The 1,153,433-nt window shown below is 41.1% G+C and overlaps 3 protein-coding genes, 9 long non-coding RNA genes and 4 pseudogenes across 64 annotated transcripts, besides 59 other annotated features; 6 read left to right on the top strand and 10 right to left on the bottom strand.

The window, feature by feature from the left end:
- Window positions 1-50,631: 50,631 nt before the first annotated feature.
- LOC105370847 (uncharacterized) lies at window positions 50,632-58,009 on the bottom strand. Of its 2 annotated transcripts, none has more exons than XR_932332.2 (3): window positions 57,760-58,009; window positions 51,108-51,384; window positions 50,632-51,007 (listed from the first exon to the last, which is right to left on the bottom strand). It is a non-coding gene; the product is annotated as an uncharacterized LOC105370847 (long non-coding RNA). The 2 variants fall into 2 exon arrangements; XR_932333.2 differs by having other exon boundaries at window positions 50,632-51,153; window positions 51,281-51,384.
- Window positions 57,063-57,263: a silencer, noted in NCBI's record as "peak2363 fragment used in MPRA reporter construct". NCBI's record gives its function as "represses an SCP1 promoter by STARR-seq MPRAs in K562 erythroleukemia cells {active_cell/tissue: K562}" and the evidence as "EXISTENCE:reporter gene assay evidence [ECO:0000049][PMID:32103011]".
- Window positions 96,312-97,086: an enhancer, noted in NCBI's record as "OCT4-NANOG-H3K4me1 hESC enhancer chr15:61657213-61657987 (GRCh37/hg19 assembly coordinates)". NCBI's record gives its function as "activates a minimal SCP1, AML or CMV promoter by ChIP-STARR-seq in naive H9 embryonic stem cells {active_cell/tissue: H9 hESC(naive)}" and the evidence as "EXISTENCE:reporter gene assay evidence [ECO:0000049][PMID:30033119]".
- Window positions 97,087-97,861: an enhancer, noted in NCBI's record as "OCT4-NANOG-H3K4me1 hESC enhancer chr15:61656438-61657212 (GRCh37/hg19 assembly coordinates)". NCBI's record gives its function as "activates a minimal SCP1, AML or CMV promoter by ChIP-STARR-seq in naive H9 embryonic stem cells {active_cell/tissue: H9 hESC(naive)}" and the evidence as "EXISTENCE:reporter gene assay evidence [ECO:0000049][PMID:30033119]".
- Window positions 232,798-973,816, top strand: RORA (RAR related orphan receptor A). 11 transcript variants are annotated; one of them, NM_134260.3, is made up of 12 exons: window positions 834,570-834,862; window positions 903,794-903,875; window positions 905,172-905,247; window positions 930,249-930,334; window positions 947,343-947,484; window positions 950,479-950,874; window positions 956,471-956,592; window positions 958,433-958,565; window positions 959,233-959,340; window positions 961,031-961,141; window positions 962,096-962,208; window positions 964,481-973,816. In NM_134260.3, the coding sequence occupies exons 1-12, from the start codon at window positions 834,726-834,728 to the stop codon at window positions 964,643-964,645; spliced, it is 1,671 nt and encodes a 556-aa protein (NP_599022.1). In that variant the 5' UTR covers window positions 834,570-834,725; the 3' UTR covers window positions 964,646-973,816. The 11 variants fall into 11 exon arrangements, with proteins under 11 accessions (NP_599023.1, XP_047288884.1, XP_011520177.1 ...); XM_047432929.1 differs by lacking the exons at window positions 834,570-834,862; window positions 903,794-903,875; window positions 905,172-905,247 and adding exons at window positions 869,574-869,713; window positions 914,913-915,058; window positions 921,321-921,429; NM_134261.3 differs by lacking the exons at window positions 834,570-834,862; window positions 903,794-903,875; window positions 905,172-905,247 and adding exons at window positions 232,798-233,047; window positions 783,414-783,443.
- Window positions 238,793-286,034, top strand: LOC105370841 (uncharacterized). 2 transcript variants are annotated; one of them, XR_001751772.2, is made up of 3 exons: window positions 238,793-238,911; window positions 240,990-241,061; window positions 241,298-286,034. It is a non-coding gene; the product is annotated as an uncharacterized LOC105370841 (long non-coding RNA). The 2 variants fall into 2 exon arrangements; XR_007064661.1 differs by having other exon boundaries at window positions 240,990-286,034.
- Window positions 288,067-288,567: an enhancer, noted in NCBI's record as "H3K27ac hESC enhancer chr15:61465732-61466232 (GRCh37/hg19 assembly coordinates)". NCBI's record gives its function as "activates a minimal SCP1, AML or CMV promoter by ChIP-STARR-seq in primed H9 embryonic stem cells {active_cell/tissue: H9 hESC(primed)}" and the evidence as "EXISTENCE:reporter gene assay evidence [ECO:0000049][PMID:30033119]".
- Window positions 314,807-315,308: an enhancer, noted in NCBI's record as "H3K4me1 hESC enhancer chr15:61438991-61439492 (GRCh37/hg19 assembly coordinates)". NCBI's record gives its function as "activates a minimal SCP1, AML or CMV promoter by ChIP-STARR-seq in primed H9 embryonic stem cells {active_cell/tissue: H9 hESC(primed)}" and the evidence as "EXISTENCE:reporter gene assay evidence [ECO:0000049][PMID:30033119]".
- LOC107984805 (uncharacterized) lies at window positions 326,523-455,812 on the top strand. Of its 12 annotated transcripts, XR_002957759.2 has the most exons (5): window positions 326,523-367,744; window positions 420,966-427,261; window positions 435,098-435,224; window positions 436,553-436,616; window positions 446,065-455,812. It is a non-coding gene; the product is annotated as an uncharacterized LOC107984805 (long non-coding RNA). The 12 variants fall into 12 exon arrangements; XR_002957761.2 differs by lacking the exon at window positions 436,553-436,616; XR_002957758.2 differs by having other exon boundaries at window positions 436,553-455,812.
- Window positions 411,977-412,136: a silencer, noted in NCBI's record as "silent region_6501". NCBI's record gives its function as "represses an Ori minimal core promoter by ATAC-STARR-seq in GM12878 lymphoblastoid cells {active_cell/tissue: GM12878}" and the evidence as "EXISTENCE:reporter gene assay evidence [ECO:0000049][PMID:35858748]".
- Window positions 488,068-489,267: an enhancer, noted in NCBI's record as "MED14-independent group 3 enhancer chr15:61265032-61266231 (GRCh37/hg19 assembly coordinates)". NCBI's record gives its function as "activates an origin of replication core promoter dependent on BRD2, BRD4, P300/CBP and CDK7 cofactors, and independent of MED14, by STARR-seq in HCT116 cells {active_cell/tissue: HCT116}" and the evidence as "EXISTENCE:reporter gene assay evidence [ECO:0000049][PMID:35650434]".
- Window positions 514,375-515,132: an enhancer, noted in NCBI's record as "NANOG-H3K27ac hESC enhancer chr15:61239167-61239924 (GRCh37/hg19 assembly coordinates)". NCBI's record gives its function as "activates a minimal SCP1, AML or CMV promoter by ChIP-STARR-seq in naive H9 embryonic stem cells {active_cell/tissue: H9 hESC(naive)}" and the evidence as "EXISTENCE:reporter gene assay evidence [ECO:0000049][PMID:30033119]".
- Window positions 516,596-516,890: a silencer, noted in NCBI's record as "tiled region #7352; K562 Repressive non-DNase unmatched - State 22:ReprW". NCBI's record gives its function as "represses a minimal TATA promoter and a strong SV40 promoter by Sharpr-MPRA in K562 cells {active_cell/tissue: K562}" and the evidence as "EXISTENCE:reporter gene assay evidence [ECO:0000049][PMID:27701403]".
- Window positions 528,956-530,155: an enhancer, noted in NCBI's record as "CDK7 strongly-dependent group 2 enhancer chr15:61224144-61225343 (GRCh37/hg19 assembly coordinates)". NCBI's record gives its function as "activates an origin of replication core promoter dependent on BRD2, BRD4, P300/CBP, MED14 and CDK7 cofactors, with strong dependence on CDK7, by STARR-seq in HCT116 cells {active_cell/tissue: HCT116}" and the evidence as "EXISTENCE:reporter gene assay evidence [ECO:0000049][PMID:35650434]".
- Window positions 545,155-545,264: an enhancer, noted in NCBI's record as "active region_9519". NCBI's record gives its function as "activates an Ori minimal core promoter by ATAC-STARR-seq in GM12878 lymphoblastoid cells {active_cell/tissue: GM12878}" and the evidence as "EXISTENCE:reporter gene assay evidence [ECO:0000049][PMID:35858748]".
- Window positions 552,662-553,861: an enhancer, noted in NCBI's record as "MED14-independent group 3 enhancer chr15:61200438-61201637 (GRCh37/hg19 assembly coordinates)". NCBI's record gives its function as "activates an origin of replication core promoter dependent on BRD2, BRD4, P300/CBP and CDK7 cofactors, and independent of MED14, by STARR-seq in HCT116 cells {active_cell/tissue: HCT116}" and the evidence as "EXISTENCE:reporter gene assay evidence [ECO:0000049][PMID:35650434]".
- Window positions 554,368-554,869: an enhancer, noted in NCBI's record as "OCT4-NANOG hESC enhancer chr15:61199430-61199931 (GRCh37/hg19 assembly coordinates)". NCBI's record gives its function as "activates a minimal SCP1, AML or CMV promoter by ChIP-STARR-seq in naive H9 embryonic stem cells {active_cell/tissue: H9 hESC(naive)}" and the evidence as "EXISTENCE:reporter gene assay evidence [ECO:0000049][PMID:30033119]".
- Window positions 562,447-562,686: an enhancer, noted in NCBI's record as "active region_9518". NCBI's record gives its function as "activates an Ori minimal core promoter by ATAC-STARR-seq in GM12878 lymphoblastoid cells {active_cell/tissue: GM12878}" and the evidence as "EXISTENCE:reporter gene assay evidence [ECO:0000049][PMID:35858748]".
- LOC102724802 (uncharacterized) lies at window positions 583,119-606,110 on the bottom strand. Its single transcript, XR_001751785.2, has 5 exons — window positions 598,711-606,110; window positions 597,450-597,590; window positions 593,850-593,933; window positions 584,837-584,980; window positions 583,119-583,197 (listed from the first exon to the last, which is right to left on the bottom strand). It is a non-coding gene; the product is annotated as an uncharacterized LOC102724802 (long non-coding RNA).
- Window positions 601,379-602,578: an enhancer, noted in NCBI's record as "MED14-independent group 3 enhancer chr15:61151721-61152920 (GRCh37/hg19 assembly coordinates)". NCBI's record gives its function as "activates an origin of replication core promoter dependent on BRD2, BRD4, P300/CBP and CDK7 cofactors, and independent of MED14, by STARR-seq in HCT116 cells {active_cell/tissue: HCT116}" and the evidence as "EXISTENCE:reporter gene assay evidence [ECO:0000049][PMID:35650434]".
- Window positions 602,978-603,531: an enhancer, noted in NCBI's record as "NANOG-H3K27ac hESC enhancer chr15:61150768-61151321 (GRCh37/hg19 assembly coordinates)". NCBI's record gives its function as "activates a minimal SCP1, AML or CMV promoter by ChIP-STARR-seq in naive H9 embryonic stem cells {active_cell/tissue: H9 hESC(naive)}" and the evidence as "EXISTENCE:reporter gene assay evidence [ECO:0000049][PMID:30033119]".
- LOC124903500 (uncharacterized) lies at window positions 608,035-614,349 on the top strand. The gene is made up of 2 exons (XR_007064666.1): window positions 608,035-609,596; window positions 612,160-614,349. It is a non-coding gene; the product is annotated as an uncharacterized LOC124903500 (long non-coding RNA).
- Window positions 656,407-657,388: an enhancer, noted in NCBI's record as "OCT4-NANOG-H3K27ac hESC enhancer chr15:61096911-61097892 (GRCh37/hg19 assembly coordinates)". NCBI's record gives its function as "activates a minimal SCP1, AML or CMV promoter by ChIP-STARR-seq in primed H9 embryonic stem cells {active_cell/tissue: H9 hESC(primed)}" and the evidence as "EXISTENCE:reporter gene assay evidence [ECO:0000049][PMID:30033119]".
- Window positions 656,816-657,110: a silencer, noted in NCBI's record as "tiled region #8359; K562 Repressive non-DNase unmatched - State 22:ReprW". NCBI's record gives its function as "represses a minimal TATA promoter and a strong SV40 promoter by Sharpr-MPRA in K562 cells {active_cell/tissue: K562}" and the evidence as "EXISTENCE:reporter gene assay evidence [ECO:0000049][PMID:27701403]".
- Window positions 665,723-665,902: an enhancer, noted in NCBI's record as "active region_9517". NCBI's record gives its function as "activates an Ori minimal core promoter by ATAC-STARR-seq in GM12878 lymphoblastoid cells {active_cell/tissue: GM12878}" and the evidence as "EXISTENCE:reporter gene assay evidence [ECO:0000049][PMID:35858748]".
- Window positions 672,908-673,408: an enhancer, noted in NCBI's record as "H3K4me1 hESC enhancer chr15:61080891-61081391 (GRCh37/hg19 assembly coordinates)". NCBI's record gives its function as "activates a minimal SCP1, AML or CMV promoter by ChIP-STARR-seq in primed H9 embryonic stem cells {active_cell/tissue: H9 hESC(primed)}" and the evidence as "EXISTENCE:reporter gene assay evidence [ECO:0000049][PMID:30033119]".
- Window positions 673,409-673,909: an enhancer, noted in NCBI's record as "H3K4me1 hESC enhancer chr15:61080390-61080890 (GRCh37/hg19 assembly coordinates)". NCBI's record gives its function as "activates a minimal SCP1, AML or CMV promoter by ChIP-STARR-seq in primed H9 embryonic stem cells {active_cell/tissue: H9 hESC(primed)}" and the evidence as "EXISTENCE:reporter gene assay evidence [ECO:0000049][PMID:30033119]".
- RORA-AS4 (RORA antisense RNA 4) lies at window positions 696,783-698,483 on the bottom strand. Its single transcript, XR_007064662.1, has 3 exons — window positions 698,019-698,483; window positions 697,000-697,358; window positions 696,783-696,919 (listed from the first exon to the last, which is right to left on the bottom strand). It is a non-coding gene; the product is annotated as an RORA antisense RNA 4 (long non-coding RNA).
- Window positions 710,374-710,568: a silencer, noted in NCBI's record as "fragment chr15:61043731-61043925 (GRCh37/hg19 assembly coordinates)". NCBI's record gives its function as "represses an EF-1alpha promoter that drives an FKBP-Casp9 reporter gene in an ReSE screen in HepG2 liver carcinoma cells {active_cell/tissue: HepG2}" and the evidence as "EXISTENCE:reporter gene assay evidence [ECO:0000049][PMID:32094911]".
- Window positions 725,214-725,331, bottom strand: RNA5SP397 (RNA, 5S ribosomal pseudogene 397; annotated as a pseudogene).
- Window positions 726,236-726,530: a silencer, noted in NCBI's record as "tiled region #10122; K562 Repressive non-DNase unmatched - State 24:Quies". NCBI's record gives its function as "represses a minimal TATA promoter and a strong SV40 promoter by Sharpr-MPRA in K562 cells {active_cell/tissue: K562}" and the evidence as "EXISTENCE:reporter gene assay evidence [ECO:0000049][PMID:27701403]".
- Window positions 740,741-740,850: an enhancer, noted in NCBI's record as "active region_9516". NCBI's record gives its function as "activates an Ori minimal core promoter by ATAC-STARR-seq in GM12878 lymphoblastoid cells {active_cell/tissue: GM12878}" and the evidence as "EXISTENCE:reporter gene assay evidence [ECO:0000049][PMID:35858748]".
- Window positions 740,881-740,970: an enhancer, noted in NCBI's record as "active region_9515". NCBI's record gives its function as "activates an Ori minimal core promoter by ATAC-STARR-seq in GM12878 lymphoblastoid cells {active_cell/tissue: GM12878}" and the evidence as "EXISTENCE:reporter gene assay evidence [ECO:0000049][PMID:35858748]".
- Window positions 741,441-741,490: an enhancer, noted in NCBI's record as "active region_9514". NCBI's record gives its function as "activates an Ori minimal core promoter by ATAC-STARR-seq in GM12878 lymphoblastoid cells {active_cell/tissue: GM12878}" and the evidence as "EXISTENCE:reporter gene assay evidence [ECO:0000049][PMID:35858748]".
- Window positions 741,531-741,580: an enhancer, noted in NCBI's record as "active region_9513". NCBI's record gives its function as "activates an Ori minimal core promoter by ATAC-STARR-seq in GM12878 lymphoblastoid cells {active_cell/tissue: GM12878}" and the evidence as "EXISTENCE:reporter gene assay evidence [ECO:0000049][PMID:35858748]".
- RORA-AS2 (RORA antisense RNA 2) lies at window positions 774,851-780,531 on the bottom strand. 2 transcript variants are annotated; one of them, NR_120318.1, is made up of 3 exons: window positions 780,105-780,531; window positions 779,667-779,741; window positions 774,851-775,373 (listed from the first exon to the last, which is right to left on the bottom strand). It is a non-coding gene; the product is annotated as an RORA antisense RNA 2 (long non-coding RNA). The 2 variants fall into 2 exon arrangements; NR_120319.1 differs by lacking the exon at window positions 779,667-779,741.
- Window positions 799,315-829,949, bottom strand: LOC105370846 (uncharacterized). Of its 3 annotated transcripts, XR_007064663.1 has the most exons (5): window positions 829,832-829,949; window positions 827,176-827,250; window positions 823,828-823,939; window positions 817,861-817,941; window positions 799,315-814,451 (listed from the first exon to the last, which is right to left on the bottom strand). It is a non-coding gene; the product is annotated as an uncharacterized LOC105370846 (long non-coding RNA). The 3 variants fall into 3 exon arrangements; XR_007064665.1 differs by lacking the exon at window positions 799,315-814,451 and having other exon boundaries at window positions 817,073-822,742; window positions 829,832-829,919; XR_007064664.1 differs by lacking the exons at window positions 799,315-814,451; window positions 829,832-829,949 and having other exon boundaries at window positions 817,073-822,742; window positions 827,176-827,309.
- Window positions 801,441-801,490: an enhancer, noted in NCBI's record as "active region_9512". NCBI's record gives its function as "activates an Ori minimal core promoter by ATAC-STARR-seq in GM12878 lymphoblastoid cells {active_cell/tissue: GM12878}" and the evidence as "EXISTENCE:reporter gene assay evidence [ECO:0000049][PMID:35858748]".
- Window positions 810,064-810,153: a silencer, noted in NCBI's record as "silent region_6500". NCBI's record gives its function as "represses an Ori minimal core promoter by ATAC-STARR-seq in GM12878 lymphoblastoid cells {active_cell/tissue: GM12878}" and the evidence as "EXISTENCE:reporter gene assay evidence [ECO:0000049][PMID:35858748]".
- Window positions 811,458-811,959: an enhancer, noted in NCBI's record as "NANOG hESC enhancer chr15:60942340-60942841 (GRCh37/hg19 assembly coordinates)". NCBI's record gives its function as "activates a minimal SCP1, AML or CMV promoter by ChIP-STARR-seq in primed H9 embryonic stem cells {active_cell/tissue: H9 hESC(primed)}" and the evidence as "EXISTENCE:reporter gene assay evidence [ECO:0000049][PMID:30033119]".
- Window positions 826,437-827,250: an enhancer, noted in NCBI's record as "H3K4me1 hESC enhancer chr15:60927049-60927862 (GRCh37/hg19 assembly coordinates)". NCBI's record gives its function as "activates a minimal SCP1, AML or CMV promoter by ChIP-STARR-seq in primed H9 embryonic stem cells {active_cell/tissue: H9 hESC(primed)}" and the evidence as "EXISTENCE:reporter gene assay evidence [ECO:0000049][PMID:30033119]".
- Window positions 827,172-827,221: an enhancer, noted in NCBI's record as "active region_9511". NCBI's record gives its function as "activates an Ori minimal core promoter by ATAC-STARR-seq in GM12878 lymphoblastoid cells {active_cell/tissue: GM12878}" and the evidence as "EXISTENCE:reporter gene assay evidence [ECO:0000049][PMID:35858748]".
- RORA-AS1 (RORA antisense RNA 1) lies at window positions 831,461-982,922 on the bottom strand. 4 transcript variants are annotated; one of them, NR_120342.1, is made up of 6 exons: window positions 982,702-982,922; window positions 973,509-973,576; window positions 951,567-951,692; window positions 863,588-863,652; window positions 861,043-861,129; window positions 831,461-831,656 (listed from the first exon to the last, which is right to left on the bottom strand). It is a non-coding gene; the product is annotated as an RORA antisense RNA 1 (long non-coding RNA). The 4 variants fall into 4 exon arrangements; NR_120339.1 differs by lacking the exons at window positions 831,461-831,656; window positions 861,043-861,129; window positions 863,588-863,652 and adding exons at window positions 931,133-932,214; window positions 933,373-933,520; window positions 941,831-942,134; NR_120341.1 differs by lacking the exon at window positions 973,509-973,576.
- Window positions 841,299-841,799: an enhancer, noted in NCBI's record as "H3K4me1 hESC enhancer chr15:60912500-60913000 (GRCh37/hg19 assembly coordinates)". NCBI's record gives its function as "activates a minimal SCP1, AML or CMV promoter by ChIP-STARR-seq in naive H9 embryonic stem cells {active_cell/tissue: H9 hESC(naive)}" and the evidence as "EXISTENCE:reporter gene assay evidence [ECO:0000049][PMID:30033119]".
- Window positions 869,227-870,276: a silencer, noted in NCBI's record as "silent region_6499". NCBI's record gives its function as "represses an Ori minimal core promoter by ATAC-STARR-seq in GM12878 lymphoblastoid cells {active_cell/tissue: GM12878}" and the evidence as "EXISTENCE:reporter gene assay evidence [ECO:0000049][PMID:35858748]".
- Window positions 870,307-870,426: a silencer, noted in NCBI's record as "silent region_6498". NCBI's record gives its function as "represses an Ori minimal core promoter by ATAC-STARR-seq in GM12878 lymphoblastoid cells {active_cell/tissue: GM12878}" and the evidence as "EXISTENCE:reporter gene assay evidence [ECO:0000049][PMID:35858748]".
- Window positions 877,012-877,061: an enhancer, noted in NCBI's record as "active region_9510". NCBI's record gives its function as "activates an Ori minimal core promoter by ATAC-STARR-seq in GM12878 lymphoblastoid cells {active_cell/tissue: GM12878}" and the evidence as "EXISTENCE:reporter gene assay evidence [ECO:0000049][PMID:35858748]".
- Window positions 880,720-881,546: an enhancer, noted in NCBI's record as "NANOG hESC enhancer chr15:60872753-60873579 (GRCh37/hg19 assembly coordinates)". NCBI's record gives its function as "activates a minimal SCP1, AML or CMV promoter by ChIP-STARR-seq in naive H9 embryonic stem cells {active_cell/tissue: H9 hESC(naive)}" and the evidence as "EXISTENCE:reporter gene assay evidence [ECO:0000049][PMID:30033119]".
- Window positions 885,393-885,942: an enhancer, noted in NCBI's record as "OCT4-NANOG hESC enhancer chr15:60868357-60868906 (GRCh37/hg19 assembly coordinates)". NCBI's record gives its function as "activates a minimal SCP1, AML or CMV promoter by ChIP-STARR-seq in primed H9 embryonic stem cells {active_cell/tissue: H9 hESC(primed)}" and the evidence as "EXISTENCE:reporter gene assay evidence [ECO:0000049][PMID:30033119]".
- Window positions 893,536-893,830: a silencer, noted in NCBI's record as "tiled region #281; HepG2 Repressive non-DNase unmatched - State 14:Gen5'". NCBI's record gives its function as "represses a minimal TATA promoter and a strong SV40 promoter by Sharpr-MPRA in HepG2 cells {active_cell/tissue: HepG2}" and the evidence as "EXISTENCE:reporter gene assay evidence [ECO:0000049][PMID:27701403]".
- On the bottom strand, window positions 903,140-904,080 carry CYCSP38 (CYCS pseudogene 38; annotated as a pseudogene).
- Window positions 905,766-906,267: an enhancer, noted in NCBI's record as "NANOG hESC enhancer chr15:60848032-60848533 (GRCh37/hg19 assembly coordinates)". NCBI's record gives its function as "activates a minimal SCP1, AML or CMV promoter by ChIP-STARR-seq in primed H9 embryonic stem cells {active_cell/tissue: H9 hESC(primed)}" and the evidence as "EXISTENCE:reporter gene assay evidence [ECO:0000049][PMID:30033119]".
- Window positions 913,723-913,772: a silencer, noted in NCBI's record as "silent region_6497". NCBI's record gives its function as "represses an Ori minimal core promoter by ATAC-STARR-seq in GM12878 lymphoblastoid cells {active_cell/tissue: GM12878}" and the evidence as "EXISTENCE:reporter gene assay evidence [ECO:0000049][PMID:35858748]".
- Window positions 953,818-953,927: an enhancer, noted in NCBI's record as "active region_9509". NCBI's record gives its function as "activates an Ori minimal core promoter by ATAC-STARR-seq in GM12878 lymphoblastoid cells {active_cell/tissue: GM12878}" and the evidence as "EXISTENCE:reporter gene assay evidence [ECO:0000049][PMID:35858748]".
- On the top strand, window positions 982,958-1,042,491 carry ICE2 (interactor of little elongation complex ELL subunit 2). Of its 13 annotated transcripts, none has more exons than NR_147171.2 (17): window positions 982,958-983,097; window positions 984,031-984,163; window positions 985,933-986,037; window positions 993,938-994,039; window positions 995,387-995,506; window positions 1,005,306-1,005,443; window positions 1,006,658-1,006,774; window positions 1,006,938-1,007,097; window positions 1,008,316-1,008,497; window positions 1,012,259-1,013,252; window positions 1,013,955-1,014,130; window positions 1,019,555-1,019,684; window positions 1,021,390-1,021,469; window positions 1,025,873-1,025,957; window positions 1,030,116-1,030,166; window positions 1,033,413-1,033,671; window positions 1,038,338-1,042,491. NR_147171.2 is itself a non-coding variant. In XM_017022569.3 (17 exons), the coding sequence occupies exons 3-17, from the start codon at window positions 984,123-984,125 to the stop codon at window positions 1,038,464-1,038,466; spliced, it is 2,949 nt and encodes a 982-aa protein (XP_016878058.1). In that variant the 5' UTR covers window positions 982,958-983,097; window positions 983,440-983,532; window positions 984,031-984,122; the 3' UTR covers window positions 1,038,467-1,042,491. The 13 variants fall into 13 exon arrangements, 12 of the variants coding, with proteins under 12 accessions (XP_016878058.1, XP_047288983.1, XP_011520311.1 ...); XM_017022569.3 differs by lacking the exon at window positions 1,021,390-1,021,469 and adding an exon at window positions 983,440-983,532 and having other exon boundaries at window positions 993,778-994,039; XM_047433027.1 differs by lacking the exons at window positions 1,021,390-1,021,469; window positions 1,038,338-1,042,491 and adding exons at window positions 983,440-983,532; window positions 1,030,628-1,030,680 and having other exon boundaries at window positions 993,778-994,039; window positions 1,033,413-1,033,563.
- Window positions 983,157-983,684: an enhancer, noted in NCBI's record as "NANOG-H3K27ac-H3K4me1 hESC enhancer chr15:60770615-60771142 (GRCh37/hg19 assembly coordinates)". NCBI's record gives its function as "activates a minimal SCP1, AML or CMV promoter by ChIP-STARR-seq in naive H9 embryonic stem cells {active_cell/tissue: H9 hESC(naive)}" and the evidence as "EXISTENCE:reporter gene assay evidence [ECO:0000049][PMID:30033119]".
- Window positions 984,007-984,126: an enhancer, noted in NCBI's record as "active region_9508". NCBI's record gives its function as "activates an Ori minimal core promoter by ATAC-STARR-seq in GM12878 lymphoblastoid cells {active_cell/tissue: GM12878}" and the evidence as "EXISTENCE:reporter gene assay evidence [ECO:0000049][PMID:35858748]".
- Window positions 1,053,863-1,055,062: an enhancer, noted in NCBI's record as "CDK7 strongly-dependent group 2 enhancer chr15:60699237-60700436 (GRCh37/hg19 assembly coordinates)". NCBI's record gives its function as "activates an origin of replication core promoter dependent on BRD2, BRD4, P300/CBP, MED14 and CDK7 cofactors, with strong dependence on CDK7, by STARR-seq in HCT116 cells {active_cell/tissue: HCT116}" and the evidence as "EXISTENCE:reporter gene assay evidence [ECO:0000049][PMID:35650434]".
- RPS10P22 (ribosomal protein S10 pseudogene 22) lies at window positions 1,057,094-1,057,673 on the bottom strand (annotated as a pseudogene).
- Window positions 1,063,382-1,063,691: a silencer, noted in NCBI's record as "silent region_6496". NCBI's record gives its function as "represses an Ori minimal core promoter by ATAC-STARR-seq in GM12878 lymphoblastoid cells {active_cell/tissue: GM12878}" and the evidence as "EXISTENCE:reporter gene assay evidence [ECO:0000049][PMID:35858748]".
- Window positions 1,063,812-1,064,351: a silencer, noted in NCBI's record as "silent region_6495". NCBI's record gives its function as "represses an Ori minimal core promoter by ATAC-STARR-seq in GM12878 lymphoblastoid cells {active_cell/tissue: GM12878}" and the evidence as "EXISTENCE:reporter gene assay evidence [ECO:0000049][PMID:35858748]".
- On the top strand, window positions 1,064,114-1,114,949 carry ANXA2 (annexin A2). 12 transcript variants are annotated; one of them, XM_047432406.1, is made up of 15 exons: window positions 1,064,114-1,064,157; window positions 1,064,762-1,064,842; window positions 1,065,673-1,065,727; window positions 1,071,783-1,071,887; window positions 1,076,014-1,076,072; window positions 1,097,577-1,097,671; window positions 1,101,046-1,101,159; window positions 1,104,864-1,104,954; window positions 1,106,102-1,106,181; window positions 1,107,887-1,107,946; window positions 1,109,624-1,109,717; window positions 1,110,281-1,110,376; window positions 1,110,849-1,110,907; window positions 1,112,903-1,113,025; window positions 1,114,411-1,114,949. In XM_047432406.1, the coding sequence occupies exons 7-15, from the start codon at window positions 1,101,154-1,101,156 to the stop codon at window positions 1,114,468-1,114,470; spliced, it is 669 nt and encodes a 222-aa protein (XP_047288362.1). In that variant the 5' UTR covers window positions 1,064,114-1,064,157; window positions 1,064,762-1,064,842; window positions 1,065,673-1,065,727; window positions 1,071,783-1,071,887; window positions 1,076,014-1,076,072; window positions 1,097,577-1,097,671; window positions 1,101,046-1,101,153; the 3' UTR covers window positions 1,114,471-1,114,949. The 12 variants fall into 12 exon arrangements, with proteins under 12 accessions (XP_047288362.1, XP_047288360.1, XP_047288358.1 ...); XM_047432404.1 differs by having other exon boundaries at window positions 1,065,673-1,065,820; XM_047432402.1 differs by having other exon boundaries at window positions 1,065,673-1,065,820; window positions 1,068,660-1,071,887.
- Window positions 1,064,422-1,064,561: a silencer, noted in NCBI's record as "silent region_6494". NCBI's record gives its function as "represses an Ori minimal core promoter by ATAC-STARR-seq in GM12878 lymphoblastoid cells {active_cell/tissue: GM12878}" and the evidence as "EXISTENCE:reporter gene assay evidence [ECO:0000049][PMID:35858748]".
- Window positions 1,064,585-1,065,176: an enhancer, noted in NCBI's record as "H3K27ac hESC enhancer chr15:60689123-60689714 (GRCh37/hg19 assembly coordinates)". NCBI's record gives its function as "activates a minimal SCP1, AML or CMV promoter by ChIP-STARR-seq in naive H9 embryonic stem cells {active_cell/tissue: H9 hESC(naive)}" and the evidence as "EXISTENCE:reporter gene assay evidence [ECO:0000049][PMID:30033119]".
- Window positions 1,064,722-1,064,911: an enhancer, noted in NCBI's record as "active region_9507". NCBI's record gives its function as "activates an Ori minimal core promoter by ATAC-STARR-seq in GM12878 lymphoblastoid cells {active_cell/tissue: GM12878}" and the evidence as "EXISTENCE:reporter gene assay evidence [ECO:0000049][PMID:35858748]".
- Window positions 1,064,932-1,064,981: an enhancer, noted in NCBI's record as "active region_9506". NCBI's record gives its function as "activates an Ori minimal core promoter by ATAC-STARR-seq in GM12878 lymphoblastoid cells {active_cell/tissue: GM12878}" and the evidence as "EXISTENCE:reporter gene assay evidence [ECO:0000049][PMID:35858748]".
- Window positions 1,065,042-1,065,091: an enhancer, noted in NCBI's record as "active region_9505". NCBI's record gives its function as "activates an Ori minimal core promoter by ATAC-STARR-seq in GM12878 lymphoblastoid cells {active_cell/tissue: GM12878}" and the evidence as "EXISTENCE:reporter gene assay evidence [ECO:0000049][PMID:35858748]".
- Window positions 1,065,177-1,065,768: an enhancer, noted in NCBI's record as "H3K27ac hESC enhancer chr15:60688531-60689122 (GRCh37/hg19 assembly coordinates)". NCBI's record gives its function as "activates a minimal SCP1, AML or CMV promoter by ChIP-STARR-seq in naive H9 embryonic stem cells {active_cell/tissue: H9 hESC(naive)}" and the evidence as "EXISTENCE:reporter gene assay evidence [ECO:0000049][PMID:30033119]".
- Window positions 1,068,162-1,069,361: an enhancer, noted in NCBI's record as "P300/CBP strongly-dependent group 1 enhancer chr15:60684938-60686137 (GRCh37/hg19 assembly coordinates)". NCBI's record gives its function as "activates an origin of replication core promoter dependent on BRD2, BRD4, P300/CBP, MED14 and CDK7 cofactors, with strong dependence on P300/CBP, by STARR-seq in HCT116 cells {active_cell/tissue: HCT116}" and the evidence as "EXISTENCE:reporter gene assay evidence [ECO:0000049][PMID:35650434]".
- Window positions 1,070,509-1,071,100: an enhancer, noted in NCBI's record as "OCT4-NANOG-H3K27ac hESC enhancer chr15:60683199-60683790 (GRCh37/hg19 assembly coordinates)". NCBI's record gives its function as "activates a minimal SCP1, AML or CMV promoter by ChIP-STARR-seq in naive H9 embryonic stem cells {active_cell/tissue: H9 hESC(naive)}" and the evidence as "EXISTENCE:reporter gene assay evidence [ECO:0000049][PMID:30033119]".
- RPL36AP44 (ribosomal protein L36a pseudogene 44) lies at window positions 1,071,366-1,071,762 on the bottom strand (annotated as a pseudogene).
- Window positions 1,089,829-1,091,028: an enhancer, noted in NCBI's record as "P300/CBP strongly-dependent group 1 enhancer chr15:60663271-60664470 (GRCh37/hg19 assembly coordinates)". NCBI's record gives its function as "activates an origin of replication core promoter dependent on BRD2, BRD4, P300/CBP, MED14 and CDK7 cofactors, with strong dependence on P300/CBP, by STARR-seq in HCT116 cells {active_cell/tissue: HCT116}" and the evidence as "EXISTENCE:reporter gene assay evidence [ECO:0000049][PMID:35650434]".
- Window positions 1,093,602-1,094,249: an enhancer, noted in NCBI's record as "OCT4-NANOG-H3K27ac hESC enhancer chr15:60660050-60660697 (GRCh37/hg19 assembly coordinates)". NCBI's record gives its function as "activates a minimal SCP1, AML or CMV promoter by ChIP-STARR-seq in naive H9 embryonic stem cells {active_cell/tissue: H9 hESC(naive)}" and the evidence as "EXISTENCE:reporter gene assay evidence [ECO:0000049][PMID:30033119]".
- Window positions 1,094,250-1,094,898: an enhancer, noted in NCBI's record as "NANOG-H3K27ac hESC enhancer chr15:60659401-60660049 (GRCh37/hg19 assembly coordinates)". NCBI's record gives its function as "activates a minimal SCP1, AML or CMV promoter by ChIP-STARR-seq in naive H9 embryonic stem cells {active_cell/tissue: H9 hESC(naive)}" and the evidence as "EXISTENCE:reporter gene assay evidence [ECO:0000049][PMID:30033119]".
- Window positions 1,144,305-1,145,504: an enhancer, noted in NCBI's record as "CDK7 strongly-dependent group 2 enhancer chr15:60608795-60609994 (GRCh37/hg19 assembly coordinates)". NCBI's record gives its function as "activates an origin of replication core promoter dependent on BRD2, BRD4, P300/CBP, MED14 and CDK7 cofactors, with strong dependence on CDK7, by STARR-seq in HCT116 cells {active_cell/tissue: HCT116}" and the evidence as "EXISTENCE:reporter gene assay evidence [ECO:0000049][PMID:35650434]".

Below are 1,153,433 nucleotides of genomic sequence, written 5' to 3'. Positions count from 1 at the left end.
GTTGGCACGGAGGCAAGGTCCAGAGGGGAGAACCAGGCATCAGCAAGAAAGTGGATTAATTATTCAGAGTACAAAGAGGAGATTTCATTTATGCCAGACCCTGGTTCCACAGATCAGAAGATGTATACAGTTGTAGGGTACAAGAAGAGTCCAAAGGGTCCATTTGAAGAGGGAGTCTAAGAATTTGAAGCTGGGAGGCACAGACTTCTGTGGAAGTGAAGGTTCCCAAGGATATAAAGTGTAATGGTTTCCTTATTGTCTCTTAAGGGGAGGTGAAGAATCTATTCTAATTATAGCCTTTGTCCAGAGACTGTCCTCTCAGGCAGTTGCAGGGGCTCATTGTTCAGTGGTTGGTGGGTTAGGCAAAGGTAGGTAGAAAGAGGCTCAGTGGTCATCTTCCCAGGAGCACAAGGAGCTCTTCGAGCCTCTCTTTGACATTAAAAGAACAGATGCTCCTCAACTGCAATGGGGTCATATCCCAATAAACTTACTTATTTATATGCACTTCCAACGATATTTTCAACTTGCTGTGGGTTTATCTGCACATAGTTCCTTCATACATCAAGAAGTGTACTGAATGTCTATTGTTTTCATTCCATTTAAGTTGAACCAACCTAAGTCAGGGACGATCTGTAGACTCTTTAGGAAGATAATCCTTCAATGCTAGACAACGCCAGGAAGCCTTTCCCAAGTCCTCCAGTGCTTACTTATTTTCTTCTCCTAGCTCCACATGTAAACCATACTATTTGCATTTATACAGGACACCTTACATGGCTCTCTACTTGTTCTGTGTGAGATAGTGCTTTCTTAACTAAATGGTGACTTCCCTTAGGGCCATGTACCATGTCTTACACTTAATTTATCATCCCCAGGCCTGAAGCTCAGAACACTGTACACAGCAGGGTCTCTACACCTGTTGTTGATGAGGCCTGAGATGCTTTTTTCTAATCCTTCACACTGCTTAACATGGTGCTGAGTGCATACAAGACACTCCATAAATTGTGTTGATTGATGGATAAGTATATGTTTAAATGAAGAAGCTGTAAAATGTCAGATAGCTACAGATAGAATGGACTAGAATACCATTAATTATATGATTTTTGGATTTTAAGTCCCTGGGAATTCACCTTTCTAATTTGTAATATCAAGTGTCTGAACTTAATGTCATGAGTCTCTTTTTACTCTAAAGTTTCATAATTTTGTGAAATTTGGGAGTAACAAACATATTAAGTTTTTACTATGTGCCACCAGATACATTACATAATTGATGCGCTTAATCCTCATGACAAATCTATGTGGCAAATAATATTATCTCAGTTTTTTATATAAAGAAATTAGGGCTCAGAGAGTCTATCTAACTTGCCTAAGGTCACACAGTTAAGTGGAAGAATTAGAATTCGTACCAGGGGCCCACAGAAACCAAAGCACATATTCTCCCTGTTTCCCCATTCTGACTCGTAAAAACCTCTGCCTTAGCAGTAATGGAAGATTTCTATCAGATTTCCTTTAACTGCTTTTCCTCTAAATGAACTGTCTCAGGCTTAACCATGTCAGAGAAAATCCTAAGGCTATTAGATCAGAAATCCGTCTCTGGCAGCCCTCCTTGCTAGGTACATGTTTGGCTCACTTTAATTTGTCATTCATTAAGCCTGGAGCACTGGAAGGAGAGACGTCTTTGACTTTGCAGGAGCCAGGAGAACAGAGTTATTACCCATCCTCAGTGTAAGCAGTTGGGTTTCATTTGGGTTTCAGATTTTGGCAAAAGTTCAGAGCTTTCCATTTTCTGTGAAGCCATTGCCCATTCCTGTCAGGAGATCAGTACATTTTGAAAGAGATTCCAGGGCTGATGGATGAGTCAGACATCCGGACTCCATACAGCCTTGCTTGCACAAATGAAGTGACCAGATAAGATCCTGCAGCTTCTTTGTGTTGCATGGACGTTTGCCATTAAACACAATATAGAACTGGGCTCTTAATACCCATGGATGGGAGGATGGAAAATTGTAAAAGCGACATTTAGAGGAGTGTCCAGAGGATCTCCTGAGACTTTGATCTGACTGTACTTTAAGATACTTTTGAATGCTGTAGAAATATCAAGGGTGTGTCAGACAGAGCTCAGGGTAGGGAGTAAGCATGTGGGATTTGGAACAGGCTGGCTTGGGGTTGAATCCTTGCCCTAATACCTATTCATGAGCTTGACCAAGTTGCCTAACCTTTCTGAGCTCCAATTTTCTCCTCTGCAAAAGGAAAATAATATCAGTGGAACGGGCTGTTGTGAAAACAAAGTGAGGCGATGCATATGAAGAAGTTAGGACAATCCAAAGCACTCAGTAAACACTCCATAGATGTAGGATCCTTAAAAATGTTAAAAGAGCAGGTTTGGAAAGCCTTCAAGATCACGTGGTTCACATCTTTTTTGGATAGCTGAGGAGACTAGGGACCAGGCAGTCACTTCCTTTGACGAGTGATGGCAGAGGCAGGATGAGAATTGATGTTTCTTGATACACAAAATATCTTTCTTCTCTTCCTTGACTGAACTAGCTGGAGAGGTCTGCTATCTTCCTTCCTTCACTAGTCCATTTGGCCTGACAGAAACAGAGAACAGGGTAGTGAGAAGAGCATGTGTCTTTGAGCCATTGGAGGTCTCTGTCGGGCTGGGCTTGTTAGAATTTAGGGGACTTTGACTTACCACTTCATACTGTTCACTTGTCATTGTTTGATCCCTGTAGAAAATGGGGCGGCAAACATTCTCTGAGGGGAACTCTGGGAGAGAAAAAGTGTCTTTCTGATTGGCCCCTGGCCATCAGCAGCCTGGGTAGGCCTCTCAGTGGCTGACATTTTCAACCTGGGGCAGAGCTGAGAGGCAAGTTATGTTTGCACTGGGAGAAATTGGCTTCAGTTGTCAAAACTCCACAGAAAACTAAAAACTGCCTTAAAGTTTCACCATAGCATCAGAGGAAATGCCATTGAAATCCAAATTCTAGAAAACGAGCAAAAATAATAAGGACACTTCAAATGTTGGATCTGTTTTCAGACTTTCTCATCACAGTCTAGGGTATCAGCTGAGGAAAACATGGCTAAAAGGATTGGCTCTTTGCTGTCAGGTTTGACCATTGACTGCCAGTTCTGCCTCTCCACGAAGCCCTCTTGGGTCAGTGCTCTCTTTACTCAGTGTTCAGTGTCAGGGCTGCCAGATAACTTCAAGAGAAGTACCAGGCACATTACAAAAAGCCATCCGTCAAAACACTGCTCCCATAAAACATGAGAAATGCATGGATGATCTACATGACAGCTTTTATTTCAGATTAGATTTTATGGTTTTTTTCAGTTGTTATCTTTGTGTGTGTGTATTATATATAAGGTGCTTATAGGGGTGTGTGTGTGTGTGTGTGTGTGTGTGTGCGCGCGCATCACAACCTCCACTTCAGATTGATTCATTATTCATTCAATATGTATCAGAGGTTACAATAGGCCAGGCACTGTTCTATTCAATCTGTTCCTATCTTTGTTTTATAGATAATCATGACCCCAGAACTTCTTCCTCACCATCAATTGACAGAGGAATTGAAAGAGAATATTAAACTCATTTTGAATAAATTTGGTAGAAGAAGATTCTCTGCTGAAAGTTAATATTTCCACTTATCAAGAGGTGTTCTTTCAAATGACAGGAACATTATGTCCAAAGGACAGCTTCCTCATAAAGAGATGTCTAAGGGGATTATGTTTGTCCAAGATAGCAACAACCAGATTTCTAATGATTAACCAAAATTAAGTATTCAAGTCATGGCATGGCAACTTTTCTAAAGGAAATCACTTCTCCAGATATCCAAAGACTCCTATGAATCCACATATTTCTTTTAAGGGTACTTGATCAACTAAGCGAACTGGTAAATAATTGTTTCATAATGGAACTATAGGTGAAATATGTATTAACTTCAAAAAAAGAATTTATGTGCTCAATTCAATTTTAAATCTTTTTAAAAACAAAACTGTCAAACATTCCTAACCTTAAAACGAACATTGTGGGATAAAAGATAGATTAATTCCAGATGATATCAGTTTTATTACACTGTGTGCTTTAAAATATACATATTAAAAATAATTAATATTTATTGAGCATTTATTATGTGCCCAGTGTTGTGCTAAGTTCCTTGGATTCATTACTTCATTTAGCCCTCACGGTATCACAATTACATAGGTACTACTCTAGTTCCCTTTCTGCAGACGAGGAAAGTTAGGGATACAGAAGCTAATAACCCACCCACAGTCGTAGTGTCAAGAGACAAAGCCAGGCTGTCTGTCTCCGGGCCCTACCCTTTCCTGAAACAGTAAAGATGGAGCAGAGGAACATATGCCTTTGTAGACAGGGAACATCTGGTGTTAGAATTCTGATTCTGCCACTTACTGGCTGTGTGACCTTGCGCCACACTATATATTCATCACTGCTGTGTTGCAGACTTCTTGGCTGGTGGACAACACTATATTGATTAAGAATTATGCCAACTGAGTCACTGTGTAGTGCTGCATACAAGATACCTGTATCAACTCATCAATGAAGCCAGGGATGTGCTAGTAAATGTTTCACAATCTGCCCTCCAAAGAAAGAAAGTTTCCTGACTTACAGTGTTTGCTGATTTCTGGAGTGTAAATACACCCCCATGGCTGATTTCAATGTGATTTCGCTCAATGCTAAGTGTAAAAAAAGATGCACACCATCAACTCTTACAAGTTAACAGAAGTCGATCTCACACACCACTGAATTAGACTTATACTCAGCACCAAATAGAGTATCTTAGTGCATAGTTCAGGTCTTGAGAGGGAGTGAGAACATCTGGACATCAGGAAAGTCATGGCATGAGTATAACACAATTTACTTGTATACCCACAAGGATGTTCATCACAGCATTGCCAAAAATAGCAAAAAATGTGGACACAAATTAGTGACATGATGTAAGAGTTTAGGAGGTACTACAGTGTAATGCGGAAGCACTCACAGCATTCACTAAGTTTATATCAATGTGTAAAATTCAATTTGTTTTGCAACTGAGGGACACACTGTCATGGATACATTCAATAGGTGAAATGCTGTATTGGGTGGACACATGAACTAGAAATAGAAAGATCCAACATTTTAGAGGTAGAAGGAGTAGCCAATTGGGCCAAGCCAATTCCAAAGGAAAATTTAACATTTCCTATAATACAAGAGAACTTGGCCTAATTACAATATAAAAGAACATTGTCATGGCAACTCATGTTACTCACATAGATATACAGTGATAGGGACCAAATAAATAATGTAAAGCTCAGCATGTTGCCGGGCAGTAAGTGTTCAATACACATTAGCTATAATTATTGTGATAAATTACAATATACCATATGAGAGAATAATAATCATTAGAATTTTAGAAGATATATTGACATGAAAAGATATACACAATGTGTTTTAAAGTTGAAATAAATTTTGTCTCCTTTTTGTAAAACATGCTTGACTTTGGTAAAAAGGAAATGTGTGAAATATAAGTGGCATAATATTGGATAACTTTAATTTCTTATTTGTGTTTATCAAGATATTCAGATTTTCTGCAGTGAACACCCATCATTGTAATTATTCAAAAACAATTTGTTTAAATTTAAAAATGAAACATACCTATATAAATATGTATTTCCTTGTTTCCCTAGAAGAAAAATCAATACCTGTTCAACACTGGACAGCTAGCAGGTTTTTTCCTTCTTAGTTTCATTAAGTGGCAGATGATTGGTTAATAACTAAACGGAAGGTCTGGATAATATTTTTGGTCCTTTACTACTCCCATGAAACTACATGACTGAAAAACAGAGCAGGCCCAGAGAATGGGAAATAAAGCCAGAAAAAAAAAATACAAAAAATATAAATATAAATAATTTCCTCATATCATTTTCATTTTTTACTTTTAAACTGTATCTTTATATTTAATTACATTTCTTTAGACCACATATAATTGCTTTTTTATCCAGTCTGACAAACTCTGTCTTTCAGCTGGAGTATTTTGAGCATTTACATTTAATAAAATTAGTAATGTGTTTAGATTTAATCTAATATTTCATTGTTTGTTTCTGAGTTATCCCATTTGTTCTTTGTCCCTTTCTTCTTTTCCTTAATTCTTCTGTACTAATAGAGTTGTTTAATAATTCCATTTCGTTTCCACTATTGGCTAATTAGTTGTAACTCTTTGTTCTTTTTTTTTTTATTTTAGCACTTGCTCTAGGATTTACAAGATGAATTTTTAACTCTGTCTTTATCTTTACACCATTGTAGCTGAAAGCAGAAGTCTCAAATCTATTCTTTTCAAAGCATAGATAGTATAAAGCAAATAGGTATCAAAATCGATTAAAATTAGTGAGAAAAACATGACAAACAAAAATACATCAATGAATCTGTAACTGAGATAGATTATGAAACTACTTTTCAATGTAGGAATATCTGTATTATCTCTGAGCAGATAGTCTGCACAGTTATAAGGTTTTTTTCTTCCTTTTCCTTTTGCTCTAGGGTTCTAGCAAAGCAGCATAATGTAATAGAAGGAGGGTGTGTTTTGGAATCAGGCCCTCTAAGATTACTCTAGACTATCACTTTCTGTTGTGTGATTTCAGGTGAGTTAAAATTCATAAACCTCAGTTTCCTCGGCTGTAAAAGTGGGTGATATTTACTTCTTAGGAAGTTTATGAGGATTACATGGTATCATATGGGTAAATGCTTTGATAATGGAGAGCATATGCTTAGCGCATAATAGTTTTCAACTAGGAAGGTGTGTACATCTTCATTTAGTGATTTTAAAATAGCTTCCTTTTATCAAATTTATCTTGGAGTCAAAATAAGTTGTGATTTATCTTAATATCCCTTCCCCCACCCCCCAAAAAATTAGTCTTTGATTCTGTCTCTGACACTTACAATATGAAATTGCATAAGTCACAAGGTTTTTGTTTCCTCCTCTGTGAAATGGACATAATTTTGTCATAACTGTTTCAAAACTGTATTGTGAGAATGAGTAGCACACTCATTTTACATGGTTCTAATATAATGATATGTATATCACCATTCAGATATAAGGCACTATTGAAAACTATATGACAAGGATGCCCTCTCTCGTCATTCCTGTTCAACATAGAATTATAAGTCCTGCCCACAGAAATCAGGCAAGAGAAAGAATAAAGAGTATCCAAATAGGAAGAGAAGAGGTCAAACTATTCCTGTTTGTAGGTGACATGATTCTATTTCTAGAAAACCCCATCGTCTTGGCCCAAAAGCTCCTTCAGCTGATAAACAACTTCAACAAAGTTTCAGGATCCAAAATTTAATGTACAAATTCACTAGCATTCCTATATACAAACAACAGCCAAGCTGAGAGCCAAATCAGGAATATAATCCCATTCAAAATTGCTACAAAAAAAATAGGAATACAGCTAACCAGGGTGGCAAAATATCTCTACAATGAGAATTACAAAATACTGCTCAAAGAAATAGAGATGACACAAACAAAAGGAAAAACATCCCATGGTCACGGATAGGAAGAATCAATATCATTAAAATGCCCATACTACCCAAAGTAATTTATAGATTCAATGCTATTTCTAGCAAACTACCAATGACATTCTTCACAGAAATAGAAAAAATTATTTTAAAATTCATATGGAAACAAAAAAGAGCCCAAATAGCCAAGGCAACTTAAGCAAAAAGAGCAAAGCTGGAGGCATCACGCTACCTGACTTCAGACTATAATGCGATGCTACAATAACCAAAACAGCATGATACTGGTACAAAAACAGACACATAGATGAATGAAACAGAATAGAGAGCCAAGAAATAAGGCCACACACCTACAACCATCTGATCTTAACAAAGCTGACAAAAACAAGCAATGGAGAAAGGATTCCCTATTCAATAAATGGTACTGGGATAACTGGCTAGCCACATGCAGAAGATTGAAACTGGACACCTTTCTTATACCATATACAAAAATCAACTCATGATGGATTAAAGACTTACATATAAAATCCACAAGTATGAAAACCCTGGAAGACAACGTAGGCAATAACATCCTGGACATAGGAACAGGCAAAGATTTTATGACAAACATGCCAAAAGCAATCACAACACAATCACAACAAAAGCAAAAATTGACGAATGGGATCCAGTTAAACTAAAGAGCTTCTGCACAACAAAAGAAAGTATCAACAGAGTAAACAGCCTTCAGAATGGGAGAAAATATTTTCAAGCTATGCATCTGTCAAAGGTCTAATATCCAGCATCTTTAAGGAACTTAAACAAATGTACAAGAAAAAAATGACCCCATTAAAAAGTGAGCAAAAGACATGAGCCGACACTTTTCTGAAGAAGACATACATACAGCCAACAAGCATATGGAAGAAGTTCAACATCACTGATCTGAGAGAAATGCAAATCAAAACCACAATGAGATACCATCTCACACCTGTCAGAATGGCTATTAAAAAGTCAAAAAATAATTGATGCTGGTGAGGTTGTAGAGAAAAGGGAACACATATATACTGTTGGTGAGAGTGCAAATTAGTTCAACCACTGTGGAAAGCAGTATGGCAATTTCTCAAAGAGCTAAAAACAGAACTACCATTCAGCAATCCCATTATTGGATATATACCCAAAGGAATAGAAAGCATTCTACCATAAAGACACATGAATGTAAATGTTCACTGCAGCACTATTCACAATAGTAAATACATGGTATCAACCTAAATACCAATCAGTGACAGATTGGATTTTTTAAAAAATGTGGTAAATATACACCACGGAATACGATACAGCCATGAAAAAGAATGGGATCGTATTCTTTTGAAGGAACATGAATGGAGCTGGAGGCTATTATCCTTAGCAAACTAACACAGAAACAAAACCAAATACTGCATGTTCTCACTTATAAATGGGAGTTAAATGATGAGAACTCATGAACACAAAGAAGGGAACTACAGACACCGGGGCTTACTTGATGGGGGAGAATGGGAGGAGGGAGGGGAGCAGAAAAAATAACTATTGGGTACTAGTCTTAGCACCTGGGTAACAAGATAATCTGTATAACACACTCTCTTGACATGCAATTTACCTATATAACCTTCACATGTTACCCCCCGACCTAAAACAAAAGTTAAAACAAATGTAAGGTATTATTAATAATACATGATGGTGATGATGATAATGGTGATGTTGGTGATAATGATGTTAAAAAAAAACTTGAGTTTGTTACCATGTATTTATCGAAAACATACGGCACTTATTCTTTCTTCAATGAACTTCAATCTAGTTGGAAGAAAAGGGTAAAGATTCAAAATGTATGTAATCATGTCTAGTAATAATGGATAGCACGTCATTACCAGATGAGGGGCACAAAAGGAAAGGTGCTGATCTATTTCAGGAAAGGGAGAAATTTGTGGATCCAATAGACAAGAAAAAGCTTCCATCTTGATGAAGTAGAACATGAAGGTCTCAAAGATGGATAAGTCATATAAGTAAAGGGGAGAGGAAGGAGAGGCCAAATGGAGGAGACAACCTCAGCAATGGGTGAGGGGTGAGAAACGCAGAGGCTGATACACTCATGCCCAGAACAGAGAATCCACCAGTGTGGCTGGGCAAGGTCTTGTAGGGGCAGATAGTTCTAGAAATGTACCCCAGGGCCTGGAATTCCTCAGTGAGAACCTAAATATTTTTATGAAACTAAATGTATTGGGATGGGTGTAGAATAGAAAGGGAATTGGGTACTAACTGAAAAAAGTGGTGTAAAATTTAGTCAGATCCTAAATTTGGCTACATAGGAGAAAAAGAGCAGCTTCTCATTAAATTAACATCTAGCAACCCATGAATATGATTTTGTAAATGGAGTAATTTTTCAGGAATATTTCAAAGCATTTCTATATAACCCTAGTCAACTAGTTTTAAACTAAATATATATATTTTGCATAATAAGACAAGAGAATGTCATGCAGAAAACAGTATGTATGTCTATAAACACTATTCCAGTATGAAACACTGGAAACGCTACATAAGTGCCATACATTCTTCGGGGTTAGAACAGGGAACCTGGGAAGGGGACACTTTCCTCCCAAGGCTGCCTTCCCGTAAACTACAGACACTGGAAATGGATCACTCCAGGACAGAGTTTGGGCTTCGATATAAAAGAATCACTGGTGGCCAGGCACGGTGGCTCACGCCTATAATCCCAGCACTTTGGGAGGCCAAGGTGGGCAGATCACCTGAGGTCAGGAGTTCGAGACCAGCCTGGCCAACATGTAGAAACCCCATTTCTACTGAAAATACAAAGATTAGCAGGCTGTGGTGGTGTGCGCACCTATAATCCCAGCTACTCAGGATGATGAGGCAGGAGAACTGCTTGAACCCAGGAGGTGGAGCTTGCAGTGAGCCGAGATCACAACATTGCACTCCAGAATGGGTGACAGAGCAAGACTGTGTCAAAAAAAAAAAAAAAAAAAAAAAGACAACCACTGGTATTTCTTTTTAACTTTTTCCTCTCCACAGCTTTTTTGTCCTATTCTTTATTGACTAGTTTCCTCTTCATAATGGAAAATCTGGATAGCAAAGTTTTGCAGGTGAAGTAAAAGCTATTTTTAGTCTTTTTTTTAATAAGCTACTGGGGAAAATTGCATTTCATTTACCATATGTCATAAGGGCTCTAGATAGAATGGAAAAGTATTAGACCTGAGCAACTTGAAAATTCAGGTCAGTAATATAAATTTTGTCAATTCAAAAAAATTCAAGGACAGTGCTCACTAGAATAATTTTACTTAAGCTATAACTAGTTCGATTAACTTGTCAGGCTCGAATTCAGTTGAAATTCAATTCAGGGCTGGGCGTGGTGGCTCACGCCTGTAATCCCAACACTTTGGGAGACCGAGGCGGGCCTATCATGAGGTCAGGAGATGGAGACCATCCTGGCTAACACGGTGAAACCCTGTCTGTACTAACAATACAAAAACTTAGCCGGGCATGGTGGCACGCACCTGTAGTCCCAGCTACTCGGGAGGCTGAGACAGGAGAATCACTTGAACCCGGGAAGCAGATGTTGCAGTGAGCCGAGATTGTACCACTGCACTCCAGCCTGGGCAATGGAGCAAGACTCGGTGTCATTAAAAAAAAAAAAAAAAAAAAAAACAAAAAAAAACTCAAGCATGCTGACAGAATTAACTAGTTTAGTTATCTGACGAAAAATGTCTCACTGTGTGAAATGACTAGGCAGTTTAATCAAAATGTTCTAACTGTGCATGCAGATGGAAGAGTAGACAGTTGAACACTCTCTCCTGGCTATTCTTTATTAAAAGAAATGGCAAATATAAAGAGTTTTTATAAAATATATGTAGCAGATTATATAAAATGGGCCAGAAAGCAAGCAGTTTCTGCCCTGGGATTAGCACTCAGCAATCTCATGCACGGAGTTTGGATTCTCTAAATATATTTACCAGATTCCTCCTTAAATTCAAGTCCCATCCTGGGCCTTCTTGCTTATCCTCTGTGCTATTTCTGTTCACTTCCCTGAACAGCTAACATATTTTGGGGATCTGCTCTGCTCTGTACACCCCCTTAGACTTTACTCCTTATGTGTACAGAGACTACCTTTTCCAATTAAGAGGAACAAACAAGAGATCAGATTATCTGTAAAATGCTCTAATAAGAAACCAAAATGTTTTCTGCCTAGAATGTATAATTGCAAAATTTTTGTGTCAAAGGAAGGAGGGGGCGATGGAGGAAAGGAGGGAGGAAAAAAGAAAAGAAATATTTTGCATATAAGAGAAAAATATTAAGTATAATCAACATCATATAAGTGAGTTGGAAATTGGACCAAATTAAATTATGGAATTTCAGCTCCCTTCTAACCTTGAGAACCTCTGTATCTTTAAAACAAAATCATTCCTTAGCATAACATTTCCTCTCCCTTTTTGCAGCTTGTTATTAAGATGTTATGGTGGGCCGGGTGCAGTGGCTCACACCTGTAATCCCAGCACGTCGGGAGGCCGAGGTGGGCAGGATCCTTTGAGGTCAGGAGTTTGAGACTAGTGTGGACAACATGATGAAACCCCATCTCTACTAAAAATACAAAAATTAGCTGGGCGTGGTGGTGCATGCCTGTAATCCCAGCTACCCAGGAGGCTGAGGCTTGAACCCAGGAGGCGGAGGTTGCAGTGAGCCAAGATCATCCCACTGCATTCCAGCCTGGGTGACAGAGTGAGACTCTGTCTCAATAAAAAAAAAAATAATAATGATAATAATAATAAAATGTTATGGTGCTTCTATTTTAAACCACAAAAAAAGACAGATTTTTAAGGATGCAGAGTATATTCAGTTGCATGTGGGATCCTAGAAATTAGAATACTAAATACTAAGCCTGTATGTTACTATCTTTTGGGAAATGGGTTCAATAGATGAATTCTTTTTGTTGTGGTGAAAGGGAAAAGTTGAACAGTTTGAAAACTTCTTAGCAGTGAAACCCCACTCTGAAAGCCTTTGAGGTGAGTGAAATGAATCAGAAACATATGGATTACATTTTGCTTCAAGTGCCTCAGGGCTCAGGGTGTTTGGCTAAGTACATTTTAGGTTTTTCCCAATACAGAATTGAAAAAAATACTATTGCCTGAAGCACTTTCCCAAGCCCAAAGTGTGCTAGGATTCAGCTCCTGGAATGTCTTGCCTCTTTTCCATTAGAAATGCAAATGAGCCCAAAGCATCCATTTTTTCAGAATGCTCTCAGGGAATGCATGCCTGATCTGTAGAAGGTGGCTGCATAGATGGTATCATTTATGAAGGAGGGAGGGAAGAAAGGAAGGAAAGGAAGGAAGAAAAGGGAAGGGAAGGGAGGGGAGGGGAGGGAAGAGAAGGAAGGAAGGAAGGAAGGAAGCATGGAAGGAAGGAAGGAAGGAAGAAAACCCACCATCCCTTCAACTATTTCAGACAATGAGTCATAAAATTCAACTACTAGAAACTTCTCTATTTGTGCTAAAGCATTATTTACATCCTGTTCAAATGCCTTTTATGTTGAGCAAAGGCAACTCACAGTGCTGTATTAATTCTTGAGTGTGCAAAAGGGCATTAGGTTCTTTCCAGGGCAGGTCACTGGAGAAGACTGGTCAAGAGGATAATACCAGAAATCTCTCAGATTCTCCAAAAGAGATGAGAATAGACACTGCTGAAATTGATACAGGATACATATTCCCTCCCTACTACAAGATCAGTGGTGGCAGGGGAACTAGATTTCAGTGGATTAGTCTAGAATTCTAATGATGATGATGATGATGTCAGATATGTATCTTATATGGATAATCTAATTTTTATCAGTTTTATGACTGCACTCCTATATCTTATGATTTAGTTTTCTGGGATGGGATAGGGTATGAATATTTAGTGTGCAAGAGAGAATCCCTTGCCCATGTGCACCAAGAAATGTGTTTGAAGTTTGTTGGAAGTCGCATTCTTTTTGTAATTAAAAAACAAAACCTACAAAAATTAGTTGGGCATGGTGGCACACGCCTGTAATCTCAACTACTCAGGAGGCTGAGGCAGAGAATTGCTTAAACCCAGGAGACGGAGTTTGCAGTGAGCTGAGATTGTGCCACTGCACTCCAGCCTGGGTGACGGAGTGAGACTTCGTCTCAAAAAAAAAAAAAAAAAAAGAAACGACTGAAATGTTCCTAAGTAGCAAAATGGAAAAATGAATTACACTGTATTTATACAATGGAAATTTTCTAAAGCAGTAAAATGGACTATGGATGCAAGTTCTGAACACATAACCATGGAAATATCTCAGAAACATATTGCGTGGCTACTCCCACTAGAACAACCACCCCTGTTGCCTCTGGAGACCAGAAGCAGCTGCCAGCTCTGGCATCTCCCATCATCAAGACAGATTTTGGCTTCCTTAGGGAGAGTGTATCTGACTGGCAGACCTGGCCCATGCTGCAAGGCAGCCGGGGAAAGCAAATCTCTGTTACTTCCAAATTCTCTCATGGTAAGCACGGTTTAGATTATGAGGTAGAAAATTTCCAGATGATAGAAAGGGGGATGAGAAAGAGGACAACTGAAAAGAATATCAAACATGACTACAGACGCCTATAAAAAGACAGGAGATATAAGAAGCAGGTAAGCCAGGAAAATGCTTAATCTAAACAAGCTGTTCTTAATGTTTTAAAAGTAGTAGCAATAGAGAATTGAATTCTCAGATAATATTTTATGGGAGATGAAGAAGAGATAGAGAATTAAAAACATTCTGCCCTTTGTCCAGTTTTGAGGAATAATACAGATAATGATTAGGTCTAGGCATTGAAAGAAATATATCTAAATATTCCATTAAAATGAAAAGATAATCCCTTTGGGGCAGTAATATTGGAATGGGAGGGAGAAGGGTTTCAGGGGCACTGGTAATGTTTCTATGTTAGTTACATCGGTGTGTGAAAATTTATCAAACGGTACACTTACGTGCACTTTTCTTGTCTACATTATACTTAATGAAGTTTTTTAAAGAGTAATGTGGGCACATGGTTAAAAAAAAAACAACTACTTTTTTGACCGGGCGCAGTGACTCATGCCTGTAATCTCAGCACTTTGAGGGGCCAGGGTGGGCGGATCATTTGAAGCCATGAGTTCGAGACCTGCCCAGCCAACATGGTGAAACCCTGTAAAAAATTAGTTGGGCATGGTGGCATGTGCCTGTAATCCCAGCTACTCGGGAAAATGAGGCACAACAACAATTGCTTGAGCCTGGGAGGCTGAGGTTGCAGTGAGCCAAGATCGCGCCACTGCACTCCAGACTGGGTGACAGAGCCAGACTCTGTCTCAAATAAAAAAAAAAATAACGAAAAACAACCCCAGTTTTTTTAACGTATAGAAAGACATAGTAAACACTAAGTCTCCCTCATACCTCAGACCCACAGTCTTCTGTCTCTTACATAGAGGCAAAGCTGTAACAGTTTCTCCCAAGTCTTTCCAGAGCTGTTTTAGGATTATGTGTATTCATATTTGAGTGTGTGTTTGTATTTATGAATATATGTATGTATATTTCTTTTTTCTGCATCAGTATTCTAGTATACTATATGTATTGTTCTGTACCTTGCTTTTTTTTTTTTTAGCTGATTAGGTTGATCAGATTTCTTCTCTTTAATTATTGCCCCAAAATCATGAATTCCACTACATGTTTATACCATGATCGATTTATCTAGTCTATGGCTACTCAAAGCAATATAGCAAAAATATCTCTTTAAATAAGTAATTGCATGTGTGTGTAAATATATTTAAATTATATATGTATGAATATATATGTACATCAACATGGAATTACTAGATCGAGTGGTATATGCCATTCTAATTTTGATAGATATCGGTAAATTGCTCTTTGAAAACATTATACCATTTTGCATTCTACTAATAATGAAAAAAAGTACTGTTCCTCCATGTCTTTACCAGCACAATATATCATCAAACTTTTTCAAAGTGGTCAATCTGATAGGTGGAATGTACTACTTGTCCATTTTAATCTATATTTCTTTAATTAGCTAGCTCATTTAACTATTAGATAGAACTCCTTTCATATGTTTAACAGCCATTTGTATTTTTTGAACACTCTTATTTTGCTCGTTTTTATGGATTGCCATTTTCTTTAACTGTGGTATAATATACATAACGTAAAATTTACCATTTTAAACATTTTTAACTGTTCAATTCACTAGCATTAAGTACATTCACATTGTTGTGCATTTATCAGCATTATCCATCTCCAGAACTTATCCATCATCCCAAACTGAAACTTTGTATCCATTAAACAATAACCTATTTCCTCATTAATTTTATGAGCTCTTTATATATTAACATAATTTGTGATTTGTCATATAAATCCTCACAATAATTCCATGAAGTTGGCAATTGCTTTTATGATTCGCTCTAGTCAGGCTTTTACCCCCAGCACTCTACTAAAACTGCTCTTACCAAGGTCATCAATGACCTCTACATTGCTAAATCCAATAATCAATTTTAGTTCTCATCTTACTTGTCCTATCAGCAGAATTTGATAAATTGATCACTTCCTTCTTCTATTAAAACTTTTTCCACTTGGAATCCAGGATGCCACAATCGCGTGGTTTTTCTTTTACCTCATTTGCCACTCCATCTCAGTCTACTTTGTCAACTCTTCTTGAAGCCTTCTAAACTTCGAAGATGCTCAAGTCTCAGTCCTTGCGTTTCTTCTCTTCTTTATCTATACTCACTTTTTTGGTGATCTTCCCCAGTGTTATAACTTTAGATAGCATCTATAAATTGATCCCTACCAAATGTATAGCTCCAGCTCAGATCTCTACCCTGAACTCCATACTTGTATATTGTGACTGCCTACTCTGTGTTTTAACAAGAATGTTTAGTAAATATGTCAAGTCTAACATGTTCAAAACTGTATTATTGCTTTTGATACTAGTAGAAAACTTGGTTGAATTATCCCTCCTACAGATAGCAGTTTTAAATGTGGACAAAATGTTTTTAAAACAATTTGAAAATACTGGAGAACAACCAAGTATAGAAGGAAACTGTAAGGCATTTTTGACCCTTGAATGACAGGAATTATATGTAATAATGTGTGCATCTTTGTAACTTTTTGCCTGAGGGCACCTGCATTCCACATGAGGCAGGGCTACAGAAAGCCACAGACTTGCTGAATTGAGGTATCAGAGGACAAAGTTTTGTGCAGGCAGAGTCAGAGTGGCTTGAAAATTAAAGGAGAAATACCTGAAAGGAGGGAGCTGCAGAAGGGTTGAACCTCTCAAAATATGAAGATAAAGTCCTCTAACTATTGACTAGTCATTGAACTGTGGACGTTCAAGGGAGATTCCAGGACCCCCGCAAAAACAGCATATGGAAGCTTAAAGAACTGAGGTGGAATCTCAGCTTATTTTCACTACAGGAAAGACAGAGTTTGGAGTTTGAGTCAGTACTCTTCATTGTAAGACAATATATTACCACAAAGCCCAGAATTAAGTTTAAAAAAATTGCTAGACAGATGAAGAAACAAAAAATGAGACCCAGTTAAAAAAAAAAGGGTGTTCAACAGAAAATAACCCAGAGATTTTTCAGATGTTGAAATTAGCAGACAAGACTCTAAAACTGCTATTATACCTACCTTTTCCTAATTGGTTTTCTACAGTGTCTTGTCCACCTTTGAGTGCTTTCTTTACTTTAAACTTTTTTGCATACTCACAAAACAACTAGCATGCACTCCCCATTCTGAGTCCATGAAAGGCCCTGGACCAGTCACACGAGAGGGAACTTCCCCATCTTCGAGTAGGGGAAACACCCACTGTGTCCCTTCTCTGCTGAGTTTTTCTTTCACTTAATAAATTTTACTCCACTCACTCTCCAGTGTCCATGCACCTAATTCTTCCTGGTTGTGAGACAAGAACTCAGACCTAGCTGAGCTAAGGAGCAGAAAGACCACAACCCAATGTTATAGAATTTATGGTTTGTGTAGCTATTTTATATGTTACAGCAATAGCACAAAGAATGGGGGATAAATGGAACTATACTGTTACAAGATTTCTATATTTCATGTGAGGTAATGTAGTATAAACTTATCTATCATCCTTGTTTTTTCTTCACAGCACTTACCACCTTCTAAGATGCTATGTGATTGATTCTTTCATGTATTTTCTGTCCTCCTACTAGAGACAGAACCCTGGAAGGCAGGGATTTGAAGTCATTGCTGCTTCTCCAGCACTTAGAACAGTGTCTAGCACATACTAAGTGCTCAGTGTTTGTTGAATAAATGAATGACCACTTTACAAATGAGAAAACTGTGGTTTGAAATTCTTTTTTTTTTTTTTTTTTTTTTTGAGACGGAGTCTCGCTCTGTCGCCCAGGCTGGAGTGCAGTGGCGGGATCTCGGCTCACTGCAAGCTCCGCTTCCCGGGTTCACGCCATTCTCCTGCCTCAGCCTCCCGAGTAGCTGGGACTACAGGCGCCCGCCACTACGCCCGGCTAATTTTTTGTATTTTTAGTAGAGACGGGGTTTCACCGTTTTAGCCGGGATGGTCTCGATCTCCTGACCTCGTGATCCGCCCGCCTCGGCCTCCCAAAGTGCTGGGATTACAGGCGTGAGCCACCGCGCCCGGCCTGAAATTCTTAAATGATTTTCCCATGATTATATGGCTGGTAAATAACAGGAGTGGGATATGAATCCATTTTTACTCACCACAGAATTTAAGTTTTTAAGCATTGCACAAAAATGCCTTTATAATATGAAAAACCTGGCTCCTCAGCATAAGCACTATACCTTCTGTGACACTGAAGATAGACTTTACTTGCCAGTTTGGCCCAGACTGAGGCTAAGCCAGCTCAGTAACAGGCTATACTCAATGTTCTTTTGTCCTATACACACATTTGTATCCATTAAAATACCTGGCCTTTATGACAGATATGGTGACACTTGCCAAATGAGTCCAACCTGATGACAATGGTTATCTCAGCCTTTGAAGTTGCTGTGGCTTCCTGTTGTTCGCATGTATCATCTTTATCCTCATACCCTCACCAACAGCCTGATGAGAGTACTTACATGACTCCTAAGAAATGTGTTCATGGAGGGAAAAAAAGGAGAGAAGGGAAGAAGGATGTCACATCTATAGTAACAAAAGTTAATATCAGAAGAAACAACTACATGTTTGGCAACTAATGACATTTTTTAAGAAAAAAAAGTATTTGTTTGACAGTAGGAGACAAAGAGACAATTGTGGAGAAGAAAGAAAAGGCTAGATTCCTCCTTAGTAGAACCACAAAGCTAAAGACAACAAAAAGCAGTTAAACCAACAAAAGAGGGGAAGCTATGTCTGGACATGTGGCTTAAAGCAATTGGGGGATTGGATGAGAAAAAAAGAGAATAGGACAGTTTAGGCATCATTCAAGTCTCTTCAAGTGCAAATAAGGATCTGGAAATTCCTTAATATTATAAATATCTAGGCAAAGAATGGCAGAACTTACGGCCCTATGAAAGTGTGAGTCACTGCAAACCTCCCTGAGATACCATCCATAGATGATGGTACTAATGTAGGTAGGTCCATGGGAGATTCAAGGGCTGAGTCAGAGCTGGGGAAGTGTTGAACAGAGCCAGCCAGAATTGTGGCTGAAGAGGACACAAGATCATGGTAAAGTAGAAAATGGTGAGGATCAAGACTGAAAAGTAAGATAAGGTCCAAGGGGGGAGAATGAATGATGAACTTGGAAGGTAATATCTTTCAAGGTATGTGGGAGTAGATGGAAATGTGATCTATAATGAAAGCCACTGGTTCAGAATGAAGGCTGCAAACAGGAGTGAGCTCTGGTGTCCCTGCTGAGTGAGAAAGACATTCAGCTGAAGAAATTCATGCAGTTCTGAACAATGGATTGAGAAATTCACACACACACACACACACACACACCCCTGAACCCAGGGCAACCTGCTATAGTGACCATCTGTTATTTTCGTCTGACTTGCATTCCTTTCCTTGGACAAATGCCCATGCCCAAGTCCGTTAGGTCCTAAAGAGGATGCTAATTACACAAGCTATCCCTTTGGCTATAGGAAAAGACATATGACCCTTGCCTGGCTAATCTTAGTACACATGACCCTTGGCCATGATGATTGGCTTAGGAATTATCTCATGCCCAGTTGGTCAGGATTCTTCTCTGAATTTCATGTAGAGACTAAGTGAGACAAGCTCCCACTTTCTCCTGGGCTTCCTATTCTAGAATAGTATAAGCATGACTTTGGCCATGATCCCCTCCTCTTGCCAAATGGAGGAAGCCTGTGGATGGTACCAACAAACAAGCCCCAAACCCAGTACAAACTGAGAATGAGAGAACCCTGATAGCACTGTCTGAATTGCCAGGAGCCTCCAAGGCTAATCCTACCCCTGGATTTCTTTGTTGTTTAAGTTATTTCTAGCCACCACAAAGAGGGTACTGCCCAACAGACTCATCCTTAAAAAATCCCATTTGTCTACTTCTCAAATGTTTTTGACACTGTGCTAAGTACTATGAAGAGAAAAACTGCCAAGAACCCAGTCCTCTAGGAATTGAAAATACAAAACATGCAATATTAAATCTTGGGATTCTGAGAATCCTCCCTACTGTGGCTTGGTAAAGCTCAGGATAGCTTTGTCATTGAGCCATCCTTAGCCATTGGTTGAACTCAAGCTGGCACAGGAATAAGGCCTATCAGATCTCAGCAGCATAGAAAGGTGGGACAAGGGACGAAATTTGATAACATCTAGTCCAAGTAAACTTATGTAACTACAGAGTTGACCCTGAGAAGAGCAATAAGCAGACCATCTAAGGGGGATAGATTTGGACCAGCCTCAATATCAAAAGTGATACACTATAGGAATGAGGCAAAGGGACAGAAATATACCTAGAGGATGAATCTGTGAGTCACGAGAGAGAGGAGAATTGTGGTTCTACGTGATTGATACATGGGAGGGAGAGTGTCAGCAGTAGTGGGAATAGGGGAGATGGTGCCAAGTTCACATTGGCCAGAATTTGGTGCAGTTCCAGGCTAATAGGTTGTAGGTCTGTTTTGAAGATCTGGTTCACTTATTCTGTGTGAACAAGACACTTATCAGCCAACCAGTCAAGGTTGGTGTGAGAACCAAGAGCTCCAAATTCAGTCAGCTCTGGATTTTTACCCATAGCAGCCTGGAGAGGGTGAGCCAGATGATAAGTGTAAGCTACAATCCTAGAAAGAGTCAAGCTAGACACCAAAGTTCACTATCTAAAAGCTTGTGGGGGAATCCAGACCTGGAATTGCATTCAGACAAGGCAAACACATCCAAACCACAGGAGCAGAGCAGGAGGTAGGAGAAGGGATGACAACAAAGTGAATGTTTCCAAGAAAATTTCACAAAGGAGTTGGGGTGTTCCCAGTGTGTTTTTAATTAATGAACTTCCAGATGGGATGCAAGTAGATCAGCCTGCTTTATGTGGGAGACATCAGGGAATAGACGAAGCCCAGGCAGAGGCCCTTGATGAACGAACATTGGGCGAACAGCAGTGTTCTGGGAAAAACCCTATCAGTGGGTGTGCAGGTTTCCTGGATTACCTCCCTGTATAGTACTGGGATGGGGTATTGGCACTATTTACTGGATTTATAATCAGGTCCCAGGAATGGCAGAATCTTGTTCTGCCATCTACCCCATTCGCTCCAAGAGCAGAGCATAGTATATTCAATATGAAAAGACTGCCTGGGTTTAATTTCTACGTTCACTGTTAAATCTCTCTGTGACCTTGAATATAGTTATTTAATCCCTAGACCTTATTTTCCTCATCTGTAAAAAGGAGACTGTTTTGGTAGTACTGCATAGGACTATTATTGTAATACTAACATTAATTTACATTAGGCACTAGGAACCATGCCTAGCAAGAATTAAGCACCCACCTAATGTTAGCAATTATTACCATCTCTCAAGAGAGAAATACATAGGAACAGTAAGCAAATGTGAAACAACAAGACTTCTTTGATTTTAGCTTGCAAGAGCACTGAAGAAGCCCAATGCAAAGCTCTCATAACACTCTTAAGAGCAAAGAGCAAACGTCTTGGATTTAAAATCTAAGGAGTCTTCATCATTCACTAAAGCTTCAATCCAAATCTTGAATCTTACCAGATTCTGCCCTGGCTCATTATTAAAAACTGAACAGAATGGCCATAATGTTCAGGAATGTGTGAAAAAAGAAGAGCAAAACCTTAATTTACTTAGTCACTAGCTGTGTTGAAGAGAGAACAGCAAAATAAAGAGTGAGCCTTGGTTCATGCACAGAGTGACAATGCCCCTTTGTAAATGTAGTACAATGAACGCTCCAGGATGCCAAACATATTAGTACCATATTTCCATACCGGAATGATGGTTTGGAAAGTGGGAGTGAGGTGGTAGCAGGAAACAGTGATACGTCTCTGTCAGGAAAAGAAAAGTAGGTAGGTTCATTCCTATACAAGGATACCCAGGCAATTGTGATAAAGCTGCTTCCAGAATCCACAGGCTGGCTGCTTTGAGCTTATTTTTTAAATTCTGTCTGCCATTTTTAGGATTTCCCCAGGCACTATCTAGGATAAGAAACAACTTATCGCAGCAGGGCTGACCGGACAATAAAACAATTGACTGGACCTTCACCCTTTACCGTATTTGTATAATTTTTAACAAACAGTATACAAACTTGGATTGGCACTTTACATAACGATGGGCTGATATTTACTATATTTTCTTTTCATCTTTTAAAGAAGCTGCTTTTACTACTAATTGGCTCAGTTAATGCAATTGAAGAAGTGTAAACAGTGATTTTCTCAGTGCAGGGTCTGCAGCACTCTTCAATAATTTCTTCCAGCCTTTAGCACTACTGCAGGCTGCTTTCAAACTTATGGTTTCTGATGACACTGAAGGCAGCACTCTCAAGCAGAAATTATATAGAAATATGGCATTTCCTTGGTAGGTACCCCAATTTGAAAGGATGAGAATAGATAGGAATGCATGAGGGAATATTTAAAATCATGTACAATTAATATGTAAATGAATGATGAGATAGAGGCATCTACTAGAGTATAATGGTTGTAGCTGAGAAGTGTTGTTACCTGTGAATCCCAGTTTTCCTTCATTTTTTGTAGATTTGATTCTATAGAGACGCTTTGTGGCAAACCTTGAATAGTAAAATATTGTTGCTAATCCTAAAAGATCAGAAATTTTATTTTCTCTTCCTCTAAAAGAGCAGAAATTTTATTTTCTCTCTCTCTCTCTCACATCTCTCTCACCCAAAAATAGCCTCTTCTGATTAGATATGAACAACTTTCACAGAATCACAGCACTTAATCTCTGGAAGCAATTTCTTTGCTCATTCCTTTTTAGATACATATTTTCCTTCTAGAATCATGTTTACTTTTCTTAAAGTACTCCTTTAAATATTCCTTTAGTGAAGATCTGTTGTTGGTAAACTTCAATTTTGTCTAAAAATGTTTTTGTTTCATCTTCATTTTGGAAAGATATATTTCCTGGGTATATATGTATAGATATTTTAATCTGAATTTTGGAGATATTTCAGTTTGTTTTGATTTCCATATTGCTGTAAGGAGTCTTACGTGAGTTCAATTGTTATTTATTTGAAGGTAATCTTTTTAAAGCTGCTTTTGCTGTTTTTTATTTATCTTTTTTGTTCTGTAATTTTATTTCTAGATATAGAATTTTTTTGTTATTGAGATTTGTTTTGGTTTCTGAATCTGAGAATTTGTGACTTCCATCAATTCTGAAAATTCTTGCTATCATTCAAATATTACCCACTCCTACTTTCACTAGTTTTTCCTTCTGAAGTTTTGATTAGACATTTTCTAGACTGTCTCTTTCAATAGTCAATGTTTTTCTAAATTGTTCTATTATACTTTTATCTTCTTCTTTAAACATTAATTACTTTAGTATACAGTCAGTATACAATAAACAATTTCTTTAGAGCTACTTTCCAGTTCACCAATTCTTTAACTCTACTCTGCTTTTCAATCCATCAATTGAGTTGCTAATTTTTAAAGTTGTGATCTTTTTTATTCCTAGAATTTCTCTTTTTTTCAAGATGTCCTTCTATTTTTTTTCATAATATTCCTTGATCATATTTTCAATTCCCTCTTTTATTTCTTTACACATTTTAAACATACCAATTTTGTAGTATTTTTCTGACAATTCATATTAAAATCCACAGGAGTCTTAATTCTTTTGTTTGTGGTTTTGTCAATCTTAATTCATTTTGGTTTATTTCTCAGAGTTTTACAACTCTGGTTTCCCAACTTATTCATTTCATGTGAGTTCTGCAAAGTCCATTTTAAGAGTGATTCTTTATAGGAAAGCTTTGCTTTTGTTTCTGCCATATGCTTGTGCTATGGTAATTATAAATCCATATCTAGGTGACTTCCTAGATCACCTTGATAGCACAGAGGTAAGCTTGAAATTCATGTGAGCACCGATCTGTGTTCACAAATTCTCAAGAGAGACATTTTTTCCCTCACAAGAGTTTATACCCAGATTAACAAGTTTCTCCTCTTGTTACCAAGCTAAAGTTTTCTAGCCCACCCTTTCACTGAAGTTAGGCTCCTTTGAAGGCCTTTGACTCTGTATAGGAGTCTTAATTTTGAAACCATACCGTGTACAGTCCCAAGGTTAGTCTCAGGTTCTCACATGCAGCCATCTAGTCCCTCAAGTCACAGGGACTGGCAAAGGCCCTGAAAGCAGCAAAAGCTTCAGTAGGAGGCTATTATTCTTGATTCCACTCCTCCTAGCTTTGGGCCCCTCAGGTTTTGCCTGTCATTGCTGAAAACTTAGCCAAACTTAAGCAGACATTTTTACATTTTATCCTATGTTTCTAGATGTTTTGGAGCTGGTGGCTTTTTCAAGATATTTAGTTTTTAATAATTTTCTGACATGAATCTCAGGGTTAACCTAGGTCAATGTGTTCTTTATAACGACATAACTCTTATTTCAAATAATTTTCAGAAGCTCAATATATTAGAATAAAATAAAAGCAGAATTTCTCTGGCTCTAGCTGGGAAGGCCCAGAATTCTGCATGTTTAAAGCTTTTCTTGTTCTTCATGGCAGTATCGAAGATACCTGTGGGACCTATAGGACTATATAGGACACACTTTGAGGAAAAGCCTAATGTTGACCAAATCCCTGATTTTAAAATGAAAAAAAAAATCCTAAATTTGTAGAGTTTGCCCTGTTCTGACTTCTCTCCTTAGACTAGGTCCATGTCTCATACTGACATGAGGAAAGGTGATAAATTCACAACAGCATCCCTGCTACTGAGAAATTTGCTCCCTATTTATAAATACAAATGGGGTTTAACCTTAAGGTTAATGTATTTTTATGATTCTATTAAGTTTAAGCACAAGGTTACCTTGATTTCTGAAATAGCTATACCCATGAAACATTAGATGTAAAGCCAAACCCTATATTCTCACTTATTTTCATTGTAATATCAGAGCTATGGTAGCCTCAGGACCCAAAATTACCTTAAAGAATGTAGAAAATCTATTATAAGTGCATATTAATTGAAAAAAACAATCCCTTATAATAAAATATTGTCCCTTAATATTAAGCAAAAAATGGAACATTGTAAATTAGATTGTAAATGAGATCTAGTAGAAAGAAGCCTCATTTCATTAATCAAGCACTCCAGGCTTTAAAAAGTTATATTTATTATCTCTACAAACCCCATCACATTTAAAGAAAGCTGAACTGACCATGCCTTCTCTGATAGTTCATTCTCTGAGAGCTTCTGGTTCACACTTTCCTCTGGATACATGAAAATATTGTGGATTAAACAGCTGGCTGTGGACAATTAACTCTTTAATAAGGAAGAGTAAGTGCTGGATTCCTGTAACCAAAAACCTGTAGTGTAAAGCCCCCACTCTCTCTTTTCTGGTCATAATTGTAAGTCAGCATCTTCATCTTTTAGAATAAGTCAGAGTCAGAAAAAAAGATCTGTGATGGAAAACGTTAGAAAGTGGGAGTGAGTTGAACAAGCACAGGGCTTTGAGGTTTGTTTGTTTGCTCAGCAGGACAGCAAAAGCAAAAACATGAAAGTAAGTAGGAGAGAGGGAAGGGAGATAGGCCAAAGCAAAACACAAAACAAGATGCCAAAACCAAAGTGCCTTTACTCAAGTAAACAAAGTAGAATTTAAGAAAGAGCACTTGCACACTTCAGCCCCTCCAGACTCCCTCAACTAGTGGCCATTATTTTCCATATTTCGTGATATGTCTTATCTTCCCTGCTAGGCTCTAAATTTCTTAAAAGCAGGACACCCATATGAAATTTAAAGTAGTTTTTTCTAATTCTGTGAAGAAAGTCAGTGGTAGCTTGATGGGGATAGCATTGAATCTATAAATTACTTTGAGTTTATGTCCTTTGCAGGGACATTGTTGAAGCTGGAAACCATCATTCTCAGCAAACTAACACAGGAACAGAAAACCAAACACTGCATGTTCTCACTCATAAGTGGGAGATGAACAATGAGAACACATGGACACAGGGAGGGGAACATCACACACCGGGGCCTGTTGTGGGGTGGGGAGCTAGGGGAGGGATAGCATTAGGAGAAATACCTAATGTAGGTGACGGATTGATGGGTGCAGCAAACCACCATGGCACATGTGTTCCTATGCAACAAACCTGCACGTTCTGCACATGTATCCCAGAACGTAAAGTATAATAAAGTAAAATAAAAGAGGAAAACAAAGAAAAAAAAGCAGCACATCAATAAAAATTGATGTATTCCTATAGCACTTCAAGGTTTATCATGTGATTCTTACATTATTTCATTTATTATTCAAATTAAGGGAGGTATTTATTAACATCATCTCTATTTTACAACTGAGGAAACTGAGTTTCAGAAAGATTAAGAGTTTTGTCTAGGATAACATAGCTAGTAAATGATAAAGCCAGGAGTTGGATCAAAGGTCTCTGATAAATCTTTCTATGTTCTTCCTACCAAAACAGCGCTGGGTCTGCTTTATTCCTGGGTCATTTATCACATCTTTCATAGGACTCTACACATAGTGGAAGCTTGTTTAGTGAAGGAATAAATGTTTCTGGAAGAAAGCTAACTTCATACTGAGATGACTTGCAAGAGTCACATGTTCATGTTAAATTATATCATGTCCGATTTGACTTTCCATTTGTATTTCATCTAATGTGTTATATGTAGTCAATTCATACAGCCTTTATCTTTCAAATGTCTCCAGACTTTTCTCTCACACAGAATGGGCCAACGACAGGAATACAGTCTCTTTCTGCAATAGTTTATACCTCAGGATATCTTCTTCTGGAAGGCCAGAGGTGGCTTACACCATTGGAAATGATGGTTAAACTGCTAGAACTAACATTTGTGAACCATCCACCAGAAGCCAGGTCATGTGCTTAAAGTTTGACCTACATTGTATTATTCAATCTCCTCAAAATATGGTCCTATGAAATATGATCACAACCGAGAAGACTCAAAGAAATTTCCCAGGTTACATAATTTTTCCAAGATGATTGAGCAGGGAAGTGGGTGAATAGGAATGCAACTGAGGTTGACTTCATTCAACAAGTCAGTAAAGCCACCCTGTTCCAGTGGATTAAAATGTTAAATACTGCCTTCATGGAGATTTTATTTAGCTGGGGAGACACATAAGCAAGGAGATAGAGGAATGCAATGCTGTGTGGTAAGGCCTGTATGAGAACCAAGGCCATTATGCTTGTAGGGGGGTTTGAGGAATATCAAAATAAGATAGAGAGTCAGTAAGTCTTTCAGGAGAAGAGACCATTGTATTGAGTCTCTAGGGGTTTTTGGAAGTTAGTTATATACAAAAAAGTGCAAAACGCATTAAAGACAGTGGCTATGGGCCGGGCGCGGTGGCTCATGCCTGTAATCCCAGTACTTTGGGAGGCCAAGGTGGGTGGATCACGAGGTCAGGAGATCGAGACCATCCTGGCTAACATGGTGAAACCCTGTGTCTACTAAAAATACAAAAAATTAGCCAGGCATGGTGGCTCGCGCCTGTAGTCCCAGCTACTCAGGAGGCTGAGGCAGGAGAATCACTTGAACCCGGGAGGTGGAGGTTGCAGTGAGCTGGGACTGTGCCACTGCACTACAGCCTGGGGGACAGAGTGAGACTCCGTCTCCAAAAAAAAAAAAAAAAAAAAGACGGTGGCCACGGACAATTAACTCTTTAATAAGGAAGAGTAGGGGCTGAATTTCTGTAACCAAAAACTTCTGTCAGTGTGAAGCCCCCAGTGTCTCTTTTCTAGTCATAATTGCAGGTCAGCATCCTTCATGTAAGATTCAGGAAGGTGAAACATCATAGCTCTTTGGACAGGATGAACACTCAGTAGTAATAAATGAATTGACAAACAAAGAGATGGATGGCTAGGCTACTCAGGCACTGCCAGGAGAACCAAAACTCAAGATGTGTTGTGCAGTGAGTGGAATTAAGTAAAAAAGGCTTTGGGTATCAAACTAAAGAGTTTGAATTTTGTCCTGAAGGTAAAGTAAACCATCAGAGGATTTTGAACACAGTAGCAACATGAGATTTATGTTGGGGAAAGATCACTGTGGCTGCAAGTAATGTCGAGCATGGAAGGGAGGAAGGTGCAGGCTCCCAGCAAGGATAAGAGTGAGGAAATTCTTGCAGTAATGTAAGAAGATATCATAAGAAGCTAAACATCTATGGCAAAAAGCAATAACAATAGAAATGGACAGGAAGGAACCAACCTGAGAAAATGCTTGGGACAGAAAATCTACAGGACTTGGGAATGATTGGATTTAAATGACAGGGTCTCGGCTTGTGTGGTCTAGTAATAGTGCTCTCCTGTACTGAAAGTGAAACAGTGGGAGTGGCAGATTTGTGGTTAAGAAGAAAGGAATGATACATTTGGTAATGAACACATCGAATTTGAGATCCATCTGGAAACATCAGAAAACATCTGGTTGAGTATACAAGACTGGAGTTCATGAGAAGTCACTCAGAAATGTTGATTTGGGTAAGAATTATGGGACAATGGTGGCTAGGAGGCAGGACTAATTTGCAGTTCCCACTTGGATGGACAAAGCAGCATGTGGAGACTCACACTGTGAACTTTTGCTCCAAGAACTACCACAGAAACATACCAGGAAAGCTGAGAGACTCCACATACGCTTTGAAGAAGGTGGACTGCCGCTGCAGGCTCCATGGGACAGCCAAGGAACTGTGAGTTGGGGTGCTTTCTCAGCTGGGAGGCTTGTAGCCTGGGGCAACTTCTAAGCCCTGCTCATTGGCTGCCTGGAAATAAACTCAATACTGTTGGACAGGCATGGTGGGAATGAGACTGGCCTTTCGGGCTGCAGGCTGCATGAGAGCTAGGTGAGGCCTGTGGCTGCTGGCTTCCCCCACTTCCCTGATGACCTGTATGACACAGCAGAGGCAGCCATAATCCCCCTGGGAACATAACTTCATTGGCCTGAGAGAACCACACCCCCACAGTAAGCACAGCAAGCCCTACCCAAGGAGTCTGAGGTCATACATGCCTAACCCTGCCCCCAGCTTTTGGTCATCCCTAGGGGAAGTGAGAGAGCACCATACCAAGGGAGCACCCTGTGGGACAAAAGAATCTGAACAGCAGCCCTTGTGTCCCAGAGTTTCCCTCTGACATAGTCTACCCAAATTAGAAGGATCCAGAAAAACAATTCTGCTAATATGACAAAGCAAGTTTCTTTACTACCCCCAAAAGATCACAGTAGCTCACCAGCAATGGACCCAAACCAAGACAAAATCTCTAAATTGCCAGAAAAAGAATTCAGAAGGTCAATTATTAAGCCAATCAAGGAGGCACTAGAGAAAGGTGAAGTCCAACTTAAAGAAATCAGAAAACGATACAGGATATGAATGGAAGAATCTCCAGTGAAATAGATAGCATAAATAATCATGACTGCTGGAAATCAAGGACACACTCAGAGAAATGCAAAATGCACTGGAAAGTTTCAGCAATAGAACTGAACAAGCAGCAGAAAGAACTTCAGAGCTTGAAGACAAGTCTTTTGAATTAATCCAGTACAACAAAGACAAAAAAGAATTTTTAAAAAATGAACGAAACCTCCAAGAAGTTTGGGATTATGTTAAATTACCAAACCTAAGAATAATTGGTGTTCCCAAGGAAGAAGAGATATCTAAAGTTTGGAAAACATATTTGAGGAAATAATTGAGGAAAACTTCCCCAGCCTTGTTAGAGCTCTAGACATTCAAATACAAGAAGCTCAAAGAACACCCAGGAAATTCATCACAAAAAGATCATCGCCTAGTCAGATAGTCATCAGATTATCTAAATTGAAGCCAAAGGAAAGAATCTTAACAGCTGTGAGGCAGAGGCAACAGGTAACCTATAAAACAAAACCTATGAGATTAATAGCAGATTTCTCAGTAGAAACCCTACAAGCTAGAAGGGATTGGGGTCCTATCTTTAGCTTCCTTAAACAAAACAATTATCAGCCAAGAATTTTGTTTCCAGTGAAACTAACCTTCATAAATGAAGGAAAGATACAGTCTTTTTCAAATAAACAAATGCTGAGAGGATTCGCTACTACCAAGCCAGTGCTATAAGAACTGCTAAAAGGAGCTCTAAATCTTGAAACAAATCCTAAAAATAAACCAAAATAGAATCTCTTTAAAGCATAAATCTCACAGAACCCATAAAACAATAACATAATGAAAACAACAACAACAAGGTATTCAGGCAACAAATAGCACAATGAATAGAATAGTATCTCACATCTCAATACTAACTTTGAACATAAATGGCCTTAATGCTCTATTGAAAAGATACAGAATGGCAGAATGGATAATAACTTACCAAACAAGTATCTGCTGTCTTCAAGAGACTCACCTGACATGTAAGCGTTCACATAAACTTAAGGTAAAGGGGTGGAAAAAGATATCCCATGCAAATGGACACCAAAAGCGAGCAGGAGTAGCTATTCTTATATCAGACAAAACAAACTTTAAAGCAACAGCAGTTAAAAAAGACAAACAGGGACGTTATATTAAGTAATGATTAAAGGACTAGTCCAACAGGAAAATATCACAATTCTAAATATATATGCACCTAACACTGGAGCTTCCAAATCTGTAAAATAATTACTACTAGACCTAAGAAATGAGGTAGACAGCAACACAATAATAGTGGGGGACTTCAGTACTCCACTGAGAGCACTAGACAGGACATCAAGACAGAAAGTCAACAAAAAGAACAGTAGACTTAAACTATACCCTAGAACAAATGGACTTAACAGATATTTATGGAACATTCTACCCAACAACTGCAGAATATACATTCTATTCAGCTCATGGAACATTCTCCAAGATAGATCATATGATAGGCCACAAAACAAGTCTCAACAAATTTAAGAAAATCAAAATTATATCAAGTACTCTCTCAGATCACAGTGGAAAAAAAATTGGAAATCAACTCCAAAAGAAACCCTCAAAACCATGCAAATACATGAAAATTAGATAGGCTTCTCCTGAATAATCGTTGGATGAAGAAAAAAATCAAGATGGAAATTAAAACATTCTTTTAACTGAATAATAGTAGTGACACAACCTATCAAAACCTCTGGGATATAGTAAAAGCAGTGCTAAGAGGGAAGTTCATAGCATTAAATGCCTACGTAAAAAGACTGATAGAGCACAAACAGACAATCTAAGATCACACTTCGAGGTACTAGAGAAACAAGAATAACCAAACCCAAATCCAGCAGAAAAAAGAAATAACCAAGGTCAGAGCAGAACTAAAATTGAAAAAAAATACAAAAGATAAATGAAACAGAAACCTGGTTCTTTGAAAAGATCATCAAAATTGACCATTAGTGAGCTTAACCAAGAAAAAAAGAGAGGAGATCCAAATAAGCTCAATTAGAAATGAAAGAGGAGATATTACAACTGACACCACAGAAGTACAAAAGATCATTCAAGGCTACTATGAACACCATTACATGCATAAACTAGAAAACCTAGAGGAGATGGATAAATTCCTGGAAATATACAACCCTCCTATATTAAACTAAGAAGATATAGAAACTCTGAACAGACAAATAACAAGCAGAGAGATTGAAATAGTAATTAAAAAGTTACCGACAAAAAATGTCCAGGAGCAGATGGATTCACAGCTGAATTGTAACAGATATTCAAAGAAAAATTGGTACTAATCCTATTGACACTATTCCACAAGATAGGGAAAGAAGTATTCCTCCCTAAATCGTTCTATGAAGCCAGTATCACACTGATACCAAACCAGGAAAGCATACAACAACAAAAGAAAACTACAGAGCAGTATCCCTGATGAACATAGATACAAAAATCCTCAACAAAATATTAGCTAACAGAATCCAACAGCACATTAAAAAGACAACCCACGATGATCAAGTGGGTTTCATACCAAGGATGCCGGGATGGTTTAGCATCCACAAGTCACTAAATGTGATACACCACAAGAACAGAATTAAAAACAAAAATCACATAATCATCTCAATAGATGCAGAAAAAGCATTTGACAAAATCCAGCATCGCTTTCTGATTAAAACTCTCAGCAAAATTGGCATAAAAGGGACATGTGATAAGGTAACATAAGTCATCTATGACAAACCCACAGCCAATGTTATACTGAACAGGGAAAAGTTTAAGTCAGGCGTAGTGGCTCATGCCTGTAATCCCAGTACTTTGGCAGGTCAAGGCGGGTGAATCACCTGAAGTCACGAGTTCGAGACCAGCCTGGCCAACATGGTGAAACCCCATCTCTACTAAAACTACAAAAATTGGCCCGGCATGGTAGTGTGCGCCTATAATCTCAGCTATTTGGGAGGCTGAGCCAGGAGAATCACTTGAACCCGGGAAGTGGCAGTTGCAGTGAGCTGGGATCATGCCACTGCACTCCAGCCTGGGCAACAGAGTGAGATGCCATCTCAGAAAAAGAAAAAAGGGCGGAAAAAAACCCAACACAATACCACCTCACTCCTGCAAGAATGACCATAATCAAAAAATAATAGGTGCTGGCGTGGATGTGGTGAAAAGGGAACACTTTTGTACTGGCGGTGGGAGTATAGACTAGTACTATGGAAAACAGTGTGGAGATTCCTTAAAGAACTGAAAGTATATCTGTCATTTTATCATTTGATCCAGTAATCCCACTCCTGGGTATCTACTCACAGGAAAAAAAAAGTCATTATATGAAAAAGATACCTGCACATGCATGTTTATAGCAGTACAATTCGCAATTGTAAAAATATGGAACTAGCCCAAATGCCCCTCAATCAATGAGTGGATAAAGAAAATGTGATATATGTATACCATGGAATACTACTAAGCCGTTAAAACGAAAGACATAATGGCATTTGCAGCAACCCGGATGGAATTCAAGACTATTATTCTAAGTGAAGTAACTCAGGAATGGAAAACCAAACATTGTATAAATGTCACTCATAAATGGGAGCTAAGCTATGAGGACACAAAGACGTAAGAATGATATCATGGATTTTGGGGGACTTGGGGGAAATCGGTGGGTGTGAGGGAAAAGACTACAGATTGAATACAGCGTAGCCTGCTTAGGTGATGGATGCACCGAAATCTCAGAAATCACCAGTAAAGAACTTATTCATGTAACAAAACGCCACCTGTTCCCCAAAAACTTATTGACTTTTTTTTACAGTAAAAAACAAAAAAAAAAAACTAAAAATTAAAAAAAATGTTGATTTGGGAATTATCAACATACAGGCAGAATTCTAATCATGAATTGAGATGAGATCTCCAAAAGGTAGGAGTGAAAATTCAAGATACAGCCCCAAGGAACTCTGAATACAAGAGGCAAGAAGAAAAGCCTAAAATTAGCCGAAGAGAGGTTGTCCAAAGCAGGAGGAAAACCATGAGGGAGGGAAGGAAATATGGTATGGACCAAGACCAAGCGGGAGTAGTCATTTCTCTCAAATGTCAGTGAAGATACTCGAAATATATACGTTGTAAATATTTTCTCTCAGCCTATGGCTCTTCGTTTATTTTCATAATCATGTCTTTTGATGAGCAGAAGATTTTATTCTTATGGACTCCAATTTATTATTATTATTATAATTATTTTTATTTATTTATTTTTTTGAGACGGAGTCTTGCTCTGTCGCCCAGGTTGGAGTGCAGTGGCGCAATCTCGGCTCACTGCAAGCTCTGCCTCCCAGGTTCACGCCATTCTCATGCCTCAGCCTCCCGAGTAGCTGGGACTACAGGCACCCGCCACCACGCCCGGCTAATTTTTTCTATTTTTTAGTAGAGACGGGGTTTCACCACGTTAGCCAGGATGGTCTCCATCTCCTGACCTCGTAATCTGCCCGCCTTGGTCTCCCAAAGTGCTGGGATTACAGGCATGAGCCACCACTCCTAGCCTATTATTTTTTTCTTTTATTGTTAGTGTTCTCTATGACCTCTCAGTGAAATATGCCTGCCTCCAAGATCATGAAGATATTCCCTTATGCTTGCTTCTAGAAGTTTTCTCATTTTTCACTCTAGATTTAAATCTGTGATCCATCTTGAATTAACTTCTACAGATGTTGTGAGTTAGGAGTTGAGGTTTATATTTCCTATAGATAGCCAGTGATCCTAGTACCATCTTTGAAAATACTTTCTTTCCTCCTTGAATTGCTTCAGTCCCTTGTCAAAATTTGACTGTATAAATGTGGGTTTCTAGCCTCTATATTCTGTTCCATTTATCTATTTGTTTATCCATTTATCAGTATTCAGTAGTCTTCATTACTGTAGTGTTATAGACTCTTGAAATTATGTTATATAAGCCTTTTAACGTGGTTCTAAACTGCTCAATTTTTTTTTTTTTTTTTGAGACGGAGTCTCTGTTGCCCAGGGTAGAGTGCAGTGGCGCAATCTTGGCTCACTGCAGCCTCTGCCTCCCAGATTCAAGCGATTCTCCTGACTCAGCCTCCCCAGTAGCTGGGATTACAGGCATGCGCCACCACGCTTGGATAATTTTTGTATTTTTAGTAGAGACAGACTTTTACCCTGTTAGCCAGGCTGGTCTTGAACTCCTGACCTCAAGTGATCTGCCTGCCTTGGTCTCCCAAAGTGCTGGGATTAGAGGCATAAGCCACTATGCCAGGCCTGCTTAATTTTTTAGTAATCATTAGTTTAACTGATTCACCATAATTATGGAGACATTTGCCATTATTTCCTTCTTCCATTCATTTATTTTTTTCATTTATTCAATAAATATTTATTGAATGCTAGCCTTGTAACTGTCTCTGGGAAAGAGTGATAAATTAAGTAAGCGTAATTCCTGTCTTAAACAACTGCCACAGTGAGGAAGACGTTACAGAAACAACTATTACACAATGCACTAAAAGTAATCACTCAGTCAATAAATATTTATTGAGCACATACTATCAGCTTGGCAATATGGAACACTGAACTCATGTCGAATTTCAGCTTTGCCAATACAAGTGTAAGATTCTCTTCCCCGCCTGATGTCGCCCACATATCTTTTCCAAGCTACACATTTACTGCTAATTAGTTGGATCCTTCTCCTTTGAACATTTTCCACCACAAAAGCACAATAATATGAATAGTAATACCTCATATTAGCATAGTGCTTTCAACTTTTCAAAGTGGTTTTACATCCATTATCTTGTTTTTCTCTTCACATTTCTCCTGTGAGTTAGGAAAAGCAAATATTGTTATTTTTATTTGACAGAGAAAAGTAGATCACAGAAATGCAAAGTGGTTTGCTTCCCTTCATACAGTTAGGGCTAGAACACTTCTCCTTTCCTGCCTCCCTCCCACCCCAACTTCCTGCTTCTTTTCCCATTACTCTCTCTCCCTCTTCAGCATCTTATCAGTACATACCTTACCAGGAAGGCTTCCAATTTCAGGTACCACTCCTGGGCTCTAAGTTAAGCTGCCACAATAGTAGCATGTGTTGAAAGACTACAATAGATTGTCAGTGTTATCTTCAAGTGCTGACGGAGATTTATGAATGGGGATGGAGAAAAGAATCATGATCATTTTCACTATTATAACTGCCTGCAGAAGATTCATAAAATTTCTGACACTTTCTTCATCCTTTTTACCAGGCATCAGCTGTCGGGGGAAGGTCGCTTCTTCCCACCCAGCTTTGGAATGAAGTGATAAATGTGTCAGAAGGCTCACGCTGGGTGCAATCTTCTGCCTTGTAAACAGTTTTCATTGATATGTACATTAAACTTTGCTTTCTTTTTTAAGCCTCCATAAAGATGCTTGGAAAACAGCACTGTCACTGATAAATGTCTCCTCTATTGTGGGGCTTTTAAGGATATGGACTTCTTTAAAAAAAAAAAAAAAAAGGAAACAAAGATGTGTAAGGGGCTGGGTATCTTGAGTCTTGTTTGACAATGGGCTGACCAGAGTGTCAGGGCTGTTTCTTCTACATGAGCAAGTCTACACCGGAGTTCTGAATTTTCATGAGAGCATTCTTTTCTTCTAGCCCCTCTCTTGTTCACCTCCAATATCTTGCAAAAAAAATTTATCAAGCCTCTAAAGACATGGAAATAGTGAATGTATTTTTTTTTAAAAAAAGGATTTTTAGGTCATTTTTTTTTCAGTATTTAATGCAGAATAGGGCCCCATTTTGCATTCCCATCGGCAATGTAGACAGGGTGAGGAGTGTGTAATTGGGATCATGGCAGGAAGTGTGCTAGGGACTGAGAAAAAGGGTTTTTTTGGGTTTTTTTTTTTTTTTGCACAATTAGACTATCAAGAGGACATGGGGGAAAAGAAGGAAGAATATCTCTATGGGTAGAATGCAAGATACAGCAAGAGCATGGTGTTCAACAAAAGAGGAAAGAGGATACATTATCCCACTAAATCAGGAAAAAAAAAAAGCAAAACCAGAACTTGAAATGCTCAGTTGAGCTCCAGTCTTCAACTTTTATTATTGTTAGTATTATTAAATCATGTATTACCCAACTCGTTAAATGCTTATTGCCCATTCACCTTTATCCATCTAGCATCTGTCATGGTACCTGACACACATTAGGGATTCATTGAAGTTGAATTAAATACATCAATCATTTGGTCATATTTCAAATACAGAAACAACACCAACTGAAATTCATGAATTCCACCTTATAATAAAAGGAATATTCTGTTTCTCTCTGTCTCCAGTAAGACTGGGGTATAGTAGGTTCTTAATGCATGGTCCTGCTGAAATTGTGCCATAATGAGGCATTTACTCTACTGATGCCTTCTTTTTCCTCATGCATTATACCAAAATATTTTAGTTTTCCTTCATATTCCCTTTATGTTTCTTATGGTTTCTAAAGCAGGCTTCTTCTGGAAGCACACCCATAAGTGCTTTTGAAAAAAGTGCCGTAGTTCTTCTGTGGAAGCCCATTTGTAATACAGAGAGGCTAAGTTTGACCACTTTAAGCTAACGGTCTGAAAAGGGCCTAATTTTTCTGGCCTCAGCAAAGAGGCCTTCTCTGATTACAAGTGGAGATCCCTAATCTCTCTTTCCCTTAAACGGTATTACTCAATCTGAGGTACTGTAGGGGATGTTTTGTCAGAAACCTGAGGAAGGGGTCTTTCAAGTTTCAAGTAGTTATTTAGCATTTTACTTTTCCTTGTCTTTAAAGTTTCCACAGGGGCCAGCTAGTGTCTCTTTGTGTTAGGTGTGTGTGACATAAAACTGGCCAATGAAAACATAAGGGGATACCTTTGCTCTCATCTGCCTTAGAAGATATTTCTTCTTGGTTCAGCACAGCAGAATTTCTGAAATCTGGTGATATGCTGCAGTGTTTAAATATAGGGAGAGATAGAAAATTGTTCCAAAAGTAAGCCTTCATTAAGAAAACTGTAAAGGCTGTGAAACCTATAGTATTAAGTTGGAATCAGAGGTATTAGTATGAACTCATGGTTTTGTAACATATACATGAAATGATAGATATGGAAATAGAGATGTATGTATGAGTATGCATGGGTGAAGATATATATGTATTTCCTAGCTTTGTCTAGTGAGAGGGCCTAGAAGAAATAGCACCCTAGTTGCAATATGCATATCTAGTGCCCGGATCTTGGTTTCTGAATGCCATTTTCTATAAAAAGAATCTAGGTTCCTTGGAGAGTTGGTGGATTCCAAGGCTGGGCAGAAAAAACCAGATGAACCTGGCACATCCAGGGTGCTGCAAAGTGAGAAGTATTTAATAAAAGGATTAGGGCATTTCAAAAGGACACAGGAGTTGTCAGTGGCCAACTCCAGAGCAATTTGAACAAGAAAATAAAAAAAGATAGTATTAGATTATTGCCCACATAATGAAATAAATATTCATGAGCCTACTCTGATATTAATAAATAATTGAATAAATACATCCGTGGGTAAGAAGGGGCAACTTTGCTTTATGGTATAGTTCCAATTCATTACTCCCCAAGAAATGTGAAAAACATAAAATGAATATGAGAACAGCACTGTAATAATTGTTGCAGACAAGATCCACCAATGGATGCTAAAACTAGTGAGCAGAAGTTTGAGCAGCTATAGGATATTTGCATAGTCTAAAAGTATCTCTACCAAGATACTTATTTATTACAAAGGGGAAAATAGTAACTTTACAGTGATGAAACCCAGCCCACTTCATCTTTACCAAGTGATCAAGGTGGAGGTGACATCCTGTACCCCCTGGTATGATGCAAGGTAATAGACTTGCCCTGATGGCAACATTTGGCACATTTTGTGAAAAATATGTGACGTTAATCATGATACATGAAACAAACCCAAATTTAGGAACAATCTACAAACCAGCAGACCAGTACTCTTTAAAAGTACCAAGGTGATTAAAGACACAGTTTGTGCAACCATTGCAAGGTTGAAGGATACTCTGGAGGCAGGACAACTAAATGCAATGTGGGATCCTGGACTGGATTCTGAAACAGAAAAGGATATTAGAAGAAACACTGGTGAAATCCAAATAAAGTCTGGAGTAAGTGAATAGTGTTGTGCCAATGTTAGTTTCCTAGTTGCAATCATTATACACTATTTATGTAAATAGTTAACATTATGAAACTAGATAAAAGGTATATGGGGGCTCCCTGTATTATTTTTGTAATTTTTCTGTAAAATAACATTATTTTTCATTTAAAAAAATTAATTGTAAGTAATCTAGCTAGGACTTTTTACTAGCTAGGACAGTAAAATTTAATTAATTGGAACCCAAGTAATTGGAGCCTCGATGTATTAGAAATTTTCTTCTCTATACTTCTGTGTTTAGCAAAAGACCTAGCAAATAAGCTATTACCTAGGATTTATGCAGAAAATTACCTTCTAAGGGAAATTCTGGGGTTAGTGCAGATCTGGTATAGTCTATAGTCCTGGATGCTGTGGTAAGCCCCACCGGAGCTCCCTTGCCAGCCTCTTCCTCCCTGGACAGCCCTACTCCCCAGCCAGTTTCTCAACATATCAGTCGCTTCCATGTCCACACCTTTACCATGCTTTTTTCTCAGCCAGAAAGTGCTTTTCCCCTTTATCTACACACTCACTTTGGGATCAGGCTTGAACTGGTTTGAATGATGTGCCTGCCAAAAACTGGTGATGTGAGTCTAAGCGAGTTACTTAACTCATGGAATCTCGGTTTCCTCATCTGTAAAACATAGACAATGGTCCTTATCCTGTGTTAATTTTGAGGTGTTTAGAAGAGCAGTTGATCCACAGTGGGCACTCTGTAAATGTAGCCCTGAGGTTGGTATGAATGATGGGAGGTTCAGTGAGCCCCCTTTCCTGTGAAGCCCTTGATTTATTAATTCGTGTACACATTCAGTAAACAAAGTGCTACTGAAATCTACTCAGTGCCAGGCACTATGCTAGGCCTTTGAGATACCCCAGGCAGCAATGCAGTCTGTTCCCTTCCCCTGCAGAGCTGACGAAGCCTAATAGAGGATACAGATATCAAAGAAGTCATTCAAATGAGAGCAGTATTAGAAGAGGGGAGATGTCGGTTTCAAAACCTGCTACAATCTCATTGATTAGAATCAGTTACTCCTTCCTGTGCTTTCCAACAGCAAGGACAGATTCTTGATATTCACTGATGCTTCTGTTTAAGCAGGAGCAAGGACAGGTAAAATTGAGATAGATTATTTACAATTAGATAAGACACAAGAGCTTTTTGGAAAACTTCATTTAAATAGAAAGTGCCACTTCCCATTCACTGAGCATCCTAATTCATTCAAAGTTAATTTTAATTCTTTAGTAGTGCTGTTTGCTTCATGCATGTGTTCAGCTGAAATCTCTCAGGTGCCCAGTTTGTGGTGGGTAGTTTGTAATACATTGCAGGATGAGAAAGACTTTGGCCTCCATGAGCTCCCAGTTCAGTGGCTGACATCCAGGTACATAAACATTACATCACAGTATGATGAGTTAAAACCCAAAGGAAAGAACATTAAACTCTGCACGGGGAGAGAGGTCAGGGAAAGCCTAACAAAGGAGGTGATATTGATCTGGGCCTAAAGGAAAACAGGACTGCATTCTGTGAAAAGGAGCAGAATGTTCTTATGCAGGCAAGCAGAGAAGATACCACAGAATAAGAACAATTCATGAAACAGACAATAGTACATAGCCAGACCAACAGCTGGTTACTTTACTTCTGCCCCACTGGCTTCTGTAGGATATGAGGCAAAAACCAGCCAGGGCTCTAAGGAGTAGTCTTGATGTCCTGCGCTGTGGGCTGTCTCCAGTGCCATTTCTTTTGGGATAGGTATTAGTGTTTATTTTCATCATGTTTGCCACAGTTCTGAGTGATTCTATTCTTTGTTCAAGTGTTAAGTTTCTTTTCATTAATACCTGCCTATGACTCACTCCCCAAGCTGTATCTGTTCATGCTTGTCATATCTCTTCCAGCCATTTCCAAACACCTTCCCACCTCTCGAACACTTCTCTGTTGTGGGTGTTTTTGCAGAGAGCAGGTCCTTCCCAGAAACCTCAGGCTCCCACATCTGCCACCAAATACACCAGCAGTCTAACCACAGTGAGGACAGACATCCCTGCCCTGGAGGACACCAACACCAAGGATGCTTGTCAGAGGTTCCGTAAACTTAGTTTTCCAGAAGACTTAGGCAATGCTAGGAAGGGTACATATATATACTGCATCTGGAATCTTCTTCAGAGTTTGATTTTAGCTTAAAAGCACATGATGGGGAAGTTACAGGTGGGGTTGTAGAAAGAGCTTTAAACTAGAGTCAGGTGATTTGGATTAAGCTCCAGCGCTATCTCTTGCAAGCCACTGTAAGTAAGCTGTAACTTCACCAAATTTCAAAATCCTTTTCTATTAAATGGGGATAATAATAATTGAATACGCCCATCATCTTGTGAAGTCAGATAAGATAACGAACATGAAGATCTTCTATAAACTGCAAAGACTGTGTAAATTTGAGCAAGGTATTATTAATTTCAATGAGAATCTTAAATAATCCTGAATATAACAGAATCATTCTTGGTTGACATTTTGAGATTTTAAACTTAATCAGGGCCATTCTTCTAGACAGATTATTATGATTATCAGGCATTATTGGAAGAAAAACTCTGACTTATCTGAGGTTTTCTAGATAAATCAGTGCTTACTGTGTAGTTTAGTATGTTGTATACTTTCATTGTAAAATTTTAGTAAAATATGATGCCATTTAAACAATATCCCACCAGAGTTTGCCTCTGTAGTCACAGGGGTAAAAATGCATTAGAAAGCAAATTCAGTGCCAAGAGTTCAGACTGGAAGGGCAGGCAGATGAGGTTTGGATCCTGGCTTGGATGTATTGTGGCTAGGTGACCTGGGCACATTATTTGACTTCTCTGAGTTCCAGCTCCTCACAGGAATAATTCTATCTCTTTCATAGATTAGAGTAAATATTAGAGAAAAGAACTCATGTGGAAAATTCTTTGTAAACTGTTCAGTGCTTCAGATAAATTTTTGTTACTGTCATTAGGTGAGAGACTTTGAATTCCTTTCTAGATTGACAGGAATCAATCATATCCCTGGGTGGTGATGTGTGTCTGACAATGCTCTCTAGAGTGATGTGTTAGAACATAATGGAAAAGACCATGAACTCCAGTCACACTTCTGAGTTCAAATCCTGCCTGGCTCCACTCTTACCAGCTCAGTAAACTGGGGCGAGTTATTTAATTTCTCTGAGCCATAGTTTTCCTTTTTCTAAAATGAAAATGACAACTGCACCAACTTCATAGGGTTGTTATAAGGAGAAAATGAGTAAGATAATAAATGAAAGGATTGACATGCAAAGGTTAATTTTTTTCATTATGATGTATTTTGTGTGTCCAGTGTTTCAAAGGCACCCTTCTTGCATGTGCAGAATGAAGAGATGCCAAGAAAACACTTAAATATTGGTAATGAGAGGCAACCACTCATATCTCAGAAGCTATCTTCTATCAGCTGGATTATTTATGCAGGTTTTCCATTTGAGAGGATTTGCTTTTCCTCGACTCTCAGCCTGTGCATAAGTGGCTGGAATATACAAAGACAAGATTGGCTTTCCCTGGAAACCTACTGTCATAGGATGAAGCCTGAACTAAAAAGACTTGCTCATATTTTTCTCATCACTGTTTGGACATTGTTGTTATATATGGTGGAACGCTGGCCTGGGAGTCACTGGGTTCTGGTCCTAGCTCTGCCACCAACTTTCTGTGACCTTGATTAAGTCATTTTAGCTCCCTGGCTTCTAGTATCATCCTGCATACACTAAAGAGGAGACAATCACTTTTTTTGTTGTTGTTGTTTTTTGTTTTTTGTTTTGAGATGGAGACTTGCTCTTTCGCCAGACTGCAGTGCAGTGGCTCGATCTCAGCTCACTGCAAGCTCCGCCTCCTGGGTTCACGCCATTCTCCTGCCTCAGCCTCCCGAGTAGCTGGGACTACAGGCGCCCGCCACCAAGCCCCGGCTAATATTTTGTATTTTTAATAGAGACGGGGTTTCGCCATGTTAGCCAGGATGGTCTCGATCTCCTGACCTCGTGATCCGCCCGCCTCGGCCTCCCAAAGTGCTGGGTTTACAAGCATGAGCCACCACGCCCGGCCAGAGGAGACAATCACTTTAAAGAAATGCTCCAATTACCAAAATACTTCCTTCCTACATTTTTTATGTTAAATATGTTAATTTTTTTTAAACAAAACCTAACAACAGTGATGGTAGGAGTAATGGATAGGTTGCTTGGGGGTTGTTTCATTTTTATCCCCATTTCAGGGCAGAACTAAAGCTGGCAATTCTCTATGGCTGCAGACGTGCTCTTCTTAAAGCCCAATCTGAAAACCACCGCACTGGAAAAGAGATGGGGGCTGGCACAAGTCGTTCAGTGATAGCTGCCTGATCACCGGATCCCTGACCCCTTCCCTAACCCACTGGAAGGAAGGACTTTTGGGGCTCCACCTGGCTATTTTTTTAGGCAAGTTTAGATTTCCCTGCATGCTTTGGAAACATTAACAAAAATAAAATATCTAATAAACAGTCACAAGAATGGATTATTGCTTTCCATTTTTTTTCCTCCTTTCTCCTATCTCCAATCCCCCATTAACTCCTATTATATTGATCTGTCTCCTCTTTCTCCCCTTTAGACTGGAAGCACGTTCCTCTGGGGCAGGGATTATGTCCAACTCCTTTCTGTGTCCCTTGTAACTAGTACTTGACCCAGCACATTCGAAACGTTTAGTCAACATTAGTTAAATGAGGGAATAAATGAATAACCTCTAACATCCTTCCAGGTTGCATATTCTGATTCCCAAACCAAAATATTGGCTAATTTATATAAAAGAGTCTTTTTTCATGACTTCTGGCATGGTCTACAGGCCTTCAGGGCCACCCTTAAAGTATAATTTATTAAATATCTAGGTACACCCTTCTTCCTTCCCTTTACTTCTTCCTTCAACGTGCTGCCAACTCTGGGTTAAACATGATGGAGCAGACAGCCTTCACAGACCTCACTGTTGGGTTAAGGAGAAAGGTATTAAACAAATCATCACAAAATAAAAAAATTGATCACAATGCAGTCGGTTGGAAAGCAGAGTGCATGAAGCAGAGGGGAAATGAGTGCTCCTTACATGGAAGCTCTGAAAGTCCAGCTGGGACCTTTCTGTCGGCGTTGCAGGAGTTAAAGTAAGTGAAGTTAAAGGCTCACTAAAGTGTTTCTCCCGAGACCATCCCTACTTAAATTCATTTCTGCCAGTCATAGTGTCCTACTTACTCGTGCTTGCTTTGATATTATCTCTGTCTCAGCAACACAATCTTCTACGCTCTCCTACCCGTGCTGCCATCTTATTTTTATCCTAATGGATCACACTTCCCCCTCTATCTGACGCAACATCATCTTGTTTAACTCCTTCACTGGCCACCTCTCTCCTTCTCCTCTTCTTGTTTTCTAGTGTCGATGTTTTCTGCTTTTGTATCTGGCCCCTCGGTCACTTTTCCCATTAGCTAATGAATGGCAACAGATTTATAGAGAAAAGAGCCTGAGCTCTGAGGAAGGACTTAAGTTGAAGTCTACCTTCAGTAACGAATAGTTACGTGATCTTGGGCAAGTGGTCTGTGATTCCAAATGCCCAGAGAGATCAAATAATAGGAGGATACTGAGTTTCAGAAAATATCTACCAATTGTTTTCATTCCATCTTGATTGGTTGCATGCCTTTTACAATAATAACACTTATGGTGTATTAGGCACTTTTATAAATGCCTTACATACATGTGCTCATAAATTCTTCACAATATTCCTATGAGATGGGCTATATGAGTATGAGATGGGATAATATAATAATAATCCTCATTCTCATCTTCATCCCCATTTTACATAGAAGAACACAGAAGCACAGGAAGAAAAAGCTAGTGCCTAAGGTGACTGTAGCTTATGAATGCCGGTAGCCTGATTTAAACCTGAGCATCTTGCTCCAGACCTACGCACCATGGTACCTTCCTGTTCCTAGTTATACTTTTATGTTTTCTCACCTGTAAAATGAGACTAACGATATGCACTACATGGAATTGTCATGAGAATTCAATAAGATATATGTAAAATTCCTAGCACTCTGCCAGCCACTTAGTAGACTGTAAACAAATGTCTGCTCTGTCTCTCTCCTTTATTTTTTTAAAGTCTTTGACTTTTCCACGTGTCTTCACTGTGTTAACATGGGCTCCCTTTTCTCCACTGTGTTCTATCTTCTTCTTATTCCCTATTGATATCAAAAATGTGTCATGCTATTGCTTTTATCCATATTCTTGTATACTCACTATTCTATATTCTCTCCTCTATATTCTATATATTAAGACTCCTAACTGACATTCCAAGCCTTTATTTAACAAAAAAATTATTTATATCAGTGTAAAACACATACGTGGTTCAGAAAGGCAAATGGTACTGAAAGGTTTATCCTGAAAAATATCACTATGCACTCTGCCCCACATTCAAGTTCTACTCTCCAGAGACAGCCAGTTTAAACAGTTAATTTTTTCTCTAGAACTCACTTTTATATTTTTATGTAGTATATACATGGTCCATATCTTGATTTTTCAATGTTATTAAAAAGAACCTTTCTATTGACATATTACCATGGAAGATAAGGATTTGACAACCACCCACTACTGCCCACCAGCTGACACACACAACTGTCTCAAACATCTTTGCATTTTATTTACATCTCAATATTTAAAAGAGTAATTTTCAATCTCTATATATGTATGTTATATATATTATAAACACTAAGTTAAATATATGAATGAAATGGCTGTGAATAAAATGCTGATAGTGATATGAACAGTGCTATCCAGGCTGACAAGGTTTCAGATGGAAATGAGGAACTTGTTGGAACTGGAGCAAAAGTCATCCTTGCTATGCCCTAGAAAAGAGCTTGGCTGCATGCAGTTCATGCCCTAGTGCTCTATGGAAGTGTAAACTTAAGAGAGATGATGGCTGGGCGCGGTGGCTCAAGTCTGTAATCCCAGCACTTTGGGAGGTCGAGGTGGGCAGATCACCTGAGGTCAGGAGTTCGAGACCAGCCTGACCAACATGGAGAAATCCCATCTCTACTAAAAATACAAAATTAGCCAGGTGTGGTGGTGCATGCCTGTAATCCCAGCTACTTGGGAGGCTGAAGCATGAGAATTGCTTGAACCCAGGAGGCACAGGTTGTGGTGAGCCTAGATCGCGCCATTGCACTCCAGCCTAAGCAACAAGAGTGAAACTCTATCTCAAAACAAACAAACAAACAAACAAAAAATTGTGATGACTTGAGGTATCTGGTAGAAGAAATTTCTAAGCTGCAAAGTACTCAAGATGTGGCCAGTCTGCTTTTAACGAGTTATGCTCAGATTCAGGAGCTAAGAAACTACTTAAAGTTGGGAGTTATATTTAAAGAGGAAGCAGAGCATAAAAGTTTGAAAAATTTGCAACCTGGTCATGTGATAGAAAGGAAAATCCTGTTTTCTGGAGAAGAATCCAAGCGAACTGAGAAGCAACCTTGCTAAAGAAGTTTGCATAACTAAAAGGGAGCCAAGTGCTAGTAGCCAAGACACTAGGAAGAAGGCATTTCAGAGATCTTCTAGGCACCCCCTCCCATCACAGCCCCAGAGGCCTAGGAGGACTGAATAGTGTTGCAGGCCAGGGCCCGGGCTCCAGTGCCCTGTGCTACCCCAGGAAGCTACTTCCCACCTCACAGCTGCTCCAGCTCCAGCCTCAGCTGGAAGGGCCTTAGATACAGCTCAGGCCACTGCTTCAGAGAGTGCATGCCATAAGCCTTGGTGAATTCCATATGGTGTTAAGTCTGTAGGTATGCAGAGTGCAATAGTAAAGGAGGCTTGGCAGCCTCCACCTAGATTTCAGAGGTTGTATGGAAAAGCCTGAGTGTCCAGGCAGAAGTCTGCTGCAGAAGTGGACCCCTGACAGAGAACCTCTACTAGGGTAGTGCAGAGGGGTAATGTGGATTTTGAGGCCCCACACAGAGTCCCCATTGTGGCACTGCCTAATGGACTTCTAGGAAGGGTGCTGCCACCCACCAGACCCCAGAATGGTGGAAACAACAGCAGCTTACAACCTGAGTGTGGAGAGGTCACAAAGGCAAAGCTGCCCAAGGCCTTGGGAGCCCGCTCCTTGCAGTAAGTGTGCCCTGGATGTAGGACATGGAGTCAACAGAGATTATTTTGGAGCTTTAAGACTTAATGACTGGCCTGCTGGGTTTCAGACTTGTGTGGAGCCTTAGCCCCTTTCTTTTGGCCAATTTATCTCTTTTGCAACAGAAATCTTTACCCAATGCCTGTACCGCCATTGTATCTTAGAAGTAAATAATTTGTTTTGATTGTATAGGCTCATAGTTGGAAGGAACTCATCTCCGCAAGAGATGCTGGACTTTGGACTTGGGACTTTCGAGTGACGCAGAAACAAGTTGAGACTTCTTGGGGACAATTAAGCAGGGGGTGATTGTATTTTGCGATGTGAGAACATGAGGTTTAGGGGGCCAGGGATGGAATAATGTGGTCTGGGTCTGCGCCCCCACCAAATCTCATCTTGAAATGTAATCCACAGTGTTGGAGCTGTGGCCAGGTGGGAGGTGTTTGGATCATGGGAATATATCCTCCATAAATGGCTTAGCACCGCTCCTTAAGCAATGAGTGAGTTCACAAGAGATCTTGTTGTTTAAAAGTGTGTGGCACCTCTCTCTCTTTCTCTTGCTCCCACTTCACCTTTTGCCATGAGCAAAAACTCCCCAAGGCCTCACCGGAAGCCCAGTAGAGGCCAGTGCCATGCTTGTACAGCCTGCAGAACCGTGAGCCAATTAAACCTGTTTTCTTTATAAATGACCCAGTCTCAGGTATTTCTTTATAGCTATGCAAGAATGGCTTAATACACCTTAGTTCTGAAGGTGCTTCATCCAATCAGAGGGGCAGGTAGGAGGAGGACCCAGGGCAGGGGCTCATCTGCCCAGGGCCTCAGGCAAATTGCCTCTGTGCACAAATAAAGCTGGCCTGCTCAAGTTGTCTTTATTTTTTCTCAGTACAGTATACATCCTCTCCAGAGCCCTCACCCTTCCATTCCAACTTGAATTGGCTTCCCTGTACATATCAGCTGCCAGTTGGGTACAGCTTTCAGGCACCGTGAATCCCTTTCTTGTCTCTCCTGGATTCTACATCTTCGGATTTCTTACTTTACTCCCTTATTTTGGTGGACTCATCTGCAAGTAATTTTCTTTTTTATTTTTTGAGACGGAATTTCACTCTTGTTGCCCAGGCTGGAGTGCAATGGTGTGATCTCAACTCATGGCAACCTCCCCCTCCTGGGTTTAAGCAATTCTCCTGCCTCAGCCTCCCGAGTAGCTGAGGTTACAGGCACCGACCACCATGTTTTGCAAATTTTAGTTTTTTTAGTAGAGACAGGGTTTCAGCACATTGGCCAGGCTGGTCTCGAACTTCTGACCTCAGGTGATACGCCCACCTTGGTCCACAAGTAATTTTCTAATAAAGCCCATGTAAGGGAAAGTTCTGAGACTTTCCATGCCTGAAAATAGTTAGTCTATGCTTAGATCGATAATTTGGTGGACAAAATTTCTAGATTAGCGAACCTTTTCCTTCAGAATTTTGAAAGCACTGCCCCCTTAGATTCCACCATCCAACACTGCTGGTGAGCAGTCATGTGCCATTTTAATAGCTCTTATTTGTACATAACCTTCATCCTCAATCCTTCTGGGCTCTTTTCTTCATTATAGCACTTTGAAAAATCTAGTTGATGTGTTCCTTTGTGGGTCTTTACAATTAATTGCACTGAGCACTCAGTCAGCTCTTTCTTTCTCTCTCTCTCTTTTTTTTTTTTTTTTTTTTTTTTTTTTTTTTTTTTTTTTTGAGATGGGCTCTCACTCTATCACTCATGCTGGAGTGCAGTGGTGCAATCTCTACTCACTACAACCTCCCACTTCCAGGCTCAAATGATCCTCCCACCTCAGCCTCTCAAGTAGCTGGGAGCACAGGTGCATACCATCAAGACCAGCTATTTTTGTTTGTTTGTTTTTTGTATTTTTGGTAGAGACGGGGTTTTGCCATGTTACTCAGGCTAGTCTCGAACTCCTGAGGTCATGCGATCCACCCGCCTCGGCCTCCCAAAGTGCTGGGATTACAGGCACTGCGCCCAGCCTAGTCAGCTCTTTCAATATGGAAGTTGAGGCCCTCCAGCTTGGAGCTGAGCACAACTGAACCATAGCCCGGCCAAAGCCAAGACACAGCCAACTTGCAGACCAGTGAGCAAAAAACAACTGTTAGCATATGCCACTAAGATTCGGGGTTTGTTTATTGTCACCACACAATCTGACAAATACCCCTTGGCTGTCAGTTTGCGAATGATGCACAAAAATACTCGTTAGAAGCTCTGCATGTGTGTGTGCACATGTGTGTGTTGTGTGGGTCTGTGTGTCTGTATATGCATGTGTGTCTTTGTGTGCCTCTACATGTGTATGTGTGTCTATGTATGTATATGTGTATCTGTGTGTGTGTGTGTGTGTATCTCCATGTGTATGTATGTGTATGTGTATCTGTGGAGGGGGTACTTGCTGACTGTGGCCCCCTACAGGAAGACTGGGCAGGATCTGGCTGTATCTCAGGGGAGCCCTCAAATATTAAGTCTTCTCTAGGGCCACTTTCTTCAGAGAAGCCTCTCCATCTCCATTCCTGGAAGGTAGTTCACTGGTTGGCCATGTTCCAGCAGCTGAGTAGGGGAAGAGGCTTGGGTTCTGTATGTAGACTTTACCTAATGCCTGGCTTTCAGGACAGTGCCTGACCCCTGCCTTCTCTGTGCCTCCTGTTCCCAGGTCTGGAGCTTCTCTGGTCCAGTGTATCCACAGAATAAACCTCTGGTTCCTTGTCAAGGTAGATAAGCAATAGAGACTTGGCTGCATCCGCTCAGGGAGGGTTTAGTGATATTAAGGTGAGCGGTTCTCAAATGGAGGAAATTTTGCCCCCCGAAAGGATGTTTGGCAATGTCTGGAGACTTTCATGGTTGTCACAGTGGGGAGGTGGTGCTACTGGCATCTAGTGGGTAGAAGCCAGGGATGCTGCTCTACCTCCTGTGATGCGGGATCACCACTAAATCAAACAGTTATCCAGCCCCAAATGTCAATAGTGCTAAGGCTGAGAAACTCTGCTTTAGACAGAATTTCCAGCAGTCACTCTGATGGCAGCTCTTCTGCTGCCTTTAGAGGAATCTGGCATCTCTAATACCTGAGCTTTTCCAAAGTGCTAAAGCATGAATCATCTGGCTTTCCCTGGTACCTCTCTGTTCAGGCACTTATGTTCCAATTATCCTTCATCCATCAGTTTTCCACCTTCCAAAGTACTTTTTTAGGATCTCTGGTCCGCTGTTTCTCCATTCTCCTTGTTTTTATAAGATTAAACTTGTTTTATTCCTTTACTGTCTTTTTAGTTGGGTTTTGAGAGAGAGCCAAAGTAAACATGTGTTCAATCTGTCACGTTTAACCAGAAGTCTACAGCCTTCCTAAAACTCCTCAAGTACTGCTTTCTCACTTTCCTTTTACAACCCAGTGTCATGAACTACAGGTTCTTCCTGTGTTTGTTATATAAATACTCTGAGGGTCACAGGACCCAGTGAATTGTCATATAAGGGAGATGGAGTAGGTGTGTTTGATCCTCTGAAACTATGTTTGCATTACTAACAGAAATAGCAATTGATGGGCACAGAAAGTGGGAATGCTTAGCCTCAAGAGCTGCAAGGGCTCTTAGAGATCATCTAGACCAGTGTTTTCTCCTTCAATCATATCACTTACCATCCTAGCCATAACTATTTGCCTCTTGTACAAATAATAGTAGAGTCATGCATTGCATAATGATGTTTTGGTCAACGACAGGCACATATATGATGGTGGTTCCATAAGATTATAATGGAGCTGAAAATGTCTATTGCCTCATGACATCATAGCCATTCTAATGTTTAGTGCAATGCATTACCTTTTCTATCTTCAGATATGTTTAAATACACTAATACTTACTATTTTGTTACAATTGCCTACAGTATTCAGTACAGTAACATGCTGTGCAAGTTTGTAGCCCAGGAGCAATAGGCCATTCCATATAGCCTAGGTGTGTAGTAGGCTATTCCTTCTAAGTTTATGTAAATACAGTCTATGATGTTCACACAACAACAAAATCACCTAACAATGCAGTTCTCAGAATGTATCCATTGTTAAGTGACATGTGACTGTATTCATTAGACATACTTTTAAAACTTAGATTTCATTTATTTTAAAAGAAAACATTGTATTATTTTTGTAAATGGAATAGCAGGATCACTTGCCATAATTAGTAGTGACCTTAACATCAAATGCCGCGGGAGGTGAGGGGAGTGATTTTTAAATTCCAGCTAGATACTGCTGCCTGCCAAAGGGTCTGAGCCTGAGGTTTGCTCTGTTAAAAAAGGAAAATCAGTGAGGGATTAGAAAGGTGTTGAAGACTGCTTCTCAACCTTTTGGCTAAGATCAAGGATAGAAAGGTGTTAAGGACATACCAGCATAAAATTGAAGCTTTCTCCATGATATAATGCAAGAAAAGTACTGAACATAAATTGAAGAAAAGGATTAACATGTCATTACGTGAGTCAATATTATGGAATGTTCACAAATCCCAGATCAGCAGTGTCAGGCTGTTTCTTTGGGAAGCCCAGGCCTAGTCCAAACCTACTTATTCCTCAGCTGATAGGTTGAGCTTGTTAACTATAGGACTGGTACACAGTTCCAGGTCTTCAGACCCCACAGTCTGTTTTCTCTCCACACGCCTCCAATTTCCTACAGAAGCAGAAATGTTAATGAGACAAAACTGAAAGAACTGAGTGACAAAATACAAAATCAGAAAAAGTGAGGCTGTTCTCTTTCCTCTCTTTCGATCTAATAAGCAGTAACACATAAGGAATGTTAAATTTATGTCAATGTGTCAGGGTAGTTTTCTTTTTTCCCCCTTCCTTTGGATCAATTTTCAGTTAAGGATTGTTTTTCTTTTGAAAATATGTTTTAGCTACTCTTTTACAACACTATCCACACTTTACAGAAAGGAAGCTTATTAAAAGTTAAAAAGGAACACAGAAAATAGCACCTACATTGCAACTGAACAAAAGAATGCATATGGTGGGAAAACTGAGAATTCTGCCTTTATTAATTAAATGACAGTATAACAGGTTCTGTTTTCATATATATTTTTAACGATACAGATTTAGAAATAGATATTGAACAGTCGTGGTGCTGAACATATAAATCATATTTTGACTTGGAGTTTCAAGAAAAATAAAGAGGGGAAGGCATGTATCAGGCATAATTAATTCAACTCACTGAATTTACAATAGAGATTTTCACAAAGAAACAAAACCAAGGAAACAAAGTAATTCCCCCAAATTCCTGGGATCTTTTATTTCTCCAGTATTTATTTTTGGATGCATTTCAAAGCCTGCTTACATTTCCACGACTAAACTAATTTTTGCTAATTAGGATGTCCCATAATACGGAAAGCTGGGTAGCCTAACAATTATTAAATCCACTTTTTTAAGGAATGCAAGCGGGTTTTCTTGTTTGTTTGTTTTTTAATGAAGTGGGATTCATCTAAATCTACTACCTACTATGTATTTTACATGTCTTGTTTTATTTGCTATTCACATCAACCCTAAGAGATAAGGTACTGAATATGTTAGTCAAGGTACTTATGCCTCCTGGGTCTCCTTTTATCTGAACACATGGAGTTCACTCTGGCCAGAAAAGCAAGGCTATTCCGCTCTTTGCACAGAAGTGCCCCCTGACTTAACCTAAGAAAGCCTTCTCAGTCAATGGTCAGCAACCTGCTAGAAACGGCTTTTCCAACTGGGTTGATAATAATGACCTAATGAAATCAGACTATCTTCTTCTGCAAACTGACATTCAGAAAACAGAGCTTCACTAGACACACAGAAATGGAAATGCTGTGAGAGAGAAATCTTTTGGGTTATAGAGAGTTGTGGAGAGATCGGTGCCTTGATTCTGAACAGCCTCCCACTTCCAGGCTAAGCTGCCTGTATCCTTGCAGTAATTCTCCTCTGTAGAGTTGTCTAAGGGAATTCTGTTGCCTGACTGAAAACAGTAGGTATTAGTGTACCCATTTTATAAATGTGGATGCTGAGGCTATGAGGTAGTCTATAAATATCACTTGTATAATTCAAATTTAGACCTGCCTTTGTCCCAACCTTGTATTCTATCCACTATTCCATGCTACTCTTAGATTAGTCATCTGAGGCCCAGACCCTCTTATCTCAATCCCAGGATCTCACACAAGTATGGACATGTTCAGAAGAAGTGAAAAGAGACCTCTGTCAGCCCTACCTTCAAAATACATTCCCTCATCCTCCTACTTCTTTTTTTTTTTTTCTGACTCCCTCAGTTCAGACATGGCCCCATCACCTTGTGCTAGAAATTGATGAAACTTACTGGCCTCTGAGCTCTAACTTATGGCCCTATCCAACCTCCTTTCCATAGAGCAGCAAGAGCGATGTTTTTTTTTTTAAATTTTCAGTTCGTCCCATTCATGTTTTGCTTCAAGATGGTGAACCCCTTAAGCTACCTGCTATCCTCTGCCTCCTAAGTCCCATCAGGCTTAGACAACGTAGAATGAAACACATTTTTTCAAATGTTGAGAATAGGAATGGGGAGGTGTATCTATGGTAGAGACTTCGATAACTTTCTGGAGGAGTATAAAGGAGTTGGAGTCATGTTAACTGATAAACCAGGGAAAAGGGAGACCCAAGGCGGAAAGGTTGCAAGGAAAGCGGAGTCTCTTCTTTGCATGCAGCCCCTGAGTGCATCTGGGACAGAAAGTGCCTGGTCAGTCATCCTGTCAAGGACAGAATCCAGGGAGAAGCTGGTGCTAACCAGTCTGCATACAGTGCTCTCTGGGGTCAGATGCTCAGCACAGTCCTTCATTTATAAACATGGAAGATGACCAAGGACCACCGGACAGCTGAGCTAACCCAACTGCAGGAAGGTGACCATTCACAACAAATTACCTAAGAGGCAAGAATGAATCTGGGGAAGAGAAGATAACTGTTAAAACTTCTTATGAGTATCCTTAGAAAGAGAGAATATATTTCACCTATAAAGCAAGAACAGGCCACCATGAAAAAGAATCAGCTAAAGGACAAGAAAGAATTCATGGAAAGAAAAAAAAATGTATGCTTGCCAACAAATTTGTTTATTAAAGAACTACTGAAAAACATTAAGGAGCTTCTCTAAACATGGAACAAGAACAACAAAAAAGATATGAGAATAAGATAAGGAGGAAAATATGAGACACAAAAGTCAATCCAGAAAGGGCAACATCTATCAAAAGAAAGAACAGAGAAATGGAGGAGGAATAACATAAAAATAATAAGAAAATCTTTCCCATAACTGGTGAGATACAAGTTTTCTGAATGAAAGGCTTCACTGAGCATCAATAAGAAAGAAGGAAAAGGTTCACACATCAGTTCATTTTTGTCAATTTCAGAACATTAAAAAAAATCCTAAGAAAAGGGTAAATACTTTCAAATAAAGATATAAACACATAATATACACAAGTAGATAATTAGACAAATAGATATTATACTTGCAAACAGAAATATGAAGGCATGCATGCATACATTTGTGTGTATTTGTGCACTCACAAGAAAACAGGAATCAGATTCACAACATACTTCGCAGCAACATTCAGTCCTGAGCACAACAGAATGGTGTCTTCAAAATTGTGACTTCAATATTTTTCGTATCTTGTCTCAACAACCCCACATAACAACCCTATGAGAAATTGCCCAGGATATAAAAAGCTAACTCCCAGAGCAAAGTAGCCTGTATCTCTAATCACAATGACTATCGGAAATCTCACCCAACGCACCCTTTCTGTGTAGGTGCCTATCCATTACAAATACAATTGAAAAAAATTCAGAGCTGGATTAGAAAATTTGGTTACCCATTTCTGTAAAATAGAAGCAGATGAGAAATTGAAAGTGATAAACAGAGACAGGCCAGACAGGGGATGCGTATGTGGGGTAAGTAAGACTAAAATTGCTCTATGCAAAGAAGGAGACCAAAGCCAAGCTCCTTTCTTGAAGCCCAGGCTGGTGTAGGGGTGTCCTATGCATAAGAGCTGAAAAAAAAGTGCTATTGACCACCACCTGGAGCTTTTTGCCATTAGTAAGCTACAAGACTCTGAAGGCAGTAAGGCACAGGTATTTTTCACAAACAGGATCTGACACCAGCCCCTCCCTTGCTCCTTGAATGATTCTCCAGTGCTCTCAATATCACCTTAAAAAGGGAGACCTGAAATACCATGATAAGACCCTGGTCTAAACTGAGAATCTAAGAATCCAAGAAGGAGCCACTGGTAATGCTAGATAGAAAGGGATGTGGACAGAGGGAGAAAGAGGAAGAAAAAAAACAAACAAACATAGGAACCAAAAATCCCAAATTCAAACTGAGCCTGCACACTTAAATTCAAAAACCAATAAAAATCTAAGAGTCTACAAAATCAATAGTCAGTCATCAAAATATGAGTTCACTCTGAATGAAATTAATCTTATAATCTTCCAAGAGTTTAAAGTAAGAATGTTTAGAATGCCAAAGCAGAAATTTTAAAAAGACAAAGCCGAAATTTTAAAAATATTGGAAATAACAATATTAAAATAAGCATAAGAGATGAGATAAGCTTTAGATTAGACACAGTTTAAAGAATTAAAAGAGAAAATGAAAGAATATTAACAGATAAAAAGATGCTCAACCTCACTATCAGATATTTGCAAATTAAAACAATGGGGGTCAGGCACGGTGGCTCACGCCTGTAATCCCAGCACTATGGGAGGCTGAGGCAGGTGGATCACTTGAGGCCAGGAGTTTGAGACCAGCACAGCCAACATGGCAAAACCCCATCTCTACTAAAAATACAAAAATTAGCTGGGCGTGGTGGTGCACACCTGTAATCCCAGCTACTGGGAAGGCTGAGGCACGAGAATTGCTTGAACCCCAGAGGCAGAGGTTGCAGTGAACCGAGATCATGCCATTGCCCTCCAGCCTGGGTGACAGAGGGAGACTCTGCCTCAAAAAAAAAATAATAACAATAAAATAAAATAAAATAATAAAATAAAATAGTGGATATTCCTTCACATCAATTTGGTTAGCAAACATTTTGAAGTCTTCAAATACTAAATGAGGATGAAGATGTGACTATAAATGGAAATCTCATATACGGCAGAAGAGTATAAATTGGCACCACCTCATTAGTAAATATTTAGCAAGATCCAGTTAAGAGGAAGATGCATATGCCTTATAAACTAGCAATTCCACTACTTAGTATCCTAAAGGGAATTTCACACATTTATACAGGAGATATTCAGAAGGTCTATTGCAGCATTGTTTGTGGTAACTGAAAACTGAAAACAACTTTAATATACATCAACATAGGGCTGAATTTAGATATAGCCATACTGTTGAATACTTTGTATTACTTACCTAAAAATAGAAAGAACTAGAGTTATCCATGTGTCCGCATGAATATATTGCAAAAACTCTGTAGAAATGTGCAGTATGATACTATTTATATAAATTTGTGAAATGTGCAAACTAATTCTATATATTGTTTAAGACATGTATGTGTAGTAATACTGTAATTAAACGTGTAGTAATACTATAATTAAATGTATAGTAATACTAAAATTATGGAAAGGAGTAAAAACACCAAATTCAGCATGGCAATTCCATCTGGGAAGGCAGAGAGGAGAATGAGATTAGAGTGAGTTACACGGGAAATTAATAATATCTATAGTGGTTTAAAAATTATGGAACATTTCATACAAATACAGAAAGTAGAAAGAATGATAAAATGTACCCCCATGTACCTAACACCCATCTTCAATAATTATCACTTTGCCAGTCTTATTTCATCCACTTTTTCTCCACACATATCCACTGATTTTTCTGGAATTTTTAACACAGATATCAGACATCATGCTATTTTACCGTAAATACTTCAGTGGGCATCTTTAACAAATGTGGTCATTTAAAAAACATAATCACTGTATTATTATTATATGTACCAAAATTATTATTTTTATTATTATTATACTTTAAGTTTTAGGGTACATGTGCACAACGTGCAGGTTAGTTACATATGTATACATGTGCCATGTTGGTGTGCTGCACCCATTAACTCATCATTTAGCATTAGGTATATCTCCTAATGCTATCCCTCCCCCCTCTCCCCACCCCACAACAGTCCCTGGTGTGTGATGTTCCCCTTCCTGTATCCATGTGTTCTCATTGTTCAATTCCCACCTATGAGTGAGAACATGTGGTGTTTGGTTTTTTGTCCGTGCGATAGTTTGCTGAGAATGATGATTTTGGATGAAGCTGGAAACCAAAATTATTAATACTTCATGTGGTAAACTAAATAAAGGAGACACACACACACACACACAAACACACATACACACACAAACACACACACACACAAACGCACACACACGAGGTCCAAACAGACTCAGTTCCAAACTAAGGCCCATTTCCAGCTTGGCCAATTCCAAGCCAGCTGCCCTCGGGAAAGTTATTTAAACTCTAAGATCCCTTGTGTCTTTTGAAGGATTGAAATGATGACTTAGAGAGTTAAGGCCTGTGAAGTAGTGGGCAGATGCAATGGGCTGCAGGTGAGCTGGTTTCCCTTCCAGGAATTCTAGCAGCAAGATGAATGTTACTCAGCTAGCTTCATGACTCAGCAGGATGAAACTCTCTAAAGTGTGTACAAGCTCAAGGTGTTGCCAGCTCAGAGAGATGAGATGTCTATCATAGAGAAACCCAGCAGTTTGAAGAAGACGGTAGGACTTGATCCAGGGTTTACCAAGTTTGGGCTATGAGGGTTGAGAGAAAGCAGAGATGAAGCCATTCCAGACTGAAGAAGACAAGGGGGAGGAGGCAGGCAGCAAGGAGGATAGTCCCAATGGTGAGGAGGTTTACAAAGAGCAATATCAAGCTCTTAACAATATTACGTATCAAGCGAGCACAAACGCAGCTCAAAACACTTTGCTCAACCACAGAAAAAGAGGTGAGGGTGAATGCTCACAGCCATGCCATAAGAAGCCCTTTATTAACCATTCCTTCATTCATTAGGCAAGTTTTAGCACCTACCATGTGCCATTATGAACGTCCCCTTCTCAGCTGCTACCACTTCTACAAAGACCTTTGGGCCCGGGTTTGCCTTGTGTTTTGGAATTCTGTAGTTTAAAATAAGATAATAAATCTTGTACAAGCAAAATTCGTAAGTCCCAGGCAATGGCATCATGACAGAGTGCAGAGTAGATTCAGGCTGCTGCCAGGAGCCGTTTCACAATTCCTGCTCTGAACCTTTCGTCAATCCCCACCATTTCCATTTAATTTGGAGACCTGCACAGAATGTCCCACACAGAATTATTTGTTGTCTTATTCACCTTCATCTCCGACTTTCTGTTTGACCCTTACATCAGCATATATTACGCAGTCTCATACCCTTCATGGTTTTCCATTTCAGGGAACCAACTCCAGTGAAGCCACTCCTGGGTCATGTGCCCCCAGAAATTGGGTGGACAGACAGAGGAAGGAGGAATTGTTTCACCATGTTAATTGCCTGTTTCCTTCCTCCTTGCAGGCTGTTGCTTAGAAGAGTTATAGGGAATGGTGTTCTCAGTGAGCACTGAGAACCAGAACCAGAAACCCCCTGTGTATTTGAAAGAGAACAACATGTAATCCGGGAAACTGACTTATCAGATCACTGAGGGGCTGGTGGAGTGAGCCCTAAGCTGGGCTTGATGACCCCCAGAGCACTGCAGACCTGACCCACCAGGGAAGCCGCCTTTTCTGCCCCAATCAGGAGATTGCCCCCAGAGCTGCAGAACATTCTGCAGTCACTGAGATCCAGCGATAGGAAGTCACTGCCTCCACCACTGAAGCTCCCCAAGTTCTACGATGCTGAGGAAGAGTTGCACGTCCCTGGGCCATGTTTGCCGGCAGAAAGCAGCCAATCTGCCCCATTTCCACCTTCCAAAACTCTCACAAATGCCAGCAATCAGTAGAGCTAATTCCCAAGCTGACCCCTCCTCTCAGCCATGAAAAAGAGCTTCTCTAAGGGAGGCCAGAGGAGCCAGCCCTGCAAACATGGGCACCTGCAATAGCCATGCCTCTATTAGAATGGTGCCTGCTCATTTTCTGTCTGAAGGAGTAACAGCCCCTTCTTAATCTTCATGGATCTCTTCCAGTGCTCTGCACAGCCTCCTTATTCGCCCTAGTGATTAATCTTTTTAACTCCTTTAACATTTACTGGGAACTGAGACTTGATCAGACATTGGGCTACCTCTGGAGGAGATGCAAGGAGAAATTAGGATCACTCTCAGACTAGTCAGGGAGGCAGATATGTTAACAAAACCTACAGTGAAATGTGATGAGTGTATAAAGAGTATATCTGGGGCTGGGGAGGGGTGGGGGAGGATAGGAGAGGCTCCCAGACTGCCAGGGGAGGTGTGGAGCGCTTCTCAGAAGGGATTCCCTTGGTTGCCCTCTCAGCAGCTTTCCACAGTTCACCATGTCCTCCTCTCCTTGAACCCTTACTCTTCTTGGCTTGTGGCACACTTCTCTTCCCTGACCCCCTCTCTCCCTGTTCCTTCCTCTACTCAAGCTCTCTAGGTGGAGGCTCTTCCTTCTTGGCCTACGTGAATCACCATGTAATTGCATTCATTGCCATGGTTTTAAAGGTCCGCTATGTGCTGACGATGTCCACACCTGTTTCCTGAATTCACACAGCCAGCTCCCTGCTTAGCATCTCCCCTTGAAGATCTCAGGAAAATCTGAAACTCAACATGTTCAAGGCAGAACTCCTGATCTCACCCTCATGTAAAATCTGTCCCAACCTAGGTTCCTCCATGTCAATAGTGGTGTAACCATCCACCTGCCCTTTGTCCTAAACATCCAACACATCAGCAAGTCCTGCCGTATCAAGTTCCTGCATTTATCTCTAATCTTTGTGGCCACTACCTAGGTTTAGGCCATTATCACCTCTGGCCTGGATTGTGCAATAGCTTCCTATCTAGTCACCCTACCTCCACTCCTGTCTCTCCCAATCCATTCTCACAGAGCAATGAATGTGATCCTTTCATAATGAGAACTGCTTCGTATCAATTATCTGCCTAAACCTTCTAATGGCTTTCCAATGCATTTAGAATAAAACTCAAATTCCTTCCTTTTTGACCTGTGTCCATCTCCCCAAACTCTTCTCCTGCCGTGAGACTAGGTGGTAGCAGGGAAGTTGCTTCACACCAGGATGGGGCACATGGCAGTGCTGAGAGAACTTATGAGCCAGAAGAGGCTCGAGGTCAGGATGGAGGCAGGCACATGGCCACCTGAGCAATGGCAAGATCCGTGCTCCCCAGCAGTGGTGCCAGCAGCACACCCACACCAGACAGACTCAGGCACATGATCCCCACGTGACCTCTCATGGGAGGCCAAGGGAGACCCCCACCTCTCAGAGGACAGGCACACTAACTCCTGTACCCCAGAACCATGGAAGAAGCAGGCAGGAGAGTCTCAAAGGAAAGACAAGTACTGATGGGCAGTTTGAACTTGGAATTGATTGAACATTTATTAAAAATGGATCCCACTATTTTAAGACAGCTTTTCTTTAGTAAAAATGCTCTTTTTCTTTTCTTTCTCTTTCTCTTTAACTCCATCGCTTGGAATGCAGGCCCCAGAACAAAGTGAAGGCAGTAAGTTTTAACAGTTCCGTATTTTGTGCACACCTTATTTTATATCTTATTTATACCTTATTTATATTAGCAGATATAAATATAGGCATGGATACAAATTGAAAAGAAACTAAGCTAAATGTTAACAATAGTCATACCTGGGATGTGAGAGTAAATATTTTTATTTTCTTGTTTATATTTTGTCTTTTCCGATTTTTTCTACAATAAGCATATATGAAATAGAATCAGAATAAAATAGTTACTATTTTTGGTGAGTTTTGGCGAGTCTTCTGTGAAGACTGGTTCTGGAGGCACGACTGAGAGCTGTTCCCGGCCCTCCCTTTCCCCACGTCTGCCGTGGAGCACCGCTCTCATTGTGCTGTCATTCATTGGCTTCCTTGTGAGGCCGTAAGCCCTTCAGAACAGAGAGGATCTTTTCGTCTAAATATCCTCAGTATCAGCATAAGACACAAACCACTGGACATTTCATAATTGTTTGTTGAATGAAAAATTAACATTCCACCATGAGAGATTCATTCTTTTGGCTTCACACATTGTGTTTTAAGGACACTTTTGCTCAATGGCCAATTTCTGAGAGAATAAATCCTTTGTCAATAGTTACTATTCAGTAAATCTGAATTCAATATCCATCATAGATTTACTGAACATGGCCTAGAAAAATGAGACAGTAGACAGTAAATTTAGATTGTCAAGGAAGAGGTAGAGACAGGGTCATGGGCCAGTAGGCCCCATGAAATGACACAACACGGGAGACTACAGGTCCGGCACTAAGGTTAGGAGAGGGAGGCACTTGCCTCAGGTACAAAACTTCAGTGGGCTCAAGACTTAGCAATCAAGATAAATCCATATTTTAAGGCAATATTTTTAAAATCTAAATTTATGCAAAAAAATCCATGGTGAGCAAAATATCAAAATTGTTAAAATAAATTCACTCTTACTAATTTTTCCTTTTGCCTCAGGCTCCAATGTGACTTGGTATAGCACTGTTACTGATCTCATCTTTACTTAAAATCTTGGTATTTTGTTCATCCTGGATATTTTGCATTAAATTGTTGTTGTGTTTAACATTGTGTTGAAATATTTATCTCAGTGCTGAGTTTCAGGCACCACCTTAAATTCTGCCTTGAGGCCAGTCTTCATTTTCTTGACCCTAGTCCCAACCCTGGGTGATTGCCAGCCATGGTGGGGAGTATGATAACAGGTCCACATCTAGGGCACGAAACGTGTTCTTGGCTGGGCCTAACACCAAGTTTCTTAGTCTTCCCAGAAACAGAGTGGTTAACAACAGAAATTTATTTTCTCACAGTGGTGGAGTCTAGAAGTCTGAGATCAGGGCACCAGCCTGGCCGAGTTCTGGTAAGTGCTCTCTTCCTGGTTTATGGAGGGTGACCTTCTCATTGTATCCTCTTGTAGCAAAGAAAGAGCAAGCAAGCTCTCTGGTATCCCTTCTTAAAGGGGTACTAATCCCATCAACAGGGCTCTACTCTCAAGATCTCGTCTAACCCTGGTAACCTTCCAAAGGCCCCACCTCTAGATTCCATTACCTTGCGGGTGAGGGTTCAATTGATTTGGGTTGAATTTGGATGGAAATGGAAAAGCTTGGTTCATAACACCAAGGGTGAGCATCGCCTCTGACAATAGTGCCCATAACAACAGGGAGGCTGATAATATTAATAGTGTCTTATTTGAAGCACTTCCCAGGTTTACTCCCCTTATCTCACCTGATGTTCAAAAAATATCTGTGAGGAAGGGCAGAGGGCATTGCTGGCTCCATTTACAGAACAAGGGAATTGAGTGAAAGCATGTTGTGGATGGCAGAGTTGTTATCTGGACCTAGGACTCCTGATTCCAAAGCTCCAATCCAATGGTAGAGCTTCTCTCTACTACTACAGCACTCTCCTTCTCCCTTGACCTGTGAAGCACATTTATTTACTGTGTACTTTAACTTCCATTATATCCTTTACAATTGCAACAACTTTGCAAGGTAACCAGGACAGGGATTCTTGTCCCCATCTTACAGATGAGGACACTGAGTCTAAGGCATTTTGCTGACTTAAGTCACAAAGGACCCAAGTGAGAGAGACAGGTTTAAGCACCAGGTTCTCTGACCATGGCTCCTCCCTAGCAGAGAAGCAGCCCGATCCCTGCCCTCTCTGGTTGTGTGTGTGTTTGTTGGGGCTGGAGGGGTCTGTCTGCTTGCTGGGCTTGGACTGCTATGATGAAGAGGGCCCTGCAAACCCACTGATTGGGAGGGTCTTCCTGCCAAGGCACTATGGCACAGCATTTGGCATCTGGGGTGATGGGATGAGCAGGCATGCTGGCAAGCTGTTCATGTCCTGCTCCAGCCTTTACTGGAGGACCTGCCAGTGCCTCTGATGTCCACAGTCATCCTGTGAGCAATGGCAGGTCCCAGGCTCATAATTAACTGAGCAGACTGGAGGACAGCCAGACTCAGGGCCCTTATTTCAGCAGCTCTGATCAACTGGTAGCAGGATAAGGGGCTTCCAGAATCTTCCATAAACCTTACTTTTTCCAAAACGGGAGGCAGCACATGGGCCCAGAGCCCCACCAGGGACTGTAAAAGTGCCAGCACGTGGTGAATGCCGCAGGAGCAAAACCTGGGGAAGAGAGATTTTTAGTCCCAGCCAGACACTGAATCAAAAAGAAACAAAATGGAATCCCTTGAGGCAGAATTCAAGGACCCAGCCCTTTGAAACCCAAGGAGTCAATTAAAGGCCTTCATCCATTTAGTGGAGTAATGATGAGTCTTCAGAAAGAAGAATGTCAGTTAAATGTGTTTGTGATTCAAAATAAAGATTTATCAAATGCCAAAAGTTCCAGTGGCCAAGCCTTAAATATGAATGATTGAGAACAAAATGACAGAGGCTGGTGATATGTTGGAAGCCAATGAGCCAAGACCCCAAGGGAATCATGATCTTCCTTAGAAAGCACCTATCGTGGAAGAATCAAAGGCGACCAGGTTTTATCTAAAAACACCAGATACTTGCCTCTCCTCCTTCTACTTTATCTTCCTCCTCACACTTTTCTCTTCCTCCCCTCCACCTTTCCCCTCTCCCTCCCCACTTCTTCCTCTTTTCTCCCTTCTTTCTCTTCCCCCACCAACCTTTCTCTTCCTCAGATTCCTCCTCCTCCTCTCCCTGCCTTCCTTCTCCTCCTCAAACTTCCTCTTCCTCTCCAACTTCTTCTTCCTCCTCAAACTTCCTCTTCCTCCTCCTCCTACCTTCTTCCTCCTCAAACTTCCTCTTCCTCTCCAACTTCTTCTTCCTCCTCAAACTTCCTCTTCCTCCTCAAACTTCCTCTTCCTCCTCCTCCTACCTTCTTCCTCCTCCCACTTTCCTTCTCCTTGTTTTTTCTTCTCTTCTCTTCCCTTTTCTTTTACTTTTTCTTCTATTTCATATTTTGTCTGTTTCATATTTCTTCTCCTTTTTTCTTCTTTTCCTCCTCTTTCTTGCCTCACTTTTTCTCTCTCCCTTTCTCCTCTTTCAGCCTTTCTCTTTCTCTGTTTATTTCTTTTCCTCTTACCCTTTACTCCACCCTTTCCAGGAAGATCTTTGTGCTCCCAAACACCTTTGACTCTGTGATGTAGAGTCCTTTGGAAAACTCAGATGTCTTCCTAGAAATGAAAGGCAGTGCAAGTGGCTTCTTGGGGCAAGAAAGGAAAGCACGCATGCTACTTATAAGTTTTCCAAATGGGAATGTTATGTAACCATTAAAAATGGCCCTGAAAACTATGAAATGGGTTAGATGATCTTGCCAGAAACTTATTTACTGCATTTAAATAAAAAATCCAAAATGCAAAATTTCATGTGCAGCATCACAGTTGTCATCACGCTGCATATGATTACCAGCCAAAACCTATGCAGAGGAGAAGCCTGGAAAGAAATACAGTTATGCGTCATTTAATAACCAAGATATGTTCTGAGAAATGCATCATTAGGCAATTTTGTCATTATGTGAACATCATGCAGTGTGCTTACATAAACCTAGATGGTATAGCCTACTGCACACCTGGGCTATATGTTATAGCCTATTGCTCCTAGGCTACTAATCAGTAAAGCGCCTTGCTGTACTGAATACTATAGGCGACTGTAATGCAATGGTATTTGTGTATCTAAACATAGAAAAAGTAAAGCAAAAAAATGCAATATAAAAGATAAAAAATGGTACACCTTTGTAGGGTGCTTACCATGAATGGAGCTTGTAGAACTGGAAGTTACTCTGGGCGAGTCAATGAATGAATGGTGAGTGAATATGAGGCCTAAATTTAGAAAAAATAGTTTTCTTTCTTAAACGATAAACCTTAACCTTACCATTAAAAATGTTTTAACTTTTTTTCTTCACTAAAAGTAAAGGAGTCCTTAGCAATTTTTTTGCTTTATTTAAAATTAACTATAATTTTATTTTATAAACATTTTAATTTGTTAAACTTTTTGGTTCTTTTGTGATAACGCTTACCTTAAAACACAAACACATGGTACAGTTGTAGAAAAGTGTTCATATTTGTATTTTGTAAGTTTTCCCTGTTTTAAAATTTTTTTATTTTTTACTTTTTAAACTTTGCTTTCAAAACTGGGACACAAACACATATATTAGCCTAGGCCTGTTCGGGGTCAGGATCATCAATATCACTGTCTTCCACCTCCACAACTTGTCCCACTGAAAGCTCTTCAAGGACAACAACACACATGGAGCTGTCCTCTCCTATGATAACAGTGCCTTCTTCTGGAATACCTCCTGAAGGACCTGCCTGAGGACGTTTTACAGTTAACTTTTTTTTATAAGTAGGAGTACACTCTAAAATATTGAAAATATAATAAATACATAAACCAGTAACAGAGTCATTTATTTTCAAGTATTATGTACTGTACATAATTGTATGTGCTAGACTTTTACGTGACTGGCAGCGCAGTACATTTGTTTACACCAGTGCCAGCACAAACACAGAAGTAATGCATTGCGCTATGACATCTCTAGGCAATAGGAATTTTACAGCCCAATTATGATCCTATGTGGCCACTGATATATATGACATCCATCATTGCTATGCAGCACATGACTGTACACTTTAAAATGTTAACAGTCATTGTCTTCAAAAGGGAAGGAAGATTCTGGGAATTGTTTTCCACTTTTCACTCCTTTACAAGTTTTTTTTTAGTAAGCAAATAAAATTATATTGCCTTTACAATAATAAAATAAGCAGTCAAATGTTCTTGCCAGAAACTTGCTTTCAGGGCACAGCCCACCGTGCTGCCTGAGGTCACACGCTGCAATGGCAGAGCTTGGTGCCAGCTGAGTGAGAGGTGACTATTTACAAAAGTTCATACCAACCTTCTCACATTGCATGGCCCATAGAACCTTACTTGGCTTTTTAACCTTGAAATAGGAAATACCCCTTTATTGGTCCCCCTGCCCTGCCCCATCAAGGAGCAGGCATTGTGTTGGGTGCATTGTATACCTTGTCATTACAGCCTTGTGGGAGAGGAGCTATTATCATCTCCTTTCTACATATGAGGAAACCAGGCTCAGTCAGAGTGTAAGTGTTTAGCTCAGTATGAGCTGAATTTTCTATTACCCCCGAGATCTCTTAAGGAGTTCAAGGTTCCGAAAGCACTGGACAAGTGTGATCACTCCTTAGAGTAGTGAGAAACCAACTGAAGAGTTATAGAAACCAGGGAAATTTGGTTTGGGAAATGAAGTAGCTAAGACTAGGAAACTACGTGCCCTTGAGTATTGGATGACATTGGTTATCGCTGCTGGTTTCTGAGAATGCTGTTTCCCTTGACATCAAGGGTCAAAACATTTCCATATGTAACCAAACTATTAATATTAAGGATCCTAGGAGTTCCATATACATTGCATATTGCCATGTGCTATAAAAAGTAGATGATTTTAAGATGTTTTCTAATTCGTGTCATTATTTTTACTTACTCTTAAGACAGCTTTATAATTTTTCAAAAAGAAAAATAAGGATATAATATGACCACTTAATCATATCAACTATTTCATTTCTCATTGTTTTCTGTCACTTTTCATACCTATGTAAATATTTTTATATAATTGCAATTGTACTTTAATGGAATTTTTGTCTTAGTTTTGTTCCCAACATCTCATGTACTCTTTTCCATTTACTAAACTTTATATTTATTGTTTGCAGTAAGTACCTAACGTTCATGGAATTAATATACCACTGTTATCTTAATTCTCCTATCATTGGGCACTTAGATTTTTTACCATTATAAATATTGCTGCTATAAATATGTTTTCCATATTACTTACGTTTTTGTCATCTGAATTATTAGCTTGAGACAAATTCCCACGAGTCAGATTACCGATACTAATCATATAAAAATGACTCCAAATATGTGCTGCTGAATTATAATCCAAAAGAATAAGCCAATTTACAGTACCTGGACCTTAGTAGGTACTTAATAAATGTTTAATGAATACACGACATGAGTAAATGCCATCAGCAACATAAGTAAATCTTATTTTGAATATATAAACTAAGAAAAAAGAGATGGCTTTACTTTATTAAATGCATGTATTCTAGCCACATTGACTGAAAACGGGATTTCTGAGAATCAAATATCCTTTTATCATTTATTTTAGTTTCATTAGCTGCAGCTTTCCAAGAAGGGAACATTCTCCAGGAGACCAGCTTGGAGACCTTTGCTAGGGAACTGTTGGAGTGAGTGCCATCACAGTGTCCCCCTGGGAGCCTGGGTCTGGATTGAAAGCACTTGGGGTTTTCAGGATTCTTCAATTCTGCAAGCTTTTCTGTATTCCCATTGGCTTCCCAGCTCTGCAGGTATTTTCTGTATTCTCAGTAACTCTTGAGTTTAAACTTGCAGTTCTTCCAGGTCTCCTCTCCTTATTCTAGACATAGGCAAAGTCTTAGAGAGTAGATCCACCACAATCCAGATGAAGACACACCTGAAATGAAGAAATGCACCAGCCAGAATTCAGAATTTAGGCCCCAAAACCAATGTGTAAATTTGGAGAATGTAGGAGGGAGTATTTGAAGAAACACACTCATAACTCTAAAGAAGAACAGAAAGTCGACATCAACATAGAGAAGACACCAACAAAGACACAGTCTCCCTAGAGGCAGCAGAAATCATGTAATCATAGATCTTTGATAGAAATTAGAAAAAAAATGTAACTACAAATGGGAGCTTGCAGGGGTAGCAAAAGACAAAACCAAACTTGCAAATGTGCTAACAGAAGCAAAGGTGTCAAAGGAGGCTTTTTCATCAGGTTAAAGAGTTAGTCATAGGAGCTCATGTACCACCAACCAAAATCCCATAAAATTGTATAAACATTTGATACGATGCAAAAGAGAATGAGAGACCTAAGCAAAAGAATGAGGAGTTATGGCAATTTGGCAAGAGAAAACCTAGATCAGCAAGGGGGTGAGAAGTGAGGGAAGAGTTAAAGCACAACGTCTAGTATTTATGCTAAGACAATGTTTCTCAACAGCAATTCTTAAATATAGATCACCACAAAGTGACCTATCAGAACTGAAACTGAAAGGACAAAGACAACCTCTTCTAAATGGTCAGATGCAAAAATAAGAATTATGTCACACTTCACCCATCCAAAATTGGCCCAGAGCAGGAGCCCTTGGAGGGACATTCACCCGCAGCTAAGAGAAATAAAGCTAGTACAACTACAGCTTCTTGCCAAGATTATTATTCTCCTTGGAAGCACAAAGAGAATGTTCCAAGACTTGCCCAGAGGACATGAAACGATTTGTCAACAAAGTCTCACAGACAGAAAGATCACTTTAGAAAGTAATGAAGATTTAAAGCTCAACAGAGGGAAATAAGAAATAGTTTAACATTTATTTCTTAAACTTATTTACTAGTAATTAATATTCATTTTACCAAAATGTGCTGTCTTGTATACGATGTTTTGTAGCCTATGTACTTCTTGAGCTTACAGCTCTGGTTAACACACAAGGAAGCGTTGACTCTTCTTTCTCAACTGGTCTTGTAAGGTCAAAGCTTCGAACTCCCTAAGATGAATTTATTTCAGTCATGTATTCTTGTGACTCTCTCAACAGTACTTAACATACTGCTTTGCCAATTTTGCCCACTCTCTAAGTATTGGTAATAGTAAGAAGGCCTGTGTCAAAACTGGGAAAAAAATTTGTTTTCAGAGGGGCTGTATCCTCATGTTCACTGAACTTATATTTAAAAAAATAATATTTATTCTATCAAAGTAACACATGCCCATGGTTTAAAAATAATTATAAAAAGCTCATAACAGTTTCCAAGTTACTCCCTGTGTCACTGCTCCACACTCTTTTCAATCTCCCTCTTCAAGGAACAGTTTTGTTCTTTTAGTTTTTACTTCTGGCATTTAAGCACACACATTTCTGAATAATATGCATATATTGCTTTCTTTGGACAAATGAATTTTAAGTTTTATCTTGAGTTTCTATTATGATAGATGAGGTTTCAGCTCCTTCCACTCTGCTTCCCTGTCCCCATTATATTTGGCTAAATCAATATTCAGTTATTACTGTAGTGCTTCTGTGCAAATATTATTCCCAGCTTTGCACTGTAGAGAATTACATTTGCTTTCTTTCTTGCCTTTTGTCTTTTCTGAAGTGGATTGTCTTCTTTGTTTTTCGTATCATTAGTTGTCTGCATATATTGCTAATTTTCCTGATACCTTCCAAAATTTTAGCACAATTTTCCGCACATCAACCACACTAAGAAATTTATCTTTTCCATTTTTCTCTTGGGTGTATCCATCTGGAATACCTCTATCTTCCCTTTCTATCTGTCAAGTGCTATCTACACCAGCAGAACAATGCCATGCTAGGAATTTCCACTGAATTTTCTAAAGACTTGGATTCTCTGCCCTCTAGATTTTCTGTAATGCTGTTTGGAAATCTAAACGTATTCTGACTATTCTTCTTTTCGCGCACCTGTTGATTCTCACTGACAGCTTATGTAGTCTTTGAGCCAAGTACTCTGAAATTTTACAAAGTGTACATTGATGAGAGCCCATTTCCTCCCACTGCTCTCTCAGTGGGCCCTTTTAGTCTGGAAACTCATGTCCTTCCACTGCAGGAAATCTTTTTGAATCATTTTATTGATTATTTCCTTCCCTGGATTTATTCTATTCTCTCTGGAACTATTTTTTGGATTTCTAAACAAATCATTCAATTTTGACTTTAAAACATCTCTTTAAAAATGCTTTTATTGAGCTTTTCACTTCTGCTGTGATGATTTTAATTTCATAAGTAGGCTGTGTATGTGTGTGTTCTATTTTTCACAACATTCTACTTTCATGAATACACTGTCTTCTCATTTCTGGGGATACTAATGATTGTGTGTTGTTCTAGGTTCCACGTATAAGTGGCATTTCTCAGTTTGATTTTTGGCCTTTCTCTTCTGTGTTACAGGTTGTCCTCAGTTGTTACTCAATCCTTATTTTTTCGTGATTGCGGGAAAGGGATAGTTGATTGAATTTGAGATCCACCGTAGCATTTTCTGAATGTGTTGTTTAGGGAACCTCTCCTGTGGTTATTTTTATGTCTTTCCCCTTGGGCTTGTTATATTCTCTAGGGAGTACTCTTCCAAAATCCTGCCTGGAGGGCAAAAGTCTGGCTACCAGTATTGTGGCAGCTGAACCATAGGAGAGGGTTAGAAATTTTCAGCATTGGATATGCGATTAGCCACTCACTGCTATCAACCTTTTCTGTCAACACCATGTCCAAAGACCTTTTTTAAAAACATTCCTCGCCAGAGAAGAGGCCTCCAGATTTTTGATGAGATGGAGAAGGGATAGTTATCAAGGAATGAGAAAAGGGGTGGGGGGACTCCTTCAAAACATGTCTTTCACCAACCCTTTTGACTTTAGCTTCCCATCTCTTCACTCCCAGTTCCAGAGGCTCCAGTGCTGATGGGTGCTGAGCCTCTTGAAGATTCTTCAATGCAACTTGGATTGGTCCTTATATTTCCTCACTTTATCTTATGATTCAGCTTTATTGCAACTGCTAAATTAGTTATCACTCATCTGCCTGCTTTTCAGCCTCCGAAATTTTGTAATTGTTGTTGCCTGTCCTGTTTTCCTTTCCTTGTAGGTTTCTGTCTTTTAAAATTATCTACTTCACAAGTTTTAGTGGGATTTTAGGAAGGAGTAGAATTAGTGTAGGTGTTTAAAAACACCAGAACTATATTTGCTTTTTAAACATTTGAGCCATATAAAGTTGTCACTTTGTAGGTTATAAATTGGTTTGAATTTGGCAATTTCATATGGTTCAACCATATGTGTGATTATTTTTCAATGTCACTGTAACGATGTCTTTTCATGGAATGGGAGAAATGATGATATATTTATTCCTAAGTGATGTCCCCCATGAGCACTTAAGATCACCCTGAGAAATTGACCTCAGTATTTTCCAACTACATAATACCAGCCCACATGCTTACCATCCACGTTAATTGCTATTTCTCCCAGCAAGGGGATTTTAGGGCACTTTGTCAGGGTAAAATAAGCCAAGCCTTGGTGTATTTAAATGAGCAGTGGTGCTGACTTTAAAGGGCGCAATTCTCACCTCCAGTATTTACTTTCTATAATATGAGGGGGTTCCCTGGACCTAATGCTTTCTTTCATAGACCCTTTATCTCTAGTGTCAGACAAGAGTGGTTTGACAAATTATTGGCTGGATAACCTTTGAAAGACTTTGTCTCTGAATGGGAGTGATAGCAACTTACATCATGGAAGCATTAAAAGAGATAATGAAAGCAAAGATCTTAGCATGGGACCTGACATGCAGTAAAGGTCTCAATGAAACAACCATAATACATATATGGAAATTATTAAGTTATAAGAATCAAATGTCTGTTCATTTCCTCTCTCACCATCATTGCTCTGCAGATCTAAGAATCAAGCAAGACAACATATTTAAAATCTCTATATGGTCTGCCGTGTATTACAGACCACTGATCAATAACTTTCTGAATTGGTTAACTCAAAGGAAGCTGCACAATGTTAAAGATAACTGGTTAATGAACCTGCCAGTCAGACTGGTGTATATTCAGTGTATATTCAGGCTGATGTATGTGCTCTCACATGTGCCTCTCTGCCATAGCTCCCCAAACCACTGGGATCCAGAGAGATAGAAGGGAAGTCAGGCAAACCAAACCCCTTAAATGTATTTCATTTTTCAGAATTAAAATAAAAAATAATCCTTTCCCCTAAAACTTTCAGTAAACTTAATAACTAGAGGAAAAAGGAAGATAAAGCTTTCTTCTCCAAATGTGACCTTTCCTACTTGTTTTTGAGGTGAGATGGTGAGTGGTAGACAAGACTGACATCACATTGTGGTTTAATGTGGCTTTTAGTTTCATGACTGTGAAACCTGCTGTGTGTGATCTTGTGCAATTTCATGAGAATGTAAGCATAGGAAGAACCTGTAGAGGGATCACAGGACTGAAAAAATTTCCATTATTCTCCCATTGGTTTGAGACTATTTCTATGGGAAATAAGACAATAAGAATGTAAGTCTTTTGTCACTTTGATAGAATGGAGTATGACAGAAAAATGTCTTGAAAAGAGCTGTATAGTGATGTGTTATTATCAGCAACTTATTAGGAGGGCATATCTCACAGAAAAAAAGAATTGTTCAAATCATCAATAGTCTAGTTTTTGGAATTCCACAACAGTACAGCTAGAGAGTGATCAAAGTGGAGGAGCAAATTTACAGTTATTGAGCACCAACAGTTTTTCTCAGCCCTCCAGGGAAAGGAAAGTAGCGATCATTATCTCTGTTAAATAGATGAGACAATTCAGGATCTAAGAGCTTAAGTAATATGACCAAGAACTACCAGCTCTCTGTTGATGTGGAGCTGGAACCTAGGACTGTCTGGTTCTAAAATGTTGACTTTTTATTCTCAAACTTGGCAGATGAGAAACCTAAGGCTAAAGAAGGGGTTGTAGTGCACACAAGGTTTCACTGCTGGTTAGTAGTTAAACCAGAACCAGATCCCACGTCTCTTGACTCTTAGTTCAGTTTGCTGACAAAGACATAGAAGAGACATATTCTCTTCTTTGTATTGCCTTCTTCACAAACCACCCACAGAATGTCATTGTATAAATAATTCTCCCCTTTTCAAAAGTGAGAATGGATTTGTCCTGGTCTTAGGCTTTAAAACAGGCTGATGGAGAGGACAGAGATCAGGCTTGCTGTAACTGATGGGTGTGGTACTAATTCTCACCTGGGAAGAATTCACAGACTAGCTGGGGGCCTGGTCAGCAGCGATTCTTCGTAGTTTCTTGACATGGTGAGATGGGGGCCGTGAAGATTCCTCATCGTGTTGCTTCTCAGCAGATGTCTGTTAAGCAATTGAGAACTAGCAAGATCCCTTTCCAACAGTGATATTGGGGCATAGTCATGAGAACCTACATTTTTTTTTTTTTGAATCTGTATAAAATAAAGCTCATTTGCCTATAGGAATAATCCCTTTGAGGCCCCAGCATGATGATTCAGGCCTTCATTTCTCTGAGTCCACCATAGTCATCACACATTTCACAGGCCTGACTCTGGCACAAGAACTTTAAATAAACCCTCCGAACATGTTTTAAAGGGACATCACAAAAGCAAATTGCTATACTTAGTGCTAAGGTGTTAGAATTTTTTGTTTTAAGTAATGGAATGCTTGTTCATGACGTGAAAGAATTGCCTTACTAATGAGCTCGATGTTATAATATATTAAATACCAACTCTATATGTATAAATGGCAGGAACAATTATTAATACAGAATGTTAAACTTTCTAGAATATTATAAGGGCAAAGAATAAGTGACAAAAAATTTTAACAGACTCAGGAAGATTGCTGGCTGATATAGTTTGGCTGTGTCCCCACCCAAATCTCATCTTGAATTGTAGCTCTCATAATTCCCATGTGTTGTGGGAGGGAGCTGGTGGGAGATAATTGAATCATGGGGGTGGTTTCCCCCATACTTTTCTCGTGGTAGTGAATAAGTCTCACAAGATCTGATGGTTTTATAAGGGGAAACCCCTTTCACTTGGTTCTCATTCTCTTTTTGCCTGCTGCCATGGAAGATGTGCCTTTTGCCTTCCACCATGATTGTGAGGCCTCCCCAGCCACATGGAACCATGAGTCCATTAAACCTCTTTTTCTTTGTAAATTACCCAGTCTCAGATATGTCTTTGTCAGCAGTGTGAGAACAGACTAATATACTGGCAAATAGGAAGAACATACAATAAAATAAGGATTGTTTTTAACTTTCATTTTTATTTTAATTTTATTTGTTGAATTGTTAAAGTGTCACATATAACGTAGGTGTTTGTATGTATGCTCTGTATAAAAATTAACTGGAATGGAGGCAGATAAGTTGGTGAATTCTTATCCCATATTGGAAAGATCTCAAATTTAGAACCATAAGAAGCTGGGTTGAAATTTGTTTACCACTTAATTGACGTGTTACCTTAATGACTGTTGTAAACATTTTGAGCTCTATAGAATCAGGATCAAAATACTTACCCATTGTACATATGATGATAAAGCATCTAAGAGCATACCATTCTTCAATGAGTGCCTAGCACACTTTATGGAATGAGTTATTTTCTTCAGTTATTTCCCCTTCCTGCCTCTACCCTCTTTGCTATTTATCTTTACAGTGCTTTCTCACTGTGAGCAGAATGTACTCCCTTGACTTTTGATTTGGGTTTGATCACAAAGTATACCTTGGACAAGAGAATGCAGCAGATTGTAACATTATGCCAGTTCCTAGAAGAGGCCTCAAGAGACCTTATGTGTTTCTGCTCTGCTCTTGCTCCTCTGGCATCACTGTGAGAACATGCTGGCCTAGCTTGCTATTCTCAGGAGGAGCTTTCTTAACTAAGTTGAAGAGTGGAGCTTTCCTAACAAAGTTGCCTTAGCTTAGAGCAGAGGCTCTACCACTTTCCTGTCCCAGCCAATCCACAGACACATGAGTATGCCCAACAAGGATGACCAGAGCCACCCAGATGAGCCCAGCCTACATTAGCCAATTTGCAACAAACCCCTAGAAACATGGGTTATAATAATGTTACCTATAAATTTATAAAACAAATTGTGTTAAACCACTGAGCATTGAGTTGGTTTATTACACAGCAGTCACTGACTGATACACTCATACTGGGTACCTAATAAGAACTTTTCTAATAAGAACCAGAGTTGAAAAGCTACAATGTATAAATCTGTTTACTACATATCTATTTACACCAGTTTGGCCCCTTAACTCAGCTGTCTGTACATCTATAACTGAGGCTACAGGCACCCTGTAAAAAGTGGCTAGAGATTCCTTCAGCAAACTCAAGGTTGGTCTCCAGTCTCTTCTTCTCTGACAAGGTACCCTCTGGTTCCATCATTTAGTACCTGGATTCTTCTCCTTGGCCAAGCCATGCAGACTTTCGTCTTGATCATCCAAACAGCTTGGCTTTTTTACTTTGATTGCTGCTGGACACACTCTGTCTCATGGTATTCACCTTTATCCCGAGTTCAGGGGGCTCATTGCACCACATCCCCATATTCAGCCGAAGCCCTGGGATACAAGTTCTGAATTCTCATTTGTCTATGAAGAAAGGCTGAGCAAGAAGTACCCATAAGATAATGGCTTAAGCAGCATTCTCATTGTAACCTTTGTTAAAATCACTTGGCTAAACAATTCTTAATTGTGGTCTGAGGGCAAAGCAAGGCATTTAATAGTCATATCAAAATTCTCCTCTCAGGTAAGTGGGAGCACAGAACAGTAGAATCCCAGAAGCTTGTAATGGGCAGAGGGTATAGGGAGACTTATCTTTGGGTCTATAGGGAATACAAAAGAAGATGGCCCAAGAGGCGACCTTCATTAGTGAAATCAAAATCAGAAGCCAAGTAGACAGTTCAACTGAAATGTTTATATGTGGGATATGAGCCAGGAGGCAGAATCTAGGGTTGAAGTAACAGGTCAGAAACCAGGAACCCCAGTCCGTATGAGAATGAAAAGATTTCTACAGGAGATGGAAACAGATCCTGGAGAACTTCTTTAAACTCTTCATGGAGCTCCTAAAGGCTCAACTGTGGCTGGAGAAAAAGCCCCCCATGTCACATGCCAACCCCAAATGCACCTTCAAAGAACTAGAAACTGACTAGTCATTACTGTCAGAAGATCTCTAACAGCTCTTGGCTGTGTGTATAACACAAATTCAAAAAGTGAGTCCCATCTAACCACCTTTCTCCCAATTATCCCAATCATTCTACAGTAGAAAAGGGAACAGAACAACTGCCCTAATTCACCACACCCTGGAGACAGCTGAGCTTTCTCATTTCCCAGGGATCCCATGGGTGCAGGGAGATGTAGTTGACAGTGGAGAGAATTGCTATCGATATACAAAGAAGTTGTTTCTATCTGGCCACGGGGCATGTGAAGTCATAGAATTTTAACATAGAGGTGGGAAAAGGGATGGGGAGGATTAGAACACCTAGAATGAATTAATCTTCCAAAGGTGGAATTAGTGGAGACCCAGGTATGGATGTAATTTCAAATGTCTAGTAAATCTTTTCACCCTTCAAAAATATCTTGCATCTCTGCCTTAAGTAGTATCATTAAAGATCCATTTACTTGGTTAGAAGAATACTTTAAATATTTCTCTAAGAATATTATTATACATTTGTCCTTGGGAGAGATAAGAATCAGAATCGAGTAAGAATCTGCTAGTCATTTAAACCTTAATGGCAATTAATTTAATAGAAAGAGGGTGGAGAAAGACAGACAGACCTAGTGGAATTTCATGGAGGGTATCAGAGGCCCAACCCCTGGCTGTAAAAAGGATGGGAGGGAGGGTAGGGACTAGGAGACAAAGTAGAAGTGAGAGAAACACAAGAAGTGAGAAAAACACAAGAAGTGAGAAACACTTTACATACTTAATAACTAGAATGGTGAAAACAAATAGAAGAAAAGGACAAGCCAGGGTTCTAGCGTCTTCCCCAGTCTGCTTAGAGGACCAACTAAATTTACATTGGTAGAGCATCTAACACAAGGCTACACACACACAGGGTATCTAATAAATGACCATTATCATTACTTTTATTATTATAAGTAGCTTTTATTTTCCTAAGGAGATGCCTCTGTTCTGAAAACAAGTGCCCAGAGACCAGTCTTTGAGGGTCAGGTTCTCAATCTCTTAACCTCTTTTACACCTACTCTTCAATCCTCATTCTACCCAATCCTCCTGGCCACCAAGTCTGCTGCCCATCTCCCATGTAAGCCCTCCCTTGCCCCACCTCTCATTTGGATCTACCATCTGGTTCCATGGTCTTTTCTTCTTGTCTGTTTTTCTTTTAGTTCCTTTGTTTAGTTTACAGACATAACACCCTTCCGAGAATAAACCATCCTCCAGACTCTCCTACTATATACGGTTCCCCTTAGGCAGACCTTTCTAGTCCGTCCTGAACTCAAAGGAACAACCTTCATGGAAAGAAACTTGTACATTTGGGAAACCTGAATGTGAGACCTGGCACTGCCTCTTGGTAGCTCTATGACCTTGAAAACTCACTTATCATCTGTAAGCCTCAATTTTCTTATCTGTAAAACTGGGATAATGTTTCCCACCCTGTCTATTTATTCAGCATACAACCCAGGTTTATTGACAACAAGTAATGAGGACACTACAGTGAATAAAATATAGGAATGATCCTTCTCTGCACAGAGCTTACAGTCCGGGGGGATTCAGACATTAATCGAATAATATAAATAAACATAAAATAATAAATTTGACTTACAAATAAAGATAAAATATTAACTGTGGCAGGCACTGTGAAGAAGGGATGTTGGGCATATAATAGAAAGATTTTATGGAGTAATGGAATCAGGGAAGATTGACTTTTCCTGAGGAAGTGAAGCTTGAATTAGCGTTTGAAGGTCAAATACAAGAAAACTGAACCAAAAGAAGTAGAGTACTCTGAGCAAATGGAACAGCATATTCAAAGGCCTCATGGTCATAAAAATATAGTGGTCTTTGTGATGCCCTTGAAAAATCAGAAAAATACGCCCCTTTTTTCCCCAGACACTTTATTGCTAGCTGCCAGAAGATTGTTGAATTCTTGGATGTGCGTGATGTTAACTGATGCCCCTTAGTGTTGTGCATTGCAAAACCTGCAAAACGGTATAAGACAACTCCAATTTAAGAAACGGAAGAAAGAAAGCCTGACCGGGCGCGGTGGCTCATGCCTGTAATCCCAGCACTTTGGGAGGCCGAGGCGGGTGGATCACCAAGTCAGGAGATCGAGACCATCCTGGCTAACATGGTGAAACCCCATCTCTACATAAAATACAAAAAATTAGCCGGGCGTAGTGGCGGGCGCCTGTAGTCCCAGCTACTCGGGAGGCTGAGGCAGGAGAATGGCGTGAACCCGGGAGGCAGAGCTTGCAGTGAGCCGAGATCACGCCACTGCACTCAGGCCTGGGCAACAGAGCGACAGACTCTGTCTCAAAAAAAAGAAAGAAATGAAAGAAGGCCCATGTGGCTCCACCTGGAAGAGTGAAGGAAGCATGATGTCACATAAGTCAGGAAAGAAAGGTGGTGGTCATGCAAAGGAATCTTGTCTTTATTCTAAAAGTTTTAGGAAGTCACACTATCAGATCTTCATTTTTCAAAGAGTACTGGCTACTGTAGAAGTCTTGGGTTAGAGTAGAGTCAAAGGGGCTGCAAGTAGATAAATTTGGAGGTTACTACAGTCACTCAGAATATGATGGTGGGAGTTTAACTGGGGTGGTAGTAATGTTGGAGAGATAATTAGACAAATCAAGGCCATATTTACCTGGTAAACTGACAGGACTTGGTTTTGAAATATATAAAAAGATAAGGAGATGAAGGTTTTCAGAATGGTCTCCATACTTTCTGGTAGATGAATGGTAGTCCCATGCACTGTGGAGCTGTCAAAAACATAAGGGGTCTGAGCTTTTACCTTACTTGGAAGCTAATATGTTAGTCTGCCACAGTTTTATGGATGCTGGAAGAAGACATGAGACTGTGATTCAGAGATGAAGAACTTTATTACTCATCCCAGAGCAGGCAGTATGAGCTTCATGTTTGCATCAGTTTCCCATGCCCCCAAGTCCCACGGGGATTCACAGAGTGGCTAAGGTGCATGCCATACACACAGTGGCTTTGCATCACAGCTGAGGAACTCCAAGCTTAGGAAGCCCAAATCTTTTATAATGAGCTGTATGAAAATCTGCCCGTTGCCCTGGAAGACAACATAATCTTTCTTACACTGAACAGTGAACAAATCTGCTCTTTGTTCCAGAGGTTGATGCTCCTGATAAAAACATCCTTAATGAGACAGTCCACCAAAAAGGCTGTCAGTGCGTTTGCTTACAAGATGTACAGAAATATAAGACATCCATGGGAAATTGTTTCACAACAATGAAAAACCATGACAAAAACCATGAAGTTTTCTGTCTAGCACAGAGGATTTTATGTGAATCAAACAATACAACATTTGCTAAATTGCCTGCAAAACTATAAAGAAGTAAGCCTTGGTAACCACGTCACCATATTTTCTTAGTGAAGTCATAGTATTTGTTTCATTTGAAGTTTTGCAATCAACAAAAAGGAAAACAGAACAGGAGGGGAACTGACCTTTGGTAGTAGGGGAATTATTGGGAACTCTCCACATGGTAGGTCAAATGCTAGGATATAATTTCTTATTTAGTCCTCACAATCACATTATGGAGTTGACATTATCCTCATTTTATGGATAAGGAAACTGAGATTCAGAGGGTTAGTCCATTTTCTCAAGGTCACTCTTTAGGTAAGTGATGAAGCAGGCATTCAACCCCATGTGTGTATGTTCTTTATCACTGTGTTACACTGTATACCATTTTGTTCCTCTTATATACTATGTTACATTTTATGAACATCATTTCATTTGACTTTCACACTCTATGAGGTTGAATTAGCATCCTTATTTTTTATTTAAGAACAAACAACAACTAAGCTTTAGAGAAATTGAGCAATTTGCTTAGTTTTACACAGATAACATATAGATTACAAGTAAAGATTATATTTATCAGTTGGGCGCAGTGGCTCAAGCTGGTAATCCCAGCAGTTTGGGAGGCCATGGAGGGTGGATCACTTGAGGTCAGGAGTTTGAGACCAGCCTGGCCAACATGGCAAAACCCCGTCTGTACTAAAAATAAAAAAATTAGCCAGGTGTAGTGGTGCACGCCTGTAATCCCAGCTACTCAGGAGGCTGAGGCAGGAGAATTGCTTGAACCCGGGAGGCGGAGGTTGCAGTGAGCTGAGATCATGCCACTGCACTCCAGCCTGGGTGATAAGAGCGAAACTCCGTCTCAAAAAAAAAAAGATATTTTTCATATGTCTATTGTTACATATTATTAAATTATATGTAATATATGTTATTATGTATTTACTATTAATAAATGATAAAGTTTTATGGTTGAGTCTGTGTGACTTCCAGGTTCATGCTTGCTCACTTGCTTTCTTTTCTGATTTTCTTAACATACCATGTACCTTTAAAAAACTATTTTATTATTTATTTATTACACCAGTAATACATGTACGTCATAGAAACATAAAATATAGACAAGCATAAATAATCTCACAGTGACCCACTATTCAGAAATAACTGCTGTTTATGTATTCTGTGGAAGGTGTGGTTCTACAGACCAACAAGAGAGAAGGAGAGGGGTTCTGACACCCCGTAGAGAGCAGATGGCATTGCTTCTCAGGGATGCAGTGATGTGGTGGATCACCCTCCCTAAATTTCAGTGATTAGAATGCTAATAAATCAAGAGGAGGGGTCATGGCAAATGGCTACCTGGCCTCGGCCATAGGGGCAGAAGTGGCATTAATTGGTTCACCATAGGCTGCCTATCTAGTAATAGTCATGAGCGAGTTTTAAGTGAGTCCACTAGAAATAATGCCTTCTCTGATATATCTCTTGGAAAATCAGTAAACAAGCCTTCTTTGGAATCTTTGTTATAATAAAGCATTGCAAACACGCCAACTATAGTCAACAAGACATTAGCTAAATAGATTATGAAATACCCATGCCATGAGATACTCTGTCAGACATTTAAAAATAAGGTAGATATATATGTACTAACAGAAAAATTGCTTCAGGATATATTAGTATGTGAAGAGAAAAATCAAGTAATGAAATAATATTTACATTATTGTCTACATTTATGTAAGAAACAAAAATGTATGTACATATGTGAGTGTACGTGGGTAGATGAGTAGAAGGAGCTCAGAAGCCTCACATCCCAGTTAGCACCAGGCGACTCTGGGAAATAAGCATATGGGGAAGGAGGGGCTGGCAAGGAGGTTGCAACATCCAGGGGGATCTATACATTGTTCTTTGTACTGTTTGAATTTTTTACAATAAGAATGTGTTTTCCATATCACTTGTGTAATTAAATGCAAAGATAAAAAGAAAAATAACTTTATCACCACTTGTAGTTGTCACTCTCCAGCATCTCCCATGGGTACAATTTATGCCACATGGACAGATTTCTATTTTTTTACTGCACGATGTACATTTAAATCAAGTGCTTGAATTTTTCATATGTCCAAATACCTTTTAATGTTGCCTATGCAAGGATTGTCATTTAAAATATGTTTTGTGCTGCTTTTGAAACACATTTAATCTTTCTCCATTAATCTGCTTTCTCTAAACCTTTCCCTAATTCTTCTCAAGGATTTCCCACCTGCTGTGTGGGATATACAACAGAGTGACTCTAATCATGTTTGGAATTATTTTTATCAATTTAATCCATATTTGGCAGTTATTTCCATTCTGGAGTCTTAGGCATTTAAGGCTGTATGCTGATCAATTTCTCAGTGTTACGTGACATTGGCAACAGATAAGGTAATACATGGATAATTACCTTTTGAAAAATAATAGCACTCCACATAGGCTAAGCCAAGCTTAGATCTATCTATTGAATATGTTTGAGACCTTCCAATTGTGGACGTTCTCTACAACCAAAAGTAATACCTTTTTCTCAGATTATACACAGGCTGCATATTTTTAAAGCCCTTTTCATGCAGGTGTGCTTATGGGCTCATTTGCTCATGGGCTACTTTTTGACACAAAATCCAGTTTGAGGCTTTAAATAGAGACAGATGGTCAAGTGGCTCAACATTTAGACTCCACCTCCCTAGATTAAGCCAGGACTTCCTTTTGTCCTTGGTGTGGGGTCAGTTTCTCCTGGGGTGGTCCACCCCCAGGGCTGCAGATGCTGACTTCAGCCTTCTCACTTTGCTTTGAATCCATGTCATGCCGCCTCACTGTCTCTTCATTTTGTGGAAACAGCAGCCATTGGGAATGAGGGGGGAAAAACGAGACTGGCATCATGGAGCACTCTGCCAGCACTGTGAGGCATGAAGTGTTGTTTGATTTTGTTTGTTTGTTTGTTTACTGTTCTTCCACAGGGGTGGGAGCTATGAAATGACACCTGATAGTTCTGATAGGAAGCTCTGTTTTGAGCCATAGGGTTCATTACCAATTTGACCTGCTGTGTGGTTTGGACACTGTGTTCATGATCTCTCTCTGCCGTGAATTCTGACCTTCAAAAAATGGAAATTATATCTTCTTGGATACATCTTATGGGATAAAGGTTATTTCCTTTTCCTAATGCTGATGTAAAACACACAAAAAACATCCTTTATATAAGGTAAACCTCACTGCAATGTAGTCTTTAGGTACCTGGAGTATCCATGGCTTTATGGGTTCAACTGTGGCTCCATCAGCTGTGTGACCTTGGACAAGTAATTTAACCTCCCAAAGCTTTAAATTCTTCATGGCTACAAAACGAACTTCGCTAATGAAATTGTCATGAGAATACAACGCAATAAAAGTAATCAAACTCTGAAATCACTCTGTCTACCTCTGGAATTCTCACTGTGTGAAATAATAAATGTCCTTATTGTTTAAAACACACTACCTGGGGATTCTTTGACTTGCATTCAAATGCATCCTGACCTTTGTTTGGTGTTTGATTGTGCTGCTCCCACATGTGAGGTTTATACCTCAGTAATTACAGCCTTAAGCCCAGGTGTTCAAGGCTGAAGTGAGCTGTGATTGTGCCACTGCCCTCCAGCCTAGACGCCTGTCTCTAAACAGCAACAACTGCTACTACACTGTAGCATCTCAGAACTCTTCGCTGCAACAATGGCCATCCATAGATCCTGTCTTTCTTTCTCTACATCCTGGCAGCAAACTTCTGGTAGAATCTAGAACTTTCTAAGTCTTACATATCAGGCTCCTGGATTCTTACCCTGTATTCTCTTTAATTGCTTCAAAAAGACACAATTTTGACTCTTTTCTTTCACTGTTCCACTTGGAATTGAGATCCCGGGGCTTACTGGATACCTATCATATGTCTGTGTCTCCAGTGTGACATTCAGCCTCAAGTCCAAGTTGCCTGATTTCATTCAAAGCTGTGGCTGTGACCTCCCTAGTGAGCATCCCCTGCCTGCCAGATCACCTTTCTCTGCAAGTGGGACTGTGCCTCTTGCTGCCAAACTTCACAATTTCTCCATAGTTCAACATGAGGAAGATACTGCTAGGGAAAAATTAAACAAATGATTACCTCTTCTTTCCAGTTACTTTTTTATATTTTTTCTTTTTTCAGTCATATATTAATGCAGTAACAATGATATATATATTATAAGACACTTAGACCTCAATTTTCTGATTTCTAAGCCATTTCATTATATTTCTTCAAAGCTCCCCACTCCTTTCTCATTAATTTCTCATTTGACTGGATATTGTGTGAAATAATCTGACCCTGAAGTGCATGCTCTAAACCACTGTGTTTGTCTAGAGTAGGATCAAATTTCCTTTGGATAGGTGAATAGTTTTCTGTTGCCTAATATGGCAGGTAACTTACTAGCAACATGTGATTTTTAAATTTAAATTCACTGTAATAAAATTTGAAATTCAGTTCTTCAATCACATTAGCCACTTCTCAAGTGCTCAAAAGCTACATGTAGCTAGGGGCTACCATATTGGACAACACAGATTATAGAACATTTCCATCTCTACAGAAAGTTCTGTTGGACAGTGCTGCTCTGGATCATGAAACGTCAAATTTCAAAATCTGAGTGTCAAAATTCCAATTATGAAAGGGATATGGGCTTAAATATGGTGAAAAGTTATGGAGCCGCAGATTTATACCTTGGCTCCAAGGCCTCACTAACCATATGAGCTTGAGCAAATCACTTTACTTCCTGCCCTTTAGTTACTCCAGATCTATAAAGTGACAATAAAGTAGATTACTTATTTCCCTGAGCTGTTGTACATAAAAGTGCTTGTTATTACATTCAAAACTAACGTTGAATTTCATTGGGGATTGCAGATGGGCCATGTAACAGAAGTGATCACCATGTGCTTGTTGCCTATTCTTAAGACGGAGGAAACTATTTGGGGCTGACCCTCACCATAGATGGGGGGAGAGGTGTGGTCGTGGCCACAGCTCCACCAGCCTCTAGGATTGGCCGCATGCTGTTTTTGACAGGTGTTTTATATTATCAACCTCTCCTCTGGACTAAGCAGCACTGAGGAACGTACTCTGATTGTCTGACTATGTTTCAAACATTTCATCTGGGGCCACAGCCTTGAAAGACAATTCTTACCCATAGTTTCACCAGTGAGGATCTCAGCAGCCCAGAAGAGTCCCTGGTTCCACTCACTGGCTGACAATGACCCTCTGAAGACCAAATTCAGAGACTCCACTCTTCCTTTGGATGCAGGTGCAAAGGTCACCCTGGGATAATGCCCTCATACAGCAGCATCACTGAGCTGACTCTTTTTTGTTTTGTTTTGTTTTGTTTTGTTTTTTGAGACAGAGTCTTGCTCTGTCACCCAGGCTGGAGTGCAGTGGTGGGATCTCAGCTCACTGCAACCTCCAGCTCCTGGGTTCAAGCAATTCTCCTGCCTCAGCCTCTCGAGTAGCTGGGATTACAGGTGCCCACCACCACGCCTGGCTAATTTTTGTATTTTTAGTAGAGACAGGGTTTCACCATGTTGGACCAGGCTGGTCTTGAACTCCTGGCCTCAGGTGATCCACCAGCCTCAGCTTCCCAAAGTCCTGGGATTACAGGCATGAGCCACCACACCTGGCCAAGCTGACTCTTAAATAATCTCATCACAAACAGCATGTAAGCCATTTGCAAAGCCCCACAATTTATGCCATTTTCCCAAGGAGGAGGACATTAGAAACTCAGCCCCATTTCATTATCCATTTGAATAACTTTTTCAATTTCGAGCTTGCTGCCTAACCATGAGGGCTGAATTATGACTAGATTCTCCCTCTCCGGCTCTCTCTCTCCTTCCCGGCCTAGTGGAAGCACTAAATAGGTAAATAAAAATCACTGCAGAATAATTGTAGGTTCTGTGAGCTAAAAGCCAAACTGGGCCGATCCACAGCCTTCTCTGTCTAGTTTTTTTTTTTTTTTTTTGGCCCATCATTATAGGGGATTCAATTATCTCCATGAGCACAGTGGAAGTTTGCATACACCAGCCCTGGGGCATTATTCATCACAATGCATTTTGAGACAGAAAGAAAAAGAAGGAGATGTCTCTGGTTTTCCCTAAAGCTGTATTTTTCATTTGGAGACTTAGTCAAATTTTAGCATTTTTAGCCCCCCCACCCCAAGTCCCCTTCTCAAGCATAAGCTATTCTCAGAGTGCCCTCATGCAAATGCTAGAGAATGTTGGAGTATGAAACCAGGGCTTCTTGGCATTTGCTGGGGAGGGTTGCTGTCTTAAAAGGCCATGGAAACAGAAAGAAATTTACCCCTGGGAATTTGTCCCTTTCCGTGCAGTCTTTTGGGATTTAGGGATGATCTTAGTGGGTTTCCACTGAAGAAGAGACAACTAGATCTGAGAAAGTCTGCCTTCTGCCTTCTCTGGTGCCCACAGCATCCCTCAATAATGACAGCACTGAATGCTACCTCCAGGTCAGGCAGTATTCTGAATACTCTGAAAGTAGTAACGCATTTAAAATTCACAGAACTCCTTTGAGGCAGATAGTATAATTATTCTCATTTTGCAGAGACAAACCTAGAGAATTGTTAAGAACTTAGTCCAGTTCAGAGAGCCAGTATGCGGTAGAGATGGGACTCAAAATCTAGGCAGCCTTGCTCTGGAGCCTCTGCCCTTAGCTGCTAAGCTCTCTGGGCTCATGCATATCACTTAACTTCCATTTGCCCTTTGTATTTGGTGTCCTGACCAAGCTCCAACCCACAGCTATGGAGTTCCCAGCAAAGGAAGCGCATGCAATGGGGACAATTTCATCCCTGACCCTACTATTCTATTTGTAGGTCAGAGCAAAAGAACACATGGAAGTCCGCATAATGTATGTCCAATGTTTTAAAAGTTATAAATCATGCCTGCAAACTGTTAAATAAGTTCTGTCTTCCAATTTTGAAAATTATTGTCTTCATAATGACCTGGAAGACTAGGCGTGAAGTTAGAGTTCTCACATTCCCAGGAGTTCTGCTCTAGAACTTGTCAGCACAGGGAGAGCTCATCTCTAGGCCCAGGCCAGCCTCCACCTTTTCTTCCCACCCTGCTTCTGCCTACACCATAAGGGGCCACACTCACACCCCTGCCCACATGTTCATGCTCCACCATACTCTCCACAAACAGTTTCCCCCTGGGTGGCCACCCTTTAGGACTTGGGGTGTGTAGATTGGCAGTATGGTCTGCCTTCAGGTCCACAGACTTAAGAGACCTGAAGGATCCCATTTGGACAGGGAATTCCAGTTTCCCCAGTACGCAAAGCATCATCTCCCAGAGGGGGCATGGGCTCTAGGTTGGCATGTCACGTTGGATCCTGGATTCCTATCCCATGGAGAGGGGCCAGAGGAGAATCAGAAAGGGCCAGGTACCATATGAGGCCAAGCAATGAGTTTGAGCAGATATTTCTCTAAAGCAGATACACCAATAGTTAATAAGTACATAAAAAGATGCTCAGCATCATTTAGCCATCGGCGAAATGCAAGTCAAAACCACAGTGAGACACCACCTTACACCCACTGGTATGTCTATAATCAAAAAGATAATTAATAACAAGTGTTGATAAAGATGTGGAGATATTTGGAACCCTAATACATTGCTGCTGGAAATACGAAATGGTGCAGTTGCTTTGGAAAACAGTTCGGCAGTTCCTCAAATTGCTAAACATGAGGTTACCATGTGACCCAACCATCCACTCCTAGGTATGTACCCAAGAGAAATGAAAACATATGTCCACCCAAAAAAAACTCATATACAAATGTTCCTAGAACTACTATTCATGATAGCCAAAAAGTAGAAACCATCCAAATGAATGGTTAAATAAAATGTGGTATATCCATACAATGCCTTGTACATCGATATTCTTTATGAACATTGGTGATATGTATGGTTGATAATATGTATCGAATATTATTTTCCAATAAAAAGGAATGAAGTACTGATGGAAGTACAGCATGGATGGACCTTGAAAACATTAAGTGAAAAAAGCCAGATAGAAAAGGCCACATATTATTTGATCCCAGTTATTTGAAATGTCCAGAATATGAAAATCTACGGAGACAGAAAGTAGATTAATGATTGTCTAGGGTTTGGGGGAAATGGGGAGTGACTGTTAATGAATACAAGGTTTCTTTTTGGGTAAGAGGTCAATTCTAATATTGATTGTGGTGATGGTTGCTCAACTCTGTGAATATACTAAAAGCCACCGAATCATACACTTTAAATGATAAATTTTATGATGTGTTAATTGTATCTCAATAAAACTGTTTTGAAAATATGAGATTTATGACAGGAGTTTCCTGGCCAGAGTGTGGGCTTAGCAGGTCTCCTAACACTCATATGGCTTGACCGGGAGAAATTAAGTGTCGTATCCCCAAGGAAGAGTCAAGATTCCAGAGCTTGAAGGTGATGTGATCTAGCTTAGGGCTATGAACCAAAGGGATGGAAATGGCACAAAGACGGCAATTAGTCCTGTTTTTTCTGGTCAGTGCCAGTGTCATGAGTCAGAGAAATTCATCAAGACGAGACAGGGTCCAGTCCCTGCTGCATACTGGAATTGGGAGTTTCTTGCAATGAAGGTGTCAGAGCCCAGCTGTCTAAGAGAGTCAACAAGGCTTAGAAAACAAATTACAAATCATCTGGGTACCTTGAATGAAAATCAAGAGTCAGAACTTACCTAGCAATTCATGGTGGCTTTGGATACCTGTGGTGGATAGGCTTGCAGGCCTTGCTGAAGCAATTTGCCGTGTTGTAAGAGGCCCATGTAGGAAGAAACTGAGGGAAGTCTCTGGCTAACAGCCAACAAGGAACTGATGTGGTCAGTCCAGTAGTCCCAAAGGAGCTGAATTCTTCCAACAAGCACATAAGCTTGGAAGCAACCCTTTCCAGTGGAGCCTTCAGAAGAGACCACAGCCCAGGATGACACCTTCCTTGCAACGTGTGAAGGACACAAAGTGGAGGAGCCAAGTAAGCTCTGCCTGGATCCTTGACTGCGATACATGTTTCATATTTTAAAACACTAAGTTTGCGGTAATTTGTTGTACAGCAATAGATAACTAACACAGCCTCTAGGTCCTATTCACCCTGAGTATGCAACACTCTTCTATAATTTCTCTCCAGAAAGAACAAGGAGGAACATCACATTAGGCTTGCCTTTCTTTAGTTCATAGCTCCGTTTAGCTTAACTTGTAATCAACATTACTGTCATAGACAGCTGGGCACGGACAAAACAGTCTTGAAATGCTATTTTGCATTTGCTGCTGATTCCTGTATTGTCCCAATAGACTTTACTCTTGAAGGCAGGAAGCAGGCATGTCCTATTCATCTCTGTGTCCATCTCTGCAAAGTGCTTCCCACAGAGCAGATACTCAAATGAAGTATTTTAAGCAAACCCTGAACTCCAATAGATGGTAAGCTCCTCAAAGGCAGAGATGGTTTTTTATTCGTGTTACTTACTGAATGAATAAGCGAATGGGTGGATGAATGACCAAGTCAGTAGGTCAGGGACATGCCCAGAACTGCTGAAAGTGGGCAATGAATGCACAACCAGAAGGAATTGGCACACTCCCGATCTCAGGCTTCCTTTCTGCATATCTTTAAACCTAACATTTAAATATTTGTTATCAGATTACTTAAAAGAATTACATAAACTCTCTGCCTCTATTTATTCGCCTCTCATTTACTCCATGACTCTCTCCACTTGAACAGATCTCACTGGGACCACCAATGACCTTCCTGTCATTGAACCCAATGGGCCCAGTTCTCTTCTCTTCTCTGGCCTCGGCAGTGTTCAACACCATCAACCTTGTCTTCCACAAACCTCCCTCTCCCAATTTCCTATCTCCCTGGTCACCATTCTTAACCTCCTTTTTCTTTACTTTTGAATATGATAGTTCCTCAAGGTATACTCCTAGCCTTCTTTCTCCTCCCACTGCATTTTATTCCTCAGTGATCTCATCCTCACCCTTGGCTTCAGTTGCTGAGTAGACACTGCAGCTCCCAATATATACATCCAGTCCCATTCTCTCCTCCGCACCTCTGGCCCATGTATCCAACTGCCTCCATCTCCACTCGGGTATCTCAAAAACATCTTAACCCCAGCCTGTCTAAAACTACCCCCACAAATCCTGATCTCTAGCAATGTTTATCATACAATGCATAAGCCTCCAGTTAACTTATTCAGATCCCAGTTCAAATGACACTTTTGGGAAAGCTTGCCCTGACCCCTTACTTTGCCTCTGTGCTTTTCCTTCATAGCATTTATCACAGCTTGTAATTATCCACTGGTGTGATTATTCAATCAATGTCTTTCTCCTCTGCTGGAACGTAAGCTCACCGGAGTAAGGGCCATGGCTGTTTTGCTCACGATTCGTTCCCTCGTGACTAGCACAGTGGCTAAAACTATAAATATTGGTTAAATATGTAAGTGCAAGCTGAATTCCTCTCTTTCTCTTTTGCTACTTTATTTAGTTGATTGATTTGTGTCTGAATATATCCAGATTTATCTTTCCTTCTGTAGACCAGAGCTGCTGTGATTCTATCTTCAAGTTTTGTTCTTTGTGAGTTCCTATATCAGTATATCACAATTAGGATTGCCCAGAGCCAGTCTTCCCCATAAGGCACTATAGTTTAAGAACTTGTTATCCCTACCCTGACATGTTTTTCCCATTATTTAGATAATAGCAGACTGTTAGTGTTAGAAAGTGTTTTAAAGTATGAAGTCTAATTACTTCACTTCACAAGTGAGGAAACAGAGGCCAAGGAAGATAAAATGGCTTGCCCAATGTAATACAATGTGTTAGTAGCAATGATAAAACCATACCAGATGTTTTCTTGAACAATATGCCACTTTACTCCTAATGTGGTATTTGTCTAATGTGTCTAAACTCTCCCAAGCAAATTTTTGGTGCATAATCAAAAAGGCAAAGGTAGTAGAGATTCATGTAGTCTGGAGGCCCAGGTGACCCTTGGTCCATAGTCTCCTGTCCTGTGAGGGAGGCAAGAGACCCTGCAGGACCAAGCACACAGACCATCAGGAAACATTTGTCCTTTTAGATCAGCATTCAGAAATTGCCTTGGTTACCATGTGTTGGCCAGTTTATATGTAGAAATGCATTTATACCTCTCTCAATCTGGCGTTTGCTTAACACTACTGATATAGTTTGGATATTTGTCCCCTCCAAATCTCTTGTTGAAACTTGATTCCTCAGTGTTGGAGGTGGGGCCTAATGGGAAGTGTGTGGGCCATGGGGCCAGATCCCTCATGAATGGCTTGGTGCCATCTTCATGGTGATAAGTGAGTTCTTGCTCTGTTAGTTCCCACAAGAACTGATTGTTGAAAAGAGCCTGGCACCTCCTTCCCCTTGCTTCCTCTTCCCATATAATGCCTGCTTCCGTCCACCTGCAGCCACAAATAGAAGTGGTCTGAAGCCCTCACCAGAAGCAGATGCTTCTTCTACAGCCTGCAGAACTGTGAGCCAAATAAACCTCTTTTTTAAAAAATAAATTACCTTTATAGCAATGTAAACAGATGAAGACAACTACAGATAAATTATACTTTAAGCAGCTATCAAGAGTCATGATGGGCCGGGTGCAGTGGCTCACACCTGTAAACCCAGTACTTTGGGAGGCTGAGGAGGACAGATCACTTGAGGTCAGGAGTTCGAGACCAGCCTGACCAACATGATGAAACCCTGCCTGTACTAAAAATACAAAAAAATTAGCCCAAGGTGATGGCCTGTGCCTGTAATCCCAGCTTCTCAGGAGGCTGAACCAGGAGAATCACTTGAACCCAGGAGGTGCAGGTTGCAGTTAGGTGATATCGCGCCATGGCACTCCAGCCTGGGTGACAGAGTGAGACTCCATCTCTAAAAAAACAAAAGCAAAAAAAGAGTCATGGTGGTGACCAATTTGTTTACCTGCTTCAGGGAATTTAGTCCTATTTTCATGCAGTGAATTTGGGACTTGGACACCAAGATATTATGATTAGGATTCTTGATCAGAGAAGGGGAGGTAAAAATTGCTCATTTCTTCCATCTATGCTCATCTGGGGTAGAGAAGAGTAAGAAGACATGTGCACTGAAGGGAGCTAAGCTTCAAGTCTGAGAAGACTCCTGTTTTGAATGGGAGGGCTAGTGGTCAAGGTCAGTCCAAAGGCAATAGTAATAAAGGGTATGAAGTGATAAGAAAATTATGGGACAAAGGAGTTCAGTGTGTCCTGGATCTAAGCCTACAAATGCCTTCCATCTTCCTATGGGGCATTGATAAATGCTGCAGCAGAGTAAAGCTGATGCTCAATTGGTTCCATTTAAGGAGGCCGAGAACCTGTCACCGAGGAGCGAACAGCAGGACTGAGAGGAATGGAGCCTCCAGAACAATAACAGGTGGGAGCTGGAGCCAAATTTCTGTGGTTGTAAACAGATTTTTCCCATGTCTGACAGGATCTGGAAAAAAAAAAAACAAAACATGAGACACAAGTAGTTTTACTTGTGTTTTACTCTCATGCTGCTTTTATTCAGAATTCGTGGAGACAAAGTGAGACTGGTAAATTCAAAGATAGATGAATCCGTGCCCAAGTATAAGCTTCTCCACTAAATAACAGAGGGCATGTTGGGAGGAGGTAGGGAAATTATAAATTTAACAATATAAAGCAAACTTAGAAGACTTATATTCAACACGGCAGAATAAGCTGACATAGAAGGATCTAATTCCTGCTCTAAACACATAAAAATGCTGGAAAATCCTTAACAACAGTGATGAAAGTAGCTTAAATGCATAACTGCATCAATCAGAGTTCAAGGAGAGGAAAAAAAAACACTAGGAGTGGTACATATAATCAGGATTTATTGTATGAATTTCACCTTAGGTCATTGTTAACAGCTTTGTATCTGATGCCTGAGCCTGAAGTCAGAAGGACAGGTGTCAGGAAGGGAAAATGGGTATGAAGTAGGGGAGAAAAAGGAAAAACTGGAACCCATGATGAGCTGAAATCCATGGAATAGACTGGGCCCACCCTTATCTCTCAGTGTATCCAACCCTCCCATTGTGATGGTGCAGGTGTCTTGTAGGAGAAGGTGGTACCCTTTGTCACAGAGCTCAACATCCATCTGAGCCAGGAGGGTGTTCTTCACTTGGAGAAGCTGAAGGAGGGTCCAATGGGAGCTGGAGAAACTGTGACCCAGCTGCTGCCTCACAACAATCAGGTGAGAACAGCCAAGTGATAAAGTACACCAGCTGCTGCAGCACCGGGTGCCTCTCCTGCAACTCAAAACGTGCTAACCTTCTGTACTAGTTCCTATTGCTGCTTTAACAAATTATCGTAAACTTCTTGGCTTAAAACAATGCAAATGTACTATCTTATAATTCTGGAGGTCAGAGGTCCAAAATGCTAAAATCAAGGTGTCAACGGGGCTGTGTTTCTTCTGCAGGCCCTAAGGAAGAATTTATTTCCTTACCTCTCCCAATTTCTAGATGCTGCCTACATTTTTGTCTTATAGCTTCCTTTCTCTACTTCAAAGCCTGCAATATAGAATGGCGAGTCCTTCTTATGCTGCGACCTCTCTGGTACCACCCCCTTCTAACTTTTAAGCTTCCTTACAATTACATTGGGCCACCTGGATAATCCAAGACAATCTCTCTATTTTAAGGTCAGCTGATTATCAATCTTGATTCCATCTTCCACTTCAATTCTCCTTTACCATGTAACCTACTATATTCACAAGTTCCAGGTATTAGAATGTGCACATCACGGGGATGCCATTATCCTCCCTCCCATCTTTAGTGATTTCATTCTTCTATCTGAGTCACATTGCCTATTTAATATCCTATAATTTAAATACTGACATAGAAGTTTAAGTACTATTAACATATCTTATGTATGTCAGATGGTAGGAGGTTTGGAAAAGACAAGAGAAAAAAATTGGTTTATATATACACAAATACTTTATATCAAAATAAGAAAGAACTACTCAAAACTACTATAGTCCTCATGTCTGTGTTTGCATCTGGTCAGGTGGTCATTGCTGGTATTTATAACTATTTTCTTGCAGTACCTATTCTACATTGCATTTGTGCTCAGCAGATGTGTTGGCGGGTTGTGATTCCTTGCCTGATGGGGTAACTCAAACCTTCATTCCTGAAGAGTCTTGACCATAAGCAATCCTATATTGGGTTGTTATTTTCTGTTTAATGTAGTCATAGGACAGGGGAGTATTGAGAGGTTCCAGAGGGGATTTCTTACATTCTGGACATATTCTGCCTTCCCGTCATGTATCATAGCAACCCCATTTTACCCTGGTAGTTAGGTTCAATCACCCCAGTCAGTAGAAAAATCCCTTTCTCTTCCTATTGATTCACTGTCTTGAAGATTCCAAAATGGCCAGGTGTCCGTTTCAGCTTCCATTTTCAGAGAACCATTGCTGTGCCCAATGGTGTAAGCATTCTTCCTCTGGAGAGTAAAACCTCTAGAGCAGCAGTTCACACAGATGTGGGGAGGGATGCAAAAATGTTTCTAGCAGGTAACGAGGCATAATAATGAGAGGAGTCCCTGCTATGGCCACCCCTCATCAAGGTCCCATGAATCCTGTCTATGGAAGAAACCATATATTGCTTGCTGGCTTAGAGCGTATACTACCTCCTAGCGGACACTGTCCCAGACCTGCAAGGTTTTGCTACCAGCAGCCACTATATCTGAGCTTCAAAAGCCATTCCACTATTCTGTCAGGCCAGTCACTTTATGGGTGATTGAAAGATGTGGTCAGCCCATGAGCATGTGCCCATGGCCATATTGCATTTGCTATAGAACAAGATCCTTGGACACTAGGCTGTATTGAATGTTAAGACAGTGAATAAGGCATTCACAAGTCAGTAGGTGATGGTTTTGGTAGAAATATTGTAGGTAGGGAAGGCAAATCTGTATTCGCAGTAAGTATCCATTCCAGTGAGAATACAGCTCTGCTCCTTCCATGATGGATGTACTCCAATGTCAACAACCTGCCACCAGGTGGCTAGCTGATGCCCTTGGGGAATGATGCTATATTGTCATAGCACAGGCTTAGCAGGTTGTTGGCAGATTGGGTACTCTTTAGTGACAGGAGCCAGGTTGGACTTCAAGAGCGGCCATGTTACTAAGCCCATGCATAACCTTCCTCCATGTCACCATGGCAACTTTGTGAGTCCATTGGGCAAGAATGGCAGTGGCTGATGAAAAAGACTCACTGATGTCCACAGGAAAAGCCATCTTCTCCACTTGATTAACTTTACAGTAATCCATGGTCATTCTCCAAGGTGTATGTATCTTCTGCATTGTTGAATGGAGATATGGTAGAAATCATCATGCCTACATATTTCAAGTCCCTTGATGGTATCCCTCATTTCTGCCATCCAGAAATGTGGTCTTGCTTTTGGCTTACCTTTTCAGCAGATAGACAATTTCAGTGGCTTACACTTGGCCATTGCTTCCACAATAGCTGTTATTCCATGGACTAAGTAACCAAAGTGAATATTCTCCAAGTTTCTAGGATTTCTATTCCAATTATTCCTTCTAGGACTGGGTACCTAAAAAAACTGAGTTTAGGGACCCACTAGACCCACTGTGAGATGGGCCAAAACTCCGCTGATCACATGGCCTTCCCGATCCTCTGCTCTGACTATAGTTGTACAATGGCATTTGTGGTATCAATTCAGAGCAAGCCCGATTAGTCCCCCCTTCCCCAATTCACAATCACCTTGGAAAACATCCACTGGTTGCTGTATGAATGGCAAATAAGATTGATAGTATAGATCGTTGGTTGTATAGCATGGTTTTTCTTCAAGGAAACCTGACCTCCCTCTCATTCAAAGTATTCTCAGTCTGTGAACCGGCTCAAGTCTGGGAAGTTGATGAAGGGTCATGATACTTAGTGTGGTGATTAGACTTCTATTCACCAGGCTTAGAGTTTCTCTGTTTAAACAACTCAAGTAAGACCTTAGTAGGTTGCCCATCTATTTCATTTATAGGAACATTGTAATAACAACAAGCCAACATCAAAGATCTCTGCAGGTCATATTATTCTTATAACAACTTTGGCTCTACTGCTCATTATAGTAACCATGCTCACTCAGTGTTTGGCAATTCAGTGCCACCATGAAGTATCTGCCACACTGAAGTTTTATCATCCCTGCTGAATTCAGGGAGCCTAGTTTAATGACAGCAGTTCCCACTGTTATTAATGGCCTTTAGAGAATGACAATGACAAATTTCTTTAAGGAAGCTGGACACCCCTAGCAATTCTTTTTTCACAGTGTAGTAAAAAGTGTGTGCTTATAATGCTGCAGAGGACATAAAGAGAAAGCGTATGAGCAGATATTACATGATAAGCCCACTCTAGCATTCCAGTTCTAAGACTTTGGATATCTTCCTCTGCATCAGGACATGTCTGGCATTCAAAACTTATTTAGTATTGTACGTATTTAGGCCTAGGTTTCAATCAACCAACTAAGAAGTCTGTTAGTTATCTTCACCCCCTCAGTCTAACACATTAAATCTGCCACCCCAACACCACACTTACACAACCCTGGGAGTTTTGTGCCCTAGCTGCCTTGCTTCCCTCATCCTAGTCTTCACCCTGGTAGAATTGAAGAGCAGAAGAAATTCTCAGAGAACTAAGCATGGTGGTGTGCACCTGTAGTCCTAGCAACTCAGGAGGCTGAGGTGGGAGGATCACTTGAGCCCAGGAGTTCGAGGCCGCAGTGAGCTATAATTGCACCACTGCACTCCAGCCTGGGTAATAGAGTGACACCCCCCAAAAAAGGAACTTACTATTAACTGAAGAAGCTGTATGCCATGGGCTGTTAGGCAAAGAAATAATTCTCACACTTTGGAAAGCTAAAAATTGAGCAACTTAGTCACCAGATATTCCAGGTCCTGCTGAAATGAAATTCTTTATGATGCTCTCAAAATATTTAAAGCTAGTGGTAAATAGAATCTAACTACTGCTCTATTAAACTAATTAAATTATAAACCCACATAAACTACATCAGTGATAGAATAAGCTTCCTCAAATAGTGGCCTTACAGGGAAAGAGGCACTTTTTTTCTGAGAGCAGTATTATTTAGTTCAGTCTCTACAAGTTTTTAATAGACAACGTCTGCATATAATTTTTAAAATAATACTACCAAAGAAGCAAAACCATGTGAGCCAGGGTGAAGATAGGAAATATTGGAATTTTAAGACAGGAACTTTAAAATAACTATAAACATATGTCCAAGAATCTAGTGGAAAAGATAGCATGTATTCACAGAGGAGATATATTTGCAGAGAGATGAAAACTATACAAAGAAACAAAGTAGAAATGCTAGGAATAAAAAACATGATACCACAAAAGACTAATTTATTCAAAAGGTTTTACAGCCACAGGAAAATCACAGGAAATCGTCAGCAACATTTAAGAAAGTTTAGTGAAAGTCAACCAAACTGAAACACAGAGAAGAAAAAAAAAAAGAAAGCAAATTAAAACTGAGGAACAATATCAAATGATCTAATACATTTGTTATTGAGATTCCAAAACCTGATGAGAGAGAGAATGGGGGTAGAAAAAAAATATTTGGAGGGGTGGGGCCAAGATGGCCAACTAGTAACAGTGGGGCCTTTGGAGGCTCCCATCGAAAAAAACCATAATAAGCGTGTGAATCCTTCACCGGCAACCAAGGCACCCAGGTTCTCTCATCAGAACTGACTAGGAGGCTGGCATGACCTACGGAGAGAAAGAAGAACAGTGTGGTGCAGCGGCCCACCTGAGAGCCACACGGGGCAGGGGAGCCCCCTCCCCCCAACCAAGGGAGGCAATGAGTGAGTGCACTACCCAGCCAGGGAAACTGTGCTTCCTCCACGGAGCTGCACAACTCACGGACTGCAAGATCCCATTCGCGAACCCACACCACGGGGGCCTAGCATCACAACCCTGGAACACACAGATTCTCAACAGCCTCTCAGCTGGAATCTGCTTAAGCCTACGGAACTCCTGCGGGGAGGGGCGACCAGCACTGCAGCTGCCGCTGCCCGCTGCCTGCCGTCTAAGCCCTTTGAGCTCCTTGGGGGAGGGGCAGTAGCCAGCACTGGGACTCGCCACTGCCTAACACACTAAGCTTCATGGGCGGGGGAAGGGCGGCACCCATGTCTATAGCTCCAGGCTGTGCTTTTCCCCTGCTGGAGCCAGGGAGGCTAGACGGCTTAGTTCCAAGACTTGTCCCCCACAGCCCAACACACTGGCTGTGGCAGTCTGTGGCCAGAGTGCCTCTTCAGGCCTGACCCTGACCCATCCTTCCTCACTGGGGTGAGACTTCCCTGCAGGATCTCCAATAACTCCCAGCCAGAGGCTCAGGGACAGAATTCGGATCTCCCTGGGCCTGAGCCCCTAGGGGGAGGGGCAGCTGCAGTATCTGTGGACCAGCAGACTTAGCCTCTCCTCCTGGTGGTTCTGAGGAATCCAGGCAGCCCAGAAGAATGGGTTTCACCCCAGCGAGGCACACCCCCTCCACCAAAGGACAAAGTACTTTGTTAAACAGGCCCTATTCCCGGTGCCACCCAACTGAGTGAGACCCTCCAACAGGGGTTGTCAGACACCCTATACAGGAGCAATCCTACTGGCATCAGGCTGGTGCCCCTCGAGGTCAGAGGTCCCAGAAGAAGGAGCAGGCACTCATCTTTGCTGCTCTCCAGCCTCCTGAAGTGACATCTCCAGGCATGGGAGATAATCAGATGAATAGGGCCTGAAGTGAACCCCCAGCAAACGCAGCAGCCCTACAGAAGAGGGACCTGCCCTTTGAAAGAAAAACAAATAAGCAGAAAGCAACAACAACAGCATCAACAACAACAACAAAAAAGCCCCCATAGAAACCCCATCCAAGGGTCAGCAGCCTCAAAGACCAAAACTAGACAAACTCATGAATGAGAAACAATCAATGAAAAAATGCTGAAAACCCAAAAGGCCAGAGTGCCTCTTCTCCTTCAAGCGCTCACAACATCTCTCCATCAAGGGCACAGAACTGGACGGAGGATCAGATGGACGAATTGACAGAAGTAGGCTTCAGAAGATGGGTAATAAAAAACTACGCTGAGCTAATGGAGCATGTTCTAACCCAATGCAAATAAGCTAGGAACCTTGATAAAAGGTAGGAAGAATTGACAAATAGAATAATCAGTTTAGAGAGGAATATAAACGACCGGATGGAGCTGAAAAACAGAGCATGAGAACTTCGTGAAGCATATACGAGTATCAATAGCTGAATCCACCAAGCAGAAGAAAGGATATCAGAGTTTGAAGACCACCTTGCTGAAATAAGGCATGCAGACAAGACTAGAGAAAATATGAAAATAAATGGACAAAGCCTCCAAGATATATGGGACTTCATAGAAAGACCGAACCTACGATTGACTGGAGTACCAGAAGAGACAGGGAGAATGGAAACAAGCTGGAAAACATACTCCAGGATATTATTCAGAACTTCCCCAACCTAGCAAGACAGGCCAACATGCAAATTCAGGAAATACAGAGAACACCATTAAGATACTCCACATGAAGTTTAACCTCAAGAGACATAATCATCAGATTCTCCAAGGTCGTAATGAAGGAAAAACTGTTAAGGGCAGCCAGAGAGAAAGGCCAGGTCACCTACAGAGGGAAGCCTGTCAGATTAACAGGGTACCTTTCAGCAGAAACTCTACAAGCCAGAAGAGATTGGGGGCCTATATTCAACATTCTTAAAGAAAAGAAATTTCAACCCAGAATTTCATATCCAGCTAAATTAAGCTTCATAAGCAAAGGAGAAATAAAATCCTTTCCAGACAAGCAAATGCAGAGGGATTTCATTACTACAAGGCCTGCCCTGCAAGAACTCCTGAAAGAGGCCCTAAATATGGAAAGGAAAAACTGGTACTAGCCACTACAAAAACACACCAAAATATAAAGACCAATGACACTATGGAGAAACTGCATCAATTAGTTGCAAAATAACTAAAAAGCATCATGATGACAGGATCAAATTAACATATAACAATACTAACCTTAAATGTAAATGGGCTAAATTCCCCAATTAAAAGACACAGACTGGCAAATTTGAGAGTCAAGACCCATTGGTGTGCTGTAGTCAGGAGACCAAGCTCACATGCAAAGACACACATAGGCTCAAAATAAAGGGATGGAGGAGAATTTACCAAGCAAATGGAAAGCAGAAAAAGCAGGGGTTGCAATCCAGTCTCTGACAAAACAGACTTTAAACCAACAGAGATTAAAAAAGACAAGGGCATTACATAATGGTAAAGGGAACAATTCAACAAGAAGAGCTAACTATTTTAAATATATATGCACCCAATATAGGAGCACCCAGATTCATAAAACAAGTTCTTAGAGACCTACAAAGAGACTTAGACTCCCACAAAATAATAGTGGGAGAGCTAAACACTCCACTGTCAGTGTTAGACAGATCAATAAGACAAAAAATTAACAAGAATATTCAGGACTTGAACTCAGCTCTGGATCAAGTGGACCTAGTAGATATCTACAGAACTCTCTACCCCAAATCAACAAAATATGGCTTCTTCTCAGTGCCACATGGCACTTATTCTAAAATCGACCACATAACTGGAAGTAAAAGACTCCTCAGCAAATGCGAAAGAACTGAAATCATAAAAAACAGTCTCTCAGACCACAGTGCAACCAAATTAGAACTCAGGACTAAGAAACTCATCTCAAAACCACACAATTACATGGAAATTAAACAACCTGCTCCTGAGTGACTCCTGGGTAAATAATGAAATTAAGGCAGAAATCAAGAAGTTCTTTGAGACCAATGAGAATGAAGAGACAACATACCAGAATCTCTGGGACACAGCTAAAGCAGTGTTAAGAAGGAAATTTATAGCACTAAATGCCCACATCAGAAAGGTGGAAAGGTCTTAAATCAATACCCTAACATGACAATTAAAAGAGCTAGAGGGGCAAGAGCAAACTAATCCAAAAGTTAGCAGAAGACAAGAAATAACTAAGATCAGAGAAGAACTGAAGGAGATAGAGACATGAAAAACACTCCAAAAAAAATCAATGAATCCAGGAGCTGTTTTTTTTTTAATTAACTAGATAGACTGCTAGCTGGACTAATAAAGAGAAAAAAGAGAAGAATCAAATAGACACAATAAAAAATGATAAAGAGGATTGCACCACTGACTCCACAGAAATACAAATTACCATCACAGAATACTGTAAACACCTCTATGCAAATAAACTAGAAAATCTAGAAAAAATTGATACATTCCTGGACACATACACCCTCCCAAGCCTAAATCAGGAAGAAGTCAAATCCCTGAATAGATCAATAATAAGTTCTGAAATTGAGGCAGTAATTAATAGCCTACCAACAAAAAAAAGCCCAGGACCAGACGGATTCACAGCTGAATTCTACCAGAAATACAAAGAGGAGCTGGTACCATTCCTTCTGAAACTATTATAAACAATTGAAAAGGAGGGATGCCTCCCTCACTCGTTTTATGAAGCCAGCATCATCCTGATATCAAAACTGGGAAGAAACACAATAAAAAAAGAAAATTTCAGGTCAATATCCCTGATGAACATCTATCTGAAAATCCTCAATAAACTACTGGGAATCAAAATCCAGCAGCACATCAAAAAACTTATCCACCACAATCAAGTCAGCTTCATCCCTGGGATGCAAGGCTGGTTCAACATATGCAAATCAATAAATGTATTCCATCACATAAACAGAACCAAAGACAAAAGCCACATGATAATCTCAATAGATGAAGAAAAGGCCTTTGATAAAATTCAACATCGCTTCTTGCTAAAAACTCTCAATAAACTAGGTAGTGATGGAACATCTCTCAAAATAATAAGAATTATTTATGACAGACCAACAGCCAATATCATATTGAATGGGCAAAGGCTAGAAGCATTCCCTTTGAAAACCAGTACAAGACAAGGATGCCTTCTCTCACCATCCTATTCAACGTGGTATTGGAAGTTCTGGCCAGGGCAATCAGGCAAGAGAAAGAAATAAAGGATATTCAAATAGGAAGAGAGGAAGTTAAATTGTCTCTGTTTGCAGATGACATGATTTTATATTTAGAAAACTTCATCATCTCAGCCGAAAAACTAAACTGATAAGCAACTTCAGCAAAGTCTTAGGATACAGAATCAGTGTGCAAAAATCACAAGCATTCCTTTACACCAACAATAGACAAGCAGAGAGCTAAATCATGAATGAACTCACATTCACAATCACTACAAAGAGAATAAAATACTTAGGAATACAGCTAACGAGGATGTTAGCTTCTTCAAGGAGACTACAAACCATTGCTCAATGAAACAACAGAGGACACAAACAAATGGAAAAACATTCCATCCTCATGGATAGGAAGGATCAATATCATGAAAATGGCCATACTGCCCAAAGTTATTTATAGATTCAATGCTATTCCCATCAAACTACCATTGAAAGTTTTCACAGAATTAGAAAAAAACTATTTTAAATTTCACATGGAATCAAAGAAGACCCCGTATAGCCAAGACAATCCTAAGCAAAACAAACAAAGCTGGAGGCATCACGCTACCTGAACTCAAACTATACTACAAGGCTACGGTAACCAAAACAGCATAGTACTGGTACCAAAAGAGACATATAGACCAATGGAGCAAAACAGAGACCTCAGAAATAACACCACACATCTACAACCATCTGATCTTTGAAAAACCCGACAAAAACAAGCAATAGGGAAAGGATCTATTCAGAAAATGGTGCTGGGAAGACTGGCTAGCCATATGCAGACAACTGAAACTGAACCCCTTCTTTATACCTTATACAGAAATTAACTCAAGATGGATTAAAGACTTAAATGTAAAACCCAAAACCATAAAAACCTTAGAAGAAAACCTAGGCAATACCATTCAGGACATAGGCATGGGCAAAGACTTCATGACAAAAATGCCAAAAGCAATTGCAACAAAAGTCAAAATTGACAAATGGGATCTAATTAAATTAAAGAGCTTCTGCACAGCAAAAGAAACTATCATCAGAGCAAACAGGCAACCTACAGAATAGGATAAAATTTTTGATATCTACCCATCTGACAAAGGTCTAACATCCAGAATTTACAAACAAATTTACAAGAAAAAAACAACCCCATCAAAAAGTGGGCAAAGGATATGAACAGACATTTCTCAAAAGAAGACACGTATGCAGCCAACAAACACGTGAAAAAAAGCTCAACATCACTGATCATCAGAGAAATGCAAATCAAAACAACAATGAGATACCATCTCACGCCGGTCAGAATGGTGATTATTAAAAAGCCAGGAAACAATAGATGCTGGCAAGGCTGTGGAGAAATAGGAATGCTTTTACATTGTTGGTGGGAATCTAAATTAGTGGAAGACAGTATGGTGATTCCTCAAGGATCTAGAACCAGAAGTACCATTTGACCCAGTAATCCCATTACTGGTTATACACCCAAAGGAACATAAATCATTCTACTATAAAGATACATGCACACGTATGTTTGTTACAGCACTATTCACAATAGCAAAAACATGGAACACTCCCAAATGCCCATCAATAGCAGACTGAATAAAGAAAATGTGGTACATATATACCACAGAATACTATGCAGCCACAAAAAGGAATGAGATCATGTCTTTTGCAGGGACATGGATGAAGCTGGAAGCCATCATCCTCAGCAAACTAACACAGAAACAGAAAACCAAATGCTGCATGTTCTCACTCATAAGCAGGAGTTGAACAATGAGAAGAAATGGACTCAGAGAGGGAAACAACACACACCAGAGACTGTTGGGAGGTGGGGGGAGAGGGGAGGGAACTTAGAGGACAGGTCAATAGGTCCAGCAAACCACCATGGCACACATATACCTATGTAACAAACCTGCACGTTCTGCACGTGTATCCCATTTTTTTTTAAGACGAAATTTTAAAAAAAGAAAAAATATTTGAAGAGATAATGGCTGAAGAGCTAAAAATTTCCAAAACTGATAGAAGATTTCAAGTCATATATTCAAAATGTTTGTAAGCCACAAGAAAAAAGATAAAGATTAAACCAAATCTAAATACATCATACTCAAATACACTAAAGTTAAAAAGAAAATCTTTATATTATAGCAGCCAAGTTGAAAAAAAACACAGGCATATTACATACCAGAGTACAATGATGGCTGACTTCCCATCAGAAATAGTATAGGGCATAAAACAATATAAAGACATCTTTAAAATTCTGAAAGAAAAAGAAGCCCTGTCAGCTGACACGCTCATATTCTGCAAACACATTCTTCAAAACTGAAGCCAAAATAAAGACATTTCCAGATATACAAAAGATGAAATAATTCACTCCAACATACCTACACTACAAGAAGTACTAGAAGAAGTTTATCATGCTGAATGGGAGATTATGCCATATGGAATTCAAATCTACAGGAAAGAATGAAAAACATCAGAAAGAGTAAATATAAAATGTTTTTATTATCTTTACTATTTATATTTATATGTGTGTATTTTAATATCTGTAAAAGATTATTGACTTTAAAACAAAAATAAGAATTTATATCATGATGAAAGTAAACTACATAAGAACATAAAGGATAGTACAGTGGTAATATGAATTATACTAAGTTAACATTCTTACATTGTTTGGGAAGGCATATAATGTGAAGGTACATTGTAATAAATTAAAGATATATATTTAATCTCTAGAGCAATAATTTAAAAATAACACAAAGGAATATATCTAAAATGTCAATAAACAAGATAAAATGGAATACTTGTATCCAATAGAATGGAATTAAATTCACTGAAAGATGGCAGAAAAGGCATAATAGAGTAAAAAAGAAATGGGAGGAACAAGTAGAAAACAAATACCAGGATGACAGTCTCTACCTAACCTTATCAATAATTACATTAAATGTAAATGTAACACATGCTTCAAGTAAAAGGTAGAGATTTACATACTATATTAAAAGGCAAGATATAAATAGATGCTGTTTACATGACATACACTTTAAAATCAAACATATAGACTGGTTGGATATAAAATGAAGAGATTCTATGCATCAAAAAGCTATAGTGGTTACATAACTGTAAGGCCAACAGAAGGCAAAATAAAGAGAACTAATTATAAATAAAAAGGGAAATAGCATAATGAGGAAAGGATCAGTTCCTTGAGAAGGTATAATAGTCCTAAATGTGTTGATGACTAATACTGTGTTTCAAAATACATACAGCAAAAATTCATATGACCAGAGAAATAGATCAACCCTCAATTACAGTTGGAGATTTTAATATTTCATTCTCAATAATTAATAGAATAGTTAAATAATCAGTAAGTTTATAGAAGATTTGACAACCTGAAACATCCAATTGACCTAGATGACATTTATAGAATAATACATCCAACAACTGTATAATAGACATTCTTTTTCATGTTGGGCCATAACACAAATTTAAATGTGTTTCAAAGAATATAAACTGTAATACATGTTTTCTGATCATAACAGTATTAAATTAAAAGTCAATAACAATAAGCTATCTACAAATCGCCCGATATTTGGTAACAAAGCAACACTCTTTTATATACCCTATGGATTAAAGAAGATCACATAAAGGAAATTAGGCAGAATTTCAAACTAAAGTATAATGAAAATATAATATATAAAAATCCGTAGCATGCTTAGAGGAAAATTAAGAAGTTAAATGGATATATTAGAACTAAATAAAGGTATAAAATCAATGATCTAATTTTCCTTCTTAAGAAGCTAGAAAATAAAAAGCAAATTATGCTCAAAATTAGAAGAAAGAAAATAAATTAGCAGCACAAGTAAGTGAAATAGGAAACAACTAATAGAGAAAATCAATAAAGTCAACAGGTATTACTTAGACTTGTAAATGAATGTTCATAGTATCTTTATTGATAATCGTCAAAAACTAAAAACAGCACAAATTTCCATCAACAGGTGAATGAATAAACAAATTTATATTCATACAATGGAGTATGGAATGAACTACTGATATATGCAGCAATACAGATAATTCTCAAAAACATTATACTGAGTGATAAGAGCCAAACACAATAGAGAAAATACTATATGATTCATTTATATAAAATGTAGAATAAGTCAAACTCATCTATCAGTGTCTGCCTAAACCAGAGGACAGGACAAATGGGGATTGACTGGAAAGGAGTACACGGGAACTTATGAAAGTGGTAGAAATGTCCAGTGTCATGAATGGAGTGATGCATATTCATCTGTACACTTAAAATGGGTATACTCATTTTTAAGAGCTTTATTAAACTCAAAATACCATACAGTTCTCCTTTTGTTTGATAATTTTTACTGAATTAAACAGCTGTACAACCATTATACTGCAGTATGAAGAATTCCATCTCCCATAAATTCCGTTTTTCATTTGTACTAAATCCTCACTGACATCCCGAGTCCTAAGTGATTGTTGACCAGATTTTCATCTCTAGACCTGTCTTCTCTTGAAGTTTCATATAAATGAAATCATAAGACAAGTTGTCTTTTGTTAGTGACTTGTTTCACTCAGGATAATGTTTTGAAGGTCGATTCATGTTGTATGCATCAGTAGTTCCTATCTTTTTATGGCTGGTAGTATTCCATTACATAGATATGCCACATTTTATTTGTCTATTCATCTGACAATGGACATTCAGATGGTTTGCAAGTTTGGGATATTACAAACAAGCTGCTATTAACATTTGTATTTAAGTCTTTGCTGGCATTAGATGCAAGTAAACCTGAACTGACATCTCAATACTGCTATTTAGCTGATGAATGACTCTAGAAAAGTCATTTAACCTCTCTGTTTCCTCATCTGCAAATGAGGGTAAATAATTCTATATTTTATCAGTGTTGTGAGAATTAATTGAGATAATATTTATAAAGTGCCTTATAAAATATAAAGAGAAGGAGCTTAATAAAAAGTATCTAAGGATAATAATAAAATTAGATAATGCCTCAAATAATTTATTTTTTGGGAAATAGCACAAGCAGATAGTCTACCAATCATTCCCAAACTCACAGCCAGGTCAAACAACAAGTGTATGTGGTTTGAAGTGTTTGCTGACATTTATTCTCATTCCTCCTCTTTTTCTGGAGCTCACCTGGCATATGGATCAACAAAACCCTTCAAATGCAGGCCATCAGATAAAGGTGCTGATAGGCAAGAAACCAAAAGGCAAGAGAATACAAACCAGAAAAACAATAATAGTCTTATAACCATGGCTAGAAAAACCTTCCTGAGTGCCTCAAGATCGCAGAGGTTATCAGACAAGATGAATGAAGAAGGCATGTCCCCTTACCTAAATTTATTTAATGTAGTAAACACTTTGTCTCTGCACCTAATAGATGTGTAGGAATAGGCTGTTAGGGACTCAAGGCATTTGGCAAGACTACAAGCATACTTTAGCATCAAGAAACTTCCGTCTAGTTAAGAAAATAAGCCTAACATCCAGCAATCTATCTACATAAGACAGTACTTCCTCAATTGTTCAGCTATATGACCAAATTCTTTCACTGTGGGAGTCTGGAGGGGGAAGAGATTTACAGAGCAATGATGGAAACCTTTTTGAAGATGTAGGATTTGAGATGGATGCCAAAGTTTTTCTCTTTTAAGACAGATAACTTTAATGAGGACTCCGAGAAAGAAGAAATTCAGAAATAGCAGACAGATGTTTGGAGGGCAAAAGGTTAGAGATGCTGCACTGTGAAATGATCACTCAATTGCTGTAAACATGACACTTTAAAACATGAACTGATACCAATATGGCCACTTAAAAATGGATTTCATGTCCAGTGTAATGTTCATAAATCAAATAATTAGGGCTTTTACACTCGATGATTTTGATGTTAGGTATCAGGAAAATAGTCATCTTGCAATATGGAATGTGGCAGAATATTTTACAATTATGTATAATTTATTGCACACTGTACAGTATGTACATCATACTGATTGTATGGTAAATACAGGGTGTACTGTGGGAACTTTGCAATACATAGATATATATACATAAAAAAAGAAAACTAACTTGGCTATAATCCCACCATCCAGGCAGTATGCTTGCTAGCAGATTATCATTATCTTTTCTGAACTGTGTACACGTGTGGGTGAAATGGTTATATGGAAATCACATATGCAGTCTTGTATTGTACATCAAAACTCCTCCATCCTCCACTTGGATGAAAACCTGGTCACTTCAGATACAAGTTCTTCAGTCACTTTTGTTCATAAAACAGTTTGGTTCAGTAGTTAATGTCCAGCCCAGAGTAGTAATCTAAGCTCCAATCTTTACTTACAGGTAAAGCTCCCCAGCCCCTGCCACCTTCCCTGCCCTCCACCATGGGCCCATGCATGGCAGCTTCCTGCAGTGAGAAAGGAGGGCTCCTTCTTTCTTCACCCAGCCCTTCTTCTTCTCCTCTGACTTGCCCACTTGCTTTCTGATGCTATGGAACTGGAAGATGGGGACGGAGAAAAAGAAAGGGACACAAGAGAGTTCTGACTTGACTGATGCTGTCATGAGTTGGCCTCAATACTATCTGGACCTAACAAGTACTTAACTCATGTTTTCTCTCCTGGAGCATTTTAGGGGGTTCTTTGGAGATTCCCCATCCCATTTCTGAGAATTTCTCACTTGTAATTCTCTTGACACAAGTAGATATGTTCCTTTTGGATGGTTGCTTTTCTGAGCCTCTAAGCATCTGGCAGTACATCTCCAGCTTGCTCTGCTGAGGTTTCCACGTCTCTCCAAGTGGCCCCTGTTGGTCAGGATTTGAAGCAACTGCTCACCAACTCTCCTGGCATGTGGTTCTCAAGTCTGGCCTGCACAAAACACAAACCTCCTATCCATGACAAGAGTGAAGTTACTTCCCAAACCGCAACCTCTAATTCCCTTCTTTCAGCTATTTACCTCAGCTTCTCTCTCTTTAGACTTCTCAGCCATAAGACATATATTAAGTTCTCCAAGTGATCTCATTGAAATATCTTTCCAAGGCTTAAAAAAGAGGAGAAGTATGGAACTCATGGAACACCAATAACTCTCTCTCTCTAAATAAATCCTCTTCCCATCTGTAACTTCATATTCTTTTTATATTCTTTCAGTCAATGAGCGGTTCAGTCACAAGACTGTTTTGTGAACACCTTTCGTCTCCCCTGTGATGCTCTCACATCTATTATCTTAGGGTCTCAGTTTAGATAAAGACTCATAGCGCTTCAGGTGTTTATAAGTGGATATATAAATATTTGGTTTCTAGAATGCATGAAATTTGGCAACCTGCTGCAGCAGAGAATAGAAAGTTATTAACCGACCATTTCTTCTTCTTCCTGGACACAGAGCTGTACAATATTTCTCATCTTCCTTTGCACTTATGCACTTCCACGTGACTGGGACTCAGTTCTATGCAATAGGACATGACATGAGCTACTGGCCTGTAAAAATCTCCCATGCACAGTCCCAGATTTTTTCTCTTCTATCAGCCCATAAAGTGGAATCCAATCATCTTGGAGGCCGCATGTTGAAAATGGTAGAGCCGTAATTGGAAAAAGTTGGGACTCTAAATCTTTACAGGGACAAAAGTCCCCTGCCAACAATGAACACTTACTTATTGTCCTAGTCTATTTGTGCTGCTATAACAAAATACCTTAGACTAGGTAAACAACAGATATTTATTGCTCACTGTTCTGGAAGCTGAGAAGCCCAAGATCAAGGTGCCAGCAGATTCGGTATCTGATGAGGGCTTGCTCCTCACAGATGGAGCCTGCTATGTGTTCTCACATGGCAAAGGGGCAGGAGCTAACAAGCTCCCTCGAGTCACCTTTATAAGGGCACTAATCCTGTTCACAAGGGCTCTGCCCTCATGACTTAGTTAGCTCCCAAAGGCCCAACCTATTTGGGGATTAAATTTTAACATGAATTTTGGAGGGACACAAACATTCACACCATAGTATTTATGTTAGACTTTATGAGTGAGAAAGAATGTCTATTGTAATAAATTACTGAGATTTTGCTCTTTCAATTGTGAGCATTACCGTAATTAATATACCTTTTTTGTGTTGGGGTACTGAGTTTTTTATTCATTTGAAAGAGCTCTGTGTTTATTATTAAATATGTAATATAAAATTTTTACCATACATTTTGCAAAAAAAAAAAATCCCCAGCTTGTTTGCATTTAAAATTGTCTTTATGGCATTTTGAATGCCTTAAAAAACTGTTTTACACAATGTGACCTGTCAATCATTACTTTTATGATTTGAGCCTTTTGCCATTATGTTTAAAAAGATATTTGAGAATGTTGATAATTATAAACCCAATTGCCAACCTCTCAGCTCATAGCTAGATTTCTCAGACTCTTAATTTCTGGTTTAGAGGCTACTCATCTGGAGCTACACTAAGACTTTGGAATGCTTATTTGAAACTAGATTTGAAATACTGAATGACAGTCCTCAGCCAAAGGGGAGGGGACAACATATGCAATTGGACCTGGTGAATAAGACTAATTTCATGCCCTTAAAGAAAACTATCTTGTTAACATTTGCGTAACTGAAGTTTAACTCTAGAGTTTTGATCATCTATATCTTCATTCCCATCTGCTGCCAGACACCCAACACTCCCAAGATAATTCCTGGCTGGCTAGGAATCTTCAGGAAACTCCTTGTTATTCTTGGCCCCTTGAGCCATGATTCGTGCACCCGAGTCTCAAGATACCAACTCCTCAACCTTCTCTCCCACATAAAAGCTATTTTGACCTATATCCTATTCCTTTGGATAGCTAAAATGAAGAACAGAATCTGAATTAATATGAGACAAATCCTCTTATATTTATATTACCCTTACCACAACCAAAGCAGCAAAGAATGGAAGAATCTGTGCAACCTTGAGGAAGGAGTCCCTAAAAACATGCCACCTAAGGCATTCCTACTTCATTTATGGGTGGGGCTACCTTGAGTCGGACAGTAATAAGTGTAGTCATTTAGCTTCTCTTTTTATCACATACCAAAAACATCCAAGTGTTTTCAATGGCCTGATATTCAGTGTCAGTATACTCAGGATTTTCATAAAATACAAGATGTTATTTAGGGCAAATATTGCATGTTGAATACATCTGCCCTCCCAATTCTTAACACAGTGTCTGGCATCTAAAAGTCATTCAACACATGTGTGTTGAGTGAATGAAAACTTTTGCCATCCTAGGACACAAAATGTGGTTTGAAGGTATGATGTACAGATATACCTGAGAATCAAGAAACTAGAGAAAAAAAATCACGCTTTGGCAGGATTTGTATCTATTGTGCAGAGGCATAGAAGCCTACATAAGACACAAGCTTACGGCATCAAAGCAGCAAAAAGGAGGAGTGGACAGGCTAAAGCCAAGGGTGTGATCAGGAATTTCTAGAGGTACTGAGATGAGGGCTGTCCAAGTTAAGTGTCACCAACTTGAAGATCTCCCACTTGTAAGAAATCAAGAGAGAGTTCCAAGGGAGAAGGATCTAGGAGAGAGGCATATGGCAGATAACCACTCCAAAGGCCCCAGGGGACAGAAACAGAAAATACCTAGCCTCTCTCTGGTGATGCATGAGTGCAGACATTACCCATTGGAGGACTCCAAGTTACTCACATAGTGCAAGACTTTCGGTCACTGTACACACATTTAACTTATTGTGTATGCAGACCATTGTTTTCTTTTCATTCAGCCCCCTGCTCAAACACTATCCTGAGGACCTCCATGAGTAAAGCCAGGGCAGCAAGAGAAAGAATGTTGAACACTAGAAGGGGACTCAAGATAAAGATTAAGGAAAACTTAAGACCTTCCCACCAAAAAGTGAAAAACATAACCAGGGCACCTCCGACATAAGAATTGCACCCCTGAGTGGGGTATAATCTACTCTCGCAGTGGGTTGCATATGAAACAACACAGCATTTGTATGTATCTAAATGTGTGCCAAATGTTCTTGGCATCTAGCAAGCACTCTACTATTACCTATCATTATCATCCCATGAATTTATCAAGTCAGAATAGCTACTCACATTTGTTTAGCAGTGAACAAGAATGGGAGGGTCAGAGGTCCAGGGGAGCCTAACTCCAACAAGGGGCTAGAAGATTGAAAGGTCAAGGTCTAGAACAGTGGTTCTCAAACTATGGTCACCTGGGCCAGAAGCACCAGTACACCTGAGAAGTAGTAGAAATGCAAATTATTGGGCCTAGCTCCAAACCTACTGAATTAGAAATTCTAGAGATTGAAGTCAACAATCTGTGTTTAACAAGTCCTCCAGATGATTCTGATGCATCCTAAGGGTTGTAAACCACCGAGAGCCAATGGTCTAGAGCAAAGGAGGTTCAGGGATCAACAAGCCTCTTTAGTGGACGCCCCTAAGCAACATGATGGCACTGGTAACCTAGACAGATGTCAGGGGGAAAGGGGGAGCCAGGGACACAGAATACCTAAGGTGCTTTTGCCTTCCTCAATATCTGGCTCAAATGTAAGCCATGATTGTTTTTATAGGCCTAGAGTTTGGACTTGAACTTTAAAAAGTGATATTTAGAAAAGCAGTGTGATTCAATGGAATGAACCTAGATTCTGAAACTGAAACCTCAGTTTGCAGCTTAATCTTGGGTCATGTATGCAATTTCTATGAGCTTCTATTTCTCCATCTGTAACATAGGAAACACAAACATTTATTTTACATGGTCATTTTGAGAGCTAGCTAGAATAATGGTATGTGAAATTTGCCCAACAAGGCAAATAGTAAGTAAGAACAAATGACAGCAGTTAAGCCATAATGTGAGTTATTTGTATTATCATTAGGTTGAACCACGTGAAATGAATGATGTCCAACTAATTATTGACCTACCAAGATGCTGTTTTTATGTGGTTCAACCTAATATGTCTCTACTCACAGTTTGGGCGCGAGCATAGTAAGCTGTAGTACATCTCTCTAAAAACTACCTAATGGCCTCACGAACAGGATTGTGGCTAGTGGATTTGTACCTTTGCCTCATGGAATTATTGGATACTCTAGGTTCTTAGATTACTTTGGGGACCCAGTGCCTTATAGGAGAGCCATGTAAAGAGAAATGTGAAAGTACTGTTATTTAGCTGAGTTTAAACCCTGACTAGATGGAAGGATGGACCCTATAGTGGGGAAGAAAGGAAAAGCCCTAACGCTGTCATCTGTCAGTAGTCCCTTGGCCAACCTTAACAGAGGCAAAGAGGCATTGAGGAGTCATCCAGGAGGGAGACCAGGTGATAACACACTGATTTGCTCTCCTAAATTTTTTTTTTTTTTTTGAGACAGAGTTTTGCTCTTGTTGCCCAGGCTGGAGTGCAATGGTGTGATCTCGGCTCACTGCAATCTCCGCCTCCTGGGTTCAAGGCAGAATTCTTCTGCCTCAGCTTCCCGAGTAGCTAGGATTACAGGCATGCACCACCACTCCTGGCTAATTTTGTATTTTTAGTAGAGATGGGAGTTTCTCCGTGTTGGTCAGGCTGGTCTTGAACTTCCTACCTCAGGTGATCCACCCACCTCAGCCTCCCAAAGTGCTGGGATTACAGGCGTGAGCCACCGCGGCCGGCTGCTCCCCTAATTTCTTTAAAGAACCACATAGTATCATAGTGTTATAGGCAGCTCTACAGGGACAACTGTGATTTTTTTTCCTCTAGAGTGGTGCCTCTCAGACTGTGCTGTGCATATGAATCACCTCAAACTTTGCTAAAATGCAGATTCTGATTTAGCAGATCTGGGGTAGACCCCAAATTCTTATTTCTAACCAGCTTCTGGATGATGCCAATGTTGCAAGTCAGTCGACTGTACTTTCAAAAGCAAGGCTCCAGAGGACATATTGAGGATATGAAACTAAATGGGTTTACTGCCCGGTGGAAATAGAAGCTGTTTAAAGAGATAAGGAAATCCTGGAACTAACTGAGCATTTATGACAAATGGGAGCATCAAAATCACATGAAGACGAAAACATTAGCTTTATCAAGGATCCACAAGCTATGGCCCATCCTTTGGTTTTGGTAAATAAAATTTTATTGGAACACAGCCATGCTTACTCATTTATGAATTGTCTATGGCTATGTTCACTCTACTATGTCAACACTGAGTAGCTGCAATGGAAATCACATGATCTGCAAAGTTTAAAATATTTACTATCTGGCCTTTTATAGGAAAAGTTTGGTAGCACCTGAGCTAGAGATATCTGCCCAACTCCCCTGTAGTATGAGATACTCTTAAAAGGAGGCCCGTCTGCTTCCTTATTAGTGTTCAATCTTGCAGTAAGAATCAGAAAGAGCCTCAGAACTGGAACTAGAGCCAAAGACCAATAGTCTGTGCATTTGATAATCATGCTTCTGTTTAATATGTGCCAAGATACAAGTTAAGCTCTGCAGGGAGTATTTTTTTAAGTAAAGAAAAGAAATTTATTTTTCACAGTTCTGGAGGGTCTGGGAAGTCCAAAATTAAGGCACTGGCATTTGGTGTCTGGTGAGGATCTTCTAGCTGTGTCCTCACATGGTGGACATGGCAGAAGCTGGAAGGGCAAGAGACAAACACTACGGCATGAAGCCTCTTTTTTTTCATATATCTTTCTTTTATTATACTTTAAGTTCTGGGATACATGTATAGAAAGATAAACCATGAAGGTGATTTTCCCTTCCCCTTCATGGTTTTTCTTTATATCCTTTTCCTAAAGTTTAAACACAGCATGCAGTTAACCAATTGGCCAATCCCCAGGCACCTGTGGAAAAGTAATTTTTCCATTATTTTACCATTTAAACAGGATGTGTTTGGTCATGATTATTTAAACTTTTTAAAAATTTAAGCATTTTAAAATCAGTAATAATAGTGTATATACAATTTGATAATGATATATCATTTGATATATTTATATAATCATTTGATATATAAATACATATCAAACATTTATAAATCAAATGATATATATATCATTATATATTATTTGGTATATAATATATAATGAGATATATATATATATATATATATATATATATATATAGGGTATATATATCTCATAAACATTTCTCCAGGTGGCTGTGTAGCTTTCATAATCCTGACTTTTGTGGCTGCATAATATTCCACCAAATATACTCCTTAAATTTACTGAAGCTTTAGTATATTATTAGAAATATATATTATAAAATATATTATTAGAAATATATGAATTAATAATATAATAGTTAAAATTTTTAAATTCCTGAAATAATCATTTTTAATATATAGTTTTTTCTATATTTTGGACTATTTCCTTAGGATAATTTCTCAAAATAGTTATGGTACCAAAAGATATAAATACCTTTAAACCATCTTATAGATATTTCTAAATTGCTTTCTAGAAGAATTTTATCAATTTACATTTCTATCAACAATGAATAAATGTGCTAGTTCGACCACACACTTACCAGAATTGGGAATGAATATTTTTGGTGAGTTTGGGGCAAATATTAAAGGACAATAATGCTACAAATATAGGGGTAGCTTAATTTTCATTGCTGAACCAGAATTTCTTTTTTTTTGTTATTATACTTTAAGTTGTAGGTTACATGTGCACAATGTGCAGGTTTGTTACATAGGTATACATGTGCCATGTTGGTTTGCTGCACCACCAACTCATCATTTACATTAGGTATTTCTCCTCATGCTATCCCTCTGCCAGCCCCCCGCCCGCCAACAGGCCCCAGTGTGTGATGTTCCCCACCCTGTGTCCATGTGTTCTCATTGTTCAGTTCCCACCTATGAGTGAGAACATGCGGTGTTTAGTTTTCAGTCCTTGTGATAGTTTGCTGAGAATGATGGTTTCCAGCTTCATCCATGTCCCTGCAAAGGACATGAACTCATCCTTTTTTATGGCTGCATTGTATTCCATGGTGTATATGTGCCACATTTTCTTAATCCAGTCTATCATTGTTGGACATTTGGGTTGGTTCCAAGTCTTTGCTATTGTGAATAGTGCCACAATAAATATACGTGTGCATGTGTCTTTATAGTAGCACAATTTATAATCCTTTGGGTATATACCCAGTAATGGGATTGCTGGGTCAAGTGGTATTTCTAGTTCTAGATCCTTGAGGAATCACCAATTTACACTCCCACCAACAGTGTAAAAGCATTCCTATTTCTCCACATCCTCTCCAGCATCTGTTGTTTCCTGACTTTTTAATGATCGCCATTCTAACTGGTGTGAGACGGTATCTCATTGTGGTTTTGATTTGCATTTCTCTGATGACCAGTAATGATGAGCATTTTTTCATATGTCTATTGGCTGCATAAATATCTTCTTTTGAGAAGTGTCTGTTCATAGCCTTGCCCACTTTTTGAGGGGGTTGTTGGTTTTTTTCTTGTAAATTTGTTTAAGTTCTTTGTAGATTCTGGATATTAGCCCTTTGCCAGATGGGTAGATTGCAAAGATTTCTTCCCATTTTGTAGGTTGCCTGTTCACTCAGATGATAGTTTCTTTTGCTGTGCAGAAGCACTTTAGTTTAATTAGATCCCATTTGTCTGTTTTGGCTTTTGTTGCCATGGCTTATGGTGTTTTAGTCATGAAGTCTTTGCCCATGCCCATGTTCTGAAGGGTATTGCCTAGGTTTTCTTCTATGGTTTTTATGGTGTTAGGTCTTACATTTAATTCTTTAATCCATTCTGAGTTAATTTTTGTATATGGTGTAAGGAAGGGATCCAGTTTCAGCTTTCCACATATGGCTAGCCAGTTTTCCCAGCACAATTTATTAAATAGGGAATCCTTTCCCCATTGCTTGTTTTTGTCAGGTTTGTCAAAGATCAGATGGTTGTAGATGTGTGGTGTTATTTCTGAGGGCTCTGTTCTGTTCCATTGGTCTATATCTCTGTTTTGGTACCAGTACCATGCTGTTTTGGTTACTGTAGCCTTGTAGTATAGTTTGAAGTCAGGTAGCGTGATGCCTCCAGCTTTGTTCTTTTTGCTTAGGATTGTCTTGGCTATGCAGGCTCTTTTTTGGTTCCATATGAACATTAAAGTAGTTGTTTCCAATTCTGTGAAGAAAGTCACTGGTAGCTTGATGGCGATAGCATTGAATCTATAAATTACCTTGGGCAGTATGGCCATTTTCACAATAGTGATTCTTCCTATCCATGAGCATGGAATGTTATTCCATTTATTTGTGTCCTCTTTTATTTAGTCGAGCAGTGGTTTGTAGTTCTCCTTGAAGAGGTCCTTCACATCCCTTGGAAGTTGGATTCCTAGGTATTTTATTCTCTTTGTAGTAATTCTGAACAGGAGTTCACTCATGATTTGGCTCTCTGTTTGTCTATTATTGGTATATAGGAATGCTTGTGATTTTTGCACATTGATTTTGTATCCTGAGACTTTGCTGAATGGCTTGTCAGCTTAAGGAGATTTTGGGCTGAGACGATGGGGATTTCTAAATATACAATTATGTCATCTGCAAACAAAGACAATTTAACTTCCTCTTTCTCTAATTGAATACCCTTTATTTCTTTCTCTTGCCTGATTGCCCTAGCCAGAACTTCCAACACTATGTTAATAGGAGTGGTGAGAGATGGCATCCTTGTCTTGTGCCGGTTTTCAAAGGGAAGGCTTCCAGTTTTTACCCATTCAGTATGATATTGGCTGTGGGTTTGTCATAAATAGTTCTTATTATTTTGAGATGCGTTCCATCAATACCTAGTTTATTGAGAGCTTTTAGCATGAAGGGCTGTTGAATTTTGGGCCAAGATCCCTGATGAACATTGGTGCAAAAATGCTCAATAAAATACTGGCAAACCGAATCCAGCAGCACATCAAAAAGCTTATCCATCATAATCAAGTCAGCTTCATCCCTGGGATGCAAGGCTGGTTCAACATACGCAAATCAATAAACATAATCCATCACATAAACAAAACCAATGACAAAAGCCACATGATTATCTCAATAGATCCAGAAAAGGCCTGAACCGGAATTTCTATACTCTTTTTTATTTTTGTAATCGAGAGTAGAACATGAGTTGACATTGCCAATTCCCTTCACTGAGTAGAACCAGAAACCAAAACCTTCTTATGACATTATTTGCTCAAGAGTCCAAACAAGGTATGTCTGATTTAAATCACTTCGAAGAGTTAGTTAATTTTGTTCTAAAAAGAATTCTTAACACCACTTAAGAAATACTACCAAGGTATCATCTTTGAAGTGTTAAATTGTGGTTTCAAAATTAGAAGAAAAAAGGAAAAGGAATGATCCATATTCTTTCATATGAGTCTTTGTAATCTCATATTTATATGAAACCTCTTTACTCAACACTTTTACATCTATTATTTCATTTGTGCCTCATAAATACCTCTACAGTAGAATAAGCAGTGTTTCTCTATATCTGAAGAGACTAAATAAAACAGAGTTTGGGAAGGTTAATTGACTTGCCTAATGTTATAGACATACTTATAGTTGAGACTATGTTTTTAGACATTTAGAGTAATTCTAAATGTTTAATTTAGAATTACTATTCATCCGTTCACTCATCCATACATTCATTCATCCATCCATTCATTCATTTATTGAATAAATATTTGTTGAGCATGCTGTGTTTCAGTGCAAAGTCCTGAGGTTAGAGCACTAAGCAAAATAGAAATGATTCTTGTCCACACAAAGTTTGTTGTTGGATGATGGGACGTACACAGGAAAGTACTCAATTGCATAATACATAAGTCCATCAATTACATAAATTAGATTGTGGTAAATATTCTAGAGTAAGGAAAGAGAGAGAAAATAATGGGAGCTATTTTATTTAGACAGAATGGCTAGACAAAGCTCCACTGGAGTAGTGATGTATACGCACAGGTCTAAAAGGATAATAGGCTTCAGGCAAGAGAGAGAGAGAGATGAAAGGTAGATTCCAGATAGATCATAATGTCCAAAGCCAGGTTTCAGGAATTTAAAAATCCCCAGTTTGGCTGGTACAATCTACAATATAATATACCAGCTGTCAAGCCCCACTAAGCTCACAGAGCTTGCAAGCAGCTTTTATTAATTCTCTTTTAAATACAAATAAACATACAAGAAGAATAGACATTTTAGGAACATCTTCAGAATAAAAGAGAAACCACAGCAAACAATTTTTACAAGAGAGCAGACGAAAAAGTTGCAAGTGAATGAAAATTAATATTGTTAGAATGGGTGAGGGATGACATGATGTCTACCAAACGAGAATAAGATACTATGAAAAAGGAACAGAGAATAAGAGTTCTTGAAGATTATAATCTGACAATTAAGTTTTTAAAATCAATAGAAAGGTCGAAAGATGAAATAGAAGCAGTTTCATAAATCATAGAACAAGAACTTAAAAAGAATATATAATAAGCAAGAAAGAGAGAAGATAATTAGAAGATTGATACAAGAAGCCCAACAGCCGACTAATTTGATTTAATACAAACATTCCAAATTAAAAAACACATTTATCCCATTGAAAAGGGACCACTAAGTGCCAAGCACGATGAGTGAAGGAAGACACACAACGTGAAACATTCCATTGAGAAATTTTAGAACCCAGAGATAGATCTTACTAGAGCTTTTAGACAGAAAGAAAATAACCACATATAAAGTAAAAGGAATCAGGATGACACTGGACTTCTCAACAGTAACACTGAAAATTAGAAGAATACAGAACAGTGCTTCAAAATTCTTAGTCGTCATTATTTTTAACATAGAATTATATTTTTAGATAAATTACTAACCAAAAAAAGAAGATAACAATATTTTAATAATTTCAAGAATTCAAATGTATGTGCCCTTTCTTAAGAAGCTACTGAAGGATGTTCTTCAGCAAAATAAAGTTGTAAACCAAGAAAGAGAAAGAGATCCAGGAGATATTTTACTTAACACAGAAGAGTGGTGAAGGCAAGTCTCAGGATGTCAGCTGTGCAGGAGAGCCAGGTTGAATGAGGAAGAGGGCGGCAGCCTATCAGAGTAAAGAAACCAGGAAAAGAAATTATGCTGTCAGATGATCTAGTGTGTTTGATGTTTGGAAAATATGAATAGACTTTCTACCAATATTGTCTGTCTTTTAAGCTCTGTACACGTGCTTCTCCGATAAAAAATGAAAATCAATTTTTCTGAAAACACATAAGCCAGTGGACTGGATGAGGTTGCTCAGGGAGAGAGAAAAGCAGCTCACACTGAGTCCTGAGAACATTCTAATTTGGAAGTCACATAAAAGAGAAAAACAGGTGTCATGGGAGTCAGAAGTGAGCCTAAGGGAAGGGGAGTTGTCTGCTGCTGAGATGTTGAATAAGGTGGCGATTAAAAGTTGTCCATTTGACCTGGCATCCTGAAGGTCTTTGGAAACTTTGCGCTGCATATTGAGGTCATTGGATGGGAGGGTGGGAGGGGGCAAAAGGTGGACTGAGTGTGAAGCCAGTATGTAGACAGCAGTATGTAGACTTGGGTTACAAACTCAAGAAATGGGGTGGTACATGGAGCGATGTGAGGTCAGTAAAGACTGTTTGTTTTGTTTTGCTTTAAATAAATACAGGAGATAAGAGAGCATGTTTATTTATTGGTGGGGCTGATTCAGTAAGAGAGAGAGGGATTAATAATGTAAAAACAAGGAATAACTAAAGTAGGACAGTATTTGAGTGGATAAAATCCAGGGTGTACATGCAGAAATTAGACTTTGATAGGCTAAAGGGTACATTTTCCATTTTAACCAGAGCAAAGAAGGAGAAAATGGGCCCTGATGAAGATTGCAGGTTTGGTGAAGGGAAGATGATTTTTCAATTTTCTCCATGAAATGAGAAGTCATCATCTGAGTGTAGAGAAAGGAATGTAGGAGGTTTCAGGAGAGAAGAGAAGATAGAAAACAGTCTTCTCAGGGAATAGGAAAGTAAACCAACAAGAGAAAAATAAAAGACCTGCTGGGCAGTTTTGAGTGCCCATTTGACGCTGGAGATCACGAATTTAAAGTGAATTAGACAGCTATCTTTCATCTTTTCTATCCACATTGAGCAGGTTGGGTATAAGCTCAGAGAAGAAAGGGAGAGCTCACCCAGAACTGGGGTCTTGTCTGATAAATAAGATGGAGACAGTAAGAAGCAGAGGTTTCTGCAAAAGCAAAACGATGGTGAGGGAATGCTGGAATCTACACTATGTCCAGAGGAAAAAGACCAGCCAAGTAAAAAAGCAGTTGTATCCATAGACAGGAAACCTCTCCACCCCAGGGCTTAGCAAACCCCAGGAAAAGTGGGCATTTGAATAGTATGTTTTGGTGCAATAGTATTACTTCTGCTGGTGGAATTTAGGAGAATAGGGTCACATACTTGTGAAGAGAAACTGCAGGGCATTTTTTTTTTTTTATTCTCCAGATAGAGTCTTGCTCTGTCGCCCAGGCTGGAGTACAGTGGCATGATCACAGCTCACTGCAACCTCCGCCTCCCGAGTTCAAGCGATTCTCGTGTCTCAACCTCCTGAGTAGCCGGGATTACAGGCACTTGCCACCACACCCAGCTAATTTTTGTATGTTCTTTTTAGTAGACATGGGGTTTCTCCGCATTGGCCAGGCTGGTCTCGAACTCCTGGCCTCAAGTAATCCATCCACCTCAGTCTCCCAAAGTCCTGGGATTATAGGTGTGAGCCATCCCACCTAGCTGGCTTTTCTTAAGGCTGATATTCCAGGGTAGGGCTACAAGGGCGAACTTGTGAGCTACTGCGTTCCTTCTTCAGAGCCCCAAGGCAGATAATGTCCTTAAATGAGGACTATCCTAAGGTTGATTATGTCTCTTCAAGCTTTAGTACCCTCGATTGTGTAGAAGCAAAGGTCTACGCTGTGGACAAATTTGTGTTTTAAATTCTGGTGCTATGAGGCTTCAAGGAGGCCTCATAATTGCCTGGACATGAGAGATATCCCTTGTATTTAATGTGATTCCTAAAGATCTGATGCCTATTTTGAATAAGCAAAATGTATGTGTCCCACTATAGGAAAAGAAAGTCATGCATCCTTACATGTAAATGATAGGGCTTCTTACATTAAACAATGAGTGTCTGACTGTCCTTGCTGAATAATTATTGCAAAGAGGAAGAGAAATTGATCAACTATTCTAAAATAAATTATTTTGGTTGACATCTCCAGTCATAGCTGCATGGTAAATACCCAATAAGATGTGACCATTTAGTTGCTTTCTGCTTGTTCCTCTAACTAGCATGCTCCTTCCGCACCAGGAGTTTTGCATCCAGAATGCTTTTCCCCTGATGCTTCTCATTCCGCAGATCTCATTTGAGCACCACCTCCCTAGAGACGCCTTCCCTGACTACCCCCTTGTACACCATCCCAGCCCACCACCCTTAATCTCTATCAGGAATATACTCTGTTATTTTCCTTCTAGCATTTAGCACCTTATTTAGTTAATTTATTTGTGGGTCCTTCGTTATCATCTTGAAGAAAATGGCACTGGGGGGATGACAACGGAAAGGGAGATTCCTGGAAGGACACACAACCTTTCCATTTCTTCCGATTGTCCAAGATGTCGTTCTGAATCAAACCAGCGCCACCAAATGTGAGATGCTAGGCTGTGTTACATTTGTCCCAGAAGGACTGCGTTTCTGAATCGTGCCTGGTTTCAATGCATCAGCCTCCATTGAGGATCACGGTAAACATAACCTAATGAAAGCCATCCTTGAGACTGTTATAAGTAGCTGTTGAGAAAGTCATTCATTACAGCACACGATATCCCCAGTAGGCGAGGAGATATCTTTTATGATCTGGTCTGAAGAACAGTTTGCTGTCTTTGAAAAGGGTTTGTTTTTTTTGTTTTTGTTTTTTTTTAATTGCATGATCACTATAGAATGTTCAACTGGCTAGATTCCTCTTTTCTTGTTGGCTGCTGGAAAGTTGAGAACCAAGTATGGCTCACTGAGAGCCAAGAATGTATTCAATCCCTCTGCAGTCACTGAGGGCCACCTTCTTGGCACTACTTTGTTTGTACCCAGATTATTTCTTCTTGTTTCCCCATTGAAATTTGTATTCTCTTGTTCTATGTTAAATATTAACATATTTAAATATTAAATATTCTTGGATGTGGTGCTAGATTACTTTATCAATGAAAGTAGACTATGAGTAACTAAAAAGTAATAATAATGTCTATATTGCTGAACTGCTATAAGAATTACCCATAAAATATATGCCTAATTTAAAATATAGAAGGCATTCAATTAATGATACTGGTACAGCTACTACTACTGCCTCCCATCCATGATTTCCATCTTAAATTTCCTTACCTTACCAATCAAGTGTTGCCTGCAGCTTTAAATAGATTTTGGTTAGATTATTGTTTTAGCTTCAACTCTCAGCTCTCCCACACAATTACCCTAATGACACATACTGGATAACAGCTGGAGAGTATTAGGGATGTCAGTCTGGTTTTAATTTCATTAAGAGCTATTTGAGACTGCTTCACAGATCTGGCCACTAACTATTTAGTGAGAGAGAAGATACTGAGCTTCAAAAGGGGGTTCTATTCATAACCCAGCAAATAGTTTGCAAGTGTTGGGTGTTAGCTAGCATTTTGTTACTCAGTGTGTGGTCAGCAAACCAACAGTATCGGTACTACCTGGGCACTTGCATCTCACGCCCCACTCCAGACCTATTGAATTCATATTAATTCAAATTACACTGGGCTCAGTTTAACAAGAGCCCAGGTGATTTACATGCACATTTGTGTTGAGAAGCACTGAACTAGGACAAACTGTGAGAAAGGCAGTGGTAGCAGCCTGCAATTAGCTGATGAAGTGCCATGATGACAGCCCACTAAACAGAGTTTCCATAGGATATGGAACGAGCACACACACTGTGATGTGATGAGTTGTTCAGATCCTAGTTCTATTGCCTGCATGTTGTGCAACCTTGGACAATTTGCTTCACTTCTCAGAGCATCAATTTCATCTGTTAAGTAGAAATAATAACACTTCCCTTGCAAGGTAGCTGTGAGGATGGTATGTAATAAGTCATGTTAAAAAGCCCCACAAGAAAATTGAAAAGTATAAGTATGACAGTCTCTAAACAAGTCCCTTTGGAGCCTGACTGCAGTTTTCACCTAAGGACAGTGGGTGTTGTGGGGCATCTGTAGGCTACAGCACCCAGAAAGTGGATATTCATACACTGGGTGCTGGGGTTCCCACAGGCATTTTCTGTGGGAGTCTGGACTCTGGGCATCTGCCCTTTGTCTTTCCAAGCAAAAGTCAGCCAGGAACTTCTTACTTGATTCTACCCCAAGGGAGAACCACCTAAGCAAGAATAGCCCACCCTAAAGAATAGGAATATGAATCCCTTTTAATAAAAGAAGGGAAATTGATGGACCCACAACCCAAAGCTAAAATCCACAGATTTGGTGTTTGGACACAGCTGTTTCAGCCCTGTGCTTTTTCTACTATGTGCTTATTATTATGATTATTCTGAATATATTGAGGAACCCATCATTGCAATTGGGAGTTTAATATTACCAATCCTATTATACCAATCCTGGAGTAGGCTACCCTCCTCTTTCTTACCCATTCAGAATACATAGTCTGTTTGCCAAATAAGGAGGCTCTTGTTCACTTTTTCAAATACAAATGATATCTTCTTAATGATAACTCCCTCCTATCCCAATGGGCTTGGGGCTCTAAATTGGTTTTATAGTCCTGCTCCTTGCAACCAGGATCTCATCCCACACTTTTCCTTAAGGACAGTGACCAGTGACTTCCTGTAGTCCTCCCTCTGTGATTAACTTGGTAATATTTCACCTGCATCGTCCTGGGCTAAATAGCATCAACATTTCACATCAGGACCTTGATTTACTAACCATCTACTCAGAAGTCTGTCATCGGCAGGGATGATTTCTTACTCTCTTCAGACTGCAAGACTTTGCCAAGGTTCTAGTAGGTCAAGCCCTGATCTTGAAGGCAAAAGGCCTACAGTACCTCACTTTTTAATTAGTTTAATTGTCTGCCTGTAAAGGTAGGCAATGAGCTCTTTTGGTTTTTCTTGCCAAATCTCCTATATGTTGGAAATGTGACTTTAAGGCAACCTCATTTGGGGATTTCTGGGGAATTTCTTCTTTATTGAGACTTCATTGTTAGAGTCCTTGACACAGTGATCTTTTAGTTGGAACAGAGATTCACTCAGATGCCTCTGGGAGGGAAAAAGAAAAGATTTAATGAAAAGATGCATGTGTATGCTACACCCAGGAAATGAAGAAACAGGCACTAGCAAAGGCACGAACTGGAATATCTTTGGGGAACTGCTTTTCTTCTCTGTTGATTATTCTTGCACGAGGATGCTCGCTTTGTTTTCATTTCCACCTCACTCGATTGCCATTTCCTCCTAACTTCATCCCATGTGCTGCATTGTGGCTGACAGGCTCCTCTACTCCATGCGTATTCTTTTATACTGTCACTAACTGGCAACAATCCCTCAGTCTCCAAACAGCAAAACTCCTTAAAACAAAACCAGATTGGCCCAGTTTATTTTCACAGATCCGGCATTAGGCTGCTTTTGAGTTGGGTGCCCACCCCGATCCAACCGAGGACAGCTCCCTTGTCTTCCCCCTTCAGTAAGGACCATGAGTGGAGCAGATCCTCTTGGGAGACATCATGGGCAGGGCATGAACTTGCCATTCTAGGGCGCACCCTTGGAATTCCAGTTTTCTGAATGCTGCTTTAGTTGGAGGCAAAGCAAATATGCATCAAGTTACTTCAGCCACAAATAATACCTGTTAAATGCCCCCATCCCTGGTAATCTGAGAAACAACCAAAACAGCCAGAAGAATGAATGGGAGGGCAGGCAGCAAAGCTCTATGGAAGGACGCCTCCTCTTTTACAATACTGCCTTGGCGGAATCACCTGGGGACTCCAAGCCCCTCTCTGTTTTGACCCTCAAGGTCTATGTCTTCCTGACTTCATAATGCTCAGGCTTCTCCTTCTTTGCTTAGATTAATCTTTACCTCTGACTTCACAGAAATCAGCCCAGAATTCTTGGTGATAGAGTTGTGATCTGTAATTCCTAGGCTCTGATGCTTGCTTTCTTATGTAACTTGTTTTCCCTTTCGTTTTCTCATTTTGAAAACTTAACACAAGGATAAGATGCTAAAGTGTCTGCTTTAATAATGGGCAGTTAGCACAAGGATAGTTAGTGAAATGATGCTCATAAAAATAAATGGGGTCTTCTAGAAATAATGGGATTGTGACAGCAACTTTGTGGAATATCAAGTAGTCATGAGCATTAAGAAAAATTATATGTGCAGAAAAATTCTAAGATAGAGTATTAAATAAAAACACATGGAATTATTCTTACACAATGGATATTACCAGGTGAAATGTGAGATATTTAGGAGAGACAAGGAATAAATTTAAAGAGAAAAGAATTGTTCCGAGGTGTGAGACCTGGGTATTTGCTCTGCAGTTTTATTTTTTCTTTAATTCTTAAATTAAAATTTTGGTTGCTGTATTGTTTTTACATTTCGTTAAAAAAAAAAAGTTGGAGATGGGAAGTGAAAATAGCATTAGCCTAAAGAACAAGCAATGGAGAGAGAAGGAAGTTATTTCTAATTAGCCAGGTATTGTTAGACAGGCAAAGTCACCCCACAGCTTCCTCTTGAATAGCAACAGAAATGTTTCAAGGTGCTTTACCAAGAGTAATCATTAACTTTCAAGTCTGCTTTGTCAAACTAATGATTTAAATGGTACAGAGGGCTAGCCAGAAGCATGGACTTGGGATAGCGACAGGGGTGGGGGTGAGTCAGCCTACTTGAAGGGTCATGGCTGGATTGGGGGCTTGGATTTAAGATATATAAGCATTCTGGGCATTTTCAGGCAGGAAGCACCAACAGGATGAAGCAGACAACCTCCCAGGGTGATGTGTTTGGAGTCCAGAGATCTGCATGTTAGCCAAGATTGCAGAGCCCAGATGACTAAGTGATGGTGGGCAGTTGGGGTAGGGAATTCAGCCCTTTTGAGCTAATGCCTATCCAGCTATCAGAGTTATTAAACTAGACTCAGCCAGCTGTGTTGGGCACCAGGGTTAATCGCCTCAAGCCTCATTACTGGAATCATCCCTGAACATCATCTTTCTAGCAGGGTGCTAAGGCTTCCTGTGGTCTGGCTGCATTACTCTGAACAGCAGTTGACACAAGGAAAATATATTTGTTTCTGTGCTGCATGCTAAACTTAGTCTCTCTCTTTCTCTGTATATGTATATGTATATGTATATGTATATGTATATGTATATGTATATGTATATGTATATGTAAAGTGACCTTAGATTTTCCAAGTAGGCAGGCCTTTTGTTGATGAAGCCCATGTGTCATAATCCCAGGAAACATGTTTGCATTATCATGGATTTCAGGTAGAGGATTCTGGCCTTTGACTGTAACCCCCTTGCTTTGGCAGCTAGAGAGGCTCTTAGGATGATGGTGTTAGCATATCTGAGTGAGTTCAATTGCCCCAAGGATGCTAAAGAAGCATGTATGAAAAGCAAGATGGTAGATTGGCAATGAAGATGAACTGAAAGTCCAGGAACTATTCTCTAAGCAGTTCTGCAGCTCACTCATGTACCTTCTGCAAGTCATACAAGCCTGAAAGGATCCGAGTTCCTCCTCTTTCATATGGGAACAGAATTACTTGAAACTTGTTTTAAGTTATGTGACTTATCACCCGATTCAGCCCTATTACTTTAAAAAATTTTACTTTACTTTTTAAAAATCAGTAAGGAAGATTTTATTCAAGTCTATTGCAATAGGGGAGAGAGACTGAACTCAACTTTGCTGAAACAAATGGTGGGGATATTGATCAATGCGATTAGGGCATCTATATTTGATAATTGGTACTTAAAAATCAAAGTTAGGCTTCTGCCCCCCTGCAGAGACTGGGAAACAGGGGCGCTATCTTTCTTCATGACTACATTCCAAAAGGATAGTCCCGAAGTTCTTGAAAAAGACATTCCTGGGTGGCATAACTGGCTAGAGGCTGTGAAAAGGTTTACATCTTAAAGGGGCAGAGAAATAATTTACAATAGAAAATTTTCTAAAGTAAATGCTCTAAAAAAGAGAATGGGAAGAGCCTAGACTTAGGAAGAAGTCTGTCTAAAGTTTAATCAAGTTAAGGCCATCTTAGTCAAAGTTTATACTCTGGATGCAGCCCTGTTACTTTATTTATTTATTTATTTATTTATTTATTTATTTATTTATTTATTTTGAGACAGAGTCTCGCTCTGTCGGCCAGGCTGGAGTGCAATGGTGCGATCTCAGCTCACTGCAACCACCGCCTCCTGGGTTCAAGCAATTCTCCTGCCTCAGCCTCCCAAGTATTTGGGATTACAGGCGTATGCCACCATGCCCAGCTACTTTTTTTGTATTTTAGTAGAGATGGGGTTTCACCGTGTTGCCCAGGCTGGTCTCGAACTCCTGAGCTCAGGCAATCCACCCATCTCTGCCTCCCAAAGTGCTAGGATTACAGGTGTGAGCCACCGTGGCTGGCCAGCCCTGTTACTTTAAACCAACCAACCCATCCTAGGTTCCCCAGCCAGAACTCAATAATAATGAGCCCCTGAGCCCCTTATTTCATCCTGTTTAGGCTTGCTTCCTAGCTGCTCACAGCTCCGATCTTCTTGGCTCCTACCACCTTGGCTCTCATGAATGATGAGATGAACCCCTTGGAGAAGAAGCCTAAGATCAGACCACTGTCTGCCCCTTCCCCAAACATTGTCCTCTTGGACTTGGCCTTCTTCTCGACTCACCCATTATAACAGTCTGGCTCACCAAACTCTCCCTGGGACGCTGTTTTTACGGTATTTCCCTGGCTTTATCAGTGAGAACTGCACTATGATTTCTTAGTGCTCAGTGATTTCATTCAGACCTCCGCCTTTAGTTAGAAAGCATGTTGGTATAACACAGGAAGTGGCCTTGTTTCTTCTTTTCTTGCTGATGAAGAAATATTCTATTTAATCTTATTCTTCAAAGTGTGGTCAGAAAAAAATTTAAGGAAAAATTACATTTAATATTTCACAGCTGTCCTAACTTTGAGGCTAGATTTTTAAAACATAGGCAACAACAACAACCTAAAAGCAAGGCAAACCGGAAAACAAAACCAAAAATTCCTGAATAAAACTTAGAACACTTTGTTCTAAGTTCATTACATGTAAAGTAAACCAAAAAATATGTGAAAATGTGTCCTGTAAACAAAAGTATTTTGTGGACAGACAATGTGGAAAATGCTGTATCATGCATGAAAACATATTAAAGGCTCTGAGAAATCCTATGATAAAGAAGCCTATTTAAGTTTGCCTAACCCAGTATGTGCCACATTAATTTGACCAACACTCCTTTGTTTATTAACACCTGTTCATATATACCATAGTACTGGAGTTACATGGAACTACTTCAAAAAAGTTAAAGACATCCATAATGTCCTATCTCCATCTTTCTCAACATGATCACAACCATTATTTAATATATGTCCAGTTGGCTGCTGGTTACAACACATTGGTGATCAGAAAAAATTGATGCAATGCTACACAAATATTGTATCTAGACATGGAGCAGCTTATGGTGATACATTGAATGTGTTGCTTGAATATGACAGTAGTTACCCACAGGCATCAAGTCCTACAAATGAGGAGTGTTCAATAGTCCCCCTTATCCATGGTTTTGCGGTTTCAGTTAACTGCAGTTAACTGTGGCCAAATGCAGCCAAAAAAAATAAGTGAGTATAGTACACTAAGATATTTTGAGACAGGGAGAGAGACCACATTCACATAACTTTTATTATACTATATTGTTATAATTGCTCTATTTTATCATTGTTGTTGTTAACCCTATTATTGTTCAGAATTTATAAATTAAACCTTATCATGTTATGCATGTATAGGAAAAATATAGTATGTATAGAGTTCCACACTATCCACTAGGGGTCTTGGAATGTACCTCCATGGATAAGAGGGGACCACTCCAGTAGCTACTCTGGGAAAATGATCGGAGTAAAAATGAGAAGACTTTGGGGGCTTATAGTCAAATTGGAAGAAAAAAACTACCTTATCACATACAAAATAATTTGAAAATAACTTTGAAGAAATATATTAATACTTGAAGAATACTGAGATATCTAAAAAAAAGAATGGTCAGAATAAAGTGGAATTGAGATCAGAAGTAAACTGGAGACAAATACAGGAATAATCAGAAAGCAATAGAACTCTGGAAGCTGGAAAGCATTGGGGTAAGGCTTAAAGAACTTAGCAGACTTGAGAAAACTAATTTTAAACTTGCAAAGGAAATTGCCAAAAACTCATTAGATTTCCCAGAATCCCCAAAAGACTCAGGAATTGTCCACACCTGTTACCTCAGGAAATGGGGTGAAGAAATGTTGGGTCGAAAGTCTAAAGAGCATTTGGCTCTTCACATCCTCTTCCCTACTCCTGACAGCCCAGAAACTCCCCTCCCTCACCCCCAACAAAAGACCAAAAAGGGTCAACAGAGGCTGTGATTTGGAGGAGGCTGGCACAGCTGAGGGTGGGGGCACCACACTGAAACAGAGGCTATTAAGAAAACATGGGCATATTCAATGCTGAGATCTCCAGTTCCCACAGGTCTATGCCAGTCTTTTTTATTTTCCCAAAACAGTAGCAGGGCACTCAGGCACGTATGATTGGAAAAGTCTATTCTTGGGATCTAAACAGTCCAAGAGGAAAGATCTAAACAGAAAAGCAAGGTGACAACTTAGACACAAGACACTGAGGGAAAGCCTATAAAATGAAAGTTAAAGACCAAAATAAACAGAAATAAGCAACTTAGAAGAAACAGAGACTGAGCAGAGAGGAGAAAACTTCAAAACATCATTATCAAGGTCATAACAGAGAAAGATTAGAAAATATTTTGACCATAAAACCAGAACATTCTACCATAAAAAGGATTACCTAAAGAACCACAACCATCATCTCCTCTTGAAAATTAGAATTAAATTGAAGGAACACAATAATTGATAGAATTTGTCAAAGATAAGTGAAGGAAAATTGCTAGAAAGAAAGACAAAAACAAAAAAAGAGAGAAAAAATAAGAAAATCAGACAGCCTGTCCAAGAGGTTGAACCTCTGAAAATTCTAGAAGAATACTAAAAATGCATTGAAAGAAAACGTAGTAAAAATAATTCAAGAAAATTTCTCAGAAATGAATCTTAGTTCCCAGATTGAGAAAGCTTACTGAGTGCCCAGAAAAGTGGGTAGAAATAGACCTACACAAAGAATATCTTTCTGAAATGCCAGAACGCTCGGCTCAGAGAGGAAAACATATGAATTTCCAGGAGGGTGAAAATAGGTCACATAGCGAGGATCAGGAATCAGAATGGCTTCGGACTTCTCGGAATTAACACTGGAAAGTATGGGGCTATTGAGCAATACCTTCCTTCAAAATTCTACAGGAATGCTGTCTCCAATATAGAATTCTATAATCAGCCAAATTAGCATTCAAGGAGAGTTATAATAAACATTTTCAGCCATGTAACATCTCAAAACATGTACCCATCCAAAGACAGTGGAAAACATGGAATTCAGGAAACATCCATACAGGAAAGGAGCCAAGGGAATCTCCAATATGGTAATGAAGGAAAATCTCAGAATGGCAGCTCTCCACTCAGTATAGACAGCAGCCAGTCTATTTTGGAGCAGGTCAGAGACTTTTGCAGAAGATAAAATTGACTAGAATACCTATGATATCTGAATGTCCAAGAGGAGGTTATTAGACAATTGGTGAGGAGTTTAGTTTGGGATTGAATTAGTGATAAAACATAGAAACTAAGCAAAACGAAACAAAACAAATAAAAACACCATTATTATTTACTTTAAGCAAAAAAGGTGAATAAGGTGCAGGGAGCAAAAACTGTCTTCATTTTGAAAAGCAGTTACATAGTCTTTATAATTAAACACTGATGTAGTCATATCTAACCAGTATTATAAGATGACTCTATCGGGAGGGTGGAGAGGCAGGTAAAGTATATGCGTGTGCAGGAACAAGGGAAGGAAAGAAAGATAAATCCTCCTTCTTTATAGTAGGAAATCAATACTTATTAAATTGCAAAATCAAGAACAATGCAAGCATATTTTCCAGTAATCTTGAGGTAAATTTCAAAATAATCAGCTAAAAGTTTTTGTCCCTGGTTTTGTCTACAAGAAAAATTGTAGTGAGGGACAGGAGTGTTAGGTGTTGAAGGAAGCTTTTTGTTATTGTAGAAAACCTTAGAGAAACTATTTTACTCTTTAAAGTTTGTGCATTTACAACTTTGATTCAAAACAAAAACTCTAAAGAAAATTAACAAAAAGAAAAATGAGGAAAAGTTTTACAGCTCATATCATAAGGTTGTTATAATCTTGACATATTTGAAAATGAATTTATTGATCAACCTCAACTATGAATATAGATGCAGAAATTTTATATAAAATATTAGTATATCTGATTTAGCAGTATTTTCTTAAATGGCACCCAAATATGTTTTGCCCTAGAAATTAAGGAATAAACATTAATAATGTAACACAGCAAATTAACAAATTAAAGTAGAAAAATGTGACGATTTTAATAGGTTTAGGAAAATGATTTGACTAAATTCAATATTTATTCAGGAAATAGACCCTTAGCAAACTAAATTTTGGAGACAGCTTCCTTAATCTGCTGATATATATTCAAAACTCACATCATACATTATACTTAATGCGACACTTTAAAAGCAATTTCATTAAATTGAAAAGCATAGCAAGAATACTCACTATCACCACTTCTCGGTTTCTAGCTATTGAATTAAGATTTTTTTTAAGTATAAGAATTGGGCCGGGCGCGGTGGCTCACGCCTGTAATCCCAGCACTTTGGGAGGCGGAGGCGGGCGGATCACGAGGTCAGGAGATCCCGGATAACACGGTGAAACCCCGGATAACACGGTGAAACCCCGTCTCTACTAAAAATACCAAAAATACTTAGCGGGGCATGGTGGCGGGCACCTGTAGTCCCAGCTACTCCGGAGGCTGAGGCAGAAGAATGGCGTGAACCCGGGAGGCGGAGCTTGCAGTCAGCCGAGATTGCGCCACTGCCCTCCAGCCTAGGCGACAGAGTGAGACTCCATCTCAAAAAAATAAAAAATAAAAAAAAAATAAGTAAAAGAATTGGAGAGGAAGGAGAAACGTTTTTACTTATAGTGATTATTTGTGTGGAAAGTTCGTCGAAATTTACAAAAACTTTTCATAATTGATAAGAAAGTTCAACATGGTAGCTAGATATTTTTTACTAATCAAAACCCAATATTTTTATATATGCCAAGAATAAAACATTTTAAAATGAAATGGAAATATTTTATTCACAATAGTAACAAATCTCTAAGACAATTACTGCTAAAATCAACAAATATGTCTATGATCTCTCTGGAAAAAAATACAAAAGTTTATTGAAGCACATAAAAGATTGTTTGAATTAATAGAAAGTTATACCATGTTCATTGGTTGGGAAACAAACTGTTATATGTCAGTTATCACCAAATTAACCTGTAGCTGCAAAGATTGTCAATACACATACAAAAAAAGTTCTTAGAACTTTACAAACTCATCCTAAAGTTGATTTAGATGAGAAAAAGGCCCAAAGTAGCTAATATAATTTTGGAAAAAAGAACAGGATTGGTTGACAGTTCTGCTAGCCCTATCAGATATTAAGATGCTTTATAGAGCTGTCCTAAAGAAGATGATGCATCTACTGACAGAAAGACAGGCAGATAGACAAATGAGACAATAGAGCAACAAAAAATAGCCACCAGAAATAGAGGTACCAAAAATGGAAAATTGATACACAACAGAAATAGTATTATAAATCACGGGAAAACAAATTAACTGTTAAAGAATAGGATGTGAGGACAATTGGCCATCTATGGAAAAAGACAAAATTGGATTCCTATCTCACATCATATTTTATAAATAAAATCCAGGTGGATTAAAAACTTATATGTGGAAAGCAAAACTATCTTCTATAATAAAACATAGAAGAACATCATTGTGAACTGGGTTAGGGAAAGAGTATATAAACAAGACGCAAATGCATAATCTTTGAAGGGGAAAACATTGTTAAGTGTGACTGCACAAACATTTTACAATTCTTTTTAAAAATAGACCCAAGAAAGAAAATGAAGAAAACAAATTTCAGGCTGGGAGACAGTTTACAATGCATGTAACTTACAAAGAACTGATATCCAGAGTCTATAAAGAATTCTTGAAATAATAAGAGAAACAACCCAATAGGGAAAATGGCAATGGAAATAACAGACCTTCCAGAGAAGAGTAATCCTTTGCCCCAAAAAAATGTAACAATGTTTAGCCCTACTAGAAATCAGAGCAATGAAAACAAGACGATTAAGAAATATATCATACTGGCCAGGCACGGTGGCTCACGCCTGTAATCCCAGCACTTTGGGAGGCCCACGTGGGCCGATCATGAGGTCAGGGGTTGGAGACCAGCCTGACCAACATGGTGAAACCCTGTCTCTACTAAAAATACAAAAAATTAGCTGGGTGTGGTCTTGCATGCCTGTGATCCCAGCTACTCAGGAGGCTGAGGCGGGAGAATCGCTTGAACCCGGGAGGCAGAGGTTGCACTGAGCTGAGATTGCACCACTGCACTCCAGCCTGGCAACAGAGGTCTGTCTCAAAAGAAGAAAACAAACAAACAAACAAACAAAAAACACAAAAAATATATCATACCAACCAGCTGGGCAAACATAAAAGGACCTGACATTAAATGTTGGCAAAGATGTAGAGAAGTGAGGACTCTCAAGAACTGCTGGTAATAGTTCAAATTGGTACTACCTTTTTAGAGGGCAATTTGAACATAACTAGAATGGTTGAAAATGTGTCTGCTTTACAGACCAGGTCTTCCACTTTTAGTATGAGCCCTAGGGAAACAACAAATGTGCACAAAGAGCCATGCAGAAAATGTACATGCCAGCACGGTTTGTAATAGCAAAAAAAAACAGATATATGATCTTACCTAACAATGGATACAATGCCCTTTGGGCAGAAACATCTAATCCCATGGCATATCCTGTTTGGCTTCATTAGATATCTCCACAGCAGCTCTGGCATTTTATAGCCATTTCACATCCAATATCATGTAAACTACATGTACCGTAAAAAACATCTTCCTATTCCATTTCATAGTTCTGTGCCTGTTATCAAAATGACCAAATCATATCATCAATTAGAATGGCACTCAGACACCTTAGTAGTGACTGGTTCAAAGCTGAATTTCAACCAATTGAAGAGAATACAAATGTAATCTTTTTGGATATAAGGAGACAAAGATTGACGACTACGTTGACAGAATATTTATGAATTCTAAAAATGTCTTTTGATTTTATGTGTTTGTACTTTGTGAAAGCTAAAGATTCTGCAAGTATACATCTGGTTGGAAAGCATCAATACCAGCAGACTCCCTGATAATCAGTGGACTCCTCCAAGCGTCCCTGGTGACCCATCGCCTTTGAACACTTAGTACTTTTGGCAAGAACCACCACTTGGACCAGGCAGCTGTGCTTTCCAGAGCCTCTGAACATCTGTCCAAATTGTGGCACAAAACCTGCCTGTCCCAAATTGACCTCGTTACTCATTTATAAACATCCAAATAGATGATAGGGGGAGGAGAGATAATCCTCATGCTCCACAAGGGACTGCTCATACCACTCCCTGTCAACTCTGCTGCTGGCTTGCATTTCTGGAAGACCAGGAGAGCTTTTCAAAGGGCAGCCTTAGCAAACACCACATTACCACTTTGGATGCAGCGTGGACGTAACAAGCCTGGAAGCAAAGAGCAGCCTTTGTCCTTTCTGTTGAGAGATGATTCATATATGTAACGTGAACGTATCATCCAAAGAGCTTGTTCTTTGATGCTTGTTTCCTGTTTCCTCTTTTCATGAGCAGCCCAGGTTTCCCTGTGTACTATGGGCTTTGTGAGCCCCTAAATGGTTTCTAGGGAGCTTCCAGTAGCATGAGCTGGTTTGGTAAAGCGTTTGGATACTTGCCCAGTTTCCACTTCACCTTTAGATGAGGAGGAACCCGGTTGAAAGCCCTGATCAGACTCTGTGTTTCCTGTAGTTTTTAATAAAAGCCCAAGGGCAGCCTGAAAAGACTGATTTTTTTTCTATTCAATTTTCAAATCGAATTCAAGTAACAGGAAATTAGGAATACTCACTATGAAGCACGAGCCCCCTTTCTGTACAAAGGATGCTTTAGAGTTAATTTTTTCCCTCTTTAGCCAAAATTGATCCACTAACAAGTATTAAACATTTACAGATTACCTAGCAGCAACCATTACAATAAACGACCAATGGTGTGGACAGCCTGCATTTGAACCTTACCTCTCCCACTTCCTAGCTGTGTGGTCTTGGGCAATTTACAAAACTCCTCTAAGTCTCAGTTTCTTTACCTGTAAAATGAGGATAATACTAGTAGCTACCTCATAGGGTTGTTGTGATAACTAAATAAGTTAATACTTGCAAAGTACTTAGAACAATGGCAAGCACATGGTCAGTGTACAATACATGTTGGCTACTATGATTACTTAGCACTCTGCCACACATTTGGGGATAAAAGAAGTTATCCTACACTGCTGCTTCCCTGAAAGGTATTTAATTGAAAGAGACAAGTAGCATCTATCTGAGATAATTAGTGCACAAAACATGTTCTTTTTCGGCAGCATATGCTGAGGTAAACTCCTAGACAGAATGATGCAGATGATTAGGAAAAAGGATTGCATCTGCCCTGCCATTTAAGTCATGTGGTTCTCAAAGAGTTAACAGAGTGACTAGACCTGAGAGCAATGGGAATAAGAAGAAAGCCTCACAGAGAAGGTAGAACTTCAACTAGGCCTTGAAGGTTCAGCAAAATATAGACAAGGAGAACAGTGACATGGCAAGACCATTTTAGAAGAACCATGTGAGGGAAGAGACAGATGGTGTAAACTTGGCGAGGTAGGAAACAGTAAGGCAACCCTTAAAAATGGGATTTGGGTACCTCTCATTCTTTGTGGCATTGCTTCTGGAGTATGCACCTGCAATGACTTTGTTCCTTGCTTTTCCAACCAACTACTAAATGCCCCAGTTTCTGTCCATGTTACTTCTTCCCTTAGTTATGACTTTTCTTTTACTCAACAGAACTTATGTTTCCCCCTCATAAGTACCGTAGGAATCTTTCTCTAGCTGAGCAACTCTGGACATTCTTGCAAAAGCCCCTCCCACCTTAACATGGCCCCTCGTAACCATTCCCCAGTATGGTGCTTCTCTTAGATTTGACCCCGAGGAACATACAGGGAATAGACACATGTTAATCAGTGATACCCATTCATTGTCAGCTGCTTAGAGAATGCACATTTTCACATGAACTTATCTAAAATCCTTGTCATCCTTTACCTGAAGATATGGGCCAGGTATTGCTTAGAAGCAATCTTATATTCCCTCATAAAATTATTCTTAGCATTGTTTTACAATCTCTTCACTGTATCTCCAGGTAAAAGATAAAGAAATTATCTAAGAGAAAACTTTCTCCCCCCTGAAAATAAATGCCCAAACAAAATAATCTGAGTTTTCTTCAAAGTTTACTACCCCCTCTACTTTCCTTTAATGGAAAATGTCATGTTGATTAAGGACCTTGAGTGAAAACAAAAAACACCTAGAAGCATGCAAGGAGAGGAAATGGTACAACAAAGGAGGGGAAGACTTCTCCTGTTGGTGCCCTAAAAAAGCCAGGGGTTTGCTTTATGGTAAACCAGGGAGAGATTCTTCACCTCCAAATGGAGCTTTGCAGCACGTGCATAGCATTGCCCTGTAGCATTTCCAGTCGAATCACAAATCTTGAGCCTTGTCAACCTCACCAACAGTAAGGCCTCTGAGTAAACTTGCTCTCCAGCCATCTCAGGTGGATTGCACGTCCAGAGCTAGTTCACCATAAAATACCTTCCTTCCAAACTGGTCTACAGCTTCCATGCTTTATAGCAAGGGGTATGGGGAAGAGAAGAAACTCTCTAGGAGGGGAGATTTTCTGTCCAAAACCAAAGCTCTTAACTTTCCAAAAGGGTATCTTTTAAGCAATGTTCCTTCCCCCTCCAAAATGCCAGATTCTGACAAGAGGCTTTTAAGTCAAAACAAAATCATTCTGCACAAATGCATGGCACCTGCTGCCTCATGCTTGGGAATCCAGTGATATCATATAATGCACTGGTAATTGGTCCAGAAAGAAAACACAGTCAAGCCAACAACAAAAATGAAGACACTTTTAGCCTTTTTTATTACAGGCCGAAGAGTTTTATATGCAAGGTGAAGCAAAATACAAACATGGTCTTAGACTACACATGCAGGAAGAAGGGGCAAACCATGAGAAATAATTCTGAACTGGTTAGAGCACCTGAAGAGTACTAGGCTGTAATCTCCTCCAGTCCTTGGACATTTGTCAATATTTTAGTACGTGTAAAGACTTATGCAGTACTTGGTAAAGATAAGTATTTAATAAGTGAACAAAACCATACACTGACATCTCAGACAATCGTAACAGAGTCAATCAGAAGAGTGAGAGGCGGAAGAATCAAGAGGGTCAATGGGGCTATGATTATGTTTGTTTAGTCTATAGGAGAGAAGACCGGTAGTATTCATGATTTGATAGGTCAGTTTCAAGTATGTAAGAGGGAACCCAATGGTCCATGGTGTAGGGAATTTTCATTAGACTCTGCCATTAATTTGAATTGCATGTGATAGTGAGTAATTGTGTGTAATCCCATCAAATGACTACTGAGTGAACCTAGCTGACTGCTGGGATCCGTACTTGACATGGGTTTTTTTCTCCTCTACTTATCTCTATGTATGTGTTTTATGGGATAAACTCTGTGGACAAATTTGAAGTCTCAAAGTTCCTGAGAGTCTCCTGTGATTAAAGACTTGCCCAATGGAAGAAGAAGGCTTATCTTCAATGCTTTTCAATAAAAGGTTTGATTGGAACGAAAGGGAAAAAGATGCAGGAAGGAAAATTTAAACACCAGAACAAGCTTTCTTCTAGGGTACCTTGATGATATTCAAGGGCATCCTGGACAGCCACATTTCCAAGAGTTTTGTGGTCAAGGGAACTATGACATTGGTCTTCATACCTGCAGTACTTAGTGCAGTGGCTAGCATGTAAAGTCTCCTGGTGAAATCATAAAACACAGTGCTAATGAGGCTCTTTGATACCATCTCACCCAACCACACCACTAACTTATGAGAAAAAGGAACCCAAAAAGGTTAATTGAGTTGATCAATGCCTCACAGTACAAAATGGTGGGGACAGTACTAGACCCCAGGTCTTTAAATGCCGTCCCAGCAGTTTTCCCAATAGGAAACCACTTCACATTTATGGTCATAAAAATACTCTTGAGGCTGGGCACAGTGACTCACGCCTATAATCCCAGCACTTTGGGAGGCCGAGGCAGGTGGATCACTTGAGGTCAGGGGTTCAAGACCAGCCTGGGCAAAATGGTGAGACAGTGTCTCTACTAAAAATACAAAAAAAATTAGCCAGACATGGTGGTGAGTGCTTTTAATCCCAGTTACTCAGGAGGCTGAGGCAGGAGAATTACTTGAACCCAGGAGGTGGAGGTTGCAGTGAGCCAAGATCACGCCACTGCACTGCAGCCTGGGTGACAGAGCGAGACTCCATCTCAAAAAAGAAACCAAAAAACTCCTGAGTGTTACATATGCTACACATATTAAGTGGTTTCTTAAGCTATTTACTATAATTTCCTTGAAAGAAAGAGTTGTTTTAGGGCATGGTGAATTGGAATTCTTTTTTAACACCAACTTCACCATTGCATCCCCTCCACAGCAGGGGTTGACACAGTAGGCATGAAAAAGGTGCAGAAGGGATCCATTTTTTTCCAAAGACTTAAACATCTCATCTAAAAAACTGGATTTCAAGAACTCAGTTGGAGGTAGGGGGCTGTCACTTCCCAGTTCACCCTCTTGTCTGACATATGCACATGAGGAGTTTCAACCATTTATTCAACAAGCATTTATAACATCCTTTGTTTTCCAAGGCCTGAGCACTGAGATTGGTGCTGGAAGGCTGCAAAGAGAAATGAGATGGTGAGTCTGGCCACTGGTCCAGAGGAGAGATGAGACAACCACTTGCATGCATAATACATGTGTCGAGGAACAGACAGAGTGCTAGGGAAGAGCCAAAAAGGGAAAGACCTCATCTCTTGGGAGATAATCAGAAAAGTTTTCCTGGTCTTTGAAGGATGAGTAAGATTTGCAGATGTGGATTAAAGACCATTCCAGGCAGAGGGAACTGAGTGGGCTAAGGCATAGAGGCTGCAAAGCTCTCATCTGTATGTAAAATACTAAACCAATCTGTCAGAAATGTAAGATTTGTGAAGAAAAAAAGGCAAGCACGGATAAGTTGTTGGTGCTAAATTATTGAAAGTTTGATGTAGTTAAGAAGCTTAGAAAGTTTAGGGAGGCATTAATGGTTGATAAGTAAAGCAATGACTGAGCAGTAATATGGCAATGTTAAGCTGGCCATATCGTGAAGGTCAGTATAGGGGACACTGTCAATGCTCTGCCAAGTGCCCAGGTTCCCTCAGACTGCTTTTGCTCTCTCTGACCCCTCCCCCAACCCCACCACAGGCCCACCCCAAGATTTGTATTTTTGCTTCTAACAGCTCACACCTTTGACTTTATTCGGATGCCTGTCTTGGGTTGCAGGAGGTACTTTGACAAAACAAGCAGAGTGCTGAAAATGTTGGGACTTAACATCCCTTGGGGTGGCCCTTAGCCAATGACTGACAGTGTGGAGATATGAAGGCCCGGCTTTCTTCCCTTCAGTTGGCACAAACTCTGAAGTGTAATTTACACTCCAGAGCTACCCCACAGGACCAGGCTGAGGTTGAGACTTTGCGTGAAATCCATCCTGCGTAGTTTCTTTGCATTACCTGTCTTGCTTCTTGCACTTCCTTACCAGTTTCTCTCAGAAGCCCTTCTGTAATATATTACCTGTTCATGGATCCTCAGAGTCGACTTCCAAAGGACAGACAGGTTGTAGCCAGAGAAATAGATGTTAAAGGAAGCCAGCTACACAACTCCAGGCAAGATGTAGAGACCTGTACTAGGACAGTGGAGTGAGATAAAGGCAGGAAAGGGGAGCAGAAATAACCCAGAAACAAATGGATGGGACCTTTAGAATATAGAGTGAGGAGAAGTGGGAGTCAAAGAGGAATCCATCATTTTAAACATAGGTAACAGGATTCTATTAAAAGATTTGGAGAACCCTAGAAAGTAGAGCTTATTAGGCAGGTGAGATAGGTTTACCTTGGAGATGTTGCTTCTGCAGTAACAGGTAGAGCACACAGCATGAATGCTGAGCAGCTCCAGCAGGGATCAGGGCTGGAAATCTTGCTTGGACAGTCATAAGCACTGAGTTATTCACTGAAGCCATGAGTTAGGAGAAACTTCCAGTGAGCATTTGAGCTTTGTGTTCATGTATGGAGGTCCCCAAAGAGGAAAATACGCTATAAAATTCTTGGCCTTTGGAAAACCAAGACCAATACCGGCAGTGCGCAGAACAAAGTCTGGGATGAATCTGAGCTCAGTTCCATTCCAAAGTCTATTTTTAAAAACATCCTCAGTGAGCATTCCACCTAGGAACTAACCTGTATTCTCTTAGCCCCTTCCCTCAGAGGCGTGGCCTGATGCACACTGGAGAATAAGCTGTGACAGTTCTGGAGAATGTCAATCTGAAGCCAGCATTGCCTTTGAAGGGTTCATTTGGGAATTTGTAAATGAACCTCTTTTTTAGTCTAAAGATCTTATCACAGGATTTTTAAGGCTGGAAGAGACCTGAGAAGTCAGCTAGGTCATTTTACAGATGAAGAAACTGAGACTGAGAGATCCATAAGTGGATCATGACCAAGGAACTCATGCCTCCTAAATCCATTCCTGGACACTTTCTTTGCCCAAAGCAGTGCCCACTCTCCTCCTGTGCTCTCCATCCCTGACCTGGACTGCTATTCACCTCCTGATCACTGTATTGAAGGCTCTTTGCATAGGTAATTTTTCCAAACCAAATGATGAGTTGTGTCTACCTGAGCATCATAGTACATCATAGGACCATTTTTCAGGATTTACTAAGATAATGGATGTGAACATGTTTTAATGTTATAGAATACTATTCAAACATACAACAATCTCAAACATCTCTGCTTTCTGGCTCAGCTCCTTACTGATTATTAGAGATGTAGATTGAGATCATGGAATAAGGTGAAGCAACCAGACCTATGAGGGGACAAGCACTCTTCTTTGAGCTTCACTTACACGGGACTCCAACTGACAAAACAAACAGTGTGCCCGTCTATCAAACGGAATCACATTCAATCCCAAGTTCCTAGTTAATTAAATCAAGTGGATGTCCCTGCCATGAAATAATCAATCCCACTGATATGGTTTGGCTGGGTCCCCACCAAAATCTCATCTGGAATTCCCGTGAGTTGTGGGAGGGACCTGGTGGGAGGTAATTAAATCATGGGGGCAGGTCTTTCCCATGCTCTTCTCATGATAGTGAATAAGTCTTACAAGATCAGATGGTTTTAAAAAGGGGAGATCCCCCTGCACAAGCTCTCTCTCTTTGCTTGCTGCCATCCATGTAAGACATGACTTGCTCCTCCTTGCCTTCCGCCATGGTTGTGAGGCCTCCCCAGCCATGTGGAACTGTAAGTCCATTAAACCTCTTTTTCTTCCCAGTCTTGGGTATGTGTTTATCAGCAGCATGAAAACCGACTAATACACCCACAAACATATGCAGAGCAGCAAACATGAGGTAGGCATTGTATGAGGTCTGGAGTTAAGATAATTAAATTACAAACTCTGCCCTCAGAAAGTCAGTGTAGCAAGGGCAAAAATGTATAAAGAAACAGCCAAAATACAAAGTAACAAGTGCTATGATGGGGAATCATGCAAAGTCCAGTAGTGGCAAAATGAAAGTGCTGACTCACTGGGAAAGGAACGGATTCACAGAGAAGTTAGTGTTTGACATAAAACTTGGATGAGTTGGGATGAGCCAGACAGGTGAGGTGGGGATGAAGGATAGTTGACAACAACCAGCAAAGGCAAGAAATGGGTGGTACTTTGCTGCTTTCAAGAACTATAAGGGATTTATTATCCACAGATACATATATGCTAAGTGAGTGAATGAATGAAAGATCCAGTGAATGGTCAGTGTGTGGTAGCAATGGAAGACAAGACTGGAACAGGAGAAAGCAGCCAAATGATTGAGGGCTGCAACAATGGCTTGCTGGCTTTACATACTCCAGGCCAATGGTTCTTAAAGTGCGGTATCTAGACCAGCAGCAGCAGCACGTGGGAAATTGTTAGAAATGCAAACCATCGGGTCCCAAGGCAGACCTATTGAATTAATAACTCAGGGGGTGGGACCCAGGGATCCGTGTTTTGGTGAGATGTGCTAGTGATTCTGATGGGTGTTCAAGTTAGAGAATCACTGCTCTAGGCACTGGGGACAATGAAAATGCTGAAGAGGATTTTATAAAGACAAACAGCTGCATTAATTTATTGGGGCTTAAAGGGAGGAGAAAAAGCATTGACTTCTCTCTGCCAAAATGCTAGCTCAATTCTCCAGAAGTGTTCAGCCAGAGCCATCTGGGGTCCTGTCTACGTCTTTCCAAACAAGCCCTCCTGTCTCATTGGGTAAGTAATCTCGTAGAAACAGCACCTCATTACCCTCCATCAAATGGGCAGTGAGGAATTACTTTTCATTTGAGAGCTAGATGACTGGAAAGATTTGTCTGCGGCAATCGCAGTAGATGGCAGTGATTTAAGCCAAATTCCGTTCTGGATGACAACTGAACATGGGACAACTTGTGTAAAGTTAGGCTGAGGCATCAGCAGGGAGGCTGAATAGTGCACTCATGCCTGAAATGGCAGGAATTAAATTCATTCATGAATCCTCTTCCGAACCAATTTATATATTGAAGAAAATGAAAGTTTGCACCTGGCTCCCCAGCTGAGGGTGAAAGTCTGATAGCCCATAACTTGGTTGACTGAAAAAGCAAACAATGAACGGTCACTAGCACCCTCCCCACAAAAAAAAACACTAATGAAATAAAATGGAAAAATCAGTAGAGAAGCCAAATGATTCATAAAAATCAATTTAAGCAGCATGAGATAAGCAGAAAGCTTAAATTAAAAAAAAAATACAGTGAGGGCATCAGACAATTCCAAATGAAAAGACATATCTTTAAACAAGATTCTGTATAACCTTGGATAATTCTATTAGGCAGGATTTGATCACAGAATCCAAGGCAAAATGCAGAGAGATATCCGTGGCCAGGGATGCATTATACCAGACCAACAAAGGGAAAAGGAGCAATTTGAGGACCAGCACATTAAACAAGGGCTTGGGAATGATGGACAGGCAGGCTCAGAAGCTGGTTTGGTGTAGATGTGGAAGCGTCCTCTTTCGCCATGATACAAACTGCCCCCTGCTCCCAACCCTGACAGCTGGAGCTGGTGTGGAAGCTGGCAGACCACACAGTCAATAGGCAATTACAGTAATCGAATCTTGGAGGAAGTGACACAGTGTAAATAGCCTGCTCCCAGTTGGCTTGTGATTAACGTGACAACAACTTGGACGTGTTTCGCTCCATGGGAGCAGGGCAGCCTAGTCACCTGGAGTAAAATTGACAAAAGAATATCCTACTTTATTCATATGCCCAAATGCTCAGTTATGTATTGGCTGGAGAAGAAACCTCGGAAGAAAGAATAGGTGAGTGCACCTAGAAATAAAAGAAGCACCTGTTAAAAGTACCAAATATTTGCAAAAGGCTTCACATACACCTTAATTCTCTCAATCTTTTTCTAAAGTAGATGTTAGCACGAGCCCTATTTTATGATCCCTTTTTGACAAGGACATAGGCTGAGTGGTGAAACAGTCTTTCCAAACAAACTGGTTAGCAGCGGCCAGGCACGGTGGCTTATGCCTGTAATATGAGGATTTTGGGAAGCCGAGATGGGCTGATCACTTGAGGTCAGGAGTTCAAGACCAGCCTGACCAACATGGTGAAACCCCATCTCTACTAAAAACTTAAAAATTAGCCGGGTGTCGTAGCAGGCACCTGTAATCCCAGCCGCTCAGGAGGCTGAGGCATGAGAATCACTTGAACCCGGGAGGCGGAGGTTGCAGTGAGCCGAGATCACGCCACTGCCCTCCAGCCTGGGCGACAGAGGGAGGTCCTGTGTCAAAACAAAAACAAAAACAAACTGGTTAGCAGCTTATCACATGTGAACTCATACATTTTTCTGAAATCAGATCCTAAGCTCCTCCAACCACAAGAGTAAGATAATTAAATAAATTCGCCTCTTTGGGAGAGGCCAAGGGACACGTGGGTGTATAATCAAAGAAGATTAATACAAAGCTCACTGGATCCAACCTCAGGCAACAAACATGGCCCCAAAGTCAACAGCTCCTCAATTGCTATGGCTGAGTGCTCATAGGGGTACTTGATATGTGGAGACCCTCTAGACCTTAGTGGCCAATGTGCCCCAAGAGGGAAAAATAAAAACACTGTTGCTTTCATTTTTGGATTTATGAGACAGTGGCAACAAACTAAGAGATGTGGAGATTTGGGGTACGGTTTGAAAAATGAGGCTTGCTGGAGTAAGTCAGAGTGAGAGCCATTTGGGGCAATCATGATTGGAAGACATAGCTCGCTTCCCAGCGAGGCAGGGATTGGGATTCCCTAGGTCTTGCTTTTCATGAAGCTAGTTTTAAATTAGAGAGAAATGGGAGGGCGGTGATAATTAAAGCCCATGGAGGACAAGAGCAGGTGTATTGGAACCAGAGCTTCCAATCGGAAATACATGAGAGGATGCAGAGCGAGATTTTCAAAGGGAGGGGAATGGCTTGAGAGACAGGAGACTCATTTTCTTGATGGTGGCTGAGACACCAGAGAGAAGTGCCAGTATCATCTGGCTGTGAGAGTGAGAGGCCGAAGGGTGGGCCCTGGCTCCATGGCGGAGGAAGAGGGCAGCCTCAGGCTGTGGGTTTAATCAGCCTAGGGAGCTGTAATGCCACACTGTTCCAGTGCACTCTGAGAGATCCTGCTGACAGATAAATGCTTGGAGGGGCTGGAAGCATCAGCCAGCAGACAGAGGGTGAGGACAACCCCTGCCCTATGAGCCATCAGATCCAGGGAAGAATCTTCTAATGGCATGTCAGAAGCAAGTCCTTTCAGACCCCTTAGGAGGAGATTCGGGAGGTTGGGACTGTGTCTAAGAAGGCCCAAGTGCCACCAGGTATTGTTTGTTTTGCCTCTCCCCTAAACTATTTCTTCCTTGAGAAAACAGCTCTATAATAACTTGCAGGGACAGGGAAGATACTTTATTCTTTTAATTGGGTGGAGACCAATGTAGGGGAGATGAGGACGGGGTAGATGCTCTACTAAGAAAAAGGCAAACTCAAGTCACAAAAGATGGCCAAGAGCTTCCTGCAGGAAGGTGCGTGCTCCTAACTGGAGGCGACTTGTTGTACAAATGCCATGACAAGAGTGGGAGGGGAAAGGCTAGCAGAGAGGTAAATTACTCTGTCTCCTTCAATGTGAAAGAAATTAAAGTTGTGAACAATGGAGAGAAGACATCCAGTGTCACTGGGGACCTCCATCAGTCTGGGTCAGGGATAAAAGGTCATGGCTAACAGGCCAAGGAAGGAGGTTGGGAGAACAAGAATGTTGAAGGAGGGACTTCCAGTTGTTGGTTGTGGGGTGTGATGTAAACTTCCTCTTCAAATCTTCTTCAGACTCTAGGTGCTTATGGATGCTTTTCTACAAGTGAATTATTATTGGGTGTCCTCTATTATTGGGTGTGCCGAGTTCTGCCATTTGCATGGTCACAGCCTGATGATTCAGGGAACATCTGCCCCCTGGGTTACACATGGGCCATCTCATTTAACATTTTCAGTAATTTTGTGGAGTAGATGCTATTATCATCACTTGCAAAATGAGGAGCCTGAACCTCCAGGAGGTCTGGCAATTTGTCTAAGAAGCTGAACCAAGACTGCACCAAAATCTTGGCAATGCTAAAGCTCCACCTTACTCCACCTTGGTATTAATGGTTCTTGGGCCAGTGGCATCGGCCTCACCTGGGAACTTGTTAGAGACGCAAACGCTCAGTCCCCTTCCAGACCACCTGAGCCAGAAACTCCGGGAGGTAAGGGGGGCAGCATCTGTGCTTTAATAGGCCTTCCGGAGGATTCTGATGCACACTAAACTTTGAGGACCATTGATCGACACTACGGTGCCTCTCAGAAAGCCCGCACAGCACTCAGGTTTTACAGGTCTGTGACTCATTGCCGGGGAGATGACATGCCACTTGACAGCTTGAGGTGTCTGAACAAGCAAAACCTGCAGAGACACAAAATTCAGTCACACAGCTGTGAAATGAGATATAAGCCCAAACCTCAGAAGGACTGATTGGATCCCATGGGTGAGGAGTGAGTAGATGTGATGATAGCCAGTTTGAAAGTCAAGGCAACAGTATTGAAACTTTAACCAGCTGGTTCCAACATCACCCCACCTCCAGGCCACCTCTGCAGTATCTATTGTTGAACATGGTTGTCTGCCCTGAACTTTGTGTTTTGTCATGTCTATAGACTGTCTTGGAAAATGGGGGAAGTAGATCTGTCAAATTTTTAAATATATAACACATATATAGTTCAGAAAAACCTGAACTCTGGGCTGAGCTATAAAAATGTGGGCGGTGTAATGGAGCATCTCTTGGTTTTTGAGCTGTAAATTCTGGTTTAATTCTCAGACTATTACTTGTGTGGTCTTAAGCAACTCACACAACAACACCTATGTCCTGAATTTGTCAGGGGAATGAAAGATAATGCATGAGGCGATGCTTTGTAAAATGTAACATCATATGTTATTATTTTAATTCCACTCCCCCACGCTCGGCCTTCAAACTCTACAAATATGTGACTTGATCCTTCAAATTTCCCCTCTCTCTAGAGTCAGCAATTGACAATGGGTGTTAATCTTATCAATGAATCTTCGTATTCTCTTGTGCCTCCCAGGTGACCCCATGTCCTTACATAGAACGTGCTAGAGAGAGCTGGGACAGGCCAGTAGGTGGAGGAGATGTTTCAGTCCTGGGGGCCTGTTAGCCAGTTTCCCTACAGAGAGGTCACATTGGTTTTGGGGTCAGACAGTGGCACTTTGAAATCCTGGTGTCCATTCTCACCACCACCCATCCTCTTTACTTATCAGGAAACAGAGCCCAGAAAGGGAAGTGGCCCATCCAAGTAGCCTATTTCTTTATTTGTAAATTCTGAACTGGGGTGTCTTCCAGTAAAGTAATGGGCCCTGCAGAAGGCACTGTGAGAGCAGCAGCTGCCAAAATGACAGAGGGAGCTGTTCTTGGAGGAGGTGCTAGTGTAAGGCAAGAGCACCTATCCCAGCAGTACCATCAGCCCCATCCCTCCCCTGGGTGCTGATGCAGCCCATTCCTCTGTGGCATCAGTCCATGACTAAAACTTGCTCCTGGCCAGCAGCTTTCTCCAATTATATTGTGTAACTCAAGGGTCTGCTGGATTGCAAGTTGACATCAGGTCTGGGGAGGAACATATATATATACATTCAGAAAAAAAGAAACTTTTGAATGCAGTATGCTTACCATTTGTTTATAACCTCTGAAAGGTAGCATGGTGGTATAAAGAAGGCTAGCCTTAGGCAAAATGAAGACAGCCTGGAATTAGATTAAATACTATTCATCATCATCATCATAATTAGCATTTCCTGGGTTCTTACTAAGCATCAGGTATGCTGAGTGCTTTCATGGATTATCTCATTTCTGTTTTTCAAAGAGTCCTGTGAAGTAGGTACAAGCATTATTCCCACTTTAAAGATGAGAACAGTGAAGCTTACATAGGGGAGGCTCAGGTAAGTGATTTGCTCAAGGTCAAGTGGACTTGGCATGAACCGATACATGCACCACACAGACTGCAGAGCTCAAAAATCATTTTTCTCACTCTGCTATTCTCTCTACAGGGGCCACTCCTTACAAGCTGAGTGACTTGGGCCAAATTAGTTCACCTCCCTGAATGCTATCTAAAAACATCAAAATGGCAGTAGTTCAGTAGGCCTCATAGGGTTGATGTAAGGATCAGAAAAGAATATAAAAATCACTATGTCAACTTACTAGACATAGAACTAATTACTGTTATCACTAGCTTACTTAATCAAAGAATGAAGGACACAATTTTTGTAGAGCAATTAAAGTCAGGATGCAGCAACAAGACTAGTACCAGAAGGCCTGAGGTAAAGTAAGTTACTACAACCGTTGCATGAACAAATTAACACGGAACTTCCTGTAAGTCAAGTCAAAAAGAGAAGATATCTTTACAGCTCTCACTAGCTTATCAAAGGAGAAATGACACATTATCAGGAAAGATCACACCATAGAGGTTGCCTATGGTGGTGGTGGTTGTACAAAATTTTGCAGAAAGTTTTTGAGTGATCTTTCTTATAAAAGTTGAGAGGAGCCAGACGTGGTGGCCCACACCTGTAATCCCAGCACTTTGGGAGGCCGAGTCAGGAGGATCGTTCGATCCCAAGAGTTCGAAACTAGCCTGGGTAACATAGGAAGACCCCATCTCTACAAAAATTTTAAAAATTAGCCAGGCGTGGTGGAGAATGCCTGTGTTCCTAGCTACTTAAGAGGCTGAAGCGGGAGGATCGCTTGAGTCTGGGAGGTCGAGGCTGCAGTGAGCCATTGTGGCTCCACTGCTCTCCAGTCTGGAAGACAGAGAGAGACTCTGTCTCAATAAATAAATAATAGTTGAGAGCTTCCTTTTCATTTTAGGAAGGTGTTTTGATGTTAAAATAATTCAGTCAATGTATGTGTAGCTTTCTGCTACCTTAATAGAGAAATGAAATCTATTTGAGGAAGAGTTTATATTTGCTCTCAGCAACATGGAAGGATTTTAAATATAGAGCCTTTTCCTTTGAAAATATGGGTCCAAAATTTCTCTAAAACTATTCTTCCTTCTGCCTCCCTGTATGCAAATAAAGGAGGACTTCTACAAGAGGATTGTCTTCTTTAAGAGAGGTGCATATCAAACCATGTGCCAGGGAAAGGGCTCTGTTCAGTGAAGGCAACCAAAACATCAGCAGAGAGACAACTGAGGGAAGTAAGGCTCAATGAGGCAGAGGAGCTTGCAAGGAAGCAGAGTGGCTGCACGTCCGCATGCAAAGGGATTCGGGTAGAAGAGAAACAGGCTTGGTTTCTGTAGCCCCAAGGAACAGAACTAAGATGAACAAATGGAAACTACCATTTGTACCAAATGAGTGGTGACAGACTGATTTTATCACAACATACACAGCAGTTATCCAGCCCAGGATGGACCTCTTGGGTGACCTTCTGAAAAGTCAATTTGCATTCATATTTTCATGGCTATGACATCTCTGGGCATTGGAAATGGAATGGGGAAGAGAACACTAATTTGGAGCAAATGGAAGCACTTTCCTTTTCTGCAAACTCCATCATGAGCCTTGGAATGCAGTATAAAAGCTCTGCCACTGAATTCCCTAGGTTCAAATCCAGCTGCTTTGCATATTAAGGTTGATGGATGGTCATACTTATTTATTGGGGTTGATAGTGCTTGTTCTGTATATATCAATTCCCACTGAGGTTCATTTTCAGCCCTCTCTGCTGTGCTCAATATCCAAGAGGCTAAGGTTTATGGATTGTATCACCTGGCTCTTGGGCCCTCTCACTTCCATGGGGCTTAGCCAACATCAGGTGGAAAGAAATGGGTCAGGATCTTGATCACCTCCCAATATGTCCATCCACTCCGTACTCACTGAGCTCTTAATTTTGGAGGTGGATGCTGACTTCTGTCACCACAGCTCCTGTAGGGAACCTGCTTCTCTTCACAGCTTGCACCTCTAAATTCTGTGAACACTGTTATCTCCCCTTGCTCCTTCCCTGTCATGATGAGTAGTAATGTTTCCCATTGTTGGTAGTCTATGATGCTACACTATTCCTACTTGGTTCTCTTAATCCTGACTATACATTTACAGGGATAAATAACTCCTTCATTAAACCCTCTTCAATTATATGAGTGTGCCATCTGTTTCTGGCAGGAACTCTGACTGATACAAGTTTTTAAATAAGTTAATGTGCTTAGACAGCACCTGACTCGTAGTAAGTGCTTAATAAATGTTACAGAGTATTATGACCAACAGCAGCACTAGCAATGGTAGTAACAGTTGAATTAGCCCCAAGGGAAGTAAATAAGCTCTTTTTTTTTTTTAATTTCCATTGTCTGAGATATCCCAGGGCACTACACTCTGCCCGATGAACCACTGAGATCTCTTGTGGGAGCAAATTAGCTGGAAGCCCTTATTTGACCTGAAAGGGCTAGAAAAAAAGAGGGAGCTGATCCGGAAGGGAAAAGAAAGGACAGCTCAGAGTAGGAAGCCTCAGACAGGAGCACCTGCCCTGACATGGAGTCCATCAGCAGCACGAGGCCCAGCAAATGCTGAAACTAAAGGGTGGATTCAAGGTTGCTGGAGAGACCCTCACAAAAACGAGCAGTGGCTGCCTGAGAGGAGCCATCTCAGACCCAGGCAAGCAAGGTTTCTCAGGGCAGCTGCCTCCGTGTCATGGGATGGGATTTGTCAGCCCCTGGTTCAATAGCAGTATGAACCCAGCCACAGCACCCTCGTTCACTTGTATGTAGACCCCTAATCGGAGAGAGGAGAGCTCCAGTACCTGCACTTTGGAAACAGACTGGGAGCATCATGATACTCCGAGTAGGGGACCCAGGGGAGCAAATCCCCCTGTAGCTGGTGGAAGAACTTGTAACAGTAGGAACTGGCCCAAGAGAAATCGTGCTGCTTCAGAGATGCTTCTGCATCACTACATATGTATGAGCACACAAGGCCCACCATTTCAGAAGAAGATTGTGTCACTCGGGTAACAGACGGTGAGGTCAAAATGGGTAATATGTGCAGAGCCTAATAAAGACACTAGAAAGGTGTGAGCAGGCTGTGGGGAAGTGGCTGGGTGCTGCAGCCAGCTCACCAAGGCTGTGACAGTCGATTGTGGGAGATCCTTCCCATCTCTGCCTTGAGTGACGCCATGCTGATAGTCTGAAATCAGCCATGGTGGGAACACTTACATCCTGGAAATCAGCAAACACTACACATCTGGCTTTTGTTTTTGTTTTTTGATTTTCATTTTTGCTTCTGGAGAACTAGTTTGCCAGGCCATCTCTTTAAGGAGCATCCCAGGGCTATTACCAGGTAGGATCTGTTTCCACTCTGAGGCTTGAAGGAGCTAAAGGAGGCAGCAAGTTACCAGAACCTCCAGGCAAAGAGCCTTTGGAGCCAGGCCTCCTGATAGGAGCTGAGGCCCCGGTAGAGAGACAGACACTTATGTCTTTTATCCATCTTGAATTAATTTTTCTATACGGTGATAGGTAGAGATCCAGTTTCATTCTTCTGCATATGGATAGCCCCAAAGGAAAATAAATCATTCCACCAAAAGGACATGTGCACCTGTATGTTTATCATGGCACTATTCACAATAGCAAAAACATGGAGTCAACCCAGGAGCCTATCAGCAGTGGACTGGATAAAGAAAATATGGTACACATATACCATAGAATACCATGCAGCTATTAAAAAGAGTGAAATCATGTCTTTATATGAATGCTTTATATTCATCAAGCAATGTATATGCAGCTGGAGGCCATCATCCCAAGCAAACAAATGCAGAAACAGAAAACCAAATACTGAATGTTCGCACTTATAAGTGGGAACTAAACATTGGGTCCACATGCACATAAAGATGGAAACAATAGACACTGGGGATTACTAGAGCCAGGAGAGAGAAAAGGGAGCAAGGGCTGAAAACTACCTATTGGGTACTATGATTACCACCTAGGTGCCGGGTTCAGTCATACCCCAGACTTCAACATCAGGTGATATACCTTTGTAATAAACTTGCACATGTACCCTCAATTCTAAAATAAACAGTACAAAAGGAGATATACATAAAGAGACACAATCCATGGTAACCCCACAGGGAATGAGCCAGGGAACTATTTACTGAACTTCACTCTGCCCCCTCCTGCTGGGCTCCCCACTGGCCACACCCAAGGAGAGCAGAAGGCCAAGAAGCCAGTAGATAGAGTTCAAGTTCACACGGGTTAGCCTGCCAGGCCTGGAGGGTGGTGCTGGACAGCAGACCTACGGCACCAACAGCAGTCGTGCAACGCCCACGCTAGGGGAAATTCACAATATAACATCATGTTGTGAACCTCAAACATATACAATCAGATTTATTTTTCTAATGTAAAAAAAATCCAAAGAAAACAGGAGCTGGCCCTGAAAATTCTGAGCCCTTGCAACCTGAGAGTCTGATCAGAGAGTAGGTTTTTCTAAGATCTAAGAGTCGTGGTAGGTGTTTGAGGTGAAGTGAAGGATGCGGTGGCAGGCAGAGAAGGGAATCCAACTGTATGGCAACCAGCTAGCCTGCCTCAGTCTGATCCAGCCCAGCCCAGCATCAACGTCAGAAATTGACTGAGGACCCCCGACCGCCCAACCATCTCTGGAAATGCAGCCCTTGTGCCGTTGGAATTCATAACGAATCCCTTTTCTTTGGCTTCTGTTATTTAGCGCATTTCATACTAGAGCAGAAACATAAACATTTGCATGCCACATCTAATACAATTATAAGGTCATTACACATTCTGTAGCACAAAACAGCTGTTCCAAAGATCCTTATTAGAATTTAACAGAGTTTTATTTGTTTGGGGCAAAAAAAAAGGCAATCTTTTAAATTATGATTTAATGAGACTGTTAAATGTTCATCACCAAGTGATTACTTATTAAAGCTGCATGGAGCTTGGCTGTTTGAGTTCATAAGAGGTTAACTGAAATTTTTTCCCTACCCCAGCCCTCCCCCTCCACCCCACACACTCACACATATATGCACACAAGAACGAATCCACATGTTTTGATCCAAGCCCTGTTTTCTCCAAAATTATATCCTATTCTTTTAATAAAAATTTTATAAATCCAAACAGACCTAAGCCCCAGATTTCTGTGGCTGAGTTGGCTTTTAAGTCAAATTCATCAGGAGTCTATGTAAAAATACCTTGGCTTTTAAAAATCTTCTTCCCAGCATCTTTTAAGAGGGATGTGTTTGTACTGCAATTCACCGAATAATAAAAATATCTATGACCAGGTCCAGTATATGGAGTTCTACATATATTGTATAAGCTGCTGAGGGTTGATATTATTTCTTACTGGGTTGAGAAATATTCCTTACAGCCCTATTTTCTGGAATGAGGACTGGGGGTGGAGAAGAAGGAAGGATTTTGCCTGATGACCTACCAGTGATCTAATACAGATGTGTCATTTTGTCAGGCTGCAATACTGTAGTAGTTAATCCACCAGCATTTATAATAATTGCTGTATCCTGCAGAAGCCGTACTGTGGCACAATGTATCCCTGGAATTCATAAGTAGGTTGTTTAAATGCAAAATAATTATTAAGCACTCATTCTTGGAATTCATCCTGAGATAAGTAGCCCTTAAGAAAATGTCTAATACAAAATGACATTTGGGTTTTAGAATATATAACCTTTTGTATTAATGGTATCCCAAGGTGTTTTACATAGTAATTGGATGGTAGTGTGGTAAGTATTTCAGTAAGTGAAATGGCTCTTGGGACTGAAGTAGAGGTTTAGCTATTCTTGGATTTCAAGTTGGAATTCATTGACTATGGGGAGGTGTGGTGGAATGCCAGGCTGTTTAAAAGTAGCTCAAGGCCTTCTTGAAACTTCATTGAAAACGTCAGGAAGCAGAATGGGTCTCAGAGATAAAAATGAACAAACTCCTCTGTGACAGATGAGGAACCCAGGTACAAAGGTAAGTTAGAAGCCCACACCGCGCTGGAACCCAGGTCTCCAAGTGAGAGGACCTGACAGGATATTAGTTGAGGATTTACATTTCAGCTCTACTAGGTCCTAGCTGGGTCACTTAGTGTGAATGACTGCTTATAGCTAGGCTTCCATTTTCTCATTTGCAAAATGAGAAATAATAATATCTGCTAGGGCTAGGGGAGAGGTAAAAATAAAGTAACAAGTGCAGTTCCTGGAGCGTAGTAGGTGCTTCATAAATGACCATTATTCTAAACCCGTGTTGCCATAAATCTTTCCTGCCTGAACATTTTTAGTATTGATTTGCAGCACTTATCATAGTAATACTGTTATGTTTAACAATTACAAGTTATAATTAGGCCATATGACTCATCCGACTTTCTATGTCCAATTCTCAGCACTCCAGCCGCACATCAAGAAACAAATCAAAATGCAATTAGATGCCGACTAGATACTAAATAGAAAGTGTGTAATTTATTGTCTCTTAGAAGATCATATTGTGAAAGTGAATTGATCTCATGTCAGTAATGGAAGGGTTGGGACTGGGTTTGTGTCAAGTATGAAGAAGATTAATGTAGATGTTAATTTGACACGTTTGGTGGGAGAATGTCTTAAATTACAATGGGTGGGTATTAAAAAGTCCAACCACACGGCAACAGGCTGAGAAACTTTGCTTCATTTATTTGAACAGATATTGTACATTTTCTGTATATTAAATATATTTTATATAGACCACTACCACCAATTTAAGTATGTAGAGGCTCATATTTAATCCCTGCAAAAATTCAAGATAATTATTAATTTTACCAAAGGAGACACAACCAGAGGGTTCTTTGAAATGCATCTCCCTAGTGTAAATAAAGTATGATTTGACTCATTTTAAAATCAATTTACAAGTAAAATTTTCAGAAACACATCTGCTAGGTAAAGCAAATTCTGCCAGTATCCTGCAATAAAAGTGACAGTGATATGCTCAGTTTTTATAATGGATAAAATTATGTGAGCAGAGAACATAATTATATATTTTAGAAAGCGCATAGAAGTAAGTATGTACTTATAAACCTGGGCTTTAAAAATCGCATTTTAAATTTCTAAGTTAGCTTATGAAACTATTCAGTATTTACGTATTTCTCCAGGTTGGCCATCATTTAGGCACAAGGTGGGCCATTCCACAAATATTATGGAAAATCTACTAATTGCCACACCCTGGAGGCTGAGTTGAAGTTGCAAAGCATTAGAGAAGTTGCAAGCCATTTGGACATTGGTGACCTAATTTAATCCTTCCACAACTCTATGGACTGGCTATCATTCTTTCCCATTCTACTGATGAGAAAATTAAGGCTCAGAAACTGAGCCTTAATTTATACAAGTTCACAAGGCTTTAATTCTTGATTGATCTCCTAAATGTTTCTTAAGATAAACTGTTCCCCGCTTCTTCTCCCACTTCCCTGGTTCAGCTCAGTAGCATCTCTCACCTCAATTATTGCAACAACCTCCTCTTCCTGCCTCTACCTCCAGCCTTGTTCCAATCCATCCTTCACAAATCTGACCCTATCACTGTCTGCTCAAAGTCATCAGTGGCTTCTCATTACCAGCAGATAAAGTCCAAGTTCTGTAACGTATATTCAAGACTCTTCATCATCTGCATCTTTATATATGTCTCTACTTTTATTTTCACTCCTCCCTGCTTCAGAGGTTTTAATTCCAGCCACACAATCTGATTGGGGGTCTCTGCAAATGCTACATATGCCACCTCCACTCACTTGCCCATGCTGTCTCTTCTCTCTAAAATGCCTTCCCCACCCTCTTCACCTAGCTCACTCCTGTTTACTCTTTACAAATTCTGTTTGGGTTTCATTTCATGGACCGTTTCCTGCCTTCCACCATCTCCCATCTCCCCTCAGCTACCTTTGCTGTGCCTCCCCCAGGGCTTTTATAATCCTCTGTTATCACCTTTATGCATTATTTCACAGGAATGTAACTGACTGGACATGTCACCAGTCAGTGGTTCCGTGATGTGAGAGACTCTGTTATGTATCTATATCTCCCCAGGACGTAGCTCAGTGCCTGATCTACATTAGGTGATCCATAAATATTCGCTAAGTGGATAAATGCATACCTAAATAAGTAATAAAACACAGCCCAGGGCTCTTAAATTTAAGTCTAGTTCTCTTTTCAATACCAAAGCTGACCAATGCAGGATAGAAAGCTCCCAGGCCTCAAAAAATAGCAAGCTCCCCAAGTTTCCCCAAGCTGTGAGCTCGTGGTGCTCACAGACCCAATGGGCATGGGACACACAGACCCAGAACTAGCAGAGAATAGCACCAAATGGTGCTGCATGAAGTGCTCCAGGGTTCCTTGCAGCACCACTCCCACTGAAGGCGCTAGAGAAGAATCCTTCCCTTGCCTCTTTCTAGCTTCTTTTGGACTCCAGCTATCCTTGGTGTTCCTTGGCTTGTAGCTGTGTCTTTCCAGTCTCTGCCTCCATCATCACATGGCCTTCTTCTTATAAGGACGTCAGTCATTGGATTTAGGGCCTACCCTAACCTCGTGTGACCTCATCTTAATCAATTACATCGGCAATAACACTATTTCCAAATAAAGTCACACTCTGAAGTTCCAGAAGACATGAATTTGGAAGAAATACCACTCAATCCAGAAGAGATGATATCACTCAATCCATTCTATTGATAGTACAATTTACAAAATGGCTGCCAAGGCCTTCTTTACCTCCTTCCCAATCCCAGGTTGGAATGTCTGAGAACTTAGCTGGACTGGATGTCTTCCCCTTGAACGCCCAGTTTTCCCATGACCGGGATCGTAATACCAATGCCAGACCTTTACGTTATTGACCTCCTTTTTCTGGACCCCAGTCAGCTTCCCACTCCCTACAATGGCTCATACTCTAAACTAGAGTGGCCTCACTCTGGACTTTGGTCTAATAGAACTTTGCATCCTGCTAATGTCCCTCTCACAGATTGGCCCCTACATTCAGAGCAACTTCAGACTCACACCCGCCCCGTGTCTGTGCTACCCAAGCCCTGCCTTGGCTCCTATGTGCTGACACCTGGCCCAAGCCTGCAGCTCCGACTGGATTCCAAGTCCTGACTCTCCCTGAGCTGGCCCATCTCACCTCTCACAAAGCCCTGATTCTAACAAAGAAATATCATTTTCCTGAAGTAATTTTTTCCTTTCTGAGGCCCCCTGGGGCTGCTGTAGCTCTCGTTTATAAACTGCAATAGTCCAGATGACAAGCTCCAAATGGACTAAGACTTTAACATCATAACCTTTCAGAAGGGAAAATATTCTTGGTCGTCTTCCTCTCTTTAAGACGTTTTCTGTTGATCAGTCTGCATGCTTCCCTTTAGGGCACCTCTTTAAAATACCTATAAAGGCAAAGGCAGAGTATTCAGCTATATTTGTACCATCATTGCTGGCATGCTATACAGGAGATGGATGTGAATTTCATCTTTCATTAACACAGTACCTATAGTCTTTTAAAAATGGACCTGCTTATGAATGTGAGGTATGAAATCCATCTGAATATACTCTTCACCTTAAAAAAAAAAAAAAAAACAGCAAATTTCACACCAGTAGCTTCCTCCTGTATCAGGCAATGGGGTGAGATGAGGTTTTGACAAAAATGGTAGGTATTACATAACACTCCCGTCTTCTTACAGATGCGTGCGCAGCTTTAAAATAGAAACGGGAAAGCGGTACATTGTCTGCAGAAGCAAACTATTTGAGGGAGAATAACATTCTCATTTATCCACAAATATGAAATTAACAAATAAGGGGAGGGAATAGCTGCACTGTTGGGCATCTCAGAATGACTTGGGAGAAAGGATGGTAGATAACCATCGTTTAGGAGAGTTTCAGAAGTTACAGGAAGGGTTTCCATCACCTTGAGTGGCCAAGCTATTTTTGAGTCAAGAAAATCTGAACCTGTGTCCAGAAGCAGAGTCTTGGCAGTCACTTTATAAATCATACCACCTATAGGAAGGATTAGGTGATACCATCTGTACGGGGTTGGATGATGTCCCCTCAAAATTCATGGCCACCTGGAACCTTAGCATGTGACCTTATTTGGAAGGGATCCTTGCAGATGTCATGAGTTAAGATGAGGTCATGCTGGATCAGGATAGGCCCTAAATCCAATGACTGATGTCCTTAGAAGAAGGCCATGTGATGATGGAGGCAGAGATTGGAGAGATACAGCTACCCACCAAGGAACACCAAGGGTTTCTGGCAGGAGCAAGGAAGGATTCTTCCCTAGAGCCTGCAGAGGGAGCATGGCCCTGCTGACACCTTGATCTTGGACTTTTGGCCTCCAGAAGTGTGAGACAATAAACCTCTGTTGTTTTAAGTTCCTGAGTTTCTGATCATTTGTGACAGCAGCCCTAGGAAGGTAGTATACCACACTACCCATTTTCACAAGTGGGAAAAACCAGGCTGTCTTGCTACTGCCCCAGACAAAGATGCTCCCTTGAGTCACGTAAGTGCCTTCTCTGAATATTCCCATATTCAGGCTCGGGTTCAGACTCTTGGCATTGCTGTTTTCCTTACCCTCCATGAAGCATAGTTCCTTCAAGGTCTCCACTTTCATGAGGCTCAAACTAAGTAGTTTTGGGTGTCCTTTCATTTCTCCATTATTTGTGGAGACCCATTCGTTGGGCCCATGACTGTCAGCTTTGAACTCCCTCCGAAGTCCATGCTCCTGCCTTTCCTCCTTACGGCACCTGCTCCCCCAGCCCTGGGGAAGGCTCTGCACCCACAAGAGACACTCACTGAATTTGTGTTGAGTGTGTGTTTCATGCCGGGTGGGTCAATATCCCAACAAAAATTGTACAGCTTTTCATGTAGCGTCCAGGGCTTGCCCCAGTGCTGGGATGCAGATCCACACAATGCTATAACAATGCTATAACACAGTGGTCCCCAATCTTTTAGGCACCAGGAACTGGTTTCATAGAAGACAATTTTTCCATGGACAGAGCTGGGGGTGGGGGTAGGGGGCATGTTTGGAATGATTCAAGAGCATTACATTTGGATGGGCGCGGTGGCTCACGCCTGTAATCCCAACACTTTGGGAGGCCGAAGTGGGCGGATCACGAGGTCAGGAAATCGAGACCATCCTGGCTAATACAGTGAAACCCTGTCTCTACTAAAAATACAAAAAATTAGCTGGGCATGGTGGCGGGCACCTGTAGTCCCAGCTACTCAGAACGCCGAGGCAGGAGAATGGCATAAACCCCGTAGGCAGAGTTTGCAGTGAGCCGAGATCGCGCCACTGCACTTCAGCCTGGGTGACAGAGCGAGACTCTATCTCAAAAAAAAAAAAAAAAAAAAGAAAAAAAAATTACATTTACATATAACAACTCACCATAATGTAGAATCAGTGGGACCCCTGAGCTTGTTTTCCTGCAACAAGATGGTTCCATATGGGAATGATGGGAGACAGTGACAGATCATCAGGAATTAGATTCTCATGAGGAGCACAAAACCTAGATCCCTCATGTGTACAGTTCACAGTAGGGTCTTTGCTCCTATGAGAATCTAATGCCACTGCTAATCTGACAGGAGGCAGAGCTCAGGCGGTAATGCTCACTGCCACTCACCTCCTGCTGCGTGCCCCAGTTCCTAACAGGCCATGGATGGGGGTCCATGGCCTGGGGGTTGGGGACCCCTCCTATAACACACGTTCAATTTAGGAAATAGTTTGGCACAATGGAAAGAGATGTCACTGTGGAGACCTGAGATGGAGAACCCAAGCTGTTGCTACCAACTAGGGTTTTCAAACAAATTAGGGATGACTGAGGCCAAGTAACTTTCACCCTGGCTGGTAATTCTTAATCGGGGGCCCATCTCTGTGCTCAGATCCCTTGTTACCTGTTGGCTCTATCTGTGTGCACAAATAGAATTCGTGACTCTTGGGCAAGGGGAGGGCTAGGATGTGCTGCTGAGGCTCAAATTCCAGATTTTTTTGGTGAAATTATGGTGGAGTGAGACAGCACACCTCTGGGCATGGAACCTGTGAAGCTATCGATGAGTGAAGGGTTTTCTCCCTGCCATGAGGTGTCCCTTCCTGTGGGTCTCTGATTGCATTCCCCCGCAAGCCCATGCTCCAGTCTGGAGGCAGACCCCGCCTGCCCCTCATCCTCAGCCATGGCTGCCTGCCAGGAGAGAGGAAGCATGTGCAGGGGCTCAGCAGCCCAGCTGCTCCCACTCATCAGCCTGTCATCATCCCTGGTCCCCTACTTGGGGCACCCACCACTCCCAAGAGTGGAGCACTCTTAGTGTTATTCCCAGCCTTCACCAAAGAACTCTACCAAAAGAGGCTTATTCTTCAGTCTATATCCTGATGCTTATTTTCAGAACTGTCTTAAAATTTCTTCTAGTCTACCAGGATTTCTCTCCTTATTTTCCATTGTTGCTGTGATTTCTTTTTCTCTTTGAAAAAAAGTTGTTTTCATTCATTTCTAGGGATTTAGGTCAGGAAGAAGAGGCCATAGTGTGTACTCGATCTGCCATCTTGGACAGTATGTCCCAGGAAAAGTTATTTATCTTCCCTATGTCTTATTATTTTTATCTATAAAATTAGAAAAACAATAGTAACCATCTCATAAACTCGCTATATGGATTTAAATGAGACAGTGCACAAAAAGTGCTTAGTATGATACCCATACATAGAAAGGATAGAGATATTATTAATGCATAACCTTTGATAAGTCACCTATCGTCTTTGAGCCTCAGGTTCTTCCTCTGTAACATGAGGGTCATAATGATGACTTTATATCCTGACACCAGTCAATGTTTTTGTCCTTATCTCCTTCCACTTTTCTTCCGAAACTCCAGCGATGGTGGATCATTTGAAGTTCCCCAAGCAGTTCATTCATTTCCATGCTTTTGTGCTTTTATTGAATTATTCTCTTTGCCTGTAATTTTCACACTATGCCTGTACTTCCATGCCCAGGGAGGCACAACTCATCATCAAACTTACTCAAGTCTCACATTCTCCAGGAAACCTTCTCCTTAATTCAGACAGAGGTTATTTAGTCATTCAATCAAGAAATATTTATTGAGCATCACACTAGGCTAGGAGCTGGGAATCTAGCAGTGAACAAGATAGACGAGATCCTTGCTCTTATGGAGCTTTCAAACTTTTTAAAATAGACTTTATTTTTTGGTGCAGTTTTGGGTTCACAGCAAAATTTAGCAGAAGGTACAGAGATTCACTATGTGTGAATCCCACCCTCTCCCATACATGCACAGCCTCCCCGATTAGTAACATCCCCCACCGGGGAGGTATATTTGTTGCAACTGATGAACCTACATTGACATCATCACAATCTCACAAAGTTCATAGTTTACATTAGGGTTCACTCTCGGTGCTGCACATTCTGTGGGTTTAGGCAAATGTATAATGACATGTATCCACCATGATAGTATCATACAGAGTAGTTTTATGGCCCTAAAAATTTTCTTTGCCCTACCTATTCATCCCTCTCTGTCCCCTAACCCCTGGTGACCACTGATCTTCTTCTTTTTTTTTTTTTTAGATGGCGTCTCGCTTTGTCACCCAGGCTGGAGTGCAGTGGCGCGATCTCGGTTCACTGCAACATCTACCTCCCAGGTTCAAGTGATTCTCCTGCCTTAGCCTCCCGAGTAGCTGGGATTACAGGCACCCACCACCACATCCGGCGAATTTTTTGTATTTTTAGTAGAGACAGGGTTTCACCATGTTGGCCAGGATGGTCTTGATTTCCTGACCTGGTGATCTGCCCACCTTGGCCTCCCAAACTGCTGGGATTGCAGGCGTGAGCCACCGTGCCTGGCCGACCACTGATCTTTTCACTGTATCCACAGTGTTGCCTTTTCCAGAATGTCATAGAATTTGAATCATACTATATGTTGCCCTTTCAGATGAGTTTCTTTCACTTACTAATATTCATTTGTTTCCTCCATGTCTTTTGGCTTGATAATTCATTTCTTTTTATCACTGAATAATATTCCATTGTCTGATGTACCACAGTTTATTTACGCATTTACCTACTGAAGGATATCAGGACATCTTAGTTGCCTCTGAGTTTTTGGCAATTATGAATAAAACTGCTATAGAAAGATGTGTGCAGGTTTTTCTGTGGATATAGTTTTCAACTCCTTTGGGTAACTCCAAGGAGTGTGGTCGCTGGATCATATAGTAAGAGTATGTGTAGTTTTGTAACAAATAGCCAAATGTTCTCCAAAGTGGCATTAGCATTTTGCTTTCCCACCAGCAAGGAATAAGAGTTCCTGTTGCTCTGTATCCTCACCAGCATTTGGTGGTGTCAGTGTTCTGGATTTTGGCCATTGTAATAAATGTGTGGTGTTATCTCATTGTTGTTTTAATTTGCATTTGCCTGATGACATACAATGTGGAACATCTTTTTATTGAAGCTAATGTTTTAAGCCTGGCAATTTAGTCTCTTCTCTTCCTGTAACCCTGAGCCACTGAGCACAGCTTTCTCCAGAAGCACCTGTGAGTCACTATACACCACTGCTATCTCCTGAATGCTGGAGGCACTGGAGTGGGCCCTTTCAACTTTCATTTTCTTATTACCTAGAGAACTTGGCATTGGTAGATGCCCAAAAAATGTATGTGAGATGCCTGCACATTAAAAGACTGGCTGAAAACTTAAGCAGTATACTGGTTTAGATCATTCATCGCTGTCGGCAAGAGTAAAAAGCTATGTAGCAGCATTCTGAAGTAATAAGCAACAGGCATGTTATTTCAGTTTCCAGATCAAGTGCTGCTCTCAAAATTGCAAATTGACTTCTGGCCAGAGCCCTCTTGGAAGTTTCCTCATTTTGCAAGTGCAGCTCTTTCCCCTGCTTGACAGGGGAATGTACTGAGCACTCCCAGATGGGCCTTTCCCAAGCAGGAACCAATGGGCCCAAATGAATCAAGTTGAAGGAGAGTGAGCAGAGTCAGCAGTGAGAGAAAGACTTAGCTGCAAGGTCAAAATCCGTCTGAAAACAGACACGATGGAAGACAGACAGTTCCTCCTGGATCATCGTATAAAGAAAAGGGATGGATCAAGACAGGGATTGCTGATGCATATCTGCTCGCTGTTTGACTACAAAATACTCTCATGATTGATTCTGTGTCTGCCACCCAAGATCAGTCTCAAGGAAATGCTGACAAAACCCTGGCACCCAGAGTCACAGAGCTCAGTTTCCAGCCCTAGCACCACCCTTGATAACTTGAGTGACCTTGGACTCCTGGTCTCTGCCTCAGTTTCCAAATTAAATGAGTGTGGTGAAAACTTCTTCCTGGTCTGCTATGGTGAAGAAGCATGGCAGCTAATATGAAATGCCTTGAAAAGCTGACACACTCTATGAGAGCAAAGTATTAATATTTTCCTCTTAGAAGCAAGTTCTTTTTTTGAAATGGAGTCCATTCTCTCTCCAAGTTGGAGTGTGCAGTGCTGTGATCTCTGCTCACTGCAATCTCCACCTCCCGAGTTCAAGCAATTCTCCTACCTAATCCTACCAAGTAGCTGGTATTACAGGCACGCACCACCATGCCCAGCTAATTTTTGTATTTTTAGTAGAGATGGGGTTTCGCCATGTTGGCCAGGCTAGTCTCGAACTCCTTACCTCAGGTGATCTGCCCGCCTTGGCCTTCCAAATTGCTGGGATTACAGGTGTGAGCCACCGCACCTGGCCAGTAGCAAGTTCTTAAAGTGACCCCTTGCCCAATCAACATCTTTTCCTTTTGTCTGTCTCTACTGCAGCACCTAAAACACATGGGTAAAAATGTAGAGAATGCAGAATTGAGGGGACCAACAGCCTTCAGGAAAATAAAGAAGCAGAGAAAGAATATGAAGGAAGCATGAGTACAAAGCAAAGGCTCCAAGCCGCAGGTAATATCTAGCTTCATTAGGATACTTTGCATTATTCAGAGTATATTTACTCCCTTATGTTAGTCTCACAATAGCTGGTCTAGTCTATCTGAGTAGGATAGACATTCTGTTCCCATTTGAATGATGAACAAACTGAGGCCAAAAGAGAAAAAGTGACTTGTTGGAAGTTAATGCAAGCTTAGAGTACAGACAGCTCTAAAATAAATGTCTCCTAAATACTAGCCTGAAGTATTTTCCAATGCACACACACTGCTCAGAATCAAGCAAGAGTGAGTATACCGTAGGACCACAGTCCCAGATCGTAAAAAGATCCCAGGAGATGAGGTCTGAGCTTCTTGAGTCTTCATAGACAACTTGGAAAGCTAAGACCAGCTTCCAGAAAAATGCATGCACCTCACTCACAATTATGTATACAAGTTCAAGGGCCTGCTTCAAGCCAATTTATGGATTGGGGGTTAAGAATCTCTCTCCTAGGATATACTTAGAGGTGCGTTCTAAACAAACAGGCGAAATATTACTGACTGTTTAGGGGATAGCCGAGACATAATGGAGTCATTTTGTTTTTTTCCTCCACAAATAGTACCTCAACTAACTCATGCTTCACAAAGGAACTGAGTATGGAAACAGGAGAATAAAAAGTAGACATTAATCTAAGCAGCCTCTTCCAAAACTGCCAAAACTTTAAAGATACAGAGACAATTTTTTTCAAGACTTCAAGTAGACCCCATAGGTTATTGATTTGAGGACTTGTTGCTGCCATTACTATTATTATTTTTATTATTACTACCATTTCTGCAATTTTAATCACTCTTTTTCCCCACACCTAAGATTTTACCTAAGTAATGGCAGATAGGAAATCTGAATGCAAAATATTGAAATTTTCAAAACTTTTTGCTCCAGGAAGTATTAGCTTGTAATTTAAAAGATCATCAACTGCTAACAAGAATAGTTTATTCTCATGTTTGTAAATTGAAATCATGACAAGTTTAGAATGCACTATAGTTATGGTTTTTCCCCACAACAGGTATAAATTCCCACAGCCATTCCTTTAAGCCTTGAATTTAAACATTTCTTTTTTCTTTTTTTTATGTAACTCTTAAATGTTAATCCCTTCAAAATAAATAAATAAGCAAGTAACACACTGAGCAAAATCTTGGTTCAGTGGTATGTGAACTTCATGATTAAAGACCAACTTGGTTTATTCAGTCTGAGGTCTCTTTACTAGTTAGAAATCCTTTAAAAACTGAGTATTTAGAAAATCTTGTATGAAGTAAGCTCATCCATTCTCAGGGCTAATTTTGCAGCCCCTCCAGACTCTCTGCAGAGTTTCAGTCTTTCCACATTTTTACCTGCAACCTAAAAGTGCTCCTGGAATCCCTCATCCAAAGTATCTGAAGCTGAAGTTTCTTTTTCCCCTTGAAACATATTCCTCCTTTTCCAATTCCACTGTTATCTAACCAGGTATGCAGACAAGAAACGTCTAAGCCACCTTGAATGCTTCCCTCCCTGTTCACCAACAACCCCCAGTCATTTCCGCCAGGTGCCGTGTCCTAAATTGTCCATCTTCATACCATCTCTCAACAATCCCATCATCTTCATTCTCACAGTTGCCCTCTTAGTTCTTACCTGCACGGATGTTACCAGTTTCCCCATGTCTAATATCTACAATATTTACATGCTCCTTCTTAATCCTAGTTTTTTTCTTTTCTTTTCACCCAGGCTGGAGTCCAGTGGTATGATCTCAGCTCACTGCAGCATTTAACAAAATTCATAGCTTTTATTAGAATTTAAAAACAGGTACAGGTTTACAGAATACTACTCAGTAGTACAGAGGCATGAACTAATGATACACGCAGCAATGTGAATGGCTGTCAAAGGCATTATGCTGCGTGAAAAAGCCACTCTCAAAAGGTAGCGTGCTGTGATTCCATTTATATAACATTCCCAAATTTATAGAGATGAGGAACAGATTCGTGGTTGCCAGGAGCTAAAGATGTTGAGGGAAGAAGGATATGTATGACTGTAAAGGGATAGTCCAGGAGAGAGCTTTGTGATGATGGACTAGTTCTGGATCTTGATTTTGGCAGTGGCCGCAGGAATCTACATACATGATAAAATTACAGGACTACACACACACACACAGTAACATCAATATTCTGATTTTGATATTGTGCTACAGTGACCTAAGGTGTAACCATTGGGGGAAACTTGGTGTCAGGGACACAGACCTCTGTGTACAATCTGTGCAACTTGAGGTGACTCTATAATTATTTCAAAATTAAAAGTTTTAAAATGTACAGGTTTAACTTAGGAAGTGGTCTGGGCTTGTATGAGATGTTGAAGGGAATGATCAAGTACCCCAGAAACTCAAAAGGGCTGGGATTTCACTGGAAGTACCGGTGACTTCTGGGAGACTCTTTTGTTGGTCCTAATGTCACTGCTCATCAGAGGCACTCTTATCCTCATGTAATGTCACTCTTTACCCTGTCACTGCTTTCCTTCAGTATGAATTGGCCTACTGTACACATTCTCTTGATCCTTAATTTTGGACCTTCTTTATGCTTTAGGTGTGTTTCTCTTCAAGAATATTTTTATTTATTTTTAGTGCAATTTGAGAATCTTTGCATGTAAAGATGTGAGTTTTATTAATATACAGAGTGTATCAGTCAGGGTTCAACTAGAGAAACAAAACCAGTAGGAAATTTATTGCAAGGGATTGGATCATACAGTTGTGGGGCTGGTTAGGCAAGTCTGAAATTGTAGAGCAGGCTGTCAGAAAGGGCTGGCTGTACTCTCAGGAATAGGCTGAAGCTGCAGCGCACAAACTAAATACCTTCTCCTTCGAGGAAGCCTTAACTCTGCTCTTAAGGCCTTTCAATTGATGAACCAAGGCCTTCCAGGCTTAAAGTCAACTGACTTAAAGTCAACTGAGTATGGACTTTAATCGCATCTCCAAAATACCTCTACAACAATATCTAGATTAGTGTTTGAATAAATAAGGACTCTAGGTTAGTGAATTTAATAAGTACAACTATCACAAATAGTATATTGTTACATTAATATACAGTTGGTCCCTGACTTACAGTGGTTCTACTTATGATCTTTCCATTTTAGGATGGTATGCAAAGGATATGCATTCAGTGGAAACCATACTTCAAGTGCTCATACAATCATTCTGGTTTTCACTTTCAGCATAGCATTTAATAAATTACATGAGATTTTCAACACTTTATTATAAAATAGGCTTTGTGTTAGAGGATTTTGCCCAGCCGTGGCTAATGTAAGTGTTCTAAGCATATTTAAGGTAGGCTAGGCTAAGCTATGATATTTGGTAGGTTAGGTATATTAAATGCATTTTCAACTTATTATGGGTTTATTGAGACATAAGTCCATCATAAGTTGAGGAGCATCTGTATTTGGACTAATTCCTGTTATCTTATTTGGATTTTTATTTACCACATATTTTAGTGCTGCTCCTTCTCCCCTTCCCCTTCCCTTCCTCCTGACTCTCTTCTCCTTCCTCTCAACCTCCCCTACTTTCTTAATTTCCTGCCTTCTGTTGAACAGAGAGATTTTCAATTACCTTTTTGCGATGTACTACTTTGCAAGATGTAAATTTCTGCTTTATTCCCATGTGATTGCTCTTGAATTTTTTAAGGCGTATGTCTAACTTTGTATTTTTCTATCAAAGTCTAAAGTTAATCAACATCTTGAATAAAGATGCAAAAGAGAACATTCTAATCCACCTGAACTTCCCCCCAAAAATATTTCATGTTTTATAAAGTTTTATTTTTAAATTCTAACATTCATTAATTTTTATGACCAGCCTTTATTTTTATGTGCATGCCTACTAATGTTTTTAATCACCATTACCACTTCCGTTCTATTCCTTTCTTCTAAATTCTATTTCTGTCCTCAAAATTTATTTCAATGATTAATAAATTCTCTTAGTATGTGTTAAAATATCCTTATTTCACATTCATTCTTGAGTTATAGTTTAGGTAAGTGCAGGATTCTAGATTGGCTGCTATATTATTGCTTAGACACTTTGAAGGCACTATTCCATTTTCTTCCAGATTACCTTGTGGCTCATGAAAAATCTTCTGTCAACCTGGATGTTGTTCCTCATAGGTTATCTGTTTTATCTCTTCTGGTAGTTTTAAAGGTTTCTTCTTTATTTTTGATGTACTGCAGTTTCTGACTCTCTGACTTTCTCTCTCTCTCTCTCTCTCCCTCTCTCTCTCTCTCTCCAGCTTTCTCTCTCTCAGTTTTCTTCAGTTTGGAACCTGGTGTGTGACTTTTCCATCTGAGAACTCATGTCTTACTAGGAAATTCTCTACATAACCATATTTGTGTGTTACTATTCCCCATTACTTCACTCCCCTTCTGGAACTCTTGTGGATGCATGTATTGGAGTTTTGTAGTCTATTATTCACTTCTCTCATTGCTTCCTTCTTATCATGAATCTTTAGAGTCTTTAAGTTGCATTCTTAGATTCATCTTCCAACTTATTAATTTTTGTTTTGGTCTGCTTTGACATGTTCTGTGGAGTCTTACAATTATGATAGCAATATTTTCCATTCTAGAGTATGTGTTTATTTTCAAGTCTGCTTATTCTGTTTCCATAACGTCTTCTAACATTATGAGATCAGTTGATTCTTTTATCTCTTTGAACATTTTTAAACATACTTATTTTGAAGTCCTTTAGAAACTGCTCTATTTTCTTTAGTTTCTCAACTGTGAATTCTTTCATTTGTTGTGTCTGCTGGGTCTCTCTTATGGGGGCGGATTTTTTGATGTACTTCATATCTTTTTTACTGTTAGCTTATTTTCAACAGTTGTCTTCCACTTTCTCAGTAGTGCCTGGATTGTGGAAATGATCTCATCTAGCAGTTTAGCATTTGCTTCTAACAAGGTCCTGCAGATTTAATCTTTCTGGACCATTTTTAAAAATTGTTCTGTAATAAAATATTTCAGACATATGAAAAGGTATAAAAATAGTATAACGTAAACCTGTGTAGCCATTAGCCAGCTTAAGACATAAAATATTACAAATACTTTTGAAGCCTCATGTAGTTCTTTTCAATTGCTATCACCTCTCCGCCTCACCTCCAGAGATAAGCACTGCTGAATTGTGTAGTTTTTGGACCCTTACATGTGCATATATTCCTCCAAATAATATTCAGTTTTGCTTAATATATTTTTAAACTTTATAAAATGGTATTATATGGTATCCTGATGCTACTTTCATTTTTTAGTCAAAAATTTAATTTGTCATGTTGATACATAGATTTCTAGTTTATCTAGTTTTAATTCTATATTATATTCCATGGCATAATATTCTGTCATACGGTTATTCAATCTACTGTTGATATATATTTTGGTTTCTCCTAACTTTTTGCAATTACCAAAATAATGCTATCAACTTTCCAGTACATACCAACTTGCACACATGTGCATAAAAACTTTTAGTGCAAATACCTAGGAAAGGAATTGTTGAATAACAGGAACTTGCTATTGTCAGTTTAACAGATTTTGTCAAACTGCTCTCCAAAGTTAAAAATATCCTCCCACCTGTTATAAGATCACTTCACCTTGCTCCTCATTGTCAATTCCAGGAATTATCAGCATGTTCATATTTGCCATTCTGGTGGGCTGGACATTATATCTCCTTGTGATTTTCATTTGTGTTTTACTTCTCTAGTCCCCAGCAAGACGTAGCATCTTTTTATGCTTTTACTTTTGCCATTTGAGTTTCTGCTTGTTATTTCTGTTATTTTTTAAATTCCTTCTCTTCTTGATTTATAGGATGCTTTACAATTAGCAGGATGCTAATTAATTTCCAGTAGTATGCACTGAAAATGTGTTCTCCCAGTCTGAGACTTATCGTTTACTTTTTTTATTGGTGACTTTCGGTTTACAGAAATTTTTACCTTAATTTAGTCAAAGCTCTCAATCTATTAATTTAACATTTATGCTTATTCGCATTGTTAAGAAATCCCTCCATACATTGAGTCATAAAAACACTGTCATATTTTCTTTTTGTAGATTTTTAAAAATTTTTATTGGTATGTTATATTTGTACATATTTAATGGAGCACATGTGATATTTTATTGCATGCATGGAATGCATAATGATCAAGTCAGGGTATTTGGGGTATACATCGCCTTGAGTATTTATCATTTCTATGTGTTGGGAATACTTCAAGTAGTATTTTTTTGGCAGTTAAAAAAATACAATGGCCAATGGAGAAGTAAACAATATTTAATGTCCTTTATAATTAAAGAAATGTTAATTAAAACAGCGCAGAATTTTATACCTACCAGCACGGAAAGAAACTAAAAGGACTAAAGAAAACCCCACAAAATAAGAAGCAAGCAAAGAAAAAGTACACACACACACACACACACACACACACACACACTCTCTCTCTCTCTCTCTCTCTCTCTCTCTCTCTCACACACACACACACACACAACTTTGGACCTGGCAATACTGTGTCTAGGAATTTCTTCTAAAAAAAAAAAAACCAGATAAGCGTGCGAATAAAGGTATAAAATGATACCTATGGCAGCGTTGTCTGTATTTGTGAAAAATCTTAAGCAACCCAAACTCTGAATATAAGCACAGTATTCTGCAGCCACTCAAAATTTTGAGGTAGCTCTTACATTGGCAACATGAAGTGATAAACATAACATATTCATAAGTGTAAAAAGCAGGACATAAAGTGTGAAAATGAAAGAAAAAGACAGCAGTGCTACAGTTGCCGACTCAGGCTGAACAACATACAATAAGAATCATGGTAGATGTATGTTGACGTTTTTCACAGATGATTACCTGTACTAAATCTATACTCTTCTGGCTATTTTAAAACATACCCTTTTTTTCTTTTTTTGAGACAGAGTCTTGCTCTGTCCCCGGGCTGGAGTACAGTGGCACGATCTCCGACTCACTGCAAGCTCCGCCTCCCGGGTTCACGCCATTCTCCTTCCTCAGCCTCCCGAGTAGCTGGGACTACAGGCGCCCGCCACCACGCCCGGCTAATTTTTTTTTTTGTATTTTTAGTAGAGACGGGGTTTTACCATGTTAGCCAGGATGGTCTCCATCTCCTGACCTTGTGATCCACCCGCCTCAGCCTCCCAAAGTACTGGGATTACAGGCGTGAGCCACCGCGCCCAGCCAAAACATACAATATTTTTAAAAAACAATGCATTGTTGTTAACTATAGTTACCCTCCTCTGCCATCACACATTAGAACATGTTCCTTCTATCAAACTGTATGTTTGGTACCATTAATCAACCTCTCTTCATCCCTCCCCCAACACCCACACATTCTTCCCACCATTCAGTATCTCTCATTTAACTCTCTACCTCCATGAGATAAAATGCTGTAGCTCCCACATATTAGTAAGAACATGCAAAATTTGTCTTTCTGTGCCGGGCTTATTTCACTTAACATTAGGACCTCTAGTTCCATTCATGTTGCTGCAAATGACACTATTTCATTATTTTTCATGGCCAAATATTATTCCATCATGTATATGTACCACATGTTTTTTATCCATTCATCTGCTGATGGACGCTTAGGTCAATTCCATATCTTTGCTATTGTGAATAGTGCTGCAATAAACATGGGACTGCAGGTATCTCTTTGATGTACAGATTTCTTTTCCTTTGAATGAATAGTAATGAGATTCCTAGATCGTGTGGTAGTTCCATTTTTAGGTTTTTGAGAAAACTTCACACTTTTTCCATAGTGGCTGTACTAATTAATAATCCCACTAGCCATATATGAGTCTCTTTTCTCTACAACCTTGTCAGCATCTGTTATTTTTTGTCTTTTTGATAATAGCCATTCTAACTGGGGTAAGATGATATCTTGATGTGGTTTTGATTTGCATTTCTCTGATGATTAGTGATATTGAGCATTTTTTCATATACTTGTTGGTGATCTGAATGAGAAATGTCTATTAATGTCCTTTGTCCACTTTTAATGGGATTATTTGTATTTTTTTCTGTTGTTTGAACTCCTTGTATAATCTGGAAATTAGTTCTTTATCCGATGACCAGTTTGCAAACATACTCTTCCATTCAACAGATTTTCTCTTCACCCTGTTGACTGGTTCCTTTGCTGTGCAGAAGCCTTTTAAATATAGTCTAATTTATTTTTAATTTTGTTGCTTGTGCTTTGAAGGTCTTAGCCATAAAATCCTTGTCAATGTCCTGAAGCATTTCCCCTGTTTTCTTTTAGTAGTTTTATAGTGCCAGGTCTCACATTTAAGTCTTAAATCATCTTGAGTTGATTTTCATATATGGTGAGAGACAGAGGTTCAGTTTCATTCTTCTGCATATAGATATCCAATTTCCCAGCACAATTTATTGAAGAGGGTGTCCTTTCCCTAGTGTATTTTCTTGACATCTTTGTAAAAATTTAGTTGGTTGTCAATGCATGAATTTATTTTGAGTTTCTGTATTCTACTTCATTGGTTTATGTGTCTATTTTTAATACCAATACCATGCTGTTTTGGTTACTATAGCCATGTAGTATATTTTGAAGTCGGGTAGTGTGATGCCTCCAACTTTGTTCTTTTTGCTCAGGATTACTTTGGCTATCCAAGCTCTTTTTTGGTTCCACAAAAAAATTAGGATTTTTTTTTCTATTTCTGTAAAAAATGACTTGGTGTTTTGATAGGAATTATATTGAATCTGTAGATTGCTCTGGGTAGTATGGTTGTTTCCTTATAGAGGTCTTTCTCCTTTGTTGAATTTATTCCTATGTATTTTGTAGCTATTTTAAATGAGATGCCTTCTTGATGTCTTTCTCAGCTCTTTCATTATAGAAATGCTACTAAATTTTATATGTTGCTTTGGTATCCTGCAACTTTACTGAATTTATTTATCAGACCTCAGAGTTTCTTGGTAGGATCTGTGTATTTTTCTAGATATAATATTATATAGTTTGAAAAGAGGGACAATTTGACTTCCTCTTTTCCAATTTAGCTGTCTTTTATTTCTTTCTCTTACCTGATTACTCTGGCTAAGACATTCAGTACTATGTTGAATAGAAGTGATGATAGTGAATATCTTTGTCTTGTTCCAGTTCTTGAAAAAAAGGCTTTCAGCTTTTCCCCATTCAGTATGATGTTAACTGTGGGTTTATCATATATGACCTTTATTGTGTTGAGATATTTCCTTCTATGCCTATTTTGTTGAGAGTTTTTATCATGAAGAGTTGTTGAATTTTAGTAAATGATTTTTCTGCATCTTTTGAGATGATTATATAATTTTGTCCGTTGTTATGTGTCATATTTATTGATGTCTTCCTTGACCCAATGGTCATTTTAGAGCATATTGTTTAATTTCCATGTATTTATATAGTTTCTGAACTTCTTCATTATTAATTTCTAGTTTTATCCCACTGTAGTCTGAGAATATACTTGATATGATTTTAGTTTTTAAAATTTGTTGAAAAAGCTACTGCACAGCAAAGGAAACAGTCAACAAAGTAAAGACACAAACCACAGAATGGGAGAAAATATTTGCAAACTGCCCGTTTGACAGGAAATTAATAACCAGAATACATAAGGAGCTGAAACAATACTATAGGAAAAAAAAATCTAACAATCCAATTTTAAAATGGGCAAAAGATCTAAATAGACATTTCTCAAAAGAAGACATACAAATGGCAAACAGATATACGAAAAGGTGTTCAACATCATTTATCATCAGAGAATTGCAAATCAAGACTACAATGAAACATTATCTCACTCCAGCTAAAATGGCTTTTATCCAAAAAACAGGCAATAAAAATGCTGGTGACGATGTGGAGAAAAGGGAGACCTTGTACACTGTGGATGGGAATGTAAATTAGTACAGCCACTATGGAGAACAGTTTGGAGGTTCTGATCCAGAAATACAACTCCTAGGAGGTATATACCTAAAAGAAAGGAAATCAGTATATTGAAGAGACATCTGCATTCCCACATTTATTGCAGCACTATTCACAATACCTAGTATTTGGAAGAACCTAAGTGTCCATCATCAGATAATTAGATTTAAAAGATGTGGCACGTATACACAATGGAGTACTATTCATCCATATAAAAGAAGGAAATCCTGTCATTCGTAACAAAATGGATGGAACTGGAGGTCATTATGTTAAAAGAAATAAGCCAGGCACAGAAAGACAAACTTCACATGTGTATTAGTCTGTTTTCACGCTGCTGATAAGGACATATCTGAGACTGGGCAATTTGCAAAGGAAAGAAGTTTAATTGGACTTACAGTTCCACATGGCTGGGGAGGCTTCACAATCATAGAGGAAGGCAAGGAGGAGCAAGTCACATCTTACATGGATGGTGGCAGACAAAGAGAGCTTGTGCAGAAAAACTCCCATTTTTAAAATCATCAATACTTGTGAGGCTCATTCACTGTCATGAGAACAGCCCTGGAAAGACCTGCCCCCATAATTCAATCACCTCCCACTGGGTTCCTCCCATGACATGTGGGAATTGTGAGAGTTACAATTCAAGATGAGATTTGGGTGGGGACACAGCCAAACCATGTCGACATGTTCTCACTTATCTGTAGGAGCTAAATATTAAAATAATTGAACTGGAGACAGAGAGTAGAAGGATAGTTACCAGAGGCTGGGAAAAGGAGTGTGGGAAAGATGAGAGTGAAGATGGTTAATGGGTACAAAAAATAGTTAGAATAAGACCTAGTATTTGCTGGCACAACAGAGTGCCCATACTAAAAAACAATGTAATTATACATTTTAAAATAATTAAAATGTATAATTGAATTGTTTCTAACACAAAGGATAAATGCTTGAGGTGATGAATACCCCATTTACCCTGATGTGATTATTATGCACTGCATGTCTGTATCAAAATATCATATGTAACCCATAAATATATACACCTACTATGTGCCCACAAAAATTAAAAATAAATAAATAAAATTGGAGACTTTTGTGTCTTCACAGATAATCTATCCTGGAAAATGTTCCATGTGGTGATGAGAAGAATGTATATTCTGTAGCTGTTGGATGAAATGTTCTGGAAGTGTCTATTAAATCCTTTTGGACTAAAGTGCTGTTTAAATCCAATGTTCACTGTAAATTTTCTGTCTAGATGATCTGTCTAATGCTAAGAGTAGAGTGTTGAAGTCCCCATTCACTATTGTATTGGAGTCTGTCTCTCCCCTGCGATATAATAATATTTGCTTTATATATATGGGTGCTCAAGTGTTGGATGCATACACATGTTCAGAATTGTTATACCCTCTTGGTGAATTGATCCCCTTATCATTACATAATGACCTTCTTTGTCTCTTTTTACTGTTTTTGACTGAGCTGCTTCTGCTTACTTTGGAGTCCATTGCATGGAATGTCTGTTTCCATCCCTATATTTTCTGTCTACAGGTGAGGAGTTCATAGTGGAAATGTGGACCACTGGGGGTCTCTCACTTATCCTTTCCCCATGCTGGGAAGCCTCTCCAGGCTTCCAGCTGATCCTAGCTGAGCAGGCAGCCTTGCTTTCTTTCCTTCCTTGATTTAGGTGTTTCTTGTCACTTCTCTGTTTAATTCCAATATTCTTTTTTAAATAATCTAATCAAAGTGTGATTATCTACTCACTATTTTGGTTCTTCCTTATAGAGAAGGCAAGTACCAGATGCCTCTAGTAAGCCATCTTGAACCCCTCCTCACCTTATTCTTCTTTAATTTAAAAGTCCTGTTATTGAAATTTAATGCTTACACCTACCTGGAATTTATTTTGTGTATGGTATGAGATGGGGCTTCAATTTTATTTTTATTTTGCATATAAATAATTAATCATACCAATAACATTAAATTTTTTTTCTAACTGCTCTACAGTTCCACCTCTTTCATATATCAAGTTTGCATTCATGTATAGGCCTGCTCCTTCCTTTTATTCTGTTACATTGGTTTATCTGTCTTTTCTGTACCAATTCCACACAATTTTATTTACTCTAGCTTTATGAATAGATTTATTATTTGATTAAAAATAAACTCCATTAAATGTCTGCTTCAAAATTGCCTTGGCTATTTGTGACACTTTACCATATAAATTTTATTTTATTATTATTTACTTTTATTTATTATTTGGTTTTTTTGGGAGACAGAGTCTTGCTCTGTTGCCCAGGCTGGAGTGCAGTGGTGCCATCTTGGTTCACTGCCACCTCCACCTCCCAGGTTCAGGCAATTGTTATTATGCCTCAGCTTCCCGAGTAGCTGGGATTACAGGCATGTGCTACAATGCCAAGCTAGTTTTTGTATTTTTAGTAGAGACGGTGTTTCACCATGTTGGCCAGGCTGGTCTCGAACTCCTGGCCTCAAGTGATCCGCCTCCCTCAGTCTCCCAAAGTGCAGGGATTACAGGCGTGAGCCACTGCACTGAGCCTCTATCATACAAATTTTAAAACCAGCTTGTAAAATTCTGTGAAAGAATTTGTCAATTTTCATTCAAATCTCATTGAAATATTCGTGTAAATTATGCAGAACCTACATCTTTATGATATCGAGCATTCTAAATTCTTGATACTCAAAGTTGGTTTATAGACTAGCAACATGGACATCAGCTGAAAGTTTGTTAGAAATGTAAAATCTTGAGCTTCACCCCAGACCTACTGAATTAAAATCTGCATTTGAACAAGATGTTATGTGTTTCATATGCATATTATAGTTTGGGGAGCCCTGATGTAATCTGTAATTATGCAAAATCTCTCCAATTATTTAAGTCTTTATAAATATCCCCATAAAGGTCACGTACTTATTTGTTTTAGATTTCTTGCTAGATACTTTTTTGCCATTATCAGTGATACACTTCATATCCTCTAGGTATTACAGGTAGATAGGAATGCAGTTGATTTTTGTGTATTGAACTTCTATGAGATTTGTTTTACTGATCTTCACTAATCCTTTCTTCTACTGTGTCCAACCCACTATTAAGCCAGTATTAAATTGTTAATATCAGTTATTATACTTTTATTTCTAAAATTTCTATTTGATCCCTTTTTTTATAAACTCCAATGCATTCTCTGATAAAATGCTTTGTCTTTTCCTCTATTTTCTGGAGCATGAAATCATATTGTAACCACCTGTGGGACTATTGCTATTGCCTGTTTTATTTTTAACATTGTCATGTGGTCTTATTTCTATACTTGCATGGTGATTTTTAATTGAATGTTAGACACTGTATGTAACAATAAAAAAATTGTGAAGGATCTAGATGACGTTATCTTTCTACAGAGAATACTTAATTCTTTTTCTGGCAGGTGAATAGCATATAGGGAGGTCACCTTGATCCAGGTGAGGCTGGATTTCAGATATTTTTGGCAGAAAGGAGTCTTTAATTTCAACTTGCTTTTGCTTCTAGGGCAAGCTCTGATTCCTAGAGTGTACCCTTCAGGTGTCTCAACTGAAAGCCTGGGGTGTTTACTGGGGTTTCTCCACTTTGGTAGCTGCCCGGCTCCAACCTCTTTTTCTCCAACCAAAGACTCTATTCAAGTTCTTTGGCTTTACAGTAGCTTCTTTCTGCTTAGTTTCTTGACACCTTGCCCTGTGCATATGTAGCTGAAGACTTGACAAACAGCTATAGCGAAAATTGCATGTAGAATTTCATGCTGACTCCTCTGCAGTTCCTAACCTCTTTGAGATCTGGGCTTCTCAAGTTCTGCCCATGTTGGCGATCCAAACTCTTAACTTCTGTCTCTTCACCTCAATGAGACTGTCATAAGCCTCATGCTGATGATTTCTACTTCTTTTCCTTATTCCACAAATCAGCAAATCCCCTCAGAGGAACAAATGGGGACAAATGTGAGGTTCCCCCCAATGTGCTTCCCTTCTCTTTAGGATCTTAGACTCTCAAGTCCTGTCAGCCTTGGTTGATCTCTACTGCCCTCAGACGCTTCATTTTTAAGTTTTACCCAGATTGCTTAGTTATTCTTAGTGGTAGGGGTAACGTTATATAATCTTTTCTATCATAGACAAGAATGGAAATCATGTTACACATTATTTTATTTCATTCTATATTCTAATTGCTTTGAGGGTGAGTCTTGGCTTATTGATTTTCAATTTTTTTAATAAAAGCATTTAAGATATTTAAGATATCTTGTGCTTACACCCCTGTAGCTGCATCCCATGAGTTTTTATATATTATGGTTCCATTAGTATTGGGGTCTAAATATTTTCAGTTGCTTACTATGATTTATTCCTTGACCTATGAGTTATTTAGAAATGAACTTTTCATTTCTAAATTATTTGGGATTAATTTTTCTTTTTCTTAATGATTTTTAAGTTATTTTCACTTTGTTCAGAAATGTGATCTGTATGATATCATTTCTTTGGAATTTATTAGGAATTAACTGGAATTTATTAGAAGAATATATATTCTTCAGTTGTTGGGTATAACATTCTATTTCTGTCCATTATATCCAGCATGTTGAGTATTATTCAAATATTCCATATTCTTACTAAATTCTAAGTTCTAGAGGTATCATTATAGTAAGTTACATATTGAAATCTATTAAATTATGAAAATTTCAATTTCTTCATGTACTCATGTTAATTTTTACTTTGTTATTTTTGGTGTTTAAATTAAAATTGTTATAGCTCTCTAGTAAATTATATTTTTATCATATGGATAACATATTTATCACTAATATTGCTTATGGTCTTAAAATCTCTTCTGTCAGTTTTTAACAAAGCTATCTAAATTTTATTGAGATATATACATATATGTATGCATGATATATGTAACATATAATTATGTATTCATGTTTGTTCATTTATTCTTTTATTTTCAATCTTTTCATGCCCTTAGATTTTAGATGTACTCAATTTTTATTTTTTAACTAATTTGACAATCTGTATGTTTAACCACTGTATTTAGGCCACTTATAACTCATATATTTAGACTTATTTATACTATTTTATGTTTTCTAGTTAACTTTTAAGGTCTTTTGTCTCCTTTTAAGATTTTTTTTAATTTTTATTTTTAGGTTTTGAAAGGTTTTTTCTCTCCCACTTTTCCCTCTACTGGTTCGAAAATATTATGTTCTTTATTCTTCTCATGATTCTTTTAAAATTGTAGCAACAGAACATCTTAATTATGGTTTCTTAGAAGAGATACCATCAGGTAGCTTTGAAATTAAGCCCTTGTGCCTCTCAGGAAATATGAATTTGGCCCCCACCAGCTTACGGCACACAGTACTGAGCATGGGATTCCAGTTTCTTTCTGGAGCAAATGCTTCTCATTCGCAGTGTGGGATGACTGTGTGCCACCGTGCCAGTTCTCAGGCCACAGAGCTGAGTTTCTCAGGCCAGGAACCAGTTGCCCAGTGCCAGCTGCCTGAGTTCCAGACTCCTTCCTCATCAGGTGTTTTTCTCCCCGTCCCAGGGCACCTAGCAGTTCCTGTTATCTCATGCCTCTCTATCTTCAACTTTTCATGACTTTAGTTTTTAGTTTCCTCTTCATTTCTGGCATCTGGGCATTTTCATTTCTTGCTTTCATGGTTAGGTACATATTGTTTAAAGTTTTAAACAGTCTATCCATAATTTATCTTGTTTGGAATGGAAAGGTAGTATCCAGGGTTAGCTCAATTTACCCCTCTGAATTTGGTATAAAGCCAGAAATTTTCTAAAACAGAAATTTGCTATTTCTGCTTTGAAGATCCCTACATCCAAATTGCCTTACCATTACAGAGTACTTCTTCCACAGTATATGGGAGACATGCTAGTGTCATATAACTAAAAATTCAGTCGGTAGGTAAATGGAGTACTTCATCACATGTCTGGAAATTCAATATTAGTTCTATTCCCATCACCAACTTTGTGACTTTGAGTAAGTTATTAAATGTCTCTAGCTAAACTCTTTTTTCTTATTTAGTGTAGCTAGTCTTGCCTCTCCCTACCTCTTATCTCAAAGAATCCCCTTGAATATTAAATGGAAAATTAAAAGATAAAATTTTATGAATGAAAGCTCTTTTTTTTTTTTTTTGTAGAGATGGAGTCCCGCTCTGTCACCCAGGCTGGAGTGCAGTGGTGTGATCTCAGCTCACTGCAGCCTCCGCTTCCCAGGTTCAAGCAATTCTCCTGCCTCAGCCTCCTGAGTAACTGGGATTACAGGCACATGCTGCCACGCCCATCTAATTTCTTTTGTATTTTGGTAGAGACGGGGTTTCACCATGTTGTCCAGTCTGGTCTCCAACTCCTGAGCTCAGGCAATCTGCCCTCCTTGGCCTCCCAAAGTGCTAGGATCATGAGCCACCGCACCCAGCCAGCTCTTAATTTTGTTTAAAAAATTATCTATAGACAGTTATTGTTACTATTGTCATGTATTTTAACTTTTATTTTAAGTTTAGGGGTACAAGTGCAGGTTTGTTATATAGGTAAACTTGTGTCATGAGAATTTGTTGTACAGATTATTTCATCACCCAGGTATTAAGCCTAGTACCCATTAGTTATTTTTCCTGATCCTCTCCATCCTCCCACCATCCACCCTTCAAAATGCCCCAGTGTGTGTTGTTCCCCTCTATATGTCCATGTGTTCTTATCATTTAGATCCCACTTATAAGTGAGAGCATGTGGTATTTGCTTTTCTGTTCCTGTGTCAGTTTGCTAAGGTTAATGGCCTCTAACCCAATCTGTGTCCCTGCAAAGGACAACAGTCAAGCTGAGAGCCAGGTCAGGAATGAACTCCCGTTCACAACTGCCACAAAAAGAATAAAATACCTAGGAATACAGCTAACTAGGGAGGTGAAAGGTTTCTACAAGGAGAACTACAAACCACTGCTCAAAGAAATCAAAGATGACACAAACAATTAGAAAAACATTCCATGCTCATGAATAGGAGGAATCGATATCATTAAAATGGCTATATTGCCCAAAGCAATTTATAGATTCAATGCTATTCCTATTAAACTACCACTGATATTCTTCACAGAACTAGATAAAACTTTTTAAAAATTCATATGGAACCAAGAAATAGTCCAAATAGCCGAAGTAATACTAAGCAAAAAGAACAAAGCTGGAGAAATCACACTACTTGACTTCAAACTATACTACAGGGCTACAGTAACCAAAACAGCATGGTACTGGTACAAAAAGAGACACATAGGCCAATAGAACAGAATAGAGAATCCAGAAATAAAGCTGCACACCTACAACACTCTGATCTTTGATAACCCTCACAGAAACAAATAATGGGGAAAGGATTCCCTATTCAATAAATGGTGCTGGAATAAATGTCTAGCCCTATTGTTGTCATTATTAATGTCTAGTTAACTACATCCATTGAGAAGAAGTGAAGCTTATGGAGGATAATAACTACATTTCAACTACCCTGTAGCTTTGAACATAGTGCCCTGAACAGAACAGATATTTAAAAATTATGGATGGATTAACATAAAGAATCTATAGCAAAATATATAGACTAGCATTTAGGGGGGTTGGAAAGTTAATATATTTAGCTTTAGACCCCATGCCATAATTTTAGGTATTTGGTCAGGAAATATTGTCAAGGTATTGTTCCCTAGAGTAGAATTCAAGCAAATCCAAACATATTTTCAGTTATCAGTAGACACTTAAGCATTTAATAATGGGTAAAACAAATTTTACTGCAAATGAATGATTGCCCTTGATAGCTGAAGTGTAGTAAAGCCTTAAATAATACATTAACTAATTGCTTCTTATTCCTGATGTTTGTTAATGGTTTTTAATTGTAACATGAATTTCAATTCATTTGCTCCCAGAAACCAGGAAATAGTGAAGGTAAACATGGGGACTGCTACCAACCCCAGGAGCTAGGGAGGTACACTTCATGTTTCACCTATTTGGATGATATAAATTGAATTCTCTGCATGAAACCTTCAGACAAGTTCTTTACTATAGAAACCCAAAGTGAGAAAGTTGATTGCAGTAGCTACCCTGGGAAGAGTCTTTCTGAATGTGCTATTGCCCAGTATTGTAAAAAATGTACTTGTGGAATCTCAATGTGGTTTTTGGTCCCAGTGGGATAGCGTAGGCACAAGCTTTGCCGGCAGGACAAGGGAAAAATATTAAGGTTTCTCCATTATGTGTATAGATCTAACCAAAATATAGGAAGCCGTCGGGGAAGTTGAGACTCTAGCCATAACTGGTCTGAGTTCACTAGTGCCCTTCAGTTACTCCTTGATGTCAGAGTCCCCATTCCCTGGGAGTGAAGGAGGGTTGTTCCCACATGCCTTATTCCACTTGTCTAAGCCCCACTCTGGTGAATACAACCCATATTCTTTTTAGTCCAGCAAGCTTTCCCTTCTTCTAGTCATTTTCTGCATTTGTATTTCATACCAATCTCCTACTCAAAGATATACAATGGCTCCCCACTGTTTAGCTTTTTACTCCTTATTCCATGTTCAGAGCCTTCCACTGTGTGGTTCTGGTTTTGGTTCTGATTCTAATTCATCTTAATTAACTTTCACTGTGGTCCCTGGCTCCATCAGCCTGGTTTATATAGGACCTCGATGTGTTCTACTCATTTCCCCTTGCATGCCTGGGACTCTTCTAGCAAGAGGGGTTTCTCTCTCATCTCCACTTATCTGAAACTTGTTTTCTGACTGAAGACAGATCCCCCTTTATTTGGAAAGCTGTCCTCTTTTAACCAAGTTCTCAGCTTTTGAAGGGCTCCACTTGGAATCTTGAGGAAAGAAGAATAATACCCTTCTAGCCATCCACGTGAGACAAACCTACCAAAAATTACCTGGGTGGTGGGTGTTGCAGCTGGATGTCATTCTGAATTTCATACTTCTTTCAAAGCTAGTTCAAATCCCACTTTTTCTAGCCCATCCCAATGGGATCTCTTTTTCCTCTCAGTGTTTATAAATCTTGTAGACTTAAGATTTAAAAGATAAAACAGATAAAAGATGAAACTTCCCTGTATCAATATTTCCCAAATCTGAGAAACGTATCAACCTTGCCAGTGGAAAAAAAATTCTCCCTAATATTGACTTCAACTATTTTCAGAATGATGCCTAAAATATACAAACATAAAATAAAGTACAGCTCCTTAGCAGTTTTATTTCATATAAAAGTTATAGATTAAATAAATCCTCATAACCAAAATCAAGTTCACAGCATGTCACAGATAATGTCATTTTGCTGAAATTAATTATGACAGATGATGTCATTTAAACTAAATCACCGATATAAATGTGAATATGGTTCCAAGTGCCATAGTAGAGGTCTCCTGGCCAACCTGTCATCTATTAACTGTGTAAGTTCTGGGCACATAGCCTCTCTGAGCCTCAGTCTCCTCATCTGTAACTTAAATATTCCTGGAAAGTATTTAGTGATAGGATTGAATTGTAACAGATTGAATTAAATATGCATGTGAATTGCTCTGCATAGTGTCTGGCAGGTGATAGATGTTCAAAAGCTGTTACCTATTATTATTATAGTACAGTCATAGTAGTATTCTAATTTGATCATTAAAAAAACCAAGTTTTAGTCAATTAAGTAACTGTCCTTGGGCTACCCAATGTCTTTATGCTGAAATGCTCTGGTAAGAGTCTACAGTACAGAGAGAAGACATTATGAATTTATACTTCTTTCTGGTTATGGATTCACCTAACTTGAACAATATTCCAAACTCTATAAAGCATAGTGTTAGTATACAAGGATATTTCATTAAATTTATTAATTTATTCCCAATCTTGTTCCTAAAAGGATTTGATGTAAAAATATAATAAAATAAACGGAAAGAGAAAACAAAATAAAGAGAAAAATGAAGAGAAGATAGTAAAAAAACCTCAGGGTTAATATCAGTTAGGTATGCTATACATTTCATTAAAGCCCCTAAAGATAATTTAAATTTTCTGGTTCTGATATTGTGCTATAGTTTTCTAAGGTATAACCACTGGGGGAAATGGTGACAGGTACATGGGACCTCTCTGTTCAATCTTTGCAACTTACTGTGAATCTATAATTATTTCAAAATTAAAAGTTTTTACATTACAAGTTGAACTTGAAGTGGTCTGGGTTTTCAAGGAACTGAAGTCTGAGGGACTTTCTGTCTGCAGGTCCTCAAACAGTAATACTGTTTGAAGGAGTGGTCTTGATTTCAACAATTTCCCTGCTTAAACCCAATGGTAAGCCGGGCGCGGTGGCTCAGGCCTGTAATCTCAACATTTTGGGAGGCCGAGGTAGGTGGATCACCTGAGGTCAGGAGTTTAAGACCAGCCTGGTCCAACATGGTGAAACCCCATCTCTACTAAAAATAAAAAAATTATCCGGGCGTGGTGGCATGCACCTGTAATCCCAGCTACTCAGAAGGCTGAGGCAGGAGAATCGTTTGAACCTGAGAGGTGGGGGTTGCAGTGAGCTGAGATTGCGCCATTGCACTCCAGCAGCAGCCTGGGCGACAAGAGTGAAACTCCGTCTCAAAAAAAAAAAAAAAAAAAAGAAAGAAAGAAAGAAAGAAAGAAAAAACTACAGTGATTTTCATGCATGTGATAACTTGGGTGAGCTCCAATGCTCACCAGGAGCGGAGAGCCAAAGATAAAGTCAGTAAAAGCCTACCTCTGCATTAAGATGAACTGGCTTGTTCCATGGCTGAGAGGGAGGGACTATTACCCTTCATGAGACCTCCATGGACAGTATCTTTCAACTGGGCCTTTGATAAATATTGAATAACAGACAATTTCAAGTGATTGATAAAGATTAAAAAATAGCTGCATTTTGAGTGGCTCCTATGGTCAAATCATCAAATGCTTCCTCTTCATTGTCTCTAATAGTAATGACTATTATTTGTTTGGTGCTTTCTATGTGGCAAGTTCTATGTGATCCTATAGTGACTGCATTTTATCCTACAACTATCCTATTTTACCATGAGGAAACAAGGCTTGGAGAGGTCATTTAACTTACCTGGTGTCACAGAGCTGATAAGTAACAAACTTGAGATTCTAACCAGGTTTGGCTGACCACAAAGCCAATATTCTTAACAACCATCTTATATTTCTACCAAGCACCAGCTCTTCTCTGAGCTGCTGGGGAGAACAGAAGAGGAGGACTGGGCGTTTCTTCCCTTAGCAGTGTAGTCATGTTTTGTATCTGTTTTTTGGTGTTTTATTAATGATTACAAACACGTATTGAACCGTATTGAACCTGTTAGGCATCAGACACTGTGCACTTTGATTTCAATATCTCATGGAATCTATTATTCTATTAAATTAGTAATAGTTAGGTACCAATATTATTGCCCCCATTTTATAGATGAAGAATCTGTGGGTTCGCAAGTTTAACTTGCTCAGGAATGCAGCAGTAGTGGTGCCAGGATTTAAAGTCAGGCCTGTTTTAAGAACTGGTCCTCTTAAGCTGCGTTACAGCTTGGAAGTGAACTGAGGGAGGAGGGGAGGGACTGTCATTGTGTATATCTCCTGTGCCAGGGCCATGCAACTGCAAAACCAACTCAGAAACTACTGGTTGCCTGATGAAACTGCCTGGAACATCATCACCAAGGTTTGCATGCTGACAGCTATTCACTAATAATGCATGAAGAAGGAAGGAAATGATTATGATAGACAGGTACGTAGGTAGGTAGATAGATTGATAGATAGATAGATAGATTGATAGATAGATAGATAGATTCAGATAGACAGATTTTCTGGTAGAGTCTTAGTGCAGATATTCTGTCCTCAGGTGTGTCATCTTCAGCAAATTTGACCATCGTGATTACCCACCACTTTGCCAAAACAGCATACCTTATGGTGAAGCTAAAGAATACGCTTTTTATGTTGGTAATCTTGAATAAGAAACTTTTTCATTTCCCTGAACACTCCAGGTTTTCATATTTTTTGAAAATGAGGTCATACGATAAATAATTACATTTGGTGCTCAATGTATTAGGAAATTAGTCCCAATTCTCTACTTCTCTTAGTAAGGATAGACCCAGCCAAGTTGTCCTCAAACATCCTCTCCCACCCCTGAATGCCAGCCAAGCTCCAGGGCAGAAGGTAACAGATTTCCGGAATGAAGCCTTTCAGTACCAGCAGCCAATCATGTGGGAACGAAGAAGGCTCTCTCCTACAACTGAAACCACAAGGGAGTTAGAACAGGAGGCAAGATAATTACCTACCTGGAGAACAGCCAGGGAAGCAGCCCGAGCCTCTTGTGAAAAATGCCATGGGAAATGTAATGACCACATGTGGTAAGGAGGCCCTCGGTTTCCTACCTGATCTGATAAGCAAGGTCAAGGCAGGACACTGATCCTGGAGACAGAAGGGGCTGGTATTTATTATTTATCCAATCCTTGCAGCCAGCCAGGCTCTGCATGAGGCAGGGATCAATTTGAGCATCTACCTTAGGGTTTAAATTTTTTCTTCGAGGACCCAAATTTGAGTCCTCCTGTTCCCCCTTTTCTTACACTAAACTCTTGGTAATCCAGGGGTCTTTGCTGATTTGTAGGGAGTGGGCAATGACTTCATCATCAGTTCACCCTGTATTCTTACACGTTTATTTCCCTAGGCTTCTCCTCTCGCCTACCTACCTACCTGTTGCTCATCCTTCAGAATTTCAGTGTCTCTTCCCTGATGCCCCAGGACTAGAGGGGGGAACTACCTTTGGGGATGTGTTGAATTTTGTAACATATTCTCCCATAGCGCCTCACTGAAATCTAAACTCCTGTTTCTCCCACTAGCCTGGGAGTTTCTTGCAATCAGGGGCAGTTCAGTAGTTTATTCAACAGTAGTATCCCTGCTGGGCATGGTGGCTCGCATCTATAATCCTAGCACTTTGGGAGGCCAAGTAAGAAGGTTCGCTTGAGGCCAGAAGTTCAAGACCCACCTGGGCAATGGAGTGAGACCTTGTCTCTACAGATAATTTTTAAAAAAATGGCTGGGCATGGTGGTGCATGCCTGTAGTTCCAGCTTCTCTGGAGGCTAAAGCAGGAGGATTGCTTGAGCCTAAGATTTCAAGACTGCAGTGAGCTGTGAGTGTGCCACTGCACTTTAGTCTGGGTGACAGAATGAAACCCTGTCTCTAAAAGAAAACGAAAAAGAGAAAAAAAGATGATATTCCCATACACAATCCATAAATAGGGATATGATATAAGCATAACTTGGAAGTTTCCCTGATTCCTGGGTAATATGTGCTAACACTCCACAGTTTTGTTCCACCAAACAGTAACTGATGCAATCAAACAAAGCTGATCCCAGCAAGCCACTAATGAATACAATACTGAACCCAGTGCCCATTTGCCTCACTGTATACATCCTCATTTGCCCACTAGCAGACCTTCTAAGTTTCCCTCCTGGATCCTCCCAGCCTACATACTTCTCCAAGGTCACTTGCAGAAGGTTCTAGGACCTGCAAGTCACTATCTGCATCTCTCTGAGTATGTTTCCTTGACAGCCAAGAGAGATTGCCTGGGCTGTACATAGGGCAAGAACTGCTAAGGAATTAATGACCCAGTGGTGATCTGCAGCCAGACACGTCCCACTTGGGCTGAGTCCCAGTTGCCCACAGTAGTAATCTGTTCACTGATGTCATGTAATAAAGTGAAGAGACTTTCCTCCCTGGCCTGCTCATTATTCCACTCTCTCACTGTGCTTCCTCTAGATCACCTCCCAATAAACTACTTGCACCAAAATCCTGCTCTTAAGGTTGATTTGAGGGAAATCTGAGCTGATACACCTCACTCTTCCTCTTGACTGCATCTCCACGCTGTCTTGGAAGTGCTGGAACACGGTCCTCCCCGTCCATGGCCCCACTTCCATATCTCAGTGACCTCTGGCTTCCACCCTCCCTTACACCTCACACCCACTTCTACCAAGCAACCAATCACCTTTTAACAACTATTTATTTAATAAATATTTACAGTAGTTGGTAAATATTTACCACAGTATTTATTATTTAGAAATTTAACAGGTCTTTTTAACTATGTTAAAACTTTTAGAACTGTTATTGTTTTTTGTTACTCATGTTAGTGCTCTGGTTCCAAAACAGCCTAGGTTTTGAGTGGTCTGTTCCAACCTTATTTTTCTTCCAAGTCCTGTTATTTTTTAAGTGCATGATTTTGCGGAACATGAGGTTTTGGAGGAGTGCATATGGTGTTTTAGTGTATAACCACTTGTATTTAGCAGAGTGCCTGGCATGTATAAGTTGCTCAATAGATATTTGGTGAATGAATGAATAGACTAATGATGGAATGAGCATTCTAGTCATTCACTTAGACTTTGAAGAAGCCACAATTTTTTATGTGACAGAGACTCCATTTGCAACTAGGAAACCATTCCATATGCCCATCTGAATTTTCAGCAATATTTTAATTTAAATGATTACCTCCTTTATGGATTTAATCCTCAAGGTAGTAGAAGAAACTTTTGAATGCTTAAGGAAGGAGAATATCCAAACAAAAAGTTCCTCCTAGAGTTTAAATCTTTATAACACATTTTATCTTACTACATATTTTTATTTCGAAAGAAGCATGACAACCTGTAAATCAGATGGTAGCTATTTAGCTATTTGCTGTCCGGATGTACGTTGTTCTTATTTCCACTATTTCTAAATTTTGAAAACACTATTCACTAACACGCTATTATAAAGAGTGCAGTCAATTTATACAATTTAAATAAATATATTTCAGCCAACACAATTAAAATGATCCACTTAACTCCAAGAGCAGTCAAGTAATCAGCATGTACGGAATTGATTAAACATATTTTACGTGGAACGCACTGTGCTAGGAATCATGAGGAGAGACACGAAAGTAGAAAATGACCATATTTCTAGGTTTTTCAGGGTTAGCCTTCAAATATTCTGCCCTCTTATGCGCAGAAGTACCAGAGCCCCGTTTTGGGATTTGGATGAGGTGGCAGCCATGATAATCAATATTCTCCACCCTCAAGGTGCTTTCATTTATTTAGGAAAATAGACACAGGTACAAGAACAAATTGAGACGGCAATACAAGTGGCACACATCTGTCTCCTCCCAATGTTCTCCACGTGCCTAAGGGATCTTTGGGAGGCACATGGGGAACACTGGAGGAGGGAAGAGGTGAGTCTGGGGTAGATAGGGCATTCCAGAGCTCTACTTCTCTTTTCAAATTTGGCTTATGCATGATTTCAGTTTTTTGTTTGTTTGTTTAAGAGCCCACTTCTCGGGGGAAAGTTGAGAACCACAAGCAGAATCAATAAGAACAAAGAATTGGAAGAAGGGCCTGGAATGGGATCCCTGTGAGTTAAGGCACTATGGGAAACCATTTTAAGGAACAACAAAGAGAAACAGTATCAGGTGAGCCTTGAGATTAGATAAATGAAGAGAAGAGAAAATGGTAGGCCAATAATAAGGCCCACGATTTTATATACATGCAAGAATGTACAATTGAGGCAATTAGCAAGTTAATGCTGCCCCCCCCCCCCATAAAACCAAAACAAAACAAAAAAATGCTGCCTAAAATGTCTAGAAGTCTGTAGCAATGTTTGTTTAACCTGAATTTTCTAAAAGATTTTTAGAATGTTAAACATTTCTCACTTTGTTCACGGTCACCTCTTAAAAGCAATGGGCAAAAAATGTAGAGTTTGGGTCAGACATTTGCGGGTTAGAATTCTGCGTTTGAAACTTACAAGTCACTCAACCCTCAAGGCATTCATTTCCCCATTTGTAGAATGTAGAGGAAGCATTAATGCATGGTAGAATTATGCACATGAGGAACCATAAAAATGTGGAGGAATCACTAATGCATATCAGAATTACATACATGGAAAGTGTAGCCCACTGTACACTAAACCCTTAATTGAACATGAATGAAAATAACCTAGTAGGTTGTAACTAAGTTTTATTTATGTCTTTAAATTTCTGACCATTCACCAGGATATAACTCTTGCTAAATAAGAGTAATATTGGCCTTCTTGCTTCCTATAATGGAAAGAAGAAGAATATCTATGCAAGAAATAATAATAACAAAGTGCAAGATATTGCTGGCTGTGCTGTGTGTGATAGAGGATAAAATAAGTGATTGATTTTTCACGAGACGACTGTGCTGTTTTGGGTATGTGTACATATGGGCATGCCATTTCTTTTATTTGCTCCTTGTTCTTTTTCACCTAGACCAGGGCATCTCAAACACTAATGTGCATATGAATCATCTGGACATCTTGTTAAAATGCGGATTCTGGGTCTGTAGGTCTGGGGTGGTGCCTGAGAGTCTGCGTTTCCAGCAAGCTCTCAGGTGATGCTGGTGTTGCTTGTCTGTAGATCACACTTTGATTCAAAGGGCCTAGGTTCTCATTTTCAGTCTTCAAAACCCAGCCCCTGGGTTCTTCCCTCCAGGAAGCCTTTTCTAACCTCGACACTGTCTCAGTCTTCAGTAAATATGCTAAGCAATTAAAACTGCAAGGCAACTCCTAGGCCCACCATATAAAATACAAGATTCCCAGTTAAATTTGAGTTTCAGAAAAAAAAAAAAAAAACAACTTAGACTATTGCATGGGATATACTTATGCTAAAAATCTATCTGTTGTTTATCTGAACTGCAAATTTACCTTGGTGTTCTCTAGTTTTATTTGCTAAGTCTGGCAACCCTACCTGCTACCCACCCATCCTGCCCCATTCCCAGCACATACAATTAGATTGCTGTCCCTGAACCTCTTTTAACCAGAAATTCCAGGGCAGGCACTGCCTCACAGACCCTTGTTTATGTCACTGTGGTAACCTGGGGCTGCTTCTAACTTTTCAGTAACTTCACAGAGATAAGCTCATTGTTGATGACAGGTCTTTTTCCTATTGGACTGTGAGCTACTTGGGAGTAAGGACTACATCTTCACCTGTGTCTCCCCTGTTTCTAGCAGAGTAAAATATGCACAGTAAATATTTGCCAAGTTGAACTGAGCTGAATTAGCTCAGATCCTGATTCGGCTGCTTTGGTTGATGGTAGAAAACGGCTTTGGCAGAGGTTGAAGGACCTTGAGGCTTTGGAAACAGGGGTAGGTCTGGGGTCAAAAAGAAACATGTTAATCTTTTCAGCAAAGATCTTGGTTCTTTAAAAAAAACTAATTAATCCAATCAAGGAATATTTGTCTACATATTAGCATCAAACTCTCTCTTAATTTCAACTAGAATAAGTACATACTCTACCATGCCCAAAATAAATTGCCCCACCTCTCCATATGACTTTTCTTCTAAAGGTTCATCTCCTACCTTTCTCTTTACTTGCCTGAGGACTAAAATCACATTCACTTAGATTAACATCATGTGGCACTTACTTTTTCTTCCTCAGTGATCTGCAATGGAGATTCGGTGGGTCTTACAGAATAGAACTAAATTTAAGGATATTGGGTCTTAAAATGTCTCCTGATGGATATTGGCCAAAGTGGCTTTCACCAATCCCTCCACAAATGTATGTTTGATTGCTTCTTTGCTAAATACTAAAGAGTCTTTGATTGTGTCCTGAAAGATGTAATCATTTTCAAATGTGCTTTCAACATTCAGCAGTTAAGCTTCACAGGGTGGAGTATAACTCCAAGGCCTATGTCTTCATGAAAGTTACTGGTACCCAAGTCAACATTTGGACCGCTTGTGTTTTCAGGAAGGGAGGACTCAAAAGCCCCTGCTTATCTCTAAAGCTGTCTGTATCATTCAGCCAAATGGAACTGCGATGAGGTTGTACTATGTGGCCACTCTAATGTTCTCCTTCATGGAAGCTGACATAGGGGACTTTTTGCCTCCAAAACCACACTGAGTCATGGAAGGCCTGTCACTAGCAGCAATTTTATTTTAATTCATTATTCAACATTTACACAAGCTTAGGCTTCATTTGGTATATGTAATAGCTAGCAAGCCAAGTTTCTTTTATGAAAACCGAGAATCCAAACAAAGAGTAATTACTCTGAGAAGGGAAAACCACTGTCAGTCAAATAGTGCCACTCTAAATATTGACACTGTATACTTTCTGCTCCAGGTTAACCAGTTAGAGCCCACTGGCCTGCAAGTATAATGCTACCTCTGGAACAAAAACTACATACAAAGATGAAGGTAAGGTATTTGATATAGGAAAATAATAGGGGAAAACTTGAAAGTCTGCGCAGCAACACAGGAAGCAGAAATGAAATGGTCAAAGTGATGAGGGAAGAAAGGAGAGTGCAGACCACATTTACAAGTTACAATAATCATAGCCACCATTAACTGGTACCTTTTAGCTACCTGCCCCCATGCTAAGCGCTTTATATGTGTTAGCTTATTTAGTACTCACACATACACACAAAGTATTTGGAGAAGTTGCATAATGCCCATTTTGCCCCACTGTCCCTGAGGTCTACATTAGCAGCTATTAACAGAGTAGAGGTCTTTGAGTCTTAAGAAATCAACTTTCAACAGCCCCTTGCTGTGGGTATCTTTATCATCCCACCTCCCAAAGTGGATCTCTGTTACCATTTGCTTTGTATTTTTCTTTTCCTTTATGACAGTTTATACTGAGCATCGTTTCATATCATGAATTTTCATGTGAAGGTGCTGGGCCTCTGGCTGAGCCCAGGCTAGAGGTATAGAAGCCTGTTCCCAAGGCAGGAGCAACTTTCTGATCCTAGAAAGCTAATGACTTTGGGTGAAAACAGTCACATGTCCTCAAAAACAATCACTTTTGACTTTCTTGTTTTAAGCAGTCAGGCCCCAACGGGATATCATGGTGGAAAGAGAATCCCAAAACATATATTCCCAGAAAATATTTGATCACATACTCCAATCCCCTCATTATGCCAGTGAAGAAACAGGCTCAGAGAAGTTAAAAACCATGCTCAAATTCACATAACCAGTTAGCCTTAAACCTAATCTGCATTCTGTTCTCCATACTAGTCTGCTAACTGGATTCTCTTATTAAGTCAATGGTAACTGGGGAGCCAAGCAAATTTGAGTCTTGAAACCCAGTTATTCTTTATTGGAGCCTCACCCTGAGCAAGAATCTAAAACTATGAATCCCCTATACACACTCCTATGCAGATTTGAAAATCCAACTAACAGACTCAAAGGTTGAGTACCATTTTCTTGCTACTGAACAGAGTTGCCCTCTTTCCCCTCATTACTGAATACTGGGGACAGCAGCAGCAACACTTCACCAGTTTGTAACAGTGCAGACTCTCCCATTGCCAGGCATCCGAGGCTATTGAAATGTGTGACATTGATAAGGGAAAGAAGAGGTTTTTTCCTTCTAATACCATACATTTTATTAGAAGTCAGACATAGTTATTGTCTAAAATAAGAAAATGAGGATAATGAAATAAAATGTAAAGACATCTAAAATCTCACCATCCAGAGATAATCACTGGCAATATTTTGTCTCTCTTCTTAGGTATTTTTCTATAGATAATATATGGGTATGTGTGTTTCTCTGTACTTAAGCATAATTCTCTTACCAAAAAAAGATAGTATTACATTTTGTTTAATAATTGTTCAATTATAAATAATAAATATATTCTCATGTCAAGAAATGCACTTTGGTAGCCTGTTTGATGGTTGCAGAGCATTTTATTATGCATTCAATTCATTTAGCAAACATTTATTGCGTGACTGCTTTGCCCTCAGGTACCAGGGACACAGAGGTGAATAAGGCAATCAGCAGCCCAGTGATATAACCTCCTGGAGTTATATCATGGCACCAGGCAAGGTTCTGAAGGTTGAACTCTTAGGCCTATGTAGCAGGGGTGATAGCTAGCACCCAAAATGCTGTGATGGTAGTCCAAGGATACAGTTACTTAAAGCAAGGAGATCTTTAGAATTGGTTTTTAGAGAATATGATACTTTCTCATATCTCCTCTCCTCTTGCTTTCTGATCCTGTTCTTACTATAGAGTCTGATGCATATTATGTATACAAATTCTGAGAGATTGAATGACAATTGTTATTTGATATATGAATCTGTTTTTTAAAATATACATTTTAAAACAACTTCCTTCCCAGCAATTTAATGTTAACAATCAAAGAGCATTGCACAGAGGTTACCTTGCTATTATTTATACTATACTATACTATACTATACTATACTATACTGTACTGTACTGTACTGTACTATACTATACTATACTATGTTAGTCTATTCAATAAAAAACTGTACTACTGTATTCTATTCTATGGTATACTATATTGTACCATTCTAAACTATGCTATGCTATAATTACTACTATGTGAATAGCTTGTTACATCGTTGCTATACTTTTGTCCTCGCAACCAGCCTACCCCCCAAAAATGCCTTTTCATTCACTACCCTTGGTAGGTAATGTATCATTATCCCCCTTTTAAGTACGGAGAAAGTGAAACTCAGAGACATCAAGTAACCTGCTGAATATCCCAAACTAATAGCTGTTGAAGTCTGGGCCAGAATGCAGACCACTGCTATGCTTCTTACTTTAGCTATAGAGCATCAGTAAGAAAGCAATTAAATTCAAATACAAGCAAAGCAACCATGCTTCGGTGGATGAATGGAAGACAGCAGACCTTCCTCAGTCCGTGGAGTAGCAGAAAGAGTGACAAAGAGTTTTAGAATCACAGGGGAGTGGGTTCAGATCCGAGTTCCATCACTTACAAGCTCTGTACCCTTAATAAGTTTCTTAACTTGTCAGACTCAGTTTCCTCATCTTTGAGCAGGCGTTTGTAGAATAGTGGTGAGGATTAAAGATGATGTAGATAAAAGTGCCTTGCATAGGGCCTGCACGTGACAGTGCTCAAAAAGAAGATGCTGTTGGTGACAGCATCACCATCATTATTATTACCTCCTCTCAGAGGAAGGATGTTTCCTTTCCCAATCCTTTATTAGAATATTCAGAAGCTGAAGAAGTGTGGTATTGCTCATCCGCCATGAGGCTCTGTTTACATCTTGAATTACTCAAATGAAATGTAAAAACAGCTTCACTGCATCTTAAAGTGCTCATTACTTTAATTCAAACAGCACAGAGTTCCCCTCAAAATAAATGACTCTGTCCATCTGTTTATTTCTCTCTGCTAAACTGATTTCATGCTTTTCTTGGGCTGGTAAGAAACACTTCAAAGACAGCTGATGTAAACTAAGTAGGGAAGTCTACAGCCCACATTACTGGGCTCCCAGTGCCTCTGACAGACTGAGAGGAGCAAGCACATGTTATCCAGTCACTGCAGATCAGGATGCCCACCAACACAGGCACTGCCATTCTGAGGTCTACTTTAGGGAAGGATTTGTTTGGATGCTAGTTTTTTCCATTTTTATATCAATTTCATTTTTGTTTTGATAAAAGGTTTTCACATTTTGTATGATTGAACATAAGTTTATTTCTTAATCATTTAGATCATCACTGTCATAGAACACAATTTAAATCAAAATCTTGATTATAACCCATAATTAATGATTTGGGGTAAATACAAGCCAGAAAAATAAATTTTGTGGAATTGATATATAAAAATTTGTAAAACATATACATGTGTCAGTATTTTGTTACTCTTCCAAGCACTGAAAGCCCATCAACAGATCACCCAGACATGTGCAATAATTAAATTTAGGTGTCTTCAATAATTTTCTTGTTATCAGTCAGTATAAAAACCATGAATTTCCATGTTTCTAAGTTCTGTCATTATCTGTCAAAACATATTTAACTGTTTGTGAAATAATTAATCTCTTTAAATATTTAGATGTGTTATATATGGACTTCTATTTACATTCTTGCCCCAGGTCCAACAAAAGTGGGGGTGGGCCTAATCCTGGTGCTCGAACCCGTTTTTCTGAGAGGGCAAGTATAAGACTGACCAGGAAGACAGGGAGGTTTTGACATGGTAATCTCTTCTTTTATGATTTTACATAGAATCAGTCTTCTATGTATCAAATGGACAAGGTTCTCAGATTACTAAATTATATATAACTAAAAAATATGTATTATTTTTATTGATACATAATAGATGTACATATTTTGGGGGTACATGTAATAATTGGATACATTCATATCATGTGTAAAGAACAAATCAAGGACAATGTCCTTGGCAATACTTAGACAAACTTGAATTCAGTATCATTCTAACTAATTCCTAAACAGTTTTATAACATGCAGAAAATTGAATTAGGAAAATAATTACCTAAAATTTTACCATTTCCACAAGTCACTCATTTTTACTTTTCTATATGCCACCTCAGTCCATATCATTCGTATTACTAAAGATAGTACTGTTTTAAATTCTAACCTAATTAAAATTTTTATATTCTATTTTTTCTTCTGTTTAACAATATGGTAGAAGTAATTTTTTTCATGTTGCTACAGAGTCATCACAAATGATGACAAATATTTCATTTATTCCATCTATTTTGTATTGCAAATTTTTGTTGTCTCCAATTCTTTATTATCAAGTATGTTGCAATGTATTATTCTCCCTTTCTCTGCTTGGCCCTATTTGGGGGGTTACATGGTAGAACTAGTAGTAATGCTGATAGCAGCAGCAGAAGAAATCCACTATCCATTATCCAGAACTCTTGGGCCAATTATATCTTGGAATTTTGATCTTAGAAAGGTCATATGATAAGTATGCTATTTATCAGGCAAAACTCTCAGCAGTGTCTGAAGCAATACCTCATAATCAACCCCAGTGATATTTCAGTAGTGAAATGTGCAAATAGTCTTAAGTACAACACACACACACACACGTTGAGGAACTACTCATTCTTATTTTCTCAAGATTTTTTTATTAGAAATAAGTGTTTAATTATATCAAATGTTTTTCAAAATCTATGGAAGGTGCAGTAGTACATGCCTGGAATCTCAGCTACTCAGAAGGCTGAGGCAGTAGTATCACTTAAGGCCAAGAATTTAAGGTTGCAATGTACAATGATCATGTCTGTGAATAGCCACTGCACTCCAGCTGGGGCAACACAGTGAGACCCTGTCTCTAAAATAAAAAAAAAAAAAAAACTATGGAGATAATTATATTGTTTTTCTTTTTAGAGCTATTAATATGGTGAATTATATTAACAACTTTTCTAGTATTGAACTATCCTTGCATTCCTGGTATAAACCACAATAAGTTATGATATATTATTTTCTTAATGGAGTGTAGGAGTCTTTTGCATATTTTGTTCAAAAGTTTTTAATCAATATTTACAAGTGATACTGTCTGTAATTTATTTGTGCTATCTTTATCACATTTAGCTATCAATATTGTACTTGCTTCACAAAAACCATTTGAAAGTGTTCTTCATTTTCTACACTGAAACAATCTATGGGGCTTTGAGGCTATCCAGTTTCTAAAAGTTTGGGAGAATTACCTACAAAAAATATCTGGGCTTGTGCTTCTTTGGGGGATAGTTCCTTGATAACTTTTTCTTGCTTGCTTCTGTGGAAATTGGTCTTTTTAAGCTTTCTATGATCACTGAGGTCAGTTTGCTAAATTATACTTGCCTAGTATATATTTCCTCTAGTTTTTCACATTTACTTGCATGAAGGTGTGCAAAGCATTTTCATGATTTTTTTAAATGGCCTCTATATCAGTAGTTAAGTCATCTTGTCATTTCTTAATATATTTTCATTTTCTCCCTTTTCCCTTGAGCTGACTGTCTATTCATTTTGCTATTTTGTTGACTTTTTTCAAAGAATCAGGGTTTTGATTTCTTAATTTGACTTACTGATTTTCTGTTCTGATGTTCTGCTCTGCTTTTATCATTATGATCTCCTTTCTTGTGCTTGCTTTTGTTGTTGTTTCTGGTTTTTAGTATTGGGAATTTAATACATATTTTTATTTTTTCACATTTTCATTGATATACATGTTTAGGGCTGTGAATTTTCCTCTGATCACTGCTTTAAATGTATACGATATTATGATATGTAGTGTTTTCAATTTTTTTTTAGTATTTCTGTAACTTATGTTTGTAGCCAAAGGAATTTTTTTTTAATTTCTTACTTAATTGCATTATGATTAGTAAGTGTTGTTTGCAATATTTCTATTTTATGGAATCTACTTTGTGCCCTAGTATATACAATTACCTGTATTGAAATTTCCATCCACACTTGAGAAGAAAACATATCCTTGTCAGGGTACAATATTACATATATCTCCAAAAGATCTACGCTATTGATCATGTAGTTTAGATATTTTATGTCATTATCTATATTTTATCCACTTGACCTAGCTTATACTGAAAGTACTGTGTATTATGTTGTATTTACTGATTTTGTTTCTCAATTTGGGGTGTCCTCTTTGCTTTTCAAAAAATTTAGTATTTTAGAAGGTTCTTTTTTTGTTCTAGTGGTTACATTTATATTAATATTTTTATAGCATCCTTAATTCCTTCTTTACTTGCTTAATGTCTCCCTCAGTTTAAAGGAACCATTTCATTCCCCTCTATTACCTATAGAACAGTCAGTGATCTTATTCTACAGTCTCCCTTTTTCTTCTCTTCTGTCACTTTTTAGTTACATTCTTTTTACTGTATCAGAATATGTAATATTTTTAACCCCTTATGTACTCTATTCTTGTCTTATATCTATAGTTAAACATATGAAATATTTATCATCAGTCCTTTTACAAAGCTTTCTCATTTATCTTTTGGTTGGATGATGTGCTAGAAGGCTTGATGTGTATAAATTATCTCATTTAATTCCCATAATAATCATATGGGGAACTTACTGTGGTTATTCCCATTTATGAGATAAGAAAATCAAATTTTACAGATTAAAATATCTAACAAGGGAAACTTCAAAGTTAGCTAAACAGAAAATAACAAGAAAGCAATACAGGCAAATAAAGAAAAGAAAAATTTTAAATCACCTACATATCCACCATCTCGTGGTTACTACTGTCAATATTTTACTCTATCCCCTTTCAGTAAATACACATGAGATTATGCTGAATAAATTGTTTTATAAACTGTTTTTTCACTTAATAGATGGTAAAAATATTTTCTTGTCAAAAATACGTCCATATAATTATATTTAATGACTATGAAGATTCCTTGTGTGCATGTAGCAGAATCTATTTAATTAATCCTCTATTTTTGATCATTTAGTTGTTTCTTTTTTGTTTGTTTGTTTTTAAGTAACGCTGTGATGCATTTCCCAAAGGCCAATTTTTTTTCACATGCCTTAATAACTGCCTTTGGGTTTAATTTTAAAAGTTAACGTCTTATTTTTAAAATATGCATATTTTAAAAGAGTTAATGGCCTGGAGCGGTGGCTCATGCCTATAATTACAGCACTTTGGGAGGCCAAGGCAGGCAGATCACTTGAGATCAGGAGTTCAAGACCAGCCTGGCCAACATGGTGAAACCCTGTCTTTACTAAAAATACAAAAATTAGCTAGGTGTGGTGGTGGGCGCCTGTAACCCCAGCTACTCAGTAGGCTGAGGCAGGAGAATTGCTTCAACCCAGGAGGCAGAGATTGCAGTGAGCTGAGATCGCGCCACTGCACTCCAGCCTAGGCAACAGAGTGAGACTCCATCTAAAAATAAAATAAAAGAGTTTAAAAAATTATGTTTCTATTAATCTAGCATATTCATGTATCAGAATAATGTCACTTTATTATATTTTTGAACTTCACTCAATATATTGAGATGTTTGGTCACAGAACTCTGTGCAAATATACACACTCATATTTTAAATGCAAAAAAAGATTAATAACATATTTCTATTAAAATAATTTTAAAACATTTATCACTGAAGATATGGCAAATATTTCTGTAGACCAGAAACATCCAAGGACAAATGGGACCTAAAACTTTGGTCCTACTGGACTTCCAGAATAGAAGCAAAGGGTTCATTCCCAAGAAAAAGGTATCAGACATACCGACTCATGATTCACACTGTGGGAAACATTCTGGGATAAGGTTTTTCAGTGAACAGAGGCTGAAAAAAGTTTCAATTACTGCCTGAGTCTGTGGATGGCATCAAGCTGAATGGTTGGGTGATTAAAGATATAGTCCCATGGAACAAGAGCTCAGGAACTCCAAATACAAGACCCATTTCTGAACTAGGGACCCAAACATGGGGGCCCTGATGAAATCAACCAAATGACATCTAGATAGAGAAGATTGAGTGCAAAGAGAAAAACATAACAAAACTCCCACACAGAATGAGCTTGCATGGAAAATGTCGAAGTTCATGAGGAAAACTGAGATATGAAAGATGCCTTCCTGTCCAAAAGAATTTAACTTTGAGGAAATAGATATGATAGAGGATTCTGAAAAACATTTCAAACTAAATATATTAATCATCTTTAAATAGTTAAAGGAAGCAAGAACAACTATAAAAATAGTAAAGAAGTTCTAGAGGACTAGTAAAGCCACCAGCTAGAAATCCTGAAAATGACAGATATATTCTTTTCAAGAATGGAAGAACCCACAAGGCAGAATAAACACCAGATTGACACAGTTGAAAAGAGAATTAATGGCTAGAAAGATAATACTAAAAAATGAATCTAAATTGCAGAATGAGAGATTAAAAGAAGGAAAATAGGAAGGAGGAATTTAGAAGTCACAGGTAACAGACTGGGAAATATAGGTGTAAAGTTCAAGAAATAAGAGTTGGAATGGCAGAAAGGCAGTGTTGAAAAGATGTTAGCTGAGATGTTAACGCAAATAAAGAAAGACTTCATTTACCAAAATAGAAACAAACAAACAAAGAAACCAAAAACAACCACTGAATTGCACTCAGGATAAGTAAAAATTAACCCCTGGACGTATCAGAGTGAAACTGATGGATACGAAGTTTCCTATTACTGTATATTGACGAGATTACATGCTTTGTTTTAATACTTTGGTCACTATTATTGGCTTTGTCCTTCTTGATACAATTCTAAAGTACATATGGCTAAATAGTGGAACAATGTCTTGTCTTGCTCACAATATAATAAATTACATGAACTAATGAATTTTTTCACCTGAACCTACAAGGACTTCAATATATACCTACATTTCTCCAATTTTTGGCCACCAAGTACCACTTATATGGTATTCTTCATACATAAAGACAACAATTGTAGGTTAAATTTTTAAAGATTTATAAAAAATTTATAATAGAATATTAAAAAAAAATTTTTTATTATACTTTAAGTTTTAGGGTACATGTGCACAATGTGCAGGTTAGTTACATATGTATACATGTGCCATGCTGGTGTGCTGCACCCATTAACTCGTCATTTAGCATTAGGTATATCTCCTAAAGCTATCCCTCCCCCCTCCCCCCACCCCACAACAGTCCCCAGAGTGTGATGTTCCCCTTCCTGTGTTCTCATTGTTCAATTCCCACCTATGAATGAGAATATGCGGTGTTTGGTTTTTTGTTCTTGGGATAGTTTACTGAGAATGATGATTTCCAATTTCATCCATGTCCCTACAAAGGACATGAACTCATCATTTTTTATGGCTGCATAGTATTCCATGGTGTATATGTGCCACATTTTCTTAATCTAGTCTATCATTGTTGGACATTAGGAAGAAACTGCATCAACTAACGAGCAAAATAACCAGCTAACACCATAATGACAGGATCAAATTCACATATAACAATAAAAAACAAACAACCCCATTAAAAAGTGGGCAAAGGACATGAACAGACACTTCTCAAAAGAAGACATTTATGCAGCCAAAAAAACACATGAAAAAATGCTCACCATCACTGGCCATCAGAGAAATGCAAAATCAAAACCACAGTGTGATACCATTTCACACCAGTTAGAATGGCAATCATTAAAAAGTCAGGAAGCAACAGGTGCTAGAGAGGATGTGGAGAAATAGGAACACTTTTACACTGTTGGTGGGACTGTAAACTAGTTCAACCATTGTGGAAGTCAGTATGGCGATTCCTCAGGGATCTAGAACTAGAAATACCATTTGACCCAGCCATCCCATTGCTGAGTATATACCCAAAGGACTATAAATCATGCTGCTATAAAGACACGTGCACACGTATGTTTATTGCAGCATTATTCACAATAGCAAAGACTTGGAACCAACCCAAATGTCCAACAATGATAGACTGGATTAAGAAAATGTGGCACATATACACCATGGAATACTATGCAGCCATAAAAAATGATGAGTTCATGTCCTTTGTAGGGACATGGATGAAATTGGAAATCATCATTCTCAGTAAACTATCGCAAGAACAAAAACCCAAACACCGCATATTCTCACTCATAGGTGGGAACTGAACAATGAGAACACATGGACACAGGAAGGGGAACATCACACTCCGGGGACTGTTGTGGGGTAGGGGGAGAGGGGAGGGATAGCATTGGGAGATATACCTAATGCTAGAGGACGAGTTAGTGGGTGCAGCGCACCAGCATGGCACAAGTATACATATGTAACTAACCTGCACATTGTGCACATGTACCCTAAAACTTAAAGTATAATAATAAATAAATACATAAAAATATAAATAAATAAAATATTAACTTTAAATGTAAATGGACTAAACGCTCCAATTAAAAGACACAGACTGGCAAATTGGATAAAGAGTCAAGACCCATCAGTGTGCTGTATTTAGGAAACCCATCTCATGTGCAGAGACACACATGGGCTCAAAATAAAAGGATGGAGGAAGATCTACCAAGCAAATGGAAAACAAAAAAAGGCCAGGGTTGCAATCCTAGTCTCTGATAAAACAGACTTTAAACCAACAAAGATCAAAAGAGACAAAGAAGGCCATTACATAATGGTAAAGGGATCAATTCAACAAGAAGAGCTAACTATCCTAAATATATATGCACCCAATACAGGAGCACCCAGATTCATAAAGCAAGTCCTGAGTGACCTACAAAGAGACTTAGACTCCCACACAATAATAATGGGAGACTTTAACACCCCACTGTCAACATTAGACAGATCAATGAGACAGAAAGTCAACAAGGATACCCAGGAATTGAACTCAGCTCTGCACCAAGTGGACCTAATAGACATCTACAGAACTCTCCACCCCAAATCAACAGAATATACATTTTTTTCAGCACAACACCACACCTATTCCAAAATTGACCACATAGTTGGAAGTAAAGCTCTCCTCAGCAAATGTAAAAGATGAGAAATTATAACAAACTGTCTCTCAGACCACAGTGCAATCAAACTAGAACTCAGGATTAAGAAACTCACTCAAAACCGCTCAACTACATGGAAACTGAACAGCCTGCTCCTGAATGAATACTGGGTACATAATGAAATGAAGGCAGAAATAAAGATGTTCTTTGAAACCAACGAGAACAAAGACACAACATACCAGAATCTCTGGGACACATTCAAAGCAGCGTGTAGAGGGAAATTTATAGCACTAAATGCCCACAAGAGAAAGCAGGAAAGATCCAAAATTGACACCGTAACATCACAATTAAAAGAACTAGAAAAGCAAGAGCAAACACATTCAAAAGCTAGCAGAAGGCAAGAAATAACTAAAATCAGAGCAGAACTGAAGGAAATAGAGACACAAAAAACACTTCAAAAAATTAAGGAATCCAGGAGCTGGTTTTTTGAAAGGATCAACAAAATTGATAGACCGCTAACAAGACTAATAAAGAAGAAAAGAGAGAAGAATCAAATAGACGCGATAAAAAATGATAAAGGGCATATCACCACCGATCCTACAGAAATACAAACTACCATCAGAGAATACTACTAACACCTCTACGCAAATAAACTAGAAAATCTAGAAGAAAAGAATATTTAAAATTTAAACTAAAACATTAATGATAATTTCATGTGTCAACTTTATGTCAAGTTTTTATTGTTTGTAATCTTTCATCAACTTATCCATACCAGGCCCACTGTGAACTTTCCCCAGCACTACGCAGTCCCTCTCATCATGGCCATATGTCTTACCTCCTGGCCAAAGATGCTCTAACTACAGCTCACTCTATTCCCAAGATTCTAAAAGTTAGCTACTGCCACCAAGTCTGCATTAAGCAGCAGCTGTCTGTGGTGTCAGCTGACAAGGAGAGGACTCCACACCTGTGCACTGGCTGGAGTGGACCCTTCGGTATTCTGGAGTCTCCATGGGTGTCCAGAAGGGCCGGGTGATGAACAGAGAGCAGGGCCTCAGGTGGACTTCAAACACTGGAATAGGAGAGGCAAAGGGAACCAGAAGATAAACGTGTCAACCTGTGTCCCACTTCCATCCCTCTCCCCAACTCACCCCTTCCCAAGGGTTATTCTGGAACACGTAACGTATGGTCTCAATGATGACATCTCTGTAAGAATCAGTGACTGAGCTGTATTTGGTATGGAATTTGACCACCTCAATAATGCACTATCTTGCATTTGATCTCCCCCCTTCCCTTAATCAATTCTCCTTTTCCCTAACTCTTCCTTGCCTGAGATTGCACCTACCAATAAAGTGTTCACAGGTAATCTTTGCCTTAGGCTCTGTCTTCTAGGGAACCTGGGCTAAGACTGTTTTACTATCTGACAGATAAGTTGAGCCACAGGCCATGTTCTGTATCCAGTCAATTTCTCTCTTTGCTCTTTATAGTCACTATATTAGAAAATACAAATTTACAGTCACAGATTGTCAGGAATGGCAGCAAGTTTTTGGTGACTCTGACAAATGGTTCTAGATTGAATATGGACATAGAAATTATGAAGGGATTTTCCGGTGAAGACTACTTTCATGATTCAGTCAGATGCTAAATCAATGAGCATATCGTATTCGAAAGCCAGAAGGTTGAATATTTCAACTTGAGAGATAGCAGCAAATGGATTCTCAATTTTGCTCTTATTACATTATTGCATTTGATTTTGGAAAGTATTTCTGCATGTCCTTATAGTTCTCATTTTCTGATGAATGTATAAAATCAAGTGATGGAAAACATAATATTCTTGGTAGTTATGTTATTTGCACCACACTTTGGTCTTTGTAAGGGATCCTAACACTTTATCCTCAACACTAAAAAAAATTTTTAAAAACTGAAATAATAGTCTTATATTATTTAAAACACTTACACTAAGAAACAACAGATGGTTAGACTCCTAAAATCATGGAAATGGTCTTCACAAGAATTATGAGAGCCATGATTTTATTATTTTTATCAGACCCTTGTTTTTTAACATGTTTTTATGAAATTTTCCAACACACAGAAAAGTTGAAAGAATTGTACTGTGAACACTCATAACTACCTAGATTCTACAGTTAATATTTACTACATTTGCCTTATACATTTATCACTCTTTCCATACTCCTATCCATCCACCAATTCATTTTATTTTGATACATTTTCAAGTAAATTGAAGCATGCATTAACTAGAGTTCAAAATTTTTTATAGTTCCTTGTGAAAAATAGAATGTACACACAATGAATGCATAAATCTCAAATGTACTGTTCTATGAGTTTTGACAGATCTAAACAAACACTTATGTTACCCAAACTCCTACTAATATAGAGAGACGTACCATCATTCCAGGAAGATCTCTCATATTTTTTCCCAGACAGTCCCCACAACATCTGTCTCCCAGAGACAATCAGGTTCTGACTTTTTTTTTTAACCAAAGATTAATTTTGCCTGTTCTAGAACTTCATATAAATGAAATAATAGAGTATGCAGTATGCATTATTTTCTGTAAGGCCTTTTTCACACAGCATAACATTTTAAAGATTTGCCCAACCCATTGGCTGTGTCAGTAGTCCATTCTTTTACATTTCTGTTCTGTATTACTTTGTATAGATATACCATAGTTTACTTAATTACTCTCCTGTTGGTGGATATCTGAGCCATTTCCAGTTTGTAGCTATTATAAATAATCCTGTTATGAACATTCTTGTGTAAGTATTTTTGTGGATATGTTTTTTTTCCTGGTTAAATACCTATGATTGGAATCTCTGAGTCATAAGGTCAGCATATGTTTACTTTTATAAGAAACTGCTAGACCTTTTCCCCCAAATGATTGAAGCACTTTAAAGGTCATCAGCAATATGAGAGTTTCAATGGCTTCACATCTTTGCTAACATTTGGTGTTGTCTATTTAAACAAATTTACAAGAAAAAACAAACAACCCCATCAAAAAGTGGGCAAAGGATATGAACATACACTTCTCCAAAGAAGACATTTATGCAGCCAAAAAACACATGGAAAAAATGCTCATCATCACTGGCCATCAGAGAAATGCAAATCAAAACCACAATGAGATACCATCTCACACCAGTTAGAATGGCGATCATTAAAAAGTCAGGAAACAACAGGTGCTGGAGAGGATGTGGAGAAATAGGAACACTTTTACACTGTTGGTGAGACTGTAAACTAGTTCAACCATTGTGGAAGTCAGTGTGGCGATTCCTCAGGGATCTAGAACTAGAAATACCATTTGACCCAGCCATCCCATTACTGGGTATATACCCAAAGGATTATAAATCATGCTGCTATAAAGACACGTGCACACGTATGTTTATTGCAGCACTATTCACAATAGCAAAGACTTGGAACCAATCCAAATGTCCAACAACGATAGACTGGATTAAGAAAATGTGGCACATATACACCATGGAATACTATGCAGCCATAAAAAATGATGAGTTCATGTCCTTTGTAGGGACACGGATGAAACTGGAAACCATCATTCTCAGCAAACTATCGCAAGGACAAAAAACCAAACACCACATGTTCTCACTCACTGGTGGGAATTGAACAATGAGAACACATGGACACAGAAAGGGGAACATCACACTCCGGGGGCTGTTGTGGGGTTGGGGGAGGGGGAACAGATAGCATTAGGAGATATACCTAATGCTAAATGACGAGTTAATGGGTGCAGCACACCAACATGGCACATGTATACATATGTAACAAACCTGCACATTGTGCACATGTACCCTAAAACTTTAATAATAATAAAATTTTTAAAAAAGACAAAAAAAAATTTTAGCCATTGTAGTGGGTATGTAGTGTTCTATGAGAATGTCATTATGGCTCTAGTTTGCATTTACCTGTTGATGTTGAGTATATTTGCATGCGTTCAATAGCTATTTGTATGTCTTATGAAGAATATTTGTCAAATATTTTACTTGATTTATATTGAGTTATTTGTCCTTTTAATATTGGGTCATAGGAATTGTTTATGTATCTTGAATATGCATTTTCTGTTAGATATATATTTTATAAATATTTCCTCCTAGTCCATGTCTTGTCTGTTCATTTTCTTATCAGTGTCTATTGATGTGCAAAAGTTCCTGATTGCAATGAACTCTAATATATCATTTTCTTTTGTGTTTATTGTGTACTGTCTTACCTTAGAAAAATTTTTCTACCTCCAATTTGCAAAAATATTATCTACTACCTAACTGGATGTCTTAGTTTTTATATTAAGGCTATGATCCACTTAGAATTAATTTTTGTGCATAGTATAAGGGAGAAGTAAAAGTTCATTTTTTTCTCATGTGGATATATATAGTTGTTCCACAACCATTTGTTGAAAAGACTTTGCTCTCTCTATTGGATCAAAAATCAACTGAACATCTATAAAACACTTTATCCAACAAGAGCAGAACACACATTTTTCTCTAGTGCACGAGAATCATTTTCCAGAGTAGAACATACGTTAGGTCACAAAACTAGTCTTAATAGATTTAAATCATTGAAATCATACAAAGTGTGCTCTCCAATTATAATGGAATAAAGTTAGAAAAATTAGAGAATTCACAAATGCAGAAATTAAACAACATTGTTCTAAATAACTAATGGATCAGAAGAGAAACCACAAGAAAAGTTAGAGAACACTTTGGGATAAATGAAAACAAAATCACAGCATACCAAAACATACAGGACACAGTGAAAACAGTGCTTAGAGGGAAATTTGTAGCTATAAAAACCTACGTTAAAATTAGAAAAATCTCAAATCAATAATCCAATCTTCTGCCTTAAGGAAATAGAAAAAGACGAGCAAACTACACCCAAAGCAAGAGAAAGAAATGAAAGATTAAAGGTAAACAAAATAGAGAATAGAAAAACAATAGAGAAAATCAATAAAACCAAAAGTTAGTTCTTTGAATAGATCAACAAACATTGCCAATAGGCAGATGAAAAGATGCTCAACATCGTTAGCCATTAGGGACATGCATATTAAAACCATGCTACTACTTCACACCCACTACGATTGCTATAGCAATAATATTTTTTTCCTTGAGATTTTTTTTCCTTCAAATTTTCTTTTAAGTTCTGGGGTGCATGTGCAGATGTGCAGGTTTGTTACATAGGTAAACATGTGCCTTGGTGGTTTGCTGCACAGATCAATCCAACACCTAGGTATAAGCACAGCATTCCTTAGCTATTCTTAATGCTCTCCCTCTCTCCACCCCTACCCCCACCCCAGCCCCCAACAGGCCCCAGTGTGTTGTTCACCCCCACGTATCCATGTGTTCTCATTGTTCAGCTCTCACTCACAAGTGAGAACACAAGGTGTTTGCTTATCTGTTCCTGAATTAGTTTGCTGAGGATAACAGCTTCCAGCTCCATCCATGTCCCTGCAAAGAACATGATCTCATTCATTTTTATGGTCGCATAGTACTCCATGGTGTATACCTGTACCACATTTTCTTTATCCAGTCTATCATTGGTGGGCATTTGGGTTGATTCCATGTCTATGCTGTTGTGAATAATGCTGCAATGAACATATGTGTGCAGGTATCTTTATAATAGAATTGTTTATATTTATTTGGGTATATACCCAGTAATAGAATCGCTGGGTCAAGTGGTATTTCTGACTCTAGATCTTTGAGGAATTACCAATAATAATTATGGGCAAGGATATGGAGAAATTGGAACGCTCATACATTGTCACTGGGAATGTAGAATGGTGCAGCTGCTGTGGAAAACAGTTTGGCAGTTCCTCAAAAAGTTGAACACTGCGTTACCGTATGACCTAGAAATTCCTCTCCTAGTTATATACCCAAGATAATTGAAAACATATGTTGACATAGAACTTGTACACAAATGTTCATAGCATCATTATTCATAATATTGCAACAATGGAAACCACCCAAATGTTCATCACTAGATGAATGGATTAACAAAATATAGTGTAATATACCCATTCAATGGAATAGTATTCAGCCATGAAAAGGGACAGAAGAAATACTGACACATGTACAACATGAATGAACGTTGTAAACATTACACTAATAAAAGAAGCCAGACACAAAAGTCTACATATTATATGATTTGGTTGATGTGAAGTATGCAGAATAGGCAAATCCATAGAGATTAAGAACTAGATTAGTGGTTGCCAGGGGTTGGGGAGTAAGGAGTAGAGGAGTGACTGCTAACAGTTATGGGTTTCGTTTTGGAGTGTTCACAATGTTCTGGAATTAGGTAATGGTGATGATGGCACAACATTGCCAGTATACTACAAAAACCATATGCTTTGTAAAATTGCACACTTTACAATGGTGACTTTATGTAATGAGACTTTATTACAATACAATTAAGTTAAACAATTAATTGATGGCATAAGTTTGGATCTATTTCTGAGCTTTCTAGTCTGTCCCACTGATCTATTTCTTTCTTATACCAGCACTACACTGTCTTGATTACTGAAGCTTTATTGTAAGCTTCAAAGTAAGGTAGAATAAGTCTTCTGGCTGCACTCTTCTTTTTTAACATAGCTTTGAATATTTTAAGTTATACCTCTGGCCTTCGAAAACTTTGGTGCATAATTTCTTTTTCACAGGAAGCATATACCAGTGTATTAAAGCATTCTTGTACCTTACTGCCTTGTTAGCATACCAAAGTGAAAAAATACATACATGGTGTAATTTGCTTATATTCACAGAGGTCAATATTTTCTTCAGCACTAAGTCATGACCAGAAGGAACAGTGTTCACTCCCAATTGCCCTTTTTGAATAAATCAGTCCGTAGATTCGTGTTCAGATAAGACTTCTTAGTGTGTATGTGGAAATTCCTTTTCTTGTTGAGTACCTGCCTGGTGTTTCATGAATATGTAGCAAAATATGCCTTTTTCAGTTTTATCTTAGTTCACAAAATGCCATTACCTAAATTCCTGTACATGAATTTTTTTCTGTGATCAACAAAACAAAAGCTAATCATCATTTCTGCCTTATACAAGCACCATAATATTCCAGGACCTGATTTATGCACTCTGTATCATTGGTTTCTTCCAATCGTGAGCCTGTATATGGGAGAGTAATTGCTCTCCCACATTGTAAGCCACTGTTGTTATGCTATGTCCATCTGTCTCATTTGATAACGGAATTTCACCAATAGCTTGTCTTCTTTCTCTAAGTGTAATATATGTTATATTGGGTGTCATTTCCTAAGCTTCTCAGGAGTAACACTCTTTCCTTTTTATGCTATAAGGAGTGTGACTTTGAAGGATGCTTCTGTAGTTTTGGTCTCTTGTTTGCCTTTAGCAACAATGTTCATCAATTTCATGCTAGAAAACATTATTTTGTGCTTATTATGGAAAATATAAATTTATTTACTAGAGAAGTGGCTGTATTTAGAGAGAATTTTTTTTTTAATGTGGTGGTTTCATGCCACGATTTGGCAGTTCCATATCAGAAAAAAACACTTAGAATTGAGAATGAATAGCTGGCTGGCTCAATAAAATCTAATTTTCAGATTCATCGTAGTTCTTCCTACTCCCTTTTTTCTTTCTTGACTGTGTATGAAAAGCCATCGCACTTGCAAATACAGGTGTCTCAGCACACAGAGATTCACATCTTTTTGAATGTGAATTCACAGAGCAGCCCACAATTTGCACTGGAGCAGTCCCCTGGAGCAGCCCACAATTCATGTTTTACACATTATTTTGAATTGTGTTATCACTACTCACATACTTCAGTCAGTGACTTCTGAATTATTGATCCTTTCAGTTCATTGAGAATATGATACAACAATATAGTAACAACAATAAATTCAAATTTAACAAATAAAATTATAACCCAAAGGAGACAGAAAAAGGTTTTAACCAATGTTAAGTACACTGATTATCTGAAATTAGTCAAGACAGAGTAACAAATGCAATTTTACTAGTGCATAACCAACATTTAAGAATGTAATGGTTATTAGCACTATAGATTTCTAGAAGATCATAATGAAGTTCACATTTCAAACATATATAAACAGAATTTCTTTAAGCCTTTTTCCCTCTGAAACCATGAAAAGACCTGGAGAACCCTTTAAAGACTATCAAAGACCACCCAGATTCTCAGGACTCCCTGAAGAAACGCTGGTTTATAGACCTATATCTCTATTGAGATGCATAATAAGAAAATGGTTAAATGTGGCCAACTAGCAAGCCTAATTTCTTGAAATGCTTCACTAAGTTGTTATTCAGCTCTGCCAACAGTCTGTCCCCATGCCTGTTGAACAAGCTACAGTTCTCAAACACCTCCCAGGCTGTTGAACTTCACGCATTGCATTGCCAAATTATCATCAAGAAAGCTTCTATCAGCTTCTATTTCCCACCAGCTGTGAGTGAGAAAGTCCATCTCCCCCATTCCTCACCAGTTCTGGGTAAAGAGATGTTACATTCCACATGACGTTTAGATTTTAAAGACAGCCCTTAAAGCAAAAGATCAGATACAGTTCAAATGACTCTCAAAGATCCCTTACGTTGTCCATGAAGTACAGAGACAAGAGATAGGTCCTCATCTCTTATTACAAGTGCAATCTAGAGTTTAGGCTTATTGAGTGGAATAGTGGGTAGAATAACTCCAATTATTTTCCTTGGGATTTTTATCTCCTTTTTATTTGTTTTTGGCAAAATTATGTTTAAACTCATGTAAATTAAATGTAATTATTTGGTAAATTGCCTTTGTCGTTTTTACACTTGGAGTTTTCATCATTTTCTTACATTAGGCTATTATTATATTACCATTTCAAATACGTTACCTAGTACGTCATCTCTGTGCATGGTGTTGCATGTATATATTTGTGTGTATGTGTGTGTGTGTGTGATATATGTGTGTGTGATCTGTTTATGACCCTATTCACCACAAGATTAAATATATAACACCCTAAATTTACTTGTGGAATACTTCATGTTTTTCGTATTTGAATTTTTTATCTTCAGGGATTTTGTTTTTATTTACAGCATGAAGTAAACATCTACACTTATTTTTCCCCAAGAGGTTAAACAATGATCTCCTGGAGGGACATCCTTAAAATATCTCTGATATTTTTATATTTTCCCATTGTGGTTTTCATACAAAACTTTCAGCTGTTATTAATCTGAAAGATAGTAAAAATCAAGACAATTTTCTTCCTGTAATACACTTGTGCCTAGGGCTTTTTCTTCTTCTTGGAGGAGAATGGTGCTACTTCAGTGGTTTGGTTATAAATAAGACAATGCAGAAAAGAAAAAAAGCAAGATTTTTAATCCTGTGGCAAAGCTGTTAATTGTCCTTCAATATCAGTTTTTGCCTTCTTCCTTAGTAACAGAACTCCCAATTATTAGCTGAGTACGTGACAACCCAGAATAAAAACTATATAATTACTAGCTTTCCTTGAAACTCGGAAGTATCTGGGTTTTGTGAAATGTCTTTAAAGGAAAGAAGCATTAATATTCTTGCCTTTACTTCTTTTTTGATTACTGAGATGTGAATGTGATGGCTGGAGCTAAAGCAGCCATATTGTACTGTATGGTATCATGTAAAAGAGGCCAGAGCAACAAGACAGGAGTAGTCAGGGCTCCTGACTTCATGGAGCTGGGATGTCAGTCCTCAACTTCATGCTCCTCTTCTTTTATCCAAGAAACAGAATTAACTTCTAGGTAGTTTAAAACATTGTTTTGAATAGATTTCTTTTATGTAGAGCTGAACCTAGTCTTGAATTATGTAAAGCCACAGGGAGGGCTTATATTTTACTCAGTATTACATGCACGGAACTTGACACTGGGTATAGAACACAGTAAATACTCAATAAGTGTGCATAGGAGGCCTACATTTCTATTTACAGGCAAGATAGTAGTGACTGTGAGAATTTCAGGTAAGGTGATAAAATATATATCTTTTCACATCTTTGGTTGGGGCCTATGACTTTGAAACCTTAAAAGAAACATCAGACCCTCTCTACTATATTTTCTGAAACAATCATCTTTCATGGACAACATTTTAGAATGACATTTTTATTGGACTTTTATTTTTTTAAGAATGGGCAGATCTGGGAATGCTCACCACCATTTTGATGCACTTTCCCTTGGAGCAAACCATGAATGGGGGTGATGAATGCTCTAGAATAGATCCCAGCCAAGCTCTGGCACTGCGGTGACAGCTCTCTGCAAGGTTTATGCACCTATTTAATTGCAGTTACATCCATCTCCATTCCCTGGGGGCCCATCTTTATAGAGAAACAGGCTGTTGGCTGAGGATGTTGGAGTTGAGCATTCCTTGCTAGTTATTTAATTTTCATCTGGCACAAACTGAAGCAGCTTAAGTTTGGTGGAAACTATAAGTCAATTATCTTCCTTTGCTAACAGGAACCCTACCACTTGTAACAAAAAACAAACACAAAGCTCTATTCCTCGCTCTTGCCCTCAACCCTGGCCAATGAAACTGCCTTTCTCTTACATTTTCTGTGCATGGAATAATGGCAGTGAGCTCATGCTCTTTGTTATAAATCCAAGGCACTGGTAAAAATGTAGTGTAGGCAAAAGCACTGGCATCTCATGTTTCCATTCTTGCACAAGTTCAAGCCTTTATTTATTGCATATACAGTTAATCAAATGCTAGCTGGAACTGTAATACTCATAACAACCCCATGAGGAATATATCAGAAAACGGAGCCTTGGAGGGTTGACATTACTTACCCATGGTCACATAGCTAAAAAATAGCAAAACAGGGGTTTGAACCCAGCTATGTCTTGGTTCTGATTTAGGTCCCGGACCATGGCTGCATTATCTTTACTGCTATGAAGGCCTCTAACTTCCTTTTTTCCTTAACTAAACCCTATTCACCTTTCGAAACACAATGCAGGAGCCACTTTTCTTCAGGAAACCATCCCTAGTGCCCTAGCCTAAGGCCCCTTTGTGCTCCTGTAATGGACTGAAACTTCATTCCAATAAAATGTTCTTTTGAGCATTTCTCTAATATGTGCTATAAATGTTTTACATAGATTGCCTACTTTAATTCTCAGAAGCCCTCTGAAGAAGGCCACTCTGATTATGGACAATCTGTGAGGAAGACACTTGAGTAGATAGAAACTGGGATGCCTATTCAGGTCTTTTTGATCCCAAAACTTGTATATTTACCCATTATGGTATAATGCATTATAGTGAATTTAAGTATTAATTTGACTATCTCCTTGATGGACTCTATGTTCTTTAAGACTAGGGACAGTTTCTTAATTCATTTTTTACTCTCAATGTGTAGTATAGAATCAGACACTAGCTCATTTGAATTTACATCTCTCTCCTCCTCTACTGCCCCTTGAATGTGTTCCTATTACATGAGATGGAAATATTAATTTTTTGTAATAGACATAGCTCCCCCCAAAAGTGCATGTGCTAGTAAAAATACAGAACTGGAGATTCATCTTCCTGTTGCATATACATGCTCACAACTTCATTGAACTTTTTTTCCAGGTATTTCCAGGTATGTGATGTAAAATACCTTTTCAAAGAAGTTCCCACACAGGAATGTTCCTTGTGGTTGTCATTAGTGCTGATTTACCAAGTATTTCCCATGCTCCCTTCTGGGAACATGTTAGGATTTCCCTTACCTGCTTTCTTGAGTTAGGTGAGCCCATGTGACTTGCTTTGGCTAATGCAATGTGAATAGAAGTGACAACTCTCACCTCCAGGTGAAAGCTGCAAGAGTCCATGCATGATTTCCCACTGGTCCAGTGACCAATAATGTTTGAAATATGACTGTGAAGAGCAGAGCCCACACTGCTGACCTGCAGCGAACACTGGTGTGAGTAAGACCCAAACCTCGGTTGCTATAAGCTATTAAGAGTTGGTGGTTGGTGACTACAACCTTGTGACGTAGTCTATCCTGATTGAGATGCTATTGAAATTGTCCAATGAGAGAGTGATTCTTGGCATTTTAATTTTACATCAAGGAATGGAAAGAAAAGTCATTAAACTCGGGCTTAACCCTAAAAGGTTTAGACCTACTAGAAGTTTACTGGCTGTCATCATGCTTAAGAACATTCTTACTCAGAGGGTGCTGCTGATCATCTGTCCTCCATCTTCACTGGGGGCTGAGAAGACTGAAATGAGCCGAAGCTACTGCTGAAGGGATTTAAGTGAGGTGAGCAAAAATATTCTGAGGATCAGAGAGGTGGAATGACATCCTGGAACCTCCTTCCTCTGCTCTTCTGAAATCACCAGGGACATCCACCCGCCTGAGACTGTGTAGTGAGTGTGTGCCAGGAGAGGGATGAACCTGTTGCTTTCAGGGAGTGCCTTCTGGCTTTATTATTTTATGATATCTTCAATCTTGGCTGGTTAGAAGATTCATTTGTACATTTAAGCAGATTTTCCCAGGGTGTAAATTCCCCCCAGAGATAAATTAAACACTTTTAGGGATACAGTCAGTCTGTGAGGCCACCAGGGTACTATTCACTGCTTTGCAGCAGCAATTTACCAAATGGTACCCTGGTGACTTAGAGAGTGAATGCACATCTGTAAAGAGGCTTCCTTCACATCAAGGGATGCATGCTCAGAATTCTCCCTGCAATGCATGGACAGCCGAGGGTGGAAAATGGGGAGAATGAGGCCCCTTGGTGCTCTTATGTTTTCATCACATCTCATGCAGGGCTGCTGTGTCAGTGAAAGATAAGCCAAGGCCAATGAGTAAGGGAGGTGAACTGGAGCTCCTGAGTGTAAGCTGTTTCCCCTTGGTTAGAGTTACCTCCCTGAGGATCTTCCCTCCCTAGGGGGCCTGCTGTGCTGCCTGCTACTTTTCTGCCCAGGATCCCCAGTGTCAAGGGCTTTTCCTGGACTACATTCCCAAGGAGTTGGCCCATGCTTTAGCTCTGCCTTGTCTTTTTTAACTCATTGGCATACAACTGTGTTATTTGTCCTTCCTTTAGAATCTTATATGCATTCATTCAACAAACAATCAGCAACCACTTACATTCAGAATAAAGTTTTAGTTAATTGCACAGGTTCTTGAATGACATAAATCTGAGTTCGAATCTTGGCTTCACATTTACTAGTCTTCTGCATCTATGCCTCACTTTATCCATCTGTAAAATAGGGGTAATAATGGTACCTCCTTCATGATGTTACAGTAAGGATTAAAGGTCCTTACTTTGTTAAATTCGTGTAGGACAAAAAGACAAGGAAAGATACATGATTAGGAAGAAACTAGAGTAAGAAGAGAAGGAGGAGGAAGAAAAGGAAAAGCAGTGGACCAGGGCAGTGGGGGTGTGCCTCTTTCCCCACATTAAATCCATGTAAAAGAATTAATAATGTGCTCAGTATAGAATAAAGATTAGCTGTTATTATTCACTATCTACTGTGCACACCAGGCACTGAAGTGCTAGAGATGTAAACAGAAATAAGACATGGTCCTTACGCACAAGAAACTCATAGTCTGGAACACGGATTCTCAAAGCATGATCCTGAGCCACCATCAGCAGCAGCACCTGGGACCTTTTTGGACAAAGGAATTCTCTGACTTCACCCAGACATACTGAATGAGAAACTCTGGGGCCCAGAAATCTGTTTTAACAAGCCATCTAAGGGACTCTGATCCTCACTCAATTTGAGAATCTCTGCTTTATAGTAGAGGGATAATAGTGCCTTATATCTGTGAGTGCTTTAAAATGTTCGAAATGTTGCTACATGATTTTAATACTCACAACGGTCTTGCAAAAGTAGAATAGTTATTTCCCTTTCAACTGAGGAGCTGAAGGTCCTGGCTTACTAATAGGACTGCACTTGTGTTCAGGCACCCACTCCTCCAGCAAAGGTGACCTTCCAACTATTCAGGAATAAATCTCAATTAGCCTAAGCCAATTCTGGTACTCCCAGTTCCTTTTTAAGTGGCTGGTTTACAAGTAGGCTTGTGAATAAGTTCTTGCCAACAGACAAGACTGAAAGTCTGTTGAGGGGCTACTTGGAATTGTCTTCTCTCTTAAAGAAAAATGAGGTTGGAAGTTCAAGACCAGGCTGACCAACATGGAGAAGAAACCCTGTTTCTACTAAAAATACAAAATTAGTTCAGTGTGGTGGCACAGGCCTATAATCCCAGCTACTCGGGAGGCTGAGGCAGAAGAATCAGTTGAACCCGGGAGGCAGAGGTTGTGGTGATCTGAGATCATGCCATTGCACTCCAGCCTGGGCAACAAGAGGGAAGAGCAAAACTCTGTCTCAAAAAAAAAAAAAAAAGGCACAAGGACAAGATAGCCCTCTTCTGCTGGACGTTAATACCTAGAGCAGTGGCAGCTATTTTGTCAGCATGAGGGATTCAGGTGACATTCAGAGGATGCAGAGAACAGAGATGGAAAAACCCTTGTTGATATCACTGAGCTACAAAATTAGCCCAGCCCAGGTCCATCTTAACAGAGTAACTCTTACATTATGACATATTTTCCTTTTGCTTATGACATTTTGAGTTGAGTTTTTTGTTCCTTGAAATGGAACATAATTTGATACAGTCTAGCATGGAGAAAGACTTATCAGGGTAAAAGAGCTTGCCATCTCAACACATGTCCTGAGATTCTAAACCCCTGCTCTTTGCATAGCAAAACTTGCTAATGGATGATGATGACTCTGATCTCTGATGAATGGGGTCAAACAAATACACGAATTCTCATGCATACCTCTTATCACATTCCCACATCATGCCCACCTCTGCCCCCTCAACTAGCATCTTGAGCTGAGACTCTAGGCTGTCATAGCTTCATCGTCATTACCTGGTAAAATGCCTCACACTTATGTGCCCCACAGTAAATGGTAACTAATTTGTCAGTGGAGGAAATGATGATATAATCATATGAATAAGCAAAACAAATGACTAGTGAGGGGTTAATGGTACATATAGATTTAATGTACTTCCTTTTGCATAAAAGTCACAGTCTAGTGATAGTCTTCGGTGCCTTAACCCAGAGAAGCCCATACTGTAAACACTTCAGAGTTCTGTGGGGGAAGTACTCATACTTTCCACAGAATCACTATCTATAAAAACAGAAAAGGACTTTGTGGTTACTGAGGCCATCATCTTAGTAATGAGGGTTCTAAGGCCCAGGAGAAGCAATGACTCACCTGATGTCACAGAGCTGATCAGAGAAAAACCTAAACTTGAATCCAGGTTTTTCTGTCCCTAGAACACAGGACTTGAATTTCTGGCTCTTTAAGATCTCTCAAAACCTGAAAAGCCAGGGCCCTTTGCCTTAAGAAAATTCTGCTGACCAGAATGTGGAAGGATTCCTTTAGGGTAGCAATAAAATAGGCAATGTGGGGAAAGAGGCACACCCCCGCTGCCCTGGTCCACTGCTTTTCCTCTTCCTTCTCTTCTTACTCTAGTTTCTTCTTAATCATATATCTTTCTTAGTCTTTTTGTCCTACACAAATTTAACAAATGATAGGTTTGCAAAGGACCTTATGAATCTAGTCTAGCCTCCTTGTTTGATTGACAAGGAAGCTGATGTCCAGGAGGGAAAGTGTTGCAGGAAGTCAGGGATCCCAAACGGAGGGACTGGCTGAAGCCATGGCAGAAGAACATAAATTGTGAAGATTTCGTGGACATTTATTAGTTCCCCAAATTAATACTTTTATAATTTCTTACGCCTGTCTTTACTGCAATCTCTGAACATAAATTGTGAAGATTTCATGGACATGGACATGGACACTTATCACTTCCCTAATCAATACCCTTGTGATTTCCTATGCCTGTCTTTACTTTAATCTCTTAATCCCATCATCTTCGTAAGCTGAGGAGGATGTATGTCACCTCAGGACCCTGTGATGATTGCGTTAATTGCACAAATTGTTTGTAGAGCATGTGTGTTTGAACAATATGAAATCTGGCCACCTTGAAAAAAGAACAAGATAACAGCAATGTTCAGGGAACAAGAGAGATAACCTTAAACTCTGACTGCTGGTGAGCCAGACAGAACAGAGCCATATTTCTCTTCTTTCAAAAGCAAATGGGAGAAATATCGCTGAATTCTTTTGCTTAGCTATGAACATCCCTGAGAAAGAGAATGCATCCCTGAGGGTAGGCCTCTGAAATGGCCGCTTTGGGGGTGGCTGTCTTTTACGGTTGCAGCTGTAGGGATGAAATAAGCCCCAGTTTCCCGTAGTGCCCCCAGGCTTATTAGGACGAAGAAATTCCCGCCGAATAAATTTTGGTCAGACTGGTTGTCTGCTCTCAAACCCTGTCTCCTGATAAGATGTTATCAATGACAATGCATGCCCAAAACTTCATTAGCAATTTTAATTTCACCCTGGTCCTGTGGTCTCACCCTGCCTCCATTTCCTTTGTGATATTCTATTACCATGTGAAGCATGTGATCTCTGTGACCCACACCCTGTTCATACACTCCCTCCCCTTTTGAAAATCACTAATAAAAACTTGCTGGTTTTGCAGCTTGGGGGTTATCATGGAATCTGCTGCCACGTGAAGCCTTTCCCAGACACACAGCTTTAAAATTTCTCCTTTTGTACTCTGTCCCTTTACTTCTCAGACCGGCTGACACTTAGGGAAAAAAGAAAAGAAACTATGTGACTATTGGGGGCAGGTTCCCCCAGTAGGAAAGTGATTTATCTGGGAACTTTAAACAATTTGGCAGGTTCATTGAGTGGTCAAGGGCAAACCTGGTGTCAGTCTGAAATGGGGAGGGGGCAATGGCACACGTCATCTCTGACACCATGAGTTGCATAATTTTGGTCATGCTATTTATCTTCTCCCTGTGTTCCAGTTTCCTCGACCACACCACGAGTGATAACAGTAGCTGCCTCATTGCATTACCATGTGGGAAATATTTGTAAAGTACAGGAAATAAGTATAAAGCACTTGAAGGGTGAGTGGTCAGTAGTCATTAGTTGTATAGCAATATCTAGTGTGTGCTGAAGAGGATGGGATGATGATCAAGAAGAAGGACCTGGAATTTGGACCCTGGTTTTAAAATTCTTACTTATTTTCACTAACTCATCTTTTTTTTCCCCTTTTCTTTTCCGTAGCCTGAGATTTCAGCCTAATCTTTTATTTTCATTTTATTATTTTTGCATTAGAGAGAAAATGTGTTGTGGGAAGAACATGGGCACTGGAACTAGACAGACCTAGGGTGACAGCCTATGTTTGTTGAATATTAACCACAGAGCTTTGGTCAAACCCCTTAATACATCTGGGCTGTTTCTTTGCCAAGCAAGGATTCCACCACTCAGTTCCTAGCACTGAGGATTCCACGTGATAATGCAAGTAACAACCCTAGTATGTTTCAAGGCATGCTGATATCTCCCCCTGAGGCCCAAGCCCAAGAGTGAAGGCAAGGGTTCCGAGTCTTAACCACATCTTCTCTGGAGGCAGTGTTGGGGCACCCCTGAGATTGAAAAGTGGCACCATTTGCCCAAATGGATCAAGGAAGTACAGTCAAATAAACTCAAATCCAGCCTGAACGCTTGGTTAAGACCAGGACTGATTGCTGACCTTGTACGATCATTTGGTTACAGTGCAGCTGACAGTGAACTTGAAAGACTGGCCATACTTCGGTCCACATTCAATGGGATGATTTTGTCTCCAATCTGGTAGGCTGTGTCTGCCCTCAAAGATCCCTTTGCTTACACTAAAACAAAGGGTAAGTTAAAGTGCCCCTTCAGCAGCCAAACAGTGAGAGCTGCCAGTAAATCTCAAGGCTGCTGAACTTGGGCCAAAGAAGCAGCCTGGGGCAGAGGAAAGGGCACTAATGGGGGTTTTGAGTTCCAGGTCCTTCTTTCATTCAGTTACCAACTCTGTGAGTGACTTTGGCCAATTCCTCACTGACCTCACTGGTTTCCTCCTGTCACTTAAGGACTCTGTCTATTTTCCAAGTGTCTAGTGTTATGTATTGGTTTAATGAATGTCTTCAGCACCAGAACATTCCACCCATAACATCTTTCATATTGAACATCTGCTTTTATCCATCTCTTGAAACACAGCTCCCTCCAACACTGTGTCTTCTGTAGCGCCAAGTATTCTCTAGGCAATTAAAATGAATTGCAGGGGGTGGTTTGGAAACCATTTAATCTATCAGATGAAAAAAAAAAAACTGAAACTCAGAGATGTTCAGCAACTTCTCCAAAGTCACACAGCTTTTTGGCAGCAGTTCTAGGACACCTGCCTTCAGCCCCCTGCAGTAAAAAGGTAGTTGGTACCTGATGATGCCTTTTTTGGTGGGGCATGTCATCAAGGAATAAATATGAAGGGTAACAGCTGTGTAGTCCCAAAGCTTTATTTTCTTTATTATGACCACATGTCCCCAGGAAGAAAATATTTGTGGATCTAACTTTTGGATGTGAAGTGTCAAAGTGAAATGTTATTGACTCTATAGTGCTTCCTACTCGGATAAATGTATCCAATATGTTCCCAGTGACTCATGCGCAGGGCAGATGTATCTTTTTTTCTTCTTCTTAGACACTGACATTTTTGTTGCTCTACACAGAGCTCCCCCTAATCTGCATATGCATCAATAATTAGCCAAAGCGTTATGGAATTTCATCCAAAAATTAATAATTTGATTGGTTATTCAAAATCTCAAGCATCCTGACAGCCAGCAATCAATTGAGGAGTGAAATAATATGCAGACTGATTATTTATCTTCTTCTTTTTCCAACAAAGGAGCTCTCTATGAGCCAGACATCATATTGGGACATTGTGGGAGGATGTTTTTTACTTGATCACTATGTCTAGAAGATCCATGAAAGATATGAAGGATTTTCTAAAACATAGATTGGTCCTTAAAATATTGTTTTCCTTACACACAGAAAAAAAAGTCAGAAAAGGGGGTATAATGCAATATTTTTATTTTTACAGTGTCATAAACAAGTTTAAAAATATCCCAAGCTGAAAACTGTGAAATAAAATTAGTGATGGAATAAATAACATGAAACATTTTAAGACTAAAAATATACAGAGACCCTTAAGTGGCAAAATCTCCTATGGGAAGAAACATGGCTTATAAACGATGACGGTGCCAGTTGTAATCAGCTCCATGCATCGCTTTCCAAAATGTATGGCAAAAATAAAATAAAATAAACAAAACCTTAGAAGATATCTTTATAAGGTCCTCAAAACCTTTATAAGCTCCTTTACAACTTCCATGTATTTATAGAATTTTGAGTGCCAGAAGTCACCCAAAAAAGGAAATCTTTCTCAATGTATTTACATATAGAAAATACAAAAATAAACAAAAAGCAAAATAAAATGTACATTATCTGAGCAACTATCCTATGCCTTGAGAAGATAGATCCTAACTTCTAATGATACAGCAAGATGCTCCACTCCCATACAAGGATTCTTTGGAAATGTAGACAGCAATTAGCACCCACACCAGCGTTTCCACTTTAACGATAGATAAGTAACACACAGAATCACCAACAATTCATTAGAATTCAACACTAAGAAAATCTCTGATGATACCTCTTTATGAACCTGACCCGAGGCTGCTTACTGGAGGGAACTGAAATTGCATCTGACACAGTAATGTGCTTTAATTGCAAAAGGTTTTAAAAGATGGGGAGTTCCCAAAATGAACGGGAAAGGGTCCTCCCCAAAGCAGTAGTCAAAATTACGTTTGTTTAATCAACAGCATTTGGTTTAACACCAATGGTTCTTAGACTTGGCTGCTCATTCGAATTACCTGGGGAGCTTTTACTACTCTCAGCCTGGGCTGCACCCCAAACCAATTAAGCCACAATCTCTGGGGGTGGGACCCAGGCATCAGAACTTTGTAAAGCTCCCCCAGTGATTACAATGTGCAGCCAAGCTTGAGAACTTCTGATTTAGTGATAAGCCATCCTGGGTGACTGAATGATTGTCCTCGGTCGTTCACTCCCCTGTAGTAGGGCTATGCAGTGACACCCTTGCTATAATCTCTTGGTGGGCAGAAGATATTTCCCCACCTTTTGACTGTGGATTTGGCCATGTGGTTTGTTTTGGCCAATGGAGTGTTCATAAATGTGATGTGTGCTAAGATTTGACAGCTGCTTGGCAGATGGGCTTGCTCTTATGTGCACCTGCTTTTTTTGCCAGAAGAGCGTGCTTCAGTCAACCACTGTCCTAGGAAGAGACACATACAGCAGAACCAAACCCAATTACCAGCCTGGAGCCAAATGTAGCTGAACCCTAGCCTGCCCATAGACATAAGAATGGGAAGGAAGTGTTATTGCTGTAAGCCACTGAGTTTGGGGGTGGTTTGCTAGGCAGCATTTTTGTGTAAGAGGTAACTGACATACCTAAAATAAGAAAAAGATTATTTAGTGAGATGGCCAACATTGTGGATAATTGAACATTTCTTCTTGCGTGAGAGAAAAAGACAACTTATAACTTTTTCTAAAGGAAGGTTTGACCCATCATGCCTGCCATGATGTAGCTTTTTGGAACAGTGCTACTGTCTTTGTCACCCTTCTGATCTGTTAAGCAGAAAATATTTCCTGCTGATTTCTTACTCAGTTTCACACAGGGCTGCCATCTAAATATCTATCCTCACCAGGGCAGAGCTGGCATTCTGAATCATCAGTGCCCCAGGCTAGTTTGACAGCTTTTTTTTTTTCCTTTTCCTTTCCTTTTTTTTTTTTTTAATTTTCAAATTTAAGCTCTCTCCAAGTTTTTGTGGAAAAACAGAGAAAAAGCCCTTTCTATATAACTACTACCAAAATGATCAGACATACATATCCTTAGTTATGATAGGGTTTCTTACATGGTGCTGGGAATTTTGTGATTGTGCTGAAATAATAAGTCAAATGATAGTTAGGCCCACAGAAGTATAGGTCTCATCTCCCAGAAAAGCCCTCTTTTAGGATTTATGGCATTCACATAAGTGCATTTATTAATCAGGTGGTCTTGAATATAGGACAGTTATTCTCAAACTTGAGTGTGCATCAGAATCATCAGGGTGACTCGTGACAGCACAGATTGCTGGACCCCACCCCCAGAGTTTGTAACTCAGCTAAGTCTGGCTGAGGCCTGAGAATCTGCATCTCTATTAAGTCCATCAGGGGACGCTGATGCTGCTGGTCTGAAGACCACACTTTGAAAACCACCAATATGAGGTGAAAAATTATGTATGTGTGAGATAGATTCCATGTGGCACATTGCCTTGACAGAGAAGATTCTTATGCATTTCCTTAATGAAAACATGTTTGTGTGCAACACTAAGAATAGGTCCACCTGGAGAATACAAATGGAGTCAGCAACCTCAACTTTCTTTGCAAAAAGTTCATCTACTCCCATAACCACTTCCCAAATTTGTATCAGTAGTCCTGAATCCAGCAAAAACAACTCATGAAATGCCTCCTTTGCAAGGAAGCCTTCTCTGATTTCTCCAACAAGAAATATTGGCTTCTTCTTCTGAGACCCTGAACCCATTCTATGGCAAAGTACAGGTGCTTATGAACTTGTCTTAGCTTTTCATAAAGGATGTACAATCTATCTGATTCATCTTAGAATTTCCTACAGGTCTTTCACATGGCAGATACAAAATAAATATTTATAGATCCTGAAATCTGTGAATGAGTAACCATGTGAGGATGGGCTTAGGAAGTCAAAAGAGTAAAACTTAACATTAACAGTCTGCATTGTCAAATGCAGTGACCAGTGGCCACGTGTGGCTATTTAATGTTAAGTTAATTGAAGTTAGATGAAATTAAAAATCCAGTTCCAAGCTATACTAATCAAGACAGTATGGTATTTCTAAAAGAATAGACAAATACATCGATGGAACAGAATAGACAGCTCCAAAATGGATACCCATAAATGTAGTCAACAGATCTTTGACAAAAGAACAAAGGCAATACATTGGTGAAAATATAGTCATTTCAACAAACGGTGCTGGAAGAACTGGACATCCCAATGCAAAGTAGTGCATCTAGACACAGCCCTTATACCTTTCACAAAAATTAACTCAAAACGGATTGTATACTTTAAAATGTAAAACTATAAAACTCTTAAAAGACAGCATAGGAGGCCAGGTGCGGTGGCTCACGCCTATAATCACAGCACTTTGGGAGGTCGAGGCAGGCAGATCACCTGAGGGTGGGAGTTTGAGACCAGCCTGACCAACATGGAGAAACCCCGTCTCTAGTAAAAATACAAAATTAGCCGGGTGTGGTGGCAGGCACCTGTAATCCCATCTACTCTGGAGGCTGAGGCAGGAGAATTGCTTGAACCCAGGAGGCAGAAGTTGAGGTGAGCTGAGATCAAGCCATTGCACTCCAGACTGGGCAACAAGAACAAAACTCTGTCTCAAAAAAAAAAAAAAAAAAAAAAAAAAAAAAAAAAAAAAAGACAGCATAGGAGAAAATCTAGATGCCTTCACATACATACACCAAAGGCACAACTGATGAAAGGAATAGTTGATAAGCTGGTCTTCATTAAAATTAAAAAACTTCTCTTCTGTGAAAGAGTGTCAAGAGAGTGAGAAGCCAAGCACTGACTGGGAGAAAGTATTTGGAAAGATACATCTGATAAAGACTGCTCTCCAAAATAGCCAAAGACCTCTTAAAACTCAACAATAAAAAAAAAAAAAAAACCCATGAATAAAAGGCCAAAGATTTGAACAAACACCTCACCAAAGAAGATATACAGATGGCAAATAAGCATATGAAAAGATGCTGCACATCTTATGTCATTAGGGAAAAGCAAATTAAAACAAAAATGAGATACCAGTCACATGAATATTAGAATGGCGAAAGTCCAGAACATTGACAACACTAAATGCTGGTGAGGATATGGAGCAACAGGAAATCTCATTCACTGCTAGTGGGACTGCAGAATGGTACAGCCACCTTGTAGGACAGTTTGGCTGTTTCCTGCAAAACTAAACATACTCTTACATACAGTCCAGCAATTGTGCCCCTTGTTAATGACCCAAAGGAGTTGAAAACTTATGTTCAAACAAAAACCTGCACATGCATGTTTATAGCAGCCTCATTTATTATTGCCAAGACTTGGAAGCAACCAAGATGTCCTTCAGTAGGTGAATGTATAAACCACGGTAAATCCAAATAATGGAATATTATTTAGTGCTAAAAGGAAATGAGCTACCAAGCCACGAAAAGACACGGAGAAACCTTAAACGCACATTACTAAGTGAAGAAGCCAATCTGAAAAGGCTATATACTGTATGAGTCCAACTACATGCCATTTTGGAAAAGGCAAAACTTTGGAGACAGTAAAAAGATCAATGGTTGCCCAGGGTTGGGGGAAGGGAGAGACGAATAGGCAGAGTACAGAGAACGTTCAGGGCAGTGAAACTACCTTCTATGTTACTATCATGGTGGATGCATGTCATTTTACATTTGTCAAAATCCAGAGAATGAACAACACCAAGAGTGAACCCCAATGTAAACTATGGACTTTGAGTGATTATGACGTGTCAATGTGGGTTCATCCATTGTAATAAATGTACCCTTTGATGCCAGATATTGACAGTGACAGGGCCTGTGCCTGTGTTGGGATAGGCAATATATGGGATATTTCTCTACTTTCTGCTCACTTTTTCTACTCTAAGAATAGTTTATTTAAAGGGGAAAAATTCCAGTTCCTCCCTCATACTAGTTGTGTCTCAAGTACTCAATAGCCACGTTGGCGTGATAATCACATTGAACACATACATGGTTCTATTGGGTGGACTACTCCAGAATTTCCAAATCACTTTCATCTATGTTATCTTATCTGCCCCTCACCAACACCACTGTGATGTAAGTGGTTTAAAAAGTCATCATATCCATTTTATAGCTGGAAAAAATGCAATCTTAGAGAAAATAAATTGCTTTATGGCAAAGTGGAAGAATGTAATCTATAAAATACGTATCAGACATGAGAAAGTTTCTAGAACTTAGTGGGTATGCAATCAATCGTACTCCATTATTTGTTGATTTATTAAGTTTTCTTTTTTATTTTGACCCTACCTCATTATTCAATCAATCTGTCAACAAATATTGCATTTATCACGTATTAGATACAGTGCTTGGCACTGGGGATGCACAGGTGAACAAGTGAGACGAGGTCCCTGCCCTCAAGGAGCTTACAATCCAGCCTTCTTTACCCTCGTGTGTTCCAAAGCCAGCCAGAGATACTAGTGAACTCAATCTCGGTGGGGTCATAATGGGTCTATGAAGGATACTAAGGCCAATACAACATCCCTTCATCTCACCCAGGTGAAGTTCAGGTGAAGCTGCTGGAAAACACTGGGCTACAGAAGAACTGTTCCTCATGTCCCCTGGCATTTGCCGCTTGTTAAATGCCTTTCTCTTCTCCAATTCCTCAGCCCTAGTTCTAGAAGTTATCAAAAGGAACATTTGCTGCCTAAGACAGGGTCTTTCTTGCTTCATGCCCTGGAAAGATTATTAGCTGCTTTATGGAGGTCTCTAGGGCAGTGTAAGCCTCATCCCTAAAGGATTTTAACAGAGGCATACAATTACACTTAGTTTTGATGTGCACAAGTTTACCTTTCCTACAAGACCCAATACCTTTGTCTCTGTTTTCCTTAGCATCCAGCGTAATGCCCTGCAAATAGCAGCAGCACAATTAAAATTTTGTGAAGTGACAAGACAGATGCTAATATCTTTTTTTTTTTTTTGAGACAGGTCTCACTTCGTTGCACAGGCTGAAATATAGTGGCAGAATCATCATGGCTCACTGCAACCTTGACTTCTCAGGCTCTAGTGATCCTCCCACCTTAGCCTTCCTAGTAGCTGGGACTACAGGTGTGTGCCACCACACCTGGCTAAATTTTTGTATTTTTTGGTAGAGAAGGGGTTTTACCATGTTGTCCAGGCTGGTCTCAAACTCCTGGGTTCAAGCGATCTGCTTGCCTTGGCCTCCCAAACTGCTGGGATTATAGGTGTGAGGCACAGTGCCCGGCTGGATGCTACCTTTTGAGCCCCAGCTGAGCCCTAGAAATTACTCTTATTACATTGTTATAATACCTACTATGAGCTGGAGATGGTCCATACCAGCACTTTCCAATAGACAATGCTATCAACCACACAGTAATTTTAAATTTTCTAGTAGTCAGATTTTAAAAAGTTAAAAGAGATGAAATAAATTTAAATATCTCACTTAACCCAATATATCCAAACTCTGATCATTTTGACATGCAATCAATAAAAAAGTATTAATGAGACACGTTACATTTTTGTACTAAGTCTTTGAAATTCAATGTGGATTTTAACAGTTATCACACATCTCAATTTGAACTCACCATATTTTAAGAAATCAATAGACACATTTGGCTAATGACTAGTATTGGACGGTGCTGTTTTATACAGAAGTTTATAACAACTTGTAAGATGCATAATGATAAGAGCAGAATTTTGAGTGCCAAGATTTCAGAAGGATCATCTCATCTAACCCCAACAATGTTCATCTATGGATGAGGAAATATAGGCATAGAAATGGTTAGTGACTTTCCCTTGGCCACATTGCCAGCACGTGGCAGAGTTGGGCGTTGACTTCAGGCAGTCTGAAGCCGTCAGTCACATCATGCCACCGATTAGTTGTGTGGCCTTGGGCGAGTCACTTTTCTTCTCTATATTTTCATTTCCTCACCTATAAAATGGGCATGGGTGGAGTGGATCATCCAGGGTGGACACTGCATGTTTCAATCTTCGTCTTTATTTCCTCATGTCTGGCAAGTCTGGCTCTCCTGTTACCACCCAGGAGGACATCAGGTTCACATCACTGATTCTCTGGCTGCTTCTTACCCTGGACTTTACCAGCTGGGGGACAACTTAATGACAAGCAGTGAGATGGAGCCCCTCCCATGCCCAAGAGCAGTGCTGCATTTTCATTGGTGTGTCTTCTATTTTCTGCACATAGCCCAGCTTCAGCTTCTGGATGCTTTCTTGAAAGAAGGAAAACTTGTTGTCTGGGCACTCAGTTTTAATTTTCTGTCTTCTTTGTTCTTGTGCATGTTGTAGAAAGCTCCATACTCCCAAGGAAATTCTACTGTATATTTCCATCATTTCCCTTCTCTCCCTCTCAAGAAATGCAAGAAAATAACTGTCAACTTTTTTTGCATATATAAATTTTAACAGCACATACATGCTGATGAATCTTTTATCCAAGAAGGAAAGGCTTATTTCAAGTGATTGAAAGTTGAAATGCTTAGGTTTTCATTCTTGTTGGATAATGGAATTACCGTGTGGACATGCTACTTTTTGATGACTTCATCAACTGCATTTCCCAAATCCAGTAACTGTAATGAATGCCTACTATGTGCAAAGGCACAGTCCCTGTTTTTAAGGAGCATGTCTTCCACCAGGGAGGAAAAAGCAAATGTTCAAACAACCACAATACAAGGTAGATTGAGCAGACCAAATGCCTTAGGAGGGGTGCACAGCACTAAGATAGTTAAAATATTTGGTTTGGGGTAAATCAGGGAAGGCTCCACAGAGGAGCTGTCATTTAGAATTAACTTTGAAAGGAAGGTAGATTTCAGTAAACAGAGAAGGCAGGGAGGGCCTTTAGGGAGAAGAGGCAGAGGCAACTATCTATGTATCATGGACTAGAAGTAGGAGGGGGAGCAGGCAGCAGCATGTGGCCTGGCCTGAGTACTGCACATGGATTGTGGAGATTACATAAGGATGTAAGACAGTTTGACAAACTCCTGCCAGGAGTGTCACACTCCCTATCCTCCACCCATGGGAGATAACATAAATCAATCACAGCCCACACCTTTCCACATGACGAGATCGACTTGCCATCCTTGGTATAGGAGTGCAGAGATAGGGAGATAGAGCCTTCAATACCGCGTTGACTAGTTAGTTGTTAATTGCATGGGCAATGGGGAGCCATTAAAGTCTTGTAAGTAGGGGAGTGACATGGTGGGAAATGAGAGCTGTAGTTCAGGGTAATTAACTTGGCAGTACTATCTGGAATGGATTAGAATGGTTATAAGACTGAAGGCCAGTTATTTAAGAGGTTACTGAGATGGTTTAGGTGAGCAATAATGTCTGGAACTGCATGGATGGCTGCAGAAAGGAGGGGCATATGTCATGTAGGTAGAATTTGTAGCACTTGGCAAGCATGTTAGGATGTGGAGAACTAGGGGCAGGAGCAAAAGAGAGGAGTCAAAGTTAACTTTGAGGTTCCCAGTAATTACCTTAGAGTAGGAGAAAAGTAATGTTACCATCAGGAGAGGAGCCTGGGATTGGCAAGGAGGTAGGGGGCGATGGCTGTGGTGTTGCAAAGAGGAGTTACAAAAAAACTGAAATTAGGCTGATCTCTTCCACAAGCATAGCTTTTCTAAGCCATTTTCAGGGAACTCGGTGCAAAGTAAAATAACCATTTTTAAGCAAACACTGTTGCCCTTTGTCAATGAGCAGAGTCTAAGGAAGGCTCCCATCTCTTCAAATATTTGGAAAATTGGAAAGCCTTAATTAGTAATCCGAAAGGGAGCATGACGGAAGGAAAGAAATATAAACCTAATCACTGTGCTTTTCAGGTTTCAAATGCTTCCCCAATCCAGGTAATTTACACTTTAGTCACAGTGATTGACAGTCAAGGAATGTATCTAACTCACTTTTATTTTTTCCCTTGGGGAAAGCACTTGAGTTCCCAATTGTTTTAAATTGCAGAAGCAGTAATTGTCTTAGAGAGTTAGGAGAAATGGCTTTTTGGAGCTGCGATCTTTTTCTGAAGGGAATATAGAGTCTATTTTAATTGATTCAGGTCATTATGACTATTTTCTAGATGGTCTTTTCAGGGTGACTAAACATCACCTTAGTTAAAGGAGAACAGTAAGAAACTCATTAAAGGTCCAAGGGGAACAGACTTAATAAAAAATGTTAACAAGTTGCTACTGGTACCTAAAAGGAAACCAGGGATACTTTTTAAGTCACTTGCGTCCCAGATAGAATTACTGGTGAAATTTAATGTGACGAGTATTTTTTAAAGTATTCTAAAATAAACATGAGGCAGCCAATGTATTCTGAGATGCTCACTGTCCCAGAGGAAGTTGTTTCTTAAACTGTACACTTTGATATATTTGTTTCCTTAGAAAAGTCAAGTGTAACAAGCTAGGTCAATTGCATCAAGAACATTACTAACAGGCTAACCAATGGTAAATGTTGTGAAGGCTACTCTGGAAATCTGTGCTTTCACGTATGGGGAAACCCACACGTCTGATTTGGGATGGAGGAGACAATTGTGCATTGTTTGTAGGCGCCAACAGACAGGCTAAAGCCAGGGATCCTTGCAGAGACAGGATTAAGGTATCAGGACTGTTCACATCTCATTTACATCACCCCGAAGAGTGGACCACAGGTTTTGCTGATTAGTACACAGACTATGGCAAAGGGCATTGTGTATTTGAAATAAGATCAAGATCAGTAACAGTAACAGAAACTATGTGTGAAATTTGGCATATGGCGGTTCCTCTGAAGGATTAGCTAACTGGGTTTCCCGCACTTACTATTTTTTAAAGCATTTTTCCAAACCAGGAAGTTAGCAAAAGAAAAATGTCCCCCAATTCCCTCCGCCTACCCCACGTTCTGAAGCACATATATTTATGCCACCTTCTGGCCTCTAATAATATTATTTATTGTCAAAATTTTGGATCCTTTTGAAAGGAAGGTGGGGCGTATTTCCACAGTGTCTTCGCAGGCAAAAGAAAGTGGTAGATTGAGTATGAAGGCAGACAAATCAGGCTACTACCATTGGAGTATTTTCCATTCTTTCAATTTGTATTGTTCCTTCATCTTGGAGTTTGCAGTCAAGGTAACGATGATGCAATTATCTGCTTTCCTGGAGTTTTAGGTACCTACTAGGGGATGAATGTATTTCAATGGGAGGAGGGTGTAGAATGATGCCTATAATAATACGAATTATTAGGAGCTGTTAATTATCTGAATGTTATCCGGGCATTAGTAATGCCTCTCCAGTATATCTACCTTTTATGGATGAGACTGTACATTTAATAGGAAAAGTACCAGTGGGAATTGACAATTAGCAGCCACGCTTGAGCTAGATGCAGCGTGGCATGTTTTATCCAGCTTAGATAGTTGTCGACCAAACAGGCCAAAGTTTTCTTCAGTAGAAAATGCCCTGCCAAATGGTTTCTGGATCCTTCGCGGACAAACAGCAAAGGAGCTGAAAGCGACCTCTTTCAACCATGCCAGAAACTGTCCATGGCGCTTCTAGATTCACAAAATCTGTTTTAGACACAGATGTCTTTAACCAAGATTGGAAACCCACTGGCCGTCCCATCCCAAAGTAAAAAGTGCCACGTCCTCCCATCCTCCGCCTTCCTTGGGATGTCAGCCCCGTTCTAATTCCTTTTTAGTTTCTCCTCAGCCCTCGGCAGGGCTGGCAGGGGGCTACCTGCGATTTCCCAACGTGGACGTGGACAATCGGATTTGTCTCTACCCAAGCTGGCAGCGGATGGGGACGAGTTCTGTTCCCGAGAGAGTCTCAGAAGTAGGCACGGAATCATCTCACCGATTTTAATTTCTGTCCCTGGGCTGGGGAGAGGGGAGGATTGGGGCGCGGGAGGCTCTGTTCTCCTCCTCCCCTCTTTTCCCCACCTCCCAAAATTGGCAGCCAGTCTGTGGCTCTCGGTCTGGGGTCTGGAGGGTGGGGAATGTGGGTGTGGGGGCCGGCTGGAGAAGCTCTCGCTAGCGCTGCCTGTGGCCAGACCCGCCTCTTGTCCCCTTTCGGGCGCACACACACGTCCACCCAGACACTCCGCGCGCTCCCTCGCGCTTTTGCTTGCCCGCCCGCCGCCGCCTGCTTTTTCCCTCCTGCTTTCGCCGGTCGCCTTCTCCTTCTTTTTTTTTTTTTTTTTTTTTTTTTTTTTTTTTTTTTTTTTTTGGTACCATAGAGTTGCTCTGAAAACAGAAGATAGAGGGAGTCTCGGAGCTCGCCATCTCCAGCGATCTCTACATTGGGAAAAAACATGGAGTCAGCTCCGGCAGCCCCCGACCCCGCCGCCAGCGAGCCAGGCAGCAGCGGCGCGGACGCGGCCGCCGGCTCCAGGGAGACCCCGCTGAACCAGGAATCCGCCCGCAAGAGCGAGCCGCCTGCCCCGGTGCGCAGACAGAGCTATTCCAGCACCAGCAGAGGTAGGAGGCTGGAGAGGGGCTGGGGAGGGGGCGGCGGGAGCCCGGGCGCGGAGCGGGGGGCGGCCGGGAGCGGGCGCCCGGGGCGCGGGGTCCGGCGGCCGCGCGCGAGCCTGCGGCGGCGCCCCGAGCCCGGAGGACCCCCCTCCCCTCCCCCCTCCGCCCCCCAGAAATGTTGCAAACTTTTGCAGCCCGTTCTCGGCTTGCGGGAGCAGAGTGGGGCGGGGGAGGCGGCGGGAAGGTTGACAGCCGGCGGGCTCACCCCCCTGGCTTTGATTTTTCTGCAAACACTGGAGGAAAGCTGCGTTGCCTCAATTAAATACGCTCCCCCAAAATACGGAGATGCGGGGAGTGGGGGCCCGGGAAAGAAACTTTTAAAGCGGCAGTGTCCTTTTAAGAAGGGGCAAAAAAATCTGTTTATGGCCACCCTCCTTCCGCTTTACCTTTTCTCCTCTTGACAGTTTCGGCCCTGGCTGCCCGAGTCGGGGGTGTGTTTTCGGTCCCTCTCAGATCTGGGCGGGGGGCGGGAGGAGTGAGCGACCTGGGAAGTCCCGGGGGTGGAGAGGGGGCGCTCCGGGGTCTGGGGGCGACGTGGACACCTTCTTTGGAGCACGGCGGTGCGTTTGGGATTTGAAGGAAGGGCCGAAGGAAGCGGGGTGCGGGCGGGCGAGCTGTTCGCCAAGTTGTCTGGCGGGCGCGGCGAGGGGAGATGCGCAAGTTTGCAGACCGGGGGTTCGGAGCCCGGCGCCCAGGCTGGCGGGGGGCGTGTGCGCGCCAACGCGCAGAGGGCGGCGGTCCTGTGGGGCGCTCCACGCGCATCCGGAGGGAGCGTCTACAAAAGCAAGCACCGAAACTTATTTCTGCTCTGGGAATCCTTCCCTCTCGGAGGTTCCAAGCATTTCTGCAGGAACCTGGGGATGGTCAGTGCAAGTTGTATGCTGGTTGGATAGTGCAAGCAATGTTTTCTCCTCCCCTGGCGATTTTTACTCTTCATTTTGGTGTTTGGTCTGTGTCTGCGTGTGTTGGGGGGGATGGGGGGGACTCAGTTGCTCCCTCCTTTCCTAAAGTGAGCTGTTGAGGAAAGCTCACTCTTTCTTGAAGGTATTGGAACCTGATGTGTGTTTTTCTCGAGAGTGGGGGATTATTTATTTGAATGCGCCTGGAGTTTGCAAAGAACAGGAGGAAGCTACAGCTTTAATTACTGTTGTAAATAATGTATAAATCGCGCCTGTCACTCCGGAGGAAGCGTGCTCGCGCGAGCCGCCTGGAGCTGGGGACGGAGAGGATTTCTCCAGCCCCGGCTTGGGTACCGGCCCAGCGCGCCCCCTCCTCTTGCACTCGGCTTCTGGCGGCGGTTGGGGAGGGCTGGGTAGAGGCGAATGGGGGCCCCAGGAACTGCTCCCTTCCTCTCGATGTTGTAGTTGGAGGTAGGAATATGGCTGATCATGTGCTGGCTGTTTTACAGTATCCCCCCCCCCACCTTAGCCACACCCCCTGTCCAGGCGCTTTCCCATTCACGGAATTCGAGTACAGTAAAAGCCATCAGGATGACACACGCGAAAAACATTTAATTAAAGGCGATTTCCAAAGGGTGACCGCGGCGAACCGCGGTTTCAGCGGGAGGGGGGCGGCGAGGGCTGGGACAAAAGGGAAGGGGATGAGGGCTGGGGGCCTGGACCTGCCGCTAGCTCGGTGAGTTTGTGTGCGGGGAGCTTTTGGCTGCAAAGAGTATATTTAGACCCTGAGACGGTGGATTTGGAATGCGAGCGGGTTATGTAACAGGGTTAATCAGAAACACTGGAGAAAATCCCCTTCATGTGTTTCTGGGGCTTTTTTTTTTTTTTTGGAATGGGGGGGACATAGTATTTAGGAAGCTGCACTAATTTTTGGTTTGTGCTGCCACCTTTCTCCTTCTTGACCCCCCCACACCCTGTGTTATTAACATCTTCAGGTGTCATTCTTGCCAGAAGGTGTTCTTGCAAGCGATCAGGGTGGCAGGCTGCAGAGCCGACTAGCAAATCCGTAACTTGCTGTTCTTGCAAATTATGTAACGCCGGAGCATTCAGTGCCACCAGCCCCCTTAGGCTCAGCAAAAAGGGGAGAGGGGCATAGTAGGAGTGGGATACATCTTGCACAGCTGACCTGCTGACCCATATCCCCTTCCCCCCACCCTCTGCCCCCACCCCAACTCATTCTTTGAACCAGCCCCTGTCTGTCCCTCCTGGAAGATTTAATGGGAGGGGGGTGGTAAGGCCCAAACACTCAACTCACATCCTGCACGCAGGCACTAGGTTATATAACAGTCTGAATGGAAAAAGGAAGGTCAGAGATGGAGGCATCCTTTAGCTAACACAGCAGTAGTAATAGCTTCCAGAAATTATGTGCATTTGCAGACTTTAACCTCAGATGTAGCATCTGCTCCTCAGGGGTACCAATCTTTATGTGTGTGAGCTAGGGAGAAAAAGAGAGAATGTGTAAGTATGCCTGGTAGTTGAGAGTGATTTGAAAATGGGAAATGTTTGGGTTTTCAGATGATGTAATGGAGTTGGCAGAATATGCAAGCCGGCTCCCAGAGTGTAAGCAGTAAGAAAATTGGAGCTGGCATCCAGTATTAATGTTGCATAAATTACAATATCGGAAAGAAATTAACCTACACACTAGGTGATTATGCCTTTTAAATACTTAAAACATAAAGGCACACAACTAGAAAGGAAAAGCAAACATCATCACCTTATGATTAGCATTTTCAACCTCCAGGAGGGTGGAGTGGAGTTCTTGGCATTGGGTGAAATGGGAAGCTTTCTGATTTGGGAGATACTTTCCAAAGGGTAGCAGGTTTAGCTTCTACCCAGTCAGTGTTTGAAGTCCACAGAAATTGTGGTCTGAATTCTCATGACATTGCAGTGACCTCATGAGACATTACCTAGGTAGACTTGAGGCTACTGTTGAATTCCTCCCTCTTGGGAATCCAAGTGTGGATGCACTGTGTACCTTTATTGCCTGAGCTTACAAAATCAGGTGTGTGACTTTATAATCTGAAAGACGACCTTCCCCTGTCCATAAAACTGCTGGGAATGTTAGCAGTTTTAATGAAACTCTTCCATTTTCTAGGTGATATTAATGATAGCTGGTGTCACTCAGTTCCATCTTAACAACACAATGAAAGAGAAAAAAGAAAGGCAGGAAGCGACAAGGGAAGTAGGAATGAAGCGGAAAAAAAACCACAGCGAATCTTTAATTTAACAAGGCTTTCAGGGACTTCAGGGAGCCATGAGCCTCGTGACATAACTGTTGTTAAAAACCCTTTTTCAGAATCTCGTTATTATATGTGCTTGCCAGAAGCTTACATATTTTAGTTCAGTGAAGTCATCCACACAGGGCTGTGTACCACCACACAGTTGGTTTGGAACACCAGTGCTGAAGGTTGAAGGCTTTTAGGGCCGGCAGACCTAAGGGAAAAATCGAAACCAAAAGATGGGATTAACAGTGAAAAGCTCAGTTGGGTTGAGATCGAACCCCCTGGAAGCTCAGCTTAGATTGACTTAAAATCAGTTAACAGGGCCTGTAGTTTATGTGTAGCCCTGAGGACTTCTAGAACCACATACGTCTTTGACTTTGAAAGTGCGTGGCCTCTCTTGCCCCCTTCAGTTTTGGCTGATTCACTTTCTAGTAGGTGCTCTTACCTAGCAATTTAGCGCCCTTTCTAGAGATTGATTCTCAGATCAACTTTCCTCACATGGACCCGGCTCGCCACAGTGAACAAATGATGCCCCATAGTTTGAAAGAGCTGCTGACTGGGAGAAAAGCCTTTGCCAGAGGGATAAAATAATTATTTTTTAAACTAAAGGACTTTAATTTTCCGGTAAATTGCTCATAAAAACATTTATAATAATACCCTTTAAAAATGTAATATAATAATTATAGAAAAGGCATTTGATGATAGTTATGATAACCTTTTCTGTTGCTTCCCCCTTATTTCTTAAAAAAAATTGAATTATTAATCTAGAATTCAAGTCCTGAGTGGTTCAAAACATCTATAGGAGACTCTTCTAATGTTAGTCACCTGCTGGAATTTTCCAATACCTACTGGCATGGTGAGGAGCCCTTGGCTTTAGAAAATGCCTCTACGTCTGAAACTGAAGTATGGAGCCTGCATTGAAGCCCCTAACGATGAGACCCTTCAGCTTGTTTTCAAGGTAGCAGAGGTGGGGGCTGTAGCACACACTTCTGGTTCCACACTAGACTCCTGAAGTGGGACACAGGGAGGCGTGAGAATGTTAATTGTAATAGATGTGCCTCCGGATAAAAATGTTCTGAGGATTTTTAGTGACAGCTGAATCACTTTTGGAAGCAAACTGCCCTCTGTCCAGAGCTAACCTTTGGAATTCGAGTGAGACAAGCCCATGGGTTCTTTTCCTTGGACATGTCACTTCTGAATTAAGATCCACCTTCTCCCATTTTTGTGTTTAGGAGCTTGCGGTACCATGTTGACAGGAGAGATGGAGTTGGAGGTTATTAGAGGTTCATATGGTATGGTATCTTAAGCATGTGCCATGTGTTCTGAGTTTACTCTTCCTTTCCCCCTTCATCTTCCCAGGCTACTTGATGAATTGAGCTTCTTAGCTTACACTTCTGTGGAAGCCAAATGCATAACCACATTTCCCAGGTATCTGGGGAAAGAGCTGTAATGTGATTGCCATGTGTGCAAAAACAAATAATAAAAAAATTTATAGGAAACGCACCTCTCCTATTATGACATATCTGGCTGTTCACATTCATTGTCTCCCATGAGCCAATATACAGGGACTTTGAGGTAGACCTCATCTGCTCGCTCACAGATTCCTGTCCCATTCATCCCAGATTAGTGATAAAGTGTGCAGAAACAAGGAGAGTATTTTTGAAAGGCCTTCAAGTGTTGGAGTGAATACTCATCCAGAATTTGGAATACTTTTCTGAATATGAAGATTATCTTCCTTACTCAAAATTTAGGAATAATACTCTCTGTCTCTCATTTTCTCTTCTATCATTTTTTAGTGGTTTTTTTTTTTTTGATATCTAATTCACGCAGGAAGTGTTGGTTTAGAAATGAGCTGTTAAATTTTTCACCCATCTTTTTAGGCTGTATGTTAAAATAAAATTGTATTTTTAAAATTAATGCTTTAAAAAAAACCTGAGAATCAGTGTTTAAGTGTTGATTAATACACAGTAAACCATGATTTTTCTCTAAGGGTGCCAGGACATTACTGATGAGTTGGTTTTTCTGACTAACAGTAGATTAACCCAAAGTATTTTTTGTCCTTTACTTGTTGAATACGTTTTCTAAACGTACTAGTCCCGTTTCCTACTCTAGAAAGAACACTGAGAATGTAATTGAATCTTTCTTTGAGGTTTGAGAATCTTATGGTGCCACAAGGTCACTGTTCTGAGTATGAATTCCAATTGTACATTATAGAACTGTAAATGGACACAGTGTCAGAGATTGGACTAAATCTATCTTGATCCCCACTTGGAAATTGTTTTCTTTCTTTCTTTTTTTGTTAAATGCTCAATATCAGTATGTTTTGTTATTTCCTCCCTTGTTGTCTAAGTTGCAAGTAGCAAAATAGAAATTCAATTAGTTGATTTTAGTTAATTGAGATTTTTACTTTATAGGAATATTTCATCCAGAGCTTAGGCTCTTCTTAATTCTTTCTTTGGAGTTAAAGAGGATGTAAAGTCATTTTTTTTTTTTTTTTTTTTTTGAGACAGAGTCTTCGCTGTGTCTCCCAGGCTGGAGTGCAGTGGCACGATCTCAGCTCAGTACAACCTCTGCCTCCCGGGTTCAAGCAATTCTTGTGCCTCAGCCTCCCAGGGAACTGGGACTACAGGTGCGCACCACCATGCCCAGCTAATTTTTTGTGTTTTAGTAGAGACGGGGTTTCACCATGTTGCCCAGGCTGGTTTCAAACTCCTGAGCTTAGACAATCCACCCGCCTCGGCCTCCCAAAGTGCTAGGATTACAGGTGTGAATCACCATGCCTGGCGGTAAAGTCATTCTTGAATATTCAGGAAGGATATTATATTTTCAAGTAAGTTATTTACTGTATTATGATAACATAAGTTTTCTCCCATCTAATGGTAGACAGAAACTCCAGGTAGTCCTAACTCTTACATAGATATATTGAAGGGGTATCTTTGGCATGAGGCTCTTAAATCCTGAAAGTTAGGAAACTCTAGGGTTAGAAGGAATAATTCCAAGAATGTCAACAAAGAACATTTCGATTGCCCCAAAGGAAACCCTCTTTCCAAGCACAGGTTGTTTTCACTGGACGAATATGGAAAGCATCCCTGGAACCACACCATCAGAAGCTGACTTTCTCAGGGATGTCCCACTTGACTTAATGATATAGTCTGCAGTTGTCTTGTGATTATCTTTGATATTGTAGTGTTGGAAATTCAGCTTGGGAGTCCTGATGTTCTTTTGTGACAGCCCAGTTATTATTATTTCTCTCTTGATTTTGGAGCAAAGACATCAAGGAGATTGTCTAAAGAAATCCTTAGAAGAGAGGAATGGGGCATGATGAGGAATAAATGTACCATAGCTCACAGTTTAGTCAGGCCGGCTTTTTGCGCCAGCTCTTACATGCTAATGCTAAAAGGAATTATAGGTAACAATTCCCCTGTGTTGGTGCAAGAACAATTTTTTTTTCCTAACATATTTGTATGGCCTTAACTGACACGTCATTATTACAGACTGTCTTATCACATTACATAGTATGGCACATTAACAGTGGCATGGCGCTGTGGTTTCCTGGTGATGGTTTTGTCCGCAGAACTGGGGCCCTGGTGGTCAGCTAGGGAGCCCTGTACAGCACCCACTGACAGCTGAGAGTACAGGTTTCACACACCCTTGTAGGTGGTGGAGGACTCCAGGCTGCCCCAGGTAGAGCTTCTATACCATAGATGTTTTCTCTGAAACTCTGTGTCAGAGGATGGAAATGAGTAGGAAATATTATGGTACAGAGGATTTATAATCTCCTAGCCTAGAATCATCTTAACAATGTTATTGGGTGTTTTAATTTTGATTATGAACTATTTTTTTAGTTTTTTTTTTTTTTTCTTAAAGAGATGGGCTCAAGGGATCCTCCCGCCTCAGGCTTCTTAGTAACTGAGACTACAGGCATGTACTACTGCACCTGGCTTGATTATGAACATCTTAAAGTTTCCTGAAACAATTAGGAAGTTTCTGCATCCACGCACAGACCATAATAGATAAACTCTTCTGGGATGCAAGGAAGGGTGCCACTTAGTATAGGATCCTCAAGCCACTGAAAGAGGCAGTGCAGTGTTAAAAATACCTAGCTTACTTCGGGGGAGGGTTTGGCTGAATACTGATGAAGTTTATGAAATATGAATGTAGTGAAGTTGCTGTACGTAAGTGGTAGGCGTGTGTGAAAGAAGTAAGAAGAAATAAAATTGTGTATAAATGACAGTCTGAAACTTGATGGGATTGTACACGTGATAAGAATGGTGATGTTTAGGTCTGTGCTTAATGGGGGAAAGTAAACGGGCTTAAAATCTATGTCAAACTAGCCACGAGAATAAAAATTATAGAATATAAAATCGTCTGACTTTTTTGTATAAGCAAAGAATGCTACCAAGAATAAACAGGCAAGAATAGAGGTGAAATAGAATGAGGGGGAAATGAGGGACCATCGTTTGAATCTACTATGAAGTATGGTAATCACTGTTTTAAGAATTCCAGACTATTAACTACTGTGCAGTTAGGAAGGGAATTAGTTGTAGCCAAACAAAAGCCATAAATATGAATTTTAGGTTGTACGGAAGAAATCCTCTTGATCCCAAAACATAAATGCATGTACTGAGAAGCCAAGCTGCACATGGTGTAATTTTTTCTGTCTTATCCTGATTAATTGACAGTCAACTGTATGCTTCTTTCCTGAAGGTGACTTTACAATCTCTAGACCCAGACATTTCTCTCTGAAGTGGAGTGAAGGAAGGAGAACCAGAAGCTAAAGTGTGTTTCACTGGGTGAAGTATTTTGGGGGAAAGATAAGAAGGATGAAATAGGGGAATGGACTAGTGCCTGCAGAGATTAACAATGCCTGTTTGGGGCTGGGGAGTGGGGGCTGTGGATGAAGGCAGGGAGCCTCTAGAGGGAAAAGAGACTTCTGTGCAAAGGAAAATGACATTAGCATTGACTCTGAAATGGCTGGGAATGTGACTTTCTAATTTTAAATTATCTTTAACAAGGGCAATGAAAAGAGGAAAAGTTGACACTTTGAGAAGTTATGACGAACTTGTCGAGAATGCCAATTGACAAAGGCAGGTAAGGGAGTACTTGGAAAAACAGCAAGAATAGGTCTGAAGGGCACGGTGAGCTGCTTTCCTAGGGTGTAAAGGGAATTGGCAGCCGTGTTTATTGACTCTTCCAATTAATTTTAAAGAAACCTGAAGAAATGGACAAAGACAGAGAAAAGGCAACCAGATGTGATTCCGCCCTTCCAGAAGCAAAGAGGCTTATTTCATCCCATATGATCGATGCCAGTCATGGGGAGGAGTGGCTGTGTGGAAATTAATGGATTTTCAACATCCAATCACAGAGGACACACATGTATATTTAGCAAGTCTAAAACCTCTTAAATAAACTGCATTGCTTTTCATTTTCACTTTCCAGTTATAAAACCAGTGGATGATGAAAAGGCCATGTGACAATACAGCATGTACTCTCAGGAATGTTTGTGTGACGGGGATATTATATCTGAAGGGACAGGGCAACTGGGAGGGTGAACTGCTCATAACTCTCAATTGTCCAGGTAATGAAGCATTGGGAAAGCAAAGGCAAATGAAATAACCTGATCATCAAAAAATGATTCCTCTTTTAGTGCTCTTATTAGTTGACTGATGATGACAAGTGTGAAATTGCCAGAGTTGTATTTTACCATTTCTGGCACTCATCACGTGCTTTGGATGAGCACATGTGTGCAGAAAGTGGGAACCCGGGCAATTTCTATAGACCAGGCTGTTAACCTGCAAGCTGTAAAATTTCACAGTGTGAAGGATGACAGTCAAGGATTGGTGAGGTTCCCTAGCATTCTTGAGGACTCACAGGGAATCAGAAGAAGAACTGAAGCTACACTGAAAGGGCTCTTGAACCCTCTAAAGCTGACTTTTTAGTCTTGAACTTGGGGTTGTATGTTAAATATGTGATACTCACTCATGATGCTACCACTTGGTCGTATTTTATTAGACTAAAGTGTGTTAAAGCCAGAAAGGGCTTTATGAATCAGCGAGCCTAGCCCACCCTATTTGAACTGATGCTGACAAAGGTAACGTGTTCGAGATCACATTCCTAGTAAGCAGCAAGACTGTGACTAGAACCCAAGTCTTGTACTTTCTTACCTCATGTTCCTGTCACTTGTGTGCTGTGCCAGGATCCTCCAAAGTTCGAATAATGAGGATTTTTTTTTTTTTAAATTTTGAGACGGAGTCTTGCTCTGTCGCCCAGGCTGGAGTGCAGTGGCGTGATGTCTGCTCACTGCAAGCTCCGCCTCCTGGGTTCACGCCATTCTCCTGCCTCAGCCTCCCGAATAGCTGGAACAATAGGCGCCAGCCACCGCGCCCAGATGATTTTTTTGTATTTTTAGTAGAGACAGGGTTTCACCGTGTTCGCCAGGTTGGTCTCGATCTCCTGACCTCGTGATCCTCCCGCCTTGGCCTCCCAAAGTGCTGGGATTACAGGCATGAGCCACCACACCCAGCCTAATGAGGCTATTAAGATGTGTGCAAGTTGATCTAGCATTAGGCAGTAGATTATGTACAAAATTAAGCATGGGTTATTTTGGCTATGCATTATTAGTGGAACATTGTCAGTAATTGTTATTTTTTAACCCCACTGGGCATTTTTATTATTAATTAAAAATCCACCAGTGAGCTTGTGGCTATGTCAGTAAAGCCATTCTAAAACATAGTGAAAATAGTGTCCAAGTCTCATGCTCTGATTTAGTGGAAAGTAAAACTATTTTTACTTTCTATTAATAGGTATAGAGTTGAGCATCTCATGCTTAGTGCTCACCAGAGCTAGACACAGCCAGGAGGCCCACAGCAAAGATGTGTGTCTCCGCAGCAAGCTTGTTTTCTCAAAGTAGAGGATTTAAGGCTGTACCTTGTCTAGAGATGCTCAGGATCAAGTCTGTGAATGGAATATTATGTAGCCATTAAAAATCATGTTGCACTAGAAAAGTATTTCTTATCAAGAAAAAGTGTCTATCAGCCATTGCTAAGTGAAAAGTAACAGCTTTCATAGCAGTGTGCATGGAATGCCATCTTTTTTGTAGAAGGAAATTGTGTGTGTGTGTGTGTGTGTGTGTGTGTGTGTGTGAGTTATATTAGTAAATTAACTTGGACCCACGAATACCAAAATGATGAAATGATAAAGTGGTCATCTGTGGATGCTGGGATTACCTGTGAGTTTCTTTTTCTTTGTGCTTTTCTGTATTTTTTGAAGTTCTTACATTATGTATATGTTACTTTTGTAATTAGAAAAAATAAATCATTTTTTCTTCCACAAAAGACTGTGTGTTGTGAAACTTGGGATCCTTTGAAGGAACTGATTCTGAACTTAGTATGTTACACAGAACATCTCAGTGTTTCAGGATGGGTCAAGTTTACCGGGCCAAAGAGAAATACCACTTGACAGGCACATTTAGCCGGTAAAACAAGGGTCATTCAGCTTGAATATTACAGGTCCTAACACTGGAACCGCTTGCCTCTCAGGGCGATATCTTTGAGACATTAATACCGTGATCCACAATGAGAAAAACATATTAATTACATTGTGAACTAGTACACACACACACACACACACACACACACACACAAACATTTCATGTAAAATATTTACCCTTCACTTGTGATGCGTGATTGTGTTTGCTCTATTATTTAAAATACAGATTACGAGCCACCACATTGGTTTCATGATCTATTTATGAGCCACTCCTCACTATTTGAAAACCTTGTCCTGGGCATGAAGTAGAAGCAGCCTTTCTGGGGGACCATGGCCCAGCAGTGGGGGAGGAAGGAAGTGTTTCCACAGTAACTGATGTTAAGCTCCAGGTGTTACTCATTATGACTTCAGGGAGGAGGAGGGGGAGGGAAAATAATGTAAATACTTATTATTTATAATCATACAGTATCTTTATGCCACTTTTAGCACATGCTCATTAATATGCTAGTACATTTAGAGGCACATCTGCCTAGACTGGCTTAGAATATAAATTCTGGGATCCCTCTTTTGCTTGGAGCTGACATCAGTGTGTAAGAGCCCAAGGGTGGCATTCTTTCATTCAACATATATTTACTGAGTACTTTCTATGTGCTAGGGCCTGGGGATAAAGCAGCAAACAAGAGAGGCGAGCTCCCTGCCTTTCTGGATCTTATATTTGAGTGGTGGCATTTCTCTTAAGAAGCTCACTGAAATACCTGGGTCACCTCAGACCAGGCATTTATGGTGGTTCTCTTCTAAATGTGTTTTGAACTTGGCCTTTTCATCTCTCTACCTTGTATGTGCCTTCACCTTTCCCCTCCTCCTCTGCCTCACCTAGTCCCCATCTCTCTCTCTGCTCATTGAAATCCTACCATCATTTTCACTCCAGATAAGATCCACCTTCTCCCTCTTGAAGCTCCCAGACTCCTGTTTGTTACAGCAGTCAGTCATATGGGCCTTGCTCATTTAGTGAACATGTAACCTCTTCCTCTGCCAGGCCTCTTTTACGCTGTCTGATAGTTATTTTCCAGGTATGAGCCTAGTCTTAAGGAGATCAAGACCACAGTTTATGTTTTTACTCCATGCACGATACCTTGCATAAAATAGGTGCCCATTAAGCATGCAGATACTCTCTTCCACATTGTCCTGCAGAGGTGTTTGCCTTCTCAGTACACCAGCTAGGCACTTCCCAACTCTGCAGGCACATCTCCTGCTGTCTTATATTTCCAATGGGGCCTTCGGTTTGGACTCAGCTGCACTTGTTTGTGTGACTTCTGCCTCTCTTGAATCCACTGATCCCCTCAATTGCACGATCAGGCCTACTCTAGTCTTGAGCAACTCAGACCAAAGCTGGACGTGTTGGGAGACAATATGTGTATGTGGTTTTTACAAGCCTGCTGGGAGGAGTGAGACAGACCTGGGCCAAGACCCAGGTGTGTGCTGTGCTAGCCGTGTGACCTTAGGTAAATTCATTAATCCCTCAGTTCAGCTACCATGGGCTGGATCCAATTAAAAGAGGACAAATCACTGAAATTCAGCCCCATCAGCCACTTGTTGAGCTTTCCTGACGTTACCTCCCATACCTGTCTGGCTTCTTCCTTCCCTTTTCCCTGTCTCCCTGCTCCCACTATTCTTGTACTGCCCTCTGGCTGCCCCATCCAGGCACTGAGGCTGGGGTTGCTACCTTATTCCCACCTTGCCCTGGTGCTCTCAGAGACTTCACTTTTCACCAACCCATCATTCCTTGCCCTCCCTTCCCTTTACTCACTTTCTCCTTTCTGCCAAAAAAAAAAATCACATCGGAGAAGCTTGTCTGCAAGGGTTCCATTCAACTTGCTGTACATTAATGCTCCACTATGGTGACCCACTGCTGAGTCTTTCACTTGTAATGTAATCTAATAATTTACATGCACTTTGCAAGCAATACTCTAAAAGACTCGCAACCTGTTTGAAATTGCTCTGCTGTTACAGTATTTGAGCTGATGAGAGAACAGCGTGAGAAAGAGTAGTTTTTGGTACCACAGTGGTATTAGGTAAACCCAGGAAAATAATGTCAGCACAAGGTGAGGGTGTGCTGATGGATTATAATATCCTTTCTTAGAGAATCAATTAAACTTGCTTAGGGTCTTTTATCGATTTTGGCTTATAACTGGACTAGGATAGGTCAAAGTATTCAAGGAGTAGAGGCATAGCTGGCTAAAAATAGTGAAGCAAGTATGGAATCCTGTCTTTCTGAGATGGCTGTGAAATGTTTTAGTTTTGATATACTGCATGACTTTTACAGAATTAATTGGCATTGTGATTAGGTTGTTTTATTTCTTCACTCAAACATGTTGGAAGCCGATTCTAATATGCGGTAGTAATGAAAATAGAGTAATGCTGTAATAATAGTGCCATTGTAAAGTGAATTACACCATTAAGCATCTATTTTGTCTAATTTGTATTGTGGTAGTGTGAGTGATACACACACATGCAGACGTAGAGGAGCTGGTCTTTAAGAAATAGACTCTAGCTGAGAAGAGAAACCCCAGTCCTATAATATTGAACAGTCAGTGAACAAAAATAATTGGTTCTGTGCAAAGTGAATTTATTTATACATATACATATATATACACAGCCACATATATAAATATACACACACATGCACACATACATATTGTGTCAGGCAGATCAAGAAGATATATGACTTTGGCATAAAAAAATGCTTGGCTTATGTTGCCTTTTAACAAGTTGATTATGAATGGGGACACATATTAATTATGACAAGTCAAGTCAATGATGGCATCAATGCCAGGCTTTGAAAACAAGGCTTTCTACGTTTGTTTCAACCTCTTCATCCTTATTACCATGTCTGAGAACCCCTATTAACTGGTATTTCTCAAGTTTTGGAAAGAAGTATTAAGGGCCCAGGAATGATCATTTTATTTTGTCATTTATCTCCTAAGGAAGGACATTTGTCAAACAATTTTCTTTCCACAGCAGAAAGATAGAGGCACATTTCTATGCCTTAAGTCACACATGAACCCTAAGAGCAGAAATAGGACCTGAGAAGGCAGTGTCCAACATGGCTGCTCCCAGTGGGACAGGTAGATTTAAAAGTACAAGAAGGGCCAGGCGCGGTGGCTCACACCTGTAATCCCAGCACTTTGGGAGGCTGAGGCGGGCGGATCACGAGGTCATGAGTTCGAGACCATCCTGGCTAACACGGTGAAACCCCATATCTACCTAAAATACAAAAAAAAAAAAAAAAAAAAAAAAATTAGCTGGGCGTGGTGGCGGGCGCCTGTAGTCCCAGCTACTCGGGAGGCTGAGGCAGGAGAATGGCATGAACCCAGGAGGCGGAGCTTACAGTGAGCCGAGATCGTGCCACTGCACTCCAGCCTGGGGACACAGCAAGACTCCGTCTCAAAAAAAAAAAAAAAAAAAAGTCCAAGAAGGTGTTAAACTTTGATGACATTCCAGTGACATTATCCCTTCGCCCACAAGAGGACTGGCTTCAGGGGATAGTTTGGCAGTAATTGTCCAGGAGTTTTCAACCGTTAGGGTGGTATGGGCAGGGAGGTCCTGAAAACTTTTACCTGGTCCATCTCCAGTCTGGATTGCTGCCTCCAAGGCCCCCTCTCTGCATTCTGCCACCACAGCATCTAGAAGGGGTTATACTGATGGCCTCCCATCTCTCACCTGCCCCCGCTTTTGGATTTTGCTTCTGTGGCATTGCCAACACCACCATCTGGTAATCTAGAACCTCAGAAAGACTTGTCCATAGAGATGAGATTGTATGTAGTTTAGAATACCTTTAACTTTCGTATATATAATGCTTGCTCTGATGATCAATATATTGAAAGCGAATTTGCTTCATAAGCCACTGTTCACTCCCTGTCTTTGAAATCAACAACGTAAGTTTTAAACCCCGCAAGGATTTAAGGAGATAGTAGACAGTATCAATGCCTGGCATCTGAATTAAGAATATATTTAGTGGAGAAGTTTTAATACAAACCTCAATGAAAAAGCATCAATATCATATTCAGCCTAATAAAATGTTTTAATGAAAATTGTCATGGCGTTTGACAACATCTCTTTATTAATTGGTCTTTTCCATTATTATTTTCTTAGTAGCAAACACACTCTGGTTTTAGCTCTCATTAGTTATAGTCCTCATTGGATTCACATTTTGCGACTTCAGCTGTGTTTATCTTCTCATTGGTCTCAGTTCCTTGGGAGCCAGGTTATAGATTGTCTTCAGTGTTCTGTCCCATATCTCTCTGCCTTTTACATGAGCATTCGGTGAATGCCCTCAGGATGCTAGTGACGTGCAGTTTAGAATCAATATGTGAAAGATGAGCCAGCTGAGGGAGGACTGGGATGAAGCAAGAAAATCTATTCCTCGAAAGTTTCAAATGTTTAAGGGCAGTATAATAGAATATATCGCCTCCTTGCATTGATCCATCAAATATTCTTGTGCACTTACTATGTGTCAGGTCCCATGTTAGTCAATGGAACGACAAAGCTGAATTAAGTGAATTGATGGGCAAGAAAGACATTACTTTAAAAAGATGTAGCATGCTATAGTAGAGATACTTAGGAAACCTATAACATAGAGAAGAAGGAGAAAATGCCCCGAGAGGAGTTAGGGAAAGCTCACTGAGGTGGTTATGCCTGCCCGGGTTTTAGAAAAATGAGGAGATTCTTTTGGCAAAAAGTGACAGGGCATTCCAGGCTGAGGCACCCAAGGGGAGAGTTCATGGCACATTCAGGTAACATAAGTGAGATGTAGCTTGGCCTGAGAGTATGCTGGTGAGGAGTAGGAGATAAGGTTGGAGAAAGTAGGCAGGGGCGAGCCTAAGCATTTCGGACCTTGTCTTATAGCAAAATTTTGAACAAATGAAAAATACCTGATTTCTTTTTGGTAAGGTACTTAAATATACTTATGTGGAGTTAGGGAGGGAGACAAGGAACCAAGTTAGGAGATTCTGTAATAATTCTGGTGACTGATATTGAAGGCCAAGACTGGGGTGAGGGTTGGGAGTGGAAGGCGAAGAAGAGTTGACTCTGCGGTAGGATTCCCCAGGAAGTGGAGTTGGAAGAACATGATGGAGGGAATGGCAGGAGTCAAGTGCAGAGTGTGGGCCGGGATTATTGGCTGGGACAGTGTAGTGGAGTAGAGTGTGAAGAGGAGAGAAGGCATGGGTTCAATTTGGGATGGGCTGAGTTGGAAGTTCCAGGGACATATCTGATGGGCAGCGGGGAATGGGGGTCTAGCAGGGAGCAGGTGACAATATGTTACATGTGGCATTAGGCAAGAAAACAAAAAAATAGCAATAGCAAGTATCTGGCACTTAGGAGGGCCAGGCTAGAGAGCTGGAGTCCTAACTCTGAGCAGCACTCTTGATAGAGGATTAGAAGGTGAATTTTTACATCTATGAGGTGATGTTCATGGATTTTGAAATGATATCAGCAGAAAATAAATCTAAGGTCTAAGTGGGTGTGGTTGGGAAATTGAAGGGCTTGGATTGGTACGATGACAAAGAAAAGTCTCTCACAAAAGTGGATTGGGACTTGGAGACCCTACATCTACATAAGGTGTAAAAAAGTAAGAATGGGCCTGGCATGGTGGCTCACGCCTGTAATCCCAGCACTTTGGGAGGCTGAGGTGGGTGGATCACCTGAGGTCAGGAGTTCAAGACCACCCTGGCCAATATGGTGAAACCCTTTCTCTACTAAAAATACAAAAATTAGCCAGGTGTGCACTTGTAATCCCAGCTACTTGGGAGGCTGAGGCAGGAGAATCACCCGAACCTGGGAGGCAGAGGTTGCAGGGAGCTGAGATTGCGCCATTGCACTCCAGCCTGGGCGACAGAGTGAGACTCCGTCCCAAAAAATAAATAAGTAAAAATAAAGTCAGAACGTTTGTAAGCCCAGAGTCAGGTTTTAGACCCTTTGCTGTTTCGGGTTGCATTTCACTTTTCTCTGCTTTGATGGTGCTCTCCCAACATGCCTAACTGATGATTGAAGTGTTGCAGCCTTTTTTTTTTAAAACAAACAAACAAACAACCCTTTCTACACAGACAGCATTGAGTTGTCCTGTCTCTAAAGGCAATCTGCCCCACACTTGGCAGAACCTTAAGGGTGGGAGAAATGGAATGAATAGTAGCTGTGGATAGGTCTCCTTATTGCCCTGGGAGGAAGACTTCGTAGGAGAGGAAGTTGAAAGAGGGTCTTGAGAAAGGGGGTGAGATCTTCAAAGGCTGGGTCTAGCCATGGGAAACTAAGTGAAAGAATTTTTTTTTAAGTTGATCAGGAAGAGAAAAAGAAATGCACCAAGTGTTTGGCCAGGCGGATGCTGACCTTGGTTATGACTGGGTGGGATTGCCATTGCTGCAAGTTGATGGCACTTAACAGTTTTCTAGGGACTTTCACATACGCAGCAGCCCCTGGAAGTCCTGGAAGGAGGTTGATGATGTTGCAGCCCATCGAGGGACCAGAAAAATGTTGTGTAATTATGAAGACCTGTTGCCTTAAAACAATTCGGATCCAAATAGGCTGACTTTATCTTCAACTCAAGTAGTGTGGCGGGAGGGGGCTCTGCCCTGTTGGAAAGGCATCCCTCTGCCCTCTGTGGCCATCACTGAGCTCCCTGTTGTTTTCGGTGAGCTCTGACTAGATGTTTTCCCTGTCAATATTTCACTAATGTGTCATATGAATTATTTGTGTTATCTCTGTGCTGTGAAATTAGAGGCCTTCACCCACAGTGTGGTAAGTAGATTAAAAGGAAAGCCTGTTTTTTATGGTGTGGGCGAAACTGGGAAAATATCAGGGAAATATTTTGTGTGTGTTTGATCTGACAGTGGGAAGGCCTTGGGATGCCAGTGTCTTCTAAAACCTGAAAGCTGAGCTCCGGCTGGAGTTTTCTTCAAAGGGGTTTATATTTTATCTGTTGGCACTTCTGAGCGGAAGGAAGGTTTGGAATGGGAGATTCTGTGATGATCCTTTTTTTTTTTTTTTTTTTGCTGTTGTTTTCTTCTCTGTCTTTTTAACTTTGCAGAAAGCCCTTCCAGTTATACACTCAGACCCTGTTCAGGACGTTGGTGGCCAAACAGTCCCCTTTTGTTAAGCGAGCGTCCCATTTTTGTTTCTCTTGAAAGGTGCCCTCCAGGACAGCAGAGCCTTTCTTTGGGCTGTTTATAATTGAGCCCTGAAGAAAAACAGAAATCATTCTAAACCCAGGCCAAGTGCCTCCTTGGCCTAGCTAGGCAAAGCTAAACTCACACAAGATGAAATCTAACCAGCTGGTTACCTGAGAACCACCTTCGGGAGTTCTCCGGCTTGACTGCTTTCGCCTTGGCCACCATCTCGAGCTCCAGCGACAGCTGAGGGTCAGGGCCTCTCTGTGCAGAAGAGTAGGAAGAGAATCATAGCTGTTGGTGAAGGTTAGGTTGCATTGTTTGAAAGGGTCCTATGTCAGCTTGCAAAATGCTATGGATCTGTAAGAATCCTGAAAGAAATGGGTTGGAGAAGAAATTTATGACCGTAAGTCTAGTTGTCTTTGAGTGGTGCAATTTAGCCAGGAATTTTTCCTCTTTGCGGCTCAAGGTTTCAAAAAGTTCCCTTTTAAAAAATGCGTGTGTATCTATTTTTTTCTTAGTTTACATAAAAGGGTATTCATAGCTTTAGCCCACCTTGACATACTTCTGTCCTTTCTCTTTTTGCCTTTTTCTTTACACAAATTAGGAGTCATTTGAGAAAATGAGGCATATATAGGATTTGATAAGTTAGAGGTTGTGCAGTTTCGAATTATTTTATTTTATTCTGTTATAATAGGTATGGGGGTAACCTTCAGGAATCGAAATGGAATCTTTTTTCCCTGTTCTCAAATTATCTAGTTTAGGTCTTAGACTCGCCTTATTGCCTATAAGTACAGCCTTCAGTTTTGGAATTTTTCTTTCCATTTTAGGTATCAGCTGGGTCATTTAGATGGAATAGGAAACAGTACTGGGCATTGTCAGAGAAAGACTGGCTATAAAAGTTCTGATCCCTGTGGGCAGTTTGGAGTCTTCTTAAGTGTAAGATCATCAGTATACTTCAATTCTGAGCTTCTGCACATGCTGGTTAGTGAAGCTCTGCCCTTCCTTGTTAACTGCACATTTTAACATCTATGTTTCTAGAGGAGACACCTGCCTCTTGAGGGAACCCTCAGCATCCCGGGAGCATCTGTCCAACTGGCCCCTGTACACACAGAGACCTGAAAAGTGAAGCAGTTTCGAGACAGGCATCACTTTAAGGCTGAAGTACATTTTAGAAAGTTAGGGACTGGTTCTGTGGCGGGGAAGTTGAGCTAAATATGCAGTTCTATTTTAATTTTCACTTTATGCCAAGGCAAAAGCATTGGGAGATAGACTATAAATGTATAAGTAAGTCAGTGCAAGAATAGCCCCTTGCAAAATGCAGATTTAGGGAGGCTAAATATTTTCTCACATACTTTAATGCACATGAATAACCCCTGATCGAGTTCCTGAGAAAGGGATGTTGTGTAACCATTTGACCTTGATCACTGTAATGAGTTATACAGAGGTCTGCACAACTGTACAAAAGTAAAGTATTTGGCTGTCTTAGTTAGCTCAGGCTGCTATAACAAAACACCATCAACTGGGTGGCTTAAACAACAGACATTTATTTTCTCACATTTCTAGAGGCCCCACCTTCTAATACCATCACACTGAGGATTAGCGCTTTAACATGTAAATTTTATGGGGACACAAACATTCATTTCATAACATAGGTTGATGCCTAAAGCATACTAATAATTTACAGGGTGGTTGGTTTGTCTCTAAAAAGTTAAAATTTTTTAGCTTTGTCATTTGTTTGTTTCAACAGAGTTGTATTTTCCTATGTGTATTTTATCTTAGGCATGGTCACCTCTCTTCCTATTCCTGTACTGTTTGAAATCACAGTAGTGAAACCCAAGGTAATTAAGGCTGGGGTATCATTGTTTTAAATTAGAGTGTGTGAATTTTTTTTTTTTTTTGTAATTCAACAACAAGTTCCTTCATATTGTGCATAATTGGATCACATTTTAATTTTGTGGCAAATAAAGATCTATTTTACATTTCTATTAGAAAGACAAGCCCCTGTGGCGAGCTCTGAATTAGGATGTTGGCCATTAGAAGTACTGAAGCAGTGAGGCTTTTAGAGCTGATTCAGCTTCTGAAAAACTCATCTGTGAATCTTTAGGGTAAGGAAAGAACCTTCAATTTAAAGCTTATAAACAGCCATGGATTTTACCTAAAAACAAATACTGAGAAGACAAGAAAACGAAAAATATAAGTACTAACGCAAGCAGAGAATAACCAAATCATGGGTTATCCAGTATGATATATACCACAAAAACATTCTGGTCATTGAATCAGGCACATCTGTTTGTGAGGATATTTTATTATCTTTATGGTTAATGCCCTGAGTGTTTATGTGAAGCAAAATAATGAAGACAAATTGTGAAGAATACACTGGACAAGTAACCAGGAGGCCTCGGTTCTGATCCCAGCCCACCATTAATTATGTAAGTGGCTCTGGGCAAATGGCTTTCACCCTGAGACCTCACCTTCTCCTTAGTACAGAGAGGCACTGAACTACAGCTTCCTGCCAGCTCTGATATTCTATAATCCTGTGATTTTTAAAGGAACCACCAAAGAATATACTTCTTTATTCATTCCAACTTTAAAAAAATTATTATTGAAGCATAATTTACTTACCATTACATTCACCCATCTTAAGTATACAATTCAATAATTTTTAGTAAATTTATAGAGTTGTACAACCACCACCACAGTCTAGTTCAACATTTCCATCAGCCCCAGAAGATCCACATGCCCGTTTGCTGTTACTCCTCCTTCCTAGCCCTAGTCTAAGACAGCCATTAATCTGTTTTCTCTATATATAGATTTTCCTTTTCTGGACATTTCATTTAAGTGGAATCATATACTATGTGTTCTTCTGTGTCTGCCTCCTTTCACTTAGCATTGTGTTTTGGGGGTTTGTCTATGTCATAAAATGGATCAGTACCTTGGTCCTTTATGTTGCTGAATAATCTTCCATTATGTGGATGTATCACATTTTGTTTATTCATTCATCAACTGATAGACTCCTTTCTCTTCCTTTCCTACCCTTGGAGCGCTTCCCCTCCTCTTGCCTACCCCCATACTGGGAAAAAACAGGTCTCTCTTAGAGAAATGCGAGGTCTTTATTTCAGGCCTTCCCTTGCAGAAGAGGCCGGAGCTTTGTGTTTTAAACCCTTCCAAGTCAGTAGATTGAGCTGGCTGGGTCATTGAAAATGTGATTAAGCAGCTATGTAGTAACTATCAGTAATGTGAAAGCACTAGCTGTAGGTACTTTTCCTTGCTATGTGATTAATATGAATGTAAGGTTTCTGCGTTAGGGAACTTGACTCAAGCTTTCCCAATGACAGCCTGTTTGTTGTTTTGCATTTATTTTACACATTGGATGAAGTATTTGGAAGCAAGAGTTAAGGACACTGGCTGTTAACCTAACTTAGTAATGTCACTTTCAGGATTTTTCTCTGGAAGTCATCAGAATTATCATGAACAATAACAAACCCACAGAGGGAAACAGCCTCATACTTTGCTTTTCAGCTCGGAATCACGAAGACTGCCAAATGTAATTGTGATGAAAAGGTAGATGTGATGAGAAGAGGACTGAGCTAAGTCTTGGGGCTGTTGATTTCTTTAAAGAGAAACCATAGAGAAGACAACTCTAATGTATTAATGTGTGTTGTTCTTTTCATGTTGTGAGTGAAACCACGATGTGCACTTCCATTTGCTGAGCTTCTAGCTAATGGAGGGTAGCAAGTCAGTATTCTGGATGCTCCTCAAATGATTCTCTCATTTAAAACCTAGCTCTGGAAATGTGGTTAATCTGTAGTATGTTTTGAGCCTCAGCTGTTCTTAGGTCCATTTAACTTCCTGGAATCCATCCTTGGCTAGCACGTCCTGTAGGATGAAGGAGAAAGTCTATTCCATTTGCCTTTCTCATCTTCACATGTGTGGTAAATATGTTTTGTAGGCTTTCTCTATTATAAATTTCAGAAAGGTTGGGCCCAACAAGTAGTATGTGTGTGTGTGCATGTGTGTATATATGCATGTGTGTGTGTGTATATATGTATACATATGTGTCTATATGCATACATATATATATATACACACACGTATACACAGACACATATTCTTCTAACTGCATAGTGGGATGAGGCCTACGAAAGCCAGCAGCTTGCCTCAGTTTTATTTAGCATGCTAATTATAAACAGTATCAGTAATATCTTTTGGAATTTAGGCGTTAGACTGTTCCCACTGGTGGAAGTGATCCTTTAGAGCATCACACCCTGCCTCTTGGGTCCTGCGAAAGCTTTGCCTTTGTTGAATCCATATGGTAGGATTCTTGTGGAGAAAGATAAGCCAGGCCATTGTTTAGTAAACATCAGACCCTCCCGTGTGCTGAGCCTGAGATCTGGCAACTGGGCAGAGAGGGCTGCTGAGGGCTGTGTGCTGCCGGGCTGGAGGATGAGCAAACTGCATCCAGGTGTGATCACATCCTTATCCTTTTCTCCCACAGCTTTAAAGTGGTGAAATTTTTCTTCTCTCCATCGGGAAGGAAATAGGAAAAAAATGCCATATCTTGTTTGGTGGTCGGGGTGAAGGGCGGGATGGTCAGCATCCTCTTTTATTTGGGCCTATATTATGGTATTATCATAGTTGATTATTGCTAGGATGATTTATGTAGGAGTCTCTGGCTAAGTTATGAGATCCTTGAGAACAGGGATGTCGTGGGGTTGTCCACGTGTTTCCCAGGGTTTTTAACACAGTGCTTTGCATACAGCAAGTCCTCAGCTATTGTTTTATAAGTAGCTGATGAATAAATACTTTCCATTCAACAAACAGTATTTGTGAATATGCTAGTGTTCACAATAATGCCTGACGCTTGCTGGGTGGCCATGATATAGAAATAAGAATTTCTTCCTTCCTCTCTCCCTCCCTTCCTTCTGCAATAATCAGTTCTTATATTCACCAGGCACTGCACTAGGGGCTGAGGTTACAAAGATTAAATAAAGTATTATCTGCATCCTCAATGAGTTAATAAGAATGTTATCCTAGAGTTCGGTATGTGATGTGATAGTGGTTCACAATAGTTAGGAGCTCTTATTGATAGCTTAATCTGCTCTAGGTTCTGAACACACTGGGCTCAGTCCTTAAAATTCTCACTGCGTCTTTAGGAAGCAAGAATTATGAACCCCATGTTGCAGATTAGAGGACCGAGGCCTAGAAGAGTTGCTGAGTCTGAGTCCAGAAGGTTGCTCTCGACCATGGCTCGTGCCTCCTACCATACCACCAACCCCAGGTCCCCATCCCCTTCCCCTGACTGCATTAAATGTGTCTCCGTAACAGCCCCAGCACCCTGGCTTCCCTTTTCATCTGTGTGTGTGCCCTTCTCCATGTGTGGAGGTGGGAGGTAGCAAGCAGCCTAAGCAAATGGAGCTCCTTGGAGTTGTGCAGTGTTCAGCCAAGTCAGCTGACCACAGCTGCCCCTAGAGATTGTTTTTCTACTTTCTCTTGCCCTCTGGCTGTTCCTGTGCCAGCTCCTTCACTCTTCTGGTTGCAGGTTTTCCTTTCATTCCTTAGGTATCCTGTTGCCCTTCCTAGGCCTGAGACGGATGTGCTAGAGAACTCCGTGAGATTTTACTCTCTTCCTCACTGTCTTAGCTGACTTCCGGCTGACTAGACAAAGCGAAACTCTGATCTTGCTGGAGGAATTCCTGCGTGCAATCCTGACAAGTAACTTTAACCAATTGTTGAGAACAACCTGCGACTGTGGCTTGGCAGAGGCGTGTGCTGTGTACTGTGAATACGAAAGATGCAGAGTTTATGACACGGCAGGACCCTTGAACGCAAGGTGGACATATCCTCAGAATTGCCCCCCACCCTCGCCAGCTCTACCGGTGCTTTGCAGCTCTAACAAGAGCTGCTAACAGAGAAGTTGCTGAAGTTGGCATTGGCTGAGGAATGGCTTTATTCAGCCAGGCTCTGTGGGCTTGCTGCCCCTTTCTGGATGCTGTCCACACAAGAAAAGCCATAATTATTACCATGGACTCTTCTCTGGCTCACTGCTTTTATAAGAAGGGGAAAAAACTCAAACTTCAGAAGAGTTAGAAAGCCTTGTCTGGGCCCACATATGACACGTTGATATTTTGGGGCAGGATTTGGCCCAGCGTAGGCCAAACACGAGAACAGCAATGGTGCCGACCAGCACATTGAAGTTTTTAGATTGAAAAGCCTGAACAGAATGTTCGGCTGGAGCTGGGGACATATTCCTTTCCTATTTTATCTCTTCCATAAGCCTCAGGGCTGATTGGAAAATACACCCACTGCAGGATTTGGATAGCCAGGATTTTATGTTTATTTCTTAGACCTGTTCACGCACAGTCTCAATTTCTCTTGCTCGCTCTCTCTTGCGCATACTTTTTGGGTGGAAGTCTGAAAGCTGCATGTCATAATACCAGTGAGGAAGTGCTCTTTTCCCTTATGGAACAGTGCTCACTTTTCTGACATGGACACTGGGACCAAAGTGGATTTTTGGAAATGCAAATCTCATATCTCATGTTCTTGCTTAAAACCCTACATTGGATTCCGGTTGCTCATAGAATATAATTCAAACCCTCTAACCTGGCCTCAGGTGTCCCCTGTCCAGCCTTCCAGACTCATCTTTCATCTGTCCTTCCCCTACTCACATACGTGCTCGCCTTTGTAGCCATACTGAACTTTGGTCCTCCAACATGCTCTGCATTCTCACCTCCATGTGCTTTCCCTTATACCTGTGTTGATTTATCTGCTCTGATTTATCCACTCATTGATTGCCATTACAATCGATTTATCCACTCATTCATTTAATAAGCATTTATGCAGCACCTCCTAAGTGCCAGTTACTGTTCTGAATCCTGGGGATACATTCGTGTGAAGACAGACGAGGGTCCTGCTGTCATGGAGTTCACAGTCCTCACTTGCTAATTCCCACCCATCTGGTGAGTCTCAGCTTGGATCTCCCTCTTCCAAGAAGCTATCCTTGACTTCTCTCCTCTGGATTTGACATCATTCCTTTGCCCTCTAGAGCACCTGTATTTTCTGCATTACAGCGCTCACAACTCACCTGAATTCACAGTGTTGAGCTCCTTGAAAGCAGAAACGTTCCTTGCCCAGGCTGGCACATAGTGGGTACTCAGTCTGTTGAAGGAATGAAGGAAGGATGCATTTGACACTAAGCAGCCTCAGTGAAAAAATAGGTACTCTCTGCAAACATTTTGAACAAAACTCATTCTCCACATTGTCAACGGCTTGGCAGTGGCCTTTGACCAGTAGGAGGCATCTAATGTTGCGGATGATAAGTTTGCTGTCAGTCATATTGTTGTTCCTTTGCAGGTAATTTGTCTTCCTGGTTGCTTTTAAGATTTTCTCTTTCTTTGGTGTTCTGCAGGGTCACTATGATATGTTTAAGCATGGATCTATTTATTTATTCTGCTCAAGACTTGTGCTTGTTCATTGTGAAGACTCATGTTTTCCTTTAATTCTAGAATGTTCGTGGACACTTTTGTCTTTTCTTAATCTTTTTTTCTGAAGCTTCTGTTGGATATATGAGTGATCTACTCATTTTATCCCGTTTCACTTCTTTTATATCTTTTATCTCCTTTTCTGTCTGTCTCATGTTTCAGGCAGTTTCCTTGGTTCTTTCAGAATGGTTCACTCATTCTATCTACTCTGCTGTTTAAACTGCCTATTGAAATTCCTAAATGGTAGTTTAATATACATGAAGTGATGATGGTTTTACATGGGAAAACACTCATGAAACCATCACTCAGATCAAGACAGAGAACATTTCTAGCTCCCCTGAAAGCCCCTCTGAGGCAATATCCTCCCAAAGCTAGATGCTTTTCTGTCTTCCATCATCATAGATTAGTTTTGCCTCTTATTGAATTTCACATAAATGGAAACATGCCAAATGTGTTCTTTTGTGTCATGTCCTTTGTGTAATTTTAAGTGACTATGTTTGTCTGTCCTTTCTAGAATTTTTTAAAACTTGCCTATTTTTTGGTCATAGTATTCTGTTCCTTCATTATGTTTTCTATATCTTCTTCTTTAAAACTTCTTAAAAATATTCAGACTTGCTTGTTTTATATTAATACTAGTCAATTATGTCAAGTACTTAAGGTATACTAATTTCTGTTATTTGTATCTTACGTATAGTGAACTTGTTCCTTATATGATTGTAATTTTTGACTGTAAAATCATCTTCAGCAGAAATTATTTTTCTCACTGAGTACTGTGTTTCTTGGGTTGTACAAGTGTCTCTATCCTGCAACACAGGGTAGTGGAAATTCAGAGCCTAAATACGTTTGCATATTCCATAGGTTTAGGATTTCAGCTTCTCATATGGGCCTACTTTTTTTTGTTTGTTTGTTTGTTTTTGTTTTTTCTACCTGGAATTCCAGGTAGATGGCAAGTTCCTTTTTTACTTCCTTGGGCAAGGGGTAGAGTTTTTCTAGTCTTTCTTACATGAAGGGGTTTGTTTTTCAAGGGTACTCTTAAAATAGGCATCTGAATTCTAGCTTCTGGCCAAGCGAGGCTGCAAGATCTCATCTCCTGCTCCTATGAGGTTGTTAGCACCACAGGCCCTACCCTCCTAGGGTATGTGTAGATGAAGGTGAGTGCCCCTGACCCAGGCCAGCATTGCATCATCTGTACGTTTCTTCTTATTCTTTTTGCTTTGATTCTAGCCTCTGTGTTCCACTCTAAGTTTTTGCATCTGGTAAGTTTGTGTAAAAGGTTATTGAGGCCCAGACCTACTGAATTTAAACCTCTAGAAGAAGGACCCAAAAACCTTATGTTTTTAAGAAATGCTGCAGGTAACTATTAAGATCAAGTAGGGTTGGGCCGGGAGCAGTGTCTCATGCCTGTAATCCCAGCACTGTGGGAGGCTGAGGCAGGCGGATCACGAGGCCAGGAGTTTGAGACCAGCCTGATGAACATGGTGAAACCCCATCTCTACTAAAAATACAAAAAAAAATTAGCTGGGCATGGTGGTGCGCACCTGTAATCCCAGCAACTTGGGAGGCTAAGGCAGGAGAATCGCTTGAACCTGGGAGGCGGAGGTTGCAATAAGCTGAGATCGCACCACTGCACTCCAGCCTCGGCAACAGAGTGAGACTCCGTCTCAAAAAAAAAAAAAAAAGATCAAGCAGGGTTGATAAATATTAAAAGTTTGAGAAATAGAAATATCATATTACATATATAGATATTACATCGAATCTAATAGTCAGTTCGATTTCGCTTGTAATGTTATGAGGAACTAATTTGTTCTTTGTGTTTTCCATTATCTTACCTCTAATATCATACCCTTGCAAAAGTAAGCATGGAAATGTCTAATCTGGATATTCAGGAAAAAATGTATTGGTCTCATTCTATTTTGAGTTAAATTAATCTTTCCTAACCTATGGTTGGAGAAGGCCCTATGAGACAGTGTTTCACTGGTTTCTGTCTCTGTGTTTCATCAGAAAAATAGTGATAACCAAGTGGTGTGAAAACTTCTGAAGAACAATAGAAAAAAAATTACTAAGCACTTTAGTTAATTCAGAAATATTTCCTGGAAAAATTTGAGTTAATGTGCAATGTTTGAAAAACCTTGTGCAGTTAAGTGCCCACGAGACTGAATCTGACTCGAGGCAAATCACCCAATTACTGTCAGGGAATGAAATCATGTTTACAGAGAAACCTTCAGACTCTCCTCCTGTTTCATATCTTCACCTGTTTTTGCTTAGAGCATGATTGTGTTGCTTTTGGGACCTGGTTCCAGGTTTATGTCTTAGTGGTTTGTTTGACCTGACTCCCCTAACCCAGGCCTCTCCAACAAATGGCTACCTTGGGATACAAGAAACTGCGTGTAATTCTTTCCCTTTATTTTGAGTGAGGAGCAGGTTCATGGGTGTGCCAGCAAATGCACAGAGACTTTGACATTCACAGCATTTGATAAGATTGGTCAGCCTGGCCTGACTTTGCTTGGGTACCTGGGACTGTGAACAGCTAGCTACCCATTCTTTGGGTTTGTGTGTGGAGCTTCCAAGAAATGCCTTAACTTTCCAAATAAAAACCTGAATATAATTCAAAGGATGGCATGAAAGATAATAATTGTTGTGCAGCCTAATTTAGGAAAAGTCATTTATTTGCCACTCTGTTGCTGTGGAAAAATATGTAGTCTTCTGCATTTGTTAAAACAAGTCGGCTTCCGCTTTCTGGTCTCAAAACACACTTTGCATTTTTTTTTCCCTGGGACCGTCAATTTAATTCAGGAATGATCTAATTATGAGAAAGTGAATCCAGTCCTCTGGATGATAAGTGTTGACTACCCTGGGAGAAGCCCTGGCAGATGGTTAGTTCAGAGTGAATCTACCTTGGGATTGGGGCATTAGACTGACAGCTTTTTTCACTCAATTAAGTGCAACAACTGCCAAAAGGACAGCATTGAACTTGATGCAAATCACGGCCGTCTCCGATGTTGATAAAGTTTAAGCCTGTGCCCTCCTGAGTCAGCCAAACTTCTTAGAGTGTTTCAAGGTGCCACAATTGTGAACAAAACCCCAAACCTAGTGAGGCACAGGGAAGACTAGGAGAGCCCTCCTTTAAAATGTAGGTATTTATTTCCTTTTCCAGGTCAGTTGCTTTATTTAGGGCCTCTATTTTGGTGTCTTGTCTGTCAGTGATTCATTTGGTATCTCCTGCAGTTTGCTTTTGCTCTGGGCCCCGATGGATCCTGCGGTGACTCTATGTTCCAGAAAGTTAATTTATTGCCCTTTTATTTGGGGTACAACATGACACCACTCTGCATGCCTTTGCCTGCCCTGGATGGCCTCTCAACACCCTGAAAGGCAGGGTCCAAAAAGGAGCGAGAGCTTCTCAGTGTGCCTGCACGTCCCTACTCGTGAAGCCCCATATAGCTTTCTAGGCCATTCCTCAGAAAGTCAGTTGATGCCAGAAACGAAGCAGAATGACTCTTTTCCCGACTCTCCTGTCAAGGTGGAGCTCTGATAGACCCCAGTCCTTACCACAACTTTGATTTCTCTGTGTCTCTTTCTGTTCCCCAAGGAGTTTCCTCATGTCACCCCTGACTTACTGCTCTAATTCTGTGTTGACCAAGGTCAGGACCCATTAAGATGTTTCTGAAGAGTGTAACAAGAAAGGGCACCCTGCAAAACAAGGTCTTGGAGAAGGGTCCTTGAGACAGACTCTTGCTTCACCTGTCCCAGGCCTTTCTCACCCTCCACCCTTCACCCAGGTGTATCCCAGTCCCCGACAGCACGGCACAGCTCGTTCTGTGTTGTTATTTCTGTTTTACAAGCCTGGGGAATCCTGAAATTCCTCAGTCAGGTATATGCCATTGTCAGCCTGTTATCAGTTTCCTGATTTACTGTGTAAGCAGTTTTGATAATCCTTGTCATATGTGATTACATTTCCCCCCCTTCCCATAACATCTCAGTGTAATTGGTTTGATAAACTAGACCTCAGTCCAGTAGTTTGCTTGCAATATATTTTCACCTTCTATCTGTGTGACTAAGATGGTTTTGAATGGCTTTGCATGGAGAAAATCAGGCTTTGAGCACCAGGTCCTTAGTTTCGGAAACAAATCACCCAGGGCAGGCAGCACAGGTCTGGGAGAGCTGGGAATCCCAGTTAAGCCTCAGGAGTCAAAACGGGATTTTTCTTTCTTTCCCTGCTTGGGCCGAGAGTAGTGTGTGTTTCTTTGTGTGGGTTTTTTGGGATACAGAGAATATTTATCTTGTACATCTGTATCTGATTCCTGGGGCCATTGGACTAACTTCTTGTCCATAAAAAATTGGATTCGTTCGTGTATTCATTTATTGAATATCTGCTTTGTTCCAGGAGTCCATGAGGAAAAGAAGCTTTATTTTTTTCTCATTTTTTTTTCCCTTTCTTTCCTGCCCCTATTGGCACTGCTCCCGAGAGCAGAGAAGGAATAATCAGTATGCTTTGAAAATGAGGCATTTTTGGTAAATTAAGCATTTGGGTTAATTTAGGGTTAAATTAAAATGCAAAAGCTACTTGGGGCCATCACTTGCTAACTTTTCTTTGTCTGATAATTCAGCACCTAACAGAGTTCTAAGGCTTCGCAGAGAAGGCAGTTTTAGAATTGAGATGGGAAGAATGAATAAGATTTAGAAAAGGAGAGATGGGCTAGCAGGTGGTGAGAGAAGGGCCTTCCTGCTCCTAGGAGGGAAGAGCCTCAGCAAAGGCAGGAAGGCTGGAAAGCCTGGGTAAGGAGAATGGACAGGGCTGCTGGCGGGTGAGTGAAAGAAGGAGGAGTTAAGGGAAATCATAGGAATTAGTATGGAGAGTAAGCCTCTTGATTACTGGGCTCTGGAATTTGAATTTAAGTTTACAGGCAGTCGGGAGCCCTCTGAGGTTTTTGAGTTGGGGGTGGCATCAGCTGAACTACACTTCCAGAAAATAAATAGGTATCAGTATATATAGTAGTTGTCTTTTTTTTTTTTTTTGAGAGAATATAATGCAGGCCAAAGCTTTATCTCTACTCAAATAAATAATTATTTCAAAGAAATATCGTTTTAGAATTGAACATTTTTGGGTAATACTTCTTTCCAGGACATGAATTTTCCTACAGTCGTCCTTGAAAATTTCTGTTCAGTCTAGTTTCAAAGGATGGAAGCTGCGTACCTTTTGTTGGCATATCCTCCTAGTACAATTCTGCGGCTGGTATTGCTCATTCCCGAACATCCATGATGAGAATGTTTAGCAAATGCAGATGTGGATATGACAAAGATGAGAATGTGGGTAAATCATCAGCACTCAAGTCTCCTAGATCTAGGTTATCTTCCTAGATCTAAATTTAAAGTGGGATTGGAAGATGTTACAATGGTTTATTTTACACGAGCCAGACCCACTCTTTTAAAAGAACCTGGCTGTCTGCTTATACCTAGACTGCTGCTCTCTTTATTTAACATTTTGGTATTTTGCTCATCATGGATTGTTTGCATCCATATCAATTTTTTTAAATTTGCACTAAAATGTTATTTATCTAGATGGCTGAGTTGTTTGGGATCCCCTTAAATCCTGCGCCTGAGATGAGCGTCTCACTTGCTTCCTCTAGTCTGGCCCTGTTGCGTTTATAAAACAGAGTGGAAAATCTTTCAAATGCTCTGAGTCATTTGAGCATCTCTTCGAGTCTACTCACATCCTTGTGGAATATGTCCCTGATACCACACAAAACAAGCAGCAGCCAAAGCAGTACCACTCTCCAGCCTCCCTTGAACCCCCTGGGAGGGATCTTCCCTTCAGCGTGTGGTGGTGGGCTCTTCCCTGGTTATACCCTCTCCCTAAGGCATTGAGATGTGCATGGAGAGACACCTGAGAAGTGGGAACCTCCTCGTTGTGCTTGACTTCACCAGGTCTTTTTGGATGGGATCCAGGACAAACCTGTTTCGTAATGAGTTCGTCTGGGTAGGAGGTAGGAGGATTGGAAACATGGCCCATGGGATTGATATTTTTTGACATCTTGACGGTTCCCAGTGAATGTCCTTCTCTCAGCCTCACCTGACGGAGCCCGGTTTAGAATGAGAGGTTACCTACAGAGTTATTCCTTGTCTGTAGTGAATATAGATCTGCCAATGAAACCAGAGGGAGAAATGAGAGATTTGGAAGGGACCACCAGAGAGTTAACCCTCATCCCTTATTTTCCATCTGGCAAACCTGAGGTGCAGGAAGATGGATGGGCTCCTCGTGAGCCACATGACCGGCGGTGCTTAGAACTCAGGCCGCGGTTCGGCTCTTGGCAGGCTTCTCCACACCATGGGAACGGGGGAGCCCTTGCCTGGAGACGGGATCCACTTTGTTCTCCCTGTAAGGCAACCTGTTATTAAAGTCTCCCCCTGATTCTGGGTTTCAGTGCCTTTCTTTCCAAACTACATTAGGCCCCCTAAGTGCCTTTATTGCCATGTAGGGAGAGGGAAAATGCAGACAGCTTTGTAATTGAACAACCATGCTCTTGTCAGTAGTCATTGTTTTCAAACCAGCTATTACAGGGGGCTAAGGCCCGGGTGTGGCACCGGGAAGTAACGCTGGCCTTCTGCACCTTGCTGCCTGAACAGCTCCCTCATCGGCTTTCCCCTGTGGTCCCTGGGGCAATATGTCTTTAAATTTTTGTTGTTTCCTAAGTTCTGCTCTGGCAAGCAAGCTCTGCCTTAAACCTGCAGAGTTAAATTTACCCAGACTGACAACTGTATATGCAGGGTTTAGTTACATAACAGCAGTTGCTGCTTTTCACATCATGCTAATCCAAACACGGTGCTCAAAGAGATCAGGAAAAAGCAGCCCTCCGTTTGATGCGCTGCACGGGTGACTGGATTATGTGTCTTAAAATTTTTTTAAAACACTGTAACAATTATTCCATTATTCTGACTTTGGTGCCATTAGGTGACTTTTTAAATATCTTAATTATTAGGTAAGCAGATGCTCTGTGCACATGTGCAATTTGTTAATTTATGCTGTTTGAAATGAAATCCAGTTGTTTGAGACATATTTCATAATATTATGGCTAACTGAGTCGTAGTGCTACTGGAATTACAAAGCTGCTAGCAGGGAAAGCGTGTGCGTTAGCCTCATGTACTCTCTGAGAATCACGCAAGTGCTGCTTGTGCAGCTTCTCAGTGCCTCCTGTCTCCTCAGTTTCCTTCTGAGAAGATCATTAGATCTTTGCAACCTGTAATGGGCTTGTGAGGCCAGGCACAGGACCTTCAGAACTGCTGGAATGCTGGAGAAGGAGGCTTTTCCATCCCTAAATAGTCCTGGCTTATCAGGTAAACTGCTGAGCTGCTAAGTTGTCACACGGACTCAGGGGGTCTGAGGATTGGTGATGCAAGCTACTGGTTGATGATAGTCTGATATTGCAGCTATTCAGCATAAGCTGCTACCCAGCTCTTCAAGTTACCCCTAAATATTTATTGAGTAGTTACTGCCTGCAATATTGGATAGATGTGATATAATGGGGCAAAATTACGTAACTTTTGGGGTCAGATCTGGATTTGAATTGTGACCCTTGGTTTACTATTAGGTTGGTGCAAAAGCAATTGTGGGTTTTGCTACTAAAATAGCAGTGAGGCCTTAGGGGCCAAGTCATTTTGTCTCTTTAAGGCTCAATTTCTGCAAAAGGAATAGACATATCTGTCAAGTAGGCTTATTGATCAAGATTATAAAATGACCAACATTGTGCTTTTCACGTACATATTAGGTGCTCAGTAAGTGGTCAGACATTTCGTCCCTTTTGACACTCGTGGGATGTGGCCTCAGGAGCTTACCATCTAGATGAAGAGGCAAAGTGTCAGTAGGCCCTGAGTTAAATAAAGGCACAGAGTAATACGAGAAATGTCACAAATAGGCTGTGACTCATTGACTAGTGAGTGGTATAGACCTAAAATTCAGTGAGTTCAAAGGAGAAGATAGATCACTAGGTAAGCTTCTTATAAATGTGGATCTGACCAGTTTTGGAAGGATGAAAATTTGGACAGGTGGAAAGACTGCTGGGGGTTGTGTGTGGAGAAGGCCGGCAACTGCTTATCAATGGGGTCAATAGTAGGGTCAAAGCACAGAGATGAAGAGGCTGAGGTCCATGTGGAAAACAATGAGAATATGCATTTGTTCTGGGAGTCATGGTTTGTGTGTAATACATAGTGGGATTGATTAGAACTGTAGATCGGAACCCCTCTGTGGAGAACTGTGAATGCCAGGTTAAGGAAATCCTTGCCGTATCTAGTGTGGTTTGGTTTGTTGAAGCATGGAGCTCTGGCTAGACCTGCAGACCTCTGGGAAGAGCGAACCCATGAATGTGGAGTAGACCTCTAGTGGCTGAGAGAGTTACTGCAACCCTTAATGGTATGAATCTTGTTTAATGCATAACTTTCACGAGCTTGGCTGCACTGTATTATATATTGGAAGCTGAATGTAAGTAACATCCATCCTGACAGCAGTAACAGCTGACAACCTAAAATCTTACAGAGTCAGAAGAACTACAGAATGCATTTTTTAAAAAGACCGGGGCTATTTTGGGATAAGGTAAATCCACCTGTATACCTCTTTAGATCCTAAAGACATCACTGTGTCACAAAAAAATCATAATTGGTGATGTTGAAATAACAACATTAACAATATTATTATTATTAACAACAACAGCAACTAAAGGGCTTTTTTTTTTGTTCTGGTGCTATATTAATCATTTTACTTGCATTGACTTAATTCTCACAGCACTTCAATGAGAATGGTACTGCAATTATCTCTATATTACAAGGTGAAAACGCCAGCTTAGAAAGGTTAATTAACTTGCCCAAGGTCACACGATTGGAAAATTATATGACTGGAATACAAACCCAGGCCGTGTGGCTCTACCTGTGTTTTAGAAATCCTCTATACCACCTAATAACCTCCAAGCCTTAGGCCATGATGAAATAAGGTTCAGGAAGCCCTTTTACTGCCACGCTGAAATGTACAATGTTGCATTCAAAAATATGAACCGTGAAAAAATAGACAAATGGCCATTGTCTATGGAATGATGTATGTGGAATACTGCCTTCTCCACCAATATGGTCGAAGTGAGGAAGTGTTACAGCTTTTTTTTTTTTTCCTCCTAGGCTGGAGTGCAGTGGCACAGTCTTAGCTCACTGCAACCTCGACCTCCCGGGTTCAAGCGATTCTCCTGCCTCAGCCTCCCGAGTAGCTGGGATTACAGGCATGCACCACCACTACGCCCGGCTAATTTTTTTGTATTTTTAGTAGAGACAGGGTTTCAACAAGTTGGCCAGGCTCGTCTCAAACTCCTGACCTCATGATCCTCCTGCCTCTGCCTCCCAAAGTGCTGGGATTACAGGCATGAGCCACCGCGCCCGGCCTGTGTTACAGATTTTAAGTAAAAATAAGAAATATGTGATGGCTTGTTCCTACTCTTGGCTTGCACCCCATGTGCATTTTCTTTCTTCTCTGGGAACTTGGAAGGGCACAAGTTCAAATGTCTCTGAAAGGCATTCAGTTTACCTTCTGCTCTAGAACTTGAAGCAATTTCATTAGTGCTATCGTTGATTCACGTTGGACTTCGTGCGCTTCCCACGGGCCATTCGTTATCAGTCTTGGCCCTGCTGCAAGAGAGAGTGAAGGGCATCTAGAGGTGCCATTGGTAAAAGCATACTCCCCAGGGCTATAGGAAATTACTGTGGAGCTGCTTCCAACTACAGCAATTCTTGAAAAAGGGGCCGCGTTAAGAGCAACAACCCTTCCTACGTGCCCCTGGAGCCATCCGCTAAGGTTAGTGTCTCAAGGTGGCATATGGTGGAAATGCATTAAGCTGGGACTGGTGACACTTGACACTGTCACTATTCGTGTGACCTTGAGAAAATGATTGAGCCTCTCTGGGTCTCAATTTCCACAACTGTAAAATTACAGAATTGTTAGGATATTGCATATGTAAAGCAATTAACATGATGTTTCTTCATAAGCAAATGGAGCTGCTATTATTATTATTGGTATTGGTCATAGCTCTTTTGAGTTCAAATGAGAAAAACAGACTCAAACTATCTTAAGTAAAGATGAGAATTAATGGGCTCATATAACTAGAAAGTTTAAGGAGGAGATCAAACTTCAGGAAGGGCTGGATCCAGGGAGTCAAAGTGTTCCTGTGTTGGCTTTTCTCTATTCACAGGCAGTTCCTCTACAGCAAGAGACCTAAGGGAAAAAGTCTAACTTTTTCTATAATGAATCCTTAAAAAAATACTCACTAGCTTAGGCTGGTTCATGTGACACCTCCTTCTCCACCCTGCAGCAGTATAACTTTGTGCAGGGCTGGGATGTAGTACACCCAGTGGTAGGACTGGGTCTTGTGCCTATTCTTGTGGAACACATATAGATTCTAAAAATATATTATTGTTTTATGAAAGTATAGAATTTAGATAGGCTAAGCTTTGCTGAAGACAGAAGTACAAGTATTTCAGGATGGTAGAAACAAAGTGTGAGGGGTAGGAATTGGCATCATGTGTTCGGGGATAAGTAAAATGACGTATATTTGGAATAGATGGTTCCTATTGGGAGTTTGAAAGATATAGGAGAGAGAATAGGGGCTGGTGAGGGCGTTGATTGTTGGGCTAGAGTTTCATTGTTATTCACTTGATAACAGAGAGTCGTTGAAGGTTTCGTGCCAAGGAGTTATAAGATAATAGGAATAGCAACAACTAGTATGTGCAAACACTGTTCTGTTGACCAATCACTGCCATAGGTACCTTGTCTGTTTGACCTCACAACAGCCCTGTAAGGCAAGTGTTAGCTCCGTTTCACAGATTAGAAAATGTAGACTGAGATGTTAAGGGTCTCACTGGAACTCTCTGACAACCAGAGTCTCAGAGCTGGGAGGTGAACTCAAGTCTCTAGGAAACAAATCACATACTCAGTGAGGAGCATGGTAGGTTGGGATGTGTACTGGTAGCAGTGTGCATTATAATCTATTCCATAAATCATTATTCATTGCTAACCAAGGGAAAGCAATAGACTCACTCACTGCCTGACTGGCTTTGGGTCTCAGGGCAGTGTAGACCACAGTGAATTGTGGCAGACACTGTCTTTGGGGTGCTTCCTGGTAGATGAGGCAGAGCCCAGTGCTGAGCTGCAGAGAGGTCCTCAGTTACTGAGCACTGTACCCCTTATTTTGTAGCAGGTATGTCATTGTTGGTGAATGGGGTACCTGGGTCTTGGGTGCGGATGGTAGATATTGTCATCTTTTACTGATTGTATAGATTTTTCCTCTACTCTGGGTAGAGTATGCTGGATCCCTTGTAGCCTGGTTAGGAAACTGGCAATCCAGAGTAATTTGCCTTTAGGCATAAGCCAGTACAACATGTCACTTTTAAAATAAAACACATTAATTTACAGAATGACTATTTTATAGCGAAGAGCAGCCTGTCTAAATGAGAGGAATTAAAGGCCAATGGTCAAGTCCTCCGCATTATTCACACCACCCTTCTCAATAAATCACAATTGCTGAAACTGCAGGTTGGCACTTACTTAAATAGCACCGTGTTGGTTAAGGGTGACATGTGCTGACACGACCTCTGTTTGCATGCAACATGCTCTATGGAGAGCTACCGCCTAAAATCTACACGTAGCTCTGTCAACCCAAGTACCTTGTGCACCATTAAGCAAGGTTTAGATTAAGCCTGGACAGCAGTTGTATCTTCATTCTAGGCAGGCTTTTCTTAGAGAAGCGAAGCTTGAATGGCAATAGTATTTGACATTCAGACCTATCCCACTCTACAGACCTAATTTTTAAATATTCCTGTTATTTTATAAACCATCAGATTTTCAGAACAGATGCGAGACTACAGAATGTGAGGACACAGAATCATAAATGAGCCCATTGGTACCTTGGGTCTTGCTGAAGCTTCCTTGATGGACAGAGTTGTCCTTGGATTACTATGTGTGCTGCGTCTGCATGAGTACCACTTTACTGTTCTTATTGTTTGGGAAGGGAGAACCAATAAGCAGTCAGTGTCTCAATTCCATTGGAAGGAACGATAGAGGGGAAGATGAATATTTTAAAGGTTGGCAATGTGTTTATCTGCAAAGCACTGGGCTTGACTAAAATGGTTTTGACACAGCCTAAGAAGTACAATAGCCAGCCTTGTGGTGTCCTGGGACACATCTAAATGAATGAGGAAGGGGCTGGTTGTGTGGTGGTGTCATCTTCCCATTTCACATTTCACTCTCAACTATTAGATGTGCCCTTGATCAGAACTGATTTCTTTCTTTTTTTTTTTTTTTTGCTACAAGGAGATGGCAGCCTAGGTGTGCTTTCCTTTAAAAAATGTCAGCTTGTGAAATAATAATACAGATGACAATTCCTGAGTGTGTACTCTGCCAAGAGTTGTACCAGAGGCTTCATGTGTAGTGTTTCCATTCCGCATGATGATGGTGCAAGGAAAGTGCAGCTATTCCTATCTTTAGATGAGGAAACAGAGGTTCAGAGCTTTGCCCAAATCCGTAACGGTGGAGCCAGCCTTTCAATACAAATCTCTTCTGTTTTAAAGACTATGTTGTTTCCACTATATAATGCTGCTTCCCACATGGAAATGTGAATGTATGAAAAATCTCCCTGATGCATTTAGTATTTTTTTTTTTGGACCATTTCCTCTCAGCTGAAAGGCTAAAAATCAGCTTACGAGCTACTAACGATCAGTAAGGTGTTTGTGTTTTGTTTAGTTTTTAAGGAAAGCCAGTGGGAAAATGAGATTCATATATATAAGCAAAAGCATTTATACTTTATATAAATATATATAAAACCATACACACACACACATACATGCAAGCATTCTGTAATATACCCACTGGGTGATATGTCAGTTCTCCTTTGAATTCTTTTTTTCTTTTCTTTTCTTTTTTTGAGACAGAGTCTTACTCTGTTACTCAGGCTGGAGTGCAGTGGTGCCATTTTGGCTCACTGCAGCTTCTGCCTCCCAGGCTCAAGAGATCCTCCTTACCTGAGCCTCCCTTAGCCTCCCATAGCCTCCCTTAGACTCCCATTGTATTTTTTGTAGAGATGGGGTTTCGCAATGTTGCCCAGGCTGGTCTCAAACTCCTGGGCTCAAGCGATTTGCCCACCTTGCCCTCCCAAAGTGCTGGAGTTATTGGCCTGAGCCACCCACCATGCCCAGCGTCCTTTGAACTCTTTATGTAATCTATCTCATGATTTTATTTTTTAGGAAAGCATCTTCTGATATTTAAAGGTAGGCCTCACTTTATGCAGGACATATATCACTTTAGTTTCTATGCAACATCATGCTTTCCATGCACCGTGTAAAACAATCAATTTTATAGAACTTATTGGTGTCCCTTTTGTTAATAGGAAAATGCCCCTTGTAAAGTCAGGTTTTATTTTTGTGTGTGTTTCCTAATTTTAGCTCTGAGCACACTGATGTTCTTACAGCAAGACACACTGATTTTTTTTTTTTCTGGACCAAATACTAATTGACGGAGAAAAGTAATTTTTATTGATAAGCATGAGAATTAGCCTCACCAGGCTTTTGGAGTTTGAGGAACAGATAAACTTTAAAAGATATAATGAGCTTCACTTCAGGCCAATAGATATAAATCTCATTTATTCTTTTTATTAAAAATTGCAAAATTTCACCTGGTGTAGACATGTATTAATTTATTCATCCCTATTGACAAACATGTAGGTTGTTTGCAGTTTGGTATTGTTTTTTTTCCATGATAAATAATGCTGGAATAATGATGGATATCTGTGGTTTTTTTTTTTTTTTTTTTTTTTTTTGAGACAGAGTCTCGCTCTGTCACCCAGGCTGGAGTGCGGTGGTGCAATCTCGGCTCACTGCAAGCTCCGCCTCCTGGGTTCATGCCATTCTCCTGCCTCAGCCTCCTGAGCAGCTGGGACAACAGGTGCCCGCCACCATTCCTGGCTAATTTTTTGTATTTTTAGTAGAGATGGGGTTTCACCGTGTTAGCCAGGATGGTCTTGATCTCCTGACCTCGTGATCTGCCTACCTCGGCCTCCCAAAATTTTGGGATTACAGGTGTGAGCCACCACACCTGGCCAGATATCTGTTCTGTCTTCAGCACCTGGGGCCCTGTGGAGGCTGCAGCCCTCCTTCTTGCTGGGATATTGACATTGTGCTGGCCCCACAGGGCTCCTTCTCCAGCCATCCTTTGAATCATCTACTGCAGAGCAGCTAGGAGGTGGGAAACCAGATAGACAGGCTGGAGAAGATCCTCTCAAAAACAAGAGCCCATAGCTGCCGAGTGGGAGCCAGCAAATAGAGTGCGTGGATACAGGCACTGGATGTTATTTATGTCTTTCTCCTTTGTCGTTCTCCATTATTTTACCATTAACCTTAAGAAGGCAAAGATCATCTCATGTTCATTTTTAAATCTTTTATAATGTCTATCATGAATGTAAAAATGCGTTTATTCAAGGGACATTTAAGGACTGTGTTAAACACTAAGGGGTCAAAGATGAAGAAGACATGGCTTTTAGGCTCGTGGGTTGCTGTTTCTTACCTGGCAACTCAGCAAGAGAAGCAGGGGCTCCTTGCTCTTGCATCCCCCTTGCTCTTATTTTCTTTCCCCAGTGCTGTGTATTTTTTCATACTGTTCTAGAAAATCTGAGAGTGGGTTGGTAATGCCCTTGGTTCTGATGAGCTTACACAATTTTTTCTTCCTCGGTGAGTACTTGCAATATTAGTTCTTAATATTGAAAGTGGGGGTAAGGCTTTTTCACCCTGACCTTGGTCACTCGTAGGTTAGGAGATGATGTTCTACTTCATTAAAAGTGTGTTGAGCTCCTTGAGGGAATCTCTTAGGAAACATGTGACGTTAGACGTTTTTGAGACCCCTCTTTGCTATCAAAGGAAGAAGAGGACCAGTGGGGCCACTTTTATCACCTGCCCTCTCTCCATTGTGGACCCATGTTTTGAAAGACTTTGATCATCCAGCTGTATTTTGATTTTTTAATTATTTATTTAAATTATTATTTTTAAATCATTAATGATTATTTCCTAGTTGTTACTCAGACAATGTGAGGTAGGTGCTCTTAAAACAGGTGGCCCATATGGTTCCAGCCAAGAGATCCGGGTTAGCCTGTGCTGTTGTGATGAAGACAGTTGCACGTTTTCCATTAGAATTTTTAAAATATTCCCTCCAGTTTTGCAGAACTCACTGGTACCTGGGTTCTTAGATTGGGCACTGCTGCCCCAGAATAAGGGTCAGCAAACTAGGCCCCGTTGGTGGGTCAAACCCGGCCCACCCACAGCCTGGTTTTGTAAATAAAGTTTTATTCGAACACAGCCACACCTACTTGTTGACACATTGCCTGGGTCTGCTTTGGGGCCACAATGGCAGAGTTGAGTAGTTGCCACAGAGACCTTTTGGCCCGCAAAGACGATTCACTTTCTGACCTTTTGCAGAGTTTCCCTATCCCCACTCCCATCTAGAGGAAGGTGGCCCTGAGGTGTGTCGGGTGGGGAAACCTCTTTGAAGCCCAGACAGCTTGGGGTTGGGTCATTGGGTATTTCGGGGGAACGACAGGGAATATGCCAGCTGCTAAAAGAAAAGCTGTGGTGAGAGCAACATCACTCAAAGCCTGTCGGGATCTTCTGTCTTGTGGGGCAGAGGAAGAAGGCCTGGCAGGTCTGAGGCAGGGAGTTCAGGGGTGTGTTAGGGGAGGGTTGAGGGAGAGGATGTTGGGGAACTTCTTTAAATTTCTGCCTTAGGAATTTCTGGTGCAGAAAGAAGGAGAAACATTAACAAAGTGAGGCACTGGGCAGTTCTGTCTTCTCCCTTACAAAACGTTCTTCAGAGCCCCCAGGGTGCTTCTGGGGAAGCCACCAGACACGCAGCAGCTCTTGCCAACAGTGCGGGCTTGTCAACTTTTTCTTTCCCTTTTATGCCTGTGGTGATAAACATATGCTTTGAAGCATGAGATTTGATTTTCCTGTCTTAACGCTTATAAATACAAATGTGATTAATGGTCATAAAAAACTGGTTGACAGTGTAAGACTAATTCTCAGCAAAGTAGCCCTGCGCTGTTCCCTGTGGAAGAGGCTGTTATGCAGAGGCCGTGTTGAACAGCGTGAATAACACGGGCCCACTTCCCATCCCTACCGCCACCCCTCCTCCTCCTCTTGGTTTTTCCCTCAGATCTCCCTATCCTCCCCCTGGAGGCTCTTCCTCCTTGATAATTAAAATTGGTGGATTTTCCTCTCGAGAGCTACCTGAGGTAAGGATCCGAGTCTCTTTGTCATGCCATTAATAGTCCGGAACTCTGCAGAAAGGCATCTGGCTGCCTTCTCCGTTCCCCACTTGGGCCTGGCGGGCCGCCTGTACATGTTGGGGAACAACACAACCTAAATCTGGACAATTTGTATTTTAGTAGTAACGGGGATATTCTCTGTCTCCCTCTGTCATTTTGCATTAAGGACCTGCCACTAATAAAACTAATTAATAACTGCTGGCTCGATGTGGAATAGTTGGACTTCTTAAACCTGGCAGCCTGCCACCGCCGCTTTTGAAAGAAGCACTTCATCTTTGTCATGGACAGGATGAATATTTCTCCACACTTCTAATTGGACAAAGTGCCTTTCAAACTCACTGGCATTTCAGAGAGAGCAGATAAGTAGTCCGTGTGCTCTCCAGATACAATCACCTCTCAGCTGCCTCCAAGATTGGGAGCCATTTCCCAAGAGAAGCCAGCACAGAGGGCTCTGAACTTTTTCTTCTTTAGTGACTCCTCCTGATTTTACCTCTGACCTCTGACTCCAGACAGAGTGAGCCCGAAGGGCAAGCAGGGCACTGGAGCTCACCAAACCCACAGTAGGAAGGAGTAGTTTTCATGTTTGAGGAGCAGCACAGTTAACTGGGAGGAGTGGGGGCTTCTTGGAAAATGCAGATTTTGGTAGACCCTCCCAGGGGACAGTGCCATGACATCTGGATTCTTTTTCTTTTTCCCTTTTTTTTTTTTTTTTTTTTTTTTTTTGAGTCAGGGTCTCACATCATTGCCCAGGCTGGAGTGCAGTGGCATGATCTTGGCTCACTGTAACCTCCACCTCCCCGGTTCAGGCAATTCTCCTGCCTCAACATCCTGAGTAGCTGGGATTACAAGCATGGACCACCATGCCAGGCTAATTTTTGTATTTTTAGTAGAGACAGGGTTCCACCATGTTAGCCAGGCTGGTCTCGAACTCCTGACCTCAAGTGATCTGCCCACCTTGGCCTCCCAAAGTGCTGGGATTACAGGCATGAGCCACCGTGCCTGGCCAGGGCATCTGGATTCTTAACAAGCTTTTCAGGTGGTTCTGATGCACATCAGGGTCTTAGAATTACAGGGATAATCCTGGGGCTGATACTGGATGATGTTTGCTTTTTAGTCACTTAACCAGCATGTCTTTTTAGATGACCCTAGGTTGCAGTGTGCTGAGCAAGGAAGAAATTGTAGTCTAATCAAAGACATGACAGATGCATATGAAGGCTTAAATGATAGCAGTTAAATAGTTAAATTCAACAAACAGATTGTATTTTGCAGACAAATCATAAGTGGTTAATTTTTCACGTTTTAGGAGGAGCCAGCCACAGAGAGAACTTTAGTATTGAGTACTGAATAATCAGATGTGTTTTCTTAGAGTGAAGGTTAACCACTGTGGCTTTAGAGCTGGGTGGTGAAGGATGTATAGGAGTTTATCCAGTAGAGAAACAGGGTGGGGCATTCCAGGGAAAAATAATGGCAGCAATGCAGGTCTCGGTCTGGGCATTTCATGGTGCCTGTGTGATAAGAGATCAGAGAGAAGGGTGTGTGACTGCCGACGACCTTCTCCTGAGGAGACCCTCAGAGCCATGGGGAAGAGATGAGATTAGGCTGGGCCTGAGGTGCAGATAGGGATGTTCTAGAATTAAGGCATCAAAGGCTGGAACTTGAGTCCTGCCACAGAATGGAACAGAGTGGTAGTTTAGGTTATTTCAGTTGTTGCATGATCAATAGCATGAGATTTTCACTTGAATGTGGGAGCCAAAAGAGAGAAAATTCAGTGACTGACAAATCTAAGATTTCTAGTTTGGGGGACCAGTGAGATAGCAGTGTGGCTGGCCAGAAGTTTAGGAGCTATCCTAAGGTTTTGCCAATGTCGGGGCAATCAAGGAAAACCACTCTGATTACAGAGTTGGCAGAGATGGAGTTTCTGATGAGAACATTCTGGGAAGATTTCACTTTTTCTTTATACTTGAGTAGCCGTATAGAGATCCTGCCAGTCTGGTTGCCTAAATTCATTTCTTGTCCTCTTATTGAACATTAATGCTCATAGGAAAAAAAAAAAGATGGGATCAACAGGTCTGGAGGCTAAATATCATTTAGTTTGCTGCAGAGGCTCAGAGAAATCAGAGTGTCAGCAGATAATCACTTCATGCTTCATCAGTGTGCTGAAACCTCATTTACAGAGGGACACATCCAAACCATGAGCTCTCTGCAACAAGCAAAAGGACCTGCGAAACAGCTTTGCAGTCTGGGTTCATTTGTTCCAGGTAACGCCTGCATGTTCCATGTGTCTGCCACCTTGATAAGTTCTTGGGTGGTAGGAGCCAAAGAATAGAAGTAACAGTCCTTCTTCTTCTTCTTCTTCTTCTTTTTTTTTTTTTTTTTTGAGAGACAGGGTCTCGCTCCTTTGCCCAGGCTGGAGTGCAGTGGGACAATCATAGCTCAGTGCAGCCTTGAACTGCTGAGCTCGAGGTATCTTCCTACCTCAGCCTTCCAAGTAGCAACAACTACAGACACATGCCACCATGCCCAGCCAATTTTTATTTTTATTTTTTGTAGGGGTCTCACTATGTTGCCCAGGCTGGTCTTGAACAATCTGGCCTCAAGTAATTCTCCCACCTTGGCTTTCCAAAGCACTGGGATTACAGGTTTGAGCCATCACTCCCAGCCTAACAGTCTCCTAACAGTCCTTTGATTCAGCAAACCTTTACTGTATGGCTGACTGTATGCCAAGTACTCCCCTAGGGGGCGAAGTATATACAATAAATAAAGCAAAGTTACTTCTCTCAAGGAGCTCCTGTGATAGTTGAGGAGATGGTTGTGTATAGATGATTAAGATTAAGTGTTACAACTACCGAAACAGAATTTCATACCAGGTACATAGGTACCACAGAGCAGGAAGTGATTAATTCTAAGGAAAGAGAGACTCTCCTTAATTCTAAGGAGAAAGAGACTTATCTTAGGGGGGAAATTGAGGGGTGTCTGGGGAGGGCTTCCTGGAGGAGATGATGTAATGCGTGAAGTTTGGGAAGATAACTGACCATTTTTCTGGACTGAAAAGGAGGTGAAGAGCAGTCTAGGCAAAGAGCACAGGGAAATGTGAATAGCTATTGCTTCTCAGCGTTCAGTGTGTAAGGGGAGTGTGTTGTGAAGGGATAGACACATGGTTGCAAATGCAAATTTTATGTTTTAACTTATGGAATGGGAAGATGGGGCAAAATTGTGAAATGCAGTGCAATGCGTGGAACTCATCTGTGGGAAGCAAGTACATTCTCACATCAGCTGTTCAGAGATGTGTTTTTGAGTTCTGTGGACATGGGAACTGGGCTTTGATAGGAGATGGCTCTGTGTCAGTTCAGCCCTCTGAATTAACAGATGAGGAGAGGATCACTGGGTTAGGGCAGAGGTGTGTGGGAGCAGCCAGGAAACTTTGCCTTCCCATTCCAAGGATGGGAAAGGTTAGACAAGGCGTGTCTGTCTGACAAAATTGCTGGGAAGAGAGGTATGAAAGGAGGACATGAGACTATTGATTGTAACCCATTCATTCATGTAGCAGAGTTGTTTATTGAGCATTTGCTTTGTGGAAAAACACAGGACAAGGTGCTCTTAGCAGTGATAAAGATTATTCCCTGGTCTTTGTCATTAAAACATTACCATTTTTAAGAGATGGGTACACAAAAAATCAGAATAAATGAGGATAAGAAGAACTAGTGCAAACTGCTTTTGAAAGAAAGAGTGATATATGAATGATTCTAACAAGGGTTTGAAAGGAGGGAAAAGCTTCAGCTCTGTTCTCTGTCCATCCATGAGCCAGTTTTTTTCCTTTTTTTTTTTTTTTTGAAACAGTCTCACTCTTGTTGCCCAGGCTAGAGTGCAATGGTGTGATCCAGGCTCACTGCAACTTCTCCCTCCCGGGTTCAAGCGATTTTCCTGCCTCAGCCTCCCAAGTAGGTGGGATTACAGGTGTTTGCCACCACACCCAGCTAATTTTTGTATTTTTAGTAGGGATGGGGTTTCACCATGTTGGCCAGGCTGGCCTGGAACGCCTGACCTCAGGTGATCTGCCCACTTTGCCCTCCCAAAGTGCTGGATTACAAGCGTGAGCCACCATGCCTGGCCACATTTTTTAAAAAATTGAAATAACTTTTAGACTTGCAGAACAGTTGTAAAGATAGTACAGGCAACTCCTGCATACTCCTCACCCAGCTTGCCCCAAAGTTAACCTCTGTAACCATGGTACAAGTTATCAATTAAAAACTTAGTATTGGCACAATGCCACCACCTACAGACCTTATTGGATTGACTCATTCTTCTGCCAGCGTCCTTTCTCTGTTCTAGGATTCCACATTGCATTGAGTTGTGTTGTCTACTTAGTCTCCCCCAGCCTGTGATGATTCCTTGGTTTTCCTTGTTGTTTATGATCTTGATCTTGATCCCTGTGAAGAGCATTGGTTAGGAACGTTATAGAAGGCCCCCCAATTTGGGTTCTCTGGCATTTTCTCCTGGTTAAAGGGAGCCTGTGGATTTAGGGGAAGAGCACCACACAGAGGTGAAGGGCTCTCCTTAACATATCATATCATTGGTATATTGTGTCATGCCATCGAGCTGTCCCATTTCTGGTGATGTGAACCTCGATCTGATTCCCTAGTTAAGGTGGTGTCTGCCAGCCATCTCCACTATAAAGTCACTGTGTTTCCCTTTGTAACCAACAGATACTTTGGGGCTAGGAAATATTCTACTTCTCCTTAAACTTACCACAAGCTCCTTTTCAAGCCTTTGTCATGGTTCATTCTAACCTTTCTCCTACTGGAAACAGCACTGTGGCTTCATGCGATGCTCTGTCTTCCATCTTCCTGCAGTTGGCTCCAGGGAATAAACTCACACACCATGGATGTTCCCAGGGTGATGGTAGCAGGTGTAAAGCATTGCTTTTATTTATGTAGAGAGGAAATGGTGCTCAGGGCTAGCAATTTTTCCAAACGCACATTTCTGAAAGAGTATCTGCACTACTTTGTTTTGCTATCATGGCAACAACACTGAAGTGGAGGAAGGAAACCCTGAGGACTGGTCTGTTCCTGATGATACTGAGCTGTGTGACCTCAGGCGAGGAACTTGAGTTCTCTGGGCTTCAGTTTTCCTAAAGTGGCTGAGGTTAGATTAGTCAATTCCTAGAGAGACTTTCACTGGTAACATTCTGTAGTTCCATGGTGAGATTTCCTTCTTGGCTAAAACTCTACCTCTAATAAGGAAAACTGAGTTACAATACAGTAAAGAAAACAGATATGAAGGGTGTCTGGGTGTTATATGACCTTGGAGTCTCTGTAATTGAGACATCCATTAAGGGTATTTTGAAATCAGGCTAATGAATGAGAAATAAATTGCTATTTTCAAAGTCTCACAAAAGGGTATACATCCAATTATAGTGGATGGCTGTAAGAAAGGACAAGCTCTTTATGTTCAAGACCTTTCCTCTCTGTAGCTTTTCACAAGATTAGATTGCCTTTAGTTACCCAATCTCAGATTTCCACTCTAGTGCTACTGGTGTTTGGTATTTCTCTCTTCTTTTGGAGTATGCAGACATCTCTCCCATATTAGATTCTGGGCAACATCTTAATTCTTACCATATGGCCGTATTCTTAAAGCTGAACATGGAAATGACCTACTTTATCCTTTTTTTTTTTTTTTTTTTTTTGCCAAAGCTAATCCTAGGCATACACTTTTTTTTCTTTGTTCTGCTAATGACAATGCTTGTTCTTTGCTGATGGGCATGTCACTGAAAAGGTGGCAACAAAGTCTGATTAATTTCAGAGCATGAATTTCAAACCCTCTTTGACGTCCCATAAGCATCCCAGATTGTCACATTTTCCCCCTTTCTGGTCATTTTCTGCTAATTGACCCTTTTTCACTTTAGTGCTGCTTTTTGCTTTGTGAGTTTTTACCTTGGTTTAATTTATCATTTGAAATTCTTGCCTTACCATTTGCAATTTGCATCGTTTCAGAAGGATGAAAAGAGCTCAATGTTCTTCCAGGAGATAATGTTTTTAGGAAAGGGCTCTCTTTAGTGGCTGTTTAATGGTAGAATGGCTACCCTTCATTCTCAAACATGTTAAGACCAACTCACTAAGACACACATGCTGGATTTCTGACTGGGCCGGAAACATATGGAATGTTACTATTGTCTTAGTATTCCTTAGCATTTTACTTAATTCTAATACTAGTCCTATTGGCCTGTAAGGTGACTGACTAGATTTTTTTTTTTTTTTTTTTTTGAGATGGAATCTCGCTCTGTCTCCCTGGCTGGAATGCAGTGGCATGATCTCGGCTTACTGCAAGCTCTGCCTCCCAGGTTCAAACGATTCTCCTACCTCAGCCTCCCGAGTAGCTGGGATTATAGGTGCACACCACCACACCCAGATAATTTTTATATTTTTAGTAGAGAAGAGGTTTCGCCATATTGGCCAGACTGGTCTCAAACTCCTGACCTCAGGTGATCCAGGAGACCTGCTTTGGCCTCCCAAAGTTCTGGGATTACAGGTGTGAGCCACCACGCCTGGCCTTTCTTTGTGTGGATTTTTAAAGTGTCTGCCATGTTTGGCAGTGTGCTAGGTGCTGGAACTCAAAAGTGGGCAACCCACAGGCCCTGCCTTCAAGGTGCTCATGGTCTAGTAAGGAAGACAGCAAAAATACAGAATTTCAATAGAATGTGTTACCATAGACATAGGCACAACATACAGAGGTAAGAGAGGAAGGAATTTTTAACTGTCTCTTTAAAAGAAGAATTCAGGGAAAGCTTTTTGGAAGAGGTGTTGTCCAAACTGGATTTTGCAAGATGAATAAGATATTGCCAGGAAGAAAATTGGTAGAAAGTTGTGAACACTGTGGCCGCAGAACACAGCAAGGTAACTAATTGGTCCGCACAAATGACCCTATAACCTTGTAGGGTTATAAGCACTGAACCATGTAAGATGTTGCATAGTTTAATTGTATTAAATCTCATACAACCCTTTAGAACAACATCCTCTCCAAATTCGTAGAAGATATTATTTCTCTGAAATGGAAATAAGTAGTGATAGGATGGATAAATGAAGCCATTGATGATGAAAACGTATTTGTACTGCTACCTACCTGGATCCTCCCTTTACTTGTCTTTAAGTCATACTTAACTGGTATCTTCAGTGTAGTAATTGTTGCTCTACAGTTTTGTCTTTTTTTTTTTTTTTTTTTTTTTTGAGATGGAGTCTTGCTCTGTTGCCCAGGCTCGAGTGCAGTGGCATGATCTTGGCTCACTGCAGCCTCTGCCTCCTGGGTTCAAGTGATTCTCGTGCCACAGCCTCCTCGGTAGCTGGGACTACAGGCATGCACCACCACACCCAGCTATTTTTTTTTTGTTTTTTTTTTTAGTAGAAACGGGTTTCACTGGGTTGACTAGGCTGGTCTCGAACTCCTGACCTCAGGTGATCTGCCCACCTCGGCCTCCCAAAGTGCTGGGATTACAGGCGTGAGCCTCCACACCCAGCCTACGGTTTTGTCTTCTTACCATCATTTGCTTTTAAATCATGTGTAAGCAGGTGTGGAGGACCTGAAGATGGTTATCCAAAGATCTTTACTGGCCATATTCATTTATTGAACTCTGAACATTTGAAAGCAGTTATTAAAACCCTTTAATCCATCAGTTTGTCCATTTGCCACACATTTACTATATGTCAGGCGTTATGCTAAATCACTGGTTGGCAAACTTTTTGATCTCGTGACCCCTTTATACTCTTAAAGATTATTGAGGATCTTAAAGAGCTTTTTGTTTATGTGAATTACATTTATTGATACTTACCATCCAAGAACTGAAAATAGAGAAAATAATTTAAAATACATGTGTTTTAAAATATTATAAACCCATTGCATCCTAACATAAATAACATATTGTAATTAAACAAAAATCTTCCAAAACAAAAACCAGTTAGAAGAGTGGCATTCTTTTTTATTTTTGCGTATCTCTTTTATGTCTGGCTTAATAGAAAACAGCTGGATTCCCAGCTCTGCTTCTGCATTCAGTGTGTGGTGGTATCACACATCATGTAACCCCTGGAAAACTCTACTATTTGTCAAAGTATTATGAAAATTGTTTTGACCTCATGGGTTTCCTTGGAAGAGTCGACCCCTGCAAGGGACCACGGACCACACTTGTGGGAACTGCTGTGCTAAATCATGCTGCTTCCCTCTATGGAGTGGAGATACTGAATCCTGGAGGTGCCTTGAAAAGAACCTGAGGAGGCAGAGCTGTGGGCTGAGGTCCTCGGGTCCATATTACATCCCGGCAGAGGAGATCACGCATCCTTCATGTGACCATGGTTATTTTGGTTTGAATCCACAAAAGAGAAAAGAATGCATGTGTTTAGATTTTCTTTGTACCAAAGGAAAAAGTATGTAGATGGGTCATGTTAAAACATTAAATAATGGGTTAGATATAGCAATACATTTTACCCCATCAGAAGATATTTTCAAAAGCGGGTATAGTCTATATGGTTAGCTATTCAAGGACTTGCCATGGGTGTCATGTTTCCATTTAACAGTTGTCTCCTGCTAGGTTGTTTGTCATTTATATGTAAGCTTATTTTCTTTTTTGTAATTAACTCACAACCTGTTTATTCCTTTTTAGTATTTGTGTATATATTGAAAGAATTGCATGATTTTTTGTTTCTTCACATAGAGTATCTTTTATTTTTAAAAAGAATCTTGGGGTGATGGTTTATTTTAGAGTTAAATCAATCAAAATATCAAAAAGCTTTTCCTCTGATGCCTTAGAAGTGTTTTAGTAGACACAGCACTACCAGTATTTTCCAATATCCTTGAAAGAAATGGCTGTGAGCATTCTAGATAAAATTGATATATTTATCCATATTTTTCTGCTCATAAAATAGAATTTGAGCACTTTCAGATTATATTTTCAAATATTTAGGGCAATGTATTTAAAATGTTTTAAAAATTAACTGGGGAAAAAGGATGAAAGAGTTTTAATTTCCTTGGATCCGAATAATTCAAGTTGCAAGCTTCTGTATTCAATTTTCCTTGCCTTCTGTTGGTTGGTTTGGGATTTTTCTTGGCCTGGGATTGAATATTTTGTATCACTTTAGGAAAGTCAGGATGTAGCTAGCTTTCAAAGTAATAACTCAGATTTATAGTTGAATGGATTTAGAATCAAAGGATTTTGAAAAACATACATTAGGTTCTTTGCTCTTTTTTAGAATCCGAGTATTTTAAACACACTTTCCAGTGTAACACTTGGAGTCTTTTTTAATGCTAAGAATAAGAAAATGGAAGGAAGGTTTTTATCTGCCTCCCTTCCTCATTTCTTCCCCTTTGGCCTTCTTTCCTTCTTTTTCTCCTTTCTTTTTTCTTTTTCTTTTTTTTTTTGTTGAGATGGAGTCTTGCTCTGTTGCCCAGGGTGGAGTGCAGTGGTGCAATCTCGGCTCACTGCAGCCTCCGCTTCCTGAGTTCAAGGGATTCTCCTGGCTCAGCCTCCCGAGCAGCTGAGATTACAGGCACATGCCACCACACTTGGCTAATTTTTTGTATTTTTAGTAGAGACGAGATCTCACCATCTTGATCAGGCTGGTCTCGAACTTCTGACCTCAAGAGATCTGCCTGCCTCAGCCTCCCAAAGGGCTCGGGTTATACGGGATTATAGGCGTGAGCAACTGCACCGGCCTCCGGTTCCTTTCTTGTTTTTTATTTTTATTTTTATTCTTATTATATAATTTTATGCCTCTCTTTGACTCCCACCCTGGCCAGATTTGTAACACTCAAATGTCCATTAAAACGCACGAACAGTTATGTGATGGAAGCTGGGCCCTGGTGCTGACAGCCGTATTTTTCACATCGTTGTAAACATGTGTGCAACCACATCTTAGTTTTTAGTTTAATTATTTCTAATAATAATACAGTGATTTATAAAGTTTCCCTTTCAAAACAAAATCTGGAGTGTGCAGACCACTGAAATTACAAACATATTTAAAGATGTAAAACGTCTCGGGTGAAAAGCCCAAGCCTGTCAGTATTTCTAAGCACGCATTTCTGGAAACCCAAGTCCCCACTCACCTGTTTTTCTAATTGCATTTTCCTTGAAGTGCCTTTGTGCTCACTTGGATTCTCTAGCTTTAACTCAGAGCAGCAAATCTTCCTCTTCTCTGCTGGAAGTAGCATTATTTGTGGATGCTGAAAAGTTCTAGAATTAAACATCAGAACTCCTTCCATCGCTTCACAGAAGGTGCGTTATAAACACTGAATGGCTGTGTAGGGATTTTGTCTTCAATGTCTTTTAAATCTTCAATCATCGATATCCATTTAAGGCCAACCAATCCTGTTTGCTTCCTCTTTGCCATCCCCTTCCCCCGACCTATGAGAGCAGGCATTCAATAAATGTAGGTAGGGCAGTGAATGTTCCAGAGGCCAGTTACATGTTAATTTGAAGTCAGGACATATAAAGCATGAACATTTATGTTAAAACCTGCGTACCTCTTTTGTTAGTGTATAAATGCCGTAATTTTAACAACAATAATAATAGTAGTCATTTTTACTAAATGCCTACTGTGTTCCTGACATCATATTAGGCACATTATATGTGTCATCTCATTTTACTATGAATTACACAACTCTGTAAGGGTTATTATTTTCCCATTTTATAGTTGAAGAAACTGCAGCTTGCCCATGTTCATATGGCTTAGTAAGCATGTTTTTAAGCAGTTGATAAGAATAATTCATTTTTAGCCAGGCATGGTGGCTCATGCCTGTAATCCCCAAGCATTTTGGGAGACTGAGGTAAGAGGATTACGTGAGCCCAGGAGTTCAAGATCAATCTGGGCAGCATAGCAAGATCCCATCTCTGAAACATGAAAGTAAAAAGAAATATTTTCTTTTTGCAGATTGGCATGCTTAAAGGGCTGACCATCTGATGTACAGGAAATGGAAACTACTCTCTGAAAAGCAAGTGATCTCCCAGCCGCACCCATTTAGGAGACCAGGATTTTATTTTGATCCACAGGAGACTAAATGAGTTAGAGGCCACTCCTGTATCAACAGAGTTTGTTACTTAAATGACAGTAGGGCGGTTCGCAGAAGGAACACCAAATAGTCTGACTATCTACCAAGAAGAGAGTGTTTGAACACATGTGCAACCTCTTGACTGTGGTGTGTGGGGCAGCATTTAATAAGAAAGAGCTAAATCTGCTTGATGTGGGAATATATTCAACACATGTTAAGTGCTAAAATATTCAAAGTAAATAAATGTCTATGTACTCCATATTGTTAAAGAAAGAATGTGTGTGTGTGTGTTTGTAGATATAGAGATGAATTTAGGAACCTTTATGATGGTGTATTACCAAACTATTGACATTGGTGATCTTTGCAGGGCAGAAGCCTGTGGTTGGCGTGAGATAGGAGAGGTTTTTTTCATTGTGTATGCCCTCATTGTTTCACTGCTACAATAACTTGTGACATTTTCTTATGAGATTAAGAAATAAAACTTAAGGAAAGAAGACAAGCCCAACTCAGAGCAAGAAATATGGGTCTGAGACTTAGCTTTGTGGCTCATTAGCTCTGTGGCCTGGGCAAACACATAACTTTGGTGAGCCTCAGTTTCAACATCTTCCTTTCTATTTTATTCGAGACTGGGTTTTGCTCTGTGTCCCGGGTTGGAGTGCAGTGACACAATTATGGCTCATTGCAGCCTCAACCTCCCGGGCTCAAGCAATCCCCCACGCCCCCACATCAGCCCTTCCAAGTAGCTGGGACCACAGGCACATGCCACCATGCTTGGCAAGTTTTTTTTTTTTTTTTTTAGAAACAGGATCTCACTATGTTGCTCAGGCTGGTCTTGAACTCATGGACTCAAGCATTTCTTCTACCTCAGCCACCCAGAGTGCTGGGGTTATAGGTATGAGTCACCGTGCCTGGCCCCTATCTTTAAAATGAGAAAATGAGGTGAGGGAACTCCCTAGTCTCCTTGGCCCTTGTGTTTTGTAAAATCTCATGAGACTCTGCCCTTGAGGCAGCTTGGCATTTGTGCTCATTGAGGACTGGGCTGGGCAGCCTTGTACTATTTCCTAAATTTGAATCCTAAATTTTCCTAAATTTTCAGGACCATGGACACAGCCCTCGTGGCATCTTGAAGTGCTGTGCTTGCCCACCAGGACTTTTGCCTGATGATCCCTGTGCTCTAGACAGAGTGAACTTATGTGATGCAAAGCCATTACTGCTGAAATAGTGTTTTCCGGCTAGCCATAGTATAGACCCAGAGACTTTCCTTCTTTCACTTCTATTTTGATGTCATTGTTTATACCCTGTGAAATCATGAGGCTCTTGTTATTTAAAAACCAGTAGAATAGTTAAGAACATGGGCTTTGCAGTCAAGCAGATTTGGGTTCAAACCCCAAATTCACTAGCTGTGCAACTGTGGGCAAGTTATTTAACCTCTCTGGGCTCAGTGCTCTCATGTAGAAAATGATGGTAATACCACCTTAGAGAGCCATTATGCGGGTCAGATATGCATAAGAATGGAGGCTTTAGTCTCTGGAACATAGTGAGTATGCAATAAACATTAGCTGGCAATCAGTAAAATTCTCTTTCCCTACGGAACAGATGCAGGGTAAAAATGTAGGGTTGTATGGCTGAGGTTTACACTGGAGCCTGGGAAGGTGTAGTCAGGCTCAGGAGTCATTTGCTCCATTTCATGTATGAGAGCGGTTGATAAGGATGACAAATGCAAATACTAAAATATTTTGTCAGAATTTATGACAGGAAGTTTTGACACAGTGATATACTACTTCCTGAGAAACATCTGTGCATTATTAATCCTGGATCACATTTCCCGCCCCTCTTTTGCCAGTGGCATAAGCTGCGTGAGAAGGGAGAAGTCTGTTTCCAGAACAGTGGCTACTTGCGGTTGCCAGTGACAAATTAAATCTGCTGATCCTTATTAAGAATTTTCTATGGCCAGTGGTTGGCTAAGAGCTGGGGAAGCCAAGGTTAGTAAGAACCAGCCTAACTCTTAAAGAGCTTACTGGGTGAAACTAGGAAATGGCTCCCTATGGAAGAAGGCAGAATGTAAGCTGGGTGGTGTGGGGGCAGGGGGGACGTGACAGATTCTAACAGAAGCCAGCAGAGAAGGCTTTCCAGAGGAGACCTTTGAGCCAGGCCTGGGAGGAAAGCATGAGACATACATTTCAGGCTGGAGAATGGGCTTGAGCCCTGGCAGAAAGCTGAGAGAGTAGGTAATGTGCCTTGTAAATGGTGAGTTGCCCCAGGAGGTCAGAGTTACCATGTTTGTGAATGGCCAGGAACAGGATGGAAATGTTTTCCAAAATTTCTGCCAATAAAGGTCTCCTGGGGAGTTTGCTAAAAGCACAGATTCCCAGGCCCCTCACCTGCTGATTCAGACCCAGTGTGCATACCACAGATCTGGAAGATGGATCTGAAAAGATAGGAAGGACCAGTTTAATTAGAGCCTTGATGGAGACCAGCCTGGGCAACGTAGACCTTTCTACAAAAAATCATCCAGGCACGGTGGCACAGGCCCCACATGCCTATAGTCCCAGCTACTCGGGAGGCTGAGGTGTGAGGATCTCTTGAATCTGGGAGGTTGAGGTCGCAGTGAGCCGTGGTCACGCCACTGCACTCCAGCCTGGGTGGCAGAGCAGGACCCCATCTCACACACTCAAAAAAAGAGGCTTGAATGTCATTCCGTATTTTGATTTTATTTGACTTGTTATTCCAGAGCATCAGACGATATTTTTAACTAGGTGTTTTGTGCAGACCTAGAAGATTCACATGGCAAATGATGTTCAGGTGGGTCTAGGTCAGTGATTTCTAATGTGAGGTCCAGGACAGCTAGGGGTCCATGAAGACCTGAATGGGTTGCCTGAAACTATTTTATGTGCTTAAAAAATTCCAACACAAGTTATGCATTTATCCTTCCTAAGTTTTAAAATAGTTTAAACAGTTTTCTCTTTAATATGGAACTGTATTAACATAATATGGTGAATGGATGAATTCAGGCTGCACAGTGCAGTGGTTAAAAGCATGGACTTTGAAGACAGATCTGGATTTTAGATTTGTACCACCACTTTCAAGCTGCAAGATCTTGAGCAAGTTACTGCACTGCTGTGATCCAGTTTTCCTGTATATAAAGTGGGGGTAATAGTGGTACCCAGCTCATAGGATTGAGATGAGGATTACATGAGAGGATCCTCGTACAGTGCCTAGTAGAAAGAAAATGTTCAAAAATGTTATTAATACCAGGAAAGAGAGATGGAAAAGGAAAAATAAAATAAAATTTAAAAACCACAAAAATGTTATCAATATTAAGCTGTCTCATGGAAAAATAATTATATATGACTACAGGTAATTTTGTTTGGTAGCAAAACTCAGGAAATAGTAATAACGCAGGAGGCTTGAAGGTGAAAAACTTGCAGAGGCTTCTCAAAGGACTTGCTTGGACACAGCATCTACAGCAGAGAGCAAAGACATGCCTTTTTTTTAGCTCCTCCCAGCCCAGGATACATGCTCCTTAGGGGACCCTTAGACTTAAGCTCTGCCTCTGAAGTGTGATTTACCCTGGAAATGATTCTAACGGAAAATAGTAGAAAACTGCTTTCCAGGAGAAGAATCAAAGGAGAGTATGTATTTACTTTGGGCGATTTTCCCATTGTACTGGTTATATTGCCAAGAAGTTAAAAATAGTGGTGATAAGCAGTCTCTGAATTGGTCCCTCCTGAGGTGGCAAGGGTCAACTGAAAGTAGGATCATTCCTCCGGGGCCCTGAGACCTATCCCCCTTGAACTCTGTTTTGAGAGCCCCTGGTGGAGCATCTGTGGGCTGCTGTCCTGGGATCTGCATATACTACCTGAGTTTCCCTCCTGTCTTATCAATTCCTCAGACTTGTTCTTGGCCTCTGTTAAGCCAACCGATTTTAGATGGCCTCATCCTTTAAATATGCTATTTATAACCACTAATTTATGTTTTCATGATACTTCATGTAGCAGCTGGCCTTTGTGCCACCGTAAGAAAGGAATAATGAAATACGTGGTATTTATATGGGTGGCTATAGTGTTTGTCATTTCGTATATGGATTGCTATTGTAGGAAGCATGAAAAATTGCAAAGGGTATTTTTTTCTCTTAAAGATAAGCTCCAGTGTATTAAATATTCATCTGCTGTGTAAGGACACTATACCATTTTTTTTTGTTTCTTCATCCTTATTTTCTCATGGAAATATATTCAGATGTCTACAATATATATTGTTCTCATAAAATGCTTCTCACTGCAACTGGTCCCCTGAGCAAGACTTAACATCTTCATCAACAGCTGTTACAAAATATGCTAATGTGCATGCCCTTCAGCCTATAGGGTCACATCTAAATAACACCACTGAAGCACACTTGAGAACTTGAACCCTGGCAAGCCTTGACTTTGAGCTGCAGGGTGAGATGTTGAGGATCGGTGTCCCAAAGAACCTTTGCCCTTTTAAAGGCATCGTTCCTCTCCCCAGCTGCCTCATTTTCAAAGGCAACGTTTTGTGTCTTGCATTTTATTGTTTGGCTGAGCTGAAGATACAGGGAGGACAGATGACCCAGGCCTCTCTGCTAAAGATGTAGCCAGTAAAGCTAAGATTCCCAATGGGGGCCACCTCCAGGAGCAGTGGAGGAAAGTGAGCGATGTGTCATAGGTTATGGGGAGACTGCCCCTCTGCTGGGAATTATTAGTCAAGTAGGGCTAGCAGCTCTGCAGAAGTCCAGAAGTGGAGTGGGTGGGGACCAGTGAGTGTTAATACCCCACATCTGAGCAGTGTATTCTCCTTTAATAAATTTACTTCCGGATCCCTGCAGAGGGGTGGTTCTTAGGGTGTGGGCCTGGATTAGCAGAATCAGCATCACCTGGGTTCTTATTTGAAATGCAAATACAGACCTACTGAACTCTGGGGGTGGGGCCAACAGTCTGGCTTAGCAGGCTCTCCAGGTCATTGTGACACATGCCAGGGCTGAGAACCATTGCCCCAGAAGCACTTAGGCCTCTCATTGGGCTCTCCTGTTCCTAGCAAGATCACAAGGATGGCATAGCCCACCCACCGTGTGCCCCTGGATGGGTGTAGGGCTGTGGAGGACACCGGAGAAGCAAGAACTTGATTTCTGCCCTGAAAGCCAAGTGTGCCAGCTGCCCGTGGGGCAGGTCTGGTGTAGTTTTGATGATCAGAGTGAGTATGAGCCAGCATGTCGCCAAGTCCTGGAGCCTGGAAAGAGGGCGGGCTTAAATCAGACAATAGCAAATTCAAATCCTGCCTTTGCTAGTGACCAGCTGAACAATCTGACCAAATTGTGTAACCTAAGTCTTACTGTCGTCACCTGTAAAGTAAGGCGGTAACATCTACCAGAAACGACTATTGTGAGGAATGGAAAGTATGGTATCTAGAGGGTGCCCAGTAAACATTTGTTTTTAAAACGAAGAGTGAGGATATGAAACTGTAAAAGGATGTGTCTGTGCACTATCCAGCCCCAATTACGCTTCCATTTGCTTTCATTCAAGGTTGATCCAAATGGCTCTGCTTTACCTAACTAAGCATTAACAACCACTTCTCTTTTGACTGCTAGTGCTGGTATTGGTATATTGATATAATCATGGCTGTATATTTGGAGCACTTACAATGTGCCAGGATTGTGCTGAAAAATACACATATATGCTCTTTTTATATTTTCATAATGGTTTTATGAGAGAAGTATGGCAGGCAAAATAGCGAAGTCCATACCCCAATCCCTAGAGCCTGGCAATCTGTTACCTTGCATGGAAAGCGACCTTGCACATGCGATTCAGTTAGGACCTTGAGTTGGGAGATGATCCTGGATTAACTAGGCGAGCTCAGTGTAATTACAGGTCCTTATAAGAGGCGGGCAGGAGAGTCAGAGTGAAAGAAGGAGATTTAATGACAAAAGCACAGGACACACAAACAGGAAGAGAAAGATTTGAAGACGCTACACTGCTGGCTTTGAAAGTGGAAGAAAGGGCAAAGAGAATGCAGGTGGCCTGCAGAAAGTAGAAAACGCAAGAAAACAGATTTCTCCCTACAGCTTTCAGAAGAAATACAAGCCTGCCAACTCCTTGATTTGAAGACTTCTGACTTTCAGAACAGTTAGTAGATTTGTGTTGATTTAAGCCACTGCATTTATGGTAATTGATCACTGCAGCCACAGGAAACCAATACAGGAAGTCTTATGACTCAACCCACTTGACAAATGAGGAAACTGGGGATCAGCAAGGCACAGCAGCTCACCTTGGGTCACACAGCTAGGAGGCAGTGCAGAAGTAAACACACCCACATCCAATTCTAGTACACACGCTTAGAACTATTATGATGGACACGGTGCCTCTGGGAGTAGGTGTCCTGCAGAGTGAGGACTGCCTTCTGGGGGTTCTTTTCAATTTTACCATCCTGATAGGGTCAACAGAAAGGTCCACCCTGGGATGCTGCCCAAGGAACATCATACTTCCTGATGAAATCCAATGAATTTTTCTTCCCAGGTGCCCTGTACCAGGAATGTGAGCTGTTTCTTTTTTTTCTGAGGCCGTTTGTAAGGAAGACAGTTGCTGGGGGGTTTGAAGGAAAAACAGGAAGTGGCTTCAGCATCCAATGCAAATCAATCAACTGCTGGAAGAAGGGCCAAGAAAAGAAAGCTTTTTTTTTTTTTTTTTCATGAAAATGGAAAAACGAAACCAAGCCACAGACAACAATAAAGAAACATCAAGGCTAGAAAGGCTGGAGAAGGCCTCAGCATGGACTAGCTCCCTGCTGAAGCCGTGGTGTTTACGTCCCGTGTGAGGAGGAGGCAGAGAGGGGGTACCACTCTTCCTCTCACTTAACAAGGTTATCCTCTGCTGCCACAGAAGAGGAACCTGCAGAAGAGGAGGCAGAGCTGGCCACCAAGAGAGAAGCTGTAGGCAGAGGATACCAGGCAGAGAGGTATCATCGGGACCCCAAAGAGCCAAGCTCCAGATTGAAAGTATTTTTTAGCATCAACGTCAAGCCAGGGCCTTAAAAGACGCCAGACTTTTTTTTTTTTTTTCCAAGCTGTGTACAGGGCTGTAAGAGTGCAAGGCCCAGAATGGCAAGGGTTAAGGCGAAGGGAGGCTGGATTCCCCATTCAGTTCCACAGATGCCTGGCGTCTGCAGGGGACTTGGCATATGCTAGGGGATCCCTGGGGCCAGTCAGAGGAGTCAGGCCAGCCCTGCCTTCAGGAGTGTTCTTATGCTCTGGCAGGGGGAATACAGCAAGTTCCCAAGCTCCTTTAAGGTGAGATCCAGCAGGATGGAGGCACAGGAAGGTACAAAGAGTGGTGTGGCTTGGAGGGAGAAAGAAATCACATCAACTGAGTGGATAGAAATGAGTAATAATTGAGAGGTCACTCCAAGGCAGGTTCCAAGCTAGAAATGATCAGATGAGTGATCTCATTTAGGCTGTCAGAGACTTTGGGAGGTAAGCATTACACCCATGCAGCTTGGGCTCAGAGAGGTTAAACAACTTGCCCAAACACAGCTAGCACCTGCTAGAACTAGGACTGAATCTCGGTGTTTTGATTTCAAGCCCAGCATACTGTCCACCAGACTGAGCAGACTCCTGGTGAGGGGAACCATAAAACGCTTCATGTATCATTTAATGACAAGGAAAGATGTTCAAGAGAAATAGCTAAGTAGATAAGGCAGGTTATGTGATCTAGCGCTCATTAAGACACACGTTTTTATTTATCCTAAAAATATCAAGATTAATATATAATACAAGGGCCAGGCACAGTGGCTCACACCTGTAATCCCAGCACTTTGGGAGGCCGAGGTGGGCAGATAACTTGAGCTCAGGAGTTCGGGAACAGCCTGGCTAACATGGCGAAACCCTGTCTCTACTAATTACAAAATTACTATTTTGTAATTTTGTAAAAATACAAAAATTAGTTGGGCATGGTGGTGCATACCTGTAGTCTCACCTAGTAGGGAGGGTGAGGCAAGAGAATCGCTTGAACCCAGAAGGTGGAGGTTGCAGTGAGCCAAGATCACGCCACGGCACTCCAGCCTGGACAACAGAGCAAGACTCCGTCTCAAAATACATACACACACACACACACACACGCACGCACGCACGCGCGTGTATATATGTGTATATATGTAATGATTTACATATATATGTATATGTATGTATATATGTGTATATATGTATGTTTTTAATATATATTATATATATACATTACAAGTTTTCTACAGGAAACAACACTCAGCATATTCCTAAATACTAGTAGAACTCTGGGCTTTTACAACTGTTTGGTGGAGTTTTGTCTGAGCAAGTTTCCAGATGTTTTATAGGTGCCTGAAAAGGTAGGTGAACATCAGGGGATATCCCCAAGAGCAAATATACAGAAGCAAGAAATGTTAGAACCATCTTTGCATCTGTGTGAATGTGCAGGAAACATGCATTGAAGTGTGGCTGTAATACAGGGACTGTGTAGGAGAGTGGTGGGTGGGGTGGGACCACCTTGGAGGGTCCTGAATGCCACATTAAAAGATTTCGGTTCTACAGATTATGAAGGACCTAACCCAGAGGTGGTGGTTGAGATGCTGTATTAAAAGTAACACCTTAAATGTGGCAGGGGATTAAGTGAGATCTAAATTTGAAAGGTTGGTTTTCAACATAAGTGTGGGGAAAGCTCCCTGATGCCAACCTTGCTGGTCCTGAATTGTGGCACACTGTCACCACCTGGTGGTCACATAGCCAAATTGTAGGGCTAATGGATTTAGCCAGAGTCCTGGTTGTAGAGAAATTTCTTCATAAAAAAAAAAAAAAAAAAAAAAAAAAAAAAAAAAAAAAAATCCTGGTCAAATTATTTGCATCCTTTAAAGAGTTCTAAAGGCTTATAAATATCTGGATAAGGATCTCAATGTTTATTATTAACCTGAGTGTCTGTAATAATGTGGACACATTCTTTAAGTAACTCAAAATTGTTCAAACCTAGCAGACAAAGAACATTGTCATTTTCTGGACTATATGAATATCAGGATCCATCTGGAAGTTGAAAAGACTCAATAGCTTTGAGATTTGTAATGAAGGAAAAAAAAATCTTTTAAAGTAATTCCTAGCAGGTTGACATTTAAGAGACTTAACTGCTGAGTACCGAGTGAAGAGTGATTTTTACAGAAGCTCTCGTTTCAGCTGATTCCAGGGCCTGATTAGATGTCATTACAAGAAGAACTGGATTTTGAACAGAGAAGCATTAGGGGTGCAGCCGATTCTGTGATTTTGTGTATGTGTGTCACTGCAGTTTGAGACATCTGGCAACTACAACTTCTTTGTCATTGTCTACTGTAATTCCAGAGAGGGCAGGTCTTAAGAAGGGGTGAGCATAGCTGGGCTCAGATAATTGTTGGTGAGTAGGTTGTGGGGATGAGGATGGGGAAAAGTAATCTAATTATGGAGATGTACATGAGAATGGAGTCTTTATTACCATGCTGGCCACTGGCAAGCATTGTAGCTGTGGATAACATGTGGATAACATGTAAAGGGTATGTTCTGCTTCACAAGTAGTGCTCTGTGTGGTGGGATGAGCACTGTGCTAGGAGTCCTGAGGTCCAGATCCTAGCTCTGGCTCTCCCTCTAACAGAGGGAGACTCCCTCTGTGACTTTTGGAAAGATGACCTCTCTGAGGCCACATATTCTTTAGCTGTAAAACTTGGTTTTATATTTCCCCTTCCTATAATATCATGCTGCTGTGAGATTCAAACAAAAAGCACTGGGTAAATATAAGGTGATATAACGGTTGTCAATGGATGTGCAATTACGTTTGAAAAGTCCAAATGTTGTGTAAGATTAACTACTCCTCTCCTGCCTCATCCCTTTTCTTCTGTTCTTCTGCCTGCTCCTGTTCTGTGTCTGTTCATGTTTTTATTCCTATTGCTGTCCCTGGGCCCTCCTCTCTAAACAGATTCACAAGGCTGACGTGGGGAAATTATTCTGGTATTCCAAGAGACATGTTCATCTGTGTCTTTCTGGTGCTTGGGCATGTTGTAGGTATTTAGTAGAAACTGGTCAGTTTAATAGATCGTGAATACTGTCAGTGTCTTTCTTGCATCTTCATCGAGGTCCTCAGTAACCTCTTAAGGAAAGAGTTCTTGAAATGTTTCAGTCTTTTAAAAAAAAAAGTGAAAGATGGCATCAGTCTTTACGTTTGCTACATTTCTCTTCCACATACTGGAATATCCTTTCATTGGGCTGATGCCCCCCACTCAGAAGAGTTTGAAAATCTTGCACCTGATGGCAGCCCTGCATGCATTAAGAGTAAAGGTTTCAGAGTCCCACATCGAGCTCAGGTCAGACTTCTGCCACTTAGGTCTATGTGGCCTTGGACAAGTTACTTCATCATCCTGGGCTTCACATTTTGTATCTGTAAGCTGAAAATCTATAAACCACAGATAGTAGTTGTGGGGATTAAATGAGGTCTCTGCAAGTGTCTGGAGTAAGGGGTAGATATTATTAATGTTTGTAAGGCAGGCCTCTGTGTTTGAGATTTCCACATGCCCTGTGCAACTAAGAATGGGTTGAAGATTTTCAGCTTTCATGTTTAAAGTGGGATGTTGTTTGCCCCTCTTTCATTTCTGTGAACCCCTCCTTTCCCTAGTCATGTTCCTGTGTTTCCACTCTCAAGTGATCCACAGAACCCTCAGGTTCCCCATCCTTGGGGATTGGTGGGACCCCAGCTCTCCAACTCTCTTCTAATCAAGCCTTTGATCTATTTTACATATTGGCATTTAGAATGGAATTTCTTTAGGGTAAAAGTTCTACAGAAAAAAGACAAAGAGTTTTGAAACCCACCAACCACTGGCCGTGGTCTAGGATAAAGACACTGGATCAAAAGAGGGAATTAGATAAAGGACTTGACTTTGGTGAGGCTTAGCAGCTCTAAAATCACAGAAATGCTCTGGAAATAAAGAGGGGAGCTGGATACACACAGCCACTTTTGAACTGTTGAGAAGATGGGGCTATGATTCCTGCAAGAAGTAATCCGAATGGATGACAGTTGGAGTTGCAGCCACAATAAATATTTCTAGCCCAAATCTCGTGGAAAACTGGCTTATGCCCCCAGATGCCTGGTGTGGTGTTGACGTGGGGAAGATACTCCCTGTGTTGAGGCAGCAGGAAGGTGAAAAGAATGAAACAAGTGTTTTTTCACACACAGATTCTGTATTTCACAATTACGCAGTTTATTCTTTGGGGTTTGCTAGGGGAACCTACAGAGAGAAGCAGGATGCCTTCTTCTCAGTAGGAGCTTTGGAGGGTGTGATGGAGCCACAGGAGAGGGGTAGGTGGTGCAGGGTGAAGGGTGCTTTGGGTAAAGCTGCCGATCTGTCTTTGAAAAGGTTCTCTGCTGTGCTGTCAACAGCATGATATTCTTTAGTATTGATGGGCACTTGCAATTTTGTGGTGCTTCTTGGAAAGTGCTCTCTAATTACCTGGAACATTTATATTTTTTCTGTTATCCCTCCATACCTCTCTTAATTTTTCAAAAATCAGTCTTTCAGCTTCCAGATCTCTTTAGCCCTTAACAGTAGCCTTCTATATAATCTGCAGATCTGGTACAGAACATAGTGTTAATTTAGACCTTACTGATGCAGAATTTGTGATAACTGTGTCAGAGGTTGAGAAAAAAAAAGATGTAACTAGCATTGCTCAGGAGGAAAGGGCTTTGCTGGAGCAAGTTCATCCAGAGCTCATATGATCTACCCAACAGGAACAAAGGGCTTGTAGGTATTTAAGAGCATACAACTGCTGTCCTAATTGCAAACCGTTCTAGCCTTTTCATACAAGCAGGACCTGTATACGGCAATGGTTGCATTGCTTAGGTTTGTGTTACTATTCTTGATAAAAAAGCAATGACACCTGATTGTTCAGGAAAAACAAGCTTTTTACTTTTTAAAGATTCCACAGATCCTTCACTCCCAATCTTTCTAATAAGCCTGGAGTAGAGTGGTCTTACCACATATGAAAATTTTCAGCCTGCCAGCCGCTGCTGGTAATTTATGGGTTTGGACACTACAGAGAGACAGCAAATGTGGAAAATATCTCTAAAGTGCTGATGAAACCTTATACTCAAAGTCAGAAAAAGTACCCATTAATACGTAGTTAAGACTACAGGCTCCACATGTTTTTTTTTTTTTGATACAGGCCACTGAGACACCTGGGCTCACCTATTGGCTGTACCATTGATGCACAGACACCTACACTCTCTTGAGAGATGAAACCTCCAGTTGTAAGATCTTGTGTGTGCTTTGGGGTTTTTTGGTTGCATAGGTGTTTAAACTATCTAACAGTTTATTGAGCCCAGACTCAGTGATCTGACTAATTTGGATTAAATCCCTCTATATCACTTGCTGTGTTACCTTGGGTAAGTGGTTTCATCTAAGCCAAGCTTAGGTTTCTCTATGTGGATCATGCAGGCAACAATCTTTTTGGAGAAATAAATGGCATGTTAAGAGCTCAGTGTGGTCCTTTGTGTGTAAAAGGCTCTCAGTGAATGGTGTGTGATTGTGTGCGAGCTGTGTGATGGTTTTGAGATGAGAAGATGACACCAGATTTCCTGTGACAAACTCTGTGGAATTTGTCATTGCCCCTGAGCAGATCAGCAGCTGTGACTCCTCTCTGACCAGCTACCACTGCTTCGATGTCACCTGTGTGCCCTGCTTGGCACGTATCTGGTCTCAATTTCGTGTCTTCCCTCATCGGCTCCCCTTCTTTAGTAGGAAGTACGAATCTTGAATTGTTTTTATCTGACAATTAGACTCAGGTCTATGTGTTGGCTGCTGGTGGTGTTTTCTTGCTTTGTCTAATTTGTCAGATTCCAGAACCTTATACATGTCCTGCCCTCTAGAGGAGGCCTTTACCTGGCAGAATTTATGTCTTCTGGAAAACTGACTTGCCTCTGAATAGATATTGCTAGGTGCCCCGTCTCATCATGACGCTGATCGCTAGTGTTCTATTTGCCCTGACCAACTGGTGTCTCCTGGAACACGGATCCTCTTAGGCTCTGCTCTGGGACCCAGACCCCTTGTCCATTTAATTTCTATGTGGCCTTCCATGATTTGGCATATTGATACTAAAGTAACTGATGGATGCAAATGTATCCACACACAGATAAACAGAGAAATAGATAGTTAACTGGAAAACAGCAAGTAGAATGTTTAAAAACCCCACTAAAATAGATGGAAGGAAATCATGATGTGTTACTAAGTTAAGTGTGTTTCTCTTGCCACTTGGAGCCATTGGCATTGATTGATTCATTCATTGACTTATCACCCAACATAAATCAGGTCCTTGCACCTTATGAATCGTTCTGCTGAGTGCGGTGAGTGACGCATAGGTGGCAAGACCTGCTCTGACCCTATTAAATGTAGCATACAACAATTCTGTGTTCTGCCAAATTCCCCAGTAATAGTGGCCTTGTTTCCAGTTTTATGTTGAAGACTTGTAAGAAGCTGGAAACTGGTCACAGACAGCCCATTTATTGAGCTGGCCAAAGTAGTTATTAGGTAAGTGAAGGAGGATTGGATTGTGTGTTGGGAAACTTCATTTATGGTCTCGGCTCTTTTGCTAACTGTGGGTCCATAGATATTTAATAAAACACTTAACCTTTTCCTACCTTGGTTTCTTTAGCCGTAGTAAGAGGCAGCTGGTTTGGGTTGAGCCAGATCTAGAATTCTATTAATTTATAAAAATTATTTTTAAATGTCAGGGCTAAAAGAGAGGGCCATGGACGGCTGTCACCTTTCCCCCTTATGTTACTCACAGTTGGTAGAGTCCCTCACCAAGACCACTGTTAGCACCAGAAATGCCCCTACTGGCAGCATCTCCTCCATGAACAGGAGCCCTTGTGGGTGCTTTCGTGTGTGGCCTTTTGTCAAGGCTAAAGTCTATTAAAATACGGACTAAGATATTTCTTCTTTTGCTTTTTAAAATGTTTTAGTTCATTTGAAACCATGACCACTGTAATGACCCAGGACCGAGGACCAGATCATGTGGTTACCAGACACATCTTTCTGTGGGAATAGTGATGATCCAAGACACTTTTATATGGATGCCTACAGCAGGGGAAAGTTACACATTACACTGCAAAGAACATTCGTTACAGATCATAACAGCTATATCATTTCTTTACTGTGAAATATTTTTAAGGCCATTTTTCGTTTTTTTCTGACTGTAGGCAAAAGTAGATGCTTATTTTGGAATAGAAAACAATAACAATAAAATATTCACTTTTAGGACCACTTTTAACGTGTGTATATATCTACATTTCTATTTTTGGATATTTGCATTCTGCCTTTTGCATCAAATATCTTATGCATTTGCCACGTGATTAAAAATGGCTCAAAAACGTGATTTTCAGTGGCTGCATATACAGTTCATAGTGATTATACCATAATTTATTGAACTATTGCCACAGTATATCATTGTATTTTTATTTGGACCCCATGAGTTTCTGTTTTTAAGTGGCCTTCACGGGGGGAAGATAAATATGTCTTTAGACTAATAGATTTGCACTTCATATTGGCTATGAGAAGAAATTGCCTGTAATTAGCATCTTCAAATTATCTACAATCTAAGTTGCTTGCTGTTTAAAGATTCAAATACTAGATAAGAACTTTTTTTTTGAGATTCTATTTTTGTAGTTATGTGCACCCAAGCCCAGTAGTGGAGATAAGAACAGTCAAAACAATAAAACATTAAGAAAAGATGGGAAGAGGAGAAAACTGACATTTATGGAGCACATGCTATGTGAATGCGCATACATTATTTCATTACGTTCTCCCAGCCAGTCTGTGAGATAGATGTTACTTATTCTTGTTCTGCAGAAGACAAAACTGAGCTCAGAGAGGTTCAGCACTTGCCCAGGTAGCTGGAAAATGGCAGAGCCAGCATTTGAACCCAGGTCTCTCAAATCCAAAACGCAAATTCTTCCGATTTTATATCATACTGCCTAAATAAAATCAAACCCTGGATCAAGGTGACTGCTGCTGCTCTTCTGCCCTATATTACTGTAAAGCTCTCAAAAAAATTCAGAAAGATAGTCCACAAGAGCAGTGTTCCCACTGCTTGGGGGACCATGGAGTTGAGACTTCATATGGGATCCACAATCCTTCTGGCTCCAGCATCATCTCTCCTCCCATTGCTTCAGTCAGAGCAACTCAGCCTTTTCCTGTTTTACATATTGGGCTTCTGAGTAAGAAGATGACCCCTATTTTGTCAGACCCCCTCCGCCTCCCAAATGCACCCAATCCCCTGTCCTTTTGCTTCAGTGAAATACAATTGGCTTTTAATGGGAGCTCGTCTCCAAACATCCGTGCTTGCCCCAGTGCAAAGTGGGTTTGATAGATTGGTACTTGCCCCAGAAACATTCTTCCCAGATTTCCATGGGAAACCTTCATTCATTGGGCAAATGATTGGTTGGGTCTCAGTGAAGAAATAAAAAGAATTTTCTTTGTGTTCACTCTGCATTGTGACTTTTATGTCTTCGTTTGTGAAGACAGCTCTCTTCATAACCCCCTAATATTTCCCAGAGAATTCTCCATCTTTTCTGTGATCAATTATGATAGCTCTAAAATAGCATGCAGTTCTGAAATTCTCCACTTGCCACTATGTTTCTTATCACCTCTATAGTTTATTCACTCATCCATTTCTTCATCAAGCAGGCACTGAGCACCAGCTATGGGCAAGCATCAGGTTCTCATGGCATTCTCAGCAAAGTCCCCTTCTTCGCCGTTGTTTCATGCTTAACATTTGCAGAATTCTGTTTTTCGAGAGATTTTTATATTTGTTTGAAATTCTAATAAGAATAAACATATTTACTGAATATTAAAGCTCAATAAGATAGCTATAGTGTGAAATGTGGTTCAACATTAAAACAGCAATGCTGTGAAAATGTGTAATGTAACATGAACTTGTAAATTATAAAAAAGTTATCCTTCTCACCTCGTAGTTACTTTACGTATACTACTGTAGGCTATAGACCTAATAAGCTAGTATCTATAAACAGGGAACCGCTTTATGAGCATCAGTAATGGAAGCAGGTTTATGCAACTTTGCTGTTATTTTTTGTTTGTTTGAAGTAGGTCCTGTCAGTTCTTGGATTAGTGCTTCGTGCCAGGAACATGAGAGCTTATGTGGAGTGTTGATTTAAGTTTGTATAACATTGTCACATCATTTCTTTTATTCTTCTCAACAACCTTTTGATGTAGGTGTTTATTTGCATTCCTGTTTTATAGGTAAGGAAACTGAGGTCACACACCTGGTGATCGCAGAGAAGGAACTGGAATGAGTCATCTTCTATCCCAGGGTCCACTACCCAATCGTTTGATTTTCAGAACTATGTGGGAATTTTCTTTTATCATCTGAGTGTACCCATCTTCAGATCCTCACAAAATGAAAATTCTCAGTACACATACATATTTCTAGTTGAGCAAACAAATGCTTTTCATTCACAATAGGAAACTGAACCTCACAAAATGAATTTGGTAATAGCTAATCCCTATTTATGGGCAGCTGCCCAAACTGGTAAAACATACATAATGCACACCTCGTTGCCATTGCACATTCAAAATGCAGTGTGATTGCCGCAAAGGTACATTATTATCCACAGTCAATATGTCACCTAAATGTATGAATGCAATACAGTGTGGTATTTTGGAACACGATGTTAGGTTTCCTGATTGGAAATGTTCTTGAACTAAAATATCCTCCGTGACAAGCTTTTTTGTAGTTATAAAAAAAGATCAGCATCTCACAGGTTACCTGATTTGCTAATTACTTAGAATTCAGATCAGGTATTTGTGGTGAAATTAGCATGCAATAACCATCAGTTTTTGACAAGGGTTTCTGATGGAAGAAAGGGATTAGCTGTGGGTGACAAGCTGGTAAGTAAAAAAAATTGGAAGTACATTTTCAGGGTTAAATTTTATCTCTCAGGTTAAATGATGGCTTAATGTTTTAATGATGTTCAGCAAGGGTAGATGGGTAAATAGGAAAGGCAAAGCTGCTTCTTTATAGGGAGAGATGTGTCTCGAAGGGGTGTGGCATTTCCTTCAAAAAGGCTGATAAATGGGACTCTTGATATAGGCTAAGTAACCCCCTTTCATTCTGTGTAGGAGGATCTATGAGAGCTGATTATTTTCCAGTTAACAAAGGGTAGGAAGTTGTTCTTAAATCAGAGTCTGATTTGTCTAGTTATGTCTATCTATTTATATCTACCTATGTCTAGCTGTATATTTATATATGTTACACCATGCTTGCGATTTATTGAGGTCTAGTCGTAAAATGACTAAGATTGAATCTGAGAAAAGATCCTACCACATCATGAATGTGTACTTCCCTTGATATCCTCTGTCCTTGGTTAAAGGTGCAGATGTGAATGCAATATTCCCAATGTACTTTTCCTTGCGGACCTCCCCACTTCATCCTTGCCTTCATCCTTTAAATGCCATAGAACGTGCTTCAGAATGACTCACTCCTGAAGAGGAACAGAGCCATTTTATTCTCCAAAGTGCACAGTCTTTCATCAAATATTGTTTCAGCTGACACGACAGCTCCCGCAACAATCCAGACCAGGAACAGTTTCTGAGCCTCTTTGGGTCTCTATTACCACATCTGCGAACTGAGGGAAATAATAGTACTTACCTCGGGGGAGCGGATGAGCAGTAAATAAGTGGACACTTGTAAAGAATCTAGAAGAGTGGGTGGCATATAGCAAGTGCTCAAAAATTGTTTATTCAATAAAGGCAAAGGTTGGCAGCCACCTAGGAAGTAATGAGCTATGTAGCCATTTAGACATAAAATAGGTTAAACATCATATGCCTTTGACCAACATTAGCCAGCTTGGAGGAGGAATGAAAAGTTCATATCCAATTAATGCTGCAGATTTCCCAGCCCCCGCCAGTTCTAGAAAGTTGAGAACCCACAACTTGCAAAGACATCCTGGCTGATCTCCAGTTGAGATGACACTTCCAGAGAGGAGAAGGCTGTCAGGTCTTCGTTTAAGCCAAGTCAGATCAGCACATATTTGCCCGCTGTCTGGAGGAGTGGAAAACTCCACACTGTCACTTCGAGCACTCCAGGGATCACATCTGTCAGGATGGAATTGCTCATCCCACACTCTGTGGACAAGGACTTGGCGTCCAAGTCTGACATGTGACCAACACTCCATTTGGGATAGTGGTCACAGCAAACCCTTCTGAAAGGGAATTTGGTAAGTTTTCCGACAAGTCAGTGTGCAGCTGGGGTTGGGCTTTGGCACGTCCTCTCATGAATTGAACTGTGGCTTTCCATGCTCTCCAGGGTCTGGGATTTGGCTCCAGCTGAGGAACATACACATACCTCAGAGGCCCGACTCTGTTGCTCTCTTCAGCTTTGCATATTATGGAATTTTACTAATCTGGGTCTGAGGGATGGGGCGATTATCCCAATGCTGGGTTTGTTTTCATTCCTTCCACCATGAACACATTTATTTATCGATTTATTTAACAGTCATTTAATAACAGCCTACTGTGTGGCAGTCACGAAACTAGGGCCAGTCACTCAGCTAGATGTAAAGAGAATCAGATTCCTTTAAAACATATACACTAATGGGAGAGAGCTGCTTAAAATCAATCGCAAAGATTTTTTTCTTTGTCTTATCTGTGTGTGCCCAGTGCCTTTCGTTGTGCCAGCACATGGTGAGGAGGGCTGTCCCTTAAATCTTGGCTCCTGGAGAACAATGGGGTAAGTAAGCTGGGTACAAACGGCTGTGAGGATCAAATATATTGTATCTGTGTAGTGCAAATACCTAGCTGAGTCCAGTATTTTAAACTTTATAAATGTAGTTTCATATTCACTATATCACTTAGTTTACACAAATAACCCATTAACTTTAAAAGGTATTTTTTAACATTTTATGTTTAGCTGAAACTCAGAAGAGTTAACCTACCTCCCTACCATCACACAGCTAGTTGGGTGTCATGCCCAACACAGAGGTCTCTGGATTGAAAGTTCCTTTCAATATTCATGATGTTGCCTACATTTATGCCAAAAGGGCTATTTTTATTTCCCTAAGAGGTGTCAAAACTTAATGGTTCAGAGGATATAATCTATTCTCACTTGGTCAAAATACTTGGTTTTGGTCATTCTTTTTTCATCCTGCGAACATTTACTAAGTACCTACCATGTGCCGTGTGCTACCTTAATTAAATATTCTGTTTCAGATTTACTACATGTACCATGCAGGGTTGTTTGGTTTTCTGAAGCTTGGAAAAGGATAAATTATACTCTACCTTGAAAATATGTTGATCAAACTATTGTTTGGCTGATTTAGAAGGAACTGGAGGCTCTGGCAGTACCCAGGTTCTTCAAGATGAACATCCTTCTCACCATTCATTACAAAAGATAGATGGTATTGGGCTGAATCTGCACTGGCCATATTTTGCAACCTGGAAAATCCTTTGAAAAAGCAAATCCTTGATATGGGCCAGTACTAAGTTATAAAAGTGTGACTTTGACAAATTTATTAACCTCTTTTCACCTCAGATTTAACATCTCTTATAACATGGGGGAGTCTGGAGAAGACGTCAAGTTTTAAGGGTCTTTCTGTTTCCAAGCCTTTGCTGTATTTCATCTTTATACCCTAAAGGATGGCTCTTATAATGCTGTAGCTTCCAGAACTTTCCTCCTTCTCAGAGTGCTTCTACCTCCTAGGGTCTCAGGCTTCCTGTTTGCTTTTCACTCCCACAGATTCCTGCTGGGCTGTTCTCTGGCGCCATCTCTCCAGGTCTCTGGGGAAGGTAATGGAGAGTTGCTGAGAAGACTTGATGGAACTGGCTCTTCCAGGAGCTATTTTATGACTCATGTACTGTAGGGGTGCCGGCCTGTGGGGGCAGAAAGGAAACTGCTTGTTTCTTCTTTTCTGATTAAAAGAAACAACTCAAGGAACCGACTATCTCAGGCAGCCTCCTTTTCCACACTATTGGACCATTTGCAAAAATTATAACACAAACAAAAAATCTAGAATCATACTAAAATGGCAACAGGAACAGATTTTAACATATCTTAATACATATCTTCAAACTTTTCCCCCCTTGTTTTCCTCTCTTTTCCTCTGCTTTATGCTCTTAAAAAAAAGAAAGAGAAGTGACAAGGAACTGGCTTCTCACCCAGTAAAGAGTAGGAACAGTCCTTTGGCTTTTGAGCAGATCATGAGATTTTTTTTTTCTTCTGCAAAATTTCAGGGACTATCTTCCAGAAAAGTCATGTGCAAGGAGAGTGAATGGTTACAGCTGGATTAACACCCAGCCTGTTGGGTTCTGAGACGTCAACGGTGTCTTCTCTGTATAATCCCGTTTTCCAGAACACAAAGTCCAGAGTGCCCGTGTGTGCATTCCTGCCTTGGCTGGGTTGAAACGCGGGGTCTCCTTCCACCTGGAGTGTGGCAAGGAGAAAGCTGTGGTTCTGAGGTATCTGAATCCTTGGATCTGGGCCTGGTGATTCACCAGCTTTGCTGTTTGTAAACACATCATCAGCCTTTGTCAAGTTTCTTCTGTGGTTGGGTAATTAATGTTATTGGAGGAAACTATTATTTTTTTTCCCCTCACAGCTGAAGATGAGACAGAATTTGTCAGGCATCATAGACAAGTGTATTATTTTGCTTAATCTTTCCCATTGATCGGTCTCTGTTGCCTGATAGCCCAAGGAATCTTCCAAAGATCTTCCCATGGCTGCGGCCACAACTCCCCAAACAGCTAGGGCGTATTTAAAAAGGGAAAACCGGGCAACTCTTCTAGCTTTGTTCATTAACCTTCTGTTTTCCTCACACTGTTTTTTCCTTCTCAAAATATAAACCCCTTTGGTGCTTTCTCTTGAGTTGGATTTGGCTAGTTTCAAGATTTAAGATTTATATGCCTGAAGATGTATTTCTTCTATCTTTTCTTTAGCTATAGAAAATCACCTTAAATTTATTTATTTAGTATTTATTTGAAGGTTAATGGAATTTTATTTTTAATTATTTTTGAAGTAACATGCTGATATTCATCTTTTTAAATTAATTTTTAATAGGTGACACATAATGTACATATTTACGGGACACAGTGTGATGTTTTAATGCATGTATACATTGTATAATGATCAAGCTGGGATAATTACCATGTCCATCACCTTAAACATTTGTCATTTCTTTGTGGTGACAACATTTAAAATCTTCTTGCTGTCTTGAAATATACCAAGTGCCAGTCACATTGTTATTCACTACAGTCACCATACTGTATATTAGAACTCCACAATGTATTTGTCCTGTCTAACTGTAACTTTCTTCGAACATCTGGATCCGGGAACGTGATAATCTCTGCATCTGTGCCCAAAGAAATACTCCTTGCCCGGGTGACCTCCCTTTCACAATGCGAGAGGCAGAACCATTGTTTTTCCCATTTCTCAGCCCACTCTCTATTCTTGAGCCAGCCGACGGTGTCAGTGTGTATTTTTTGCCACAACTGCCCTAATAACATTTCCATGTGGAACACACACTCACACTGAGGCAAAGACACAATGGGTACCCTAGCTCTAAGACCACCATTTTCCTTCCCACTTGATGAAACATACCAGAATGCAGGGCTGGGAGAGGGACTTGACTGTATGATAACCTTGAATCTCCTGTAATTTACGAAGTAAAGTTTAATTATTTTGAAACTTTAAAATTTGTACTACTCTTAGCAACAAATGGCTCATGACCCATCTGGATGACAGGTCACGTAGATCTGTGACCTGTCTGTGACTGAGAATCACTTGTTTCCACTACAGAGATTTTTCCAAGGATCTCTTGCCCGGAAGCTCAGTTGGTAATGGAGTGCTGTGGCTCACAGTTCTTAGTAATTGTATTTTTCACCTTGAAAGCCAGGGCATTAGAAAGGCTTATGGCTCTGAGAGTTAGTGTGAACTGCTTGGTCTACCAGCAGTTCGCTGATGGTCTCAGGGAAGTCTGGTATGTAAATATTGAATCAGCCTACCTGTGGGTCCTTCCTATCTTGGCCTTTACTTTTGTACCCCTTTTCATCCCACAAATAGGAAATGCCAAGAAAAAGAATGTCAGTCAAAGACCCCAAAGAGTAATGTTGTTGGTGGGGAGGAATGCCTTCAAAATGAGATGTGGATTTGGGGAGGTTAAAGGGTGAACTGGGCATGAGAAAAGGGGTGAGTTAAAGACCTGGTATTGGAAAGTGAAGGAGAAATATAGAAAGGATTTGGCTAGGAAGTGCAGGATATAAGGGTTTGAGATTCACTAATCAAGCAGAACCACCTGCTTCGTGTCTATAAGCTGTGTGAGCCCACTGCAGGCAAGGTGTCTAAATGGCTAGAAGTGGCTTGGCCTTACCAAATCTGTTTCTTGATAGGAGATCAATAAATGCTAGCTAGCATGAATGATAATGGCTGCGTCCTGTTCCGGCCTGGGCCTCCATGTCATTGTGTGCCCTTGCATAACAACTTTGCTCCTGAGGGTTCTTAGCAATTGAAGGGTTCTTAGCAATTGTGCATGAAACCCACAATCCAAAATACACAAGGTCATTATTGATGCATGTAGCAATAGAGAAGAGTCATGGAGTTTTAGAGCCGGAAGAACATTTACAGCTGATCATGCCCAAATCCCCTCATGCAAATCAATTAACAAAAATTATATAGCCAAACATTCAAGTCGATGCCCTGTAATTAGTAACTGGAGTTTGAGGTACTCAACAAGGTAATAAAGCCCGTTAACAGCCATCAGACCCACTGAGTCTCTCTGGCACTATGAGTGGGTTAGCAGCTGCTCACTGGATGCAGCTGTTGAAAGGAAGAAAATTCTCTCTCTCTGAATGTGTTGGGCTCTGTCCAGCCTGTGCCATTCACACTCCCATGTCCTTTCTTAGTAATAATTAGTAAAATTTCCCTCACTGGTTTTGGAGTTGGAGGAGAATCAAAACATTGAGGGATAAACCATCCCACCCCACTTAGGTATACATGGTGTAGCCTTAATTGAACCAGATATTTACTAAAAATGGGTTCATCTTGCCATTCCTGCAGGTTAAGGGCGAACTCCTGGACATGACATTGAGACCAGCTCCTTGGGGCTCCAACCTGCCTTTCCGGAATCCTCTCCTTCCAATCCCTACCTAGTGCTGCAGGCTCCAGGGCTTCTTGTGGATGTCCAACCCTCTGTGTACTCTCGTGACTTTTTTTCTGATAGGATTATCAATCAGGACACCTTTTCCCCCTTAGTTGACCTGGTACACACCTACCCACCCTTCAAAGGCCAGTTCAATTGTGACTTGTCTTCCTCTAAAATGTGAAGAACATTGATCACCCCTCTGTCCACAATGCTTTGTCCGTACCTCCATGAAAGTAGCTCTTCAGTGAGCTACATTTAAAGGAGTAGCAGCCTGTCCACAGTGCTTTGTCCAGACCTGCATTATTCTGTAGGGAGTTGCTTATTTATCTACAAGTGCTTGCATCTTAGGTTCTTGATTTTCTCCCAGCTTAACCTAAAGCCTGGCATGATGTAGTTACCTAATAAATATCTTTGAGTCTGTGGATGGATGGATGCTTAGAGAGATGTCCTAAAAAGTTGCTTTCCAGGCTTCATTTTTATATAAATGTGAGCTCTATAAGGGCAGAAAGATCTCTTGTTCACTAAATGCCCCGGCACCTAGAATGGTACTTAGCACACAAAAGGATTTAGTACATATTTGTTGAATGAATAAGTGAAACACAATAGAATATTTTTTCTAGATTTGAACTATATTTAACAATATAATATTTACATATAATATTTTATAATATATATGATTATGTAACATTTAAATATAAATATATGATATTTAACTATAAATATTACTTTTGCTCATAAACATGTTTGATTTGGAAGGAAACATCTATTAGATCTGTAATGACTCTTTTCCTCACAGTGAATGGGCATGTTTTTTCATATTCCTCGGGACTGCTTGCTTATTCCACTTCCTTCTAGTAGCTTCTTTTCATTGATAGCTGGGCAGGAACTCAACTATTTCTCCAGTTTAGGAGTTGGGGAAGCTTTAAGAGAATGTGAGTTTTAGGTGTTGACTTCAGAAAAACGTTCATTTAAAATATGTGTTTATAACATTTGCTTTCCTGCCACTGCCTTTCCGGGTTTATGATTCTCCACCAGGATATTTGGTGGAATTTGTATTTGTTTGTTTTTTGTTTTTAGTTTGCATATAGAGAAGCTATTGAGCTGCGGAGAATGAAATCGCACTGGAATTTTTCCCAAACTACTCTGACTGACAGCTTCATGGAGAAAGGGGAACAACGATTTTCCACAACTCTAGAGCACAGTGGGCCCTCTTTGTGATATGGGCCTGGCGAGTGGCAAGACAAACCATGTGCTAATAGTGAATGCAGGAACTAGAGGGAGGGCAGAATCCAGAATTTAGGTTTTTTTTCCATTGGCTTTGCCTTGCATTTGTCATAGTGCTCTGCTTCCAGGAGACATTTAATAAATAGCTGCTGAATTTAAAGTACATGCTTGATAAGCTTCGTATTCAAAAAGTATATTAGAGGTCAGATCTTTGAAACTTTTCGTTTTACAGGTAAAGACAATGGTGGCCAGAGAAGGGAATATTCAGTTCAAGGTGTCACAGATCAATAGTAGCAAAATCAGAGGTGTGCAGTTCTTATCCTGTGGGATTTAACATGCAGGATATTTAGATTGATATCATGAGATGATTTATAATGGGACACTCCAGTATTTTGAACAGATGGATGAGTTGCAGTATTTCTTATTTGCCTAGTAAGCTTCATTTGGTACCCAAAAATTATGACTTAATAATGATTAGGAGCTTTGTTCTAGACATATCTTTCCAAAAGAAAAGGAGAAGGTACTGAAGAACAAAGGGGAAAGTTTCATCTATTCACTCAGCCTATTTAGGATTACATATTAAGTGTACAACATTGCGCTTAATGTCTAGTGGAAGAGCACTGTATTTAGAGCTTAGAGTTCAGGGTGTAGGCCTGGCTCTATTGCCTAACTACTGTGTATCTTACCCAACTTGGAGTTTGTTTGGTGTCTTTCTCATAACATCAGGCTTGGATGACATCACAGAATACAAAAAGCTTTCATCTCATGTACTATCAATTGGTAGCAATGAAAAGAAATCTAAGGCTACATTGGGCATAGAGTAAAAGAGTGCTATTCATGATCTATTGGTGATGTCTGCTCTGGATGATGGGTAGGAATTACAGCATGTGTGCAACTTACTTGCTATCTTGCGTCAGGTAATCCATGAAGTTCCAATACCTGTATTCTCTTTCTTGGTAAGGTAAGTCTTTGCCTTCTAATAATTTAAAAGCTCTGCAGATATGCATAGTTCTATTTAAATTAATTTAAAAAATGAAAGCACCAAAGGGCAGCTGACACAATGTAATGATTACAAATGCCCACTGATAAGTAGAGAAATGGCAATTTTCCTCCCAGCACATTTTTTTTTCAGACCATTGCCTTAAACAGAACAAGAGAAAAGTATAGTTTCCCCTGGTCAAACTGCTTTCCATATGTTTTGATGAGGAGTATTAATCCAAATCCACAGGTAGAATTCTGCCTGAGTTACTACTTAGCCGAAATGAGTTTAGTCATCTATGCCTCATTTCAGCGAAAACCTTGAATCTTTAAATAAGTCACATGAAGTTTAAAAATATAAGCAAGAGCCTTTTTGTATATTTTGGTCTAGGAGACAGATTTAACTCCAATTTGAAATTGTGTTTCATTAGGAATGTTATCTTTTGAGTATGGGTTTAAATTAAGATTGTTATACATACTAGTGTTAGCATAGGGAGGGCTGAACAAGGTCATTAAATATAGACCAAATGTATGAGACTGTCTGTTTGTATGTACATATTATTTGTGAATGTTCATGTGTGTGCAAATGATGGCTCTACAGTGCTTATTTTTAAACTGTACACTGTATTTTAAAGAATGGCAATTGATGTAGAGCTTTATAAGCCCAAAGAGGATTAACTGAAGGAGGCCAATAAATGCTTCGCGTATGGTTTTCTGATTGTGTATTTCTTCTACTTCTAAGAAATATGGTGGAACACCCCTTGTCATGTGTGGCTTATTGTTACACAGAACCACAGGCTGTTGAAGATACTATATAAGCTTGGGAGTTAATTTATAAGGGGTGTTAGTCCTGTCTCTCCACATAGAAAGGAGTTTAACCATGTGTAGTACTCTTTGAAAACCAATGATACTTATCTTAAAAACCATATGACATTGGAGATGGAAAGCTCTGTGTTTGGTTCTTGCCTCCTGTTTCACTGGAAAGGTGAAGCTGTTTGCCATTGGACTCAGAGTTCATCATCACACCAGTAATTCTTGACTCCCAGTCCGATATCTGTTCTTTCCTTAAGTCAATAATAAAGAAAATGGAAAACTGTCTGAAGTCACATGGCTATGAATGAGACAAAATGGGACTTCTTATCCAATAATTTGGCCTTCCAAGTTGATGCTTTGAAAGCTGCCCTGAAGTTTTCTCCTCTGGGGTATCAGGATGTTTTATCATTATGACAATATGAAATAAATAGCTATTCCAGAATAGTGCTTTCCGTTCTGTTGTGGCTACCTGGAGCTCCTGGCTGGAGTTCATATGGAATCTCAACAGTTCTAATCATCATGGGGTCAGGGTATTTTCTCCCTCCCTTCCTCATAGCTGAATTATGGCACATCACTCCTTTGCTGTAAGTTTCTTCAGATCCTTTCTGGAGGGAGATAGGAAAGGCAATAAATAAATAAATAAGAAGGAAATGATTTAGAGAGAATAGTGTCTTCTTAACCGCTGAAGTAACTTCTTTTCTAGTAGTGGTGGTGGGGTTCTTTTGATGAGAAACTTGTCTGATGAGTTCGTTGTAGGATAGAGTGAAGTCCTTGGGTATCCAGATTTCAAGATGAGGTTTCTCTGTAGATGAAGAGAGACAAGAAAGACCAGAGATGGAGCTGCTAGGCACAGAGACATGGAAAGAGACTCTCTGATGGGAACTCCCCCGCCATGGCTCTGCAGACCTTCAGTAACACGAACAATCACAATAGGTCTGGGATTGTTGGATTTCTGGTGGAAGCTGGCGAGGAGGCTGCCTTTTCTGTAGGAGATAGCACAGGAACAGAGTCAGCTGAATGGATGAAGTCTCTAACACCTGGCTCACATTTGATTACGTAAGCCACACCTCAGCATTTGGAATCCTGGAATGTAGCTTTTGTTCATTTGTAGAAGGCATCATCAAGAAGACCGAGCACATTGTCTGATGTGAAGCCCCAACAGAGCTGCAGAGGGAGCCCCCATCATGGGTCTATCCGTAGATGCAGCTGCCCCTCCCTTCTGCAGTCCACACGCTTTTTAGGCAGGGTGTGTGCACTCCCTTTGGTTAATCAACTTTCATACCTGGGTAGATTTTTGCCTCTGTAAAAGGTCACCTAGGTTACCTTTCCCCTCGGCCTAGTCAGGCTTCATGATCCCATTCTAATCTAATTTTAAATTAACTGCTGAGTAGATTTATAAGAATTTCATAATAATATTGGACATTTGGTTAGAGAATTATCTGCTCCACTTTCTAACATGAATGAATTGGCCATGAAATTGCAGGAGTGCAATTAATGTCATTAAGCAATTCCTTCCCATTCTATTTATGTTGTTCTTTATTTTTCAAGGGAGGGGTGGTTTAAATTAATTTATTGATTAGGTATTTTATTGCTACTTGATAGGAGTGGATCTACTGTTTCATGCCTTGTTGTTTCCAGAGACTAGAGAGAGTCTTTCTGATGGTGAGCGGGGTGATGCCATAACCCGGGTAAAAGATCCCTTTTGCTGCCTTTGTAGTCTAGTGGACCATTTAATATGTGGGAGAGTGAAACTACAGGCAGAATTCCGGCACCATCTTCTGAATACTTCATTTGGATGTACCTTAGGCACCTGAATGCCAGCATCCAACTGAAACAAAGCTGTGTTAAGGACCATACCTCCTCTTCCACCCTGATACCCACCTACCTCCTGCCCACTTCCTGTTTCCCTTCCACTCTGAGACCAGCATCTCCTTCCACATCACTGCTGTGGCCTGATCCTCAAAACTTCAGTGGCTCCTCTTTTAGCCCCATGTTGCCGCTGATGTCACTCAGATTCCACTGCCAGTCCCTTGGCTCACGCCTTCGGCATCGATGGATTGATGTGACAGCCTCCTCATTGGTCTCTTTGTTCCCTTCATGCCATTTTCCACCTTACTGCCAGAATGATCCTTCTGGAAGCAAAACAGTTTCTGTCACCCTTTGTTTCAAGTCCCCTAGTGGCTCTCCATAACCTTCCTGATAAAATGCCTATTTCTTAAGGTAATTCTGGATGAACTATCCTTGTTCCTGCCCTGCCAAGTTTCTGCCTGTTTCCTCTGCATGATACACAGTGAACAGGTTGGGCTTATACAGTGAAGGAGGCAGGTAAAAAAACCTAAAGATTTCACACACACACACACACACACACACACACGCGTGTGCGCACGTGCCTACTGACCATCAACCTTTCTTTTAGGACTGAAGTCATGGGTTAACTCCAGCTAGGACACTTGGGCTTAGAAATGTGAAGAGTGTCACCTGGTCAAGCAAGCCTCTTGTTTACTTACTCTTCTTCCTACACTCCTTTTCTAGCGGAAGAAGTTACTGATGGACAGCTAACTTTCTCCTCAAATAATTTCATCTTTTTTTCCTGCTTCCAACCTATCTTCTATGAGGTTTGGAACCAGGACTTCCCCAGCCAGAATCAGCTAGCTTCTAGCAAGGGCTGGAAGCTCTCATATTCCTTCTTCAGAGTCCTATTGCACCTGTTGGGTTACCCACCTCTCTCTTCCTGGAGGGCTGGGGAGGGAGGGTGAGCCTCACGGTGCCCAGGCAACATGGCTTCCAGCAGGAACTGGAAGAGCCAAGCCTAGTGGGACTGGCCAGGCACCACAGAGGGCCAAAGTCGTGGCTGTCTGGCATCTGAGCTCCTTTAATGCCCCTTTCCACCTTTACGGTTCTCTTGGGTGGTGGAAACGACCACGGTGCTGTGTGGTTCAAGGCATGACTAGTGGTTGACGCATGCAAAGGTTCTGGGGAATAAAATAAGCCCGAAAATGGCCAGAATGCATGAGGCATCTGCCAAAATCTAACCTATTGTGATGTCTGGCCCGCTTGGTGCTCTCCAAGCACTCAGAGGTGGCAGAGGAAATGGAATCCATTTAGTTCCCCCGTGACTGCCCCCCACCATGAATAGCCTGAAGAGGGTTTTCTTGTGAAAGCGTCTGCTTCAACCTTCTGTTTCTGTCCCGTGTTTTATTGTCTCCCCTCCTTTGCTGCTGCTATTTTACTGCCTCTACCCTGACAAAGCACCAGGTTTATTTTCTAGCTCTGTGTGTCTGCCCGCTTGGGTGTCTAACCAATGTATCAGCCTCAGCTAATACATTAGAATTTGAATAAATGTATAACAGCAGGTAGCAAGTGACTGGTGACAGGGTGACATATTGACTTAATATCTTGTGTAATGTGATATGAAGGATGTGCCTTTTGGTGTGTATTTTCATTTTAATTATTTTTTGTTGCTTTTCTTAGGCAGACACTTGTAGGCAGCTTTGAGTAATTGTCTGAAATCATTAACATGTTTATTAAATAAGGAAGCAGAGTGCATTATCTAGTGAATCAATTATGTAAATGCACAAAAAGCATAAGAAATTAGTCTTTAACTGTTGCTGAACTGCATCCATTTTCTAAATTATAGATGAAAGTTGCTGTGTGTGCGTGTGTGTGTGTGTGTGTGTGTGTATGTGTATGTGTGTTGGGGGGAGGAAGGTATATTTAGATTCATTTCCCTTTCTTAGAGTTTTAAAGCAGCAACAATTAATCTGTGATTTTCTTTGGTGGGGGGCACTTCTGAAATACAGCAACTAGTAGGGATTTATGTAGATTTTTCATGTAGATGACAACAGATGGTCGGCAGTGAGAAACAGCAATTTCTATTGAAGGGTCTGGGCGAAGTGATAAACAGTGTCAGTGGAGCAGAAGCAATAGCATCTTTCCTTTGGATAACAGCAACACTATCTAGGGGAAAAATCCTCGACATATTTTTAAACCAACCCATCATGCATTCTGATTACTTACGATTAAAATATTGTAAAAAGGATTTCTGCCATTGGCTCAAGTCTAATTTTTGGTGGCATTGGTTGTTTTCATTTGGGAAACAATTCCGTTGGATATTGGGAAACTCAAGCTACCTGCTATCTCATAACTCATTAGTTAAGTAAATTGTCCTGATGTTTGAGAGAAGCATCCTTCACTTTGTCTCCCTATTGCTTTTTTGTCTCCAAATTTTGTGGGTCTCTTTCTGTGGGATTCATATAATGGGCCCTAAGATAGGTTTCCAGTATATAGCCTGGAGTTTAGTGTTTAAAAGGAAAATGATGGTGCTGGGATACTGCCCCCTTCTCTTGGCTGAACATATTTCCCCTGATCGTTTTTCTGATGGCAATTCAAAGAGGAAGACTGAGGCAGAGATTCCACCTCAGTCTTTTGAATTCTCTTTTAGGAAAAGGGTTATGAGTGGATTGAAGTGTATTCAAAAGGAGATAACAGAAAGATGAAGACAGGCATTTTAGGACTATGTGAAATTGTAGCTTTCTGAGCTAGAGAAAGACATTTCTCTGTTACTCTTTCTCAGTCTTTTCTTCTTTATAATGGAAATCATACCACTTATTTGAGGTTACCAGTGGTTGCTTACAAAATGTTTTGGAAGCCAAAAGGAAAATACCCTGGGAGGTAGGAGCATGTTATCGAAGGAAGTACACATCTAGATGTAGCCTGGACTCCCCCACATTCAGTTGTATGACAGAGCACTGGATACTTAACCTGTGTGCATTCTGTGTCCATATCTGTAAATTGGGAATGATAAGACGTAACTTGCAGGATTGTTGGGATTACATTAGATAATGTATTAAAGTGCCTATTAGTATAGTAGGCACACAGTAGTATATCAGTAGCTCAGTTCCCTTTCCAAAAGTGTTAACAACTGCCAGGATTTGAGTTGAATTGGTGTAGTTTGCTATGCATAAGATAAATACATCTAGATTTTTAAAATCTTTGTACAGATATCCTGTATAGAGAAGTAAGTTTATGACATTGAGTGTAAGATAATCTAGAAGATATTTTAGATATAGTAGTATGGAAACAAAAAAAGGCTTCTTTTAGATAGAGGCGTATACCATCAAGATATCTTTATAGATAGGTATCTCAAATTCCTGTTCAGATTTCCTTTTTGACCATTAATATTTTTAAAAATAACACATACAGAATAAAAAATTCAATATACTGTAAAAGGATATACAGCGAAACTTATAGTTTCCTATCCTTCTTTCACTTCCAGACATACTCCCCCAAAGTAGCCAATGTTAATAACTTTAGTGCATACTTTGGATATACATGTGACTCTGTCTATAGAAACAATTCCTAGAAATGTGGTGCTGGGTCAAAGGGTGTATTTCAAATTTAGAAAGATCTGCCAAATTTTCCTCCAAGAGATCCTAGAGTTTCATATTCCACTCAACAGCATTAAGAATATCAGTATTAACAACTCTGTTGCCAACCATGTTATCTTTGCTTATCTGATAAGAGAGATGATACTTGTTTTGATTTACATTTTGTTATGAATGGAGTGAGCATCTTTTTGTATATGGACTAGCCATTATTTGCTTTTCTGTTTCTATGGACTGCCTCCTACTAACAGTCATGGCAGCTGTGCTGAGCTTCCCAGATCCCTCTGTAGGACCCAAGTTCTCAGTCCTCAGTTGCTGTGCATGTGGGTAGCAGAAGGAACTCAGCCTTCGCTGAACACACTCCCCTGGCCAAGTCACGCCCCTTTCCTCGGAATACCCTACATCCAAAAACTAAAAGGCTCAGCTCCTTTTTTACCAGTTTGGGACAACTCTGAATGGCCATCGCAGCTCGAGCTGCCCGTGGAATCAGCTGAGGTCTCTGTTGTGATTTCATCACTGCCTAACGTCTCTGAACAGTCCTGGCTCCTTTCCTTCCTCTGTGGGTGTTGATCCTGAGAATACTCCCCAATAAACCTGCACATGACTCTCCACCTCCTAAATCTGCTTCCCAGGGAGCCCAGTAGAGGACAATAACCCTACCCATTTTTACACAAGGTTCTTGTTCTTTCCTTAGAGACTTGAAGGGATTCTGTTTAGGAGAAATTAGCCTTTTATCTAACATATTAGTTGCAGATACTTTTGCCTCTTTGTCATTTGCTTTTCACTTTGTTGTGGTTTTCTTTGCCTTTCAGAAATTTCGAATGCAATGTAAATTTATCATTTTTTTCTTTCTCTTTTGATTGATAGCATTTGGTTTTTGTTCCTTGCCTAATAGAGCCTCCCTTATGCTAAGATTATTGTTTTTCTAATGTTCCTTTGTTTCCGCTAAGATCTTTATTTTTTACATTTAAATATTTGAGCCACCTGAGATTTATTTTTATGTAAGAAGTGAGAGTGGAACCAGCATTATTTTCTCCCTACTAACTGGCCAGTTGTACCAACATATTTATTAGACAATCCACCATTTTCCCACATCTGAAATGTCAACTTTATTATATAACAAATGTTTCTATGTGCATTATGTTTATTTCTGAACTATTTTTTCCCTCAGAAGATTGTTGGTTTGCTAATAACAAACTGTTCTAATTCCTTAGCTTTACTGTATGTCTTAATAGCCAATAGAGTTAATAACCTTATATTTCAGAATTTTACTGGCAATGCTCACAGGTTAATTTCTCAGGTGCAATTTAGAATTAACATTCCAAGTTTCAAAATACTCTTATTGACATTTTTATTGGATTCACATTAAATTTAGGGGAGAATACATCTTTACAATGAGTCTTTCCATCTAAGTACAAAGTCTGTCTTTCCATTATTTTGCCAGCTTTTACATCTCTCTGTAGGATTTAAAATTTTTTTCTTGTGAATTCTATACTTTTCTAAATTTATTTTTTTAAATATATGCCCATTTTGCTCTTAAAAATGATACCTTTCTTCTGTATATTTAATTGGCTTTTGTTTATATAAGCTATTTATGTGTACTAGCTTTATAAGCATCTGCCTTCTCTCCTAATGTATCCATCCATTTTCAGTTGATCCTCTTTGGCGTTCTAGGTACATATATGTATAATCTGCAAAAATAATAATTTTGTCTCTTTCTAATTTTTATTATTCATGACTTTCTCCTCATTGCACTAGTACTAATTAGAAAGTGTAAAATTATAGGGTATTGGCAATGACCATTCTTGTCTTAATAGGAATGCCTCTTAGGGTATCATTTAGTATGATTTAGGCTTTTGAGCTGATGCATGTGTATCTATATCTCTCTTTCCCATATCAAAAAATATTCATGGATTTCTATTTTATTAAGGGCCTATTAAATCAGAATGGATTTTGATTTTGTCGAATGCTTTTTTAGCACCCGTGAAGATGATTATAGGATCTTTCTGCTATAATGTATTGATATTATGAATGACAGAGGTAAAAGTTCTGTTCTTGAATGATCCTGGTATCCCTTTAATAAGCTCTATTTGGTGGTGGTATCTTATTCTATTATTGCACTGGTGGATTCTGTCTGCTCATGTTTGAGTTCATATTTTTACATTATTATTTATAAATTAGAGTGATCTGACTTTTCTTTCTGGTTATTTTTGTCAGGTTTGAAATCAGTGTTATAGCTGTTTTGGAAAAATAACTTAAAAGTTTTCTTTCCTGAAAACATATTTAAATATTTTAATGGGAACCAGCATGAAGCAGCTTGTCTGTTAGTGTCTTTGTCAGTGCTTCCCTAAATATGTCTTTTTAGAGGAACATATTTGATGAGTTATAGTTAATAATTGTCAAGATTGGACTGTCTTATTCAAAATGGAAAAGGAAGATGAAGGGGCTAATAGGTATCTTCCTGAGGAATTGAGAGATGCCAGAGGAGCTTGGAAATATGCCAGCAAGTGCTCAGAGGAGGTGGGGAGCTAGAGAATTCAGCTGAAACACTCTGGGAATCCACAGAAAAATCCTAGAGATATTCAGGGTAACAACAATAAAAAAAAAAACTTTATAAATGGTCTATATTGCATGTAGTTTGAAATTAAGATTGTTACTGTTATATTCACAGAGTGATCCTCTGACAAAATGTGAAAGGGTAACTGCTGTCTTAGTTCCTTCTGTTCCCTTCTTTGTACTTTGTTCAGAGGCTTTCCCCATATTTACCCTCCTGTCCCTCCCCTTTTCCACTTAGCCCAGGAGCCACCTGGAAGCACTCACCTGCTCAGGCATCAGGCTCTCTTTCCCCCTCCTGAACCTACCCTGAGTGAGGCAGCTCTTTGCTAATGAGGTGTTAGTCCAATCCAAGCTCACGTGAAAGTTTGTCTCTGTGCCTCCTGCAGTCGACCTGTTTGTATTTTGCAGGGCGATTTGAGGATATTTAAACCCAAAGCAGTAGGTAGGGGCCTGCCAGGCAGGCTTGCGGGACCTTGCTGTGTGCCTGATAAAGCCACACTCCCCATTTCTCATTCTGGCTGTTCTGGGTAGGGTCAATCTTGTCCTTATGAAATCAAGCCGTAGTACTGTTTGAGCCTCAGCAGTCTTGTATCTCTGAAGCTGTTGACGCCTTTTCTAAAGTCTTTCTGAGGTTTCTTCTCCAATAGATTTCTAAAATTTTTTTAAAAATGCATTATTCTGGTTTCTTTTTTCCTTTCTCATGCTGGTCAGTGGGATTAAAATGGATCATTTTGCCACTTTTCTAGATTTTCTTTTGCTCTCTGGGTGTCTCTCGCTAGTCCTAAGCAATTGTGTTGGATTTTATAACAGGGCAGAAGATTACATAACATGTGTATTGGCTTTAAATCATTCCAGTCACAAATTGTTCTGATAAATACTTCATTCCAAATTCTACATCGATTACAAGCTTAACTGATCATGAAAAATTTATTCTCAGTAACATAGGTTGAAGAACCTAATGTATAAGATAAATCTATGGGATATTGCATTAACCCCAGAAGTCAATATTGCACCTCTTTGTATGGTCTATAAATATATCTCTGAAATATGCATACAGTGTTTTGAAATGTAGACAGAACTCCTTGATCAGTTTTTGGCTTTAAAAATAAAGAGGATTTTTTTGGGTCCAATTTACACTTTTCCGTTGTGATACTAACAGATAAGGGTACTGCAAATAGAATGGAAGTTGGTAGGATTTAGGGTTCTGAAAGGAGGTTTCTTGTGTGAAAAAACAGCTTTTCTTGACAAGCTGCTTGTCAAGGTTTTCAACAGCCTCTCTTTTCATTTATTTATTTGGTTTGAGGGAGTTAGGAAGGTGTTTGGTGTATTTTGTGCTGGCAGCTCACACGTCAACACAAGACTAAAAATATTCTCCAAATATGAAGGTACAATAGTTTCTTCTTTTCCCCCTGACCCCCCGCCACTGCCCAGAGTACCAGCGTTAAACCCTAGGCAAAGGGCTGACCCCTGATAAAACTGCTGTAAGGTCAGCTCTGCGCCTCTGCTATGAGGTTTTTTTTTCTCCCATCCATATCTCCACATTGCTATTCCTTGCTAAAGTTTTGGGGTCCCCTTGTAGATCTCTAGTTCACCAGTGGCTCCCATAGGGATCAGATCATTCCTCGTCACTTCTGTCTGCCATTGGAACGTATCTTCCCTGGTTCCATTGCTCTGGATCGGGGCATTGTTTTGGAGTTCAAGCAGATAACAATTAAAAAGTGAGGAAGAAGTCACATCCGGGTGGCAACATCACAGAATATATGTTGAAGGAGATGGCATTTAAACTGAGTCTTTAAGGATGAGTAGAATTTTGGCGGGGGTTATTAATCAAGCACACCTACAGGTGCTGGTATGTTAAGTATCCCTACCAGGCAACATAATTCCTTAACCTACTTTAAAAGCACCTGTATCCAGAGCTCTTAATGGAATCATGGTATTGCTGAAAATTTTAGGTACCGTGTTGGGCCTTCTGCGTATACATAAGGCGAGTGAAGACAGAACGAACTTTTCTTCCTCTGTCTTTGCATTTTTGGAAGTGAGCAGACACTGGTAAAATGAGACCATTGACATGTTGAAGAGAAATTTTTCTCTCTCGAAAAATAAGTTCAACATTGTACATTCAGTGTACTGTGAATGTATATGCACACCAGTGGTTACATTTATAGCAGTACAACTGAGAATGTGCAAATGAAGTCTGGGAAGTGCCAAATGGTGTCCTCCAGCATCTCACAGAACTTTTCTGGTGTGAGAGGAACTTCCAATCAGGTAACAATTCCTTTCAATCCAATTCATTTAACTATATTTTTAAAGAAAACCCAGGGCAAGGGGCTAGAATTTTCAGAAAATGAAGCTACAAGCTTTTAGGGGTGGACATCTTTTTATTTTTTCTTGTGATTTATTTTTGGGTTCTTTTCTCCTATCAGATCTTAAACTCACTCTGTCTCTCCTGCCCTGGTGCCAGCCACGGAGGCAGGAGTAGTCGACTCTCTCGATTTCATTAAGAGGTTGGTGAGCAAGGGGTTCCGCTGAAGCTCTCCCTGCGGAATCGAGCACATCAGCTTCTCTGAAGTGCTCTGCTCCCCACAGTGAGAACGAAGTCCCTTAAAGCCACAGAAGTACTGTTGGACTGCCAGTTTAGGTGGCCTCTGGTTTAACTTGGTCACATTTTCTCACCTGCAAATCCAAAAGTTGATGTATTAAGACTCGCCCTCCTTTTTTATGTCCCAGTCTTTTTGTGAATTACTTTTTATTCTTTCATTACTTTGTTGGTTTGTTTTTGTTTTCTAAGAAAGTAAGCAAGACTTTGGGTCTTTTGGGGCAAAATGTCCTGATTCTTCTAATCTATTTAGACAAGTGTTTCCCAGACTGTGCTCCGTGGAACGATGGTGATTGGTGAGGTAGCTGTAGTTGTTCTGTGGAAAATATTTCTGTGGTCAGTTTAGTTTGGGGAGCACTGCCTGCCCTATCACCCCTTTGTTGCTTCTCAGTGCATATTAGCATTAAAGATAGAGAGTTTTGCAGTTTAAAAAGAAACGTTTTTAACTTTTTTTTTTTTTTTAGACGGAGTCTCGCTCTGTCGCCCAGGCTGGAGTGCAGTGGCGCGATCTTGGCTCACTGCAAGCTCCGCCTCCTGGGTTCGTGCCGTTCTCCTGCCTCAGCCTCCCGAGTACCTGGGACTACAGGCGCCCGCCACCACGCCTGGCTAATTTTTGTATTTCTAGTAGAGACGGGGTTTCACCCTGTTAGCCAGGATGGTCTCGATCTCCTGACCTCGTGGTCCACCCGCCTCGGCCTCCCAAAGTGCTGGGATTACAGGCTTGAGCCACTGCGCCCGGCCTGTGTTTTTTTTAAATTTAATTTATTTTTTTATTTTATTTTATGCAGTGTCCCTGTCATGGCATTTATCTCTGTTTAGGCCAGCATTTGCAGAACATTTGTTTTTGCTTAGAATGGCTTTTTTTCCCCCTCAGAGCACCTCTTGATGTCCCGAGGGGCACAGACGTTCCACAGAATGCAGCCTAGACTGTGCAGGAAAAGGCCCTCCCTGTATCTCTAGGAGCTTCTCTATCTATGGGGTACAAGCTTTTTGCTGAGGGGTAGCAGTTTGATCTGGAGGCATGGAGGGACTTGGATTTCTTGCCATATAAAGACTCACACATTTTTGTCAAAGGGCATCCAAAAATCGGTGCTCAAAACAGGCAAACATTGCAACTGGAGCATTTTCAGAGTGGTCTTCGTAACCCTGGGGGAGTAATGACGGCCAACATGAAGCACTTAGGTTTTTATATTGTATGAAGTCTGCTCTCCGAATATTTTTGTTCATACATCATTCAGCATACACGAAACCATCTAGCTCCATCCCACGTCTATGTGAGTCACTTTTTTTAAGTACTTCTTTTTTGAAAAGTGTCTCATGCTCATAGATAATTAGAGAAAAAAACAAGTAAAAATAAATCATGTTGTTTAATTTAAAAACCCAAATGAATCTTAAGAACCAAATACATATGTTTCTCACTTTCTTGGATTACCAAGAACTACCACCTTTGTTCTCATCCTATTCCAAGCATGTGAGTTAGTGTTTTTTACCATAAAAATGAATGATATGGAAACAGCATGTCAAAATAGAGGTGATTTTGTATTTATTCTTCCCAAATGACTCAATATAAAGAAAGCATGGAAAAGTCTCTGGTAACCATATGCTATAGGTTAATGGCCCCCTGTATGTCTCTTTCCAGGGTAAGTATGTTTTCCTGGTGGACAATAACTTTCCAATTTATATGTTTCTCTTTCAAGATTGTTACCCAGGAAATGGGATGTTTGAAGTTATTCATTATTGTTGAGTGAATTTACTGATTGTGTGATAGTTATGTCAGAATTGGTAACCTGTTATTACCTATTATTTCATCATTAAATTTAATGCATAAAATGTGTAATTTTATAGCCCTCCATTACTGTTAATTTAATGTAATGCAAATTGATTGTTCAGCAAGAGTGGCACTCATCTAAGCACATGTTTTAAATTTCAAAATGCTAAATGCACTTTAGCTGTGTTCTGAGCCCAAGAGGAGGTGTGTTTGTGGCTCTGGAGAACATCTGTGTTAGGAACGGCCCAGCACAGTGGCACAGCTCTGTGACTGCTGCTGCAAGCTGATGCCACTTTTAACTGCAGGTTCAGTGAGGCCATGGGCACGTGCTGCCAGGAAAGAGGGCATTTTACAAATGGGGATAAGTGTGTGCATTATACTAATTTTGTAGGAAGAACTTAAGGTCTGTTCCTTTAAGAAAGTTAATGTTCAAAAACACAAAAGGCAGTTGAGCCACAGTCTCCAGGTTTGGGCCACTTTGGGCGCCAGAGAGAAAATGAAAGTTAGAGCTATAACTGCTGTTGCTGATATTGTCTGTATTGTATGAGCTACAGAGGGAGTGAATGATGAAGAGCCTGGAGAGAAATAAAACATGTTGGAGTTTGTAGTCTTCAAAGGATAACTTTAGAATAAACAGAGCTAGATTTGGTTAGGATCTTATTTTTCATTTACATGTTGGTCATGTTTATTTTGGTCTGGAGAGAGAACTCTGCCACCCTGGACACCCTTGCTTTTTTCTTTCTTTCTTTCTTTCTTTCTTTCTTTCTTTCTTTCTTTCTTTCTTTCTTTCTTTCTTTCTTTCTTTCTTTCTTTCTTTTTTATTTATTTTTTAGAGGGGACTCTTATCAGCTTTGGTCTCCAGTCATTGGATGCTGGACCTTCTCTTCTTGGAATGAGTGGATGCCAAAAGAGCAAATTCCAGGAAATATCTTATGTAAAGCTGAGGCCATCTTGACTTTGGACTCAAAATAAAGGTGATATTCATGAGCCTTATTTTAAGACCATAAATGTTAGGAAGAGATGGTGTCCTGTAGAGGAAGGCACTGTGAACAAAGTTTCAAATGCTTTGCCGTGGAATGTGTTATAATTGCCATCATTATGATTAGCATCCTCACTTCAAGCCTTGAGTTGGTTCATGAGTCCCAGTAACTCTGAATTATACTGATTGAAACCCTTCGTTCTGAAGGACAGCTCTTTCGACTGCGTCTCCACTTCTTGTTTCTTTACGAGAAATAAAATCCCTTTTCTTCCCCAGTTCTGTCTTGTGGTAACATGTGCTCATGTGTTTTGTCTCATTGTAGTCTATTGCATTTCTTTCTTTAATGAAAAAAATAGTAACTACCCTTTAAAAGAAAAAAAGGACTTAAATGATTTTGCTTGAGTTGTTGATAATAACTGTAGATGAGACTCCAAACATTTGATACTGGCTACAAATTTGTTTAACTATGAACTTCAGCACCACTAAAATGGACCCAACTCTAGCATCACACGTAACAACTGGATAACAGTGCCTGTCAGCATCACATAACTGTTTAAGAAACAAAATGGGGGGAAATGGTATATAGGAGGATAATTTAGGTAGTATAAGAAGAAATTCTCACATGGTCTTGTGGACAAATCTTTCAGATGGGAGGGTGGGTGGTAATATTTGGGTGGGGGAGGGAAGGCCAGCTTCTGTGCTTCTATGGCCAGGAACTCTTCCACCCCCTTTCAAGAAGAGTGGAAAATAAATCTGGAAGCGGCACACTAAATTTAAACCAGGGTCGATACCTAAAAAGGAAGACAAGTGATAAACAAAGATGTTCAAACAAATACCACCTGGACATCTTGGTAACCTATTATCTTGAACGTTTGATGAGCTGGAAGCTTTTATTTCCCCTCACAGCTTTCCATTTTCATTTTCTTCATCTTAGCCTATATACAGCTATGGGTTAGTTTTACTAGTGTTTCAAAGGTGGCAGCAAGTTGGCTAGTTGGGTCAAGATGTTAGGCACTTATTTGGCTCTCTCTTGTTTAATGTGAGACCATGTGTGGTTTGGCTGTCAGTGATGCTCGGTGTCTGTTAGATTTTCCAATGGGCTAGCTTATCATATCTACCTACCTCTTAGTTCACCACCCCTGCTTCTAGCAGTCCTGCTCTCTGCTTCCCTGGTACCCGGCAAAAGCAGCTCTGCAGGGGGATAAGGATGTACTGGAATCTTGTAGCCGCATGGTTTTAGGATTTGGTGATAGTTGTGGTTTTTTTTTTTTTTTTTTTTGATGTGGAAATACAAGTTTCTAACATTACAAATGTGAGAATAGCATCAAAGTGTGAGAAAAACTATCACACTTAGATATTATTCTAACACTTTGGGAAACAAAATAGGCTTTATTGGTAGTTTGTGTCTGCACTTGCTGTAAGTAGAATAGATACTATTAGTTTTCCAAAGTTATGGTAGGAACACATAATACAAAAGTTTTGTTAAAGCAAACATTTATTTTTAAATTTATTTATTATTATTATTTTGAGACAGAGTCTCTCTCTGTAGCGCAGGCTGGAGTGTGGTGGCATAATCATGGCTCACTGCAGCCTCCACCTCCTGTGTTCAAGTGTTTCTCATGCCTCAGCCTCCCAGGTAGTTGGGACTGCAGGCACGTACCACCACGCTTGGCTAATTTTTATGGATTTTTTTTTTTTTTTTTTTTTTTTTAGTAAGAGATGGGGTTTCACCATGTTGGCTAGGCTGGTTTTGAACTCCTGGCCTCAAGCGATCTGCCTGCCTTAGCCTCCCAGAGTGCTGGGATTACAGGCATGAGCCACTGCTATTTTTTTGCTTGAAATCTCTCAGGACAGTGGTATGTTGGACAGGGGTTTGCTTGAAATCTCTCAGGATAGTGGCATGGAAGTGGCCTGGAAGGGTATTTTTTGGCTTGAAATCTCTCAGGATAGTGGTATATTGGACAGGGTCTATGATTCTATAGGCGGTAGTAAGTAGAAGATTGGGGAGTGAGTGAGTGACCCACTGAAGAAGGAAACTGCCCACCCTTCCAAAGGCCCATAGAACTCTGAAGAGTCTCAAAGTGTGGTCACACCTGTCAGATGCTTGCTTGTGTCATGTATACTGCGCCAAGGACAACCAGAACAAGGTCTAAGGTTTGAACATTGTGGTGTGCATTTCATCATCTAGAATGTGATTTTATAAGCACATTTGTGTTTGAATAAATCAACATTGGACCATTGCATAGTTTTGTATTATTATTCCTACCCAAGGGGTTGAGAATAGGAATTCTTGCAGCATTTTTAATGGGTTAATAGTAAAGGCTAATACTTATTGAGTGCCTCCTCTGTTCCTGGCACCCTCCTCAATGTTTTCCAGGGATTCTTTGCTCCTGCCTTGCAGAGTTTATGAGATGCTGTTAGAACCTCTGGCCTTGTAAATGAGGCACCGAGGCACAGAACCTTACATAGGGAGCTGGTATTCACAGCCCAGCAGCAGTCTGCAGAGCCCATGCTCTTTGTTGTTACTGGACTAGATGTTCTTAAGTGGGAAAGGGAATCTTTTTAAAATCAAACTGATGAGGAAACTTTCCTTAGTGTATGAACACTCTAGATCATCAATAAGCCGGCAGACCATTCTGCACTTTCAGGCTGGCTTGGCCAAGCCAATTCTTAGACTCTGAGGGAGGGACATAAAGTTTCATTGAGCCATAAATGGCTAAATCAGGGTGCTCATCCTGAGTCCCAAATAACAGTTCTGAGGGCAAAGGAAGGAAACCCAGGGCTGTTCACATAGTAAATTGTGGTTCCAGAAATCAGTGACCTACCTGCTTGAGTCTGCAAGAAATCAGACATATAGTAAAAGAAACCAGACAGTGATTTCAACAAACAAACTTGGCCTCTCCTTTCAGTTGTGTTTTGGCAAGATGTTCATGAGCCTTTGCCTTCCTGTGGAAGAATTTAAGTGTATTTTGCTACAGTTAAAGATTTATTTTCATTGAGCCTGATGATGCAGTAGGAAGAAGGGTAGGCGTTAGAAAAGGTAAGGGGGTGGCATCATAGCAAATGTTCCCAGATTCCTGGAACTAAAAAGAAACCTTAAGTATAATGCCACAGCACCCAGTCAATTTCAAGAAAGGACTGGTTTATCTCAGGTTGGAGGAGAACAGAGAAGGTAAGTTCATGGGGTGAATGTAGTCGTGGCCCCAGAGTACCTCCATTCGAGCCAACAAAACTTTTGTCTGTCTGGGCCCTCCTTGGCCATCCCGACTTGTGACTCACCCTTTCCCCTGGGCTTGCCTGACATTAGAGTCAGCGGACCTCATTCTCTGATCAGCCATCAGCCCTCAACTCTCCGGGTTTCTTTATCCTCATAGATGCTTCTCCAGATTCTTTTTACTTTGGGTCATTTTTGGTTTCGTTTGTTTTGTTTTCATAAGGTGGTTATGTAACCTTGCGGAAAGGGTAAATGTAATTTATTTTACTGTTACTCCAATCATTACCTTAAGTCTTCTGAGAGTTCTGCCATGCACATTGTGACTATTCCATGGTTACAAGGCTCAGGAAGATGCAAAGAAGAATGGCTTTCTCTTTACACCCCCACAGGGCATTAGCAGTTACCATGCAGAACATTATATATATTACCTGATCGATATTACTTTATATGCATAATTTGAAAAGTATTTCCTTAAAAAACAGGGCAAGTTTTTTTTTTTGGTGGGGGGATAATGAACAAAATGTTTCCCTTTATACCTTTTCTAGTATGATACATTTTCTAGTATTTACAGTTTTACTTTTAGAGAGTTACCTTTTGAAGCATACTTAGTTACTGTTAAACTATTCTGTTCCCGTAGTTGGATGAAGCTAATAAAAAAGCAGGCTATTTTTATTAACCGCCAGATTTCACAACAGTCGAGTGTTCCATTTTGATACAAAGAGATATATAGCCGGATTTATTCAGCAGTTCTTTATATTTATAAAAGTGTCAACAGTGAAAACAGCATACATTTATACAGGTCAATCATATAAATGTACCAAGCAAATGGTGGTACCAAATTTATGGGCTGCGTTTCCCCTGCCAGCAGTATAGTTTAACCTTATTTATAGAATAGTAGGTAAAGTTGGTGTTTGTTCTTTCAGCTGTTTGCATTTCTGACAGCAGGACTGTTACAGCAGACTTAGAATCTGTGTAAAAGCTGAAGGAAATTCTATTTATGTTTATAATTGCTAAAGAACAAACCCTAAGTTATTGCACTTCATTTTTTTACAACTGGAATTATAGCATATTGAAATCTACATTTTCATTATTTATCTTTTGACCTTACTTATTAAAGTATCTTGTGATTACTATAAAAATAATATTGAAAAGAAGGATAAAAGTCTTTTATCCTTTTATCCGGAACTGGGATATGTAATGCCTATAAAATCGGGTCAAGGGTAATTATACTTTACCGTGAAAAAACTTTGTAAACAGCAAGAACAATCGAGCTGTAAGACACTTTGTTGAATTGTCTTTGTTTTGTCTTGATGGAGGTCATGGTTTATCAATCATTCAAACATCCGTTAAGATAAAAAAAAAACCTAATAATTTTCCTGTTGACATGTATATATGCTAGCATTTAATGTGGTTAAACTTTGAGGAAATTAAAACAAATTGAATTCATTTTTCTGGAATGATACTGTTTCTGTAAACCCCTAGATTACATGCATTTCAATGAATTTCTACTTCCATTTTATACCAGGAATAGATAGATTAGTGAGCAAATTCCTCCTTTTTTAAAAGACTTGAATGCAAATCTGATTTCTATTTTAAAAAGAGAGAGGGAGGGAGGGAAGGAGAAAGTGAGGGAGGCAATGGAGAATGCCCCAAGGGGCATGAATTCTACCCATAAGTTCCATCTCCACTAGTAATCAGGGTTACAGCATCTACCCCCAGTTCCAATTCAGTGCTGTTTTTTCCAAGTGAAGTTTTTCCTATTTGCCAAGTATGAAATTTTACCAAAAAAAGGAGAAATGACTTGCTTAGAGTTACACATCCGTTTGGTGGCAGAACTGGAGTCCAGTTTCATTTTTCTCACTCCTGCCCTACTCCTTCCCCAGCCCTGCCCACGTTGGAATTTCTGCTCAGTATGTTTTTCCACTGTACCAAATTGAGCTCCGATGTTGGCACATTGCCTTTCATTTCATATTAAATGAGTGAATACATTAAAAGTGCTTAAAGCACTGTCTAACGGATAGTCAGTAGTGTAGCACATGTTCTATTAATAACATTATTACTTCTATAGCATGAGTAACTAGATCCCAGTTCCTCCAGTTTTCCAGTGGATGGCCAAAGTCCCCTATAATTTCCCTCAGTCTTTCCCCAGGAAGTCCTCAGTCCCCACTCACCCCAACCCAGGAGTAGCTCCAAAGAGCCTGCAGCTGTGTCCTCTAGAGAAATGCTGGAGTCACCTTGCTCCAGCAAATGCTGCTGAAATCTGCTAGAAGTCTCTGATGAAAGAGTCTAGATTTATTTTCTACAGACAATTCAAAACTTTTAAAACATGGATTTATTTATTAACAGATAAATACACAAAGAGTGAAAGCATTTTGCTGAATCACAAGTGGGATGAGGCCACCTAGAGAGTTAGTGACATAGATCCTGGTAAAAGCACATGGTCAGGAATGTTAGTGACCATCAAGTTTACACCCAGTGTTCAAAAGTGGTGTGACCTGGTTGGCCAACCATAGCACGCTAATCCTTCCCACTCTTGAGTGACTTGGGTTTTGCCTCACTGGATATTACAGAGGGCTGAGTAGTAGGTGCATCGTCTGAACTGTACACGTGTACTGAAGTTATTTATATGCATATAATATTGGTTAGACTTATATTTGGAGTCAGGAGACCTGGGCTTCACCACTATTGATGAATTGTTTTTAAAACTTGGCTGGGTCTCAGTGATACCAGGAGTAATTGTGAAGATAGATGCTCACCTTCTCTTCTTTATTTCTTCTTGAAGCCCTATGTTTTTTAAATGTGATTCCCATTTTATTATGAACATTTTGAAATGTGCAGAAAAGTTGAAAGAACTGTTTAGGGAACACCCATTCTAGAGTGGATTTTAATAGTAGTAATGCTACCAACAACTACCATGTACCAAGTACTTCTGCTCCAAGTACTGTGCTAAATCATTTACCTGTGTTTTTCTCATTTAATCCTTTAAGTGACCTTATATCTAGATATACTTATCTCCATTTTATGGAGGAGGAAATTAAGCCCCAAATATATTAATTACTTACTCAATACTTTAGCTATCAAATGGCGAAACACAGTTTGAACTCATATCTATAAATTCTGAATTCTAAGCAGACCTTCCTGCCAAAACATCTCACACTGCGAAAGGCAGTGCGTCCACAAAGCATTCACTTGGTTCTTCCATTTTCATAGAATCAAAACCTATAAAGCCCACCATAAAATATCATCTTTTCAGATATTTTCTTTCCTGAGCCTTTGTTTTTTTCCACATGTGAAATGAGAGGGTTGTGGAAGATTTTGAAGTCTTTGGCTCTGAGATCATGTAGAGCCAACTCCCAGCATCAGAAATCAGATGTGTACATTTATCTCATCCCTTCCAAAACAAATATGAGTTGTGTCCATTTTATAGATGAAATAACCAGTAAATTATTATGCTAATATTATAACTAATATATTATTTCTTTTCAGAGCAATGGAAAGATATTCATTAGGCACTCATGACCCAAGAGGTGTCTAATGATACTGTCATCTCTCCTTCTCTCCATTCCCTTTCTGCTTTCTTCCTGTTTTTCTTCTTCCTTTTTGATAAGGAAAGGAGACACTATCAGGGTGCAGCCATGCAGAGCAGTTTGGAGTTTATAAGCAGTAATCTTATACACCTTTCATTTCTTGTTGTTTGTAAACACTCTGAGGAAATGGAATACATTGGAAACCCTGTTTACTGAATGTGTGTTGGTCTTTTTGATTAAGAAAGGTGGGGGAAAGTGGGGATCTGCCTCCTTGTTCCTCTTTTCCCAGTTCTGCATCTCTTTCAGTTGCAGGCAGATCTCAAGATCAGAAGATTAAGACAGGAAACCAGGGAGATGGAAGCATTGTCCTTCTCTTTTTAAATTCCTTGTGAAGCCCTGGTAGGGTTAGCAGAGTGCCCGGAATTTCTGATCCTTTGACTGAACTGTCATTCATTAGAACCCAAGCTTTAAACTCTACCATTTAAAACAGTATCACATTTTTTATTGCAAATTATACATAACATAAAATTTACCATTTAAAAAGGTACCAGGCATTGGCTTTAAGTACATTCACAGTGTGCAACCATCACCACTATCTAGTTCCAGAACCTTTTCATCCCCCCGAGCAGAAACCCTGTACCCATTAAGCGATCATCCCCCATAACCTCCTCTCCTTAGTCCCTGGAAACCACTAATCTACCTTCTGTCTCTGTATATTTGCCTTTTCTAGATATTCCGTATAAATGGAATCATTACAATATGTGGCCTGTTATGTCTGGCTTCTTTCACTTAACACAATGTTTTCAAGAAAACATTGCCATTTTAAATCGCCAGGTATTTTACTATTTCTTTTTTTTATCCCTCTCGAATCACAAATGGCACCCAATTTTTTAGCCTTTTGAAATACCTTCTGTAACATATAGAGAAGGAAAATATCTAGAATTGGGGAAGATATCTAGAAATAGGAGATCAAATGAAGAGTAGACATATTTCCATAATGACTTGTAAAACTGCCAAATGCAGAGTTTGATTTTCTGCCCAGCTGGAAAGTCATTTAGTGTTAACGAGACATGTGAATTCTTAAATTATTCATTTTTAAAAATTATTTTCAGCTATTTTAATTCATGACACTAGTTATTATTTTGTAAAGGGTTAAGGGCACTCGTAGAAGGGAGTGGGCCCAAGGCAGGCACGTGGTGCCACGGCCAGTGTCTCTTCTTGGGTCCCATGTAAATGAGCGTGCAGGACCAGGTTGGTTGCTCTCATTCCTGGGGCCATCGTGTGCTGATTGACTTTGCTTAGCACTTGACTCTTGTCTCAGGATGCATTGCCAATATTTGGTTGTGTTCTGAGACACTAGATCCTTTGTGATCTGCTTTTACTCCCCTGGAGGAAATTCAGGAGTTATTTCCCCTTCCCTGACAGATATCACAGCATTCATATGTGTCCCTGGCAGTTGGAACCAGAGAAAGAACATTTCAACCCTTCCGTAAAGCTGGAAAAACCATGGGAATATATGTGACAACATCGATTGCACACCCCAGGATTTCTCTCTCCCCGTATCCCTGAGTTATCTAACGTAATCAACAGCGTCATAGGTCTGTGCTCATGGTATCTGTAATTATATTCATTTGTGTGGATGCCCAGGGAATTCCAGTGACTGGCCCTGTAAGTGGTTAACTGCAAACAGGAGCCTGCTGGAATTACAGCATCATTTGAGATCCTGCACATTTCATGTGACTGATTTTAAGTTTATATACTGTTTAGATTTTTTTTTTCTTTCTGTATTTGCAGTTTAAAAAATAAAGGTAAGCTAATAATTCTCCGGTCAATTTGCTGTTTTTTTCTAGTGCTTTAAAAGTATACCCTTGCAGAAACACACTCACACACAGACACACACACACACACACACGTGTGCATACACACACACAGCAATTATGATATAGGGAAAATATACAAATCATTCCAACTTAAGTAGAAATGATAAATAAGCTGACTCTTGAAATTATGTTTCAGTGTGAAACCAAAAGCATTTTCCCTCCCTTTCTCCTTCCCTTGTTTTTTTCCTCCAGATTTAAAATCCTATGGGTAAGCCTCTTCTACTGGACTGCATAATTAGGTAGATTAATTAGCACCTGTCCTATAGCTGTAAGAAGCTGATGCATACAGTGTGGCCTCATAGTCTATGCCAGACCACTTAAAAAGAAACTGTGGGGGTCCGGTGGCTGGCCTTTAGACATTTTCATAAATTAAAAATATTGAGAGCCAGCCCAGGTACTGCACCCTCACCGGAGAACTGGACGGGTGAATGGAGTTGTGCTGGGTGATCTGTCTGGATGGCCCGTGTTAATGATGACAAATGAGCTCAAGGACAACTATTGAAAAATATTGGAAGCCTGAGTTCTGCTGTTGAAATGTTCTGTCAAATTAAAGAAAATCAACTTAAATGCCAGCAGCACAAATCTTCTAGAAGGCAACTGAAAGGAAACTCCAGAATCGTCAGACATGATGCATACTTGGTGTTGATTGCCATTCATTTCGTTTGTGCATCATGTTGTAAGAAAACAAAGCTTTGGGTAGAGGGGATGTGACTGCCCATTGCTTTGGAGATCTGTTTGCCAGACATTTCAAGTCAGAGATATAACGTACAGTTTGAACAAAGAGCCGAAAAGGTGTGAACATCACATGTGGACCTTTTTTTGTGGCTCCGTTTCCTAACCTCACACAGATTCCATCTCTTGAATCCCACCAGTTTAAATGCTGTGTTTAATTTGTTTAATAGTCTGCATGAGGAAGATTTAATATTCCTTGCATGTCATTCTCCAAAGCAAATTGGTAATAGTATTATTAAACTTACTCCATGATGAGACATAAATTGAGTCCTTTCCACTCAGAGAAAAACTGCCAAGCATTGTTTAACACACACTCAAGGTCAGGGGGCACAGTCAGAAGTACACGTGGAAGCAGTTTGAAGACTGTGACACACTGCCTTTCAGAGAAGGTCCCCTGCTGGATCTTTCCTGGGTAGGTGTCTAATATAGTAATATATTTATAATTGGATTTTAATTGCAATCTGATTTTAGTGTGTGTGTGTTTCAGTTTGCTGCTACCAGAAGGATGAGGCTCCAAATGAAATTATACAATACCTCTCCCAGGGCAATTTGTTCTCCGCCAAAAATATATTGGAAGAATAAAATGCATGCAGTGTTGTTTGCCTTAGTTTATTGACTTAACAACCTAAGTTGCTTTCCTCTTTGGTGTTTTATCTTGCTTTGTGGTGCACTCCAGCGGCATGGAATGGTGGAGAGAGCGTGGGCTGATCGCAGGCTCATGGAGTTCCAATAGGGAGGTCCTGTGTAAGTTACTTAAACACTTTAAATTTCCATTTTCTCTTCTGTAAAATGGAGATAGTGATATTTATCAGGTGTATGTGGGAGAGTGTTTTGATGTTCAAACAAGATAAGACGTGAATATTCTATCTGGCATCTACAATAGGAGGTGAAAAAACCAGTAGCTTGTTAATTACAACTCTTTGAAAATAGATAGTTTCCTTATTTCATACTCTTCACTGTCCCTATACAGTAGTCATTTTTTAAAAAGCAAGGAGGGGGAATGAAGTGATGTTGGTCAAAGGGTATAGAATTTTAGTTAGGATGAATAAGTTCTGGATGTCATACAATGAAGTGACTATAGTAAATAATTTATTATAAACTTGAAAATTGCTAAGACAGTAGATTTTAAATGTTCTCAGTACAAAAAAAGGTGTGTAAGTTGATGGATATGTTGATTAGCTGGATTTAATCATTTCACCATGTGTACATATATCAAAATATCAGGTTGTATACACATTGTGCATATATTATAAACACATACAATTTTTGTGTGTCAGTTAGGCTGTAATAAAGCTGGAGGGGAAAAGACATCTGAGAGCCTTTGATGATTTTAGGGTGTGGAGACTCTATGTCTGGCTGTCAACTGGAGGGCTGCTTATGTTAGCCAAGCCTGGTTCCTTGTAGCCCCAGAGGAGGAGCTTTTTAAAGAAAAGTGACCAGAATTCTTCCCATTGCTCCTTACACAGCTGCGAAACTATAATTTAATGTAATACAAGATTTCAAAAAGATCACAACATTAATACTTATGTCAATTGGTATCATAGCACAGCTTCCCAACATGAAATTTTGCTTTTCTGGATCCTATGCCACCATTCCTGTGGCAATACAATCCTGCTCACAGGAAATGTGATGGTTTTTCACTACCTTTTAGCCAATTGATTTTTTAAGAATGTGCTAATGGAACCGATTTTATTCAAATCAAAAGCATTTGATATTAGGGCTTTGGTGGAAAATAGGACTTTTAAGTGTATTCCTGTTGACCCTTCTGATTTGGAACTGGGAGGAGAAAAGAGGAAGGACAGAACAAGAAAATTCTTGCTAAACAGAGGAATCAGAAGCATTGTCAATTTTTAAAAAGAATTAGTTCATAGGGAAATAATTGAAATGGTATAATAAAGTTACTTTTGTAATCCAATTTTTGCAAAAAGGAATATTTGGGATCAAATAATAACATATTCATTGTGATCTAACGAACAATCTGATATACTGTATAACTGAAATAAGCATGAATTCCACGAAATTTGTTGGCTCTTTGTGCCCACTTGTTTCACACCACTGTGCTCTTTTTGTCGGGTTAGTGGAATAGACATATTTTGTAATCTAATAGTATCAATAAAGAAATTAACTGCTCTTGATAGCAACAGCCCCCAAGTTTATAATTTGATAACACCTTTCTACCTGAGATAACAAGGATAATACCCAAACACCATAAGATTCCATAAACATGTGTAGGGCATTCAGTGTCACGTTTTTTAGTATCCTTATCCCTTTTGCCCTCACAAGATGCACTTTTTACAATAATACGATAGTTGGCTTTTGGTATGAATACTAGTGTTAATAGATGTAAAATATGACATTTAGTGGACCAAAAAGGTACAGTTTTATATTTTATAGGCAATTTATTTTCATCACCACCAACATTGCAATCACAGAAAAGGTTGATGATGAACATTTTTAAATTTGAAAAAATCCAATTGATCCCCTCCCTTTCCAAACACACACTTTTTCTTTTGCGTTTTTGCAGGGGTGGAATAAGAATGGGTTGTATAAGGAAAGATCATGTTAATGCCTGCCATGGATTAGATGCTGGAAATAAGACCCAAAGATTATAATGGAATAAAAAGGGGATTACAGTGATAGAGTCATGTGAGGTCAGAGTGGAAGGTTAGCAATCAGCTAGTGAAGTGTGATCTTCTTATCAGATGGAGAAACTGAGGCTCAGAGAGGGGTTCAGTCTTTGAGTACTCAGAGTTACAAGGCTCCTTAGTAACAGAGCCTGGGTTTTAAAGTCTTATTGATAGAGGTTTTATTGCTCCCAGGCAGGATTTGAAAAGCAAAGGAATTGAGGAAAAGTTATGCTGGGAAAAAAATAAAACAAGATTAAAAAATAGTTAAATAAATATAGACAAGGCATTGCTTTTAAAGAATGACCTACATCGGAAACTAAAGGGTTATTCTTCTCTTGGGATTCTCTGGCTAGAAAGCCATGTTCCAGTGCGTCCCTCTTGCTGTTGGTCTCCTGAGCTTCCTGATGAGAAGCAACACTTGTGAGACTCCACACTCTGCTCTCAGAGGGGCAGAGAGGGTGCTGAATCGGCATCAAACGCTTCAGGAGCCTCCCCCGCTGCCTCCAACTGCATCCATTTTGTTCCTGCCTGGAGGTAGACCGCAGTCGGGATCCAAATATATAGGAAACAAAACCTACCAGCATGAATTATTATAAGCTGTACCCACTAGAATATAAAAATAGTATTTTCCTGATGTTTGCATTATCCCTGAGCCCCGATAAGGGAATTGCTTAAAGGAAAAGCAGCCAACACCTAAATGGCAGGGGTGCCAGGCTGCATAATGGGCTAAGAGGTAGGAGGCTGACCTCAGGAAGCAGCAAGGGAAATCTGCTTTGAAGGGAATCAGCAGAGCTGGCATTGTGCTAGGTGCTGGCGGGTAAGGAACCTTCTCACAGGCCTCCAGTGGCTGTTCGCATGTATGTTTTGAAGTCTGAGGCCTGATAAACATTTTATTTAGTAGGATAAGCGAGACTTCGAGGATTTTGCAGCAGGCTGAAGTGAATTGCTCCGGTGTTCTCACCAGCATCCTACCCAGAGGTGTCAAGTACCTGGAATGGTTGGCCCCAGCATGTAGGAAGTAGACAGAAGGGTCATGCCCTTCCCTCTTATTTCCCAGGTATGGACATGGAGGTTAGGGAGACATTTCAGGTCAGAGGCCGGCTGGGAAATCTGGCTTAGGCCTCTGCTGGAGCTGTGCTTCTCAAACTTGCCTGCATGTTAGAATCTCCTGGAAGACGGGGAAGGGACAGTTAAAAAATCCCAGTGCCCATGCCACACCCCAGACCAATTATATTAGAATCTCCAAAGGGCTGTGGAGCCCAAGCATCAACATTTTTTAAGCCTACCTCGGTGTTTCCAGTGTGCATCTAGAACCAGTGGGTGAGAACATTCCCAATTTGCAGATAGTTTTATATGAAGAATTTTTTGAGGATTGTTTGTTTTGGGACACGTGAAACTCCTCAGGGGCTCTTCATGTGCCCCCTAATATGGATTAGACACCTGGTTTAGCCCAGGGCAGGGAACACATCCTGCCCTTACATTATCTTGGGCAGTGTATTTGCAAGCTTTAGCTGCTCAGTTTTGATATATGTTGGTCTGTGAGTGAATGAACGAAGCCGTTTCCCATCCCCTTCCCTGCTCCCCCCTCGCCTCATTGGCAGTTAACTCAGCCTCTGGTGTATTAAGAAAAATCCTCACTGCTTATGTAGGGTGCACCCCCTACCCACCGCCCTGAGAACAGGGCAGAGCTGAGACAGAAGAGTGAGTGACACCCCAGGAAAGCAGCTTCATCATGAGTCGATTAAAACCCCAGCCTCCTGACCTCCAATCATAAGTTCCTGGCCCTGGGAAATAGCTCTCTAATGGGCTCTGGGCGATAAAGCAACAAGGTTGAAATTGAGGTTACATTAAAGCCTAATTTTCTTATGAGGAAAAATGTACAAATGAATATGAAAGTGATGTACCTTTGTAATCTAGCTTCTTGCCTGTGCCCAAACATCCTTAGCCTTTTGTCTCAATTTTCTCAGTACAGCATGTGCCTGAAGCTGCCCGAATATATTTTACTCAGTAATGCACAGGCAAGAAGCCTTATCTGGGGTGTGGGCAGAGAGGATGGCGTAGCTTACATTTAGAGCAAATCAGGACAAATGGAGCCTGGTACAGATGTGGACGTTAGCATGCTAGCCACACACTTGGCACAGGCAATTTCTGGATACCAGAGAGGGATTCCAGACACCTGTCTTAAAAAGATCCACCCCTTACTAGCTGTGTAAGCTTAGGGAAAAAAAAATTACTGATTCTCTTAGCCTCAATTTTTTCATCTGAAAAAAAGTGATATCCTCCGTAGGGTATTTATGAGATCATATCTGAGAAAGGGCTTTAAACGTTATACAGCCATATATAAAATGTAAATTACGGCTTTACTAGACCCAGTTCTGCCATGAAGTCAGTGTAACCTCAGGCAAGTCACTTCACTGCCCTGAGTCTTCTTTTCCTCATTTTTAAAATTGAGAATTTGGAGGAGACACTTTAAAATATATTCCAGCTGCATAGGTCTTGTGTCTGGATTCTTAGAAAAGACCGTTGGTGTGCAGTTTTCCAAAACTGCCCCTTTTCAAATGCTTCCCTTAGTTCTCAGTCTTCTCCACAATAGAAGAGAGCCCTCTCTGTTATCCATTGTGAGATTTTAGAAATAGAACGGGGAGTGAAGAAATAATGTGGAATAATGTCTTCCCGAACTTTTCAGCTCAAACAGCAGAGCCTGGCTTAAGAAAGAAAGAAGTTCTCTCAATGTAAAGAACTGCTGAGATGCCATCCGGAAATGCTGTTTACTCTCCTGCAAAGAGCAGAGAGGTGATCCAGAAATACCAAGTGAATATTTTTCCTCTTACATACAGTTCTTATTTCCCTGGTGTTTCTAAGCAGTATTAGCCTTTATCCTTAAGCAACCCATCTTATATTGTCCAGGATTTCATATACACTAGATGACATTATTCTACTATCACTTTTAATGCTGCAGTAATTTTCATAACCTGCAGTATGTATATGGATCCTTATTATAACTTCTACTTGGGCCCTTTTTTTTTTTTATAGGAAGTCATTTTTTTTTTTTCTTTTGGCAGTTACATTGCTAAGGGCTTTGAGGATTTCCTTAATGCCATCACTGGATGGGTGTGTGTTCTGAATTGTCATTTTCTGCTTTTGTGCAGTTTCTCCTGTTCCTATGAGCTTCGTTACCTGCTCATGAAGAATATGAGTCTTTGGAAGTCTGGATTGCAGGCAGCTCCAGCGATGCCCAGAGTCTTGTTAGGAGGGCATTTCTTCTTGCCCTCGCCATGACAGATTTGAGATCCTGGTGCAGACTGAAGCTGAAACGAATTGCTGAGATGAGACCCCAAAGACAAAGAGACGTGCAAGTAGCTAAGGGTTTCAAGGGGCAGTTTAATCATTGCTGACTTCAGGCTTCCTGCTTTGCAGAAATTCTTTCTGTAGCAGCAAAAGCTTCTTTTTAAAGAAGTTGTTAGAGCTTGAGTTAGATATGGTGGTGGGCTACAAAAGTCATTTGATGATATTTAGTAATTCCCTTAAGGAAAGATACTTGGATCTCTTCGGAGACATATGCATCCCTCCACTGCAGACAGCCACCCAGTTCCACTTCCTGCTAGCTCTGTGCCGTTGAGCAAGACAGTGACCTCTCTGAGCCTTAATGTCCTCATCTGTAAAATAGTATTGCTATAACTTAGTCTGCGTTATGGAGTGGTGGTAAGGATCAGAAGTAAGGCTTAATTGGCTGGGCATGGTGGCCCACGTCTGTAACCCCAGCACTTTGGGAGGCTGAGGCGGGTGGTTCACCTGAGGTCAGGAGTTTGAGACCAGCCTGGCCAACATGGTGAAACCCCGTCTCTACCAAAAATACAAAAAAATTAGCCGGGTGTGGTGGCAGGCGCCTGTAATCCCAGCTACTGGGGAAGCTGAGACAGGAGAATCGCTTGAACCTGGGAGGCGGAGGTTGCAGTGAGCCGAGATCACACCACTGCACTCCATCCTGGGAGACAAAGCGAGACTCGATCTCAAAAAAAAAATAATAAAAAAAGAAATAAGGCTTGATTTTTAACCTCAATAAATTTTAGTTGTTTTTGTTAATTTCTCCGTAGTATATAGTGGAATCTAAGGCTTTGATTCATGTTTAAAAATATGTGTCCTTTGAAGTAGGGTATGTTTTTTTTTTTTTTTTTTTGAGACAGAGTCTTGCTCTATCACTCAGGTTGGAGTGCAGTGGTGCAATCTGGGCTCACTGCAAGCTCCGCCTCCCGGGTTAACGCCGTTCTCCTGCCTCAGCCTCCCGAGTAGCTGGGACTACAGGTACCTGCCACCACACCTGGCTAATTTTTTTTGCATTTTTAGTAGAGACGGGGTTTCATCGTGTTAGCCAGGGTGGTCTCGATCTCCTGAAGTTGTGATCCGCCCGCCTCGGCCTCCCAAAGTGCTGGGATTACAGGCGTGAGCCACCGTGCCCAGCCAGGTATGTTTTTTTAAAATTCCTCCTTTGGAACAATGGTCTTCAGCTCTGCTTGCATATCAGACCTTTGGAACAATGGTCTTCAGCTCTGCTTGCATATCAGATTCTGATTTGATTGGTCTGGGTTGAAGCATAAGGATTAGTATTTTAATTTCATTGAGGTGTGATTTAAGCCAGTAAAGGATGCAAATCTTAAGTATATGGCCTAATAAATTTTTACATAGAAATACATCTGTCTAGCCACCACCCATATCAAAATATAGGACATGTGGCATCTGTATTTACTCTCCAGATGATTCTAATGGGCAGCCAGGGCTGAGAACCACAGCCCAAGCAGACGGTCATCCACATTAGATCTGACACTGGCTTTTCTTTTGTCTTCAAAACGTACTGTGTGTTTTTATCCCTGTGCACTCATGTTCTCCTTTACCATCATCTCTGTTTCACAAAACTCCTCCCCGCCTCACCTGTTGCCACTAGCATTTGCACACTTCTCTTTTGTTGCCCTCAACCCCTTGTACTGTACAGTGAGTGGGTGGGCATCTGCCTCCTCCACAGATCTATGAGCTTCTCCAGCACAAAGACTGGATTTCACTGGAATTTCATGTCCCCAGGGATGCCACACTAAGCATGCATAAAATAAATGAGTCAACTCTGGTATACTCCAGCTGTCCTGCTGCCATTTGCCTCATCCACAAGAATAACTGTGGTTGGGGACAGGGAAGGAGTATAGCTAAGTCAGATTTTTTATTGTGGCCCTCAAGGCCAACCTGGGGAGCCCTACTGGAGGAAGCCCTGAAGGATAGTTGCCCCGATGACCGGTTATGGTGGCCTGCAATCCCAGCATTTTGGGGGGCCATGACAGGCAGGTGGCTTGAGTACAGGTGTTCCAGACCAGCCTAGGCAACATGACAAAACCCTGTCTCTGGGGGGAAAAAATAAAATGTATATATATATATTTGTGTGTATATATATATTTGTGTGTGTGTATATATATATATATAGTGTGTGTATATATATATATATATACATATACAAAAAAAAATTTAAAACCTTAGGCAGGCACGGTGGTACATGCCTGTGATCCCAGCTACTCAGGAGGCTGATGTGGGAGAATTGCTTGAGCCCAGAAGTGGAGGTTGCAGTGAGCCAAGATTGCACCACTGTACTCCAGCCTGGGTGACAAAGCGAGACCCTGCCTCAAGAAACGAAACAAACCAAAAAAGCGAAAGTTGCCCCTGAAAATATCTCTGGGAAGCGGTCCTCCCTCTGGATAAGCTGAGTGCTTGTTCCTGCACCTTGGCTCACACGACTGCTCCATGGCGCCCCCCCCCCCCTTCTGTTAACTGCATCTTCCCGACTTCAACACCCAGCTCATGCTGTCATCTCATGTTCATCTTCCAAAAACTCCGACCCTCACGCATTCCTTTTTTATTTTCTTTTTGTTTCCTTTTTGCGCTTGATGTCAGTATTATAGGTCGCCCAGTACATGGTAGTCAGGGCCATCTTTGTTTCACATGACAAGAGGAACTCAGCCTTAACACCTGCTCTGTCTGCCTTGGAAAAGAAATGAAGAAAATACTCGTTTCAAAAAACAGTTGGGAGTTTTAAATGTGGATTTTATTTCCTTTCTGACTTGTTTTTATGAAGGAAAAAAAAAATCATTCCTCCTCCCTATTTGGCAGGGGTAGCGTCACCCTTGAGGAGAGTGTCACAGAAGGAAAACGCGATCCCCCACCATTGCCGTCCGGCTCCAGGTTCCTGAGCTGCTCTCTCTCACCTCTGGCTGAGACTTTTTTTTCTCTTTCCCCTAGCCATCTTTCTTAACTCTCGGGGCCCCGTGCCTAAATGACCTGATCTGTGAAATGGAGATATATAGTCCTTTCATTTTAAGTCCTCTATACATACAAATAAGAGTGAGAAAATCTGCTGAAACTGAATTTTTTAAAACCCTCTTCCAAATCATGTTTGGTTGTTTTCCTTAATAACCAGAGATGCAAAAGAACTCACTCATTATGCTGTAGCTTTTCTATTTCTCACCATGGAAAATAATCCCAGTACAGCTCTTTTGTGCTTTAGTTCACAGGGCCTTTACCGGGCTTTATCTTACGAGAGCCTCACAAGCGCCCTGTCAAGCCGAGAGACAGGGCAGGCCTGAAGGCTCAGTTGAGGAATCACCTTCCTTAAGAAAACTTGAAACCCTGACATTCCCCCACCCCTACCCTCTTTCCTTTCCAATACTCTCTGTATATCTGTATTAATGTTCCCACCACACTGTAGGAATATCTGTTTGCATGGCTGTTTCTTCCCCTACACTATGGGCTCTTTGAGGATAGAGACCATATCTAGCATTTCTCTGTAACTAATGCCCAGCACAGTACCTTGGTGTCAAACCGAATACGCCTTTGTTGAATAAATGTATGAGTCAATGAATGAGGTTGCAGAGTTATCAAGTGGAGGAGGGATTAGAACCCAGGTATCTTGAGCCCAAGCAATTTGAAGGTGTTTAAGCTAATTCTTTTGTATGTTTTTCTGGCTGTTTATGTACTTTTGAAGTCTTTATCTTTCTGTGTTAAAATATGTCTATCGTTATTGCATTTTACAGCATCAAAAATTAAGAATACTTACATTCTTCTACAAATTGATGCTTCAAAATAGAAAATTTGGAATTTCAGAAGCTCCAGTACAGTAACTAATCTGAAATTATTGATGCATTTTCTTTCGTCAGGGAATAACTTTGAAAGATTCAAATGATTTCAAAATCCAACTTTCTAACGTCTGGGAGAGAATTCCTCAAACACATTTAGCAGTCAAAACAATTCTATAGAGTATAAAAGATGAAGCATGGCACTTCGAAGTAAAGGTTACAGTTTCTATAAATGAGAAAAGGCCGAATATTTGCTAGCAAAATATTTTTAGCAGGAAAGAATTTACTTTGGGAGGTACTTAGGCATGTTATATTAATACTAATGTACAAGTTCAGCAATTTGTAGGAGTGGAAAGAATTGGATTAAAGTAAAAAGTTCTTAATATCTACACATTAAAATGGAGAAAAGTCTGTGAATGTGAACTTAATCAAATCATGGTAGATAAACAATTATAAGAACAGAATCTTTGAATGATTTTTTTTTGGATTTACTTACTAACATTAGCAGAATCTTTGTGCCTTGCAATCCTGGAGAGTTTTGTTTTAATCAGATTTGTTGGCTGAGGCAGTTTATGTTAAAAAAAAAAAAAAAAGTAACTTTTAACATCCAGCTGCTTTTCTGAGAATTACCCATCTATGAAAAAAAATGTAGCACCATTAACATTTATGAGAAACAGACTTAACATTATCATAAATTATACAGTAAACTCTCTTGGACTGGGATTGAAAGGTGTGTGTTTGTCTTTGAAGCTGATGTATTTTGACAGCACACCAGGAGGCAGCTCACTCTGAATAATGGGCAAGATGAGAGCCTCAGAGGAAAGAAATCACTCCCTTAAGTGAGCGTAAACCAGATAGGGGGTAAATGAACTTCCCCACCTGGACACATTGCAATTTTAGAAGCACTGATCACACGAGAAGTTAGCGCTAGCAGGGACCTAGGAGCCATTTAGTTATATTTTTTCTATTTACAAATGTGGAATCTGAGGCTCAGAAAAAAGAAAAAAAAATTCTCTCAGCTTCTTCCAGTATTTCAGGGGTAGAGCCAGGAACAGAACTCACCCAGCACCCAGTTCACCTCTCTCAGAGCCTGAGGAAAGCTCGTCAATGTTTTCAGTCTTTGCTTCTTCCTCCGTAAAATGAGCATATCATTTGAGCTTCATGCCCTCTCCAATTTGAAAGTGTCACATTTCAATGGCATTTGTAATCATCTGGGTAAGTTCTTTATTTCACTACCTTGTTGAATCAGTCACCTCAAAGGAATGGCCGCTTGGTCCAGGAATGGGGTATCCGGTGATAGGTGAATATGTTGTGAGGTGCTTAGGGGAAGAGGAAATGTGGGGGTCTTTAACTGCTGTTCTCTTATTTGTAGGGTAGCAATAGGTTGTACTGTAGGCCAGTGGTATACATAGCCAAGCCCTATACTGTTTTGTCTAAAACCCTAAAATCCTAAAACTGGGCTGACGGTTGGGCAGTAGGTCTGATAATTTGCTCAGGAGTCATCTCTTGGTTGAGCCTAATTTACTAATTTGCATTCCTATATTCACCGTCTTCATTCCAATGCCATCTGTACCACACCTGAATGATTACTCCATTTTCATAGCTAGTCTCCCTGCTGTCCCAATTCATCTTGCCCCTCACTGCTAAAATGGTTCATCCTGCGTCAAGAACAGTGGTGTTTTTTGTTTGTTTGTTTGTTTTTTTAAGTGCTGAAGGATCAACAGTGGGTTCCTATGGGACACCTTTACATTGCCTGGTCTACAGTGTTTCACTAATGGTGGATCTTTGACACTGAGTCACCTATCCAATTCATCTTGTCCCCTAGACACAGCTCACTTTTTTCTGCCCTACCCACGTAGCTTTCCTCTCTGCCAGTGCGAAACACAGCTCATGACTCACCTCCTAAAGGAAGCCCTCTGGAGCTGAGCCTCCTCTTGTTCATTACATCATGGCTTTTGGGCCCTTTGGGACCTCCTTGTAGAATAATTACTGGATCATTTAGTTCTGGTGCCCACATTGTTGATCCCCGCTTGGTTCAGAAAAATTGTGATGCTGAAATGGATCCTTCCTTCTCAGGGCTTTTTGGAGACAGCTTGAGTCCCCCAAACCATGTGGTACCGTAACTGAGGCATTTTCCTTCCCAGGGTACTTCTCCGGGAAGGCAGTCTTTTGGAGACTGGTACCTTATGAGGGAAAATGAGCCTATTTCCAATGCCATCTCTCTCTAATAAAGAGAAACCTCACTTCACTCTAATGCCACAAAAATGTGCTCTTGGCTTTCCTTGAGGGAGTCTGTTTTGGAAATTCCATGGTCAGAAGAAGCAGGGCTGTGGCCGGCAGGCTGTGTGGTGCAGCATGTCCAGGATCCAGTGTCCTGTCTTCTTAGTCAGCCAGGCTCCCTTTAAAGTTAGTGGTTTGCTGGGAGACCTCATGTGGGTTTTCATTTTAAATGGTGCTCTTGAATGTGGCTCCTATTTACATTTTTTTTTTTTTGGAATATCCATTACCAAGCCTTCATGGTGAAGCACCTCCCAGTAAAGGCAGCCAAATTAAAGGATGCGAAAGCCAGCTCCCTGGTGGACTCTGGAGATATGAAAGAGAGCAGTGTCTTCACTGGACCAGACCCAAGACTCTAAACCCGTGGGTGCTGGATCCCTGCAGTCCTCTAGGCTTCACTGGGGGTAGAGGAAGCCACAGACTCCTGCCACCAAATAGTGCCTACTGTACACGCAACATGTTCTGCTCTATCTTTCACATAAATGTAGTTGCTTCTGGGATTTAGAAATATTTTTTAAAGCACTGCTAAATAACTAGTCAGCGTTTTAAATGAATAGGTTAAAAGCATAACTCTAATGATGAGGGAGTTTACATAATATTTTGATGTCGTAAATGGACTCTTATACCGTCTGGGCCAAGAGCCAACATACGAAGGCCCTGGGGGTTGTCCTGACCATGTCTGTGTGGGCAAATATCGGTTGGGTCTCTAAATCAGAAGGAGTGCACTTGCTTGGGCTGATTGAAATGACAAGAACAAAGTATAGGGATAACCATCCGTGATGCAAGGCCAATTATATAACCAATTTCATCAGAGTGGGTTAGAACTCAGCATCTTGCTAAGCCATTTTTCAGGTTTAGCATTGGCCTATAGCATTTTTACTTAAGGAATCTCTGACTCCAAATACTTGCAGAAAAGGGACAGTAAGTTCTTTCATGTAACAGAGGTAAATATTAATCCCTGATTTCTTGCAGTCACAGCAACAAACATTTTAGTAAATATGGATACAGTAAACAAATCTGTATGAGAAACCAGGCCTAACAACACTGCATTTTTCTGCTAAAGATCATATTAACATAGGTCCCCACTCCCCTGTTTTTCATGGAATAGGGGATAAATTACCTGGTCTTTTTCCCCACCAAGTTTTTTAAAGCTAAAACTTACCTGAGCATTAAATGAGTTTGGAAGTGCCTGCTAGCTGAGGGGTAAAGCTGAAATTTCAGCCGTTTGTCACTCACTGCAGAGTTTGCTTGGGTTTGGGGGAGAGGGATGAGATGACATTGGATAGGCAAAGCAGTGACATCAGTCTCCTGGTGTTTAAAAAAAAAGTCTCTCCAGTTCCCTCTGTGGTGAGCCAAATTTTCAGTTTCACAGTTAAGTCTAAACTTAAAGCTTTGTTGGCTGAAATAAGAACTTTGCGGAGTGACATTTCTGTTTTCAGGGCTTCTGTTGAGACCATATTGCTGGCGTAGGAATTTAGCTTCATGGGACAGGAAACAGTTATAGGCTGTAGTGAGTAATGTTCCCCTATTTCAGATGGAAAAACATTGAAAATCATGATTTTGGCCCTCAAAGAACAGCTATTCGTGGCTGTCATGGTTAACTCTGTCTCTGACTTTGCCTTGGCAACGAAGGTCAATTTACCACGATAACAAGGACGTTGATTTTATGGCACTTGACATCTTAAAAGGTGCTGAAGTGCTTCACAAACTGGTAAGCAGACCAAACCAAATGTGCCTTCTTCTGAGCAGTAATCTCAAGAAAAGGTGAGGATGTATATATCCGCATGTGTGCACACGTGCGTGTGTGTGTGCATGTGTGTGTGTAGAATTTTAAAAAAACAGGCTCAGGAACTTCCTAGCTAGACATTTTAGGGCCCTGTCTGCAAAATGTGGACTTGGGAATAACCGCAGGCACTGGAGGCACCTGGTTTACGAAGAGCTGTATCATTCCAGCCTTTTTGTTTTCCTCAAGAGAACCTGACCTAGGGCCACAGGAGTTACTTTGTCATTTCCCACCATATTGTCCTGCTGAGCCAAAGAATGTTCTTTGTGGAGGTAAAGAAGCTCCCATATGATTTTTATGTTCCCTGCTGTCCTCAGAATCAAAGTTCAGGTCCTAAGCCTGGGAATCAGGGCCTCCATCTATGTCTTGGCCCCCACCTACTGTTCTGGTCTTACTTCCTGCATCTCTGGAGGCAGTTAGTCCTGAGTTCGAAACATCTTTACAAATCACTTCTCACTTACTTAAAAGCAAATGCAGCATTTCTGTACTAACTAGAAAGAGCAGAACACTTACCTTGTAAGGTTAGATTAAGGTCTGCATTTAATGAGCCAGAGGCACAAAATCTTACCTATTCCAGGGGGCAACCCATAGCAGGAGCCAGATGCAGCACAGCCCAGCAGAGCTGTCCCCAGGGTTGTGAAGAAGGTCTGCAGCAAGGCTGGGCTGTGCTAGACCTGGCAAGCCAATGCTTTCTGTTTACCTGCCCATTCATTCTCGTCCTTGGGCTCACATCACCATTCCAAAAGAACTTGCAGGACAATATTATGCCCACCACTTAAAGAGGACATTGACAAGCCTGACTCAGGCCCAGTAAGGCAACATCCTCGTCTAGGAGGAGACAGACAATAGAGTTGGTGCCCAGCTGTCCCTGAACGGCATCTGACTCCCGTCTGCCTGTGCTCTTGAAGCCCATTGCCCCGAGGGGCACTCTCACCTCCTATTTAATATCCTTCGTCTGTCTGGGAACGATTTTCACAAATCAGTGTCCCTGCAGGTAGTTGGAAGGAACAAATGAGATAATTCCCACCATGTTCTTAGCACAGAGCCTGGCTTGCGGTAAGTGTTCAATAAATGTTAGCTGCTATTATTATCGTTATTACTCACCTGCTCTGTGCTTCACAGAGCGTTAAATACGCGTGGCACCCTGCATAAACCCTTTACTTCCTGGCCTCAACCTTTCTCTTTGCCTCAAAACGTCCTTTCTCCTGTCTTTGCCTCCAAACCGTCCCCATCCTGTTAGGCTTTGCTCAAATGCCACTCCCCCTGGGGGAGGCTTTTCAGATTGCTTTCCGCTTCCCTTTCCCAGGCTGGAAACGCGCACACTCTCCTACTCTCCCTCTTTCCTGGCACTGTGCTACTTTCCTTTCCTGGAGCAAGGCTTCTCAGACTTTCTGTGGTCAAGAACTGGCCCCATGCCCCCCAGTCCATGACGGATCAATACTTGTATAAAGTACAATGTAAAAGAAAAAGGCAGTTAAAAATGCAAGCTCCATTTTTTATTATTAGAGTTAACAGACACAAAATTACACAATCACATATATGGGCAAGGTTTAAAAGGCTTACTCTCAGTTTCTGTACTTCTCTTGCCCCAGACCAACAATGACCAATTTGAGGACCGGCAGCAGTTCGTGGAGCACACTTTGAATAGTGTGGAGTTTACGTTATTCCCATCTGCACTGGCACAGTTACTCAGGTACTGTCTAATTCAGTGAACCCAACCTCCCACACCTGGCAGGAGGCTTATACACAGGGTTGCTCGATAAATTAGTTGAATTGAATGAATGAGTGAATAAATGAAAGCACAATAAATATTGAATGAATGAATAGATGATTGACTTGCTGAGCATATTTAAAACTCATAGTCCTTAGGAAGAATTTTCTTAATGAATAGCATGCCAAAGGGATTATAATTTTTTTATCTTTGCCTTTTATAAAATTCACTCATTTGCATTGCATATTAAGACCAATTCTTTTTCCTTAGTTTTTAAAACATTTTTATTTTCCGTCTGTGATAGCTAAATGGAGATAAGGTTTATACTTTCACAAAAATAAGGGCATACTTGGTAATATCTTCAGAAATAAGATAGGTGAGAATCTTAAGAGAACCCATACCTTATGCTTTAGTAAGAATCAGGATTTCTGAATTGAATAATTGCAAATTAGAGAGCAGAAGAAAGATATTATATACTTATATGTATATAAACTTGAACAGTTACCACTCAAGAGCCGTATTGAATTAACAAAAGTAAAAGTTTATTTTGTAGTGTTGCCATCAGTCACCAAATCAATGTTATTTGAAAAGAAAATCTCCCTACCCAGGTTTTCTTCCTCCTTGGGGAATACAGTGGTAATTCCCAGACTTGTGGTAAAGGAACCAGTGCACCAGTAAGCATGCCTTCCAATAATCACTGCATCTGTCTCAACAGAAGACAAAACCCAGCCCTACCTCCTCTAGAACTACTTAACGGAGGTTTTGAGATTTGAGGGTAAGCTATACACATTCTTCTCTGGAAATCACATACTGCTATTGTTCCTTCACCTTAAAAAGAGAAAATAAAATCAAATCGAGACCTGCAAACCATTCAGCCTCCTTCATTTTATTGTCTCACTATCTCTGGTCTCACTTTTCTGCAGACTTTCAAACTCACAACAATCTCTCCTTTTTTGGGGGAGGTCTACACTGCACAGTCATTCAGGCCAGGAACATTTGTGGAAGTCTCCTATGTGTGGAGCAGGAATACAGAAGGAAACAAGACACAAGGAAACAAACAACTCCACACATGTAGCTGACAGTTATTGCACAAGTCCAGGAGCGCCATATCCATGGGGAGAGAAGTGCAGGGCGTGCGGTGTATGAGGATTGCGTTGTGAATACTGATCCAGTTGGACGACAAGGAGCTCAGGGAAGGTTAGTGCAGGGAAGTGACATTTAAGGTCCAACAAGAAGGATGAGTAGAAATTTACCAGAGGAAGTAGTGGAAGAGAGTTCTAGGGCTTATGGATGACTCTATGACCATCAGGATCATCAGTATCACTCTCTTCCACACCCACATCTTGTCCCCCTGGCAGGTCTTCAAGGGCAATAACAGGCATTGAGCTGTCCTCGCCTATAACAGCAATGCCTCCTTCTGGAATATCTCTGGAAGGACCTGCCTGAGGCTGTTTTATAGTTATCATTTAAAAAAAATAAGAGTACACTCTAAAATGACAATATGAAGCATATTATAATAAATACACAAACCAGTAACATGGTCATTTATTATCATTACCATGTATTATATGCTGTACATAATTCTGTGTGTACTTTTTTTTTTTTTTGAGACTGAGTCTCGCTCTGTTGCCAGGCTGGAGTATAGAGGTGTGATCTCAGCTCACTGCAACCTCTGTCTCCTGGGTTCAAGTGATTCTCCACCTCAGCCTCCCTAGTATCTGGGACTACAGGTGTGCACCACCATGCCCCGCTAATTTTTGTATTTTTAGTAGAGGTGGGTTTCACCATGTTGGCCAGGATGGTCATGATCTCTTGACCTCGTGATCCGCCCACCTTGGCCTCCCAAAGTGGTGGGATTACAGGCGTGAGCCACCATGCCTGGCCAGTCTGTGTGTACTCTTATACAACTGGCAGTGCAGTAGGTTTGTTTACACCAGCATCACCACAAATGTGTGATTAACTCATTGCCATAAGACATTTTGATGGCTACATCACTAGGCAATAGGAATTTGTTAGTTTCATTATAATCCTGTGGGACCGCTGTCATATTTGGTCCCTTATTGACCAAAATGTCTTTATGGGACACATGACTGTAATAACAAATCACTCACAGGTACATATTAGTACTTAGAATGCCATAGGCACTGTTATTGTGGATCAAGCTCTCAGATACTATAATCACACCCATTTACAGATGGGGAAACTGAGGCACTGGGAAGGTAAATAACTTGCCAAGGTAACATAGCAAGGAAATAATGGAGTTAGGATGTGAACATTAGGCAGTGTTTCAGAGCGCATGCTTTTAACAAGCGTACTATTCTGCATGTGCCACAGGCAAAAGCATCTTAGATTTCTTTTTAGGTTTGTAGTTTCTAATACAGTGCTAAGTAAATCAACTCCCAATAAATGCTTACTATTTAATCAGGTTAGATTTAGTTATTCCATTGCCAAAGGGTGTTTATTTAATTGAAAACAAGATGGGCTGGATGAGGGTGTGCTGGCTGAACCATGTGATAACAGAGGCAGTGAGGTGTTGACTGAAACCACCTGGTTTCAAATCTCTGCGTGTCACTTTGCCAGTACCAGGATAAATCCCGTGGCCTTTATGGGAGAACTTTCATTCATTTATCAAATTTTTGTTGAGTGGCTACAATGTGCTAGCCACTGTTCTAAGTTCCAAGGACTCAATAGTAAACCAAACAGACAAAACCCTACCCTTGTGTATCTTACATCTTGCTCACATGACAATACACGTAACATGCTTAGCACAGTGCTTATGGTACTGGTTAATATTATTTATTTTTTTGAGAGGAAGTCTTGCTCTGTCACCAGGCTGGAGTGTAGTGGCGCGATCTAGGCTCACTGCAACCTCTGCCTCCTGGGTTCAAGCTATTCTCGTGCCTCAGCCTCCCAAGTAGATGGGATTACAGGCGTGCACCACCACACCCAGTTAATTTTTGCACTTTTAGTAGAGACAGAGTTTTACCATGTTGGCCAGGAAGTCTCAGTCTCCTGACCTCATGATCTGCCTGCCTTGGCCTCCCAAAGCGCTGGGATTACAGGTGTGAGCCACGGTGCCTGACCTGTTATCATCATATGGTGCTGCTGGTTAGTGCTTTTTACAGACAGTATTGGCACATTCCTAATTTTTTGGTAGGGTGTGTCAAATGAGATAGCAAAACAGGGTTTGTAGATGGTGATGGCAAATTAGATCATAAAAGGTGATTATCGTTCTTTGAAGGTCTCCAGAATGACCACTGTTGAATTAATCATACAATAAAAATTGGCTTTAGGTTTTAAGATAGCCAGCATGTTTTCCTCAAACCTTAGAGTAGTAATTTTGATACTGTGCATTTTAGTGGTAATGGTTTAGTAGTAGCAAAGGTCTACAGACGTTTCCGTAAATGGCCATACAGTAAATGTTTTAGGATTTGCAGGCAATGTGGTCTTTCTTACAACTACTCAACTCTGCCTGCTGCTGTAAGAAGAAAGCAGCCATAGATAATATGTCAACAAATCGGTATAGCTGTGTTTCCAATAAAGTTTTATTTATATAAACAGGCATTCAGCCCACAGGTCAGTTTGCCAACCTCTGTTCCGGAAGAAAGTAAAAATTCTGTTAGCAGTAACATTGTGCAGGGGATCAGCTTTTTAAAAGAAAACATGAACTAATATTAAAAAAAATCATTGGCTCACTGCAAAGTCACAAGACTCCTTAGACACTTAAGAATCTGAATTTGACTTCTGATGGTTTAAGTTTACTATTTTGCATGACCTTATTTTCTGACTGGTTCAAGATCAGGATCGGTACTAGGGATCACTTAAGGAAGAAATTTCAAGAACCTGGAAGGGACATCTTCTCTGGAATAGAACCAGAGGAGATAAACTATCCCATGGACATTTGTATTGGGCCCTGAAGGAATTTTCAGCAGTGAGGGCTTTGCAGAATTGAAATAGAAGGGTTATCGCTGAACAGGATTTTCTTTCTCTAGACATTTTAAAATCCGGAGAAGTCCTACTCTGGCAACTGGTCAATACAGAGTTATTAATTACTCACTGATTAAAATTTTCTACTTTTTCTGTATCTTGTCCAATATGGCTTGTTTTTGATCTGGTCAGAAGGTTACTGGTGGATGGAGTGAATGGATAGTGTATTCTCTCTGGGATTCGGTGTCCAGGTTTAAGCCAGAGTGAAGTCTTGTTAAATTGCAATAAGGGAGAGGAAACCATCTGAAAGAGAGAAAAAGAAGCATTTTCTAATGTCTTTCAAGAAATGAAATTTTATTCAAGGGCCAAAAGAGCCACAGGGTAATGAGACCATGACCAGCAAACACCTATACTAGATAAAAGTAAATTTTAATTAACATATCAATAGTTTGTAGATCTTAGGTGCTTCCAGAGTGCTTGAGGTTGTTTGACAACTTTTTCTTCCCTTAAGCTCTTTTGCTTTCTCTTTGAAGATCTATTTTAAACAAAGAGAACCCCTGTTCCAATCTATTTTGATCTCAAGGATGTCTGATTTAATGTAATTTTCTCACGTTCCTACCAACTTGCCCAAGGTGAGGAATAATTTACTTTGTTAGAGCAAAAGAACAAAGAACTTTTTGGGAAATGGAGAATAGTGGACTTCCTTTAAAAATAAAAAAAGTACTGCAGTTTCGTACATCCTGGCAAAACTGCCACCTATCATTTTTAAACTTTTGCATTCTTAGATGGTCTTACTTGGATTTAAGACCTTTGTGAGTTTGTTCAAATAGGCAGTCATGCAAAAAGAGCCTGCGTTTTCTAATGGTGGTCTCCTGTGTGTTTAGCTTTGGTTGATGGGCGTATTAGAAACAAGCAGAGCACGGGTGATTCCAGCTCATTGGATACAGCAAGTAATTACCTCCCTGCTTTTGGAAACAGTTAAATATACTCCCACTCCAGCAATGAATGTAGCCAGGGCCAAGGTGGGCAGATGCTGGCTGCTCAGTGACCATGTTCAGGATGATGTGTGTAGGAGGAGAGGAAGGATTCCAAGAAGACTCAGTACCTTCTTCTAGGATTATAAGGATTTAAATAGGCCTGAGGGAAGGACCCAGCACATAGCACGTGTTCCATAAAGGGCACTTTCCATCCTTATCCCCTCTTTCTACTTTGAACTGCTCGTAGGAAGACCTACTTTAATTCAAATAAAAATGCATTTGTGTTAAACCTGCGGCAGAAGATTCAAGGGCCCTTGGCCTCCCAGGGTTTATAAATAGATGGAAAGATGTATATACTGAGAAAAAAAGTGAAATGAGAGTTATGCAAGTAGAGATGACTGTATTTGACAGCACAGGCCATGCAAATGTGAGGTGAGTGGTAAAATCAGTGTGAAAAATAGACAATGTTTGAGAAGTATAGATGGGAGGAGGGGGAGCTGGTCCAGAATGGTTAAGGAAGGCTTCATGGGGGTTGTGTGATTTGACCAAGGCCTTCATGGGTGAGTAGGATTTGGATGGATGGAACAAAGGGGATCACAGGTGGAGAGAGTTACAAGCTCCTAAAAAGCTGGTTGTGTTTTAGTTTTTTAGTTCATTGTCCTGTGTTTGGTAAATACTTAACGGATGGTTATTAAATGAATGAGTAATTATTTTGATTGCTTTTTCTCCTCTGAACTTAGTCTATAGCACACAATTAAAACTCAATTCTGTATGGTCTCACCTCATCAAGGCAATTCTTTCCTGTCTGGCTATACTATTAATACCTTGTGGGAAAGGCCCATGTGTAATATTTTTCATCCTCTCTAGTAATAACTAGAATGTTGAACATGTAGCAGATGCTGCCTAAACTCTTTCTCATTGAACAAGATGGTCAAAGACACAGGATGCTAAACTTTGATGAGAACTAGTGTTTCTTTAGGGCCCTTTAAGAAACAAATCATTGTGACCATAGATTGCTTTGCTACCAGGAAGAGCAGACCTACCTCCAGGGTCTGCCTGACACCAGTGGGAATGAACCCATATACCACTTTTGAGAATCTCCTTGCCAGCTTATGAAGATAAACCTGTGTTTTCCTGGCAACTAATTTTGTAGATGAACTTGGTCCATGCTGCTTCTCCATTATGTCAACTTTTCACCATATAGGTTTTTGATGGTCTCACCTGAAGAATGGAAGTGGAGCTAATAATTACCTAGTATCTACCATGTGCTTTAACTTCCGCAGTAGCCTTGTAGATATCACTTTTGTTCTTTTAAAAGAGAGAAGCTCAGAGCATGTAAGTGGCTTGGTCAAGGTCACATAATATGTCATGATAGATGAATTTGAACCTAGGACTCTGAGCTAGAGCTGCATTCCTTACATTGTGTTATGGTGTCCACATGCCCCTGCATTTTCATGCATTACTAGATTTGAATAATCAGAGGGGAGATAAAAGAAGCTATTTTAGATGAGGGGCAATCGTTGAGGCACAGTCAACCAATGACCTTGGCAGAAGAGGAGAGTACCTTTGAGGGGATTAATAATAAATAATCTTGAATTCCTATGATTGGGTGAGATTCCATTACAGATGGTTTTGGAAGACTTCAGACTTTATGAAATATCATGGGAACCACTGGAAAATGTTTAACTAGAGGTATGACATGATAAAATTATTAATTAATCTAATAATTAAACACACTTAGTGAGTATATATCATGTTCCGTGTTGGAACAAATCACACATTCTTCCTGCTCTCATGAAACTTTTATTCTAGTGGGCAAACAGACCTTAGATAAATAATTTCATAAATACTATATATAATACCCAAGTATGGAACATGCTTCATTATAAATGTAAAAGGTCTGTGAGAGTATAAATTTTAGACCATCCCTCTCCTGAGAAAGTTACTTTTGAGTTGAGATCCCAAGAGATGAGTAAGGGTTAACTAGCTGTATTAGTCCACTTTCATGCTGCTGACAAAGACATACCCAAGACTGGGTAATTTATAAAGAAAAAGAGGTTTAATGGACTCAGAGTTCCACGTGGCTGGGCGGTGGGGGGGGCGCCTCATGATCATGGCAGAAAACGAAAGGCACATCTTACATGGCAGCAGACAAGAGAGAGTGAGGACCAAGTGAAAGGGATTTCCCCTTATAAAACCATCAGATGGTTCAGTATGGGGGAAACTGCCTCCATGATTCAATTACCTCCCAATGGGTCCCTCCCACAGTATGTGGGAATTATGGGAGCTATAATTCAAGATGAGATTTGGGTGGGACACAGCCAAACCATATCACTAGGTAAGAAGAGGGCTCCATGCTAAGGAACAGGATATGCAAAGACCCTGTGGCAGGAGGAACTCTACCTGCTTTTTTGAAGAATTCCATAAGGTAGCCTTCAGTGGAGCTGAGTAGAGAGTGGGGGAGAGTGGGCTAAAACATGAGGGGAGAAGTAGGCAAAAGCTAAATCTCATCAGGACCTTATAGACAATTGACAGATGTTTGTCTTTATCCAGTAAGGTGTTTGTATGCTCCTTAAGTGGCAGCGGGGAGTGAGCAGAGCAGTGAAGATAAACATGAAAGCTGGTGGTAACAAATTCTGATACCTCCTCTATTCCAAAAGGAAAGGCAGAACTCAGAGGCACCATCCTCCTGTTGTGTTTGCAAGCTGTTGACACAACCTGGAAAGGTTAAAAGTTTTCAACAGACTTGTCAGAGTTTGTGTTCAATGGAAACTGACAGAGCCTACCGGCTGAGGGGCTAATTTTAATAGAAATAACCTAGGTGCGTTTGTTAATTTTCTCCGTTCCCTCAATGACCTGTCTGCATAGCGTGAAGGTGCTTTGATGTGACCAGGAGAACAGAAGGATATTTTGTGCATAGCTGACCGTGAGAGGAATGCTGGTTTTGCAATGAGGAAGCACAGGAAGATGACAGGTGAGTTGGGTGGAAGGGGAGATGAGAACATGCATCATGTGGCTTTTCCCACCTCCCCAAATGCAGCCTTGTTTATCTAAGATTCATCTTTCTTCTCTCAGAGAATTAACTTTTGTGAGTTTAGCGTGTCCATAGTTGCCAAGGAAATTAAACAAATTGGCCAAGTGTGAACATCAGGGGAGGGGAAGAAGCCCCTGCTACTTCCCTCTGATTCAGTGAGTTTGTTGCTGGTTCTCTTTGGTTTCATAAACCTTGTGGTGCTTGCCGAGGTCTTTTTAGGTCCAAGTGGCAGGGCACATTCTGCCTGTGTAAATGGACGGGGTGGGGGATGGCCTCTTTCCTACATGCAAATGATCCTGGTGTTGCCCACACATAAAGGTCTTTATCTGCTGGCTGCCATATCTGGATCTGTTCTGGGGGTGAGTTGCCAGGACAGTGTGAATGCCCTGAGAATTAGAATGGAGCCCCAAACGTGTGCACACTCTGACTTTGAGTCGTTGAGGTCTCCTAGCAGTGGCAGGCAGAGCCTCCTTAGTGGTAATGGAGCCAGACACTCTGTGGGCACCAGGGACAAGGTCATGGTGTGTGTGTTGGTGGTGGGCTGCAAAGTCAGCTCCATGTGGGGAGGGTTCTGCTGCAGGGGGCACCCCACCCTCCCTGTGAGTTCTTGGAGAAAGTTCTTAACCCCATGGATTATTTCTGGAAAGTGGAAGTCATTACACTGAGTTTACCGGAATCAAAGGAGTAGTAGGAGCAATGAGGTCCTGGATAACCCTAAATTTATCCAGTTAACTCTTAATTGTCTGGGGACTGGTTACCCATGCAGTCATGGTGAAGGCTCCCTCCTGCCTGCCCCAAAGCAGCCTGCTGATGCTCACAGCCCATCCTCCACTGCCAAGTTCCTCAGCCCCGCCCAGGAGAGGAGGGCAGCCCACATCTCACCATGCCTTCTCCATGGTTGCTTACAACATTGCTTTCTCTCATACTCCAGAGCACACTGCGCTTGAGTTACCCACCTAAAATAAGTGAAAGGAGTTAGGGAATACGGGAGATAGGAACGTGTCTGAATAAAGACATTTATTAAACAGATATCTCCCTGCCAAGCATATAGTAGGCACTCAATAATTTTTGTCTATCTTTAACCTCACTGGGCATTCAAAATTAAGAGACATTCATATTCAAAATACAGAATGATTCTTAAACAAAGTACTGGAGTTTCTTGCTGGGGCTTGGAAAAGCCTCTGTTGGTCCTCTTTAAAAAAGCATCCAGTCTATTAACTGGGAGGAATCTGAATGTGTAACACGCTGTCATGTAGGGAAAAGAAGGGTCAAGCAAGAAAAGCTAGATTAGAATGTTGTATGTTAAAGAAAGAAAAACTAGGTGCATGCTTCAGTGTAGGAGGCATCCCTGGAAAAGAGCAGGTTGAGTGATTGTGAGGATTAAGCGCACCAGCCCGGGGATCCATGAGCAGAACCAGGAAGTTGTGGGTACACAGAAGAGGAATTTGGATCAGTTCTCCAGCAAGAAAACAAAAATGTGCTTTTGACAGTAGGGGCCATATCAAAAGGAAATTGGATATCAAAGGATGTTTTAAGAAGAGCTTTGGATGTCAGGGGCCTGGAGCAGAGGGAATACAGAGCAAAAACGAAAGGCTTGGGAGGCCAGAGGTCCTCAGCTGTGGCTCTGACAGTTGGGGCAGCCAAGGCCAGAACTCACAATGGGAAGCAGGGCTTTTCTTTTGTTCTTTTAAGGGAGGGATGTTTATAGGCCACTCAAGGAAGAGACAGAGACATTAGATTTCACTGCCTGTGTGACGTTTTGTAGTCCACTCATTGGCACCCCTGAGCTTGTCAAGTCAGTCGGGTTGAGGGGGGGCTTCTCATATGGAGACCCCAAGAGTGGGTGTCTGCACCCTGCTGACAACTGCTGACAAGGAGGAAAGCACAGATTCTCTCAAGCATCCACTTTCCTCAGTGGGGCAATGACACGGGCCGGGGTGCAGAACCTTGTGCTGAGGGCTGGGAGAAATGTATGTGTAGCTTGTGCCAGAACTAGGATCCGGGGGATGACCTGGGGTTTGTTAGGGTGTGTTCTTAACCAAAGCCCCGCCTTCCCTGTGTGCCTTGGGAGATGGTTTGGGAGCTGGGCAGGCTAGGTATTCCAGGTTAGCTCCGAGCACACACAAACCCAGGCACACATTGCACCTCTGTCTCATATGGATTCTATCACCAAGACCCTGAGAATTACTTCCAGCATTCATAGCAAACCTGTCTGCTGTCCCCACCCGGTCCAGGTCCTGACCCTGACTCCCAGTGGCCCTCTGTACCATCTCCCACTTTTGCCCTCTGCTGTCCACCTCCTTTTCCTCCACCACACACAGCAGGGAGAATGTCCTTTCGGAAATGCACATCTGGTTCTGTCACTCTCCTGCTTGAAAGGCTTTCTTTTCCCCTGAGGACAAAATTAAAAGCCCTTTACCAGGTTTACAAGGCCTTGTGTGACGTTATTTTCTTATTTTAAAGGAAGGATACTCAGAGAAAAGAAGGGGAGATTCGATTTTAGAGAGATTCAATTTCTAGGATCATTCCAGTTTACCCTTCCTGCTGCTGAATTCTAGCCATACTGATCTATCAGTTTCGTGAATGTATCATGCTCTTCCCTACCTCGGGGCCCTTGCACATCTTGTTCCCAGTGCCTCGAAATTTTTATCTTATTCTCTCCACAGCTGACCCCTACTGATCCTTCCAGTCTCAAAATAAACAAGCCTTTTTTTCAGTCTCTCATGACCCTACTTTGCTTCCATTTACTTTGTTACAATTTCCAACTGGATATTCATTTATGTGATTACTTGTTCATTGTCTGTCTTCTCTATTAACCGTCCCTACCCTAAGAGGAGGGGCCATGTCTGTTTTGTTCATCTGGATGTCTTCCGTATATTTTAAATGTTGGTTGACTAGAACAGTGAATGAATGAGTGATTTGTAACAGGTTGCTGTGACTCTGTACTTTCATGGAGAAGAATTTCAGCAGCTAGTCACTGTTAACTTAATTTGTTCTCTCTACAAGCATCTGATGAGCAGTTAATATGTGCAAGCTAAGGCACATTATCTATCTTCAAGGAGATTCTGGTGAAAGAGACAGTCATAAACTATCAATCCACACAGTAGAATAAGTGTTACAACAGAGTTATATACAGGGTGGTCTGAGTACATAGTTTCTCATGCTGGTGTTCCAGGTAGTATAATTTTCTGAAATTAAAGCTGGTAAGAATCAACATACCGGGGATGTGATTAACCATTCCCAAATCTCAGAAAGACATTAGCCTAAACTGTAAGGAGTGTAAGATAAGCCGTGCTCTAGTTAATTGTAACTGAGGGCATGTGCTGGTGATAGATAATGTGATGGCTGATAAAGAATACTGAAAACCAGAGCCACGGGAATGTGTCATGGCCCCTTTCCATTAGGGGGAGTGCAGCCCCATGCCAAATGAATGGTCCCAGCTCTCTAGCCACAGGTGGCTCTGAAGATTTCTAGCCACAGACACCCCTGGACAACACAGTGAGACCTCTCTAGCCACAGATAGCCCTGGAGCCCTGAAGTGGAGAAGGGCACACTGTTCTGCTTCTTCCATGTACAGCCTGTTCTTCCAGCTTTGCAAAATGCTCTGATAAATTAGGAGAACACTTTAAAAATTGACCGCTCAGGCCGGGCACCGCTGGTCATGCCTGTAATCCTCGTACTTTGGGAGGCCAAAGAGGGTAGATCATCTGAGGTCAGGAGTTCAAGACCAGCCTGGCCAACATGGCAAAACCCCATCTCTACTAAAAATACAAAAAATTAGCTGGACCTGGTGACACGTGCCTGTAATCCCAGCTACCCAGGAGGCTGAGGCAGGAGAATCGCTGGAACCCGGAGGCGGAGGCTGCAGTGAGCCGAGATCGTGTCACTGCACTCCAGCCTGGGTGACAGAGTGAGACTCCATCTCAAAAGAAAAAAAAAAAAAAAAAAAAGAAAATTGACCATTCATTCCCAGATGTTGGTGGGGAGAGGAAAGGAGACAATTTCTGGCTCTTTTGAATTCTATTCCTATAATTTAAGATGATTGACTACTTTATTAGATTTAGTATCAGACTTGTTTCCTTCTTTTTAAATTAAGTTTGACAAAAGGTAATAGCAGTGAACCCAAGTTTACTATTTTAGAACTGTCTTCACTAACTAGAAAGATGACCTTTAGATAGTTACTCCAGGAGTGTCCTACAAACGAATTTCATTCACCTAAGGGTAGAAGGATTTGAACTTTGTTTCCTGACTTGATGAGTATTTCATGATAAACCAGTTCTGGCCCATTAACTTCATTTCTCAAAACACAGGTTTAAAAAGAGCGTTTCCTCAAGGAGTTGCCATTAAAAATGGAATGAATCCAACTTGCTGGAAATAAAAATGGCCAGAGCTGAACATGGTACACAATTGTGATGAAAAGAGCTTGTTTTTTCGGTAGGAGGTATGCGTTGCGTGTGTTGGTTTTGAAGTAATAAGTAACGTTTTATAGATAACCACCAACCTGTGTCTGGTCAGCAGTCTAATGTCCCACTACTGTCAAGGATGCCTGTGATGTGTGAGCTTACCTTTCCATTCTCCTTGTATCTTTCCTGATTTATCTAGAAAATTAAATAAATAGGGAGGTAATGTTCCAAGGAAAGGTTTCCCTTCCCTCACTGGGGATTTAGTGGGGGACAGTATAGACTGTCCTTTAGGAGATAATTAGAACTGACATCTACAGAACCATCTAAACCTTGCCCAAACTTTGCACTGGGAGGTTGTGAACCGGAACCTCATTACTGAATTCCATATTGTGGAGTGTGGTCTCATCCAAGGAATGTCTGCAATTCCCATTCCAATCTGAGTAAACAGTCAGTTATGAACAGTCACTGGGGTAAACCGTAATTAGATATGTTCTTGAGGTTTTTAGAGTGATTCTTTCATACCTTTGTAAAATTGACAATACGTGAAAGATAAAAATTTCCCCACAGATATTTCAGCTAATTACTCCTTCTAGGTAAAGATTGGCCCCATTTCTTGGTCTGTCTGATGATGACTTTTCATTTTCTGCCGTAAACGAACCTAATTTGCAAATGAAAAATTTCACTGAAGCGTACGTTGCCTGCAAGGGAATTACAGCCCGGAACCTTTGGAAGTATTCAGTAGAACACGCAAGAGAATTTTAAACAAAAGACTTATGCTCTTAATTCACACAGTTAAAATAACGATTGCTCCTAAGCAGTACTTATTATTTTTAAGTTTAGACATTCCAATAACAGTAATCAAGAGGAGTTAAGTTCACTTTAAAGCAAAGCAAAGGAGGAGTAACTGTCAAAACTTGCTTAATATTTCCTGTTTGTAGGGTGAGATTTTCCTCAGATCACACCACATTCCCTTGTCGATACATGGAAGCCCTTTACAGCTTGATGTTAAGAATAGGAGTAGCAGGCTGGGTGTGCACACCTTTAACCCTAGCATTTGAGGAGGCCAAGTCGGAAGGACTGCTTGAACCCAGGAGCTCGAGACTAGCCTGGGCAACATAGTGAGACTCCTGTCTCTACAAAAAATACAAAATATTAGCTGGGCATGATGGCATGTGCCTGTAGGCTTAGTTACTCAGGAGGCAGGAGTGGGAGGTCACTTGAGCTCAGGATTTTGAGGCTGTAGTGAGCTGTGATCACGCCACTGCACTCCAGCCTGGGTGACAAAGCCAGACCTTGTTTCTTAAAAAAGTAGAAAAGAAGGAATGAAGAAAGGAAGGAGGGAGACAGAGAGGGAGGGAGACAGTGAGGGAGGCAGGGAAGGAGGGAAGAAGGGAGGGAGAAAAAAAGGGGGGAGGGAGAAAAGGGAGAGAGGGAAGGAAGGAGGGAGGGAAGAAGGAAGGAAGGAGACAGGGAGGGAGGCAGGGAAGGGGGAAAGGAAGGAAGGGAGGGAGGGAAAGAAGGAGGGAGGGAGGGAGAGAAGGAAGGAGGGAGGGAGGGAAGGAGGAAGGAGGGGGAGAAGGAGGGAAGGAAGGAAGGATTAAGGAAGGAAGGAAGGAAGGAAAGATGGAAGGAAAGATGGAGAGATAGGAATAGCAGTTCCCTTCTAGGCCCAACATACCAGGCAGAAAACTTGGGTTCCAGTCTTAGTTCCTGCAGTTATTGACTCTGACTACTGAGAAGATTCTTTGCCTTGAGTATCAGTTTTCTCAACTGTGAAGTTGGAATTAAAAGGCCAAGCATTCTTGTGCAGACTGAAATGATCCTGTATTCAAAAGCTGCAATGGTACATTGGGAATGAAGAGTAATGGTGTATCAGACTTAATTAACACTAGTTAGTCCTTGTGGTTTAGGGCAGGTGAAGTCACGATTTACAGCCCAGATAGATGTATTTTAAAAATTAAAAACAGCCAGAGAAATTATCCAAGAAGAAATTCTACATTTGTCACCTCCTTTGTACTGTACTTGAGAACTTTATTTTATCCACTTATTTATTCCAAAGATACTAATTGAACTCCTACTCTGTGCCAGGTACTGAGGATAAAATTGTAAGTAACACAAAAGTCCCTGCTCTGATGGAGTTTACCTTCCAGGCAGAGGGAAGATGACAAGCAGAAAGTCCTGGAGCCCCCTTGGAGAACAGGGTGGCTACTGTGAAGGGAGGGAGGAGAGGGATGACAGAACTGAGGTCAGAGAAAGAGGCAAGGCCAGAAAATGTGGGACCTTGGTAAATCCTGGGGAAAGTTTGCAGCAAATTCCAGGTATGTAGCAATTCCTTTTATTTATTTTGCATGCAGAAAGCCTATTACAATTTAGATATTTAACCAGCCCAATGTGCTGGAAAGCAGACCAGTCAAGACAGGCTCCTCCCTCCTTTCACTCCTGTTTATTTGCGAGTCAGTCTTTCCCGACTTTCTGGACCCTGCTCAAATCCTGCTTCCTCCACAAGCTCTTCCACAGTCTGCCCCATCGGAAACACTCCCCCTCTTGTTTGCTTTTTCCTCTTTGTAGTACTTCTCACATTCTGCCTTGTTTTAAAATTCTTCATGTTGTTCACCCTTAGTAGAGTAAGAGCCTCTGGATGCCAAGACCTTGTGTTACTCACTATTTTTTATTTTTTGTATCCATTGCCATGCACATGTGCCTTCTACATGGGCGATGCCCAGTAAATATTTATCGATTTGAAATAACTCAAATCTGTATATCAGGCTAGCAGAGAAGTGTTTCCCAAAGCGCTGCACCAGAGAGAAGCTGATCTGAGGGCACGATGGGAAATGTATCACGAACACTCACAAAATGGCTCCCCAGTGTGTATTTATCCAGATGTCCTTTTGGGATGGGACAGGACCGGTTTTTAATGACTCTGAGCTGCCTTCCCTAGGCACTAGGAGCCTACATTTTGCTGACTGTGGAAGCTCTTTGTGTGAGCTCCACGGGCAGCTGTGTGCAAGGAAGATCCAGCTCTTGTCTCATCCCTGGAAGCTTGGACAAGTCAGTTTCCCCATCTCTGAAATGGGGATTATAACCTCTCTCATGGGGACTTGGTTGTAACAGATAATCTTGTGGACTATTTTGTTAAGAAAAATAAAGATTTATGGTATTAAAATATGTATGCATGTCTAAAATAGCTTCCAGTGCTATCTGGCTGTCTTTGCCTGAATTTTACTATGTCTGTAAGTGAGATTCAGCATTTTCTTTTGGACTGTGAATTGTCGCTACTAAATGAGCTTATCAGTCTCTGGGAAGGAACAAAATGTCATTGGATTTGCCCCATGCTGCACTGCTTGTGAACTTATACCAGAGCACACTGGATAAAGCATGTACCCGATTCCGAGAAGGCTGCAGCTCTATAAGGGACAGTAGTGTACACAGCCATTCCCCAAAGCCACCTAGAAGAAACTTCAGGAGCCTTCACACCTGGCTCTGCCTCACACTCCCCCAATGTGGGTGTGGGCCTGGTAAGGTGCTGTCCGCATGGGGTCTTGCCTTCCTCATCTGCAAAGCCTCAGCTCTGGGATTCACCAAGAAGAGCCAATCTCCTGCTCCTCTCACTTCTTCCACTTGCAGACAAGCTTTTGGACTCTGCCCTTTGGCTTGTGATTCATAATTCCAAACCCCCTATCAATGATCAAATAAGCAGCAGGAAGTAGCAGTCCAGATCCTTCAGGGGCCATCTCATCATTCTGAGGACCAGGCCTTTAGTAGAAAAGATGGGCCAGTTTGGAAGTTGTCCTGACTTTTAGAAAGTAGTTTGTGTCCCAAGGGGCCCCTGGGTGTTTGTTCAGGGCCTGTATGGGCTGCCTCAAAAGGCCAGGAGGTGATGGAAAATCATGGACCTTGGGGTCCTCCAGTCCCCAGCACTCCACCTCGAACAAGCATCCTTATTTGTAATCTGATTTGCCTATAGGATTCTGCATAAGATTTTGCTTAAGCAAAGGGTTCTGCTGCTTTTTAAAAAGTGCTCAAAACCTCTAGTTTATATACTTTTAGATTTTGTGTCCTTGCACAACCTCATTCTCCATAAGATTGGAGAAAGCATTTGTCACCAGGGCCCAGCCCGCAGACTGAGTTGATATTTACAAAGTAGCCAAGATTCCTCAGATGGGTAGGCATTAACCTTGTTTAGTTGAATGCAGTCTTTTCTTTATTGGTTTTGTATGTAACTTCCTTTACAATTATTAGTACATATTATTAAAAGCTCTTTCTTTCCAGGAAATAAGCCTTTTAAAAGGCATTGTCTTTTTTAAAAGATAGGTATTTTAAAAAATATATTTTTGGTAAATAAATTCCTACTGTAAGTATCTAAAATACTTCTAAAAACTACCCCCTATGATCATCTCGGCATATACCCTTCAGAGCATTGCAGCAGCCGCCCACCTGAGCATTCTAGCTTATCCCTGGGCAAGCCAGCTCAGCCTCCAGAACACCAAAAAAATCTTTCAAAACCAAGGACTGACCAGGGCCTTCCCTGATTACAGCTTTACACCTTTACACCCAAAGGACATTCTGTTCATCCATGCCCTGAATTCTCTGATTCATCCAGTAACCTTTATTGAGTCCCCATGATATTCCAGGCACTGTCCTGAACACTGAAGAAACCAGGTTGATGCAGAAAGACTATGGGCTCTCAAGAAGATGCAGTGCTTTTTTCCTGGAATCCTCTTCCCCTTTTCTCTGCCTGGTGAAACCCGCTCCAGTAGCATCTTTTCTGAATTCTTCCTCAGGCAGAGGAACGCCTCTTTCTCATTGCTGAGGCATATGCCCATGTATCTGTTGTTCTTCTACCTAAGGTTTGCTGCAAGTAGTTGTCTGCTGGGTGCACCAAGCCCCTGAAGGGCAGTAACTGGGTCTTCTTTGTGATTGTATCTCCAGCATCTGGCTCAGCCCTGGATACCCAGTAGTGGCTCAAATAATGTTTTCTATTTCCTTCCTGATCTTTCCTATCTGTGCTGGAAATAACTAATTCCTTCTCAATTTTGTCTTCCCCACAGAACAATGAGCATAAGACATGCTGGGTGCATTTTTTGGACCTTACCACATCTTGTTTGAGAGAAGTGGGACCAATGCTGATGAAACTCTTTCCCATGGTGTGTTCTATATTCATTGGATGGGCATCGCCTACGGCTGGAGCAGGGCTGAGCTCTGTACTGGTGTCTCTTAAAACACACCAGACAGCAACAGCTGAGATACCTACTACCTGGATCTGCTTGATTAGATCATACGGTCATATTTGATTACTTAGAATGGGTAAGGAAAAATACCATTCCAAGGTCAATTTAATGGCCTAGATCTTCCTTCCTAAAACTGGAAGGTGAATCTCTGCCTCTTAAATCTATAGGTCTTTCTGGGGGCAAGACTTCTGACTATTCTGATATCTCCTTGGAATCTATGGAAATCTCATTATTTTTGTTCACTCACATAAAGGAGTAGTTACCCCAGGAATGGATACCTCCTGATGCTCTATGCTTAGGAGAAAAGGCTAAGTCTTTCTAATGAATATCAACATCTTGACCTGCCAGGTTCACCAGCATGAGGCTCTCTCCTGTGCCTAAGTCCTACAACTGAGACAAAGCCCTAGGCCATGTTGAACCTTGGAAAATATCTCTGGCCATCACGTGCCTTGAAGGACTTGGCGACGGAAGCAGAGAAGTTTGTAATCCTCACCTGAGGTCATCTCTGTCTTCTTTAGGTCATTGACATGGCAGACATTGTTTCCTTTTCGTTCAGTATGTGCCTGCCCAAACCCCGTTTCATGGAGTTCTGGAAACTCTGTCAGTGGGTAACAACTACTTGTAGACCTTGTGGAACAAGAGAAAATGTGCCTGCTCCTTTTTCACCTTCTCAGTTGATTAGCTTCAGAGGTGGCCATCGAGTTATGGGTCATGAGAACAGCTTTGCCACACCACCACTTCCAAAGGGTTGATGTGAAAGGTGCTTTCCTCAAGCAAAGAGCAATTCTATAGAAGTCCAGATGAGCATGCTTACTTATTGTTGACCCATCATCTTTAGTTACTACCATATCGGGGTATAGATTACTCTCCTGCATGGTTTTCTGCATGTCCCCTGTGACCGAAGTAACTTCTGAGTACAGGGATGAGAAAGTCACCAGCTCTGTAGCCGCAGCATTGTTGGTCTGTATCTCCAGGCATAGGATCTGGGATAATGCCCAGATAGTCCACCATGTGGCCTCATGCCTATATCATTTGTTTGGCTGGTGCCCTTGGCAGACCCACACCTGACACCTGCTTAGTGCAAGCCCTTGAGCTCTGTCTTAGGGAAACTTTGGGTCTAGCATGGTCTCTTGTGGCACCTAATGCGTTCATATTGGTAGGAACACAGTAATAGGAAAGGAAGTTTATCTTTCTAGTTGGGATTTAAGAAAACTCTTAAAGATGGAAGAATATTACCTTTTTTTGTTTCCTTATCTCTTTGTGGAATAAATGAGTAAATACTGTGACTGCAGTCACATGAGATAGGTATTAGCCATCAGTCTAACTAGAGGATCTAAGGAAACACTTCAGAAGTCCAGGAGAACGAGGCAGCAGTATTGACAGCAGATAGAGGAAGAAGCAGCAGAGTAGATCTGGAAGTGGGGAGTGTTTAAACAAGAGGGCTGGGAGGTGCAATGTCATACTTTATTTATACCTACTTCAGCATTCACCTACTCTGTCACCCTGGAATCCCCTGGAGTTTATCTGGAGAGAGGCACTGTGGAGAGCCCCTAAATCTCCAGCTTGAATTCCCTTAGCACTTGCTTCAAAGCCTCAGATGATATCTGTTGACTGGAGGGGAACAAGGTTTTGACTGTGGTTAGGACTCACCATTCTGTGTATAATGCCAACACCACCCAGGGCAGTTCATAACATTTTAATTTCCTCATAAAATGTGCTTTTATTTCATTTTGCAATATGTAAGCCCATCAGATTGTAGAGATGTAAGTAAATGGGGAATGTTGTTTAAATGGAATCTCATGGAAGGCACACCCAGCAATCATTTTCATTCATATTTTTACATTTCTTTTGGCAGCAAGAATGCAGTGTTTCTCCTTTTCATTTTCATGTAGTGTTATGGGGCATATTCTTTGTGGGTTTAGATTCCAGAGTAGCATATCTGATTTATACTTGATAAAGTGGTGTTTGCCAAGTAATTTTGCTGAAAAGCAGCCACTTAGGCAGAAAGGGAAGAACCTACTATAAAAAGAACAGAGCAGATTATGGAGCTGCAATGTCGTTCATTGGGACCAAGAAATGTTGGTTACCGAGAGACCTAAAAACTAGAAGTTTCCTTGATTAGACTTAGTTTCAGTTTTATTTCACATTTTTTTGAACATACTGCCAGCCTTTAAGTGAGTTTCATATTTGCTTATCACCAGCACCCTTCGTTATTTCTTCCCTGTAAGAATGGTTATAAAACTAAACAATATAGGTGACTATACATTTTATTGTAACCATGGAAACTATTGTTGATGATTTATTAAGCATCCTTTCTCCTGATCCCAAACAATACATTGTGTTGGCCCAAGTTCCCTAGAGGACTGGCTTTTCCATTATTGCATAGACCAACTTTAGCTTTATTTATATCTTGGTTTGTTCAATTGTTTGACTACGGTGTTGGCTTCTGGAAACATAAAAGCTAGTCTTGGGGGCCACCATCAAGTGTTTCAAAGTGTTTAAAGACCATTTTTAACATATGCCATTGTAGAAACAAGTTTAAAAGACCACTTTAACATATACCCTTGTAGGAACAAATCAGGAAAAAATGAACCTTACTTTATCTTTTCCCTTGCCTATGAATACACACAAGCAGTACTTACATTTCTAATAATGGATGGGTATAAAATACTTAGCAGCCCAACGCACTACTAGGCACTCAGCAAAGGTATGTCGAGTCTACCTTTCCTGAATTAATTCTTGTTATGTGAAGTTGCTTGTGGATAAATAAAGAGCATCATGCGAATGCTTCCTGTAGTCAATCTATTAAGGCTGGCTGACTGAGGAAGTCGGGTGGAATAATTTATCTAGTCCCAGGACCTTCATCCCAGAGGTTTCATGGCATCTTCTGCCGGAGCCCCACAGCTGAGGATTGCCCCTGGGAAGTGGGAGTGTGTGTGCCAAGCCCTGGGGTGCACTGGGCTTCCTTCGTTACACAAGTGCTTCCATCAGGCCCAGGCAGTGGCGGAGGGAGTACAGCAGCGCTTACGGACGCCCATTTTGATGGCAATTTGGCAGGGAGTCAAACTTTGGCCCTAAAGCAGAGGTGGTGCAATTAGACAGCTGAGATGCATTCTCTAAACACACACTTTTAATTGATTTCAGCTTGTTCAGTTCACAAAGATAGAGCTCTGACACATAGCAGCCTTCTTAGAGGGGCTTATTTTTACTTTTCCTTTATTCAGCAGCGTAATTCAACGGCAACAGAAGCAACAATAATGCAGAGCTCTAAAGAGTGCGTATTTGGCATGGCTCGGATACAAAAAGTATTATTAAGAACTAATGAGTGAGATAGTTAGATGTTAACCGGAAAAGCATTAATGAGCAGAAGAGAATTCTGGCATAAACATCTGTTTCCGAAGCAGATGTTACCTTGTAAATCTGCTGAAGAAAAGCCTGTGTAAATGGAACAGTGGACTGTTTTAGGTATTAGCAGGGACAGAGTGAGATCATGAGGTTTTCAGACACTGTTTTCAGCTCTTCTGAGACTCATAAATGACTGCGTGTGTCGAGGTGGTGAATTTTGGGGGGCGTTTTGGGGGTGACAAAAGCTATCAGGCAGGGGTGAATAACAGTGGCAGATCACAATGAGTGTGGCTGTGTGACATGGTAGCTGGAGACCACTGATTCCTGTTTCACCGGGAGAGATTTGGGATTCTCATTAACTAAACAGCTTGTCTCTTGTCTCATCTTGTCTAGAGCTCCATAATCATTTCAGTATAGATGGATTTTGGCTGCTGTCATCTCCCTGGGCTAGAGATTTAAGACCTGTTCTGCCTCAACAAAAATTACATAACCTTTGGCTGACTTTATTGTATAGCTTTCTTTACATGGGTGACTAAATGGCCGATAATGAGTTAATGGGCAAGCATTCCCAAATTACACAATGAGTACATTTTAGCAGCCTTAATGCTTGATCCAAGAATCACTAGGTGGCAAGATTCTCAGGGATCTCCAATAGAGGCTGGGGTATTTCTTTTTTTAGAGCCCCCAAATGACAGTGTGTTGGCAACTGCCTCATTCATATTCACAGAGGGGCACCTTGATTTGGGTTATTTTCACTTAGAATCATAAAACTGAGAACTGGAAGGTAGCTTTGGGATCATCTAGTTGATTCAGATCTCTTAGTAAACAGAATAAAAAATACAAGGTCTTGAAAGTGATTCATGCAGCCTGACCCAGGAATTGGTGAAATGGTTGATCCTCAGAACCCAGACCAGGGTTCCTAGACAGGCACTATCCTCACTTTACCCCACTCTAGAGAAAAACTCTTGCATCCTTCTCTGCTTACTGAATATTACGAATGGAGAAATGTCTCTGAAGGAAAAGTCTTCTGGGCAAAAACCCTGGGCTTGCCCCATTTGGTGCTTTGAAAGTTGAAGTGGGGGCTAGAGATAGAGTGAATTCCAGCCCCCAGGTCTTATAGTTAAAGGTTGCCCTTGGATGATTCATTTGCTTAGTTTTATCTACCCTCAGAATGGTCATTGGCCTGGTAATTGGGAATGTTCTACCCTCCATCTTTGGAAAGCTGTATTTGCCAACAGCTTGATGAGGTCAGGGCATCCTTGGAGCCTGCTGCTTGTCACTGCTCGGTGGGCTACAGAGGAACTCAGGAAACCAATCCCAGGACTTCAGAGCCTACGGTGATGGTTTTTGCTGCAGCTGGATAGGTCTGTTCTCCACCACGCACACAAAAATGTGGCTCTGAAACCTTTAAAGGAGAATTTCTTGATCAAGGTGATCTTTTTCATTTGGGGCTACACCAGGACTGCCTTTCTGGGTTCAGGATCTTCTGTCTAGAGACCTTTTAGAAGTGATCTCCAAGGATGGCCTGTGTATTCAAGCAAGTGAAAGGCATCCTTTTCACCTTGCACCAAGTTCCTGAAAGATGCAGGTCTCAGCCATGCAGGTCTCAGCCATTTTCTGTGTATATATATGCATGTTTGTGTGCATGTATGTGCACATGTGTATATGTGTATTGTTCATGCAAGAAAAAGCAATGAACAAAGCTACATCTGTGAGAAACAGGATGTTTTCCCAAGTTAGCAAGGTCTCTGTTCTTCTGTGGAATTCCCTCTCACATAAAACTAAGGCAGGCTTTGAGGAAGGGTGGCCACTTATCTTGGACTTTTTTCTACAGTAGGGGGATTTACTCATATTCACTGGGAGCTTTTTATTATCTCTAAGAGAAACTGGAAAAGCCCAGTTAACAGAAAATTCATTCCTTTTGTTATGCTTGAGGTGCTGATTCATTTATCTTGAAAGAAACTTTGCATGTGTTGTATGGCTCCTGGTATGTCAGAAGTGGGTTTTGTGTTACTTCAGGGGGTCTGTTTTACACTCCCAATGGTTCTGGGGGCACATGTAGCAAACAGAGCTGGTGTTGGGTGTAGACACTGGGGCAGATGTTTAGGAGGCTACCGTTTTGAACAGTGTCAATCGTATTTGTGATTCACAGTCTCCCTAGCAGTGTTTCTCACCTGCATGGTGATGACATGGGTGATTGGGAGATTTTAGAGGTTTGGCTGTGCTTTTCAGTTCCTCTTTTAAATGGCTTCTTCCATCATTATTCAGTGATGATGGAGGAGACTTTAGATAGAATTTTTTAAAGAAAATGGAAGACCTTTTCTTGCTGTACAGAATGAGTGTTTTTCTTCCCTGGTGGCTTCGTTGTTAGTTTACTAGTTTACTAGCCCATTTTGCTCTCAGACCCAGCCATGCCTCCCTTCACCTTCGTATTAATCCTCTGAGGTTCTGTTTACTGATGAGGACATGAGGTTTATGGGATTTGGCAAGTTACTTGAGGTTACACTACCTGTAGGTGATAGAGCCAGAATTTGAATCAAGATCTGCCTACCTCTCTGCTAAGCCCACAGTCTTTCCAGTCTCTACAGCTGTATGTCTCCTGTCGCCCCATCCCCCACCGCTTTTTGCTTCTTTAGTACCAAACTACATGTGCATTCTGGAACAAATCATCCCGTTTCTTGCAGCTGTGGCTTTGTGCAGTTTTTCTTGCATGAACAACACATGCACACACACTTAGAGGCAAACACAAACACAGAGACACACACATGCACACACTTTTCTTTGCTTACATATCTTGCACTGGCCCTTCAAGACTTTGTACAGGCATATGGCCTCTCCTGCGAGCAGACTTCCACAGGTTGTCATTTCGCCCTCTCTGATGGGTCTGTTCTCGAGCTCTGTTTTGACACTAACCATGTCATATTTCATAGATGACCTGTCACTCTGGCCAACATGTGAGTGCCTTGAGGTCAAGGGCCTTGTCTCAGAGCCTAGCCCAGCACCTGGCACATTCAGGCCTTGATAACCCTCTGTAGATCCGAATTGAACCAAGTCAAGAGTGGGGTTTCAAACTGTGTAGCATTGATAACACAGATGACTGGAACTTTAGGAGCTGGCGTAGGCCGTATCCCTGAGCACATCGAGAAATGACTTGCTAACAGAAGACATCTGTGTCTCTCTACTTTTCAAGCACTGTGACAATCTCCAAAAGCAAAAGGTTTAAAGAACTATAACATTTATGGCTCCCTGGCCATAAATTCACTGCAGAACACATAAAAAATGCCATTCCCACAGGGTTATGGCAGAGATTCAGTATTGCAAACATCTGCACATGGGCAGTAAAGCTAACCTCTGGTGTGCAAGCTCGACTGTTAGCAACATATATTAACATTAGTGACAATTGAATGTGATTATCTGAGATGGCATTTTATCTGCCAACTGCAGACTTATGGCTTCTCAAGACCTCATTTGTCCCCTTCCTCATATGTTGTTTTTATATGACTGAAATCACATGCAGAAATTCGTGATTAGTATGGCTCTGCTTTTAGTTTTTGGTGGATATGGGTATGTATAAATTTTCAGTACTTAAATTGATTTTAGCACTTTGAATAGAATAGGCTCTCAAAAGTTTGTTAAAACAGCTGAGTGAATTTCAAAGCATTATGACTTTGCATTTGAAGACACTGCTGAGAGCCAGGAAAAAGGAGTGGGTTCTGACATTGGCTTGACAGGATTGATCCAACAGGTTTGTAATTAATTTATCTGGTAATTGGTTGGAGTATACATGTTATACATCACATCTTTAAGTGTAAGTGTTGTCATTATTTCCTTTCTGTTATTTAAACCAGTATTTTTTCTGTGTAGGGCTAGATAGTAAATATTTTAAGCAAGTCATATGCTCACTTTTTGTTTTGTTTTGTTTTTGTTTTGGAGACAGGGTCTTATTCTGTCACCCAGGTGCAATCATAGCTCACTGTGACCTCAAAATCCTGGGCTCAAGCAAGCCTCCCACCTCAGCCTCTTGAGTAGCTAGGACTACAGGCCACACTGCCATGGCTGGCCAATTTTTAAATTTTTTGTAGAGATGGGACTTGCTGTGTTGCCCAAGCTGGTCTCAAACTCCTGGACTCAAGCCATCCTTCCGCCTTGGCCTACAAAAGCATTGAGATTCCAGGCGTGAACCACCGCACCCTGCCCATATGCTTTTTGTAGGAACTCCTCAGCTCTGCTGTTGTACAATAGAAGTGCCATAGATAATACGTAAACAAATGAGTTTGGCTGTTTTCCAATAAAACTTTATTTAAAAAAAATAGGCAGTGGGCCATAGTTTGCTAGCCCCCAATTCAAAGAAATACAGATTTTTTAAAAGCTATTGGGAAATTTAGAGAAAAAAAAAAAACTTTTTTAGAACTTTTGGGAAAGGACCCCTTATCTGGCTCCCATTCCATTTGGCAATCTCTAAAGCGGCCAAATCAAATTTTAAGTTAAAGAGTAAAATTTTGACTCAAAATTTTATTTGTCCCTGTGCAGTGGTTCTTAATATTTATTTGATTTTAGTTCCTCTGATGCATATAATATTCTTAGTAGCAGTGACTCAATATAGCAAAGATTTTCAAACAGGTAGAGGGGCTGAGAACTCTGGCCTAGTGACATTACTCTGAGTTCATTAAGTTCTCATTTACAACTATGCCTTAGCATAAACTATCGCAGTTAAATAATTAGAATTTCAGATCGGTCAAAATACTTTGGCATCTGAAAGCAGGAGCTTAGAACCAGAATTCCTTCTCAGACATAATCCCAGCATCCCCAGCCCAGTGCTTTTGCTCTTTCGCACCAGGCCAGATAACTCTGTGATCATGGACGTATGCAGGAATTTGTAAATATTTGATGGATGATAGTCAGATTGCCAAATGGCAGAAAGGTTTCTGGTTTTGCAGTTTGAAAAGGATTATAGAGCGGGGAACAAGGTAAATATCTGAAGGTCTGCATGATAGTACTTCTTTTCCTATTGCTTTGGAGTTATTTTTTATACCTCTTTACACAATGTGTGAGACTACCAAATTTACATTGCACTGTTCCAGGTGACTTGTGCAGTTGACAAACTATGACCCAGCATAGCAACCTAGGCAAGAGGAGCCTATATAATTCATTCTTATTCCTATTTTGCTATTTCAACTTGTTTCTGTTTTATAACTGCAAGTGGCCTCCCAGGGGTAGCAACTGTTGGCAACTTAAAGTTAAGCCAGTAGTTCTCCTCACTCCATATCTATGCTGCTTGTCTTTGCATATAAGTGAGTGGATGCTGGGGGCATGGAAAAACAAAACTATTTAAGTGTGGGAGAGGCCTGTGACTTTTGTAGTCCTTTGGGGAATTTTTCACATGACCAGGGCCAAATAGTTCTGACTGCTCTTGTGCCATCCTGGGAATAGAGCAGTGGGATGTAAGGAGTGAAAGGGGCCATGGATCAGTGGTTCTCAAAGTGTGGTCCTCAGACCTGCAGCATCAGCATCACCAGGGAGCATGTTAGAAATGCAGATCCTCAGGCCCTGGCCCCAACCTACTGAATTAAAACCTTTTCAGGCGGGCCCACGAGTCTGTTATAACAAGGTCTTCGGATGATGACTGTGCATAGTGAAATGTGAGAAGTACCGCTTGATTCATCATCCAGCCAGATCTGTCCAGCCCATTTTTGTGATTGTGGAAATTGAGGGCAAGAGTGGGCAGGTCACTTTCCCACCATGAAACAGCTAGCTCAGGGTAGGTGCTGGCCTTCTGATTCCCAGTCCAGACCTCTGCTAGTCACAGTGCCCAGCCAGGTATGCTGTGGGGATGTCAGTGGCCTCAGAAAGAGTGACGACTTGGGACTGATGTCCCCACATGCTGGGGTCACAGGACAAAGGAAAGGGTTTGTGACTTTGAGCTCTCTTCTTACCCTGGGCAACCTCTCTCTCTGTTTAAAAGCCTGGTGACCCTGCTGTGAACTTCCTCTTTTAAATGAACAGCTCCCTAGAGCATCCTTGGCTGAGCTTAGCAACAAGGGGGGAGGGAGTGAGGAGGGGTGGGAGGAAAATGGGCTCCCCCGTTATCATGTCAGTGCAATCACTGGGAATTATGGTTGAGGATTAAGAGTCACTTGGGGATAATTCAGCCAGGCTGGAGAGGGAAACACACACAAATACACACACACTCACAACATAAACAGATTGCTAAAGCTCATGGCAGAAAACAAACAGCATAGGAAAGAAAAAAAAAAAAAAAAAGGATGGGTAGAACTGAAAGGGCCTGAATTTTGAATAGGTGGTATAGGTTCCAGAATGATCTGTTTCCTAAACACTTTTGGTGAAGTTGTATACACAGTGACTAGAGCGGAGCAGCTGCTTCCCCGGTTCTGTGCATTGCTCTGTTTCAGAACTCATAGCATCCCTCTCCTCCAGGCATCTGTTACTGAGAACACTTGAAGATTCTGCCAAGAGAACTCAAACTGGCAATAGAATAGTTGAAATTTAGGAAATGAGACAGAGACATACATAGAGATATTCCTTCGCTTCTAAGAAGATATAGCAAGTCCCACAGGAAAGTGTTAACTATTTCCTATATTTAGGTACCTCTGAAAAAGGTCAAATAAATTATCCATCTCTTGTAATTATCTTTGGGCTTAAACAAAAGACCTCAGAAAGTCAGTGGTTTGCTTTTCCTAGAGAGGGTATGCAATTTGCTCTATCTTTTTTGACTTAGAATCTGTACAGTTGCTACCTAGGTTTTTATTTTCCTGACATGGTGGGTGAATGTCCAGGCAGATGGACTTCTCATCAAGCATGGTTAATGGGATCTAGAAGAATCTTGTGCTTTCCCAAAGAACCAAACAGATGAGAGCACTCTCAAACAGAGAGAGGAAATGATTTGTTCACCATCTCTGAGAGGCTTGACAGAAAATTCGAGTTAGGGGAGTGGCATCGATAGCCCCTCTTGGAGCCAGTCTGAGGTGAGAGAGCTCCCTTCAATATTCTTATGTCTCTCACTTCACGTTACCTGTAAGGGAATAATCTCCATGGTAGGAAGTCCCTTACCAACCTCTTACCCAGCTAACTCTTGGGCCTTAAATGTTGGTTCAACCCTAAAGGGGTGGAGACAGAGCTTTCTGCGCATGAGTGGCTCAGGGTTTGTTTGTGCTTTCTTCATATTATTCTGAAGCCAACCAGAAAGGACTCCTTTTTTCCCCTCCTTTTATGTTCTCCCTCTGTTTTCCTCATGCTTTTAGACTTGATAAACAAGAGAAGCCTACGTATTCCATCTTCTGTTTGTTTTGCTTGAAGAGGCTGACTCTATTTGATTTTTTCTGGGAAGAGCAATTTTCCGTAAGGGAGAAGGTGCTTGGAGAAGTGGGTGGAAGTGTGAGCTGAGGGGGCTTTTTTTTCCCTTTCCTAATTTTCCCCTTTAGTGCCTGAGAACTACAGAATCCTTTCCAGATGAACAAACACAGCAACAGATGTGGAGTCGGCAACAGTGTATTCTGGGGTTATTTGGGTCTGTTTAAATTGGGCTTTTCCTGCACCAGAGGATTTTGTGAAATATGTTAGGCTTCTGAACATGGAGAGATTTCAGCCTCAGATTCAGAGGGACTAAGGAATTAATTACCCCATTCCAAAAAGTCCATAGGTATAGATGGCTTTGTATGAAGGAACTGCTACCTCTTGGCCCAGATCATCTAAAGGAATGGGTCTCCTCTTTTCTCTGATCCCTACCGGAACTAGGCGTTTTGTAATCTTAATCTTGCACTTTGGATTCTGCCTGGAATTTTAATAACATGGTCACTATTAGTGAAGCCAGTGTGACCCATTTGGATGCTTTCAGGCTGGGAGAGGGAAGCCGTGTCAGCCTCGGGACAACGGAACATCAGTCCTGCTTGCCTACTGTGGAGGCACAAGAGAAAGAATCCTGCAGTGAACAGTCAGGCGCAGCCCTTGTCCTCCAGGCACAGCTTTCACAACAATTCCACACCTTTTTGAGAGGGACGCTTTTGTGGTCTCAGATGTGGGCTTCATGTGGAAAGGCGAAAAGGAAGGTTTTGTTTAGCATAGAGCACTGAAGGAGGAGTCAGGAGCCCTTCCATCCCAGCCTGGTTCTATTTTTTAGTATGTCATCTTGGGGAATTCATCCAGCCTCTCCTTCTTTAGAAGCTTTCTAAGCTTCTACTGAGGACAACACTCTCCAATTCTTTCTCAGTATTAAACAGATCAAATCAATTATTCGTATTTTATCTCTTCTCTTAGAATCCTAGAATGTCCTAGAGAAAAGAAATCTAAAGAAATAACCAATTTAATTATAAACATGATTTAGCATCTAAAAAAACATGTTGATATAACTCTTTCTGTGAAAGAGCAACCCCATTGGCCTTTCTCCTTCAGTCCCAATGAAGAACTGCAGCCATCTTTCGGTGTTCATGGGGATTGCTTCGACTGCCTGTCCACACATACTCAAGTGATGAAGTTGGTGCTGCAGAACCCACGTTTACAAAATGTCACTCCTCTGTAGGGGCAGGTTTTGCATCCTGCAAATACTGTATTATTGTGTATGTGGTTTTTTTGTTTGTTTGTTTGAGATGGAGTTTTGCTCTTGTCACCCAGGCTAGAGTGCAATGGTGTGATCTCAGCTCACTGCAATCTCCAACTCCCAGGTTCAAGCAATTCTCCTGCCTCAGCCTCCTGAGTCACTGGGATTACATGTGCCCACCACCATGCCCAGCTAATTTTTGTATTGTTAGTAGAGACGGGGCTTCACCATGTTGGCCAGGCTGATCTCCAACTCCTGACCTCAGGTGATTCGCCCGCCGCGGCCTCCCAGAGTGCTGGGATTACAGGTGTGAGCCACTGCGCCCGGCCAAATACCGTATTTTTGATCTGCGTTTGGTTGACTGCCGTGTGTAAGTGGACCTCGGCAGTCAAACCTATGTCATTTAAGGGGCAACTGTAGAAAGACCTGTCACTACTAAGAAGTACAGCACTTTACAAAATTATTTTTACATATGATTGTCACAGTAAACCTGTGAGGTGACTGTGTAGTATCCCCATGTTTTGGAAATGATTAGTAAGTAGTAAAGCCGAAACCCTAAATATGGGCTGTTTCCCAGCTTTCTAGAATTCTAGTTATTATTATTTCCCAGGGCTAATTTTTACTAATTAATGGTTGTAAATCCTAGTTATTCGAATAATCAACTAGGTGTCTAGCACTTGCTGTATAGGTTCCACTTAGCTTTCTTTCTTTCTTTTTTTTTTTTTTTTGAGACAGAGTCTTGCTCTGTTGCCTAGGCTGGAGTGCGGTGGCGTGATCTCGGCTCACTGCAAGCTCTGCCTCCCAGGTTCACGCCATCCTTCTGCCTCACTCTCCCCAGTAGCTGGGACTACAGGCGCCCGCCACCACACCCGGCTAATTTTTTTGAATTTTTAGTAGAGATGGGGTTTCACCATGTTAGCCAGGATGGTCTCGATCTCCTGACCCCGTGATCCACCCACGTCGGCCTCCCAAAGTGCTGGGATTACAGGTGTGAGCCACCATGCCTGGCCCCACTTAGTTTTCTTTGAAAAGCATAAAGATAGTAGAGAAAAGGAATAATATACACGGGGAAATAAGACCAGTGTATATTCAAAGATCTGCAAATATGTATATTTTTTGGTCCCAAGCTTGTAAACAATTTAAAAAATGACTCACTTTCCTGCCTTTTTATAAGCTGTATCTAGTTCATTTCCCTCTTCCAAATATAAATCCCTAAAGGTTAAGAGTACTCTTATTTTTAAGGCAATAAGGAACAGACAAAGTTAGCCTTTTCAGGTATTTTCATGTAGTCAGAGAAGCTCTCTCCAAGGGAGGGAGGATAAAATGGCCCAGTGCCCTCAGGCCTTTAGAAAACATCTCATGGGGATAAATGCTTTGATTCCCAGCGGTGCAGGAGGTAACAGATGTGAGGCTCTCCATGGCGCTTACCAGAAATATGTATGTACTGTGGGGCAGAACGAGGTACTTTGAAGATTGGAGAATTCGTCGGCCCTGTGACTTCACTTTATTGCTTTCTTCCTGTGCAAAATGTCTCTGGACCCAGAGGGAGAGGCACCGGCCAGACAGTGAGTCAAATGACAAGTTGACAAAATGGTTGTAATTCTAGAAGCTGCAATCCCATCCTTGTCTCTTTATGTAGGGGTGAGGATGAAGCCAAAATCTGAAACAGCTCCCAGGAGAGCAAGAAGATACTGTTACTAATGATTGGGCCGACCTGAATTCTTTCCTCGTTTATTTATGCCAGTCGTTGGTATAAACATCTGAACTGCATCCACATTCACACCCATATCTAGCAACAATGATCTTATTAAGAAAGAGCCAGCTAAGCCATGTAACGTACTCTATACCCACTGTGTGCAGGACGAGCAGCTGACGTCATGGTAGAAAGGCCTCAAAGTGACACTGCAGCCATTCCTCCTTCTTATCTGGAGATTTAATGATACCAGGCACAAGATGGGGCAGCAGAATTTGATGCCGCATTTGAGCCATGCCCTTTTTATTAAGGCCAGATCTATGCAGGTTTGGAAATGGTATCTATTTGCATTCATCCATTCGCCTTCTAAACAAATGATTATTGAACACCTGCTACTGTCCATTATTGTACCAGGAGCTGGGGACATAGTGCTGACACATGGTCCTGCCCTCTAGTTTCTCACTCTGGCAGGGGGTATAGGCAAGAAAATAGGAACTCTCAAAGGCGAGTGACAGGTGCAAAGATATGGGTAAGCTTAGGTGCTTTTGTGATCAGGTGGGAATTTCAGGACGAAAAGGGAATGGAGGTTTAGATTAGACTAAAGGATGAATAAAGGTTAACCAGGTGAAATTTGCATGGGGTTTGGAGGTAGGGAAGTGGGGAGTTGGCAACCAAGGAAAAGAGCGCGAAGCCCTGAATAAATAAGAGAGGGAAGCTCTGAATAACTCAACAGCTTCCTGAGCTACCTGAGAAGCAGCTCCCATGAACCAGCTCTCTTCTGTTCAACTGTGTGCTAGGTCCTTGATTCCCATAATCCTTACTGTGTGCTGGGCACATGCTGGCCTCTTTATATACAGGATTTGCTACTTCTTCCCATCCTATTATGAGTATTATGATCTCCATTACAAAGACAGAAACTGAGCCCTTAAGAGCTTAAGTAACTTGCTCATGGTCGCACAGGAAATAAAGCCACAAAACCAGGTTTCAAACCAGGTCTAATTCAAAACACGAGCTCTTCACCACCACCACCCAAGAGTGCCCAGGCGAGCAAATGTAAAGCTCGTGTAAAACTCCCTAGCCAGCTCATTGTGGATAAGGGCAAGGGTTATTCTGCTGGGTATCCAGTGCCTCAGAGCAGAGCACATTATACCTTCTCAGTAAATATTTGCTAACTGATGCTCTATCTCTGTCCTTTTTTTCCATCCCTATCACAAGAGTTTAGAAAAAAATTCAACAATGCCAATGGAGTTATGCATTTTTTACCTAATTCCTCTGAAACTGAGTAGGTAAATCAGTAGGAGATGAACTAGTCGACGTAGCTACTATTAAGAGACCCTTGAAATCCTTGCACGATACTTGGTGATGGGAGTGGGACTGTGACTGGTTAAGAGTGAGAGAGCATATCATGCCATCAGGGGAATAAAGTCAGGCTTATGTCATGGAGAAAGCTTTATAAACTCAATGAATAGTATAGTACTGTGTCTACGATCTGGCAATGAAATAAGTGATTTAAATCTCCTTAATTGATCTATTAATAGTATCACTGTTATACATTTCCATTTTTTAAATAGTAAGTACCTTTTATATGAGAATTTGAAGGCACTGTCTAAATGAATTGGTGGCATCATTTCTGATGCTCACAAAGATAAGATATGCAAGAGGATGGTCTTGTAATAGTCGTAGATTAGAGCTAGTACTTTTTTTTTTCTTTTGGGAAATTAGGAGGAGGATGGTAATAAGTCTGTAATTGGTTAGTAAGGGAGTTTTGGGCACGTGAAGCTAAGAAGGCAGAGTGGGAGGCATGTGGACTTAGTCATTTAATCACTTGTACCTACCACTTGTGGAAAGGTAGGTAAGTTATTCATTCATATGGACTCTGGGTTTTCTTATTTCTTAAATGAGGATTAAAGAGTGGACCTTGTAGAGCTGTTATAAAGTTTAGAAATAGTATATTAGAACAATCAGATCATTGTCCAATATGTGGCAGACATTTAAGCCCCTGATTCCATGAGATAGGTAGGCAGGTAGGTAGGTAGGTGGGTGGGTGGGTGGATGGATAGATAGATAGATAGATAGCCATACCCTCCTTCAAATTGTCCCTGTGTAGGCTGTGCCCTGGTTGTGGTACAGTTTCTGGCCATTAATAGAGTATAAGAGCTTTTACACCAAAGTCAGAGAAATGTGGATTCAAAGCATGACTTTACCACTGTTACTATGACTTTTGCAATCTCCTTATCCTCTCTGAGCATTGGTTTTCCTCTCTGTGAAAGGATCATAATAGTATCTGCCTAGAATAGTTACTGTTGGTACTGAATGGCAGAACCTGTTTAAAGCCTTTAGTTTGGGCCAGGTGCAGTAGCTCATGCCTGTAATCCCAACACTTTGGGAGGCCAAGGCAAGCGGATCACTTGAGGTCAGAAGTTCGAGACCAGCCTGGCCAACATGGTGAAACCCCATTTCTACTAAAACTACACACACACACACACACACACACACACACACACACACACACAGAGCCAGGTGTGGTGGCACGTGCCTGTAATCTCAGCTACTCAGGAAGCTGAGGCAGGAGAATCACTTGAACCTGAGAGGCAGAGGTTGCAGTGAACCGAGATTGCACCACTGCACTGCAGCCTGGGGAGAGCGAGACTCCGTCTTAAAATAAAAATTGTTTTTAATTTAAAAATAAAGCCTTTAGTGTGGACTTGGCACATAGTAAGTATTAATAGATGTTAATTACTACCAGCTACTTTTTTCTTATTATCCAGTGGTTACTTCACTAAGAAGTAGGTATCAGGCTTTTTCCAGTACAAGAGTGCTTGCTCTCTTCACCGAGGTTTGTTTTGCAAGCAAGGTTACAGTTCAGTGTCATTGAGGATGTAACATAGCCACTATGCGGAGAACAGAAGACAAAAGTGGTGGGCCTTCACCCTACTCTCTGCTGGTACAGAAGAAGTAGAATATTCAGGCAAGAGGGCAGGCCTGCATGTGAGGGTACAGAAATGGAAGCGCTACCTTTGTAAGGTAGTTGAAAAAACATCTAAGGGAAGAAGAGATGCTTCTGGATGGAGTGAGATGGGAGACTTATAAAGAATTATGGGCATTAGTTTTTATTTTAGGGACCTAACAGCACAGAGAAATAAAAAGGCACATTTTTCAAAAGGAGGCTTTCCTTGGAAAGCCTGCATCTTTCTTAGGTAAACATGGAGAGAAGTGTTTACAAACAGCTTGTAGTTGGCAGTAGGCTTCTCAGTTGCAGGCATCTGTTTTCTGTTCCCTGTAGCCAGTGCCACCTAGACAGAGGGTCATGGCTTTGGATGGAAGGGCAGTATGGGCAAAACAGTTTCTGCCTTTCACGTTCATAACCCTATCTAGGTACCCATAGTCGAGAATGAAGGAAACGCTTCAAGTTTCTGAAGATGTAATCATTTATCTGGACGTGTCTTTCAAGGTAAATGGCAAATGACTGAATCCACAATTCTTCAGTTCCCCTAAACATGTCTTCTTCATTAGGAGCCTGAATCCGGTAGGGCACCCGTAATGTGCTGTCCTTCTAAAATCATTTGTTTGTTCTCTCTCCTTATCTTTCTCCCCTCACTACCCTTTCCTTGCCCCCACCACACCCCCTGTATTAATATATTCCCCCTTGATCACACCTGGTATCATCTACGATTAAATATTACTTTAACAGCTGACAATATCTCAAGCCGTGCTTTAAGGAGGTATCATTCTACTTAACAGCGTCCTGTGCCTGCTGATCCCACTGCAGTGTTTTCTCCGTTTAAGGCATTACCGCAACAAAATCGGTTTTAGTGTTTCCCTTGCTTCTCCATGCTGAATTACAGTCACAGTCAACGGCCCACTTGTGTGTAGTTCAAGAAGCAATTAAGGGCTTTTTTTTTTTTTACTTTGAACAAGCAAGGGAGAGGGGGTAGAGTGAAAAATGATCATTATTCTGATGATTCCTCTGCTTAGCTGAACAGTTCACAGTTCTTTGATACCAAGAGTCACCCACATTTAAACCCATTTCTGTAACTGCCTGCTGCAGCCATGCCTGCTGTCAGATCCGGTTGATGGCAGTTCAAGGACTCACATGCCATTAGGTTGGAGCAGCCCAATCTGGCTTTAGAATTGTGATTAAATACAGTTGTAACATCTGCACAGTGATCCACGGCATGATGATGGTATCACTGAAAATTAAAAAGTGCAAACTTTGGAGACTTCCCAGGGAATTTTGCAGTTTCTATTGTAAGCCTTTTGTTTTATTCAGTGGGATTTCTTATAATCTGAATATGGTAGTCTTATCTTTCTATGCATGTCTACATGAATTAAGTCTATCTTTAGCTTGCACGTTCCTGGAAGGCAGGGACTTTAACTTTTACCACTGGGTCCAAAACAGAGCTGATGATAGAAGTTGTTGAAACGTTTTTTTTTTTTGAGATGATCAAGAGATGCCCTCCTTAATGTTTGCTCAATAAGTATCTCTGCTCTGTGTGGAGCAATAAGTGAGATCCTGGGAAGAGACAAGTCACTTTATGTTGGTGGATCGCCGAGTGTGGTCCCTGAACCAGCAGCGTCAGCATCACCTGGGAATGTGTTAGAAATGCATATTCTTTGGCCCTACCCTCGGCAACTCTGGGGGTCAGGCCCTGCGACCTCTGCTTTAACACACCTTCCCTGGCACATCTGACGCATGCTCCTGTCAGAGAATCACGGGTCTGCATCCCTGCAGGTCCTTGAACCCCTCCACAGACATTTTTCCTGCAAAGAGGAGAGAGATGACCTAGGGTAGAAGCAGGGCTAGAGGGCGGGGACTAAGCTTTGAGGAAGTGAAGGCTGGCTTTGAGACAGCCTCCCAGCTGCCTCAGCAGGGTAACAATGTGGCAGCTTCTCTCCTTTGGATGCTTTAGGGCTGCCTGGCAGCTCCAGGAGCCAAGTAATTCCACAAGCCCGTATGGGGAGGGTGTGATATGGGACAGTTCTTGCCTTGAGGGGAATGACTGCTTGCTTCTCCACTGCGTGTGTGTGTTGAAGCAGGGAAGGGCACTAATTCTTGCTCAAAATCTAAGCAGCTGTGGTATAACGCGAGGAGGTTTAGACATGGAAGACTTGGGTCAAGGCACAGCTCTGCTCTAGTAGCTTTGAGACTCTGGGAAAATCCATTAACCTCATTAGACTCAGATGGACCTGAGTTTTCTCATCTCAAAAACTGAGATAATTATACCTGCCCTGTCTCTTTCATAGGATGTTCTGCTCAGTTGAGATAGGGGTTGGGATGGGATTTTGCTCAACCCAAACCCTTACTTCTCCACTCAAACAGATTCCTGACTGAAGGTGCCCTACCAATGAGAAGCACAGACTAATGGGGGGAGCAAAGTTCTTTACTGATTAATTAAGCTGATGGATCTGCACAGACGCACACCCACTGCAGGCCTTCCCTAGGAAGGCATGGTCGAACACAAGGCTGAGTCATGGCAACTCCCTTCAAGGTGACCTTGGAGAGCAGGGATGCCCTTTTGCCTGTTGCTTGAGGACATTGAAGTCTGATGGAGAGAGCCTCCTCCCTCCAGATTCCTAAAGCTCCCGGACTTTCTCAATTCATGGTGCTTTTGTGTCTGGGAACTTTTTCACAGTGCCCCTGTAACAAGAGAAATACCTACTAGCTCCATTTGTTAGTAGTTTCAAATAATAGTAGTAGTCCATGCTGAATCTGAACGTGCCGCTGTTACTCTCTGGAAACTTTTTTTTTTTTTTTTGAGATAGAGTCTCACTCTGTCACCCAGGCTGGAGTGCAGTGCCACGATCCCTGCTCACTGCAAGCTCCGCCTCCCGGGTTCAAGTGATTCTCATGCCTCAGCCTCCCGAGTAGCTGGTATTACAGGTGTGCACCACCACACCTGGCTAATTTTTGTATTTTTAGTAGAGACGGGATTTCATCATGTTGGCCAGGCTGGACTCAAACTCGTGACCCCAAGTGATACACCTGCCTCAGCCTCCCAAATTGCTGGGATTACAGGTGCTAGCCACCACACCCGACTTCTCCAAGGAAACTTTAAAACATCCCATGGCTTTCCTGTGAGTTAGTTGCAGTCCACAGTTTGGCCTGTACCTCACCTGAAGCAAAAGATGGGAGCTAGAACATTGAGAAATATTCCCAGGAGTCTACCACCCTCATGAACTTTCCCTTGGAATAGTCCAGTAGAATAATGATTTTTTAAAAATTATTCCTATAAGAAGGAAGGATAAGCATTGACAGATATGACTTATTCCCTTACCAGCATTTCAAAGTCAGAATCAATTTCAAGCCAACTCTAAACCCATTTGTAGATATACTGCCTGTGGCTTAGTTAAGAAGAAATGGTTTCTTTCTGAAGTAACAGAATAATTGCCATATCCAGTATCTATGTCTGTGTCTGTATCACTGAGTGGATTGTTGGCTACTGCGGGGCAGGGTCTGGGACAGAGTAGGTGCTTGTATGTTTTTAAATTATATAACTCCTTTATGGATGACTTATGGGTTCTCAAATGGCTTCTCTAATGGGCACCAGTCTTATTTTCCTTTGATCTTGTTCTTTTAGGCTTGCAAAGGGTAACGTAAATATATCCAGCACTGCAGCTAAGGCTTCATATACAGGGACAGGCTTATCCTCTCAAGCGTTCACAAGGGGAAGTGAGATCAAAGTGTGTTGGCATGATGGTGGGGGGCCTGGAGGAGCTTTTTTGCTCTTCATGATAATAGCAAGCACACCCTGTGGATTTGTATCTAACCCCCATTCTGTAGTTGACATTGTTCTTGAGTAGAAAACCACTGAAGCCCACCAGTGGTTCTGAGCCACCCCACATTTTATCATTAAGCTCAGTTATGAGTGGTAAGATGAAGGAAATAGTATCTTATGTTCATTAAAATGGACTGCTTGTTATTCCAGAAAATTAATGTATCTGAAGCCAGGGCATGCCTTTTGAAATTTAGCAATTGATTCAGCGATGCTTGGCATTTAGGGTGCCAAAACATTGTGGAGAAATTGAGTAACTCCAGAAAACCCCAACATCTTTTTTTCTTTTAAAGTAGATCTAACATGGATTGCCTGCCTCTCATCTAAAGATGGACGAAGCATAATTACATTGATGTAGGAAGTAGCTTGGGAAGGCAAGATATGCATTCCTATTTAATGGTTACCTTACTTTAAGTCGGGTACGTGATTCATTGAGATGCGAATTTGAATTCTGAGGTTTTCTCAACTCTGCACAAGTCTATTTCCCTGTATTCCCTAAGCCCATATCACTGAAACTCCCTTAGGTGGAGGCAAGTCACAGCCCTACAGTAAAAACAGTGGCACTATTGCTAGGCAGTTCATGCCATTTGCGAATTTGAACCCCGATGACAGGGCTGTGAAGAAATGTGCCTAGATAAGCTTCACTGCCCATTCCAACCCTGAATGAGTGCAAGCTTTTGAGATGTGTGCTACTAAGGATCCCACATGGTGGATTGAGTGTTTTGGTTTTAAATAAAACAGGAGCGGAGTTTTAAATAAAACAGGAGTGGTAAGGAAGCTTGTTGTGACAAATGGTATACCTGCGCCCTGCCCTCTACCTTGCCTCACAATCTAACAAAAGCCTTTGGCTTACGAATCTCAAGGAACTGCTCAGAGGAGCCGTTTACAGCACAGAAGCAAGAGAAGAGAGACCATGTCCGGCCCTTGGCCAGTTGTACTTCAGTGCAGACATGCACTGTCTGCTCTTTCTCAGCTTCTTTTCTACAGAGAGTTAAGAAAAGATGCAATTGATGGTGGCGAAAAGTGGACAGGAAACCCTCCGTTTTCAAAGTCTTCTTTTGGTGCAAAACTACCTTAGGTCTACCCAAACATAAATTCCTGGAATTCACTTTTCCTGGAACTCCATTGGAATGCAAACACTGATTTTGAACACCTAACATGCTTCCAACACTTTTATTATGGGCCATGCCCTGTTCTGAGCACTGTACATGGGCTTTACTCATTTAATCCTTAAAACAATATTTCAAACAATGAGGCAGTCCTAATACTGCATTCCTTGGGTTCTTCTTAGGGTCATATGGTAGCCTCAGATATATGTCTTGACCCCCATTAGTTCACAAAAATATTTTTTCTGGGAGTAGGGCTGTGTTTTATAAAATAAGAATGGTTTATAATAAAATAAAAACAGTGTAGCTCACAGCAGCTTTTTGTCATTCAAAATGTATAGAAAAAAAGACACCAACTTATACAAAACTTCATTTGGGTTCTTTTAAAGTTTTGTTGTTGCTGTTGTTGTTAAATGGTAGGCCTTTTGAGATAGATTTATTGGAAAGTCATATGGGTGTAGTTCTTGGGACAGATGATTTCTCCATTCAGCATTTAGAGTTATAACTTCTGCACTCTAGTGATTCTTGAAGTAGTTTGGAATATGGAAATGTGAATAGTTTTACCTCCATCACTCTGGATATTATCCCATGTTCTAAAATCATTACATAAAAATATAAACTCACTATTGTCCTTGTAGGCTTATCATGTACTTATGGGCTCATCAATGCCAATGTCCATTGAGGGAACTGAGAAGAGGGGGCATATACAGGTAATGATGTCTTCTCATAAAAAGAAAAAAAAAAGGAAATGTTTTGGCTTTTCTTTAGTAACATATAATTTGTAATGTTCTTTGCCTCATTCACAATCCTGTCCGTGTATAAACAGTAATTTGCTCTTGTAAACACATACTGTAGTTAGAGTTCTATTGGGAGCAATTGGTGTTCTTTATCTGTGACATCATGAGCATTTAAAAAACAATAATTATAAATATCCTCCAGGGTGAAAAAATAGTAAAAAGAATCAGAGGATCTGTCTAGAGACTTTAGTGGTTGTTTCTTACTGTCCTGTCTTTGAGTATCCTCCCTCTACCCCATCTCTACTCATTCACTATACCCTGTCCCACCCAACACATCCTTCAAAACTCAGTAGGGAGGGTACCTATTGCAAATCTCCAGGAATGTTATTACTATTTGGAGAACAGTATTTAGTAACACTTTGTCTTTACATCTAAAATAATTTGTTGCTTTTGGTAACCTTCATCTCAGTTCTGAAATCCAAAGAATAAGCCTGTTCCTTTGTATGGCTCAGTGAATTGTGGGTCCTCTCTTCCCCTCCCCTCTCCCCCCTCTCCCCTCCCCACCCCTCCCCACCCCTCCCCTCTCCCCTCCCCTCTCCCCTCCTCTCCCCTCCCCACCCCTCCCCTCCCCTCCCCACCCCTCCCCTCTCCCCTCCCTACCCCTCCCCTTTCCCCTCCCCTTCCATCCCCACCGCTTCCCCCTCCCCTCCCTTCCCCTCTCTCCTCCCTTCCCCTCTCTCCTCCCCTCTCCCTTCTTATCCCCACCTCTTCCCTCCCCTCTCTCCTCCCCTCTCCCTTCTTATCCCCTCTCCTCCCCTCCCCTCCCCTCCCTTCCCCTCCCCTCCCCTCCCTTCCCCTCCCCTCTCCTCCCCTCCCCTCCCCTCCATTCCCTTCCCCTCCCCTCTCCTCCCTTCCCTTCCCCTCCCCTCTCCTCCCTTCCCTTCCCCTCCCCTCCCTTCCCCTCCCCTCCCCTCCATTCCCTTCCCCTCCCCTCCCTTCCCTTCCCCTCCCCTTTTTCAAATCCAAGGATGTACCAGTGAAGTCAAGGTTTGTGTTTCTCTGAATGCTTTGACTTAGAAACAACCTCATATTGGTAATATTGGTTAGTGCTACATATGCATAAGCATGCAGAAGAAAAAGGATAAGTGTATCAAAGACATACTTCAATTCATAAAACTTGCAATTACACTATGGCTTTTCAGCAGAGGAGTCCGTTAGATTACTAATGGGGTATTTACAGAGGAGAGAGCAAAAGTAGAATGTAATCTGAATATGTAAACCGCTTATGTTCTTAAAGTCCAATTTATACCCAGTTTTTTGTAACTTGGAATGCATCTCCAGGTAGAAGCTATATTTTGCATGCTTTTGGGCTCCCCTGCTAGCTTATGAAAACCTGTGTCAAGCATAATGTAGTAAATATGGTTTTTGAAAAGAGTATGAAATGTTATCAGATAGCCTTCAGTTTGAGTACAAACTCCAACACCTACTAGTTAGATGGCCCTGGGCAGGTCACTAAACCTTTTGGAGCTTCAGTTTACCCATCTACAAAATTCAGCATGTGCAAACATTTTGTAAGCTAACATTGCTTTTTTGGGTACAACCCAGTGTTTGAGATAGAATAGACATTCAATAAATGTTTGCTGAATGAATGAGCAGATGAATAAGCATGTATTTTATTTCCGTGGAAAAAATCTGTCCAAAGGATCAGATGCCTACAACTTCTGCATCCTCACAGTGGTGAGTTTAGGCCAGGGTCTACAGAAATTGAGACTTCTTAAGGAGATGTTCGTGGCTGCTTATATGGTGTTGGGGTCTCTTCTACCATACCTGGTGGTGGATTTCTAGCTGCAGTAGCTTCAGAGTCAAGGCCAAGGCATTTGCCATGAGTGAGTCATCTTCGGATGAGTGGCTTTGCTAGAAGGTACCAGGTATCTAGGATCCCATGGGGGCATACGGGTGTGTGTGAAAACCTTTACAGGCTCCTATACCAGTAGTTTTGCACATCAGAGAGGTGTGGTCGCCATTTTTGTATTTGAGTCATGCACAAGTTGGATGCTTGCAAATCGAGGACTTTATGTATTCTTCTACCTCTGTGAAATAGAACAAACGGTATAAAAACAGCTTTTAATAGAAAACGTATAACATATAACTACATTTTTATGGGCCCAAAGGGAGTAGATTAATGCATTTAAAATAATGAGAAGAAAAAATAAACATACTTTTAAAAACATCAAACGATGGTGTTTTCTCCAGAAAGGAGCAAAAAGATACAAGGTATTAGAGACTGTGAGGCAGTTCTGTTCTGACTTTGGGAATGGACTTTGGGTTTATTCTAACATGACCCCTGCTTTTCTAATTATAGCCAGTTGTGCTCAAACAGACAGGAGGTGGAGGAGTTCGTTTTAAATCTATCTTCGGTTTCAGTAGACATACCTCCTGAAAATCCCTAAAATTTCAAGAGGAGATTTTCTTTTCTTTTCTTTTCTTTTTTCTTTCCTTTTTTTTTTCCTCAAGCAATTGCTGTTTTTTGAGCTCCAAGGGCTGACAGCTGTTCTAGTTTTGCTTGGGGACTTTTTCACAATGTGGATTAATCAATGTTATGAACTGGGTCCGTGGGGTTTTGGGAATGTAATTGGTTTCAGATGACACTTTGCTAGTCAATCTGTGAAACAGCCGAATGTTGACACAGCTGAACAATTCCAGCTGTTTCCACTCGCCCCTTCCTCTTTCCCTGGACGCTGCATCCTATGCCTTTATTTTTGTCTGCCCTCTCTTTTTGTGACTTTGCTAAACTAATTTGTTATCTTTTCTGAAATTTCTTTTTGCTTTTTTCTCCTTTGGGATGGCATAGCTCCCTGTTTATTAGATTCTCCACCCAATTTTATTTGCAAAAGCTTTTTCTTCACTGTCATCGTTTTTAAAGAAATGGCAGTTTTTACCATTTAAGTTCTTTTAATTTGCAGTGATCAACTAGTTTATTTATTTAAGGGCACACAGCTACAAATGTAGATTTTTTACATAAGTGCTTAGATTCTGCAAATATTTGGTTTCACAGCTGGTTGATTAATCTTCTTTTTAAATTATCAGAGGTGTACCATTGAATAAACAATACAAGCTTTTAGCTTCATCCACTGCATAGCCATTTTTGCTATCGTATATCCCTTTGAAACAGTGAGAAAAAGAGATTCAGATGTCAGTATTACTGCTAGAAAGGTGGATGATTAGAAGGAAGGAATCAAAAGAAGACCCACCCTGAATTACGTACAGTATATTAAGAGTTTCTATATTGTCAGGGGGAAATGGTTCATAAATTGCTTTCAGTGGTTTTCCATTATCAGACTAATTTCTCTTTGTTTTTTCAAGAGTACTTGTTTCTGCATCTCACTGAGTGGAGAAATGGTTTTAACTGCTTGTGTGCCCAAGAAAATTTTTGCTATTTTATTGGGTGACTTGTTGCAGGTCTTGAGCTAAATGAGCTAAGCTAAAGCTTATACATGGGTGAATGTGGTCATTTCCAGTACCTGAGACTCCTGATGTGAGCAAAGAAATCCTGTTCTTCCCAGAATGGTTTATATTGACTAAATGGATAGCTCAGCTTTATAGAACAATTGTGCAACCACCTACTCTGCTTTGCTTGTATACATTTAGATGCCCAGAGCAATGAAATATTCTGAAGTTGAGTCCAGGATGTCAAGGAACATGGAACAATTGAACCATTATCATGAGACTCTGACAAATAAATGCAATTGACATAGTGAATTTTTCCAGCTATTTCCTTCCATCAAAATTGTTAATGACCGTAATATCAGAGGAAACACTCTCATGGGTGGAGGCTATCTTCAAGAGAGGAAACAGTGGTTAGATATACAATGTTACTTCTCTGAATGGAGAACTATAGACAGTGCACACCGTTAAGCATTGGTTAGAGCTAATCCAGTTTAACACTTCTCTATACGTTTTGTGTAGTGAAACTTCTGAATCTTTCTAAGAGAGAAATACAAAGCCATCATGGGCCAAGTGTGTTAAAAAGAGACTGAAGAGCATCCATATGAACCAAACCTATGGAAAAAGAAACACCTCAAATTACAACTGGAGGTGAGCAGCCAGAATTATAGGTGATAACCTAGAAAATGGGCTTATAAATCATTTCAGACATTTCTCCAAATATTTTGACCAAAATATGGCTTTGGTTCAGAGACCTAGTGCTGGGTATAATCATGGAGGATGCTGGAATCAAAGACCAAAAGCATATCTCTGACCCTCTGGCCATTCATAATATCATCTACAGCTAGACCAATACTCCTCAAGAACAACCTAACAAAACCAAGGAAGGATCTGACAGGGCTAAAGTAGCCAAGGGATTTCAGATATTACCTTGGAAGGGCAAACGCATTTAGTATCTTTTATGTAGGAAGCTGAGAATGGATGGGATGAACATTATAGAGCAGGACTGCATAAACTTGGACTTGTTCCTTGAACCTGGCAGCAGTACATATGTATATATTTTGAGGGTGACAGCATGTTGTACCGGATGAGAACACCAGTGTTTAAATCCTTGTCCCACCATTTATTTGTCTGGTCTTGGGCATTTCACCTAATCATTCTGATTCTTGATTTTCTTATCTGAAGAGGAAAGAAATAACAATCTTAAAATTGTTTTTAAAATCATTAAATGAGAGATGCATGTCCACCTGCCATAATTTTTGAAATTTATAAAAGTATTTAACAAATGGCTACCATTACCCTCGTTGTCGACAACATCATTAGAGGCAGTTTTAAGTGAAATTGCACAAGTTGAAAATTAATGAGAGTTTAAAAGTTTAGGCCAGGTACAGTAGTTCACACCTGTAATCCCAGCACTTTGGGAGGCCGAGGCGGGCGGATCACAAGGTCAGGAGTCAAGCCTGACTGACATAGTAAAACCCCGTCTCTACTAAAAATACAAAAATTAGCCAGGCATGGTGACATGGGCCTGTAATCTTAGCTACTCAGGAGGCTGAGGCAGGAGAATCGCTTGAACCCGGGAGGCAGAGGTTGCAGTGAACTGAGATCATGCCACTGCACTCCAGTTTGGGTGACAGAGTGAGACTCTGTCTCAAAAAAAAAAAAAAAGAAAAAAAGTTTAGACTAATGCATACATACATAGATAATATGTCAATAATGGTTAACTTGGGAGAGCTAGAGCACTTGGGCTAAATCTTTAACCTCTGACATTGAAATCAGGGTTACAGCCATTCTTTTCCACAATCGTACCTTTAATGCAGCTGCCAAAAATGACAGTGCTCAGTGGACCAAGGCCTAGGCTATCCACCTTTTTGGGTTTTTTTTTTTTTTTTTTTTTTTTTTTGGTCTTATGAACCCTTTCCTTTCATAGCATGTGGATCTAGAAGAAGGAAGATTTGGACTCTTTGGACTTGAGAAATGACATTTTTACCTACTTGGTTCCAAAAAGAGCTGGAACTTCTTGAAAGGGTATTCTGTGTTCTTAAGGAACATGCCAGCGGGGCATAGTGGCTCGCGCTTGTAATCCCAGCACTTTGGGAGGCCAAGGTGGGTGGATCACCTGAGGTCAGGAGTTCGAGACCAGCCTGACCAACATGCAGAAACCCTGTCTCCACAAAAATACAAAAAAATTAGCCAGGCGTGGTGGCGCATGCCTGTAATCCCAGCTACTCGGGAAGCTGAGGCAGGAGAATTGCTTGAACCTGGGAGGTGGAGGTTGCAGTGAGCTGAGATTGCACCATTGCACTCCAGCCTGGGCAACAAGAGTGAAACTCCATCTCAAAAAAAAAAAAAAAAAAAAAAAAAGGAATATGCCCTGTCTTCCCACAATTGTGCAAGTTGTAGACTACTCACATCTTTGTCACTTTGGTCCTAAAAAAAGTTTCCCAGATGAAAGAAATTTTATAGTACACATGTAACATTCTTAAGTTTCTTTTCTGAAGTGTTATTACGGCTAATGAACACATAGCAGAGTCATGTTCCTTTCTGGTTCCACAATGCCTGTCTACCACCATGGAATCATTAGGCTGTGTTTGTTAAAAGTTGATGAGTGATAGGTGAAAATGGGAAGCTCCTGATGCATGTGGAATGTAGATGAGTGCCAATATACCATTGCAAACTGGGTCTTTACAATCATAAAAACCACTAGACGCATTAGTAAATTTCTCAGACAAATAGACATAAGTAAAAGGCCCAAACCCTAGCCCAGAAGAGGAAAATTGAGCATGGGATTCAGTTGTTGGCTTTCCACTGAGATATTTCACCCAAGTTGCAACCAACCTTGAAGGGAACACTGACCATGGTAGAAAGATAAATTGCCTGCTTTTGGGGTAGAATGGAGAAGTTATTGGAGAATATGAAATGTAGTCAGATTAAAGGAGTAGGATCAGAGTCTTGCATGAAAGTTAGGGGTTATGCAATGGAAACAAGGTCTTGGCAGGTAATTTTTGTGCTCTAAAAGGTCCTTTCTCTCCCAGTGTTGCAGTCAAACTTTTACCAGCATGAGCTTTATACTGGATTCTTTGAATGCAAGAGTAGGAAGCAACCAAGATCAAACGGCACCTTAAAGGTAGAACATCCAGGTATCCCACTCTGCCCCATATTCTCTGACCAGCCTCTCCCAGGCTAGTATTATTGTCATCTGAATCTATTTATTTATTAAAGAGATATTATTTGAATACCTTTTTTTTGTTTTATTCCCCTTTGATGTCCTCATGGAGCTAGTGGGATTGCAGAGACATGGTTTAACCAGTCAATGTGGAAAATAGAAGCATCATGAAGTGTTGGAAAAGAGAAGAAAAGGGTGGGATGAGCATTTATAGTAAGGACTGACTTACGTTAGGGAAGGCTCTCATGGGAAAATGGCAGTTTAACTTAGAGTAGTAAGAATTAACTAGGTGAAACAGAGGGGAGCTGCAGATGTAAAGATGATACAGATATGGCCCCCACCTTCAAGGAGCACGTAGTCTAAATAAAACAGTTACAAACAGTTATAGTACATTTGATACTTGCTACCTGTGGTGAAGATTTTTGTGGGCATGTCATGTTATTACCTAGGAGGAAAATCTTAAACAGATTCTGTGGGGAGGGGTTACCTTTAAGGAAGTCTTCCTGGAAGAAGTGACATTTGAGCTGAGTTTCCAGTGATAACACTATTGTTAATTTGTGATACATTCTGGAGCCTTAGATACATTGCTTTCTCAATTGCTTTGGACTCAAGATTCTCCTTGCTTGATGTACTGGGAACACTTAGTGATTGATGTTAGTCTCTGTTGCTGGGAGATGGGGAAGAGTGAGTTAAGTAGCTCAGGGCAGGTAATGAAGCAGCTTCATTATGTGTGAAGGGACAGGGTGGAGTGGGGAACTTGGGGAATGTTTATTGCTCCCAAGTTGGCTTATAGCCTAGAAATTCTAGAGTTCTGCTTCTGTGCCAAGAAAGGGGATGGGGGGATTGGGCAGTAGCTTTTCATGCTTCCCAATGACTGGGGGAGGCACAGAAGCCTCAATTCATGTAATGCTGGTCCTGCAACCATCTGCATTGTCTCCACCAAAGCTATCCATGGTAAATCTGAGTTTTTTTTCATGTTGTGGACCACTGACACCAGAGGAATTTGGAGAGGCTGTTAAAAAGAGCACATCCCTGGGCTCCACAGTAGACCTGCAGAATCAATATAGAGCGAGGAGGGTCAGCATTTTTAACAAGCTCCCTGATGACTCTCTTGGTTCTAAAGTTTGAGATCCCTGCAGTTTGCTTGTGTGGGAGTAGTAGGTTATGGTCCAGGTATAATGGGATGTAACTTGACGGTCTAATATAAAGCCAGTAAGAGTGGGTCATGTAAATGTGCCTTTGTATTGCAAGGCATTGCAAAAATAAGGAACTATTTAAATATTTGGCACTACAAAGGTACAGACTAAAATTACCTGGACAACCTTCGCGGATGGAAACTGTGACTCAAGTGAATCATAATTGTTCTTGATGATGTGATGTGAGTTGGTGTCTTTCCCTTCAAAATGTGATTGCATAATTGCACACAGGCACTCCCTCCCTGTAGGCAGAGGGCTAATTACATAATGTGGGCAATAGGCCTGATCACTCTGTCCTCTAATTATGGTTTATAAAATGTACTGTGTTGACTTTTGCCATCACAGCTGCCCTCGAGGTTGACTCTGGAATGTTGTGGCTGGTATGGGCTTGATACATTATCCAGCACTAACTCCATTCACACTTTATTCTGAAGCGAGAAAGAGCCCCGGCAAGGTGATCTGACGTGCCCACACCAGACGGAAGGCAGTTCAGCACCAGGACAAGAACTTGGCTTTCCTAGCATTTTCCCAGTTTCAGTAGCTAGGCCAAACGTGCTCTCTATTCTGCAATGCTGGCTCATGTTTTACCATTTTCACAGGAAACCTGATTTGGGAATTTTAAATGGAAAAACTGTCATTTAGTGTTCTTTTTCTTTTCTAATAACAATAGTTAATATTGACCACACACATGTGCCAGGAAGCACTCTAAATACTTTATACCCATGAACCATCTAATCTCCTCAGCAGGCAGATATCTCCATTTCAAAGATGAAGAGACTGAGCCTTTAGAAACTTTCAAGGGTGTTTCCAAGGATATACAGTTTAGGAGGACAAAGATTTCACCCAGGCTAATCTGATTCTAAGATATTATTTTACATTTTATTGCACTGTTGGTTGATCATACTAATGTACAAAAATTCATTTTGTACAGTTGCAAGGTCAAGTGATCTTAAGTTAATTCCTTTTCACATTTAGATAATGAAAGATAAAATGCTTTATACATTTACTGTATACCAGGTTCTAGGTAACTGTTTCTTTTATCAAGTTACATTTTTATATTCCAGCACGTTCTCACTGGGCAGTGGCTTCTGTCTGCCTTTTTTCTCTATATCTTTTATATATTCTTGCTTTTTATAAAATAAGATAATCTAAAATAAAGAGAAGCCATGTTTTCTGTGGAGCCTGAATTTGTAGTTAGGAACATCAGCAGCTCCACGCCGTGAAGGGTTCAGATATTATTGAGTCTCCAAGGGAAGGCTATGTTGCTGGTGGTGCCATTAAGTGGCGTGTCCTGATTTGTGGGCTTCACAGGGCCAGCCTGGCAACTGCAGTTGTGTTCTCCAGGTCAGGGAGCACACTGGTGAATACGCCGGGTCTGTGAGTTCCCACTCTTCATGCCTTATATTGTGATCTTTTCTTTATGTGGTGGGATCTCAGGAAATATACTCCAACTGTGTAAATTCTGTCATTTTCAGATTATCATAACTTAGAAAAAAAAACAAATATAGAAAACAAGAGTTCATGTGAAGTGGGATGCCTTATTCTACCACGTGCTTCATCACAGACTATTTCTGGGGAGCATGTCCCTGAACCTTGGTAGTGAGCATGGAAATACCCTCACTCGGGGATGGAGACTGCTTTTTCAATTGGATAAGGCACTCCTGTTGCATGCCTGTGCAGTTGGGAGAGGAGGGAGCGTAATCACTCTCATCACTCCAGATAGGAATGCTGAGCATACATTGAATACATAAATTAATATACATATGATATGCAAATGCTCCCAGAGAGTCCTGAAGGCCGCCCATCTGAGAAGCAGGGGTCACAGACATGCTATGCTTTTACCCAAGCTGTTTCCTCTGCCTGAATCACTCGCCCTGCTCTTCTCTACTTGGCTCGCTCCTCCTGTCTCTCAACACTCCCCTAAAGTTTCCCTCCTCTGAGACCTCTTCCCTGACTCCATCCAGGCCTGGCGTCCGGCTCTGCTCTGCTCATTCTCCAAGGAGAGTGGCACAGAGAGGCAGGCTGCAGAGGAAATACAGAATCAACCATGCAGCACTGCAGAGAGTAGAGGGTGGCTGAGGCTAGGGGCTAGGGGAGCAAGACAGGACCTGCATCTCAGGGAAAGGACTAAGAAAAAGACAAACTTGGGAAGCTGGGCCCAGAGCCGTCTCCCCAGTTCTGTGGCTTGATCAAACAGAACAGCAAAAACCCTGTGTGGGGACAAGGCCTGTGTCCACATTGAAAGCACTGTCAGGCATTCAGAGCCAAGAAGACTTGGTGAAGAGGTGGCAGTGCTCCATAGGGTGGGGGTACTGTCTTTACCTATAGTATTTCTATTCCTCCAATTAACTTTTTTTTGAGACGGAGTCTTGTTCTCTGGCCCAGGCTAGAGTGCAGTGGCACAATCCCAGCTCACTGCAACCTCCGTCTCCTAGGTTCAAGGGATTCTCCTGCCTCAGCCTCCCAAGTAGCTGGCATTACAGGCGCCCACCACCACACCTGGCTAATTTTTGTATTTTTAGTTGAGATGGGGTTTCACCATGTTGGCCAGGCTGGTCTCGAACTCCTGACCTCAAGTGATCCACCTGCCTTGGCCTCCCAAAGTGCTGGGGTTACAGGCGTGAACCACCGTGCCCGGCCTTACTAACATTTATTGAGTGCTTCCTATATGCAAAGTGGTGATGCAGTGATGCTTAACACCCTGTCTCTAGAGACCCATATGCCCAACAACTAAAGCAGTAGTTTAAATTTCCTCTTAACTCTTGCAATTAGAGATAGATTATGTAAACCTGAATTATTTTTAATATACCTAGGAATGAATCAACCATAAAGGGGCTTAGAGGTTGGTACGTAAGTTACTGAAAATCTGGGAATTACACTTTAGAATGAGGGGCGAGGTCAGAAGTTTGTCTATCCTGGCCTACCAAGCCCCTGCTCACAGCATCCATAGCTCTCAGGTCAGCAACAACAGATATGCCTGGCCGCATTACCTTGACATCAGGACTTCCTGCGATGCCCTTGTATTTATTTATTTATTTATTTATTTATTTATTTATTTATTTATTTTTTAAGATAGAGCCTCGCTCTGTCTCCCTGCACGCCTGCAGTGGCACAACCTCGGCTCACTGCAAGCTCTGCCTCCCGAGCTCATGCCATTCTCCTGCCTCAGCCTCCCGAGTAGCTGGGACCACAGGCGCCCGCCACCATGCCCGGCTAATGTTTTGTGGTTTTAGTAGAGACGGGGTTTCACCATGTTAGCCAGGATGGTCTCGATCTCCTGATCTTGTGATCCGCCCGCCTCGGCCTCCCAAAGTGCTGGGATTACAGGCACGAGCCACCGCGCCCAGCCCTTGCAATGCCCTTTAATGCCAAATTCCAGGGAGGAAGAACAGCAGCTCCTTCTTCAGCCGTGAGGACTTTGAGGATACCTGCTTTTAGATTCAGGCTTGACATTTTATATCAAGCTTGTCCAACCCATGGCCCATCGGCCGCACGCTGCCCAGGATGGCTTTGAACGTGGCCCAGTGCAAATTCGTAAACTTTCTTAAAACATTATCAGGTATTTTTGTAATTTTTTTTTTGGCTCATCAGCTATAGTTAGTGTATTTTATGTGTGGCCCAAGACAATTCTTCTTCCAGTGGGGTACAGGGAAGCCGAAAGATTGGACACCCCTGTTTTCCATTGTCTTGATGTAAGATTCCAGCCATTTTTCTCCTTTCACTAGAAAGAGTGAGGTGGCTGGATCACTGAAGCGCATCCCAAACTGCCTTCCCCAAGAGTCCTTGGCATGAGAAAGCTAGAACCTCACCCCAGTGAGGGGGTCCACAGTTTCCCTGAGCAGCTCACATTGGTTGGGAGTCAGGAGAGGTGTTATTTACCTGGATGGGGTCTCCTCACTTCATCCCCTGCTGTGAACCTCACGGTCACCCTTGCCCCCGACCCCTACCCTGAGGTGTACCTGAAAGGCACCCATGGCAAGTGCCTGCTCTCAGGGGGTGCTGTCATGACAGCCACCTGAAACCAGGCCTGGAAGAAGGGTTCCTGCAATGCATTAACTCTCCCAGGAGCAGAATGAGTAGTGGAAGGAAGGAGAGCCAAGAGGAACGCGGGAAAGAGATGTCCAAGTACCAGGGACATGTTTGCCAGGCACGCACTTTGGCCCAGCAGGATACTAGGCGTGGTGGAGATCCTGAGAAGTGTGAACTCTGTCTCTCCCTGAAAGGATTTAGTTTACAATCTATTCATTTCCTGGGTTTGACTGAGATCTGGAACCACATTGTGCTCTAGGCAATGAAGATAAATCAAATAATACGGAAACCCCTCCACCTCCATGGAACTAGTAGTTGGGTGGTGCTTGTCAGAAAGGCTTTCTTCTTCTTCTTCTTCTTCTTCTTCTTCTTCTTCTTCTTCTTCTTCTTCTTCTTCTTCTTCCTCTTCCTCTTCCTCTTCCTCTTCCTCTTCTTCTTCTTCTTCTTCTTCTTCTTGTTCTTCTTCTTCTTCTTCTTCTTCTTCGTGTGGAACTGTTTTAATTCATCCTTTACATTTTTTCCATCCTTTACATTTTAAGAATTATTTTATTATTGAAAGTAACCAAATCCCTTTTTCTTGATTAGAGTGATTGGCTGCCAAAACGGGAACTTTGAATTCACTGTCATTTTTCTCCTTGATACCATCTGTCCTTTTCCCAGCTTTCAGGCTGAGCCCTATTTAGGGACAGGACACATTAAAAAAAAATTGAGAAGAAGAATCTTTTATTATAACTCATAAATAGCAGGAAATCCTGGGCTCTAATTTCCTACTGGGAGGAAAGATTCTGTTGATAGAAATGGCAATAACGTATCTCAAAGCAGATTTTGTATGGAGCAAGGAAGATTTCTACAAATCCCTATTCTTCCAGAAACATTCATAATTCCTTATACAATGGTCTTGTAATAAATAGGTACATTTGAATAACTCTATGCTACTCAGGGAACTTAAAGTGAACTATCTTTCAAAGAGTAACAATTAAATATTATCTACAGTTGAATAAACATCACTCTAAGGTGTGCAGTGAACATCTGATACCTGAGATCATCTACACATGGCCCCATTGGCCTACATCTTATGTTTCTCTCAGTAGGCAAGGATCTTGGTTGTTTTGACTCTATTACAGCAACTGGGAATGACATTCCTCTTTTTCCTCCTCTGCCTACATAGGGGCATCCCCTGAGGCTCAGCCACTGGCTTTCTTATCTTCTCTCTGCACTCTCTGTAGGAGACTATAATCTGTCTTCAGAGCTGTAACATCCCTCTGCCCATTGGAAAGGAAAGGCCATGACTGATAGACATTAGGAGGAAGATGCAGGAGTATTTGTGCACTATTAGAGGAACGGCAGAGGTAGTTAGTAATTAAGGAAGAAATCAAAGATGACCTCACTCTCCAAAATTTCAACATTTATCATGCCTGTGGAAATGCTTTATCACCGTAAATTCACCATATTTTACAGATGACTACCTCATCTTCCTCCAAAATGAAACCTGCCTCGTACAACAGGTATTTACTGACCACCCCTTTTGTGTTAGGCGTTGGGCTTTGGATGCTTAAACATAGAAAGGCCGATAACATAGAGACGTTGTCCTTGCCTAGTTTACAGTGGAATGAGCAGCACTGCCACGTTATGATACAGTGTGATGATACAGTGTGTTCTATCTGGTTAAGATACAAAGTGCTAGGCCCTAGACAGAGGGTCTCCTGAATCCCCTGGCTCTGTGAACACTGGCATCATTCTTCTTCTCACTCCAGCACAAAGGCTTAGTTATCAGCAATTTTGTTCTGTCCTCCCCAACTCACCCTTTGATATTCAATTAGTCTGTAACTTTCCTGACGTTCTTCAGATTACCCCTTTTGCTTACTTCTATCACAGACCTGAACCCAGGGCCTTAATACCTCCTACTTGGGCTAAGTTCCTTGCTTTCTAAGCTGATTTCTTCACCCCTGAGCTGACTTCCTTCAAAGTTATCCAGGACCCTGTAGTAAGATTAATGTTCCCTAAAACATTTCCTTCTTCCTCCTGAACTGGCACCGCCTGCACATTCACTCATCCAATGGTTAAGGGTGCCAAGAGTGGCTCAGAAGCTCCCCATGGAAGAACTCCAAAACTCTAGCTTTCTTCTGCCTGGCGACACCCTGCCTTTCTGATCTATATTTCCCTCATCTAAAAGTCACCTTTCTACTAGTGCTTTTTCCTCACAATCTCACAACACCTTGCGGGTTCTTATCTCCTCCTTTGCTCTTGCTCCCCTCCCTACCAGGGGACCCCCTGCCCTCATCACAGTCTGATTAAAGTCCTTCCTCTTTCAGGAGGCCTCCCCAACTACTCAAGCCTGTAAGGGGCGAGGACTGAGCAGCAGAAAACATCCTACTCAGTCAGCAGCAAGCCACACTCATGTAAGAATGACTCGCAAAATCCTTAGTCCCACAGGATCTTTTGCTGAATCTCCTCTTAAATGCCTTTCAGGTCTAAATGCCTGTCCTTCAAACTTCCCCATCCGTAGTGGTCTTTTTTCCAGGAGGATGGATTCCTGAATGAAGAGAGAGATTTTAGAAGTCCTAGAGTTTCAAGCCATCTACTTAGATTTATCATTGCTCTCCAGTAAGTATGAGTGGGGTGCTCAGGGTTAAGTGCTGGATCTTGATGGTGGCCCTGTACAAAGGCTAGCACTTTTCCATGGTTTCTCCTCCCCTTGCTTCCCTGTGTTGAGGAGAAACGAAAGAGACAAAGAAACAAGAAGTTTCTATAGATGTCTGTGTCTCAGAGGTGGTCATTACACACTGAGTGTGGGGGTGCAAGAAAGATGGTACCTTAGAGACAAGTAAGTATTTGTTGTTACTTTCACTATGACATGTCAGTGTTATGAGCTGACTCCAAATTTCATGTGCTTTCAGTTTAAAAATGCTTCATGACATCTAAAGAAATGCTGAAGGCGCTTGCCTTCCCAGCAGAAATTCTAAACATGATCATTCCCAGAAATGCTGGCAGAAAGATCACGTGTGAGTGTGGGGCATAAAAGTCAAATGTTTGTGTATTTCTGCATTGGGGGGCTTGACAATAAGAAACAATATTCTGACTCTTTCCTGTATTTCTCTTTTATACTAGAATATTAAAAAGCCAGGTATAATGAAGTGCATAGGAGCTAAATAGAAGCAGCTTTGAATACCTTCATTTTATGTAGATGTTCCAAGAGCTTGCCCAGGCTTCCTCTCTCTCCCTTCCTCTCTCTCCCTTCGCCTGTCGAGTCTAAGGAGACCTGGCAGCCTGAGATACCCTTGGGTGTTCAGGGAGATCTTGAAGGCAGGCGCCTTTGAGGTACGCACCTACCAAAAATGTCACATCACCACCGGTTCTGTTGTTTCACATTGAATGTGAAAGATTCACTAAAAGGTTAATTTCCAGTCTTGTCAAATGTAGATCATTAAAGGCATCGCCTTTTCATGGTACAGCTGACAAAAGTCAGGAGCCAAGAGGGAAGGCAGATGCAAAGGTTGAATAGGCCAAATACTGTGAGAAGCCCTTTGGAAAACCACATCAGGTATTTTTATCTGTACTCAGCAGAAGTAGTGATTGGTGACTATTTGCGGAAGGAAACTGGACGGGTGTCTGCCTTTTTAAATGTTAAAATAGGCCCTGTCTATTCTAGGAATGGTTTTGATAATTATTTTTTCATTCTTTGCCTTTATTCTAGAATAGAGATTGCCCATATTTTAAAAAAATGCTTTTCATGTTTCTATTTGTTTTGATTTCTAGAACCATGTTTAGATGACAAAAACACCAGATTGAAGGATGGTCCATCTGGTATCTTTGGCTTTCATAAAAGCCAGTTTGAATCACATCATGGTTGATCCAATGGCTGGAAAACACATATTTACCCAAAATATGGTTAATTCCGTACTTCTGAATAATCCTGGGTTTTGACTTCTTCAGTTTCTCCCCTTTTTTACTTTCTTCTGTTTGAGAGGCACTGTGAATAGTGGAAGGAGCATGGGATTCAGAGAGTTCCAGATAGGAATTTTAGTTTTTCCATTTAAGAGCAACTGCCTTTGGACAAGATGCTTAACGTCTCTGAACCTCAGCTTCTTCATCTAATGGAAGGATGCCAATAACCACCTCACAGGATTTAGGGTAGTGCTAAATGAGAAAGCCCATGTAGGAATACTTACTGTCGGAGCCAGCAAATTCATAGCGCACACTCCAAAACGGGTGCTCACTATTGACAATGTCATTTCCTGGTTTCTTATTTTTTGATTAGCTCTTTTCTTTAATCTGCTTTCATTCTTAATATGTCTCTTTTCCTTTTTAAAGCATAGAAGTAGTATGTGGGTCTTTTATGAATTTGGGTTGATAGCTGATTAATTGAATATTTAAGAGTTGTTTATTGCTTGTAAACAGCATGGTTTTCTAAGACATTGCATTTAATTAAAGCATGCTTTTCAATAACACTAGTTACCTTGACCAAACTGGAGTTACTGCTTCACATAAAGGACTATTACCTGTCAAGAGACATTTACTCTGCTGGATGAAGAACTGAGGAAGAGTGTCATGACGTTAATTATTTAAAGGCACTTTTCTGAAAACGTGTCTCAAATCCTAATGATTCTGTTCTTTGCCTATAAACATTAGCGATGCCATTCTACACTTTTCACTGAAATGGTTCTAAAAATATAGGAGGGAAATTTTGATGTGTGATAAAAGTTCAGGATGATCACATTTTTCTGCCTGTGTACTTTTGCTTAGTATTACTTTGAAAAACCAGCTGGAATTTTTGAAGCAGCCTCCGTTTTGCTAAAGTCATTTTGTAGGGTGGGCCTAATAATGGCCTGGCACAGGACCTGAACATCGAAAACACCTAAAGAACCTGACACACCTGCAAGGCATTGTAGGGGCGGGAGAGACGGTAGAGAAGTGAGATGAGTGTGTTTTCTTTGGGAAAATAAGTGATTTTTGCTGAACAGCTTAAGGCACTCTGTAAACATTAGCCAAAAAATAAATATTAATTCTCACTGTGGCCTCGGTCCCTTAGTGAAGCCATGCTTACTCCAGGAACTGCTGCGATGAAGAGTGGTGAAAATTCTGAATGAAAAGCAGCCCTCAAAAACGTTAAAACCCATGCTATTAAGCTTTACACCAAAAAATAAATTCGAATTTTTAAAAAGTGAGAAATGGGGAAAAGAAGAGGAGGCTTAGGATGGTCAAGTGGCACCTTTAGCACCTTGTACTTAACCAGATAAGTTCAAGACTGTGTTTTAGGCCGGGCACGGTGGCTCACACCTATAATCCCAGCACTTTGGGAAGCCAAGGCAGGTGGATCCCTTGAGCCCAGGAGTTCGAGACCAGTCTGGGCAACATAGTGAAACCCTGTCTCTACTAAAAATACAAAAATTAGCCAGACGTGGTGGTGTGCACCTGTAGTCCCAGCTATTCAGGAAGCTGAGGTGGGAGGATTGATTGAGCTCAGGAGGTGGAAGCTACACGGAGCCGTGATCTCACCCCTGCACTCCAGCCTGGGCAACAGAGTGAGACGCTGCCTCACTGCTCCCCCACCAAAAAAAAAAAAAACAAAAAACAAAAAACAAAAAAAAACTGTTTTAAATGCATGATGAAAGTTAAAGGGAGAGTCAACCATTGTTTGATTAGTACAGCCCAAAGAATTTGGCCATTTACAAACAGTGCCTTGTCTCGTAGTGTCATTTACCTATATTATTCATATACCACCAGCACCTCAAAAGTAATTAGAGTATCTAAAATAATATACTAGTGATAGGAAATAAATGTAAAAATCCTCATTGAAGGGACCTTATTAGATGCTAATTATTGCTTGGAGCCTAAATCAAAAGGCCTGATGTTTCTTGTGCCTCAGTGAGGATGAGAAATCCAGGGGCTTTGGGTTCCAATCCTGTTGCTATGCCCCTAGCCCTACTGTCTTAATTATTCCTGCTGTCCTCTGATTTCCTCCTCTCTAAGGGAAGTCACAGTATCATTTGAGACATTTAAGAAGAAGAGTATAGCTGTGCTAACTAATGAAGATTAATTCTGTTGCATCTATGGGAGAACATTTTTTTTTTTTTTCAGAAAATGAAAGTTCTTTTCAAATGTTTAGTTTCCCATCTTATTCTTTCTGTTCCTCACATTACCATACGTTTCCTCTTGTGTTCAGGAAAAACTACATACATGTAAAAGCAACAATTAAGTATGAAGATGCTGGCCAAAGTGATCCTTAAACATTTCCATTTATTCGTCATCATCCTTTAATTTTATTTTCCTTCATGCTCAATCCAAGTGGATTTGCTTGAAACAAACTACAGTTTTCCAAGTCACACCTACCACCCAGCAGCTTTGGGATAAAAATGTAATGTAGTCTATTTTACTTTGAAAGGATTCCTTTATTTACTTTGAAAGGATTCCTTTTTCAAGAAATAGCTTTGGAGAAAACAAACAAAGAAAATAACCAAAATAAACTGTCCCTAACTCCTTTTCCTTGAGTATTGAATTTTCTGAAGGAAACCCTCCCTGAAGAATGTTTATATATATATATATCATGAAGTCTAAACACTCTTCATGCTGTGTAGATTCTTAACGGAGCACATTTGTTTGAACCTATGCCCAACGTTAACACTACTTGATATCTGGCTACAAAAATACCCATCAGCTGTGTCGTCTCCCTGTAGCCCCTTGAAAAGGGAGAAGCAAGAATTTGTTTTCTTGAGGCATTCTCAAAGACCGCATACCCAGGCTTTGTTGCTGGGATTCTACCTCTTTCTCCTGGTCTTTGCTCTTCCCTGGACACCAGATCCAGATCCAGATCCAGGTCCAGGAGGGACCAGGAAATCAGGAGGGTCATCCTGGCATCTGCCCATTTGTAGCTGATCAGAGCCTTCATGGCAGCCATGGAAATCATCGTGAAACTGTATTCACAACCCCGTGCCTTCTCGCTGAGCTTTCTCTGCTGCCCAAGGGGTTACCTGTGTGAGGCCTAATTACATCTGGACAGGCAGGCGGCAGAGACAACCCAGGGCCTTTGTCCTTTTTGTCAGTGTGAGTCAGTAGGCTACCATGGAGTCTCCCGGGAAGGGGGTGGGTGTTGGGGGGCAAAAGCCTGATTTTTGTGTTCAAAAAAAAAAATGTTTTTGCAGCTGACAGCTGTATGCAAACAGTAACAGTACATTACAATGAACACCTTAAAATATGAGGAATCAAGACTGTTGACTTTGGGTGAAAAGCGAGTGATTCAGGACCAAGTGATTGAGTAGCTCCGATCAGGTCTGGTTTTATCTCTTCCTGATAACACAGCATTGGTTGTTACAGGGACAAAAGCAGGAGTGATGTATTTGGCTAAATCTTTAATCAATAAAATAGATTAAGGATCATGAATATGGAGTTTTCTTTTCCCCTTAGGATACTTTACTTATACTGTGCTACAATTTAGTCCCAAAGCACTTTCAGTGAATTAGGAAAAGCTGTCACTTCCTTAATCTTGTACCGGCGAACAGCTAGGTCAGCGAGGTACAGGCTGGACACTTTTGTGCAGGGTACATCCAAGCCAACTGTACGTGGCATGCTGCTGAAGTTTTCATCTTCGCGTCTTTCTTCCCTGTTGGTCTCTTTGTACCTCTTTTCTGCTTTTGTCTTATTGATGAACTGTATAATACCAATCAAGAGTGCATGGAAATATACTATTACTTACAGTAGAAACAGTCAGTGAGGGAACCAACTACTCAGTCTCAAAATGCGCTCTCAGAATATCTGGAATGTTTCCCACAGAATTGGTGATGTGTAGAAACAGGCTGTCTTTGATCTGGTAAAGCAAATCCATTTTCAGAAGCTACAATCTGATAAATATCATTCATCCTCCATTTCTCTCCTGGAGTGATGTTTTCCTTTCTTACGGAAAACACATAGCCATAGCTTACTTGTATCAGCATCGTACGATACTAGAACCACTACGCGAAAGCAGTGTCAGTGGCACCACTGGAGTTAACTGTAATTCAAAGGAGCAAAAGCATTACGTATGAGGCTTTCCCATCCTGACTTCTAGAATTCTAGCTTTCCAGTGGACCTCTTGCAAGGAATCTGAAATAGAGAAAGAAACAAAAATATGTAGTATAATTTCACCAGAGTTTTTCCTCAACCTTAATAAGGCTTAAAAGGCCTTTCCCTCCACTGCTGTGTTTGGGAGTGGAGGAGAGTTCCTATTAAATGAAAACACTGATCATTCTCTGTGTGCATAAGCTGCACCCACATAACACTAATGGTTAGCACCTTTAACTCTTGCACTCTGGGATGTAGGACAGATCCTCACCAGGCATCCTCTGTCTTTTCTGTTTCTGACTGCAGACGATAGCATTTCTATTTAGTTTAGAAAGCAGCAGGTGCTGTGTGCATAAGACTTCCAGGCTGCACAAGAAAGCAAGCAGGTTATTGCAGCCACAATAGGATGTAAGAGGAGGTGCACCCTCCCTTTCTGCTGAAAGGCAGAAATGGAGGAGGGGAAGTGTCTGTTGTATGTTCCTTGGTAATTCGTGCTGCAGAGTTGGACTGCTCCCTCTTAGCTTGAAGACACTCATGTCCCCTGAGGCTCACGGGAATGGTCAGTGAGGCCACAAGAAATGTTTTGAAGCCCAGGCGGAGACTTCAGATTCCTTTGCATGTAGAAGTGTTGGCCAAAAATAGCAAATACCAGTCCTTTCCGAAGCCTCTCCCACTCTCTGGGATGCAGACAGTACAGGCAAGCATCACTAGGTGGCACAGCTGTCCTGGTGTCTTACTCTCATGGAGCCACACTTAAAACTGCTGTGGGATGCTTTGATGAAATACCCGATAGGATTCCTGTCCAGAAGGTGCCAATACAGAGCATTCAGGTCAAGTGGAGGATTCTTTTCGCAGGGGATCACTGGATTGACTCTAGGAGAAAGAGAAGCTATGCATGCCGCAAACACCTGCACACCACCATTCATCCTGCCCAGGCTGCTGCTGAGTGGAGCTCAGGCTTGCAAGTTTGTGGATCAGTGTGCCCCACAAAGCGTGCTTATCTCTGCCTCACCCCCTAGGGGGAGTGGGGATAGGGGTAGTGGAAAGTAGGTAGCCAGCCCCTACTTTCTGCTGTTCCCACTCCAAAATGTACATATTTGTCAAAACCTTCCAGATTCCTTCTGAGTGGAGGATGTGGCAGTATCACCTTCTGTCTACCCTGAGTGCCTCACTCCCCTCTTCCTTCTGCCATCCTTCCACACCCTGCTCAGATGCAGCCTTCTGAAGATCAGTCCAGCCCACGATACCCTCCCTGCCACCTGAGGTGCCATAGCATTACGTTGTGTGGTTGTTGAGTCAGCAAACATGGGCTGTGTGTCAGAGCCTAGAGAGCACTACCCTCTCCACTACTTCTGTCACCTCTGGGGAAATGCAGAGGATATATGCTGCCCCTAAGCAGCAGCCACTATAACGTGGTGGTTAGCTGACCAACAGACTTGTTTTGGCTCTTGTTCACCACCTACTAGGTATGTGCTTTATTTTAATAAGTTAGTCAACCTAAGACTTGGTTTCCTCACCCATAAACTGGGATAATAATAGTACCTATTCATTATGATAAGAATTAAAGAGCAATCCTTCATGGAAAGCAACTGGGATGGTGCCTGGCACATAGTAAGTGCTCAATAAAGCAGGTCTTACTCTTATCGCAGGAGAAGGTATCACAGCCAAGACCAACCCCTGACTCTTGTGACTCTGCGCCCTGTGTATGTTTTACTCTTACACATGCTTGCATTCTTTCTACTATGCCATATTGCCTCCTCTTAGTGTTTAGAACATCTCTTGCCCCCCAGTTGTTTGTGCCTTGAGTTCTCTTTTTCACAAACTAGCTTGGGAGCTCCCTGAAGACAGAGACCATATAGAATTACACAGTGTCCTTCTACTTTATTGTCACGATGCTTTAAGAGAGTTATTGACTGTAATTATTAAATTCTAACCATGGAAAACTTCTCAATGTTGACTTTAAAAATTGTTTGAAATTTTTTAGAATTATTGATATCATGAGTGAAGTAGGTTCCCAAACTATATTTCAGAGGACAAAGTTTGTACACGTTTTCCGTAAAGGGCCAAAGAGTAAATATTTTAGACTTTGTGAGCCACGGGTGCGTGTCTCATGACTCATCGCTGCGGCTGCAGTGTGAAAGCAGCCATGGACGGCATGTACACAAATGAGGTTGGCTGTGGGCAGTGAAAATTTACGAAAACAAGCAGTGGCCAGATCAGACCACATGGGCAGTAGTTTTCTGACCCCTGCTCTAGGAGGTGATAAAAAGTGTTCAGGGAAATGGGTTCTGTGGTCATATCAAACGTGTTGGCTATATATTGATTTGAGTCATCTCACTGCACAGCACTCATTACCATATTAAAAGCCTCTGAGAAGTCCTGCAGTTAAGAAGTACTTGGGCCGAGTGCCGTGGCTCACACCTGTAATCCCAGCACTTTGGGAGGCTGAGGCAGGCAGATCACTAGGTCAGGAGTTCGAGACCATTCTGGCTAACACAGTGAAACCTCGTTTCTACTAAAAATATGAAAAATTAGCCGGGTGTGGTGGTGTGCGCCTATAATCCCAGCGACTCAGGAGGCTGAGGCAGGAGAATCACTTGAACCCGGGAGGCGGAGGTTGCAGTGAGCTGAGATCATGCCATTGCACTCCAGCCTAGGCGACAGAGGGAGACTCCATCTCAGAAAGAAAAAAAGAAAAAAGAAAGAAAGAAGTACCTGTAGCTTTGTCTGACCTATAGTTTCCCCACTTCCGTAAGTGTGGAATATATTGTCCATAGCCTATCAGTGCGTTAACATCCTGCAGACTGGTACTCCTCATGCTACCAGTTAGAAATGCTGGATTTTTTTATGTTGACTCACAAAAGTCCACCTACTGTATTTTTTATGGTAGCATCTTTGCATTTATAGTATTATTATTTTCGTTTGAGGACATGGACTTGTATGATCACTGAATTCTGCAACTTTGTGTTTGTCCACCGAAAGAATTTGGCACCTCATCAGAAACGAGCCTCATGCATTAAATCCAAATGGGAGGATGTTAGACGGGGGGATATCACCATGCTCATCTCTGTGCTGAGCTCCAACGTAAGTGGGAGTTCTGAGAAGCCGTGTGGTTTAATACATCTGTCTCCTTGGCTGCTGTGCCAGCTTTTCATGACAGTGCTTTTCATCATCTGAAACATGTAATTGCTTTTGACGACAACAAGAGAATTGTGGCAGGAGAACTCTCCGCAGTTTCCGAAAACACTGAGCCTCCAGCATTTCAGGTCCAGTCAACTTCAGCAGATGTGGTGTTGGGACACGAGGGTGTTCAGATGTGTGGGGGTGTCCAAGGGGGAATGATTCAGAGCCACTGCCTCAGTTTTTAAAGTAAGGATTCGTGGATAGTCTTTGTCCCCAGTACAAAGGCATAGCGGAAAACCAAAGTGGAAGATGGTGTGGAGGAAGAGGTTCAAAGGTGATTTTGTTTTTTGCATCAGGATGATCCTTGACTGTGTCTGAGGCCAAAAGTAAGTCTTGACTCCCATGAAACTCCAGGAAATGGCCGGCACTTGAAGAGCCGTAAAGAAGCAGCCCAGACCTCACTCTCCTGCCAGCCCCTACTTAAAACCACCCCTTAGGCTTCCCACACAGATGAGAATTGTTCAGGGGGACTCTATGGGTCCTGTTGGACTCGACGTCAAAGTGTCCTGAGTCCTGAGCTTATGACATTTCTACAACTGCACACAGCAGCAGATAGTCCCTGTCAGGCAGAATAATCGGAAACAGGCTGGCTTCTCCGCCATGACGCTCACCGGGCTTTCAGGGCAGGGGCTGTCACGAAGATATCTGGGGTGTGGGGCAAAAGGAAAAACAGTTCCCCCGGGACAGGAGTCTTGTCCTCTCTGCCGTGTGACTCTTGACAGAGGGCAGAGACCCTGCATCTGGAGTGTGCCTGTGCCTCTCTCACCTCCATGGTCTTGCTGAGCCGCTAATGCCTCAGAAGGCCTGGCTCACTGGAAAGATGAAACCAGGACACAGTGTTCAGGTCTCGTTTCCTGGGATAAAGTGGGTACTCAGGTAAGCAGAACTGGATAACCTAGGAACAAGTTATCAAAGGCTTACGCATGAGAACAGGCCAAGCAGACCTGCATATAATTTCATCAGTAACACCAGCATAATCTTACTTAAAGTATTGTTGATATTATTTAGTTTCAAATAGAATTTAAAGGGAAGAAGTATGAAGGATAGTGACTTAAAGTACACAGAAACTGTTGTACAGTTTTGAACACCCAGGTTACACACTTTATTCAAATGCTGGTAGCCTCTTTTAGGTGTGTGTTTTCTTTTCCAAAGCCATATCTAAATGCTTACTTACATAAACACGTGAGTCACCTCTGCATTCTGGGGAGTTTTAACGTTGCTCATTTTTGCCACAATAGGAAGAAGTGTCTTGGTTTGGATGGTTCTGTCGTGGAAAATGGGTCCGCAAGAAATGCTTGTTGAATGAATGATGATATCTCCCTTTTAATAGCTGGGAAAACCAAGGCAAAAAGTCATGGCCGGAGGACCACACTTCACTTCCTCTGCTTCTCTTTCTGGGTCTATTGCATATATAAATAATTTGGGGGCAATAAAGGATTGGAATTTTATGTGTACTATCAGATGCCAAAAAAGGGGAAAAATGTTAAACAGTCATTTTAAAAATGGAACAATACCGCAAAATGAGTGATGCTTCAGATTTTTCATTGAATTTTGTTTTTGTTTTTGTTTTTGTTTTACCATTCTCGACACCTTTATCCTGATTTATGTCTCAAGAACAAGGGAAGAGACACTCCAAGGAGAAGTTCCATTTGCCCTTTTAAGAAGGTAGAGAACACATTGAGGCTGTAATTACCAAGCCCTCTAGAGGCACTTCTATGGTGTTAATGCATTTTATGCCCTCCCACTTGCAAAAACCCAAGTCCTGTTGCTTTCCTCTTCAGGAAAAATGTGAGTATAGAATGAGAAAACTGGTCTTCCTTTTGAAATCGTTTGAGAGTAAGGGAACACAAATCAGTCCCCTGGTCAGTCTGTCTTATTTCCTAATCCTGTGTGGCAAGGGCTTCTGCAGGGGGCCCAGGCCATGTGCCAGGTGACCTGAAGAGAGCTAGTGCAAATCCCTGGATGCTGGGCATAAGGACGGTCAGAACCCACTCATCCATGGCATCAAAGAAGGCCCTCTGTGGTTTTGAAGGCCGCTCAGCATGCCAGAGACCCAGACCCCTTCTAGAATAAAAAGAGAGAATCCTTATAGGTTTCACACCAGAGGTGGCTGTGGAACGGCTGGTTGCCCCAGTCAAGGTAAGAAATGAAGGACTAGGTAGAGCTGCCTCAGCGGTTGAGAACTCCGAGGCAGCCATTTCGAGCAAAAGATGCTCTCCAAGAAGGGCCTTGAGCTTGCAAATATCAATTCCACTTTGACAAAGTATGCTGTTTGGCAGGAGGCTGGCTCTGAATACCTCCAAGAGTCCTCGTTTTTCATCAGAGCAGCCTCGAAGTCAAAAGAACCTTACTTCAGGTTGACACCAGAGGAGGCTGTTTCTTCCCTCTCTGTTGAAGGCTGTTTTTTCCCTCTCTGTTGAAGGCCTGTTGGCATCTGTTATCAATTCTAGCTCCCTTTCCTCAGTTCAGTCCTGGATCCTGCTGTGTAATATTCCACCCAGTCCAGCTGGGGTTTGTTGATTTGCTTAAAAAATATTAAGCAACATTTGTCAGAGGCACCTTGCTGCTTGGTATAGGGACCTGGGGATCACCCTGCATTTGCATGAACATCTCTGCAGTACCCTTCCTGCGGCTCGCCTCTGGCTCACTCAGGTGGATCTCTAAGCTGCTCCAGCATGGTGGCAGCAGGATGATTGCGACACTCAGTTCCATGTGCCCACGACCACCTTCCCCTTTGTGAGAGGCTTATTGGCTAATAGAAACCTGCTGGCTGTCTCCCCACCACCTCTCCTGGCGGAGACTATTCCCTAGGACAATTATCAAAGCTGAGAAAGAGCTGACCATGTTTTGCCAGAATGGGGTGAAGGAAGTTGAGTTTGCACAAGGGCCATCCTGTGTGTACAGTGCCCTCCAGCCAGACGTAGATTCCTCTTTTTCCTCATGCTAATTAAAAGGGAAATTTATTTAAGACATACCTTCATATTTCTCTCCACTACCTCCCCTGCCCTCCTTTCCCTCTCCCATGCACACATGTAGCTTCTGGTGGAACTTCTGAGACCTAACTGCTTCCTCTCACTTCCTCCCCTTTTCTCCGTTGATCTATCCTGTCCCCGGATTTCTCAGTCCTTGCTTTCTTTTCTCTCTGCTCCCCACCGACCTTCCAGCCCTCTCTTGTTCTGGTCTGAGGTTGTTGCAGTGGGGGTTGCAGATGTCTGGGGGAGACTGCCAGGAGACAGAGACAATAGTTGTGCCTGTTGTTCTCTGCATGCCACGAAGTCCTTTTCCCTTAGCATTTGCTTCTGATTTAAGGGGGAAAAATATGGCTTTATGTGTTTTTATAGCTAAAGTGATCAGACATTCCGTTTGTGTTGAGATTTTAGGTCTAGAAAGGAATGGAATGGGGAGTAGGGATGTAGGCCAGTCCCTTGTCAGATTTTTGATTTGCTGGACACTGCAGTATGCCTTGAGGCCCAGCCTCTCCCTGACTCCTGGCCAGGGCCTGCCCTCATTCTCTGCACTGTCTGACCTGTTCTAGGGTCTTCTTCTCCCCTCTATACCTGGTACACCCCTTGGATGATCTGGGCACCTTGTGATCCCAGCACAAGCAGTGCTATGCAGCTTGGGTGCCTCAGAGTACTCACCTTCCCCACCTTCTGTCCTTGTCTCAGCCTTTTTACTTCAGCGCAGCAATTGAAAGATGCTGCCCCATACTCCCCAGCTTCTCAGTCATTAAAGTGCTTAACATTCAGCCGGAGGTCTGTTTATAACCCAGGTATTCCCGAGACTGAGTGCTGTATAAAGGAAAGAGGTTTAATTGACTCACAGTTCCACATGGCTGGGGAGGACTCACAACCATGGCGGAAGGTGAATGAGGAGCAAAGTCACATCTTACATGGCGGCAGGCAAGCATATGCAGGGGAACTCCCCTTTAGAAAACCATCAGATCTGGTGAGACTTATTCACTATCATGAGAACAGCATGGGAAAGACCCACCCCCATGATTCAATTACCTCCCACCTGGTCCCTCCCTGGACATGTGGGAATTATGGGAGCTACAATTCAAGATGAGATGTGGGTGGAGACACAGCCAAACCGTATCAGCTACTAAAATGAAAGGTGATTAATCTGATGAGTATATCAATATTAACTGAGCTAAGGAGAAAGCCAGGGACAGCCCTTCACATTTTCCCGAGTGCCCCCAAGTACAGCAGCTTCCTAGACATAACTCATTTATTCATTCAACAAATATTTCTCAAGTGCCTCTTGTGTGCCAAGTAATGTTTTAGACCCCAGGGCAGTGCTTCACAGACTTTAATGTGCATGCAGATTACCTGGGGATCTCTGAAAATGCAGATTATGATTCAGTAGGTCTGGGATGGGGCCTGAGATTCTGTATTTCTAGCAGGCTCCTGGTTGATACACATGCTGCTGGGAAATGGAGCAATCATACCTGATGAGTGTCTAGAACAGTGCTGTCCAGTGGAAATATAGCGTATATATGATAAGCACAGACACAGTGTTAAATATTTGTGTGACCATGTTTTTTAAGAATTGAAAAGAAAAAGGTGGAATTAATTTTGGAGATACATTTTTTAACTCAATATATCCAAAATAGTACAATTTTAATGTGTAATTCATGTAAAAAAATTGAGATATTTTTATTCACTTCCAACTCAGGTGTGGATTTTGCACTGACAGCACATTTCAGTTGGGACTGGCCAGGTTCAAGTGCTCGGTGGCCACAGGTGGCTGGTAGCCACTGTATTAGCACAGGTCCAGATAATGTCCTCATCACAGGGCGACTCGGCAGAGTGACTCTGAGAGGAGCGGAAGGTGACATCAAGGTGTCTCTGAGAGGAGCAGAAGGTGATACCAAGGGCCTGGCATTTGGGTTACAGGGCCACGTGGCCTCCTCACTTGAGGAGCAGTCTGAAAGGCATGAATCTTAGACCAGCGAACTTCCCATCCCCTTGAGGAAAAATGAAATAAAAACCTCAGGACACAAGCACAGTCTCTTCCTAGCAGAGGAAGCTAATTGCTTTGGGGTAGGCCAGATTTCCTTTCCTTCCCAAGTGTTATGCCCATCCTGCTTCATTAAAATGGAATCTCTTTAAACCCTACAGGTGAGTTAGGGAGGGGGTGGGAGGAGCCTGGGGTCCGTGTTTGTGGCTCTTTTTAGGTTTGTTTCTGATGTCCAATCCTTTGAGCACAGCTTTGCTCTGGGAACCAAATCCTGACTTGTGCATTACTGCAAATTCTCTTGAAGTTTCAGACTGCTTGGGATAATCTGGACACAAGAGCAGGCTACACAGTGCTTAAGAGTCACCACCTGTCGTACCAGCCAAACAAAGCAAAGGGACCAGGTTAGAGGAGTTGGGGACATTAAAAAAAAATAAAACCCTTTGCTTCCTTGCCTCCTGCCTTCTTCTATAGTCCCTAGCCCCTGCACTCTGTGCTTTTATAAGTATATTAGAAGGTACTTTATCTTTACTGGCAGTGTATTGGGATGTGGCAAATGTACCTGCCGTGGGAGGGAACTGTATGACAGGCATAAACCCAGGCCACAGTGCATTTCTATGGTTAGGTGGAATTAGCTCCAATGTCTGATGTCCAATTAGCTCTGATGTCCAGGTATTTAAAAATTACTCTATTAGAGTAATACATTCTGAAATAGCGTTTAAGGGCTGGTCTAGTGACAGTAGAAAACATTTATGTAGCACTTCTTGGTTATGTTTTTAACCTTCTCTCATTTCATTTTTACAAAGTTCTTGACAGGTAAGTATTTTCTGGAGGAGGCAAAAGGACTGAACTGGAGTTCTCATCTGTGAGATGAGGAGTTGGGAGGCATGGATCTCTCCAGTCCAATTTGTCCTGTACTCTGTCATCTGTGGTTGACTTGTGCATTTGAATGTCCAGGCCCTGTGGGTTAGAGTGTTAGCTCTGAGGTTAAGTTACCTAGATTGGACGTGGGGCAGAATGTTTGCCCTCTGTAAATATCTGTTTTTCCATCTCTAAAATGGGAATGATAATTGCACCCACCACCTAGGGCTGAGATAGCATTAGATGAGATCATCTGTGTAAAACGCTTTTTAAGTTCTTAGAAGTCTTCCCATCACCATCATCGCCATTGTCATCGCCATGTCCATCACTCTCAGCCTGCTGTCTGTGTCTGACTGCAGTTATAAACAATGTGAGCAGGATGAAGGATATGCATAAACTTGCCCTTGCTCAGTTTCTCTGCTATCCACATACCCCAGTGCACTCTTTGATGCATTGCTTTAGAAGGGGAGAGTCTGGGTGTCTTTGCTACTGTTTCTATTTCCGTAAGAAAAATGGCCCATGAAGAAACTTAAAAACTGCAAGTTTGAATTTCTCCAGGCAGGCAAAAATGAGGTAAATAAAGTAAAGGACTTGGCTGGCAATTCCCAAAGAAGCAGGCTATGGAGGGACGAGGTCCCGAGTAGGTAGGAAGGCTTATCGAGAGAAGCTGCTGGTTCATGCACTGGCATCATCCGCTATTGAGTTATCTTGTGTCCGCTCAGCCAGCTAAGCACAAATTAATCTCTCATGGCTGACCAATTACGTACAGTCTTTTGTGAGAAAACAAGTTAAAAGAAATGCATTAGGTAAAGAAAGGGCTAGCAGCTCTTGAGGTGGGAGGAGGGTGGGCTCACACAGTGTTAGAAAGCATTTAACTACACATCCGTACTCCAGCGGGTAGTATCAGAATGTGTCTGAAAGTAACGATATCTAATTGTGTGTTTGTGTGTTTGTGTGTATGTGTGTGTGTGTGTATTTATTCATTAGGACTAGGGTGACCAGGCACCCTTGCCATCTTGGAACAGTTCCAGGTTACCACTGTTGTCCCTGGATAATTATTGATAGCACCTTCTTTCATGGTTTGGACAATAAATTATATGGTCACCTTAATTAAGACCACATAGCCTATCTGTATATATAACAAATACACATGATTTGTCATGCTTGGAAAAGTCTAATAGGCTATTGTTGAGGTATGCCTTTTTTGTTTTCTCTAGAAACATAAAATCAAAGTTGTATTCCGGAAAGGATTTAGCCTTTGGAAAAAGGCCAACCTAGACGCTATTGTAGAGAATGGCTGAGTGTGGTAGTTAAGAGACGAGGGTCTGATGCTGATCACGCAGGTTCCAGCCCCAGCTCTGCTATGTATCAGCTGTGACTCCTTGGGCAAGTTATTTAACCTCTCTGTGTTTGTTCTGTGACCTCTGAAAAGGGCATAGAGGTACCTACCTCATAAGATTAAAAGGAGGATTCAATGAATTAATAGTTAACACACATGAAACTGACTGACGTTAAGTCCTTAGTAAATATTTGCTATTACTTTAGTCCCAGCTTTATTGTTCATTAGCTGTTGGGGCATGGGGATGAACCTCTCTGAGCCCTATTTCCCTCATCTATAAAATGAACATACTAGCTGGGCATGGTGGCTCGCGCCTGTAATTCCAGCACTTTGGGAATGTGAGGCAGGAAGATCCCTTAAGCCCAGGAGTTCGAGGCTGCAGTGAGCTATGATTGTGCCAGTGCACTCCAGCCTGGATGACAAAGTGAGAGCTGTCTCTAAAATAAATAAAGTAAATAAATGAATAAAATAAAATGAACCAATGAATTTCCACCCCCTGGAAATATAATAAGCTTCAAATGAGATAAAATATGAAGAGTTTAGTGTGGCGCCTGGTTGTCAATGGATGCTCGACAAATGTTAATTTCTCCTCCTTTTCTTACTGCCTTCCTTCCTGCTTTCCTCCTTTTTTCTAATAGGATGGAAAGCACCTCTGATAGCTCATTGAATTCATCTCTCCTCCAGTTTGCTTGTTTCATGGAAGATTTAAAGTTGTTTTCTGTGACGTCACTGGCATGAGGCTGTGAAACCTACCAGTGAGATAAGTTAAGCTTCCTAAGGGTTACCTCTGTCATCTGCATGATGCAGAAAGACTGTGAGCCTGGGATGTGTGTAGTGATGACAGGCAAAGAGAGTTTTAAAAGTTGTCTTAATTTTTACAGGCTTCTGGAGGATCTGTTGCTGATTGCACTGGTGAGTTTTGGGTTTTTTTTCCATCTCCCCATTCCTGACTGTCTCCCCTATGGTTCACCCAATGTCTATGAGTTATTTTAGCTTCCAGTAATATTTCCATTTCAGTCAAAACAACAATGAAATAAGCCTGGCAAAGAAAAATCTATATGATAGCTGGTTTTACAAAGGAAGGCATAATTACAAAATACTATAGTTGCTTTTGGTTTCTGTGGGGTCAACAACACCTAACCAAGAGTTTTATCAATAAAAACAACCTTTGAAAAAATGAGTGATTATTGATTATGACTATAAAGTATAGATCTTTTGAAGTATCTGCATTCATTCAGCCTCCAGATGGATGAGTTTTTACTTGTCTGTAATCCATCCATCCATCCTTTCATTCATTTTATTTATTCGATGAATATTTTTAAGTGCTTTGTGCCAGGTACTGTGACACGTTCAGGGGATGAAATGGCAAAAAAAGAACTGTATTTGTCCTCATAGGGTGTACGGTCTACCTAGTGTACACATCACATGCTTGTCATCATTTAAACACACTCCAAGACTCATCAAATGTCCTGAAATGCATCAGAAAAAGAAAAAAAAATAAAGCCCGGAAGGAAATGGAGGGAAAAGATCAGTATTACATGTAGAAACAGGCAAAAAGCTTTATATCAATGTTTTGCGAGAAGATAAAATAGGTATCGTGAGCTGAGGTCAGGCAAGCAGACTAGAGAAATGAAGCAAGCATTTCATGTGAAAGCTTCCAAACTGTTCTTTTTGCAATTACTAGTTTTAGCTCAAGCCTGAACCCATATTCTTGCTTTGCTTTTTCACCTCATTTGCCTTAGACAAATTCTGATGGGATGTATTAGTGTCCCATATACCACCTACCTATTTAAGATAAAGCCTACTTACAGCTAATAGAAAGTGGCACTATAATGTATATTTCATATATTTTATATATATATATATATATATATATATATATATATATATATATATATATATCAAAGCTTGTGATCATAGCCATTAGAATTATGTTCTTGTAATATGGGTGATACACACAATTTACGAAGTTGGAATGTTTGGGGAGGAATGTAATTGGAAAACTACCATCAACAAAATGGCCCAAATTCTTTACCAAATAGCATTAGTTAACCAATGTTTTCTAACACTGATTGGCAAAGAAAGTGCATCAGAATTACCTGGGTCCTTTGTTAAAAAGGCAGATTCCTGGGCCCAGCCTCACCTGCTGAATGAAAATGTCTGGAGGTGGGATCTGGGGATTTGCATTTTTAACAGATTTGGTAAGTTCCCATGCACATTGAAGTTTGCAAACTATCAAGCTGGTCCATCTATTTTTTTTTTTTTTTTTTTGAGACAGAGTCTCACTCTGTCGCCCAGGCTGGAGTACAGTGGTGCAATCTTGGCTCACTGTAACGTCCACCTCCCAGGTTCAAGTGATTCGCCTGCCTCAGCTTCCTGAGTAGCTGGGATTACAGGTGTGCACCACCACACCCAGCTAATTTTTGTATTTTCTTAGTAGAGACAGGTTTCACCATGTTGGTCAGGCTGGTCTCGAACTCCTGACCTCGTGATCTGCCTGCCTCGAACTCATGACCTCGTGATCTGCCTGCCTCGGCCTCCCAACCATCTGTTTTACCAAGGAAGAATGTGAACCTCAGCCTCAGAGAACTGTCTCTGAGAAATGGACAAAGCAATAATGCAGTAAAAAGAAAAAAGAAAGAAACCAGACACCTTTCAGATTCTTCACAATTCCCAAATGCCAACATTTCTAACATTTGAGGTTGACAAGAGCCCAACTGTATTTTGCCAGATTTTTCCCCTCAAATTTTACCTCCCTCTCCCAAGCATTTTTAGGGAATTCAGTCCATGTGTTCTTGATAGTCCTGCACTAAACTTATCGAAAATGTCATTTTGTAACAGTGATTTGGTTGCCCTGTAGTGTTTCAAAATCTTTTGTTCCTCCTTAGAAACCAGAAGTTGTACTTGGCCAAGGACGAGCTAACCCCAAACAGCAAGAGGTTTGAGTTGGCTCCAAAGCACAAGCCTCACAAATATCCCGTGAGTCTCCCACAGGCTTGGGGCTCTCTGTTTAGAATTAGAACCTAATCTTCAAATATCCCTTTACCCTCTTGCCTCAAAAAGGAAGGCAGTGAAGAGCAGCAGCAAGGCATCCTGGATGAGCACTGGAAGGGGAGAATGCTCATGTTTTAGTCGTGGGCTTTCCACCAGTTAGCTGTGCAGCTTTGGGCAGATACTTGAACTTCTCTGGTGCTCTGTTTCTTCATGTTTAAATGAGAGGATTAAACTGTATGACTTTTGGGTCGAAAGTACGTCTCTGCCATCAGTATCATAACAATTATTGAAATTGCTGCCTAGAATCTTCCGCTACCACAGTGTATTTTGATTGGACTGTTTATTGCCTTAGCAAACACAATGCAGTGCTGTGTCTTTGGCATCTTGCCAGGAAAGATGAGCCAATTTTCTCGTGTTGCTTCTGGATGTCAAAACATTCTCATCTGACCATGCCACAGAAGAAGTTTGTTGAGAGTGTGACTGACTGACATAATGACTGATTGGCTGATAACGGCAGCTGACAGTGATTGATTGAGTGTAAAATTATCTGTTCTCATTACTTCTGAAATTGAATTCAGATTGGTTCTATTGGAGGGTTTCCATGGAGACCATAACCTGCTATAGCAAGTGTTTGTGGATGCAATGTTTTATTGTGATCAATACCTGTTTCCTCTGCTGGTCCAAAGAAATTATTAATGATTATAGTCAAGTAGAAAGAGGCAACCATATATAAGAAGAAAAAAACTCTCATATTTTGTCTCATTGCTACATAAAACAAATGTGGGCCTTCCCAGACTTGCGCTTTGGCTAACTAGTTCATAATACGTTCGATAACTTGCCATTCTTCTTTTGCTATTAATGCAGAGGGTTTGCTTTGGAAAAAAGAAAAGTATTTCTAGGACTCTTTCTCTCTTTGAAGAAGATCAGAATAATAGACGAATGTTCATACTTGGTTTTTTTTTAAATGCGATGTTACAGAAACAACAAACATTTAATCAAATCTTAAACACACCCATGTTAATGCAGAGACAGAGATGGTCCCTCAGGCTTTTTCTGGGTTGTTTCCATGAATGATAAAGTCATTAAACAATTTCATAGGCTTGCCTTATTGATCTCTCACAATGGCATGCTATGTCTGCTCTTCAGGAAAGCCTTTCCTGACTGCCCCCATCAGAGTTAATTACTACTTACTCTGTGTTCGCATGGCCTTCTTCCATCTTCTATTATAGCATTCATCTCAGGCCACCTTGCCTTACAATTACTTGTATCTCTTTTTCCCACTAGATTATGACCTCCTTGAGGACAGGGTGATTTTCTTGTTGCTCTTTGTATTATCCTCAGCATCTAGGTGAATCTCTGATACATCACAAGGGTTCAATAAATGCTCATTGAATTGAATTAACTGGATCTGCATTCCAAGGTCATCTCTTCCTAGACTGGTGTTGAATGGGATTCCCATGAAGTGAGGCAGCAGAGTGCGTGCTTGCTGGTTCTGTTGCTTTGTCTCCTGCCCTGTGGCTGCGTCTGTGCCCAAGAGGATTGTTAGGATATATTGTGCTACAGGAGATTGATATTGTATAGGATGTCTGTACAGCTTATAGACTGGTGCTGACCGTACTGAAATGATGGTGGGAGGATACCTAATAAGGATTCTATTTTATGCTTAGCTGTATTCATTCATTGGTTTGGTTGGAATCTGCTTCAGCGTACTTCCTCTACCCAAATTTGGCTCATTAGCTGAAATCACTTTGGGATGAATCCACTGTTAATAGTGGCTAACATTTTTCATGCACTTACGACATGTCTGGCACAGTACTAAGTACTTTACATATTTTTCAATTCTTACACATTGCTCCCATTATCCCATTTTGAAGATAAGGAGACTGAAGCACAGAGTGTTTATTTCCTAAGGTCACACAGCTAGGAAGTAGAGGAGCTAGGATTTGAATTCCTATAGTCTAGCTTCCTACCCCATTCTTAAGCTATCTACCCTGTTGCCGCCTGACAAAAGTGTGTTTCAAAATTTAATTCCTGAACTGACTGCATCAAAATCCCCTGTAGTGTTTGTTAAAAGTGAAGATACCCCAAGACCTACTGATTCAGGTTGTTTTCACCGAGGCCAGCAAATCTGCACCAACATGTTTTATTCTGTTCTGTACCTCAAGCTTTGATGCTGCTTTGTTTTCTTGTTTTGGGAGAAGGGCAGGGGTGGGGGTGGAGGCAAGCGAGTCCAATACTACAACTTTAGAAATCTCTGCTCTAGGGTGAACACTCTCTTTGAGACTTCTAAATTAAAGTCAAGTCTTTTGGATTTTTGTTTCTTTGTACTGCCTAACTTTAGAAAGACCTGGAAGCGGTAACATGAAAACATTTTTAGAGAGAATTACCAGGCATTTTTGGTAGAATGAGTGTTTAATGGAACAGTCCAGAGAACTCATCAAAGATGTTTATTAAAACGCGCAGACCTGCTCCAATTAAGGGCCCAGTCAGTGGTGTTAACAGTGAAGGGACTGTTCCAGAGGCGTGCTGCACGGGACGCCCACCCCAAATACAAATGGTTTGCCAGTAGCTCACAAATGAACCCCATTGCCTTGCACTTAAGCTTCCTGAAGCACATACATATCCTGCTTTGTGCTTTCCGCCCTATAGTAAACGCAAACCAATGGAGATGTGAAGCAATCTAATAGCAACAAGGCAAACCTCTACTTCCTCTAAAGAGGATTGCATCCTCTTGCTATCTTTGCCGATGCTCTCCTACAGACCCATCCCTGTCATGTCTTTCCTGTCTTTCTAGTAGAATTCTGGCTGCTCCCGTAGGACCTCCTTGCGGGAATTTTCCCTGGTTGCTGCCTCCAAGGAGAGGCTCCCCACCAGAAAGTTTTAAGAGGCTTATGCTTCTGGGGTTAATGCGGTCCTTTCTGTCACCTTGTTTTCTGTTCCTAGTTATCTTTCGGTAACTTTTTTCCTAAACTACTCTGAAAGGCATAGACTGTCTCTTGAAAGCTCATCTGTTCTTAACCCCTTTCCCTCATTCCACTGACTGCAGCATCTTCCACATACCATTCCCTCTTAGCATTTATGTCCATGTCATGCTTTTGTTGGTTTATTTGTGTATTTTCTGCTTCCCACCATTAGATCATTTGTAGAATTAATGAATGCCTATGGGTTAATAGATTTTTCGCTGTATCCTCTTTTCTCTGTATCTCTCTGCCCAGTTGCTTAGAAATGCTTCTGTTTGTGTATTTGTATCCACCTTCTTTGGGGAGAGTTATGACCCTGGTCCTTATGCCATCAGTGGTATTGCAATTTTGTATGTAGCATGACCATTTTTAAAAATGACATTTCATAGTGAGTGATTCAGACACCTATCATTCAGCTTACCTGCCGGGGCCCTCCAAAATGAGCAGAAGGCCTCTGTCTCATTCTAGAAGCTTGAAGGTCTCCACGTGGTTTGCCCAGGGGCCCACAACCTCCCTGCAGTCCAGGAGTGCTCCCATTAACCCCAGCTGTGTGATTCAGACCAGATTCTTAGGACTTTTTAAGTGAAATGGGACAGAAAATTGCTTGATGTATTTTGCCACATGAAGTACATTTTGCTGCCGCTTAGTTCTTTATTGTCGTTAGATTAAAAACTCTCCTAACGTTGTGTGGGTAAGTAAAAATCTTTTTATTTTTATCTGGTATGTTTTGAAAAAAAGGAAAAAAGAAACTAGACATTGTCAAAATATTTGCTTAATCTTGCAGATTTGGGAAGTTGTATAGCCACTCGCTCTGACAGACCAGAACAATGGTCATTAAATGAGAAGCAGATGTAATAAAGTATGCAGTAAAAGCCTTCTATTATGGGCTGGAAGGGGAAAAAAATGAGTTGTTAACAGAACACAGTAAGCATTATGGAATAAATCAGAACAAAACCATTCCCAATTACTGTACAAAGATAATTAAAGTCTACAATGCTAATTAAGGTCTGTTTATATCTATTTCTGTTTGTGTACAAACATATGCGCATAGTTAAATATTTTCCATTGTTTTTTATGTGATGCTAACTTCATAGTTGAATTTTTCTGAATTTAACTTTTGTTTTTATGTTACCAGGAAGTACAATCTCCAGAAAACTGAAACTCCAGCTTTTCCTCCTTGATCGTAGCTTATTTTTCTTGGCTAACTTCAGAAAATTCTTCAAGTATGTAACACTACTTCCTTGAGTGGATTTTTTTTTTTTTTTTTTTTTTTGGTCTGTGATGTTTTTAGTGGAATCAACCAGGGTTCCCAGCCCCCACTATTAAAAAGAAAAAAGATTTTTTTTTTCCTTGAACTTGACCAACATGCACAATTATAGTCACACATCAGAGTTACACAGGATTACAAAATGTCTTTTGGATATAAATCTCAAATAAATTCAAACTTGAAGAAAAAGAAATTGGTAAATAATCCTCCCTACTGGCAGTTCCCCAGGGTTTTCTTCACAGACTATAAATATCACATAAATATTCCCTGACCTGTAAGCTATAACTTTTGGATGGATGTCAATGGTTTTTTAACAGGGAATAACAATGAACTGTAATTGTCGTTCAGAAGTGATCAGTTAAACAATTAGAAAGGCAACAGCTTTCAACTAAGATCCAGGAATAGCCTCTATATAGACTGACTCAAGCAGTCTGAGAAACGTAAGAAAATCACTTTGTGCCACCAAATAAATCAAGAATGACATTTTTAAAAGAAAATGCTAGATACTCCTTTTTTCCTTCTTTCAAACCCACCTGCTTCCTCTTTTTCCCCCTTAGTTTCAGTCCATCAAGGATTTTATATAGCTGCAATTTCAACACATTTCTTCCTTCTAGGATTAAACTGAAACAAAAAGAGCCTGTGTATGATACAGAACTTTAACAGTCTTTAAATAGCTTTGGCAAGCCTTCATTCTAGACCAGGACTGTCCAATTGAACTATAATGGAAGTGGCATATGTAATTTTAAATTTCCTAGTAACTACCTTAAAATGAATAAAAATAAATAGGTGAAATTAAGTTTGATAATGCAGCTTATTTAACGTAACATATCCAAAATATTTTGGTTTCAACATGTAACCAATATAAAATAATAGTTAATAAGATTTTTTTTTTTGAGACATGGTCTCACTATGTTGCCCAGCTGGTCTCAAAGTTCTGGGCTCAAGGAATCTTCCCACCTCAATCTCCCAAGTAGTCGGGACTATAGGCATGCACCACCATGCCTGGCTTGTTGATAAGATATTTTACATCCCTGTTTTCATACTAAATCTGGAAAATCTGGTGTATGTATGCACTTTACAGCACATCTCAATTCAGACTGGCCACATTTCATATGTGCAAAAGCCATGTGGGTTGGTGGCGACCAAATTGGACACCATAGCAAGTAAATAATACTTGAATAAGAACCACTATTAAGTTAATAAAATCTGTAGGCTTGAGTGTCTTATTTATATGGAGCTACTATCTAGGTCAATTTGGAGATAAAGAATGAATCACCCTCTGTCTCTCACTTGGTTGGTGATGGATTTGGAGAAAGAAAATGGCAGGAGGTCTTAACAAATTTGAAGGGTCCCACTGAGAGCAAAACTGGTTTTTGTTTTTTTTTTCAGAATAAAGCTATAAATTTGGGGCTCTTGAGTTTTGCTTGCAAGTGAGGACTGAACTGGAAGCATTGTTGGGGAGAATTAGTCCTCTCTGAACAATCTGAGAACAGAGGGAACATTTGGACTAAAGGAAAACTCAGCAGCACTCTCCCCTGATTGCCTGAGGCAGCTCTTGCCTCATGGAAGACCCGCTTTGCCTCTCCTGTTTGTTTTGTAGCCATAGACTGGAGCCTAAATTTGTTCCAAGCTCAGTGATCAACATGCACAAACTCCTTGGGGTATAGCCAAGAGAGCGTGGACTTTTATAATCTGATAGCCTTTGGTTTGAACAGCTGGGTGACTTGGAGCAAATTGCAGATCTGAATCTGTTCCCCGCTCTGTAAAACAGGAAAGGCAATGCCTACCTCGCAGAGTTGTTTGAGGAGTAAGTATCATAAAGTATTTAAAGCACCTGGCAAAGTGCCTGACACATAGTAGGCAGTCAATAAATTATAGCTATTATCATAATATAAATGTATACGCATGTAATATTTATATAGACATAGGTAATAAGAAAGGATTCCTTATTTTATTATTGTTCCAAATTGCTGCTGTGGCCTTATGCAGAAGGATCCCCTGTACTGCTCTTTGACCCATAAATGAAAACTAGTTTCCTAGTTTATGATCTTGTATGAAGATAATTCTTGCTGAAGCCAGGGCAGGAATAGGTAGATGTCTGGGCTGTGTTAGAAAACTCTTAAGCATTTGTTAGACTTAACTTTGGCCTCTTTTCATTGTTTTCAAAATGACTTTAGTTGTGAATGTAAAATGTTTCTAATATCCACCCTTGGTCCAACCTGGGTGTGTGATTACACTCCATATGATTGTCATGTGAAAAGGTGAAGTGGGCAATTTTGGTCTACTCCGTTGATCAAATATAGAAGTTCTTGATTTTTACCTCTTAGTGGCTTATAGTTTGAAAACCAACTTTTAATTTTTTCTCTTCTCTAATTCACTTTCAAGGTTGTGAGTTTAGCCAAATTTCATATGACTCAGTCTCATGCCCAGAAGGGCACTATTTGCAGGATTCTACTTGATTTGTGTATTGGGGGAGATATACCATTCTTCTTCAGTTCAACACTTCTGGCTTTAAATTACATTTGGGTCACATTTTATAGCTTTCTAAGGGATCTGTACAAATGGTAACCACAACTGGTAAAATGTGATGTAAGCTACTTGGAAGGGTTTTCTTTGGAATCCTACGTAATTTCAAGTACTCTGCATGTAATTTTGCTAGCCAGTCAATTAACTGAAGTGTTCTTCATGGGTAGAGCATGTGCTGAATTTGACATACATGCTTACGTGCAATAAGTCCCTTTCACAGTGTACTTCCCTTGTGACACAAAAAGACACTATTTTGAGACAAACCCTATCAGGTAATCAGCGATAAAATGACCATCCTTGGCAGATTAGGTAGGAGGAACATATATCTTCCAACTCTTCAGAAGAGAAGTAAGTGATAATGAAAACAAAATTATGAACAGTTTTACATAGTACACATGAACTTCTATATATAGTCTTTTGCATAAGAAGAGTCTCTAACCATTCCTGTGGTTCTTCTGTCATCCTCTCCATTTGCCCATCGTCGTGGAACAAGTAATAGCAGATTTATCCTTCCACGTCTTTCTCTTTGCTAATACAGATGTACATATGCATGGATACACATTTATAGGGAGTTCCTCTCTTTTTGGTGTGGAAATAGCATCATACCATGCATATTTTTTTCCACTGAACAGTACATCTGGCATACCTCTAAAAGTCAGTAGATATAGTTGTAACCCTTATCCTCCCCCAACCACCAATTTGCCAAGAAGAACTTTAACTACTTCATACATGTATGTCTAGAACATACACACAACCACATAGTACAAAACTTCAGCAACAATATCCCAGGAAGTTAGTTGCTTGCTGAGCTAAGTCAAGTCCTGGTTCAAATATGCATCTCAGGAAAACCAGACCAAGAGTGTTACCACTTGGTATATAATAGAAAAGAAATAATGCAAATAAATAAACTGGAGGCATAATCTCTTTTGAGCATTATAGATCCCAGATGAAGACGTGTGAAATAAAGGCATCCTTCACCTAGAGATCTGAAAAGAAAATAAATATAAATTACACTTTCATAAGTATCCCATTGTTTCACAAAATTTGGTATTCAAAAGGAATTTTTCTTTATATCATAATTGAGTTTCAGCTAGCTAATAATACTTTTGGATTTGATATTTTTATGCCGTTGTTTCTCTTACCCCTTTCTACTGCTCAAATCTTGTCAAGAGAGTGACAATTTGTAAATAAATTCAGTTTAGTTCAGTTAAACAGTTACTGATGTCAACTGTTTTGGTCTTGAAGTACTTGAATAATGATATTTTAAATAACCTGGGTTTTTTAATTAAAATGAAATATACATGTGTATGTGTGCATATGCATATTTTTTATACACACATATACATATACATAAACTGACTTTCATAGTTTTGTGAGTTTTAAACTATATTTTTCTAATATCCTTCACAATCATTTGCGTTTTTCTCAAAATTAATGGGGAAGAGATACTATAAAGTATAGCTTATCTTTTATTAGAAATAAACTTGCTTAGTAAGTTGGATATACACGCAACCTTAAAAATCTGTTTTAGATGCTACATTTTTTTCAGTTCTCGAATGTGCTTAAAAGTCACGGCATTGTTTTGTTCATAATCACCATCCTGTTATGGGCCCCAAATATGCTTGGCAATCTTCTAATTCTCTGATTGACTCATTTTCTCACACAACATGACAACTGTTTTAAATTTCTTCTCAAACTTCCTGTGCTTCAACTCTTCCTTCTCAGGACCTGTGCACCATGGATTATTCCTTCTCTTCTAAAACCCACTCTACCTCTCACATGGGTCATGCCCACTGGCTTACAGAAAAGTAACAAGACTAGTACAGATAAACTTAATTTTCTTCTCAATCATCTGAGAATAAGTTGCCAACCTCATGCCCCAATACCTGGAATACTTTAGTGTGTAATCCCTGTATACAAGGATATTCTCCTGCATATACATAATACAACCATCAATATCAGCAAATTAGCACTGATACATTATAACCTTCAAATCCTTTGACCCCGTTCAAGTTTCACCCATTGTCTCAATCAGGTCCTTTATAGCCAAAGGTACTAGTTCAGAATCACCTATTACATCTAGTTGTCAGGTCTCTTTAGTTTCCTTTAATGTGAACACTTCCTTAGCGTTTCCTTGACTTCCATAACCTTGACACAGATGATGACTCTAGGTCAGTTACTTCATGGAATGACCATCACTTTGGGTTTGTCTTATGATGAGATTCCAATTATGCAGTTTCAGGCTATGAAGTGTCAGGGCTCCTCAGAGCTCAGTCTCAAGCCTTCCTGTCATCTCACTGGGGCAGGATCATGCGTACTTATGCCTCCACTTGTCTCTCTTTAGGTGAGCCACAGATCCCCATCTCAAGCCCAGGCCTCTCCAGTGAGCTCTGGAATCATTGCACCCACTGTCTTCCTCGTGGCCCTTTTTGGATACCAAAGGCTTTGATCTCCATGTCTAAAACCAGACTCATTGTCTCCCTCTGACATCTTGGGCCTCTTACAGTGTCCTGTCTCCCATGGGTGCCACCACTATCCATCTTGTTATAAAACATGAAAACAAGAATTCTTTCCCCTTCTTTACCCTCAGATCCAGTCTGTCACCCTGTCCTGTTGATTTAACATCTTACACATCTTTCTAATCTCTTCACTTCGGCCCATCCATGCTACCTCCACCTTTGCCTTGGACTTTTGCAGCCTCTCAACTGGCCTACACATAAGCTTTCCAACTCCCTCCCGTCTGTACTCCTTACTTTAGCCAGAATGATCTTTTCACAATGTAAATTCCATTGTGTCCTTTCCTCTTCCCTCCACCTCTTTCCTGCTTAAAGCCCTCCAGTGCCACCCATTGCATTTAGGATAAACAGAACATCAACATGGCTGGCAGGGCCCTGTGTGGATTTGCTCCTGCTTCCCTCCTCAGTCTCATCTCAGGCCTGATCCTCCCTGGCCTTTTTTTTCTGTCTTTCCAATGGTGCTCGTCATGTGTCCTCCAACCACACACAGGAGCTTTGCTCCTCAGCTTGTCATTTCCCTAGGCTTGCAGTATTTTCACATAGATTTATTGGGATATAATTCACAGACCATCTGGTTCGGGTTGGTGTTTAGATGTTTTTTTTTTTAATTCACAGACCTCACAATTCACCCATCTAGAGTGTATAATTCAGTGTTTTTAATATATTCACAGAGGTGTGCAACCATCACCACTATCTTACTTCAGACCATCAGTACTATCTTATTTCAGAATATATTCATCACCCCAAAAAGAAACCTGTATCCTCTAGCACTCACTCCCCATCATACCCACTAGCAGTCACTCTTCAGCCACCACCACCCTCACCACCACCATCCCTCCTGTTCTGGACAATTTATGTAAGTAGAATCATACAATACTGTGGCATCTTTCCCTTAACATAATGTTTTTGAGTTTCCTCTGCATTTTAGCGTGAATCAGTACTTCATTTCTTTTTATGATGGAATATATTTCATTGTATGGACAGACTATATTTTATTTGCCCACGCATCAGTTGATAGACATTTGGGCCAGCCTTTAAATATTGAATTCAGCATCACTTCCTCAGTGAACTTTCCTGACCTGCATGACTAGGCCAGATCCTGCTAGATAGGGTTACTGCACTGTGTCTGTCACCTTGCTAGCATTTGTCATGGTTGCAATTCTACTTTTGTTTGCTTGATTCTTGGCCTAATTTAATGCTGGTCTTTTCTAACAGACTGTAAACTAGAGGGGGCAGGTACTGTATCTGCTTTGACTCACCATGATATTCTAACACCTAACAAAGGGCCCCGCACATAGTAGGAGCTCATTAGATACTTGTTGAATGAATGAATCCTAATTTAGTTCATTAAAACCAGATTGTTTCTGGCAGTCTACTTATCTAGACCGTTTGTATGAATTTCCTTGGCATAGTCTCTATTGTGCTGGAGATAGGAAGGGCCCTCCATAAACCACTCAACTCCTCCTCATGCCCCCAGCATGCCTTTACCCGTTTGTGTATTTATTAATAGAATTCAGCATTTATTTTATATATTTATTGGAATTAAGTTGCAAAAATGTAGAAGTAACCATGATGGGCAAAAGCAGAGCAGGTCCTGATGTGAATACATTGTGAGCCAGAAGCAGAGCTGTCAAAATCCAGGTTACTGTCAGATGTGAAGAGGAATGGGATTCCCAGGGCAAGCTTTTGTCAGTATTTGGGGAAAAAAAATATTTTTGAGCAAACTTTCTCTTAGGAAATAATTTATGGTAGAAATATTTTTGCTTGAACAAGTGGTTAGCTATAATGGCAGTAGCTACCCTTCGTGGAACACTTACTGTGGGTTAGGTACTCACAGTGCTATGGGCTTTAGGTTTGTAAGGTCATTTATTTCTCCTAGCCACCTTGGGAGATAGACATTGCCTGTTACCATTTTGCAGATTGGTAAACTGAGACTTTGAGAGAAAATGTAATTTGGCCTTTATCCCATAGTTTTTCTAACTTCAAATCACATGTTAACCACCATAGTTTTAGGTACTATCTATCCATTTTGGCAGATCTAGGATCTCCTATTAATTGCAAGATTTAAAGTAGAGAATTAAAGAAGAAAGTTAGAGATGATGCCTGAGTAAAAGCATACTTGTTGTAACAGAGCAGAGGACGTGGCCCAAGCTTGGGAGCTGGATAGATCTGGATCCCACCATTTATTAGTTGAGCATGTTATTTACTTTCCCTGAGTCCCAGTTTCCTAATTTTAAAGATGGGGATAATTCAGTCAATCTCAGTAGTATAGTTATGGATCAAATGACACAAAATAAACAAAACGCCGAGCCAAAGTCTGACACAAAGTAGATGCTAAAAACAGAATAAGCCACCTCTGCCCTTTCATTTCTTCTACTTCTTCTGTGTTAATGGGCAAATGAATGGCTCCAATAGAAAGGTATGGCTAGCCCTCCCAGTTAATACGTTTTCAGGCCAAGACTAAAATGAAATTGGGACTAAAATGTTAAAATGTTTACTAGAAATATAAACTTGCATTCGCACCTTAAATAGTCCTCTCTTCATTTCAGTGAATATCAATTCAACTAATACTATTGGCGCATGCAAATGAATATGATAGTAATGGACCCTCGCCCACACTGGGCTCATATTCCATTAGAAGAGACATAAACAAACAGGCTTTTATAATTCAACCAAATACAGCTCAGTTACAATGATAAATGCTGTTGAAGCTGCATGGTGAAATTCAACAGCTTTTTTTTTTTTTGCAGGCCAGGAGGCTTTCTAAGCTTACTCCTGATGCAGTTAAAACTCAAAGGTTTCTGGAAGCCAATGAAAATCCTCACCTCTGACTGAAATGGAATTTCAAGGGAAAGAAAATACAACGTATTTTATGAGGTCAGGTCTCCCATAAGGTGTTAAAGGCATTGTTCAGAGGTGCCACCTAGCAACTTCTCCCAGAACAAAAGATTAGCCATAGGTACTTCTTGTGTCTGGTTTTTGAGTTTAAAATAGGAACAGGCAAAGGATGCATTTGGCAGCATCCTTCATCTATTCCTGTTTAAACTTCTATCAATAAAAGTTTAGTTCTATTAATAAACATGTCTCTTGACTTTGTTGTGAAATAGAATTGGTGAAGGCACAAAGTGGCTTATTTTACTACTTATGAGGCAGGCGTATTATATATGACATAGACCAACTGGAATTATGGATGGTATTTCATAAAATAGTGTCAAAGATTGCAGGCCAGGGAGACAGAAAGAAGTATACTTGATTTTCTTGAGAGTCACTTTGCACTTAAATACCCAAATACCGAAAGTTTAAACACATTTTCATGATTCCTTTGTATAAAAAGTGAACAGAATGGCTACCGTTGTAATTTTGCTGCTTCTAGCAATTCACCAGCAAAATACATCCCAAAATAGCAGATATACAATGCAGCATATGCTTTGGTGAATCTAATAATTTCGTGAACTCGTTCGCTGTTGGGCTGGTAATCTACATAGCTTTAACGGTGAACTTTATAAAATTCGGAGCCTCATGCATCAGAAGGTAAAAAACAAAAGTGGACAGTTTTAACAACGATGGATGAGTTGCTAGGGAATAAAATTAAATGGTTGATAATAATTGTGGTAGCTCACGAAGACTGATGTTATTTACAAAAGCTCCATTTTGCATGTAATCAGATGTCTATTCCCATGAGCTGGGTCATAATTCATATTCCACTTTAATGTTCATGGAAAATGTGCTTCTCTCTGTGTACGTATTATTTTTAGGATGTTATGTTTCCTTGGTGCATACACAATGAGCCTGAAATCCTTTAGGAATGTGTTTAATTTGAAAGTTTTATCCTCTGGGCCTGGTTAATTCAAATACATGGCTAGGAACATTATTGTAGGCCCTGAAAGAATGTAGGCATGGCAAATTATGTGCATAAAGGCAACTCCAACCCATGTTGCCAACGCTCATTTGGTAAAAGGTAGTGAGGAGGATTATTTTTTCCTTCCAAACTTTTTTCTTCATCCACTCATTTAATTTTTCTGCACTAATTCTTTACGTTAATAAGCTTGATTTACACTGGACCAGATTTCTTCTACTTTTAAACTCAGAACCGTGTCTGGTGGCTCTTTTGTATTAAAATCATCAGCCCAGGGAGCTTTTACGAACTTATGTCCTCAGTCCACAAGGTGTCCTGTGTTCACCCTTATATTCTCTTCTATCCTTAGTCACAAAGACTGTCTGAGTCGCATTTTCATCTCTAGAAACTGGAAGAAGTTCTAAGAGTGTGAGGTAATGACTCAAGGACAACAGCTCCCAGAAAATAACAGGGTTTGCCCTGCTGCTTTGGAGGAGGTTCTCCTGAATCATGTCACTGAAGCACAGCTAGGGCCCGGGACCTGGGACCACAGCCCTTGAAGGGAATGAGCGGCTGTCTGGGGGCTGAAAGTTCTCTCAGGAGAGGCGTTTTCACAAGGCTTTGTGATACCGAGCCTCAGGCGTGGACAGAGACGTGTTTTAGGATTTGAGAAGCCTGTGGAGAAATTAAGTCATGTCCCAGTGTACAGTGCTATGCCATAAGAATGGCTAGAACTTTCAGGGGCATCCTGGAGCTTGACCCTGGCTCATCATTTTATACATGAAGGGGCTTTGGGTCACGGAGGCATGGGTTTGCGTCCTGTCTGTTTGATTCATTAGATATGTGATCTGGGCCTAAAACTTCGGAGATCTTAAACACCGAAAACCTTGGGGCACTTTTGCCTTGCTCCCAACCATGAAATACAAAAACCAAAGCAAAACAAACAAAAAGTAAGCCAGAAGATATAAAATTGCTTATAGGTCTGTTGTCTAACATCAAGTGCGGAAAGGGGTCTAACAAATTTCCAGCTGGGTGCGGTGGCTCACACCTTTAATCCCAGCACTTTGGGAGGCTGAGGCAGGCAGATTGCTTGAGCTCAAGAGCTCAGGACCAGCCTGGGCAACATTGGGAGACTCCCATCTCTATAAAAAATACAAAATGTAGCCAGGACCAGGTGCAGTGGCTCATGCCTGTAATCCCAGCACTTTGGAGGCTGAGGTGGGCAGGTCATGTGATGTCAGGAGTTCAAGACCAGCCTGACCAACACGGTGAAACCCTGTCTCCACAAAAAATACAAAAATTAGCTGGGCGTGGTGGTGCATGCCTGTGGTCCCAGCTACTCGGGAGGCTGAGGCAGGAGAATCACTTGAACTCAGGAGGTGGAGGTTACAATGAACCAAGATCATGCCACTGCCCCCTCCAGCCTGGGTGACAGAGGGAGACTCCATCTCAAAAAAAAAAAAAAACATTACCGGGCATGGTAGCTTGCACCTGCAGTCCCAGCTACTTGGGAGACTGAGGTGAGAGGATCACCTGAGTGTAGGAGGTGAAAGCCTCACCGAACTATGACTGAACCACTGCACTCCAGCGTGGGCACTTGGCACCAGAGCAAGATTCTGTCTCAAAAAAAAAAAAAAAAAAAAAAAAGAGATCCAAGAAAGTTCTGCTTTTTCCTAGGATGAATGCTACTTGTATAATTTTTTTAAATACCAACTGATTTCCACCCCAGTTTGACTTGTTCCCCTGTTATGCTGGTGTCCTTAGGGTAGATTTTGTGGAGAAACCCAGCAGACTGAATTACTACCTCTCTCTCTTGGTGTTGTGCATATTAAATAAACAGAAGTATGCCGTGGCCTTTATAGAGGGTTGGACTTGTAATCAACTCCCAACACTCGTTCATGCATTTTTTGTTTCCATAGACTCTTAATGGGTCCCCAGGGCAGTAACTGGACATGCCAAATTGGGGTTGATCAAAGTAAGTAGGAGAATACCATGGTTTTATATATCAGTGTATACAAATTGGATACTTCTGCTTATTCTTGAGTTAGTGGGAGTTATCTACTGATGAAGACAGTGTGATAAGGTCTCTCATCCCATGTGAAATGATGAAAAGGAAGAAGTTGGGATTGAGATTACAATGAATAAAGGTGCATCTTTCATAGCTAGTTCATTTGTTTCAGTGTCCACTCACATGAGAGGAAACCCAAATATGCTTAGACAAAAATATCCAAAGCTGTTACCTGGAACACTGCAGCAACACCAGCAACAGGTTTGCTGTCTTAAAGGTTTCTAACTGATCTTGAGATTGTCCCACCTTTCCATAACCCTGCAAAAGCTGAGTGGTATAGTTTGGCTCTGTGTCCCTACCCAAATCTCATCTGGAACTGTACTCCCATAATTCTCACGTGTTGTGGGAGGGACCCAGTAGGAAATAATTTGAATCATGGGGGTGGTTTCCCCCATACCATTGCCATGGTAGTGAATAAGTCTCATGAGATCTGATGGGTTTATCAGGACTTTCTGCTTTGGCATCTTCCTCATTTTTCTCTTACTCTCACTGTGTAAGAAGTGTCTTTTGCCTCCTGCCATGATTCTGAGGCCTCCCAGCCATGTGGAACTGTAAGTCCAATTAAACCTCTTTTTTTCCCCAGTCTCAGGTATGTCTTTATCAGGAGTGTGAAAATGGACTAATACAAGTTTTGTCAGTTTTTTTTTTTTTTTTTTTTTTTTGAGGCAGAGTCTCACTCTGTTGCCCAGGCTGGAGTGCAGTGGCAGGATCTTAGCTCACTGCAACCTCTGCCTCCTGGGTTCAAGCGATTCTCCTGCCTCAGCCTCCCGAGTAGCTGGGATTACAGGTGCCCGCCACCACGCCCAGCTAATTTTTTTTGTATTTTTAGTAGAGACGGGGTTTCACCTTGTTGGCCAGGCTGGTCATGAACTCTTGACCGCAAGTGATCTGCCCACCTTGGCCTCTCAAATTGCTGGGATTGCAGGTGTGGGCCACCGTGCCCGGCCTGTCAGTTCTTAAACATTGATTACCACTAGGGATACTGCTGCCTCCCTGCATCTCTTACCTGAGGAGCCAAAGACAAGATGCAAACCTGCATTTATGTTCAACCTACCATTTTCTTCTACCTCCAGACAGCAAAACCACAAACGTGTTTTAGAATAGAATTAACCAGTTAACTCTCAGTTAACCATTTTACTTAAATCTGTACACTCTTTGCCACAATGTGTCTAGGGGGTCACATTTTTACCCACTTTTGAAATAAGAAAGCACAAAAGTACAGAAAGGAGTCTTATTTATCACGGCGGGGCTCTGAATATGACCCCATCCCAGTCCATAGCAGATTTTGCATCAACAGAATGTGTGTCTGTGTGTGCACCATTGAAAATACTGGCATGAAAACAAAGATGGCACTCTGAACTTTGAGCTCTGTTCTTAAAAGCATTGGGAAAAAGATGGTGCCTATAAGGTCAAGCCCAGCAGCCACACACACAATCCAAACTTATCTTCCTGCGGTACCTTAGCATGTGACACAATTGCCGTGCCCCGTTCTACTCATATACATTTTTTCCCACAAATTAATGAACATGTTTGTATTAATTAATAGCTGCCTAAATTTGAAGTCTTTCTTTGTCAAGCATTTTACATGCAATTAGCTCACTCAGTGGTCCCAAACACCCTGTAGGGAAATTTATTTTGTTATCATGATTTTATAGACAGGAGAACTCAGTCAACATAGTCGTGAAGTAAAATGTCCCAAATCATAGAGCCTGCAAATGGTTGACCTAGCATTTGAATTCAGGCAAAATCTGATTTAGAGCCTTCACCTTTCCCACTCTTTACAGATGCCACCCTGTAGTCCCTTGTGTAAGTACATCCTGTCAGCCTTTCAAGGCTCCCTTGGGTCAGCACATAGCTATTTGACCAAGGGCACTTATTCTGAGCAGAGCACCATATGAAGCCCATCCAGGTGATATACCATTCATGTATAGTGCCCGCCCTCAAAATCCCAGTGCACCAGTAAGAAGAAATTGGATGTGTACACAAGCACTCTCCTGGAGGCTAGAACCGCAGGTAGGATGTTCATACATCCCTGTTTGCATAGGACAGTGTGTTTTCCTGTTGTAATTATTGATAGTGCTTCCGTGCATCTCAGACATGCCCTACTTTGGATTATATCATTGCCCTCACCATAGGAGAAGTACATCAGAGGATTTTAAGGAAGAGAATTGTGCATCTGGTCCGGGGATTGCAGGCAAGATCCTCTTCATGGAGAAGATTTATGCTTAAGCTGTTCCTTGAGAGGCAGTGTTGTTCTGTGGCTAGGAGTGTGGGATCCAGGGTCAGGTTCCCTGTGTTTGAACCTTGATCAGCCTCAATGTCCTCACTTGTACGATTGCTAGAATAATCCTCTTGCCTCAGAGTTATTGTAAATATTAAGAACTAATACTCATAAAGCATTTGAAGCACTGCCTGGCCTATAGCAAGCACTTACTGAATGTTAGCTATAATCACTTAAACAGACACAGGTTTGGAAAAGGACAATTCTAAGTTTAGGCAGTGATACTGACGGTGTATTTAGGGTTTTCTAATAATTGGTTACTCATAGTCATTCACGGAGCCTCTGCCTTTCTAGTCTCCCACTATAGAGGCTGAAACATCGCAGTCACTTTTCCAGCCTCCCCTGTAGCCATGTGACCCATTTATGGCCAATAGACTAGAGAGGGGGCGTTGAGGAGGACCTCTCTTTGCAGGCCTCTCCCGTCCCCAGCGTTGGAACACAGGTGTGAACTTGGTGCTTGCCGCAGCTGCTACTGTCATCTCCCCACCTTGAGGGGAGGACCAAGAGAGTTACCAACTGTGGCCCGGATCCCTGACCTTGTACAACCAGTGAAGCAAAGCACAAAGCCATCTGCCCCCAGAATTCACGTTATGTGGAAAAAAGTAAATGCTTAGTTGTTTAGGCCACTGTCAGTTGAGTTTCTGATACAATTGAATTCATCATAACTGAGAGGCAGCAATAAATAGCCTAATTCAGCACAAAGGTCTGTTACCATTTGGGAAGGAGAAAAGATAGATGAGGGGCCTAAAATGTCCTCAGGAAATTATACGGGGCCCTTGAAGTTTTGTCAGTTTGGGAATAATGTGATTTGAGTTATGCTTTAGGAAGGGAATTCCAGCTTCAAGTTCAATGATGGATTAGAGCAGAGACTACAAAATCTAATAGTGCACCAAGATTGCCTGGGATACTTTTCAAAATAAAGATGTGAAGGGCCTTTTGTTGATATTCTTTGATCAGTCTCTCTGAGGGTGAAGGTTTTGGAAGCATCTGGATTGGAGAAGGGAAGCCTTGGTTGTTGTAACAATAGCCAGACATCATTATCTTCAATAAACAATAAGAAAAGAGCCTCATTCACATTTTAGAGATGTGAATATTGGGCCTGAAAAGTATTGAGTCACTGCCCAAAGTCTGTTTGCGAAGAAGCAGCAATTCCGAACTAGAATCCTGGCTCTTCTTTCCCCATTGTGTGCATGCTTTCCATGGTAAGATGCTAGCTACTTCTGGGGCAAAGAGAGTGCTTTCATCCTGGGCTGCAGGTGGGATGGTCTGAACTTGAGTAGTAGGAGAGAGGATGGAATGTTAAGTGACAGAGGTGGGAAGCTAAGTGGAGGTGATACTGAGATGCTGACTTAATGTGGAGTCCTAAAGAGAAGGGAACAGAAAGACATATATGAAGCGTTTCAAACTTGCAAAATTCGGACAGTGGCAGCCACATTAGGATTTGGAAGGAAGATGCAGCATTCAGAGCTGGTTTCATTGATACTCTACAAAGGGACGTTCTGTGATGATGTCCAGCAGACACTTGCAAATGTGAATCTGGAGCCTCTGAGAGAGGTTAGTGATTCCTTCAGTGGTTAATGCTGAAGGGTGGTGGTGAAGGATACAGAGAGAGAAGAGCGGAGGTCAGAGGACGGGAAGTTGGTGTCGGAGCAGAAATCAGAAGAAGCTTTTTGAGAAGTGGCAAAGGAACCAGGAGCATGCTGTACTTTGGAGGTGAATTCTGGGGGCAGGCAGGCCCCGTCAGTGACCAGCCATTGGAGAGGTGGTCAGGCCGACATCAGGAACCCCATCAGGAGGGAAGATGGTCATTAGGAGAGTGGCACAGAGGAGAAGCAAGGTGCATGAAGGTACGGTACCCATGGATAAGTACAGATGTGAGAGACTTGAAGTAGCTGAATGGTTTCCTCTTTTGAGGGGAGTGCTGGAAAAGGTGAGAGTGGGGCAGGACAGGTTTCCCCCCCTTCACTAACTTTTCCAGCCCAGAACAACCCCACCTCTTTTGAGCATCTCTAACGATTATCCTCTGAACCAAACTATTTAGCACGAAGACAAAACCTTCCACTGTCCTCAGTTTGAGGTGCAAGCCTGGTTAAAATTGCACAGATTGTATATTAGCAGGAAATAATGTTTGGTATATACTTGATAATCATCGACTGACAACACTAGGAATTACTACACAAAATGGAGGAAGAACCCAGGGGAAGACTTTCTTTTTTCTTTAAAGAAAGGGCATGATGAAGGACAGACATGGGGAAAATTCTGTTCCTTTAAAATGTGGGAAGCAGTTCCTGAGAACAAATGGGGTTATCATGACAATGTTAGAAATTTGGGGCGAGTGATGCCAGCAATATCAATTTCAGAGGAGCTGCGTGGAGCGCTGTGTAATGTATTCCGCTGGGCATGTTCTGTGGTGCTGTGAAGCCAGTGCAATTCTTGTGCCTTGCAGCAACTGGGTCCTTTTGTATTAGAGAGCTTTGGAGATGTTAAGAGCATTTGGGGATCTTAGCAGAACTAAAAAAGATCCTTCTTTTCAGAGGGTGTATTAGATAAGATGGAAGAAAACTCAGAGGGGAATAGAGCTGGATAAGCTCTGTTTGCTTTAAGCCCTTCAGCCTGGATACGTAGGTCTAGATTTTGTCTTGGGCCATTTCAGGTACTCTCTGTGGCAAGGTGCACAGGTTAATTAGCTCAGATATATGCACATTTAATGTGTGCCTTGGCAGAGATAGACATATACATCCTTACCATTTATGAGGATGTGTGTCTGTTATGTGTCAATATATGTGTGTATATTTGAGTATATCATCATATACATACGTACTCATATGTGTTATATGTATGATTGCTCTGAGGTCAGTATAGTCATATATACATCTGTACTTATCCATGAGTACCTATGCACATGTTATATATGAGCACAGTACAATATATACATGCATGCAGTATATACATGCATGCTCCGTATATACATGCATGCAGATGTATATACACCTGTAAATATTTATGAATCCAAATATATATATGCCTGTGCATGTGGAGTTTTTCACTACGCTACACACTACACATACACATACGCTCCCACACGCCCTCACAATTTAGAGACCAGTGACACCTTACATTTATAAAGTACTTTCCATACTTTTCTGATTGTTTCTGCATCCTTTTTTTTCTATTTTGATTCCCAAAGCAATTTTAGAATGTGAATGGGGAAAGAAAAGCCCCATAAAACTAGCAGGAAAGAAGCCACTGAGCTGTCCAAGGACACAGAGCAAGTCACAGCTAGAGCCCAGGAGAGGCCCCCGGTACTTGCCACTCTAAGCCTACTACACTTTGCTGAGGAATCAGAAGGCAAGACTCCTCAGAATTAGTAAGGAGCCTGGATTATGGACAATTACGAAGATGTTCCATTTTATCACTTTTCTACTATGCATAGTAAATTATAAGGGGCTAACAAAGTATCACATAGGAGCATTCTTTTGGAGGATCTATTGTAGTAAATAGAAAAGACAGTTGAATAGTTTTCTATATGAACAGTGCTTCTAAGTGCTTAAGAAGAGCTTATGTCATGTAGGTTGAGCAGGCATGCTGCAATGCTTTTTATGATATTTATTTGTTTTGTCAACCCTTTCACTCCTTAAATAAAGGTAAACTTCCGCTCACCCCGTCAGAAGGATCAACATGGAGAATTAGTGGACCTGGAGTTCATAAGGTTTTACTGTAACAGCGATTAGGAAGGAATGCACATGTGTTTGTCTCCAGGAAGGTTAGAAATGGAAATAAATGCAAAAATATGCTTTGTGGCACGTCATCATTTTTCATATGAAAATGGAAAGCACAAGACAGCTTTGTTTTGCCTTTTTGGGGGGCTCGTGGCTGATTTTCTCTTCTTGCTTCCTGGTTTTTGTTAGAAAGAAACTTGTTCATTTCCCACCCACTCCACACCCCCTCCCCCACGCTGAAATATCTGTCCAAGATCATCCTTTCAAGTGTTCAGACTTAGAGAAGGGAAAAGAAAAAGAACTGTGATTTAAAATATATATGTACATCTTTTTTTTAAGCTTGCAAACTGGGATTTCTAGACTCAATTTGTGTTCTTGAGATATTGGAGTCAAGTTTATGTATAGTTTTTGATGTAGGACCTAATTAGGCTCTCAGCATATCTTAATACTTTCTGCTACATCTGCATTAAAGATAACATTGCATACATTTGCATTTCATTTACATAAAAAAGTTAGCCATGCTGTATGTAACAATCACTTTCACCAAGTACCGTTGACAGCAAATATTTTGAATAAGCATGTGAAAATCCATGTCTACACAAAGCCTGTCCTGGGTTCTGTTGAATCTCTCACATTTGGAACTTGTTTTCATGTAGTGTTACTTATTCCAATGGAGCCCTGGAGGTTAAGCCAATAAATAAAAACGTAGGAATCAAAAGAGCCTGCTTTATGTGATATATTCAACTTGGAAAAGAAAGGCTCAGGTGATATTCGTTTGGATGTTGTTTATAATTTTAACTGTAATGGTAATCAATGATAATAATAATAATAATGGTGTGACTTTTATGATATGTTTTATAGGAAAGTGGGTAACTTTGGAATAAAAATATTCATTCATTTCTTTATTCATTCATACGTCTTCGGCTGAGTATATATGGGGCAACCTTATTTCCAGGTCTCACTTAATGAAATCAGGTTTATCTGGGCCATTTTACTTTAAAAGTAAGCTTTTACCAGGGGGACTACTCCACCAGTTTTCTCTGCTTGCCTCATACCCTGTGTCCAACGAGGCACATTTTCACACTTCTAATTGCCCAGTGACTTGTCTCCCCATTTCACCACATTCAGCTATTCTTTACTCCTTATGGGTCGCGAAACCTCCGGGCAGATTCTCTGGGGTGTGCTTCATCCACATCAGATGATGGGCGTAGCTTATGACGATGTAGACTCGTCTGTGGTCATGGGACCCAAAGCTCGTAGAACACACTCCTTCCAAGGAGTGTTCTTTAAAAATGATCCTAACCAAACACAGCTGGGAATTGTTATATACTTTACCTCTTCTTGGAGAGCCACATGCACAGAGTACAAATCTTGCTTAACTTTCTCTAAGTTGGTATTTCCCAAACCTTTGGAACCATGAAGTCTTTGTTGGCATGCCACCTGTTTATCCTGGGAGACCATTTTCTGCAGTGATTTTGGAAATCACCATTCTATTTTAAGAACCACAGAAGCAATGATGACGGCAACCATAATATTAGTGGCTAGCATTTGCTAGGAGCTTCTCGAATGCCAGGTGCAATGGTCAGTGCTTTATTTGTATTATCTCATCTAAATTCCCTCAAGAACTGTATGAAGCAGAGTGCCATTATTAGCACCGTCTTAGAGATGAGAAGACTGAGATGTAGAGAGGTTAAATAACTCACTCTACATTGTGGTACTAATGAGAGAAAAAGGGGAAACTGGAGCCCAGCTAATGTTCTTGTTTTTACACCGTCTACAGTCTCTCACAAAGCCTGATACTCTTCTGTTTCCAGGCTGCCACTGCTAGTTCCTGCAGTCATCTCTCCGATATCATGACTCAAGCCCTCCGGTCGTCTTGGCCACGTTCCCCCTGGTTTATCCATATTCCACGTAAACTGTGTTCATCATACTGAAAACAGACCCCTGGAGGAATTCTGAGGTCCAAGGATTTGGGCAAGGTCATTACCTCCTTTTTCCTGGACCATCTTCTTCAATTAATGCAACCTAAGACTGCAATAAGCTCTTTTACAGGTATATAATTTTGTATCATTTGGAGCATATTCTTAGAATTGTTTGGTGTTCTTTCCCCCATGTATGCAGCTGATTTTTAAAAACAGATCTGTGATCTATAGCAAGTTGCTCAATCTCTTTAAGCCCCACATTTTTGGTGAGTAAAATAATAATAGCACAGACTTCATGGCATTGTGGTGGTGAACAGATGAGCACCTACGCTTCTCAATACAGCGTCTTCTACATAATAACTTCAATAAATATGAACTAGTATAATTATTGTGTTATTGGAAAATTAGAAATTGCAGGTGAGCAAAAGGCCTTTCTTCCAAACATTTTTTTTTGTGTATTTCAATGTAATTAATTTTTTTTACTTAAAAATTTTGAATTAATATCTCAACTTATAAGAGCAGCTTTGTCAGTATATTTTAAATGATTCCCACAATGCTGATTTAGGCATTTTACATTTTGATATGCATTTTTAGCTGGTTTTCAAAGTCACAAGGCTCTAAGGAAAAGAACTAATCCTTAGTTGGCAGGAAAGTCCCTCCCCAAATCCTTGGATTAAAATAGAATCTGCCGCCAGGGCTTTCCTTGTCTTCTGTGATTGAGATCTGTCTCAGGTGGGAAGGCATCCGGTACCTGTGCATGGCAAGTTCATTCTTTAGAGATAGAATGTGCAACTTTAATATTTATTGATAGGCACACTAATTCTCTTGCTGATGGTAATTAATGAGGTGCTTATATCTTATTTTGCGGTAGTTTAACGAGCTTCGGGCTATAGGAGAGATCCGGTGCTTGCTGTAAATGCTGAGAATCAAAGATGCTGGAGGAAAATGCAGAAAATGGAGCAGAAAAAATAAGGTTTTAGCAGATAAAATATCTCAGATTAAAAACACTCTCAAAACAAACCTTGGTAAGGCAGAAGCATTTAAAAATCAGGGAGAGCTTGCCAGGGAGGAAAGTCGCAGGTTCCCTATTCCTTGTTCCCTAAGCATGCTGTTAATTTTGACCACCCATTTGTCTTTCTACCCCTTTGGCTTCGTCTGTGTTAGCAGTGTGAAGTGAAAAATTGATAGGAAAATGTATTTTTTTTCTTAAGGCTTAGATAGTTACAGCCAAAACATTTTGTCATATTGGGTTTTGAATAATTGTGTCAAATCTACACTTAATTTTGCCTTAGACAGCTAGCCTTATGACCCTAGTTAACCTGTATTTTCTCTTATTCTTTCATCCTTTGGAAATGAGGTTCACAGAATACAAATTCAGAAGAGCATAAATTCTAACTCCTTAGAAGACAGGAATAGAAGTCAAAGTGACCTCAATAAATCAAAAGCAAGTTGAAGTTCAATAGGGACAAATGTAAGGTAGGATACTTATGCCTAATAGACGGACTCACAATTTTAAAATCATCTGGGCATGATTGTGATGGAAAAGTGTCTCTCTGTCAAGGACATGAGGAAGCCACATCCGCAGCCTTGTCTAAGGACCTACTATGTGCCAGGCATTTTGCATAAGTCAGCTTGCTTACAAATACACTGTAATAATCTCAACAGTAACTCTCAAAGCTGTGTATAATTTGTGCTCTCATTTTATAGATGTGGAAGCTGAGGCCGAGAGAGGGTAAATAATTTGCTCAAATGTTCACAGTTAGTGATTTAACTGGTTTTGGATCCTGCTGTATCTACTTGACCAAGAGTACTTCATTACAGAGCTGTTATTTAAAAAGCCAACCCGGCCGGGTGCGGTGGCTCACGCCTGTGATCCCAGCACTTTGGGAGGCCGAGGCGGGCAGATCACAATGTCAGGAGATCGAGACCATCCTGGCTAATATGATGAAGCCCTGTCTCTACTAAAAATACAAAAAATTAGCCTGGCGTGGTGGCGGGCGCCTGTAGACGCAGCTACTCGGGAGGCTGAGGCAGGATAATGGCGTGAACCCGGGAGGCAGAGCTTGCAGTGAGCCGAAATTGCGCCACTGCACTCCAGCCTGGGCAACCGAGCGAGACACCCTCCAAAAAAAAAAAAAAAAAAAAAAAGCCAACCCAGTTCTTGGCTATAGTAACTGAGACTTTACTTGAGAACCAGATAATAACCTTTCCAGTATACTATACATTAATTAAAATTTAAAAGAAAAATGAATAGGAGAAACTGGAGCAAGTCCAAAAATACCCCACCCAACAACAAAGGCAACAAGAGAAATTTTTTAAATTGGCCTAATAGGTAACAGGCTCAAGGTGTTTGGGATTGCTTAGCTAGGAAGAATGCAGCTACAGGGTGAGCGACACACTAATCCTGTAGACATCTAAAAGGCAATAATAAAGATTCACATTTTACATCAGTATTTGCAGGTAACAAAGCACTTCCCTGTCAGTTGTCTTACTGGTTTCTCACAGCAGTCATCCGGAGCAGAAGTCAGCAAACTTTTCTGTAAAGGGCTAGATAGTTAAATATGTTTGGCTTTATGGGCCATGCGGTCTCTGTCACAACTCCGCAACAAAAGCAGCCAGAGGCAGTTCATAAACAAATGGGCATGACTGTGATCCAATAAAACTCTATTTACAAGAAGATGTGACGAGCTGGATTTGGTTCTCAAGCTGTGGTTATGTGAATACATATTATCGTTTCCATTATTCAGATGAGAAAATTGAGGCTCAGAAAAGTAAAGTGACTTATCCTATGCAACTGAATGAATAAACAATGTGTCTGGAACGAGAATTCACTTTCTGTGGTTATAGTTTGGTGCTCCATGAAGTAAATTGAAGACATGTACCCAGAAAGATTTCAGGGAAGTTTGTCATCCCAAGATACCATTTGCCTGTGATTGTAATTAAAATTGGGAGCAGATGAATCAAGAAGTTAGATGAGGCTGGGAGCGCGGTGGCTCACACCTATAATCCCAGCATTTTGGGAGGCCAAGGCAGGCGGATCACTTGAGCTGAGGAGTTCAAGACCAGCCTGGGCAACATGGTGAAACTCCATCTCTACAAAAATTACAAAAATTAGACAGGTGTGGTGGTGTGTGCCTGTAATCCCAGATACTCAGGAGGCTGAGGTGGAAGGATTGCTTGAGCCCTGGAGGTCTGGGCTGCAGTAAGCTGAGATCACACCACTGTACTCTAGCCTCGGTGACAGAATGAGACCTTGTCTCAAAAAAAAAAGTGATAACTTGGTTTAGTGAAACAATGTTTGCCAGGCACTTGAGAAAGGATATTTGATCAAAAAAACATTTATCTGCTAACCTACAAGTCTATTATTAAAGTGATTGCTTAAGAATCTTTCTGAGACATGAATTTTGTTTGAATTATAGTTTTCCTTTCCCTGGGAGAGAAAATACCTTAGGTGGCTTACAAATTCATCTGTCCAGTTGTCTTGTTAGAACTTAATTTTGACTAGCAAAGGGTAGGATTGAGAGAGAATAAGGCAAGAGGAACAAGTTAGTGTTTGTGAGACTTGTGATGGGGAGGAAGGTTGTCAGCAAAGATTACTGTACCAATTTGGGTGCCCTATAGGAACAAATTGGGAAAGCGTTGATAGTATTAGCTAAATTTACTGCATACTTAATATCATCTTCTAGCACATGTTTTACATGCTATGCTTGAATTAATTCATTTAATCCTCCAAACAATCTTATGAGATAGGTGATGTTTTTATTTCCATTTCAGAGGTAGGAAAACTGAGGCACAGAGCCTCACAGTAAATATTGGAGAGAGGGCACATCAAAATCATGTTTTCTATAATCTGCTAGTGAACACCCCCCTTCCTGGTCAGTTTTGGTGAACGGAAGCTCCACAGCCCTGGGATGTTTGTATTGCATGCCCATGCATTTCATGCAATTGGCCAGACCAGGTGATCTCTCAGCTCTTTGTTTCTTTGATAGAGATGTAAATTGAGGGAAGCTGTGGAGAAAACAGAGCGCAAGCTCTCTGGAAATGAGTGCCTCATTACTAGTGAAGCTTGAGGCTTGGTGGCATGAACTCTAAGTGAAGAATATTTCTTCTTGTTTGCTGAAAGAATCCTTAAGTGGGCACTTGGTAGCAAGTTTAGTTAAACCTAACCTGCTTGAGGGCTAAACCCTCATAAATCAAAATAGCTCAAGTGACTGTAGTAAATGCCAGGTACCCAGCAATGCCTAGAGTAATTCAGTCTGCTTTATGAGTGTCAAATAGCTAATACTTTTTATGTTCCTTTTTTTTTTAATGCGTAGGAAAGCTTTTGCAGATACGCTTTCCATGAGAGTATTTTGCCAATATCTCCCTTGAGAAAATCAAAGGAAACGGCACTGTGTTTCCTCTTTGGATTACAGGTTGTTGTTTTGTTTTGTTTTTTCAAGCCAACTATGCTCACAGATACCTAAAGTGAGATTTATACATTTAAAATCAAACAACAAAAGCAAAACTTTTGTCATTTTATTAGTCCTAACATCATTAGTTTTAGGATATCATTATTAGAGTTCCTTCCCACATTTCTATCCTTCTAAGAAAATTGTCTTAGAATTCAGGAACTTTAATAGCAGTTCTATAGAAGAGAAACAGATTGAGTGATGAGATAATGGATCTCATGAGAGAATGGATCAAGGAAGAGAATGCAGAAGATGCAGATGGTGGAGGAAAAGGAAAGAAATACAAAATGGAGAGAGGAAGGAAATGACAAGAAGCCAGAAGTGTGTGCAGTTGAATGAGGGGGGTGGGAGGAAAGCTGGATTTGGAATCAGAAGATATGGGTTCAGTTCCTACCTCTGCCTTTGCTTAAATGACCTTTGCCTTCGCACTTGACTTCATCAGAATCTTTTTATATCATGAAGTAATAATCATATAAGCCTTACACGATGTTTAGGTGACATGATGTAGTTGAAATGTGCTTGGCTTAATCAATATATATGCATGGAATCTGAGAGTTTTGGAATAACAGCAGAACAGAACCAAGGAACCAGGCTCATTGATGTAAGTAGAAATAGGAGGGAAGAACCTGAGGGAGTAAATTTATTTGAGTACTCCCAGCCAACAGTCCTCATCTCCAGGTTCTAAAGTCATGCAATGTTCTTATTGTCCACTGGGCATAACACAGCACCCCCTTGCAACTAAGTCCTAATATGACTTCATTGATGTTTTTATTTCCATTTCAGAGGTAGGAAAACTGAGGCACAAGGGATCACAGTAAATATTGAAGAGAGGGCACATTAAAATCATGTTTTCTATAATCTGCTAGTGAACACTCCCCTTCCTGGTCAGTTCTGGTGAATGGAAGCTCCACACCCCTGGGATGTTTGGATTGTATGCCTGTGCATTCATACAATTGGCCAGACCAGGTGATCGATCTCTCAGCCTTTTGTTTCTTCGATAGAGAGTACTTGCAACTAAGTCCTAATATGACCAAGGTCACTAATTTTCACTACAACTTTATAAGCCAAGAATAGGGTCTAGGATATGGACCGTCTTAGATATGGATTCTTAAAGGGATGATTTTTAGCACTTCAGGGACATCTCAGATGGGACTCAAGATGACTCTACCTGAAACAGAACCTCTGTATGATAGTATTAGATTCAAGTCCCAGGGGGCCCTGAAAAATTACCTGTCCCAAATTCTCTCAAATAGAAGTGTTTCCTCTCAAAAGCTAGGGATTTTCATAAGGCAGATTTACATTTAATTCTACTCTTCCAGTGTCTTTCTTTTTAACTCACCATCTGACAAGGAATAGTTAGCATATAACCCAAAGCATATGTGGTAAGCTTGTTCCTCCCTGCCTAAATATGAGTTTAATAAAAAATAGCAGTTAAACATATGTTAAAAATGAAGCAGTACAGTTGGGGGCAAAGAAGAAAAGGCAACACAACTGTTTATTAGTTGTGTTTTTCATTTTCATGTTCAGAGAATTTGAAGACTCCAATTTTTTTTCCAAGCTGCAGTCAGATCTGCACAGTTGCATACCCTGTTTGGGTCTTTATTTCCTACAGATGAACACTAGGCTGACATGTCGAAGCCCATGTCCAAAGTAATGAACACCAATTAGCAAATTAATGGATTAAGATCCTTTTTATGTGTCAATTGCCCAGGTTAATCATGTCAGGACTAATAATATTTTACCTCAGGATAGAGCTTTGACATTACTTACAGAAATCAGTTTAAGTAAGTGTTAAGTGATCTTGATTCTGTGGATTGTAGTTCAAGATTTGTGAGGTCTAAGCGTAGTCAAGACAAATCAGATGTTTCCATTTCTCACTGTTGTTAACAGCTTCATTAAGACGATCTATCTGAATTAAAATTAAAGATTAGTCTTGACCTTATAGGTATAAATAGACAGTCTATGCCCCATGTCTTTCTAATTTGCCAGATTTTCTTTCCTGTATCGTACGGATGAATCAAGGTGGACATCTTTCATCTTGGTGTATTTCCACCAAGCTAAACACAGTTGTTTAAGCATAGGACTATGCCCAGAGTTGTGGCAGTTTCTTTCATTAGAGTGAAACGAGGGCTGCAAGCCCTAAGCTTTTGTTGAAATGTGCATCCTTCCTATAATAAATTTTTACTCTATCTTAATAAAATCCATGGCAACTTTCCTACCCATCCCTCCCCCGGAATGGGCTACTTTTATAGGGAAAGAAAGGCAGCATCAGGACCAAGAAGGGGATGGAGAACACCAAGTTTCTTCTTCTAACAGCGATGGCATTGAAGAGCTGTTAATACTCAAAGTGATGAATCACTAATGGCATATGACATTCTTTCAGATTCGCATTTGTATTTGCTACTCACAGCAGTCTTGTGAAGCAGTAGGCAAGGTGTCTGTTTTAAAGTCCACCTTAAAGATAAGGAAACCGAGACTCTGATAGGATGTTTATCCTATCAGAGGTGGTAAGTGGCTGGACCTGACCCTTTCTATGCCCCGTGTCTTTCTAATTTCATCAAATGGATAACTTTCTATCCTTGGAGTTGCCCTTGGTCAGAGTCAGCAGAGAGGAAGAAAAGCAGTATGCCTGTTCCTGCAATTTTTCTACATCAACATCATTAATTTCCAAGTCATTTTCATTGTTTGAGAGTGGGTATATGTATGCAGCTTTTCTAAAGCATAGTGTACTCAGTTGTGGATTTTTTTTTCTAATGGAATCAAGTAAAAGGCATTAAAAAGGGGTAAGTCAAATGTGTACAAAGGAAAAGAATTCCATCTACATGCGCATTTTTTTCCATAGGATTTCTTCCATTCTTGGAAATGATAGCATAAATGACCTGATTGTAGTTATAAGTCACAGGTGGAAAGTTTAGTTTTCCTTTCCTTCTGTGAGTCAAATTGATTCCACCCCTCAGGGAACAGCCCAGTATCAGACATGACCCTCTTCCTCAGGGCTGACCTGTGCTCATTCCTGTTCATGCGTTCTTGATCACCTGCTCGAGAGACCCAGCTGATATACCTGGCTTGTGGGTGCAGCTGGAATATGGCCAGATCTCTTTAGAGAGCTAAATCAAATATTTTCATTAGCCCCCTTAAACCCAATAAAGTAAATTCTTGGGTCCCATGGAGGAAAAAGAATAGTCATGAGATGCATTAGACAGTGGGTTTCATTTTTTGTCGTTCATTTACTACACACACACACACACACACACACACACACACACACACACAGAGAGAGAGAGAATTTTGAAATTCTTTATACCTCCACATGTTTATCCAAAATTTGACATTTAAATTTTTTTTATCATAAGTTTAAATAGTTCAATAGCAGAGGATTTAATTTCTGGCATTTTATAAATATTTACATTTAAAAATAAAACTTGTCACTTTTGAAATGTATCTAGTGAAATCTAAATACTATTTTGGTGTAAATGTTTGCTGTCATTCATTTTTTAAAGAAATACACGAACAAGCTCTTTTTTGATACCCAAAACTTCTACATCTTTTTTCTTTTATCCTAATTTTCTATTAGGATAATTTCTATTATCCTAATTTTATCCTAATGTTATATATTTTATATAACATTAGGCTAATGTTATATATATAAATATGTAATATTTTTTATATATGTAACAGCCTAATGTTAAATATATAACAGCCTAATGTTATATATAATATATAACATTAGGCTAATGTTATATAAAATATATAATATTAGCCTATATAACATTAGCCTAATGTTATATATTTTTATGCTTAAAAATCTTTCATTGATCATGCTGTCATAATCCTTTGTAATAAAAATATGTGTAAATAAATTTTTTAAATCCTATGACCGTAAAGGTATAGGTAATTTTTTAAATCTTCTAGATTGATTTATCATTACAGTGATTTTTAGAACAAATTTGATCAAAACAACACAAACGTATTGAACATTTCAATAAACAATTATTAAATATAGAAGTTAATGTCTATTAGAAATATATTTCTTAATGAGATGGATGGTTCTTTATTTCCAATTAGTTTTTTTACCTATGGATGAATGTTATTTTTGCCAAGGGTTCAATATCAATTCCATTCCTTGTTTTAGTCCGTATCATATAAATGGTGAGAAACATTGCCTATCAATTATGTGATGGGAACAGAGTTTCATTAGAGCAAGGTCATTTCCATTTTGAACCTCTGAATTATACACCCAAAACAACCAACCACCTACCTTGGATTTATAATGTCTTGGTTATAGAAGGCTTACTTTTAACCCCTATATCAAATTGGTCCTTTCTGGGGCAAGAACTCCAATGGTGTTCATAGCCCTGGACAGGCAGTTATAATAGATTTGCCATAGGTGAAAATTATGTCTTTCTGCTTGAAGGTAAGAGAAGCAAGCTTGTAAATGGAGAGATGAGTAAACTGGCATGACCTCTTAACCACAAATGCATTATCAGACACATTTAGGAAAGACTCCGGGAAATTGAGATTCTGGAATTTAATTTCCTTAGAATTATCTATGTCCATATAATTCTAGGAAGGATTTTTGTGACACTTCAAGAGGATACATTTTCTAGTTTGAAAACCCCTGTAATAGAGATAGAAATAAGCTCCAAAAACCAAGGACAATAATTCAAAGGGAGTTAGAACTTACGAGAGTAGGGACAGTCAGTTGCATCTAGTGAGCACTGATAATGCATTCTTCAGGCAGAATGTATTTCCCTTTGATTGTAAGTTCATGGTCTTTCCTGAGAAAATTCCAACTGTGTCTGATGGGGAGTCTGGAGAATACCACTGCTGGAATTGGTGTCTTTCAGAGGCTGGCAGAGGAAGGAGCAACAGCATGGATTGTGTGCAGCAGGTGTTTTTATTAACACATGCATTATCACTTTTATTTGTCACTTCATGGAGTCAAGTGACCTTTCCCAGGGCACATGGGCAGACTTTTCCCAGTGGCTGTTCCTGGGCTTCAGAGTACACCCAGGGGAAAATTATCTGTTAGTTACTTTCTCCCTCTTCTTGACACCTTCTGAGTTCCAACGAGTCAGAAGATAATCATAATCAGAATAACATCTCAAAAGAGAAGCTAATTGCAGTTTTTTCTTAGTTGCAAAAGAAATACATGGTCACTGTAGAAATCATGAAACACACAGCACAAAACAATAAAAAAAAAATATTACGGCCGGGCACGGTGGCTCATGCCTGTAATCCCAGCACTTTGGGAGGCTGAGGTGGGCAGATCACGAAGTCAAGAGATTGAGACCATCCTGGCCAACACTGTGAAATCCCGTCTCTACTAAAAATACAAAAATTAGCTGGGCATGGTGGCGCCTGCCTGTAATCCCAGCTACTCGGGAAGCTGAGGCAGGAGAACCGCTTGAACCCAGGAGGTGGAGGTTGCAGTGAGCCAAGATCGCGCCACTGCACTCCAGCCTGGTGACAGAGCGAGACTCCTTCTCAAAAAAAACAAAACAAAACAAAACAAAACAAACAAACAAAAAATATATATATATGGCTCTAAGCCTACCACTAAGAGGTGACTATGAACATTTCAGAGTATCTGTATTCATGAGGAAGGCACATGTACACACATACACAGACATACGCACACTCCTACTCATGGCCAAGAGAGGAAGTTTATATAGTTTAGACTGGACTACACCTGAGTTTAGGTTTTCATTCTCTCATTTTCCAGTTTCTTCATTTGTGAAAAGGCCACAATAATAGTGTATACTTTATTGTGTTGTTGTGAGTGTTAAGTAATGCAAGTACATTTAGCTATACGCTTAGAACATAAGCATTGTATGGATATGGATAATACATATATGTGTGTGTATGTATATATACATATTATAGAGAAAGAGAGAGAGAGAAAGCTTTCAGATTTCATTTTTAGGTTAGCAACATTTCCTCAGCATTTCATTAGTTATGTATTTGTTGTAAGCATAACTTTTGTTTTTATTTTTTGAGACAGAGTCTCGCTCTGTTGCCCAGGCTGGAGTACAGTGGCACGGTCTCAGCTCACCGCAGCCTCCACTTTCCAGGTTCAAGCAATTCTCCTGCCTCAGCCTCCTGAGTAGCTGGTATTACAGGCGCCTGCCACCACGACTGGCTATTTTTTGTATTTTTAGTAAAGGTGGTGTTTCACCATGTTGGCCAGGCTGATCTCGAACTCCTGACCTCAAATGATCAGCCTGCCTCGGCCTCCCAAAGTGCTGAGATTACAGACATGAGCCACCATGCCTGGCCAAGCATAACTTTTAATCACATCTGTTGTATGAATGTAACACAATTGACTTAACCAATCATCCTATTGTTGAACCCTCAGATTGTTTCCATCAATTTGCTAAACAATGCTGTGATGAACATCCTACTGCATATGTCTGATACAATACGCTGCTAAAAGTGGAATTGCTGCACTAGAATCTGCACATTTAAGGCATCTGCAACATGTTGCCTAATTTAACTCCAGAAAGACTACTCATTTCTATTCCAACTTTGAATAGACATAAGAGTGCCTGTCTGCATAAACCTTCATCAACATTGGTATTATCTTTCTTTTTCATCTTTGCTAATTGGATAAGTTTTAAAAAGTGTAACACATTTTAGTTTGCATAGCTTTGATTATAAGTGAGGTTCGACATTTTTTTTCATTTCTTTACACTTTAAAAAATCTAACCGTGGCAACGTTTGCAGGTGTGTGTTCTTCTTATGTTGCTGAGTGTTATTTACTCCCGGACCCATGTCTGTATCCATCTCTGTTTTCTGCAGGAGGCATAAAATTAAAGTTCAGCTTCCCTAGAACGGGTGTGTATGTGTAAGAGGTTTAATCAATAACTGACAGAGGAAGTGGGGGTTCAGAGTACCCTCCCAGGCCTCTGTGGATTTCTTCTCTTTCAACCTGGCTGCTGCTTCTCTGACAGGTATACTTCTTAGCTCCGGGGACCTGGACCAGACAGCCCTCACTCTGCCCCCATGTGCCTTGGGACTCTGGACCTTGCAGAAATACTTATGGCCTGAAAAATGCAAAAGGTCGCAGGCTTATTTTTAGATGAAAAAAAAAAAAAACATTCAGACTCCATTTTAAGCATAAAGAATTCTATAATAGGATGCTTCCTCTTGCTGTATTATTTGTATTGTACGTATTAGTCTGTCTCTCTCTCTTTCTCTCTCCCTCTCTCTTCTCTCTCCTCTCTCTCCCCATTTCTTTCTACTCCTCCCCTCTCCCCACTGCCCCCTTTTTGGCAAATTACACTTTTCCATGACAAGAAGTAAGTACTGTCAATAAAGAAAGCAAATGCATGACAAAGATTTCAAGAGTTGAAACCTCCTCTTGTCTGACTCCCCTTCACTCTGGGATCTGAACCGTGTGACAGAAGCTCCCTGTGGCGTGTCTTTAGTCCCTCCACAATGGGATCTTGTTTTGTTCCTCAAACATTTTTTTTTTTGGGCCATGAAAAAAGATTTCTCATAGAGAGGGAGAGAGAGAAAGACCATGTGAGAGAGAGACAGGGAAACAGCGGTGTATCCAAGGCTTATTCCTTTCCCTACTCGTTCTCCCTGTTCCAGATCCTTCCCATCTGCTTCCCACCAGGAAAAGCACAAGGCCTTGTTAGCTACGGCTGGAGTGAATCACAGCTATTATCTGTACCTTTCCCCAGATTTCAGCCACTTCTTTCTTCTTCTAAAAGCAGTCCTGTATAAAGATAATTTCTTCTGTCTTCCCACCACCCATGGCTAGCTTTTTGTTTTGCATTTTGTAGTTGAAAGGACATGAAATAGACTTTAAAACTTGCTTGGTTAAATAAATATTCACAGGCCTCACTTAGACACACAAACCCACATGGTCAGTGTGACTACAATAAGCTTATGAAGGCACCAAAGATAAATCTAGTTTGTCTTTGAATTTCAAAAGTTGGCATCTCCCAGCTGGAATCCTTGAGTGGGCCTGCATTCATATATATTCAGTACAAGCATAAACAGCATCCTAATTAATGAATTTGTTAATTCATTTTGCCAGCTGAGAACAAAAAACATTGTTTGGTCTCTAGCCATTGTGTGTGTGTATATGTGTGTGTGAATTTGGAATCCCCAGATTTCAAATCACTAAATCAGCAGATTACATAGTCTCTTCAGTCCTTCAAGACTTCTAAAAGGCTTGGAGATTATTTCTTATAACGGTTAATTGTTAGGAACTACTTTTCGTTTTAAACTGCATACTATATAGCCTATATAATGGATACATAGATTGATACAGAATGTTGGTTATGTCTTTGTATTTTCTTTTCTTTTTTTTCCTTTTTTTTTTTTTGAGACTGAGTCTCATTCTGTCTGGAGTGCAGTGGCACCATCTCGGCTCACTGCAACTTCCGCCTCCCAGGTTCACACCATTCTCCTGCCTCAGCCTCCCGAGTAGCTGGGACTACAGGCGCCCGCCACCACACCTGGCTAATTTTTTTTTTTTTTTTTTTGTATTTTTAGTAGAGACGGGGTTTCACTGTGTTAGGCAAGATGGTCTCGAACTCCTGACCTCGTAATCTGCCCGCCTCTTCTTCCCAAAGTGCTGGGATTACAGGCGTGAGCCACCATGCCCGGCCCTATGTCCTTGTATTTTCAAGTGACTTACAGAAAACCAGTTCTGTGACACTGGTAAGCTCAAGTTATTTATATTCCCTGGCTGGGTGTATCTAATAACTCTTCAAATTGGAGCATCACCTCCATGGATGAAATGCTCACTTTGCGGAGTTTAAACCCTAAAGCGGCATGATTTGCTTGCAGAGATTGGCCCTCTTGACTAGATGACACTTCGGATAAAGTAAAAAGTAGGCTGACTAGTTTCTAAATTAAAGGTAGGCTGCATTTGGAGACGCTAACATATTTTTTTCAATATAATACAATCCCTTTAATATTTTTATATGGTATTGTTTTAACACTGAGCAAGACGCCCCAAAGCCCACGATTAAATTAGGAGAAATCCCCCTGCTGCTTCTATTGAATCGAGTTAATATAATGACTTTATTGTTAAATTAAACAAAATAAAACTTGCCATGTGGAAGAAATATGGCTGATGATATCACAGTGGGATGTGGTTTTTGCCTTCCTACCTTGCTTCCATGTTACTCAGAGGTAGCTTTATTGGTTCATATGCTGCAGCTTCAACACACTGACGCTGCATCCCTTGGGAGGTGAAAGCTGACAGGTAAGCTTGGCACATGAACCAGAAGGGAACTGAAACCTCTCAGGGTGGCCAGATGGGAGGGCCAGCCTTCCTGGGACTAAGTCCTCCTTCCTAGATGCAGGTACTAATGTCATGTGGACATGGTTTCTATTTCCCTCCCATTCATTCTATTGAAAGACAGACATGAAACCAGTCAGCCCGCCTCAACAGCCTGGCAGAGAAAGGAGCTCATTTGGTGGCCACCAGCTCCCCAGCTGCCCTGCCTGTTCATGGCTGCCCCCGTGGGCCACGCTCTGTTTGAAGTTGGCTGTCTCCACTCTAGGACTGTCTTCTTTCCTCCTGCCCACCTCAGCCGACTCTTGCCTGGATCTTTGTATGACTGTGCCTTTCTTGTCGTTCTGTTCTTGGTTTAAATGCCCCTTCCTCAGAGAGTTCTTTTTTCCTTGGCCACATAGAAGTAACCCCTCAGTCACTCTCTGTCCTATTCCTTGATTTAATTTTTGTCATATTTCACACTATCAAATATTTCTTTCCTATTAACTGGTGCTTTTACAGCTGTTCACTCCTCCCACTAGAAAGTGAACTCTGCCAGCACAGTTACCATGTTGGCTTCCCCTACTGTATCCCTAGTGTCTAGGACAGAGCCGGCACTCAGGAGATACTTGTTGAAAGAGTGACTCCACAATCTACCCATGTGGCCTTGGGCAGCCGTCTTGACTTCTCTGAATTTTGATTGCTTGCTTATAGTGGTAGATATAATAAATGCCCATCTCCCAGCGGCACTGTAAAGCTTAAATCTATTTCAAGGAAACTAGCCCAGCACATCACGTTAGTTTTCTTCCTCTGACTCTTAACATTTCAGCTTCAAAGGCTTTGTGCTCCTCTTGGAGCCCTTACCTTACTCAGCCAGGAAGCAGATTATTTTGTGGTTGATAGTTCCAATGGGAATCTGAGCCCTAAGTTGAGTTATTAATGACCTTTTTATAGCACACTCTTGCGCCCTCACAGGGATTTTTAATTCATTTTTCAAAAGCGTTGTTTCCTCCAGCAGACCATGGATTGGTAACTATTGTGTTTATCACAGTGGTGAGGGACAGAGTGATGAGACTGCAACTTGGGATGGGACAAAGCAGGCCAGGGCCAGAATGTTGGAAGGACTTACAAGAAACCAGTGGGTTAGACATTTGCCCAATAATAAGGTAATTTAAAATGGAGTGTCCTCAGAAACCTGCTTGATACTTTTACTAACCTCAGTTAAGAGAGGTCTTTTTTTTCCATTTATTTTTAATTAAAAGATCATCATGAGCTGGAGGAATCTTCATAGTCATTTGCTACAGTCTTCTTATCTTAAAGATGAAGAAACTGAGGCCCAAGAGGGTAAGATGCTTATCTCAGGTGTCCCCACATGATAGTGACAAGCTGGGTCCACCCAGGTCCTCTAATTCCCTGGCTGATCACTTCCCGCTTTGCTTGCCTGATCTCCCTCTGGAAATGGCCACCTGAATTTCTCCTGCTTTCATTTAATTTCCCTAAAGCCTCTTATAAGGGTCAGTCATGTGCTGGACAATAGTAATCAAATTGCCCTTTTTCTTTCTTCTGAGGTCAAAACCACCCCAATTCCACTAACCTTCACTCACCAGGTCTATTTTCCGTCAGGTTAGCAGCTTCTGTTCTCTGGTTCAATCCTCTGCACTCACTTTTCCCCTACTTGAAGGGCAGTGGCTGGACACCACCTCTCCCTGCTCTCCCAGGCATGCTCCCTGGACAAGGATCTCCTTGCCTTTGAACCTGTGATCCTGATGTCCCTTCACTCACCAGTGTGTCATTATCCGTTTCGATTATGGGATGTTCACTTTGCATCTGATATCATTCCCAGTCTTGGTTCTTCTCATCTTTTACATTAGTTGGCTGGTCAGTAGAACAATCTGTTCCCAGGCCTTAAAATGTCCAGTTAATCTTAGGTAAACCTGTGTAAGCCACACGTTAAGCTGATTAAAGTATGGTTTAGTATAATGAACATTTTTCTTTAGTGTAATGAACATTTAAAATATTCTTGCCATCATCATCAAGAAGAACTCACCATCAACTGTATTTTCCAAAAGATATTTAGCTAATAATTTTTTAAAACCTAAACGCTAAGTATATCCTATAATTTTACATCTGTTAAACGATTGTAACTGTGAAATGTTAACACTTAAAAAAAAAAACTTTGCTTTTCCAGCTGTTGATCTGATGGAAACGTTTCATGTTACTGTGCAGGAAGTCCCCCTTGCAATCTTGAAGTAGTTCTGTTAGGATGCCTTTTTTTGAGGGGGAAAGGGGCAGATTAATTTCTTGTCTGTAATTCAGCTGTTTTTATTTTCTTTTCACATGCAAAGTCTGTTTAGAATTTGCCTCCAGAATCTGATCCTCTTCTAAATGGCCACAAGCCAGTTTTCATCGCCCTCAATTCAGAACGGGTGGGGTCAACTTTGAAGCTGGTGGGAGGGGGGATGAAGAACCCAAAAGCAAAATCTTTTCCTTTCCTTATTGTTCACATGCACAAGGGCCTGTGGATTTCCCTAAGGAGCCTCTGGGTCCTCGTGAAGGCTGAGCCCCCAGCACACACAGACAGATGTACAGGAAGTCTTGATAAGGCCGCGGCAGGGGCAGAGGTGGGGTGAGCTTGGGCACATGTGTGGGAGAGATGGGGCATGGACACAGCCTGCCATGTAATGAAGGGCATGTCTAAAAGACAACCTGCTAGTTTTGAATATATGAAGATTTTCCCATGTGAAATGGGGATACAAGCTAATTTATTTGGCCTCAAAGGTAAGCTAACATCCATGAATATAAGCTAGCAGGAGTCAGATTCCAGGTCTGTGCCAGGAAGATACCCTCTGCTAGTCTGGGCTACCTATGGTGGAGTGAGCCTTAGTGGGAGTGAGCTCCCTGTCACTGTTCTTTTGAGAACCCCATGTTCAAATGGAGCCTGGGAAACTTCCCACAGCAGTGTTTCAGGGCTCCGTATGCCGTGAGAGGAATCTTTCTATCAAACGATGAGGATGTTTTCACTGCTCAGCAACCTCTTCCTCAATTTTAATTGTTTTCTATGCCAGGGGTCCACAGAAGATTTAATTTCAAAAAGAATTCCACTGCTTGAACACATCAGCAACAACTGCTTGATAACCACCATGCTTGATGATTTTCAGGCTCTCTTCTAGCTCTGGGATGCTGTGACTGTAGCAGAATCCAGTGTGGTTGTTTATTGTGTTCTGGATCCCCCTCTCCCCCTGGCAACCACTCCAGTTTAGCTGTCTTCAACCTCTCCCAAAGAGACAGACCTCCCTGTCACTGAGCGGAGATAGCCCTGATCTGAGCCTCCTATGGCTGTTCCTTGTCAGTTTGGTTCTTGCTCTGAAAAACGAATATTATCATGCCAGTCTCCCAGGATGCTGAGGTGTTGTTTCGAGATTCTACAGAGGGGTAGGTGGGTGGGCCCTGGCCAAGCTGAGAGAGACACTGGGGACCTGTCAAGAATATCACATAGTTATCAGCCTTGTGAAGAGGCTGTCAGAAATATACATGGTGGGGTGGGTGCGGTGGCTCACGCCTGTAATCCCAGCACTTTGGGAGACTGAGGCCGGCAGATCACCTGAGGTCAGGAGTTCGAGACCGGCCTAGCTAACATGGTGAAACCCTGTCTCTGCTAAAATACAAAAAAATTATCTGGGCGTGGTGGCATGTGACTGTAATCCCAGCTACTTGGGAGGCTGAGGCAGGAGAATTGCTTGAACCTGGGATGCAGAAGTTGCAGTGAGCTGAGATCACACCACTGCACTCCAGCCTGGGCAAAGGAGCCAGACTCTGTCTCAAAAAAAAAAAAAGAAAGAAATATACATGGTGAAGCCTGGGCAACATGGTGAGACACCATCTCTATAATGCTTTTTTTAAAAAAGTCAGCCAGGTGTGGTATTACATGCCTGTAGTCGCAGCTACTCAGGGGGCTAAGGTGGGAGGATCACCTGAGTCCAGGAGTTTGAGGCTACAGTGAGCTGTGATCGGGCCACTGTACTCCAGCCTGGGTGGCATAGCAAGAACCTGTCTCAGAAAAAAAGAAAGATTATACATGATGAAGGCAGCTTTGGTTAAAAGGAATAGAAAAAGCAAAGCAAACCCATATGGGGTTTCTGAACTTCCTCTGAAATTTTGAAGCTATGGTTGAGCCACACCTATTGGTCTCTAGAGTGGATTCAGTTGTGCTCTTGGGCATTAAATCACCCATCTTCACCGGAGCATCGTGATAGTGTCTGTGCATTGTGGCTCACTCTCTCCATAAACAATGTGTTGAAGACATAAACAAGAGTATTATGTTTTGATTAAGCCTAATAAATGGTTTCCTTGAGGTTATGGCTCTTTTACTTTATCATGGGCAATTCTTAAAGCCACAGAAAGAAAGATGACTTGCCCAATCACTAAAGCAAAGTTAAAGGAAACTTCAAGGTCCAGATGGGAGAAAATGTGGGTTTCTGGTGACAAAATCACTTTTTAGAATCTTCTATTGTAGAGATGGGTAGATGGGACAGCAGCAACATAAATTTGAATTTTTTTTAAGCCATAACTATCATGTGGAAGATATACATGGGTGCTTTCTAAGAAGATAAATGTGAGTATTTGAGTATATCAGTAGACTATCTTAATTTTTTAAAACACACTATTTGAGAAGCAGCCATTCTCAGGGGAAAAACAATTTTTGAAGATGTTTTTAATATTAATAAAAATATTACTTTCTAGAAAGTTAATGACATATAAATATATCTTTTCTTTAAAATATTGTAGAGAATGTCATGTAAAATAAAACTAATGCAAAACTGGAAGGAGAACAGACTTGACTCTCGGAAGATTCATGTTTGGCACGAGACAGCTGTATGTTCGTAGACAAATTGTTTTCCTTCTCTGAGCCTCTATTTTTATATTGATTTAATGAGAGAATAGACCCTATAAATCCGATACCTTTTCACCTCTGAAGTGCTATCATTCTCTTCCTAAATCACACAAACATTCTTACTTAATCTGCAAATCAGTATAATTCAAACAAACCAATTATGTTGACCCTCCCCTCCAAGCTCCCAGCTAGTACTTCCCACATCAAAACGTCTGAGAACAACCAATTCAAGCACCTAACATATTTTGTTTTCAGTTTATAAGAATAGCAGTAATCAAACACACACACACACACACACACACACAAACCCCAATATCATCTCTTCTTCCATAAAAAAATTTTTGACCCACTGTGGACTTTATAGGCTCCTAAAATGTATTTGAGGATGGTGTAAAAATTACGTTAGGTTCTTTTGAAGATACTCTTTTTTTTTTTTTAAGACGTAGTCTCCCTGTCTCCCAGGCTGGAGTGCAGTGGCGTGATCTCCACTCACTGCAAGCTCCGCCTCCTGGGTTCACACCATTCTCCTGCTTCAGCCTCCCGAGTAGCTGCGACTACAGGCGCCTGCCACCACTCCCGGCTAATTTTTTGTATTTTTAGTAGAGACGGGGTTTCACCATGTTAGCCAGGATGGTCTCGATCTCCTGACCTCGTGATCCACCCACCTCAGCCTCCTAAAGTGCTGGGATTACAGGTGTGAGCCATCGTGCCCGGCCTGAAGATATTATATTGTATTTAAAGGGTAACTGATGATATGACACAATGTATGTATTCCCTGTGCATTTTTACTGTAGCTGCCACTTCATTGTACTGGTGTAGACCTCAATGTGTTACTGAAACAAAAGACCTAAAATTCTTTAATTTTGAATCAGATATAATGGAGATACAACAAAGTATACAGATCTTGTGTTCAGTTCAGTGAGTTTTGACAATCGTATATACCCATGTAACCACCAATTAAAACAAGATGTAGGGCTGGGCGTGGTGGCTCATGCCTGTAATCCTAGCACTTTGGGAGGCCGAGGCAGGCAGAACACTTGAGGTCAGGAGTTCGATTCCAGCCTGGCCAACATGGTGCAAACCCCGTCCCTACTAAAAATACAAAAATTAGCTGGGCATGGTGCCACATGCCTGTAATCCCAGCTGCTTGGGAGTCTGAGGCTGGAGAATCACTTGAACCTGGGAGGCAGAGGTTGCAGTGAGCTGAGATCTCACCACTGTACTGCAGCCTGGGCAACAGAGTGAGACTCCATCTCAAAAAAAAAAAAAAAAACAAAAAACAAGATCTAGATCATTTCCATCCCTCTAGAAACTTTCCTCACATAAGCTCCTAAATATCTTAGTTCCTCATTTTTGTTCTTTTTATTTATCAATGCATAAACAAGAATCACTGGAAAGGGGACAATTTGATAAGCAAGGAACTTTCACAGCTACCTGCAAGAAAACGATTTTCCCCTTGAACTTGACTCAAAATATTGACTGCTTTTCTTGAACAGAATGGTCAGATGTGCGTTCTTTTTTCATATTCATACTCTGTGGTGGACATAACAATGAGGACATAAATATGTGGGGCGTACTATTTGGTGTTAGTGAACACTTACAAAGAAGCCTTCACTGTCTTGTAGGGAAACCCCAGGGTATTCTGCCAGCATATCACGAGACTCTGTGGACCAATGCAGTGATTTGAAAAGGAATACACATCAGGCATTTTTGAGGGGGTCTTGAGTTGGGCTATCAGATCTGTGCTCAAACGTCTGGGGACAAGAGACCTTGTGCTATAGGCTTTTTACTAAGTGAGCGGGAGGAAGCCCCACCAGTTTGAAGGAAGGAGACCTGGTCAGGGGGAGGAAGGGGAGGGGAGGAGGAACAAATGGAGGAAGATGCTTCTTCCAAGGTCACGCCTATCAGAATGTGGAGCCAGGAAATAGAAGGGAGCACCCATGAGGCCCTGAAGGCCAGGAGGCCTCGCGCTGGCCGAGAATCATTTGAGAACACTCGGGAAGCTCAGCTGCCACACCTGAGGCAGGCCCTCATTTATCTGAGCCTCTGTACCCGGAGTGCTAACAACCAGCTCAAATTGGCTGATTTTTCCACATTTGTCAGGGAGCCAGCTGCACTGGCTCAGCTGAGCATCTGCGGAAAGGAAAGAAGAGAACCAGAAAAAAAAAGAAAGCTTTTAAGTCATTATTCTTATTCATTTCCCTATTCTCTGCCCCACCCTCCCAGTCTCCACTGCCATGCCTCTTTCTTCTTCTTCTTCTTTTTTTAAAAATCTTTTTATAACAATCTTTTCCTTTATGCGGCGAGAGCCATTGGCATCCTTCCAGTGACCTGTCTGTAGAGAGACACTCCTCCCTTGTAATTAGGCCTTTGTTATACCACTTCCTGATTTTCTTCTCTTTCTTTCCCTTTTAAAGTTTCTGGCCCTTGACACCCCAATGCCCCAATAGAATATCCACACTTGTTAAAACGAAGGGTCTTCAAAAGGTTGGTAAAGTTGGCTTTCTCAAGGAGGCCTGTGAGTTCATTCAGGCCTGTGGTTACAATGGGCTAGGGCATGGAAGGACCTGAAAGAAGACGTATGTTGAGTTGTCTTCATTCTGGTTTCAATCTCACCTACAGTGCCCTCTCACCATCCTGTTCCCCGCTCTTGGACCACTTGATTTCTGGTCACAGTTTTTGCATTCCGCTATTCCTGGGCTATAATCATGTAGGCTTCAGGGCAGGAGGACAGGATTTCTCCTTCTCAAATCCTCCTACAAGGACAGAAAGATCTGGTACCCAAAGAAGCAGGGAAAGGCAGAGATGGCAACAGGAAGCCAGGCTAATGGGCCTAGACCCCTTTTTCCTGGGGCTCATGAAATGGTAGTCAAAGGAGAAGGGAGGGGTTTTGAATAGGCTTGAGAATGGAGATGTAGGTCTGGTTATTTACACAAACAATTGGTTACGTTACATTCAGTTTCTTTTAAAGAAAATCGGTAGCAGAATATTTACAGTTACAGCTACTACATTTGAGGAGATTCGCCTTGGAAGCCTCTAAGTGTAATCACTGAAGTTTTTGGAATATAAAGAAGAAATTATGAGGGCTTTTCCCATCAGGATTAGTGCCATTCACTTCTGTTCTCTTTGTTTTGAAATCTGTAATGCAAAAATAAATAAATGCCACACAGCTTAGATAACCACTCTTAGTGACCTCTGTTTATCTGAGGTAGCTTTCAGAGATAAACCTGTTTGTCCAGTTCAAACTTGGACAAAACATTGAATTTTTAATATGCCCAGACTCATTTCATGATGAACCCAAAGTTTTACCAAGTTACTTAGTGCATTTATACCAGATGAGGGTAACACATGTTTTTTGCCCCTTTTATAGGTCTTAGAATTTTTAGATAGAGATTATATTTTATTTTCCTTTGAAAATTATGTATCTAGGTAAATATTATAGGGAAAATGTTTTATCAATTTACCTTTGGTGTACAGGGATCCACCCCCTAAATTGTCTTTATCCAAGCTACTAGTAGCACTGTTTGTGGGTGTCTAAGAATACCAAATGATTTTGCTGATGGTTTAAAAGATTGCAGTTAGGTTCCTTAGAAAAAGGAGTTGGACTGGTTGAATGAGAATTAAATGCGGTACTGATCATAACAATGTATCTACAACATTTAAGGTAGATCCCAGGTCTTTTTTTTTTTTTTTTTTTTTTGAGATGGAGAGTCTTGCTCTGTCACCCAGGTTGGAGTGCAGTGGCGTGATCTTAGCTCACTGCAACCTCCGCCCCCTGGGTTCAAGCAATTCTCCTGCCTCAGCCTCCAGAGTAGCCAGGATTACAGGCATCTGCCACCATGCATGCCTGGCTAATTTTTGTATTCTTAGTAGAGATGGGGTTTCACCATGTTGGCCAGGCTGGTCTTGAACTCCTGACCTCAGGTAATCCACCGACCTTGGCCTCTCAAAGTGCTGGGATTACAGGAGTGAGCCGCTGTGCCCAGCCGATCCCAGGTCGTTAACTTGCTTTGTAAGTTTCTTAGCCAGTCTATAAAAGGGGGACAGTAATACCTTCCCCACAATAATGTTATGAAGGTCAGTGAGATCCCATATGTGAAGTGCCTGAGGAAGAATACTTGGGACATGACACATGCTAGAAGAATGCACAGATTTAGCCATTTCTCAGAGACCTGCAGGGTACTTTTTCAACTTGGAAATGTTACCACTATCCAAGAAAGAGCTGAGCTTAACATAATAAGAATATTGTAAATAGACAGCTATTACCTACACTGTTAAGTAACCAATGCCAAGGACAAGTAAGTATGGCAGAAGAGCTTGATCAGAAGCTCATGCTTTCCATTTCAAAATAGTCCAGCACTTTGGGAGAGGGGGTGGGTGGTGGGACCTCTGCAATTTATGGATCAGTAGTTTCATGCTGAAGCACTTGAAGTTTTTTGGTATGCGGATCCAGGAAAGCCATTTTTCTATATGGCTTTCTCTTTTAAGTATCAGTGTTTTAAGTATCAGTTAAGTACTCAAACCAGACCGAAGTAGACTTTATATTTAAAGCACAGATTGACTTTTGACTTACTTAATGTCTACAGGTGCATTCTGATTTCCAGATATACATCCTTCTCTTGTATCTTTGTAACCTGTGTGAATGGCTCTCTGAAAACATCCACGGTGTCAGAGGCTCTGACTGTGGGACAAGGGATGACGACAGATGAGTAGATGATCGTGGAGGTAAAGCTTCCCTCTCAGAACTGTAGTGGCAATGAGGAGAAGGAAGTGATCCCACGGTAGCTTGCCATCTATATCTAGGCCTGGATACCCACTTGTGGGGGATAGGAAGATCTAGTCTTGACTATTCTTTGTTCCCATTCTTATATATGTTGTGTCTGTAGGACCTACCCTACATGGGTTGTAAGGGCAAATTTGTAATGTATGGGTCGTGTAGGCCCTTTATCCTATGGCAAGCATAGGAAATACAAGTACCTAGATTTCCCTCCGTAAGTGCCAGTGTTTCTTAAAATCTTAGGTTAACTTCATCATAGCTCCGTGCTTAACCAGAAATGAATGGGGCCTAAATCCTGGCAACTAGTTGAAATTGTTTTAATCAAGTCTTCCATTTTTTCCTCTTCTCTCCGTCATTCCAAACCCGTGGGCCTTCTTTGTGCCATTTCCTCCAGCAGGAATCCATTTTTCTTCCTTGTTTGAAACTCTGGTGTTTATTAATACAATAATGTGTAAAAGCATACATTATAGTACTAACAACATTTTCATATGGATCTTTTTTACTTAACACTATTTCACATCTGCTTCTCCTTAAATCCAAAGACTTGATTTTATTTATTCATTTACCATAATGTTCTTATTTCTTATTGTTAGACATTGAGGTTGTTTCTAACTTTTTACCATTTTATTTTACTTTATTTTATTTTATTTTATTTTATTTTTGAGGCACGGTCTCGCTCTGTCACGCAGGCTGGAGTACAGGGATGCTGTCATGGCTTGCTATAGCCTTGACCTCCTGGGATCAAGCAATCTTCCCTCCTCATCAACCTCCTGAGTAGCACAGGTGCTTGCAGCATCAAGGCCGGATAATGTTTGTTTGTTTTTTGTTTTTTGGCTGAGATGGGGTTTTGCTATGTTGCCCAAGCTAGCCTTGAACTGCTGGGATCAAGCAATCCTCTCGCCTCAGCCTCCGAAAGTGCTGGGATTACAGGTGTGAGCTGCCAACACCCCGTCTTAACTTTTAAATACCATTTTATATTTTTTAAAACTTTACTACTTTTAAACTTTTTTCATCTTTTGAGCCATTTTTTTAACAAAAACTCTTAGAATTATTGTTATTAAGACACAAACACTCTTAAAGCTTTTAGGACTTTTGATATGTATTGCCTGTCAAGTTAATTTTTGCATGTCTAAAGTGATCCAGAAACATCCTCTATTGACCTCTCTAACTGAAGCCTATTACCTCCTTGAAAACCCACATTTGAGTCTCCCCTTACCCAGTCTGTAGTTTCCAAGTAAATCCGACGGTCTTTATTCTGTCTGCGGTATTTCATTCATTCATTCATTCATTCACTCACTCAACAAACAGTTTCTACTTGCTTTACTGATATTTGTTCTTTGGTCTTTGGCTAGAAGTCAGCTTGATACAGGAAGTTCTGTTCTCTTGCCACCTGGTTCTGAGAAGAAGAGTGAAGTTTTATTATTTCCTGGGTATAGTCCGTGTCTTCTCAACAGGGACTGGGTTTTCCATTCATTTTTAAAAATTTTACTTTTATAGTGAGCATCCAGTGATTATTGAATAAATGAAAAATGAAAGAGATTTGGCTCTTGCTAGTTTGAAAAACAGTTGTTTGCTTTTTTAATAGACATGACATATAGATAAAGATTACTTGGGATTTGGTGACATGAAGAACATTTTACTTAGTTGTCAGTAACTCACTTTAGCTAAACCTAAGGTTTATAATTTGATTTTTGCTTGCCTTGTATTTTGAGATTCCATCTACTTTAACTCCTTTATAATGTTTCATGCTTGGCACCCTCAAATATTGAGTAAATGTGTATTAAATAATGGTCCAAGTATTTTTGCTTTTTTGGAACCCTGGAAAACTCATGCTGTAGGTGTGGGTGTTTGGGCTTGGATGTGTGTGTGTGTGCATACACAGTGTGTGAGGAAATGACTTTGTAATTGTATATGTAACATATTTCACACATTTTAAATTTTCCGTTGCCTCATTCCGAGAACCCAAGTTCTTCCAGGATCTGCTGTCTTATCAGTTTACATTCCTGAAGAATATTCATGATAAAGGTATTGGCTGTTTGATCAGCCATTTCTTACCCGGGAATGATTGGAAATGAAAGAATTACACCATTTCTTAGCATTTCTGATTACATTTTACTTTTTATTTTGTTTTCATAACTTGCTACAAAAGGCACAGGAGTAGGAAATTTACTCATTTTTCTACTTCTTAATAATTGAGTTGCTGCCCAGTCATAATGTGACACAAGTATAATTATATCCTAAAACAAGGGCTAATAAGAAAAGAAAATCACACAAAAGCCTTCCTAATTTCAAAATATCCTAACACTTTTATACTATTAATTGTCAAATTAAAATTTCATTTATTATCTCATTAAGCCCTCTGAGTACATAAACAGTGCATTAGGGCATAATTGGAGCTTTTAAAAATAAAAGTTATATTTGATCTAACAAGATAAAGTCTGCTGCTATTGATTTTCCTGGGAAACAAAAAGCTCAGATCTCAGCATGAACCAAATGAAACTATTGGATCCATGAGTTCAAATTAGTGGTATTAATCATATGACCTCAGGGTGTTTGAGTGGAAAGTTAGTAATCTCTGACAAAAATAATTAATCACAGAATTTTTAGCCAAAGAAGTTCTAAGTATAGTGGGTGGACCTGTGAATGGACTACTTTTCTTATAAAAACAAAAGTAAAAGAAGTGGTTTTGGAGTGGTCTGGACTAGATTCCAATCCTGACTCGACCTCAGGGTGTTTGAGTGGAGAGTAAAAGTTAGTAATTTCTGACAAAAATAGTTATTCACTGAATTTTTAGCCAGAGAAGTTCTAAGTATAGTGGATGGACCTGTGAATGGACTACTTTTCTTATAAAAACAAAAGTAAAAAAAGTGGTTTTGGAGTGGTCTGGACTAGATTCCAATCCTGACTCTACCACGAACAAGCTAAATCACCTCAGGCAGGGTTCCTGCCTCAGTTTCCCCATCTTAAAGCAGACGTAAAGCAGCAATTCCACTCTTGAGTATATACCCAAGAAAAACATATATTCACACAGAAATTTGAATATTTAGAGCAGCATTATTCATAATAGACAAAAAGCAGAAACCATCCAAATATCCATCAACTGATTAATGGATACATAAATAGTGGTTTTTACATACAATGGAATATTATTCAGCCATAAAAAGGAATGAAGTACTGATATATGCTACAACTTAGATGAAGTTTGAGAATATTAAGCTAAAAGAAAGACCATACACAAAAGTTCAGATATTACATGATTTCTTTTATATGGTATATCCATAATAGGCAAATCCATAGAGACAAAAAGCAGATTAGTCATTAAGAGGACATGAGAGGAGAAGGGGATGGGGAGCAATTACTTAATAAGTATGGGTTGTTTTTCAGGGGCGATGAGACTGTTTTGAAACTAGAAAGAGGTAGTGGTTGCAGATTATTGTGAGTGCACCAAATACCACTGAATTGTGCACTTTAAAATGGCTAATTGCATCTGATGGACCTTTCACCTGAATAGAAATAAAATAAGAATACTTTTCCCTGAAGGTGATTAGGTTTAAATCAGGATGATGTATACATGGTGGACATTCAAAAAATACCCTTTTCTTTCTTTATTCTGCCTTTATCACTGTGCCCGCCCCACAACCCGCACCCTTTCTGGATGATTCCTTCTTTCCTTCGGTGTAAAAGAAAAGACAGTGAGATCATAGTAGTTTCAACTGAAAAGTAAGTGGAAATGGGGAGTGGGGTGCACATACCAATCTCTGTGCACCTGGAGTAGATAAATCTAGGTCAGCCCTTTAAGATGTTAGTGTCTGTTAAACTGCATTGTGTACCTTATTGAGAATGTTTCAGGTGGCCTTTAAACATCATAGAGTCTTTGGAGGGGTGGGAATAGACAGAGACAGCTACAGCGTTTGGAGCACTTCATCTAGGGCAGGTATTTGCCAAGGAAGCAGCGAGTCGTAATTCTAATAGTTTAGCAGTAGAGGATTTGCCATGGTCAATGGGCTGTTTGTCAGCGGGGCAAGTGTTTTGCCTTTGGCTATGACTTTTATATATTCTTTCCAATGGAGGCGGAACAACAGATGAGCAAAAATCCCCAAACATTATGCTCACTGGTTGAAAAATAGGCATTTCCTGAGCTGAATGGAGGTAATTGCCTTCTGACCTACGAGGTGAGCAGTCTATTTCCAGGAGCATCAAATGTGACTTCCTGGCTATTAGCATGCTATGACTGATTGTAGCTACATTTGCTTCTGACTTTCTACCCCAAAGGGAATTAATATTTCTACCTGTTTCTAGGATTAGGTAATCTGTCACTTGCCCCCAGTGTCTTCCCTCTCCCAACCCTCCTTCTGGCCTGGAGGACCTGCTTAGGGCTTCCGTCTGCTACGCTGTTTTCACTCTTACCACTTAGTTGCCCTGTGCAATATGGTCTGCTCACTTCCTGGGTACTTAGAATTGTACAGCTTTGTATTGATGGATTCTCAACACAATGGCAAGAGTGAAGGCAGAGCAGTGTGAGTAAGAACATCTTGGCAGCCAGGGGACAGCAGGCCAAGCTGCCACGAAGAAAAGGATGCAATTAGACCAGCGATATGAGTGGGATCCAGCCCATCAATCAGTATTTGCACTTGAGCCCCTTCTGTGTGGAGAGCACTTGTAGGTAAAGAGGGCTTGCCTTCAAGATCAGAGTGCCAGTTGCTAGCTGTGCAGCTTTGGACATGCAACCAATAAATCTGAGCCTCAGTTTTCCTGTCTGTAACTGAGATAAAAATTGCTTCCTCAGGACTCTTTGGAGAGTTAAATGAAGGCAGCCCAGTACTTATCACAAAGCAAGGGCTCCCTAAGTGGATACTCAGTGTAACTGAATCTCTGTTTCAAAGAAGTGAGGTGCCTTCACTGCCCTCAAGAATGTCTGGGGAGACGATGAAATCCCCAAAATGTTGTACAAATCATACACATCCTGAAGGATGTGGTTATAAGTCTCAGGTTTTTGGTATTAATGAGAGAAGGGCATCAGTAATTGGCTGGAATAATGAAAGTTGTAATACTTACCATTTTTGAGCACCCCTAATCCTCACTATGACCCAGAATTTTATGATAAAGAATCTGTGATTCAGAGAGGTTGTTTGCCCATCTCAGATCTGGTCAACCTCGAAGTCCATGGTTTTCCCATCATGCAGTACTGTTTTGGTAGGATTTGAGTTGAGCTTTGAAGAATAAGCAGACTTGGATAATCTGGAGTCTGTCTTGGATAATTATGATTAGACAGACCGTCCTCCAGGAAAGAAGGAACAGCTGGGACCAAGGCACGGAGGTGAGAATGACGTGCCCAACAATAAGGAGACACCATCCATGTGGCATGGGAAGAAATAATGAGACATTATAACCCCATGTCTTTAGTCCTGAAATCTGTTCTGAGCATCAGTCTACCCAGCTGACCTCAGCATGCTACCAATATCATCATATCCCTTGTTATGTGATTACCAGTCTTTCCATGGAGAGGCAAGTTTAGTCTTATTCCAGGAATGTTTGGCATTACTGGACATCCGAAGTAGCTGAATCCAAAGTGCTTTGAGTGGAGGACAGGCAAAGAAAATGAACAAACAAACATATGAAAAAACCAAAGTGCTTTATTTAATCACCCGGTCTGCGGATTGTGTTGAATCAAGGTGTCAGTGATTCTAGGTGGTTCTGTCTCCCCCTAAACTGAGACAGAGCAGATACTTCAGGAAAACGTGGAAGTTGGTCCGTACTTCTACAATCCTACTGGCCCAGCCTGACCCCCATGTGACAGCTTTGAGAGTTTTCATGCAGTTAGAGACAAACACAGGTCAATGACAACAACTACAGCATGTGATGTGTGCTTTATGATCTAAGCACTTTCAGAGCCTTTCAAAAACTCAGGGTCTGTGTGTCTGGGCACTGTGAACTTGAAAGAAAGCCTTCACCCTGTCCCTGATAACCTTGTGTTGTCCTCAGATGAGCCCATGTCTAAAGCTCCCATGGCCAAAGACAGTTACCAGCTTCTCACCTAGCCGGTCACCTCTGTCTAACTTGGTATGATCACTGACAACTTTGGCCAATTAATGAAGAGGTGGCCTCAAATTGTTCAGGAACTCGAAAAGCACATGTCTGAAGGGGCTAATTGTAGTGATAGGAAACTATAAAAGTAAGGATGTTGGATTAGAAGTTAGCTGATCATCAGGAGATCAAGACCAGCTTGGCCAACATGGTAAAACTCCATCTCTACTAAACATACAAAAATTAGCTGGGTGTGGTGGTGTGCACCTGTAGTCCCAGCTACTCAGGAGGCTGAGGCAGGAGAATGGCTTGAACCTAGAAGGTGGAGGTTGCAGTGAGCCGAGATCTCACCACTGCACTCCAGCCTGGGTGACAGAGCAAGACTCCGTCTCCAGGAAAAAAAAAAGAAGAAATCAGTTGACTGTACTACCTTTACTCTCAATCCAGGGTCCTATATTCTAGTCCCACCTACTTATGTCTTGCTGTGGGACCACCAGGAAGTCTTAGCTTCTTAGGGCCCAGGGACTTTTCACTGCTAAGTTTAAGTAACTTGATTCGGATCCGTTGTGGTTCCCACAGCCTTCAAATACTGTGGAAGTTTTAATTTAAATCTTCAGATAAACTCTTAATTTTTGAGAACTCCTTGATTTAAATAAAACATGTCGGCTGGGCGCGTTGGCTCACACCTGTAATCCCAGCATTTTGGGAGGCCAAAGCGGGCGGATGAGGTCAAGAGATTGAGATCAGCCTGGCCAACATGGTGAAACCCCGTTTCTACTAAAATTACAAAAATTAGCTGGGCATGGTGGCGCGCACCTGTAGTCTCAGCTACTCAGGAGGCTGAGGCAGGAGAATTGCTTGAACCCGGAAGCCAGAGCTTGCAGTGAGCCAAGATCGTGCCACTGCACTCCAGCCTCGTGACAGAGTGAGACCCCATCTCAAAAAAAAAAAAAAAAAAAAAGAGGATGAGTTTCTTACCTAGCACAAGATTAATTTTTCGTATGTGAGAAAAATATACCTTCATAGATTTCCAAACAGAATTATGGCTTTTGAACATACAGGTACTAAAATTTAAAAAGGATTTCATTTTTCTCAATTTGGATTAGATATACTGATTGCTCTCAGGGCGAAACGAATTTTAATTTAGTTCTTCTTTTTCTTAAGTGGGAGTAAGCTTTTCTACCTAATTTAAAAAATGAGACGACATTTAATTTACGCTTTCTCCTTCACTCAAAGATACTAATAACCATACTATTTAAATTCTAAATCCCTTCTTTAAAGAACTTCAAAACCAAGGAGGAAATTAAAATATTTTAATTCATTTCCTGATCTCACTCATCATAATAGAAAAAGATTCTTAGATTCAGACAAGAAAGATACAAACCTTAGGAGAATTTCCACAGTTTATTTCCAAATTTTAGGAAACTTGATCCTGGAATGTTCCTTCATTCTTCACCTATAATTTGTAACAATGTGAAGTCACACTTGTTCCATAAATCCTGCTCAAACCACTCTAGTCCCTAGTAATCTCTCTGTCCCTCCAAATTCAAACAATAAATGTAGCCCAAACCTTTCATTTCCCAAACCAAACAGCATAGATCTTCTAAACTGACATTTGTCTATAGTGAAGAACTAGTTCCTCCCCTCTCCCTCCCAATTCATTGCAGACCAATACTTTTGTTAAAGAAGGAAATAATCAAAATGAGTTACCAGAAGAATGAAACAGGAAAAAAAAAAAAAAAGACATATGTAGTCCAAGCCCAGGCTTATTATTATTAAACGTCACAGACAACACATTTCACTTTGGAGGGTATGTGCCCCATTGTCAAAGTGCTGTAAGTTTCTAAACACTACTCTCAATTTCTGTATTTATCTTGTCTCAAACCAATAACAACAAGCTTGCAAATCAGCTCTGCTCCAAATGAACTTTGAGTAGCACTGGTTATTACAGACAGTGCCTTATTATTTGTGTATGTTACCTCCTATATTGTGTAAATTGTTTGTAGACATTAGATAGTGTGTATTTATGTGTCCACATTCCCCCACTCTCTCCAATAAGACTTGTAAGTAGGTAACTGTCAGTAGTAATTATAATAATAACTATTATTATTATACTAATATTAAATAATTAAAATAATTAGTAGCATTATTGGTAAAAGCAATTAATTGCTATTACTATTGTCACGATTCTTTTTTAAAAACAACAAAAATATATGTAGAATGCACCCTTCTCCAACCTCTCTTTGTGAGTATTATCCTGAAGATATTCCATTGCTTAAATCTAGTTTCATAGGGAAAGTGTAATTTTTAAAACCTAAAGGAACAAAAGCATCTTGTTAATTATCATTACTCAATCGGGGTGCTATATGTTCTTATAAAGTGAATCAGAAAATAATTGTATATGAGAAACTCTGTAATTGTTCTTCACATCTTGGTTCTTATCCTACTAACATATTCTCAGAAACAGTTTTTGGTATTATCCCCAGTATATTACCAATCCAGGAGTATTTAGGAGTTAAAAACACAGCAGAGTTACAATTTTGCTATGAAATATACAAATCAAAAATTATGAATTCTGCCTCTTCTCTATGTTTACAAAAAGTGCCAAATTCTGTAAAATATTTGAAGAGATTTATTCTGAATCAAATATGAATGACCATGGCCCAAGGTACAGTCTCAAGAGGTCCTGAGAACATATGCTCAAGGTGGTTGGGTTGCAGCTCGGTTTTAGACATTTTAGGGAGACATAAGACATCAATCAGTGCATTTGAGGTATGTATTCATTCGTTTATTTAGTCTGGAAAGGCGGGACAACTCAAAGTGGGAGCTTATGGGTCATGGGTGGATTCAAAGATTTTCTGACTGGCAATTGGTTGAAAGAGTTCTTATCTAAAGACCTGGAATCAATAGAAAGGAGTGTCTGGGTTAAGATAAAGGTTTATGGAGACCAAGGTTCTTATTATGTAGATGAAGCCTCTGGGTAGCAGGCTTCAGACAGAATAGAGGGTGTATGTCTCTCATCAGACCTTAAAAGGTGCCAGACTCTTAGTTAAAATCTCTCCCAGATCAGGAAAAAACTAGAAAGGGAAGAGGATTCTCTATAGAATGTAAATTTTCCCCACCAGAGACAGCTTTGCAGGGCTATTTCAAAATGTGACAAAGAAATATATTTTGGGGTAAAACACTTTGATACTTTCAGCACCTGCTATGTCATGTGACGCTATACTAGCATCAGGCTGGAATTTGGTATCTTATTGCTACAAAGAGTCTATTTTGTTAGTCTTAAGATCTCTGTTTTATTGTTAATGCTGGTCAGTTGTGCCTGGATGCCAAAGGGAACAGAGTATAATGAAACATGTCCAACCACTCTTTCCTGGTTCCTTCCTATCATGGCCTGAACTAGTTTTGCAGGTTTCTTTGAAATCCCTTTGGCTGAGAGGAGGGGCCATTCAGTTGGTTGTAGTAGGGGGTGGCACTAAGAATTTAATTTTTGGTTTATACCTAGAAACCCCCAACCCCCACTCCCCACCCGCCAGTCTTCTTCAAGGTCTATAAAGGTAGCTGGCTTCCCATGACATCCAGGAGAAGCAGGAGGTGCCTCGCCTTTATGAAAATACAAAACAAAACAACAAGTAATGTCAGAGAAAATGGTGGAATAAGGAATCCCAAAAGTTCACCCTTCTATAAAAGCTAGAAAAAAAGTGGCAATAACCATCAGAATGTGCTTTTTCAGAACTCTGGAATGTAACCAAATACTTGAAGTACTCTGGGAAGCATTTATTTAAAAACAAAAACAAAAAACCTTAGTCAATTCTTAATGAAAAAAGCAAAACTGTGGTGTCTTAACTTATCTGAATCCCATACTCCAATCCCCAGCTCAGCAGCAGCCTTGAAATAACAACCCACATTCCCAGTGCAGGCATATGAGGGAGCAGAATGGACCTTATTTACAGAAAATTCTAATTTGATCTATCTGGTGGCTGCCTTGAAGACATGCTACTAGACACATGTTTTTATCTCTCCTGACTGAGAACTTGCTTTATACTAAGCTGCTCCCAAGGGAGCACGGTCTAAACATTCTTCTCTACTGTCTAAGGCAATGGATAACAATTGGGGGAAACAATAGACTAGCCAAAAAACTTGGAAGCAAAGTCTAGGGAATGACATGCTGTAGGGAATAAGGTCTTTGAAAAGGTCCTACATGTTCTTAAGATTTTAGAAGAACATTCACATGTCCAGGGCTGTGCACACACTCAGGAAAAATGCAGGCAGGCCCCAGTCTCTTAACTCTGGCTGGCCATTAGGCTACGCATAATCAGGAAGTGAAGGCAAAGGCTGAGTAGTAAACTGCCTGGTTGAGTGTTGAAGGTATCCTCCCACCCCCACACACAATGGACACAGAGCCCCTTGGCTAGGAGTGGATGATTTATTAGTTCCAAGTGTTGAAGGATATTTCTATTCAAATATTAATTGGCCACTAAGCTAACTAAGCATTCAGTGGCTACACATGACGTAGAATACAGATTTTATGGAAGTAATTCGGAAAAGTGAATAAACAACAAATAAAATAACAGCAATAATAGCAAACCATGGAGAGGAGGGAGAATCTGATTCCCAGGTTATGATATTCAAAATCTTCAATTTTCAATTAGAAAATTACAAAGCATGCAAAGAAACATCAGTGGCACATACCAGGAGAAAAAAAAAAAGCAATCAACAGTAACTGTCTTTGAGAAAGTGAGAAAGTGAAAACGAGTTCATTACTAGACAAAGACTTTAAATCAGCTATTGTAAATATATTCAAAAAGCTGAAACTAAGTCTAAAGAGTTAAGTTATGAGAGCAATACCTCACCAAATAGTGAATACCAATAAAGAGATATAAATTATAAAATGGGACCAAATAGAAATTTTGGAATTGAAAAGTAGAATAACTAAAAGAAAAAATTACTAGAGGGGCTTAACAGAAGATTTGAACAGACCAAAGAAAGAATGAGAAGACTTGAAACAGGTAAATTGAGAGTATCCAGTCAGAGGAACAAGAAAGAAAAAGATGAAGAAAAATTAACAGAGCCTAGGAGACCGGAGGACATTAAGCCCATCAATACACCCATAAAGAGCGTCTCAGAGAAGAGAGAGAAAGGGGTAGAACCATGATTTGAAGAAATAATGGTGAAACTTTGCAAATTTGATAAAAAATATCAATCTATACATACAAAAAGCTCAATGAACTCCAAGTAAGATAAACTAGAATAGATCTGCACTGAGATACATCATAATCAAACTGTTGAAAATCAAAGACGAATAGAGAATCTCAAAAGCAGTAAGAGAGAAGCAACTTATTATATAGAAGAAATCCTCAGTAAAATTATCAACTGATTTCTCATCACAAACCATGGAGGCCAAAGGCAGTGTGATGACATTCAAAGTGCTGAAAAAAAAAAAATACTGTAAACCAAGAATTTTGTATCTTGCAAAATTATCCTTCAAAAGTGAATGAGAAGTTAAGAAACCTCCAAATAAATAAAAATTGAGATAGTTTGTCACTATGACACCTGACCTACATAAAAAAAATCTGAACTCAATAACCTAAACTCCACCTTAAGTTACTAGAAAAAGAGAAGCAAACTAAGCCTAAAGCAAACAGAAGAAAAGAATAATAAAGATTAGAGTTGTGATCAATGGAATAGATAATAGAAAAAAAATCATCAAAACCAAAAGTTGGTTATTTGAAAAGATTAACAAAATTGACAAACCTTTAGCTAGTCTGATGAAGAGAAATAAAAGAAAGTAGTAAAGTTATTAAAAAATGAGAGAAGGGCATTACCACCAATTTTACAGAAATACAAAAGGATTTTAAGAGAATATAATGAGCAACTATATACCAGCAAACTGGATAACCTACATAAAATGGACAAAGTCCTAGAAATATAAAAACTACCAAAACTGACACTCAAGATAAAATAGAATACATGAATAGACTTATAAAAGTAAATATTGAGTTAGCAAGAAAAAACTTCTAACAAAGAAAAGCTCAGGACCAGATGACTCCATCAATGGATTCTACCAAACATTTAAAGAAAAGTTAGCACCAATCCTTCTCAAAATCTTTCCAAAAAAATAGCAGAGGGAACACTTTCTAACTCATTCTGTGAGGTCAGTATTACCCTGATACTTAAACCAGAAAAAGGTATCCCAAGAAAGGAAAGCTACAGGCTAATATCTCTTATGAATATAAATGCAAAAATTATCAACAAAATACTAGCAAACAGAATCCAACAGCATATTAGAAGGGCTGGACATTATAGCTAATGGGAATTTATCCCAGGAATGCAAAGTTTGTTCAACATATGAAAGTCAATCAATGCAATATACCATATTAATACAATGAAGAGGGGAAAACCCATGTGATCATCTCAATAGATATAGAAAAAGGATTTAACCAAATCTCACATCCTTTCGTGATAAAAACTTTCAACAAACTAGAAATAGAAGGGAACTTCCTAAACCTAATAAAAGGCATCTATGAAAAACCCACAGCTAACATCATACTTAACTGTGAAAGACTGGAAGCTTTCCCTGTAATATCAGAAACATGATATGGATGTTTTCTCTCACCACTTCTATTCAACATTTTACTAGAAATTTTAGCCAGGGCAATTAGATGAGAAAGAGAGTTAGAAATGAGAGAAGTGGAAGAGAGAAAGAGAGAATCCAGATTAGAAGAAGGAAGTTAAAACTACCTCTATTAGTGGATGACATGATTTTCTAAAAAATCCTAAAGAAACACACACGTGCACACACACACACACACATACATACACACACATTATTAGAGTTAATGAGTTCAACAAAGTTGTAGGATATAAGATCAATATCCAAAAATCAGTTGTCTTTCTATACACTTACAATGAAAAATCCAAACATGAAATTAAGAAAGTGATGCCACTTGAAATGGCATCAAAAATTATAAAATAGTTATGAATAAATTTAACCAAGGAAGTGAAAGTCCTATACATTGAAAACTACAAAAGAGTTTTGAAAGAAATCATCTTCTATGTTTATGGATTGGAAGACTTAATATTATTAAAATAGAATACTCCCCTGATTGATATACAGATTCAATGCAATCCTGTCAAATTCCAGCTGCTTTTTTGCAGTTGACCCTAAAATTCAAGCTGATCCTAAAATTCAAGCTGACCCTAAAATTCAAATGAAAATGAAAGGGACATTGGATAGCCAAAATATTCTTGGAAAAAAAAAAAAAAAAAAAAAAAGCAAGGGCTAGGTGCGGTGGCTCACGCCTTTAATCCCAGCACTTTGGGAGGCTGAGGCGGGTGCATCACGAGGTCAGGAGATGAAGACCATCCTGGCTAGCATGGTGAAACCCCGTCTCTACTAAAAATACAAAAAAAAATTAGCCAGGCATGGTGGTGGGTGCCTGTAGTCCCAGCTACTCAGGAGGCTGAGGCAGGAGAATGGTGTGAACCTGGGAGGCAGAGCTTGCAGTAAGCTGAGATCGCACCACTGCACTCCAGCCTGGGCTACTGAGCAAGACTCCGTCTCAAAAAAAAAAAAAAAAAAGAGCAAAGTTGGAGGACTCACACTTCCTGATTTCAAAACTTATTACAAAGCCACAGTTACCAATACAGTGTAGTGCTGATATAAGGATAGACATATGGACCGATGGAATAGAATTGAGAGTCCACACAGAAATACATACATGTATGGTCAATTGATTTTCAACAAGGGTGTCAAATGGGAGAGAAATTTCTCAATAAATGTTGCCAGGACAATTGGATAGCCACCTGCAAAAGAATAATGTTGGACCCTTACCTCATACTATGTACAAAAAAGGAATTCAAAATAGATGAAAGATTTAAATGTAAAATCTAAAGTTATAAATCTCTTAGAAAGAAACATAGGTATAAATCTGCAGGACTTTGGATTAGGCAATAGTTTCTTAAGTGTCACACCAAAAACATAAGCAATAAAAGAAAAAAATTGGTAAATTGGATTTCAACAAAACTAAAAACTTTTGTGAATCAATGGACACTACCAAGAAAGTGAAAAGCAACCCATAGAATAGGATAAAATATTTGTATATAGGATATTTTGTAAGAGATTAGTATCCAAAATATGTAAGAACTCTTGAAGCTCAACTACAAAAAGACAACTGAATCATTAAATTAAAATAAAATAGGCAAAGGGTGTGAATAGACATTTCTTCAAAGGAGATACACAAAAAGCCACTGCAAAAAGATGTTCATGAAAGAACACATGAAAATTATTCATTAGGAAAATGCAAATCAAAACCACAGTAAGGTACTACTTTATACCTACTAGGCTGGCCATGTTGATGATTGTGATGATGATGATGTTGATGATCTTGATGATGATGATGATGATGATGAAGAAAATAAGAAAGATTGAAGAAGATGTGAAGTAATTAGAACTCGTAATCATTGTTTGTGGGAATGTATAATGATCCAGCCTCTGTGGAAAACAGTTTGGCAGTACCTCAAAAAATTAAACATAGAGTTACCATTTGACCCAGCAGTTCCATTCCTAGGTATATATCCAAGAATTGAAAACATATGTCCACATGAAAACTTGTACATTGAATATTTATAGCAGTATTATTTGTAATAGCAAAAAAGTGGAAACAAACCACATGTCCATTAGCTGATCAATGGGCATGCAAAATCTGGTATCTCCATGCAGAGGAATATTATTCAGCTATAAAAAGGAGGGGAATACTGATACATGCTACCTCATGGATTAACCTTCAAAGCATTATGCTAAGAGAAAGAAGCTAGACATGAAATGACACATACAGTGTGCTTCCATTCATAGGAAATGTTCAAAATAGGCAAAGTCATCAAGATAGAAAATATATTAGTGGTTGCCAGGGGATGAAGGAGAGGGAATTGGATTGTCTGCTAACAGCTATGGGGTTTCTTTTTGGGGTCATGTTCTGGAATTAGATAGTCTTGATGGTCATACACAACTGTGAATACACCAAAAACTATTGAATTGTATACCTTAAAATGGTTAATTTTATATTATCGAATGGTATCTCATTAAAAAAACAGGAAAACCTTTCTTTTCATAGGAAAGCATTTAAAAATAAGTATAATTATATACTTACTTAAATGTAATTTGTTTTTAGCATAACATTTTATTTTTAAACAGAGGATCCTTTGTTAAACTGACGACTGACATGTGTTTGTGATTTCGTAAGGCTACAGAATACCATTCTTGCTTGTCTAATCTTATAACACTGAATTGCATTTACGACCCCCTCCCCACCAGTACCTCAAACTAAATATATAACATCTATGAGGGAAAACTTTGAGTCACTGTGATCTTGGAAAAATAATCTTATAATTTAATTGTTGGTGGCGCTATAGGTTTTTTTTTTTTTTTTCCCTCCAATCAGTTTTGAAACAACTTGGTAGAGCTTAGGTAACCACATACATTATTGCCCAAACAAGACGCTTTTCAGCATGGCAGTAGGTACTAATCATATGTGTGTCAGCACAACAGGCATAAACCAGACTGTCCTGGGAAACCCAGGACACATGGTCACCTAAACAGAAGTGATATTTACTTCCAGGCACAGACTCATAACAAATACTTGGTGTGCGAGCGAGGATTATTTCAAAGGTAATGGCTGCTGCTGTTGCTGCTGCAGGTGGTGGGTGAGCTGGGCCATGTCCTCCCTCCTAAGCCAAAAGAACTGGTGCAAGGGAAGCCCCTGCAATCCCTGCTCACTCACCAGGGTCAGGGTTTCCTTGGAGGTGTGGTGGGGGAGATAGGGATTTCTTATAATGGTTTTAATGAGCCCGTCTGGGGTCTCCTCCTGAGATGATTAGCACCTTCCCTGTCTTTTGCATCTAAGGACTTTGGGATTGACCAGGGCTGCCTTAGCTAACATTTGTCTCTTCATTATCAGCTGGTGTATTGGAGAGAGAAAATCCACGTGGTCTGATCAAACTGGCAGAATTGAAATGTCGCCGCTGATGCTGGCAGGCCTGGGCTTTCCAGACAAGCAGAAGGAGTGGGTCTAGAAGGATCCATCTTCAGTATGCTGTATTCTGGTCTGCATTTGCCTAAAGACACTTTGGAATTATTTAGTCTGGCTTCCTCATTTTATACAGGATTGTTCTCTTTTCTTTGTGGGCGATCTACTTAGCTTCCATATTATGCAGATGGGGGATGGTTTATTTGAGGAAAGAGACTTGCAGAACTGTTGGGTGAAAATCCAAGGGTTACACGCATTGAGTCCCGCAGGGCTGTTTGCTCCACCACAGGCTTAGGTAGGTGAGGATTCTAACGCCCCTCCTGCCAGCATCAAGTCTCCACCTGGCCAGGCCCACGCACTCCGAGCCACGGCTCAGCAATCTCATTAGTGAAATGACGATCTGCTGTCTGCTTCCCTGGGCTGAGTTGTGGATTAATTGCTCCACCTCCAGCAAAGTACCTTAAAGCAAGAGAAGTTACATGAGTCCTCCAGCTTATATGGCCCAAGCCAGTCCCTGCTGGTAGGTGAGGAGAAGAGATGAGTGTAGGGGGATCTGTGGCTCTCTGGAAAGGTCCCCTCCCAAGAAAACCTCACAAAATGCAAATGCCAACTCTTAGCTGAGAGTTGGAACTGAGATGTGGGTGTATGCACATGTATGTATGCACGTGTGCATGTGTTTAGTGTTGGTGGCTGTGAAGTAAGAGGGGACACATGTCAAGCATGTAAGAATCAGGGAACTCTGTTAGGGGTCTCCCGTTTCCTGTGCCCAGCCTAACACTGTATCAGTTATTTTCCATTCATTCACTCTTCATCCTCTGACTCCTCACACATACGCATGATTACCTTCACTTCCTGGAGAGAAGTGGAGGGCCCCAGAAATCCAGCTTAGCCTCCGAGGGAGAGGGGCTTTCAGTGAAGGTGACCCAGATTCCATACACTCAAGGCAAACATGTTCTGAATAGGACCCCACATGTTCATTTCAGTGTTCTCCAGAGTGAGTTCTAGGATCCAATTTTCTTACTGTTTTTTTAAGTCTGGCAAACTGAAAATGGACTTCTTCCAGAAGGTCTGTCAGAGCTCAAGCCTTACTTGACAAATCCAGGAAGATGCCTTGACAGTGACAGGACTCAGCCTGGGAAGGAACTTGGCAGACCGGGACACCTTCCTAGAATCAGGCACCCAGTACTCGGTTTGCCTGCTTTCTCTTTTCGGATCTCACTTCTAAAGCTTTGCATATCTTCACAATGTATGTTATGACGGATTGAAATTGTTTAGGCCCCCATTACTCCCTGCCCAGGCGACTTGCTCCCCAAGCCCTGCTAGGTGCAGCAGCTTCCAAGGGCATCTGTGCTCACCCTGCCCAGGCCCCTTCCGCCCTTGACTCTCTCCACAGTTATCTTTTTAAGACGTGTGCCTCATCATGCTTCTTCCCTTGTTGAAATCCCAGTAGCCTCTCAGCTCCCCTCCCATTCAGGAAAGATTCCGGGCTCTCTGCAGTCTGGCCTTGGCCCACCTGCCCAGATCCCACCTCTTCAGGTCCACACTTGTTCACCATGTCCAGCCGAACAGTGTTGCTTGCCCTTCCCCAGATGTGCCAGCCTTTCCCCATCCTCTTTTCAACGCCTAGGAAAGCCACCTCCCTTTCTTCACTGGCTGAATCTTTGTTTGCAAAGGTTCTGTAAGCTGTGAGGGCCCCTCCTTCAGGAAAAGTTACCTGATACGGTGGTCCCCTTGCCCCACGCTGGGGTGGAGGCTGTTCTAGGATGAGGCCAGGCCCTGGCATTTAAGTTGTATGATGCTGCCACTCATCTGTGGCTTTGGGGGGCCTTGTTTGGGATTTCTCTATACCTGTCCGCTTACAAGGAACCTGGCACAGACTCAGTGCACGTGGAATGAATGAGGCCTTTAGAGGGCTAAAACTCCAGAACAAATTTTTCATATATTTTGGCTCTTAAGGGTCCTGATAACTTAGGAGCCACAAAGAAAAAGCAGAGTGAATGACTTCCATTATCACCCCAGGGAGCTAATCACACTCTCCTTAGCAGGGCTTTGCTCCTCAGAACTACCTGGCTGGCTGTGTGAAGGGGAGAAATGGGTGAGGCAGCAATTTTTCCCAATGTATAGACAAGGAGCCTGAGAGGTGAAACAACTGAACTGAAATGAGCTGGCAAGGGGGTGCTGGTGAAGAGAGCTGCTTTGGGGTTCAGATACAGACACAGTCTTCATATTTCCTATGACAGCTCCCTTCATCAAAACCTGGAAAAACAGGAAATAACCTAAGCTCATTAGAGGACTCAGGGATGACTAATGGAGTTAAGCCTGGGGAGAATCTGATGCTCCTTGACGTGGGTTCCACGGGGGCCAGGGTGGGGGCAGGGGCATCCCTCCTCCTCTGTTGTCTGCAGACTTTCTTTAAATTAGTCTTCTTCATCTGCTCATTTACCCCCGGGATTCAAGGAGCAGCACATTAACTAATGAAGTCAATTAACAGAGGTTTGAAATGCAATGTCTTGCAACTCAGGTATGGATTGGATACAAAAGGTTTGGCCCCAGTGAAAAGGTGACAGTGTGCTAAAAATAAGCCCTGGTATAAAGTGATCCTCCATCAGCTAATTGCTAATAGGGTTTCCTTGTGTGGGGCTCCGCAGCCCCATGGCTGGGCCTAATTGGCGAGTCCAGAGGCAGCATTCATGTCTCCGACCCACGGTTACAGAAGGGAGTGATTGCAGGGAGCCTGATCGAGCCACCAGCCGTTCCCAGACCTTGAGTGCCAAGGTGAGTTTTCTCTTTGTTCTTCTTGAGGCCTGGCCCTGACAGTGTCACCTCCTCCCTGGGCCTGGCTACAAGGGTCGTGAGGGCAACTTCTGTTGTAAGCCGAATAATGTTAACAGCTGGGATGTGCCGTTTGTCAGAGGTCACCACTGTTACAAGTTTCAGAGTGAACATTTTTAGTAGAAGGTGAGACAGGAGAACTACTGCAGGCTACGCTTTGAGGCTGCAGACTTGAAAAACCAGAGCATTTTCAGAGCACTGGGCGAAGGCTGCTCAGCCACCCTGCCCGACCCTCATAAACCCTTTTAGCTCAGACAGAGCCCTCTGGGTGGCAGAGAAATTGGGTAGGTGGCAGGAAAAAGTCAGTGGCTCCTGAATCAGGAGATAAGCAAGTGCTTAAATACTGCTCATCCACCCAGGAGCTGGGCCACCTTGGGCAGGAAACTTCACCTCTCTGGGCCTCACGGTGTGTAGACTAGAATGAGGGTTCTCACAGATCTCACTCTGACACTGAGTGAACCTGTGATTTTAAGATGCCCTCAGGTTTCAGCATCTTTCATGTTCCTTTCCAGGACCCTCCCTACCTCTTTTTTCAACGTCTCCACACACCAAAATACATGGGGCTTAAATGCGTGTCCTCCCCATGCCCTGCTGACCAAACTGCCTCTACTTTTTGTTCTAATTCCGGATTTCCCATGAGTCATCGGATGACTTAGCAAAGTTGCCCCTCATTGATTGTTTTTTTTTTTTCTCCCAAATGCTTCTCAGTCAATTAAAGACCTCATCTATTAACTGAAGAGAGAAGGGGATCTTGAATGCATTCTGGCCAGGTATGCTGGAGTCAGGTATACTCAGGTCAGAGGATAATGATAATAGCAATTATAATACTAAGAGCCACAACTATTAAGAGAACTTATTCTTTTGTCAGTCCTTATGCTGACGAATCAACATGCTTTACCACATTTAAACTTCTCAAAATCCCTATGTAGTAAGTAATATTATTATTTCCATTTGATAGATGATGAAACTGAGCTTAGAAAAGTTGAAATGATTTTCCTGGGATCACACAGCCAGTAAGCATTGGAGCAGCATTTAAATCCAGACTAAACACCACGAGGCATTTTTTTTCTCCAAAGACTAGAGAAATTTTGGACTTTATTTTAAAATAGTGAAACGTGCAGTGAGACATGCATACACACACTCAGCCATACTCATAACGAACACTCAGCCATACTCATAACGAACAGGAGAATTTATGCATACCAGTGAGTTCCAAGCTTCAGTGTCATCACCTTGTAAGGTCAGTTTATGTGCTTGTTCCAACAGTATCACAGATGCTTGGTTGGGGAGTTTCTCCCGGGAGTGCTTCGTGAGCTACACACATACACATGCGTATTTTTATATCATAGCTGCAGCCTGCTCTTTATGCTGTTGTTGTCCTTGTTGTTTTGCCTTCCAGTGGTATTATTATTCCTTGTGCTCACATTATTTTTTCACCAGGCTTGACTCCAAGTGGCTCTTGATGGTTTCCAATATGCAAATCCAATCTACCCTTAAAGGAAGGATTTGCCAACATTCAATTGATCTGACTGGCTGTTTTTTCCCACTACTCCAATGGCTTACAAAATATTTGAGCAGTGGCACCATTTTTATTTTCTTCCCGGATCTCTTAGAGAAGCCTAATCTGTACAACAGATGAAGGCAGAGTGGCTGTGTTTGAAGCATGAATTCGGGAGGCATGACCCCATCCACTCTCCTCTCCCATTCTTGTTCTCTCCTTAGGCCTGGAGGGCCAAGGAAGCTTCAGGTTTCAGGGAATGCAGCTTGGGAACCACTGCCCTGGCCCAGACAGCCCAATGGTGGGAGGGCCAGTGTCAGGAGCTCCACACCCTCTCTCTGGCCCAATGTGAGCAAGTTCTGCCTGTGAACTGAAGGAACATCCACATCTCTCCTAAACATTCTTACTGGCCAAAAGGAAGGAGAATGTGACTCTTTAGTGAACACCTCCGCAGGGTCTTTCATCCACCATTCATGTCTGTAAAAGAGCTTTTAAGAGGTTTGCAGAAATGCTTTAAGAAAGGAAGAAAAGGGAGCTTGGTGGCTATAAACAGAAAGGTTAGTTCTGAGGTCGAGAATGATACAGGGGAAGAGGAAAAATATTTAAGGATTGCAATGGAGTGAGGAGAAGAATCACAGAGATATTAAGAAAAACCATACAGAGTGGGAATTTCCAGCAGCAGGGAAAAGCACGATATGTCTGGATCCAAGGCCAAATGTTGGACATCCGCATCCTCCGTGTGCCCAGCCACCCACTGCAGTTAGGGACATGCGGGCCTGGGAGTGGGGAGTGTGCACCTGCTTTGTGCTAGGCCATGGGAGACACCAGCAAGGACCCATGAGAGAGGAATTTCTCCCTTAAGGAACTCACTGTCTAGGAGGGAACATACTCAAACACTCTAAAGCAAAGAGGAAATCGGGAAAGGCAGTAGTGGAGATACAAATGCAGTGTTAGGGGAGTCCAGAGGAGGGCGGCTTCTGTAAAAGTGTCCAAGCCAAAGCTGAGTTTCCTCTAACACATGGCATGATGTCCCTTTCCATGCTTCAATATGGACTTTGGGTGACATTTTGGACTCTTCATATTTTATCTTCTCAAACTCATTTTGACTCCCTCATCCTAACTTAGTTCTCATCCAAAAACAAAGAAAGTACTTCTCTGTTTATGCCCCCAAAGGAAGTATAAAATTATGACTATGCTTTCTTCCAACATGAGTCAGTTGAACCCCTGCTATAAGTGATGATTGCACGTGGCTCAGGAATGTTTCTGTCTCTCTCCTGTCTGAATTTCACTGGAGCATAGGAAGGCCCTTCCATTTTTGCTTAATTGCTTCACAGTTCTTTTCATTTTAGAGTGTGATTTTCTTATACCTGAGACCAACACAAAGGGAAAAAAAATCTCTGTGATCGTCAAGGAAAAAATACACAACCGTATTAGTTTGGAGGGCCTCAGATAATTACTGGTAAGCTGGGGAGAGGGCTTTATTACCATATGAATATCATAAAACCAAGGGATACTATGAGAAATTGTTGGATCTAATCCTATGATTTACTCATTTTCTCAGCAGCCCAATGCTGTGAAACAGGTTTCAAACCAAGTTCCTATTTCCTCTTGTGAATCAGTCCCTTTATTCCAAATGGAATCTGAAACAGCTTCACCAAGGCCAGCAGTGGGGAGCATCTTCACTCTAGGCTTTGGACTTGAAACGAGGTCTTGTTGCATTCTATATCCCCAGGACCTCATACAATGCCTGGCACGCAGTGGGGACTTGCTGAAATAATGTTTGCGGAATTGAACTGATGATGAACAAAGGCAGAGAAGTGGGAATGTACAGGGTGTGTTTGAGGACAAGTGAAGCAATAGCTGACACTCGTTAAGCCTTTACTGAGAACCAGAGAGCATGCTGAGTACTTTGTTTCCTTCTCATTTAAACCTCACAAGACCTCCATGAGATAGGACCATTAGTATCCATTTTACAGATGGGAAATACCATAGACTGAGTGGCTTAAACAACAGCCATTTATTTCTTACAGTTCTGGAGGCTGAGAAGTGCAAGATCAAGGTGCTAGCAAGGTAGGTTTCATTCTGAGGCCTCTTTTGGCTGGTAGGCGGCTGCCGTCTGGCTGTGTGCTCACAGGACCTCTTCTTTCCCCGCTTCTTTTTGGAGAGAGAGAGAAAGAAAGAGAGTGCGCGTGCAAGAGTGCACATACATGAGCTCTCTGGTATCTCTTACGAAAACACTAATCCTATCAGATTCAGGCATCACCCACAGGACCACATTTAACCTTAATTACTTCCTTCAAGGCCCCATGAGTAAATACAGCCACAATGGGGCTTCCAAATATAAATTTGGAAGGGAACACAAACATTCAGCCCATAACAGGAAACTAGTGCAAGGTTGCAGAGCTAAGAAGTGTTGGAGCAGGAACTCAAACCCCCTCCCTTATGCTGAAAACCATGTACCTAACTGTGAGGCAGTACCACCATCGTGTATGGAGTGATAGCTTGGTGTGTAGAGAGGGATAGGATGCTGTCATCGGAGATAATGATGATCAGGCTGTCTGGGCTCAGATGAATCTAAAGACTGAATCTCTCCCTGTCTTCATCTCCTTCTCCATCCTGTCCACCAGCCACACTGAAAACCTTGCAGTTCCCTGAGGCTGCTGCATGTTGCCTGCAATCCTGTGAATATCCTTTGAATATAGGTGCTTTGGTCTACCTAGAGAAGTGGTTCTTAAGCATGGCTGCACATTAGAATCACCCAAAAAGCTTTTAAAAACCCAGAAGTCAGAGCCAGATTGAAGGGCCCACACTGGTCTCAAAGAAATAATGATAGTAACAGATTATAACCTAATATACAAAATAGGAAACCATGATTTCCTGTGATACAGATTATTACCTAATGAATTGATAGTTTGATGACAAAGTATTTACATAATTTCAAAGAACTCTGCAAAAAGGACTTATTAATTACAAAAGGAAAATGAGTACATTTACAGTGGAGAAGCTTGACAGTCTCCACCTTGATCAAGTGACCCAAGTAAACATCATTAGTAATGGGACACACAGAAACCATGGGCCACTTCATAGGGTACAGTAAGAAGTTGCTACTGAGATAGTCCTGCCAAAGATGTACAGCTGCATCTAATCACGAGGAAACATTAGACAAATCCAAATTGAGGGACGTATTTTAAAATAACAGTCTTGTAATCTTCAAAAGTGTTAAGGTTATGAATGTCAAGGGAGGCCTGATAAACTGTTTCAGATTGAGGAAGAAGAGACATGACAACTAAAGGCAGCTTGTGATCCTGAACTAGATCATTTTGCTATCAAAAACATGATGGGTACATTTGCCAAAACTTGAGTGGTTGTAATGTACTGATGCGAATTTACTGATTTTGATGTTTATATTTTAGTTATGTAGGAGAATGTTCTTATTTGTAAGAAAATACACTACAAAGAAAGATGGGACATCAAGACAACAAATTACTCTCAAATGGCTCAGTTAATAAAAAAAAAAAAAAGATTTATGTTGTGCTTGCAACCTTTCTGTAAGTTTGACATTTTTAAAATACAAACACACAGACAAAATCCCTGATATCCAGTTTGTATACAAAACCAATTAAATCACAAACTCCAGAGAGGAGACCCAGGCTTGAGTAGCTGTTGGAGCTCCCAGTTGATTCCAGTGTGAGCCTGGGTTGGCCCTATTAGCCCATTTTCAAAGTATGGTCCCCAAACCAGCAGAATTAGAATCAGCAGGAACCTTGTTAGAAACGAAAATGTTCTGGCCCCACCCCAGATTTCCTGAATCAGAAACTCTGAGGGTGGGACCCACAATTTGTAATGCACCAAGGTTTTGGTGCATGCGTATGTTTAAGGACTATTGGCTATAACCTTCCTTGCTCCCCTTCTGTCCATATTTGCTCCCAAGTGCCCTTCCAGAGTCAGCTCAGCAGGTTTCCAGTCCTGGGGCTCCCTCAATACCTTAGAGTGCATCTCAGAGTTTGGGAATTATCTGTTTACGTCCTGATCTCCCCAACCAGGGTTAGTCCAAAGCTCATTCACACAGTCTCTGGAATAGCGTAAGCACCAATACATATTTATTATTGGTGCTTAAGTTGATGCTTATCGAATGAATTGAGGGACTGGCCGTGATGTTCAGTGGTGTTTCCCCTGTGCCACATTTTAGCTTCATTTGCATGCCCTTAAGAGGCATGCACTGATATGTTTCAAGTGTGTTCTGTGATGGGAGTTTGATAAGGGGCTCTGTGGAGGCAGGGGAGATGGCAAGCATTTGTAACCACATTCAGAAGCACCCCCGCCTTTCTGGAACCAGTACTGAAGCCTTTTACTAAAAGGTGCCTGTGAGCGGCTGGGCTTTCTAATTAAACCAGATGGACTGGATGATAGCTGATTAGATTCCTGACTTACTGATCTGCCTTCTATTTACTCACATAAATACGTTGATGAACCAGAAGTCATCTCATTCAGGAAAAGCACCTCACTGAATATTTTTAGAAAATTAAACTTTTATGAATGACCCAGACTGTGAGCAGCTCAAATGCCAAAGTCTGTTTCCTATGGCACTTGCATGGTTGAGCTATCAGCAGGGGGACCATGAACAAGTTTGTTTCTGCAAATATGTGCCAAAACAACAGCAACAACAAATTACAGGCCCGTCAGTCATTTTGGATGGAGAGGAGCACGTCATAATGATAGACATAACCAGGGACATGGGCACTTCTTTGCTTTAACTGCTTCTGTCCCTCCTAGCTCCATTCGATGTTGTCACATTTTGTTGATGCTGATTCCCAATTCAAATTCTCTGTTAATTGGTAATATTTGGGGGTAGGGGTAATGAAGTAGAGGCTAAAAAGAACACATGATACGTGAAAACATATATTTGTAAACATGCATATAAATATGGTACATCTGTCAATGCATAAATATATATGCCGATGTATAACAAAAATTATATGTCATATGCTTTAAAAAATCTACAAAAAATATTTAAGTATCTATATACATACACAAATAGCAAGGACTTAAAGTCATGATGTGTCTTGAGGAACTCTTAACTTCAGGTTCTGCTACTAATTAGAATCTATCTCCATGCCCTGTAGAAGATAGGGAGTTGGTCCCAGTTGGACTCATGGATAATCATTTTGGGTAATGCACTGCTTTAGGGTATTTCCAGGATCATTCTGCTGAGGTGGCAGAAGAGTGGAATATCCTAAAGCTATGACACCGATTCATGGCCCTGCAGAAACATCATGGCAGTTGAGAGTTTAAACCTCAGTCCCAAGTTGCTCAAATTGGCTTTGACAGTGAAAATTGGTGCTGAGCTGGACCGACTTCCTTGGCTAAACTGTATAATCAGAATTCTATTCAATCACACTTAAAGAGTATTTTGACTGCCTGTTGTTGCTAGCATGTGTTTACTTCTGTGGCTGATGCAACATATTTACAACATACCAGGTTTATCAGAAATGTAGAAGCATTCTCTCTTACAGTGAAAGCCAAGGTCAGGTTGTTCTCTAGAAAGAAGGCCAGTCTCTGGAAGGTCAGAGGGATGTAATCCCACTGTGTAACATTCTGGTTACTTATTCATTCATCTAATACATTCCTACCATGTGCCAGATATTGTTCTAGGATTAGCACTGGCTCCCAAGAAAGGTACAGTCCCTTCTTTCTTGGAGCTTACAAATTTTAAATATTAAGTCAACTAGCCATTAAGTTTTGTGAAAACAGAAATGAATCACATTGGTGGAATGTGCGAGCCAGCTGGGAAATAAAACTCATCTTCCAGAAACCAATCAGAAAGCCATGTCTAGAGAGTATTATTATGAGTTGAATTGTGTCCCCTCACCACAAAATTCATATGTTGAAGTCCTAATCCCCATACTCAGCATGTGACCATATTATAGATAGGGTCTTTAAAGAGGTAATTAAGTGAAAAGAAGTGACTAGGGTAGGTGCTAATCCAGCAGGACTGATATCCTTATAAGAAGAGGAAATGTGGATACAGAGAGAAGGTGATATGAAGAAAGAGGGAGAAGATGACCATTGAGTGGCCAAGGAGAAAGGCTTAGAACAGACCCTTCCCTCACCATCCTCAGAAGGAACCAGGTCTGTGGACTTCTTGATATCAGACTTGTAGCCTTGTGAGGCAGTAAATCTCTGTCATGTTAACCACTCAGACTGGGTGGTTACTTTGTTATGGTTACTTGGTTATGGCTGCCATACTCTATTACGGTAGCCTTAGCAAACTAATACATATATATTAAAATTCTAGCACATGGACAGGGAATGGACTGGCCTGATTGGGGAGGGTTCGTAGTAGGGTCATAAGTGTGAGACAGGGTGAAGGTTTGGTCAGGTTTTGAGTAGAGAAAGAGGTTGGCATAATTAGTGTTTCAGGGAAAAAAGAAAATTAAAGAAACCAGTGCTTGGGGAGAAAAATAGCGCTTGCAAACAGAGAAATCAAGTTGCAACCTTCTTTGCATCTTAATAGCTTCATCAATGTGAAAGAGGCTTCTGCCCTCTCCAGAGGACTCATTCCCCTTGATGTCATGTTTATTGAATTGTCTTGTTTTACAAAGATGTAAAATGGCTTTGTGTTGGGCTAGTTTCTTCTTCTGCTCAGATATATTAAGTTCTTCCAATGTGAGACTCTCTGTGTCTCATGTAATTATACAGTTAGGCATTTCCTTAATGCTGGAATTTAGTTTTAAGCCCAGTGTACAGAGACCATTGCTAATTCTACATTTGGATTTGGGCCCTGACTACTGGGCCTTGGGACAACACCAGGACACTAACTAGGTGGTGAGAGAAGCAACAGGACTGAGAAGAGGGTGATATTTTGCCATTTGTGTTCTATTGCTGGGATGCTCTATGACAGGGTATTGAAAAATGATGCTGGGAAGGAAGGGTGGACCATGAGCTCCAAGATGTCAAAAACTGGTGGCGGGACATGGGGCTTCCACTGGTGCTGATGGGCTTAAAGATCACTGCAGTACCCAAGGCCCATAATACCCTAGTCCTGTTGGACTAAGAAGGTATCTTCATTGAGGGATAACTTCATCCTATAGTTATCTCAGAATCTCTAGAACCTAATCTATGCCTGGTTCATCGTTGGCACTCAATAAATGTTTGCTACAGGGAGGGAGAGAGCAAGAGAAGCTTCTCTTTGGTCCAGGGAACATCCCCATAGCATAATTAGTATGGCGTAATTCAGTGCAACTTATGGTTCCCAAGAGTCTCAAACAAGAGCTCTCCTTACCCACTGCCCCTGCACCACTGCTTCTCCCAGAAGGGTCACTTGCATATGCTTCTGAAGCCATCCTCTCAGTGGCCACTCCAGCCACCACTTCCCTTTCCTCCCACATCAGCAACTGTGGCGCTCTTTGCCAAAGGGCTGCAGTGATTGAAGACAGACAGCAGTGTTCTCAACTAGTTCCTCCCAGTGCATTCATAAGCTCCCTTGGCAACTGCTCAGGCCACAGTGTGCTGTGCCAGCAGGACATCTCACCCCAAGTCTTGCTGGCTGTACTCACCTGCATTTGCCACAAGGCAGCACTGCCCTCCCTACACTCCCCAGGGCCCTGGAGTATTTACTAGCCATCTTATTCTGTCTCTCCCCAGGACTCAGGTATATGGCTACAAGGAAAGGAGCAGAATGAAATCTTAGCATGACCCTCTCCCCTCTGCTCCATCCCCACCCTCACACTATTCCTCTCAAGACTCATTCTTTTCAGAGGAGGGCTTTCCCAGGAAGCACCCTAGAGCCTCCCCAACCTTCCACCAGCCATACCCGAATCCTAGGGTGAGTAGCAGTAAGGCTCAAACTGGGATCTCTGCTTCATAAAGAAATGGGCTACCCAGGGGTATCCTCTTCATCTGGACACCACACCTCATCTTATACAGATAGGCATATTAATGCCTCAGGCACCAAAAATATTCCATAGAGCCCCAACATGGCTTCAACAGAATGGGAAAACCATTCAGGGGTAGGAATCAGATGAACTTCTACTTGAAACCAGACTATACCACTTACCAGCTATGTGACCATGGTCAAATTATTAAGACTTTCTGGGCTATGGTTTCCCAGTCTATTAAATGAGATGATTCCTATCTTACAGGACAACAGGGGTTTTATGTGAGAGAAAGTGTGAAATGAAGGTACACTGCTGCCTGCAAATAAGAGGTGCTAAATCCACCTTGCTTTTCATGTCTCTCCATTCCCTTAAGTTAGACATAAGGAATAATTTGATATAAATCTTTGGCTTTAAGCCACCCACTGATGAACCTCCCCTTGAATATCCCAGCCAGAAAGCTTGTGAAGAGTTCCTACTGTGGCTAGGATACTGCAGAGGAACCTGAGCTTGTTCATGTTAGCCAGGGCTGAAATCCACACCTGTCTGCCAGAGTCTCCTGGAATGTGCTAGCAGAGCTAACTGGGCCATTCCCGCTGAGTTCTATAGCATTTAGTAGAACACTTTCATCAACACATAGTGCTCAGAAAGGGCTTCAGATGAAGCTGAGGGGGATGCCTTCAGCAGTCAGGTGCACAGGAGCAGAGGAATGCAAGGGAAACCTCACAAATAAGTGCAATTTCTTTATTGGCTTACCCCGTCCAGGAGGCCAAGGGGCCACAACCTAGATAATGCCAGCATCCTTTCCACCACCACCCAGATAATTGCTCTAGGCCCAAGAGAAATTAACATAAACCTCTGTAGGTTCCCTGCAGACTTGGCCCTTTTCAACCATTGCTTCCATCATCCACCTCCATCATTCCTCATCTCTGCTATTCAGGCCTAAGACCTCTGCTTAGTCAACAGTGCCTTATGACCCATGCCTCAGGCCTGTGCTCTGCAACAGGGGCTCCCCTGCACCATCTGCACATTCTAACTTCTATGCCTTTGAGCAGTTAAGAGCACACACTTTAGAATCAGAGCTGATCTTACCCATTGGCTATTCAGCTTGGGGGCAAGTCATTTACCCTCTGAAAAGTTCAATTTCTTCGAAGCGTAAATGGGGATAGTCATATCTGCCTCATAAGCTTGAGAATTACGCTATGTACCATGCATATGCATGTAGAGCATCTGAGTGTCTGGTACACAGTATGATTGCTGCTTATAGGCATCATGGTAGTAGGAACATAGAGGTGATTAGATACATTTACTTAAGCTATTTCCCTTGAAAGTAATACTCTCTTCCTACCTTTTAAAACCCTACCTATTTTTCATGACCACAAATGGTACCACCTCCATGTTGTCTTCCCAATCTCCTGCAACCACTTACTTTGAACATAAGGTGCACCTATTTTCTATGACTTCCTTGGCCTTTATCTCTTGCTACCAATTCTTCTGAGCAAGGCTTGTGTTTTCCCAGTTTGATTGTCAGCCCTTTCAGACAAAGACCATGCCACCACTCTCAACAGAGTGTTACAACCCTTGGCTCCTGGGGACCATGATTTTCAGTGAAGAGCAACATTCATGTTTGGGCAGGTGGACGTGTTCAGGCTGCCAAGTGTTCATTTTATGGTCTCTAAAATGGTGTGCTAATGTTTCAAGGACAGCTCTGAAACAGCTAGGGTAAAGTGGAGGAGAGCGGGGAGCAGTCCAGCCTCGACTAGAACTCTAAGTGGCATGTCGAGGGGCTGCTCTCAGAAGAAAACAGCTTCTTTGGTCTGTGCATTCCTTTTGGGACCAGGTAAATATTGTTTAAGATGAGTTTGGGAATTTCCAGGTTGCCTGAGACACTGTCTGAGAACCTTCTTAGTACTTGGTTCTGACAGCAAGTGCTGAAGCGGAAAAAATATTTCCATCCATCTGCACTAATCTCTTGTTTCTCTAGCAGTTAGAAAGTGGGGAGGGGAAATGAGTTAAAGGCTGCATCAGGAAAAAAGCTGAAGAGCCAGGCTTACGCTCGGTCTGTGCCAGGTCATTTTCTAGTCAGGACAGGAAATGCCAAATTTCTGTAGCTATTGGGTGGAGGTGCTGGGAATATAATCATTTGCACTGTGATAATTGAAGGCATTGAAGAAGAAAGCTCAACTTTAAAACTTCCAGAAAAGCAAAGATACTCGGAATTCAAAGCAGCTCACTCTCACTCTCTCGCCTCGTGGTCACAGTAAGAAGAAAACAGCACTCGGTCAGGACCGGGGCACCTTTCAATGTTCCAACAGAATCTGCCCATCTGCAGCTCATGCACTGGGCCAAACAAATACAAACCCCAGCACCTTTCACATATATATTCGCAGGCCTTCCGTGTTTATATGTCTAAACCCAGCGCATGTGGTGCCTGTGTCAGTTACTGTTTTCAGGCTGGGACCCCAGGAACCATAAACCTGATGAGGGCTTTGTGCCTACATTCAGCTATACAATCTGTGTCTCATTACACTGCCCATCAAGTTAGCATGTGCTTGTGTTGGCTTGAGCTGGCGGTTCTCAGTGCTCCTGGAGGCCGGCCAGGTCGACAACATATATCGGTGGATTAAACTATTAAAGCCATAATGGCTTCTTTCCCCTCTTCCTCCCTCCTCCTTTCCTTTGGCCCATTCAGAGCCGGGAAAGTCTTTCAAAGGAAAGAGGCTCCTGCCCATTCATATCTTAGGCCAAATTTAAAGTAGCAGCTGAGACGCTTTATGGCAACACAAGTGTGGTTACTTCATATTATCGGCACTTGACTTTTAAGTCTCTGTCACGTATATCAATGGGTGATAAACATTTTCTTCTTGTTACCTTTTTTTATCTTTGTGAATCTTGGCTTCAAGGACCAGGTGTACCTGTATCTCAGGTGGGAAGATTGAGGCTGGAGCAATGCCTTTATAGGACCATCAGAGAACTCTTCTGTGAACAGATTTCTGTTGTGCATGATGTACCTTTTACATCATGCAGGGCATTGTAGCAGATATAGGAGTTATGCTTTATTTGGTCCCCAGCTTCAGGTGACTAACAGTCCAATCAGAATCCATGCACACAGAGATCAGCATGACACAACATGAGAAAAGAAATGTTATGTGGGGAAGTGTAGCAAATGGAACGGCCAGGTGAGAGGCCAGAGAGATCTAAGAATGTCCTGAAGGAGGTGAGATTTGCCCTTGACCTTGATGGAGTGGTCAGACTTGGGAAAGAAGATGAATAAAGCCTATATAAACTGAGAGTTAAGAGTGAAGACTGGAGACAGATGGCTTTGGCTTAAATCGCAGTTCTGCTGCTTGCTATCTGTGTGACCTTGGGTAAGTTACTTAACCTCAGTTTCCCAGTTATGACATGGGAATGATAACAATGGTGTCGGTCTCTTGGGTTGCTTTGAGGTTATTTGAAATAATACCTGTAAAGCACACAGCTAAAAAGGAGGAATGATGGTGGTGATGCAGGGAGACCAAAGAGTGAAACAGTCTAGAGTGAAGCGAATGTGTTAAAATCCAGAGGCGATCAAGTGAAGCCAGCCTTTGGAGGCCCGTAGAAGTCATTTGGAGGAATTTGGACTTCGTGCAGTAGGAAAGAGGGAAAACTGTTTTTAGAAAAAAAAAAAAAAAAGATTTGTGTGCCAAAGTGTAACATGATGAAAATGGATTTTAAGGAGAAACTGGTGTGTCTGCAATTCATCTCTCCTGATCGTGTAACTCTCTAGTCGCTGCCCCATTCAGTAGATCAGCTGCACAGACTCCTAATTAGCCATTCCAGTAGGCCAAAGACTATTTTTTGAGCAGGTATTTTCTTTTTAATCAGATGGACAATTGTATTGCCTAAATCTGTGTCTATCTCAAGTGCTATCTCAGCTGCTACTTCCTAAGAGAGTCCCCCACCTTTGAGGATGGTTTCAGGAGAACAAGTAGAAATGGCTGGCTCATTTGCTTGTAGAGGTTGTCTTTGCTACAGGAATTGCATGAGAGCACCATGCTTGTTAAATGTGCCAGCCGTAAGCTAATGATTTTATGATAAAGATTCTTCTTTAACATGTCTCTATGGCATCATGTAATTTTGGAGTGGGAAGGGACCACAAAATCAATCTAGTCTTTGTAGCAATGAGAGGGAGGTAAAGCCAGGTGGCTGTGTAAACCAGGAAGTGTCCAGAACCTCATATCCTAGTTTCAGGCAATTTTTTTCCTCATTCCACACACACACAAAAAAAATCCTGTTTTCATTTATTTAGGGGGTTTCAAAGGAAAGTTTTACAATCTATACTGGCTATAGGGAAGTATAGAGGATACCTCCTCTTGCATGGCAAGCCCGCACCCTTACCCCAAGGCCAGGAAAGAGAGATGAGAAGGAGGCCACAAGTGCTAGATGGGAGAGGAATTGAGAGATTTTTCACAGATATGTCTCTACCATAAACCTTTATGGCAAAACAAAACAAAACAAAAAAAAGCCTTCTCTGGAGGATCATGGGATGCAGCAGTAGAAGAACCTTCAGGACCATTTAATCCGGTGTTTTTTCAAATGCGTCCTACCAGTTTCCCAGGGTGTTTAAAGGTGTCACACTTCATGGCCCACTAAATGTGGAAATGATGACTTGAAGGACACTAATATGTCTGCATCTGGAGTTTCAGGCTCTTTAATATGCTCCCATTAGCACGGTGACTCTCCAAGAAAGGATACAAACATGAGCCATATCTATAGGATTTGTTGTTGTTGTTGTTTATTTTTGTAAAGAACCCTTTTATTTTAAGGCTCCTGGAAACATCTTTCAACATTTGTGTGTTTCAGGACACACTGATGTTGCCTAATACGTTAGTTTAAAGATAAAGACATTGGAACAAAGTCACTATCAGGTACGTGGTTGAACTAGGACTCCAGTAAGCCCTTCCTTCAGAGTGCTAGAATTTAGACTAGTCAGGCTAAGATGCCACATACTTGAAATTATTTGAATGTTTCAGGAAAATGATTTTTTAATGTATATTTTGTTAGATCTCTTTGGGTCAGTTTCCTACTTGTCACTCTGTTACACTGAGTCAAGCAGCCATAGTCCTCTGTCCAGTAGACATAAAAGCAAGGAAAAGAAACAATTTCTATTCCTCTTACACAAAAGTACCTAATGGCAATGGCTGTACCAAGCAAGCTGGTAGTTCTAGCTTTTGAAGTTTCCAAAATTCTACAGCCTTGGAATATGTCCATAAGGATCTCTTTGCAGGTACAACTTTAATAGGTGTGCAGTTTTCAGACTTGGATGGTGTTTGAAGAGTTTCGATGTCTGGCTTGTTGGCAGAGAGTTGGTTGCTGGGACTCTTGCTCTTCTGGTGCAGAGAGTATGGGCCATTGCCTCTGTGAGGTCTTCCTTGCCAGCCACCTAAGAATGTGCCTGAGCCAAGTTGCTGTGCAAACCTACTGAGTGGACGTCTCAGATTGTGCCATATCCTGACCCACAATCAAGAATCATCTTCCCACAGGACACATTCCAAATGTACTTTCCATACATTTTTGTGGATGGTAGATTTTCTTAATGACAGCCACGGCTGCCATTATTTCTTAGCTGTCAGTCACCAGATTAGGCATTTTCCATGCGTTTTATTTCCTTTATTATTCACAACAATGGTTGCTAAGTCTCAATTATTTGACCTTGAATAAGATACTTAATTTCTCTGTGCTCCAGTTTCCTCATTTTTAAAACAGGGATAAAATTCCAGCCTCCCAGAGTGGTTGGGAAGATTGGGTATAATCGAATGAGCATCTACGCTAGGCAATTAATATACAGTTATTCAGTTTCAGGGGCAAAATTTATATTATATGGGATATTATAAAATCCCACTTTCCTCTCCACCTCTAGGCAAGGCAGTTAAGGCATAAATAATATTTTAGACAGTCATATGTTTTGGTAAGGGGGCAGTGGACCACATTAGCCTGCTAAATCCCTAATGACTCTCCAGGGCAGCTTCTTATCAAGATGAAATGGAATTTGATGCTCCATGCACGCAAAGGCTCAGGTAATTTGAATCTGGTGTTTAATCCAATATGAACATCCTTTGTATAAAATCTCTGCCATCACCACTTTAGGAAAATTAATATTTATATCAAACATCTTCTGTAATGAGATATGAACTTTTGCCCACCAAAATTCTAGCTCAGATTTTAGATTTGTGTGCTCCCATAGTCAGGTTTCTGAATAATTTATTTATCCAATTGAAGAAATAAAGTAGACGAACAATTTCAAAGGAGACATTGAATCAAAGCAGTTGGCTAATTATTCTCATTTCAAGGTATCCTGGATTAGGGAAAAAAAAAAAGACTCTGAAATCAAGCATGCCTCATAGGTCATTTTGAGTATTAGTTATGTTTACAAAGCTCCTTATAGGATAAATCATGGAAAGTACGGGACATAATATGATTATATTTGGGGACCAAGTATTTATATTTGAGAAGAAAATGTAGCAGTTCACTAGGATAATTAACTCTTTTAGAACAGTCTCTATCTTCTTTATGTTCTTCTCTTTTCTGTCATACTGTCCCCCCTTTCTCTAGCTAACTAGCTCTTACCCTTTAAGATTAGGTGTGACCTCCTCCAGGAAGCCTTCCTGACCTCCAGTCAGGCTATTTCAAAATAATTAGTATATGTGCATCTCTGCCTCACTGAACTATAGCCCCCTCAGGGACTGAGCAAAGTGTTCTTTCCAACATTATTTACCAGGCACAGTGATTGTCACATATTAGGTGTTCCATAAGCATCGACTTAATGAAAATAAATCCTGGGACATTAGGCCTCACTGTTGCATTGTGTTTGAGGAGGTACGTGTTGTCACAGAACTGTTGGAACAACAGCTACAATCATAGCCCTTGCAGTTACTAGTTCTTCCATGCTGAAGGATGACAGGCACAATGGAGTCCTCACCTGCCTTTCTTGGCAAAGTTCCTGAATGTGGTTGCTGAGAGGATTTTAGTCTTTTCTCTGCAGTGAGAATGTGGGCTGAATTCACATTTTTAAAGCACTCTTATAGCCCGCAAAGTGTCTATTTCAGTATAAGTGCATTGTAATAATACCTTACTTGAACGCATATTCTAATACAGTTACTTATCATTCTACCCGTCTGTCTCCTCCATCGTCTTGACTCATTTTTGAATCACCACTGTTTAGCACAGTGCCTGGCACTTAGGAGGCACACTGCCAACAGGCTATGAATGAATGAGTGAATGAATGGACTACCTAGTGCCTTCCCTTCAGCTCTCACCTGACTTATACAGCAGCACTGTGAGGCTGATAGGACAAGAGTGATACCATTTCATAGATGCAGAATCTGGCCATCAGAAAGATTCGAAAACTTGCTCCTGATCTCACAGCTGATAAAGGTGGGACCAAGACTCACACGGAGGACCTCCAGTGCTTGAGCTATGTCCCTAACTCACAGCTTCCTCTACAATTTATAATAGACTGGTATGTACTGATAATTGAAAGGATGAGGGGGCCTACTAAGATACTTTTCTGAGGACAGAAAGAGTAATCATTGTAACAGTAATAGCTATTTATTGAGTCCTTAAGATGAGTACTCAATAAATGCCAAACACTTCATATAAGTCATCCTAACAAACTAATATACTGCTAAGCAGCTATTATCGTTACTTGCATTTTATACATGAAGAAACCAAGACACAGAATATTTATGAAACCTGTGCATCATCACAGAGCTAGTGCATCGTACAGACATGGTTTGAACCTGGGTGGTTTGGTTCAAAGCTCCTATACTTTCCCATTCTGCTATACTTCCTCCCCTAAAAGACCAGTTTTCTTTTAAATTGTCATTGTTTTCTAGCAGGTCTTGCTCTGTGAGCAGTTTTGACCTTGGACAAATTACCTGTCTTACCTGGGCGTCTGCTTCCTGATTTGTAAAATGAAGAAATTAGTATCTACCTTTTGGAATTGCTGTGAGAATTAAATGGTAATACATGAAGAATATGTTTTGTAAACTATAAAGCATTATACAAATTAAAGTTATTACTGCCCAGTGGAAAAAAAAAACAAGTCATTGTAATAATAATTTGTTTGAACAAGTGTTTATTGAGTTCATACTGTGGGCAAAGCATGATCAAAATAAGAGAAATAATTCTATTCATCACTGAACTTCATGCTATTAAATTTCCAGCAAGAGAATCTGCTTGCCCTGCTTCTTTTTGTTACAAACAGGCTGGTGAAATTATCTAACCAGAAAGGAAACAAAACCAGGTAAAGCAATCTTTTTTAAAATTGTGCCAGCGATTACAATGTTGTTCATTATTTTCTAACTGTTTTCAATAATATACCATCCTGCTCAAAAGCTTTGTCTACCGCTTTGCAATTTCAGATGTCATCTGACCTCTTTGCAGAATATACGTCTATAAAGTGTCCTTTTCTCAGTGGAATACACAAAATGGATAAACTAAAAAAATGTTGGAAAGCAGCAAGGAAGAACTAGAGAGGCGTTGGGACTGTCAGGATTGGAAGTCAGCATTCTTGTTTGGGCCTGACTCCTCTTGCTCCACCCTGGCTCTGTGACCTTGAATAGAGCATATATGGGGGCCAAGTCTCCATTTCTTCTCCAGCAAAAGACAGCAGTTGTAACTTTGTAAAAATCGACTCACAAAATCTTTTGCACTGTATAAATGTGAGTTCTTATTGTGTTGAATTCCCAAGAATATTTAGCATCTTTTGAAAAATATTTGTATTGCATTTAGAACCAGGAATTTTTAAAGACATGAAGTCAATGCCAGGGTAACCTTATGAATGACAACAATTGGAGGTCTTATGGAGGTCTGCCTGATATTTATTGAGTACTTACTATATAATGAAATATACTATATGTTTTGTATGTATTATCATATTTCCTAATGTTCATGAGTACTTTAAAACGAGACAATGCCAGCAATCTTGAATAACACATACACGTTACAATTATTTTTTTGTTTGTTTGTTTTTGAGATGGAGTCTTGCTCTGTCACCCAGGCTGGAGTGCAGTGGCACAATCTCGGCTCACTGCAAACTCCACCTCCTGGGTTCAAGCCATTCTCCTGCCTCAGCCTCCCCAGTAGCTGGGATTACAGGCATGCATCACCACACCCAGCTAATTTTCGTATTTTTAGTAGAGGCGAGGTTTCACCATGTTGGCCAGGCTGGTCTCGAACTCCTAACCTCATGATCCACCCACCTCGGCCTCCCAAAGTGCTGGGATTACAGGCATGAGTCACCACGCCCAGCCTTAAGATGGATTTTTAAAAAGATACAAAACCCATGTTAATGTGGTAAGTCAAAGCAACACATAACTGGAGAAAAATGCCCAGTTTTCCTCAGTAAGTATGTATTGAGTCATCCAGTCTGTCATTACTGGATGACTGCAAAGAGGAATAAAGCAAGTCCATGCCCTCAAGAAGCTCACCATCTGCCCAGAATGTAATGAGAGCTGAATGAGGCCCTTCAAGTGCTTGGAGAGCTCAGCAAAAATAACTGGTCTTGGAGTCTAGGGAATCATTAATTTTAATGGCAAAAACTGTAATTACTTTTGCAACAACCTAATAGTTCAAGAAGATTTGGCATTTCACTTGAAACTTCAAGGTTTAATAGAATTTGCCCTTGAAGTTTTTGGCAACAGGCTTCTTTCACTTTTGTTAAATCCAGTAGAAACCCCACATAGGTCAATAGGTGATGAATACCAAATCCACTGGGGCCCAAACAGGGCACTCCTCCATAAGACAGACCTCCATAAGACAATTGCTTTCACCATCCACTTGTAAAGATTTTACTCCCATCTCACATTTATGGGAAGTTCTTTTTTTTTTTTTTTATACTTTAAGTTTTAGGGTACATGTGCACATTGTGCAGGTTAGTTACATATGTATATATGTGCCATGCTGGTGCGCTGCACCCACTAACTCGTCATCTAGCATTAGGTATATCTCCCAATGCTATCCCTCCCCCCACCCCCCACCCCACCACCGTCCCCAGAGTGTGATATTCCCCTTCCTGTGTCCATGTGATCTCATTGTTCAATTCCCACCTATGAGTGAGAATATGCGGTGTTTGGTTTTTTGTTCTTGCGATAGTTTACTGAGAATGATGATTTCCAATTTCATCCATGTCCCTACAAAGGACATGAACTCATCATTTTTTATGGCTGCATAGTATTCCATGGTGTATATGTGCCACATTTTCTTAATCCAGTCTATCATTGTTGTACATTTGGGTTGGTTCCAAGTCTTTGCTATTGTGAATAATGCCGCAATAAACAGACGTGTGCATGTGTCTTTATAGCAGCATGATTTATAGTCCTCTGGGTATATACCCAGTAATGGGATGGCTGGGTCAAATGGTATTTCTAGTTCTAGATCCCTGAGGAATCGCCACACTGACTTCCACAATGGTTGAACTAGTTTACAGTCCCACCAACAGTGTAAAAGTGTTCCCATTTCTCCACATCCTCTCCAGCACCTGTTGTTTCCTGACTTTTTAATGATCGCCATTCTAACTGGTGTGAGATGGTATCTCATAGTGGTTTTGATTTGCTTTTCTCTGATGGCCAGTGATGATGAGCATTTTTTCATGTGTTTTTTGGCTGCATAAATGTCTTCTTTTGAGAAGTGTCTGTTCATGTCCTTTGCCCACTTTTTGATGGGGTTGTTTGTTTTTTTCTTGTAAATTTGTTTGAGTTCATTGTAGATTCTGGATATTAGCCCTTTGTCAGATGAGTAGGTTGCAAAAATTTTCTCCCATTCTGTAGGTTGCCTGTTCACTCTGATGGTAGTTTCTTTTGCTGTGCAGAAGCTCTTTAGTTTAATTAGATCCCATTTGTCAATTTTGTCTTTTGTTGCCATTGCTTTTGGTGTTTTGGACATGAAGTCCTTGCTCATGCCTATGTCCTGAATGGTAATGCCTAGGTTTTCTTCTAGGGTTTTTATGGTTTTAGGTCTAACGTTTAAGTCTTTAATCCATCTTGAATTGATTTTTGTATAAGGTGTAAGGAAGGGATACAGTTTCAGCTTTCTACATATGGCTAGCCAGTTTTCCCAGCACCATTTATTAAATAGGGAATCCTTTCCCCATTGCTTGTTTTTCTCAGGTTTGTCAAAGATCAGATAGTTGTAGATATGCGGCGTTATTTCTGAGGGCTCCGTTCTGTTCCATTGATCTATATCTCTGTTTTGGTACCAGTACCATGCTGTTTTGGTTACTGTAGCCTTGGAGTATAGTTTGAAGTCAGGTAGTGTGATGCCTCCAGCTTTGTTCTTTTGGCTTAGGACTGACTTGGCGATGTGGGCTCTTTTTTGGTTCCATATGAACTTTAAAGTATTTTTTCCAATTCTGTGAAGAAAGTCATTGGTAGCTTGATGGGGATGGCATTGAATCTGTAAATTACCTTGGGCAGTATGGCCATTTTCACGATATTGATTCTTCCTACCCATGAGCATGGAATGTTCTTCCATTTGTTTGTCTCCTCTTTTATTTCCTTGAGCAGTGGTTTGTAGTTCTCCTTGAAGAGGTCCTTCACATCCCTTGTAAGTTGGATTCCTAGGTATTTTATCCTCTTTGTAGCAATTATGAATGGGAGTTCACTCATGATTTGGCTCTCTGTTTGTCTGTTATTGGTGTATAGGAATGCTTCTGATTTTTGTACAGTGATTTTGTATCCTGAGACTTTGCTGAAGTTGCTTATCAGCTTAAGCAGATTTTGGGCTGAGACAATGGGGTTTTCTAGATATACAATCATGTCATCTGCAAACAGGGACAATTTGACTTCCTCTTTTCCTAATTGAATACCCTTTATTTCCTTCTCCTGCCTAATTGCCCTGGCCAGAGCTTCCAACACTATGTTGAATAGGAGTGGTGAGAGAGGGCATCCCTGTCTTGTGCCAGTTTTCAAAGGGAATGCTTTCAGTTTTTGCCCATTCAGTATGATATTGGCTGTGGGTTTGTCATAGATAGCTCTTATTATTTTGAAATACGTCCCATCAATACCTAATTTATTGAGAGTTTTTAGCCTGAAGCGTTGTTGAATTTTGTCAAAGGCTTTTTCTGCATCTATTGAGATAATCATGTGGTTTTTGTCTTTGGCTCTGTTTATATGCTGGATTACATTTATTGATTTGCGTATATTGAACCAACCTTGCATCCCAGGGATGAAGCCCACTTGATCATGGTGGATAAGCTTTTTGATGTGCTGCTGGATTCGTTTTGCCAGTATTTTATTGAGGATTTTTGCATCAATGTTCATCAAGGATATTGGTCTAAAATTCTCTTTTTTGGTTGTGTCTCTGCCTGGCTTTGGTATCAGAATGATGCTGGCCTCATAAAATGAGTTAGGGAGGATTCCCTCTTTTTCTATTGATTGGAATAGTTTCAGAAGGAATGGTACCAGTTCCTCCTTGTACCTCTGATAGAATTCGGCTGTGAATCCATCTGGTCCTGGACTCTTTTTGGTTGGTAAATTATTGACTATTGCCACAATTTCAGCTCCTGTTATTGGTCTATTCAGAGATTCAACTTCTTCCTGGTTTAGTCTTTGGGGAGTTTATGTGTCGAGGAATTTATCCATTTCTTCTAGATTTTCTAGTTTATTTGCGTAGAGGTGTTTGTAGTATTCTCTGATGGTAGTTTGTATTTGTGTGGGATCGGTGGTGATATCCCCTTTATCATTTTTTATTGTGTCTATTTGATTCTTCTCTCTTTTTTTCTTTATTAGTCTTGCTAGCGGTCTATCAATTTTGTTGATCCTTTCAAAAAACCAGCTCCTGGATTCCTTAATTTTTTGAAGGGTTTTTTGTGTCTCTGTTTCCTTCAGTTCTGCTCTGATTTTAGTTATTTCTTGCCTTCTGCTAGCTTTTGAATGTGTTTGCTCTTGCTTTTCTAGTTCTTTTAATTGTGATGTTAGGGTGTCAATTTTGGATCTTTCCTGCTTTCTCTTGTGGGCATTTAGTGCTATAAATTTCCCTCTACACACTGCTTTGAATGTGTCCCAGAGATTCTGGTATGTTGTGTCTTTGTTCTCGTTGGTTTCAAAGAACATCTTTATTTCTGCCTTCGTTTCGTTATGTATCCACTAGTCATTCAGGAGCAGGTTGTTCAGTTTCCATGTAGTTGAGCAGTTTTGAGTGAGATTCTTAATCCCGAGTTCTAGTTTGATTGCACTGTGGTCTGAGAGATAGTTTGTTATAATCTCTGTTCTTTTACATTTGCTGAGGAGAGCTTTACTTCCAAGTGTGTGGTCAATTTTGGAATAGGTGTGGTGTGGTGCTGAAAAAAATGTATATTCTGTTGATTTGGGGTGGAGAGTTCTGTAGATGTCTATTACGTCCGCTTGGTGCAGAGCTGAGTTCAATTCCTGGGTATCCTTGTTGACTTTCTGTCTCGTTGATCTGTCTAATGTTGACAGTGGGGTGTTAAAGTCTCCCATTATTAATGTGTGGGAGTCTAAGTCTCTTTGTAGGTCACTCAGGACTTGCTTTATGAATCTGGGTGCTCCTGTATTGGGTGCATATATATTTAGGATAGTTAGCTCTTCTTGTTGAATTGATCCCTTTACCATTATGTAATGGCCTTCTTTGTCTCTTTTGATCTTTGTTGGTTTAAAGTCTGTTTTATCAGAGACTAGGATTGCAACCCCTGCCTTTTTTTGTTTTCCATTTGCTTGGTAGATCTTCCTCCATCCTTTTATTTTGAGCCTATGTGTGTCTCTGCACATGAGGTGGGTTTCCTGAATACGGCACACTGATGGGTCTTGACTCTTTATCCAATTTGCCAGTCTGTGTCTTTTAATTGGAACATTTAGTCCATTTACATTTAAAGTTAATATTGTTATGTGTGAATTTGATCCTGTCATTATGATGTTAGCTGGTTATTTTGCTCGTTAGTTGATGCAGTTTCTTCCTAGTCTCGATGGTCTTTACATTTTGGCATGATTTTGCAGCGGCTGGTACCGGTTGTTCCTTTCCATGTTTAGCGCTTCCTTCAGGAGCTCTTTTAGGGCAGGCCTGGTGGTGACAAAATCTCTCAGCATTTGCTTGTCTGTAAAGTGTTTTATTTCTCCTTCACTTATGAAGCTTAGTTTGGCTGGATATGAAATTCTGGGTTGTAAATTCTTGTCTTTAAGAATGTTGAATATTGGCCCCTACTCTCTTCTGGCTTGTAGGGTTTCTGCCGAGAGATCCGCTGTTAGTCTGATGGGCTTCCCTTTGAGGGTAACCCGACCTTTCTCTCTGGCTGCCCTTAACATTTTTTCCTTCATTTCAACTTTGGTGAATCTGACAATTATGTGTCTTGGAGTGGGAAGTTCTTCTTTGAGTATGTCCAGTGACTCTTTAAGATTCAGTTTCTAGCCTACCGAGCTGGAAATGACTGTGAAAGTTTCAATAGTCTTAGATCCTTCTCATCTCTTTTACAAAACCAGCGTTGGTGACACATAACAGATGGTATGAAATGGAAGCCTTATCAGTTGATTTCACTTATAAACCAAGTGCAGATAAAGATATAAGGAGGAGCAACATGGGAAATGTAATGCTAAAGATATGTGGGAGTGTGTCAACACCATTTCTAACACCACACTATGGGATCTGTGGCAAATGCAGCAAGACACCAGTTGACAATATGAAGGTTAGGAAGCTTTCTCTCAATTCATGCTCTGTATCCTGCAGTGGAGTGTCCAGCTCAGAGTTCAGACGAGGCTACGACAATTGGAGCAGAAGTGGAGAGGGCTCTGAGTTGTACTTTGTGTCCACACACAGCAGCTGCTCTGCTGCTCGGGTCCAGGGCTGTGTGGCATTTTCACGTGTGTAGTGATACTGGGCGCTGAATGGAGTGGGGAGGGAACACGATTTGGGCAGTTTATTTTTACGTGCTGAGTTTTTTTCCACTTTAGCTCCATATTGAGAGGTTTTATCTGTGTGAAGCAGTGCTGATAAACAGCCTGATTTGAGAAGCCAAGCAAGATTTGGCCTGGCAACTTCTGATGTTTTCATCATGGATAGTAGGAGACAGTTTGGCTGGGCTGGGAATCACGTGGGGTTCAGCTGCCTCAACACGTTAGGCTGTGAGCTTCACGGGGAAGGGGCCATGTCATAGGGGGTGTGTGCTACTGGGTGTAACAAGGTGCCTGGTGCATGCTAGGTGCTTCAGAGATGTTGGGGAAGGAAAGAATGCAGGACTGGACACCACTACTGTGCTGTATCTCATCACTCCAGCACACCTTAGGAAGAAAGCTCATATTTCTTCATCTTGTCCACCGCTCAGAATATACTTCTACTCAACTCTGCCTGTTTCCTGTTTGCCTGTTCAGATCCTTATATCTCTCCTGCTCTGGAACAACTCCTTGACAATTCCAGCTTCCATTGATTCCTCTCCTGCCTGAACTATCAGTCTCTTCTGCATCCATCCTTTAGAACCAGGAGAGAATAGAAACAGGTTCTAGTTTCTAGTTCTTTAATGGGTTTGTGTCTGTTTCTTGAAAGCAGAGAATAGGACCGTATCTTATATTTGTTGTGGGGGATGGGAAGAATCTAGGGCTAGAATTGGAAGATCCAAATGTGTGACCTTGTTCTTTCCCTTAATATTTCTATTATCTTCACCAAGTCACATAACTTGTCTAAGCCTCAGTTTTTTCATCTTTAAAATAGGAGAAAATGGTACTTGTCACAGTAGGGTCATAAGTGTTAGATGAGGTTGCTCATGTAAAAAAGTCTGGCATAAATTATATATTGTTGTTTCTGTTGTTACTTATCCCTGACAGACATTTGCACTAGCTGGGAACTTCATCTATTTTTAGTTACTATTTGTTGAGTGACTGAGGAAATGAACCATGGAGAGTATTTTGCCTTCCAGAAGTGACTTCTATAACTCATTTGTAAATGTTGGCATTTTGGAGTGGAAAGAAAAAATGTATTTATTTCTTCTAAATGGATGATGCCTTGTATTTGCATCACCAGAAAAAGCAGAGACATTTTTTCATCCAATTTTATTTTTCTTCTTTAACACCTGTGATTTTTTTTTTTTCAGTCATATTTGCCTGGGAATAAAAAATAGGCTCTCCAGGTAGTTTTGTCCCCATCCATCCTCTGGAAAGAACTTTAAATGCTCCCTTTCCCAAATGTCTTTTAAGCAATCTGGGCGTCTTGGGCATGTCTCGCATGACCTGGTTGTCTTAGCCGTCTTCACTTTCTCTGTGGCTCTCAGTAACATCTTCAGAAGCTGCAGCTGCCAAAAAACAATGGCTTAGCCATGACATCCAAGGAAATCATCAAGGCATCATCCACCCCTATAGATGCCCACAGGTGGCCATAGGGGTGGTGTTGTTGTCTGTGGATAGCACTAATGCCACTTCTGATGCCCACAAATAGCTGCCCCTGAGGCCCCAAGGCCCCATGCCCTGCCTGTTAATGATGCCATTACTGCTGCAACTCTTCCCAATACCTTGTTTAGGTACCATCTCCCACTGCGGAGGCTGCAGGCAGCACAGCACCCAAGACTGCACTTTGCACTAGCCAGGTGCTACCCATGACTTCTGGAAAACGGCCCTTTTTTGTTTCATTTTTTTTTTTTTTTTTTTTTTTATTGATCATTCTTGGGTGTTTCTCGAAGAGGGGGATTTGGCAGGGTCATAGGACAATAGTGGAGGGAAGGTCAGCAGATAAACAAGTGAACAAAGATCTCTGGTTTTCCTAGGCAGAGGACCCTGGGGCCTTCCGCAGTGTTTGTGTCCCTGGGTACTTGAGATTAGGGAGTGGTGATGACTCTTAACGAGCATGCTGCCTTCAAGCATCTGTTTAACAAAGCACATCTTGCACCGCCCTTAATCCATTTAACCCTGAGTGGACACAGCACATGTTTCAGAGAGCACCGGGTTGGGGGTAAGGTCAAAGATCAACAGCATCCCAAGGCAGAAGAATTTTTCCCAGTACAGAACAAAATGGAGTCTCCTATGTCTACCTCTTTCCACACAGACACAGCAACAATCTGATTTCTCTATCTTTTCCCCACATTTCCCCCTTTTCTATTCGACAAAACCGCCATCGTCATCATGGCCCGTTCTCAATGAGCTGTTGGGTACACCTCCCAGACGGGGTGGCGGCTGGGCAGAGGGGCTCCTCACTTCCCAGAAGGGGCTGGCCGGGTGGGGGCTGACCCCCCCACCTCCCTCCCGGACAGGGCGGCTGGCCGGTCGGGGGCTGGCCCCCCACCTCCCTCCCGGACGGGGCGGCTGGCCGGGCGGGGGCTGGCCCCCCACCTCCCTCCCGGAAGGGGCGGCTGCCGGACGGAGGGGCTCCTCACTTCTCAGAGAGGGCGGCGGGGCAGAGACGCTCCTCACCTCCCAGACGGGGTCGGGGCCGGGCAGAGGCGCTCCTCACATCCCAGACGGGGCGGCGGGGCAGAGGCGCTCCCCACATCTCAGACGATGGGCGGCCAGGCAGAGACGCTCCTCACTTCCTAGACGGGATGGTGGCCGGGAAGAGGTGCTCCTCACTTCCCAGACTGGGCAGCCGGGCAGAGGGGCTCCTCACATCCCAGACGATGGGCAGCCAGGCAGAGACGCTCCTCACTTCCCAGACGGGGTGGCGGCTGGGCAGAGGCTGCAATCTGGGCACTTTGGGAAGCCAAGGCAGGCGGCTGGGAGGTGGAGGTTGTAGCTACCCGAGATCACGCCACTGCACTCCAGCCTGGGCAACATTGAGCACTGAGTGAATGAGACTCCGTCTGCAATCCCGGCAACTCGGGAGGCCGAAGCTGGCAGATCACTCCCGGTTAGGAGCTGGAGACCAGCCCGGCCAACAAAGCGAAACCCCGTCTCCACCAAAAAAATACGAAAACCAGTCAGGCGTGGCGGCGCGCGCCTGCAATCGCAGGCACTCGGCAGGCTGAGGCAGAAGAATCAGGCAGGGAGGTTGCAGTGAGCAGAGATGGCGGCAGTACAGTCCCGCTTCGGCTCGTCATCAGAGGGAGACCCTGGAAAGAGAGGGAGAGGGAGACCGTGGGGAGAAGGAGGGAGAGAGAGGGAGAGGGAGAGGGAGTCGGAGTCATTTTGGTTTTATTCATCCATGCAATTGCAGCTGCTCTCCCATGGGACATAGGACACTCAGGGTGGGGGACGCTGTGCGGAATCACCCTCAGCACACCCGCTGATCCTGGCTCATTATCTTTGATTCAGAAAGGTGCACTTGGCTTCACTCTCCCCTTGGAATGCATCTTCTTCCTGGAGGTTCCTTGGTTTCTCCTGCATATAACCCACCTGAGTGCTAGAGTGAGCCCAGCCTGAACTCAGGGTGGGGAACCTGGTACATTCCTGACTCGTCAGTCTGCCCAGCTGCTGGGAGAACTTATGAGCATCATCACCTGTGTGAAAAAGTCAGGGAATAGATTCTGCCTCATAGATTAAAAGCTAGGTTGATAGGTTAGCTTGCTTCTGGCTCTTCTGGCCAATTAAGTGATCCTGGCTTTCCCACAAACAGAAGTGACCTCTCGATTTCAGGTCTCATCATGTGCACTGGGATAGACAAGCATATGTACCATTGTGAGTTGCCTTGGGTTTGCCAAAAAAGTGCCCCTTGAGTGAACCAATTATTTTCCCTTTTCCAAAGTACAGTTTTGTCTGCAATCCTTTATTTCTAACACTACTTCTGAATGGAACATATTGTTATGCATGGCAGGGATGGGGAGCAAATGGGAGGAATTTGGAGAAAGAGCCGTTTTCCTCCCCTAATGGTGAAAAGTATTTTTTCTAACAAGCACTGTTCTCGGTAGTTGTAGCCTGGAGAGCCTTATCCTTTCCATCATCTTCTTGTCTGCAGCAGCCATGATATAACAACGTTTCCCCTGACGGGAGCTCATGCAAGCCACTGTGTCCTGGAAGAGAGCCAACCTGGTATGCTGGCCAGTTGGCACCACTTGCCTCCATGCAAGAAGCCAGCACTGTGCCTTGTCCCCAGAGATATCAGCCCTGTAATGTCCAGCTCGTGCCAACAGGAACCGTGGAATACATATTTTCCTTTAAAAAGAGAGATGAGAGTTCCTGTTCTTTCCCATGATTTGTGCAGTTTATGTGATCATGAGTTTGGATTTTCAGAGAGAGGGTGGGGAGGGAAATTATATTTTATAGGTTATCTATATGGGGTGGTCCAGCCCCATATTGCTGGATTTGCTGGGTATATTAAACTATAGCCTTCCTCCTCTCTGCTCTTAAGCCAATCAGCTCCTAGCTTTCTCTGCTCTAAAACCAAAGTGGGCTGTTTGTTTTTGTTTCAATCTTTCATTTTGCTCCTATCGGGCATCTGTTATATCTCTGAGCTGTGGACCCTATGGAAACCTTGATATGTCTGCATGCTCCACCTGGTGCTATGCCTAGGTCAGTCAGTGGGAAGTCAGACCACGTTGGGCATGCAGCATCTCAACCACAGGAGTCTGGGGTGCAGTTTTAAGTGTCACTCTTGTTGCTGACATTTTTCTATCCTTCTGCAGGGACGATTATTGGAAATGGTGTATTGCCCTCTGGGAATATGGGAAGCATCAGACAGGAATTCTGGGCCATGCTGCTTTTTTTTTTTTTTTTTTTTGGAGTACAGTGGTATGATCTCAGCTCACTGCAACCTCTGCCCCTTTTGCTCAAGCAGTCCTCTCACCTCAGCCTCCTAAGTAGCTGAGATCACAGATGCTTGCCACCACACCTGGCCATTTTTTTCTTTTTTGTATTTGTGGTAGAGATGGGGTTTCACTATGTTGCCCAAGCTGGTCTTGAACTCCTGAGCTCAGGTGATCCACTTGCCTTAGCCTCCCAAAGTGCTGGGATTACAGGCTTGAGCCACCGCATCTCGCTCCGTGCTGCTTATTGTATACGGTTTTCTGTTTTTTACCACCTGTAACTCCACCCATTAAGGCAGTTTGTGCAGAGTCCCTGGCCCTTAGTACGGTGTTCACTGTGGCCAACTGGGTCTAGACCAGTGGTTCTAGCTCTAGTTGCATGGGAGGATCTTCCTGGGGCTTTTAAATTATACTGATGCCCATGCTCCATCTCAGACCAGTTACATCAGACTTCCCAGGTGGGACCAGGGTGGCCTGGGCCTCAGGAATTTTTAAAGCTCCCCAGGTGCTTTTCATCTTCAGTGCATGTTACTGTTCTTCGGTTTATACAAATTCTTTGACAGATGGACAACTCATATGAGAGCATATGTGTGATTTTTCCTGTCATGATAATGGACGACTGACTGACTATGGCAAAAGGCCTCCATTTTATGGTTTGTTTAGTTAATAGAAGTGATATATTTATGCTCATTTATGCTCTCATCTGGTCCCCTTTGACCCATTACTCACTTTTTTTTTTTTTTTTTTTTTTTTGGAGATGGAGTCTGGCTCTGTCACCCATGTTGGAGTGCAGTGGCATGATCTCGGGTCACTGCAACCTCTGCCTCCCAGGTTCAAGCAATTCTCCTGCCTCAGCCTCCCGAGTAGCTGGGATTACAGGCACACGCTACCACGCCTGGCTAATTTTTTGTATTTTAGTAGTGATGGGGTTTCACCGTGTTGCCCAGGCTGGTCTTGAACTCCTGAGCTCAGGCAATCCCCCCACCTCAGCCTCCCAAAGTGCTGGGATTACAGGCATGAGCCACCATGCCCAGCCGACCCATTACTCACTTTTGCGAAATAGCTGGCTGAGGTTAAAGATGTCATCCTTGGAGAATAGAACTGAATGCGGGTCCACATTGGGCCAAGACCTTCTGTCTTATGCTCATTAGTACAGTCCTCTAAAACAGTGGCTGAACCTTCACATTGAAAATGTAATCCTCTCAAAACCCTGATCAAGAAATAACATCTCTTTTTAAGTATGACCTTGATACAGCAAAGAACAAGAGTGCCTCAGAAGAGTGACTACAAGAGCCAGAACAAGATTGAATAGAATCAGAATTGACGTTCCTAAGCTAACTTTAAAAGTGAAAAAAAAAAAAAATTAAGAAAGACATGTGAGAGGTTAAACCCCAAACCTGACAGTGTACTTTTAAAATGTCCTGCAGAACCTGGCAGTCTTCCTCAGCACCCTGGTTTTTGCCCCAGCATCCTAGCAAAGTCACCTTTCTTTCTAAACCACTAGTTGAAGGGCCAAGTCTCAAAATAAGAAGATGCTACTATGCATAGCTACTTGGACTTGATTTAGAACATGATGCCAGCAAAGATGGATACAGGTACCCTGACTCCAGCTTTCTTGATTTGGGTGAAGCAATTACAAAGGAGAGTTCATGCTAAAAATAGGAAGTTGTTATTCAACCATTCTATGAAGGCAGAAAAGAAAATCTAATAAATTTGACCTTCAGTGAGCTGCAATTTCAACTCTAACAGGGCTTCGTGGGCTTGATAATATTGTTAGCTTTATTTGTTCCAGAATGTGTAAGGCCAGCAAAGGCCAGCCTTGGAATTGTGTCTTATTATCTCTCCTTATGCCCAGTTGCCTGTGTCCTCCCCACCTCCATCCCAGGGTATGTCTGCATTATCACTTTTGCACATAAACCTAAAGATTAAAGACGGTGTTTGTTTTGAAGGAGGATAGGAAGATCAAGGATAAAGAGAAAACATGTTTGTATGTATATGCATATAACATTCACACAGCATTCTAACAGCCAATCTCTAAGTATCATCAGTAACAGGAAAATTCTTTTAAGTGATAATCTTATAAACTGATTACAGGTCACTGCTCACATGAATGTGTGCCTGAGGCTACATCCCTAATGTGAAGCAAAGTATAAGATACAAGAAACCTAAGCATACACCTTTTCATCCATGGGCAAATAATTGCCGAACATCTTGCTTAACACACATAATTCGCCTTATGAATAGAAACGTAAAACGGAAACCTGGTTCTGGTTTGACAATTTGACAAACCAGAATTTGACAATAAGCACTAGGGGGAAGAGCACTGATTTGGGATTTGGTCTGATAAGGGTGTATATCCCAGCTCTGCTGTTTACAGGCGAGGCAGCCTTGGCCTTGAGACATAAACTCACTAAGACTCAGTTTCCACATCTAGTTGTAAGGTCTGAAAGATCTACTGTGTGCACAGTAGCTGACCATTATGTAAGGGCTCCATAGATAGTTACGTTTATGATGAGCTGTGGCTTTTGCTGATATTTTGGTTTTCAACCAGATCTATCACATGAAAAAAAAAATTCCATGTTTTTAAAAAATTAGGGGGAATCTTCCGAAGATATTATGGATTAAGTTTTAATTCAATCCTTTAGGAAAGGTGAGTTTGCTTGAAGACTTAGCAGATTTTATGCATAGGAGATTTGCCTGCTCACTGGACTGGTGGGTAATGCAAAGATCAACAATTATCTTCCTAAAATGTCTGCTTTTAAAAACTATTTCTTGGTAACAACAGCAGTGCTAGTCACCAGTTTCCGGTTTGCACGTCTTTTCTTTTCAAGGGCAAACATTTAAAACCCTTCCTTACCTCCAGGATCTTTGAAGAGATGAAAAAGATAGATCAGTGAGGAGAGGGAGGTCTTGGGTTGCTAATGCTAACATGTGGAATGACTCATAATTGCGTAAAAAAGTGAGATCAAAAATTCCTTGTCTTGAGATCTAAAAGTTTTCTTAGAATACAAAGTGAGCACTCACCAAGGAACTAAAAATAAAGTACACTGGAGATCTTCCAAGAACACCTCTGGGTGAAAGCATCATAGAAACTGGCTGCTGTGTCCAGACAGGGAACTCAGCCCGAGGCTGTCTCATTGGGAGGGCCCACTGTTGACCATGGCACTGGTAGACTTTCCTCCAAGTATCTTAGGCCCCTTCACCCGGTTCTGTAGAACAATGACATTGGGACAAGCCAGATTTGGCCCTGGGGTCCTAATAGCTAAATGGAATCGCGAGACGCCAACACATTAAAGAGCTTGGAGTTGAGCAAAGACTGGCACAGTTGTATCATTTTGAAGCTTTAACAACCATTTCATCCAACCCTTCCACTTCAAGGACAAGGAACCTGAAGTCCAAGGAAGTGAAACCACACTCAATTTAGTGCCTTTTAGACCCAGCTTGAATTAACCAGAGGTTGAACTGCAACTGACAAGGCTTTTCCATCCCAGGGTTGGTATATGTAATAGCTTATCACCATGCCATAAAAATTATGAAGTGTTTGGTGTCTCCAAGCTTAGGTTCACAAAGTTGGCTCATTTGATTTTGTCTAATGAGTATAACTTGTTTTTCTATACAATACCACTTCTTTCTTGCAGGTCTGCTATCACATAGGAGAAAAATCATGGCCATTTGCCTTGGTCAACATTTGTTTTCCTTTTCTTCCACTGACTAAAATATTATGATTATTTATTTATTTATTTAGAGACAGAGTCTCACTCTGCTGCCAGGCTGGAGTGCGGTGGTGCGATCTTGGCTCACTGCAAGCTTTGCCTCCCGAGTTCAAACAATTCCCCTGCCTCAGCCTCCCGAGTAGCTGGGACTACAGGCACGCGCCACCATGCCCGGCTAATTTTTTTGTATTTTAGTAGAGACAGGGTTTCACCATGTTGGCCAGGATGGTCTCAATCTTCTGACCTCGTGATCCACCTGCCTCGGACTCCCAAACTGCTGGGATTACAGGCTGACTACAATATTATTTACATACAATGTAATCCAGTTATAAGCATACAGTTAGATGAATTTTGGTTATTGTTTACAACCATAACCACCATCTGAAACAATACATAGAACAGTTCCCTCACCTAAAATGTTCCCTCGGGCCTCTTGGCTCTCAATCCCGTCCCCCTGCAACCTGGCCTCTGGCTTCCACAGATCAGCTTTCTGTCTCTGTATTTTGCCTTTTCTAGAGTTTTATCTAAATACAATAATATAATACATATTCTTTTTTGTTCAACATCTTTCACCTAGCGGATGTTTTTGAGATTCATCCATGTTGTTGTATTATAATTTCTTTTTATTACTGGAATAGTATTCCATCGTATGGACGTACAGTTTGTTTATTCCTTACCAATTGATGGCCTTTGGGGTTGTTTCTGGTTTGGGGCTATTAGAAATCATCTTAGCCAACAATTTTATCTTTAATTTCTTTCAGTGATCTAATCTTGTGACCCAGCCTCTAATTTTTAGGATCTTAGAATGTTCACCATCACTATTAGAGTGAAACATTTTCAAAAAATGCTGATAGGGTTGGAGGTGTTGGCCCCTGATCCTCCCATGTGTGACTTTGGAAGTGATCTTCTACTCATCTTGAAGTAGCAATGCCAAGGCTCAAAGCTGACATGATGGCCTATTTAGTGTTCTGTAATGTAATTTACCACCAGGATAGGCCTTCGGGCACATGACAGAGTGCAACAAAATGCAGTATCCAATATTTATAGTAAATACACTGGAGTGGTTTTTTATCTTGCCTTGTAGAAATGTGCACACACACTGCTTTTCAGCCATTCTAAGTGCAAGAGGAGGGAAAAGAGGGAAGTCCAGTGAACGGCACTGTCCCGTGCATAAACATTGCAGGGGTACAGGGCTAGCACAGCCGACTTGGAACAACCCGGGAAGAGTTAGCTCTCAGACTTAACAGGAGAAACTCTCCTGAAAAATGTGCTGTCCCCCTGTTATAATTCACCATAATGAGCGGGGAACAAAAGGTTGTGAAGGGGAGTGGTGACTGATGGCCGACACGGCCGCCCTGTGCTGAGGCTGGCACGGCTCCCTCTGGCGAAAGGCATAATATATTATTGCTCCAGGTCGCATAGTGGTAAATGAACACTTAAGGCCGCTATGGCAACTGGATTGATTATCACAGGTACCTCAGGACCAGCCTGGCCCAGAGTTGCAAGTGAGCACGTGCGTCCCTGCTGTGCTCCAGTCAGAAGAACACCTCAAAGGCAATTTGTACAAAATGAAGCCTCTGATGACTGCATGCCCCTCCTCTCCAGCCCCCTTTGTCCAGTAGAGAATCTGGACAAGGCTGGCCCAGACAGTTGGACCTCTCAGACCTGAGAGGCAGGGCTACCATGCTGAAAGAATGCCTGGTTCATGGTGGGAACAAGGTCGCAGTTTGTTGTATATAATACAATGAATGGAATGAATGAATGAGTGAGTGAATGAGTGAGTGAATCCATGATTGGAATGACAAGAAGTCTCCGAGGGAGCACTAAGGCCAAAGTGGAGGTCAGGAGCTGCGATGCCGAGGGAAGAGGTCTGAGAGAGGAAGATGGCTACAGGACGTAGCAAGTTGAAATGGACCAACGAGCAATGGCCTGAGCAAATAACTTTGATCGAGCCATCACTGGTGACAGGACTTGAACACATTTCTGGAAGCATGTTGCATGAATAAGCCTGATTTGTTTAAGAAGCCGGGCATGGGCCAGTGCCTTTTTATTTAATTCACAGATATTACTCGGAGTTTACACACAAATCTCCAGTTTTTTCAGTAGCCGAAAGAAAAGAAGCAATCTGTATCCCCAGTGGCAGATCTAGGCAGATTTGTATTAATGTTCTAAATGCACCAATTATCATTTTTATTTTTCCCAGTATTAAAAAAAATTTTTTTTAGATGAGGTCTCACTGTGCTGACTAGGCTGGTGTCAGACTCCTGGCCTCAAGCAAACCTTCTTGCCTCCCTCTTATTTAAAATGTTTAAGTGAGTGTTTCCCTCCTCTAGTTTGTATGAACTGATCTAACCATGTACCTGTATCCAGGGTGTAGAGTGAGTAGCATTAATGCCACATTACCTTCTAATTTTGATTGGCAGAAGTTTTACACTTTAGAATTTAAATGTGAAGGTATTTGAATTCTTTGCACACGACCTCTAAGCTAGATCATCTACAGTGGCAACTAAACTGGCCACCACCTTCACAGGTACTATATTTGAATACAGCATGCAACCTTCCACTGCAGAAACTTAATTGTCATGGTAACAATGATCATCTTTATTAATTATGGGAAATGGAATGATAGGGTGAAGATAGACCAGTATTTCTCAAATTTTTCTTCATTATTGCCTCCTACAGACCTGTTTTAGACATTGTTTTTTCTAATCACTCTCCCCATGAGATTGTAATACCACAGATACAAATACACTATGTGTCTGTTTATGTACGATGTGTATATCTGTACTTTATATATAAAAACAGCAACTTTTTGGCCCTCAAAAATCAATTTTCACTCCCTTTAGGGCAACATTAGCTTGTGTACACAAGCTGGAAAAACCTATCTTGAACCTAAAAACCTAGGTTCAAATTCTACTTCTGCTAATTTTCGTTCTCTGAGTCTCTCCTTCCTCTTCCTCACCAGCAATTGCAGATAATATGATCCACCTCATGAGGTTCCTGGCACATCATAAGCAAAAAAAGAAAAGAAATATTAGCTATTATCACTGATATTGTGCTCTGTATTAACCTGTGTTTTCACATATAGAATCTTCATTGGTCCTAACTGCGAGCCTCTGAGGTAGGCAAGTTTATGTAACATTATCACAAATATCAGCATCCCCATTTGACTGATAATATTTCAGATGGCCAGAGTGGCTGGGTGATTTGCTCAAGGTCACACAAACTGTAACAGTAGTTGGAGCTGAAACGTGAACCAGGTGTTCTGGTTCAGAACTCCCTCCACTGCACCTTACTGTCTTTGGTGGTAGCAGACACTACTGGGAAGACCCAAGTTGGAGTCTGGGAAACTGGTGGAATCACCCATGAGAATGAGCTCTAAGGACCAATCATACATTTTTCTGCCCCCAGTGCATATGAAACAGAATTGTGCAGGCTTTGAACTGAATGATCTCACCCAGTTTCAGGAAATCTGTGATAATATTTTCCTGTGCTGTTTGGTAACTCTTGGCATAATGAGGCAGGATTTTCCCAAGGTTGGAAGACCTTGGCTTTCCAACTAGAAGATGGTGAGTGCTTTCTCACCAAGACAAAAGCCTTATGAAATGAGCCAGAATAATCACCCAGACAGTAAATACTCTTAAACAACAACCATACTCAAGCTCAGTGCTATCTAGAAGAATTCAGAGAGTGCCTACACTGGTCCTAAAGTTCTCACTGAGCTCCATGAAAGTTTCTGTGTCAGAGGGGGCAGGTTGAGTTTTGGTGTCAGACTTTTGGGTTCTAACTTTGGCTTTGCCACTTGCCAGCTGTATGCCTCGGTTTCCTCATCCATTGAATGGGTTGATAATAATGATATATTCCTCATAAAATTGTGAGGATGAAATGAGATAATCCAACATAGAGCACTCCATATGGTGCCTAGCACACATTAAGTAAATGTTTGCAGTTGTTATCATTGGATTAAAAAAAAATATAAGACCTATACCCTTTCCTTCACAGAGCATAAGATGTAATACTCCTCTTATCTAATGACCATCCCTTACATCAGCACAGTGCTTTATCCTTCTTGAAGTGGTTTGATTTGAATGGTTTTACAGACAGTCCTCAACGACTGGACATTTCTACTATTTTCTCCTCTGCCCCTAACAAAATGTCTGTCTTACACATTTCATCAATAATAACTGCTAGTTTTTCTAACTAGCTAAGAGGTACTTAATTCTCAGCACACAGGAAAAGATGAAGTATTGAGCAGAAGGGCTTGTTTCTTGACTGCTGCCACTGTATGGTCACAGGCAGTGCCCGTCACTCTGGCAGAACCATCCTTGCTGGTGACTGCACACAGTTGCTCTCAGGGGTGGATAGAGCACTGTGATCCCCGTTTGGGGGCTAGGTGATGGTGACGGTGATGGAGAGGATGCCGAGGCAAACATTTTCACTTCTGTAGCTACTGTGGACAAAGAAGGTGGACACTTTTGAGCAGAGGCTGAAGGTGTGACAGGTGTGCAAGGGTGCCCTCTGTTTCTCCATCCAGGCTGTTTCTGGAAACGTGCCCTGTGCTGCTAATTACACCAGCTCTCTCCATCAGAGCCACTTCACAGGTTGCCTAGCACAAGGCTAAGCTGAAAACTAGGTAAAAGCATCCTACTTTGTTCAATCTAAGAGATGGCTGCTGTGAGTAGATAGACAGAAGACTGTAAGGAGCAAGGCAAGTCATTTTGTTCCTGGAGATGGGTCTTCCTTTTACTAAGAAGGGCTTCCCCCAGGGCCATAGATACCTCTGGGCCATCAGATAGGATTGGGTCCTAGCATCATTGTTTTTCTGCTGGAACTTTGCACAGGGACTCTGATGGTTTCGTTACTATGCAGACCTTCCCATGGGTAATATTACCATGATGAGCCTTCAGGCTGAGTAACTGTAGGGCCGGCCACATGGGGAAACCCTTGACTTCAACTGGTGATGAATTCAACAATGTCAGTCTCAGTTTGCCCAACTCAAAGAGATTTGGGCTCAAACTTATTTTGGGATCATTGTCTTCTGTCTGCAGTAAACAAGAATGTTCTCTAAAAAGGGCAAAGCTAACTTTTGGGAAGATACACGTCTTAGGAATGACTTGTCTGCTGCGGTCTCAAAGGGTCACATTTTGCTGATCATTTGTGCAGCATCTGGCTGTTGAAGTCCACCTCCTCCAAAGCAATGAAGGATGAAGCTGCCAATTTGAGTCTGATGTTTTATTTATCTGGACTGGTAACTTTATGTATGGTGTGTTTCTCTGTTTGGGCCTCAAGGCCGGTTAAGCAAAAGGCGGGAAACATAAATAAGTAATGGATGGAGAGGGCTGTCCATTTATAGACTCTCGACAATGACCTGATTTTCTGTTCCAGTGTAAGCATTAGTGTTGCATTAGAGTAATATGTAGCCATAGATGTTTTCACTGGTGTATTTGGTGGTGATAATCAGGAGAGACATATTCATGTTCTATTTTTATAATAAAAATTAAGAAACCTCAGGCCACACCAAGGGCCCTTACTGGCAGCATGGACACTGTGGGTTTGAACAGTCCATTTTCCTCAGCTTGTGTGGGATCACTGTGTTCTTTTCTGCTCTCCTCCAGTTTCTGGTTATTATTAAACAACCCTTTGTGAAGGATTAACTCTGGCTTTTCTCCCAGCGAGGAGATGTCTACACAAAGCCAGAATATCCAGCCAATTACAGGCAAATGGGTTATTTGGTGTAGTGCAGGAACAAATGACTGGTTGGCAAGCCAATTCTTCACTTTTTGATGGTTTCCTTTGGCATGGAAATAGTCCTCTGTAGTACACAGTGTAAATGCTTGTGAGCATCTTTTTATTCATTCATTCAGAAAATATTTCCTGAGGGCCCCCTGTGGGATTCATTATTTCTAAAATGGGGATAATAATAGTACCTACTGCATAGAATTATGTGGATTAAATGAGCTTATAATGTGTAGAGGTTTTAGAACAGTGCTTGGCACACAGTTAACGGCTTAGACAACATAAGCTTGGCTGTGGAGTTTGTATTTTATAGGCAAGGAACAGGCAGTGCAGCCAATGGCATAGGTGGATGTGTGCTTTAGAAAGGTGCTTTCTGTGGGAAAGTAGAGGACAGATTGTAATGGAGCAGAGCCTGGAGGCAGGGAGACAGTCATACCTCTTGTCCAGCCAGTGATGGCTTGAGGGCTTTCATTTGCCTTTCTTTGGAGTAGCCAATACAGTGGTTCTCAAAGTGTGGCTCCCAGACAGGCAACATCAGCATCACCTGGAAATTTGTTAGAAATGCAAATTCTTGAGCCAGTGTGATGACTCATTGACTCATACCTGTAATCCCAGCAACTCAGGAGGCTGAAGCAAGAGGACTGCTTGAGGCCAGTAGTTCAAGACCAGACCAGCCTGGGTCACATAGTGAGACCTCATATCAGAAAAAAACAAACAAACAAACAACAACAACAACAACAACAACAACAACAAACTCTTGGGCCTTATCCCAGAGCTACTAAGTCAAATACTCTGGAGTTATGGCCCAGCAATCTGTGTTTTTGTTTTTTTTTCTTTTTACAAGCCCTCCAGAGGACTCTGACCCTTGCTAAAGTTTGAGAATACTGGTCTAGTCTCTTGAAGGAAAGTGGAAAAGAGAACTTTAGCAATGTCTTCCTTTCTGCTCCCCCATTTGGCCTCCACTGGGCCAGCATAGGGCAGGTGCCAAGCTTTGGGAAAGGTCTCCCTGCATGAGGCAGGCAGCAGTCTCCTTGTTAGCTAGTCACACGGAAGCAGGAGACTTGTTAATGTAGATCAGGACTGCCTGTTGAGCACAGCAAAACCAAACCTCAAATCTCCTCCTGGCTTACTGCCAAGAGGGCACTGTGACCCACCCCTATTGATGCATATGGTGTGGAGCTGGAGCTGGGGCTATGCTAAGTAGGTGTTTCTTTACCGAACGACTGTCAGCTGCAAGACTCCAATGCGCTTCTCATCACTTTGAGAAATGAGGGAGCCCAGCCTCTCTGGGCCCTTCAAAAGCAGATGTTGCATCTGGTTTGTGGGAGTCTGTGTGCACACACCCAAAGACATTTCATGGCCAACAGAATGGATCGCACCAGTGCCTCTGCTTTTTCCCATATGAAAAGCTTGTGTCTGGGCTGGTTTTTATTACTGATGTGCAGCCACCTCTGGTATGAAATACCACAGCTGTAGATAATTTTAGAACATCCATCTAGATTTTCTAAATTCATTCATTTGTTCATTAGTACAGATGTGTATACCCTGGCATGATGGGAAATTGAAAGGGGAATAAGACATCCTCCCCCACCCCTCTTCCTTTAGGAGTATGCCATCCAGGAGGAGAGAGAAGTCATCCACACAAATGCCTGCGATTCAGAATAATGCGTTCTATGTCAATAGGAAGGTACCAACAAACTGTGATGTGAGAGATCAAGGGGGCTTCACAAGAGAAGAGCTGCGGAAGCTGCTTGGAGGAGGAGGTCGCATTTGATCTGAGCCTGGAAGCGTAGGCAAAATTTCCAGAGGCAAGGAGAGGGCATCTCAAGAAAAGGGCACTGCAAGGGCACAGGGAATGGGAAATGCACAGTACATTTAGGGAGAGTGAGTGGTCCAATTTGCTGAGAACGTAGGCTACAGGGAGAATAATAGAGGAAGCTGAGGCTTAAAAGATAGATTGGGATTTGAATACCAGGCTAAGAAGTCTGGACATGATTCCATAGGCAGTGGGAGCCAGTGGAGAATTTGGGTTGGAAGATTAGTATGATCATCATGGCACTAGAGGACAATTGGGCTGATGATGAAATTGGGATGGGTAATACTTGAGGCCCACAGTAGGAGACTTGCTCAGGGTCACAGCCCTGGGAAGCAGCAGAATCAATACTAGAACTAAGCATTCTGTGTCTGCAAGTTCATGACTGTGGGGGGCAACCTGGAAACTCCTGGGTAAGGAAGAGGAGTAAGTTTTTAAGTGAAAGGTTGTCTGACGTAGGAAGCCATCAACACTCTTCAGGGATTGAGGGGGCAAGAGAGAGCCAGGCCACTGAGAGAATTCAGCTGCTTTTCTGTTCCACACTCCTTGGTTCCTTATCAGAAAGAGCATTCATCCCTTTGCAGACAAACACCAGAGGTCCTCAGTGTCACATGCCAGCCAAGCTCAGAGCATCTCAACAATGCCAGGGAGTCTTGGCATGGGGCTGGGCCATGGGCTTGGTTCTGACTCAGAGAAGTCGGAACCACCTACTGAGTCATTTGCAGGAGCTGTGGTTTCCTGGGAGGTTTCCCAACCAGTTACCCACCCCGCCAAATCGCTGGTAGCTTGCAAGATCTGAAGGAGCCGCAATTCACAGTGCCAGGGCTTCAGGCAAACTCAAGCTGCATATCTCGAGCTGTTGCACAGAAATTATTTCCTTGCACTACATGGAGAAACTTGGCCCTTGGTAGTAACACGTAAACAAATGAAACTTTTTAACATACCTGTTACTTATTTGATCTTAGGGAGATCTCAGTTTCCTTACCTATGAATGAGCTACTATGAGTAAGCAGCTGTGATATCTGAAGGAATTAATGGTTTTTAATGGTTTCTCTTTAGGACGGTCCAGAATGACCCAGCCCTAATCGTGGCTGAGTTTACAAGACACTGCCTTGGAATCTGGTCCAAGGCAGCTGCTCATGGCATCTCCATTTCTTCTTTGAGAAGCTTTACTGCTTCTCAAGCAACCCCACCTTCTCAGGTCCCTCAGATTTTCCCCTCATTAGTAATCTTGGACATTTCAAATACCATGAATTCTTTCTACTCCAAAGGATTGGTTTTCAAGGTGAATTCAAAGACATTGATACTGCTTGTTATTCCAAATAGAAGTTGCCCATCTCCCTCCAGTATAGGATCTTCATTTAAAAAAAAAAACTCTTGATTCAATATTTTTCTAGATATTGCTTTGAGAATTCAGGATTAGAATTGGTACCATAATCAATTCTAGACCCTAATTTCTGGCATTTCATTATGTTTAGCTGCAGTGCCAAGTTGAGGCAATGGCTTAACATGGCTCCCTGACATGGTGTTAATATTGAAGGAATCAATATTTAGCTGGAGAAATGAATATTTAGCTGGAGAACTCAGCCAACTGTTTTGAGTCTGAGCTATCAGCCTCATAAGGCAGAAGAGCTTAGGGAGAAGGCTGAGGTTTTTGCCAGACCATGTCCCATCTCTTCCTGCCCTTACATTTGCTTATGAGGTCCTCACAGTGGCTGGTGGCCTATAAGGGGGCCCTTCTGTAGAACTCTGTGTGTGCCAGAAGAGGCAGCTTTGGCCCTGTGCAAGACACTCTGGAGCATTAAGTCTTGGCATCAGCCATGCAACTCTTGATACCAGTGCCTGTTTTCTAGAGGCAAAATAAGGACACTTCATGAGAAGAAAGGAGTAATCAAATGTCGGAGACTTGAAAGACTGCAGGAGTCTGGGAGATTGGCAGGGCTTAGCTCTGGAAGCTGAAGCCAGGCCTCTTCTCTCTTCAGCTATTCCTCCTGCAGCTATGAGTTGGGATTCTGCTTCCCCATGGAGCCAGAGGAGTGAGTAAGGAAGAGTGCTTGGGCAGGGAGGGGCTGTTCGTGGGTGGCAGGGCATCCAGTGGAGGCCTGTAGGCTGCCCTTCACTTCTGGGACAGGGGCTTTGTGCCTCTGGGCAGTGAACAGCCTACCTCCCAATGTGCCTCCGTGCCTCCTACTCCTGTAAGCCTGCCTGGCCCCACTTATGGACCTGGAGCCTATCTGCTGCTCTAGGCAGACTCACCTTCTCTTTCCCAGGTGGAATTTTCTCACAGACAGGGAGTTCTTCCCCAGACCCTGGACCAGTCACTCTTCCATGTGGTCTTCCCCCTCTTCCCCCTGCCATTTAAAATACACATTTAAGGGGTAAGTCCCTCTCATAACACTGTAGAAAGGGAACACCTACACCCTTTTACCCTCAGAGAACAGACCACTTTCTGTTTTTCAAGGGCCACTTTTATCCTTAAGCAAGACGTAAGAGGCCTCATATAGGCAGATGTGAGGCCATTTCATTTTAGAACATACTGGTTTTGCCCCACCAGGGTCGGTCTCTTGGCTCAGAGATAAATGATTGGGAATCTCTGCTCACGGACCTCAAAGTCTACAGGTGAGCAGATGAGCAGGTGATGACAGTCACCACATACAAAGTGTAACCACAGAGGTGGGTCCCATCTCAACAGGGCAGACAGTGGGAAACCTACCTTGGACACTTCAAGGAAGGAATTCAGAAGTCTAACTTCCTTCAGTGAATTGGGCATAATGAGCTACAAGGCTGTTGCATTAATTCCAAAGTGGGAAGGGAATGGCTGGTGTCCGGAAGTGTTCACATCTGCTAGGGGAGGCTGAGGACTCCTGGCACTTTGCATCTATAGGTGTTTTCTACAGCTTCATAGTGGGCCACCTGGTGTTGGGTCACTTGTATATTTGTCTTCCCTCCCTGTATTGGGAGACCATATGTAATTCTCAAAGATGCCTCCCACCGTCCCACATGGAAGGCACTTAAGAAATTGGATCTTTCTGTCTCTCGGCTTATATAGACCTTGAGAATGGAGGTGGGAGGATATGCTCCTCCCTCTTCCTGTTTAGAAATGACTAAATAGGGCACACTCCAGGGACTTGGAGTATTTCTTAGCTGGAAAATAGGGTAGAGTAGGAGGAGACTGGCATATCAGGTCTTATGTTGAGCTTTTTCGTCTGTATCTACTATGCAGAATGATGGGCTAGAGCTCTACCATCTAAAATGGTAGCCGCTAGCCACATGGCTATATAAATTTCAATAAATTAAAATTAAATACTATTAAGAAATTCCATTCCTCTCTCACACTAGCCAAATTTCAAGGGCCCAACAGCCACAAGAGACTAGTGGCTGCAGTATTAAGTAACACAAATAGAGAGCATTTCCATCATTGCAGAAAGTTCAGAGGCATGCACCAGAGACTCTAAGCAGCACGTGTTGATCCAAAATGTGCTCCATAAACCATATGCGTCTGAAGGCAAGAACAGAGGCGAGCTTGTCAAAATACACATTCCTGGGCTCCTCCCTAGACTTCCCAGGTCCGTATCTCTGGGGGCTGGAGGGGAGGCCTGGGAATCAGTATTTTAGCAAGCACTCCCAGATGGCTATTATGCAAACTCACACTTCAGGATGAGCACTCCAAGGGAAGCCAGAAGTTGAAGAGCGAAGCGGGAAAACCTCCTGATATGGCGATTCTGGGCATATCAGATGTCTTGTAGCACTTTCTACTCCACTGTAAGATTTCCCAACCAAACATTTTCAAGAGAATGCGACTGGAGCCTCCAGACTGACAGCTAAGTGCGCATCTCAGTAAAGTCCTGGCTGTTCTTCCATCAAGTAGTAAAAACTGAAGAAAGTGGCTGTCCTAGCATTATCTCCTTCTCGCCTTTTGCAGAACCAGGAGGATGGAAATAACCTCGTTGCTCCCCTTGAGTGTGTTTGAATCACAAGTACCTTCCCTCTAACATAAATTTATTTCCCGCTGCCTTCCTCTCAACAAAGACCAGCCAGTGATGAATACCAGACTTCATAGCTTATTTGTCAAAGCAGCACACCTGTGAGGATTCCTGTGAAAGATAAATTTTGATAGGGGGAGGGAGGGCTGGAGGAGGAGGGACCTGGCCAGGAATAAATCTTAACATGTTGCACCAGACTGTGAATGAGCGCTTGCCTCACAAAGCTTGCCGTCTTGACAAGGTATGATAAATTACCCTCTTTGTTGACACCTTCATTGGGTTATTTATGGCTCATTAATTGAACCAAAAAGGGGCCTTGTAGACCCAGCAGGGGCACCATACAATGCTCCTCCAATGGACCCAGCTCAAAGAAAAGAACAAAGGAGGGAAGAGTGGGAGCGGGGCACACAAGTGTGTCTGCTCCTTGGCTTGAGACACTCTTCACCAAACAATTCAAGATTAAAAAAAGAAGAAGAAGAAAGAAAGAAAAGAAAAAAACCCTTTGGAAGCTCAGGTAAACCTCTCTGGGGATGATTAGCTGTACACCTGGTGCCCCAGCCTGTATGCTGTCTGGCACCTTCCAGAGGAGCCTGTGCCTAGAGCTCTGTGCATTATTGCCAGCATTACTTTAGACTTGCCTGGAGAGTCAGCATGGCACAGTGGAAACCATCAGAAGCTCCCAGCACAGTCCTAACTCTCCCATGAACATGCTGTGGGACTTTAGGGCGGTCACTTTGTCTCTCTGAGCTTCAGATGCCTTCCTTGTGAAATGAGGGAGTCGAATTGGACAAACTCAGAGTCTTTTTCAGTTCTAAGGGGTATAAGAAAACGAAAAACAGCTTTTCTTTTCACTGCCCATTGTATTAGTTTAACCTCTCCACTTCTGATTATTACTTAGTCTATTCATTTGGCAAGTAGTGTTTACTGAGGTCCTACCATGTATTAGGTTCCAAGGGGAAGGCAGGCATACTGAGCGCGAATGCTTTTGTTGTTGGCTTCCACGAGCTTCCCGCCTAGAATGTTGGTTGTGTTTTCAGGAGCTGATTAGCACTTCCTGTTTTAGTTAATCCTTAAATTAAGTAGTTACAGGATAGTCCCTTGGAAGAAACCCTCATTTACTTGACAATAAAGGAACATGAAGTATTTCCAGCTGTTGTGTGTGAAAGATTATTTCTTCAGGGTGCCACTGTGGTCCATGAATATGTTGCAAAAGGCTCATGTGAGATGCAGGGGAGTCTGAATTTTGTCCTGGAGTCTATGAGGAACATTTAAAGGGATTTATTCAGGGAAAAGATATGGGCAGGGCAGTTCAGTGTTCCAGAGAGATTCTCTAGTGCCAGGGAATGTGACCTGGAGAAGATGGGAGGATGGGAGGAAAATCTTGCTTGATGACTGTTGCAGTAGTCCAAACAAGAGAAAGCACGGGCCCCAAACAAGGGCATGGCTGTGAGGAAGGTGAGGAGAAAACAGGGCTGGAAGACTGTGGTTCTAATCCAGACACTGTCAATAGCCAACTTGAATTATTTTCTCCAGAATGAGTATCCTGCTCTATAAAATGAGAACATCGGACTGAATGGTCTCAAAATCTGACGCTTGCATTCTGCAGGGATTAGGTTTTTCAGTGTTTTTTGTTTGTTTGTTTGTTTGTTTTGAGACAGAGTCTTCCTCTGTCACCCAGGCTGGAGTGCAGTGGTGTGATCTTGGCTCATTGCAACCTCCACCTCTCAGGTTCAAGTGATTCTCATGCCTCAGCCTTCCCAGTAGCTGGGATTACAGATGTGCACCACCACACCCAGCTAATTTTTTGTATTTTTAGTAGAGATGGGGTTTCACCATGTTGGCTAGGCTGGACTTGAACTCCTGACCTCAAGTGATCCACCCACCTCTACCTCCCAAAGTGCTGGGACTACAGGCATGAGCCACCACAGTCAGACGGTTTTCAGGTTTTTATGTTCCCCTGTAGTTAGAAGTAGGAAGGAAGAGGAAGCTGCAAAGACTATATTCGAAATTGAAAGAAGTGTTATTTAATAATGGTTGGAATGTTCATCAGCTACTTACTGCCAAGTATATGGCTGGGTCCTGGGAAGTGAACATTACAGATGACAGTAGGACACATCCTTTGCCTCCATTCCATATCGCATAGGATAGAGCTTCCTTAGGACTCTCACTTTGTAGAATCCCCATTTTGCTTCACGTATTGGTTACCTGGCAGCTAGTAGGGAACTGGTCCACATGTGTTGAGCACTTCCTATCTGGTCAGAGAGGTGGGAAGGATGTGTGTGACTAGCGTGCACCTGCTTAGAAATTCATTTCAACTGTTTGGAGAGATCTCCACTCTTTTTCCCTTCCAAGGCTTCCAATAAAATTATTTTTTATTTCAAAATGATAATAATTTTTTCCTGATATCAACAACACACTTATCATGAAGTGTTCCAACTGTAAAGAAAAATAGGAAGCACAGAGGAAAATTTACCCCAAATCTCAAGAGCCAGGTAGTAAATTAAAACTTCCATGAGGATCCTTCCAGTCATCTCTCTCTGTACAGTCTATCTGGATGTACTTACATACATGGATTAATTACATCATATAGACAGTTTTATTTAGTCAATGATATAGTAGCTTGTGGACATCTTTTGTGATATTTTTATGCGTCATGTTTATGATGCGGGATATTTCATTCATCAGTAAATCATAATGTATTCAGCTGATATGTAGTAATAGACATTTAGTTTGTTCCCAGCTTTTCTCTTATAAACGAGACTAAGGAGCATCCATGTGCATATATATTTGTGCATTTCTCAAATGATCTCCTAGAAATGAAGCTGCAGAGGCAAAGTATATGCACATTTTAAAGTTTGCAGCATATTATAGCCAAATACCCTCTCTGAGAAGATGTACCACTGTGCTTAAAATGTCATTCGATGTTCTGTTTCACTGGGAAGTCAATGCACCCAAGGTTGGGGTTGAGCAAGATGGGGGCTGGGATAACTCTATAATCTACCCAGTGACTCGGTCTCCAAGTACTGCTGAGTCCATGGGCCTGTTGGGGAGTGTGAGACTTTGGCAAGGGCTTATGGAAAGCTGTAGACAGCCAGGTGTCAGCTGATGCCAGGTCAGATAGGGTGCCTTCCAGGTTCTGCTGCAGGTGCCTTCCAGGTTATGCTCCAGGTTCTGTTCCAAATGTCATTGGATTGAGGGACTTTTGGCTTTCGAATAGCTGTGTGTCACTATATGCACAAGCTTATAAGAAATGCAGATATGGAGATGCCTCCAAAACCATAGATGTATACCTGTCATGAATGTTACCATCTCCAGGCCCTGATGCAATCTTTTCTGGCCCCTCATATAGCAGCCTTGTATCCTAGTTGTTCAAGAGCAGTTCTCATTCAATCTACTCTATCCTCCCACCTTCAGGGGTGCCTCCAATCATGTCAGACCATGCAGGCCAGATATGGCCTCAGCATTTTTGGTCACCATGTGATGTGTTAAGAGTTTAATTCCCACCAACCGTTGTGTTTCCACTCATCGTAAGCACAGAATTTCCACCCATTTATTCATCACCCATTCCTTCAACAGATACTTCAAAGTACCTGCATTATTACAGGCACTGTCCTGAGTACCAGCAGAACACAAAAATGGACAGAAACGTACAGGTTCGTGGCATCTGGGCAGGAAGGAATTCTGATAGTCCTTGGATTCCACACCCTCATGCTTCCAGTGAAGAAACGGAAGCCCAGAAAGGCAAAGTGCTCAGCCGCCAATGGCCGGTCTGATGATCATTCACTGTATCAGGCATGCAGTGCATTTCTGAGTGAGCTGTGGGGCTGCTGGGCCAAAGCTCCATGACAGCCCCGCTGGGGATTCCCTGACTCCCCTCTGAGGACAGCCAGTCCACAGGGGCGAGAGTCTTTACAACTGGGCCTACAGACAATGTATTGTTAGTACTGTGGGATCAGACAGGTGGAGGAGAAACAGAGTAGGGCTCTGTGGCCCCAAACAATATGTGTAACTCAACATCTCTTGGCTGGTCTTACTGGTCCAGCCTGTCTCCTTTCAGTTTGAATATGGGGACATTTCAAATATTCTCTTCGAAGCCAATCCCATTTAGAGAAGATAGATAGTCTGAAGGTGACAACTTCTGAGCTGGGAGAGGTTCCAGCACCAAGAAACTGACAACTTTCAAAAAATGCCATTGAGAGAGCAGTCTACACCTGTGGCTGCAGCAAGGGTCCGCCTGTCAGGATGTGATAAGGAGGCACTTCCTCAATTGTTAGAGTACCTTTATTTTATTTTATTTTATTTTATTTTATTTTATTTTATTTTATTTTATTAATTTATTTATTTTTGAGACAGAAGCTTGCTCTGTCACCCAGGCTGGAATGCAGTGACCCAATCTCAGCTCACTGCAACCTCTGCCTCCTGGGTTCAAGGGATTCTCTTGCTTCAGCCTCCCAAGTAGCTGGAACTACAGGCATGTGCCACCACGCACAGCTAATTTTTGTATTTTTAGTAGAGATGGGGTTTCACCACGTTGGCCAGGCTGGTCTCGAACTCCTGACCTCAAGTGATCTTCCCACCTCGGCCTCCCAAAGTGCTGGGATTACAGGCATGAGCCACTGTGCCTGGCCTGATTACCTTTAAATCCTTGGAAATGGTAATGTGTCCTATCAATAATCACTCCTCATATCTCTATGGTTGTTATAGTTCACAGTATTTCCACCACATGGCCTGGCTGCCTCCACGCACCGCCCTGTGGTTTAGTGCTTCACGACTTAATTTTCCTGTGTATTCGTGCTTTACTGATTAATGAGGAATCTGAGGATAGAAAGGGCCAGTGACTTATCCAAGGACAAGAATTTCTATTCCATTACAGATACAATAGAATTACATTAAATCGGATGAGCAGAAGTATGATTACAGGCACGTAAGAAATATATTCACTTATAAATATATGAAAAGATCTAGAAGGCTCTAAAATTTTAAAGGACTATAGTATGTGTAACTTTAGTTTTCTTCTTTGTTCAAATCTGTTTCTATATTTTTAGACTATAAGCGTATATTAGCGGCAGTGATACAATAAGAACATTTCTTAAAAGTAGAAGAGTACTCCTCTCAGTTGTGTGCTTAGTTTTAAATGAGTGAAAAAGTACTGAATAAATGTAACTCAACCCCTTCCTTCCGTTCTCCCAGCACCTATATTGGTCACATCTTCTGCCTCAGAAAAGTTGTCAGCTAACACCTTCAGGAGATAAGTTGTCAACAAGCTGAAAGTCAGAGTTCTTTTCTTGAATGGAATGCTACACATGGGGTATGGGATAGAGGGCAGGAGAGAGGAGAGCAAGTGCCAAGGTGAGTTTCACCCACTTGGGAAGTTTTCAGTGGGCTGGCCCTTTCTGGACCCACCTCTGCCAGTGCTCACCCCTTAAAACACACTGCCCCGTGCTCACACATGATCATGGTCAGTCATCGTAGCTCTGCCCACAGCAGGGCCAGGCATGGACTAAGGGGGAAAGAGAAGGCTTCTGAGCCCTTGCCCACTCCAGCTTCCAGCACAACTTAGCAGAACCACAGCTAGCACATGGCAAGCCCTATGGTGAGTTAGAGGGGAGGGTTTTTTCCTGGCTCTTCTGGGTGGGGTTGTTGCCACTGTGATCTGTAGTGGGAACATAAATGACACAGAAGGTATGGGGCAACGGGAAAAACAAAGTTTTGTTGCTGTGGAGCGTTCGGAAAGGCCTCAGTAATTTGTTTAGCAATTAGTCTTTAGATATAAGTCACTAGGTGGATCAACACAGCAAAGCAGTAAGTAAGCACATTTTAGGATTATGTGCCTTTTTTAAAAAGACTTGGGAGAGACCCTAGAAATCATCGGAAGCCCACGGAAGTTGGTGCCTTGACTCAAGTGACTCTGAGTGTCAGGGGCCTAGATGACCTCAGGTCTCCAGCTTCCCGTCCAGTGCTTTCGTCACAGCCTCTTTTCACTCTCATCTGTTCATTTATCCCACATACATTTGTTTGAGGGCCCACTATGTGCCAGGTGCTGTGCTGGGATGTGGAATACACAGATGAATAAAATGAAGGCCCTTTGTTCGGGAGTGGGGGGACTCATGATCTCCTTAGAGGAAGCAGAAGCATTAGCTGGTTGTTTAATAAAACGTGGTAAGAACTTCTAGATGCATGCAATCCAGGAGACAATCTGTTTTTTTAAGGAATCAGCACAAGGTAAAATACTGCTTAGGCATGTGATCCGGCCTTTGTTCAGACTTCAGAGGACGGCATCCTGTGTGCAAGATGAAAACGACAGCTTCTTTGGGCAGTGCTGAAAGAGCAGAGAGAAAAGATACAAAGTGCAAAAAGTGGGTCCTGTCTGCTTTACTTTCACCTTAATTTGGGCGGTATGTTTATTTGAGGATCTTAAAATGCTTCTTTCATACACACAGTGACACCAGATATCACACCTTGTCTGTCTTCCCGGAAATACCCCTTACAGAATCTCTTCTGCATATATGTGTGACAATAGTATCTGCTCTGCCATTTGTATTCACAGTCTTGTGTTAAAGGGTCTTTCCTTTATAGTATTAGATGTAGTTTTGACAGTGACAGCAACCATCCATGGTTCTAAAGAATTCAGAAGAGTGTTACAGACAGAAACTCTGGGTGTTTTTAGGAAGCTTCATGACAATACCCTTTTTTCTCTCCTCACAAAGTATTATGTGATTGGTGGCCAAAGTCATAAACAGCTTTCCTATCTATTGACTCTGTGATTTGTTAAGACATTGAATTAATTAAGAATGAAGAAATGCATACTAAGTATACCTTGTTTGGATCTTGATTTGAGCAAAACAGTTGTGAAAATATATTTATGAGTTAGGAAAACTGGACAAGAAATAGGATAGTAGCAGTAGTCTTTAATGATCATGGATGTGAGTATCTTCTTAAAGAGACTTTATTTTTAGAGCAGTTTGAGGTTCACAGAAAGATTGAACAGAAATTACAAAGAGCTTCCACATACCCCTTCCCCCCACTCTCCCACTATGAATATCCCCCACCAGAGTGGCACATTTGTTATAATCAATGAACCAACATCATTATCACCCAAATTGCATAGTTTATGTTAGGGTTCACTCTTGGTGTTGTGCCTTCTACAGGTTTGGACAAATTTATAAACACATGTATCTACCATGATAGTATTATACAGAACAGTTTCACTGCCCTCAAAATCCTCTGTGCTCCACCTATTCACCCTTCCCTCCCCCAAGCCCCAACAACCACTGATCTTTTTAAATTATGTTTTCTAAAAGAGTTATTTCTCAGAGATGCAAACTGATGTATATATGCAAAAACAAGCATATATCTGTAGACTGTGCATATATTTTTTAACGGTTGGGGAGACAGATGCAGATAAAACAAAATTGGCCATAGGCTGATAATTATTGAAGCTCAGTGACGGGGTCCATGGGGGTCTGTTATAGTATTCTCTTTAGTTTTGTGTATATTCAATATTGTCCATCACATTTTTAAAATTTTAAAAATGAATGACCATATATTGAGCACCTACCATGTGTGAGGTTCAGTGCTAGGTGTTTTATACACAGCTTCTTATTAGATCCTCACAGCAGCCCTGTTAGTGAACTGTATTATGCTGGTTTCGCAGATGAGGAAGATGTAGCGTAAAGGTAAAGTGAATTCCAAAAGCCACATGGTGAGTGGCAGAGATGGGAATTGAACCCTGTTTTTTCTTTAATTGTATTGGAGCATAACACATACAAAGAAATGTGCACAGATCATATTTGTGCAGCTCAATGAATTTGTAGGTGAACACATCGCCTATACCCACATAAAGAAATGGAATAGGATCAGCATCTCCAAAACCACCTCATGACCTTGCCAGTCACTACCCTTCCTCAGAGGTAACCACTGTCTTGACTTCTAGCACCTTAGATGACTTTTGCATATATTTTGAACCTCATTTAAATTGAATCATGTGCTATGTACTCTTTTATGGACGGCTTCTTCTGCCTAACATTCTGTGCATAGAATTTGTCCATGTTGATGCCTGCAATGGGTCTTTCCTTTTCATTGCTATGTAGTGTTCCACGGTAGAAATGTGCCATGATTGATCCATTCTGTTAGGGATGGAATTAGTGGTATTTCCATTTTGGGGTTTTTATGAATAGTGGCTCTGTGAATATTCTTATACATGTCCTCAGGTGGATATAAGTATGGATTTCTGTTGGATATATCCTGGCAGTGGAATTGCAGGGGCATGGGGTAGGCATATGTGAACCAGGAGCTCCAGTTTTCTTTCTATCACCCATTTGTCTCTACAAATAGGTTAAGAAATTAACCACTTTATGTGATTAGTTCTATAAGACTGGAGAATAACACAGGGTCTTAGGAGGCTATGAGGTAGAACCAAGACTGCAATTTAGGCCTTGATATTCTGGTCCTGGGTTGATCATGAGCCCCAAGGCCCAATCCAGACCTTCAAGGCTTCATAAATCTTCCTTGAAGTGAGTTTAATGCAAGAAAAGAACTCCACTGAGGTGTCCTGCATCTGTAGTTTTACACAATAGCATGTCATTTCAGGACACCAAAAGTCATCTCACAGAGAGAAACATGAACATAATTGTTTAAACTATCAGCAAATGGAAAAATGTTATGAAGATTTCAATAAAATTCATCTTCACATTTGGTGTACCTGAAGATTTGTCAATATTATAGCAATGGTCTCATCACAGTTTCATCTTTGAGGATGAACAATATCTATTGTAATAGCTCGCTGTTAACTATGAACCCATGGTATGTAGGCTTCTCCCTGGGGTATGTGGTAATCCACATCTGTCATATCTTAGTGCCCAGCCTGTTGTTCCTAGCACCCAGTTTGGGTACTGGTAAAGCTTGGTGACTTTAGGCCTAAGAGAGACCTAAAATGGGTGGCCTACTGACAGTTCCAGGTGACAGCCATGGTCTGAGGATGTGGGTGATATGATAGGAAAAAATGTGGGCTTCACATACAAATGGGCATAGGTTCAAATCCCAGATCTACTTATTCTTTGACGTTGAAAACATTACTTAATTCTGAGTCTGCTTCTTTAAGACAAAGATGATGAGATTAGCCTTAGAGAAATATTAGAGAAAGGTTAACTTAGATGATAGAGGTGGAAGATAAAATGGCTGATTCGTAGATAGAAACATAGATACTTAGATATATAGATAGATACATAGATAGATGCATACATAATTCCAAGGTCTCCGGAAGCTTTCTTTTCTGCCTCCAAGTCCTTTGGATGTTTGGTTAGTGGGGTGAGATAGTGCTGCTGAAGCTGTGAGGGAGCTGATAAAGGAAGAGGCCTCTTCTCTTTCCTATTCCTTTCCACTAAAACTGAGCCTTCTTCCCCTTCTCCTTCGTATGCAGTTAGCACAGTGGAGTGTGTGATCCTTCCTGGCTCTTCTGTACGTTCTATAAGATTTTATTTCCTGCATGGTTGAACACCAAGCATGAAGATTATTATTTGTTTATTTGTTATTGATTAGTTGACAGCCCTACCTGCATCCAGAAATTTTATACTAAAAACATAGGTACAAAAAGATCAAAACAATATATAAAACAAAAGCAGATATCAGGCAAAAGAGAGGAAAAGAAAACCGTAATGAAAACTCCTACCTAAGGAAAAGATGGATTTTTCAGCTTCCTAGCAGCTAGAGGAAAAGGGAATCAGTGTGGACTTCAGATTTCTCATTATCTATTAGTAGGGGGGCATTGCAGGTCAGGAGGTGCAAATGTCTGCCTGCTCTTGACCAGTGAAAGGAATGTGATACAGGAGTCTTTGTATAGGTGCCGTAATCAGGTAAAAAATATGTATTTAAATATCCCAGAGTAGCCTCTATAATGGATGCAGAGGCACTCCCTATATAGGTATTATCTATAGTAGCCTAGTCTCAATTTTGAGGCATCAACAACTCCTCCCTCATGAAGGAATTGCATTATGGAAAATCACTCGGAGGTGGCCTGTGTGGGCTCCAGGCCTGGCTCTGCCATTTATCTGCTTTGTGACATTGGACCATACCTTCCTTCACCCCTGCTGGGCCCTGGGCTTCTCCTCTATTAAACGAGGGGTCTCCTGCAGTTCTAAGAGCTAAAGTTTCTCTTATTCTTCATATGCCAGGCACCCCGTTGTGTGGGTTTCTCCTCCCCATGCCCAGTGATATCCAGTGAGAATCAATAGCAAGAGCAACCTCAGAGGATAGTCAACTCAAGGGGATGTGGAGGAAAAGCCAAGGAGGCCACTGTTGCCAAGAAATACAGTCTGGAGACCAGTTTTGTATTTGGGGGCAGGGTGGTTCATGCCTAGTGCATATTATATAAGCCGCATGTCTTTTCGTAGCATCATAAGTAGATGGAACCTACCACCTCCTCTGCTTCTGCCTTCCTTATATTCTCTTGGTCCCCACAGAGCAGAGGACAGGCAGTCATTCAGTCTCCTGGGTTTCGTACCCCTTAGCTCAAGCACGGGCTTTCTGAGCTTCCTTACTCTCTGCCTAACAAGTTGGTAATTCCTGGCTGTACCCTGGCTCAACAGACCTGAAGACTAGCCTGGTACAGCTCAGGGCCTGCACCCTTTGCTCAAGCTCACACATCTCTTTCTGCTCCCTCCCTGTCACCAAGGCACCCCAGACATGCCCAGAAACAGGACAAACCTGCACAACTACATTCTTCACCTGCCAGAAGAAGAAAAAAAATATTTCTGATATCTCCAAGGTTCCTGCTTTTCTGTCAATTGGGAATGAAAAGATAAAGTCCCTTTCATAACAACATTTTCTTACAAAGCCACAACTAATCATGTCATTAATGGGTAATTCCAAGGTAGCTAGTTGTTGGTAATCATGCATCTCCAAAGTGCCCAGTTTCTACATGGCAATTCCAATCGTAATTACCATGAAATTATATAACTGCAAATTATCCTGCCGTGTGAGTGGTGTAAATAAATACGTACCTGCTCTGTGATAATAAACATGAATGACATGGTTAGTTAATTAGTAGCCACTGGAAATTCACTAATGGCCTACCAAACCAGTAACTTTCTCCTGAAGAGGGAAGAAGATTGTTGATGTTTGTTCAGTTTGGCTTAATCAAGGCTTTAGTGAAGGCATTGATACTGCCTGCTCTTTGTTTTCTCATGGTTCCTTGAATCTGGAAAGTGAGGCTCTGTTAAGTTAGCAACCAGGACTTTCCAAAGACATTAAGTCCCACACACTAGTTATATGACTTGGGGATGGTGCTTAATCCTTCTGAGCCTCAAATTCCTTCTCTGTAAAATGGGAGTGATGCCAACTTGATGGCAATGCATACCTCCTGGGGTTGTCGAAAGGATTAGATGAGGTTACGTACAGGGACACATGGTATAAACTCTCCAAGGTTTGCTGTTACTGGCTGAGAATGGGAAGAAAGCCCAGCTTCACAGGCCATCCCACTTTTGTGCTCAGAGGGCTGCGTCTGATTCAGTTGGGTGTGAAGCACTATAGCAGAGACGCTGTCACGCTTTGTCACTTGAGGGTGGCAGATTGAACCCAGCACTGAACTCTTACCACTTTCCAAAGGGAGATTATAACTCCACTTCCATCAGGAAATAAGGGCCGATGCTTCAGATGCGTGAGGGAAAGGGATTACACGCAAAGAAACTTAACTCCTGAGAGATTATATTCTCAGCCCTTGCCTTTAACTGGTAAATAAATCAGCCAAGAGTACACTGACCAGGAAAAACACCAGTTATGCAATGCGAGGGCTCTGGCCCAGCAAACACAGCTGCCCCTCGGCCGACGTTTCCCTACTTTCTCCCAGATAGAGCTGCTCGTGGATGCCTCGTCAGTTAGGAAAATTCCAGAGGGAAAAAGTGGGACAGCACCCAGCAGTTTCCCGGGAGTGTCTAGGCTAGGCTCGTAGAACTTTCAAAAATAAGACCAAGAAAGGCCACTTTCCTTACGACAGAAAACTAACGCTGTTACTCTCCTTACATAAGGGCTGCACCTTGACACACAGAAAGCTACTTTCAGGGATGATAGATTTATATTCCAAAGGGCTACTAAACTTGTAACCATAGTAACAAACAAAGCTATTACATAAAATGGCTTTGCCACGTAAAAGCAATAATTATATTAACCAGATGGGAGGAAAAAGGAGAAGGAAGTCTGATCAATGTGGAAGGCACCAGTAAATTGGATTGAAAATGCATGACATTTTCCTAAATTACATCTGTTTGGGGAGGCGGGTAGGTGCCCAAGGCTGAAGAGCTGTGATGAAGTTGGGTCCAGGCCCCACCAGGTGGCAGTATGCAGAAGTTGTTGAAGCAGCTCCTCTGTTGAGGGTTTTGGGCTCTGGAAGCCGGATACTTCTTCAAGGCTTGATTTGAAAGCACCACCCCCTCCCATCACCAGTGCGATGGGGAATTTCCCTGTCAACACTAACAGTGTAGAACTGGCCCAAATTAGACTTTATTAAGAAGGATGTTGGTTGAGAAATATTCTAGTTGCAATAAGCAATGTATGCTAAGCGAAACATCAGCATGTTCTGATTAGGCCCTGAGTGTGTGATACAGATCAGGGCTCACCGTGCAGTTAACTCCTGAGTTTCTACCCTGATCTCTAACACTTGACCTTAAACTTAGCTGCATGTCAGAATCACCTGGGGGTCAAGAGGGGCTTTAAAAAATACTGATGCCTGATGCCTGAGTGTCATACTCACCTATCACCTTTTCTGATTTAATTGAATGTGATGTGGCCTGGGCATTGGTATTTAAAAATATATATATATCCAGGCAATTCTAATGATATTTTCGAGGGATGGATGAGTGGTAAGCTATTTATTAAGAGGAAGCTGATGCGAAATATTCAGAATTGGCATATTTCGGGGCAAAGGGAGCTAGGGACTGACTTCCTCATCGACTGCTTCCTCTTTTAGTCAAGTGGATAGATCTCTGTTTAATTATTCCAGCTCAGAAATACCAGCTAAATCACATAGAAAATGTTGTCCTGATGTTTTAGACTGTCTGCACGTTTGTCATAGAATACCAGGGTCTCTTCCCTTGTTTCCAATGCATTGTGAATCTCAGTGAAGTTGCCACCTGTGCAATCCCTGGCCAATCAGATCTGTTCCTTTACAAGGCAGGGAGGATTACACAACACAGACGCATTGGAGGGAATCTGAATATCTAGCTAGATCTTGTGTAATTTGACCCAATCAGTCAAACGACACATACAGGAACAGCCCTGGGAAAAGTGTAAAGTCGGCAGAACTGCCTTGTCTCCATCACTCCTCACCTCCCCCTCCAGTGCCCCACCCAGTGGATTTTAAACCTTTCTTTCCTTCCAGTCAATTTGAGATGTGACATGTTGGTGAGTGAAATAATGGGTTAATCAGGGAAAGAAACACCCCCATGTCTCTGCTGTTTTATGAACTTTTTCTAATAGCCTTCCTGTAGGAGCCCTTATTATGTGAAGCGCAATGTGCTAAGTGCTTTATCTCATTTAATCTTCCCAGCAAATTCATGCGGAAGCCATTATTATCTCCATTTTATAGAAGAAGAAACTGAGACTTGAAGAGTGTAAATATGTTGTTCTTGGCCCCACAGCCTGTTGGGATTTGAACCCACATTCGAGCGAGCTAGAATTCTGATCTTATGCTGCTTCCTCTTCCACTTCTTCAAGCCGAAGCTTCCTCATTTCACTGCCCAATAATGGAGCCAATAGCCACATGTGGCTATTTAAATGTAAATCTAAATTAATTAAAATGATATAAAATTAAGAATTCAGTTCTTAAGTCATACCGCATTTCAAGTACTCAGTAGGCATATGTGGCTAGTGGTGAACGTACTGTACTGTGCAGAAATAGAGTATTCGCGCCACCATGGAAACTTTGACAATGCCGAGAAACAATCTGGCAAATCATGTCAATTTAGATGAGTAACTGAGGTCCAGAGAGGAGAAGTGATGTGCCTAAGAATGAGCCCCTCCTCTGCACTGGGGCCTGTGCCCCCCCAGTGGAATCAGTGCTGCCTGAGAACTTCCTCCAGGGCCAGCACTCTGTAGGTGAGTGCCTGTGGAGGCAGTGGCCAGGATTCAGTCAGACCACTTATTGGGGAAAGAAGTCCCAATGCTCATGATCTGAAATGCAGCTCAGAAAGCATGTCTTGATGCTTCTTCTGGCCCATGCTGGGGAGAGCAGGCTACAGAGATAACTGCCCATAGCCTTGTTTCTGCCCTCCTGGGACTTAAAATCCAGAGGAACATATTGGGCTGGAAAAAGCTGAGTTTTTAGAATTAGATAGGCTAGTGTTCAAGTTCTGGTGTGGCTACTTTCTAGCTGGGCAATCTTGGGTATGATAGATAGTCTCTCTGATCTCCCCTCCTCATTCGGAAAGGCATGATCACCATGACCATCTGGTAGGATTTCTTGTGAGTACCGAAATGAAAGGTGGAAGCATTTGGCCCAATACCCAATAAGTGCCAAAGAAACATTAGTGCCCTCCCCTTCACCAAAGCTTCTTCCTGGATGGCCCACTGACCCCCGGTGTCCTCTGATATTTCTGGGGTCTTTCAGAAGGTGAGTAATCACTTTACGATGTCTGAGATTTTTAGTCTTGACTGCTTTTGTTTCCTAAATGATGGAACTCCCAAGCCTTGGTTTCCAAGGATTTGCTCTCCATTTCTTTATCACATTCACAGATTACTTCCCAGTCAAGTGAGATGTTCAATAGAAAATTTATTCCGGGACACTGTGGTTTTAGTGCACAGTTAAAGAAAAAAAACATGGGAAAGAAGCCAGCTGGACTATGAAATATTCATTTGCATCACAAATATTTACTGCGTTCTGTGTGCCAAGTACTGTGATAGGTCTTGGAGGCAGAACAGTGGACATGGTAGATAAAAGTCAAATCCCGAAGGCAATTCCATAAACCACAAATAGAAAGCACACCTTTGTATTTCTTGTCATGGCTATAGATCTGACTGGGGTTGTATGTAAGGAGGAGTGGCTGCCTGGTTCTCACAAAGCATGGTGGTGGACTTAATGAATTCATTCTCTGTGGCTAGGAGCCTGCATTCCCCCTCACCTCCCCATGGGCAAGCACTTTGGGAAAGCCCTTTCCCCAAAGCCTCCCACCCTTTCTCTCGCAGTCTGACATTGCAGTTTACATTTGGTGCTTCTTGAGTCCAAAACAATTTCTTAATTCAACAAATGATCACACATCATTCCCTGACTGTGTAAAGTACAGCAAATTAGCACAGCCAAAGCAGGAAATATTTGCTCTGAACGTGCACCCGTCTTTGTTTTCACAGCCTCTTCCCAGTCAATGGAGTGCAGATCATCTATTGCCAGACACCATGGTATACACTAGAGTTACAGAGGTGAAGAGGCACGGTCCCTTTCATACAAAAGTCAGTGTGAAAGGGAGACAGACATTAACAGAAACACTTAATCCACCGGACTGAGTTCCATAGGAAGCAGTGACATGGCAAAAGGAGTGGTCAATTGTTTGGAGGGAACTATGAGATGGAAAAAACAGGAAAGATAATTTTCAAAAGACAAAGCAGCATGCATATAAGGGCATAAATATTTTTTGTTGAGACCCCCTTTAATAGACTCTAACTCTACAGTTGTTACTTTGACACCCTATACAGTAAATCCATAGTATTTAAGCAGATTCTATAGTCATCCAAATATTTGCCCATAGCCATTCTTTAACCGTGTCTGCTGCTAACAAATGCCAGCAAAGCACAGCATTGTCTTTGTTTTAACATTTCCCTTAAAATAGGGCCACCTTTCTGTTTTCCACCTGACTCACAGTGAAACAGAAAGACCTGGAATGAAGTAAGTCATTTGGTGCCCTGAGATAAAGGACAGCACAGCCTGTCACGTGGCAGTCACGGGGGAAGTTGTACTGACAGTCTCTTAGAAATGCAAAAACAATAAGGGCACTTGGCAACCAGAATGGAATACCAAGACGTTGGCCAATTTCCTCTAGGCTTTCCTGGGAGAGGTGGCTGTAGGAGGCTGGGGTGGAGGGGCTGATCACAGGCTTGCTCTACTGGCTCTAGAAACCAGAGGTGTAACTGGGAGCTCTCTGTAACTTTCCAGGTGGTGAGCATAGAGGCTATGGACATGGCAGGGATTTCCATGTCCACACCAAGGGCCCCTCCCTGAGCCTGAGCACGAGGTGGTGAGCTCTGAGCTCACTCCTGAATCCCAGCACATAATCACTCAGAAGCCAGGGAAAGAGGAAGTCCTCCAAAGCGTGGCTGCCCTTACCCAGTGTTTTGTGGAGCCTACTTTAGGCAGATTATCAGTAAGAATAAACCCTATAGTGCTATAATGGGCAAGCAGTGATACCTTTTCAAAGCACTATTTTTTTCAAATTGAACTTGTTTCTAAAACTAAATTATGGTAATGGTTGTACTACTCTATACATTTACTAAAAATCATTAAATATCATTAAATTGGATGCTTATAATGTGTGGATTTTGTGGTATATAAACTATGCCTCAGTAAAGCAGTTGTAAAAAATTTTTAAATCACACCTGTTAATGGATTCCCCAAACACTGTTTCTCTAGCACCTAGAGGTGGTGATTTTTTTTGTTGTGTTTTGTTTTGTTTTGTTTGTTTGTTTGTTTGTTTTGAGATGGAGTCTTGCTCTGTCACCCAGGCTGGAGTGCAGTGGCACGATCTTGGCTCACTGCAAGCTCCGCCGCCCGGGTTCCTGCCATTCTCCTGCCTCAGCCTCCTGAGGAGCTGGGACTACAGGCGCCTGCCACCATGCCTGGCTAATTTTTTGTATTTTTAGTAGAGATGGGGTTTCGCCATGTTAGCCAAGATGGTGTCGATCTCCTGATCTCGTGATCCACATGCCTCGGCCTCCCAAAGTGCTGGGATTGCAGGTGTGAGCCACCATGCCCGGCGAGGTGGTGATTTTTTTGTTTTTTTGTTTTGTTTTGTTTTGTTTTTTTGAGGCATGGTCTCCCTCTATTGCCCAGGCTGGATGGAATAGAGTGGTGCAATCATAGCTCACTGTAGCCTTGAACTCGTGGGCTCAAGCGATCCTGTCATCTCAGCCTCCCAAGTAGCTAGAACGACAGATGCAGCCCCCCCACATCTGGCTATTTTTTTCTCTTTCTTTCTTTTTTTGTAGAGGCAGGGTTTTGCCATGTTGCCCAGACTGGTCTGAAACTCCTGGCCTCAAGCAATCCTCCCACATGGGTCGCCCAAAGTACTGGGATTATAGGCGTGAGCCACTGCACCTGGTCTGGTTCAGAGAGTTTAACAGGCATTGCCTTAAGCAAAATATTGGACAAACTGAGGAGTTTCTAATATGCCTGTTGTGCCCTTTCTCCACCTCTGTGACCTTCCCTCAAATCAGTTACTGGGCAGGTTGTGGTGGCTAATGTCTGTAATCCCAGCACTTTGGGAGGCCAATGGGGGCAGATCACTTGAGGTCAGGAGTTCGAGATCAGCCTGGCCAACATGGCAAAACCCTGTCTTTTTTGTATTTTGTAAAAATACAAAAAAAAAAAAACTTAGCCAGGTGCACGTCTGTAATCCCAGCTATTTGGGAGGCTGAGGCACGAGAATCACTTGGACACAGAAGTTGGCAATTGCAGTGAACCGAAATTGCACCATTGCACTCCAGCCTGGGGGACAGTGCGAGACTGTTTCAAAAAAAAAAAAAAAATCAAAAATCCGTTACCTGACACTTTTCTCTTTTAGCCCTTCTTTCTCCCAAAACGAATTGCTTAGTATTTTACTTACTCATTAAAGAATGCGTCCTTGGCTTTTTAATATATTTGCACTTTAAACCTGTCTTTCATTCTAGAATGATTTTTAAAATCCTCATTCAAGGATTTAAAACCTTAAGGGAAGGGATAGAAGGGTAGTGAAGAAGAAGGGCTTTCCCCTAAGATCCTAGAAATCACAACAGGAAGGCAACTATCTATTTTGTCCGCCAGTAAAGTCAACTGACTGAGTATGACAGAAAATTGGGTTGATCTGATGTTCTCAAACATGGCCGTGGAAATGGCCTTGAGAGCAGAAGGTGTGTTGAAGACTAGTCCAGGCATTCCATCAGTCCACCAGTGAATCAGATACAACTAGGAGCTTCCGTCACAGAGGAGCTTACTGTAGTTACAAAAACAGCCAGAGTCAGCCGGGCACAGTGGCTCATGCCTGTAATCCCAGCACTTTGGGAGGCTGAGGCAGGTGAATCACCTGAGGTCAGGAATTCGAGACCAGCCTGGCCAACATGGTGAAATCCTGTTTCTACTAAAAATACAAAAAAAAAAAAAAAAAAAAAAAAAAAAAAAAAAAAATTAGCTGGGCATGGTGGTGGGCGCCTGTAATCCCAGCTACTCAGGAAGCTAAAGCAGGAGAATCATTGAACCTGGAAGGCGGAGGTTGCAGTGAGCCAGGATCGCGCCATTGCACTCTAGCTTGGGCAACAATAGCAAAACTCCATCTCAAAAAAAAAAAAAAAACCCAAAAAACAACAACAACAAAAAAAAAACAGCCAGAGCCTCATAAAGATGATTTATGTCCATGGAGAGAAGTGTGAACTCCTAAATATTGACATGACTGACAGTGTGGGGATGAATTCAATTAGTTGTTACAGTATCACTCTTTTAACCTTTAAAAGCATTTTGCATGTATCAAGAGAGAAGCCATGTGATTCCATGGAGAAAATGAGATGGAACTAGCCAATCTGGGTTTGTACCTTGTCTGTTTCTCTCTAAGTTCTTTGTGAATTTAGATGAGCCACCTAAACTCTCTGAGTCTCAGTCCTCCCATGTCTAAAACGGGACCCCCAACTTCACAAAGTTGTTTTGAGGTAGATGGTGTTAACCTGCTTCCACATACTGCAGAGAATAACTGTGATTGAATAAGAGGAGTATTTCACTAGTTAAAATGCTCTACTCTATTTACTTGATCTTCCAAATAATTTTCTGAAAAAAGATACCGCAGATGGCTATTACTATCTGATGGCAAAGAAAAACAGTAGTGGCTAAGTGACTTGCCTGGGATTAATATTCACATTTCCTGATAAGAATAGGGCTTTCTGGAAGCCAGCATTTTTAAGATTCTGGGTTAGTTTCCACTGTGGTTTAGGGAATCCAGTCAGGGGATGTCAACATTGACATTTCCCCTTCCAATTAGTCTCAAGAGTTCACATATCTCACTCTGTTCAATACAACCTGGAGTGTAATCATTTGTTGGTAATAACCTAGCCCTTGTTTAGCCTCATGGATCTGACTCTGAACCTGGACATCCTATGGACAAAAACACCACTTGCTTTTTATTGGCATGTTGGGTAGAATGGCTCCACACAGCCAGGAAACAATTTTATTTTTCCCCTTTGCAACTCAATTATGAGGCTGAAGGGCACATATAGATTTTTCTGCAGGAATCAAAGGGCTTTCAGGCTTACTTGATGAGTAGATTTCTGCATCACCTCCGTGGTAAAGGGTTAGCTGCTTTTAAGAGGCAAAAATGCCCAGACTGAAATAAAGAAGGAAAAAAAATAATAATACATTCCAGACCACCTTGTAAAAAATAGGTAGGCGTTCTCAATCTTGGCCTTTCACTCCAGTCCCACTTGAGGCCACTCTCTTTCCAGAGGCTCTATGGAACAACAAGGGTGGTGAGAACGCTGAATTAGGAGGCAAAAGCCCATGCTAGTGTTCTGTCCCCTAATGTGACCCACGCTTAGTGGGGATCCTGTTCAGAACCTTCAACCTGCTCTTCCTCTGTCTCTCTGCCTATAAAATGAGGGAAGTAGATTGGCTACTTTAACAAATCTCCCCTTTATAAATAACTTGTGACTCTATTTTCTATGGTTTTTTTTCAGAGTACATCTTTCTCCATTTATTTATGTGTGTGAGGGTTCAATCGTTCGATAAAGGCTATGTTTGAGAGAAGATGGAAAGGCATGGAATAAGTTTTGATCTTGGGTTTACTGCTAACATTGACTTTTCCCGTTAGCCCACCTAGGTTCTAAAGAGCTAGTATCCAGAGCTTTGACACATGGGGTGCCAGGCTTTGTTTCTCTGTTAAAATCCCCCAAATTTCCTGACTCCTCAGAACAGCTCAGCTCAGCTGGGAGTCTGTGGCTGAGGCTGGCCGAGACATCAGCAGAGTACCTGGAATGGAACTCCAAGCAGGTCGAAGCTTGGGAGCCAGTGTCCTTGCAGTCTGAATATTTGGGGTGGAGAGAGGTAACTCTGTTATGCTCACCGCTGGGACCACAGCAAGAATTCCTTTGCCACCATTTCTCTAGTCAGGCGGAGCTGTCCAGGGTTCAGGTGGCTTTCCAGGACATGCTTCAACTTGCCTGGAGATGGGTGGTGTGAGCAGATCCCTGGGTGTCTCTCTCTGGAGGTAATAATGACAAAGAGGTTTAGCCACTGAGGGAGAAATGCATCCCCAGGTCTGAGGGGATATCCCTTTTCTTCAAACAATCCCTGGGTTGTTTGTCTACAGTAGAACTCTCTTTAATAAAAAAAAAAAATGAAATGAAATAAAAATAAAGTAAAAGAACGCCCATCTTCAGTATACCAAGCAGCATGCAGGGCATAATCGCCTCAATTCTTGGTATCTGGCACAATGTTCAGTTGGCAGAACCACGCTTTCTGTGGGGGTAATAAGCTTAATATTTAGCCTGCATTACTGGGGCAGTGGTGAAGGGAGGGGGACAAAATGGGAGAGAGACCACTGTAGAAATGGATATTGAATTCCAAGTATTATTGTTGGAATCTCTGGAGAAAATGGCTCCTGAACATACAGGATTTTCAGTACAGTTTAAAAAAGGAATGACTCTTCTGGTTTTTCCATTTACTGTAGCTTCCCAAAGCTTATTTTTAGTAGCACTAATAGTGCCGCCTACCCCTGTACTCATTTTCTACAGATTTGAAAATTTGGTATTATCCTGTCTCTCCAGAGGTGCCTTCTATTTCTAAAACATTAGTACCATGGAGGGGGGAAAATAGGGCATTTTCTGAGAGAAAGGAGCCTTGGATATTTGCATTCCATTTTGATTAGTATTTTTTGTTTCTCTCAGTTCATTCAGAATCAAGGGAAAACATATTTAAATGGATATAATGTGATGCCAAGTGCCTCTGGACACCAAAAGCGCCCCCTCCACACACACCCTACGGTCAGCTCAGGCATGAAGGTGCATGTCCCCTCAAGGCCAGGCTAATGGTGGCCCTGACTCAGAGGCAGGCCTCACCAGCATGGATCAACTATAAACTAAACTGCAGAAGGCACTCATGCCCTGGGTGAGCTATGGGCAGAGAAAAACTCAGGAGCCCCAGACACATGTGGTCAGTGTGTATCTGGGTGGAGGCGGGACGTTCCGAGCATTGGAGCTGACCCCATGCACAGCCTCACAGGCTGGAACCAGGCGTCTTTGAGTGGAAGAAGTCAAGGGAGTCCCATTAGAGAAGGACCCTCTGTGTTCACTGTGCACCTGGGAGCAAGGTTTCTCACAACAGACTCTGCTGCTGAAAAATTAGTGTTTGAGTTCTAACTGGAGTTACAGACCTTGGTGACTTTGCATAGCCCTCTTGACAAGCGGGGCAGCCTTGCCAAATGACACATGGGAAGTGGAGGGTGTGCAGCAAATGCTATTTGTACGTGTTGGCTCTGGGAGTGGCAGAGTATTTCTGAGAAAAAAAACGCTAAATGTGGGCATCCTCAGCCCAGGGCTCCTCCTTTTATCAAGAGATGGCTTTGTGACAACATGGGTGCCTGAGTCCTAACAGGCACATTACAGGTGAAGTTTTGAGAAAGTATTGCTGTGTTAAATTTCCACATATGGCCTCTTCTAGCACGAATAATTCACAAATGAAGAGCCTAAAATGTTACATCTGGAAGTGACTTGAGATATCTTCTAATCTAGCTTGTTATGTAATCAAGAGCACGGAGCCCAGAGAGGGAATGTCAAGGTCAAGGTCACCCAGCTGGTGTCTGGTCTGAGTGGATGGCCCCTGACTCCTGACTCCTCTTACATTGCTCTTTCCACTGACTTTTGAAAGTGACAGATGGAATGGCCACCAGGACATGAGAGACATTTAGAGAGACATCTATTCCATGAATCCCCAATGACTGCCCCTTGCCTTTATCTTGCCTCCAAGCCTCTTCTTCCATACTCTTCTGTGCCGTGTAGCCCTGAACAAGCTGCTTCACCTCTCTGTACCTTGTTTACCTCATGTATGAAAGGCAGATGATGTTGATGATGATGGTGGTGATGATGATAATGTTGGTGGGGGGCTGAGGATGATGATGATACCTCCCTCCCAAAGTGATTATGTGTCAGAACGAGCCTCAGAGTCAGAAAATCGGGTTCAAACCCTGGTGCTCCCTCCTTCTAGCTGCTTGGAGCATTTTGAGTCACACACTCACTCTGAGCCTCAGTTTCCTTGGTTTTAAAATAGAGGAAATAATTCCTAACTCATAAAGTTGTTATGAGGATTAATTGACAAACTATAGATGTACAGCTCTTAGCTCAAATGCTCAATATATAGCCCCTGGTATTACTACAATTGCCAATAATAATAATGAGTTTGAAAAATGCAGGTACAAGTTTTTTTATAATCTGAATGTACAATAAAAATCTTAGTTATTATTAACCACCGTGGCCGTAGTATCCATCCCAAGCTATCAGTAAGATTTCTGCATAGCTAGCCCCTGGATTGGCCAGGGCTGGGTACTAGATTGGCTTCCTAAAATTCCTTAAATCACTTGTTTGCCTCTGATACAGTCTGGCTATTTCTGACACGGCCAAAGAGACCACAGAGGGCATTAAGCTGCAGAAGAGAAACTACAAACAATATCTGAGAGAGGGAGAGATTTCCTAGAATGGCTGCGACCACCTCCCTGCCAGTTTGATTTCCTGTGCAGCTGTGTGTGTTGAAAAGATTGATGTGGGCACGACCTTTAGACCCTGTTTGAAAATTACACATACAAATGGTACTTTAATGGTACATGTGGTAGTTGGGGGGTTGTGTTAATTACATTTGAATAGAGAGATGGTGATAATTCACTAGCTCAGCCCCTGGTAGTTAATTTTGTTACATCTAGGGGAAAATTCTGTTGGGGTCTATGAGTAGCTGTGGTGCAATTAGGCAGCAAGAAGGTTTTTGTCGGTACAGTTGCTATTGATTAGTATTTACTTTAAAAAGAGTAAAAGCTATTCCCTCGCGCCAGGGCTGCCTAATCTGTCAGAAGAAGAGGCTACATGTTTCACAGACGCATAGCAGGCTTGTTCATATATTATGAAGCCCCCGAAAAGAGAGTCCAGTATAAAAATCTTCCCAACTGGTTTTAATGATGCTCAAGTAAAAGGGATATACCACAGACAAGATCTCATTAAAAGAGAGAAGTCTTTTTGTAGATTTGCTGATTTATTTATGAAACACCTCTGAAATATTTATAAATGCTTTCCTGATATTTATCTGAAAATACATTTTAGGGCTTCTTTGGTAGAAGAGAGGGGGAGAATAAAGGATGATGAGGGTGGAAGAACAAGGTGAATTCAGCACCATTTCTTTCAGTAGCAAGGAAAGGGATATCCTAGGGTATAGGAACATGTCACTAGGGGGTGCCCCAAGAACCAGGCCGGCTCTAACCTGCTCAGCACAGGTGACCCTACTTGCTTGGATCTCTTAAACAGAAGCAATGGCAATCACAAGTGCTCTGTTTAATTTTCCTGACAGAACCGGGGCAGATACAGACGCTCTTGAGGGCTTTATCACTTCCTTCACTTTTAGAGCTATTTATTAATTGAAATAATAGTTATGCTACCCCTTGCCTCAGACCTACTTTCATCTGTTTAGCAACTGCTTTCTATGAAACACAAAAGAGCTCAGCAATGACACTCGTGTCTTAATTAACCATTGAATACCTTATAGAGCAGCTGTCACAACTCTTGTCACTTGAAAGGAAGCACAGTGGTCCCTGTTTAAAAAGAAAAAAAAATACACAGAAAAAAAAGTTGATCTAATGAGCTGTCTTTGACATTTCTTAAGAATTGCATATTTTATCATCATGCTTTGCACTCATATAACGATGCAAATTAAGGAACCTCTGGCTGCTCTGGAGAAAAAACAGTGAATTTACATTTCTCCCAACTGTTCAGAAGGAGACATTGGTTGCCCAGTGGCTAAGGGAAATGGTCAAGATCAGAGATGATAACAGGGCTAAGACTGCATATCAATTAAAAGAAGAAGAGGGGTTGATGTCAGTTTATGTAACTAAAATATTTCCAAGCCTCCCCAGCCCATGGTATGAATGAGTCTCATTAACATTAAAGACGAGCGCCCCCAGAGCCTCAAGCCCTCACCCGTTTGTTCAGGTAATGCAGTCCTTCATGCAGCTCATCCCAACCTCACATTTTTTGAGTTCCCAAAGAGGTAGACATGTTTTATATGTGTTTTGGAATTAATCTGGGCTTCCACTCACCATTGGATGCTGCCTGCTATTCTGAGCTGTATCAATGTCTTCAACATTGGCCTTGACCACCCCAAACCACACCACCCCTATTTTTCTTTATTGTTTCTTCTCATGGTTATGAGAAGGCCCCAGCCACCAGCCTTCTTCCGTCGTTCATTACCGTGACAGGATAGCAGCCCGTGTTGAAGTGAGGAAAACGTTTTCTGTCTCTGTGCTCATTTAGATGGGTAGTTTGAATAGAGTAGTTTGAGCCCCAAAGTGTCTTAGAATTTGGTGAGAGAGTTGTTTCAGTTCACATGTATAGCTCTTTCTACCTAAGGTGTGCACAGCCCCTGGAAGAGAGGGTAAAATGAGTTCAAACACCAGCCACCATACTGAAGGAGAACATTTCACCCATTTCAGCATCTCCCCATTTACTTGCTGACTTGTGGCTGAGTCTGTTGGCCCTGCCAGATTCTCTCACAGTGACCCTTCTTTTCCATCCCTGTCTCCTGACTTCTGCCTGCAGTCTCCTCTTCAAGCCATCATACTTGTCTATGCATGTTTGAATCTTGATTGTTGCTACAGTTCAAGTTCACCTCCCCAACTAGGAGGCTCCTTAGCCCCCATGCAAATAACCATTGAGGGAAAAGACTCTCTCCTTACTCCAACACCATGTATCTGAAGCTCAGCTCTCTTCCAGCCAGGACGCTCATATCATAAAGAAAAACGTTATTAAGAGAGAAGTCCTTCAGTAAAACCCAGGATATATCTTAAGGAGGATAGATGTTCAAATGGCATAATAATTGGCTTATTTCAAATATATTACGATAGTTATATGTTATTTGAACCACTACAAAGGACACCGATACCTACTAACTGCTCTGCAAATTCCTCAAGGGCAAAACAAATGCTGTTCCTGACACTGAGCACTCAGTATGAATGACAGAGAAATCATAGCAACCTGAGGATTGTTATTATTGATGTTTCATTTTTGTAAAGCAAACAAGATACTTTATACGTCGTATATGAATGCAAAATGTACCCCCACAAACTTATCAAATCAATGAAGCAACAAAGCATTATATAAGAGGTTTGCTGTGGAAGTTTTAACATGTTAGAAGATATTATATTCATTGTTACCCCCATTTAAATCACTATGTGAACTTGTAGAGACCGACCTCCGATTTTGCATAATTTTAAATTCATGGTCCCTGGGAAGGTAATCACCCCTTTAATAACTGTTGTGTTTCTCTTTATTCCAAATAAGGTGTGCACTCATCTGTGAATTTATGTTGGGCTAGCACGGTGTAAAATTGCCACTTTGCATTGCATACTACTTGGAGAAAGGTAGAATATAATAGCTTCACCAGCTGAATTTCAAAATAAAGCAGAGCCTTGAACATTGGTACCCTATCGTGTGCTTTGGGCTACAGAGACTGAGGAGGCCTGATGCAAACTGGACAGAATTAGGACTCTGAGGATGACTGACTCACAGGGGAAAGGATGGTTCCGGAAGACATTTTATATAAAGCTGCTTGCCAAATCGGCCAATAGGGCCCATAAACGCGTCCAACAGTAGAAACAACAGATCCTGCTGGTCTCTGCCAAGGGTACCTCTGGGAAGACAGACAGTGTTACTTGATTTACTCTGAAGCTGCAATGAGAAGAGTCTAGAGCCCAGTTTTGCAGGCTTCATGTGCCATTAGCCTCTCTCCTCACCTACATCATCCCCTCCTCAGGAGTCTACATTGTCTTCTCCTGGAACCTTCCAAAACAACTAATATAAATTTCAAGCCTGTGGTTGGTGCTTGATGAATGCCAGTTGACTTGACCACTGGAGTGCCACCTCTGAGCTAATAGACTCAGCCAGAAAGGTCAAGATAGTGTCCCATATACAGAGAGGAAGACCAGAATTCATCCCCTGAATAAAAAGCTTCGGATTAGCCTACTTTCTCTCCAAAGCACTCTGTTTTTCAACTTTATTTATTGTGTCTGGCAGATATCCTCAATTAGGAGCTAATAAACGTGAGCATTTATAAATCTTCCTTTCAGCGGAGTACGCCCCTAGATTCAGAGCATTCCGTGGGCAGCTGTAGAAGAGGAGAAAAGCGTTCTGCCCAGTGAAGGGCTAGAGTCAGCTCGTGAGAGCTGATTGTGTGCCTCTTTCCCTAACTCTGAATTCAGTGACCTCGTTCAACCACGGTGGGAGTATTTTTAACACAGAAATCAGCAGAGAGTAGAAACCAAGGGTTTTCCTCTCAGAGAGTGATTTTAAAGCATTGACCAGCATTGTCTTCTGCCTCACTGTACCTCACCTTACCACTCTCTTCTTGAAAAAGATCCAAATCATCTTTCAGCTATGTAGACATGACTCTAAAACAACACAAGATAGAGTCTGATTCACAGCAGAGGCAAGCCGTGCTGCTTCTCTAGGCCTGGATTCTAAATGCAGAACAGTGAACCTGCAAGCAGCATTCTTAGGGCTGAGCCATTCTCACGTGTAAATGGAGAGTTCCTTTCTTTTTTCAAACCCATTTTTGCAGGATGGAGGGTCCTGTCTTCATCTCAGATGAATCAGTGGGAAGCTGATCCACAGCCCACAAATCCCTTTTACTAAGAAGGATCACCTGGTAAGCTTTGGGTTACTCTCTGTTTTTTAAAAAAAAAAAATCATAAAATTGAAATAGTTCAACATAGATTTGAATCTAAAGAGCCTTCACTGCAGAGTTTATCTGGTGACCATATGACACTACAAGGACAGCTTTTAAAAAGCCAAATATCAATGGCTGAAGAATGGAATTGAAGTAGAAAATCGAGTTAGAACTGTATTAAAACAAGTCATATTATTCAGCTTTATCTATAATATTGTCTAATTCATATTTCAGTAGTAGCATAGAAAATGAATCTGATTCACTATGGTTAATTAGCCTCCGGGTTCCCAAGGTGTGAGCTGAGGCACCCTGGACATTGCAGTGGCCTCAAAGGGGTGCCAGGAAATATTTTAAATAGTTGAGGAAAATACAGCAATTCTTGACATCTGTCAGGCACCGTGTGAACTACTAGCTCAAGGTAGTTCACAGTTTCACTACTGGAATGCATAACTTTCTTTCAGTGATGTCATACCTTTGAGAAGCTAAGTTCTTGTCAGTTGCTGTATTATAAAACAGGACCATGTGAAAATCAGTGTGGAGCAGGAAACAAGGGTGAGGGCATCCAACCTGATGCCAGAGTTTGAGAAGTTGCGTAGTGCCCAACAGGCTCATGCATCTCACTATTAAGCACTTACGATTATTTAACAGTGAATGGGACTCATTTTTCTTTTAGTTTATGTGTATTCTTTTTTTCAGAAATCAAGTTGTTAGGACATAAATACTTGTTAAGTTATTTGGGTGTAATTTACAAATAAACAGAACTGTTAGATATTTCTTTCAGCTGAGATGGGCTGTAAAAATGGACAGAACCATTAGGAACATCATGAATCGCCGGGCGTGGTGGCTCACACCTGTAATCCCAACACTTTGGGAGGCCGAGGTGGGCAGATCACCTGAGGTCAGGAGTTCGAGACTGGCCTGGCCAGCATGGCGAAACCCCATCTCTACTAAAAGTACAAAAATTAGCTGGGTGTGGTGGCTGGTGTTTTTAATCCCAGCTACTCAGGAGGTTGAGGCAGGAGAATTGCTTGAACCCAGGAGGGAGTGGTTGCAGTGAGCTGAGATCGCACCACTGCACTGCATCCTGGGCGACAAGAGTGAGATTCCATTTCAAAAAAAGAAAAAAAAAATCATGAATCAAGATCATTTAAGACTTTCTCACTTAGTGTAAAAGGTAAATGATCAATGTCCATTACTGAGTAAATGACAAGAAGTATTTATTGTGTGCCTTCTACATATAGGCATAATTTCAATACTAAACACATATGCACACACATGCACACACACCTAAGGAGAGGTGGAAAGGAATAATATTCAGGAAGTAGTATGTGTCAGGGGCAGATACTTTACATGTAACCTTATTATATCTATGCAAAAACCTAGGAGGAAGGCCATATGGTCCTATTTTTTTTTATTTTTTATTTTTTTTGAGATGGAGTCTTCCTCTGTCACCCAAGCTGGAGTGCAGTGGCACGATCTCAGCTCACTGCAACCTCTGCCTCCCTAGTTCAAGCAATTCTCCTGCCTCAGCCTCCCGAGTAGCTGGGACTACAGGCGCACACCACCACTCCCAGCTAATTTTTGTATTTTTAGTAGAGACGGGGTTTCACCGTGTTGGCCAGGATGGTCTCGATTTCTTGACCTCATGATGCACCCGCCTCGGCCTCCCAGAGTGCTGGGATTACAGGGGTGAGCCACTGCACCCAGCCCATATGGTCCTCATTTTATAGATTATAAGGCAGTTTTGGAAATAAGATATATGCCCCAAACACACATGAGTAGTAAGTGAAGAGTCCCGTATTGGACCCAGCTCTATCTGACTCTGAGGCATATTCAGCCTCATGCTACCAGTTGTACTAGACTGTTATGACAGCAGTATTAAAATAGCAATCCACATTTTTCAACATCAATGTAGAAGATACCATTTAAGGAAGTCTGTGTAACTTGTGTGCTGTAACTTGTGTGCTGTTGGGCTACTGTTTATGTTTTCCTGTGCTGATCATTTTGTGTGCGTACCGAAATCTGTATGTGAGCATACATTTTAATTCTTCCCTTTTCTCCTAATGATGTGACTAAATCATTTCCTTTTGAAACATCCCATCTGGCAGACAATAAATGACCTTTCCCATCTTGGACTTTGTAGTTTGTACTTAACCAAGTCAAAAAGCGCCAAATGATGCCAGTTGTATTATGGTTGTGAGGATGTGTGATAGTGAAGCTTAACCCACAGCAATTAAAGCAACTCAGAAAAGGAGCTGTCTATTCAGACTAATGAGGAAAGGCTATCTTGTTCTTTTTAGGAACAACTAAAATAATTCTGCAGAAAATTTGCTTTACTGGCCTTTGCATAAGGAAAAACAGGCTCTGGAATAGAAGCTAGCATGACCCTGCTTCTCCCACTCTGCTATATTGGCTGTATTAGGGAAGGCCTTAACAGCATCTCAACAAAGAGTTTGACTTTGTGGTCTGACATTTGTATAATGGATATTCTGTACACACATTCCCTGGAATTTGTTGATTTAGAGATTACTCAAACTCCATCCTGATAAAGCTCTATTTAATCTGGGTTTACTTAGTCGTTGGTTTAGTTTGAAGTGCGGGGAGTTGTTTTGGAAAGTAGGTTGCTACTTGTGGTGAAAAGGCTTTTTGCTGACGTCCTTACCTGGTGGAATGGTAAGAGGTGGTTTCAGTAGATGGCCAAGCATTGGATCAGATATCTGTCAACCTAACTTGAAGAGAAAGCCATGAAAGAAGTGTGGCTAAAAACTGCTGGGTTATGCTTGCTCAGGAAACTCCCTGTCTGGGTCACTTACCTTTTATTACTAACTTTTCACTCAGTCACTATACTGGATTTCCCCTTTTTCCTCTCAGAAAATTAGTAAGCATGTCATTTCCTATCCACATCTATGCATTTCAATCAGATAAGAGCTGTGAAGGTACCACGTCCATGTTGGACCATATACTAAACATTGGCTTATTGCATGATGTGCTTTTGACATGCCCAGGTAGCTGAATGCAGAGTTCCATGCTCTTCATATTGAGGGTGTTTGAAACTGGTATATGCAGTTACTTCTATGAGATCTTCCCTGGGAGATACTACAGAAGGATGAAAGAAGATGAAGTTGGAAAATGACATGTGTAAAACATGATTACCTATTGGCTGCCCTGTCAAGGATAAGACGTGGTTTCTGTTGCATTGCGAACAACCCCTAGTGGTCTGCAGATGAGCTGCTGCTCTTTGCCTCCATAAGTAGGGTGTTTGGACCACCCCTTACTCAAATGCTAGTTTACAGTGGCATGAATGCATTAACTTGCTGGGTGCTTTCTGGAAGCTCAAGGGAATATCTACCATGGTCTCATCTATTAGTAAGCCTGAGAACATGCATTCATTGACCCCAAACCCATCCCCTGTGCCCTCATATCCGCTTCCTGAAAACTGTATGCTAGATAGAACCTTTTCATAGTCATTTTGAATAGATATTCTTAGAGCACTTCACCATCCAGCCTATGTGATGTTTCTCAAAAACCAAAAAAGCCAGAATGCATTGCCTTGTTTTCTGAAGAGTTCTGCCTTTCCTGCCTCCATTTCTCTCTTTTTTTTTAAGAGTTAGAGTATCACTCTGTCACCCAGGCTGATGCAGTGGCATGATCATAGCTCACTGCAGCCTCAAACTCCTGGGCTCAAGTGATCTTCCCGCCTCAGCCTCCAGGGTAGCTGGGACTATAGGTGTGTACCACCAGTCCTGACTAATTTAAATTTATTTATTTATTTATTTATTTATTTATTTATTTATTTATTTTTAGAGACAATGTCTCACTGTGTTGCCTAGGCTATTCTCAAAGCGATCTTCCTGCCTTAGCCTTCTGAGTTTCTGGGATTGCATTTGTGAGCCACCGGGGCCAGCTCCCCTGCCACCATTTCAACCCTGAGAAAATTATACAGAAAGATTTACCAGTTTATTTACTTCTCTTCCTACAACCTAGAACAAAGCCTGTGCCTCCAGTAAAGAGAAGGCCTCCAAAGCCTAAAGACCATCCTGACCCTGCCCCACACATTCTTTGGAGTCATCAGAACTCAGTTTGAATCTTATTCCTGTCATTTACTGATATGCAGTTGAGCCAAGCTGAGCCTCTGCTTCTTTGGCCTGTAAAGTGGAGAAAAGTATTCTTCATTGTGCTCTCATCTCATCTATTGCATGAGGCAGTACACCTAAAATCCCTAGCACATAGTAGATTCTAAACAATTACAGCTTCCTTTCCTAATCTTACAGTTTTTTGACTACTTAAGATCCCATGTTCATCATTTTTGTTACTCCTGGATAGACTTAGAAGGAGGTAAAGGTGGAGGGAAATATCAAGTCTTTTTCTAATCCAATATGGGCTCTATCTTTACTTTTCACAGGGGTCATCCTCTATTTATTATGGGTACAATTTTTCTTTGTCCTATTCCATCACTTTGGTGCTTAACAGGAAGCTCAAAATAGACTGATCATGGCTGAGACTTAGCTCCTTCGCTGTGTAAATTTTCACACTGCACATGTTCCAGGTTCATCCTCTTTCATTTAAGTTTCATCTTTTTGAGGGAAGTGCAATTTCATCAGAATACCTACATAAATACAATTCACATGTCATAGGGAAATCCAAAGGCTTCAATTTGGGGGCTCAAAAAGATGTCTTTAGCTGCAGGGCATCTATCCAGTGGATGTGGAATACAGAAACATGGGTTCATCCCTGAGCAAGGGTAAATCAGACATGGAAACTTTTATCCTCACCCCCAGAATAGGGAGTCCTGGTCTCTGGAACCATTACTGAGGTCATTGGTTCATGCTTTTCTTTACATATTTACCTCGTATTTACACCCCTCTTCCTCTACAGGAGAAGGATTTGAGGCAACTGTTTAACTTATTCTGGAGTGAAATGGAGATTAATGTGATACCTCCTGATTACTCATTAACCCCACAGGCAAAGATCTCTATATGTCATTTTTGAGATAATGAGTGAAAGGCCCTGATATGTAATAAGTTAGGGCAGAACTGGAGTGAAATTTGTAAAACTGTGGGTAGACCTGGTGATCCACAGATGAGTGAAGTGGCAGAAGATGGCCCTCCTAGCCCCTTCTAGGGCTTTCTCTCTTTTCTATGGCTCTTGCCTCCACTCTGCAGTCCTGTTTTCCAAGTGACTGGAACTCTCCTTGGTCCCACTACCGCCCATTAAACAACATCGAAAACGTCTCCCACCCCACCCCAGACCCCAGGACCCACTCCTGAAGCTGCCTTCTCCAGGATGTGCCCTGGTTTCTCCTCTGTCTTCTCAACCTTGGGTAGATATTCTGTCCTGACCATCTCTCCCTGAGCAGCCACCTCATGAGAAAGGAAATTTTCTTATTGAGTACTACCCAAGTGTCAGGCCCCACTTAGATAAAGTGATAGAGCTGAGCCTCTTAGAGGTTAAGTGACTTGCCCAACTTCATGGTGCTAGGAAATGACAGCTCTTGAATTTCCACTCAGGCCTGTGTCATTCCAACCCTAAATTCCCTTGGCTATGCAGCCAAAAAAAAAAAAAAAAAAAGCTAAATTCTCCAGAGTCTTGCTAATTAAACAGGCTTAATGGGTTGCCTCTCAGAATAATTTAATATTAAAAGGGTATTTCTGGACTTGAAAGTGTCTTAAGGATTTTGCAGTGGTGAAATTTTGGGTATAAGGTAGATTGGGAAGGGAAATATTTTGGGGTTGGGATTTCTGATTACTCACTCATGTCACACATGCTAAGGAATGGCCTAGTATAGTAATGCCTAAAACCAGGCCTGTAACTAAGACTTCCTGTGTGGGTATCAGGAGAAATATTTATGTCTGACAAATGGATGTTTTTAAAGGGTCTAATGGAGGAAATGGAAAGTTTAGAAATGCAGTCTATAACCAAGGGGGGTAAAATCAATGCTTATTCGCATATGGACTGTTGTGCAAGTGTGTTAGCTTTCCATTGATTGGTACCAACGATGTCTAAGATGCGTTAGCTTTGAGTACTGATAAGATAAAAAAGGCTTGGGCAGACAAAGAAGAGTGTGACCATCTGGGAAGCAGACAGGAAAATGGCCTTGCCAGGTCACCCTCTCATGAGGATCAAACTCCAGAGTGTCTCTAAGTGCTTACAGGATGAGTGGGTCTTCTCTGAACACTCACTTAATGAACAGAGACAGACCTCTGTAATCCAGTGTCATAGACTCCAGAGACTGCCCAGAAATACAGCATGGGCCCCCACGATGATTATAAGAGAATGAATAAGATGACCCTTTACTGATGGAATTAAAATGTGTGCCCCTAGAAGGCTGCCATTGAAAAGGTTTGGGATTAGCAGTGTTTGCTTTTTTCTAATTAAAAAACTGAATCACCTACGCATTTTTAAGGATGAACTTTAAGCTCTTGCCTCACAAAATGAACAAATTGAGCAGTGAAGCCTTAAGAAAATGAGACCAAAAGTGGAACAAGGTAAAAAGTCAAAGTAAGAGCCCTAGCTTATACTAATTGTTAGGAGGGAAATTGCTGAGGCTGTACTTGACCATGTGCGTTGTATGGGCAAGCCTCTGAAACATGCACTCCATGCCTGTAAAGAGTTATTTCCAGCCACTGACTTTGCCATGAATGACAGAGTTTATTTTATTTTATTTTTTAAATAAAAAGCCTCAGCCTAAGGAAATACTTTGCTCCCACAAGATGCCGAGCTATTGAAAGAGCCATTCTGAGAGGGGGGTGGAGGCAGGAGAAGTATATTTTCTAAGATTTTCCGATACTAAAACCCATTTACGACTGTTGAGAAAAATCTCTCTGACGGAGGATTTAGCTCTCACTAATCCTTAAGTGACTTGTTTTGACAGAGCCTTTATAGGAGATTTTCTCAGTAACTTTGGTTTGCTCTAAAGGAGCAATTACTGATTTGTCCTCCAGCTCCTTCTTTTTCTAATTTTTTTTCTTTTTTAATATATGCCAGTTAATGAACTTCATGTATGTTCCAAAATAGCAAGTGAATCCGATCAGAACTGTTTACTGTAAAAATTCAGGAACCTTTGGATTGTCTTGGATCTTCCGTTCGCTTTCTTGCCTCCGGGTATCAAGGACCTGGATTTCATTTCGTGTGTCATGTGGCCTTCTCAGCAGATTCTTTGACTTGAGCTTGTGGAAATCGAGCCCTACTTTCTATTTACACTGTACTTTCTCTACATAAAGACATTTTCAACTGCTTGAGGAATGAGCATGGGGACCCCAGGTTTTTAAGCCTTCTGGTGTTTGCTTTTGCTCAGACAGGCATTATCTTTTTAGAGGTGACTGTAGCAGCTGGAGGACACTGCTTACCTCCCTGTTTAAGGCACTGCTTGATGCTGTGACAACGAGCCCTGGTGTCTGTGCGATTTCATTTCCCGCCTTGCCTGCTGTGCCTGTGCAGGGATGTTTAAGTTGCACCTCACATTCTTGCTTCTATATTTTAATGAAGTCCTAACACCAGGGGAGGCCTGAAAGTGTCTTTTCAGCCCAGAGGTTCCCAAAGCATGGTTCCCCAGGCCAGCAGCATCAGCTCCTGGGAACGGGCTAGAAATGCATATTCTCAGGCCTTGCCCCAGACCTGCAGAATCCGAAAGTCTAGGGAGGGAGCCCAGCAATCTGTTTTCACAAACTCTCCAGGTGATTCTGATGCACACTAGCGTTTGAGCGGCAGTTTTCTGATCCCCTTGCTCATCCTCCAGGAAGACTGCAAAGGAACCATCCTCCAAAATAACCACCACCTACTCCCTCAAAAATCCTCAGTTTGTGACTCCACGCCCAATTTTGCTTTGTGACTTCGGAAGCCTCATCTGCAGTTAGATTTCTGGTCCTAATTTATGACTGTGTTCACTAATTTTTTTTCTTAATGTCAGAAAACCGTGCCAGTTACAGGATTGTCGTTAGGGTGTGGCGGGAGAGATTGATGACTTTTCACGAAAGTGTACAAAACTCTGGACAAGCATTAACATATTGCATTTTAAATTATTCTTGATACTTTTTTGAAAGCCGCCTGCTTTAATCCTCTTGTCAGGGAGCTGCCGTGTTAAAAAATGATCGCTGAAGCGGCTTTGCCAGCTTCACATGAAAAGTGAAGCGGTGAGGGCTCTTCACAGGAAGAACTCTGGCTGCGGGCCGCGTGGCTGGTGGAGGGAGTCTTTGGAGAGAGTGGGCAGCCATGACATGGCTTCTGAGGAGAGGAGCATCATGGGAAGTGTCTGGGGGTGGCCATGGGGTCTTCCCGCAGGCACTTTAGCGATCAAAATGGCTGCTCGGCCGAGGTGGCAGCTGCTGTGGGCTGTGAAGAAGATGAAGGGGCCCAGACGGGGGACTTGAGAGGTCTGGGTTTGGGTCCTCCTTTTCTCATCGCCAAGTTACATAACCTTGGGCAGGTCCATTAGCATGTCTGACTTTTAGTTTCCTCATTTATAAAATAGAGGAGGTTATGCCAGGTGACCTCTAAAGATCCTTTCAGCTTTAAAATTTATGATTCTGGGATTTCTTCTCCCATCTGACTTCCTGCACTGCCCTTTCCCTTGTACACAGGAGCAGCTGAATTTATTGATCCCCTAGAGGCTTTGTCACCCACTTCTTCCTTCCTTCAGCCCCCGCTTCCCTTAGGAGCCTCTTTCTTAGAGGGCTTATCCAAAATTTAAAATTTTTTAAAAACGCACACACACACCCAGACAAACGGATACAAGGGAATCCACTTGGAAATTCAACTGCATATCGGCTGCTTTGATTTCTTGTGGAGGGGTAAGGTGGGCACCTAAAGAAAATAGAAAGTCAGGGGCGGTGCCAGGAGGAGTTTCGCAGGGGCGCGGAGTGGGGGTTTGGTTGTCCAGAAACCCTTCAGAGAAACTCCAAGTGAAAATGTTTAATACCCTCTTCCCTCAGAAAACCAGGGCTCCCAGCCTAATCCCATTCCCTCTTGCCTTGTCCTCTGAAGAAACTGAGCTGCTAAAAACACAGCAGAGGTGAGACAAAGGACATGGCTGCTAATTGCTGTCGAGCATCCTGGGATAGGGGGTTTGGGGAATGTCCTATCATCAGCTCGCATTTGCTTCCAGTTCTGGGAATTCTCACGTCTTTGGTTAAAGCTGTGTCCTTGGGTAACCTGGTGAAGCAGGTCATTTGATGTTGAAGCACATAACAGGAGACACCCTGGTGATTCTCTTCAGCCTGCTTTGCTGGACTGAAGTTTAAAGGTTAGATGACCCTTTGCAAGCTGAGGCTATGCTGGGAGAATTCATCTGGAATCCCAAACTCTCACAGAAGCAGAGGGCAATGGGAGAGGGGGTGGGCAGGCAAATGTTATGTGTTTCTCACCATTTAATCGCTCACGTAAGTGCATTATAGAATCCGATACAATGTTCCAGCTAAATTTATGTGACGTTGATGGTAATGCGACAACTTCTTGTCAGGCTGGGAGCATGCCAACTTTCCTTCCCTTTTACCTTGTAACCTCCTGAAACTGGAACTCACTGGAAAATTTCTTTCACAGTAAGATAGGGAAAGAGTTTATCTAATGAAACCATTCTAAGTATATTTCTTTGTCAGGAAAGTTTCAGCCTCTAGAGTGAAAGGAGTGAAGGATGAAGTTGGAAAATGTGGCTTCAACTTCCTCTACTTTTCCTCCCTGACACAGAGGTGTAGGCATCCATTTTGATTGTATATTCGTGATACCAGGAGAGTCAGCTCGAAGTCTTCATTTTAACCTGGGTAATAGACACTGGTGGTACCAACAGTGCTCACTTAAAAAAAGCATAAAGGCGGGGACTTTTGGAGGATTGGGCAGGAGAAAACATTATAAGGCACGGGTTCAGGTGAGTGGGTGTCCAAGCAAAATTGCAAAAGCTTCAAGTTTTTCTTCACTGGCTCCTTCACTATATAATTACCCTCCTCCCCTGGAAAAAAGTTAAAAATATGTTAAGAGTTTCAATATTCCTGATTTAGAATCTTTGGGAATCTTATTTAAATGGAGTACTTGCTTAGGAATCCCAAGACCTGGAATTCCCATCTGAGTGTGCTGTTACCCAGCCTTGTAACACTGGGCAAGACATTTCCCATCTTTCAGCCTCAGGTTCCTCATCTGCCTAATGAAGATGTTGGCCTCATCAGGAATGGCTAAACTTCAACCCACACCCTTAAATGGCAGGCATCCGTAACTGACTGCAGCAGTCTTTCCAATGGATTCTGGATGAGGCCTCGGAATCATTCTCAACACAGCGCCTGCCCCAAACAGCCATAATTCTTTTAGAGCTTTTTTCAAAGATGAAACTTCTTTGTCATCTTCCTCTGGAGGAAGCTTGGAAATTGGCAGGATATCATCAGAGCTTGTAGGAGTGGTACTAAACCCACCCTGAAGGTTTGGGAAGCCACGAAGGCATCCAGGAGGTGGTGACCATAAAGCTAAATCTTGGAAAATGAGATACATTTTTAGGAGAAGGGAGAAAGGATTTTCTTAGCACAAAGAACAGAAAAACCAAAGGCAAGAAGCTAGAAAACAGCATGCAGAGTAGGCTGCATTTATAATTTGGTGGAGTAAAGGAGTCACGTGCAGAATAGCAGGAAATGAGGCTGGAAAGACAGGCAGAGGCCAGAGCAGAGTGGGCACTGGAGGACAGGCTTTGGAGGTGCAGTTCACTGACTGTCCTAGTCCTTCATGCTCCTGCCTTGCCACCTACTTACTGGCTGATGGTTTCTGAGTCTCCGCCTCTTGCTGCCCGTTTGACTTTTCTACTGTTCCTGGCTCTGACTTTCTCTGGAGCTAATATTGTTCCTCTCATGTCTGTTGTCTGTGTGATGTACCAGGTGCTGAGCCTTGACCTGAGGGTCTCCCTGGATGCTTCTCTGTTCCTGCATATTCAGAGCAGCTGCCCATCAGTTTTTCTACTTTGTATGTACATCTGACTCTTCACTGTCCTTTCACCCTCTCCCACTGCACACATGCACACACACAATGTGCACACACACGTGCACATACATACACCCACATATCAGATCTGAAGTTTACATCAAGGGTGCTTTGGAAATATTACATAATGATAGCTTCCTTCAGATAAAGTTTGGGCCAGTTACAAAAAGAAAAATGGGCTCATTTGCAGGATCATATTGGCTCACACATGGTAGAGGGTCCTTTTGAGGCTCTAATGGGCAGGCAGCTGATTCTAACAGCAGAATTCTGGGTCCTTGATCTTCCCGAGACATCTCCCCCCTGTTTTGAACATTAGCTGTGGTGTGGGTCCTTCCCACGGAGAACTGTGAATCCTATTCAACCGCCTCCTTGTGATTTGGACATGAACAGGGAGCTTTCTCTGTCTACTTAATTCCCTTTGAAAGCTTTCTCGTCCCACTATTGGGCACTTCAGAGAGAGCACTGCATTAATATCTTCTGCTCTGGTTTCAACTTGGTATGGTTTTGTGATCTTAAAATAGATGGAATTACCACGGCAAGCATTGTTCTGCCTTGAACTTAAAGTCTCAAGAGCAAGTACTTCTAAAAAAGTTAATCCTTTCTTATTTGCAAGGATTCTGGCCTGTAGTTTACAAAGAAATATGCTAAATTATTTATAATCCAGGATTACTGCAATGCCAAAGATTTCCTTGCATAACATCCCAGCATCACTAAAATGGCTCAAAAAGAACAGCCCTCGGCCACACCTTATCACCACTGCTCTCTCTGGTCCCTGTGAAGGGGCCCCGAGCAGGGCGATGGTGGCTGATGCCCTGACCACAGGAACACATGTTCTCCTCTGCAGCGTCATCCTCCATGGCTTATGTGCTCACAATTCTGCTGCTGGGGCCTCCAGGGCAAGAGAAAAGCGGAGATGGTGTGGACAAGCGGTACACCTCTTGATGGCAAGCATGCAATTTCTTCCTTATTTAAAATTTGTGTACTCTGCATTCTTCTGAGGGGAGTTGGTGTGGTCTGTAGTTAAAGAGTGGCATTAAATGGGACATTTTAGAAATATGCAGTATTCCAGGCCCACCTCCACTATTAACTTTGAGAAAACTCATTGAGCTCTCAATTTTCCCACATGTAAAATAAGGGGGTTAGAATAAATGAACGTGAAAGTGCCTTCAGCTCTAACATCAGGTGACTTTAAACAAGTACTGATATAATGCAGGGATGCGTATGTGCATAGCACAGACAGTTGGAAAATAAGACTGACCTCTCAGGGACTTACTATGGAAAGATAGACTCCGAGAATCCCAATAGGGCCTGCCTTCAGTAGGGAACCTTCCAGAGTACATGAATACATGTATGATACATTTTCCTCTATTTTCAAAGTTGGTAAATTACTTGATGCTGTTTAATAATCTCTTATTCTTTGTGTGTCACAAGTAATTTTATATTTTTAAGTTATTTTTACGTCCGTTGCCATCCAAAAGAGTTGTCGTGATTTACGTTTCCAGTAGTAGTGTATATTGGTTTCTGTGTGTGAGTTCATACATAGAAATTTAACTCTGGTATAAATTTAACTCTGCTAATGGGCAAAGGTGAAGGGGAGGAGGTGGAAACTGTGTTGTTCTGGTTTTGGTCTGTTGCCCTTCAACATTTTAACTTGGGGGATTGTGTATCTTTGCCTGCAAGGCCGTCCAGATCTAAGTTCCAGGGGCGTTGGTGCCTCCCAGGCATCCTCCCGCACAGCGCAGCTCTCATTTGGGTTTACCACGAGGCCTCTGATGCTCTTCTCTCCAACTGTCGCTCTCCCCAACTGTTCAGCCTTTGCCTTCGTACAACTGTGCATTTTGTTCTCTCCCAAATAAATGGATGTCCCAGCACTCACTAGGAAGTCTGCAAGGCAGTGAAGCCTAATTCACCAGGGTTCTGAGAGGAAAATGAACAAATGAGTGCCAGATGCCTAACATGCTCCCTGGTATTCCAGAAGGGGGGATTTCCTTCCCCCCCCCCCCGCCCCACTCCCTTCCCTGTCTTTCTCTCTAAGCACCAGTTTCCTCTTCTGCAAAAGGAAGCTTGCCTAGATGTCAGTCCCTGCACAAGCACTGAGTGAACCCCCTCTCTGTGCTGGGCGTGGTGCTGGAAGCACAGCACCGGAGAATCTAGTTCCTGCCTCGAGGAGTTCAAGTGGGAAGTAGTCAGCTGCAGCCAGGATAATGGTGGGGTAAACACAGCATAAGTGTGCGACATGGGAGGCAACTCTGACCCTGAGCACGGGGCTAGGGGTGGCAGAGAAGGGTCAGGAGAGGTGCCTCTGAGGTGGCCCCATTTTCCTTAAGCATCTCTTAAACAGCGTGAGCAGCTTCTGATCCCAGTGGCTTTCTGTACAATTGAAGACGCATTGTTTTTCTGTGGTGAAGGCTCCTACTCTGCCCCCACCCACCCTCCCACTCCTCGGAGCAGGAATGTGTGAGGCTCCCTCTGCCCATCCCCTGGTCAGATCTCTCTGCCCCATCCTCTCTGGGCAGGAGGCCTGCTGCTGGCTCAGGAAGGGCTCATCAAGAAGCAGGTTCACCTCTCCCGGAGCACAGACAGCTTTTCTCTGTGGCTCACTCTAATTGACAAGCACCCGCCTGATGTCTTAAAGGGAAAGAGAATCTTGAGGAGAGCCAGAAACAGCAGGGCTGAAAGAGCCGTGGGGTGAAGGATATAATCGGCCACACTGTGCCCAGAAATGCCATGTGTAGGGCGGGCCAGACGGCTGCTGTTACCTTGTGGTTTGGGTTTGATTTTATTCAGTTGCGGAAACATAATCATCAGCTGCTTTCCCTGAGAAGACTGCCAGTGTGAGTGTGTGTGCATGTGTGTGTTTGCATGTGTATATGTGCGTGTGTGTGTGTGTGCATGTGCACACGTAATCTTCCTCTCCCTTTTCGCCCCGTGTAACTCTTCCTTAGCAGTCACACATGTCCTTTTCACCACACTGAAAGAACGTGGTAGAAACACCTTCTCCAGGGACTGGTGACCAGGCCCACCGGCCTGCTGCCCTTGCTTCAGGTCAGGCCAGTGTCCCCTGAGGTGGGGTGGTCAGACCTGACAGGTTTGGGACCGCCCAGCTGGGACCCTGAAATACTCACCTGGAGTTGATGGAGCAAGAGGGCAGGTACAACAACAACAGAAAGCCCTTGCTCCATTGAAGTGTTGTGCATCCAGCCGATGAGACAGCATCCGTGGCCGGGTATGTATGAGGCAAGAAGAGAAGTTGGGAGCCTGGTGAACAAAGGGGAGGTTGAGGAGCAGGGCAAGGATGGAGAGAGACATTCCTGGGCTCTTTCCTAAAGGTCTGGCTGGGTTAGCTGGAGCTACTTTTTATTGGCTAAGTCGGGCTAATTTTTAGATTTTCTTCATTTTGGGCTCTTATTAGCCTGCTGCTTCTTAGATGCCCATATTGGACTACACGGAGTGCTAGACTATGTGAAGTAAGATGTGAGGGAATGTGGTTGGTCTTACGTGGAACAAAATACCATTGCTGGAACCTCCACATCTTCTCCTGCTGATGCCCGCAGCAAGGTGCCGGCAAGGTCATGATTCAGTGTTTGCAGGACAGCCCCACAGCCTGGATTAGTCCTTTGAAACAACCAACCTTTCATGCTAGTACTGTCCTGTGCCAAAGAGAGTGTGTTATTTTTAAAAACCCCTTCCCTCCATTCTGCCCGTCCAAATGCCAGATAACCACAAACGTATAACCACATAGAAAGAAATTGATGTCCCAGGAGTTACATCCAACATGCATGAAAAGATGCCATTTTTTCTATTCATTTTGTCCGCCTGCTTCTTTGTCATTTCTTTCTCTTTTTTCCTGCTCCTCTGCTCTTGTCTATAATATGTCACATTTGCTTCACTTTGGTTTGAAGAACTTGGGTTTCATCCTGGTATGAGTCTTCAATAATTCTGAGACTTCTGAAATTCCTGTAAAAACCCCGTTTAGCTTCCTTTTATCATGAAACAGGCATGCACCCCCCATGACAGCATGACAGTGCGAGTAGGAACAAGAGTATGTCTTCACAACTGGCCAAATAACTGGATCCCTTCAGGCCACGAAAGGTTGCAAATCTCATATGCTTTACATCTCTGTTAAAAGATCACAGATGTCAGAAAGGGACTTGAAACCTTTTTTTTCTAATTCCAACTCTCTTTCTCTCTCTCTCTCTCTCTCTCTCTCTCAGCTCTGGCAAAGGGAAGTATCTTGCTGACAAAGAAACCAGCTTTCTTCTGACCTGTCTTGGTTTTCATTTGTGATAACCTGATGAAGAGCAAATTACTTCCAGAAGCAATAAAAACTATCAAGGAAGACGATCTTGTAGCCGAGGAGCACAAGAGAGATAGTCACAGATGATGTTGTTCTAGTGGGCTGTTGGGTTTAAATGTGGCAACTGTGAGTGTCCTCTGGTCCTTGCAAAGGGTAGGGATTTCAAAGTTCTCAGTCGTCTTCCAAGTCTATGCCACAAACTCTTAGCAGGTGTGCCAAACCATTTCAGAAAGAGACTCAGTTGTCTAGGAAGAAGTTGTAACTATAAAATATCCCCATTGCAAAACCTGGATGAGGACACAGTCCTTTTAGTAATGTCTTAAGTTGTTCTTTCAGAGTTTTGATTCTTTCATCATCCTTACAATTGTTCATGCAAGAAAAGTTGCTTTTTTCATTACTGTTAGACCCACCTCAGATGGAGATCAAAGCTGTCTATATTGAGTAAACAAATGGGTTGACATATTTTGCAGGAGGAATTGAAATCCATGGTTGTCACTGGGTGGCCCTTGGCAGGCTGACTCTATAAGGAGTTTAACATAAGCAAGTGCAAGGAAAGGTTCCACAGGAACCACCCAGGCATGGAATTCGGGCCTTTCATGTGGGATATTTCTGCACTTGGTTGTAGGCAAAAGACGTTGCAGTGTATAGCCTTTGAGACCTAGTTACTGCCTCAGCCCTCGTGAGCTGTAGGACCGGGAGATGGGAAACATATCCAGGGGCCCCCACCTGCTCACCTTTGTCCAGTCACTTCAATGAAATCCCGAGTTAGAACCTTCTTCTTATTTTTACCATCTCAATTCTTAGAACTCCTTTTTGATCTTTTTTTAATGTTCATATTATGGGTGTTTAGATCATCTGCCTTACAAAAAACCATGTTCTTTGATTTTTTGGGGGAAATGTAATCTCCACATATAACAATTTCTCGGCTACTGAAGGACTTTTTGGATACCAGATATGGTTCTTTTAAAGATTCCCTCTATTTGCTGAAGGTCTAACAGTCAGTCAGGTGGAAATGTCAACAAGACAAACAGTGGGGAAGTGATTCCCTAGGAAAAGTCAGAGTGACCAGGAAATGAGGCAGCAGAGAAGCTGCCTGAGATTTGAAAATTGGACGTTAACACAGACAAGATGGCTCAGGGAGCACAGGCTGTGCATACCTCTTCCTGAGCTCCGTGCTTCACATTTGCTTTCTCATATAACAATTCCAACCATTCCATCAAGGCGATGTTGTTATCCTTGTTTTACACATGAGGAAGTTGAGGCTCAAAGAAGTTAGTAGTTTGCCAAAGTTATATACTGCAGAGCAAATGGCAAGGCTAAGATTTGAGCTGAGACAAACAGATAGCATTTGCATTGTACTGCATTCCGTAAAGACTACAAGTTGTGTTCTGTCGATCAATCTATCTGAAATATATATATTTTTGATTCAAAGCCAACATTGAAAGTAGACAGACATTGTCATCCTCTTGCCTGGACCAGACTGTCTATCACTGTAAAACACACTACTCCAGAATTCTGTAGCCAAAGCCGCAACCATTTTGTTATATCTCACAATGTTTCTTGGGTCAGGAATTCAGACAGGGCTAGGCCGGGCAATTCTTCTGTTCTGCCTAGCATCAGTTAGTCACTTGTTGGTATTCAACTGCAGCCAGGCTGCATTGAAGGGTCCAAGATGGCAATACTTGTATATCTGGTAACCTGGCGGGGATAGCTGGAAGTCTGGGGTTCAACTGCACACTCCATGTTTTCTGAGGTTATCTCTACATGGTTCTACTACAGAGTACTTGGACTTCTCATGTGGAAGATCAGGGCTACAAGAGAACATGATGGAAGCTATGAGTTCTCTTATAGGCTGAGCCCCAGATGGGCATGGCATCACTTCCACTGTACTCCATTTGTCAAAGTATTATAGACCAGTCCAGATTCAAGGCCAGTGGAAATCAAACCCACTTCTCACTGAAGGGAGCGTTAAAAATATATAGCCATCTTTAATCTACTACAGTCATATACGCTGTTTTCATAGAATGAAATGAAAAGGCTGCTTTTAAAGACAGGGCTTGCTATGGTCCAAACTATAAGGAAAACAACATTTGTTTTGGGGGCCTGTTATTTCTTCAGTGACTCCCACCTTCCTCTCACCCCTGGATTCCCAATCATCCTTGCTCTATGTCCCTAAAACCTGTGCTCAAAAACAATGAGACACTCATGACTCCCGTGCTCTTTTGGGGGCTGTTTTCATCTTGAGCTATAGCTCTAAATGAAGGAGGAAAGGATTTTTCTCTTGGTAAAGACATACTGTCTCAAAATTTTGGGAGGATGAAGAAGGCAAGAGAGAATGGGTTTTGACATAGGACCTTAATAGAGTCAATAAACTCCAGACCACTTCAGTAACTGCTAACTCTACCCCATGACAGTTACTGTGGGGCCCACCCTGTTATACAGGCTGTCCACATCTCCCTGTCTCTCTCCCTGTATCCCTCTTTCATTTTTTTCCCTCAGATTCTTTTGCTCTCTCTCCATACACAAATGTGGATTTATATTTTTAGATTTGTTTGTTTCTTCAGTCACCTCACCCAGATAACCACAAGTAGTCAAATATACATAAAATCACCAGGCATTTTTTTCTACTGGGTGACATAAGTATCCAGTCATTCCAGCAAAGGGGCAGATGACATTTTTCAGGGTTGCAGTCCCAAAGAGGCACTTTTGAAAAAAAAAAAAAATTCTACAAAGGATGTGAGAATCATATTCATGGGTCTGGGTTAACATTGGTCTTTTTAGGTTGTTCCAGAAGCTAGCCTCTCATGTCTGTGCCATTTTCTTCTTCTTCTTGTCCTTCTCTCTCTCTCTCTCTTTCTCTCTTTGGGATCCTTTTTTTTCTGTTCTATTTTGAGCACCACAGCATAGCTCTTTTATTCCATTTGTCAGCCACGGACGCAATCCAGTTGAAAAGCACCTCCAGCCTCTACGGCTGCCACAATGCCTCCAATACTGTGGGGGCCACTGGAGGCTATAACCAACGAATCTCATTTGTAGCTTCTCCATTGTTTTAGCTCTTGGTGTTACCAGTGGGAGAAAAGCTCAAATCAGAGAAGAATGCTGGAAGAGAAAACCAGTTTGACAAAGGAGTGCTGGCCGTCAATTGGCTAAATATAACACCCACACTTGGAATCCATGGTAGCCACATCGTGGTATCCCTCAGTTGCATCGTGGAATGGGCTTTCCAAGTACTCAACACCCTTTCGTATACTCTTTTGTACTCCATTTTTCTTTTTTACTTAAGTTCTCTGTTCCTTTACTTTTTGCACAAACAACACAATCTATCTTCTATTTATAAAAGTAGCACATGCTTATTGGAGAATCTTAGAAACATATTAACAGAAAAATAAAAAGATTCTAATTATCTGTAATACTGTCACTGATAACTATATTCATTTATTCATTTTAATCATTCAACAATAATTATTACATACCTACTGTGTGAACTTCTTTGGATACCAGGGATGCAGAAGGAATTGAAAAGGCAAGATCCCTGGCCTCATGGACTTCAGTTTAATGGGGAGATCAACACTGAAATAATGGAAAACATGATCTTTAACAGCTGCATACCATTCCATCATTTGCATATATTTGGGGTTAAACAAACACTTTTTAATATAATTTATGTATTTTGTTCAAACTATAATTTATTAAGCCATATTTTAGATATTTAATACTCTGAATCCATGTTGTCAGTTTTCCAAAAGAGTCCCTATTTGTACCACGTATCCATCCTTTTCCTATGATTCGTAATGCTGTTCTTGCTGTGCTCACACCGGCAATAAATACTAATCAAGCTAAATTCAACTGCATTTTATATAGGTTTTCTTTCTTTCTCTCTCTCTCTCTCTCTCTCTCTCTCTTTCTTTTTTTTTTTTTTTTTTTTTGAGACGATGTCTCTCTCTGTCGCCCAGGCGGGAATGCAATGGCTTGATCTCGGCTCACTGCAGCTTCCACCTCCCAGGTTCAAGTGATTCCCCTGCCTCAGCCTCCCGAGCAACTGGGATTACAGGCGCCTGCCACCAAGACCAGCTAATTTTTGTATTTTTAGTAGAGATGGGCTTTCACCATGTTGGCCAGGCTGGTCTCGAACTCCTAACCCATACCCTCAGGTGATTCTCCCACTTCGGCCTCCCTATATAGTTTTTCAAAATAAAAATAGTTTCTTATTCTTTCTGCTTATAAAATCAGTAAGTACTTATTGTAAAGCAAAACAAAAGTAACAAACCAAACAAATCTTGGCTGAACGTATCAGAACAAGGAGGGAAAATCAGTACAATCCTATGTCCAGCAGTAATCACCAGTTACGTCTAGGTGTGTATCCTTCTAGACCGTGTGTGTGTGTTTGTGTGTGTGTGTGTGTGTGTGTGTGTGTGTGTGTAGTTAAGCTCCATCTAAAGGGTAAGTCCTTTTAGAATAAACATGCTGTAGAGGAAATATATAGCACTACCTAACCTGAGTGCCGCATGTAGCTCTACCACCTCCAAACTGGGTAGTTCTAGGCAAATCCTGTCATCCCTTCCCTCCCTAGGCTTTGGCCTAGCAGATGCTTACTACTGTGTTCCACTTAGGCCAGAGTTTCTCAATCTCAGCACTACTGACATTTTGGTCCAGAACATTCTTTATCATGAAGGGTTGTCTGGTGCGTTGTAGGATGTTTTTAGCAACATCCCTGACCTCTGCCCATTAGAGGTCAGTGCATACTCCCCTCCTAGTTGTCGTAATCACAAATGTCTTCAAACATTGCCAAATATACCCTAGGGGACAAAATTGCCCCTAATCGAGAATGCCATTCTAGGCTGAAAAATACTATAATTCCGTGTCTAGTGAATTTTAGTGGTTGCAACGAAACAAAACTTTGGGTGTTCGCCAGCATGCTTTGTAGTGGGAGACATAAGAGATGGAAGATACAGAACAGTGGGGCAAATCAAGGCTGAAGCCCCACCTGGGTTAACTAGCACGGGCAGCATACTGGGGACAGTTCCGCAACACGTGCGCGGGAAGACAATGCTCTGAGCCATATTTAAGTCTCAGGTATCCATTCATGGTCAGTGGGTAGGAAAACACGTTTCTTTTGGAGTAGTTATATTGTAAGCCAACAAGGTGATGAATTATTGAATGGGTTCTTTTTGTATAAACATACTTATCATCTTTATTTTTCATCAGTTTTGTAATGAACAAGGGAAAGCAGACACACGAAAACATTTTGCAAAGAGCTTCAAATGTGAACTCTTTTTTGGTGAATGGCCCCCTGGTTTGAGGTGTTATTTCCTTCTTGAGTGGTCTCTCTGCTTCAAGGACACTTTTTAATGCAACCATTGTTCAGAAAAAGTCACCCTGTTTTCTAACTCTTTCCCTTTTACTCCCACTCTCTTTTCTCTCTGTCTCTCTCTCTCTCTCTCTTCTTGTTTTTTGGTGGTAAAAGAAAGGCTAGAGGTTTACTAAAAATGAAATGACAGTGACAGAGTGGCCATTTTGGGTTTTGAAATGTGCTTTGAGCCTCAGCTCTAATGGCCAGCCTCGCAGTTTAAGCCGTATCCTGATTTTCTAAGTCATGGTAAAATGGTGTTTCATCCAATGTAGAGTAGAGACTTCAGGACAGTTGAATATATTGAATCTCCCTTTGGGAGAAATGGTGGGCCAGCACTGGGTCCCAGCAGGGCTGGTCAGAGGTGCCTGTCTGGGGCCTCCTGGCCTGATGAGGGTCTCTCTCTAGTGGGGCTGGAAACAGCAGAGACAGTCATGCTGAGTGTGTCCAGATGTGGGAATGGCAGGAGCCATGCAGCTTAGGAGGCCATAGGGGTGTGGTGTGGCAGTGGGAAGAAAGACAAGTGCAGTCCAAGAGCAGAGGCTGACAATAAGAAAGGTGCAGCAAGGGTCCAAAGATCATGATGAAGTTTGGAGTCATAAGACTCAGTGTGGAAAAGGCAGAGTACAGAGCATTGTTTTCATCTCACTTCTAATTAATCCTTGTTTAGATCAGCATTTGTCTAACCATTGAGGAGTCCATAATGGGGTCTACAGAAGAGGCCTTGAGGTTAAAATAGGGGTGAGAGATAGAGGCTGAGGTGTCAGGTGGCAAGATTTGTTTTGTAGATTAGTACCTGCCTCACCTTTAAAGCAAGGCATACCCTAAGAAAAAAAGTTAAATGCATCGGCGGATTTTTTTATTTCTGGCTTTCTCAGGTCAGACACGTATTAAATTTAATTTCTTTGTGTTATGTTGAATATCTATAAAAACCAGTCTGTTGCTGATTATTGCTATATGCATATATTTTCTCCTTTTCCGGAGGCTTTGAGCTGGCCTACAACAAATCCATAAACTAACAATGGGAAAAATAGGTTGAATCAAATGAAGTTGTTGAAATTCATTGGTTTTTTTTTGACAGTCTTTCTCTGTCACCAGGCTGGAGTGCAGTGGCATGATCTTGGCTCACTGCAACCTCCGCCTCCTGGGTTCAAGCCATTCTCCTGCCTCAGCCTGCTGAGTAGCTAGGATTACAGGTGCCCACCACCACGCCCAGCTAATTTTTGTATTTTTAGTAGAGATGGGGTTTCACCGTGTTGGCCCGGACGGTCTCGATCTCCTGACCTCGTGATCTGCCCGCCTCGGCCTCCCAAAGTGCTGGGATTATAGGCATGAGCCACCGTGCCTGGTGAAATTCAAAGGTTTTTGACCTACATAAGTGACAGTAGGGTTGACCTAATAGAAATCATTGTTGAGAAATTAGGACCAAAAGTAAGATAGAGTGAAGAGGTGGATGCCAAACCAATGCCAGGGTGAGGAGTGGGTGAGGGAATAGAAATACATGGGCTTATAGACCTACAGGATTTCCAGTAGTTAATCCTTAAATGTTCCTGGAAACCAAAGAGTAAGGTGAGATGTGATTGGTCAGAAGAAAGAATTTCAGCCTCTGAGGGAGGCAGAACTGCTCCTTACAACTTACACATTTGTCTGTGTGCAGGCCATATTCTAGGACCCATGGGTGAAGGAGTAGATTACTTCTTCAAAGCATGCTTACAGGAGATGCAGTCACAGATTTTATAAATCTCCTTTATCTAGTGACCCAGTGACAATCCCACATTCATGGGGATGGCTTGTATGTGTGCTTTTAAAGGAAACAGCATTCTAAAATGGCACGTAGATGTGGAAGGTTTATGTTTGTGACTTATTTTACAAGTGGTGAAAAAGGAGATGATTTGTTTCTGCTAAGTAACATTTAAAAGCATTTCCTTTTAATATAGTGGAATTTCCAGAACCCTGACCCTAACCCTCAGTGCTATTAGCCTGTTAGACATAAATTTCATTGATATCCTCTGATGTCTGATCTCCATTGGTGCCACTTCGTGTCCTCTTAAAGTGAGTCCTCAAATTTGTTTCTGTAATCTAAATAATTAATCATAGAAACTAACTGTTCTTTTTAGGAAAAAATGCTTCAAATCATATAAATGTACAGTTCTATGATTATCAGGTTGCATTTAATTAGATGTTTAGAGTATCATTTTATTGACTTTTGACAGTTATTTGCTTTCCCTTCTCTAAGTAACACTAACACGAGCAGCTAATATTTCTAGCATTGATTGTGTGCCTGGCTCTGTTAAAGGCCTTAAATATATTATCTCATATACTCTACCCAACAGTCCTATGATGTATGGGTACCATAATTATTCTCATGTTACTGATGAACAAACTGAGGTTTGGAAAGGTTAAAAAAAGAAAAAAAAAACTTCTCCAAGGCCACCTGGTTAGCAACTAGCAACAGATTGAAACTCAGCACTGTGGGCCCCACTACCCTGGTTCTCTATTGCAGTAAACCCCTGCTCCCCTACAAAGATAGGTGATCATTCTTTGCTGCTGCTAGTGGAGATGAAGTGTATGCTTCTAACACATGGAAACAGTTGATTTTGTGACACAGGAACTTGGGCAGTAGAGGACCTTGGGAGCCAAGAAGACCAAGGCCAGCCAGATTTTAGAAATCATGACTCCAAGAAGTAGAAAGGTCATGGAGGTCTTCAGATCCTGTCCCAAAACCTGCACAAGCTGACAGATGAGTGGCTGAGTTGGGACTTGATGAGCAGATCCACCATTGGTCTGGAGGTCTGGAATCCAAGGAGCTTAAATTAAGAAAATTAAAATAAACATTGTAGGATAAGACACCAATTCTGGATACCTGTAGGGAGGCCTACCTAATGGGAATTTTTCCTTAACTAACGCCCTGCAAGACATTACCTCAGACATAATTTACTTCATCTAGAAAAATAAGCACAGTAGGTCATTACAGGAGTATTGCTTCCAATAGCTGCTGTTTCTGCAGGGCCCAGGTTTTCAGACAGAGGTCTGAGCAATAATAGTAAGTTAAGATTTAGCTAAGAAGGCTAAAAAGTACTAGCAGAGGAGCAGAGCTTTCGGGGAGCAGGAGTGACCTCCGAGGATGGTCAGGACTCAGCCACTGCAGGGCGAGCAGGCGGAGCCTCAAAAGATCAAGGTGGTTTCAACACATCTTCAGTTTCTGAGCCATGATTTTCCCTCCTTCTGAGTCACACCAGCCACCAACTGGGTAATGCCAAATTTGTAGCTCTCTCTGTGTCCCCAGAGGGTGAGGCTGGTGAGGAGAAAGTCACTCTGTCCTCTTCAACACTGGAAAATTCTTTTTTTTTTTTTTTTTTTTTTTTTGAGACAGAGTCTTGCTCTTTCGCCCAGGCTGGAGTGCAATGCCGCGATCTCGGCCCACTGCAAGCTCCGCCTCCCAGGTTCACACCATTCTCTTGCCTCAGCCTCCTGAGTAGCTGGGACTACAGGCACCCGCCACTACGCCTGGCTAATTTTTTTTTTTTTTTTTTTTTTTTGTATTTTTAGTAGAAGCAGGGTTTCACCTTGTTAGCCAGGATGGCATCGATCTCCTGACCTCGTGATCCGCCCACCTCGGCTTCCCAAAGTGATTACAGGTGTGAGCCACCGCACCTGGCCAACGCTGGAAAATTCTTAATTTAGGCTCCACACCTTATTCTTCCCAGCCCAAACTCACTTCAGTGGGATAGTTTGTATAATATTGTGAATGTTTAAAGCAAGGCATTTATATACAGTTAGTTTGCCTTGAATAGAAGTGAATCCAAATCGGGTCTCATTAGAGCACCACTGATCTATGATTTAGGCAATTTTACCATTTTCTGCAAAGGGAAGAAATTATGGGTATATTCAGACATAATTCCATAGCATGAAAGTGAAATCTTTCTTTTATTGCTTTGACTGCTTTATTTTATTAATTTATTTTACTAGTGTTTCTGAAGTAGTGAAGTGTCAGGAACTCCATTAATATGGATCTTGATTGTTAACAGAGTCTTAGATTTGTAATGGATTTGTTATTTATAAGATAAACTTTGGTGTTTTCATTAAAAATGCTTGGATATGATAACAGTGTTATAATAACAATGAGAGTGATAACATCTACCTGGATTTTAAAAATAATAACAGCCATTTTTACTCACAGACTAAATCAGTTAAGTTATCTTTGGATTACATCAAAACAGCCTCACACCCTATCTTAAGAGAACTTACTATCTCAGGGGAAGAACATTTGTGTCCAAAAAAAGTCATAAGAACACTCATTCATTCATTTGACATTATTACTGTATTCTTATAAAATAGCGGGCACTATGCTAAGTCCTGGGGAGAGAGAGGTAGATGAGAAGGTTAAGAGTGTACCACACCAAGCAGGTGAAAGAAACCCAGGCTCTCATTGTTCAGTAATACTACCTTAGGTCTTAAGAGGTCCTTGTGTCTGCATCTGGATTTCATACATGCTCAGCCTGATGTGTGCTTTTCATTTACTTGCCTTGGTGAACTACTTCTCAGCCTTGTGTTGAGATGTCCTTTCTTCTAAAAAGTCTTCCCCAATATCTGCAAAGTATTTTTTTAACTTTTATTTTAAGTTCAGGTGTACAAGTACAGGTTTGTTACATAAGTCATAGGGTTTGATGTACAGATTATTTCATCACCCAAGTATTAAGCCCAGTACCCATTAGTTATTTTTCCTGATCCTCTCCCTCTTCCCACCCTCCACCGTCTGAAAGGCCCCAGTGTGTGTTGTTCCCGTCTACGTGTCCATGTGTTCTCATCATTTAGCTCCCACTCGCAAGTGAAAATATGTCCAATATCCACAAAATTTAATAGCACTTAGCATCTTGAATTGTGACTAGGTGTCTGTCTCGCTAATCCTTGAGGAAAGAGCCATGTTTTCATGATATCAGATACCTGGTAACTCTCAGGCATAGAAGATGTCCCATACACCTGTATTAAGCATATGAATGATTGAAGCATAAACACTAGATGAAGTTTCTCTTTGAAAATTACCTGGAAATGGTACTATGTAAAAATTATTTCAGAAAAAAAAAATCAGCAAAAATCCTAACAAGTGTGCTCCATGGTGTCACAGGCAGACTGAAGTTGTGTGACTCTTATCACATAGCCTTGATGTGATAACGAAGGTTTTAAAAAAATGTGTGAAGGTTGATGTGTATGGGCATCAGTGCAGTAATGTCCAGGATTTCCAAAGAGAACATTATCTTTGGCCTAAGAAGAAAGATTTTAAAATCAAATTTAAGCCCAATATGGCCCAGATGTCTCAAGTCAGCAAAACCATTTGTCAAAAGAATTCCGAGTGCCTCCAACAAGTGTGGTGGTCTCCTAGCCGCCCCCCCCCCCCCCCACTTCCTGTAAGAGCCCACAAATGACAGATCCCAGAAAGCCAACTTCAGAAAAAACACATTTTTTGGTTGGGGGAGACCAACCTCAGGAAATTAATTCTCTGTACTCTAGCTGTCACATTCACAATTAATTAGCTTAAAGTTCCTTGAAAGAACATTTATGCTATTGTGGCTTGATTTGCTTGAAATAGTAGAAATCTGTGGGACTTCAGGAGGGTGTGGTGGTATAAAACCCTTGGCTTTCACAACTGGTTTTTCTCTTTCCTTGAGGATAACTGACATTAAATACGCTGAACAACTGTGGTCTTCAAAGAAGTTTTTAGAGAACCTGATCCTTAAGTGAAACAAGCAAAAGTTTGAAACTAATTACCATGAAAAGTAGTATTTCAAAGGGCTCCTTGGGTGGTCCACTGGAGCCTGCCATCAGGTGAAAAAAGCCAAAATGTTTAACCTCCTGCAGGCGTTCTGGTTCACAGTGAATCTACTACTGAAGGCCTGGCTTCATTCATATCTAGAGGGATTGGCTTCTCTCATCCACCGTGGCTGCAGAATTTATTCCCAGAATGACCATATTCTTCTCCTGGGTGATTTCCACTGGTATCCTCACCGTTGGACATACTGGTGAGACAACAGCAGACGCATTTCTAACAGAAAGATTTGGTTAACTCTCAAAGGTCTGTTTCCCTGAAGTGCCTCTCCATACAGCACAGCCCAGCTCTAGAATTCCCTGGGTTATTGAACTGAGTGAGTCCTGCTACCATTTGTAGACATACCCAACATTTATTACTCATGGATCACATGATTTACCGAGATCCAGGAAGGACAGCAAGTGATCAGACGAGATCCTGAGTTTGGAGGCACAGAGCCTGAGTTCCTATCCTGACTTGGACACTGGACATTTTGTAAGTTCACTGCTACATAAAATTTATACATTTGAACATTAAATTGTATAGGTTGTGTTTTTTAGGGGGGTAGATTATACTAAAATTCTGCTTATTTGCAGACAAAGCTGTGTCCTTGAGGGCATAGTTGAAGTTACAAACAAAATGTTTTATCTTTTTTTTTCTTCCCAAAAATATGCATTAAGCATCAACTATGTACCAGGCACTGTTCTAGGTGCTGGGAATACAGCAGTAAACAGAATAAACTTTCCAACTTTGTAGGATTACATTCCAGCTTAGGGGTCAGTAAACTTAGGGGTCAGTAAGCTAGGGGTCTAGCTATGGGACCCTCTGCAAGTCCTGTCACCTCTCTGAGTCTCAGTGTTTTTGTTGTTACCATTATTGTTGTTATTGATGATGTTGTTGTTCTGATGAATAGCTAGAATTTTGTTGTGAGTTTCCTGTGAGCCATATGCCCTGATAAATGTTTACCTGGATTATCCTAAGAGTCTCCTGAGGTGTAGATAGTATTATTCACTTCCCTTTATCAATGAGAAAAAGTGAAAGATTAAATAACTTGCCCCAAATCACCTATAGTTAGTGAAAAAGCAGAATTTGTACACTAGCAGGCTGACCCCAGAGGCCACACTTTTAACCATGATCCTACTTCCTCAGGGCAAAATAAGGTTAAAATAAGTGGATGTCCTTTTTCAATTCTAAATTTCCATAATTCTGTAAATCATTCCATAAATTCTGTAATACCCCTACTTAGTTTTGGTGATTAAGAAGAAATTTTATACGCTGGAATAGGAGTTAGCAAACAATGGCCTACATGCTAAATCAGGCCCCATGCCTTTCTATATTAATAAAGTTGAATTGGAAAACAGCTACACTCATTCCTTCATGTATTGTCTGTGGCTGCTTTTGTACCACAATGGTGGAGTTGAGTCTTACAAAAGACAGTCTTGGCACAAAACTAAAAGTATTTACTCTGCTGATGCTTTATGGAAGTTTACTGACCCCTAAGCTGGAATGTAACCCTACAAAGTTGGAAAGTTTATTCTGTTTACTGCTGTATTCCCAGCACCTAGAACAGTGCCTGGTACACAGTTGATGCTTAATGCATATTTTTGAAAAAAATAAGATAAAACATTTTGTTTCTAACTTCAACTATACCCTCAAGGACACAGCTTTGTCTGCAAATAAGCAGAATTTTAGTATAATCTACTCCCCTAAAAAAACAAAACCCATAAAATTTAATGTTCAAATGTATAAATTTTATGTAGCAGTGAACTTATTATAAAATGAGATTTTTATCAATTTTCTTGAGCCAAAAAAGGGATGCCAGATTTAAGATAAACAGCTGTTGTAGGTTTTTCTTCTTCCCTTTTCAGGACTTCATGCCTTGGCTTGGTAAAATTAATATTAACATTGAAAAAAATAGGTTATTTGTTTTAAGTGACTTCCCTATAAGCTAATTGGCGAATATTTATAGAAGGATAGACAGACTGCTTTGCATTCTGTATTTGCCCTTTCTTTTGTGAATTACTATGTGAAAGATAAATTCCCTGATATTTTATACCTATTACCTACAAAATTTGCTTTTTGCTCCAGAATGTATTATTTGGGAATGTTTAAAACAGCAACCGGATATCTCTAGCTGCATTTCAACTTAATAGAGCTAATACAGCTAATTGGAGGTGGGAGTTGTTCGGTGGAAGCTACTTTATGTTCCAGAACAAACTTAGAAACATAATAGCTGTGGCAGCTTTCCCCCCTAAGTTTGTATAGTCATTTATCTTAGCAGCAAATTAATTAATTTTCTTTCATTATCTGGTACTTAGTCATAAAATGTTGTCATTCTCATTATGTCATTCTGCAAAATCCTCTGTACATATTGTTAATAATACCGAACTGTGTGAGCTCACCACAAGTTATATGAATGTATTTGGAAATTATTCTAATAGAAGTAACTTTTAACATGTAATCCCAAGTTTTCCTGGCCTTTTAGAAGTACCTGCATACTTCTGGACTAGATCTAAGGGGCATGACCATTTCTTCATTCATTCATTTATTCCAAAAACCTACTTTGTACTGAATATTTGGCTAAATGATTAAGATAACTTGCACACATACACACAGACACACACACACAGACACACACACACAGACACACACACACAGACACACACACACACACACACACACGACCTTTACCCATAGAAGACCACAATCTGGTGTGGAGGATGTGTTAGGGAGAGAGTCAGAATCTGAGATGAACACTTTAATCATGAGTGAGGGGAAATTCTGGGCACAAGAGGCTCTGGGCACCAGCTGAGACTGGGAGAGACAAAAGATCAAGGAAGAATCTTTATAGACTCGGCACTTGATGTGAAAAACGAAAACTAAGAAGAAGGAGAAGAGGAAAGAGGGAGCCCATAAATAAAGGAATTAGGAAAAGAAAAGTTGAGTAGGGATTGCGCTGGTGAGGAAGATATGGAAGGGCACCCCAGAGAGGAGGAAGAGCAGGTGAAGAGCACATAGCACTAAACAATATGTGCACTTGGGGAACAGCACATAGGGGTGCATGGCTGGAGGTAAGGAGGAGAGGGCAGGAGATGAGCCAGGGGGGCAGATGTGAAGGAGCTTGTGCACCATGCTAAGGAGTTGACTTTGATATTGTTGTTGCTGGGGAATTGTGCAAGAAAGACCAGATGTACTGCCATAGGAAAGAACTAGTTAATTGGAATGACAAATCAACAAGTGGTGGTGCTAGCATTTGGGACCACAAGATTCCTCTACTTGTGTATGAACCACCTCTTCAGTCACTAAATAGAGAAGTGATTCCACTCTGCAGTTTCAGAGATTCCAGGAGATGTCAAGCAAAACCTTTGCTGTTCTCACTGCCCTACTTTATACTTGGTTGCTAAATTCTGTGCACCCTGAGAGACCCTGGTGTGGTCTCTCAGGTACCATTCGAAAAGTTTCTCTTGCTGTCCCACTTCCAGAGTGAAGACCAAACAATAGCTGCCTTTGTGTTTGCCTGCGGATCATGGCTCAGTACCTTCTCAAGATACCCAACGTCTTGCTCAGACCGCATTTTGAATTTGTTATCCTTTTAGGTTTTCATTGCATTCTCCAGAGCATCTTTGTATATGATCTTCCTAATACCCCTGTGAGAGATGCAGAGCATCTCACAGATGTAGGTATTCATTCTATAGGAGGTTAAATGGCCAATGCAAGATCACAGCTTAAAGTATGTACAGACCTGGGCCTCAGACATGGAGCTCCTACCTCTTAGACTAGTGCTTATTTTGCTATGGCACACTTGCTTTATGATAGAGATTACCTCATAGTGCTGCCAGTGAGTTATTCTCCAAAGCATAAGTTCATCCACAAAGCTTTCAATAAACTGTTTACTTTGGAATACTTCTAGATTTGCATAGAGTTGTAAAGATAATGCAGAGAGTTTCTGCATACCTTTTACCCAGTGTCTCCCAACGTTAACATCTTACATAACTATGATTCATTTGCCAAAACTCAGAAGTTAACATTGGCACATTACTATTAACTGAAGTCCAGACTTTATTTGGATTTTACCAGTTTTTTCCACTAATGTCCTTTTTCTGTTTCCAGGATCCAATCCAGGATACTGCATTGCATTTAACATCCTTAAAGTTTTTAATTATGCATGGTTGTGGTATATGGAAGCTGACTGCTTCACATAAGAGGCTTTGAACTGGCTAGACTGGACAAGAGAGAGCCAGTTCTGTAAAAGGGAAAAGTCTTCCTTTCTTAAGTGGAAAAACCATTCAGCTTTGGAATATAGGGGCAATATTTCCCTCATCAACCCTCCTAGGTTGAATGGCTCCCACAAGGAAGAACAGAGTCAAAATCTGAGTTGGTGATATTAATATTTATTTGATGAATGGCATTACAGGTAGTCTGGCTGGCCATGGCCCTTGAAACACATTATGCACATAAAATACTTCAAACCTCATGTAGATGTCATTCTCCAATCCCATAAACAATGCTTTGTTTGCTAGGGCAGCGATTCAGTGAAGGCCATTATTTGGTGTACCTTAAGCTTGTAGGCTGAACTCCAAATTTAACAGGAAGGTTACCAAATAATTCTTAAGTGCCCTTGAGGAGTTTGGCTTCCAAATGTGTGCTTTGGTGTGGTTTGAAAAAAAAACAAATCTTTGATCTGCAACAGGAATGTAATTTGGGGAAACGTGCAAAACTTCTGTTGCCTGGATATCTCCAACCCATCTCCTTTTGTAGACTTGATCTATTATGCATTGAAGTCCATTCTAATTACTGTTTCCTATGCTTGTTCCGATGTGCTCAAGAAGACATTTCTAAAAGTTCTCACTTTAGAGAAAAGAGGATCTGGCTGTGTTTGCATGAGTATCAAACCTCTCCAACTTGCATTGATTGTCTAGCAAACCAGATGTGTCTTCCTAACAGGACTAGTAGAGTAACTGAGAGAGTTAAGAAGTTGTTTAAAAAATACTTCTTGGCAAGAGATCACATTGATTGTCTTGGAAAAGAACAATAGGATTAGGACTTGTCTTGTACAGTTGCCAAAGGCAAGCCTATGCTTATGTCACAGGGACAGTTAAACAACTCTATAAGTGACCCATATGTGACTAGTGAGTGTAAGGATTGGCCTAGCATAAAATGCCTGTGACCACTGACAACCAGAATGCCTAGTGGGGAGGGGAAGATGCAGGCCATTGTCCAGGAGGTCTTATGCTTTTGTGACGCCAAGTAGGTTTCTGTGCAAAAGTGTTTGAGCGTCACCACGCATATACAGTTATAAACTGACTACGTAATCTAATGGCCAAGTGCCTTCTTAGTCTAATGTATCCTCCCACAGAGATTTGCTAGCTAAAGACGCCCCTCTGCTCTATGGTTGTCGCCACTCTCACTACACTTCCACTACCTCCTTGGGTCCAGATGCCTTTTATCCATTAAGGACCAACATATGAACTGCTTCTTCCGTACAACCTGGTAGATACCTGTAAACAGAAGACATTATTTCTCCTCTAAAATCCACAAAAATCGCTGTCCATAGCTCTTAGGTGCACTTTTCACTCTCTGGTCATGTAAGTAGGTGTCTAATTCCCCCTCATAGGATAATTAATTTGTGCATAGGATGTTTGTTTAATTTACCTTTATTTAGCCCCACAGTGCTTAGCATGCTACTTGGTACATACCAGCAGTTCAATAACTCTCTGAATAAATAGCACCTGGTTTCTGTAGCCAGCTGTGGCTAGTAACGGAATAACCTTTGCTTTGCTCATTAACTTATGACTGAAATCATGAATAATAGGAAGGCCTAGTCACATGTCTGATTGAATTCTTATACCATTGTTGCAAAGACTACTTCATGGAGATATTTTCCTTGGCCCAGTCAACCACAGTGAGAAAAGATAAGCAGGCAACCAAGGAACACAAAGAGTCCTCAAGTCACTTCTTCTTGATCTTATTATGAATTCTGAGTGGTGCAATGTATCCTAGTCAAGTTGCCTCCTCTGGGACATAAGTGTGGAGGAAGCAAGAACAGTGATGCACTACCAAGCCAGAGGGAACAAGAGGAGGATGGCAAAACGTGTCAGGGCCAGGGTTCCCCTTAGGGCTAGCATCGCTTATGCACTTTCTTGTCCATTTTATGGTTTTCCAAGGGGAGAGGGAGGAGTGGTCACTTGCTTATGCATTTTTCGATCCTAGAAGTCTGGGACTTGTAAAAGCCATTACTTGAGAGCAGCTGGGGCAAATTTAAACTTTTAACAAATGTTTATAATACCTGTTATGTGACCAGCCACATGCCGGACATTGTGTGCCATCAGACCTGCCCACTGGCAATCTCCTGTTGATAAGAGTCTATTTGGAGAGACTCTATCAACAGGAGATTTCCAATCATGTTTCTAACCAAAGTGTTGGCTGAACTCAGGAGTATTAAGCTGAAACATGCCCTGCATTATTGAGACCACCTTTCCTTCTCCTGTTAGGTGCACCTGGATAATCTATATTGTGGCCTATCCTGGGTGACACCTATAGTCCCAACCTCTGTAATAGATGCCTCTCCTGGGATTTTCATGGAAAAGAAAAATCTGTTTATAAAATCGCGAAATCAGCCTGTGCCCTCTATATCTCTGGGAAAGGTCCTACCTATTAATTCAGCCACATTCCGATGCCTGACAACTCCTTACACAAAGGTCAGTGGGAAAAAATGGTTACCTTGGCTGCACTGAGGACCTGCAATTTTATGGTCATTTCAGCCAAAATATAAGGAACTGATGTGTTCTTTTTTTCTAGATGTGGCCCATTTTCTGAAGGATACCACCATCAAAATACTGTAAAATAATGGGGGGGTGCCTGATGGAGTGATTTGGTCCGAGGTTGATGGTAATAAAACTGGAACATCCATCATGTTTGGCATGGGTTCTGGTCAGCTTCCTTGTTTGAAGTGTACTGTCTGTGCCTAGTGGAAATAATCAGGTTGCCAACCTGTGTTTGGAAAGCTGTGAAGAAAGCAGCTCTTTATGTACAGATAGACAGGAAGGCATGAAGTGCTCTCAGACATTTTCTCAATTTTCCTCTTACTGAGTGTTTTTCCCCCCTGGAAAATGCTTTAATATCCAATTGATAAGGTCCCAAGTGAAATTTACACATGAAAGAAGGGAGAACTTCTAATAAAATGACATTAGAATCCTTTTTTTCTCCCAGACACCCTTATGCCATCTCTGATTGAATGGATTTGAAACCGAAGTACCACGCACTTTGGGGTGGAAGGAAGCCTAAAGGCCACTCCATCCAGTCCTTCATTTGCTGTTTAAATCCCTCTCACAGTAGCCACACAGGCAGGGTTGGTCCAAGACTCTAAGTCTATGATTCTTCTGATGACTGAGGGCTTGCTAGCCCAACAGAACCATCAGGTTTGGAAGTGTACTTAAGCTAATAAAACAGCTTTCAATGCACAAGTCCTCATTAATAATAAAGGCTACTTTTTTCAAATGTGCGTCCCTGTGCTAAGAGCTTGAGAGCTTGACATGTACCAACTTATACTATTCACAGTGACCTCCAAGGGAGATGCTATTACTGCCATTTTCCAGTTAAAGAAACCAAGGCTTAACTAAGTGAGCCAAAGTGCTTATCTAGTTTATTCACAGATACCTCCAGTGACAGGGACCATGCAGTTCTTCTCCAGCCAGCTCTGACTCTCAGAAACTGCTTCTCTATAAGGTGTAATGTGTCTCCCTATAAATCAAGCAGTAGTTATTAACTGCTAAAATTCTGGCACCATGCTAGGCATTTTAGATTTAAACAAATTATGGGTGTTATTTGTATATTTATATATATTTCACCTTATTTTAAGAGCTATTTGGGGAAAATAGAAGGAAACTTCTGATATATAACAATGGCAAAATATAAATAAGATTAGAGAAGCAGGATCAGGGAACGTGTAAGTAAAATTGAAAACTATCATGACCAGATTAAAAATATACTATACATATTATATAGAACAAGAAAGAGTGCATCAATTTATTTCGTATTTCACCTGGACTTCCTGGCAACCAAAATAAAATGGGAGACATTGTCAATTCACAGTTCTTATTAATCAAATGATCATTAAAACGGGGTAGCCATTTTCTTGAAATGAAATTGTGAGAAAACTCTCTCATAGGATCTCATATAGAGAATATCAAGAGATCCTGGTAGCTGTAGCCTCAACAAAATTTCTATAGAGTACATATTAATTATTTAGCACATTGATACACTTAGGCTCTAATGCATCTTTTGTTAGAACCCAAGAGCAGAACATTAAAATAAACTTGGCAAAAAGGGCGATGTAGGTCAAATATATAGCCTATGAACTCCCATCTGTATACCCTAAGAGGAAAGATTCTCTGCTACTGCTCTCAGTACTTCACATATGACACCTGATGTGTGCGTTTCTTTTCCTATAACAATTCAGTTCTGTGGCACACACGAACTGGGTGTTCTACAATTAAACTCAATTCTGACACTATCTACCTGGAAATAGCATCAGATCCCACAGTTAAGGGCTCAGTTGCACAATACTGCCCCCACTTAAGATGTCAATCTACATGTTGTCACCTGTGATTTCTGACCCATCAGCTATAATTTCGAAGTTGCCAGTACCCCTCCTCAGGCTCAGTCACTTACTAGAACAGATCAAAGAACTCAGGACAACAGTTTTCTTACTAAATTACTGGTTTATATTAAAAGATAGATACAAAAAGGTTTATACAAAAAGGCTGAGTGTGGTAGCACTTTGGGAGGTCTAGGCAGGCAGATCACTTGAGCCCAGGAGTTCAAGACCAGCCTGGGAAACATGGCGAAACCCCGTCTCTACTAAAAATACAAAAATTAGCCGGGCATGGTGGCTCACAGCTGTAGTCCCAGCTACCCGGGAGGCTGAGGCATGAGAATCGCTTGAGCCCTGCAGGCAGTGGTTACAGTGAGCCAAGATCGCACCACTGCCCTCCAGCCTGGATGACAGAGCAAGATTCTGACTCGAAACTAGATAGGTAGATAGGTAGGTAGGTAGATAGATAGATAGATAGATAGATAGATAGATAAAGATAAGATACAACTCAGGAACACCCAGATGGAAAAGATGCATAAGACAAGATATAGGGGATGGGCATGCCACCCTCCCAGCACCTCTATGTCTTCAGCAACCTGGAATCTCCCTGAACCCTGTCCTTTTGGGTTTTATGGCAGCTTTGTCATGTAGGCATGATTGGCCACTGGTGACTAATTTAAACTCCAGCCCCTCTCTCCTCCCTAGAGGTCTGGAGAGTGGGGCTGAGAGTCCCAATCACACAGTTTGTTCCTCTGGCAACCAGCCCCCCATGCTTAGGAGCTTCCTAAAGGGCAGTCATTAATATAAACGCAGGTGTAATTGAAAAGGGTATGTTATGAACAATAAAAGATGATGATTTTGCCTTCATTCTCTTATCCCTTCTGAAATTCCAAGGGTTTTAGGAACTCAGTAACAGAAATGGATGAAGACCAAATATATATGTCTTGTTATAAATCACAAAATCACTTGGAACTGGAGGACATTATGTTGAGTGAACTAAGCCAGGTGCAGAAAGACAAATATTTAATATGTGGGAGCTAAAACAAATCTTGAACTCATGCAGATGGAGAGTAGAATAATGGCTACCAGAGGCTGGGAAGAATAGTGGGGAGGTGGATATAAAGAGGAGATGGTTAGTGGGTACAAAAATACAGTTAGATAGAAGGAATAGGATCTAATGTTCATTGGCACAATAGGGGTGACTATAGTTAATAATAATTTATTGTCTATTTCAAAATAACTAAAAGAGGAGAAATGGAATGTTCCTAACACAGAAAAATGGTAAATGCTTGGGGTGATGCATTTTGATCACTATATATTGTATGTTTGTATCAAAATATCACATGTAAAAATATATAAATAAAAGAAGATAAGTTGTCTAGGCCAAAAAATTTTAATATCCCATCTCTCCCCTGAACAAAGGCGTAAAGCATTACCCCTGACACAACGATCTTCATTATAGCTCTCAGCTATTGAGACATATAGACAGGCCTGAGTCCCAAAATATAAATGGTATGAGTGTAGAGAGTAGGAACTCTCTGTGGTTGGGTGAAGCAACCCATTCAATGCAGGCTGGGACTGGAAGGGGCTGTTTCCAGGAAGGGTTGGCCTTCGTACTGAGCTGGACTGAACAAGCATTGAGAAAAGATAGACAAAAGATGAGTCAGGCTGAATGTAACTGATTTGATTTATTCCTTTCACTTAAACTGTGTAATGCCTCAGTTTCATGTGTCTACAGAGGACGCTCACCCTTGGCACCACCTGGAAAGTGTAACAGCAGGGCATTGAGGTTCTGGCCAAGGAGCCATCAGCAATCCCATTACCAATGCTTAAAGTGAGTCTCATAAGGCAGATTTGGCTCCAAGCAAAAACCACAGCTCTATTTTCATAAACTAATTTCACTTGTTTGCCCCAGTTAATATTAATAAGCCCAGGGCTATATGCTTCTACTTACCAGAGCACAAAGATAATAGAATAATAGAGTGTTAGATCTGAAATGGACCTTGGAGATCTTCTAGACCAACTTCTCCATTTGATAGATGAGGAAACAGGTGTGAGGAAGTAAAGAGCCAGGTTTCAGGCAGTGAAATTCACAGACTAGACTGGAACCCAAGTTCTCTGACAGGGAGCCCTGTTCAGGGTTTATCAGGTCTATCAAACATCTTTCTCTTTCTACCTCATCCCTAAGGACTGGAATGTGGTGGAAAGAACGTTGGACCAGGCAATGGGAGAACCAGGATCTAAACATATCTTCATTAATTTTACCTTGAATTTATCTGGCCTCTTATTTCCTCTTCACAGCATCAACTTTCTTGTAAAAGTGGATGCCTACTACTGTTCCCCAAAGGAAGAGGCAAGGTAAAACAAAGTCTCCACAATACTAGCAATACCAAATGTGGAACAAATCCCAGTGGTAGTGTTACTTGGTGCTCTGTGACTTTGGAACCTAAAGCTTCACTAGACCGTTGCAATTACTAAGTGAGTAAATAAAGCACATAGCACAAAGGCCTGGCACTGAGATGCCCACCCTCTTCATGGGGCTCCTGTCTTCTTCCTTCCTGATAGATCATGTGTAAGTTCATATGTATCTATAAGGGACATGAATTATCCAGAATTCCTTATAGTCAGAATGTACAGTGATATAATGTTCCTGAGTTACTTACCCATTTCCACTGGGTAAGTCAGCTTGCAGAACTCATTTCCGTTTCTCTTCAACTAGCCAAACATCCATTTTCACCTACATGGAAACTTCTACTGGCCTTGGGACAAATAAATCACATTTGGAGTGTCCCAGGACAATTTAGCTTTAGAAGAAAGAAAAAAAAAAAACAAGGATGGTAACATGAAAGGACGTTTGCTGTGTTGGGCTGTCACTAAGTCCCCATCGAAACTGTGAAAAATTATGGCCAATAAAATAACATTTTTCAAAATGTGACACTACCCTTAAGTTTATCTTGGGCAATAAATGGGTTTTAAAAAGAATATTTGAGGGCTATCCATTCTTCAAGCACTCAATAACATATCATAAGTTAATTGCATTATTAATTTATAACAGAGTAATTGTTTTGTCTCAACAGTCATTTTCACAAGCTCTGACATTCATTTTCTCTTCCTTTTTAATCATCTCAAAATATTAACACTTAAACCACCCCCACCATGCCACCCCAGTTGTCCGCCTCCTCCTACAAAATATAAAAAATGATTCTGAGGGCTGGGCACAGTGGCTTACGCCTATAATCCCAGCACTTTGGGAGACTGTGGCAGGCGGATCACGAGGTCAGGAGTTCAAGACCAGCCTGGCCAATATGGTGAAATTCCCTCTCTACTAAAAATACAAAAACTAGCTGGGCACAGTGGCACGCACCTGTAGTCTCAGCTTCTTGGGAGGCTGAGGAAGAAGAATTGCTTGAACCTGGGAGGCGGAGGTTGCAGTGAGCTGAGATGGTGCCACTGCACTCCAGCCTGGGCGACAGAGCGAGACTCTGTCTCAAAAAAAAAAAAAAAAAGATTCTGACAGTTGGCATGCATAATCTTCTGGCCACCCTTTTGTGATAATGAAAAGAATAAGAACAAAAGCAGCTAGTATTGACTGAGTTTGAAGCTCTGCGAAACAGTCTACTAAACAGTTTAACTGCATTACTTCATTTAATCTTCCCAACAATCCTGTAAGGTAGATGGCAGTATTATGCCTATTTTACATGTGAGGGAATTAAGGCAGAGAATCATTTTCTAAAGCCAAAACAAAAAACCATCCTCACCATTTATTTGGTGAGGGTTCATGAATACAGCTTTTCGTAGGCCAGATTTGCTTAAATAAGAATGTGTTTGAGTGCTGTTCATTCTATATAACACAAAATATAAATATCATCTTTAATTGTACCCAAGTCTAAGTAGTGAAAGGCAGAGGAAAATTAAGTAAAATACCTATTAAGACCACAAAAACTATGTCTTCGGGAATGAATTTTTTTTAAATGAATGATCCAGTTTGGGTACTGGTGTACATTGTAGTGTTAGAATGACCTTATTATGACATGTACAGGCATTGTGATTGTTTTGTTCCTGAAAGGTCAGAACACTAATGTGCAAGCCCAGGCTCTGTCACTATCTGTGCTGTGTCCAGTAGTTCACTTCATCTTTCTGAATCTCAATTATCTCAACTGTAAAAGATTGGCCCTAATATTCCAGTATTCCTAGAGTTTTTGTTGATAACAGGATAGACCCAAGAAACTGTTTACAAGCTAATCATGAAGATGATAAGGGGAAGACAGCCCATTTTTAATGCCCAAGTTTAGATATAGCAAGACTCAGTCTTGCATTTCAACCTGCCTGAAGGGAGAACCACACAGTTGGACAGCAGAGAGGAAAAGCCCCTATATGAAAGCTTAATAATAACAACAACCAAAAAAGGGCAGTCTTGAAGCATCATGACACTAAAAGCTCATTAAGATCTCTGTCCCAGCTATTACACTCCTAATTGAACAGTTACACAAATAGATGTACAATACAATTGTGACTCTAATTAAGGCTCCGACCTCAGAATCTAGTCAAAGCTTGTACAGTTCTCACTCCCCCTTTAAATAGCTGTTCTGGGCAAGCTCTGGGAAGGGAAGCTGTTCTATTATGACTTCACTGAAATAACATGAAAATTCATACAAGCGCTTCTTTTTCTTTTTTACCCAAAATACACCTCCCACTCTCCATTTCTTTCCTTTAGCTTCTGGGAGTGTGATCCTTTGGTAGGAGCGGATGCAATTTGCCAATCCAGTAGTGTCTGCCATATTGCTTTCAACACTTTTCTACAGTGCCCTCCATCAGTGCCTTGATCCACAAGACTAAGGGTCTGAGATAGTCTGGTCTGATACTCTCATGCTAGGATGCTAGCCTCCCTCTTTACTGGGTAATTGGCTTCCTTGCCTAAATTTTAGTTTTACTTTCTCTTGCCCACTTTTCCTTGTCCATCTATACATCTAAGCTAAGAATTTTAGCACATAAACGGTTCTGAGATTCCCTTAGCTTTTTCCTCTATCCTCTTGTCCTGACCTTTGCAGGCAAGAGGGTACTGTTACCTGTAAGAGGTAACCTTGTGAGAAGGAGTGAAAATCAAGGACTTCCTTTGAATCATGGAGAGTCCACTGAGTTAGAAAAATTCTAAAGGAGGAAAAAGGTGGGTAAAGATTTGTATATAGCAGATGTTCATAAAGTGCCCATTTCCTCTCACCCTGAACTAGTTGCCTTAGATGTGAATGGAAGATGGTATATTCATGGGCAGGAGCCATGATAAAATCTAGAGTGAATATAATTTGAACTTAAAGTTGATCACCTTCGTGAATTATTTTCCTTGCATCCTAAAACTGAGGACTGTTTTTGAGGCTGCTGCTTAATATACCTATTGAGGAGAGCCCAGTGACCTTAGGAGTGTAATAGCTGGGATAGAGATCTTAATGAACTTTTAGTGTCATGATGCTTCCAGGACAGAGTACCTTCTGTCCCCTTAAGCCTGAGTGGTATGGCCTTCTGCAGGGCTATTTAAATAGAGGCAAGCTTAACACACCAGGACACTTAATGTCAAATTACACGAAGAGGAAGAAGGCAGTTTAGAGGGACATCTCGTTCCTTGGAATTTTTAAAGAGTATTTATTATGCTTTTAAAATGAAGAATGAGCCAGGCATGGTGGCTCGCACCTGTAGTCTCAGGTACTCGTGAGGCTAAGGCAGAGAGATCACTTGAGCCCAGGAGTTGAAGACCAGCCTGGGCAACATAGTGAGACTCATCTCAATCAATCAGTCAATCTATCTATAAAAAGGTGGAGAGTGACTGTCTGCCTTTTGCTTGACGAAGAGCATGGTACAGTAGTCCTCATCACAACCATGCCACACTGGTGAGCCACCAGCTACCTCCAGGGTTACTCTGAGGACCCAATGAGCAAATACTTATAAAAGCACTTTGAAAACTGCCTTATCAATGTAAGTGGTTGGGTCTACAAACATACCCAATTCCTCTAGTGGGATTTGATCTACAAAAATCAAGAGATAAGCACATTTTTTTTCTGAGATATGTTATTGACATTAAGCCACCTCTCCTGTCTAACTTAATGGATGGATAATGCTTTATCAGTTGGGACCTACATGTGTGATTTCCTCATGCATTGTCAATTCCAATAAGGATATATCATCATGAATGGTTTCTTTAGGATCCAGTTTTATTGCTGACATCCTCAGTAACAGCCAAAAGGTCGTTTTCAGAGATCTAAGCTGGAGCATGATGGTCAAGGATACCCCTAAGGACTGTGTGCACATCATTATTAATGGACTTTTCCCACCATGTTATTTATTGGTTGATGTATCTGTCACTCCCAGCTGGGACACAGGGGCCTTAAGGAGAGAGAATCTCCTGCCCCAGGCCTGGCAACTTCTGGGACGCAGTGGATGGTCATTAAATATTTGAAAAGAGAAAGGCAGTGAGGGAAAATAAAAGGAAGTTCCATGGTGAATCTCCATTACCCTAGCACACTTCCCCTAGCACACAGTGGGTGCCCAGTAAGTGTACATTGAATTAATGCTTTTGATATCTGTAGTAGCCATTTTAGAATGTTGTACTTACATGATACTAGAACTAATGACTGTTACTTGTTTAGTGTGTCACAATTAAGGGAATTTAGCGAATAAGGCTCAGGATTTTTGTTTCACTTTCTTGGATTTCAACAATATCTCTATATCTCATTGGGCCATGACCGTGGGTTGATGTTTTATATAGGCTTTGCTTAGGCTGTTGTGTTCCTTCATAGTCTAGCCAAGAATTCAGCCATCGTAAAGGGACAGCATAGTACGTGCTTGCTTATGCTAAACGTTGGGTCAAATACACTTCATTCTCAGAAGGTTTGACTGAGAGCCCTTATTACTGCAAGCTTGAGGTTTGGCACAATCTCGAAGGTGTCAAGTTTCTCGCAACTTTTGACCTTGTGATGTACACTTAGATTTTCCATTGATGAGAAAATTATGCATCTGCTATTAGAGAAATGACTGCACTCTCTTGGATTGGGTGGTATGGTAAACTATAACTGGTGATGAACACATTTGGAATGGTTTGAGAACACAGATTTGGTTTTAGGCCCCATCTAAAGGTTTGCATGGTCATCTGAACTTGACTCATCTGATCTCAATCCGGACCATTGAGTCAGAAACACAAAGCTTGAAACCTCGAGAGGGAAGACTCCTGACATTTCTAGTCATGCCAGCTTCCCATCAAGCCAGCCACATTCGATGAAGTGTCCTCAGGCATTTTGGCACGTCCAGTTCTGTTCCCGGTCCAGGTTGTGGTTTCTTTGAAAGCAGCAGGTGTAGGTGGTAGGTGCATGGAAAGAGGCCACTGAACTTCAAGGAGTTTATGTCAGGGATCGGCTGCAGGGCTGAGGAGAGAGGGTTGCAGCATTCACCTTCCTCAGCTCGTTTGCTATGTCCTCCTGGAGGAGAGAGAAATTCAGCAGGAATAACTGGATTTCATCGGGTAAATTCCACAAATATTGATTAAGTATTCCCCACCCCACCCTGTTCTGGTGAGTCTTCAGTGTGGCCACAAATCACATAAGAAACTTGTTAAACTGAAAATTTACAGCCTAGACAAGAAAGTGAGACCCCCATCTCTAAAAAAAAAAAAAAAAGAAAGAAAGAAAGAAAGAAAGAAAAAAAACCCGGGTGTCGTGTTGCTATAGTCTCACCAGGCTGAGATGGGACAATCTCTTGGGCAGTCCCACGAAGAGACTGCAATGAGCTATGATTGTGCCACTGCACTCCAGCCTGGATGACAGAGCAAGACCCTGTCTCAAAAAAAAAAAAAAAAAAGGCAAAGAAAATTCAGATTCAGTAAGTCTGGGGTGGAGCTCGAGATCTCTGTACTTCTCACAAGGTCCCAAGGTCCCAAGGTCCCAAGGTCCCAGGTGAGGCTGATGCTGCTAAGCCATAAGCCACACTTTGAGTTGCAAGGCCCCAGGTGCAAAGCGCCATGCCAAATATAGGGAACACAAAGGTGAACAGATGAAGACGACAAAGCCATTGTCCTTAGGGGATCATCTCTTGGTGGGAAGACAGGTAAACAGTAACCATTCCACAGGCACCCCTGGTAAGGATTTAGGTGGATGGATCCTGTGGGAGCCCTGAACTGGGTCTTAGAGGTGAGCAGGTGAGCAAGTAAGGAAGCCAGACCAAGAGTATTTCAGGCAGAGGCAAGAACCTAGGTAAAAAGAGAAACCAAATGTAAGCTCAACGTCTTTCTGTGGAGCAGACACCTAAGAAATTGCCCAATTCATTCCCAAGCCCCCAGGAAAAAAAAAAAAAAAGATGAAGCCTATGAAAGCACAGAACATTCCTGTGGCAAGTAAGCAATCACTTATTTCCAAGGGCACCGGGCCTTCTTTCGGCTGCACAATCTAATTAGAGCGTTTGAGATGTGGATTCGGGAGAAGCACCAAGCTGAGGGTATTGTAAGCCAGCTGAAGCTGTGAAAAGTCGAGCAATCCCATTCTCAGCACTTTTTGCAGCCCTGTCTTTCATTTTTTGTGGATTGACCAAACTGAGGTTTTGCTTTGTGCTTTTGTGTGTGTGTGTGTGTGTGTGTGTGTGTGTGTATTTTCTTTCTTTTTAATGAATCTGAAAACTCAGAGTGAAACCCAGGCAGGTGGTTTGATTTCCCCAGGTTCTTTCCTCTCCTTCCTGCTGCCCACCCCTGCTTCACCCCATCCCCGCTGTCCCTCCCACCCAGAAATGAGACCCTTTGGCATTGAATACACTGCAGATTTCTTCTCCCGCCTGAGCTCATCACTGACCCATCAGACCTTCTGAACCATACTGGGTGAGTCCAAACATTGCAGTCCATCAGTTGCCTGGGAGAAAATGTCCCTGGTCTTTTTTCTTCACTGCATGTGTCCTGTCTTGGCCCTGCCACTTACCAGTAGAAAGACCCAGAACGTGTTTTTGCCATAATGGGAATAGTAATAACAAAAACTTGCTTAGAAGTGTACACAGCTCTCACCCACAAGCCTTCCACCTATCCTGGCAAATAATTAGGGCAGGTACTAGCATCTTTATTTCCATTTCATAAGTACAAGAACTGAGACCCAGGGAAACACAGCTCATACATGGTGAAGCAAGGCCATGGACCCCGTGTTCTGACTCTCCATAGTAACGTTATATACTGGCCATGGGCAACAGGCCCTGCAATAACCTTCAATTAATCCTCATAGCAACACAAACTTCAGAAAGGAAACTGAGGCTTAGAGAGACCAAGGTGCTGTCCTGAAGTCAGTGAGTTCCAAACTTGGGTTGCAAACCCCAGTGTGACCGATCTCAGAGTCCTCACTCTTACCCTGATACTGTGTAGCTTCTTCTGTCATCCTCAGCCCTTCAGTTCACCTCTCTTGGCCTGACTTTCTCATCTGTGAAATGGAGGTGGCTGGCTGTGATCTGTAAGACCTCCTTCCAGCTCTAATATCCTGGGATCCTATAATTTTGCCTCAGAAACCAAAGTTCTTTGTTGCCAGCTTCTCTTCGGTACTAATCATTTTGCTTAATTATGTTGAACTCCAAGTGAGTTTTACTGCAGCTGTCAACACTCTGGAGTTGGTTACACGGCTGAAGCTGCTAGCTGGATGATAGCACCTGTGTGCCATTTTGCAGGGCGTGTGCGGCAGCCAGGTAGGCCTTCTGCTTGGCTGGATGCTTTGAGGCTGAGTCTTGATGCCAGCTGAGTTCCTCTGTTTGTATGGGAAAGGAGTAGGCATACCTTCAGCTACAAATACCCGGAAAGCAACATCAGTCACTTTGGCTGAGTGTACACTGCTGGTTTCATTCCAAAGCCTGGCATGTTGTGTTGTGTGGATGGGGTGTTCAAGGTGGAGAGGGCAAAGACTCAACATCTGATACATTTACTTCCATTTGGGGTGCATGAGCAAAGATCATTTCAGTCTCGGGCTTCTTCGTGGGAACTTGACTTGCCGGGTAGCTCCCCCTGGGGTTCAGATCTCTGTTCATTGTTTCTCTTCAAGCCCTGGGAAGTGCCATGTTATCTGGAAAGCTTTCCCTAACATGTTCTGTCTGCATTTATACTTCACCCATGTGCCCCTCAACTATTCATCATAGCCCTTGTCCCACCATAATGAAAATGTCTCTCATTATTTTTCTGGCTGGCCCACGAGCCTGCAAGGTCCTTATAGGTGCCAACTAAGTATCATTCATCCCTGGATGCTCTCCCACTAGACGTTTATTGAATGAAGAGTGGAGGAATGAATGAAGCAACGATGGCTTCCTCTGTGCTCATCCTTCCAGTGTTCTACGCACAGATTAGGAACAAGAGTTTCCTTTGTCTTTCTGACATTCTCCCATTATTCCTCATCCTTCCTCTTTTGATAGACTCAAGGTTTACCCAATTGGTGAATCTCTCTTCTGAGCCTTCTCCTAAACTAATTTGTCCCCAGAATAGCACCCCTTCTCCCTCTCTGTCCTTACCAACACATGCTTCTGACAGTCCAGGTTCCACCTCTGAAATGTCAGCTAAAACTCTTCTCATTCAGGCAGCGTTCCCTGTCCAGAAAAGAGGCAGCACTTTCTCTCTTGCTCTATTTGAATTAAACATGCAGTTGCCAGGAGTCACCTGAATTCACACTCTACAGCATACTCTTTCTTCCCCCTTGATTCAAGCATGATGTAAAATGTTATACATTTTTTTTCAAGTTGTAAAAGTATTAATTCATTTGCATCGATGACTTATCTTTGTCTTGTAAATATTTTGATAATATCTAAGGACTCTTCTAGTTCTAAGAAAAAAAAAAAAAGGTCAGTGATTCTTTAAAATCGTGATGGATCTCACCTCTTCACCCCAAGAGATTCTATTCAGGAGATCTGCTACCATGCTTTAAATCTTAACAGGTGAGTGGTTGGACAGGAAGAGACCTGGAAAGGTGAACTCTATTCAGTGTTATTACTTGGGGGAGGGTTGAGAGGAAAAGAAAATATTGAGTTGTGGAAGGCATCTGAATGGTTTCCACCTTCAGAAGCAAAACGTTCTATGCCACTTAATAGTGGCCTCAAATATGCCAAGAAGATAGTTTTACCTGAGCTCTTTTCATTGTCTTTTAACTTTTCCTTTTCCACTTCATCAGTTTCCCCAGTTGGTAGGGATGATCTTCAGATCTGTTCAGGGATGTGGTTGTTGAGGATGGATCAGCAGGGCCACCATATTTAACATGAGTGGGTTTAAGGATCCCTTGAGGTTGCTGAAAGTTTAGATTCCCAGGCCTTTCATCACAATTCCTGATTCAGTATATATGAGGTTAGCCCAGAAATCTACACTGTATTTAATATTAGTTCAATTTAATGCATAAATGCTTTTTAAAAAAATAAGCAAACAGGGCTGGGTGCGATGGCTCACACCTGTAATCCCAGCACTTTGGGAGGCCGAGGTGGATGGATCACGTTGTCAGGAGTTCGAGACCAGCCTGGCTAACGTGGTGAAACCCCGTCTCTACTGAAAATACAAAAATTAGCCGGGAGTGGTGGCGGGCGCCTGTGCAGCTACTCAGGAGGCTGAGGCAGGAGAATCGCTTAAATCCGGGAGGCGGAGGCTGCAGTGAGCTGAGATTGCACCACCGCAAAATCCAGCCTGGGCGACAGAGCGAGACTTAGTTTCATTAAATAAATAAATAAATAAATAAAAGCAAACACTGCAAGAGAATAAATAATAAAGTGTAAGGGTCCACACATTCACCCTCTGGTATCTGAGTCACATTTTACCTGCACAAAGGCAGAGTAAACTCAGACACTGCCTCTAATTCTGCTGTTGTCCTCCCTCATAAGTGTATGACTAAATATGACCAGTTTCACCAAGTGGAATAATACTGCTCTGGTCTTGTCTCCTCAACATGGCTCTGTGTAGCTATAGAGAACAGAAGCACCTGGGGAGTGAGTCAGAAGTTATGCAGGCGCCTATACAATCTGTCATGTGGTTTCCATGTTACTGTAAAAGTTGATCCTAAGCTTTAGCTGTTCTGCTAAGCTGTGTCTCTCCATCTAGTTTGCAACATGAAAGGCCAGGAGACGTCTCATTCCTTTGATACCCAGTGTTCCAGGAAACTTTAAAGTACAGATTTCTCCCACATCTTACCAAATTGGCTGTGTCTCCCAAGAAGTTATATGCGGGCTAATAAAGCAAACAGTGCCGAGAGCATCCCCCATGTGGTCAGCCACACAGACAAGCACAATCGTAAGCTCTGCCCAGCCTCTGAGCCTGTCAGCTCCTTTCAGTTACTGTGCGATGCTCAAAATGACTACCAGCATCTTCTCCAGACCTGTTTAACAGGGACAGGCACAGAACTTTAGAAGGAAAACCCACATTGCTATGTTGGGCGATTCTGAGTTTGGAGTAGTGGTGATTCAATGATTGATTTCCTTCTGGAAAGGAAGGAGGCCAATACTTTAAACTGCCAAAGTATCATTCATGCCTCGTCCTCGATGTTTGGCAGGTTTAAACATCAAATACTTTATTACCTAAGTAATTGAAAAATGCCAATTGCCTTGAGCTAGAGAACACTTGGAGGGACCAATATCACATGCTAATATTCCAGTGACTTTTAGGGATAATCATCATAAGTATTTGTTATTTATGTATTTCTGTTGCTAGGAAGCTTAGCTGAAGTGCTACAAGTTGCTAATTTTGTTTCTGATACCTACTAAAGGCCATATTCAGCCATATGTTCATGTGTGTGCTGTGTGCCTTGGTTTATTTCCTTTAGTGTTTTATATATCAACCCAACGAAATAGTTCTGCATGTAGCATTTTGCAGATTCTGTTTATCATCAACAGCAAAAATTTTTCTCCCTGGATGGCCTAAATACAGAAAAACAACGTTACCTCAGAGTGGATAGGAGTAGAGATTTTCTCAGGGATAATGGATGATATTACTAGCTAATAATAATAATGATTCAAGTTATTTTTGTATTTGAATTCGAACTATGTTTGTATTTGTATTGTACCTGATCATTTATTTTTATTTATTTATTTATTTATTTGAGATGGAGTCTCGCTGTCGCCAGGCTGGAGTGCAGTGGTGCAATCTTGGCTCACTGCAATCTCTGCCTCCTGGGTTCAAGCGATTCTCCAGCCTCAGCCTCCCAAGTAGCTGGGCCTACAGATGCGCACCACCATGCCCAGCTAATTTTTGTATTTTTAGTGGAGATGGGGTTTCACCATGTTGGTCAGGATGGTCTCGATCTCTTCACCTCGTGATCCACCTGCCTTGGCCTCCCAAAGTTCTGGGATTACAGGAGTAAGCCACCACGCCCCACTGTACCTGATCATTTACTAAGAACTTTTCCGGTGTTTTTCCTCACATTTAATCTTTACTGGGACCTTGTGCAGTAGGTATTAAAGTCATTAAATTTCCAGATGAAAACATTGCGGAATTACAGTACAAGGATGGTAAAAGATTTTATAATATTGTCCATCAAATAGGGACAACAATTGAGATTTGAATGCAGGTCTATCTGACTCCAAGTCCAGTGTTCTTCCAGTTCTTCCTATATTTAAATTCTCCTGAAATTCAACAAATTAGTTAGTGGCATGGTTGCCCTTGCTGGGCCACAATGATTGGAATATTAATGGAACCACATGGCTAGCTCCCTGCACTTGTATCAAGGCCTGTCCAGGTATATCTGGAGCCAGTTTCCAAATTCAAAGGGTTGTCATGAGATGTTTTAATCGCTATTTTCTCCTTCCTTTTTGATGTCTTCTTGTTGGCAGTGGTATAGCCATTTGTTACGCACCCAATTAAGTCAGCAATCTTGTAGTCTTTTGTAGAATGTGGAAACTTCTCGTTTTATGCCTTGTGACTCTGCTTCATGGAACCGACAAGAGAGATGGCGGAAAAGGTTACAGTCACTCCATTTCTCTATTATCGTCTTCTGCTGAGAGCTTATCACTAATTTTGGTGTCAGAGCAACAGTCATTTTGAGACCTTATGAAAGCCTACATACTCCCCAGCAATGCAGACAGCCCCCCTGACCTTTGCGGCTGCAGATAATGGCCAAGGCTGTGGCACAGTGACCTTTAGGCCAAGAGTGGGTGGCAGCACTTTCTTTTCTGTGACATTCATTTTGCTTTGCCTCTGTTTGTATTTTTAATTGGAAGCGTGTACCGTGTGGATCTGCCTGGTTCTCCCCCTCCGCCCTGAACTCTGAGCAGAGAGATTGTGTCTGGCTGGCTCTCGTTATAAAGGAATGCTCTCAATGCCAAGCTGGGGGTCATTACTAATTGCCACAGCGACAGACACAAAGGATATTACCGGCAATCTTTCAGGGGGAGATGCTGTCAGCAGAAGAGGGCCTTTGTCCCACCTGGACCAGCCCATGTTTCCTTCTCATATTCATTTTACTCCCATGATCCCATGAGATGAATCAGGCACTTGAATTTTTTTTTTTCAAATGACATTATTTATTGCACCAGAAATCTTGTCATCCGAGAGGAACCACAGCCATTTAGGCCATCTCTTCAAGCTCCATCTCCAGTCCTTGTCCTTGATGATACTGTTTGCTGCAGACTCACCCCACATCCTTCATTTCCCTTCCAGGCTGCAGACAGCTTGAGCCTATTCTAAAGGTCTCATTATTTATTCTACTTAGTTCTTTATTATTTGCTAACTATAAAATATTCCCAGGTTGCTTTCTGTATGTTCATCTTGTTTCCTCAGATAGCTTTTTTTCACTACTTGTCAAAGCGAAGCTGACTATGAAAATTTCATAAGCACCTACGGTGTGCCAGGACCTATGGTAGGTATTTTATGTATATAGTTTCATTTAATCCTTACAACAAACCTGCAACTTAGGAGTTGTTATCCTCACTTTATAGACACGGGACTGGAGCTTATAGGCACTGTGAACATTACAAACTTGCCAAGCATCACGCACAGCTGTGCAGCTGGCCCATACCAAGGCAGGATGCCAACCCCTGGACATGGGTTGGGGAAAGGTGGGAAGAGGCTCAAAGCATGTATGATGTTAGCTCCTATAAGCCTCCAAACATGGACTACCTTACCCTTGTGTCACCCACCCGACCACGCCAGACACATCGTTGGTATTCAATAAGAACACCCATGATGGTGTCCTTAAACATGATGCTCTTCTGGCTGAATCACATAGGGACAGGCCCTGCACTGAGGTTCAAGCGCTGGTGTGCCATCGGGGCAGGGATCCCTCTGACAGGGCCTGTCAGGGATTGTGAAATTGGAAAAAGTCACAATAGTGTTGCTTGTTCCCCAGCTCGCTCAGTAAATACTTTACAATGTGGGCACACATGGATACCTTGGAGACTTGATGGGGAACATGGCCGGGGAATCCTGCCCTTCAGGGAGCTGAGACATTATCAGCACACACTTCCTACTTCCTCAGAACCATCCAGTGATCCGGAAGAAAAGTTCTCAGAACTTACGTCATTGGTAGAGTAAGCTTTTTGACAAAAGCTGGAGGAAGAAAACTATTGTGGGGAAAAAAAAAAAATCTCTCTCTCTCTCTCACCCACCCACTCACTCATACACACACACACTCTCTCTCACACACACACACACACATATAATATTGCCATAAACCAAAGCCACAGAATTGTCTTTAAGAAAGGACAGTTTATGGTAAATGCCAAGATTTACATGGCAAAAGGAAGCAAGTGCCAAGGTTTACCTCCTTCCCCTATTCAAAATTGCTTTTTATTTTCAGCAAACTCAGAGTAGGAGGTAGCAGGTTTTCTCCTACTTTGAGTGGTATGATTTGGATAGCCTGGGACCTAGAACACCCCAGCACCCTGGGACCTCACATGTCCTCCCCACTCTCCAGGCACCTGGCTGCCAACACATGCAACCCCGTTGAGGCCTTTCACGCTCACACCCAGGGGCCCTAATGTGTCAGAGGAATGGAGCAGTTTTGCCTTCTTGCACAGAAGGAACTGCATCTCCAAGGTGGCAGGATCCACACATAAGATTGTGGAAGCGGCTGACAAGGTGCTGTCATCTTAGAAGAAAATTGTGCTTTTATGTTCTGCAGACTTTTGAAATCCAGCTCCTGCTCATAAATTGCCGTGTAGCCATGTCAAGGATTATGGAGGGTTTTTCTATTTATGTGTGTATATGTACATCGTTGCTCCTGATGACTCAAGCGGTGGTGCTAGCAGGGAAGCTTGGTCCACCTCGCAAAGCGCTTAACAAGAGTCCTGACAACAGCAATATGTTACCACTTTTGTTTGTACTGCATCTTCACACCCACTCACTCAGCAACAGACTGAATGAAATGTGCTCCGGTGCTTTGTGTGAGGGAAAAAGAATGAAAATAATGGCCATTCAGGCAAAATAAGGCTTTTTGGTGCTTTTCAGAAAGCAGTCTTGTTTTCGTTGTTGTCCCTGTGTTCACGTAATGGCCTTATCCTTGTCTTTCATTGAAACATTCCCAAAGCAAGGAAAACATCTCACCCTGAACACAGAAGAATGCATGCTCTTAAAGTGATCAGCAGGGAAGACGTGGGCTGGGAGGATGCTGCACCAGTTGTCTACAGGGCTCCCTGCTCAGAGCAAGTTGATGGGCAGGTGACTATGGATGGGAAAGGGGCTTGCTGGAAACCAGCTCTGCTCTGTCTGGCAAGGCCTTAAGAGGGGGAAAACATGATCATCACCATCAATGTGCACATGAATTGGGCACTTACCATGCACCAGGCACAGGAGAGGGTGTCTCTTAGGCATCATATAATCTGCTCCAAACCCTCTCAGGAGGATATCATTATTATCCCCATTTTAGAGATGAGGAACCCAAAGTCTAGAGAGGTCAAGTAACCTCCCCAGGAGTCATGTGGAGTCAGGATTTGAATCGGGTACCATCTGACCCCCCGCTTAAACATCACACCAGCATCTTAAACACTACCTTAATATCCTCAGAATCAAACCTCCCATGCCTGCAAATTAGAGGGGTTGAGTCATGGATGAGGAGGGGAATTTCAGGGAGGTATACTTTGAGAACTGTTCCAAAGAGGGTTGTTCTAAGTTCCCTTGCTGGCTCATCTTTGGGCTGGAGGAGCTGCATGTTATTTCGACCCTAAACATGTGAGAGGCAGAATGAGTGAGGGCATCAGCCTGGATTCAGGTCTGGATTTCTTGGGACCAGCTCCATGAACACGGACTGTTGATTCTCCTCCCTGGGATTTGGCAGCCTGTGCGTTAGCTATACCGCCATGCTTGTTAAAATGACCACAGGGCTGGAAAATTATCTATGTCTTCCCTGCTCCTGCATCTTTCCAGGGAGTCCTCTTCATGATGACGTCTCATTAGTTGCTCATTTCTGTTTCTCTCAATGACAGGAAACCCACTGGAGCCACAGGGGCCTTTGAGACGCACCTCACTAGCCCTGAAGAGATTCTTCCCTTTGTGTGCAAGATGCCTCCTCCTCTATTCTCAGGCCATCCACATCCCACCAACCCTGATGGGCCCAACTGAAATCCCACCTCCTCAACAAAACCATCCTTGTGTACATGTTTCTTCCCAGCTCCACATTCAGAGACATCGCAATGGTAGCTTGAAATCAATCACTGTAGGAATATTTACACCACAGAAATTGGCAAACATTGCAAATCAGACCCTTATCTTCGCTGTTGTTTTGCAGGCTGGTTTATCAGCACATCACTGCTCATACCTAAAGCCCCACCACTCGTTTGGCCCCAACAATTAAAACCATACTTTGGCCATGTTTTATGATGTGCCCATGCTTGTCTCTCAGTGGAGACTGTAGGAGGATCATCAAGTTATTTGTATCTCCACAGCATCATCATGGTACCTCGTAAATAGCAAGTATTGTCCAATATCTGTATCTGTCAATGTTGTCCGTTTCATCTATTAATATTTGGGGTGTACTTTTTCCCTAAAAGTTTTCAGATGATATCCAATTGGCTATAAGTGAATGTTTCAAAGAGCTACTTGTCTGTCATGCCTTTCTTCATTCAACCATTTATTTATACCAGTGAGCATTTGCTATGTGTCAGGCATTAGTTCAAAGGCAAGAGTACTCAGAGGTAATCATAACATAGGAGGTCTCTGCCCTAGGGGAGCTCACATTCTAGTCAGGAGAGACAGAAAATACACAAGTAAACAAATCCACAAAGAAATTAGAAACAGTCTGATAGCAGCAAAGGATACAAAAAGAAGAACCCAGAAGGATGGAATAGAGGAGCTGGGGCATGGGTGGGGCACAGTCTCAGGTTGGGAGGTATATTGATTTCCTATTGCTGCTATAACAAATAACCACAAATGTTTTGGCTTAGAACAATATGAATGTATTCTGTCATTGTCCTAGAGGTCACAAGTCTAAAATTGGTTGTGATATGGTTTGGATTTATGTCCCGGTCCAAATCTCATGCTGAATGATAACCCCCTTTGTTGGAGTAGGGGCCTAGTGGGAGGTGAACAGATTATGAGTGGATTTCCCTCTTGCTATTCTCACGATAGTGAGTGAGTTCTCATGAGATCTGGTTGTTTAAAAGTGTGTGGCATCTCCCCCTTCACTCTCTCTCTCTCCTGCTCCACCACGTAAGACGTACCTGCTTCCCCTTCACCTTTTGCCATGATCGTAAGTTTCCTGAGGCCTCCCCAGCCATGCTTCATGTACAGCCTGTGGAACCATGAGCCAATTAAACCCCCTCTCTTTATAAATTACGCAGTGTCAGGTAGTTCTCTGTAGCAATGTGAGAAAGGACTAACACAGGTTGGAGTCCTGCATTCCTTCTGAAGGCTTCAGGGAAGAATCGTATCTTGGGCTTTTCCAGCTCCTGGAAGCCACCTGCATTCCTTGGCTCATGGCCCTGCATCTCTCCAATTTCTGCTTCTGTCATCACACCTCCCTCTCTGACTCCCCTTCCTCCCTCTTTTTCCCTTATGAGGACTCTTGTGATCATATGGGGCCCACATGGATAACCCAGGATCATCTCCCCATCTCAAAATTCTTCCTCCTTTGAGTCTCTTTTGCCATGTAAGGTAGCATATTCACAGGTTCCAGGGATTAGGAGGTGACATCTTTGGGGGCCATTATTCTTCCTACCACAGGAGGTGAGGGAAGGCTTCTCCCAGGAGCTGCCACTTGAGAGGAGACCCACACGACAAAAACAGATGAGGGGGACAGGCTGCAAAGATCCTGGACCTGGCAGAAGCCTGCAGATTCTGAGGAAAATGCCAGCATGACTGAAGTGAGCAGCAAGCGGGGGCTGGAGGGGGAGGCAGGGCCCAGGTCCCTCTGCATTGCGGGAGCCAGAGAAGGAGCGCAGATTTCATTCTGAGTGCAGTGGAACGTGGGCAGAGGGCTGGAGAGTTGTGTTCTCACTGGGCTAACTTGTACATGGATGAAGACAGTTTCTCTGGCAGTTGTTTAGAGCAGTGCTGTCTGGTAGAAATACAATGTAATCAGATTTGTCAGTTTAGATGTTCTAGTAGCCACATGTTAAGAAGTAAAAGGAAACAGCTGAAATTAACCTTAATAAAACATTTTATCTTTACCCAATCTATCCAAAGTATTATCATTTCAACGTGGTATCAATATGGAAAACTTATTAATACGATATTTTATATTCATTTTTGTACCACATCTTCAATATCTAGTGTGGGTTTTATGCTTGAAGCATACCTCAATTTGGACTGGCCATATTTCAAGTGCTCGACAGCTACATATGGTTGGTGGCTACTTTTGGATAGTACATGTCTAGGCACTGTTCTCAGAATCCAGTGCAAAGTCTACTCAAAGGTGTTCAGAAAAGCAATGAACAGTGCATTGTCACGGAACATATGGGCCACCTGTCACTCCCATCAGCCATCCCCAATTCCAGAGGTTCTGAGTAGGCCACAGGAAGTAGGGGATGGAACAGGAGATTCTAGAAAGGATGTGTCCTCTGGTGAAGCTGATGAGGTTCAGCCACAGACTCTGATTAGACTCTTGCCTGGCTGCAACCTCCGAGAAACACCCTGTCTCTGTTTATTTCATAGATATCTAAGTTCACCTCTGCGTTCACCCTTATACCTTTAATCCTCAAGGGAGTTTCAGCCAAAGCCCGATTTTTTTCCCATTTCTTTATAGATAGGGCCATTTATTCAACTCATTATACTAATATTACTGAAAACAAGGGCAGAGGTTAAGAACAGGAAAAATTCAATGAAGCAATGAGAGGGTATCAATTGCTAGGACAAGAAGTATATTCCAGGCACTTTTAAGCTATACCCATGCTCTCTTGAGCTCTTGCTGTGACCCTGATATTAACCATAAAAGTATAGCCCAAAAAGCTTGGTACCAAAAGAGCATCATGTATATCCATTTAGATTTTTACAGTGATATTAAAAGGGGTTATGAAACAGAAAATAAAGATCTGAATTAAACATTTAGGTCATGGTGGTTTTGCATAAAGTCTAGTATGTGAGAAGCATATTCGATACTGCACAAGACAATAAAAACAATAGCAATGTTTATTAGAATATCCTATTTAGAACCAGCAATCTGTGCAACATACTCAGCTTTTAGGAGATGGGCTGGCCCCGAGTTTCTTTCCGATGATGGATTTGGTGGGCTGGCATCTTGACCCTGTCATCCAGCCTGCGGGTACCATCAAAAGGCAGCTTGACCATTTTTGATATGTAGTGACAAAAGCTCTAATGTGTGAGTACAAAGGTGCCTTCTGTGAGTGCTTTGGTGCTTTAGCGCTTCAGTCAAATTACCAGTGGCTCTAATTAGTGTTCCTGAAATCTGGAGCAATCTATATCTGCATTCCAAAAAGGGGTGGAATGTTTCCCTCTGATAACACATTAGTATGAGTCCTTCCTAGATGGGTGTTCTGAAATTATAAGGACGTGATAGTGTGGAGGAGAAGCAGTTACGATAGAGAAACCTGTTGCTTTGAAAATCAGCAGTGATCTTTGCAATCAGCTGATTAATAAATATTTATACAGTACCTATCAAGTGCTACACTCTGAAAAAAATAAGTATGCAATGATAAATCACAGTACGGGCACCAATGTGGTTCTGACCTGGAAGCGAGTAGACCTGAGCCCTGACAGCCACTTACGATTGCTGCTATCTTTGGTTTAATCATTGTATAGCAGAGACAATAGTTATTGTCTCAACCAAGATTCATTTCCCTAGGACAAGTTACTTTATCTCTCTGGACCTCAAGATTAAGAGGGTCTGAAGGGATCATGCTGGTGGTGGTAATAAAAATAGCTTCACAGCTGGGCGCGGTGGCTCACGCCTGTAATCCCAGCACTTTGGGAGCCCGAGGGGAGCGGATCACGAGGTCAGGAGATTGAGACCATCCTGGCTAACAAGGTGAAACCCCGTCTCTACTAAAAATACAAAAATTAGCCGGGTGTGGTGGCAGGCACCTGTAGTCCCTGCTACTCGGGAAGCTGAGGTAGGAGAATGGTGTGAACCCGGGAGGCGGAGGTTGCAGTGAGCGGAGATCGCACCACTGCACTGCAGCCTGGGCGACAGAGCAAGACTCCATCTCAAACAAGCAAACAAAAAAATGGCTTCACATACTGAGGTGTATAATTGTGCTAAGTACTTTAATGCGAATTAACTCATATATTTCTAAAGCAAACTCAACTAGAAGATGGGTTCTGTTAGTCCCAATTTATAAATGAGAAAGCTGAGATTTAGGTTGTGTGACTTACCTGAAATCAAAGAACACCGACTAATGCCAGAGCTGAGATTCAGTAGCAAGTTTTAGAGCCTGTAAAGCTTCCAATCGGCACCCCCGGAAGCTCATCCCAGCTGTCACATTCTGTGGATCTGGGGACCTTAAAGAATCATCAAAAGATTGCCTGGGGAAACGAAAAGGTTGAAAACTGATGGGGGAAACCATATTTCAGGGAAATAGGGACGAGGCATTAGCAGAGCTTCAGAGAGGAGAAACATACCATCGTCTGTGGCTCAGAGAATTCAGAACCTAACTACATCAGAATACCGTGATGCTGAAATGCAGTGTGTCTTTCTGGGACACACACCGATAAATCAATGCTGAGATCTCAATTTGTGTTGACGTAGTGATGGTCATTCAGCAAATGAGCCTTCACATAGCAGGCAGTGCCACCCGGAAAGGCACTTCAAGGTTGCTGTATGACAACTAGTCTCACCTTCTCAACCTTTTCATTTTATACCAGTGTCAGCCACAGCTGGAGGACTTGTGAATTTCACTTTAACTATAATATTTAGTGAGGACACACACACACACACTCACACACTGGCACCCACAAAGTCTTCACTTTGAAACAAGGGTGGGTTTGGTTTCCTTCACTTATACAACTGATGCCTACCAGGGATATTTTTGTTTAGACGGCTCATTGGCCACAAACCGTTTCATTATGTGTTGCCCAGTTACCTTGGCTTCCTGCACATTCTTTTGAGCAGATAGTTCATCTCCTTATCTCAAAGAATTGTTTCCCCAAGTGTAGCCCTGGAGCCAATAGCTTTGATACCATCGAGGCAAGAAGGCATTAAACCACCTTTTTTGTAATTGTCTTAGTCTTACTTTTTCATGTCTGTTTCATGAAAAGTTGATGTGGTTAGATTTAAGCTGGGCCTCGCTGAGGGTATCATCTGTGCCTGGGGTTACCCACATCATCACGTGGCTTACCTTCCTTTGCAGTATGGTGATCTTATCTTCTTTGCTGCTTCTTGCCATAGAGCAACCAGCTCCTTCTAGCTCCTATGTGTGTGTGCATGCATACAAGTGTGCATTCGACATGCGTGGAGGCTTGCTCGTGGCAGCAGCTTGTAAAATGACACTTTACCATTCAGAATGAAAACTGGCTGGTTGGGGGCCTTTGCTATACTCTTAGGGGCAAACGACAACAACAACAACAACAACTCCTTCATTGGCTTTTCCATTTGGGAACTTGGAGCAAAGTTTTCCTTAAGTAGATGCATTTCTGTGTAGTTTAAAGTAGTAATTCTTTTGTTCCCTCTGTGTCCCAGTAACTGAGCTGACAACCCAGGGTACAAAGATGAATATGACTGAGTCACTGTCCTTGAGAGAGCCTCAGGACAGCCATAGGAGAAAACATGTTAACAAATAGCTAGAATTCAACTCAGGAAGGGCAGAGAGGTGCCAGGAACAGAGTTCTCTGGGAAGACAAGTGAGGGGACTAGGAGAGAAGAGCCAGAGGAGGCTATGAAAAGGAGCAGGCATTTAAACTCCATCCTCAAAGTCAAGTGCAGGTTTGCCAGTTAAAGAGGGGAAGATATTCCTGGTGGAGAGAATAACCAAAAAAAAAGTAAATGAAGATGTGAAAGTGTGGGCTATGTTTCCTGTGCCCTGAGCAGAGTAGGTATATTAGGGTGAGGCTGTAGAAAGATGGGCCAGCCCAGCTGAGGAAGGACTTAGTGCATTATCCTGAGATGTTTAGCATTCAGGGTATGCTTTAAGATTCAATCCAACAAGTGCACCAGAGACCCAGGAAAAGCAAAAAGAGACATTCACGGACCTTGCCAAAATGGAGAACTTTGCCTTCCCCAGCAAGACAGGGCTGTGCCAGCCGTTCTGTCCCTGGTTCTGACTCAGCCTTTGGCTTTCTTTTCATCAGTCATTTAACCCTCCGAGAACCTGGCTTGCCACGGTCAGAGTGTGAATCTTGAAAGCGTCCTTGACCCCTCCTGACAACTGTAAAGTCATGGGAAGAATTGCTCTTGTAACTCATCTTGCCCTTGGGCAGCTAGTGGACATTTGACCATGACACGTGTAACAAGAACAGTTGGTTTGTGTGGCTGCAGCAGCCACATCACAGGGAGAGGGAAAGAGCTCTCCGCCTGGGAGAAAAGGCCTTGGGAACTGTGTGGGCTCTACCACTCTGATACTGAATGACCTTGGACAAGTTATTTCTCTCCAGGCTCCGATGTCCTCACCTGTAAAATGAGGTACCTGGACTTTATGGCTACTAAGAGGCCTTTTCTCCCTTCTACCGTGTCTGATTCTGCCTTGACTCTTTAATTTTTAGGAAGTTAGAGTGCAGGAGACTGACCAGGGAGCGTCTCTGCTTAACATGGGGACTCTGAGATTTGTGCATGTTTGTGCTTTGAGCAAGGAAAAAACAAATCACCAAGTGGCCCAGCGAGGTTGTTCCTTCTTCCATTTCCTTGCAGCAGAACAGCAGGGGGAGGGAGAGCGGCAGAACCCAGCTTCTTGGCTGAGTAGATCTTGGGTTTGGACATTTGGAGAATTACCTTAGGAATGGAGTTTCACGAGGGGTGTGGTGGGTGAACGAGAAGGGTGGACAGAGAAAGAGGCTGCTGCAGGATGCAGAGAAAGAGCCCACGTTTCAAATGAATACAGCCAGCCCCAGCTCTTCCACCACCCACTCTCACTCAGCAGATGTGGCGGGCTGGCACTCACTGCCCATCTACTTGAAGCTTCCTGGGCTGCGTGTCTTCTTTATCCACCCGATCTTCTACTTTGAAGGCTGAGAACTTTCAGCTCATATGGATTGAGGACTTCTTAGAGCTCCTCTGCCCCAGGCACCAGTTTGGGTTTGGGAGGGGGTGACCATGACAGCCCAGGACCTGTGTGGAGGGTCGGGGGAGGGGTGTGACAGCAGCACAGGGCATCCGTTCAGGTAGAAGGGGCAGTGAAGGGGTCAAGAGCATGGGTTTTGACATCATAAGATCTGCAGTCCAATGCTCACCACTGACCACTGACCCACTGTCAGCCTTCTGAAGCTGCTTCATCTCTACAGGCCTGAAAATGGAAAGTGCAAGTAATGAAACTTCATGTAGGACTCTTGTGAGAACTAACTCAGGAAGCAATGCTTAACGCTGTATCTGATGTGTACTAAGTGGCCCATAAATCATAAATGGTAGCTTTGAAAATATCTATTATGATTAATGCTTTGAACAGTAAGTTAGGGTCAAGATGTAGAAGTTTCTGTTTGCTGAGACTAGGTATTTGGACTTTATCCTGCAGCCCATGGGCAGCCAAGGAAGATATTCCTGCAGGGATGATATTAAATAAATTGCTGTTTGGGGAAATCTTCACCTGTCATCAGTTTGGGGAGAAAGGAGGAATGTTGGCAAGGAGGCTCTGTCAGTATCCAAGCAAAGTGGACGACGGCCCTGGGGTGGTAGAGAAGGGAAGGGGGTGGAAAACACAAATTCGTGAACTTTAGAAAGGAAGATGGCTGAGGAGCAAGGGATGGGTCAGCTTGGCAACCACAGAGAAGGAAGAAGGGGTCAAAGATATGTTTTGAGAAGGCATCCGTGATGGCAGTGACCCAAACTGTAGTGCGAGGGGAGGAGAGACAGTGCTGTTCTCTCTCCTGGGGGAAGGCCACCATCTGGGATCACTGGACCCAGGTCCCACGCCCCCAAGGGCACTGCTTGGCACATTGATTCATTTGTATCCTGCTTTTCTCAAAAAGGTTTGAGGCTGTTTTACACCAGATACAGTGGATGGTTTCTACTTTCCTCACAAGTGACAATGAGCTGAAACTGTGACAACCAAAAAAAAGGAGATAAAGGGCGGAGCACAACATCATGACGGGGAGGAGAGAACGAGGGCAGAAAATGGACTGACCAGGTGTGTGGAGGGGTGTTGGCTCCACCTGTCCACTTGTGGCCTTCGAATTATTCCATCATTTCTAATCCACTCCCTTTGCGAGGGAGGAATCCCTCCAGGAAAAACAGAAAAACCAGGTCTTTCTCAATAGCATTTTTACTCTTCCTTTCCTGTGCAATGTCAGAAGCAATGGCAGGGGCCTCCTTCTCCAGAACCAATACAGCCCCCAAGAAAGGAGAGAGAGAGAGGGAGAGAGAAAACAAGAAAGAGCCACAGAAAGGGAGAGAGAGACAGAGAGAGCCCATTGCCAGTAGGCACTGCCAGGCGAGCTGCTGGTTGGATGGCTGTGGCCGCGGCAGCCACAGGACGATCCAAATTGTGGCTTTGCTTCCTCTCTCTTTCTCTTTGGTAGCACACAATCACTCAGCCCTAGATTCCTCTGTGTTTCATACCCAGGAGGTCAGGGAGGGCACCTTGTAGTGCCTGAGGCCCCGAGAGGGTTCACAGCCACCTGAGAAGTGTTTGCAGTCTATGGGTGTGTGTTCTTTCTCCAAGCTGTGTCAGCTGTGGGATGGCGTGGAGAGAAAACAAGAAAAAGTTGTTTCCCTCAGCTCTCTGCTGAAAAAATGCTCACGGGGAGTCAGTCAACATTTGGTAAGTACGCTGAATGTTTTTACTTTCAATGCCTAAATTTCTCTGGCTTCCGTAAGGTATCGTTGTCGAGGAAGGAGGTGGTATTGTCGCTACCCTCCCTCCCCGTGTGGTGTGACAGCAGAGATAGTTATCTCTACACCCAACTCAGTGTTGCTTTTTTTGGGTAACAGCTTTCGAAAAACTATCGCCTGGGCTCCAGCTGGTCAGGCTTCGATGGCAGTTGCCACAGTGCCAGGCAGGATGCTTTGTCAGTCAGGCTGCCGGGCCACGGAGACAGGATTAGGGGATAATGAAGGCATCCTCCCCTTGTCACAAACCAGAAGCTAAGCCCCCCATTCCTGGGATGTCCAGAGAGGCTGGGTAAGAAGATGTGCTGTGAACACAGAGCTCATTCGCTCTTCTCCTCCTTCAGCCTAGCAGTGGCGGGACACATGCAGTGTCCCTCTCTGGAGGGAAAAGGCAGCTGAGCAAACATCTCACTCTCTTGATTCTTTTCTAAATGGGACTCCTGAGGTCCAGAGTCCTGAACCATCTTTCCCAGAGCCAAGCCTCTGCTGGTGAGAGTGGGGACAGGGTTCTATGAGTCATGGCTGCAAATCCATTGTCTGGAGACTTCTGGTTAAGGGCAAAAGGCCTGGCTTCACAGCCACAGATCTGAATCAAATCTTGCCTAAGAACCTGGGGAATTTTGCCTTCACCTGGCCCCATGTTGAGCTCTCAATCTCCACCAGGCCTGTGTCAGAGCCCTCTGGGGCAGGTGCAGAGGACACTGGCTGAGAGGACCAGGCACCAGAGGAATAGGCATCCTTCCTTTCCCTCTGATGAGCCCTCCGAGTCAAAAGTGGACCACCCAAGAAACAGGCTGTCAAAGGAAACCTAGTTCTCATACTAAGGCAGCAAGTGAGGTGAACCCCAGAAACAGTTCTAATTGCTGCTGCAGACCCAGGTCTCTTCCTCCCTCTGAGAGCCATCTTAGGCCCAATTCTACACACTCAGACCCCGCCCATCATCACAGCTTTTATCCCTTGGCTGTTCCCAGACTCTCCCTCCAGCCCCTGCCTGCTACCCACAACAGGGCGTAACTCTTACTTCCTCCTCCAGTCTCGGCATCTGCCTTCTCTATTTACATTTTAAAATGTTTTTATTTAAATAGGCAAACAGCAAAGATCTAAGAGCACCTACTAGATGCCAGCCTTCATACTAGACACTCCATACCTGCACATAGACATATATGATATATGCACATATACATAAGCATGGGATTTTATTTCCTCCCATGCTTCTGGTGCCTGTAAGTGAACACAGGACAGGGCCACTGTGTCTCACAACTCCATGGGGAGTCATTCACCGTGTAGGCTGTACACTGTGCTCTAGCCAGTGCCAGTCTCATGGAATACAATGGTGCTCTCTGGAGTTACAAACTCATTATACCTACCCTGGTTCCTCTCTGCCACGTGCACTGTACAGATGTGCATTGATATAATGCAGTGAGTAAGGGTGTGATTGCTGAACTCCAGGCAGACTTGCATTCAAGTTTGAGCTAGACTATCAATATGCTGTGTGGCTTTCTGTGAGGTATTTAATCACTCTGAGCTTCCTAGGAGATATTAGGTTGGTGTAAAAGTAATTTCGTTTTTTGCCATTAAAAGTAATGCATTTATTTTTAGTGTGGTTTGATAAATTAAGTAAAGAAATACAAATGAGATTATTCAGTGAGGTACATAAATGGTCAATATGTAATTTCAATTATTATCATCATCTTTAATGTGATTATTGTTTAGTCAAAATTGTCATTATATTCATTAAGGGTACAATATATTAATACTATTCTTACAATGCCTGACACGTAAGCACTTAAAAAATATATGTTGAGGCCAGGCGCGGTGGCTCACGCCTGTAATCGCAGCACTTTGGGAGGCCGAGGCAGGTGGATCACGAGGCCAGGAGATCAAGACTATCCTGGCTAACACGGTGAAACCCTGTCTCTACTAAAAAAATACAAAAAAAAATTTAGCCAGGTGGGTGTGGTGGCGGGCGCCTGTAGTCCCAGCTATTCAGGAGGCTGAGGCAGGAGAATGGCGTGAACCCAGGAGGCGGAGCTTGCAGTGAGGAGAGATCGCGCCACTGCACTCCAGCCTGAGTGACAGAGTGAGACACCCTCTGAAAAAAAAAAAAAGTATATGTGTGTGTGTGTGTGTGTGTGTGTGTGTGTGTGTGTGTGTGTGTTGAATGAATGTTTTGAAGGATGACCAGGTGGAAAGCCAAATGCTCCCTTGAAAGGAAAAGAAGAAAATTGTCTGGGGGAACTGAGTTAAACCCAGAAGACACTGAAGTTTTTAACATGATTTTGGTTAAACCATGTGCCCTGGAAACTGAAAGCAGGGAGGGAAATCTTGAACTGGCCACACTTTTTGATACCTACAAATAAAAGACGCCATTACGTCTGGTGTGAGTGGGGTTCCCCATGAACCTACTGTGGCTTCTGCCACTTTTTTTTCTAAAGAAAACTTCAGAAAGAGGGGTCTTTCAGTCTGGAGGTTTCAGGTCAAGTCTCATCTTGCACAGAGACAGAGTGGCAGCCCTGCACCACAGAGGCTGGCCCCATGGCCCGGTGACCTGCTGCCTGTCTGCTTGGACAGCATACCCTCAGTGGGGCAGGTGGCAGGATGTTCCTCTTTCCCATGCCAGACATCTGGATGTCTGGAAACAGCTGGAGAGCTTTTTCCCTTTCTGTTCCAGATGTTTGGTGCTATGTGGTCATAGAGTAAAATCCCCAGCCCAGGCCATGTCTGGGTCAACAAATTACACCTGTTTTCTAGGGTTGTTGGTAGATAAAGCAGACTCTAAGGTCTGGTGTGGAACAGCATGCTGGAGAGTAGGGGTGGCAGAAACAATAGGATAGAGGTCTAAGGGGGTAGGGAACACAGCTCATCCCACCACTTGGGATGGCTCGAGTGGATCTCAGAGGCAGTAAGAACAGAGTCTGTATTCAGAGAAGGACTTGGAAGCCAAGCCTTGAAGGATCTGGATGGTCCACTACGCTCCTCTTCATGGGATAGAGCCGGGTTGTTCATTTCTAAAAGCCCCTTCTCAAGTATTTTCAGACGTTTTCTCTGCCAGCTCCCATGCTAGGCAACAAGGACACAGACATGAAGGAGGCAGCTCTTGTCCTTCAGGCTGTACCTTCACATGCCAAATGCCTGCATGCAAAGCGGACAACTCAATTGCTCCCAGAGGTGTCCAAATATCCAGGTTTTTGTTTTTTTTTTCTGGCAACCTGAGAAGAAACAATCAGATGCTAACTTGTTTAGTGGAGCCGTTTATGATTTCACAGCGGATGAAGACAGTAAGGACTGTGTCCCCGGTGAGCTCTTTAGCGGGGGAAATGGTGCACAAGGCTGTGTTCAACAGGGAAACCAAGGGCAAGGCTACAGGCCAGCCTGAGACATGACTTAGAGTGGGTGCGCCCCTACACTCCAAACAGGCTCCCCATGGAAGGCAGGGCAGGAGGTGGCGATTTTCTTGCTTTGTGTTTTTCACATGTGGAACTTGTAGTACCTGCTACCAAGCCTGAGCCTGTATTGACGTGTGCAAGGAGGGGTGAGGTTGGCAGTGTGCTGCGTGCGCATTGATTGATATATGTGCATCCTTCTTGCTTCGTAATTATTAAAGCCCCACCTGTAGAGGAGCTGGTGTTCGCCAAGCTTCATTTCACATCTGGAATCACCTCAATCAAATAGGCTTCATTTTTTTCCTAGTCAGTTGCTTTTTCTAATTTGATATATTGACACAAACATAGGAAATATGGGAAAGAAAATGAATAAGAAAGAAAGAGTTTCAGTGACAGGAAGGAAGGGCCAAAGACAAAGTTCAAGAGGGCCTTAAAAGTCAACGAGGGGGTGCGGCATGATGGCTCATGCCTATAATCCCAGCACTTTGGGAGGCTGAGGTGGGAGGATCTCTTGAGCCCAGGAGTTTGAGATCAGCCTGGGCAACTTAGCAAGACCCCATATCTACAAAAAAAAAAAAAAGGTCAAGGTATGAATATGAATTTTGTATGTGAGCATGAGTTTAGGGAGCCACTGAAGGATTTTTCAACAGGGAAAGGCCCTGGTCAGATTTGCTATGTAGAAGCATTGCTGGCTGCAATGTACACAAGAATGTGGGCTGGTGCCTAAGAGTAAAGCAAAAGACATGGACAGCCTAACCTAGGAGAGTAAAGGTGGGAGGGCAGAGGGGGGAGCTGATTGGAGGATATTTTAGGAGAGAGCTCATGGAGTATTCAGTGACTAATGGACATGAGCTATGATGAAGAGGGCTGATGGTAGAGATTCTCAGCTTTCCTGCAGGGGTTAAATGGAGGCGTCTCCAGCTAAGACGGAAAACCTGGGAAACAGTAGGTTAGGCAAGAAGGCTGAGTTTGATTCTGACAATGCTATGTCTGGAGTCCCCGCTGAACGTGTGGGTGGAAGTGTTCAGGGAGCCATCGGAGAGGGAGCTTAGACCCAGGGAGAGCTCTGCTTAGAGATTGATGCTGGGGATTTTCTTAGTGTCCAGGGAAAGTGTGGAGCATGGGATGACCAGCCTACTGCTCAAGGAAGCCTGTGGGACCTTCACTTCTGGACAGGCAGAGAGGGAGGAGTCTGTGGCAAGGATAAAGAATGGTCCGAGAAATTCAAGGACAACCAGTGTCCTTGAATTTACATCTCTTCTCCTTCTGTCATTGTACAAGTTTTAAAAAATCCAGAGCAAGACGGAAGTTCCTTTTTTTTGTCTCCTCTCTCCATCTGCACATAAAGCAATGTGGCCAGCCCAGATCTTTGAGGGATGTTTCAAGCCACATCATAGTCCTGCCTGGGGGTGCTCTTTTCCCACGGAATGACATTTACGCCAGCACATGCTGACTAACGGTACACCACATAGACTAGACTTTCGGCTAAATGCCATCTATTTCAAAAACAAACCAAGTTTGCATGTAAACTGTTGTGACCAATGCTTAACCATAAGAAATATGCCTGTCACTGGTGGACACCCTAAAAGAGGTCAGTGTAATGAAGTAAGTAAGTGATCGGGCAACACTCTAGGTATTCATGTATGCCTTGAGTATCGCAGAACTTGAGTTTTGCAGACAAAAACAAATACCAGGGAAGCTATTTGTTTTTAAATCAGTAATAAGTTTTCATATCAATGCCAATTCTTGGAGGTAAGGTGAATTAATAATATTTTCTGGCTTTAGAGTTGAATCAAATGACAGAGGCCAGTCATCTACTTGGTTGCATGTCAGAATAGTAAACCAAAGCAGAGGATCGTAACGATTCAATAGCTTGAGTTCAAATGTACAAATAAGCTACTGAGGAGTTTGGACAGGGAAGTAAGAGTCAAAGACCTGGATCAAGGCTCCCACACCCCATCCTCAGACTCTTCACCTGTAAAATAGAGATGGTCATAACCTGAAATCACGATTGCCATGAGAGTTATATGTGTATGGAAACTGCTTTGTGATGTGAAGTGAGTTGGGCACAGGTCGTTTTCACTGGTGTCTCACATTCTGGGGAAGACTTCACTTTTAGGTATATCTCCTGGCTCTGGAAGGCCAATCAGAGAGCTGATGGTGTTTCTGTAGGTTCTGTTTTTGAAATCTTTGGTCCACACAGTTTTTGCTTACCCTCTTCGTTTTAGTAACGTCAGAAAGATTATATGATTGACTGATAGAACACCAGCAACCCAGAGAGATATTGTACCATGGCCCCAGGCTATACTTTCCATTTTTATTAAAATTCTTATTAACTCATAGCCCAAGAGCTTTTAAGCCAAGCCTGATCTCCTTTAGGGCCCCTTGATTTGATCAGAGCAATTTGTGTGCAGTGTTCTGGTCCCACTTTGTGCAGATGCAGCCAAGACAGCAGCCAAATTATGTTATTCTGAAGTGACTGGGGTGTCTCTCCCTTCAAAACCACTTTCCCTTACAATACCACTGCTACCCGGTCTTGTAGACACTTGAGCTTCACAATTACAAGTCCACGTTCTGTGTTTAAGAACCTCCAATCCCTTTAAAGCTCTAAATATATCTAGGAAACATAACTACTAATCATTTATAATTCAGTGATGCCGAGCTTGTCGACTCCTATTCTGAAAACAAAGATAGTTTTTTTTTGGAGGGAAAAAAAAAATCCTGCGAAGATGAGGGTCCTGAAGGAAAATATACTATTGCAGTGTGAGAGGGGAAAAGGGGAACAAGCAAGGAAAACTCGAGGCATTGGGCCTAGGTCTCAGCATTGTCGAGGGGTCGCTGTGTCACTCTCAGATGCGAACAAAATGACTTCCCCTCAACAAATGCGCAGCCCCTCATCGGGGGATGGAAGTAGGTCCATTGGGCTGCTGGGCAAATCTGCATCTGAATTCTTCCCCCATGGGCTTTGTGATGCTTTTTATCCTTCAGTTGGTGTTTGCTTAAGTGGCCTCACTGAATTTCTCACATTTATCATTCCATTAACAGGCAGTCTTAAGCTTAATATCATCACCTTGGTAATCTGCCAAACTAGAGAGCACCTGAAAATAGCAACTCTCTTTGCAGCTTGCTGAGTAGAAGCCACTTCTTTCTTGGCATCCTAGGACATATCTGGGGCCATTTTGATTTTTACTCGTGTTCATGTCAAGGTATGGAGCACACGGACTTGAGGCTGAGAAGGGTGGTGCCGCTGTTCACAGGAACTAACCTTGGATCTGTAGCATTATTGACTTAGACTTTATTACCATGAATTAAGGAGTCATTTAGCTTTTAAAACCACTCAGAAATGAAAACATGAGAGTAAGGTTCAAGGTTGCCCCTGAACTGGGGTTTGAGACCTCAGTTTGACATGTACCGCTATTTTGTGCCTTCTTTGCATTTGAAGGAGATGTCCAGGCAGAGACTTTTCTATGCAGTTTTATAATATTTGAGGAACTGTTATTTTTACCTTTTTTCCTCATCCATTGTACAAAGATTTATGGGGCTGTCATTCACTACATCCCCAGCACTGTGGTAAGCATGCTAGGGCTGTCCAGTGGGACATTAGAGAAAGGATAGCTTCTGAAGAACAATTAGCATGGCTAAGGTGCTTACTGGTTGATGATGTATTCCTATAGTGTCCAGTTCTCACAACCTCATGGTGCAAAGGCAGAGGAGTTATAATCACCGTCACATTATAAATGAGGAAACTGACATCCAAGGCCACCCAAGAGGCAAGTCTTGGAACCCAGACTTCAGTCCAGATCTTCTAACTCCTAAGCTATGTTCTCTCAACCACTCTTCCTCCCTGGATCTTAGAACCTTTCCAGAGATACAAGACTTAAATACATGAAAAAGACAGTACAAAGATATTAGTAATTATATGCCAAATTCATAGAGGTGTTGCCAGATTCCAGAAAAGGATGAAATCATGGTAACAAAAAACGGTAAAGGAGATTGGGCTTGGTGGGTTTGGTGAACTTAAGGGAAAAGAGAAGAGTTTTTTAACTGGAGAGTAGCAAATGAGAAAGGGACATAGAAAGGAAGGACCCAGGAAGAAGACTCATTTGGAATCGGGTGGGATGTAATCTGTAATCCCAGCACTTTGGGAGGCCGAGGCAGGTGGATCACTTGGGGTCAGGAGTTTGAGATCAGCCTGGTCAACGTGGTGAAACCCCATCTCTACTAAAAATACAAAAATTAGCCAGGCGTGGTGGTGCATGCCTGTAATCCCAGCTACTGAGGAGGCTGAGGCAGGAGAATCACTTGAACCTGGGAGGTGGAGGTTGCAGTAAGTGAAGATAGCACCACTGCACTCCAGCCTGGGCAGCAGAGTGAGACTCCGTCTTAATAAAAAATACAAATAAAAAAAGAAGACTCGGCTGGGCATGGTGGTCATGCCTGTAATCCCAGCATTTTGAGAGGCCGAGGCGGGCGGATCATGAGGTCAGGAGTTCGAGACCATCCTGGCTAACACGGTGAAACCCTGTCTCTACTAAAAATACAAAAAATTAGCCGGGCATGGTGGTGGGCGCCTGTAGTCCCAGCTACTCAGGAGGCTGAGGCAGGAGAATGGCATGAACCTGGGAGGCGGAGCTTGCAGTGAGCCGAGATCACGCCACTGCACTCCAGCCTGGGCGACACAGTGAGACTCCGTCTCAAAAAAAAAAAGAACACTCAGTTGGGATGGAACAGAAGGTTAGATGGGACGAGGAGAAGGCTGGATGGCGGGAGACACAGTGTAGGCATGGTAACAGCAGGAGAGAAATGCCAGGTAAAGCCTCGGACTTCAGTCCTATAAAATTGCCCAACATTTTTTCCTCAACAAAATGTGACAGATGATGTTTTTGGGAATGACACTTTTCCTCTGGCATATTTAAATTTTGATGAATCGACTCTCCACCCCACCTCCATTTTTTTTTTCATCAGCAAGGTAAACTATGCAATTAGATACATTAGTTTGGGTATAGATGTCTAAGAGTATGCTACAAACCTCAAAAATTAGTAGTTTAAACAACATGGAAATTGATTTGTCCTTTACATCGAAGTCTGAGCTGGAGTAACAGTTGTGCTCCATGAAGCTGGCAGGGTCCCAGGCTTCTCCTGTCTTTCTTGGGGTCTGCCTTTATTTGCATGTTCAAGGTGGCTCACCACCAAGTCCATACTCCAGGAAATAGGCTGAGGAAAGAGGGAAATGGGGAGGTAGGTGACTAATATCCCAGTTTTGCCCAGACTACCGGATTTCCCAGGACACAGGACTCTTAATGCTAAAACCAGGAAAATTCCTGGCAAACTGGAGGGGTGGTGTGGGATAGGCTTGGGAGTGCAGATTGTCAGCCTCATTCTAGGGCCCCACCTGAAAGTTGTGTGCTTCATTTGTAGTTACATCTCATTTTCTAGAATTTTGTCACCAAGTTGCACTAAGCTGCAAGAAAGGATGGAAAATATGGTCTTTATTCTGGCTATGGAAGAAGGGGATAATAGATATTGAGCCACAGCTAGCTGTCTTTGCGATAACATACAAATTTTTTTGTTGGTCGAGAGAAGAGTTAGCAGGCATTCGTGTGGCTGATGGTGCTGTATCCGTAAATGCAGCTCAGCAGACACTGTCCCAGAAGGTCAGGTTGTAGGCTTTGTGTACCTCCTACCATATTAGCTGCCACTTCACCTTTTTCCCAATTTAGGAGGCATATCTGAGAGTGATGTTTTATAGGGGCAACCTTGAACCTTACTCGCTTGTTTTTAAAAGTATTAATCAGCCACAAGTATTTCTTCTGACATCCTCAGAATTGATTGCAACATACCATTTTGGCCAGACACAGACACTAAGGTGCATTCCAGTAGGTCACCGGAATGGTTTTGAGTTCAAGAGTCGTGAAATGACGTGATGAAAAAGCACTTGAGAAAGATTCATCTGGAGAGTGTGGTGTCTCTCTCCCTCAACTCAAAATACCCAAATGAGGTGGGGACAAATGCATGGATATGGTGTTTTGTATTAAAATATTATCAGAGCTATATAACTGTGAGCTTCTAGGAGACTCACCTATAGCAAATGTAAGGACCTGCCTCAGACCTGACCTCCAGGGAAGATTTTCCATTGAAGTGGCCAATGAGCAGCCCAGAAATAGCTTTCTAGGAGAGATGTCTGTTGTGTGTCCTTTGCTATTAGGAGGTAGTATCCACTCTCAAGCTGGGATGTCAGGAGAGAATGAGCCAGAGGACACAGGTGTGACCACTGAGTCGTGAGGGTGACCCCTGCGAGGCATACCATCCCATCTTTGTCCTGGCTGTTCTGGAGTGAGCTCTCCATGTAACCTCCCCTCATTAGAAGTTTCAATAGACCCTGTCAAATGCTCCAGCTTCAAGGCAAAGAAGACTGGATTGGAAAAGGATGAGACCCAGGGAGTGAAAGAGAATACAGTAACATTTGGAAACTAGTTGTTCATTAGAAGAGAGCGGAAGACACAGCTTATTTAATGTTCCCCAAACTGTAAAGGCCCTTCATCTGCTTCTCTTTCACTATCGCCTCTCCAGGTATTCTCAGTCTCCTCGCTGACTATACAAGTGCATAGCTGTGTGTCTATGTTGAATTGGGGTTTCTCTTTTTGATGGATCCACACACATACACACACACACGTGCATGCACACACATATATTTTTAGCAACAACACTTTACTGTAGAGAACTAAAATATTTCTGTTCCATTAAATTGAGGTGTGGTCCCTCATGCCCAAGAAAATCTTGAGTGTTTTGTGAATCAACTAGACACTTGCCATGTGTTTCTCATCACATTCTGTGCCTGTTTTCTTGTGTACCCTAGAGCCTCCAATTTTAAGAGAATAAACATTCCAAAGCCATTAGTATGCTTGTATGAATTAGTAGCTTTGAGGAGGAAAAAGCTGGAGATGAGATCCAGCCATACTTGAAACAGCTTTTCTTGCCTGGAAGTACTTGTCATATTGTAAAAGTTTTCAATCTGCATCAGCCACTAAGACAGTTACAGAAGCCAGGGAACAATTTCAGTTGTGTAGTGATTTAGGGATTTATTAAGGACAATAAATCTGCCTTAGTTAAGAATCGAAGAGCTATAATATAATATTATGCAGCGATTAAGTGTAACATTTTCAAAGAATATTTAATGATGTGGTAAAATGCTCACGATATAATGTTAAGTGGAAAAATCAATATCTAAAACTGCATCTGCAGCATGATCCCAATTTTGTAAATTTTTATATACAGAAAAAAACAGTGGCAGAAAATTATCCAAAATGTTAACAGAGTTTGTGAGATTGTGGACAAGTTTTGGTTTATTCCTTAAGCTGATCTGTATTTTCCCACATTTTCTAAATAAATAATTCTTTCTTCTATTTGAATGCCAATACATATTACAATTATAAATAAAGTTTTTTATTTTTAAAAAGAATAAGCGCAAAACTACTATTTAAAAAATGGGTGAAGGTATGGATGGAAGTAGATATTTTCTACAAAAATCCAAGACAAATGGTATGACTCCTCACCTTTGAGTGAGTTCTAACACAAAGTCATGTGCTCAGTGGGATATCTTTAAAGTTGTTTGTTCATTTATTTGTTTATTCATTCATTACTCAGAGCTATTTGTTGTGCTCCCACTGTATGCCAAGCACAGTGCTAAACTAAGTAAAGCCTAGGTCACCATGAGAAGACTACAGTACAGTAGGGAGACATTAACTACTGCTAAGACAGTATGTTAATTGTCTTCTGGTGTTGTGAATAAAGTATGTGTTCACTGAAGACATTAATAAATGTGTGAATTTACCAATGAACGGAAGCCAGAGATCATCACCAGCACTGGCCTTTTATTCCGGAGTTTTCTGGTGCTCTGTGAGATTTCTTCCATCTCCTGGTAGGAATCTCAAGTGTCTGGGCCCTACCCTTTCAGCGGATTGCTTCATAAAATGACAATGGCTCATGGAAGAACTGACAAACTCTTTCCATGTGCTGTCCTGGCGAGCTTATACCATGTAAGGAACAGATGACTCTGGAAGGAGTCACTGGTGGAGGCCTCCAGATGTGTGAAGTTTCTTCCTAGTCAATGTGGGGATCCTGTGGGACTAGAACTCAAGCTAGAGATGTGGCCAGACAACTATTTTTTGGCAGAATCGGGCCCATGTGGAGGTGGAAGTTAAAACCTCTAAGACGTGACCTCAAAGGTCCTGAAAAGGCCCTCTGTCACCCTCACTGCCCCCTGCTCACTGATACAGGGACTGAGGAGGGAATCGTCCATCCCGGTGAGATGTAGAGTTGAACAGGCCGGTGCTCCGGGCAGCAGTGACCTGCTGAATTCCATTAGCCCTAAGGTATAAATAAATGCCAGTGGGGATGAAGCCTTCCTGCTGCAAAACTCCTGGAGGCATCTCCTGTCTCCAGGCTGGCAGCAGTCCAGGTAAGCGAAGGTGAGGCTTGAACCAGAGTGGGCCAGAAGAAAGGCATCTCCTCCCTGATAGGTTCTTACTGAATGCTCTGTCTGACTGGTTCTCTCACTGGCTCCAAGGCATCACTCCCCCCGACCCATGGGGTGTGCAAAACTTCTTCTGAAAGTTTTAGGGGGAGAGGGACACCTGATGTCTTCTTTGCAGGATTTCTGGAAACCCTTAAATGATCTAAGTAAATGAGCAACTCTTTGGATATTGCAAGATGAAAGTAAATGAGTTGCCCTGAGACCATAATGAATGCAAATGAATTCTGCACCTTTACAGAGGTTTGAGAGAGCCTAGAGAACTACTGGTGGAGAGCCGTTGTCTGATCATGAGAGAGAATCAAAATCAATGGGAATCAGGAAGAAGAGAGAGAAGGAAAATGTAAAGAGGTGGTCCTTAGAGAAGCTATTAACGAAGACTTGACTTTTATTACTTTCTTCCGAAGGTTATAAAGAAATATCCCGTATGGTTTCTGCCCCAGTGCCTCCCAGGAGCTTTCTCTTTGAGGGTCACAGAGGCCCCATGCGCCTGAACCAGGCAGAGTGGTGCACTCTCCCCTGTGTGGGGGCTTTCAGAGGGTGTGTCCTCTCCACACTCAGCGGCCTCAGTCACTAGCCACCCAGAGATGCTGGAAATGAACAGACCCCCACACTGTAGCTAAATCCAGACTTTACGTGCACTAGAGTGTCTTCACTTCCCCTTCCCTTCCCTTGTCCTCCTCATAGATTCTCTTTCCTTCTGGAGCCCTTTGAAGTACTTTGGGCCCAACCCAAGACTTTCTCTACCTGGAACTGATTACTAGATTGGCAGGGCCACCTTCTTCACCTACCATGTCTCTTTACTTGCCTGCGCCAGGCTGAGACACTGAGTCAAGGCTGAAAGGATAGGGAAGGGTGCTGCCTCTCCTGACCCTGACTTTCCCACCAGCAGCACTCCCTCCTGCTCCTCACAGCTACCGCCACTCCCTCATAGCTGTCTCCTCAAGTGTCAGCTCCCTGCCCGCCTCCTGCCTTATACCTTTTCCAGGTGCAGTGCCCACCACTCCTGGCATTGCCTGTTCTTCACCCTAGTGACCCTCTTCAATGAAATGTCCAACATAGTTGGTACTAGTTTTTCTCTGATATGTACACGAATCTGTCTTACTTCATCCAGTACTAATTGAGCACCAAATACATGCCAACCACTATACCAGGGGTTACTAACATGAATGAGCGGTTATACCTGGCTGTCTATAAAACATCTCAAACAGTAGTTGTCATCGTTTTTTGACAGCTGTAATGGTCCTGACTGCTATAAAGGAGTCTTCAAGAATCCTTTATAGGATTGGAACTGGAAGCAGCAATAATCAGCAGCCCCAGGCTCACGCGGAGCAAACATCCATACATGCAGCTGGCCTCTTCCCAGGGACCCGCACAGGCAGCTGCTCACCCAACCCAGATTCCTCAGGAGCCCCCTCTCTCCCAGGAGGCAGCTCCAACACCCGCCATGTCCCAGCAGCAGGAATCTGGGGTCCTGGCCTTCCAAGCTGGTTGTCTGAACACAGTTTCCCTTGGAAGCCTGGCCATGCAGTGTGGTTCAGGGATACCCTTTAGGAGTACACTTCAATTACATTATGGTTATAAAACATATTTTTTCAGACTGTCCTCTGGGAACATAACCACTCTTCATAACTTTGTGTTTCTGGGGAAAAGTTTCCAAATAACAAATAAACAAATGAGTTCATTTTGGATTTTTTTACGTGCCAGACATTTTCTTAGCAGCCCTAAAGCTCCTGTTCTTTCAAGACTCAATTTCCACGAGCTAACGCATTGTTTGAAGTCATTTACGTTTGGAAAGCATTGGGTTAATATGTGACTTTCAAAAGTAATATATGTGTATTTTAGCAGAGCCTTCTGACAGAACAGTGCCTCAGCCCTGAAAAAGAAAAAAGAATTTCTCCCCATAGCTGTAATGGAGGGGACCTCAGGTAGATACTAAGCAAGTCAGTAATAGAAACATTGGGAAGAGGGGCTTGGGGCACTCTGAAGTCATACACTTTGAATCTGATACCCAGTACATGTAGAAATGGCGTTAATATTGTTTTTCAACTGGGCTTAATGTTATACTCCTACAAGAACTTGATATTATACTCACATCACGGAGGGCTTTGGTATACCCACTAAGATGCTGCTAATTCTAAAATGTTACTGAAAGTTATGGAGTTTCCAGACTCCAATTATATACCTTTCCCTTTCTGAGATTGTCTTAGGGTTTAGGAACTAAACCTGAAGACAGTAAATATCTTAAGCTTGGAATTTGATGGGAAGGAAAAGAACAGGTGTGTCTTTAAAAAAAAAAGAGAGAGAGAGAGAGAGAGAGAGGGAGAGAGAGAGAGAGAGAGAGAGAGCAGGTAGAATAATGTCCCCAGGCCAGGAAAGTACCAGTCATTTTCAGATAAATTATACCCTCCTCCTCCTCCATGGGAAAAAAAAAAAATCATACTCAGACTTAACTGTCCCTTTGGCACTTTTGTCAAATGAGTTTTAGTAGCAGGAGCTGCTAAAAATATAAGCCAATTTCTTTCTTCATTTAAATCAAGTGCTTAAAAAAAGTGTAGCGCCTAGAACTGGTGCAGGACTCAGCATTGCAATGGCCTGGGCTGCCTCAGTCCCTGAATAGTCCTCAGTGATAGCAAGGGCCCTCTCTGAGCTAAGGGAAGTCAGCAGCCAGGCTGGAAATTGCCCCTTGAGAACAGGGGTTGTTTTTAGCACCCGGGACCCAAGTTGAAAAGGTGCCCTTGGGGATATGCTGACCAGGTCAGGTGTGGAAAATACTCTCAGTAGTAATTTCTGGTTTGTTCATTCATTAATCCTGCCTTTCTTCTTTTTTCCTTTTTTCTTTCCTTCCTTCTAAAAGAAAAGAAAATGTAAAAAGTGCCAAGCATGTGCCAGTACTAGGACATGATTTATGGCCATGAATGAGACATAGTTCCTACTGTTGGGTAGACTGGGATCCACTCCATCCCCATCCAGTGTTCCTTTCCCATAGGGCCTGTGGCTTCCTCATATTTGGAAAGCGGTCTGACCAATTGGCCCTGCCTAAGGTGAGAACTAGTGAAGGCTTAAATTGTTTTCAGAGTTACCTGCCTTTTCATAGAATTTAAAGCCTTTTAAGAATTTAAAAGGGCTTTGAAGCCCAAAGGAATATATTTATAATGCTAGAATTTCAGGAACTGTGATAGGAAGAAGGGGAGAGAGTTTTTCAGTAAGGATACTCTTCATGTTATTCTGGATGGCCGCTGCTTGTTCTGCCCAATAATCAGACAAGGTACATCTAAACTATACCTACTAAAGACAATCTTAGATTCAAATGTTAGAAGTGGAAAGATGTTAGAAATTAGCTAACCCAATTCCTGTATGTCACAGAAGAGGAGGTTCTGGGAGAGTCAGGCTGCTGGGGTACCAGTTCGCTGTTCTTCGGGGCCATGCTTTGTGTGAAGGGGAAGGTGGCATCACAGCACGTGAAGGATGGAGACGGAAGATGGGGAAGCAGGCCTACTTGGTGCTGACTGTGTATATGCTAGGATTTCACTATAATGCCTCTGGTTCTTGACCTTGGGACTTATAAATGAGGCCATCTTGAATCAAACCCTCTATGGAACTTCAGTGATTCAAACCAACCTCCTGAATGAGACTCTAAGATAGCTTTGCCATAGTTCAAATTCTGGTCTCTGATGAATAGTGAATATAGTTATTAATGTCACAGTGACTTCCACAGAATCACTACATCATTTCTACTGCTCTGCCTATCAAACCTGACTTTCCTGTATGATAATTGCATTAATGCCTTCTCTGTGCTTGGGTGGTGTGAACATAGAAGTACTTAGCATGTGCTCTGAGGTGTGGTTCTAGAAGCAGTGATGGATTGTGGCCAGCCATCTCCACTACACTTTCTTCTGGTTCTGCTCGGTAACAGTGGCACAAGAATTTAGAAGGTGCCCTGGTTGACAACAGATACCTCTGATGCCACGGCACAGGAAAGATAGCAACTGATTCAAATTAGGATGAACCCTATACTTTTCTCCTACCAACAATGCTCTCATCACTTGAGGTAAGTCCCAGGTATCAGCAGTAGGCAGCTCTAGAAGTTCCTAGCCATACAGTCCTACGTTAGCCCATTTGGACTGTCTTTATGATATTTTATATTCCATTATGAAGTCACTGCTGTGACCTTTTCCACAACCATTAGGTTATTTTGTCCTTGGCCAGCTGTTATTCTGTCCTCTAGCAGATTTGCAGTTCATTTTAGGTGGTCTTTTGGATAAGTAAATAGATCTTAATGGGAGATTGCATGGGTGTGAGTTGAGATTAGGTTTGGTTTCCAATGAGAGCTAACTCTTCTATAGCATTTCTTATGAAACTTTACAAAAATCACCTCACTTAATCTTCACAGCAACAATCGTACGAGTGAGGAATTATTATTAGCCCCATTTTATAGATGGGGAAACTGAGACAAAGGAAGGTTATATAATTTGTCCATAGTCGCACAGCTGTTAAATGGCAGAAGATGAGATTTGAATCCAGCTAGTCTGATTTAATCACTACAGCATATGGCCATGAGCACACCAAGTTTTGAAACATGGATTTTATTACTGAATGTAACACCCCAGTTCCTGGCACTTTAGGAGTTTTTTTTTTTTTAATAAGGGAAGATGTCTATGAAAAGAGCCAGTTGTCTTCTGTCAGCAAAACGATATTTAAAGCTCAAAGAGATAATTGTGTCTCCTCATTTGAACCCCCAAATCATATCCAAGAACAAAGTTTGTTTTGACTTCATAGATTAGACCTCTTCTCCACACAAGGACTAGGGGAAAATGTTGACTACATTAACTTCCAAGAGCCTGGTTGAATCAAGAATGTTTGCAAGTCCCAAACCTCTTCCTCATTCACAAAGATCCTCCTGATTATGGCAGCCCATAGTGTGCTCTCCTCATGCAGATCTCTTCCTTGGAACTCCCCTGAACCTAAATTAGGAAAGGGGATCTGCCAGCTCACATATATGCATGCATTCCACCGGCCTGTGTGTTGGGAATAACACTTCACTACTTATTAACTTATGTTATCCTTCTTATAATTCTACTTCAATAAGCTCCACTTTCCCAACAAACTTGAAGGCCATAAACCATGTTTTAAACTTTATTATTTCTCCAAAAAAAATGTATTAATATGCTGGCCACCCCCAAGATGTATTTAATAAATATTTAGGGACTTGACCTAAAGAAGCAGTAGGATTTTAGGCGAAGCCACACTTATGGCCAAAGTTGTTACATTGATTTTTTTTTTTAATTTCTTATCAGCACCTGCTGTTTTTATTTATTTATTTTTGGTGTTTTCTTTTTTCTGGTAACTTGTCTAAAAAAAATTCCTAGTTACCTACTCCAGTAAGCTAAACTTCCTTATTTCTGGGGAAGATAAAGTGCCTATTACATATGCTTGTGTTCTGTCTCTATAAGGCTACAGCAATGAATTCCAAAAAATGAAAAATTCAGACATCTGTCTTGCCTATATGCACCTAATGTCTATCCATCCATTTGTTGATTATGTGTATTGAGTGCCCACTGTGTGCCAGGCATGAGGTGTGCTGAGTAACACAACATGTGTGGCCTCTATCCATGAAGCCTACCATCTGAGGTTGGGAGGAGGCAAAGGATATAAAATAAACAAGTGTATAATTTCACATCCTGCTAAGTGTTATGAAAACTAACAATAGAGTGCTATGAGAGAAAATAACAGGGAAAGCCTGTGGTGGCTTACACCTGTACTCCTAGCACTTCAGGTGGCTGAGGTAGGAGGATTGCCTGAGCCCAGGAGTTTGAGATTGCAGTGAGCTATGACTGCACCATTGCACTCCAGCCTTGGTGACAGTTTGAAACCCTGTCTCAGAAAGGAAGGGAGGAAGGAAGGAAGAGGAGGAAAGGAAGGGAGAAAATGAAAGAAAGGAAGGGAGAAAAAAAGAAAGAGAGAGAGAGAGAGAGAGAAAGAGAAGAATGAAGGAAGGAAAGAAGGAAGGAAGGAAGGGAGGGAGGGGAGGGGAGGGAGAGAGAAAGAGAGGGAAGGAAGGAAGGAAAGGGGAGGGAAGAAAGGATGGAAGAAAAGAAGAAAGGAAGGAAAGATGGGAAAGAAAGAAAGAAAATAATGAAGGGTACCTAATGTAGAATTTGGATTCTAACACGTTTCCAGGTGACACTGCTAATTTGGATGGAAGACATTTCACTTGCCTTATGAATTAGCTTAGCATATATTAGAATCACCTGGAGCCAGGGGGTGGTGCCTTTAAACGAAATACTGATGCCTGGCCCCACTCCCAGAGATTCTGTTAGCATTTGTCCGGGCCTGACCCTGGGCATCAGCATTTTTAAAGGCAGCTAATGCGCATGCTAGGTGGTGCCAGAAAGCGTGGTGCTGATTGCTGAGCACTGGCTAGTGTATACATCCTGGGGTGCTTCACCACCCAGATGCTGATTCACACACTCAACAGTCAGCCTCGTTGTGGGGAGCATTGCCTTCTTCTGAGGTGGATCTCACAAATCCCCAGTTGCAATGTGAGCCTGTAACTCTACCCACCTGTCATATGAAAGAACTGGATCTGGATGGACCTGCTTGCCTTGCATTTGAGCTCCAGTGTGGAGCGTTTCCACTGAGGTTAAATCATGGACGGTTGGACTGTCTGTACCTGACCTGGGAAGCTGGGATGGGAGAGTGGTGGGGAATGGGCTGGCTCATGGGTCTGTGTTAGTGTAGCTGGAGTTAGGAGAGCCAGGTTCATTTCCAGTTCTGCTCTGGTGAAGTAGAGACCTTGGCAAGTCATAGCACTCCTTGGGCTACAACTTCTTCCTTTGCAAAATGAGGCTCTTGAACTAGGAGATAACTATGCTTCTTTTAAACGATCAAATTCTGGCAATTTCAGTTGTGGAAGTAAGAGTGAAATTGAACCCCAATTTTCCCTTTGATAAAATAAGAGTTTTACCATTTACCACCAAACCTTGTTTCATTGCTCTCACCCTCAGTTTCTCTAGCAATACAATCAGGGTTTGGACTACACAGTGTATATATTTTTTTTAGTTCTAAAATTCCGTGCTTCTGTGAATACTGCTACTCATTGCTTTATTCAGATTTCCTTTATTTATTCAGCAAACTTTGAGTTTTTAGTATGAGGCTCAGGAGTCAGACTGCCTGGATTCCAATCCTCAGCTGACCACATGCTAGCTGTGTGACTTTGATCGAATTACCTAAACCCTTTGGCCTCATTGCTCTCACTTATTCACATGGGATTAATAAAACTGGGGCTCTTGTAGAGTGATTGTGAGGATAGAGTAGCATAGCAAGTATTGCACAAAGGAGTATCTTGCACCTAGTGCAATGCCTGCCACATAGTAAGCACTCAGTAAATGTTTTTATCAGTACCATCAGGCCCCACACTAGTTGCTACGGATGCAAAGATGAGTAAGACACAGTCCTTGGCATCATAGAGCTTACAACCTAGGCAGGGAGGAGAAAGAGATACAAATCACTAGAATATGATGTGAAATGACAAAAGTGTGTTCCCAGCCTTTGAGGAATACAGAGGAGAGATAGGGGATAAAAGTGGTGAGTTACTAGTCACGTGGAAGCCTTTGAGCCACTTTGGGTGGTGAAAGGAAGAAGGAGCAGGCTCTTAATGCGAGCCCTACCTTCTGGAGGACTTAAGGGGACCACAGGCGCCAGGACACGGGCAGCAGATGGAGCGGACCCAGTGCAGAGCGTAGGGGCTAGAAGCCCCGGATCCAAACAGCCAAGGGGACAAGAGTCAGCACTGAAAGGGAACAGCACACAGCAGGGAGACGGAAAGAGGCTATGGCAAGGGGGAGTTGGCTAAGTAGAGCACACACTGCAGCCAATGATCAGTGAACCTGGAGGCACTGGAGGCATCTCCAGTGGAAGATGGATCCCTTGTACAGCCTAACTGGCCCTGTTACCTGGTGGAAGGAGCCAATGTTGGCCAAGGTCCTAGGCCCTACAGCTGGAAATAGGTAATTGGTGACACCTGGCATAGGTGAGGTATCCTCTGGCAGTGGGACAGCCACAGTTCCTGGTGGTGTTCCCTTCCAGAGAGTCTAGAAGCATAGAATTGCAGAGCTGGGGTGGGGGGTGGGGGTTAGAGATCAACCACCCCATTTACAGATCCCTGTACCACAACCAGAATCCTTCAGGGAAGGACTTTGGAATCTGCATTTTAAGCAGCTTCACTCATAGTTCTCTCATCTGTAGTCTGTGACTGCACTTTGAGAGACATTGTGAGATACTATATAGTCAAGGGAACCTCAGTAATGAAAAACCAAGACTAAGCCGACGGATTGAAAATTAGAAGTTGGGACCTCCAGATCTGCCGTTTTTACGGTTTAGGGGAAACCTGTGTTGTTTTCCTCAAAGTTTCCTGAAGGACCCATTCACCTGCCACCTCCACCCCCACCCCTCTGCCTTTACTCCCAGTGTGAAAGCTATAGGCCAAGAGGGTAGCATTTAGCTTTAAAATGTTTAAAAATTTTACAGAAAAGAGAATGCGCCTTTTTTCCCTCAAATCTTAAACCTTCTTCACGCAATGCAGGCCTCATTTTCACCAGCCCTTTTCCTATGTTTTACATAAAAATATAGAAGGTTTAATCAAGGGTCTGTCCGTTTCTTCAAGACCTCCAACACCCTTAAAGCTAGGGTGAGGGGGATTTTCCTGTCTCTTCCTTCCTTTCAACCCCTTGAAAGACAACACCTGATACTGTCCAATCTTAAAACTTAAGGGAACTGGCTTAGAGCTTTGATTGGTGGTGTTTACCTACCTTTGGGTTAAAAAAAATAGGCAACTTTCAAAACACGTGCTAGAACCTGTGCTGAACAAAGAGAAACCCTGTAAATTCCCTGAACCACCCTCACGTGATGGGAGGTGGAGTGCAGCGTCCTGACTTGCAGCCTCACTCGTCAGCCTGTCCCAATCGACTAGTTTCCCAATCAAAGATAGCAGGGAAGGCTTTTCAAACTTCTGTGGCCCAGGGGAGGACCGCGTGCACACGCATGAACACTTTTAGTTTGGGATGTTAGGGAGAGGCGTGGTTGTGTGAGAGACAGCTCCTTCCAGACTGCCCTGGGGCATCTGCAGGGGTGGAGATGCTGGCCCTGGAAGCAGGCAGGGAAGCAGGCAGGATCGGTTCAGAACACAGGGATTCACTTAAGGAGCCTCCCTCTTGCCTGATTGGGATGCAGGGTCCTCACTCTGAGACAGGGCAGAGGGGCCGGCCATGAGTTCCACCCATGAAAAAGCAACCCGTGTGTGTGTGTGTGTGTGTGTGTGTGTGTGTGTGTGTGTGTGTGTGTCTGGGTTTGACTTCAGTCCAGGAGTGATATTCCCAAAGCACTAGGGAGCCCCTTACTGGAATTCAACCATCCACTCAGGTCCGAGGAAAAAGGAGGAAGCTCGTACTGCATTCCTCCCACCCAACAGACGAGCCCCAGCCTCCGAAGGGCGCCAGCAGCAGAGATGCTGTGGAAATGTCTCTAGAGAAATCTCACAGAAGCCTGTAAGAAACTTGACCTCATTTGCATTTTCTGATTGAATCACTGATAGGTTTTTAGTTCTCTCCCTTCCCTTTACAAAGGCAGGCCCAGGAATGAAGAAAAGGCTAAGTTACCTAGTATTTTCAGGAGAGATGTATTATCACTGATTGTCAACCTGGTTCTCTTACACATGGTGTTTCGAAGCCTTGACTAATTCCATAGCGGATGTGTGTCTGTATAGTGTTATTTAAAAATCTTTCTTCTTTTCTTGTACATCATGGTTTCATGAAAAGTTCAACAGCATCAGAGCATACTCCTGAAGCATTTATTAGTTAACGGAATCTTCATCCTCATTATGGTGGTGAAGGAATTTCTTTCAAGGACTACAGTTCCAGTAATAGCATAAATCAAAGACAAGACTGTTGCTTGCTCTGCTCGAGATTTTTGTTTTTAATCTCATGCCCCAGAGGGAGGGGATATTTAGATGTAGAAAACCAGAGAGTGAGACCAAGTTATTTAGCTGTCAGTAATGGTCTGGGCTGCTGGAATCTATTCATTATCGTCAGGGAGGCTTTAAGATAGGCAAACAGTGGTGTAGAGTTTGTTCTTCAACATGCCTCTTGGCCTTCCTTTGGCTGGTTTTGCAAAAGTCCAGCAGCACTATTCTCTCTGCCTGCCCCAAACCATCGTGGAAAATATTGCTGTGACAAGGAAATAGCAAGTTTCGTGCTGGGCTTATGTACACAGGGCTCAGAAACATGTACCTAATCATAGGAAAGACAAACCAAGAGCCAAAGAAAATCAGTTCAATTCATTGTCCTACTGATGAAAGATAGAAATCCTTGTTTTTTAATCTTTCATGCAAAAGCAAGAATCCACTCTTCAAAGTGCAGCATTTAGCTGTGTGCTAAGTTTCTTTTTCTTCTTAGTTATTAATTACTGCCTTTCTCTTCTGCATCCCAAAGAGAAGGGACCTTTGAAGGCTCTAGAGTCCCAAAGGAAGAACACTTCATCCTGGTTATAAATGGGCAAGGTGGGATTCAAACACATGCTGGTTCTGCATTGGGCTTTGCCACTTTGCTGTGTGACTTTGTGCAAGGTACTCCACCTCTCTGAGCTTCTTTGTCTTCCTCTGTTAAATGTAGCTTGAATTCCTGTCTAATAAGGTATGAGGAATAAAAGGAAATCATATATGTAAATAATTCTAACGGGTTTCTCCTTCCCTCTTCACTTCTCTTATGTGGAAAATTCCTGAAAAATAAAATTTAAGGATGATTTTATTTTTTGCATTTTAACATATTATTATTAGGTTGGCACAAAAGTAATTGCAGTTTTTGCCATTAAAGGTAATAGCAAAAACTGCAATAACTTTTGCACCAACCTAAATAGAATCCTGTACTTGTTCCTTGATTTCATTTTAGTCTCTCCCCATCCAAATATCCCTCTTTCTCTCTCACTTTGCCTTGTTCCTAATCCCTCTCACTCACAGTATTTCTCTCTCTCCTTTCAAAGAATCTACTTCCTTTTCTTTTTCATTTCTTCATCCGTATTACTCACCTGTGACTGGCATAAAAGAGGGTAGGGAAGGATTAGCATTAAAATCAGGGCATTGAGTAAAAGAAAATAGTATATAAGAGAGAAAAGAAAACTGTATCCTTGTATTCATTCAGTGAATATTGATGAAGCACCTACTGTGTGCAGACCCAGGGCCCAAGACTGACATACTTCATGCCTGCACAGAGTATATGAGCAAACCTGGAAGTAAGCAGGTAGGTATGATTCTCTCTGCCAAGTGATTTGGCACAGGGGACAAACACAGGGTGTTTTGGGTGCACCCTAGAGGGGCCTCAGCCCACACATGGGAAGGCAGTAACGTGTACCTGGGAACTAGAGGTAAAGACACGGGAGAAAGGGCTGGCCAGGCTAGGAGCAAGGTGTGTCAGGGCGCCAAGGAGAGATTGGACCTGGTGTTACTGAAGAAACAAAAGCCCAGGATGGAGACAGGAGGAATAAGTTCTGGTGTTGTATTGCACAGGTGCACAGCCTGGGGACTATAGTTAATAGTAATGTATTATATACAGACATACATCATCTTATTGCACCGCTTTACAGATACTGCATATTTTTACACATTGAAGGTTTGTTGCAAGCCTGCCTCGATGAAGTCTGTCAGCACCATTTTTCCAAAAGCATGTGCTCACTTCATGTTTCTGTGTCAGCTTTTTAGCAATAAAGTATTTTAGACATAATGCTATTGCACACTTAATAGAATGCAGTATAGTCTAAACATAACTTTTCGATGCACTGAGAAACCAAAAAAATTGTGTGACTTGATGGCGATATTTGCTTTATTGCCGTGGTCTAGAGACCGAACCCACAATCTCTCCGACATTTGCCTGTACTTCAAAATTGCTAAAAAATTAGATTTTAAATGTTCTCACTGCAAAGAAATGATAAGTCTGTGAGGTGATGATATGTTCATTTCACAATGCATACGTGTATCATAACCACCACATTGTACACCATAAATATATACTATTATTATTTGTCAATGAAATATAAAACTTTTTTAAGGGTAGAAAATAATATATTTTGCAAATGGCAATCATAACAAAGCTAGAATGCATACACTACTAACAGAAAAAAGTATCATTTAAAACAGAAAATGTGACTACATATAAAAGGAGACATTTTAAAACAATAAAAATGTTAACCCATTAGAAAAACATAACAATTATAAACATATAGCACCTAATAACAGAGCTTCCAAATGCAAGAAGATAGCTGGAGACTTCAACACTACACTTTATTTTATTTTATTTTATTTTTTTTATTATACTTTAAGTTTTAGGGTACATGTGCACAACGTGCAGGTTTGTTACATATGTATACATGTGCCATGTTGGTGTGCTGCACCCTTTAACTCATCATTTAACATATAAAATATATACTGTTTACAGTATATAAATACATATACTGTTTACAGTATATAAATACATATACTGTTTACAGTATATAAATACATATACTGTTTACAGTATATAAATACATATACTGTTTACAGTATATAAATACATATACTGTTTACAGTATATAAATACATATACTGTTTACAGTATATAAATACATATACTGTTTACAGTATATAAATACATATACTGTTTACAGTATATAAATACATATACTGTTTACAGTATATAAATACATATACTGTTTACAGTATATAAATACATATACTGTTTACAGTATATAAATACATATACTGTTTACAGTATATAAATACATATACTGTTTACAGTATATAAATACATATACTGTTTACAGTATATAAATACATATACTGTTTACAGTATATAAATACATATACTGTTTACAGTATATAAATACATATACTGTTTACAGTATATAAATACATATACTGTTTACAGTATATAAATACATATACTGTTTACAGTATATAAATACATATACTGTTTACAGTATACATATACTGTTTATAGTATATAAATACATATAGTTTTTATAGTATATATACTATATATAGTATATAAATACTTATACTGTTTATAGTATATATATACTATTTATAGTAAATAAATACATATACTATTTATAGTATATATACACTATTTATAGTATATATACACTATAGTTTATAAATATATACACTATAGTATATAAATAGTATAAATATAGTTTATATAGTTTATAGTATATAAATAGTGTAAATATATACTATTATTGTCAATGAAATATAAAATTTTTTTTAAAAGATCAGAATGGAGGAACAGAGTGCAAGGGAGGGGGCATCTAAAGATGAGCTGGAGGGCTCTGCACACCTCGGGGGGTGTTGACTGGACTCTAATGAAGAGCCAAGGGGAGCCGGTGGAAGTAAGTGGTGGCGGGGCAGGGAGGGTGGGCAATGGTGGTCAGATCTGTGATTTCAGCACCTGGCTCTGGCTGCAGTGGGGGAAGCTGGGTCTGCTTATCTTTTCTCTGTGCCTATCTTTCCACGTTTGTAAGTTGGGCCCTTAGAGTTGCCAAGTCCTCGGCTGTGAAAACAAGCCACTTTGTTCAAGTTCAGTGCTGTCAGTGGTCCAGCAAATTGAGATTGAAAGAGGTCCCCCTTGGCCAGGCGCTGTTTTAAGGACTCTGCTGAGGGTTTAAACGGACTAGTTTTGAAATGTAAGACAAACCATAATCACCAGGCAATGCTCCCTTGTTTTGCCAGGGAGAGACATTTATAGGTATTAAACTAGTTCCAGAAGGCCTCTAATACAGTTCCTTAAATGCAATAATAACACAGAATTATTAGGGGAAACTATTATTATTATTCCAAGTAATAACATAATTTTGTGCCCATGGAGGACATCCAAAGTGCTGAGAGAAATGAGCATTGGTTAATTAAACCTGGCCACTCCTCCACAAGTTGGGTGAAGCATCATTAGACTCGTTTTTATAGAGGAGTCAAACTGAAACACAGTTGGATTAGTTGACTTCCTTAAGGTCAAACCGTGGGAAAAAAAACCTGGGGGTTTTTATGTTTGATCAACCCTTTCGCCTCATGTGTCCTACTTTTGAACATGGATTCAGATTCACCTAGTGCCTAGGCAAAGAATAAACCTACAGGGTTGAGAAACCCTAGAGACCCTGGTCCTACCTTCCTCACCCCAGGGTTGAGGACGGGCTGGAGATGAGAAGCACCCAGAAGCAATCCTAATACATGTGCCCTTTATTTCTCCATACTCTCATGGGCCTTTATGCACAGAGAGAAGCTGATAGGTAATGATGCCAAGGACAGTGCTTTGGAGGAAAATCACAGCACTGGTTGAAAATGGCAAACAAAGCCAGGTAAGGTGGGGAGGGAAATGGAAGGACAGAGAGGCCACTATTTTCAGGAGCTTCCTCTTCTGATGGCAGGAGTTTGAAGCCCAGCAATTCCTCAGCATCCACTGGTGCAGCCCCTTTCCTCTCTTCCATCCATTTTCTTCGGCTTGGATTCAAGCTTGGAAAAAATATCCCGGGGACTATGTTGGGCATCTTAGGAAGCTGTGCTCTCTCTTCATTTATTATTTTATTCCATGAATATTTAACTCATATTAGGAACTGCACTAGACACTGGAGATACAGTAGAATAAGGCTTAATTCCTACCCTCAGGAAGCTCCATCTGGAAAGAGAAAAAGATACCATAGATCCCCTTCGCCTCTCCCACTTCCACCCAAAATCAGCATCCTTAGCATATGATTCATGCTTCAGTACAGGAGAGTCACATGCAGAACGCCTTGAAGAACGCTGGCTAATTCTGCCTGGGGAGTTGGAGAAAGTTTTGGGGAGGAGCCAAGGTTGGTCTGAGAACTAAGAGAAAGTCCTTCTGGGCAAAAGGAACAGCCTGAGTAAGGGCATGGAGACATGACACTGTAGGAGGCTTGGAAGCCATATAAAAAGTTAAGTCTTCATTATGTGACATTGTTCCTTTGGACTAGAAGAGCTAAATTAGTCCCTAATAATATATTCTCTCATAATCTTCATAGATTGTTTTATGATATGTAGTATGCCTTTTTATCCAAATAGATTATATGTTATTCAAGTTCTAAGACCTTGTTCTCCCCCATAACATGGAACTAAGCAGGACTGAGTATCCGACATTTACCTAAAAGACAAAGAAAAAGGTGAAATTAACACAAGTTTTGATCTTAAATGTGATGCTTCAGTTCTCTGAGCCTTGATTTTCTATTATATAAAATTATGATAATTATGCTATTTCTCAGGATTATTTCAAAGATAAAATAAGGCAACACAGGTAAAAGTACTTTGTAAACTATACTGTAATATTGCTCTTATTACATTTGATCTGATAGGTAATTATAATAAAGATATAGTATTCTGTAGTAGTTTTTACTCCCTCAACTGTGGCCAGTTAGACTCTAAGTTCAGCCACACAACGTATGCTAAGATTTCAATGGCAGGCTGATGGGAAGATGGGCAAAGGTTACAATTAAGTGGGGCTCATTTTGAAGACTAGATTTTAGTCAACAGATTCCAGACCCCATTCAGCACTGGGGTGGAGCTCCTAACACATTACCTGCCTAGATTCTCACTATTTTGAAGCCTAAGAGAGCTAAGCACACAGATTTCAAGACTTTGCCACCCATACACTTCGTGGGACGTGAGCAAACACAGCCCGTCATGCACAACCGTGAGCACTCAATGAAGATACAGAAAGGTGTTCCCTGGAGAAAGCAGCTGGGCGTCCAGATAGAACTCCACAAAGCGAGTGGCCTGCAATGGTCTCTGCCCTCACCAACCTGTCTGCTCTTCCTGGGCAGAGAGGATATGGTATTTCCCAGTCCCCTCATTCCTGGGTTGGGGCCGTGAGGCTGAGTCCTGGCAAATGGGATGTAAATGGACAGGATACAAGTCCTAGTTCTTCTGTCTCTCTTTCTCTCCTATGGTGCCTTTGGAGGCAGGATGTTGCAGATGGCAGAGAAACAAGATAGAGAAAGACCACCGATCTGCATCAGACCTGATGGAATCAAGAAATAAAGCTTTTTCTGTAAGCTACTGAGAGGTAGAGATTTGTTATCATAGGGCACAGCCTCTTCTGACCAGCACAGTCCCGTTGCCTTGGTGGTGTCACTATAGTTCAGAAACTGGCAGTGTCCTTTTTTATTACAATGATAGGACATGCCCCTTCTGGATGATGTTCACCTATCCAATGTCCAGATTCCATCACTTACACTGCATTAGAGCTCTCTGACCTAATACCTCCTTCAACCTGACTTTCTGTATTTCTGCTCAAACCTGCTAGGTGCTGAATTTACAGTTGAACTCTCAGACGACACTGCTACTTCTCTTCTATCACAGTGGACAAGGAGGGAGTGTCTCTGGTCTCCTTAAGCCACTTAATACATATTTATTGATGTTATTCCTAAGTCCTTAAAAATATGAGATGACAACATCTACTGAGCTCTTTCTTTGTGCCAGTCACTGGGGAATTTGCTTTCTCCACATATTATTTCATTCACTCTTCTTTATTTATTGATTTATTTATTTTTAGACACAGGGCCTCAGTCTGTTGCCCAGGCTGGAGTGCAGTGGCATGATCATGGCTGACTGCAGCCTTGAACTCCTAGGCTATAGCAATTCTTCCACCTCAGCCTCCTCAGTAGCTAGGACTACAGATACACGCCACTGTGCCTGTCTAATTTTAAAAATATATATATTTGTAGAGATGGGGTCTCAGTATGTTGCTCAGGCTGGTCTCAAACTCCTGGGCTTAAGCATTCCTCCCACCTCATCCTCCCAAAGTAATGGGATTACAGGTGTGAGGCACCGCACCTTGCTTTCATTTAATTTTCACAATAAACTTACAGGTTAAGTACTATTGTTGTTTCCATTTTATAGATGGAGAAATTAAGGCACAGAGTGGTTAAGCAGATTTTCTGGGGTCAAACAAAGGGAAGCAGAGATTCAAATCTAGGTAGTGTGATCAGAGATGCCATGCTTATAAACACGTGATGCTTCCCCACAATGTGCACAGTTCTTAAAAACTAAAGAATGCTACTGCTTGATTCAACTTTGGGATTTTTAATAATTAGAAAACTTTGCCATTTCACCGTTAAAATAATGAATATGAAAATGATTCAACTTGCATAAATAACCTGAGATGGAAAGTTGTTAGCCACCCAAGAGACAGTAAATGAAATTAACACACCTTGGTCCTTGGCTGGCCTTGCACCCACATTGCTTACTGTGGATTAATGATCAAATAGGTATTTGAAAGGTACAGATTATAAATCCATTGGGCAGGACCGGTTCTGCAGAGATGGACTAGTCAGAAATGAGAATTGAGATGTGGGTAATAATAAATGCCATAAAGAAACTGTCAGTTTTCCAGTGGATTAAGATTTCTTTTCAAAGAATGTTTCTGTATTATATCATTGGTCCAAAGTATATTTGACTGTTTTACTATGTTAAACACAGAATGAAGGAGCTTAGACAGAATGGTTAGAGATAGCAGATTAAATACACATGTGTAATTCTATTCTCTCCTCAAAATCCACTAAAATGATTTGTAAAGAGTCTTTTTCAAGAATAACCCACAGACCAAAAAGAATAGTGGAGAATAGATTGGCAACAATATTTTGGGAGCTGGAAAGCAGATGGAATAGAGATAACTGACTTATCAGATACAGGAAAGCTGAATCCCAAGCCAGCAAGGGGGAAAACCCAGATTATCACAGAACCCAGTGCCATGCAGGTTTAAGAACTGATGGCACCAGGTATCTCTGAAAATGAAATCGATGGGCTAAAAATAAGTTGGATGAAAAGTCTGTTGAAATAGCAATTTTATCCTAGATTCACTCTAGGAAATGGTACCATCCCTCTCCTGAGCTAGACAATTATCCTTTGGGTAGTGTGAAACTGAGTGTCTCTGGACTCAGGACAGTGTGCAAACAGTGGGGTTAAGACATAGGTTCATGTATTTAATTGAAGACTCCCTGCTTTCTCTTTCGGACTTGTCTCCCACACAATAGCAGCCAGATGTTTATCTCTAAGCAGCAACTGGAATTTTCTCTGTGGTATCTGACTAGTCTAAGAGGAATAAAAGACCAAAGAAGCTGGCATTGTGGCTCCCCAAGGAAATGGCCTAATCCATTATTCTAACAGTGGATGAACCCCTTTCGTGTACCCAGAAATCACACTCAGCTTTTTAATGCCCCACTCTTAAATTAGAGCAGATAAACAAGAATTACCAGTCATTTAAGGAAAGCATATAATGTGAGATACAGAGAAAGCAGCAAGTTAGAGGAAACAGAAACTACGAAGGGAGGAAAAAAAAAAAACTGGAGGGAAAGGGTGGAATACCCTTGACTTTAAAAAACACAGAAAGATAAGTAGAGATATTGCATTCATGAGCAAAGAACAATGTTCTAAAAAAAGGAATACTCAAAAATAATAATGAGCTGTAATAAATTAAAAATTGAAGAGTAGAAGCAAAAAACGAGAGAAAAATAAGCAGGGGATGGGAAGGGTAAAATAATTCAAAAGGTGATTCAGGAAAATTTCCCAACACTGAAGTTTCTCCTTGAATCTCTCAAATGCCCAGTGTAAGGGGTGAGGTTAGATCTACACTAAGACAGGATCATGAGATTTCAGAACACCAAACACAAGAAGGCCCTTGGTTTCCAAAGAAAAATAGCAGCTTTTGTATAAAAGATCAAGAATTAGACCCATGTTAGATGTCTCAACAGCAACATGGAAACCAGAGGGTGATGAAGCAAGGTTTTCAAAGTCCCAAAGGAAAATTGTTTCCAGTGTAGAATTCTCTATCTAACCAAACTATTAATTAATGTGAGGTTAGAACAAAAACATTTTTAGATATGTGTGGTCTCCAAAATGTTAGCTTACACACACTCTTTCAGGAGACTACTGAAAGATGCACCATCAAACTTGAGGGCATAAACCAAGAAAGACAGGAGGCTCTAAAAAACAAGGAAGCCAACAAAATAGAGAGTGAAGAGAGTCCCCAGGATCATGAGAAAGAGAAATCACAACACAACAGCCTTACAGCAGCCCAGAAACAAAACAATCTAGACTGGAGCAGGTCAGCAGGATCCTGGGGAAATAGCTTCAAGAAGGTGAAACTGATAGAACACCTGATTTGTCTGAATGCATTGAAACTTACATTTGGAGAGTTTGGAGTTGAATAAGAAATAAGTAGAGAGAAAATTAAGCAAGCAAAAAAGTTAATTATTAATGCCAGAAAAAAAAAACATAATATTATACAGAAAAGAGAGAATATTCATTGTATATAACATGCCCCATTGGTGAATAGCATTTACATTGTCATAAAACCAGAAGCACAGAATATTGATCCAACCAAAACTGTGATAAATTGCAATTGGCAGGATGGGGAACAGGAAATGTGCATGTGTGTGGTGGGGGTGGGAGTTCTTGAAAGAAAGCAAAAACCTCATCTTCCGTCGTGGAAGGTCAGTAGATAAAGCCTAAAACAGAAACATCAAAAAGTAGTTACATAAACCTGTTATTTCGAGATATGGAGGTAAATATCAAAAGAATCAGCTAAAGAAGTTGAAAGTGGTTGCCCTTGGCGATAAGAAATATGGGCAGGGACTGTTGGTTTTTCTATAAAGCTTTGTAGAATTATTTGTCTCTTTAACGTGCAGGTACAACTTTAAATAAATGAATTTTGAAAAACACAGAATTGGGATTAACTGTGCACATTGCTGTCAATTGTTGTAGTTCAGGCCACTGGTACCACACAATTTACCAATTCAAGTTTGATATCCACCTGGCCATTTTTAGGATGTGTGGAATATTTATTTATAGAATTTAGAGCTGAAGGACTTTTTACATTTTTTAATTTATTTTTTCAATGGGTTTTGGGGGAACAAGTGGCGTTTGGTTACATGAGTAAGTTCTTTAGTGGTGATTTCTGAGATTTTGGTGCACCCATCACCCGAGCAGTGTACCCTGTACCCAGTGTGTAGTCTTTTATCCGTCGCCACCCCCCAACATTTCCTCTGAGTCTCCAAAGTCCAATGTGTCATTCTTATGCCTTTGTGTCCTCATAGCTTAGCTGCCACATATGAATGAGAACATACGATGTTTGGTTTTCCATTCCTGAGTTACTTCACTTAGAATGATAATCTCCAATTCCTTCCAGGTTGCTGCAAATACCAATTCCTTCCACGTTGCTGCAAACACCATTATTTCATTCCTTTTGTGGCTGAGTAGTATTCCATGGTGTGTGTGTGTATATATACACATAAATTTGTATATATGTTTATAATGTATGTTATAAACATATATATAAATTATGTTTTATATATTATAAACATATATATAACATATATATGTTTATATATTGATGGGCATTTGGGCTGGTTCCATATTTTTGCAATTGTAAAATGTGCCGCTATAAACGTGTGTGTGCAAGTATCTTTTTCATATAATGACTTATTTTCCTCTGCGTAGATACCTAGTGGTAGGATTGCTGGATCAAATGGTAGATCTACCTTTAGTTCTTTAAGAAAACTCCACCCAGTTTTCCATAGTGGTTGTACTAGTTTACATTCCCACCAGCACTGTAAAAGTGTTCCCTTTTCACCACATCAGCACTAACATCTATTTTTTAAATTTTTTTTATTATGTCCATTCTTGCAGGAGTGAAGTGGTATTCCACTGTGGTTTTGATTTGCATTTTCCTGATAATTAGTGATGATGAGCATTTTTCCATATGCTTGTTGGCCATTTGTGTATCTTCTTTTGAGAATTGTCTATTCATGTCCTTAGCCCACTTTTTGATGGGATTGTTTTTTTCTTGCTCATTTGTTTGAGATTCTGGATATTAGTCCTTTGTCAGAAGTATACACTGTGAAGATTTTCTCTCACTCTGTAGATTGTCTGTAAATTCTGCTGATTATTTATTTTGCTGTGCAGAAGCTTTTTAATTTTATTAAGTCCCGTCTATTTATCTTTGTTTTTGTTGCATTTGCTTTTGGGTTCTTGGTCATGAAGTCTTTGCCTAAGCCAATGTCTAGAAGGGTTTTTCTGATGTTATCTTCTAGAATCTTTAGGTTTCAGGTCTTAGATTTAAGTCTTTGATCCATCTTGAGTGGATATTTGTATAAGGTGAAAGATGAGGATCCAGTTTCATTCTCCTACATGTGGCTTGCCAATTATCCCAGCACCATTTGTTGAACAGGGTGTACTTTCTCCACTTTCTGCTTTTGTTTGCTTTGTTGAAGATCAGTTGGCTGTAAGTATTTGGCTTTATTTCTGGGTTCTCTATTCTGTTCCATTGGTCTATGTGCCTATTTTTATACCAAGATCATGCTGTTTTGGTGACTATGGCCGTATAGTATAGTTTGAAGTCAGATAATGTGATGCCTCCAGATTTGTTCTTTTTGCTTAGGCTTGCTTTGGCTATGTGGGCTCTTTTTTGGCTCCATATGAATTTTAAGATTGTTTTTTCTAGTTCTGTGAAGAATGATGGTGATATTTTGATGAGAATTGCATTGAATTTGTAGCTTGCTTTTGGCAGTATGGTCATTTTCACAATGTCGATTCTACCCATCCATGAGCATGGGATATGTTTTCATTTGTTTGTGTCATCTATGATTTCTTTCAGCAGTGTTTTGTAGTTTTCTTGTAGAGGTCTTTCACCTTCTTGGTTAGGTATATTCCTAAGTTTTTGTTTTGTTTTGTTTTGTTTTGTTTGCAGCTATTGTGAAAGTAGTTGAGTTCTTGATTTGATTCTCAGCTTGGTCATTGTTGGTGTATAGCAGGGCTACTGATATGTGTACATTAATTTTGTACCTTGAAACTTTGGTGAATTCATGTATCAGACCTAGAAGCTTTTTGGATGAACCTTTAGGTTTTTCTAGGTACAGGATCATATCATCAGCAAACAGCAACAGTTTGACTTCCTCTTTACCGATTTGGATGCCCTTTCTTTCTTTCTCTTTTCTGATTGCTCTGACTAGGACTTCCAGTACTATGTTGAATAGAAGTGGTAAAAGTGGGCATCCTTGTCTTGTTTCAGTTCTCAGGGGGAATGCTTTAAACTTTTCCCCATTCAGTATAATGTTGGCTGTGGGTTTGTCATAGATGGTTTTTCTTACCTTAAGGTACATTGAATGACTTTTTCTAAATAGACAGGAGCCTCACTACAAAGAAAACTGGCCCAATTTTCTTCCTTTGACACCTTCAAGCCTGCCTTTTTCTCCTTTTTGTCCATAAAAGGTGTTCCAAAAAGGGAGAGGGCATGTGATGGGAAGCAAGAAAGCCATGACTCCAGTTCTAACTCTACTCCTAACCTACTGGTCCTTAACTCACTCAGCATGTTGGTTGTTTCTCCATCTGTAAAATGGGAATAATAATACCCACAGTGCCTACTTTGTAGCATTGTTGCAGGTAATCAAAAGAGAGTGTATAGATAAGGTCCTTTATGAAACTACCAAGTCTTATAGATCCCAGGCATTGCCATTTTTCTCATTACCACTGCAACTCCCTGGGAGAGAAATCAGTACAGGCAATCTAGAAGTTTCCGTTAGTAATACTGATAAGAGTTCTGCGATATTAAAAGAGTGGCATTCCGGAAGGCATGGCAAGAGATGTTTTAACTATTCCATTCTGGTCTGGCCTGATTTAGTCTGCATGTGGCTGCTGTTCATGGGTGGAGCTATAGACACCTTAATACAGAGAAAAACTTATAGTCAGAGTGTGCAGAATTGTGGGTGCTTTTCACTCGGGCACCTTGGCCAGCCAGCTGCTAGAGTATGTATTTTCCTTTGCCCCAAAGTTTTTGTTTTTGTTTTTTTAATCTCCTTGCATTTTTTTCCCGCCTTGGGTTCTTAACAAGAAATCAAAAGCAGGGAGTTATTCTCCTCCTGACAGATCTGACTTTTCTACTGAAAGGAAGAATTTCAAGGCAGCATGTCACTGCCTAAAATGCTTATGAGGGATGCAGTCAGATTGGCCAAGCAATCAAGAGGGAGGCTTTACAAAGCATTGCTAGGCCCCAAAGCCTGCCCAATCTACCCCCTACAGATTCCTGGGACAGAGAGAAGAATTGGTCCTCCGAAGAGGCTCCTGAACACCTGAGATTTAAACTTCTGTGACTTGTGTTGCCAATTTGGTATTGAACATTGTGTAAAGGAAAAGATACCATATTATAGAGCTATAAAAGGGTCTTTGGAAGGCATTGAAATGACCCTCTTAGTTGGCAGAATTGGAAACTGACACCAAGTAATGTGATTTGCCTCATCTGGCCAGTGGCAAAACCAGGACTGGAATCCAAGGCTCTTTTTGCTCAGTTTGCCAGAGAGAGGAGCCTACTGGGCTCTAGAGTGTTCATAGACCTACCATGTAATCCTATATCAATGATACAATATATTATCAGCTAACATGGATTGAGTGCTAACTAGGTGTTAAGTGTTTTACATAAATACTCAGAATCCCAACTACTCTATGTGTTGGGTCCTGTTATTCTATCCTACATATAGGACAACAAGATCAGAGAAGGTAGGTAAGTTTCCCAAGGTTGCACATCCGGTAAGTGCTGGGCTCAAACCCAGTCCCTTCTGACTCCTGACTCCTCCCTTCTGGCTGCCTCCTTCTCCCTGCATTTCCTACATTAAGGTATTTGTGCCTGGGTTTTAATTGTTTGTGGCAACAGTTCTCTTCCCTCTTTCTCTCTGTCTTTCCTATGACTTTGAATTCCCCAGCCCTGTTGGACTGTTGTTTCTGGTTCAAATGACTGACATGGTTTTATTTGGGCTGTTGTCAGAGTGACTGGGTATGGTGAAGTCACCCTCTGGCAGGTGTTCCCTTGCGTGTCAGAGGAGAGTGGCGTCATGGTGAGAGGGGATGGCTGCCTATGGGGTGTGGGAGAGAGCAGCTTGGGACAACTCCAGCTGCAGGTTGGGGAAGTGACTGGCGGAAGCAGTGATTCATCACCCTGGATCCATGGGATTCTCACAATTTTCACGCCTTAAACAAAACTGGTGCATTTAAAAACTGTGTCTGGGAAGCCATTTTCCCTTGATTTACTTGGGCGATGAGGAAATTGTGTTTAAAGCTACACATATAAGAAAGTCAATGACTGCATTACAAAAGAACAATGAACAAATGTGAATTTTAGGTTTCTGGTTTCTTCTATTGAAAGAGAGAGCCTATTATAATTTAAGAGCTATTATCACAGAGTTGTAAAGAGATATTAACTGAGAAAGGATCTCTGAATTTACAATTCAAATATATAAACCCTGGCTAAAATGCAATGAGACTAATTTTTGTGTGTGGCTCTTGAAATCGGTTGTTTAATCTCATACATATGTAATTCTATAGTCACACCCCTCGTTTGTGGAAATTCAAAAATATTTGTAGTCCTTCTTGGCTACCGTTGATCTTAATTACCAATGGAGCTTAAGCAATCAAACTCACTTAGCCACATTTTAAATGGCCCTGATTCACGAACTTGCTCATTTCAGCACTGTGGAAATAGTACTCATTTGGGATTCAGATGGCCCTGGCTTCAGATTCAGATGCTGCCATTCCCTGTGCAATCTTGGACAGGTTACCTCCCTGAGCCTCAGTTTCCTAATTTGTCAAATGAAGAGGATTCGTGTGGGCCTCCAGAAGTTGTTGGGAGCACTAAATGAATTTATTTTATTAAAGAACTATGACATAACAGCTAACACAGAGCAAACATGTGTTAACTAGTAGTTCTTTTTTTTTTTTTTTTTTTTTTTGAGATGGAGTTTGCTCTTGTTGCCCAGGCTGGAGTCCCGTGGTGTGATCTCGGCTAACTGCAACCTCCGCCTCCCGGGTTCAAGCAATTCTCCTGCCTCCGCCTCCCAAGTAGCTGGGATTAGAGGCACCCACCACCACGCCTGGCTAATTTTGTATTTTTAGTAGAGACAAGGTTTCTCCATATTGGTCAGGCTGGTCTCGAACTCCCGACCTCAGGTGATCCGCCACCTTGGCCTCTCAAAGTGTTGGGATTACAGGCATGAGCCACTGCACCTGGCCCTGGTAGTTCATTTTAATGCTGGTGCTAGAAAGTGCTTTGTCTCTTCCTGACATATTTGGAAGAGAGAGACAGTGAAAGAGAGAAAATATAGAGTGGAGATAGAAGGGGAGAATTCCAAATAGAGATTTCCCTGCCGAATGTGTAAGTACCGATTCTCCATATTGTGGGTCAGAAACTTAAGAGTTGTTTCTGTGCCATCTCTTTTTGGGTAACTGGAGAAAATAGGGATATCATGGGGGTTGTAGGTAGTAATAACAGCTGGCTATAGTAATAAACAACTACTTCCTCCTGAGAGAGAGTCACAGAATGCCAGAGAAGGAAGATCTTAGAATTCTTTTACTGCTAGGGAAACTGAGGCCCAGAAAGATGATTTGACAGGGAATTAGCAGCAACGCTAGGCCTCCAACTTGGGACAGCCACTCTGGCATCCCTCCCGCTCTGCAATGCTGCCTTGTGGGCTCTGAACCCACTGCTGTTCAATTCCTTGCCTTTTCTTGGAGCAGCAAAAGCTGACATGCACGTTGCATGCAGGGACCTCCTCTTTAGTCTGGACTTGTTGAGTATTTCCTAATAGGTTGCATCCTTGGGCCACAAACATTAAGAGTCTAAACAAGTGAACTCAAGAGAACTGTTAAGCCCCAGCTCTCTTTTCATCACCTCCATCCCCCTTCCCTGAGTGAAGAATTGCGTAGGTTCTTCCTTGCCTGGACCATTCCCAGCTGGTCCGAAGGGGCCGAAGCTCAGGATGTGCACGTGAAAGGCAAGGTTTCAGCCAACAGGAGTTCTAATTTGAGGCATAAATTAGTGCACACCTGAACAAGTGACATTATCCAAATGATAAATTGCTATAGGCACAGGCCATTGTGTTCCTAAGGGTGATTTATGGCCCAGGTTTGGAAATGAATAGAGAAAGAAATATTTAAATGTAACCATTTAAAAACCAAGCTGTTAGGTTTAGGACTGTCTTCAAAAAATTGAGGCATCTTTCTTTTGTTGGAGTTGTCCATATTAATCAAAATAAAGTGGTATGGCTTTAAATTTTTTTTTTTAAAAAAGAAACAAAACATTTAGGTTTTAAATAGGACATGTAAGGGTTTTCCTTCCTGTTTTATTTTTTCTGGAACACAGAACCCAGAATGAAACCTCCAGGAAACTGTACATACTTTCTTAGGTCTTCTCTCAGTGTCTTATCTTTTGAGGCTAAGCAGTAAATGAAAACCTTAATTGATTTCTTGCCTTATTGAATCTGGGCAAAGATTTTCATCTCTGTAGACATAGAAATATTTGAAAAAGACAACAACAGGTGAATATTATTTCAAAAGTAAAGAGGAGTAAAAGACATAAGCCACCAGGCTCGTGACATGCACATACACACATACACCCCACGTATACACATACACACACATGCCACATACACGCACATAAACACACACACACACATTATGCCTTAAAAGGCAAGGTTCTTCCTTCGGAACATGGAAGCCAGATACTTGAGCTATTTGTCCTTGGCAAAGCTTCTGCAGGGGAAGAGAGAGATGGGCCTCATGAAGTATTTAGGAGAATTCCCACCCAGACAGAGTCACAATGAACAAATGAAATGAGCCTCTTTACAGGACCAATAGCCCTCTGTAAAGCTAGAAATAATGACAAAATACTAATGGCTACCACTTCTTTGGTTCCTACCTGTGCTGTAATGGAGCCCAAACACTCGGTCTGCATATTAACCCATGAGTTGGGAATTGCTATTCACATACGCAGATGAGGAAATTGACCAGAAGGTTGTAACGGTTGACCCATGATCATGTAGCCTGTCCTTGTCAGGGCCCAGGTGCAGAATTGGGTCTGTAAGGATCCAGCACTTGTGTTCTCTCAAATCTTCCCTACTTAACAGTGGTGCCTGTTTTTACCCAACTTCCCACTCCCACCAAGCATTGTACAGTAGCTCTGGGCTCTGGTGCCAGACCATTCATTGCCTAGCAATTAGATCTGGAGCCAGCCACAACCCTCTCTCAGCCATCATTTTCCACATCTATAACATCAGTAATTCATTTCCTACCTAGCTAACGTGGTTGCAATGTCAAATAAAACAAGATGAAATATATGTGAAAACAGCTTCTTACACTGAGATACACCACCATCATCATCATTATCATTTTATATTAACAAATTTTATACCATACAGTTAAGGGATTATTCCACACAAGCCTGCTTGCATCCTCTTAGGAGACTTCTGTAAGCTAAAAAGCCCACGAACAACCACAAAGCTCATCTGAAACCGTGAGTTTTCTTTGTGGGGTCTGCTCACAGATTCCACACCGTGGCGTGCCTCTCCCGGGCTTTCAGGCGGCTGCACTGGGGGCATTTGAGGCCAGAGAGCTTCATGTCTTTATAACATTATGCATTAAAGTCATCTGTAAAATGCAGAGACATTCCAAATAGCCCTTATGTTTTTTATTTTTTCATCTTGGCATGGGGATACAGAGCAATTTTCCAGAATGTTTTAAATAGGAAAAAAACGCTCATTCTCAAGACAGCCGTTCTGTATTCCTGAGCCTCTGGGTCATATTCACATTCAGAAATATCTAAGCCACTAAAGTCTGTGTTTCTTTAAATGGGCTGTTTCTTTATTAAAACAAATGAAGGCAGCATTCGTTCCTTATATAATATTCTTACCTCTGAGCCCTGTGGGCAGGGAGGGTGTGGAAACCTGGGATAAAGCTGTCGAAGGAGGGGGGAGGGGGAGGCCACTACTTAGAGAATGTTTTCTGTAATTCCTAATTGAACCTTTCCACCCAAGTTCACCAGGTGTTTTCACGAATTTTACCTAGTGGTGAGGTGATTAAATGCTTCAATAGGGTCTGCGCCAAGTAAGGGCTGTTCCTAAGGGTTGGCAGTAGTGTGCCACTCTATTTTGTGGTCTGCCTTTGGTAATAACTCTTTATACTTTATAGATTACATTTCCAGTTTAAAAGTCCCTTCACGTCTAGTTTTTCAGTGGTTCACTTTAATAGGCATGCAGCAATCAATCGCTGTGTGCCAAGCACTGCAGAAAGTATTGGGAATGCAGGCTCAACGTGGCCCCTGCCCTTGAGAGGGTCACAGAGGGACAGAGGAGTGACCAAATCGATAAGAACTAACTGCAGCCCAACATAGTAAATGCTGGAGTTGAGACAGGAAGGACCTGGGGAAAGACCTGCATGCTGAGGGAGCAGGCCTCTTCCCAAAGAGGTGGGGGCGGCATATGAACTGGGTCCTGGAGGATAAATAGGAGTTTGGGGGGCTGGGAGGTAGATGCTGTGTGGGGTAGACAGAGGAGGTGCTATAATAGTTACTGGTCTATAGCCAGGACACTCGGGCTCAGGGAAAGTCTCTCGCCCCCTGAGTTCACCAAGAGGAGGCTGCTATAAGGGACTGCTCTCTGCTAGCCTGGTGGCCCTCCTCTCACAGTGCTGTCCCAGCCTTCAAGAAGGTTCTCTTTTTAACATCAAAGGAAGAAACGATGTGAAATCTTCACCTCTTCCTTGTGGGTTTATAAGGTTGATACTTTCCACCAGAGCTGAGTCAGAGACGCTGTTACCAAAACGAAATTTTGTTTTAAATTAGTCTTCCTGGCATTTCCTTCTCTGCTTCATAACTGAATCCCAGGGCATGTCATCCTGTTGTGGAGAAGAACTTACAGAGGGGTTTGTCATGATTAGGGCCAGAGAGGTGTTGGAAATGATTGAATTAAGTGGAACAGCGTGTCATTCTTCTTTTGTTTATTTAACAAGTATTTGTATCAGTAGTGTGCTGGGAAATGTTTAACTCTACAGAAGTTGTTCTACTGAGCAAGGAAGGAAAAAAAAAGCCCTGATGTCTAAGTTTGCCAATTTCTGTGGTGTAAATACTCTCACCGTAGCCAGTTTTGGGCAACCAACGTGAGGGTGGCTGAATACGAGGTTGGGAGGAGAGGCAGACTTGGTGTAGCACATGGCTGCAGGCCCAGGAGATAGACAAGTGAATAACACAGCCCTGGCTGCAGCCCTCTATAGGAAACAGAGCCAGAGACAATTTTTTAATTTGATCTTAGCAATATTTCTGTTATTATTTTGAAGAGATAGAGGCACTGAGAGACAGAAACAGAGAGCAAGACAAAGACTGATCCATTCCTATCTACATATCTTGATAAATTCTGAAATGCTTCAGCCATTTGTCTCTTCCTGTGCCCCTCCCTCGTTATCTACCTCTCTGCTATTGCAGTCTCTGGGACATGGGTGTTTAGAAGAACATCAGATTGCAGGGGAAAGTAAGACAAAGAAAAATAAATGATTTTGATTTTTCAGTGCATCTTGGCATGTAGCATGTGATATACTTAGTATCTTGGTGGTGGGATTTTTCGGCATCTGAACTTGTTTACCTTAGTGACTCATCTCCCCCGCAATGTTTTTGGACCAATGCAGTTTATAAATTAATTAAATAAATAAATATGAATCGATCAGAAGAGGAGCTATTGTGTTTTGAGTGGATGTGTATCAACATCTAACTCTTATAAAGACGTGCCAGACAGCAACAGCCAGTGCTTGGGCCCCATGAAGTGTCTCGACTCCATATTGTAATGTTTCAGGCTAGCCATAAAAAGGAAACTGCTTACAAAGTCTAATTGAGAGGACGCCAAGAAGGCCCCCAGACCCCAAGTGAATTCCTCATCAGTCTGTCACCTTTGCTGAAACATCACTGTTGGTTTATAGCGGTTCCCCCTTGCTAACTGATTCCCATGAAAACTTTGCTATTATTGAACACTGACACCTTAAGATAAATTAGTTTATTGGATAACTTACAGAAGAATAGTTAGCTGCAAGTAGCTTTCAAAGAGAGATAGAGAGTCTGAGTGTAGTTCCAGAGACCAGCACGAGGGCACGGAGGCCTGAGGTATTGGGATCCTGGGGTAGGTTAAAGGGAAGGTCCCTGCCCTCTCACTGAGGACACAGCTATATGTCAGCCCTCTCGGCATGACTCAAGGTTCTCATTGTGAGCATGAATAATCAGCCCACGCCATAATACACTGTCCTTGAGTTTAAAAAAAAAAAAAAAAGTCCTTTATTGAGCAATAACTAGATGCCTTTGTTAGCTCATTATATAACTTATCCCATTTTCACAAAGTCCCTGTAAGTTACACATGCTTGCCTCCACTTTAGAGTGGGGATATATCATTCCTTTTTAGAAGGAAATTAGGGGTCAGAGAGGGGAAGTAACTTACCCAATATTGCACAGCTAATAAGTAGCAAGGTCTGGCTTTCAGACCTGGATCTGTCTGATACTTAAGCCTGTGTCCCCTCCCCGCTACCATGCTGCCTGTTAGGGTGAGAGGGTTTGCTGGCACTTCCCATGGCTCCAGGCTTGGGATGGTGCCATTTTTTTGGTGACTTCTGCTTGCCTTTAGTCCTCTCTGTTCTTCCCACTCTGGTGGTGAATACTTGCTTCTTGCTTAGGGTACCTTGCTGCAGTGCTCCCTGTCTCCTCTTCCAATGAGCTAGTGCTCAGGAACCAGACAACTAAGCATGTTATTTCTAAAATAAGAGTCCATGGATTCTAAGTAGAGTCCTAAGGTTTCTCCAAGTTCAGTACTTGATTCCTGAGACAAATCTTGAACAAGCTTTTTAAACTCATTTTTGAATGCTTTGCTACTTTCTAAATAAATTATGAAGTATATTTCATAGGTAAAATATTCCATACATATTTTGTAAGTACACTGCAGGTGGTGTGTGTGTGTGTGTGTGTGTGTGTGTGTGTGTGTGTGTGTGTGTGTCTGTTGGGGAAATGAAGGGGAAGGGGTGGAGGAAAGCTTCTGAGCTCATTTCATTGTTTGGGGCTCACACATTAATTAAGTTTTTTTTTCTCATGTATAATAATTAATTTAGTGACTATTGCCAGACGGAAACTTTTGAAATATGTGTCTCCTTAATGCCAGAGTTCAAGCTCAATGGATCAGATTACTTATCTTCCTGGTGGGTTGGGGCTGGTCTTGTGGCATAGCTGTAGGCCAGTGATGATCGTATTAATCTTCTACACATCTGGTTGATTTTAAAGCTTTCCGTGCACCACCCCAAAAGGTCAGCCTAACTCCTGGGAAAAGACTGGAACTTTTAGTTGAGCCAGTTTGTGTGAGCAAGTCCCTTCACCTGGCTAGCAGCCTCACCGGCCTCTTGTGGAGAAGGAAGTACCTAGCTGCTGAAGCTGGCAATTGCTCGATGAGCCCATCCAGATCTAGGGCTCCACTGCTGCTTCTTGTCAACCGCGTGCTGGTCTTGGTGGGAACCAGGGTGTGCTCACTACTTTATAAATGACACCGGTGTCCTTGGCTGGGCCCGTAAGGAGTTAATATCTCATAAGCAGAGTGCGAGAAGTCTTACATAACTCATTCAGTCTCATCTCATGGGTGTTTTTCTGTAAACTCTGCCAGAACTAATTTCACGGTTTTAAAACAACTCATGGTACCCAAAGAATGTGTAATGAGCTGCCATGAGATGTGATTGTTTCCTGTTTGTAAGGAAAAGACCTGTGGCTTCTTGGGACTTATTAGGAATCATTTCTCAATTAATGTACAACCCAGGCCCTTGGAAAGGCACACACAGTGCAGCAAAGATGGCTTTGGAAGGCTGTCCTGGACAGGAGCTCCAGAACTGTCCCTTCTCCCAGCCACCTCATTCCCACCTATGTATGGCTATCTTTTTTTTAATGGTATAATACACATAATGTACAACTTACCATTTTAATCATTTTTAAGTGTGCAATTCAGTAGCATTTAGGACAATCACAAAGTTATGCAACCATGACACTATCTAGTTCCAGGACATTTTAATTATCCCAAAAGGAAATCCCATTTCCCATTCCCTTCTGCCACTGGCAACCACTAATCTGCTTTCTGCCTCTGTGCAGAAATAATAATAATAATAATAAATATAATTAATAAATATATAGATAATATAATTATATATTATATAAATATATAAATAAAATATATTTAGACATAAATAATGATAAACCTACTCATGGTATTTGTATAAATGGAATAATATATTATGTGGCCTTTTGTGACTGGCTTCTTTCACTGAGCATAATATTTTCAAGGGTCATCCAGGATGTAGCCTGTATGGGTCCTTTATTCTTTTTTTTGTGGCTGAATAATATTCTTTTGTATGAATGTACCACATTTTGTCTATCGACTCATCAGTTGATGAGAAATTGAGGTTGTTTCTACCTTTTTCCAATTGTGAACGGTGCTGTTATGAAGATTTGCATACAAGTTTTTCTTTGAACACTTTCTTTGAGTTCTTTTGGGTATATACCTAGGAGTGAAATTGCTGGATTATATGATCATATGATAATTCTATGTTTGATTTATTGAGGGGCTACCAAATTGCTTTACATAGTGACAACGTTATATTCCAACCAGCATGTACACATAAGGTTTCCAGTTTCCTTACCAACACTTGTTATTTTATTTCTTTTTTTTTTTGGCGGGGGGTGGATAGCCATCCTAGTGGGTATAAAGTGGTATCTGTCTGATTTTCTTTCAGAGTAATTTGTTTTCCCAAATAGTTTAAAGATTTTCAGAGGTGAAAAGCTTATACCGACCTGGTCACTGCCATGGGCTGGCCCAGCCTGACCTGCTAGGTCTCATTACCTCTCCAAGTTTAGAATCAGGCTTCTCCATGTGGGGAAGTCAAAAGGGTGAGTGCCTGGAGAGTCGTGTGCATGGGGAAGCTCTTGAGCTCAAGCCTGTTCCAGCATACATTCTGTGTCTCCCAGCAGAGCTAGAATACCACCCTCACTGTGATACAGAGAGGCACTGAGAGCAGAGAGCCTGGTTCCCGCACCCAGGAGGAGACGTGGCAGAACCACAGCTAAGGCCTGTCTCACTCCTACTTCAGGCTTCTTTCAGTTCTGTCAAGAACCACACATTCACTTTGCACTTCCCTTTTTTGAGGATGCAAAGGTTAAGAAAATGTTATAATGATGATGGTTATATTTGCATAGGCTTTACACATTTTGATACCCACAATGATCCTGTAATGTAGGCAAGACATCAGGTAGTATGATCCCCATTTGAAAGCTGAAGAAACCGAGGCATGAGGCCTTTTGGGTAATTTCCCAAAGTTATCTCCATTACATTACTTTGTCTTATGTAATGTTTTATGGTGGTGCAGTGCCTTACAGTCTACAAGGCATGTCACATCTGGTAGGGATGGAGGTGAGGGGAGAATGGTGGGCTAGGTGAGGGGAGTTGCCATATATAGGGAGGCGCCATAAGGAAGGCCTCCTCTGATTGTCTGTGGTTGACAAATCAACCTGTTGTTTCTGCCTTACTCACCATGGAGGGAGGGAGGGCAGGAAGCTGTTTGAAGTTGTGATATTAGGAGATCAGTGGCTGTTTGAGATCCCTCCTTCATCATTGCATCATATTAGCTACCATATACCACCATGGTATCAAACTGTGCCTCAGCGAAATACAGTTTAAAGACTGAGCCTTCCCTCAGGGAGCTTCCAGTCTAAACAGTTGTCAAATTCTTAGCTCAAAAATACTCTCCCGGGGTTTGGCTGCCCTTTCCAACACAGTTTAGAGAAGAAGAATATAAAAGCAAATTCTACATCTCAAGCAGCCCATTTTGAGTTGGGGTTTTATTTGCTGCTGCTGCTCTTGTTGTTTCGTGGTGAGCACAGGAGTAAAGGTGAAGAGCTCCTGCCAGCCTACAGAAGGTGAATAGCCCATTTGAAACATTGACTTCGGGTTGCCATTTTGAATTCTCTCTATGGCTGTCTCCACCACCAACCACAAACTTCAGGTTGGTTCTTCAGAGGTAAGGACTCTTTTTCCCGGTTCCTGAGGTGGCATACATCTAGTGTGTGGGGATTTTGGATACCTGATATCACCCTATATGCATAGCAAAATGGTGATAGATTATAAATGCCAGTGCTTATGGTAGGTTTCTTGAGGTTTTTATGTAATTGAGAAGCAGTGGGAAGGGGTGTCGCATTTTAGCAACTAAGGTCCAGGATTTGTTTTGAAATGAACCCCTCTGAGGGCAGAATCTCAGCACCACCCATTTTCCACATTTGTGTGGTTGAAGGACAGAAAGTGGACAGGCAGAACTCCAGGCCTACGGTGCTTGTGAGCAGTGAGCCCTAGGATATGGGCGCATGAGGCACAGCACCCTTCTAAACAGAAAGCAAGTAAGGAAGCCAGGTGCTTTTTCTCTGCCTCTGGTTGAATGATAACTCCACCCTATCAGAATAGAAGTACTGTTATTCAACAAACAGTGGCCAATCGTTTAGAAATTAATGATTGCCATTTTGAACATGTATTGGATTTTGCTGTCGGAAACCTGCAGGCAGCTCATAGGGATATTGGGGACTCAGTTAGCTGGTGACGTCAGTGGAGGTTTGGATATCTAAAAGCAAGCTTTGGATATCTAAAAGCAAGCTTTGGCTCAGTGGTATGCACCCAGTATTTTTCCCTAGGACTTTATGGTCGTTTTTCTTCCAAAGGGCAGCATACACACAGGTGTAATGGTTCTCTGGTGACCATGTTCAAATCTATCTAAAAGCCATTTGAAAACACAGGTGATATGTATACTTCATTATGTGCTATAAGTTGGGTAATGGGAGCAAATTAAAAAAGGAAGATTAAACATGGAATATGTGTGCAGGAGGGAGAAAAGGTTTCTCAAGAACGCGGTGAAACAGCAGATTATTCAGCCTTTCTCTACTCTCTTCATTAAAGCAATAGTGTTGGGCTTTGAGATTTTCTGTTTTAGTCAGACCTTTATTTCATTTATGCCAGTATTTGTAAATAATTATATGAATGTGGCATTTTAAGTAGACCTGTTACCAAACAGCATGTTATTTGCAGTGACTGTTTTCTGGGGAAGAAAAGAAACAGTTGAACACACGGCACTCAGCAGAATTGTAAAAAGGCTGCCAAAGAAGGGACTGTATTTTTCTACCTTTTCCCTGTCACCTTGGAGAGCCAGCTGGGACCCAGGTCCTCAAAGAACCCGTTCTAGAGTGCACTGTCTGAGTCAGGAACTTCCCACTGCTTGCTTAATCCGGCAGAATCACAGAGGCACTGAGGCGGGAGAGAAAGCCTGCACGGCTCAAATGTCACAGAGCATCAGGACTGAGGAAGGCTACCCCAGGGCAGCCTCCCAGGATTTGGTGGCCAGTAAGCCTTGGAGTCTAGCCTGGCTTAAGTCCATCTCTGTGGCAAATCACCAGAAAGCTCTTTGAAGTTTCATAAATTCTCCCCCAAGTGAAACATGGACACACTGAATATTTAATTAACTGTTCCCAGTCCTTGGAGGCTCAAGGCTTCCTTACTCTCTGCTTCTCACACAGGCAAGACTTGTGCAGTGAACTTTCGCACTTGACTAAGCACATTCTGATATGGTTTAATGTAGTTCCTTGGTGTTTGAGATGACTTAAGAAACTGGCATCCAGCATCAATATATTGAAAATGTGAAAGGGAATCTGGCAGTTGGGATAATCAAACCACCTTACCTCTGTCTGCATTGGGCATTGCAGTTTGCAGAGCACATGTATTGTGGCTTACCTCATTTGATTACTTCAGCCATGGCAGCATATTTTTTTGTTGTTTTTAAGTGATGAGACTCCAAAGGATGTTGGTGTGTAAGACACTTCTAAGCCTTATTAGTTCTTGAATGAATTTTATGAGTTTGTCTGATCATGAAGACTAAGACTTAGTTACTGTAACCATAATAATAGTAAAAATTAAATGAAGACTACTCCTAACATACTGCACCAGTTTAGTCTGAATCACAGTATGTTCAGGCCAAAAGGAACTTTTGAGATCATTTACTCCACTTTTTCTTGTTATAAATGAAGAAACTAAAACACCAAGAAGTTAACTTTTTGCCCAAGGTCACACAGCTAGAAAATAAAATCAAGTTTTCTTTCTCTTTTTTTTTTTCTCTCTCTCTCTCTTTTGAGGGAGTGGTGGGGATGGGGAGGAAGGGAGCAGGAAAGACAGTATTTGTAGAATTTAGGGGTTTTGTGACAAAGAGGCAATGTGTCATTTACTATAGGGCAAAGTATGATTATATGGTATAAATTTGCTACCCACTGGAAAAATTAATAACTTCTTACATCTTTGAGAAAACATTTCCAGTGATCCTCACTCCTCCCTGTAGATCTGAGTTACCATTTGGTGTCATTTCCCTTAAGACTGCAGAACTTTCTTTTCCAGTTCTTTTAGTACAGATCTCTTGGCAATGAATCTCTCAGTTTATCCAAAAAGGACTTTATTTTCTCTTTATTCCTGAAGATACAATTCTGGGTTGACAATGTTTTTCAGTCTGTACCTTAAAGATGTTATTCCGTTGTCTTCTGGCCTTTGCTATTTGTGAGAGAAATAGCTATCATTCATATTGTTGTTTCTGCTGTAGGTCTCTGGCTGCTTTTTTGATGTTCTCTTTATCTTTCGACTTCAGAAAATTGACTGTGGTTTGTCTAGATATTGTTTTCTTTGTATTTGTCTTGCTTAGGATGTGCGGAGTTTCTTGAATCTATAAGTTGATGTCTTTAACCATACTTGTTAAATTTTCAGCCGTTCCTTCAAATATACTTTTTCTGCTTCATTCTCTCTCTACTGTTCTTCTGGAACTTGCTATTTCATATATGTATACTGTTTGATGGTTTATAATGCTCAAGTCACTGAGGCTCTGTTCACTCTTCTTCATTATTTTCTCTTTGTTCTTAAGATTGAATACTTTCTATTAATTCATCTTCAAGTCCATTGACTCTTTCCTGCCATCTCCAGTCTGCTGTTAAGCCCATACAGTAGTATTTTTTTTCATTATATTCATTCTACTTTTCAACTCTAGGATTTCTATCTGGTTCATTTTTATAGTTTCTGTTTCTCACTGAAGTCCCATATCTGTTCATTTATTATGTATATATTTCCTTCAATTTGTTGAACATATTTATAATGGCTTCTTTAAAGTACTTATCAGCTAAGGGCATTATCTGAGTATTCTTGGGGTTGGTTTTTATTACTGCTTTTTTTTTTCTTATGTGTTACATTTTACTCTTTATTTGCATGTATGGAGACTTTGGATTGGGTAATAGACAAAACAAATGATTGTTGCAGAGACCCTAGATTCTGTTTGTTTCTCTGAAAATAATTTTTGCTTTAGCAACCACTCGACTTGCCTGGACTCAAATTCCAGCTCTGTTGTTCCTGCGGTCGACAGCAGATAAAGTCACTTTTCTGTTCTTTTAGCTTCCAGCTGCTTCTTCGTATTGGGTCCCTTGGAGTCTCCCTCATGCACATATATTTTTGCAGCCAGCCGAGGATTGGGCAGATTTTGTACATAGATTTTGCAGCTTGCTGCCTCTGCAGTTCCCACCTTTCCAGAATTTCTCCCCTTATGTTCTTGTTCCTTTTCTGACTTATTTCTCTGACAGTTCAAGCTATCCAGAGCTGAAAGCTAACTTGGGAGTGCTCCCAGACAAAACCCCACAAATTCATAAATTTTACTTGGTGAAGGTTCATGTTTCAGGGGACAGACTCCCTTCCAGTTCCTGTTGGACTTTTGACTGCATTCCATTGCCTTGAAAATGGTTTTTAAAAATTATTGTGTGTAGATAACTTAACTGTTATCTGTAAGGGGTTAGTAGATTATGACCAAAAGCCAATAGCCCTTACATTTATATTTAGATATTTCAAAACACTTTGTCTCCGTTAACACAGCTCTGGGAGGCAGAACTAATATTATCAAGTCTATATCACAGATGAGATGACCTAGGGAAGTTAAGTGACTTGCCCAAGTAGTAACTGAATCAGGCCTGAACTCAGAGCCCATGACATCAGCCTGGGCTCGTTCTACAATCAGTTTTATGTACGTTTGATTCTAAAAGAGCCAGACTTTTTGATACCAAAGCATCTATTGCATTTTCTTCCCAATAAACACCACCAAACAAGCAAAAGACAATGAAACAATAGACAGTCCTGGATTTTGAAGCTTTTTGGGGGGGCAATGGGGGGGCGTTTCTAGGGCCTCTGAAGGTCATAGACATTTCTGAAGAGAAAAACGTTACCATGATGGTGTTGAAAGGAAAATACCTGTGGTAACCCTGGAACCATCTGGTACCTACAAGCCCCAGCATGCATAATTGTGAAATTGAAGCTAGGCCAGAAGTTTTCTTCATGAGAAGCCATATATAACCAGGACAAGAGCGCTGTGCATTACATATCCAGGAGCTACCTCTTGAAATTCTTAACATAGCAAAGCAGAATACTCAGCCAGCATTGGCCCCTGTGGTAGGAGAAGGTCTTCAGCTCCTCTCCTTCATGGGGGACTCAGTTGAAAACATCTGCAGGTTGAAAGTCACACAAAGACGAGGAATGTTCTCAAACTGGTGGCTTGCCTAGGCACTTTAAAATATGTATACAGCCTTCTTACTCATCAGGTTCTAGACTTGCAGTTTCCATTCTCTGTCAGTCCCCAGTCTTCCTGAGGCCATGGTGCCACACCATGTTAAAGTCACATCCCAGCTTCTTGAAGGAAATACAGCTTTCCACTAGCCTCTCCATCAGCGCTCACCCAATTAATTCTCCTGGTGCACTTCCCTTCAACATCAACATTTGTAGTTGAGTTAAGGTTTCTCAAAGTGTAGTCTTCGAAAACCTGCACCAAGATTGTGAGTGGACACATTTAAAATACAAATTCTCAGGCTCCACTCCAATTATACAGACATGAGAAATTCGACTCTCTGGTTTGCAGGTCAGAGAATCTGCCATGGAATAAGTGAGTCAGGTGATTTAGATGCTCACAAAAGTGGAAGAACCACTGGTCTGGGTGAAATTATGAGTGCTAAGACCTCTAAAGTCTAAAGACTTAACCTGTGTGAGCCACTTGTCTTTTCACTTGGGGTATTGCTTCTTTTTCTCTTGGGTCATAGGTTCTCAGATGGAGGAAGGTGAGTCTTGGAAATCAATTCTGGCTTCAACACTTATCGGTTGTATCATCTATAGGCTGCTGTGCTGCTTAGAGGAGAATATCCTTCCCAAAGTTATTTGGCTGTGCCTATCACAGACTGGGCACCCCAAAGTAGTTCCTTTTTCTTTATTCATTTAATTCATGCTGCCTATATTTATTGAATGCTTGTTACAAGCAAGGAATTGCACTCAAGAGACCAGAAGTAGACCCACTTCAAAGCTGATAAAACTTAAACTTCAGGACCCTTCATTTGCACCGGCCTCTCCTAAAGCCCTGAGAATGCCCCTAGTAATTTATTTTCATGGTTATAGGTTTCTGTAATATTTGCAAAAGTTAGATATTTTACAATTCTTTCTTCTTAAAGAAAATCCCCTAACTTGCTTAAACTTCAGCTGCCCCAAACCTAGATCTGTCCCTGAAAGAGCTCACAACAAGTGGGATAAAGAAACATACATATAGATTATCAAGAAACGGTATGGATAGTCGGTGCAATGCAGACCCAGTGCTGGGAATTCTGGCAACACATTTGTAAGGAAGCAGGGTGTCCAGGGAAGTCTTCCTGGAAGAGGTGGTGCTTGAGTTTGGCCATGGAATAGAAGGAAGACTCTTCTAGAGAAACAGCTTGAGCAAAGTTACAGAAGCAAGATATATTAAGTGTTTGTGTATGTGATTAAAATACTTTGCTGTTTGAGGGCATTTTCCTTCGGGCTGGGATGGCCTCTGATGCCAGGATGAAGAGAGTCCTTTTCCAGGGAGCAGTATGGACTGTGGGGCTGTGTTCCTTGGGAACACCTGATCCTTGGGATCCTGGCCTCAGCTGGCTCCTCTGTTTGGCCTTTGGGAGGCCTACTGGTGACAACATCAATAATTGTTCTTCAAGGAAAAATCACTCTTCTATTCCTTGCTTCTTCTCCCATAGCCCTCCAACCCTTCTTTACTGTCAGCCTTGCAAATCAATATTTCATTTTGAAGAGCCTTGTTTGATGCCAGTTCTGCTTATTTGCTTCGCAGCCACTGTGGGTAACGCTTTGTAGGTCTGTCAGTATGTAAATTAAACCAAGCATAGATAGCTTTGTGTTGCTTAATGTTCAGCTGATAAAAATTAATGTGGTGTGAAATGAGCATTTTATCTGACTGCAGATACAGTGACGGAGTTAATTAGACAGGCAGAGAGAAAATGTTATTAAGCGGGACAGGGGCTTTCTCATGGAAGGGGGCTCTGACCCTCAGACAGCAGGTTTGGATGGGCCGTGGGTGTGGCTGAGGTACCTGGGCTGAGGCCAGCTTGGAGCAATGAGGCAGGGAGGGTGCCTTCTTTAAGCAATCAGCCCCGTGGTGCTGATGACTGTGTGGATCCTGCCTGGGGAGGAAAGGAGGGAGGCACAGGCCAAGCTAGGCCAGGCACTTCCAGCTCACTGCAAAATGCATGCGTCAGCATTTGCTGAGGCGGCTTCTTCTTGGTGCAGCAACACCGTGATTAGTAGAGAAAGGAGTTTCGTTCTTAAGCAAGAAAAAGAAAGATGATAGGTCAAGCACACGTCACATAGCAGTCAATCGAGGGGAGTTTGGAACCCTTAACTTCCCACTAAAATGTCTTGAGCTGTGCGTTCCTGGCCTTTGCACACACTGTTCCCTCTAATGGGAAAGCATTCCCCACCCCACCAGCCATGAACTTAGCACATTCTATTGCAATCATCTGTCTCCCCACTCGACTGTGTGCTCCTTGAGGTCAGAGATGTGTCTTGTGCATCATCAGGGACCCTGGTGCAACAACATGTTCTTCATAAATGTCAGTGGAGTGGATGAATGCACATGATGCTCACTCAGCCCGGAAATTTCAGCCTACCCCTGCTTTCAGCATCCTTCCTGTCTCGGCTCAAATGTCACATCCCCACCGAAGCTTCTTCTGCCTCTCAGACATGATCAGCTCCCCAGATAGATACTTTTCAGACACCTTGTACTTCTCCTTCATAGACCTCTCCAAGTTTGTGATTCACTATTTGTGTGCCTATCACTGCCACCAGACTTAGCTCCATGAGGGTAGGAACTGGGCTGTTTCACCCACTGCAGTATCCCCAGCAGCCACAAGGGTGCCCAGCACAATCAATACTTCTTAAGTATTTGTTGAATGTTAATACATGAATGAATGGTTTTTCTGATGCCTGATGAACTTCCACTCTTTCCTCAATGCCTTGTTTGGGGAAGGTTTCCTAGGCTCTTCCCACAGAGTTTCTCCTTCCCTGAAGTTCTCATAGCACCTTGTAGATTGCAGTGATAGGCTTGCCAAAAGGCAGCTGTAAATTTTGGGTTATATCCTCTCCTAGCCAATTAGGAAAGATCTCCTTGAAAGCAGTCAAGGTGCCTTATTCAGCTTTGCATTTTCAGTATCTCTCACAGGGCCTGGCCTTTATAAGTGCTCAGTATGGGTTGCAGAATTTGTAAGAACAATTGTATGTATCCCTTGGTTAGTTAAGCTGTATTTCTGTTAGATAAGCAAATTCTTAGCCCACTAACGTATGCTGTCCCCACTCCACCCCTTGCAGAGGAACACTCAGAAAAGATGACTGGTTGTGGCCATCCCTCCACCTTGACCGCAGTTGCAGGGGAAATGTTGTGAAGAAATGCCACAGTTAGTGGCTCCTTCGTGATTGCTGCTAGCATTCGAGGCGGGTACAACCTTTCCAAACAAACAAGAAAGGGACTGTTGCATTGTTGAATCGCGTGCATGCCTGCCACATCTGTCCCTCAGCCAGCCCAGCATCCTTGAGCTCGCAGGCTTGGTGGCAGCTGCTTGAGCAGTAACAGGGCCTTCTGTTCTGTTGGCCCCATGGCGCTCCCCAGCATTTCTCTTGAGTTTTCCTGTTAGATCTCTTTCCATGGACTACACCTTTGCAGCATTAAATGACTTGCTGTAGATTTGCTTATTAACCTCTCTGTTTCTCATTTGTAAAATGGGATGACATTCTCAGAGCTATAGACTGAAAGTCTTAGGTATCTTCACAAAACACTGACAAGATTCCACTCACACACCACCCCATGGTTCCTGAGACACTGACCCTGAGAAAAGCCATGGTTCTCACTCTGTGATCATTCGTCTGCTCCACACCTCCGCTGGGAAGGTTGCTAAATGCCTATCACGAGCTGAGACTCCAGAAAGACTTTACCTGCACTCGCACAGCTGTTGCTGAGTGAGGTGTGGATCCAGTCGGGTGAGCATCAGGGAGGGAGGAGGCCTCCTGTTTGTTTGCCAGTCCCAGGCAAGACAGGGCCCAAGGACCACTGGAGGAATGACAGACCTCAGGGCAGATGGGCAGTGTGTTTTGCAGCAGGATCTGGCCCTTTGCTCCTTTCCCCTGGGTCTCTGTGCATCACGAAGCTGCTCAGTAGCCCTATTTCAGGGAGGCCACGTGATCCACTGTCAACCCTGGCTGGCCCTGGTGGCAGAAGGTTGGTGTCCTTTAGCTCTCTAGAGTAGCCCCATCTCTGTCTTCCCACCTGCCTGGACTGTGCCCCCAACTTGGCCCAGCCCACTCCTGCTGTGCAAGGTGCATCTCACAAAGAGAGTAGCTTCCATCGTGTTTCTCTAGCGAGGCTCAAGACTCTTTGTAGAGTTGGTTAAGGAGGTGGATACTTTTAGGTAAAAGGTATTAGTAATATTTATCTTTTTGAGGCATTTTTGTTTCTGTTATCTTGTTTTATCCCCTGACCTTTCAACAAGGAGCACACTGATATTGTCACCATTTGATCAATGGGGAAATGGAGGGACAGATGTATTTAGTGGCTTGTCCAAGGTAGAACATCCTATCCAGAGCACTCCTGTACACTGATACAGCCCAACTCTCAACCGTAGTGATGTCGTGTATGTATAAACATGACATCTACAGCTGATGAAGCCCCCAGAGGCCTGGAACCATGTCTTTTGGCGTATTCCACAGGGTTCCTTGCAAAGGCAAGTCTTTAATAAAAGATTTTGGTGAAGTTATTTGTCAGGGATCCATTCATTCCATTCATTTAGTGCCTAACAAATAGTTATACTGAGTACCAACCTTGTGAGGTGCCAGAGATGAGATGGAGAACAGAGACACAGGCCCTGTTGTGCGGAGCATACAGTCTTCTGCAGGAGACAGAGCTTGTCAGATTGCCACCAAATCAATGTAAAACAACAACAGTGACAAACGCAATGAAGGATTTGTCCCCTGGAAATACTTTAGCCTCAATATGGAGGGGAGGAATGCTTCCCCGAGGAAGCGATGATCGGAAACATGAATAGGACTGAACCAGACAAAGGGAGTGTGATATGCAAAGGTCCTGTGGATAGAGGAAGGATTATGTATTTGAGGAACTGGGTGAAGGCTACCGAGGCTGCAGCCCTGAAACGTGAGGAAGCATGATGTGAGATGTAGCTAGCTGGAGGGACAGACGAGAGACCTGACTTGAGCTTCCTGAGCTACTGCTTGCAGAACACCTGACATTTCCTTGTGCCACATTCATTTGTAGATGAATCTGTTCAAAAGAATGCATGAGATTGTCCTGGCAGTTACAACTCTCTCTTTTCCTTTTTATGCCTCACTTACTAGCAATTAAAATTGAGATCCCTTCTCTGTTTACCTATTCATTTATTTAAAATGTTTATCACTGGAAAGGGGATGCTGAAAGTTTCTCCTTCTTTGTTTCCATCAGTGACCTCAGGAAGAAAGTTTCAAACCCACACAAGTCTGCCTCCTGGTAGACCATCTGAGGGCATGGATCAAGCCTGTTAGAAAGATGCTCACTGATGTTTACTTTTCGAGTGCATGAAACCAGACACTGAAACTGTTCATTAAAAATTCCTATGTTCACAGACAAAGAAAAATCATTTCAGAAGCTCTGTAATGAATGTACAAGTGGGTACAGGTTATCTTGTCAAACACAATAATCGTGAGTAAATGCAAACGGATGCTGCTTGTATTTGATTTTGTCTTTAATTGAAGCATGCTGACAGCTGCCTCTGGACTTCCACATCCTTGGGTTGGGGGATCTGGCTTTTTGCTTTGTAATTTCCTCTCGCCAGGGCTGGGACAGGGGTGACATCTAAATATGAGAAGCATCTGGTCAGGGAATAAAATGGAGAGAAATGAATGAAATTAACATGTATGTATAGGCACTTTCACATGACCCTTCACACAAGGACACAGCTAGGATACTGGTGAAGGGCATAGGCGACATTTCTACTTTATAGAGGTTAGGTTGGTTTTCTACTTTAAAGAAAAGAAATTAGTATGAGAGAGAGTCACTGCTCAAGTCATACAGCTGTTAAATAGCAGAACCAGGATGCTAATTAGGTCTTCTGAACCAACACTGAAAGCTTTCTCTTCAATTTTACAGCTGTTCTTTGCATTTCACCCATATTGTACATCCAACTATGGATTCAGTCTAACAACAGTACACTCAGTGCTGGGCTAGTCACCAGAAACAGAAGGGTGAATCAGGCAGTGGTTCCTGGGCAAAGATGCTCACAGCCAGGTAGGGTAGACAGACAGACACAGTGATGGAATCAAAGCTCTATAATGGTTGTGCAGCACAGTTTGAAATGCCAGCAGGACCAGAACTTTTTGCCACACAGTTTGGAGTGACCCAATTGGAATGTCCAGAATCTCCATCTCCCCCATTGAATGGAAGATCCAAGGTTAATGTGCTTAATGAAGCAGTATGATTTCAGTAACATTTGGGGAGGCCAATACAGGGTCCCTATATTTTACTGCAAAGGAATAACATGAACAACAACAACAACAAAATAACTCCATCTATTTTTTGTCATCTTTCCCCTAAAAAGTGGACTTTGGGGACTGAAAAAATAGAAAGGACATTATCTTAGAGTAAGGAATAATTCTCTCCTTTGAATATATTTAGCTTCGTGGAAACTTATTATGTTATCCTTATTTTCCCCAGTTAGATACAGACCAGTGAGAACCAAAGCATGGGCCTGCCCATACTGTTTACTGACCAGCATGTGGAAGCCGTTGATGTAAAGGAGGGATGGCTCCCCTAGGTTTGACCAGAAATCATTGTGTTAAACTAATTGTGGGAATGGTTTATTATCATGCGTACAAATTCTCTTCTTTGCCAGTCTTGAAAAGATGATTAGCCACATGGATCTGGGTTTCCTTCATTTCAGGGTGGCTAACAGACAGGTTGTTGATCTGAAAGGTTCTGAAACCCTGGCATTTAAAGTTTTCTCAGGCCCTTACTGGAGGTACTTCCAGGACCTGAATGGATGTGAGCTCATGTGGCTAGTATGAGGAGAGTGGGGCCCCATTTTAGCACCTTTCAAAGTCATCCCATGTGGGAAAATGGAAGAGGTCCTCTGCAAAGGTGAGACTCAAAGGCCAAGGACCTGACTTAGACCAGAGACTCAAGGATGCGACGTTTTAAGCCTTCTTCCTGTATCCAGCGTGATCTTGGTGACCCTCTGTATTTCATTATTTTCATTTTCAAAATCCTTAATAAAAGCCCCTTTGTGTTTTAAGTGTTCTCACCACAAAAAATACTGTTTGGGAGGTAATGCATATGTGAATTAGCTCAATTTAGCCATTTCATAATGTTTACATATTGCAAAACATTGTGTAGCACACAATAAATACATATAATTTTTGTCAATAAAATTTAATTAATTTTTAAATAGAAAAGAAATAAACACCCCTTTGCAGAGATGAGGTGGACAAGAAAACAGCTGTTTTAAGGGCCTCCTAGTACAGTCTGTACAAAAGCCTTTATTTCTTTGGTATATTAAAAAAAAGATAAAAACATTCAAGTAAATCCTCTGATTCCAGTGACATTAGATCTTACATGCACCCCCTTTGTATTTGCAGTTTGATTTCTTTTTTTTACTATTCCATTATCAATATACCAGAATTTGCTAAGCCATCCCCCATTATTGAACATTAGGCTCCTTCTGGAATTTTGTGTGTATGTCTGTGATTAGATTTGATCATTAAAGGCAGTAGTACAATTTGTGTAGTATTTTGCTTCTGTCAGATTATTTCCTTAGCGTATAGTCCCAGAGAAGGCTGCTGGGTCGGGATATGCACATCTTTATAATTTTGGTTACCAATTGCCATATTTCTTTCAAGAAGAATTATGCTGGTTTAACTCAATGCCTATAGCATTTGAGTCTATCAGTTTCCATGCAGCTTGGCCAGCATTAGGGTATTATTTCCGAAAACTGAAATGTTACCTTTTCAAAGTTGCTTTAATTTGCATTTTTTATTACTAGCAGGGATGAACATTTTCCCACATGTTCACTTATCTCTTACTACTCATTAAAAATGTTTTAGGGCCACATTTGAGAGAGGGGTTGTCTTCGGGAAACTTTGCTTCTCATAGAGGGAGGGGCAGATGGCAGCTGTGGAAGAGTCTCCATGAATAAAACTTCAACTGATTTCTGTGATATGGAGTGACTTCATATCATATGACCGCCTTTGCAGTTAAAAAAATGAAAAGATGGTTGTAATTCTTGTGGCCAAGAGAAACGGACTTACCAAAATAAAGATCGTGAAAGGAGAACATATTTGTTTATTCTGCTGTCCTTATTGAAAAGTTTCCAGAAGTATCTACAATGCCGTCAATCTCAGGTCTTTCCATCTTTCCAGTTGTGTACTTTAACACTTTCAAAGCAAAAGAGTGGTTGCAAAAGCTATATGGTACACTTCCTTAGCTGTATTTGTGCATTAATTTTCACGTGCTCTTAATCATTGGTCTTCTGAAAACAGTCGTGCAACGGGCATTTCTTTTTTTTTCTTTTTTTGCTGAGTTGGAGTCTCACTCTGTCGCCAGTCTGGAGTGCAGTGGCGCGATCTCAGCTCACTGCAACCTCCGCCTCCCAGGTTCAAGCAATTCTTCTGCCTCAGCCTCCCAAGTAGCTGGGACTACAGGTGCCTGCCACCACGCCTGACTAATTTCTGTATTTTTAGTAGAGACGGGGTTTCACCATTTTGGCCAGGATGGTCTCTATCTCTTGACCTCGTGATCCGCCCTCGTCGGCCTCCCAGAGTGCTGGGATTACAGGCGTGAACCGCCGTACCCGGCCTGGGACATTTCTTAAAGCTAAATAAGCCCACTGCCTGAAAGGGGCTGAGTCCAGTTCACGCTGCTGGGCTCCCCACCCACAGCTGCCCAGACTCCAAAATCTGGGATTTGAAGATTGTAGAACAAAGTGGGAAACAAACTAAATGGGAAACAAACAGTTCCAGACTCTCAAACTCTGGAGGATGTCAGAGTCTGTTTTCTTAACATTATACTAATAATGCCTTTCCTGCTCCCCCGTTGCCCGCCCCCTACCCCCCACCCCAGGGAGGCACTCAGCCCAGGGGTTATATAACTGTGACTTGACACCACAGCCAAGTTAAGGGAGCTTGCACTCGGCTCACTGAACTGTGGCAAAGCGTGCGTTCTCCGTCCCTGCACTTGCCCGTGGAGCAGCACGGTTAGGGGATAAATAGATGACTTGGAGTTACAGATCAGCTGCGCTTAACTCTGTGGGCTGGCTGGGTCCCCTCCGTGCTGCTGAAACACTGGTAAGCAGGCCAGGCAGAGTCCTGCCCCGGGAACTGGAATGAATGACTCTCAGGTACCAAATTAAGCCCCAGCACGAGGACTCTGGGCTGGTTATGTTTTCCTTCCTCGCTTATGTGTGTGGCCTCAAAGGCACTGCTAACCATAAAGCATGCAAGTTCAAGGGGAAGGGGATTCCTCAACACCAACCCTGAAAGCTGCGGGCACCAGAGATGAGTTTGTTCTCACCTGGAGCAGCAGTGACTTAACAAGAGACAAGGATAGGCTCAGTCGTCCCCACTCCACCCTAGCACGACCAGCCAGCCTCAGCATACCTTCTATGCACTTAAGAAGCAGAAGGAGGCGGATGTATATGTTTGATCTACTGAGTCCAAAAGATGCAGCTCTCCTTTTTACAGGTTTTGTTACCTTCAAGAAGTTACTGAAGTCCTCTAAGTCTTAGTTCCCCATCTGTGAAATGGGGATAATAATAGAATCCACCTACTAAAGTTACTGTGAAGACAAAATGAGATATGGAACAAAAAGCACTTGGAAGATTGCATGACCCCTGGTAAGAGGCAAGTAAAAATCAGCTTTTATCAGAGTGCTTTTTCTCTTTGGTTGTCCCTTCCCTTGCTAGAATGGGTGACACTAGCATGTAGGGACCGTGTCTGCCTCACCCTGGCACTGCTAGATTCATGCATAGTTCCTGAAACACAATAGACCCTCAATAAATTTTACGACTACATGGCTACACGGATGTGGATTGCAGATGGAGAAGTGTGGTTTTTGTTTTGTTGTTTTAATCATTTTTCATTTTCAGTTATTTTACGGTCATAGAATCCCTCATTGTGCTCATCTATCAAGCAAATTGTTTCTTTTGAGTCCATTTAAATGAAAAAAAGAATGAAAGAGTTCTTGTTTTTAAATAGTTTCTCACATGAAACATCAAATAAAACTACATTATTAATTGAACACTGATGCTAGTTGGAAGCTATTAGGCGAGGAGAAGCTCGCCTGATTCTTTTTAAAGGAACTTCCCTCTTGAATGTTCTCTGACAGGTCATGTATCTTACATGCGGATGTTCACTGTCTACACTGGGCTCTCTAGACCAGCCCAGTGGTTCCCAGGCCTGTCTGCACATCACCAGTCCATGTGGAACTTTTTTAAAAAATACTCCCGCATAGGCCCTAGTTCCAGAGAAGCAAATGCAGTAGAACTGAATTGGACATAAGAGTCTCCAAAAGTTCTCCAGATGGTTTTGATAAGCAGCCAGGGTAGAGATCCACTAGGCCAAACTTTTCCACTCCCAGCGTGGCAAAAAAGAAAGAAAATTCTCTCCCTCTATTTATCTTTAATTTCTCATATTCATTACAGCTCAGCTAAAACTCCTCCTCCCCACCCTCTCCCCACCTAACAGACACATGTCACATGTATTCTGTGAAGTATGAGTATTTTTTCTTCTTACTTCCATGAGATGTATAAAGATTTGCTGAAAACCCCCAAGTGCTTTGGAAAACACATATCCAAATGAGGAAATGTGTTTCTGATGAGGGAAGGCTGAAATCTGAGTGTCTCCACCCTTCGAGTTGAGGCAAACCTCCTTGGTGCATATGAGCCACAAAGATCATTCCTCCCAGGCCTCAGTTGACTGATCATGATGTTTTAGTCAATGGAAAGAATATCAGTGCTTATCAGTTTACAGCAATTCCTGGGGAAATGTAGAACCATGTTAAGTTTGTTGGAAGCTTCATTGCTAGGACTGTCTTGAGAAAAACCTTGTAGAGTTTCCTGCAAAGTGACCACCAGCTTGACTTTTGTAGAAGAAGTGTGGATTACTAACATTAGCCAACAGGTTCATATAGTGAAAGGCTGCAAGATGTGTTGGCCTGTTAACCTATCTGTTTACTTACTTGTGCCAAACAGCATTTCCCCTTCTATGGTGCTTCCTGCTCCTATTACATCTTCCACAGCAGCAGGTGCAGTGAGCAGCCTGGATTGCAAATGACTTCGATGGCAGGGCTGGGCCGGTAAAACCCAAGCCTCCATTCAGGGAGTCTTATGGAGAGATGCATTAGACTGCCCTGGGCATTTAAATGGACCATTGGTGAGCCTTTGATCTGAACTCCTTGTGGTTGTGTTGGAGGAAGGCAATTCTTTCTGGCCAGAAAACTGAGGATGCAAAAAGATAAGAGTTGGGCCAACCTGGGAGAGGCCACTCGGATCACTCCAGGGAGACAACGAGCCTTGGGTTCCTAGGACGGGTTTTCATTAATTTTTGTGAATGAGAAAAGTCTGATGAGCCTTCACTTTGCACAGCAATCCAAATTGCTTGTGCCTTACTGACTAGAAGTCCAATTTAGGCTTGAAACGAGTTATTTATGCTCGCTACCTAAACATTCTCGTCTATAAAATGGGAGTAATTCATACCTCACACAGTGTTGGGAGGAGGAATTGATTAATTAATGTTTACAATCCACTTTGAACTTGAAAAGGCTTCTTGGGAAGTTATTATTAAGCCTATATCATTTTTACTTTGAGTTCTGGGGTGTGTCTAAACCTGAAACTCAAAGGAAACCTCACAGTCCGTCCCACTCCCTCACCCTGAAGGAAGATAAAATGTAATCAGATTAATGCAAATTCCCTGAAAATGGTTACCCTTTAACCAGTAGACACTGTGCTCTTATAAGGCTCTCCAGGGATCCTGACTCAAAAGGGAAAGAGAAAAACAGTAACTATCTTCCATGCAAAGAAGCAGGAAGCAGTTCTTTGAACTGGGAAGGGGTAAGGGTGGGAGAATTCTGTTTTTCGCTAAAGGGAGCTGTCAGTTCTCAAAACACTTAGTTCCTGACCCCCTACCTTCAAGGCCCCGAGAAAGCCAAACAGAGAATCTGACAGCCAGAAAAATTTGTACATAAGGCATTAAAGAATACTCAATATACTTTAATTTCTAGCCCTGCTAATCCATCCTGTTGTCAACAGCAAAACAATCAAATACAGCCAGTTGTCTGCACCGAGGTAACTGGGCTGTAGTATGGGGTTAGGTTTGCCACATAACCTAAGGTAATGCATGGCAGAGGGCACTTTAAGGGGCAACGGCTCTTTGGAACTCAGTGGGGGGTGCCCTTTCGTTAGAACAGGGAAAGAAAGGCAGGTCCTTTTGCATGGGAAAAAAAAAATCACAATAACCTAATCCCTTTAGAGAGCCATCAGACCCGTAAAGATTAAAAAACAAACAAACAAACAAACAAACAAAAACAAAAACCTGAGCCCAGCTGTTCAGTAAGCCACATCAGAAATTATGAAGCACATTGATCCCTCAGCACTGAGCATTGGATAATTGTTTCTTGCTGAAGAAACAGCTACCTGTGATATGTATCAATACCAAGCCTGCGCAGTTGTGTTACATTTTTCTTGCCGGAGGCTATAGCTTGAGTTTTAAGTCAATTGAGTCTATACACTAGAAGCTCATATTGACTATTGGATTAAACAGCACGTCAATTTATTTTTCTGGGTTCGATATTCAAGGATGCAAGAGAGCAAAGAGATCCTCCAGATGTGCTTTTGTGAGGCAACCGTAACCCACTTACATTGCTGTGATGCTTTTTAAGCCATTTGAAATAGTATTTGCACACCCCTTGCTCAGCAGTTCAATACGCTCCTCGACTATGGGTATTTTACTCATTCCCTGTGCTGCCGAGATTGCGGTTTGATTCTCGGTTCTCCAAAGTGGTTACTAGAGGTGAGCACCTGGACTCTGCTGCATGAGGGGACTCTTTCGACTTCACCTCTTAGAGTAAATGCCTACCGTGCTGAATAAGGATGTTAAAATGAAGGTGTAATCCATCTGGGGACTGCAGCCCACAGTGATAGGGGGCTGGGCATGCAATCTTAATTTCTCTCGCAGAAATGATCACATTTAGGTAGTAGGCTATTTTAGCATCTTAATATCAGGTGGGACTAGGTAAGATTATGCCATTTTAGAGATAGAAGTGATGAAATGAGCACACATTAAATATTTGAGTTGAATCAAACTTAACTGGAAAAACTGAGGCCCAGAGAGGCAAGGTGATTTGCCTAAGGTCACACAGATTTATGCAAAGCTGGGACTGTAACCAGGGTCTCGTGATATCTAGGCTATCAATTTTCCATGATACCATGAGGCTGCTCGTTGTGATTTCTCCGTATCCGTGTTTCTTCCTGAGCTAATGTTCCGGGTCTTATTTTGTTTTGTATTCAGCTTTTCACTTAACTAATTGGAATATACTTTGTTAGAGAAGACTAAAGTGTGAACATTCTTATGCTTTGTTTCTGCATAGTTATTTTGGCTCTGTTTTTGCTCGTCTTAAAGGGCTCCTGGTGTTTTAGAGTATGGGACAGCTTGTAAGGAGTAATAACATTCATTCATTTATTTAGTAAATATTTATTCAGCACCTATTATTAACTAGGCACTACTCCAGGTACTAGAGATATATCAATGAAGATAAACAGACAAATACTCATGTCTTGGAGGAGCATATATTTCTGCAGAGAGAAGACAGACAATTAGCAGTAAATACAAGAAATAAATAAATTGTATAGTGGTACAAGGTGATAAGTGCTAAGGGAAGGAGGAAAAATAGGGCAAGGAAAAAGGGAGGCAGGTTGCAGGTTTAAACAGAATGGTAAGGATAGGACTGCATAAATCCAAAGACGGTAATTGCACTGTTACTGATGCCATGTCTAGACAGTCCTTGGTTTAGAGAAAGATTTAAGGACTCTTTACAAGAACTCCACTCCCCTAACCAGACCTGGACCCCAAACCCTGGGGACCCCATACCTTGTCTTTACCTTTTACAGCCACGGCTCAATTGCAAGCTTCTTACCCTTTTAGTGCAGGATCTACGCTCTGCTGTGCCTATCTCAGTTTGGTTTGCATAATTTAAAAGGAGCAGAAGAGCACGTGTACTTAAAGAAAGCCTGGTTGTGAAGTCTCTGATGCTCCTTCCTTTCTTTCTCCCCAGCACCCAGCTCTCTGTAGGTGCTCACTAGCCTCCCAGGCCTTTGCTCCCCAGCAGGCAGCCTTTTGCGTCTTTAAATGCCTGGACAGAGTTCCGCCTGTTTTATTTCCCTCCTCTCCTGAAGACCTTGCCAGATTACCTAGCCATCTGACAAACTAGTCCAAGATGAAGGGGAAGGGGCTCAAGAATGGGAAGAGTGAGGTGGGAACCACAGAAGATTCAGTCTGAAGTGTGTCTAATAAGAGTGGCGGGGAGAGAAAGGGAGTAGGAGTTGGGACGAGGCCTGCTCCTGCAAGCTGGTCATGAGTGCCTTCATCTCAAGCTGGTTGGTCATCACAATATCGTGGGTGCTGTCTACACTCAATTCTAGCCGAGCCAGCAAAATACCTTCCCTTCAACAAAGTTTCAGGTTCCCATCGAATTACCGATAAGGACTAAGCCACAGAATTGGAGGTTGAACTAGTTCACACACAGTTATTGCTGACTTCTGCACATCTGACGCCTCCTCTGGCACTTAGGGATGGAGGAGATGGAGTCAAAGGGTAGAAGGAGTCGAAGCCCCAGGTAGGAGATGTTTTTCCCCTGCCGCATTGTATTCCATAATGACCCAGCCATGAAAGGACGGGGTGCTTCACAAGACAATTCTTCTATGTCAGTAATTTTAAACCTAAAGAGGTTTGATGTCCCATAAGCATATTCATCTTTCCATGTTTATTAAATTAAGCCCTCCGTGAATCTGCAACACCATACTGTTCATTAATAGGAAAAGAGACCGTTGTTTCCCCCCAGGGAATATGTTGGCTCAGATCTGTTCCAAGGTAGGCATAAATGAATTGTGCGTGTGTGTGCTCGTGCCTTGAGTAGGGGGTAATCAGGGAGGGGAAAAGAGCAAAGAGGGAAAGAAGGAAAAGAGATCTTAAAGCTTAGACCAGAAATATCCAAGAAGGATTTTTATCAGAACTAAATTTCAGTACTCCTGGCGGAGTGCCTAGCAAGATATTAGTTTTTATAAAGAGAAAAAGGAACGTGTTAATTGTAGTGTCTCCATAGGAAGAAAACTGCAGATCTGTTCAAGAGAACCCCCACGCAAATTTGAAAACAGCTTACATATAGGAAAATCAGGGGTTTTTTTCCTTCTAGCAACATTAACATAGTCAAACAACTGAAGAGAGAATTCTATTAACGAAGTCAGTCCCATCAAGTTAAAGCCTAGTAATACCACCATCAGGGCTCGGTGGGGAATCTAATCTTTTGCAGCTTGGACCAGAATAACATGGAAAACCCATCCATTTAGAGTCACGTTACTACTAGTGCTGAAGGCAAATTCAGGAAGCCCGACACAAGTTTACGGAACTTAAGAGAGAAGGGTTGAAAGAAGAAAGAAGGTAAAAGATATTCTGGCAGCCACATGAATCATAGGTAAGAAATCTTAGACGTGTGGGGTGTCTCAGGCCTCACTTGTTTCAGGACAACACACTTTCTTCAACGAATGTTACAGTAACATACTCAAAATATCAGTCACAAAGGAAGTTGAGGAAATGTGTTGAGTAATCATGAATTGATACTATAATTACCCTAAATTTTCAAGTTTCCAGTTAAAGCCAATGGTTGTTTTGTAATAGAATCTAAGGAACATGGTTATGCTGTGGGTTCAACAAAAGAGAAAGCTTTCGTCCTCAATTCTTAGGCTCTGCTTTAGGATGAAATTACCATGGAAGTGGCAGACTACAGCCTTTAGAAAGAGACCAGCAAATGACTTCTGTCCATTCAGAAATACCAGTGGCCAATGTGGTGTATCTCATGAGTTTAGTGTAAAGGAAGATAAAGACTGTGGGTATTTGTGTTACCTAGATATGGGTGCATCCGTTAGGACTCCCAAATACCACTAAGACTGGTAGCCGCCCAGGGCAGTAAGCAGGGTAGGGAAACCAGAGACGGGCTTTCTCTTTTCTTGGCATACACTCTACTAGCAGAAGCGGGAATACCCACAGCCATGTGAGGAAGAGTCCTTAGGAAGGGATGTCTGGTGGAGGATCTGTGAAGGAGATTGGGCCTCTGTGATCCTTCTGAAGTCTCTGTTGATGGCCTCTCAGGATGAAGCCATTTCCATTGTTGGCTCTTGGATTAGGACAGATTCTGAGATGGAGACATCACAGAATGGCGCCACAGATTTGACGATGAATATCATGACTGGCCTTGACATTGAAAAGTACTACGCAGACTCACCTGACCCAGATGCTCTGACAAAAGCCAACCCATTCAGAGCGATAACATGATCAGGTTCCCTGAGGTAGAAAGCAGGGAACTGCCCTTTTAGGAATCCCCAGAAGCCGTGGCTGTGGGTGTCCGCCAGGTCCTCCAGTCTGAGTCAGGCCAAAGGCACGTACTGTTGTCAAAGGGTCTCACAGCTGTGCCACGTTAGTGATCTCTACACTGCTGCTGAATGCTCCTGACTTATGCCTCCCCAGACAGCCAAACAGAATTGCATGAACAATTAGCATCTTAAAGCTGGGAGAAAAGAAGTATTTCAGTGAAACAGGTATAGCTATCCTCAAGTCTTTCTTATGTATTACATAAATGTGAAGCACACCTTTTCAAAAACAGAGTTCTTGGCCTCTGCCCTTGGGAAATTTCCATATCTAGGTAGGGTAGTGTCAAGTCTGCTTGGCCCGGTAGCTCTGGATGTTTCCAGAGTCGATACTGACCTGACCTTTCTTGAGTCTTTATGTGCGTATCAATTCAGTGGCTAGAAGTTGCCCCTGAGTTCTTGAGTTTGTCTGGACTCTTCTGCCACTGTGTGACCTTCACTAAGTTATTTCTCTTTTCTAGGTCTCATCACTTTACCTCTAACATGGAGAGTTCTCTTGCTTTCAATTCTCTCTTTTGTAGCCAGACTTAATAGTTATCGGGGTATCACTTAGTGAAGTAGATTTTGGAGTAAATCAATATTAGTAAAAGTATTGGTAAAATCAGGATTGGTAAAAAGTACCAATGTAAATTTTTGAAGTTCATAACTCAGCTGTGATTGCGTAAGAAATTATTCCCATTCTCGGGAAACACACACTGAAGTATGTAGAGCTAAAGGACCATGTATATACTATATCCTCAAACGGTTCAGAAAACAAATATGTACATCCATGTAGAGCAAGAGAAAGAGAGAAAAAAAAGGTTTTCAGTAAATCACTATGAATGATAAAGCCAGCACCGAGTATATAAAGATCATTCTTCAAGTCAAAGTTCACTGTAGATTTTTAAAGCCAAGAGCCCGCCGGAAAGCCTGTGACTCCCTGTGTTCCAGTTTTCATAGACTTGTCAAGATGGATCAAGGCTTCATCCTCACAACCTTCAGGTGCAAATGAGCTGTCAAGGGAGGTTTTCAGAAAGCAATAAAGAGCCCCTTCCTTAGAGGCCAAGAGAGTCTGGGTCTCCCATTTTAGTCAAAGAAAGCTAAATGGAACTTGCAACTCAAACTATGTAATGATTCACCCCATGGTAATAAAGCAGCCCTGGAAAACTCCCTGGCGGGATTAATCTTAATCGGCAATTAAGATAAAGTCTGGGCACATGCTAATCCAGGGCTTAATCGGAGACATTTTAATGTGCTGCCATGGTGTGGATATAAGACTAGGATTCCACTAATTGAGCCTGGAATGTGGGTGTGAGGAGGAGGAATCGCAGTGCAGGGGTTGCCTGTAGATCCAGCAGTGAAATGAGGTTTTGCAGGAGTGTTGGGCAGTCTGGGCTAGGACGGCCCCCTACGTGTGGCTCACCTTGCCATTCATGAACGCTCCATCTTTTCTGTAGAGCAACAGGAGCAAAAAGGCAAAGCAAGTTCCTAACAAGATATACAGTAGACGTCTTGCTTTACTTATCACGTTTTGAAAGCCCTGGTGCATGAGATGATGACTCACACAAGGTAGGTGTGGGTACCCATACGAGGAAAAGCAAAATAGTTTTTTAAAGAGAAACATTTAAAACAGCTTTTAAAGAAAGTTAAAGCTGACATTATTACTCTGTGGTATTTTTCCCTAGAAATTTATTTTTTGCATATTTCTAAAATCCAGGCAATCACGAGGTAGTTTTTAAATATAAATTTCCAGTGACCAAGACTTAGTACCCTAGGTTAGCAAGAGAATCCTGCCACCTGCTTGCCAGCTACTTTTGTCTCCAATTGTGTCATTTTAAAAATCCCACCTTGAACTGAACAATGAGAACACTTGGACACAAAGCGGGGAACATCACACACCGCGGCCTGTCAGGGGGGTGGGGGCCTGGGGGAGGGATAGCGTTAGGAGAAATATCTAATGTAAATGACGAGTTGATGGGTACAGCAAACCAACATGGCACATGTATACCTATGTGTCAAACCTGCACGTTATGCACTTGTATCCTAGAACTTAAAGTATAATATAAATAAATAAAAATAAAAATAAATAATAAAATAAAAATCCCACCTTGTCAGCCATGATTTGAAAATTTGTTGCTGGCATGTACCCTGAAATTCTCATGAGCAACTCAAGGATCCAGTTTAAACAGAATATACTTAGAGAAGTTTATTCCATGTTCTTGGCCTCATCACTAAATGCACTGCAGCACCGTGCTACCTATGTTTTTCCAAGATCTCGTGTATCCTCATGATCCTGAGAGGTAGGGGAGGAACCAGGCCCTTCTCCCAGATGAGACAACTGATCTACAGAGAGAACAAGTGGCTTGCCCACATAAGACTGTGTTTTGTATTACTTATTATTCACTTGTCCATGGGAAATGAACCTGGCTATCAAGTTTTTAATGAGGTATATGATGAAGTTCATGTATGGGGTTCGTGCTAACATTCTGGAGAACAGGTTGAGCCTTCCCTCAATGCAGGGAAAGAAGTGTGAGAAACATGAAGCTGCAAAAGAGAGCAGCTCGGTGACAATCAATAGTGGCCTTTTCTATCACTAGGTATCCCTTGAGCACCAACTATATGAAAGGCCTAGTGCTGGACACTGCAAAGTGCACAAAGAAACATAAGGCAAGGTCACTGCTACCCAAGAGCTTGTGTCCTCTTGGAAAGAATACAGTATAGAGATGAAATGATAGCTAAGCTCCCAGGCAAGTGTGTGAGATGTACCAATGAATGGGCCACACAGAACGAGCTCACTGGTCTAAAAAGACCAAGAGATTACTTTTGGCTGAGTGTTCAGGGAAGGCTTCCCTGAGGAGGCAGTCTTGAATAATCCAGGGCGAGAGAAGGAAAGGAGGCATTCCAGATGGGAAAGTAACTCAAACTCAGTGGAATGGAGGGTAGGGGGAGTTGGATATAGCAGAAAATAAGGCAGAAAGAAAAGAGAGTCAGTCTATGGGGGACCCAGAAGTCCTACCTTAAGAGTTAAAGCTTGTTCCCTTATGCGCTATGGATAGGGTTGCCAGATTTAGCAAATAAAAATACAACATGCCCAGAGAGGTTTGAGTTTCAGATAAACAAAGAATAATTTTTGATATAATTATGTCCCAAATATTGCATGTGACATACTTATACAAAAATATTATTTGGTGCTTATCTGAAATTCAAATGTACCTGGGTATCTAGCATTTTACCTGACAACCTTAACTGTGGAGTTCTTGAAGATTTTGGAGTAGAGGAGTCCCATGAAATTAAATCTCTTCCAAAAAGGAGCCTGAGAATCATACATCAAGAGCCGTGAAAACTAGCCAGGCATGGTGAAGCATTCACGTAGTCTCAGCTACTCAGGAGGCTGAGGCAGGAGGATCTCTTGTGCCCAGGAGTTTGAGGCTGCAGTGCACTATGATTGGGCCTGTGAGTAGCCACTGAGCTCCAGCCTGGGCAACAAAATGAGACTGGGTCTCTAAAAAACAAACAAACGTAAAGGAGCACGAAACCTCACTCATCCTACACTTTCCTTTATGGGAAAGCTCATTGGAAATTTTATGCCCCATCTAAGGGGTTCCCTGTAGCTGAAACTCATGAATTACCTGGTTATGAGATATAAGCTTAATATGAACCATGAATTCAATAATGTCACAAATGAGGCAGTTGTCCCTGGGAAGGCTGGTTAATGTAGAGCTGAACTGGGCTTTGAAAACATAATTTCTTACAAACCCCTGACTTCTAGGCTTTCCACACCTGCCTGTATGTGCTGGTCAGTTAAGAAACACAAAAGGAGATCAGACATAATAGGCACAACATTAAAAACATAATAGGAAAATTACATTGGACTTCTATAATTTTCATTAAAATCTCTTTTCTCCAAGAAAAAAAAAGGAATATCTTTTTTGAACATTTGTAGTTTTTAGAATTTAAATGGGCAGCATTCAGAAACAAAAAGCCCTTTAACGAAGGTGTAAATTGTGCCTTTTTAAAATGACTTTTCTTCCCTACCCTAGTACCCACAGTAATGAACACTCCTACCCAATCAAAATATGAAAACAAAATTGGAGCTGTGTCAGCATCTTGGCTGCAAATAAAACTCAAAACAGGTTATAGCACATGCTAGGAATACAAAATAAGGTTAGAAATAATGCTTCAGCTGTGAGTTCTTCAGGCAGTGGAAATAATAGAGCATAATTTAGTAGAAGAGGAACTAGGCAGTCAGCATACACAGGGAAAATGAAAGAAGCAAGAAAAATGCAAGGGGTAGGAAACAGGGTTGGAAGAAATTGGAGGGGGACAATGGGTGGCTAATTATTAGAGGAAAAGAAAGGCCCAGCCTGGTCAGAGAACATTCAGGAGCATAGAGGGTGGTCTGCTTGAAGAAACTGCTGGTAATAGTGAGTTTTCCGAGGTGATTCCAAATGGATATCAGACATCAGAGAGGCACACTCGTGGCATGAGAGTTTATAACATCAATATCTAACTGCCAATGAGACCAGAAAGAAGGAATCCACTGAGACCTAAGCAGGCTTCTGCTACCTGGTGACTAGAACATTCAAGGATGGTTTATTTTATTAGTCTAAGATTATCCCCTAAACCCTAACCAAATTTGCAGAGCAGCTCTGTAGTTATCTTGGCTTACAGGTGCATATGTCAGCTCACAGTGCTCAACCAAATGGGTTTTTTTTGTTGTTCTTTTTGCAACTTCATCGAGATATTACTAGTCCAGATTCCCCCTACCATGTAAGAGCACCTAACCCTGGTGAATAAAGACGAGACAAAAAGAGTTAACAGGTTTTCTGCTTCATATTATATTTGCAAGAGGCTTATCGAGACAGTTATCTCAAATAGCAGTTTGCACATTTACTTTCATTCTAACTCAATTAAAGATTATTTTTCTTAAATATTTATCATGGAAGTTCATTTGCCTTTGCTTTACTTCCTGGGACTAACAGCTAAGAACCTGTTATTAAGGGAAAGGGGTGGCCCTTCTTTACTCTCTGTTCACACCAGGTAAAATCGTTCTAAAATGTGGTCGCTAGCGTACACCAATCTTGAATAGGGCATTAGTTGCCTGATTAGGATGTTGACCGAAGTTTCACAAGCTGTGTTCACTGTGCACGTTTTAAAAATAACCACACATGCAGTACACATTCAGTGAAGATTTGTTAGGGAGGAGAAATGAAATAATGCCGATTGAAACTCCCCTAAATGTACTACAGCCTCTACTCTGCATCCTTTCTTGAAATAATCATTGTGTGGAGAAGACACATCATTGCCAAAGTCAGCTCCTCCCTCCCACCTGGTCAGTCCTTTCTCATTGTCTGCATGTGATGAGTTCATTAGAAATAACAAAAATCCATTTTATCAGGCCAGCCTTCACCTCTGTCTGTCAGTGCACCTGCTCTTAATTTTACCACTTATGATTCAGTTGTGAGATGGATTTTAAGCTTTGGCCTCTGGTTTGGTTTATTCCATGCTTGTACTGCTCCATATTGATTTTTGTTAAATGAGGCCTTTAGTGCTTAGCTGTAGAGGCAATTATTTAACGCTTTCAAAAATAGTATGGGAGTGGAAAATAAAAACTGAAAGTTCAGTTGAGGTCCAGCCAGTGATTTGGAGGCATATTGGTTTCCCATAACCCACATGAGAAAGAGACATTCAGCCAGCCTACGGCTCACACCTGGACAAACCTGCCCATCCTTTCAGGTACGTTCACAAGCTCTTGGTGGAATTGTTTCTTTCTTGATTAACTTTACAGCCCCATCACGATCCCACAGTGCACATATGCCATTTCCTCATTACCTGTTCCATGCCCAGCAAGTTTCTGATGTGTTTCAAATTTGAAGTTGCTTGATGGATGTATCTGGGTATTGGAAGTAGTGAGTGCATTGCCATCTGGCAAAAGAGGAGGCAGCGGCAAAGTCTTGTTAAGCAAAAAGTTTGGAGGATAAGCGAGGGTGTCATGATGGGGGATGAGAAAACAAATGAAAACACAGATAGAATTTACTGTTGACCCTTCCAATTCAATTTCACTTCCCCCAAGGAGCCCTTGATAAGTGTGTGATTCAGCCAGGAAAACTCCACCCATAGGCCACCCTGCATGGAGTAGTACTTCCTGCATATCAGGCATCTGTGCTGGGCATGGTGGTGTAGAGTGATGAACGAGATGTGGCCCTGCCCTTAAGGAACTGACAGTCCAGTGAAAAGCCACCAGTGTACGGACCTTTTACCACGAGACACCTGAGTAGAAATGGAGGCTCTAGGAGCCCCAGTGTTAGACAAACTGACCCAGGGGTCATGAAAATCTTCATAAAGGAACTAACAATTATTCTTGGTTTTGCAAAGCAAGAAGGGAGTTTGCAGGTACAAAAGAGAAGGTGAGGACAGGGAATAGAATACACAAACACAAGAAGTGATCAAATGACCAAGAATACCTCGGGTACAGTGAGAAGTGTGGTGTGGTTAGACTAGAGCAGAGTTGAGTTTCAGTGGGAGAAGACAATGTGAGATCTGGCAGCCCATATTGCACCCTTCCTGGGGACTTTCTTGCCTTTCTAATTGAAAAGAAGGATGCTTCAAAGCTAATAGCTCTAGTTCCACACCCAACTCCTCTATCGTCAGCTGTGTGAAATAGGGCAAGGTACTTAAAAACAGCCTCAACTTTTCATGTGTGAAGTGGATATTATAATGGCAGATTTGTAGATGTGTTTAGAAGATCAAATGAGATGACATATTTAGAGTACCTGCTGGTATCCCCCAAATTTTCCAGTTAGTATTTGCCTTTGTGTGTGTCCTTATCATGGACCACAGACTCAAAAGGCCAATGTCCCAGCAGGTAACATCAAGATATCAAGAAAGCCAAGGCTGAGGTCCTTAATGGTAACTGTTCCACCACCTCAGTCTAGAAAAAAATATATATCCCAACTAAAACAGGACCCATGCAGGCAGGAAGCCCTATTTAATCACACCTTCCAATTTTCCAAGAGAAGCTTGAAGCACAGATTTCTAAGTGAAATTTCCCATCTTTTCTGTGTTAGTTACTAATCTGAATTTAAAACACAGTGTAGGCAAAACAGTACATGTCTTTGGGCCATACACAACCTGTGGGCTGCCAGTTGACAGCCTTTGATCTCTATCTTCTCTCCCACTACATTACAGGCTCTTACAGGGCTAGTGCTGTGGTTGTTAATGATTCGTATCAGGGCTGGCTCATGGCAGATGCTTCATGGTTGGAGGGCACTGACTTTAGCCACATACAGACATCGACACCAGGGGCGAGGAAAAGCAAGCCAACAAGTGAGGTGTTCAAAAGTGCAGAATTCAAAGAGTGACCCAATGCCATAGCACAAGCCCAGGAATGAAAACTTTTAAAACTCGGCCCCAGCAAGAAGCTCCTGGGAGAGGAGCAGATCCTTGGGAAAAAAAAAAAAAGTGCAGTCTGTGAAGGGCAAAGTTTGGCAATCTATTAAACAGCAAGTTACAATAGGCGAGTGCAGAGATCACAGAGGCAGGGATTAATGTACACACATCTATACAGGGAACTTTGATGCTTTCAAATGCCTCCTCGCCATCTGAAAATCAGGCAGCAGGCATCGCCTACATATTTCACAGCAGTCTACCTGTCTGGGTGTTTGGGCTTGACAGCAGGAAGCTCTTTGAAATGAGGCTGAGGCATTTCAAACACTTCTGCTTGAATATCCAGTTTGTATATTCTGTCGAAGGCTTTTTAAATTGGCTTTATTTTACTTTATTATATTTTTTTTTACTAATTTTGGAATCTCTTATTAAGTCGAAAGTCTGCAAAAGAGCAAATTACAAAGCCAGGATGCCTTTTGACGATCTCAAGTGAATGATACAGACACAGGCTCGCAGGCTCACAGGCTCACACACAATTCCATATAACAAGGAAGGAGAGAAGTTACATTCACAGAGCAGAACTATTTTCAACAACAGTCCAGTGAAAAGTGCCAAATGTTTGAACCTTTTGACTCCTGCCCAGATAATATCATAATGGTTCAGAGAGGGATGTTTACAGCTTTCTATGCGTAATAAATAATTTAGAAGCCATTCATTAAAACCTTCTAAATTACAGACACTGCAGGCGAATTCCTTCTTTTAAGAAGGAAAGGATGAGCTGAAAATTGGTCCCCGGTTTCTTGCCTTCTTCTCTTTGATTCTTTTTGTTTATTCTTCTCACTAGAAGCTGAGTGAGTAAAGTACCGATATTGGGGGGTTAGGTGGGGGAGCGGGTTACACCACTGTAAATACTTAGAACCACAGTGCACGTAAAAATGAAGCTGGGCTGCCTTGGCCTGGTGAAATCATGCGATGGAAATCTGAAGATCTTACATTTTATTCTGAGGTCCACAGAGGTCTTGTTTATGCTTCTCTTCTCATTTTAAGAAGGAGGTGCCAATGTACTGGCAGTGAGGAGGAAAGTGGAAGGATTTGCATGAAGCAGCTTCTGTGACTCAGGTTTTCAAAGCTGTCTCATGGAAGGCAAAAAATACTATCCTTATCCGAATCGTGATACAGGTGTGGTAACTTGGCTATCTCTTCTAACACCACATTGCAAGGCCTTGATTGTGGGGTGTGGGAATCTTACACAAGACCCGACCAAGCCAGAGAGGATTAGCTTTAATTTCATTCAAAAGCTGTAAGTAGGAGAAAAGACTGTCAGTATCCTAAGGCAATACTTAGGAACAAGTAGAATTAGGTAGGATTGTTTTGGGAGTGACAGAAAGACCATGATTCTGAGTTGATCTCAAGAACTCCCAGGCCAGGCTCAGTGGGCACACATTGAATTTATTTTCATTCGGTTTGGTGGGGGATCCTGGGAGCAAGCTACTTTGACTCATAGATGTAAACAGTAAGAAACCAAACTGTTGATTTGAGCCAAAGTCCTTCTCGTTCAAAAATAGCCTGTATCAGGGAAAGAGAGAAGGGGGAATTAGAAATGGGCCCTGGGATCGAGGATATTCCCAATATAAAGACACCCTTACTTCTACTGTAGGCATTTCAGATTCCCACTACTTTGTCATCCATGTTGAAACTGGGCACCAACTTCCCGATTCAATAGCAATGAAGGCAACACATGATGCTGTCCTTTGTGGTAGCTCGCTTCCTTTTGTGGAGGCATACCACCGAGAGGACAGGCTTCTGGTTCCAGGCACAGAAGCCATCTCCAGCTAAATGATGAACCCATTTTTAAAGACGTCGTTTTTATGGTTTCTTAAATGACAAGGCATTTCAAGTACAATGTGGTAAAGGGGCACGATCATAAAGCAATGTGGTTGGCAAGGAAGGTATTTCATTGTGAGCAGGGGCGTCGAAGCCGAGCTTTATCAATGAGTGGAATTTCCTGTAAGTAGAAAGATAAATGAATTAGTAACTCAGAGTAATTTTTTAAAAATACATATCCAGATGAAAGCTCAGATAAGTTTGATCCCTTTTAGCCAATGAAGTATCATCTCTAATTAGGTTTCCATGCAGACAGTGCAGCCTTGGAGTACATTTCTGAATCTAGTTGACCTTTTCAGCTGGAGAAGCCAAATGATTTCCATTCCATGCTCTTTAATTCTGGAGGAATTTCTAATTTGTTGCCAGAGATAAAAAAAAAACTCACTCCAAACATGAAAAAAGTTTTAAATAGTCCAGAGCCCCATTTACAGAATATTAAAATTTTCGAGCTGAGAGAACCCTAAAAGACCATTTTATTCCATTCCTTTATTTTACTGATAGTAAAATTGAGGACCAGAGAAAAATCAAAGACTCGCCCAAGGTCACTCAGGGACTTAGGACCTAGGATTAGAACCCATACCCCCCGCTTCCCACCCCAGCCTCTCTGCTTGGCCAGTCTCTCATTTGCCTGCTAGGCTTTTTTTCATGTGGTCCAGATGTTGCCGCATCAAAGGCCTCTCACTGAACTCCGCCATCAGACCTGCTTTAGGGAAACTTCCATGGGCCAACACCTACCCTCTTGCCTTTCTTAATTTCTTTTGGAAATTCTCTATTCTCTCACCTTATTAATGTTAAAACAAAACGGGTTCTTTTATTGCCACAGGCAGCAGGAAAGTGAAGTTCTTGATGGAGGCAAGTGTCTTCCCTAGTGAGAGCAAGTAAATTAGTTCTGAGGTCCTCTCACTCACTCTAACTGTAATGAGAGACACCAGCCCTTCTTCATTAATGAGATGCCAATCACAAAGGGAGCAGCCTCAGAGAGCCTTTGGGGAGGGGGGCGGCGGGGGAGAGCAGTGATTGGCACTGTACTAAGAAGGGAGGAAGCAGAAAATAAAAGCCTCCGGAGGTGGGAAAACACGTGGATGATCTCAAATCAGAAGGGTAGGTCCAGCGGAAACCCGAGGGGCTCCTGAATGGGCCAGTCAGCGTAGTCTATGGCAAACATCTTTGGGCAGGAGAATTGGGGAGCTACCCCCCTGGCATATTTTCCCACGTATGCTTTCCGAGGCAAGGTTGTGTTCATGCTAAAGTGTGTCCCACATGGGGATCCGTATGATTGGTGACAGTTGGGGCTCCTTAATGACTGGGTTCTCTTGGAAGGCTGGCAGCAGCGAACCTCCTCGCTCCTCTGCCTTAGATCTCGTCAAGAGTTTAACATGCTGTGTAACCTCCTAAACTTTGAAAAGGAAACTTTCTAAAAGAAAGTTAAGGAAAAATAATTTGATGCTTAAGGGAACTTTTTTTCTTGCATGAGATAATTTCCCTGGTAGGAGACACTGTTCTTAAATTTGTCCAAGGACCGGTTAACCCAAGACCATGTTTCCAGGGCGGGGGAAACATCTAAATCATATTTGTTCAACTCCTGCTCTCAAAGTGGCTTGGGAATAGGTTCTGCCCCTGGCAAGATGATGCTTGCTGTCTTTTCCTCTCGGCTACCCAGAATGGCATTTGCAGCATCGCTGAGAACGTTTTGGGAAAATATCTGTGCAGTTTTCCCAACTCAGTTTTCACCATCTGCAGCCTGCCTTTGCTTTGGTAGGTTGGTTAAAAAAAAAAAAAAAAAAAAAAAAAAAAAAATCTGTGCATATTGGAAACAGTACTTTTATTTGTAATTAAATGCCTTTTTCCCTGTTATTTTTTCCCTGAAAACATTTTTGTTTATGAATATGGGTCTATATGAAGGTTAAAAGACTTTCAGCACTCAAAACAACTTAATAAAATGTCTGAGCACACAATTAGGCGTGCTATGTCCTTCAAGAATCAGGTAGCGGAAGTTCTAATTGGCAAAGCAGCATCTTGAATGTCATTTTCTAAACCCATTAGACCATGTCTAACAGAGAAAGAGGAGAAGCAGCAGCAGTTTACGAAATACCAATAGTCCCCCTTGCAGACATAATTTTAGGGTAGCGGTTAGATGATATTGAACTTGTAAGAAAATGTAGCTACAAAGCCACAGTAGCTTCAAGTAAAATGACATTTCTTTAGATCATGTGTAGGCTCACCTTGTAATAGTAGGAGTAAATATGTGTATAAGCAACCTGGAGATGCTCCTTTATTCCCTGTGTGTGTGGTGTGTGTGTGCGTGGGTGTGTGTGTGTGTACTGTGTGTGTTTCATGCACTTCTTTAAAGGCACACAGTTGGCTGTAATATGTCCTCCTTTCTCTGAATTCTGGTGACCTTTCACCATAGATGGGGCAAGGCCCAGGCCTCTGGTTTGATAGAAATACAGCACATCTGTCTTCAGTTATTCACATCTGATACCATAACCTTCGTGTCTGGCTGCTTTGGGTCTACCACCATTAAAATTTAAATTAAGAACCAGAAGTTTTTAATAAATTCAAGCCAGAGTTGAGCCTCCCAGAGATGTTATCTTGCCTGGAATCCCCTCGTTTTAGTTTAATAGTACTTTTGGAAAATCTGACAAGACTCACCTAGAAATTCCATTCTTTGTTGAAGACCAAAAAGGAAGAATCACCATGGAAAATAAAGATTCATAAAGCCAGCTGCATTTTATTCTAGATGCTTCTTTTTCTGCTAGAAACCTGTTTTTCAAAAACTTGGTTGACAAAGTCTCATTTGTATATTTTTCCCCTTATGTTTTAGACACCTGGGTTTTTAAAGATAAAATTCTTGCAGATGTTTTGGATTAGTCTGTTTTCAAAAGTGCTCAAGAACTTGATTTCCAAGGACTAGACTTTTTTTTTTTCATTACCAACTACTGTAGTTTGCAAAGAGGGAGAAACTTAGCTTGCAATTGGCCTGAATTCAATAGAATCACACACCCTCCTGGTTTTAAGGAACATTTGAAACTGAACCGTGCATAAGTGTGCCACCTGACTGAGCTTTCTAAACAAATATTTGTCATCTTTGTCAGACCAAAATTCTCATATAGTGTTTTGAATTTAATTAGAGGCATACCTAAATGGTTAGGGGAGAAGGACAGGACAGAAGTCTACCCCCAGAAATGGCTCATAGGAAAATGAGACAACTTCAGTTTTACTTACTCAGGCACACCATAGGAGAGGTACTTCTCCAAGCTGGTAAGTGAGCCATTTTTGCAAAAATAGAAGCAACATTCTGGGCAAGAGCTTGAAAGTAGAAAAGGCCTGGGATAAAACATAATTTTTTAAAAAAACATATCATAAAAGAGAGTTGCCCAGCTCTTTCTTAACTTGTGAACTAGCTGTTCTACACATTTACCATAAGATAATTGATGTTTGTAATGCTGCCCCTAAGGCACTACAGGATCCTAAAGTGCCTTCTGAATCATCAAAGAATGATTCATTGCGTTCTGGGTGGTTTTCTTGTTGAGTGTATTTTATTGTATACGAATCCCTTTGAAAATTGATAATACATCTGTGATGGGTACCAGAGGTTTGCAATCAAGAGCACACAGCCACAACTGGTGAGTGGGAAGTGTCTTTGGTGTACAGGCTGGGTGGCACCCCCACGTCCTCCATCCTGCTGCTTCGAAGAGGCAATGTCGCCCATGGAATCTGCAGAAGTTGGTCTCTGTGAAGGTTTCATTCAACTCCTCCCTCTCCTCCCTTTCCTGCTCATCTTGCTAGTAGGAGCCCACGTGTGAACAGCAATTTCATATTCCCACCCCTCCCTGTGCCCAAAAGGAGAAGGGCCAGAAACTTAGGGTGGCACTAATTAGGCAGCGTCATACAAAAACTCTGATATTTGACCACTTTTTATCTACAAAAGCAACAATCTCATATGACCAGTCACAGTGGTTACAAATATCAGGCACCTGTATGTGTGTCTGTGTGTGTGTGTGTGTGTGTCTGTCTGCATGTATAGACATGCATCGTCATTCAATTACCCAGAAGACTTGATTAACAAGAATACCAAAGCTCCACTGGATCACACGACTTGCTGCCCCCTGATTTGTTAAACAAATAACTTTTTCCTTCTTTGCTGTTCCTTAGCTGATAACCAGGAATGGAACCCTAGCATTTTCACAGCACTGCTATGCATTAGGTGAAAATGGCCTTCCTATTTCTTGGTATGCTCTGTTTATATTTTAATGCTGTTTACAGATGAAATATTCCATAAATATTCATACGGTGCCTGTACAAAGGAAAGGATCCAAAGAGCTCTTTATTAACAAGCTCCCTTATGTCAGGGTAACTATGGGAGAAAGGGCTTTAATCCATCCTCCCAAAGTTCTCACAAAAAGACTGAACTATCCTCTTTACACATAATATTGGGGTGATCTGGGATTTACCAGCTAAATTCATAGCTAAAAGTGTCAGCTAATGAATTATTCCAAGTAAATTAACAGACTAAGGGAATCCTTTCTTCGGTCCCATACCAATGCTCCCTTCGTTAGCAAATACGCTTCATGTGGAAGAGAGATCAACTAGGTGCCAGAGAATGTTTAGCCCACATTCATCCTCTGCACAGTTCCTCCACCCCAACGATCAATTGACATTTCTTAGAAGAGCATTTTATTCTTCCAAAGGAAGGCTCAGAAACATTGAAAAAAAAAAATATTTTAAAGCTCAGAGAGCTTCTAATGAAGTAAATTAAAACCTTTTAAAAAAACACACATACAAATTGAACTTTTTATAAAATATTCAGGGGCTTCAAATTTAAAACTATTAAAAAAAGCCCACATATACTTCAAGGTTATGCTTTTAAAAAATTTAAAATACTGAGTTGAATGACTGACAAGTTCAAAATACTCTCAGACTAATCTTTGTACCAAAGAAATTAAATCTAACAAAGTACTTTTTATCTCCTCAATGGGGGAAAATAGGATAGCAAATCATATTTCCCCCTCCTATCTTTGTATCAAAGATGGTTAAATATTTCTTTCCATTCCATCATATCTTCCCAACTGGCAAGATAATACTTGGGAAAAGAGTAGGTAGAAGGGAAAATGAAACTGGCAGCTCCTGAGATCCACAGGGCATCATTTGGCACGCACTTCTTTGAGGCCCACCCAAAAGTGGTTAATCAGAGAGTAGGGACGATGTCAGATTACATTAGAGGCAGATTTCTCTATGTGTATGGGCAAATCTGAGACGGCCAGTCTTTCAGGTCTGGAGCTGTGGTTGCACGCAAAATGTGATCCTAAAAATGAAATGCCAGTATTTAATCCTTCCAACTACTCAGCTTCCTCATTATTCTCTTGTGGGAATTGTGGTTGCTACTGACTCAAAGTTGCCCCCCGTTTGATGATGTATTCATTGCTAGAGTTGGCCCCCATGTCCCCCTCAACCTGGATTCCAGTTGAGGATCCTATAGTGAGAATTCAATTAATCTCAAGATAAAATCCAGCAACAAGAACTTTTAAGCCTTGAAATGCACAAAGCTATGTATGTATTTATGTGTGTTGTGTTGTCCACCCTCAAACATAGTCCAGGCTGGCCTCTGTAAGGCAGGACTCTTCAGTGTGTTCTCTCAGGCTCTCCTTGGGGAATATTTCTTAGCAGAGTGCATTTTTGTTACATGAGGCCATAGATGCATGTGGCTACTGAATCAACCATTTTGACGTCAGTTAGTTCTTTCCAGTTGTCCTAATGACTATTCATTCAGCATTTGATTGGATTAGAATAGGTTGATGCAGTTCAACTGAATCAAGGTGTAGCAAGGAGAAAACCCACTGGATTGTAAATCTGAAGAACGGTTTGAGCCTCAGCTCAGGTGCTAACTTGCTATGTGGCATTCAGATCTCTGGATCACTCTGGACTTCAGTTTCTTTGTCTGTAAAATGGTAACTGTCTGGCCTCTCTTATCAATCTTTCAGAATTCTTAATTCAGATTAAATGATCTGGTGGGTGTGAAAGCTTTTGAATCCATCTGAGTTATCAGCTGGAACTTTATAGAGTTAGTTGGCACAGTGCTTCAGGAGATAATTTGAGGATGACTTTGCAGGGAATTTCTATGCCAATCAGAAAGTATTCTTTTCTTATGTACCGATGGCAGGGAAAAAATGAGAGAGACCATTATATCAGTTGGACTCACTTGATCATCACCACTTTAAAAATGAGCAAAAACTAGTTGAGAGAGTCGTGGCAAATCCTTGGCATTAGCTGTTACCATGGAGGTGAAGAGGAAAATTCCCACTCCCCAACTGTATTTGAAAACAGAGAGGTCTCCAGCCTTGGAACAAGTTGTGGCAAATGGACAGGATGTCCTAGAATGACATCCTAGGTGTAAATAAATCACCGGAACTGATGGCAGCCACCCAAGAGTTTTGAAGGAACTCAAGGGTGAAATTGTGGAACTATTGGCCAAAACGTGTAACTTGTTACAAATGGGTACTGTGCTCGAGACCTGGCAAATTGCCACCACAACTCTGAAAGAAGAGAAGCACAAATAGGTGAGCCTCCCTTTTATACCTAGCAAGCTGGTAGAGACTATCTGAGTGGGTCGTGTCACTGAATACATGCTTATTGTAGCATGGAGAATTACTGAGCATTCACCCTGTGCCAGGCATTGTGCTGGATGGTAGAGGTGAACAAATGAAAGTGTCCAGAAGGCTGTTTGACAAAGGGGTCTGAAAATTCCAGTGCTGCAAACATAGATTTGGGAAGTCATTGACATATAGGTCAAAGAAAGCAAATAGCCTTCACCTAGAGGTGCCGGTCCCATTGATTGGAAGATCCTGTCTTGGATCACCATGCACACTAGACTATCCTGAAAAGAGAGCAGAGATCTGCTAGCAATGTCTGCATTGCTGGGCTGTACCGTGCTCTGTGTTTGCCATCTCCATGTGGGTGAATGTTGGAATTCTGAGGGTGACGGGTGGCTGTGATAACCCAGTGAGAGTGTGAAAAGGAAGGAGGGAAGAGGTTAAAAGGCAGACTCCTGCACAAAGCAAGCATTTGGGGGTCGGGAGAGAGGGAAGAAACCAGCAAGGGAGGCTGAAAGGGTTCATCATTTACTTGTCTGTTCCTTTATTCAACAAGTAAGCATGGGCACTTTCTATGTGCCAGGCACTATTTTACACCCTGGAGTCACATCCAGGGATGTGCTCTGTTTTTGGGACAAGGAAAGTGTCAGATAGTAATAAATACTCAGAATCAGAAGACGGATTGTTTGGGCACTGTAGCATGGTTGGTCAGCTCTTACAGGAGCTGAAACCTGTATGGCAGGACTTAGCCAGTGATACAAAGAATTGTGAGAAGAACATTCTAGGCAGAAGAACAGCTAGTGCAAAGGCCCTGAGACAGAGAAAATGGCAGAAAAATACTCTTTGCAGAAGTTTGACTGTGTAAGGTGGCAGCTTGAGGGGAAGACAGGACTGGGAAGGAGTTTTCCTGAACCTGTGTATAGCTGGTTGGCTGGCTGTGTAGAATAGAGAGACCTGATAATGTTTATGGATTTGAGGAAAAGAAGAAAGTAGAAAAGGAAAGACTGATGATGCAAGGGAGAGAAAAGATGATCAACAGTGCTGAGAAGGACGGTTGTTTTAGAGAAGGTGCAAAGATGGTAAGGGCAAGGGCAGATATAAAGAGTCTAGAACAGCGTTCCCCAGCCATTTCTAAACTTATGCACTCATTTCATAGTAATATATATTATTTGAACATTTTTTTAAACATCTAATGGTTTTGCATGTAATGCAAAATGAAATGAGTTAAAGTTTTAAAATGTATGCGTCATTTTAGATAAGTGTATATTAAAGATTTTATTACAAAATTAATTGAATATAGTATTTACTAATATTCATGGATTATAATAATAAATTCTGAATGAGTTCCATCTAAAAAGTGATTCCCATGGTTTAATTTACTTTAATTATGTAAGAAATGACCATTTATGAAACATACATTAAAATGACATCTATTAGTGTGCTTAGTTTGGCAACTAAATAAATATTGAACTGTAGGTTGAAATTTAACTGTGTCTCATAGTATCAAAAGTAGTCAAAAACAGACAAAATCTGCCTTTACAACTAATGCTAGAAAAGCTTACATTTTGGGTAAAAACATGTGATTTATTTTTATTCTTTGTTTATTTCTAGTGAAATAAAAGAGGATTTCTGGCTGCTATTAGTAAACACATCTATACAAAAAATTAAAAGCCAAACTGGATATAAGCAACACCAAACTTTCCATTATTAACATTGATTTTTGAACTTAACGGAGAGATCTTAATGGGTTATGTGACAGGTAAATGCAATTCTGAAATCCAGTGAAGAATACTTTGACATATATTTATAAAGTTATCATCAGATGCACAGTCTTTATAAACTTTTCAAATTTTACTTCAGAATTCTTCTACTATTTGTCATTACCAAAAACCCGCTGTGGGTAAGAATCAGACAACTTAATCAATTAAACAATTAACCAAAAATAAACATTTTAAATTGCCTCGTCATTCAGTTGCCACAATAACTGGTAACATTCAGCTCCTCACCCAATGGTGGAGGGTGACGAAGTCATGAGCACAGGTAGGTGATGCCAAACTCTGCTCTTTTAAATGAAAACCATATGTAATTATTCACTACATTCATCCAGTTATTTAAGTAGAAATTAAAATATCTGCTATTATCACCTTTAATGATATGAACATTGCAGAAACTTTTTTTGTGAAACCCTGGGTTTCCCTCAGTTTGGGAGCTGTCACTTAGGAGAAGGTGGAGATATTGAGGGATGATAAGCCCCACAAGGGCAAGGATTTCGTTTTGTTCACTGCTACATCCCCTGTACCAGGACGGTGCCTGGCACAGCACAGACACTTTGCAGATATTCAGTGAATAAATGAATGAGTGAATGAATGAATGCAGGTTAAGCCGAAGTCAGAGTTTTCTGCAGAGGTATGGAATGGAGTGGACATGATTTGCATGGAGGAGAGAAACTGCTGCAAGAACAAGAGAGGGAACAAACAGGAGATGAGTTAGCAAACAACCTTGTAGGTGAAAAGGCAGATCGTTTCCATGAAGAACAATCATGTATCCCACAACCATTTCTTGAACAGCTTCTATGTGTTGGGTTTGTGGAAAATGCTATGGGATTCAGAGATGAAAAAGACTCAGCTCTCTGCTGGAGAGGATGTGGAGAAATAGGAACACTTTTACACTGTTGGTGGGACTGTAAACTAGTTCAACCATTGTGAAAGTCGGTGTGGCGATTCCTCAGGGATCTAGAACCAGAAATACCATTTGACCCAGCCATCCCATTACTGGGTATATACCCAAAGGATTATAAATCATGCTGCTATAAAGACACATGCACACGTATGTTTATTGCGGCACTATTCACAATAGCAAAGACTTGGAACCAACCCAAATGTCCGACAATGATAGACTGGATTAAGAAAATGTGGCACATATACACCATAGAATACTATGCAGCCGTAAAAAAGGATGAGTTCATGTCCTTTGTAGGGACATGGATGAAGCTGGAAACCATCATTCTCAGCAAATTATAGCAAGGACAAAAAACCAAACACCACATGTTCTTATTCATAGGTGGGAATTGAACAATGAGAACACATGGACACAGGAAGGGGAACATCACACACCGGGGCCTGTTGTGGGGTGGGGGGAGGGGGGAGGGATAGCATTAGGAGATATACCTAATGCTAAATGACGAGTTAATGGGTGCAGCACACCAACATGGCACATGTATACATATGTAACAAACCTGCACACTGTGCACATGTGCCCTAAAACTTAAAGTATATATAAAAAAAAAAAAAGACTCAGCTCTCATCTTCAAGAAGTGCACTGAGTTTACGGGGATAATAAGAGAGATATCCATTCCAGACTGAGCATACACAACCCACATTCCACAGACATTAGAAGGAAAGAGAAAGGAGTCGAAGGGAAGTGCTAGCTTCAAGAAGCAAGAGAATGGAGCCCTATTTCCAGCTTTGCCACCAACTGGAAAGTCATTTGCCCTCTCTGGGTCCTAGTTTCCTCATCTGTATAAGAAAGGACTAGGACCAGAGCTCCTCCAATGTGCCTGTGCAGCAAACCTCTGACAGTCTATGGGATTTGGAAATTCAGAGGAGGTGGATGTCAATGTTGGCAGAGGTATTGTGGACATGTATCCTCAAGGATGTGGAAGTTGAGTTGTCCCTGAAGAATGAGGGAAGGGCGTCAAAGTTGGGGGTCAAGCATTTCAGGTAGAAGAACTAGGAAGGAATTAAGCCATGAGACTAAAACAGCCCTAATAATTTTTTGATGTCCATTTTATGAAGTAAGAGAAGTATGAACAAGCAGACTCAGATGATATGGATGCTACAGTACAGCTGGAATTAGCAAGAGTTTGTTTGGAACAAAGGGTCAAATTCATCTAACTGGAGTAATCCCAACTTTGGAAACCCCATATGTTGGTGTTAAGAGCAGTCTTCTAAAAGAGCTAAGTGAGAAGAATGCACAACGAAACCTCCATGGTAGTGAAACAATGATGTAAACAAAAGATGATGGGAAAATGTGACACGTTCTCACAAGGTGGAAAAGCAGCCGATGATTTTCAAAGCAGACAAATAAAAATACCTCATGCTATATTGTGAATATGGATTTCTACCCAAAAAGGGATGCCATTAGGACTCAAAAGACTAACACAATATAGGAAGTAACCATAATTCTATTGAGGCCAAAATTGAAAACATCATCCTTATTCAGACTCATTGAGAGGAGGTTGAGGAAGAAGAGCAAGTGAGTAGCCACGGACCAGTGTTCCGGGTCTGGGTCAAGGGCCTTGGCCAGTTGCTTAATGTTGGTCTCTTCATCTGTCCAGTGGGAGTAATAATACTTGCTCCACATGTATCGTGATGCTGTTACAAGGATCAAACGGGATAATAGAAGTGGATTTGCTTTAAAAAGAATCAAGTGCTGTAATCACTGGACTAAAGCAATAGAAATTCATGCATTTGTGATGTCTGTCTAGTATATGAACAGCTTGTGCAAACACACTTAAAGTAGTTCCTTGTATTTGCAGAGTGCTTCAGAGCTTGTCAGGTTCCAAAAAATATAAAGGGATATAGCATGGCTTTATATTCTGAAAACCTAGGTTTGGATTTCAATCTCATTGCTTCCTAGTGTGATTTGGCGTAGTGTTATTTAACACATCTGGGCTCAATTTCCTCATCTGTAAAATAGACAGAGATACCTACGCATGCATGGTGGTTGTGAAATTCACATGTGATAAGGGATGAAGGGTGGAGAGGTCAGTGCCTGCCCATGCAGGCCCTCAGAGCACACTGGCTGTTTTTATTTCCCTGTTCCGCTAGGACATAAGCTCCTAGGGCTGACCACGTCCATTGGTATTCCCAGTTACCAGCAGAGTTCCTGAGACAGAATTGGTGTTCGATAAATACTTGTTGAATGGATGGATTAACAGAATGAACGGATGGGTGAACACCCACCCTGTAACAGAGATGAAAGACGGTAATATCTGCTATCTTGGGTAAGAAAACCAAGGCTCAGAGAGTTGAAGTAACTGTTGAAGGTTCGTGTCAGAACTAAACTGCGAGTAGGACTTAAAGGGGTCCCTTTTCTACGCCATCCACGTGCTGCTCCCTGTTCTGAACCTCTAACCTTTGGTGGAATCATGGGCTACAGTTTTCTGAGCTGTTATTGTCATATCTTTTAGAAAACCAGAAGCAATAATATTTGCCTCTGCTTTATTTTTCTGGACTTTTGTTCAGGGCTCACAGAGTAAAAAAATTCAAGTCAACTTTTACATTCTTCTTGTTGTTTTGAAAAGGGGCCAAAAAGCAAAGCAAAGAAACATAAGCAAAATCTCAAATATCTTTGGTTTTGACAGTCCCTGGATGGCTGGACATAGCCCCAGGAAAATGAATCTAATCTGCACTGAAAGGTACAGTTTGTTTCTTTCTCCCACAGACAGACGGAAATGTGTGTTTGGGAGGCTGATTCATCCAATGGCCCCTGCACCAGGCCTGGGACCAGCGCTATTCATTATTTGCTCTGTTCCTCTTTCGTTTACAAGGTCAGAGTCGATGTTTTGGTTGTTTTCCCAGCAGTGCTCTACTGACCGACTTCGCTCTAATCCCTTGATGTCACTTAAATAAACTCGAGGCGGGTGGGGGTGGGGGGAGCAATTTGAGAACTCCAATGATTTCCTACCGCTGTTGTTCTCGGCGGCAAATTAATTTGATGCTGTTATGTAAGTGTAATCATCCTCTCTAATCACATCACAGGATTGGGAACTGCCAGAAATAACAGAAGGGAACATTGGAGATATCAAAGGGGAGCCACTAAAATAGATTGTTTATTTAGGTACCAAATTGAAACGCTATTATTGGGAGATGGAAAACAACCGTCGCCACACTTTCCTTTCACACGTCCCTGCGCTTTACATACTGTATTTGTCAGGATGCATCAGCCAGAAGGAAAAGGAAAGAGGAAATCAGAGCTTCCATTTGTGCCATCGGGAAGGAAATGGGGAAAGTCAGAGGTGTCTGAGCGTCAATGGGCTTTTGTTGGTGCGCAAAATTTTGGTTGTGATTACTGCTCTAAGACGCTTCTCTCTGCCTGATGTTCTTTCCTGATGTCTGCCCTCTCTCTTCTTTATTCTTTCCCATACTAGCCCATTGCCTTCTCCCTCCCCATTTTTTTTTTAGCAAGTCAAAGAAGACTCAGCCTAGCTCGGATGATCCTTCTCCACCTCCTTATTGATGGCCCTTCTCTCAAGTGATGGGGACCCTGGAGATAGGTTAAATGCATACAGCTTCCCTATCTCCTCACACATGTTGTCGGATCTCTTCCCAAACTCTTCTGCTTCTACCTAGACATGGAGTCATAGGGGTGAGAAATAAAGTCCCATCCTTACTTGGAGTGTTTTACAGAGTGGTCTATGCAGTTTTGGTAGAGGAGCTTAGAGGCCTGTTTTTGTTCCTCAGCTCTGTTCCTCCTCCCTGGGCAGATTGTTTACTGTTTCTGAGCCTCAGTTTCTTCATCTATAAGAAGGGATAGCGACACCAAGCTCAACCTGGTGCCGAGAGGATGCAGGAAGGTAACACCTGTGAAAGCCAGGCCCGCAGTGGTCAAGAAAGCAGGTGCTGGAGTCAGAGTCTGCAGTCAGAATTTGGGATCTGGGCCCCAGCACTACCACTCAGCTGCCCAGGACCTTGGTCAAGGTACTTATCTCTTTACACCTCAACATCATTTGTAAAGTGGGATAAAGAAAATACTGATCAAAATAGCCTGAGGGTTAAATAAACATGCATATTTTCAATGATTGGCATAGCGCCTGGTCTACTAAATGCTAGCTTATCGTCATTATTATTATTCTCATTGTTATTATTTATTGTTGTAATAGCAAAGCTTAATTAAATAATAATGATACTAATGATGGTGATCCGTTTCCTGCTAGTCCCACTTCTTATTCCCACCACTGATCTTCACGCAACTGCCAATTCCTCCTGATGTTATTTGCCATAAGTAATCAATACATGACAACAGGGTTAGAATCACTGTTGAAGGAGGCAGAACAAAGTGAACCATGGACAGGTTGTAGAGAGAGATGCCCCGCCATGGGGAGGGAAAGGACATTCAGCTGAAGGCTCTTAGGAGACATACTCCTTAGGGCCTCTGACTGTGGGCTGTCCCTGTTCTCCTGGTCTCCCAGGCCCTCTGCACTGTCTTGGATTCTGCTCCCCACCTGCCTTTCTTCCCTGCTCTCCTCACTGCCTGCCTGAAAATGCCTTCTGCCAGCCAAGTCCTCACAGTGGAGTGAAATAATCCTTTTACCGTGGGGTAACGAGAGGGACATCCAACCTGGAGTTGGAACTAAGGTGCTTGAATCCTTCCCTGCCCTTCGCCCCTCAGATGACTGTGTTTATGGACCTAGGTGGCTTTGTCTATGAAGCATGCATGGCACAGTGCCAGCCAATTCCCTCTTTCTGAAGCAACTGCTAGAATACTGAATACCTTCCCTGAAGGTAAAATACAAATATTTTTTAAGTGAAAAATGAAAATACATTTCTGAAACTGTTTTCTACATGCTGATCACAAAAGGGAATAGATTACTATCCATGGTCCTCTTTTGCTCTTTTTCCTCTAATCTAATCTCAGTTTGATGTCCTCTCTCCTTGAAAGATTATATACATAGAGAGCCTAATTATTAGGCTGCCCAAAACAGCTGCTATACCTGGACAGAACGCTCACTGAGGTTTGGTCACCAGACTCAGACAAGGTTGAACACGGTAGCATCTGGGACAAAAATATGCTTGCAAAAATATATTGAAACTGAAATTTTAAAAGGGATTCTTTCTCTGCTTCTGTTTTCTAAAGAAAATTATCTGCACAATTGTTCTCTGTATGTCACTTCATTTGACATGAACTTTTCAAACTGCAGGTTTTAGCTAGCTAGTTTATGCCTAAAACAAAGGAAATACTGATTGAGGAGACCAGTGGCATGGTGGAGAGTGAGTCCTTTCTCAGCTGTAGATATGACCTGGGTCTCCTAGGCTTTGGAGTCAGACTTTGGCTATGCCACTTTCTGGCTGTATGGCTTTGGGCAAATTACTTAACCTTTTTGAACCTCCATTTCCTCAACTGTAAATTGGAGCTGATAATAGTATCCATCTGTAGGGATGTAGTGAAGATAATATGAAATAATAAATGAAAAATACTTGGCACATAGAAAGGTTTTGATTAATATTAGCTATATTGTTTTTAAGACAGAGTCTTGCTCTGTTTGCCAGGCTGGCGTGCACTGGTGTACTCATGGCTCACCGCAGCCTCGACATTCCAGACTCAAGCAATTCTTCCACCTCAGCCTCCTGAGTAGCTGGGACTACAGGCGCACACTACCACGTCAGACTAATTTTTTGTAATTTGTAGTAGAGACGGGGTCTCACTATGTTGTCCAGGCTGATCTTGAACTCCTGGGCTCAAGCAATCCTCCTGCCTCGGCCTTCCAAAATGTTGGGATTACAGGTATGAGCCACCGCACCCAGCCCTAATATTAGCTATTATCGTTATTGTTTTTGTTATTTAGATTTAGATCTTTAGGTGCCTAAAATCAGGGAACAGAGTTTCTCTCCATCATATCCCCTGGTAAAAGGAGACAGTGTCTAAGTGTGCTAACAGACAGCCTGCAACATTTACCTGGGCAATTCTGGTTTGCATTTACTTTTTCCCACAAAGTTTAGTCCATTAATGTAAGGGTTACTTAAATTGATCATCAACTTATTCTCCCTCTCTTAGCTAGTGTAAATTAATCTCCTAAAATAGCTAAAACAGTTCAATATTTGACTACATATCATAACTCACCACCATAGAATATTAGTTAGAAAAAAATAAGCATTTACAGAAATCCCATTAATTTACATTTCATCCCTGCTTAGAGCAATTTGCAGTAATTCAATCTGGATCAGGCTACGTTAAGTTTTACATCTATGTTTTAGAGAAATAATTTACTGGAAGAATTAATGGTGCAAGTGAGATTGTAAGGGATGTACTAAACTTTTAAAGACAGTAAATATTTTTATAACAATAATAGTCTGTATGAAATTAAAATTTGTAATTTATAGGTGGATGTTGTTCAATGAAGGCATAGAGCCATGTTTCTCAAAATTCCATCCAAGAGAGAATAGGGGGAAAGACCACTGCTCATAAACTACACCCCACGACTTCTGAATCAGGATCCCTGGGGATGGACTCTAGGAATGTGCATTTTAACAAGCTCCCGGGGTGATTCTTATATTTACTAAAATTTATAATTATCTATTATACAAAATATTGACAATCACTTATACATTGATTAAGGTAACCGGGAAACTCCTTCACAGCTATCTAGAGTTCCTCCGTGTACTGGAAAACACTCGAGCTTCCTCTTTTAAAAATATTCTAGAATACAAACACTCCCACTAGTGCAGACTGATCTCCCCCTTAAACAGGGAGGTGTTGCTGAAACATACCCCAACTTCCCGTTATCAATGCCATGCTTCCTGCATTATAACCCTGTAATGGAAATCCATACTGCCTAAAAATTAGGGTGGTAAGAGTGGGATTCAAAGAAACCAGGCTGAGACCTGGGAGGCCTAGAAGGAGAACCAGGATAGAACTGAACAAGGACTCAGTTACTGAACCAGGAGCTGTGTTGGTCATAAGGTCATAAGGTCAGGAACCTAGTTAAGAACCCAGCTCAGGACAAGTTGACTAAGAGGCTGCCTTAATTTGAAGCCACTGCACAATCCACCTGTGAGTTGACATATAAGTCAAAGAAGTGTGAAACATTAACATATATAAGAACCACGTGAGGAGGAACCTCTTACTTTATTTGAATGCAGATGGTTCAATCTCTGGACCCATTCCCTTGTTAACAAAATAATCCCTATGTCTGAAGGCACTAATTTATGTCTCCTTATGTGTGTGTGTTTTTTTTTTTTTTTTCGCTAATTATATCAGTATTGGCTTAGGACTACTTTTTTCATCCATTTCTATGTAAACTATATGATATAGATGTGCACACATGTGCAAACACACACATTTTAGGCCAGCGCATTTATGTCCATACTTAAAATATTTTAAATTAGGCTTTGACTTAAAAGCAAATCTTTTCATCTTATTTTATAATGGCAAAGGATGTGCAGCAAACACAAAGTTGACCCAGAGGTTCATTTATGCCACTGTTTGCTGGAGATTAAGACCATGGGGCGAGCAAGTTTGCTTGTAACTGAAGCACAGACTCTTGGCCATTTGCAACATTTTAAACTTTAACAAGTGGGCAATGCAATATAAATGATGCTTTAAACATTTATGCATTGGGTGGGAATCTATATTAATTATAAAACAAAAGGCCAAGTCCTAGAAACAAAGAAGCATTATTATTTTTTTTCTTTCTGAGTTGCTTTACTAAGAATTAGATCCCTAAAATAGAGGCGTAGAAACAAGAAAGGTTCTACCTACTAGATTTGTAGCTTAACTGGGAGCCCAAGACAATTCATCTGAGAGCTTACCATGGCCTGTTTGCATATTCTGCTCCTTGCCTTGCTTGTGTCCTCCAGCAATCACATACTGTGCATCTCAAAACCGCCTCTCCTTGTGCACAGTAGTCATTCTTGTGGTCCACATGGGAAAGCCTCACCTATTCTGAAATTCTGAAATGGTGGAAGCAAGTCCAAATGGTAGTAAGTTTATAAAGTGTCTCTGGCAGGTGATTGGAGCATGTTAGAATTTTTCTTTCTGTATAAAAATATTTGTATGTATTCTTCTATTTAATAGATCGAGGCTAAGTAAAGAGATGCCAATTTTAAAAAATCTGTTTCGATATCTTTGCTCTACTTCCAGTCACTCGAACCCTACCCTTGATTTATGGAGTAAATCAAGTTCATCTGTACACTCCCATCTCTCAGGCAGTGTTCTCATACTCCCTTGAAGCTGGTGGATAAGAAGCATTGAACATGCCCATCTCCCAGTTAAAAAGATCTTCCTCACCAGCTTGCCTTGTTTCTAAGAATTTTGACTTTTTTTGAACTCTCCCTTAAGGATTAAAACATTGCTGTTATCTGGGAGGTGGGCCATACTTAGCTGTTCTCACCTTAACCAAAATCACTTTATTGGTTTCTTAGAGAAGAGATTGAGCAGGGGGATATTCCCCAGCCTGGGGTGCTGCCAAGCTTTAATAGAGGGTCTCTAACATTGGGGGTTAAGAGGAACAAAAGGGGAGGGCAGAAGACTGTGAACACAAATGGTAATCAGTTCCCAATTCAGCCTGAGGCTGACACTAACTAGAGTCGATCGGTGAGTTTCTACTCACTATTTTATTCAGAGTAATTTGATATGGAATTCGACTCTTCCCCACTGGAAATGAAGTCCCTAGTTCCTCGGGTTTAACTAAGGCAGGCAACCTACAGCATGAAGTTGAAATAATAATCTGAATTATTTTTCAAAAACACCTAGGGAAAGATATTTTTTATGACCACATATTTGAGGTGGTCTATGCAAGACGAAGTATCCATGTAATTGTACACCCTCTAGTTCATCTTGTCTGTCCACACACAGTCATAGCAAGACACAGTCATGTACAGTGAACCCAGGCTTAGAATCTTTACCTCTTCTGGAAAGTTAATAGAAACTTCTGTCTCCTTGGGTTTGTCTTTCAAAGGTTTCAGTTTTCTCTTGGGACCGGCTACCAGGAGTCTGCATCATTGATCACAGGTAGTTGAAGGTCAGAATGTTTTTTTTTCTCTCCCTTTCCAATTTTTAACCATCCTTATATTGCGAGTTCTAAAGACTAGAATTTATGAATCTCAGGGCTCATAAACCACTCTCCACCCACCATGTAGTTGTAAGCGGTGACTATACACACCTGCAGGGCATACCTGACATGTTCAGCATCTGAAAAGCTGCAACTGGGCAGCAAGCTGGAAGATCAAACCTCCATTCATTAAATTAAAAAAAAAATGCACATGGCCCACCACCCCTGACAGCTGGCAGCCTATATTTTTACAGCTGGGTTTTAACTTAACACCTTTTGGGATGCTGTCTTCCAAGAGTATGGATTTGTGCTTTTCAACTCTGACTTTTGGATTTTAAAAAATGGAGCCCAGAGACTGTGTTGGACACATACTTATAAATCCACGAAGGCTTAGCCTACAGAAGCCACAGGAAATACTATGATATTTTGGAAAAGGTCGAGTTTCATGGATTCTGTAAGGCACTCAGCAGGTTGTAATTATTTCTTTTATTTAAAAGCCTTCCAGATATTTTTTTCCAGAGGGTCTGCAATTGAGGGGTAGTAGACATTTTTTTCATAGTGTACATTCTTTTTGGCTGAGTGCTGGAAATACACAGGAAATTAAGCGGCTTTAAAAGACCCAGCGGCATCCAGTCCAAGGCATGAGGTCACTGAAACAGAATGGGAGATCTCCAAATCAGCAGCATCAGTTTTTGGCTGCCTCTGTCCCTGTCCTTGTGCAGGAGGGAAAAAAATGAAGCAGGTGAACACACTGACCTGTTCTGTTTTAACAGAAACCAAATGTCGCCATGTCTACAGGCATGGCTCAGCAGCTGGAATCGCTCAAGAGGTTTAGACACAGGCCAACAAGACAGATGTGTTGAGGCGGCCAGGAAAGTGAAATGAGTTGCCTGTGTCTTAGTTCAAGATCCTGGTGCTGCTTTGGGCCCTGGCCTCTCTGGCCATGCCGAGGCCAAGGAAAGCAGGCCAGCTCCTTATTGACCAGCCTCTGGGCTGCCTCTTAGGAAAATCAGATGCAAGGACTCTTGCCTCAGACCAGAGACAGAATCGGCCAAGTTTTTGGTCTCAGCAACTAAAAACAAAAAGAAAAGATCTGCTTCTGAGGCAGCAGGTAGCTACCCGGACATGTGTCTGATGACTTTTGCACAGGAAGATGCGGATCCTGGGAGTGACGGGAACGTATGGGGAGAGGACTTCACAGAAGGTGGGCTCTTGGCTTCAGCCTAGCCGTTGCCTCTGAGGTTGGATGAGATTCTGCTGGAATCCTGGAAAGCAGAGAAAACTCCCCTGGAAGCAAATTTAGAGTGTGCGAGGTCTTCACTCCCTGCTGTCTCATTCGGTTTCTTTTTGGCTGCTTTGGGCTGAGTAGAGTTAATTTTGAGCAAAGAACTTCAGCCAGCATGAATGAAGCACTCCCAAGACGAGTCACAAAATGGCCTTTCAGAAAGAGCCGTCCATTGAGATGGGAGCCAGCGGGTGAAGTCACCATCAGCACAGGGCGCGGTGGCCAGGCATAGGCTGGATTCAAGAGAATCCTGGCCTGGGCCCATCATGCCCTCCAGCATTTCCATTTAATCAGTGGTGGAGGCCCCGGGTGAAATGAGGTGGGGAAATTGTCCAGTTCCCAGTAGGTTTCCTAGGACTGAGTTTATTCCTCCCTGGCTCCCGACTCAGAGAAGATACCAGGAAGGAGTAGAGGAGAATTGTTAATGGCCCTGGGCAGAATCAGTCTCAGAACCATCACAGCCACCATTGTTATCACCAGGACAGTAAGTTGCTGAATATCATGCTGTCCAAGGGGCCTTCCTCAGTAATGATTTGGGTGGCTCTTCACAGTCCTCAGAGCAAGCTGGCATACCCTTATCTTACTTGATTCTCATGGAAGTCCAGGGTGCAGGCACATAGCACCATTCTTGCCCCCCAGTTTGCTGGTGAGGACACTGAACTCAGGGAGCGTAAGTGACATGTCCTGGGCCACACAGCTGGTAAGAGGGAGAACCAGGACTCAAATGCAGGTCTTCAGGTTCCTACTTCAGAGCTTTTGTAACTATGGCAAGATGCCTCCCTGGATATAACCGAATCAGCTACATGGGTATGGGAGTCTGTCCTCTGGAAACTGAGAGCCCTAAGCAAACGACACAGCTGTTTCTATCTAATTTGTATGAAATGGAGCTGCCTCATGTCCCCCGTGTCAGCACAGTGTCATTCCCAAAGAAGCACACATTGGTTTTCAAAAATAATTTAAAAGCAACGTATATCTTTATTACAGTCTTTCAGAAAATGCTAAAGGAAGAGTTCCATCCACAGCTTACGGCAGATTTTCTGAAAAATCTCTTTATCTATCTATCTCCTCAAAATTCCACCTATCATAATATGACAGCTGCCTTAATCACTCCTCCTTCTCAAAAAAAAAAAAAGGAAGTTTCCCAGAACTTTTTTTTTTCAACCCTAGTGCTTTCTGATTCTTATATTTTTCTCACCCACCCCTTATCTTACAGATCTAGCATTTCCCCTCCTGTGAGTCTGGTTTCTCCAATGGAAACCAACCAAATGGTCTTGCTTCTTTTTATTCTTCTCCTTCATCCCCATTCCATGACTCTGATTGGAAAAATAAGGCCCAGGATAAAATTGGACGGAAGTTCTCTTCTCCCTAGAAGACAAGAGGGAAAGAGAAGCTGTAAATCACTTTTTCCTTGTCACATATGCATGTAACTGAGACAGTGACTGCTAACCTTCACCAAGCCCAGCAGCACATAAGATGTGGCGGCAGAGCCTCCCACTAAATTTGGGCTTAGAATCAGAGTCATACTGTCTGGAGATGGGCAGAGAGATTGGCAGATCCACTCACCATGCCTTGTGGATACTTCTTTTGTCAACCTCAGTCATTCTTTCACTCAAACTAGTGTTTTCTGCCTTTATAAGACTTATCAGTGTCTATAGCAGAGTGACAATGGGATTGAAGCTCACTCATCTTCCACTTCAAGTAGATATGCTATTCACTGTTTTCTTATGATGGTCTTAGTCAAGCTTAAGGTTTCCACTTAAGCCTAAAAATAATTCTTTCATGGTAGGCATGTAAACAGGGCCAATTAATAAGTAGCTACTTAACCTTTGCTATGGAAATTAGCCTAAGTTTAATTTTTGCCAGCATCATAGAACCAGTATCAGTCATGAGTCAATGCATTTACAGCCGGGTGCGGTGGCTCACGCCTGTAATCCCAGCACTTTAGGAGGCCGAGGCGGTCGGATCACTTGAGGTAAGGAGTTCAAGACCAGCCTGGTCAACATGGCAAAATGCTGTCTCTACTAAAAATACAAAAATTAGCCGGGCATGGTGGTACATATCTGTAGTCCCAGCTACTCAGGAGGCTGAGGCACAAGAATCACTTGAACCCAGGGGGCGGAGGTTGCAGTGAGCCGAGATTGTGCCACTGTACTCCAGCCTGGGTGACAAAGTGAGACTAAAAAAAAAAAAAAAAAAAAAAATAGAATGAATGCATTTACATAAATAGGGATATCATATAACTTGTTTCTGTGTATCTGCCTCCCCATTTTCATTGCAGAATTATTCACAATAGTCAAGATATGAAATCAACCTAAGTGTCCATCAAATAATGACTGGAGAAAGATAAGGTGGTATATATACACAATATACAATGGAATGCTATTTATTCCACTTTAAAAAGAAGGAAGTCATGGTCATTTGCAACAACATGGATGGACCTAGAGGACATTACATTAGTGAAATAATGAGCTAGGCACAGAAAGACAAATACTACATGATCTCACTTATATGTGGAATCTTAAAAAGTCAAACTCATAGAAGCAAAGAGGAGAATAGTGTTAGCAAAGACTGAGGCTTGGGGGGATCAAGGAGACATTGATCAAAGGACATAGAATTTCAATTAGACGGGAGGAATAAGTTCAAGAGATCTATTGAACATCGTAGTGACCACAATTAATAATAATAAATACTTACAAATTGCCATCAGAAATTTTAAGAATTCTCATCACAAAAATGATGTCTGTGAGGTAATGCATATTAAACAGCTTGCTGTGATTTTGCCATTCGACTGTGTATACATATATCAAAATATGTTGTACACCATAGACACATACCATTTTTACCTCTCAGATAAAGAAAAGTTTACTCTGTGTGTAGTGGGGTTTGTGTGATTTTCACATTCTTCTGAATAGATTTCTGCACTTACATATCTACCTGTTTAAGTGAGCATATAACATTTTTATAATCACTCAAACATTGAAGTTATTTTCACTTTTTAAAAGAATAACAGCATTCAATGTGGATGACAGTGAGGAGACACCAAGAAACTTGGTGGCTGTTGAAGATAATAACTCCCAATACATACACATATATATCTATCTATACATATAGATAGATATAGATATATCTCCAGTTGTAGTCACAGGAATTATTTGCATTTCTCTCTAATCAATCTAGAATGGCTTCTTGGAGGAGGTTGGGTTTCAGAAGTTACAGAAATGCTGTGAGAGAAACTTTTGTCCAGTGGAGAGGGAAGGAACTCGCAGGCGCTGTCCAGAGGAGGCTTGGCAGGGAGTGGCATGTTGCTTCCCAAGGAGATTTGCACGGTTGGTTTGAGGCGAGTGAGGGGATCAGCTGTGGCCATGCGGCCATGCAGGAAGTGTGGAAAGAAGACAAGGTTGTTGAGGCCTCCCACTTGAATAATGAAGAGATGAAGACAGTGAGAAGTTCCCTGAGACTCTAAATTTCCAGGGAGAGGGCTGCACCTCCTTGACCAACTCCCTGGAGTCCATTAGGCCAATGAGGTGCGGCTCCCATGCCTCTGCAGTAAGGTTGGGGAACTAGATCTGCTATGAGGAATTATGGGGCATTTACTAATGGCCCAGGTGTAAACCTCTACATTTCCAGGGCCAGACAGGGAGGAGCCAACAGCAGTCTCTGCCCTGGAACACAACCCTCTGAGAATTTTCAGTCTGTCTGACCCTATCCTCTGCTTTATTCCATTCTCTAGAAGCTCTTACCCAAGGAGGCATAGACCCATCTCACTTTCCCCTGATCTTGGTTTTCATAGCATCAAGAAAGAACCCCTGAAGCCCATGGCCTGTTGAGTCTCTTATCATCAGAGATCATATGAACAGAGTAAACAGTCTTTCTCCTTTGAGGGAAGGAGAAGCCTGGGAGCGCACGCAGCCCCTGCAAGGTAAAGAAAGCCTGAAGGTCATATTAAGCAAGAGCCACTGTTCCTTAGGACACTGTCCTCTGTGCACCATGAAGTTTCTGGCTGGGAATTGAATTTGAGTCATTGGTTCACTGAACTTTCTCTTCCTGTCCCACATTATTTGTTAATGGTCAGTGTTGTAACATTAGCTGCTTGAAGCATTTGGAGAGGATTTGGGGATAACTCAAGCGGTTTATCACTGACTTGGAGCATGGGATGTCCATTCACTCTAAACCACAGCATTGCCACTGCCCAAGAAGAATGCCTAGGCTTATATTTTGCAATTGTTTCAACACCACACGGGAAATACAGGTGAACCAATTGCACAGCCTCAAAAAGTGCCACAGCTGCTTTCTCACTGGGGTTTGCCCAACCTTTTGGGTCAGTCTGTTAGGTTAACCAACCCACCCTCTATTGGTAGCAACAGGATTCTGCTAGCTCCTTCAGTATGGTCATAAAACCACCAAAGCTGTGAGAGAGAGAGAGAGGCTCTATGAAGAGCAGAACAGTTAAAAGAAATACCTCATTTGGTCCTGCGTATGTACCTAACAATGTCACATTTTTTTAAAAGTTAACCTAAGAGATTTACAGCTCAGAGTGCCACTGAGATTTTTTTATTATAATTTGTGCTGAGAGAAAAAGTCTTCCTGGGGTGGTTTCAACAGCTCCTCCACATAAACTTCAAGCTCTTCATTTCTGGCATGCACACTCTCGAAGGAATTACTGTTATTTACCTCTGCCTGCTCAGAGAGAACCATTTCATGGAGATAGTCCAGCTTTGGACACAGCCTCACTGGCATTGTCCTTGGTGCCTTTAATGTCGTAGGCTCCAGTTCACATCCAGGACTGTGAATGGTTTTGCCAGACCGAATTCTGTGTCTGCGAATGAGCTGGAGCTTTTGCAATTTAAATGGACAGGCAGAGTTCATGTACTGTTTCAGTTCTCGCTTGATGGGCCTTCTCGGACTGTGCAACTTTATTTGGCTGTTTTTGTGTGAGGTGATTTTTCTTCTGAAGTGCGGGGGGTAACGAACTGGGTAGCCCACACGTTGTTGGGGTTTATAGAATCCTTTGATAATTAAACCATTGAGCCACAGACAGAAAGAATTCAGAGGCCTTTGTTGCCATGGACTGATAGTAACTTAAAAAAAACTGAAGCTAAAAAAAAGGGAGTGATAATCTCAAGTCCCCTTTCCAGTTTCCCCCGCTCCCTTTCTCTCCTTTCTAATAGAAGAGAGGAGTCAGGTGAGGAGAAGAGAGGTTGGTGTCCAGGGGAGATGGACAAATCTCTTTCTTTGGATGGAACCTCTCTTTCTTCCTCCTCTGTTTTGGATTGTCAGTTAAGACCCAGGGGCAAGCTGAGTGTTTCTTTCAGGAGAGGAAAAAAGCTAAAGTTAACATGGGAAAAAGAGCACGAGAAGTACAAGGCCTCCATGAAAATCAGATTTCTTTAAAAAAAGAAATCGTTTCCTTCCTCAATACCTAGTGGGGCTCAGCTCCCAGAGACAAGCGGTAAATGTGCAGGATGAAAAGCTCAAGGTGGAGGAAGGTTTGCTCCTAAGTCAGAGACTGGGAGGTCCCCGAGGCAGGGCACTTGTATGAAGTGGGGCATTGAGAGAAGTTCACCTTCCCCCAGACTGAGTTGGTCCACACAAAATCTTCCTGGAAGTGTGGTGAAGTATTTCCTTTAAAAAAAACTTTTTTTTTTTTGCGACAAGGTCTTGCTGTGTTACCCAGCCTGGAGTGCAGTGGTGCGATCAGGGCTCATCATAGCCTCTGCCTCCTGGGATCAAGTGATCTTCCCTACTCAGCCCCTCGAGTAGCAGGACCACAGGTGTACACCACCACGCCTGGCTAATTTTTGTGTTTTCTTGTAGAGATGGGATTTTGCCATGTTGCCTAGGCTGGTCTCAAGCCTGAGTTCAAGTGATCCACCCACCTGGGCCTCCCAAAGTGCTGGGATTACAGATGTGAGCCACTGCGCCCAGCCCCAAACCAAAAATGTATCTCTCCCCACCCCTGGGTGTTTATCACATTTCTGATGCTACTGAAGACCCCGGGTTTCTACGTTGCCTTCAGAATCTCAGAGAACGTCCTTGAAAGAAGTGACTTTTTCATTAGATACAAGGCCACAGCCCTGGGTTATGGGTTGGACTGTGTCCCCCTCCTCAAAACTTATATTTTGAAATCATAATCCCCAGTACCTTGGAATGTGACCTTATTTGAAAAATAAGGCTGTTCCGAGCAATTAGTTAAGTTAAAATGAGGTCATCATGGAGTAGGGTGGGCCCCTAATCGGACATGACTGGTGTCCTTATAAAAGGGGGAAATTTGAAGACAGATGCACACAGGGAGAATGCTTTGTGAAGATCAGAGTTATGTTGCCACAAGACAGAGGACTTTGAGAAGCTAGGACAGAGGACTGGAATGGATTTTCCCCTAGCACCTTCAAAGGAAGCATGGCCCTGCCAGCAACCTGATCTTGGCCTTCCAGCCTCCAGATCTGTAAGACAATGCGCTTCCTCTGTGTAAGCCACCAGTGAGTGGAACTTTGTTCCAGCAGTCGTAGGAAACGACCACAGGCCCACAGGACTTTTAGGGACCAACAAAACTATTTTAATTTTCATTTCTTTTCAAATCAGAAGGACAAAAATGAATGTAAGAATAATGAATACATAATGATGAAATCCAGCCTGGATTATATTTGTCTTAATACCAACGATATCATAAAATGTAGTTTTTACTTATTTTTTGATTATGGAGAAAGGGCTTGTGAAGCCAAAAGCACCCAGGGCCCACAAAAGATGTGATGTGGCCCTGAGGCCCTGAATTGATTTGGAACAGGTGAGTGGCCCCTACATCCTAGAGCAGCCCAGGAATTTGTGGTTGGGGCAGGAGTCAGCCCGGGGATCTGGGAAAAGATAAAAGTGTAATAGTCTGTGTAACTGTGTTGTAAAATATTCCTCAGTCTTTGCTGATGCTCCTCCTTTCTTCTTACCTCTGGCATATTGAAGAGTTGTTTTTGCTTTTAATATCTGTGAGAGGAGGACAGTTTCAAAAATGTCTCCATTTGGTACATTGTCGATGTTTGGCTATAGCTGAAGCACAAAGTGAAACAGAAGCTGCTACGGTCTCGGCTTATCCCTTGTGGAACTGCTTGCTTCACTAAAATGAGAAGGTAGAGCTTCAAATTAAGTCTGGACTCCCTCATTCAGCTCCCAATAGGTCTTTCTTTTCAAGCGTCTCTTCCCATTCACTTCCAAAAGCTATATTACTTATTTATGACCCAATCCAGGAGAAATAATACGCACTTAACTTGCACTTGTAACTGTTATCCTATTAATTACTCAGTTAAAATCCATAAAAGTGGACGGCTGTCACCGAAGTCTCTGCTAGAATTGTCACAAAAAGGAGCAGCTCTTGACAAATTTATTAATCAGGGTCTTGTGTGTAGTTCTTCGAAGTCAAATAGCCTGAGCTTCCAGGAGCCCAGTGGCCTGTGAAAATTGTATCCCATCCTCTCCAGTTGACAGTTCACACAATCTATGGAATGCAGGGGATATCTCTTCCTAACAAGCAGCAATAAACAGAAGAAACCTGAGCCAAACAAACAGGTAATTCTAAATTGACAACTGATATATACACATGACGCTTATAGCCCCCATTCTATAGACCAGGGGTTCTGAAACGAGTGAGCATCAGAATCACTTGGAGGACTTGTTAAAAACAGATTGCTGAGCCCATGCCCAGAGTTTCTGATTCAGTCAGTCTGGGATGGGACCCAAGAACTGGCATTTCTAACCTAGTTCCCAGGTACTGCCCATGCCGCTGGTCCAGAGGCCACACCCTGAGAAGCACTAGTCTAGAGGTTAACCTTCCATTGGTCTTTTTGCCAATAGGTGGTGCTCTTCCAAGAGCACCATCCTGCAATTACTAGGGGACGTAATGAATTTTAGACATAGGAATTGTCTGCCTGAAGTTATAGAACTTCCTTTCCTGGAAATAGGTAGAAGTAGACATCATCACTTTTCCAGAAGGGCTGTGTGCAGTTGGACCACGAGACCGTCCAACAGCAGTGACAACATGATCCACCTGATTGTACCCTCTCCTGTTCCATGCAATTTGATACCTTCCCTAACCACCCACTGGCATCCCCTCTAGTGATGCACAGCTATGAAATGGTTGTAGCAGAATGGTCCAGGATAAAGGCACTGCAGGGGTTCAGGTCTGAAAGTACACTTGGATGCTGAGGCATTTAGGAAGAGCTGCACCGGTGGGCTCTAGGAAAGGACATAGTGGTAAGGAGCGGTGGTAAATAAAGGTCTAGCAAGACCTCAGTTTTCTGTCTTCGAGGCATTGGGAAGGTGGCAAGAACTTGAATTCTCACCGCTATGTTCCTTTAGCCAAGGTGTATCTATTTATTCTCCTATCGAAGTACTAACCAGGCTCGGCTCTGCTTAGCTTCCAAGATCAGACAAGATCGGGCACCTTCAGGGAGGTATGGCCGTAGATGCCTATAACTGTTTATTGAATGTTTCCCCAGTATAAATTTTTAGACTGAGCAAGGTAGAGAGTGTTGAGGCTGATACTCTAGTAGGGGACAGCGAGGCAGACCCATAAATCATTATAATACATGGTAGACAGGGGCCACACAAACAGACTTACACTTCCTCAGAGATGCTCTGGAAATCACCATACCTCCAATGCACTTCTTTTTCAGGAAGAAAAAAATATATATCAGATCAGAGTTTGTTCAGGTAACAGAATATCAAATCAGAGTTCATGAACTGAGAGGACAAGGCCAAAAGTCTTAAACCGAATGCTGGCCTATGCAAAGGTTTTCCTCTGGGTGCAGGAGTCCTTTCTCAAATATTACTGAAGCTGAAGGGCCTTCCTGATTATTGCTAGTTGGAAGAGGGAGACAGAATGGGTTGTATTTCGGATATTTTCCTTAATAACTCTGACTTCCCGCCATGCTGCTAGCACCTCTGCCGTCTACCTTAGGTTCCTGTACCAACTGAGATTGCCACCATGAAAACTCATAGCCCAACCAGAAAACACTGTTCCAGGATACTTTGGGACCAGGGGAAAAAAAGGAGAAGACTGAATCTGGGCCCCACTCTTAGCCAGCAGTGAACTGACATCCCTAGTGAGAATCCCCCAGCCCTGTAACCTGTTCAGCCCCTCCCCTAGACTCAGTCCTGGCTTCTGAAGGCATCTGCTTGATCCCTAGATGACGCCTTAAAGTTGACAGGTAAGCAAGATAATTGGGAGAGGTAACAGCTGAAACGTGTGTTGTGAAGGGCATGGGTACATCTAGTCTACTGTGTGTTTAGAATTGGGGATGGAGGATTAAATTGGGCTTGGCCAGTCAAGTCAATAAGTCTGTCTCCAATGGTGAGTTGACCTTCCTGCTGGTGACACTTTTGCTGCTTCCCAATATTTCATCCCAAATGGAAGTGAGGGATTGAATTTTATCTTCAAAACCACTGAGCCTTGAATCCATTGTGCTGCTTTGCTTGTGTTTCCTGCCAAACTGCCTTGTGAAATTTTACCCACTGAGCAAAGTTCATCTCTTCTATGAAAGCTTCTCCTGCCACATTCCAATTCACATGGAGTTCTCTAAATACAAACATTTTTGAACTCACCTTCTGTTTACCTTGTCTCTTCTGGAGGCCGAAGTGCAACTTGGTTTTTTTTTTTTCCTTTTTTCCCTGTGATGCTTAGCATAATTCTAAAGGTGGTAGGCTCTCAGCAGCGCATCTGGTTTTATTTCAATTAAGTAGCATTAGTTTCTATCCCTAAGTAGCAAATTAGGCAGTTACGATGGAGGTGTCATATGCTTTCCCAGGTACAGTTTAGAATGATGTCTACCACAGATTTAATAACACTTGCTGTTCTCCCTCTTCTTAAAAGAGCTACAGAAATAGTGTTTGGCAATATTATATAAAAAAACAACCTTTTATACAGCAGCTATGTTTAGTTAGGGGTCAAATAATCCTTTGTTCAGTATGTCTTGTCACAGATGTCTTTTATCATAAGCAACAAATCTTTCTGTGTTGGTGAACATCTCTGAGGCAGATGTCCTGTGACCCAGGGTGGAGGTTTATTCTTTGTTCTGTGATATATTTGCCTTCTCTTGAATTGCAGGCTCAGTGACTCAGCTTCTTTCTCTCCTCTGAAGAGATGTCAGTGACTGTTGTTTTGCTCTCTGATGCTTTGTACTTCACAGAGATTTGCTTTTGTAAACTGCATGGCTAAGGTGCACACCTTAAATAACACCATTAAATAACTCTCTTTTATACCCAACTGTGCTGCCCATGGTTGTCTGCAAGTCAAGTCTGAGTGCAAATAGCAGATAAAATGAAACAATAAAAGCAGGCTAGAAACAAATAACAGATTGATGTATTAGAAATGCAGGAAAACAGTTTAGTTAGCCATTGCCAAAAGTATCACAGAGATTTCTAGCCCCATCTGTCACTTCAAAGTCTCTACATGATTGCCGTTACATTTACACCATGCTGAATAGTCTTTTGGAAGAGTATACTGTATCTTTCTGCAGCATGTTATCAAGGTGTGGATCTCTCTCAAATCAGGGAAACCTACTTTTCTGTTAAGTGTGTGAAAACAGAGAAGTACCCACGCAGGACATGGAGAGGTCGGGGTCCCAAGAAATCTAACAGTGGGCCATTATGTTGGTGCCTGTCTCCTATTTACAAAGACAAACTTTCAGCTCCACAGACTCAAAAACGTGTCTTGTCTTTGCAGTGTTCAGAGATGAGAGAGCAGACTCAAATCTCTCAAGCTCTCAAAACTGATATATAAAATAATCATTCCTGTGTTAAAATCAGAATATTACAGTGTTTATTTAAGAAGAGAGATTTCTCCAGCTGTTTTTTCAGTGGAGCTCCAGATGTGGTAGTTGGCTTGTGTTTAGGGTAGTGGTCCCCAAACTTCATCGTGCATCAGAATCACTGAGAGGCCCCATCTCCAGAGTTTCTGATTCAGTAGGACTGGGGAGAGACTCAGGTTTGTATTTTAATAATTTTCCAGGTGATGCTGATGCTGTTGGCTCAAAGACCTCAGTTGGAGAACACTGATTTAGGGGTCACATTGAATGAACAGCAGCTGTAATTAACACTAAAAATCCTGCTGAGCACAGAGAGATGTTCATCTTCTGAGAAGCTCAAGAGGCTGATGAAGGATTAAGAGTCACCTCTCTCATCTCCATCTCACTCTCTGTCTCTCTCCTCCCACTCTGCCACTCTGTTGCCCTCTTTTCATTTCTTATTCCTTTCCTCATTCCCATCTCATTCCTTTCTCTTTCTCTCTCTCTCTCTCTCTCTCTCTCTCTCTCTCTCTCTCTGCCCCTATTCTAACCGCTCACCTGTGTGCAGATAGTTGGATACACATAAGTTGGGCAACTCAACTTCCCATCCACTGGGAACAACTGATTGGGTCCTTAGGCCTGAAAAATCCTAGCAGGCCATTGCCCACGTTTGTTTCCATAACTCTTTTCTCTCTGCTCCCATGGCCATGCTTGATTATCATACCTCCTTCTGATGGATTTGTAAATTCAGGCAGCTTCCAGTCAAATTTTGCCTTCCAGAAGCTCAGTAAAGTGACTTTGCATATCTCTGCCATCCCCTTTTATGGGAGATCATACAGTTTAACTTTCAGATCATGGTCTTTTTTCTTCCTCAGTACTTATTCATGGGGAATATCCTCTTTAATCCCCCAATATTGACAACATTAATATTTGCATTTTAATTAAAATCTAAAGATCTCACGTCAAAGTGTGTTATTTCCTTGGTATCTCACAGTAACACTGCTCACTCTTCAGTGAAGTCTGGCATGACATGAGTTGCCTCAGCCCACGCAAAAACTGCATGCCCTGGGGATTTACCCACACAGACTGGTCATACTCATAAGTAAGATTGGCATTTGTGTCCTCCACTGTCCTTATTCCCATCTCAATATTGTGCCTCATTTTTGGCCTCTACAGTCGGTAGTTTTTACTAATTCAAAGAAATCACCCCAAGAAAGCAGGGGGAGAAGATTGAAATATGAGTAGGGGAGGAGGTTGAGAAGGACATTGACTAATGCATTTCCTTATTTACCTCCATTTCCAAATTTAGGGAACTCATAAGAAGCATAATTGAGTCTCCAACTTATGAAAGTTCTGAGCCAGAATTCCTCCAGAGGAGCAAGCTAATGCCATCTTGGCAATAAAGGGGCCGGCCGCAGAGCAGGTGTGTGCTTATTTTCCACACGGTCCCCAAGGCCTAATGTTTATGAGAGTGTCCCTTTCAAAGACGGAGATTTCTGTCAAAAGAAAGTAGTTTTTGTTTTGAAAGAAAATACTATGATGGGGTATGGGGCAATATTTGAATCTGCATCTCTGAAGGGTGATAACAGGATAGTCTTTATAGAAGCATGTAAGTGCACGTGTGTGTGCGTAGCTGTAAGTATGTGAGTGTATGTGGGTGTGTGTGTGATTGTAAGTATGTTTAACTGTTCACGTGTCAGGGTATGTAGGGTTGTGTAAGTGTTCATGTGTTGGTTATGTAAAGGGGGGTGTGTGTACACGTGTGTTTGTCCACGGGTGGATATGTACGAGTGATTAAGAGAGAGAGAGAGAATGAGAATGATTATCACATCTCAGACAAGCTGGAAGGGCTTGCTCAACCTCCCTCTGACACAGTTGAACTAAGCTGGCCAAATCAGGTTAAGGCTTTCTAGATTAATTTGCTTAATTTTTTTGAGGACAACTTCTACACTGAAACTCCAAGTAAGCCTCCTGAAATGTGGTGGTAGATGTGGTGTGTCCTGAGCTCAGGGAACTGGCTGTTTGCTGAAGATTTCCCACAGAGAGAAAAGCTTTGGCCTGACTTCTGCACAGGCACCCTGACTTTGCTGCCTCTCAGGAATCTGGAAGGTGCTGGCTCACCCGCACCTACCTTTCCATCTTATATAATCCAACAATTTGACACTCACATCCTCTTCCTGTTAGATTCAGTCTCTGTTTTCCTTGATGGTTACTATATTTTAAAATGTTACATAGTATTTTTAGATAATAGAACCTTTTAAAAATAATCTAATTTGGGGGTGTATATGCAGAAATGGCCCTATCCAAACAAGACATTTTAAGGCAACGTCTTTTTTAAATTCTTGAAAACTCTGTGTACCCAGCATCTGCTAGAGATGCATCCTATTCCATAGCACAGTTGATTTAGATGACCATTCAACTCAGCCTCTAAGAGGCTGGTTACTCAATGCTCTCCCTTCGCCTATTCGGAACTTCTAGCCTGGTATGGCAGGATCCTAATTCATTAGCTAATAGAGACCTCCTATTTTCCCTGGGACGTGTCCTCCTCTGCAGATACTTGGCTGAAAAAGAACGCTGACAGCAACTTTAAGCTTATGCAATTCATGTCTACTTGTGAAATTCAAACTCATGGCTGCTAATAATGGAGATGATGACTCCCATGACTGAATAACAAACTGTATTTCATTTTGGGCACTAACAGCAGTCAACTGGTAGTGGCTGCCTGGAGTACCAAGAATGCCACAATAGATTAGTGATGTCTGCTGTAAACAAGGAGTGGGAGTGTTGGTGTGCTTGCTCTACTTGCTTCCTCTGTTCTAGTTCACCAAAGAAACCACTTACCTTTCTAAAAAATATAATGTTATTCACCTGAAGTTAACTTTTCCTCTTAGCAGTTGGGGCCATCTCTAGGCAGGGGACTGATTCTTCGGCTAATTTGGAATCCTTGCTGTTTTGACTTTTTTCTGTTTTCTTCCTTCAGTACATCTTCTCTATTTTGTGTCTGCCTCTCCCTAGTGTCAGAATCTTCTTTCACCAGAAACACTCAGTGTTTTCAGATGGAAGCATGGTTTCTGGAAAGGAAAGCATCCCACAAACTAAATGGTTGCTAATCCCAAACACATATGCATGTTTAAAGAGAAGGCTTAGTATTGGCCATGTTTAGACCAAAGGAATGAATTTTTATTGGTGAAATTCAAGTGTATTGTTTGGGGGTTTGGGGCATCATTCTTTTCTAGACACACCTGCTTAAATGACCTTATCCACCATCACTGACAGTTGTTTACTCCATATGGCTCACCAAAGTTCACAAGTTTCTTGAGTTAAAGATGCTGGGCTGCTTTCCTGCTTACTGGGTTAGCCTCAATATATGACAGATTATTATTAAGAGGCAGTGAAGGTGGGAGGAAGGAGAAGATTAGGAAGAATAACTAATGGGTATCAGGCTTAATACCTGAGTGATGAAATATTCCGTACAACAACCCCCCGACACATGTTTACATATGTAACAAACCAGGTGTACCCCTGGACTTAAAATAAAAGTATGTTTAAAAAGAAACAATGAAAATACTGTCCTGTCTGTCAAAAAAAAAAAAAATTCTTTTCCTATATGAATAGCTCACTGAGATTTTGTTGAGACATAAAGTTTTCATATTGTAACATACCTTTCTATTTATTCCTTGTAAATACTAAACAGTGTTAGAAAGTAACCAAATATAGATATATTGACTTGGAAATGAATCCATGATATAGTATTAAGTAAAATGAAATGATCACAGGAAAACATGCAAAGAGAAATACAAGTGAGCACACACATACATGCATCTGTATTTAAGCATATATTTAAAGCACAGAAAGTAGCCTAGAAAATGTTATATTTAAAAGTTTGACCTCAAAAGAGAAGAGAAGGATTAAGGAATGCAGGGGAAGTGAAAAGCTCCTTTGATTTGTATTCTACATACTACTGCATTTTTTAAGATTTTTCCAGCCAGCATGTATTATTTCTGTATTTTAAAGAAGGAATGGTTGGTTTAAATTAATTGAACGATAAGACAACCACAAAAGAAATCAGGCTATGAAAGGTTAAGACCATTTGGCCAAATTCAGTTCTTCAGAATGAGAAGAATGGCATTTCCTACGGTCCTTGGTAACCTCAAAGTTTCCAGCTGCTAACAGTCACATCCGAGTGTCATGTGTGCACACCTGAAACCGTGTGGGAGGAAAGCCGTCTTCCTGTATAGAGGAAGACCTTCCAGCATCATCTAGTACAGATCTTCTCCTGCAGTCAACTGAAGGAAGACAAGATGCTTGCAGCCTCATTTAGAACTGTGGACTATTTAAAAGTGATACCAAGGTCTGCTTTTGAAAACTCCTTCCCCAACATTCGCTGTTTACTCTTGTTCATGGTTTTATTTGTGCTGGCGTAACAGGAGATAAATGTAAAAAGGGACAAGGGACAAGTCGTGAGAAGAACCACTTTGATTCAGTGCTGCTAATGTTGCTATTTCCAGAAATGGAACCAGAAAAGAAGGAATCTAGCAATTTTTAAAAAAACTAAATCTATTGTCCACAACTAGCCTTAAAGCAGAGAGGTAAGATATTACATAGAAAATACCATCCCTAACCCTGACTACATAAAGTATAAGTTGGATTAGACTTCATATTTTAGATTTAATACACAGAAGAAGAAATCAACTAACAACTGTATAAATGATTACAATCCAGTTGGGTTGGATTCAATGCCATTTGTTGGCACAGGTCTTGCCTCAGGACAAACCTACCCTACCCAAGGTAATACAGACAGGGTTCCTGTCAGAAAGATCCCTTGCACCTCACTAAAATTCCCTCTCATGATTGTATTTAAATTTATTTGCATAATTCATGAGAGCTTTATATTGCATATTACATACTCAGGACATTGGGAGTCTGCTATTGGTGAATTCTAACAATGGAGAAAATGGAGGCTCAGGTACATAAATGGATTTGTCCTAGGGTACTACATTGAGTGACTAATCTGGGACTAGAATCCAGGACTCCTGACTCTGTTGTCCCCACTTCTCCTAAGGTGGAGTTTCTTTTGGCTAAAGACTCATCTCCAGGACACTCTTTTAAAATATGTATCACTGGAGGTTGGAGTAAGGAAAGTGATCGAAAGACTGAGCATTTCCAGTTAATGTGTTGTCCTCTTTAGTGGCATCCATGAGGCTCTTTGTCAATGAAGTTTTGATGGAGCAGAACAGAGGTGGGAGGAACTCAGAATATGGGGTGGGGTGGGGGGATGTGAGAGGGAACCCAGTGTTGGGGCCTGCCTTCTCAAAGCAAGGGACACCAAAAACGGGGAGGTAAATATCAGCATCAGCTTCGGCCTTTCCTATTGGCTTCCAGCTCCTGTCCTGCTAGTGGTAATTACACCTAGAATAAAACCCCAACAAAGGGAGTTGTAAATATCCCGCCTATGGATATAACAACGTATTAGCTCTGTGTTCAGATGGGATAACTCAAGGGGAGACCTCTACCAGATGCAATTAATAATATCTTACATTTATATTATAATTTTATTATTGTATAAAGTTTTTAAAAATCTGCACCTTTCTTATAGTACTTTTCGCACTCTGACTTACAGTTGAATTATATGTAAATGTGAGTTACCTCCCCTACTACACTTTAAGTTTTTTTTAGGGCAGGATCTGTGCCTGGCTCACCTTTAGGTGTTGAGAAATGAATAGCACTTGGCATATACTTGTTGCATTAATGAATGGAGCAGGGATGTTTCTGCAGATCCTTTTAGTGTGTTTTACTGGTAAATGCATTTTACTTATAATATTTTTTAAATGGGAGACATAATCTTTTCTTCATTTTTAATCCCCTCATTCAACTTTATAAGTGAATTGTGTGTCTCTGTAGGTATTTTGGATGAAACGAATGATGATTTACTTAGTAGGGATATTTTTAAGTGGAAATGAACTAATGTCCTATGTTTTTCTGTGTTAATGAGCTGTAACTTGCTATTCAACTGAATAGGTAACTGAAGAGGAGCAACCTAGTCCCTACACAAGCAGGGTCAATATAATTCCTATCCTGTATTGTCTAGGTCCAAGGGTGAGTTGGGAGGATGGGTATATTGCAGATACTTAATATTGTTGAACGGTAAGAGAATATTTGTCTCTTGGTTATGGATTCTGTTTACAAAGCAAAAAAGTATTTTAGCCTGGGTGACATAATGAGACCTGATTCTAAAAAGGTAAATAAATAAAAAAGCAAAAAGGAAGCATCTTCTTATCTTGTTAAATTCTACATGAAGAATAGTCACCCGGATGGGAAGTAGAAGTAAGGTTTTCAGTTCCAATAACATGCAAGGAAAAATGGAAAAAATCCTTTGGCATTCGTTCTTTTGATACAGAGGAAAAATACTAGGCTCAGTGTTTCACAAACCTTGGTGTCCCAGTCTCCGAGTTAAAGTGGGGATGTAGCCCATTGTGAGCAGGTAGACCTTTCAGATACGTCCACTGTGTATTTGCCAGGAGGAGGTGAAGCCAGGTCCAGGAGTGCATTCAGAGGAGACGAATACCTTCAGAGCGCTGTGAATGTCAGGAGTGAGTGCCCGTGAACCTCTCCTAGAGTTTCACTTGGCAGGCAGGTGCCCCATTGAAACTATCTCCCCAGGGATCTCATGGGATCTGAGATCCTGCTCCTTCTCTTACTAGGTGGGATAAGAGCGATGGCCGGTTCATGTAAGGACAGGGACAGATTCTTTTCACTTTCACGCCATTTTTTTTTAAAGTCCCAAACAACCTGTTCCAGGACCTTCTCCCTTCGTGCACTGGTCCCAGTTGCTTTGCCTCCAGATACCCTGGGACCCCTGAAATCTATAACTGTCTGCATTCTTTCCTTGTTCTGATCTGTGCTTAAAATGTTCTAGTTGACAGTTTAGAGCTTTGGTTCATAAGGGATCAGCTGTCAGCGAGAGGAATGTGAGGCTCTTATTGTGGATGGGATTTGAGCAGAGTCCATCTGAATCCTTGCTTTTGTCTGGAAACGTTAAGAACTATTACAGCAATGTGTGCCCTAGGAGTGTAGGTAAATCTAAGCAGGGGTCTGTTCACTAAGGAAGGTATGTTGGGAATTCAGTGGGTTTTGCAACCGTGGGATATTCCAAGTCATATTAAAGGTTAAAAACGAGCACAGGGAAGCAATTGCAAAGAAGGGGAAGGAGGCACAAGAATGGTTGACTTTTGAGCTATTCTTGCCAAAAAACAAAACAAAACAATAACAACAAAAAATGAAAGCAATGGGTGAGTTCAATGAAGCAGTGGACTTAGCTGAGGGCAGAAATATTTGTCTTTTTGGTTATGAACAGCAGTGTAATCCCTGGGCTTGCTGGGGACAAAAACCAGCAAACCTGTGTGAGCTGCTGTTTGTGAGGTGTTCACAGGAGTTTGCGATCAAAATGATTGTGAATGTGAAAGTTATTACTGCTCAAAAAACACTTTATATCAGGGTTAATTATAAGGAGATTCTGTAGTATAATTAGTGTTCTTTCTATTGAGGATTAAGGGCCTCTCCTAAATGGCCTTTTTGATTGCCTTCTTCCCTTTTTTAATTTCCTCCTTGTCCTTTTTGATTATCTACCCCACGACCCTCAGGGCTCCTCAATGTAATACAATTAAAATAACATTTTTCTGTTAGAGGGTTTTATTTTATGAGCTATTAACCCCCTGCTTGCCTGAAGTCTGGTTTAGTCTCCCCGCATACCCACCCGCCCCTAGACACAGTGGCGCGTCTGCAGCCCCACGGGAGACACATGCAGACGAGGCTGTAGGCGGGGCCTACGCAAAGCAAAGCTGAGGAACTACCTTGGTTTGGTCTTTCAAGAGATGATTGGATGCTGATTTTCCAGCAGCAACGAAAGGGAAATGAGTCCTGCTGGCCCAGCTGGCTTTCACGTAAGCTGGAGCCTGGGTAATACAACCTTGTCCCAATTCTGTTTGTGCCCTGTGCTGTGGCAAACTGCCTTGCACACAGTAGGTGCTCAATACTGGCCTTTACTGACCTGCTTAGGACCATTTGCCTCCTTTGTTTTTGCAATCCCGAGACAACAAAGAACGCAGACATTTCCACTTTCCTTCTCCATTGGTCCTGACCCCATTCATTTCTTAGACTTGCCAGCATGACCTCTTATTAACCTTCATTTCCTTCATTCTGAGCTTAAAGGGGGATTCTGGACAGTGCATGCAGTGAAAAGTGAAGGTGACTCTGAAAGCAATATAGGGGAAAGAGTATCATTTTGGAGTCAGGTAAACCCGGAGTCACACCCCAACCTCATCACCTAATAGCTATATGGCCTTAATTATGGGTAGAAGGGGAGGCAGCATTATGTCAACATCTGAGGGTTATGCAGATGTTAAGTGAAATCAGGTGTGTAAATCATTTAGCCTGGTACCTAGTTGATGTGGTGATTCAAAAAATGTTGTGTGCCCCCCAAACCACCACCACTACCATTCACCCCTTGCCTTTCTTGCCTTTACCTTGTGACCAGAATTTCTACAATTCTGACCAGAATTCTGCCTGAAGACTGCTCTATATGGCCTCCCTTCCACTTCACTCGTATGACTGACCCAGTGGAGGACATTTAATTAGATTTATTTGAGGGACATAGTCTTTGATGAAATTTCATGGCCTTTACTGAAGCACCATGGAACCAGTTCTCAAGTGACTAGATCCCGAAAGGCACAAGTCACAATGATCTCTTGTCAAGAAATTTCCATGGGAGGGGGTACAAAAAAGAACAAAAAGAATAAAACAGTATTTCACAGCACAGCAGGGTGACTAAGGTCAAAATAATTTAATTGTATATTTTAAAAGAACTAAGATTATAATTGGATTGTTTGTAACACAAAGGATACGTGCTTGAGGGGGTGGACACCCCATTTTCCATAATGTGATTATTACTTATTGCATGCCTGTATCAAAGCATCTCATCTACCCCCTAAATATAAACACCTACTATGTACTCATAAAAATTAAAAATTAAAAAAATTTTTCCATGGGCGATAGAAACATGGGTGCCATGAACTAACAAAGCAGGAATTAAATAACAATTGAGCACCATGATGCATATCACTAAGTTACACATGATTAATAAGCAAGTAAATAGTCCAGGTAATAAGAGCGCAGAAAATATAGAGAAAGACCCATGTGAGAGTGGGAAAGAGAGGGGTGCTGGCATTGTGCTAAGCTGAATCGGGGGAAAAGAAGACATTGAAATGCCTAAACTCGTAAGATAATTAAAAGTGTCCATTCCAATTCTGAATGTGGCACTTCTGAATATGGTAAACTAGATTGAAATTAAGTCAATTTTATAATCGCTAATCAGAAAGACCTTTTTCCTTGTAAAATGTGCTTTCTGCTTTGATAAAATCTGAATGCATATGCTTTACCATTCACAGATTAATAGTTGTTTAATTTTAGAAGCGTCACCTAGACAGGTAGAACTCACCAAACATAGGCAGATGAAGCTACAGAGCTATCATGAAGGGCCCAGTGTGAGGAGCGGGGAGGAGGGAGCCAGGACCTGGGAGCACCTCTCTGGGAGGGTGGCCAGAAGATCTCAGGCACAGTATTCACCGGAAAGTGGTGGGACCCTCATTCATTCAGTCAACCCACACCAGCCTTTCTTAAACACCTGCTATGGCTCATGTATGCCTCCAGGTACTCAAAATTAGAAAGTGAGCAAGACCCACTCTTTTCTTAAGGAGCTCGCCCTCCAGAGACACAGTACTCAGATATGGGAGCTCCTATTAAACCGGCCACAGCATCAGAGAAGATGGGGCCAATATTCAAGAAGTTCCCTAAGACTAGGTAGGACACAGCATCGGAGTCCTAAAGTCAAACAATAGGGAAAGCTACTGAGTCCGAGCAGGAAGCAATGGGCTTCTGTCCCATCAGGAGACCTGGAGAGCCCGAACACCTGGATAAAACACAAGGAGCCGCTCCACATTCAAAGTGTATGGGTTCAAATCTTGGTTCTACCACATACTAGCATATTACATAAGCTCTCTGTGCTTCGTTTTCCTTTACTATGATAGGGATAATAATTGTAACAATCTCAAAAGATTATTATAAAGAATAAACAAGAAAATACATGTAAAGTGCTTGGAACAGTACTCAACACATAGGAGCCCTCAATGAAAGTTACCTGTGATAATAAGAATTACCATCCTTGTTATCATTGTTAGTGATCTAGCAGGGTAATTGTATTTATCCTTTAAGAATTTAGACCCCTTTATTTCCCAAGAGGATTTGAGGTGGCTTATAATACCACATAGAGTATCCAAGATAAAAATTCATGAATAAATCCGGGTGGAAAGAAAACAAAGGTAGGAATCATAACATGAAGCCAGAGGTAAAGTCAGTATACAGATTGCACACTATCAGATTTGGTACATTTGCTAAGCCTTAAGGGAATTAACATCTTTACCTCAAGCACTTAGTTTCTCTAAGATAAGGTCAAGGGCTACAGTGTTGACCGTGCCACACAGATCCATCTTGTCTCTGGTGCACTGAAGAAACCTCTACACAACTGCACATACTCCAAACTTTTTCCTTTCTCTCACCCTCCTTGTGGATTGAGAGCTTGCCTTGGTCCTTCTTGTAGCCTCCAAGCCCCAAGAGCAAGATCTTGCATGTAGTAAGCACTCAATAAATACTTCTTGATTTGTTATTTGAATAGATGAATAAATGGATGTGTGGATGGCAGGATGGATGGATGGAGTTGTGTGTACTCCTGGCTAGAGTCCTAACTGTGACTCTGATAAAGTCTCATGAGTTTATTCCATATTTGTTTTAGTGTGAAAACCTCCAGGGAGGATTATTTGCAGATAATCTATTGTTTATTTTATTTAGGGGGATTTGATGTTTCAAATCATTACACTGAGAAAGTACTCAACTAGTTTAACTTAGTTTCTCCTTTGCTTTTTCCCTGCGCCTTATGTGCCCTGAGGGGAATAATTTTCAAAAAAAAAAGTAATTTTCCACAAATTTTCAAAGAACATGGCCATTTTATGTGAGTGGGGGGGGGAATGGTTTTGATAGGATCACATTTGTCAATCTCAACCAGTTTTGAGATGATAAACAGTCTATTTTTCTCTTTCAGCAAACCTTTTTCAACCTATATGCGCATCGAAACTAAGGGTAGCTGCTATTGCTAAAATAAAACTTTATATGTTAAGCCATTTATTTATGTATAATGGTTAGCCTTTTTATAAAATCTAGTTTTGACAATATCTTTCTTGGATAAGGAGTCCCTATGTATCATTTAAATAATACATAAAATTCTTATGTATTTTTATAATTATTGAAAATAAGTGAAGTTCAACTGTCTGCACACCCTTGAAAATCTCAGCAGCCTAAGGACAGATCATCCAGAGAGCTGGGGTTTCTTGCAAGCTAGTTTTTTTCTATCTTTGCAGAGATCTGGTAAGAAGTTAAACTCAAGGGTCAGTGGCAACATGCTCACCTGCAGGATTACTTTGGCTGCCTGACTCACTGCACCCTGACCACTTCTCTGGGAAATAGACTTGGTGTTTGTGAGACGTGGAGAGGGAAGGATGAGAAATGGGAAGGAGGGTCTTCACATCTTGTGTTAGAAATGTTCATCAGAATGACAGGGTCTCCACTGGCCAAGGTTGTGGTCCTCCTTTCCAGTATTTTTCTTGGATGACTACAGGACAAGACTGGCCAGGAATAAGCAGAGTCCAGCCTTGTTTGTGAGATCTGGCACGGAGCACAGATCAGGGCAACAAGAAAGCAAGTCCAGGGAAGTCAGCTGAACCAGAGAAGAGCAGGTGGACATGATGTCCTTAGGTGGGACTCTTGATTGTTCTGAAAGACAGCTTTCTGCTGGTGTCAGCAGCCTGTTGCATGTGGGTGATCCACGTCCCTCAGGGGCTAATCAGAGCCAGAGGAAGGTCAGAGAGCTGCACGTAAGTCCTCTACACAAATAAGGCAGAACAGAAACACTCTGTTTATTTGTACATATGTAAAGATAAAAGTTCTAAGAAATAGTGCAGTGAGTGATGGGGGAAGGGTGCTGCTATTTTAGCTGCACCTTAATTTGTGGGGTTATCTTTGTGATTTTATTTCCTCTTCAGTTTCACTCACTGGAACACAAGCTCAGTTCTTTAATGACATATAGAGAATTTTATGTACTTATGTGAATGATGTACCATATGTTGACAACACATGGAAGTCTTCTTGAAATTCAGAACATAAGAAAATAAATAACAAACTGAAAGGGAAGAGAATGGAGTTAAGGGAGAAAAGGGCAGGAATCAATAATGATAATGTGAACTGATGTTATTTCTTTGATAGGTTTTCAGTAGAAAAGGTATTGGTATAGTTTCAGTAATTGTGATCATTTAGACTCTGGCTGGGCTAAATCTGTGACAAAATGATTTGCTAAGCAAATGAATACAGGCATAGTTTGTTTAAACAATTGATGTGTTTCTAAAGGGTTGGTTGCACGCCGTCTAGGGCGAGTCCTTGAGTAAAATGAGTCACCATCCAGTAAGGAATGGCCCTGAAAGAGACAGACTTGGTCTGAGGAGCAGGCACCTCTTACTAGAGATGACCCTCTGCAGAAATAATCTTTGCTCAAATTGCAAAGTGTTTTACTTTTTGTTTTCATAAAGAAGACTGAGCCCTGATTTTATCTGTTTTAGAAAAGCTCCATATATAAATGTTTCCTATATCTGGTTTGTGCAAAATAGCCTTGTGTATTGAAGGTGTAAATAAGTTTTCCAGCCATTATTTTTTCTTACTAGAAGAGAAACTTGTTTACTAGCAGTTAAGAAATAGCTATTTACCAAGTTCTTTGAGGGTACCCAGGTCTGCCTGCCCCACGGCACTTCATACTGTGAATTCCACATAGCAGTACTCAACAAATCTGGTCTGTATGAGTAAATAAATATATACTTAAATAATGTGCATGAGAAAACATAAATAAGAATATTATTGTAATGGAAGCCCAGCCTTGGTCTCCTCAGGGAGGTGCTTGGCTATTGTGGTTTCAATTTCCTCTTATCTATTTGTGACTTAGAACATACACTAGGCAAATTTATTTGTCTAGCTCTTGAGACCATGTGTAAAATAACAAAACTGTTTTCTGATCACTCTGATTTTTTGTTAATTTGGACTGCTCTCCCCGCCCGGCAATTGGTGCAGCTTAATGAGGTCATTTTTGTGGATCCACCGATCTCTCTGCGAGATGTTTAGTCAAAGAACCCACGGCCTCTGTTTCTCTCTTCTGCCCCTGACTCATTCCATGACCTTTAAAACGAAGGCATCGTTACCCCAGGAAAGGAGGTTGTATTGATTGCACTTGAGAACTGAGGTTTCTGTGTTTCTCTGTTTGTTTGATTGATGGTGGATGATGCAGGGAAAACAGTGTGCGGGGAGACTCTCAGGTGTGGGGGCAGGAAGTAGTAAGTTCGAGAGTACCACAAAGTTCTCCAGGCTGAACCGAGAGCTGGCTGGGGGTTTTGGTTACATTGTGCTTGAAAGCCCTAGGAAGCCCCCAGTCGAAATATGGCAAATTCAAATGCAAGGAAAGCTGAAGAAGTCATACCCACAAACTCTGGGAAATTACAGCCGCCCGTTATTAGTCATTCTTACGGGCAATAGAGAGTGTTGTTTTAAAAAATTCAAATCTGGTGCTATGAACAAAGACCTGTTCTTTCCTGGACCAGATAATCACTGCCAGGATCGATTCGAGAAATTAATAGGAGGCCTTGTCCTGTGCTGCCGGCAACTTTGTTTCTTGTCAAGTGCAGCCCTGCACACAGGTGTCCCTAAGTTCCTGGGGAACCATCAGCACCCAGAATACCACAACACGTCCTTATTTACACACAAATACTGAGTTCCTGAGGCAAGAGGGAAGGGCGTGACCATGAATGGAAGTAGCCACCAATGAGGATGGTTAAATGTACCCTTGATAAAAGGTGACTGGGTTCGTTCCAGTATTTTTATTGGACAGTCTGGGTTTTTCAATGGTTAACTTAGATTATGTTAGCTATCGTCTGCCTCTTTCTGCTCGCATTAAACTTTACAACCCAAATAGGACTCTCGCATGCCGTCTTGCCGTCAGGGCGAGGACTACATCTTGTGGGGTGAATGGAGGCATCAGGCTAGCTCCCGTATCACAGCCCATGTATTCAGGTGTGTTAGGCCTTAAGGGACTCAAGAGACCTTCATGGGTGTGAGATGCTGATCCTATGTCACAGAAGAAGCACCTAGGGCAGGTCATGGCCTAGTGTTTACAGTAACACACAGCAGTATGAGAAACTCGATTTTAGGCTCCTGCTTCCTGTTTAGTGCTTCTTCCGTCTTCAAAATGCCGCCTCTTTCTATTTTATGACAAAGACTGGAAAAGGAACAATAAAGGCTGGGAGGTGGGGCTTTGTAGACTTGAAATACCTCTCTAGCCAGGTGGTATATTTTGCATTGCTGAAAGGCAACACTGCAATGTAGCTACGCCCCGTATATTTAGAGCAAGCTAGCTTCTTCTGAAGCACACAACATGTTTACCTGTGAACCTCCACCCCCATCCCAAAATCAATTTTTCCGGTACCCAAGCACCTCCACCAACCCTTGAAGTAGGAGTCTGCAAGGTGAATTTCCTAACAAGCTGACTTTTCAAAGGTTTTTCAGCTCTCAAAAACATGAAAGCTGTGTTTAAAAATTTAAGGGTCTGATATGTACCAGTTCTGTGGAGCAGCAGCAGGACGTAGCTTTTTGCAGTGCCATGATTCCCCAAACCCCAACTCTTTAAATTAAGATGTTTATGACAGCTGCTTGTGCTTAAAGGAATGCACATAAGATTGGCCATTAATTACTGCTCTCGGGTTTTTGCACCTATTCTCTGCATTTCACGGCAAGAGTCAGTATTGTTGTGTAAACTATTTTTAGTGCTTTTTAAGAAACCCTATATTTTGTGGTTTTGGATTTTTAATCTTTTATTGTGAAAATTTCCAAAAATACTCAAGTTGAGAGAAAGTGCAGTGCTCCAGTGAACCCATCATTCAGCTTCAATGACCATCAACATTTTACCATCGTTGTTTCACTTACCCCTCCTGCTAACACACACACACACATTTTTTTATTTTGCCGAAGTATTTTAATGAAAATCTCAGACATCATGTCATCTCAACACTAAATACTTCACTGTATATATTTTTAAATATGTTTATATAACTATAATGCCATGATCAAACCAAAAGAAAATTAATAATTCTTTAATGTTATATAATATTGAGTCCATATTCAAATTTACAGTTGATTTGATCAAGTAAAGACCCAAACAGTTTTCATCAGGCCTTTTGCATCTTTAACTAGAAATGCCACACACACACACACCCCCCCCACACACACACACAAAGCTGATTGATTATCTTTTTAAAGAGCTCAAGGCCAGTCCTTGAACTCTGACCTCTACACCTCACTTTCAGAACGGCACGGGAGCCTGTACTAACCAGAAACTTTGCCTAGGTAGTAATACAGAGCTCTGTGTCAATTGTGGAAATCCTTCACCTTTTAGAATTATTTTCTTGTGGTAAATATTTGTACAATTCCTTTTGATTTTCATCAGTGAAAGGCACAGGGTCTTGATGTGCCTTTGAGAGATCCTTTTCCACATATTAATGACTTCCTCATCTGCTTCCTGCCAAGTTTTGTACTTTGGGTTAGAAAGAGGTCAAGACATGGATGGTTAGATGAATTCCTTGTTACCCGAGCTTTGTGTATTAATTTCTCACTACTCCACTCTGGCTCTAGTTAGTCTTTTAAAGTCAGTTTGCAACATGGTGACAATTTTGACAGGAAAGTCAAATTTAGCTAACAACCGTTATTCAATCGAATGTGATTAAACCACAGACGGATACCTTTCATTCATTTAGCCAGAAAACCTTCTTATAGAGTGTTTTTTCTATTCAATTTGTAAATCTAACGTTTTTTCATTTACCGGACTCATTTTTAAAAGTGAGGAGTGACCATTTTCTAAGTGAATGTCTTTAACTCTCTGCTGTCACCTTCACTTTGAATTCCCCAACAAGAAAACCACCTTTAGAATGTTGGCAGGTGTGGTGTTTGCTTCTGAATGCAGCATCAGGGATGAGATGGGAAACTTGAGCATTCTAGCACGATCCTTCTACCAGTAACTGATGAACTTAGAAGAATAAAAACTCTGCCCAGTGATGTCCAGACCATCATTTCTTTTGCCTATATGTTGAACTAATTTTATTATGCCAACTGTACCATAGTGACATAACTTTGCTGTTACGAAGGTCCTATCCGTAGAACACCAAATCTTAGAATGAAAATGCAATGTGCCTGTAATCCCAGTGCGAGGCCAAGGTGGGTGGATCACTTGAGGTCGGGAGTTCGAGACTAGCCTGGCCAACATGGTGAAACCCTGTCTCTACTAAAAATACAAAAATTAGCTGGCATGGTGCTGCATGCCTGTAATTCCAGCTACTCAGGAGGCTGAGGCAGGACAATCGCTTGAACCCTGAGGGTGGAGGTTGCAGTGAGCAGAGTTCACATCTTTGCATTCCAGCCTGGGTGACAGAACAAGACAATGTCTCAAAAAAAAAAAAAAAAAAAAAGAGAAAAAGAAAAAAGAAAGAAGAAGATGTGACCTTATTAATCAATTATCCAGAGTTTTTCTACCTAAACTCTAGCTAATCTGGGAGCTGGTTGCATTTGGAGATTTCATCTGTATTTTTTATTTATTGTCTGGCACATAATAGGGGCTCAGTAAAATGTGTTAGTTAATTAATGACAATGCCAAATATACCAATTTAGGAGTGATGACAGAAGACAAAAAAACATGATAAAGGTTTTATAACTTACTGCCAAGAAAGGAAGATTGTACCTTGCCTTCTAACTGCCAGTGCCATAGGACTTTTATTACATGCTATAGGTATTACAAGCTATGCCCTCAAGTCTTTCCTGCTGGGACCATGGATGAAGAACTGACTTGGGGCATGATACTTGAAAAGAAAGAGAAGAGGGTGCTGCTGTTTGTTGAATGGTTGCGTACAAGGCACTGTTCTGGGTGCTGTACATTCTCTCATTTATCTACCATAACAAGCTCAGGGGTGGATTTCCACTTTGGGAAAAATTCTCAGAAACTGAGTTTTCCCTCTGCATACATACCACCACAACAATAATCAACACAGAAGACTTCTGTGACCACATGCGTGGGAGTTTTTCCCACACACCAAGTAACAGACACCATCTGGGTACCCTTCCATTCAATTCTAACACTGTTTACCTGGAGATATTGTCAGATCCCACAGGTTGAAGGCTCAGTTCCCACAACTGCCCCCCATGCTTTCAGACACGAGTTGCAAGTCCAGGCCTCCAGAACGTCTGGCCAACCAGCTTTAAGTTGAGGGTCCCACCACCCTCTCTTTGGGTTCAATTAATTTGCTGAAGTAGTCTAAAGAACTCAGGAAAACATGTTTACCAGTTTATTATAGAGGATATTGCAAAGGATACAGATGAGGAGATGTTTAGGGTTAAGTATGGGGGAAGGGGAACGGAGCTTCCATGCCCTCCCTGGGGCACCATTCTCCAGGAACCTCCACATATTCAGCTCTGAACCCAGCCCTCCTGGGTTTTTATGGAAGCGTCATGATATCAGCATTATCTCTCTTCAGAGTATAGGGTGGGACTCTCTCTGAGGAGGGTCTTAAAACCTACAATCAGAAAGGTGGGGAAAGAGTAGAGTCCTGCTTTGGGGCAGGTGACTGTAGGGCAGGAGAAGATCAGAGACCTGTCCCTGAGGCCTCACACAATCAACATTATAACAAGACTGTAACAAAGGATATGGGAGTTATGAGCCAGGGACTGTGGATGAAAACCAATATATATGATCACACCACAGTATCTTAGCTCCATATTACAGATGTGGCTCAGAGAGAATTACCTGGCCTGTAAGTGGTATTGATGAAATTCAAACCCAAGTTTGCATGCTTTTCTCCCTGGACCAGTGCAACAGGCTGTCTCCTTTAGGTTTGCAACTGCAAGTGCATTCAGAAGAGAAGGAAGAAAGATGATACAAAAGGCGGTATCTCTGAAGGAGGGGAAGATTCACAGGGAATATGGCACCTCACAGAAGTCTACCATCCTAGCCATAAAATTGGCTGTAGCCCACTTCTTGCCCTAGTGAGAGAACAGTGTTAAGTGGGCTTGGTCTAGAATCTTGCTACTCAAAGTTTAGTCCATGGGCTGGAAGTTGTGGCATCACTCGGCAACTATAAGAAGTGTAGAATCTCAGGGCCCACCCCAGACCTACTGAATCAGAATTAGCATATTTAATAAGATCTCCAGGCAATTCGTATGCACATTAAACTTTGAAAAGCACTGGCCTAGAGGCTGGTGGGAAATGATAATTAAAGATGCTGACTGAGTAGTTCTAGTGTAGCGTAAGATCATTTGTGGGTGAAGGCAATTCTCCTACATTAGGTTGAGAGGAAGAATCATAATTTTTTTACATAATTCATTGTAGCAGAATTTCTCCCAACTGTGAATTTTAAGACTGATGACTTGAACTAGAAAATGGATCTTTCCTTCCCCTAACATTTTAGAGGGATTTTTGGCTATTAAATGGTGAGTGTGTTTGTGTACATGCATACAGTTGTGTACATTTACACAAACACAACTGTGTACACAATTAGAAAAAAGCTAGCTCATGACTTTCTTGGAAACTACTGTTGGGCACTGTTTGGAAAGCTAAAGGAACCCCAATTGTGTCATTATATTCCCTTTCTAAAAATAAGATTTTGGTGTTATTTTTCAATGTGCAGAACAATTTGTGCAATTTTTGTGAATGCAAACCTTCAGGAATGAATGAAGTTGTGGTTTTCATAGCTTTGTTTGTCCAGGCTTCTTCTATTCTCCTTAGACAATCTCCAAGGAACGTCTGTCATGAGGCACCACGTGAAGGTCTTTGGAGAAACACCATGAAAGTTGACCACCAGCCTGTCGCTGGGACACTTTGGAAGAAAGCTAACAAAGGAAGAAGATGTTTTACAGCTGACTGTGCCACATCATTGTGTTCAAAAAAGTTTCTCATTATTCAGTGGTTTCGAACTTCCACCACTAAGATTCTTATCCACTTTCATGCCTCTTTGCTTCTCACTATGTCCTTGTATGTTGGATTCCTGCTCCTTGTAGGTCTTCCCATGGAAATGATGACACATTGGGAGGTATGGCCAAGGCCCTGCATCACAGGCTGCTTGAGAATAAATCGGGTGTTTGTGTAGTTATTAAAACTCATCCTCTCTCACAAAAAGAGCTAGAATCAGAAAGTCTTACAAGGCCCAGCACTTTCCAACAGCATAGTCATCCAACCTAGCTATCAGAGTTAGCTTGGTGAGATGAAAAATTCATTTGATGGGAAGCCAAAAGACTTGAATTCCAGCCCCATCTTTACCCCTCACTTGATTTTGGTCATAGTCTCTCAACTCTCAGGGATTGGATGGCTCTTCTGTGAAAAGAGGGCCTCATACAGCCTCTTCTGGCCTTCTAATCTGAGGATGATTACATTATTCAGTCTATAAAATAATTTATAGACCACATTTCAAGTGCAGCAATGTTCTTAGATGGTCACACATCACATCAGTATATTTTCAGATTGAAAAGGCAGAGCCCATTTTGACATCCCAAGATCCCCCTTAAACACAAATTTTCTATGTAAGAAGAAAAATCCTTCTTTAAAAGAGATAATTGACCAGGCACGGTGGCTCACAACTGTAATCCCAGCACTTTGGGAGGCTGAGGCGGGTGGATCACCTGAGGTCAGGAGTTCGAGACCAGCCTGGCCAATATGGTGAAACCCCATCTCTACTAAAAATACAAAAATTAGCTACGTGTGTTGGCAGGTGCCTGTAATCCCAGCTACTAGGGAGGCTGAGGCAGGAGAATCGCTTGAGCCCAGGAGGTTGAGGTTGCAGTGAGCCAAGATTGCACCATTGACTCTAGCCTGGGGGACAGAGCAAGACTCCATCTCAAAAAATAAATAAATAAAAAGAATTGGCCAGATGCGGTGGCTCACGCCTGTAATCCCAGCACTTTGGGAGGCCGAGACCAGTGGATCACCTGGGGTCAGGAGTTGGAGACCAGGCTGGTCAATGTGGCGAAACCCCATCTCTACTAAAAATACAAAAAAGAAATTTGCTGGGCATGGTGGCATGCACCTGTAATCTCAGCTACTTGGGAGGCTGAGGCAGGAGAATTGCTTGAATCCGGGAGGCGGAGGTTGCAGTGAGCTGAGACCACGCCATTGCACTCCATCCTGGGCGACGGAGTGAGACTCTGTCTCGAAAAAAAAAAAAGAGAGAGAGAGAGAGAGATAATGAAGAAGGTGCTAATTCAATTTCTTCTGGATTTCTAGAGGCCCCGGTTTTGCCAAGTGAGAACAGTTCACTCATTTGAAATGACTAGAGAGCTTCACTTTATTACCCTGCAAAGTCTTAGCTTGAAAGGCTAGGGTCAGCAGTCTGCCAGTTGGCAGCTGTTACTCTGCGTTGCAGATCCTGTTGTAATCAGGTGCTTTCCTTAGAAAATTAAAATGATGATAGTAGTTTATATGTATTGAGCCCTTCATAGATGACAGGTTCCAGAACTTGGCACTGTTGTTAACTTCACTTTACTGTCATGGGGACTGTGGCATGGAGACGTTCACTTCCTTACCCAAGTCCTCATGGCTAGGTAGGGTGAATTGGGACTGGAACACAGACAGTCTGAGGATATTACATCACCTCCCTCCTGTGGGAATATTCCTAAGGGCTGAATATGACTTGGTTGAGGAGGAGAGAAAAGTGAGGAGAGTGGAATGTACGGGGGCGTGTATTTTTAAATGTTCTTTTAATTTTGGATCTTTTCCTCCTCGTTGCCACTGTTCAGTCTCAGTTTCACAAAACTCTTCAAATATCCATTCAGTGTTCTCTGAGAACTGGGAATGCTGACAGTAGGAACCAAGAATTTTAAGTACAGAATTAAACATTCCCTTTGTCTTTTTGCCAAACTGATAAAAGGCGCCATTGGTTTTCTTAGTGGGTAAAGTGGGGGTAGGAGGAGCTGAGGAGCCATTTCCTCAAACCAAGTGACCTCTTCAGCCTCAGACTGTGAAGGGAGGAATGACTTGCCAGCGCCCAGGTTAGCCGGACACCCTACTAAGGGGGAACATTCCTGGGCTTCTCTGGCATGGATTGCTGGCTTTATGACATTTGTTTTCTTTTGGAAGAAGATTATATTAATAACTATCATCTACATAATTTAGAACAATTTGGTATGATCTTTTATTGCCAGGGAAGCCCTGGCCACAGTCTGAAAAAAAGTAAAGGAAATGAAAAGTCTGTTTGCCTTGCTGATTAAGGTAACCTAAATTGTTGTTTTTTTTTCCCTGCTTAACCCAGGTTCAAAGTATTCGCTCTGTTGAATAGGATATGTGTCCAATAGCTGTGAGCAGAGAGAGGTCAGGCTCTCTTGTCCAAGAGATAGTATTTTCATCTTCAGGGTTTTTCTCCCATAGAAAGACAAATCTGTTCTAAGTCAAGCAACTGAACAACAATGTGAATTCTCACCAAGTGGTGTCATTGGTTCTGGCTGCTGGGGAACCCCGCGTCAGGGAAATAAAGAAAAGCTGAGCACCAGCAGTCACAAAAGCCTTCCTGGAAGCAGTAGGACTGTGTTGAGTCTTGTGCAGTTTGCAAGAAAGGCTTGTCTTCTGGCCTCGGGAACAAGTACCAGAGCTTGAATTGGGTCCAGTCCGTCATGTAATGCCTTGCAATACACTGGGTCCTATCGCAGATGACTGCAGAAGTTAGGTGGATACCTTAAGCTGTCTGGGTACATATCAAAAGGATAAGCCAAAATAAATCCAAACCATCATGCAAACCCAGTGATAAATGGCAACTGACACATGACCTTAGTTCCACTAGACAATAGAGAGTGCTGTGGGTTATGTTGACCAGAGAGTTTGTGTCCTGGCTAAAGATGGCAGTCACTCATTTAGACCAAATTTAGTTGTATAATGCAGGAACAAAGACCTTGTATTGCCTATTTTCTATATTCAACAAAACACACCTTTTTAAAGAAAACATCTAGATGTTTAAATGTTGGAATATACTTCAACTTTTTTAAAAATGTTAGACAATCACTTGTAATCCAAATAGAATATGTAGGGAACAACTGGTATACCACCTCTGGAATAAGTCTTCATCATCCCCAAATTAATGCAATGATATTATCAACATGTCCTATGTAGGATATGAGTCCCATTTGAAAGTATCAGCCACACTTGCTAAGATTTCTAATATTCATAGAAGAAAAATACACTGTCACTGACAATTCAGATTTCATTTGTTTAAAAAAATCTGTGTATTATTAGACTACGTATCACAAAATAGTTTTATTATACTGTTGCAGAAAAAAAGAATTGAAACCACTTCTATTATAATTTATAACATCTTGAGGGTGACTGTGGGAAGGCTAAGGAATTTGCTGTTTTATTATCATATAATTTGTTTCAGTAGCGGTATTTTAAATGTTGGATTTTCCTAGTAAGTCTTGGATGCAAAGGTGGGTTGCTGACAGGGTTTGAGAAACCTGGAGGTCCAATCAAAGGTTAAATCATCTTCCCCAAAAGAAATATCTTCTTTCTTAAGCCCTTGAGCTGAAGGTAGGACCAAAAGAGACAGAAGGTTAGAAAACTGAAGGATAGATGCAATCGAATTTATTAGCCACCATTAGGGGTGCTTCTGACAAGACAGAGGAAGGAGACCCTCAGCCTAGCCTCCTCTTCAACCATAGAATAGCACTCTAAAGGTAAACCCTTCTGGTTCACAGTGTGAGTGCGAGGAAGGAAGGATGCAAAAATGGGGAAGAAGAGCCACCTTTTATTACCCCTTACTGAAGTTGTCTTCTAATCAACTGCTGCCTGAAACTGTCCATCTTCTTGAGTACTGTAGGCAACTTTTTGATATTTATTCATTATACATTCATTTATTTAATAAATATGTATTGATTACCTGTTCTATGCTGGCAGCTACTTGGACAAAAAGAAGTTGGCAGCTAAGAAAGAAAGATATGTAGGCCTGGGCCTGCAGAAGTATGCAGTTTAGAAGTAGGAGTGCAGAGTGTCCATGAGTGACTAGTTCCAGGGAAAGTGAGAAATACACATAGCCTTGAGGGCACGGAGACTGTGTTGGGAGTTACTCAAAGCAGGGACAGGAGTGACCCGTCCTTATGAGGCCGTACAGAGGCAAAACCTCTTTTGGGATAAATGTGCCCAAATTGGGCTGCAGGGGCAGAGCAAGGCTGGAGAAGCTCTGATGATGTGGAGTTTAAAAAGCCCAGAATTCTAGTCTCAGCACACCACTTCCCAGCAGTGTTAAGCATGGAGCTTCCTTTCTCATTGCCTTGTCTGCCCACCTCTAAGTGCTGGAGTTGGAGGGATCATCTCTGAGGCCCCTTCTGCTGAAAGACCTACAGGTCCTGATTGTTTGTGTGCTCTGGAGCATAGAGGATTGGAGGTTTGCCTGGGATTCTTCATGCGGGGCCCTCCCTCCCTCTTCTGTGCCCTGGGACCAGTGTAGTAAGCAGAGCCCTGCTTTTCAGAGGCACCACAGGAGCTGTCCAGAAAGCCCACCAACATCATCCCACTGCTCAGGAAGGAAATTGGGTTGCAGCCATGAGAATGTGAGTAAATGCATGCCAGGTGAAGGCCACCCAGCCATTAATAGTCAACTTCTCATCACAGAGCTCTTGCCTGGGTTGAGACTTGAACATATCCTGCACCACATCTTAGACGGGTTACTTATCTGCACTCTGATTGAAGACTTACAGTGGCAGCATTGTCTGTTCTATTTTTTAATATAACTAATTCTGTTTTTTATTTTTTTGAGATGGAGTTTCGCTCTTGTTGCCCAGGCTGGAGTGCAATGGCGCCATCTCGGCTCACTGCAACCTCCGCCTCTCGGGTTCAAGCGATTCTCCTGCCTCAGCTGCCCAAGTAGCTGAGATTACAGTCATGCACCACCAGGCCCAACTGATTTTGTATTTTTAGTAGAGATGGGGTTTCTCCATGTTGGTCAGGCTGGTCTCGAACTCCTGACCTCAGGTGATCCACCCACCTCGGCCTCCCAAAGTGCTGGAATTACAAGCGTGAGCCACTGCACCTGGCCAACTAATTTTTAACATAAGGAGAAACCTGTCTTCCCAAGTCTAAGTGCAAGGCAAGATAGGGCTTTGTCCAGAGTGGCATAAACTGGATAAGAATCCAGTCTCTCTCCTATCGGGCCTCCAGCCCTGAGTGTTTCTGAGGCAGTGAAACCAAGGTAAAAACTCCTGACAGACCAGACACATGATATTCAAGTTACTACTTCCCTCCTCAGCAGAACTTTCAGCCCCCACCTTCTAAATGCAGCCACTGCCTCACATGTGGCATACAGAGGCAGGGTGGTCTAAAGCAACAGTCCCCAACCTTTTTGGCACCAGAGACCAGTTTCATGGAAGACAATTTTTCCACAGAGTGGGGCAGGAGTGTTGGGGGATGGTTTCAGGACAATTCAAGCACATTATATTTATTGTGTACTTTATTGCTATTATTATTACATTGTAATATATAATGAAATAATTATACAATTCACCACATTGTAGACTCAGTGGGAGCCCTAAGCTTGTTTTCCTGCAACTAGATGGTCCCATATGGGGGTGATGGGAGACAGTGACAGATCATCAAGCATTAGATTGTCATGACGAGCGCACAACCTAGATCCCTCACGTGTGCACTTCACAACAGGGTTCATGCTTCTTTGAGAATCTCATGCTGCTGCTCATCTGACAGAATCTGGAGCTCAGGTGGAAATGCTGGTTCACCCTCGGCTCACCTCCTGCTGTGCGGTCCAGTTCCTAACAGGACCAGTACCAGGGGTTAAGGACCCCTGATCTAAAGGAAAACAATGGGCTTTAGAATCAAAGGAGCTCGAGTGTTAATCCTCAGTCTGTTACTTCATAGATATCAGATTTTGCATCTTTGAGTTTCTTAATCAATAAAATGAGAGTAATGCTAATGGTTTCTCAGAGTTGTTGTAGAATTAAATGAGAGCTGTATAATAATACCAGGCACATAGTAGAAACTCAGTGAATGGTAGTAGCTGTTAATTACTGCTGCTGAAAAACTTAAATGTAGTCACTTCAAAGATATGTTTACATAAAGTTAATCAAGCTAGGGTGTGTTATATTGTAGAATCCCACCACGGATCTTTCTGATATAAGTTTTGGGATGTGTAGGCCTGGAGGAAGGGATGGAAAATCAATGGTTTCCTGAAGGCCTCTGGGATTTTCCCCATGCTCATGGGCTCAGGAGCTTCCCTAGGATAGGAATGACTAGCTGCTCACGTATTCTTTGCTAGCTATGCAGGCACTACATCAAGGCCTTGGTCCTGCGTGGCTGTGGTATTTGAGGTTCATAATAAAGCTGACTGTAGAACATGGATTTTACCTTATCATCAGTATTTGTTTTCACCCTGACCCCTGGATGCTCTGTTAGGGAATAGATCTGATTCACTTCCTTTTCAGCATTCTACTGCATAAACAAGCCTGAGCTCTGATATATAAATAATTCTAACTGAATACCAAACAGACTTAGCTGCTCTATTGCCGCTATACCCTGGGAACAGGGTTGGGGGGAAAGTGTAGGGAACTGAAAAGGCTTGGGAGGGAGGGGAAGATGTTAGGATTTCTATGAAGAGCCTGGGGAGTTAAATGCAATAATTTTTGTGCAAGTGTTATGGAAAATTCCTTCATAGCCCTTTATTCAATAGAAGCTATTTGTAAGTGTTTCTCCCACCCACCCTGGGACACACATACAGGCATAAAATGACAAAGAACTCAACTTCTAATGCAAGCCAGAGTTGAATGCCACTTGGATGTGATGTTGGTAACATTTTTTTTTCCTTTTTTTTTTTTTTTGAGACGGAGTCTCTGTTGCCCAGGCTGGAGTGCGGTGGTGCCATCTCGGCTCATTGCAACCTCCGCCTCCTGGATTCAAGCGATTCTCCTGTCTCAGCCTCCCAAGTAGGTGGGACTACAGGCACACACCACCAAGCCCAGCTAATTTTTGTATTTTTAGTAGAGACAGGGTTTCACCATGTTGGTCAGGCTACATTTTGTTTTAAAAAAGAAGATAGGTACCTAGGAGAGTCCTAGTTGGGCTATCAACACGAATAATACAGAGGGCTCCTCTATTGCCAGAATGCTAGGGAGCGGTTCAAAGGACCTAACAGATAAGCTCTCTATCCTGAAAACCCTAAACTCTAAGCCTCAGTCCAAGGAGGTGACAGTTAGTTTGGAAGGAGAGGCTGAGCATACATCCACAAAAAAGGCCTGCAAATGGGTGGTAAACATGAACTCAAGTATGTATACAATGTGTTCTATACAAATCCTACAGGGTGGCTGAGAGGAACAGGATGAGAAGCAGATCTGGAAGAACTTAGTATGTGCCCCAGTATTAAATAAGGGGAGAGGCTAAACTTAGAGAGTAGGGTGATATTCCAGGCTGGAGGATGGCCAGTGTACCAGCCAAGAACTGGACACAAATGGGAACTTCATGGAAACAGAGAAGAGCTGTGGGAGAGGAAGAGGTCAACGAGGTTATTAAAAGAGGATTTATGTCAGTGGGTGGACTTAAGGACCAGTTGAGTGGCTTCAAGAAATAGATGACCGTGGGCCAGGTGCGGTGGCTCACGCCTGTAATCCCAGCACTTTGGGAGGCCGAGGCGGACAGATCACGAGGTCAGGAGATCGAGACCATCCTGGCTAACACGGTGAAACCCCATCTCTACTAAAAATACAAAAAATTAGCCAGGCGTGGTGGCGGGCACCTGTAGACCCAGCTACTCGGGAGGCTGAGGCAGGAGAATGGCGTGAACCCGGGAGGCGGAGCTTGCAGTGAGCCGAGATCACGCCATTGCACTCCAGCCTGGGTGACAGAGCAAGACTCCATCTCAAATAAATAAATAAATAAATAAATAAATAAATAAATAAATAAATAAAATAAAGAAATAGATGACCATGGATGCTTAAAGGGAAATATTCGTACTTGTATGAGGGGCAAGCTAGAGTCAGAGAGCAGGCTAGAGTGAATTCAGGGGACTGGGTGAGATTTCTTCTCTTCGCAACAGCCAGAATGGAAGCTTTTCCATTCTGAGAAGCTTCAGTAGATGCTCACCTGTCTAGTGGCAAACCAACGGTTACAGATTCCAGTGGCCAATTGAGGGCCATCGGATGGACTTGTTGAGTTCCAACATTGGAAAAAGTGGTATCTTCCCTCAGAGCATGTTGTATGCCTCCATTTGCACAACAAGTGACATTATTAGTGTCTTTCTCTTGTAAAACCACTATCAACTTCTCCTGAGCTAGGTAAGTAAGAATCAGAAACTATTTATTATCTCAACCTGTCAAAAATGTAGTTCACATCAGAGGCAACTAGTTTGTTAATTTGACTGAATTTTCTCTTGGAGGCTTTTTCCTTTTTGGGAGGTAATTTTAGCTGAGCCCCAACTCTGCAGAGAGCTTGTCAGTGGAAGAGTTTCAAGCTTAGGAAGTGCTACTTCGGCTTTTATTTTAAGGTTTGCTCCCTCTTTGCAGAAGCACTCTCTTCCTGTTCATCAGGTATTGATCAAGACAGTGGTATGGGCTTCTGTCTCCAGAGAGGATTTGTGACAATGGGAAGCTGAATTTGGCCCATGGAATGTTTAAAAGTGAAATGGAGCAGCACTTGCAGCAGGACAAATACTTCCCTCTCTCAAGACTCAGGTTGTGATTTATCTTGATACAAAAGATGTAGACTTGTAGTGTATCTCCTATTGCTTCAACAGATAGAAGCTACCAAAACAGATTATTCAATCCCCTGCCCCTTTCTTACCATACTACCTTCCTTCATGCCCCACCCCCAAAATACCCCATACAGACCCACTTTGCAGAGAACAATGGACAGACTCCAGGCAACCAAACGTAAAAGGACAATGAGAAACCAAACCACAGCCACATGGCTGATGTGCTGCTTGAGGGTGCTGTGTCAAGCAGCAAATGGGAAACTGAAGCAATCCGTACTACCCATGCTGTCCTTCTGAAGAAGCCACCAGGCTGGAAGTCAGGTAATGTGGGTTCTTTCACTGGCAAACCTACTAAAACTCATGCTACATGAGCCCAGCTGGTGGAAAAGGCAAAGCATTCAGTCAAACGATCCTGTTTTTTTGCTCAAACTCAATTGATTCTTCTTGTCAATGGGTGGATTCGGTGCTTTGAGGTCACGCAGATCTAGCCTAAATAACTATGCGTGTGCCCTTTTTACCGTGCTTTCTATAGCTCCATTTCCTCACCTGAGACATGCTGATGGTGCCAATGAACCTTCATAATACCTGCCACTTCCCTTTCACCTGGGGACCCTAAGAGGATTAATTAGATATTATCTGTAATATACTTTGCACTCCTTGGAGAAAGATTCTATATAAAAGCAAAGTATTATTATTTCTAAGAGAGATGATACTTATTAGCTCCTTGTAGGATCATTAAGCAAATAGATTATACTTCCCTTTAGAGAAATTATCTCCCAGTTTTCCTAATTCTTACAGTCTATAGAACAGAATATATATTTTAAAAAATTTTAATAATAAAAAAATGTCAGTTGGTTGGTTGGTGAAGGGAATGGGATGGATTTCTAATTCTAACCATAACTTCAGAAGCTTGTTTTTAAGGTCTTAGTTACCAAAGAAAATAGACACTACAATCACCTCTCTGCTTTTAGAAAATGGCCTTGTCTCGACCTTTATCATAATTGCATAGTAAAGACAGCTCTACAGTTCTAAGTTTGTTCATTTTACGGCCTTTTGCCCCTACAATTGTTGAATCCTTTGATTAAATCCCATTGTAGTTAAGTAACTGTTCAGAAATCACAGGGTCATCATTATGCACATACTTGTGGTGATAGTCTACAAATTGATAATGTAAGTTATGAGTGGAAAATTTTAAATCCAAACTCCAGTCCACAGAAATTTCAGGGAAAACTCAACCCAATATTCATTTTGTATTTGCCTCATTTTCCACATTGTGTAAAAATTCCTTATTTGGCATTTAATACAAGCCCTGCCTTCAAATGAAACCAGTTCAGCATGCCCTGTGTTTTGGATAACAATAAAAACCACCTAGGTTTTTCATTGTGTAGGTAGGGAACTGCTCACTTTTTCTTTCTTTTTTTTTTTCTGGCACAAAAATGTCATAATGAGAACGATACTCTTACTAGGAGGAAAGCAAAACAAAACACAAAGCAAAATTTTCGAGACGAAAACTCAGAGCAAACGTCTGCAATGCCTCTGTGGGCTCACGAAAAGCATTGCCAACCCTCGGCAGTCACACGTGGAAGCTCATGCCAATCAGATGTTAATCCATTAAACTCATTCACAGCAAAACATAATGTAGGTCAGAGTGGGGAGCAATGTGATGTCGTGTGCAAGCTCATTTACCATCCAGAGCAATATGAGTCAGGGGTGCAAACGTGGAGCACTTCAAGCCAATATTGTACAATACCGAAAGGTAACCATGGTCTGGAACTGAATCAATAACCAACAAGGCTTGCTGTGAGGGTCTCTAATATAGTATTCTGTGAATCAGTGCCCGTCCGACCTAGATTACGCATTTGAAGTACCCTAAACTTTAGTTCTATCTCTACGTTCTTTCTATGGCATTCCTGGTCATCTTTTTCAAGCTTTTATTTTATTTCCTTTTATATTTTATTTCATTTTGGGAGGTTAACACTCCTCTCTGAAAGATTTAAGCAAAACCTAGCCAAATACTGTGAACAGTAGGGGCAAGAAGAAAGAAGACAACAGAAAACCTTGCCCAACAGAGCCCTGGCCATTGTTTTTATTTTTTTTGCATCTCAGCTTCCTCGGCCCCACCCTCTAGGAGTGTGCCTCCAGCACCTTTGGGGAGCCACCCAGGCAGTATGACACCCAAGTTTGTGGGTTGTGTTTGCTCTTAGGATGGGTGTGATGCCGGGAGGGCAGCAACACCCTTCTCTCCTTGCAACCGCATGCCGGTGTGGCCCCTCCTACAACTCACCTCCAAACCAAACCATGAAAAAGCACCAGAGAAGAGCCGAGATGTAAACACCTCGGGAGAAACCTTAACTTTAGACTTCGTCTATTGAAGCTTGGAGTGGCGCATTTTTGTCACGGCTGTGTTGCCTAGAGTCAGAGGTAAAATTCCTTGAGGGTAATGAAGACTTTTAAAGCACGTTGTATTAGAATTGATGTTTTTTGAAAGCAGTTTTAGTAAATGATCAAAATCAAGTTCATTTTATTGTACCCGTCATAAAAGTAAAACAATACTCACTATAACAATTATGGAAAAGACATAAAAGTAGAAAGGAAGAAAATTACTAGATACAATCACAGTTAAATTTTTGGTATGTGTCCTTCTAGACCTTCTTCCTTCCCTTCTTTCCTTTTTTTTTTTCTTTCTTCCTTTCAAGTGCTCAAATATTTCTTAAATCCCAGGTACTGTGTTTTCAGGTGCAAAGATGAGGTATCTGGCAATATATTGCTCTAATCAGAACACAGGATGTGTAAGAATGCACCTTAAATTATGACATAGACTTCTCCATTCATATCATCAGAAAGGATGTGTGATGTGAGCTGGCACCTTCTCAGTCCCTGAAATAACCAGAGAAAATGTTAGGGTGGCATCAACTTAATCGCTATTAAGAAGATTAAGCCTCCTAGCTCTAGTAGTAAAACCGGCTTGTGACTGTCCCCATCTAAGCTGCACACCCTCCCACCTTAGATCCACTGCTGATCAGACAGTGGGATGATCATAATTTGTGTGCATTAAGGCAGAGGGATGAACACGTGTGCCCCTCTGGTGTTCTCTGTGCGTTCTATGTTCATTGAAGAACACAGAGCCAAGTGGGAATGAGGCCAGCAAAGCAACTGGCTTTCAGATGCAATTTTCTGTAACACATCTTAGTGCTATATTTGTCAATGGACTTAGGGCCTCAGAGAACTTTCCAAGGTGAAAACCTAACATTGCTTCCATGGGCGTTGAGGGTAAAGCCCTTAACCCTGCGACTTAATGAGAACAAAATTAAGTGCTTCTTTAAGCAGCTTAGATTTATCTTGTCAATATATGTGATGGGAGGTTTCTTTGTGTGCTTTAGAAAAGAGATTGTGTGTGTGTGTGTGTGTGTGTGTGTGTGTGTGTGTTAATCTGAAGCATCGTCTCCTTGCTCCATTATGTCACCATCCACACTGTTCCTTTATGATAGACAGGGTTCATCTATTCCCTTGCTCTAAACTTAATTACTTTGCAATTAATTCTTTGTTGAAAATAGCAAGGCTCCTAAACTCGGAACATCTCATTGTGAGAAAGGCTGTTTATGGATAGAGGTCAAGGGGACGTATTGGAATATTCCGCAGCACTGCCACAGATATTTTGAATGAAAATGGCAAGAGGGAAAAGGCCCATTCCACACAAGGTGACCATGGAAGGAGAGGGCTTCCTCCCAAACAAACCGAGTTAAAGTCAGCCTTCAAGAATGAAGTTTTAAACATAGCATCATAGAAAAATCTCATGCCAGTAATCTTAAGGAACTACCGTTTTTAGGACCTACCATGTGACAACCACTTGCACATGCATTGTTTCAGTTAATCCTTGTAAAATTTTCCAAGCTAGGTAACATTAATATTAATACTGGCTTATAAGTGATGTGACTTCCTAAGGTTATTCACATACCCTTGAAGGAGTTCATTCCACACTGGTCATTGCTTGATGGTTTGCAGACATAAGATCCTTGAAACTGGCCAGGCGCGGTGGCTCACGCCTGTAATCCCAGCACTTTGGGAGGCCGAGGCGGGCGGATCACTTGAGGTCAGGAGTTCCAGTCCAGCCTGGCCAACACGGCAAAACCCCATCTCTACTGAAAATACAAAAATTAGCCAGGCATGGTGGCTCGTGCCTGTAATCCCAGCTACTCGGGAGGCTGAGGCAGGAGAATCGCATCAACCCAGGAGGCAGAGGTTGAGGTTGCAGAGAGCCTAGATCGCACCACTGCACTCCAGCCTGGGTGACAGAGCGAGACTCTGTCTCAAAAAAAGAAAAGATCATTGAAGCCGAATTACAACCCTATGAGAAGAGTACCATCATTATTTCAGTTTCACAGAAGAGAAAGCCGAGGCTTTGAGAGGGTAAGTGACTTGCCCAATGTTCCACCGCTGGTAAGCACTGATCCCAGCCTCAAACTCCATCATCTGCCTGTGCTCTCAGCTATAATCCTAAACTACCTCTCTCAGAAAGATCTTGTCTTTATCCTCCACCAGTTTGTGAAAACTGCCTTTTAGAGCATTTCCTGCATGTTAGTTGATCAATTAAGCGTTCCTCGGGAGGGTCTAAGAGGGAATTACAGAAATGTGACCTTTATGAGAAGTTGCTGTTGTCTTACAGTATTCCAGGCCTTTGAAGAGTCAAAGACTGATGTAACAGGCTCTGATAACCTCACAGCCCTTTTAAAACACTGCCTCATCACTCTTCCCTCCAGACTTCTGAGGTCACTGGTGAGCATGTTTGCAATACGGAAGGAGAGGAGCACCGTTCCTCTCTCTCCTATAGAAACAGCATGGGCCCGCAAGGACAAGGGCAGGAAAAATCACAGCAGACCGAGTCGGGGACAGGGCACTCCCCGGAGCCTGTGCTGCGGGTGGAGGGCCTGGGCATTGTCAGAGTTCTGCATGTGGTAGGTGATGGATAAATATTGCGGTGAGTGATTGAGCTAGTGAATGCATTCTCACAGTTACAGGGGAGAGCAGAGGCAGTACGTCGGTGAGTTCCAAATCCTTTGTTCACCGGACACTAAATTGAGAGAAACTGAATCCCCAGTTAGAAGTTTCTCTGTGAGATCCTGTGAGATACTGACTCACTTCCTCCATAAACTTCTCCTAACTTCTTCAGTCCCCTTTGATCCATGGTGGTTCTTGCCCATGTGAAGCTTTTTTTACACTACTTCTAGGAAGCTAAGGTGTTTGCATAAAGCTGTACCTTTCCTGAAGGCACATTTGATTCATTCAGCAAATATTCAAGAGATATTTTCCAAGAAGCTATTATGTGCCAGACACAATGGCAGGGGCTTAGGATCAAGAGATAAAAGATATTGTCCGTGTACTTAATTGGAAGGAGTGATGTTCTATATTCTTTGAGAGGGAAGATAGTGAGGGATGAATGTACGTGGTGGGAGTAGTGAACAGACAGACAAGTAAACAAGAGAATGGTAAGTGCAGAGAAGAGTAGGCCGCCTTTGGGTGATTTTTAAAAGGTGCCTCCTTCCTCGGGGTGGAGGCAAACCCAAACCAGGGCACATGGCTTGGCAGTCGGCGAATGAAACATGTCCCCACCCATCCCTTCACCCATGACCTTGGACTGTGACCAACCTGCACAACAGACCACAGCAGGCTGGATTAAGGATGTGCTAGGGAGAGACAACCAATATACTCTGGGTGTGATGGCAAAGTGAAGCCCTGCTTTGGATCTTGAAGGATAAATGGGAATTAGCTCAGTCAAGAAAAAGGAAAGAGCATCCCTAGAAGAAGGAACAGAAAAAAGCTTGGAGGTCTTTAAAAACATGGAACATTTGGAGAGCTATAAAGGCTGAGAAGCCAGGTGCCTTTCTTCATTAAGTAACTTCCTTGATGCCTTGAATACAGCATTTTGTTGGGGAAACGTTTATTGCTGATGAAATACACCAGTGAAAAGATTCCTGACTTCTTTCTTGCTTTGACTACTGGGCTGTTCTTTCCCCGTCATGAAGTAGAGGATGAATGTAAATTATACTCATCCCCATATCTTTGAGGAATGAGTTAAAAATGTCCTTTGGATTCCTGTTTCCTATCAGTGGCATGAAAGATTTCCCTTAAGCATCATCACATTGGCTCTGCTTCCTCCAGTTTCTGCAAAGCTAAGGATGTCAAGGATTTGGGGTATGGTCAGACAGGATCGAAGGTCAACTACCCTGCTGTCCTTCTCTTTAAGGAATGCATTGCTGCTGAAAATTTTGTCCCTTAGTACCTCTGGGATGGCAAATGTCCTGGCAAAAGGGAGTAATAAAGAGGGGTTGTTATATTTTAGACACTTTTGAATAGAGTGGTAAATTGTTATTCAAATCTCATTTGATGGCCAGTGTGCACATTATTCTTCCCATGCTCCAGTTTTTTCAGAAAATATGTGCGTCCTCTCCCCCACTACTTCTCCTAATGAGCACAATTCCCATATCTGGGCAGGGTGGACTTCTCTGCAAAGAAATTTCTGTCTCTCTGACCTCCCTGGCTTTCCTTCCGGACAAAAAACAGAAAACTAGTGGAACAGTCTCAGCAGTGTCATTTCATGTTCTTTATGCGTACTTTGTCTGAAATCAGCAAATGAAGCCCTCTTAGCTTCAGGAATATAATCCTAATCTAAACAAGCTTGTATAAATAGCACAAGGGGTCTTTTTTTTTTTAATAGAATCAGCCCTATTTGGAAAACTCTTGGTAAATATTAAAATATCATAAGTAGTTATTGTGGCAGGCAAAAACTAAATACAATAAAGATAAAAGTGAAACTTCCTGTTATACCAGTAATCTGTTACAGAAAGTGTTAAATATAGATGCTACAGTACTGTGCTTCTCTTATTAGAATCCCCATTTTACAAAGAAGTCAGGAAACTTGCCCAGGTTTACTCAGTAAAAACAAATTTAAGAAGTAGATGCCCCAAATCTCAATGGTTGGCCTTATTTTCTAAAGAAGAGGTGAGCTAACTCAGATTCTACATGTAAATGTTTTGGGCTAGAATTTGGCTCTAAGCCTTTTTGATATCCTGATTTTTTTTCTGACACAACAGACACAGTGACATACCTCTCGGGAGAACAAAGAAAGACATAAGATAGTTGGTGTGTTGTTTAGATTCAAATCTTGAGAAGTGGAGTGAAACAATTTCTGTGCAAGCTAAACTAGAGCAAGAAAAAAGTATATTTAGATAATTTTATTTGAATTTTTAAATTAAACATAAAAAGTAAAATCATAAAAATATTTTAAGTATAGGTGAATATATTTTTGCAATAAATAAAGTCCTTATAGGCATGCAAGGAAAGGCAGAAACCATAAATAAAAGATTACTAGATTGGATATTTTAAAGAGGATATTTATAGTAGAATTATTTTTAATAACCAAAAAGGTAGAAATTACATAAAGGGCTATGATTATCAATAAGTGGTAGAGCTAGTTTACATATACAAGAAACAAACTAAACAAAATTTAAAAGAAAAACTGGGGAGACAAGCAACATATGATTAACTATACAGAAGTCTTATAAATTAGTAAGTAGTAAAGGACTAATACCACAATACAAAAGTGAGCAAAGATTATGAACAGGCGATTAACAAAAGAGGAAATACAAAAGTCAAGAAACTTAGACAACAAAAACAAAATTTTTTAAAAATGCAGACAAAACAACATCATAAATGAACAAAGAAATGTCAATTTTAAAGGGACACCTTTTTAGCCAGTTAAATTATCAGGATTTATTTTTCATGATAAAGTTCTGCATTGGGACAGGTGTACACTAATCTAGGAATTATAAATTGGTAAACACTTTTTACAGGACACGATGATATCTATTCAATGCTTTTTAAAAGTTAAACTTTCAAGAATGTACTTCCAAAAAAAAAAAAAAAAACACAAATGCCAAAAGAAATCTATGTAACAAGGATATTTATAGTAGAATTACTTTTAATAACCAAAAAAGTAATTATGACATAAAGGGCTATGATTATCAATAAGTGGTAGAGTTAATGTAAATTTTAATTCTCCATTAAAACATTTAAAATTTTTTTCTACATGTCCTACAGTGAATATATAGTATTTTCAGTATTTAAATCATAATGTATCCTTCTTAAGAAAGATATTGGAGTGCTTTCACAGTGCCATGTCAACGAGGGGCAGGCTAGGGAGTGGTCGGCCCAGTAATTTATTTTATCACTGACATTACTAAGAATTGTCAGGACAGAGTAATAATCAAAAGCAAGCCAGCTTTTAGTGGGGCTTTTTTATTGTTTTTAGGCCATTGCCTGCACACTCCCACAGCATTCCCCATTCTTGAAACTTGACTATAGCTACTGACGCTCCTGGAAAGAAGGAGGAACAGAAGACATCTCAGCTGAAGCATGGAGTATATATAAAAATCACTTGAAACTGAGACTTGATACAATGTCTACAATAAAATACAGAATCACTTCACGACTACAGACACGGAAGTGTTTTTTCCAGCTTACCCACATGATCCTGCTTTAAGTGTAGCATGGCATCATTTTCACTTTGTAGGCGTTTATTTTACACACATGTGTGGGATACCCACAGGAGCCTCGTTTCTCATTATTATATAGGAACTTCACAAGCGGAAGTGTTGTTGGCTGACTGAGAGGTATAACTCTGTGTTTCTCTCCCAGAGGAGCCGTGAATGAGATACCATGTAATATGAATGGAGACCCCCTTAGGCACCCTATAAATTTATTATAAAGCACTGGATTTTGAAATAACAAAAATAACATATGAAATTTGAGGAAAGTATAAAAATTAGAAATTTACGTCTCTTCAGAGTTACCCTAGACCACGGATTCTACTGAGTAACCGGCCTGATTGTGTGAACCCAAGAGCAGGCCTTATTTTATGTAGAGCAAGCAGGCAGAATTACTGCAATGTGTGAGTGGCTCTGAAGTTTCCAGTGTTTGGAAAAAAAAAAAAAAGTAGACTTGAAGGAAATAGCAAATGTAGATGACTCTGCAGGTTAAAGCAAGAAGAATAGATGGTTCAATGAGGTTTTGTTCACTTTTAACATCCACTTTGTAAAGGATCCTTAAAAAGGTTGTGTTTAGGGTTTTGGCTGTACTTGGAAGATGGAAGAAGGGAGGCTTCACTTGAGCGGCAGTGTGGTAGACAAAGCATCTAACCTAGGCTTGTGGCTTTTGAAAAAACAGTTTGTTGGGGTACATGTAGCTCTTTGCTCTAGATGTTTATTCCAATGGGCTTGGCATTTGGTTATCTTTTAAGGAAGTCATAAGCAGAGGTAACATTTGTAATGTGAAATTACTTGAAATTCTATAAAAAGCAATCCATAGCAATTGGCGTTGCTTTTAGTTCATGAAAGCTTAAAAATCTCTCGCCCTGTGTATTGTGGCAGCCAGTCAAAAGTGAGAGCAGAACATAAACCTCGTTCAGAAACCAGGCCCGCATTTTTGCTCCATTTGCAAATCCTTTACAATCCCAGAAAACAGTTGCCCTCTTTCTGTTGCCCACCCTAAATGCAGGTGATATTTACCTATTATATCAGTTTAATGAGCAGGCCATCTCACACTCATTAAGTCGATTTGAAAAATGATCAGAAGAATCAGGACTGTGTCCTCCGAGAATATAAATGCCTCTAAGGCTATATCCATTTTAGGAAAACCAGGTCTTTTACCTTTGCTCTGGCCTCACCTCAGCGTTTTCTTCTACAGCAGAAATAATGCATTTAGTCATTTCAGAACACTGGTTTAATGCATTAATAACTGCAGGTGCTTTTCCTAGAATTTTGGCTCCGCAAGTGTTTCACGGTGAGTGGGTCAAAGGCAGCAAGCAAGGGTCATATAAAGTGAGTATTTTATGAAGCCAGGATACATTGCAGTGTGTAAGCAGAAGCACCCAATATAATTAAAGTAAATGAGGAATATGAGCCATGTAGACTGTCAAAGGCGTATGTGGTGATGTGGTGGTGCGGTGGGCTGGGAGAAAAGGAGGGTAGAGTGGAAAGGCTTTAAAACTATAGGAAATCAGAGAAAATGCTGGCCTTCTGTTCCTTAGCTTCTGGAATTAGGGAGTTGTTATATAATCCAAGCCAGCAGCTAGAGGGGATTTGGCTAATAGTTAACTTAATTTTTCTGGAATGTCTTTTTTTTTTCTGTAAATCAGCCTAAGTGGAAAGAAAGTGGGACTCTCGTCAATGAATCAAATGGCAGGAGGGGCCAGCTGGGAGGACCGATTCCCCCTGGATCCTATACATATTTTACTCGGCTCCGTGGCTGTACTTGGAGTGCAGGTTAAATGAATTGTTCCCATTAGCGAGCTGATAGGACAGCTCCTTTAGATGAAGGAGACTCTGAACTTTGAATGTCACCGTGAGGAAAAGAAAGTGCTCATAGAAAAGTTGACAGTGCCACTTGTGGCAGGATTTTACTGTCATTGTGAAAACTATATAAAATGATGACTTACAGTAAGGCTCAGAGTTTCAGCATAATATATAATAATAATAAGACTTCTGTCAGCTTATAAGTGATGTAGGAGTTCTTTGAAGCGCCGGTGGTTTATCTGTGGCTTGGTGGTCGCGGGAACAGTGCTTTGTGCCATTACTTGCCGGCTGAGGCTGATTCATTCTGCGACTGATGCTCCTGACTGAGTCCTCTTCACTCTGATTAGTCACTTTTGCCTTCATTTGCTGGAACTAAAATCCTGAAAGTTTACTTGCTTCCTCCGTGTACTTTCTCGAGCCATATTTAAAGCACCCTTCAGTAAGCCACAGGAAGCATAGCTGTGGGGACGTGGGGGCGCGAGGCAGGAATCATGAAAAATGAGAATGTTGCGCTGGCTGAAAAGTGCCTGGTGTCTGAGATCAAAGCTGTCTGACCTTCGTCCGTATTGGCATCAGGGTGATGACTTGTTTTCTTTGTTCTGTTACCTTGGAAACTGAGGCACGGGTTTTATGTACGTAAATAAAGAGTAACAGGATCCGTTCTCTTCATCATATAGCAATTGTAAGAATTATTTGGAATATTTAGATCCTGTAACAGGATCTGGTGAAATGCAAGTGAAAAAAAAAAATCAAGATGTTTGTAGAAGGAAATGTATAAGCCAAGAAGAGGTCCCTGGCATGTACATACTCGGATGGATATTGGCACCCTCAAAAAAAAGTCAACAGGGTCTCAAGTGACAAAGACGAAAAGAGAACATGCTAAGGGTTGGGCTAAGTTAGTGTAGCCTGAATTTTTTCAGTGTCCCTAAAATACTTTTTGCTCCTTAAAGTTGTGGATATGAAGAGCAGTGTTGGGAGAAGAGATGGCTTCTAGGAACGTGGGTGGGGCTGATGCAACATGTATGGGCAGAGTGGAATTTGGGTCACTAAGCAGAGGCTTTGGCTGGTACTAGAATACATACATAGGCCTTTCCTCCTAAGCACCATGGGCACAGGGATCATTACTATCTTGTCTGCCGTTGTTTCCCTGTCACCTAACATAGTGCCTGACTAACGTGGGGCAGAGCAAGAACAATTATGCAGTCAACCGGGGGTAGATGGCAAGCCTGAGATTTCATAGACAAATAAATCCCACTTTGCGCTGAAAGATCAAATTGTTCATACGTTGTCCATTAATGAGGTATTCAAATAATTTCAAGCTTCTTTCTGGCCCTGTAGACCTGAATTTAAAGAGATTCTGGGACCAATTAGTGACAGCTCTGAAATTAGAGGTAACTAAAGTGACCTCGCTGCATATGGGTTGATTTACCAATTTGTAAAGGCCTTGAGAGTGCTGGTTTTACATTATGTGGGGAAAAGCAAAGACAAGGGAACACTTGGCTGTGTGTGGCAGGATTGATCCACATGCATTTGGATAATACAATAACATAAGGGTCCAGTCTGTCACCCTGGCAGTGAGGAGTGTCCTCGAGGTTTGGGCGAGGCCCCTCCAGTCCTGGTTATATCTCTTGCTCACAAATACAAGGTGGGTAGAACGGAGGGGCAGTTATGTGCACAACAATACACCATCGAAACTCTCATTTGTCAAATCCAAACTGTACGAAATGAGAAGGGACAACCAGAATGTAAAGCTAGGAGAGCCTATTGGTGAAAGAGTTAACGCTGCAAGGCATGGAGACCACAGGGAGCTCTTGAGCCAGAATTCAGATGCTCATCTTCCGTGCTTTTTGCCGGGTACCTTTGACTTTTGATGTGGGCATGGGAGGAGCATTTAAATCACTGGGCCAGTGTCAGGAGGAGGAGGAAATAAGTTTAATGGCCACTGAAACAAAAACCTTTGACTGAGCTCTGGCCCAGCTCTGCCTTACAGGGACCATTTGACCTTAAACATGCCCCTCCACCTTTCTGACACTCAATTTCCTCACTGCAAAATGGATCCAACAGTATCTTCACTACTTACTTCACAGAGGGAGATGAGGAAATCAGAAAGTAGATTGAAAACATGCTGCCAACTGTTTTGGTTACTGTAGCCTTGTAGTATAATTTGAAGTCAAGCAGCGTGATGCCTCCTGCTTTGTTCTTTTTTGCTTAGGATGGTCTTGGCTATACGGGCTCCTATTAGGTTCCATATGAATTTTAAAGTAGTTTTTTCTAATTCTGTGAAAAAAAAATCAATGATAGTTTAATGGGAATAGCATTCAATCTATAAATTACTTTGGGTAGTATGGCCATTTTCATGATATTGATTCTTCCTATCCATGAGGATGGAATGTTTCTCCATTTGTTTGTGTCCTCTCTTATTTCCTTGGGCAGTGGTTTGTAGTTCTCCTTGAAGAGGCCCTTCACTCCCCTTCTTAGATGTATTCCTAGGTATTTTATTCTCTTTGTAGCACTTCTGCATGGGAGTTCATTCATGATTTGGCTCTCTGCTTGTCTACTGTTGGTGAATAGGAATGTTTGTGATTTTTGCATATTGATTTTGTATCCTGAGACTGCTGAGGTTGCTTATCAGCTTAAGAAGCTTTTGGGCTAACACAGTGGGGTTTTCTAGATATAGGATCATGTCATCTGCAAACAGTTTGACTTCCTCTCTTCCTATTTGAAAGAATATTTCTTTCTTTCTCTTGCCTGACTGCCTTGGCCAGAATTTCCAATACTATGTTGAATAGGAGTGGTGAGAGAGGGCATCCTTGTCTTGTGCCAGTTTTCAAGGGGAATGCTTCCAGCTTTTGCCCATTCAGCATGATATTGTCTGTGGGTTTGTCATAAATGGCTCTTATTATTTTGAGGTATGTCCCATGAACACCTAGTTAATTGAGAGTTTTTAACCTGAAGGGATGTTGACTTTTATTGAAGGCCTTTTCTGCATCTGCTGAGATAATCATGTGGTTTTGTCTTTAGTTCTGTTTATGTGATGAATTACATTTATTGATTTGCACATGTTGAACCAGCCTTGCATCCCGGGGATGAAGCCAATTTGATCATGGTGGATTTGTTTTTTGATGTGCTGCTGGATTCAGTTTGCTGGTATTTTATTGAGGATTTTTGCATCAATGTTCATCAGGGATATTGGCCTGAAGTTTTCTTTTTTTGTTGTATTTTTGCCAGGTTTCGGTATCAGGATGATGCTGGCCTCATAGAATGTGTTAGGGAGGAGTCCCTCTTTTTCAATTGTTTAAAATAGTTTCAGAAGAAATAGTACCAGCTCCTCTTTGTAGCTCTGGTAGAATTCAGCTGTAAATCCATCTGGTCCTGGGCTTTCTTTTGGTTGGGATCAGTCACACAGTTTTAGAGAGATTGAACCTCTTTTTAAAGTTTTCCAGCCAGCCCTTACTGGCTTGAATTTTTTATTATGAAAATTTCAAACATGAATGCAAAGAGGGGCAACAGTGGAATGAACTGCCCTATACCCAACACCCAGATTCAGCCTTACCAACATTTTGTCACACTTGCTTTATCTATCCCTGTTTCCCTTTGCTAAAGCATTTTAAAGCAAATCCCAGACATCATATCATTTCATCTTTACATATTTTAGCATGCATCCTGCTCAAAAGTAAATGCCCAGTGCTCTCACATTCTCCCTTGTTTCCTTTACAAGGCTGCTTAGAAATGTTTTGTGATTGCTATTGTGTTCTGTTTTCTGGACCTGCTATGTAGCGTGAACTCATTTTTCCTTTCTGTACTACCCCACAGACCTGCCATGTGGTCCAAAAGAGTATTAGTCAAGAAATGATGCTGCATTGTTTTATTTAGGAAGAATGACCCAAAATTCACAGATTAAGTAATAATAATAATAAACTAAATATTTACAATTGGGATTATGCAAATATAAAACAGAGCTATCTTTAAAAATAAAGTGTATTTTTTTAAAAATCTGGCAAAAACAGTTTTGCCAAACTACTATTCCAACTGATCCCAGCTTAATTCAATGGGAATGGCATGCTGACTTTTTATTATAAAATCACTTTGAATAGGAGAGAAATTGTTAAACTCAAGTTAACCTCTAAGCTGTTGTATCTAAGAACTATGCATATTGAAATCACTGTTTCCAAAATAGTTTTCTCAATCTCAGAAATGAGAGAGTTATCCTGAATTGCCATGTAGGAGAAGCCAGCCACACAAGCCTGGCTTCTTGCTGTATGTAGCATATGGTTAACTAAAAAGTTTTCTGCAGATTCTTTATTATCCCAGAGCCAATATGAGATTAGTTTTACAAGTTGGGTTATAACCTTTACAGCTTCTGGGTTGGGGATCTGCTAACAAGATCATAAAGATCTTTCTAACAGATGAGGCATGCATGCCCTGTGTTCAGCTCTGGTAATGACCAAATCAATTTTATCACAAGTGTTTAACAGTGCCATTTTAACTTTTCTATTGATTGCCTGACCTTTGCTTTGGGTCCTGGGGTTAGCGTGTGTTCTCTCCCCTCTCACTCTTTGTATGTAGCCTTCCAGTTTCTCTTCAGCTGTGCAAACCTCTCTTTAGATGTCCCCGACCTTCTCAGTTAGCACTTGTCTCACCCTCTATGCTCCTCTTGTCTTCTCTACACACTTCCAGGAGCTTTGGAGTCACTATTGGTAAACTAGATGTGTGGCTTTGGGGAGTCAACTTCATTCACTTAACAAGTTTTTCTGATCCTCAGTTAACAATTTTTTGTGAGTATCTATATGCCAGGCACCATTCTAGGCATCACAAATACAGTGGTATACCAAGGATGGGAAGTCCCTGCTTCAAGAATTGAAATTGTTGGGAAGACATACAACTGTATCATAGAATGTCAGGAGGAGGGAACTATTGTGAAGATACAAAGTAAAGCAAAATGGAGAGGGGGGCAGGGAGAGCGAATGTGGATAAGCCGGCTGGGAAGCATTCTAGCAGGAGATGAGAGCTGAGCAAAGATCTGAATGGATGTGAAGGAGACCTGCGGAGAAGTGGAGGGAAAGTGATACAGGCAGAGGGAACTACAAACAGAAAGGATGTGAGTCTGGAGCAAGCTTAGAGCTTTAGAGAAAATTTAAGATGGCTAGTGTGGAAGAATGAGATGGGTGAGACAGAGAGAGAGGGAGACACTAGGTCGGAGAACCAGGCAGGCCGGATCATGTAGGACCCTCTTAACTGTGGAAGGAGTTTGAGCAGGGGACTGATGTGATCGGATTTATAGTTCAAAAAGTCACTCTGGCTTACATGGAGCTTCTAAGTAAGGCTAGTGAAATTGTTCCTGGGTCCAGTTGAGGTGTCCTGTATGGTAACAGGAAGACTTCAACGCGTCCAGGCCTCAGAGCCCACAGAGCCACTCCTGTGTAGGGTGCTACTTTTTGCTCTGCTCCTAATTGGCTGGCTGACTTGAAAACAGTTGCCTAATCCCTCTGAGTCCCAGTTTGCTGTCCTTTTTCAGGGAAAGGTACAATTTCTTTAGTCTATTCCAGATCTAACATTTGGGGATTTTAATCTATAAACTAGTTATTTCCTAACCCTGTGTTTTTGTTAGGGTAAAGGTTGAAAACTATTGTAGCAAAGAGACTCAAGAACACAGTGACTTATATGAGGTAGAAGCTGGCTTCTCTCTCCTGTGGTATTGAAGCCAGTGGAGGCTGCCAAGGAAGCTCTGCTCACAGGTCCTGTCTGGGTGCTCTCTCCTGTCTCCAAAGGTGGCCTTGCCCACATGGCTGGAGCTGGGTCATGGCCTTATGCAAGTTCCAGTCCATGGGAAGAGAGAGAGAAAGGATATCCAGAGTGAACAGCTTCCTTTTAAGTGACATGGAAGTTACACACACCCCTCCTGGTCACATGTCTTGGTAAGAATCTAGTCTTTTGGCCATACCCAGCTGCAAGGGACTCTGGGAATTACAGCCTCTAACTGGATGGCTATGTGTCCATCTAAAACTTGACTGCCCTGGAGGAATGGGAGAATGGATTTGGTGGGGCAGCAAGAAAACAACTGCACTCTGTTTTTGGAGGACCCCAGAGTATTATTGCCAGACACCTTACACTCATAACATTTCCTGGACCTTTGTAGTAATTTCATGGAACTGTGGTAACAAAGTGCCACAAACTGGGTGGCTTAAAACAACAGAAATTGTTTTACGCCAATTGTCGTTGGCACAGGCAAACACCTGTGTGGTAGCTAAAGGATGGTGGTGTTCTCTCACAGTTCTGGATGCTAGAAGTCCCAAAATCAAGGTGGCAGCAGAGCCTTGCTCCCTCTGAAGGCTTTAGGGAAGAAGTTCCTGAAGCCTCTCTCCTAGCTTCTGGTAGTTGCTAGAAATCCTTGGCATTCTTGAGCTTATAGCTATGTCACTCCAATCCCTCCTCCATCTGCATGTGGCCTTTTTCTCTATGTGTTGTCTGTGTCCCTGAATGCACATCTCCCTCTCCTTCCTCTTACACAGATAGTAGTAATTAAATTTAGACTAAATCTAAATACTTAGTCTAAGTATTCAGATGACTGGTCCCTGGACCAGTATTGCCTCATCTTAATTATATCTATAAAGATATGATTTCCAAATGAGGTCACATTCGCAGGTATCAGGAGTTAGGACTTGAATATGTCTTTCTGGGGGATGCAACTCAACCCGTTACAACCTTTTTAAAACTAAAATTTAAAAAAAGACAAATGGAAAAAGAATAATTTAAAAGAGAAGAACTGTGCTAGTTGAAATCAATCAAAATATAACAAGGTATGTCAATCTCCAAAAGAACCCATAGTTTATTCTGAAGCTCGGGGCCACCTTAGTGTCTCATCCCAAGGACATATGGGCCTTTTTTCCTTCCTTTCTCTATGGAACATTCCAATGCATTCCTGTAAGATGCATTGCCATCAGATAACATTGCTTAGATAATAGAATTCACTGACAGCTGACCACTTTCAGCTTTGCACTGCCTATACCTTTTGATAATCACAACAGCCTCATGAAAAAGGTATCCTTACTTCCATCCTACAGATATTGAAACTGAGGCTCAAGCTAAGTAGCTTGCCTCAAGTGAAACGACTAGTTGGTAGGTGAAACTGGGCTTGCAACCTGGGTCTTTCTGACTCCAGAGGTCATCCTCTTTGTATTACAGGGCACTAACTCCTGGAGATTTATCAGGAGGTCCTGATGAAAGGGCTCACTCCTGCCTTGAGGATTTTGTGATCAGTCTCTGAGGTAGCACCTGTACTGCAGAGGTCTCCACAGGCCTTTGGTTGCTGGTATGTGTTGACACTGTAGTCATATGCCCTATAGTCATTGGCTTAGGCAAACACCTGTGTGGTAGCTAAAGGGTGGTGGTTTTCCTAGGAGTCAAAAGTTGTCCCAAGTCAGCCCCTGGGTCTCTCACTGCATTCTCGAGCACTGTGTAAAATACATGGTACTAAGCAAGCCTTATTTTTCAGACCTTTATCAGCATATTGGTTATGATTACCATTTTGGCAAGTATTATCAGATTATCCATCACCATAGGGCACTCCTGAAAGTAGCCAGCTATGCTATCACACTTTCACTTCAGACTTCACATAGGGTTCTCTAGAAAGGATAATGCAATTAGTACTTGCCATAGGAAACTGGGTCTCCTAACAGTCACAGAGAGATGTTTGCAATATTAAAAACTAATATTAGGTCAACATTGCCTTGCTTTATTTCATTTTATCTTCACAGTAACCTTGTGGAATAGTTATTTAATATTAACTTTTCTTTCTTATTATTATAATTTTATTTGTACAGGTGTTTTATAGAAATTTTAGAAAACATAGACAAAGAAAAATCAGTCATAATTCCTCCACCCAAACATAATCACTCTCATTAATTTGGTGTATGTATTTTTTGTCTTTTTTCTATACATTTTTTTTTCCTTTTTTGACAAAATGATATACTATGCTTTGGGACTTTGAATTTTTTTGTTTCTCATAATGCAGCTGGAACATCATTGTCTCTGATTTATTTTTCTTTATTTTAATGATGGTAGCGCCTTCCATTTGGTAAACATATCATGCTTTATTTGCCATCCTCTACTGCTAATATTTGGGTGTTCCCTTGAATGTTTTGCTGATATAAATAATATTATGATAACTCTTGTGTATATTCATGATTAATTCCTAAAATTTCTAGTGGTGGAATTTTAGAATGAAAGAAGAAATCTTTTTCCTCTCCTTTTAGTGATGAGGAAACTGAGGATCGGAGAGAGTATCTTGCCCCAAATTATATAGCTGGTAAGTGGCAGAGCTGGGAAAAGAATCCAGATTTCCTGATTCTAAAATCCCATATGGGAACATAGCTTGTACATCTAATCTAACAATACCAAACTTTTCTTCATAAAATCTGTGAATGCAAGGTAAGTATTTTGTTGTTGTTGTTTTGGAGACGGAGTCTCATTCTGTCACACAGGCTGGAGTTCAGTGGCACAATCTCTGCTCACTGCAACCTCTACTTCCTGGGTTCAAGTGATTCTTGTGCCTCAGCCTCCTGAGCAGCTGGGACTTCAGGCATGCGCCACCATGGCTAGCTAATGTTTTTGGTATTTTTTGGCAGAGATGGGGTTTCACCATGTTGGCCAGGCTGGTCTCAAACTCCTGACCTCAAGTGATCTGCCCGCCTCGGCCTCCCAAGAGAAGTATCTTGATGGCTACTTTCTTTTCTTGAGCTTTTATCCAGCAATCACCAATCCAGACAAACTGCCTAAAGTTCTGTAATCAGAGGGGAGTAGAGAGGCTACAAATAGTAATGATCTATGATTTCCTAATTTATAATTTAATCAGTTTTTCATATGTCTTCTTCAAAGTGTTAATAATATTGATACTCTAAAAAATTCTTTATGGACCCATGGTATTCTATATATCAGGAAATAACTGGTCACCACCTCTCTACTTTTAAATATTTGTTTAATACCCCATTGGATCCTAGGGCTTTTACTTTTCATCTTATCTGAGAGTGGGCCTCATTTCCTCCAAATTTAGAACTGAATTTCTATTGTGTCCACTTTGGCAGATTCCCTCTCTTCTCTAGGTGATTCAAGACATGAGTGAATGCATGGGGTTTTTCCTTCTTCCATCATTACATAGTGATACCCTTGGTCTATCTATGCTTCTGCCATCAGTAGCAGACTTCGTTCTGGGGGGAGCTGCAGACCAGGTGATATTTCTTCAGTCTTTACTTGCCTTGACTTGGTATGCTGACCAGGATCCATGCTCGATGAGGTATGATTTAGGTTGTCTATCCAAGGGCATGATTCATGCAAACTTCCCATAGTGTCTGACTTGCTTTGGGGCCAGCAACTCCATAATCTTTGGGCCATCCTCATCCAACCTGTTCTGGTAGCTTCGACTTTGGGGGCTGCAGCTATAGCCGGCATCCAGGCAAGTCACCCACAGACAGTTCACTTCCGTACCTGCCCATATGAGTGACAAAGATAAACAGATTTAACAGATTGCAGAGGCACATAAAGTAAAGCATTTCTGGAAAAGCATGGTGTAAGCTGCTGATGTTTACCTGAGCTGAATTATTCACTTAGAAGATAAAACTGCTCAATTCTAGAAGGCTAAGCTGAAAGTGTTGATATCAGTTCACACCTCTGCCCTCAGAGCTCCAAGATCAAATTTAAATCAACCAGGTAATATCGAATGGATAGCATCATCTTCCATACAGACACTCAATAAAAGGAAATCAATTTGAAAAAATAAGGCTTCTTATGATTCTTACTATACATAAGTACTAATCATACTTTGGGACGAGTAAATAACAAGAGAAATTGCCCTCCTTACATATGGACTTTTCGTAGTGCATTGAATAGTAATCTCTGAGAAGAGGGATGTTTCCCAAATAAGTTTTGTCTGAAGATTTCTTTCTCTGATAGACTGATGGTCTCTTTATGTTGCCTTTGCTGGGGAACCCGGAATGAGGCTTTGTCCTTGGAACTGTTTTGTTAAAGATAAAGGCAGGACTTGAAAGAGGGCATACTTCTGGTCTGCCTGTCCAAAATTAAAAGATATTTCTGGGCACTAATGTCAGGAAATATGACCTAGAGATGGAGAGCAATCACAAATTTTTTTTTTGAATTCAAAAAACAGGAAAAATTCCTCTTATCCATTCCCATAACCATTTTTCAAACTAAAATGGAATATTTTTCATGGCGTCCAAAGCACCTTGGTTGGTAAAAGAGCTGAAATATTATTGCCGAAACAGCTCAACCTAGGCTCAAATCGAACATAAAAGAAACCTCCCATTATAGTATTATTAATGTTCATAATTAGTATATCTAAATGATTTTTAAAGGCTTTTTATGCAATTACAAAATGTTTGATTGTCGTAACATTGCTAATGCTTTGATGCCTTCCACGTGTTGTCCTTGGTCCCTGCAACCCTGGCACATAATTTATTTCTCTTTTGAGTGAACTCTAAGCATTAGTGTCCATTAAGAATTTTTGAAACAAAGTCCAAAGATTACTTGGAGCACTTTCAGTAATATGTACTGATTATCATTAATAGTTCTTTTGTCCTAGACAAGGACATTGTTTTGTAACATCATTTTGTTTGGCGAGGCCCTACTCGGGCTGTGTTCCGGATCCGCCTCGTGCATAGATTTTCTTTTTGACTATGTGTAGAATGGAGCAGTCTCCTGGGACAACTCAGGATTGAGGAGGAGGGGGACATAAGGCCAGCACAAAGTGATATTTTTTCTTTAGAAAACAATTATTAGCTATTCAAAAAAGAAGCCTAAATTCTAGGCCTCGTTTCTTAGCTAGTGTTCATGCACTGCGTGTAAATTTGCCGTTTTAACTGCTAGCGCCTCACAATGAGGAAGTCAAAAAGAAGTAAGGAGAGCACAGCGGATCCAGGAGACCACAGCCTTTGCAGCATGCTTGTTGAGAATGTGGCAGGGAGTGGGTTAAGTGTTTGGGTTTTATTTGGAAAATTCTTTCCTTAGCTCTCCAATGCTGCCTTCCCGGATTATCCCGTTTAATAACAGGATTAATGGGTTTTGCCTATGTCCAGTCAAGGGTTGTCTCTCTGTTTGTCTAATATAAAGTGGATTCACAAGGTGTATGCAATAAGAAACATACTTTAGTAGGAAAGAGGTACTATATCCTGTGCCCCACGTGAATTATCTTACATTTTACTATAAACCTAGTCCTAAGAATTTTATTCCCATTTTATGGAATAAGAAAAGAAAGGCTCAGAGAAGTTAAGCTATATTTGCCCAAGCGCTCATAGCTTAAATAATAGGTGTCTTCTTTAACTCAGACATCTTGCAGGGAGGGAGAATAAATCTTGTGAAAGCCTTCAGATTTGGAGCCCTGCTTTTCTAGGAATTAAAGGAGGAGTCAATGTGCAAGCCTGGTGTAGAGACATGAGTTGGGCCAATTCAAGACTTTGTTCATTATCACTCAACACATCTCTTCCTCCCTGCCACATTCACTTGCAAAGTAAAAATATTGACATATTTTTAAAATAAAAGGAAATCTACATGGCATGGTTTTGAGTGGTTTGTTTGTTTGTTTGAGATGGAGTCTCGCACTGTCGCCCAGGCTGGAGTGCAGTGGCGTGATCTCAACTCACTGCAACCTCCACCTCCCAGGTTCAAGTGATTCTCCTGCCTCAGTCTCCCGAGTAGCTGGGATTACAGGCACCCACCACCACACTTGGCTAATTTTTTGTATTTTTAGTAGAGACTGTGGGTTTCACTATGTTGGCCAGGCTGGTCTCAAATGCCTGACGTCATGATCCACCCATCTCGGCCTCCCAAAGTTCTGGGATTACAGGCGTGAGCCACCATGACCAGCCTGTTCGTTTTTTAATGCTAACACAGAATTTTTTCATGTTTATAATATCTCTATCTCAAAAGTTGTTTTCTCGTTGCAAAAGAGGACAAAAGAAGACACACAGGCTGAATACTGGCAAAGTGGCAGAGTGGCATCAAGTCTAGGGCCTTGTCCAGGATACAAGGCCTCTGGAAATGCTGGTTTGGTAATTGCAAAATTTGGGAAGAGGAAAAATGCCACCTCTTACTAAAAAAAAAAGAAAAAAAAGTAAAATTAACTGGATACCCAGACAATTTCCTAAAAACCAAGAGACAATTAGAAGTCAGTCAAGAAAGTTAACTGGTCCAAGATTTGGCACTGACGGGAAATACCAGCTTACATTCCTGAAGTGCTCTGTTCTGGGATGACTATAATGAAACTTCCCTACTGATAACCATGGCAGGGCTAAATCTGTGATATTTTCATGACATTTCCTTTGCTTTACTTTGAAGCATGGCCAGTTAAAGAGAGTCAAGCATTTTTGCTGTATTAGAAGCTCAACTTTGCTTTGGACCGAATATTTTGGGGCCTTTTAGCCCTCTTAGTTTTAGGGGTTTAATTGGCAATTTAAAACTTCTGTCATATTGTTAAGTTAGAAATTGTGCTCAAGCATTACCTGGAAATCTGGAAATACACCTGCCGTGTGTGTGTGTGTGTGTGTGTGTGTGTATGTGTATCTGGGTAAAATAGAAGGAGTCTTACAGCTTTATCAAAAGGTGCCATTTTTCTCTAGCCCAGATAATTTTTAAAGATCTCCCAAGAAAAGTGCATCTTTTACTTATATAACCTTTTGTGGGCACTGTCTTTTTTCTTCTTTGGTTGTTAAAGGCAAGAAGAAAAAAGTTTCAGGGGGTTACCTTTGATTATGAGCCACATTGGATTTCTTACAGTGAGAAATAGATCTGACAGCCTGTTGCTTGGAAAGATGTGGTTTGGCTTGATAGCTTAGAAGCAGGGCAAGGAGCCATTGGTTGATGAACTGGAAGGGAAATTAAGAAATCATGTTGGCTGGGCAAGGTGGCTTACGCCTTTAATCCAGCACTTTGAGAGGCTGATGCAGGAGGATTGCTTGAGGCCAGGCATTCAAGATCAGCCTGAACAACATGGCAAGACCCCCATCTCTACAAAAAAAGTAAAAATTCTCTGGGCATGGTGCCACATGCCTGTAGTTCCAGCTACTAGGGAGGCTGAGGTGAGAGGATGGCTTGAGCCTGGGAGGTCAAGGCTGCAGCGAGCTATGATGGTGCCGCTGCACTCCAGTTCAGGCAACACACTGAGAACCTGTCTGGAAGAAAAAAAATGTCACTGACTACCTCATTCTGCATATAAGAAAACTAAGACCCAGAGAAGCTAAATTATTTGCCCAAGTCATCCACCGTGTTCACTTTGGGCGCAGGGTGTATGTGTATTTTAGGTTTAGAAACTTGGTTCCACCCCGTCATTCACCACAATTCTATCAAGTCCCTATCTCTGTAGAGAGCATTACCCTGCTCGTGGTCTGTTTGTGAATCTCTGGGGAAGGATCTTGGTGTTCTTCCCAGTCATTTGGAAGTGAATCAAAACCTGCACAACAGCTGGACTTGGTTCGATGCCCTTCGGTAGTGGGGACCAAAGTCCTTGCCTGTGCTGATCAGCAGCCCACTTGGATAATGCAGCCACTTGCTAGTGAGTAGGCAGCTTCCTTTTGTTTATTTTTTTAAATTTAAGACTGGGTGTCACTGTGTTGCCCAGGCTGGACTTGAACTCTTGGGCTCAAGCTATCCTCCTGCCTCAGTCACCCGAGTAGCTGGGATTACGGGTACCCACCACCATACCAGGCTCTTTCTCTAGACTTTAGAGAGTAAAGCGAATGGAGCTTGGGATCTAGAATAGAGTACACTTACTTTAAGGAACTTGGTTCTCCGTCTCATGCTGTCTTCCATCAAATATGAGGATATTTTCTAGTCAGAGTACTTGGTCTGAAAACCAGAGTCCTAGGCCATGAGTCAGTATGAAACTGAGGGACATCATGAGTAGCAATGGCATAGCTTTCACTATCACATGGTAATTCAGTTTGGTTAAACTAATACTATGTGAGTTGCTCACCCCTTACCAAAGTCATTTGTGTCACACTTCCCAATTTGTAAAGCTCTTCATACATCCTTATTTCCTTTAATTTTCACAACAGTCTTTTAAGTGTCATCATGATTGTATACAATTTTAAAAACCAAGAAATTCAGGACTAGAAAAGTTAAGTAACTTGTTCAAGGTCTCTCAACCTAGAAGCAGGAAAATGGGCTATACACGCAAGCTCAGGTCAGCTTGACTCCAGATCTAGTTACCTTAAGAGCTGCCTTTATTCTTGGATTCCTCATTAGAATCAGAATTATTTGCTTCCTTGAGACTTATTGTAGTTTATCTTTAGTAAGCCTAATTCTCCCAAAAATCTCGATTCAGAGCTACTGCTGGTGGTAGCACTAGGTTTGCATACGATTTTTTTTCTGAAGGCCTTTCTCCTTCCACTTGAGGAAAAACACTGGCAATGTATGACTGCTATGAGCTCACTGAGGCTGACCTCTCCTCCTGGTGAGAAAAACAGGAATCTTGTAACCTCTAGGAAAATGAGAAAAAGAAAAGGGGAGACCCATCCCTCATTTAAGGGTGAGAAAATGGCTGCTGGTAACAAACCCAGGCACACATGCCTGCTGCGAATGAAGGCCTAAGGTGGGCAAGTGTGGGTAATTCGGTCAGCTGGATTCCTGGCAGAATACTATGTTCTAGAATATTCCGGAACATTCTAGATTCAATTCAATATGCTCTTCTAGTAGTAGGGACTGTGGTTTCTGTGTGTTTGCATCAGCATCTGAGTACATCTTTCACCCAAACTCAGGATGAGTCTTCCTGGTTTAAATATGGCTGAGGGCACTCCCATAGGTTTAAATTATTTACAGAGCTGACTGCTGAGTGGTATGCTCCAAGGAGTAAAACTTTTTTGAGTATTTACTCTTTTGAGGGTACATCTACACTAGTGTTTTTAAAGATTTGCCATGAGTGTACTTCCAGTTTAATATAACTTTCCACAGAGAAATGTCTTATTATGCCAATTAAACTTTCCTGAGCCTCAGTTTCCCCATCTGTGAAATGAAAAGGATGTTTTCTGCTTTTTTTGGTACTTCTATGGAATCATTTACTATGAAGTACTAGAGCTTCTATGGAGAAATTAGGTTTCAGAGGATCAAAGAGAATTCCAATACATTTTCTGATTTTTTTCATTAAATTTGCCTTTTGTGTGTTTGTATTGTTTTTGTTTGTTCACTTTCTCTAGGGAAATAGACTTCTGTCTTCAGAATGGCTAGGTTAAAAAAAATTAAATATCATGCACAGTCGTATCTCCATAATTAAGCAGTTGTAATGCAATTTTAACAAATATTGCTCTTGTGTCAGGAGTGTGTCTTCTAAGCTTTTCTCCATAAAAATGTGTTTATTAATTGATTGGTATATCTTCATTGGCTATAATAAATATAATTTACATTCTTCTTGTATAGGTTAAGGCTGCCATATAAAATACAGAATGCACAGTTAAATTTGAATGTAAGATAAACTACAAATTAGTATCAGAAATTCAAATTTCACTGGGTAGCCTGTATTTTATCTACTAAATCTGGCAACTCCAATATAAGTGTAGCTCCCAGTTATTTATATTGATTATTAATTGACAGTTAAACAAAACTGAGGGACCGAGAGATTGTGTTGTTGCCAAAGTCATGCTTCCTCCTGGAGACAGATAATGAAAAGTTTTAGCTCCATGCCAGCTACTGCGACCTCCGAGATCAAGCAGCTTTCTTGGGAAGATTTTCAAAATCTATTATCAATGTAATCGTCATGAAAATATTTGATGAGAACACTGCATCACGCTGTATAATAAATTTAAGTAGAAAAGTCAAAGCAGTGGTATTTTCATCAGGCCTTTGGATGTCAAGAGAAAATAGTTCCACACTCAGCGAATATAGATAGGTCGTTTTGGGCTGTATTAAATCCAATTGTGTGGAGGTTTTGAATAATCAGGAGAGACAGCCTAAGCACTTTCTCTTCAAAGTGATTTTACAGAAAGCACTATTTCCTAAGGAAAATACACATATATCTCTCATAATGCTGAAAGTGCACTAATGTATCAATTTATTGGTGCTGGTGTCATGAGCTGGAGTTGCAAATTGTATTCAGATTTTAAACTTTACTCCCTGCTGCTGCTGGGGGAAGTTCCCTTCCCACGATAAAGGTTATTTCAAAAAATTCTAGAACACTTTTGTAGTTTTCATGTGAGACAGTCTTCAAGGATTTTTTTAGAAGGTTCTAACTTCACTTTGTGAAGCCAACTCAAACATGATTTAAAACAAACAAACAAACAAACAAACAAACAAAACAATAGTTTTCCTCAATAAAAGTTGCGGGGTCGGGGAGAAGAATTTGAGTTGGGCTATGTAATTTCAACTTCCCTAAATAAGTCCTTTGGAAAGTGTTGGGGGGAGCAAGTGTGTGATTTTGGTCTTGGCTCACAACTTCGGAACCAACTTTTTAAAAAATGTCTGCCGTGGATTTTCACAACAGATTTCTTCCCCGTACGACATGTTCCCTAGCTAAGTAATAGGTCTGATGTGGCTGCCAAATTTTTCAACAACTTTTACTTTCCAAAGGAGGGTTAAATAGTTCCCTTAATAACTTGAAAGAAAAAAAAATTTCAAGGTTTACCACAGTTCTTAGTCACAGGCTAAATGTTTTCAACAGTTTTATGACTTTGAGCCTACTTAGTCTCAAGAACGTCTCCCAAGAAGAATGCAGCATAAAGGATTCAAAATGTAGTAATTCTGAAATGGAGATAGTGTTGTTTGCATCAAAGCATACATTTATGCTATCTTTATCAGGACTTCTGTGCCAAATGTTGCTTAGTTCTATTTGTCACCTGCTACCTATAAATCATCCTGAAATATCAAGGGTGCTGACTCATGAATCGCTCGTGTTTTCGTAGTTTGTGTTCATACATTTCATTCAGTTGTGTTTCAACTGTATGAAACATTTGGGGGCCATTTTTAGAGAAGTAGCAGTGATTCCCTTTCTGACCTTAATGAGTACAGACACATAGGTACATTTGGTGGATGTATTTCCCCCTCACCATTAAAAGTTGTGCTTCATGGGAGGAGGAAGGGTCGTTTTCATTAAAGAGTAAACACAGAACCAATGGCCATAGCAAATTAATTGCCGTGTTGCTCATCTTACCCTGGTCTGAGTAGGCTGGCATTGCTCTCTTGTGCCTTACATCTTTCCCACTCTGCCTATAAACATGATTGTCTCCCCTACTTAAAATAAAAAATAAGAGTCTCCTCGCGTCCTGTTTAACCCTGTTTAGTTATTGTCCATGCTCCCCACTTTTACCACAGAACCTCTTAAACCAGGAGGTGATGGTCGCTGCCTCATCAGTCACGGTTGCATGCCTTTGGGGTAGGTCTAGTGACACTCCTGTGCAATGTTAAAACTGGTCTTGCTTCCACTTCCCCATCTGAACTAAACGCCTTCCTGAGCACACTGGGAATGACGGACATTCAAAGCAGCACACACAGGGCACTTTCTAACCTATGTTATTGTTTCTTCTCTTCCAGGTATCTCAGTAACGAAGAAGACACATACATGTAAGTAATGCATTTTTTTTCTGTCCAAAGTTTTCTGAAGAGTTGGAATTCGCATATGTCTGGCTGCTGTGACCCTTCAAGTATATACTAATGTTTCAGCTGTGATCCATGGTCAACAGAGGTCATTTTTTTTCAATCTGTAGTGGTCGGAAGTGGCACATCTCCACCTGTTTGTACTGAGTGTGTGTTGAAGAGAGAGGCTAGAGACATATTCTGATGAATTCCAGTGTTTCCAGCCATGAAGCTTTAGAAAAATCATGAAATCTAGCCAGGAGGATCAATTACTTACTGATCACCCTTATCCTAGATCCTTCTTAGAAGAGCTGGTATGTTTCTAGGAAACATCACCTTGATTTCTTTTAAGCTTTGGTCTCCTTTTCCTCACCACTAGTTCACAAATTAGGCCGTTTCGTACTCATGTCTGTGGAGCAGAGATGCTGACTGGGAATAGAGGCGCTGTCGCTCGACCACGGGCATGGCCTGCGAGGGCCCTGATAAATGGCATCGGTAGTTTGATGTGGAAACGTGTGCTGGATTTATGCTCTGTATTCATCCCACTTCTCAGGTTCAACTGCTTTCATCAATTGCCTTCATTTGAACTACACCATAAGTTACAAACTCACGTCAATGTAAGGTGTTGTGATTTGCAATCTGAGCAATGATGTTTGACTGTGCCTTGAACCTCAGGATGAAACAAGACATCATTGATGCAGGCAGTCAACTTTCACTGTAATTGACCAGCATATTATTTAGGCTTTGAATTAATGGTGTCATTAGAATTTGATGACTATTTTAGACCACGGATACGTGCTACCTATGAGATATGTTTGGGCATTCTTCTAAGGCAAGCAGTGGAGATATTTATGGCACAATACAGGGACAACAAGGATGTATCCCCCAATTTTTCCTAATTACACTTTAAATTTTTTTATTTCATGTGAAACGTTTGGGGGAAAACATCTGTATTACATCAAAGTAGTTTATCTTGTGCCTCAGTTGATTCTTGAAATCTGCTCTTGGGTTTGTCTGTCTGTCTATCTGTATTTGTAGAAAACAAAAATGAAAAAAAAAAAAAAGAAAAAACCAAAAAACGTCAAATTGGATGAGAAGTTGCCTGACTCTGAGGGCCCTGTCCTGCAGTCTCTCCACGTGGCTCTCTCATGGCCTTCAATGGAATGTTTGCTTGAGGAACAATGAAAAGGTCAGGCCCGTACTAGACACATGATCCGGATGGCACCTCCATCTCTCAATGCACAGTTCCAGTTGGCTGTCCCTCCATCAGGGTAGTCTGTGACCCTTAGCTTTTTGGGGGTTGTTTTGTCGTTGTTGTTGTTCTTGTTCTTGCTGTTGTCGGTGCATAATTGAGCTCATGATGACTGAGAGATTGACAGTGCAGGAGACTGAAGTCCTCTGTATATCCGCAGGGCAGGCATGGTACAGAGCGCTTCCTTGCACAGCCTTGCCCATGAGCTCGTCCCTGGCCCGGAGGGACCCACTCTAGAGGTGGTAAGTAATTCAGTCTTTCTGCTAGCTCAGTCCTGGGCCTCTCCCCAACAGGGGCTGATGATTGTGCCTACTGTTTATGGTGGTTTGGGGTATGGACTCCTGGCCACCTGGCAATGTACAGAAAGCTACTGACTGTTTGCATTATGACTTGGCTCTTAGATAAGTGAACAAAACCACTACTTCAGCTCCACTGGACATGAAGAGTACATCCCAACTAATAAGATAACATAGACAGAAATCTAGATGTTACCTAGTATACAGACAGTCCATATAAAGAGAGACATTCGAGGAACTGTCATCCCTGAGAATAATTTTCTTGGGCTATTGCAGAAACAATAACCTGTGGTTGAGTTTAAATTCATGGAGGGACTTAGATGACAGCATGAGAGTGGTGGCTAGAGAGGAAAAATTGGTGTTCTAAAAACAGACACTTGAACCAGGTGGGTCTTTCCACAAAGGCTTAAAGAATTTCATCAGCTATACTGGCTTTAATGCAAAATCAAGATATAGCCACACAGGGTGGACTTTGAGTGCCTTTCTAACTGTGAAAATCAGCAAGAAAATTCTTAGGCATTAAGCTTGAAGTCAATGTAGAAAGACTTAAAGCTCCTTTTATATAATGGACAGAAAGATTTGGATCAGAAATGATATTGTTTTGGTTGATGTTTACTTTCATGATTGGGGGAGAGGGCCCAGAATAAAAAATGGCCGAATGACAAAATTGGAAAGAATAGCACCTGAAAACACAGTTGACACAAAACTTTACATATGCCAAGGAGAAATTGAATTGTCCAAGTTACATGTTAGTGGAAGTCCTCCATGCCACTTGAACATGGAGATTGTTTTTGTCACCCAGCTCAGCAGACAGCCCATCGTATTTCTGATCTTAGCATCTCCACAGGGCCCACAGCTTGTGAGGAGAAAGACAATCAGTCAGTTTTTTCTCTAATAACAGTCACCCAAATTACTTCTTCTTTAGCATTTGTTGGATTTTTCTTGAAAACTGAACTGTCCTAACTTGCCTATACGTTTTTTTTTAAGATGTTAAATTCCAGCTCCTCTTAAATCATCTTGACATCTGTTCTTCAAAAAGTTTCACTATCAGTGAAGTGTATGAATTCATTTTTGTACCGTCTCAAAACTTCCATTTTTAGCCAGGGTTCTGGAAACCTTAGTCAAGACTTGACTACATAATCATCGACAGCTGAAGTCACCCGACATTAGCAATTTCAATCTTGGTTTCCTAACTGCCCTCACGGAGAGATTGTTCAACTTACAAATTAATATGTACAGCTGCAGAATATATTATCAGACCAGAGTGTCAGCTCACAGGTACACAAGACAGAGGTGCACATACTGCAAAATGAGCCTGAATAGTTGTGACACCAGATAGTATTTTAGTCCACCTTGTTATCTGGAAAGCACAGGTATTGTTTCTTTTAAAAAAAATAAATGTTTTGGGTGACTTGAGGCAGAAATTCCCATGAAGGGAAATTTGACTGTTAAGCTTCAGAGGAGCCCATGGACATAGTCTTTGGAGAACTCAGTTTCTCCTAAGCTTCTGAGAAGGGTACCTTAAGTGTTTGTTTTCTGTTTAGTTGGCCAGTGGGAGAAGACAAGCTTTGGAATTTCTAGTGTTTCTCGTGCCCAAATTGTTCAAGGAATTCTTATATTTGTGATGTTCTTCAATTGTTGATAGGAAATGTTGCTGTTGGTTTTTGGTGTGCAAACATAAAAGAGAGTTTTTAATATTAGATCAATTTTACACTGTGGTGTGGAATTGCAATTTAATTTTCCTGGGGATTATATAGCACATGTATTTGGTTGGACCCCTTCAAGATTGCTTTGCTTTGGTGTTTCACAAGTTTGTTCTGGTCTCTTTCCTGCTGAAATAGCCACCATGCAGATAAGTATCATTTTCGGAATCAGCTGCTGTGTTGGTTTTTATTATTTGCCAAGGACAACGAGTCATTCACTCCTGAATTCTTAGTCTAATTCTTCTTGGATAGTTCTGCATTTGCTACAACGTTACAAGAGGATAAATATGGAGGTGAAAAGATGCAACAAATCATCCTAGCTCTTTCCAGCTACTGGAAAGTTTAGCATCATGGAGTCCTAACCTCAGAGGACATATATCAGACAGCCACCACAACACAGACCCAAAAGATATCTGGTAGGCCCCTGAACCGTTTCCAGAGGCATCAGACCATTGCTGCTTCCTTCTGTTCTCATCCTTGTTTACAGTCCTTGTACCTCTTGTCCTAGCCTGCCCTGCCTGCTTTCTCCCACACTGAGGGACAGATACAGGCTTCTGAAAGGTGCAGGTTACTCAGTGGAAGCAGTCAGGAAAATGTGTCAGTTTACTCCCAACTTGAGTTGTTAATTTTCCCCAATAAAAACCCAAACAAGATACGCCTCTGAATCTTCGGAAATATTTTCAGTTAACGTGAATAGCCATTAAAAGGTAATCTAGTACATTTTCAAATGTTTGATTGTAGCAGGCTAATACCTACAATATAAAATTAAAGCACTGTGTTATTTATAAAAAGATTTAGTTCTCAATAGTAAAATATTTTAGCACAAATCAAAATATTTCTTTGAGAACTAATCTTTTGCATCCATTTTAAAAAGTGTTTATTGCAATCATTTAAAATGGAATAGGTTAATGTATTCACTTTTCACCCCAGAGACTTGGCTTTGAATTTGACTTAGAGAAAATTAGTTTTGAGGCCTCAACCTCCTCTCCATAGGCATTCATTGATATCACAAAATGAACCCAACAAGTTGTCACAATTGTTGCCATTTACTCAGGAGATCCAAAAACTAGAATAACCTTATTTTCTCATTTTTTTTCCTATCCTTGAGGCCATACTTTTTTATTGTAGACTCTTAGCAACCCCAAACTTGGGGCTCACCCACATTGTTTTCACAGTCCAGGAAAACTCAGGAACCATTCTTGGCAAAGCTAATGGAAGGTGCTTTGGTGATATAGTTAGTAGGTTTCCGTGGCAACCCATGTGACTCACAGTGACTCACGGCAGTTATAATTTCTGTTGCTGGCAGGGTGTTCCATTAGGACAGATGTGAGAAGAAGCCACGCTGAAGTTCTTTTAGTAGGCCTTCATCCAGATCCTGTCTGCCCATTGACAAATAGTCAGGAAAAGGGATAACCTAGTACTCACAAAGTAACTGGAAGATTCATTGCTTAGCTTACCAAGGCTACCAGCTATCTCAGACAGCAAGCTTGTTGGCAGTGGGTCATGACTAAAATACAGGTGCTGGCCTCTTAAGGGCTAATTAAGGGACAACTATTCATTGAGGACCTACTCTGCGCTGATAGGCTTTTTACCTTCCAGGCGTTTACAGACTAGTTGTAAGTAAAGACTAGAGGGAGACAAGATAGGGGATAGGGTGGGATAGAAGTGCATAATCACATAAAACAATCTGAAAACACAAATGCCAGGTGTACCAGTTCCATAAGTCGCTCATAACTGGAAAACAAACTAAGCTGGAAGTATGGGAGAGGAAAAGAAAACTAGAGAAAACATCGAGGATTCTCATATTGTGATCCAAGCATAAAATAGCAATAAAGCAAAAGGCAAAAATTTAACCCTGGGTGCTAAAACCTATCCCCGCTGCTCATCTCCACCCATTCTTACAGAGTAACATCTATTTAGTTTCTTCAAATCAGCCAGTCTGAGAAAGTAAAAATCCCTCTGTACTGTCTGGAAGCGTTTGCCTTGTTTAGAGTCAGCCTGCTCAGCTACAGCCAAGCCCTCCTAAGCTTAACAGGATTTCTCTGTCTCATCATATTAAAAATAAATGGATTGCACTTGGCCCTGCCAGTCAGTTCTTCCAAAGTAGAAGATTTGCATAGTCTTAAAGCCCACAGTTCATGGCGAGGACCTGTGAACTCCATAGAAAAACTGAATAGTTACCTGAGCATTTCCATCCCAACATCCAGTTGATTCAAGTTTGCCCAGTTAGTAGACTTGAGGTTCATGAATTGCATTTGGACAAAAAGTATTTGTATTCCCACTTCATAACATACGTTCCAAAGGGTGTGTTGAGATGGTGATTGGCTCTTTAAAATCCATAATCACTACCAGGGAGAAAACAAACATGCCTAGCCTACGAGGGATTGGTGTGGACTTGATAGACTTATTACATACTTGATAAATGCTTAGTTAGACATGATTAGATTGATTTTTTAAAAAGCGCTAGATGTCTATGACATAAGTTTGCAATATGCTTAGTTTCATATTGACAGTAATAATGGCAGAAGTAATAGCAGTAGTACCATTACTTGTAGTAGCAGCAGCAGCAATAGCAGGAACACCACCTACCAAGCAATCTGAATATTCGAAGCATTGTGTTTAATGCTTTACGTGCATTATTTCATTTAATCTGCTCATCAGCTTTAGGAGCTTTGTACTGCTTGCACCCGCATTTTAAATAAGAAAATGTACATGAGAGACAAGTAGCTTAGAGAAGTGAAAAACCTCGTTAGCTCACCCAGCTGGGCAAAGCCTGGAGTCAAAACAGAGTAGATTGCCCCCTTGTGCACACATAAGAGCCACACCGTTATCTCCAGTATCAACATTAACTAATACTTGTGGGGCACTGAGTGCTAGGCACTTCTCTAAGCACTTTCTAAGTGTTCATTTATTTATCTTTACTGCAACTTTGTGAGGTAGGTGTTGCTACTATCCCCACTTTACAGATGAAAACCGAGGTCCAGGGTCCTACAACTAGCTAGTATGTGGTGGAGCCAGGATGTAAAGGCAATCCCCAGTTTAAATGCTTTTAAAATGAAGAGCTTCATTTTTCAGAGTGGTTCTTCCACTCTAAAGTATAGGAAGAAAGCCAAGTGCAACATAGTCATTCTTACAATTGACCAAGGTTTCCTTTTACCTTACAACTATGCTACCTCCATAGGCTTCTAAGCTTGAAGAACAAACTGATTGTAAGAAAGGGGAATGTTATTCCCACTATGTGAAAAAAAGTATTTAAACAAAGTAGTCTACTGGAAACTGTACAGCGTTCTTACTTTATTATTTTTTTTAGAAGGGGACTCGCTCTGTTGGCCAAGCGGGAGTGTAGTGGCATGCGCGTGGCTCACTGCAGCCTCAACCTCTTGGTCTCAGGAGATCCTCCTGCCTCAGCTTCCCAAGTAGCTGGGACTTGCTCAGCTAATTTGTTTTTTATTTTTAGTTTTTTGTAGAGACAGGGTCTTGCTGGCTGGGCTTGGTGGCTCACCCCTGTAATCCCAGCACTTTGGGAGGCCGAGGCAGGCAGATCACCTGAGGTCAGGAGTTTGAGACCAGCCTGGCCAACATGGTGAAACTCCATCGCTACTAAAAATACAAAAATTAGTCAGGAGTGGTGGCACACGCCTGTAATCTCAGCTACTTGGGAGGCTGAGGCATGAGAATCACTTGAACCCGGGAGGCAGAGGTTGCAGTGAGCCGAGATCACGCCACTGCACTCCAGCCTGGGTGATGGAGTGAGAGTCTGTCTCAAAAAGAAAAAAAAGAGAGAGACAGAGTCTTGCTATGTTGCCCAGGCTGGTCTCTGAACTCTTTAGCTCAAGAGATCCTCCTGCCTCAGCCTCCCAAAGTGCTGGGATTACAGGCGTGAGCCACTGCGCCTAGCCAACCTTCTTACTTTAAATGACCATTACTTATCTTTTTAACAATTTAACTTAGTTCATCAAAGAACTGATGTCTACTTAATGTCATACAACACAACTGATTCCATAATAAAACAATTGTTCAAAGTGGTTACTTCTGCTTCTAGGACAGCTATGTACCCCACACCAGTAATGACATATATTTCGTACAGCACAAACCCATCTTCCTCTGAAACAAAGCCTTTAACGGACATTAATGACATTTATAATAAATTTATACTTTTTTGTTAGACCAACTTAGTAATTCATTTATAACTTTCATTGCCACAAAGCAGTACTATGATTCCGGACACAGTGGTTTCTTTGAAACCTATCCAAACCCAAAAAAACCCTGGAAGCTAACAGAACGCTCAGGAAACAGATATATATATATATATATATATATATATATCAATGGGATATATAGGAGATATAAGAAAATTAACATCTAGATTTTGAGGATGTTTAAGCATATCTGAACTTAGGACTGGATTTACACTTATATCAGCTTCTCTTTTTATTGCAATCTGTACGCAGAGGAATAAAAACGTAGAAGAAACAGAGATGCCAATGTGTTTAAAACAAGAAGAGAGTGATCACTCTACATTCACTTTCAGTGATGACACTAAATTTTTTACACTGATTTCTTTATCAATTCTGTGGCCAGGAAGTTAGTGCATTTGTAGTCACATGGCCCTTTGGATTATAATTGACATCCACATCTATACATTATAAGGATGAAGATTTTTAAGCTATTCAATTAAATATTTTCCTTTGACTGCCAAAATCCCTTGCAATGGAATGTTCTCCACCCAATCCACTTCCACTTCTGGGAAAACATGTTTTTCTATGTAGGAGTGATAGCTCTTTCCCTTCTTGATTTTGTATGTCTCCTAGGCATCAACTCCAGCTCCTACTGTCTTAAATAGTTAATAGCCAAGGATACTGATTAGAAGGCATATTGAGGAGTGGCCGGGCATGGTGGCTCACGCTTGTAATCCCAGCACTTTGGGAGGCCGAGACGGGCGGATCACTGAAGGTCAAGAGTTTGAGACTAGCCTGGCCAACATGGTGAAACCCCATCTTAACTAAAAATACAAAAAGTAGCTGAGTGTGGTACTGTGCACCTGTAATCCCAGCTACTAGGGAGGCTGAGGCAGGATAATCGCTTGAACCTGGGATGCCGAAGCGGCAGTAAGCTGAGATCACAGCACTGCACCCCAACCTGGGCAATGTAGTGGGACTCCATCTCAAAAAAAAAAAAAGAAAAAAAAAAAAGAGGTAGGATATACTAGATTAAGGTTTGGATTCAGTGGAAAGGCCTTAATCTATAAATCTTTTATTTTACATTTTCTTCTTAGAGGAAAGGGGAAGGAAATTATATGCTAGGCAATCCAGACACCTGTAATATCGGGGTCTGAGGAACAGAGGCTGGAAAGTAGACTGCAGTTCATACCTATGGAAAGATAGGGCAGGGAGCCAGGCAGATTTTCTTAGCTTGATATTTTTTAACCCCTGCTCTGTGCCTAACATTGTGTAAGGCACATTGCAGTATAGGTAATCTAACTTATATTCCTCCCTGTCTAATAGTTTAGTCTGTATCTAGGAGAAAGGACACACACATTTGAGGAACTTTCAGTAATGAAAGAATTGCAGGAAAATGCAGGGCTATGAAATTTTGCCATTTCAATGGCAAAAACCACAATTACTTTTGCACCAACCTAATAGAATATGTGTTTAAATGCTGTATGAGTTGGGAACATGTGTGGTGAGCTGAGCTTGCTCTGGAAGGGTAGCAAGAATTAGGTGTGATCAGGGATGATTGTGTAGATCGGTCTGACTGGAGTAGAGTATTAACAAGGAAAAGGGAGACCAGTAAGAACAGAGAGCAGGTTTTGGCTTTCTCTCATAACCAATGTGGAGCCACAGAATGTGTGTGAAAAAAAGCAGTGACCTATAAACAATGTTTTTCTGCCACAGTCATTTAGTTAGGGTTATGTGAATCAGATGTTCCCTGCTCCAGTCCCTTCTCTGAACCCAGGTGACATTTTTATCCTTAGTTAGAACTACTTCTGTGTGTGCTCCTGTGACCAACTACGTTAAAAAAACAAACAAACAAACAAACAAACAAACAAACAAAAAAACGCTTATTGGGAAGGAGAGATCTGGTCCGAAAAGAGAAGGCTCTTCTGATTATTAAAGAAAAAGGATGTTCACTTTTTCTCTAACTCCACGGTGTTAAGGTCTAATTGTAAGACCCGTTCTTGCCATTTCATTAAAATCAGAGGCATGGAATGTGCAGTGAAACTTGAAAAATACATAAGCACTTTGAATTTTGCGGCTAATGGTTCTCCTTGCTTTCTTTCATTCGAGCTGCTAATTGGCTGCAGGCTACTCTGCTACCCTGGGAGCCTCTGTCTTTCCAACCCTTTTAAACTCAGCTACAAATAGCTTTATAAAAATTTAAACCCCAAATTCCAAACCTTGCTCACTCCTTAGGTAGGCAAAGTCAACTGCAGTGACTATTACTTTTTCATCAGCACAAAGAATTATTTCCCTCATGTAGCTGGACAATTATGGTAAGAGGACAACTAAGCATCCTTTTCTCATTATGGATATTTCTTAATTTCCTTAGAATATGTTTCTGTCGTTTTACTTAAAGAATACCAAGGTCCTGATGAGGCATTTTCATTGGCTGCGTGTTCTTAGTCTCCAGTATAATGAATCATATTGAGTTAATTTATCTCTCTTTCTCTTACACCATGTCTTTTTGTGTCGACAAAACTGAAAATTCACTTTCCCTCACCAGGTTGGGGCGTCGGGATAATTGATTGTTACCAGTCTCTGCTGTTAGTAGACAGGATAACACCAGTGCCTCTAGAGAACAGGTGAAAACTAAACTCTGTCCCCCGAGGCCAATGAAATAGCTGTTTGGTCCCTTGTGTGAAACTTCCTAATAACTTAACTGGGCAGCCTCTGGGTCCCTGGAGGGTTTCTCCACAAGAGTATTCCCTCTCTTTGTTAAGATTGCTTATTAAAAATGATTTTATAATGAAGTTGCCTCAAATAGCAGCTCTTTTCCTGGTTGTCCTTGAAGCTGTGGTGAAGAACCTTAGAGACAACTGTCTAGGGTTTTCCTCCTTGTTAAAAAACTTCTCTCTTACCACTCTTGCTCTTGATTTTTAAGGAGACAAAATCTAACTGACACAAGTCCCTCTCCGGCTGATTATGTCGCTTCAAACATTGTGCAAGGCATTATTGGTAGTTCAACTTGTCATTCGGGCTCAGGAATCGAACTGATCTACGTGGAGTGAGGACAGTTAAGTCTGCAGTGGAAACAAGGCTGTAGGGCTTCCCCCTGAGAGCAGCAGCCAAGGAATGCTGCTGTCATGCTGTCACAAACTCTGCCCCTGACTCTATCAAAACAATGATTTCCAATTATTTCATCTCTTTGGTCCTAGATTTCTTCTATCTATAAACTAACCACTTTCCTGCCACAAGAGACTGTCATGAAGAGGAATTAAATTTAAAAAAAAAAAATAGAATCATACTCTTTGGGCTGGGTGCAGTGGCTCATGCCTGTAAACCCAGCACTTTGGGAGGCTGAGGCAGGTAGAGCACTTGAGCCACAGAGTTCAAAACCAGCCTGGGCACGTGGCAAAACCCCATCTCCACCAAAAAATAAAAAGAAAATTAGCTGGGTATGGGGGTGCATGCCTATAGTCCCAGCTACTCAGGATGCTGAGGTGGAAAGATTGCTTGAGCCCAGGAGTTTAAAGCTGCCGCAAGCTATGATCACACCACTGCACTCCAGCCTGGGTGACAGAGTGAGACCCTGTCTCAAAAACAAAAACAAAAAGAAACAAAAAACGAACTATACTCTCTGCTACCAATGGCCTGTATAAATTCAAAAACTTCTAATACATGTAGGCAATTAGGAGAAAAATCGGTTTTTTATTGTCCACACCATAACCTTAACTTCTCGGCTTGCAAGGGCTTAGATGTGGTGATGTATTTAACATAAAGAATGATAAAGCACCCGGCAGGGAGGCTCGCTGTCAGAAATATCTGCCTCCGATTTCGTTTCTCAGTGGCCAGGCATTCTCAACAAGCAACACAGGAAACAACAAACCATATAAAGTTGTTAGTGACAGATTCAGCTTGAAATATTTTTCTAACTTTAAGGCTTGTCAGGCAGTAAACCTGCAGAGCAGAGAACTCAAGGTGTGGCTTGGCACTTGTTTTGCTTTGCAGTGTGAATACAACAGAACACCAACAGTAAGAGGGACGATTGTGAATCTTTTAGGGAAGAGAGCCCAGTCTTGTCTAGTGGTACCAAGACTCACTGTGTGCTAAGAGTGTGATAAAAATCTGTCTTGGCTAAATTCTATTCTCTGAGATGAGGTATATTAGAAAACACCAGCCTTACATTCGGTAATTCCTGCTCCTGCACAATAAAAAAGAAAAGTAAGGAAAAAGAAAAACTGTGGCTTTCTCTAGAATTTGACTGTGGCCTTCTCTAGAATCTTCTGATTCTACCTCCTTAGAAACAAGGTGGAATCTTCTCATTCAACCTCCTGTAAGGTTTTCTGTCACCTGAGGAGTCTAAATTCTAAGTATGGCATTCGAGGCCTTTTACAATCTGGTCTTAATCTTTCCACTGCTCTTTTCAGGACTTCTCCCATGCAGGCAGTGTTTGCCATCCTCAGTGATCTGTTCCCAGGAGATTCCATGCATGGGCATACCTCGGTGCCTTTGTATCTGTAGTATCTTGTTTGTCCTGGAATGTCCTTCATCATCTTCTGCACCTATAAAGTCTTATTGCTCCATCAAAGGCCAACACAAGTAGCATCTGCCGTGCAAAGCCTTCTCCAATTCCACCTTGTTAATTGCTGCAGCCCCCACAGTACATTCTTAAGGTGACAGTATAAAATGTATTGCAGAATAGTTGCTGTTTATGTAGCTTTGTCCTACTAGATATTCTTTAATTTTTTTGGCCGGGTGTGGTGGCTCATGCCTGTAGTCCCAGCACTTTGGGAGGCTGAGGAGGGGGGATTGCTGAGTCCAGGAGTTCAAGAACAGCCTGGAAAACATAGGGAGACCAGGTATCTACAAAAAAAAAAAAAAAAAAAAGAAAGAAATTAAGTAGCTATGCATGCTGGCACACACCTATAGTTCCAGCTACTTGGGAGACTGAGCTGGGAGGATTGCTTGAGCCCAGGAAGTCAAGACTACAGTTAGCAGAGAGTGCACCACTGCACTCTAGACTAGACTACAGAGCAAGACCCTGTTTCAAAAAAAAAAAAAAAAAAATTATCTTTGTATCCCTTGGGCTTAACAGAGTGATCAGTATCTACTATGTGCTCAATTAATACCCGTAGATTTTAAATAAGTGTGTCTGTATGTGTGTGTATACATACACAATTTTATGACCACTCTTGTTGCTCATTTCAGTTTGGCCAAAAATAATGATATTTTCATTGTTAACAGCTATAAGAAAGAATAGGCTGGGTACAGTGGCTCACACCTGTAATCCTAGCACTTGGCGAGGCCAAGGCACACAGATCACTGGAGGTCAGGAGTTCGAGACCAGCCCGGCCAACATGGGGAAACCCCGTCTTTACTAAAAATACAAAAATTAGCCGGGCATGGTGACAGGCGCCTGTAATCTCAGCTACTAGGGAGGCTGAGGCACGAGAATTGCTTGAACCCGGGAGATGGAGGTTGCAGTGAGCTGAGATCACACCACTGCACAGCGAGACTCAGTCTCAAAAAAAAGAAAAGAAAGAAAGAATAGGTATTTATTACTTGAAATTATATTGTGAGATTTGCATTATAATAGTTTGGAAACTGATACTATAATTCAAAGGGCTGCTTGACATCTGGCAATTTACCATATGCATTTTGAGTCTCAGTATTAGGGCTAAATTTTAGGGCTGATAGCTTTAAAGTTTCTTTCTGCAGTTTGTAAGATTTAAGTCAGAATCTTATCGAGAGGTTTAAAAATACTTGCCTATCTTTCTAGATATGAAGAATGTGTTAATTTTCTGAGTGACCTCTTGAACACCATTTGTTTGCATTATCCATGTAAATCAGATGATCGAATCTATAGAGTAAAAGGTAAAGGGACCATTTTCAGTTACCATTGGCATCTACATTTATGCAAAGTAGGAAACTACCTACTAGAAAAGAGAATTGGCTGACCTTTCCAAGAATGAAGGGTGTATCCTATCAAGGGAAATATCCTGTATTTGTCCAGTCTAGAGAAGAAAAAGTAATCCTAAAATGTTTAACAGTTTCTGAAGTAGATGTCCTGATAATCCCAGATTACTTATTGAATTTTAAGGTAAATTCTGGAAAGAAATGACATTTATTTGTTCAAGGTCAGAACACGTGACTTGCTATGTTTGTCTGGTCTAGAATGTAAGTATGTTTCCTTAGTTTAGCAGGAACCAATAATTTCAAAACTATTGTCCACCTCATCAGTGGCTGCACACAACCACAGTTTCTGTGCTCTTTTCCTTGGAATTCTTTTAAAAATGTCCTTTAGCCTTCATATGCAGCTTCCTCCCTACTTTTGTTTGTAACTTTTTCTTGAGTCAAAACAAGAGGAGCAAAATTATCCCCTGCAGTATCAATTGCTTGAGTGGAAGCCTTGCTCATAAATGAGAGGATGAGATGTGACCCAATAAAAGAATCTATTTTAATTTTAATTTATTTCCTGGTGGCCTTTTATGCCTCCTTAGGCGATGACCTAACCAATTCTATCTTAACACTGATTTTCTTCTTCCAAGGTCAAAAAGCACTTTGGAATTATTGTAAAAAGAGAAAAAAATGTCCCTTGCCTGTAACGTAAAGTCCATCTCTTCTTAGGAAATTTAAATCTTACTTTCTCAGCTTCACAATAATTCTTTTCTCATGAGGCGTCTATTAGCAAGCTAAATGAGAACAGGATGAAGGAAGAAGATCTTTTAGGCTTCTGAAGTTGATTTTTTGATAGAAAGGCCATCTCTTATAGCCTCCTTCACCCATTTTCTTTCTCAGATGGGAGTCTTTAATAGCACAGTGAGAGGAGCTATCTTCATTTTGTGCTGCTCTTTCACACAGCCAAGTGCAATCAAAGTAGAAGCTGTCCTAGAAGGCCTATGGTTTTTGATGTTGGAAAAGGAAAAACTGTTACTATCACACACACATCCTCACCACCATCCTCCTCTCCTCCTGCTCCCACACCCCTCAAAAAAGAGTCCTGCCTGGTATCTCTAAATCAAAGAACTTTCCATGGCCTGATTTGTGGAAGTTACCTAATCCTGTGTATAATTGGGGTGATTTGAGAGACAGGAAGATGTTCTCATTTTCACTAGGGGAGCCACTCAGGGACAGTATCATTTAGGAGAATATGTTTTTATTGCCCTAAATTGCTTCACCTGAGATTCTGTTGATACGTTTCTCTTAGGTTAGATTTCTAATGAACAAAATGACCAATATGGGACTCATTCTCACAGATTTTCCTAGTGCTTTACCTACTCTTTAGTGGTCAGTGAGTTCTTCCTCGTTCTATCCCAGAGTCTTACTTACAAGAATTCTGGAGAGTTGGGTTAATTATGCCACTGAAATGTAGAAGAGCCAACTTCTCACATTCTGTGTGTGACCAATCATCTACATATCGTACATGATTCTTCTATTATTTTCAATAGCAAAGCCTCATTATAAAATTTCTCATATTGTGGCCAGGTGTGGTGGCTCATGTCTGTAATCCCAGCACTTTGGGAGGCTGAGGTGGGTGAATCACCTGAGGTCAGGAGGTCAAGATCAGCCTGACCAACATGGTGAAACCCCATCTCTACTAAAAACACAAAATTAGCCGGGTATGGTGGCGTATGCCTGTGATCCCAACTACTTGGGGGGCTGAGGCAAGATAATCACTCGAACCTGGGAGGCAGAGGTTGCAGTGAGCCAACATCGCGTCATTGCACTCCAGCCTGGGCAACAAGAGTGAAACTCCGTAACAGCAACAACAAAAAAAGTCTCATTTTGTACCATTACCATTAATTTAGCTCACCTTGCAATGCTAGAGTTTTTTAAAAACTTCTGGAACTAACCCTCTTGGCATAAAGGCTAAGTTGGGTCTATCTCACATTGAAGAAAGTGAAGTTCTACCATATTCTGATCTAAAATTCATCATTACGCCCAGCTAATCACTCCACTAAAGTATCCTTAAATAAACGAAGGTATCTTAGATTGAATTCCCCAGAGAATAGATGCTCAGATTCTGAAATTGTCATACAGAAAGTTTATGGGAGTGTGCTTATAGGGACAATGCCTATAGAGAGTGAGGGAAGCTGGACTGGGCAGAAGGAAAACTTGAACAGTTGCAATATAGGCTTCAGCAGATGCCACAGGGAGATCAGAGTGGGGGTGGCCCTTCAGTGATGTACCAAATTGAAGCAAGGGGGCTGCATCTTTTACTCTGCATCAGGCAGCCATTGGGTGCCAGCTGCACCTAAGGGCATAACCTTGGGCAAGGCAGCTCCACTTTAGCTAAGGACAAATCTCAGGAAGCAATTCAGCTATGAGCCACTGGCAGTCAACACTCAGGGCCCCAGGGGAATGAGGGCCTCCATCCTAAAGGGAGGGACCTATGCAGCACACCACAGCATCCACTACAGGGGGACAAAAATGGACAAGAAATCTAGCTTTTGTGAAAAACATGTTTTCTTTTATTTAAAATGACACATATTTTATTGCTTAGCTAGGATTTAAACTAATAAAATATATGCTTGGCCTCAGCATTACAGTATACCAGAATTGCACATACTGAAGAAAAAAAAATGTTTTTTTCTGTTGAATAAGGTTCTTCGTTAGGATTTCTGGTCCTGGAAGCATGCATTATAAATCATATGTGTGTGCAATTCCATATAACGTTTTATTTTTCCACACATGGACATTCCAGAGCGTTAACACATTTTTCTCAATTATAAAAATGAATAATACATTTCCAACCATTTGGGCTCACATAAAATGTATTCATATAGGAACAAAAAGAATGCCTGCAAAGAACTAGTTATACATATTCCATGTTACTTTTTAGATTTTGACAGTTTGCTACTGTCTAATAATTGAGATACAGTATCTGAAATATTTTTGCAGGGCCTATTTATATGCATAGCAAGTCTCTCTTTTTAGTGGTTTATGAGACTCCACCCTCATTTTGCCTGTTAGCAACTACTTGCAAATTAAGCCAGAATTAAGTAGGAGATTAGTGGTGGCTATCAAAGATGGGAACCATCATAAGCTAATAATACCATCCCCCAACTGTTGTCATATGAGAAAAAGCTTCTCAGAAATAATTAATGATAAAGCACAAAATGAATTTTAGTTTCATTCATCAAAATCCCAACATTACCTCTATTTTAATGAAATCTGACTTCCATTTTTCTTCTAAGAATGGGAGATCCCAATAGGAGAAAATAAATCCAAGCCTTCTTCATAGAGTGTGGTTGACTGAGAAAAAGAGGTTAAGTGTTTCCACTCTTTGGTTCAATATACATCTTCCTAACACAGACCTCAGCATTCTAAAGTCCCAAGTTTTTCTCCATGCATTCGTGGGATTTTCACAAGTCAAAATACCCCTGTTCCCTCTGGGACCAGAAGCTTGAGATACCAGGTAGTTCTGGACAAGGGCTGCTAGTTTCACAGGTGCTGAAGTTTCAGAAAAATATCTGAACCTCTCGGGTTCTGATGGAGTCAGGGTTTATCTAAATGGAATTAAATCTTCCGTAGCTTTCCAGTGTTTAGTTCCCGTGCCTCTGCCTTGGAAAAGAGGGGGCCCTTTCAGGTTGATAGTGAAGTTAATTGAGATTATTCTTCCCCTTATTCAAAGAGAATTAATAGATGGGAGAAACCCTTTACCTGGTCTCAAAGTTTCCATGGTTCCAACAGCTTCTACCTGGGAAAATCCCCAACCATTCTTTTGGAGATCCCTGTGTCTGAGTGAAAGGAATTCTGAAACTGCCCATAGACATCAATGGCAGCTTGATCAGTCTGCCCTGGGTATTACCATAATAATTACAAGGTCCCAGGCAGATAGCAGCTTTTTAAGTGGCAAAATCACTGTTAGGACAGTGTCCTGTAACTCACTCTTGGGCCAGGAATCCCATGTATGCTATATCAAGTAACTCATCTACATTTGCCATTTTACAGATTGTGCCTGGCCCAGCACATCCGATTGCATGCCTTGTGCAACTGCACCACTTCTTTACAACACTTGCTGATAGTTAGTACAAATTACAGTGATTTTTTTATATAAAGGTAGCTAATGAGCTGAAATGTAAAGTAATTGCTATTTTCAATGGACAGGATGAATCTGCTCTTTAATTTTTTCCTGAAAAAAAAAAAAAATAACTCCTCTATTTTTTTTTTTTGCCAGAATTTCAGTGAGTGATTCACATTACTGTCAATTACACGCCCTTATTATGGATTACAGCCACTAGGCAGCTGTCCAGGAAAACACAAGTCTGAAAATGCTTCTGTTTTAAGAAAATTAAATTCATGGTTGCTCCTCCTGTGGGCATGTGCAGCAGGCAGGAAGCCTCCACTTTCTTGCCAAGGAAAGGGATAAGGACTTGCCTACTTTATCTGAATTAAATAGCCACTCTGACATCTTGAGATCTTGATACCAATGCCCAGATGTAGGGCTTGGTTTTGGTTTCTAAATAGTTTTTTTTTTCTTTCAGTGTGTGTTACAAAACACAGACTGGTGTTATAAAACAGTATTTCTGGTTATGAGTCACAGCAGTGCCTGTGTGTTACCAGAGAGGCCTCATGGAAGCTGAATGGAGAAACTGTTCACCTCCCTTCTTCCCAAAAGTCGGAGTTGACAGTTTGAGGCTCTTAGCTCTGTTTTCAAAGATGTCCTCGTTGCCAGCATATGCAGGTAGATTTCTTTTTAAGGTGCAGGTGAAACTACAACTGAAAATACTATCTGTGCTGTTAGGCTGCTCCACGGTCTAAGAAATCCAGCTTTTATATGGGCAAAATAAAAGCTGCTAAAGTCTGTCAGAGGTATTCTTCCTAGGAATGGTGTAAGATTTAGCAAAATATCTTTAAAGCATTCCATTAAGGTTGCCTAAATCATTTATGCATTTGGGAAAACTGAGAATTACTTGAGATTTTTCCAGTTCTGAGCCTTTAACTACATTTATATCTGATTCATAGAATAAGACATTTCAAATAATATTGCGATGAAGCTGACCTTCACATTATCTGTGTTCCAGATACATTGTGTCTAAGTAATGTCAGCGTCTAAAAGAAATATTTAAAAGACAAAGGATTGTGAATTGGGTGAAATCAGTTTCACCTCTTAGCTTGTTTAGATGCTAATTCAAGCCAAAAACTGAAAGAAAAAAAAATTTTTAGATGATTGATGAAATTTGAATATTGATTGGTTCTTTAGATGATAGTAAATAATTTTTTAATATTGTCAGGCATAATACTGTCGTGGTAGTGGTTTTTAAAAAATCCTTATTAGTTGAGATGAAGACTGAAGTAGTTGTGGATGAAATGACAAGATATCCAAGATTTACTTTAAAATGCTCCAGAAAATAAGTATGTTGGGGAGGACTGGGAATAAATAAAGCCAGAGTGATAAAATATTGTTTTAGCAGGGGGATGGGAACATAGTGGTAGATTATGCTATTCAATTTTTTTATGAACTCAAAAATGTTTGACTGAGTTCTTTTTTTCACCTCCTTGTTGTCTGTGATTTATCAGATGATTATTTTTACATTTGGGGTTTGATCACTTTGGGTAGTTAGTATTTAGTGAGGAGGACATGACAAGGATGAAGCATATCAAGTTCAGGCAGTCAACGATGATCTCTTGAACTATATAAAGTGTATGCATTGCTATGTAAATTATGCATTGATTGTTAGCATGCAAGTAAGAAAAGTTACCTTTTATACTAAGGTTGTCTGACCTTCCTTTCAGGTAGCGAAAAGGTGCAAGCATTACCTGCTCTTGTTTTAAATTTTTTCCCATGTTTTCATAGTCATTAAGGCCTAGATTTGATTGTTGGATGGACTAGAGGGTTAACTTCACCTCCCATGTTAGAGATGAGGACGTTTTCTCAGGGCAGTGTAATGTGTCTTGTTCAAAGTCAGTTCTACTTGCTTACAGAAGTGGAAGCAAGACTGGGACCCTTCAAAATCAGTACCCTTTTCCACTCTATCATGCTTCGCCAATCTTGTCCTTTAAAATACTCATTAACAATCTTCCCTCCGGGGATCAAAGCAGTTTTCTAAATCCAGACCAGTGACTGAGTGTCAGATGTTCATTTCAGGTAGTGTGGCCCCAAATTATCTTTTCTTTTATTGAACATGATTTCCAAGTTGTGTGATGAGTCCCAGAAGTGATCCTTTTTAATTCTGTTCTTGTTAATGCTCTGCAGCAGGTTTGCGGCATGTTCCTCCTCCTCGGGCTTACACAGACTTTCTGTCAGGGATGGGTCAATATACTCCAATGACAGTCTAGGTAGAAAGGAGGAAACACTTGGCCAGCTGATTCCACAAGGACCATCAGCCACTTCTACAGTGCCTTTCCAAAAGGCACTACAGAAACAGTGCCTTTTTTCTACTTTAAGGTGAAATTCCAAACATCACAATTGAAATAGAAACATTTTCCTTCACATGGGAGAACGGACCCTGTTTAGTCTTTGTGGCCAAAGCTCTTTAAGCACAGACTTACCTGTAACATGTTATCTTCTTTGCACTTAATAGCAGCTCACTGAGATAAAGTAGATTGGGTTGGCATTTATTAAATAATTTTTACAATTTAAAAGAGAGGTTTTCAAGAGTTTTACAAATAGCAACCCTCTGATTTCTAAACACGTGGTTGTGCAGATACATGTGAAAACAGAAATACATACAGAAGGGCTTTGCCCTGTTGGTATGGTCTGTGGGGAGATCAACCATGAAGTCTGGTCCTCTCTTCTGCCCATTGCAGAGATTCTGGATTCTCTTGTCCATCAGATTCCTAAGAAATGCAGATTTTATTTATGCATCCAGGAATCCCCTTGATCTCCCTGACCTCCTACTATATGGAAAGCACCAAGGATAAGAGAAGAAAATGGGCCAGGCACAGTGGCTCATGCCTGTAATCCCAGCACTTTCAGAGGCTGAGGTGGGCGGATCACTTGAGGTCAGGAGTTTGAGACCAGCCTGGCCAACATGATGAAACTAGCTGGGCGTGATGGTGCACACCTGTGATCCCACCTACTCAGGAGGCTGAGGCAGGAGAATCACTGGAACCCAGGAGGCAGAGGCTGCAGTGATCCGAGATCACGCCACTGCACTCCAGCCTGGACAACAGAGCAAGACTCCATCTCCAAAAAAAAAAGAAAAAAAGAAAGAAAAATGTAATCTCCTTCCACCCGCCACTCCCCGCTTTTCCTTTTTTTGGAGGAGGCAGTGGTAGAGAGAGAGAAAGGCCACGAATGCACCATCTAAATATTTTGGATGGAGAGGCCAAGAAAAGAGACAACATAGGAATCCCCACCCCTCACTGGGGGTCCTGGAAGTCACCGTGGATGAAGTGTTGGCTAAGAAATATTCCAGAACCTGAAGAGCAGTGAAGGAGGAACCGAGAGAGCATCTCAGGAGGAGATAAAGGGAAGTGCAGTGATAAACGTGGCAATTTATCTGTGTCCAAGGTATAGTTAATCCTTAGGATTTTATAAACTCATTTTATGTTTTCCTTTTTTTCTTGAAGTATGCCTTATAGAAGACTTAGCTTACTTACAACCCAAGAGAATAATTCTGCAGAGGAGTCAACGATTGGACAGGTGAACACAGGGAAGTACTTTGTTTCCATTTCAGGCTCCCAAGGAGGAGATTCTAAAGGGTCTGCACGCTGGCATAGCTTTTTAAGAACTGGCTCTGTTGTCTACACAGGGAAGTTCATTCCTTTTCTGGACCCTCAATTACAGCATAATCTGACTGGGGAGTAACTCCTTTAGTCCTCCAGGGGCAAAGGAATCCACTTACCTTGGCTTTGTTCATAGAAATATGGTTTGTCCCATTGTCCAGAGCTCTGTGGATTCTGCGTCGGCAGTTGTCATGGAGAGGGCCTGCTTCCCCAGGGGGTGGGGCAGGGGGGTATTGGCATAAGCAAAGCTACAGTTAGACCCACCAAGATGCAATATCCAAAATAAGAGGAGAGGGATGGGGAGAGGGAGAGGAGGAGGAGAAGAAAGAGACGGAGAAGGCAGAAATGCGTAGGTAGCTTTGGAGCTCACCCAGGGGCTTCTTCCACAAGCCAGCCTCCAACCTGGCAATCTGAAGACAAGGCCTTTTACTTTGTTCAAGAAACCCTGGAGATTTGTGGTTTCTAATATTCACGGTGCTGTGTGCCAACCCACATAGCCAATTCTGCAAGCAACTAGTGCTGCAGACACATGACCCATATTTCTCACAAATCCCACTCTTCAGTGGTCTTTCTATTCTTCTAATTATACCAAAAAGAGAGTCACTAGGGAGTAATAATCTCTCTTTTGCTGTTACTTTGTAGTTGGGTCCCAAACCACGGGCTTTCCTCTATCACAGCTTAAGTGTGGTATTTTTATCTTAGAGCAAGCCACCACTAATGGGGAGGAAAGAGGCCTTGGCCTCCTAGAGTGGTGGTCAACAGATTTATCTGTTACTTTTCCTTCCTTTTTAACTCAGGGCCTTATTTGATTTGGCTTGCCTGGACAGACGGGGAGATACCTGCCCAGCAGATTCCAACCAGTGTGCATTGTGTGGTCTGGCTCTGTGGCTTAGTTTTCCAAATCAGATACTCAAATGGTGTGTGTTGTGCAATCCTTAACTAAGTTATATTCCAAGTACTTGGTTTCGAGGAATCTTGCAAAATGGAGGAAGTTCACTATTTCACAAGTTTGATTACTATTGTTTTAAAAAATGAAAAAAAAAGAATCTCAGGGTTCAATGACTTAAAGATTCCTTTTTAATCCATACCTGTCTTATAGAGCATACTGCTGTTTACTTTGTCTAGTAAGTTTTTTATATACATGTGTTATCTCCCCTGCTAAATTGTAAACGCCTTGAAGGCAAGATTGGTGTCTGTCTGTTTTTGTATGCCTCCAAACTCGCTGTACCATTACATAATGAAACAAGGCAGACACATATGCATGCTGCACTGGGGACTCAGAAGGCCCTAGTTTTGAGCCTGCTGTTTCCTGGCTGTGTGATCTGGGGAAATTCCAGCTAGGCCTGGTTTCCGTATCTGCGAAGTGAGGAAGCAGGACTGCGTGGTCTCCCAAACCTCTCTCTTCCTAAATTCTGATTCTAAGGGCCAATCAGATGTTGACTTGGGGGAACTAGAGTTATTCCAGTCTTTATCATCAATTTTTCTCTGAACCTATATCTCAAAAATAGATCATCTAAATTTCTCCAGTTTGGTAGAAAATATTGATTTTTACCTCCATAATACATCAAAAAGAATCCAAAGTGAGAAGTTATTGTACATCGCTAATATAATCACTAAGTGTTAAATTCCTTGAAATTATTCTTTAATCAGCTAGCATGGCTTAATTTATTTTTCTTTAAATTAAAAGGCTTACAAATACTGAACAAGGATGAGGGTCTCAGAAAAGGTGAGGTACGTTGCTATGGTCTGCAGTCCCTGTGCCCAGAATATGTGTGGCCTGTTGACAAATACATGTGTCTGTGTCTGAGGTTGAAAGGTACTCCCCTTTGCCCTTCTTCAGCAGGTATGAGTAAAATCCGACGAAAATGAACATCCAAAGAGACAGAGAAGGTAGAAGTAGTAGGAGACTGACTTCTACTGTAGGAAGCTTTAGGAGAAAGGGGTCACACGCTCTGAATGACATTCATTCTAGCATTTGCTTCCTGACTGCCTACTGTATACCAAACATTCCTCAAGGTGCTGGTATTTGCTAATTGTATTGTACAGTAATTGACACTGCCTCTCCTTCCTGCTTGTCCCCCTGGAGCTTTGAGTCCCTGGAAACACTAAACAGGTATTCTTAAAGCAATTGGCCGCTAAGTGCTGTTTATCATGGCCTATGTCTCCTTTACTTGCTCCCAGGAAAGAGCTTGCTAGGCCTGAAGGGCTCAAACACAACTCTGTAACCGCTGGGGCCTTGCCATGGATATCTGGGTAACTGTACACCCTTCTGAGCCTTAAAGGAATGTTTCTTTCATCCTAAGAAAGAGAGAATTTTTTAAATCAGAAAAGTTTCCATGAGGGCGACAGAGTGAGACTCTGTCTCAAAAATAAATAAATAAATAAATAAAAATTTAAAAAGTTGCCATGAATTTGGTACATTCCATTCTCATGACATCTTTCCCTTATATTTTCAGTGCATCCAACAAATATTACTTTACGAGTCCATCTCATATACCAAGCCCAATACTAGACATAAGAGATGCAGTAAGTGGTAAACAAGTGTATTCGTTTCCTATGGCTTTTATAACAAAATACCACAAACTCGGGACTTAAAACAATGCAAAACTATTCTCTTAAAGTTCCAGAGATCAGAAGTACAAACCCAGTTTTATTGAGCTAACACTCAGCCAGTTCCTTCAGGAGGCTCTAGGGGAATATCTGCTTCCCGACTTCCAGTTTTAGAGGCTACCTGGATTCCTTGTCTCATGGCTCCTTCCTCTGTCTCCAAAGTCAGCGACGTAGCATCGTCCAGTCTACTTCTGTCCCTCTGCTTCCATGGTCACATCACCTTCTGTGTTTCACCCTCTTGTCTACTTCTTATAAGGACCCTGTGATTACATTGAGCCCACCCAGATAATCCAGAATAATCTCCCCATCTCCAGATCCTTAATTTAATCACAGCTGCAAAGTCCCTTTTGCCTAAAATAACATATTTGTAGGTTCCGGGAATTAAGATGTGGACATTGGGGAGTGGGGGTGGGGACACATTACTCAGTTTACTGCGTTAAGGAACACAGCATTTCAAATCTCAGAGAGCCTCGGGTCTACTTGCCTAGTTGCATAGCAAGGGAGAAGTGGGATGGGTTTCTGTTTGCTTGCTTGCTTGCCTGCTTTGTTTTGAATGCTTTATTCTAGTCATGCAGTTTCAGTGCAAACAAATGTGTAAAGTGAAATATGGGAAAAATGTTTGTTAAATTCAAATTGTGTCAAGGTCAAAAATAAATCGGCCTCTTCTAAAACTCTACCTTGAAAACAGTTCAGTGTACCATGGAACATTTTAGGGTACAAATCAAAACAGTTGCATTACCCCTGTCTCAGGATGAGAAGATTGGAATCTTCATTTGCAAAGAGAAGAAATAAGACTTCTCTGTCCTTAGCCGGTGAGAAGCTTTGGTCAACAAGTCTTTATTCAGCAGCTCCTTTGACTAAAATGACAGGCATGCTAAATCCCAGCTATCTAAAGAGGCGGCCTTCACGGGAGAAGAAGAGAAGCTGCTTCTTCATGTAAAGTGTTGGCTGCAAAGGTCAGGGTCTCCTGATAGAATCCTTGCTCCTGTTGAGATTTTAATTGACCCTAAAGCTGTTTGTAGTTTTGGACACTCAAAAGATGAAAAACATGATACCCTAGGGTATCTGAAACACAAATCATAACATTAGGCAAATAAGACAGCCAACATGGAGAAGGAAGAATTTGGCCACTATTTGTAGGAAATATGATATCAGAGTAAAAAAAAAATGAGACAAGGTGGCTGAAACAGGGCTTGAGAGGCAGACACAGTCGGACTCTGAGCTGAGAAAGCCTCTGAAAGTAGACAGTGCCATGAAAAGTCCATTACCATGGGCTCAACTTCCATCACAACCACCTACAAGTAATGTGGCTGTGGGCAGGTTATTTAATCTTTTTGAGTCTTATCCGTAAAAGTAAGATAATAATATCTGGCCGAATAAATAACATGTTGGTATAAGTATGTGCTTCCTCCATGCCTGGCCAATCAACATGCAGTCATTCATAGCAGTCACTTTGTGATGAGGGTGAGGACGGGAGCCCTAGGCTTAGCCCTCCCATCACTCCTTGTTGTACGAGTGCACTTTGTCTTCTGTGGTTTCCCTTGATATTCACTTTGGCCAAACAGAAGACACTGGTTTGTACTTCTGATTTGCTTCATGACCTGAACATGTTCAAATACGCACACACACACACACACACACACACACACACGCATGCACCTGTACACATTATGCCAAAGGACGACCTTGTATCTGTGGCTCATATGTGGCAGCCAGTTTTCCCAGCAAACTCAAGCACTCTAATAAGGGTTTGGGCTTTGCCCAATCAGTTGAGATTTGTCTGCAGGCTCATAGGTCATTCCCCCTAGCAAGCTAAAAAAATCACTTTCAAAGTGGTTCATAACCTGTAGAAACGAAAGCCCACAGCGTAACATCTCAGGTAAAAAATCCAGTGTCACTCAGATCACGCTTACGGGCTGAAGTCTGGTGATTATGAAGTGAACTCTGTTGTTGCAAACCTGTGTGAGCATCAAAGCCTGTCATCACTTTTATTGGCAGGTGCCATGGGCTCAGACAGCAAGAGGGCAGGATGGGAAAGTGCCACTGAGCTAGTCAAACAGAGAAACAATGGAGAGGAAGAGAGCAAGCACCAGCATTGAGCATTTTGATTTTTCTAAAAATGGACCTATTTGTATAGCGGGAACTAATTAAAACTTACGGCCATGTGGTTTGTGTTAAATGTTAAGTGTTTCAAAATGGTTAAATGTGTTCTGTGCACTTGATGGAAATGGGATTCTCTACCAACTAATTGAGGGAAGGGGGAAAACATGGAAGGGATTAGTTTTCTAGAAGGAAAATGAAAATGAAAAAATATGATGCCAATTTACTTTTCTTCCGCATAGGGGATTTGAGAAGATTTATCTTAGCTTTTCTGGAAGGACACATATGCAAATCATAGAACCATGGAATTTCAAGATTAGAAATCCTTTGCAGTGGCCAGTCTAAACTCCTGTCTATTCTCGGGATCTACCACCCTGCATCCGGCTTATGCGCAAAACCTGTCACAGAGAATATTCACTTCTTCATTTCTTTTCAAGGCAGCCCATTCTATTTTCGAGCCAATCTGGCTTTTAGAAAGTTCTTCTGTCTACTAAGTAGGCAATCTGTTTTTTTACAGTCTCTACCCATTGGCCCTACTTATGCCTTTCTTATGCTTTTAATTATCTTTAATAATTTCACAGTTGGAAAAATGAGCTAAGTTGGGTTAAGTAACTTGTGCATTATTACATAGCTACTAAATAGCAGGGCGAGGATTTAAATCAAGGTCTGCCAGAACTGCACGTCTCTTGTTCTTTCCATATGTCACCCAACCTTTCACTCTAGAGGAAAAAAAAAAAAAGGCAGTCTGCTACCTAGCACAGAGGACACCTAACAGGAAGTGAAGGAGAGGTTGAGATCAGAGGCGGGAAGGGAGAATTGGTGAGTGGAGTGATGGAACAAGGTAAAAGGACACCCCTCTTTGATCAGGGCTACACTTTCTTAAGCCAGGCCCCTGTGGTTATCTCAGTGTAGCTCACATCCAGCTATTGACAGCTTTCCACCTGGTGACATGCTTAACGGCCCATGAAATTCTAGCCCTCAGGGCTCAAGCCTGATATTTATGGTTCCCCACATAAACCTAAAGTGGATTGTAAATTTATCTCTCTCAGATTTAGGTGGCTAAAGTGGCTGTTCAAAACTCTGCAAGGGAGAGTGGCCTTTATGGACATGTTGTACTAACTTTTAAAAAGACTGGGGCTGAAGGAGGGTGCAGAAAGCTGTGTGGTTTGTGGGAATGCTCCCAGAAGCCCCCTGGAGTGGAAGCCTTTTTGGTATTGATGTTATGGGGGAAGGGCGGTTGGGTAAAGGGATGTAGCTTGATTTTGTTCCATAGAATAGTGGCATGTTTTGTGTAATCAAAAATCTGTTACAATGAAAAAACCATGAAGGTTTGCAAAGGAGCAATCAAGGGAAGCTGTTCAGCTTCGGCAGGAAACTTTTTCTAAGCTCCAGAGTATGCCAAGTGGATATTGACATAGCTAAGTATGTATGCAGCGGGACATATGTAAATAGGAATACTCTATGTTGAAATCTGGACAAACCTTACTGAGACCTTCTCCAGAGGCAAGCAACGTGTGGTATTTATATGAGATTTGATACATCTGGAAACAGCGGCTTTTTCATCTCTTGCTTCTCGGAGATGAACTTGCACCATATGCAGGGTGTCACTTAAATTTCACCGGCAAGTTCTGACATGTACGTTTAAGAGAAAACTTCCATATGTTTCCATGAAAGGATGGGGACATAGTAACAACCACCAAAGTGATAATATTTCCTCTGCCTCACATCCGCTCCCTAATCAAAACTGTTCAGTATTCTACTCCAAAAGTTTCTTCCTCTTTCCACCGCTGACAATATGCATTGTTAACGGAAGGGAGTGGTCAGGGGCTGTGTGGCGTATTGGAAGGGACTCGGACATTAGAGGCAAAAGGACCCGGGTTTGAATCTTAGCTTTTCTATGTATTTATTGTATAACTTTGGGCTTGTTTCTTAATCTCTAAACCTCAATTTCCTAATCCATCAAAAGGGGATTAAAAATACCAACCAAAACATGGTTATGAGGATAAATGGCACGAAGAATTGAAAACTAAATAGATTTATAAAACAAAAATATTGTTTGCAAAGGGTTGGCATAGTTCCTCCTTTATTCTGGAAGTTAATTTGCTTGGAAATTCAACCATGTACTAAATCTTCCTCCCTAGGGACCAACAGAAAATTGCAAACTCCTGAGTGGAAACCTTCACGAGGGCTCCGCAAATTGGTGCTCTCTTCTCCTGGTTTCATCCCGCAGGAAGAGACAGTCTCCCTATATGAATGTTCACACCATGAGAAACCTTTCTCACCCTCTCTCCGTGGAATTTCTCTCCCCAATTTTTGAGATATCCTCGACTCAAGGCCAAAGCAGTGGTTTGAAAGGTGTTTGGAAACCAATGTGAACCATCGTGCTTTCCCCTCCCCCACTCTGGGGGTGGGATTTTCAGGCCAACTTTTCTGAAGCTACTTGTGAGTTAACCTGAAGTTGGAATGCCCTCCTGAGGTCGAGGCATAAAAGCCAGCAGCGTAAATAGAAACTGAAGCTGAAATAACCATAAATGTTCTCGAACAACTTCAATAGAGAAAGCCTTGTTTGATCCTCTCTAAGCTTCCTGAAACCAAGCTGAATATTTGTTTGTTTTGTGGTAGCTCCACTTTTTTTTTTTTCCTCAGGCCTTTTAATGCATGGCTGTTGGTTTCTGTTTAAAAGGAAAATGCTTTTTCTCAGTAACGATGTTCACATTCTGAAGTTGGTGATACCCACTTCTAAAGGCCATTTTATTGTAAAGATAAAGTTCTGCTAAGTCTTAGGATGAAAAGATAAAGGATGTGGTCAGTTACCATGACTCGTGCTTACCTCCCAAAGTGTGTCATTTGGTGCACATACCTCAAAACGTGTGAACAGAAAGTTTCTAGGTTTATTTTTATACATGGAGATTTGATTCCACGGCAGAGGGAGGGTGTCAAGGTAAATGACTGTGCAAAAATGACAGAACTGCATTTTGAGCTTTCCGTTGCCAGAGATACAAAGGCCAAGTTAAGGTGAGTTTGCTATTCGATTGCTTTTTGAGGGGTCTATTGGTAATTACCACTGCTGTTTAATATTGCAATATTCATGGGACCTCAATGTTTACACAGCTCCATGGATGCTCAATCCAAATTAAACACGCCCAAGAACAACACAGGGAGAAAACACCTGGGGGCAAAGTGAGGGGCTGCAGTCACAAGTGATCAGATCTTTTGCAGAAGATAGCAGTAGAGGGGCCCTTCCTTTTGGCCTCCTTTCTGGCAAATGTGTTTCAACACCGTTAAACTACATATGATATTGGACTGATTAGCAACTCCTAACACAGAATGTTCTGACGTTAGAAGAGCTAGGAAGTGGCGTGTCAGGGCTGACATGCATGGCAGAGTTTTCAGATACACATACAGTGTTTTTTTCTACACCCTGCCTCCAAAATGTCAGTGTCCCTAGGTTTCTGTTTGTTGCAGAGCCCCTCAATATGTGTGTGGGAGGCAGCACTTGAAGCCAAAACAGTAATGGCCAGATCTTCTGTCTGCAGCCATGAACACAAGGAGAAAGTGCCAGGTGTCAGGAGCAAGAATCTTATATGCCGGGGATTTTTTTTTTTTTTCCTGGAAGCAACTGGAAACCAACTTAGTGACACTTAAGTCCTTCACCTGCTACATGACTTCAGCCAGTGTATGTGAGTCAGAGTGGTACCAAGAAGGGCCCTCATCTGAACAGCCACAAAAGTGACGGGCTATGGCTTGGAATGGGAATATTATACTGTGTTCAGAGTCACGGCAACTTGAACTTGGCAGCCTTATCGGCTTCTGAGATTATGAGTGCCCCACAGCCAAGAGCACCTGTGAGGAGAGTTGACTGTGGAGTGGGATATAGATTGAGAAACCTCTTTCATAGCTGACAATCCATGTAAACTCCTTTAATATGTGGATGGTTAAGTAGCAGTTTAAGTGTTGGAATTACCTGGCCCTGCTTTACCATCTTCTATATATTCAGTATAAGACACACTGGGAATTACTGAAAGCTTCCCTCTCCCCCCTCAAAAAGAGTGGATGGTGCTTAGAATTAAGAGGATGTTTCCAGGGTGTCTTTCGTTTCCATCATCAAAGCAGATAAAATTAACTCTATTAGAAACTGAGACCCCCTCCGTGAGGTATATTAGTCATAAGTTCTCTTTGCAAAAAGGCTAGTCTTCAGAGGATTGTTAAGATCAGATTTCATGACAGACATGTTTCAACATATTTGTACTTCTCTGAACATGCTACATTTGCTCTCATGTGTTGTGATTAGCTGGTTTCAGTGTTTAATCCATGGCATGTGGCATTTTTCTGTAGTAGTGTTTCTGTGGAAAACTTTATCCTAGGCTTGTGGAAGACCAGTTATAACGCTTTGGATAAAGTATGTCCAGCATTTCTAAAAGCTGCAGTTTCCTAAGAAAATGATCTACGGGCACCTAAGGTTAAAATCTTCAGAATTATTTTTTGTATTTTCTGAAAGTGATTTTTAAATGAAGTTGAGAAATGGTACTAACAATGCATCCAATATTGATATAATTAGAATATGCATCATACTCTACTAAAGCCAACCTTCTTTAATATGTTCATATATAAACATAAAGAGGTATGTGGTTTATTGTATATCCAATTTTTCATTTATCTGCACCTTCTTCAGGATCATATTTGGAAGGCACCTACGTGCTCACTTGCAAACAGAATGAGACACCGTCATGCTTTCTAAAGCGTGTTCTCTCCTGCCCTCCTCCTCCTCCCTCAGTCTGCCTTATATTAAGTTAGCCAATCGAAGTCAGCATTACAGCCTCCCCTTTGGCCTGTGTTCTCCATCCTCCTTATATAAGCCTTGGTGTCCCCACACCTCTTCACAGCCACCTGGTCCGGCAGCCTGTAATAGCTGTCTCACTCTTCCTCCTCCTCACCTGATGCCTGCGGCTGACCCAACTGCCTCTGGGGTGTGATCCCACAGATTCTGAAAACAGCTGCAGCAGGCTGAGGGTGGCTTCCTGGTCACGTTCATCCAGATACAGAGAAGGCTCTATATCAATAATGGGCATCCTCTGATGTGTACTTTTCTCTCAACAGTAAACACCTTATATGATGTTTTTCAGTATCTCCTGAGTATAAGGTGCTGGGCTCTTCTCTCTTTCTGAACAGTTCTGGTTCTTTAGTCCTAGTGCAGAGACAGCCTTTGTGATTAAAAGACAAAAAAATGTACTAGTAATAATAAGATTTTCCAAGGCAGTCACCCAGTCCTCTCTTCTGGTTTGTTTTTCTGTCTTTCCCTCACCTCCTCACTCCTGCCTTGGGACCAGTTGTGCTTTTGCTCAATTCATTCAGCAAACAATTAGCAACAAAGCTGCAGGCTCTGGCAGTGATCAAAACGCTGGCTGAATCTGCCAAGGTCTTCCAAGCACTTAGAAGAAAGGCCAGGATCCGCAAAGCCAGGCAGATTTCGGGTGTCACCTATGCAGGGCTTCATAAGTCTCTGTCTTTTCTGGCTCAGGGAACTACCCCATGGGGTCACTCACAAACGTGTATGCCTTCCCTCTGTCTTCTATCTGAGTGCGGCTTAAGGGTATAAGCACTAAGGAAAAAGCTTAAGCCATCACAGCATATCTGAGCATAAAGGAAAGATAGATAAAGTCCTTATACAAGAAAACTGAGGCCTAGAGTTGGCAAGCTATACCCAGAAAGTTAGCAGGAAGGGCCACAGAATGTACTCGAACAAAAGCAAGAATGACATGGCCCATTTCCCAGTCAATACCAAGTGAACCATTTTGGAATGAGAATAGCTAGTTACATCTCTTGCTAGACTCCTCTTCCAGGTCATAAACACCTCCTACCAACAGGTTACTGAGCCCAAAAATAAATATGGGAAATTTGCGTGTATGCTGCACTTTGTATTTTCTGCCTCCTTCTCAATCCTTAATTAAGCTCCGCAGCCACCCTGTGAAGCCGGTCATTATCACTGGGTGAGGAAACGGAGTCCCACAGGAGCTATGTGACTTGCCCAAGCATACGAGCCAGACAGGCTGGGCAGGGTGAGACTTTCCAGTTTCTGATGCCCACGCCCCATGTGCAATCCAGCCTCATCACCCTGGGTCTTGGTGCAGGGAGTAAATAAACAAATGGTCACATTGCTTTTACTTCTGGAGAGCAATGGGTTCTTATTCAAAATAGGAACAAGGGGCAAAACAAATGGCAAGTAGTAACAAAAGTATTGGGGGACAGTGGTGCCACCATTCGGGGGCTTGGAAGTCTGGTCTTTCTGAAGCAGTGCATTCACTTTTAAGTTTCTCTTTATTGTTCACATACCCGGGTTTTATTCAGCAAAAGTGACACATGTCTCACTAGGCAATGGGAATTCAAAAGTGATACCATGAGGTCCACCTTGTATTAAGGTTCAAAGTCATGTGATCCTATGTGATACAGGCTGTAATAGAGAGATATCTGGAGAAATATAGAAGTTCAGGAGAGGAAATTACCCTCCCTGGGGAATCAGGGAAGGTTCCATAGATAAGGTGACATTTAAATAGAATCTGAAAAGATGAATTAAGAGTTTGCGAGTTGGAAGCAAGGAAAAAGAGCATTTGGGCAGCTATGGTAGAGGTTTGATAAATTATGACTTCAGAGTTTACCCCCATATTCAAATCATGTTCCCTATAACTTACAGTGGAAAACTATGAAACAATAAGCTTGGCCCTCAACTCTGGTGACAAATAAACTCTCCCTGTCCTTTGAGATGTCCCTCAATGTACTTTTCCAATGCCAAATGAAGGTCAAGACTTTGCCAGGGTGTCTGAGAATTCCTAGCTTTCAGAGCATACGGGCGAGGCCCCGAAGTTGTGTTTTCATGCTCACATATGGTGCGGAATTTCTGCTTTTTACTGATTTGTTTCAGTTTATCCAGATATCTTTTACATAGAGAAGTGTGTATATGCGTCTGTGTGTATATGGCACGTATATGTATATGCTGTATATATGTATGATAACATATAACGAAATCAGCCCCTTAATTTTTTAAAAAAAAAAAAAAACCCTATTTCACTGAACATTTTACTGCAGTGGGAAGAAGAGGATGGGTAGTAAATAATGGGCTTCCTTCACATTAACACAAATGACTTCTAATTGATCTGTAAGGAAATTGGTCACCTTGGCTGATGCCTATAATCCCAGCACTTTGGGAGGCTGAGGCGGGTGGATCACTTGAGGCCAGGAGTTCGAGACCAGCCTGGGCAACACGGTGAAACCCCGTCTTTACAAAAAAATACAAAAATTAGCCAGGCGTGATGGCGCATGCCTGTAGTCCCAGCTATTCAGGAGGCAGAAGCAGGAGAATTGCTTGAACCCAGGAGGCAGAGGTTGCAGTGAGCCAGCAGAGTGAGACTCTGCCTCAAAAAAAAAAAAAAAAAAATTTATCTGTCAAGACCTTGTTGTTAGAATCTTCTAGCAGCTGAGCCACTGTAGATTTTTTTTTCATCATAGCCATTTTGCCACATGCCCTTTCATCTCCCTCCTTTGTCCTTTTTGCCACTCTCATCCATCTTCTCTCTCTCCCACCCTGAGATTCCTACTTCCTCCTCTCCTCCTTCCTTCTCTCCTTCCCCCTCCCTCATGCCACGATCCTCCTCGCCCAACAGTCTCTTGATTCCTGCCACTCATATCCTCAAGGTCATAGCTTATCATGGAATTTTTGTAAACCGGGACAGTTCCTTCCCTAAGAGAGATTTTGGAATTACAGTGTTTTTAATTTCTACTTGTTCATCTGTGACTCATTATATATCAGCACATGGCATACTTCCTGGCAATAAAGGGAAAATCAATATTATTTATTCTATAGATGACTCAGTTAACGAAATAGTACTTTGAGGAGGATTGCCTTTTCCTATTGTTTTACTATACTGTAATTCTGGCCTTGAATACTGAAAAAAAGAAGGCTTAGCCACCTTCATAAGACGGGCCCAGTGATTGGCCCCCGCAAGGAGAGATCCTCCAGCCACTGAAATCAGGCTCCCTAAATACTCCAAAGGTCATGTTCATTAGGCCAAGTGGCTACTTGGTCAGGACTTCCTAAAAGTCCAGGAAGGAGGACACACACCAGCCACAGAACACGGTTTGTCTCTTTGGGAAGAGAGAGAAGGAGGCATGGAAATGTGAAGGATACAACCATAACCTTTCATTTCTTTTGAAATGAGCTCAAATAGATTGGTCTAAATGTAAAACAGATGTGAAAATTTGGGAATAAGGACATGAGTTTACCATGTCTCTGCATGTTTACACGTTAATACTTTGCCGTTTTAAAAATATTCCATAATTTTTAAAAAGAGAAATCCCATGTCAAAGATTCCAATTGAAAATGAAGTTGCCCTTCTAATGAAGAGACATTTCAAAATATAATCTTCTTCCAAGAAGAGACGTATCTGGGGCCGTCAGCCCCCCAAAACAGGAGACGACTTTCAATGAATGTTATTAGCATGGGGCAAAAACCTCAAGTTTCACAAGAAGTTCTTGTTGCTTGAGTTCTTTGAGGCCTTTGTCTCTTACCACTGTTAATGTGTTTAAATAATTAGGGGCCTGTGTCAAAGACTCACATACCTGTCCACAGAAGCCTTCCCTGGTTGTTTGAAAGTCTTAAAATCTTGGTAAAATAGTCCTCTCTCCTCTCCCTCATGCTGCCTGTATAAGAAATGTTACAAAGAGCTTTAAGGAATTTTCTCAAATTAGTCCCCTCCTCAAGTCTTTTTCAAGGCAACATGGAAATAGTATTGCAAAATCAATCTTTTTTTTTTAATCCCAGTGGCTTCCTGTGCTATTCTAGTAACTTCCTGGGAAGGTGAGAGAAATGCACAGACATTCCCAAAGTCACTTTGGTTACTAATAAGTCTCAGAGAAGCCCTCATCACGAGGTTCTGTCCAAGCTGCCACACACTGTCCTGAACCTTCCTTCTCAGTTTTTTATTTATTTTTTCCCATTCTAGAACAGCCAGCAAATGATTTCACACCTTTTTGTTTAGCTGCTAAAAGCAACACAATAACTCCCCTCAGGGCTGCCTCTGTGGGTTCCAAAAATAAAATGGGCTCATTTTCATGCTAAGCATTCAAAGGCTCATAGGAATTCTAATGAAAGGCAAAGGAAGGAAAGAAGGAAGGAGAAAAGAGGGGTCAGGCTAGGGGGTGTCGCCAAGGAGGTTCAGCTTCTGCCTGGAGTTATAAGCCACCCCTGCTGGAAGGCATAGGTAGAAAATAACATAGTGCCTAGGCTGCAGATTAAAAGGAGATCTAATACAACTCTTAAACTCTCCAGCCTTATCTTCTTATCTTCTATCCTCAAACCCAGGGTTATTCTTGGAACACAAACTATTGTTCACCAAGAAGAGTGGTAGCCTCCTTCAGCCTTCCAGATTAGAAATCTCTCGAATAGGAAATAGCCAGTGACTTGCTTCCAAGTCAGAATATAAAACCATGGATCTCTGAGATTCTAGGTTAACTTTTGAAATTCAAAGTTCTCTGGGCCTAGGTCATTAGCAATAGCAGACTTATCATATTCCACACATGACAGAGTAGAAAGAACACTATTGATGCAAACCAAAGAATATTAACCAACATAGAATACATAAAAAGATTTCTTTTTAATTTAACTTAATGTGTGCATGTATGTATGTATGTATTTGTTTTGAGACCAAGTTTCGCTCTGTCGCCCAGGCTGATGGAGTGCAGTGGCGCAATCTTGGCTCACTGCAACCTTCGCCTTCCGGATTCAAGCAATTCTCATGCCTCAGCCTCCCGAGTAGCTGGGATTACAGGTGCACTTCACCAGGCCCAACTAATTTTTGCGTTTTTAAAAGAGGTGGGGTTTCGCCATGTTGCTCAGGCTGGTCTCAAACTCCTGGGCTCAAGCAATCCACTGACCTCAACCTCCCAAATGGCTGCCACCGGGCCCAGCCTGTATTTATTTTTTAAAGACAGTGTCTCTCTCTGTTGCCCAGGCTGGAGTGCAATGGCGTGATCATAGCTCACTGAATGCCTAGGCTTAAGCAATCCTCTCACCTCAGCACCTAGAGTAGCAAGGACTACTGGCATGCCACTACCACACTTGGCTAATTTTTAAATTTTTTTTGTAAATTTTTTGTTGCCTAGGCTGGTCTTGAACTTCCGGGCTCAAGTGATTCTCCTACCTCAGCCTCCCAAAGCACTGGGACTACAGGTGTGAACCACTATGCCGAGCAGTGTGAAGAGATTTCACTGAGAGCTTCCCGGAAGTGTGCATGTTACCCATCTACAGTAAGAGGAATCCTTGTAGGAAGGACATAGCTGACTAGCAGTTTACTTGCCTGAAATTTTAACATCCAGAAAAGGCAGCTGCTCATTATATTTCTAAGCAGGGCTTTACTTAGGTATGAGGCCAGACTGTTGGAAATGTCCTACACTGACTGGACCAACTCTGCCTTTCAGTAGCTTCTACTCACCGGTTCCAAATTTGTCCCACGGAATGGCACCAAATCTGTCTTTTCAGATTTGGTCCCAGTAATTGACAACTATCAGGTCTCTACCATCCCCTCCTTTTTAAGTTAGGCATTCCCATTTTCTTCTTTTTTTTTTCTCCTCACTTGGTTTCTACTTACTTCCCTGGGATGTGATCCACTTTACCGTGTCCCTCTTAAAGCACGGCCCCAGCAGTGGTCTCACGTGCACAGAGCACAGTGGAAAGAATGACTCCCTGAGCTAAAGGACATACTATTCACACAGCCCGAGCTCACCTGAGCCACTTCTTTCAGCAGATGTGTTATATTGTGGGGTCACTTTCCTTTTCAAGATCTGTGAAGAAAGGGCATGCTAAGCAAACTCTAAATAGGTTTGCTCAGAGAATCGCAATGCTACTTAAAGGTACCAAATTTTTAAATGGGTTAGAAGGATCCTTTGACATACAAATACTTGACATGCAAAATATAAGTCCTTATTTTTTTTTTATTAAAGCAGATACCCGAAGTGCCTCTACTTGGTAAACTTAATATGAGTTACTGTATGTTGAGTGTTTGAAAATTTTCTAATTGTGTTTCTTTAAAATTATCCCAGGATTTAGTCTTTCTGTCCAAGGAATCATAGAATCTTTAGAAATGGAAAGGAAGCTGGGCGTGGTGGTTCATGCCTGTAATCCCAGCACTTTGGGAGGCTGAGGCGGGCGGATCACCTGAGGTCAGGAGTTCGAGACCAGCCCGGCCAACATGGTGAAACCCCGTCTCTACTAAAAATACAAAAAATTAGCCAGGCATAGTGGCACATGCCTGTAATCCCAGCTACTCGAGAGGCTGAGGCAGGAGAATCACTTGAACCCAGGACGCGGAGGTTGCAGGGAGCTGAGATTGTGCCATTGCACTCCAGTCTGGGCAACAGAGCAAGACTCCATCTTAAAAAAAAAGAAATGGAAAGGACATAGATTTTTCAAATCCAGTCACCAACTTTCAGGACGATATTTTTATCCCATTATACGTATTTATTCAGAATCCATTCTTCACATGCTTCCCAAGGGCCTCCTAGGTACAGGCATTGTTCTAGGTTTACTCAGCAATGAAAAGCATAGTCCCACACCAGGTGTGGTGGCTCTTGCCTGTAATCCCAGCACTTTGGGAGGCTGAGGCAGACGAGTCACTTGAGGCCAGGAGTTCGAGACCATCCTGGGCAATGTGGCGAGACCCCATCTCTACAAAAATACAAAAAATTAGCTGGGCATGGTTGTACACACCTGTAGTCCAGCTACTCAGGAGGTTAAGGTGGGAGGATGGCTTGAGCCCAGGAGGTCAAGGCTACAGTGAGCTGAGATCACGCCACTGAACTACCACCTGGGCAATAGAGCGAGATTCTGTCTCAAAAAAAATTAAAAGAAGAGAAAAGCATAGTCCCCTTTTTTCCTGGAGCTCACATTCTCATGGGGGAAAACAGAAAATAAACAGATAAACAGTATTTAAGATACTTTCACATAGTGACAAGTGCTATGAAGAAAATAAATTAGGGCTGTGATAGAGAGTGACTAGGTCAAGGATGACAAATTTTAGGAGGGAACATTTGACCTAGGAGAAGGTTTCAAGCACAGGAGAATCTAGAAGAAGCATCTTCCAAGCCATGGAAACAGCAAATTAAAAGGCCCTGCGGTAGAAATAAACTTGGAGTGTTCTGGAAACTGAAAAGGGCCAGTACAACCGGAAAAAAAAAATTTTATAGAAGAAAAAAGCAGTAGCAAGTGGAGTCTAAAAGGAAAGCGGTAGGCAGGGGCTTGATCACATGGGCCTTTGAAGGCTGTGGTGAGGAGCTTGGATTTTACTCTAAGTTCAGCCACGGGAGGGTTTTAGGCAGGGTAGGGGCATGATGTGATTTACATTTTTAAAATGCCCTCTCTGCCTGCTATGTGGAGATGGATTGCACTGGGTTTAAAAACAGAAGGAGGAAAACCAGTTAGGAAGGCATCGCAACGGCCTACACGTTGGACTGACATGGCAGCAATGACAATAGAGAGAAGTGGATAAATTCTAAATATATTCCGGAGGTAGAACCAATAGGACTTGCTAAGAGAGATGCAACTGATGTCCAGGGGGCTTAAATGATTTGCCTAAAAGGGGAGAAGGGGAAGGGCGCCAACAAATGCTGAGCACTTAGTAGTGCCATGTACTTTACTCCTCACATGAATCCTAGTGATGCTGCGAGAGGAATATTATTTTACCCACATCTTCTATATGAGGACTCTCAGGCTCAGAGAAGTTAAGTAATTAACTCCAAATCAAACAAAGGGTAAGTGATAAAGCTGGGATGCCAACCCATGCCTGTTTGGCTCCATATCTCACAGTCTCCCTCCACGATACAACAGTGTTTTCCAAAGCAATGATAGGGGAGAAACTCTGAGCACAGACTCCTGGGGTAGGGCTCCTTCTACCCTTTTCTTGCAAATTATTGATGCTTTATGACATTGTAAGCAAATACCATCATCAACTGCACATCTTCCCATGTCATTATATTTAACCAAAACAAGGACGCCTTTCTCTCATTACTCTTCTACCACCTTCCCATGTTCCTCACAACCCGTGAGTCAGGGTCGGCTCAGCTCTATGCACTTTAACTATGAGAGACAGGAGCCCGCCTCCCCTCCTGAGGTGCTGTAGCTGGAAATTGCTTGTGCAACCCGATGACAACTTTTCTATATTTAGCAGAAAAAGTGGTGGCAAGGATCTGTCCAGCTCAATTTTTTTTACAGTTTCAATGTTCGAAATCTCTCAGACAATCTCCTGAAAGGCACATTGGCCTTGACAGTATCTGAGCGGAAGGAAATTTTCCCCATCTCACAGGGCTGTCCACTGGAAGCCGGGACGTGGAGATCCACTGTAGAGCAGAGACTTGACATGCCAAACGCTCCTCCCACACCTTGCTCTACACCCCACGAAACGGGGAGACACTGGTCCCGTTGAAGCTTCGATGGCTTTTAAGTGTTATTCTAAGAAGGGAAAATAAGCATGAAAGATTCAAGGGGGAAATGGACTATCTCTTAATTGTTTATGCCTTTAATTGACATGTATGGCACTTGGTTTTTATTTCTTTTCAATGTGGCATGCAAAAAAAAAAAAAAAAAAAATACAAAAACCTGCTTATGGTTTAAAGAACAAAGATAAACTTGCCTGATTGAAACGGGGAGGAGGGGGGTGGTGAAAAAACTGCAGCAGGTATTTCAAGTGCTTACTATGACAAAATCATTGTCACAGAGACTGCCCATCACTGATACTTAAAGTGACTAATTAGAGAAGGAGGCACGGTTTCGCTGTTCTCAAGCCAGACTAACGCAGATATAGTATATTGCCCGTGACTCTGACCCTCATCCCCGTTGGTCAGCCAGAGAGAATTATCTACTAATGAAAAGCATAAAAATTAAGAAGAGCTAAGAAAAGGGGAAAGTAGAGACCATTAAAGTAAAATGGGAATCTTTAAGACAGTAAAATAGTGCCAACTGTATCACAAAAAGGGAAGGTGCAGGGAAAAAAAATTATTTCCACTGAAAACTTACTTATAGCCCTCTGCTTTTTAACATGCAAGATGTATCAGTCGTTGGTTGTCAAGGGAAAAAAGCCCACTACAAAAGAATTCCTATTAGCTTTAGAAATAGCAGTTTTAAGGAGTAGTTTTTTCATAACTTCATCCAGTCCCCAACCTCATTTTGGGTGAAATCTTATTCGGAGGAAAAGCACTTGGTTTAGCTATGTCCTGTCTCATTTTCACAAAACCTCTTCTAATGAGATGAGTTTTAGTGTTTCTGTGTCTATTAAGGTAAGAGGTGAAGAAATAGAAAATCCACTTTTTGTAACTTTGCACTTCTTGGGACTAATGCTTCCAGTACTGGGTTCTAGATGTTAATTAACAGGCCATTATTAAGAAAAAAAGCTTTTATACCATTTGACAAAAAAAAAAAAAAAAGAAAAGAAAATACAGTTAAATAAGGACAAGAAAAAAATCACCTATAACCCCATCACCTTAAGCTATCCACTGTTAACAAGCCTTAAAAAGAAAACAAAATTATTTGGCACACACCTTGTAGAACCCCACCAGGACTGTCGTAATTCAGGCCTTCTCTCATTTTTTATTTTGTGACAGTTTCTGGCAATTTTCTACAGATAGATGGGTTGATATCTTTACTCGTGCCCTAGAAGAGAGAGGATCTTTTTAACATTAAATGTCTCAATCTCCTCACTGGAAATTTTCTTTACTTAAGATGAACCAAAAGGTACCTAATTCTTCTTTATATTACTGTTTCTACAAATGTCAAGAAAGTCCTTTCTGATTTTCTGTGTCATAGCATGAACCCCACCCTTTATAGACACAAGAGCTAACACTGCATCGTTTTCACCTAAGACCTAAAACTTTAAAGGCAAAGATTCTCTTTCTCCAATAATTTTAGACAGCCTTCTGGTATGTCATCTTGGCCACCTTTTAAGTTGAAAGAAATAAGAATAGTTAAAAGAACTTTAGAAAAAAAAGAAAGAAAAAAAGAAAGAAAAGGACTAGGGATGGAGAAACTACTGATAAATGAATAGGCAAAGAGATCAGTAAAGTGCTGAAAGAAAACCCCAAAACATAATCTCGCATATGTAAAAAGAATCTTGCATATGTGTCAATAGAATACATATATAAGCTGTGGGGAAAAAGTAATAAATTGTGCATGATGATTTTTAGCTTATCAGAGAAAAATAAATTTTTTTCACGCCGTATAACAAATCCTAGATAAATTCAAGAAATATTTTTGAAAAATTAATTAAATAACGAGAATGTATTTCTGCATATTTATCTAGATACAGGCAGATTTTCTCTACTTTACAGTAATAGAAGAAATTACAGAATACAAAGTTCAATACATTGAAATATAGAGAAAAATAAAATTTTTGTATGTCAAAAAAGATCATAAACAATCAGCAAAAAGGACAAAAAGCAAACTGATAAGAAGATGTATTTTTTCAAATATTAAGGCACAAAATAAATAACCTTAATATATAATGTGTTTCATTAGTCTGTAAACAATTTTCAGCCTTACCAGTAAATACAAAGTATCAGAGGCCTAACAAGATAGCATGATTTTTAAATGACATTAATCAATTCAGTCAGTTTCAGAAAGACATTAATATACTGTGAATATAAATTGATACAGCTTTCTTGGCGATAGGTACTAAAGTCTTGAAAATGATGATACTCTTTGATTTGGTAATCCTACTTCCAGTAGATTATTCTAAGGAAATAATTTAAAAAGTAAAGATTAATGCACACAAAAACCATGTTTATTTAATACTATTTATAATGGCTAAAATTCTAAACACTCTGAATGTCCTTTATTAGGAAAATTATTAATAAATTATAATATAGTCATATGATGGCAAATTATACTGCCATTAAAATAATATTTAAAGAATTAATAAACACATGAGAAAATATTTTTGATTGAATAAAAAGTAGTATGTGAAATTCTGTGCACAGAATGATTTTAGTTGTGAAGATTTTTAAAAGCATACGAAAAAATAGAGAAAATACTGGCAAGAACCCTCCCTGGATGGTAGTGGTGGTTGCATTTGGCTAATAAGATAATATGATGCGGTGATATTTTGTAGGCTTCTTTTAACTTCTTTCTAAGTTTCAAATTTTCTACCAGGTATATATGTATTATTTTTAGAACCTTTTAAAAAATAAGAAAAATCAAACTACAAAAACAAAAAAGAGCCAATGGTAGGCATCCTTTTCCTTCAGAAATCTATGTCTTGTACTGGTTAGTAGGGATAATCAGATACTTCTAAGCCAAGAGTGGTACTATTACCTACTTTTATTCAAGTTCACTCCAGAGGGCAGATTGCTAGATGATTTTGGGGGGCGGGGATTCGCTATTAAAAGTAATTGCAAAAACCACAATTACTTTTGCATCAACCTAATACTTTCTCTTCTTGCCCTTTCTCAGGTTTTAGTTTCCTCTTCTCTTTTATTCCTTCCTCCCACATTTGATGCAAGTAAAAGCCAGGGGAATGTAAGCATCACATCCCTACCTCTTTCTAGGAATAGAAAGATGGGATTGTTTTCACCTGTCTTCCAAGCCTGGGTGGACAGACAGTAGATGAAGAACATCGGTTTCTTGTTCAGGAAAGGGAAGAAGTGGTTTCTGTGGGACATGGGTGAGCTTCTTTAGCTCTCATTCTTGTAGAACTAAGGTTTCTAGATACACACAGAACATTCTTCCTCAAGGAGTTCATTTGAGAATCACACAGAGAGACTATTTAACCTGAAGAGAGCTTTCGGCATTTTAAAAATGGCAAGTCTTACAGACTCCATAACCACTACCACTGCTACCACCACAACCACAGAGAGAGCCAGATCTGAAAATACAGGAACTGATCTGAAAATATAGGAACTGAAAATTCAGTCAGTCAAATTTGGAGTTGATTTGGGCAGAGGATAGGAGATGAACAGGCTGAGGATGTTTCTCCAGCCAAGACAAGAGTGCAGCATTTTTTTTAGTTGAAATTAAAAAGAAAATGCAGAGTGTACTTTGTCCCACTCATTTACCCTAACGATCTTCAGCGTGTCTCTGTTTCTAAGGAAGTGGAGGGCCCAAGTCTCTGATTCATTTCCGGAATGCCACATAGCACCCTTGGATGAAAGCTCCTCTATCCAAGACGACTTTGGAAACGCCTTTTAAAGTGTTCTTTCCCTTTACATCTTGGAGTTCCATTTTGATGGCAGAAAGTATATTTTAATCAATAGAGTCAAATGCAGTTAACATCTGAGTACACAGATTTTGAATATGTCTGGCAAGAAACACCTTAATAAAGATGACAACTTGACAACCTCCTACAATTTATTACATAATTAATTGTGGCTATTTTTTAAATATCTAGAACCCAGGAACCAGGAAACTCCAGCTTTTAAAATCAAATTATCTTTGCATTTAGTTCTCCCCCTTTCTCCCTTCTCCACATCAAAAAAATCTAATTTATTCCAAAACACAGAATTCAGCAATACACTACCATCACCCTAAGGTTTAACATTCTTCCTACTAAGAATAAGTTAAAACAGCACATTATCCTCAAATTTGGAGGTTAGGAAGAGAAATATATGGGAAGATATAACAGCTATCCTTAAATTGCAATTTGAGGGCCACCGTCATTTGCATTCTGCTTGCCCTGAGGCGGCACATCGATGTGCAGAGTCATGGTGGCGGCAGCCTGGCCTGGGTGACAGAAACCATTAAAGGGAAGCAGAGGGGCAGGCCGTGCTCCGTGGGTTTCATTAGCTTACTTCTTGTGTAGGAGGCAAAAGGTATCTGCAGGGCTCTGGGCTTGCTAACCAAACCGTTAATCGCTTAGAAACAGCAAGAAGTTCACTAGTGAGATGTTTATCACATACCTGGAACACGAGTTGACTTTCTGTGAGACATCATTCTGGAATGAAAGCCAAAATCTCTCTGCTATTCAGTTGAGGCTGAAAAAACAATCACATCAGAATTAGTAAGGCAAAAGACAAAGAGAGAGAAATGAAAACAAGCCAGTATTCAATGGGGCTAGGGGGAAAATTACCTGGGCTTCAGGAATTACAGGAGAGTTGGGGTTTTGAGAAGGTAAAAAAGTGGGCCAGGTGCGGTGGCTCAAGCTTGTAATCCCAGCACTTTGGAACGCCAAGGCAGGTGGATCACGAGCTCAAGAGATTGAGACCAGCCTGGCCAACATGGTGAAACCCTGTCTCTACTAAAAACACAAAAATTAGCCGGGCGTGGTGGCGGGCGCCTGTAGTCCCAGCTACTCCAGAGGCTGAGGCAGGAGAATCGCTTGAACCCGGGAGGGGGAGGTTGCAGTGAGCCGAGATTGTGTCTCAGTGCTCCAGCCTGGCAACAGAGCGAGACTCTGGCTCAAAAAAAAGAAAAAAAAAAAAAAAGTGGTAGCACTGCTTCTCTCAGAAAGACAAATGTCTGGAATACACAAGTGGCACTGAATGTCTCAGGTCACTGAGAGAGGCTGGACAGAGGACTGTGGGAAAGTGCAAGTACTAGGTGACTTTAAAGGACATCCCAAAAGTCCAGGTTGAAGTGATTTTTAATGAGAATGTGCATGCTGTGTATCTTTTTTACGTATTCTAAAAGTAATAGACAATTACAATTATTTTAAAACTCCATCATTACAGAAAAACATAATATTAAAAAGACCCCACCCAGAGATTATCACTGTGAAAAGCTGGGGGTATTCTTCATATTTCTAAAGAATATACTAACATATATTTTAGTCTGTACATGTATATTTAATTCTTTGCTTCAACAAGCCGTTGAAAAGGATACTCAGTTTGTAACTTCACAGCCATGTGAAGAAGAAAAGAATATTTAGGGATCATTGGTACATAATACCTTGCATCTCTCTGCAGCATATGAAATTGAGTTTCAACCCTATTTAAAGAAGGATTTCCCTGGTAAAAATACCTTTATATACATTTCTCAGGTTGGAGGAAGATAAAAGAAACTACATATGATATTTGGGCTGGGCAGTTTATTTTCATCATGGTTCCTTTTAATTACTCAGCAATTTCAGGCAATCATCCACTTTCACACCATAGTTTTCCCTTGTATACAATGGGAAGAGGGATAGAAAATCTGAACTTGGGGACTTGGTCTCTGAGCACTGCTACCAACTACACCTGCCTTTTGGCAAATACCCAACTCTTCTCAGCTGAGGTCACACATTCTGCCAGCTCTCAGGAACCAGGAGGCTCAATTACCTGTATTTTCAAAGACCTCTGAACTCTCTTAGGAAGGGGGCTATTTAAGTTCAGCGTCACATTATCCAGTTCCTGAAGCATTCATTTTATAGAGATAGGGAAGAAAAGTTCAGAGATTGAGCTGTGCTCCAAAGGAAGTTTGGAAAAACGTTTTCTATATATTATAAGTTAAAGAAATGCTTTGTGGTTTGAGAAAAATCACACTATGCTTCCACACAAATAATATACATCTCAGAAATAAAATGCTTAAATTAAATATTAATTTAAGATCATCAGAATTCGAACTGGCACACGTTCACCTTCTCCTTCCTTTACTGCAAGGTGCTCTGTGGTTATCTGCTACCAACACAAACCTGTGAAAAGTGCAGCATTGCTGCTGTCACTTTATAGGTGCTGCTGTGGCATGACCTGGTCTGCATATTCTCAGATCTCAGAGCCAGCACCAGATTGTGATGAAGTTTCCACAAAAATGAGGGCAATCCATTGTAAAGCTGCCAACTTTATTTAAGAAATAAAGAAGAGAGTGTCCTTCCTACTTTTGGGGTATTGAAATGTTGCTTTCTTTTATGAATTAATGGTAATTGAAGATGGTAGCTGTGGGGTTTTTTTAAACACCCTTTTTTGATCAAATTTAAACTTGGCAACAGTATATTGATCTTCTCACAATTTCCCAATTTCCTTTTCTTTTCTTTTCTTTTTGGATTTTACTGGCCTGCAAAATCCAGTCTCTGGAAAATATCAGTCTATGGCTAATTCTGTCCATATGGTAATAGAGAGAATGCAGATAATCACCATTTTTAGCTCAAAGTAGCAAATCCCTCCCCTCCCAAAACTTGTGCCTCAGCTAATGATAAGTAGGACACCCGATGCGTGTGAGTTGTATTTCTCCCTCCACCCTCTAATAGGAGTCCTAAAATTAAGCCACAGAAGGTCAGAAAAGAATGAAGCAAGGGGAAAAATAATAATAAATAAATAAACCAGCTGGTTAATGGACTCAGTGTCGATGAACAATGAATAAAAGTATGCCCTATCATTATTTGGAATATACTAAAAAATTATTCATTGTGTATTTGAAATTCAAATTTAACTGGGAACCCTGCATTTTCTCGGGCCAACCTACACCTAAGTCTATCTGACCCTTTAGAAAATACATAGGTAGTGAGGCCGGGCGCAGTGGCTCATGCATGTAATCCCAGCACTTTGGGAGGCCGAGGCGGGCAGATCACGAGGTCAGGAGATCGAGACCATCCTGGCTAACACGGTGAAACCCCCGTCTCTACTAAAAATAGAAAAAAATTACCTGGGTGTAGTGGCAGGTTCCTGTAGTCCCAGCTACTTGGGAGGCTGAGGCAGGAGAATGGCGTGAATCCGGGAGGTGGAGCTTGCAGTGAGCCAGGATGCGCCACTGCACTCCAGCCTGGACAACAGAGTGAGACTCCGTCTAAAAAAAAAAAAAATAGGTAGTGAAACATGAATTTAAGTAGCTACTACACATAAATAGTTATTAATAAAATACTCTTTCGGTTCTCTTGGGGCTTTCTAGTTTTCTTGTCTACGTGTGAAATATTTAGATTATTGGGTTCTTATAAAAGTATACCCACCTTCTATTAAACCCGGAGAAGAGTAAAGCGAGTTAACTTGCCCCTGGTTGGCTTACCTTGTAAAGGAGTTGATAGCCAGTGTTTACAAGCAGGCCCTGCCAAATCGCCCCAGCGGCCCACCTGTGAGCTGGCTTTTCAGATGCTGCGGAGTAATTCCCTCTAACCCACACTGAAGCTCCAGGATCTGAAAGTTCGCGGGTGAGAAGTGAGGTAAGCCAGGAGCCTGTGAGGTTGCCCTTAGCCGTACTGGGCATGCGGACAGCACACATATTCTTTGTTTCTTGTTTTCCCCTCCGATGTTAAAACTAATACAAAGTTAAAAGCTCTACATTTTTTTTTTCAGTATTCTACCTGGCAAAGGTAGAGTTCCCCCACCTTACTGCAAAACAAAAGTAATAATAAAACTGTCAAGTAGTGTCAGCAACCTCTCCGGTAATATTTGCAGGGAAATTACTTTCCACCTACAAAGTTGACACCTATTTTCTGTTAGGGAAATGAATTGATATGAGCTGGAGATTGGCAGGGAAGTAGGAGTCTGGGTCAGATACCTGGTGTGCATTTCCTTAAAATGCCTAGGAATGTGGATGGTGTTTTTTCTTTTCCTTGACCACCTCAAGGTTGTTACAGAAGTAATATGAGGGGGAAAACTGTGAACAGTGCTTATGGGAGCAAAAATCAAAATGTGGAATCAGAGGCAGTTTTAGCGGTCAGTCACATAGCCCCAGATGGGCTGCTTAAGATTGGGAAAAGAAAGCTGGGTTAGAAAGTCTCATGCTGCTGGCCGGGTGCAATGGCTCACGCCTGTAATCCCAAACTTTGGGAGGCCGAGGCGGGTGGATCACCTGAGGTCAGGAGATAGAGACCATCCTGGCCAACATGGTAAAACCCCGTCTCTACTAAAAATACAAAAATTAGCTGGGTGTGGTGGTGGGTGCCTGTAATCCCAGCTACTCGGGAGGCTGAGGCAGGAGAATCGCTTGAACCCAGGAGGTGGAGGAGGTTGCAGTGAGCCGAGATTGTGCCACTGTACTCCAGCTTGGTGACAGAGCGAGACTCCGTCTCAAAAAAAAAAAAAAAAAGAAAGTCTCATCCTGGCCCAAATGCCATCTACCAGTGTGACTTTGGGCAGTTTGTGTTGTCCTCTGCCCATCAGTTTCCTCCTTTGCAAATGAAGGGCTTGGACAGGCTAACACCTGGGCTGTCTTAGCCCTATATCTCTAAGGAGGTACAGAGGAGAAAGGAGTTCCTGAGCTGTATATGAGACTCACCCACTTACCTGCTGGGACTTCAAAGGCTATAGATTTGAAATAACAAAGACACGCTCCTTGGTTTCTTGGTCTGACCTTCAGAAACACAAGTGCAGCCATTCTTTTTGCCTTCCACTGCCCACCCCTACCTTGTCAGAAGATGGTTGGTTGGACCATGTGCTTGGTCGTCCCAGGAGCCTGGGGAGCTCCACTGCTAATGGTTCCCTTGGACGCTGTACACACAGGTCATTGTTATCTTCCTTTTTCAAAGCTGTTACTTAGGTTGGATGAAAAATAGCAGAGTTCAGCCATCGTGATTATTTATACGGGCATACAAAGACAAGACACACCACTCTTTCTGTTACTAAATCATACTCTGGAGTCTGAGTTTCTTTGCCATATGCTTTCCGAGGCTTTTCCCACTGGGCTAGTTCTAGACAGAATCTGTATAAAACACTGCCCTTTTGGTCAGCAGTTCACAATGAACTTGGATGGGAAAATATATACTTTCCAAATCAGGGAATGTATATTCTGATTCTGTCCTTTGCATCAGTGTAGAACTCATGGTGGAAAAGATCAAAGATTTCTATGGGGTTCTTTCCATTCTGAGCCCTGAAGCTCATTATCTCATTTTTCTAGGTTTCCTCATGTGATGGCTGTCCATTTTTATAGCCCAATAGCCAAATCATAGGTCTTCCATTTTATCTTTGTCATTCAGAAGTATTCACCAGAGTTCCCTTTTTCTTCTTGGGCTTGTGACAACACCATGGAAGTTAGGCTGGGTTCCACCCTTGCCTGCCAACAGCTTTTGTGTTACTTTCATTCATGGAATACATTCTCAGTGTTGATTTATGTAGACGCTCCTATAGCCCTTGCCCCTCCCTTGACCTCAGTTATTCCTAATCCCCCCATCTTTGTCCTGTGAATGCTGGCTGGCCTTTCCAAGATGGAAAATCACTGGATGACCCGTACATCTGTGCAGCCCACACCTAGTACATTGCTGGCCTTTGCCCAAATTATGCCACCCCATTTGGTATGACCTGACACCATTGTGATCAGTCTGATGACCTGGCAGCATCCCATCTGCCTACCCAGTTCACTCTTGCTCCATTTCAGGGCCTCTTACAGCAACTCCTCACATATCTTCTTGTCACTGTCTCATGCCTTCTCAGTCTCAGCTAACATCAGCCCATTCATTGATACAGCAAGACAATTTGAGAACCACTATGTGCTCTGCCAGAGTGAATAACAAAACGCAGTACTTGCCCTCAAGGAGCTTAGACTCTAATGAGAAAGACAGACAATAAAGAATAAACAGTCATCCTGGCCAACATGGCAAAACCTCGTATCTACTAAAAATGCAAAAATTAGCTGGGCGTGGTGGTGCATGCCTATAATCCCAGCTACTTGGGAGACTGAGGCAGGAGAATCGCTTGAACCCAGGAGGCGGAGGTTGCAGTGAGCCGAGATCACACCACTGCACTCCAGCCTGGCAACAGAGCAAGACTCTGTTTCAAAAAAAAAAAAAAAAAAGAATAAACAGTCAATCCTTATAAACATCGAAAAGCTATGAAGAAAACAATCGGAGTGCTGTGAGACAGAGTGGCAGGTGGAGCCTATCTTAGATAGTGTAGGTCTGCAGAGGTCACATTTAAGCCAAGGCCTCAAGAATGAGAAGCCTGCCAGCCATGAGAGAAGAGGGGTAGAAATACCTGTGGACTTCAGGCTCAGCATGTGAGCAGATCCTAGCTCAGGGAAAAGCTCCTTGTGCTTGAGAACTAAAACGGGCCTCTCTAAACCCACCCCCTTTCCAGACACCTCTTTCACACAGATGCTGACTTCACCTGCTCATTCTGATTAATTCATCTCTTGAGCTGCAATAGGTCATTCTCTGGGTTCTCCTTACTTGACATTTGGGTGCATACCGTCTTTTATTATTCAGCTGTGTGGAAGATCTTTACGGGACTTGAGTTCCTTTCTTCACCTCTCCAAGGGCATCAGTCAGGCTTCTATTTATGTGGAAGATGCTGAAGAAATACTTGAATTCTATTCAGTTCAATAAACATTAATTAAATGCCTGGTCTGTGCTAGGTGGTACCTGCTGGGTATTTAATTCAGTGCTGGTGTTTAAAAATAACCAAGCCTGGCAAGATGGCAAGACCCTGTCTGTATTTAAAAAAATGTAAAAATTAGCTGGGTGCAGTAAACATACCTATGGTCCTAGCTACTTCAGAGGCTGAGGCAGGAGGATCCCTTGAGCCCAGGAGTTTGAGGCAGCAGCGATTTATGACAGTGCCACAGCGCTGCAGCCTGGGTGACAAAGCAAGACCCCATCTCCAAAAGAATAAATACATAAAATAAACAAACCCCAGTCTAACCATGAGAAAAACATCACACAAACCCATTAAGGGATATTCTACAACACTGCTGACCAGTACTCCTCAAAACTGGCAAGATCATCAAAAACAAGGAAAGTTCGAGAAACTGTCACAGACCAGAGGAGGCAAAAGAGACATGACAGCTAAACATAATGTGAGATCGGATGGGATCCTGCAACAGGAAGAGGACACCAGGTAAAAACTAGCGAAATAATCAGTAACATACCAATGTTGATTCCTTAGTTGTAACAAACACACCATAGTAAAGCAATACGTTAACCAGATAATAAAGTATACAGGCATTATCTGTACTATTTTTACAAATTTCTGTAGCTCTAAAACTATCCTAAAATAGTTTATTTAAATTAAAAAATAAATAAATAATTAAGACATGTTCCCTGCTCTCTATAAGCTTATACTCCAGGAGAGGAGACACACATCTAAACAAATATTTGCAACTCAGTATGATAAGGGTAACAATAAAAATGTATGCCAAGTACAAAAGTAGTCCATATGAAGGCATGATTATCTCAAATTTAGAGAAGAAATCACTGAGGAGGGCAATGCCTGGAGCTGGGTTTTGAGGGATTAATAAGAGTTTGAAGAATGTGAAAGACGCTTGGAAAAGGTTAATTTGAGCCTAGGAAAGGGCATTTGACAAAGCCTGGAATTTTTTCAAACTATTTGGTATTGAAAAAAGGGAAGAAAGAAAAGAAAAGAGAGGAGCCCAGCTTTGGAATTTAGTCAACAATTATGGGAGAATTGTAAGTACCTCATTCTTTGTGGCTGGGATTCCACTGCCCATGGCAGCAGATTCACAGGGCCTCTGAGCATTATCCCCCATACTCCTCCCCATCATTCTCCACCCAGCTGTTGGAGCCATCTGTCTGATCACCTTGGACTCCATAGTACACTGGGGCAAAGCACAGCCCCAGTTTCTGGAGGCAGATGGGTAACCAGGAAAAGGCATGAATGAGGGGGCCCCAGGAGACAGTGACTTAGAGACTGAGGCAAGAGTGCCGTGGTCAATCATGGGTCATTGTCTTCGAACTGGACAGGCCAGAATGTCTGCCACACCCACACCTGCAGGTGAAGGAGCCAGAAGGTAAGAGCCACTGAGAGCAAGTTCTTTGCTCTGCTGATCACTGTGTACCCTCCCCCCACCACCCACAACCCAATGTCTGGCTTAAAGTCAGTTCTCCAAGAATATCTGACGAGTGAAGGAAAAGATGAAGCCCATGAGGACTGTTACCCTTCAGCCACAGAGGAATGAATCAAAATGGGAACCCGAGGTGGGATGCCCAAGCCAAAGGTCAGGAGGTGACCAGTGAAGTGGCTGGCCTCCAACAGAAGGGTGATCTCTCAAGTCCTCTCTTGGGGAAATCTGAACAGGAGGAGGCAGGTAGGCAGCAGCTGAAGCACAGAGATTTGAGGTGGAGAAGGTCGTGAATCCCTCTGTAGAAGGTGCTGTTATAAGTAAGCAAAGTCTATGAATGAGCCCAATGGTGGTGAGTGAGTGAGTGAGTCAGTTACTATCAGAACTGAGAGGCAAACATCCAGGGAAAGGCAGTAACCTTAAGGCAGAGAAACTGTTCTGCCCACGAGAGGGACAGCAAGAGAGCAGCAGATTTTCCCGATCCTGTTTCTGTGCGGCCCACCCACTCTGGTGACAGTGACCTCTACAAGCCCAAATGTCCTATCAAATGGGGGTAATAACAGCGACAGCCTCATGGGTTTATGATGGGGTTGACAGGAGACAATCCACGCAAAGCACTGAGCACCATGCTGGGCAGCTAAGTAGTTCATCAATGATATTTTTGAGGTTGTTGTTTTATAATTCTTATTAAATTCCATGAGAACGCGGCTACTCATATTACTCCATGTGCATTCTTGCAAGAATCACCCTTTAGTTTGGTGAGTCTTTGTTCCTTGCAACAACAACAACAACGACAACAACAACAACAAAACCCGAATTTCAAAACGATCCCTGGTCAGAGTTGCAGGAACTATGAAATATGTTTGACACAGCCCAGTGGAGGCCCTAATCCCTAGGGATCATTTTCCCTGTCAGTTCCAAGAGGGGAATTCCCTGTATGCTCAGCTAGCTGTTTGACAGTGACTGGTGCAGCTTGTGGGCTTCCTGGTTTGGGGAGGTTGAGCTCAAACAGACACCAGGCTACCCACCCTGGGTTGAACTGTGGGGAACTAGAGAAGTTAGAGGCAGGGAAATAGTCGTGAGCTAACACAGGCTGAGCATTCCTGGTGTCCCTTTGGGCTCCCTGAGGCAGCAGCGTGCTGAGAAGCCTGTCCCTGCTGAGGAAGGAAGAACGTGGGAGCTCTGAAGACACAACTTGTCGACCCCCATCCCTAGAAAATGTTACAAAGCTCATATTTTCACTTTGTTGTTTAATCAGTGGTTTCATACACCATTAGCATTATTTTGTTTTCTGAATAGGACACATAGGTACATGATACAATATTCAAAAGGTACGAAAGGATGTAAAGTTAGAGGTGTAAGCCTTATGCCTTAGCCACAGTTACCAATTTCTTATGCAGCCTTCCGAAAATCCATTCTATAAATATGTTAGCATGATGAATTCAAACATACATATTCAAATATATCTGTTTGTACACACTGTCTGCATCTTGATTTTTTCAATTCACGCCACATCTTTAGAGATAATTCCATAGCAATTTCGTACACAATTTCCTTGTTCTTTTTAACAACTGTATGATATTCCATTTTAATGATACACCAGACGTTATTTAATCCCCTAATAAATTTTTAATTTGTTTTCAGGCTTTGCAAATACAAACAAAGCTACAGTGAATATCCTCAAACATGAACCATTTTGTACATATGCAAATAGAGGTACAGGATAAATTCCTAGATGCGGAATAGTAGGACAATGGTAAATGCATTTGTAATATTAATGGACGTTGCAAAGTGGTCCTTCATGGAGACTTTGCCAGTTTATGTGGCCACCAATAATGTATGTGAGTGCCTGTTGCCCTACAACCTCACCAAACATAATGAATAAGTTTTTTACTTAACAAAACAAAAAAAAAGATTTGTTTTTGTGGTAAATCTAAACATGGACAAAAGCCTTTTTTCTGTTGTTGTTGTTGTTTTTCTGAAGCCCGGTCTGTGTCTTTCTGTATGTCTGTGTCTCTTAAGTACATGCACACCCACAATCCCTTGCCCTCTCTCCATTGGAGCTTGGTTGAAAAGCTTTAATCTAATTATTTCTTTTCCACATTGTAGCGGGTTTTAGTCTTTGGTGGTTTGAATTTGCAAACGAAGAAAAGTAGTTCTTGGGCAAGTGTTTTCACTAAGCCCTACATTTCCCAATGTAGAGGGTCTTTAAAGCTTTCCAGAAACGATTGCTGCTCTCAATATGCCAGGGCCCATTTCTTGGTTAATTTTTCCAAAGCCTTGATAATACTGAGGGGAATGATACTGGGGTTGCTAATGCTCAGTATTTACAGAGCTTCTTTGTCTGAGATCTCAAAGCACTTGACAGCATTAAATCATTGTTCCCTTGGCCCTCTCAAAAGCATCTTTGAACACAGATGGATGTTACACAGAAATGAAAGCTGTGCTTTCTATCCAAATTGCCTGAAAGGTGACCAGGAAGAAAATACCAACTAACCAACATAGTTTGTAGCCATAGTAGCATGTCCCTTTATTTACCTCAAACAATTTACCTTTTGTAGATACATTTCCAATGAATAATTGTGTGTGTTTGTGTGTGTGTGTATATATAATATATATGTGCAGCAAATATATATATATACAGCAAATATATATATACTATATATATATATACACACACATACAGCAAATATATATATATATATATATATATATGCAGCAAATGGAAGAGGACCTCTTCCATACATGTGGTAATGAGGTTAACTTATATCAGCGGGTCGTGTCCCTGGATTCAAAGGAAGATATGCTAAGGTCTTTAGGCCTCTTGACTCTCTATGGTCTAAGTCTCTGCTAGTCTCTTCTATCAGATAAAATATATAACTATGACCAAACATTGCTTCCAGTGGTCCAGGAAAAGAAAGAAGGAAGACAGGAAGGGAAGAAGAGAGGGATGTAGAGAAAAAAAGAAGGAAGGAAAGGTGGAAAAAATAAAAACCCTAATTCAGATCTGATGTTTCTTTCCAATGTTGAACAATACCTTATAAATAGAAAGCACAGCCTGGCCTCATGCATAATGTTTGATTCCACCAGTGAGTAATTGTCCTATAGAGTATTTCTGCAGTCACCCCACCATAGGCCTCCCCACCCTTTCCCACCCCCTACTCTCCACCTGCTCCATGTCCTCCACATACCATACACAGAATTCCAACCTTCGAGCAAGAATTTTAGTGGGAAAATGTTGGCAACTATCATCTCATATTTCAGATACAGAAAACAAGTCACAGAGAAGCTATAACTTATTTAGTGATAAAGATTCTATGTTAGGCACACATATCTCAAACTGCGTCTCCTGGGTCAAAAATGATCAACCAATAGTTTTGATTTTAAAAAATTATTTAATACCTAAATAACACTGAACATCAAAATAAAAGTAAACTTACTGGGGTCCTGCCACCCCAACTAATCATACTGCTTTCATCCCCCTCTGTATCCTTTGTCCATATTCACATAAAGCGGTAACCAGAGCCCACAGCAACATAATGTTATGGGCAACAGCCTGGCTCTGGAGCCAGGCCACTTGTGCTTATATCCAATTCCACCATTGACTAGCTGGGCCTTAGTTCCCTTGTCTGTTAAATGGGAACATTAGCAGTACCTACCTCATGGTGCTTTCATGGGGGAATCAATGAGATGTCCATGTTAAGTAGTTAGACAAGTGCCTAGGGTATATCAGCCCTGGGTAAATATTAGCTGCTGCTGTTATTATTTTTAATTTTTGCTTTCTGCTTTTAAAAATGTATCATAAGCAAGTGCAATAGAATTGTAGTTGCTGATAGATCCCAAATCCTTGCTAAGCTGACTGCCCCCTCCTGGGCATTACTAAAGAATTTTAAATATTTTAGACTGACCCCTCTCCAGATTCCTGGGGGTCCCTACACTGCAGAGAGGCAAGCAACATCTTTTGGGCCCTCCTCTTTCAGGGACTTTGCAGAGCACACCTGTGGTGGGCTTCACTGCTATCCTGGCTCTTTTACACTGTAAATTTCAAGGTTTCAGGGAAAAAAAGAAGGGAGTGAATAAGTGAGGCAAGACACAGGGAAGACACGGCATTCCTCAGGGTTTCCAGGGTCTCACTGGGTAGCTGCAACCTTGCAATCAAAGATTATGACATGGCCGGGCATAGTGGCTCATGCCTGTAATCCCAGCACTTTGGGAGACTGAGGCGGGTGGATCACCTGAGGTCAGGAGTTCGAGACCAGCCTGGCCAATATGGTGAAACCCCATCTCTACTAAAAATACAAAAATTAGCCAGGTGTGGTGGTGCATGCCTGTACTCCCAGCTACTCAGGTGGCTGAGATGGAAGAATCACCTGAGCCCAGGAGGTGGAGGTGGCCGTGAGCCAAGATTTTGCCACTGCACCCCAGCCTGGGTGACACAGCGAGACTGCACCTCAAAAAATAATTGTTTTAAAATTATGTTTTAAAATTGCTGATCCTTTTCAGAATGATGGTAATAAAAGGCATTGGTATCTTGGTATTGTATTTCTTTCTGTTTGTTTGAGACCGGGTCTGGCTCATCACCCAGGCTGGAGTGCAGTGATGCAGTCTTGTCTCCCTGAAACCTCCGCCTCACTGCAACCTCCACCTCCCAGGCTCAGGTGGTTCTCCTATCTCAGCCTCCTGAGTAGCTGGGACTACAGGCACACATCACCATGCCCAGCTAATTTTTGTATTTTTAGTAAAGACGGGGTTTCACATGTTCCCCAGGCTGGTCTCAAATTCCCGAGCTCAAGCAATCTGCCCACCTCAGCCTCCCAAAGTGCTGGGATTACAGGTGTTAGCCATCACGCCCAGCCTGCATCTTGGTATTTTAGAAGCTGATTTAGTATCTTTTGTATTTTATACATTTTTGTTAACATTTTGTGTTAGTATAATTTCAAACTTATAGAAAAGTTGCAAGTGTAGCATAACTAACTCCCACCCACCCTTTATCCAGATTCACTAATTATTAACCTTGTGCTCTACTTGCTTATCATTCTCATCCCCATGTATAAATACTGTTATATATACTATTATAGAGGGAGTATACACATACTATGGGTACTACATGGAGGGAACATTCCGCTTTCCTTTTTTTTGAGTCACAGTTTCACTCCTGTTGCCCAGGCTGGAGTGCAACGGTGCAACCTTGGCTCACCACGACCTCCGCCTCCCGGATTCAAGCAATTCTCCTGCCTCAGCCTCCTGAGTAGCTGGGATTACAGGTGCCTGCCACCACGCCCGGCTAATTTTTGTATTTTTAGTAGAGATGAGTTTTCACCGTATTGGCCAGGCTGGTCTCGAACTCCTGACCTCAGGTGATCTGCTTGCCTCGCCCTCCCAAAGTGCTGGGATTACAGGTGTGAGTTACTGCGCCCGGCCCCCACCCTTTACTCTTTTTCAGTGTAGATTTCCTAGGAACATAGTCTTTCTCTTCCATGACCACAGTACAATGATCATAATCAGGGAATGTAACATTGATACAATACTGTTCCCCAACCCACAATCTGTTTTTGTATTTTTAAAGCCTCGCTTAAAAAGCAGGTGTGGGACAAAGATGATAAATGTACATCATAGCCTAATTAGGCCACTTGTTCACCTGGTGACCTCCCCACTGGAGTCATTCTTCAAAGCCCAGCTCTAACAAGGCACCCCTGCAAGCCTGTGCAGGCTGCTGTCCCCACCTGGCAGAAATAATTCTCTGCCAGGTAGCTCTCTGTGTGTGCCCCGGTTATAGCCCTTCATGTTATATAGCAACAATTTACTCTCTGGCTCCGCAGTGGACTATGAGCTTCTCTGGGTTTCCAGGGCCTAGTTGGGTAGCTGACAGATAATTGATGCTTAGGAGATGTTTGTTAAAAAATGGATGGGCAAATAGACAAATGGAAGCCTCTGGTGGGCTGAACTTGATAAAGAGGTATTTTCTTAAAAAATATATATATATATATTCGATGAAAGTTCAGAGATACACAATACAGTGGGTGAAATTATAAGTTCTTCTTAGGAACATCTTAGGGCAAGGAAGACATTGTGTATGGGATCTTGGCTCATGCCTCACTGCCACTCCCTCAAACTTTTGTCTCCTCCCTCTACGCCAAAGCATAGTAACTGCTGAAAGAATACAGTTATGCGCAGGAAGCGTGTATAGACTAGACTCCCTGAAGAGCTGGTGCCTGTGAGCATAAGAAACGCAGCCCGGGATTGCAGCACTTGGCAGCCCTGGGCTTTCCATCATTCCTGCCACGTTCACATGCAGTAACTTTCCGTGCCGGCTCTGAGCTGCTAGTGGGAGGCGGAGCTCCGGGCTGTCCCCCTCTCCCCAGCAGCCATCAGCGCCAGGGTGCCCGGCAACTGTGCCTTGGACTAACCCGAAAAGCCACACATCCCAGACCTGGGAGCACTCCAGCCAAACGAGTTTGTGGCAGAACCTGGTAACTTCCAGAGCCTTTGAACTGGAGTGTGGAGCTTACTGCTTTCCCAAACACTTCTCCTGGAAGATACTGTCACCAGCCAGCCCCTTGGTCCCAGCTGCTGCTCCCTCCCAGGTCCATGCTGGTGCAAGTGTCACAAAACAGACAGTAATTGAGTTCAGCCTTTATTGAGCAGCTACTCTGTGGCAGGTACTACCCTAGATTTGGACATTACCATGTTACTTAATTTTTATTTTCATTTAAAAATACGTACCATTTGCTGCATGCCAGACACTGTTCTAACCACTTAACACATAAGAACTCATTTGATCCTCATGACGGCCTATGAAGTAGGTTCTATTATGATTTCAATTTTTTGGATGTGGAAACTGAAGCACAGAGAGATTAAGTCACTTAAGGGATGAGATGTGGTCCCTGTCCTTATTTGAGCTAATACCATGAGGTCTTTTTCCCTTTCACATTTTCTATGTTATTTTCACTTACTTTCCATTTGATGGTTATCTCAAAAATATTATTCAGATCCATCTGTAAATATGCATTAATACTTACTGTGCACCAGATATCCTGGGACTCCAAAGAAGTCTAAAGTAGATTCCTCACTCTAAAGCAACAGAGTTTGGTTAGGGTAACGAAGCATCTATACTTTAGCTACAAAAGGAGATAGTGAGAGATGCTGACCGTGGGACCTTCAGGAGTTGAAGGGACAGGAAGAATCTTAGGGGCAGGAATGACTGGGGAAGACGTCAGAGAAGGTGGATGGAGCTCTTGGAAACCTGAATAAATGAACAGAGAGAATCAGCCTAGTGAACTACGGCTGTCTGTCCATTGAGGCCTGCAAAAGCAGGCAAAGATGCGGTACACCTTCTGCAGAAAGTGCCTCAAACAATGCCTGTGGTTCTGGATCTTAAAAGCATAAAGCCCTGAAATCTTGAGTGGTTTGGTGGACCTCACAGCTCCTGAGCCACAGTGAAGTGGTCAAGATGGATGATCCTTGTGTGATAATACATTATGACTCATTATGATAAAGTGGCAATACAGAAAATGTGGGGACCAACTTGTAGGCAGAACTCCCGCTTGTATGCAGACAGATTTCAATGCTATGAGATGAGGGGAAGGAGGGAAGCAGCTAATGTGTTTAGTGTTACAGGATTACTACTAAATTTCTCAGTTGACTTATATGTTATGATATTCTTATGCAATAAAATTTTAAAAGATTTTAGGAAACAAAGCAAAACAAAATTTCCTCAGCCCTGATGATTATGAACTGACGTAAAAGGCATCATCATGATACATCATCTGTGACTATGGGTTGCCATATTTGTAGCCCCAAGATAGTTTGTCCCCAAATTGTTCAAATGCAGCTGAGGTGGCTGCTGACAGTGCATAAAACTAAATTCAATCCTCAATAATAGGAGGAGTCACAACTTGTCTTTGTCTCCAAAGAAAGATGATCCATTGAAGAATGTGTGTCAATTTTTGTAGTCATTTCGTTACCACGATCATGCTTTAACTCGAAGAAAGCACCACTGAATCCTGGAGTGCACTTTACATTATGAAACATTACAGTAAGCAGTTGATGTCCAACATGATTGCAATTAGAGCTTAGTGAAGCACAAGAAGGGACAATCCATGTAGGATGCATTAGTGTAACTGTGTTTGCCAGGAACAAGTTTTAACCTTTTGTACAGCTGTTGAGGGAAAGGTGCCAGTATTCCCTGTGAGAATACCTGTCAAGTTTGCATTTGAACAGGGAACACCTAGTTTATGTTTGTGAAGACCACTCCCTTTTTATGCTGAGCACCTTTGGGCATGTGTCAGCAAGGAGGTGTTAAGGCAGATGGGAAAAACAAATGCATGAGCTTCAAACCCAGCAGATTAGCAAGATTTGGAGAAATGGCAAGGCAGGAAAAGTTACAAAGAAATCACCTATTCCCATAACATAGAAATGTTGGAAAGTGACATTTGGAGAGTGAGAAGGGGATTATCTTTAAGAGGTAAAACTCAAAAGAAGGATGACTTTCTCCTATCCTGAAATGAGAAAATACATTCATTTTTCTTTTTGTCATCAAAGTATAAAGAACATGTTACCTATGTATCCTGCCTCTTATAAAGCTCCTGGAGAATAAATACTTTTTTTTTAAGTTGTGTTCACATATTTTATAGTGAGTTGAAATTTGGTAGGGGCAACTATAACATAAAGTAGGTATCCTGCCTCCTAATATTTTAATCCAGTCATCCAACATTTGACACATTTTTGGGGCACTGCTGTGTGCCAGGTGCCTGGGGTGCAATACTGAACACAAAGGACGGGCTTCAAGATGTGCGTGTATGGGATCTGTGTCACCACCTGCTACATGTATCTGTAGGGGCTGTGTGGGTAGGCAGGGGTCAGAGCAGAGAGCAATGTAGCAGAGGTTGCCCTTGGCCTTGGCCAAAGTTGATTGAGTCTTGAATGCTGGTACCCAAGCATTACTCCATCACTGTTTCTGAGGATGGTGTTACTGTCAGATTCTTAGAGTCCCCAGTCACCTCTGCCCCACCTCCAGCAACACAGGAGAAGAAAACCAGCCAAGCTAAGTGTTACTGGCCAAGAAAAGAAAGATATGGATAACTATTAAAAGAACATCTGTTTAACACCTTATCTGTGGCCTGTAGTAGTCTATTCCTAACTGATAATTAAAAATTGCCCTCGGTTACAAGCCCCATTCACTTCTCTATGACTTCTTAGTTTTAAGAACCAGAGTTTGGCTTGCCAAGAGTACAGCAGACTTCTTGAGCACCTCTTATCCCTAGCTGCCTCTCTATTTTTCCCCCATACCCACAGCAACACCCTGACATAGCCAGGCCCAGCCTCTGGAACAGTCCTGCCCAAACTTGGGCTTAGCAACTGTTATCAAGAACTGGATGAACTGAGGCCTCCTTCCCACCACAGGGCAAATCTGCCCATCGCCAGGTTTGAAGTTCTTAATGAAGACCAGGCTGAGAAGAAGCTCACAGTTTTAGGTTTCTCTCTCTCTCCCTCTTTCTCTCTCTCTCTCTCTCTCTCTCTCTCTCTCTGTCTGTATGTGTGTATGTGCGTGTGTGTGTGTATTTTTTCTTTACTCTTTCTTCCTTCCTTCCTGATTAATATAGCTCATCATCCACTGTGCTATGAATCTGTAACACGCATTGAAATTGGCCAATGACAGTTCTGCAGGCAGTCCCTCCGGGGGAGTCTATGGATAGGATGTTCTCCAAGAGGAATTCTCACTGTCACGTTCTGCCTTTTGCGCAGTTGCTTCCTCAGACCTTGCTGCCTTCAAAACTCAGTACAGAGTTCACCCTTTGCTCCTGTGTTTCTGTGGTAAAAATAGGGCCCCCAAATTTCAATGGACCAGGTATGATTTCTTTGCCTCAATTAGTGGACAAGCACTTAATGAAGACTGGGGCTGGGTGCTCTCCCTTGTATGAGTGATTGATTGATTCAACAAATATGAGCAATAAAATGGCACCTACTGTATACCAGGCACTGTGATGGGTTCTGTGACTATAACACTGAGCCAGACAGATACACTCCCTGTCCTACTGTACTCACTAGTAAAGAATACATATCATCATATCACCCCTGCCTCTGATAAGTTGTGCTAGGACAGAAAGGAGAGAAAGCTTGGGGCGATTGTGTTGTTGTGGGCTTTTTTGTTTGATTGATTTCAGAAGCAATTCTATATTGTGCAAGTCTTCCCCCAAATGCATTGTCTTTTATATGAATCTTGCCCATCATAGTAAAAGCATGTACATCAAGTCTTCTTCAATGTATTTTCTCTGAGAACTCAACCTGTTACTTATAGAGGTAGACGTGAGGCTGGTCTGAGAACAAGGGGGGTTTTGAGGACCAGGGGGTTTCCTACAGCCTTTCCCCTGACTCAGCAAACCTTGCAGCTAGTCGAGCTGAACCTGGATGTACCTCAACCACAGAACGCAGGTATGATCATTCTTATTTGTGCAACGCACAAGATTACTCAGGGAAAATCAGTTCATTTGTACCTGAGAAACTTTCTTTCCTAAGCTCTTTTCCTGAAATGCAGTTCTGACATGTTTGGGGTCTGTTTCTGTTCCAAGATCAGAATTTCTTAAACCCCATGACCCCTGGAATTCTTCACAACTTCCCCCAAACACCCCTCTGCTGCTCTTCCCGGCTCTTGTTTCTTTCTGAGCCTTCACAAGGACTCAAGGAATATTTTCTAACTTTTGGTTCACAACAGATACCAGTAAAACAACAAACAAATCAAAATTTCTCAATCCTCACCAACCAATGACAGCCCTCGTGCAACTGGGAGGTTGCCTGGCAGGTGTGGGAGATGAGATTTTAACAGACAACAAGGTGAGAGATGAGAGGGCAGACGCATGCGCTGGCATTAGTCTCACACACACTGAAGACGCGTCATAGCACCACCCTGAGCACACACACCCTTATGGGATTTGATCAACACTTTTATCAAATTGCTTAACACTGCCAATTCACATGTTCCCTAATTTACCTTGCTCTCGGTTGATCCCCAAACCACAAATACATATGTGTGCCTAAGTTTGTGCATGCATACATTAAACAGGACATAAAGTGTTTTATGCATGTGAGTGTATATATGTGGACAAAATTTGAGGTATTTTATAATGCTCTTCACATTGAGTTTTATAAGAGTCCAATAGAGGTGCATTTGCTTCTCCTGGAGCAATGGCACTTTTTAGAGGAACTAAATTCAGCACCCCCCAAATGAGACATGCTCATAACAATCATGCTTATAGGTTGCTCACATGTCAAGAGCTGGGGCACATGGGTGAATGGAGAGTGAGAAAGCAGAGTTATTTTCGAAGCAGCCCTCTCAACCTCCATCCACAGAACTCCATGCAGCTAAGGGGTTTCAGGCAGCAGGGCCTCGTCAGTCATTCCTTGCTCATTAACAAAAGGACTTGTCATCTGAAGAACTGGTTGCCATGCGTTGATTGTTAGGAGTTCAGGATAAACAGGTTTCAGCAGCGCACAAAGGTTTTTTGGCAAACAGAAAACATAAACAACTTCCTTATGAGCTAGGCTGGCAGGGAGCAGCTTCCCCGGACCTGGGCTATCGTGAGCTCACATTCTTCCTCCACCCACTGAAGATTGCTCCCTGTTGGTTTTGCTGGGTAAACGCAAATCCCATTATCAGCCTTCTCCTCCCCGGCTGCTGCTGGAGCCCCCGGTACAGAGTTACCTGCTTAGCAAGCTCCTGATAAGTCCTTGGAGGCCCCATCTCGTGAGACTTTGGGGCGAATCTTCCCTCCCCTTCTCATTTTACACTTGTTGCAAGGTGAGGGTTAGAGATACCGGCTGGGGTGTTATTCTTTCCTATTACTGGTTTCCCAGATAAGATAGGCAAACCTTCAGGACTTAGAAGCACTCGATCTCAAGGCTCCGTGGAGAAGAGAAGCCACCCAGTGCCCCTTTATCTATATCCCCTGACCCCAAGTGTGGTCAGCATGGGCTATTACAGGATTCAAAATACAGGAATCAGAGCCATCAGCTCTGCCAAGTGCACTAGCACTAAGATGAGGAAACACGAGAGAGCATTAGGACTTGGGTGGCTGTGGATAGTGGCAGCTGATCCACCACCAGGTTCTAGGAAGCAGAAAGGGGGCTGTGTGTGGGTTGACGCTGTTCTGTTTTCCCTGACAGCTCTTCAACCTGTAGCTCCCTGAGCAGGCTGTTCTGGTCTCAACTTGAGCACATAAACTGGGATGGAGCCACAGCCAAGAACTTTATTAATTTAAGGGAGTTCTTCTCTTTTCTGCTCCCTGCATTGAGAAAAGGTGCGTTATTTGAGAGCTTACTATGCTCCAGGCAGCTATATGTATGTAAGCATGTCAGTGTCTGTCTGCATGTGCGTGTGTATAATCTCATTTAAACCTTATGATTACTATAAATATTAAGTATCCTATTTCTTGAGAAAACTGAGTTTTAGATATTAAGCCATTTGCCCAGCACACATGGCTAGTGGGTGGCAGAGATGGGCTTGAACCTTATTCTGTCAAGCCCTGAAGACCTTGTTCTTTCTCCTGTGCCATGCTGCCCCCTCCCCACAAAGGGTCATAGAACCGACACAGAAGCCATGTCTTTATAAGCCAGATTGTCCGTGAACTGCATTCCAAACCCTTGAATGCTTTTCTTGGGACTTTCTCATCAATGCGCCCTATGAATGCCTCTTTTCCTCAAAAATACACAGAAACACTCCAAAAGAATCAACCTTAATGCTCTTTCCTACACAACTAGAACCTTCCAGAGGTTGCATTTGTACTGATTTGCCTTGCTGCTCCAATTTTTTTATTTCGATTTAGGGTCTACTATCTCCAGGTCTGCTCCCCTCAGCTGATGGCCCATGCTCCAAAATTGTCCTTCCTTCCTCCTCCCCAGCAGTCAATGCCAATGCTTGCATTTCCTCTGTGCGATTAGGAGGAAAGTACTCCATTAAGCCAAACTGTACTTAACTTCCTGAGATATTATCTTTTTCAACCGACAGGCATTGTAGCCTGTCAGCCTAAAAGGATGAATTTCTAATCACACAATTCTCTATTTTTCACTTAAATGTTCAAAAGTCCTGTAAGAATAAAGGATTTTACAAAGGAAAAAAAATGACCATTTTTTTACTAACCTACCAAAAAATTTCCAGTTTTCCTTTTTCATTTTTTATCATATATGTATGTCATTTTCATGTTTTTCCAATTATGGCATAGACTCAATGTTGTATTCTTTTTTTTTTCACATAATTTCCCCATATGAGATATCAGTTGTTTGTCTGAAAGAAAGGCTACTGAGGTTGCAGCAGAAATTTATTGTCCCATAAGGCCTTCCCATGAACTGTCTACCTGAGATTTTGAGGGTGCCCTTTTACCAAATAGTAAGAAGAAAGTCTTTCCCTTTGACACCTTTTTTTTTTTTCAGGTGACTTTGTGGCTGTAATCCTAACACACACACACACACACACACACACACACACACACACACACACAGATATCAAATTGAGATTTTGTGATTATTATTTTCTCTTATATATTAGTAATTTTTAGGATTTTCAAAAGAGTTCACAAAGAGACATTCATTTAATGAATGCCAGACGTGCCTGGCAATCTGGTGGGCATGTTACAGCAAGTTGTTGTATTTGAATCGTAGAACAACCCCGTGGAAAGGTACTATTACCCTCACAGGTGAGGAAATCAAGGCTCCCAAGGATGAAGTTCCCTGCCCAACTGACAAGCGACAGGACAAGATTCAAAGCTGGATCTGACTCCAGAGCTCTTTTTAATTTGTCACCGGGCTTTCTCTCCTTAGAAAAACCTTCACTCTAAAGGGTTAGTCTACATGTCATTTCCAAGGCACACCAGAGAAAATGTAACAAAGAGAAGGAAATAGAGAAGGTTTTATGGTCAAGTGACGCCCCTGTATATTACAGGCACACAGAGATACGAAACAAATGTAAATTTATTCAAATATTATGAGAGAGGCGGTTGTAGTGATACATGTTATACAGGAGACCTATTACTCATAATTGATTTTACTAATATTTTAGCATCTGACCTGTTTCTCTTAATTGAATTGAAATGACTTATGCAACACATTTGTTTTACTGACTTTGGAAAGATATAATCACCTTCACCTACACTTTAAATAGAATTAAAAAAAAAAATTCCTGAACAGTGGCCTTAAAGATAAGTAAAAAAAAAAATACAGTTTCCTTCTCTAGGAAATGCCTAGAAAATTGCAGTTATTTTGTTTTAAGGAGGAAAAAAAAGAAAAGGCATTTTGCACAATGATCAGTGAGGTCACCCTGAACGAAAATAAAATATGTCCATTAAACCCTTCCCAAGAATCACAGATTGAGTCACTCAGGAGAGTACTAGGAGACTGCTCTGCCCTTTTTAACTTAGTCAAAATTAGTAAATCCAAAGCCCTTAAAATATAAACTAATTTCATGTTTGCAGAAAATACTTTACCCCTGGGGACAGAGTAAAACAGAGAGAGAGAAAAAAAAAAAAAAAAAAAAAAAACAGAGAGAGAGAGAGAGAGATTCTTCTAGGTACAGAGGTGTCTCGGATTTCAGCTTCCGTATGACAGCAGGCTTGTTCTACCAAACTGCAGAGAATGCCAGTCTGCTGGGTTTGCTAATGCCTGGTCTAGCAATATACTAAGAATGACAATTCAGGAACATACCAGGGAATTGTTCGCTAAAGGAGGTAAAAATTATGACTCTAACCTCAGGCTTCAACTGGGCATACATCCACTAGTTTCTGCCCGGGGTTAGTTGAGGCTTGGAGGAACATGCCAAAAAGAGGGGAGGTTCATTTTTATTTTTCAAGTTGGCAGGTCTTGTCTTGGGAAGGAAACAGAATTGGTATACCAGCTTTAATGGATTATAAGATGACTGGGCATTGGACAAGGGCACAGGGGAAAAAAGGCAAGCAAAAAGAAAAAAATTATTTTTGAGAACTTGCAAAAAATCAGTCTTGCTGGCCAGTCCTGGCCCTAGGTTGACATCTGTTGTATGTTAGTTTCCAATGTGTCTGTTTCTTAATACATGATCTCAGAACTTCAGTGATAGCATCCAAGGAAAAATTAGAAAATGAGCTTGAGGAAACATTTCTCTGGGTTCCTTCTCCCTGTGCCCAACAGGGAAAGAGCCGATAGAAGCCCTGCCTAGTCTAACTTGAGGCCACCCATTGGCTGGTAGGACTAGGATGAAACATCAGCACCTTTAATGTGGGGTTGAAAAACGGAATGCCAGGAAGTTAAAAGGACTTAGGGGAAAATGTCCTTTGGCCTTCCGCTGCGTGACAGGATTCTGAAGTGGCAGCTAGTGAGCAGAGTAGACTCAGTTAGTCCAGTCAGAGGAAAAAAGCAGCAAAACCAGAGGACCAACATCAGTAATATCTTTGAGTGCAGTGATGAAAGAGTGAGGATGGCTCTGCCAGAAAGGCGGGTCTCTCCATCAGGTTTCCCAAAGCAGCTTGTGTCTATGGCCAGCTGTCAGAGGAAAGGAGCCCTGCCTATTGGCTGGTATTTATTGAGCACCTACTAGGTGCTAAGAGTTCTCTAGACTCCTCGTGCAAAGAAGACTCCACCTTTTTTTTTTTTTTTTTTTTTTTTTTTTTTGCAAAACTCAAGATTGTTTGAGGTAAAGATACATGTTGATTTTGCTTTCTACCAAGACAAAGAAAATGCAGAATAGAATTATTAAAAAGATGCATTTTCATATCACTAGAAAACTCGTAGTACATAAACACAGAAGACTTTGAGGAAGGTTAAAGCTATGGCAAATCGAATCCCTTTTTCATTCTACTCATGTCCTATTCTGGGGCTGATTCAGTGCTGGAAACATGGTAGGATATGAAATGAACAACCAAGGGTTAGAGACAGAAGATATTGAAACAAGGGTCTAGCCACTCCTGCTATGGAGATTCCCTTGGAGATCTTCTGAGGTCTGAGAGATTGAACCCATTCAAGAGGAAAGAATTTTCCATTCCCCACTGTCTATGTAATAATACCCAGCCTGGCAGAGTGAAGATAATTGAGCGGCAATAGAAATTTTATTTACCTCCAAATGCAAATTCCCTTTAACTTGTCCCTACTTAGAATACGTTCTTTCTCCCTTTGTTTGAAATTAGGAAAGACCACTGGCCCATACACTTTAGGTGACATGACTTCTTAGCTTTATCTACTACGAACTTTTTATTATCTTCTGATTTTTCTACCTTGCACAAACCAAAACACTCTCAGTCCTGAGGAGTTATCGACAATGATCTGCATGAAAACAGAATCATTTTCTAAAGTCTCTATATTTTATCTCCACAATGCAATTTATCCACATGGCACTTGAATGAAATTCAAAGTTTGTATTTGGATGGTCGCCCTGGATTGGACACAGTCCTAAAGAGCCTCTCTGATCCTTTTGGTTTTTGGGGTTTTTTTTCCTTCTCTCTCTCTCTCTCTGATCTCAGTGTTATTGCTCAATTGTGCTGTTTCTATCACTGCCTACTTAGTAACAGCAATGGGGAACAAGCCTTAAAAGTGATCACCTATCATATATACCTATATATTTTTCTTCTGCTGGTCTCATAAAAAACTACCAGTCATTTATTTCATCTCACTTATTGTCGATCAGTCCCGCATTTTTCACCTCCTTACCGTGATTTTCTTTGTGCTGTGGTTCCCAGCCACAGCCCGCTTCCTGCTGAATTAAACTGCAACCCAGACAAAACCAAAGAGCACGTCTCTCCCAAAGTTCACTCAGAAGGTCACCCCTGGTGAGATGGACATTGCAGATGTGCTAGAAAGATGAGAGGCTGCTTTGATGAAACCTGCGTCTGTTCTTTGCTCCTGGTCCTCAGAGTGGAAGATCGGATGGATTGCCATTGCCTTGCATTATTTAAGACTTTTGATGAGCACCTCCCATCAAAATTCCCCACAGACCCTGGACTGTGTGTGTGTAGTGTGTGTGTGTGTGTGTGTGTGTGACTTACACGACACTTTAGAATGATTGAGATGTTCAAAAGGACATTGCCACGTGAGCTCTTTGCAGGGCTCACATTCCATTAGGTTGCCCTTCCTTAAGGTCTCTTGGTGGCCCTTCTGTTCTATTTGATGGCAATTTCTGTTCATTCCAGATTGTATTAAATCTCTTTAGCAGCTTCAAACGGCTCTCTCGAGCTGCAATTTTAGCATGTGGGTGCTGATCACATCAGTCCCTGGACTTTTGTTATTTTTTCACGCCTTTGATGGTTTTCCTCCCTGCTTCTGTTTTCATTGGCTCCTACTTTCATCTCCACTGTCTGTTCTGCAATGGTGTTATCTATTCATTCGACAGAGTCCAGCCATTCAGCCTTCTGAAGAAGAGGCCATTCCCTCACTTCTCTGTCCCCACTTTCCCAGTGGGTAGTCCATGATTTGTGCTTTTCATCAGGCAACCGTGGAGACCCCTCTTTGGGCAACCACTTTGGTGATAGGATGAGGATTCGTGTATCATGATTTCATTTTTATCAACCTCTTCTGTGTCTTCCCATTTTGGGTTGAGATGCGGCGGCTTCTGTTATGGCAGGTATTTTTATAAATGGCTTTGTCTGTGATCATTGCAAATGATGAAAGGTAGGCCACCTCATTTCCATCTTATGGACTTTCCACAGATATATATTTATTGTCTCTTCCTAGAGTGTGACAAATGATCAGAACATTGAGCAGGTATGAGATGTTGAGGGTTTTATTTCTGGGTCTGTCATTCCCTATACCTGAGACTTTTAAAAGTCATTTAACCCTAAGGCTGCCACATTTTTGTTTCCTCTAAAATCCCTGCCATTAATGTTCCATGTTATTTTGCCTAATTAAGTATTTCACGTTTTAATTCAAAAGCCCTAGTACCTAATCATGGTTCTTTTCTAAATGAATTCAGTATTTCATACCAAGCAAATGGTGTTAAGAGCAAAGGTCTGTGGAGCAGAGATGCCAAATGATAATCCCTTAAATGTGGAAAGGAGGTCAGTTTTAGACTTAATCATAGGAACCCTTCCTTTCTGCTATTGGTAAGCAAATATGAATCAGCCTGCCTAGACCTCCTGACCATGTGAATGGATGAAATATTAAAATGTACAAGGAAGACTTAATGAAATTAATGAAATACAGGGCCATAAAAATGAAGAGACATAACTGCAAGTATATTCTTAACTTCTAAGGCCAATGTCATGATAGACACGGGGGCCCTTTGTAAACTGTGTGTGTTTCTCGGTCACACAGAAAGGACCAGAGACTGTAAAACCCCCATCAGATGACCAGGCTTGGTATATGCTCAACATCATATGATCCGGTTTACTGTAGATTGTTATAAGGCCTGATTTATTAAAATGTGTTTGGTGATTTATTGGTGACATGTTGTTGAAGAGCCATGTAAATTATCTCTCGTGGCAGGAATGATTAGATAATATAAAAAGTGTATGAACAGAAAGAAAGATAGAAGTGGTGACAAAAAATCTTCTGAAGAAGAAATAAAAAACAGCCTCCTGTTTCCTTTTCAAAGTCCTACCATGGAAAACTTTCCTTACACTTGCCAACCTGTGTTTCTCAAAATATAAACTCTTCAGGAACAGGAAATCAGTTTTCAATACTTAGCATCTTGCAACATGTAGTGAGCACTAGAGTGGGAGTCAGAAACCCCCGTTCAAGTCCCAGCTCTACCATCAGCGGTGTGATCTGCTGAACCAGAGGCCTCTTTGAGCTTCACTTACCCTATCTGTGAGTGGGGATGATTCCTGCCTGCTGGATTTTTGGTCGTTTTTAAGTGTCAAACTTAGCCTTTCAGCTGCATTCTCATTAACAACAACATAATGATAATAACAATAAAATGTAAAAGCAATTTGGAGGTGGCCACGGTGACTTTAATACAAAAAGTATTATTCTGCATCCAGGACAATATGTGGAGTGAAAGAGACAGAACACCCAAAAGCATCTGAGCTCCGCGTCCATGTCTAGGACATTCTCAGCAATCACTTCCCTTTCCTCCGTCTATGCAGGAGCCGAGAAAATTTATCTCAGGACCCTCAGCTCCTGCCATTGTAGAGTCTGTACGATGTGGATCTAGCCTGGCAGGTGGAGAGGCAGCAGTTTCCATGCCTCTTACAAATTAACTAGTTTTCACGGACGTTTTGCAGCTGCCTTGGAAACAGGCTAGCAGTTTTGAAAAAGAATCGTTGCAGCCAAGAAAAAGGTATCGGTATCATGTGTGTGCATGGATAAAGCATACTTTTAGAAACCTGTCACTTCACCTGCACTGAATGGAAACAACGCCAAGTTGTGTCTATGGCTTTCTTCTTTTTTTCCCATTGAACTTGCTTTAACTGCTAATCTTTCTTTCTCCAGAATTCTGGCAGGTTAAACATTATTATATAAATAGCAATTGCAACAAATACCTTCACAGAATGATGTATAAATAAACTTGAGCCCTGAACACTCATCACTCCAGTAAATATTTACAAAAACATTCTAGCTTTAAATAGGGGGAAAGGGTTGTGTTTGAAGAGTTTTTACTTTATTGATATTTGGCTAATATTAGAGTTAAATAAAATGCCTGTGTATAATGCAGGTAGCTTCCTATGGAACACGCTTTATTTTTCCAGTATGCTTCAGAACACAGCTTACTGAAACAAGAACACCTAAGTCCTTGAGTGTAAGGTCTTAAATAGTTAGGGTTATTATTTTAGGTATGTATACCATGTCACATTCAAGGCAGTATCAGAAAATGAGGTACATCATAAAAAATTAATTTTCTGCAGCGTATTTCTATAAGTGCCTAAACTAAATCACTTTATAGGGGGAAGGGGAGCTTTCAAAATATATTATGTAAGTCCCTGTCTTCTTAGAGTTCATGGGTTAATACGTCCTTAGTGATTCAAAGTCATTATAACCATTAATTATTATGGTGTGTACAGTATGCTGTAATACAGGATGCACTCAGAAACTCGGCAGGTGTGGTTGGCTCTTTGCCCCTATGCTAAATGGCTCCATGCTGCCATACTTTTTGAGTTCTTAGGTCTAACTTTTTATCATTTTTTAAATCTCTTCCTTCAATATTTATTGTCTCTCTTTGCGCCTATGAGCACAAGTCTCTGTTGTGCTTCCAAAATATCTCCGGTATACTGGAAGTTCAGACATCAAGGTTGTCAGAATTATGTCTTACATAAGAGAAAAAAGCCTCGGAGTAAATATCAAAGGGATGCTTTTTAAAGCACATATACAAACTTTTGGTTCTTGGAGTTTTAGTGGTATCTCTGCTGATCTTTGTTTCTTTCTTTTCTTTTTTCTTTTCTGTTTTTTCGGCTTCTGTCTTCCATTTATTTCACAAGGCTTTCATGTGAGAGATGTCTGATTGAAAAGTATTATAGCAATTGTTTATACTTCTGAGATAGCAGTTCTAATTTAGTATTTCTTTAGATAACCACTTGCCTTACTGGAAACTGCTTACCTTCTACTAGTGTTAGTTACAATTTTTGGTGCATAGTCAAGAATAGGACTTTTTCCTTTTAACTATCTTTTTCAAACATTTCACGTAGTGCCTCACCCAAAGTCTGCTCCGAGAAAATATATGATGATTAACTGAGATTTAAAAATAATTATCACACACAAGCTACATACAAATGAAACTTTCTACAAAGTATACTGGTCTTTCATGTTCTAGAAAATGCTTCTGTGCTTTTCACATCTTGGTTTAAAAAAAACAACAACAAGAAAGACCAAGTTGAGCATAAATGATAAAAATAATTTGTAAAGGAGCTGAAAATAGAACTCTTCGTAGATACCAATTCCAAGTACATTGCAGCTTTCCTATGGGATTATTTTGTTGCTGGAAGAATTTGTAGCTCCTAATTAGGAGCCCTTTAATTCATTCATTCGTTCCAACAATAGCATTTACTGAATGCTTGCTGGGCCCCACCAGGGATACACAGGCATATCAGACACAATCTCAGGAAACAGACATTTTGGCCAGAATTTGAAGGTTGCTGTGAGTCAGAGCCCAGCTGCCATATGTTAGAAGCATTCCTCCAGTTAAAACTGAAAGCTTTAAAGTGAAGCTTAACTTGTTTTTTCAAGCTAGCCTTGATTCAATTAGAACGATCCCAAATATTTCGTGTTCTGGGAAGAAATCTGGAGAAGTGGTGTCATAATGTTTTCCTGTTCGCTGACAAGTCATTCAGTAGCCCTGTCCAAGATCATTTAAAATAGCCTGGGAATAATCAGAAGTGATGTGCCTCTGCGGAAAACACTTGGAGGATGTCTGTCGGCAAATGATGTTTTAAACCCTAGGTTTGATTTAGAACTGTTGTCAGGTTCCTAATGACGATTTATATGTTTAAAAAACGTCATCTCCAGAAAAGTTAATATAAATGTAAGTTAGGAAACAATGAAAGTTTCATATAATATAATCATTATTTACTCTGTGGTTTTACTTATCTGTTTTGCTTTGTAATCAAATATACAAACTTACCTTCTCTCCCTCCCTGCTATTAGCTTGCTTTGTCAGTGAGTCATCATGTTTTGCCTCTATTAAAGACCAATAATCTTAAATCGTATCATTAATCATATCTGATCATCGTAATTTTGTAAGAAAACCATCTGTATAAATTTTGAGTGAAGTAACCTTATGCATTGTTTACGTAGTTTCTTTTCCACTATAGTTTAACATTTAGATTATGTTGTTAGCCTTAGTTGTATGCGGGAAGATTGACATAATTTTATTAAAATTATTGGTTTTTATTGCCTTGAAATCCTAAGGGATACAATAGGTTTTGGTAAGAAAGCATTTCAGACAGAATCATAATAAGCTTCTTAACTAAATGTCCTTGTTTGTCTAGGAGTGTTTGAAAGAAAAAAAAATCTTGTTTCCAGAGAGTACAAACTCTAACTACATTACGAAGAATTGCTTTTAAACATTCAGGAATTTTTTTTTTTGAAATGGAGTAGACAAATTATCAGTTTTCATGGTGACATGTACATAGTATATCGTGTGTAGAACCTTTGACTCTGAAGAACATAGCTAGGTTGACAGAATAACAAAAGATCCACTTCTAAAGTGAAAAATTATCTTAATTATTTGGGAGCTCTGAGTATATAATGCCAAATACATGGAGAGTTAGCACTATCTGTATGTCCAAATAAACTCCCTGTTCACACTGTTTGTTAGTATATTTTATATTGCTCATACAGTTATAAATGTCTAGTGGTAGGTCATAAACCACTCCAATCCAGTGATTATTGGGTATCAACAGTGTGCCAGATACTAATGGGTTTCATGTTTATTGCCTGACTTTTAAGATCTTAAAAACATCTCTAAAGATAGGTGTTAGTTTTTCAGTTGTACAGGAGAGGAAATTGAAGCTCAAAGAATATAAGTAACTTGTCACCAATCACAAAGCCACTGTTGGAACTAGAATGGAAAACCAGATTTTCCAACTCCAATTCCAGTGCTTTTTCTTCCATACATGCTACTTTCAAAGAAGTATTCACTGATTCAACAAATATTTACTCAACATCTATGTATGCCAGGCACTATGGTAAGCCTTAATGATATAAGGAATACAATGGCGAGTAAGACAGGTATGTTTCCTGACTCTAGTGTGGAGAGTCTAAAGAAGAAGGCAGAAAAGATAATAAATGATTTGAAAAGAGAGTGACGAATCAGGTTTACAAAAAGAGAAGAACAAGATGTCTATAGGGCAGTGACATTTAAACTTAGACCATAGAATGGCAAAAAAAGCAGATAAACAAGGTCAGTCCATTCGCATTACTGGAGGATTTTGTGTTTACAAATTTGCATACTCACTAAAATTTATTTATAACCCCAAAATCAACACTGGGTATGCGGTCATTGGCAGACAAGTATGTGCACACAGCGTCCTAGAACAGGTTCCCCACTGAGGTCCATTGAGGTGATGTTCTGCCCTCTTGTTTCAGCTGTCATATTATAAACAGGTGTCCTTTTTAAAGTCTATTCAATGCCATATTTTTCTAATGTTCGTGCTTTTTTTTTTTTTTTTTTTTTTGAGACAGAGTCTCGCTCTGTCACCCAGGCTGGAGTGCAGTGGTGCGATCTCGGCTCTCTGCAACCTACGCCTCCCAGGGTCAAGCGATTCTCCTGCCTCAGCCTCCTGCGTAGATTACAGGCACGCACCACCATGCCCGGCTAATTTCTTTTGTATTTTCAGTAGAGACGGGGTTTCACCATGTTGGCCGGGCTGGTCTCAAACTCCCGACCTCAGGTGATCCACCCACCTCAGCCTCCCAAAGTGCTGGGATTACAGGCGTGAGCCACCATGCCCCGCCCTGTTTGTGCTTTTTGTTGATAAGTCTCACTGTTTAAAATGATCCCCAAGCACAGTGCTTGCTGAAGTGCTGTCTAGTGTTCAAGCGCGAGAAGATTGTGATATGTCTTAATGGAGAAAATACAATGTGTTACATAAGCTGTCTCTAGCCATGAGTTATACTGCTGTTGGCTGCCAGTGCAATGTTATTGAATCAACAATACATACTAAATAAGATGTCTTTAAACAGAAACACACATAAAACAAAGTTAGGTATTGATCAGTTGACAAAAAAGTTATGAGCACAGACTCACAGAAACTTAACCCTCTATTTCCTCTAGGACGAATAATTTTGTCTTTTAAAATTCAGTGTTCCTGGGAACTTTATAGAACTTAACTACTTTGAAGAACTAAAATCAGCAATGAATGGATAAATATTCAACAACACCATGTGCTGGAGAGGATATGGAGCAACTGGAACTCTCATACATTGCTGATAGGAATGCAAAATGGCACAGCTACTCTGGAAACCATCAAGCATTTCTTATAATTAAATGTATATATCCATCCCATATGATCTAACAGTCCCATTCCTAGGTATTTACCAATATAAATGTAAATTTAGGTTCACACCACAGCCTGTACCATGAATATTTATACCAGCTTTATTTTTGATTGCCATAAAATGGAAACAACCCAACTGTCCTTCAATTGAGGAATGAATAAACAAACTGTGGAATGGAATATTACTCAACAATAAAACAGAGCAAATTATTGTACTCAACAACACGGGATGAATCTCAAATGCTTTATGCTAAGTAGAAGAAACCAGTCAACAGGCTGCATAATATACTATTCCACTGAAATAATATTCTTTAAAGGCAAAGCTGTAGGGACACAAAACATCTCTGGTTGCCAGGATTTGGGGTGGAGGGTTGGCTATAAAGGGGCACAGAGGAATATTGGGGGAGAGGGGAATAGAACTGTTCTGTGTCTTTTAATTTAATTGTGGTTAAACAATTAAATGCCTTAGTCACAACTCAAAGAACTGTATCCTAAAAAGGGTGAGTTTTCCAACATGTAAATTATATTTTAATAAGATTAAAAAGCTGAGATCTGAAAGACGAATCAAAGTGCAATTCTTCTAGTTTGACACGGTGACATCAGAAAATACCATTAAAATAGAGAGCACTCTATATGTTTTACAGTAGTTCTAGTTGATAAAATACTGTTAGTGTAAAATAACCACTATGTAGTAATTTATGTTATACTGCAAACTGAGCAGCGATCTCTCTGAACATATAAAACATGTTTTCTTTTCTCTTGTTTTGTTACGCCTAAATCTAACATGGTGACAGGAAACAGTTTCTTACTAGTTTTTTGACAAGTGCTGAAATCTGCAAATCATAATATGATTCCAATATATGCATTATTCATAAGAGGACAAAACTTTTGTTTGATTTGGATTACCCAGTTTAATGGCAGCTGACCTTGGGATAATATAACAAACAAGACAACAGAGCAAATATGATAATATCACTTATCTTGCTTGAATATGATTATTTAATGATAGGCAACTGTCAGAAACAGACAGTTAACTGTTCGTGTCCTTGGAAGCAGAGAGACTTACCAAATGCCCTCTTTGAGTGTCTTGAACTCTGATATTTCCCTTTTTTATTCTTCCCTGTTTATAATGGCTTTGCTACATTACCTCTGTTATATTTCAAGGAGCAAAGATGTTGTAAATCAAATCACCGTTACATTCTGGTCTATGAAAGTCAGTTTCACCATATAACATGTACCTAACCTTTGAAATAATGGGCGAGTTGGGCTTTCCAAGACTATTACGTACTTAAGGCTTTACAACAAATTCAATAATGCATATCAGTAGTTTCTCAATAATGTATACTGTAGCTAACACAAACAAGTCACTCTTTCTCACTTTTATTATATTTTGAAAATTATTTTACTAATATTTTACTTAAGATGTGTTGTCAAAACATCCCAGGGCTATGTATGTACTGTGTTCTTTTATAAATAACAAGACTATGCATAACTACAGTCACTTAATAAACGTAGATAACAGTTTACTCAAAGTACATTGAAAATAAATGGCTCTGCTTAAGATTATTAAGCTATCAAAGCCATTTGTTGGGTGATTAAAGTAGGTGAACAAACTGCTATATTATATATGTTGCAAAAACTGTGAAAAGAGCAGCAGTGAAACAATTTGGAAAAGTAAAAACAGTAAATATATCTTGTGCTTTTTCTGTAGAATATCATGAACTATGAAATCATTATTTTTTTACCTTTTTAACAGATGTTTTTGGTTTGGAGTCTTTTAGGAACGTCAGCTTTGATTTGTGTATTTTTTAGTTTCCTTGTAATCCTATCTAACATCCATTAACAACATTTAGAGTTGTTTGATTATTCCGAAATACAAAATAAACTTCCCTCAAGAGTTAATTTGGTATGTAGCAAGTGTTTCTTAAATGTACAAATGGCAACATTGTTTTCCAACAGAATAATTACAACCATGTACAGTATGTTTCCTCATTAGTAGTAATTAAATAATTTACTACATTGTGCAATAATTCATAATGACACATGCTAACCTTGCTCAATTATAGAAGCCAGTGATAAAAGAATTTCTTGCACACATGCCTAGATGTTATGAGGGTAGTACTTCTTGATTTCTGGAGAAGTCAGCTTGCTATTTTTGAAATACTAAGTAATGCTGAATTGAAGGAAAAATTAATTCAATTTTTGAGAGTTGCAGCATAATGTTTAGGAGTGCACATGCTAGAATCAGTGTACCTGGATTTTTTTCTTATGGTTCCACCGGTTATTGGCCCTGTCCTCCTGGACAAGTCACTTAATTTCTCTGTGCCCCAGTTTCCTCATCTGTAAAATGAATGTAATAAAAGTACAGAATGTTTTTCCATAAATGAAATGATTTTTAAAAAGAGCATAAAATCAATGCTTGCCACACAGGAAGTTCCAAGGAATAGTTAACCAGTAGGAGAGGTAGTAGCAGCAACAGTAACAGTATTATATAATGATTGGAAACCCATTTTGATTTCACAAAATTATTTTTGAGGACACAAGGCTTTACTAGATACTAAAAATCTAACAGGAATTTTGGAACTTCTGACTGGAATGCCTAATTTAATCTACCTCCATCTTACAAAATGTAGGAAGAGATTTTAAGAGAAGAGTGATTTTTTAAAATGTGGATCTAACATATTGAGAAAATTTTAACCTTTTTATTAAAACAAAAAATACCCAAATCTATTCTTGTTTTAGCGCTCACAACAGACTTCCACAGTGTAGGACTGGACATAAATAATAGATGGACTTCTGAGAGCAGAGAATAGACTTCTGGTCAGACACTGTCAGCCCAGATGAATCCCATCCTATAAGCTGGAGCTTAAATGTGAGCATCAAAACCACTATTGACATGTGGCACAACTGTCTGAAATGTCAATAGTTATAAAATGAGTATTTCATAATGCAGAATAATTGATTACTTTGCTTGACTGAACAGGAACATATTTTCCCTGTGAAAGCAAAATAATGCCAGCATTTGCTCCTGGAACGCTCCTAGCTGCGAGATTTGGATTTCCCAATGAAGCCCACGTTACTCTGCAGTCCTTGATCATGCATGACAAAAATAGGGAAAACCATCTGTAACCGCTTATCTTTTCTCCATTATTTGAAAATATATTTTTAAGATAGTTCTTTAAAAAATAAAATATGGCCTATATATGAAGCATCTATATTAATAGAACTGTCTCAGATAATTTTCAGAACTGAAATGGATGAGATACAAAATCAAATAACATTCCATTTATCTTGTTCATCCTAAAATGCTCTGCTTAGCTTTTCACTCTGATGAAATAACATCCATTTCCAGTTTTATTCTTCCTTGGTGTGCTGTGATGTGGAACTCTTTTGCTCTATGTGTTTTATTAAGTGTAATTTAACTTTATGACTATCAAACCAACGATTAATCCTTACAATAAGACTATGAAATAGGCAAGCTGCAAAGAGATTTATTTTCTGAAGCACAATTCCCTTCTTCTACCTCCAATTATTTTTTCAAAAATCATTCTCTGAAAGTGTATAGTTTGCAGAGCTCTGTCCTGGGCACTGTGAGGGAAGGCAGAAGAAATAGCTACAACCTACATTCTGGGCTTTCTCCCCTTCTTATCTGTGTGTATTTTATCTCTGGTAAATGCTCGTTATTAGTTTCCTTGAGTGAGAAATGCATTTTCTGTCTCGTACTTTTACAACTGTGTTCTTTTATTTTCTTTACTTTTTTAAGACAGAGTCTTGCTCTGTCGCCCAGGCTGGAGTGCAGTGACACGATCTCAGCTCACTGCAGCCTCCGCCTCCCGGATTCAAGTGATTCTCCTGCCTCAGCCTCCCAAGTAGCTGAGATTACAGGCACCTGCCACCACAGCTGGCTAATTTTTGTATTTTTAGTAGAGATGGGGTTTCGCCATGTTGGCCAGGCTGGTCTCAATCTCCTGACCTCAGGTGATCTGCCCACCTTGGCCTCCCAAAGTGCTGGGATTACAGGCGTGAGCCACAGCACCCAGCCTGTACTTTTACAACTGTGTTCTATCGTCCTTCTAAGAGGCTCTTCATTTTTACTTCTATCCACCAAGATGTGATTTGGCCTTCAAGGTCTAGCTCAAATATCCTTCATGAAGTCCTCCTTCTCTTAAAGTTTCAGATGAACCCCGCACATAGTAACCACTCTTATTCTTGACTTACATGGCACTTTATTTCTGGAACACTTCGAGTATGTGCCACACATTCTGCCTTACATTATAAGCATTGCGTTTATTTTCCTACTAGATTGCAAGCTCCTTGGAGGATAGACTGATACCTTGATTTTTGTCCTTTCCTCTCGACATACTAGCACAGTGTAATGCACACAGAAGGTGTTTAGTCATTGCTCATTGGATGAGAACTTTCTCTCCTATAGGAAATAAGACATAAAAAGCCTGCTAGACCACAGGGCCTCTTAGGCCAATGGACAATTTAATTCTTATCCATCTTTGTGTCCTCAATACTTAGCAGGTGCTTAATAAATACAGTTGATCCCTGAACAATGTAGGGTTTAAAAGTGCTGACCCCCTTGTAGTAAAAAATCTGCATATAACTTTTGAATCCCCCATAACTTAACTACTAATAGCCTACTGTTGACTAGAAGCCTTGCCAATAAAATAGGCAATCAATTAACATATATTTTGTATGTTATATGTATTATATATTGTATTCTTACAATAAAGTAACGTAGAAAAAATAAAATGTTATGAAGAAAATCATAAGGAAGAGAAATTATGCTTACTATTCATTAAGTGGAAGTGGATTGTCATAAAGGTCTTCATCCTTATTGTCTTCACAGTGAGTAGGCTGAGGAGGAAAAAAGGGTTAGTCTTACTGTCTCAGGGGTGGCAGAAGCGGAAGAAAATTCTCACATAAGTGAACCTACACATGTCAAATCTGTGTTGTTCAAGGGTCAACTATACTTGTTTTATATACATGACACACACACACGAGTTTCAAAATTGTAGAACGCTCAGCAAAAGTGCATGCGGAGAAACATTTCAACAAATTTTGATTAAGGGTTAACATTTTATGTCAGGCACAGGTGCTGTGTGTGTAACAATGTAAGGGCTGATGGGGTGGTGATGGCAGTTCCACTTGTAAGCTCTACTGAGAGATATCACTTTTTCCTTTCTGTATACTGTTTAATCCTCCTAGTGGCCCTACAAGGCTCTACTCTCCTTATTTGACGTATGGTGAAACAAAGGTTTGCTCAAGCTCATACAGCTAGTGAGTGGGATGTAGGTTGGTTTTGAGCCCAACTTCATCTAATGCCAAAGCCCATTCCACCATACCATGGAGTTCAAGCAAACAAAGAAGGCTTCTTGGAGAAGTAAGCAGATACGGCACAGCATAGAGAAAGGGAAGAAAGTGTTCCCGAAAAGTGGATGGGGAATGATTCTGAAAGCAGTCACAGGATGTTCGAGTGGTAGGGGCCCGTTGCAGTCAGTTCCTACTCCATCAGGCTACAGTTGAGGGGCCTGGTGTCCTGAAAGGTAAAATGGCTTGCCCGATGTGATGTAGAAAGCTAATGACAAGTGTGAAACTATCCTGGACCCAGGATTCCAGATTCTGAGTTCACTTGTATTTCTTGTGTTTGCTTACATATATATATATATATGTATATATATGTATGTATATATATATATATATATATGTGTATATATATATATATATGTGTATATATATATATATATATATATGTTGTGTGTGTGTGTGTGTGTGTGTGTGTGTGTGTGTGTATCTCCTGTACCACTGCCAGGTATAGGAATGGGGTGAGGACACAGCATGGGGACATAAAGGAATGGAGGTCCCTCTTGGCCTTGGTTTGCATTTCTCCCCTTCCTGCCTTGACTGGTGTGTGTGTAGTGAGGCACCTGCCACCCACCTATTCTGTGGAGGTTGCTCAGCTCTGTATGCCTGTGAACTTTACCCTTTTCCTTATTGTGGTGATTACAAAACATAAGCCAGTCCTCTGAATTTCCTAATAGGTGTATGAAATATATGGTTCCAGAAATCCCAGAAGCCCTGCACCATTGTCTCCATTTAGTCAAATCTTTCACCTCCAACATCCCATTACACTAATAGCCACACTAATGATTTGCAGTCATCTATCAACTGTTAGTGAGTGGCACAGTGCTGCGCAAACATCTTTTCAATGGGCAACCAGACATGTTACACCTTTAGGAATGTTTGGACCGACTCACGGAACTCTACAGTTTTCAGAGCACAGGTCAGCTGATTTGTGACCTTCTCAAAATCAGGGCTACTGTCTTATTCTTGTTTGATTATCCATCACAGTGTCAGCATAATACCTACTCAGTAAGTGTGGCTGATTATGAGAAATATGTGTATGTGTGTGTGGGTGGGTGTGAGTGTGTAAAAGTGTAGGTGTCTCTTGCCACCCAAATGTAGTCTATTTCACGATATTTCATGAACTATGCATATGTATACATACATGCATATTTCAATCTACATCTATATTCATTTTAAAATCATGAATAAGGCAGATAAACCACATTAATCCACTTGTCCCGTCCCCCTTTATACTCATAAACAGCAGAGTTCCTTGTCTTACTGTTGGCTTCTGGGTCTCACCAGTGTTACTCCATTTGTAAGTGTTCCTTTATGAGAAACTGGCTCCTTCTGGACTCATATTTAAGCAAGGCTGTGATCTCTTCTAGGTTAGTTTGTGATGTGTCCATAGCTTCCCAAGTATCCTTGCTTTAGAACTCTCTGGGTCTGACCCTATTGTGTTTATAGGAAACTTGGTCCCCTGGCTCTATGTCAACCAGAATGGCTCAACTCCTAAAGGTCACAGTGCAGTGGTGGCTAAGGATTCCATTGAATCAAGCTGCCTAGGACCACATTAACCTTTCACTGATCCCTTTCTTGTTCAGCTATAACAAAATTAATTGAATTAGCAAGCAGACGCACACTGGAGAGAGAGACGCAGGGCCTGGGTGAGACAAAACCAAAATGCTGTGCCTCACATGCATCAGCAAACTTTGAAATCACCTTTGTCCTAGGAGCCACTTGCAGATTCGGGATAAGTTTGCCAGTCCACTGGTTTGTCATTCTCCCCAATAGCATTATATCTGTGATTTGGGGTGGCAAATTATGAGATCAGAACTTGTGTGGTGAAAAACAAAATATACGCTCATAAAGTCAAGTATCATTTATTTAAACTGTAACATAGGAAGACTGGCACCAATTTACTAGTGATACTACCGTCTAGACTCCTGCAAAAATGCACCCATCTTTTCCCCTAGGTGTTTTTGGGAACAACTTGGCATTAGAAGTGTCTCTCTACTTTCTTACTGTGTGGCAGACTCAGTGTGGAACCCAGCACACAGGAACACCACGTGGGGCTGTGACCATCCTGGGAGACTCTGAGATGAGTTACATGTGTTTATAAGTATGTTGTGTGCCTTCTTTTTCTGAGATTAGTCAACAGAAACCTTTGAGCTGCAAATTAATATATAACAAACTCCCATTCCTGGTAAAGAAGTCCCATTCTGTTTAATTATCTTCATGTAAGCAATATTACTTTACTTTTTTTTTTTTTTCAGAACACTTGGTAAAAAGAAAAAGAAAGAATATGTTCCTTAGCACTGTGTTCTCCCTCAGTCGGTACTCATAAGCATTTATTTAATAAAATCCAAACGATTATTCCTACATATTTATTGCATTTTAATATTTTATTGTATTTCTACTTGATTGTATTTTTTTTTTTCCTTGAGACAGATTATTGCTCTGTCGCCCAGGCTGGAGTGCAGTGGTGTGATCTCAGCTCACTGCAACCTCAACTTCCTGGGTTCAAGTAATTCTTATGCCTCAGCCTCGCGAGTAGTAGCTGGGATTACAGGCAAGCACCACCACGCCTGGCTAATTTTTGTATTTTTGTAGAGATGGGGTTTCACCATGTTGCCCAGGTTGGTCTTGAACTCCTGACCTCAAGTGATCCACCCGCCTTGACCTCTCAAAGTGCTGGGATTACAGGCATGAGCCACCATGCCCGGCTTTTACATGATTGTATTTTAATATACAGTGGGTAAAAGTTTGTGCTAAAATGTATCATTTATGGCTCCAATTTGGTATTATTGAAGGGAGATGTCCCTTCAATATGGGAGATGTTCCCTTTTACTCCTGACTGATTTGTTTGGTTGGGGCCTTATAATGTCATAGAAAATGTGCATTTTGAGTGGTTAAAAAAAAAAAACAGCCTATAGTTTTTACTCTCAAAGAGCTTTGTGTTAATATAAAGAACAGTAATATAACCTGGGTTAAAAGCTGAAGACATTTAATAGAGGCATGTATTACAAATAGCATCTAGCTACATTGGAAGGTTAGGACTTCATATCTGAAATTCTGTTGCTCATTAGTTGTAGGAAGTGAATGAAGTACATCTCCAAAGGGCAAGGTCAGTATTACATTATTCTGGAAATGTCTTTGTTGAATAAATGTGTAAATATTTCAGATAAGTACTTGAGATTATATTTCTATTGGGGACATATCTATAGAATGAATGATTCTACTTATAACTGCAGGAGCAGATGTCATGTTACATGTTGTTCCCAATGACTGATTTCATTTGAAATGATCTGGAAATAAATACTGATTACTAGTGATGTCAGATTATTCACCTTGGAGTCAGATGTCTCACAAGGCACGCTAGAGCTAATAGATTTGGTTCTTTTGAAAACATTGTTTTCTAAAGCAGGATACTGTTTTAAAGTAGCATTGTGAATCATCCGAGTTGTATATCTGGGTTCACTTGCATTGAGTAGGGAAGAACATACTTCCGAGGATGCAGTCTCCGATGGTTTTCCATCCTTTAACGATACAAAAGAAAGAAAATTGTACCTGGGACCTGCTTATAGGATAGCTTGGCATTAGTCGTTAGCACAAGGGAAATCAATAACCAAATGTGAATGATGGTGTCAGTGTAACTGAGGGGCGTTGCCTCATTGGGAGATATAGTTGCATCATAGGAACGTGGTGTGATTTAATTTCATAATTGTAAACATTACAGTGGGTATGGCTGATTCATTTGAAACTCTTGTCCACTTTGCTATGGCTGGACAGCTGAGTTAACATGGGTAGGTCTTGGGTTCACATTTTTATAATTTCTTTTCTTTGTAGTTTTTTTTGGGGGAAAAATCTTTAAGAAAAAAAGCTGTATTAGAATGAATTTATCTGAAATCAAACTTTTATAAAGCCATGGCTTGACTGAAGGACAACGAACTTTATTGACCTTCTAAATCAGAGCGCTGTATAAATGTTTGGAAGACTCAATTTTGCCTTGAAAGGGGGCTGGGGAGGGAGTGTATGAATCCTTGTTTTCTACGGTGCTGATTATTTGCTTGTGTTTTAAATTGTGGCCCAACTCAGGGGCAAGAGCAACTCACTTACATGGAGAAAAAAATATGCTAGAATTATCCTTGCTTAATCATCATGAATGCAACAGCTAATAGCCATCTGATATTTTAAGTTGTGCGTGGCAACAGACCAACAGAAAAGCAAGCAGAATGAAATTTCGTGAAGGAACCGCAATAGGTACGCAAACTTGGCTTTTCAGAATTTTTTTCTGTTATGCTCGGTACTATAGACACCCTGACCAAAGTTTTAAACAATGCAGACTCTGGGTATGTAGCATCTGAAATTCATTGTAAAGAGATTGACCTGTAAAATAATAACGTCATGATTTACAGTTCCGTAAGGACAGTAAGAAGAATTAAGCTTCAAAGTTTAGAGGGAATTAAGTCTTAGTCGCATGTTAAAATGTACAAAGTTCACCTTCAGAGGTCTTTATTTTCTGTCAGAATTACCACAGTGTTTCATTTTTAGGGTATGAAAACGATAGCTTTTCCTACTTGTAGATGGGTTCTCTGGAGAGATATGGAAGAGCCTGGGAATTTAGCGGCTCAAATCAGCTGGCAACTGGAGTTCATTTAGGTGATTCACATACAATTTCCGGCTTTCCTTGCAGGTATCAGTGGTCTTGGACGCGGGGAAGGGGGTTGGGGGGGACAGGTGTAGACCAGGACCTTGGTTATTGGTATAACTGCCAATATCCAAGGGTTGCCAAGGGTTGGGTGGGCGGAGTTCCCCCGCCCAGGCCGAGTCTCTCCAGAAAGACTTCGGAGGAGCTTACTCCACTCCCCGGACGGTCCCAGTGGCTTCGTTCTCCACGGCCCAGAAGTGGGCCGTACCTTCCGATTAGAGCTGGGGCACTCTAGGAAATGCGGGTGACCGTAGCTCCCCAGACCAAACCTGTCTTTTCCACCAACGAGCTGGCGCATTTATCGCCCCCGAGTGCTCCGGCAAGCCAGCGGGAGAGTGGCGTCGGGTTGCGAGCCTCTTGCCCCACCGAGTGGGGGCAGAAAGTGGTCAGAGGCGCGTTCCGCGGGGCGCTGCGTGCAGAAAAGCGACCGGCGGCCACAGGTGATCCCGAAGGCGAGGGGAAGGCGGGCGCCCGGGCGAGGGCCCGGGGCGCGGGAGGGCAGGCCCGGCCGGGGTGGGCCAGCAGAGCCGCCGCTGCTACTCACCTGCCCGCGGGGGCGGGGCGGGGCGCGGCGCTGGGGCGCGCCTGCCTCCCGCCTCCCGCCTCCCGCCTCCCGCCCCGGGAGGAAGCGGAGGGGCGCGGTGTAAACAGAGCGGCGGCCGTGATGTCAGCCGGTCACATGGAGCCTCTTATGGCTCGGGATGGCTCTCGGCGGGCGGGCAGCTGCGGCAGCTGCTGCTGTGGCTCGGGCGGCGGCGGCGCGGCGGCGGCAGAGGGGGCTCCGGGGTCGGACCATCCGCTCTCCCTGCGCTCTCCGCACCGCGGCTTAAATGATGTATTTTGTGATCGCAGCGATGAAAGGTGAGCCCGGGCGCCCCGCCGGGGCCGGGTGGGCTGGCGGCTCCGGGGGGCGGGGAGGAGGGCGCGCAGGGGGAGGGGTGGGCGCGCCTGCCCGAACGCACGTACTGCCCGGGGCTCGGCGCGGGGGCCCTGCCAGGGCCTTCTGGGCCACCGCCGCGGCGCCACCTGAGCCCGGCCACGGGATCGGCCTGCCTCCGATTGGGGGGCAAAGGCGCACGGGGTGGATCCCCCTCTGCTGCCCCCTCCGGCTCCTGTCAGTCTCTTGGGTCCGCTTGGCACCGGGCGGGTCTCCCAAAAGAAAGTTTGCCGGGAGTCGCCGCGCTTCGGAAAGGAAGGGGAGGGTCTGCGGAGTTCAGAGGAAGCCGGGGACGCCCGCGGCCGGTCCCCAGGGCCCGCACCCGGGACAGCTCCGGCCTAGGTCGGGGAGGCGCCGCGGCCGGGCAGGGCCGTGCGTGCGCGTTGTCGCGATGTCATCCCCGGGGACTGGTCAGCGCCCCAGGCCTTGCGCCCTGCCCCTGCGTCCCCGAGCGCCTCAGCGGCCGCCGGCCGGGCAAGTGCCGCAGGTCCGCGCTGTGTCCCGCGCTGTGTCCCGCCGCGGCCACTTCCGAAAGCGCGCGGGCCGGAGCGAGACGGGCGCCTCGAGCGTGCCAAGACGCTCTGGGCGGCCCAGGGAGCCGCGGCGCACCCCGCTTGACACTTTGGCTGGTGGATGGAGGTGGGGAGGAACTCGGCAGCCCACGGGATCCGCGGGCAGGGGCGGAGGTTAGACCGTGGTGAGGGCCGACGGGCGCGGGTTAGTCGCGGCCAATCCTGCCGGGCGGCCCGGCCTTCCGCCCTCATCAGGACTCCGTAGCCGGGCCGGGGGCGGGAGGGGAGGGGGATTTGGTTGGAGGGAGGACTGGCTCTAGGTCCTCTCAGGTGAGAAGGAGAGAAACCGTGGCAAGTCAGGGAACTTTCTGATGGGAAAGCTAAAGTTTGGAGGTGTTCAGGAAGTCGCCCGTGCTGCCGGAGAAACCGAGACTCGCTCTTGGGACGGTTGCAAACAGCTCCGGAGAAACTCAGCCCGCAGCACGCCGCCCGCCGCCCGCCGCCCGCTTGTGCGCCCGCAGGTTCCTCGCCGTGGATAATCTGCCCGAGCTGCTTCGCAGGCCCGGCCGCCAGGCTTGGGGATTTAGAGCCCCATCTGTTTGCGGCGGACGCGGCTTCCCTAATGCGCAGCAATTGTGCAGACCCAGACTGTCCTGCGGGTCCTAGCCACCGGTGCGGGTGCCAAGCGCCTGTTAAACGTTTGCTAGTTTGGGGTTGTGTTGCAATCTGGAATGAAGGACACCAGTTCGGTATCTGCGCTGGGTTTACTTTCGGATCACCGAGCTTTGCCTTTCTTCACTAGAGATTGGGTGGCATCTCTTTTATTAATTATTAACAGGCCGAAACGTACTGGACGTTAAGATGAGCTGCTTGAGATGAAATCTTTCTATATAATGTGCCCACAGCAAATTTTCTCTTTTCCCCTGTGGCTTGAGGGGAATGGGATTTAATCATTTTTAGAATATGTAATTCATATAAGTAAAAGAGAGGAAACCTCCCGTGATCCGCGCTCTTAAGCACTTAAAATTATTTGGGAGGAAAAATTATTAAGATTTCTTATCGACTTCTTATGTTAAAAAATCTATTCTCCCCCACCCCCCCAAAAAACTTTTATGCTAGTCCTGCATTTCATTAGCCCTGTAAGTGTGAAACGTCTTAAATGCCCTCTGCAGTTAAAGCATTTTTTGTCTTTAAATTATAAAATTGATTTTGCTATTTGGAAGATGTCAATGCCAGTCTTTATCCACTTTGTCTAATATACTTTGTGTTGATTGGAGGAAAGGCGAGAGGCTGAGACATTTTAAACTGCTTTCTCCCCTAATGAACAGTAACGACCCACCAAAAAAAAGGAAAGTACGTTTTAATATTTTGATTTAAAGTTGATGTTTCCTAGTACATAGGCTTTTGCTTTTGTAATTCTACAAAGTGAAGTTCCATACTGTCCCTTGCTAATAGAATAATAAGAATCACACACGCTACCCCCACACTTGGAGTGACCTCTGTCTGCCATAAAATAATAGTTTCATAGTATTGTGCTTTGAAAAAAGTGCCTCAGAAGTACTGGCAATGCAATTTTTCTATAAACTCAGCTGCCTGAAAGAGAGAGAGAGAGAGAGAGAGAGATAGAGGAAGAGGGAGAGAGAATGCATCTGAACAATTAGAATATTTCACTCCCAATATCATAATATCCTGAATTTTAATGGGATTATCTTGCTTTGGTGCAAACTTAAGCTGAAAGAGAAAATAGTTTGTGGGGAAGTGAGGAATGCTGTAAATGTTTCCATATCAGATTTAGAGGAAAAAACTGGCTTAGAATCTTATTAAATACTTCCCTATTGCTTCTCAGTTTTAATAGTTAAATTGGTTCCATGTGTAAGACAGTTTGTATAACTAGATTTTTCGTGCAAAACAGAAATACTGTTTACAATATAGCTTTTTGGTATGTGGATGCATGTGGACAAGGGAGGAGAGAACAAGCCACCATAAAAGAAAGATTCTCTTTGTTGGCTGATTTACTGATGTTTTTTAAACATCAGTAAATCAGGCCCTTTGAACTCACCAAAGAAGAAAATCCTTCCTCTGCATTAGTTGTCAAATAAGTTTAGGCTTAGTTTCATGCTCAAATGTAATAAATCTTCATTTGAGTAACTCTAGTCTCATCCTTCAATTTTGCTTTTGTTTAATTAACAACAAAATTCCAATACCATTTGGATTGCTTCTTGGGCAAAGGGAGAGAGCCAGCTATAACATTTATAATCGGGGGAGCACTTGTTCTGCTCATCATAAAAGTGCATTGGCCAGATGTCACGCGGCAGCGGAGTACTGAAAGGAAATGTAAGACGTTCATCAGTTTCAGTAGATGATATACCCCTTTGCTTCATATGAGTGCTCAGCCTGTGTTTGTGCAAATGGAGTTATAAGAGCACAGGGAGGCTTAAAGGGAATTTCTGGCCCGTAGATTCTTCGTCCGGCCTGATTCATGTGCAAATGCAAGACTCCTCACCACTTTGAAAATACTGTATGTGTTGGTAGTATGTCCAACTGTAATAAATACGATTCTGTAGTTTTGAAGAACTTGGCCTTTCTTTCTACGAAATGAAATTAGAATTCGATCTCTGATCTCACTGTAAGGACCCATTGCCTGGTATCCCTTCACTGGGATTTTTGTACCATTTTTGTTACTTGTGATGGGAAGGATTGGGAGAAGGTGATGGCTGGATCTTGAAAAGAGAAAACCCAAATGGTTGCCACTACTGAGCAGAATGCTTATCTGGCAAGAAGGGATCAGTTCTTTTAAAGACAAAGAGGATTTCTGAATCCATTTGTCCATGGGAGGAGGGAGAAGCCTGGACCCTCCATGAAGTAGAGAGTATTTTAAAAGCACCATTTTCATGGGCAGCCTCTTGATTTTATATATTTCAATCACGTTACTTGAGATACAAAGCAGCAGCATGCACAAGTAAACCCTTTTGCCCACGATTTGAATTGAGAACCATATAATTTATTTAATGCTGCCCAGTCATGAAATAATGTAATTTCTAAACAGAAATAGTCATTTAGAAATATACAGTATGTCATCTAAACCTTAGCTCTTTAATATGTAGTAGATACACTTGTAAATATATTAATAATTCTCATTAGTCTCCTTTTTCTCCTATCTTTCCCTCCCACTCAAGTGAGACACAATAAAAGTGGATGAGATCAGCAAGGTGATAATTGCAAAGCACCTACAATAGCACCCAACCACTTTCTTATTTGCTCTGGGGTATCTAGGAAAATAATATTTATAAATGGCCACTTACTGGAGAAAAGTTACTGGATGGATGGATGGATGGATGGATGGATGGATGAATAGATTTGCAGAGGTAGATGTAGGGTTCAGTTTTCTTAAAAATCTCTTAAATTATTATAGGGATCAACAAAACCCCTTATGTGGAACAAATTTCCTAAGAATACTCTGTCATGGAAATGTTTTCTGCATTCATTTTTACTATTTACAGCACTTATTAGTAAGAAATCAAGGCTGCCTTTATGTATTTCATATTTAATAATTTTAAAGCCATAATTAGACACTCAGAGTCAGCAGCTACACCACTTTTATGTTTCTCTACTTAAAAAACAGTTTTTTTGGAGCCATCCACCAGTGACAAGTCAGGTGTGAATTGACATTTGATAGTATCTCAAAGACCACATACAGACCCTCTGAGGAATGATTTACAAGTTCTGTCTCCCCCATCTAGCTATTCTACTGAAGATAACTCCCTTCCATCCCAACCTTTTGATTCATGAACTGAGAGAGTCGTAGTCAGAGCTTTTTCTATCCGTCAGTATTTTGTGTGACATGATAGAACATGATTTTTCTGTTAATTGTCAAGAGATAGGAGGTCTAAATAGATGGATAATAGCATATACTATCCAATGGGCAAAATGCAAGGAAGCAGCTGAAATCTTTTGTTTCTGGATTTTCTTTTTGGAATGAAATTTGTTAGCCCTCATCATATTTTCAGGAGATAATACGATAACTTTAAAAATCTTTGCTCCTGTGGGTATAAAAAATAATGTCAAGATTATTCCCTAGGTTTTCCAGTTATTTCATTTTTTAAAATGTTACTGCTTCTGAAGTTTACTAGGCATTTCATAAACAAATAGGGAGATGATGCTAATCTATATTTATTTTGTGCTTTATGGTTTACAAACACTCTTACATCATTTAATCCTCCATAGAGAGTCACTGATAGTCCCATCAGTGACTGATGAAGAAACTGAGGCTCACAGAGGTTGCGTTATAGCCTAGCTTTTCCATCTGATAACGTGAAACAAGAACTACAACCCTAATTTCTATCTTCATGCCTCCCCTGGAGGAAGCTGTGAAAAACGTCCTGGATATAACTTTGTCTCTAGTTAGTGGAAATTATAACTCTGGCATTTATATGGGAAAAAAATAGATCCAATTATGTAATGCTTTGCTGAGCCTAATATCTTTAAATTACTATTTAATAAAATCAGTTTGGTACAAATGGGGTTATTCTTATTTGCTTATCATTAGCTCTCTTCAACCATGATTTTCATTAAGTCTGCTTGTTTTAAGAGGATATGAGTGAAATATAAGCATTATTTTCCCCAAGAATACAGAATACCATGAAGTACAGCTAACCTGTGTAACCAATCGCCATTATGATAGAATTGAGAGATATATCTATATGTTCCACTTATCCTTAGGCAAAGGGAACATTCACAAATGCATCTTCTAATTTTAATATGACTTTGTGTAGTATAAAGCTTACGAATTCTCGTGCTTGTGAGTGCTGTCGTGTTTGTTTTCATGACAGCTTAGGGGCATGATTGTAGATCTATTCTTGAGAAATCGTTTGTCTTTTAGAAAATCACGTGAAGTCTAAAAGTTTTCAAGTAGATCTGAAAAATCTCATTTCTCACTTAGTGGGGAATGGCCTTAATGACTGCTGGATTAAGGTGTGTTTGTCTGAAAGCAAATAAGGATTATTTCAGTCTCAGACGAAACCTTTAAAGTCACTCAGATGAATGTCTCACTGGGATTTGGACCCTGCCCACAATATTTCTGCCAAGTAGTTATCTGGTTATGCTGGAACACCTCCAACGATGGGGAACTCACTATCTTTAAAGGTAGGTTACTCCATCTTGAATTAGAAAAGTCTTTTTATATCAAGCATAACTCTCTCCTTTGTACTTTTAATCCCTTAATTCTGATCCTTTCCTTTGGGGCTGTGCAGAACACATTTAATCCATCTTTCAAATGAAAGACTGTAAGTCATTTGAAGACTAGTACTGTAACACACACATGCACACGCACACACACACACACACCCCTCTAATACGTAATATCTGCTGTCCCTCTCCAGTCCTTTTTGCTGTAAGTGTGGTTCTGCCTTCCCACAATCTTGGTCAGTTTCTTCCTCAAACACACTTCAGTTTGCCTAGAACCACTTGAAATTTTAATGCCAAAGATGGACCCCAAGTGCCAGTTGTGATATAATTGACTTGGCACTTAACCCAGCACATAGTAAAGAGGCAGCCATGACTTAAAGATGAAAAACTTTTGTTTTAAAATTTTAAAGATAACATCAGCTAGCTGTATCTCTAGCACCTCTCACCACCAGTCTTTGTGATATCATTGTTTGTGAAAGTGGACTTTTGAACTGTTTAGGAATACTTTTAGTTCCATTTGAAGTTGATTATTAAGTATCCAGGAAAATCAAAGATACTACAAAAATAATTAAAGGAACATTAGAAGCATTTCAGGTATTTTTCTGCCGCATGTCAGATATGAGATAAGGCTGCCCTCTAGTGGTTACTTGCACATGGACGGCTAAACCCATAATGGTGCCAGTGAATTTCCCATCAGGCTAGTGGGAAGGTCAAAGGTTGTAGTTATTTTCTTAATTGGAATGAGACATTTCTATTCCAGATTCAAAAGTTTAACTCGTTGTTCTTCATGGTTATCAGAAATGTAACTGTGGAAGGGATACTGAATTTTAAAAGTTTGCTTGGCAGGAAGTAAAGGAAAAAAAATTTTTAACTTAAAGCTGATTTATTTGCTGTTTGGCTCAATATTAAATTTAAGTGAAATTTGGTTTGTGAGTCAACAATTGTTATGACATTTTTAGTAATCCTCGTATTTTTTTAAGTTTCAAACTCCATTCTAATTCCCAACCCTTGAATATCTTTTAAAAAGAGGTCGTCATTTGATGAGCTAAATTCAGCGTTTCCCCTTTTTAAATCTAGAGCTTTTCTTTTTCAAAAATGATAAACATTTAGTAAAAAAGTAAACTACAGTAGCTTTTGGGGGGTAATAAAACAATTTTAAACATGGATGAAAAAAACTATTAACCCCTTGGTTTCTGAAGATTTATGGTTAGATCATTTGGTTCACTTAAGTATATACAGTTTGCCTAAAAAATAAGATAGAGGATATGTCAGAAACTCTGCATGAGGTAGCGACAAGCATTCATTTGCATATTTTTTAGGATAAATAGATAATACAAGTGGATTGTGGATTTGGATTTTGGTGTTATAACAAGTGTGAAACAATGGTAAAACAATCTGATTTCTGTGTCGGAATCTGAGGAATGAATATAGATCTTCCTATTTGCTTAAATGTTATTTGTTCCTGGTGCTACACAGAGGTATAAGAATGCACGTTTATATGAATTTTGCATTGCTGAAGAAGTCAAAGCTGATCTGAGCTAGAATAACCAGGGTAATAATAATGACAAATAATCACCAGGCTTGTAAAGGATAATAGTGCTTACGTGTTCCTATTAGAAAGATGAAATTGCAGCGTTTCATGAAAAAGAAGAAAAAAAATAAAAAGCAAGGAAAAACTGCTGTTTAAACCTTTCTATCATAGAAATAAGGCAGTGGTTCAGAAGTGAAGACTTGTGGTTAAGTTTCAGATCAGTTATTGAAGCCAACCGTTTTACAAACTGCGCCACCCAGAAGTGTGATTTTTTTTCACCACATGAGAAGTATTCTCTTTTTCACAGAATGTTATTTTCATTTTTCGGTTGTTGGAAAGGTTTTTTTTCTCCTTCTTTTTATTTGTTCATCTCACTTCAAATCTTCTGTAGAACAGTGGGTGAAAATAAGTAAATAAATTTGTTTCAGCAAATACTTAAGTGCCTATTGTGTGCTAGGTAATTCAGGTACCACCTTTGTGCTTTTATAATAGGAGCTGAGACACCTTCCTCCCAATCAAGTGTCTTAAGCCATGAATCAGCATTTAAAAAATGCACTGAGAAGTTGGCAGCCACACTTAGTCAGAGAAGGCTGCTTTATGGCTGTTGGACTTACACATTTGCATTTGCTATAAGCTACATGCCATTTAAAACAAAGGAGATTTCTGTGACATGCCAAACAATGCAATGAAATGTTAATGTAACTGGATAAAGTCAAACCCTATACTTATGGATGAACATGATTTGCTTCCACATAAGCCATAAGTTAGCTCTAAAATCCTGCCTGAAACAGTGGTTCTGAAACTGTAGAGTAGAACCCATACTCCAGAGAGTCTTAAGAAGGCGGATCCCTGGGTCTCACACAGAGTTTGATTCTGTCAGTCTGGGGTGAGGCCCACGAAGGCATGTATTTACACAGCATCTCAGATGTTTCTGATGCAACTGGTCCTTAGGCCTCACTTTGTGAAGCTCTCTGTTCTAGCCTGTCAGAGCCAGGTGGACCGCAGAGTCCTCCAGTCCTCTAGTGGTTCCCAAATGTCATTGATCTTCACAGTCATCTGGGAAGCATTTAAAAAATAAATGCCTTTCTCCAGCAACACCTGCACAGATCCTGCTTCCAAAAGCCTAGGAGGGGAGGCCAAGGAATCTTCTTTTGTAAAAGATCCTCTTGTGAGGATAAGACAGGTTTGGGAACCACTGCTCGGGGCTAACCCTTTCCTCTTACTCACGAGGAAAGGGAATCTCAGAAAGGTAAATTATATTAAGGTAACCATTCACTTCTCTTTAGTTCACTCCCTTCAGCATGGAAGAGGTGCCAGATGTGAGCAATTTCTGGCATTGTTATTAACACACTTGAAATATTTTTCTGTTAACTTTGGCCTTGCTATCAACCAGCATGCAGAAGCAAGTGGGCAGACTGTTCCCTCAAATCTCTTACCCCAAGTGGCCCAAACAGGAGAGAACCCTGAGGCTGTTTTGGTGCTGGAGGCTGCTGTGAGACTTTTCAAATACTGTACTCCTTTTCGTCATAAAGCCTTGTCCAGAAGCCCCAGCCTCTGCATGTGACATAGACACAATGTATTTTAGCCTTCACTGTGTGCCTGGGCTGGGTCTTGCCAATACTGTGACCACTTAGCAGGAGCAGGCTAAGAGTCTTACTGCAGAAGTCAAGGCCAACTCAGTGGAAACAGTGATGTCTTTTCAAGGTTGCTTTATTCAGCGACAAAGTAAAGGTTTCAGTGCCCTGGAAGCTGATCAGTGCTTCCTGTTTAGCACATGGCCTTTCTCAGGCACTGAGCATCTGGTGTGTATCTGCCAGTGTCCAGGCTCTGGAGGTGACATCCAAACAGGGGAGACCAAATGCTGCCTTCGTGCAGCTTAGATTCTAGTCTGGTGGGATAGATGAAAGTAGACTTCCTCTGGCTGGTGTGGAGAAGGACTACCTGCCTGCTTCCACACTGCGACACCAGCCCCCTTTTTCTTTTGAAAATGCTGGTGTAGTATCTATCTCATTATTGTGGCAGATGTGATGCTGGCGGCCGAGGGGACAGCAGTGATCATGTCAGTCTCTGGTCTCTGTGAGTGTACATTCTGGTGGGAGAGGTAGGTAATACTTAAGTAAACATATCAATGAACTAGATAAATGCAGATAATAACAACAGCTAGGCCAATGTAAAAACAGTATAATGGTTTAGAAATGCTTATGGCCTCATGGGTCAACATCAGGGAACTGAATCAAAAAATTTTCCCAACTGATGGTGAACATTTTGCAATAGACCTCACAGGTCATCTGCTCCCAACCTGGTCTGCGTATTAATCTATCTAAAGAGTTTTTAAAAGATATATAAGCCCAGGCTGTGCTCTTACAGATTTCTGATTTTACTGGTCCCAAGGTGTAGAGCTCAAGTATTGCTACATTTTTAAAGATAACTCAGATAATTCTGGTTGAGAAACCTCTGAAGCCCAACACCCTCACTTTGTACATGAGTCACCCTGTCCGCAGTGTAGCAAAACAATGTTGAGTAGTGGAAACCCCCCTACATAGGGTGGGGGAAGATGAAGATATGGGTTATTGTCCCAGATCTGCGATGCAATAATTGTCAGGTTAAACCTCAGTTGTTCACTTTCCCTGTTTTTAAAGTTAAAGGGTTGGACTTGGTAGTCACCAAGATCTTTTCCATCTCTACCGTTCTATGAAAGTGTTTCTATTAAAACAGAAACATGCTCTAGTTTCTTGTTTGAGACTTGGGAGAGGCAAACAAATGCCTCCTACTTTCCTTATTCCCTGTCTCTACCCTTAATTGCTATAGGTCCTTCTATCAGCTAATCAGTTCCTTTTGGAAGTGAAAATTTAAGACAGAAAGAGGTAATTACTTTATGCTATTTAAATAAATTTAAGAACAAGCAAGTTTTCATTAATATTAATAATAAATATGCCCAGATTTAGTTCTAGTAAATTACAGTCATACCTTATTTATCAAATTGTAGCCTAAAGCTTTTTCCGTTTTTGATGGTTGATTTAAAACCAAGGGGCGGGGGCAGTTGTTTAAAAATGGAAACCATGGAGTAGCCTTAACCATTGCGTACCACAGTAATTTTATTCTTTACCAAATATTCCAAGCCAGGAACCCAAAGAAATTGAGTCTCTCCCAATGTATCGTCTGCAGTTTATTAGCAAGCAGAAACAATGTATCTCTTGTGATGCCATCTTATTTTATAAAAAAGAAAAACAGAACTAAGCTCCAGCATGAAAAAATATCATTTAACTTCCTAATTTGAGACCTGGCATCTTTAAAAACTTGGATTTCATTGAAACATTTATTCAAAAAGACAGCAGTTCATTATAAACCAGCATGGTGTGATGTAAGCACCTTAAGTTTATTTCCTTGTGTGGAATTTCCCAGTGGGGTTTGATAATATTCAGCAGTTTCAGAAGCGATAAAGGAGTTTGAAAAGAAAATCTGATGGGAGCTGGTAAATGAAATTAGAGCCATATCTTTTTCAACAGAGATCTTTAAAGATTTGCATACCGCCTATTTTGTATATATCTAAGAAATTGTACCTCCATTGCATTCACAGCCACGTTTGCCCTAGACACAAGATTATGAAAAATCCTCCTCCTCTTAAGTTGCATCCGTAACATCAAGCAACTTTTGAAAATGATATTGTTTAACAAAACAATTGGTTTGATAGAAATCCATTTCAAAAGCAATGTTTCTACCACAAGCAAAATCTCGTAAAACAGAAGCATTTTGTTTCCACTATTGCAGAGAAACAAAGTTGTTTAAGATGAGTTAAGATGTCTCAGGGTTTTGGCAGTCTTTCTAAGCCCCCTGCTGCTGTTACGTTCAGAATCCCTTTTGAAGTGGCCTGGAAGTTTCTATGCAATTTCAGTGGCTGCTTAGGGGAAATATTGGCTAAACTGCTCATTTCGACTGTTAAGATGGATCGAGTGTTTTCAGAATGTTTTCGTTTGCTAGAAATATGTTTTGCACTGGGGCTTCTCTTGTTGAAGAAGGTTGGTTACCAGCCATCTGAAGATGCCTCAGGGTGTTTACAGAAAATGTGGGTGCTGTAGTTATATTTGAGCACAGCCCTCCCCCAACAAAGATAGTGTGGTAATCAGCAGGAATGTGAAAACATGTATTTAAGGATTGATGCTTGTAAAAGAGGCGCTGTAAAGAAACATGGTTGTTCAGATGTAAGAAATGACTGACAGCTCTCTTTGTAGGCATGCTAGTAACAATAAAGTCTAGAAGTTCAACATCAAAGCGATCACAGCTTACTCCACCAGTGACTTGCACATCAAAGAGGGAGCACAAGACAAAGGAAGTGCACTGAGGTATGTTTCTGCCTCATAGCCAGATCCTCAGGGGGAGCTCCCAGAGCTCCTTTCATGAATGCATAGTGATTTTTGCAGATCAGCGTCTTCATTTCATAAATGACCAGGAATATAAAAGCAGGGCAAATGAACGCCATAATTGCTGGCATCACTTTAAGTTTGGTTCGGAAAGATTCATCACAGGAGCGATTGGTCTCTCTGGTTTCCTTGAGTAGTGAATTCTATACCAGTGTGGGCAACTCTAACTTCACCTAATGTAGTACAGGGAATTATTCACAAAATAAGAGAAAACAAAGTGGATACATTTCAAATTGGTGGATTGGAATTATGCTTGAGAACATAAAACTGGACCTAAGTTAGTGCAGTATGCCTCTTTTTTCTTTCCTGTTGATTGCTTAATTTTTTGAGATTAACCTTGTGGGTGGATGTCTGCTGAATCAGGTGTGCATTACTTAACAGGTGTGTGACATAATGAAATTTAGACCTGTTAAACCAGCTCTTAATTAATCACCAGATCTATGCTTCAGTTCTCTAACTCAAATCATGTGTACTCCAAAATGCCAAAAGTAGAACAGGAAGAAGAGTCTGGGTTTGACTTTCTTCCCTCTCTCTTGATATTACATTGAAAATAAAATTAACCATGCAAGTATTATGAGTGGTTTTAAATAATGTGCTTTTTTTTTTGCTTGCCTTTGAAATTTAAAGTTCTTTTATAGTTCATCTTCAGTAATTTACTCATTTTTAAGTGCTATTGAAAAATAGTAGTGCTCTGTGTAGTCATTAATAAATACAAAGCAGCTTTCTCAAGGCTCTAGGGAGACCTAATAAACACAACTGTGTTACTAATTGATGCTATACTGAGCTGACAAAAGTAGTGCATCGGTAAACAGAAGTTAGAAAGCAAGAAGTTAAAGAACTATAGGGGATTATGTAGACATCAAGGGTTGAAAATTATAATAAGGCCTCTTTAGGGGAGCATTAATTTGCATGGGGCTGAATTAGGACAACCAATTATTTCTGAGGACACTACTAAGAGCTCATCCAAAATACCCCCAAAGTGAAAGGTTTGGGAAAGAGTTGGGACTTAGGTGAGATGGAGGGGGCACTGAGCATGTCATATTTCCTATAACTCATGGTAGTTCAATAGTTTTCTCAATAGCATGTTAGAATAGCTAGTTTTCTTTGTTAGGAGAAAATGCTGATGAAATCAACAGTACTGTAATTTCTTTGTTCTATACACACAGTTTATGTTGAACTACCACAATGGAATTTTTTTTTTTAAGCAGGAAGGGCAGGAGAGTGGAGACAGAAATAAACCTTTTAAATCTTCTTTACGTGAACCCCACAAGGACATAAGCATTTAGCAGATTAGAGAGCGTTTGGATTTATAGATACTATCCTCTACAGTAGTGGTCTTCAATGTGTGATCCAGGGACCCCCTGCGGGGCCCCAAGGCCCTCTCAGAAGCTCCAAGAGATAAAAACCAGTTCCATAACAATACTGAGGCATTGTTTCCCCTTTTTACTACGGTGACCATTTGTATTAATGGTGCAAAGCATTGGTGGGTAAAACTGCTGGCACCTTAGCAGGAAGCAGGACGGTAATGCCAAGCTGTACCAGCAGTCATGGTATTCTTCATTACTGTGCAGTTGCTGTTAAAAAAAAAAAAAAAAAAAAAACCGGGCGCGGTGGCTCACACCTGTAATCCCAGCACTTTGAGAGGCCGAGGCAGGCGGATCGATCACAAGATCAGGAGATCGAGACCATCTTGGCTAACATGGTGAAACCCCATCCCTACTGAAAATACAAAAAATTAGCTGGGCATGGTGGCGGGCGCCTGTAGTCCCAGCTACTCAGGAGGCTGAGGCAGGAGAATGGCTTGAACCTGGGAGGTGGAGCTTGCAGTGAGCCGAGATTGTGCCACTTAACTCCAGCCTGGGCAACAGAGCGAGACTCTGTCTCAAAAAAAAAAAAAAAAGTTTCATTTAAGAATGTGCTTGATGAAGCAGAAAAATTTATTAACTTTATTAAATTTTGACCCTCAAGTCCATACCTTTTTAATGTTCTTTATGACAAAATTGGAAGTTTGCATAAAGCACTTCTGCTTTATACTACTAAGTACCATGTTTGTCTCCAGGGAAAAGTACTTGTGTCATTGTTTGAGTTAAGAGCTGAACTAGCTGTTTTTTGAATGGAATGCCACTTAATAGAATAACAGACTATAATTATTCAGATGTGGATATGTTTCATATATTTTCTCAAAAATGAACTTTGAGTCTGTTATCTCCTGAAAAACAGTTCACAGTATTTACTGCCCATACATTCAGGCAAAAATCTGAATTTTGGAAAACTTGTATCCAACCCCAGGAATCTGACAGCTTCCCAATACTTAAAAACTTTTCTGATGGTATGGGTAGTGATATTAATCAACATAATTCCTTGATATAACCACATCTAATAATGAAATGTGTCAAAATCTGGAAGATATACAAAACCCAGTGAACCAGTAGTTTCCAAGTGACCCATGGATGATATTATAAAAATATATGTAGGTAAATGATCCACTCAAAGTGCAAAATATACCGGTGTATTTTAATTTAACAAAGTACAAAAAGTCAGTGATATGGCTTCAGGTTCCATATTCTAACTAATCTTTAAGAAACTACCACTTGTTGAGTTTTAGTGTAGTACCACAGAAGAATATCCAAAATTATCTGAAAAGGCTATTATAATACCTCTCCTTTTTCTAGCTACATATCTTTGTGAGGCCAGATTTTCTTCACATACATCAACCATAAGAGCATAACACAACAGATTGAATGCAGAAGCAGCTATGAGAATCTACTTGTCTTCTTTTAATAGCCAGATATAAAAAGATTCACAAAAATGTAAAATAATGGTATTCTTCATGCTAACTTTTTGTCTTATAAAATATACTTATTTTTATATGTTAATATGCAATGTGTTTATTACTATTATTTTAAGTTGAATTATAAGTAAATTGTGTAAATGTTCCCAGTTTTAACTTCTAATATGGCAATGACTGATGTATAACCTACAAAAACAAAAGCTGTTTGCAGCTTTTTTTTTTTTTTTTTTGGAAACAGAGTCTCACTCTGTCACCCAGGCTGGAGTACAGTGGCGCGATCTCGGCTTGCTGCAACCTCCACCTCCCAGGTTCAAGTGATTCTCCTGCCTCAGCCTCCCGAGTAGCTGACATTACAGACACGCACCACCACACCCGGCTAATTTTTGTATTTTTAGTAGAGACAGGGTTTTACCATGTTGGCCAGGCTGGTCTCGAACTCCTGACCTCAGGTGATCCGCCTGTCTCAGACTCCCAAAGTACTGGGATTACAGGCGTGAGCCACCACACCAGGCCTCTTTGCAGTTTTTAGAAGCATAAAAGTATACAGAGACCAAAAAGTTTGAGAGCTCTTGCTCTACAATTTACTGTAGGAGACATAGTCTGAAAATTGTATGACAAAGCACAAGGTAACAATAGAAGGGGCTTTAAATTCAGACAGATTTATCAGATGAGCTATAAATTATATTAAAGAAAGCACTTTCAAACATGAATTCAAGAGCAAATTTTGTAATCCTCGTTTTCTTTATAATGTCTTCATCTTTCATAACAGTGGAAGACCAGAATCTTTGGTGATATTCTATTTTCAGAGATTTTTGTTTTTGTTTTTTTTATTAATATAGCAAAGACCTGGGCATAAAATTTGTGGTTTACAGAGGCTTTACAGTTTATCTTTAATCATCTGCAACCTATATTAGCAAAAATAGTACTAGTAAATGATGGCTGTTTTTCTTTTTGTTTTGGGCTGGTGTGGAGGAAAAAGCTTTTATACAATTAGTACCACTTCCAGAGCTATCCCAGCTCCTGAAAGATGTGAAACTTTTGTCATGAATGTAGGCACCTTGGAGAATTTTATCACTGTGTGTAGAGATGGAAAGCCCTTGCAGGCCTGCGACCATGCAAGTGATGGGCACCTTAACACATACACCATTCACTCCCCCTCAGACCTTCTCCAAGGGGGAAGAGTTCTGCCCAGATAGCTGTCAGCACCTGAGTGTGACAAGGAGGCTAAGCCCTCGACTAACAGATACACTTGGCAGAATCAGTTCCATTACACTAATTAAATATGTGAAAGCCCAACCTTCCCTGAAATTTCTTGTGAAAAATAACATGCAGTTAGAAAGCAATGCCCAAATACTTGTCCTTAATTTTATAATCACTTTGTTGGCATCTAACATATAGACATTCACATTGCCCTTTGTGGCTGGGCCATCTGCCTCTTTGTTATTATCAAATAGGGGGCATTCAGGTCTTGCATTCCATTTGGTTTCCTATCAAAAGGCTGTCCATTGAGTGGGAGCAAATGTGTTTTGGCACATTCTGCATTTCCAGGGTCTTGCTTCTGACTGTTATAACTAAGAGAGAAGTTGGTGCCCCCAGAGCCAAATCAGTCTCAGAACACTGGGATACGTTGCTCCCAGCATAGTTTTATTAGCCAGTTAAAGGGATAGGCTGAAGCATACTCACTGTATAAACAGAGGTTGTGCAATGGCCCACAGCCACGCTGCCCATGAGAAAAAGCACCTCCTGTCTTCTATGGATCTACCCAAAATTAGGAGGGCTGAGGAGAATGAGATGGCCCCATTTCAGAACAACTCACAGTGGTGATGTGGGGGAAGGATGGGAGTGAAGAGGAAGGAAAGCAAGGCAAGCCACGCTCTGTTCTTGGAGAGGGTGTTGGGAAGGTGCAGCTGAGGAAACCCTGGCCGTTTAAAGGGTGAGAGAAATAACTACATGCCCATTCGTGGTTAAAAAGAAAACAAAACTTCTAACTTTCCAATTTGGGAAACAGAAGTGTAAGATAATTATTCTCTTTGAAGTAAAATAAAATGGCTCATGTTTAGGCATTGTATTTTATTAAACTTTTAGCATTTTCTGGCTAACTGAACTTTAAACAATAAATTTTATAAGCTAAGTTTTGCATTATTCGGTGATTTTGACCCAGGCATGGAAAACTATTTTAAAAAACCAAAGGGACATTTTTTTTTCTTGATCTGGGAGTATTGCCTGTGAAAATTCATAAAGCTTACATTTATCATTTGTGTCTGTTTCTCTTTGCATGTTGCACTTCAATAAAAAGCTTACCAAAGGGCAGGAGGATTCCAGTAATTTTTTTTTTGTAAATCATATACTCTCAGTACTGAAAATATTCTCTAGACTCGACTTTGGAATTTTCCACTCTGTCATTTACTAAACATTTTGTTTATTCTCAGTTCCTTTGTACCACCACTTCACAGAGGTAAACTGGACCTATGACCTTACAGTAGGGAAACTGAAGGCATTTATACTTCAAGTACACGTACAAAGCTGTAACTCCGTATCATGAAGGCCAAGTATCAGCCTTTACAGGATTGTTTTCTTGCTTTATAGCCATTGGCTTTTGAATGACCTGCTAGTCAAATGGGAAGGAAAAAGTGAATCAGACGATGTGGTGACGTTGCTATAGGAATAGGAAGGTCTTCTAAGACTTAATACTGTCTGTGTACATTCTAGCTCTTTGCTGAAGGTTCTGGCCCTAGGTTAAGGCTGGCATTAGACAAACGGAGCTATGTTTTCAAACTTTATCATCTCCTCTCTTAGGGCTCTCGGTGGCCTTCTGGTTTAGCTGAAGGCAGAGTTGCCTAATCACCACATAAAAAATCGAGTAGTACAATCTCCAGACCTCCTCTTCTTCTCCTGCCCCTGACTCAGTAGTTTGATCTTCTGTCCCGTTCTCTCCTGGCTCTTCCGGGTGACACAAGATACAGAAATAAGAAAGACTCTCAGAAAGTTGGCATAGGCATAAGAGCAAGCATGGATCTGGAAATTTTTCCAAATATAAGGCTTAAGTCCCAGAAATGCCACGTATTAGCTGATGGATCTTGGGCAAGTCATGTAACCTCACTAAACCTCAGTTTTATCATCTATCAAATAAAGATGATAATAACATCTACCTCATAGGGATTTTTGGGAAGAAGGAAGTAACACATGGAAGGTACTTAATGCAATGTCTCACATGTGACAAGCACTTAGCATATGGCAGGCACTGAAGAAGTGTTGTTATTAACATCCCCATCCTCTCATCCTCTTGTACACGTGGTAAATGGTACACATCACGTATTCAAGTTTGAAGTTAGGGTAATGAGTTCATCCAGCCTTAGCCGGTACACATTGCATTTTAACAGGGGCCTTTGCCAGTGCCCAAGCATATGAGTTATGTGGTCTGGTCAGATGGGGGCTGATGGAAGAAGAACTTGCATGAAATTTCTCATCATATAACATAAGAGGCTTCTAATTCTGCATTTTCCAAGCCCTGCTATTTGTAACCAGTAATATATGTTCTAAGCCTATCATTTATAAAGCGCTTCCTGTGTGCCAAGCACCATGAAATGGATTACCACATTTAATACTTACATTAGCCTTTCATCCTCCTTTTTACAGAGGAGGAAGCGGAGACTCAGAGACGCAGAGCAACCTGTCTAGGATCACAGGGCTAGCACATAGCTCCAATTGGGGGCTGAGTCTGCCAGACTCGCAGGGCTGGGCTAACCCTGCTCTGTTCTGACCCAACAGCCCCAGCACCACCGGAGTCTCAGAAACTCACATTGTTCCAGATTCCGAGATTAGGTCATCATGCAAATTGAGGTTAGGGGCTTTTTCTGAACACTGCAGTAGAATGGAAGTAGACAAAATACACATAGAAATGGATTGAGCATCTGATGTGTGCCAGGCACTATAAAAAGTGCTGGAACCAGAAAGATGAAAAGAAGTGGTCCCTGCCTTCAAGGAGCTCACAGGCCAGGGAGGGCCCAAGGTGGAAATAAAATCATGACATAGTGTAAATGCTAGAGCAGAGGAATGCAGGAGACGATAGGAGCACAGAGGAGGAGCACAAATCAGACTGAGGGGTTAGGAACAGCTTTTTGGAAGAAGTGAAGGCTTAGCTGAGCTTTGAAGCAAAGGAAGGTTATTGCCAACAAATGGTAGTTTGTGAAAATCCTTGAAAGCTAGACAGTGAGCAAGGCAAGTCGGGGACTGCAGGAGACAAGGCATGTAGAGGAGACCGGTGGGGTCTGAACTATGACAGGCTCTCACCCTCATTCTACGGGAGTTGTTCTTTCTACTGAAGGTGCCGGGAGGCCACGGAGGGAGGCTGCCAGATATTTTTAAGGCACATGAAGAAACACGAGAAACAATCAGATATTCTCAGTATCTTCCTTTCCCTTAATTATTTCAAGAGATAAAAAAGCTTTTTGGATGCGGCAAAGGTCTCTTCTGTGTTATGATTTGGGTTTCTGTGCGGCCGCTCTGCCTCTTGTATGGTGTTGAGAGATGTATGAAAGGCATCCGCCACGAGTCTTCAATGGATTTCTGCACTTTGCTTGATATAAATTGATTCAGGGACTTCATTATGATGTCGCTAAGATGAATGGGGCAGTAGTGTTTTGGCTTAACGCTGCCAGAAGGAGGGAAAACAAGTTTCTGTGGTGCCGCGGTTCAATCATGCTGCTTACAGAAGTAGGGCCATGAAAGGACGGAGGATTGTGTCTTTGATACTAGAAACCCTGTAGCCCTGTTGGTGCTACAAGCGAATGCTTAAATTAAAGGTTGGAGCCAGCTTTCAAGTATTGACTATCGAGCAAAAAGCTCAGCCCACACTCATGTACTTACTCAGCCTTGTTAAAATAAAAATACACTCTCGGCTGAGCTCGTGTCACAGCCAGTGTAATTATTACATTAAAGATTGTTGTTTGAATTAGAGTTGCTGTGGTACACGTTTATTTAAAGATATGCTTGGTAATTTAGTACATGTTAGTCAGGACTCATGCCCAAACTGTGAAGAAGTATTCGTTGCCAGCTGCCTCTCAGGTTGTTTTTGTATTCAAGGTAAACACTTGAAACTTGACAAATTGATCCAGAATAGTGGTGATCTGACTTCCTTGCCACAGGACCAGTGGCTTAACTCACTCAGCTCTCATCTCCTACCCAGGATGAAAACAGCATCAACCACATTGGATTATTTTGAGGTTGTTAAATGAGGTAATACATTTCAGGTGGTTGGCCCATCAATAAGCGCTTCTTCCTAAATATAGTTTTGTTATCTATATTATGTATAGATTTGTTTTTAAATGGTAGGAGGGAGTATGACTAAAAAGCCCCTCTTTTTTTTTTCTTGCTACCAATGGTAAAAGCCGGATGATCCAGTTGTCTATAATAGCCATGCATTTATTAAACCCTGTGGGTTATAACCCCTCTGTTTCTTATGGTTCACTATGCCCAGAGCATTCAAGTGTTTAGTAAAGTTGTGAAAGGCTTTGCAAATATGAGGGATGATGCCCATTTTCTGGTAGGTTTCTTATGGGGTTCTTTCCCCCAACATACACATTTCTCAGTGATTGTCCCCTCTTTGCCCTTTGCTGGCCATGTGAAATGCAGGACCACATCTTCTCCAACAGATGAATCCACATTAAAGCCACTCACTGACCTGCTTTCTACATTTAAAGCTACTCAACTTTGCTATGTAATTGTAAGGCTCCCAAATTCAAAGCATGGCTAGTGAGCAATGGATGAGGGTATACCTAGTATTTTTTCCATAGACTTATGGAATCTCATGCATGGAATTTAGATATCAGGCCTCCCTGTCCTCATCTGGGAGTGCTGGGATTCATGAGCTACTCCTATGTGCTCTGCAGTACGTTCTGGTGTGTTTAAGGTAAGGTATTATTCTGTTTACATAAATCACCCTGACATCTTGTACTTTTTCATGGATTATTACTTTTTTAATGAGGTAACAGAAATGCAGTGAGGTCAATTTATGTGTTGGCCTAACATTCTAAAAAGTGAATTTTGATAACTTCCCAGCAGGAAAGAAAATTTTCATCGTAGAAGGTGACATAGCTAAATACAACAGTCCCATAGCTAGCTGGGCATTTTATAGACTATTAGACCTGCAAGAGACCTTAGCAGTCATCTAGTGCAATCTGCTAACTTTATAATCGGGTGGTTGGGAGATTAAACACCATGCCAGGATAAGTTAGTGGCAGGGACTAAAATCAGGGACCCCTCATGCCTCTTCATGATCTTTCCATAGTTCATGCTTCATCTAAGACTGCCACAGAGAGCTCAGATGTAATATTATGATACCAAAAAGTGCTGTAAGTGATGTCTTAGGCCTCTTTAACTCTTTTAAAAACTAGGCTATTCATTTCTATCAAAAGGTTTAATTGGCCTGCACAATTATTTGTGTTTTCACAGAAAAGAGAAAAAACTAATTCTAGTTAAGAGTAACAGCACACAGTAGGACTCATATGCACTGGAGCTTTAATTTAGTCTTTACAGGCACACACACACACACAAAAACACAGGAAACCACTTCAAATATACCATTACGATGAATTCAAACTGTGTCAGGGACATCAGCAAAACAGTGTCCCTTCATGCTGAGTATTGTGAAAATGTATCCTTGTTGTTTGCTGTGGTCTCCTGTGGGAGGCACATCGAAATTACTACACTCCCCGGGAAAAAAAAAATAGCAAGAACAGTAAATAACAGCCTTCAGATAATACAGATGGGTAAACATTTCCAGAATTGATTATAGAAACTACTGTTGACAAGCCACTAGCAGGCAAAATGAGGAGAGAAAAAAAAAGAACTTTTATCTGCCATTCAACACTGGGCATACAAGGCAGGATACAGACAGGGCAAAATAGCCGATTAATATGGTAATGTACTTTATTGCACATGTAGGATCATGAGAGAGGCCTGAGAGTTACCTGGTCCAAGCCACTCCTGTTACCCCAGAGAAAACAGAAACTCGGAAAGGTTAAGTGGCTGCCCAGCATCACACACTTAGCAGCAAAGCCAATTTTGGAACCTTAGTCTCTTGACTCTCAGTCTAGTGCTCCAACTACTGTACTGTGACCCTCTAATTGAATCTATGACGGCACCTGTGTCAGGGGTACAAGATGAGGCTCATGGAAATTTATCCAAATGAATAGCTGTTTTAAAATCATCATTAAAACTGTCCATGGGCCAGGCGCAGTAGCTCACACCTGTAATCGCAGCACTTTGGGAGGCCAAGGTGGGCAGATTTCCTAAGCCCAGGAGTTCAAGACCATCATGGGCAACATGGTGAAACACTGTCTCTACAAAAAACACAAAATAATGATGATAATAATAATAATAAACTGGGTATGGTGGCACGCATTATAGTCCCAGCTACTCAGGAGACTGAGGTAGGAGGATAACCCGAGGCTGGGGAAGTCAAGTCTGCAGTGAGCTGTGATCATACCACTACCCTCCAGCCTGGGTGACAGAGCAAGACCTCGTCTGAAAAACAAACACATACACCCACACAAAACAAAAATAATACTGTCCATGGTTTTAAGCATTCTCCTGAAGACAAAAACTTGTTAATACGGTACCATATAAAATCTCAGTTTATCTTCACATCCAGAAAGGAAGGCATTTTTCATGCACATTTAGTTACTCAACAAATATTTATGAAGTGCCCGGGCTGTGTTTGTGTTACTGATGGCCCGTGATCGGCTATCTTCTCTCTTGTCTCGGAGTCAAATAAGCAGGGGGATTGTTGGATCTGTCCCCTTCACCTCCCTTCTGTCGAAGGATCTCACGCTCACATTGTCTTACTTTTCTCTCGTTTTTCCTATCCTTTTAATCTGATCTTTAAATGTCAGTCTCTGTTCTCATCTTCCTTTTTAACGAGTGTGGGTTTCTCATGTTTATCTTGCTCTCCTTTTGCTGACGTATTTGCATCACTTTAGCTGCAGTTAATATCTGCTAAATCAAACCATATTGGCTTGAATAGCTTCCATTGATTTGTGAATAAAAGAATGCTTCAGCTGCTTGGCCCTGCTCTCTGTACGTTCTTTGTCGCCAGTAGGTTTAACTTACTCAAAACCTTCCTTGTCTGCATCCCTCTTTTACCCTTGTATTGTTCATCCTCCCCTGTTCAAGCCATTCACCCTTTTGAGCTGTCGTTACTGTAAGGGAGTGACTGCTATTTCATTTACTCATTATTTACTGAATGAGGAGACTAATTGTCATTTTTCTTTGCTGTTGCCCTGTTTCCCCCTTTTAACCACCACCCTTCCGCCCCTTTATGGTGAGGACCAAAATCACTGTTGTCATTAGCTAGCCTGTATTGAGCATCTACTACATATTTACTAAGCATCATTCAGAAGACTTGAATTTTGTAAAAATGAATCCTTTGGGTTTTTTCTTTTCTTTTTCTTTTTAAAGAGACAGGGTCTCACAGGCTGGAGTGCAGTGTTGCCATCATAGCTCACTGTAACCTGGAACTCCTAGGCTCAAGTGATCCTTCTGCCTCAGCCTCGCCAGTAGCTGGGGCTACAGGCATGTGACACCACACATGGCTTTTTTTTTTTTTTTTTTTTTAATTTTTTAAAGAGATGGAGTCTCTCCATGTGGCCTAGGCTAGTCTCGAACTCTTAGGTTCAAGCAGTCCTCCCACCTCAGTGGTTTCTTTTGAGAAGGAGTGCAAAATGAACAAGGCACTTTCGTTGATTAATTTAATTCAACCAATTTTCTATATATAATACCTCTTACCACAAAGAAATGATTAGATTCTAAATGCCAGAAGATAGAGGTGTGAAAAGACACTAACCACAAAAAGGCCTTTTGTAAATTGTATTGTCAGCGTATTTTAAACTCCAGGAAATGCCATAATATTGAGTTTTTTTTTTTTTTTTTTTAGCGCAAAACCATCTAAACTGAAATCCATATGAAAAATATCAAAACTATTCAGTCAACTTTTACCTACTTCACTTTGTCATCAACAACTCCCTGTTCCGTCCTTGCAAAGCAACTAATCTTTTTTACTTGTACTAGGAAAACATATAAAACCATCCTGACAGTTTGATAATACAACAACAGTGCTTAGATTCAAGATAAATGTATATTACAAGAAAAGTGAAAGAAGCTCTCAGGTGAGTGAGCTCTGGGTCAAGGCCCTTCGAGCCAAAGGAGAGGAGGTCCTGGACTTTGGTCTGATGTGTTCCAGGATCTGTGCCTGGCCTGCTTCCTGCCTCCCATAGCAGCAGCAAGTCCTGCTTTCCCCAGTGAGATCTCGACTAGACTTCCCCAGTGCCTTGTCAGAGAAAAGGGGCTTCTTCCTTCCTTAGAATCATTCTGACACCACACTGAGCCGGGGTATGCAAACAGGGAGGTTTGGGTCTTGAGAATAGATCATGCAAATTTCTTTCTTGTTTCCCTTAACTACATCAGCAGTAGAGAGCAGAGAAAGCCTTCACTGCCATGCTGCCTCATGGAGGTGCTGAAGTTTCTCCCAGGTAGGAGAGGACTTTGGGCTTCTTTTGGCATCACTACCCTCAGGATGCCTGGCTGTTCCACCTTTCTGTGGGTGGGGCAACCCTTGTCTCTGGCAGAACAGAAAGGTGCACAGGGGCAGAGGTAACAGCAGGAGACATAAGCATTGTCCTATCCATTTTCCAGCAGAGCACCACTGTCCTATCCAGAGCTTATTTTCCTGGAAACCATTCTCTCCATAAAACAGTGGTTCTCAACTGGGGGCACTTTTGACCCCCAGGGAACATTTATCAGTGTCTAGAGAGATTTTTTGATTAATACAATTCGAGAGTGCTATTAGCATCTAGCCACAACAAAGAATTATCTCACACAAAATGTCAGTAGTGCCAAGGCTGAGAAACCCTGCCACAGAGCATGCTTTCTACCTTCTGTTCATCATAGGCCCCTTACATATGACATCTTCATTTTCATTTTCAACCCAAACACATTTTATTTAACACCGTATAACTTCAATTTTAAGTAAAGGAATAAATGGAAAACTTTATTGGCATGAGAAAGAAAAAAAGGGAAAGTAATGCATTACCAAAAGAAGCCGGAGATAATCAGTATGTATGAACTCATGCAATGGTAGAATTATTCTTGCTAATAAAAGAGGGTATCGGCTGGGCCTGGTGGCTCACACCTGTAATCCCTGCACTTTGAGAGGCCAAGGCAGGCGGATCACTTAAGGCCAAGAGTTCCAGACCAGCCTGGCCAACATGGTAAAACCCTGTCTCCACTAAAAATACAAAAATTAGTTGGGTGTGGTGGTGCATGCCTGTAGTCCCAGCTATTCGGGAGGCTGAGGCAGGAGAATCACTTGAACCTGGGAGATGGAGGTTGCATGAGCTGAGATCACACCACTGCACGCCAGCCTGGGTAACAGACCAAGACTCAGTCTCAGAAAAAAAAAAATAATAATAATAATAATAATAATGATAATAAAAGAGGGCATCTCTCTAAAAGAAAAGGTGCAAACCCAAACATTTAGTGCCCCTAGGCAGGTGGTGTGAGTGTGGCAGGTAGAGGAGGCACTTGGACCGCTGGACGGCACATATGCTTTGGAAAGGGAGCACCTCCCTTGGCTCTGTCGCCGTTTGGAATAACTGGTCTGTCATCACCAGGTCTTTTTTTTTTTTTTAAGAGAATCTATAAATCTGAACTTTAATGTGAAATTCCCTGGTTATTAATGGCTAGAAACATATTTTAAAAACTCATAGGCTAGCTCGTTATGGAAGCAGATTAATGGTTTTGGCTAGTTCATCTTTGTTAGTATCTTTATCATTATTGAGATTGTGTGGTTGAACATTGGACAGATGAGCTCTCACACGTAATCTAAACAGACTCCTTTCTGTTCTGAAGGCTTAAGTCACCTAGAAAATAAGTCCAAACTCCTTAACAGAGTATTCAAGGCCCTTTAGGATTAGGTCCCGCCAACCTGGCTACCCACTTTCCATCCTTATATTGAGCCATTTGCTCCACTCTACCCTGCCCTTGAGACACAGTGAGCCTCTCTTTGAACACATCACGCATGTTCATGCTGGGACCTCTCCTTGGCTTTTCTTCACTCCCATCGCAACTTTCACTGCCTAGGGAAGTGCGATATTCATTCTCTGTGGCCCAAATCAAATGACAAATAATCTTCCCGAATTCCCTAAAAGAAATCTGGTTTGGTATATTCTGTTATTATGATCTTTATAAGTTGCTACCATGTATTCATCTAGTCATCTCCCCAACCTCAAGTAATGTGTAAGACTTGGAGGCTAGGAACCCAACTTTATTGGGAAGCCAACTTTATTGCTCTATTTTTCATATAAACCTAGCTTTCAGTAAATTTAAATCACCTTCTGCTTATCCATCCACCAGTATGCACTGTGATTAATTAACAAGGCAGTTTCTGCATTAACACCAAACTTTCCCTCTTCCCTGCCTATGACCAAGTTTTCAAAAAAAATTAAAATAACATTAAAATGTTATTAACGGCAAAAGGGAATTATTTTTTGAAACATCTATGATTTTTTACTAAGAAAAAGGAAAACTTGAGTGATGAGTAATACTTATTAAACATTTGGAATAGCATTAAAATAAGTATTTTTACAGAGTTAAATATTTGCGTCTATACTTAGATGTATAAAATACTATTCTTTGAACTTGAAGTGGATTTTGAACTCTGCTCTCCATAATTATAATAATCATAAGCTTATTTATGTATAGGTGGGCTATATAGACATTAACCAATTAATCTTGATCACATCACCTAATAGGAAGACTTTCCTTGATACCCTATTTTTAGAGTGCACATATGAGTGTATGTTAATTATAGGTCTCTGTTATTAACTTTGCATTATATTACCGAAATGCTTAATTAACAGTTTACCAGCATCAAGAGTGTAGGTGGGCAAGAAACTTGTATCAGAATTCACTTCTGTTCAAGCCAGGAGGTGAGTGACATTCATAAATCCGTCAAATACCTGGCCTTGCATCCAAGGACTATTCATTTTCCTTAAGTGTTTAAGTGGTTCTTTGAGAGGATGTGTTGACTTTATCAATTCAGGCCACATCATAATTAGCTAATTTAAAGAAAAAACAGGGGTGGTATCTATATATGTTTGTACCAAATTGAGTTTTAATATAATCCTGGTTCTCTGAGGGTGATATGGCTAATAATTAAGTTATCCCCATTAGGTTATACTTTCGGAAGCTGCTGTTGCCTGCTGCCTATTCCATTAAAAACTAACTTTATCACTAATTTTAACATGAAACAGATCCATTTGGAGAAAAATCCATTATGAATGAGACAGAGTTGGCTGTTGAATAACATTGGTGTAGGCTCAAGTCTGGAATAAATGTGATATAGATGGGACGATATTGGACAAATGCAATTTATTTCATTATTCAGCAACAAGGTATTCCAAATGTCTCTGCTAATGAATACATGAAAACAGATTACATATAATGTGCACACTGTGAGTCGCATTTGCAGAATTATTTTTGCCACCTCTAGCACTATCTGAAACCAACACTGAATAGCAATGGTACTTGAGCTTCTAGTTGCAAGAAAAAGCAACTTTAAAAATTAAAACCAAAAAATGTAAAAAGAAAAAAGTAAATGTCTTATCTGTGGAATTTACCTTTATGGGAGAATTCTTGGGAATATAGCAGTTTTATCTCAATCCAATTGTGTTGTCCTCTGTTAAACCTCTATTGTCCCTTAAAATCAGCCCACATGAAAAGAAGACAGTGTTCTTCTTCAAAGCTCTGATGGACGACTTTAGAGACTGTTTCAGGAACACTCTGTCTTTTTGCTGAGATATTGGTAGAATACAATAGATAACATTTACCGAGCTCACAAGGGGGTCACTGCTTGTCCACAGCAGTTTGTAAGCTGTTGGTTCTGGCATTAAATTTAAAGTCCCACAAAGTGAAGCAAAAATGTATAATAATGCTATTATTGTACTGGTTGCAGGGTTTTCGTTCGGGTGCCATTGGGGTATTGAGATATTTAAATATCAATACTTTTATGCTGTCATATAATTGTCTTAGAATAATCACTGTTTTGCGCTGATAAAATACTTTTAATCTAGGGTTTTCTCAGATTCCCTATCCCCCAAATATATCTGAGTGATAAACTTGTTGAAAGTTCAACATGTCAAGGATGACTTGCTCTAGCAAGCTGTAGTCTTCCCAGGCCCCCACCTTTCCTGGTTAAAGGATTGTCCTGATGAGACCAAAAGATCAGATTTAATATAGCCCAGCAGACTTAGAACACAGGAAAATAGTCTTTTGTCACCCTCAGTTTACCCCTATCCCTAGTCAGCTCTCTCATAAGTGAAGTTAAAAGCAACTAGATGAGAGTGTGGATCATTCTGACCAAATGGTTCTCACTGGCAGTAAAAAATGGTTCCAAAAGATGATCTTATTTGGTGGGCCAAATGTAAAGAGCATTATGTTAAGATAAAATCAGTAACAATTGCATTATAAGATGCCATTTATTGCATTTTTTTCTCTATGCCAAACACTGGGCTAAACACTGAACAAGCATGATCACTTTTAACTTTCAACAACTCTGGGGATAACCCATAATGGGGATAACCATTCTACAGATGAGGGGAACTGAGAATCAAAAAGGTTAAAATTTTTGCATAAGTTCACACAGAAGTGTGAGCTGGGATTTGAATTTAGGTGTCTCATCCCAGAGCTTCTCAACATGTCTCCACAGCCGTGCTGTATACCAATTGTAAGCATGCATCTTTCTCAGACTTTGGATTCATTATCTGGATATAAAATTCATATCCTAATAAAATGAAGTATGTAGTGAGAAGTGTGCTCAAGTCAAGCAGCCCATGAAAGGCTGTACAATAGAGGGCAAAGTGAAAGCCGCATGCAGGTCTGTGGAATTGTATGGGGATGTTTCATACAACACTGAATGCCATGTCTGCTGGAAAACATTGCTTGAAAATAAATATGTAGGCCATCGCTACCTGTGTGTGTACTTGCTGTAATGGAGCAAACTTCCAATGACCACCAAGAATGAACCACAGTGAACTAGAAGATGTGTCCTCTGATAAACAATGTCTGTGATGTAGCCACACAGGAAAAGCCATGGTTTGAAGCTCTGGGGAGCCCGTTTCCTAAGAGACTCTCTGGGGCACAACAATAAGAGCTGCTGTTTACTGAGAGTCTCCTGTCCCCCAAGCACTGTGCTGTCTCAGTTTGGTTTTAGGTGGGTAAGATCCCCATGCTACAAATGAAGAAACTGAGGCTCAAAGAAATTTCCCTAAGATTGACCACATCCGTGGCAGAATTGGAACAGTAAGTGTTCTTGATGACTAAAATAGTTGGAAATATACATAAGGGGTAAAATCTCATGAAGGTTCCCTAATTAAATTCACAAGGTAGACTTTGCTTTGAAGTGAAGTGAGATACCTTCTAAAGCAAAAGTCTGTTTAATATTTTCCACCATTAGAAAAAATGCGTGCTTAGGCCAAAGTGCAAGAAGAGGAATTCCATGTGGAAAACTGCAGGTGTGTCTAGTTAGGCCAAGAGGTATAAAAGGCTGAGCAGTTGTCTGGCACACCTGGTATTTGCACCATCAGCATCTTGCACTTAGTGGATGCTAAGCAAATATTTGTGATTTTTTTCAATAGCAGGGATGTTTGTCTGAATATTTAAATATTCACCTTAGTTTGATTTTACTTTGGTAGACTGACTCCGTGTTCACTTTGGGAGAATTTCAACTTATACGTGTCCGCCTTAAGTAACAAGATTCAGAAAATATGATTAAGTATAGCATTTATTTGAGCCCAAACTTGAGGATAGCCACCTGGGAGAATAGATTGAAGTTGCCTTGTACACTCGGATTAACAGCAGTTACAAGTGAATTTTTAAAGGAAGAAATAAGAGGCAGTTTCTAAATTGTTTACCAAGAATTTATATTTAAATAACATAAGCTATTGGCCAGGCATGGTGGCTCATGCCTGTAATGTCAGCACTTTGGGAGTCTGAGGCAGGACAATTACTTAAGCCCAGGAGTTTGAGAGCAGCCTGGGCAACATAGCAAGACCCCTATCTCTACAAAAAATTCAAAGCCAGGCACAGTGGCTCATGCATGTAATCCCAGCACTTTGGGAGGCCAAGGCGGGTGGATCACGAGGTCAGGAGATCGAGACCATCCTGGCTAACATGGTGAAACCCCATCTCTACTAAAAAAAAAAAAAAAATACAGAAAGTTAGCTGGGCGTGGTAGCACGGGCCTATAGTCCCAGCTACTTGGGACGCTGAGGCAGGAGAATCGCCTGAACCCGGGAGGCAGAGGTTGCAGTGGGCCGAGATAGAGCCACTGCACTCCAGCCTGGGCGACAGAGCAAGACTCTGTCTCAAAACAAAAGCAACCCCCCCCCAACCCCGCCTCAAAAAAAAAATGTAAAAACTAGCTGGGCATATTGGCACATGCCTGTCATCCCAGTTACTCAGGAAGCTGAGGCAAGAGGATTGTCTGAGCCCAGGAGGTCAAGGCTGCAGTTAGCTATGATCGTGCCATCGCACTCCAGCCTGGGTGACAGAGTCAGACTCTGTCTCAACAAAATTTTTGTAAACTGGCAGGGCGCAGTGGCTCATGCCTATAATCCCAGCACTTTGGGAGGTCAAGGCGGGCAGATCACCTGAGGTCGGGAGTTCGAGACCAGCCTGACCAACATGGTGAAACTAAAAATACAAAATTAGCCGGATGTGGTGGTGGCAGGCGCCTGTAATCCCAGCTACTCAGGAGGCTGAGGCAGGAGAATCGCTTGAACCTGGGAGGCAGAGGTTGCGGTGATCCGAGATCGCGCCACTGTACTCCAGCCTGGGCATCAAGAGCAAAACTCCGTCTCAAAAAAAAAGAAAAAAAATTTTTTTTTTTGTTAAACCCATAAGCTATTGTTCTGTGTATCACAGATTCCAGTAACATGAAGATAATGGAGGCAGCATCTAGTCAGGAACAAAATGGCTTTAAATAGTCCCCCACCACCACCCCTGCATGGGGGGAGTGTCACTGAAGTCCCATATTATGTCTCTCAGGGCGTGATAAATTTTGCATCACTTATATAGCTCATATGGTTCTGAGCTATTTTTCTTTTCTCAATGGATATAGTTTTGGATTGAGATGTACTTTCCTTCTATAGTTCTTGACCCTTTAACAAAATGTATTGGTATTTTGCAATTCAGAATCTATTACATTATGGAAGGGGGTCCAAAAACCTTGAGAGCCATGTTGTTAAAGCTTTAACATAAAGATGTTAAAGCATCTTCCTCATGTGTTCCTGGATCTACAACACGGGATAAAATTCTTAATGTTAGTTTCAGAGTTAAAGAGTTTAACTTTTTTTTATTACTTTCTTGTCATCACAATTATAATTATGCCTCATTATTTATTATTATTTTGCATTCTCCATATTTAAAAAAACACAAGTTGGCCAGGCGCGGTGGCTCACGCCTGTAATCCCAGCACTTTGGGAGGCCGAGGCGGGCGGATCACGAGGTCAGGAGATCGAGACCATCCTGGCTAACACGGTGAAACCCCGTCTCTACTAAAAATACAAAAAATTAGCCGGGCGTGGTAGCGGGCGCCTGTAGTCCCAGCTACTCGGGAGGCTGAGGCAGGAGAATGGCGTGAACCCGGGAGGCGGCGCTTGCAGTGAGCCGAGATCGCGCCACTGCACTCCAGCCTGGGCGACAGAGCGAGACTCCGTCTCAAAAACAAAAAAAAAAACAAAAACAAAACAAAAAAAAAAAAAACACAAGTTAAAACTTCCCATGTATAAAAACACTTACATTTTAAAACATCACTGCCAACGTGTGTGTGCTCATGTGGGAGTACAGATGTGTATATACAGACATGTACATTTTTAAAGACTTGGTTGTCTCTGCAGTGAAGACAATATGTTTTATTTTTTATTCCATATACTTCTCTGTATTTTCTATATTTGCTTCAATAAGCTGGTGTAACTTTTAATTTTTTTAATTAAAAAAAATTTAGCGTAAAATTACACTTAAACATTAGCAGCTGCTGCTGGGAAAAAATGGACAAATTGCCCAGGCAGCCACATTAGAAGAAGAAAGTCATTTGAATACAGTTATATACTTATTTTTATTGAGACACATCTTGCTGTGTCACCCAGGGTTTTGCTCTGTTGCCACAGCTTACTGCAGCCGTGACCCAGGCTCAAGTGATCCCTCCCACCTCAGGCCCCTCTCCCCGACCAGTAGCCGAGACTACAGGCAGGCACAGACTGGCACCACCACACTCGGCTAATTTTTTTTTTTTGAGGCAGGGTCTCACTATATTGTCCAGGCTGGTCTTGAACTCCTGAGCTCAAGTGATCCTCTCACCTTGGCTTCCCAAAGTGCTGGGATTACAGACAAGTCATGGCAGCTGGCTGAGTACAGTTATTCAGCATAAGCATAACAAAAACAGAATGGCAGCCCAGTTCCTTTGTTAATGAAATAGTAAGGGTGTAACTAGGGCAAGCTGGCCCTGTTTATGTCACATGAGTTTGTTTTAGAAAGCATTCTTGAGAACACAAACAAAACAAAAGAAAAAATTTTAGAAATACACTCACATTTTAATATAAAATGGACTGCGTTTTGTGGCTATGTGAGAATTTTCAACATAAATCTCCTTAAGAAGGGAGTCAAATGTTCTGGAGAGATCTAAATTTAATACAATCTCATAGGGAGCAAAATAAGGAGTTGCTGTGATAAACTTTTTGCTTTGCCAGGTATGGGCTACAATGATTGGTTGAAATCATCCAAAAATGAACTAAAATCACAAATTCATTTTCACAGATTTATTGTTAGAACTTATGTTGCTTCCTTAAGAAAACGCAACTATATTAACTCTTGGCTATGGCAGTCAAGAATAAAACAGTCAAGGGGAAAAAAAACAGTGGCTAAATTTATAAAGTTATGTGTATTTGGCTTTGAAATATTTTTGGAACATGAAACTGGCCTCGCTTAGGTAAAGAATCAATTTGCCATGTCTTGTAACATATCTATTTGAAGGCATTGAGAAGAGATCGAGAAACTCTCAAACTGAATGTACTTGTGATAATTATCAAGCCGTAATGCAAATAACAGAAAGGTCATTGTCCTATTCCTTGCACGACATCTTTCTCTTGGTAATTTGAAGAACAGGGTCTTTCAATTACCTTTTTTGCCTTCCTACTACAGCAATACCTCACCTGTGATGAATCTGTCCTCTGGCAACCTTCTCTGTCACAAACCATCTGAGAAGTTAGGAAGTAAGCAAATAGGCCTTTAGGTTGCCAAAACAGAGACCCAAAGTTCAAGCACTACAGTGAATGCACTTGATTTCAGAGGAAATCTCTTTAGACCCAGTACATCCTATTTATAATTGGTTTTTACACAAGCTTAGTTATCTGGTTGGGTTCCAAGACATAGCTAATTCTAAGACAAAATATTAATTACAAGTAGAGGGAGGGCCTCATAAGATCTAGCATATGACTACAGAAGGAAGGAAAACTACAGATGAAGGAGGAAGAAAAAACATAAAAAGGATAAAAACCAGGGCCATTTAGTGTTGGGGCAAAATGTCATATAAATCTTAGAAGGCCTTCAGAGCATTACAGCATATACAATAATTTTATACTTTTTTCATAAGTGTCTAATAAATTTTTTCGAGAAGAGTAAAATACTCTTTATTTCGTATTACACTTTGATGTGTAATATTAAATGTTCTTTATTTGATTTTTATTAGATTTTGTTGTTTATAAGATTTTTATTATTTATAAAGTATATTTGATATTACACTACACACCAAAGTGTAATATCAAATAAAAAATATTTAACTCTTCTCAACTATTACACTTTAGTGTATAATATCACTCTAAATATTGCACACTTTTCTAAAGCCTACACTAAAATGCCTTTCTGTAAGTAAAGGGAACCGTTTTAGATACAGGGAATTCTAATGAGATTGGCACAGTCAAAGCCAAAAATATAAAGTAGACATTGCTACCTGATCTTCAGACCTTGCCTTTAAGAGGCAACAGAACACAAAATACAGGTGACTCTTGCTTGGTTCTGAGACAGTGAAGGAAATTCCCAAGTATTTAAATATATTCACATAACCAGTTATATAAATCTAAACATAAAACCAATCTCCAATAGGTTTTAAGGTGGTATTCACCATCTTTATGAAAAGTTGAACATTACTAATGAAGTCCAACCATATCTTTAGAAGGGGGAAACAGTGATAGCATTTACTGAATCGAAATTACTATTAAAATTCAAAGAAACATCAAACATACGCATTTAACCACAATCCAGTCTTAGTTAACAGGACTGCCCAACAAAAATATTCAGTCAGACATTAATGATCTGAATTCTGGTGTATGAGATCTATTAAATTATGGTACACACAAAAAAGTCATGAGATGTTCCTGTTTTGTAATAAACAAGGCAGTGGCCAACTAATTAATGCCCATTAGTAGCTTTTTTGAGATAGGCTATCATTTTCGTTCCAGGGATGAACTTTTTGGGATTCTCCAAATACTCCATCAGTGTATCCTGTCTTCAGGTGATGCTTTTGTTCTTACTGGCGTCTGTGTAAGTGAATCCAAAGGCCTCCTGACCTGTCCTCCATCCAGAGACCATGGAGATGTGGCCCAGTCTTGTGTTTGCCTCCCTTTCCCCCGGTGTGGCACTGGGCATACTTCTAGACAAAAATCTTGGTTTTCTCAACATCACCCATATTTAATTCTCTCTTTCGTCATTGGCACTACTAAGGTTCCCATTCAGAGGCCAAACATCCTGCTCTCCAAATTTCTAATAAATTTTAAAATAAAATTTCTGATGACTGTTTATCATCAAGAAAGTAAATTCGATTCAAAATTCTCTACAGAGAAAAGAAATAGGTCATAATTTAGAAATATTTCTTTAAAAATATTTATGATAACTGCCCTCTTTGTTTTCATGTGTTTACTTGGATAACACTCCAGTTATTTGGATATTCAGCTATCCCAATTACTTACTAAAGCTCTAATCAGCTGAGATTCATTGCTGTTTGCTCTGGTGATGTTCTAAAATACATGATCACAGAGATGTCTGAAGTTCGGGTTTACTTCATTATATTCTTTGAGAGAACTATCCAGAAAGTAACTTCTATTTCCAGTTTGCAGAATGTTTCTCTTGTAGCCCAAGGGAATGTGTTCCTTATGAATACAAGTAGACTTGACCAACTGGAGGACCAAGTACAGAATTTCCTATGTTTATAATGCCTCCATCCCAGAGTTTATAACAGTTCATTATGGTTATTTAAACTCAAGCAAGGCCGAGCTTGTATCTCATTACATAATAGTACAAAGTAACTCAGCCAAAACTTTGTGTTCACTCCCCTGGCCTTTTTTGTCTTGTAACCACCACCTCTGTGATTTTTGCTGCTTCCAAATAAAGGCCAAACCACATGTGTCATCTTCTACATCCTCTCGTAGTGCCAGAAAGCCTCACTCTCTAGTTCTCCGATAACCATAACAGTTGTGAGCATTCTATATCTTATTTAACTTAAGACAGTGGGTTAATTTTAGGTATGACTATAGAGGGATAATGCAAATTCTTTCACAGCAACTTGAAGTTCAGCCTTCACAGAAGCAGAGAGTACTACAGGTGGCAGAAAATTATTCCTGCCAGCAAATAGTAGTAGAACAAGTTTCTTTAGAACAAAAGGAGAAAAAGACACATCCAGTTTCAGTGGGATTAAATTAGACAGTGGGAGTTGGCTACCTAAACAGTACTTTTTTGGGTACTTATTGCTGTTCAAGCATTTGGGGATGTGCTATGCATAAATACATGCTCTGATAAATCTTTTCTTTGTCCTTTATCATTGGATTGGGGTGGACAAACAAGTGTTCCTGGAGGCAGAATGGCAAGCCACCATATTCACAAAAGGAAGATAAGGAAGTACAAACTGGATACATGAATGGTGAGGGGAAACATCCACTGTAATTTGCAAGGTTTCTTCATTTACGAAGGCTTTTAGGAAGAAGTGAGGTTTGAATCAAAGATGGAGCCTCCCGCAGAACCAGAAAATGATGAAGAGAAAGGGGAAGCCGTGAACTTCCAGGCATAGAGGATCTCTTTCGTGGCCAATAGACTCATGAAACAGGGTTATACCTGTTTTATCACAAAAGATGCCACCTTTGGGTTATGGTCCACAGGCACATTCCCCAGTCAGTGACAATATCTTCACCTGCAGAGTGAACACGAGAACTAAGAAAATAGCCTGGACACTCAGAATAGAAAAAACACTTCCCTAAAATATTTAGACAGGTAATACAAAATTTATTTAGGTAACTGCCTTAGTTCTCTGCTTTTATATCACCTGTTCATAAAAGAGAAAAGGCGGGATAGAAGTGGGGTGGAGGTGAGAATAAATGGCTTAAATTCAGAAGTTGTCATGCCAGATTTTTCTCCTCCCTGTTTCTATTTATGAAACTTTGCACAGCACCCTCAATTTTGAGGGTAGATTTAGAATGTATTTTCACTTGGCGATGGGGAACACAGATCCCCTTGTCCACAGTTGTGGGTTTATAAGAAGAGAAAGCATGAAATAAAGATGGGAGAGACACCCAGGATGAGATCCGTTTTTTCCTAAACACTCACCTGAAATGCCAGACATTCCAAAAGCTTTTGCATTTACAGAGAGTGAGAAATCTCTCTGCTGTCTGTGCTTCATTGGAAAGTAGAGGGACTATTGCTCTTTCAAGTGGGGGAGATTTGTGTAACAGAAAGAAACAGCAGAAAATAGGTCAGCAAAGTCCAGTGACCTGCACAGATGGGTGTTTTGAGATGTGTAAGCCGAGGTTCCACAATCACTACCCAGATTCACTTACAAATATCAGGAGTAAAGGCCGGAAATAGAAACATATTTTCCAGGCAAGAAGGAGTGGGGAAGAGGGAGAAGTGGGTTATCTTTTTTCCTTCAAATCACTACCATTTCCAGCATTTGAAAAAACATTTTCTTAAAGTCATTTTGCTCAACAGATGACAGTATTTCTTGGGAAAGTAGTAAGAAAAAAGGAAAAAAAAATTCAAGCAGTTTTTTTTCCGTTTCAGCCACCACCTTCCTTTTCTTCCCACCTGTGAATATGAACACAAGACCACTTCATTCTTAGGGTACTTTATTGGCCCCATTCTGCTTGCATATCCCAGCATCGTGCAATCACTAATTGTTTCAAACAGTAACCTAGTACCAAACAGAATTTTAACATTGCCACTAATTCTTTTGAACAAGGCTGTGTTGGCAATTATGAAACAGGGTAGACGTTGGCAAGTGCTTTCAGAATAATTATAGGGTTCCTCGAGTAGTACAGTGTAAACAATTGCTGGTTTAAAAGCGTTATTGTGAACAGCAATTTATACTAAAATTTATATTTGCTCCTTGAAACCAATATATGTCGAGAGTGCCCCACTCCCTCTCCTACCTCCCCACCTTGAGCTCTCAAGGGCTTTGGAACCTTTTGATTTTATGACACTTTTAACTTAGCAAGGCAACTACAAGGCATGTCTAGGCCACAGTAAATAAGGGTAAGAGTAATGCATTTAATCAATGGGCATGAATGAAGTAATGAAACTGTTTCAGCTCTGGCCACCTGGTGTGCTCCCAGGATACTGACATACAGAAAGGCCATTTTGGTACAGAGAGAAGCTAAGAACTGCAGTGGCATCATTTTTGCCTGGCAAGTAGGGCACGCTGAAGATTATCACCTCTTCTTTGGCTTATGATGGCATGGATGCAGGGCACAGAGGACCAAGACACAGGAAGCTCTTGGAGATAATGCAGCTCTAAAGTGGCCACAGAGACTTATTACAATATATTTTTTCCTCTCTGTGGAAATTTTAATTTTATCCTATGGTACATTAAAAATGGGTGGGTACATCAGAAAACCAGGGGGTGAGCGTGGGGGAAAGAAAGCCTTGATGATTGGGGGAGAATGGTTTTTGAAGGGCTCTTCTCTCTTCTCTTTGGGTGAATGCTAAATGGCAGTCCTTCTTTTCCAAACAGGTGACCGTATGTGTCATCTTCTTGTCTTTCTGTTGATCCTAGTGGCTTCTCTTACCCAGCCTGAGAACTCCCCTGAGATTTTTCGCATCCTGAATGTTTCTCACCAAAGTAGCTAGAGTTCTAGGATAATGTGTTTTTTGTTTGAACTGCGGTTCCTGGTTTCTGCTCTCTAAAGCCCTTTTAAGTCATATTTTCCATGATTGTTCAGTGCTGGCTTTGGTATTTAAATAAGCCTTTCAATGGGTCATTAGCCCTGTAATTAATTCTAGCTATTTTTAAATGGTGCCTTGGTTATTAAAGAGCCCCCATATTCACAACAGTCTTGTCTTTCTTGGAGAATTACTAAGCATTTGCTGATTTTTTTTTAGTGCCAAAAATATTGCAATTTTATCTCATTGTGAATATATTCCTCATTGATAGGAAGAGTCAATCTTTTTGAATGAGGACAGAAAATATTTAACTGTTACACTTCCATATAATAGCCTTGTGCTTTTATTTTTCTTTCAAATAATCATAACAAATACCCATCCTGTACCCCAGGCCCTGTCATAGCTATATGTGTTTCACTTTACTTACATTTTAAAAAATCAATTATCAGCAAATCACAGTACTTCAATGGGAAATAACTTCACAGAGAAAGAGAAGTGACTGGATTAAAATCACTTACTCAGTGTTAGAGAGGAAAAAACCCAACTTCTTCCTCTACCCGCTTATATTCAGTGTCTGGGGCCCCACAAAATAAACTTACAAAAGACAGGTTAACGGGAGAAAAAGGATTATTTTATATGTATGTGAGGGGGCCTCACAGAAATTAAGTGAATACCCCCAAGAAGGTCATCAGATCTGGAGGCTTATATACCATTTTAACAAAGGGCAATAAACTTATGGAGAAGTGACAAGATAAAGGAAAATGGTTTGAGGCTTCTAGGGGCCATATATTGTGGGAAGGTAAATATATGTGGGAACTAATGGAAGACAAGGGTTACTTCAATAAGGTTTGTTTTAGCAGATTTAAGTCAGTGCCCATCTGTAGTGATAAGGGTTGTCTCCTCTTCCTGGTATGGGGTTGGGGCAGAGGGCACCTTTACAAGGGGAAATGTATGCCCTGCCTATAGGCAGATAGGGGTAGGGTAGAGAGCTTTTTCTGCTGTTTCTCAGTTGCTTTCAGCTCAAAATAATCTTCATGCCAAAGTGTCATAATTTGGGGTGGCATATTCTGATCTTCTCACCAGTTAGTTGCAGAGCTAAAATTAGAACTTAGACCATCTGACTCTTAGCCCATTCTTTTGATTTCTCTATGCTTTATTATATAATATTAAAATAGCTGTTAGTCTCTGTGATACTACTACAAGAGGCTTACCAATTCTAATATTAGAACCAACCAACAAGCCTGGCTCCACACCCTTGGCACATGTCACAATCAATCACAGCACAGTGCATCTCAACCAGCCCCCAAGCATTCACTTGAAATCCATGTGACTCGGAATATGAGCTGAAACTCACTTGCCATCTTGACCTTATAGTAATCCCAGGATAAAGCAGTAATTCCTGGTTCAGAAAAGCAGATGGAGATTAACTTTGATTATTGAGTATTATCTGGGATCAGATAAAAATATCAATAGCTCATATAACAATAGTAATAGCAGTTACAATTGTATGCCAGGCATTGAGCTAGTTGCTTACATATATTCTTGCATTTGAGCCTCATAACAGCCCTGTGAAGTAGGTACTGTTATCTCTGTGGTAGAGATTAGGAAATAGAGGTTTGGAGAGGTTAAATAACTTGCCCATGATCACAGTGCTAATAAGTGGAAGATTTAGCATTGGGGTCCAAGGCTGTCTATCTGTAAAGCCACTCCTTGACATCTGACAACATATATGGAGAGGTCCATGTGCTGACCACTTGTAGCCCAGCCCTAGATGTCACAAGAGTAGTTATTAACTTTCTCACCTCCAGCCTTTTCTTTTAATCCTGTGAATTCCTTTGACATCTGTGGGTGGCAGGCTCTAGTAAATGTAGTTCAGAAGAAGATGCCTGCCCCAATTGATTTTTTTAGACACTTTAATTTGTGTTGGTTCTTGCTGTAGTTTCCACACTAGAAGGAAAGACCTGAGGCTGTCATTGGGTATTTTAATAACCCTTTCATTCCACTCCAGGGTAGTAGATATTACATGCTAGAAGCAGGTGGTAGGATTTCCTAATTTATTTATTCCTTTGGAGCACCTGCTATGTGTCAGGCACTGAGGCAGGCACTGGGAAGACAGGATGGAGAAGAATGACAGGTTCCTGCTCTATACATCTTATTCTTAATGTGTGGAGACAGCTAATAAATACGTGGCATTCCAGGGACTGATAAAGGCTTTGTAGAATGAATGCAGGTATTCATAGCAGGTGACTTGCGGGGAGAGGGCGAGGGATGCCTTGGGTTTTTCATTTCCTGTGGACCCTAGGACAAATATTAAGAAAAACTTTTCAAAAAGCAAGATAAGCTTCTGTATCTCTGAAATGACTGCAGTGCACTTGTGGCTCAGACGGAGACTGAGGAAAATGTAAAAAGACATGGTGTAATTTCAGTGTAATTTTCCTGTTTGACACCACTATCATTTTCCCAGTCTTCTGGGCCCTTCTCTCCCTGATAACTCTCTGCACCTGCAGCTGCATCGTGTTCTACCTATGATGCAAGGCTCACTGCCTCTCCCTAACACCACCACTGTGAACCACGAAGGATCCTGTGTTTTGTGTCCTCAAAGTCAGGTCCCCTGTGGCTACCGAAGTTCAACCACCTACACTGATAAAAGAGCCTCGGCTCACTCTTCCCAAGTGAATTGTTTCTGTTCACACTGGTTCTGTTTTTCTCTGTGAAATGAGGAGGTTGGGATAAACCCCAGTTGAAAAGGTGGCAGGAGAATGAACAGATGGTGGCAGTATCACCTTGGTCTTGCCCAAGCTTGGTAACCTTAGGACAGTCACTTTACCTCTCAGTCTCAGGTGCCTTGACTGAAAAGAAAGGGGTTTGATTTGTTAATCACAGAGGTCTTTATGGACCTGGCATTGAATGATTTAAAAGGTTCCATGTAGCTCTTTAGAGTACACTAAACAAAACAAAAACTATGATTTACTAGAGGCTGTGCATCTCTTTCCAGAGGAGTTTCAGACCAGGAAAGAGGACAGTAGTACAGTATCATTGTGGGGCGGTAGGAAAAATTATTCAAGGTCTTTTAACTTTCATTCCTGAGGACAGTTAGTGAGGGAAATGAACTCTTATGAGGTTGTTAATGAGATCAGAGCAAAGATGGCTCTTTGTACTCCCAAACTATGTTTAATTTCTTAAACTTTAGAAATGGCAGGTTTTAACTAAGTCAGCCAGATGAGGATGTGGGAACCGAGCAGGGACCAGGATGAGCCAAAGCATCAGAATCACTTACTTGTGAAACTGACCGGCTTCTGCTTGTTATCTGTCATTTTACTCCATATTGAGGTCAGAGTGGTAAAGCTATTTTGCAGTATACATTTCCTTTTGCTTAAAAGACATGAGATTATCAAAACAACAGGGAAGGGACGTTACTCACTCTCACCAGTAATTTTCAAATGCTGAAAATAAATGTGCCTAGATATAGTCTCCATAAATATATTAATGTGTTGCATATTCCCTATATAGCTATAGTTATTTCTTAATTGATTTCACTCTGCAATACTGTGAAATCGCCTTATGGAAATCTGAAACATAAAAAGATACCACTTTTTATGACTTTGTAGCTATCCTGTTTTCTTCTAAAGGTATTGGTTAAGTGCATTGAAGCATGGGTGGTCCACACAGTGGCTCTTCCAGACAAACTAAATTAGCAGAAGGAGCAGCAAAACCAGCAGTTATGCAAAATGTTTCTTTTTGTTTTCTTTAATTGTGGTAATGAGTTCATTCAATTTTGAAAGCTTATCTTTGTATGCCTGTCTTCCATGAAATTTTGAGGTGTGAATTCAGCCATTCATTGCTTGAGCTTTTATTATTTCAGAATTAGGGTAGCATTACTTCTTTTCCCTCATCATCCCCTTGGAGAGTCACCATCTAGATGATAATATATACTTCTATTTATGTCTTTCTCCTAGTGTCCTTAAGCCTTAAGGAAAAGAAACAACATCAAAAAACATTAATTTTTTTCCATTGAAAGCTGATCCATGTGTGTGCTGACAATAACTTTAATCCCTTTAATGTCCAAGTGAGGAGGATTGAAAACTGGTAACACTTTCATTGATATTTTTTAAATATGCTCTTATAGCAAAAAAAGTTTGATATCTTTTTGGTGACCACTTAAAGGAGAAACTATTGACGCATAAATTATAAATTCTATGGCTTTAAATATTATTTTTTGAGATGAATGTGTTTGGGGTAGAATATGAACAACTTAAAACTTTAAAATTTCCATCTAAATTTCAAGTCTTAAATGTGCCTCTTGGTTTTTTGTTTGTTTGTTTGTTTGTTTTTGAGACGGAGTCTCACTCTGCTGCCCAGGCTGGAGTGCAATGGCACGATCTTGGTTCACTGCAACCTCCATCCCCCAGGTTCAAGAAATTCTCTGCCTCAGCCTCCCGAGTAGCTGGGATTATAGGCGTGTGCCATCACACCTGGCTAATTTTTGTATTTTTAGTAGAGATGGGATTTCACCATCTTGGCCAGGCTGGTCTTGAACTCCTGACCTCATGATCCACCTACCACGGTCTTTCAAAGTGCTGGGATTACAGGCGTGAGCCACCGCGCCCGGCCCCTCTTCTACACTTTTTTCAAGGTCGGAAGCAGCTCACATATAGACAATTACATCTTCAGCCACTTAGTTTTTTAATATCACTTTCGTTTCATAAAATGAGCTATGTTGTCCTTACAATTCAGTTGATGGCCAGAAGAAAATCAGACCCTTTATAAAAAGTAGGACTTTAAAAAGCACTGGTGTCCTATTGTAGGCTGTTTCACAATACACATAGTAAAATATGAATTTTATTGTTTGTTTTGTTGATTGGGAAGGAGATGGGAGGGGGTGGAGAGTGACGTTATAGTTTGAATTTATAATTTGAAAGCAGAGAAAATGGATGAAATAAAAAGATTACCATATGAGTATCACCAGATCCTCCCTCCCACACACACATACCTATCCCCAGGCAATCTTTCTGTGAGAATTTACCTTGGTGTTTAAAAATCACGGCAATATAAAAGTGATATTAAAAATAGTATACTACCACTGTAAGAAGTATGACAAACATGTGAGATCCTGAGAAACTGCAGAATATTTTCTCATTCAAAGTTTAGTACCTTGGTCTTATAGTGTTTGACACTAAAAAACATAGCAAATACTCTTTTATATTTAGCCTATTCCGTGATGCCTTGTTTCTTAAATTAATTCATGGGCAATGAATGGGGGAGGAAAAATAACAACAACAAATATGCCCTGGTGATATAGTAAATGCCACTTTCCAACACTTGCTCGCTACCTAAGAAAATCACTTTATTTTCTTCTCTCATGCCCAGCTTGATTGCAGAGAGCAAGAGAGTAGATGGAAACTGTGGGGTTATTTTTTAACGTTATATCATTAACTCCATCCAACACAACATGCTTAATTCCTTGTTTCTCGTAACTTTGGGATGAAGTATGGTGTTTTGTTGCCTGTTTACAAAATAGGCGACAGACACAGAACATAAGAGCTGCTACATATCATAGAACATATCGAGAATGCCAGAGATTTTTCCTGTTTTCTTCCACAAGACCATGTTAAACTGTGTGTATCAAGTTTAATAAGAGCAATGTAAAGCTACTTGATTACATTTTTATCCACAACATGATTTTAAACTAATGCTATTGGCCAGGCGCGGTGGCTCATGCCTGTAATCCCAGCACTTTGGGAGGCCAAGGCGGGCGGATCATGAGGTCAGGAGATCGAGACCACGGTGAAACCCTGTCTCTACTAAAAATACAAAAAATTAGCCAGGCATGGTGGTGGGCGCCTGTAGTCCCAGCTACTCGGGAGGCTGAGGCAGGAGAATGGTGTGAACCTGGGAGGTGGAGGTTGCAGTGAGCCGAGATCGCGCCACTGCACTCCAGCCTGGGGAACAGAGCGAGACTCTGTCTCAAATAAATAAATAAATAAATACACTAATGCTATTTACCGTGAAGTGTAGTAGTTATACTTCGTGCCTCCCAGCACTTGAGGGTTTCATCATTGCCTTACAGTATTTCTCAGAAAATAACACATTCTCCCCTGGAAATTGTTGGCTGACTTTAGCAAATTCAGGCCACCTATTCATTTAAGACTGTTGTGTGTGTTTGATTATCTAGAATGAATTGCCTTAAGAGTCTCTTTTGGAAAAGTACTAGCACAGTGCCCGAAATGCCAGGGAGTGGAAAGTCATGGTCTCGGCGGGGAAATGACTGCAGTGTTCATGGAGACAGTGTTTTCGCTTGGCTGACATTAATGACAACCCAATGCTATGTGCTCACTGAGTGTTTTCATTTCAGAAGAGCATCAAAACCACTGAGTCCTTTCAAGTCGTCTTCTTTTACTGTGAAACCAGAAACCATGCCGACGACTACTTTCAGTAATAACCTGTGTCCCAACTGCAGGCTGAAGTAAACTTCTTCTCATATAATTTTCTAATTTCTGTGTAGGGGTAGTTGTAGCAAACAACTTAGTTTCTTTCAGAGCGTGACTTCAGAAAGCGTATTTTCATGCAGCAGTGATGGGTAATGAAATCAGAATTTCCACAAAGTCTGCCCTAATTGAACAGCATTATCAGGAAAAATAAAACATGAGACTCAGAGTTTTCTCCCAAAGTCATTTATGTTATTAGGTAATGAAGCTGATTTTATTTTAGCAAACGTACTAGGAGGTATACTTCCACGTGAACATTGCCCCTTCAAAGCAGTCAACTGGAAAGGCTGAATGTCCGTGCCCATAACGCTGTCACTGCCAAAAGCTAATATATAACTCTTCTTCTGAAATGGCTTTCACCTCCTTCAGCAATGTTTTCATATTCTCCATAGTGGCCATAGTTCTCCTAGAAAAGTGAGCTTGATATTTGAAAACAACCAATAGTTAATATGCTGAAAAAGGTAAGTGAAGAAACCAAACCAGGCCATTTTCCTTAAAAAAAAAAAAAAAAGGCCAGTCATGGTGGCTTACACCTGTAATCCCAGCACTTTGGGATGCCAAAGTGGGTGGATCACCTGAGGTCAGGAGATCAAGACCAGCCTGGCCAACATGGAGAAACCCGTCTCTACTAAAAATACAAAAATTACCCAGACGTGGTGGTGGGCGCCTGTAATCCCAGCTACTCGGGAGGCTGAGGCAGGAGAATCCTTTGAACCCTGGGGGAGGTGGAGGTTGCAGTGAGCCGAGATCACGCCGCTGCACTCCAGCCTGGGTGACAGAGCGAGACCCTATCTTTAAAAAAAAAAAAAAAAGGAGGAGAGGGACTATAAAGTACAGCTGTGTCTTATCTCATTGGCACTGAGAGCAGCTGCATAAGAAGTAGCTCCAAGTAGTTTGGGGCAATGACAACATAAGAACTTTGACGCTCAATCCTCATTTTGGTGTCAAGGTTCCTGGAGCCAGTGAATTTGTTGGAAGAAAATATTGGCCACTAGCTTTCTTCTAGAACATTAATAGAGTGGATGACAATGAAGACAACAAAGAGCATTCGAAGGCTATCATCCACCACAACATAGGAGCATCTCCACGCCCACAGTACGTGTCAGTTATCCACATTACCCCACTGTTGATCGTACACATCTTTGGTTGTGTCAGAACTGCTACTCCCCTAACAAAATGCTACGCAAGCAGTGAGTGTGGGAAGCTGAAGGGAGGGACAACACGAGGGAAAATCCTGCTCAAAAGAACACAGAATGGTGACTTTCATTGTCATAATCTGATAGTAATCACGGACAATTCTGACTTCAGCCACCAGTTCAGAAATCACTAAGAGGCAGGAGAGTTTGATCATGAGGCCGCTTGGTGCTTTTACTGCAGTCACACAGAATTCCCTGTTTCCAGGCTCAGCAAACCTCTGTTACGCAAACTCGGGTTGAGGACAAGGGTGTGCTGGGGAATTGGATGTAAATTTTAGTTGTGACATTGAAGCTTTCCCCACAGGAAGTCCTTTGGAACTATCATTTTATTCCATTTTATGTTTAAAAATATAAAAATGGGCTTTATTAAAATCCCATTTTTTTAAGGTTTATGAGCTGTTAGTGAAGACTATACAGAACTGCTACCTATTTTCCTGTCTCTATCTGTTTCTCCTGGGAACTGTTTTGGCTTACCGCAGATGGAGGAAAAGAGCCACACTGGAGTGAAATGAATGACAACATTCCCGGAGAAGTCTCTCACGATCTCAAAATCCTTGGCCCACTGGTCATTTATAGCCACTGCTAAAGTATTTGTGACCAGTTTCCTTTAGTTTAACAATTACTCTCTCAATAGACAAGCATCCATCCAAATAACAATTTGTCCTAAATCAAATCCCTGGAATATTAAAATACATCATTAGTTTAGGAAATCTGTTAGTTGGCCCTCAAAGTTTTTCATTTTTTCTTACATAATCCCTTCTTGCTCCCCATTTTTCAGTTAGAGTTGAATAAGGTAGGGCCTAGCAATGTCAACCATGATGGAGATGCCACATAGTATTTGTCAGGTTAGAAGAAGGGTGAGAAAGCATGTAGCAGGTGGAACGGATGGTTCCACAGCCCCTTGACTCCCTGACGTAGAAGAGACTGAAGGCAACCTGATCACCACGTTCAAAAGTTGGCTTTCTCCATTTTAAGTTCTTCCTTAAAGCCTCTTTAAGCAAAGTCCCTGAAATGATACAGTAGAAAAATCACACAGACTTATTTAAAATGAATTCTATCACTATTCCTGAGATCTCGCCTGCCCCACTGAGGACATTTTGTTTTCGCAAAGTGCTTTGAAATGTGATAAAGGATCTTAAAGAATATTTGTAAAATTATGCCCAAAGAAGACATTCTTTGAGGTTAACTTGCAGTGTCTAAAAGTCAAGAATGAGGAAGGAAAGGAAAATAACAGATTCACTTTAAAATGGACCACGCTAATTGGGCAGTGAAACATCCTTGTGTCACACCATTTACCGTAGCAGACCAGAAGAGGGAAAAGGCTTGATTTTTCTCTCATAGATACCACAGTTCACTCTCAAAAACATTCCTAAAATGGATTGATATTTCTCTGATAGAGCACCTGTTTTGCTACTGACAGTGTTAAGTTCCATACTAATCAGCTCATCTAGCCTAACTGACAACTCAAAAAGCTGATTCCAAGAACAAGAAACTGGCTTCAATAGAAATATTATGGTTTATTTTGAAGCGTGGGGACAGGTAAGGACTAAACAAATTTATCTTTGTGACATAGTTTAAAGGGTATTTTAAATGAATAATAATTCCTCATAAGTGCTAGCCATTCGTCTCATTGTTGGTGGGTGTGTTTGAGGTGCGGCTGGTTTTTAAAACAAATATACCAAAGGTTATGAACCCCCCAAATATTCTGTTCCATTCAGAATTTATTTGTAAGTCTACGCACTTATTCAAATGATTTTTTTCTAAACTTTAATTTTCTTTTTTTAACTCAATTTCTTGGAATTGCTTTCAGTAACTGCTTCAGGCCTCTTTGAATAGCAGTGAAGGCAAAATCAGGGCAAGTCGTGGTGAACAGTTTGGCTTTTCTGGAACACTGAGCTGACGCCAGCCACCCCACTGGGCTTGGTTCCCCAACATCTCACAGCGAAGGCACTTGTCTGATGCATATTAAGCTTTTATGTTACCACCGGGGGCTGCCTCAGAAGTTACTCCTCTGTGTCCTGATGGTCCTTGACTTGGCCTTGGACTGTCCTTGACCTCCAATACCTTAGACAGTTGCAGGTGGGAACAGTGTAGCTTGAGGTTCTAAAATGCTTTGCTGATGGAAAAGGTTTTGTTCTGAAAAGTGAATTACAATAGGAAATGGATTTGCATTACTGACACTATCTGCTGTGGGCTTTGCCTCTATTGATTTAAAGCAAAAGGGCACAATTAGTGGCCTTCAAAGAGAGGGGAAAAAAAAATAACCTAACTCTGTCCTAGCACGTTCAATTAACTTGTTTACTTTGAAGGGAAAAAAAACTTTTATTTTTACATCAACAGCGTATTAGCATGGTGTTGCCTTGTCTCATCTGTAATGGCAAGACATGGTTTTGAAAAAAAATTCTCTTCGTTTCATAGTAGTAATGTTATTTTCTAACATTAAGCACAACAACAACAACAAAAAAAAGCAGGGAGAGCACGAGGGGTTCGGTGTATAAAAACGGTGTTCTAGCTGCCAGAACTTTTATTCTGGATCTCGAAGAGAACAGTTCATTGTATTTCCTTTCCTAAACCAATGAAAATGAAAAATTAGTTACTAGGTAGAATTCTCTTCCACTTTCTATCCCTTTTCCCTGACGAGATGAAACCTGCTGGGTTTTGCCATAAAAAGAGGTCCCTGTTGGGGAAATGAGAGTTCAGCTCACTCTTCACATCACAGTGTAATACAGCAGGACTGGCTCTGGAAGATTATGTAGTGCAGCACTATGCCTAAGAACAGAAGAGGAGGCTGAGCTCTGGAGAAAGAGGGTCACAAAGCGTTACAGGCATTTGGTGAATTTTGCTCACTGCACAGGCAGTTGTGAGAGCCTCCGAACCCTGTAGTTCAGTCTTTTCCCCACTTTACCAGTGTGTGAGGCCTCTCTCCCACTTCCTCCACTTACCACCTCTCCAAGATGCCAGCCTCACTGTGGGCTTTCCCTAGAAAGAAACACTGGTTTCTTTCTATCGTGCCCTGGTTAGTGTTGTTTCTCACATTAGGCCTCTGTGTTAGAAATAAAGCTGCTAAACTCCATGTCGTTACACAACAAAAGGAATACAGTGACCTATCCTTCATTCTTCTGATAGTTCCCTCAACTCCAGCTGCAGCCCCTGCCAAATACTATCATCCTTAAAAGATAGACAGTGATCCCAGCACTGTGGGAGGCCAAGGCAGCTAGATCACTTGAGTCCGGGAGTTCAAGACCAGCCTGGGCAACATGGTGAAACCCCATCTCTACTGAAAAAAATATAAAAAAAAGCCAGGTGTGGTGGTGTGTGCCTGTAGTCCCAGCTACTCAGGAGGCTGAGGTGGTAGGATTGCTTCAGGCCAGGAAGTGGAGGTTGCAGTGAGCTGTGATCGCACCACTGCACTCCAGCCTGGGTGACAGAGTGAGACCCTGTCTAAAGAAAAAAAAAAGACAGTGATGATGATTATAGCTAACATTTATGGAGCCCTTACTATGTGGTGGGCACTGATGCTACAGGCACTTTACTTGTGTACCCTGTAATAATGAGATAGGGCTCGTTTTAAAGGTGAGGAAACTGAGGCACAGAGAGATTAAGAAAGTGTCCAAGTTCTCATAGCTAACAAATGTCAGGGTAGAGATTCAACCCCAGACTCTAGATTTTGCAAATCAAATCTCTACACTTTGTCTTCAAGGTCATAATCAACTCTCTCCTTTTTCCTTAAAAAAAAAAAAAAAAAAAAAAAAAAAAAAAAAAAAAAAAAAGTTTTCACTTTCATCCTTAATTCCTATGCAGTGAAGCTAACGTAACAAGACGAGGTGCGCTGGTGGGTTCTGTGTATCCTTTCCGTGTCCTTGGTGCCCAGTCACGCAGGTTCTCAGCAAGTGGTGGCAGGACATGCAGCTGGATGGACTCGTGTGTAGGCCCACATGTTGGGGGTGGGGGGTGAGGTGTATGTGTAAGCATGTGGGGGGTGTGTGTAGGGTGCGTGTGCAGTGTATGTGTGTGTGGCATGTGTGGTGTGCATCTGTGGTGCGTGTGGTGTATATGTGTTGTGTGTGTGTGGACTGTATGTATGTGGGGTGGGTGCGTGTGTGTGCCGTATCCTTGGTGCCCAGTCATGCAGGTTCTCAGCAAGTGGAGGCAGGACTTGCAGCTGAATAGACTTGTGTGTGAGGTGTGCCCGTGTGTCGTTTGAGGTGTGCCTGTGTGCCGTGTGTGGGAGGTGTGCCCGTGTGCCGTGTGTGGGAGGTGTGCCCGTGTGCCATGTGTGTGAGGTGTGCCCGTGTGTCGTGTGTGAGGTGTGCATGTGTGCCGTGTGTGAGGTGTGCATGCGTGCCGTGTGTGTGAGGTGTGCATGCGTGCCGTGTGTGTGAGGTGTGCATGTGTGCCATCTGTGTGAGGTGTGCATGTGTGCCATGTGTGAGATGTGCCTGTGTGCCGTGTGAGGTGCGCCTGTGTGCCGTGTGTGTGAGGTGTGCCTGTGTGCTGTGCTGTGAGGTGTGCATCTGTGGTGTGTGTGAGCATGGTATATGTGTGTAGTGTACGTATGTGTGGTACATGTGAGCATACGGTGTGCATGTGTGGTATGTGTGTGTATGTGTGGTGTGTGTGTGCCTGTGTTACCATTTAAGATGGTAGCAGCTATTGGCATTAAAAAGGACCTGCTATTCTGAGCTCTGGCTTTGACAGTAAGCTGTGCCCACAGCAGCTGTTAGCAATCAGAGTGTGTTTCCATCCGATGTGAAATGTGCTGCCACCACTTGTGAAATGGATTTCAAAACCTTGCCGTACTGAAGTACCAAAGTGTGTGAATGGTATACTTTTACTGCAAATTAGAAAGATTCACTTATTGCAGTGATAATGTCACACTCACTCACTCAAGCTATCTTAAGTGACAGAGACACACATTGCCAAACAGTGGATAGCTGATAGCAGTGTTTTCAGGACAGTCATAGAATGTCATCTGAAATGTTTGTCTCTGTAGGCAAAAGAAGCACCTTGGACTAGAGGAGCAGAAACTGAAAATGGAATAGGAAGGACAGTGGTGCGGGCCTCGTTTTGATATCTTTACATGGCTGTTGTGTTCTTACTTTGCCTCTAGTGCATGACTTACATAAAAATAAGTGGCTTCAAGATAAATACACAGGCTATACATTTCGTTTTCTTGGGGAAAAAAATGACATTTATGAGGTGTTATAGTGTGTGCATTGATGCTCAGATGTCAGACCTTCTTAAAATAAATCTGACAATCTCTTAGCTTAGTCCAGAGCATTTCTTCTCCTTATGTCTCGCAACTACTTAAATCCCCAAAGCTCTGCTGCCTCTTTCTGTATTTCCCTTTCCTACTAAGAAATAGCCACCAGCTCCTGCCACTTCCCCTTGGGAATAGGCACAGAAATAACTGTGCTTCAGCTATCCACAAATATTGCTATCCATTCTCAGGTTGAGCTTATATGTTGTAATTAAGAATGGAAATGTTTCTTTAATCAGCAAGTTTAAAGACCATGCATTTAGGGAAAGTCAGAAACAAGTCCTCACGTTGTTTGGTCATTAGTATGCCTGGCTGAACTGGTTGTCTTAGAAAAGCATTACAAAAGAGAATTTTTTGAAATACCATTGAGCCACAGTTCAGAAATACATCTGTGATGTATTTGAAAGGCTTAGAACTTGCCATATTTTTTGTTTAGATGTTAATGACCATGTCCTGGAAACTGGAGGTGAAGGAACTAGTTGAATTTCTAGGAGTTCTAATTCTTCAAGATCTTACAATCTTAAAGTGGTTAATATGAAAACATTTACACTTCCGCTTCTGGCAAGCCTAAATAATTTGCCTGTGATTTTTAATAAAAACCGGATCCTTCCCTCATCTCTCATCCAAAGCTTCATCCTCTTATTAATTCTAAGGACACTTTTTTGAAATGGAAAACAGCACAGAGGTGGAGCAGAAATACAGGCTGTGGGCTAATTCTCTTAACAGTCCTCACCCACTAAAATGATCTGTGGACCAAGGAAGTTTTGGTGTCATGACACCATGTTCCTGTGACTATAAATATGTTGTCTTTTTAGTGTTCTGGGCTTGCTATAGAGGGATGTAAATGCATTTTCAAGGTTTAATGTTCTAAGTTATTTCCAATCTTTTACCATGAATCCAGTTTATTTAGTTGGGGAATATTTCTTGAGTGACATCTATTCAATGAGCAGTAGCAGATCTTCAGAATGCCATCGGAGCTCATGGAAAGAAATGATGGGTTCCTTTGCCTGGTAAGCTTTTATGACTTAATCTGGATTCTTGTTATTTTGACCCATTTCTGCACATCTTACTTCATGCAGCTGGGTTTTGTGACCGCACAGTTTTGGGGGGGGGGGGTCATGGAAATTGTGCAGGTGGAATTAGTAATCAATGGTTGTTAAGAATTTGTGGGGTTATGTGAAATTTGGTGTGAAGTTAAGACAGCTGCAAAGTGGAGTGGTTTTCTCGTAGGCTTAGGTGTGAGAATGTTGGGGGTAATTGGTTAAAGTAAGATTGTTTCATAAAATGCAGTAAGTGTAATTCTGATGTTTTCGGTTGAGCAGAAACTAGATCACCAGATTTGGTATGGTTTTAAAGATGTTCTTTTCTGTTGTGAAAAACAGACCTTGAGCAATGAAAGCAAAGAGTTGACCCCAGTGCTCTCAGCTGTAAGGAGGATTTCACCTAAATGTAGCGTAATTGTTCCTGTTAAGGAGAAAAAAAGGAATTGGTATCTAGAGTGAGGTTGATCGCAAGAAAATACGTATGCAGTTCTGTGAGTCAGATGACTTTTTTTGTCTAGTATTATCCAGAATTATGTAAGGGACACCATTGTTGGAAACAACGTTATTAGGAATTTCCCTTGAGCATAGTCTAATCACTTAGCAAAATAAATGGGTTCTCTTTCCTGCTGATATGAAATGACATTTAACCCACCCCGAGAGATTCTAGAGAAAGAGGACTTTTGTTAAATGTTACTGATCCCAGGGTCCTAGAAAATCTTCAAGGACTTTATATTTTAAAATGTAGTTAATTCTAGAATCTTAGAGGGACCTTACGCCAACTGAGAACCATTGGTTAAATAGCCAATTACCTTTATCTTAGCCCTTGATATCACATAACCCCATAAATCCTTAACAACAAATACGTTCTGTTGTTTACAAAGGCAAAAGAGAGGAAAAACAAAAAGAAAAAAAAAAGGATTGTATTGCTGATCCTGGTGGTATCATTTATTGGGTGAGAACTTACTTATTTAGTATCTGACCCACTGGATGAGTAGGATGAAGTATTAGGAAGCTTATTCTCTTGCTGTTCAGGTCTTTCACTCAAGGTTTAAACTGGTTACCAGGTAGATACCAAAAAAGGTATAGAGTCAACTGCCTTAAACAGTTTGTGCACTACTATGTGATAGGAGAATTCTAGAGAGAACTGGATCTAAAAAAGCCACCCACTGTTCTTCTAGATGAAAAATCTGTTTCCTCTCTGATTTGACAGAATTTCCCTGTCTAGGGATAAAAGTGCTCATTTGGATTTGGCTTTTAGCAGAGATACATATGCATCAGGGAATGTGAGTCAGTTTCTCTAGAAAGCTTAATCTAGTAGGGATGGAAATATATTACAAAGGATTAATATTCAGTTCCCATTGTCAGAACCACCTGCATATTCACAGAAAGCCACATGAGAAGATGTGCCTGGCTTCCTTATTCTTCAGAGATTTCCTGCACACACAGCTCAGCTTTCTCTTAATTCAGATGGGACATTCTGGCGCAGTATTTTAACTCTTACACAACTAAGTCTTTAAAAGACTGAAGAAAAATCGTCAAAGTTCCAAAACTTCAATTTTGTCTTATTTTAAATTTAGTTCACAAATGTTTGATCTCTTGATGGTTTGAGGAGTGTGTGTGTGTGTGTGTGTGTGTGTGCATTTGGCAGGTATACTCAACACTTTTTATTGAAAAATGTTTTTTTTAAAGCCATTAAGTTTTCCGGAGAAATTACAATCCAGTTGAAGTTTTTGAGAAGTGGCTTGTTTAGTAAGATGCAGAACATTTTTTTTAATGGCTATAATTTGATAGACTCATTTGAGTCAGATGTCAACTTAATAATAAGGCTTGGGATGTCTGTCAGAGGGTGACATATATGTTTATTATGTTAACAAGTGGGAATCGTGCCATTTCCATGATGCCCCGACAAGACCGTACAAGCCCTAGATAAAGCTAGGTCAAGGACTTTGCATAGAGAGGCGACCTCTCCATCTAAGTGCTCTTTTTCTTCTAAGTTGTGAATAAGATAGTAACATCTGGACCCATCAGTCCCTTGGGAAAGCATCTTGGAAACCAATGATTAAAAAACATTTAAGTAAGTCTAGCTAGCAGATGAGAATTATGGTACTGTGTAATTTTTATTCTCTTTGTGGCATAGCTGGATATGGGTAATAGGACACAGCATCGCAATCTTTGCCATGAATGATGTGGCAAGCTTCCTGAAGCTTCCCATTTATATAGGTTTTTCATCTTCAAAGAGCTTTGTGAGCACTCATTTACCACCACCTGCCTGGGAGGTAAGAATTATTCCCATTTTTATGGATGGAGGAAGTGGAGGTGTAAGTGAATTGCTTGAGGCCACCCAGGGAGTTCAGTCTCAGAGGGAGACCTGGAAGGGCCAACTCCACCTCTTAGCTGAATTGACTCCCAGTGCTTTCTTTTTGGTGTCATGTCCTCTTGAGAGCCCCAGATCAGTGATGGCATAAATCTAAACACATCAAATAATCTTGAATAGGAAAGAGACACCAAGTCTCTCTTTCTTGTGGCTATGTCTACATCAAAACCCTGGGAAATCTGGACATAGAGAAGAAGCCATTTAACCCTCCTGAGGCTCATTTTCCGTATCTGTAAAATGGGGATGATAATACCTATCTGCCTCCTTTAGGGATGTTGAAAGCACCAAAATCAAAGCAAGCTAACAAGGATAAAAACTTTGAAAACTATATAGAATTCTGCAAAAACTCAGGCATTACTATTTTTGCCAAAAATGACTGCGAGACTGCTTACTGAAGGAGTAGGGCTTTCTATTTGGAGATCTAATTGTTTTGGTGAGGTTCAGCAAGGATGAAATACTGTCATGAAAGAATCCAAAATCAAGAGAAGAAAATAATGTACTAGGGAAACATATTAGTGTTATATTTAAAATGAACTTAGCAGACCAAGTGGCCAAACAAGTTCATCGTTAGTTTGCATAGGATGCAGCTATAACTCGGCTCTACTCATCCCTGATGGCCATTGAACATGCCTGTGCTATGGAACATACCCATACTCTATTCCAAGCCACAGGTCCAGGTCGATGGTCTGTTCCCCTTCCACATGGAGATGTAATGAGAGCTCTCTGCAAACCCTTATGGTGTCCTGGGGCCTCCCATGGCAGAGTGGAGAGAAAGCATGTTGCTCCCTGAACTGTCCACTCCTAGCACTGTAGAGAAGGGGCACTACCCCTGGAAGGAGGGTTTGAAAAAAGGGAGCTTGTCTGGGTAGACAGATTGAAGAAAGGTTTCCTCTCTCCAGGCTGTTGCAGTCACTCTGCAGCAAGGCTCACAGCCAGGTGCATTTCAACCTCTACTTTTGACCCCTCAGCTAGGCCGCACTGGGCAGAGCACAACCTGCATGACCATCTTTAGAAGCCCTGAAACAAGGGGGCCACAAAATTCTAGAAGCCTGGTGCTCCTGAAGTCCCTCCAGGGAATAAGGTGAAGACTCTGCAGCTCTCCCCCGGCTAACCTTGACACGCAAGCCAGGCCGCCATTCAGGCAGCTGCAGAAGCCTTTAATACCCTGGCAGTTTTAAACAGGGGATAAAATAAAGTGACTAATCCATAAAGGACTCAAGCCATTTTACTGAAAATAAAATCAAATGCCTTAGGGTTTTTCTTTTTAATCTTTATTGGTTTTTCTGCTTAGAAAAGTAATACATGCTGGTTGTAAAAAATTCAAACATTAGAGAAATATCTAACATAGCAAGTGAAAAGTCCTCCATATTCTCTGCACTCCAGAAAAAAACACCATCAACAGATCTGTGTAAAAGATAGATAGGCTTTTTAAAGCACTAGTTTTTGACCGTTTTTGCAAGACACACAAAATTGGTTGACATTCATAAGTATGACAGACATGTTCTCATAGGTGTACCCAAGGTTCGGCCATTGGCCGTTTCCTGGCAAGCCAGCAGTAACCCCACCCCATTCAGTCCAATTCAAGAAAATATTTGGTTGTGCAATTGAGCTAGAGTGAACGATATTATTGGGGTAACCTTGGGTCTATATTAGTTTAGTTTTTATGTGAACCAATAAAAAACTTTAATTTTGTAAAACTTTTATTAGTAACCAATTCCCTGTGACACTCCTGCAACTTATTGCAACATACCACTGTGTTGTGGCAAACAGTTAAGCAGCAATGTTGTGAAGGATTGCTGTGGTAGCTGGTAGGAACTGCCTGTCATGTTATTTGGAGGATAAGCAGCTTTTCTCTATCCCCACCTCGGAAAGAGCTTAAAGTCTGGAGGAAAGAATTTCATTTCACTATAAGGCAGGATTTCTTATCAACAACAACAATAATAATAACTACTATTTACTGAGTGCCAGCTATTTCTAAGAACTATGTGATGGGCATATATAGAGAATACATATATAAAATGCTCATACAGATATCATATATATGGTATGTCATTTATGTATCACATCCTTGAATCTTCAAGTATGAAACTGAGGCTCAGAGAGGTTAAGTAATCTGCCCGGCCTTAAGAACTGTCAAACGTTGACATTGGTCATTTTAGGGTTAAAATTCTAACCAGAATTTTGTGAAACTGAGATCAGTGGCCTAGAAGGTTGATGGTTATTTTTAGTTATAAACTACGGGGATAACTCCCAGCAAGAGATGTTGACATCAATTCCTGAGTAGTGTGTTAAGTTTAAACAAACTACTTAGGGGATGTCTTTTGAGCCCTGGTTAGTGATTGCTTAATAAGAGTGCAATGATGATGATGACAATGATGACAGTAACAATTAAGTAAGTGATGCCTACCGCATAGGGTATTGGAGGAGTGAGTGAGATATAATGCGTGACACATTATTAGCACAAATACATGTAGATATTATTATTATAAATTAGATTATTATTGAGAGATCACTACTCACCCACAGAATGAAGTACTGGGTGCCTGTCATACAATTTTTATTTTTTTAATTCTTTGGGAAAATGGGCATTGTTCTCTGGACCATGTTATCTCCTAAGATAGGTCCTGAGGAATAAATGTCATCTTAAGAATGCTAGTGCCCAAGTTCTTGTTCCTTTTATAATTAAAAATTCAAAGCAAACTTCTTCTAGAAGTGCAGTGCTAAATGACAGCCTAGCCCCAAGGACCACTTGGTTAATTAGCACCCTTGCATTCCAGGATTTCCTGATGCCCGCTGCCACTTGTTGTCAGCTCCTTGAAACTGCATTTGCCTCTGCAGGTGTGGAGAGCCTGCTTGAATTACACAGGGTGCATGAGAGAGCAAATTATTTAGGCAATAGGGCTGAAAATGTGGGCAAATTAGAATTTTTCATAGCAAGATTGTTCATTGTGAAGCCAATTCATGATTATATGTGCGCATCTTGCTCCAGATATTCCACTACACAATAAACCTCTTTGCTGGGATGAATATGTATGTGGGCTAATTTAATCAATATACTTGTGAACGTTGACAGTAGTGCTGTCTGACAGAACTCATCCTTTGAAATGCTGGCTGAGTTAATGTGTGCAGTATATATATGGGCCAAGATTCATAATTTGTGTTAAAAGAAGATTGTTTTGAGAAGACACCACACTACCTGGTGGGAAACTGAAAAGCCTACACGATGAAAGGCAAAGGGCAGAGGGATTTTTGTCTTCCTCCTTCTTGTTGGACTGAAAACTCAAATTGACAAAACTAAACTGCCTCCTTTTGAAAAATTTGCAAGGCATTGACTGCATTTTTTTCTCATGGATTCATTTGAATTCTGGAAATTGACTAAAATGGGGGATGGAGAGGGCTTTTGTGCATTGTTGGGTTAAATGAAGGGCTGAGCAAGTGCCCTGCTCCAATCTGCAAATGCTCGCTTTCTGGGAATATCAACACGTGTGATCAGATCACATTCAGAGGGTTTGCTTTTGGAGTAGGAGGATTTTAGTCATTTCCTAAAGTGCATTTGCAACTGAAATTGTCATCTGAGATAAGAGAACCAAGCAGGAGGAAGCCTAGGAGAATAGTTTAACCAATCAGAATACCTCAACTTGCTATCCAGAAACCCTTCTACCACCTTACCGAGAGATTCCCGGTGAAGCCTGTTTCAATTAAATCTGATTCTTTAGCCCACTGGAACTAAGCACAGACACATGGGGACAAAGATCTAAGTGAATGGCCCCCCTGTTTGGAAATACAAGTCAATCTACAGTGAGTCCATTTATCCTAAGCGTCTTGGCCTCCACAGATCTCGTGACTGTCTCCGCTCAAATATCCTCCAGATCTGAAAACCCCTGCAAGCTGAAGCCTGACTCAGGCCATCAGTCCTGTGTCACAGTGGCACCAAACTCTGGGGTCTGTACTACAACTGCTCCCCACCCGCACCCCTACCCTCACCCCTGCCAGGACATGAGCCATTCCAAGGGTGGAAGTGCTGGGGCCAGTATAGTACTCCCAAGGCCACCCCCATCATGAGCAGACCTCCGTGCCAGGCAGGCATCTTGGTCACAGCCTTAAACATCGTTGCTTCACTTCTAATTAGTAATCCACTGTGAGTCCAGGCCGACTGTACAGGAATACTGCATATCATTTTCAGTTTGTCCAGATGCAGTTCTACTCATTGTTCTCAATATGCCCTGCCCAGGGCCTTCATATTCTTGTAAAGGACTAAATAGACATGCTTGATCTCCCTCATTGTTAAGATGGAATGAAGATAACTCTTGAAAGGCCCAAGTTTAGCGTCAGGTAGTTTTGATGCTGACTTAAATGCTAGGACCTAAAGAGGTTTTTGTTCATCCCTAATTTCTGTCATTACACCTTGAGGTGAGACATGGACAGAAGCAGCTCCAAGTAGGTCTTCTTCATTTCATGTATAAATTCTGTTTAACAGGTGGTTCAAGGACTTCATGGTGCCTAATTATTACATTCCTAGGAATCAGGGTAAGGAGGCTGGTTCTCATTCTAGCCTACTCAATTCATGTAGGGAAAAGCAGGCAATAACTCTCAGCTGATAGCACCTTTCAGGATTTCTCTACTTCCACTTGGCTTTTCCACGTCTCTGAAAAATGTTAGGCGTAACTCGCTTTCTCTAGAGTTGCAGATCTGTGGCACAAACCTTTGCCTTGACTATATTAAACATAATGGAAGGACTGTGCAGTATGAGACATTATTAGATACCATATTTCATAAAGAATTTTTCTTGAAGAAGTCAAGCCAAGTGTTAACATGAGGCAGACTTGCAAATGACAACTTTTGTTGAATGCAACCTTAAACATATTAACTTGCTTAAGTTGCTTAACTCAAACTATACCTATTAGTGTCCAAAGTCACCATTATTGGGGTATTAGAAAGCCTCCAGAGTATAGAAAATACACTGGATGTGAGATCTGGAACAATCTCTAAATTTGGACAGCAAAGAAACTCAGTATGCAAGCACTAAAAAAATGATGGATAGCTTTTAGAATAGCTTGCACTCCCTAAAAGTCACCACAGTACTTGTATTAGGCCCTGAGAAAGGGAGTTAGCAGTACACATGGTTTATAATGAGGTTAAATCCAATAGTTTCATGTGTGCTCTAAGTATCGAATGCAACATCACCTTAAATCCAAAGTAAGTGGTTGTGAAATCATCCCAGGATATGGGATTACATTAGAAGAAAGAGTGGGCTGTGTGTCTCTGTGTGGTACTTACACTATGTGACATATTCTTTGGACAAAGAAATTACTCTGTGTAAGGTCTGGGGCTAGGTAAGGGCTGTACAGAAATGAAATAGACTTGGGCACTTGCAGTTGTGTTTGTGTGTGTAACTCAGTAGGTAATCTAACATGATACCCAGTAGTGAAAACCATGGAAAATGAATTTAGCGTAATGACACATTCCAGGTAAACTGGTGACTGTTCCCATCCTGTCTATACAGCTCAGCATTGGTCTTTATTTCACATATAAATTCTATTTAATAGTTGATCTAAGGATTTTCTTTTGCCTAATTATTCCTTATTTTTTATCCTTAATTATGCTCTTTTTAACTCTGAGGTATAATGTGTTTGCTTAGAAATGTGCTTTGCCTTATTTGAGAACTTTGGTGTGATACATGTTATTTGCGGGTCTTCCAGCATGAGGCATCTTTAAGTAATCAGTTGGGTAGAAACACATGCCCTCTGTACCAGGAACTAAATTTCCAGTGTAAAGAACTCAGAAGCAACACATCCTATTTGTCAGGATTCATCATTATTAAATTCAAACAAGATATTAACTCTATGGTTGAAAGGTTCTGATTGTACACAAATGGACTAATTTTTAACACATGGCAACTGCGTTAATTTTTTAAAAGATAAGGAATTCTTATCATATGTAACTGATTAATATTTTGAATTGAATCATTTTCCTAACTAGACCTGACTTTTTAGAGTGTATTTTTCTCTAGCAGTCAAGCTGTAATGCTCAGCCAAGACAGATTTATGATCTTTTAAAAATAATGATAGAAAATGAGATTGGAGGAAACATTTCAGTATCTGCTTTGCTCTGAGGCCTAAACTGCGAACTCTCCAGTTCTTGAAGGCTTTGAAATGCTGATTCCAGTCTTCTTGTGGGTTCTTAAACACCTTCTCAAATGACCCATTTTAATAACCCGAAAGCTATTATATAACGAGCAGCCATAATTTAGTCCAGGGCTCTAGGGGGACCCTCACAGTTCAGCAATGAATAGTTAATGCAGTATAATGTTTAGCAGGTTATTAGTTTTCACTATACAAATGCTGATCAGGGAACGCTTTTATAAGGTGTTTAAAAGAAAATGTAATTAACTGGTTGCGTGCTTCTGTTGCAGCTCAAATTGAAATTATTCCATGCAAGATCTGTGGAGACAAATCATCAGGAATCCATTATGGTGTCATTACATGTGAAGGCTGCAAGGTAAGCCTTTTTAATTGTTGTTGTTTCTATTAATGTTTGTTAGAATATATCTTTGTGATTTGTATGTCTCCACTTATGTCTTAAAATTCAACTCCTTAGAATTTTGAATGATAAGAAATTACAGGATAGAAGAAATATTTTGGTGTTAAATTACAATTAAAGAAGTTATATATATTTTTACTCCTTCCTTCAAAATAATAGGAGATTACAAAAAGGTATTTGAGCATTGCTTGTTTATCACTTTCAACCCCAGAGTTGAACTCATGAGCAATCTCTGTGGCAATCTTTTTTAAAAAAGAGCTAACTCCAGACTTCTACAATGTCCCTGTCATAAGCTTATAAAAAGACATCTCCAGTAAGTTTAATTGGAATGTCACTGAGTTGAGTCTTATTGTTAGCACACATAATGTTAACACATCTGGCAAAATTGTGGGAAAGCTATCAGGAAGACCTGAGTTCCAGTCCTATTGCCTCCACTTGTCCATATTGTTTTGAATGTGTCTTAATCTCTTTGTCACTCAGTTGCTTCATTTTTAAAGTGGGTATAACACCTGATCTTTCTACTGGTTAGGACTATTCCAAGAATAGAAGGAGAACCTGTACATAAAAAAGTCCTTACAAACAGAAAAGTGCTATTTAACTCTAAATATTATCAGTATTATTTCTGCTATGACTATTTTATTATTTCTGACCTTGGTCATGGGGCAATGTGTACAGCACATGCATAATGTGCAGATGAGAAACAGAGATGTTTATCCCAATAATTCAAGACCCCCCAAGCCCAGATTACCTCTGTTATTCAAATCTCAATTTATTAAGATTTAAATCCTCATGCTTATATTGGAAGGGCCTCGAGACAGCTTACAGGATAAAACAGTGCAAAATAAACAGGAGAGAAGCTATTTAAACATGCAGGAGGCCTTTGAGACAGCCGATTGCTACAACCAGGCCTGAATCAGCCCTAAGGCTTTTTGAGGCTGAGGCAAAAAATAAAATCCACGAATTTGGTTAGCTTTCCTTTCATGAAATTAGAAAATACAATGTTGTAAAATACAAAATCACCTATAGACACAAATGACTACTGAGAGACTTCAAGGAAATTAACCTTATAATTTCCTTAATTCTTCATTTTACTGTTAGTCATGGTAACATTTGCTAATTTGTACATGTACAGATGCTTCATGTTGATCCCATCTTAGCAAAGCTTCAGATTTCCGCATACTACAGAACCATCTATGCCCTTTACTTCCAAAATCTGCCCTCCCTCAAAATTAGTTGACTAATTAAATAAATTAAGCAAAATGAGAGGCCCGGTGTAGTGGTGTGTACCTGTAGTCCCAGCTACTCAGGGAAGACAGCTGCAGGTTTATCACTTGAGTCCAGGAGTTCAAGGTTACAGTGAGCTATGATCACACCACTGGACTCCAGCCTGGGCAATGGAGTGAGACCCTCTCTCCAAAAAAGTAAATAAAAATAATGAAAAAACAAAATGAAATAATCTGTCTGGTCTGTGCCATCCCAGGTTATAAGGTGAGAGTGATCTGCCTGTGACCACTGTCATCGCATTGATTTTTGGAGCTGATTTGGCTGACGTGGCCAGGTAGCCATTGCTTTTCACCCTCACCCTGTCTTGTGTTCTGCCTCCCAAATCTGTGTCCCTGGTAGACATGTCATGGCCTTTCTCAATAGAGGGTTTATAGACTGCAGTGCTTGCCTGCTGGGAGTTCCAGTGCTTTTTGTGCATTGCGTATCACCTGGGTGTCTTCTTAAATGGACAGGGTTCTAGGCAGCATCCCGGATACCAGTTCACCATTTGTCCCTTCATTCTGCCCAAAAAACTGATGGCTTCCTCTGAATCTGTCAGTAAGGCAAGTGATTATCTAGGAATTGACAGAAGTGATTATCTAGGAATGGAGTCTGGGGAAAGGACAAGGTGGGGGTAGGGGCTACTTCATATGAAATACCCCAACAATTTGGAAGATTAATTAACAACATGCTATTGAGTAAAACCTAAGTTGACTGAGTACCATGGCACAAACAATGTGAATTTTCTTTTTACTCTTAATATTTATCATGACAAAAATAAAAGCGATAAGAAAACAAAAGGTATCTATTATTCCAAAGTTGCCATTTTTCTAGATTCCCTTCCAGATCTTGTCTGCATACCTCCTCAGTGCCAAAGTGGTTTTCAGTTATCTGTGGCTCTGTTCCTCTGCTCTGTTGACTTTATCCAATGAAAACCACAAAATAAATAAAACATAATTTTATTAACAGATTGGGCCTATGCCTAGCCAGGGACTTGAACAATGTTTCATGTTTATATTTGATACATATACTCTTTGTTCTCCATTATAATTTCTCTCTGCTATAACTAACACTTTTATTCCTAGTTATAAAAATAGAAGTCAAAAGACTTCTATTTTTGCCATTTTATGTTAATTATTTATCATGTTCTAACCAGGTAAAGGTGGTTCTATCATGATCAATTGTAAATAACTTTGCTGAGATAGTGTAATTAAACATAAGAAAAATTTCACATTAGACATATCAAATAGATATCTAATGAGAGAAGAAAGGTGATCAGTCATCTTCTGAGCTAATCATTTTGTGAACGTATTTTAAATTGCATTTTTAAATTAACAAGCTGACACCATAAGAAACTAGAGGACCTGTTTAATTGCTGAAATAATTATTTTGGCACATAGTTGCTAAGCATTGCACATGAACAGCAAAAATGGTAGAAGCTTTAGTAGCTCTTTCTGTCATTTCTGGCTCTTCCTAGTTCATCCTCTCCCCAACCCCTTTGCTGTCTGTAGAGAGACAGCAGGTGCCATGCTTCTGCTCTGACTCTGGAACCAGACTGCCCGAGTTGAAATCCCAGCTCTGCTATTTACCAGCTTGAGCACCTATACCACTGCTCTGTGCCTCAGTTCCCCCATCTGTAAAATGAGGACTGTAATTGTAATAACTTCATAGGGTTGTCACATGCATTTAAGGAAAGTACCTGGAAGAATGCCAGATGCATCACAAGCACTTACTAAGTGTTAGCTGTTGTTATCATTGTCATTACTAGGCAGACTTCTTGGTGGCTTGGTAATGCTGCTCTGTATAGTCAGATATTATTTCTGGGACATCTATGGATATAGTCTTGATTGTTGTGACCATTTGCAATGTGTTATGTAGAATCTGCCAATAAAAAAGAATACTATGAGCACTCCCTTGGGACCAAGCACTATGTAAGCACTGTAAGGGATCCAAAGACATAGAAGACCACATCTTTCCCTCAAGCAGTTTATGGTCTAGTTGTAGAGATGAGGCCTGTGTAGGGAAAGCTAAATAGCAATGCAAGAACTAATATAGAGTAAGGCCACAATCTATGATATACATAAGAAGCACATATAGGCTGGGCACAGTGGCTCACACCTGTAGCCCCAGCAGTTTGGGAGGCTGAGCTGAGAGGAAGATGTGAGCACAAGAGTTCAAGACCAGCCTGAGCAACACAGCAAGACTCTGTCTCTACAAAAAAATTAAAAATAAAAAAAACTGGCTAGGCATGGTGGTGTTTGCCTGAAGTCCCAACTACTCGGAAGGCTGAAGCAGGAGGATTGCTTGAGCCCAGGAGTTCAAGGCTCCTGGTGAGCTATGATGGTGCCACTGCATTCCAGCCTGGCAACAGAGCAAGACCCCTGTCTCAAAAAAAAAGAAAAAAGAAGCACATATCCACTAGACAGCATACCTAGGTGGTCTAAAGGAGAGTTGGCCTAGCAAGGTTTCATTGAGGAGGAACCAACCGTGGGCTGGAGCTGAGGAAGGATTTTCCCAGTCAAGGTGGCTGGGAGGGCATTCTGTGCTGAGGAAGAAGGAGAACAAGGAATGGCAGAGGCAAAAGCCCAGAAAAAGGGCAGTCTTGGTTGTATTTAGGGGACAGCACATAACTCAGTTTGATTGAAGCAAAGGGTCACTTTCTGTGGCTAGTGGAAGATGAGGGTAGACAGGCACACCATCCTCAAATTTTTAAGGACTCCATTATGCCAAGGTTTTTATTATAAACGTATTTTACTTGTTCTCTTGAAAGAATCAGGGAACAATGTATTGGCACTGCTTCAGCCTGAATATTGCATTTCGGAAGAACATATGTTAGAATCCAGGCCTGCAAGGTTTTTAGTTCTGTTCATACAGACATTTCTGAGCTCTTGGAAAAGAATTTAGTTTCAGCCTTGGGTGAGCATGATGAGGGGGCATAACGTGAGCTGGGGCAGGCCTGCCAGGAAGGAGGGGCAGGTCGTGCCCCATGCCAGCACAAGAAAAGGCCATGGTAACACTAGAGGCTGTAGATGTTAAAGTTCAATCTTCAAAGTGAATAAAAATATGAAGTGTTAGGAGGAAAATAATCATTGGTTAAGGTTTGCTTTTGAGAAATCATCTTGTTTGCCATTCAACTTCTGTTCCTAATTTCATCATGAGATACAGTGGCTGCTCAGATGATGAGGGTGAACATTTGATCTCAAGACACACATACATTTTTTAATCCATATCCTTTTAGATATTTTGGCTACACAATTTTAACTGCAAGTTTTTTAATGATAATGCACGATCCAGTATTGGGGTTAGTGAATTGGTTTCTGATTACATTTAAAACCTTTTCCTCTTGATAACACTAAGAACAAACTGGCATTCATTTGTCCAATATACACTTACCAATCAATACATTTAAGATGATGTCTTATTCAAAGCTTCCTCTTCTACCCACTAAAGATAATTTGAGACAATGTCTCTGCGTTAACAAATATATTTTCTTAAACAATAAAAAAGGCTTTTCAAAAATATCTAGAGTATATAAGTGACACCTTCCCCCACTGAAGTAGTTAAAGCCATTTCTGGAGCTTTTTATGTTTAGGTTAAAAAGCAGCTTTATATGAATGTTCCTTTTAGGCTCAAATTATCTTTTAGAGGATTCTAATATTATTATCTCAGTTGTGAAATGTTGCTAGTCGTGAACTAATTCTGTCCACTTTTCACCATTGATACATTCATGCTCATTTTTATTTTAATACGTGGCCCCAGTATTAGAGCTGGGCATTTAAAATGAAAATTCCACCTGGGGGAGGACAAGCTGTTATTGCATCCTTACGATGCCTGAGTTTCGGTTCTGTTATACACAGGCAGTAAGCGAAAATTTTTGTTTAGCTAAATCTTCCAGTCCTGTGATGAAATGCGCAAGTGGTAGGGCTGTGTTAAAACCCAATTTGCATCAAGATGATTCAGATTTTTTTTTATTTGTTTGTTTAGATCTTAATCATGTCCCAGTAACTGCTGCCCTTCCTCAGCTCACAGAAAACGCCTGGCTCGAAGCCATGTTGTAGATAGGGCCCTGACACAGCACCTGGCTTGGGGCAGGTCCCTCGTGCGTGCTTGGGAATAACCATTGCTGAATGTCTTCACTTGTATTGGATCTGAGTATGGCAAAGCACAGTCAAAAGCAGATATCGACACTTACCAAATATGACACGTGGGCAGCTTTAATCAGAGACCACTTGCGCATACAATTCTACAGGGAGGCCAGTCACTACTGAACAAAAACGTAGCTCAGGAAATCTGAATTTCTGTGATTTATTGCTGCCAGATGTATGAGTATAGGGCTGGACCAGCTAACTTTCGTGAATGAGGCCGCCTGCTCTTTCTAAAGAACAACTTTTTTTCCTCATATGCTTCTTTGAGGACTCTTATTTCTGACCCCCACCCAACTTTAATTTTATAATTTCATCTGCTTGATTTTAATCCATGCATGCCCTTTATGTTTACCCCTCAATAAAATGAAGTTATCCTCTTTTTCCCCCTCTAGCCAGATAATTAACTTTTGGCCCACACTGATCCAGAGATATTTCTTCCTTCTCACCCCCATGCTTCTGAACATTCTCAACAGAAAGTTGCCAAGATAAATAAAATTGCAACACAGTACATGCTTCTACATAGAAGATTCTCTGCTTTTCTCATCTCTACTTTTCTTAGTCTCAGACGTAAAATGAAAGGTAGACATACACCCACTTCAGCAGTCCCCCAAATTCCAAATTTTTAGTTGTACTGGAAAATACAATAATTTGGGCAGGCATACGAGCATTCACAATAAATCACAGAGTTATGAATAAATCTTGGTTGTCAAAAGCAAGTGTGTAGCCGTTCCAAAGCGTCTGCCATTAGAATTCAGCAAGGCAGCTGTCAGCTGTTTTCTTGTAATTAAACAGCCAATGAGCAGCTAATTAAGACATATGTGTATACAGAAGTGGAAGTGGGTATGTTAATGAACTGTAGGAATCAATTCATTAAGTGAAAATTGTCAAAAGACCAAACATCAGATCAGCATTTCAGCCTCTGTTTCACTGAGAAGGAGCCCCACACAGGAGGGGACAACTCAGAATCAGACCCCCGTTCACCTTCCCAGCCACACCCACAGTGCAGCGTCCAGCCAGCCCATGAACTTAGACAAAACTATTAAAACTCCAGTAGGAAGTGCCAGGCATATTTCCAGGCTTTTAAAATTTATCTGACAAATGAGTGCTTTCCTACCTGTATGGAAACCTGGTATTTGATACCCTATAAAATGCCATCTCCCTCATCTGAACCATTGTAGGGAACTCGGACTACAGAAATTGAAAAGTGTTTTTTTGCGTGTTTGTTTTGTTGTTTGTTCATCTTTTGTTGTTGTTGTTGTTATTCAGTCGGCCCTACATGTTTGTCTTGGTGCTTTTTAGGTGGTGTATTAAGAAGTCTATGGCCTTTGGAATAAGATACACCTAGGATTCAGGAATTCAAATCCTGGGCCCTCCCCTTACCTGCTCTGTGACTTTGGGCACACGGCTTAACCTCTCTTAAGTTTAACTTTCTCATTTGTAAAGCAGATATACATATCCCTACTTTGCCAATTGTAGGTTGTTGCGGATTGCAAATAATGATGGCAAAGTGTCCAACATGGTGCCTAGTAGGGAGCAGGTGCTCAGCATATCGTCACCACTGTTTTTATCACTGCCACCATTTTTTCCTCTGGTTGTTCAACAAGTATTTATTGACTTCTCTAAGTATTGGGTTAGCTACTGGAAACAAAGAAACAAGGCAGTCAGGCCCTGGAAAAGGTAGACATTAATAATACAACAAGGTAAGGGCTAGGAGGGGGATAAATACAGGACTCTTAAAGGTACACATGGGAGGGGCCCCTCAACCAGCTTTGAGAGGGCCCAGGTCAGAGAGGTTCCCAGAGCAACCGAATGTCTTCTCAGTGAATCCTGAAGGGAAGGAGAGAGTTTCTTTGGGGAACTGTGGAGATAGAAGTTTACGCTTGGTCATTCTATGACTTTGAGAAGAGCTGCCCGGACATGTGGTCATTGCCTGGTCATCAGCAGGGAGCCATTAAGGGCTCATCAGCAGAGAAGTGACTTGATCAGTTTGATGTTTTAGAAAGATATCTTTAGTAACTGTGTGAAATGGATTGGAGGGAATGAGAATGGAAGCAGGGGTCCCAATTGGAAGGTTGTATAATAACCAACTCAAGAAGTGAAAGACATGGAAACTTAAGAAAACTGCAGTAAAGATGGAGACAAGTAGATGGATCTGAGAAATAGGAAGGTGCCAAGAAGCAGCCTAACTTGGTGATGCTTGAATATGGGTGGGGAGGAGGCAGAGATTAAGTGAAGCCCATCTTTCTGCCTTGAGTAACTGAGGGAAAGATGATGCCTGTCACTGAGCAAGAAAACACTGGAGAGGACAGCTGGGAAACAGGCTGTGGGTCATTCTCTTCTAGGTCGGGTGCAGTGGCTCATGCCTGTAATCCCGGCATTGTGGGAGGCCTAGGCAGAAGGATCACTTAAAGCCAAGAGTTCAAGACCAGTCTGGGCAACAAAGCGAGACCCTGTCTCCTCTACAAAAAATTTAAAAATTAGCCAGGCATGATGGCATACACCTGTGGTCCCAGCTGCTGAGAAGGCTGAAGTGGGAGGATCACTTGAGTCCAGGAAGTTGAGGCTGCAGTGAGCCGTGGTCACTCCATTGCACTCCAGCCTGAGTGACAGAGACCGTATCTCTAAATATATATATTCTGTTCCAGAAAGTCAATGGGGGCTCTAGAAGGCCAAACCACAACTTTGGGTGAATGCCTATCCAAAGTCAGGGGGAAGCATTGAAACAACGTGATGGAGAGCTGGTGACACAGCAAGGATGAGGCTCAGGCCAGCCACATGCTGGTAAGCTGTGAACAACTGGCTCTCTGGAAAGCAAAAAGTGTCTATCTGTATGTAGATAACTTTGGTATCTATCTCATTGATATAATTTCACATAATTTTCAAACAATAATAAAATATACAATATTCTTTATTTTAAATTTCATATAGACAAATGATTCTCACTGAATGCTCTCATGATTTTTGCTGAACTCCTACATCTATCTGCATGGTTACAACTGAGGAAAGACTAGTTCCAACATGAATGTTGGTTGATATTTTGTTTACATTAATGACTAAGAAGGGAGTGAAACAACGAAGACATTTTGGAACTTCATTCATTCGCCAACAATGACATGAACCACTTCCTTGCTGACTCAGTTAATAGTTTTCAAATACCAGAAGAACATTTCTTCCACTTTTTATGTTATTCACAATGGGAGCACTGGATATGATGTACTGTTAAGTTTAATCTGCATTATTATAATTTTCATCAGTTTTTTTTTTTGTGTTTTTTTTTTGAGGCAGAGTCTCGCCCTGTTGCCCAGGCTGGAGTGCAGTGGTGTGATCTCGGCTCACTGCAACCTCCGCCTCCTGGGTAGCTAGGATTACAGGCACCTGTCACCAAGCTTGGCTAATTTTTGTGTTTTTAGTAGAGACAGGGTTTCACCATGTTGGTCAGGCTGGTCTCGAACTCCTGACCTCGTGATCTGCCCACCTCGGCCTCCCAAAGCGCTGGGATTACAGGTGTGAGCCACCACACCTGGTCTTTTTTTTTTTTTTTTTTTAAGACACAGGGTCTCACTCTGTTGTCCAGGCTGGAATGCAGTGGTACAATCATAGCTCACTGCACCCTCAAACTCCTGGCTCCAACAATCTTCCCACCTCACCTTCCCAAGTAGCTGGGACTACAAGCACATGCCACTACACCTGGCTAATTGTTTTATTTCCTGTAGAGACAGGGTCTATGTTGCCCAGGCTGGTCTCGAACACCTGGCCTCAAGTGATCCTCCTGCCTCAGCCTCTCAAAGTATTGGGATTACAGGCATGAGCCACTGCATTGGGCCATCACCTTCCTGCCTCAGCCTCTCAAAGTATTGGGATTACAGGCATGAGCCACTGCATTGGGCCATCACTTTTTAAATCTAGACAATAAAGCAAAATAATAAATCAAACCCTGATCTGTAACATTTGCCAATTTCTGTGGTGTAAATAATCCCACCAATGGCCATTTTCAAGCCACCCGACCCGCTCTTTCACAGAATACAGAGTAGGGAAGGGATGCACAGCATGGTATAGTATTTCCACCTTCAGATATAAGGATAATTGATGTAGACAACCTGAAGAACATTGATAACAGTAAAATAATCATTAAAAAGTAGTTAATTTTTTATGTCAGGAATGCATCAGTTAATGTGTAATAACAGATTTAATAACTAGCCTTAATAACAAAATTCCTGACATTTTAGCACTCAGCTCTTGCAACCTGGTATGAGCCTTCTCCTAAACACCATGGCCTCTGTCCCAGTTTGCCAAGCGCCCATCTAATGGGATCAGTGAAAAATTCATAGTATACAGTCATTTTTTTTAAAGAAAAAGTATTAGGGAATAGAATTTCCAGAGAAGGTAAGACACGTATCAGAAATAAAAGCACAAGGCGTTTTGAAAAGCTAGGTGAAATAAGGGAGGAACACTGGAGAGATGTCTTTGAGACAGTAGGAATTGAAACAAAAGGTGGATATGTAGGGACTCTGTGTCAGGAAATCGAGAATGTGTGACATTGTTTTGTTTGTCCCACAATGAAGAAGATACATATAAGTAAGAGGGCACTGGACTTAAAATCAGGACAAGAGATTGAGTCCCAGCCATGGGACCTTGGACAAGTCATTTAACATTCTAAACTTCATTTTTGTTTTTGGCAAATCAGAAAACTCGAATCAATCTCTGGTTCTTAACAAAAGGAAGTCAAAGTCTTCGGGGAGCTTTTAAAAAATATTTACTATAAAAATGACAATTGTGGCCAGGTACGGTGGCTCACGCCTGTAAATCCGAGCACTTTGGGAGGCCGAGGCAGGCGAATCACGGGGTCAAGAGATCTAGACCATGCTAGCCAACATGGTGAAACCCTGTCTCTACTAAAAATACAAAAATTAGCTCGGTGTGGTGGTGCACGCCTGTAGTCCCAGCTACTCGGGAGGCTGAGGCAGGAGAATCACTTGAACCCAGGAGGCAGAGGTTGCAGTGACCCGAGGTAATGCCACTGCACTCCAGCCTGGTGACGGACCAAGACTCCGTCTCAAAAAAAAAAAAATGACAATTTTTTTCTTTTTTGACTTATAAAAATGGGAATTTCTCATTGTTCAAACTACTATGTATGCCTGGACGACATCGCCAAAAGTTTCTGGTTTGATATATAGTTCTGGTTTGATATATCTAAGGTGTATCTTTTAAAAGCTCTGTGGGTGTTTCTGATGCATCACCTATATGTCAACTGCTGTACCTGATAATCTCTCAAAGTCTTTCAGCACCAAAGGCCTGTTTGTTTTATTCTAATTTTCTATTTGCAATAGCTGCATGGTAATCTGCTGCCACTAGGTGGTGGTAGTGCGCCACAGTCACACTAAACGTATACTACCTGAAATGTATCATGGTGGCTCTCTGGCTCAAGCTCACCATGTTTGTAAATGAACATCTCCATGTATTTTAACATCCATAAAAAGTGAACTTTTATGACAGCCAAGTAATTTGTTAGCTTATCTTTTAGAAATAACAAAATTGCCAAATTATGTACTTGATACCTTTCCCAGCTCACAACTTCAGCACTTTTTTTTTACGCCTCCTCAGTTCCACCCAAAACTCCATGCCCTAGTTTTGTGCTTCCCCTGCTCTCTGTATGACCTCCAATCCCTGGAATTCATCTCTCAGCTCACTCACTTCCTAATCCTTTTGCAGGATTTCTCCCCAATCAGACAAAATCTATCTCTGTACTTAGAAACACACTACTTCTACCTTGAGGTAGGAAGGTACCTACCACACTTTCTACTTTTCTTCTTCCTCTTTCTAATCCTTCTTCCTCTTATGTGTTATTTAACTCTTAGTATCTTATCTGTTTAATTTTCCAAACCCTTAATCCTCTGAGAACCCCGCCCCCCAAGGAATACTGAAAAGAAGAGGTTTTTAAAAAGAAAAAGAAGCAACCCAAACCCTCATTCTTCCTGAAATGCAAAGTTCAGTATTCGTCTGAGTCATGGAGGTTTACTCACCCTGTTTCTCCCTTCTCAGCTCTCACCTTATAACCCCACTTCACCTCTCGCATCTGATATTTGATAGTTCTCCTTGTGGGTATGACTCTGTTGACTTAATCCAAAAGAAAGATCGCCTTTCTGGTTCTTAGCTATGCCACTCCCAGAACTTTTCAGCAGGCATTTGTTCAGCTGACTTAGTTGAGGTATAAATGATGCTGTAGAGAATAAGGTGTGTCTGCTTGCGTGCCTGCTTTCCCCAAATCCTCAAAACTGAGACTTCCAAATAAGGGTAATCCTCTTCCAAGCAGATAGTGTGGAAGCTGGACATTGGTTCGAGCCACAGTGCCACTGCTCAAAGAACATACGGAATGCTTCATGAGTTTGCCTTGCAACTTATGGCATAATTACACAGACATCTTTAATGATAGTTATTCTGTGCCCTTGCAGTAAGTTTCATTGTTTGTTTGTTTGTTTGTTTGTTTGTTTAAATGAGCTAGAGTGATTTAGAAATAAGGTGAAGCAAATGGGGCAGAATACTTCTGGTCAGAAATGAGGAAAAATGATGGACTCATGAGACTGATTTTCTTATGTGACTCCTAATCCAGATCAGGAGGCAACTCCAGAGAGAGATTTTTGTAAAATGTCTGGGCGGTAGGAAGCTGGGTCAGCTAAAGGTGCTAAAGTGAGGGAAAACACTAATTTCAGAGTAGATTGCTCTTGCTACTTTATTCTGCATAACTTGTTTTTTACACTGCCTAATTTAATGGTTGCCCCATATGAGAACAACTAAGGAGGAATTCTTTTGACACACAAGAGAAGCAGAAAAACAAAACAAGATGACAGTGTAAGTTCTGGAGTTAAACTATGTGAAGTCATATCCTGGCTTTACCCCATGCTACAGCGAGGACTCTGAGCAAGTCACTACACCTCTCTAAGCCTCTGTTTTTTCAGCCTTAAAACCAGGGGAATGATAGGATTTGCCCAATATTGCCCTTGTCACAAGTGAATGACACAATCCACATAAAGCATAGAGTGCCTAGTATGAAGTCAGTGCTGTTTTAATGGTATTTGGGATTTGTTTTAATCAGGTACCATAAGACACACAGATCTGGAAATGACTGTCATGAAGGAAGAAGTTTGTTACACAGTAGTCCCCCCTTAGCCTCATGGGGATGCCTGAAACTGCGAACCTTTTAGATACTGTTTTCTCCCATACATCCAGACCTGTGATAAAGTTGAACTTATAAATTAGGCACAATGAGAGATTAACAACAATAATAATAATACAGAACAATTATTAAAATATACTGTAATAAAAGTTATGTGAATGTGGTCTCTCTTTGCTTCCCTTCTCTCTCTCAAAATATCTTAATATTCTTTTACTGCAGTTGACGCAAGTAACTGAAACGAGGAAAGCAAAACGACGATTAAGGAGGGAGTGCTGGACTCACAAATCCCTAGAGACAGGGCCCATGCCACACCATACAGGGGACACATGGGGAAGCGCCAGGGTCAGTGAAGGGGAGAGGGATGTGGGGAAACACTGCCAAGAGCCTCCATGGTGTTTTCCACAGGAAGGAAGGTGCAGCAGGATGAGCAGGATTAGGATAAGTAGCTAGTCTGAATCATTACAGACGGCGCTAGGAGGTAGGGGCTGTCCCTAATTGTCTTGTACCTAGCCCTAGGGTGACCAGGGCAGGGGAATCATGGCGAGAAGCGTAAGGGCCTGATGAAGAAGGTGTGCTGGGTGTGGGCTCTAGCCCACTTGGTTTTGTGTGAGAGGTGGCTGACAGCAGGTTGTTTGCTGTATGTAGGAGTTATCCAGCCCTGCAAGGGCAGTCCCTCCAGTGTCTGCAAAGCCCGAAGATGTCTGCATCCAAAATACAGAATAAAAAGATATGGTTACTACAAGTACTCAGTAAGACTGATAATCTGTCATCATCATCCTCATGCCCTTAAAGCAGAGCTAACTGATGATTAATATATGCTTCTATGTTAACAGTCTTGGACTTTATTAATGGTGGGTGGAAGTTAACTTAATGTATGTATGCAAACTAAAAAGTGGCATCCTTTTCATTAATGACCCAACCATTATTCAAGAGCTATGTCTAGTTAGGGACTTCAGACTTTTGAAAGAAATGAAGAAATAATGCCAGATACATGGGCTCGCACTTGGAATCCCAGCTACTTGGGGGACCGAGGTGGGAGGACCGCTTGAGCCCAGGAGTTCGAGACCAGCCTGGGCAACATAGCGAAACCCTGCCTCAGTTTTAAAAAAGAAAAAAAGAAGTAGTGAAGAAATTGGAAAGGATTCTGAGAAGAAATATGCAAGGTGGAAAAGAGCCTAGAAAGAAAGGTGACAGATGCTGGGATTTGGTCGTCAGAAGAGATATCTAGGAAATAGCATGGCAGCCCTCAAGTACTAGCTCCACTTAAAGAAAAAAAGAAGAGATCATTCAGACATTCCTCATATTCGGTGATCACACAAGAAACTGTAGCAGGCTTAATGTGAAGCAAACAAAACTCAACTTCAGCTAAAGCAAAAACAAATACATTCCTGATTTTAAGCATCCACAGTGATGCCTTTACACAAGGGTATGAACGGTGGGAGAGTCTCAAGAAAGAGATAAACACCTTTCAGCTTGGACAGAGATTATGTGTCTCAGGGGAAAATGAATACCTAGACAGCTGACCTCTTGGTATCTCTTTCTAAGGATTATCTGCCTCTGTGACCATTTATATTTTCTTGAATTCTCTCTAGTAAGCCCCCAAAGAAAGCCTTACTTCTTCTTACTTCCTTTTCACAGGGGAAACAGACACACACAAACAATAAAATAAAATAAAATAAAAAACATAGCTTTAGATATTTTTCAGAAGAGAGAGATTGCTTTACAGAAGAGGCGGGACTTGATCAAGGGTAGAGTTAAAGTACAACAGAGAGACAGTCTGAGACATGAGGCCCCCAGCCTTGCCCATGTCAAGGTTAGCAAGCACCTTGGCTGAAAGCAAGAGGAGTGAGAAGTCAGGGTCCTGCCCTGTCCCATCCCAGGTTGGATTTTCCAAAGAACTGGAAACTGAGGTCATATACATCAACTTGGTTGACAAAGGCCCCCAGCCATTACAAAGGAAGGCAGGTGCACTTCTTCTCAAGCTGCCCACCATAACTTCCCATCTGCCTATTGTAGGGGGGAAAAAAAAAAAAAGCACAGATGAACAAAAAGAAAAATAAAATCTGATTGGCCCCACCAACTACTGCCAACAATTTGGGGCATAATTTTCCAAATCTTCTTTTATAGTAAATATATGGGTGTCCTTTTTTTCCACAAAACTTGGATTATACTATGTTTAGCTCTTTAGTTCCTTTTTTAAACATTCAATGGTATATTTTTATCACCTTTTATATCAATAATTATATTTCTGAAATACCATTTGTAGTGGTTGAATCCCATTGTATGAGTATACAATATGACTCTTTTAATTCAGTAATGTTGGACAGTTAGGATCTTTCTACATTCTCTATATTATAGATAGTACTGTGAAGAACACCCTTGTAGGAAAATCTTTGTAGCATTCTAAATATTTCTTTAACGTGTATTCCTTAAAAGCCTAGCTCAGTGGGTAGGCTTTTTAAAAATTTTTGATACAACTGCCAAATTGACCTCCAGAAAAATCGTTCAGTGGGAGAGCACCCTTATCAGTTTGCCTACCACTCTGTTAATTCTTTAGGATTTTACCTCTCCCCACTAGTGTCGCCCTCATTGGGGTCATCTATCTTCACAACTAAAGCTTTGAAGGTAATAATTCTCTTTTGTACCCTTCATGGCTTTGCTTCATGGAAATGACTCTACTTACCTTATTTTTTTTCTGCATACATCCCTAGCTTGCAAAGCCACTGAAAGATAAATGAGCAATAAAAAGATAAAAAGGTGGATCATGCCTGTAATCCCAACACTTTGGGACTCCAAGGTGGGAGAATCACTTAAGGCCAGGAGTTCAAGACAGGCCTGGACAACACAGCGAGACCCCCATCTCGACCAAAAAAAATATATAAATATATATATATAAATATATATATATAAATATATATATAAATATATATATATAAATATATATATAAATATATATATAAATATATATATAAATATATATATAAATATATATATATAAATATATATAAATATATTTAATATAATATATATAATATAATATATAAATATATATAAATATATATAAATAAATATATATAAATATATATAAATATATATAAATATATAAATATATATAAATATATAAATATATATAAATATATATAAATATATATAAATATATATAAATATATAAATATATATAAATATAAATATATAAATATATATAAATATATATATAAATATATATATAAATACAATATATATAAATATATATATGTATGTATGTATGTATAATTAGCCAGGCATGGTGGTGTGCACCTACAGTCCCAGCTACTCAGGAGGCTGAGGCAGGAGGATGGCTTGAGCCGAGGAGTCTGGCCTGGGTGACAGAGCAAGACCCTGCCCCCTCCCCCGAAAAAAAGCCCCCATGTGTTTGGAAATTAAGAAATATGCCTCTAAATCACATCTGGATTGAAGAAGAAATCTATTGAAAGTTAGAACATGTTTTTCACTGAATGAGAATGAAAATACTACGTAGTAAAGCTTTTGGGTTGCTGTTAAAACATCACTAAAAGGAAAACTTGACACTCTAAGAATAAACAGTGAAAATCAGCTAAGAATACAGCTCAGGAAGTTAGCAAAAACAAACAAAAATAAAGTTATTGAGGTCAGTAGCTCCTTATACATCTTTGTATCCCCTCTCATTTCCCAAACAGCACTTGACACGAGAGGAACTTGATGAGCATTGGACTGGATTTGTTCCATCTTTAAAGGCCATGGTTCTGAACATGTGGTATTTCTAAACTGCCAGGGATGAGGGAATATTCCCAATCTGATCTGCCAAAATAATCCCTCCAAGTGTTATCTAATGCTTGCGATAGCAGATTCAGACTTGGGGAGTGAGAAACGCCTAAAGGGCCGTGTGTTGAAGTGGGCTAGTGAAGATTACCATGGTTCACCAGGTTCACAGTGCCCTAGGTTGTGGTGTGGCTGCATTTTCCTTAACTTGGATATTCCAGGGAAGTGTTTTGTATTTATTTTACAAACAATCTCTTAGAGATAAAGGCTAAAGGTAAGTCCTTTTGTATCATTCCATCAGGCACATTGCTTTTGATCATCAGAAGCCAAGAACAAGGACCTGGTCCTGTGCCTTTTTACATGGGCAACTGTCTGTTGAAGTTAAAGAAAGTTTTGCAGGTATAAGGGATGGAGGATTAGGCTCTGGGGATCAATTTTACTCAAGGAAAAAGAAGTGACTTTAATTTCATTAATGGTCTCCTGGATGATTCTGCTACAAGTTTAATTCTCCATTAAATATTAATGCCACTCAGTGCTTAGCATCCTGCCTTTAGTATCATACCACTCATTCTGACACTAACCTGTTTTATATTTTATAACCATATCACAGGGCTTTTTCAGGAGAAGTCAGCAAAGCAATGCCACCTACTCCTGTCCTCGTCAGAAGAACTGTTTGATTGATCGAACCAGTAGAAACCGCTGCCAACACTGTCGATTACAGAAATGCCTTGCCGTAGGGATGTCTCGAGATGGTGAGCTCTCACAGCTTGAGTTGTACAGTTGCACGGGGTTGTGAAAGTGCCTTCTGAAACCTGGACTCAGATCTGCCAATATCTGCCCCGCCTGCCCCCTCCTCATTATTCCACCTTACGCCCCGCCCCCCATGCTCCTCTGGCAGCTACATGGAACTCACAGCAGCTGCTTCCTCCTCCTCCTCATCCTCAGAGTCAGCTGGCTGGCTGATGGGTGGGGGTGGTGTGGAGGAGAAGTGTCTTGTGCTCAGAACACCTTCAGATTTTTGATATTTCAGCCATTATAGGTGGGTCGATTGACTGACGGTAAGTGTCATCTGAAGGCCTTAATAAAGATGTCTCCTCTAGGCATTTTCCCCTGCAGGAAATGTGAACCACAACTGTTACTTGCTTTACACTAGTAAGTCTATTGGAGGTTGGGATGAAGCCGCTTTTATGCTAACTGGATATTTTGAATCACATGCCAAAGCCAAATATTTGTACATACAGAATGTGTGAAAATAGTGCAAAGCATGGCTCAATGACAAGTGTTCTTTTCATTAAATGAAGCTACTTTAAGGAATAGAGACCGTCTACCATTCAAGTACAAAACATTTCAAGATCTTCCTGGAAAACTATCTTAAGTGCACTGAATAATCAACACCAGATTTCAAGACAGTTATGCTTATACGTGGAAACTGGGCAGAAAGCACAGCGGGTCCATTTTAAGGATTTTTCCAAATATACCAGCTGGCTCTCTTAAGAGATCCCTTTGAAGGAAAATGTCTCCTCCAGTGGAATTTCAGCCTGTGGAAAAATACTTCAGAATGCGGAGCAGGCTTTCCAACAGTCTGCCTTCCCCATAATCTGATGTTCTTAGCGCCTGTAGATCTACATAGGCACGAGTTCACTTTTGTTCCTGCGTATTCTAAGAGGCACTCTGTGCACCACTACAAAAGTGAAGCTTTTGACATTGGAAGATACAAATCACAGAACTTCCACCATATTCTCAGAAATTCCTGTGACATGCAACTCTGCAGATTTCATCTTCCGATGGTACTAAACTGACAAAGTTAGGTATATCTCATCAATTTGTAAGTTTAAATCACAAGTTGTGTGTGCATTTTCTCAAGAGCTGGTCCCTTTATTTCACTTACAGGATATAATTACTGTCGTTAATATTAATACAAAAGTTAAATCATAATTGCGGAGTCACAGCAGAAAGTTTCACCTGTGGGTATTAGGCCCCTTGAGTGTCCTAGAAAATTTTTTTCAAAAAAATTAAGCACCTTCAGTATGCCTTCTGAAAATTTTGCATATAAGAAATAGCACAAGTTGTTGTAGGCATAGAAAGAATTCTGGAGGTTAAGAAATTATGGTTCTGAAATTCAGATCCCACATCAGCCTGGTTGCTGCCTGAGCAGCCCCACCCAAGTTTCTTATCTGAGTTGTGGAAACTGGAAAGTGACCAGTATTCCAGCTCACCTGTTTCCTCTGTGAACAAGGACAGCGCGTCCTCTTTGGCAAGAAAAGAATTCACCACCTGGCCACTGTGAGGGCCTTGGTTCCCAACTTCGTGTCCATCTATCCTGCCTCCTGCCCTAGACTCTTATAACTACGATCATAGTCAAATGGGTGAATGCATCCACCCCATCAGCTATAAATTTAACCACAATCAATTAGGAGAACTAAGTCCCTCCAGCAAAGACTGAGTCTAGCTGAAAAATAAGTGAGTTCATGGAAGAATTCAGACCAGGAAATCATAGGGTTTTTTGTTTGTGTGTTTTTGTTTTCAGTTATCTTGGTGTTTCACAAGAATTCATTTGATATTCTGAATGAATTGGAAAGTTATTCATTATAGTGACTGCTCCACTTTAAATATGGGGACACATCCCAAAGAGAAGCATTACAAACAGAAATCTGCCCAACAAGGATCATACATTATAAGGATCTTATATTATAATACCATATTTGTCCTTTCCAAATCCTGATGCTGTGATTACTTGAGGCTAAATGGGAACAGCAGAAAGTGTTTAAAGATGGGTCCTACTGGGAGTGGTAGCTCACACTTGTAATCCCAGCACTTTGGGAGGATGAGGCTGGAGGATTGCTTGAGCCCTGGAGTTCCAGACCTCAAGCCAGGGCAACATAGCGAAACTCCATCTCTACATAAAGTGAAAAAATTAGCTGGGTGTGGTGGTGTACACACGTGGTCCCAGCTACGTAGGAGGCCAAGGCGGGAGGATCGCTCAAACCTTAGGAGGTTGAGGCTGCAGTGAGCCATGTTCACATCACTGCACTTCAGCCTGGGTGACAGAGAGCAAGACTCTGTCTCAAAATAACTAACTAAATAAATAAAAATAAAGATGGGTCTCAGGGTTCCACAGGGGCTGCCATGACCCATGACCCATGACTGGAGGAGGGGGCTTCTTAGGTCAGGTACTCTGATGTAATTCAAAGAATTACAGAGGCCTCATCCAGTTCATTCAGACCTCACAATGAAGCTGCAGAAGTGGCCATTTGATCAGGGAGAACTGTCGGAGCGTACAAGACGGTGAACTGAATGAACGCTGAGGTTTGACTGCTTATTCCTTGATGAACCCTGTGAGTCTTTGCTTCCCTGTGCCTTGGTCTGAACGTGGGAGAGAAAGAGGTAGCCTAAGCCAGCTGCACGGGGGGAGAGTGAACAAGCCCATTAAGTTATCAGTGGGGCGCAGTGGAAACGGGGGATGTGACAGCAGGGAAACAGAAGTGGCATCTCTCTGGGCCCCTCCTACCTGCACCAGGCCTCTTTCTGAAACATGAGTTTCTCTGGGATGTGTGTTTGCTGTTGGGGAGCTGGAGCGAGTCTGTGTGGGTTGGAACTGTTTTCACCTCTGAATATGTCCTTATTTTGTGGTCATGCAGTTTTGGATTGAGATTGTGTGAGACTTCAAAGGAAACCCCAAAGCTCGCAGGAGAGAATATTGAAGAAAAGCGCATTGTATGTAGTATGGTTTGGCTTTTTTCTTCCAGCTGTAAAATTTGGCCGAATGTCAAAAAAGCAGAGAGACAGCTTGTATGCAGAAGTACAGAAACACCGGATGCAGCAGCAGCAGCGCGACCACCAGCAGCAGCCTGGAGAGGCTGAGCCGCTGACGCCCACCTACAACATCTCGGCCAACGGGCTGACGGAACTTCACGACGACCTCAGTAACTACATTGACGGGCACACCCCTGAGGGGAGTAAGGCAGACTCCGCCGTCAGCAGCTTCTACCTGGACATACAGCCTTCCCCAGACCAGTCAGGTCTTGATATCAATGGAATCAAACCAGAACCAATATGTGACTACACACCAGCATCAGGCTTCTTTCCCTACTGTTCGTTCACCAACGGCGAGACTTCCCCAACTGTGTCCATGGCAGAATTAGGTAATGGCATGCATGCTTCTCCTGGGATGCTCTATTCATGCCCTTTGAAGTAAAAGGGGTATGTCTGACTTTCCTCTAATGAGTTCTGCTAAATGATGCAATTCACCTTTACCATTTGGGCCACTTAATTTTCTGCCCTGCCCCCTTGCTTTTGACCCTCTGCTGTTTCCCATGGTTTATCCAATACATGCATTGACCTCTCAGCATTAGAAATGGGGCAAAACCAACGGAAGCAGTCTTTGAATTCTGCAGAAAACTGTAAGTTCAGGAAATGGCTACATTAACTTCATTAGTGGTTTACTTTAGTTATATTCCAAGGATTGCTTTATACCTAAGGTGACAAAAAAAAAAATGGCAGTCCACAAACTGAACTTGGCCCACAGACATATTTTTTTGCCCAGGGCAGAGTTTTAAAATTTTTGAATCAGTTGCTAATATTTAAATTTGGATAATTATACCCAAAAGTTCAGCTTTTTTAGCTTCTTGTGGGAGGGGAAAAAATGATCTATTTACACTGAGCCAACATTTGTGAATGTCAACAGCCAACTGGCAACAGCCAGGGGATTACACCTTTCAATGGGCCCACCTGACTCCCGCCATTTATATCATATGCACAGCCCCTGTAGGCATCTCATTTTTGCAACTCTGATATATAGTATAAATGTTCAACAGAAATCAGCTTCTTTACTTACCAAAATGTTCTGATGATGGATATTGGTGACAAAATTGATGTAATTCATATAAGGCTCACCATGCAAAAGACAAAAAACTGTCCTTTTCTTATTGCTGGAACATTACTGCTTCTTGGGAGATGTGACCTAGAAATGTTGATAACACAGACAATGGGCAACTTTCCATTTCGAGGAAGTTGTGTTAACATCCGCTGCTATATTTAATCGATTTTTAAGTACAGCACTATTATTAGAAAAACTTTGATAAGAACCTTTGTAGTTTTTAAATTTGATCTGCTCCTCCTGGTGGTTCCTCACACAAGGTTATAATCCTTTGGGATATGTCAATTAGTTGCTGTGGAGATGACTAAGTTAATACAAGGAGAGAATGAAGACTTCAGACGGAAAAGAAACAGCAGGTTCAGACTTGAGCACAGAAATCCTCAGTTCACAGAAATAATGGCTGTGTTCTTTAGACGGTTTCTCTACCTCTGCACCCCATAAAACATCTTTTAAGTGAAAATTTATATTTCCAGTAAAATCTTTCTCCAAATAGAACAAATTGAATGTTCTTTACGGTTTTTACACAAGCATCTCTTTATGGGTCTAAATTTAAATCCTCAAGAGCAGGGACATTTTAAGCCTGGTCTTTAACCACTGAACAGCATTAAAAGGTGTATTGCAGCTCTTTTGATTAACAGAGAAACCTCTGAACTAGAAGCCAAGCTGAGCAGAGGTAGGTTTGATTTTTTTTTTTTTTTCTTGAACTAGAACAAAAACCTTCCATTTTTGTCATGAAATCTTGGTTGGCTGAGCCTTAAGCAGAACTGTAATGAAAGTACAATTTTCAGATATGAATAAGGATTTGATTGAAAGCTGACATGATACCATGAAAAATGACCTGACTCACTTTAGGTTTGCCTCCACCTTACCATAAATACTAGTGACTCTGTCCTGTTTGCTTGTCAAATATTCAATCCTGAAATAAATCCATAGGCCTTAGGCAAAGCGTGCCCTTGAACATGGCACTTTGGCTAAAAAATGCACTCATACCGAAGTGGGGCCAGAAATGGCTGAGCCGATTCCCTGAGGCTCCCGGACAAGTCAGCTTCCTCTTCCATGGTCTCACTTTCCAGTGCAGTCTGGGAGCCCTGCCCCCTCATGCTTGCTCTATGTGCTTTTAAATTAGGGATTTTTCACAGGTGTTGTGGTATTTACCAAGATAAATTAAATGAGATCATCACTAGGAGAATTCCCAAACCCAAAACTAAACTAGCATTTATCTGGAAAGTATATAATTGGGCTCTAATTCTCTTATCCCATTTATACATGCAAAGTGTTTCAGGGAGCTAAGAGTATCATGAAAGTGGCCCAAGTCTTGTTGCTGCTTCTCCAAAGCTACTTAAATTTCCCTGGTATTTCTTTTGGGGCTTAAAGCCTGCTATCTCTTTAACTAAGACTCTTGACTTCATTTTAGGCTAAACTTTGTCATCAGATTTTAAACAAGTGAAACCAATTGTATAATAGGAAAATAAATTATAAACCAACACATCCTAAGTCCAATTCTCTCTTTCAAGTGTAGTATGCACAACCTATTACTTTTAGTGAAAAATATGACTTCATCCTTGGCTAGGAAATTTTGCCCTTGGTGTACAATTAGTACCTGAATTAGACATTCCAGATAAACGACCTAGGTTTTAAGTGCAAATTAGGTTTGTTACTATAATTGATATCTAAAGCTTTGCGCAGGAGAAACAGCTGATATACTGGGCAAAGCATGAGACAAGAAATCCGCTTATATGGGTTGTGGTCCTGGCATTAATATAAGTTATACAACCCAGTATACACCACGTAACATCTGCGAGCTGTAGTTTCTCTACTCCTAGAATATAAAGGTCTGTGTCTGAATCATAGCTCTGCTACTTGCCAGCTGTGACACCTTGAAGAAGTCACTTCACTGTGGTTCAGTTTCCTCCTCTGTAAAATGGAGATAATACTAGTACCTTTCTCTTGGGGTTGTTATAAGGATTAAGTGAGAAAACATACATATTCAGGATAGACACAAATTATGTGGGACTGGCATATAGTGAATGCTATATGTGTTAACTGCTATCATAATTATTAATGTCATTATTATTTGTTAAACAAGGACAGTTTGGACCAGATGCTATCTAAAGTTCCTTCCCACTATGAAAATCTGTGACTAACTCAGAAGCGAGGACTTCCCATCTGAAGTATCGAGGCGCTGGCTGTATTGCTGAAGCAGTCATGGTTGGGGCACATGACTTGCCCCAGTCACAAAGTGAGGTAGACTATAGATTATCTGCTGAGCTCAGACAGAAGCCAGGTCTCCTAACTCCTAGCCCAAGGTATTTCACTATTCCAGACTTTATCTGAGAGACCACGCTTAAATTCTCGAATTTTATTCAGCCTGACCATACTCGCCTTTGCTGAAATGGAGATTTAAAAATAGCAAAGTGTCTAAAATCTTACACTTGCCAAATCGACTATGAATTGGAATGAAAGGCTGTTGGTGAGCAGATGGTGTGAATGCAACCACTGCCCTCTACTGGTATGTCAGGTACACTGCATGATTTGTTGTCTCACTTTTTATTGGCTGTTTTAAATAGGTAGGGATAAGTGGCCACAGTTTCTTAAGACAAAGTGAAACCACAAGATGCTAAGTATCTTATTAACTAGAAATGAAACATAACCTGGAAGGAAATGATATGAGCCTCTTCTCATCCTTCACTCCACAGCATCCCCCCCTACTTCCCTGCGAAGACTCTTCATCTTCATCATTTTTTTATCGGCAAAAATTGGTTTACATTCTAGAAACGACCTTATATAGTGAGAGTTCTTTCCAAAAGAGGTAGTTCACTACCTTATTTATGTATTTTCTTGTTTCTTACTCCCCATTATTTTTGTCTTTACTCACCTATTCTCCAGCGTCATTGATTCTAAGACATGTAATTTACTGGCTTCTCTCTCTCACTCTCAGTTTCTCATTCTTTCCTTTACATTTGTTCTTTTATTTGTGTTTTATTTTTTATGTTATTTATTCATGCTGTTTTAGTGTCTATGTGTTGCCAAGTAGGGCCATTCAGGTTTATTATGTTTCAGTGTCTCTAAGGAGATTCTGGTTTCCAGCTCCATTTAGGTGAACCTGCTCTGTTTTCACACAAACAAGTCTGCTTCTGTTTGACAAAAGCAGTAACAAATTTCCAAACAAAAAGATATTCTCCCTAGTGTTGCCAAGTTTGCATTCAGCACCGTTCTTTTAAAATGACTTGCCTATTCTATACTCAAAACCCTAGGGAGAGGGATCATTTTTTGATATGGTTTTATATTCATGGGATTTTGTCAATTCTTTTAAAAAATACTTCTTTAATCATCCTTCCCTTCCAGAACAATTATTACCAAGCTGCTCCAAATTGTTAGTTCCTGGCATCTAGATTCTAGCAGCCTTCTATGTGGTCCTCCTGCCTGAGCTTCTCTGTGCTCCAATACACCAAGCACAAAACTGCTTGTTCCATTTCCCCAGATATAATTTTCTTTTTTTTTTTTTAAGAGGGAGTCTCGCTCTATTGCCCAGGCTGGAGTGCAGTGGTGTGATCTCGGCTCACTGCAACCTCCAGCTTTCAGGTTCAAGCGATTCTCCTGCTTCAGCCTCCCAAGTAGCTGGGATTACAAGCACCCGCCACCACGCCCAGCTAATTTTTGTATTTTCAGTAGAGACAGGGTTTCATGATGTTGGCCAGGCTGGTCTCGAACTCTTGACCTCAGGTGATCCACCTGCCTCAGCCTCTCAAGTAGCTGGGATCACAGACAGCCAACACCACGCCAATTTTTTTTTGTATTTTTAATAGAGACAGGGTTTCACCATGTTGGCCAGGCTGGTCTTGAACTCCTGACCTCAAGTGGTCTGCCCAGCTCAGCCTCCCAAAGTGCTGGGATTACAGGCGTGAGCCACCACACCCAGCCAATCTCTTCCTTTTCTGACAGCTTCAATTACTTTTTTCTTTCTCTTCTTCTGTAATTCAACTTTATACCTTATTATCTAGACTTGAATTGTCCTTCCAGTGTGTTCATACGTGTTCACCAGATTACAAGCTCCTAGAGAAAACTTCTTTGGCCTCTAGGTCTTTCATATCTTCAAACTCCTTATGCTCAAGTATAATAATAACTAATATTCTGTAGCACATTCTAAGTAATCCTCCCCATTCTAAGGGCTCAACTCTTTTAATTCTCATGGCAGCCCTGTGAAATAGGTACCATTTCCCTCATTTTACAAATGAGGAAACCAAGCACAAAGAGGTTAAATAACATACCCGAGATCACACAGCTAGTAAGCAGCAGAGCTGAGATACAGACTCAAATGGTCTAGCTCCAGAGTATGTGGCTTCACAACTACACTATGCATAGCCACATGGTAGGCCCTCAGTAATGCTTGTTCTGCAATTTGCAGGAAAAACAAAAGAAATACCTAGTTGTCACCATAAAAGAATATCATTTTCTAGTTTTTCAAGAATAAGAATAATCCTTCCCAGGTCAATGTTATGTGGCAGATGTGTCTTCATAAAAATGCCAAGAAGAAGCACCACGTCAATCATTTCCTATGTCTATCTAGGTCAATATTTTTTCATTCCTAGACATTGGTATAAAGGCACAGAACAAGGGCAAAGTCAGGAGGGTCTTTGAAGTCAGCAGGTCTTATCTTCAAATGCTGGCTTTGCAAAGTCCCTGTCCTCCTTCACGTTCCCAAATACAAAACAGTTCCAAATTACTTGTTTAAATGTGTAAAGACAGTCAAAACTCGCACAGCACATTGTTTTCTACTTGTTATTTCTTAAAGCAAATATTAAATCACCAATTATTCAAAGAACTTCGCTTTTCGTGTTTGTGATCTCCCGTTTTCTCCTTAGAACACCTTGCACAGAATATATCTAAATCGCATCTGGAAACCTGCCAATACTTGAGAGAAGAGCTCCAGCAGATAACGTGGCAGACCTTTTTACAGGAAGAAATTGAGAACTATCAAAACAAGGTATGATCTGAGGAATTTTTCCTCCTAGGATTGAGGCAATATTGGGAAGGGTGTTGGTATAGGAAAGTTGGTCAAGAGTTCACACAGACTAAAGAATGAATGTCATCAGGTTTCTGTTTAAATATCTTTTTTCTGAAGCTACTAATGTACTTGAGGCTTTGCCATTTAACTCAGATGCAAAATTTCAGCAATAGCAAATAATTTCTATTGTGCTTTCTAGGTATACACATACCTCCTTCCATTTGTCAACAGGAGAATAGATTAAGCAGCTTCCAAAAGTCTAAATGAATTGAGAATTGTCTCAATATCACAATCAAGATTTTAAGGTCTGGAAGTTTATGTAAAATAATCTCAGCCTAATGTTTCTGGAAGTTGACAAGGAAGCCTCATGTTTCTGGAAGTTGTATTAGGGAGTATATACAAAAAAAATTTAGAAGCTGTGATCATAACTCCAGTCTGAACCTAGCAATATGAGGCTGACAAATAGTACCCTACTTGCCTTTTTCTGTAAAACACCCAGATCAACAAGATTATCTAAGTGAATCCATTTTACATTTGAGGAAAACTAACATCCACTGGCATGTCTGGAGAGTGAAACATCAAGACCAGACCTTGACTCCTGGCTCCTAATTCAGTGTTTCTTCCACCCCATCATATCGGTGGGAACAGTCTGAAACTAAGATTGGGGAAACAAGTTAGCAACGAAAAAGATCCAGACCATTCTGTAACTGAAATGGAGAGTGCGAATATAAAAGGAATTTAACAGGACATGTTGGGGAATAGCAACACATTGCTTTGTTTGCCTTTGAGGTAGCAGGTAATGCCAGCAGCCAAAGCTACAAAGGAGAAGCAAGAAAACAGTAAGAAGCAACAAAGTATATGAAATAGGATTTTAGAGTCAGAGATGCTTGGATTTGAATCCTGGCTCCCATATCCACCAGTTTTTTGTTTTGTTTTGTTTTGAGACAGTCTCACTCTGTCGCCAAGCTGACACTTGCACTGGCGCAATCTCGGCTCACTGCAACCTCCGCCTCCCGGGTTCAAGTAATTCTTCTGCCTCAGCTTCCCAAGTAGCTGGGAGTACCGGTGTGTACCACCACGCCTGGCTAATTTTTGTATTTTTGGTAGGAACAGGGTTTCACCATGTTAGCCAGGCTGGTCTTGAACTCCAGACCTCAAGTGATCCCCCTGCCTCGGCCTCCCAAAGTGCTGGGTTTACAGGCGTGAACCACCGTGCCCAGCCAGAAAAAATATTCTTATGAAAGTGAATTAAAACAAGGATGTCATAAAGCGCCTAGCTCATAGTAGGTGCACAATAAATTCAGTTGATTCTCCTTTTCTCCCTTCCCCCAAAGTAAAGTGGTGTTAAATTTCCCAAGGCAAAATAATTACTTAAAAGAAGATCCAGACCGGGCACGGTGGCTCATCCCTGTAATCCCAGCACTTTGGGAGGCCCAGGCAGACAACACTTGAGGTCCGGAGTTCAAGACCAGCCTGGCCAACATGGTGAAACTCTGTCTCTATTAAACATACAGAAATTAGCTGGGTGTGGTGGCAGGTGCCTCTAATCCCAGCTACTCAGGAGGCTGAGGCAGGACAATCACTTGAACCCAGGAGGCAGAGGTTGCAGTGAGCTGAGATTGTTCCACTGCACTCCAGCCTGGGTGACAGAGCGAGACTCCATCTCAAAAATAAAATAAAATAAAATAAGATCCCACTTTGCCACTCTTCGTGGCCCAGGGCTAAAGCAGTGGCATGCTTTGCTTTCATAACTCTGCAGCTTCTGCTACAAAAGCTAACATCTTCCTGGAGGATGTTAATGTGTTTCCCTCTTTAACAGCAGCGGGAGGTGATGTGGCAATTGTGTGCCATCAAAATTACAGAAGCTATACAGTATGTGGTGGAGTTTGCCAAACGCATTGATGGATTTATGGAACTGTGTCAAAATGATCAAATTGTGCTTCTAAAAGCAGGTATGTGCTTTGCAAGTGAATTTTGAGATCTCTTCCTAACCTGCTTTCACCCGCTTATTAAAGAAATGCTTGGTAAGGAAGGTGTCGGGAACAGTTTTTCTCCAATGATAATAGCTCAGGTTTTTCTTAGCAGAAATGGAGTTCTTTTCAAAGGTTTTAAGATATATTCAGGAAACATTCCCCCCACTTTTCTTCTCTTCTGGGTGAAAAGATTAATTTGAAGGTCACCTACATTCCCAAATTTTCCCATCACGTGTGTTTTGTTTCTACACTCCAAGTCCTCCGAGTTTATGATGTTAGGAAGAAGAAAGTAGAACTCAGAAAGATATACTTGTTTTTGATTCTTGGTTTTAGTACATATGAATAAATGCTTTCCTAGCAACTCTGAGACTCTGCATTGCGAGGTAGAAGAGTGCTAAGGAAGTAATTTATAAATCAACCCTCACTTCAGTTAAACAGGGCTTAGCTTCAGCACAACAGTCTTTTAATTACATAGAAAACTCTGCCCTTTTGGATAGACAGCTGATGTGACTGAGAACCCGCTAGCTAAACTGCACACGACACCCACCATGCTGTTGCAGAAGGAGTCTCTACATGAGCAGCTTAGAAACAAACTCACTAACATCAGATGACCCAAATGACCCAAACCATTTCTGCCTCTGCTTAGGTTCTCTAGAGGTGGTGTTTATCAGAATGTGCCGTGCCTTTGACTCTCAGAACAACACCGTGTACTTTGATGGGAAGTATGCCAGCCCCGACGTCTTCAAATCCTTAGGTAAGGGGATATCAAGGTGCCTTTTCTTCAAATCAGGGCTATAGGAAAAGATGCGGGTTGAGTGAAAGCTCTGCTTGGACAAAATGAAAACTTTATTTAGAAACAAAAATTAAGGGGTTTTATACCTATTTTACTTTCTAGTTAGTCACTGTAGAAAAGTCATATAGCTCAAAAGTTTTTTGTCTACATTACTTGTAAAGATGTAGAGTTTCATTTTATCTAGTTGGTAATCAAAGGGATTTATATGACGTGTCCTTCCAGTTCCCTTCCAGATTTTAAGAAACCAGATTTGCTGGTGATATATTATTCGGATGACCTTTAGGATGTGAGCTGATACATAAAATTAAGCAAAGGGCAAAAGCTTTGCCCTTCCATCCCCCTCAAACAGTAACCATTAATGAGACTGAAATGCAGATATCAAAGAAATAAAAGTTACAGTTAAGTGAAACCATGATATATAATTTATAATAAATAATTTGGGGCCAGGTGCGGTGACTCATGCCTGTAATAGCAGCACTTTGGGAGGCCAAGGCAGGCGGATCACCTGAGGTCAGGAGTTTGAGACCAGTCTGGCCAACATGGCAAAGCCCATCTCTACTAAAAATACAAAAATTAGCTGGGCATGGTGGCACACGCCTGTAGTCCCAGCTACTCAGGAGGCTGAGGCAGGAGAATCACTTGAAACCGGGAGGTGGAGGTTTAACTGAGCTGAGATCATGCCACTGCACCCCAGCCTGGGTGACAGATTGAGACTCTGTCTCAGAATAATTAATAATAAATTTTGGATTTCTATAATTTAAATAAAATGAACATAGTTATTAAGAAGAATGGATAAGTATCTAAAATGAGTGATTTTTTTAAAAGTTATATGACAGATGATATATATAATGAACTGTCATGTAGCACATTGTCATTTAAATATATACATTTATATGTAAAATATGCAAATCTGAAGGAATAGACACCAAACTTAACCAGTCTTTTGGAAAACGGATTATTATTCTAGGGGACTTTCACATTCTGTGTTTTCAGGTTGGTAAATAGTTATAATAGTTTTACCACCAGAATATGTCATTTGTTAACATTTTTAAGGATGTTTCAGATGAAATAGAGTTGAAAACAAAAATGAGTTAATTTAACATATCAGTTAGAATATGGCTATTAGACTCTATAGGTTAAAAGTGTAGGCTCTGAAATCAGTCAGCCTAGCTTTGCTTCTTCTTAGGCTGTACTTTCTACCTGTGTGACCTTAGGTGCATTACTTTCCTCTCCAAGTCTCAGTTTCCTTACCTCTAAAATTGGGATAATAATAATCCCTCCTTCATAGAGCTGTTTTAAAATAAGAAGAAACCCAAAGAAATACCTTAGAGCAATACTTGCCACAGTAGTCACACAACAAAAGTTCAATCTCATTATTTTCAATGAGGATGACAGTGGCAATGGTGATGTGATGGAAGTGGTGGTGATGACTAAACAGATTTTTCTTTTAAGATTTTAAACTATTATACTGTAGAAATGTTACTACTATTCCTTCTGATCTTCAACCACTAGATCTCTCTTCACCTTCCCCATGTTTTTCTCCTAAGACCTTCTATTGGACTTAGGAGAACCTTAGGAAAACCTAAGACCTAGGTTTTTCTCCTAAGACAATAATCAAAATTCTAAACTGTCTTTGTTTTCATTTTGGCAGGTTGTGAAGACTTTATTAGCTTTGTGTTTGAATTTGGAAAGAGTTTATGTTCTATGCACCTGACTGAAGATGAAATTGCATTATTTTCTGCATTTGTACTGATGTCAGCAGGTAAGACAACCAAATAAAAATAAAAATGGTTTTCGAATTGTCTAAGATAAAGAATTTTTACAAGGCCCATACGTTTAATAGCTATAAAATATTTGGGAGCTACTAAGAGAGGTCTCCACCCTTATTAAATTGGATTTTAAGTCTTCAAATAACACCCTCTCTTTTCCACCCATCCAACACAAACATATATTCTTTTGAGAAAACCTCATGCCTTTCAGACAAAATGTAAAGAAATGAGAATTGAACAAAATCCAGTCCAGAATTAACCTCCTGATACCAAGAGAAATGCTGTGGTGGAATAGGGTTGCCTGTCTTAACACCAGTCTCCAGGATAACAAGATTTTTAAGACATCCTATTTTTTTGTTAAAATCCATTTAGATGTCATCCACTAGATTATCTGAATTTAATCTGTGTTTTCAACCAGTAGTGCATGTTTGGGGATAATCACTTTTGCTAAGTTACTACCTTCTATTTGGAAGACTTAGACATAAAGACTTTATCCTAAATTAACAACCCTTAAGTCAGTTGGAATTCTATTGACAATTTTAGTTGACAAAGATTACAAGAAAACTTTCCTATTTTTCAAAAAAGCTAGCAGGATCGATAATGAATATTTCATTCCAAAGTATAATTATTAGAACGTCTCGAGGGGCCATGATGGTTTCATTTGCACTCATATGAGTATGGCCTCATATTTAATTGTTTATCCTTTGGAAGGGGAGGATCCTTCCTTTAAGTATTGGTAAAAATGGAAAGGTTTAACACCCTGTTTTATAACTTCCTTGGATCACTTTTCACTCCATTAGGAGAAATTTTGAAAGAGGAGTGAAACTGGCCTCTGAGTCTCTAAATATTCATTGTGATATAATTATCCGTATCAAAAGAATCCGGAGAAGAAGGATCCTGACACCATGTCAGAGGAATGCTAAAGAATATCATTTTTTTATGCTTAGATCGCTCATGGCTGCAAGAAAAGGTAAAAATTGAAAAACTGCAACAGAAAATTCAGCTAGCTCTTCAACACGTCCTACAGAAGAATCACCGAGAAGATGGAATACTAACAAAGGTGAGTGCCAAAGGCTTCTAGTTGGCATGGCCTGAACTATCCCCTGGCACAAATCATGCTGCCAATATGGTCATGTAAGTCATATGACCAATTCCCAAAAGTATCAGAAGGCAACAGGCTACTAAAAAGAAATAAATTTCCATTTCAAAAAAATTCTGTTGAGCCACAGCTCATTATTCAGTCTAAATTATACTTACTATCGTTGATTACAAAGTGTCCTGCAGCAATAAGGCAATGTAGGAAAAAAAGTTACATTCTAGAAATTCTCTTCCATCAAAGTTAGGCATAAAGCAGAGTTAATATTCTGCACTGACATAAACTGTAAAAATAATCTTTGAATTTATTAATTTTTTAGAGACAGGGTCTCACTCCGTCTCCCAGGCTGGAGTGAAGTGGCACAATCATAGCTCTATGCAACCCTGAACTTCTGGGCTCAAAAGATCCTCCTGTCTCAGCCTCCTGAGTAGCTAAGACTACAGGTATATGTGCTACCACACTTGGCTAATTTATTAATTATTTTTTGTAGAGATGGGTATCTTGCTATGTTGCCCAGGCTGGTCTCGAACTCCTGGCCTCAAGCAATCCTCCCTCCTCCACCTCCCATAGAGCTGAGATTATAGGAGTGAGCCACTGTGCCCAGCCTATAATCTTTGAATTTAGGAAGAAGTTATAAAGGACTAAAAGACTTAATCAGGATGACCATATATACTAATATTAGTTCTACTTCCATTAAATTCACTAGTCATCAACAGTAAATGACTTTTGCATTTTTGTCAATTTCCCATCACTACTCTGTATTCAAAGCATAAGGTTTCATTTTTACCAATCATTATCTTTCACAATAAATATGATTATAATGTCAATTTTTTAAATGTGCTAATATCCTTCAGTGCCATTGCTAGTAGTATGTATTTGGTCTTAGAACAATCAGCCCTGTTCTTTCTTATTTTATGTATTTTATTGTGTGAGATGATGTGAGAAGTTTTTGGTTTTGTTTTCTTGTTTATTTGTTTGCTTGTTTTTTTTTTTTTTCTCCTTTATAGCTATGTTAGACCAGAAAGGGGTAACTGGGGGTTAATTGCTGTTTTGCTTTTTGATTTTGCACCTGTTAAATGAGCAAACGGGCAGGAATGGGAAGTGGAAGGGAGGAGCCCTGTCAGGAGCTTCACTCTCCATCTCTTTGCCCAAATGCAAGAGTACCATTAGGATCTCTGATTATAAACAGCACTTAACATGTGGACAAGATCTGGTGAAAACATTTCCTAGAGAAGGTTATTCTGGGTTAAAATAATAAGCAGTTTGCCTTTGTGAGGTGCTTTGGAATCTAAAAGTAATTTTGCAAATTGTGTCATTACCCTCAGCTGGTAAATGGTCAATGCTAGGGCCTCCATCCAGGCCTTCTGACTCTATTATTTTGCTCAGACCCAGCATTGCTTTATTACAGGCAAAACTCCTTATCGAAAAGAAACGTGTAGTTATCGGAGTTGACTAGTGCCAGTTCTGGATAAAATGTGTAGAGGATGCCATCACTTCCAGTTGCAGTGCCTTCACTACCCACCCACCACTGCCCCTCACCCGCTTCTCCATCACTAGACATCTTTTTGCACAGTGGTAGAAGGCAGGATTCCAGGAAGTAGAGCAGAAGGCATCTTGGAGTAGAAGAAGTCAAGAGCCTTGGGTTCTGTATGAGTCTGCTGCTGACAAGCTGTGCCAACTTTTGCTTATGAACATCTTTTCTAGTTATTGAATTATTCATCTTGAAAATCATATTTAATGTATACTTGGCATTCTATGACATGACTATATCATCATTTATTTATTTATTTTTTTTAAGAGACAGAGTCTTGCTCTGTCACCCAAGCTGGAGTGCAGTGGCACGATCACGGCTCACTGAAACTTCCACCTCCCGGGTTCTAGCAATTCTCCTGCCTCAGCCTCCCGAGTAGCTGGGATTACAGGCGCACGCTGCCATGCCTAGCTAATTTTTTTTTTTTAGGTAGAGACAGGGTTTCACCGTGTTTCCCAGGCTGGTCTTGAACTCCTGAGCTCAGGCAATCCAACCGCCTCGGCCTCCCAAAGTGCTAGAATTACAGGCATGAGCCACCGCGCCCAGCCATCATTTATTTTTACCAATCCTCTGCTACTGGATGTTTAAGTTGCTTTAAGTGTGTTTCACCATTATAAACAATGTCATAAAGATCATTCAGGTTCCCTGATCTTTGATGCTTATGCCTGTTCTTGCCTGACGGTGTGTCCTTTCTTTCACTTACAGTTAATATGCAAGGTGTCTACCTTAAGAGCCTTATGTGGACGACATACAGAAAAGCTAATGGCATTTAAAGCAATATACCCAGACATTGTGCGACTTCATTTTCCTCCATTATACAAGGAGTTGTTCACTTCAGAATTTGAGCCAGCAATGCAAATTGATGGGTAAATGTTATCACCTAAGCACTTCTAGAATGTCTGAAGTACAAACATGAAAAACAAACAAAAAAATTAACCGAGACACTTTATATGGCCCTGCACAGACCTGGAGCGCCACACACTGCACATCTTTTGGTGATCGGGGTCAGGCAAAGGAGGGGAAACAATGAAAACAAATAAAAGTTGAACTTGTTTTTCTCATGCATATGATTTCCATTATGCCTACAGATATGGACCCTTTTTCTGTCTTGACTTCTTGATCATTGACCTCTGTTTACAACAGGAGGAGGGTACTAAAGTCGGAGGATTTCCTTTTCTTGTAGCTCACTGCCCACAGACTTTCTACAGAGTCACCAATCTGTCAGTAACAACAGAGAGTCCAGCAATAATCGGTGACTGGTGTGCATAGCGGAGGTTGCGGCATTACTTTGCACAACTAGCTCTTTGTTTCATGAAGGAAGTTTTTATTTTTTCACCGATTATTGCCAGTCCGCAGGATGGCATGAAAAGGGTCCATAGCAGTAGCAACAATAGCATTATAATATATTACAGGGTAAATGGGCATGAAGACTATATATAGCTAAAAGAGATATTGTTTATATATTGTTTTAAGTAATATAAAATGTAGTTACTGGTGTAGCTTTTCCTGTTGAATTGATAAGGCACTTTCATTTTGCACCTTTTTCTTTAAATTAAATGCTAGCGTGTTCACTGTCGTGTCGCATGTGCACCAGAAACACAAGTTTAACTGAGAAGGCTTGGAAGGTACGTTGGGAGGTATTTATGCTGCTGTTTACAAAATTATTTTTAAGAGACTGGCTGGTCATATCTAGAAATCACCACGTTGGATTTTTTTTTTAACATGTGAATTTGGAATTAGAAACGGAACTCTCCCTAAATTATACTTTGCTTTTTGGTAAGTTTAATGATAGATGTGTTTATGCTTCATACAAAGTTGAATGATTGATTGGCGTGGTGGACATATACCATCATGCTCATTTTTTTTTTTTAAAGCTTTTTAAAATGCCACCTCATGGAGGCGAGGGGGAGGAGAAGCTCATTTTACACAATTCAGTAGTTAAATATGGACTCGGTCTCAACTTGGAATTCTTATGCTTTGAGAACAAATCAACAACCAGAATATTTATTGGAATCTAGCTTTTATTATAAGAAGGACCCAAAGATTATATCCTGAGCAAATGCACACTCCCCATGTGAGGACATGAAGTATTTACTTTGTGAATGTTTATGTTCTTGGTATAATCTAGGAACCCTATGAGTTTATCTCAGAGTGAACTAATTCTAGATTTGTTGTCAATAGATGCTATAATTCAAGAATGTTGCTCTCCATATTTGAAAAACGATGGATAGGAGGGTGAGGGAAGCATACAATGTTGAACCAGTTTCTCTTATTTAAATATTAAATACTTTAAGCCTTTAAAGTGAAGTTGATGCTAGCTGCAAACATTTACTCTTGTATTTATCTTCACTAGGAAACTGTGGACTGTAATTTATTTTATTAAATATTTAGAAGATTATTTGGCTTGTGTGTTCAGGTGAGAAATACTGAGTTGTTTTTGTTTAATTTCATGGTTTTTTTTTTTTTAATGATCCCTAGTGGGGGAAGGGGAAAGGAATAGTCTGATAAACAGATGTGCATATTTTAAAAACAAGTGACCTTTTGGGAATGTAGGCATTTAGACGATGATTTTAGTCGCACTAGGGGTGGGATTCAAACTACTGGTCAAAGACCATTTTGTACAGAAAAGGGAACATCTCCGATGGGTGTTAAGGTAGGAGTTTCCATGCAGCCCTTTATGTCTGAGAAATAGTCTCCTCTGCCATTGGGGTCCCTGCGGAATCTTCTACAGGAATTGCAGCTCTTCACGTCATGCTAGGTTACCAGCATGGGCTTCCCAGAGCACTTCACTCTGTTTCTAACTCCACTGACTTTTCTGACTTGTTTCTTGAGGGACTTGGAAAAGGGGAAGGTATTATTCACACAGATGTGTGTATGAAGCCTAAATAACATCCAACTTTTTTTCCAAAAACATAGTAAGAGTTTAACCATAAATAGAAGAGTAATATTCCTTTAAATTTCTTACAGGCATGTAAAATTTTATGTGTTTATAGAGAGATGCTAACTGTCAGCATATAGTATTTATATTGGGGCAAGAAGGGTTAAATCAAATCTTTAATTTAAGTAAGCATAGTTCCTTTAAAGATCAGTAGTATTTATACTCTGAAAAGAGTACCAAGCTTAGTTCAGTTATTTATTCATCCATTTTTTTTCTATTGTTTCTCCTCTGGGGGGAAATGGTGTTTTGTTTTTGTTTGAGTTTTGTGTTTTAGTTTTTTGGTTTTGGTTTTGTTTTGTTTTTTTGTCATTCAGATTCACTAAATTTGGGGATGGTTTTATTAAAGTATATTAACTTCTTTTTAACCAAAGCTTTCTGAATATGACCAGCCTCAGGTGCTAGCGCATTAAAGAGCAACTAAACCTAATTCCAGTGTCGATTTGTGAAATAATAAAAGCTAATTGAATTTCTCTAAGGGTGAGAGAGAACATAATGATGAACTTAAAAAGAAATTCCTTTTCCCAGAAGGGATTCTGCATGTACCTACAAACAATCATGCTCTAACCACAGTAATAGTCATGCCATGGTGACATTGCTTTTACGGTAAACCAAGATAGGTAATATGATGCTTCTTCCCAGGTGTTTCTGAAAGAAAAGCAGCGGTGGAGCTTAAGAGCCAAGTCCACTGATTGACATAATAGGATGGAATTGTAGACAGAGACATGCTCCATGAAACAAGGAAACAACTGACTACTATTTGGATCTAAGTTGGGATCTGATGTTAAACAATAAATTCAGTTTAAAAAAAATATGGAGCTCAGAAAAGGATGTGAAAAACTTTGCATTTTCCTTTCTTCATTATTACAAAAACACCTATGTGATGACATAAAATACTTGGGTGATATCAGAACAATTATCCTTAATAGTTTTTATAATTAAAGTTTCCTAAACTTCAGTCTCCAATAGTCTTTTAAGGATTGGAACCACATCACTGTCAGCCCCGCTGCTACAATGCCTTTGTACAATTTTTTTACATAAGGCAAATAAGGCTTTTGTACAAAGCCTGAATACCTTCTGTTCCAATGGTGTCCAAATGGTTATTATATTGTGAAAAACCTGGCCTTGGTCACAATGCAAACAAAAGTACAGATGAAAGTGCTTTTTGGACAGTTTGCAAATTGTGTTAAAGCTACGGATTTTTTTTAAAGTGTTCAGCATCTTAACGTGTATTAAAGCTATGGATTTTTTTTTAAAGTCTTCAGCATCCTAATTCACCCTTTCTAACTTAAGAAAAACATGACTTAAGACACTGCTTCTAAGTTTGGTTGTTCTTTATAGTGTGGATACCCAGTTATCTGTGAGCGTATGGGGGTGGGCTGAGGGTCAGGTGAGGAAGGAGTGTGTGTGTGTGTGTGTGTGTGTGTGTGTGTGTGTGTGATTTGCATGTGTATGATGTGTGTGCGTCGGACCGCTTCTAGGCTACTAAGTGTCAATGGAAAAGAAAATGTATTCAAAATACTTAAATCAAAACTAGAAGATGGGGAAAAAAAGATTTATTCTATACAAAGCCTTGTCTGGACCACTTTAGAGAGACTTCTATTTTTTTAACCCTTCTATAAATATTTGATGGCACTTGAAATATTCCTGCAATAAAATGTGATTTGTGTAAAGAAAAAAAGATTTTGTAATGTGAAACAAAGAAAGAAAGTAATGTAATTTTCTAAAAAAAAAAATACAAACAAACAAACTTTGTATTATTTTCTTGATGGAATTTGTCTATCTGTCTTTGGAAAACTTTTTATTTCATTGAATGTGCCATAGTAGAAATGTGTGTTTTTAGTTTTAGACTAAGGAATAGCTAGTTGTTGTGTTCCGACATTCCAAAATGCAAAACAACCTAGTAGTATCTTTCATGAAAAGGTTTAAGTAGTATGTAAGCTTCTCTCATTGTTGCTTTTTTGCACATGTTCTTCATTCCTCTCTAGTGCAATATGTACATAGAGCACTTGCGGGTGTACCTTGATCCCTCAGGGAAAAATACATATTTGTACAGTTTTTTGGGGTTTTTTTGTTTTTTGGTTTTTTTTGTTTTGCCTTTTGTTTTTGGCTAAGGAATGTCGATCGAATCACTTGTTATTGTTGAGGGGCAGCCAGATAATAATCCTAAAGCCACTGTTTCCAACATTGATTGTTTAAATCATATGTCCTTCCAATGCTATTATTTTAAGATAATAATAAAAAGTTATTTTCTGACAGTTCTTTGTGCTGACTGGTGAAAAACAAGGGTAAATAAGCACCTTATAATTGACTTACTGTGAATGACAATCCATCTTGGTATCAACGATAGAAGCCCTATCATTTTGGAGTTGGGGTTAAGAGTCAGAAACAATGTGCTCAGGGATCTCCTAAAACTCTTAAAACAGGGTGGCCAGTACTACTGGGACAAATTGTGTTTTTTATTATTAATAATAATGATAATAATACTATCCCTCCAAGGCACAAGTGAACTATATAGAACTGCGTGTGTGTAAACTCTTTACTCTCGTCTCATTTTGTTGAGTTTAGAACTTGATGTGCTCGTCAGTCTTGTGTTTCAAAACACTGAATAACTTCCAAAGCAAAGTTATGCCAGTGTGTTCAAAAGATAAATTAATAATGTACCAGCAAAGAGCATCATTCAAAGTATAGTCCTTGCATATTCCAGTTACCATTTCTCTAATAATTAAAATATTCATGATAAATATATATATAGCATCATATGTTAAAAACTATTTCAAATTCTACATATTAAGGATGAAAATTTTAAAATCCAGTAATAAGAGGAGAGACCTGCCTATCAGTACAGTGATATAGGTAAAAGATGAAATATGTTTTTAAAATACCAGCAATTAACTATTGTTTTCATGGGTTCTCCTCTAGAAGCAAACCAAAAATTCCTTCATGGAAAACAATTCTTACTTCTACATGTGTAGTTTATATCTGATGCATTACAAGAGCTAATGTTTAAAGACAAAACAAAACCTGCCTGTATGACAGCAGCAACTCGAGCCAACATTTAGTGTTACATGTTATATTTTTGAAATACCGTTTTGTTATCATATTCCACATATTACTTTCCATAAAGTCAGAGAAGTTCAATGTAATTGTTGGCTCTGATTCTTCCACCTTGGGATACACATTCACAAGAAGATTTATATATTTTCTTACTATGATAGAGGAACATAATCTGGGAAAACTTCCCATGTCTGTAAGATGAAAAGGATACCTTTACCATGTTGTTTTTGATAATAAAGAATATGGAAAATGGTAGAAATCTCTCCTCTCTATGTGTATTTGTATATGTGTGTATACACACACACGTTGACATTTTTACATAACATGTGATTGCCACTTCTTATAAAGTTATGATATAGAACCCCATGAAAACAACTTTATATTATAGATCAAATAATGTGCCCAGAAACGCAATTGCAACAGTAAATCTTGATCTATTGGTAAGAGTCTATGATACAGGTCTTCATTCTATCCCTAAACATAATGTTAGTAAAGAGGTTCCATCAGATTGTATTATAGAGACCTTCCTATTGCTATTTATTTTTAAGAGATGAGAAGACTGACTAGCAATGTCTCCACAGTGCAATTGGTTTCACTTCTGGGTCTGTCTGTCTGTTTGTGTAGGTGAGATCAGTGTTGTCAGGCTCTCAGAATAATTTTTAAAAGAATCCAGAAGCCTGACTTCACACCAAGTAGCCATCCTAGATGGGCGGGGGGGATCTCCATGTTCAACCAAACCCTCAGAACTTAGAGCAATAAATACATTCAGTCATTTATTTATAAATGAATGACAGAATATTCAATCCAAATAGAAACAACCTTTTGTCAGTGATGCAACATAACATGGAGTCTTATATTGAGAAAGTGAATATGAATATTTTAAATAGATGCCTAGGAAATCTGTGTTTGCTGTTTACATTTAATGTACTTTGCCACATTAGCAGTACCACACTTCTTTTACTTTCATCCTTCTAAGAACTAATGAAAGATAGCTTGCTATTAGCTTTGACATGTTGCACATGCCATTATGTTGTTCTCTAAGAACAACTAAATTCTCTCCAGTGTTCATGTGTGATTCCTTTTTCATCATTATTACTTTAATGTGGATGAATACTATTTCTAGGAACTTGATTATCACTGAACAGATTGCATATGTAAATGCAGATAATTCTTGAGCAATATAGTGAAAATGATTTCACAAAAAAAATCCATATGTACTGTATACATCTTCCTGAATCCAAAATTCTCCTGTTATCCACACAGTTTGAAATCTCATATTAAACAGTGGTAAATTTTTAAACATTAGGACATTAGCTGGCTGCTTCTATAAATGTACCTGTATTGTCTGCCTGCTCCTTTTGTGGAGATGTGTTTTTGTATTGGATGTTTGGGCCAATGGGAGGCTTCAAGCTACAACATATTTTCCCACTTTAAATAATATTTAACATATGACAAACCCCAGACAAGGCTTTTAATATGTATAAAGAACTGCAGTGTTAGGTGGTTTATTTGCAAACTGTTTTCAGTGTTGTCCATTTTTATGGCACCTTTAACAATATTCTTGTTTCCAAAGTACAAAAAAAATAGGTTAAATAATCTAGCCATAACTGAATGTCAAGCAATAAAACAAATGACTTTTGTGCATAGACTTAAAAAATACAAATTTTAGACATCTGCATGTAAATGCAATCTCTTGTTTACTGCTTTCTTCAACTTGAGCAATCGATTCCTTATTTACTATTAACTTAAGAACTTGTAACGGCCTGTAAACATTTTCTCTCTTACTCTTCTTTCAAATTTACCTGTCCCTGCTTTTGAGTCATAATATTTAATGTTGTTCTGCACATCTCTATACAGTTAACTTTTTGGCTTTCATTCTGTATAGATAAGAAAATGTTATATTATAAACAGCCTACTCAGTGCAAATATTTATCTGTTTATCAAATCCACAATATGCTGTATAATACCGGTTTTACTATATAATCTATTTTAGACATAGCTGTTTAGAACTAGAGTGTGCTATTTTTGTGTTTTTCTGATGTGTGGTGCTAGACAAGTTACTTTTGTGAACAACAAAAATTATCCCTTTTATTCCTAGACAATACCACCTTTGGGTCTTGTTAATTTCACTGAGTATAACTATATATTTGTATATATATACATATATATATATATCTACCTATGCCCAACTGGCAGCTGTATCAGAGTGCTGGATTTGGGACATGCTTTTCTCTTTAAATACATAATATCATTATATAAATTATTCTAGAGTGTATTTAATTAGGATAAAATTACTTCCTTAGTATGGATATTTGACATCTATAGGGTGAATTTGTTTATAAATATGGCTATATGGAAACTTATTAGCATTTACTTTATGTTTGCTACTTGGCTTTACAGCATATCTCCTAAGCTGAAAAATAATTTGCCAGGCCTTCAAGATCCTAAAGAAACTTGTTTAATGGAGTAATATACTTTTTTTTCTTATTAAGGAATTGTATTACTGGCACCTAACACAGTTGTATTCTTAGCTCCTATTATAGATAATGGGCATTTACATAAAATATCCTAGATGGCTTGATGGCAGAATAAACCTTTCCCCTCCTACCTGAGTCATGAGAAGGATGGAGACGTCCTCTGCCATAACATGGGCCATAAAGCAAATTCGACATGGGATGTTCTGTTTCAGTATGACCTCAACCAGTTCCATGAACTGAGTGAAGGACCTTCATTTTCAAAGTTATTTAATAAGTAGCTTAATTAAGCCTTTCTACCCATTCTCCCAAGATCTACTGGCATTATTGAAAAGCAAAGTTTATCAAATATCTAACTAAGGATGTAGTTAACCTTATTAAATATTGATTAGAATTGTTCTGTAATATTACTGAATTTGTAAGATCTTTAGCAAAGATTTTTGAGCAATTTATAAATGTAGAGCAAATGTTTCTGTTTACTGCACTTTTTGTAACTGAAGGTGATAAATTCTCAAGCCATGATTATTGGCTTCCATGCACTGCAATATTTATCCACAATTCTAGACATTTTCCATTTTTGTGGAAGAGTTGCTGTTACCTTAATTATAAATGCAATTGTGTGGTTAATGAGAGCTAATGCTAGTAGTTAACCTTTTAAAGTGGATTGGCTACAGTTGAGGGAGAAATCTCTTTTAATATAAATCACATCATTCCTTAACTGCCTCTCTTGGAAAGAGATTGAAACCTTTTTTTTAAAGCACGATTTAGCATCCTAAGCTTCCTGAGGGTAGAGATTGTATCTTTTTGCGTCTGCACAATGGCTAGCACATGTCAGCATTTGACAATTGTTAAATGATAACAAGTGTGCCCCAATTAAAACGTTTTTCCTGGGTTGTTTTGTTAAATTTACAAAGTAAGCCAAGCCTTACGGTTAACATTCTCCTCTACAACCAAGTATTAAAGCCACATTTAAAAAGACCACATGAAATGCTGATTCTAATTGTGTGTAGGTCTTGAGGATTAAGCACACAAATTTCACAAACTTCTGTTTGAGTAAACAAACTCAGCCTTCTGTAAATATACATGCAAGTTTGGAAACAGTAATACTGTACCTATAAATATATGCTGTCTGTTTTGTGTACAGTATGTAAAAACTCCTTTTCTGCCACACTAAAAATGCAAGCCATTTATGGGAATCCTAAAACTAGTATTGAACTAAAACTTTGCTAATGATCTTTATTAGAGGATCGTCCAACTTTTCACTTACCTTGGGTTTTCTTTTCAATTCACTCTTACACTAGTCTGCTTATTTCCAGCTGTTTATTTTATTGAGTCCTGAATTTAAAAAAAAAATATTTTGATTCATTTTGTAAATACAAGCTGTACAAAAAAGAGAGATTTAATGTTGTCTTTTAAATACTCCAATTTTCATTCTAATATGAATGTTGTTATATTGTACTTAGAAACTGTACCTTTAATATTACATTACCTTTATTAAAAGTGCATTGAACACATCAATTTTAGATGTGCTTTATGTACTGTTATCCTATAATAAAACTTCAGCTTCTAATGGAACACTTGCCTTGTTTTTCTTCTTTTTTCTTGGTTATTGAATTGGACTGTACATAGTTTCCTAGCTTACATCCTGTCTCTAGTGAAGGGTCTAGGAGAGAGTAGGTAAGTGTGGTCCAGACTAGCAGCACGGCATCTCCTGCGACTTTGTTGGAACTGGATAATCCCAGCACTACCCAGACCTACTAAATCAATCTGCCTTTTTATAGGATCCCAGGTGATCCGTATGCACATTAAAGTGTGAGAAGCACCGGTGTATACCACAGCACCTTTTTTTTTTTTTTTTGAGACGGAGTTTCGCTCTTGTTGCCCAGGCTGGAGCGCAATGGCGGGAGATCTCGGCTCACCGCAACCTCCCCCTCCCAGGTTCAAGCAATTCTCCTGCCTCAGCCTCCTGAGTAGCTGGGATTACAGACATGCACCACCACGCCCGGCTAATTTTGTATTTTTAGTAGAGACGGGGTTTCTCCATGTTGAGGCTGGTCTTGAACTCCTGACCTCAGGTGATCCGCCAGCCTCGGCCTCCCAAAGTGCTGGGATTACAGGTGTGAGCCACCGTGCCTGGCTTTTTTTTTTTTTTTTTTGGAGATGGAGTCTCGCCCTGTCGCCAGGCTGGAGTGCAGTGGTGCGATCTTGGTTCACTGCAACCCCTGCCTCCCAGGTCCAAGAGATTCTCCTGCCTCAGCCTCCCAAGTAGCTGGGAATACAGACACACACCACCACACCCGGCTAAGTTTTGTACTTTTAGTAGAGACGGGGTTTCACCATGTTGGTCAGACTGGTCTCAAACGCCTGACTTCATGATCCGCCCACCTCGTCTTTCCAAAAGTGCTGGGACTACAGGCATGAGCCACTGCGCCTGGCCAGTGTAGCACTTTTTAAAAAATTATTGGCCAGGCACTTTTTAAAAAATTATTGGCTGGGTGCAGTGGCTCACACCTGTAATCCCAGCACTTTGGGAGGCCAAGATGGGCAAATCACGAGGTCGGGAGTTCGAGACCAGCCTGACCAACATGGTGAAACCCTGTCTCTACTAACAATACAAAATTTAGCCAGGCTGGTGGCACGTGCCTGTAGTCCCAGCTACTCAGGAGGCTGAGACAGGAGAATCGCTTGGACCTGGGAGGCAGAGGTTGCAGTGAGCCAAGATCGCACCACTGCACTCCAGCCTGGCGACAGAGCAAGACTCTGCCTCAAAAAAAAAAAAAAAATTATTTGCTGCCATTTTGCAGGGAAAATAATGTTTAAAAGGATCAAGCAACCCTTTTGATCAGAGAAGGCAAAGAAAAAGGTATTAACTTGTGAGATAACACCCACTGATTGACAGTCACTCTTGGAAATGCAGAACTGAGAATTCTGAAGTTGCTTCCTGTCTCATAGGAAAAGGGTGCCATGACTGATTAGTCCTATCTTCCCTGAGTGCAGAAGGAGAGAAATCCTGAATGCATAGATTGTCATTTTTGCTTTAGAAGTCATTAAAATTGAATTGTAGAAATGTTGCCAAAGACTTTTAATAGAGTCTCTGACTACCTGCAGTGTCATGGCCCCACTCCCACCCTTTCTTTTGAGTAAATTACTTAGGGGTGAACCATAAATTTAGCATCAGCTTAGTATTACACCATTTTAATGGTGCAAAAACCTCATCATCAATTATTTTCAATGTAATATCAAGGACATTCAAATTATAAAATACTCTGAAGTCAGAATAAAGGCAACTGAGCTAGCATTTTCCTCCACATACCATAATGCCTAAGCATCCCCTGCACTCAGTAGCATTCAATAAATATCCGAATTATTCCCCAAAGTTGCTGCAAGTAGTAAACAATCCCTAATCCTGCTTTTATTTTCAACTACCTCAGAAAAAAAGAATGAAATATTATGCATGTGAAATCTTTGTAGACCATCAAGTTCTACATAATTATAAACACTACACTTTCCGGTGTCTGCAGAAATTGAGAGTTAATGAAAACAGAGTTTAAAATATGTAATCTGTCACCTCTAGATCTCTGCCCAAACTCATGCCTAAACTCCTTTTGCCAAAAATAATGATTTTCAGCCACCTCTTTATCCTGGATTAGCTTGCTCAGTTTCAAAAAGGGTAAAAGGGAATATAGAAGAGACTTCTTAAAATTCTGTTCCTGATGATCTCACAGGAAAAGCAGAAAGGATAACAAATGTCAGGTTATTAATAAAGTCTAGGAAAGAAAGCAAAAGTAATAACCATAGACTGGTCAGTAAGACATGACCTCAAGAATGTCTTAGTTGCTACTGTTACTACTAAACTTTTCTTCATGAGGCAAGAGGAAGCAAGGGTCAAGTCTAGCCCCTTAAAAGCGGACTTCATATCTAACGTGCATTTGTACCAAATGGGCAGGTGCAGAGGCCTCAGCTTCTCCTAACAGGTCTGTGAAAACACCGAGCCACATGCATGGTGGTAGGAAAGATAGCTGCTGCTGTGCTGAGATGCAGTTAAGCACCTTGGCTTCCCCTTTTGAATAAGAAATTGAAGATAGGGCCCAGTGGTGTTCAAAACCATGGTCCAAAAGAGATTATTAATGTAATGTAAGTCATCAGAGACAGGAAGAAAAAAAGATACTTCCATGCTAAAGGGATTTCGGGAACTTGAGGATGAGAAGGGAATATCTGGTCAAGAGAACCCCCCTAGATTCCAGCAGATTCACACTGATGGCTCCCCTACTGCTTCTACTCCTTGCCCCCAGCTTTTGAAGCAAGCATGGACTCCCAGTGGTGGCAGAAGCGTCACTCTAGGAGATTAACAGGAGCTCTCTCCTTTCACTTTGCCACCGGTGGTGAGCTAAAGAAAACTCTTGGTTTTTTTCTAATGTCACTTATCTCTCATGTTGGAAAGAGAGAAACCAGTCTTCCTGTATTTAATTTGATTCTAGATTTTTTTCTCCTTGGGAGGGGAACTGTCTACTCCAGTATAATACAGTCATCTCAGTAATCCATTTGTTATTTAACCACTTGATAGACTTCTCAAACAATATTTTTAATTCCAGGATAACTTCCCTTTTGTGGGGAAGAAGCTATATCATCTATCAATTGTTCTTTGCTTGAAGGACAAAAATTAACTTTAATATTAGCCTCACCCAAAATCTATTATAATGACTTCCTAACAAGCCCCATACCCACCCCTTCTACCATTCTCTCTCTACTCCTCTGATAAAACACACACTGCATTCTAAAGACAAATACAATTTTTAAATTATTCTGCTTGGAATTATCTCTGTTATCAACTTCTCTCTGTAGAACACTTACGCGCTATAAAAGACCATCTTTCAAGTGAACAATGATTTCTGGGGTTTTTTTCAGCCCAGGGGCCACATAATACAGAACATATCTAAATATATTTTAGAAAATATTATCTTCTGAGTAGAAAAAAATCGAAAACTTTAGCCATTCTTGTTCTTACATAGCATATCCTAGGCCAGAGTATTTTGCTGGTTTTTGGCATTGATGATTCCCTCTCCACTTGAAACACCATTTATTGCTGAAAGGCCTGATTTGAACAAACTGCAATTAGCGACAATATTTTCCCCAAAAGTTTCTGAGTCAATTACTAGATTGAAACCTTTTTGCTAGAGGACTATTTCTGGATTCTCATTTTGAAAATACCTTATGGAGGATTGTAAATTCATGAGGCAATTCCCTGAGTGAAGCAGTTACCAAGCTGTAAACTATTCCAAGGCCAAGTTCACCCCGAATCAAGCAAAGGCAGCTCATTAGCTGAGGGGTAGGAAAATGACTTATTACTGATTTAAAAAAAGAAAGATGATCTTGCACATTTCTCTGTCTTGATTTGGTCCCCAAGAAGAAATGAACACCTAGTAATTGCTTAGTTAATGTTTGCAGTTTTTAGAGTTCTTTTTTAAATTCTGGTCCAATTAAACATTTTGTAAACTCAAAGAAGTACACACTGTTATAAACTCTTTCAAAATTAAATTGGCTTCTCATTCAACTTCTGGGTTTGTTTGTTCCCCAGTTTACCAGAAATGGAAAACCGCATCTTTCTTCTGCTTAAAAATCCACAGAATAAAATGGTGCAATTGCTGTGGGAAACAATCTGACAGTTTTCTAAAAAGTTAAACATAGGCTGGGCATGATGGCTTACACCTGTAATCGAGCACTTTGGGAGGCCAAGGGGAGGATCACCTGAGGCCAGGAGTTTGAAACCAGTGTCAGCAACATAGAAAAAAAAGTTAAACATAAATTTACCATACAACAATTCCACTCCTAGTTATCTACTCAAGGAAATAAAAATGCAAAGTTCACACAAAGACTTGTACATATAAAATGTTCACATAAATGTTGTACACATAAATGATGCCCTCAGCAACATTATTCAGAAAAGCCAAAAAGTAGATACCATCTAAATGTTCATCAAATGTTGAAGGGATAAACAAAAAGGGCATATCCATAAATGAGTTACTATTGAGCAACAGAAAGGAAAAAATACTAATACATGCTACAACATGGATGATCCTTAAAACATTATGGTAAGAATCCAGACACAAAAGACAACATATTGTATGATTTCATTAAATGAAATGTCCAGAAAAGGCAAACCTATAGAGACAGAAAGTAGATTAATGGTTGCCTGGGGCTGGAAAGAGGGACTGATTACAAATGGGCACACAGGATTTGGGGGTTAATGGAAATGTTCCAAAACTTTATCATGTTGAGGGTTGTGAAACTTCACACATTTACTAAAAGTCACCTAATGGTACAATTAGAATGAATGAATTTTATGGTATGTAGCTTATAACTCAAGCTATTTAAAACACAGATACACAAACATATACACACACAGATTCCCCATAATGCAGAGAATAAAGTCCAAAATCTCTAGCATGGCAATGAAGACCATCTCTAGTCCGCTTCACCATTTCCAGTCCAACAACCTTCATTTCCCCAACACAGCGATGCAACAGCTTTTCCTCTTCCCCAGAATATGTGGAGCTGTTCACACTTCTGTGATTTTTTTTCCCACAGTTAAAACCCACAACCCCTTTTCTACCCAGTGAACTCCTACACATCCTTCAAGACCCAAAATAAATTAAACTCCTCTGAAGTAATCTCTAAATTATCTCCATCAGAATGAATTTCTTACTCATTTGTGGTCCCATGGAATCTTCTATATATATATGTATACCATTTCCTTTTTTTTTTTTTTTTGAGACTGATTTCACTCTTGTTGCCCAGGCTGGAGTGCAATGGCGCAATCTCGGCTCAGTGCAACCAATGCCTCCCGGGTTCAAGCGATTCTCCTGCCTCAGCCTCCCAAGTAGCTGGGATTACAGGCATGCACCACCACGTCAGACTAATTTTGTATTTTTAGTAGACACGGGGTTTCTCCATGTTGGTCAGGCTGGTCTCGAACTCCCAACCTCAGGTGATCCACCCACCTCAGCCTCCCAAAGTGCTGGGATTACAGGCGTGAGGCACCGCGGCCGGCCCACCATTTCTTCTTTGCATTATAGGTCTTTGTACAGTGCCATCTCCACTGTGTTTTGTTCATCTTTGATTTTTCTTTCAGAAAAATTATATACTAATAGCTAGTATTTGTTGAACATTTACTCTTTGCAATGCACTTTATATATATATTACTTCTAGTCCTCACAACAATTCTGTAGGTGAGGTATCACTGCCTCCATTATCCAGATGAAGAAACTGAGACTCAAGAGGACACACGACATGCCTAGGATCACAGTGCCAGTAGACAGAAAAACTGAGATGCCAACCTGAGACAGATAACTACTGGAATCCAGAAGTCCATGTTCTTGCCACTAAGCTTCTTGTGGTTCACAAAACAGAAAAGAAAGGATGCATATATTTATTGTATTTTATGTTACTCCGCTGGGGCTGCTATGACAATTCCATAGCCTGGGAGGCTTAAACAAGAGACATTTATTTTCTTACAGTTCTGGAGGCTTGGAAGTCCAGATCCAGCTGCCAGCCAATTTGGTTCCTGGTGAGAACTCTGTTTCTAGCTTGCAGATGGCTACCTTTTTGCTGTGTCTTCACTTGGGGGAGAGAATGAGCTGTGGTTTCTCTTCTTCTGACAAGGGCATGAACTCCATCATTGGGGCTGCACCCTTGTGTCTTAATCTAAACCTACTTACCTCCTAAAGATACCACCTCCAAATACCATTAGGATTCCTTGTAGTAAACAAAAATTATAGGAGGCCATTAGGCTCCTATAATATGACATATGAATTACATATTCATATAAGATATGAATTTTGGGAAGATGCACAATGCACACGTTGGCAAGAATTATGAGACCTGAGTTTTAGTATCAGTTTTATCATTGATCATGTGATGTTGGAAAAGTCACTTGACAATCTTGAAACGAGCCCATTTCCTTGTAAGGAAAACAAGAGGGTTGGACTAGATAATCTCCAAATCGTGTTCTGATTCTAAAAATTCTGATTCTGTGTGCTATCTTGCAACCATTGAAACTCAGATATACCAGTTCAGAGCATACTGTTTGGTGATGATCTGAAATCTCAACACAGAGCTGTATGGTAATGCTACCATATCACACTACCATGGGCAGGTACCTCCCAGCAGCATGAGCTCTTAAACAATTAGAGCAGTTCCTTCAGGCCAGGTCAGGTGTCCCCAACTCTTCCTGACTGCATGCTTTGTGAGACAGTACCCAACACATGAACTTTTACGCTGCCTTTGTCCTACACAAGCCATCCACATCACTTACCTAATAAGAAATACTATCTGCAGCCAGGCATGGTGGCTCACGCCTGTAATCCCAGCATTTTGGGAGGCCGAGGTGGGCGGATCACGAGATCAGGAGTTCAAGACCAGCCTAACCAACATGGTGAAACCCTGTCTCTACTAAAAATACAAAAATTAGCCGGGCGTGGTGGTATGCACCTGTTATCCCAGCTACTCAGGAGGCTGAGGCAGGAGAATCGCTTGAACCCGAGAGGCAGAGGTTGCAGTGAGCCAAGATCGCCCCACTATACTCCAGCCTGGGCGACAGAGGGAGACTCCATCTCAAAAAAAAAAAAAAAAAGAAAAGAAAAGAAAAAAGAAAAAGAAAAAAAGAAATGCTATCTGCACAGTGCCAGGCATTGTAGTGGTTGATTTTTTTAAGCATTCACAAACACTGTCTCCTAACTGGCCTCCTCCCTTCAATGAATTCCGTAGGTTGCCAGGTGAACTTTCCTGAAGCACAGCCAGCCAGTTCTGATTGTGTCATTATGTAAGCTTTTTTGTTTGTTTGTTTCCTAGCATTTTATTTCTTATGCAATAAAGTCAAACTTCCTTAGTCTGGCTTATAAAATCTTACGTGTTCTAGCTTCAACCAGTTTTTCCAACCCCTTTTCCTCTACTACTCTTCAGAGACCTTGCATTCCAGGCAAAATAAACTACCTATGGTTTCCTGTAGCATATTTTTTACATTAACATAATTTCTAACAATATTCTAAATCAGTCTAAAATGTCAGCCAGGGGTAGTGGCTCACACCTGTAATCCCAGCACTTAGGGAGGCCAAGGTGGGCAGATCACTTGAGGTCAAGAGTTAAAGATCACCCTGGCAAACCCCATCTCTACTAAAAAAAAAATACAAAAATTAGCCAAGTGTGGTGGCATGCACTTGTAGTCCCAGCTACTAGGGAGACTGACGCAGGAGAATCGCTTGAACCCAGGTGGCAGAAGTTGCAGTGAGCTGAGATCACACCACTGCACTCCAGTCTGGGAGACTCTGTCTTAAAATAAAATGTAGAACATGCTTCCCTAATAGCACACACTAGATTCTGTTTATGCAATAAGTTTATGCAGTTCCTTGTATTAAAAAAAATTATAGGAGGCCATTGTTTAGAACTTCTGCACTAGACCCCAAGAGACCAGACTAAAATAAAAATGGTATCACTCAGGCTCACCACACCGAAACTGAGTTATGTGGCCCTCCAAGAAATCAGGAGACAGAGGTAACAGGCCAGTTTCAATTTTCAATCAGCAAGATAATGAATTTCCTCTGTTTTAGTCCCTACAGCAAAGAGTAACTTGAAGTAACCTGATGTTAACCAATCAGTTATCTTTCTATTGTACTGTCTGTCTCCACCTTACCAGGAAAGTAACTTTGAAATGATCAATCTGCTTTTTGTTCTTTGTTTCTACTTTCTACAGACCTTTTTTCTGTCCGTAATGCCAACCTCCTCTGTTCCACTCATTGGGACACTCATTCCATTTTATGGAATGAAGTGTTGCCTGATTCCAGAATCGCAATAAGGCCAACTGAGATCTTTAGATGTGTCAAATTTTTGTCTTTTGACACTTGTGCTGGTCTGTCTAGAACGCCCTTTCTCTTCATTCCACATACCCACATTCTTCAAATGAGCTCACACGGCAGGTGCTCAGTGCAGCAACTGACATGTAAGTACTCAATACTATTCAAAACTGCGTTTTGTCCCTCACACTAGCTATTCCTCTCCCTCTAACCTCAATCTATACACCTTTCTTATGTAGTTTATTACTTTCTATTGTATTTAATGTAAATGTCTTAGATTGCCAGAGATCCAAAGCACTGGAAAAATCAGTATTCAGTCTTAGTCCATGTGTACCCAGCACCAAGCACAAAGTACTCTGTTTACGGTCAATAAATCTTTCCGTAATGGATGAGAACAAAACTAGTGTTTGAACTCACAGCTAAAACTGGATGGGGAGTGGAGCGGAGGTGAAGGAGCACTTAATGAGGCCCTACTATGTGCCAGGTACTGTGCAGAGCACAGCTTCTTCCTTTGTTTCATTTAATCCTTTCCAAAAAACCGTATGATGCAGCAGTAACAATTTCATCTCCATTTTACATATGAGGAGTTTGGGTTACGGAAGTCAGGAAACTTGCCTGAGGTCACAACCAAGTATGTTTGGGTCTTTCCAGTACCGCACTTGTCGCTTGTCCGCCTTCCAATTTATCACTCCCCTCCTCTCCCCGACGAAGGTCGAGGACTTTCTAGGAAAACACGCAGTCTCCAACCACTTCCGCCTGGCGAGCCCAGTCTCGCACTTCGCTGCCAGAACCACAGCGAGCGCTTGTGGCGGGAGGAAAGGAGGGGAGCAGCCGTCAAGACGCAAGGCCCCGCCCACTATGTCGCTGAGACGTCATCACGCAGGGCCGAGTCGGCGCGGCCACATCCTTTAAATATGGTCTTTTTTGGGCGCGCGCGACAATGTGAGGAGTGGGGTGGAGCGTGTGTGGTGTGTGGCTGCGGCCTGGGCAAGAGCCGCCGCGGACCATGAGGTGGGCGGAAAGGCTGTGTTGCAGCCCAGACGCGGACGGGAGGGCGCTGCCGGGCCAGCGGGCGTGCTCATGCAGGGGCGGGAGGAGGGAACATGGCGGCCGGGCCAGGACCCTTTGCTCCTGGCTCTGCGCGGCTCCTACCCCTGCTTTGCTTGCCCTTTTACCTGCTTTTCTGGAACCTTGTTTCCCCTCTCTTTGCGTCCCCTTTCCCTCAGCCGTTTCTTTTGCCTTCCTCGACTATTCCCCCCCAGCTCCACACTGGGTCGAAGTGTGAGAGGTAGATTAAGTGGGAGCCGGTCGGGCCCGTTCGGTGTCGAGAGACCGACTCCTAAATTTGATTAGGTTCTCGCAGGTCACTTTATCAGTCTGCCTGGGGTCACAGGAGAAGTACTGAACATGAGAGATCAAGCCTGATTTGTAGTCCTGATGATGTCTGTAAGTGATCTTGTGAAATGTCACTTAAGTTGACCTCAAGTCTTCTCAAATGTGAGGTTCTTTGTGAAAGGCCTAAGATTCCTGATATCGAGGTAGCTTTTGTCATAAAGTGCCTGCCAGAATCTGCCCCATAACAAAGCATGGTCGGGAAAACAAAAGATTTATTTTGGCAGTAAGGGAATGGAAAACTGAGTTGACTTCCCGTTCCATGCCATCAAGTGGCCTAGTATGTAAGCAATGAGAACACCGTTCTGTTTCAGCTCTTATTTCCATAGTGAGTGTCCTGAGAGTAACACTCCCGGCGTAGATTAAATGGAAAAGGGCTCGTCCTGTATCGTCATTGCTGCTCTGCTACAAAGAACCTTGGGTCTGCTGTATTCTGTTTTAGGTGCCACAGTCTGTTGAGGGTAGATGTTTAGGGAGAGATTCTTCCTCACCTAATAGCACCTGGCCTAGCCAATCACTTGCTTTTGATCTTGGCCTTTTGTTTTTACTCAGCTGAGTAAGTTCTGGAGGGATCCTGCCTCTTGGAGCCTTCGCAGCCAGGCAGCTGTGAACTGTGAGCTAGAGTGAAGCAGAAATCTAGGAAGATGAGCTCCAAGATGGTCATAAGTGAACCAGGACTGAATTGGTGAGTTGTAGCCACTTTGTAATCCACTGAAGAGGAGTGTAGTGGGGCTGATGGTTGACATAAGAAAATAGATTTCTGGCATAGAGAGATTTGGAGGAAACAGAAAATACAAGTTTAGGGTCTCAGAATTTACCCTATCCTCATCTTCACATACGGAATGCTAGAGTTATGGCTGACTGTACTTCCACTCCTATAGTGGAACAACACAGTTCAGCACTCAAATTATTTTTAGGTATAATTCCCTCAGGTATTTATTGTTGGTCTCCTGTGAAGGAGAGATACTGGAATTTTCTTGAGTCCAAGAACCTTGGCCCATTTCCATACAAGTAATAAAAAAGACCCTCTTTAAGAATAGACATGCTTTTTGTTATATTGAAATCTATATCAAATGATATAAATGCATAGACTGTATTTTAAAAGTGTATGAGAACTTTGCAAATAGAGAACCTGGTTAAATAATATAGTGGTTTTGTAGCCATCTAGCTAATACATGTGCTGCTTTAGTTCATTTTAACACACATTTACTAAGCCAGCCAAGGAGGATCAAATGTTATAAATGGTTACAAAGAGTATTAAAATAGTACCTGACTCAGACTATTAAGTCAGTATGTTCATTGAGTATTTGTTTATTGCTAACAACACTCCCATCCCCAGGGAGCTCACAATCCCTGAGACCCTTTACTTTGTTTTTATATGATGTGCAGAAACTTAAGAATTTATTGAGATGTCACAGATACAATACCACGACAAGGTAATAAGAAACTATACTGATGCATAGCAAATAAGACTTTCTAATTTTACCATTAATACCTTAATATAGTTTTTTGGATAAATGCCTTTAAGAACAGTTTAAAAAGGAGAAGAGTATGGAGCAAATATGCTAGAATTTCCTATCTGGGCACTAGGACACCCAGAAGTTACCATTTGATTAGGTAAGAGGTATGCACATTTGCATTCCTTGCCAGTGCTATAAAGTATGCATTCAGATGTAGCACAGATGCTCTTGTATACCACCGGCATTGTGGAACTAGTTGTGGTTTAGAACCTTTGCACAATATTGTAGCCCTTGGAATTATCCTTTTCCACGGAATTTTACTGACCTTTGTCCTCCCTAGTAACGTTAATGGATTCAGTGTTTTCAAGTTTTTAATTCCTTCATTCAAACAGCATTTTTGGATGCCTAACTATATGGAAAGCATTGAATATAATATGTTAGTCTCTAAATTAATTATGGTGTTATGAAAAATCATATCACCTTTGAGGTGGTTTTAGCAAACCAGTTATCCCATTTGCCAAAGTAAACAAAATAGCTAGGCTATTTAGTCTTTGTAGTGTCTTTTGGCTCAGCACAGTAGTGCATGAAACAAAAATAAGTTGAGAAGTGTTTTCAGCAACCAAGTATCTTAATGTTATGTCCTAGAGCCAGAAGTGAGGCCAGCCTTTGACAGACCCTTGATTATACTTCAGTCTTTTCTATCTTTAACTTTCCAGTCTCTGTGACATTTATTTAATTGTGTACTACAGAAAATGTAGAGCTGATTATTGGAGCTGGAGAATTCCATAATGGGCCTGGGTTTAAAGCTATCCAAGAAGTAACACTTCTAAGCCCACAGATCTGGTATATGAAATTAAACATAGTAAGAAGAGATTGTCTGGGGATGGGGGGGTAAGAAGGTATGAAATTGTAAGTTACAATTGTGCCATTATGTGTCATAGTCTAGCATGAGATTTTGAATTGTCAAATGTAAGTAAATTACTTTGTTTCACAGGGATATTTCCCCCAAAAATGGCCTTAAGACATTTTTCTCTCGAGAAAATTATAAAGATCATTCCATGGCTCCAAGTTTAAAAGAACTACGTGTTTTATCCAACAGGTAATATGTTTATTTGGTTATTTATTTCCATATTTGATGGTCGTTTTTCTGATAGTTGAAGTTTTATGTGTATCTCTAGTATTAAACATTCAAATTATAGAAATGTTTAAAGTAAAACAACTTTTAACACTGGTATTTATCTTTTCAGACCTTCATTCCTTTCTCCACACATGAACTGCAAAACAATTTTATAGTATTTTATAATACTATGCTAAACTATCCCAATATTTTTATAATACTGTACCAATATAGTATAATACTATGGAAACATTTATACCAATAAATGTTTTAGTATGGTACCAATATTATACTAATAATTGTTTAGTATAGTACTAAGCAGTATACTGTTTATAACGTGTACACGCACACATACATATACAGGTATATAATACAAAATGGGATCATACTAAAAATATACTATAAAACTGTTTTGCAATTATCTGTCATTTAAAGTGATATTTTGAATATCTTTTCATGCCCCAGCATTTAGTTCAATCTTAATGGTTGCATATTACCTCACTATATAGCCTATAGATGTACTTTTAATTCATTTAACTAGTCTTGTGTTGCAAAACGTTGTGTTCCCTTTTCTTCTTTTTTTTTGGTAATTAAAAACAATATATTGGTGAATTTTTATAGTTATTTCTGTAAGATATACTCACAGAAATTGAATTGTTTGGTCAGACAATATGTACAGTTTATATTTTAATAGATATTGCCAAATTGCTAAAGGTTTTTTTCCTCTCTGATATTTAATGACTATTAAGTGATAATTTTTACTTCTTACTGCCAACTTGCCTGTAGTAGCTCTTCTTTGCTTTTTGATCGACTATTTCTACTCTGTTGTTGATGAATCCGGAAACCAAGTAATTGAGTTTACTAGAAAAATGTATAAATACACCAAATGAGGAATTAGGAAACTCCCCCAGGGAAGCTCAACATTTACTTTCTTCGTTTCTCCTTTTACAGTGGAGGAAACGTATCTCCCCATCTTTTCCTGCTTTCTCAGTTATCTTTTCTGTCCGTTGTCCCCTCTTACTCCTCTATCTTTGTTCTTTCCCATTTTCAGTCATCTTGATTACTTTTTCGTTTTTGTTTTGTTTTTGAAGAGACATGGTCTTGCTGTGTTGCCCCGGTTGATCTTGAACTCCTGGCTTCAAGTGATTCTCCAACTTGGCCTCCCAAAGTGCTGGGGTTACAGCCAGGAGCCACTCTGCCTGGCCAACTTAATCAGTATTTGAACATGCTCAAGTTTTCCTGTTTTAAATAATCCCTGGACTCCACATATTCTCCTAATTACTTTCTTACCTTTTCTCTCATTTATACTTAGACTTCTTTAAAGACTTACATATGCTCACTGGGAAGAAATAAGGAACAAAAAAGCTGTAAGACATACAGAAAACAGTAGTAGTAAGTCCTTCCCTATCAATAACTTAAATGTAAATTAATTAAACTCCCCAATCAAAGGATGGATTGGCAGAATGGATTTAAAAACAGGACTAACAACTTTCCATTTACTGCACATCCTACTACACTTGCTGGGATTACAGGCATGAGCCACCATGCACGGCCTATAGCTGTATTGTATTCTATAGTTGGGTGTATATAATTTTTAAATTGACCTCTGTTGATATTTAGCTTGTTTCCGTTCCTTTACTGTTAGAAACAGTGAGCAGCCTTTTTACATGTGTTTGTATAAGTAGGATAAACTGTCAGTGGAGGGTACGTATATATATTTATTTTGATAGATATTGCCAGATTGCCATTAAAAAGCATTAAAGAAAAAAGTGCTTTTTTGATTCCATCAAATGAATGTGTAAGTTTACGTAAAAACAAGCAGAAGTTGTATTAAAGAGACAATTTTAGTCCAGGCTCAGTGGCTCACACCTGTAATCCCAGCATTTTGCAAGGGTAAGGCAGGAAGATGACTTGAGGCCTGAGTCTGAGACCAGCTTGGGCAACAAATTGAGACCCCGTCTCTCCAAAAATAATTTGCTGTGTGTAGTGGCACATACCTATAGTCTTACTTAGGAGGCTGAGGCACGAGGATCACTTGAGCCCAGGAGTTTGAGACTGCAGTGAGTTGTGATTGTGCCACTGTATTCCTGCCTGGGCATCAGAGTGAGATCCTGTCTACAAAAAAAAGAGACAATTTTTTAAAAATAAACGTTTTAAAGAGGCAGTTTCAGAAGCAACTTTCCTCTTGCCAAAGTGCATAATTATAATGTCTGTGCTAATGTCAGATATACAAAGTTAAAGCAATAGACTCCCTATGTATGTACATTTATGGATATTTTTAAAAACTATTTGTTATTCAACTTGTAAAGTTTTTTGAGGATAACTAATTTCTTAAAACTTACTACCAATTAAAGAATTGCCATTGTTTATTTGGATCAAAAAATGCCTATAAATTCTGTTGTCCTGGGATTTAGAGAACATATGTCTATCTTTAAAAAAAGAATCATCTCAGGTCAGGCGTAGGTGGCTCACACCTGTAATACCAGCCCTTTAGGAGGCCAGAGCAGCTGGATCACTTGAGCCCAGGAGTTCAAGACAAGCCTGAGCAACATGGTGAGACCCTGTCTCTACAAAAATACAAAAAATAGCCAGGTGTGGTGGTTGTGTGCCTGCAGTCTCAGCTACTGGGGAGGCTGAGGTGTGAGGATCACCTGAGTCCAGGGAGGTTGAGGCTGCAGTGAGCGAGGATGACGCCACTGCACTCCAGCCTGGGCAACAGAGTGAGACCCTCTCTGTCTCTGTCTCTGTGTGTGTGTCTCTCTCTCTCACTCACTCACTCACACACACACACAAATAATCTTGGCTGGGCACAGCAGCTCATGCCTATAATAACAATACTTTGGGAGGCTAGGGGCAAGAGGATCACTTGAGGCCAGGAGTTCAAGACCAGCCCGGGCAACATATCAAGACCTTGTCTCTACACATAATTTAAAAATTAGCTGGTGTGGTGGCATGCACATGTGGTCCCAGCTGCTTGGGAAACTGAGGTAGGAGGATCACTTGACCCTGGGACGTCAAGGCTACAGTGAGCCATGATCACACCACTGCACTTCTGGACAACAGAGCAAGACCCCATCTCAAAATTTGAGACCTTATCTCAAATTAAAAAAAAACAAAAAAACAACTTATTTGAACTTTTCTCTCAGCCTTTCTCTTTTCACACTAAAAATTTCAGGTATTAATCTTCATCTTGCCACTGCTTCTCATTTTATTTTTAATTTTAGAGTTGGTGTCTTGCCATGTTGCCCAGGCTAGACTCAAATTCCTGGGCTCAGGTGATCCTCCTACCTCAGCCACCTGAATAGACGGGATTATAGGTGCACGCCAGTGTGCCAAGTTTATTTTTACGGTTCTTTTCAAGTCCACTTCTGTTCAGCATATCCCAGGTGTGGGTTATAGCCTGGCTTTGTACAAGGAAAAAGGCATTTTGCTGGAAGTTGGGCATACCTAACTCCTAAAATATTTTTTTCTTAGAATATCCTTGTTTTCTTTAGATTTCTATAGAGCACAAAATAATCTATTAGTATAATTTACTTTGTACTATAGAAAAAATACACAAGTTATTGATATGATGTTTCTAGTCTTTTTTCCTAACTTTGTTTTATTAAGAATTATTACAATCATTGTTACAGTAATTACTGTAATAATTCTTAATTGCTGTAATAATTATTACAGTTATTTCAGGCTTTATTGTTTACAACTGTTTTCTTGTTGAAAAACAAGGCCTTTTATTCTGTTAATTTCAAGATAAAAAAAATTTTCCTTTTACTCTCTGTGCTCCATAAGTGTTTGTAAAATGAAAGAACAACTCGAATAGTGTTTTTACAAATGAATAATATAAAAAGTTAATATTGTGTTACTTTTCTTTGAAGCATGAAAAAAAATTATAGAATATTTGGAAAGTCCCCCAAGAAAATAAAAGAGGATATTAAAATGACCCATGAGCCGTTCATGTAGAAATAGCCACTGTAAACGATTACCTTTTTTTTTTAATTAAAGTTTCTGTTTGCAGATACTCGTAACTGAGTTTTAAGCAAACAAGCGGGGAAATAGCTTTAAATGGAAATATATATATATAAAGCTCTAACACGTTTAACTTAGGAAAATAAATCAAACTCAGAAGATACTAGTAGACTTGAAATGGAGACTAGAAGCACCATTTCCAAATGCTACTTTTAAATAAGCTACCAAACCAGTACTTAAAGTATAGGAAACTTAAAGTTTTGGATTCTACCCTGTTTGTTTTTTGTTTTTTGTTTTTCCATAGAAACTTTGAGAAAGGAGAATGGGTAGTTGACAAAATGCAGGGGCAAAACTTCAAACCATCAACCAAAATAAAATATAATGCTGTATACGTGAATAGAGAAACCCTGTCAGATGCTTTTGGTTTACACCCTGATGAAGTTCTTGACAGCACTGCACAAGGAAATGATCTTGATGTGCTACCATTTCATTCTTTGCTGAATGTAGCCAATTTAAACTGCTAGAATTTCTTGACATTCCTAGTCTGGCGTATCTGAGTCAGCATCTTGTTGCTGCAGCAGCTTAATTAAATTTGCCAGTTTGTGGCACAAGGACGGACATGTTCTCATATTCAGAGTGACAGCTGTGAAGCAGTACTGTTAAGAGTGAAGACACAATACTGTTAGGTTTGAAGAGCTCTCAAGACGTTTTCTAGTGAGAAGTCAATTTGCTGTAATACATTTCTCCCAAGATCAGCAGTTAATGTTCATTTTGTTTACCTAAAATATGCTTATTTTTATACAATTATTTGAGAAACTTTAGTAGCTGTGTCTTTTTTTTACCTGTGTTATTTTCAGAGCCAACCTAAGCATCCTAATTTTAATTTCCAAAATTCTTCTCTCATCCCCTTATCAGCTCTTTGAGTAGTTTTTTATCCATTGTTTAGCTCTGAGAGAGTGGTCTTAAATATTTTTGCTTTATTTGGGGACCTACATATTTCTAAAATAGTGTTGTCATCTTTTGGAATTTTTGCCGTATTTATTCTAGTATTATAAAGTTAATTTAAAACTAATCAGTAGTAGTTTTGGATGGAATGTAACTCACCCTTTGTCCAGATGCAGATCTAAATTAGTAGTTCTCAGCCGTATCAGACTGATACCCTCCCACTTTTTATGACGGGTATTTATAAGAAATAAGATACCTCCTTTACTAGCTTAAAATGAAATTAATAGATATAATTTTTAAAAACAATAAATATATCCTATACCTATAAGTGTGAAATAATTTATTTTTTAATATTTAAACTCATAGACTACTGCATTATGAGATATAATGAGGTAGTGAGATGCATCAGTTAAAATGAATACAGTTCATTTATTTAAGTTCATTTAAAGTATTTAAGAGAAAATAAAGCATACCATAAAATAATCATAGGAAAAATAAAATGTACTGTTAGGATAAATAATAACAGACTAGACTTATTTGTATCTGGTAAGAGATAATAATGGACTAGACTTATTTGTACCTGGTAAGAGAAAGCCTGAAGGGGACTGTTAAAATATGCAGGATAGTACTGCATATTGCAGGCATTTAGTATTCCCCCTTCTGAATGCCTTTAATTCCCCCCTTTTGTGACAATCCAAATACACCTACAGGCTTCCAGAATGCCCTGGGGACATTAAAACTGTCATGATTGAGAACCACTGCTATGGATATTTTCTCTTTCTTCTCTTTCTTTCCCTTAATCCCTGATCATTATGTTCTTAGGATTCTCTTCAGTCATGTATTTGGTGTGTTCACTTTGGAAACCTAAGTTCTCCATAGTCCCATTGTGTTGATGTACATATCTACTTTTCTTTCTTCTTCATTGACTTGTCTAATGCACTTGATTATAATGTCCTGGAGTTGGAGATGGTACTATGCTTAGTGTTGTATTTCCAGTACCTGGCATAGGCTGGCACATGGTAGTTAATAAATATTAACAAATGGAGGAATGAAGAATGAGTCAGCAGATGTCCATCTTTCTCTTTAGTTTCCCTTCCTCTGTGGATTGTTGTGTAATTTGGAGCCAGGTTATAGGAACAGTTAACTGTGGTGGAAGTTATAGTGTACAGGCCAAGAAGTATAGTTTTTGATGCACTTCTAAAGTCTCTTATTTAAAATGTAGATTACAATAACTGAATAGCAAAAATAGAGATGGATTATGAATAAGATAAGGAAGTTGTGTTCATATACTTTAATTTGGATAAGGTGACTTCTTAAAAGCAGGGGTAGCATTTGTGAATCTAAGTAACAGAGAAACTCTCTAAAATAAAAGAAATTTATTTGGGAGTAAAGCATTGCAATGGGAGTATGTATGCCATGGTAAACTATGTGCGTATTCAGGGAGGTAAAGGAGGACAAAGATTTTTAAAGTAAAAAATTAGGATTATCTGATTGTTTTGAAATAGTTATACTTGATCTTTGAAAGATGAATAACAAAGGTGACACCAATCCAAGGACCGGCAGTTCCTGAACAAATACCCTTGCAGAAATATTTTGTTATGAGGAATTCAAACATGAGAACTCTGTCTTCATGGCCTTCACTAGCTCTTATTATCAGGGGTTTTGTGTTTTTTGTTTTTTGTTTTTTTTTAAGTTCCAGGGTGCATGTGCAGGATGCGCTGGTTTGTTACGTAGGTAAACGTGTGCCATGGTTGTTTGTTGTACTTACCAACCCATCACCTAGGTATTAAGCCCAGCATGCATTAGCTATTTTTCCTAATGTTCTCCTACCCCAACCCCACCCCGCAACACGCCCATGTGTATTCCCTTCCCTGTGTCCATGTGTTCTCATTTTTCAGCTCCCACTTATAAGTGAGAACATGTGGTGTTTGGTTTTCTGTTCATGCGTTAGTTTGCTGAGGATAATGGCCTCCAGCTCCATTCGTGCCCCTGCAAAGGACATGATCTCATTCCTTTTTATGGCTGCATAGTATTCCATGATATTAAGGGATTTTTAAACATTGGTGACTCCATTGTGATTCTAACAACCTTCACACATTCCATAAACACATATGGTAACAGGTTCTGAAGCTACTCACTACTTTCTCTTCTGGTACATTTCATTAACGATACGCCAGGATTTTTCTTTGGCATCCATGAAAAGCATAAAGTCATTTCCATGAACTCAGCCATGTACCAGAGTGATAGAGGATTGTACAACTTTTCCAAAACCAATACTGCTTTCAAAAAATATGGTGCATAATGTTAGAATTTTCTTAATTTTTGAGATAAGCAGAGGAAATCAGAACATTTAGAATCTCAGTGAATTTTGTTAATCTCAAATTTGTGATTCCTTTACATTCTGTTCTTAGTAGCTTTTATTCACCATATTAACTGATAAATCTTAGTGATGAATTTAAGTATTAAAAACTCAAATTTAATAAAATGTAAACATAAAGTACCTGCATGTGTAATTGGCAAGAACGATTTTCCCCTCTTTATTAATGGGAAAAAAACTTCTAAATTGAATAAGTATACCTCTTCCTCTCCATCAGGTAATTGAAGGTAAGTTTGCATTGTGATCATATGCCACAGAATACTTAATCTACTTTAAATGGCTAAACATCAAAATGCAGGTGGCAGAGTTAGATAATAATCCAGAGTTTACTCTGTTAATCACGCTATATTCTCCCTGGTGATTGAGAATCATGAAGTTCCATGATAGTAATCTTCATGTGAAAAGCACATATTTGTAAATTATATTTTGTTTTCCAGACGTATAGGAGAAAATTTGAATGCCTCAGCAAGTTCTGTAGAAAATGAGCCGGCAGTTAGTTCAGCAACTCAAGCAAAGGAAAAAGTTAAAACCACAATTGGAATGGTTCTTCTTCCAAAACCAAGAGTTCCTTATCCTCGTTTCTCTCGTTTCTCACAGAGAGAGCAGAGGAGTTATGTGGACTTGTTGGTTAAATACGCAAAGATTCCTGCAAATTCCAAAGCTGTTGGAATAAATAAAAATGACTACTTGCAGTACTTGGTATGTATTGTGTTCTTCAGTTTCAGGAAAAAATAATAAAAATTAGGAAATATTTTTATCTTAAATTTACATTTATGTTTTTAGGTCCCGTCATTTTTTTTAAAATGGAAAACGTAAGGAGATTGAGAGAGCAATGGTGCTTTAATTCTTTTGTTGGTTCCATTGTAGTTCAAGCATTTTGCTCTACTTCTGAGCATGACTCACTCCAGTTCATCTTAAGTACTAGCAGTAGAATTTTACATAGATTATACCAATTTTAAATTATTGCTTAATTATTTCAATTAAGACATTTCCAAATTCTCAATTATATAAATGATGCTATGCTGAACATCTTTGTAGCAAAATCTTTGTTCATATCAATGATAGTTTCCATAAGATAAATTCTTAAAACTGCCAGATCAAAACCTATGCATGTTTTCAAAGCTTTGATCTGCAGTTACACATGCATAAATTGTTCTGCAAAAAGTTTAAACCAGTTTGTTTGTACCTCTGTTGTATGACAGGTTTTGAAAAAACTATCTTCTCTAATCCTACAGGGGTAAGGTAAAAGAAAATCGAAATCAAATTTAAAAAAAGAAAAAACTATCTTCACTAATATTGGACATTACCTTTTTTGCCTTTAATTTAAAATGGGAAAAATGATCTCTTGCTTTACATTAATTTAATTTATGATTACTAATGACAGTAAGCATTTTCCATATGTGTATAAGCCATTTTTATTTTTTCTTTGGTAACTTGCCTATTTATATTATTTGCTCGTTTTTCTATTCGGATGTATGTCTTTTTAAAAAAAATTGAGGCCAGGCCCAGTGGCTCATGCCTGTAATCCCAACACTTTGGGAGGCTGAGGCAGGTAGATCACCTGAGATCAGGAGTTCAAGACCAGCTTGGCCAACATGGCGAAACCCCATCTCTACTAAAAATACAAAAAATTAGCCAGGTGAGGTGGCAGGCACCTATATAGCCAGCCCCAGCTACTCAGGAGGCGGAGGTTGCAGTGAGCCGAAATCGTGCCACTGCACTCCAGCCTGGGCAACAAAGCGAGATTCTGTCTCAAAAAAATAAATTAAAAAAAAAAATTTTTTTTGACAGCATTTTATAAAATCAACTTCTCAGTTCCTGAGCATGTATTGTATAGTCTTAGTCATTTGCTTTTCTATTTTGTGGAGTTTTTAATAACAGTTTATCATTACTGCATAATAATTTTTACTGACTTCTTTGATTTCTGCTTTGGATTTGATACTTTAATTATTCTTTAAGTCCAAATTATTATAGCAATGATTAAGAATGTGATTCTTTTTAATGAAACTTTTTATCCCAAGACATGTCTACTTTTTTAAAAATCAGGATATGAAAAAACATGTGAACGAAGAAGTTACTGAGTTCCTAAAGTTTTTGCAGAATTCTGCAAAGAAATGTGCGCAGGATTATAATATGCTTTCTGATGATGCCCGTCTCTTCACAGAGGTAAAAAAACAACTCACATTTGTGTAAATTGCGAAGTGATAGGCAATAGCAGCATTCTGAAATATGTGATGATTCCACCAAAAGCATTCGGAACTGTCAGTGTTACCAATTTAAAAACCACAGGTCTTTTCTTCATCATGCATTAAAATAGTAGAAAAACTAACATCTCAAAATTGTGTACTATAGTATATTTTTATGTATATTTATATTCTTTAACAATCCAGCTACTGTATTGTATCATTACATTTTATTCACATAATAGTTTGAACTGACCCACTGACTTCCCTTGTGAGAGAATAGCATTTAAAGCGTTATCCTGGTCCCTAAAAGTCTGAATGGCCTTTTAAAACTCGGTCAAGTGAACTTGTGCTCATTATGTTTGTGGTAACCAGCCACAAAATGATAAATTTCAACTCTGAGTTCATTTTTGGATACTTCACTCATTCATGCAAATTTATTAGTAAGACCTGTATATCATCCCAGCTTGTACCCTACCATCATTCATTGAGCCTACCAGAAAATTAAAGTATACTACTTAAACAGGCCAGGCGTGGTGGCTCACACCTCTAATCCCAGCACTTTGGGAGTCCGAGGTGGGTGGATCACCTGAGGTCAGGAGTTCGAGACCAGCCTGGTCAGCATAGTGAAACCCCATCTCTACTAAAAATAGCAAAATTAGCCAGTCGTGGTGGTGGGCGCTTGTAATCCCAGCTACTCAGGAGACTGAGGCAGGAGAATCGCTTGAACCCGGGAGGTGGAGGTTTGCAGTGAGCTAAGATTGTGCCATTGCAGTCCAGCCTAGGTGACAGAGCGATACCCTGTCTCAAAAAAAAAAAAAAAAAAGAATAAAGTATACTACTTAAATAATAACTATATATATATACACACACACATATTTGTAGTAGAGTTTATAAATATCAGTCTAAATTTGTTTAAGCCTTTAAAGCTGGTCACTGTGAACAATAGTGTTAATATATTTAACACTACTGAACTCTACACTTAAAAAGGGATAAGGTGGTAAATTTTACCGTAGCTTAAAAAAACAAAACTAGCCAGTCTAAGTTGAAGGACAGCAGGAGTGTTACACTTTCACTGTTTTTTTAAAAAGTCCGGACACGGTGACTCACACCTATTGTTTCAGCCCTTTGGGAGGCCGAGGCAGAAGGATTGAGCCCAGTAATTTGAAACTAACCTGGGCAACATAATAAAATCCCATCTATACAAAAAGAATTATCTGGCATGGTGGCATGTGCCTGTAGTCCTAGTCACAGCTACTTGGGAGGCTTAGGTGGGAAGATCACTTAAGCCCAGGAGGTGGAGGCTGCAGTGAGCCTTGATTGTGCTGCTACACTCCAGCTTGGATGACAGAACGTGACCCTGTCTCAGAAAAAGGAAGGAAAAAAAAAACACTGTAAGGAAGAATTTTGCTGTTAATACGAACCAGAAGAATGGTTCTTCTAAATAAACGAATTTGATTTTTATTTTCTGTGAACCTAAATATATCCAAAGGGAATGTCATAATTTTCTATGTGGAAAAGGAGCTGGCAGCTGTTCTTGTTTTGATAGTGCCTTTTAAAAGACCAGAATGATGTTTTTAATACATAAGTCATAGTCCAGGCTGGAGTGCAGTGGCACAATCCTAGCTCACTGCAGCCTTGAATTCCTGGGTTCAAGTGATCCTCCCCAGCTCAGCCTCCTGAATAACAAGGACATGGGCATATGCCACTGCAGCTAACTTTTTTTAGATACAGGGCCTCCTGTGTTCACCAGGCTGGTCTCAAACTCCTGACCTCAAAAATCCTTCTGCGTCAGCCTCTCAGAGTGCTGGGATTACAGCCCATCTTTCTTAGGAAGAGTCTTTACAAAGTTCTACAGTGGCCTGCATGATCTCTCCCCTCCCTCCCATCCCCCATCCTCACTTTCTACAAATTGCCCTATCAGTTATTCTTCCCCCACCTGCGGACTGGCCTTTACATTTCTTCAATACTGCAAGCATAGTCCTGCCTTAAGTCCTTTGGCATTTGGGGTTTCTATTTTTCTCAATCTATTCCCCGGATTTCTGCGTGTAGTAGTGTCTTGATTCTTTTAGGTCTCTGTCTGTTCAGATGTCACCTATCAATGAGGGTGTCCCTGATTACCCTATGGAATGTAGTATGACCCTCACTTTTCCCTTTACCACATTTTATTTTTGCTTATTGTCCTTCCCCTCACTGTTTTTGTAAAACAGTGCCTTTTTGTAAGTGCTGTTTTATTCACTCGTGGTCTTCCAATGACTAGAACAGTGTATGGCACGCTTAAGTGCTCAGGTGCTCAATGTAGATATTTCTTAGGTGAATATAAAACTGTACTTTATTAACAAAGTACATTACTTGGTAGCTAATGATAAATGATAAACATCATCATGTTTTTTTCCATATTGATGTGGCAGCACATTTTCTCCAAGTTGTATTTTACATCCCCATCCCAAAGATTCACTGATATTTTTCTGAGATCTTTTAGTTTTAAAATTTTATGTTGTACAATGTCACGTACATATGGAAAAGTATATAGAACGAAAGAAAAAATAGATGCAGCTTAACAGATAATTATATAGTAAACATCTACGTAACTCTTGTCCAGGTCAAGAAATAAAATAATGCCAGTAATTCAGAAGCCCCCTGTGTAGTCCTCTTGTATAATAAATAACATTCTCCTTACTTGAGTGAATAATCAGTGTCCCAGCTTTGGTGGTGATAAGTTCTGTGCTTTTTGTGTGTGTATGGAGGGTGGTAGTTCTACTTCTCTTTTGCCTGATTTTGTTGGGATTTTTTTTTCTTTTTTTAAGAGACGGAGCTTCGCTCTTGTCGCCCAGGCTAGAGTGCAATGGCACGATCTCAGCCCACTGCAACCTCTGCCTCCAGGGTTCAAGCTGTTCTGCTTCCGCCTTCCAAGTAGCTGGGATTACAGGCTCCTGCCACCACGCCCAGCTAATTTTTGTGTTTTTAGTAGAAATGGGGTTTCACCGTATTGGCCAGGCTGGTCTCGAACTCCTGACCTCAGGCGATTTACCTGCCTCGGCCTCCCAAAGTGCTGGTTTATAGGCGTGAGCCACCGTGCTTGGCCCTTTTTGCCTGATTTTGAATTTTATGGGAACAGAATCCTTTTGGGCCTTCCTTCTTTCATTCAGTATTGTGCTTTTTGATTCTTAGGTTGTATGAGTTGTAGTTCATTCATTTTCATTTCTGTCCATTTTTCCATTATATTAATAAATTACAATTTATCCTGTTGATCGGAACTTGGGTTGTTTCCATTTGGGAGCTTATTCTAAGCAGTACTCTTAAGAAAATTCTCATACATTTCTTTTGGTACACATACGCACACGTTTCTGTTCGATATACAGATGCTTCTTGACTCACGATAGAGTTACATCTCAGTAAACCTGTAATGAATTAAAGATGCATACACCTCATCTACCAAATATCATAGTGTATTTTATCCTACTCTACATATGCTCACAATACTTATATTTACTTACAATTAGGCATAATCATCTAACACAAAGCCTATTTTATAATAAATTATTGAGTGTCTTGTAATTTATTGAATGCTGTACGTTGTGACAAAATTGCAATGGTTTGGCACCATCATAAATTTGGAAAATCATTTAGTGGAACCTTCATAAGTTGGGAACTGTTTGTATACCTATAAGTGGAATTATTCGGTCATAGAGTATGCGTATCTTCAACTTGAGTAGATTTGCAAATGGTTTTCCAAAGTGGCTATACCAGGTTATATCAATTTACATTCTAACCAGCAGTGTTTAAGAGTTCTGTTGCTCCACATCTCAGACATATATATATATGTATATAGAGGGAGAGAGAGAGGGAGAGCGAGAGCCAGAGAGAGCGCATGTTTTCATATGTTCCTGCTCACTTTTTCTTGCAGAATGACTGTTCATTTTTTCTAATTGATATGTAAGATTTCTTTGTATATTCCAAATACAAAAACTTTATGGGCTATGTATGTTGCAGTTTTTCTCCTTTTTCTGTTTTGAATTTTATCTTTTTCTATTGACAAGTTAAAATTGTATATATTTATTTTGTACTGTATGTTTTTTAAATATGTATACATTGTGGAAAGGCCAAACCGGACTAATTAACATATGCATTACCTCACAAACCTGTTTTTTTGTTGTGAGAACACTTAAAATCTACTCTCTTAGCAGTTTTCAAGAACACAATACATTGTAATTAACTATCATCACCATGTTTTATAATTGATCTCTTGAATTTTTCCTCCTGACTGAAATTTTATGTCAACTAACATTTTCCCCACCACCCCAGCTGTTAATGCTCACTGCCTAGATGTATTCATTCACTGTGGTTTGCACAGTTGTAATATTCTGATTGCATCATTTATTCATTGGAATACTTTTTAAAAGATATGCTTTCCCTTACTTACTATTTGGTTTCCCAGTTCATGTAGCTTACCATGTAGCAGAATAAATACTAGATTCTTTCCTTTTAAATACCACTTTTAAAAAAATTAGTTCCTTCTTATTCTCCAATGTTGGTGTCTTTTCTTTTTTTAAAATGTTATTATTAAATCATGGAGTTAAATATATATGTGTTTCTGTCCACTACGATTATTATCCTTTGTAAGCCTCAAATAGTATTAACTCACTGAGAGGCTCTTCCTACTGGCTTTTCAGTCAGTCTGGTAGTCTTTGAGGCTCATTTTGTACACTTCCTGCCCTGGCCCTGGAATCAGCCATTTTCAAGAGCCCTTGTTTCTTTTAGTGTGAAATGATATTTCAAGACTACAATCTGGGCACTATGGATGCTCCTGGGTTGATCATTGTTTTGAGAATAATTCAGTGGATAGAACTAGGAAATAGATTTAAAGGAAAAATACCTCATATGTCTCATTTGCTTTATCCCACATTACACTCACAACAGCCTCAAAATAACAATATTAATACTAGTGATCAATACGATTACTGAAAACAGTTGAAATTATTTTTCTTATGCTCTTCTCATTCTCCCCCACATTTTTTAAAAGATTGCACTGTGTTTTTATTGTTAGAGCATCATATAGTAGCCATTAAATACTAAAGCCTCCCTTTTAAATCCACATTTAATTTTTAAAACAATTTTATTAAGGTATAATTTACATATAAAAATTACTCATTTTAAGTGCATTTCTTTTGTGAAATGTCTATTGAAGTATTTTGCTGATTTTTTAATTTGCTTTTATTTTTATTAAGCCGTAAAGTTTCTTTATATAGTCTGAATACAACTCCATTATATACAAACTGGTTTTCTTCCAGTTTGTGATGTATTTTTAAATTTTTTAAATAGTGTTTCAAAGAACAGAATTTTAATGGTCTAATTTATCAAAAATTTTTGTGGTTAGTGATTTCATGTGTTCTAGCATAGAAATATTTGCCTATCCCAAGTGATTCTCAGACTGGAGTCAGTTTTAATCCTTCCTGACTCGCCCCCCCACCCCACCCATCCCTAGGACTTTGACGGTGAGACATTTTTGGTTGTTACAACTGGTGGAATGCTACTAGTATCTACTGCGTAGAGGCCAAGGATGCTGCTAAACATACTAAATGCATGTGAGTGATGTCCCCCGCAACAAGGAGTTATCCAACTGGAAGTGTCAGGGGTGCTTGCATTGAGAAACCCTAATCTAAAGGGCTTACAGTTTTAACTTATACATGAAAATAAGTCTATGTTGATTTCAAGTTAATTTTTGTGTAAGATACAAGGTAAGGATCAAAGTTCATTTTTTCCCGTATGAATATCTATGAATATCTAGTTGTTCTAGCATAGTCATTTTCAACTGAGAGTGACTTTGCCTCCTAATGGACATTTGGCAATGTCTAGAGCTTGGTAGGGGTGCTGATGGCGTCTAGTGGGTAGAGCCAGAGGTGCTACTAAATATCCTACAGTGTACTGGACAGCCTAACACTACAAAGAATTATGTGGTCCAAAACGTCAGTAATGCCAACGTTGAGAAACTCTGCTTTAGCACAGAGTTTGGTTGAGAAGGGTATTTTTTCCCTTACTGAGTTACCTCGTCACCATCATGTGGATCAATTTTTTTTTGGAGACGGAGTCTCCCTCTCTCGCACAGGCTGCAGTACAGTGGCGTGATCTCTGCTCACTGCATCCTCTCCCTCGCGGGTTCCAGCAACTCTCCTGCCTCGGCCTACCGAGTAGCTGAGATTACAGGCACCTGCTACCACACCCAGCTAATTTTTTTGTATTTTTAGTGGAGATGGATTTCACCATGTTGGCCAGGCTGGCCTCGAACTCCTGACCTCAGGTGATCCACCTGCCTCCTTGGCCTCTCAAAGTGTTGGGATTACAGGTGTGAGCCACCGCACCCAGCCTGGATCAATTTTTTGACTCTGTTTTGTTCCATTAATCTGTATGTCTGTCTTGATGCCAAAACCATATGGTCTTGATAACTGTAGTTTTGTAGTCCTGAGATCATGGGTTCTTTACATTCTTATGTAAATTTTGGAATCAGCTTGTCCATTTCTACAAAAATCTAGGTGGGATTAAAACTGTTCAGCTAGATTGCTTTCCTTTCTTTTAAAAATAAAATCTGATAATCTCTTTTAATTAGAAAGTTTAGTGATTTACATCCATTATGATGACGGTATATATTGATTTGTTTTTGCTTCTTTTACTTTTTCTGTGTTTTTTTTTAAACTCCTTTTGAGGGGATTGACATTTTTCCTAGTGTCCCCCTCTCTGTTGGTTTGGAATTTACATGTCGACTTTCTGTTCTCTTAGTGGTTACTCTTGAATTTTTATAGTCAATACTTCCGTTATTCAATATCAACTAGCCTCCCAAACAATATAGAAATCATAGAGCATTTTGACTCTCATTACATCCCTCTTGACTTGTATGCTATTTTTGTTGTAATGCTGTTTCTTTTTTAAACTTACCCACATTATTGTTTTATATGGACTATATTTGTTTTAATTTATCTACAGGTTTGCTAGATTTTGGCCCACCGTTTCTTCTCAAACCTACATTCTGAGATTCTTTCATTCTTCCTGAAAACCTATGTATTCTAGATGTGCCTTTGATGAGGGTCTCTTAATGGTGAACAGTCTCCATTTTTGTTTATTTGGAAATCTTTTATCTCTCTTGTTCTCATTTTAGTAAGATCATTGTATTTCATACGCAATTCAAAGTTGGCAGTTACCTTTTTTCCACGACATTTAAAGATAATCCTACTTCTTCATGTTATTGTTGAAAAATGTGTTGTCTAATTGTCATTTCTTTTAGGGCTTCTGTCTTTTCTTACTGTACTTTAATTTTGGTGTTTTAGAGTTTCATAAAAATATGCTTTTTAATAAAATCCTGCTGGCTGATTGTGTTTATTGTGTCTATGGATTTATAGCCTCCATTAGTTCTGGAGAATTCTCAACCATTTTCAGTGATTGCTTCTCCTTCATTTTGGTAAAGTATACATAACAAAATTTACCGTTTTCACCATTTAAGTGTACAGTTCAATAACGTTAAATACATTTACATTGTTATGCAGGTATCACCACCATCCATCTCCAGAACTTTTCGTCTTCCCAAACTGAAACTGAGTACCCATTAAACAGTAGCTCCCTGTTTCCTCTTCCCCTCAGTTCCTGGCAACCACATTCTGTTTCTGTCTGTATAAGTTTCATTATTCTAGGTTCCCCATATAAGAGGAAACATACAGTATCTGTCTTTTTGTGACTGGCTTATTTCACTTAGCATAATGTCCTCAAGATTTGTCCAAGTAGTAGCATGTGTCAGAATTTCTTTCCTTTTTAAGGCTGATTAATATCCCGTTGTGTGTGTGTGTGTTTGTGTGTGCGCGTGTGTATTACATTTAGTTTATCTGTTCATCCATTGATAAACACTGGAGTTGCTTCCACCTTTTGGCTGTTATGAATAATGCTGTTATGAACATAAATGTACATATATCTGTTCAAATCCCTGCTTAAATGTAGAAGTCTTACGTTTCGCTTCCCACCTGATCTTAGAACTGGTTGAAGAATTAGCCCTTAAGCCACCTCACCTTTCATAGGTTTTCTTACTGCTCACTGCTCTAGTTTCTCCTCTATGTGTTGATTTATGGTTTTTGCATATTTTCCTCACTTTTCACCAAGCCCAGAAATATTTTTCCTTTCCAGCCCAAAATAAAATTTAGGGGGCATTTTTTATAATGATAGATCTGTATTGTATAAATGCATTTGCTTTTGGTGTATTTAATTCTCAAGATATTTTGAGTATTAAATACTAATAGCACTCAGTGGGTGAGTGATGGGGAACAGCCTGAATCTTTTAACTTCCTGTGTTCAGTTAGTTATTTTTCAAAGAAAGATAAATTATTAATATAAAACATTTTTTTGCTACATAAGCTAAATAATGATCGTTTAGTTGATCGAATACCTACCAGTTGTAAAATACTTCGATAATTGTATAATGTATCAGAGTATAGGTGTAAAACTGTCTTAGATTTTCCTTTGACTCTCTTGCTGTAGTTACTGAATTAAGTAAATTCAGTTAAAAACACTAACATCCACCACAGTTTTACCAGGAATGATGTGCCAATGAATATGTAACAAGAATGGTCTCTATTTCACATAGTTCTTATTTATCACCTTCCTTTGCATATTCAAATTCTTGTAATAACTACCATAGGAAGGGAATGTTGCAAGTGAAAGTTAACTAATAGTACAAATAAGGAGCAAAGATATTTTGCAGATACGAGTTTGCAGTTGACTCAGATTTTTTAAAACTTTTCCATATTAGTCCACATCTGTGTTAGTTACAAATGATACCATGAATTAAATAGATCTTCCATGAAAAGCATAGATGAAGAGAGAAAATGTGAAAGATAGCAGGCAGTAGAGATTAGAAAAGGGCGGAAGGGGTTCTGAAACTATAGATGAAAAGATATACTGGAGTAAAGTTACTGATTTGTAACGTGACACATTTTACAAATATGTGAAGGGAGAGGGGATGTAGATATATAGGATAAAGATAATACATAAAGAAGATGTCAAGAGCTTTTGTGACCTAAAATATTTTCTAAGACATTTCAGATAAGGTTCGTTGACAGAAGAAGAAAAAATATGTATCTTAGAAGATAATGTGTGTGTGTGTTTTAATCAAACAACTCTTCCCCACCCCCAACAGCTGTGCATCTCTGAATTGTTTCTATATTATCAGAAGTGGCACATATTATTCTCACAGAAAGCTGTGAATTTTATTAACTTACAGATTATGTTTCCTGATAAGTCATTAATATTTTGAAAACAGTTTGGAGGAAAGAAAATACTAAGTACTCCATCATTTGGATTAGTTATAACATTTCTCATTGATTTTTTTTAGATTATAGATTAGAGTGACCTGTAAGATAACTACTTCATTAATTCATTGTGCTTGGGAATGTTCTTAGAGTATACTACTTAATTTCTAATTATTCATATAACTGCTTTGATTGCAGAAAAGTGTGTTGAAATTTTCATGTGCCTTTAACAGTTTCTTAAATGACATGGAAAATATGTGTCTTCTCTAATTTTAAATTTTAATGAGACTGCTAATTTTAGTATTAAACATCAATATTGTAAGTAACTGGGTTAAAAATATGAAAATAAAGAATATACAATGTGTGTATTAGTAGCTTGATTAATGAAATCGGGCTAATTTTTGCAATGAATAATTACATAGTCACATGTAACTAAAAATTTTCTTTTTGCATTATTAGAGAAATACAAATGAATTTTTCTTAATTTCTGTTTCTCAGAAAATTTTAAGAGCTTGCATTGAACAAGTGAAAAAGTATTCAGAATTCTATACTCTCCACGAGGTCACCAGCTTAATGGGATTCTTCCCATTCAGAGTAGAGATGGGATTAAAGTTAGAAAAAACTCTTCTCGCATTGGTAAGGTTTATTATCAGACGATATAAGCTTTTTTTTGTCTGAAATAGTGTGTGTGTGTGTGTGTGTGTGTGTATATATATATATATATATTTATTTATTTATTTATTTTTTTTTTTGGAGACAGAGTCTCTCTCTCGTCGCCTGGCGTGTAATGGCATGATCTCGGCTCACTGCAGCCTTCACCTCCCAGGTTCAGGTGATTCTCCTGCCTTAGCCTCCCAAGTAGCTGGAATTACAGGCGCCTGCCACCAAGCCTGGCTGATTTTTGTATATTTAGTAGAAGTGGGGATTTCACCATGTTGGCCAGGCTGGTCTCGAACTCCTGACCTCAGGTGATCCACCTGCCTTAGCCTCCCAAAGTGCTGGGATTACAGGAGTGAGCCACTGCACCTGGCTCATGTATATTTTATATAGACATTAAATTTTAAGCAATAATTAGATAACTTTTAAAATATGTAATACCAATCTGTTTCCCTTTCTTTTTATTCTGTGGATAGAAATACTTGATGTTTTTAAAAATGTCACTACTTTGTTCCTTGATTTTCTTTTCTTACCACCCATCTGAATGCCCCTGAATACAAGCAGAAAGCCCCTTTTTTTAATGGGATTTTATTGACAAACATATTGGAAATAAGTGTGTGGAGAGGATATTTTGGAGTTTCTACCATCCCCGTTATGATTTGTATCTCCTGAAAGGAGAGGATAGACTTTAAAGTGGCAGGAAAAATTCTATGAAACTGGCCTGGTATGATGGCTCACACCTATAATCCCAGCACTTTGGGAGGCCGAGGCAGGCGGATCACTTGAGGTCAGGAGTTTGAGACCAGCCTGGCCAATATGACGAAACCCCGTTCCTACTAAAAATACAAAAATTAGCTGGGCATGCTGGCACACACCTGTTATCCCAGCTATTCGTGAGGCTGAAGTGAGAGAATTGCTCGAACCCAGGAGGCAGAGGTTGCAGTGATCTGAGATCATACAACCGCACTTCAGCCTGGGCAACAGAGTGAGACTTAGTCTCAAAAAAAAAAAACCCACAGGTAGTGGTTGTTAAGCAAAAACATGAATATCTTGGCATAAAGTTTCTAAATCTGATGTTTACATTTAGTAGAATTATAAAGTTCAAGTTAAGAGTTTCATATGATGAAAGATACTTTTCTTAGAAAAAATACATTGCGATTTTTGCAATAAAATGATTTTTTTTTCATATTTAGGGCAGTGTAAAATATGTGAAAACAGTATTTCCCTCAATGCCTATAAAGTTGCAGCTGTCAAAGGACGATATAGCTACCATTGAAACGTCAGAACAAACAGCTGAAGCTATGCATTATGTAAGTACCAAGGCAACATTGGATCTTCCTAAATAATCTTTTATATCTCACAAAATATATCTAACCCGATTGTCCCAAAGTCCCCTTTCTGACTTTTTTTGTTCTTTATTGAAGAAATTTTCAATAAGTATAACCAAGTAACAAATTACTTGTTGTTTTTCAGGATATTAGTAAAGATCCAAATGCAGAGAAGCTTGTTTCCAGATATCACCCTCAGATAGCTCTAACTAGTCAGTCATTATTTACCTTATTAAATAATCATGGACCAACGTACAAGGAACAGTGGGAAATTCCAGTGTGTATTCAAGTAATACCTGTTGCAGGTTTGTAATTTGCTATGTCAAATAATGCTCTCAAAAAAGAGAAGTTGGACTGCATGTTCTCACTCATAAATAGGAGTTGAACAATGAGAACACATGGACCCAGAGAGTGAAACAACACACACCGGGGCCTGTCAGGGGGTGGGGGGCAAGGTGAGAGAGAGCATTAGGACAAATACCTAATTCGTGCAGGGCTTAAAACCTAGATGACAGGTTGATACGTGCAGCAAACCACCATGGCACATGTATAGCTATGTAACAAACCTGCCCATTCTCCACATGTATCCCCGAACTTAAAGTAAAATTTAAAAAAAAGAAAAAAGAGGTTGGAACCATTTCATTTCAGCTGTCTAAATATAGGTGGTCAGTTGTCAGATATCAAAGTACTGATTTAAGGAGGATGTAAGTTTGACACATTCAGTGAAACTTTTTTATGTGTAAAGCTACTTTAGGCTCAGCACTACTAAATGAATTAATTAGGTCTATAGCACCTGTAGTCATGTTTAAGGGTGAGAGTTAGAGACAAAATGATGGCATAGGGTGGCCAAGAAATACATGAAATGGTCAGGTTGTTCTGTCTTTCACTGAAATGAAAGGAACGTAGTACTTTAGTAGACAACCTCAAATGGGTGAGTTTTTATGACTTATTTACTTGTTCGTTACTGGAATTTGGAATAACAGTAAGTCTATACATATAAGCAATAGGGTAGTCTTTCTTTTGACAATAAAATTAATATTTGCATATTCCTGTATATAAGAAATTATGTCCATACTGTTTTGATATTTAATTTTTTAAACATCTTTCAGAGTTAATATATGTCACAGCATAAATACAATAAATGAAAGACTATGTCTATTGAAACAAAACTACAAATTAGAGTTAAATGTAATATATTCTATGTGGTAAATATTTCATCACTTTTTGCAAGTTCCTATAAGAAACTGAGTAATAATGACAGTAAGAATATAATAGTAAAAACCAGAAAATCCTTTTTAAACATTGCTAGAAAGACATTTTTCTCCTGCCAGTTGGATTTTCTTGCCCTTAGATTTCTAAAGGACTTTAATATCTGCTAGTCTAAGGGTAGCAAATATATGGGACATGTGCTGCCATTCTCCTGTGTCTCTTTGTTTGGTGATCCTCATGTCATACATCCTGTTTTTAAAAAATATATCACAATTAGATACTAATCACCTCTTTTCTTTGGTTTCTGTTTTAAGGTTCAAAACCAGTTAAAGTAATATATATTAATTCACCACTTCCCCAAAAGAAAATGACTATGAGAGAGAGAAATCAAATCTTTCATGAAGTTCCATTAAAATTTATGATGTCCAAAAACACATCTGTTCCAGTCTCTGCAGTCTTTATGGACAAACCTGAAGAGTTTATATCTGAAATGGACGTATGTAATGCTTTTTTTTTCCCCTAAGGGGAATGTACTTGTTTATCCTTTTGAAGCATAAAGTTTTATTGCAAATCCCTAAACCTAGTAGTTAAAAATACAGGCTTTAGATTCAAACTGAAATTGAATTTCGAGTCTAGCTGGACTTTAGGCAACTAACTTAACCTCCCTCAGCCTAAGTTTTCTCCTTTCATACATGAAAGGAAGTAGTACCTACTTGACAAGGTTATTATGAGGGTTAAGTTTGATATTTTATGTTAAAGGCTGAGCACGTTTTTAGTTATGTATGTAGTGAAAACTCCTTGATGGTGGTGGTTAATATGAGGTTTTGTTTAATTGGTCTCATTCATATTCAAGAGTTTTATTTTTTTGAGATGGAACCTCACCCTGCCACCCAGGCTGGAGTGCAGTGGTGCGATCTCTGCTCACTGCAACCTCCGCCTCCCGGGTTCAAGTGATGCTCCTGCCTCAGACTCCCGAGTAGCTGAGATTACAGGTGTGCACCACCATACCCAGCTAATTTTTTGTAGTTTTAGTAGAGATGAGATTTCGCCATGTTGGCCTGGCTGGTCTCAAACTTCTGACTTCAGGTGATCCACCCATCTCAGCCACCCAAAGTGCTGGGATTACAGGCGTCAGCCACTGCACCTGACCCATATCTAAGAGTTTTTAAGTGTGAAAAGGAACAGGTGAGCTTAATTTGATTGTTACAGAAAGTATTTTGCCAGATTGTTAATCTTCAGTATACTTAGTAGCTATGTGACCTCGGGCAGATTACATAATATCTCTGTGTCTAGTTTGCTTATCTGTAAAATGGGCATCATGATATTACCTAACTCATAGGATTGTTTAGGTTTAAATGAATTTGTACATATAAAGCATTTAGAGTAACACTTGGCACTCTGTAAATATTAGCTTTTATTATTCTGTATTTTAAAATATTTTTTCCATTATTTTTAAATACATTGTTTATAGAGAACTTGATTCATTCATTCCATAAGTTTTTATTAAGCAGATACTATTCTATGCAGGGAGGAAGCAGCAGTGAATAAAAACAAAACCTGTTTTCCCTCAGACCTTAAATAAGTGGCAGAGGGCCCAGATAACAGTAAAAAAGCAGGTAGTGGTAAATGCTATGGAGAAAAATAGAGTACGTTAAGGGGAAATAGAGAGATGGGTGGGGAAGGGGTCATTTTATATTCACGATTAAGAAGGTTTTTCTGAGGATAGGAAATGTGGACAGAGACTTGAGTAAAATGAGGGAGCAAACAAAATTTTAAAATATAAAAATGTTTTTCTTGTACTTAAGAGCTCATACAATTTTAAGGATATTGGCCTTTTGGTTTTTATATTTGTTTATGTTTTTCTCTTTGCCATTTGCCTTTTAATATTTTTATGATACATATGTCATAAAGCATTTTTAACTTATGTTTTCTTCTTACACATTTTACTTTTAAAAATCTGCCTAAAACTTATATTGAGGTGAATGTCAGGCAGTAACAAGAAGAAACATGAGGTAGGTTAAAAGGGATGAAAATTGACAGTGGCTTCTTTCAGTAATGGTAGACCAGGTAATTTGGACCCTCCTTTTATTGATGACATCTAAAAAAGCTGGACAAATATTAAAATGTCTTTCTTAGAAGTATCAAAAAGCTAACAAGATAGTGAGGAATTGTAGGGCTGAGATACTGAAGAAAACAGGATTCCCAGAAGGTAAGCCTATTATACTTAGGGTCATTTTTTCCTTGGATTATATGTGCCAGTTCTGAAGAGGCAACTAAGAAAATGAACTGTGCTTTTGGCAGCATCATAGGACTAGGGGGATAAAAGGAAAACTTCAGTTTTCCACCAAGGGCCTGGACCCCAAAGGGGCTGCACCTCAGGAGTCAGGGTGAACCAGAAGTAAATGAGCTTTCTCTGAAATGACAGCCTGAGTTTTCAGGCCCTGAACTTGGAGTAAAATGCTTTTTCTGGATTGTGCAGGTAAAAGTAAGTAAAAATGAGAGGATGATAATGCTTTTTTTGCCTCAAATTATTATACTTCTTAATGTCTATTAGTCTAATTTATGTTGCTAAGTGTTCTGGAATTATTTTGATTTCTGTGGTCCAACAATTTGGAATGTTTTTAAATTTTGAAGTGCTTGAGTTTATTGTTTGTTTACATTTTTCTTAATGATATCTAATTTTATTTCCTTCTGAACATAGAATAAGACTTTATCAGATTCTGCTTTGGTCTATATTGAGATTTTCTTTGTATATTAATTTATAGTTCATTTTTTGAAATGCCCTTTGGATTCTTGGGAAGGGAAAAAGTGTATCTTTGTAGTCTGTTTATATATGTATTTTCAATCTTTCATATATATTCTCATCGTTTATTATTATTCATACTTTCTGGATTCCTTTTTATTTTTTACTTAGAGACAGTATCTCATTGACTTAGTATAATTGTGTCTCTGTCAAATTTTTCTTTTATTTTTCAGTTTGTACAATAAAAATTTATGACCACTATCTGTTTATCATGGATTTTCTTTTTTCAAACTAGCATTTCTCCCTTTTCTATATAACGCTTCTTGCTTTGAATTCTGCTTTGTCTAACACTTTCATTGCTATTCTTCCTCTTTTTATCTCTTGATGGCATCTGTAGTTGTTTTGTTTTTAACCTTTTTGTGTAGGAATGCCTCACATAAGCAGCATATAGTTTAATTATACTTTTTTACTAAATTTGGTAGTCTTTTAGTAGGAATTACCATTCACTAGCTACCATTTACTGAGAGGCTACTTACTATGTGACAGCCACTATGCCAAGAGATTTTCTATATATAATTTCTCACTTAATCTTTAGAACAAATCCAAGAAGATGCCCCTGCTGTACCTGTTTTAGAGATGAGGCCGTTGAGGTTCAGAGAGGTTGAGTAACTTACACGAGTTGATCTTTCTTACTCACTGCTGGTGACTGTTAGAACCTTTCTCTTAAATCCTCAACTGTAAGGCTAGTGGATGTACATAACCAGTTATGAAATTTCTATGGTATTTAAAGTGCTCTGTCAGATTGAAGAGAGGTCTTCTGGTGCTTGTCTCCTTGTAGAGGGGACAGTGTAGTCCTGAATAAGTTAAAAGCCGTGTGTAGTTTTTCCATTACCAAAACAGTACATGAAAAACAATATTTATGACTTCATGTCTCAGAATACAATAAACCACCTTCTGTCAATTTCTGCCCCATCTTTTATTGCTAAGAGTTGTTTTCCCTGAGTAGTTGTGGAAAGAAAGTCACTGGTTGATATTAAGGGTGCACCAGAAGCTGGCGACACTTCTCTGGACGCATTAAAAAGCAGCGTCCTCACAGTGGCAGAGGGACTTTCCTCCTGGTCAGCTAAGACCAAGTGTCTCTGCAGGAGCCTATAGAGTAGACATAAATGAAAATCTGCCTCCCGTTTGGCCCTACATTTCTTCTTTGTGGTCTTGTCTATTTTTTGATTCGTTGAAATTCCTCTTGAGATGTGGTAGTTTGTAAATATTCCATTTCTTGTGCTATTATAACTTGGCAAATTTGCCTGTTATCATGAACATATCAGTGGGAAGATGAGGTTAATAATAGCTGGTAGTAGTTTGTTGTCATCTTAAACAAGAACCTTTTACAACCATTAGACTTTTCTTTCTACTTTAAAAGAGCAGGAAGTATGTATGACAGGGATAGGGACATTAAGAGATAGGTAGGGTGGCTTGAAATTTTTACTAATACTTTACCAATTTATTTACATAAGATGTCCTGTGAAGTCAACGAGTGCCGAAAAATTGAGAGTCTTGAAAACTTGTATTTGGATTTTGATGATGATGTCACAGAACTTGAAACTTTTGGAGTAACCACCACCAAAGTATCAAAATCACCAAGTCCAGCAAGTACTTCCACAGTACCTAACATGACAGATGCTCCTACAGCCCCCAAAGCAGGAACTACAACTGTGGCACCAAGTGCACCAGACATTTCTGCTAATTCTAGAAGTTTATCTCAGATTCTGATGGAACAATTGCAAAAGGAGAAACAGCTGGTCACTGGTATGGATGGTGGCCCTGAGGAATGCAAAAATAAAGATGATCAGGGATTTGAATCATGTGAAAAGGTATCAAATTCTGACAAGCCTTTGATACAAGATAGTGACTTGAAAACATCTGATGCCTTACAGTTAGAAAATTCTCAGGAAATTGAAACTTCTAATAAAAATGATATGACTATAGATATATTACATGCTGATGGTGAAAGACCTAATGTTCTAGAAAACCTAGACAACTCAAAGGAAAAGACTGTTGGATCAGAAGCAGCAAAAACTGAAGATACAGTTCTCTGCAGCAGTGATACAGATGAGGAGTGTTTAATCATTGATACAGAATGTAAAAATAATAGTGATGGAAAGACAGCTGTTGTGGGTTCTAACTTAAGTTCCAGACCAGCTAGTCCAAATTCTTCCTCAGGACAGGCTTCTGTAGGAAACCAGACTAATACTGCTTGTAGTCCTGAAGAGTCATGTGTTTTAAAAAAACCTATCAAACGAGTATATAAAAAATTTGATCCAGTTGGAGAGATTTTAAAAATGCAGGATGAGCTCTTAAAGCCAATTTCCAGAAAAGTACCAGAATTGCCCTTAATGAATTTAGAAAATTCTAAACAGCCTTCTGTTTCTGAGCAATTGTCTGGTCCTTCAGACTCCTCTAGTTGGCCGAAATCTGGATGGCCTTCTGCATTTCAGAAGCCAAAAGGACGTAAGTAAATATTTACAAAGAGCTTACAGTGTTTTACTTGTTCTTTTTCCTTAGGTTTTTCTCCCTCGTTCCTTTACTTTGTCATAACCTGTTTTGTAATTGTCATATAGTCACTGATATTTCATTTTTTCGATCTATTGATCAGTATTTCAGCTTCCAAAATAATCCTCTCTAGATATGTATACAAAGGCGTATGGGTCTTGCAGCTTGTGTTTATCTAACATGTACAGTGACTGCTAAGCTATAGGTAATGTGATTTGTCAAATTGGTGAAGGGTAAGTGCATCCAGAATAATCATAAACATTGATTGATTTAAAATTTATTTATACTTGGTGTTGGACTGCAGTTTTATACTTTTTGGTTTTGTGAAATAAATCTGCTCCTCAGCTCTGCCTAGATTAGGAATAACATTACTTTTTAAACTTTTTATTTTTCTCACATGGTATGCTGTCTCACGAATTTATACTTTGCCTAGAGTTAGTGAAAGTTAAAAGGAGAAGAACCTTAAAGCTAGGATTTCAGCTCTTACTGCAGTTCCAGTAAAAGTAAACAGAAATGGTAATAGTGTGAGGGTCCCTTAGGCAGAGAAGTAGAAAATTAAAGATGATAGAAGTTTTAAAATAGTTAATTGAATTGTTGTATCCTTGCTTATGATGGGTAAGAGCTAATGTATTTTAAAAATGAGAAATACTATTTTTAAAGGATTGCCATATGAACTTCAGGACTATGTTGAAGATACATCGGAATACCTAGCTCCTCAGGAAGGAAATTTTGTTTATAAGTTATTTAGCCTGCAAGACCTGTTGTTACTCGTACGCTGCAGTGTCCAGAGGATAGAGACAAGACCACGTTCTAAAAAACGGAAGAAAATCAGAAGAGTAAGTTGTTATTTGCGGAGTTAGAATATGATCACATAAATAATCAATAGATACTTAACATGCCATTACTGTGAAGTTTAAATTGTTGAGCACTCATAGTAGTATCTTCAGGTTGAGTTTTGTTTTTTGTTTTTTGTTTTTACTAAAATGCTGAGATCGATTTTAATAAGGGAAAGTGTTTGTATATAGTAGCCATAAATGCCGGTAACATTCATGCTTGGAATATACAGATTGAGCAGCCCTAATCCAAAATTCAAAATGCTCCAAAGTTTGAAAACTTTTAAGCTCCGGCATGGTATCACAAGTGGAAAATTCCACACATGACCTCGTATGATGGGTCACAGGCCAAACTCCAGTCAAAACTTTGTTTCATGTGTAAAAGTATATAAAATATTGTATAAAATTACTCTCAGGCTCTATGTATATGGTGGATATGAAACATAAAAGGGTTTTGTGTTTAGACTTGAGTCCTGTCCCCAAGATATCTCATTATGTATATGTAAATATTCGAAAATCCAGAAAAAAATCCAAAATCTGAAACACTTCTGGTCCCAAGCATTTCAGATAAGGGATACTCCACCTTTATAAACTTTTTAAAAAATGGCATCATCATAGATTACATCTAGATTGGCATATATATACCTGTTTTCTCTGGGAATTTGGATTTCCATTATTACATGTGAACTCGAGTTCTTTTCACTTTGGGGCTCTTGTTGACTTACTTTAGAAGTCCAAGTAGAACTTTTGAAAGATGGCCTTTCACACATATGTAAGGTCTTTTCAGGACTGTTAGAAGACCAAATCTCTTCCTTTCTTTTTTCCCCTGTTGTTTCTTTTGGGTTTGATATAAATATTTTCCTCAGGAAAAAAAATGTATTGCTGCAATTTGAGTAATTACTTCTTTTAAAAATTTTTCATATTTGAAATTCTCTTTCAGATTAGTTTGCATTTTTTTGTGTGTATGACTACTGAGTTCTGGTAAATAAAGGGAATCTTCTATATTATAATTGAGTATGTAATATTAAAGTGTGTTTCCTTTAATTTTTCTTGAGGACTTTTTCTGTTGTATGTATTTGTCACAGTACACATTTAAAAAAACAAGTTTTGGTGTCTCTGTCTCTTGTTATCTAACCCACTGCCCAATAAGAATCATCACTGACCACTTTGAATGTCTGTGTTTTGAGGTAGGGATCAGGTGAATCCAGACTAGTGATGTTCTACTATTGATCATTGTGGAGGACTTCCTGACTACTGTATCATATTAAAGAATAACTGGGCCAGGTGTGATGCCTCACACCTGTAATCCCAGCACTTTGGGAGGCCGAGGTGGGCAGATCACGAGGTCAGGAGATTGAGACCATCCTGGCTAACATAGTGAAACCCCCTCTCTACTAAGAATACAAAAAATTAGCCGGGTATGGTGGCAGGCGCCTGTAGTCCCAGCTACGTGGGAGGCTGAGGCTGGAGAATGGCGTGAACCTGGGAGGCGGAGCTTGCAGTGAGCCGAGATCGCACCACTGCACTCCAGCCTGGGCAACAGAGTGAGACTCTATCTCAAAAAAAATTTTTAAAAAGTGCCAACTTTTCCACATTGCTAATAACAGCGGCATGAGGGTTTGACTACTATGATAAACTAAGGCCAACCCATCCAGATCCAGGATGTACACTTTGTCCACCCAAATCCAGTGGACTTGGTGGAACTTGTGCTTGATAATGTTTTTATCTTTTGTTAAATAGAACGAAGATTATAAAGTCCTAAATTCTTAAACTTCTAATTCACATAATTTAGTTTTTATCATTGATTCAAACTTGAAATTTTAGAAACCAAATGGCTTTAATTGAAAACTGTTTGGTTTTAGTGCTCTTTACAAGAGAAACTCAAGGAATGACAAAATTCTGTAGGTTTGATAGTCTCCTCCTAGATAAATGCTATAACATCCTGTGAATTAAAAGATTTGACTTTATTTGCTAATTTTTCCTGCCTCATCTGTGTTAACTAATAAACTTAATAACCATAAGCTTGAACATCATGAATACATATAGTATCAGTCCTATAGATTGTATTTTCAAGGTTTTATTTCTTTGATTCTTGCTATCTCTCTGATTTATTTTGAGGCTAACCTCATTTCTTTAACTTCCTACTCTGTGAACCCATACCACTTTGTATTTCTTTTTCAGCTTACAGCACTTAGAAATTGTTGATGGCCGGTATCTCTTAAGTAAGAATAGCCTAGGGAAATTTTGGATACCAGTTTAATTCTTGAACAAGACAGCTTGGTAAGGACATTGTAATTCACTTGACTAAGGTGAAATTTGTAAATTTCAAGACATAACCTTATAGAAGAAAATTCATTCTTCATCAAAATATGTCAAAATAGTCACACCCTAAAGACTGTCTAAATAGAAGGCTTATATTTCTGATTGTGTCAAACTCAGAATAAAATTTTAAAATTTTCAGTGAATGCTTACATTGCCCCCGTTATTATATGTAGTAGTTTATGGTTTAAATCTCTTAGTAAAATGTATGCCCCTTGGAATTATGTCCTATTCATCTCTGTTTGTCCAAAATATTTTATCCTCTGGAAATTCAGTAAATCGGCACCGAGTAAATGAGGAAAATGGTGAGGGGGTGATATTGTTGACTAAGGGAACTTTAGGGAGGTTGAGGCACCAATTTGAAAATGTTGTAAGTGGTACTATTTAAACTAATTCAGCAAAATTACATCCCCCATTAGTATTTCCTACCTAAAAACCAACTTGCTTAGATAGAGCTTTGAAATACTTAGAAGTGTCTTCAACCTCTGCTGTCCAAGAACCTCATCTCTTCTTTATTTTTCCTCAGTTCTTCAATTATTTTAGTTGTCATTTTAGTTTCCAGTATCATTTATGTTTCCTTACCAAAACTCTGCTTAATAAGAGTTGCACTTTAAAGGAGAACCTAAAACATCAGCCAGTCTCAAGTGATGGGATAAAATAAAGAGGCTAGGCCAGGCACGGTGGCTCACGCCTGTAATCCCAACTCTTTTGGAGGCCAAGGCAGGTAGATCAGCTGAGCTCAGGAGTTCGAGACCAGCCTGGCCCACGTGGTGAAACCCCATCTCTACTAAAAAAATACAAAACTTAGCTAGGCGTGGTGGTGCACATATAAACCTGGCTGCTCGGGAGGCTGAGGCAGGAGAATCGCTTGAACCCAGGAGGTGGAAGTTGCAGTGAGCTGAGATTGCGTCATTGTACTCCAGCCTAGACAACAAGAGTGAAATTCCATCTCAAAAAAAAATAATAATAAAGAGGCTAATTTGGACCACAAGATATAAAACAGAATTTACTGAGTTCAATACATGATTATGAAATCCATACCCAGGAACTTTGGATGATTTCATAATATCTATTACTGTCTGTCTCAATGAACCAAGTATCCTAAGTGCTTTATGTGAAAAATTGGAACAGAACCAAGAAAAGCTTTTACTTGGGGAGCCATTTATCAAGGGAAAAAAATAGTAAACTTTATAGTATGAAAATTTTGATTATCCTTAAATTTTTACTTCAATTTTGGGATACTAAGGAAAGATGAAATGTTCAGGCCTTTTTTTTCCCCTGGCTTCCTGGAGATGGCAGTAGAATACATACAGAAATTAAACTGGTTTTAGGACTTGGTTTTATAGATAGAGTAGTTTTATCAAAGAAAATCTCCCAAAGTATTTGCTTTTTAGAAATAATACATATTTAAAATTTTTTTTAAATATATGGAATTAACTCTTACCCATTTCTAATCCAGAAATGTGATCCTTTTTCTCAGTCAACTTTTTTCAGTTCTGCTGTAAACTAGCTATGTGTCCTTGAGCAAATTTCATTCATTCTTTTTTTAAAAGAGACAAGAGTCTTGCTGTGTTGCCCAGGCAGGAGTGCAGTAGCACGATCATAGCTTACTGCTTCCTTGAACTTCTGGGCTCAAGTGATCCTCCCACCTCAGCCTCCTGAGTAACTAGAACTGTAAGCATGTGCCCCATGCCCAGCTAATTTTTTTTTTTTTTAATTTTTTGTAGAGGCAGGGTCTTGCTGTTTCATCCAGGCTAATCCTGAACTCCTGGCCTTAAGTAATCTTCCCACCTCAGCCTCCCAAAATGCTGGGATTATAGGCATGAGCCACTGCACCCAGCCTGAGCAAATTTCTTTATCTCGACCTCCTATTTGCTCTGAAGTTATGAGAGACTAAATCATATGCAGATAACCATTTGCAAAATTACATAGTAAAATGCTTTATTGGTAAAATCCTAATCACATTTAATTTTGTTTTTAATTGAGAAGACACACTGGAGGCCTTACCTACTGAAAGTATGGTCCCTGGAACAATAGCTTGTTATTAATGTAAAATCTTGGGCTCCACCCCAGATTCTACATTTTAACAAGATCACCAGATTTCTCACATGCACGTAGTTCAAGGGCAAATCACATGAAACAGCACTTACTGTTGATAAGAAAAATATTAGTGGATTTGAATTGTTCTTACCACCACCATTGTACCAAGCCCACTCTTTGCCACTTTGTAAAAATCAAGAATTAAGAAATACTGATGAAATATTTTCAAATCTGTAAATGGTGACACAGTATAATGTCAGAAGTACTAATTAGCCTTATAAGTTCAAGTTAAGTACCTTAAATCATGTGTTTCTCTTTCTGCAACTGGAAATAGACTCCTGTTAAGAGTAGAGTTTTCTTTGAAGATAATGAGATAGCATAAGCACAGTGAACAACATGTATTTCTTTGCTTACGCTCCCTTAGGCCAGTAATAGGTACAGTCATTTTACTTATGTAGTGTCCTGACCAGTGAATTTGGATGGATAATTTGTCAGATACTTCGTGTCTGAAATAAAGCCGTTAAATTGAAGATAATGACAAACAGGTGTTAATGTAGGCATTAGTGCTCTTTCATTTGTAGAATGAAACGAGCTGCTCAGAGTATTTGAGCCTAAGACAATGTGACTCATGCTTTAAAGGAGAAAAAAATTCTACCTTTTTTATCCTCTTGAAAATGACTAGTATATAAAAAAGTCAGTGCTTCCCAGCATCTGGCTTTGAGCCTTTGGGCAACTATGTATGATAGGCTTTGTTGCAAGGAGTCTGCTGTCAGTCACATTCCCTGACCAAAATCAAACCTTGCCTATGTGGGGAGGTATGTTGATTTTGGTCACAAATGGGAATGGTGAGGAGAGATCTCTTTCATCCATCCACCTTTTGGCACCAAACATTCTTCTATTCATCAGGCCTGAATGTATCCATCTTACAGTGTGAATCCTGCTGTAATTGAAAGGATGAAATAAGATTACCTGAAAGCATTTTGAAAGTGGCAAAGCTGTATAGGCAAATGTATTTGCTATTAATAGTAAATTAATAGAGCTTTGAAAAAGTATAATTTTGCATTGCAGCAATTTCCAGTTTATGTACTACCAAAAGTAGAGTATCAAGCTTGTTATGGAGTTGAAGCTCTGACTGAAAGTGAACTTTGTCGCTTATGGACTGAAAGTTTATTGCATTCCAACAGCTCATTTTATGTTGGTAAGTTATACAAAAGTCTTTATTCTCCTTTTTAATTTTCTTGTAATTACATACTTGTAAATTCAATTGTGAATACTTCTATTCTGCCCTTTTTTACTTTCGTTTTTATTTATGTATTTATTAGTTTTAGGGTCTCATTCTGTTGCCCAGGCTGGAGTATAGTCATGTGATCATAGCTCACTGTAACCTCAAACTCCTGGCCTCAAGTGATCCTCCCACTGCAGCCTTCCAAGTAGCTGGGGCTGCAGGCATGTGCTACCATGCCCAGCTAATTTTTTGTTTTTTCTTGAGATGGGGTCTCATTATATTGCCAGACTGGTCTTGAACTTCTAGCCTCAAGCAATCCTCCTACCTTAGCCTCCAAAAGCTCTGGTATTACAGGGATGACCTACCATGCTGACCTATTTTAGAAACACTTATTTAATAGTATAATCAAAAATACACATTTGTTTTCTAGCTTCTTAGAGTACTGTTTAATTGGTTAACTATTTATTGACCTATATATTTATTTTGAAATTTTCTTATAATGACACTACTTTTAAAACCTCAAATATTTTGATGAAATGACTTTTTCCTTTGTTTTTGTTGTTCTGCTGGGGTATGGGGATTAGGCTGAAGTTCAATTTGCATTGGCTCATTTCATGTACAGTTAACATCCTCACATAATAGATTACTTGCTAGTCATTATTGGTAGTATTTCCTCCCACTGGAATGTCCAATATCGAACATCTCAATGCATCCCATAAATCTCAATCCTTTCTAATCATCTCAGACTGCTCCTCTGTGTAGTCTTTTGCTTTCTTTGATCTCTTAGTGCAGTCTTTTACTTCTCTGACTTGTTACTTTGTACTTTATTCTCTCTTAACACCTATCCCTTCTTCCTGTTAGACAATAAACAGCTTAAGGTCAGAGTCTGATAAAATTCTGTGTTGAGTCTAATAAAATTTTGTGTTATACTGCATAGCTTGATTGCTTGTATGTAATAAATCCTATGAGGGTGTGTTTCTTAATCAAAGAAAGGTTATTCACTTAAAATGTTTTTTCCTGTTTTGGTTAATCAGTATTTTGTTTTCATGTTTTATGAGAGTATTAAGTAGATAATTGATTCTTTCTGCTTAACTCAAAAAAGGAAGTAGCTAAATGCACTAATTGGTGATGTACTGCCTGCCTCCTCCTCCTTCATACACATACTCGAAGTTTTTGTAGTAATTTTCATTCTGTAACCAAAATTTCAATGTTCCTCCAAAGACCTCACACCAACAATCTCAACATTAGCTACTTGAATGCAATTTGCCAGCCACATCCATTTTAGAAAAGGCCCAGTTAAAAACTTACGAGTGAAATTTTGTTTAAAGTACTGACAGAGAATGGAGATTCATGACAAAAAAAAAAATTAAGGTTTCAGTTTTTAAATGTACAGTTCAACATCAACTGTATGGATTACTTCATTTTAATTATTTTGTAAAATCCTAAGTAATCCTAACTGCTGATTATTCTCTGTGAATCCTATCCTCTTGTGAGCCTTTCATTTCATTGTACTGGGATAGTATTTTTGGCTTCTGTGACAAGTGTTTGGTGAAAAGCATATATTGTATGGTTGTGGGATTTTGGTTTGTTCGGGGTTTTTTGGTGGGGTGTAGGTATGGGGGGATAACATCTGAGTTTTTGAGTTTTTAAAAATGTTATAATACTCTTTTAATTTAAGGAAGATGTTCAAGAAAATCACTTGAAGTGCTTTTAAAAGTGGAGATTGCTGGCCCCACCCTGGAGTGTCTGATTCACTAGGTCTGTATTGGGACCTAAGACTTTCTCAGGTCGTACTGATGCTGCTAGTTTAGGGACCACACTTTGAGAATCAATTCTATAGCTTATAGTCTCTTTTTTCAGTAGAATCAACACACTTGTGATTTGTTTGTTTGCTCTGCTTTGCTATAAACATGTTCCCCACTTTCCCTAGTTGCAGTACTCTTTTTATCTTTTCCCCATAAAAACTTGAAGATTTACTCCTTTAAGACAGTTTCCCACATAGTCTCATTGCAACTTCCGTATTCACCCTCCAACCCTATAATATTTATCAATTCTATATAGTTGATATATAGGCAGTCCTCACTTAGCACACAGTTTCAATAAGCACAAGTTTTAGTTATGACCGTGTATTAACAGTGAGTAATTGTATAAAGTATAAGCTTCACTGCTGGCTCTTCAGTCCACAGATCACTACATAAGTAACAGGCAAATCATGATCAGTGACCAGTCATGTCACTTCTTTCAAAGTCTGTTTATAATTGTTTATTGTGTACCCATTGAGTTCATGCACAGAAAGCAGAGTGTGCAGTTGTGTTGACTCTTTGTCTCCCGGTGATAAACCCATGTGATATTTTACCAAAGTAGATAATCAAAAGAATTGACCAAAAAATATTAAAGCAAAGCAAAGAAACAAAAGGTGATACTGCCAGAAGTGAAATTTGAATGGAACATAAATGGAATTACAGAGGAAATAGCAAAGAGTGGGAATGTTGGCACTGCTGTTGTTCCAGTGACTCTAGATTTGCTGCCAGACAAACTTAGTGAAAGCATTGTGACATAAAGGATGAACAAGTGACACTGGCATAAGATTTTACAGTAAACAAATCCTGAAGATAATTTCATGACATTGAAGGCACCAAGGATACAGTGTCAGAAGCTGATCCTTAGGAATATAACGGTTCACCATGGCATAGAAAAGATGTATCCGGCCAGGTACGGTGCCTCAAGCTTCTAATCCCAGCACTTTGGGAGGCCGAGGTGGGTGGATCATTTGAGGTCAGGAGTTCAAGACCAGCCTGGCCAACATGGTGAAACCCTGTCTCTACTTAAAATGTAAAAAATTAGCTGGGCAGTAGTCGCATGCGCCTGTAGTCCCAGCTACTCAGGAGACTGAGGCAGGAGAATCGCAAGAGCCTGGGAGGCGGAGGTTGCAGTGAGCCAAGATCGCAGCACTGCACTCCAACCTGGCCGACAGAGTGAGACCCTGTCTCAAAAAAAAGAAAAAAAAGAAAAAGAAAAGATGCATCCTTCCTATGACAAATTGTGCAAGAAGGTAACAAGCACTGTTCAAACTGCTCTTCATTAACGTTTCATGAAGAAAACACTTTAATTTTTTGGATTACAGTGTACTAAAATATTTTACTGTTCTTTTCGTTTTCCTATACATTTATGATTGATAGAGAATTTATAGTGTTTTGATAAAAATTTTAAAGGTAACCAAACAGTTGTAATTTTCCCTATTGATTGTTACAATTGTAGGGTTTCAGCCTGTATAGGCATTTTTATGGTCCTCACACTGCATGCAAAGCAAGGAGTACCTACCTATACACATATGAATGCATGTATGCATGTATATGTTTATGTGCATATATATATGAATGAACGCTTGTATATAAAAGCTTTATTTTTATTATGTATAGATTTTATTTGTCCTCTATAAATCAGTGCTTTCCAACCTTGATGCACATAAATATTTGTACAGCACACTGTGATATATAAGAGAGATTGCTTGTGGCTGAAGGGCAATAGCCAGGAAGCTTTTGCCATCCCAAGCATTGCTGAGCTGCCTGAAGGGCTGAGGTGATGAGTATCTTAAGCACATATATATCTTATTTGAGGCCCACAGGTTAGAAAGCTCCAATGTTGAGAGAGTTGTGAACTCCTTGAGTAGGTAGATCCTCAGAGCACTTAGTATGGTATTCTCTGTATAGTTATTTTTGACAGACCATATTTGACATATACTATAAAACTTTTTTAAATGAATTTCTTTCAAAAGGTAAGAACTATTAGTCTTCTCAAAGACATAATTAGTAAACATCTAAAAGTTATTATGCTTAGTATTTCCTTTCTATGGTTTTTAAATCATTACGATATGTCTTTGTTATTAGAAATGCCACTGTGTAATGAGTGTTACATATAATAAGTAGGTATGGGTACAAATGAATTTGGTGTCTTAGAAGGAAGCCATCTGGTAAAAATGTTTCTAATTATTTGTATGAGCATAAAGCAAATGAAAGGGGGCTTGGTAAGAAAATGAAACATTAAATTATGTGCATTTTTAATTGTCCCAGTGATTGACATCAGCTTTCCAGGTAATTTGTTTTGATACCTAAATATTAGGAGTTAAAAAAATAAAAACAATTTGTCTTCAACATTGATACGTCTTATATTCTCATCATGCTAGTTGATGTTTTTAACTATGGTACAATACATACGATTTTTGTGTTGACTTATATAACATTTAACCCAGGACTCTTTTATGTCACTCTTCCTTGGTATATTTCAGGACCTTGGTGTTAGCTCTCAACCTGTTTTGTTTTAGAACATACGCATTACTTGTTATAACAAAAGCATCATATTGAGAATTTGCTGTTTTGTTTTTTGGAATTCTAGATTCATATTGTGTTTGTGAAAAAAGTAAGAATCGGAGCCGGGTGCCGTTACTCACACCTGTAATCTTAGCACTTTGGGAGTCCAAGGCAGGTGGATTGCTTGAGGCCAGTAGTTCGAGACCAGCCTGGCCAACATGATGAAACTCCATCTGTACCAAAAATACCAAAAAAAAAAAAAGATAGCTGGGAGTGGTGGCACACAACTATAGTCTTAGCTACTCAGGAGGCTAAGGCACAAGAATAGCTTGAACCCCGGAGGTGGAGGTTACAGTGAGCCAGGATCTCGCTGCTGCACTCCAGCCCAGGAGACAGAGCAAGACTCTGTCTTAAAAAATAAATAAATAAATAAATAAAAATAAGACTTCAGCCGGGCTCAGTGGCTCACACCTGTAATCTCAGCACTTTGGGAGGCTGAGGCAGGTGGATCACCTGACGTCAGGAGTTCGAGACCAGCCTCGCCAACATGATGAAACCCAGTCTCTACTAAAAATACAAAAAATTAGCCAGGCCTGGTGGTGGGCACCTGTAATCCCATCTACTCGGCAGGCTGAGGCAGGATCGCTTGAACTGAGGAGGCAGAAGTTGCAGTGAGCCAAGATCATGCTACTGCACTCCAGCCTGGGCAACAAGAGCGAAACTTTGTCTCAAAAAAAAAGTAAAACTTGGAACTGACTGCTTTGATTTTTTTTTTAACTTTGGGAAATCTTATGGTGTGCTTTAATAAATATATATATATATTTTTTGAGACGGAGTCTTACTCTGTCACCCAGGCTGGAGTGCTGTAGCACTGTATCGGCTCACTGCAACCTCCATCTCCTGGGTTCAAACAATTATCCTGCCTCAGCCTCCCAAGTAGGTGGGATTACAGGTGCCCACCACCATGCCTGGCTAATTTTTTTATGTTTTTAGTAGAGACGAGGTTTCACCATGTTGGCCAGGCTGGTCTTGAACTCCTGACCTCAGGTGATCTGCCCGCCTCGGCCTCCCAAAGTGCGGGGATTTCAGGCGTGAGCCACCACACCCAGTCTAATTAAAAAATATTAAGCCAGATTTTCATAATCTAATTTTTACCTTAAGAGCCAAGTGTGTCTTAGCCCCTGTACATTTGATTTTATCTGCTTATTTTGATAATACATAATTATCAACATAATTCAAATTATGTTAATATGTATTAACATAAAAATACATATTATGATAATACATAAATATCATAATTATGATAATTCTCCTCATAAACGCCATGCAAATGTAACTTTCTTTTTTTTTTTTTTTTTTTTGAGACAGAGTCTGGCTCTGTCACCACCCAGGCTGGAGTACAGTGGTGCAGTCTCAGCTCACTGCTGCAAGCTCTGCCTCCCGGGTTAACGCCATTCTCCTGCCTCAGCCTTCCGAGTAGATGGGACTACAGGCGCCCGCCACTACGCCTGGCTAATTAAATGTAACTTTAATAGGAATTAGAAACACCAGTATTTTAATAGTTGTTGTTCATAAATTGTAGGCTTTGAAATGATTTCGTATGTGTGGACATGTGTAAACATATATTCAGCAAATATTTTAGAATGAATATAAATGTTTTATAATCTGAATTATGTTATTTTAAAATATAGCTTTACTTAAGACTTAATAAAATGTGTATTTCTCCTTTTAAAATGTAAAATTTCTTCACAGTTATTAAAATTTGTAATCTTTAAGGAGACAGGATAACTTGGTTTTTTTTTTTTCTAAATACTGCAATTGCTTCTTCTTTCTAAGTTTGATATTTTATTTTAGGGCATATCGATGCATTTACTTCAAAACTTTTTCTACTGGAAGAAATTACCTCAGAAGAATTAAAAGAAAAGCTTTCAGCACTCAAGTAAGAAAGTTTACTTTGTGGTGAGAATTGAAAAATTTGTTAATGTGATCATTAATTTTTCTTTAAATATTGTTTAAGCTTAAATTATTTTCAAGACTTTTAGTCTTTTTATGTATAGAGGTCTCATTGGACTCAGTTTTGTTTTGTCTTTTTTTTTGTTCTTTGTGTGTTTGAGACAGTCTCGTTCTGTCACCCAGGCTGGAGTGCAGTGGTGTGATCTCGGCTCACTGCAACCTCTGCCTCCCCGGTTCAAGGGATCCTCCCACCTCAGCCTCCCAAGTAGGGACTACAGGTGTGCACCAGCATGCCCAGCTCATTTTTGTATTTTTTGTGGAGACGGGGTTTCACTATGTTGCCTGGGCTGGTCTCAAACCCCTGGACTCAAGCAATGTGCCTGCCTCAGCCTCCCAAAATGCTGGGATTACAGGCATGAACCACCATGCCTGGCCAGCAGTATGTACTGTTTGTTTTGTTTTTCTTTGTTTAGTGGTAGATGACGGTTATACGTATTTTGGGGTACATGTGATTTTTTTTTTTTTTTTTGAGACAGAGTTTTGCTCTTTTTGCCCAGGCTAGAGTGCAGTGGTGTGATCTCAGTTCACTGCAGCCTCCACCTCCTGGGTTCAAGCGATTCTCCTGCCTCAGCCTCCTGAGTAGCTGGGATTACAGGCATGCGCCACCACGCCTGGCTAATTTTGTATTTTTAATAGAGACAGGGTTTCTCCATATTGGTTAGGCTGGTCTCAAACTCCCGACCTCGGGTGATCCTCCTGCCTCGGCCTCCCAAAGTGCTGGGATTACAGGTGTGAGCCACTGCGCCTGGCCCTACATGTGATTTTTGTTTTGTTTTGTTTTGTTTTTTGAGACGGAGTCTCGCTCTGTTGCCCAGGCTGGAGTGCAGTGGCGTGATCTCGGCTCACTGCAAGTTCTGCCTCCCGGGTTCATGCCATTCTCCTGCCTCAGCCTCCAGAGTAGCTGGGACTACAGGTGCCCGCCACCACACCCAGCTAAGTTTTTGTATTTTTAGTAGAGATGGGGTTTCACCGTGTTAGCCAGGATGGTCTCATCTCCTGACCTCGTGATCCACCCGCCTCGGCCTCCCAAGTGCTGAGATTACAGGCGTGAGCCACTGCACCCGGCTCCTACATGTGATATTTTAATACCCATATACAGTGTGTAATGACCAAATCAAGATAAATGAAATATCCTTCACCTCAAACATTTATCTTTGTGTTAGGAACATTATAATTCTTCCCTTCTAGCTATTTGGACATATACAGTAAATTATGATGAACTGTAATTTCTCTACTATGGTATTGAATACTAGAAGTTATACCTCCTGTCTAATCCCTTAACCAGCTTCTCATTTCTCCCATCCATTTCCTTCCCAGCCTCTTGTAACCGCTATTCTGTATCTCCATGCTCCATGAGATCCACTTTTTTAGCTTCTACATATGATTGAAAGCATGCAATATTTGTCTTTCTGTGCCTGATTTATTTAACATAATGACTTCCAGTTCTATCCACGATGCAAATAACAGAATTTCATTTCTTTTATGGCTGAATATATTCCATTGTGTGTGTGTGTGTGTGTGTGTGTGTGTGTGTGTGTGTGTGTGTGTAATCACATTTTATTCATTCATCCATTGATGGAGCACAGACCCAATTTGTGATCCGTTTATATTATCTCCATCTCCAAATTAAATATAATGCCAGTGGCACCAGCCTTTTTACTTAAGGGAGGCTAGAGCCAAAGTAGCCGCCGTGCATGGGAAGCAAACGTTTTACTCCATTACAGGAAAGGGAAAGGATAGTACAGTCAAAAACTCTGAGAGTCTAACTTCTCAGTTTGCCCTTCTACCAAGCATCATTATACACGTGACTGAAATGAATTTATCGTACTCAGAACTCTAAATGTCTAAATGCAAAGCAAAATAATTTATGAATATTATTATCCCATTTTCATCTCACAACTTCTAGGAAAGGCTGGTGGTAGTATTATCTCCATTTTTTATATGAGGAAATATTAGAGTGGTATGCCCTAGAGCACACAGCTAAGCTAGTTGCAGCCTTGGTAGTTAATATGTTTGATTCCCACTTAGGGTAAGAAATGGTTCTGACTTCTACTAGCCGCATAGTTCCAGGCTTGACATTGTTTTTTAAGGGTCCCAGATCTAAATTTGAACTCTGTGCTTGTACTTCAGTATGTCTGCTTCTGTTACAAGGACTGCTTCTCTTGAACAGTAACTTTTTTTTTACATATGTGAATAGAAAAGCTTTTCCCTACCCTACTCTCCACCTGCCTCGCTTTTCTCATTGAAAAACATTTTTTTTTTTTAAAAAAAAGGAGGAGGTCAGGCTCAGTGGCTCATGCCTGTAATCCCCACACTTTGGGAGGCTGTGGCAGGTGGATCACTTGAGGTCAGGAGTTCGAGACCAGCCTGGCCAACATGGTGAAACCCCATCTCTACTAAAAATACAAAAATTAGTCAAGTGTGGTGGTGGGCACCTGCAATTCCAGCTACTCGGGTGGCTGAGGCAGGAGAATCGCTTGAACCCAGGAGCGGAGGTTGCAGTGAGCCGAGATCGTGCCACCGCACTTCAACCTGGGCAAAAAGAGCAAGACTCATCTCAAAAAAATAAAAATAAAGAGAGGGAGGGAGAGAGAGAGAGAGAAGAAAAGGAAGAAAGGAAGGATGGACAGACGGACTTTAGGTCTAGAAGAACTACTAAAGAAATTTTTTAAATACCTGATTTGGCCGGGTGCGGTAGCTCATGCCTGTAATCCCAGCACTTTGGGAAGCTGAGGCGGGTGGATCATGAGGTCAGGAGATGAGACCATCCTGGCTAACACGGTGAAACCCCATCTCTACTAAAATTACAAAAACTTAGCCGGGCGTGGTGGCGGGCACCTGTAGTCCCAGCTACTCTGGAGGCTGAGGCAGGAGAATGGCGTGAACCCGGGAGGCAGAGCTTGCAGTGAGCCAAGATCGCTCCAGCCTGGCGCTCCAGCCTGGGCGACAGAGCGAGACTCTGTCTCAAAAAAAAAAAAAAACCTGTGTTTTATTTCCCTTTAGCTATCCTGTCCCGAGTGAGTGGCTTCTCTGTCATCACAGGTTTAACGTACCTATCAATTTTTTTGGAAGCTCATTCACCACCATCTCTGAAAGACAAACTCTTCGGCATATTAGCTTTACTAAAGACCTCTTAGCATTTTGTTTGTTTGGTTTTGGTTTTGGTTTTGGTTTTTTGAGGCGGATTCTTGGTCTGTTGCCCAGGCCGGAGTGCAGTAACGCCATCTCGGCTCACTGCAAGCTCCGCCTCCCGGGCTCGTGCCATTCTCCTGCCTCAGCCTCCCCAGTAGCTGGGACTACAGATGCCCGCCACCACGCCTGGCTAATTTTTTGTATTTTTAGTAGAGATGAGGTTTCACTGTGTTAGCCAGGATGGTCTCCATCTCCTGACCTTGTGATCTGCCCGTCTTGGCCTCCCAGAGTGCTGGGATTACAGGCGTGAGCCACTGCACCCGGCCAGCGTTTTTTTTTTAAGTATATAATTTGAACATAAAATAGTGATCTCTTTACAACTGCTCTGACTCACAAAAAGCCAAATACATTATGATAATGAAAGGAAATCATGAAATGGCAAAAATTGGCCCGACCCCATGCCTCATGCCTGTAATCCCAGCACTTTGGGAGGCCGAGGCGGGTGGATCACCTGAGGTCAGGAATTCAAGACCAGCCTGGCCAACATGGTGAAACCCTGTCTCTACCAAAAATACAAAAAAATCAGCCTGGTGTGGTGGCGCATGCCTGTAGTCCCAGCTATTTGAGAGGCTGAGGCAAGAGAATCACTTGAATCCGGGAGGTGGAGGTTGCAGCGAGCAGAGATTGCGCCACTGCACTCACTCCAGCCTGGGCAACAGAGCAGGACTCCATCTCAAAAAAAAAAAAAAAAAAAAGGAAATTTTTTTTAAAAAATTAAGTAAATATCATAATTTAATCCAAATAGAAATAAGTTTCAGATTTTTTGTATTACATTATCTCATCCGCTGTTTTTGTTGTTGTTATTGAGGGCATTTCTCTGCCTGAGGAGCTATAATTGCTAAAAGTAAGTTTTTTGCAGTTTAATTTTACATGAATTTCTTTTGTTTATCAGGATTTCCAATTTATTTAACATCCTCCAACACATTCTAAAGAAACTAAGTAGGTAAGTATTTTTTAGGCATTTTGCTTTGATACATCTGATTTTCTTAGATGAAAATTCTTAGAAACTTTGAAAATGTACTGTTAGGAATAGAGACAAAATAACCTAGAAATGCAAAAATTATTATGTCAAATGTAAACATTTATATTGTAAAAATATAAAGTAATTTAGTATCTGGCTTTAATGAGCTTGCAAGTACATTTTCCTGTAAGTCTATTATTATGTTATTTTTCTATTGCAGCTGTAACACATTGCCACTAACTTGGTGGCTTGAAACAAAACAGATTGATTCTCTTTTTAGTTCTGGAGTTCAGAAATCCAAAATCAGTTTTACCGGGTAAAAGTCAAGGTGTCAGCAGGAGTGGTCCTTTCTGGAGACTAAGGAAAGAATCATTTCTTTACCTTTGTCAGTTTCTAGTGACCACCTGTATTCGTTGACTTGTGGCTCTTTCCTCCATTCTCAGGGCATGTCACTTGGATCTCTGCGTCGCATCACATTGCCTTCTCTCCTTTTGTGGTAATATCTTCCTCTGCCTCCCTTTTATAAGGTTCCTGGTGATTACTTTGGGCCTTCTCACATAATTTGGGATAATCCCCTCATCTCAAAATCCTTAATTTAATCACACCTGCAAAACGATTAAATATAATACAGTCACAGGTTCTGGTGATTAGCATAAGGACATCATGGTGGGAGACCATTATTCAGCCCACCATAGCTATATTATTTTCACTTTCAAGATTAAAAAAAAAAAAGAAGAACATAGAGGCCGGGCGCAGTGGCTCACGCCTGTAATCCCAGCACTTTGGGAGGCCGAGGTAGGCGGATCATGAGGTCAGGAGATGGAGACCATCCTGGCCAACATGGTGAAACCCCGTCTCTACTAAAAATACAAAAAAATTAGCTGGGTTTTGTGGCGTGCACCTGTAATCCCACCTACTCAGGAGGCTGAGGCAGCAGAATCGCTTGAACCCGGGAGGCAGAGATTGCAAAGCTGAGATGTGCCACTGCACTCCAGCCTGGGCGACAGAGTGAGACTTCCTCTAGAAAAAAAAAGAACATAGAGCTAAATGAACAGTCATTTAGATCCATGGCAAGTCTTAGGATATGGATTTTCCCCCTGATGATTTGCCAAACTGTTTTGTTATATGAATGTTTGCATTCCTTCTCTTATGCCCTTACCAAATGTTAAACTTGAAAACGAACTTACAGTCAAAATCTCAAAGCTCTAGTTCTGAAGAATTCTATTATCTAACTTGATGTCATTTTCCTTATTTGTAAAATGATGGTGTCAAGTGCAATAACTTCCTAGGTACTTTTCAGTTCTGATATTCTGTGATTATGTGACAGGATTTTTATTTTATATATTCTGTTCTTCATGCTATATACAAAGCTTATGCATGAAATTTGCCAGATGTTTTTTGAAATTTTATTATCAATATTTTATTTAGTTTGTGTGTTAGCTTTATATTGTGGCTGTAACAAATTAAGATTATAAAACAACACAAATTTATTATTTTACAGTTCTCAAGTCAGAGGTCTAACAGGGTTCACTGAGTTAAAATCAGGGCATTGGCAAAGCTACATTCCTTTCTGTAGGCTCTGGGAAGGATCTAGTCCTTGCCTTTTGTAGCTTCTAGAGGCCACCTGCATCCCTTGGCTTGTAGCTCCCTTCCTCCATCTTCAAAGTTACAACGCCAAGTTAAGTCGCATCTCTCTGGAGTTGTACAGTCGCATCTCCCTTTGAGTCTCTTCTGCCTTCTTCTTCTGTATTTAAGGGCTCTTGTGATTAGTAAAATTTGATCATTTTAAAATCAGTTGATTAGCAACCTTAATTCCATCTGCTACCTTAATTCCCTTTGGCCATGTAACATATTCATAGGTTCCAGGTTTGGAACATAAACATTTCTAGGAGGCCACTATTCTGTCTACCATAGCTTATATTCATCTATGTACATTAGACATGTACAGCACTTGTAAGATACTCCTCCTTAGAGTATCTCTCATTCTCCATGAATTAAATATTAATATATTCTTCTGTAAATGAAAGCTTTCTCCATTTTTAGTGGAAGTAGTTAAGATATATGATTTTCATTGATTAAAACTCAATCTTTGAAATGTTATTTATTCCTACTATCATAATAATTCATTTCTTTATATGGAAATATGAAAATGATTGGGAAAAAAAATTTCCAGAGGATAAGAGCAATTGTCAACACCTATTTTCAGTTTAAAAATTGATGAAAATGTAACCGATTAGGTTTATAGGCAAATCTGTATAGCTAAAGTATGATAAATCTTTATTTTTTCATAATATATTGTAAAGAACCGATGTTCTCCTTAACATCTTTGATCCAGAGGACTGTGTAATCCTAAGAAAGCACAATATATTTATTCATATCCCTTTAGTTCTTTAAGATGATACATTGAATTATTTAAAACTTTATAAGGAGAAAGGAAAAATGTGGATTTGATGTTCAACATAGTTTGTTATTGCTACAGTAGAGGATCGTGATTAAGGGTATGGCCTGTGGAGTTCAAATGCCTGGGTTTATATCTAAGCCTACACTCACAACTTTGGGCAAATTGCTTAGCATCTCTAATTTGTTTATTTATCACCCTAAATTAATATGCCTTGAAGGTTTATTGTGGAAGATCTAATAGAAAATAAATTTGAAGCCATAATACAGTAGTTAGCTCATAATAAACATTTAATACCTGCTAGCTGCTATTGTTTCTGTTATCCTCATAGCACCTCATGTTGTACTGTGATTGTTCCATTGACTGTTTCTTCCACTTTATTTTAAACTACTCAGTGTAGCAAACATATCACCTTCACTTTTGTATCTAGTCATCTATCTATTATTAGGTACAAAATAGTTGCAGTGTTAAATGAATGAAAATGCTGTAGGAATGCTTTTCAGTATAGATACCTATAAATATCTAATCTATGGATTAGAGAATTAGGCACACTGTTTGTTTCCCATTAAATGAAAACTTACGAATTGCTATAAAAGTAAAAAGAAAATGATCAACTATTCTGAACTTTGGAATAAGAATTAAAATTAGTTGCCTAAAAAGCATAAAAATAGTTTTAAAGATTTCTTAAATCTTATTTTGTCATAAAAGTATTTTTAGAGGTGGTGTGATCTTCTCATAATTTTCAATTTTACTAATAGATTATGATTAAGAAAGTGATGTTGAAATTGACACAGTGAGCCAGTGGGTTGAGTTTCATTGTGTGAATTTAGCTTGCAGGAGGGTTCCTACTTGTTATCTCATGCAGCAGAAGATTCTTCACTCCTGATTTATAAGGCCTCTGATGGAAAAGTTACTAGGACAGCATACAATTTGTATAAAACACATTGCGGCCTTCCTGGTGTACCTTCCAGTCTCTCAGTTCCCTGGGTCCCATTAGATCCCAGCCTGTTATTACCATATCATATCCATCATGGAAGAATACCTTGTACTTTTCCACCGAAATCACTGGATACCACAACACAACAAAAGGTAAGATCTTTTTTGAAATTAAAGGTTCATTAGGTTGTTTATTATTCGTCTATTTCACTGACTTTACCGTATTTCACCCTGATGTTCTCATTGTCATATTAATCACAGCACCATTCTAAAAGCTATATCCATAGGAAGGATAAAGTTGTATGCCATGGTGAGTCCAGTCTTCGTGGTAGTGGAACTTTTTTATTTTTGCAAGATTTATAAGTCAACTAAAGAAAACTCTCTTAGCTTGCACAGTGGGTGTATGGGTAAGGCATCCATGTAGTTAAACCCTTATATTCCTATGAAAAGCAAAGTTGTGGGGTTTTTTGTAATTTTTATTTATATATACTGGGTTTCATTTCATTAAGTATTTTAGGCAATTTGCGGAAGAGTACATGTAATAAAATTATGATATAATTAAACATTGTTAATTAGGATGAGGAAAAAGAAGTAATAGCAGTTTGTGAACAGAGTGCCTAATTAAAAATATACCTAAAGTATCAAGGACTAAATTGTGTCTTTCTAGGTATTATGTAACTCAGTATTTACTGAATTACAATTAACATTACTCTCTTTATAGAACCCTTGCCAAAAGTAACAGTTGAATGACATTATCTGAAGCTTATAAACCCATAGCTAGAGTTATTCTCTGCTATGTCACTCATTCTGTATATTGTGTAGGAAATTCCAGTTCGAGTTTAGTTGTTAGAAAAGTTTTGCACTGGGCTGGGCGCAGTGGCTCACACCTATAATCCCAGGACTTTGGGAGGCCAAGGCGGGTGGATCATTTGAGGTCAGCAGTTTGAGACCAGCCTGACCAACATGGTGAAACCCCATCTCTACCAAAAATTAGCCTGGCATCATGGTGCACACCTGTAATCATTTCCAGCTACTGGAGAGGCTGAGGCAGGAGAATCGCTTGAACTTGGGAGGCAGAGGTTGCAGTGACCCAAGATCACTCTACTGCACTCCAGCCTGGGCTACAGAACGAGACTCTGTCTCAAAAAAAGAAAAGGAAAGAAAAAAGTTTTGCTCTCTACAAATGACTCTGAATGTGTTCAGGACACGATCCAGTATATTTTCCTTACTTACTGCCAAAAGTCTTTGAGTCAGAATTATTGTCTGAGTCATTATCTTCTCATTATGGTTGCCCCAGAGCATCTATCACTTGTGTATTCTTCCTTTTCACTGTCTGTACTATACTGAATTAATCTGTAAATGTCCTCAAATCCTTATGAGAAACAGCTGGAATGCAAATACTGAGGATTTTTAAATAATTTAAAGTAAACAGGGTTGTTTGTTTATGTCTTTCAGTTCTCCACTCTAAGTTACTGTTTGGGAGTATCCTTTTAGAAATGAGAACTCCTTGTACATTCCTACTTAGCTTTGGCCAAGAAAATATAAATGTTAAGTTGGGACAAGTGAAAGAATGGAGAAAGTTACTTGTTAGCATTTTAAGCTATTTTATCTTCAGTTTTGGTTGTCTGTTTCCAGTTTACTAGAAGTAGTAACTTTTATAACCTAAGGAAAAATTTTCTTAAGTAACTCAAAAATAATTGAAGAACTATTTTTGAAGGATCTGTGTTTTTCTAGGAGAATGATTTCCTTTTAATTTAGAAACACTGATTATAGTCTCTCACCTATAACATGTAATTCTGTGTGGGAGTGGTTTATTCCTTTTTAGTGAAAATGAACAGTTTAATACCTTGGAATTGAACAACTTTAAGTGAAAGGAAAAATGTATTATGTGTGTGCAAGGTGTTTCTAAAAAAATGAGTAATATACTTTCCTTATTGATATAGACTGACACTAAAATAGTGTTGAATGCTTTATGCTTTGGAAATACTTTAATGATTTGATTTTTTTTAAATAATGTCTAGAATGTGCTTTAGTACAATAACACAATTTGTAGTCATGTATCACTTAACGACAGGGATACATTCTGAGAAATGCAGCACTAGGCAATTTTGTCTTTGTTTAAATACCATAAGCTTACTTACACAAACCTAGAGGGTGTAGTCTACTACACACTTAGGCCGTATGGTATAGCCTATTGCTGTTAGGTAGTCTACAGACCTGTACAGCATGTTGCTGTACTGAATACTGTATGCCGTTGTAATACACTGGTATTTGGATATCTAAACGTAGACAAGGTAATACATTGCACTGTTATGTTGTAACAGCTGTGACATCACTAGATGATAGAAATTTTTCAGCTCCATTATAATCTTTTGGGACCACTGTTGTATATGTAGTTCATTTTGACCAAAATGTGACTGTATTTGGAAAAGGAGAAATTCCATATGTTCACAATTTGGCCACATAATTACAACAGTTCAATTACATGTGTATCACGGAGTGTGCTTCATGCATTCAGTCCAGGAACAAATACTTAACGAGATTATCCAGGCCCAGGTTGTTGTAGAGCCCAGCATTAGGTACAGTGGACAATTAGATAACTAATAGTTGGTTTGATATATTTTTGAAAGCCAGTGGAAAGTTTTTGGTGATCTACTCACCTCCCCACAATCTAGCCCTGTGTTTGATAGGAATTACCCCATCTTCTTCCCTACCTCCTAGCTAGGCCATGGGATTGGGCCTTCTAGTCCCAACCAATCTAAGTGCAAATATGGATTCTAGTTTTAGCAGCAATGGTAAGATGACAGCTTTCAGGAAACCAGGGAAGTAAGACCTATATGAAATAGAAATCATCTGCATATTTTCATGGTGTAAAAATTTGTTCAAACGTTTCTGCCTCTAATGTGATCCCATAGTCACGAGTCCACTTGAACTCTGATCTCATCCTTGTATAGTGCCTTTGGTACTAACCCTGAGAGATATGCCAGTAGAGCCTGCATCTGCCTCCCTACTGCATCAAGTAGAGATTGTATTTAAGGGTCCCATTTGCTTCCTGGGCTACTTTTGACTTCTGCTTCCAGTCTTTCTTGCAGCAGCTTCACACTTATCCCTTTTTTCTTTCTACATCTTCTGTAATAAACATTTATTTTACACATTCAGACACACACAGTCTTGCAGTGGAGGTTTTCAAAATGCTTGCTTTTCTCAAAAATTTTAACAGATAGAATTAGTGTGGTCAATATACCTTTATAGGAAATACCAGCTGAGTGAGGAGTGGTATAGATCATCCAAAAGTCGCAGCACTTTTCTAATCAGTATATTACAAAATTTCATCAGATTCACACAGACAAATCTGTACTCAATTTGTCCTTTCTGGTCAGGTAAATGTAAATAAAAAAAAATGCTTTTTAAAGGGACAGTAGATATTAAATAAAGGAAGCCAGAGTCCGAGCTTTTTCAGTGAGTCTGTAACCCCTTGGAGCAAATGCCAATAGTATTTCTGTTGGGCTAGCATTATGAGAGAGAGTGCTTGGAGTTACACTATCACCCTTCAGTCCCAGGCCTGAAATTGACTGGACGGGATATGAAGAAATAGAGGAGAACAAGGTGGCCAGGGAAAATAAAGGCAGATATGGGCAGGTTCTGTGGAAATAGTTTCAGGCTATACAGCTTTGGTCCTTCTCTGTGAGATTGGCCTTCTCCATTACTGTTTTTATAGATCACATCTTTAACATGACTACATAGCAAGGGATTCTGTATTAAGAATAGACCACCTTGGCTGGGCGCGGTGGCTCATGCCCATAATCCCAGCACTGTGGGAGGCTGAGGCGGGCAGATCACTTGAGGTCAGGAATTCCAGACCAGCCTAAACATGGTGAAACCCCATCTCTACTAATAATACAAAAGTTAGCCAGGCATGGTGACACACACCTGTAATCCCAGCTGCTCAGGAGTCTGGAGTCAGGAGAATCGCTTGAACCCAGGAGGTGGAGGTTGCAGTGAGCAGAGATCGCGCCAACTGTCCTCCAGCCTGGGTGACAGAGCGAGACTCTGTCTCAAAAGAAAAAAAATAGACCACCTCTCTTTGACTGTGTGAGCTAGAAAGTGAGGGTAAGGAAGGGTAGACTTGAAGGTAGAACCACAGCAAAGTTCCTTCCCCCATCCTCTGTATTCCCCCTTCCAGTTTTTTCTTCCCCTTTTCTTATTTCTTTCTTGCTCTCCTCTTTCAGCCCTTCAGGATTTCCCTGCTACTTGGGTTCTTGTCTTGAAACTTCCTTACACTTTTACTGTTTTTTTTTTACTTCCCTTTTTCTTAATCTTCATCTCTTTCCTCAATTTTCTTTCCTTATCTTCCCTACCCTTCTTATTATCTTTCTTGTTTGTCCATGTAATTTCTTCTCCCTGTTTACCACCTCTGACCTTCTTGTATTTCCTTTCGCTCCCTCCCTATTACTCCTTCCTTTTTCTTGTCCTTCAGTTTAATTATTTCAAACACATCACACATAAGGCCTGTCATTCCCTTGATTTCTAATTTATCTTTTCAACCTCTAATAAATTTAACACAGAGAATAGTTTCCCCATTCACTTTGCTCCCCATCTACTCAGATCTATCAACTTCTCTGATGGTTATTTGAAAGTTTAGTACTTAAAAATGTGTCAGATTAAAACTTGTTTAGAAACAGCCAGCTAGCTGGAGATGAAAAATATATAAGAGCTTATTTGCAAGGTGGTTAATACATGTATAAATACTACAGAGTTGACTGTATATAGGTATGTTGTAGATACATTAAGCTATTCTGTTCTCTGCTTCATCTCTTAGATTGGTGGAACGAGAATGCCTACACGCAGCCACAGGAATCCAGTTTCCATGGAAACCAAAAGCAGTTGCTTGCCTGCTCAGCAAGTTGAAACTGAAGGAGTGGCTCCACATAAAAGAAAAATAACTTGAGGACTGTACCATGGAAAACTAAATTTAAAAAAACAGTTATAACAGTGTTTAATTTAGATAAGTTTGAGGGAAAATAATCAGTAGGCAAGAGGAACATTTTTCCTGTAGTAGCTAGAGTGCCTTGAAAAAATGTGTTGGCTATGTGAAGGAATATTTCAACTAAAATGGAATGGTATGCTTTTCACCCTTGAAGTTTGAGGAGGATCTTGATATGTTTTAACATTATCATGGCAGGGAAATATATAAAGAAGAAAAATATTTTTACATTAAACCTTTTCTAAAAATTGTAAATAGAAAAATAATTTGGTTTTTTATCAAGAACAACACTTATCGTTATGTATTGTGTTAGTTATATTGCCAGTCTGTTGCGACTGACTCAAAAAGTTAAATGTTGCCACTGCTGAAGATGATTATGAGCATCGCAAACTTTGTTTCTGACCCATTTTGACAGTTTTTATATACTCCTTTAAAATGATGAATGTTACAGGTTAATAAAGTTAATACCTTTAAAAACTTGGTGAAATTCCATTACAGAAGCCAAAAATAAAAACTCCCTGCCTCTGAAAAGTCAGATTACTGACTTCTTGTTTGGCAACCATCAGTTTGTTTAATAAAAGAAAAAATTTGGTGGTATAACATGTTTGATGACAGATGCCTCTATCTCTAGATTCAAGCTGAGTGTTGAAATACACTGCTGAAAGCAAAGAGATAGGTATGTTTTCCAGAAAAAAAGTCAGTGTCATTGCTCCAGATGACAAGGTTAATGTGGTAAAGCATAAGCTTTTTTTTTTTTTTGAGATGGAGTCTCGCTCTGTTGCCCAGGCTGGAGTGCAGTGGCATGATCTCAGCTCACCACAACATCCACCTCCTGGATTAAAGCGATTCTCCTGCCTCATCCTCCCGAGTAGCTGGGACTACAGGCACCTACCACCAGGCTTGGCTAATTTTTTTTTGTATTTTTAGTAGAGACAGGGTGTTACCATGTTGGCCGGGCTGGTCTCAAACTCCTGACCTTGTGATCCGCCTGCCTTGGCCTCCCAAAGTGCTGGGATTACAGGGGTAAGCCACCGTGCCTGGCCAGCATAAGCTATTTTTATCCTCATCTATACTGATTGATTTAAATTTTCCGGGCCTGCAGATGAATTTGGAAAAGGGCATAATCAACTGATGTTGCTGTAGCAAATTTGGACTTAAGAAACTACAGACAGGGCCGGGCGTGGTGGCTCACACCTGTAATTCCAGCACTTCGCAAGGCCGAGGCGGGAGAATCACTTGAGTCCAGGGGTTGGAGACCAGTCTGGGCAACACAGACCTCATCTCTACAAATAAAAAAGTTAGCCGGGTGTGGTGGGGTGTGCCTGTAGTCCCAGCTACTCAAAAGGCTGAGGCAGAAGAATTGCTTGAGCCCAAGAAGTCAAGGCTACAGTGAGTTGTGATCGCACCACAGAACTCAGCTTGAGTATCAGAGTGTGACCCTGTCTCAAAGAAAAAAAAAAACAGGACAGGCTTGTTTAATCTTTAGAACCCTTACACTAAAATTTTCAGAAATTATGTATGTCATTTGTAAAATATAAGTTTTGTAATCCTAGATAATTGCTTCACATTGAAATTTTTTAGCTATTCTGTGTAAAGAATAGCTATTCTTTTGGCCTAATTTCTGAGAAATTAGACCGAAAAATCTCCTCAAGTATTGTAACAGTTGAAAATACTTATATTCAACTACCAAGTTTTGTTTCATTTTGATTTTTTGTTATAAAACATTTTTAAGTTATTTGAGAAGTAATTATTAGTAAAATTGTATCTTGATAAATCATTTCCTCATCCTGCCATTCCCTTTTATAAAACACTGAGTTTTTTTATTCCTTAAGTCACATATCCCAGAAATGTTTTGGTTGTGAATCATTTGCCAGCGAGCCAAGGGAGAGGCAGGGATTCCCTTGAAATGTACTCTTACACTTTTTTATTTTATTTTTAATGTACATTTGTGTGCACCAGAATGGAATGTGCTCTTTTTAAAGAGCTGGACAGTGGTTGCTTCAGACTTCTGAATACCAGAAAGACTTGCCTTTTAATTTTTAAATATTACTTTTTACATCATAAAATGTGTTATCTTATCCATGTATTTGAATAACATCATATATAAAGGTAGTTTTTTGCTTGTGCTTAGTGAAGCCTCCTTTTTTAACATACATTTGATATGCTTTATGTTCTTTTTCTTGATTTTTAGTACTGAGAATTTATAAGCCAAGAAGTAACTGACAATATGTTTAGCAGGATGTAATCCCAGCTACTTGGGAAGCTGAGGTGGGAGGATCGCTTGAGTCTAGGAGTTTGAGGCTGCAGTGAGCTATGATGGTGCCACTGCACTCCATCCTGGGTGAGAGATCAAGACCCTATCTCAAAAAATGAGCAAGTTTTTTTTTTTTTTTTAAATCAGACTTAGGGCTAGCAAGGATGTGATCACCCTGGCCCATTTATACCTCAGCAGTGAAGGTGTAATTTATACACACCTCTTTGAAAACAGTTTAATTCAGTAAGTGAGTGCAACTATGTGCCATGCACTCCAAAGTAGGTCCCCACAGTTATTCTCTCATAGCCTTGTTTTTTCAGATCTCACCATATTTATTTGTTTCTTTGATTTTCTTTTCTTATAGATTACAAGCTCTGCAAGGACAGGGGCATATTTGTTTTGTTCACCATTAAGTAATAAACACCTAATACAGTGCCTGTCATGTAGTTGCTTAGCAGATATTAGTTAGATGCATGAATGTGTAGGTATCAAAGATTTTTTTTTTCAGGAGATCACATTCTAGTGGAAGACACTATACTGCTTTATGTGATAAGTGCTTTGATAAAGTAAGCAAGTCATCTAACCAGATCTTGGTAGTTAAGGTTTTCTGAGATAGAACTTGAGCTGAGTCTTTTAAAAATAGTAGGATTTATAAGGGAAAATTAAAGGTCTTCCACAAAGAAACTAAGTGAAACTAAGCAGCCTATGAAAAGGTGAAAGTTGGAGAGATTATAGGCTATGAACATGGGAGATGAGAGAGAAAACTGCAGGATAGGGACAGAAACACTGTGCTAAGACATTTGAACTTTGTCCTGTGCAATGTGGGAACCAGTAGTGAAGGTTAATTAACTGACATGATCAGATATGTATTTGAAAAGGGCTCTTGTTGGCATTAGTCTAGAGAATGCGATGGAGCTGGGAAGCGAAAGAAGAAATGTTGGGAGCCTGTGTTGTAGTAACTGAAAAATGGCAATGGCCCAGAATTAAAGCAGCAAGAATAGGAGTGGGCTCAAGTGATGTATAAGGAAAAAAAAAAAAATGACAACTCAGTTTTGTTGTTGGTAAGGAGAGTAAAGTATGGCTTCTGGGTTTCTCATTTGAGATACTGAGTAAATGATGGTGTTAACCCATTGAGAAAATAGTGTGGTTAGAGTGGGAAGAAAGTTAATTTAAAATGTTCATTTTTTTTTTTAGTCATTTCTACTTTTGGATTCTAGGTTTGTGTGCTATATTGGTTATAACCAATTTGCTGAATAATAAATTATCCCAAAACTTAGCTACTTAAAACAACAAACATTATCTCACAGTTTCTGTAAGTCAAAAGTCCAGGTCTCTCATGAAGTTGCAGTCAGGCTCTTGGCTAGGGCTGCAGTCATCTGAAGGATTAGTAAGTCGCTAAGCCCACACTTAAGCTCCACCCTTGAAGGGAGAAGTTTGGAAAGAATTTGTGAACATATTTTTAAATCACATATGCTATGAACAGGTTTAGGGGAGGGAGAGGAAAGAAAACTTTAACTTTTCATTAGCATACTGCATCTGTAGTTCCTAATGGGCATGTTGTAAAGATGTTAAGACGTTTTCTATGCATTATAGGTATATAGTAGTATTTTGTTTTGTTCTGTTTTTTTGTTTGGTATGTAGTAGTTTTTAATCAAACCTTAACGTATTTGATATTAAGATTTATTGAGTTTCTTGTTGAGATGTAGAAATAAAGGGGATCCATTTCATTTATCCATCTACTGTTGCCATGTCCCCTTCACTCATGTCCAGTCTACTTATCAAGGTATATAATGGCAGACACATTTACAAGGCATCTATCTGGGATTTGGATCTGCCCTGCCAGGCAAAAATTACTGAAAAGAGTCAAGAACCAGACCTGTGTTTCTAAGATGGTGGATCTCTAGATTACTTACTTCATCAAACAGATTTAAACAGTCAAGAGTTTGCCTTGGCAGATGTGTTTGCTTTCAATATATGAGCTATAGCCTGGTTGATTCTTTAAGAAAGTAGGAGGGAAGCCTGAGTATAAATTTATTGCTGTTTTGAAAGTGAAGAACCCTTATAAAGATTCTGTGATTAGTGGGTTGACTTTCTTCCCTTTTCTTCAAAATCTGTTTCTTTTGGGTGTGGGGAGAAGGAATATTTTCTATTCTCCCTATCCTAGATTTTGCTTATTTAGAAATATACAGCACTGGAGGCCGGGTGCGGTGGCTCACGCCTGTAATCCCAGCACTTTGGGAGGCCGAGGTGGGTGGATCATGACATCAGGAGATCGAGACCATCCTGGCTAACACGGTGAAACCCCATCTCTACTGAAAATACAGAAACTTAGCCGGGTGTGGTGGTGGGCTTCTGTAGTCCCAGCTACTCGGGAGGCTGAGGCAGGAGAATGGTGTGAACCCGGGAGGCGGAGCTTGCAGTGAGCCGAGATTGTGCCACTGCACTCCAGCCTGGGCGACAGAGTGAGACTCCGTCTCAAAAAATAATAATATACAGCACTGGAGAGTATTTACACATAATCCTAACAGACATATGCCAGTAGGGCAAAGCCACATTGATAAACATGAGTATCCGGTCCCTTCCAAGCACTGCCATTAATGCAACATCTGCTCTAGCCAGGCTTTAACATTGCACACATTAGCTATTCTTGTCCCTGCCTGCATGCTATTGTACATGATTCTGTGTCTACTTGGATTTATTATCACCTATCAAAACCTTGCCTGTCCTCTGTTGAATTGGTAATGCATTTTTTGAGTATCTATTGGATGTAATGCATTATACCAATCTCGGGATTTAAAGATAAATTTAGGATTGGTTTCTGCCTTAAGAGTATTTCCTAATCTAGTTCAGGAGATAGATATGCATAATTAGCTATAATATAAGTGAAAATGTTCAACTGACACAATAGTGCAAAGGAGTAAGAAAAAGGGACACTTGGAAATCAGAGAAAGGCTTAGTAGGAATGACCTTTAAGCTGTTTGAAAGACAAGTAAAAATGTGGACAAAAAGGAAGTGGAGCGTTGCAGCATGAGGGAAAATCATGAGAGGAGCTGGATTTAGGAAGTAGCGAAGTTGGTCATGTGAAAAGCATGGGGGTGAAATATGATAAGTGGGAGATGAAGTTGAGGTATGTTGGAGCTCAATAGTAGGAGATTTGAATGTTATGCCTAGTTTGGTTTGAATCGGAAAGCAATGAGGAGGCATTAAAGGCTTTTAAGCAAAATGATGAATTTTAGGAAGGCTACAGTATAAAAAATTATTTAGAGAGGAGAAAGACCAATGGCAAGGAGGTGTTAACTGTACATATAGCAGGTGTATTAAAAAGGTATAGATTGGAAAGCTATTTAAGAGGCAGCAGATATCTGATTTTACCCTATCCTCAAAATAAATGTTTACTTGTAACATTGAATCACAACTGGGTAACAGACATTGTGCTAGGTGTTGGGAATACAAAGTTAAAACACATTTTTCAGTGTTTACAGTTTCACAGAAGGAGACAGACATCTAAATGGGTACAAAAATGTAAATATTGTGATTAATTTCTGTAATGGGTAAGAGTTACATGAAGAGGTAGGAGTTGTTCTACCTGTAGACATCAAAAAAGATCTCATAAATGAGCTAAAACTTGACCTAAAAACCGTATCTTATTTTTCCCCTGTATCTAGAATCAAGCTTGGCAAGCAGCAAACATTTAATCAATATGTAAAGATGGTCTTGACTTACAATGGTTCAACTTAGGATTTTTGGGCTTTACAATGATGCCAAAGCAAAATGCAGTCAATAGAAATCATACTTCAAGTATCCATACAGCCATTCTGTTTTTTTATTGGTAGGTTAGGTATGTTAAATGCATTTTCAACTTACAATATTTTCAACTTATTATTTGTTTGTTTGTTTATTATTTTTGTTGACATGAGGACCTGGTATGTTACTTAGGCTGGTCTTGAACTCCTGACCTCAAGTGATCCACCTCAGCCTCCCAAAGCGATGCAATTATTAGCATGTGCCACTGTGCTCAGCCTGAACTCACAATGAGTTAATCTGGATATAATTCCATCACAAGTTAATGAGCATCTGGATTATTGATGTGTGCATGTTCTCCAGCTGATAAGGTTGGAGGTAGGGGTGTGACAGCTCAGTAAGCGAAGATATGGCCCAGATCGCTCAGTAAGCGAAGAAATAGCATGTATGTACAGAATTATGCAGTAAGATGTTTCAAAGACAACTGAGGTTTTTACTAAGTGTTGCCACTGACTTAAAATATTAGAATAGAGAGGGGGTGAAAAGACAAGTTGTGTTTTCAACTAAACGTCAGCAGAACAATTACGGGGATGTCCTATAGAACACTGAAAATGTGGGTCTGTAACGTAGGAGAGAGGAATAGATAGGCATGTTATGTTTAGGGCTCATCTTTGTGCTGAGACACCAGGAAAGGTGGGGCTTGCCTGTCTGAGACCAACCTGGCCTTTTTTTATTTTCTCCTTGCTATGGTTTTAATGTGTTCCCTTTCAAAATTCATGTGTTGGAAACTTAATCTCTAATGCAACAGTGTTGGGAGGTGTGGCCTTTGGGAAGGTGGCTAGGTCATGGATGGATTAGGCCATTATGAAAAGGGTGTATGGGGGTGGGTTCACCCTCTTCTGATCTACTGTCATGTGAGGATTCAAAATTCATCCGCTCTTGCCCTTCTGACTTCCACCATGTGAGGACACAGTAAGGCACATACGAGACGCAAGTGCCTGGATCTTGTACTTCCTGGGCTTCAGAACTGTGAGAATTACATTTCTGTTCTTTATAAATCACCCTGTCTGTGGTATTCTGTTATAGCAGCACAAAATAGACTAAGACACTCCTCTTCCCCTTTGCTAGGGCCAAGGGCCTGGACTTAGGTTACACATCAGGTTCATTAAGCAAGTAAATACATTGCGAATAATGGGGCCCGGGCGTGGTGGCTCACGCCTGTAATCCCGGCACTTTGGGAGGCCGAGGCGGGTGGATCACCTGAGGTCAAGAGTTCGAGACCAGCCTGGCTAACCTGGTGAAACCCTGTCTCTACTAAATTACAAAAATTAGCTGGGCATGGTGGCAGGTGCCTGTAATCCCAGTTACTCGGGAGTCTGAGGCAGGAGAATCACTTGAACCCAGGAGGTGGAGGTTGTGGTGAGCTGAGTTCAGCCATTGCACTCCAGCCTGGGAGACAGAATGAGAATCCTTGTCAAAAAAAAAAAAAAATGCCGATAATGGGAAAGGGGAAGGCAAGAATAAACCCTGTGATATTCTATTGGAATTGGAAGTATCAGAGTGAACTCATGGTATTTAATATACAGTGAGAGAGATGAAGAAACAGTTACAGCTGTGTGAGTACATATGCATACATTTTTTATTTTATTTATTTATTTTTATTTTTATTTTTATTTTTTGAGACAGAGTTTCACTCTTGTTGCCCAGCTGGAGTGCAATGGTGCAATCTCGGCTCACCACAACCTCCGCCTCCCGGGTTCAACCGATTCTCCTGCCTCAGCCTCCTGAGTAGCTACAGGCATGTGCCACCACGCCCGACTAATTTTGTTTGTTTGTTTGTTTGTTTGTTAATATAGAGATGGGGTTTCTCTATGTTGGTCAGGCTGGTCTTGAACTCCCAACCTCAGGTGATCTGCCTTCCTTGGCCTCCCAAAGTGCTGGGATTACAGGCATAAGACACCTTGCCTGGCCCTTTTTTTTAAAAGACACAGGCTCATTTTGTCGCCTAGGCTGGAATGCAGTGGCACGATCTCAGTTTACCACAACCTCCGCCTCCTGGGTTCAAGCAATTCCCCTGCCTTAGCCTCCCGAGTAGCTAGGATTACAGGCGCCCACCACCACGCCTGGCTAATTTTTGTATTTTAGTAGAGATGGGGTTTCACCATGTTGGCTAGGCTGGTCTCAAACTCCCGACCTCAAGTGATCCACCCGCCTTGGCCTCCCAAAGTGCTGTGATTACAGGCATGAGCTACTGTGCCCGTCCCATTTTTCCTTATTGTGCTGAGAGGGTCTAGATGCAGTGACAATTTAGTAGCAATGGCACATGTAACATCCAGATCTTGGTTTCTATATCCCGTTCTTCACTAAAAGAAACCAGGGCTCTTTGAAGAAATTACTGATTGTAAGTTTGGGTCAGGGAACAATGGAAGATGAATCTGGAACATCACGTTGCACCAGAAAGAAAGTGTTCACTGGGCGTGATGGCATATGACTATGGTCCCAGCTACTTGGGAGGCTGAGGTGGGAGGATTCCTTGAGCCCAAGAGGTTAGGTCTGCAGTGAGCTATGATCACACCACTACACTCTAGCCTGGACAACAGGGTGAGACCCTGTCTTAAAAAAAAAAAAAAAAAAAAAAAAAACCAGCCCGATCAACATGGTGAAACCCCGTCTCTACTGAAAATACAAAAATTAGCCGGGCATGGTGGCGTGTGCCTGTAATCTCAGCCACGCAGGAGGCTGAGGCAGGAGAATCGCTTGAACCCAGGAGGCGGAGGTTGCAGTGAGCCGGAATTACGCCACTGCACTCCAGCCTGGCAACAGAGCGAGACTCCATCTCAAAAAAAAAAAAAGAAACCTCTGAAAAATATTCTATCTTGCCAAGCGTGGCTCATGACTGTAATCTCAACACTTTGGGAGGCCGAGGCAGGAGAATCGCTTGAGCCCAGGAGTTTGAGGACAGTCAGGGCAACACAGTGAGACCCTGTCTCTACAAAAATAAAAATTAAAAAATTAGCTGGACGTGGTGGCACACACCTGTAGTCTCAGCTATTGGGGAGGCTGAGGTGAGAGGATTGCTTGAGCCATGGAGATCAAGGCTGCAGTGAGCTGTGATCGCGCTACGGTACTCTAACCTGGGCAATAGAGCAAGGCCCTGTCTCAAAAAACAAACAAAACCATTCTATCTTTCAGCCAAAACTCGTCTCCACCTGAGTATGTAGTCTGTCCTTCTTCCTGGGGCAACAACAACAACAAAAAGCTTACCTCTTCTCACAGGGAGAGACCTGTGCCCAATCACTGGTGTGCTGAAAATATGCCCACTCTTTCCTACGCCTCACCATCCATAGATAATATTATCCAACGCCAAGTAAACATGAGTCATACACAGTTTTGCAAACTGGTTTTTCAGCAGACATCTGTCCAACTTAAGCCGCTGAAACTGAAAAAAAAAAAATTAAAGCTTTTTTGGTTTAACCTCTCAGATGGAACTCCAAATAAATAATGAGAGTATCATGTCTGGGAACAGTCTCACTGACTACATAATCCTTCATGAGACAATATTTACATTTGTCCCTGAAGTTTTCAACTGAAAGTCAGAAAGGGATCCAGAATAAATGATCAAGTGATTAAGATCCACCTGTTTAATTGAATGAGAGAGTTAACATTTCTATACAACTAAGAATAGAATGTATTTTATGTCTGGTCTGTGTTTTAGGGAATTGGTGTCTTATTTTTAACTAATATCTAGTCATGGGTCCCAACAATACCCAAACAAGAGTTTTACTATTGTGAAAAATAAATAATTGAACACTGTTTGCAGGTATAATGTCTCCCCTCTGCCCCATCAAAAGTGATGCAAATTATAACTCCCAAGTGCCACAATGGGCAGTTGGAAATAGTTTCTGTCCAGCACCAATCTGCAGTCTTGTAGAAATGCGCAACGAGTTTCTTCTGAGTTCGGAAAGTGGGGTGGGGGAGCGTGTGAAGTCACAGTGCAGCAGGCTTGCATAGCTCTGTCTATGTGTGCATGTTGGGAGGCTAATAAAGTGATAGGTCCGTTCCTAATTCGGTTTGGCTTTTTTGATATTACACTCTAGCGTCTGAAAACTTTTACTCTTAAGGAGCAGGACTCTGTAACTGACTAAGTGCCTAAGGCCTAAATGTCATTTTGCATACAAGGCTGTCAGCCAAGCCTTCTGCCTCCCAGGAGCCCAGTGCTAGAGTTAATTCACATCCAGCCGTGAGGAAGTCTTCGGAATGTTAAGACTGTCAGCTGCAACTTTCAGAGGAAGAAAAGTATGAGAGGTTGAGTCTTAGAAGTAGCCAGCTCAGGGTTGGATTTTGTTGGAAGAAGCAGTTAGGGGAGGAAAGGGGAAAGAGCACTGAAACATAGTCTCAACTCTGCCATTTGCTAAGGCCCTATCTCTTCCCTCTTCAAGTCCTGGTATTTTCATCGGTCAAACCTGGATATTGGCCGGGCGCGGTGGCTCACGCCTGTAATTCCAGCACTGTGGGAGGCCGAGGCGGGAGGATCACGAGGTCAGAAGATTGAGACCATCCTGGCTAACACGCTGAAACCCCGTCTCTACTAAAAATACAAAAACATTAGCCGGGCGAGGCGGCGTGCGCCTGCAGTCCCATCTGCTGGGGAGGCTGAGGCAGTAGAATGGCGCGAACCCGGGAGGCGGAGCTTGCAGTGAGCAGATATCGTGCCACTGCACTCCAGCTTGGGTGACAGAACAAGACTCCGTCTCAAAAAAGAAAACAAAACAAAACCTGGATATTATATGCCTTTCTAGCATATCCTACTGGCTGTAGTACCCATCTAATAAATAATGAACATGAAAGTTCTTTTAAAAATGCAACCCACTGTATAAATGTGAAGTATTGTAGTGGCACACGCCTGTAATCTCAACTACTCAGGAGGCTGAGGCAGGAGAATCAGTTCAACCTGGGAGGCAGAGGTTGCAGTGAGCCGAGATCGCACCACTGCCCTCCAGCCTGGGGGACAGAGTGAGAATCCATCTCAAAAAAAAAAAAAAAAAAAAAAAAAAGACTGTGGAAGTTATCTTGAGATGGGAAATAATCAAAAGCTTTTTAATGGGGGGGGTGGGTGGGAGTTGGGATAGGCAACATGGTTAAACTTCTAGAATGGAAAGTATGACTACAATAGATAGGATAAATTGAGGGGGCAGGTTGGAAACTACGGAAGTCTGAGGACATGGAGCTCAGGAGACCTTATTTTTCAATCTAAACCTAAGGCTGGCCAGGTGCAATGGCTCGCACCTGTAATCCCAGCACTTTGGGACGCCGAGACAGGAGAATTGCTTGACCCTAGGAATTCGAGAACAGCCTAGACAACATGAAAATACCTCGTCTCTGCAAAAAATTTTAAAAAGTTATCCGGGTATGGTGGCATGTGCCTGTCATCCTGGCTACTCAGGAGGCTGACGTGGGAGGATCACTTGAGCCCAGGATGTCGAGTCTGAGGTGAGCCATGACTGCACCACTGCACTCCAGTCTGGGTAACAGCATGAGACCCTGTCTCCAAAAAACAAAAACAAAAACACCCCTAAGTTTACAGTGATCAGTCCTACTTGGCAAGCTGTTCACTCTTGTTTCTGTGTACTAAATATGCCTGCCATATGGTGAGAATGCAGCCAAGCCAAGGAGATGGAAGGTGCAGATTTTAAATCTACTGGAGTGGAACAAATAAGTAATAAGGGGGTAAGAACTACAGACCCTCACACACAGTGGGGCAGGTGCCTCTCCTTCTTCTAGGCTCCAAAGCTAAATGGGATAGGGGTTCCTTTCAAAATTTTTCTTTGGAGAATTACATTTGAATTATATCATTTGGAAGTGAACTTTGAATGTGGAAAAAAGTGTGGTAACCTTCCAAGAAAGTCACTTAAAAAAATAATGGCTAACCCTTTTTTAATTTGTTTTTGAGATGGAATCTCGCTCTGTCACCCAGGCTGGAGCGCACTGGCGTGATCTCGGCTCACTGCAAGCACCGCCTCCCAGGTTCACGCCATTCTCCTGCCTCAGCCTCCCTAGTAGCTGGGACTACAGGCACCCGCCACCATGACCAGCTAATTTCTTTGTATTTTTTTTGGTAGAGACAGGGTTTCACTGTGTTAGCCAGGATGGTCTCGATCTCCTGACCTTGTGATCCACCCGCCTAGCCCTCCCAAAGTGCTGGGATTACAGGCATGAACCACCACGCCTGGCCGGATAACTCTTTAAATGCTACTTTTTGTCTAGCTGGTCTTTCTCCTAACCTTTTTAAAGTCGAACCAGGTACAGTGGCTCTGGCCAGGAGTGGCTCATGCCTATAACCCCAACATGTTGGGAGACTGAGGCAGGAGGATCACTTGAGCAAAAGTTCAAGACCAGCCTGAGCAACAGGGAGACCCTGGCTTTACAAAAACAAATTTTTAATTATTCATGAAGGATCATTTGAGCCCAGAAGTTCGAGACCAGTTTAGGCAACATAGTGAGACCCCCCATCTCTAATAAAAATTAAAATTAAAAAAAAAAAGATGTTGGGCTGGGGTTGGTGGCTCACGCCTGTAATCCCAGCACTTTGGGAGGCCAAGGTGGGCAGATCACTTAAGGCCAGGAGCTCGAGACCAGCCTGTAGAGATGGTGAAACCCCATCTCTACAAAAAATACAAAAAATTAGCTGGGCATGGTGGCACGTGCCTGTAATCCCAGCTACTCAGGAGGCTGAGGCAGGAGAATTGCTTGAACCCGGGAGACAGAGGTTGCAGTGAGCTGAGATGGCGCCACTGCACTCCAGCCTGGGCAACAGAGTGTGACTCTGTCTCAAAAAAAAAAAAAAAAAAAAAAAAAAAGGCCAGGCTCGGTGGCTTACACCTGTAATCCCAGCACTTTGGGAGGCTGAGTTGGGCAGATCACCTGAGGTTGGGAGTTCGAGACCAGCTTGACCAACATGGAGAAACCCCATCTCTACTAAAAATACAAAATTAGCTGGGCGTGGTGGTGGGCTACTTAGGAGGCTGAGGCAGGAGAATCGCTTGAATGAATCCAGGAAGCTGAGGTTGTGGTGAGCTGAGATCATGCCATTGTACTCCAGCCTGGGCAACAAGAGCGAAACTCTGTCTTAAAAAAAAAAAAAAAAAAAAGATGCTGCAGCCTTGAAAGAGAAAATTGGGCTTAAACGTTAAAACAAACCCAGCGCAGTGGCTCACGCCTGTTATCCCAACACCTTGGGAGGCCAAGGCGGGTGGATCACTTAAGGTTAGGAGTTTGAGACCAGCCATAGCCAACATGGTGAAACCTCATCTCTACTCAAAATACAAAAATTAGCCAGCCATGGTGGCGGGCACTTGTAATCCCAGCAACTTGGAAGGCTGAGGCAGGAGAATTGTTTGAACCCGGGAGGCAGAGGTTACAGTGAGCTGAGATCACGCCACTGCACTCCAACCTGGGCAACGGAGTGAGACTCCATCTCAAAAAACACGAAAAACACCAAAAAAAAAAAAAAAACAGTTAAAACAAAATGGTAATATGGAGACCTGTACTGTCAGCCCATGTGGGTCCCAGGCCATTCTCCCCTACCTCTCTGCCATTCCTTTTTAATTAGATATTAAGGGTATAAGGGCTTCATGTTTTTTTTAACAAAACAGGGCAGATAATTTTATAATATACATAATTTATTAGTAGACTAACAGAAGCAATGTTGACTATTCCAAGATATGATTTCTGTTTATGAAGGAAGAGTAGCTGCAGCCCTAGGAGAGGGGTCAACATCTTTGAGGACTGGCTTGGGTGAGTGGCAGATGCAGATGTCTCAGGTCCAACCCTGCATCCACTAACTCTGTACCTTCCTTTTTTTTTTTTTTTTTTTTTTTTGAGACGGCGTCTTGCTCTGTTGCCCAGGCTGGAGTGCAATGGCGTGATCTCAGCTCACTGCAACCTCCGCCTCCCGGGTTCAAGCTATTCTCCTGCCTCAGCCCCCCTAGTAGCTGGGACTACAGCCCCCGCCACCACTCCCAGCTAATTTTTATACTTTTAATAGAGATGGGGTTTCACCATGTTGGTCAGGATGGTCTCGATCTCTTGACCTTGTGATCCACCCGCCTCGGCCTCCCAAAGTGCTGGGATTACAGGCGTGAGCCACCGCGCCCGGCCTGTCTGTACCTTCTTAACTCTTTTGTTGTCTGGGTTCATGTTTCAGCTTGTTCCAGTTATCCAGAATGCCCACAAGAATACCACAGGTTTTGGAAGAGAAAGGGGATGGCAGATGTTAGCCTGTTCCTGTGGAGACTTACATAGGGCTGATGTCATTCATTGGAAACCACATCACACTTAGCTATTCCCTTGCTTGTGGGAATACTGGATTTTTAAACTCTTTTTTGCTGTATAAGTACATTATTCATGTTATCATTGAATATTCCATTTCAGTTCACTACATTTTTGAACATTTTTACCCTCACCAAATTATTACTTTTAAATAATATCACATGATTTTGAATATTGAGTATTTCAGGAAGTCCAAAATCTTGATTGGACTGATAGATATCCACTTCAGCCCTCATATCAGAATGATTAAATATTTTTTACAACCAGAAAATAAATCTTGCTGAGTTCACTGAACAGTGTTATCAAATGAGGGCCTGATCAAATCAGTATCCTCTTCTGCTACTATGTTTTCCCCTCTTAATCACCAGCCCTGGTCCAGAATGACTGCTAGCTCTTCCTCAAAACTCCTCTCAAGTGACCAGAATTTGCCTTCAGCTTTGAGGGAAATACTTAAGCAGAGGGTTTCCAAAACTATCTTCACAATGGTGGCATTAATCAAATACCTACCTTCTCTAATGACTAATTCTCTTCACCTGTTTTTATACTGGATGGTTTGTTTAAAAATAAACAGTCACACCTCTCTACATTGCCACTTCCTGCTGATAGAGAATACATTGGTTTATGTTACATTTCCTCTTTCATGGTTGTGCAATGGCTTCAACTAACTATGAGCAACTTTAATGCATTGGCCAAGATGGAATGGCTTACTTCCTTTCTCTAATGGTGAACTGTTCCTTGACAGAATTAGTCATTCTCTTATTGTATTCTCCTGGCACTTAGATTTCATATCTGATGCATTTGTCAAATTATCATTACATATTAACTTCCACTAGTCCTTAAGGTGGAGTTTGATGTTTCTTCCTATTATATGTGCTGTGTAGCCCTGCCTGGCTTGGCATTTAGTGGATACTCAATGTTTGTTAAATTGAATGACTCTTGGGGGTTCCTTGATTATTATAATCAGGTAGATACTGGCAGCTTTTTCAGATGGTCAAAACCAATTAGATTTCTTTTTATCTTTTTTTTTTTTTCTTCTTAGAGACAGGATCTTACTCTGTCATCCATGGGGGAGTGCAGTGGTGGGAATCATAGTTCACCGCAGCCTCAAACTCATAGGCTCAAGCTATCCTCCTGCTTCAGCCTCCTGAGTAGCTGGGACTACAGATGTGCACTGCCATACCCAACTAATTTTTTTTTTTTTTGTAACAATGGGATCTTGCCTTTTTGCCCAGGCTGGGCTCAAACTCCTGGCCTCAAGCAATTCTCCCACCTTGGCCTTCCAAAGTGTTGGGATTGCAGGCGTGAGCCACCACGTCCAGCCTGAAACAAGGTTTTTATCTCTACGATGCGTTCTTTTTTCTTTTTTACTGATTTCATAGAAAAATATTTATAAAACAATTGATAAACAGCCAAGTCCATGTAATTGATAATTACCAGAATAGGGAGTCCTCTTTAAAAATATGTCTTAGTTAGGAGTATTATAAGTTTGTTTCTTCATTATTTTACAATTCTAACAGTTTTTCCTTAGATTCCTTCCTTTTAAGCTGCAATATAACCTGAATACTGGAAGGGTTCTTCTTCCCCCTCCCTAGTTGCTTTAGCTGATGAATCATAGAAATCAGAGAAGGGGAAGACCAGTGAAGTCATCTGATTCATCTCCAAATCAGGGAGTGGAGCATTGGAATTTGGGGAAGACCAACCTCTCATTTTAAGAGAAAAGAGGTTTTTTTGGTTTTTTTGTTTGTTTGTTTTTCCAGCTTGAGCTGATTAGAGCAGCTTACCCATCTGTTTGCCTTTTGCTTCTAACACAATTCTGAGACCCCACCCTATTAGAAAGCAATCAGGCCTTCTTACCAAAAACCCCAGGAAAACCAGATGCCAAAATGTTAAGTAGTTGAACTAAAATTCTACTACCTGAGTAATAAAGTTGGTTTATGAATCTCTCAGTGATTGTTTTAACTGAGTCTTACAGAATTTGAGACTGTTTTAGCAGGGTCTTACAAATGTAAGAGCTAGCAAGGAATTTACAGATGATCTGGGCCAAAATATTCTGTTCTCCAGATGCTAAGAAACTAAAATTTATTTATGTATGTATTTTTATATTAACTGGCTCAGAAAGTAAAAACTAAAATTTAGATGTGAAAAAATGTCATTATGCTGTAGTCAGGAGTATAAACCTCTCCCTTCACTGCTCTCTGTATCACAATGTCACGGTATCCTCCCTCACAATGTTCTCTTCCACTGTCTTCTTCCTTTCCTCCTCCTTCTCCTTCCTATTCTTCTCTTTTTTGCATTGTTTGAAGAAATGGCAGAGATGATTTAGTATGCATGCCAGCGATTCATTCCAACCTCACCCAATCTCCCAGCATCATGGTCACAGAGGCAATGGATGCCACCCCAGCCCCAGCTGCAGCCTGTCCCCTCCCTCCTTGCTTCCCTCCTACTTGCATTTGTGTTCTTCCAGCCATAGAACTTGGCTTCCCCCTCTGTTTAAATTCTGCTCTTGTATTTCAGACTTTTTAACAGATCAGAGTGCCCTTGGCTTCTCCCTTGGTATCTAGCTTAGCTGTACTCCAACTTCTCATGTTCTCCCAAAGCAACCATATACCAGCTCTGGCCTCTTGGGTTACAAAACTGGGTTCCATTCTGCTTGCTGCTTGCCAACACTCCCTGAAGAGTGGGGAGGAATATTTGCACTCTATTGCTAGTGATAGCTTTAAGTGTGTCCTTAGTGTATATACCCATATTTAGTCACCTAAGTATGTTATCACAGGTTCACTTTATTAGAAACCTAAGTTCCTTTGCAACATATGGACATTTAACAGTTGCCTGTTATAATTATCTTAATGATATTCGACACAGCTTTATTTTACTTTAAAGTGATATTTCTCAATTGCAGCTATATGTTTAAATAATCTAGGAGCTAAATACATGCTGGGGCCCCACAATCCAAAGAGTCTGAATGAAAGCAACAACTTTATATGCATGTATTCAATTACACAGGGATACCCCTCCTAATTTGAACAAAAAAGGAATTCAGAGAAAGAAGGCCAATCATATTTGGTAAAAATGATCTATTGATCTACTTGTAAAAAGGTTTAATTTTATTATTCAAAGTACTTCCATTTAGAAATCCTATTGGGCCTTTTCAGTGAACAGATAAATCTTGTCTGTGTTTGGCAATATAGATGTGCATGTATATGATTAATGTGCTTAAATTATTACATTTGCATATTAAGGATCAAGTTTTTGAGCTAAAACAGAATTTGATAATTTTTTAGTCAAAGACCCTTATTTTCCAGGTGAGGAACAGGACCAGAGAGCTTAAGTGACATGTACAAGTACACCCAGTTTATATAGGAGCTAGGACCGGAGCCCAAGCCTCCTGAGTTCTATGATGAATATCAGAGTATCCAGTAATAGAGTCCACTCCAACAACGTCAGGTCTCTCAACATGGAGAGCATGTTATGAGCCCCACGCTGGGGTTACAAAGATGAACAAGGAGCTCCTAGTTTGATGGTGCAACCTGAAACATAAACAGTCATAGTACCAAGAGATAAAAGATGTAATACAAACAATACAAAGCTTATATGAACAAAGAAATGTGCTCTACCCTTCCCATAAACTTCATGCCACGAGTTATCTTATTTATTATATTAATTTGCTTAGCAAGCTTTTTTTCTTCATGCATTGTATGAAATATATAAGCATTGGCTCTGCCTAAGTTGTATTCTCATAGATTATAACTAGAAGAAACAAAATCACATGAGATGTTACAATATTGAGTGTTTTCTTTGTCAGCAGAGAGTGCTATGATGTCCATCTTTTCCTCTATTTATAGATTTTTAAATTATTGTTTTCTTAAATATACATGAAAAATACCATCAAAAAGATTCAAGTTTTCCCCAAAGCCTGGCATGACCTGTCATAATCTTAAGTGTAAGAAGACAGCCCTTCTTTTCGCTGGCTATATGTCTTTTTTTTTTCAACTCTTTTTAAAACTATAGAAGGTGTCTCTATTAACTGTTAACAAAAATCAAACAATGCAAACAAGCATATGTAGTAAAGGTGAACACTCTCCTGAACAAATACTTTTCCCAAAGCTGACCAATATCACTTTGGTGTACATACTTCCATATATTTACATATGTGCTTACATGAACCTACTTATGCAGACATATATGAATATACACATAAATGTGTGAATACACATAAATATTAACATAAATAGAATCAATTTAGTCATATTATTCTGTTTGACTTTTTTTTTTTTGGCTGTAAGTTTATTCAATGCAAAATAATCCTCTCCAATTTTACTGAGATGGCTGACCATGTCCACGACCAAATCTGCCTCTAAACTGGAATTCGGTTGCTGACCCACTCCCAGCATCGGCTTTCTTGTCAGCACCAGGGAGCACAGCATTCCATCTGTAGGTATCCCTGTTGGCTTCCCCTCTTGTGAGTCTTGCAGGTCACTCACCCTCCAGACCTTTAGGCCGAGGCCTGCCAGTCTCTGGACGGCTGTGGCATAGGGTGGCAGGCACAATCTCCGGGGGCAGATGAAGGTAATCACGGAGATGGTGGATACCCTCATTGGTAAGGTACCAGTAGAAATGTCTCCAGGCAAACTGTTCCTTCATGTAGCCTCGGGACTTGAGAGACTGCATGGCCTTCATGACATGAAGGTTGGGCACATTCTTGTCTGCCAACTCTGGCTGCTTAGGCGTGTAGACATCCTTCTTGGCCACCATGGCTCCCTCCTTAAAAAGGAGTTCATAAATGGCAATCCGGTTCTTCTTAGGCATCAACATTTCGGCGGCTGTAGCGTCTGGGGCCGGGGCTGGAAAAAAAGGAGACTTTTTTTTTTTTTTGAGACGGAGTTTTTCGCTCTTGTTGCCCAGGCTGGAGTGCAGTGGCGCAATCTCGGCTCACCGCAACCTCCGCCTCCCGGGTTCAAGCGATTCTCCTGCCTCAGTCTCCCAAGCAGTTAGGACAGTATTTTTCATGAAATAAAATATTTTGAGTGAATATGAAAACACACAAAAACATAGCTGCATTTTGAATGCTTTTATCTTTATTAAGGGTCTACTGAATGTATTTTGGGTGTTTTGAATTTTTTAACTTTGAAGACTAATTCCATTTTTTAACTTTGAAGACTAATTCAAAGTTAAAAAAAATTCAAAACACCCAAAATACTTTCAATAGACACTTAATGAAGATAAAAACATTCAAAATGCAGCTATGTTTTTGTGTGTTTTCATGTTCACTCAAAATATTTTATTTCATGAAAAATACTGTCCTATTTTGAATAGGCTCTATGGCTAAGAAATACGTATTGTATTGCAGAATTAGGGTTTTTTTTCTATTGATAACAGACACTTAGCAGCTAAATATTTGTATTTTCTACAAAATTAGATGGAAAAATGCTGTTGGAAGAAACAATAGGCTGATAGGGTTTGAAATATTCATTCTCTGACATGCCAATGTATAAATGCAGTAAAATGTGCTGAGTTAAGAATAAGATGCTTACACCTCAGGAAGCATCCCAATATTCCAGTGGGTTAATATAGGAATGATCTTGACAGAGTGGGCATCTGTAGCCAAATCAGTTTTCATAATGTTTTATACATCATATCGTAACTTAGCAATCCAGCAAGACACAGTTTTGCACTTACATTCTGCTTGTTCTTTCATTTAGCACTATATTTTGGAAATCTGTCCATGTCAGAACATGTTGATCTACTCCATTCCTTTCAGCAGCTTCATTCCACTGAACACATACTCTAAAATTAATTTAATTTAGCCTCATTGATGGCCACCTAGGGTGTTTCAATCTTAAAATGCTGATATAAATGTCCTTATACATATATTGTTATGGTCACGTAGAGCTCTCTCTTCAAGATAGCTTTCTTGAAGCAACATCACTGCATCAAAGGGCATGAGTATTTTAAGTATTGATAGATACTGACAAATTGCCCTCCCACCGATAATGTCTGAGAATTCCCATTTTGCCCATTTTCACCACACTGAATACTATACATTTTAATTTTTGCCAGGTGAGTTTAAGTATGAACAAAGGCAAGGTAATGCGTTTATGGAGAAAAATCTGATAGTAACAGGTACTGGGTAAGATAATGTCAATGCAAAGAGGAAACATCCAAATGCCTGTCCCCAAGAAGCTCCTGCCTAGTTGCTGAGACCAACAAATTAAAAAATAACAATGCGAGGTGACAATTGCAAGAGGAGAGGTATATTTTTAAAATGCCAAGAGAAGTAGTCAAATCTGCCTGAAGGGCTTGGGAAAGCCTTTGCTCTGCAGTAGAAAATAATATTTACTCTGAGGCTTGATGGATGAGGCAAAGTTCACCACTGAGGAAAGCAGGAAAGGGCATTCCAGCAGGAAAACAGGATGGAGGAAGGTACAAAGCATGAATGAGCCTGGCCTGTCCAGCAGTGGCACATGGAGCGGTGAAGAGTGAAGATGTGGGGGAATGAGGCTGCCCAGGTAGGTCAGAGCCCTGCTGGGAAGAGTTTCTGGAGAGGGGTCATATAATCAGAATTATGTCTCAGAAAGAGAATTCTGGCTGTCTCAGAGAATGAACTGAGGTCAAAAATGTCTGTTACAGCTGAGAAAGAGACATTGAAGTCACTGCAGATTTTTCCCTGGAAATGCCTCCAAACAAAATAGACATTGTGGTTTGTCCATACCAAGAGTACTCTGTGTGGTTTGGGTCATGACACGTGAATTCAACAAGGATTTATTGAGGTCTTACTATGCGTTCAGCAAGGCCAGCTGCTGCAAAGACTAAAAAAGCCAATGAAATAACTATGGCTTTTTTCATCACCTACAATATACCAGACATTCTTTATACATTTTTTAATCTTTTTTTTTTTTTTTGAGACGGAGTCTCACTCTGTTGCCAGGCTGGAATGCAGTGGCATAATCCTGGCTCACTGCAACCTCCGCCTCCCAGGTTCAAGCGATTCTCCTCCCTCAGCCTTCTGAGTAGCTGAGATTACAGGCACGCGCTACCAAGCCCAGCTAATTTTTGTATTTTTAGTAGAGACAGGGTTTCACCATGTTGGCCAGGATGGTCTGAATCTCTTGACCTTGTGATCCACCCGCCTTGGCCTTCCGAAGTGCTGGGATTACAGGTGTGAGCCACCACGCCCGGCAAAAACTTCTTTTTAAAGACTCCAAGAAAGATTTAATGTGGTACTTCGAAGACGATCTCAGGGCTTCTAAGAATCTTAAGTGCATTGTCCCACTGCAGCCTGACATGTAAAGTAGAGAGAGATCTATTTAAAAAAAAAAAAATGAATGTGAATCTTGGAACATGGAATTAAACCTCAGCAAGATTTATATAAATAAAGTTTTTGAGAAAATTGTATATAAATCTTGGAGCATGGTGTGAACCTTAATAAGATATGGAAAATCTACATGGTTTTTAAGATACTTGTATTAATGAAACAACTGCCAGCTTAAACCAGAAAAAGTGCAAAATGAAAAGAAGTTTCTAGACCTTTCAGTTTCTCCTGGCATGAATGAAGCAGACTGAGAGAACTGCTCAGCTACAAATATGGGCCATTCTTTTTTTTTTTTTTTTTCTTGAGACGGAGTCTCGCTCTGTCACCCATGCTGGAGTGCAGTGGTGCGATCTCAGCTCACTGCAACCTCCCCCTCCTGGGTTCAAGCCATTCTCCTGCTGCTCAGCCTCCCGAGTAGCTGGGACTACAGGCGCCCGCCACCACGCCCAGCTTAATTTTTTGTATTTTTAGTAGAAATGAGGTTTCACCATGTTGGTCAGGCTGGTCTTGATCTCCTGACCTCATGACCTGCCCTCCTCAGCCTCCCAAAGTGCTGGGATTACAGGCGTGAGCCACCATGCCTGGCCTGGGCCATTCTTAAGAAAAGGAAATACATCTTAAAGGGAGGAGCCTAGATATCAGAGGGCAAAACCAAAAACTTGAGTAGGGCAATGGATTAAAACAAGGATCAGCAAACTACAGCCCATAGGGCAAATCCAGCCTATTGCTTGTTTTTGCACAGCCTGTGAGCCAAGAGGCCTGGCAGCTTCAGCTTTTGCTTCTAGAAGGCTGGCTGCCATGACTACCGTGGTGTAGCAAAAGAGGAGAACCTGGAGGATGTAAGACCAAGGAAGAGAAAGGCCCAGCCTGCTCTTTGTCATTCTAGCAATCCCAGCTCAGGCGCCAGACGAATGAAGCTGCTTTCAATCTTCCAACCCCAACTAAGCTACCCAACCCAACATGCTGTGGAGGAGCACCAAGCTGTCCCCACTGGGTGTCCTGCTTAAATTGCAGAATTACAAGCAAGTAAATGGTTATGTTTAACCACTAAGTTTATGGGGATAATTTGTTATACTGCAAAGGTAACTGATACGAGGGCCTTGGGTGCATTATTTAATCCCTGGACTGGGCAGGAGATTTTATTTGGACTCCAATTTCTTCATATGTAAAAATCAAGAGCCGGGTATAGTAATTCACGCCTGTAATCCTAGAACTTTGGGAGGCTAAGGTAGGCAGATCACTTGAGCCCAGAAGTTCGGGACCAGCCTGAGCAGCATAGCAAGACTTTGTCGTCTCTACAAATAATAGAAAAATTAGCCAGGCTTGGTGGCGTGGGCCTGTGGTCCCAGCTACTCAAGAGGCTGAGAGGAGAGGATTTCTTGAGCCTCCGCAGTCAAGGCTGCGGTGAGCCCTAATCATGCCATGCGTTCCAGCCTGGGTGACAGTGTGAGATCTCAACTAAAAGATATAAGAATAATAATAGTAAAAATCAAGGATAGGGCAATTTAATCTCTAGGGTCCCTCCCTGCTTTAACATTCTATTATTCAGTGAATAATTGTATTTTATCATTCTATCACATTTAGTGAGTGCCTATCATTGCTAGCTAGGCGCTAGTAGGTGTTGAGTGCAGCAGATGAAGTGTGAACAAAACAAAGTCAAGCACTTAGAGAGCAATATGGACAACAGCAGACAATCTGAGGGCTGATGTAAACATTCTCCTCAACCAGGGGGGAAAATAGAGTCTTCTGACTAATAAAAGATCTTTTATACTGGAAGAACTGGCCTCACATTCCTCAGAAATAGCAAACTATGACTTCTAATAGCTTCATTTTTATGATAACATCAGTGCACATTTCTTTAGCATGATGCAAAGACTGGTGATTGTACAAATCTATAGAAGTTAGAATTTGTGGCATGCCCAAGATGAGCACAAAACTCTTTTGGACATTTGATGGCTTTTATATATTCCACATGATTTGAATTAAATTTTATCTTCTGTAAAGGGCCTATCACAGCACGATTAGGAGTAAGAGACTGTGGAACCTATCTTGAGATACACAGAAGGGAGGCTGAATCGTGCCCAATATTACTGTCTGCCTGTGTTCCCCTAACCTTCCAAAATGTTCACACAAAGTAAGCAGATAAACATTGTTTCTGACTTTGAAGCTTTCAGGCTAAATTGAAGAGCTATAAATGTAAATCAGCAATTGTACCCAAAGTGTTGCTTGATTTTCTATTTGGCTCTGTGGTAGGGCCCATCGCGTATAATTCCTCGTGAAAGCGCTGGGTAACAGAAAGCTTTGGGCGGGTTAAAAGACCTCAGCTGTGGCCGACTTTGCCTGTGTCACTCTATGCGAGTGGGCAGAGCACTGAATGTCTGTTGGCCTTGCTATCATTCTCTGATTCCCAGGAGTGAATTGACGCTCAAATGGAAAGTAAAAATGGATGTTAAGATAAATGGGAGATTGAAACACAGAATCATCAAAACCAGGAAAAAGAGCTGCAGGAAGTAGTGTGCAAGGAGGGGTTTAAAAAACGCAGCCAGAGATCCTCGGGATTCTCAGCGTCGCTTTCCTGTTAGTTTGAGGTTCGAATACAGTATTTGCGTCGTCTCACATACAACAAATAGGTGTCTGCCTGCACGTTGCCAACGTGACTCTTGGAAGAAAAGCGAGAAGCAGCAAAACCGAGCAAGGGAGTTGGCTAAACGGCTGCAAGAAACACACACACACACACACACACACACACACACACGGAAGAAAAGCGAGAAACAGCAAAACCGAGCAAGAGAGTTGGCTAAACGGCTGCAAGAAACACACACACACACACACACACACGGAAGAAAAGTGAGAAACAGCAAAACCGAGCAAGGGAGTTGGCTAACTGGCTGCAAGAAACTCTCTATCTCACTCTCTCTCTCTCTCTCTGTGCTGCAAGAAACTCTCTCTCTCTCTCTCTCTCTCTCTCTCTCGGAAGAAAAGCGAGTAACAGCAACACCGAGCAAGGGAGTTGGCTAAACGGCTGCAAGAAACACACACACACACACACACACACCACACACGCACACACACACCCCAGCAGTCATGAAAGAAGGAGAGGAAAGTTCTTTGTTGAAACTCCGGGTTCGAAACACACACACACACACACACACACACACACACACACACACACACACACACACGAAACTCCGGGTTCAAAGCTATGGGCCCCACCCCGCTCAGGACTGCCTGCTACGAGGCCGCGCAGAGATGCCCCAGGCGCGGAGAGAAGCGGAGCACAGCCGTGCTAGGGACAGGGGCGCCACCCTGGGCGGGACTGAGGTGGGATCCTGGCTCCCGGCTTTGGCCTCCCAGCCCAGGCTCGGGGCTTCCTGGCCCTCGGAGGCCGGGGCGGGCCAGGCTTTGCAGCACAGGGCGAATCTCCCTCCCTCCCCGGGCGCCCCCCGGGAACTGGCGGCCAGAGGTTAAGCTGACATGTTTGCAGACGGTAATGGGGCGCTGGATGCCAACAGCCCCAGCTCAGGGGAGTCCAGATTTATGTTTCTTGGAACAATTCTTTCCTCCATTGCATTAACGCCAAAAAAAAAAAAAAAAAAAAAAAAACACTTAATCAAGCCCAGAGTCTACTACTAAAGTCTTGTTAATTTATTAACCCAAGCCGAGGCTGAGAGCTCGACGTGGCACTTAAGAAGTAAAATGAGGAAAGGAGGAAGAAACGGGGTCCCTGTGGGCCTCGGGGCAGCCTCGGCCGGGCTTTCTCGGAGGGCAGGGCCAGGGGCGCTGGGGCCGCTCCCGCGTGGCGCGGCTCGGGAGCGTTCCAGGGCGCGGTCCCTGCGGGCCGGCGGGCCGGGGTGAGTCACCCCTGACTTGGGGTGGGAGCGGGCCGTGTAAGGGGGAGGCGGGGCGGGGCGGGGCGGGCCTCGCCTCGCCTAGGGAGGATGTGGCGGGTATAAAAGCCCCACCCAGGCCAGCCGGCTCTGCTCAGCATTTGGGGACGCTCTCAGCTCTCGGCGCACGGCCCAGGTAAGCGGGGCGCGCCCTGCCCGCCCGCGATGGGCCGCCAGCTAGCGGGGTGTGGAGACGCTGGGAAGAAGGGTACGGCCTGGCAGGGAGGCCCCGGCAACTGGCCCCGGAGGCCGTCGGGGGCAGGGGGCTGAAGGGACGGCCGGCACTGGAGAGTCTTTGGGGAGGGGGCTCAGGGACAAGGTGTTTGGGGCAGGGGTGAGGGGCCACCGGCCCTCGGGCCGGGAGGGTGCAGGGCAGAGGTGGTGGGGGGTCGGGCTTCTCTAAGAAGCCCTAGCGGGAGCGGGGCGAGGCGGCGTGGGGAGAGGGGCGGAGGGAGGCCCCGCATTCCAGACGCGCCAGGCGCCGCCGAGGCAGGGCGTGGCCGCCCAGGGAGCCGCAGGTCCCCGGCGCAGCAGTAGCAAGTGGGCTTTCCACTGCCCTCTAGAAAGTGCCCCCCATCTGCTCTAAGTTACTGTACTCGAAACAAACGCGCGCTTGTGGAGTTGAACCGACCAGCAGGAGGGAAGTAGCGGGGGAAGACGAGAGGGGGGAGTGTGAGTAGGCACCCCTCAGCCCCCCATAAAAGAAGACATTAAAACGTCAGTTATTCCCCTTGCTCTAGGTTATCTTGTAGCATAGCAACTTCGGATTTCACTCTACCCGGAGAGTTTCCCGCTTGGTTGAACACATTGGCCTCAGGAAGGTAGTGTCCCCCATGATTCTGTGGGGAGGGTTGTCCTGTTACTCGCCATGATGTGACAATGAGTCAGGAACTGAGAGTAGAGAGAAGGGCGTGGCCCCGGGGCCTCTCCCTTCTGGCCGCTCTGTGCAGCTGGCCCCACTGCTGGTGTGGAGGGCTTGGGTTCCATCAGCCGGCTGTTGAGAAGAAGGAGGGGAACACAGATAAGTTTCCTCATCTGGGAAGGTGGCTTAAGGATGCCTATTCTTACCACCACCCAGAGTTATTGGAGATTTCAAAAAACACAGTCATTAGGTAATAAATGTGTAAAGTACACAAAAAACAAAGTGCTGTGCAAATGCAAAGTGTCATTTTTGTAGTAAGATTGCCGTTTTAAAGCTGTGGGTGTTCTGAGTGCGTGTGTAAAAGAGCAGTGGCCTCATGGGTGCACGCTGGGCCATTACCAAGAACCTTAAGTTGTTGGTGTGCAAAGGCCTGGGCCCCAGACTGTACTGATGGATTCTGTTCACACGTGTGTGCTACTGTGCCTGTCTGGAACTTGGTGACTTGGAATGCAGAATGCACTTTCCCACTGAAACAGTGTTGCAGAAGGTGCTGACGTTCCCAGGCTAGCCCTGAAAGACCTTTTTAACATGCACTGCCTGATTATGGGATTGGTGGTGGGGAGGTGGAGGGTAGTGAGGGGCAATGTGTGTGTAGGAAGACTAAATCACTGAAATATTTTTCTGGAACTTTTTTTAGCTTTAAGGTTGACACTGAGTAAATTATTTTAATTGGAAAATTATGTCTTTGCCCCTGTTCCACTTTCTTTTTTCCACCTTCCACCTCCTTAGAGACGCTCTTCTGGCTCTTCCGTGACGCATTACAACAGCCATCCAGGCCGGTCCAGTTACGCTGCATTCCTTCCTCCTTCCCATTTCGGCGGACCTGCATCCAGCTAGAGACTAGCAGATTGAATCGATATTCATTAAGTTAGGAATGGTTGGTGGTCCTAAGAGCCTCAGCAACCGAGAGGAGTCTTGTTATTTAAAAAACAACGATACTGGGCGTGGTCGTGGGCCTGTAGTCCCAGCTGCTCAAGCTAGTGGATCTCTTGAGTCCAAGGCCAATGTGAGCAACATAGCAAGACCCAGTCTCAAAAAATAAATACATAATAATAATAAAAAACCCTCGTTCACCTAAACAGATCTATAATTTATAGAATGTAAAGCAGCAATATTCAGGCAATATTAAGGAAGATTTTTGGTAAGACTGGGGCAGCAGAGGTGCCCTTGATGGGCAAGGGCCAGGAGTGTTAACACAGTCCTGCTTAGTAATTTCTTCCCTTCTTCCAAGTCTGTCGATTATCTAAAGGTCAAGGGTTTGTCCAAAAATGTCCCTTGCATCTGCAGTGGAAGGATGTGACATGTATGTGCATTTTTACAATTGGAGGTTTGTGATTTGGAGACCGTTTAGATTTTGTAATTTCCCGCAGTGCCAACTAGACTGCCTGTGGTAAATGCCCAGGAAATATTGCTGACTCACTGACTTTGATTAGGAGCTCAGTCTTGCACTGGAGTCTCAATATTTAGCATCTTGTGTCTTTGAGCTATTAAACTATGGTATTGATTGACATTAGGCTCGCAGTCATGGCCGTTAGTTTCCTGGCTAATTTCTGATTTAAGTAGTTTTCCTGGCAAAGTAGATGTGCTTCTATAATTGCTATTGATTTTGAGGGCTGTAGGCTCTTCCTACACCACTGGGCCTAGAATCTGGCACTAATGCATTGTCTGGAGCCTTTGTTCTCACCCTTCGCTTGTGCAGAGCCTGGAGCCTGCGGAGACATTTTTCATTAAAGGAGAGCGGGATTGTCACAAAAGGAGTCTCAGGCTCTAGTGGGCTGCTTTAAACAACCATTTATTCCACAAAATATTAATTACCTACTGTGTTCCACTCATAGTTATGAGCACTAGGGATACAGCAGTGAACAAAACAGACCCCCGCCAAAAATAAAATCCCTGCTCTTTAGACCTTAAATCTGGCGGAGAGAGAAGGAAAAGAGACAAAATAAGTGAATTGTTGGATTTTAAACTTTATATTTTCCCAAATTAATACTAGTTTCTAAACTTGGTGGGAGTTCATTTCCCCTTTAATCCAGCTGTTCCACAGACCTAAACTTCACATTTTACCTACCTCGGGGAAGTTTTGCTTAAAATTATGGTGTCTTAAGCTGCCTTCCAGATTCAATTGTGAGAATTAAATAGAAATGGAATGTTCCTCTTTTTTTTCACATGAGAATCCTCTTCACTTGCCCTGGTGCCACACCCTATTCTAGTTGTAGGCCACACCAGAGGAAATTCCAGTCCTTCAAAAAAATTCTTTCCACCCATTCACTGCCTGGTATCTTTTTTCTTCTGCTGTTGCCAGAGGCAGTCCTCATCTACTTTCTCCAGGGACAGGTCAGCAGTAGGGGTCAGGAGATGCCCATATTTGTCCTTCTGGGTGGTTCTACCAGATGACTTCCAAATCTCCCTTCTAGGGTACACCCTGAAGCTGTTTTTTTTTTTCTTTTTTTTTTCTTTTGAGATGGAGCCTGGCTCTGTCACCCAGCCTGGAGTGTAGTCGCACGATCTCTCCTCACTGTAGCCTCCGCCTCCCAGGTTCAAGTGATTCTCCAGCCTCACCCTCCCGAGTAGCTGGGATTACAGGTGCCTACCACCATGCCGGGCTAATCTTTGTATTTTTAGTAGAGACAGGGTTTCATCATGTTGGCCAGGCTGGTCTGGAACTGTTGAGCTCAAGTGATCCGCCTGTCTCGGCTTCCCAAACTGCTGGGATTACAGGCGTGAGCCACTATGCCTGGCCCACCCTGAAGCTTTTAATCCAGCTGAGCTCAACTGGACAGGTCGGTAGCACCCAAGTGGCCTGAGTTTTACCCCAGGTGTGGTGTAGAAATTTCTTATTCTAGGGAGTGACTGTGTTATGGAGCCCTTTGTCCATGTCCTTTGTCTCCCTGCCACACCCAGGCTATACACTCACAGCTCAGAGGAAATCAGAGTCCTAAGGCCACTCGTACATCCTGCCTCTTTGCTGCCTTCTTGCTAGGAGTTGTAGGTTACGTTCCCATGTGGTCCTATGGACAGAGCTAGGGTCCAAGTATCCCTGACAGCACAGAGGTGGGGGGCATGGCTATATGTTGATAAGAGGCTGCCCTGAAGCGACCTGCTGGGCTTTGCTAAGATTTGCAGAAGTTGGTGATTTAAGCCTCCAACTCTGAATGCACGGAACTGGAACTGCATTCGAAATGTCCAGTCTGAGGGAGAGAGAAAATTGAGGAAGGAGAGTGTGTTGGAAAAGAAGAAAAAAAGACTTTCTAATATAGAAAGACCCAGTGTGTGTAAACCATCCCAAGATGAAATTGAATGCCTATCGTGTGCCAGGCACTGTGCTCAGACCTATGAGGAAACAGGAGGGAGTTAAGTTGGAAACCCTGTGGGCGGATAATACGGAAGACAGACTTTACACATGTAACTCTAATGTTGCACAGACACACAAAAAGCTGCAGAAGCACAGGGCAAGGAGGGGTGTGTGAGAAAGGCGGCATTTATGATTTCCTGTATCCTAAAGACTCATTCAGATGTCAGCTAATTAAGATTGAGGTTCCTGGTGGAGGGAACTTAGAAAGTGCTGAGCGTGTTTGGAGAAGAGTTAACAGTCCAGTTAACTCTTCTGTGCAGGATGCGTGTATGCATGTGTGTGTGTATAGAAGATATTTAAGGAAAGGTAGGTAAGTCCACAGTGTGGAAGGTCTTGAATGCTGACATTAGACTTTTTTCTGTAGGCGGCCAGGCCCTGTTGAAAATACAATATGTGGGCCATAAAACACTGAAATTGAGTTGCAGACTTGAAGGCCTGGATTTCCCAACCCTGAAAGTGCTTCATGCCAAGTGACATCATTCTTCCTGCCGGTCTCTTTCCACCCACTCCAACCCCAGATCAGGATACCAGCAGAGAGAGGCTGTGAGAGCATGAAGCTGCAACAAGTCAGTAGGGAGCAAACAAATATTGATTCAGATCAGGCCACAGAAGAGACAAGCTGGAGCAAGTGCTGTGTGTCCCTCCTGCTCAGTTTGATCGAGGTCACTGGGCCGAATTCCAGGAATTCTGGGGAATGAGTTGGCCCTGTGACTCAGTCATTAATCAAGACCATAAAACCAAGGAGAAGAATATCTGCTTTCAAAAAGGTTCTGATAAATAAAGATGCAGTAGGTGGGTGGAGGATGGAGTACAGTGGGAACCCCTCTCCTCACCCAGTACATTTTTTTTTTTTTTTTTTTTTAGTTTAAAATTCCAGTGTGGCCTGTAGACTGTGTGTCCAGGACTGTGTACAGTAAGAGCTTTGATGGAGAACCCAACTCTCCACACTCCCACCTCTACCCATTTTTGCTTTAAAATCTTCATTTGAATCACCAGTCCCTGATTGATTCACCATGGTTGCTAAGAATCTGTTTTGCGGTAACGCATCAACACTCCACGTTTAAACTGTGAAGTGGGTGTGTCCACAAAACTTCTGGATTAGACTCAGATTTGCCTGTGCAGACCAGCCCTGTTGCAGTATGTTTTTGTTTGTTCAGATTAACATTTGGGCTTTTTGGAACTGGTTCTTAATTTAGTTCAGTAGAATGTGTTTTTACTATTTGAAGTGTTGACTTTTAAGTTTTCTTTTGTTTGTTTGTTTTAACCTTTTTGTAAACTTTTACTCTTCTTTTTGGGAGTAAAGTTAAAACTGCTTCACTTGTCCTTTTTTTGTTTGTAACTGCACTTTCGTAGTGAAGCAATAGAATACAATAAAATCTATAGAGTTTTTTTTTTTTTAATAAGGACAAACCCTTAAATTATTAGGTTGGTACAAAAGTTAATTGTGGTTTTTGCCATTAAAAGTAATGGCAGTTATTTTTGCACCAACCTAAATAATATAGTCCTTATGTTAAATGTAAATGACTTGTTTCTCAATAACTGCACTGATTTCATTAATGATCAGCCTTGCACTGTGAGCTTTTTTAGCCAGGCATTCACAGTCTCATTTATCAGCCTTTTCAAGGCAGAAGAAACTGTTCTTTTCATTAGGGTGGGGCCAAGTGACCTGTTTTCCTACCCAAGTAGTGAATGATTTTAAACCAGTTTGAGGTGGGTATGGCTCTTATCAGTGAGTCTCCCTGTACCTCTAGTTTATTTCCTTAAACAGAAAAACGTTCTCTGATAAAGGGTCATTTTAATGATGTTGTCTAGTGACCCTGCCCTCCCTGGGAATGGAAGGCACGGCACTGATGTGTATGTAGATGTACTCATCAACAGATTGAATTTGCTGATTTTTTTTTTTTTTTCTTGTTGGAGAGTTGAAACCAGTCGGCAAGCTGGGTGAGGTTGAAGTGTTGGAAAGAGTGGTGCAAACTGCCATTTTCATGTTCTTTAGAGAAGTCTGCCAGAAAAGGAGTAGTGGTTCTGTTTTTAATGGATTTATGAGTTTTATACGGTGATGAGGAGTGAGTAGAGGTGAAATTGTCTCATACAGCATGTAGGCTTTATTTTTTATTTTCATTCAAAACAGTAAGTACACTGAAGTCAGAGTAGTTGTTTTCAGTAAGAAAATTCTGCCTCCAGAGCAAATGTTTTGGTGAATAGATAAATATGAGTACTGAGTCCCAATCATTTTGGCTCATAGGTTCCCCAGTATTTCCATAGGCAAGCTTAACTTTGCACCATTCAGAGACTTATATTTTAGGTTCCCCACAGGGCACCCCACTGGACGTGGCTCATTTTCCAGCCTGTAGTCTTGTTCTTCTGCCACCCTGGGGCATTATTCCTCTTCCCCTCTCCCCAGGCCTTCCCCCTTGCTTCTTGGCTGGAACCTCCCATGGTGATTCACCCTTCTCAGCCTAGGCAGACAGCACCTCCCTGTTAAGCCCTTAACTAATCCCGCTCTGATGGCTGTGATCTTTCTCTCTGTGTCTTAATCACTTGGAATAAAGAACCATTGTGGTGAGGTTGAAAGGGCATTGGCCCAGGAGTCTGGGGATCTGGGTTTTGGCCCTGCCTCAGCTACTTAATTCACTGGGTGACCCTGGACTAGACTCTCAGTGTGTCACAGAGGCACGAAGGGAAGAGAGCTCAAAGGTCCTGCAGGGTGGAAGTCTGCATTTCACAGTTTTATAAGTGTCTTTTGTATCCTTTAATATAGTGCAGGCTCAGCGTATGCTTGGTATGGGTTCGTTGATTAATTCCTTGCGTATTACCAGTGTTTGTAACCTACAGTAGCACTGCCAAGACTTCCTTTTCCTGCTTTCAAGGATAGCAGCACACTGACACATTCTCATTAGTCAAATATGCTATATTAAACTAATGTTTTAACAAACAGTGAATCGCAAAGCCAACTGTTCCTTCCAGCGAATAATAGATCATATGCAAAATGACTTTGCATTGCTAGGGGATTTGATGGAGTGAAGAAGCAAGCACTGTATTTTATTTCTTTTTATTTTGTTTTGTTTTTTGGACATAACCTCAAGATTTTATTGTCCTCATAATAAAACAAAAGATGATGCTTAGAACTGGATCACTTGGCCCTTTCTTTTGTTATCTCCTCCCAGTTGAAAATGTTTGCATGTCTTAACAGCCAGCATTTTCTTAGATCTGCAGATGGGGTCAGCACACTCAAGCCTCAGCACAACCTCCTTTGTAATTTTACCCGTTTTCCAGAAAATTGCCTTAGTCTACCCACCATAGTCACTCTGCTTCTTGTCATAACGCCGCTTTCCCTGGGCATACAGGGAGTCCTGGTATTGTGCCGTTTTGTGGGGTTGGTGCTTGCCACACTTCTTACAGAAAGCCCAGTGGGTTTTAGGAATGTTCACCATGTTTTCCGGAATGCTATCGGCATGGGAGGAAAGTGGCCATATTTTATTTCTAGGGTGAAAATGTTTGCCATTAAACTCACATGAAGTAGGAAATATTTATATGGATACAAAAGGCACCTGCATGGGATAATGTCAAATTTCATAGATACTGCTTTGTGGTAAGTGTGACTTTGTGGTTATTGTGATGTTTGTGTTTTGTTTTTTTTTTCTGCAAAATGGTTATACATAGTATAAATGTTATGCAAAATAGCAACTCATTGTTTTCAAGTTGATTTAGCACCTGCATTATGTAAAGATAATCTGAAATCTGTAGGGGGACTGGGACTATGTAGGGAAGATGAGGTCAACCATATACTTTCTACTGCTTTGAATTGTACCTATGCATTCACCATTTGAATACTTGGCACGTGTAGGGCACTTAAAACATTCTGCCGAATGGATGAATGAAGTGGTATCAAAAAGTGCCCTGGCAGTGAAAGGCAAGATAGAGTTCTGTAGAGTAGGGGTCGTGGTGACCCTGTTGGAGCAGATACTGAAGTAGTGGTGAGTGCGGAGAGGCAAGTCACATTTTGGCCCTAGTCAACTGTAGCTGAGGAGTAAACAGAGGGAACTGTTTACTGTTTACAGGATTCTGATGCTCATCTTTGAAGGCTGGGCTCTGCTGGAGGACTGATTTTGAATGATGTCAAATGATTTTGACAAGATTAAATGGGGAGATTTAGTTGGTGGTGGCATGCAGGACTGATTTGATGAAAGAGCAGCACAGTTATGAATGGTGAAACCGAAAGGAAGATTTGTGGGGCTTTTAACAGTCTCCTCAAGGTGTTGTGGCTGTGGGAGAAGAATTAACATGAATGGAGAGTGTAAAGAAGCCTATCAGATTGTCTTTGATCTGCACAGTACTGGGGAGTCCCATGTGGGACACGGGTAGGCAGCAGTCTACAAAGCTCAGAGCTGGAAAGACAACTTGAAAGAACAACACAATGAAAAGTTACCGTGCCTCTAGTTGAGATTTTCTAAACATCGGAACCAATGTGAGGTGTCTGATTTCATAAACAAGTGGAATTTAATCTATACTCTCTAAGTGGAAACAACTCTGTTTGCAACTCTGACTTGCTAGTTCCCTGGTTTTGCTTTTGTTTTACGTTTGGCATTTTTTATTTCTTGCCTGTTTATGGTAGAGACTAGAATTCTGCACAGCAGATGACAACAGTTTATCCCCTGCTGCAGACCTGGTCCAGTTCTGACTGAGTCCAGGGGTGATAGTTAAGGCCAGGGCTTGGGTGGTTTGATGTCCATCCTAGGAGTTTCACCTCTGCTTCGGTAATTCTCGGGCTGAGGGATACTGATGAGACCCTCTAGAATGTTTCTTGGTCCATGTTGAAGTTAGAGATTTCTTGCTCTGTCAAGAAGACTGTCAGCCTGGGCAAGGTAACGCGACATTATCTCTACTGGAAAAAAAAAAGCCAGGTGTAGTGGCACACGCCTGTAGTCCCAGCTACTTGGGAGGCTGAGGCAGGAGGATCTCTTGAGTCCTGGAGATCAAGGCTGCAGTGAGCTATGATTGCACCACTGCACTCCAGCCTGGGTAACAGAGAGAGAAACCCTGTCTCAGACAAAAAAAAAAAAAAAAAAGGTCTAGGTGTGGTGGCTAACCCCTGTAATCTCAGTGCTTTGGTAGGCTAAGGCGGAGGGATTGCTTGAGCCCAGGAATTCAAGACCAGCCTGGGCAACACAGTGGGACCTTGTCTCTACTGAAACATTAAAAAAAAAAGGAAAAAAAATGGAAAAAGGAAAAAGGAAATTAAATGGAAATAAGATATATTCAACATATCATAGTTGTAATTGTAATATATGATCAATATATAAATTATTGGGCTGGACACAGTGGTTTATGCCCGTAATCTCAGTGCTTGGATCACTTGAGGCTAGGAGTTCGAGACCAGCCTGGGCAACATAGCAAGACCCTGCCTTTACCAAGAAAGAAATTATAAATGAGAAATTTTATATAATTTTTTCATACTATGTCTTCAAAATTCAGAATGTCCTTTACACTTATAGCACATCTCAGTTTGAACTGACCACATTTCAGATGCTTTGTAGCCACATGAGGCTGGTGGCTACTGTATTGGACGGTTCTGCTACAGAGCAAGACTATTCTAAATTGTCTTTTTTTTTTTTTGAGACGGAGTTTTGCTCTTGTTGCCCAGGCTGGAGTGCAGTGGTGTGATCTTGGCTCACTGCTACCTCTGCCTTCTGGTTTCAAGCTATTCTCCTGTCTCAGCCTCCCGAGTAGTTGGGATTACAGGCGCCCGCCCCCACGCCCAGCTAATTTTTGTATTTTTAGTAGAGATGGGGTTTCACCATGTTGGCCAGGCTGGTCTCTATCTCCTGACCTCGTGATCTGCCTGCCTCGGCCTCCCACAGTGCTGGGATTACAGGTGTGAGCCACCGCACCCGGCCGATTGTCTTCATTTTTAGGAAAGTTTTAGGTTCATGGCAAAGTTGAATAGAAAATACAAAGAATGCCCATGTTCCCCTGTTCCCACATACGCATAGCTTCCACTGTCAACATCCCGTATCAGGGTGGTACATTTGTTAGAACTGATGAACCTACATTGACACATCGTTACCACTCAAAGTCCATCGTTTACATTAGCATTCACTGTTGGTGTTGTACATAGATGCATCCACCATTACAATATCAGATAGAATCATTTCATTGCCTTAATAATCCCCTCCCCTGAATCCCTGATCTTTTTGCTGTCCCCATAATTTTGCCTTTTCCAGAATGGTATGAAGTTGGAACTATACACTGTATTACCTTTTCAGTTGGCTTCTTTCACTCAGCAATGTGCAATTTAGGTTCCTCTGTGTCTTTTCATGGCTTGATGGCTCATTTCTTTTCAGTGCTGAATAATATTCCATGTCTGAATGTACCACAGTTTATTTCTAGAGCAATACTTTTTACAAACCAGAATTATACCCCAACGGTGGGACAAATTGGGGTGGGGAGGCTGTCTGAGAGTTGTGAGTGTGGGGGAAGTGGAAGGTCTTTGACTGACTTTTCGCTGTGCATAAAAAGCTTCTGTGAGCATCAAGAAGAGAGTAGTGGTCTGGGGGAGAGCCCAGGATGAGAATCTTGCAAAAATACATCCTTCACCACAACTAAAGGCGAATCCTCTCCTCTTACATTTCCCCACTTTCTTCCCACACCAGGCCTGGGATCTGCTTAGTCCAAAATGTTCCTATAAGTTAGCAAATATCTATGTCACATACTCTCGCCAAACCAGTTTTATGAAAATATTTAGACTAAACAAAGTGAAGAGAATAGAAAGCTGTATTTGCATGTGTGCAGTTTCCTTGATCAAAGAATATTAAGCAAAAAGAGACCAAAGCAGGAGTCACTGCAATTTAAATGTCGTTCCTGTCTATTTCAGGACGCAGCTCTACTCTGTTTTCTTTATTCTTGGGGTGATTATGTTGATGACCTGTCTTGTCTCTGTTGAGATAAATTTACCACCAATTGAGCACTCCTTATTGGCAGGGATTGGGTGTATCAATTCCGAGAACTGTATGATTGCAAAGGTGGAAAGCCAATTCATCAGGCTATTGTTTTGCTGCCCCATTAAGTATATTAACTGGAAGATGACTTCATTTCAACCATTTCAAATCTTAAATACAACAGATTCAGTCCTTTATGGAATGAGTTAAGGTCAGAAAATCTGTCCATCGTCTTTCTCATAAATACTTTAATATCTTCCAAGTATCATTGGACTAAGAAAGTAATTATGGGTAATAATAAAGATTCCAATTAAGAATTAGGGCAACATGAAAATGCTACTAATTTCGATTCACATCGTAGCTTTCAGGTCCTTCTCAATATGTTTAATTACTTGTGAGAAATACAGAAGTAGTGGCTGGTTCGGCAAGCCCATCACCTTTTATGAGAAGTAGAAGACTCAGTTTTATCCTGTCTGAACAGGTTGCATTAGCCATGGGGAACATTTTGTTTTTGCATTCACACATCAGTCTCCCCAGGTTCTGTTTACACAGAGGAAGAGAAAGACTGGCTAGTTTAGTAGTCCATCCCAACCCAAGGCAGACCATCTCTGAGGTTTAGTTTTTACAGTCGTAAGATGGGAATTGCATCTGTTTGCAAAAACTACTCCAATATCGTCAGATGAAATGGTCCAAGGAGTAGAAATTAGCATAATGAATCGCTGTGCTTCAGAGTAAAGGAGAGCCTCTTCATAAAGACTTTTTGTTGTACTTTTTTTCCAGCTTCCTTCAAAATGTCTACTGTTCACGAAATCCTGTGCAAGCTCAGCTTGGAGGGTGATGTAAGTATATCACTTTCACTTTATATAATTTTTGCAAGTTGGACATCTCTCTGGATAACCATATTACTCTCTATCCTTGTACATCTAAGGAAGATGGGGACAATTCAGACAGTCATCATTTGGTTCTCCTCTTTCTTAATACTTCAGCTGTTCCTAGTAGTTCAATTTGAAGGAAATATCATGGCACTGGAAACTTTTCTTGGCCTCACATTAAAATTGGACAGAATTAGTGACACTGGAATGGCTGGAATTTTATTCTGCCATACTTAGCATGTCATTGGTAATAACTGTTATGATGGTACATGACTTTTAATGTCATGTCCTGGGATTTTATTACTGGTTGGCATAAGCCACAGCCATATCAAAACTAATTCTGCATCTTTTGGATTTCTTACAGTGTCCAGGAAGTTATTCCAGATGAAGACTTATACTTTTATTTTATTTATTAATTTATTCATTTTTTGAGATGGAGTCTCACTCTGTTGCCAGGCTGGAGTGCAGTGGCGTGATCTCGGCTCACTGCAACCTCCACCTCCTGGGTTCAAGCAATTCTCCTGCCTCAGCCTCCCCAGTAGCTGGGACTACAGGTGTGCACCACTACACCCAGCTAATTTTTGTATTTTTAGTTGAGACTGGGTTTCACCATGTTGGCCAGGATGGTTTTGATCTCTTGACTTCGTGATCTGCCTGCCTTGGCCTCCCAAAGTGCTGGGATTACAGGTGGGAGCCACCATGCCTGGCTCGAGGACCTATACTTTAAAAAATTTCACACCTGGAAAATATTTTCTCTAAAAAAGCTAGGATATTTCTTTTAAAAAACCAAGAATATAATGAAATTATTGTAATTCATCTGTTTCCTTTTTTTCTGTGGCTATTAGGGAATTTAGAACTAAACTGAATTTTCTTTCATAGGAAATATGTGAACCTAGAAATTCTGTTGCATTTGTTTCTTTTTTTTACAAATAAAAAATTTAAGCTATATGTGAAGTTAAAATTATTTCAAATACTTTTAGAATCAAGTGGAATATAAATTATGAATATGTAAAATAGCTAATGGTACTATACATCTTCCAGGTCATCCTGGCAGAAATGGCTTTTACGCAGACTCAGCACTGATACTGGTTTGTAGCCATATCCGACAGATCTTTCAAAATATTCTTTGATTGAAATTAAAATGCAATGAATCACTCAACAGAGGGTTGACAGTGACTTGGGTCACATGGTGCAAGACCCTCTGTATTGTTCATGGTACTTGCCATCAAAATGTTCAAATTAATGGAGCCTGTGAAAGCACAGGTTGTATGGAGTATAAAGCCTATAGAGTTTTTTTAAAATCTTTTTTCTTCTTGAAACGTGTGCATGCTGTTTTTGGGAACAATACAAACTGCATGTTGAAGTCAGACAAATTCAGGTGCTAAATAATTTGTTTCTCTAATGGACTTAGATTGTATTTGCTATCAGGTTTTATAAGAGGGCTTTTTGTGTAGCCTCTGAAGTTACTCTAGTATATTTCTTATGTGTGGAGAGGTGGGGCAGAAATAGAAAATGTCACATGTTCCCCATTATTTTAAGGAAAGAAAAGATAACTTTGTCTCACTAATTTCATTTCAGACAAGTGGATTTTATAGGTAATAGGTTCAATTCTCGATTTAATTTCATTTCCAGAGACACTATAAAATGACACAAAACTTTTCCCCCTCACTGTTGTTTTTGGAACAAGACGACATATCTCCTGGTAAATGCAGTCATACATGATATGGCTCAATGCCTGGACTGCCTGCCTTGTAAATAACCGATGGCACTCTTAATAAATGGGAAAATGTTTTTCCTTAGATTTCATCCACATTTTATAGCTACCATAGCAAACACACTGAGTATTTCAAAATAGCACTTTGCCTTTTTCCTGAATGTGTGCTCCATGTCATCAAGTTCATCTTACTGGAAAGTTTAAGTGGTGAAATTAGATGGAACATACTTTGATAATGCATTGCATGTCAGGTTATAAATATGAACTGGATTTAATATTTGGCCAAGATAGTCCTCACAAGTGCGTTTGGAAACATTTGTCAAATGCTGAACTTAGATTTCTGGCCTCTCCTGGGAGTCATCTAGATATAGGAAGGCATCTTAGATGCTCACCTATACAGTCTCAGTGCTAATAAAATGGAATGGCGTGGGTGCTGGGTGGTTTATAATGTGATGCCTGTGGGTGGAGAAGTAACTCACGGATCTTGGCCTTTTCACTCTTCACAGAAACTGCGCCAAGGCCAAGTCATCACATTATACGGGCATTATGTGCTGGGGGGGTTGGGGTGGGTTGCAGGATGGGAGCCTTGATGATGAGGATGGGCAGTGATGCTGCCTCCACCAGCCATCAGCCAACCACAACCACAATGTACATCCTCTTTGTCTGCCCTTAGCTTTGGGACTGGGTAGCAGGGAGAGGGAAAACTATAAGAGCATTTCAAAGAAGGAGGGAAGTTAATACCTTGAAAGGAGAACTGACGTAGAAGCACTCCATTGTCCTTACCTCAATCTGGAATGGGAGATTCCCATCTGTCAGATCAGGAAGGATAATGAGCTTTGAAAAGCACTGAAAGGCTGGGCGTGAGCCACCACGCCTGTAATCCCAGCACTTTGGGAGGCCAAGATGGGAGGATCACTAGAGCCCAGGAGTTCAAGAGCAGCCTGGGCAACACGGCGAAATCCTGTCTCTACAAAAAATATGAAAAAATTAGCCCGGTGTGGTGGCAGGTGCCTGTAATCCCAGATACTCAGGAGGCTGATGTGGGAGGATCATCTGAGCCCAGGAGGTTGAGGCTGCACTGAGCCATGATCACACCATTGCATTCCAGCATGGGCAACAGAGTGAGACCCTACCTAAGAAAAGAAAGAAAAGAAAAGAAAAGCATTGGGAAAGGAAGAGGGTATGGTTTAGAAGGCAATAAGAAATCTTAGGAAGAGTGGAGGGTGGTAGGCACAAGGGATGGTATTAATAAAGGCAGAGGGAAGGATACAGAGGAGAGGGGGGGAAACACAAGGAGGATGTGGGCCGTCTGGCCAGACCACCTTGGTGCCACAGTGGTGACCAAAGTAAAGAGGTGGGAGAAGCTGCTTCCCTCATTTATCTGAATTGTAAGCTCAGCAACACTGGCCCAGTAGAAATTCATGTACCTGTAGCAGAAACTTAGCTAAACACCCTTGTCCTTGAGGCATTTCCACATTTTCAGCTTATTTCGAATTGTTGCCAGCCCAGTTTAATGGTCTTCAGAGCCATCCTGAGTAAATGCTGGCTTCAGGTCTCCAGCTTTGCATTGTCTACTTTTGATCTCTCACTAAAAGTAAGATGAGAAGTTGAAATTGAGACAGCATATTCTAAACTAGCTGAGCCTTTGAAGAATTCTTATTAGAAAAAATGAAATTGCTTGCGTGAAGTGTGATGGTGTGTTAATACCTACCTAGTTACCTAGTATGAGAATGATCTGAATTGTTAAAAGAAACAATAGGAAAACATATTAGGCATTGTTATTTCAACAAGAGGATTTTAAATGTGTGTCATTTGAGTATGTTTATCTTTTAACCTCAGCACTCTACACCCCCAAGTGCATATGGGTCTGTCAAAGCCTATACTAACTTTGATGCTGAGCGGGATGCTTTGAACATTGAAACAGCCATCAAGACCAAAGGTAGGTGATACATTTGTCCTCTTCTTGTCAGGGTCTTACTGAGACATTTTTGGTTGTCTCTTTATTCTCCCTCAAATCGCCATACGTTGGCGATTTGAAATTGTCATCGAGCTTTAATGGAGTAGATCCAGACCTAGCTCAACCCATGCCTCCTTTCCTTCCTTCCCTCCTTCCTTTCTTTCTTTTTCCTTTTCTCCTTCCCTCCCTTCTCCCTTTCTTCCTTCTCTCCCTCTTTCTCTTTCTCCCTTCTTCCTGCTCTTCCTTCCTTCCTCCCTCCCTCCCTCCCTCCCCTCCCTTCTTTCCTTTCCTCCCTCCCTTCCATTCTTTCCTCCCCCACCCCCCGTTTCTTCTCTTTGGAGAGATGTACAGCATGAGATAGTATTTTAACCAAGTAATGGTTAAAAGGAATCAGTCTGGGAGCCGGATCTGGTCCTAGGGGTATGCTTTTGGGTGCAGCTCTTCACTTTGAGGCTTCAGTCCCTCTTCTGCAAGGAAGAAGTTGGTCATAGTGGTCCCTAAGGGCATTTTTTGTTCCAAGTCCCCTTTAATTTAATTACATTTGCTGGGAAAATCTTACTGCATTGCTCTTAGATTGATCTAGAGAGTGAAAAATTCAGACTTTTTTTGTTTTTTTTAAACCCCGGTAAGTTCTGCTGCTCCTTAGGCCTGGAGCTGGAATTAGAAGAGCTGTCAGAATGAGTGTATTTCCTCAAGTTCTAGGATGAGTAAGAGAAGACCAGGAGGCGTAAAAGCCTTCCTCTTGAAATAAAGCAAATAAAGTGCTAACTGGTTAGGGTTGAGCAAGAGCTTCTTATGGTCATTATATTGTTTTCTGGGTCTACAAAATAGGATGTTCAGACTTTCTGGGCTTATATTAATTAAGCAATCCTTGGGGTTGTCCCATCCCCTGAATCCCTGAAAAATATTGCAGCTCTCGTGGTGACTTTTGTGATTCTCCACTTTTCCCCCCTTGGATAAAGCACTTCCTTTCACCATGAGGCCAGATTGGGATGCAGACGTGACCCAGCACAATTAGAGCTGCTGCTGGTTCGTGCCCCTGGTGAAGAGCCATGTCACATTTTTCTCTTCTATGTACAGCGTTTTAACTTACTGACACACTTATATAGTTCACATACGGTTCGTTGAAAGACTGAGAAACCTCAACCAGGCTGACCTGGGAACCTATAACTAGGATGACGTCCTGGTTTATGCCTGCGTATTTACTAATAGTGCACCTTTCACTCTCAGAACTGTCTTATTTTGGAGGATACATTACATGGTCACCTTTCCTAAAACCATGTAGAATCTGGTGACCTTGTTTCCAGAGACAGGAAGTAGAGTAGAAAAACCCGCTTAACGTTCTATGGTTCTAACAAGATGTGAGGATTTATTTGCATCATCTGCCTTGGGGAAGCCTTATGTTCTGCAGTTGCTGTGGACCACCCCCCAGATGACTGTCTGCACAGCTGAGGGCAGAATAATGAAGCATCCAAATTAGACCTTTAAAAAAAAAATCTTTTTTTTTTTTTTTTTTTTTGAGATGGAGTTTCACTCTTGTTGCCCAGGCTGGAGTGCAAGGGCATCATCTCAGCTCACTGCAACCTCCACCTCCCGGGCTCAAGTGATTCTTCTGCCTCAGCCTCCCTAATAGCTGGGATTACAGGCACACACCACCATGCCCAGCTAATTTTCTGTTTTTAGTAGAGACAGGGTTTCTCCATGTTGGTCAGCCTGGTCTCGAACTCCCTCACCTCTGGTGATCCGCCCGCCTTGGCCTCCCAAAGTGCTGGGAGTACAGGTATGAGCCGTCGCACCCAGCCCAATCTTTTTTCTTTTTTTTTTTTTTTTGGTGCATTTAAATGACCATTCTTGCCAAAAGTTACTACTCAGAAAATTAAACTAAAATCTGCAGGGCTTATTTCACTACAGCCAGTTCCAGTCAGTGGAGCATAGTGGATGAGAGCGTATGTGAGCCCAGGTTCAAATGCTGGCTCCACAACTCACTCATTAGCCACCCGACTTGGGGAAAACACGGAACTTTGCTAAGACTGAGTTTCCTTGCCTATAAAGGGGTGCTAATCAAAGTTCCCACCTCACGGGATTGTTGTAAAGTATGAAGCATTTAGCACGATGCCTGGCATATAGATGGTACTCAAAATATGTTACCTTAAAACACACACACGTACAAGCACATGCACACACACATGCACATACACATCCATGTGGTTTGCTTTCCTAAAACCCATCCTATTTCACTATTTGGATGTGCCTAGATTCATGTGGTTTCCCAGCATGTCATTGCAGCAGCCCTAAGTTTAGCAGTTAACTCATCTAGCAAAGATGGTGCTTTTCACAAGCATGGGACAAAGACTTCTTTTGTCCCTGCGTGAGAAAGCACTTAGTGCACTGGAATGTAAAGATTGCGCAAATGAACTCTGGTCACAGCTGAAACTCTCATGGTAATAAAAATACCTTCAGGCCTTTTGGAGTTAGTAGAAAAATACTGTAGTTTTTAGACAGAAACGTCTGGAGGGCTAAGATTTAGATTCCGACATTCCAGTTTGATCAAAAGCAGCTGACATTATCATCATTGCAACTATTTATAAAATGCTCGTTGTGGGCAGATACTGCACCAGGCACTTCAGGAACATTCATCTTAGATGAACTTCAAAGTAACCTCTGATGTAGTGTTCTGTCATCCCCAGGTCTTGGATGATACAAGTCAGGATTAGTATGCCTGAGGTCTTTTGGCCTTGGATCAAACTGGGATTTGAACACACCTCTGTCCACCCCTAGGCCTGTGTTCTTAGGCACCATAATGTTGTAGCACTCACCTGTGAGGAATGGATTTTTTTCATTGCCTTGGATTTTTTTCATTGCCTTGAATTATTTTCAGATATGAAAAACATTGTTCATCTGTGGTCTTACTGACTTCTGTTAAGTCTCATATTTGTGGTCTAGCTTTAGATTCTCCATCTCCTTTTTTTTCCCCCAGACTTAATGTTCAGTGAGTTTCACTTAGGTCCACTTTTTATTTATTTTATTTTTATTCATTTATTTTTTTGAGATGGAGTTTCGCTGTGTCACCCAGGCTGGAGTGCAGTGGTGTGATCTTGGCTCACTGCAACCTCTGCCTCCTGGGTTCAAGCAGTTCTCTGCCTCAGCCTCCCGAGTAGCTGGGATTACAGGTGTGCGCCACCACACCTGGTTAATTTTTGTATTTTTAGTAGAGACGGGGTTTCACCATCTTGGGCAGGCTGGTCTTGAACTCCTGACCTCGTGATCCACCCGCTTTGGCCTCCCAAAGTGCTGGGATTATAGCCGTGAGCCACCGCGCCTGGCCTATTTATTTATTTACTTATTTATATATATATTGTAAGACAGAGTCTTGCTGTGTCACCAGGCTGGAGTGCAGTGGCACAATCTCGGCTCACTGCAACCTCTGCTTCCTGGGTTCAAGCTATTCTCATGCCTCAGCCTCCCAAGTAGTTGGGACTATAGGCGTGTGCCACCATGCCTGGCTAATTTTTGTATTTTTAGTAGAGACGGGGTTTTGCCATCTTGGCCAGGCTGCTCTCGAACTCCTGGCCTCAAGTGATCCGCTGACCTCAGCCTCCCAAAGTGCTGGGATTACAGGTATGAGACACCGCACCCAGCCTACTTATTTTTGATGCTTAGTGATTTTAGAGAGTAAGTAGGTTTTGCAAGTCCATTGGTCCTTTAAAATAATTTCTAGATTGTTGGCATTATTAAAACCCTAAATCCTTTTAGGAACTATTGCGAAGAAAGAATATGATATTCGTAAGAGCTCAGTGCTAATATTAGCATTGGTTATGGTAGTGAAAGACCAGATAAATCTTTTAGTTGGGAAGTATGTCTTGAGGTATACTTCCTTATAATCATTAAGTAAATAAGTAAAACTATATTACATAGATAATGTGTAACTCTCTGTATTACATAGAATGTCTGCAGAATGTAGATAGGAAAAATAAAGTTTGTCAATAATTTTCAACATCTTTATTGAGATACAGTTAATCTGCCATACGATTTGCCTATATAAAGTGTACATTTCAGTGTGTTTAGTAGTGTATTTGCAGAGTTGTGCAGTCATCACCACAGTAACTTCCCTAACACTCATTTTAACATCCATTCACCTTAAATGTGTCAGTTGCATCAAGAAATAGAAATGGGATGGTATATGCTATGTGATCACAACCACAACCATTTTTTTTTTCTTTTTGAGGCGGAGTCTCACTCTGTTGCCCAGGCTGGGGTGCAGTGGCATGATCTTGACTCACTGCAACCTCTGCCTCCTGGCAGAACCCTCCTGGGTTCAAGCAATTCTCCTGTTTCAGCCTCTTGAGTAGCTGGGACCACAGGCATGCACCACCACACCTGGCTAATTTTTGTATTTTTAGTAGAGACAGGGTTTAACCATGTTGGCCAGGCTCGTCTCGCACTCCTGACCTCATGTGATCCACCTGTCTTGGCCTCCGAAAGTGCTGGGATTACAGGTGTGAAATCATAGGCCTGGCCTATGATTTCTTTTAATCAAAAAAGAAAAAATAAAAGGCATTAGCAATGGAAACAGACGTACGTCACTTCATGGTCCTTCCTTTACTGCACTGTGTAGATATTATGGTTTTTACAAATTGAAGATTTGTGGCAATGCTATTCACTTTGTCTCTGTGCCAGCATTTTTTAGAAATAAAAGTATTTTTTAAATTTAGTTATGTGTTTTTTAGACATAATGCTATTACACACTTAATATAATATAATCACACTTTTATATGCATTGGGAAACCAAATTGTGTGACTTGCATTATTGCTATATTTGCTTTATTGTGATGGTCTGGAACCGAACCAGTAGTATCTCCGAGGTATGCCTGTATATGGAATTGTGGGCAATTGCTCCTTTTCCTTTCTTGGGCTTTCAGTATATTCTGTATTTCTGTATTTTGCAAATTTTCTATGATGACTTGTATTACTTTCATAGTGGAAGGCAGTAAACTTAATTAAAAACAAAAATGAAGTCATTAGTTGGAAAGGATAACAACCCTTTTGTTCCTTCCTCCTTCTCCTTGATATTATTAGATACTGGATAACTAAAACCACTTAAAAATGAGCTAATTAAGATCTTACCTTCTTTTTTTAGAATGCCTTTTGCCTTAAGTGTAATTAAGAAGCTTACACCACACCTTGGCCCCACTCCCACCTCTAACCCTTCATCGGGAAGAGACAATACTAAGTAGTTGGTGTTTCCTTGACATCAAAGGACACGGTATAAACCTCAAGTATTGATAGAAACAAAAGCCAGAGGACCATGTGACGATGACTGGCCCTCTTTCTCTCCTAGACGGGGGTAGCCGTGTGTACACACGTGTGTGTGAGTGTGCCGGGACGCTACCCACTCCATGTAATGTTCCATTGATTTCCCTGTGGTCTGTGTGCTCTCAGGAAGAAGAGCTGGGAGCAGGCCACCTTGGAGGAGGCTTAATCAGCTGCTGTCGAGTACACGGATGGTGCACAGGAGCAGGCCTGGAGTGGGATGATGGCGAGGAGGGTAGAGCTGGTCAGAGACCTGTTTGGGGGCACTGCTTGCCATGGCCAGGGCATGGCTGCAGGAGTCACGAAGGCTGTTCTCACAGACGAACTGTCAGTCACACCTGCTCTTCTTGGTGTGAGCTAAAGCTCCTCACTTGCAGCCCTCTGTTAGAGGAGAGAGGCTACTTTTCCCAGCCAGTCTGCCTCCTGGCACCCTCGAGAGAATATATTCCTAATTGCTGTGCTCAACTGAATGAATATACCTCCAGGTGTGCAGACAAAACCAAAAATACCTGTCCTGGCTCACTTTCCAGTGCTTGGGAGGCAGCTCTTATTCACCCCTTCCCCTAACTCTTGTCACCCCTCTCCTGTGAGCTGTTATGGCATCTGTCGTCGTCGTCTTCTTTTTTTTTTTTTGAGACAGAGTTTTGCTCTTGTTGCCCAGGCTGGAGTGCAATGCACAATGTCGGCTCACTGCAACCTCGCCTCCCGGGTTCAAGCGATTCTCCTACCTCAGCCTCCCGAGTAGCTGGGATTACAGGCATGTGCCACCATGCCCGGCTAATTTTTTTTTGCATTTTTAGTAGAGATGGTGTTTCTCCATGTTGGTCAGGCTGGTCTTGAGCTCCTGACCTCAGGTGATCCGCCTGCCTCAGCCTCCCAAAGTGCTGGGATTACGGGTGTGAGCCACTGCGCCTGGCCTATGGCATCTGTCTTCTAAGGGACCTCCCTGCTTCAGCCTTTACAGAGTATCTTTCTAGCCTCGTCTCTGGCTCTGTTCACGGCCCTCTACAGAGCATGCCTCTGCCTTTGTTCTTTGAGGAGCGTGTAGCCTCCTTCCTCCCCACCTCAAACATCTGCGCAGTTCCCATTTACCTCTCAGCCTGGGCCAGTGCACAGCATCAACAAGCTTTCTCTGAGAAGGCAGAACCAGCTATTTCTTGGTCTGTGTTCTCATCATACTCTACATACTCGTTTATTGTGCTTATGAGAAGGGGGGAGAAGCACAATACTGCTAAAATCAAAATAAGTCTGCTTTGTTTCTAGTTTGAAGGGATCTCAGTATTTTTTGCCTGTGCTGCCTAAACCAAATGCAGGATTGTTTTATGTATGCTCCGTCCTGAGGTAGACTATGCAACGACTTACCTTAATTTATGTCTGGTTAGAAACTGAGTACAGTCATGCAAAAGTAGTAATACTGCTTAATTAACAAGAGGTTGCTGAGACTTAATCTGTAGGAGTCTCTTGGTTTAGATTGGCCTTGGGTTAAATATATACGATGGCGTGTACAACACAGCTGTGAATGGTTTACCATATGGGTCCAAATAACTAGAAAGGAGAGTCAGCTAAATTAGAAAAGGATGAATCGAGACTCCAGAAAATAGACTGTAATTAGCAGCAGCACAACCCCAGAGTTAGTGTAAGTGCCAATAAACTGGTACAGCTTTGGTCTCTCTCTGGAAGGGGAGGGTAATGAATTACCCTATTATTATTGCCAGTTTTGATTTTAGCAGTATTTGTGTTCTCCGGAAGGGATGCAAAAGTGGGTGATTTTTCTCCCCCCTTTCTCAGAAGCGCAAGTATAGAAGCATAACTGCACGAAGTTTTGCACTTATTTTTTTCTTATACTTTTAAAATAGAACTGCTTAAGATTTCTGTGGCCAAAAGACTAACATCCCATGCCACTGCAGAACAAGCCAGGATGGATATTTTTGGTTTCACCTGCACGCCAGGTATATTCATTTGGCTGAGCAGAACAATTAGAAATATATTCTCTTGAGGGCGCCAAGAGGCAGACTGGCTGGGAAAAGTAGCCTCTCTCCTCTAACGGAGGGCTGCAAGTGAGGAGCTAAACCAACAAGAGCAGGTCTGAGTGTGAGCTCTTCTGTGACTCACGTAGCCCAGGGCCTTCTCACCCTCCTGGAAGGGAACGGGAGGGAACGGACCCTTCCCAGTTGCTGAGGCCTTTCTCTCTGTGTTCAAGTTTACTTTAGACTGACTTCTCATCTTACAGCAGTGCTGGGAACAAAGAGGCCAGTGCTGAGTCACAGCCACCCTGTGACTCTGCCAGCACAGATTTTCTTTGTAGTGATATTTGTCTATGTATCTATGTAGGTGCCAGACCTGAGCCACGTAGCTATCAAACACTGGAAAAGGAGTCCTTGGTGCCTTTCTAATTGTAAGCATCAGCTTTCATCACCTGCCTCTCTTCAGCTCTTTCTTTTTTTAAAAAACAGTTAGCTCTTTTCCCTGAGGAAATCCAAATACCAGTTTCACCCAGGGACAATGGCAGTAACCAGATTCTAATCTGGTGTCAGCAATGCCAAGAAAATTCTCCAATATCAAGTGAGTTAAGGGTGGCTGCGTTGGTTTCTCTCGCATCTGTTCACATTTTTTAATTTTCTGTCCCATGAGGCTGACGGAGTAGCAGAGCACAATACAGGGCTTGCATTTTATGCATGTTCCTTCACTGACGATTTGATTTGAATCTTGAGCAGTGGTGTACTTTGTGTTTTCCTGCTGGTCTTGTAGCTTGTTTCAGAAATATAATTCTGCATGGAAGGCAGACAAGGTTCTAGATTATTAAAGCAGCCGGTGAGATTACCAAGTCGATGATACCTTAAATCCTTTCTAAGGAACTCAGCTGAAGTGAGATCAAAGCAGAATGGAAATAGAAGAAATCTGATTTTTGGACCAAAACCACTTCTTAGGCACTTAGCTAAACTACACTTTCCCCGAGTTGAGACTGTGTGCCCCAGCTGTGCCAGGCTTGGGAGAGGCACCCAACTCCCCTGCCTCATTTCACCCTGTGCAATGCCTACTTTCTCTCCCATCTCTTGGCAGCTGCCAGAGTTTGTCATGTAACTGGACTACTCATCCATGTGTGCCAATGGCAAAAATGTTCTCTATCTTTCTTTGCCCCATATTTCACAGGCAGAAATTCAAATGCAGGCAGGGGCCAGGCTTGTGACAGAGAAGCTGAATGAAGGCAGTAGATGTGTTTCTAGTCGTTAACTCAGCCAGTCTTTTCTGCATCCTGGTAAAATAAGTATTATCATTATCTCTGTTCTATAGGGGTGAGATACCTAGGCCTAGGAAGAGAACTAATGTGCCCCAGGATCTCACAGGTCTGAGTCCCATGGAGTTTCCAAAGCACTATATTGTGGCTGCTACTTATCCAGAGGCCTCCCCTGGCATCTGTCAGCCTGCTGGGTGTCCTGTCTTGATGAGAGACGCTCTGGAGACACAGTGCTCGCTTGTGCTGGATGACCCAGAGGGGCAACTTTTACAGCAGGGGTTCCGGGCCAGCCAGCACCCTGGCTGAAGGTGCTTTTGGGTAGTCCTATGGCTAGAGGGGAGCTTTTCTCTCCCTAAAAATCTCTCTCACTAGATGGATGACTGGCTGGCCTAACAGGCTTGTTTGGAAGGACTTCCTCCCTTTGCTGAGTTATTCATGTCTCTCCTCAGAAGAGAGTCTTCTAGCTCTTTCTGCTGAAGAAAACCTCAACTGGGTTATCCCTTTAGTGGCCATGCATTATTACCAGGTGGCAAATCATTATCTACAGATTACCAAATGTAAGTGCATTTGTATGTAAAAATTTCAGCCCAGTTCTCTACACGTGTTGACACATTATTGTACCATATCCTTTGTAGGAGCTAGATGGTGGAGTGTGGTATGAAAAAGTATCAAAGTATAATTTTAAAAAGGTACAAACTTGACTCATAGGATAAACATATACTAAACTTTTAATGCACTGAGGTAAGGCTGGTTCAGAGGGAATTTGAGATACTGGATGTTGGTAAGTGTTGAGAAAAGAATGTTGGAATGAGATTGTTGGGCCAGGCTGGGTGTGGTGGCTCTTGTCTGTAATCCCAGCACTTTGGGAGGGCCTGGGCAACAAAGGGAGACCTCATCCCTAAAAATATTTTTAATAATTAGCTGGGTGTTGGTGGTGAGTGCCTGTGCTTCCAGCTACTCAGGAGGTTGAGGCAGGAGGATCATTTGGGCCCAGGAGGTCGAGGCTACAGTGAGCCATGGTTGTACCACTGTACTCCAGCCTGGTCAACAGAGTGAGACCCTGTTTAAAAAAAAAAAAAAAAAAAAGGAAAGATTGTTGAGCTGAATACAAGACCATTAATGTCCTATAGGGTAGTGAAGCCACAACCTTTGGGGTTATCTTTTCTACTGGACCAAAATCTACAAGTTAACATGTAACCCCACAGAGTGTATGCCCAAATCAGTAGTAAGTAGCACGTCAGGTAAGAGCAGGCCCCTTGAGCAGGAGTCTTTGGGCCTGTGAGATAGTGCTCCAGCACATACCTGGAGGATATGCTGTCTTCCTCTTGCTTTATTTTCAAGTTTTGCATAATTTTCTATCACAGGAGGCAGAGTTGCCTAGTGCAGTGAGCCAGGGTCTTTAGTCCCGGTTTGAATCTCAGCCCTGCAAGTGTCTTGCTTGTGTGACCTTGAGTGAGTCTCTGCCTTCTATGAGCATTGGTTTCCTCATTAGTACAACCGGGATGACAATGGCACCCACCTCAGATGGGTGTGGTGAGAAGTACGTGATAGAATATGGGCATCTGATAAAAATGCCTGTAACATAGTAGGTACTCAGTAAAAGGTTACTATTATTATTATTATTATTTTGAGATAGAGTTTCGCTCTTGTTGCCCAGGCTGGAGTGCAATGGCTCAATCTTGGCTCACCTCAACCTCTGTCTCCCAGGTTCAAGTGATTCTCCAGCCTCAGCCTCCCGAGTAGCTGGGATTACACGCATGTGCCACCAAGCCTGGCTAATTTTGTATTTTTAGTAGAGATGGGGTTTCTCCGTGTTAGTGAGGCTGATCTCAAACTCCTGACCTCGTGGTCCGCCCACCTTGGCCTCCCAAAGTGCTGGGATTATAGGCGTGAGCCACCGCGCCCGGCAAAAGGTTACTATTATTATAATAAATGAACTACGTCCACGTGTACACACCCATAACTCTGTGGCATTGTCCTCTCTTTGTGGCATGCCTCTGACCTTCTTTTAGTAAAGATGATTTCTTCTCAGCTTTGATACTGGTATGCTCAGTAATCTTAGTCAAGTCAAGTCGTGGTCTTCCCCATAATCTAGGTAAGGAGAGGATCTGGACAGTTTTCCTTTGTTTTCCAAGTCAACCCCCACTCTCCCGAGACCTTCATCAAACACAAATGAAATCCATTTTCTTTGTGCAGTCAGTGTGTCTCGGCAGATGTGAGTCAGCATCCTGTTCAGAACGGCTGTTGGTGCCTTGCCATGGACAATAAAGACACACATTTTCCATGGAATGCCAGGCGCTTGAGCTGACTTGGGGTTTCCACCCGCAGAGAGGAGGAGGAAACTCCAGGAGGCTGATTTTGTGGTTTTGGATCCAGCCATCATTTTAAACTGCAAATATTCTCTGTGCTTGAAAAATATGGTGAATGATTTATGGGACCCATGACCCCCAGGTTTCTACTGGCACCTTGCTGTCAGCAACACCTCCCCGTGGCATTCCCTTGGCAAAGCTATTGCTTCGGACTGACTGGCATTTGGAACAGTGACTGACCTCTGGGGGTGCCCACGATCCAGGTGTTGAAAATATTGTTGTAGTTAGCTAATTAGATTAGTTGGCTATTTTCGTTCAACGAGTAAATGCTTAAAGATTTCCTTGTGCTGTTTCTTATCAGGAGCCAAATACATTTGTGTCTTGGTTCCTCACCAATGTTGGAAAACTGTAACTTCTGTTAGTTTTGAAAAAAAATTGTAAAAAATCTGCCTGGATCACAGAATTCATGTTCTCACCCATATTCTGTGGGGTCACCCTATCCACATCACTCTTCTTTGGGGAGAGCCTTTGCTTAGATGACTTTGTGATCACTCATATCAGACACACGAGGAAGAGGATGGAAAAGAAAGTGATATTCAGGTTTTCTGTTTCTTCTTTATGCCCTCGCCCCACCCACACAGTTTCTTTAGACCCTGTGCCCTTCCGCCCAGCAAACACTTCCTTAAGCACTGGAACACGAGAGGTCAGAGAGTATAAATCAAGGGAGGCAGAGCCCCATCTCCTGGGCCTCTGGCACTATATTCAATTTAGAGCTTTTCTGGTGTCCTGGCACTGGTTGTGCATTGTTGATGATGATTGTGCTGACATAGGTATTCGAGGTTCCGTCCGAGTCCTTCAGTTGCATCCTGGGTAGAAATGGTGAGTAACCGGATGACCCTTGCAACCTCAACCTGTACTGAACAATTTTTCACAGGAATAAATGGCCTCACCAATTACAATAGCAGGGCAAGAGGAAGCAGCAGTGTTCTAAAGATAAGATGGTTCAATCCCATTTGCAGATGCATGTATTTGGTATTACAATATAGGACATGACTTAAGTGGCTTTGACTAGGCAGTTGATCCTGGCTCCATGATTTTTTCCTCTTTCCAGTTCAATTTGAAACATGCAGACAGTGGTATGGGAGAAATAGCTGATGCAGGTGAGGTTCTTGGGCAGGGCGGTAGGAGGGGAATCTTCTGCTGGCAGAAACAGCCTCCATTTCATTTCTTTGTAGTTAGTGGCATTAGCACTTGTGCAATGCATTACGGCTGTTCACTTGTAAAGTCCCAGCATGTTAGATACTGCATCTCAGCTGGCTGTTTGCTTGGTAAATAATTTAGGTAAAATACATTTTGATTCCTTTAGACTATGGTTGTTGCTGCCTCCTAGGTAAGATTCACGTTAACCACCCAGGCTCTTTATGGGGATCTCCGATAATTGGATTAAATTCTATCAGTGCTGGCTGGACACTTAGCTGCTATGGAAAGAAGGGCAAAAAGCTGTGTCGTTGGCTAAGAGTGTGGGACTGCATTGCGGCTTGTGGAGTGAACTCTTTAGATGTTACTTCTTACCTGGGTTGTTTGGACAAAAGTAAGCACTTCTTTTCCTAAAATTGTAGTCGATCCTGTACCTCACAAAAGCAGTTGGTAGAAGTGACATAGAAGTCTTTTAGATAGGTAGATTTCTAGAGACATTTCCATTTCCCACCATGGTTATCCATTTCTGTTGGTGATTCTCAAATAAGGAATTACTAGGGAGTTTGTTGAAGTGCTGCTTCCTCGGTCCCAAGTTCTACAGAGCCTTCCTTAGTAGTTCTCAGGTGCAGCCTAAGGGACTGTGTTTTTAATAAGTGCTTCACGTGATTTTAATGCAGGTGGGGCCAAGAACCACATTCTGACCCAAACACAGACTTTGCATTTGTTTTTAAGAGAGAATACTTTTTTATGGGTCACTGTTCTTGGTATGCCTTCAGGCCAGCGGCCCCTAGGTTGACTTCTGGAAGTATTAGAATTGAGGTTAGAGGATAGAATTGTATTTTGTGATGGTTCTTCAGTATTTTCAGTTGTGGGTAATAAAATTAAGTACAAGGCAAAACACGTTAATAAACAAGTGGTTTTCCTAATAGAAACCTAGAGCCATAGAATTTTGAGAGACAGAGCAAGGGAGCAAACGAGCAAGCGAACACGCATGTGTGGGTAGGCATGAATGCACAGCAGCCCAGGCACACGTCCACTTTGTGGGTATTTTAGAGTCTTTGAATCAATCTCTTCTGCCCGTTCCTAAATGAAACAAAATATAAGTTAAAGCTTAATTATATCCATTAGTGTTTTGTGGAAGCAGAAGTGGGGGGTCATTGTTCAAGCCCCCTTCTTGTGCAGATATAGAAGCTGAGACCCCAGTAGGACAAATGTTTACACACATAACACATACAGGGATGGGCTGCAGTCCCTCTGAGCTTTAGAGCCTCCACTTATGAAATAGAAAGAGAAATAGCTATCCCCTCTTGGTTGTTATGAGGATTAAATAACATAGCTTGTCTTACGATGTTTGGAAACTGAAGAGAATTATATAGATGTAATTCCTAATTACCATGCATACTGTGTTTTCTAACTGAAGTATTTAGAGTTATACAGGGACTCTCTTGAAGTGAAGTCACTAGTCGATTCTGGAGCAATGACTGCCTGCCACTCACCGGGTATTAAAAAAAACCCATTTATGGTCATTATGGTGAACTTTGAAAGTACAGATAATCAAAAGAAAGATTATACATAATCCCATCACTCACATGATCACTATTAAAATTTTGATATAGAGACTTCTAGGTATTTTCTTATACGTGCATACACATTTTACAAAAATGAGAGTATACAGAGCATACTGCTTTGCAACCTTTTTTTTTTTTTACTTAACAGTACCTTTATTGTGGATATTTTCCAACATTAATTAATACTTCCATGCCATCATTTTAAATGACTGCATAGTATCCCATTACATGGAAAAAAGAACATTTAATCAGCCTCTTATTGGACACAGGTGTTTTTTCTACTTTACTTTTCAATATTGTATACAATGCTGAAATAAGCATCTTTGAAGCTGAATCTCATATCCAGCAATTGGATTTATTTTTATTTTATTTTATTTTATTTTATTTTTTTTTTTTATTGATCATTCTTGGGTGTTTCTCGCAGAGGGGGATTTGGCAGGGTCATAGGACAATAGTGGAGGGAAGGTCAGCAGATAAACAAGTGAACAAAGGTCTCTGGTTTTCCTAGGCAGAGGACCCTGCGGCCTCCCGCAGTGTTTGTGTCCCTGGGTACTTAAGATTAGGGAGTGGTGATGACTCTTAACGAGCATGCTGCCTTCAAGCATCTGTTTAACAAAGCACATCTTGCACCGCCCTTAATCCATTTAACCCTGAGTGGACGCAGCACATGTTTCAGAGAGCACAGGGTTGGGGATAAGGTCACAGATCAACAGGATCCCAAGGCAGAAGAATTTTTCTTAGTACAGAACAAAATGAAAAGTCTCCCATGTCTACTTCTATCCACACAGACCCGGCAACCATCCGATTTCTCAATTTTTTCCCCACCCTTCCCGCCTTTCTATTCCACAAAACTGCCATTGTCATCATGGCCCATCCCCAATGAGCCGCTGGGCACACCTCCCAGACGGGGTCGTGGCCAGGCAGAGGGGCTCCTCACTTCCCAGTAGGGGCGGCCGGGCAGAAGCGCCCCTCACCTCCCGGATGGGGCGGCTGGCCGGGCGGGGGCTGACCCCCCACCACCCTCCCGGACGGGGCGGCTGGCCAGGCAGAGCGGCTCCTCACTTCCCAGTAGGGGCGGCCGGGCAGAGGCGCCCCTCACCTCCTGGATAGGGCGGCTGGCCGGGCGGGGGGCTGTCCCCCCCACCTCCCTCCCGGACGGGGCGGCTGGCCGGGCAGAGGGGTCCTCACTTCCTAGTAGGGGCGGCCGGGCAGAGGCGCCCCTCACCTCCCGGACGGGGCGGCCGGCCGGAAGGGGGGCTGACCCCCCCCCCCACCTCCCTCCCGGACGGGGCGGCTGGCCGACCCCCCCCCGCCTCCCTCCCGGACCGGGCGGCTGGCCGGGCAGAGGGGCTCCTCACTTTCCAGTAGGGGCGGCCGGGCAGAGGCGCCCCTCACCTCCCGGACGGGGCGGCTGGCCGGGCGGGGGGCTGATCCCCCCACCTCCCTCCCGGACGGGGCGGCTGGCCGGGCGGGGGGCTGACCCCCCCCACCTCCCTCCCGGACGGGGCGGCTGGCCGGACGGGGGGCTGACCCCCCCTCCCCCCTCCCGGACGGGGCGGCTGGCCGGGCGGGGGGCTGACCCCCCCACCTCCCTCCCGGATGGGGCGGCTGGCCAGGCGGGGGGCTGATCCCCCCTCCCCCCTCCCGGACGGGGCGGCTGGCCGGGCGGGGGGCTGACCCCCCACCTCCCTCCCGGACTGGGCGGCTGGCCGGGCGGGGGGCTGACCCCCCCACCTCCCTCCCGGACGGGGCGGCTGGCCGGGCAGAGGGGTCCTCACTTCCCAGTAGGGGCGGCCGGGCAGAGGCGCCCCTCACCTCCCGGACGGGGCGGCCGGCCGGGCGGGGGGCTGACCCCCCCACCTCCCTCCCGGACGGGGCGGCTGGCCGACCCCCCCCCCCCCCGCCTCCCTCCCGGACGGGGCGGCTGGCCGGGCAGAGGGGCTCCTCACTTCCCAGTAGGGGCGGCCGGGCAGAGGAGCCCCTCACCTCCCGGACGGGGCGGCTGGCCGGGCGGGGGGCTGACCCCCCCCACCTCCCTCCCGGACGGGGTGGCTGCCGGGCGGAGACGCTCCTCACTTCCCAGACGGGGTGGTTGCCGGACGGAGGGGCTCCTCACTTCTCAGACGGGGCGGTTGCCAGGCAGAGGGTTTCCTCACTTCTCAGACGGAGCGGCCGGGCAGAGACGCTCCTCATCTCCCAGACAGGGTCGCGGCCGGGCAGAGGCGCTCCTCACATCCCAGACAGGGCGGTGGGGCAGAGGTGCTCCCCACATCTCAGACGATGGGCGGCCGCGCAGAGATGCTCCTCACTTCCTAGATGGGATGGCGGCGGGGAAGAGGCGCTCCTCACTTTCCAGACTGGGCAGCCAGGCAGAGGGGCTCCTCATATCCCAGACGATGGGCGGCCAGGCAGAGACGCTCCTCACTTCCCAGACGGGGTGGCGGCCGGGCAGAGGCTGCAATCTGGGCTCTTTGGGAGGCCAAGGCAGGCGGCTGGGAGGTGGTTGTAGCGAGCCGAGATCACGCCACTGCACTCCAGCCTGGGCACCATTGAGCACTGAGTGAACGAGACTCCATCTGCAATCCCAGCACCTCGGGAGGCCGAGGCTGGCGGATCACTCGCGGTTAGGAGCTGGAGACCAGCCCGGCCAACACAGCGAAACCCCGTCTCCACCAAAAAAAAACGAAAACCAGTCAGGCGTGGCGGCGCGCGCCTGCAATCGCAGGCACTCGGCAGGCTGAGGCAGGAGAATCAGGCAGGGAGGTTGCAGTGAGCCGAGATGGCAGCAGTACCGTCCAGCTTTGGCTCGGCATCAGAGGGAGACCGTGGAGGGAGAGGGAGGGGGAGGGGGAGGGGGAGAGGGAGAGGGAGAGGGAGACTCAGCAGCAATTGGATTTCTATGTTTACCTTGGCTACTCTAAAAATGAGAGCTAAAGTTATAGATGCTACAGTTAAGATAGCAAGCATATTGGTATGGACTTGCTTTGAAATGAGCATATACATTTTAAAAAGTTATTTATTTTTATACCCAGAAATTCTAACTTTATACTTTTTGATCTAACACACTTGAGAATTCAAAATACTTCCTCTGTCAATCTGCTGTTTGTCTTTGTCTCAAGCGTTACAGTTTTGACCTTTCTGTTTCTTCAGGACTCCTCTGATTTTCTTCAGGCCAAGCCATTTGTAGTTTGCAAGTGACTTTGTAGGTTTAGCAACTCTACTCTCTCACCCAAGAGTTACCTATCCAGTTATGGCAAAGACTGTTTCTTTCATTAAACAAAGTTATTAATCAGTCAGGAGAGAGACTTTTCACATTCTGAATTTACAAACTGTGCTTTCTTAAGTTAAATGGCATGTTAGGAGTATTTCTGATATGAAATTGGAAACTTGCAGACACCAGAAGGCATTGCTTATCTTTGTAAATACACATGTTCCAATTAAAATAGGTACTAAAATATTTTGGTGGCACCTCAAAACTCCCAATTTAGATTTAATTTAGATTAAAACACTTACTCTTTTTAATAAAGTTATAAAATTAATTATTAAAATTGCCTATTGAAGATTAAAGGCAGTGGAACGTTTATTTTCCTTACAAAACAATTTTGTCTTCAATAAGTGTGATTGTGTTAATCAATTATGCTATTAAAAATACAACTGCCGTGTTAAATCTGACTCATTTGTCATGACAGTTTTTATAATTATAGAAATTATACCTAGCTGCTTATATAGCCATAATCCTGCAATAAGTATAAATAATTATCTCTATTAATTCAGTTTGCAGTTACTCTCTATTAAATCCCGAGTTAAATGGCAATTTGGGGACCTTCATTTAAAATCCTACTAAATCTCTGTTGTTCCATCTGACTGCCAAAGCCCCACATATGCACCTCCTACTGTTGATTCCAGAAACCAATTTATGAATAAAATAGTTTTTAAACCACAAGTATTTAAAAGGTCCATTTAAGCTTGAGGTTTGAGGCTCTCAAGAAAAAAGGAAAGAGAGTGTACACATTGGGTAGAGGATGCTGACGAAAGAGATAGAACAAATCTTGGTGTCTGGGTATTTCAGTTTGGAAAACAGTATATAAATTTCAGTTTGAAAAAGTCTGCTTGACACCTTCTATGTAAGCCCAAAATACTAGAGTATACTGAGTAACGATTAACAACTTGTATTTCCATAGGTGTGGATGAGGTCACCATTGTCAACATTTTGACCAACCGCAGCAATGCACAGAGACAGGATATTGCCTTCGCCTACCAGAGAAGGACCAAAAAGGTACAGGCAATTCCAGGGATGGAGGGCATTTCTTGTTGAATTTTTGTTTCCTCAGACATTGCTTTTTCTTTTCATGAATTGTGGCTCTCATGCGCAAAAGACTTGTGGGACCCTTGGATATCTAAGATTTTCTTCTTAAATCCTTGTAAGAGTCACTGCACATGTGTGTGTGCGTGTGTGCACGCGCGCGTGCACCTCAGGTCATCAGGCATTAGGTTCTCATAAGGAGTGTACAACATAGATCCCTCGCGTGTGCAGTTCACAGTAGGGTTCGCGCTTCTGTGAGAATCTCATGCCACCGTTGATCTGAGAGGAGGCAGAGCGCAGATGGTCACGCTCGCTTTAGAGTGCTTGGGAGCTCCTGTGTAAGGACAGTACCCTCCCCCAACCCAGGCTACCTGGAGGGAGAGCTTCTGGGAATAGAAAGTTAGGAATAGGGAACAACAACAATAACAACAACAGGCACCATTTATTGAGTGCTTACTTTGGGCCAGGCACTGTGCTCAGTTTTGTACATGTAGCAACTCATTTCATCTTTATGACTTCTGCTGGTTCTTGATAAGATGTTTCTAATTTAATTTTAGGATACTAGCCTCCACTGAGTGTTGATCCTAACAAGCTCCTCTCATTTTAAAAATATACACTTGAATTCTTAAGCTTTTTGCAACGAGTGGGCTTAGTTGTTAGTTCATTTGGTCTGCAAAGCTATCTTCAACATGCCATGCTCCTACTATTTAAAGGGTCTTTGTGTGCTTTTTCCCTTTGCTTGTCCACTAGTGGTTAAGAAACAACCAGTGCGTGTTCGTCCTTTATTTTGTCAGTTGTAGGAAATTTTATTTTTAAGGACGTGCTGCTTTATTTTTAACTTCTTGCTATTAAAAGCTTTTGATTTATTCTTGGACAGTGCAGTAAGTGTGGCTTCCTGCAGCTCCCGTTTGACTTATGGCTTTCACTTGTAGCCACAGTGGAGGTGAGCTGGAAGGATTCTAGAAGAGATATTTCTGCCCTTGGGATTGACATGACCAGCAGGGTCCTGGGAGTTGCAGGTCAAGCCTTGCTACACTTCCATCCCCCGCACTCTAAATGGTTGGAAAGGACATAAATAGGAAAGCATCTGGCTTCTTTCATCTCAAGTGCATTAAAATTCTTCTTTCACTAGAAGTGTATTAATCTTGTGTAGTGAGGCATAGAGGGGAGTGTTTTATTTCTGCAGCTTCCCAAAGGGGTCTGTGAGCTGGTAGAGCCAAGTTCCCAGTGGAGCAGAAGGCTCATCTCTGGATAGCAAGCAAAAAATTTGATCTTTCAGCTGTCACAGAGTATGGTCTTGGAATACATTTGGGTGTGTACACACACACATAGAAGCCTGAAACTTTTTTTTTTTTTTTTTTTTTTTTTTTTTGTGACAGGGTCTTGCTCTGTCACCCAGGCTTGATTGCAGTGGTGTGATTCGGCTTACTGCAACTTCTGCCATGTGGACTCAAATGATTCATCTCAGCCTCCCAAACTGCTGGGATTACAGTCATAAGCCACCACACCCAAAACCTAGATCTTGGTTTTAGATTAGATATATGTAGAACAAAGCTCCCACATACCCTCTAGGAGGGAAGATATTACCAGAATTATGATGAGGTCCCAAGATCTCACAGGCTTTGCTGTGTGCTGGGGACAGCTCATCATCCTACTAATTCTTGACTCTCAGCCTTAGGCCAAGGAGAATTATGTATCTTTTATAAAAGATATGTAAACTACTTGAGATAGTTTCAAGTGAAACAATCGGCTGTTTGTGAAATAAAGAAGAAAATTTGTGAAATAAGGAAGATTTGTGCTGCAGAGTTCTTTAGGGATACGGGCTGCAGCTGCCCAGGTGATGAGCTTGAAGAACCTAGGCCCGGCTGGCAGAGTGGAGAGGAGCTGGGAGAGACAGCTGCTTTTACGACTCTTTCATGTTCTAGCAGACGCCAGATGCGAGGCTTCTCCTTACAGGGAAGGGTTATGTTTGATTTATCATACATTTCTGGAGTTTTTGTTTAGTTTTTGTTAAATGCAAAGCTCTGTGCTGGACATTGTGAGAAACAGGAAGTTGAACGCCCATAAGGAGTTTAGAATAGAAGTGGAAGAAGTCAGTAGGTGCCCAAATGCTATTTGAGGTTTGAATAGAGAATGGGTAGAGGGGAGTGTCAAGGGTAGGCTAAGTTTGGAGTTACCTAACCTCAAAGTTCCAAACTGGGAGACTGGTGTTATAATTGGGAGCTACTGCTTTTACAGTCCCCTCCTAAGTGCCGTGTGTTCCCGGGACATTGGGAAGCAGGAGAAAATGGGTGGTGAAAGCCAGGTGGCTTCTAAGATCCATGTCAGTTCTAACACTTTTGACATCTACGAATGATTCAGCATGGTTGTCTCTGAAGCATGCTGCAAATCACCTCTCGTAGCCTGCAAGTACCTGTAGGGGCTAAGCTTTGTAGATGCCACAGGTGCTCTTAGAAAGCAAGGAAAGAAAGAAGAGAGAGAAGAAAAAAAAAAAAGCGAAAAGAAGAACATTATTTCAGTAGGAGGCTTCAGTCATCAGCCATGATTTGTAGGAAGTTTAGCTCGAGGAAGCATCGCTAAAAGACACATTGAGTTGGGGTGTCTGTCTACATACATGGGTGCTGACCAGACCTCTGACAAATTTTTGTGTTCATGGTGACAGTGGATCCAACCCTTAAGAAATTACATGCAGCAGGGAATTCAAGGGGGCCAGTTCGGGGGTGTTAGTTTCCTATCACTTCCATTAAACACCGTCCGAGTTTGGTGTGGACAAGGAGATATTTTCTCAGTATTAGATGAAGTGTTTTGCATAGGAAAGTTTCATGACCTCACTTCCAACTGTGTTGCGGCCTCTGGTTCCTTCTGGTGACTTTGAGGAGCTGCCGCTGGAATGGCTGCCCCCACGTCTTTTACAGTATATCGGGAGGCCACAAGATCTGCTTGCCAGGAGGCTGTCTGCTCAAACATCTCCTTCTTAGCAGGGGCCTTGATCTCCGAAAGCGTCCTGCCTTCCACGGAGTGTTACTGCTTTCAAGCATATTGCAAAGTGCCTGCACTCTCACAGCTTTCTTAGGAATCACATACGACTCCAGTTTCCTTTTATTGACCGGGGAAGACGGCAAAATTAACTTGGATTTTAAGGAATTTCGTTGAAGCAAAGCCTGATGTTTATGTTTCTGAGATGTGGGTCTGTTGAAGGGAATGCAGTTGAGGGCGTTTGACCCAAGACTCCGGAGTGGTCAAAGACTCACAACCTGCTTCACAAAAAGATCCCTCTTACTTTTGTTTTACTCACTAGTTTTAAAGTAAAATAAATATTTTCCTTATGATTGCCTGTTATCTTGAAGGAACTTGCATCAGCACTGAAGTCAGCCTTATCTGGCCACCTGGAGACGGTGATTTTGGGCCTATTGAAGACACCTGCTCAGTATGACGCTTCTGAGCTAAAAGCTTCCATGAAGGTAAATGCATGTGAGATGTCATCTCTGTCAAATCTGCTATTAATTTTGTGAATTACAGCTTTCTGAGTGTAATTTGGTGATTTTCAGTTTTGTTGAATTCTCATTTGGAACCATTTTTTAAAAATGAACTGAAGTTATATGTCTCAGGATTTGTACCAAAAATATTTCAATTACTTGTTTTAAGACTGTAAAGAAATTTCATGATGCTGAGAAGTCAGTTACCAGCTGCTACTACTCAGCACCTGGGCAATTGGAATACCATTTGGGAAAACTACTTCCTTGATTACACTTCCTCCTTTAAAAAGATATGTTGTGATATTAAGGCAAGAAAAAAAAACTCATAGCTTTTGTTAAGTGAAGCTTGCAAATTCTGCCCATCCTTTCGTGGGTGTTTCTTCCTCCCATACTCTCTCTGTCAGTACCATTTGTTTCAAATTCAGGCAGAATCAGAACATCATAGTGCATATAAGGGGTAATTCTGGATGAAGAATCGTACCTGAATCGTACCTGTGAGAAAGTAACTGTGAAGTCTCAATGCACGTTATCTTTTATGTTTTTCTTTTGTAAAGTTCTTTTGAACCTGGAATTTTAGGTTAAATTAAGTAAAAACTGTAGATTGGAAACCTCCTGAACTTTGTGCATACTTAAAATATCAAGTTTTTTGTTTTGTTTTGTTTTGTTTTTTGAGATGGATTTCGCTCTTGTTGCCCAGGCTGGAGTGCAATGGCGCGATCTCAGTTCACTGCAACCTCTGCCTCCCGGGTTCAAGAGATTCTCCTGCCTCAGCATCCCGAGTAGCTGGGATTACAGGCATGCGCCACTACGCCCAGCTAATTTTGTATTTTTAGTAGAGACGGGATTTCTCCATGTTGGTCAGGCTGGTCTCAAACTCCCGACCTCAGGTGATCTGCCCACCTTGGCCTCCCAAAGTGCTAGGATTACAGGCGTGAGCCACCGCGCCTGGCCAACATCAAGTTTTATATAAATGCAATAGATGCACACACATTAATGTATGTTGTACTGCAACACATTTGGACCCTTTTCTTAGTGTGGGTCTGCAGCATTTGAACAGTCCGACACTGCCCTCTGCTGATATACATGGGTAAAGTCTGCGCTGTAGATGAGGGAAACCATTGGTCTTGATTTTTTATTCCGAGTCTGTTTTCTCTGATGCCACTGTTCCTGAATTATGAACAGTCTGAGCTGTAAGCCTGTCACCAGAGCTAATGTCACAGTTCAGTTGTCATCCTTTTCCCAGAGAACACAAGAGTGAGGGTGCTTCGGACACTGGGCATCTCCAAAGCCTGGAATTTGATAGCTCAGGGCTGCTGTAAGATTTGTTGTTAAGTCTCTTTCTTCCTTTAGTTCTTCAGCTTAGCCCAAGCTGTGCTCAGTTTATTTTAGCGGACTTGTCTGAGTTTCCTAAGTAGACTGTACTGCAGAAAAGACGTCATTAAGAATGATAAAATGTCGACAACATTTCATGATCCTGGTTGATAAAAATAGCGCTCCTGAAAACCGAGTCTGTGGACCTTTGGAGGCAGGGATGAGTCAGCCTCTCCTAGGTTTCTTCTGACCATCAACACTTCAGATCAGTTTGTCTTATTTTCATCAAGAATCTATTTAGTTGTGATTCGAGTGGCTTTACTGGTATCTATTACTAGGTATTAGGGACTTGAAACAGACCTTTTTGAGCTGTCAGTCACTGTTGTAATCTATGTAATTGGGCCCAATGGAAGGTGCTTTAACTGCTGAAGCTTTGACCCTGTGCCAGCTCTTCCATTAGCTATCACAGTTGAATACCCGTCCAAAATCCATAAAGCTTGAAGTGACATTAACTGAACTATGCTTAAAAAAAAATCTGTTTTGACTTCTGGCAGTACCGGTGGCAGTATCTGCCATATGTTACAGTAGAATTTGCCCTTGTGATAGGAATTGTGGACAGTCTGTGGAGAGTTTGGGCCGGGCTTTGGAAATTGCCAAGGTCACCTTTGAATGTAGACATAAAAACACTATTGGAATTCTCAGATATTACCACTGGTATATCAGTGATGGAAGGAAACACATCTTACATTATTCTGCCTGTCTTGCAATTCTACAATGTCAGGATATAACATTTCTCCCACTGTGTGTTATTTTTAGACTATATTTCTATCATCCTTGAGATTGAACAACTGCCTCTCAAAATATTCAAAGATACTCGGTAGTCATTTAATAACATTTGTGTAGAATGCTGTATGGACCTTTTGCTAACAAGGGGAGAATTTTTGGCTTTGCTGGAACCTCTACAAATCATGATTAAAAACTCAGAAAGAAGAGCCATTGGCTCAAAGGTTAGATGAAGAATAAAATTCAAAATTAACCATTAACCTGAGGCTTAGCTTATATTATACAAACTACTTTTTCGGGGCATATAAACGCTAATAAGTTTAATTAATAGCTGACACGCTTTTCATGTGGGTAAGTTTCTTATTGTATTAACACCTTATAATTGATTTACATTTTAAACAGTTGTAATTCTACTTAGTTCAAAGTGATAGTTCCATATTCGGAAAGACAAGTATTAAAGAATCCTGATTATTAAATCTTGACTTTGATCATGAAGCCAGCTTTGAAATACATGTTTCATTGAGTCCTTTCAAGCTATCTGACATGCTCAAAAGTGTATATATTAAATTTGAATACATCACCCATCAAATTCTTATTCCTTAATAAAGTGTTGGTGTCTAGGTTTATTTGGCACTTCATTATTTCTTTTTGCTTCCCTAAAGTGCCTGAAGAGTGCATAATTATCAAGCAAAAATGGAAGGACAAGAATGAAATTTTTAACATTAACCCAATTTTACATTTCAAAGAGTGCAGCTAAAAATTTTTTCTTAACTATACCTTTGCCTGGTAAAAAGACTTACTCTAACAATGCTGGCTGCAAGTGACAACATAAAATTTCTGTATTCCTTTATTTTAGCGAGAATTGTTTAACAAAGAAATTTCTAATCTGTTAAAATAGTGAGTGGTTATTGTAGAAAGTGAAAAATAATAATAAGAAAAAGTTACTTTATCTACCCACAGCAAAAGGCAATTGCCAGTTTTAGTATTTTGGCATATTCTATTGCTGCCTCTTCCTATTCACTACTTTTTTTTTTTTTTGAGATGGGGTCTTACTCTGTCGTCCAGGCTGGAGTGCAGTGGCGCGATCTCGGCTCACTGCAAGCTCCACCTCCCAGGTTCACGCCATTCTCCTGCCTCAGCCTCCCAGGGTAGCTGGGACTACAGGCGCCCGCTACCATGCCCAGCTAATTTTTTGTATTTTTAGTAGAGATGGGGTTTCACTGTGTTAGCCAGAATGGTCTTGATCTCTTGACCTCGTGATCTGCCTGCCTTGGCCTCCCAAAGTGCTGGGATTACAGGCGTGAGCCACTGTGCCCAGCCCCTATTCACTACTTAAAAAAAAAAACCATATTAACAGTTGAACTCCAACATGCCAGTTCCACCATCTTGTGCTCTGGTGAAGCATTTTTTAAAGGAATAGAAAATGCCATTACTTTGTGCTAAGGGGTAGGAGTATAGATTCTTCAGAAGGAATGTAGAAAGCAGGATGCTAACAGACCCAATCCATGTTTGCAATTTACTTGATGGAGATCAGAGAAGTAGGCTAATGGTGGGGAAGCATTTCCCTGCTGATGTTCGTGCTTCCTGGTTCACAGGGGCTGGGAACCGACGAGGACTCTCTCATTGAGATCATCTGCTCCAGAACCAACCAGGAGCTGCAGGAAATTAACAGAGTCTACAAGGAAAGTGAGTAGCTTGATTTCTGTGATTCATCCTCTCAGCCCAATTTATGTGACTCTATCATGGCCACTGGGGTTAGGGTTCGGGCTAAGATGCCTGCATTAGTGATGTGCAGAAGTGCCTGCCACCTTGACTATGCAGGCAAGGTTGGCTGTGGTCCAAGTTTCTCTCCTTCACCTCCTCATTGCCTGCATTTTGATTATTACATTCCACTAGAACTTCTGTGTTAGAAGAAGGGTAGACAGGAGGGAAAGGAGAGAAAACAAAACTTGTTTTTAAACAAGATCGGATGAGGAGAAGTAGCAAGTATTATATATGGATTCCACTTATTGGGCGCTGTTCAGTGTCTGCTCAAGAGGTTGCCAACTCTGGACTGTGGATAATTGAAGAATTACAGCAAGAGACCCCTGTGGACTGGTGCACACTTAGCAGTATAGAAGGCTATGAGGGGAATAAACAATGCAACTTACATCGCTACTGCATTTCTTTTTTGTTTTACTTTTTAAAGTTATTATCATAGTTTTACATATTTTGGGGGTACATGTGATATTTTGGTACATGTATTATATATAATATGTAATTATCAAGTCAGGGTAATTGAGATATCCATCACCTCACACATTTATCTTTTTTTTTGTATCAGGAACATTACAGTTCTTCTCTAGCTACTGTATTTCAATATAGATGCTATTTTGAATATTGAAATATACTTTCATTCAAAAGCATTGTTTAATTCTTAGTAGTTTTTGCCGCTGTGCATTTTCTCAGTGGACAGTAAAGCACAATTGTGTGTGTGTGTGTGCGTGTGTAGACCTCCAATTTTTTTGATGTTCAGAACAAGTACTCACAGTCAGGAGGGCTGGGAGCCAGTATTTAAACTACACGAGAGGTCACCAATCAACGGTGAGCCTGAGGATCCCTGATTTGATCTAGCCCTGCTGCCCCCTGTTATGGATAATAACTCTGGCTCTGATTTCATGAGGGCGAAAATCATTCTAGTGAATCCTTCCTCTGTTTGGGGTTAAGGAGAATGGATATGTCCAGCTGACGTAGCTGTTCTGCTTCTCAGAGTCTTAGTGGGAAATGGGGAGATTGGGGTGGATGGTTGGCTACACAGGCAGAAAGCATAAAACCAGATGTATTTTCCTCCAAGTGTACAAGACTGATCTGGAGAAGGACATTATTTCGGACACATCTGGTGACTTCCGCAAGCTGATGGTTGCCCTGGCAAAGGTTGGTTTCCCAGTTTCTTTCTTTGCCCTTGCTTCCTCCCAAGGCAAGTCACATACCTCATTTTATACTTGGAGTGAATTAACTAAATCCCCTGTGCCTGCATCAGAAATTCAGCTGCATTTTTGAAAGTGGGTTTGCACTGTCACTGCAGAGTTGTCAATTTTGTATAATAGGATTTCTTATCCTGCAAAACCTCATGGACAAGTGGACTTTGGGAGCCAGAGAAGGGATGGGCGGCTCTCAAGTCCTGGCCTGGATTTATGTGCCAGAGCCTTGGCCGTGTGACTTAGGGAAGGTCACTTTGCCTCTATCTGTGGTCATGCAGGACCCAGTGGGAAGTGACCTTCTGGTTTCTTTTTCACTGCGTTTACTTCTCATGGAAGAATTTGCCCATATAGTCCTTTGTCTGGGGTGGAGTTGTCTTTGTGGAGCTGATTGCTAATATTAACACATTAACATGGAGGAAGGGGCATTTCCCCTGTGAATCCCTAGTTCTGGCCAGCGTGTAGCTTAATACTTATGTGCCAGGGGAGGGACGAGAGACCCTGGGAACCCTGATGACAAATGACAGATAGTGCGTCCGGCCCACTCACATCTCCATTACTGCAACAACTCCTATGCCATTCTCCCTCGCTCTCCTCTCTTCGCTACCACCTGCCCCATGTACCACCATCCACGGATCTCTGTGAAATACACTTTCACCATTTTACTCCTCTGTTCAAACCCCATTTCTGCTGCATCAAATTTAAACTCCTAACTGCTGTGAAAGGTCCTCTAAACCCTCCCTGCATCTTCTTTGCTCATCTTTCCCGCTCAGCTCTGCTCTGACAGGGCAGCTCCTTACTTACCTGAGAGCGTGCTGTGCCATCCCTTGTGTGCCAGCTGGCTCTCCCGCTCTGCTTGGCTAGCTGCATCTGACTGACCCTTGAAGTTTCAGCTTAAGCCCAGGCCCATCGTTCACACTCTTTGCTGACTCTGCCCTCTGAGAGTTCTTCCTCCGCCCGCATTTTGTGTCTTTCTAGTGCTGTGGGTTCCCGGGCTGCTTTACATTTGTTTCCACATATTCCTCCATCTGCATTGCAAGCTCTCTGTGAGAAAGAGCTAAATCTCATCAGCTTTTTGTGGGGGATGGGGACAGGGATTCTGTAAGGTGTGTAGGCCAGGACTGGGTATCAAGGGGGGGATTGTTGATGGCAAGGCACAGCCCCCACTTCCTTGCTCAATGATTTTACCACTCCTTGGCTGGTCTAGGTTTCTTTTTCTTTTTCTTTTCTTTCTTTCTTTTTTTTTTTTTTTTTTGAGACAGAGTCTCACTCTGTCACCAGGGTTGGAGTGCAGTGGCGTGATCTCAGATCACAGCAACCTGGTTCAAGCGATTCTCCTGCCTCAGCCTCCCGAGTAGCTGGGACTACAGGCATGTGCCACCACGCCTGGCTAATTTAGTAGAGACAGGGTTTCACCTTGTTAGCCAGGTTGGTCTCCATCTCCTGACCTCGTGATCTGCCCGCCTTGGCTTCCCAAAGTCCTAGGATTACAGGCGTGAGCCACCGTGCCCGGCCCCATCTATGTTTCAAAGTAAGAAAAATCTTACGTGGTTACTTATTTAGGAAATTAAATAATGGCGTACATGGACTGGGGAGAAAACATTTTCAGTTTTAAAATACACAAAGAAATGTATTTGAAGTTCTTTTTCTTTCCCCCATAGGGTAGAAGAGCAGAGGATGGCTCTGTCATTGATTATGAACTGATTGACCAAGATGCTCGGGTAAGTGCTGAGCTTTTTGCTTTGAGTTTTTGTTTTCTGGTAAGTCTCTGGATAGTCTATATAGTAATTTAACTCTGTGTGACAAATGACTCCCAAACTCTGTGGCTTAAAACAACAAACATGTATTATTTCTCAGTTTCTGTGTGTCAGGAATTGAGGAGTAGATTAGCCCAATTGTTCTGGCTCAGGGTCTTTTCTGAGGTTGCAGACAAAATGTTGCATGGCTGCAGTCACCTGAGGGCTTGACTGGGTCAAGGGAATCTGCTTCCAAGATGGTGCACTTCACATGACTGTTGGTAGGAGACCTTAGAATCGCTCCACATATGCCTCTCCATGGGGTTGTTTGAGCGTCCTCACAACATGGCAGCCGGCTTTCCCCAGAGCAAGCAATCTGCAAAGAGGAAGCCACAGTGTCTTTTATGACCTAACCTCAGGAGTCCCACCTTGCACTGCTGTCATACTCTTTTCATTAAAAGTGAGTCACTGAGTCTAGCCCACACTCAGTGGGAGGGGATTAGGCTCTTCCTTTGGAAGGGAGGAACCTCAAAGAATTTCTGGCCGTATTTTAAACCCACCATAGTCTGACAGCAATGTTTATTAGAAGACATTCTCTTATAATGCTGGTGTTACTTACAGAATCAATACGTGACTCACATATGCTCACTCAGGCTTTGCTTGTATGGAAGCATCAGTTTCTGCAGAGTGTAATGTGGCTGTGCATACCAATCAGGCAGGCAGGTGGGAAGCAGAAGAAGGTGGAGGAGACACAGCCAGGGACAGGATGGTGTACTGCTCTGTTGTGGTGGGGGAGAAAGGGAGGCCAGCAGAGACCTGTCCTTTTCTGGCTGAATAAGACTTTTGCCAGTTCTAGTTCCATTATCTCTGAGAACTATTTGTTAAGCTTATTCAGACTGCAATGAACTATATTCTTTACTCAGAGGGACAACGATTATCTCAAAGTAAGTCATAAAAGCTGCAGAAAAAAATTAATTTAAATTAATGTTAGTTTTAAAATTCAATATATTCCACACGGCACTTCTAGCAGGTAGTAGAGAAGGGTTTTAAATAAAGTAATAGAAGTTGGGTTTTGCAGTTCCTAGATGGTGGAAGATCACGGAATGAATATCTACCCTTGCATAAGCCTTTCTTCCTCTTGCCCTCCCTGCCATTGTTAGGGCTACTTGTAGCCCCTAAATTTTCCAGAAACTGAAAGTGAGATGAGATGGGCTCCTTTTCCAGCTCCATCACTCCCTGAGTCTCTGAGAAGCTTGAGAATGAGAGCCTGGTCTGTAGCTGTCCAGTAAACATCTGCTAGCTTATCTGCCCCTAAATGTGCCCAAAGGGAGGAGGGCCAGATGTGTTAATGAACATTTACTTGTTCTTCTTTATATGAATACAAGCTCTTGGTCCCTCCTTTCTTATTCAAGGAAGGAGATTGTACAGCAGACCTCACGAACTATCTGCAGTCTCATATGGTATCCATCTGTGCCTAAGGAAGACTGCTTGTGATTAAGACTTTTGACCTAAATAGTAGGTCTCTGCCCATGTCTGCAGTATAATCATCTTTCCTCGTTTGGCATTTTGAATGTGTAGCTTTTTTTGTTTTTTTTGCATGACATTTTTTTTGACGTTACATTGGATGTGTAGTTAACTTTTCCTGGTTGGTTGTACTCGTAGGATCTCTATGACGCTGGAGTGAAGAGGAAAGGAACTGATGTTCCCAAGTGGATCAGCATCATGACCGAGCGGAGCGTGCCCCACCTCCAGAAAGGTGGGCACTGTGCTGAGGGAGTCTCAGTGCCTTGGGGCCCTGGCTGGGGCGGCTGGGTGGATGTCCATGTTGGGATGGAGTCTGCCAGAATGAGGTTCTGTCTCCGCTTGGCACTCTCATAGGCTCACCCATTTTCCCTCACCTTTCTCTCCCATTCTGGATTCTTTTCTCTTGCAAATAGTTTCTGCATTTGGTGCTTTATTCTGCAGCTCCTTCTTGTTTGATGATCATTTGGTCTTGCCATTATTTGTTGAAGTAGTGGACTTTGGTGCATGCTCTGTACTGTTTCCTATGGTTTTCGGATGGAATGGGTTCCACTCAGGGGAGATAGAGATGGTCCAAATATGTGGCCTGGGCAGTGCCATTCAGGACAGGTGGTATGGCTGTTCCACGACAAACTTGGCCAATGTTGGCTCTGGTCACCGTGGTAACCTCTAAGCTCCTAGGATGCTGTGATCATCCTCAATTTTTAAAAAAATTATGGTGCATAAAACTAGGTGGGTGATCGTTGACAGCTTTGACTAGTGGCTCGGATCTGATAACTCTTTGTTGTTTTTCCTCAGTATTTGATAGGTACAAGAGTTACAGCCCTTATGACATGTTGGAAAGCATCAGGAAAGAGGTTAAAGGAGACCTGGAAAATGCTTTCCTGAACCTGGGTAAGTGAATGTGGCCCCCATTCCTGGTAGACATCAGCTACCAGAGCAGAAGTGACAGATGGCCATCCTGTTAATCCAAATGTGTTTGGGAGGTGTGGCTTCTATGCATGCTTTGGATAGTTTTACAGTCTTAATTGTATAGATTTCAGAATATAAAACTGAAGAAAGGCCTAACTTGGTAACAGATTGTTGCCAGGGAGGAGTAAGAGAACAGGAGGAGAGAGGGGTGTGTTGTGGAAACTCACGTATGCACTTGGGTTCTGCAGGCCTCAGAGACCCCTGGTTTAAAACCGTGGTGGAACTTAGTATTGCAGAGGATTTCTAGATTTCCCTTAGCCTGTCCTATTTTGCAGCCCTTTTCCATTGCATTAGGTCACTTCTGGTTTGTGGCCCAGGGCCAGGGCATCCTCTCTCATTGGTAGAGGAGAGACCAGAGCAGCTGCAGCGCTGACTCCCTTTCTTCTCTCCACAGTTCAGTGCATTCAGAACAAGCCCCTGTATTTTGCTGATCGGCTGTATGACTCCATGAAGGTAAGGGCAGCTGGCTGAGAGAGCTGTGTTTCCACACTCAGCTTTTCTTCTTTTGGGTCCCAAATTGAGTCTCCTTGATTCATGGATGGAGGAAGGGGACCCCACTGTGTGGATGCAGGAACACACTAGTCAGCTGTGGTTGTATGTGACAGCTGAGAGAACCACAAATCTGTCTTCTTTCTCTCAGCTGCTTGAACATGTATTTGCGTACAGACAAAAAGTAAAGTGCCATGGGAGAGAGAAAATGCGACATGGTAGTCGTGTCTGATCCCTGCTTAGGTTTCTCCGTGATTTCTTCCTGTTACTGCCAGAGTCAAGACAAGCGAGGAAGGGAGCGATTATTAAGCACCCACTATACAGTGGACAAGTGCTACTATTTTACCTTAAATCATTGCATAACAACCTCTGAGGCTTATGATTATCTTCTTTATAAATGCAGAGATGGAGCTCAGAATACCTCAGCCTGCTTGAAGTTACACAGACAGATTTGAACCTGGGTCTATCAGACCCCAAAGACAGCCCCACAACCCTTCCCTAAACGAACCACCTCTTCCCGTAGACCCATCCCATTTTCTACACCTCAAGTGTGCCATGTGTTTTCTGGCTTCTAGGCTTTTGCATTTTCCTTCTGGAACATCTCCCTTGTCTGTGCTGCCTCTGCCATCTGTCTTTGAGTTCCATATCAAATAGCACCCCTTGGTGCCTTCGCTCTGATGCTCTGGAAGTAAACTCAGTGGTCTTTATTGCACATATCATTAGAAATGGCACAGAGCGATGATAGAAATGTGTTGGCATGTTCCCTCTAAGCCTGCAAGAGTCAGGAACCTCTTGTTACATATGGAGACTCAGACTGCTTGAACTGAGCCTTGCAGTAGTAGGTGCTCAGTATATATTTATTGAATGGTGGCATAGAGTGGGAGTCTGTGCTGACTACAGCCTGGTGTGTTTGGAATTCCCAGATGCTCTTCTTTCTTTTCTTTTCTTGTCTTGTCTTTTTTTTTCTTTCTTTTTTCCTCCCTCCCTCCCTGCCTTCCCCTGCCTCCCTGCCTTCCCCTCCCTCCCTGCCTTCCCCTCCCTCCCTGCCTTCCCCTCCCTCCCTGCCTTCCCCTCCCTCCCTGCCTTCCCCTGCCTCCCTGCCTTCCCCTCCCTCCCTGCCTTCCCCTGCCTCCCTGCCTTCCCCTCCCTCCCTGCCTTCCCCTGCCTCCCTGCCTTCCCCTCCCTCCCTGCCTTCCCCTGCCTCCCTGCCTTCCCCTGCCTCCCTGCCTTCCCCTGCCTCCCTGCCTTCCCCTGCCTCCCTGCCTTCTCCTGCCTCCTTGCCTTCCCCTGCCTCCCTGCCTTCACCTCCCTCCCTTTCCTTCCCCTCCCTCCCTTTCCTTCCTTTCCCTTTCCCTTTCTTCTCTCTTTCTCTCTCCTTCCTTCCTTCCCTTTTTCTTTCTTTCTCTCTTTCTTTCTCTCTCTCTCTCTGTCTTTCCCTCTCTCTCTCTGTCTTTCCTTTCTTATAGGTTTTTGGGAAACAAGTAGTGTTCGGTTACATGAATAAGTTCTTTCGTGGTGATTTTTGAGATTTTGGTGTACTTATCACCCAGGCAGTGTACACTGTGCCCTAATATCCCTTATCCAAAATGCTTGGGACCAGGAATGTTTTATATCTCAGATTTATTTTTGATTTTGTAATATTTGCATATATATGATGAAATATTTTAGGGATGGGACCCAAGTCTAAACTTGAGATTCATTTATGTTTTATATAGACCTTACACACATAGCCTAAAGGTAATTTTATACAACGCTTTTGATAATTTTGTGCATGAAACAGTTTGTGTTAAGTGCTGTATGTGGAATTTTTCATTGTGGCATCATGTCGGCACTGAAAAAGTTTTGGATTTTGGAGCATTTTAGATTTCAGATTTTCAGATCAGGGATGCTCAACCTGTAGACGCTTTCTTTAACGATAACATTCTCAGCGAATGTAACAAATATCAACTTGATTTTCAGGGCAAGGGGACGCGAGATAAGGTCCTGATCAGAATCATGGTCTCCCGCAGTGAAGTGGACATGTTGAAAATTAGGTCTGAATTCAAGAGAAAGTACGGCAAGTCCCTGTACTATTATATCCAGGTAAGCCCGAGGTGCAGTGTCAGCCTGCCCTGCCGTCCAGAGCACCCCGGGCCCTGGCAGGTGGCCTGGCAGAATGATGACAGAGTGGCGATTTTCTGTTTTCTGACTCTCTGGGGAAGAGATGCTAGTCATCAACTATCAGGGATTTATTTTGAAAGCACCATTTGTGATTTGTCCTGGACTTTGTACAATCAGGCAGATGTTTTATATTTTTCACATCTGTTACTCTACAATGATCATCGGTGTTCATGACGATGATCCTGCAAGGCTTGCTGACATCCCGAAGAGGCTTGGAAGATCAGTTACATTTTACTTTTTTTTTTTTTTTTGAGACGGAGTCTTGCTCTCTCGCCCAGGCTGGAGTGCAGTGGCCACAATCTCGGCTCACTGCAACCTCCGACTTCTGGGTTCACACCATTTTCCTGCCTCAGCCTCCCAAGTAGCTAGGACTACAGGCGCCCGCCACCACACCCGGCTAATTTTTTTGTATTTTTAGTAGAGACAGGGTTTCACCGTGTTAGCCAGGATGGTCTCGATCTCCTGACCTCGTGATCCGCCCGCCTCGGCCTCCCAAAGTGCTGGGATGACAGGCGTGAGCCACTGCGCCCGGCCACATTTTACTTTTATTATGCATTGGTTCCTTGAAAAATCCTCTGGGATAGGCCTAACAACTTTCAGTTATTCAGAACTCCCATCTCTCCAATCAGTTTAGCATCTGTCTGTTTTGATGTGATGTCGCATTTGCAGTAAGGAAGTGATGGCATTCACAGTGGTACCACTGTGTAGATTTCAGACAGCCCTTGCAATTCCCCTTTCTAGAAGTTCCTCAGATGTCCAAAGGCATGCCCATGGTTAGCAAGGATAAAGTTAGAGCTGGATTTTTTGTAGCCAGGTTTATTAGGGCACATGTTTAAAGTCAAAGGACCAGTTAGACTCTTAGTAATTGTTCCTCACCTCACCAGCTTATTTCCACTTGACCTTAATAATGCAGGAAATAGGAGAGTGAGCTAGGAAAGTACCCTGTTTTCTGTGGAAAGACGAGGACGAGAGAGGAAAGTTAGGGTGTTTGTAGGACCTTGCTGCAGTAAGAACAGCCCTGGTCACTAACCTATGTCAATCCTCAGCACCTTGCACTCCCTCCACCCCACAGTCCTAAGGAGCCTTGAGTGTCTTCCCCAGCACCTCCTCCGACCACACTCCTGGAGGCTTCCCTGGCAATGGTTTGGGTGTGGCCTTCCAGGCCTTTGTATCAGGGCAGGTCTCCTGCAGAGTCTTCTCTTTGTCATGGGAGAAGCTTCATTGTGCGTTGAGGCTACTTCTGTGTTATTGAGGAGTCTGGGCTTTTTTCTGATACCACGTTTCTTTTCTTTCCTGGGCCATTGTAGCAAGACACTAAGGGCGACTACCAGAAAGCGCTGCTGTACCTGTGTGGTGGAGATGACTGAAGCCCGACACGGCCTGAGCGTCCAGAAATGGTGCTCACCATGCTTCCAGCTAACAGGTCTAGAAAACCAGCTTGCGAATAACAGTCCCCGTGGCCATCCCTGTGAGGGTGACGTTAGCATTACCCCCAACCTCATTTTAGTTGCCTAAGCATTGCCTGGCCTTCCTGTCTAGTCTCTCCTGTAAGCCAAAGAAATGAACATTCCAAGGAGTTGGAAGTGAAGTCTATGATGTGAAACACTTTGCCTCCTGTGTACTGTGTCATAAACAGATGAATAAACTGAATTTGTACTTTAGAAACACGTACTTTGTGGCCCTGCTTTCAACTGAATTGTTTGAAAATTAAACGTGCTTGGGGTTCAGCTGGTGAGGCTGTCCCTGTAGGAAGAAAGCTCTGGGACTGAGCTGTACAGTATGGTTGCCCCTATCCAAGTGTCGCTATTTAAGTTAAATTTAAATGAAATAAAATAAAATAAAATCAGTTCCTGAGTCACACAATCCACATTTCGAATGCTCAGCTTTCACATGTGGTCAGCAGCTAGTATATCTGGACAGCGCAGGCAGGGAACATTTCGATAGAAAGTTCTGTTGGGCAGCAGTACATGCCCAGGGCATGAGAGGACCTATGGGGGAGAAAAAGGGTCCCAGAGGGACCCCTTATCTGCTTATCTTTCTACAGGTTAATTAGGTGAAAATAAGCATCAGGGGCAGCCACAAACTGGAGAGAGCAGTGGGGCAGGGTGGGGCAGGCTACAGCATTCTGGCAAAGGAGATCCAACACAAGCCGATGGGAAGCACGGAGAAGGGATTTCTTTTGACTGGGAGGATTGAGAAAGATGATAGAGAAAAGGAACAATTTGAGCTGCACACTAAAATCTAAGGTGAGGTTTTACAGCTGGGAGAAAGCACTCCATGCAGGTTCTTAAGGGTCTGGGAATGAATGACAGGTCGCTGATACAATGGTACACATGTCAAAAAGTTCAGAGACTTCTTTCTGTACAGGGAAAGTTATGTCTCTCCCTTACTAGCCAGTGGCCTTCCCTGGAGTCGCCTGGTTTCCAGTACATTTTCATGGATAGACTGCATACGCATGTATATATATGTATCTATCTGTGTTCATAAATGTGAAGGTGCTGTCCCCAGGCTGCTGGTACTGGGTTCTGCAGATTCCTTTTTATACAAGTGCTCCCCATAAGCAGGGTAGAGGGCTGGGAGTGAGGGGAAGTTGACTACTCCTCCTAACCCTTCTCCTTAGTGGAGGGTGTGTCAACTACTCATTTTTGGCACCTGGCTGATGCAGGGCCCACTCAGTCATCTGCAGGGACTAGGTAGGTAATGGAAATGAATGTATGAAATGGGCAGGTTGGACAGAAGTGGGGAATCTGGGGAAAATGGGGAATGCCTGCCTTGCTTGAGGCATTCAAATTCAATTCAAACAACAGTCGTAACAACATGGCATTGACCAAACCAAATACATCCGTGAGCTGATTGGCTGCTATTTTGGCCCTTTGGCAAACTTTAGATGGAAATTTGGATCGAGCATGGCTCTTGGGTCACTAGTGGCCCATAACGTATGTGAAAGGCCCCTGAGATAGTCCTTAAAAAGCAGGTTATGCAAAAATCAGGTATTTTATCAAATGTGTCCTGCCTATACATATTAAAATGGATGCCCCAAATCACAGAATATACTGTTCTGTGTGCTTGGGCAGAGTTCAAGGAACTGCCTAAGAAGCAGGACCTTTCTCATTAACCCCAAATTATACTGAACTCAGAATTGATAGGGCTGGGCAGAGACTGTCAGGAGCAGTGTTTCAGATCAGTGAACATTTAGGCATTGTTACCTCTCAATCATACGTGTGTTTCAGGCTGCAAAGGGAGCAGTGGTGTGGAGCAGACAAGGCCATGGGGTGAATATGGGGAAACTTACGCTCCCACTGTGCCCAGGACAGTCTGGCCACTGGTGTGGCCAACAGGTATGTGGGAAAGTTGAAAGGGCAGGCCAACATAGGAAAGGCGCTTGGAGAACTGTTTCAAACACTGTCTACTGTTTTTCCTCTATACAAAGCAATGGCAGTCCAGTGTTTTCCAAAACTCACAGCCAGGGCACTTGAATTTTGGTCCCATTTTCTTCTGGATTTCAGCCTGTCCTCTTCAGTCAAGCTGTCCAAACTGTTTCATGAATAAAGAGAACCATCTGGAGGTTTGACTTATTCTCCCCAGAAATTTTACTTTGCAAAGAGAAGGAAAAGGGTACCTGGCAGGCTGTGAGTTGGTAACAAGAACTTTGATTTTATTCTTTGAGGAATAAAAGGTAATTGATGCAATGTAGCTATGAAAACTTATTGTACTGTAACACTGTGATCAAGAACATGATTTTTTTCTCCCTGCCTTGGTGGGGCTGGGCAGAGCCATCATGTTGCACAACCCCAGAGAACACTCATCCTGTTGTAGTCTATGTGAATGATACCTCCCTTGGTGTTGTGCAGTGCACAACCTGTGCAGCCATACATGACAGCCCTGTATTGTGACCTAGGTGTGTGTGAGATGGTCTTTTCCGCCTTTTGCTACAGAGTTGCCCTTCCAGTTAAAAAAGTTAGAAGGCAAATCTTATTGAGAAACAAATGGGTGAACCCCGAAAGGTCTTGACTTCTCCATGGACTTGATCTTCAGACCAGTTTTACTGGGCTATGCACAAATGGCTGTATATATGAATCTTCCCCAGTATGTGAAGTTCCCATGGTATAAACTATTAGTAAATATAGCTACAGCAGGGAAAACCAGGCTCACAAAATGGCTACATTTAGCAAGACAAATGATTTGAGGACAGAAATCTTTTAAATCAATTTTTAGTTTTTAAATGACTCCCGTCTCCAGTCCTCTCCCTGTGTTTTGACAAACGGCTTTGGCTTCTTATCCACATCGGTTTATTTGACCTCCTTTTTCCATCAACTACCAAAATGAAAACTCTGCTGCAAGAGCGAGGAGAGAGAGTGCGAGCAATTTTAAACATCCCTTAGCAGTGAGGCAGAACATGCTACAGCCATCAAGTTCTAGTTGTTCATTCTATTTATTGAGAAAAGCTTGTAGCCCGATTTCTTTTACGCGAGTACATTTGAGCAAGCAAAGTTTATAGAGATGACTTACCTCATTACATTAGAAGAGTGATTTGCTATCTCAGCATCTATAAGCAATTTTAACAGACATTTCTGGATGAAGAAAAGCTTTTGTAAATATATGCGAAAGACACAATTTCATCAAGCATTAAATTGGAGGTGCCCTGGAAAAATATTACATTTGTGCACTCAATTAGCTTGATTGTGGCTGAATTTTGTCCACTGAAGGCAGCATTTCTGCAGAAAAACAGAAGCATTCCCTATGTCAGCAGGTTTCCTGAAACAAAAACACTTTCCCCTGAAACAAAAACACTTTGCCAGTCCTCTTTTGCATTTGTGCTGTTCCCAGCTCTGTGTCCCTAATCAGGCCTCTCGGTCTTGTTCCTCGCAGTAGAATGTTAGAGGAGAGGGAACCAGATAGAAATCCCTGACAGAAATCCAAACTCAACAATTCCAGCTTTAAATAGCCTGCATTCGGTGCAAAAGCTAGGCAAGCTCTGGGCAAAATTGGGAGGGAGTCAAAGGTAGACTTAAGTCTTCCTGGTCTCCTTACAGGGTCTGTAGGACAGCTGTGCCTCCTGCTGCTCCCAGGACTCTGGTGGCCTCCTTACTGCTCTGGGAAGGGCATCTCCCAGCTACTCCTTGGTATGGCTGTTAGCCCATGTCCTTTTCCCTGGGATGAGTCTGCAGGACCCACCCTATCTTCTATCTTGGAATGGAAGTTTTGTCCTCCTAGTACAGGCATGAGAAGAGTTAGGAAATGAATGGTTGGGGTACAAGAGGACTTTCTTGTGCCCCTAAAATCAGTGAAGGAAATGAGCTAAATATTTAGGGATGATCGTGGCCCTCCTCCAACACACCCCTGACCCCCTTGCTGACCTGTAGTTGAACCACCAGGTCTCTACTAATAAGAAACAAACCAGAAAAAACATGTAATGCCACTGGAACCTGGCTGTGAGGGTGGCTGATGTTTTTAAACAGTTGGTGAGGACAAATTGGAACTTTCTCAGCTGTAATCCATTACAGCCTGATACAGCTTGGCTCTGTGTCCTCAGCCAGATCTCATCTCCAATTGTAATCGCCACGTGTGGAGGGAAGGAGGTGATTGGATCACAGGGGTGGGTTTCCCCCATGCTCTTCCTGTGACTGAGTTCTCATGAGATCTGATGGTTTTACAACTGTCTGGCATTTCCCCTGCTTGCACGTCTCTCTCCTACTGCCATGTGAAGAGGGTCCATGCTTCCCCTTCACCTTCTGCCGTGATTGTAGCTTCCTGAGGCCTACCCAGCCATGTAGAACAGTGAGTCAATTAAATCTCTTTTCTTTATAAATTACCCAGTCTCGGGTAGTATCTTTATAGCAATGTGAGAATGAACTAATGTATAGCCCAAGGCAATTATGCTTTCAAGTAAATGTCTAAAGATTAATTAATCCAAGAAATAACAAGGAGTTTGGATTAGGAACAGAGAAATGTTTGAAACAAGCCTTTGTTACTCCGAGATCGCCAGATTTCAAATTTTACCATGGAGTCTTGGGTTTTGGAGAACCATCTTGGTCTCAATGAATTGCCTTTGTCTGAATAGACATGAGCTGATATATGACTATGAAGATTTGTTAAAGTCTATAGTTCTGCAGGTAATATTGGTCCTCAGTCATCCATGTATTCATTCATTGACTTCATTTATTCAATAGACACACCTCCTATGTGCTGGTCCCTGAACAAAGCACTAGGGATATGGAGATAAGAGAGAGTAAGAGCAAGGCAAAGCCAGCCAAGCAGAATGACAAGGGCTGTGATTGGGAAAAGCACAGGCACTTGGGGGTTGAGAGTAGCTGATTGCATCCAAGAGAACCACCTGGAAAGTTTCTAGGGGCGGCAATCCTTTTTTGTTTTGTTCTTTTTTTTTTTTTTTTTTTTGACAAATCCTTGCTTTGTCACCCAGGCTGGAGTGCAGTGGTGTGGACATGGCTCACTGCAGCCTTGACCTCCTAGGCTCAAGCTGTCCCTGCCTCAGTCCCCTGAGTTGCTGGGACTACAGGTGCATACCACCACACCTAGATAATTTTTGTATTTCTTCGTGGAGATGGAGTTTTGCCATGTTGCCCAGACTGGTGTCGAACTCCAGAGTTCAAGTGATCCACCCACCTCGGCCTCCCAAAGTGCTGGGATTACAGGCATGAGGAGGCAATCCATAAAGCTGGATTTTTTGGTTGTTGTTTTTTTGGTATGGTTTTCTTAAAAGAGGATTATATAATCATTGCAGAAAGTTGGAAAACACAGAAAAGTGTGAAGAAGAAAACGGAAATCACCTGAAACCCCAGTTGGAACGGATTGCTATTAATATAATTGGCAAGATGACCCATTTGGGAATCAGCTCTTGTTTCCTTGACAGAAAGCTCATCAGAAAGAACAAGAGGCAGTTTTTCCTCCCCCTTCTCAAAGAGGAGTTGGTGTTTAGGCAGCCACAGTCAGGCCTTCCTCGCCCCATGGGAGAGTTAAGGTGGCTTTTGGTTTTTCAATGTCTAGTTCAATCCAGGATATATACCTGGATTATCTCAAAGGAGTGGGCTGTGGGGTGAAAGAGAGAAGCAAACAGCCTTTCCCTGGGAGAGCTGGGTTTCCAGAGATGGAAAGAGGAAGTTCCCAGGTGATGGGAAATGGTGCCCAGCCCCCATATATCACCTGGAGTGTCTGACCGCTGATTGGGAAGTCGAGTGTTTGCAGGAGATCAAAAACTGACCACAGCAGTATTGGGTACCCCTGGAAAAGTCTTCTTGACTGGGCCTGGGAATGGGGAATGAGGTCCTGCTCAATGTCAAAGCCTATTTTCCAATCTCAGTCTGATTTGACACCATTTCTTCTCGCATTACCAGAACAGCCCACATCCCACGATGGGAAGCTGGAAGGGAATCTTTTTATGGGTACCCCCTGACTTTGTTTTCTTTTTGACTTTTTATACCTACAATATGTTTCCCAGACAAATCATAGTAAGTATTTCAGACACCTCAGGGCCCCATAATTTAGAGCTAACTTTGTGCTTTGAAGAGCCTAAGTTAATGCAATTTTATGTATCAGTAGGGAACACAGGTTCCCATCAGAGTCATAAAACGAGGAAAGGAAAATGAAGTTTGCACCCAGATATTGTATTTTGAACTGCTGTGAAAACAAAGAAATCACAGAAAATGATTTCAGAGCATAGATGAAGCAAAGAAAGAGGTAGTAGAATCAAAACTTTTCAGCTCTTTAGTGACATAATTGCCAGTTCTGTTTTTCTTCTTCCTTAGAGACACAGTCTTGCTGTATTGCCCAGGAGGGAGTGCAGTGGCTATTCACAGGCATGATCACAGTGCACTGCAGCCTCAAACTCCTGGTCCCAAATGATCCTCCCCACTCAGCCTCCTGAGTCGCTGGGACTACAGGTGTGCACTAGCGTGGGAGGGGGGGCAGCCATTTCTGTTGTAATATGAGGTTTCCATGTAATTGACACCTGGCTTCTCATAGTGACAGACACAGAGTAAGGTAAGGTATGTTAGCCTTCTTCCTAGCCTGTGTGTTGTTTATTTCTTCCTTTGGCCAAGGCCTCCAGAACTCCACATAGAAATTCAGTCCTGGCCCTCCCTCATTTCATCCCGGCCTGGGCATGGAATGTTGACTCAGCTGCGCCTCCTGCTGCTCCCGAGACTCTGTTGGCCTCCTTACCCCTCGGGGAAGGGGTGAGCTGTGCCTGGGGCTCATGCTTTTTCCCCCTCTCATAACCCCGGTCATGTTGGGGCTGAGACTGCTATGCCCCGGGAGCTGACCTCATCTCCCAGCTACTTGGAAGCCCTGTTCTTGCATCACCCTTCTCCCCATGCCCCAGAACCCCTCCTGTCATTCCCTGTCCTGCTCTGCTCAGTTCCCTCTTGGAGGAGTGTTTGCACAATAGGGACAGCAATTTCTTAAAGGGTGGGCCCTGCCCTGGTGCTTGGAGTATCCCATCACTTTATCCAAGGACCTCTGCTGTCTTTCCATCATTGCTGGTGACTCTTTGCTCCTACTTAGAACATTTGCTGCAACCCCTTGCCTGCCTCACCTTATTATAAATAATCTGCCTGCCACTGATGAATTCAGAGATGATGACACAAGTTGTTTGTTTGGCACAAAGAATGTGCTACGCAAGTCCAAAGACCAGATAACAACCTTGTCCTCTCTTCCCCCATCCATCGGTCTCTCTGCCGGAAACTCCCCCCTTGACATTGGTCTTGGCATTAAGATTTGTCCTCAGGAAAAAAAAAAATAATTGGAAGGGGTGATCCATCAATCCTTTAGCATACTTGATTTTATATTCATTTATCATTTCTTCAACAGAGAATATGGCTCTTAAAGAAGGGAACGTGGGGCGGGGACTATTGAACAGGGTATGAGAAAGTGTGTAGCATAACCGGAGGCTGAATGTAAGTAAGCATTTAACTGGAAGAGCCAGATAAGGTGGGTCATTAATGTACTTTTGACGTATTTTATAATGTAATTCTGGGTTTGATACTAGAAGTTTTGAGGGACTCTCCCTCAGAGATACATAAATCAATCAATTCCTATCTCCACCAAATAAAGTCTATAGGGTTAAAGGTGCTCAGTGGTTAGCCTGCTGGGTCGAAGGTGTCTGGGACCACCTGTGGGGCCATAGGACAGTCAGGATGATTGTCTCTGGGTTGGATTCACCTGCAACAAAGGCTGTTACCCTTGAACCCCAGTGGAAGCCTGGGAGTTCTCTTAAGCTGAATCTTTTCCCCAGGGTCTCCCCACTTAGTGTTCCTTATGGCTTTGCTCCCCTGGGAATAATAGTGTCTACCCTGTAGGGTTGTTGTGAGGATTAAATGAGGCAATACGTGTAATGTCACTGGTATAGTTCTTAGTATAAAGGAAGCATTTACTAAAACAAATAAATACATGTAATATATTACCACATCTATAATATATGTCATATTGTAGTGTACGATTAGAGACTGGGCCCCATGGACCTAGGAAAGACTCTTCCTGCTATGCGCTGCTTGGCCTTGGCAGAATCCAGCAGGACACTGGACAATCATTCCAGGGATGCCTTGTGGCTTATCTCCTTCTCGGGCCTGTTTCCATTTGGGGATTCGACCTCCTTGGTTCTCTTGTCTAATAGCCTCGGATGTGCCTCCTGCCGCCTTTCTCTCTGTCAGTGAACCACAAGACCTGACTCTGTGAGCCCTCCGGGAAGCGTACAGAGTGTTTCGACCTTAGGTGATGTGAGGGGAGGTGTTAATGAGTTGCCTATACAGCAACATCATATATTTTCTTGGCAGTGAGGCAGGTTTTTTTGTTTCCATCAATTTTGGACCTTATCAAGTTGATGACTATATGTAGTCTGATGATGGGTGAGAAATAATATTCATGATGTCCGGTGCCTCTTGTTCCTGAAAATCAATTAATTTGGTTACCTAACACAGGGCAGTTCCTTGAGGGAGAGGATAAAAGTTCACTTCCTGGAGCCATGTAACTATGACTCTGATTAAACAACCGTAACAAAAACTGTAGGAAACATTGAGCCAGCTACATTCAGGGGATTTTTGGCCCCACAATATTAGAAGATACTAGGAAGGTCAGGAAGCCTGGGCTGTATAGTTTCTCTTCCACGTGGACATATTCACCCAACAGGTCCAGGCAGTTCTTCTCACACTTGTTTCTGTGACTAAGTCCCTGCCAATCACTTCTGGGGACATCACAGAATAATGATCCATTTTATATTTATTATATAAACCAGCAGTTTTGCTAGTGGGAAATTTTAATCATATGTGTGCAGGTATTATGCCTCAATTTTATGCATAAAATATTTTCAGGATGTGACATGTACAGTGATGGGTTTTTCTCCCTCCTTGTATCTCTGCTTTCCTCTTTTCCTGGAATCTGGCCTCAAGGCACAGATGGGCACACATACCCTCTTAGCCTAACAACAAGTAAGAAGAAGGCTTGCTAGTGGACATTAATCTTCTCAGGGGATAGAGTTTGATTGTCTTTGAGTCCACTTCATTTTCTCCTCCTCAGAACCTGAATCTGGAGCAGAGATGAAACAGGGAATGCCCGATCCATCTATATCAGAAGAGAGAGCTATAGAGGGGATTCAGGAAGAGGAGGCGTGAAGGAATCATAGGAAAGGCAGAGTGAGGCCAGGCGCAGTGGCTCCTGCCTGTAATCCCAGCACTTTGGGAGGCCGAGGCAGGTGGATCATGAGGTCAGGAGTTTGAGACCAGTCTGGCCAACATAGTGAAACCCTGTCTCTACTAAAAGAATACAAAAATTAGCTGGGTGTGGTGGTGCGTGCCTGTAATCCCAGCTACTCGGGAGGCTGAGGCAAGAGGATTGTTCGAACCTAGGAAGCAGAGGTTGCAGTGAGCCAAGATGGCACCATTGCACTTCAGCCTGGGTGACAGAGCAAGACTCCGTCTCAAAAAAAAAAAAAAAAAAGAAAGCCAGAGCGAAAAAGGTACAAGAGGCTGGGCGCAGTGGCTCACGCCTGTAATCCCAGCACTTTGGGAGGCCTAGGCCGGTGGATCACTTGAGGTCAAAAGTTCAAGACCAGGCTGGCCAACATGGTGAAACACGTCTCTACTAAAAATACAAAAATCAGCTGGGCATGGTGGCGGGTGCCTGTAATTCCAGCTACTTAGGAGGCTGAGGCATGAGAATCCCTTGAATCTGGGAGGTGGAGGTTGCGGTGAGCCGAGATCACGCCACTGCACTCCAGCCTGGGTGACAGAGAGAGGCTCTGTCTCAAAGAAAAAAAAAAAAAAGGCACAAGGGCAAGGATGGAGAGAAAGAAAGAGAAGTGCCTTCTCCAAGGGCTGGCCTCAGGACAAAGTTAGAGCCAGGCTCTAAAGACCCCAATTGTATGGACAGCCCAGGAGTCAGATTGAGCAGATTGAGAAGAAACTCTCAAATCTCTTCCACTAGAAGGATTTTCTGTTCATTGAAAGATACTGTTTGGACTTGGAGTAAATAATGGTTTGAATATTTTTCTGCAGCTGATGTTGGAGCTTGATGGGTTAAGATAAGAATTTTTTATTCTCTCATCCATGATGAAGAACTCAGTGTAGGAATTTTGTACATTCTGAGTTTTCTATTTAAATTGATTTACTACCCAGACATTTGTTTTGTTGTCCAATCCACATGAGCTAGCTAATAAAAGCAACGTTCTGAGGTTACATGTTCTGAGGTGCCAGGCACTGATGCTTGATATAGTTCATGGTATTGAATTCCCATTTGACTGGTGTGAGGCCTGAGGTTCAGTGACTTTCCCAGAGTCACATGGCTAGTAAGAGGCGGGATCCAAACCTACTTCCACATCTCTGCGAGAGTGGATGCACCAGGATTTTAATAAAAATGGAAGAAAATTTACCCATTAGCTTTGTATGCACAAATTGGAAAATGTTAGAGACGGGGTGTTGCTCTGTTACCTAGGCTGGAGTGCAGCAACGCAATCACAGCTCATTGCAACCTCAAACCCCTGGGCTCGAACGATCCTCCTGCCTCAGCCTCCTAGAGCCTTGGCATTACAGGTATGAACCACCATGCCCGGCATCATTTTTTAAACTAAACTTTGAATTTTAGAAAAGTTTCAGATTCACAAAATTATTGTGAAGATAATACAGAATACCTATATTCCCTATACCGAGTTTTCCCTGTTAACATGGTATATTAGTATAATACATTTGTCACAATTTTTACCCTAGCACTGATGCGCTATTATTAACTGAAGCCCGTAGTTTATTCTAATGTCCTTGGTTTTTCCCTCGTGTCCTTCTCCTGATTGAGGGTCATATCCAGGACATCACACTACATTTAGATGTCACGTCTCTCAGGCCCCTTGTGTCTGTGACAGTTTCTCAGGCTTGCCTTGTTTGTAATGACATTGACATTTTGAAGATTACTGATCTGTTTTGTAGAATTTCTCTCAATTGAGAATTGTCTGACTTTTATCTCATGATTAGCTTGGGGTAATATGTTTTTTGGAAGAAAACCACAGAGGTAAAATGCCATTTTCATCCTCTTATATCAAGGGGCATCCTATTGACATGATTTGTCATTAGCGAAGTTAATGTTGGTCATCTGGCTGAGGCAGTGTTTGTCATGTGTCTCCACTGCAGGGGAACCCTGTCCCTCTTCCATGCTGTACCTTTTGGAAGGAAGCCACTGTACGGCCCACACTTAAGGAGAAGGGAGTTATGATCCACCTCTTTGGAGGTGAAGTAGCTACACAAATTATTGGAATTCTGAGCAAGAGATTTCTCTCTTTCTTATTTATTTATTCAGTTATTATGTCACTATGGACTTTGGATATTTTGGATATTTATTTTATACTTTGGGTTATAATCCAATACTACTTTTTTTGCTGCTCAAATTGTTCCAGCTTTGGCCATTGGGAGTTCTTTAAGCTGGTTCCTGTGTCTCTTTGACACATCAATTTAGGGGGGTGTGTGTGTGTGTGTGTGTGTGTGTGTGTGTGAGAGAGAGAGAGAGAGAGAGAGAGAGAGAGAGAGAAAGAGAATGAGAACTTCCTTACTTTCCCAACACTGCAAGATGCCCCAGGCTTAGAGAGAGAGAGAGAGACAGACAGAGAGAGAGAGAATGAGAACTTCCGTACTTTCCTGACACTGCAAGATGCCCCAGGCTTATCTTGTATATTTCTTTCTTTCTTTCCTTTTTTTTTTTTTTTTTTAAGTTCTAGGGTACATGTGCACAACGTGCAGGTTTGCTACATAGGTATACATGTGCCATGTTGGTTTGCTGCAGCCATTAACTCGTCATTTACATTAGGTATTTCTCGTAATGCTATCCCTCCCCCTGCCCCTGACCCCATGACAGGCTCCAGGGTGTGATGTTCCCCGCCCTCTGTCCAAGTGTTCTCATTGTTCAATTCCCACCTATAAGTGAGAACATGCACTGTTTGGTTTTCTGCCCTGTGCATGTTTGCAGGGCAAACATGTTCATGTCCTTTGCAGAGAAATGGGTGCAGCTGGAAACCATCATTCTGAGCAAACTATCACAGTGCATGTTTTGGGTTGATTCCAAGTCTTCGCTATTGTGAACAGTGCTGCAATAAATATATGTGTGCATGTGTCTTTATAGTAGCATGATTTATTATCTTTTGGATATATACCCAGTAATGGGATCACTGGGTCAAATGGTATTTCTAGTTCTGGATCCTTGAAGAATCGCCACACTGTCTTCCACAATGGTGGAACTAGTTTACACTCCCACCAACAGTGTAAAAGCATTTCTATTTCTCCACATCCTCTCCAGCGTCTGTTGTTTTCTGACTTTTTAATGATCACCATTCTAACTGGCGTGAGATGGTATCTCATTGTGGTTTTGATTTGCATTTCTCTGATGACCAGTGATGATGAGCATTTTTTCATGTGTCTGTTGGCTGCATAAATGGCTTCTTTTGAGAAGCGTCTGTTCATATCCTTTGCCCACTTTTTAATGGGGTTGTTTGTTTTTTTCTTGTAAATTTGTTTACGTTCTCTGTAGCTTCTGGATATTAGCCCTTTGTCAGATGGGTAGATTGCAAAAATCTTCTCCCATTCTGTGGGTTGCCTGTTCACTCTGATGGTAGTTTCTTTTGCTGTGCAGAAGCTCTTTACTTTAATTAGATCCCATTTGTCAATTTTGGCTTTTGTTGCCATTGCTTTTTGTGTTTCAGTCATGAAGTCCTTGCCCATGCTTATGTCCTGAATGGTATTGCCTAGGTTTTCTTCTAGGGCTTTTATGGTGTTAGGTCTAACATTTAAGTCTTTAATCCATCTTGAATTGATTTTTGTATAAGGTGTAAGGAAGGGATCCAGTTTCAGCTTTCTACATATGGCTAGCCAGTTTTCCCAGCACCATTGATTAAATAGGGAATCCTTTCCCCATTTCTTATTTTTATCAGGTTTGTCAAAGATCAGATGGTTGTAGATGTGTGGTGCTATTTCTGAGACCTCTGTTCTATTCCATTGGTCTATATCTCTGTTCTGGTACCAGTAACATGCTGTTGTGGTTACTGTAGCCTTGTAGTATAGTTTGAAGTCAGGTAGCATGATGCCTCCGGCTTTGTTCTTTTTGTTTGGGATTGTCTTGGCAATGCAGGCTCTTTTTTGGTTCCATATGAACTTTAAAGTAGTTTTTTCCAATTCTGTGAAGAAAGTCATTGGTACCTTGATGGGGATGGCATTGAGTCTATAAATTACCTTGGGCAGTATGGCCATTTTTACGATATTGATTCTTCCTATCCATGAGCATGGAATGTTCTTCCATTTGTTTGTGTCCTCTTTTATTTCATTGAGCAGCAGTTTGTAGTTTTTCCTTGAAGAGGTCCTTCACATCCCTTGTAAGTTGGATTCCTAGGTATTTTATTCTCTTTGAAGCAATTGTGAGTGGGAGTTCACTCATGATTTGGTTCTCTGTTTGTCTGTTATTGGTGTATAGGAATGCTTGTGACTCTTGCACATTGATTTTGTATCCTGAGACTTTGCCGAAGTTGCTTATCAGCTTCAGGAGATTTTGGGCTGAGATGATAGGGTTTTCTAAATATACAATCATGTCATCTGCAAACAGGGACAATTTGACTTCCTCTTTTCCTAATCAAATACCCTTTATTTCTTTCTCTTGCCTGATTACCCTGGCCAGAACTTCCAACACTATGTTGAATAGGAGTGGTGAGAGAGGGCATCCCTTTCTTGTGCCAGTTTTCAAAGGAAATTCTTCCAGTTTTTGCCCATTCAGTATGATATTGGGTGTGGGTTTATCATAAATAGCTCTTATTATTTTGAGATACGTTCCATCAGTTCCTTGTTTATTGAGAGTTTTCAGCATGAAGGGCTGCTGAATTTTGTCAAAGGCCTTTTCTACATCTATTGAGATAATTGTGCAGTTTTTGTCATTGGTTCTGTTTATGTGATGGATTATGTTTATTGATTTGTGTATGTTGAACCAGCCTTACATTCCAGGGTTGAAGCCAACTTAATCGTGGTGGATAAGCTTTTTGATGTGCTGCTGGATTTGGTTTGCCAGTATTTTATTGATGACTTTTGCATGAATGTTTATCAGGGATATTGGTCTAAAATTCTCTTTTTTTGTCTGCCAGGCTTTGGGATCAGGAGGATGCTGGCCTCATAAAATGATGATTGGAATAGTTTCCGAAGGAATGGTACCAGCTCATCTTTGTACCTCTGGTAGAATTTGGCTGTGAATCCATCTGGTCCTGGACTTTTTTTGGTTGTTAGGCTATTAATTATTGCCTCAATTTCAGAGCCTGTTGTTGGTCTATTCAGAGATTCAACTTCTTCCTGGTTTAGTCTTGGAAGGGTGTATGTGTCCAGAAATTTATCCATTTCTTCTAGATTTTCTAGTTTATTTGCGTAGAGGTGTTTATAGTATTCTCTGATGGTAGTTTGTATTTCTGTGGGATCCGTGGTGATATCCCCTTTATCACTTTTTATTGTGTCTATTTGATTCTTCTCTCTTTTCTTCTTTATTAATCTTGCTAGCAGTCTATCAGTTTTGTTGATCTTTTCAAAAACCAGCTCTCAGATTCACTGATTTTTTTGAAGGGTTTTTTGTGTGTCTGTCTCCTTCAGTTCTGCTCTGATCTTAGTTATTTCTTGCCTTCTGCTAGCTTTTAAATGTGTTTGCTCTTGCTTCTCCAATTCTTTTAATTGTGATGTTAGGGTGACGATTTTAGATCTTTCCTGCTTTCTCTTGTGGGCATTTAGTGCTATAAATTTCCCTCTACACACTGCTTTAAATGTGTCCCCAAGATTCTGGTACATTGTGTCTTTGTTCTCATTGGTTTCAAAGAACATCTTTATTTCTGCCTTCATTTCATTATGTACCCAGCAGTCATTCCGGAGCAGGTTGTTCAGTTTCCATGTAGTTGAGCGGTTTTGAGTGAGTTTCTTAATCCTGAGTTCTAGTTTGATTGCACTGTGGTCTGAGAGACAGTATTTGCTGAGGAGTGCTTTACTTCCAACAATGTGGTCAGTTTTAGAATAAGTGCGATGTGGTGGTGAGAATAATGTATATTTTGTTGATTTGGGGTGGAGAGTTCTGTAGATGTCTATTAGGTCTGCCTGTTGCAGAGCTGAGTTCAGGTCCTGGATATCCTTGTTAACCTTGTGTCTCATTGATCTGTCTAATATTGACAGTGGGGTGTTAAAGTCTCCTATCATTGTGTGTGAGTCTAAGTCTCTTTGTAGGTCTCTAAGGACTTGCTTTATGAATCTGGGTGCTCCTGTATTGGGTGCATATATATTTAGGATAGTTAGCCCTTCTTGTTGAATTGATCCCTTTACCATTATGTAGTGGCCTTCTTTGTCTCTTTTCATCTTTGTTGGTTTAAAGTCTGTTTTATCAGAGACTAGGATTCCAACTCCTGCTTTTTTGTTGTTTTCCATTTGTTTGGTAGATCTTCCTCCATCCCTTTATTTTGAGCCTATGTGTGTCTTTGCATTGTGAGATGGGTCTCCTCAATACAGCACACAGATGGGTCTTGACTCTTTGTCCAATTTACCAGTCTGTCTTTTAATTGTAGCATTTAGCCCATTTACATTGAAGGTTAATATTGTTATGCTTGAATTTGATCCTGTCATTACGATGTTAGCTGGTAATTTTGCCTGTTAATTGATGCAGTTTCTTCATAGTGTTGATGGTCTTTATGATTTGGCATGTTTTTGCAGTGGCTGGTACCAGTTGTTCCTTTCCGTGTTTAGTGCTTCCTTCAGGAACTCTTGTAAGGCAGGCCTAGTGGTGACAAAATCTCTCAGCATTTGCTTGTCTGTAAAGGATTTTATTTCTCCTTCACTTATGAAGCTTAGTTTGGCTGGATATGAGATTCTGGTTTGAAAATTCTTTTATTTAAGAATGTTGAATACTGGTGAGATAGAGTCTTACTCTGTCACTCAAGCTGGAGTGCAGTGGTGAGATCTTGGCTCACTGCCACGTCCACCTTCCTGGTTCAAGTGATTCTCCTGCCTCAGCCTCCAGAGTAGCTGGGATTACAGGTGTGTGCCACCACGCCCAGCTAAGTTTTGTTTTTTTAGTAGAGATGGGGTTTCACCATGTTGGTGAGGCTGGTCTCAAACTCCTAACCTCAAGTGATCCTCCCACCTTGGTCTTTCAATGTGTTGGCGTTATAGGCGTGAGCCACCACATCTGGCCATCTATGTCTTTTCGTGGTTTGATATCTTTTTTTTTTATTGCTAGATGATATTTCATTGTATAAATGCACCACAGTTTGCTTTTCCATTCACCTATTAAAGGACATGTTGGCTGCTTTCAGTTTTTGGTGATTTTGAATAAAGCTGTTATAAACATTGCTGTGCAAATTTTTGTGGGGACATAAGTTTCAGCTCATTTGGACAAATACCTAGGAGCACAATTGCTGGGTCACATGATAAAAGATTATTTCATTTTGTAAGAAACTGTTAAACTGTCTTCCAAAGTGGCTATGCCATTTTGAATTCCCACTGGCAAAGAATGGGAGTTTCTGTTACTCTACATCCTTGCCAGCAGTTGGTATTGTCAGATTTTTTGGGTGTGGCCACTCTAATAGTTGTGTAGTATCTAATAGTTGTGTAGTAGTGTTTCTTTTCTTTTTTCTTTTTTTTGTTTTTTGAGATGGGGTCTTGGTCTGTCACCCAGGCTAAAGTACAGTGGTGCGTTCTCAGCTCACTGCAACCTCCGCCTCCTGGCTTCAAGCGATTCTCCTGCCTCAGCCTCTGGAGTAGCTGGGATTACAGGCACGTACCCCCACACCCAGGTAATTTTTGTATTCTTTGTAGAGACAGGGTTTCACCCTGTTGGCCAGGCTGGTCTCGAACTCCTGACCTCAGGTGATCCACCCGTCTTGGCCTCCCAAAGTTTTGGGATTATAGGCATGAGCTACCGCGCCCAGCCCCAGTAGTGTTTCATTATTTTCATTTGCAATTTTCTAATGACAAATGATGTCAAACACCTTTTTGTATACTTCTGTGCCATATATATCTTCTTTATTGAGGTGTCTTTTCAGATCTTTTGCACCTTCTTTATTCTGTTACTTGTTTTTCATTTGTTGAGTTTTAAGAATTCTTTCGGGTTTTAAATACGAGTCCTTTGTCAGATATGTGTTCTGCAAATATTTTCTTCCAGCCTGTGGCTTGTCTTTTCATTCTCCTAACGGTGTCTTTCACAGAGCAGAAGTTTTAAATTTTAGTAAAGTCCAACTTACCAATTTTTTCTTTCTTGGAGATTGCTATTGGTATTGTATTTTAAAACTCATCACCAAACCCAAGGTCATGTAGATTTTCTCCTACGTTGTATTCAAGAAGTTTTCATGGTTTTGCAGTTTATGTTTAGGCCATTCATTCTGAATTGACTTTTTTTTTTTTTCTCTTTTTTGAGATAGGGTTTCACTCTGTCACCCAGGCTGGACTGCAGTGGTGCAATCTTGGCTCACTGAAACTTCTATCTCTTGGGTTCAAGCGATTGTCCTGTCTCAGCTCCTGTCTCAATCAAGTAGCTGGGATTACAGGCGTGGACCACCACACCTGGACAATTTTGGTATTTTTTGGTAGAGACAGGGTGTTGGCCAGGCTGGTCTCAAACTCCTGACCTCAAGTTATCCGCCTGCCTTGGCCTCCCAAAGTGCTGGTATTACAGGCATGAGCCTCTGCACCTGGCCCATTCTGAATTAATTTTTATGTAAGGTATAAGGTCTTTCTCTAGGCTATTCTTTTTGCATATGGACATCCAGTTGTTCCAGCCTCATTTGTTGAAAAGCCAGGATCAATTTCTTTATTAGCAAAATATTTCAGTCTAGTTTTTGGAACCAGAGTATGGTGGAGGCAATCATTGGGAACTCTAGCCCAAATCCATGAGGTTTTAAAATAACTTCAACATATTATTTTCTTTTTACTCATTTTCCTGCGAAATCAGTTGCTGTCTGCTGCTTTCTAAAGAGAGTTATGAATCCATTGCTATTTCAATAGCCCAGGAGAGGAACTGCTGTGGGAGGGAGGGGATATAGACAGCACAGTCCCTTCAGGAGGGGAATTTGTGGAGGAAGGGGCTGTGATTGGGAAGCCTCTGCTTTAGCCTTGATGATAGAAAACTCTTAATATATGAGAAAATCTTATTAACATACTTTTAAGACTAAATTCACCTTTTAGGAAAAACAGAATCTTGCAACACACATCCACACCCCACACACTCCCTTTCTGCCAAGTCCTGGCATTTCCTAAGAGCACCATCAACACCCCTCACCCTACCCTTGGGGATCCAGGCAGGGATCGCCTCCTGACAGGGTGGGGGAGGGGGACGCTGATTTTTATAACTGCGATGTATGTTGCAACATTAAACAGGATAATATATGAAACCATCTACATATTTCATGATTCTGTTTTATTCTGAAACTGTAAAAATCACTTTTTAAAATTAAGATGAATGGAAAATAAAGAAGAGCGCCATCTTGTGGGGATGTCTGCGGCAACCATAGCCATCTCAGATCTTGGCGGTCCATCAATCTCCCAGAACCCTTACACATTTCTATGTCATATATTAGCTGAAAACCTTAGGGCAGCTGATCAAAGACCTTTCTTCAGTTTTTTCTTTTACCTACGATGAATAATTCTATGGGCTTTTATTTTCATAAATGACTAAAAGCTACTTCCTAATGATCTATAAAATCAGTCATTGAGATGTGCTAAAATTGGCATTTATAATAAAAATGCACATTATTAGTTTCTTTCCATACCCTATTTTGTATAAGACTCTTGAGTGACAAGAGTGACAGCATCTCAGTCAATCAAGTGATTTGAGCATAGAGTAGAGGGAGTTAAATCCAGGTACATAAACAAGGAATGAGAATTCCAGAAATTTTCAGAGAGGATGCTTTATATTATGTGATTTTCAAATGCGGCTAGTCTTATCTTAAAGAATACGGTGATCATTTATTTATCATTATGAGGAAAGAGCCAGGATGGACCAATCAGTGGCAGGACAGAAGTTTTAGGTGAAGTGTAGGGGCAATTGAGGCAAATTGGGAACTTCAGGCTAGTGTTAGGAATTGGATGCCAGAAAGCTCTTTGGCAAGATGGAGCCAAGGAGGGTGGGCCATGTTAACTACAGCTGAGACACTCCCTTCCCATCCCAAGTTTGCTGCTTTCTACCAGGAGACCCTGGGCAGGTCCCTATCCCTCATTGTGCCTTCTTTTCTTTCTTTCTCTTTTCTTTTCTTCTCTCTCTCTCCCCACATCCCCTATCCCTCCCTCCCCCCTCTTCCCTCCCCCTCCCTCCCGCCTGCCTGCCTTCCTTCCTTCCTTCCTTCCTTCCTTCCTTCCTTTCATTCTTTCCTTCTTTCTCTCACTCTGTCAGCCAGGCTGGAGTGCAGTGGTGTGATCTTGGCTCACTGCAACCTCCACCTCCTGGGTCTAAGCAACTCTCCTGCCTCAGCCTCCTGAGTAGCTGGGATTGCAGGCCCCTGCCACCAAACCCAGCTAATTTTTGTATTTTTAGTAGAGTCGGGATTTCACCATGTTGGCCGGGCTGGTCTTGAACTCCTGGCCTCAAGTGATCTGCTCACCTTGACCTCCCAAAGTGCTGGGATTACAGGCATAAGCCACTGTGCCCAGCCTCTTTGTTTTCTTTCTAATCTGTAAAATGAGAAGTTTGAAATCTATAATGCCCAGAGTCCCTTCAAGACCTAAAAATGTGAGGTATCAAAGAGAAGCTCTCATTTCTCAATCTGTTTTAACCCAGATTTCTGGTCAAAGGCAGGAATTTTCACAAAGATCCTTATCTTTAGTGAGGCTTCTAAGTAGATTATTTTGAAGCCATAAAAATGATATATATTTTACAGTTAACAAATTATGGAAATACTTGAATATAATAACTCCCTTTAATATTTCCCCCTCACTTTGAATTCCCTATTGGAACAGGTATCAGAGAAAAGCCATACTCACTTCCATCTAAGAACTGAGGCCTCTGGGAGCCTTGCTCCACTGGGGATATACCTTCTCCTTGCAGATGGGTGCACTCAACGTCACAGGGGCAGTGATGGGTGACATGATCCACCCAGCCTGCAGCCACTACATCTCATGCTATTGGCCTCTGACAGTGGTGCTGATGGGAAAAAACTGTCCCTCCCATGGCCAGTTGAAGGACACCTGGGGAGAGATGCCACCTCATGAGGTAGACTTTCTCTGTTCCCAGATCAGTAAGGAGCATTGCCTTGCATTTGTGCATAATTTTTGTGTATTTTAAGAGTTCTTGTATATTTAAGAGCTCTCATGAATTCCTGTTTGCTTGAGTGAATGCATTTTAAGGTGTTTCTGGAGAATAGGAGAGGATACAAAATCTAACAAGATACCAAACTTTCAATCCTGAATTGCAACTTGTGTCAACATTGCGCTACTGTGGGTTTGTCAAAACCGCCCTTTAAAAAAAAGTGACTCTAAAGTTGTATTGATGACATTTGACCACAAGAGGACGCTCCAACAAAGCACCTCACAGCTCAAAAGTCTACGTCTCCTTTTCAAACATTTACATGCTGCAATTTCTGCCTGGTCTTATGATATAAAGCTTAATGCCACAAATATTGTTTCAAACTTTATGAAAAGAGTTTTTCTTTTTTTTAAAAAAAGAAGATTGGGAGCTATAGCAGTGAATCCTGAGCTCAAGGTAAACTATTTTCATTAGCTGGAGGTGCTTTATAATTTCTCCATCAGTTTTCAAAAAAGGGACAAGGACTTTAAGAACCTTTTCTTCCTTTAACAATCAAACGAAACAACACAAACTCAAAACGCTTTAAGAACATTTCAATTTCCAAACTAGACCTTTTATGGATCATTTTCCTAAGAGTTCTAAGTCTAGAAATGTGATTAAAGAAAACAAAAACAAACAAACAAACACAAACAAAAAAACATTTTCCAGTCTAGACGCAGCCATCAGCGAAAATGCTCCATTACCTGTTACCTCTTCTAGGATACAGATGTTTGAAAAAGAAAGTGGGCAAGAAGCTATGTGACGGTCTCTGAAGTAAATTAAAGCCCTGGACTGCATTTCCCTAGTAGTCAGATAAAACTTGAGGGCATAATTGCCAACAATGAACACCCTTTCCGTTTAACCAATCTTTACTGATAATAAAATAATTAGAATAATTTATGTGTCTGTGCTATTATTAACGTGGCTTTGCTTAAAGGAGATTCAGCTGGTTGTTCACGGACGTTAAGAGGGTCTCTCCTCCCACCTTCTGAGATGACATGTTTATACCCAGGCAGCACTTCTAAATTTTTAATAGAGAGGAAGAGATTCCATTTAATTAGGTAGAGTGACTTGTTTATATGCAGGTTATACATTTACGAGTTCTCATGAAGAACGGAAAATACCCATTGAGCAGCCTTTGAAGTTTCGCTTGTTTAAAGATAATTGTAAACCCAGCTCAATGGAAACAGCATCTCAGTCAATCAAGTGATTTGAGCATAGAGTAGAGGGAGTTAAATCCAGGTTAAATAATTGCACAAATCACATGTCGATCAATGTTCAAAGGATTTTTTTTCTCTCAAATCAAAGCTCTTCCATCTTACATTTGATTGGAGTATTGAAACTGGGTTATAGAAAAAAATGTTAAGGATGTAACAAGATTTAAAAATGTTAAGGATGTAACAAGATTTTTTTTTACTTAAAAATTATCCACCATTTATATAAAATCCTTTCTCTTTTTTCCTTTTGATTTTTACTTCATATATTCTATATAGCTTATTTTATTTGTGAATTAGGTAACACAAACATGTCACTGTCACAAAAGCATTTTTCTACATTCATAAATCCTTTCTGGAAATGAGAAATCATTTTTTTCTTAAACTCTGACCTAAGGTAAAAATTCCAAATATTTGCGTGCCTTGGATGGTATTGCAAAAAGGCCACCTAAACTAATGAGGTTTCTTGAATTGGTGTACAGAAATGAATTACAATGCTTAAGAAGTTGAAGAGATTTCTCGTGATTTTTAAAGTAATATTAATGATCGTATGGAATGAGAAATTGAGCTTTGTGTTATTACTATAGGATTAGTTTTTAGTTCCTGAAAGCTGGTCTATTTATAGGTATATAGGATGGAATTAAACTCTGAAAAGGTTAATTTTTAAAAAATGTTCTGTAGAAGGTCTATTTCCTATCACCTTTTATAAGTTTCCCTTTGAATTGTAGTTGCAATATGCATTTGGAGTGAGTCCAGGAAGCTTGAATAATAATGTAATCCCCGGGGGAGCCGCTCTTAGCAGAGTGGGTAGGATAAATGAAATGCTACATACAGATTCCTGACAATATATTCATCTTGATATTATCGCAGCTGATGGATTGTAGCAAGGCTGTTCCTAGGGCTTCCCTTTGCCATCTTCAGTGTCTTTATCATTTCAGTGCGAAAAAGAAAAACCCCATCACACAAAAGAAATAAAACATCGTTAATTGAAAAGTAGCACCTTAAAAATATTTGTGGTAGGAAAAATATTTGTTTTGCTGCAAGGAGAACAGAGAGTAGGGAATAAAAGACTAAAGAAGAGAGAAAAAGAAACCAGTGTCCTTTGCTGAGCTCGCTGGCCACATGTAAGGCTCTCAAACATTTTAACCGTTGCACATCATTTTCTTTTTCTTCTGTGTGCTTGTCTAATTTATTTTCATAAGAAAACTCTGTTCCTCTTGTGCGGAGCCAGCATAATGTCGCTGAAATCTCGGATGATGTGGTTTTAAGATCAAACAAGACTTAATAAGGTGGGATTTGTTTTCCTATTGACCTTCTTATTGCTTGGGTCCCCCTGACAAGCTTCGAAGTGAACGGGAGGAATTAGGGTAGCAGCTCTTCAGAGAAACTCATCTTGGCTGGGGCTCCACCTTGAAACGGGAGTGCAAGAGATTGCAAATGGCTCCAAACGAGGGGGCACACACAGACTTGCAAAATGGAAGCGGGTTCTTCCATTGCAGAAAGAAAGAGGGGCACCCAGCAGGATAAACATTCAAAGTGGAAGACACTGCTAGTGGATTTATTTTTATTTTAGGTTCTGACAGATTGGCCAATGTCCTTGATTGGAGTTGGAGTTCATCAGAATGACTAGTTCTGGCCTAATTTAAGAAACAAAACCTCCTAACTTTGTGGGGGCTGCTGGAGAGCAGGGCAGGGCATCATCCATCTAAGAGAAAAACAAAGGAGTTTGGTCCTTTTTTAAAAATGAAAGTTTCCTTAGGAGTCAAAACGGACTGAATTTAAAGGAAATTAAAGTGAGAAAAAGAGTTTTGTGAACAAATGAAACTCTCTTCCAGTAAAAGGAAAGAAGGAGGAGAAAAATGTTTGAAGGTGGGGCGAATGCATTGTTACTAAAAGTAAATAATTCCAGCCCAGTTTTGCAAAAATAGAGAATTGAACCCAACAGCCACTCACGGTCTTATCTGATACCCTAACTGAACTAGAGCGCATTTACAGTTTTTCTTCTATCAGGGTGAATAACACATGTTTCATGTTCTTACAGAACTAGCGTGGCAGCATTTGCCCACCACTGGTAAACAAGAAAAGATGTCTATAGATTCCCCATTATTTTAGGCGGCCACTGGAGTCAGCCCAGGCATTCTGAGCTGCTTCTGCCCATCTTTTAATATTGTCCTTCTGCCTACCTTTTAGTGTTGCAGAAAAGCATGCGGGAGAAACAAACAGAAGGGAGTAGCCAGGACAAGTCAAATTCTGTCGAAGACACTGAGACTCCCTGTGCCGAGAGCTGACTTCTGCAAGCTCTTTGGCAAGGTATTTACGGATGCAATATTTCTGTCAATTCTCCTCCCTTATTTCACTCTTTGTTCCCTTAATGGGCGAATTAGCCTCAGGTTCTTGCTAAATCTATTCCTTTTGGGAAAAGAAAATGATGTACATCGTTATAATCATGCACTACCAGGAGAAATGCCAGTTGGAGCAGAGTGTTCTCTTTCAGGGGTGTTTTTTCCCTTGAGAAGTGGCTGCTTGAATGTCAGCTGCTTGGTTGGCCTCACACTTTGTTTCCTCATTGTGGACCTGCGTGCAGTCCTGCGGGATGAAGGGAAGAAGATATTCACAACTGTCCTAGTGAAAAATTCAGGATGCACCTAGTTATATTTGCTCAAGGGACAACTTCTTTCACTGTTGGAGATAAGGAACTTAGGCCGGGCGTGGTGGCTTACGCCTGTAATCCCAGCACTTTGGGAGGCTGAAGCAGGTGGATCACCCGAGGTCAGGAGTTCAAGACCAGCCTCACCAACGTGGAGAAACCCCATGTCTGCTAAAAAATACAAAAATTAGCCAGGCGTGGTGGCTGGTGCCTGTAATCCTAGCTACTCCGGAGGCTGAGACATGAGAATTTCTTGAACCCGGGGGGTGGAAGTTGCAGTGAGCCGAGATCACGCCATTGCACTCCAGCCTGGGCAACAGAGTGAGACTCCGTCTCAGGGGCGGGGGGTGGAGTGGAAAAAGAAGGCACTCAAAGACCGGCTACTCCAAGCTTTTCATTTCACAGATGGGTAAACAGAGGCCCTTTGCAGTTCAGTGAATTGCTCAAGCTCCTCAAAGTGTAGTTTTTGGACCAGCAGCATCGGTGTTCCCTGGAGCTTGTTAGAAATGCAGCAACTCAATCTCTAACCCAGACCTAATGAATCAATCTGCAATTTAACAAGATCCTCAATGCATGGTAGAGTCTGAGAAGCACTGATGCCCCACACCCAAACTAGGATTATGGCACAGCTCAAAACTGCCTAATTTCAGCAAGTGTCATTACTTCTAAAAAAGATGCTGCCATAAACGATATTTTTAGCTACAGTAGGCCCATTGAAATGTAAAAATACTAAATGCGAAGAGGAAAAAGAGTGCTGCTATGCAGTGAGGGTGATGATAGGGGGAAATGGTGGTATTTAACGGTACAAGCTTTCTGGAGGGCAGTTTTGTAATAGTTATCAAAGTCTTAAAGATGCACACCCTTTGATCCAACAATTCCACGTCTAGGAAGTTATTCTGGAAAAATAACTGGACTAGGTTGAAGAGCTTTGTGAATAGAATATTGTAATATTTATGACAGCCAAAAGATTGAAAGCAGTCTAAATATCCAACAGTAGAGAGTAGCTAAAGAAATTCTGGTATCAATAGTAGAATGCTGGGCAATCATTTAAAATGATAAATTGGCCAGGTGCAGTGACTCACACCTGTAATCCCAGCCAGGTGCAGTGACTGACGCCAATGCTGCTGGTGTAGATGTTAAATTGGTGGGCTTGCTGAGTGGATGGTCAGTGGAGCCTTCTATCTGTCACCTTGCTCTGCCCCAAGTCCTTCCAGCACTTTTGGAAGACAAGGCAGTTGGATCGCTTGAGACCAGGAATTCAGGACCAGTCTGGGCAGCATAGTGAGACCCTGTTTCTAAAAAAAAAAAAAAGAAAAAGAAAAATTAAAACTAGCTGGGCATGGTGGCTGGTGCCTGTAGTCCCACCTATTCTGGAGGCTGAGATGGGAGGATTGCTTGAGTCCAGGAGGTTGAGACTGCTGTGAGCTATGATTGTATCACTGCACTGTAGCCTGGGCAACAGGGCAACAGAGAGAGACCTTCTCCACACCATTTTCCCCACACAGACAAGTTATTTTTTTTTAATTTTTATATATTTAGAGGATACAAGGGTGGATTTCTTACACGCACATATTACACATTAATAAAGTCTGGGCTTTTACTGTACCCATCACCCAAATGATGAGCGTTGTACCCAAGAGGTAATTTTCAACTGTCCCCCGCTCCTACCCTCCCACCTTTTGTAATCTCCATTGTCTCTTATTCCACTCTGTATGTCCATGTGTGTACGCTGTTAGCACCCACTTATAAGCAAGACCCTGGTGTTTGACTTTCTGTTTCTGAGTTACTTCACCTAGGATAATGGGTAGGGACACAGACAAACCATATCAACTGATAAGTGAAAAACTCATATTATCATACCATGCATAAAATGGTCTTATATCTTGTTTAGAAAAAGATATATATTTAAAGTTGCAGAAGGCCATGCAGCTAAGTGTTAACAGTAGCTATTTAGAATGTAAATAAATAATATAGGTAAGAATATAGGTAATATTTTTCTTTTTGCTTATCTTCATTTTATGGTTCTATTACAACTGATGTATTAATTAGCTAATAAAGAAGATAAAATAGTTATTATTGATGAATGGTATTTTTTTCTTTAAGTTCTGAATATTTTACTTTCCAGACCAAATTCCTAAAACTAAAAACATTTTAACATTTTGTGTATAACTTTGTCATTATACCATGTTATCATTATCTATTAAGTGCCTTCCTCCCCCAAGATGGTGAGCACCTTAACAACAAAGACTCTCTTATGCACCTTTATATTTAGGGTTTAGCCTGGAGCTTGGCACACAGCATGTACTTAATAAATGTTTTAAATGGATGAATGAAAGAGTTTTGGATGACTGTCTTTTTTCCTTCGTATGACTAGCCTATGGAATTAAACTCCTAGGCACACAGAAATTGATTGCAAAGTTCTAATTGAGCTATTGGTTTAGCTACAATTTCTAGTCTAGTAATAAATAACCCTATGAGGTGTGGGTCAGGGTAGAATGAATTGAGAGGTCAGGGCATAGAGGCCTCTAAAGGCTCAGAGGAAATGTGCTTCCCTATGAGCTGACCACTACACTGACTTCTCCAGGTGGCCCTAGGGGAAAGAAGTCAGCCTGGCTGGAACAGGTAATGGTCAGCTCATGGGAAGCACAGGGGTCTGTTCTTCTGCCTCAGTTCATGGACAGTGGAAACTGGCTTTCCAGGTCTCAGTTTGTTTGTGTTTTTGTAGTTGTAATTTTGGATCTTATCTCATCAGGAGGCAGGGTTTTGAAAAGCTTGCCCTGATGCTAACTAGTACTCACTGTTTCGGTTTCTGCTGAGAAGCACTGGCATGCATTCTGTCACCTCATCCTCACTGCTTCCTAATGAGGTGGCTACCCACTTCATAGAGCAGGAGCCTGAAAAAGGTAAAGCTACCTGCCCCAAGTTCAGACACGATGCAGTGGAGCTGGGATCCAGATGTAGACCCGTGGACCCCGATCCTGGCCCTTCCACCATGTGCTACAGAAGTTGAGGGGATGGTCTGAGGGTTTCCTTCCGGCTCCACCCTCTGTGGTGTGACTCTGCCAGTCAACACGTCCCTGGGCCTTTCTGAATCTTCCCAGTTCTCTTGTCAAATAGGGTCTATTAAAAAAATGGGTCCTCCACATTCTGTGATCACGTATTTTCTTTCCTGCTTTTGGCTCTAAGTGAAGTCACCAGAAAACCTATCTTAAGGCTTAAAAAACATATGAAGGGAATAAAAAATATTTTTAACAAAGTAACTTACAATCTAGAAATAGTCATAAGATTCAAGCAAGTGGATTGCAAACTAAGAGGTAAACCCTAGCTTTAATTTGGGATTTATTCATAAAGTTCTGAAAAATTCATGAAAGTTTCATTGAATATATGTATCTGACCACTGGCTTGTTTCTTGGGATACCCCAGTTTCTGTATTTGAAAATGTTAACAGTATAAAAAATGTAAGTTTTAATCTACAAATTTGTGGAAAACATTTCTGGAGTTGAGTGATACAGTAATGTAATGTGAATATTTGTTTGCATATCTTTTTGGCTGTTTTCCATTTGGAATTTGCATAGTAATATAGAAGGATCTTGAAAAGCAATGGAGGAAGAATCATGATTTGGTCCAAATTACTATCTAAGAGATTTCTCTCTTTCTTTCTTTCTCCCTCCCCTCCCCTCCCCTCCCCTCCTTTCCTTCCTTCCTTCTTTCCAGACAGGGCCTTGCTCTGTCGCCCGGGCTGTACTGCAGTGGGATGATCATAGCTCAGTGCAGCCTCAAATTCCTGGGCTCAAGGGATCCTCCCACTTCAGCCTCCCTAATATCCAAGAGATTTCAAAATCAAAACGATATGAAACTACTCTGAGTTTTTAGTGCCCCCTCCCTGAAATGGGTTATGTTTTCATTGTAACAATTTGTAACTTACATTTATTTGTGTGATTATTTGATTGATGTCTGTCTTTGCCACTTGCACTTGAAATTCAGGAGAGTGGGAGAGCCATATCTGTTTAGCTTGTCATTGTATTTCTAATACATAGCACATAATAGCACATATCATAATAACAGCAATGACAATAATAATGCACAAGGGATAACTAATACTTGCTGGGCTTTTTCTATGTGCCAGGTTTTGTTCTAGATGCTTTATGTTTACCAGCTCGTTTAATTAACCTTAATTTAATGTAACCTCTTGACAAATATTGGTTGAATGACTTTCATATAAATAAAAAATAAATTTTTAGTTTATACATCTGATACCTGTTTAGTGCTGTGAAGGTTTGGGAGGCTGTTTATTATAATAAAAGCTGAAAGACATTAAACTCAAAGTGATTCCACAAAGTGTTTCTTGTGTGTGCCCAATAAATAAATTTTTCACTTTTTTACATTCTTTTTTATTTGTGGACTCCTAAAACAGATTTTAAGAAACAAGAGAAAGGGCTAGAGACTCCCTAACTACTTAAAGAAATAGAGCAGCATTGCCATTTTAAAATCGGGTGTTAATTTTAATCAAGAAATCTTTGATTAGCAGCTTTCAACTCTAATGGTGGGAGGTTGTCTTTCAAGGAAGTTTTAAGCTGACATCTATGTTGCTGCTGCAGTAACCTACACTTAATTTATTGTCATTTAGTGCAAAAATTGATGAGAACATAACCTTTGTAAGGTTTTTATGTTTTATTGCCTATAAAAGATAAAATATGGGGTAAAAGGAAGTAAAATAGTATTTTGTTAAGTCAGGGGATGGATTTATGTTTTAACTAACTGATAGAATAATCAGAGGGTCATAAAGATCAGAGTATCTGCCTCCTATCTCTTCTCTTTTTATGTGAGCATTCAACAAGCTTCTCTTTGTGGCTGTCAGACCCATGGGAGCTCACCCAAACAGCAGGCCCGCTTTGTCCAAGGGTATTAACTCAACTGTTTAGAGCTAGAATACCAGGAGGCTTCTGTTGCGCACATTAAGCGATTGGGATAAGTCTAAATGAATCAGATACTTGACATGTGCAAATGGGATGTGTGTTCACAAGGGACTGTGGGGTTACATTGTGTCTTGAATGGACAGGCAAAAACAAAGTATGTGAGTTATGTTGAATTTTGCAGGAAACACACAAAGAGACTCTGGTCTTTGGGAATTGCCAGTGACTGTGTTGTAGAGGACGATGCCGGGAAGGCCCAGCCTTGCTAATTTCTCCTCAACACACCCTTCATAGCATTAAAAAAAAAAAAAGGAAAGAAAGATAATAAATTTCAAAGTGATTAGTTTTGATAACGTAGGCCCGTGGTTCTCAAACCTTAGCACGCAGAGGAAGCCCCTTGGAGCACCAGTTAAAACCCAGATTTCTGGGCCCATTTCCAGGATTTCTGATTCAGCAGGTCTTGGGTGGGGCTTGAGAGTTTGTGATATGGTTTTACTGTGTCCCCACTGAAATCTCAACTTGAATCGTATCTCCCAGAATTCTCATGTGTTATGATGGGAGGGACCGAGGGGGAGGTAATTGAATCATGGGGGCCAGTCTTTTCTGTGCTATTGTTGTGATAGAGAATAAGTCTCATCAGATGTGATGGGTTTATTAGGGGTTTCTGCTTTTGCTTATTCCTCATTTTTGCTTGCCGCCGCCATATAAGATGTGCCTTTCATCTCCTGCCATGATTCTGAGGCCTCCCCAGCCATGTGGAACATAAGACCAATTAAACCTCTTTTTGTTACCAGTTTTGGGTATGTCTTTATCAGCAGTGTGAAAATGAACTAATACAGTTTGCATTTGTTTTAAGACAGGGTCTCACTCTGTCATCCAGGCTGGAGTGTAGTGGTGCGATCATGTCTCACTGTGACCTAGAGCTCCTGAGCTCAAGTGATCTCTCCTGCTTCAGCCTCCCAAGCAGCTAAGACTACAGGCGCAAGCCACCAGGCCTGACTAAGTTTTCTGTATTTTTTGTAGAGATGGGGTCTTACTCTTGCCCAGGCTGGTTTCAAACTCCTGGCCTCAAGTGATCCTTCTGCTTGGCCTCCCAAAGTGCTGGGATTACAGGCGTGAGCCACCGTGCCTGGCCCCGAGTTTGCAGTTCTAACAAGCTCCCAGGTGATGCTGTGCTGCTTGTCTAGAGATTGTGCTTTGAGGACCACTGCTCTAGGTACTCATTTACCTACGTCATAGGTGGGTGGACATGCCCCAGGGTGTTGCAGGAGTCCTAGAAAACATCTTCTCAGCTCAGAAGGGTGGGGCTGGGTGAGTCTGTAGGTATTCAGGTGTGTTTCATGTGCAAACAAGCCAGGGCTTGTCCTAAGGATAAATAACTGCTTTAGTCTTTGGAGCTTTCAGTCTAAGATTGGACTGAGGAATAAAATATGCAAGTTAATTTATTTCTGTAAGTGTCCTGTTTGCTTTGTAGGATTTGCTCCCAAAGTAATCTACTTGCTTGGAGCTCCTCAAAGATGCCAATCTGTTTTATTGCTGTGTTCTGGATGCTAAGCACAGTGCCATGCACCGGGCCCTGCTACATGATTTGCAGGACTCAGTGCAAGATGAAAATGTGGGGCTCCTTGTTCAAACATTAGTATGAATCTGAAGATAGAGACAGCAGGGCCCTGTGTGACCGCACAGGTTGTGCCCCATGAAGCTGGCCCTTCTTGTCACCTAGTAAGCAGTTTATTAGCTCTTTTCACCAAAGGATCATTGACCAAAGCTTAACCAAGAGGAATTTTGAAGGACCTCCTGGTTAGATTCCCTCTTTTTTTGGTGGAGGCAAGTGTGATCATTTTAAGTAGCCTTCATAGTTAACCTGGCACCTCTGCATGTGTTTGCCCATTTGCAGCATCCCTGGAAGGGGGGCATTATGATCCCCATTTGACACACGGCTCAGCTGTGACTTGAACACATATAGTGATTTGGACCAGTGTTCTGATGTCTAGTACTTTAAAAAACTTTTGATTTTTAGTTGCCACATTTGTGTCTCAGAGAGGTTTAGCTACATGCTTAAAAACACACAGCCAGAAAACAAGTGAACAAGAATTTGAACTCAATCTTCTAGATCCTACTTGAACATTCTTTCTATTCCCAATCATGGAAGAAAGCAGGTTTGGGGAATGATATGGTTTAGCTGTGTCCCCACCCAAATCTCATCTTGAATTGTATGCCCATAATTCCCATGTGTTGTGGGAGGGACCTGGTGGGAGAAAATTTGAATCATGGGGGCGGTTTCCCCCATACAGTTCTCATGGTAATGAATAAGTCTCATGAGATCAGATGGTTTTATCAGGGGAAACCCCTGCTTGGCTCTCATTCTCTTCGCTTGTCTGCCACCATGTGAGACGTGCCTTTCATCTTCCACCATGATTGTGGGGCCTCCCCAGCCACGTGGAAGTGTAAATCCAATACACCTCTCACTTTTGTGATGCCCAGTCTCTGGTATGTCTTTATCAGCAGTGTGAAAAATGGACCAATGACAGGGAAGGTCATTGATTCTATTGACTGATATTTTTGAGCTCCAAAGCTTAGTATTGATTCCAGTAAATCTAGTTGATGCTTGACCTATTTCTGTCCCTGTATGCTCTTTAGTTCTGAGAACAGATGGCTTCTCAAATATGCCCTGTTCCCAGGAGAGTCTGGCTCCTAAAGTTTGACTACTGATGGCTTGGAAGTTTTCCTCTGAGTTAATCCCCCACTCCCAACATTCTTCACCATTGCGACTCAGTGTTTAGGTTAGGTGAAAATATTTATTTCCTAGAGCACTGGAAATATCTTCTGTTCCCCATTGTCTTGATTTATCTGGATGCACCTGGTGTTCTCTCCCGTTCTCTGTGGGTATGAACATCTTGACCTCTGAGGATGTGAAACCAAGCAGGCATGATAATTATGCTTGGTGGCCAGTTGACAGGCTGTCTGGGTTTGAGTCCTGCTTCTTCCTCTTACTTGCTGATCATGGCCAAGTTCTGGACTTAACCACACTTGAGCTTGTTTCCTGGTCTGTAAAATAGGAATAATGCAGTTAACAGAGGTTTACTGCAATCATTAAAGGACATGACTTATGCAGAGTTCTTTGGTAACAGCATTACTGTGTTCTGGGCTGGCCCCAGGCACAACTAGGTCATGGGTGAAATTTATCTGGTTTAGTGTTCCATGCTTGTTTAATACCCTCTCCTCCCCCTGCCCCATAAATGCTGGCATGTTCCTTTTTCCTGAAGTACACCTGCACTGTAGCACATTCAAGAACTCAAACAAACAACAACAAAAAAATAGTCTTTCCACAATGGGCAGAAGTGGGAGATGTTTCGATGCAGGCTTTCTTTGAGGGAGTGGGGTGCCTGGTAAAAAGAAAATTCTCTTGTAGATAGATGGCCATGTGTCCTGATAGCATGGGGAAATGAATATGTGTGCAACTGTGTGTGTATGCAAGTGTGTAAAGAAGTCATGGGCCTTATCGTTAGAACCTTCCTTCCTCCCCAACGTCCTCAATCTTTCTGCACCCCAATTCTTCAGAGATTTTATTGAATCTATGGCTGGATGGGGATCGGGGAAAATCATTTTACTTTGATCTGCTCACTAGAGCTTCTTAACTTCTCAGTTTCTTTTATTAGTTCCCAGTATTTAGAGTAAATGCAAACGTTTCTTCACCCAAGGTCTCAATATCCTTTTTTCACACCCTGTATTAGTCCCTTCCCATATTGCTATAAAGAAATACCTGAGACTGGGTAACTTATAAGAAAAGAAGTTTAATTGGCTCACAGTTGTGCAGGCTGTACAGAAAGCATGGTGACATCTGCTTCTGGGAGGCCTCAGGGAGCTTTTACTCAAGGTGGAAGGCAAAGCAGGAGCAGATACATCTCACATGGTGATATGGTTTGGATTTATGTGTCTGCCCAAATTTCGTGTCAAACTGTAGGCCCCAGTGTTGGAGCAGGGGCCTGGTGGGAGGTGATTAGATCATGGGGGCGGACTCCCCCCTTGCTGTTCTCATGCTGGTGAGTGAGTTCTCATGAGATCTGGTTGTTTAAAATTGTGTAGTACCTCTCCCATCTCTCTTTTCCTCCTGCTCTGGCCACGTACGACATGCCTCTTTCCTCTTCACCTTCCGCCGTGATTGTAAGTTTCCTAAGGCCTCCCCAGCCGTGCCTCCTGTACAGCCTGCAGAAGGGTGAGCCAATTAAACCTCTTTTCTTTATAATTACCTAGTCTCAGGCAGTTCTTTATAGTAATACAAGAATGGACTAATACACATGGCGAAAGCAGGAACAAAAGAGAGGGAGGGGCGAGGTGCCACATACATTTAAATTACCAAATCTCATGAGAACTCACTCACTATTACAAGGACAGTGCTAAACCAATTCATGGTGTTAAGCCATTCATGAGAAATCCGCCCCCATGATCCAATCACCTCCTACCAGGCCCCACCTCCCACACTGAGGATTACATTTTAATATGTGATTTGAACAGGGACATACAACTAAACTATATTACACCCCAAATTATTTTTATATAGCTAATATGTTAAACATCAAAAAATGACAGGAAGATAGGCATGTCTAATTCCAGCTGCTTTGTCTCCTGATGCTAGTGGGGGAAATGCAGGCTCAGGATCCTTGAGCCTTAGGTACCATGTTAGCACCTGCTTGCTCCCTCCCTTCTGACCTTGCTGTCCCCATGCAGCTGGTGCTGTAGCCCTCCCCATCCCTGCCCATCTTCCCACCAAAAAACAACCCACAGTGCATGGAAACCATTCCGAGTCCTTATAATAGGGATGAGATGCTTTACTTTTTGAAGGAGGGTGAGGTTGAATGATAATAGCTACGTTGCAAGTCCCAAATTGAAATCATCCATCAAAGATTAACTGAAGGATTTACTCGCTCAAAGTGCCTATGAATTCTCCATACTTTCGCATGTATTAAAGATACCTGAGGCCAGGCGCGGTGGCTCAAGCCTGTAATCCCAGCACTTTGGGAGGCCGAGGCAGGCAGATCACGAGGTCAGGAGATCGAGACCATCCTGGCTAACACGGTGAAACCCCATCTGTACTAAAAAATACAAAAAATTAGCCGGGCGTGGGGGCGGGCTCCTGTAGTCCCAGCTACTCCGGAGGCTGAGGCAGGAGAATGGCGTGAACCCAGGAGGCGGAGCTTACAGTGAGCCGAGATCGCGCCACTGCACTCCAGCCTGGGGGACAGAGCGAGACTCCGTCTCAAAAAAAAAAAAAAAAAAAAAAAAAAAAAGAAAGAAAAGAAAAGAAAAGAAATACCTGAAATCAAGACCATAATTTGGTCAATGTAATTTGACAACTCATGAGAAAAACAATTGCATTGTTGTACCCAGTGAGAGCACCACTTCTCTCCTGGTAATGAAGAGGCTTGTGCTATCTCTTCTGTGGTTTGCTGCCCCATGCTCTGGTTGACCCCGGTGATCAAGGATGACATCAATACCTAAGACCAGAAACAACCTAAGAACTGCATTGTTGCTATGGGATTCTGTCTCTTTCCACAGTGTACATACAGAGCTAAATCAGCTGGTGTTTTCCCCTTTAATTTTCCTTCTCTCCACTCTAGGTATAGGCCAATGAGCATCAGAAAGCTAGAAACATCTGTACAGCTTCAATGCCAACTGAGTCATTAGATATGAACTTGGACTCATTATCTCTCTCCTACTTCTTCAGGATGGAGGAAAAACCCTCTTTACCAACATCCCTGCTCCTCCCTCTGAATGAAGACTATTGATCCAAACCAGATTCTTGAAAATCATCCTAGACCCTTTTCTCCTCCTCACCTCCACACCCAACCACTCACTAAATATTGTTGATTGTATCTCAAGTCTCTCTAGACTCTCTCCCTTCCTCGTCCCCACAGTCTCGGCCCTGGTTCAAGCTACCGCATTTCTTATGTGGATTGCAGTGGTTTCCTGTCAGTTCTTTTTGTCTCTGGTCTCACTCTGGATCATCAGTCCTGCCCAAAACTCCTAGAACAGATCAAACATTGCTATGATGGATCAACTTTATTGCTTCCCAGAATCAAGTCCAAAGTCTTCTTTTAGGAAGGAATACAATATTTTTACTAATCTTCCCTTGCCTACCTCTAGCTAGAAACAAGTTAGAAAACATTATTTTAATTTCCCCAAATTTGATATATTCCCTTAACTTTCTGGGCCTTTGTGCAAACCATTTCCTCATTTTCTTTTTACTGTGCTTTGTCTGGATGACTATTCTCACCTTAAGGGTCACCTCCTTTTTGGATTCTTCCCTGAATGCTCCCTCCTTTTGACTTTGTAAAGCACTGGCGACACTATATTGCACCTTTTTTTTTTTTTTTTTTTTGAGACAGAGTTTCGCTCTTCTTGCCCAGGCTGGAGTGCAAGGGGGCGATCTCGGCTCACCACAACCTCTGCCTCCCGAATTCAAGTGATTCTTCTGCCTCAGCGTCCCGACTAGCTGGGATACAGCCATGTGCCACCACGCCCAGCTAATTTTGTATTTTTAGTAGTGATGGGGTTTCTCCATGTTGGTCAGGCTGGTCTCGAACTCCTGACCTCAGGTGATCCACCCGCCTTGGCCTCCCAAAGTGCTGGATTACAGACTTGAGCCACTGTGCCCGGCCTTATTGAACCTATTATTATTATTCTTTAAGTTCTAGGGTACATGTGCACAATGTACAGGTTTGTTACATAGGCATACATGTGCCATGTTGGTTTGCTGCACTCGTCAACTCGTCATTTACATTAGGCATTTCTCCAAATGCTATCCCTCCCCCAGCCCCGCTCTGCCCAACAGGCCCTGGTGTGTGATGTTCCCTGCCCTGTGTCCAAGTGTTCTCATTGTTCAACTCCCAGCTATGAGTGAGAACATGTGGTGTTTGGTTTTCTGTTCTTGCGATAGTTCATTTAGAATGATGGTTTCCAGCTTCATCCATGTCCCTGCAAAGGACGTGAACTCATTCTTTTTTATGGCTGCATAGTGCATAGTATTCCATGGTGTATATGTATTGCACCTATTTTTAACAGGTGCTTGGAGGAAAGGCTCCCACATACCATTATTATTATTGCAATATTTGTATTTTGATTTTCACTTTAGCACACTTTAAACCTATGTTAAACATATCTTAATGAATATAGACATATACAAGAGATTGTTTAAATGTATATGTGCAGTTTAAAAAACCATGACCTCAAAATCAAGCACATATGCGTTCATTAGCCAGGTCTTAGACATAGGACTTTGTTAATTCCCCAGATATTCCCTGTGTTCTTTTCTGATCTCTTCTGCCTCTCTACCTCCTATAGGTAATAACTATTATCCTGAATTTCATGTTAATTATTAACCTGCTTTTCCTTATAGTTTTAAAAAATGCCACCTAAGTATATATCCCATGGCAATAAATTGTTTAATTTGGTCTGGGTCTGAACTTTATATAAATGGAATTGTTCTGTTTATATTCATTTCTGACTTGCTTCTTTTTTTCATTATTATGTTTATGAGATTTATTCTGTTGATATGTATTGCTACGGTTCGTTCATTTTTTCATGGTTGTATAAATCCCATTTTGTGAATACATTATATTTTATTTACTGAATCTATTGTTGATGACTTGTTTCTAGGTTTTGCAATTATAAACAACGCTCCTATGAACATTCTTACCCATAACTTCTGCCACACATGCAAGATTGGCAATAGACTAGATAAAGCTGGAAGTGAGACACCCAGGTAGAATGTATCAGCAGATTCCCCTTTATGAGGCATTTCTAAATGTTTCCTAAAGTAGTTGTACCAGGGGTCGTATCTTTTTTGTTATCCTGGTATCGCTAGCACCTAGGACAATGAATGGCCAAGCACAGTTGCTCCATAGATACTTATTGAATGAAGGTAGAACCACAAACAGCATGTTGTGACAGTCTTTGTCTATAAATTGTTCTGGGCAATAAAGTCAAAGCAAGCACTCTTTCCACCCCAACTGTAGCCTGTAGAATGGGCCTGTAGGCTTGGCATCAGAAGATGTATTTTAATAATAATAATGACAGGAGTGATACAATGGTAATGTCTTATACCACTTAAGGATTCTTGGAAGACCCGGTTAGAATTATGGCTGAAGCAGGTAGAACCTGCTGAGCAAAATGGGTCCCAACTATCCTTTAGAAATTGATATTCTGATCCCAAAGGAGCCGTTGAGTTGTAATTATAGATTGCTGAGGGGCTAGATCTTGTGGAGCTAAGCTGCCTTGGAATGTGAGTTCTTTGTCATCTTCTTCTGGAGCTTGGAGTATATAGGTCTTTAACAGAGGAGAGCCTAATGCTGCTAGAATGGTTGTGAAAGATCACAAATTTACAATGCTACTGTGGGAGAGAGACAGAGATGGACCTTCTGTGTAGCCTAGCACTGCTAAGCCCTGTTCAAATGCAGGTTATAAGTTTAGATAAGACATGAATTTAATCATGTTCTTTGAAATACCTCTCCATAAACCAGTATTTTAGGTATTCCCTGTTATCCAAGCCTTATTTAATAAACTGGCTCTTTAGAATACCTGTTTATTTTGAAATAATTTTATACTCACAGAAGAGTTGCAAAGATACTATGGGGAATTTCTGTATATCCTTCACTCAACTTTCACTAAATTTTTTTTTTTTTTTTTTTTTTTTTTTTTTTTTGGAGACAGGGTTTCGCTCTTGTTGCCCAGGCTGGAGTGCAATGGTGCAATCTCGGCTCACTGCAACTTCTGCCTCCTGGGTTCAAGTGATTCTCCTGCCTCAGCCTACTGAGTAGCTGGGATTACAAGCATGTACCACCATGCCCGGCTAATTTTGTATTTTTAGTAGAGACGGGTTTCTCCATGTTAGTCAGGCTGGTCTCCAACTCCTGACCTCAGGTGATCCTCCCGCCTTGGCCTCCCAAAGTGCTGGGATTACAGGCGTGAGCCACCATGCCCGGCCACCTTTCACTAATGTTAACATCTTACATAACCATGGTACACTTACCAAAACTAAGCAATTCCCATTGATGCAACGCTATTTCAACTATAGACTTTATTCTGATATCACCAATTTTTATACCAACGTCCTTTTTCTTTCCAGAATGCAAACCAAAATACCACGCTGCGTAGACATAGTTGTTTTGTCTCCATAGGCTCCTCCAGTTGGTGACAGTTTCTCAGTCTCCTTGTTTTTCATGACTTGGTCCCTTTAAATGATGTTTTTTGGGTATTTTGTAGAATGTCTCTCAATTTGGGTTTGTCTGACGTTTTCCCGTAATTATACTGGTTTGGAAAGAAGACCACAGATGTGAGCTTCCCTTATCATATCATGCGAGGGGATACAAAATAAAATGACTGATCACTGTGATGTTACCCTTGATCACTTGGTTTAGACGGTGTCTGCCTGATCTCTCCACTATAAAATTACATTTTTTCCCTTTCTGTACTTTATTCATTAGATTTGAGTCTCTAAGACCAGCCTACATTCAGGCAGAAGGGAATTAAACTCCACTTCCTGAAATGAGGAGTATCAGAGAATTTGTGGACATATATTAAAATCACTACAGCAATTAATAAATATTTAGGGGAGATATTTTCAGGCTATGGATATGTCCCTTTTCTCCAAGTTGTTTTTTTAACTATAAGAGAGAAGATAGAACATTCAGAACCCCAAGAACAGAAATTAGTCAAAATAAATTTTTGATAAAAGTAGTTTATTTTATTTTTTACTGAAGGTAATAACATTATTATAGTGATAAAGTAATTACTGTTTA

The sequence above is a fragment of the Homo sapiens genome, chromosome 15, assembly GCF_000001405.40.
Source record: "Homo sapiens chromosome 15, GRCh38.p14 Primary Assembly".
NCBI lineage: Eukaryota > Metazoa > Chordata > Mammalia > Primates > Hominidae > Homo > Homo sapiens.
The sequence above is the reverse complement of the archived record's forward strand: the minus strand, read 5'-3'. Positions and strand labels throughout refer to the sequence as shown.

Bases quoted from the DNA above. Each gene is read 5' to 3' on its own strand.
- RORA (NM_134260.3), top strand. From the start codon at position 834,726: ATGAATGAGGGGGCCCCAGGAGACAGTGACTTAGAGACTGAGGCAAGA. The intron at 834,863-903,793 runs GTAAGAGCCACT...TTTTCGTTCCAG, and splicing joins GCAGGTGAAGGAGCCAGAAG to GGATGAACTTTTTGGGATTC. The intron at 905,248-930,248 runs GTGAGGGGAAAC...CTTCTGTTGCAG, and splicing joins ACAAACTGGATACATGAATG to CTCAAATTGAAATTATTCCA.
- ANXA2 (NM_001002858.3), top strand. From the start codon at position 1,064,187: ATGGGCCGCCAGCTAGCGGGGTGTGGAGACGCTGGGAAGAAGG. The intron at 1,079,759-1,097,576 runs GTAGGTGATACA...GTATTTCCATAG, and splicing joins AACAGCCATCAAGACCAAAG to GTGTGGATGAGGTCACCATT. The intron at 1,101,160-1,104,863 runs GTAAATGCATGT...CCTGGTTCACAG, and splicing joins AGCTAAAAGCTTCCATGAAG to GGGCTGGGAACCGACGAGGA.
- ICE2 (XM_011522009.3), top strand. From the start codon at position 984,123: ATGAGCTCCAAGATGGTCATAAGTGAACCAGGACTGAATTG. The intron at 994,040-995,386 runs GTATGTATTGTG...TTTAAAAATCAG, and splicing joins ATGACTACTTGCAGTACTTG to GATATGAAAAAACATGTGAA. The intron at 1,008,498-1,012,258 runs GTATGTAATGCT...TATTTACATAAG, and splicing joins AGTTTATATCTGAAATGGAC to ATGTCCTGTGAAGTCAACGA.